The sequence below is a fragment of the Camelus dromedarius genome, chromosome 1 (genome assembly GCF_036321535.1).
Source record: "Camelus dromedarius isolate mCamDro1 chromosome 1, mCamDro1.pat, whole genome shotgun sequence".
Lineage (NCBI taxonomy): Eukaryota > Metazoa > Chordata > Mammalia > Artiodactyla > Camelidae > Camelus > Camelus dromedarius.
Genome location: NC_087436.1, coordinates 61100639 through 62254071, shown reverse-complemented (window position 1 = coordinate 62254071; position 1153433 = coordinate 61100639). Strand labels below are relative to the sequence as shown.

At 36.0% G+C, this 1153433-nt stretch overlaps 2 long non-coding RNA genes, 1 other non-coding gene and 1 pseudogene across 3 annotated transcripts; 1 reads left to right on the top strand and 3 right to left on the bottom strand.

The window, feature by feature from the left end:
• Positions 1 to 126622: 126622 nt before the first annotated feature.
• Positions 126623 to 143132, top strand: LOC135322120 (uncharacterized). Its single transcript, XR_010382441.1, has 3 exons — positions 126623 to 126649; positions 141323 to 141373; positions 143085 to 143132. It is a non-coding gene; the product is annotated as an uncharacterized LOC135322120 (long non-coding RNA).
• A 99482-nt stretch (positions 143133 to 242614) lies between these two features.
• On the bottom strand, positions 242615 to 305731 carry LOC105091809 (retinoic acid receptor RXR-gamma-like; annotated as a pseudogene).
• Positions 305732 to 335388: 29657 nt separating this feature from the next.
• Positions 335389 to 956371, bottom strand: LOC135322119 (uncharacterized). Its single transcript, XR_010382437.1, has 4 exons — positions 956157 to 956371; positions 803393 to 803500; positions 545301 to 545436; positions 335389 to 335805 (listed from the first exon to the last, which is right to left on the bottom strand). It is a non-coding gene; the product is annotated as an uncharacterized LOC135322119 (long non-coding RNA).
• On the bottom strand, positions 943223 to 943327 carry LOC116149132 (U6 spliceosomal RNA). The gene has a single exon (XR_004132746.1). It is a non-coding gene; the product is annotated as a U6 spliceosomal RNA (small nuclear RNA).
• Positions 956372 to 1153433: the final 197062 nt, after the last annotated feature.

Genomic DNA, 1153433 nt, shown 5'->3' with positions numbered 1-1153433 from the left:
GCCTGCTGCCTCTGGCTGGCCTTCCTGTGGTACCGAATGCCCAGGGACAACCGGGAGCTCTAGGCAAGGAGTCCGGCAGCCTCGCCCCGTCTCCCCACAGTGCTCTGCAAGGCAGTAGCAGCCATACCAGGACTTTGGGCCCTCCTCACAGACCGCTAGGGTCAGCAGTAGCCTTCTCCATAGTCATTTTCTGTTTGGTAAAGGAAAATGGCCAGCCCCGTGAGCCAAGAGGCTAGACCAAATAAAGGCCCAAATTATAAGAAACACCTGACAGAAAAGAACGAGGGTGCAGAATAAACAGGTGAAACACGGTTTAAACATATTTAAACTCTTGGAAACAGTACAGTTTCAAAAAAAGGTGGCAGTGATTCACAGTGGAGGTTATCAAAAGAGGGGTGCAGAGGTAATAAAAGGAAACAAGTTGGATGCAACTGCCAAAGGGCAGCCCTAGAACCAGAAACTCAACAACCACCCCTGATACCTCAAAGGACAGATCCATCCCATTTTTCTTCCCAGTTTACACAAAGGAACAGTTAGACAAAGCCTGAAAATGGGACTTCAGTAGAGATCTAGGAGCCTATGGGTGGCTAGTCAATGAACACAGGCAACACTTTCCCCAAACTGCAGCTTGTCAAGCCATCAGGGAGGCTCATCAAGCAACTCACCACAGGAAGGAAGCCCTATATAACTGGTTAGTTGAGACCATGGTAACTTCTGGCATAAAAAGTAAAATCAGCTGGGTAGTTGAGACCTACTTCATCTGCACAATGAACAACCCCAACACCAAATCCCCAGAGGGCCCCAGATAAGGCTCATTCAGACCAGAGAATAAAAGGGCCTTATCAGGGGAGGGGGGGCCTCTGTAGCAGATTTGTAGATTGATTTCAGTGTCATGCTGAGAGTATTGGGCAATTTCAGGTACCTCTTGGTGCCAGCAGGCACATTTCCTGAATGAATAGAACCATTCTCTGCTACAACTGAAATAGCACTTAAGTGGCTAAGGTGTTTCTAAAAGAACTAATGCCCAGATTTGGGCTCCCAGGATCCCTGCCAAGAGATGATGATCCAGCATGTATGTTTCAAGTGATGAAGGGAGATAATGAGTGTCCTGGACATAAACTGGACCTTGTGCTCAGCCTGAAGACCTCAATCACTGGGGAAAGCAGAGAGATCCAATCAGACCTTGAAATGGGCCTTAGCCAAGCTATGTCAGAAAACTCAAGAAAATTGGGAAAAGTTACTTCCAATTGCTCTGCTCCATATGCAGTTAGCTTCAAGGGATGATTTAAAGTTAAATGCATTTGAACTCATGTATGGTAGACACATATCCCAAGCCCGAGAGAAGGGACACTTCAACTCCCTTGAAATGGAAAAACTCAGTGCGCCCTCCAGGTAAGAGGACCCACGAAAGCCCTCCTGGCATGTGGTAACCAGGTGCTGCCTGCACCCACTCACCTGGCCCTCCACCCCATCCAGCCAGGAGACTGGGTGAACTTAAAAACCTGGAAAACTGTCAGCCCCCAAGATCACCTTACACCTCAGTGAAACAGACCCCTCTTGGTGATCCTAAACTCCCACTCTGTCCTGAAGCTGCCAGAGATCACTCTGTGGACGCATCACACCCCAGAGGAGGGCCCCTGAGCCCCAGCCCCCGGAAAGACAACCTGAGGCAACCAACCGCCTTGACTATTCCTGTGAATCTCTCTCTGACTTGAACCTTCTCTTCTGAAAAGCAATAGGAGTGTCACAGGGTACTCAGGCCACGACAGTGAGCCTCAACATCAGGGCACACTTTTGTTTACAGACAAAAGACCCCGATACCTTCATTTTTAGTTAAAATTTGACATATGATCATTATTCTCTTGCTAAGATATGAATCATGTATGTGAAATTGTTTGGTGTCCTTTGTCACCAAAGGTTAGACAAATGGTGGTCACTCAGCGATACAGTTAGGGCGGAGGCCTGGTGACAACCGAACACATCTAAAGGCACCTGAGGAGGAGCTCTGCTCCTTTAATGGGGCTATGACGACTCCCCAGTGCAGTTACAGAGGACTGACCTGCACCCCTCAGTGCCCCTTCAGGAATGAGGAGCAGGACAAAAGGCAGAAGGCAGAGGAGGGACTTATCACATACAAAGCACATTAACAATTCCCAGGAAATAAAAATAGCATCTGGATAATAAAATAAACTCTAACCTTTTTCTTCCTTTTCCTTTGTGCTTGGTCTAGTTTCACTTGCTCATAGGACGCATGCAGAGGCCTCCCACCAGGCTCTTCAGACCAGAGGTCCTAGCCTGAGCCAGCGGCAGCCGCCACCTCAGTGCAGCGGGCTGCGTGCACCTGCGCGCGACGCCTCAATCCAAGATGGCGGCGGGGGCAGTGGGCATGTGCGGAGACGCCGCTCCCGCGCTGCCATCTGGAGCCAATAACTCAGCCGCTCGCTCGCCCCCCGCTGAGGAGAACGGTAGAAAGCAGCCCGGCCCGCAGCCTGTCGGGAGCGCGTGGACTCTAAAGCGGGAGCTCACGCCTCTCCATTCTTTGATCCAAGAATAAAACCTCCCTTTGCTTCTGAACCGAACTCAGTCTAGTTCTATTGGCTTGAAGGACACTGCGCGGGAGGATCCTCATTGGGGCCAGACTCAAAACGGTCAGTAAATTATTACCTTACTTCTCTCTTGTAGACAGCATAATAATCATCAGTGAGTTATAATCACCCTATTGTGAATTATTAATCTGCATTTTAAAAATAACATAATTACATAAATTCTAGTAATGTTCCAGTGGTTGATTTATTTAATTCAATCCTAAAACTAACAGTGTTTCCTCGTTATCATTATAAATATCTAATTGCTTTTCTTCCGCCTGGAGTTTTGGTGCACATGATTATCAAGATTGTATCCATGGTGAATTTTTATGCATTTTCAAGTCTAGATTACTTGATAAGTGAGCTGTTTACAATTCCTTATCTTTTTCTTAATTTTTTATCAAAGCTATAATTTACTATTTCTATCACATATTCTGAGTTATGATGAGTCATGATGCACTGTAGTATATGGGTGAAGAATCTGTTCTCTAAAGCGAGATGAATCTGTGGTTCCAAACCAGCTTTCTGAATTCTTAATTACTACCACTGTTTCTGTGCCTGTGAAGCCCCATATGTGAAATAGGGAAAGGCTTATGGGATTGTTGTGAGGGTTAGATGTACGTGCAGTGCCTAGCTTGTGACCTGGCTTATAATTAATATTCTAAAAATATTTCTTTATAAAGAGTAACAGCATGGACAACTTAGATTGGCATTCAGTTGGTTCATACTGAGATGCTAGATATATTTACAAAACAGATGTTTGGAAAATGACAGGAAACACAAATTCTGCTTTTAAAAACAATTTCATCAGAACAACAAAAAATGTTTTAAGAAAAGAATTCATGCTATTATATATATTTTTAGTCTTGTTTTTTCCACCAAAATTATTTCTCTGACTCCTGTTTAGTAGATAACTGGATGATAGGCGTGAAAGCTACCAAGTATTACACGTAACTTCAAGGACATGGCTGTACTTTTTTGCCATTTTCTAATATTGCCTAATATTACAAAAAATGAAAGAGTATTATAAAAATTTTTAAATGACGTAATTATAGATTTTTCTCTAAAATTTTGAATAAAACTTGAAAAAGTAAATATTAAATACTAATTATAATTGTATATATGTGATATCGTGTGTAGATATAAATATAATTTCTCTAAAATTATAAGGAACTTAAAAAATTTTAAACTTAAGAAGTAAGAGTCCTTCACCTTTGAATTAGACATTATAGGTCTAACTACAACCCTTCTTTCTCCGGCCCCTCCTGCTTCAGCACTAGACTCTGAATACATCTGCTGATGCTACTTTGTCATCATTCTCTTCCCCTCAGTCTCTTCTGGATGATTCTAGGTACAAAGAATCTGAAAACTCCTTTTAGGCTGAATTTGAGGATTAAAGATACCATTCTGAAAAATATTGGTGGCATTTTTAAATTGTTTCATTTATGATTATTTCTATTAGCCCTGAAATTTTTACATAGTATATGTAAAAATTGTAGTATTTTTTGTATATATATTAGTATATATTGACTTAAATGACCATGAATTGCTGTTGTTACAACTTAATATTTAATGTCTCTCTGTCTTGTGGTCTACCTGAATTCCGGGTGATTCCCATATTGGGCTAGCTCATAATTCAATTATTTTAATTTCAGTGAGTGGGGAATTTTAGGAAATCAAGAGACAGAAGTCAAAGGGTTCTCCATGCCATTTTTTTCCATATTTAAACTAATTTCCAACAACATTATCAATCATCTGTGTTGCTTTTAACCCTCTGATTCCAAATGGAAATCATCCTTTGTGTTAATATTGGTGGCAAATAATGAAGATAAAGAGTTTGAAATAGCTGCAGCCTATTGATAGGCCATACTCCACAAGAATTATAGGTAATGTTACCATCCTATATGCAGAATTTCCTGAGGCTAAGGGAGAAGGTGATGATTTTCTGATAATAAATTCTTCCCAGCCCCAGGGAGGAATCCTATTAGTACTAGCAATGGGCAATGCCCCACGTGTAGCAAAAATACCAACCATTTCATAAACAGATTATGTATATTTAATAGTATAAAGCTACAGTATTCTGAACAAAAGAACAAAAGGAAGAATGTTGAAATATGTACATTCAAAATTCCTCAGTGCAAAAATAAAGACATGGAGCAGCTTACAGAACAAGGGAAAAGTGATACCTGTGATGCCTTGCTTAGAAATAATAATTACAATTTCACTAATCATTGTGTTTCCATGAGAAAAAAAACTTGCGTACACTACTAAGAAGTTTCAACTCTCTATGGAGGGAGAGTTTCTTAAAAACCCCCTATTACACAGATGTTGTGAAAATTGTAGATTCCCCTAGATGCAACAAAATTAGACCTGTGCTCCTAACTTTTGTCTCTCAGCCACCACAATGGGTAAGAAAGGTAGAAGATTCTTCTACCCTCCCCATTGTGGTGACCTACCTATTGGCAGCCACCCGTGCCTTTATAACATCTCTCATGCCGTAGCTTCCTCTCCCTCCCTCTCTTCTCTCCTTGTGTCATGTATCACTTTACTATGCATAAATTTTACCCTAGGAGTTGTTAAATTACAGATGACAGGGCCCACCTACAGAGTTTCTGATTTAGAAGAACTATTTTATGGCCCAAGAATTTGCATTTTTAACAAGCCCCTAAGTTGATTGCAATCCAGTTAGCACCGATGATATTTTAGGAAAATATGTCCTAGACTAGATAGAGCATCACACATAGGCTTGATTCCCCACCCTCAAGCCCCCTTCCCCCAGGTCTTCATCTGGTATTTAGAGTGCTTGCTAATTCCTGTTGTTAAATTTGCTTAAGATATTTCTTAATGCTGTGTAATTTTCATAAATATCTCACCTCTTATTGCTTGACAGTTCAGTTTTCCAGAGTGCCAGTGTATACCTATGACCAATTTTTCATTCTTTTCAAGCTCTTATCCTGCTGCTGTGGCTCTCACTTTCTTCAGATGTCCTAGCTCTCTACTCTCCCGAGGTGTAAGGACTATCAGTAATGAACTTCCTCAGCTCCCCTTGTTCCTTTTCCTCTCCAAGTGACTATTTCCACTAGCTCTGAGCGGATTTTTTGACACGAATTATAGAAAGAAGAGCTTCTACATTTTTCCAAGGTGTGCCTCCTCACATATTTTCTTGATCCTATCTTTTGTTTCTTTCCAGGGATCTTGCTAAATTAATTTTCACGTAAGTTTTTATTTGACAAATAATTACTGACAAACTACTATGAGTCAGATCCAAATACAAGGAGCCTCCTTCTTTCACAAATTAAACTTTTTTTTTTGCCCATGACTCTTAAATATCACACTCGTGAATCCTTGCCACAGTCTGAAATACTTTCCCTTCTTACTTCCACTTCCTAAAGAACAAAATATCCTTCCTTCATCCCGTTAGGTAACTGCTTCAGAGAGCATCTCATCCCCATTACTATCACCTTTAGCCATCTGAACTTGCCACATGCTACTGCCATTCTTCTGTTTGGTACATTGTCCTTAATTACCACCTCCTCGTATCCTCTTCCACTTCTTGGTACCACTTGATACTTCATGAATCTGTTCTCATAATTTCTGAGAAGCTGAACTTTCTGTGTCATTTTATACTTTCTTTTCTCATTATCATTCCCTAACACATTCCCAAAGTTCTATCCACAGTCTTGAGTTTTCTTTCCTGGCATTCTCTCCCTTGGCAATCTCAACCATAAAATAAGTGCAGTTATCCATAACTCAGAGAAGTAACATCTGTTAGAGGGAACTCTGTAGGTAATGTTTATTGCACAGTTTCTGGCATACATGGTGCATTCATTACAGATATTAAGTGGCTATTATTGCTGTGGATGCTATTACTAGTAGTCATTATTGTGAATACCTCTGAAGCGCCATTGTTTTTCTGAAGCTCCAGACGTGCATTTTTCTATTTTTTGCTGACAACACTTGAAAGAATCATTTGTGATTCAAACTTAAAAGCAGCTATGTCTAAAATATTATCAGTTATACCTTCATCGGTTTTGAGACTTCCACTACTTAGATGGTTTCCCACCATTACGTTTTTCCCACTGATAACTTTAATCTTGGTAATAAACCCACAAATATTCAATTGGAGGAATACAATGCATTTTTCAGTGTACCTGGGAAAAATTTTTTTTCCAAGGAAAAAAAAAATTTCTGGATTCCTGTCATATGGGAGGACTTCCTAAGAAGCATGTTCATGTCCCTGACTTAGTAGCACAGAAGGGAACCTTGTTGCTGTAATATGGCTTGTGTTCTTAGAGAAGGCCTTATAATTGAAGACCATATGGGACCCTATTTATAGAAATGTTCTAAAGGACATCTACAGGTAATAATTTTGTGGAATTGAAGTGTTTTCCATTAATATAGTTTTAATTTAGTTCACTTCACATGGGAAATTAATTAGTTTGCTATCTAAGGGTAATCAAAATAAATAGTGTCATATTCTTCTGGATATAAACACATATACATATTTTTGAATTAACAAACGAAACATTTTTTGAGTTATAAGCTATGGGGAACTGAGTCAACCATTAGGAATTAATTGACAAACGTGGATCCTTTCCCTGTAACAAAATTTGCACTCTGTTGAAGGAGATACATCAGTTACAGTACAGAGTGGTCAGTTACATAGCTGAAATACAAGGTGCTATAAAAGCAAATAAAGACATTTTTTGCTAAATTTACATGATCTTATTCTCTAAGACATAATCTAAAGTGATATCTAATAGATAAGAAAAAATAGCTAAATAAACTATTATCTGTATAGTTAATATTCCTGTGTACAACATTATGGTCCTGATGCTAAACTCTTTATTATCAGAGTAAAAACAAAGAACCAAACCATGAATCAATTTAGGGTTATCAATTGTGTCAGTTTCTAGGGAAAAATGAATGGACTTCAAATGCCCAATTAACAAATTTGAAAATTGTTTAAGGTATGAACTCAAAATCTCAGATAAGTGTAAAGAAGAATTCTTAATTCTTATGAGCTCCAAGCTCATCGTTTAGTTTCTCTGTCTCACTCCTAAATCAGCCATTCCTCCAAAGGAATCTTTGTTCCTTTTATTGGAGAATGGTATTAGAAACCAAGTGTTGGGCCGGCTCGTGGCTGTTGGGGTATCACTAATTCTGGGCCCTCTATGTGGACAAAGTTAGGAAATATATATCTTCTAACCAATGTATAGACACACATCTATGATTATTTCATTATATATTAAGCTAAAAAAAGTCCATACTGATGTCTCCAATTCTAATGCAGCAGAACATGGTTCATTCCAGTCTTCTTTGCTTATCTGTAACTTCCCCGTCCAACACTGAGAAACCTGTCTCCAACCGTTCACCATCTACCATCCGTTTACTTGCTTATTCAACTCCAGTATATGTGAAAAAGAGTTTGAGAATTGTTAACCCATTCCTTTGTGAGAAACATTTTGATTTCCAGTGAAAACACCATTTTTCAGTTACTTAAATCAATTATCATTTTTACCTGCCCTCTTCAGGGAGGTTATGCTCTATATTTATAATACAATTACTGTCTTTTGTAACAGTTTGCTTTACATCCTGTGATCCCTGAACTCCTGGTTGATTTTTTAAAGTTGTATACATTAAAATTAATTATTTGCAACGTACAGTTCTATAGATTTTGCAAAATGTATGGAGTCATGGGTCTACCACCTCAAAACCATAGAGAGAACTTTAATGACCCTAAAAATTATCCTATGTGTTCTGTTTTACTCAGCTACTCCCAATTCTCCAACCCCTGGTAACCACTGATTTGTTTCCCAGCCATATAATTTTGCTTTTTCATGAGTGTCATATGAATGAATTCCTATAGTATGTAGCCCTTTGTGTCTGACATCTTACTCTCAGGGAGATAAATTTTAGATTCGTTTTCTTGAAGTTTGTTATTGTTGTTGTTTGCATATAGATATGTACAATTGTTCCAGCATCAATTTTTGATTTTTTTGAAGTGGCAGTTATTTCTCCATTGAAATGATTTTGCATCTTTGTCAAAATACAATTGGCTGTATTGGTGTGAGTTTGTTTCTAGGCTCTCTATCCTATTCCATTCATCCGTGTCTATCCTTCCACCAATACCTGCTTGGTTACTATAGATTCATGGTAGTTCTTAATGCCAGGCAATGTGAGTCTTCTGACTGTTCTTTTTTCAGAATTGATTTGGCTATTAAGTACCTTTGGCTTTTCCATGTAAATTTTGGAATCAACTTCATATTTCCAAAAACCAATGGCAGAATTTTCACTGGGATTACATTGACTCTTTAAATAAAAGGGTATTGAAATCTTAACAATGTTGAATTTTCCAGTGCATTAGCAAGATATATCTCCCAATTTATTTAGATCATCTTTTATTTCTTTCATCAGTGTGTTGTCATTTTCAGCACACAAATTATGCATTTATTTTGTTAGCTTTATACTTATTTTGTTTTATTTATATTTTATTTATTTAGGCCTATTATATTTTTTATTTAAGAATTTTCTTGTTCACTGCTGGTATATAGGAATCCAATTGACTAAAGTCAGTTGATTTTATAAACTCACTCATAGTTAAAGCCATTGAATGGGACTGTATCATCTGGGAAGAAGATATCTCTATGTTCAACAAATGATTGAATTTTAAAACTTATTTGTAAAAGTCATTTATTTTTTATTTTGTCACAGTAAAATTTTGTTTTGAGGAATGAGAAAGGGAGTGGACTGTCCAATTATGTTAATTCTATTTGCACATTAATGGAATGTGTGTAAATTGTTTATTCAGAAAATGAAGGAAATATAGTAGAGGAGATATCAGGAGACAGTAATGTAACAAGTCTGAATACAACAGCATGGTACAACTAATTCATAGTGCTCTCGAAAGTTAGCCAAGTACATGTGCTCAAAATAGGTTAAATTTTTTTCTCTATAGTTGTTAATGTGCTTTGAGATTATTAATGATTCACTCACATATTCAATCAATCTGTAATTTTGAGTAGAATGAATTTGGAGAGGCTTCTTGTAATAATGACCTTAAGTAACTCTGTGACGTAAGTTTTTCCAAGGACAATTTGGATGGATTCCCACAGTGTTCACTCAAATATTATGATTATTAAATTCTAAGCCACTGACTCTAAACTGATTGAAATAATGTGAAAGAATTTTATTTGAATTTTGGTAAAATATGTCACCAGCTTAAATGTCTGTGGCAAGACTTAAAGTTTAAGTAGGTAAAATATTATATAATTTCTCTAAACATTAGGATATATTTCATATACATAAATATAAGTGAAAGTCAAAAAATAAATTTGAGCCATGAAAAGTATCACACTGATAAACTTTAATACAATTAAATGTTATTTTTTGTAGCAATTGGAACACTATTAATAAAGTTAAAAAATTGAATTTAAACATTTTTTTCAGTTGAATCAGAAAACTATATAATAAAGCCAGTAATGATAAATCTTGTTTCTCTTTTTTTATATATACCATTTTTTATATAATGGGGTATAAACATCGAATTGGTATTTAATAACATTAATACAAGTAATTAGTTATGATTATGGACATTTTAAACTATTTAGTTGCTTATCAAGTAGTTGTTATGTCTAATTTTATTATTTCTCTTGAAGCTTAGAATGTTAAAATAGCATTTGTTCTCAAGTGTAAATTCTAGCTAAATGAATATACACGACACGCAAACTACAAGAGCAAAATTTTCCTTAGAAATAAAATGGGTCAAATTGATCATGTCTTGTATTTCTCACAGAGTTATTGTGAGAAATGGAATATATTATTATGGTTTTTAAAAGTATGTTAACTCAAGGATTATGTGGTGAGATAAAATTTTGCAGCATTAACCAATGTGGATCTATGTGTTTTCTTGGCTGTGTTATCTTTTGTTTTCCCTTCATTTAACCTTTCAGTCTTCAACCATTCAAACTATAACTTGGCTTCTGTTCTCCAGAGAAGTTAGACCATAGCTCAAATGCAAAACCGAAAACAAACAAAGAAATCATGTTGTGGTATTCCAACTTTCAAAGTCAGGGGCTTCCCATAAATAGCAGTTTGAGTAAATAAATTCTTGTCTGTTGATTTTCTTATCTTCAACTGTGGGTTGGGAAAGGATATAATCAGAAATAAATTTGAAGACTTTATTCTTGAGGTGATCCTCAGAACAATCTCAACACCCTTCTCTCAGACTAAACTTTGAAGGTGGTGGTAATAAAACTATAGATAGTTTTTGGTACCAAGAAACTGAACAAGCCTGTGCCTTATTTCTAATCTTATATTTGGTAAACAATAGAATTTCAGATCCCCACTGTATTAGTCAGGGTTCTCCAGAGAATAAGCACCAATAAGATATAGACAGATGGAAGGATGGATAGATAGGTAGGTAGGTAGGTAGGTAGGTAGGTAGGTAGGTAGATAGATAGGTAGATAGGTAGATAGATAGGTAGATAGATAGATAGATAGATAGATAGATAGATAGATAGATAGATAGATAGATATAAAGATATAGATATAGATGACACAGAATAGATATAGATATAGATAACATAAGAAGAGATTTATTATAGGGATTGGTTCATGTGGTTAGGGAGTCTGAGAAGTCCAAGGATCGGCCATTTGGAAGCTGGAGAACCAACCAGAAAAGCTGGTGGTATAATCCAATCCAAGTCCAATCCAAGTCCAATCCAAGTCCAATCCAAGTCCAAAGGGAGCCAGTGGTATGACTCCTTATCTGAGGTCAAAGGCCTGAGAACCAGAGGGCTACTAGTTCAAATCTCAGAGTCTGAAAGCATGAGAATCAGAATGTTTCATGTCCAAAAGCAAGGGAGGATAAATGTCTCAGCTAAAAAAGATGGAAAATTTTACTCTTCCTTAGTGCATTTGATCTATGTGAGCCCCTAATGGATTGGATAATAGCTTCCCACATTGGGAAGAGTGAACCTCTCTCTACTCACACTACTGAATCAAATGCTAGTATCTTCCAGAAACATCTACACAGATACATTCAGAAATAATGTTTTACCAGTTATCTGGGCATTCTTTAGGTTAGTCAAGTTGACATAAAATTAAATAAACATCATACACAGAACCACCCAACATGATATATTGGCAGAAGATTAGGCATGGTTATAAGTTGCATCTGAGGCATCCCACCAAGTATTTTCTGGAACCCCTAGTCCTAAAAGGCAGCTAAACTCTTCTGTTTCTCTGATGAATAGTTACAAGTTTATTGAGAAGAAAAGGGGAATCAAAAATATCCAATGATTGTGATGAGAGTTTGCTGCAGTATGAAACAGTGTGGACCATACAGCTGGAAACATGGAGATCTGAATGGATGCCAATGGTAAAGTTTGAGGCTAACCGTGAACTAGATAGGTAATGTAATTTTTAACAAATACCAATATAGACTGACATCAACCAATAGCAGATGACTCCATACCTAATGCCTTATTTCCTGAAACTTAGACGCTACCCCAGGGGAAAAGAAAGGGGGAAGAATCCTGAATTTGGAGAGATTATATGAAATTCACAAAGATTATATTTTCTGTCATTAAATTGCCAATGTATTATAAATAGAATTAATTTATAGAACAATATACTTCTTTTATATTTTTCACATCTCATTATGGATATTATAATCGCCATACCAATTATAGCAAAGATACAACCAATGCTAGGGAAAAAATTCAGTACTATAAGATAAATGTTAAACTCATATGTAAAAAAAAAAATTCTCACATTTAGCAGCATTTTAAAACAGGATAGAAAGATTAGATGGCTAGATATTCATATAGGTATATGAAAAACACAGGTGAACCTAAGTTTTATTTCAATTGTCAAGTAATTTAAGAAGCAAGATGGTATAGTCTAATATTTGTCTAGTTACCATATTGCATAGTTATTAGTATTTCATGATGTTAGTCAGGGCACCAGTTTTGTATTTTACCCCATTGTTTCGAATAGAGTAACAGTACTTAGAGTTAGTAAGCCTGTTGAGGGCCCTCTTGTATTGCAAAGATGGGTCTCACATTCAATTATCATCATAAACTCTGTTTAGATAGCATTTGTATTCTGAAGTTTCTTAAGCCACTAAGTATAACCAGGTGGTTTAAAAACTTATATTTATTGTGTATATGATATTATATTTATGTAGCATGTACGTAATTGTGAATATTTACCTACAAAAACCGTGTCCAATACTGATTGAAAAATATTTACTTGGCTGGGATCTTTAAATTTATTTGATGTTAGCTAAATCCAGGCTTCACTCTACCTGCATTAGGATGGTATGAAAGTAAACTAAATTTAGAGGGAATAGTCAAAGATCTTTATGATATTTATTAATAGTGACTTAAAGGAAGACTGGTAACTTCTATTGTCTTTGTGTGTATCACTGGGGATACTAAAGTCACAATCATAAACTCCAATTCACTGATACCAAAGTCATGAAAGGATACCAACCTGTTATGACTGCCATTGTACACTTTAAAGTGAGTAAGCCTATGTTCAAAGTGCCTGCACAAACAACAACAACCTCTAATTAATCTAAGTAGATAAATAGATTGATAAATAGATAATATTCATATAGATATATAAAAAAAGACAGGTAAACCTGAGTTTTATTTCAATTGCTAAATACCTTAAGAAGCAAGATAGTGTAAAGATCTATCGATCTATCAATCAATCGATCAATCTATAAGTATGGTATCAGTTATGAAGGAGGTAATACTTTTGATTTACTTTGTTAAAGTCTTTTTAATATCATTTCTGAGAGAATTAAATGATCCTAGTATATTTTCCAGCTCTAAAGTTCTATGATTTGCTTATTATTATTTGCTAAAGAACTTACAGAAAATTGTTTTTTTCAGCTGAAAGGATAATCTTAATTGGGGTTAGGTGATTTTTTCCATTAATAGGAAACTACCTGACATAGGATAAAATAACAGTTCTAGAATCAGGTATAATTGAGTTTGATCGCCAGCACCAACAACACTCTAGCAATGTGAATTTGGGCAGCCTACTATCAGAAAAACTGGTTTCTCACACATAAATTTATCTTGAATTTTTATTCGGAGGAATGACAAGGAATGCATAAAAAGTGTTTAGCCCAAAAAATCACTCATGATAGACACTCAGTAAGTGGCAGCTATTGTTATAGTGTCAGAGCATAATAATTAAGTACATCAAACACAGTATTTCACAGGTAGCTTTTTAATAGATAGTTATTGAACAAATTGAGCAACTCTAACAGTACCTATATTAATGGTCAATACTATTTTAAGAGGCTTTTTATTATATCTAATTTCTTTATAAGAGATAGGACTTACCCTGCAGTATATTTACCTGCATGTGAATTATGTTACCAGGGATCTCTACTCCCACCTCAAAGGTAATGTTGGGAGGATTTAGGAGCTCTGAGTCCTTTGAGCTCCATGGGGGAATGGTGCCACAAAAATACAAAAGGCTATTTGCACATGTATCACTGAAGTACCATGGGACCCATGAAATTGTATCACAGTCGGCCTGCTATCACTGAAGGATGACTTTAGGAATTGACTATGCAGGCCCTCAGTGCAGTTTGGGTTAAAAGGTAGAAAAGTCAAACCGCAAGGCCAAAGATGGTATTCCCTGAATAATGAAGAGTTGTTTGACTGTTCTGCCTCACATATCCTGTGAGTAATGAACAGCTTTGTCATGCTCTGAGTCACATATCCAAAAACCAGACTCCAATGATTGCTACTTCCTTTTATCTAATTGTCATATTTAACATTTCAGTTATATCTACTTCAGTGGGTAAATTCATTTACTGATGAGATCTGAATGCTTTATAAAGGTTATTGCCAAAAGTACCAGCTACTCAAATGAGCAGTTAGACCAGCATTTCATTGCAGCACACATATTTTTATCTTCCTTTTAATATACTAGCAATTGCGTTTCCAATTTTTGTTTGATATAACACAAAAAATGACACAGTTCTACTAGGAAAACTCCTTTTAAACCAGCCATTGCTAGATTACGGAAATAACACTTAAAATTATTTGTTAGATTTTTGGTAAAAAAGACACAACACACGTGTCCCATGTCTTCCTCACTCTTCCTGCTTAAGGCCTTGAATTACAAGGTTTATATTGCCAAGCCTGCTGGGAATTTTCTAAGCAAAAGGGGAAATTTCTTCTCTCTCTATTTGTTTAGCTTCATTATTCAGTTAATTATATACAGAAAATAAAAGAGTTTCAGAGGTAGCTGGAGTACACCATAGTTTGTGTTAAAACTGTACCTACCCAGTTGCAAAACAGTGGGGCAAGATTATATTGATTGCACAGTATAAGAAATTTACTTTATTATTTTTAAGATCACAAATCAAAATCATGAAACAATTTTGTAGATCATAAAGGTTTTGTTGCTAATACTAAGATGAGCTTTCATAACTATGGCTCTCTAAAACTTGTACTAGTTTGAAAAAATGTTCTGTCCATCAATATCTATATTGAAGGTTGCTGTCTCATATACAACTGCATAAAGTACACTGTCACCAGCAAATAACAACTACTTCATTGGAAAGATGCAATATGTAAATGACTTTTGCTTCTCTTCTGCTCTTGTCATGTAAGATTTTCTGTCCTTCTGCCTTTAGCCACATGATTGGCTTGGCGAGGATTGGCTAAACCTGTTCTTTGTACTCCCTCAGTATTGATCTGGCCTGGTAGAACTGAGAGATTTACCAGCCTAAGTCGTTGTCACAGCTCCAGCCTCTGCCTCATCTTCATCCTACTCATCCTCTCCCAAACTCCATCCTTCTCTTCATTCCAGAGCTTCTATGGAGGCCTGTTGCTATTATAAATTGCCCAGTAGAGTCTGGAACTGATTTTACCTTGAAATGTGCCTGGATTTTGTGTGTGTGTGTGTGTGTGTCATGAGTATCTATTTGCAACTTTGCTTTTTTCCATACTGGTATAAGTAGACATGGCCTTAGGAGGAGAATTTTCATCGCCATAGAGTTTCCCCATGTAATATATAAATCCCTTGCCCTACTTTGACCACCTCTTCCAGTTAAACCTTAGAACTAAAAATAATGCAGCATGAATGTCTCATATTGAGGAAAATAAGAAAATTATGTAGACTTGTGTTTTGTTCTTTAAAGAGTCAGGAAAAAGAGATAAAAACAAACAATTACAGTGGAAAAATCATTTTTTATGTGTTGTTTTGAGGAGAGGGGGAAGTAAGGAAGGAGAAAGAAAAGAAAGAATATGGATATCACAGGAATGTCTTGGGATTTAGAACTGTTCTTAAGGGACAAATGTACCAAGCATCCCAGGTTAGAACTGTCAAGACAATTTTCTATGAACCAGTGTTAAATCTTTCATCAATTATTTAACTCGTATATGATTACAAATTATATGTTTAATTGGCAAATGTTATTTTAATGACCATGGAGCCAAATGATTTTAGGGCATGAATTCTGGCCTGAGACTTGTCTAAGTTTTGATTCCAATACATACTAAATGATTTTAGATAAGAAACTTCAATCATTCAGCTATTTAATACATATTTAAGAGTTTTCAGTTCACTGAGAAAAAAATACACAAAGCAGGTATAACACTTGCCTTCATGGACCTTTTAATCTGGAGAAAAAAATCAGAGATAAGAGCCCTTATTAATGGAACATAATATATGCCAGCCACATGTTACATACATTATGATATTTAATCATGAAAACAAACCTGTGTGATGCTTACTACCTTTTTATAGATCTGAAAGCTGAGGCTTACTAAATCACACACTTAGCAGATGTAAAAATAGGAATTGTATCAAATTGTTAGATTGTAGACTACATACTCTCTATCACAAACCAACTCTCTAAGCTTTAGTTTTTTTTCTTCTATAAAATGAGGATAATAATATTAAATACCCTATAAGGTTATTGTGAAATTGAATGAGATAAACCATTAAAATGGCCTCACACAGTAGCTGGCATGTAAAAAGTGCTTGATCAGTGTTATGTAACATGATTGTTATTTTTGTTACATAAAAGGAAAATGTTAAACAAGCTATATCAGGTTCTCAGGGGACCACATGCAAAATTGTGCAGATAATCCCTAGGATTTCTTACCACCTATACCTAAACTTTGTCTCAGGTTTGGCTTTGGAAAACCTATACCAAAATACTTCAACCAGTCAATTGATGTCCCTTGTCACTGTGTCTACTTTTTGCAAAATTGACATGATAACATGTGTTCTTCCTCTCCCTCGGTGCCCTCAGATACAATTTAATGTGGCAGCATTCCCTGCCTGTGTTTTGGAAGACTCCTTTAGGGAATTTCTGTTTGAGCTGTATGCTTGCTATAGTTAGTATCTTACACCTTTACTTCACTCAGATTTGTGACTTATATTTATGAATTTATTTATTCAGCAGATTTTTATAGAATACCTTTTATAGAATACCTTTTAAATGCCTGACATAATGCTGGGATAGATGGTGAACAGATCTCAGCCTCAGTTTATAAAAATCTTATTATGGTTCATTGGTAAAGATTGACCAGTGACTGGAAAATTGCGTTGCATAAAAACAGGGTAATAAAGGTCTAATTCACCATTCTATAGGACGAAATACAAAAGGTTCTTAACCAGATGCAGGAGTGGGAAAAGACTTTCTTGAAGGGACAATTGATAGGTTAGGAACTAAAGGAAGAGTAAGAGCTAACCAGACCTAGAAAAGTGCAGAGAAGTAAAAAACATTCCAAAAATTGGAAACAGCAGGGGCAAAGACTCAAGCCCTGAAGCCTCTGAAGAGCATTTGGACAACAAAGTTCAATACAGACAGGATGTATCCTGACCTCTGGGAAATTAAATCATTCAAGAGGAAGCACTTTGAAAAGTGGAATATGCTATGTAAGTGTAAAAGATTATAATCTCAAATAAATTCTCTCTTGTAAGTAAAAGTAAAAACAAAAAATACAGGATTAAAAGTCTGTTTAATTTCAAACACATTATTATTTCCCTAGACCATAGGCAAAACATCTAGCTAAACTTAAATGCTTTTTATTTCTTCTAAATTTCTCCTTTTATTTTGCACTATGATATTTTGGTACTGTTCTAGATGTAAAAAAGACTGCATGTAACTACTTTTCCCCATAGAGATTTTTTGAAATTTAGTTACATTTGTATTTGGCCCAATTATCTAGTAAAAAGAAATGTTATGAGTGCTATACACATTTATTCAGGGCAAAGTTGTCATAACTGCATAAGTAAAAATCAGAAACTCATACATGATAAAATAATCTCACGGATACATAATTTACAAAAGATCAGAGAGTAGAGTGAGGGAATTGACTATCTACCGAGAGGAAAGTCACTATATCATAGATTTCCAGTCCCATGATTGGGGAAAGTGCCTTCTGATAATGAGGCACTGCTGTGGTAGATACAGAGCAGGGATTCTGAGTGCCAGTCCAATAACAGGCTACATTAGTATACCCTGGATGCCTTTAAAAATATAAGATCTTTCCCTTTGAGCTGATGATGTTTGGGGATTTGGATTCCTAGTGTAAGAACCAGGAATTTGGAGTTTTAAAATGAAATATGGAAAAGCGCTGACAAAAGCTGCAACATTTAAAATCCTTCTCAATGTAAAATATACTTGACTTTTGATAGCGTACCCTCTGAGCCTCCTGTCCTTTTCTGCTGTCCACTGGTAGAAATGAGCCATCATATACTTGGGGGAATAAGGTTTCTAGATTCAAATGATACTCCCATCTACAGAAGCAGGATCTGAAAAGATTTGATGGTGACATTTGGGTCAGTCATGAGTACATGTAATGAGAAGGGGTGTGTCAGGAGGAGGTTCTATAGCTCTCTGGGAGAACCTTTCACTTATTTCTCTTGCTAAGGCTAAGGGTTTATGATTGCATTCAACTGTAGACTATTTACTGTCATCTAAGTTGAGGCATCAGTTTTGCAAGTGGTTTAGTCATAATTGGCTCCTATCATTTTCTGAGATATACAAAGATTTGCATGCTTTGAGGAGAAATTTACTGGATAAGAAAGTGAACACAGCTTAATACACATTTGAAATGGTAGACTTGTAACTACAAGGGGAGAATGACATACATAAGAAAACCAACAGTAGCAGTTTTAGGAAATATTTATCAAATATTATAATTTCTATTACCAAACAAGCAAACAAACAAAAAACCCAACAAATAATGAAGATGGTCTACCAATTAAAAAGACATTCTTTCATCATTGTGTTAAAAACGACATGAATGTTGGAAAATTAACATAGCTTGTTGAAGTACAGTAAACATACAGAAAAACAGGGACCATTTATCATCTGAATGAATGAGGTCAGAAAATTGAAGTAGAATCAGGGTATTCAGTTCAATGTGGTGCAGATAATATGCATGGCCTTTCCACATTTCCAAGTCTGTGATTCTTGGATACTCAAAGGGTAACGTTTATAGTATCGAGATCCGGAGAGTCGTTCAGTATAATTCACCTTGTCATTAAATGTCTAATTAGAAATTATATACTGTTGCATCAGATAATAGGATTTGAGGAATGTAAACATCCTTTAGTGTGAGGATATATATTAATCTGACTAGGACTCGGACTGTGCTTCATGGTTACTGTGATGGGAACAGGCTTCAAATTCCTCTAGTGCCCTTGTTTGTCTCTGTTGTTAGGTTTCCCTAAGACCTACTCAGGTAGAGTCTGCATCTTACAACATTGTCAGCTGTAATCAACTGCTGTTGTACTGGAGCCCTATTGGTGTGGTAGTAAGATGAGGGGAAGGGGAAGCTTTCCAGAATTTTATAATGAAATCTCAACCTTGTAGTGAGCGTTTCTCTGTTCTCTGACATTCTCACTTATTTTTCCAGTGCTTTTTGTCTTTTTTTTTCCCCCTCATCCTTAGGTGAGACAAGCAGGCATTGGGAGACTTGAGTTAGTAGAGATCCCTTCCTCCAACTAAGGAGGATCTAAGGCCTTTGTAAAATCTTTTCCCCCTGGAGAGTAAGAACTGTTTATGGAGAAAAAGTAGCAGGTTTTTCACAATGATTACTCTTCCCCCCTCTGCCAGAGCATTAAATGAGAGGATCTTTTTTCAGGATCTTCAGTGTAAAATCCTGATGGGGTTACTAGATGCAAAATCCATAAATGTTGGGGCCCACCTCTAGGAATGAGGCGTTTAGCAGTTTCCCATGCTTATTCTAGTCTACATTCAACTTCATCAATCCATCAAAATTACCATTTGTGTCTTTCTATCAGTTCATGGGTCTACCAACTTCTGTTTCACGTAAACCAATCTCAGCTGTGCCTATTTGGATTCACCCATCTCTCAATATTTCCTAATGGTGATTTGCCCTACAACCTCAGTTCTACAGTGTGTCCAAGAAAAGTTGATTTTCCAATTGTTCAACTTTTTCTTGTTATAACAATGGAGAAACATTTCCCCAAGCTTTGTATATGTTGGCCCAAAACAGTACATCCCCATTATTTAGGTTTAATAGACATTTCTCTAATAAGTACTGATATTGGACATTTTTTTTAATGTTTATTGGCTACTAGTATATCTTCATTTCTTCAAGCGTCTGTTCAGTCTCTGTTCATTTTTCTTGGGTTATGTCATGAGCTGAATTGTGGCCTCTCCACAAATGCGTATGTTGAAGTCTTAACCCTCCAGCATCACAGAATGTGAGTATGTATGTTCTTTGGGTCTTTAAAAACCTTTAATTAAGGTTAAATGAAGTTACAAAGGTTGGTTCTAACCTCATATGACTGATATTCTTATAAAAAGAGGTTAGAACAGAAGTGCAGACATAAGCATGACCATGTGATTGACACAGTGAGAAGGCAGCCATCTGCAAGCCAAAGAGACCATAAAATAAACCAAACCTGCAGACACCTTGATCTTGTACTTCAAGCCTGCAGAATTGTGAGGTATTTCTGTTATTTAAGCCAACCAGTCGTATTATTGTGTTATGGCAGCCCTAGCAAACTAATACAGGTTACTTGCTATTTTTAGGTTAGATAGAGCCCCTTCCAAAAATGAATATCCACCGAGAAACTCAGAATGTGACTTTATTTGGAAATAGAGTCTTTGCAGATGTGATTAGCTTAGGATCTCAAAATGAAATCATCCTGGATTTAGATGTAGCCCTTTTAAATCCAATGACTGGTGTCTTTATGGTAAGAGAAGACAGTGACACATTGTGACGAGGCTGCATGAAGAGGGAAGCAGAAATTAGATTGATGGAAAGGGTTGTCAACAACTACCAGAATCGAAGAGAGAGGCACAGGACAGTTTTTCCTTCAGGGCCCTCAGAAGGAACCAACCCTGCTGATACCTTGATTTTAAACTTCTATTTTTAGAGTTGTGAGAGAATAAATGCCTCTTGTTTTAAGCTACCAGTTGATGGCAATTTATTATGGTGACTCCAGGAAACTAATATACTTGTATTACTGAATTTTTAACATTTCTTTATGTGTAACTCCACTCATATTTCATTATTCAAAATTGCATGGAAAAGATTGATATCAATGGGCATAGATATAAAATTCCTTCTGGGAGGGGTGGTAAATATTTGGCAATAATAAATGTAGTCTATCACACTCAGTTTTATATTTTTATATGCATCAATTATAAACATTAATACTTCTATACTAATATATTATGGATATCTCAGACATACAGAAACATTTAATGGATAAGATACAGCTGGATTATGTATTAAGTAATATTTATTAATGCTATATATAAACTCCATGTAGTTCTTAGTCTGTGATTGAATATGCTATATTATGTATCATAATTTATTAAAATTTTGATATAACGAGTTTGTGTATAGCATTTGAAGTTCTAATATCCAAATTTTGTTTATGTCCATGTCTGGTTATACTGGTGACCATAAATGGAAAAGGTATATAAAAAGTTGCATATACCCAATTGGAAGAACAATATCATTTTCTGTGCTCACAACATCATGGGTCTTCTTTTTCAGTCTTAAATCCTGTTTTGCAAAAGTTTCTCTCAAACATGTTGACTTTTACATTTACCACAGTTAACAAAACCAACTGCAACTCTTCATTTGGAAGATTTTTACATAGAATAGAATACTTCTCTTCAAGTTTTCTGCCTTTTTTCACCCATTCAACACAACTTTTCTTATTTTTGAATTTAAACATAATTTTAAGTATAAATTACCTAACAATGGAAACATTTTCAAACATACATTTTAAAAAATGCTTTCTATGTAACAGATTTCTGTAGGAAAGTCTTGCTTTTTCTTTTTATTTGTAAAAAATATCTCCCTTGCTTGGAAAGGAATAATTGATATGATATATAAACCAAATCTTAATACTTTTAAAATAAGCCACTGTAAAAATTTAAAAACTGAAAGAAAATTTCTTAGGAGATGATTTTGAATATAAAGTCATTTACAGAGATGATCTAAAATACAAACTAAAGATGGACGTCTGTTTCTTCAAACTATCTTGTTCTCTCTCTCTATATATATATCTATGTACATATATGGATATGAATTTTCTTGACACCTTTTCAAAAATTAATTGACCACAAAATAAAAGTTTATTTTTGAACTTTCAAATTTTTTTTCATTGATGTAGATACCTGCCGATGTGCTAAGTATTACACTTACATAAGTACTATAGTTTTGCAGTACATTTTGATTTCAGGAAATATTGAGTCCTCCAAATTTGTCCTGTCTTTCACAATTATTTTGACTTTTCTGTGTTCCTTCCATTCCCATATAAATTTGAGAATCAGTTTGTCAATTTCTGCAAAAAACAAAGCTGAAAAATTAATAGGAATTTTTTTGAATCTGTAGGTCAATCTAAGAGTATGCCATCTTAATAATATTACATCTTTTTATCCATAAATAGGAATTTTTTCCATTCTTGTCATAAACATTTTGAATTTTTCAGACAACAAGTCATGAGCTTCTTTTATTCAACTTATTCCTAACTATTATTTTAGTTTTAATCTTGATAGTATTTTGATGAATCCAGACATTGAGTTTTAACATAAAATTTATATTTTGGACTTGCAAACATACAAACACGTGAAAAACATATGCACAGTACACTCTCAGTAAGTTATCCCACATTTTTACATTTCTTAGTAAGCTACATGAATAATTTGAATAAAGAATGAATTGGTTGAAGAACAAATTCAAATGAACTCTATTTTGGGAGAACTGAAGACAGGAAGCTAAGTATAGCAGCAGTTGATACTTAGCTGTAAGCAATTTAAAGATGGTAATTGATAATTTGTAATTTTTTAATTATTCAATTAATTGAATTATTCAATTAGTGGGATGTAAATATAGCTGTTACTGTTTATAATAACATTTTGTATGGCAAAAGATGATAGTTAATTTGAACAAAATACTCAGAACTAAAATGCATCAAGTGGGAATTAGTTTTGTGTTCTTTCCTGTGGTAAATAGAAAAAATGCCTCCTCCCAAATGTATTAATTTCCAGATTACTGGATCAAGTGAATATTGTGTTCTATGGGAAAAGAGTAAATATTATACTGCATTATACAGCAAAATGTGATTAAGTTAAGGATTTTGAGAGGAGGAGAATATTCAAGTGGGCCTTAAATCCAATGGCAAGTGTCCTTACAAGAGACAGAAGAGGATAAGACACAAAGAGGAGAAGGCAATGTGAAGACAGGGTTAGAAACTGGAATAATAAGGCCACAGTCCATGAAAAAGCAATGCTGACAGCCACTAGAATCAGGGAAAATCAAGAACAGGTTCTTCTTTGGAGACTCCAGAGCAAATGTGGCCTTCCCAACACCTTGATTTCAGAATTTTAGCCTCTAAAACTATGAGAAAATAAATTTCTGTCGTTTTGAGTCACCAACCTTATAGGAATCTGTTGCAGAACTTCTGGGAAATGAATACATTTCTTCTTAGAAATATTTTATCTAGATCCTAACATTTCTGTTTTCGGAATTATTTTAAATTAAAAAAAATGTATATGGTGTGTAGGCAAAATATTAAATTAGTTATTTATACATTCCCAAAGAGAGTTAGTATTTTAAATCTAATTATGACTATTTAATATAAATTTGATTTCTCAAAGATTGACTTCTGCATTTCTTAAAAATACAGTTAAATTCAAAATTTAAAAAGGCAATACATATATATGCAAGTTTTAGTATGGCTTTGTGAAATTTACAGCATTAAGAAATAACTTAATTTTAATAAAGACTGTGAAACATTAATTAACCCATTCTGCTGGCCACTATGTATATTGGCAAAATAACTGAGTTAATATTTATGTAGAAACTGATATTGATGTCTGTAAAAATAAAGTTGTCTTTCTATATTAAACATAACTGCTGCCTTATTGCCTAACTCCATATTCAAGTTTCAGATTATCATAATATTGATGACTTCCATAGAAAAGAAGATTTAGAGAATAGTATTTTATGTAGCCTTTAGAATTCTATGCCAAGAATTCTATACCAAGAATTCTATTCTTGGTATAATGTATTTTTTTCAATAAATAAAATTCTGGATACAAATTTTTAAAATAATCTTAATAGAATAATAGAATAAAAAAGGAAAAAATATTATTTTAGAATTTTGGTTATCAAGTGGCTGATAATATAGATTCAAAAGTGCCTTATATTTTTTCTTTGATTGATAATAAAAGCAAATTAACTAATATGTGGCTATCTTAATTTTTATCCAAGTTAAAATATCATTTATATATATATATATAAATTTATATTTATATATATATATATATTTTAGGCCTCATAAAAAAATTGAATTCATATTACATGAAAAAGAGTGGTAATTTTAAAAAAAAGCATCTTTCTGACTAGATTTGATTCCTTTTTTCTATAATAAATATTTAGACTAGTAAAAACATACAGTGCTCCAAGAAATATTTTTGTACTAAATAGTTTTGAGTTTTACTTTCTTATTTCCTTTTTTTAAAAGGTTTTTTCAGTGAAATGTGTTTCAATTTTAGTACACGTGCTGCGGAAGAGAGCACTTGCAGTGAAATATGACACTGTGGAGAAAGGAACACTCTTTGATCTTGAAATCAGAACTTCAATCTGCTCTTTGCTGTGTTTCTGTAGTTCAGAACCCTGGCGTATTTAATCATATAACCAAGAGTCTAGTACCACTATCCAGTTATGAGCAATCACTTTAGATAGACCACATACAACATGGTGACCCTTTTCCAACAATCTTTTCCTTTCTCTGTAGATAATGTTTACAAATCTTCATTATTTTCTTTAGGTCTTCCACCCAACTTCTTTCTCTCTACTCACTTTAATCTCCTCTTGTCTACTCATAAGCCTCTGCACCTTTGTATTTGTCATTTCTTTCTTTCCTTCCAGTATATGAAGACTGGAAGAGACTATTAAGATTATATGTATTAGCTAATGCTAATCCAGATTATCTGTATTCTTCACACATTACATGCTCTCTCCACTCTTTTTTTCTCCCCAATTTGCTTTTCCTAGAATTTTGAGTATCTTCAAAGTTTCATCACCAGACTTCAGTTACATTGTATTGGCTATTTTGGCAAGCTTTCCCACTGATATATTTGAAATACAACCTATGTGTTCATAATTCCTAACCCGTATCTTCAAGATTGACCTCTCTCATGCCTTGCAAGTTCATACATCCAATTAGTTGCTGAATTTCTTCACTTGGGCATCTCACAAACTCAGCATATTCAAAAAGCAGCTCTTCAGAGTTGCCTTTAGAACTCATTCTTCATCCCTCTTCTATATCAGGTAACTTCAACCTAGTAATTCAAATTTAAAATAATGCTAGTGATCTATGCTCCTCCCTATCTCTAAATGTGCATTAAGACTCTAAACAAGTCTTGTTTCATCTGAGTAATAGTCTACTAAAATTACTTCTTTAGATTATTTCTGCATCATAGATTTTTGTAAGGATTAATTGAGATAATGCAAAGTGTTTAAAATAGAGTCTGTCTGATGATGAATATCAAGAAATGTTAGCTGCTACCATTATAATTTTTAGCATAATTACTATTTTTTAAATGTACTGTATTGAGTTATTCAAAACCAAGGTGAGCAAACCTGAACTAGGCAGAGGAAATAGCAAAAGCAAAGCTAGAATATAATAAAGAGAAAATAAATTAATTGTTCAGTGTTATTGTATTATGAAGTATTTACCAGAGACAAGATGGAGACAAGCCTGGAAAAACACATTGAGTCCAAGATTTAAAGTGTCCCAGAAATCCCAAGTAGTAAATGAGAATATCAAAGACATAAAAATCCCAATGAAAGAGGAAGCACCTGGAATGACATGGTAAAGGCCTAATAAAGGTGTTCCTTTGCAAAAGCAATGAGGATATTGGCAAAAATGATCAAAATCAACATTTTCCCAAATTCTGGAAATCAACCAAAGGTTGGTAACAATCTGAAGGGCATTTATTCAAGAAAAATGCCTGAATCATGGTAAGAACAGTGATTTTTATGGAGTTTCCATTTGCTTATTTCTGTCATCCTCTCCCCAGTTCCATGGTAGCTTTGAAATGTGTCACCTAGTGACACAAACCTGGAGCTTCCTAAAAAGTCCCACCTTCATAGGATTTTAACTATATTATCTGTTTGGCAACTCTGTGGACAAGCCCCATTCATGGGACTTGTCTTTAATTGACCTAAGTTTTTTTTTTTTTTTTTCGTTTTCATACTATTTTTTCATTATAGGTTACTACAAGATGCTGAATATAGTTCCATGTGCTATACAGAAGAAACTTGTATATCTATTTTATATATAGTAGTTGGTTATCTACAAATCTTGAACTCCCAATTTATCCCTTCCCGTCACCTTTCCCCCTGGTAACCATAAGTTTATTTTCTATGTCTTTGAGTCTGTTTCTATTTTGTAAATAAGTTCATTTGTGTCTTTTTTTAATTAGATTCCACATATGAGTGATATCATATGGTATTTTTCTTTCTTTTTCTGGCTTGCTTCACTTACAATGACAATCTCCAGGTCCATCCATGTTGCTGCAAATGCATTATTTTATTTTTGTTTATGGCTGAGTAGCATTCCATTGTATAAATGTGCCACAACTTCTTCATCCAGTCATCTGTCAATGGACATTTAGGTTGTTTCCATGTCTTGGCTATTGTAAATAGCTGTTATAAATACTGAGATTTTGCTCAGTTAGGGAAGCTCTTGTCTTAGGATTTTCATCAAAGTAGTGATACCAGTTGAGGAAAATAAGAGGGTGGCGGAAGACTTAAAAGGGAAATCTTAGGACTGTGATGGCTCTAAGGGATCTGGAAAAGTTCTAACCTATTCCTGGAAATGTAGAGACCATGTGCATGTACAGGGCTGTATGTATGCTAAGGGAAGACCTGAGGCTTTAATGTCTCACATTTTTCTGACCTTGAGCCTCCATGTAAGCAGAAAATGAAGGTTAAGGCAAAATTGTTAATTGTAGGTGTTTTGAAGTCTTGCCCAATACAAGGAGCCCCTCAGCAATGGGTAGAAGACTAATTTATAAAATGTATTAAGAAAATAATTATCAGCTGACTACTACAGCCACAGAAAATTGACTTCAGTGGTCTCAAAAGACAATAGAGACTAGTATAGGAAAGTCACTAAACAAACAAATAACAAAGAAAACAAGCCCTAGAGGGAAGGGAGAGGATATGGTTTCTAGCATCATTGTATTCTCTTTATTCAAAATATCCAGTTGAAAAATACTTGAAGTATGCAAGGAAACAAAAATGTATTGTCAATACAAAAGGAATAAATATTAAGTCTATAGAAAGTGTCCCAGAAGAAGCCCACATTTTGGATTAACTGGATGAAGAGTTTAAGGCAGTTATTATAAATATGTCCAAAGAACCAAGAAAACTCTATTTAAAGAATAAGTGAAAAGTATGGGAATGATGTCTCACAAATAAAGAATATTAGTAAAGAGATAAAAAATTGTTTAAAAAGAAGCAGAAAAATTCTGGAATTGAAAATTACAATAACCGAAATGATTTGAGCTTCCAAAAATAAAGAACTGGCAAAGTTGGAGGTAAGTCGGTTGTGATAGCCAGTGTGAGGAACAGAAAGAAATGATGAAGAAACTTTGTTGAGGAAGTAGAGAAATCAGAACCTTTAAAATTGTTAATTGGATTATAAAATGATACAGCTATATTGGAAAAGTTTGGCAGTTCTTCACAATGTTAAGCATAGCATTACTACATGACCCAGTAATTCTACTCTTAGGTGTAAATCCAAGAGAAATTAGAGGGCATGCCCACATAACAACTTTTACATGGTTGTTCATAGCATCACTGTTCATAATGGTACAAAAGAAGATACAACCCAAATATCCATCAACTGATGAATGGATAGCCAGATATACAAAGCAGTATATCCATACAATGGAATATTATTTGACAATAAAAATGAAGTACTAATATATGTTACATCATGGATGAACTTTGAAAATACTATGCTAAATTAACAAGGCCAACTACAAAAGAAAACTATTGTACAGTTCCATTGTGTGAAATTCCAGAATACACAAATACATATAAAAAGTAGATTCTTGATTCCAGGAGTTTGGGAGATGAGGTAATGAGAATTGACTTCCAATGGATATGAGTTTTCTTTCGATAGTGGTCTGATGTACTCTGGAATTAGGTAGTGTGATGGCTGTACATCTCTGTGAATATAATAAAAACACTGAATTATACACTTTAAAGGGAGAATTTTCTGCTTTATGAATTTATCTCAATAAAATTATTATTTAAAAAAAATCTAATGAACACAGATAGCCTTGTCAGAAACTGAGTAATAGTTTTCAGTTTATTATTTTGCATTGGTTAGTGGTGTTTATATATAATAATGAACTTATAATATACATTAGTAACATATATTATATATGTGTATATTAAGGCAAAATTTAGTATAAAAAGAAATGAGTGATATTAGATCTTGGCATTTGTTCCTTGCATGTAATGTGCTTTAAATAAATAGTTTTCATGTTTTGCGTAGTTACAAGCTATATATACATATATATATACACACACACACATATGCATATATATATATATATATATATATACATACACATATATATTTTTAGGAAACTGAAAGAAAGCAGACTTCTAGAAAAATTTTCTTGTCTCCTTGTCTCTCTGTCTCGATAGATGTCTTGTGTGTTTGTCCATGTGTATATGCTAAAAACAATAAAAATATACAGCAATAAATTTTACATATGTAAACAAAAGAATATAATATAGCAATGAGAATGAAAATCTATAATTTAATGCAACAATATAGATATTGCAAACATGATTAGGAGTAAAAGAATTATATTTTCTTAAAAGTTTGCTTTAGGGGAGGGTATATGCATGGTAGAGTATATGCTTAGCATGCACAAGGTCCTGGGTTCAATCCCCAGTACCTCCTCTAAAAATAAATAAATAAGCCTAATTATTCCCCCTTCTAAAAAAACATTTTTTAAAAAAGTTTACTAAAAAAGAGTACCTATGGCATGATTCAATTTATACACAACATGAAAAAAGAAGACATAACTATTCTATGCTTTGAAGGTAGGATAATGATTCCCTTGTAGGATCTGGAAATCTGGACTTGTATGGTACTGGTAATAGTCTCTTATTTAATCTAGGTGTTGGTTTTATAGTTATGATAGTTTATAAGAATTCATTGAGCTGTTCATTTGTGGGTACTTAAACATTTCTGTGTGTTCACTATGCTTCAAAAATATGTTGCCACATAATTTACTTAGTGTTTATACTATAGAATTAAATAGAAAATTAAGAGCAATATATCTTAAGAATTGCAAACTGTTCAACATCACTTAAGTAAGTTAGGCAGACATACAATTGACAGTATAAACTTAAATAATATGTAATGATTAAATAAAAATGTTAGGGACAATAATGATTATAGCCTGTCTTCTCACGTTCAATATTATGACAGTGTCAGTGAATAATAAGGAATTGAGGAGGTGGACAGGGAAAAGCCTCCTGATTTTTTTCATGTGATTTTTCTTCAGCAGTGAACTTAATATATTTCTTTTCATGATATGCTCATTAGTTATTGTACCAACAATTTAATAATATATTCAGTTCAGAGGCAGGTGTTTATATATTTGGATGCTTTTTTTAGTGTGTAGACATAACCAATTTTTCTGAATCTTGGATGTCTGAGAATATTTGATTTCTCAACAACTCCATGGTTCTGAACTTTTCTAGGGTTATCAAAATCTTTCTTTTTCTTCTTTTTTTCCTTTTCTTTCTTTCTTTTTCTTTTTTTAGGAAAGACTAGAGCATGACTAAATGATTCTAGAAAGAACATAATAAACATGAATGAATGCCTTGATAGACTGATAACATATAGGAGGCTTTAGTACATATATTGAATACAGAATATTATAAATTTAAAGCCAATTTGAATTTTGTTTTCTCCTAGTAACTCTAAACCCAAAAAAATAGCTATGACACATTGTGCTACTGTAACACTGCAACAGAGTCAACAGTTTTAGTTCTTCAATTTGCATATAATTTGAAGGGGACATTTTAACATCGCTCAGGTATTTACAAATTACTATGTATCCACCAGAGTGTTCTATTTCCAAAGAAAAGGTGTTTTGCCACATATTACCCTTTCCCATAGAATGAGACATTTGCTAAAATCACTCTGTAAATACAGAGCTAGGTTTTATACCTCAGAGTTGCAAATGTTATTTAATTTAGACTCATAATAAAGAAACAGCATATAAAATTTGCAGATAGCGTACACAACGTAAAAATGCCTTTCTAATAAAAGATGATCACTAGGGGGTCACTGTGATTCTGTCTTACATGCAAAAACTGTCTTTCAAACAAGACTTGAGAGTGTTAGGAAGTTACCAAGTTAACTAACTTGAAGGTGATTGTGGAGAGTGCAGAGCAGTTTATTAATTCCTGACCCAGTTTGAACTTGATGGTATATTTTTTTTCGTAGATGGTAAGGAAGCTGCAATTTAGCAGGTAATGTACTCTTTCCTGTCTGTAACTCCACCTCTGCATGTAAGAAGCACACATCAGAAAATGTGTATGTATCTGTCTATGACTGACTAGGATAAGGGCTAGTTCATTTCTTTTGTGGCCTTCCACAAGCCTATTTTGTATGAGTGGAAATAACCCAATCAGTACCTTTAGGTCAAGCCCTTTGTCTTCATCTTCCTTATAGGTCCACAGCCTACCCCAATGCCGACCTCAAAGCAGATGTTTGAATTAACATTGGCTGAATAATTAATAGCTTACATGCTGCTAATACTGAAACACTTGTTTCATCATTAGTATTTTGTACAGCCTTAATATAAAATGCACTCTCTTATATTCGTGTTTAAAACGAGAGAACTCCTCAAAGATTATTCTTAGAATGACTATTTGGATAAAATCGGAAGTACTTAATTCATAAATTAGTTTAAAGAGTCTTTGAAGCTGGAGTTTCCTTGATCATAGCAGAAAGGGTCAAGGATAATTTTTCACACAACTGCCACCTGGCTGACTGACACAGCTGAAAACACCACTGGCTGAACGATGCATTCTATTTTCAAAGTTAAAATGAAAAAATTTTTAAATGAACTACTGGAAAAAAATGGATACAAATTGGCTTTTCTCTAGGAAAAATAGTCCGAAACATATGTTGACTTTTGTGCCCTCTCATGTCACTTTCTTTATGCCCATGTGACTGAAGGTCCCACCCTCCTCTGATGACCCTGTCCTGGCTTTGTCCCCAAACACTCTTTACTGCCAGTCTCATTACTATACTCACCCTCCCAAGCTCACTCTCGTGTTTTCAAACTTAATTGTTCTTTAAAGCTCTGCTCTAGTTTTTACTGTTTTTTAATTTGAAAAATCTCATTTTTTCCAAAAAACATAATAAGGCTTCATGGCAGACTAGTGAGTACCACTTTTAAGGAATACTAATGACAATCTATCCAGGCAGTTGTATAACTTAGCTCCATGGATAATAACTAACAATAAATGGGTATAAAGAAATATCATTATTTGAGGACCAACTCATGCTCAGCACTATGATAAAGGATCAGGATTCTGAGAGGAGCAAGATAGATATATATCCAGAAACCATGGACTTTATATTATAGCATGATAAATTGCTGACAAATCACATTTAAAGTTCTCCTTTTTAAAAAGACATTATTTATTGCTTTCAAATGCAATAGTAATATGTGCATAGGGTAAAAATTCAAATATACAAGCATTTAAGTCTCTCTTCAGTGGAAAGTAGCTTTAAATGCTTTGGTGTATATTTCTAGGTGTTTCTCTCTCTGAGATCTCAGTCTCCTTCTCTGTCATCTCTCTCATACACACATAATTTTTCAGAAGAAATATTATTTTTCTATCTGTATATTTTTCTTCCCAGGTTTATTTAACTACACTACATTATGGAGTTATTTCTGTGTCAGTACTTATTAATTTGTATCACTGTTTATAATGGTTTTATAATATTTCATATTATAGTGGCTACATTCATCATGATATATTCACTTTTTGGATTATTTACAACTTTTCCTCATAAAAGGTATGCTTCAGTGGCCATCGCTGATCATACATCTTTGGCTACATGTGCAAAAGCTTTTGTAGGATAGAGCATTAGTAGTAGAATTATTGGCCAAATGAAATATTTGACATTTTGTTACACAGTGTCTATTAGCCTTTATAAATGCTATATACTTTGTATTTCTATCCAAGTATATGAATATATTGATTTCTGATACTCTTACTGATATGACATAATAGCATTATTTTTATTGGTCATTTGATATGTTTTTCTTGGTCAACTAGAAATGAAATTTGTTTTCTCTACCATATGTATTATTATAATTGCTGAAGTCTTACTACTAGTTTATATACTTGGGCTATGATTTATACTCCTTCTGAGAACTAATGCTTCATTTTTATCACATATGTTTTTTGACTGAGTATTTTTTTTAAATTTTGGAGAACATTTATATATTACATGGATCAAGCAATTATTTCTATTTCCCAAGAATAAGACAAACAATCAAATAATTATCATTTATTGTCTATTATGGGCCAAGAACTGTGCTAGAATCTTTAAAGTTACTATTTTTATTTCTTGCAACAACTCTGTGAGAGTAAGATTATTAACTTCCATTTTACAGATAAGAATGAATTCTCAAAGGGGCTAACTAACGTACTAAGATCAGAGGTAAAAAGTGATGACATCACTGCTGTATGTAGATGAGGGATAAGGATTGAGTGAAGAGTTATTCTGGTTCACATGGCCTTAGCAGTTCTAGCTTTCAAAAGTACTGCATCCAGGGAATCCCCACATCTCAGAGAAAATAAGACAGTTGATCATCCTAGAGGAGGACATGTCCATTAAGTTGAAATAAAGCAAATGAAGGTGGCCAATCTTGAGAAAAGTATAATTTGAAAGTTAGAATTCTAAATCACTTGAAGTTACTTCTTTTTCTGGAACCAATCAGAAAAGTAATGTATGGTTCTGAAACACTCTACTATAAAGGTGGAATCAGTTAGGGTAAGTTTATAATTATAGGACACCAGATCACTTCCACTGGAGAAAGTATATTTGTCTAGAAAACCAGTATTCTGACTATGTAACCATTAGTATGAAAACATTGTGAGTTAAGTAAATCTGTAAGCTAGATTCTGTGCAATCAGTTATGAAAGGGCAAAGGAATTCTGACATTCAGTACTTCAAGGTTTTTGCAAATGTAATTATCTCTACAAGGTGGTCACTGATTGAGTTTTACCCTTTTTTTTTTTCTCTTTAAAGATTAGATCCACAAAAATGTTTTCTCACTGCTAATTTTGTCATACATTTTTGGATTTCCTATTATGGGTAACAGAGGAGCAGAAAACATTAAATGGCTAAGAAACAAGTGTTTTCTGACCTTTTAAAAATAACACTACATCATAAATACAGTCCATAACACAAGCACCATATGCTCAATTTTTGTCAGTAACCTAGAAAATGTAAGAATGCTTATCATGATCAAGTCTCTTTTGGCTTTAGGAAAAAGATTCATTTGAGGCCTTATCCTTTGTTTTGAAAAGATCAATTCCATCCTACCAGTTTCAACATCAAGAATGATTTTGAAGAGATGAATAATCAAAGTAATAGAATGAATACTAGAAACACTATTGTGTATAGAAATTGTCTTGAAATGAATGTTACTGTAATTACCATACTGTTTGATTTCTATGTTTTGAATTATTTTGATGAATCCATTTTGTTTTAATTATTTTGATTTGAGTTATCTATATAAAAGAGTTGCTTTAATTATAGTTCTTAACAGGTATTTTTTTCCCATTCTATTTAGCCTTCTCTTCTTTAAGTTTCTCAACAATGTATTATGTTTTACTCACATCAACCAGTGCCTCCTTTCCCTTCTCCCCAGGACAGACTAGACTATGTAATGAATATATCAAATACTAGAACTGGCTATAGGTTCCTTGGTCTACAACTTTAAAAATATCCAGCATTCTTTTTTAAGTACCTCATAATCTTAATGCACTGTTATAACAAATCAAATGGCTGAGGTTCTATGGGAATAAAAGGAAGAAAAACACATCATCTATTAAGTTTTCTTAAAAAAAAAATATATATATATATATATAAGTGCATGTAAATACAAATGTTGGAGATAAGGTAGTTAGTTTTGGGAAATATTTCCTGATGTTGTTTTATTTATCTCTTCATATATTTTCATTGTTTACTTGATGTTGCTTACATTTTCTGAAGTGATGAATGTTCTTTTAATTCATAAACATGTAATAGTCCAAACACTGATAGTTACAAGAAAACGTTAGTCCAATAGTTCTCAGAGTATTGTCCATAAGGTCTAAATCATGTTCATAATAATACTGAAACTCATTTGACTTTTCACTGTGTGACATTTGCACTGATGGTGTTAAAGTAATAGTGGGTAAAACTGCTGGTGCCTTTGTGCAGTGGCTCCTCGTGAGCGTTCATTGTAGTTGACATTGCCACACGCTCATGGTAAATAAAGTAACTTTTCCATTTAAGAAAGTTCTTGAAAAAATTGTTGTTGAATCTCAATTCCTGAATATATGACTTTATAAAATAGTCTCTGTGACAAAATTATAAGGACAGAGAGTTTACAAGGTTGAATGATTATAATATTCACCTAATATCTGCCCCCCAGTTAGCCTACATTTCTGTACATGGCAGAGACCAAACCTGGAAGTTGCAATAACAAAGAAGAATTTCAATAATCCAAAGGAGAGATGATGATAGTATAGACCAGACTAGTAATGATGAAGAGGGAGGTAAGTAGATAGCTTTAAGGAGCAGCTGCATAAAATGACTCAACAGTACTTTATGATTCATTCTAAGTAGTTATAGAGTGAGAGAGAGTTGTCTAAGGTGCCTTCCAAGTTGCTCGGTGTCATTTACTGAGATAAAAATATAGGAGGAGGGGCAGCCGTGAGTGGGAAGATTTTAGAAATGTTGAGTTTCAAGTGGAAATGCTCATCTACTTCTACATAAATATTTAAATAAGTGCTTGAAGCCAGGAAATAAGTCTCAAAAGGAGCAACAGATTTTGAAAGAACATTGATGGTAACTAAAACCATAGGGATAAATAAAAAGTAGGGGGTTTAGAACAGGAAGGAAGAAGGTTGTGAGGTGGGCAGAGAAAAGAGAGCACTAAAGGAGACTGAGAACCAGTGACCAAATAAATAGGACTGAAACAAAGAGAAGGTGATTTCAAAGAAAAGGCAAAGATGGGAATACTTGTCTATTTCTAATGCTTCTGAGAGATGAAATAAGGTATAGATTGAGCAGTATCATCAATATGGGGTCCAAATATAATCAGTGATCTTGACAAACACAGTATTGGAGGAATGGCTAGACTGAAAGTGATTGAGAACATAGTGACAAGAAATGGGAGTTGAATAAGAGAAAGCAGCTGTACTAATCAGAATGCAAACACCACATAAACAATAGGTAGCTTACCAAGACTTACGCTGGTATTGTGTGGAAAACACACTTTTCCCAATGCTGCTTAAGCTAAGATATTTTATGTACTTAGATCTGTTATATGTCTGCTAATGGCGATTCAGACTCCCTTGAAATATAAATAAGAGCCTAACATTTACAAATGAGGTTTTTTTTTTTTAAATTCAAATATCATGGTAAAGTTGATAAATAGCTCAAATGCCTCAATAAGTATGTCAAATTCAATTACTCATATCTACACTGTATATAGGAAAAGCAAAACACAAGATTGTTCTATTATTTTATGATTGCTTTCATCTAAAGTTAGAAGACTAAGAAACATCTAAATTCATATTGCGTCTTTCATTAAGTTTTCAATATTGTTATAAATATAATTTCATCTGTCCTTCCTGTATCTTATGGGACAGATAGAAAATATTATTAACTTTGGCTTAAATAAAATCTGTAAATTGTTTTCCAAACATATCTATAGTGTACATACATGGGTTAACCCTTAGTAAGCTGAATTTTTCTAAATTAGACAGTTAAGTGAAAAGCAGTACATTCTCCACCTATAAAATATCTAACATTTATTAAATGCTTACTATATTCAAGCATACATCAAGCATTTTTATGCATTTTATTAGTTAATCCTCAAACCAACTCTATGTGATGGGTTCTATTATTAAAGGACAAAATTCAGACTTGGAAAGCTCAGGGAACTCATTCATTTCACATAATTACTAAATAAAGGATATGAATTAGGAATCCAAATTTATCTGAACTCATTCATTCATTCAATAAATACTGATTCCTTCCCATTATATGCTAAGCACCAATGTGAATTCCTGAGATGTATTAATGAATACAGCCAAGAAATATCTCTTTCATTGTGCCACTTACTTTCTGTTGGGGAAAATCAGACTGCAAACAATAAACATTAAATAAATAAATAAGGCAGTAGACTAGAACAGGTGTTGGCAAACGTTTTCGAAAAGGCCAGATAGTAAATATTTCAGGGATTGCTGGAAATAAGGTCTCTGTTGTAACTGCTGAACTCTGCCATTGTAGTGTGAAATTAGCTATAGATAATATGTAAAAAGATGAGCATGGCTGTGTTCCAATAAAACTTAATTTGCAAAACAAGTGAAGAGCTGGATTTGTCCCATAGGCTGTAGTTTGGCAAGCCTTGTGCTAGAAAATAATACATTATTGTTTTGTGGATTTTTTGTCTTTGTGTGTCTGTGTGTGTATGTGTCTTTAGATTGGATATTTCTCTAGAATCTAATAATCACATCAATTAATCACTGGACCAAAATAACAACCAAAGTTGTTTACATAACCCCTATAATCCAGCTTTCATGGGCAAGTGAAAATCACATTACAAACCCTCTCACCAATCTTGAGTCCATACACCCAACCACTTTCTTTATCTAACTCACACACACCAAACCAACATTTCCCCTGCTGTAAATCCGGGCTTGTTCCAGACACACTAGAGACTATCTCTATACCCCAAGCCTGCTGACATTATTCAAATTAGCCAAACCTACACAGTTTCCCCTGCTGTTTCCTGCAGAAAATTAATTGAAGGCTCTGAGCCACGTTTTCCTTTCACCCTTTTTCTGCCTCCTAACTGAACTTGGTGTTTTCCCTATGACCCTGCATAGTGTAGCATAACCTTTTCTCTCAGGAACTGTAAGTAACAAAAATCTTCTTTAATGTCATTGGTTTCTGTGTGTCATAACTCAACCACCAATATAAATCAAACCCTGATATAAATCAATGCCTTGGAGAAAAGAAAAAGTATAGTAAATACTTCTGTTTGAATCCTCCAAAAAGGTGATACTAAGTCAGGAATAGATGCACAAGAAATTAATTGGGAAAGCTTCTGTGAAGGAGAAAGAGGAGGAAGCCAGAGAAGGCAAGAAGAGCCTTCAAACTGTAATGCAGATCTGACTCTTGCTAAGGGGAGATGGAAGGAGGGAGAATTGAGTAGGAAGAGTCCCCACTGTGACTCAGTTCTTGGAAAGGTTTGGCTAGTCTGATGGAGAGTTGTTGAACCAAAATCTTCCATTAAAGGGGCCTTCTAGGAATGGGCCTCTATTAAAACTCTGATGATGCTCGTTTGTTGGCTGGGAGCTGAAGAGACATAGGGAGAGAACAGGAGGCCAGAAGTATTGTCAGACGTTGCTAGAAAAGGGCAGCAATGTAAACATTAGTCAATTATGTGCTGATCTGCAAGAGATCTGAGCAGTGCATTTTCATGGCCAAAACTTTAAGGAGGTGGTGATGAAGTTATCTGGGAGTGGAGCGAGGATGACTATGTTGATCTCAGTGTTAAAAAAAGGTTGGTCAGAATAGGATTCATTGAAGAAACTGATATCTGAGCAAAGATTCAAAACAGGAATGGTGTTTGCCAAGTAGGGAAAGAACACTCGTAGACAGAGAAATCCTCAGGTTAAAACCCCTGAGTACAAAATGTCCCCAGCAAGATCCACAAGCAACAAGGGTATCAGTATGGCTGGAGCAAAGGTGGTAGGAGAGAGACTGCTGAAGGATATAATGACAGATCATAAAGGACCTTGTACACCATAGTAAGATTTCAGCTTTTACTCTAGATGAAGGGACCAGGAGGCTAGGACAAATGAGTAAAATGATCTGATTTACATTTTCATTTTTCTGGCTACTGCGTTAAAATACAATGTAGAGGTCAAAGGTAGAAGCATGGAGGAACAGTTTGGAAGTTCTTACAAGAATCAAGGCAAGAGAGGATGATGGCTCAGACTAAGGGCCATAGCTATGGAGGTGGATGGTGAAAAGTGGTAGGATTTTGGACATATTTTGAAGTTAGAACTGACAAGGTGTCCTGACCCCAGTACACATATCCTTATTCATTACATACTACCAAATCAATGTCTTCTTGTCTGTCTCATCTGCTTTTTTTTTTCACTGAAATGATAGTGTTTGTATTCATCAATTCACTCATTCAACTAGCAATGTCTATAAATACTTGTATGAGCCAAATACATTCTTAGATTCTGAGATAGTAAAACATTGTCCTCAGTTTTAAATAATATCCTAACATACTCATTATAGATTACATATAAATGCTATAGATAGATGTAGATATAGATGATATCATATGGATACCTGTATAAAGATATGTAAGATATATCTATATATAGATGTCAGATATATATATAACATCCTAACATATTCCATCCATATAGATTATATATGGATGCTATAGACAGATGTAGATATAGATATAGATGATATGATATGGATACTTATATGTAGATATGTAAGATATATCTACATATGGATATACGTGAAAAGATAAAGGTGGAGGTAGAGGTGAAATTAGAGTTACAGATAGAGTTATAGAGGTAAAGATTGAGATGATAATAACAATGCAAAACCAGATGTGAAGTGTGGAGTGATAGAAGTTTGACTCTGATATGCAAAATATGCAGATATGTCTGCAAAAATGCAGACAATACAAGTTGTCATTTCCACCTGGGTGAATGGACACAGGATATATTCACACAGAAAATGACAAGAACTGAATTTTTAAAACAGATAGCCAAAAAGTAATGGTAGAATGGGGAGAAAGAGGACTATGGGCTGATGAGAGAACATAGCAAGCCTTGGGATCAACATGATCAAAGGCATTGAGGCAAGAAGCAACCTGGGAGGAAGCAAGAGATAAATCCAGAGCTTAGGCAGGAGCCAAATTATGGAGAAACTTGTAGGATACACTGAGGGGTTTAGGTTTATCCTTTAGTTATTTACAGAACCAGTGAAGTTTTAGGTAGGGAATTCAAAAAGATAAGAATTATATTTATTAAAAATCTCTTTGGCAGCAAGCAGTATACAGATAAGATTCTGTAAGAAGTTACAGAAAGTCCAGAACAAAATATATGCTGCTTTCTTTTTTTCTTGAAAGTGATTACAGTCTAGAATGAGAACTGTATGTGTAAACACTTAAAAGAGAGCATGGTATGTACTAGTGGATATTCTAGACAATCAGTATCTCACAAATAATACTTAAATATGAATATTATATTTATATAATAAGTATTTATGTTATATACATATAATACACATACAATTTTTCCAGTAAGGCATAGTAATTCCAAGAAATAAAATAGAAAATCTTATAATAATGACCTTAATGATACTTTTTTAATTAACAAAAGTAATTATACATTTATTTGAAAATGAGAACTTGAACCTTCAAACAGTTTGTTGAAGTGGCAGATGATTTATGACTTAGGCTGTATCAAAGTAATGAAAACACTAGTTAAGATGACCAATACAGTGTTTTTCAGCAACATAAATGCTTTAAAGTCAAACAGATTGATTATATCTGTGATTGCTTTTTCACAGTATAAGATAAAGAAACAGAATCTACATGCAGATAGACGCAAAAATTGTAGAACTGCTGGCTTTCATATATTTCTATTTAATGAATCAATTTTTGTGATATAAATGGATTGATTGAGCATTAATGTTGAACAAGCCACAAAATCTGGGCTTTAGTTGTGGTTGAATTTGATATTATTTATCCATGTCCATATGGAAAATTAGGATTACATAAATGATGGATGAATTTTAAATAAGATATTTTCCTAGGTAGAGTCATACTTCTATTATATTTCTTCCATTCTGTCCTTAAAAAAGCATGGCATTTTAGTTCCAGGAGGAAAAACTAGAGATATTATCCAGAATGTGTGACTTAAAGTGTTCAAATTCTTGAGAATATATTTTTATTCTCCCTCATATTTGACAATCTCTTTGAACTTTTCCTTTTTTTCTCCAATAGGCTTTCCTGAATGTTGCTTGAATATCATTCATCCATGCATACAGTAGAATGTTACTAGTATCTATTATGTTATTATAGGCACTAAGGATACAATGATAACTAAAATATGAAATAATAAATTAAATATGGAATTCATCCTTCTTTTCTTGTGATGGATAAGGAGAAAACAAATTATTACAAAAAAGCTTAAGAACAGTTGGTGATATAACGTTTTAGAGACTTCTTTTCCTTTTCCTGCACCTTATATATCAGTGTTCCCTTCCTTTGATAGTCTTTTTTTCTTACTTCGTACACTTATTCCTAGGGAGTGTCATTCAGGAAAGGCTTTAACACCTAAATGTAGGGTGCTTTCTACTAAATCTGTACCCAAATTACAAATATCGCTATCCCTTAGGGAATTCAAATTTAGCCTCTTACAAATGAAATTAAATCTTTAATCTGCTTAATTTCTGTACCCCCTGATTCCCCTCAACCCATCACCAACAACCAAATCTGATCTTTCTTCTTTAATTCTTACCGTGATGAATGGCATCATTATACATCAAATGGTTCAAGTTAGAAATCTGAGTCATTTTACAGCCTTTCATCTTTCTTCAGCCCTTCAATTTTTCCCTTTCAAATGCAACTAACAACTTAAGTTCTCACAGCTCAAACACTTTAATATTTCTATGGTTATTTTTTTATTTCCACTTATTTTAGCCTAGTTCAGAGTCTCTTATTTCCCTCACTGTATTTTTTGCAGAAATCTTTCTTAACTACTGCAGTATGATCATTTTTAATAACACTTCACCAGCTTGACCTCTATTCAAAACTTCTAGTAGCTTTATGTTACTTGGAGAATAGAAACCTTAATCTCTTTACTCAGTCTTGTGGTCATTAATTGTCTGCTACAACTGTGCCAATTCTCATCTTTTGTCACTCTATGGCTTAGAATTTATACTTGAGCAATATTGAAATGTTTGCGTACTAGTGTGTGCACGTAATTTGTGTGTTCTACTCTCTTGAAGAACCTTGCCCCTCTTCTGACTAGAGTGTTTCAGCTTCTTCAAAATTATAAGAAACGTCAGTTTTTGCCTTCTTAAACATGCTCAGGTGGACTTAGGCACTCTTTCTTTTTTCTGTTTCCAAAGCACCTACCACATAAGTGTGATTATATTATGTTGTAATATAACTGTAAGTTCTATGATAGTAAAAGTGGCTTCTTTCTTTCCAAGAATCATTAAGTCTCAGCTAAAAAAAAAAGTGGTATAATCATAAAGCATAAAACTATTTGTTGAGAGAATAAATAAAATCATCAATGTGGTTTGGTTTCCTTATGAATAGATACCATCTCTAGGGTCCTTGTGTTGCATACTTCATGTCAGGGCTCAGCCCATGTGCACTTGGTACAGCAGGCTCTCAGTAAGAATGGTTAGATAGCAGTAAGCCAGAGTTCAAGCTTACATCAACTAAGTGTGCAAGCTTAGTTAGTCATTACTTTTTCTCAAGCCCACATTCCTCTTTTGTAAAATGGGGTTGGTTATCTTTGCCATGCTGACCTCAAATAACTGTCATACAATCCAAATGAAGTAACAAATATAAAAATATTTAGGAAAGCAATACAAGTCTGTATATGTTTTAAAATATTCTGCCACTGATGTATTTGTCTTTAAAGAGAACTATATCTGAAACATACTGGAGCTATTTGTGTCTCCAGACATATCAGATCTTTGATGTTACAAATTGATGCCTTACAATTGCTACAATAAGAAAAATTCCTCCTGCAAGAATTTAAAACCACACAAATTAAGATCTTATATTGTTAACAGTGGAAAGGGCAGCCTCCAAATCAAAGTAGAGCCCTGTTTGTGCCACAAATCTATATAACTATATTTTAATAAGAGGTAATTAATTGAAGACACATAATGTTTGAATGTTTTATTCTTGATTTTCCCTTTTACCTAAGGGATGTTCCTTCTAAGAAGGAAAATAGTTCTGAATGGTACTGAATATTTCAGAATTAGCTCACACACATACATACAGAATAGCAGTTTGTTAAAGATAATGACTTACACCATTTATTAAGATAATATTTAATAGACATTTACTAGTATAATTATCAACCAAAATGCACTATATTATATTATATTGAGTACCAATATAGAGTGGGTTTAATTTATATGGAAATTTTTTCTTGATATATTTAAATCATTCTTCAGTTACAATCTTATTAAATCCTATTTTTTTGTGTTATTTAACTGGAAGTTATTTTTAAAAGTAAAGTTTCAAAAGATGATGGTCAATTAATAGCTGAAATCCAAATTAAAGACCCCAAATCTTCTAACCTACATAAAGTCACTGAATTACATTTTGTAAACTATGACCTATGAGTTTTTTCTGAATTCCAATGTCTTCAAAATAACATTATCTGCAGATCTCTGTCTAATTAGAAATGGCAGTTAATAAAAATTCTTTATATTATGCCACCAACTACCAATTTATTTCAGTGTTATATTTCAATAAACTGAACCAAGCAAAGATTTTGCCTACACAGAAGTGGCCTTGCCTATCATGATAAGCAGCTGAAAAACACACATAAGCTGTTTGAACCCAACAGAATCCATCTGGTGAACCATCTGTGTGAGGACTCACAAAAATTATATCCCATCTGTTGTTTCATTTTTGCTAAGATTGCCAACTTGTCCTTACTCCATTATCTAACTATTTTTCCCTCCCTGTGGACCTCGTCTGTACATTTGCTTTTATTCCCCATTGGCACCATGTATCTAATTTCCAAAGCACTCTCCTCGTTCTTGAAGGGAATTAATTTATGCATTTAATTTATGCAACTGAGAATCCAAAAGAATTGCAGTAATATCATAGTGTTGTTAGAAAATAAGTGCATTATTATAAACACCAATTTCTGCCTGGTGAAACCTAAATATATAACATCTTGCCAAATTAACTAATTTCATGTCAGTATAATGTTTAAGTATAATGTTTATCTGATCATCTCTCCCTCCTCTAATCTATTCTCCATTCTACAACATAATATTACTTTCTGAAACATTCCTGTTGTCCCATTTCCTCCAGTCAACACCCTCAATGATTTTTCCATATCTCCCAAGATAAACTCCCTTAAGATTTTAGCTCAAGTTCTCAGTTCTTCATAAAAGCTTTCTTAACTACACCTTGTGGTCATTGTAGGCACAGTCCATACTGGTAATATTCAGTTAGTGCTTCCTCCACTATCTTGATCTATGATGTCAACATGGTTCTTGCATTTACATTTATTTCTTGTATTTTCATTATTTTTCTTGCTGTATGTCTTGTATCCACAAGAGGATATTAAGCTTCAGAGAACTGGGACAGTGTTCCAGTTTGGGTTCTTTAACATGTGCACAAAGAGCCCTGTCTACTTGAAATATTTTTGTCTAAGGCATGAAAATTTAGTAAGTAACATATTTTGATTCTATTATAGTGAAAGTAAATTTTAAAAATAAAGAATTATGCTCTCTTTGAGAAACTTCAAAATCTGTGTCTATGGACACCCACTAGAGAGGAAGTGCTACTCTTGGTAAAGCGTACTTGCTCTGTTTTGACCCAGGCTTCAGAATAAACACCAGCTGCATTTGCTCTGGACTTTTTGAAATGACAGCGTGATCCACATACCTCCTAGAAGTTAGTCTCTGTTCAACTGTGTAGAGATGAAACTGCATTTTGGGACTTGTCCCAGAATAAGACATGTTTTCATCATGCAAGACCACATCTGAGGCCAAAGACCTTAATAGAAAACTATAGTAGTTGATCTCTATCTATGTGTGTCTCTCTCTTTATCTGTATGTAAAGCAGTATACCTTTGTTTCTATATCAACTTAGACCACAAGTGTATCAACAGAAAAATACGTGTAGGTGTGAACAGTTATAAATAAATTTAAAAATTATAAAATAGGCTTGGAGTCAATGCATAAGCACAGTTATGAAGAATAAAGACCTGTGTTTCTAAGTAGAATAAAACCCCACCATCTGAAGACCTGAGAGGAACCACATGCATTCAAAAGGAAAATCAATAGTTTTATGTATTCCATTGTGAAACAGCACTCAATTTTCTAAATATGCATATGCCTTGGAAATTAGGAAGAGACATATAAAATCATTACAGCAAGGTTACTGACTTTTTGAACAGCAAGAATTATTAAATCACACAAGAAATTACTATGATCACCTACTCAGAGAGGCTTTCCCTGACCACCATCTTTAAAGTAGCATTACCTGTCATTTTCTGGTAACTCATTCTTATTATTCTTCATAATATTTATCAAGATATGATTTTTAATTTATTTTTTAAGTTGCTTATCTCTTTGCTGTCTTTCTTGCACTAGAATATGAACTTCCTGAGAGTAGAGGCTTCACTTTGTTCCCTTTTGTCCCCACACTTGGCCCAAATACACTTAGTTTTATCTAAGAAATGAGCAACGAGGATCCCTGAGGGTGTCGATTTTTTTCTATTTAAGGACCCATCCCAATCCTGTATTCTAAACTCAATTCATACTCCTACTGAGTCACTAGTTCTAAATCCAATTTAGCTTTTGCCTTAAATTATTTTAAATAACCATGTGAATATTGCTCATATACCCCAGCCTTTCCGGCAGACAGTGGGAATAGCATCACAATAATTAAAATCACACATTTCTCCTCTCCATAATACAAAAGATAAGATGTATTCAGCTTCCTGCCAGTAATTTTCTAAACCTCCAGGGTTATGTTGCAAATATGTTTCATGAACCAATTATTTGAGCCCATCTCCCTCTAACTCCAGGTCTCTGTGATACTAGTGTAGCTTGTTACTCTTAATGACAAAAGCAGGGGCAGTGATGCCACTAATCTAATGGAGTCTTCCAAGAGTGACAAGGGCTCTGTCATTGGACTCCATCAAAGGAGACACTCCTGTACCTGTGGTGGTTGCCAGAGCACTGATCCCCAAGGCTTCTGCCAGAGAGTTGTTTCCATCGATTATCATAATGGAGCTGCTAATGCCCAATATTGAGAGTGCTGACGTTTGTCTTGTTTTCTTGCTGAAATCAGTGTTGTGTTGTTCTGTTTTGTCTTGTTTTTCCCCAATGTTGTAGAAGTTTCTGACAATGACATACCTGAAGTATATGTGTTCAATTTCTTGAGTAGATAATGCTGGAAAGAACAAAGGGAACTTTTATTTGAAACTCTTCTTTCCTTCCCATGGTCTTGCCTAAGGACTGAGGTATATGTGTCCCTGGCAGCTGGGTGGAGAGATTAACTAAGAGAGAGCTATGACCCTTTTTCTCTGATCCTGACTCACTATCCTTGAAACAAAACTCTATCACAGTGTTCTTAGTGTGAGTTCTTTCTCTCAAGGCACCTTGTTCCTTCACCTAAATCTTAGGGTGAATGTAACTTAGTCTCAAGCTGGGATGCCAGCTACAGGAAGTACTGTGACTGAGCAGCACGTTGAATCATCAATGAGTTTTAAAGGCTTTTGAGTGCGGTTCAGTATAAAGGGTAAGCATGAAAGGACAGTAGCTGGCAGCCTTCTCAGGAGGAACAATATTCAAAGGCACTTTGATGAAAACCTGATTTTTTTTTTTTTCCTTTTCACACCTGGAGCGAGGCAGCGTAGCTGTGCTACCTGCACACCTCCACGCTGGCCAAGTCTCACATGCGGCGGCGGCCGGCGTGACCCCAAGGCCGTGGTATCTGGCATGTTTGGGAACTGGGGTGTGCGGCATCTTCTTTATTTAAGGAACTGTTATGACAGGTCTAGTTTGTCAGGTTGCAAATTCTCAAAACCTGGCACCTGAAGGAGTCTGATTCGTGTTACGGGAAGAGATACACAGTGCATCTAAAAATAATAAAATCAACAGAGAATTAGACAGCCTTACAATTTGGTGTCATGACACATTCAGACTACAGGATCGTGCCACCTGCTGCTTTCAGACATCTGACAACCCACCAGGGATTGGATTAAGGACTTCCAAGGAAAGATTGGATGCCTTCCCAAGCACCTTATTGGCAAGATATAACCAAAATGTCTGACGACTTCTTAATTTTCATACAACCCAGAGACATTTGTAAAATAGAATCATCAAAAAGAAGAAAAAAACTCTAAACATTAACCAACAAAAGATTATATTTAAATATTAAATGCGTCTTTTTTATACATATGACTTCGTTTTTATTGACTCACTTCCACCTCTTTAGTTGGCTAATACTTATACTAATACTCTAGCATGGATTTGGGGTGATGATGTGTCTCGTTAGGTTCACTGATTGTAACAAATGTGCCACTCTGGTGGGAGTGCTGATACTGGGGGAGGTATGTGTGTGTGGGAGCAGGGAAGACACTGAAAATCTCCGTACCTTCCTCCTAATTTTGCTGTCAACCTAAAACTGCTCTAAAAAATCAAGTCTATTTAAAAATAAATTAGAATACAACATGGCAAAAAAAAAAAAAAACCTCTATCAGCCAAATAAAGACATTTTCTCATCCTTGTTTCCAAAGAAAACCAAAGCATGTGACTGGAATGTGCATTTTTATTCAACATTTTTGTATGCAAGGTGTGAAAGGGTTCTTTCTAGATTTTTAAGGCAGGGGAAATTAAGAACTAAGATAAGAGTTATACCACAGGAAATATATGACATTCAAAAACCTACAACACTCTTACATGTTTGAGGGGTCATCCATATAATGTTATATTCTCACAGTCAAAAGTAGAAAATGGACCATTAAACTGGTGCTCTGTAAAAAAGTGCTCAGTATATCTGGCATACTCTATTTTGCAGTTTATTTGAAAGTACTTTTAGAGTTACTTCCCATGCTTTAATGGGATATAAAAGCATAAGCCTGTCAGGGAAGCGTAGTGTGATGTCATATAATTGTTAGGTGGATCAGCATTGTCAATGACTTTATTTGAACTTTATCGATTCACCTTATATTACTTATATACTCTGGTCCACATAATGTATTTAGCTGTCAAGTTGCAGTAGCTACCAAACAACCAAATTTTATAATAACTCTGCCTCGTGGTTTGAGAGAGAGTAAAAATGTAGTGGAAGAGGCAACTGCCATAATTATATGGTCATTAGTTCATATCTAGCTGTCTCTTGACATTGCTCTCGTACCCAGGCATTTCCCCAAGTAAACTCCTGCCTCTCCTTTCCAGAAATTGAAATAGATTCTCCAAATTCCTCCCGATTTTATTTCCAGTTAAGGTGTTAAATGTCGAGAGTTTAGTTAAAATACATAAATACTAGTTGACTGTTTATTAGGTGTCAAGCTACATGGATGCAACTGTGACTTATAGATTATACAAGTACATGAGGAGTTACAGTATGATGAGGAAAAGACACACAAAGCAACATAAAAATGCAATAAGAAAGTACTGAACGTACTAAATGTTCTGAGAAAGAAGTTAATTTTCAAATTGAAGAGCTTTAATATAAGCTCCCAGAAAAGTGTCTATCACAAAGTATATGTTCACTAAAAGTTAAATAATAATAAAATTATTATTATTAAGTATATCATTATATAGTTTATATGATACCTGGATAGCAGAGATCAATCACTTGCCATTAAAAGCATTACTTTTAGCTAGGGTTTAACATTAAAAAAATTGGGGGGGGTGGTAATTAAGTTTATTTGTTTGTTTGTTTTAATAGAGGTATTGGGATCAAACCAGGACCTCGTGCATGTTAAGCATGCACTCTACCACTAAGCTATACCCTCCCCTCAATTTTTTTCTATTAATATTTTTGGAAATAATTTATTAGATAAAATAGTTTAAAACTGCTAGCTGAATCCCAGCATTTGCCTCTCCCAGTGACAATGTCCATGCTCTTTTAGTGGTATGTGAGAACATACTTTTTTCACTTAAAATTCCACTACTGCTAGGCTGTTTTTTAAAATCTCAGATGTGTATTTTGGGATTTGGAATTTCCATTTCTCTGCCTAAGTGATCTGTCATCTTAAAAACAAAACTATCACTTGTCTGTGACATATTTTAATCATTTTTTAAATGCAGTGTAATATATTTAAAATGTTCAAATGGATAGGTAGGTTATAGAATCTGAATTTAATGGCTTATGGTATTTAACATTTTTCTAGGAGTGGTTTCCAGTGTGCTGATATTCAGTCTTAGATAACATGTAGAATTAGAAATTAGAATTTGCTCTTTTGAGATCATAGTAACATTTGAATTAAAATTTTAATCCAAATGAAATTCTTTAAATTTCATGATTAAAAGGGGCTTTAAGAATAAATATTTGTTGGCATATTTAAAATCATGAGATAAAAATTATTTTAAGTCAGAAAACATGTCAGTAAGTATATGATGTTCCCAGAAGTTACATTTTACAACTATTAGATGCTATGATGAAATGGGATTTTGTACTAATTCCTCTCTACACAATCTTAAAACCTTCAGCTCTTCAATGCATACAGACTCATAGGCAGTATACCATTGCTTTCTGTTCCACTATTATTTGCTTTTTTTATTGAAGTATAGTTGATGTATGATATTATGTGTTATTGGTGTACAATATGATTCACAGTTTTTAAATGGTTATACTCCATTTATAGTTATTGTAGAATATTGGCAGTATTCCTTGTGTTGTACAATATTTCCTTATAGCTTAGTTTATACATAATAGTTTGTACCTTCTAATACCCTACCCCAACACTGCCCCTCCCCCTTCCCTGCCCTCACTGGTAACCACTAGTTTGTTCTCTATATCTGTGAGTCTGTTTCTTTTTTGTTATATTCACTAGTTTGTTGTATATTTTAGATTCTACATATGATTTATATCATACAATATTTGTCTTTCTCTGCCTGACTTATTTCACTTAGCATAATAGCCACCAAGTCCATTCATGCTGTTGTAAATGGCAAAATTTCATTCCTCTTTATGGCTGAGTAGTATTCCATTATGTGTGTGGGTATATACACACACACACACACACACAAAAAATACTTAGAGGCTATTATACTTATATATATTATACATATCACATCTTCTTCATCCATTCATCTGTTGGTGGACACTTAGGTTCCTTCCATATCTTGGCAATTGTAAATAATGCTGCTATGAGTATTGGGGTGCATGAATATTTTTGAATTAGTGCTTTTTCCTCTAAAATCAGGAATCTAGGACAAGGAGGCTCACTCTCACTACTTTTATTTAATATAGTATTGGAAGTCCTAGCCACAGCAATCAGAGAAGAAAAGGACACAAAAGGAATCCAAATTGGAAAGGAGGAAGTAAAACTCACTGTTTGCAGATGACATGATGCTATACATAGAAAATCCTAAAGGCACTACCAGAAAACTACTAGAGCTCATCAATTAATTCAGTAAAATTGCAGGACACAAAATTACTATACAGAAAACTGTTACATTTCTATACAACAGCAATGAACTATCAGAAAGAGAAATTAATGAAACAATCCCATTTACCAACGCATCAAAAAGAATAAGAAACCTCAGAATAAACCTACCTAAGGAAGTAAAAGATCTGTTCTCCAGAAATGCTAAGACACTTATGAAAGAAATTGAAGCAACACAAGCAGATGGAAAGCTATATTGTTTTCCTGGATTGAAAGAATTAGTATTGTTTAAATGGTTATACCACCGAAGGCACTCTACAGATTCAATGTAATCCCTATCAAAATATCAATGGCATTTTTCACAGAACTGGAACAAATAATCTTAAAATTTGTATGGAAACACAAAAGACCCTGAAGAACCAAAACAATCTTGGGAAAGAAGAACAGAGCTGGAGGAATCATGCTGCCTGACTTCAGACTATATTTAGTTTTTAATAACATTAAGAATTATCTTTCTGAGCAAGTAATTCATTCATTTGTTCAATGACTTCTTATTGATCACCTCCTATGTTCCAAGCACTGTTCTAGGTGTCAGAATAAAAGAGACAAAAATCCTTATAGCATCTATATTCTAGTTGAAAGAGGTAGAAAAAGAAAAAACAATTAAGTGTAATGAATAGGTAAGTTCTACAGTGTATTAGAAAGAAATAGATTCTATAATATAAAAGAAATTGGTGCAGAATAAGAGGTATAGGGAATGTTGGAGATGAGGTGGATAGTCAAAACAGGCAGGCCTCACTGAAGAAAATGACATGTCAGTTTGAAAAGTTGAGACAGGTGGAAAGGTAGAAAGCAATTTCAGGAAGAGGGGGAAAGGGAAGACCTTATATGAGATGTTTGCTAGATAGTAATGAAGTCAGTTTGATAGGCACAGAGTCAGTAAACAAGAGGAGTTAAAGAGAAGGCAGGATTGAAGAGGTCAGATCATATAGTGCCTTCTAAAATGCCACATGAACTTTGGCTATGACTGAGTGTGAAAGAAGAAGCCGTGGAGGAATTACTGTTCTGAACCTCTGGAAAGATGGCATTCTCATCAACACTGATGAAAAAGTTTGTGGGAGAAGCAGAGTTTTGAGTGGTGGAGTATAGTTCAGTATTGGACATGCTGTGTCTGAGATGTCTGTTACAGACATCTGGGTAGAGGTGCCAAAGTAGGCAGACTGATATTAGCCTGTATTTCAGGAGAATGGTATACCCTGGAGGTGAACATTTGAGAATAAGCATACAATATGTACACCCATTATAGGGGGATGAAATTAACAAAGGAGTAAGTATAAATCAGTGTACAAGGAGACTAAAGAGAGAGTCCTGAATCACTGTCATGAAAGGATCAGGCAGGGAAAACCAGAAAAAAAGAGTATGAGAAGAAATAAATTGAAGAAGTTAGAAAAACCTGAAATACAGGAGAAGAAAAGAAGGGAGAGTAATCAACCAACATGCCATGGGTTTTCTATTAAGATGAGGACCAAGAAATGACTTTATATCTATCAGCATGGAAGTCACTGGTCAAATCGACAAGATGGGTTTGAAAAGGGGACAGATGACTAATTTGCATGGGTTTAAAAGAGATTAGGAGGAAAAAATTAGGACAGTAAGTATAATCAACTCTTTCAAAGAATTTTGCTGTAAGTGTGAGCATAAATGTAAAGAAATAACTAGAGGAGGAATGCAAATGAAGATAAAATTTTTTAAGATGGGCAAAAAGGTAGAATGTTTCTCTGTTAATAAAGTTGATCCAGAAGAGACCAAAGAAACGATGATCCTAAAAAGGAGAGCAATTGCTGAAGGGCTGACCTTGAGTTGACTAGAGTAGACAAACTATTGCACAATTGAAGGATTAGCTGGAGACTGAAGCAAGGAGAGTTCATTTACTATTATCAGGATAAAAAACTGAGTTAATAGATACAGATGATACAGGAAAATAAATGTGAATGTGGAAATTGGTGGGCATGTTTTGATTTGCTTTATATTCTTTAGACAAGTAAAAAGCAAATTCAACAGCTGAGAGTAAGGATGAGTGACAGATGTTGAAGTTTGAAAGAGGATAAGCCATGTAATAGCTCTAGAGGGTGTGTGGATGAGAGAAATGTATTATTATTGCTAGGCAGAATTAAGAACATATTCAAATTAATGGTAATAAAACTAAAAGGAGAGCTGTCACCTCTGTGGTCCTTCTGTAGAAGTTCTCAGAAAAGCCATTGGGGGAATATTGTTCTCACATGGCAGAAATCCCCTAGTGAAGGAGAGAATGTAGTGCTAAAATGGAAATCAGTTAGAACCTGGTCAATGCTCAGGAACTATTTTGGGTCCATGGTAATATTTTAACTGTGACCACTGCTGGTCATATTTAGAGCACTGAATATGCACCAGGTGTTAAGCGAGACTTTAGATTTAATAATTCATACTGTACAACAAAATTACAAAACAAAAATAAATACATCTATTTTTAGACTAGTGAACTGACATTTAGAGGAATTTAGTAACTTGCCTACGCTCAAGCTTGTAAAATCAAGGTCTTAAGATTTAAATCTATGCAGTAACTTTATCTCTCACTTCCCAACAACTTTGTGAAGAATATATTTCCATTTTACAAATAGCTTTCAGAAACCAATTAAGGGTCTGATTTTCTTCACTTAATTAGTCTAAAGCCATCTAAAACTTACTTACTCTAAGGTGATCCTTTGGTGTTTTGAATCCTGTAAATATCCTTCCTGTTTTGTAGAGATGTAATTCAGTTGCAATTAATCATTTATTAATTTTAAGTATTACTATGGAATAATTTGGAGAATACATCCATATTTACATAAACTCCTTAAGAATTTTATTCATATCCCCTCTTGGTAAACACTTTCCCAACCTGAAAATCTGCAAATTCAGTTTCTCTCTCTTCTATGTGTTCTTTCCAGGACGCAGTTATAACCTGACATTTCCTAATCTATTTCTTGCTGACCTTATAACCTTCAGTTTATCTCTTCCATCTTCCTTTGCTTAGAGTCCCTTCCTTGAAAATCAATCTCCATGTACCACACTTTGCAGAGTTCCTGCTACAACTTTCAGAAATAAAAGCTCACAATTCCTTTATCTGCTGAAACTGCTCCATTTTCTTTGTTACCATCACTGTGACCCAACTAAGATCCTAAATTCCAGTATTAGGTATCACACTAACTAGCTTTTATGTGTACACTTAGCCTTTATCCTAAGCAGTGATTTATTTAGCATCTGCCATGTGCAAGGTAGTAGATATACATACATAAAATCACATGCTTCAATATTACCAAATCAAAAATATTTTAACAGATGAAAGTCAAGAGATGAGATACTCATGCTAGAATTGGGTTTACAATTGACTTTTATGTTCTAAATTTAGCAACTTGGGTCAAAACCAAATAAATGAACAATTTCAAAAAATTTATAGTTGATATCATTTTCAAATTTAATATGAATTCTTCACTAAGGATGCAGAGAGTTTTTTCTTTATCATTAACTGTTTCTTCAGTTGGACACAAGAATGGCTTAAATGTGATGGTCAATCAGTGTGAAAAATAAGTATCTTTTTTATTCAGTATAGTGAGATTTTCATGTGATGAAAACTACATGGGGATTGAGACTGACTGAGGAAAGAGCAGTTCATATCTATGCTCTTAGATTTATTGGAGGATAAGCAAATAAAGTAAGGCAGAATACCATGCATTGCATGCATTCTTACAGCTCTTTCCTTTTCTCTTATTCATTTATACATTTGTTTGTTTATACTAAGAGTTAAATTAAATTTGCCTATGAAGATCCTACTGTACAGCACAGGGAAATACATTGAAATATAGCCTATAATGAAAAAGAATATGAAAAGGAATATGTGTGTGTGTGTGTGTGTGTGTGTATGTGTGTATGTATATATATAAAACTGAATCACTATGTGGTACACCAGAAACTGACACAATATTGCAAACTGACAATACTTCAATAAAAACAAATAAATTTGACTATGTTAAATGCACATATGATACTTCTATATAGGAATTTTATGTCTACAGGCACTCATGAAACTCAAATATAAAAGAGACCCTAGACCTTTGCCACCATTAACAGTCAAAAACCAGTGTCTGATTCCAGTCCCATACTTTTGCTAAATATCCAGATTTATCTATCTTCACTTAGTTCTAAGATCATGATATCTGTTTTGATTATATAACAAGATATTTATGAAAACTTCTTATAAACTCTGAAGTTCTCTACAATTATAGAAGTATTGTCATGTTCTTCTAGGATGGATGTAATATTATCAGAAGCAGATGCAGTTTTTGTTTGTTTTTTGCCTTTATGTATAGGTATGAGGAATGTTTATAAATGGTACAGAACTCATTCTTGGAGAAGGAAAAGAGTGCTTAGGATCCCATTGATCAGAGTAGGAGTAAGAATATTGTCTTGTGTATAAAGATTACTTGTGTATGAATATGTGCTAGTAAAGTTACTAGGAAAGTTTAATCAGCCAGTTTAAACCACCTCTTAATCCCTGCCAGCATCTTACCCTTTACGCTGCTGTTTAATAGGAAAGCTCAGGCTTGTCAATAAAAGACATCACCACAATCAGTGATTCCCATGAAATGCTTGCTATCACACCAGCTGCCTAATCCAGTATTACTCCATTGACAATTCCATCTTCAAAGGAAAATGATAACAAATATTTGATTGAATTTAGATATCAATCCTTCCTAGCATGTCAGTTATAAATTGCAGAAGCTAAATTGTATGAATTTTCCAAAATAACTTCAGTTTTCAATAAAAATGTCCACCTCAGAATTGATTTTGCTGGACTAAAACACCATCTTTTTACAAGTTATATTTCATCTTAGAAAATGATGCCATAAGAAATAAGATAAAAAGTACTAATTAAATTCAGCTAATATCTAAATTATGCCTTAAGCATGGAAATGTCTACTAAAAATGTTTCCTAATTTTTGAAACTCTTTCTTTGGTTCTTATATTCTTCTAGCCTTTTTCCCTCAGCCTGCACTCAGGTAATTGTCTAAAATTCACTCACATTAAGTTGTAAATTATTGAAAAACTATGTTGTTTCTATTGATTTTTTTAAGCTTAAAGTATTAAACTAAATAAAAGACTATCTAAAGGTGGAATTTTAAGGGACAACCAATAGAATTATTATCTACTATGCTGAGCAAAAACCCAATCTTTGTTGACTGGCTAGAACTTGCCAATGTTAATCTGCTAGAGAGTGTTGGTCATAGCAAACATATACAACAAGCCAATAACATTTGGTGATTGCATGAAAATTTACTAATATTGGATATTTTTAAGTAAAATAGTTGAATAAATAATGGAATGTACAACCTATGTCACATCAGTCATAAAATTGTCTTTTAATGTGTTGATTAAGAATATGGGACTTCAGAAAATCACTGGAAAGTCATTTATTACACTTGGCTAATTTTAGTGACACAAATTTTTACTGCCCTTAACCAGTCTCATTTTGCAAATTTTCTTCTCAGTATCTCTATTCAGACTGCCAACATGGGTGCTAATTAACATCAATTTTGCTAGTAATATTTTTCTCCTCTTGGGGACTCAGTACAGCTGTTCACTAGGAACAGAAATGAGATGACCCCTGATTTCTGTGGACCAATGGACTGTGGTAATTGATTTTTAGTCATAGCTAATCCAGGCTAGTTTAGAATTCTGTAACTGGCTGTATATCCTATTAGCGATCTCATTAACCATCAAGCTTGCCTAAGGTGACAAGGAAAACAACTCAATAGCACCAAACTCAGCCACCGTGGAAAATGAACTCACCTGCTGTGGAGTGACAAGACTCACCTGGGAGCCAGGCTTCTCTAACTGAAAATATTTTCAAGAAGCTCTCTTCAAGCACTTAATGAAATGGAGTTTTCTTTATGACTTTCATTTAAAAATACATTGTGAAAGCCACTTGGCTCTTCTTTGCTCTTGCCAAGTATTGAATACCTGATTTCCAGACCCACAGCAGAGCTATAACTAATTTCAAATATTATGAAGGTGTGATTTCATTTCAGTTTATGGCAGCAAGTATCCAGATTTGAAACTTGTTCATTGCAGAAGACAAGCAATATGATCACCTCAGTATACTGCTAATGGAAGCATTTAACAAAGCATTAGTGTCTGCTAAGATGGCTAAAGTGTTGTTTTTAACATAAAAATGGAATTTTGACTTCTATGGGGGTAATGGATGAATAATTTTGAGTATGAAAAATGTTGGCCACCTCTAAGAAATCTTTACCTGAGTGCATTACCACCGAATCAGATAAATCATCACCATCAAAGACTTCCCAAACATCTCCCTATGGGGAGGAATATTCTGCAACTTCACAATTTAGTCTAGAACCTTGGGAAACTCTTGATCTATTCTCTTTCTTCCCCGCGTCTTCTTTATCATTGAACACTGACATTTCTCCCTTCAAACCATCCAGTTTATTTTTTTCCCTGTGACTAAATTCCTTTTCATTTTGCCCCAGAATTATAGGCACCACCTCATGATTGTATTACCTGCCATAGGTCCAGTGGTGCCCCACCAGGGTTTAGCCTGGGAAACTTTGAAAAATGTGGCTATCCAAGGTCCATTCAAAGAGCATAATGTTTAGTTGGTCTGTGGTACAGACCAGGCGTTAGGGTTTTTAAAAGCTCCCCATATGAGTCTAATATTCAGCCATGGCTGAGAGCTACTGCATCTGATTTCTTTTCAGTATTGTCACCAAGAGTTATCACATCAGAACTCTCACCAACTAAGGAACCAAGAGTGATCCTTAATTTGCTATAGTAATAGGGCAAAAATACCTGTTTGTTAAAGCCTATCTTTTTTTTAACCATGTCCCTAAGGACCTAATGCCTAATAATATTTCCACATATATCTCCCACATTTGTTTTCCCTGAGGCAGATCTATGTTCATGAAGCAGCTTGACTTGTAGCAGCCAAAAACTGAAACCAGCCCAGATGTCCTTCAACAGATGAATGGTTAAATAAACTGTGGCACATCCATACCATTGAATACTACTCAGTAGTGAAAAAGAACATATTGATATATGCAACAACTTGGATGAATCATCAAGGAGTTATACTGAGTGGTAGAAAGTCCAAAAGTTACATAGTGTACAATTCTATTTATATAATATTTTTGATGTGAGAAAATTTTAGAAATGGAAGACAAATTAGTGGTTGCCAGGGGTTGGAAACAAGCAGAGAAAGTTGTGGGGAGAGGGAAGGAGAGGAGTTGGGATATGGTTATAAAAAAGTAAAACAGGGGACCCATTATGTTTGAGCTGTTCAGTACCTTGACTTTGGTGGTGGATATAGCAGCCTACATAGGTGATAAAATTACATAGAACTTCACACACATGCATACACATACACAAACAACTAACTAATACTTGAAAATCTGAATAGAATTAGACTGTATCAATGTCAATATTACCGTTCCAGAAATTGGGCAATTGTACAAGGCCTCTCTGTTATTTCTTAAAACTGTGTGTGAATCTGCTATTGAAATACTTTTTAAAATTCCAATTAAAAATTAAAATTTTAATTAAGTTATAATTTTGAACTAAAAAATTCCTACTCATTTTTTAAGGTCCAGCCACATACAATATTTTGCACACATTTTGTTCATTACTAAACAACTTCTCTGGATAATTATCAAGGTTAAGAATAGTATATAGTATAAAATCTGTGTTATGTTAATAAAGGACAACCCCCTTTCTTTGATGTAGATTAAGCAATTGATAAACTGATATCAATTGATTAGTAAATTAAATATGTAAAGGGAAACATATGATAGATTTCGCTTACTTTTTTTCACAAAAAGAATCATCCACTTGCAGCTGGAGAAAGGGCGCCTTGCTATACTTTCACCTTCTATGTTAATATACTTATTTCCTCTATTTTTAACCTCTTTTATTAAATTGAGGAACAATATGCATACAGAAAAAAACCACAACATCCCAAAGATACAACTCAATAGACGTTTATAAACTGAGCTTTTACACATCCATGTAACTGGAACTCAGATCAAGAAACATAACATAAGGAGTGATCCAGATTATTATCCATGCTCCCTTGTAGTCAGTACAACCCCCGGGGTGGCCACTATTGTTTTTAGGGAGTATATCATACAATATGCTTTGTGACTGGCTTTTTTTGTTCAACAGTGTTTGTTCAGTTCATGAACATTGTGTGTGTTGTGCTGTATTGTATTGCATTGAATGAATTTCCACAATTTATCCATTTTACTATTGATGGGCATTTGAGTAGTTTCTAGTTGTGGCTAGTATGGATGTTTCTATGAATACTTTAGTCTGTACCCTAATTAACACTTCCTGAAGACCAATTTGCTCCTCATCTTCATCCTTATTTCTTTTTAGAGATGCTAGGAAAATGACACTTCATTACATAAGCAAAAATGATCTTTTTCTGCAGACAGTAGAAAGTCAAGCAGATCCGAAAAAAAAATAATTCAGAGATTCGTTTTTTAGTTTCCACTTTCAGGAGATATTTGACACCTAAGCCCTTAATTATCTTTTCAATTTCAACAGGTCATATGAGACAAAGCAGAAGCATAGACAGGAAAAATTCATAGACGTTAAGAATGATAGAGTTGCTTCGTGTTGGGTGGCACCAAGCAACTCAATAGGGAATCCAGGAGGCTCTCCATTCCTTTATGAGGCATAGCTAATAAGATAAATAATCTATTTGTTCTGAAATTCATAAACAATGCAATTCCTACCCAAAATAATTATAAAAATACAGTGGTTTGTTCCCCTAGGTCATGACTTCTTTCCTGACTTAGCACAGCTGATGCAACTGAGGGTCAGTTGCAAATGGCACTAATTAAAAACATTCATTTTGCATCTCTCTGCTTAACCTGTCCTAAAATTCAATAATAACCCTTCTAGCCTTGGTAGCCTAGCTGGTAATGGCATTTGGGGTTAGGTAGATGGATTAGGATTTGAATCTTGCAGAAGAGTGGAATTTATATTTAATATACATATGGAGGAAGAGTCCTTCAGATAGAGAAATGCACAGAGGACAAGTGGAGGATGGGATATCATGATGCATGGTGTGTTAATATCCCATTGGGCATATGGTTGGATGTGGTTGTGTTCAATAAGGGCAGAGTCTGAAAGGAGTAGCTTGGTCAAGTGCAAACATGTTGACATAACACTTTACAGAGTATCTTGCTTGTTCTGGAGGAGTGAGATGGGTGTAGCTCTCCTACCACATAGTGGCTGGGTGTCAGAGTCCCCACAAGGAGAACATTGTGCATCAACCCCTCTATAACTATCCTATCACCCATGGTTAATGGTGATGTTTTCCCTGAATGGATTTCCTACAGAGGTACAATTATGGTAGATTGCAAGAAATGTCTGCCACTATTTGAAGAGGTTTTAATGGGTGTGACTCCCACACTTACCTACCAATCAGTTTGTACCATCACACCATTGGCTGGTGCCTACCAGCCCAGTGCTTGATCCAGCCATATTGAACCAGCTGTCTAATCCATAAGACATTAATAAGTTTTCCCCAACCAGTGAAACAGTGACCATTGGTCAGTCAACTACAAAAAAAAAAAAAAAAAAAGACATCTTTTTTTTGAAAATTCTCAGCAGAATGTGGCATAAATAGTATACTCACACAGGCAAAAATGCCAGTGCTACAGTATAGTGGTTTTTGTTACCATTTCCTTTCCTTTAACAGAGATAGATGTGAAAGGTACTGGTGCTGTGATGAGAGGAGAATCTGCAGTGCCCAATGTACAACTAGTCAGGATTTGGATAACATTACAAAATCATTCAAGGTAAGACAGGAAAACATAAGCACAATTTGGTGTTGAAGGGAAAGTAAGGAAAATCCTGAGTAGGCCAAAATATACATACAGAAGAAGGTCCAAATGCAACACTATCACAGGTACTTGCAAGAACACTCCATAATATTCATGATAAAGAGGTCCTGTTAATGCTATCAGAAAGAAAGTCATTAAAGAGGCAAAGTAAATAGGATTCAAAATAAATATCGACTTCCAAATCCAACATCATTGCATGGAATTGAAATTCCAGAGAAGTATACAGTGTCCAGACTTGTAGAACCACTTCTTATACAAGATTCCATTGCTGAAGATGACAAAAATGATAAGTTACCCAACTATGGCAGTATTCAATATTTAAGTGTCAGTACCACATTATTCAATAATGGCACCTTCAAGCTGGCACCAGTGCAGTTCACTCATTTACTGTGCACGGAATAGTATGGGTTATACTATACCATTGATTTATGCACTAACAATGAAAAAGCAATAAGACATATATATATATATATAGATACATAGATGAGAAAGTACTTGTATTTGCATGGGAAAGAAATCTTGACAGTAACCCTTCATTGTGCCTGATGATTTCAAGATTGCATATGTGAACATGACTTAAACACTCCTACCAAATGCAAATGCACAAGTAAAAGGATGCTTTTTTTTTTTAACTTTTCACTATCACTATGGTGAAAAATATCTTCTTTGGATCTAACCTGCGAGTATATGACGATGGAAAGGAACACTTGTAAGTGTGCACCCACGTTGAGACTTCCATTTGTGCCTTTGGAAGATGTAAATGAAGCTTGAGTACATTGTGGAGAGTGCAGAAAAATTAGATGACCTACTAAATTATGCTGAGAGAATGTGTCTCTGTGGAAGGCATGGCAGAGACAAAACAAGACCAGTAACTCCAAGATTTCCACCAGAAACTTGGATTCTTTATATATCAGTACTGAACATGATCACGGAATGATTGATGTAGCGAATGGTGGGCATAGCAAATTTCAAAAGCTTATGGTAGTGCATGATCTTTTAATTTGGAGATTTATTGAAGTGTTAAAAGACCAACAGTAAAGCAATGAACAAGTTATCACCCAATCCAACGCCTAACTCCCACCTAAAAAGACCCTGGGGACAGTAAATGTACAATAAGTGCTAAAAGCCTGATTTAACAACCAAAAACAAACTACTTTTATGTAATGACTATATTTCTGTGCTTTGTATTAGCTTATCCCAACCAGAGTAACGATTGAGTAAAAAAGTACCCTCATGTCCTTTAAACATTGAACTACTATCCTCATAGCTAGACTTTTGCGCAGGCTAGTTCCTGCTCATAGGAATTCTAATCTGCGAGCAACTTTGATCCTTTGAACCTATCCAGATTCAGTTTTACTTTAAAAACATGTGCTTATCAATAAATTTAGATACGTATTTATATCAATTTGAAAATGATTTTCCTCCATCTTGAAAACTGTCTGTAAAATAAATATTCCATGTCATTCTTTCAAGTCTCTTTGAAGAGATTTCTCTATATTTCAAACACTTTCACTGTCTCAGTTCAAGCCTTGAAATTGCTATCAATTGCATTAATAGGATTTCAGTCAGTGAAAGGAGGTCAGAATCCATGTAGCACAATAAAGAGTTAATTCATAGTTATCAACATAAGATGTTTCAGTTTTATGTTAATATACATATCCTCCAGGATAAATGACTTCAAGGCTGCTCTTTAGAACTAAAACCACTTTGCATATCATACAGTACCTTGTACACAGCAAGACTGTAATGGAGAATTGGGAAACCGAATGAAATACTCTGTTTATGTTTGAAGTTCCATATTACTAATGCAGAGAGTTTCTACTAATCCCTGAAAAAATTGTGCATTTTTTGAAGTTGATTGAGTTAAAAATTAGTCATTAGAATAGACAAATATTTATAAGATTTTTTTTTTTGGTTTTGACTACAAAGAAAAAATGTATCAACTTGACAATGATGAAATGTGAGGAATCAAGGCAAATGTACTTGCAATGCAGAAAAATAAATCCTAGGGATTCAAATAAATAACACTGGAGAAAAGGAAACAGCTTGAAAGCTCCTGGTTAGGTTTTGGTCACAGTAAAAAGAAAATCAGAATTCTCTTTGCCCTTCATTTCTTTAGAGAATAAGTTTAAAAGGTAAAGTTTGAACTAAAAAGATGCCTCTTGGTTTAGGGCCCAGTAATAAAAAGCACTCCCCTTTCTAAATTTTGCTCAAAATCATAGTTCTTTTAAATCTCTTTTTACCCTCTGAGCTCCATTAGAGCTTTCTTGTAGAAACCATGTTGTTGACAATTTGAGTTCCTAAAATAAATTTCTATGAGCAGAATTTTGAGACTATGTATTTATACTTACACTTCGTAATAATGTTATTTATATTTGCACTTTGATTATAAGTGATTTTCACAATCAATGCTGTTAATAGTCATAGTTGAAAGCACACACTATTGAAACTGTATTTGATAATATAACATTGCCCCAGCTGAAGTTGAAGAGGGATTTGATACCTTAACAAGCCCCAAGCCCCAATTCAAAGTAACATTTACAGTTATATTTGACTTTAGTATGTGTGTATATATGCATATATAATAAATTACATATTATATTTAATATGTTATACTAAACATAAATCTGAGGTAAAGTTAGAAATCATTTTATCTGTATCCTGCTCTCCACATAAGCCTATATTCCAAGTCTTTATATGTGAATTTAAAATATATATATATAACATATGTATCATAATAATTTTACATTTTCATAAAAGTAATCTAATGATAAAATTATCAATTTGCCCTTCTATTTGATTACACACATAGAAGATATCTTTCTTATAGAGAATTATTTTCCTTGCTATTAATATTTGATATGCAAATTAAATATAATAACTTCGAAAAACCATTTTCCTTTATGATACTCAGAACCCAGCTGATAACCTAGAAGAAAGAATTCAGGAATCTGTTTAATTTTAAATATTTTTATTTTACAAATGTTTGAAGACAGTTATCCCATTTACTGGTTGACTGTATTATTGTAAATGGAATATGAAATATTATTCAATAATTAGTATTCATCCTACTTATTTCATATTTACTAAACACCCTGATAAACATGATGCAACCTCAGGATTAGATTAAATCTAATCTAAAGCTTTTTGAGAGCCATTGTAAAATACGTTAATGTCTACAGAGGAATTTTGTTTCATAGGTGCAAAGTTAACATCATCGATTGCTAACATTCTCATCACGTTTTCAGGTAGTATCAGTATAATATAACTCACCAATAGCTTTACTAAAGCTCCAACTTTGTATCATATTTCAAACCGTGTAAGATGATTTTCATATGAAATTATCTAGGGAATTGTTTTCCGATTGTTACCTGCCAAACTACTCTTTAGCTGAAAATAAAAATGTAGGTACAAGATGCTTTTAAATTCACTTACAGACTAACAACCTTAAAATCCTGGGGTCTTGCAGAGAGTTTTCTTTTACTATTTTAGGTGTGTTTCTTCTAAAACTAACAAATTGAAATAAAGCATTCTTGATCCTGAAGTTAAGTGCCCATATGACATATTTTCGCAGATGAAGAAAGAAGACATATGGAAGAATGTCTCTTAGAGAATTTCAAGTCAACCTAATATCTCTAAGGATAAGGTTTTTAAATTTCTGATCTCACTATAAGACATCTAAAAAGCATATGTACATAAGTCATTATTCATAATATGAAAAACATATTTATGCTACTGATATATATTAGTTACAGAAATGCTCTCTATAAGCTAGTCTAAATTATTATGTAATGTTAATGCCCCAGTGGAAATGTCTTTCAGGTAAAATCTGAATGGTTCTATACAACAATTATATAAGCTAAATGAGGGCAGAATGGCTAAAATACTTTAAAAAAAAATACTTATTTCAGAATTTGTGAACACATGAGAACTAATGAATAGTCAGAAAGCTTTCTTATTCTCATTGCCATCTGACTTGTGGTTTTAGATGTAATTTTAGGAATAAATATATTTTGAGAGTTTGTTCTTTCAGTTTTTTTTTTTAATTCTGGTAATAAGTGTTTTCTAGAAAAAATATATTTTACCTTAAACAAATTAATATATATTATATGGTATTTGCAGTATGTTTCCAATAACATGAAAGTATTCCTGTAGATTGGTTGGTCAATTTGTTACTGAATCCAAACTCTTTCTGCTTGCTGTAAGATAGGCCTGTAAATCTGGAGACAAAGTGTTGAGGCAGAGAATAATGACTTTATTCAGAAAGCCAACAGACTGAGAAGATGGCAGACTAATGTCCTGGAGAACAATCTTACCCAAGTAGAATTCTGGCTCCTCTTATACTAAGAAGCGGGGGGGGGGGGGGGGGGGGGTTGGTTGTTGCAAATTTCTTGGTGTCAGAATCCTTTGTTCTTGCAGCTGTTTATATAGGTCAGGTCATGGTGTTCCTGTAAACCTCCAACAGGACAAATGTTATTCTCTGTTCTGCAACTTTTTATCTCTATATGAATGGGAAAGTGTTATACCCTTAAAGGTCAGAGCCTTGAGAATGACCTATCCTGTGTATTTCAGGCTACAGGCAACATGCTTTTACAAAAGATACAGAACCAGTATGACTAAGCACAGGAAACAGCACAGGGTTAGAGCTAAAGAAACAGATCTAATATGAAGTCAGATTTGTTCTTCTGTGTTATAAATTTATCCTTCTCTGTTTATGTATACATATGCAGATTTATCACGGGCATAGAAGATGTCTGTACCGATCATTCCCAAATGTTATTATTAATTATTTTTGTGGTGTGATTTAGAGTGACTCATCACAGTTGTCTTTATATGTATTCATATAGCTAGAAATTTAATACTGAATTTTACAAATACTAATACTTTTGTCTTAAACTCTCTTTGCTATGTTTTTCTTTCTGGACTACTGCATTTCATGTGTGTATTTGTTTAGTGTATAGTGTTCTCTGTTTTTTCTCTCAAACTTTTGTGTAATTTTGTTTTGTATATCACTTTCATATACCAAAGATGGTGGTATTAGCTGTCTTGTCCTCACTCATTTTTTAGAATCTGCTCACTTTTCCAAATTCCCTGAAATAGCTGATTGTACATATGGGATAACATTTACCCACAAAATGGCTACCATGAGCTGTTAATAAGATTCTCTTCCATGAAAATATGAATTGAGATACAGAAATGATGGAAAATGTTTCATGTATGATAATGTGGCCAATAAAGTAGATGTTTCAAACATCTGATTTTGACATTCAAATGTCCTTCCTTCCTTAACATGGCTTTTCTAGCTTTTTCTTGGTTTTCTAGACTCCAAATGCATTAGCTAGTTAGTTTCACATGCAGGTTTTTAATTTTGGCATCCAAATGTGTCTTAGCTATAATAATTACATGAGCAGCTTTTATTATTTGACTCTGTTTAAAATTTATTTTAGTTTTTGTCCTAGTCTAAGAAGCTTTGACTTTTCATAGGTTTTTATTTATATTGGTTGTTGTAATAGAAAATATCTGGTTTTTTTTCCTTAATTCTGTTTTATTCTCTCTCTGTTGTATAGATTATATTTCCATAGCTTTTATTTTCTGAGATATTTTAGAAAGCATTTTAGTCTCTTTTAATGTCCTAATAATATTTATCTTAAAATGTTTCAAAAAGTTAATAATATGAAAAGTTATTTTTACTCCCAAATATTCAGGTCTATCATGTGTGATTGTATGTATGTGGTGTTAATATGTGAATATGTGTGGGGGCAAGTCCTCACTTGTGTCATCCATATATTTTATGTTGTCATAGTTATACTTCCTTGTGTTATAATTAGGCTACATCTGTCCAGCCAGTGATTCAGTAAGTTAACAGAGTCAGTCAACTGCTTATCTGTCCATTTTTAATGTTTGCTTCTTTTCTTGCTTATTTGTTTGTTTTGGCTATAAAGTACTTGTGTAGATTGAATTCTTACTCCAAATCTCATTTCTCACAAGATTTTACCTTCTTTTCAGTCACAATTTCTTTGTGCTACCATTAACTGCAAGAAATCTTATAATTCATGGTAATATCATAAGTGAAAATCTTGAATCCCTGATATACACATCTCCCAGGTCTTTTTATCTTCCACCTCTTCCTCTTGCAGGGATTTGTAGAAAGATATTTCTTTCACAGCAACTATGATAATATCATCCTGTCTTTCTGTATCTTTCCAGTTGTCATCTGCAATTTAAAGTCTCTGACTAGATGGACAAAAGTTAACTAAATAGGGACTTTGGGCATTACACTCAGCTAGTCTCACTGAGCAGTATCTAGTGTATAGAAATCAATATATCTTCAAACTTTCTATGTAATGCAAACTTTAATATTTCATTTCAGCCACAGATGGTATATAGATTGTCATTTGCCATTTATATTATAGTAATTTCTACTTTGAGACGCAAAATGAATTTATATCATGTGGTAGATACAAGAGATTCTTAAATTCAATTTATCTGTCTTATATTAGTTAATTTCTTCTTAGCTTCTGACGTTAGGTTGATTTTGGGTGGTTTTTTTCTTTGTTATTATGTAATTACTGTGAGCTTTTTGTGTGATTTTATTGAGACAATCTATATTTGGGAGGCTATTAAAGAGATAATTTTGGATGATAAATAGACAAATACATTTAAACTTAGTTTTCACATTAGGTTTCCTTTTCACTTTTTTTGAGTTTTTTCCCTACTATTCACTTACTTTAGATAAAGTGTTTTTTCCTGCCAGATCTCCATGTAAGCAATGATAAGAAGACAAACAGAATTTCTTACGCGTCAGTGATGACCTCTACATTTGAGAATACCTTTAGAGCAAACAAACAAAACAAAGGATATCAAACCAACCAACCACCAAATAAAGAAACAGAGGATGTGGAAGCATGGTTTAGAGAGGCCACTTTATATTGACTCTAGTTAAGGACATAATTCTGAGGTACAAAACAAGTCCTAATAGCCCTCAATTGGCTCAGGTCAATCCTTCAGATGAGAAAATTACACAGGAATTTGTAGTCAAAATCCTCGGCAGTATGCACTTTCCTGAAGTACTCGCTTGCCTGGAGTGCACTCTGTGTTGATGAGACATCTCAGGAAACCACAGGGGTAGTAAACAGATGGATATGATTTAAAATGTTCTGGGACTGATTCTGGCCAGGAGTGTCTCAACTACCGTAACTAATCTCCTGAATGTTCTCACAGCTAATGGATTGTGGTGGCGTTGAGTTCCCTTCGTTTTTGTATAGCCATACGTGCTGCACTACAATCATGAGAAGGAAAGGAGGGAAGGTACATGCTGAACAGAGGGAAAATTATTTCCCAATTTGTTTCTTTGCTTTCTGCCAAGGCCACTTTTTGGTATGGCTAATGCTGTCAAACAAGAAAGATAGAAAAGGATTAATTAATCAATATCTCCTAGGGTTTTTAGCTAAAAGGCTAATGCAAAGGCCAAGCACTGTCATTATCACTGTTTGGTCTGATTACAGTGATTATGTGACCTAGAAGAAAAATGTCAAAAAGGAGACATTCCCATTAATTTGCATTGTTAATATAACTGTTGACAGCAAAGAAAAGTTTGCATCTCTGAATCAGATCCCCCAACAACAACAACAAAAAATCCAGCTGTCATGTCAATTGATATATTTGATAAAGCTAATTTGTCATAGCCAGAATCATTATTGTCATTCTACACTAACATTAAACATCTATTCATTACAGCTTGGAGAGCAATGCGTACGAAGTGTAGGGCTCAGGAGGTTACTTGAAAGCATTTGTAGCTTTTCAGTGAGTGTACAAGTAATAGCGGCCCACATCTAAAACAGCAATCTTGGAAACTTTTAGCTTTTCACACACACACACACACAAAAGGATACAATAATATTACTGTAATACAGATTAAAATAAAACAGTATCCACTGATGCACAGATAAATCTACAATATGTAAAGCTCTAGGAAAGAAAACATTTTATTAAAAACACTCTAGACTGTCCCTTAAAACCTTTTTTAACCAGACAATTAAATATCACCTTTAAGGTTTCTATTAAGTCTTTGACAAAGTAAATGCATAGAATATATTGATTTAATTGTTTATTATCTTGGTTTATAATCTTTAAATATTTGGAACTACAGTATATAGGTCTCAACTTAAAATCTTTCCCCAGTCCTGAGACTGCAAGAAGTAGGTAGGTCTGACTTTTTAAATTTAGAATTGTCTGATACTTCATAGCTTCAGGCAAGACTGTAGTTTCACAAAAAGTGCTAGCTCTGAGTGCACTCCCCTCCACCTGCCTCCACCAGCTAAATCTTATGTCCTTTCCCCTTTGTTTGTATTTACAATATCATTTTCAGAAACTATTCTATCCAGAGAGGTAAACATATGTATAGATTTCTATGATTTAATTAATAAGCACACAGTAATATAACAATACTATATATATACAAACATATAGATATATTATTATATATAATAATATAAGTGATAGTATAAACATACTATTATAGTATTGATACATGTGCATATGTGTGTGTATATATACATAAGTGTAAATATATAATATATATATGGAGAGAGGATAAATTGCAAAATCAATGATCACAAAATAAAATGAATTTTAACAACAAATGATACAGGCTGAAGCATTAAACAGACTATTTCTTTACCATAATTCATTGAAATTAAAAATCAATGGTAAAAAGAAAGATTAAAACGTTCTCATATAGAAGTTAACAAGCAAAACCCCACACAACTAAAGTCATAGACCTAAATGTAAAACACAAAACTCTAAATCTTCTAGAAGATAAGAAAAAAATCTAGGTTACCTTGTCTGTAGTGATGACTTTTTAGATACAACACAAAAAAGCACAATCCACACAAGAAAAAAGATAGTCGGACTTTATTAAAATAAAAGACTGCTCTGTGAAAGACACTTTTAAGAAAATGAAGACAAGCCACAGGCTCACAGAAGATATGTACAAAACACATATTGGAAAAGGACTTGAATTCAATATACTGTAATACAGATTAAAATAAAACAGTATCCACTGATGCACAGATAAATCTACAATATGTAAAGCTCTAGGAAAGAAAACATTTTATTAAAAACACTCTAGACTGTCCCTTAAAATCTTTTTTAACCAGACAATTAAATATCACCTTTGAGAGTACAAAGAAGTCTCAAAATTCAATAGTAACAACACAATTGAAAAATGAGCAAAAGATCAGGACACCTCACAGAAGAAGATATACAGATGCAAGTCAGCATAAGAAAAATGCTCAATATGTCATTAGGGAATTGCAAGTTTAAACAACAATGAGATACACCAATACACACCTTAAAAATTGGCTAAAATTCAAAACTCTGACAATGCCAAATGCTGAGGAGGATGTGGAGCAAGAACTCTCAGTCATTGCTGGTGGGAATATTAAAGACAGTTGTGTGGTTTCTTGCAGAGCTAAACATAATCTTACTATATAATCTAGCAATTATATAGTCCTAGGTATTTAGCCAAATGAGTTGAAAACTTATATCCACACAAAAACCTGCCCATGGATGTTTATAGTAGCTTTATTCATAATTGCCAAAACTTACAAGCAGCCAAGATGTCCTTGAATAGATGAATGGATGAAAACCTGTACTACTTCCTTAAAATGGAATATTATTCAGTGATAAAAGAAAATGAGCTATCAAGCCACAAAAAGACATGGGGGAACCTTAAATGCATATTTCTAGGTGAATGAAGCCAGTCCAAAGAGGTTACATACTGTATAATTGTCATTATATGAGACTGTAAAAAAGATAAAATAATGAAGACAGTGAGGGCACAGCCCAAGGTGGACAACAGTGGGGGACTATAAAGCACAAGGACCCTCTTGCTTAGGTCTCCAGGTGTGGCTGACTAGAGTTAGGGATATGTAAGTGACTTACAAAGCATCCATCTGTCAGAAGCAACAAACTAGAGGTCTGTGCTGCAACATTAATGTATCTTGTATAATGTTGCTGGCTGAGAAAATACAGAACAGAATGAGGCTTATTGAAATATATATACATAAACAACACTTTAAAAAGAAATATATATATGCCTAAGCATATATATTAAACACATTAGTGTGAATACCTATTAAGGTGACAGGAATGGAGTACTGGCTGAGATTAAGGAAAGAACTAATAAATACAGTATATCCTGAAATGAGGAGCATATTTAATTCTACCCTTTACTTTTGTGTTAATAAAATAGTAGTTAAAAAAAATTAAATAAATACTAGAACCTTTTGCTTTGGACTTGCATCTCTTGCCTAAGCCTCACCCTTCTTACCTTCACCTTTGGTTCAGCTCTCTGTTTGAAATATGATTCTCCATCCTAGCCTTTGTCCATGGCTACATTGCTCACAGTTTAAGCCGAGAACAAGTCTCCATTCATAACCTGTCTCTTTCAAAAGCCTTACTCAGACAATTCTGACTCACCCTAATAATGCCCTTTTACCACACAACATACTTACTCATTGATCCCTCCATTTGCTCCTTCAACAAATACTTATTGACACCTAACCAGGCTCAAACGAATGCACTGGTATTCTTGGAGAAAAGTTAAGTAACGATTCCCATGACTTAATGAGCTCACAATGTAGATAGAATCTCAGACAAGGGCATGAAATAAGTAAAGATTGAGTTTAACACAGAGTGATACGAATGCTGAAGCATTCTTGTGAATATTTTACCCAGTTCTCTAATAATAGGCTAATGATTTACATAAATTATGTAATGGTTAATATTAAATATTGATGACCTTAATAACATTATACCATATTATTACACTAATATCCACCAGTATTGTACCAATACTATAAACAGTAGTAGTATTGTAACATGTTATTAATAATAAATTTAACCAAATAAATCTTAATGCAAAACCTGCTAAAAGTCATTGTTTATATCAGCCACTCCTCTGAAATCTTCACATTATTGCAAATAACCAAAAGTTGACTATCAATTAGCCACCAAAATTCACTAAGGAATCTCTAGTGGTGAGTTATACTGTTGTCAGAAATACGCAAGGAATAAATATGCCTATAATTTTGTTTCTACAAGTTGCAAATATATTCCTATATTTATGGTTCAAGGTTTGCTGATTACTTACAAGGTAGGTGACAGCAATCTTAGGAGAAATAAATTCCTAGTCTCTCAAGGGCAAGATCAAACTGCATTACCGGTAATCTCTAATCAGCCCTTTTTTTTTTTTTTTTCCAATTTACAAAAGGAGTTCAGAATTTATCAGTACTCCTGCATTAATACTTGCAAGTATAAAATGATAAACAGTAAAGGGTATATTTTAGAAAAGTGCTAGCAAGCATTCAGTGACCAATTTGCCTAGATACTTGTATGCTTTCATTTTTAAGAACCAATTTCAGTAAGTGGAGTAAACATTTCCTGATATATCCTGTAGTGATGGCCCCTAACCTACTATTTGGCTGCTTCATTTAAGTAACATTTTATTTATTTTTCCAATATGTTCTTCCCCACATGTATTTCTGGGATAGCTATTAGATTCTTACTAGTTTCAGTCTCACTTTCTCTCGCTTAACCATAATGTAAGTGTGGACTCTTAATTCCAAGTGAATTTCATTCTACATCCTGTTCTGAATATGAAGAAATGGAAAGTACATGCAGTATTTTCTAACTCGTGTCACCCTGAGTTTGCCTCAGTATGTTTCAGATGTCTGTGTGCGGCTTCTCCAACGACTCCTGTGATTCCACAGTCACTCACTAGTAAACAAACCAGCTTCATGGGTGTGAGGCCTGTGAAGTTCTCATGCTTAGAAGAGCCTCACACTTGGGTTTAATACTCTGATATTACCATCTTGAAATTCTTAAAGATTTCTGAAGAAGGATTCCCACATTTCCAAATTAAGTAGTCTGTCTAGTATTTTTTGACTGTACAAAATAAGTATAGAAGAATAATGGAAGGATACACACAAATGGTAATAGTAGTTATCTTTAGATGATGGTATTAAGAATGATTTTAATTTTCTTTTCATCTTTCTTCCTTTTCTAATTTTCCTGATTTATAGAGATAAGGAAGGTTAAAAGTGTCAGAAATCCCTTGAGATGCAACAAATAGAACTTATGAGATAGTCCTTTTGAGCTAAAGAATTTTGATCTGCAATACACAAGATATTTGCACTTATAAGGGTACTGATACGTTTACATCAGTAGTAGAACTTCACAGAAAATGAAACAGAGTATGTAATCAACTAAGCATCTATATGATATTGGACCTAGAAAAAAATTTATAGAAGTGTTGAGTTCTCACAATGGCACTGGGTCACTGCATAAAATTTCATTTTATTCTATTTTCCCTTAACACCCTCTGTTTTTCTATATTTGTCCCTATTTCACACATCTATGTTCATGACTATTTTTAAACTTAATTCTAAAATCTAGAAGAAAATTAACAACAAAAACTTTTACAATTATCTGAATTGTATACCATCTAAGTTTAAGTGTGTAGGAAGCAAAGTTGGTTTGCAAAAGCAGACTGATTTCATTTTCATTGCCATTTTTCAGTAACTGTATTCCCCAGCCCCATCCCCCAGAAGGATAAGATTCAGCTGGTAATTAATTTTATAAAAATTAGAAGAAGAAAGAAATCTTTTTATTCTGTTCTTCTCTTTGTCTATTCCAATTGTTACAGTCTTTCAAGGATGAGTATGCTGGATATTGTTTTTTATTCATTTTCATTTTTCTATATGGGTTGAAAGTAATTTATCTTAAAGCCAAGATATGAAGAAAATAAACTGTGGGAGGGCACATTGGTAACAGTCCCTTCAGTCTTTCTGTGGAACACTGTGTAAAAGAGAGAAATTCTAAGGGGAAAATTATGTAATTTCACATTCAGTTTCTGGAAATAGTCACCAATGAGGGTATTTAGACAAGTTGCTTTGCAATTCTTGGAGTTACAAGGAAGGAATTAGAAGGTCAACATAACTTCGTGTTTAATAGTGTAGCCACTAATGCCAGCTTGCTGAGGTCAAATTCATAGCTGTGTGACTTTGGGCAAATAATTTACCCTTTCTCGGAGCTTTAGTCTCCTTAATTATAAGGTGGGAATGGTAACAGAGCTAAGTGAATTCTGATATGTGTAAGAAAGAATAATTCTTGGTACATAGTAAGGATCTTCAAAAGTGTGGGCAATTATTATTATGTATTTTATTTTCATTTAAAAATTACTCCATTCACTAAATTATACAAAATCATCTCCTGAAAAAGAAACTTTGGGAGAAAAGATACACACACACTTATATCACTAAGCTTAGGGCAAAAGGATCATAATACCCTAAAGTGCTGTGATGTGGAAAACTCACACTCAACCTTTCATTACTGAGGCAGTCCCTCAGGAAATAAAAATGTATACTAATTACAATAGATTTTCCTGTTTATCCTTGTGCAGCATTTTTGATCCTCCTTCTCCTGGGAGTTGCTATTTCCAGGACTCATATGAAATGTATTTATCCAAACAGTATAGTGGGAGAATGTAACTGATACCATCATGCAATTCCCCAATATCCCTTCAGGACCAAAGGACTTTTCTTGGCTCCTGTGAGTGCTGATGGTGAAACACTCTCAGCTATCTGCCTTCTTGTATGGCTCCTTGGGCTGATGGTAGTAGACCTGCCTAAGGCCAGGTCCCTTCTTGGGACAATAGCATCCAAATGGCTGATGGACATGACAAGGGTTTGAAGGGTTAGCCCCCTTCCTCTAAACAGACAACTTTAGGTGGCCTGCCAGCTCTGGCACTTCCTGTGGGTTGCCTGAAGCATTTACTGCAGACCAGCTTGTCCCTTGACCCATTCTTATTGCTGTCTTTCTCTTCCAAAGGAGTTGACCCAAAGAGCAGTCTCTAGTAATACCTGATCTCTAATCTCTGTATCAAATTCTGCATCTCAGGGAATCTGATCTCTGATATGAGGTGAAGCAATTCCAAGTGGTACCCAATGTAATACCAAGAGAATGGCCCCTGAGCTTCAGTAGAATGGAGGTGAAAGATCTGAAACAGAAAGAGACCCAGGTCCTAAAAGGCAAGGGCATTAGACAGATCATTTGCACAAAATTGGATGGAGTTCACATGTGTTTTATTTTTCTGTGTTGTGGGGGAAAAGCCAAAAGAGTTGTACTTGGCAGTGATGAGTATGGAGAGGATTTCAATTTAAAAAGACAGACTTTTAAAAAGAATTAGCAGGTAATGTAAGAAAAGGGGTAGTGGAGAACTGGAAGAATGCTACCCTATCTCTTAGAATTTGGAAGAATGATAAAATCTTAGTAGTTTTTTCTTAGTCAACTCAGACTGCTACAACTGGTTACCATAGACATTTATTTCTTACTGTTCTGGAGGTTGGAAAGTCTGAGATTAGAATGCCCACAGGCTCCGTGTCTGGTGCGAGCTCTCTTCCTGGTTTACAGATGGCCCCCTTCTTGCTGTATCCTCACATGGCAGAGGGGGCTGTGTCTCTTGCTCTTCATATAAGGACATCAGTCCCATCTTGGGGGATCCACCCTCATGGCCTCATCTAAACCTGATTACTTCCCAAAGGTCTCACATTCAAATACCATCATGTTGGAGATAGAGGCTCCAGCACATAAATTTTCAAGGGGACACAAACATTCAGTCTATAGCAAGTATGGAGAATAAAAGTAAACCTTACCTTACCTGGGAAAAGGTAGTTTTCACGTCAGACAAAGAAATGGGGCAAACATTCTTCTTATAAGTAAAGACCATAAGAATATTTTATTGGCAATATAACAGGTATTTTATAGAAAGGCAATGGAAAAAGTTTAGGAAAAAATAAAATAAAAAGGCCCAAGTCAAATAGGAAAGTAGCTGGATTGGACTGAATAAGGAAGAATAAATTTGCAAGCAGGGGTCCCTATAAATGAAAATTATTGTGCAGACTTTTAAAGCCTGTGGATCTTACAAATGAAGGAATAAATTGGAATCATAGACAAGGACAGTGTCAAAAAAACAAGCTATCATAAGGGGTCTACTTACATAGAGAATGGTATTTATAACTAAATGCTTCAAAACCAAGAATTTTAAAACATGTGTTTGACTGCAATAAGAGAATATGTCATCAAAATGATTCAAACAGAAAATCCACTTAGTTAGTTCACATAATTAGAGCAATGACTTAAAGGTGTCATAAGAACCTGAACTCTTTCTACATTTTGGCTTAACGTTTGCCTACAGTTTACTCTAGCTACAAATTACAGCTTTTTCCCATGCTTGTTGCCTGCGGGACAGTAGAAGGCTGCAACAGTTATTGTATCTCTGTTTACCCCAGATATTCTCTAGTAGACATCTCACAACTTATACTCCAGAAGCGACCAAGAGTGAAACTAGAAAGTGAGTATTTAAGTATGTGGCACACAGTAGAAAATAACACTTGTTGACTTAGCCTCACTCCCCAAGGATGCTTTCAAATCACAGTCTCTAAAGAGGCCGTGGATATCACCATTCAGACTTCAGCTGGAGAATCAGGGTGTGAGTAGGCTAGAACGGTGAGTGTTGGATACAGCGCTGGGTCTCGAGGCTAAGGGTCAAACAAACAAACGAAATCACCAATTTTTTGGTATGATCATCATTGTTTCTACAGATATTATTAAATAAATGCAACCATCTGAAAGTGAAATAAAATTCTCAGCAGAAAACAAGGCCATCCCTTGTCTAGTGAAAGAACAGAATCAGGCTTTAAGTTTGGAAACTCATTTTTGGCATTACCGTCTACTTGTAGTGTGTCAATAATTATCATTTGACCTCTGTGAAACCTGGTTTTCCTTGTTATTGGCAATAAAAATAATGTCACTTTACTTAGGAGGTTTGTTTCAAAGAGTAGTAAGGTATTATCTTTAAAAGGCTTTGTGCTACTTAAAGAACAGTGCTATTGGATTTTTTTCTTTTCTTTTTTTAATCCCTGGAGTTTTCTCCTTCTATGAAGTGTGTGGAGACTTTGTCAGATAAAAGAATTTTAACCTAAGAGTGAATCCAAAAGTGAGTCTTTATGATTATGGTTTTTATGTCTCAATACATGTACGCTGGGTGCAGACATCTGTCAGGAAGGGATACAAACCATACTACTTACCAGAATGACTGCTCCTGCAATATGGTTCACATTCTTAAATTAACAACAAGCATTTATTTATTTTCAAAATTGGCAGTCCCAACTACTAATGTAAAAAATATTCAATTGTAAATAAATGACTCATTTTATATGATATGCTCACTTCTCAGAAATTCCCCAGAAGCATATGTTAGGTAAATATAAAAAAAGTAAACTGGAGAAACCATGGAAATAGTATGTTGTGTTAGTGTTTTCTTATCAGGCATACTAAGAGTTGCATTAATTATGTTATTTTACAAAGCATTCATAAGATAGATGTCTTCTTTTTTGTCAATGATGCACAAAACATCATATAAGTCTTTTAAAGATTGCTTTCCTCATATGCCTTTATAAACCTGTAGAACATACAGAGGCAAGAAAGGACAAATATTGTTCTGTTTCTACCTTACTATTCTTACTTTCCAATAAATTAAATGATTTTCCAATATCCTATTATGATTTAGATAATAGATGAAAAAAGAAAAAGAAAAAACTATATTCTTCCTTAATCCTACCCTCCCATTGTATCTCTATTCCCTTTCCTTTGAGTGATAGGGTGTTCTCATTTAAGTGGCAATTTTGCTTGACTGTAAACAGGCCCTTTGGGAATGGGAACCACATGTCCTCCCTCAAGAAACCTTGAGCTCATCACGATAAGACTGTCTTATTTATCTCTGCATCACTAGTATCTACCACATTGTCTAGCAGGATGCATTTAAGTATTTCCTTATTTAATAAATATGCAAGGACTACTGTTGTCATCAAAAGCAATAGAAAGATTGTCATTCTGGTTCTTAGCTTTGATAAACAGACAGTAACTACAAGCGCTTCTATCTGATAGGTTGTTTTCCAGACTCTTTGGAATGTGAAGCAGATACTCAATTTGTCTCTCTACTCCTCTCATGTCTTAAAAAAAAAAAAAAAAAAACCCAAAAAAACCCCCAGAATTTTATTTTTTACTAGTAATGATGGAAAAAATGAAAACAGGATGACGATATAAATAGCAACATAGGGAGTTTTGTATACACAAGAAACCTTCGGAGAACTGGTTAATGCCAACACTTAAAGATAAATGGCGCTTGACTTACAATTCTTCAACTCCCCTCATGTTCTTCCATTTACCTGTCTTAAATGTCAGTCAGTCCAAACCATCTATGGCTTTAATTCTCCAGTCTGTAATCCTTCATCTCACCACCCACTCCAACTGCCCCTTGAGACCAGTGAGAATGCATGGTATACAGCAAATGCACACCAACATTCATGCACTGTTTGAACAACAGGGAAATGGTATCCAGTGTAATCATTTTTGTTTTTTAAAGTAGACTTCTTAGACTCAAAGAGATATGATGTGAAATGGAGCAGCAAGCAGTTAATGGCTGACACATGGCTCCACATGAAAGGGGAAAGCATTAAAGAGAATGTGTGTCAAATAAAACTAAAATTTATTGAGCACCAACCAAATGCCAGGCTTTTTACAAACATCATCTCACTTAATTATTCCATAGCAATATATTGTAGTATTTATTATCACCACTTCACAGATGCACAGATGAAGCAGTGGAGTTTCAGAAAGGTTAAAATAACTATTGAAGTCACATAACTCAAATTTTAACCTAAATCTGCTTGGGTTCAAAGTCTTTTCTATCTCCAAGAAAATCACCCTGCCTCCAAAAATTTATTCCTGCAGTTTCAATAATAATTTCTAAGTCATGTTCTAATGTGATCCTATGTTTCTTTTGGTGAGAAATAATGTGATACCAAACTCATAAAAAGGCAGAGCAAACCATGTATTCCTTTTGATTAGAGCTGATAAATATCATGTGTTTATATTGTAAAACAAAGAGATGATAATACATATGCTAACACCTCAGGTTGTCAATTAACTAGTTTGAAGTTTAATATATCAGAGCTATAATTTAAATAATTGTACTCTTCTCAGGCCCAGGTTTTTTTGTGTTTTTTTTTGTTTGTTTGTTTGTTTAGCTACTTTGGCATATGGCTTTGTCTTCCAGAAGATTGAGAGCTGCAGATTACAGGAAACTTGCACTATTTATTACTTTACCACCATCTATCTCTGAATACAAAGTCTGGGTTATAGCTGCTAATCAGTCAATGAACAATGGAAAAATGGATATTCTACAGTCTCTCTAGTTTTACTTGCTGCTCCATTTCACATCACATCTCTTTGAGTTTTACTGATTGCTATTTCAAAAAACAACTCAGAAGTGCTCTTTGAGAAGTACAGGCTACCCATGGCCTCTTCCTTCCTCACAAAGGACTAATACATGACCTTGAAGGGTTAGAGAGAAGAAATAGGGGAAAAGAGAAAAAAAGAAAAAAGACTAAGGCCTATCCTTCTAAAAATAGTATTTCCACTCATATTTGAAGATTTCAGTCATGCTTTCCATTGAGAACCAAAAGAATCTGTATCTCATGTTGTAGAAGAGGACAGAAGTTAGGTATATTTGTTCTTCCACATCCTTTTGTTAGATAGATGAAATAATGCTTCCCACTTACACACTGACTTTGGCATCTGAAGTTTAAGGTAAAGAGTTATGTTTATTGACAAAAAATAAAGAAGGAGACTACTCTCTGATGTTTCAAAAACGTCATTTCGCACAGGGCTAGCATCCATTCTGCACTATTATGACAAGTCAAAGAACAAATTTTACCCTGCACACACCATAGCAAATATAATGATTCCTTACAAATGGATGAGCCTCTGCATGCATTGGAAAGATATGAATAAGCTCATATCTTATTTATGCTCAAAATTAGATTCTATAACTTCAATAGAGCACCCATTAAGTAATCTATGCCAAATGACTTCATGTGAAGTTCAAATGCAACAAATTATTATATAAGCTGAAAGTCTGACTAATAGAATTTGTTTGCTAAAATGAGGCAGGAACACACAAGCTTCTGAGACAGAGAATTATACTTTAGCAAATATTTTGGAACAATTTTTCATATTATTTCAAATTGGATTTTGGTCCATGTGTATATCCCATCAAGTCAGGAATGAATCTCTACTTAGACTACTAGAAGGAGGCCAGCAGTAGTGAATGGTTTGAGCTGCATGGGGTTTATTTCTGCTTCAGTATCATCTAAAGATTTTCACAGATAAAGTTACTAACTTTGGAATGTTAAGTGTGGCCCAGTTCTGAAAAACTGGTCAATACGTAAGATTCCTCAGTCAATGGAAGCCTAAATGTATTTGTACAATTTAAAGTGGGAAGGGACAGACTGGGAGTTCGAAATTTGTAGATACTGACAGGTATATATAGAATAGATAAACAAGATTATACTGTATAACACAGGGAAATATATGCAAGATCTTGTGGTAGCTCATAGTGGAAAGGAATGCGACAATGAATATATATATGTACATGTGTAATTGGAAAATTGTGCTCTACACTGGAATTTGACACAACATTGTAAAATGACTACAACTCAATAAAATTTAAATAAATAAATAAATAAAGCAATGACTCTCAAACTTGATCATGCATCAGAATCAGCCAAAGGGCATATTAAAACACAGATAGCTAGACCCAACTCCCACGTTTATGCAAGTCTTGGGTGGGACTGAGAATTGACATTTCTAACAAGTCTCCAGTTAACAATGGCTCAGATTCTAACACACGAAGTTGCTTTCAAGCCTCTGTATGTTGTTCAGTGTTCCCTGTGGAAAAATTGCTCTCTTCACTGTTTGGCTCTTTTTTTTTTTTTTTCATTTTTCAGGACCCAGATCAAATATCCCTTCTTTATAAAACATTCCCTGTAAGGGAGATTAATTTCTCCCTCAATTCTAGTAGCAGTCACTGCATCATATGTTCACGTTTCTTCCCAAGAAAGATGAGGTTCTAGACTGAGAAAAACAGTATTGCATTTTTTCACTGAGTTTTGCGTCATTAGGCAAGGGACACATTAAGCCATCAGGAAAATATTGTGACTCTAATAAAAATGAAGAGACACAAACTTGAAAACTCAATAAACTGAACTTAACATTTTGCAGTACAGAAAAATTCACTTTCATAATTATAATGACTATAGACTATTTCAAATGAACATGAGAATTTTTGTTTCAGTGTAAAATTGTTTTCTGTACTTTTAATGAATGTACATGTGCAAAAACACATGCTTGTGCACCTTTTTCTGACCTTTTCAAAACTTCTCATTGACTTTTTTAAGGAATTGCATTGTCTATTCAATGAGTTTCTGCCCTCTTCATTTGCCTTTTTTTTCCCCCATTTGTCTAATTCTAACAGCTGATGCTTTGGGTAACATCTGTTCTCTATTAACTCCTCAGAAAAATATTTTTGAGAGGTCATAGGATCTGAGCTGTGATAAACTTGTAGACTTGGCCTAAAAGGCTTGATCAGTGGATTATGGTGTGATTTCATATCCTAAGATGCTTTAGGTATTATGACTTATCTATAGTTCAAAAGAAGCCTATAAGGATTTCAAAGATGTTATAATCATTAACAAAACAGAGTAAATATTTGAATAATGCCAAGCTCTTACCATTTCAACTTCATTTCTGTTATGATAATGACTTTACTCAGTTGGTAATTATTCCTATGGTATCTTTCTTTCTTCTTTCCCCTTTGAAATGAGGAACATTAGCAAAACAGAATCAAGGAAGAACAGGAAGCAGAGAAGCTTGTCCCTAAAAATGAAAAGAACATTTTGGCAGGACTAGAACAGTAGATAGTACATCAGAGATCATTATGTATCTGAACTATGGTACCCTACGGATCTAATGGTAACATCAAGGATTCAGTTATGTTGGTTACATAATTTAGTAAATAAATATCGGCTACAGAAAACATGATAAACACATACAAAATAAATCTGGTGCTAAAAGGTAGGGGAAACTCTGAACTAAAATATGCACCAGTAGTGCAAGTGGTTTATTATTTGTTTAGAATCCACTCCCCCATTATTTTACTATGCTAGTGAAGTAGTAGAAATCCACCTTTCCAATAAACTTGCAATACTGAGCACTTTATTTATATTTTATTGAATTATTTCAAATCATCTCTAATAGCTAACCTTGTGGGGAGAGGAAAGATCAGGCAGCTGTAAGAATTTGTAAAGGCAGCGTCCTCTAGATTTTGAGACTGGAATCCTAAATGAAAAGCAGGAATTATTGTTTCTGACAAGTCTTGTTAACTTCAGAATAGATACATACGGTGAGAAATCTCAGCTCTCTCTAGAGTTTCCTGTGGCGTAGTGATGCAGAAACCAAACAAGGATATTTGTGAATCAAAAGAAAAGTAAAAATCATGAAGCCTTGAAGAGACAATTCATCTAAACAAGACTTCACTTCCTTACTCAGGCATACCTAAATACTTAAGACATTATAAATGGGGTATGAATATAAATTTTTATAAATAAGCTTCCCTCCCTCCAAATAGATATTGAGGGCTAATGAGAAGAGGGTAGGATTCCAAACCAGGAAATCATGCATTTGAATCAGAGCTTTGTCCCTTAATATCTATGTTCTATAAGACGGGACACTTACTATTCCTTCAACATGGGTGGGCGCAGCATCCTAATTCTATGTGAGACTTCAGTGAAATAATACATCATAAAATATTTTTTAAACTATAAGCAACTATATGAAGCAACTGTAAGTTGATTAAAACTTTTAAAGATTTACTATTTTGTAAAAAAGGGCAGAGACAAAAGAGTACATAATTTAGAATTCCTTTATATGAAATTCAAGAATTGATTTACAGTGTGAGAAGTCAAAATTGTTGTTACCTGGGAGAAAGAGGACGTTTTCTTCTTGGGCCACTTAGGAGCTTAAAGTGAATGGTTTACAACATCCACTGTGACTTCCAAACCCTTCCCAGCCTCCACAGCTTCTTTGACATAAGTTTAAATGGAGCCTCAGAACTCTGCATGTTTCTGGAAAGATTTTGTCAACTCCAATACCACCACCATTAATCTCCTTATTCTCTTTAGAGCAATTTGAATTTCTGGCCAGGAGTTCAGTTCTCCCAGCTCACTCCTCATCTCCTGCACTTAAAACCTGATACGATTTTCCAAAGCCCACTTTCTGATAAACCCTACTCTTTCCCACCTCATGAAATCTTTGCACTGTAATTTCTGATGGTGATTCATCAGCAAATTCCTGACTTTTCTAAACCTCTTCATATTCTTCCTCCAAAGAAAACCAGGCCCTCCCCTAAGGACACTGATTACCCTACAGCCCCTTAAATGGTGTTATATAGTAAAGAATTTATCTGGTCTTTATCACTAGTCCCTGGCACTGAGCTTCTAAACCCTTCGAATTTCCAGAAGTGATGAGAAGTGATGTGAGTGCCTTTTTTTTTTTTTTTTAAATCTTATTGGGCTCCTGGGACCATATTTGAGTTTATCTTAGAGAAGTGACTCATGGTGGGTCCTTACATTGTTTCAGGATGGGGGCTGGGGGTCTTTCAGACAAGAAAGACCAACCATGTAAATAGAGAATTGAAACTTTGAGCCAGGTAATATCAACCTGATCTTCAGGGAAATGAAGGGAGCTGGAGCTGAGTTAAGTTATGTGGCTAATGATTCAACCAATCATGGCTATGTAATAAAATCCCAATAAAACTGGACATCAGAGCTCAATTTTTGAGCTTCCTGGTTGGTGAATACATCAATGTGCCAGGAGGGTGACACCTCCTCCATGAGAGAAGACACAGAAGCTCTGCATTTGGGACCTCTAAGAGCACCCTCTATGGATCTCTTTTTTTTTTTTTTGGCTGGTTTCTGATTTATAGACCCTTAAAATAAAACTATAAGTACAGTGCTTTCCTTGGTCCTGCAAATTGTTTTAGTGAATTATTGAACCTGAGGTGGAACTCATGATTTTGTAGCATTTGTCAGAAATGTAGGTGGCCTACGGAGCCCCAAACTTGTGACCAGTGTCTAAAGGGAAGGGGAGACTTGTGGGATTCTGTGCCTTTAAACTGTCAAATCTATGATTACTAGTTGGCATCAGAATTTCACTGCAAATAGTGACAGTTTTCTCCAACCCTACACATGGTATTGTGTCTTCCTTATAGTCTGTTCAAGATGATTTTTCAGTACCTCCTCCATTAAACAAACATAAATTGATTATCAGAATATACATACCGGTATCCCTTACTGTCACCGTGATCCATAGATCTTCAGTTGACTCTGTGTCACTTCTTAGAATTATTTTTTAGCTTCTGGATACCTGCATTCTCTTAAACATTCTATTCTTGATTATTCCAATACACAAATTGATCTTTTCAATGCTCTGATCCCTCAGTTCATTGAATGAATCTCCTTTATTAATATTGTTACCCTGCTGTCTCTCACCTAGACATTCACCAGTATGATCATTTCCTTGTCATTAACAGAAACTTTAACCTCTCCATAATCTCAGATTCATGCATCCCACTCTATGAGAACTATCGCATATCTTTCTAGTTCACTGTTTTGATGCCTAAACTTCAACAATCCTTTGACATCACTAGGACATACAATAAGAAAAAAATTTTTTTCCAGGAAACATTTTTCTGAGTTTCCTAAGACATTCACATTCCCATTCTTCTCACTTCCACAACTCTTCTTCTATTTACATTCTTAGCTGTGACCATACTCCCTGTTTTACCAAAAAAATCTAAGCAAAATATTTCTACTTTAAGGTTGTAAAAGTGAGTCATAAAAAGGTTAAATAAATTTATCACATAAACAGAATTTAAGTTCAGTGACTTTAATATTTGTGTTAATCAGAGGCAACCACAATAATACTGCATAACAAATTGCCCCCAAATTCAGTAAGTATAAGTAGTTATTTTAATGTTCTTGTGTGTCTAGGTTTGCTCCAATTAAGCTAGTCTATGATGGGCTTGGCTAGGCAACTCTGCCTGTGATGGGTTTATTTGTGGGCTGCTGGTTTGGTTTAGTTTTGTTCTACATGTGTTTGTTCTGAGACTTAGGTTTTCTTTTTGGAGTCAAATATTATGGATATTTTTTAGAAGTGGAGCTAATGCCCATTTTTACATGATAAATCCCAAGAATAAAAAGAATTCTCTTTTTTTTCTAAGATTATAGGAAAAAAGTATGTTCCCAGGTTAGAATTGAAAAAATTGTAATTCTTATCCTAGACATTTTCTGTGGATATAGCTAACTTGTTACCAGCTTTGAGCATTCTGTTGCTGCCATTTCACATTGGCACTATAGGTTAGTCACACAAAGAAAAACAACAGCAGGTCTTTTGTGAAACTTTTGGAATTTTATTTCTTCAGCCTTATCCTCACAAATGTTTGTTCATAAGAACAAAAGAGGTGATTTCATAGAAAGACCATTTCACCTTTCCTCTCTGTCCTGCACAAAGGTGGTACAAGGTGGTGAGAGGTGATCTGGTTACTAATTTTTTATGGCAGGGCATGAGTTAATTTTTTGTGATAACCTGAGTTTTTTCACCTTGGAAGGCCAATGTGTAATACTCCCCTCCCCATCTTTCCAGGCAGCACATCACATAAAACCATGGCCAGAAATCCTTTTAAAATGTACTCCTTCCTTTCTCTTGGCCTCTGTTTTGGGATTAGTAGATAATGAGTACAGAAAAATAGGTCACACAGTTCTGACCTTATGAGATATAGCTCATAATACTGAAATGTCATGGCTAGGAAAAAAAATGGGGATCATCATTTTCTCATCCTGACATTTTTCCACATCATAACTCACAGGTACTTCATTAAAGATCAAAAATGAAATAGAGTAATAAGACTATATTGACAACCACTGTAAATAAAATTTAAATCTATGTAATATATTTGTGGTTGGGTCTTGACATTAAAGTTTGGGAATTTGACACTTGGTTATATAGATATTCATCATGAAGAAACTTAAAATATACACTAACTACACACAGAGAAGAAAAAAAAAAGATATGGTAATGTTTACAATTAGGGCTGTTAATAACTGAGAGGAAGGTGGCAGTGGCAAACACCCCCTTCTCTTGATATAGATTTTAAGTGTTATGGATGTAAAATAAAGACATATGACCCAAATAAGGAGTCTAAAAATATTAATATATATTAAGAAGAGCTGGAACCAAATTAGTCATCAGAACAAAACATGGTATAATTTTGTATTTATCCTTTAAAAGACATTTCAAAAACACCTGCAACTTCAGACATCTATGAGTTTATTTTGTTAATATATATATAAATGTATCATTTTAACTTATTAAGGAAGATATCCTTATATAAAAAATGATATAAATAACCTATGTAAATACCATTGGAAAGGTGTACATTTTAAATTTATGGTAACAGCTATGGTTTCATTCATTCATTTAGTCATTCATTCACAAAATATCAGTACTACTATGTGTCAGACATATGGTAAGTCACATAGGTCTAGTGATTTGTAAACCTCTTGGTAAGGTGGGAGCTATGATTGTGGTATTATTGTCAATGAATCCAATAATCCCTCTTTTAAGCAAACTACTGGAAGATTTTTTTAAAATAATTCTTGTTTTGTTTTTATTGTGGCCTCATACTGCATTATAGACTTAAATGAAGTGGTCGGGCCAAGTAGCCAGTAGGGAACCTCAGTACAATTTATGGCATCTGCTCACGTCTTGAGGCTGACTTCTTTTGATTTCTGTACTCCAAAAAAATGTTTCAGTTTTATAGGGAAAGCATAAGCATTCCCTCTCAGTTTCCTCCCTTCACTCAGTGTGCTAGAAAAAAAATGTTTCTCACCTCTATAAATCTACAGATGGCACACATGTGCTATAAGCACACATAAACCATTGCTAAGGAACCCAGTCAAATTCAAACTCCCTGGCTTCTCATTAGAAATATAATCAGTAATTAAAGTATAAAAACAAACAAAAATAATCCCAAGAAGATTGATTTTCAAAGTTGATTAAATCAAAGAAAATATATTTAGTTGGGATGGTAGAAAGTTTATGAAACCATACTGAGATGAAGAAAGAAACTTACAGCTTTGATCCTGATGCTAAACATCTCTCAATCTTATGGTGATAGTTTCTCAACAGTTTGGAACAAAGCCTCATGATGTTACATGCCTTTTTTTAGGTTGAGGCTAAGTGATAAAATTTATTAATACAGGATTTGGGAAGATGTTACTTAGAATTTACCTCAAAATTACACATTAGCAAATTATTTATTTTCATTTCTGTAGTGCAGGAGTAGCAAAAGAATTTTCTTTCTATTCAATGCTATCACTCTTTATAAATGTTTTCTGTTCTCTTTATCCCCGCTGACACCTACTACACCTTATTTAACTGGCTTTTCCTGCATTCCTCAATAAAGTCTAAAGAAGTTCAGTAGGGTGGGTAACATTTCCTACCCACCGTCCTCAATTCTATGGTCCCCCACTAAGTATTTCAATAACATCAGATTAACGTGAGGGATGTAAGACAAAGTTTGTTATATTTTTGCCCTCACAACTCATCACAACCTTTCTTTTCACAGAAAGTCTTTGTTTGATGGATACGACTTGACACAAGCAAGATATAGAAAGGGATTTGGGAATTTTTCTAAAGAGGTTATTGACTGAAAAAGAAATTCAATATGTATTTATGTTGACATGAATGAAGGTTATGAGACAGTAACTGTTCTGAAGCTGCTGAGGTAGCTTTTCCTCAGCAGACAGGTTTTGTATATTTACATTTGAAAAATGGGAAAACTGTGTAATTTTATTGATCCATATAATCAGTATATTCTCAATATTTGAACAGTTTTAGAATTCTATATGTTAAAATTAAGATTAAATTCTTTCCTTGATTTTCAGAATTTGGAATGTTTATTTGACAACATACAATTTTCTTATTCAAAGGCATAAATCCATGTTCATTTTTATAAAATAGTGAAATTCCTGAACTTTTCCCAACATAATCCAAAAGAATATTTAATTAAATAATAGCTTTATACATGTCTATGAATTCCTCTGTATCAATTATCTTCTTTTTTTCCAGTTAGCACAAGGATGCTCAGGAGCAGAAATACAACTTCCTGATCAACAATCTTCCCTTGTTAAAGTTATGTAACAAAATCACTCAAAAGGAGAGACGCAGAGAAACTAAAAAAATTAAAAGAAAAAAATTTAAAACCTTATGATTATTTTGCCCAAGTGAAGCCATTTGGATCATTTACTTCCCAAAAGCAAATTGCAAAGTGAACTAATTTTCCCCCGACTCCCACTAGTAATGCTGACCTATTTGATGGAGAAATGGAGTTATGGGTATTCAGGATACAAATTGTTGGAAGGGTGGTCTCTCTCTTTACTTTCTCCCCCCCCTTTTTTTTCTCCTTCTTTTTCTTTCTCTTTCTCTTTCTTTCACTTTCTTTCCCCTATTTGTCTACCTACCTATATATAGAAATCTCTCTGTTAATTCAGAAAGCTAAAGAATGTGTATTTGAATTATTGTATAATTTTTTCTTTCACTTTTGAAAGAAATATTAGGATAAAATTGTAGAACTCTATACCAATTTTGTGTTCATATGTAGTTACTCTTACAAGTAATATATAACATAAAAACATACTAACTACTCATCTATTGCAGAATTATAAAATATTCCCCAAATTAAAGGAACTCCTACAAATAATAGTAATAGTAGCTAACTTTATTGAGGAATTGCTAAGTGGTATATACATTATCTACTTTAACGTACAAAATTTACTCTGAAATAACTACTTTCATTTTGTCACTACGGGTGAGGATAGAAATTTAGAGAGGTTCCTGTTTAGTGTCACACAGCTAGAAAATACCAGAGCCGGGGGAAAAACCTGAGTCTACTTCAGAGCATTCTTTAGACACTATGCATACTACTCCTCAGGTATCACAGAGAAAATATTTGGTGAGAAGGATTTAAAAAGTAATGTCCAAAATATAGCTCAGTGATAATGTCTTCTTAATTATAGAAACATTCAAATGATGATTAGTTTTACAATCTATGATACTTCTTTATGATTAAAATCCTTTTAAAGTAATCAAGTAAAAATCATTTCTACTTTAAAATTCTGTCATCACAACAGCACATTAATTTGCTATTGTTAAATTCTCTATTTGGGAATCATTGAAAGTGATGGCTATTTTGTTGGTCAGAACATATAATTGAAGTAAATGTTCCAAATGCTATCGAAGACTATAATTATACATGCCAAAGACTGCAGGATTTTGAAATTTCCTAACGGTCCCATGATTAATGTCTATTTTTTCTGTCAGTTTCCTCAGTCTCATAATCACTCTTCTCACCAATGATGTTACTTAAGCCCTGTCTCAAAATCCTTTTCTAGACGTTGTCCTGAACTTAGATACTAGTTCTAAAATGTTATGCATTTTGCCACTTTTGATGCATTTATTTTTTTCTAATATCAGTAATCACAATGTTTATAAATATTACTAACGTTTCCACATTCCCCTAACTTTTTCCTTTCCCTCCCAACCTAGAGGTAAACAACATCTTAAGGTTGGCATAGAGTTGTATCTTTAATATATTTTGATCCTTAAATGTGTTATTTTATAAGAATACTTTGGATAGTGGAAATAAACATAAATGTTATTAGGTCTACCTATTCTCTTCCAATTTGCCTGTTATACTCGATGTTGTATTTATGGAATTGATTAAGTTTATACATTTAATTTCAATTCATTTATTTTTATTTTAGATCATTGTGTTATACTGTAAGTGGAAGCAATCTAAATGTCCCTTGATGGATGAGGGAATAAAGAGATTGTGACATGCACATATAATGCAATATTATTCAACCTTAAAAAGGAAAGAAATCGTACCATTTATAAAAATGCTGATGAGTCTGGAGGACATTTTTCTAAGTGAAATAAGCCAGATATAGAAAGGAAAATACCACATGGTCTCACTTATATGATGAATCTAAAATAGTCAGGCTCATCAAAGTAGAGTGTAATGGTGGGTCCCAGGGAACGGAGAGGAAGGGGAAGCGGGGAGGTTTTAGTCAAGCACGAAGTTTCTGTTACACAACATGCATTTTAAGTCCCAGGGATCTGCTGTACAGCATCATGCCTAGACTTTACAGTATTGTATACTTTAAAGTTAGCTGAGAGGTTAGATGCCATGTTCAATGTTCTAATCATCATCATCCTCATCATCATAAATAAGAGTTTAGGAGGAAACTTTTGGAGGTGATAAGTTTATGGCACAGATTTTGGTGACAGTTTCTAGGGTATATATTTATCTCTGAATTCATCAAGCCTTATATATTAATTATGTAAGGTTTTTTGCATGCCAAGAAGTAAAGAAATAATGGAAAGAGTGCCTATATATTTCCTCATCAGCATTTCATATTTCGCATAGTTAGAGTAGAACTCTTGATTTCTCCCTCAAGCTCTGCCCTCCAAAATCCTTCTTATGTAACGTCGTACACATCATTATCACCACTGAATTACTCAGGTGAAATATTCAAAGTATCTACTATGGTTCCTCCATTTCCTTCACCAGTAACCAATATGTTAGCAAGCTCTTAATTATCATTCTCCAAACCAAATCTGAAACTTGTTCATTTTGTTTAAATACTAGCTTGAAGAAATCATCGTCTATCACCTGGACTGCTGCAAACATTTCTTAACTGGCCTCCTTGGTACCATTCTGTTTCTAAAATGTATTCTCCAACTAAGAGTTACAGTAACTTTTTATGATAGTAAACCTGATTGTATCCTTCCATCAATGACTTCCTGTCTATTTAAAATACACACCAGCCACCCTACTATGGTTTAAAAAGCACCCAGTTAAATTATGGTCTCTCAGACCTCATTTGTACCTTTCTCCTGCTACTGCAACATGCTCCAAGCACATTGCCCCTGCCTACTAGCCACGGTCTCAGGCTCTGTTTTCTAGATGGACACAAGCTAAGACATTGGCCTTGATATTTCCTTTTTTTTTTTAATAAGTTGTGGTGCATATATTTTATGAAGTAATTTAATATGCTAAATATATACAAATCATTTTAATTTTGTCTGGAGTCATCCATCCATTCTACATTGTTAGAAGTTAATTATTTTCAGACTTATGAGGTAGTAGAATGATCATTACTACATATGAAGTATGATCAGTAATACTAGCCTGAAGATGAACAGAGGTTTTCTTTTTGTTTCTCCCCAACCCCACCCCTACCACCAGAATAAAGGTATGAAATACAACCAACATCCATGATAAATATGGACTCAGTACATGAGAAAATAATGTTTTCTTTGATTGAGATAAAACAAGACAAAGAAGAAAGAGTAACTGTAGATATTCAGCATTTCTCTTGCTAAGAAATAATAGCAAATTCACATTATATGGTTTGATAACAAATTTCAGGTGCTTTGTCATATTTCTGTCTCAATCTGAGGAACTGTATTTCCACTCTCCTAAAGAGCTTAAAGTTAAAACATGAATTTTATTGTTTGGGAAAGATTAACATCCTAGTTTAAGAAGATTAAACTAATTTATTTAAACTGGTAAAAAAAAATATGTATACACACAAACACACACACTTTTTGTCCCTTTGGGAGTATGTTTTATTTTTTAATTATTATTTCACTTCACTTCATACGTATCTTTGGTGCCACAAGATAAGATTTTACATTGTTCAGTGTTTTTTGGGTTCAAAAAGAAAAGCACTGATGTATATATGATAGAATCTGTTAGCATACCCTGTAAATGTAAAGGATTTTTTAGTGGTATATATTTAGAAACAGAGGTTCTGTCATTAAAAATCAATAGTGATATTGTTTCTCTGAAATACAATTACTCATTGAAATCATAAGCTAACAGTGGAAAAAAGCTAATATAAAAGCAAAAGAACCATCAGAGAACATTTAACGTGAGAAATGCATTATTTCAGGTAAAGTATTATTTTATTCATATTTGTCAGTCAGTGAATCTTTAAAGTGTGAGACAGTAGATTCATTTCTTAAAAGTACAATGATCTTTAAAGGTTTATTCAAACTTAAAAGCTAGGATATTTCTACTAAATCTAAAACTCAGCTCAAATATTGAGTATCCTTTGTCTTACACTGTACCCAGAGTGAGTATAATGAAGTTAAAAACCAGTTGCATTCAGTACTAATGAACAACATTCCCCATACATGAGATGGGACTAAACTAAAAGTCTAGCTTTATAATTTACAGACTATTTTAGGATACCAGTACATACCATCCATTAATTATCTAACCATCCATGTGTATATTTGTAGATTTGGGACATTTAAAATTGCAGCAGATTAACATTTGTTTTAGTATAGATTTATTCAAGTTCTCTCAATTCCTTATTACAATGCCTAGTGCCCAGTAGAAATCAACAAGTATTTGCTGATGAATGAATAAACAAATGAGTTAAAGCTGAGTTCCTGAATATTTTATTTGTTTTCCTCTTCAGGTATGTCTGTGAGTTGAATAACTTAGGTTAACTAGTTTTTTCCAGTGCTAATTTACTTCAGACACAACCATGTAATATTATATGAAATCCATGTTCGGGAAAGATTTTGATTTAAATTAACCGTTTAGGATGATTCTCACTGCATTATATGGGACCAAATACTCAAAAGGGTTCTGATTTTGACAATCTAGTTGTAATGGCTGGATTTGTTAGTAAGTGTTTACTTGGTAAATAACTTAACGTCATGGCTTTTATTTCAAGAATGATACCGAAAACTTTTAAGTTTGAAAACACCATTCCTTTTAGACATAGACGCAATTTCAAATACAGTCTCTACCCTTCCCCCTAATAATAGGGTATATTAAGTTGAAATAACTTTAATTGAATACAACCTGAAATGGCTCTAACAGCTAAAATTCAGCCTACTTGAAGGAGCTAATTCAGGGCTATCAGTACTGCATATATTCTAGTCCAAATTTCAACAACTTGGAAGTGTCTGATGCCAACCTTTCCACATTTCCACATTTTACTAACATATATATTCACTAAATAATCTTGCTAGTTGATATAAAAATGATGGTATTTATGACTTTTCCATATTTCCAGCTGAAAATTAACTTATTCTCACTTAACATTTCCTCTAGTCTGTCTTTCCTTGGTAATACATACACGTGCATTCCTCTTCCATGATGTCATCTATTTAGCACATTACTGTTTTTCACTCATGCGAAACTAATGATTTCTGATTGAAGTGGAAAAAAACACAGAAGAAAAAGCAATATATAAATATGATTTAAATTAGCATTTTATATTTCCTCAAATTCTGATATATTAATTTTTCTCATTTAATTCACTATTGAATATAGTTTTATTTCCCCCAGATAAAACTCTTGAAGTTATTCAGGATACCTAAAGAAAGTTTACATGTTTCTGACAAAATAATAACCACTGTTAATAAATTATTTTTAAGTAATATTATTAATATATACTTCTGTTATGAATAAAAACCCAGCTGTATCATGGCAGACTGGAGGGCAGAATATTAAATACGTTAAGTTGGTTCTATTAACATTTCTATATAACATGTTTAACTTACAATTTATTATATTTATATGTGCATAGGTTAGAAAATGTATAAAACATAATTACAAGAAAACACATGAAAATAAACTGTAATCCCAATACCTAGTTGCAATCTAGTGTTACAGAGTTTATTTTTAAAATATTTCTTTCCAGCCTTTTTTTTTAATTGTATAATTCTTTATTTTCAAATCAGTATATACATCTATTCTTTTAGGAAAGCCAGATATAGATAAATACCAATTAAATATGACCAATATCAACATTTTTGTAAAATTTGGTAGTGCTATAACCTCAGATGTACAGAGGGATTATAAGACTGTTAAAAAGAAATGCTGTGTATCTTTTACCTAGACTAACCAGTTGTAATAATTTTGCCTATTCACTTTATCACTACTCTTCTTCTTTTTCTCTTACTCTTTCTCTCTTACTTTCTCACTCTCTTGCTCTCCCTCTTTCTCCTTAATAGGTAGATAGATACAGAGAAAGACATTAATAAATAGATATACATAATTTTCTTGTTGAACCATCTGAGAGTAAGTTCTGTTATCACAGCACTTTACCTTAAATAATTCAGTGTTTAATTCCTGAGAACAACTGCATTCTACTGCATAGCTGTAGTACAATTATTGAAACCAGAAAATTTATCATTAATAAGGTGTTATCATCTGAACTATAATATACATTCAAATTGTATGAGTTGTTTGACTAATGTCCTTCATAATTGTTTTATTTCCCTGTCCAGAATTAAATTCATGATTACTCATTGCATTTGGCCTTTATTTCTCTTTAGTCAGTTAAGCCCAAATTAACTTTCATCTCAGGTTTATTTCAATAGAATGTTTATTTTTTAATATAACCCTCATTTTTTCCCTTTTATGCATATCTCAAGGAAATAATTATTGCAAACTGAACATCTTGGATGGTGTAAAAGAGACTTTGTATTGGGTTATAATTCACACAAGAGTTTTAATTTTTGATCCTGTAAGCATTGACTTGGCTCAACTCAACTCTGCCTTTCGGTGGCAGACACACCCTAGAATGAATGACCCCATGTTCAAGCCTGGATAATCCCTTCATTTTAGTGGAATCTGTGACTTACTTTTAACCAACAGAATATGGCAAAGGAGATGAGATCACTCCCTTGATTATGTTACTTTATATGGAAAAAGTGGTAGGGTGCCACCCCCATTATTATATTATATTTTATATTTTTATATATATATATAGCGTGTGTGTGTATGATTAACAGAATATTACTTAGCCTTAAAGAGGGAATGAAATAATGCCATTTGTAGCATCATGGGTGGATCTAGAAATGATCATACTAAGTGAAATAAGCCAGACAGAGAAAGACAAATATTATATGATATTACTTATATGTAGAATCTGAAAAACAGTAAAAATAAACTTACTTATAAAGCAGATTCACAGATATAGAAAGCAAATTTATGGTTATTAAAGGAAAAGGGGGGAGAGATATATTGGAAGTATGAGATTAACAGATGCACACTGCCATATATAAAATAGAAAAGCAACAAGGACCTACTGTATGGCACAGGGAACTATATTCAATATCTTGTAATAGTGCATAATGGAAAATAATTTTTAAAAAGATATATATGTATATAGGTATAACTGAATCACTTCTCTGTACACCTGGGATTAACATAATACTGTAAATCAACTATACTTCAATAAAAAAAAATACTTGCTGGAAAAGAAAAGGGACATCAAAATGATATATTAAGTGGAAATTAAAATAGAATCAGGGTTCCTGTTCCTAGTAACAATATAAATATGAAAATGACCCAAGTAATGGACTTGCCACCAACTGTAGCAAAACCAGAAGAAATTTAACTGTGAATATCGACTTAAGATATTTCTTGAGGAAAATGTTTTTGCTGGATAAACGTAGGGGGACAAAAAGGAGCAACTACCTTGGAAAATAGAATTCTCAGCCCAAAGAATTCCAGAGCAGGAAGCACTGACAAAAAGTTACTGTAACATAAGTAGATACATGACTTTGAAAATTAGGTGATCTAGCTTGCAATGAAGGAATAGTCAAAATTTAAAACAAAGTAAGTTTAGTAGAATGTTCAAGACTTCCCTTGGAGACATTCTTTTGATAAATGTGGAATATCTTATAAAATAATACAGAAGATTCAAAGATCACTTAGATGGAATATAGTATGGTGGCTTTAAGTAAGGGCTCAAGAACTAAAGTTTCCACCTTTACTACCTATGTGATATTGAGGAAGTTATGTAACCACCTTGAACTTTAGTGGATTTATCTGAAAGATCAAATTGATTAGTCTGATAGATTAAACTGATATATCTGATAGACGGAAAAAATAAAAATATCTGCAGCATGTATTTATTCTAAAGCTTAAATAAGAAATCAGTGCAAAGCATGAATCATGCCTACATGCAGTAGATGCTCAAGAAGGGCTGGTTTTGACAGTGATGCTGCTGCTGCTGCTGCTCCCAACTGCTAGGTGAACACACTCCTTATGGCGTGGTGTTTTGCCTAGGTCTTCCCTAACGGAGTCCCTGGTCTAATATACCCAATATTAATGTTCATTTTTCTGCCTTTTTCCTCTGTAGTTATATTTCCCTTGGGAAACTCATGGAATTGTTACGAACAAATCTGAACACGATTTCCAGTTTGTACCAGACATTTGTATCTGGTCTTCTGGACTGACTTGGAACATTTTATTCACTTCTCCAATTCCAAGGATTCCTGAGATGAGTCTTTTAGAGTTTGCAGTTTCTCTTTAAATCATTGTAATATAAAATACCTCTGTATTCTAACATTTAGCCTTACTTTCAATTTATTTTCCTCAGTTAACCAAGTATTCAGTGGTGATTTGTGTCTCTGCTCATTTCTACCAGAATTTTGTCCTAGTAGTTGTATCTGTTGAATTGATGTAGAAACTGAAGAGGTCAATGGTAGACAAGTAAGAATCTGCTCAATAGATAGTTCCCTGGAATCTCATGACTAGAGATCTGTGTTTATTATTTTTGAAAACTTGTTTCCTAGAATTATGGTTAGACATTAGGGTAAATAGAATTCTACAAGATAAAGGTGGCCTTCTGTGCTCTTTTAGTCGAATGTTAGGGTTGTAGCAGTGATCTGGGGCTAGTTGAGTTTGTATTTGTACAGGGCAAGAAAGAAACCTTCAATTCTTCATCAACTTCACATTAAAGAGAAATTCTGCCAAGACTTTTGTAATCTCTTAGCTATAGTTTACCACATTTTTCCCATAAGTTTTTTTTTTCCCCTTCCCCTTATGTATCTTTAAATTTTAAAGTTGTCTTGATTAAATTATCCCAGAACATTAATTCACGCATGTGAACAATCTTTATTAATGTGAATTGAGCAGAACTGTTTGAATAACGGGCAGTGTAAAGAAATACAATTAATGTACTTATTTTTTTATCATGGATATTAGTAAGAGTTTTGACTTTAGCTATCTCACATATATTTTAAAAATGGAAAGTGAGAAAGAAAGTAAAAAAACTTAATTATTTGCACATCAAATATTTAGCAAAGCCAGCTACCTATAATACTGCACAGAATCTAGGCATGAATAAAATGGTTTGGGGAGCAACCAAATTCCAGGTGTCATATCTGAATAGTAGCATAGAGTAAACTTCTTACATACGTGTCTTATAATCCAGAAGTCCAGAGAAGTGTTTGAGTTAGTGTTGTATTTATATAACGGAATGCATTTAGAAAAGAAATGTTTAGGAAAATGGACACTGCAGTAATGGTTTTAGAGACACCATTATCAAAATCTTCCCTAAAAAGTGTAAGAAGATTCATTAATCGGGACAATGGAGAAATAAATGCACATACCTACTCACCTACTCATAGAGAGATACAAACAAGTAATCGTTTTCAGACTTGCTCCCTGTTAGAATAGAAATACTTTAAAAGTTTTCATCATTGAAAATCCCTAATCCAAAAATATCTCAATGTAATGTAAGTAAGCAGGAGACACTGCATTCTCAAATTAGTTTGATGATAAGGGCCCACATGACAACTCTGAAGACGGAATAAGATGCAGCACCTGTAGTTGTACATCAAGTGTCCTTGTAGCTGTAGGTGTCAGAGGCTAAAATGTCCCATAGTGTTCTTGTTTTGTCTCTCCTGTTGCCTTTGGGTTTCCCTAGAGATCTCTTCCTAAGTGTTATCTGAGCCTTGCAGGTCTTTTCAGTTGTAGTCCTCCTCCTATACAGGAGCCCTATTGATGGGATGGTAAGATGAGGTAGAGAGGTGATGTATAATCCTATGATTAGATCTCAGTCTTCTAGTGAGTTTATGCCTCTGGGTTGTGATCTTTATCAGTGTTTCTCAGCCTGTTTGTTTGTTTGTTTCCATTCTTATCTAGAGGGGACTGCAGTATTTCCATTTCATCATGTTGAAGGCTAGAGTGGGCTTGAGTAGAATATTTTGCTACTGTCACTCTAGGCACATTTCAAAATGTTTACTTTTCACCTCCCCTGAAGGAAACATGAGGGGAATTTTCTCTGATCTTCACCCTGAGAATTTGGTAGGGCTTCTAGAGTTGAAATTGGCAAAAGTATGGGACCCTCCCTGAAGGCTGAGTCTCCAAGAATTTTATGTCTCATACTGGTCTACTCTCAGGTTCCAGGAATTAGTCACTTACCTTTGAAGTATTGCTACCCAGTGTTAGCTCCAGCAGCAGTTTCTGCTCCCAGTTAGGTGTGATTCCCTGTATCTGTCTCTCTCTCAAGTTTCAAGATGGTGGTTTACCCTGTGAGCTCAATTCTCTGACTAATATAAGTAGAGTTTCTGGATTCAGTTTGTTGAGCTGTTCTCTTCTTGTGAAGCTGGGAGTGATGACTTCCAAGTTCTTGATATATAGGTCTGGAAATTGGACATCCAAGGTCTATAATGGACTATTGAATCTTCTGTTTTTGAAGACAATCCCACATCAGTGTTCTAGAACTGCACTGTCCAATACTGTAGCCCCTAGTCACATGTGTCTATTGAACCCTTCAGTATTGGTTAGTTTGTATTGAGATGTGCTGTGAGTGTTAAATAGAGGAGTTGAAGATTTAGTATAAAACAAAAGAATGCAAAACATCTCACTGAAAATTTTACATTGATTATATGATGAAGTGGTAATACTTATATATGTTAGATTAAATAAAACATAGAATAAACTTTCTTTTGACTTTTTTCTAGAAAACTTAATATCTGTAGATGTGGCTCACATTTTCTTTTTATGGCCCATGGTCGTCTGAAAAATAAGGAGAGATTGTAGCATGGTGTTGACAAAAATGGGGCAGATTGCCTTCTCCTTGCCATTCTGAAATTAATTATAGTGTCCTGTTTAGAAGACAACGTGTGACAAGTGCATAATTGCAAAGGACAGATATCAGCCAGAGGGCTGTATAAGACCAAAGTTCATTATCCACAACAGAACACATGTAAAGGGTCATCACCAGGTTGCCGACGTTGAGAAGAACCTACTGTTGCTTAGACTGGACATTCACAGGTCTACCAGTGCATGTGAGCCATTGTCCTCTCCACTGTCCCAGTAGGCCCAGGCTTCAAAAACCTTCGTAAATCCTACCATACAGCCATTTTCCAAGGTGAATCTTAGAGACAGGTGACCGTCTGGCCTGGCAACAGTATGAACATAATAGAATAATGACAGATGCTTTGGTAATGGTAAGAGTTAAAAGCTACCAGTCAAAGCTACATTTTCAGTTCTAAATTGGATTGCTCTGATGAGGGTAGGGACTTTTCCTTTTTTAACCATTCTTTAATACTTAGAAGGTAGCATAACACATATTAAATACTCAACACATATTTATTTAATAAAGAAATAAATGAATAATTTTTCCTTGTTGATTTTATTTAGTTTCTAACTCTGTGGATGCTCTGCCTTATAGTGGGAGATAAGATGTTTCTAAAATATATTTACTTTGATTAAGATGATCTACAAACTAAAGTACACTTCAGTTTTCAAATTTTGATCTAAATTTACATGCTTGTTCTGAGATTCAGTGTTTTTTCCCTAGCCAATAAAATAACGTTATTATTTAGGTTACCTATAACTACGTAAGATATGTCCCTAAAAGAATTATTGAAAATACATTAATTAATTAAAATGATGCATATATTTTTTCAAGTAATACTTGAAAAGTCCTACTATCAGTTGTGGCAGCCAGTATGCCCTGAGCACAGCAAGATATTGTAAATGAAATTGTATCAAACAGAATTCAAGTCCTTTCAAGCTGAGTTATTAAATGTAACCACTATAGACTGATAATACACAAAGAATTAGCACCAATAAGTGGGCAGTTAATAACATAAACTGAGGTGGAAGAACAAAAAGTGGACTGAGTCTGTAACTAAACATTCTATTCAGTGATGCTATGTAGACATTATCAGATGCACTGTAAATGGTATTATTTTGCAAAAGAGAGAATATTCTTGCTTTCTAGGTCCCAAATTTGCAACAAATTGGGGCTGTCTAGGTGAAGGGAAATACTAACTCAAGCCTTCAGCATCATAAGAATTAAAATTAACAGAGTTATGGGAGCTACACAGGAAAAAAGTTAAATTCTTGATTTTGTGATCTTTGTTTATTTCCTACATCTCCATTTAGCTTATATTTACAATTGCCTAGGCCTTTAGCTACTAATTCTGCTTTTATGTTTTATTGTTTTGTAGATTTAATTCATACATCTGATTAAAGGTTATATGTTTAATTTTTGTCTTTTTTAGTGCATCATTAGTGTGAATCCCTGTTTTAGCTTAATCATGTGTGTTGTCATCAAGTTACAAGCTCATATTGTGTTAACAAATATAAATATGGTGGTTTTATTAAATAAATATTTATTTGACATGTCTTTTTTCCCCAGTTTGTGGTCATCTTTCCTGTGAACCAGATAGTTTTGATTCGTATCAAGCAGATGATGTCTCTCAATCACTACTTCCTGCCTTGTGTCATAAGAAAGTTTCAGGTCTCCATACTTGAATTTATCAGTCTTTTCATGGAGGACATGGTAAAACAAATTTGGGGGTCTGAGCCATTTATTGACTACACTGCTACCTGTAATTTATCAGTTTACTTGGTTCTATCTGCCAGAGATATATGGCTCAGGAGATAGCACCATAAAGGAAACAATTATTAAGAAGATAAATGGCCTGAGAGAGAAATTCAAGTCTCTGGAGTGTGGGACAGAGAGCAGATAGTTATTTTGGTCAAAGCTTTCATTTGCATCTGTATGTCCAAGCAGTGTTGGAACCCCAGAAATAATGTTCCTTAACTCATAGCTTTACCTACCTCTCAACTTCATTCTTGTTCTCTTAGTCATGACTTCAAAGAAGTGCTCCTGGCCTCAAACTGGGATTACTTTTACTAGGAAAATTATAATATATTTTGAATTAAAATAAGCAGCATTCATTGAGCATGAGCTTTATCTAAAAACTATCTAAGTCTCTTATGGCATTTCCTGATAAAAGATTTAATGGCAGAAAATGATGGCAGAATATGTAAATACTACATAGATAAAAAGCTAAATCTGATAGACCTACATAAATCAATCTACTGTCAAGAAAAAAATAGGCAAAACAAAAAAAGAATGAAAGAAGGAGCAGAAATTACACCCCCAAATATGTCTTTTTGGCATAAGAATTATTTTTAGGCTGATGATTATTTTTAAGAAACAGTAGACACAGAAGAAGCTCTGCAAACAGGGTAGAAGTGACCCTTTGGTAAGGAGTATTTACATTTGTAAGAGAATCTCCATTTGTAAAGGTGTGTCTTCCTCTTTGTACCAGGAGGAGGAGGAAGACAAAATCTCTAGAAACTTTCACCAAAGAAGAAGGTACAGATTTAAATCTGTATAACAATCATACCTTGTTTACTATGTTTTTCCTGGTAACCTCCAGTAACTGACCTTCAGCTACTTTGATATCTTTCTTTGTCTTCAGCTTGAGATGGTATTTAAGGTAGTGACTTGTGCCATTTCTGGGAGTTACTCAGTTTTCCTGAGCATCTCCCAGGTGTATGTGTTATTAAGCTTCTGTTTTTCTCCTGCTAACTTATTACAGGGTCGCCTCAGCCAAGAACCTGGAAGGGTAGAGGGAAAGTTATTTTTATCCCCTACAGAAGGAAAGGAAGGATGGAAGGAAGTATCAACTAAAAATAATGCACAACATCAGAACAGTGACTTTCAGTTTTATTTGGGGACCTAACTGAGACTATAGTCTGGAAGACAGCCTGTCAGAAAGCGCTGAGGAACTGCTCCAAACAGATAGGGGAGGAACCTATATATATACAAATTTTTTGGCTGGGAAATATATGTAGTCAGGCATGAAAAGATTACTGCAAATCACAAAGAAGAGATATTTTGAGTTAATGATTTTTGTGCTTTGCTATGTATGGGAAGATGCCAAGAATCTGGGGGTCACTGAAATTCTTCCTTAGATACGCATCTTAACTATCTAGGGGCCCCAAAGCACAGAATGCTTCCTCCCGTTTTTCTTCCATCCGGAATTCCTCTTACAGTACACTTCATGGGGTGATTGCAGTGAGTTGTAACCCTTTGTATAAATGAATGATGAACAATGTTCTTTGTTCTTTTTGTGTATGGAAAGAAGGAGGGAAGGAAGGAGAGAAGGAGGAGGGAGAGAGGGAGTAAGAGAGGGAGGGGAAGGAACAGAAGAGTGATAGCCTCACATGAATGAGAAAGATTTTTACATTATGAGTGACTTACTCCATAAAAAATGAAATGGCAAAAGATTATGCAATATCTGGATAATAGTCCTAAAGGAGATTCAAGAGAACATTACCTCTGTTAAATATGAGAAACAGACAGGGATAATGGAGATAATAATAATAATAGACCTGACAACCATTAGAGAATACAAGGATGAAAAACTAAGTACCCACCTACATAAATACATAAACAAACAGAAATTAAGTGCACCCTGGGAGAAATAAAATTAGATTTGTTCTGCAGAAAGTAAATTGTGAGTAAGAAGCCAGCATTGAAAAATATATTTCCAAACCAGAGGATGTAAAGTATATCAAAGAGATCAGTAGGTTGCATCTCAGAGATTCATCTATAAATTATAGTTATTCCAAAAGTAGAAAACAAGTATGTCAGAAGAAATGCTGCAGTATAAACATAAGTAAAAACTTTTGAGCTGAAAAAGAAACTGGACTTGGAAACCATATGCTCTCACACTTTTAAAACCAGAGTTAAATGAAGCCAGATATAACCTGATCATTGGAAATATTCTTTGAGCATTCAGCATATTCAAAGATGATAAAAACTTCCACATGTAGCTAAGCTGAAAAAAAATCCCAAGTCACATATTCCATCAAGATTTACTGACCATCTTCTACACCCCAGACTCTGGAGAGACCAGTAGGGCGGCAGCCATGGTCCCTCCTCTTACAGGCTTTCAAGGGAGCTAAGAGAGCAGCACAGTAATTGCCAATGTTGACTGAGCACCTCCTCTGGGCCAGCACTGCTCTGTACGCTTTAGGTATTTAGTCCTCATTATCTGTTTTACAAATGATGAGGCTGAAGTGCAGAGATGTTAAGAGAGTTGCCAATGTCACGGAATTTTTAAGATGAGGAGTTGGGATTTGAGCAGATTGTCTAGTTCCACCTTCCTGATTTTTTTTTTTTTTTATACACCTTAGGAGGGAAAGGATTTTTAAATTGAGGCCAGCAAATATAGAGTAGATGACTAGGCAGATTTAGGGGAAGGCAGCAGGTGTTTTCTAAGTAGAGAAAATAACTTATTTCAGACTCTGAAGTAGGAGGAAGTTGAGTTTGGGGGAATGTGGAAGAAGACCCTTCTGGTGAATCTTAAAAGTGTTAAGTGGCAGAATTCAGTGGGATAAATGTTGCTTTGACCACTACATTTTAGTGTACTCATCAGCTCCACACTCCAGGCCAATGCCTTAAATATCAGCATGCCCCAGAATTCTTTTCTAATTTCTCTTTTCTTTATACTCATTTTTCCTTGAAGACTTTAAACACTGTCATGATTAAACTATGGTACAGATTGAAATTACCTCAAAAATATCCCTCATTATCCTATTATACTAAAAGCTCTCGCACTCTCACTTTCTCTCTCCCCCCCCCCCCAACACCCTCCACCTCCTTTCTCTTAAACACAAGTCTGATTGGTCCAACTAACTCCTGGCCATTTTCATTTTGGCCATTTTCATTTCATAGCATCTCATCATACCCTAGACTGAAATTATCCCCACCCAAATTTGATTTGCCTCTGGTATTCTTATCATGTAAGTGAACAGCTCAGGCTATCCAAATCCCTAAGAAGTAAGTCTAAAAGTCAACCTTGATTACTCTTCATGATTTACCATGATCTTACATCATAAATCATCAAATTCTGTAGCATCTACCTCCTAGACAGTTATCAAATACATGCAGCATTCCCATAACCACTGCCAAAGACTAACATTTTAACATTCATTATTACTCATGTGGACTTTTTTATTGAAGTATAGTCAGTTTAAAATGTTGTGCCAAGTTCTGCTATACAGCATAATAGTTCAGTCTGACTTATACATACATATATTCATTTTCATATTCTTTTTCATTATAGGTTACTACAAGATATTGAATATAGTTCCCTGTGTCATACAGTATAAACTTGTTTATTTATTTTATTCATTGTAGATAGTATCTGCAAATCTAAAACTCTCAATTTATCATTTCCCACCCCCTTCCTCCTCTAGTAGCCATAAGTTTGTTTTCTGTGTCTGTGAGTCTGTTTCTGTTTTGTAAATAAGTTGTTTTGTCTTTTTTTAGATTCCACATATAAGTGATATCATATGGTATTTTTCTTTCTCTTTCTGGCTTACTTCACTTAGAAAGACAATCTCCAGGTACATCCATGTTGCTGCAAATAGCATTATTTTATTTTTTATGGCTGAGTAGTATTCCATTGTATAAATATACCACAACTTCTTTATCCAGTCATCTGTCCATGAACATATGGGTTGTTCCCATGTCTTGGCTATTGTAAACAGTGCTGCGTTGAACATTGTTGTGCACATATCTTTTGAATTAAAGTTCCCTCTGGATATCTGCCCATGAGTGTGATTGCTGGATCATATGGTAAGTTTATTTTTAGTTTTTTGAGGAATCTCCATACTGTTTTCCATAATGGCTGCACTAAGCTACATTCCCACCAACAGTGTAGGAGGGTTCCCTTTTTTCCACACCCTCTCCAGCATTTATTGTGGAGTTTTTAATGATGTCCATTCTGACTCGTGTGAGGAGATTCCAGTTTTGATTTGCAATTTTCTGATAATTAGTGATATTGAACATTTTTTCATGTCCCTGTTAGCCATTTGTAAGTCTTCATTGGAGAATTGCTTGTTTAGGTCTTCTGCCCATTTTTGGATTGGGTTTGTTTTTTTTTTTATTATTAAGCTGTTTATATATTCTAGAAATTAAGCCTTTGTCAGTCTCATCTTTTGCAAATATTTTTTTCCTTTTCTGTAGGTTGTCTTTTTGTTTTTCTTATGGTTTCCTTTGCTGTGCAAAAGCTTTATAAGTTTAATTAGGTCCCATTTGTTTATTTTTACTTTTATTTCTTTTACCTTGGTAGACTGCCCTAAGAGAACATTGCTAAGATTTATATCAGAGAATGTTTTGCCTATGTTTTCTTCTAAGGAGTTTATAGTGTCTTGTCTTATGTTTAAGTCTTTAAGTCATTTTGAGTTTATTTTTGTGTATGGTGTGAGGGAGTGTTCTAATTTCATTGATTTACATGCAGCTGCCCTACTCATGTGTATTACTTTTAGGGAAAACTCCACACTATTCAGATTCTAAATGATCACTTCCTTCCTTTTGTCAGAGGTGGAGCTGAGCTGTAAATTCCTGAGATGTCAGGTGTTGGGTGTTGAACTAACCAATGAAAACAAACAAACAAAAAATGAAGGTAACAACTAAGCCTTTAGTGACTTCCTGCAATAGTAGAAAGGAGAGGCTAAGCCAGAGAAAGCGTTGATTCCCCCACTGCTTCATTTCCATCCCCGCCCCGGGGATGGCACCAGCAGAAGGGCAGGAAGATCTACACAGATCCCTACTAAGGGAGCCTGGAACAAAAGGCTCCTGTAGTTTTATGGACCTGTGGGCTGGGAGAGGGGAAGGGGGAAGGGCTAGATGTGAAAAAGTACTGAGTTCTGAGTCAGAGAAGAGTGTTTTCAAACTTTCTCTTCCTTTCATCAGATAAAGGCCCCAGGTGGGCTTCTGCTCAGGCTAGAAATGTTGAAATGCCTAAGAGTTTGGCTCGTCGGTGGGTCTGTGCCCTTGACTGCAACTCTTTTTGGAGAAGACAGTGAACTAGCTGCGCACAGATCTAGTGTGTGGAGGGCAGCTTTTCCCTGTGAGACCTGTCAGTTATGTCCTTTTTTATATGCCTTTGGTTGGGTCTGAAAAATCACACATAGGCGTATGCATTTTAGCCAGGCACCAGACTCCTCACCTTTCCTATTCACTTCTCACTGCAGTCTTCCTTGTACGATAGACACCTGCAATTACCTGCACTTTATGCTCTCTATTTATTCTGCTGCTTCAGCCTTCCTCACTCCCTTAACTGTTTTTGGCATATTTATCCCCTCATAGTTCAAATCACACTTTAGATAGCAACCTCTCCAGGGATCTTCCCCAACTTGCTCATTAGATTTCCTCTTGCATTTGGAGCTAGGTCAGTCATCATGGTTCCTAACCCTGGGTGCACATCAAAAATTTCTTGTGATTATTGGTGTCCTAGAACTAATGTTAAGTTAAATATTCTTTCCAGTTTAGTGCTTTCTAAATTTTCTTCAGTATTTACCTATGCCTTGAAAACAAACCACATTTTTTGAAAGTAGTATATAATTTCTCCATATAAGGACTTCTGTAAGAAAGAGATATTTTTCTGTCCTTGGCTGAATAGATCTGTGACACAGGATTCATTTCAGAGCAATTATAATCATTAGAAAATTGATTCTCATAATGAACTGAAATCTACTATACTTTCAACTCTTAGGACTTGCTCAACTTTTTGATATTGAATCCTCTTCTGTGTTGGTTTTTTATAATGGATATTCAGTTATTTGCAAACAGATACCAGTACACCTAATAAGTATTCTCTCCTCCTTCTATAGCTCTTTTTCAGTGTGAATGGTTTTTAGATATTTTCCCACTCTGAATATCATTCTTTGATGGGCTCCTATCTCTAAATATCCCTATAAAATGTAATCTTGTGAGTGAACAAAATAAAACTGGTGTAATCTTAGTTTAATACACTAGAGCTATATTAAATCCTCATTTCTGTTACTCCTCATTCTTATCTGGATTTAGTACATAGTCCTATAAGTTACATTTCAAATATCCGGAAAAACACATATATTTCAATACCTTCTTTCCCTTTAACAATACAGATAAGTGAACTATTAAAATATGTGTGCATATTTGAAGATATAAACTAAAAGTTTTCCTTTATCATTTTCAGCAAAATAGGCACATCTTTTCTATTTACATTTCTCTACTAATATTTACTCTCTATCTCGGATATAACTTTGTGGTATTATCAGTAAAGCATATCCTGTGTGGAGCATTCATTGGCATTTATTTGTGCCAGGCTCTGCCAAATTGAACCCAGCCAGAGGAAAAGAAAGACATATTCCAGGAGCGCAGAGTTGTATGTTATACAAGTGTCAAAGGATGCTAATACAATCCCAATGTGTGTAGTTATGCCGTTAACCATCTCTAATAAAAATCATGTTTTAATAAATATTTTAAATTGATCTTTTAAAAATTTATTCTGAAAGACTATTTCTAATTTTATGATGGAATTCATTGGGAAACTGAATTTGCTTTATAGAAATTCTGTTAAATATATTTTGATGGTATCCAATAAAAGAAATCAATACTATATGTTTATGTATAACTATATATATATTTCTTCAATGCTATTCAGTCTACCTCTAGTCTATGAAATAGAAATCATGTGAAAATCAATTTGGTCATTTCCAAGTAAGATTTAATAATCTGGCATGTCAAAAATATTTTACTAAATCCAGCTATAATTCATCTGTAACAAAATTACAAGTGACTATTGAAGTCTCTTAGCTTTCAGAGGATTTGTACGATCATTTGCATTTAAGGAGAAACAATGCGCCTCCATTGATAGTGACATTTAAAAGCTATGTATTTACTCTAAAGCAAGGATATGTAGCTAATTCAAAAAGTAATTTAAATCATATTTTTGAGAAATGAGTTTTTGGACTATTGCTTATGCAAAGAAATAATTAAAGAAAGGAGAGACACCTTTTAACCATGGCTCTGTTCCAAAGGTCTCTGGATTGGAGGTCAGACTTTCCAACATGGTAAGGATGGAAGGTCCTGGAGACAGACTGACTGGATGCAGAGCTTGCTTTATCTCTTACTAGATCTGTTGTCTTTTCTCATATTGACAATTAAAATAATAATTGTACCTATCCAAGAAGTTTATTGAGAAGATAAAAAATATATATCACATTTAAAACACCTAGTGCAATGCTTGGCACACAGGAGTTACTCAATAAATGAAATCTTTATTAGCTTTGTAAGGTTGCAAAGACAAAAAAAGCCTCTGTCCCTTTTCTTACTAAAATGAAATGTTAGCATTTTATCATAATCAATTTGAAAATATTTTTAAACAGTGGGACTATAAGATTTAAAAGTGCACCTTTTTTGAATGAACTTCCTAATACAGTGCCTGTCACATAGAAGGCATTACATAATTTTTTTAATGATTAAACAAAGGGCTGGATGTTCTGGAGCTCGAAGCATGTAAACTCCTCATACTCTCCACCTGGGGTTTCCCGAGGCACCCTCTGGGACATCATGTTCTAGAATACCATTAGAATAATTGCACCTGATAGTCCTTCAGTTTAGATCTCTTATATTAGGAGGAGTTACAGCAGGACTGGTAAAGGGCTAGATTGTGGAATCCAGTTATTAGAGAGATGCATTTCAGGTGGTGGGAGACAGCCTCGTAAACACAAGAAGCACTTTTGGTACCATGTCCCAACATGAGTATTTGAGGTGCCTTGATCTTAGCAAAGAGGTGAATCATAGGAATTCATTGTGGTGAATTCCAAAGCAGCACTTATTCACTGATGTGGGAAGGAGTGTCACGGCATTTACCAGAGGACAGCAGAACCACAGACACAATTGTGTTCTGGGAAAAAAGCATTAAAGACCAGACAGGGACAGAGCCCTAAAGAAATGGGATCTCAGATGGGTTACTGACACAGGGACTTGAGTATAAGGAAGCAGTAAAACATTTACCATAATAAATTAGAGATGGCATTTCAGGGAAAAAGACAGAAACCATGTTTGAAGAAATGGGCCACATGAAGAAGGTTGCCTTGCAATCAAGTATAACATGATTCAGGGTATTAACATATCAGGCAGCAGCTTTTAAAATCCCTCTGCCTAAAGTTAAATTCCATCTTAAGAAGGGAGTAGATCCAGTTCTGTGAAAAGTGCCATTGGTAACTTGAAAGGGATTGAACTGAATCTATATATTGCCATGGGTAATATAGCCATTTTAACAACATTGATTTTTCCAGTCCAAGAACACGGTATATCTTTCCATTTGTTTGTTTTATCTTCAATTTCTTTCATCAGTGTCTTATAGTTTTTGGAGTACAGGTCTTTTGCCTCCTTAGGTAAGTTTATTCCTGGGTATTTTATTCTTTTTGATGCAATGGTAAATGGGATTGTTTCCTTAATTTCTCTTTCTGATATTTCACTGTTAGTGTATGGAAATGCATTGGATTTCTGTATATTAATTTTGTATCCTGCAACTTTACTGAATTCATTGTAGAGCTCTAGTAGTTTTCTGGTAGCATCTTTAGGATTTTCTATGTATAGTATCACATCACTCACAAACAGTGACGGTTTTACTTCTTCCTTTCCAGTTTGGATCCCTTTTATTTCCTTTTCTCCTCTGATTACTGTGACTAGGACTTCTAAAACTATGTTGAATAAAAGTGGAGAGAGTGGGCATCCTTGCCTTGTTCCTTATCTTAGAAGAAATGCTTTCAGCTTTTCACCATTGAGTATGGTTTCAATGTAGATTGGTGCAGCCACTATGGAGAACAGTGTGGAGGTTCCTTAAAAAACTGAAAATAGAGTTACCATATGATCCAGCAATCCCACTCCTGGGTATATATCCGGAGAAAACTCCAATTTAAAAACATACATGCACCCCAATGTTCATAGCAACACTATTTGCAATAGCCAAGACATGTCCATTGACAGATAAGTGGATAAAGATGTGGTATATATATAATGGAATATTTCTCAGTCATAAAAAGAATGAAATAATGCCATTTGCAGCAACATGGATGGACCTAGAGTTTATCATATTAAGTGAGGTAAATCAGACAAAGACAAATATCATATGATATCACTTGTATGTGGAATCTAAAAAATGATACAAATGAACTTATTTACAAACCAGAAGTAGACTCAGACATAGGAGACAAAGTATGATTTCCAAAGGGCAAAGGGGTGGGGGTGAAGTGATAAATCAGGAGTTTGGAATTAACATATACACACTACTATATAAAATAGATAAACAGCAAGGACATACTATAGAGCACAGGGAACTATATTCAATATTTTGTAATAACCCATAATGGAGAAGAATCTGAAAAAGAATATATATATATGTGTGTGTGTGTGCATATATATATATATATATATATATAACTGAATCACTTTGCTATATACATGAAACTAACATAACATTGAAAATCAACTGTACTTCAATAACAATAAATTGATTAATTAATTAAAAAAGAAAGAAGTGGAGCTGAATCTGTATACAGGGTTTAGTATCCCTTTGGAGAGAAGAAGGATGCTGAAGCGTGGAATCAGGCCACATCCTGAAATTCTCCAACAGCATTTATAATTGGACCTTAAAGTATGCTTTATTCTTATAATGATGGCAAGAATTTTGACATGTTGAAGTATAGCTTTTTATAATACTATTTTAGCCCTGACCTGATGCAGTGACTTTTTCTCCTTAAGTTTCTTGTTGTGTTCAGCATTAGCTATTCATCTCTATATATTCAAATATATTCAAAAATCCTTTTTTCCCCTTTCTGTTGAAACACATTCTCCTTTACACAAAAATCCAGGCAAAAAACTACAGTGCCCCAAATCCTTTTAAGTACAATTGCTATTCTCCCAGCAAGCATAATGATTTGAGAGTTTGGGCTCCACTTAGACTAACGCAGGCTCACTTAGCTCTCTTAATCTCTGTCACACACCTGCCAACCCTACAACAATTCAGTGGCATTTTCTTGCTGCACCTTCCATGATTATCCCTGCCTCTGTACCACCTTGAAACTCTTTTAGTGGCTGGTGGTGTGTAGCCTGTACAAGCACTTTCAAATTTGTTTTATATATTGCTTTATCAGCAGCCCATTCTTTGGTGGATCCTATTTCCAAGTATATCTGGCACACACTTCTTCTCCTTTCCTAAGAAAGATTCATATTTCTTAAGAAACTGTGAGTTTATAGACATAGAATTAAGCATAATTTCCATCCTACAATGTTCTGAGGTAGCTTCTTAGATTTCCACCATCAGAAATAATCTAGCATGCTTCTGGTGACCTTTCTGAAAACCCAAGTCTGCAATAGAAAAACCCTCCAAACTGACAAGTCTGATCTTAAATGACTGCCTTAGTTTCTTTCTGTTACTGAGTTGAACAACTTGGGTATCATAAGGAAAGAAAACGCTTGTGTAATTTAGAAAGATCAAGAATAATTTCCCATATCTTTGCATTAAAAAAAACCTTCAGAAGCCATGGATAGAAATGATAGATTTCACTGAAGCTTTCCTGGAGGTATGGAGTAGATATTGCATTTCCTGTCACATAACAAGCCTTCCAAATTGCACCTTTCTGCCTCTCTATGGACACTTGTCATCTGACTGTCATCATCTTCCATACCCATCATTTCCTCTCTGGCCACTGTCCTCACTTTATTACTCAGAGCAACTTGGCTTTCCCTTGATTTTTCCAGTTCTCTGGAAATAGCTTCTCTGGCTATTTCCCCATTTGATTAAAACAATTGTTTTTATTTTTTTTTCTTAAATGTCTCAAATAGAGTTAATAAACTTTGAAAAATAATATATTTTATTCTTGCAATTATTTGATAGCCTGATCGGATTCTTACCATTGTAAGTGTATTACTGATATAAGATCTCTTTTTCTTTCAAATGTTATCCATCTTTTCCAATACTAAATAAGGTGGCATTTCTTGGGGTTCAAATTGAGGATAGACTTTGAATCAATTTATGCTTCAACTCAGCTCACACAAGGTGAATATAGACCTTGGCAAAAGTAATTGGATAAAATGCTAAGTCATTGCTTATTCCAAGACTCTATGAAGACTGCATTTGCATGACAGAACTTCAATAGGCGTAAAAAAACAAAAAATCACTTACTGGTTTTTTTTCTTTTCTTCTCTCCAAATGGTTCTGTTAAAAAGACTGAAGGATTGGAAAGGGAGTCCCAATATGGTTGTGCTTGTTGGTGTTTAATGTAACCTGCTTCTCAGAAAAAATTACCAGGTTATATATCATTGCTTTTCTGTATTATGTCATAGACATGTCTATATAATATGCCTGAACTCTTTAAAGAAACAATGCCATTCTAGGCAGCCTTGTATATTAGAATTCCTTTCAAACACTTCACTACGTTAACACCTTTTTTAAACATTCTTATTTCATAACTCCATGATCAACATATACAAAATTATTTACATAATTTGGGGTTTTCTTATTTCCTAATTGAAAATAATTTGGAATTTGGCAAATATGCTTACAACAGATGCCAGGACAGATGTGTACAATTTATCATCCTTAACGTCAGAATCTGAACACATGCCTAAAAATAAGCACTGAGTGCTTAACATGATAGTTGAGATCATAGATTTTTTTTCTTAATCTGATTATACTTCTACTCTTAAATTAATGATCAAACAGTGATTGAAATCTGATAAATTGAAAGCTGAAGGTAAGGTGCCTTATTTATTATTTCCTCCTGTCAGATTTTTAAGTATAAGTCACAGAGGTATTCCAGAGATAACTGATTTAAATTTATGGGCAGTCTTTTTTTTTTTTTTTTTTTTTCTTTTTTCCAAAACAAATGATCACACTTCTATAAGCATTTAGCATTGATTTGAAAGTAGATCAAGAAGTCTTTGCCATATCTATATAATGTTCAAAAACCTTTATTTATTATCTGAGTGAATATATGTTAATTAAAAATTCAGTGCCACAATCCTTTCAGCTTCTTAGTGAATAGTCAGGAACAAAATAGCAAGGGCTCCAAATCAATCTATTTCTTTTATAACAAAATGAGGCCTATGCATGTAATTCTGGATGTGGATTCCAAATGTAGCCCTGAAAATGGCATATTATGTGATAAAGAAAAAGGCATTTGGTTCTTCTGCCCCAACTCTTCATCTGTAATATTGACAGCTTGAATTTAGATGCTCTCCCTGCTCCCTTAAAAACTTTAATTCTATGGTCAAATGAAGAACATACATGTAAGTAGTTTAAAAATGACATTTAGAATTAAATACATGGCCCTGGAACTATTACTCTGTTATTAATTCAGGTATAATGGAGTTTAAGGATGATAATTCTAAGACCACTTCAAGTCATATCTTTGTATAATACATTTATCTGAATTTTCCATTTAGGTAAACTTCAATGGAATACTCTTAAGTGGGTTAGTAAAAATTAGATTTTTTTTTCCCCCAGCATTTAAAATTTTTATAATTATCCAAATCTTGAAATTCTCATAAAAGTTTAGCATCTTACCAATTTTTGAACTATAACTTCATAATTAGAGAAGAAGCTTCTTAGCTGTAACTTAACTCTTCTCTCATAAGTATTTTTATGGAGTTGAATTTAAAAAATCATACAGAAGAGAGAGAACTCAAAAAGTATTCTATCCTTTTTTTCAAACAAGGAATGATGATCTGATTTGAACTGATGATCTTCCCAAACTGACAAGAAAACTAAGGATCCATTATAATATTATAGAGAAATCAAGAATTATGCAAAGCAGGGAACACTTGAAGTTGCTTAGTATGATTGTACACTTGGCATTTAAAATATGAATAAACACAGAAATTAAATTATTATTCTGTTAATAGGGGTAATGTTACTCTCTTTCATTTAATTACAGAAGAAATATTTATCTCAATACAGACAAAAAAATCCTATAAACTTTTGAAACACAAAGAAACATAGGAGGAAGGAGAAGCAGCAGAAATCAGTTGTGCAGATGTTGATAGCAGACACCAAACATATAGAAACAAAGAGAACTCTTTTCTCTAGAATATCTCTGCAAGTCATATGATGACTGTTTATATTTTCATGTTTAAGCTGCATCACAACATTTTAAAGATGACCAGCAATTTAGAAAGACAGTTTTCTAAATCTAAATTTTCTTTGATATTTTCTTACCCTATTTTTGATAAATTGGTTCAAAATTGCTCCTGTTTAAAAGCAAATATTAAATAGAAAAAAAGACTAAGCAAAAATACCACTAAAGGAAAAAATGCCCTATATCATGGTACAGACTAGTCTAAAAACATTACCCTAGAAAAATATTGTAAGGATAGGTAGTTCCCTATACTATGAAAGAAATAAAATAACTTGGGATATTTGGTTTAAAACACTCAAATAATAAGTTTGTTAATTATGGGAAGTGACAGGTAACTAGAGGAAAGGTAGAGAAAATTGTCTGAGGCTAGATTCCCTAGAAGCAAACAGTGAGAGAGGAGATCTGTGCAAGCAATTAAGTAAGGCACTTGTAGAAAAGGATACTTAGTAGCCCAAGGGAAGTCCCCTAGGGAGAGCAGTGTAACCCTAGAAGTAAAACATGCTAGAGGAATAGGAAGAGGGCAGATAGTGAAAGTAACCCAAGAATGTCTGAAAGTAGGATCAATAGCATTCACAGAAACTATCTTGATCTAAATTTCCATAAAAGCAGATTCTGAGTCAAGAACTCAAGTGTAAACAGAATGCCAGGAAAGACTGATAAGAGTGGAGAAATGAAAAAGGGAAAGGAAGGAAGGAAATACTGGGTGCTTTATTAAGCACTTTTTCACTATAGTTAATAGGAGCTTAATCTCATCGATGTATAGAAACGTGGAGTTGCATCCTTAGAAATATTTTTAATTTGACCCATTCTCATGATGTGTGATTATTTATCATTGTGGCTTTATATGCATATCCTTGGTAATTAAAATTTTATCACATTTTTCTGGATATTTTTAAGATCTCTCTTTATCTTTGGTGTTTGGTTATTATGTGACTGTTTTCTTTTAATCTATCCTGCTTGAATTTATTTAGCTTGTTGGATCTGGATGGTTTTTAACATATTGGGAATTTTGGCAATTATTTGTTTAAGTTTTTTTTTTTTTATCTGAATTACTTACTCACTTCATTTTCAGGGATTTCAATTTATTTATATAAAGACTCCTTAATATTGTCCCATTGTCCAGCATAATCCTGAGGATCTCTTAATATTCTCTCAATTTTTAAAATCCCTTTTTAAATTCAGATTGGATCATCTCTGTTGATATATATTTCAATTTCTCTTTATTTATTTATTCATTTATTTAATATTTTTGCAGCCACTAACCTTCTGGTAATCCCATTCATTTTTCACTCCAGATATTACCTTTTAAGTTCTTGAATTTCCTTTTCCATTCCAGACATCTGGATAGATTTTATTTCTCTTCTTTTTATTCATTATGAGCATCCTTTTCTTTGTTACCTTGAACATATTTATGACAAGTTTTTAAAATCCTTGTCTTCTTGTTACTATTGTTAATATTGGCTACTCCTATCCCCTTAATTATACATCCATTTTTTTCACTTCTTTCATATCTAATATATGTAACACATATATACTTAAAAAAATTTATGCTGTAATTTGTTGATACGTTCTACAGAGTTTGATTATGTTGTCTCCCTTTACAGCCTGTTGAATTCTGTTCTAGAGTGCATCCTCATTTCAAGATGTATACACTGCTACCATTTCCTGAGTGTTTTTGGGTTTTTGAAATATTATGCTTTTATTCCACTGTTCCTTTAGTATCAGTTTTTTGTTTGTTTGTTTTTGTTGTCATTTATCGCTCATCCATTTCCATATTTCAGAATATTTTACTTTTATCTCTTTATTCATTCTCTTTGTCCTACAAATATATGCTATTCCATGTCATTTATAGGACACTTTGATAGAGAATGAAAGGAGACACTTGTGTCCAGTCTGTCATCTTTAAAGAAAATATTAGCTGAATTTTCTCACTCTACTTTTCCAAATTCAAAACTTACTTTATTCACTATACTGATAGCATTTGGTTTCCCAACAGTCTCTAAGCTTTTAAGATTCAATGGCTTAAAATACTCATTTCCCTCTGGCTAGAATGCATTTCGCCACTGTCACTCACTTCTCTGCTTATTGACATGTTATTCTTCCCTGATGGCTTGCTAAAATGTTTCTTTCTCCTTGAAATCATCCCAGTTCTTACCAAATTAGAATTAAATGGCTTCCCAGAGCCTAAAAATATTTATCTTTGTCTTTATTTTAAACTTTATTGCATTTTGTCTGCATTATGCTTAATATTTATCAGTCTCCTGAAACACACTGCAAGTTCCTAAGCATAAGAAAAATTTGAATTCTCACAATTTTTAAGTCATACTGAATAAAGATTTTCAGATGTGTCATATTGTTAAAGAAAAAACTATTCTGACAGTTGTTAAAATGGCAAAGAAGACTTTACTCAAGACTGCTGCAATAGGAGCAGTAAGGAGTGGCTGTGCTCAACTTTGAATACAAGAAATGCAACTGGGGATTTATAGCCAATGTGAATGGTAATGGATGGAAAATTACTAAGAGGAGACATCAAGCTTGTGGGGTTGGGGTGGTGATTTTTACTAAACTGGCCTAAACAGGATTTTTGTTAAAGGCAGGCCAAGGATTTATATATTAAAGGTGAGGAGATAAAGAAATTGATCAGATATCAAGGGTGAGAAGATTCTTGTTGAACTGAATAGGCAGGATGCTTACTAAAATTGGGCTAGGCAGACAAAAGAAAGGACAGGGACCAAAATCTAGGACTAGTTAAAAAAAAAGCTCAGAAGAACCTGATTAAATTTTGATCAAAGAGAGAGTCTTTGTCAGTATGCTCTTAGCTTTTCATTTCTTTGAACATTCAGAACCCTCTGCCTGAAATAGCTTCCTCACTTCTACCCAGTATTTAGTGTGTCCTCATGCTCTTATCCAAGTATTATTTCACTTCATGCTGTCTTTCATTAACTCCCTCAGAAATAATGAGATATAACTTCGTCTGGTCTCCCTATAGTAACTTTTGTTACTATGATAGTACTTATCATGGGGTAATGTTGTGCTTAAATCTTCTGTCACAGACTCTAGCTTTAAGCACAAGGAGTATGTCTGATTTAATATTTTAGTTCCCAAGTATAACAAGGTACACTTTCAATTGGACTTCTTGACCTTTTACAGTTGGATAACCCTCAAAAATTATCTGGAATTTTGGATGTTACCCAGATGATCTGTGAAACTTGTCACTATCAGCTATAATTACACATTTATTAATAAGTACTCTTTGAATTTAGTTGAATGTTTTGGACCAAAGATAATTGTGATCAAGGGAAAGATAAGTTCCTATTTGAAGGATAATGAATCTTGATTGTCATTTAAACATGATGAGAACATGTCTATTTCCATTTATGTATCATTTTTAATTACACTTAATTTGGTTTTTATAAACATAGTTCATTTCAATGACAGCTTGAAAGAAATTTTCTTCAGCAAAATTTTCAATGTGAGCAGATGCAATCATTTTTAAAAAACACATGTGTTGATACTCAGATTCCTCCATATTTCATGTATATAATATATAGAATGCAACTGTATTATTTGTTTATTATAAATTATTATTAATAATTACCATGCATAATATACCCCTAGTTTCCCTTAAGTTACATATATATTTCAAGATAATTTTCTTGTTCCAAAAGATTCTGGACATTATTACTTATAAAATGGGCTGGCTGCTAAAAGCAAGGGTATCTTAGAGAAGAACAGTTTTCATCAGATCTAGCTAAAGATAAGTGAAGGCAAAAGAATGAAGCTAGTACCAGAGTAATGGAAGAAATACTAAGGGGAAAAAGGAGATAATGCCACATGAAACTGAAAACAAAAAAAGAAAAAGTAAAGTTAACTAAATAAAATTTGACAGACCATGGGATTAGGGGGTTGTACTAGACAACAGAGAGATCTAAAGGGAAGAAATCTAAGAAAAAGAAAACCAATCAAGAATTCTGTAGTCAGAAAATTTTTAGTTGCAAGTAAGAGAAACAACTGAAGTTGACTTAACAACAATAGAAAAGAATCTGTCTGGGGTGATGGGGGTGGCAGGGAGGGGACTGATGTTGCCATAACTGAGAGGTCCATAACTAAACCATGTGGGATCCAAATACTTAAACCATTAAAATCTGTTTGCATCTCTTACTCTGTTTTCTTTCTTAGTCATGCTTTCCTTACTTGAGGTTAAAGATGACTACCAGTTACTACAATAAGCTTAACAGAAGTAGTAGACTGAGAATGTGTCTTTCCTAGCAGATCTGTATTTTTTTTCTCCATTGGCCAAATGTACATCATAACCTCAACCTGAACTAAGAGTGGATGAGGAAAAGACAAGTCTGGGTATTGTTATCTGAGAATGAGGGAATTAATTCTGGACAGTTACCAACAAATAAGCAAATAATATATACAGGAAGAGGTGGCTTATACAGTGACAGAAAGACAAGACTATGGGATGAAAACAAAAAGTTGAAAATGAGAATAATGGGAGTAGGGTTAAAAAAGAAAATAAGATGGACATAAAAAAGATTGAAAATATGATCATAATCAAAACATATATATGTATATATGTCATATATGTGACATATATACTAATTTACATAAGGGTATGCATGTGACATATATACTAATTTACATAAGGGTATGCATGTATATATATACACACACACACACATATATGAAATAGATACCTAGATTTATTTTTTAAACCTAACAGTAAATTCACCACAGCAATTAGTGTTTCGTAGTAGTGACGGAAAATCTGAGTACAGTCTGCCCTTCTCAAATTCCTTTTCCTTACCAAGCTTGTTGGTTTGATTAGGTGCTGCAGTAAATAAAACAGAAGGTAGCCTAGTCTCCCTTCTCAAATATGCATTTGCTCTCCCAGGTCTGCAAGGAAAAATATATTCACTACGTGAGAGGGAAATCACTCATATATATACATATATATATATGCATATATTTATATATATTTAAAGTAGGCATATATAATAAAAATGCATTGATATGGCTAAATTCTTGGCTTCGACCTTAGCTAATTTCAAAATTGGAAGCAGTGGTGCTAACAAAAATAACAGATTTGTTCATGGCTGCTTATGGGTACTATTTTATTATATATAAAACACTGCAAACCATTTTGAGTGGATGAGGGCTAAAGGTTGAGTGGTTGTAATGAAGCAAAATTGCAGGTTCCCAAGGGCAGGGTGGAAAAGCAAATGAACTGTGTTTTTAGTTCCTTAGAAATTACTTTGGCAATTAAGAGGTGTTCATATATGTGGTTTGACTGCAATCAGGGCACCCAGTGGAATACCCAGACGTTTCTTAATGTATGTTGGCCATTATTTGAGCAATTATAAAAGGGATATAAATGCTAACATGCACATTTCCAGTAATATGGCTTTCAGTCCCTATACCATCATTGTAGAAATGTATTATGTGGCTTCTTTAAACCCAGCTTGCTCTGCAAGGTCAGTGCAACCAGCAATTCATTCCTTGCAGAGTAACCATTTTATTAGGTAGCATGGAAGTCAGAGCTCCCTATTTCATTAAATGGCAATTAAGTAATTTAAAAATAATACTAAGCCTCTTAATCAGCTTGTTTTGCCATGTGTTCCACAAGGGACCTTGGCATTCTCTAACAATTAATAAGAAAAGTGCTTCATGAATACAACCAATGCTTTTAAGCTTTGAATTTTCCTGCCAAACCAGAGGTTTTAAAATATTTCTCTTATGAAAGTGCTCTTTTAAAATGCATACTCTCTCAACAAGAGAAAATCTTTTAATGAGTTAATGAGGCAATTATCTATTGTTAGGTAGAGCATATTTTATTTTACAGTAGTTTAGACCAAAAAAAACAAAGTCGCATCCTAGATGAGTAGTTGTGAGTGTAAGCAAATAAAAACTCTTACAAATATCTGTTAAATCATTTTGTGCTTCTACCTGAAATATATAGAATTTGAAACTGTCCTTGGAGAAAATTGTACCTTAGATAATCATTTGAGTTATCTATTGCTGCATAACAAACCACCCCAAAGCTTAATGTCCGAAACAAGAACAATAATTTATCCTGGTCCCAAATATTCAATTTGGGCAGGGTTCGACAGGGACAATTATCTCTGCACTGCATGTTGTCAGCTGGCGTGGCTGAAATAGGGGCTAGAGGACTCACTTCCAAGATGGCTTACTCACGTGGCTGGCAAGCTGGTGCTGGCTTTCAGCTGGGAACTCAGCCAGTGTTGTGGACCCTGGTTCCTCTACCATAGAGTGATTCGGATTCCTCAGAGCATGGTGGCCAGGTTCCAAAAGGAAGCATCCCATGAGAACCAAGTGGAAGGTGTATTGTCAACAGAGCATCACATCTGCCAGGAGTACATCCTCTCCCAGACTCAAAGGGAGGAAACCTACCCGCCACCTCTCCATACGAGAAGTTTCAAAGGTCACACTGGAAAAAGCAGGATAGGAGACAATATTTAGATAATTTTTGAAAATACTATCTGTACCTGTACCAATGTTTATAATACTGATGTAAATATATTTAAGACCACATGATAAAAAAGAAATTCTATTTGCTCAGAGCCACAAGAAAAGAAAAATTTTTTAGACTTTATTCAGTACAATACAGTGGAAAAAGGACATGTGTTAAAATCCAACATTGTATTCTAAATCCTCTGATAACTAGCTGGGGGACTCTAGAGAAGCCACATAAGCTCTCTGAGCACTTTGCTATTCATCGTTAAAGTTAAGTCTAATAATGACTATTTTGCAGGGGTATTTGCCATACAGATAAAATGAGGTAATGATATAAAGAACTCTGTGCAGGAGTCATTAATTTTTTGTCTAAAGCACATATATTAACATATCACTGTGTTGTTACCAAATAAGATGAAGACAGTGATAATTTTATATCCAGCAAATCAATGCCAAAATGACCCTAGTATATCTTAACAACCTTGATGATAGACAGTGGAGGTGTCTACAGGTTATTCATACAGGATTAGTTTGAAAGACTATGAATTTCAGCCTACATGGCTTGTTATCCTGATACTTCAAGTACCTGGCTCCTCATATTGCTGGAAGGAATAACACTGTAAACTAAACAATTCTTTTCTTTTTTTCTAAGATATGGGAAAAAATCATCTGTCACAAAAATGTGTCAAAATATTTTTGCTGTTGTGAATAGAGAGCCCAGAAATAAACCCACACACGTTTGGTCAATTAATTTTTAACAAAGGAGACAAGAATATACAATGGAGAAAAGATAGTCTCTTTAGCAAGTGGTGTTGGGAAAGCTGGACAGCCGCTTATAAATCAATGATATTAGAACACACCCTCACACCATACACAAAAATAAATTCAAAATAGCATAAAGACTTAAATATAAGACATGACACATAAAACTCCTAGAAGACAACATAGGCAAAAAGCTCTCTTAATTTGCACCAATGTTTTCTTAAGTCAGTCTCTCTATGCATTAGAAATAAAAGCCAAGATAAACACATAGAAACTAATCAAACCTATAAAGCTTTTGCACAGCAAAGAAAACCATAAACAAAATGAAAAGACAACCTATGGGCTGGGAGAAAATATTTACAAATGATGCCACTGATAAGGACTTAACTTCCAGAATATACAAACAGCTCATATAACTCAATAAAAACAAACAAACAAACAAACAAAAATAACTCAATCAAAAATGGGGAGAAGACCTAAATAGACATTTCTCCAAAGAAGAAATACAAATGGCCAATAGGCACATGAAAGATGCTCAACATTGCTAACTATTAGAGAAAAGCAAATTAAAACTACAAGGAGGTATCACCTCACACCAGTCAGAATGGCCATCATTCAAAAGTCCATGAACAATAAATGCTGGAGAGGGTGTGGAGAAAGGAAACTCAGCTACACTATTGGTGGGAATGTGATTTGGTGCAGCCACTATGGAAAACAGTATGAAGGTTCCTTAAAACACTAAAAATAGAGTTGCCATATGATCCAGCAATTCCACTCCTGGGCAAATATCAGTAGGAAATTAATCTGAAAAGATACATGCACCACAGTGTTCACAGCAGCACTATTTGCAATAGCCAAGACATGGAAACAATCTAAATGTCCATTGACAGATAAATGGATAGATTTTATATATATATATAAAAGATAGAGAGTGAGAGACAGAATGGAATATTTCTCAGTCATAAAAAAGAATGAAATAATGCCATTTGCAGCAACATGGATGGACCTAAAGATTATCGTATTAAATGAAGTAAGACAAAAAGAGAAAGACAAATACCATATGATATCACTTATATGTGGAATCTAAAATGTGGCACAAATGAACTTACTTACAAAACAGAAACAGATTCAGACATGGAAAACAAACTTATGGTTACCAAAGAGGGAAAGGCGTGGGGGAGGGATAAATTAGGAGTTTGAGATTAGCAGATACAAACTACTATATACAAAATAAACAAACAAAAAGTCCTACACATCATTATAAATCAGCTATACTTCAATAAAACATATTTTTGCTGTTGTTATTTCTGTTAATTCACAGTTAAAATGGATCTGGACAGATCAGCAATCCTGATTGATAATCACTGTAATTGTCTTCAATTTATTTGCCAACCACTATGGAACAATTTATAAACATATCATTATCTAATTGTATATGCTGATATTCAATAAGTTATATAGATGATCATGTTCAACAAGCAAAATGCCCAAATCAATGTTTTTCCTATAATAACATGCAACTTAGCAAGTTATTAAGGAACCTGTATTTAATCATGTCTGTCTTTCCACACTCACATACACAAAGCCATATTCAAATTCAGAATAGCAGAAAGTAAAATATGGAAGTGATTTTCAGTTTTTAAATTTATCTGTATATCCTAGAAATGCTACAACTAGATCCATAACATGTGTACACTTAATGCTTTGTTAACTTCTTTCTAACTGGCTTTGAAGGAGGAAAGAAACCTTCCAGTTTATAAAATTAAAAAATCTATAAACTATTAAATGTGTAAATATAACAGTAATGTAATATGGTTTTGTATTTCCTTGCAGTCTACATGGAGAAACCACTATTTAAAACCATGTAAGGGATAAAACTTCTTTCTGTTGCTATGTAATCCAAATATCATTCTTTTGTCCTGATATAAATCCACTTAACTATTTCTTCCAGTTCTAATTTTAAATTATAGAGAAATAGGCTGCTTGAAACATAGATTGCTATTACTGAAATATAGTTTACAGGAAATGGTGATTAGAAAAATTATACTAATACACTTAAGTTTTCTGGGAGTAAGGTACTATTTTTCCTATAATTGCTGACATACTGAAAATAGATTCACTAATTTTGCTTCTCTGGCTTCTAAACAAGTTTGAACAATGAGAAATCAGCCTGAAATTTTACTTTAATTTTTTTATAATTTTGCTTTACTTAATAAAATATGGAAATGTTTCAGTAATCTAAATAACAGACTTTTGGTAACCACAACTCTGATAAAGCTACAAAACATAACTTTGTTTCAAAAGCCACTATACTATGACATGGATTCAGAGATCATTGACACATGGGGCTATTTCTCTTCTTTCCTGGCACATGGTGAGTTCTCTAACTCCTTGAAGTTAATCATTACCAATTGAGCCAATGAAATGTGAGAAGAGTCACTTTTAGATAAGTCTTTGAGAGGCAGAACATAATTAAATCATATACTTCCACCCCTGCCGTGGAGATGTGAGTACCTGAGTGAGCAGGAGCAGAGATGTGCTCCCCCCACCACCATAACTCACAATTAATATGTATCTCAGCAAGAAATAATGTTTTACTTTAATTCATTTATGTTTGTGGATGTTTGCCTCACCACAGCTGAGCTTAGCTCAATTTATACAGAGCCCCAAACATCTACCAGAACATCCATAAGGGTATTAAACTAGATTACAAAGCTGACGAACACAACTTTGCTGAAACTTCTTCTATTGGTGTCCTTGGTAGACATGTGAATTCATTGTGACACTCAATCTAAACCCATAGATGACAGAATCTACTCAAGTCAGCGTTCAAGGCTGCGGTCATAAATGCTGGCTTACAGGTGAAATTTAGTCTTGATTTGATATTTTTCTTTAAAGTCCAATTAATTAGATATTATAAAAAGTAAAATTTTGATTGTATTTGTTTTCAATTCTCAACACATTAAAAGATATAATGTATACATATATACATTTATATATAAATATAAATGTACACAAATGTATATAACATATACATTTATCAATAAATATAAAAATACAAATTTATATATATACACAAGTGTTTATTTCCTTGAACTCTCCTTTCAGAAGCACAGAAAAGATTCAGTCAAGGTATTATTCTCCTTTCTGTAGTCTAAACTTTGCTAAATTAACATGTTTTTATGGTGGTCTTTTGGGATGTACATGGTTAACAATATTATTGACAGTATTTTTTAAATGTATGGAACCACATTAAAATGTCTCCATATGATGTGTAAAATGTATGCTTTATTTTCATGAATTTAGAAATACTATAGGAATTTTGTAGAAAACTCCAATTGTTATTGTCCCAACAGAGCAAATTTTTTTACAAATTAAAATTAATAAAAATCTATCTAAGATTTGACAATGATTGTAAAAACATTATTAGCAATTTTGTTGAACTAAGACAAAAAACATTTCATAGAATAAATGTTTTTGTTAAAAATGTATCTTTAATACTCATTTAAACGTTACTGAAATATTAACAGAACCCCCTAGATCCATGCAATTATAACCATCTTCACTAATCTTTATTATTCTGTCCACTCTTAATCATATAAAATTATAAATTATACATATTTTTCAGTTTTGTTATTATGGAAGTTTACTGCATAAAGGATTGAACATACTTTATTTAGCAGTTTGGAACTTCCATCTGTACTCTTGCCCTTTTCCCCTCAAAAAAATATATATATTTGTTGTGGTCCTTTTAGTGAAAATGAGCCAATTTTCCGTAATCAGAAAATTTTTGCTTATCTGAAACATCATACACCCCAGTAATGGCAAATTACTGAAGTGCTTTTGAGTTCTTTCTGCATTGATGCTCCTTTTTTTTTTTTTTCCAGAGCTATCATCTATCTGAGTGAAGTATGGTACATTCGATAGAGTAATTATGAATAGTTTTTAGTCAGCTCTAGACATTAAAGCTTGAAGTAGAGAGGATCACACTGGTGCTGGGGCAGAAGTGTATGTGCATACAATCCACATGGGCAGAACAGTGACTGTGTCTAAAATGTTATTGTTTAACTTTTGAAAATGTATGTTTGTATATTTAACTTAACCATGTTGACATGGATTTTGAAACAAATAAGAATCTATGTCAATTATGTTCTACTTTCTGCCTAAAATTAATAGGGGCTATCAGAAACTACTACTACACACTTACATTGAATAAGTACTCTTTGAGATTGAAGACATGCCTACTTTTATTCATCAAAATCTTCTCCAAGCCAGTATTTTTGCTTCCTTCTCATCTTTTTGTTTTTTATTTTTATATAAATGTACAATCAAACATAAGGGCTCAATGATAATTATTCTTAAACCAAAATCATTGGTTTTGATAGGTAGTCTACTAAAATCAGCAGGTTTCTATCAAATTACTTCATATAGTAAGTCAGTTCATTCAGCTACTTAGAGGAACAGTTTGCTCATAATTAATCCTGGCAGGTGCACTAAGAAACCAAGTTGCTTAAAATCAGATAATCCATGAGAGGTATATTGATTTTTTCCCCAGTGTTGTAAAGACTATTGAAAATTTCTAAGCCCAGCATTTCACTGTCCACGTTTTTGGTGTAACACCTCTGATTATTCAACCGAGAACCTGCTTATGAAGTAGAACAGGAGTAGAACCATTTCACAAAAAAGGAGAAAGTATAAGTCTGTATTCCTGCATGACCTAATGCTGATACAACGCTTGGGAGAAAGCATGCTATAAATATTTATTTAAATTTATTATTTAGTAAATTGAAATTTAAATATTAATTACGTAAATGAATATAACCCACTTTTACCTAATTGTTTTAATGATCTTTAATTTCAGTAAGAGTTAGTGAAGTTCCTAAACTGGTAAGATCTTATTCTGAAAGCAAAATACGCTACATTCCACCAGTGTGTAAGAATAAAAGCAATACTAAAAACCAGTTTTTCAGAAGTCCAACCATGCCCTGCTCTCCAGTTCCTGTCCCAAATCTAGATGAGACATATGGAATTTAGGGACAACTTAAAAAAAGAAATATGAATTAGTTATATATTGCTGGGTAACAAAACTTAGCAGCTTAAAACAACACTGATATTTGTGGGTCTGAAATTTGGCAGTAGCTTAGTTGGATGGTTCAGTCTCAGACTCTAACGAGGTTGTTGTCAAGATGTTGGCCTCCACTGCAGTCATCTGAAAGCTTATTTTAGGCTAAAAGTTTCGCTTCCAAGGGTTGTTGGCAGAAGTCTCCAGTTCCTTGCCACATGGATCTCTCCACAGGGATGCTTGAGTGTAGTTATGACATGACAGCTTGTTTCCACCAGAACAAAACCTCCAAGAGAAAGACATCATAGAATAAGTCACATTGCCTTTTGTATCCCATTCTCAGAAGCCACATTTGTGGTTCATTTCTGCTATGTTTTATTGATCATACAGACCAAACCTGATACAATGTGAGTGGAGACTACTACACAATGCATTGAATACCAGAAGTATTTTGTTATTACTGAGAGTTATCTTGGAAGTGGGCTAAAACAACATTCAGTATGTAATATCTCCTCCCATGGATTTTATAAATCTTATTCTAAGATAAAAATGAATAATTAGGACTCATTATTAGAATGAATACTTGGACCAAATTAGTTTATCACTTACAAAACTGTCTTCACTGATTAATCTATAATTGTGACCATCATTTATGTTTGGCTTTTGACTTTTATCTACATTTGCAAGAATTACTATAACTGTAAAGTTCATTGTCACATTTTTGAAGACATTATCCATTTTACAATTTTGCCTATGAAATATATTTCCAAGTCAGAAATGTACTGTGTAATTTTGCACTAAGAAGTTTTTTATTTCTCTGAGGACTTTCTGAAGAACACTAGGTAATTTTTCATGTTTATCTCATTTTTTCTCTTGCTGCCTAGAAGTTTAGAAACAAATGTGAACATCAGTTCCTTTGGTTAAGTTAACACACTCTTTGAATGCTTATTGTTTCTTTTTCTTTTTCTCTTTTTTTTAAATCTCAGATATTTGTTTTTATACTATTTGTTTTAATATGATTTTGAAATAGAGTAAGCATATACCACATGCTCTGTATAGAATTAATTACAGATATATTTGTTGTAGAAAACTGAGAAAGAACAGAAAAGTAGAAAGTAGAAAGAAGAAAATAATACCACTCTTTGTTCTAACTAGAGTGAAAAACTATTACAATTGTATGGTGTAATCACTGCTTCTTTTATGATAATAATCATTTCATCGACTCATTTTTGTTGTTGTTGTTACTATTCACCTAAAATATCTTGTAAACACTCTGGTTTCAATTAGGAAAAGTAAAAAGCTTGGACCTCATCATCCTCATTCTTACGACAAGCTGGGCAAACTGAAAAACAACAACTTTTCTTGGACCCATTAGAGAAAAGAGGTTGCAGAGGAAGCTACCATCCTGAAATCTGGAGAGACAGATACCTCCAGGGAAACACAAGGTGTGAGTAATTGCTTATCTTGAGAGGGTAGCTAAAAGTCATTCATACAAGCCAGTAGAAACATTAAACTACAAATTTTGATTAGTTGCTGGAGGACAAGTATGAGCTAAGGTGAGAGTAAAACCCTCTGGGGGCTGTATTCACAGGGCAGGGGGCACAGTTCTGCGGATTTTCCCCTAGGAACTTCGCGAGGCTCGCACAGGGAAGACTGGGAAGAATGTGGAGAAAGCCTCCCGTGCCTCCCACCAAGAGCTCCGGCGAGAGAGAGGGATGCGTGTCACCCTGAAATCCACCAGACCAACCACTCTCTCCCTTACAGGCCAATCACTTAATCCCCGAAGTTTACACATCACCAGAGATCACCAGTGTCGTTCTATCTCAAATGTAGAAAAAGAACTCTGCTCTGCCGATTTTCAGCACTGTCTCATCTAGAGGGAAAAAGCCCTAATATGAAGAGAGGGCTTCAGGGACACAGACTGGAGAAACGGGAGCATACCCACTGCAGCCTGGGAATAAGTTAAGGCGTAGGGAGAAAAAGGCTGAACCTTGAAGGAGGGACAGAAAACTTGTGAAGGCCACTCTCCCAAGACTAAAGATTGAGTTATAACTCATGACTAGAGAACACCCCCCCTTCATATCTTACCACCATATTAATAAAGTCCAGTCACAATAACAGAGGATTACAGAGAAGAGCTTTTTAGAAACTTGGAAGAGCAGTACATAGAGAAGCCTCAAGGCCAAGAAGGGAAAGATAAGTAAGTTTGGGAGAGAAATTTTAAGCCATTCATCCACCTAACTACCACAGACATCAACTATGTCTCAGCCAGATAAGCATAATTCCTCACACTAAAGTTCTACTAGCCTCATAATCCACAATGCATCTAGTTTCTAATGAAAGAAATATCCAAGGCACGCTGAAAGGCAATTCAAAAAAAAAAAAAAAAAAAACCAAAGAGACAAAGAATTCACTGAACCAGACTCAGATATGACACACACACTGGAGTTACCAGAGTATAAAATCGTTTTATTAAAAGATGAAAAAATTGATGATACGTCTAACTATGTATCTATTTACCTGAGAAAAATATATCTATATCTTCACTTATTCCTGTATCTATGTTCAATATGTAAGTGGGCAAAAAAGTCACTCTAGATAAAGAGTAAAAGTGGCCTGTTGTATCCTGGTTTAGTTTATATTCCTTCCAATATATTTTTGAAGGAAACATGAAGAAACTACACACTTTCTGTGACTATAAAGCAAGCTCATATTAAGAAGATTGTTTGATATCTTTCAGAATTTTATCTTCAAAACAACAACTATTCTAGAGAGAATAGTTCATATTCTCAATGTAATATTTACATTGTATATAAATTATTTGGAGTTACAAAAGCATTGGTAATCATGTTTGTGTTAACTATAATATGAATATTCATGTTTTATAAAAAGAAAATAACATTTTTATAATATTAGTGTATATGCCTCTAAAATATATATATATAAAATGTATACATTTCTATGTATATACTTATCCTGTATATACCATAACTTTATACAAAACAGGCTGGGAGATATAGGAATAACCACTGTTTTACAGTTTAAAATTTCCTCTAGCAACCTTTCTAAGATATTTTTATTGAAGCATAATCAGTTTACAATGTTTTGTCAATTTCTGATGTACAGCACAATGCTTCAGTCATACATGAACATACATACATATATTCATTTTCATCTTCACCATAAGTTAGTACAAGATATCAAATATAGTTTTCTGTACTATAGAGCATGAACCTGTTGTTCATCTATTTTATATACAACTGTTAGTATCTGCAAATCTCAAACTCCCAATTTATCCCTTCCCACCCCTTCCCCCGCTTGTAACCATAGTTTGTTTTCTATGTCTGTGAGTTTGTTTCTGTTTTGTAAATAAGTTCATTAGACTTTTTTAAAAATTCCAGATATAAGTGATATCATATGTTATTTTTCTTTCTCTTTCTGGCTTACTTAACTTAGAAGATTAATCTTTGACAAAGGAAACAGGAACATACAATGGAGTAAAGACAGTCTCCTCTAGCAATCTTAATTGCCATGATCAATTGGAAGTTGAATCCATGTAAATAGCCTCCAGGATACGTAAGTCGCTTTCATGAGATCCCAGGGGAACCACTACTTATATACAATCAAATATGTTTTCTACAACAGTGGAAAAACACCTCGGCAATCAACCTAAAAATAAATATGATGAATTCTCAACATTGATTTAACTTTCCTCTTTGATATTATGGGGGCAATCATACTACCAAAGCTCATACATAGAGTTTTTTTATTCATTTATTTCATTAATTCATTATTCACATGTACAGTGTTCCTCAAGTTGAGCAGTGACAAGCAGTATCTTAGATGCTTTGGATACTTCAGTGAACAAGCTCCTGCCATCTTCAACACAGTATAAGTGTTCCATTGGGTATGTGTGATAATTTTCCAAGAGATACTCAGGCACACACAGCTTAAAGGCATTGATTTTGGGATATCCACTTTTGCCTCTTCTCTCATCTAAAACTAATTCTCCTGAGAAAACATCTGTGATTTTTGTCTTTTCCTATTTCTCCCCCACAAATTTCCATGTCCCACATCCTAAAAGGAAGATATATTTCTTACACATTCCTTAATATTAACAGAGTGCTTTGCCCAAGGGTATAAAACCCCCAGTATGCAAAAAAAAATAACAGTTGAAATATTGGTATCAGTAGTTAGAAAGTGAATGACTTTAATGAATAAGTAACAAACCATTTTGTAAAGCAGCAAGTTTCCAACTCTTTGCTTTCAAGAAAATTGAAGGAGAACACCACATTTTCAGCTAATAAACCATTAAAAATAATTTTTAGTGATAGAACACTGTGTAATTTTTCACATATAATTCATACGGTGACCAAAATACGTAAGAAAATTCCTTCAAATTCCAACTACTTTTTTCATGTACATAAAACTTCTCAGGACTCAAATCTATACATTTAAAACAAAATATAGTAAAATAATTAACAGTGAAATCTTTACCATTCTAGTATGATATATGAACTAAGTGAAGTAAAAATCAATCCTTTAAAATACATTCCAAAGTAATAATTTCATTCATTATAATTGCTCTTTAAATTAACTATTAATTTAAATTAACTTTTATAACATAATAATTACTAAATTAATATATAGTAAATATGGTAGTAATATCAACTATATACTGATAATAGTTATAATATTAACTCTGTCTCAAATAGTAAATTTTAACATGGAGAGGACTATAATAGGAAAAGATGTATTGGAGAAAATGTGTAACACAGAAACATGTAATATATTACATTATGGTAAAATTCTTTGGGTGAAATAGTATGGAAAAATAGATCAAAGAGAATATAATCTCAAATTAAAACTAAATACATAAAATATATAAAAAGATGATACATATGATTTTCTTTAAAATGTCAATATTTAGAATAAGATGGAAATTACATCCTTTGACATTATTGAAAACATAATAAATATGTTAGATATCTATTTATAAATGTAAAGGAGGTATATACATTTATAAATTATTTTAGTGACAACATAATGAAATGTTTGAAAACCACTAAATTAAACAATTGCCTTTAAAGTGGTTACCTACAAAGGGAAATGAGATTTTTTGGGACAATACTGAGAACTGATGTGGTTGTAGATTGCCTAGCACAGTGTAAGTAAACAGTATATTTTCTCTCTTACCTATTCTTGATATTTAAATATAAATCATTAAAATTTGAGACATTTTAGATTTCTATAATAGAGAATAATTCTACAACAATGTGATTTATATCTATTAGGTAGTGCCTATATGATTCCATTGAATTAGATTGATATAGTTTTTAAAATTTTCTTTTCAACTGTTCTTTCAGTATTGAGAAGGAACTGTAATTAACAGAATTCAAAATTGATACTTTACATGGTGTGTTAGTAAGCGTTCTCCAAACAGAACCAATTGGATGCATATATAGAAAGAAACAGATTTATTTTACACAATTGTTTCACGTGATTGTGAAGGCAAAATGAGTCCAAAATATGATGGCAGGCAGTGTGTTTAACAGGCTGAAGACAGGCAGTCTGCTGGTGAACCAGGAGGAGTTGATGTTGCAAATGAAGTTCAAAGGGAGTTTGCTGGCAGAATTCTCTCTAGCTCAGAAGGAAATTAGCCTTTTCTTATGTTGTCTTTCAACTGATTGGATGAGATCCATTCACATTATAGAAGGTAATATGCTTTACTCAAAATCCACTGATTTAAATGTAAACATTATTCAAAAACACCCTAACAGAAGCATTCAGAGTAATAGTTGACCATATATTTGAGTGCCCTGGCCCAGGCACATTCACCATAAAATTAATCATCAACCATGGCTGTATTAGATTATTCTCAGAACAATTACCTAAGGTAGATGTAATAATATTCATTGTACACATAAGGAAACTAAGCTATAAAACCTGAGAGACTTTCCCAATGTCAAATAAGACCCAAATGTCTTTGAATGTAAAGACTTTCTCTCCACAGTGGGAGAAAAATTTGAGATTAAAATAAATCATATTCAATAATGAACATGAACAACTGAACTGTTTGTGGATTAAAAAGTGTAAAATTCAAAGAAAAAAGAACTGATTATGTAAAGAAATCCATTTTAATTTGTTGCTTGTTTATTACTTTATATTTTATGCTAAGAGAGAATTGTGTAGACAGTTTATTCCTTCCCATGTTTGATATGCTTACATGACATCTCCAGCAAATAACTAAAATCTTAGGGATCATATGGCTTTGGTGAATGAATGCCAGGACAGATCATTCCATCCCTATACATTGCTCTCTGTCACAAAATGGCTCTTTTTAATAAGCCAAAACTTTTGTTTTCTAGTCTTAGTTCTTTTCATGAAGATATAAACAGTTGAGTATTCCTTTTACCTAAAAATTAGATGGTTAATGCGTACACCTTGACTATTTTCTTTTCTAGGTTAGAAAGCCTGACTTTTTTAAAACACCTTTATTATGGTATGGTTCCTGTACAGTAAGCTACACATATTTCAGATGAACAATTTGATGAATTTTGATGGATGTATACACCCATGAAACCGCCACCACCACACTCAAGACAGTGAACATTTCCATCACTCCCCAAGAGGTGCAAATTTCGTACTGCTGACTTATCCCTTCTCACCCCCATAACCTGCTGGTAACCGTAAGTTTGTTCTCTAGTTTTGTGAGTCTTTCTGTTTTGTAGATAAATTCATCCATGTCCTTTTTTTCAGACAGCGTGACTTTTGACAACTGTTTCAATGATATGGTTGGAAGGCCACTTATCCTTATTCCTGCTTCACCACTCCACTCACAAAGTGTCCTAATTTCAAGTGGTTTGGTTACAGCTGACACAAATTCTGCTGCAAAATTTACTGTCAGCAATTCTACATGTTAGAATTCTATATGATTACATATATTAGTCTGCTTGCTTGTGCTGCTATAACAAAATACCACAGACTGAGTGGCTTAAATAACGAACATTTATTTCCCGCAGTTCTGAAAGCCAGGAAGTCCCTGTTCAGATGCCAGCCAGTTCTGTTGCTGCTGAGGGCCTTCTTCCTGGCTTGCAGACTGCCACCTTCTGGCTATGTCCTCACAAGGAGAAGAAAGAGTGATCTCTCTTTTTCTTACTCTTCTTATAAAGTCACTAATAGAATCATGAAGCCATACCCTCATGACCTTATCTAACCCTAATTACCTCCCAGTGGCCCTCATCGCCAAATACCACCACATTGGAGGTTAGGGCTTTAATATATGAATTTTGAGGGGATGCAGTTTAGTCCATAACAACCTGTAAATTTATAGTGTCTGAATACTAAACAAAAAGTAAATAGCAAAGTCAAAAAAAAAGTATGTTCTTCTAGATTATTATAAACTTTGGATAAGCCTGTTAAAGACTTTGAAAAACATACATATTATCCAATTGTGATTGCCCCAGTGTAGCTTTATCTATCCAGCTCAGATAGAAGACATTGGTTAAATATGGCTTTCTTTAATATAATCCAAACATTGTCCTATGTGTATGCAAAAGAGAAAATAAACGTCTTATTCCAAGATAAAAATGATTAATAAACTACATACTGAGAATATGGTTTTCTAGAAGCTTATGGCTAAAATTTTGGAGATTTTTTTTTGAAATAGCAATGCAGACTGTATGGATGCCATCTATCATCATCATCATCATCATCATCATTATTATTATTATTATTATTATCTTTATCATTATTGTTATCATGGTTATATTTCTTTTTATAGTCATTTAACAAAAAAAATAAGTTCAATAAATATTGATGAATTCAGAAGATAACTAGAAATCAAGTAGTTTATATAAAAAGAAAATACAAGTTTAAATATTCTAACTAAACCAGTAAAGGTTTATGTTTGCAGTTTTAGGAATATAAAATTTTTTCCATGTAATGTCTTATTTTAACACTCAAAACTATTCCAGAACTTTGGCAAGAGGACGATAGTGTGCTTTTTTGAGAAATAAATTAGTTGAGATTTACCCAAAGTGTCATAAGATTTTTCAATTCCAGTTCTCAGAATTTCCATTTTAATAGGTGTTATGAAAAAGTTCTTTCTTATATTGGAAATAAATAACAGATGACTATCTTAAGATTCTTGAACTTTGATAGCTTAGGAAAATGAATGTTTTATTCAACTTTCTTGCCTATTTGAGGTCCGAGGGTCAAATTGCTACAAAAAAAAAAAAAAGAGACCCATCTAGCTGATAGCTAGTTTATACTCTCAATAAAGCAAATGAGCAAACTGGAGTGAAATGTTGCCTAGAATTCTTCAGAAAATATCCAAAATTCCTATAAAAATAGAGGGCTATTGCAACTATTGCAACAGCTATGGATTATGAAATTTAAGTTTTGAAACTATCCTAAAGATTAAGTGCCTACATGGCCTTTACTTAAATGAAACTGTATAAAATTCTTATAATAGTATTGTACTGCCATTGACATAGATATATGTACTTCAATCAAACGCAAGTAAATAGTACTATTAAGTATAATTATCCTTAGTATCTTGTTGTAAGACATATAATGGAAAACGCTCATATTACAACATGTACTTATTGAATTAGTAAACTGCTTTTTATCCTGGGAGTGTGACTTGGATACCTTCTTGATGCTAGTGACATTTGTTCTTTTGTCCAATATTGAGAACATGTTATAAAAAAATCTCAAAACTTTTTATATACACAAAACTCCAAGAATATTTTTTTCTGTTTTAGTTAGCTTTTGTGTGGCTGTTTTTTGGTTTTTTGGTTTTTTTACAGGAAACTTAATTATACATGAAAAAAATAATAACTACAAATATCAATAAATAAACTCTAGCCCACCAGCTCAGAGCAAAATCAAATTTAAAATATATTACTGTACAGTTCTACCTTAAGCCAGGGATTTAAAAGAGTTAAAATATGTATAGCCCCTCAATCAAAATATTTAATTTACCAAAGCAGGATGTACAGGTTAGGGGTAAAGAAAGTGACATTTATTTTTGTGAAATTTCTCATTCAAACATATTACAATTAGTACTACTTGAGTTGTCTATTGCATTGGTTATTTTTCAGATGAAGTTTTAATTTCTCTTAAAAAATTAAGACTCTGGACCTTTAAGGAATAATATTTTTAAAACTAAGTATTGTTTTCAAGCACCTGCACTGAATGTTCTCTGAATTAATTCCACAAGCCAGCCACAATCATACCCTCTCTATTAGTATCATGTATTATACTGTGTATGGCTCCTATTCTTAGGGCAATTTAGAGTTGTTATGTCCTGAATGAGTCACAGATGCTCTCTTGGTTTGAATTTAACAAAGTGTGGTTCTCTATTTCATTTCAAAAGATTTAAAATTTTTTTTCTATTTTAATAAAAGGTCACAGCATCTTATAACTTAGAGAAATAAGATGATATTGAAAGTGAAGTGAAGGGCAAAATGACATAAACTAGGGATAAAAAATCAAGCCACAGATGATATTCCAGTTCTCCAGAAAATTCCATCTAAGACAGTGATAATCAAACATACCTATCCTAATTACAAGTGTGCAGAGTTATATCACCAATAATTTGAAATACTCTAGTACAATAGGTGAGGATGGAATACCTCATCACAAAAGGAGATAACGAGGCTAGATTAAAAATGCCAGCATATCTTTGAATGTCATAAAATATAAGTACATTTCAATATGTTCTCTAGAAATAATGACTCATTGGTGTGCATGACTATATTTTCTTTTCTAAAATAATGATATTCTAGTTTCATTAAAATTCACATTTAGGGGAGGTTATAGCTCAGTGGTAGAGTGCATGCCTAGCATGCATGAGGTCCTGGGTTCAGTCATCAGTACCTCCATTAAAAATAAATAAATAAACCTAATTACTTGCCCCCCCCCAAATACAAACAAGCAAAAACAAAATTAAATGAAAAACATCTTCATTTAATATAGTAAAACCTAGCTGAGTATGCCACACCCACATTTAATAACTTACTGTATATCATTTGATTGGGTTTATATTAAATAAAGTAAGGATGTCAAACTGTGGTTATTGCAATGATGAAGAACAAAACTTTGTTCACTGAAGTAACACAGAGAACACAAGGATTTGTAAGTGCTCAGAAGCAATCTGGTGGAGAAAACAGTGAGTTTTCAAGTAAGATCAGAATAAGTAAGGACTTGATTTCTACCTGTTACTATGATTGAAAATTTATTCAACTCTCTCGGCATCACTTTCCTCATCTCTTTATTTATTCCTTCATCCAATGTTTATCATCAATCGTCTATGTATCAGAAAATGTGCAGTTTCTTGTCTTTAAGAAGCCTGGTAAGGGAGATTGATATGAAAGCAAAATTAAAATAATATAAATGCCACTGTAGAGTTATTTACATACTCCTACCTTTATTCATTCATCCAAAACATATTTATTGAGCACCTATTCTGTGGTACAGACATTTCTTTGTGCTGGAGATACAATGATAAAAGAAAATAAATCTGTACTTACATAGTTTTTGGCTTAGTGAAGGATACAGATAATAAACAAATATGTTAGAAAGAAAGAAGTTAAGCAGCTTATAACCCCTCAATCCAATATTAAACTTCCTAGAGCAAGATTTAAAGGGTAGTTATTAAAAGAGAGGGTATTTTTGTGAAAAAAATATTGTATGTTACAGAATTGTATGTATATATGAATAAAATAAATACATATAATTTATAATTAGATAGTTAATATAAATATATATTTGACAGTTATATATAAATATATATATATGGAGAACAATAAAACAGAAAAAAAGCAGAAAAAAGAGGAAATGCAGTATTAGGAAAGGCCATTACAGTAAGGCAGCATTGAGCAAGCAAGCAGAAATAAACAAGGGAGGAAGTCACGTTAAATCTAGGGAAAAATCATATGGCATTTAGAATTGCCTATGCAAAGATCTTGAGGCAGGAGTATATCCGAGGATACCAGAAACAACAGAGGCTAGTATGGCTACAGCAGAGTGAGAAAGAGGGGAGTGAAAGGAGATAATTATCTTATAGAGTGCAACCTGATGGCCCAACTCTTTACCTCTTCTTTTCTGGTCATACAGTGTAGTTTCCCTGCCTCCTTTGTAGAAGTCACCTTGTAACTGAGTTTGAACCAATAGAATGTGAGTGAAAGTTATACGTATAGACCCAATGTAGCCCCAAAATACTCCCACTCAGTAGCACCCACATATTCCTTCAGGCCTGATACAGAGGAACTTACAAACTAAGGAGAAACATGCTTGAAAATGCCAGATCACAAGCTGACAGGAGCTAGGTCATGAATCACTGCTCAAAAGAGAAATTCTCATTCATCAGTTATCCATTTTCAAATTTGAATGAGTAAGAAGTAAATTACATTGTGTTAATTCACTGAAATTTGAGATTTCTCTGCTAGAACCACTATTGCTGTCATAGCTAATAAAGAAGAGACCACTGATTAACAGGCAGTCAGATTGTGTAGGAAATTCAGGCCACAGTAAAGATCGAGCTTTTTAATCTGCATAAGAAGGGAGATCAACAGAGTTTTTGATGTAATCTGTCTTATGTTTTAATGAGATCTCCTAGTTTTTATCTATTAACTATTGTTTCACAGTTTGGGTGAGTCCTACCCTTACCAAAATTTAAATCCTAACTTCCCAACCCTTGTTCAGGTTCCCCTCAGCCCCTTTATCCTGCTTTAAAATTCTTCTTTTTCCACAGTACCTTGTCAGATTCCAACATATACTTTTGATCCATATTTGTACTATTTGTCTCTCCTGATCAGAGTGTCAGCTCCACAAAAGTAAGGATCTTTGTCTATTTTCTTCACTGATATATATCTCAATCACTTAAGTCAGTTCATTATATGTAGAATGTACTCAGTGACATTGGAGGAAAATTGGTTAAATGTAAGTTATTAAAAATACACAACTTTACTGAAATAAGATATTTATTTATCAAACCAAACCGGAACCAAAGCAAATGCAAAAAACATGCTGCCTTAAGTAAGTGCTCTAATTCCATACCTTATGCAAATATATTAAAACCTTGATTAAAGTGGTAAGACAAATTGTCCTATGAAATTGCCTCCTGTCTTCGCCTGAATTACAGTTGGCTGCCTTTCTTCTGCAACATAATTTTCTGTTGGATTCTTCCTATCATCAGGTAAAATGGTCTAGAGTTTTCTATCTTAAAAACTACCTCACTTTTCCTCATAGCCCTTCCAGATACAGGTCCTCCAGCAGTAAGACTTTACCAAAAAGCTGTCTCCAGTTCCTGCCAGTCCACCTAAAAACTTTCCAATGTCCTCTCCGAATTAGAATAAAGCTCAAGTTACTTACATGAATTATGTGGACCTGGTAGTCCCTATGGCTTGTCCAAACTCATCTCAAAGACTCCACATTCTTGACTCTTTGTACAGCAGCACTAATCTTCTTTCTGGTCCTCGAGAAGGCTGGCAGTGTGTCTGCTTTAAGGACCATTTGATTTGCTTTTCCCTTTTTTTGGAGTGCTCAGCCCTCAGACAATAACAGAATATAATTCAGGTCTCCTCTCAAATACCACTCTCCCCTGAGTCCTGCAATACTTAACCGATCTTCAGTAGCGTTCCCCCACCACAGTCACTCTCATCACCTATTTTACTTTCCTCTTATCACTATCTGCAGTTGACTTGCCTTTTTAATAGTTTTACCACTTTGGAATACAAACACAATAAGAGCAGGGACAGTTTTTGTTTTATTTATTGCTGCATCTGGCATACATAGTATTGGACAATAACATTTGCTCTGATAAGAAATGATACATAATTACAAATATTCTTCTTTGCAATTTTCAAAATTTTAGAATTGTGTAATAAGTCCTGTTTGTTATTTTGAATTGCACTAAAATTAGAGAAATGAGAAAAAATTTCTGTTTTTTCTATGTTTGATAAGCATTAGATTAAAAATATATTCATAAACATTTACACATTTGGAAGCTCAAAAAAGAATTTGGTTTTTTATCAGTAAGTGGTGATTTGTCAGATTTCTACTTTTTGAGATCAAAGTTACAGCAACGGCTATTTACAGTCTCTTGAGAGATCGCCCATCACAGATATGCACACAAGCTCTGTTGTAGGCATACTCCAAGATGGTCCATAATAATCCCTGTCTCTTGGCATTCAAGCCTTGAGAATGGGATAGACCCACTGACTGGCTTTGTTGAATAGAGTGCATGCAGCAAAGATAATGGGTCATTACTTTCACAATTACATTACTTAAGTATTGTGGCTTCTGTAATGTTAGCAGACCCTATTTTTCCCATGGATGACATGCTTTAAAAAGGCAAGCGGCCATGTTGCAGAGCCGTCCATGCCGAGGGACTGAGGTAGACCTCTGGCCAAAAACCAGTGAGGAGCTAAATCCTCCTACATAAGCTCTAAAGCAAACTCTCTTCCAGTTGAGTTTTGAGATGACTTCAGCCCACACCACACCTATGGCAGCCTGTGAGACACCCTGAGGTGGAAGACCCCAGTGAGCTGTGCTGAGTGCCTGACCCACAAAAACTGTGACACCATGAATACTTCTTATTTTGAGGTGCTAAGGTATGGGATAATTTATTACACAACAACTGATAATTGAAACAGGCTCCTTCACATTCAGAGTCCATTTTGAAATATTCTTAGAGCTTTCACTTTTGTTTTTTGGCCCTCACTCTGCATGAGTAATTAAAATGCTTTCCTCAAAATGTTTTTGTTTGTTTATTTTAAATTTAAATCCATGTTTCCTTCCATTTACACCTGGTGAAATCATAGTCACTCTATACTTAATAACACAATTATCTGATCAATCTTCAAGTTACTACTGTGAGAAGTGAGTATTATTGACCATCAAACCCTATTTGTGTATCTGTTGCTTAAGTTTTTGAAATTATAGAAACAGACGCTCGTACATCAGGTTGGAGAGCGGAGAGAAATGGCACACATTTCAGTGGCACATGGATTGAGGAGAAAGCAGAGCCCGGCATACATAAATGGGAACTTAAGAGTTGGAAGAGGTTGTCAAAAACAGTTTTCCCTAATCACTTATTTTATTATGTTTCTGTCAGACCACGCACACAGACATTTTTGAAATTGGATGCTGCAATTTGAAATGATCACATCTAGTTGCAAAGAGTTAGTGTAGTGGAATGTAGATGAAAATCAATATAGAGCCTTCAATTCCCAACACCCAGTTACTCTGGGAAAATGTCAGGTTTATTCTTTATTAGAACTCAAGCAGCTGAAGTTCATGATGTCGTCTGAAAAGTTCCTGGCACACAATAGGCATTCAAAAATTGTTGGTGCTGGAATTTGCAAGAAGTGTTGTTGTACTTCTGCTTGAGTTATACACTATGTGATATTGCTACTGTTTTCTTAATTCAATGAAATTTATGTTAAAGCATGTATCAATTTGTTTGATGTCTATCTTTTTTAATAGAGACATAATGACAAGGAACATCTGCTTCTTTAATACCATATATCTGTTTTTTTTTTTTAAAGGCAGTTAGGAGCTACTGTATAACACAGGAAACTGTACTCAATATCTTATAATTATCTATAACAGAAAAGAATCTGAAAAAGAATATATATGTAAAAATAAACAAATAAAAGAACATGTTTGTTGGGGAAAAAAAGCAAGCCAATTCGTATACAATGTATTCAATACATATTTTTAATTAAAGAAGATAAAAAAGTTACATTCACATTTTTAACATGTATTCTATCATATTAGTTTTTAAATAATTTGAAAATAGGTCAATTTCTCTTAATCTCTTACTTGTGTTCAATATCCTTTCCATTCAATACCCAATCTGTTGCTAGATTTCTGGTTTTATTGTTGTTTGTTCTTGTTTTTGGTATATGTGTGTATGTATGTGTTTGTGTATGTGTATCCCAAATCCAGTATAATCATGAACTTCAAGTATAATTATAATAGATCAATACTTGTCTAAAGAATATTGACTTAATATAACACACAAGTTCTTGCTAGTGCAGAGGGTGAAAAAAAATTGCAGGTTTGAATCAGGCAGCCTTGTGAGTGATGCCATGAGCATCATTTGTGAAATGTAAGTAACAACGGACATATCTTCTTAATTCTCAATGTCTTTATCAAAGCAAAGATAAGCTTGAATACCTTGATACATATTGAGAGGACTGAATGAGTTAATATTTGGGAAAAACATATTCAAGTATATAATCTGTCAGGGGGTAGTTGCCATCAACAAATCTTCTGTCGAACTCGCTTCCATTTATTCCTCCAGTCACGCTACCGCAGCAAAGTTACAGACACACTTTACACAGTGCTCCCTATGTCATGAAGTCTCATCTCTTTCACCTATTTGTGCCCTGATAATTTCTAAAGCTGTCTTTCAGGAACACTTCAAACAACATTTCCTATAGGTCATCTTCTCTAATATTCCTATAATCCTTACTGTTGTATGCATCCCTTTACTCAATTTTTAAAATGTCACTTTATGTATCATCATCTCTCATCACTTAATAAGCAGGTAGCATTGCAAAATGATGAAAAAATGTCTTATTTTACCTTACCTTCTCTGCATTTAGCACAGCACAAAGTAGGCTCTTAATTCATAGATGAGTAAGTAAATTAGTCATTAAGAAACTGTTTCTAGTCACTAGATTTGTGTCAGACACTTACAGTAAACAGCAAATAACCTCTTCAACTGTTCATTGGCCATAAAATTAGTTATAAACACTAAGGGTAACAAAAGAGCTACAGTGTTTTGGCATAATGGGTTACAGATAATTCTCCTTCAGAAGCTTAATTATATACATTATTGACTTCTTATCACATAAAAGAAATATAGTTCTCTCTTCTCTGATGATAAGTTTTGTGGTCTTCTTATGGCCTTTAATTTACCTTCAATTAAACAGTCAAAAGAGCAGTTAGATTTCAGGGATTTCTTTCCTGATTAGACCAGTTGGCTCTATCCTTCCACTGGGAACATTGATATAGTTTTAGATTACTTGGAAAAACTGATAATGAATTATGCTGCTCCAGGCTGTGGTTAATTAAATTGGCTACCCTTTTGTCTTTAGCATGGACAGCTGGGGCACTGGACTACAGAGGACTAATGAATCCTACTTAAGGTAAGTCCTCAAGGGATTTGAATTCCTGCTGTCAGGAAGGAATATGATTTAGATTGCAAAGTTCTCCAATCTACTAAGTAGGTCAAACTCTCTATGGGAGAATATAAAGCAATTTGGGGTTTGTTAAAATCAGAAACTATACATTTAGTTCGTTATTATATCCAACAAACTTTTTTTTTTAATACTACATTGTGAAGAAATGCATAGGAAATTCTTTGTATTTAATAGGGAAGCCTTTGGATCAAAGAATAATTCTGTTAGAAGCCATATGTCTCAGAACTCAAGGTCTTTCAGAAAAGCACATATGCCTAAACAGGTCATAAGCTTCATACTAAATATTTTAAAGCACTTAGTCAGATAGATGATTAAAATTGCCTTACCTGGTAGCAAATTACATTGTAGTGTGCATTTTTTTAATATTGTACATCTTACGTGTGCCTAATTTGGTGCTAAGGATAAATAAATATGTCGTGTCTTTCTATTCATATTTTGTTTATAATTTTTCAGCATGACCTTTGTAAATCATAAGACTACAGGTAGATATTTCCATGTGTGTTCTAACTTCTGTGAGAAGTGTATTGAACTTCTCTAATGTGGGTCAAACTAGAAATGAAACATTCTAATGAACAGTATTAATAATAATGAGTTCTTAATCACTTTTAAATGGCAGACACTATAATAATCATTTTTCATTGATTAGTTTATTAAACATTCACAAAATTGTATATGGTAGTTATTTTTATTACTACCATTTAAAAAACAACGAAACTGAGGCACAAGGGGATCAGAAATTTGCTCGTTTATGCAGTTAGTCCACAGTGAGGCAAGATTGCAAATCCACAATAACAACAGAGCCCCCCCCCTTATAGAAAACGCAGCATTGCCTCCTTTTGACAGCAAATTGGTAAGCTTCACAGAATGCTTTATTTCAGGTATAGTGGCACGCTAAATAGGATACAATACTTTACTATTCAGGACGCTCTGCGGACCAGCTGCGTCAGCATCGTCTGGTAGATTGTTAGAACTGCAGACTCTTGGCCACAACCTGACACACTTAACCAGAATATGGTTATCAAGATTTTATCAAGATGCTCAGATCCTTTGAATGCACATTAAATATGAGAAGCACTGATCCAGCACAGTGTTACTCAACCTTCTACATGTTTAAAATCACCTGGGAAAATATACATAATTAAGGCTGCCTAGGGATGAAATGAAAAAGGGATAGAAAGTCTATACTCTAAATCAGGTACTCTAGGTTTAAAAATTACTTATGTCACGTATTATCTTTGTAAACCTGGACAAGATACTTACATTTAATGTGTTTTAGAAATCTCCTTACCTACACAATGAAGTTAATGATGCCAGTTTCATAAACAGCAGTAAGAATAAAATTAAATCTAGAATGGTATGTGATTAATATCCTTGCTTAGTCCATATTTTAGCCAATTATTGGCAAGAATGGAACGGGGACTCAGGTCTCCTAATTTTTCCTCTACATCCCAAATACATTTTCTAATATTAGATTTTACATTTCTAATTAGAGTACTGCTAGTTAATAGAAATAGTCAAACATAGGGTGAGAGAAATGCAGTTTGAATGTTTCTTATAGGTTAATTATCCAAAAGCTAATCAGAATGGAAAGTCTCAAGCATATACGTATTATGCATTTAACTGAAAAAAATTTCTCTCTCTGGCTTTTTAAATATAGCAGTGATCAACAGTCCTTTTACCACAAATAGACGAATCTGAAAAGGACCCAATAGATGGTATGTTTACTCTTGTTCTCCTTAATTTTTATTGTAAAATTTAACTTCATGCCTTAGGTTCCAGAGCTATTTTATAAGCAGATTCCTGCCTCTCTCTCTATTTAATTCTCCCTCCAATCCCCCCATATACAATTTTCATTCCAGCTTTGAGAAAGAACTTGCAAATTCCTAATAGCAAAATCTTGTTTGAGGTGGGGAGGTATAGCTCAGTGGTAGAGTTCATGCTTGGAATACACAGGTTCCTAATAGCTCCATTTAAAAAAAAATCTGGTTTGAGATACCTGGCCTCCACACATGAATTTTTTACTGCATTTTACATTTCTTATTTTTCTCATTGTTTTATAAACTTGCAGTGTCCTGTTTGACTATCTGGAATGAATTTAGCACTGCATTGTATTGAGATACATGGTATACTTTCTACCTTCATAAGGCTCGAGAGGGCAGATCTTTATTATTTGTCTTCCATTTCCAAGGCTTGTCCTGAAGTTTGCTTTACTGTAGACAATAAACCATCACTAAAAGGACAATGTAACAGTGTCCTCCAAATTAGGATAGGCATGTAAAAAAAAGAGTCAAGTGAAAACACATGTGTCATATTGATACTGCAGATATGACTATGCAACTTGTTTAATGAATTCCAATTGGCTAGCATTTTCAAATAGAGCAGCAAATATTGAAATTTGTAAAAAAAAAAAAAACGACTTTTAGGTGAATAGCAATATTCTCCACTCATAGAAAAAATGAATTATGTAAATACAATATGAAAACTAATCAAAACTATTTATCTCAACATTCTCTGAAGCCAAAACTTTAAGGTGTAATAATCTCCATGAAGATCATGGAGTATAGACAACAAGAACGGAAAATGGAGGAAGAGAACCGTGCATGACACTCACAAATATGCTCTAGCCTATATGTGCTTAAAGTATATGAAATTAGACAGAAAAACTGTAACAGCCCCAACTCTCTTGATTTTGGAGGAACATTACAATTAGGGCAGCCAACAAGGTTATGAAGCAAGAAACATTTTATGAAATTGCAGGGGAAGCTGTGAATCTTGCTGTGCCAAAATAAATAAACCACAAGATAAAAATAACTCAGAAGTAGAACAAGCAAGAGAAATGATATCATTAAGACTAACTTTGACAATTACTTTTCTTCAGGTAAAGCAAGATGTCGTTTTCAAAGACATGCCAGGACATAAAGTATATAACAGAGAATGCTAGCATATAAACATGCTGTTAAAAATATAGTTATGAATATATTCATTCTATTTTCGATCATCAAAAGAGGTAGCGATGACCATAGGAGAACAATTTCTGGACTTTGAATGAGATGACCAAAGGCTAAATACATCTCTGAACTCACTGGTGTCGTGACCTTGAGCATGGTACTGAACTTCTGAGCTTCAATCTTTCATCTTTAGTTTGTGTCATGTGTGTGTGTTGAATGAATTAATAAATATAAAACCCCAACCCATTGTCTAAAATATGATGTACACTTAAACTATTTCTGTATTTGGCACGCAAGTGTGTAACACAAACTTTTCAAATCTGTTTAGTCTTCCTTTAAGAGATAAGGAAACTTTAAAAATATATAGTCCTTTAACAATAAAAAATCTGCTTATATTGATAGCAGATGACTGGAATTTTATAGAGTGAATATGCATTTAAATAGCAGCCTTTTTATTTGGCTTTTTCTTGCTAAATAGCCAGAAAAATGGTAATACTGTGCTTCTGAGAAAATGAGAAAATTTGGCTTCTCCTCTTTTGAAGCTCCTATGTCTGCCCTCTTCCCTAATCTCAGATATTCCTTTTCAGGGGCAGTAATTTCCTGAGCGCCAGAGAAATGCAGTAGCACCAACATTAATCTAAATGTAGTCACCCCCTTGGGGGAGATGACAGCTCCTCTAAGGTTTTTTTCCAGTGCTTCCCAGAAGCTTTTGCTGTGTGAAGTGAATAGATTACAGGCAGATTCTGCCATTCATGAAAATAATTCAGAACCGATTCTCAAGCACTCTCACCTTTTATCCACCCAGTATTTGTGACTAAATAACCAAATTAACCAGGGGATTAGAAGGTAGTTCATAAGCCAAACATCATCAACATTGATAATAATGAACATCAAAAAACTTTGATAAGACTAAAATATTATAGATACAGGGGGAATTATCATTATTATGTAAATTATTAAAGAAACTGCACGTTCAAATACATGTATTCTAAGAATGCTGAAATGATCACAGGTGCAAACTTTTAAATTCTAAGGATTAGGTGTTTGGTCTTTTTAAAAATATAAGATGAACCTGAAAAGAATAGGTAATATCTATTGAGGAATAATTAGACAGCCTCACTAGGGGTAGAAGGACAGACTGAATTCACCATGAAAATATATTATGAGCTTCCTACTAAAGTGACTTGCTAGGTAAGTTTTGGACATTCCTTTTCTAGTTTAAGAAAATTCTACTTAGTCAAACATCATCAGACCTTGATCCTGGAATTCCTCCACTATATTCCACCAAGTGGATATTTTTGTTAATGTACTGCTTTGTAAGAAAAGAGTGTTCTTTTCCTCTGAGTATTTGCTTGGAATACATTATACCCCTTTCCTATATTATGTATGAAAAACTGAAAGAATAATTATACTATTGCTTTTAGAGCACAGCATTAGAATAATCTTTATTAACTGTATAAACATTTAATAATCACCTGCAATTAGCGAGGGATTCTTTTAGGCATTAGGAATATAAACAATCAAAGTTTTTGGACTCAGAGAACTTGGATTGTGAAGGCATGCATGAGGGGAGAGGAAAAGATAAACAGAAAAGCAAGAAAATATGCCTTATGTTAGAAGATAATAAATGCTACAGAGAGAGGTAAAAGTCAGAGATGGAAGTTAGGGAGTGTCTAGTGGCAGGGTGGGATGATATTTGTAGAAGCTGCATGATGAGCAGAGACCAGTAGTAAATGAGAGAGAAGCCACATGGGTATCCGGGAAAGAAAGTTTTAGGCAGAAGGAACAGCAAGTACAGAAACCCTAGAGCAGCAGCCTGCAGCCCTGGGGCTGGAGCAAGACTGGAAACGCAGGCGCCAGACTGGTTAGAGACTTGCAGGCTACTGTAAAGAACACTGGCTTTTCACTACTTTGAGATGCCATTGGAGGGTTTATCATGGAAAAATAACACAACTGACATACATTTTAAAGAATAGCTCTGGTTGCTGCACTGAAAATAGCCTTAGCCAGTGAGGCGGTTCTGACACTGTGCCTGGCTTATTGGATGAGTAGACGGGATGAGACCTAGTCAGATCAGTTTGCTGATGGTTTGGTTGTGGCCTGTGCAGAAGAAGGAGGAATCAAAGATGACCTAGCATCATGTATACTCTTTCTGGTCCATTGACGAAGCCAAGTGCACCACACTCTCCCACAACACGATATTCATGTCTCCAGACCTCATTGTAGCTCTTGCCAGCACAGTCCTAGAGAAACACAATCAAACATTTACTCTCTGCTTCTCCATCGTCATGCACTTCCATTTCTGCTCTCCTCCTCTCATCAGGAAGTCATCCCGACTTAAGAAAATCTACTGAGCATACAGTATGCACTATGAATTAGAATAAGCATGTTTTGTGTATTAATTCATTAAATTCCATAAAATCCTCATGTGATAATGATTATCTATGGATGTATTTATATGGAAGTTATACTCACACTTTATAAATTAAGACTATAAACATCTATAAGTGGTTTATGTAGGGTCTCTAAAATGGATGTGTTAGAGCAAAGGTTTGAGTCAGGATCTGTGTGCTTTCTGAAAAAGCCAACTAATCTCATTAACTTCATACATGCATACATTTAAAAATTAATTACCAGAAGCTAACTGTATTTTCAATTATCTGAACATAACACACTGCAGAGTTCCTCTATAGTTGCCTGTGTCACTGACAATATATTAACCTAGAACTACTTATACTAAGCTTTGCTGAGATCAGAACAGGTCCCAGGCTCTGGAATGAGAGTAAATCCACAGGTGTAGGTGAAGTGGTCCTACCTGCCCAAGGTGGAGGCTTCGGGCAAAGGCAGAAGCCGCATGTGTGTGCTGGACTTGTGTGTTTGCATACGTGTACATGTAAGATCCTGAGTAAACGGGTAGATCTGACAAATAATAGGTTTCAATGGCTACTAGGCTTAGTCTTTTATTTAGGCCAAACTTCAACTTTTCCTGTCATATATCTATTACAGATCTGTCTCATTTAGCCTGCATATTTATTTTAATTCTTCACAATTTTGAATGCTATTGGTACAGCATCGCCTTTCAATACAAGCACATAATCAATATGTTCTAATCTAGAATAGCTTTGTTCTACTGTATAACATTCATATGAAATAAACAGGCCCTTAAAAGTGGGGAACAACTTAACACTAGATAATCAGAAGCAGCAGTCAGCCCCTAATGGAGATATATTCATTGTCTTCAACTTAATAATTATCCAACTTGTAAGCACTCCATTTTTGCTATTTAAATGTAGCGCTAGTTTAAGATATTACTCTCTAGTTATGCATTTTACATGATAATTTATAATACTTCATTTGTATTTATAATCATGGTTGGGATCAGCTGTAAATTCATTATGCATACAAAGTTTAAATAAATAGTTAGAAAATTACCTGAACAAATCAGCAGAACAACCAGGCACGTTGTATTTTGCAATTAGTGACAGATGAAGTTCTTAAAATCCAGTTTATTTTGCACAAGGAAAAAAAAAATATGTAGTTATGAGAGAGCCCTTTCTAAGCTATCTAAATCACCCGTGATTGGCAACTTACTCTTTTGTATACAGTTCTATTTGGTTGATTTTGCATACTCTGTCAATTAAATGTGCAAGGAATTCCTCTCAAAGGCGCTTTAAATGAATGGGGTTATCAGAGAAAGTCCAGCCTTAAACCTTAGGACAAGAACACCGGCCTTGTACCATATTGTTTTGAACTCTCAGTCCTCCTGGAATGGGAAATAGGTTTTACTTCAAGTGGGGGCTTGAATAGATTGGAGTTCTGTATTGAGTAGAGTGTGCATATTTTGGCTTACAGAGAAAATTACCCTGATGGGGCAGCAGTATCAGTTCTGTTTATGGATGGTCCGTGTCTCTTATACATGCCATATTTTGTCTACCCTATAATCTCCTCAGAAATCTGCCCCGGGGGCTTCTATCTGACAGAAACTTTCCAAGAGCCAGTGTGTGACAGAAAGGCATCAGAAGACGAATAATTAAAATTCTTTTACCATGTCCCACTTAACAGCATTAATGTTACTGACAACCCTAATGGCCCAATGCCTTCTCCATTTTAACAGCCCTTCCATGAGGCCCCTGCTAGGTCTAGGCAGACTGGCAGTGTTTGGTCCCTGTGTGTCTCACGGGGTTAACCACACCACCTGCTAAATGAAGAACTAAGCAAGGGTGGGATGCTAGTCTGTTCTTTCTACTTTTAATCCCTGTTGAAAGCAGGAACTCTGAAATTGTGCGTGTGTGTGATGTGTGTATACACATATATATATCTATATGTGAATCCAAATATAATCATATTGAGGGGAAGGTTTTTGCATATTATAACAATATGAAAAGCACATGAATAACAGAAGTAATTTATTTCTTTATTGTATTTTAAATAGTATTTATACAATGATTTTATTGTTTTTTTTTAAACTGTAGATTTTAAGAAGACACAGAGACTGTGATTGGAAGGTTTATATTATTGCTGGAGACCTTACATTCTGATTTTATTTGGTAACTACATCTACCTATATACATACAGATGTATATGTATATAAACTTTTATATTGTATGTATGTGTATGTGTGTATGCATTATATAAGTATAGGAATAATTATAGCTATAGAGATGTCACTTTAACCTTTAATCACAGTAATATTTAGGTGTATATAAATTATTATCAAGTAAGGAGAAAGGTCCTGAAAAACTGTGGGGGGGGAGACCATAATAGATACATTTTGAAGAGTGACAGTATTTAAATAATGAAAACAGAACCCTGGGTGAAAGTATGAATATACTGGTGGTTCTGGTTATACATCTGTGACAAGTAAAGATTGTAGGAGTTACTTCAATAAGAAGGAGAAGATGAATGCTGCAGTTTCTACAGTGTATTAGGACAAATACAGTTATTCTGTGTTTGATGTACACGGGCTCAAGGTTTAGAAAACAGCATTATAATGTTGACAGTCTCATCATCAGTCAGGCTATTAAGATTACAGTACAAGCCACAGTTCTCACAGCAGACACAGAACCAGCACCTGCCCTACCTGTAAAAGGAGAATAGGGATTCATCAGTCACATCAGTGCTATCAGATGACTTTCTGAAATTTAATGTGGTCAGATAGATTTGATTCACTTTATTGGCTGTGTTATCTGTAGTGTGATGTCCACTTGACCTCTGCCTTTCTAAGCTAGCCTGATGATACACACACCACAATCCATACCAGCTCTTAAAATAAATGTATAAATGCCAGCTGGTGTTTTCACAACTGACCAGATTTTCCTGCTCCATCCTACCTCACTATTCCCTTAACCACTATAACCACAATCACACACACACACAAACACACACACACACACTTATTCTTGCCCCATTTATGTATTTTCTTGTTTCTTCAGTGATAAAGCTGACTCTATAAACCAATTTTTCATACTAATTTTACTACCTTAAAATGGTGACTTTCCACTTCCCATATCCTCAGAATTGACTAGGTTTCTGAAATTTATCATGGTTTTGTTTCAGTCTTTAGTTTCTGTGTCCCCTGTAGTGCTGTATACAAAATCCTAAATACAGTCCCTGGCACTGAAAGCTCTGCTCCTCACCCTAATCTTAATCACCTCCACTGTTCTGCGAATGGAAAGGAGTAGAATGGATGTGGGATATAGATGGTTTAAATTTGCAAATTCATAATGCTTATAAAGTTAAAATACAAAAATGTTAATATACAAAAATATGAGGAACAGAATTTAGAAAATCTCAGGCATGACTTTTATTAATTCATCTCTTAAATACGGAACTATTAGGCAGGCAAAATAATTTTTAAATAGAAACACAACTCTAAGCAATAGTATCAGAAGATATAACTTGTTACTAAAGAATGACAGAGATTGGTTAAGATCTGAAGTGTCCAAATTATTCGTATTATTAAATGGTCAATCTTGCCTAAAATTTTGTATTGTTTTACAAAAGTATAAAGTAATTTACTATTTTTGTGTATATTATTAATGAGATACATTGACATGACTGTGGATTCTGTTATCCTTTCTTGATAATAATTGGATAAATTTCTGAAAATACTGAGGAGCAAGCCACATGAATATCTGTATAAGAGGCATTATAGGCATACCTTGGAGATACTGCAGATATGTTTCCAGACCCCAATAAAACAAACATCACAATAAAGCAAGTCATAAGAATCTTTTGTTTCCCAGTGCATATGAAAGCTATGTGTACACTATACTGTGGCCTATTAAGTGTAAAATAGCGTTATATCTAATGAAACTCTGTGCATACCTTAATTAAAAAATAATCTATTGCTAAAAAATGCTAACCATGATTGAGCCTTCAGTGAATCATAATCTTTTTGCTGGTAGAGGATTTGAAGTATTGTGAGAATTAGCAAAATGTAACACAGAAACAGGAAATGAGTAAATGCTGTTGGAAATGGCCCCAACAGACTTGCTTGGCACAGGATTGCCACAAACTTTCAATTTGTAAGAAAAAAAAAGAAAGGAAGAAAAGAAAAAATGCAGTATCTGTGAAGCACAATAAAGCAAAGTGCGATAAAATGACACCTGCTTGGACAGATGGGGGACAGCAGATACAAGGACTTAGAGATTCAAGGACTAGCCTGGTATGATCAGAGCCAAATGAGCACAGAGAAGAGTTTCCTGTATTGCTACTGAACAATCAGATGACTGTACACATCACTTTTTCCCCTCTTTGGGAGCATTTAGGTCTTGTCTTTGTACTTCATATTCTGAAGTTTCAAAGTATAGTAGTTTTCAATCCAGAGACACGTATCCCTCAATTAGTGGGAAATTTGCTTTAAAAAATATATCCAGTTGACCCTCGGTATCTTCAGGGGTTGGTTCCAGGACATCTCACAGACATCAAAATCTGCAGGTGCTCAAGTTTCATGCAGTTGTTCCTCCATATTCACGGGCTCTGCGTCCACAGAGTCAACCAACTGGGAATCCACCACGGTTGGCTGAATCCACAGAGGCGGAGGCAGAACCTGCAAATACTGAGGGCTGACTGTATTGCTTTTAAAAATCTCACACCCAGCTTTACCTCTGTTGTCTTTTTTATTCAACTCTTATTAGACCAGATGTTGGATCTCCAGTTTTTATCTTTCAGTTTTCTTATCTCTTACTTCTTATTGTCCATGTTTTTATTTTCTGTAAAAATTTCTTTAACTTCCAATGTTTGTATTAATCTTAGAACATTTTATTTGTGTTATCAGATACCAAATGTCCTTTCTTATTCTCATATGCTTCTTTTAATAAAGATTTCTTTCTTATTTCATCAGAGCAATATCTTCCATCATCTCTCTGAAATCAGTTTTTGGACGTAATTTTGCCCCGCATTTTCAGTCTGGTATCTATCTCTATACTATCTTGTGACTTCTTTCCCCAATCTCAGTGCCTCTGTTGTTCAGATTTTCTGTGGAATAATCACCTAGAGTTTAAAGTTTAGAATTTCAGATCACATGGTCTCTGTTGAAATTACTCTGCTCTGTCATTGTAGCATAAAAGCAGCCATAGACAATATATAGACGCATGAGTATGGCTGTATGGCGTGTTCCAAAACTGTATTTATGGACACTGAGATTTAAATTTCACATATTTTTAATTAAATTTTTTTCAACTATTTAAAAAAATAACAGCTTGAGGTCACACAAAAAGAAGCAGCAAGCTGAATCTGTCCCCTAAGGCTATAACCCCTGCTCTGAAAGAATAAATAATTGCCTAAGGACATATAAGTAGTCTGATCCAGGATTAAGCATAAAACCTTCACATTGCAAAGGTAATTCTCTTTCTATTTTAATTTCTATACGATCCTACCGAACCCAGAATCAAACAATTCTAACCTCTTTTTTACAAAGCTCTAATTTAGCCTATTTTTTAAAAAAAAGATAGAAATACCAGTGTAGAAGGAGACAGAAAACATCTGAAATGATTTTTATTCTTCTTTTGTTCCTTTTCAAAGGCAGTGTCAAGTGGCATCTAGATGCTGCTCGCATTTTCCTGCCCTCTGTCTGAGGGTGGAAATCTTCAAATCTCTGCCTGTCTGAAATCCAGCCACTGACACAGTTCACTTGTGTAGGGGTACAGGATGATATTCTAAAGGAAGAAGTCAGCTGACTACTTTTATTCTTTAACACAAGGCAGAAAATGGGAGGTCTATAAAAATATTTAAATACCTTTTTTCAATCTTTAAAACATGAATAGTAAACAGAAATCTTTTATAGAAACATAAAAAAAAGTAAAATTTCCCATGAAAGAAGCTGTTAGAATTGTAGATATTATAGTTCTCTTTTACTAAAAATAAATGGCCATAAGGGACACAAAGACCTTGGCCTACTATGTTACTTATCACTGCTGTTTGCTAGATGTCATCTGGTAGCATGACATTGTTCCCTGTCCCCTTATACTTTGGGGGGACCAGGTGATCATTCTAGTCAACGAGTTATGAGGAGAAAGTAGTGTGTGTCATTTCTAGGTTGGGCATTTGTTTCTATAACATCCTCTGTTATATAACGTTTATCAGAACAAGTGGATATATTCTGCACTGTGGCTCCTCCAACATCCCGGGTCCCACGCTGAAAATGATGACAACATGGAATAGATATTTGGAGGGAATAACATGTATAGCAAATAAGAAATAAGCCTTTGCTGTTTTAGGCAACTAAAGGTTTGCCCTAGAGCTGAGGGTGCTGAGGAGGGGAGGTGTTTGTTACTGTCACATTACTTGGCATTTCCTAACTGATGTATCTATCTGGCTTAAGTCCAAAACCTGTTGACTCCATTACCCTTTTGTAATAAGGACAACCATTTTTATGTGTTTATTTGAACTCACAAAGAGGATTTTACTGAGGGTATCTACTTCCATGTGCTTTTTTCCAAGTGAATATGCACAATACATGTGGTTATATTTGGCCTGCAGTGATCTTCCAGATCTATCTGACCTACTTTATCACGGATTACCTCGTGGGATTGACTCTGCTATAATGTCTATTTTCTATATGCTACCCAGAGCAAAGGAACAGGCTTGAGAGTATAATTCTCAGATTCCTGACTCCACAAGTTAAACTCTAGCCATATTTGATGTTGATTTGCCATATTTATTAATACTAGCTTCTTAGAATATACTTTTTTGTTACAAATTACAACAAAAATTAATATAAGGAAGATATCAGCTGAAATACTCTATCTTTTGAGATTCAAATGAAAATGCCTCCTATCCCATAAGTCACTGGACTGCCCCCCCGCCCCAGCCCCCCGTACTCTGGCTGAAAGATGACTGTGGAACATTTATATTGAAAAAATAACATTTGAAGTTACCAAGAAGGAATGACTGTTCTTTGTTGCTTTGCTTTTATTTTAAACATCTGTGTAAAAATCTATGGTTGTACAAAATTAACAAAATAAAGACACCCTGTTTATGTAATAATATGCTGTTAATAAAATCATAGGGTGAAAAAGAGCCCCTGAATGGACAGGCAGAATTTGAAAAGAGAGCAAAAAATATAGATGGCATGATTGCTGTTAAGAGAAAAGGAAGAGTGAGTGGACATGCACTGGAGTATTACAACTAAGGACAGTGGTTTTTAAAGAGTGAATGCTTAGCATTTTATTTATTTTTAATGTGTGCAAAACCAGTTAGAGACTTTGTTTTTGCTACTGATATTTTACACCCTAAGGAAAGCAGTTAAACTACGTAAAGTGATTAAATAGTTTATGCATATAAGATATCTTTTCACGCCAGAGTCAAATCCCCAAGCCTAGATGTGGCAGGTGAAGTTATGAGAATCCAGTGGGAGAAACTGCACACCTGATTCTTGAGAGATATACCTGTGAGGTCAGGTTTTACACATGAGAGAAGAATAAACTCAGTATTGAAGTAAAGAAGGAAACCAGTAGACCAATAGGGAAATTAAGCCAAACTCTGGCTTAATAAATATGAAATTATAGAATTATACATCACACAACTGTCCTTTAAATCTTTTTTTTTAATGTCATTTCCAAAATATTATTATACTCTCAGGTGTATCTTTCTGATTTCTATTTAATAATAAAACATTGATTAGAGGGGAGGATACATCTCTGTGGTAGAGCGCATGCTTAGCATGCACAATGTCCTGGGTTCAATCCTCAGTACCTCCACTAAATAAATAAACCTAATTACCTCCCCCCTCAAAAAAAAAGCAAAAAGAAATATATTTATTAATATCTTTAGATTACATTTTTCATCTCTTTTGTCACTGGATTGTACTTTTAGCATAATACTAGCAAATACTCCTTATTTACACCTATAGAATTTCAGTTATATTATCTACTAATATTGAGAAAGCTTTTAGGACTGCAAAATCAATTTATTTTATTCAGTTCAAATATCACACAGAATAAACCTATTATATGTTGATGGTGAGCCAAATATAGCAAGAAACTTGTTAAAACACCTGAGGTCTTAGGAATGAGTATTTGAAAGAAAGATGAAAAGGAATTCAGATTTATTAAAATAGCAACAAAGGATGATAACATCTTGCATAAGCGAGGAACAAAAAAATCTACAAGCACCTGTTTGCACAATGTGATTAAAAGAAATAATGAGAACTTGTAAAGAAGTACTATGTTCTATATTCATAAAGCTTTGAAATGAATAAAAGAAAAATAATTAAAGGAAAACCATAGATATTTTACAGATTATTTTGAAGTAGTGATACTGGCTTTCTTTCATAACAAGTCACCCTAAATGTCACTATACCAATCAATGAAATTCCTCTATTGTACCTGATTTCTGAACAAATTTGATCCATGAAGGAAAATCACCCTTACCCATGAACCCCATCTACCTTAATCACTGTACTCCATCTTAAAGAAAAAATAAATTATATTTTCCAGATGTCAGTTTGTGTTTATATTGGGAATGTTCATGATGCTTATCAAAATAATTTATAAGTAATCAAAATATTAAGAAATATACATTCGGATATGAAAAGATACACATTCTCTTAATTCTCCCTTTTACACAGAATAGGAATTTTACAGGCTCAGAGGAGAGATGGAATATTGTTTTACCATCTACCCTACCCCAAAATGTCCACTTAACGGGGAAATAGCTATTAAGGAAGATCAGTCATAGTGAAGTTAGAGTCACTTTACAGTTTGACTTACATTTACCAGGACACCAATGAAGAGGCCAGAGAACAAGTGGGAATAAAAAACTTTGAATACAAAGCTTTACAAGCGCGCAAGATAAAAGTGATTAAAATGTGGCTGATTCAGTGCAACTTAGTGAGTGTTCAGATATTTGATGGAGGACTAAAATTGGAGTAAGAATTAAACCTACAGAAGCGGCAACAACAATAACCACCTTGGTTGGTTATAAATTCAGAATTAAAAATAAAAATAAATTATCATTTAAAAATACCCTCTTTCTTTCCCACCACATTGTTGGCTTCTTAGTCCTGCAGAGAAGTGGTGGGAACACTGATGTTTTCTCTGTATCATCATTAATAGCAGTTATTGCTGTCACCACTCCCCCCAAAATCGAGGAACATAAAAATTAATCCTTAATTACCAGCAAATGTTTTCACTGATTTTGTTCTTCTTCTGCAAACCTTGTTAGCAATCTGTGATAGGAAATCAGAATTTTCAAAAACAAAATAATACTTGATTTTCCTTCAAAAAGATATTTACTATCCCAGGCATTAGACAGATGTAGAAAAAGGCAAACCCAGTGTATGTATATATGGCAATCAGGAAGGGGTTGCGTAGATACTGATGATGAAGTCTAATGGATACCAAAAAGCTGTTTTCTTTCGGTTAATCATTATTCATGATCCACAAACATTAGGCTTTCAGTCCAGTGTTACAACGTGTCCGTTTTAATTAGCACCACAGAGCAGTGAAGAGCTACAGACTCTGCCGTACATAACTATTAGTTGCTCTCTACAACTGAAAGCAAAGGTACAAAGAAATGATCTCACTAGAAACAAGAATTTATCACTGACTGCTCATCGTTATATCCAAGGAATGTTTTTCTTAGATTTTCTTTATAAAATGCTTTAAGAAAAACAAGCTTTTTCACAAATTTTAAACATGTAAAATATTTTAACTGATAATCCAATCATTTAAATGTAATTATTCAAATAAATATGTATGATTATTTGTTTATAAAAGTGTTGCCCATTGGCATAAACATTGAATTAATTTTCAAGATTAGAATTACCCAGTTTATAAATTAAGGATTTGGAAACTCTCAAGTATTTATTAAGAATCCTTATATTGGTAACTTATTTTTCATTTGGGTTTCCAATTTGTTGAATAAGTAGGTTAATATAACATGGAAGAGGGATTTATTTGATGAGATTAAAGGGCATAGGAAAAATAAGAAATTAAATAAAATTTGCTATATTTCATGGCTTTAGGCTAAAATACTAATACTTGAGGGCCATCTTCAATTCCCCCCCACCCACCTTAAGCTAACTGATTATACTATGTATAGGTTAGAAGAAAAACACTGCTGCTGCTGGGATGACAAAATTCCATTTTGAGTGCTTTATTGATGATAGTTCATTAGTGCAATGCTTAATAGAGTACAAAATATCACATTTATTTTTCACGTATTAAATAGTATAACGTGTATTAAAAGAAACTTTTACATAAGTCAAAGCAGCAGAGAGTCTGAGTGAGAGAGAGAAGTGTAACTTGAATAGACAATTGGGAGGAGCAGTACGTGAAAGAACACAAGGGGTTAAGAGAGCATTTGGCAGTCAGAGACTAAAATTTGGCAAAGTTGGAGCACAATTCTGCCTTGGCATAGAGGGAACAGAGGATGGTTCAAAAGACTGTCTTGTGAAGAACCTTCCCTATAACTGTATTTGACCCATTAAGTGATAATCTGTAAGCCACATTATATCACATTGCCTTACTCATCTTTCTGGGGCACCAGCCCTGAATAGCAGGTAGAATTGTAACTGGGACAAAATGGCCTGCTATTGGAAGGTGTTCAGATCTTGTTTAGAAAGAATATATAGGAGGGGAACAGGAAGCAAGGAGTCTCTCTTCTTAGTCTATAGAATATGGGCTCCCCTGTGAGAAGAGAATATTTAGAACATACGCAGGTCAAATCTCATTCTAGTGACAACGAGTCAGGGTTATGCCCTCCTTGAATTTGTGCTAAGATGCCTAATCAAGGTTTCGGCTGCCTTTTATTTTTAACTTTAGGAAGAGATGAAGAAGGACTGAGAAAGAAAGAATTTACTGTACTGAATAACTTTGACAATGATTTTCATTCTAAACGATTTTTAAAAGTGGTGTTATTCTTGGCCATTATCTAGGATCCTAAAATACTTTCAGTGTAGTGCACTATTCATTATAATGATGTTCCTCTTATAATGGATTTAGAACTCATTTGATCAGAAATAGCACAAAGCTGGATTGGATAAACACAAATTTTGCTGAAGTTATGAAAAAAGACCCATTATCCTAAAAGTTTCCAGGTGGCAACAGAATAGTTTATATTGCTTGCTCCTTGAAAATATCTTTGAAAATTCAATTTAAAGAGTTTATATTGCCATAAGAAATATTCTGATTGGAATAGAATTTGTAGCAAATACTATTTTTCTAATAATTGCAGAAGAATGGAGGTCCCCAAAACCAACTCATAAATGAGAATATATAAATGCAGACCAAGATATTGTAAAATGTTTGACTTTTATTACATGTTATTGATAACTCATTGAAAAGGAAAGAAATCATATATTTGGGGCTTTCCATGTAGATTTTCATTTTACCTCTTTTATATCTGCTGTGATTTAACTTTTAGTCTAGCTTGCTTTTTAGCTTTCTTTTTAGAGCAATTCTTTTTTATGTTTGCCCAAAATAATTATTTTGTAAAGAAAATATGTACCATACCGTAATCATGCCCTAGGGATATGATCCTCTTCCGATTCACAGTGAAAACTGTTTATGGCTGAACCATGTCTTCATATAGAGCCCCTTTTAAAATTGTGCTCTATAAATCAAACATTTGAAATTACTTCAACTTATTTTTTTTTAACTTTAACGACATTATACCTTATTCTTAGTCTTTCCAGTCCATGGCATTCCTTTCCTTTTTAAAAATTTCATTTCACAACATCCTTCTAAGTGATAGCAATTTTAACTTCTAATTAGCTGAAAACATCATCTGTTGAATGATCTGTTTTCTTTCCTTTCTTTGAAGGATAAACATTCCTTCTCTTTTCAAACTGTAAAATTCTCATTAATAACCTGCTTTTATGATGTTGGCTTGTATTTGTAATTCACTGCAGTACTTTATCGTGCACTGGACCAGGTTTCATCCCCTTAACAGAAAATTTTCAGTAAGGACAGAGCATATTGGGAGACAATTTTCCTCTTTGCCACCATTTATATTTTTCTTATAAGCTTTTTATTAAGAAGTGTCCTGTCTTATTTTATGCACTGTTTTTAGAGCCCTCTACCATTCAGATTAAGTAGCCTTCTTAAATGTATTTCATATAAAGTAAAAAGTTTTATATTCCAAGATATACTTAATTTTACACAGAATACCTTCATGGCTGTCTCCTAAAATGGGAAACTCCAATTTGCTTACATTTCACATTTTATTTTTAAAATAAATCTGAAAGTAACATGCTTATTCTACTTAAAAATATTTTTTTTCAACTAATCTCTCTCTTCTTACCTGTCATGTTGATATGTTTTTCAACATCAAGGACCATAGACTCTGGAACCTAAATAACTTATCTGTACTTATTTGTTTCCAAAAGGCATAACTGAATTTGTCAATGTGATTTTGGCAGTTCATTTTAGTTTTCTTTCATTGGATGTAGCCTGACTGTAGACTACCAAAGAGTACATGTATGTGTGTGTGTGTGTGTGTGTGTGTGTATTTTAGATTTTCAGAGGCAAACACTTCAAACTCATTAAATAATGTTTTCACCAACAGTAAAATCACAGCTAATTATCCAGTATCTATGCACAGTAAATCCAGCATTTTTGTTGTGGTGATCAATGTCATTGTTTGCATTTGCTTATTCCACAAGGACTAATGATTATTTTAGACAGCATTCAGTTCTGTCAGACTAGAAACAGGTTACAAGAAACAACACTGTTGGAAACACTTTTTCCAAAGCACTTAAGTTCAGTTAAAATACTGTTTTTTCAAAATCACAAGCCTATTTTTATAGTTGAGCAGATACTAGTATTGCACAGAATCAATTCAGTGGGCTTACAAAGCAATGTTAATGACCAGTTTTTTCCCGGAATAAAAAATTGTTCTTTTTAGTCACAAGCAAACACCAGTGACTTTCTAACAGAATTAAGAAAATGATTTTTGGTATACCATTACCGCTCCCATGTTTTAATTAATTCAAGTGTTTTTATTGTTGTTGTGTTGACTGCAAACACAGGAGAAAACCACTAATGTACAAACACTGTGCTATTTTCATAAAAGAAAAAGAAGGGATGGATCTATATAAAATGACTTATTATTATTGATTTTTGTAATAAGAAATTTTACAAGCCCTTATAAATTTTCAAAATAGTTTGCCAATGTCTTTGTTAGTTTTAAATACATAAATTCTACACACTACATTGTTTTACCTTAGATGTTGTTATAGATAAAATCTATTCTAATATTTAAAACAGATTAAGAAATTATTTTAAAATGTTTTAATATCAATTTTAAAAAATTTTGTTAACATTTTATTTTTTAGAGCAATTTTAGGTCACAGCTAAATTAAGGGGAAGGTACAGAGATTTTTCCATATATTTTTTCTCAACACATGTGTAGCCTCCTTATTATCAACATCACTCATCAGAATGATACATTTGTTACCAAGGAGAAACCTACATCGAGACATCATAATCACCCAAAGTCCATACATAGTTTAACCTCATTCACTTTTGGTGCTGTTCACTGCATGTATTTGGATAAATGCCTAATGGCATATATCTATAATTATAATAACAGAGATATGGAAACAACCTAAATGCCCATCAAGGGGTGAATGAACTGAATAATATTCTGTCATGTATATATACACTCACCATATATATATGATGTGTGTATATATACATGACAGAATACTATTCAGCCATGAGAAAGAAGGAAATCCTGCCATTTGTGACAACATGCATGAGCCTAAGGATACTATGCTGAGATATCAGACACAGAAAGACAAACACTGTATGATATCACTTATATGTGGAATCTAAGAAGCCAAACTCATAAAAACAAAGTAAAATGGTGTTTACAAGGCATTGGGTGGAGGGTAAATAGGAGAGATGTTGTTTAAGGTTACAAACTTGAAAGGAGTAGTAAGTCTTAGAGGTCTAATGCTCAGCATAGTGAACATAGACAACAATATTGTATTATGATCATCAAACTTGCTAAAATACTAAATCTTAATTATCCCAATTGCAAAAAAATGATAAATTACATGATGTGACAGAAGTGCTAACTATAGCTACAATTGCAATCATATTATAATATATAAATGCTCCAAATTAACATCTTGTACACTTTAAATTTACATAATGCTATATCTCAAATACATTTCAACAGAGGCTGGACTAGGGAAGTATCCACTTCCCTTCTTATGTCGTTGGCTTTATTCAGTTTCTTGTATCTCAAGGATTCCTGGCAGCTGCTTCTTAAAAGCCAGATATGAAAGAGACCGTCTCTAGATGGGGTCAGCTAGCAAGACAAGAGTCTTACGTAACATAATGTAATAATGGGAATGGAATCTGTCACCCTTGTGGTATTTTACATTTAGAACCAAGCCATAAGCCTGGCCACACTCAAGGATATAACATGATACAAGTATGTGAACACCAGCAGGTGGGGATCATGGGAGCCCCCTCATAAACTGCCTCCCATTCAGAGCCTAACTTAACCAAGCACTGGTGGAAAGTAAACAAAAGGCACAGAGAGAAAGCCTGCCTTTGAGGCTCTACCGTCTAGAATAACATATAGGCAGTTTCTTACTTCAAAAGTATGAATTTCATTATCCATTGACATAGAACGAAGAAAAGTTATATGGTTAATGAAAGGCTATCTTTTAATGAACAGTCATAAAAATGCAGGTAGAAAAATAAAATAACATTTCATTCAAAAAACTAAAGTTCAAACACAAAAATCAATCTCTTGCACATGTGTGGAAGACATCAAAAGGCAAAATAAAATATTATTGTATTGTAAGTTATTCAGGGTTTTCATTACTAACTAGTCTTTAAACATACCCAACCAGTTTCAGCTTTCTTAGTTCATATGCTATTTCCTTTTATTTTAAAAGTATGACATATGGATTATCCATGCAACGAGATATGAAAATAAAATTTAATAAAGAACTAGGACAGTGGCACAGAATATTTCAGAATCATAAATTTTAGCCAACCTCTTTCATAATTCTAAAGTTGAACTCAGGCAATGCCTTTCTTTATGCTTCAGAACAGAATTACTGTTTTTATTCATATAAACAAATTAAGTTTTCCATTTTTAATTCAAAGGTCACAGCATGTGTTATACACTAAATCCATTGCTGAATGAAAAATCCACCCAGCTAAGTTCATCTGTTTCATCTCCTAACTTTTAACTTAGAAATATTTTTAAATGATGAAATGTAAATCCCTTATTTCTATAAAATACTCACAAAGGCTATTTTCTATTAACTGCCCTGTTCTATTGCTTCCAAATAAAATAATATTTTAAAAAATAAAATAAGAAAATATTAGTTTGGGGAAAAAAGGACAATTAGAACAGCCCATTCTTATAAATTCATGTAGATAATTAATAAAGACAACACACGAGAACTTTTTTGAGTGACCCAATTAAAAGACTAGCCTTTGCTTCCAATGTCTGGTTTCACCACTGCGGCCTATAAGCTGTGCCTCTCTGACATTTTATCCTATCTTCTACTTCTTCCTTCTTTTTCTCTTTCTTCTTTCCTTTCTTCTCTTTTATTCAAGGAGCCTTACTGCTTCCCAACACAGACGGCTTAGATTTCTTTCAGGGCTTTTCTTAGTTTGTTTCTAATATCCTCTCACCATCTAATGTTGCTCTTTTACTAATCAATGCCAGGCTATGTCTTACATCGATCAGTGGTTTTGAAGATGCTGCCACTTAACCAGTAAGGAAACCCTAGTTCTGGGTAAACTATTTCCCATATGGAAACAATGAGGGGAGATTCAAAATAAGAACTTGGTGGAAGGAAAAAAAAAATCTTTAAAAAGATCACTACTTTAAGTCTTTAAATATTTGCTAAATCTATTTATCAATCAACCTATTAAAAATATAAAATGTTACATTAACAGTTCTGATTATGTGCTCCTATGGATGCAATGAAAGCTAACAAATTGGGACTAATAATCTATCATACAAAAAAGAGTAAATCACCCATTCACAAAAGTGAATGAGTAATCTGATCCCCTTCAATCTGGCCAATCGCCAAATGGGGGAAAAATGGGTATTTGATTAGTAGTAAGAAAAATGCATCAGATCACAAGGCCATACTTTAATAAAGGATGAACTGGTGAGTAAAACTTAGGAAAGGACGAATCAGTTTTTTCTAACTTCCTCTACAAAGCAAATTATTGAGACTCATGTTTGGAATGCTAAAGAGATGTAGCTCTGTCTTCAGACCGGAAGCAGAGGCTCTGCTCCATACAGCAGCATACCTGCAGGGATGCGTAAGATCTTAACCCTGGAGCTGCCAGGTGTAGGCCCCGACAATTATGTTCTTACTGGCTTGCCTAAGGAAAAAGGAAAGCTTAAAAAATAGGGTGGGGGGTCCTTAAGGATGCACAGCATCTTTCAATAGCTATTAAAGAAAGTCTGATTCGTACTGCTTGAGCCATAAGAATAGCAATCTCTTTCTCCCTTTCATGGAGGTAGTAAGAGGGTGGAAAGAGAAGTGTTTATTCTCCTCCCCTCTGCTCCTCTCAGTTTAGAAGATGACAAAAGTTTAAGCAGAAATAACTCCTTCTTGTCCAGAAGCTGAAATATGAGGTAAAGCCTGAGAGTATTTCTTTCTCTAAAATGGCAAACTATATTTTTCACTGTTCTCGTCTGAGGTAGTAAGAGCAATGCATCTTGGCACTACATTTTAGACACACTTCATATAAACCTGAAATTACACATTTAGAAGCAGATGACTAAAACAAAACAAGTCTGGAACTTTAAGCTCTCTGCATGTTAGCCTTCTTTACTGGATACAGCTCTCATCATACCAGGACAAAATTTGTTTACATTATGTCATATGCAAAAAAATAATTTGTTTGTTTATGGCTTTCATGACAGCCTTGTATGTACTCAGCATGTGTTGATGGAAGTATGGTTTAGATGAATACCTGGAAATCTATATGTTGACTATTAACTGTCTGTAAATTTGTTTATGTGTTTTGTTGTATTTATTTATGTATTTATTATTTTGCCTCATATGCTGAGCATACATGATTCTTACATCTATCTTCACTTTTCCCATGTATTAGAGAAGACAAACTCAGTGATAGATCCAAAATTCCGGTAGCCCTCAACTCTACTAAAATTCGGTCTGCTACCGACCTATGTTCTTAGACTCCTTACTCAATAGAAATTGATAAGAGGCCAGATGAAGAATTCAGGCAAGGCTTTCTGGGGGCTCCTGCTGCAGCACAAAGGAGAGAAAACAAGCAACAGTTTCTCTGGCTCGCTTCCCAAGCAGAGGTGAACTAGTCCCTTAATGGGGTGAGGGGAGGGGCAGGTTGGTGGGTGGGGCTAGAAGAAGGGTGACTTAGGTGGTCTGCCCACCTCCTTGGGGGTGCTGTGTGTGTGTGCTGTGTGTGTCGAGGAGACATTTGTCCAAGTGCAAGCACTGCAGAAAAGGGTCCCAGGTCCTGGGCCCAAGCCCATCTCAGGCTTACTCAAGCTGATATTGTTCTGTACTACTGTAAATTTTCTCATGAATGATTTCAATAAATATTTTGAAGCGATCCTTGATTATTACTCTAATCACTTTTATAAATCGAAACTTTAGAATCTGAAATATGCGTTTGAGGTATTTGATGTAACATAGTTTATAGCTGAATCATTTGATTTGACTTTCACCACATGGTTACATTTTGGATGAAAAATTTTAAAGAGAATCCCAGTACACCAAAAAGAGTCTAAATACATGTTTCAAGTTCTTTTAATGATCAGTTTTAGGAACAAATGTTTTATATTCCTTAAAGAAAATTTCATTTTAGGTTTTTTTAATTGTCATCAATATTTCAGTTTACCTAAGAACATGAGAAATTTTATAAGAGCTACACTTTTCTTAAAATTTAGACTAAGAAAGTTATTAAAACAATCTTTGTGTGTTTTCTTTCCCTCAATGGGCAAATAAAAATGTGTTGATTACCTACTTGTATAAATTTTTCATTGAGGAAATAAAACATAGTTCAGCACTTCAGGACTCATTAAATAATTAACATTTTTCAACAACAGTAAACTCAGAGTAATTACCAATATTTTGCTCAGCGAACCTTGTACCCTTACTCAAGGAATCAAGGTCATTGTTAGCATTTATTTGTTCCACAGACACTGATGATTATTTTTCTATATATAACTCAGCGTCTACCCTCAGATTAGAACCTGATTACAAAAGACAATGAGAATGATTTTTTACAATATATTGTGATTGTGCCAACACACATCTAAGCACCAAAATAATTTAAAAGGAGGGTTTCTGTTCATCTACTTGCTAATATTCTGAAACTTTAAACTTTTTTAAGTTCTAGTGTTTCTAGAACTTGTCAGAAATGTTGCTTTGTTCCATAGGTCAGATACCCTAAAAATGGATTTTCTGAAGGAGGAGTTCAGATTTTATGAGACTACTCTCTCTGATAAAATTTTTATGAGGACAATTATCCTTAGTACAGTTGTTTCTGATTGAAACTGTATATACATAAGAATACCAACTATATTTTTCTCTTTATGAAAGTTGACTACAAAATATCTACATTTCCATTAAGAAAAGTTAAAAAAAGTTCTTTTTTTTGTTGTGTAGAGCAACCTGGACAAAATAACATGAAGGAAAAAGAAATCAAATATGAACAATTATATGCCTCAAATGACACTGTCTTATTAGTAAGAAGAAATTAATTTAAGACTTGAGAGAAGTTCTTATAATTTGGGTTCAAGGATAATTCCCTTTAAGAAGGTCATTAAAATAGTCCCCAGGAAAATAAAAATGAATCAACAAAGAAAATTACACATAAAATTTCAGGGCACAAGTAAATCTCTTTGAAGCCCGCCTCCAGCTCACTCAGCTATTGGTTCATTTGGGGTTTGTGGCAATTGGCCCAGGCAAAGCATCCCTTCCTGTCTCAACACTTGAACTTCATCATAGTCTTCTCTTAGATGACACATCTTTAAAATTATCATACAAATTAATTTTTTTTTTTTTAGGATTTTTCTAATGACCTTGCAACCACCAAAAAAGAATATATCAATTGTCTTCATATGTATGCTACGTTCTTAAAGATCCAGAGACAATACTTTCCACCCAAAACTGGTTAATTTCTCTTTATTTCATAGATGCTACTTTTCATGAGGATATAACACTATTTTTACCTCCTACAAACTAGCACATAGTGCCAACTACTGGAGACGATAAAATAACAGAATGAGATTTAAATGTGTGTCTGTGTGTTCCCTCAAAGAAGAATTTCAAGGAAGTGCAATTATCAGAATCAAAATCTGTATTGAAGGTGGTTGAGCATAGATTTGAAGCTGTAGAACGTTTTAGCGTCGATATAGGAAACAAACTAGAAGCATTCACTGAAGAAGCAAAAGTAGTGTAACAGAGAAGAACAAACCTGACTTCACATTGGATCTGTCCTTTAGCTCTAACCTTTGTACTCTGTAGCCTGTGCTTAGTCATGCTGGATCTGCTCCTTTGTCTCATCAATCAGCAAAATAATGTTGCCTATGGCCTGAAATACGCATAAAAGCCCTTTCTCAAGGCTCTGCCTCCCGGCTTGACCTTGAAACCATGACATTTTTCATTCATATTGAGATAAGTAGTTGCAGAACAACAACAACAAAAAACATTTGTTTTGTTGAAGGTTTACAGGAACTTGGTGACCAGACCTACGTGGACAGCTGTAAGAACAAAGGGTTATCACATCACATCCCCTCCAGGATCTGCAACAACTAGCCACACTACCTCCTCTTTTAGTACAAAAGAAGCCCAAATTCTAACTCAGGTAAGATGGTTCTTTGGAACAGCAGTCTGCCGTCTTCTGAGTCTTTTGGCTTTCCGGATAAATGTGCTACTCTCTGCCCCAACACCTCCTCTCGGTTTATTGGCCTGTCACATGGCAGGCAGTAGCAGCTTCAACACAGTAACAGCAGTACTCAATCAAAAGAAAAGGAAGAAGCCAGTCATAAAAGACTATATATCATATGATTCCATTTTTATGACATGCTCAGAAAGCTGAATCTCTAAAAACAGAAAGTAAATCTGTGGTTTACTGGGACCAGCAGTTTGGCACAATGGGAGATAACAGTAAATGGAGTCTCAGTGGGGTAATGAAAATGTTCTAAAACTGATTTATGGTAATGATTACAGAACTCCATATATTTATTAAATCATATTGAATTGTGTAGGTGAAATGGATGAACTGTATGATATATAAAATATGTCTCAAAAGACTTACAAAAAAAGGAAGTTTATAAGCAAGTTAAAATAACACAAGTATGAAGGAAAGAGAATGTTGATCTTATGTTCAGAAATCTTTTATCCCATTTGAAAAAAAAGTCTAAGATATAATTAACAACAAGTAAGAAAATAAGAAAATAAGAAAACTAAGCCGAAGATAAACTTGTGAATGTAAATTGAAGAGATCGCTGATTACCTGAGAAATAACTAGTTTTGTATTTTTTTTTAATTATGAGCTCAATTCTGGTCAAAGAGTCATATAAAAAGTCTATAAGGAAGTACATTCAAATGTTACAAGTAATCATGCGAACATCTTAGAGTTATAGGTATTTAACTGTTTTTTGTGATTTTCAAATTTCACATTGTTGACAGTTAAGGTTGCCAGATTTAGCAAATAAAAATAAAGTACATTGAGTTAAATTTGTATTTCAGAAAAAAATGAGTAAAAATTGTATTATAAGTATGTCCCAAATATTGCAAAGGTCATACTTACAGTAATGTTAAATGTGAATTTCAAATAACAAATATTTTTAGTTTATGCCCCATGTAATATTTGAAACGTACTTATGATAATTAAAAAATCCATTATTTATTTCAAATGCAAATTTAACTCAGCGTCCTATATTTTATCTGGTAACTCTATCCACCAGGAGAAAATATGCTTATTTTATTTAGAAAAGTATCATTTAATTTAATATACTTAGTTTATTGGGTTTGGAAGAAAATGCACAAATATGATACAGCTATTTCCTCCTTAAGTTGCAGATGATGCAATATTATATATTTTATGATGAAAAAATCTTTAGAAATAAAAACTATAAAAAGGACCACTAAGAATATTAGAATCTGAATACACTAATGAACCACAAGTGGATAAGAAACAGCTAGAAACAAACCCACAGTTAGTGAAGAAGTTTCTGGCACAAATATTTCCTTTCAATTTTTCCTCTCTAAATTTTTGATCTGGCCTTCAATTAATGGTAATTTCCTGTTTGGATAAATAACTCTAGTAACAATAATAAGCAAAACCAAACTTTTATGATGACAAAATATTATTGTAGATGACTTAGAAACTTATATTGTTATTATTAACTCACAGTTAAATATACACATATATACATTGCTCTCCAAACCTTCCTACAAGAGGTCTTAAAAATAGATTTTCATGCATTTTCACTCTAGAAAGTATAAATATCTAGGTGACGAGAGAAAGCATGTCTTAGATCTACTTTATCGATTTAGCTCTTTCCTCTTTTTTTGCCTGACCTAACAGCTAGATTAGAGAAGTCTGACTGGCATCCAGAGGGCCATGGAATCTTCTAAGCATCACGGTATGTGGGTCAGTTTCCCAGGAGAGAAAAGACTGACTATCACAACGCAGCTAAAAACATTCTACAGAGAGACTATTGTTAAGAAACCCATTAAGTCTCACAGTGTTGGCTGCTGTGCCAAGGCAATTCAAATTTTTGTACTCAAAAGACTTTCTTCTTCTTAAGTAAACCAGGTTAGTTCTGATTATCTCACTCCAATGACTAGAGAGTACTATGCTCAAATCTACCAGCATCTCCAAGAAAGTGAAAGCTACATATGGTAGTGAAAAAAATGCTACAAAAGCAGAGATCTCAAAAACAAAATAAAATAAAGACCACACCAAGTCTCTAGGATTAGGAAGTAGTCAAACACATACGGTATAAAACTTTCAAATAAAAATGGAACATAAATTTCTAATTAGTAAGCACAGCTAAAGCTCATTTTGGAAGTTATTAGCTACTACAAGCAGCCTTTTTTTTTATTAAAAATGCTAGATAATTAACATGTTCATAAGCATGATGTAAAAAGAAAATAATTTTCTCATTTTATTGCCAAGTGAAGTTTTTATTTTATAATAAAGAATACTTTATAACATGATTCAAATAATAAAAGTTCTCTGGTTTTCACTGGGAAAGAATAAATAGCAGAAATAACTCATAAAGTAGGGCAGAAAAAATACATATAGCTAGATGATTTTATTTTAGAGTCACTTGTTTAAACAATGGAAAAAAGTTAATTAAGATACAATTTTGTTGGCAAGGTATAATGCCAAAGTATTGGAGTAAAAAACTTGTTTGATTTCAAGTTTTTTCATTTGGATCCTGGAAATGGCTTTTTTTCTTTCTGCCCTTGTTAAATGAGGCTACATGGCGATTGCCTGCTGTTATCTGTACAGGAAAATAGCAGGAATGTTATGTTCTATCATGAGGTTAAATCATGTTGCTGTTGTTGTTTCCCCTGTTGACTTGTGCTTTTAGATGATACGTTACAAAAGACATGAAACGACAATTTTTCATGAAGGAAAATTCATAAAATGTTCATTAAAAAAGTCATGCCAGAGAAGACCGTTTAATGAAAACCGTTGTGATAGAGACCATTTTTATGGTGATCTTCACTGTACACAAAGAGGGGACGATTGCCTAATCTGAAAGGCACCTGTTCCCAAAACAACTTTGCCTTTAAGGAGTCATTCCCCAGAAGGCAGTCTTCCTTGTCTGTATAAATTCTGGAACTACATTGTGTACAATACTGATGTAAAAATCACTGCTGGATACTGTTCTTCCTGTCAACAAATATCTACTGAATATTCGTTACACGAAACACCCTTAGCTTAGGGCTTAGGAAGAACAGAGACAGTTGTTCCAAACTCCTCTTGGATCTGAAGGAGTTAATGGCCACACTTAACTGAAAAGAATAATTTATAATTCATTACAGTATTCTTTTCACCTCTTTCTTGCCCCTGAGTTGACTGGAAAGGCCAAAAAAGAACTTATTTTGAGTCTTGCCACAATAATGTTTGTTTCTTTTAAATGGAAAAGAAGGCTCCCGCGTTCCATAATGAATAGAATGGCCTTCATCTACATATTAAAAGTGGGCATATAGCCAGTTTAGGAAAGCCCTCTGGGACTTTTACCCCATTATCCTGAGACCATGGAAACAGTGCTTGGCTACAGCAGAATGGATAGCGTCTTTCCACGGAAAGAAGAATCGATACAGACTACAAAAACGGAAAAAGGCTAAGTACTGTAGGTTCTTAAATGAAAATTGATTTCCACCATTGAGCATGGAACAGGCTCATCAGTAACACTGCATTTAGAGGGAATCTAATTGTTTCTTCTTATGGTAGGGTTTGAACTTGGAAGGGAAGTGTAAGAGGGAAATCAATCCTCCGTTATCACGAGTAGCTTGGTCACAGCATACTGATCCGAGAATCCCAGAATCAGTGGATTGCCTCAGAAATACAAGCTGCATTCCTCAGACACATATGGGTTCAATGTTTAATTCTTTCCTTTTTCATGTACATACTTGATCACTAGAGACACCCTTAATTCCTTTCAGTCACGTAGTAAATGAAACACTAAAGGAAATGGATTAGTGCAAATTCACTAGTAACACTATCCCAGTTGTGGGCCGTACTGATGATTCATATCTGCATGTGAGGGGCAACATGCTATTTTATTCCCTTATCACTTACGCATAATAGGGTTACAGAACTGACCATGATGCACAGATCCCTGCTTTCATAAAACTTATATTGTATTTCATATATGAGTGAGAGAGGAGGTAGATAAATAAGGAAGTTAAAAAAAATGAATGAAGAAAATAATTTCCATAGAGGTAAGTGATAAGACCTGACCTTGAATGAGAGTATCCCAGGCAAAGGGAATAATAAAAAGTGGAAGTATGATTTCCATGTCAAGGAACAGAAAGAAGAAAGTCTAGTGTGTTGATCTGAAAAAACTAAACTAGCATTATAAATTGATACGGGAGGCGTGTGCAGAAGCCTAGTCATCTATGACCATGGAGGCCATGGTTAGCAGTTTGGGTCTCAGTGAAAATAAATTTGGAAACTTTGGAAGGTTTGTGGGGGGTGGTGAAAGGGGGATATCATTTGATTTACACTGTTTACAAGTTCATGCTGGCTAATATATAAGGAATAAACAGAAGAAGCATCAGTAAGCAGACCTTTACACTAGCCCAGGGGAGGAATGACTGTCACTGACTATGGTGATAAATGCTTTTGTTAAAAGACTTGTGTTTCCACTAAAAGCTTTTTTAAATTTAGCCATGGCAGGCTGGGGCAGTTCCATAGAAATTCAATGCATGTAGCTTAATGAGAAGAAGACAGGTAGAGAGGGCTGTGAATACATCTTCAGAGAGAAGTAAGCCACAGGACAGCAAACACCCCAAGTGAGTCCTCAAGCCTTCCAAAAAGTCTTGTGATCCATCTATATCAACTGCTGTGTTGCCGTACATTCACGTTCTTTTAATTACATAAAGACTACTATCAAGTCTACTTGTTTCCCCTGCCAACCTCCTTCCATCGTCCTTCATTCAGGCGCGGTTCATTTGTATTTCAATCTCACTGGTAATAATTTACAGCTATAATTATCATAATCTAATTTTTGTACAGTGGAAAGAACGTTAGCTAAAAAGCAGGTGGATTCCAGTCCTGATACCTGTGGATTGCCACGAATTTAGGAAGCGCTGAACCTTTCCAGGCCTTGTTGCCCTAATCTGTAAAGTTAGGAGAATAGACCTGTCCCAAGCTCTAAGTGCTTTAGCCGTTTATATTTAATCCACAAAGTAATTCTGACTTAAGTAGTAGTATCGTTGCTGTGGTTGCTGTTGTTATCTTTCCCCTTAATGGGTAAGAAAACTGAGCTACCCAAACCAGGTAAATAGTGCGGTCGAGGTCACTAGCTGCTTCAGTTGCAGAGCCAAAGTTTGAATAGTCTTCCTGATCACAGAAATGACATTCTTAAACACTACCTTACATCTTTTATAGAATTTAAGTGTAGATTCTTGATAAAAATTTTGTACTTCTTTCATCTTTTTCTGATTTCCTCTCTCATTTCAACTTGTACTAATTGTATGTTCAGTAATAATTATATCTATCATGTAAAAGTGTTCACCAAAAAATTATCACTCAAACAAGAATGGAACTAAGCACATTTATATATTGAATAACCACAATGCCAAAGAAGTGCTAATTGTTTTCACCTGTGTTATATCAATTAATCCTGACAAATCCCCTTCCACGTATGATTGAAATAATTTGCCAGAAGAGTAAATTAAAGTTGAAGAAGACTAAATAACTTGTCCAAGTCATACTACTACTAGTCATTTTCAGTTTGTATTTGGTCGTACATACTATATTTTTGTGACCACTTAACTCAGCAATGGCTAAAAAGTTTTTAAAAATTCATTAATACTAACTATGTATTCATGAACACCAACTGTTGACTACATATTTCTCAGGAGAATTCACTGCTGCTACAGTCAATTCATATAACTACCAAAGAGTAACAACAAGGCAATGACTTTGGGCTTAATAAGCCTGGTCCACCTAATCCTCTGACATTCTGAAAAGACAATAGATCCACATCTCATTTGTCACCTTGATCTATTTTGTGTTCTTGTGGCACTAACAGCACTATTTCTTCATTGTCTATCCTGCTGTCATGGTGTATATTACAAGCTTTTTCTACATTTCCATTTTAAGTACTTATGACTTCGCAGGATAAATACTTGAACCCTGCAGAAATGAGATAAGGATTACCTGTTAGCACAGTCTTGGAATACTCTTGAACTGATATTATAAGCCAGATATTCAGCATTTCTGAAGTCTATCATTTACAGTAGGGTTCAAAATAAAAGCAATAATAAAGAATATTTTTACCATTGATAACAATCTTAATCCTTGTAAATTAATAAAAGGCACACATTCACTTCAGATAACAGAGCTAAGCAAACAAAAAAATTCAAACTTTTATAAGTAAAGTTTTAGAAAGCTCATTACAACTGCAGAGTATTCCAAGGATAAGAAAGTCATCTAGATTTTTACTCACTTATTATTTTAACAATAAGGTGCCCAAAGTAAGTGGTCCAAAAGAAAGAGCCTTACACCACAGTTTCTACAGAGCCCTGGACTAGAAATAAAGGATAGGAAAATCTGCATCTAAAGTATGATTTTTAAATCTTAAATAATTTTATACAATTTAATAGTACCTTCCCAAAATGCAACTCACACTATAAAGTTTAACTAAATATTATGGTTTACATTACATTGACTGAAGTGCCAGTAAACTTGACTATAAAGCAAAATTTTAAGTGATTTTTATGTAACTCCCATTTTCAATTGGATTTGACTACTAAATTAAAATATTTTGGCAAAAACTTTAATAGATAATGTCTTGCTATATCTTTAACAGGTTATAATCAGTTGATTTAAACACTGTAACTATAAAGCCCAGATCTTGGGATATGTGGACGTACAGGACAAATTCTACTGCTGACTACCACCAGTCATCTTAGGAGCATTTGTTTCTAATTCTAAAGATGGCAAAGTCCATGGAAGAAAATATATGATATGCCATCAAAATGAGGCAAACTGTTGTAGTCAACTTCTGCATTTTAGAGCACGAGTTTCTCTCTCTCTCTTTTTTTTTTAACAAAAGTCAAACTAATGATGCTCTTGGTCTCTAGGATCTAACTGCCAGATTTCTTCAAAAAAGAAGTAATATAGAAACATGCCATTCTAGAGCTGGTAAATCAACAGGAAAACCACATTTCTCCAGGATCTGTAATAAATATAAATCAGGATGAAATTGTAGTATCTAAGATGTCTAATGGGGAAGATGCTTTGTTAAAGCAGGTAATTTTGATTATACAGCAAGTAGGGTGTGTAGTATCAGCATAATTTTAAAATGATCCACTTATGATAAAAAAAAGAATCTTAGGTAGAAACTAGAGATATAAGATTCTATCTTTGGGAAAAAGTGACTAGCCAGAACAATAACAGGAGTAACACCTATAGCCAATCTCAAGTAAAGAAAGATACGGTCAGTGTCGTGATCCCTGCCTCTAATGGCTGACACGCCCTCTTCCAGAATTCCAAGAATGGGCAGTCCAACCAAATGCATATTCCTTGACTAGAACATCACCCCCAAATACCAATTTATTCTTCTGAACTAGTGGTGTGCATCAAGGAACATGGGGATATTGCAATTTAGCATAATGATGATGAGACAGGTGTCTTCCTGATCTTTGCTAGTCCTGTAATAAATTAATGGTTCCCATGACTTAAAATGACACATCATGTCTTCAGTGTTCCATTATCTGTCCTATGGAGATGCCAGGAGGTCCTGTCTTTGGGGATAAGGTCTCTGGATCAGACTGTGAAGATGAGGCACCAACTTGGAAACCCCTGAAAAAACCTTATAATAAAAGCAGTCATTGTGACTCATCACTGAGGAGAAAAGCCAGAAACAATATATGAGTGCCAGAAGGAGAATTCTAAGGGATGAGAAAAGCACCAAAAAGCAGAATGTAAGATAGATTAAATGGATCTCAGGCAATGAGGTATACTGGACACCAGAATGTGGCCTGTCCTATGCTGGGTCCTGGCCAGTAAAACAATCCCAGGGATAAAGGTGCTAAGTTGGGCCAGGCATTATCAGTGTTCAATAAATTCAAGTAACTATATCATATATTGTCAGTGGTACCACCATATATCATGTATAGGTTCCAGCAGGTTATTCAGATTATGTGCTTTAAACTCATTTGCTTCGTGAATTCTGAGTCCCAAATTTTCCATATCAATTTGTTTCTGTCCCACATCTAGGAAGTCATATATTCCAGTAGATCTTAATTTTTTAGTACCATAATCCATGTAAAAGCAAGCATTCAGGAATAAAGATACTTGTATTTGATGACTCTTTTCAATATGCAGAGAGTTTTCCTCGCAACACTCGAGGTAAGTTTACTTGTTAAGAACAGTTATTGAACAAATACTTGGCAGACACGAATTAATTCACATTGTGTTCTGCATCATCTCAAAGTTTAATTCTTGAGCCAAGCCTATGCTACACATTCAAAGTAATAATATGTTTTTAAAAGCTATTTCAGTATCATGTGGAAATGTATACTGAGTGCCTAACTGTGTTATGTATCATATCCTAAATTTGCCAAGGCCGAGTGAATTTAATTTGTTCACTTAGTAAGCTCTTTGGAATTTCAAATGTATTTTAAACAAGCTAGTGATTGAGAATATACATTTTATTAGTGTGATTAAATATGACACTTCCATTTATTGCAGTTTAGGCCAATCGTAGCTTCATGACTCATATGTGAAAAATGAAATAATTGAATATACATATCATGTGCCCTGAACAATTTTTTTCTATAACTCACTGAAATTCTGTCACAATTTATCATTCTTTAAATACCATATAGTACTGGTAGTCTATGAGATGTCATCAAAGAAAAAGGAAAAAAGGCCTTAACCAGCATGTTTCCATCCTCGGGGACTCCGTATCTCTTTGATCCAAGAAAGAAATACATAAATTTATGGAATGGACTAGAAATTCCTTAATTTAAATCATTTGTTGAATCATGTGGAAAAAAAGCTGAGAGTTATTAAGCTGCTCACAAATCACTGGTATATATTTTATATGGTCTGTCAATATGTTGGTAACAAATCTTTACATGCGGAGGAATTGAAGAGGTAGAAATTAAAAGAGAACTAAATATTGTTTGTTACTCTGCAAGTACCTGAAATTATGTGAAAGACATACTCCTTTAAACCTAACTTTAAAAAAGTAGTTATCCAGATCTAACCCACATTCTGAAAGCTATTATGAAATTTCTCAGAATAATCCAGATTCTAGTGCCTTACAATGCTCGACTTTCAGTGAAAATATGGGCTTTTGAATAACAAAAACTGATTTTATTCATTAGTTAAATTTCCCAACACTAATTATTCAAATGACATTTAATACTAGAAAAAGAGTAATTTATTACTTTTATAGCAAGTGAGATTTACTAGAAATAGATTTTTCAAGAGTTGAAAGAAATATTTCAATTTAGAATTTTCTAAAATGCAGAAATTTTATGAAAAATAAGTCACCAAATCTGAAATGCATTACCGATTTCTCATAATGTATCTTGTACCCTGTAATGAACTATACAATGTACAGTAACTTAATAAAAGAACATTTTGACTTAAGTGTTGATCTAAATGTTTAAAATCGTAATTTACACTTGCATAAGAATAGAATGATGATAAGGTGTGAATTTTTAAATAAAGGCAAAAGAAAGTAACTTCTTAATGAGGTCCAATCTATTAAATTATACCAACAGCAGAGGAAGAATCTTGTCTATATCTAGCACAAATGCCTGAACAAATGTGATATGCAGTTTCAGCAATTAATGCTGCTGAATTTATAAACCTAGATATGTGTGAACTCCCATTTTCTCTCTAACCTATTCTTACAATAATAAAACCTCTTCTTTTTTTGTCAGGGTACTTCCACCACTTTTGATCAGATCTCATCTCTTACCCCATTCTCAAAGTCCATGTCTGTTAATCCTGCCTCTCATTATTATTATCATCATTCTATCATCAAACTCTTCCTAGATTATGAATATCAGCATTAAACTATGATCTACTATCTCAAACTGATCTCTTCTTCCTTGAAAGACTGTGTGGTGTTGGATTTGGAGGGGAGAGGCAGCATCACTTATATCATCGTTCCTTGTTTCCCTCTTACTTTTCTGAATTTGCCTTGTTCTTTGATGTTCACTCCTCTTTCTGAATGTAAACTCCACATATTTGGGTTCCACTGGGTACCAACGTGAGTCCACTTCTTTTGTTTCTGAACATTCTAACCTGTGATATTGTCAAGTTTCCCTGAAATTAAAGACCACCTCTCTGCTGACTTTTCCCTAATTAATTTATCCATCCCAGAGTCTTCATCTTGATTCTTCCTTTGCATAACCCCATGGTCTCTCCAAACCAATCTCTCAGCCATCCTGTTGATCTTATATACAAAATGTATGTTCCACTCATTCTGTTGCTCATTTTACACTCATAACTTTAGTTCACACCACCATCACCTTTTGCTTAGACTCTACTAGTAGCATCCAAGCTTCTTTCTCCACCTCTATTCATCTTACATTCCAAACCTTTTTTATCCAGCTGCAAAAGCAACCTTAAAAAATAAATCTCATTGTATTTTTTGCAGATGAAGTGTTTCAGTGGATTCCCATTATAGTTAGAATCAAACCATATTACTTACAGTTTGAAAGTTTTTATGTAATTTCATTCCTCCCTTTCTTGCCAGCTGTGCTTTAAGCACCCTAATGATCTTTGAGTTCTTAGAATAAGCCAACTTCTTTCAGTCTCAGGACATTTGCATATGATATGTACCATACCTGGATTATTTTCCATTCCATCTTCAAACATCTAGCATCTTCTAATTCATTTTTTGTTACAATTTAAATTTTAACTCCTTAAAAAGTTTGTTATGACCACCTTCTCTAAAATACCAATTCTTCCATCTTGCAGATATTCTTTACTGAGATCTTTGCTTCTGCACACACACACACACACACACATATCCCACTAGACAGTAAGCTTCATTTTGCCAGACACTAGGTCTGTTTTGGTTGGCTGTAAAAACCCCAGTCCCTAAGGTAGAGCAGGCACAATATTCTTAGAGTTGCAGCTATTTCATTGAAACAGAAATAAAACTATATATAAAATATTAGTGTTTCTTATTATTTATTTACTATTGTTATATTTGTAAATTTTATGGACTTCATAAAATTAATCACACCAGCTTTAATATGAAAACTACAATATGATTTTTAGTCATATGGGAAATATGAATTGTCAAATTGTATTCATTATATTCTTATGCATTACAAATTTTGTTAAGATTTGGTATAAAAATCTGTCATCAAGTAACTTGTTAAGCTAGAATAGGTATAAGCCAGTGTTCATTCCTCTCAAAAGGACATTCTATACTAGCAACAAATATTAACTAGGATATTATAAAAAGCAAATGTTTTTCATCTTTATTTCTAGAGCTGTAATTTGGGTTTTGGAAAACTATGAGTTTCAGCAGTTGTGTTTTAATCCTTTTAAATCATTTCTAAATTATACTAAAAGTATTGAAGTGATTGATTTTGATTTTCCAGGAAAACTCCACACTCTCCTAACCTCCTAATGGTATAAATGTTACCATTTTATCTTTATCAACCATGCAGATCTAAGTTGAAAACACTTTGGTTTGGAAAAACAAACAATAAAGGAAACAAGAAACAACGAGTCATACTTAAGCTACTTCACATCCTCTATGTTGGGAGATGATGCAATGTATTGTCTATATTTGCAATTGCTCTCCTTCAGTCTTCTCTCAGTTCTGGACAATGTATATTGGACTGTAATGATGTACAGGAAATGAACAATTATTAAGGACAAAAAAAATCTTTATAAGTGAAAGTGAGACTTGCTTCTTGGAAAGTAGCAAAAAACAAAACAAAACCTATGTACAGTCCTAATTCTTTCTTTTTAAATAATATAAAAATTGAATATTGTTCTTTCATTGATTCAGCAAATATTTACTGGACAATTCTTATGTGCCTATCTTTGTTTTAGGTGTTTGGGGCACAACAGTGGACAAAACAATGATCCCTGTCTTTGTGAATTTATAATCTTATGGGGCAACTTTGACAATAAAAAACTAACTTTAGAAATGAATTTGTATATTATGTTAGAAGCTGCTAAACATTATGAAAAAATGTACAATCCCGAGTATTAGGATTGGAAGAGGGAGGCTGATATTCTAATTGGGTGCGCATAGTAATCCACTCTGAGAATAAAGATGTTCTTTGAACAAATACTGGAGAAGGGGAATTTTACAATGGAAACATCTGTAGGAAGAGAGTTACAGAGGTTAGGGAACAGCCAGGAAAAGGCTGAAAGGTGAGAAGAGGCCTGACATATTGAGAGAACATGAAGGCCTGTGTGCTTGGAATGAGCTAAGTGAGTGAAAGGATGTTAGCAGGTAATTTCAGAAAGAAAGTTATGACAGATCATGTAGGTTCTTAAAGATTATTGCAGACTAGCTTTTACTCTGAGTAATTTGAGAGCCTTTTCAAGAATTTTTCAGAGGAGTGACATGATTTGAATAAGGTTCTAAAAAGATCACTAAGCTACCTCGTTGAGAATACAGTGGTTGGAGAAAGATCAAACAGAATTGGCATTCCAGTTATAAAGTATCACAATCACCCAGATGAGCTAGATCTGTTATTTAGAACAATGGAGGTGAATAAAAGTGGTCAGGTTCTGAATATATTTTGTAGATAGAGTCAACAGATTCCAATAGTATTTTCTGATACTAGCATGTGTCGTATTCTAGGATTAAGAGTATTGGTGTATCAAGTATGGTACCAACGTTTCGAATCTGAGTAAGTGGAAGACTAGATTTGCAGTAAGTGAGTTGGCATGGGAAGGGATGCAGGTGGAGAAGTTTCTGCTTGTTTATTTTGGCAGTGGGAAGGAATTCATCTCAGTTTTAGGCTTGTTGAGTTTATGTTCTATCTAATGTCTAGTTGACACTCTTTTCGTTTAGAGAACAATAATTCAAGTTCACGAAAATAAACATTAATTTGGTCCATATTACATGCCAGGCATTGGTTTAGGCTCATTACTTTTCAATGAACACCCAACCATGTTGTTTAAAATCTATTTTCACAAGGATGCTCAGGTTGACAATTTCTTGTTCAAAGCCACTAAAACCAGAGGATTTTTGATTTCAGTAATTATCAGATTGTACAAAAAGCAGTAAGAATGTATATGCAATCTATTTTATAATATCTTTCATTGGATCTAGGGTAGTATTCTTTAAGTGACCATATTATTATATATTCAGGGAAACATATAACTATTCACAGTAATAGGAACTAATAAAAACTATCATTAGGCTGCTGCCAGTTCAGGTCAGGCATTTTCACCAAACAAGTTTAAGTCAAATCAGATTTTATTGCCAGGTAAGTCGTTTTTTAAAATCTTCAGATTTTCAGAATTTATTGGCTTTTAAAATTTCAAATAAAGCCCTGTAGACCTACATCAACTGTGTAATTTTGGAAATCCTAAAAATAAAACACAAAGCTGATGCTGACAAGCCACCCTTCCATATGAGTGAATTCTCTCTTTGGATTAGTGCTTAAAAGCAGTCATTTCCTTAGGATCCACCCAAGCTTCTTGACTATTTCATTCATTTCTAGTATTTCATGGCATATGTGCTTTGAATGCATGTTTAAAATTATTTCTAAAATGTTTACTAAAAATTAAATCTTCATAATGAAGACTGGTCGCCAGAAAAGACCAAGCCATAATTAGATGCTTGGAATTTTCAGCCTCACATGCTCATCCTCCAGAGAGGGAAGAGGGGCTGGAGACTGAGTTAATACTCAATCATGCCTGTACGACGAAGTCTCCAGAGAAATCTCTAAAGTATGGGGTTTGGAGAACTTCTGGGATGGTGAATACATCCACCTACTGAGAGAGGAACACAAACTCCTGTGTTCAAGAGTCTTTCAGACCTTGCCCTATATATTTCCTCATATGGCTGTTCAACTATGTCTTTTATCATAACCTTTACTGTGTAATAAACTGGTAAACATAGTGCTTCCCTGAGTTTTGAGAATGATTCTTGCAAATTATCAAGCCAAGAAGGCCTGATTTATAACTGGTCAGTCATAAGTTCAGGTGACAACCTGGGACTTGAAATTGGTGTCTCAAGTGGAGAGGGTTTTATAGGACTGAACCCTTAACTTGTGGGACATGATGCCAACTCCAGGTAGATTCAGTACTGAGTTGAATTGCAGGACACCCACATGGTGTCTGAAGAATTGGAGAATTGCTTAGTGTGGAAAAATGCCACGCACCTGGTGTCCGAAATGAAATGTTCTGAAAGTTTTGAGAGGAAAACAGAGTTTTTTTCCTTTTCTTTGGTATAAAGATTTTTTATCCAGGTTTGTAGACATTTAGGGTACTATATATTTTTAATAGATTTCCCCCTTCACATTATGAAATGTTCTCTTTGCCCCCGAAATATTCCTTGTTCTGAAGTCTACTTTTCTGATAGTAAAATAATCACACCTACTATCTCATGCTTAGCTATATCTTTTTTTATATGTTATAACTTTTCCCATGTTTTAAAACTTTTAACCTCTGTATATATTTATATTTAAATTAGTTTCTAATAGAAAGTAGTATAATCAGTCTTTTCATTTGATAAGATTTTTATGGACTATATTTCATAGGAAAAAATATACAATGTTTTTCCTCTAAATAAAATACTTTGCCATATTCTGAACATCCAAAGATATATATATTATCACCATTAAAAAAGAGAAATTCCCAGAAATCCTTTTACAATTAACAAGTATAACAAAAACAAAATTGTGAGCTACTGAAAGTGGTTAAATTTGTTCAAAATGCTAACTGCATTGTGAAAAACTACTGGATTATATTATGGACAAAATGAGAGAAAATATTTTTATATTAGTTCACTCTATGTCTTTTTCATATCTTTACTTACAAAGTACCGTTACATGCATTTATTTGTGTCCTTTCTAATGTCTGTCTTCCCACTAGAGAGTATCCATCAAAAAGCAGGATCTATTCTATTAATTTCTGTATACAGTGATATGAACATAGTAGATGGTCAATCTCTGCTTAATAACTCAATGACTATTGATAATACTGCATTGACTAATCTGTTAAATAGTGATACATAACATGGAAGAGCATTAAGTATGTAAATATTACAGCAAAAGGAAAGGGATGGGTTTTTCCAGAGAAAAGTAAAATGTTTCATTAGTTAAAGACTATGTTAACAGTCACCGGATTGTAATATAGTCTTGTTAAAAGAAAGAAATGGAAGATAAACGAAGCAATGAACTCTAAAACATATTCAAAAAATTTTATTCCATTAAGTATGTATTGGAAAAGTTTGTTCATTTAAGTGTGCTGGTAATTTTGGAAGCTTCATTATTGGGGAGAAATAGGATTTCAGTAAATCATACAAATTCAAGGAGAGTATTTTGGAGAACCTAGGCATTATTAATGTACTTTGAAGGCTCAAAATTTAAAATATGATTAAGGTGTTCAATAGTAAAAAAAAAAATACTAGAGGAATTCGTGTAAGTAGAAACCATGGGAAGCTAACAATATAGTTAGTGACTCAGATGACTAAGAAGAACTTTGATTCTGAAGAAAAGGTAAGATTTATTAAATATATTTTTTCAATTACTCAAATAGAACAGGTTATACTAAAATGGACAAATAATAATTTCTTTAAGGAATTTGAAACAATACTCCTGAAAGAAAAGAAAATAAAGCGTGAAATAAATAAAATACTTATCTTTAAATAAGTTTGTGTTCAGGGAGATAAAGACTAGGAGGTTTTCCAGTCTAGATCAAAAGGAAAAAAATATAAAAAAATTTAACATGTGGCATTTCAGTCATGAAATCTCACCATGGGAGCTTCAGAAGAAAAAGTGAAAATCAATGGGAAAAGATCAACCAAATAAAATTAATTTATTTCTGTGGCTCAAATCTATAGCCTTTGCATTATGTTTGTTGTATTGTTTGGCCTTCCCTTATTCATGGGTGGGATTTCTCCATGTGATACTAATTTTTCTTCAAAGATTTAGTTAATATATGAGTGTGGTTCTACTGATTATTTTGTCTCTTGCCAATGAGTCATGTGTGCTGGCTTTTTTTTGTGGGTGTGTCATTTTTTATTGAGTATTAGACATTGTGTAAAAGTACAGTAGTGACTAAGTTTAATTTTGTTTACAGAAAAGATGACTTTGCTTCTATCAGGCAATTACTGTGGGAGAAGTTGAATTGATCAGACCGTTACTCAGAGGCCTGGCCTTTGCTGTTACCGCTGGGGTTGCGGTAGCCTTCACTTAAACTCAGCGGAGGGCCTGGGGCACGGATAGGGTATTTTCCAGTGTCCTGACTTTGCCGGCAGACTTAGGCAGACCCTGTGTCCCTCCTCCTCTTCGGAGGAGTGTTCTTTCAGTGCCCCTGCTCCCTCAGGGGAGGGCTGCTGCTTCCTGGGACTCGTCGTGGGGCCCAAGGTATGGAAAGATTCTTCTCAGATGTTCTATTCCGCTCTCAGACCAATGCAGGCCCTGAGTGCCTGCAAGTCTGGGGATGTCTTTTTTTTTTTTTTTTTTTTTTTCCAGTTTTCATTCCCATCCTGCAGAGACAGATGCAGCTACTGCATACCCACTTCTAGTGATTTATGCAGAAGGCAAGAATGATTAGAGTTTCTAGGTTCTTTCTCTTCAGATTTAGGCAAGATCTGAGTGCCTGTAATTATGAGGTTGTTTCCCTCTGTTTCCCTGCCTTACCCCAAACATTAAAAAAAATCATGAAAAAGAGTGAATAGGGGTACACGTCCCTTATTTCCAGGGTTTATTGGGCTTTAAAACTATCTGTCCACCTAACCCACAGGATGAGTGAATTTGTTATAAGTCTAGCTCTTTATCTGTTTCTGTGGTGTCTTCCTGTTCTTCCTACTGCTTTGGCAAAGGTAATACAGCCTGGGCCCTGGCCCCTCTAAGAAGGGTTTGTCACTTCTTAAAACTTGGCTCATTAGATTATTTGATTATTTCAGCCTTTTCAAGATGAAACATATAATTTTGTAGATTTTCCAATTTGTTTTTGTTAAAATGGGAGCTGCATTCTCCTGCCACTTTCTGTATCCTCAGCAGAAGCCCTCTTTATTCTTGACTACTGGATATTTCCCATAATATGCAGAAAATCAAGCTCATTTAAAATTTTTTTTTGTTAGTTATCCATCATTCAGATTTTTTGTGTTTCAGTTTCCCCTACCCCTAGAATATCTAATAAGTGATACAGATGAAAAATAAAGTCATCTTCATCTTTCAAAGCAAAGTGCATGGATATTGCCTAAAGAGAAAAGAATAATATTAAAGTTATGGGCTTAACTTCCAGAAGAATTCAAAACCCAAATAAGCAAAAGTGGTTACTTTATGGGTGTTCACTGAAGTAACAGACTGTCTTTGACTTTTTAAATTTCTACTTTTCTGTAGTGCTTGAATTTTTTATTAGCATTGTTTGTGTGTTATTACCACATGTTAGGCTGACCAGGGGAATAAATTAGAAGGGAAAGGACTTCAGATATCAAGATGGCAGGTTAGGAGTGAGGTGAAGCAAGCTCTGAGGATTTGCAGGAGTAGTAGGCAAGATCTGAGTGTCCCAGACTTAAAATCCCATTAGCAGAGACAGCAAGATAGAGTTGTATCAATAATCATGAAGTAGGGCTAAATAAGTTATTCAACGATCAGCCAGAGAAAACTTCAAATAGGAACAAGGGCTTGGAATGGACCATTTTATTATATCCCTCATCTCTGTCTCCAGTATTATACTGTATAATCTATCTGCACAGTACAGGTTTTGGGCACAAATATTTTAGCACAGACTGGGGTGAAATGGTTGTTATTGAGCTGGCATTTCAGGATACTTGGCTAATCTTAACATACATGAATTTTTGAACATTTATGCAAAATACACTGACAAAATGATCATGATCTTTTTCTTTTAAAATCTATACTGAAAATTGTTACTATGATTATGTTACTATAGATTTAAGTTGTTAGACAATGAGATATACTGTGTATCTACTTTGTATTACAAGTAGTTATGCTGGACCAATTGACCTAAAGTAATTAAGAACAATGAACCGTAATATTGGTTTCATCCAGCAACAATTTTAAAAGATACTATAAAAGGATAGAAGTAATTATTGTTTCAGCCTTGAAAATCACTAGCAAAAACAAATCCAAGACACGTATCTACTTTTTAATAAATCAGAAGTTAGTGCAACCTCTATATAAATACATTTTTATGATTACCTAGACATGTAAATAAAGGAAGGAACTATTCAAATAACAAGCACAAATACAACAGGCATAGCATGAGACTGAAATAAATATGTCAAATAATGTGTTCTATATACAGCAATTCTATTTCTCACATTTTAGCATATACTAGAAACATTAATTCATAAATGTTGAACCCTAATTTGAGAGCTCTGGCAGTTAAGCAAACAATTAGAAATCACATGTAGTAGTACTAGATGAGAATTTAAGAATGTAATATTTGTGTTCAAATAATGTATAACAGTTTAAACTGTCTATTTTTATAATGTATGTATTCATAACTGTAATAAAATCTATTTGTTTGAATCATTAGAACCCACATAAATTGACTGCAACCTAGGGACCAAAATTTTATGATTTGCTTGAATTATTATTCTAAAGTTAGTTCTGGCAGTTTAAATGAATCAGTGAATCATAAAAATGTAGGGCTGGAAGCCATCTCAAAGTCACCTTTTCCAACCGTGCAGAAGCAATCGAAACAAATGGAGTCTATCAGATGGCTATCTGTCTTGTCATTAAAAATTTCCCTTAAGAGAAATTTACCAGTCTCCCTGGGTACATGGCTCTGAGGCCTGATTGGCCTGATTACCTTGAAACTAAGTCTGCTTTTCTACTAAAATACTTAACAACATCAAAAATATTTGAAAGCCTTTTGGAAAGTTTGACTTTCTTAATCTTTTAATATTCAGTGTAACACTGGAAAGAGAACAGAGCACAGAGGAGGTTTAGGGTAGTGAAAATAGTCTATGATATTGTAATGACGGATACTTGTCATTAGACTTTTGTCCACACCCACAGAATGTACAGCACCAAGGATGAGCCCTAGGGTAAACTAGAGACTTGGGGTGATTATGATGTGTCAATGTAGGTTCATCAAGTGTAACAAATGTATCTTTCTGGTAAGTGATGTTGATAACAGGAGAGGCTCTGTGTGTGTGGAGGCTGGGGGAACATGTGAGACTTCTGTAACTTCCTCTCAACTGTGCTGTAAATCTAAAACAGGTCAAAAAAAAAAAAAGGTAAATCTTTTAAAAAAATGAGAGACTTTTCTCCTTTTTCTTAAGATTATCTACAGTTACATCCTATGCCCTCTATTCAGTTCTCTACTCCTTTCTCACACTGTATCTCTCCCCAGTTTCCTTCCAATCACTGTCTCTGACTATGTTTATAGTCAAGTTTTCTAGTCTCCAAAACAGCTTTTTATTAACATAATGTAACTTTTAAGAATTGTAGACTTATCTATACTTTGGAGTTAATCACATCTTTATTTACTGAATTGTTCTAGAGATTATGTGTTGCATTCATTCCCCCAACTTTAACATCTAATCTTATTCTTAACCCTTTCTTATTTTGATCGTTACTTATTCATTAAATAATCATTTCTGAATTCCTATTATGTTCCCCAAACCGATGGTGGTTGGATGAGCAATGAAATAGTCACAGGGTGGGCGGTATTAAAAACAAGCTTTGTTTTGCAAAGCATATATCCTAATTCTATTAGAACTTCTGCTTTAGACATCATTGATAACAGTGTAACTGTCACATCTAGCAGCCCTTCCTCAGTGCACTGACTTGGTCTTTCTGGAATGTATGATCTAATTGACTCTTTCTCAACAATTGTTCCTGCCTTAGTTTCTGTGGATGTAAATCTCACAGGGAATGCAGGAGTACTCCATATTGGCTTACTCCAGGAATGAGACAAAAATAAAGTAGCTAATATCAAACTCTTAGACTCAATTCCCTTATCCGTACTGCTTTTGATGTCTAGATTCTTGCAAAATAACATCAGATGTTCTCTCTCCGCCCTCTTGACACAACACTGCTGCTCAAACAAGCTTACTCCTTAGATCTCAAAAGATGTGATTTTACTTTTATAATAGCCTACAACCTAACCCAGCTTTGTCATTCTCTCATCTTATGAGTCTGTAGGATATATGGCCACAGAATTATCTTTCTTAAGTAGATCAGTGATTATGTCATATACTTGTCTAAAACTTTTATACTTTTCCAGTACCAAGAACTGGTGACTCAATATATGTCATTTCCCCCTTTCTGACTCAAAATCATATATTTCTTCCCCTCTCCTCACACCCCCAATAAGCAGAGAGCATGTTCACAAACACACACAAACAAAAGCTCTGTGAAGATAAGGACTTAGTCTTGTTCACTGCTCTATACCCAGGATGGAGCACCATGCTTGGCATGTATTAAATGACTAATAAATATATTTCAGATGCATGAATACATAAATGAACAAATGATTCTATTACACATCTCTCTCAGTACTTTGAGAATAGTAGCTATTTTAGAGGAATGTTATCCGCATAACCCCTAGAATATCACTGTGTACTGTTGGCACTGCTTATACATAGGTCCAACTAGAGGCAGAGCTCTTGTTTAAATCTTCTCTTTGCTGAAGAGAAAATTGGGCTTAAGATCAGATAACATTTCCAATATTTCATTCAACGGCATTGATGAGTTTTATTTCCACGTGAGATGTTTTCCCTCTTTTTTTCCATTCAAATTATTAGTTGCTCTTTCTTTAGTATTTTAAGTTCCAGCTCACATGCTCTCACTCATTCAGTCTCTTTCGATCACTCCTGTGGAATTTTGTTTTGCCTATGTTGTAGAGAAGTGAGTATTTGGTCTAATGGATTTGCAGAAGACATGCTTTTTTTTTTTCCTATTAGGTGTGTTACCATAAGAAACTTTTTCTTTTCAATCATATTTTTTATCTGCAAAATCATAATATTTCCTTTTGTATGTAACAGTAAATGCAGGTGTTTTGGGTTGAGTGTTTGCATATGGCTGGGGTGACATAGGGTAGTAAGTTGTGCCATGTGGTTGCCAGATTATTGTCAAAAATATGTATCTTCAAAAATCTCTTCTTTCCAAAATCTGTCAGAAATAGTACTGATAATGACTCACCCAAAATGTATGCAAATATTGTGGTTTTGAATGCAAAAATGTACACAAATAGATTTTGCACACAAACGTCTTTCTTTGGGCATCTGCCCTCATCCCGAGGGGCTCACCTTTTTTCACTGATAAGGATACATCAGTGGAAAGTCTAAGCAGTGTCTTAACAAGTGAAATTATATCAAACATATATTTAAACTAAGTTTTTCCATTACCAAATTGTGCCTTGATGTTACATGATAGGAATCAAGGGCGGCTCTGAGAAAAGTTGAATAAATTTTCATTGCATTTATGCTCTGGAGGCTATGATGGGGATATCTTTCCATGACCTCATGTAATGTCCCACTTACAAGAGAATAACAACAGAATAAGTTACTTTTAAGCCAACCTTTGAAAAACAGGTTGTGGATTCAGCAACTTGTTTTGTTTTTTGTTTTTTGTTTTGAGGATATCGTGCACATTGACTAAAACTGAAAAACAGCTTTGAGCTCTTGCCTTTGTGTTCAGGATGTCAGCCCTACTGTCCGGTTAGGTGTTTGGGCAGCTGTGTGTATGTGTGTGCTTTTGTTATTACAATACTAGCTTTCATGATTACTGACATAACTTAATGTCTACATCTGAAGTGAGACTCAAGGAAGTAAACAGTATACAATATATACATAAATATGAATAGTATCAGTGAATGATGAAAGTGAAGTTATTTTATAGTTGGATTTATTGCTAAAATACCTTAATTGTAACTCATAAGTTAATGTGTATCCCATTTTCTAAAAATAAATGAGATGATTTACAAATAACTTCTTTGCAGCCTGGATTTTCAAAGAGAAACTGAAAGAAGAAAGCAAAACAATATGAATAATGGAAACAGAAAAAGAGTGATATTGTGAAAGCAGAGGAGAATATTATCTCACATTTTTTAATGGTAACTTTAAGATTTATTTTATCTACTTCTGTAAACCCTGCCCTTGTCCCCAAAGACTACAATTCATTTCCCTAAATTATCAGGGTATTGTTGTTAACCAAGTTAAAACCTGGGGATCGACAAAGCAATTGTAAGTCTAAGGCTTCTGTGCTCTAAAACTTTAACTGCAATAAAATTCCTACATCAGAGCAACACAAACACAGTGCTGTTCATCTATGTCTACTTAATTCCTTGCGCATCTTCCCAAGCGATTCTTTGAGATAATATCTTAATGAAGCCATGGGGAGATCTATTTGTGTGTGTGTGTGTGTGTATACACACATACATGTCTCTGTGTGTGTAAGTAGTATGTATGCATGTATAAATCTATGTGGATATAGCCTGTAGCATCTCTATCTTTTTTTCAAAAATCTGATTTGTAAGATTTTTTGAACTCTAATTTTTCTAGAAGTTATCTTTTTGCCTCATCTACTACAGTATGTCATTTACATGCAGGCTCAGCCCACAAATAATTTTAGTTTTTTTCCACTGTGAATAAATACAAACAAAATCTAAACACTCAAGTAATAGAGTGGTCAGTTTGAGAGGTAAGGTGTGTTGTGATAAAATGTCAATATGAGGTACCCTGTGGTGATGGAAATATTCTGTGTCTTGATTGTATCAATGTCAATATTCTGGTTGTGATTTTGTGCAATAGCTTCACAAGGTATTGCTTCGGGGGGATTGAGTTAAAGGGTACAGAGATCTCTTCATGTTACTTCTTACAACTGTTTGTGGATCTGTAAGCACTGAAAAGTAAAAAAAAAAAAATTCATTAAAAAAAGATCTGCAATGATACTATACTTTCACCTAATTTCCCTCAAAGAAATAGTTAGCCTGCATTACTTATTAACTGACCCATCTTTTCCTTGTTAAGTAGAAACTAACTGTATATCTCTACTAAAGGCATATAAACGTACACACACGTATTTATTTCTGAATTTTCTAACTGATCCCATAGATCTGCCTTTCTAACTTGGTACTAATCATGTATTTAGCTTTTCATTACTTTGTTAAACATGGTGGTAATGGAAGTTGTTTTCTTTCAACTTTAAATTTTTGTTGTGCTTAATTGTATAGATTTAATACTTTAAACTGTCTCGTATTCATTGCTGAAAAAAACATTCTAAGTAATCATGTATCATTATTTTAATGTAGCACTCAGCTTGATTTACTAACATTTTTATTTAAGCTTTTTCATCTGTTAGACCTAATATTTCAGGCATGTGTGTGGGGTATAAACTTCATAATATTCTGATACTAAAATGATTTTCACTTCATTCCAATCATGTGGTTGCTTCTCATTGCCATGGCATCATTATTTAAGCTTACACTTGTGAAGTCACACAGACGCCTCTCCACTCTGCAGACACATCTATTTTGGTCTCATTCCCTGCATGGGCCTTAAAGCTCCTAAACTTTGGTTGTCTTAGTTCACATTCCCATGTTCAGCTATGGTTCCTCAAGACAGACTTCACTGAGGTGAAAGATTGCACCCATATTCTAGCAATGTAGAGAAAATAATTTTGTGTTTCTCCAGAGTTGAAGCATTCTGAATAAATTTTGCTAAGACCTGAGACCTGGTCTTAGAACAAGTACTGGGAGGTTAACAGTCACCTACATAGATAATGAGAGCACTCAAGAGCACTGACCTAACGCTTGAGACAGGCATGTATGTTTCAAGGGAAAGTCATACGCAGGAACTTGAAGGCATCCTTAGGTAGTGAAATCCAGAAACACTGGGTATATCTGGCTCCTAGAGTGAGAACCCAGAATTCTTTCCATATGGTTATAATGAGAACCCAGAATTCTTTTTTCCCATTGCCAAGGTTTCTGTGCCTCCTCCCGGCAGAGAAGATCAAGGCAACTGCCTTCTTCTCCCGTATATAAGCAGAGAAAATCCATTGTTCTTTGTTTTCTTTGTCCCTCACCTATGGAGTGTTTGGCCACACATGTAGGAGATTTTTTCTATCTGGTTTTCATTGTGTCATCTCAGGGGTAAAACTGGGCCAAAGAGGGCCAGTGCTATGACTATCATTTAAATAATAACAACTAATCTCTCTGATCCAGAACACTCATGTATATATTCTGAGTAAAATTAATAAAAGTTAATATTAAAAACACTGTGTGCATTCTCTGTGCCTGAAAATGCATCTGGCACCTAGACCATAAGCACCATTTCTGATTCCTTCTTTCCTCAAGAATTCAAAGAAAAATGCCATTTGTGGAATCTAAAAAAAAAAAAAGGGACACAAAGGAATTTATCTACAGAACAGAAACAGACTCAAAAACATAGAGAAGAAATTTATGGTTACCAGGGGGTAAAAGGGGGTTGAAAGGGATAAATCGGAAGTTCAAAATGCGCACCTCTGGGGGAGTGATGGAAATGTTACCTACCTTGACTGCGGTCGTGGTGTCATAGGTGTATACATCTACCAAAATTCATCAAATTGTAACCTGAGATACCTGTAGTTTACTGTACAGGAATCATACCACAATAAAGGTGCTTAAAAAGAAAGAATTCTAGTTCTCTTTTCCTATAACTGGGCTTTTGTTGTGAGAATAAAAATCAAGAACTGTGCTGAGTACAAGTGGTACAGGAATGGTTTCGGATGTGGTTTCTATCAATAATTATCATGCACTAGTGTGAGACAGTCATACAAACAAGTAAGTGCAAACAAGTTCTACAGTCCTTTCCCTCGTAGGAAGCATTTCAGAGGAAGTGAAAACACAGAGAGGTGGGAAGTAAGTTAAACCTAATCTTGGTGGAAATGGGAAAGTCTTCATAGGGGATATCCATACATTTAACAAATATTTGTTGATCACTTGCTCAGTGTCATGCACAGTTTTAGCCACTAGGTGTGGAGAAAGGTGAATGTCTGTCCTTAAGAGAGCTGTTGTTTCGTGGAAGAGTCAAAATGTAACCTTTAACTAAGGGCTGTGATAGGCTGCGTGTGAGGGGTGGACAGATAAATATTTTAGGAAGCAGAACTGTCAAGGTTCAGTGTCAGCTAGAATGAAGGACATGGAGAAAAGAGGAGCTTAAGATGAGTAGATGAGTATCTTTTCTGGTTTAGATGATAAGATGAACGGCAGTGCCATTAAAAAGAAAAATCTAGAAATAATTGGGTCTATGTTTAGAGCTCAGAAGAGAGGTCAAGGCTGTTGGTAAGGATTTTTCCAGCATCACCACATAGATAAAAGTTTCCCCAAAGTACCATATTTTCTCCCACCCTTTTTCTTCCACACACAAGGCAAAAATCAAAGACATCAATTATTCTTACTGATCAGGAACACAGACTAAGAAACTTTAGTCTTAACCTTCCAGATAGCACTATAAAATTATTACATTTGACAGATAAGATAAAACCAATTCCTTTTTTTTTTCCTTTTCAAGCTAAAGGAACGATTTTAATAACTGTAGCACAAATATAACTAGTAGAACTATCAGAGGAGCTAAAGCAAAATTTAAAGCATAGAAAAATTAGAGTTATGGGATAAAAGAGAAGTATGATAGACCAAAAATAAGTGAAAACAGACTCGAGTCATATTGTTATGATGTAAGTCATTATATTCTGTAGTCAAAATCATATCATGCAATCTTAGTATTATGGGAAAAAAATTAAGACAGGTGTCGGGCCTATTTTGTGACTACAGTCTTTTAATAAGATTACATTCTACATAAACAACCTAGACGATGCCCTGCTATTGGAAAAGTTAAAAAGGTAGTTTTGCTAGCATAGAATGTTATTACTGAGCACTGTGTAAATGATAATGTGTTAGTTAAGGTTCCCCAGAGAAACAGAACCAGTGACATCTACATTCTACGTCTGTGTCTGTGTCTCTGTCTCTATGTTTCTATCTATAAAATAGACTTGTTTCAAAGAATTGGATTTTGTGATTGTGGAGACTGGCAATGGACAACTTCCAGGCAGGAGCTGATTCTGCAAATGTGAGAAAGGATTTTTCCTTCCCTAAAAAAAGAAAGAAAAGAAAAGAAATACTCAATTTTTGCACGTCAGGCCTTTCAGCTGGTTAGATGAAGCCCACCTACATTATCAAGGTAATTTCTTTATCTTAAAGTCAGCTGGTGGTAGATGTTAACCACATCTACAAAATGTCTCCACCACACCACCTAGACTGGTGTTTGTTTGAATACCAGGTGAGGTCGCCTAGCCAAGGTAACACCTGAAAATAACCAGTGCACGTACTTTTGCTCACAATACAGAGGAAGTGTCAGTTGTCTCCATGGTCTCAGTGTGTCCCTTGTTATCTTGTAAATGTGTGGTGGTATGGATACAGGACATGATATTCAAGAATGTCTCTGACAGGTTGCTGACACCAGTCTTCTTTTGCACACTCTGGGTTAAAACAGGGCTCAGAAACTTTGAGTGTGCCACCTCCTTAGCTGGGCCCCTAGGTTCAGTTAAGATGTGGTAGAAATTATCACTCAGTGGTTTAGATGTACAGCCCAGGGCAGACCAAATATAGCTCCCAGATGAAATCAAGATCAATACTCTCCTTCCTGGTTGAACCTTCCTTCAGGGCAGTTGGCAAAAGTCAGAGGTAAAAAGTGTTCTGCTTTCCCAAAGCCCCTCAAGCAATTTCTATGGAGGGTAATGGAACAGCTGAGATGGTGCTGTGGCTCGACTCAGAGGCAAAAACTTTTAAAAATGTTTAGCATTTTTTCTAATGCTTCACAGACATGATCTGATGTTTTTATAAACTGATGGTTGTTTCACTAAACATAAATGCTGGTTTATTTCTTGAGTTGAAAAACACTACTAAAATTGAGCACAATTCAGTACAAAGTGTTCCTCTAAAGCGACAGCATTTATCTGTATTAAAGATTTTTAAATGTTTTAACAGAAAGAGGAATATGCAGGAGGAGGGTGGGAGCGAGGAAGGGCATAGAAAGAGTGGGAGAAGTTAATGCAGAAAGAAAAGCTATATATTTCCAGTTACTTGATTTTGTTCAATTCTATTTATAACTTTCAAAACTATAATCAAAGAGCAAATATTATGTGCTATAGCACAAGGCTTAAATTATTAAGATTAGGGGAAAACTTTACTTCATCAAGTTAATTGAGAAATTCATTTTTTAAAAAGAATTCTCTCTCGGAATTAAAAAAAAAACTATACAATAGTGTATATTAACTAAATATGGTAAAAAGAATAGACCAGATAGGTGATAAGAGGGAAAAAACACCAAAAAATGGAAAACTGAGGCACTAATAATAAAAATAAACACTTCATAATGTTGGAATAATTATAATATCTAAGTGCTTTTGGCACATTTTATATCGAGGCAAAGTGGTACATAACAGTCTCCATATTTCTAATCATGCCATAGAACCCCTGTAAGGAAGGATTCGTCTTTAGGGAAGTTTGACTACCTGCAACGTTTTTGATACAAACAACACAAAGCCTCAAACAAACAAAACCTGACATTGAAATTGGCCCTATTAGAAATACTGTATTTGATTTAGGAAATAGTATGAAATAGCCATCAGTTATGTTTTCACTTCATTTATGTAAGTTATTTGTATGCCATTTGAATCTGTATAACCACTCAAAATATTCAACCAGAAGGATGTAATAAATATTTGTTGAGGATTTCAGTACTAACTAAGCCGACTGTGTTTTATAAAACCAAAGCAGACTACTGGAAAAAATTAATTTCTAGTTGGTTTTTACAAATCAATCTTTTTTTAAAAAAAAATCCTTACTTTAGGTAGATTTCAATATCACTTCATCAAAGATGATGTAAAATTAGCACCTTGACAACCTTGAAGAGAGAATACTTGCATTTTGTGCTAGAGATCTATTCTTGAAGAATTCTTGTAATTCAAAATTTGTATTATTCAAAACTTACTTTTCCCCAGAGGAATAAAGTACATGAGAGGCACTGCCAGAGCACACGAACCTACACACTCTTTGTGTGGCTCTTGATCCACCTCGCCAGCACTTTTTCATCATCCTTGCCTGCTTACATGTTGGTTTTTAAATTATGAGCATTTCTGCTTTAGTGCCCTTTAAAACAATTGCTGCATTACCTCTGCATCGAGGGGTATAAAATCCTAAATTATCAGCAGAGTTTGTCCCGTTTTATTTACTTGTCTCTTCTTCTTCTTTTTTTTTTTTTTTTTGGTATTGTTTCTAATTTCGATTCAGAATTCATGATTTTAGAAATGATTTTTATTAGTGACATTAGCAATACTAAATAAAGCAAGCTTGGATGACACTGATACTGGAAGTGAAAATATTTCAAATTGGAAAAAACGGGTAAGAGTAAAATAACAGCACAGCAGGCACCCGAAATCACTCACAGAAAAATCCAGCGCATTTAAACAACAAAACTGTAGTCAAGACATTGATGTTGTTGTACATATTGGTTTCCCAGCTTAAGTAGATCTCCCATTTGGCCATAGCTAAAACAAAATGCTTTTTTCCTGACAACTCTGAAGTTATACAATTCTTGAGAAATTTTTATAATTTGCATCTTGTGTATTATCTATATTAAAGAAATCTATATTAACACTTTATCGCACTAGAAAAATTGTTCTTAGAGAACTAAATTTTGTATCCAGTTTTTCATGAAGCTAAAATTGCTGTGAATTACCAAGGTTATGTCATGACTGTATGTGTGCTATATATGTGTATATGCTAATATGTTGTATGCATGCCAATTATTCACGCATTGCTTTTATCTAATATGGTCTCATATAAACATATAAGAAGGTAAAAGTGATTAGAAATGAAGTTGATTTCGCTTTTTTTTTTTTACCTTTGTGGTCAAGAACTATGTTTATCTCATAGAAATATACTACCAGTACAGTGCTTCTGCACATGAGAAATGCCTTAGTCTGAAGCAAACTGCTTGCTTGGTGGAAGAAAATTCTTAGACAAGGGCTGGGTGTTGTTCTTTATTTGAGAATGCTGACAGAGCCCTGGGAAGGTGACGCAGTGAGAGGAATGCAGGCAACAGGTGGTGTACTGTTAAATGTGCTTCTGTGATCACCAGCTCAGCTCCGCAGGGACACCCCAGAAAACCGTGTGAAACATGTTTCAGAAGCAGCGTGGCCAAAAGTGAGGGACCTGGAGTATTATTCACTCACCTCCACCCTTCTGTTACTGTATTGACCTGAAACAAAGGGACCGCTGGACATTTATCCAGCAAAGATGGGTTTACTGGGGCTCACTAGAGAACTGCAAATTTGAGTCTGCAACCAGAGGAAACGAAGAGTCCAAGGCTTTTACTGAGTCTTTGCCGAGAAAGAAGAGGAGTCTCGTCCTGGTGGGCTCTGCTTTTGTCTCAGAGCATGAGAACTCCCCCTTCTGGTCTCTCAATTCTATATTATTGAGATTTCTGTTTATTAATTTTTTACAGTTGGTTATGGGGTGGGCTTCAGTTGGGGCCTGTTATCTCTCAGGCATTCCCAATCCACTGGGCTTGTGGGCGAAGAGGGCCCAGCAGCCTGCGGGCAGCTCTTCCACAAAGCAAAGTCCAGCTGCAAATGGAAATGTAAAGGTGCCTTAAGGATATGGGCCAAGGGCTGACTGAATCCATACAATGAGTAATCTGAAAACGCTTAATAAACAAAGGAGTCAAGTGAAATAATTGTGTAGTATTAAGAGCTAGAGCTATAAAATACAAACTGGTTGTTTAATTGAAAGTTTGTTTTAAGAACTGAAGAAAAAATGTTCTTATGCAATGATGCCTGCTCATTTTGATTTAGGAAATAACGATTTAAACAAAGTTTTATTTCTCACCAGATTTTAATTTATAAATTTTCTCAAATAATATTTATGTATCAATTATTCAGTTCAAAAGACTGTACATTTTCAATGTCTCAATCTTACCAAAAAAAAGGGGAATATTATTTCTCATACTCTTCTTTTTCAAGCCCTTACATCTTTGAAACTAAACTGTGAGCTTGTGTTTCTGTAACTCGGGTTAAACACACAGGTTTGGGAGTCAAAGACTCCTGTGTGCCCGACTTTAAAACTTAGACGGGATGCAGCATATCCCTTCTAAACTATGAAAAGATGTGTCTCTGAAATACATGTTTCCTAGTGAAATTAAATTCTATAAATATTGAGCAACCAGCACACACAAAGCACAGTGTTCCAGATTGCTCCATCAGCACTAAAAGATCATGAGACTACCATTCCTCACCTCTCTCCAGCTGGTACTGTGGGGGCTGTGAACTCTGAGAGCAGCCTTTGACACATCTTTCTTGCAGATCTAATGCTGGATATTGCAATACTTTGAATGGATTAGGAAGCAGGTATCCTTTTCTTGGAAAGCATAATATTATTATTTCAATGCAACTTCACTAAGGTATAGGATTTATATAGCTTAGTTCTTTTATAAAGTTCAATAGAATGTTAATAGCCACAAAGTATAGGGATCTGGGATTTAAGATTTCATTATAATGGGAACAAATGGCATGCAGGCAACCCCCAGAGTCCTGTTGAGTTTTGCAATGCTTGGCATACCTTACAGACGGCTTCCAGGAACTAGTGTAGTAGAAAATTAAGGAATAGCAAAGTTATAAGCATATTGAAATTCTTTCTTCTCCGGGTTTTAAAAATATTCACTTCTTCTTTATTAAGAACCTTATGAAATTGTTGCCATAGATCTGAAACAAATTAAAACCAAAACTTACCTAATCTCTGTTATATTCTTAAAGTTTTTCAAAGTGATAGATAAATACTAGAGAATAAGTACTAAAAAAAAAAGAGACAATATAAGAATAAGCCTAGAAAATATTGCAAGGTTCCCAGTCTAGCTGATAATGAATTATAATTTTGAAGTCCAACTCTTCAAGGCCTACAGTAAAAGCTGAGAACATTTAATTAAAACTTGAAACAAAATTCCCCATAGAAATTGTAAAGCATCAATATAAACATACCACTGTTCCCTTGTGAGTCATAACTTTGATCCATATATCTTTGTGGATAGAAAGATGTGTAAAGCTTGTGTAAGATTATGAAATTAAATGCTTGTGCTCCTGGAATAAAATTGTCTTTGCTTCTGCCCCAGGATGAAGGCTAGGAGTCCCCAGCCCCATCTAATTTTATATTCCCTGTGAAGACCACTCGGTAGCCCTAGACCAGGATCGCCCAGCAGAAACAATGGGAACCACAAATGCAAGGCTGAAATGTATTTTAAATTTTCTGATCACCACCTCTAGAAATGTGAAAACAGACATACAATTATTTTAAAATATATATATACTTAGACCAATCTATTCCAGAAATATAAAATATTAAGAAGATATTTATATAATTTTACATACTAGCTGTTCAAAATCATACTTACAGCACAATTCAATTTAGACTAACCACATAGCAAATGCCCAGTATCTACATGAGGCTAGTGGCTACTTTATTGGACAGCTCAATTCTACACCCGTATCTTTGGCTGCCAGCCTGATATGGCCACCTGCATGAAGCATGGACATATCAAACCAAACAGGTGTCAAACCTACACATACACACTATACATAAAAGTCCATATACATATTCCTGCTCCTCCATTGGTATTCAACATTATGATAAATGGTTGTCTCTCTCTAGGTCCATTCTCCACTCCCTCCTGCTCCTGGCTTGATTCTGTCAGCCTTTGACACCAATGGGAATAAGCAGGAGGAAATAGAGGAGGGTCAGTGTGTCTATTGCCCCCACCCCCATCATTCCTTGGCAGCCTGCACTTTGACAGTGGCTGAAATCCTCTACCTAAAACAATCGTTCCTTCTTGGAGCCCATCTCATAGTTATGTTGCCGATAGATGCAACCGGTGTTCCAGGTTCTTGTCTCATCCCAGAAAGAATTCAGAGACAAGACTTAGAGGTTAAAAAAGGTAAAGTGAGGATTTATTAAAGGATGGATAGTACACTCTCAGGGGAGAGCGGGAAGGCTCAGGTGAGCAGCTGCCTTGAGTTTCCTTGGCAAGTTGGCTACATAGGGTGTAAAAATGGATGGGCAGAATATTCATTGGGGAGGGAAGGGTTTGGGGTCCTATTCCCTGATTATCATCCCAACTCCACCTTCCCAACAGGAGGAGGGATTTTTGTCCTTATTTAGTCTGGATCGGAAGTGTCATGGCGTCCGTCAGTGCATGATGGGAACTTCTGATCTGCAAGGCTAATTTTTTGAAATGAGGGCATAATGAGCAAAAGGTTACATTCGGACACTAGAAATTCCTGCCTTTTCTCACCTTTCTTTGTTCTTCTCCAGACCACTTGTCATCCCAAAAGGCATGATCCCTTATCAGCCCCAAGGTTCCTGCTTTTCTTTTTCTGCCCAAGGATCCCTGCTGCTTACATGATGTGTGGTTTCCTGCATTTGGCCTGTGCCCCTCCTTTCTGCCCAATTTCTGCCATTGGGTCTGTGTCCCCCTTTCTCTGCTCATATCTAGCTATCTGCCTGCTCTGACAGTTAGCGCTCTTGCTAGGTTTAACAGCACCACCATTTTTCCTTACCCTTCAAGGGTACTGACATTCCATGGTGCTAGTGCCTGCATGCTTTACCATCTCTTGTTGGATTCTTTAGCTTTGTCCACATCCTTGCAAATAGCTTCTTTATTACACTCTCTGCAACTAATCCTTTGCATATACCACTTGTTTTTTATTGTTACCCTAATTGATATAATGGTACAGTAATTTACCTAATATTACTCATGCCATAAAACTAGTATCATTTTTACCTCATCTCTGCCAAATTAGCATTCTATTTGGTCATTAATGCCTTTCTCCTATTACTGTCCATATTTTCATCTTGGACCCAGCCACTTTCTAATATAATCTGTCAAAATCTTCTTTTGTCTCTGCCTTAACTAAAAACAGGATGGATTTTCCCTTAAGATACCAGTTTTCTTTCATCTACTCTTTTTTTCTCATATCTCATATTCATCAAAGGACTAGAAGGCAAAGTCCACATTTTAATTTTTCAATTACCATTTTATTCATCATTCTTTGATTTATTCTTCCAGCTTTCATTCAGCAGATATTTCTTGAGCACTAACTATATGTCAGGCAGATTTTAAGAATAAGGAGAAGTCAATGACAAATTATGTAAAATTCTCTGCTTTCATGATCTTATATCCTGCTAGGGAAGACAGTTAATGAGATAAAGAAATACAGTATATATTTTGTTAAATAGTGAAATTGCTACTTGCACATTATGTCTCTTCAGCAATTGTGCATGAAATTCCTCTTTTGACTTACTTCACCTAAATAATCATTTAAGAATTTCTGACAAGTTTACCCTATCACTTTCCATGACAGTTTTGCCCTTGGACTCATAGTCTTCATCTTCCTGCTCCAACTATTATTCTCAGTATTGTCCATATTAATGTGTGGAAACTGACACACACTCCACACTCAGAGTTCTTTGACCTTCTTTAAACCCCCACTCTAGTTCAATCCCTCTGTGACAACCAAACTTCGTGGGTACATTTAGTACATCACAGAAGCACAAAGTCCACGTCTGATATGTTCATATAACATAACACCCTCTTACCTAAACTATCAGCATTCTAGTACATGAACAGCCTTATTGTCAGTATACTATTCTTTACAACCCAAACTTTAGAACCTCTAAATTCCTGTGGGACATTCGCCACATATTTTTTTTTCTTCTTTCTCTGTCCAGCATGGGCTGCGTATTTCCCTTTGCAAACTTTCTAGCTGGCACTTTTATCAATCCCAGCACCACAGTGTAAACTTCTAAACCTTAATGAATCCAGGTTAAGTGTTTTCTTTGCCTCTACAACCAGATTTACACACACACAGATATACACAGATACAACTGCAACCACAATCCTGCATATTTATTGTTAACTGAAATTCCATAAATGGATACCTGACTGAAATAAAGAGGCATCTGTTTGAGGTTTATTAAGACAACAGCCTAAGAGTTACCAATTCAAGAAGCACTTGAATTGGGTTTTCCTGGACTACAAAATAGAGGAAGTTTGTAAAGGCAAAAACCACAAGGCTGCAGTTAGTTATATGAGTTGTTTATCAAGAATTATACTTAGGGTAATTATAGGGGTAAGGGCATTAAGAGGTACAAATTATTATGTATAAAATAAGCAATGAAGATATATTGTACAACACAGGGAATATAGCCAATATTTTATAACTATAAACGGAGTATAACTTTTAAAAATTGTGAATCACTATAATGTGCACCTGCAACTTATATAATAATTGTACATCAACTCTGCATCAATTTAAAAAAGAATTATAATTAAAGCTGGCAAGAAGTAAGAGTGCTTGTTAGGCAAGGATTGGTTGGGGTCTGAAATGGTTGCATAGTTACAAGGGTAACAACCTTGAGATCATGAGGTTGCAGCTAGCAGGTGTTGTTTTAAAAATGGCTGGTGTCCTTGGATTGGGTACAATTCACAGAAGGTACAGGGATGTGTACCAGAGGGATGTGAGATCAGATCCTCAACAGCCGCCTGACTCCTTTCTGCGTGCCTCAACTGTGATGCCTCCATTGTGATTCCAACATATCATCATTATCCATCACAAACGTAATTTTGCCTGTTTGTTTTTCTAAGTCTTTTGAGTTGACACATGAAATATTCAAGCAGTTACTGCTTTTTATTCAAGTCTCATAACTCTCATAATCCCCCTTGCTCACTGCTGACAATGACTCTCTACCCAAGAGGAACTGACGTTAATGTGCATAAACTGCCCTATTTCTGCCCTGCAGACCTCATGCCCACATTTACCTACTCATCTTCTGTCTCTAAGGAAAAGTGCCAGTGGCTACTTCATCATTGTTCTTCCTAGATCCCCATTATTCCGTTTCTTTTCTTCTCCTTTACATCTTTCTTTTCCTTCAAATTACCCATTCTCTCTCCTCTGACTTTCTAATGGACCTTATGCTCAGCAGATAACAGAACTCAAGGTTGTTCCATTAAAATATAAACAGAACATATGGAAATAAATAAATCACATAAGAAAAGAACATAAATAACTTCTTAGGTCTCATTTTTTTCCATTTCATATTTCTGGAACTCACTAGTAACCCAAAAAAAGATGGGGGAGGAGTTTGAGGAATCAATCCAAGGTAGTAGTAAAAACTCTTCTTTTTTTATGATTATCCAGGTAACAGTCTGGAGCCATACAAGCTAGCAACAAATTCCAGCTCCATCACTCACTGTTGTGTAAAATTGGGGAGAAGTTGCCTAATTTCTCTAGACTTTCTTCTGGCCTTCTTCTCATAAAATAGGAAGAAAATAGAAGCTAAAGAATTATTCACTATATTAAATATGTAGGGCAATATATATCACAGCTCAGCAATCAATGAATGTCATCTAACATCATTTTCACTTTTGCCACCCAGAGAAAGTATTATTGAATACTGTCATAGCATTCATGACATTTGAGAAAATAGTCTGGCAGACTCCCTCTTTCTGAATTTTCTAAACTAACGTATTACATTAAATAACTACTTACCATTTCGTCCATACACCTATTAATTCAATGTCAATAGCAAGATTTTTATTTAAAAAAAAGATACAAGTTTAAGTTGGACATATTTTCTAAAATTAAATGCCATAGGTTGTGTCCAAAATTGCCTAATGGTAAGCTCGTGATTTCGTGTTTAGATTTAGTAATCAGTGGTACTCAATCCCTATTATTAAAGGTGACATAAAGACAACTTTGATTTGCCTTGTAAGAATTTCTCAGTCAGAGAGAATACTGCAAAGCATCTAGAAGCAACACACTTATTTCCAGTGATTGATAGATAAAAAGACAGGTGATAGGAATTACCTTGAGCACTAGTTTATTTAAAACATATCATTGTAGTTGGCATGACCTTGGAAGGCTAGGAATGGTGGTTCCTCCAGGTGTGTAATCAACTAGGAAACAGGAGCTTAAAATGTTCTCTTGGCAAGTGTCACTTCTGCCGTACCTCTCTGATGAGTTTCACATACAGTGTCACGAGAGGAAGTGAGAAGCCCCTGAGAGGCCTGATTAATCACATAACAATAAATGTATATACTTAAACATATTTTGTGGATTCGGTGGGAACTATGAAGGTTTGTGATTTATATAAGGGATTCAAAAGCCCTCCATGCAATGACTTAATTTAATCAGATCAGAATTGGGGAAAACATGCAGCCAAAAGAAATACAGAGAAGTACCTTTATGATGACAAAGTAAGATGTGAGAAAATAGAAACAGATGAATGAATCTTCAGAGAAAAAGCGTTTCTTGTGGTAAAGAGTGGGACCTGCCTAAAGGCATGAGAGTGATAATTTGGAGATCTGAAGTAGTTAATTTTGGAGACAAGGAAAAGTACCAGAATCTTCCCTAAGACACTTCCATCAGAACTTTATTAAATATGTTACATTCATACACACTTGTAAAATGATGATGTGGAGAATGAAGAAATGGGGCTGTGGCTTTTTCAGTATCAGTCAAAAGGACAAACAGGATGGCAGTGTCATTACCAGGGCAGGGCAGCAGTTTCCTCACAGATCCCTGTGTTATTGAAGAGTGAAGCTAGCTGAGGCCAACAGAAGATCCAGGATTTTTGGAAAGCATATGTCATCGCAAGAAATATTTGATAAAATGACCCATTAAAAAAAGAAGGCTAGTTGTTGGTAACACATGTATTCTGTCAATAAGCCTTTGATTATTTAAGGCTTTGTGGAACATGCCTTTGGAACAATGCTAGGCAGAGGATACAGAGAAGAAAAACGTAAACTCTTCAAGTGGTAAATAGAATAATGCCCCCCATCAAAGATGTTCACAGCCTAATTCCCAGAACTTCTGAATAGGTTACCTTGCATGGCAAAAGAGACTTTGCCGATTTGATTAAAATCATAATCTTGAGATGGGGAGATTATCTTGAATTATTCAGGTGGGCCCAATGTAATCACAAGGACCTTATAAACCAAAGAGGGAGGCAGGAGAGACACAGTCAGAAAGACATGATGACAGAAGCAGAAGTTGGGGTGATGTGCTTTGAAAATGAAGGAAGGGATCATAAGCCACGACATGCAGGAGCCCTCTAGAAGACGGAAAAGTCAAGAAAACAGATTTTTCTCTAGACGCTCCAGAAGGAAGCAAGCCTGCCAAAAATGTTTATTTTAACCTATAAGATTAGACTTCTGACCTCCAGAACTGTTAAGATAATAAATTTGTGTTATTTTAAGCCACTAAATTTGTGGTAAATTGTTATAGCAGCAATATGAAAGTAAGAAACTGCTAAAAGAAATATATAGTCAATATATAATATAGACAAGTTATTCAGTAATTACAATAGAATATCAAGAGTGTTATAGAGTATTTTAGACACTAATGGCAGTCCAGAAAAGAGGCATCAAATGCTCATTGATTATGGAAGACTTTCTGGATAAGCAGTTATTGTTAATTCTGGACTGTGAGTAGAAATTCACCAATATCCTTAGCCAATACCACTTCCAGTTTTTCAGTCATACCGCTCCCAAAGCCATCTTCCTAAAATATAAATCTGATCACATATTCCCACACTTATCCTTCAGTAGATTTCCATTGCCTACAGTGGGAGATAATTTTAAAAATTACCCTCCATTTATCTCTCTAATCTCTCATTTTACTATAAACAACAGGGGAAAAAAAGAAAGACAAAAACAAAAACAGGCACCACTTTCAACACTTTGTTTGGAAATCTCCTTTGCTATATAATCAATTTCACCACTTATCACTTCTGCTTTGCACGTAAGTGTAGGAGACATTCTCCTTAGGTTGTATGCCACTATGAAATAAAAATCCCATGGCCTCCAGTTTCCAATAACATGTTCCTTCTGAGCCCTTAATATAGCAAACCACAGTCCAGACTTCCACTAACAGCCTTTTCAGAGTGACTCAGGCTTTCTCTACAGTGCTCCTGAAATGCCTTCAAGCCTCCATTCATCAGCAAGTTTCAAAGCCACCCCTGCAATTTTAGATATTTGTTACAGAAGCATCCTGTCCTGATACAAAAACTGGTATCAGTTTACTATTGTTTAGTAATAAGTTTACTCCAATTTAGTGGCTTAAAGCAACACACATTTCTCATCACACAGATTCTGTGTGCCATTATCTATCAAGGCTTAACTGCATTCTCTGCTAAGGATCTCCCAAGACTACATCAAGTGTGAGGATGTGCTCCCATCTGAAGGCTGGACTGAAAAAACACCTGCTTTCAAACATTTAAATTCATTTCCTTTCAGCTGGCTGGGGGCTAGAGGCTGCTCTCAGGTTTTTGAGGTCACCAACAGTCACAAACCTTGTGGACATTCTCAACAAGGACACTTACCTTGCCAAGCAAATGAGAAGAATTTCATGCTCCCATCTGTTAAAATAAAGATTTAGGGATAAATTAGGAGTTTGAGATTTGCATATACTAACATATATAAAATAGATAAACAATAAGTTCATACTGTATAGCACAAGGAACTACAATCAATATCTTGTAGTAACCTATGGTGAAAAGAATATGAAAATGAATATATGTATATTCATGTATGACTGAAGCATTGTGCTATACAACAGAAACTGACACAACATTGTAAACTGACTATACTTCAATTAAAATATATATATATTGAAAAAAATGATTTATATAACAGAATGTAATCCTGGGGATAACATCCCATCACCTTTCCTATATTCTATTGCTTATTCTATTGCGTGGAAGCCACAGATTTTCCCCACAATCAATTATACCACATGTCCATACTACAGGGTGAGAAGTCTTAACTCTGTCCATCACAGATAATATCCAACTTCTTCTGTCTAGTAATATAAACATTCATAATGTATCCTTGGATTGGCTTTCCTTTAAGAATCAAGGAAATGATTCCCTATCTTATTGTTTTTTTTAACTACCACAATATTGTCTAACTTACAGGTCCTCAATATTGTTGCTTATAATTCAGATGTTAAATAAGTGAGAGTGTATTCTTTGGTGGCAAGGTAGTGTGGATTATGAATTAAAACTATCAGAACTATTATGAGGATTGCTGACTTGTCTATAGCTCTTTTTTTTCTTATATACTGTGAGCCAAACCATTTAAACTCTCTAAGCCTAAGTTTCTTCAGCAGTAGAATCAGGATAATAATCATCAATGCCATGAGAAGCTATGTATATATGTATAATGTATGTACATGTATCAATACACGTACCTTTTGTAAACTTGAAAGTTCTGTGCGTATACAGATTCAGATAATATTGGTAATCATGGTATTAATTATAAGGTATGACCTGTGAATATTGTCTCATTTGCTGAAGTTTGGAAATTCTAAAAGACAAACTAGGTGTTTTGTTTCATTACTTTTTTTTATCATTATTATTTTGCCTCATTACTTTTCGAAAAGATTTCTTTCAGCAAGCACCTATTTTATACAAACCTATTTCATCTAAATACAATGCCTCCTCTGAGGCTTTTACCAAACATTCTTTGGTTTTCTCTCATTTCCTCTTAAACATGCAGTAATATTAATGCCCCCTAGTCTCTCTAAATGGTAGTTTACTTTAATAGAACTAGTTTATAGACACTCAAATAAAAATAATTATTCCTTTATCAGTCTTGCAGTTCAATCTTACCGTCAGTCTTTATGTGTTTTGTTTAATCATTAGTTATATCCTTTGCCTTAGCACAGACTTTTTACTTCTTTTCAACTCAAGCCCATTCTCAGGTGTTAAAATCTCTAAGAATATTTAGGTTATAGGACTGTAGGTTTTAACTGTCTTCATCTTTCCATTATATTATTATACTTAAAGATGATAATGATAATAATTATATATGGATACTTATAAATATGTATCTTTACTTTTTATTTTAAGAGGTGCTATATTTGAAAGAATTATCACAGCAGAAATAATTCCAAATGACACAAAACCAGATTTTTATTGTCACACAGAATAAATCAATTGGTTTATAATGGATGAAATTTTAGCCTTCTGAGAAAGTAAAACTTTTAAGAACATGAAAAGGTACAATTCCGGAGGGGGAAGTATTTTTATCCACGTTAATGGATTTTCCAAAAGCAATATCTGAAGTAACTTTCAAACATCTTTTATAGCCATGAACAGCTTATTTTTATAACAAAATGAAAAATATGACTGTGGATTTCTTGTTTGTTTAATTGAAATGTATAGTCAGTTCCCTTTGAAAGCCTTAATTTTGATCTTTCTAAATGCACAATTTCATTCCTGTGTTAAATAGGAATTCTCATCATTTATTTAATATTCTAATTTTGCTATTTCTTCTCATTATTATATTTAGCCCTGAAACCTAATTAAAGCATAAATTTATATAAATAGTAGAAGTAACATTACTTTCTCTCTTTATATTTATTTTCAGATTTGAAAGACAGCAAAGAAAAGTGTAGACTTTTGATACTCTTACATGAAAGTCACTGACCTCTCTAAGAATTACTAAGGAGGAATGACAAGATAAAGAACTGGTAAATATTTAGATTCCAACCTTTTTCAACTCTTAGCCATTAAGGTAAGTGTTTTTTTAAAGAGTGTTTGACAAATGTTTTTAAATTATATTGCCCTTCTTAGATACTGTAATGATTATTGATGACTTTTGGCTCTCTTCAAATGGTGGGGAATTCTTCACATTAAAGCTTTAATCATAATGTTTCAAATACTTTCACAAACCTTTTTCTGTTGTTTAACATTCATGGGACACCTGTAACCTTGAGGCAGCTAAGAAATCAGTTCACCTGCAAGACAGGAAATGAATCAGATAATAGGACAGCTACAAATAAAATGGTGGGCTCAAAACAGAAGTAGGAACAATCAGCTAATTATTCAGTGTTTCTCAGTATTTATTAGCAGATATTTATTCCACAGGTATTATCAGCTAATTGTTCCACTTATATTTTTAGCAATAAAATATCTTTGTCTATTGAGTATATTTGATTATGGAATATATCAAGTAGTGAAGCAGTAAATACGTATTTATTCAATAAATATGTGAAGAGTTGTAAATGTGCACAAATTAATGGGACAAATAGTAAGATCAGAAGTGAAAATGAATAACGTCCAGACTACATTCTCAAGGGATGTGTAACCTAGTTTTGAAGATATCTATGCATAGTTATAATTAACATCAAAATGCAGTTAGTGTGGTAAAACAATATAAATAAAACCATTTTCGTAGTTCAAAAAGAGGAAGACACACCTTTTTTTGCCCAAGATCAGAGAAATCTTATGGAAGAAGGTGACACTCAGTTATGCCTTGCATTGTAAGAATTTTGTTCTTTTAGACAAATGTAACTGAAACCAGTCTGTGTGCCCAACGATACTGTTAAGAGTTTGTGTAAAGCAGGCAGAGAGCTAATATTTACTGAACACCTTCAGTGCACCAAATGCTGGCTGTATTTTTTTTTCAGTTGCTTGATTTTTTTTTTTAATTGAAGTATAGTCAGTTTACAATGTGTCAATTTCTGGTGTTTTAAGCCCTTTATTAGTTTTTTGTTTGTTTGTCTTTGTTTTTTTGTGGCTTAAAAATTATCACAAATTTGGTGTCCTAAAGCATCACAAATGTGTTACCTCATGGTTCTTTAGGTCAAAAGTCTAGCTTGGCTGGCTGGGTTTTTCTTAGGATATCACAAGGATGAAATCAAGGCGATGACTGGGCTAGGCTCTAACTTGTAGGCTCTGGGAAGACTCTTCTAAGCTTATTCAGGATATTGGTAGAATCTAGTTCCTCACAGTTGTAGATCTGAAGTTCCTGTTTCCTTGTTGCTATCAGTCATGGGCTGCTTTTTGCTCCTAGAGGCCTGTGTATTCCCTCTCATGTGTCCCCTGCAAGTTCAAAGCAGCAACAGGGTATTGAGCCCTTCTCATGCTTCACATCTCTGACAGCCACTTCTGCTACATCTGTTTCCTCTTCTGCCTTGGTCTTCTTCCATTATCCAGAAAAAGTTCTCTAATTAAGGGCTTATGTGATTAATTAAAGCCCATCTGGATAATTTCTCCTTTTTTCAGATAAATTGTTCTATGTAACATAACATAATCCATAATCATCACCTTTACAGGTACTGGCAATGAGGACTTGTCTGATTCCAATGTTCAAGTTGGAAGCTCCACTGTCCATAAAATTAGCAATGTTCAAAATTGTGAGTTTTTTTTTAAACCCCATACTTATCCTAGTCAGAAACATTGCATTTATCAAGTAGACTGCTTCAAAAGAAAATTGTGGTTCTGAACTATTTTGAAATTATAAGTCCCTGACAAGAGCACATTGAAGAAATTTCATTTCCAGAGGCACATCAGGTAGAAAATGGGGACTCCAAGGGGATTCATGCTAGACCTGCCAAGGCAGCACTCTGGTGCCCAGATGAACATAGGGGCACCTGGGATTCCCCAGACCAGACCTACTCTTTTATCCACATGGACAACTACAGCATGAACATGATACCATAAGACTAAGTAGATCACAATTTCAAGACCCCAGATGAACATAATGGCCCCATAGAATCTCTAACCAGACCCTTTTATCAACCTGGATGATTTTTGAATGGACTTGGTACCACTGGATCCAGCTGGTCCTACATCAAAAAAGGATAAAATACTTAAGATTAAAGTTAACCAAAGAGGTAAAAGACTTGCATAATGGAAACTACAAAATGTTGCTGAAAGAAATTAAAGACGACACAAATAAATGGAAAGACATCCTGTGCTCATAGACTGGAAGGCTTAATATTGTTAAGACGTCAACACTACTCAAAGCAACCTACAGATTTAATGAAATCCTCATAAAAATCCCAGGAGTGGTTTTTTTTTTTTTTCCAGAAGTAGAAAATTGCATCCTAAAATCCATGGAATCTCAAGGGACTAGTAATAGCAAAACAATCTTGAAAAAAAAAAATTGGAAGTCTCATACTTCCCGATTTCAAAGCTTAGTATATATAAAGCTACAATAATCAAACAAAATGCTACTAGCATAAAGACAGACACATACACCAACAGAAAAGAATAGAGAGCCCAGATATACACATGCACATGTGTGGTCAAATAATTTTGACAGGGATGCCACGACATTTCCATGGAAAAAACTGTCTCTTCAACAAATGTGCTGGGAAAACTGGATATACACATACAAAAGAATGAATTTGGGGGATCCTTACCTTAGCATATATAAAGATTACCTCAGAATGGATTAAAGACTTAAATATTAGACCTAAAACTATGAAACTCTTAGTAGAAAATCTTGAGGGAAAAGCTTCATGACACTGAATTTGGCAATGATTTCTCGGATGTGACACCAAAAAATATGACAGTGGTAAGAAAAGTAAATATAGATAAATTGGACTGCATGAAAACTTCTGTGCATCAAAGAATACAAAAGAGCAAAAAAAGCGGCCTACAGAAAGGGAGGAACTATTTGCAAATTATATCTTTTATAAAGGTTAATATCCAGAATAAATAAAGAACTCCTTTATCTCGCAACAAGAAAAACACAAACAACCCAAATAAAAGTGGGCAAAGATCTTGAATAAATATTTCTCCAAAGAAGATACACAAATGGCCAACAAGCACATGAAAAGATGTTCTAGTTCACTGGTCCCTAGGGACGTGCGAGTGGAAACCACAATGAAATACCACTTAATACCCAAGAGGACGGCGACTATTAAAAGAACAGAAAAGAACAACTTTTAGGAGAAACTGGAACACTTGTACACTGTTGGTAGAAATGTAAAGTTCAGCCACTATGGAAAACAATATGGTGGTACCTCAGAAAATTAAACATAGAATTTCTGTATGATCTAAATTTTTCATTTCTGGTATATATACGAAAGAACTGAAAACAGGGACTTAATTAGGTATTTATCAATACATAGCAACATTATTCACAATAGCTAAAAGTTGGATGAAACTCAGGAGTTCATCAACAGATGATTGAATAAACAAAATGTGGCACATACATACAATGGAAGAGTATTCAGCCTTAAAAAGGAAGGAAATTCTGACACACACTACAATATGGGTGAAACTTGAGGAAAATTGTGCTATAGAATAAGCAAGTCACAAGTAAGACAGATACTGTATGATTTCACTCATATGAGGTACCTAGAGTAGTCAGATTCATAGAAACAGAAATGAGAAGGGTGGTTACCAGGGTCTGGGGGTTGTGGGGAATGGAGAGTAGTTGTTTAATCAGTACAGTTTGTTTGCAAGAAGAAAAGTGTTCTGGAGATTGGTTGCACAACAATGTGAATGTACTTAACACTATGGAACTGTACGCTAAAATTGCTTAAGATGGTAAATTTTATGTTATGTACATTTTACCACAATTGAAAAATATATTCTAAAAGGATTCTAAAAAATTATTGATGATTTGTAAACAGTAGATTTTATCTAGTGTTATACTATTATTTAAGGAAATGTATACACACACACATACACACACACACAAGATACATGAAGTAAAAATGGAGTCATCAGGGAGAAATCTATTCTTGGTTTATAGGAGGATCTGGGAAATTCTGAAGGAAAGTCAAAGTTTAATTCATTCAATATTGCTTTCACATAGGTTATTTGTTCATTTATATACTTCTGCCCATCATCCAATTGTTTACTCGTATGGTACCAAACAGCTGCATATTTGGAAACATGCTACAAATGTTTTTGTCTCACTATCTATGGATTGACAGGTAGACAGAAAACACATTTCAATTTTCTCTGCAATTTTGGCAGACTATATTAGAAGACCTATACTCAGAATATTTATGTTTTACTTAAATGTCATGACCTTATTTCTTTTCATAAATGGTGGTTGATCCTTAAGAATATATAATTCTGAACCAAACTAATTTTCATTAAAAGAATGCATGTATACATATGTTTTAAAGGCAATATTTACAATATTTGAGAGGATACTATAATTTCTAATTACATAACATCAACTGTCTTAAGAGAAAGAAATTGGAAATGTTGGGTTGGGTAAAGAAGGCATATATAATTCATGCTTTCATTATATACCTCTGTTATTGTTATAATGAGATTAACTTTTTAAAGAATCCATCATGATATGAAAAAAAAAACTTATTCAAAATATCCTTTCATCAACACTATACTTCTTTTTGATAACAATGTTTGTATTTTCTGGAAGAAAATTTTGCCTTTAATTCAAATGCAGAAATCCCTCAACAAGATATTTATAAGTGGAAGACGTACATAATTTTTATTCTTTGGGTTATTTTCCTACAAATGCGTTGAGCCTAATGCTATTGTGGTGACCTTCAATAATGCATTAAATTTAAAACTCAAGAAAGCACAAATGTTTAAGTAATGTAGAAGTTCTGAGAGTAACAACAATTTTTCTAGCCTTAATTTTAGCTGGATTTAGGGCACTGGAAATCTAGTCACTAATAACGATAATAATATTTTGTATTTCTGGGCCATTTTAAACTGTAGAGAGTCAATCATTTATTTTCATTGTATTCATAAAATAATCCTTGAAGTTTCTGTCATCATCCAAACTCTGTGATGAAAAAACCTGATAATAAGATGTTGGGTAACTTGCCAAAAGTCAAAGCCAGTGTGTGACAGAGTTGAGAAGAAACTCAGAGGTATCTGAGTCTAATTCTAGTTTCTTTTCTTGCTTCTGTCATATTTCAAAACTACATAGATGGCCATTTGTTGGGTTCTTGGAGCATACTCTAATTTTGCCAGTCTTTGCTTGATACTCTCTCTGCCCCAGAAAAGGAAAGTTGCTCTTTCTTCTGACAAAGTGGCATGCTGCCATTACAACATCCTTTAATAAATAAACACATCTATTCAATGTCACAACAAATTAGAAAGTACTTATTTCTGTTCAGTGAGCCGGATGAAATCAATAATCACCAGGGAGTTGCCACTATAATTCATTAGAGCCGTTCAGTGGGCCTCAGTAATCAGCTCAGAGAATGGAGCCAAAGTCCGGATTCACTGGGGAGAGAAAGTTAAGATCAAGTGTCTCAGCTCAAGTGAAAATACTATCTAGTAATCATTGCATTACAGACTTTCACACTTCAAAGAGCTGAATTTCCTTCTCAATAATGGAAGAAATGGTTCCAGAATCACCCACTAATTTTGAGAACAAAACCTAACATTTAAAAAAAATTTTTTAAATCATAATATAAGCTGAACAAGATAATGGCAAGGTTTTTTGAAAGGTATTATGATATTCTGGTCTTTTTGGCCCCCCAAGTCCATCTCATTGGTCACAATTCAACAGCTCCTCCCTTGTCTATTTCACGACTTATTATATTCAGTTTCCTCTCTCAAAATCTCCTTTTCTCTTCCACTTTAATGTTGGCAGCTTTAGGGCACATTCCTTGATTATGTTGTTTTCTCTATACCTAAATTCATTTTTTGAGTGGTATTATTCAGCTTCATAGTTTAAAATAACATTCAAATGGCCATAAATCCTGAATTTATGTGTTGATTCCAGATTGTCTGCTGAGCTCTGGACTCAGATATCTAATTTGCCATGACACACTGGCATCTCCATTTGGATGTCTAAAAAAATTTCAGACTCCGTATGTCCAGACCTGAATCCCTCATTTCCCCCTAAAGCCACTCTGCTCAACCATCTCAGTTGATAGCAACTCCATCCTTTAGTTGTTCTGATTCCCAGGCTCCAGAATTGTAATTTTGCAGTGGTGCTATCTAGGTCTCCCAGGTCCAAAAAAGGACTGTATGATATATATGAAGAACATTTTTTAATTTGTTTTTGTAGGTTTTTAAAAAATTCCATTTGCCTAACACAATAATCTGCTCATAATAATTTATTTAACTGAAGTCCTTTCAGAGAATTTTTGGGCACTGGTTTTATTTCAGTAAGAAATGTTTAACGAAGAAATTCTTAATGCCATTAGGTCTACAGACTTTCTATTTGTCCTGCTGTCTAAGAAACATTCTCAGAATTAAGTTCAGGATATCCACTACCTGCTCTTCTTTGGTGGGGGTGTAACAAAAAGGTGTTCCTTGTCCTGAATACATTTAGTTGCACTCAGTGTAACTAAAATGAGGACAAATTTAAAGGAATCTCTAGAGGCCAGAAGTTTCAGCATCATCCAGGCCAGATATGAGACACCCTGACACAGGAAATACAATTATGAATTACAAGTTTGAGACATTGGTAAAGCAAAGCCCCAAATCTTATGCAAGATAAGGACAAAGCAGAAAGAGGAAGGTTAATCCAGGAAGGTACTCATTCCTTCAGCAGCGGCATTGAAGAGCAATTGAGTGACTTCCCACTTTCCAGTACTCTCAAGCATCACTAACATAAATCAATATGTCATCAACAAAATGCAACCCATATTAAGTACTAGTTGAAATGATCTGGTTACGTGTTCAATGCCTGGGAAAAATTTAGAAAGTACTATTTGGGTTTAAATCACGTGGAATCCAAAATATTTTCATTGTACTGTCAAGTTTCTTTTCCTTTTAGTATGGAAATTACAACAATTATCATTTAAAGAAATATTTTTTAAAGATATCTTCTAGTTTTCCCAAATTAAAAAAAAATGACATGTAAGAACTTCAATTTTACTTTTTTGAAGTATTTAATATGCATTAATTTATGTAATATGGTCCTGCATTGCCATGCATTTTCTTTATAAACATCTAAATATAATCGATTTTAAAATAACAATAAATACAAAATACATATTTTAAAACATAATTATTTGAAACATATAAAAATACTTTTGTGACTTTTTGTAACTGAATAGATGGAAATGTATTTTATTAACGTTTTTAGTGTTTATTTGAAAATCTAAGCTCATAGTTGCAATGCAGGAAAATAGTATAAAATAAAATTTGTTTTGAATTAAAACAACTCTACATTGGAATGTTTTAGATTAGTTCACTCTGTCAGTTCAACTAATTTTGTACTCCTATGTCAATATGTTCACTAGAAGAAATTTGGTCCCACAGATGAAAAGCTCAACTCCAGCCTTGCCTTTTCTCAAATTCTCGCATTCAGTTTTTCAGAATAGTCTGAATTAATGAGTCATTTTTATGATAAAACTCTGAAAGAAACATTAAAATGATAAATGTATCGCAAACTTAGGAGAGAGCTGGTGTCGTAAAAAAACAACAACAATACTTCTAATAATAAATAATTCTCTCAACTGCTGAATTTTCTGCTCAATACCTTCTCAGGAAGATGTCAGAATGAAGCATTAAAGGTTGCTCAACTCCATCAGAATGGAATAGAGTGGCAATCTCAAGGAGAAAGGAACTGGAAGAATCAGTAAAGCTCCGCAGGATGGCCCCACAGAGAGTGGAATGGAATTAGCAGTAGGAGCACATAGGACAGAATAGATGTTTTAAATTTATTTTTCATTTAGTTCTCACAACAAAACTAGATGTGATTTTTCTCAATGTAAGGGCGAAGAGAACATGGTTTAAAAAGTTTTAATGACTTAAAAAATAAGAATTATAATTTGCTAAGCCAAGTTTAAAACCAAGATCTGTCAGAACCAGCTGCTCAGAGTGTGGTCCATGGAGCCACTGGGTTTCGTATCAGCAGGGGAGCTTGTTGGAAAAGCCCACCTTGGCCCCAACTCAGAGGTACTGAGTCAGTCTGGAGGGGTGGCATTCAGAAATTGGTTTAAAGAAACTCTCTGAGAGGTTCAAATGTAAACCACAGTTTTAGAAGGCAATGCCCTATACTACACGGGGACTTGAAATTGGGCTTCATTTATCATATTTACAACAATGTGTCCTTGTACAAACCACTCTATATATCATTTTATCCTCTTTATAATGGTGAAAAAAAATCCTCCATGCCTTTCCTATACAATCTTTCAAAGAGAATAGTGTATCCTGCAAAGTATTATAAAATATAAATATTGGAATATATTTCTATCATCAATCATAATTAGCATAGCCATTTTCATGTCAACATGTATGAAATATATGAAGTTAAAATTCTCTAAAGAAAGAAGCTGAAATGTCATCCCCCAATCTTGTTATTTCATCTCTTTTGTCAAGAGTTCTTAGCAATTGCCCCTGGACCATGATAGTAACTGATGGCCTTGTAAACACGATTATCTCTTTTGAGGGTCTGCTTTTCCAACTTTAGAAACAATTAGCTTCCTTCAGTTATTAAATTCAACATTGAAATAGAAACTTTTTTTTTAGGAGAATAAGATTTTTAGATCTGAACAAAGTCTGCTTCTACATAAAGGGCAGTGCAAAGTTAAAATTGAAACTCGTCATTCATATTTTAATTTAACAGAAGGTTTGAGCCAGCTGTCGGGGCTAAATGTCAAGCATTCTGAAATTGATCTGTCAGTGACAGATTAAGTTTGTAGAAATAGGAGTTGGTGCTTTGTCTCACAAGGGTTAAGTCTCTCCCTAATTCTCTTCCATAATTATTTCATAACATGAGTTTGTGAATGTGTATGTGTGCGTACAAGTGCATGAATAATGCATAAGCATATTATGTTTTTAGAAACTTATAAATGAGGATAATTTTGAAATAGAGACAGTTACACTTTCTGAAGATCGACTGTGTATCTTCTTACTGTTTTTCTCAAATCTAGAATTTTGCAATAATCCCTCCCAATATTTCTCAAATTAGCAAATGTGATCCCCTTCTCTCTTAGGTTTTTTTTTTTTTTTTAATAACAGACAAAGCACACAGTTGCGGGTATACACATTGCATGCCAAACCAAACATAAGCTTGAATCAAACATTTTAAACTTTTTCAATGTGTTGGACTGTATTAAGAGGAATAATCTGCATATCTAAACCTTAACCAATCAGTCTAATCACAGAGTTCACTATTATTATTTAAACAGTGATTTTAAAATAGATTTTAAGCTTGTTCAAACAGTTCAGTTTGGGAAATATTTGAAAAAGGCACTTGTCTCAAATATTACATATTTAATTTACTCTTTTAAAATATGATCAAAGAATATTAAGTTTTTATTTGTTTCTGTTAATAAATTATGTTATTTATATGATGGTAAAATTTTGCTTTATAACAAGGTAAATAGTTCCTCAAAATAATTAATTTGCGGCAAGTCTGTTTCTCTTCTGCACATGCATGCATTTTCTCTGTCTCTTTTTTCTTAAAAAGAATCTTTGACACTTCAGATATATTTAATCAAGTAACAGTTAATACAATATTTTCCAATAATTGAAAAATTATTCTTATAAAATTTGGGCCCTTTGTGGTTTCTATGTCCATGTAGTCTGTAATACTTAGGCTCCATGTTTCTGAGAACTTGAGTTAGACTTTGTGCAGCAATATGATTGAATATTGAGGCAGTTTGTGAATGTCCTTAAAATAAAAGAAAAAAAGTAGTTGTCATGGGATGCTCTATGCGAACTGGACTCTCAGATGTCAGTGGGAAGAGACCCTGGAGTACCATGTCAATTACTTGCAAGTTTCAGTATCACTGCCGAGTTTCTGCACACCACGGGCACTTCCCTTAGATCAGAGAAAGGGGTATAGTTACTGGACTTTCAAAACAGTTTCCTAGATGTTTCACTTACTCTCTAGGAGTAAAGACAATAAAATGTGCTTTTAGACCTCCTCCCTAGGATGACAATTTCCAACGTAGAGGTGCCCCCATGGTAAAAGGGAAGTTTTCCTTGAAGAGGGAAAGGACATCCCTATCTGATTAAGATGCTTTCAAACTTACATTTCTCTGATCCATTCATTTTCCCCTAGATTTTACAAGGTGAAAATAAGTAAAGTAAATTGTTTTTACTGATGCACTTGCCTTGAAATCCTTGAAATAAGATGGAATGATGTGAAAATAGGGATGAAAACATATTTTGGATACATAGACAAAATTCTGAAGATGCGATAAAAATGTGATGTGTGGTCTGGCTGGCAGGGCAGAAATATGAGATAAAGAGATGAAAAATTGCTCCAGAGATAAGTTGGGGTCTTGAGTTTTAAAAGCTGAGTGTGATAAAGTTGAGCGAATATTACATTTAGGTTACTCCTCCTCCTCCTCCCCAACTCTATTGAAGGAGAGATTAATCCCTCAAAGAGAACATTGCTAACACTTCAAAAATCCAATTTGTGAACAATGTTCAAGTGTCTGAGAACACACATTTATAATCTTAACAACCTAGTCACTCTAAACTTGGAGGAAACTGCCATTCATTTTCAAATATCAGAAGATGTCATACCCTGAGGAGAAAATTAACATCAGAAAGAAAAAAAAATGATGAAAAATTGAAGAAAGAAGAGTAAAAGATGTGGTACTTCTGTTCCCCTGACAATAATGTTTAGCTGGCTGGTACTAGAGCAAATATTTTGGATTTAATATTTTAGTTGGAAGACTTAATGATTTTTTCATGCTCTTTATTAAATACTTAAGGATATAGAGAAGGTCTGCTTCAAGGCAGATGGAAATGGTAGGAGAAAAGTCTCAAAAGAAAAATAATAAGTATGTTTTGTATGTGAAGTATGGGTCTCATACACTAAAATCCATCTTCTCAAAACATAAAATTAAAATACTCAATTGAAACAGACTTGTAAAAATTATTATTAATGTCAGGAAGTTTTCATTTTCTCATCTATAAAATGATAATAACAGTTATCACAGTTTCTATGAAGCTTAATGAGAAAATCATAAAAGTTGTAGCAGAGTTCGTGGCACAGACTAGGGACTTGTTAAATGTCGGTTATCCTAGTACCAGGACTTCAAAGAACATCTTAACTATTACAAATATTAATCTAGATAATAATAATTTATACTGCTTTTATTGGTATTCTATTTTTATATATCCTATTAATAACTCCTTCTCTTTGCTTGATTACTTGCACATAAGAACCTAAATACAAGAGAGATGTTTTATCCTTGCTTTTCCTTACATTTGCTACAATAATCTATGTCACAAAACCTCCCAAGAAATGCTGTCAAACAGCTAAAATTTAGGAAAAATAATACACCAATCATTTTCTTTGATTAAAAAATTATAATAAAACACATGAAGAAATTATTTGACAAAATACTCTCCTGAAGCCTGTGTTAGCACATATAAAACAGTCAATATTAAAGGAAAAAGTGTTACCTGTGTTACAAAGGGTTTATTTTAGTTAAAAAAAAAATTGGGCACAATGTTTACTTGACAATTTAACATAAGGCACAAAGTGTCATTAGTTATTAATTCCATTACTTCCCTGTATGGTTTAATTTGAGCACCCACACTCTGTAAGGCATTTGTATTTTGAAAGTCTGATGAAAGGAATTGTGGTACGCGTTAAAAAAGAACTATAATTTTAAAAAAGATTCTTAAGTTAATAACTAGACCTACCCTAAGCAATAAGTAAATAAATAAAATAAAAGGAGGAATTAGTGAAATGATAGAAAAAAAAGCAATGGTTACTTCCAAGGGATACGAATCAGGAAATAAAAAACCAGAATGATTTCCTCCCGTACGGTTGGCTCTGCTTCTAATATTTGCCTCAGTTTTCAAGACTACAGACTACATCATTTCCCACTCTCATGGTTGAGGATGGACACCCCACAGTTCCTGAGTTTACAATTTATAATTCCAGCTCGCACACAGAGACTCAACAGTGTCCCTGAATCCCAACCCAGAGTTCTCAGGGACAGAATATGATCGGCCCAGCATGAGGTAGCAGTTATCTCTTCTGATTAATTGTGGCTAAAATGACAGTGTCACATAGGACAGCAATAGCACTTAATCCCTGGGGGTTAGGGAGGCAACTCTCAGCAGTAAGAGGTCATTGTGAAATGGAAAAATATCCTCAAATGTAGCTGTAGAATCCAGTATTATTCTTGAGACTGAATTGTCAGTGGTTTGGCCTGTACTAGCTGCCTTCCAGAAACTCATGTTCATGTCAAATGATTTCCAGTGTAAGATTCTCTTTGAAATGTGCCCTGTGACCACACTGCACATAGTGATCTCATTTCTCCCCACAGTCCAATAAATGTTTGGAAATCTTTTGCCATTCTTCATGAGACCTATTGAGTAAAGGCGAACTGAGAAACGAAACTAAATTTTCTTGATGGGATTTCTGCATTGCCATTTGTTCAGCATGGTTTATAGATGCTGATTAACAATGCTATTTATGTTTCACCAGCAGGATTCCAGGTATGCTTGATGCATAACAAAAGATGCAATGATTTGGTTAGCCTAAAAGTCAATTCAATGAGAAATATAATAGCAGGTCAGTTGTATGCTATTATAGAGAGAGACCAATAAAAGGAACAACAGCCACAAAAATCAGCTGAGTGGCTGACTGAATATTTTTTAAACAATGAGTTGGAATGATGTCGAGACAATTATAGAGTTAGAATTGGGGCATGTCCTAGTTAAAATTCTGAGGTGTCTGTCACATGATTCCACTTTAACTGTCATGATTCTCTGTGCATCTTTTTAAGCCCTTCCACTTTTTTTGTGTGCATTGTCTTCATTCTGCCACACCAGTAATAGAGGAAGTTGAATTGTACTGGGTAGTCTGAAGACGTGAGACTTACTGCGTTCCCACAGTAACTAAAACTGATCTGAGGTACACTCACTTGCCCCTCTCTGAAATGGAAAAGATGAGCAATTGAGCAAGATAGCCTCAAATCCACTTGGATATCAAAGTCTGAGAAAATTTAGATTCATTCATATTTATGATTTTAGGCTAATTGCTAAGTGCTGCATTTGGCTTTTGGTAAGAATAGCGTTGACGATTTCTCTGAGAATCAGGGGAGTACTTTTTGCCTCTAGGAATAGTAATGACTGTTGAAAAGCTGCATATGTTTTTGACACTAGAGGTAGCTGACAACAGTTAAACAGGATAATCCTCCTGGGAATATTTACATTTCCAAAGAAGAAGCTGGGGAAGAAGACAATTAACCCAAGACATTAGAGACTGCATGTGAATGATATGTGATGGTGGCCACCCTATGGAGTATTTGGGCACAGGGCTGCTCCCACTCTGTTTATATCAACCTACATAACTGACACATAATGTTTCAAATGCTTACAAAATAAAACTCACCACTTATTAAATTTTTCTCTTTGTATTTTATAACAGCAATCTTAGTATATTAAGGCTTATAATAGATTCTTCAATCATATCTAAGTTTGAATTGGTATTTTAGTGTAAAGACATTGCTTACAATGCTAAATTTAATTACTCCAAAAATCATCTTTGGGATGACTATGTCTGAGCATAAAATCAGACAGATATTTGTATATACATCGTAGTTACTTTTGTTTCTCTGCTTTTGCGACTTCAGAATTAGAGACTATTCTCTGATTTTTCCATATAGAAGCTGTGACAGTCATGTCGACTGAAATAAATGCACAGCCTAAAAGTTGAGAGTTATGTTTTATTTGGCAGGAGGACTTGAGCTGGGATGACAGCCTCTCAGATCGCTCTGAGGGACTGCTCCGAAGAGGTAGGGGAGAAGCTAGGATACCTAAGAGCTTTACAACAAAGACCAGGTAGTTGGAACAATAAAAGATTACTTGTTACCTAAAAAAAACCAGGCATCTCAAGTTAAAGAAGTTAGTGCTTTTCTATGTATGGGAGGAAGCAAACATTTGGGCTCATTGAATCCACTCCTTTGACAAGCACCTAGCTGTCTAGGGCCAGTATCCTGTCCTTTCTTATTCTGAGTCTGCTCAGAGTGCGCCATTGTGAGTGGCTGCAGAGGCTGGGCTGCAGGCTTGTCTTCACTGGGGGGTGGCGGCAGCGGCTGATGACTTGATGGTTTCAGCATTTTCTGTTTACTGATATGGTTTGCAGTGTTTTTCGTTCACAGTCAATATAGTTCTTCTCAGTTCTAAGTGCATGCTTTTTTGAGATGCTTTTTGCGATGATGATTCTGAGGCTGAATTCTGTCAACATTTCTCTTCTGCTAACAACAGCACTGTTAGGCCTTTTCATAGAGGATGGAGGAGGGTCCTTGTGAGGCTATGGCATCTTTAGCCTACCCACACTCTCCTGATCCTTGACCCCTTCGGTCCTCCCCTATTCCTTCTGCCAGGTTTCTCTGCCTCTGATAGACAGTGTTTCTGCGGCAGCCACACGTTCTCCTGCAAGTTCAGAATCTCTTGTTTGATGGAGGTGGGGTCAGAGGATGTTTCCCTAAGGTTTTAGTCTCTTCCTTGCTCATGATGCAGGAAAACAGATGTGGGGCGTGAGGAGGGCCGTGTCCCAGGCTTCGGTTGAGCCCCTGGAACGTGCCGGGCCATGCGTGGGTCCTTGGCTTCGCGCAGGAAAGAATTCAAGAGCGAGCCACAGTTGAGTAAAAGCAGATTTATTCAGAGAGATACATTGAAAGGCAAGAGAAAGGCCACAAGGTGTGGGGGTGGGTGCTCAGATTAAAAGTAGGTACACACTCCATAGACAGAGTGCAGGCCATCTCTGAATGGAGAGAGAGGCGGGCGTGAGGCACCATGTTGCCAGTTTTTATGGGCTTAGTGGCTTTATAAGCTAGTAAGTGGAAGGACCAGTCTAAGTATCCTGGGGAAGGGGCTGGGATTCCCAGGAAGTTGGCCATTTCATACTCTTTGACCTTGTGTGGCTAGCCTTGGGACTGCCATGGTGCCTGGGGGCATGTTATTCACCATGCTAACATATTACAATGGGCGTATAATGAAGCTCAAGGTCTGTTAGAAGTTAAATCTCCCATCATCTTGAGCCTCAAGGCCTACTAGGGGTTGAATCTTTCACTATTTTGATGTTAATTGCTGTGGCATTCCTTGAATGGCTGTGCCCTGCCCCCTTCCTGTCTCACTCACTCACTCACTCAGCCCCAAAGATAGTGCCCCCTGCATTGGCTTTCTCAGTATTCCTAGAGTCCTTTTAGTAGTTACCCTTTTTTACTAGTTAATAATGATTTACATTAAGTTGTCCTAGTTCAAATTGCAGATCTAGTTTTTACTTTGTGACAGATGGAAATACATATTTATATTTAAAAAGTCACACTGAAAAGTTTAAAGTGTGTTGGTGGTGACTCCTTCATAAGAAACTATCACTAGATCTCAAAGAAACGATGTTCAAAATGCCAATTCAAGTAGGTGGGGTTAATCTGTTCTAACACTTGTGTTTTAGGTTTCAGAGAAAAGACAGTATTTGGTCATAAAGGTAAATGTATCTAGTAAACGACTGTATTCATTACTTGACTCATTACAGAAACGTCTTTCCCTATGTAAGTGTTTCATATATATTAGAAGCCTTGGGAAGTTTTTTGTGACTTTGAAGAAGTTTCCCAATGATATTCATTTCCATCATTTCTATAGTCAGTTCAGACAAAGGAGAGAACAGTTAACTGAAGCAGCTTAAAATAGTTAATGGGATACTGTTGCCATGCGGCTAGAACTCTGTCTCTCAGGAAAGTAGCCTATATCCTATTAGACGCTCCTAAATCTTTTCTATTTGGGGTTTTAGTTATATTACTTCCCATATCATCACTGTATTATACAATTACCTGAGGCAACTTTAAAGCACTGATACTCTCATGTGAAGTCAAGAACACTTCAAGCCTCAGAGCACTGGAAAAGAGGCTTTAGAGGTTGTTTGGCAAAACCCACCTTCCTTCCCCAAAGCAGAAGACGCTGAAATCACCTCTAAGAAATCAGTAGAAATCCAAAAGCTAAAGACCCTCAGAAATGAGATTCTTAGAATTTATCTCCTCCCAACATCATCTCAACTCCCTTAGCTCACTGTAGTGTTTGTTCACTAGCTCATGCCATCGCACTATTCCCACCACCCACACTGTAACTGAAATGGGACAAGCTATGATGTTCTTTCACAGCTGTCTCTCTCCTGCCCCATATACCTCAAGGTCAGAAGGCAGAGGCAGCGCCTTCACAGTTCTCCAATGCCTTTTCTAGGTAGTTGCTCTCCCGACTTTATAGATCCTGCTGCTCCTGTGAGTTAATCATATTCGACTCTACAACTCCTCCTCATTGCAGCAGTCCCCAGATTTCTCTGTCTTTATCACTAATCAATTAGTCAGGAATCATTAGTCATCTATCAATGAAGACTTCCCAATCTACTCTTTCCAACCTAACCCCTGTCATTATTTTAACATTTCAATGTCAATGAAAACAGTTTTCCAGAGTACTAGCCAGTCTTTCTGCCTCTGTATCACTGATAACCTTATCCTCCAGTACTTTTCTGCCACCTGATCTTATATTCTCCCCACGACCTAAAGCTATTTCATCTCCTAAATTGTTAAACATGCCAGTCTCTGGCCACAATCCCTGCCTTCTTCAACATCCTCTTCTTAGGGATCATGCAGATCAACAGTATGTGATGTAAAATCAATGCCATCTTCCTTTTATTTCCTCCGTATCAAGCTTTTATTCCAAATAAAAAAAAATCCTCATTTCAGTCACAATCTTGAAAATGTCCAGATCTCTGCACCACTGCTTTCCCATTACAACTTCATGGCAAATAGACATCCACGGTGAACCCAATCAGAAGCTTTGCCCGTGACTACAATCAGGTAGCTGGACATTTCTGGAGAAAGATTACATATCTGAGAATTTTATAATAATTTGTGGTTTTCAGCCTCACAAGGGACTTCAAAATTTCCCAGAGACATCATAGTGTTTCTCCAGTAAGTTAGCTCTCCCTAAACCTCTGACCTCCTTATATCTTTCTGCACTAAGAATATTACTTTCTCTCTGCTGCACTGATAAAAATAGAAGTTTCTATCTGATGCAGACTCTGTCAACTGTCTCTCTCCAATAAACAGAACAATATGCACTATAAACATTCTCCTCTTGCTCTGATGCTATAATGTGGGGAAAAAAAGTCTTCTCTTTCTTAAGGTCCATCTGAGCTTTGGTTCCATGTTCTTTGGAATTTTTAGGACTCTTTTGCTATAGATTTTCTTTTCCATCCCTCAGAGTCATTTTCAATCCATTCATTTCTACCCATTAGAATTCAAATAAGTTTTTGTCAGTAGTTCTCATAATGCAACTCTACAATATAGTCATGCGGAGTGCTTTAACTAATACCAAGAGACTCCGGTTAATTGGCCATTAGTAAGTCCTGGACATCTTTTTAAAAAATATTCTCCAGATTATTTTAATGAACAGGATTGAAAAACTCTGTTATAGTCTCTCATATATAATTAAAATTATCTCTCCCAGTATACACATGTCTTCCAGATACCACTGTATTGCTTTTCTTCCCTTCAAAGCAAAATATCTTTAAGAGTAATTTACACTAGTTATGTAAATGGCCTTCTTCATCATTGACTTATCAACACTCTTCACAGAAATTTTTCCTTGCTAAATAGAAAAATGGTCAGCACATAACTAAATCTAATACATACCTTAAGTCCTTATTTTACTTAACTTCACAGCATTTTACACATGTGACCATTTGATATTCTTGCAACACTTTTTTTCCCATAAGACCACTAAAAGTAAGAACCCTGTTCCTATGGTTCCATGGATAGTCTTCCAGGAGGCTTAAATACCATGCAGAAAAGTGTGTGTGTCTATGTACATAAGCAAGGTTACAAGTATAATACATTATCCAAAGCAACACACTTTTAACAGTGAAAGGTATTGCTGGGGGAGAATAGGTTGTGGCCTCAGGCAGGAAAGAATTCAAGAACAAGGCATGCTAAAGTGAAAGCAAGTTTATTTAGAAAGATACACACTCCACAGACAGAGGTCAGTCTGTCTCACTCAGAAGGAGATACACACTCTGTAAGCAGAACGTGGGCCACATCAGAAGGCAAGACAGCGCGATCACGAGGTGCCGAGTTGTTAGGCTTTATGGGCTTGGTAATTTCATACGCTAATGAGTAGGACAATTATTCCAGTTACTTTGGGGAAGGGGAAAGGATTTCAAGGAAATGCCCTCCGCCCACTTTTGACATTTTATGGTCATCCTAGGAACTGTCATGGCACCTGTGGGTGTGCCATGAGGCTCAAGGTCTACTGGAAGTCAAATCTTCCACCACCTTGGTTCTGACTAGTTTGTCTTGTCCTCAATTGCTGTATTATTCCTTGAGTGGTTGTGCCCTGCCCACTTTCCTCCCGCTTCAGTACCTGATTAACATTTCACTAGGACACAGACACAAACTAGGAGTATTCAAAGTAAACTGAGTTATATGGTCATAGGACATAGAAGCAGAATAAATATTAACTGATTTTCCCAAAGCCAGATGGTTCATTTGTATTAAAAAAAAAAGAAGGACAAAACAGTGTTCCTAGTTCTGGTGGCCTTTTCACTATTTCATAATCTATATGAAATCCCTGTTGTCTTCATTATAAATACAAAATTTTCAGAGCGTTATACAGTTGGAATGATTAATGACCACTTTAAAAAATTAAGGAATATTTTCCTTATAAATTCTACATTGCAGACTCCAATTTGGGGTCATTTTTATCCTACTATATTTTAATTGCAATATGTTTCTGACTTGGACTTTGAAAATATCAATGTCTAGACATTAGAAAGCACACTCTTCAGAATTTCTCCTAGCAACTGTAAATATCCTAATAATACAAAGGCTATACTAAAAATTCTGTGTAACCTGATTTTGCTTTTAATGTGGTATACTTTTGCTTCATATTAACATAATTAAAATGTTATTTCAACTGGTTCTAAATTACAAGAGAATGAAGGCTGAATGCTCTCAGCTTTTATACTCTTCATTCCTCCCATAACATGCTAGTACCCTTACTGTCCTTTCAGGTAGATGTCCTTCACTTTATCTCAGTCATAATGATTCTTATTGTATATCTGTGTCAGCTGAGTTCTTGACAAAGTAATAAGTTGTAAGAAAAAGAACAATGAACAATGTAAAAAAGTGTTCTTTGGCTAAAGGATTATTATCCTTAATATACAAACTCTTAAAATGCAATAATAAAAACCAACAACCCAACTGAAAAAAAAAAATGGGCCAAAGACCTGACCAGATTCTTTACCAGAGATTTACAAGTGGCAAATAATCATATGAAAAAAATGCTCCACATCGTATGAGGGAAATTAAAATGACACTGCAAATTAAAACACATTGATAAAATGGCCAAAATATGGACCACTGACAACATTAAATGCTGATAAAGATGTGAAGCAATAGAAACTCTCCTTCATTGTTGGTGAGAATGCAAAATAGTACAGTCATTTTGGAAGACGGTTTGGAGGTTTCTTACAAAACAAATCATATTCTTACCATATGATCCTGCAATCACACTCCTTAGTAATTTCTTCAAATTAGCTGAAAATTTATGTCCACCCAAAGAACTGTATATGGCTGTTTATATCAGCTTTGTTTATAATTGCTCAAAACTTGGAAGGAACCAAGATATCTTCAGCAGGTTAATGGAAAAATAAACTATGCTATATTCAGACTATGAAATATTATTCAGTACAAAAACAAACAAACAAAAAGAGTTATCAAGCCATGAAGAGACAAGGAGGAATCTTAAAGGAATATTATAAGTGGAAGAAGTCAATATGAAAAGTCTACATACTGTATTCATTCCAGAATATATAACATTCTAGAAGACACAAAACTATGGACAGAGTAGAAAAAAAATCAGTGGTTGCCAGGGGTTAGGGGCATGAGAGGGATGAATGGGTGGAACGTAAAGGATTTCAGAGCAGTGAAAATACTCGGTATGGTGCTGTAATGACAGATACTTGTCATTATACATTTGTCCAAATCCACAGAATGTACAATACCAAGAGTGAACCATAACATAAACTATGAACTTTAGGTGTTCATGATGTGCCCATGTACAATTCATTATTTGAAACAAATGTACCCCTCTGGTTGGGGATGCTGGTAAGGGGTCCATATGTGTGGAATAGGGGGGTATATGGGAAGTCTCTGTACAGTCCCCTCAATTTTGCTGTGAATCTAAAATTGCTCTAAAATATAAATTCTTAAAGAAAAGATTTTGTTAGGTGTTCTTTTTAGCTCTGTCCTAAGGTGAAACATTTATTTTCATACACAAAATAAATACCAATAAATGTACTATATAATAATCTTCCAAGTTTTCTGACAATAATACATTTTAAATAACCCTAAAATAATGAATATTCATAAAGAAAATAGAAATACACCCTCAATTTGGCAGTCTGTCACATGTGAAATGAAACTTCTGAAGTAGACAGGAAGATAATAGTTACTAAAGTATAAACAAATGTGACATCAGCTATGCAATCTACAAATGACAGCTACTTAGCCATTTCACTGCTTATTTTTCTTTGATCATCTTTTTCTGACCATCTTTGAAGAAATTCACACAGTATATGCATTATACACAAAGTTAAGCAAGAGTGATTTTGTTAGATTTTTTTTAACATCATTAAATGAAACCCCTTTACCACACTGAAATAAGCTTGATTAATAAAGTACAAATAAAAATAATAGGCTATATATTTTGAACTACTCATTACCTAGTCTTGAGGTCTCTTCTTTAAAGTTCTTCCTCATTTTAAAAATTCTTTACAATTATTTATAAGTTTAATTTAAGGTCATTTATACACATACGAAATTTTACACAGTACAGGCTGATTCAAAATGCTGTCTTTAGAATGCCTGTCTTACCCTCTCATCTCTCTTACTTGACCTCCTCCCCTCTGTGTAAACCAAGTTAATAATGGAATATACATATTACCACGTTTTTCTATGTGTCTACTTAATATAGATTTATAAGAGACTATTCATCATCATTTTTGTCAAAAAGATTCAAGTGTGACACATTTTTCTTCAACTCACATTTCTTTCTTGACATACCTTTTGCAATACCTTGAAAGTCAACTGATGGAGCTTAAATTAATTCTTTATTTAATGGCTACATATTACCCCATGCTGTAGATATGGTATAACTTCTTAGATCATCACAAAGAATGATAGGTTTCTATATTGTTTCTATAAAAATATTGCAATAAACTTTCATATATGTTTACAATATTTTTATTGAAGTACAGTTGATTTACAATGTGTTACTTTCTGGTGTACATTCTTATATATATATTCTTTTTCATAATAGGTTATGTACATTCTTTTTCATAATAGGTTATTACAAGATACTGAATATCATTCTCTGTGCTATTCTGGAGGACCTTGTTGTTTAGCTATTTTATGTATGGTACTTTGCATCTACTAATCCCAAACTCCTAATTTATTCCCCTGACTTTCCCCTGTGGTAACCATAAGTTTGTTTTCTAAGTCTGTGAGTCTGTTTCTGTTTTGTAAATAAGTTCATTTGTATCATTTTATTAGATTCCACATACAAGTGATATCATATGATATCACTTACATGTTTATCTTTATGTTCTACGTTTATCTATCTTGGTTTACACAGAGGGGAAGAGGGAGGTAAGAGAGGTGAGGAGGGTAACAGGCGTTTTGAAGACAGATCTATTAAATCAGCCTATACTTGTCTTCAAGGAAGAGACTTCAGACTATGTAGTGAGTAGTTCAAAAAATAAAGCCTATTATTTTCACTTGTACTTTAAAATTTGCTTGAGAAAATAGTTTTCTGTGATTAGGCTTGATAGGATAATAAGTACATAAATTAAAATTTTAATATATTTTTTCAGTTTGTTTTTCAGTGTATTTATAATTTCACATTTTACAATCTCAGTGTGTGAGAATACCATTTTCCTCCTAGTTGGCAAAAATTGTCTATTTCAAATATTTCCCAGTCTAATGTATATAAACTATCTCATGTTACTGAAATTGTTATTTATCTACTGGTGAATTAAAGACTTTTTCACATTTGTTAACCATTTGAACACGCTTTTCTCACAATTTCTTATTCAAAATCTCAGTCTACTTATGCACTGAAGTTGCTTGCTTTTACCTTGTCAATTCTGTAATGGTGAAGAACTCTTTGTGAATTCCAGACTCTAGACTCTTACCAATTGAGTATTTTCTAAATTAAAGAATATGTAGATATATAATTTCTCCAAATAGCATGCTTGTATTATTTTTTATGGTTTCTAAGATTCTACTTTTGGCAAATGATATTTTCTATGATTCTAAACTGTACAGGATTGATTTAGATTTTTCTAAGATTTTATATATATATATATATAAAATATATATATATATGTTGGTTTTTTTGCATGTACAATCCTATCCTTGGAAAAATCTTTCATCTGTACTATAAGGTTGGTACACAAACTTAATTTTCTTCTAGAAGCATCACCAGTATAGGCCAGATTATTTAACAAATAGTGCATCTCATTCCCACTGAATTGAAATAACATTTTTCATATAATATATTCTTTTATACCGAAATCTGTCTCTGCAAATCATGTTGTTTGGCTCTGCTCTATTCATCTAGTCCAATGCTTGTGCCACATTGATGTTATGATTATATTAAGAGATAATGATATTGAGAATTTAGCACTCTTTTTCTTCTTTTTAAAATTTCTTCTTAGATATTGTAAAATATTACTGTGCCAGATGAATGTTGAAGTTAGTTTACCTGGGGGCACAGGAATTATTTTGAAAAGGTAAAAGTATTTGGAGAATTCATATCTGTAAGACACTGGTTTCATAACCAAGGACATATGTATTTTGCCATATGTTTAGATCTCATTTCTATATTTCACTAAGATTTTTAATATAACTTCTATTATCTTCTTAAAACATATTTCTAAGTTTTTAGAGTTTATGTGGTATTGTGAATAGCATCTTTTTCCTATTTTTACTACTAGAAGCATATTGCTGGCATAAATAGCAATTGACTTACATGTTAATATCATATAGAACAAAATTATCAACTTTTTTTTTGCTGGCAGTTTTTACTGGAAGCTCTCTGGCTTTTGAGGAATTCAATCATAAGGAATTCAATCATAGTAAAGGAGCGAAACTTGCCTCTTATGTTCCAATGTTTATGCTGCTTATTTACCTTTCTTGTCCAGTACATCTGCTACAAACTTTAAGACAACATTAAACAAATACAGATGATAACTGGCAACACTGGCTAGTTCCTGTTTTAATTAAAATATATATATTTTTAAGATTTCCACATTGGGATGGTATTTTTACTAAGTAAATTTAAGTAGTTTGTAATATTTATATAGTTTTCATCTATTATGTATGTTTAGGGTTTTATGTATGATGATAGTGAAATATTATCAAATGTTCTACATTTTTATGTTTATCTTCGTGTTTTTCCCCCTTACGTGTTGATGTAATTGATACTATAAGCATATATAATTGTATTGAAACCACCCTTCCAGTTCTTAAATTAAACCTATTTGATCATAGTATATTATTCTTGATACACGGTTGAACTATAATGCTAATATCTTACTCAGAATTTTTACATCTATTTTCATAAGTGATGAAAGAATGTTTATAAGGTAAAGAAAATATATCTAAGCAATGTCTTATTATATTGAATGAATATAGCTTGAACTAACTTACTGAAATAAAATATTTTGACTTTACCATTTTACTGATACTGTTATAATCAACATTTCAGCAATCATTAAGATAAAGAAATTTAAAACTCATTGATTCTGTACTTGGTAGTCCCTTAGCATATAATTCCAGGAACAATGTACTTTAGGCCTTAGAAATATAAATTTCCTAAATGTCAATAATAAAACAGCCCCAAAGTGCTATAAATAAATCAACCAATTAAGTGCACATAATTATACACTATTTTATAACTCACCTCAGAAAAAAGCAGCTAGTCCTAATGTGATTTCAGAGGTGCTGGGAAGTCTATGTATATTTGACAGATATTCTCCCAGGGCTAGTGCCTGGCACAGTAGAGGCTCCCTACGACCCTGTTCTAGCACCACGCCTCCCACCAGTTCTGACTGGACACTTACTATGCTCTACCTATTGTTAATATTTTGAAAATCTTACATGTTATAAACATATATTTTTAGAAGTTAAGTTTTAATAAAGAATGAGGGAACCCTCCCACACTTTTGGTGGGAATGTAGTTTGGTGCAGCAGCCATTTGGAAAACAGTATGGAGATTCTTCAAAAGACTGAAAATAGACTTACCATTTGATCCAGCAATCCCACTCCTGGGCATATATCCAGAGGGAATTTTAATTCAAAAGATACATGCACCCCAATGTTCACAGCAGCGCTATTAACAATAGCCAAGACATGGAAACAATCTAAATGTCCATTGACAGATGACTGGACAAAGGAGCTGTGGTATATTTATACAATGGAATACAATTGGCCATAAAAAATAATAAAATAATACCATTTGCAGCAACATGGATGGACCTGGAGATTGTCATTCTAAGTGAAGGAAGCCAGAAAGAAAAAGAAAAATATCATGATATCCTTTATATGTGGAATCTAAAAAAAAAAAAAGAACTTATTTACAAAACAGAAGCAGACTCACAGATATAGAAAACAAACTATGGTTACTGGTGGGGAAGGGAGTAGAAAGGGATAAATTGAGAGTTCAAGATTTGCAGATACCAACTACTATATGTAAAATAGATAAACAGTAAGTATACTGTATAGCACAGAGAACTATATTCAATATCTTGTAATAACTTATGGTGGAAAAAATATGAAAATGAATATATATATGTTCATATATGACTGAAGCATTATGCTGTACACTAGAAATTGATACATTGTAAACTGACTATACTTAAAAATATACACACACACACACACAAAGAAAAAAAAAAGTAATGAATAAGAGGGCATGAATACACTGTATATTTTTTAATATAAAAGAAAACTCATTGGGCCAGGAGGTGGATGAGAGAAGTATGGAAAGTGAAGGCCTGAGTTAATAGAAACTGATCGAGTCTGTTCCCTAAGAGTTGTTTTCGCTCATATCTGCATTCTCTGGCACACCCTTCCTGTCTTTATACTGGAAAACCGTAAGAAATGGACTGTGTCGTAACCCATTCACTAAGGTAAATACTTTAGCTGTTTCACAGAAAGAAGAATCCCAAGACAAGGAATGGCCATATTTAGATTGTTAGAGTTTCTCTCTCAGATCTTGGATATATATTCTTCCTCTCCCGTGGGAAAAACTTCATATACATATATATGTACATATATATATATATATATATATATATCTTCCTAAGATATTTATTTCTATTCAATTATAAAATTAGCATATATATAGTCTGCACTTGCAAACATTTTATGGTAACTCACTAAATTAAAAAAGAGGTTTTAGCTATTTTATTATTTGATAATGTCAAAAGAATTTTCAAAGATGACTTTCTTCAAAAGTTGTCAATCATATCGAGTTCATTTAATAATTCCAATACTGAGACCATTCTAAAGTAGAACCCAGAATCTATGCTATTACTAATGCTGATTTAAACAGTGATTTTCCCTATGGAAAAGTAAGGTTAGTTGACTCTGAAAGATTGATACCATCAAGGAGTCTAGAGGAAACCTCAGATAAATATTTGAGACACTGCCAAGGAGAAGGGAGTGTTAGTTTGAGCTGCACCATGCCTATAAAATTCTAGAAGTAGCCCAGATATGGGAAAGGTCCAGGCTGAACACACTTTGATCTATCTAAAAACCCTCTCTCTTCAGGAGGAGTAATCAGAATGGAAGAAAAAACATACTATTGGGGAAAAGGGGGGGAAAAAACCATGGCCATTTTTCTTATCCCTTTAATTTAGGTAACACTGCCAAACAAAAAATACGGATCTTCCTCAATCAACAATGCTGAATCTCTGGGCTTTAAGGCCACAGTTCCCCGTAGGTTAATGGATTTCTTGACAACAAAAGAGAGGTTGGAATCGATTAGAGTACTTCATCATGTCAAGGCTTTTTTTTTTTTTTTGCAAAGAAGGAAGGATAATGATCATTTGTCACTAGCCCAACTATTCCTCATTAAGAGAAGTTTTTATGAACAGCTGAGTTCCATCCTTAAGATGAAGGCTAGCAAGTAACAGTTTTGATATCAGGGAGAACCGGGAGGTAATCATTTCACTTATCAAAATGTTTGGTTTCTCACTTTGTGAAGTGAATTGCATGACTGTCAGGCATTTGACATTGTTTGCAGACAAATGTCAGTATTGATTTTATTCCTAGTACTTTGTACGTATGGAATCAGCAGAATACACATAGTTATAAGAAACAAAAGTAAAACCACAGGTGAGAAGGGTTTCAGACTTTGTTTCTCCACTGGGGTGTTGGTTTAAAAAGTAGCCCAAAGGCATTTTGAGGATTTCTAATGAGATCTAAGAAACCAAAAATTTGAAGTACTGACCAATAGGCCATGGTTGGGGGAAGCAGCATGGACCTGCAGTGCTTGACTACAGGGCTTGGCTGGCTCCCAGTTTGTTGTGTCTCCAACATCATCTTCACCTACTGGTGATGTTAAATTAACTTTAGGCTGGCTTTGTGACAGGACAAAGGGAAAGTGAGGATTTATTAGACAATTTTTATAAGGGTCTTATAAGGTAAGAAAATTTAACATCCAAAATCAAGATAAAGTTTTAGATTCAGGGAGCTTAATTTGTTTTTTTCCCCCAGAAAAGAAAACAATACATAAGAAACATATGAAGGAGAAAAAAATATGTATCTATACACACATAAATATTTTATTTTTCAAATTGCTCTCTTCAAACTCCTAGGTTTTTAAACACGTAAAAGCATGTTTTAAAAAAAAAGTACGTTTACAAATAATGTAATATGGCAATGATCTTATCATACCACTCGATCCCTTCCCTTCATCTAAACCAAACATAAAATCATTTCTACAGGTGAAGCAGATAGCTTTTAATGAAATATGTGTATTCCAAAGTAGAAATTATAACACTTCAAAAGATTATTTTGAGTGTCCTTGAATTAGGATGGGCATTCTATAAGAAATCCCTTTTTGATAGGCTGTGTTATGGCAACTGGAAGAAGCTTAAAATATTTGTATGAGGCTAGAGACAAGTTACAGAATATAACTAAATACTTAGAAAATTCTAACATCTATTAAAACATTGACATTTTTCAAAAAATTAAGTTAGTGTTCAATTCAGAAGCTACATTAATAAGAAAAGGAAGCTAGATAATCTAGAAATAAAACAACATAAAAGCTTAATGAGATAATAAATGTAGACTAAAAGGATGTTTCCTTGAAACAACTAATAAAAGTGGCACACTTTTGGCAAAATAGATCAAGGAATAAAGAAAGGGTATGGAAAAATAGTATTAAAAATAAAGCCTTTTTAACAACCATTATTGCAAGATGCTATGCAATATAAATGCTAGAATTTTGACAAGCAAAATGTACAACTTTCTAGAACTATAATTTACCAAATCTAATATAAAACTTAGAAATGTACACTGTTTTATAGGTATTAAATAATCAAATCAATATTTAAAGGCTCCTCCCCAAATAAAGCATCAAACCTGTATTTTATTAGCAAGTTCTATCAAAACTTCAAATAATATATATTACCACTCTCATATAAACATTGAGATAATAGAAAAAAATGGAATGTCTTAATTTCCCTACATAAAGCAAGTACATCTTTGATGCAAGACCAGGCAGGACTCATGAAATAAATTAAAATTATCATCTAACTTCACAAATTATTGTAAATATATCATGCACAAAAATATGAGCAAACTGAATACAATAAAGTTTTATGAAATAAACATACATCATAATCAGGTTCAGTATGTCACAGATATGCAAGTATAATTTATAATTAAAGTAATATGTTTTTAAATATATTAACATTTTAAGGTTGGAAACATACAATTAATGCAAAATACGAAGACTAGTATTTTATTAAAACATCTCAGCAACCTGTCAATATAAGTGAGCTTCCATAACTTCATGAAAAGATGTATCACACAGAATGTACTTTAAATTTAGCAGTTAAGAAAGAACTCCTTCTATTGAGAAATAAAATGTAGATACTAGCTGGTGAAGTTAAAAAATAATAAGTTTTATGTTCGGAAAGGAGAACACAAAAGAGCAATTTTTTTCTTCATGCCCTTAATTATCCTCACAAGAATTTTAAGAAACTTAGTAAAGAATATTTGTAACATGTGAGATCATACAGTATCTATATCCAAAATTTGGATGTCTCCAACATCCAAAACAGAAAGATTCGTTATTTTAATATGTATCATGCACAATAGTAGACAAAAATATCAATATTTTAAGATGTCTGACATGGATTTTTCATAAAAGATACAGAGCTTTTCAGAAAAAAATATAAAATCTGTATCAAAAGACCTAAAAGAAGATCTGAACAAATGTAGAAATATATAAGACCTATACCATTTTATTTAAATTCTCAAAAGTTCTTTCATGAACTAACAACTGATCCTAAAAATTATGTGAAAAATAGTGGTCCATAATGAACAAAAAAATTGGTAGAAATACTAGCTCTGTGGACTTACTTTTCCAACTGTCTTTGGGCAGTATTAACCAGCAGACCACTATAAACAGAATCACTTTCATAGAAAAGTACGATATAAGACAGAGGAGGCATTGCACATAATCATAACCATGACAGATTTTTCAACAAATGATGCTGGAAAAATTGTCTATTTGTGTGGAAAAAAGATAAAGTAAAATCCCTAGCTTACACTATATAAAAAATAGAAACAGTAAAAATTAAGGAAATGAATGTAAAGAACAAAATATATACTTATCACAGTCAATACATTCCATAGTGCCCCAAACATAAAATTTCTAAAATATAAATTTTTGTATAATGACCTTCTTTCCCAATTGGGAAAGAACTTAGCTGTTATCTTCACAGATTTGGCTCTTCAAAAGGCACAGAAACTAACAGAGGAGCATCACTGACAAGCTTTCATTGCCTATCTGGTAATATTGTTTATAAGAAGAGCTAGAAAAGGGTGTTGTATGAACACATACTATGAAGTTGGCTGTGAAGAACTGATGATTATTTTTCAGTTATAGATGGTGAGGCAGTTTAGTTTGATTAATGATTAATTCTCTACAAGTGTACAGTTACAAATCTTATATCTATCAGACATAGTATCTTATATCTATCAGATCTCTCTAGGACTTCAAAATGTTGGATAATATTGGGTAATGGAATATTTAAAAATTTATGTGCTTTACCCTCCTATATTCAACCCATTATCTGCCTATCTTATTTTGAAACCTGCCTTTTTTCTTTCATTCCTCCCGCTGACAGTACAAAGTAGACTATATCATGATGGCTCACATTCCAGCTACCAGAGTGAATAATCAGTGTTCAGTCATAGATTTGTCTCACCAATATGTGACCTGGGAAAATTCTGGACTTCTTTTTTTCTTATGTAAAATTGGGGCAATTATATATTTTATCAACCAACCTCATAATGTTGTTATGATTTTAAAATGAATATATGTATATATACCTAGATCTATAGATAGATGCACACAAGATGCTATCAAAAGCATATATACATGCAAGATGCTATGAAAAAAATTCCTTTACTGTGTTTTACTTTCCAAACATAAAATTTATTATTAGTTTTCAACTTCATCAGCTACAATCTGCATTACTTTTCTCAGTAGAAGGAGTTCTTGCCTAATTTCTAATTTTAAAATACATTTAACTCACTCTTTTGATAAAACTATATAAGTGGTTAAATAGGTAGGTAGGTAAGTAGACAGATATATGTTCACTTAGATCAATGCCTTTCCCAGAGTGCTCTATTAAAGACAGTTAACTAAATTTTTATTGGCTTCAGTAGTTGGGTCATTATCTCAATCCCCTAATTATCCCTTTCTCACAATCTTTCTAACAAAAGAATGTCTCTACAGCATATATGAAACTGCTATCTGTCCCCCCAAACCTGCTTCCTCTTCTTGCAAGGCACACAACTAAACTGCATTTTCTCACTTGTTGTAATTAGTTTTGGCCAGGTGACTAAGTTCCAACTGATGGTCTGTGAGCAGAAAGCACATCTGACTTTGAGTACTGGTAAATAAAAAGCCCCCATGCTTGTGCCACGTCTTTCTGTTTGATAATCTCAAAAGTGAATCTGCATGCAATATATAAAGGATAAAAGTGCAGGTATTACTCTAGGAACCAATTAAACTTTCAAAGTGTATCAGCCCAAGCTTGCAACGTTATATGAAATGATTACATCATTTTTAAAGCAGTTAAAATTTGAGTACTGTATTAGTATTCTCTGAAGAAACAGAACCAGTAAGATTAGATAGATGATAGATAAATAGATAGATAGATAGATAGATAGATAGACAGATATCCACATATCCACATATAAATAGTTAGATATAAATATCCATATATGTCTATACCTTTATATATTTTTATAGGAGTTGGCTTATGCAATTATGGAGGCTGAGAAGTCCCGCATCTGATGTCTTCTGGAGAACCAGGAAAGTGGGTGGTGCAGTGCAGTTCAAGTCTGAAGGCCTGAGAACCAGGGAAGCCAATGGTGTTTAAGTCTCAGTCCAACTCTAAAGGCCCAAGAATAGCGGATGGAAAGAGAGGGAGAGTGACGATATAAGGCCCAGCACAAATCTGAAGGCCAGAGACCGAAGAGCACCAACGTCAGAGGACAGGAGATGATAGATGTCCCAACTCAAGCAAAGGGCAAATTTTCTCTTCCTCCACCTTTTTGTTCTATTGAGACTCTTAGTGCATTGGATGATGCCCACCTGCACTGATGAGAGCAATCTTCTTTACTCAGTCTACAGATTCAAATGCTCATCTCTTCTGGAAGCACCCTCATAGACACAATCGGAAATACTGTTTTACTAGCTTTCTGGGCATATTTTAGCCCTATTCATGTTGACATATAAAATTAACCACTGCAGATAGTGTATTTTACCAAAGTTTAGATTATCCTAAGTAATGCTATGTGTCATTCTCAGAATAAAAGCTTGCAATAACTCCTAACTGGATGTTATATTCCAAAATCAGGATCATTTTTGTTCAGTTGTTTGCCGTATTTTAAGCAAAGCATGGACTAATGAGAATGAACTCAGATGTTTAACCAGATAGCTAGTAGACCTAATATAATAAGATATCGAAGAATTGATGACTATCCAACTTGAAGATAATGCTTACAGAGCTCATAACCCTTTTATTCATTCATTCATTCATCTATTCAAATTTAAATTACTGATTGCCTATAAGTTTTCATTTTCATTTTAATTCCTTGCCCTGGAATTGAAAAGATGATTTACAAAAAACATCTGTACCCAAGAGGCAGATAGCATTGTGGGTAGAATAAGACGAAATAAATAATTACAATAAATTATAACGGATAATCTAAGGCATGCAGAGAACTACAACTTAGTAGAAATAATGGTTAACACAGCCAGGGTTTGAGGTTTGCAGATTTTTTGCAGAGGTGATATTTGAGCTGATCCTTGTAGGATATGTAAGAATTTAAGAAAAACAAGGCCTAGATGGGCAACTGAAACAGAAAAAATAGTACAGAAAAAGCATAACATAGTTTTCTTCAAATATTTTTTAGTGCTGTCACATGGAAGAGAGCACAGAATTGTTTGGCTTTGTTCAGAAATATCAGTAAGGGCATTTTCCATGGGAGGCTGAACAGAGGATGTATAAAGCCCGTCATTTTCATGGTACTAAAACTGGACTTGATAGATGAACACAAACGGGCTTAGAGGAAAGCCTGAAAACACCAAAAGTGGTTTCCTCGATGACAGCTACCAAGTCAAGCAGAAAAGTGAACTTGAACCTGGTCATTCATCAAAGGAGCCAGGCAAATGCTAAATATGGAGACAGGTTTGTGGAATGAGAAATCGAAGAGCACTTTATTTTAAGAGCAAGATCACAGCAGATAAAGAGGAGTTGGTCTAGATTAATTCTGGAGGGTGAGGACTAAGGTCTGAGTGGCTTTTAAGCACCACCAGCTAGAGTTGGGTGAAAAAATGATCCTCGTAAATGTGCTGTGTAGAGACTTTGGAGAGAGGTTTTCTTTCAAGATAAAAAAGAACTTTAAATTTTTAAAATTATTTTCCTATTTCTTGCAATATATTCCTATCTGGAGTGGGTTGGAGTTTATCCCTCAAAAAAGATATGCTGGAGCCCTAACTCCGGGTATCTCTGGGTGTGCCTTTATTTGGAAGGACCTTTACAGAGGTAATCAAGTTAAAATGAAGTCATTAGGGTGGATCCTAATCCAACATGACTGGGATCCTTATAATAAGTGGAAATGTGGGCAGAGACAGGCACACAGGGAGAACTCCACATGAAGATAAAAGCAGAGATTAGAGTAAAGAATCTACAAGCCCAAGAATGCTAAAGATACACAGCAAATCACCCTCCGGGAGAGGCATGGAGTAGTCTCCCTCATAGCCCCAGAAGGGAAGCAATTTTGCTGTCACTTTGATTTCGGATATCCAGATTTTAATACAATACATGTCTCTTGTTTACAACACCCAGTTCATGGCATTTTGTTACGGCAACCCAGGAAACTAATACAATGATAATTTACTGAAAATTTAACACTTGTTACATGCTCTGCTAGGTACTTTCCTCTCATGGTATTTGTTACAATTTCATTAAAGTATATTAAGTACAGCAATTAGCGCATATAAAATTTTACAATTTGTTCAGAATTTTCTGTAAATGGAATCAAACTAGGTATGAATGATTTGAAGATTGATCCTTGCTATTGCATATATCAGTAGTCCGTTTCTGTAATTTTCTCTTTTTTTCCTTCTTTCTTTTTTCCAATTTCTTTGTCAGATTTTAATATCAAGGTCACAATGGCATCCTAAAAAGAACTGGTCAATCATCTCTCCTCCTTTATTTTCTGAAAAGATTTGTGGTAAATGTGTGTTATTTATTCTTCATATATTTAGTAAAATTCTCTAGCAAAACCATCTGGACCTTGACATTTTTTTGGAGATATTCTGACAGCAAATTCAATTTCTTCAATGGATATAGAACTATTCAGATTCTGTGTGGAGGTTAGTGTCAATTTTGTTAAGTTGTATTTTTCAAGAAGTATGTCCATTCATCTAAGTTGTCAAACTTGTGGGCATAAAGTTGTTCATAGTATTCAATCATTGCCTTTCAATTTCTACAGCATCTATAACAATAGCCTTCTTAATATAGGTGATTTGTGTTGCCTCTTTTTCTCTTAGTCTATTTAGGAACTTGTCAATTACACTGATCTTATCAAAACACATCTTTTAGCTTTTCTAATTCTTTCTGTTGCCTGTTTTCATTGCATTGATATATGCTCTTCTTTTATTATTTCTTTACTTCCACTTACTTTGGGTTTACTTTGTTTTACTTTTTCTAATACCTGAATTTGGAATCATAGATAATTTATTCTAGGTAATTTTTCTTTCCTAACATATACATTTAAAGCTCTGAGTTTCCCACCAAGTGTTTCTTTAACTGATTCAAGTAAATATTGACTGGATTTCAACTGTCATTCAGTTAAAAAAAAAAAACTATTTTCTAATTTCCTTTCTGATTTCACCTATAATCCAGGAGGGTTCTGTTTGACCCATGGATTTACACAGCTGCATTTTTCAGATTGGGGGGGGGTGATTTCCAGATATTTGTGGCAGAGATCTACATATCCTGCTTTAATTTACTCCTATTTTGGCCAGAGAATAAAATCTGTATACATTTTATTTTTTAAATTTATTGAGTTTTGTTTTATAGTCTAGCATATAGTGAACCTTAAAAACATTTTTTTCCCCATGGAAAAGAATGTGTATTGAGTACACATTATGTTGACTATAATAATGTAATAAACAATATTTCCAGTGGTAAATAGTGCTGTTATTAGTGTCTTATTATTCTATCAGTTGTTGATAGAGGGATGTTAATATCTTCTTCTATGTTTGTTGAATTGTCTATTTCTTTTTACAATTCATTCATTTTTATTTTGTGTATTTTGAGGCTATTTTATTATTTTGAGATGCATATACATTTAGAAATATGTCCTACTGATGACTTAGTCCTTTTTTCATTATAAAATGTCCTACTTTACTTCTTGAAGTCCATTTTATATGATATTAAGATAGCCACTCCAATTTTACTAAGCTTACTGTTTGTATAGTAAACCTCATTCTATTACTTCACTTTCAATCTACCTATGACTTTATATTTAAAATATTTTTCTTATAGGCTACATGTAAGTGCAGTTTTACATTTTAATCAATCTCTGGTTCTTGGTGCTTAGGCAATTAACATTTAATTATTGATATGGCTGGATATAGTCTCATATGGTTGATACAGCCTCATTTATTGCTTGTTTTTTGTTTATCCCCTCTGATTTTTGCTGCTCTGTTTTACCTTTTATCTCTTCTTTTGGATTTTATTTGATCTTTATATTTAAGGTATATATTGGATTTTTGGCTATATATCTTTACATAATTTTTTTTACCACTATAGGAATTAAAATACACATATTCAAGTATTCACAGTCATCTCAAAATAAGGTTGCACTACTTCAATAAAATACAGAATGTTTGCAACCATATAGGTCTCTTTATACCCCCACTAAGCCTTATCTTACGGTTGTTAAATCTTTTACATCTACGTATATTGAAAGTCCCATTGTACATTGTTATACTTTTTGCTGTCATCATGTGTTTATATTTTAAATAAAAATAAAAATAGTCTATTATGTTTAATTAAATATTTATCATTTCTACTCTCTCTTCATTCTTAAAGAGCCAAGATTCCCTCTGGTATCATTTTCCTTCAACCTGAAGAGATTTCTTTAACATTTCTTATAGAGTAGGTTTGCTAGTACAGATGCTCTTACTTTTCATTCATCTCAGAATACCTTTCTTCATTCCCTTAATATCTTCATTTCCCTTATGTGCTCAATGTCTCCAATCTGTTTTTCTTTCCTCTACAATCTGATAATATTTGTTTGCTTTGATCAGAAACAATCCTCAGGTCAGGGAGGCTGAAACTGGTGGGGTGCAGGTGATCTGCAGCAGGATCTACATCTCCACGAGGAAGGTGTCAATGGGGGTGTCCCTGAAGAGCTTGAAGAAAAGGTACTCCAGGCATGACGCCTGATGGAGTGCAGGGCTGGGAGGCACAGCAGCAGTTTTGCAAACCTGCCTGGTTGTTCCAGGTACTTCTGCTTGGTGTTAGCCTCAAGAATGGCATAAATTTTCTCTCCCAGAGCCTCTGGGGGGTTGGACAGACCCTCGGCATCTGGGTTAAACAGCATGATGGCTCACAGGCCTCCCAGCTCCATTGCATCCATCTGCTTCATTTTGAACACCAGCTCAGTCAGAACTCTGACAAAGATGGAGCCTGCCTCAGCACTTTGGACACTGCTCAGGTGAATGTATAAACTCATGGCCAGAAGGATGCCATCCTGCCCACAGAAGCCAGTAGGAGAAGAAGAGGACAGCCAGCAATCCACTCTACCCTGTCTGGAACAAAATGACCTGGACCTCCAAGGTGAGGTCAGAGAAATGGGAAACGCAGTTGGTCCATTCAAAGAGAGGGGTAAGTGGCTTATCAGCTTTTTCTTTTCCCCCCAACACAGGGCATTTATTGTACCTTTAAAACATTACAAACAGGAATCATCCAGCATCTTACTGTTTTTGTAGCTGGACAACTTAGGTCTGAATCATCAGCATGCTAACTGTTCCATTTTCAGAAACATAAATACCATCCCAAATGTTTCTGCTATCTGTGTTTTTAACTGTTGGGGCTTGCTAAATCAAAGCCGCTGAATTTGATACAAGGTCAATGTTGTTTCCTTCAGGAATTAACTCATTTTTTCTGGCACTTGAGATACTCAACAAGCCACGCTTGGCCTCATTTGAACCTTGCAGATGTATTTTTCACCCAAGAAATTTCACATTTCAACAAGAGCTCCATTCTTCTGAATAATGACGCTGATGGGGAAGTGAGTACACACAATCTCATCTTGAAATGGGAGCCCATTGTAACGCCCCTGACCACGTTCTGTGCATGGCTACAAGGCAGTGCAAAAAGGTGGCCCATTCCTTTCTATTTCTCCACGATTTGGTAACTCAGAGCCTCTTCTTTTTCTTTCCAAGGAAACTTTTTTGTATTTTATCCAAAGATTTATTTGTAAGCAAAAGACACTGCAGTGACTTTATGCAGCCATGGCATATCTGTAACTCTGTATAAACTATATAAGAGTGATTGCAGTGATGAAAGTGTGGGTTTCAGATATGGAAAAAGGCCTGGGCTATTCAATACAAAAAAACCTTTTGGAATATAAAGGAAACTAGTGGCCCTAACTCAGCATACATTAAAAAAAAAAATTCCTGATTGCTCATTGATTTAAATTTAAATACTATAAACAATAAGAGTTTTAAATATAATATATGCTATCTTTATAGTTAGAGGATAAAATATTTTAAAAATAAGATAGAATATGTACAAAATGTAAATAAGAAAAAAAATCAAGAAATCAGACTACATTATAACTAGCAGCTGTTTATTTTTACTACATTAAAAATAGCAGTAAGTGGGATAATATATAAAATATAAGTACATGACAAATGATTCATTTCCAGAATATGATTACATCTATTTATCTATCTACCTACCTATCTTCTATACCACACAGACAGAGAGACAGACAGGCAGACACACACACACACACACACACACACACAAAATTACAACAAAGATACAGACTACTCATTAGAAAAATTAGAAAAAGGCTTGAATGGGCATATTATAAAACAGAATGTCCAAATGGCTGATAAGCATTAAAAATGTATTTAACTTCATTAGTTTTCAAGGAAATATAAACCAAACAACACACAAATTCACACAATATGACACAACTTCTCATCTAAAAGAATGGTTGATATATTAGTTAACTATGGCCATAATAAAGCTATGTAAGAAATAAGTACATAATGTCAGCAGTATTCAATAGTGAGCATTTATTTAGCTTACCAGGTGTCAGGTCAGCTAAAGGTCAGCTAGTCTAGGGTAGGTTCCATTAGATGGATAGCTTTGCTCTGCTCCACGTGTCTTTCATACTTCTCCTGGGATCACATGGCTAATTTAGACATACACCTCTTGTGGACACTACTGAAACATAAGAAAGCAAGCCCAACCAAGCAAGCATTTCTCATTACTCTACTTACATTGTGAAGCTAACATTTCATTGACCAAAGCAATTCACATGAACAGGACTAGAATCTAATGCCAGGGAATTACATTCTACTCTGAAGGGTAGGAAGTATTTTTTATTAATAATCTAATCTATTGCAGTGATGGCAATATCAAGTGTTGGTGAGTATGCAAATTATCTGGAACTCTCATAATGATGGTGGAAGTGGAAATTGATGTAGCCACTTCAGATACTTATTCAGTATTATCTGAAAAAGCTGGACCAAGTTACAGTTTTGACCCAGCAATTCTATTACAGTCATATACCCAAAAAGTGCCCCCAAATACGTGTGTATGTATATGTTAGTACTAACATACATAATAGCTAAAGTGTAATAAGTAAATTGATGTATATTCACATTATGGAATACTATCAAACCAGAATATATGAACCATTGCCTCTTTAAACAACATAAATGAATGTCACAGAATAATACTGAATAAAAAAAGCAAAATTATATGAAATGATTCTATTTACAGAATTCAAAAACAGGCAAAAGTAACATAATGTGTTAGACGACAGGATAGTGGTTATCTTTCAGAGAAACTATTACTTAAAGGGGGAATGAAGAGCTTCTTGGGTGCTAAGACAGTTCTGTTTGTCCATCTGGGGATTGTTATTTTTTTGTTTTTGTATTTGTTTTGCTTTATTTTATATGTGTGAAAATTCATCAAACTGCTCACTTGTTTGTTGTTTCATATATGAATGTTACACTTCAAAAAATATTAAAATGAAAATTAAGAGAATAATACACACAAATTCCGGGACAATAATTAAAATAAAAGGAGGCTTTGAATGGTAGTCTGGAGAAGAACAGAAGATGATGAAGTGCTATTGGCAAAGTTCCAATTAAATTGGTTTGTGGGTTGAAGGATGTTCATTTTATTGCTTGTTTTTACCATGTAGATATATGTGTGTCAACATCTGTACAACTATTAGAAAATAATTAATAATCATAAGCTTGCAAAATGATATAATAAAAAGAGAAAGAACCTCATGATTGACAGTGCAGATTATCAAATGATTTATGAAATAAATGACTAAACATGACTAATTTATGTCAATATGTCTTACATACTTGCATGATAATAAATCATATATTAGTAATTGTATATTTCAATAAACACACTAGTATTACACTAGTTATTTTACCACTTTCTGTTTGCTGTTTCACACTAAATTCTAAACATCCATTTAAGTTTTTTGTGGTTGTTGCCACTAATAGTCATATGACCGGGTCATATTTCATTAACCAATCCTCTAGAGCACAAACAATGATGCAATAAACTGAAAGCCTTCCATGGTTGACCCTTGAACAACACAGGTCTGAAATGCATGGGTCCACTTGTATGCAGATTTTTTTTCACTCGTATGTACTATAGTACTACCAGATCCACAGTTGGTTGGTGTAGAAGGTTGGTGCCCCTAACCCCAGTATTGTTCAAGGGTCAACAGTATATAGATGCCTGTATTGTCCCATTCATGCAAATATGTTTGTGATATCAATTTTCAAGGATGAGAGTGTGGCAAAGAACTCTCAAGAATATTTCTGTCTAGGGGGGTGGGTATAGTTCAAGTGGTAGAGCACTTGCTTATCATGCATGAGGTCCTGGGTTCAATCCCCAGAACCTCAAATAAATAAACCTAGTTACCTCCCCCCACCAAAATAAAATAATTAAATAATACCATAATAAATAAAACATAAAGTTTTTTTTAATTAAAAAAAAGAATATGTCTGTCTATTAATAAATGATTCAAAATGGTGCAGCAATTGAGTTCATGTTCCATCAATAGCATATAAAGAGAATTTTTTCTTCATACCAAGAATTTTATCTTTGCCCATCTTTGCCTATTCATATAAGCTAGATAATTAAGATTGTTATTGGCATGGAGAAAAAAAGCTCTTTCATATGACTGTTGATGGGATGTGAACATATATATTGGTAGAGATAAATATAGATAGGTAGGTAAGTAGATAGACACAGGTATTTTTTAAAGTCTATTTTAAACATCTTTATTAGTGAGGTTAATCATTTGTCATACAGTTCATTTTTTTTTGCTCTCATTTATTTGAGATGTTCCTTTTCCTGATTGATTTATTAGTGTTTCTTTTATAATGAAAATAATGTGCACATTATATCTTTTGTTCATAGCACTAGATTTTGAATTTATCTTCCGGAAGTTTTGTTATGATTTTATTTCAACATAAGTCTCTGTTGGAATTTGTGCCAGTTTTCCCCAATGAATATTCACTCATAATTTAGTATCTATATTTTTGTTTAAAATTTTGAGTCAGCCAGAATTATTTTTGATGTAGGGACAGAGAAATCCAGCTTCATTTTATTTTCCAAATGGCTAGCCAGATAACTGTTGCATTGAATAAGAAATTAATTTAATTTCCACTAATTTGAAAGGTTTATCATATATTAAATTTAGGTATTTTATATACAAAATCTGCATCTTAGGATAGTTTAAACATACAGTGATTATGCAATTCTTTTTTACTTTATAGCAAAATTTAAGCCATTTCAAGTAAAAGTTGAGCCTACTTGGAAAGTATATAGTTGTAGATCATTGTATTCAACATGCTCTTCCATTTCTTTACCCTAAATCTCCCTGCACTTTGAAAGTCTTCACTTGTGTATAAATAGTTTTGGTGACAACATGCAAATATCTAATGTTGGAAACGAAATGACAGATTTATATTAAATTTTGTAGATGCTTAGAAAACATCATTTTTTTCAGCCTTATTTTTGGGTTTACTTCTTATATGTAATATATCTATGGAGAAAATGAAGCTCTTCAGTAACATAAATATAGGATCTTTATTCTTACATATGCTTTTTCATCTGATACGTGTAAACAGTCTTGAATTCATTTCAGGGAATGTATATAGCAAATCTAGCCAACAATACATATTCACCAATGTAAAAACCAGCTTGAAATCTTGTGTTCTTGCTATGTAAAAATTATTATTTTCTTCTCCTTTTCATGATAGTTTAGAACAAACTTGTATATTAGGAATCAGGGAAAGTAATGAAGATTATATAGTATGTATCGGTAAATGGGCTGAAAATGTTTTTTGATTGACCCTTTCTTTATAAATATGATTTGGGATTTCAAGAAGGGCATTTTAGAAATGCCACTCAGTATATTCAGCAAATGTTACCTTCTATCACAGAGGATAAGCTCCGAATGTGATCTGAGTTAAAAGGAACCATGAGAGAATAGCTTGTAAATGACACTTTAGCTTTTCAGTCTTGATTGAGTTCAATACTGAATTTGAGAACAGTATAGCTGCGTTTGTAAGCAAACTTTACTTCTTGTTTTGTATTATTATTAAGTGTTTTCCCTTAACATTCAGGAAAACTAGTTTTTCTATTGTAGTATTTAATTTCTCTGTTGCCTTGTTTATTTTCTGTCTGGAAGATCTGTCTAGTGATGTTAATGCAGTGTTAACATTCAGGAAATTATTGCTTCTTCCACTAAAGTCTGTATTTCACTTTTGTACTGAAATAGATTTTAAAACTTTGGATAGGTAGTCTTGAAATCGTAACTGTTCTTGTGATCATTCCTTGTATTTCCACAGAATTAATTTTGCTGTGAAACTTTTCCAGGAATCCTTTAGCAGGAGGTTCTCCCATCTTTTCTGGACCTTTGTGCTCTTAATACTGTTGCTCACTGCCCTTACCATCAAAGATACAGAGATAGGAAAATCCATTAAACCTTTATTTTGCATTTGTTCCTTTGCTCCATTATTCAGTCTTTGTAATGACAAAGGATCATATCTACAAAATCTATGCAATAACAAAGTTTTCAAATGACAATTCATATAAAAATATTCAGTGAATAAACAAAACAAATTATTCTAAGCCATATTCTTTAGACCCAGCATGAAATCAGATTCATCTCCACAGATTATCCTCATTTATGATTTTCTTATTCACATTGTGCTATCACAGCACTCAGAGAAAACAAATTATGATTATTATTTTTTAAATTCCACTAAGAATTAGGATAACTCAGAAATTTTTGATTACTCTAATCTAACTTCTAGTAATGAATCAATAACATGGGCCATCCTTACATAATTAAATTAAGATCAACATCTTGAGAGTCACATGATGCAAGGTGCTGTATAAAAAAATGGCTTGGTAGTGGCCTAGGGATACCACTCAAGGGACATAATCTGGTAGCTTACAATGGATGTCTCAGAAAAATCTTTAAGCCTCTTAGTCAAATGATCAACTACCATAATCCTACTTTTAATAATTAGTGGCTGATGGTTAGGGGTTGCTTTCAGCCCCTCAAGGCTGCTTTATTTTCCCTGCACATGGTCCCTTACATCTTTAAAACCAGGAAAGATCTGTGGAATCTTTTTGCTTTGAATACCTTTTACCTCCCATTCTGCTACTAGGTAGAGAAGTATCTCTGCTTTTAAAGGGTTTGTATAATCAGATTAGACCCACCAGGATAATTTCCACTTTGATTAACTCAGTGTCAACTGATTAGAGACCTTAATTACATCTACAAAATTCATTTTACTCTGTAACGATATAGTCATGGGCAAAATGTCTCTAAACCTAAGGTCATGGGGATTGAGAAAAATGTTGAGGGACAATTTTAGAATATGCCTGTCATAGGAGTTGATCTTCCATTCCCTACTTGGGACAAAGAGGCAATGCTCTAATTCTACTGCTAGGGTACATTCATGAAGGTCCAGCAGAGATCTGAGCTACCAACCACACTCAGCAGCAGGAATACTTAACAAGGTGGTAGAAGGTGGTTTAGTTAGCTCTTCACTTACCCTGTCCTGGTACCATCAGGACCTAATGAGGAGCTGAGCCTTCACTCCCATCCAGCAGCAACAAGACTGAATGAAACTGTGTGAGGGAAGGCTACTCAGCTCTCCGGTCTCCTCTACCCAACCTTGGTGTCAACAGGGAACTAAATCTTCACCCTCATCTAACTCCAGTGTACCCAAAACAGGGTAACTGCCTGCTAAAAAAGATAATATGCACCCCAGAGTCTCACAATATAATACCCCAAATATTCACGTGCAATAAAAAAAATCACTTTTACAAATAATCAGGATAATCACAACTTGTAATAAGGTACGATTAACAGACATCAACATTGAGATTACTGAGACATTGTAGTTACCTGACAAGGATTTTAAAATCATGATCATAAAAAATTCATCAATGAGCAATTACAAGCACTCTAGAAACAAGTGAAAAAACAGAACATCTTGGCAAAAGAATTAAGGATATAAAAAGAAACAAAAAGAAATCACAGATCTGAAAAATATAGTAACCAAAGTGGGGATGAGGGGGTGGGGCTGGAAATACCTCAATGGATGGGCTCAATAGCAGAATGAAATGACAGAGGAAAAAAATCAGTGAACTCAAAGATATATAAATAGACATTACCCAATCTGAATAATTTGAAAGACAGAGAGAATATAGACTTAAGAATAGAGCCCCAAGGACCTGAAGACCAATACAGGACTATCTATCTAGCATTCATATCATCGGAATCCTAGAGAGGAGAAAGAATGCGAAGCTCATACAAGAACCTGGGTGGATCTCAAGGCATTTTGCTGAGTGTTAAAGAGCCAATCTCAAAAGGCTAGATATTATATCATTTCATTTATTTAATATTTCTGAATAGCAAAATTTTAGAAAGAGACAATAGATTGGTGGTTTCCAGAGGCTAGGTACAGAGGTGAGAGAAAATTTGGGCATGGCTATGAAGGGTTAGCCTGATGGACCCTATGGTGGTGCAACAGTTCTGTATCTTAAGTGTGGTGGTAGTCATACGAATCTATAGACGTGATAAAAAAGGCATAGCACTACATATCACACATACAAACACACACATACAAAGGAATTTTGTGGAACGTATACCAATGTGAATCTCCTGGTTTTGATGCTGTACTATGATTATTGATGATGCAGTGGGAAAACCTGGGTGAAGCATGCATAGAATCTCACTGTACTTTTTTGTCATGGTTCGGTTTTTGTTTGTTGTTTTTTGCAACTAACTGTGAATCTATACTCACCTCAAAATAAAAAGAAAATTGTTGAACAACTATTCTTTCATATAATTTGGTCTACTTTCTGTATCTCAGTTTACCTGTCCTTTAAAATATTTTCATTTGGTTAAAATTATTTATCAAGAATTTGTCCTAATAAACATCCTGAAAACCTGTGTTGGCTCTTCTCCTTAGACAGCTAATAATAAAATAGCCTACTTTTATCATTTTCATCCTATGACTAAATTTTTGTGTTTTCTTTTCCAGCTACTTACTGAATAGATTCATACTAACTAGATAAAAATGATGCCAAGAAAATACATTTCAGATACATGAGTCTATCTGTATAACTGGGTATGTGGACCCTAGATCTCTAGTGAATCAAAATGGTCCATTGCAATTGTCCTAAGTTTGAGCAGATCATTGGGATTTCTAAAATTGACTCTTTATCTTATTGTTTCTTTTTACCTATAAAATAGTGATGCTTTCCTTACCTTGTAAAAATTTTGTAAGGAGTAACTACTAAACTTGTATTACGGAGTTTTAGAAGTCTGCGTGTAGTTTTCATTGCATGCTATAACAAATACAGAAGGGAGGAGTAAATACTGATATTGTAGAATATCTGAGGATCCTAATACCAAAGGCAATTAAAAAAGAAATGTCCTTAAAGAGAAAAGTAATTATGATAATTTAAAAGAGATGTTCAACCCAGTAATATAGAATATAGATTTAAGTTAAAAATCTATAGTCTCCAGATTTAAAAAAAAATGACATTTATAGACGTGATTAAGCAACATTATAATCTCATTATAAAAATATTAGTAAACGTGGTCAACACCTACATTTAAAATAAGGACTTAAAAAAGTAAAATTGTGTTCAGAAGGAAAATGTTTAACATTTTGTATTTTATGCCAACAAAAAGGAAACCTAAGGTAATTTAGCAGATATTTCTTCCCAAGTTACTATCTCAAGCAAAAAGCACCAACACATTACAAATAGAAGTACATATAATCAGGAATGTTAAAATCCTTTGAGAGGTTTGAAAATTCACCCAGTAAATCACCAAAGAAAAGTCAAAGGTTTTATAATGCCTTATGTTGTGTGTATTTGATGACTGTGTTTCGGCTTGTTTGGGGTGAACAAAGTGGTGCCCTCAAGTTGTATTAATGAGGAGAAAATTGCAACATAGAAAAGATCAAGGCTTCAATTAAAGTTGACCTGAACAAAGGCAGGAGAACAGTATAGTAGCATGAAAATTTCCTTATATAGCTCTTAACGAAATATTCAGTTAGAAAGACTTAAAAAATGGAAGTTAACCATAAATTACTGCAGTGAAGAATTATGTAATTAACTTTTTTTTTCATTTTCTGGTCAAATTATATACATAAAAGAATAACTTTTTAATTTGAATCATAAGAATATCACTGCATTTAGATTTGCAGGATATTTCATTTTTATTCTTTTCATAGTTACATTGAGTCATAATTACCAGTAACCCATTAATTAAATATCAAAAATATTTTTTTAACATTTTTTATTGATTTATAATCATTTTACAATGTTGTGTCAAATTCCAGTTTTCAGCACAATTTTTCATTCATGGACATATACACACTCATTGTCACATTTTTTTCTCTGTGAGTTATCATAACATTTTGTGTATATTTCCCTGTGCTATACAGTGTAATCTTGTTTATCTATTCTACAGTTTTGAAATCCCAGTCTATCCCTTCCCACCCTCCACCCCTCTGGCAACCACAAGTCTGTATTCTCTGTCTGTGAGTCTATTTCTGTCCTGTATTTACGCTTTGTTTTTGTTTGTTTGTTTGTTTTTGTTTTTGTTTTTTAGATTCCACATATGAGCGATCTCATATGGTATTTTTCTTTCTCTTTCTGGCTTATTTCACTTAGAATGACATTCTCCAGGAGCATCCATGTTGCTGCAAATGGCATTATGTTGTCGGTTTTTATGGCTGAGTAGTATTCCATTGTATAAATATACCACCTCTTCTTTATCCAGTCACCTGTTGATGGACATTTAGGCTGTTTCCATGTTTTGGCTATTGTAAATAGTGCTGCTATGAACATTGGGGTGCAGGTGTCATCCTGAAGTAGGTAGGGTTCCTTCTGGATACAAGCCCAGGAGTGGGATTCCTGGGTCATATGGTAAGTCTATTCCTAGTCTTTTGAGGAATCTCCACACTGTTTTCCATAGTGGCTGCACCAAACTGCATTCCCACCAGCAGTGTAGGAGGGTTCCCCTTTCTCCACAGCCTCTCCAGCATTTGTCATTTGTGGATTTTTGAATGACGGCCATTCTGACTGGTGTGAGGTGATACCTCATTGTAGTTTTGATTGGCATTTCTCTGATAATTAGTGATATTGAGCATTTTTTCATGTGCATTTTGATCATTTGTATGTCTTCCTTGGAGAATTGCTTGTTTAGGTCTTCTGCCCATTTTTGGATTGGGTTGTTTATTTTTTTCTTATTGAGTCGTATGAGCTGCTTGTATATTCTGGAGATCAAGCCTTTGTCGGTTTCACTTGCAAAAATTTTCTCCCATTCCGTAGGTTTTCTTCTTGTTTTATTTCTAGTTTCCTTTACTGTGCAGAAGCTTGTAAGTTTCATTAGGTCCCATTTGTTTATTCTTGCTTTTATTTCTTCTAGAAGAAAATTTTTTAAATGTATGTCAGATAATGTTTTGCCTATGTTTTCCTCTAGGAGGTTTATTGTATCTTGTCTTATGTTTAAGTCTTTAATCCATTTTGAGTTGATTTTTGTATATGGTGTAAGGGAGTGTTCTAGCTTCATTGTTTTACATGCCGCTGTCCAGTTTTTCCAACACCATTTGCTAAAGAGACTGTCTTTATTCCAATGTATATTCTTGCCTCCTTTGTCAAAGATGAGTTGACCAAAAGTTTGTGGGTTCATTTCTGGGCTCTCTATTCTGTTCCATTGGTCTATATGTCTGTTTTGGTACCAATACCATGCTGTCTTGATGACTGTAGCTCTATAGTATTGTCTGAAGTCTGGGAGAGTTATTCCTCCAGCCTCTTTCTTTCTCTTCAGTAATGCTTTGGCAATTCTAGGTCTTTGATGGTTCCATACAAATTTTATTATGATTTGTTCTAGTTCTGTGAAATATGTCCTGGGTAATTGGATAGGGATTGCATTAAATCTGTAGATTGCCTTGGGCAGTGTGACCATTTTAACTATACCGATTCTTCCAATCCAAGAGCATGGAATATCTTTCCATTTTTTAAAGTCTTCTTTAATTTCCTTTATCAGTGGTTTATAGTTTTCTGTGTATAATTCTTTCACCTCCTTGGTTAGATTTATTCCCAGATATTTTATTACTTTGGGTGCTATTTTAAAGGGGATTGTTTCTTTACTTTCTTCTTCTGTTGATTTATCGTTAGTGTAAAGAAATGCAACTGATTTTTGAACGTTAATTTTGTAACCTGCTACCTTGCTGAATTCTTCAATGAGCTCTACTAGCTTTTGTGTGGACCTTTTAGGGTTTTCTGTATATAGTAACATGTCATCAGCATATAATGACACTTTTACCTCTTCTTTTCCAATTTGGATCCCTTTCATTTCTTTCTCTTGCCTGACTGCTGTGGCTAGGACTTCCAGGACTATGTTGAATAGGAGTGGTGATAGTGGCCATCCTTGTCTTGTCCCAGATTTTAGTGGGAAGCTTTTGAGTTTTTCACCGTTGAGTACTATGCTGGCTGTAGGTTTGTCATATATAGCTTTTATTATGTTGAGATATGTTCCCTCTATACCCACTTTGGCGAGAGTTTTTATCATAAATGGGTGTTGAATTTTATCAAATGCTTTTTCTGCATCAATTGAGATGATCATGTAGTTTTTGTCCTTTCTCTTGTTGATGTGATGTATTACACTGATTGATTTGCGTATGTTGAACCAGCCTTGTGTCCCTGGGATGAACCTCACTTGGTCATGATGTATAATCTTTTTTATGTGTTGTTGGATTCTATTTGCTAAAATTTTGGTGAGGATTTTGGCGTCTATGTTCATCAGTGATATTGGCCTATAATTCTCTTTTTTTGTAGTGTCTTTGCCTGGTTTTGGTATCAGGGTGATGGTGGCTTCATAGAATGAGTTTGGGAGTATTCCCTCCTTTTCAATCGTCTGGAAGAGTTTGAGAAGGACTGGTATGAGTTCTTCTTTGTATGTTTGGTAGAATTCCCCGGTGAAGCCGTCCGGTCCTGGACTTTTATTTGTAGGGAGGTTTTTAATTGCTATTTCTATTTCCTTTCTAGTGATCGGATTGTTCAAGTGTTCAGATTCTTCTTGATTCAGTTTTGGTGGACAGTATGTTTCCAGAAACTCGTCCATCTCCTCTAGGTTATCCAGTTTGGTTCCATATAATTTTTCATAATATTCTCGTATGATATTCTGTATTTCTATTTTGTTTGTTGTAATTTCTCCATTTTCCTTTCTTATTTTGCTAATTTGTGCTCTCTCTTTTTTCTTCTTTGTGAGTTTGGCCAGAGGTTTGTCGATTTTATTTACTTTTTCAAAAAACCAGCTTTTGGTTTGGTTGATTTTTTCTATGGTCTTGTTAATCTCTATTGTATTTAATTCCTCTCTGATCTTTATTATTTCCTTCCTTCTGCTGCTTTTTGGGGCTTTTTGTTCTTCTTTTTCTAATTCATTCAGGTGGTGGGTTAAATTGTTTATTTGAGATTGTTCTCCTTTTTTGAGGAAGGCCTGTATCGCTATAAACTTCCCTCTTAGCACTGCCTTTGCTGTGTCCCATAGGTTTTGAGTGGTTGTGCTTTCATTATCATTTGTCTCAAGGTATTTTTTAATTTCAGCTTTGATTTCCTCATTGATCCATTGTTTTTTCAATAACATATTGTTTAATCTCCATGCTTTCCTTTTTTTCTCCTTTGTTTCTCTGTTGTTGATTTCCAGTTTCATGGCATTGTGGTCAGTAAAGATGCTTGAGATAATTTCTATCTTCTTAAAATTGTTGAGGTTTCTTTTGTGCCCAAGTACATGATCGATCCTGGAAAATGTTCCATGTGCACTTGAAAAGAATGTATATCCTATTTTTTGGGGGTGTAATGCTTTGAAAATATCCACCAAATCTAGTTGTTCTATTGTAGTATTTAATTTCTCTGTTGCCTTGTTTATTTTCTGTCTGGAAGATCTGTCTAGTGATGTTAATGCTGTGTTAAAATCTCCAACTATGATTGTATTCCCATCAATATCCCCCTTTATCTCTGTTAGTAATGCTTGTATGTACTTAGGTGCTCCTATATTGGGTGCATATATATTAACGAGTGTAATATCCTCATCTTGTATCACTCCTTCAATCGTTATAAAATGTCCTTCTTTATCTTTCTTTATGGCCTTTGTTTTAAAGTCTATTTTGTCTGAAATCAGTACTGCAAGACCTGCTTTTTGGCTTTTCCATTTGCATGGAATATCCTTTTCCATCCTTTCACTCTCAATCTACATGTGTCCTTCTCCCTAAAGTGGGTCTCTTGTGTGCAGCATATTAAAGGTTCTTGCTTTATTATCCAGTCTGCCACTCTGTGTCTTTTGACTGGAGCATTTAGTCCATTAACACTTACAGTAATTAATGATAGATGTGTGTTTATTGTCATTTTGAACTTATCTTTGCAGTTGAATTGGTATATCCTCTTTGTTCCTTTCTTCTTCCTTTTGTGGTTTGGTAATTTTCCTTTGTATTATCATGGATTTTATTTAATTTGTTTTTAATAATAAAAAAAGTTATAGTAATGGGTTAATAGATTTACAAAAAAGGGTAACAACAAGCCAAAAATTTACAAAGGAGTCACAGAAATTAAATAACATCACAGAAATCAAAAATATTATTTTTAAACATTGTATTGTACTTATACTATATTTTGACATCTAAAATCTACCGTTCCAGATTACAGATTCTCAGTTCTGATAGACTAAATTAAATCTTACACTTTAGTGAGTTTATAAAATCACCTGAACAAACGTTCTAAAAAAGCACAGAAAGAAAACACCTGAGAGAGAAGGCTATAAGGAAAAAACAGGGGAAAAAAATCATATAAACTGTCAGCATCTAGAAAAAATTTTCAGTGTTTTTGACAAGCAGGTCAATGGTGAACACTCACCTTTTGCCTTTTGGACTTAAAAATATATACAAGTCAGCAAGTTGGCAGTTCTTAGTGACTATGTAATTCAATGAGGAACTAGGAGAAATGCAGTTTCTTGTCTGTTACATTGTGCTTTACCATTTCAGAAAATCTTGGGACATTTGAGCCTGACCTTCATACTCTCATTTTTATAGGACCAAAAAAATAAAGAAAATAATCTTGTTTGATTCTTAAAATAATTAATAATTTTACAGTAATTTAGCAGAGGTAAGAGACTCTCAGAAATGTAGCTTATTTTATTTAGATATACCTTCGTTTTTCGCCACATAAAAATGTCTACTATCTTGTAACTTACTAGCAATTTTAACCAAATATTTAACATAGCAAGCAGAAAAGTCCCCAAAATTGCCAGCTGAAATTTTTGTAATAAAAATAAACTAGAAAATCCATACTCTAACTATGCTGAAATCTCTATACATCTTTATTGTCTAAGATAAAAATCTTAGAGGAAAGGCAAAGTAAGCTGAGATGGAAAGTTCTATAGATATGCTGTATAATATGGCAGCCATGAGTTATTGAAAAATTGAAACATCACTAGTCTAAAATGAGTTCTGCTTAAGTGGAACTACATACTGGATTTTGAAGACAGTATGAAAAGAAGACTGTATAAATCTCATAAACTATTTTATAGTAATTAAATGTTAAAATTATAATATTTAATATATTGAGTTAAATGATATATATTATTACAATTAATTTCACTTTTTATCAAGAAACTAGAAAATTTTAAACTACCTATATAGCTTTTATTTGGGCTCAAATTATGTTTCTATTAGCCTGAGTTGTTCTGTAGAATACTTATAGTTCTTTCATCGTTCTTTTATTTACCAATTCCTTTGCTATTCTAAAAATCCGTATAAATTCAGCAATGAGTGGTCTTAACTTTATCTGTTTATTCATCTGTGTTTCCCACTGTGAACTCCCAAGGATGAAACACTGTCTTATTTGCATTTCCAAGAGGTGAGATTGTACTTGCATATAATAGACATGAAATAAACACATGTTGAATGAATGTCCCCAAATCTCATTTCATTTTTTATTAGAAATGTTATATATTTACTTCCTTATTTGATTATTTCTGCCTCCCCTCACTAGAAAGTAACTTCTCTAAAGGCAAAAACTTGGCTTACTTTGATAATTGCTACTATATGTCTCTATAGTCTAGAATAGTGCCTGACACAAAATGATGCTCAAAAGTGTCTATTGAATGAATGAAAGTAGATCCCTTGAGAAGGACCAGAAAGAGTGAAGAGTTAGTTCCAGCTGACAAGGTGAACATATTTTTTTTTCCTTCCTTCCTATAATGAGATTTCAATTCCTGAATTATCCTACTTAAGAAGATTGCCCTCTAACTTCTCCTTCTTGACAGCAGCTCCCCCCGCTCCCCCCATCTTTCTTTTCCAGTTGTCTACTCTCTAACAGAACATCCTAGCCCATGTTTGTCTGTTTTAAGGAGCAGAATATAAATGTCAGTTAAGGCAAAGCACTTTTACAGATTACCAATTTGTTATTCTCCTGTGAATAGAGTTGTCTCAACTTTGCTCTACCTTGGCTCCATTTCAGGTCAGCTTTTATTTCTTGAACAAAAAGAACTTGTTTTAAGAGAGATTCGTAATTATCAAACAAGATATTCTTGAAAGAATTTTTGAAGTTCTTGACAAAATGTCATACTTAGGATGATTGGGAGGAAAGCAAGAGTCCTAAATATTGTATTTATCACCAATAAGTGCAACTAGACCAAATTAAACAATATATATTCATTTTTGAGACATAAGTTAATCAATTTAATTATGCATTTCTGATATTATAAGTCTCACATGAATGGGTAAAGAGGTTTTATTAATTTTCACCATACTGTAGACTCCCTGGATCAGAGACCAAAATCATTTTAAAAAAGAAAGCAGGGTAAAAGCAATCTACAGACTTAGTGCAATCCCTACCAAATTACCTGTGACATTTTTCACAGAACTAGAACAAACAATCCTAAAATTTATATGGAATAATAAAGACCCAGAATTGCCAAAACAATTCTGAGCAAAAAGAACAAAGCTGGAGGCATAACTCTCCCAGACTTCAGACAAAACTACAAAGATACAGTAATCAAAACAGCATGGTATTGGCACAAAAACAGACATATGGATCAATGAAACAGAACAGAGACCCCCAAAATAAACCCACACACCTATGTCAATTAATTTTGACAAAGGAGTTAAGAATATACAATGGAAAAAAGATAGTCTCTTAAGCAAGTGGGGCTGGGAAAGCTGGACAGCCGCATGTAAATCAATGATGCTACAACACACCCTCACATCATACACAAAAGTAAACTCAAAATAGCATAAAGACTTAAATATAAGACGTGACACCATAAAATTCCTAGAAGAGAACATAGGCAAAATATTCTCTGACACAAATCGTCCCAGTGTTTTCTAGTTCAGTCTCTCAAGATAATAGAAATAAAATGGGACCTAATCAAACTTACAAGCTTTTGTACAGCAAAGGAAACCATAAACAAAACAAAAAGACAACCTATGAAATGGGAGAAAATATTTGCAAACAATGTGTTGAACAAGGGCTTAATTTCCAAAATATACAAACAGTTTATACAACTCAATAACACAAAAACAACCCAATCAAAAAAAAAATGGGCAATAGACCTAAATAGACATTACTCCCAGGAAGGCATACAGTGGAAGAAAGATAGTCTTTTTAACAAATGATGCTGGTACAACTGGACATCCACATGCAAAAAAATCTAGAGATAGATCTCATGTCCTTTACAAAAAATGAACTCAAAATGGATCACAGACCTACATAAATTTAAAGCACAAAACTATAAACTCTTTTAAAAAACAGAAAGCCTTGATGACTTTGTATATGGCTTTGATTTTTTAGAGACAACAAAAAAGGCACAATTCATGAAAAAAATTTGATAAATTAGACTTCATTAAAATTAAAAACTTTTACTTTTGCTCTGAAAAGACAATGTCAAGAGAGTAAGAAGACAAACCACAGACTGGGAAATATTCACAAAAGATACATCTGAAAAAACACTTTTCCAAAATATACAAAGAACTTCTAAAACTTAACAATAAGAAATAAACAATTGAATTAGACAATGGGCCAAAGACCTTAATATTTCACCAAAGAAGATATGCAGATGGCAAATACTCATATGAAAAGATGTTCCACATAATTTCTCATCATGGAAATGCTAATTAAAACAACAACAAAATGCTATCACACATTTATTAGAATGGTCAGAATATGGAACATTGACAACACTAAATGCTGGCAAGGAACATTAATGAACTCTCATTTATTGCTCATGGGAATGCAAAATGTTAGAGCTACTTTGGAAGATAGTTTGGTGGTTTCTTATGAAATTAAACATATTCTTACCATACGATCCAGCAGTTAAATTCCTTAGTATTTACCCAAATGAGTTGAAAACTTATGTCCACAAAAAAACCTGCATGCAGATATTTATAGCAGCATTATTCATAATTGCCAAAACTTTGAAGCAACCAAGATGTCCTTCAGTAGGTGATGGATAAACTACAGTGCTTCCAGACTATGGAATAGTATTCAGTGCTAAAAAGAAATGAGCTATCAAGCCATGAAAAGTCATGGAGGAACCTTAAATGCATACTAGTAAACAAGAGAAGCCAATCTAAAAAGTCCTCATACTGTATGATCCCAACTACGTGACATTATGGAAAACATAAAACTATAATGACAGTTAAAAAAAAATCAGTGGTATCTAGGGGTTGGAAGTGGGGGGAACGACTAGGCAGAGCAGAAGGAATTTTTAGGGTGGTCAAACTATTCTGTATGATACTATAATGTTGGGTACATGTTATTATAAATTTATCCAAATCCATTGAATATACAACAGCAAGAGTGAACTTTAATGTAAACTGTAAACTTTTAGAGATTATAATATGTGAATGTAGGTTCATCAATTGTAAAAAATGTACCAGTTTAGTGGAGGATGTTGATAATGAGGGAAGTAATGCACATATGGGATAGAGAGTATATGAAAAATCTCTGTACCTTCCTCTCAGTTTTGCTCTGAACCTGAAACTGAATTAAAATAATACATTTTTTAAACTGTAGCAATTATTTTTTTTAAGTATGTAAAGACTTCTTTTATTAACTTCAAACACAGTGCTAAGAAACCTTGTTGATTAAAACCTTCACCTGTGAGAAACATTACTGTTTGAAATCAAATCACTAAGAATGGAACATTCCACCTTTGCTTAAAGGATCTGAACTATTTGGGTCACTACTGAAGTAGCCTTAATTTCCAAACTCAGTTTTTCAGATAAGAGAATTTTGGGGGGGTTCATTTTTTGTTTTTTGGTTTCACAGCATTCATCCTTTATCTTAACTTGGTAGTTCTGAAGAAACAGAACCCAAAGTGTCTTCTTAGTGTGACTGGTAATCAAACTATATCATTTCCAATAAAAATTAAGAGAATATTTCCAACTAGACAGAGTTAAGGTCATATAATTTGAGCAATTACAGCTTCCTTACTAATGATTTCCTCAGCTCTTTGTTTCTCCTGACTCTTGAATAAGACAACTGTGATAAATGTCCAGACGCGTTTCATGTTTCTCCAAGTTCTCCTCAGAAACAGTCATTAGGCACAAACACAACCCTGTTAAAAGTCCCTTCTCATCCTCTTTTAGTTATCTGCCCCATTGCTCCTTGTGGACAGTGTTCGCCAATGTTGCAGAAAGTTAATAAACCTGATTTGCTTTACTGCAGGTATATTCCTGGTGGTATTTAGCAAATAGGTTTTCTCAATATGAAAATGTGTAACTTAAAACAAGTCGGTAGACATTTGTTGATTGCCCCTTCAGTTTCAATTCTCTTTTCTTCATCAACACTTTTTGATATTCCCATTCTTGCCTGCATGGCATGAGTAGAATCGATTGCCTGACACAAACCTCCCTGACCACTAACAGTTGATTTAAATTAATGAAAATAAGTAATCTCCAAGATTTCAAGAGATAGGAGAAGACACACTCTAATTTCTCTTAGATTGTAAAGTGTAAAAATGTGTGGTCCACATATGCTCTAGTGAGTTTGCTATCCTAAAAGGAGAATCTAGAATTCTGGTGTGAAAATTGACATCATTATAAGTATACTGGAAAGACAGACATGAAGTCCTAGGGGAGACTGTGCAAATTACTTGGATGCAGTATTGCCTGCTTCTAACTTTTCAGATAAGTAAGCCAATAAATTATTTCCTTTATTTAAACTACATTGAGGTTTGTTTGTTTTAACTGAACTTGAAAGTATCTTATAATAATTATGAATCTGATCTAAAGACACAGAGAAAATTCAGAGAAGATATTTTTGCTGACTCCATGTGCACTGTGATAGAAAAAGACCTATTTAAGGCTAGTTTGTTCCCACTAATCTTGGCCCATCCATATGGCAAGGAAGAGATACAGTAGCCTAGGAGTTGTACATTTGACAGTGTTCATTAATAACAGCTCTTGATAAGGCTGGTCTCTGAATAAAATAAAACACGTTAACCTTGACGTTATTAAAAACCTTGAGATTGTTAGCTTACTTTGGAAAAGAGAAAACAGAATAGAATCTTAATCATTGTTTTTCAATGTTGAGAGACTAAGCAGTGAGAGTAACCACCAACTATTCTCTACCCTTGAAGAGAAAAGCACTTGAAAGTTTTACAAATGCTATTCTTTGAAGATAAGAAAGATGAACCCCAGAGACATAAGTGGTCATTCATAGCCCATATCTCATGAAACAAGAACTAATTTAATAATGAATATAATAGCTGAATTTCATTGTTTCATTATTCTGTTTCAGAATGTATATAGTTTATTTCACTCCACAGAGTACTATAATTATAATCATTTTGGGCTTGAGGTCAACTGATGTGGCAGGTATGAGAGAAATTAATTTTACACTAGCAGATAAAAATTTCATCTACTTTTACTGAGGTTCTATCATGAAGTTCTCTCCAACCAAACTGTATCATGAAGTTCTCTCTCCAGATATCTATCCTCTGGCTTCTGGTATACCCTATAGAACCATAGCCATTTCTGAGCTTCTGAACTAGCAGGAGAATCTGGAAGTGTGGTATGAAAAGTGACAGCATATAAACTAAAACTTAGCTGTAATATAAGGAGACAAAAATCAAAATATCAAAAATTGAGAAAAGTAGACATACAGAAAATAAGATACTGAACTTTAAAACCCCAAGGATTAGCATGTTTTAAAATAAATTTAAAAAAAAGAATTTCACAGAAAACAGGAAAAAAAAACCCCAAATAACAAAAGGTAAATCTTAAAGCTAAAAAATGCAACAGCTGAAACTAAAATTCAGTACATCTGATTAGACCCAACAGACAAGAGAATCTAAAAACTAGAGTACAGATCAGTAGAATTAATAGTGTTTGAAGCACAAAGCTAAAAAAGAAGTTGAAAATAGAGGGGGAAAAAAAACCATGATGAAAAGATATAATAAGTGTATTTGGAGTTGCATGAAGAGATAAGGGTAAAACTGAAGCAAAAGTAAAACTTGAGATGGCACTGCCTAAGAATTACCCCATACTGATAAAATGCATTGTGGTAATCTGCCTCCAAGATGACTCACAGTGATAATCAACTCTTGATATCCATGACTTTGTGTTGACTGTTGACTGGACTTAGTGGCTTACTTCTAACTAACTGAATAAAGGAGAATTGATGGTATATGCTTGAAGATGAGACCATAAAAGGCAGCATGGCATCTTGTTCTCTCTCTTTTGACCACTCATTCTGGCAGAAGCCAGCTGCAGGAAGAGGCCTACAAAGCAAGGAACTAAAGCTCCTGCCAACTTCCGTGGTTGTAAGCATGGTTGTGTATCCATCCCCAGTCAGATAACTGCTATCTTACCAACAGCTTAACTGTAGCTTCATGAGAGAACTTGAGTCAGAATCACCCAGCTAAGCCACTCCTGGGTTTCTGATTTTCAGAAACTTTATGAGATAATAAATTCTTGTTTTAAGTAACTAAATTTGTGGATAGTTTGTTATTATTAAGTAATAGATAATTAATATAATTGTATGGTCTAAATATGAAACTGATGTTATGACTACAAAATCTTTTGCTAAAACTTTAGAAAGATAAAGCACTGTCTAGTCAAACAAAATGTCTTTAAAGATTTAAATAGTATAATTCACAGCTTCTCTAAATAAAAAAAAAGGTTCCTAAAAATGTACAAGGGCATTATTCCTTAGGAGAAATATAAGCTAGAAAGGGGCTTTTTTCAAAGAAATCTACTGTTTTTTTTTTCTTTCCTGGTCAGATGAACTTATCTACAAAACAGAAACAGACTTACAGACGTAGAGAACAAACTTATGGTTACCAGGGGGTAAAGGAGGTGGGAAAGGATAAATTGGGAATTTGAAAATTGCACCTCTTGGGGAGTGATGAAAATGTTAGCTATTTTGACTGTGGTAGTGGTTTCATTGGTGTATACATCTATCAAAATCCATCAAATTGTACACCTGAAATATGCTTAGTTTATTGTACAGGAACCATACCACAGTAAAGTGTCAAGACAGAGTCCAGTGTTGTCAGTGAAAATGTCAGTATAAATTCAAAGAATAGCCTTCTGCCTTCACTATGGGCACATTCCTTCACCTAATGTGCAATTTCACTAACCCCATCAAACATTATTCTTAATTATAGAAGGAGATTGTAGGTGAGGATTAAATAAAACAAAATGTTTAAAAGCAAAGCATAATTCCTTATTCTTGCATTTGCAATATGTGAGGTTTCTCCCTTTTACCTTCCCAATGTTCAAAACAAAGCAAAGAAAAACAACAATAAGATCGCACACCACATCCTGAACAAAAATTTCTATTAGTAGAAGAGGGAAAGAAAGAAAAGAGAAAGAAAGACTTAAAGGAGTTCCATTGTATCAGCCAAATTATTATTTTAAATCAGATAACATAAAAACATAGGGATGAATATAAGTAACTGCCAACATTTGAAACACCAAAACTGGGATGAATGGGCAGTCTGTAAAGAACATGAGGCAAATACACTATTTGCTTCATCTTTGTAAAGGGATAAATTACCCACTATGTATTGGTAGAATGTCCATTGAATTTTCAATAACATCATTAATAAGAAAGATTGCCCTCATCTTTCCCTCATCTTTTTATTTTTTAATAACACCTTTCTGCTTATAATTAAAATTCAGTTCCTTATTTTGGTTGACTGAAGATGGCTACAAGTTGTTTGGTGCTGCTCTATGTGTCCTCCTCCTGAATCTTGGCAGGCTCTGTAGCTGCTCTGGCAAACCGTATACAGCAGAAGTGATGCTGTACCTGCTTTCACATCCTGGCCTTTCAGAGAATGGTATCTTCTTCTTCCTCTATCAGAACACCTGATCTTGGAATTCTGAGCTGTTAGGTAGGAAGTTCATCTATCCTGAGGCTATAATACTAAGGACACCATGAGACAAGATCACGTGGAAAAACCAACAAAGAAATTCGGAGATAATGTGAGAAGAGTTGGGTAACCAATCCCTACCTGTCCCAGCCCCCATTTGTTTGAATTATCCCACCTGAGAGCCCATATTTTATGGAGCAAAAGTGAGTCTTTCTCTGTGTTTTCTGCCTAAATTCTAAATCCACAAAATGTAAAGAATAATGACAAAATGGGTATTGTTTTAAGCAACTGCATTATGGTGGTAGAGTGCTGTGTTATAACAGACAATCGGAGTACTGACCAAGATGAAGACTAGAATCAGGTATTAGTGAAACTCAAGCACCTATTTAAGGAGTTTTCTTAACAAGACCCTCCACCACCTCCAAATGAAAGAAAGTGTATCTAAACTGCAGTTATGTCCTAAATTTTGTGATTAGGCCACAATTCCAGTAGTGTTACTTGGAAAGCAAAGGCAAGTGAGCAAAAGTTACCACAAAGAGCAAGACTGAAAAATCCTGAGGAATCCAGCCATCTTCCTACCTGTGTGATTGACTATTACAAAAAAATAAGATAAACACTTTAAAATGTCCTGCTAGGATTTTTATCCATTAGATATAATGATAGATTATCTAAAATACTTTTGATGAGGAGCCATTCAGTCAACAACTATATGTACTGAGCATCTATATTATGACAGATACCATTAAAGGTATTGGAGAGAAACATAGTGAACCAGGAGAAAGAGTACCTGGCCTCATGAAATGTACACTCTAGAGAGCAGACAGACAAAAGAACAAACAAAACACGAGGAAAGTACTTTTTAGGATGAATTAAAGCTGAGAAATAAATAAATTAGAAACATGGATCACTGAGGGAAAAACTACTTCAAATAGTCAGGGAGAGTCTCTTTGAGCAGATATCATGTAAGGCAAGACCCAAAGATAAAAAGGAAACAATCAGATGAAGAGGAAGTGGGTGCATTTCATGGGAACAAGGGTCCAGTAAGTACATTTTTACCAAAATTAAAATAATTTTACGTATTTTTGCAACTAAGAAAGGACCACTGTGATTGAGGAAGGAGAAAGAGGGACATAACTGTCAAATGAGTTTAGTGACTCAGTAGAGAATCATGCCCAACTGTTTAGGTCATAGTAAGAATGGTAACTTTTTTCTAAGGGCTTTGGGAAACAAACTTTTAAGTAGTAGAAAAATGTGATCCAACTTAACATTTTAAAAGATCACTTTTATTGCCATATAGAGAAGAAAGCAAATGGACAGGAGGCGTTTTGAGTAATTCAGGTAATAGTTAACAGCAACCCAAGATACAGAACAATCATAGTAAAGGAATCTAAAAATTGGCAGATGCTTCTGAAATATTATCAGTGTACAATTCAAATCTGTAATCAATATATTTCAAAGATATGATTAATAGGACTTGCTAAAGAAAGGATAGGAGGGAGCAATTGTAAACTTAATGAGAGAACTACTAATATAGTTACCAATATAAAGTATGACTACTAATAATAAATTATTATTTATGAATTCCTAGCCTCAGATGAGTGGTAGTGGCATTTTTGAAATGACCACAATATGCAATTTGAGATAAACAGATAGTCAAAGGAGATGCCTATGGAGAGAAAATAGAGTTCTGGGATCATCAGAATATACAGGACACCAGAATTCTTTGGAATCAATGAGATTAATGAGAAGTAATAAGAAAGAAGTGAGTAAAAGGTCCAAGACCAAATTCTGTGGCTCTCAACAATTAAAGATTTGGTGTAGGAGGATGAGCTGGCAAAGAAGACTGGATAAGTGGTAGAAGGAAACCAAAAAGAGCAGAATTTTGTAGAGGCCAAGGATGGGGAGTATTTCAAGAAGGAAAAGGCATTCAGTGAGTCCTGTAGTAAAAATGTTTCTGATAACCTTGACAGGACTTCAGTCAAATGCCGAGGTACGGAGCAAAGAAGAGGTAAAATCAGGAGGTGAGGATAAATGGAAGCCCTTTGTAAAAAAATGCCATATGAATTCTGTCAACAAATGGGGCCAAATAAATTATGCTGGAAGGAACGTGCAATCCACAGAATACAGAAGTTTTCAGAATATGCGTCATGTTTGTGGGAATTACAAACTCTAAAGGAAGATAATCTCAAGAGAGGAAATAGAAGATATGACAAAAAGAGTGAGGCTTTGAAAAGGAACTGGATTCAGAGAATGCAGTGATGGACTAGAGTCTGATAAGAAGGGTAACATTAAACCGTAGTCAGAGAGAAAGAGAAGATGGATGTGGAATAGATATACTTGCAGATTTGGTGGTGAAATGCTGAGGGAAATTGCTTCTGGTGGCTTCTACTTTCTCAATCAGTTAAAAGATGAATATTCAGCACAGATTAAAGGTGAAAAAGTTTAGGATTAGAACTGAGAAGGAATATTTTATGGCACGAGATCATGAGCTCAACAAGAAAGCACTGTAAGAAAGAGATAGGTAGTCTCAACGGCCTGTTAAAATGTGTAATGTGAAATGATTCAGGTCAGCCAAGCAGTTATTTGCTGTAGTACAAATATAGAGAAAATAACTGGATATTGGAGTTTAAATCATTTTAATGTCTTCAGGTGAGTACTACGGGTTTGAAAGAAAAGTAAGAAATAATGACAAAGATGGAATATGAATTGTAGGCTAGACAAGGAAAAATGTACAACAGAGCTCTGATTAATAATGATAAAGTGGTACAATGAATGGATTCAAGATCTTGATGAAATCAAAGAATCATTTAGTAGAGGTTCTTTAATAAGCAAATTGGAGGAACAGGATATAATCAGAGAGAGACATTTCTGATACTGAGATTTCAGAAGTGGATTAGATATTATAACCTAAGCAAATTTATATAACTTAATATAAACTGATAAAAATTTAGAGTTTGAAAAGTATATTACCATCTAAGTATCTTATCATCTACCATTTTGACAGAATATCTGGTTAGAATTGCTAATGTAAGTAGAGAGAAAGGTGGCAGACTCATTTATAAACAACACATGGTACATAACCTGAGAAAACATCTGAGTTTTGTTGCCTTTTTCAGGTATACAAGAAAGCGCAAACATAGACAATGCCTTGTATTTGATTGTTCAAAAGTAATGTAAGATGTGCCTCAGAGGGAACATATTTTATTCATAGCAGGTGTGGTCTCACTCACAGAAATATGCAAAAAATGTAATTTTCTTTTATTTTTTTGTAATTCAGTATAATTTTTATTTCAAGCTCTTATTCAGTGGAGAGGGAAAAACTTAATCCCAGTCCATTTAAATTCCTCCCCCTAGTGCCTGAAATTGTGTGTAATTTCTAGTATCTTGCATAATGGCAAAGATTTTGTAAATAACATCTGGTCCTCATAGCCTTCTATCTCTGTTAATATCCACTGAAACATTTATCATTCTGAATGATCATCCATCATTGATTCATTCCAGTGCCTCTGCTTCATCCCACATTAGTGTCTAACTAGTTCTTTTACTTTTGAAAACATTCCTTGCTGACATTGACTTTACTGCTTTACGCCATACCAGAACAGGAGAGTATCTCTGCGGATGTCACGTGATGTTCAGTTGGATGCCAAATGCACTCTTAAGTTTGTGTAATTATTCAGCTACACCCAGGTCATAATGGTGCAAGGGGAGAACCAAGTCAGCTCATTTCTAGACACATCACATATATATTCCTAGAACAGGGTCTTGTGCCACCATCCTAATGTCCACCAAGAAAAGACACATTCATCTTTTTTTTTGTTGTTCTTAGATTACACAAATGTAACTGGTTTTCTACTGTTCCATTTTTTCAAAGGGACTCTACCACATCTAACCTCTCTCTGTTTCCACTCTGATACCTTCCTTTTCCCATTCTGATCTAGTCTGAAGATGGGATACTTGGCTTATATCCTACAGATATTCTTCCCTATGTTTACAAAATGTGAGTTCCTTCTCTTTCCCTTCAACTACTAAGCTTTTGAAACACAAAAGCAGTATTTGATTTGCATTCTCTTAGTTATAGTAGCCCTTCTCTGAGTGAGGAAAGGGTCAAATCATGCAACAAAACACAGGAAAAAATTATGGATTGATATTTTGAAAGCCTACTATGCCATGTGATAATGGTGTAGAACATCACTACTTAATAAAATATTTTCACATGAGCTCTAAGCAATCCCCAAATTCTGTGAAGAATTGTTAGAAATCTATTAAAAATAAACTGTAGGTGCTAAGTTTCAGGGGGTAGCATTATAGGAGTGGGGAAGTACACACTGATAACAAAACATGAATAAGGAACATAGAAGAAAAGATTGCTATATTGTTATGCCAATTTTAATTAAATGATTATTAAGACCTGGGCAAAAATGCAAGTAAGTATGTTAGATTATCTGTGCTATGTCTAAGAGATAATTGATTACATTGTGTCTCTGTGTTATGTGGTAAGCTATGTTTAAATAACAAGTTGTTTAAATAGAATAAAAGGGGTTAGCTTTGACCATGTCGTAAGGCAGTGGCATGGAATCCAATAGGGTGTTTTGATGTGAAAGCTATATACTAGTACTGGAGTCGTGGTAATGAAAGATTAATGGTCACATTCTCAAACAATTAACATATATGAGAATCAACAGGAATATAAGATAATATGCTTTCTAGATGGTCAAATGAATAGGCTTAGATTTAAGCTATGTTACTGATGGAAACACAGTGATGAGCTATGTCAAAAAAGTATTCCCTTTAGGTCCTATCCTATCTGTCTTTTTCCTCTTTCCTTTTTTTTCTTTCTTTCCAAGACAAGGTCCTTTTGACCTCAGAGACTGAATGAATATTGTTATTCCTCATTTGAATACTCCCCCAATCTGCATTCCTTCTGTGGAGTTGACACCTAATCATTATTCTGATTTTAGCTCAGTTATTACTTCCTCTAGAAAATCTTCAAATTCTCCCAAGGGAGAATTGAGATCTTCTTAACACTGGTCTCATAAAAGTAATGTCTCAAGACATTATAAAATGTAGTATTTAATCATGTTATTCTCTCTTTCTAGACCAAAGGCCTTCAGAAGGCTTAGACAACATGCAAGAGGAAACCTGGCATATTTCACTGCTTTCTTTGTTTTCAGAACCTAATGCATGGAAGTTTAATCAACTTTCAGTAATGTAAATGAGAACTATAACTATCTGGCTAGAATCCTCTATTGGCTAACTGCTACCATTAGAATGATTCAAAATCCCATTTCTGAGCTGTAAGGACTTGTAAGCTTCTGCTTACATCTTGAATGCCATCCTTTATCTCTATACAAAACACTTTGACCTTTCAGCGTAGTTTTTTTTTTTTTTTTTTTTGTATTTTTGGTTTGCTTTTTGTGGGTTTTTTTATTTTTAGTTTTTTTTAAGAGTGTTTGTACTAGCTATTTCTCCTGCTTTGATTGAATTTTCCTATGTTTTTTTCTATTTTTTCATATGGTTGACTCCCTCAGATTCTCAGGGAGAATTTTTCATTTCAGTACAAGTGCCTGCTTCCACTCATTGTGATCAGTTACTAAACCATTACATCCTTTTACTTTCTCCAAACCACTTATTCATGGCCATTATTTTTAATGTTTATTTTCTATTTCTTTCTACTGGGGAAAAGTTACAAAACTCACAAAACATTGTTAATAGTTTTTTTTGTTTGTTTGTTTTTTGGTTTTTTTAGTCAATTATCTTTTAAAGGGATATAAGTAATAAGAAAAAAGTACTTATATTTTCAAAAGAAGTTGCCATTTCTTCCGTCCTTCATTTCTCTGGTTAGATCTAGGTTTTGATCTGGCATTGTTTTCCCTCTGCCCTTCCTTTAATAGTTCTTGTAGTTCAGCTCTACTGGTGATGAAATCTTTCAGCACCTTTGTATCTGAAAAACATTTATTATTCCTTTGCTTTTTGGAAGATATTTTTGCTGGGTATAGAATCCCAGGTTGACAATTTCCCTCATTATTTTCAAGATGTTACTTTCTGTGTACATCCTCATTGGGGCAATACCACCCTCAAGGGGGTGAAAATTTATTCTTAAGGCTGGAGGTGATCTTAAGGCTGGACGTCTCTCAAAAAAGGCACGGTATTATACAGTATATATACAATATTGGACATATACCTGTATGTGTATTGGTATATATTAAACAGATACACCTTACATCCAAGGTATTGAGATTTCATCAGGCAGGAGCGATTAAGAAAGATTATATATTTTTAAAAGCCTTCTATGTTAAGAGTGATAATGAAAACAACGTGGAAAAACACAGCTTTATTGTCTTTTACTTGCCTTGTTCTGATAAGAAATCTGCTATCATTTCTATATTTTTGTTCCTCTGCACATGTTCCAGAGCAATATGATTATATTATGATTTGAGGGACTTTTCTATTTATTTGTTTGAGATTTGTTGAGATTCTTAAACATGTGGGTTTATTATTTTCATAAAATTGGAAAAACCCTAGCCATTATTTCTTTAAATATTTTCTGCCCTGCCCCTTTTTCAAGGACCCCAATTACACATATATTAGGCAATCTGAAGTTGTTTCATAGATTTTCTCTATTTCATTTTGTATAGTTTCTTTAACTATCTTTTCAAGTTCACTAATCTTTTCTTCTGCCATGTCTAATCTTCCATTAATTTCATGTGTGATAAGAATAGTTATGCATGTGTGTGTATGTGTGTAGGCACATTTGAGTAAAAAGGACAAGCATAAAATTACATGCCTTAAAAACGTTATTGTTCAAAGTCAGAAATTAACACATCCCTTCATACCATAGGCCAAAAATTTCTGACTGAGTCCAATGCAGATGGCTATATTTAGGGACAATAATTTAAGTCATGAAATTAATTATATCCCTTCATTGCTAAGCCATGTAATGGCTTACAAAGCCATACAATCGCATACAACAGGATTCTAAATTCTGTTCTAAAATGCATTTGAAATACTATGATAAGAGTAAGGCCATTTTATTATAAACAATTCATTCATACTTAAGGCCACATCTATATAAACAAATGCTTAAAATTGATTTGATTTGATTTCAAATTATAAAAAATATAATACGTACAATATTACCAAGATCCATTTGAACAGAACAATGAAAACCAAAGCCAAGTTATAAAAGTTGGAGAGTAAAGACAGAAAAATTATATCAGAAATCCCTGGCTAAATAATACAGTCACAAATGGGAACTTCCTGATGTCTATAACAGAAGAAAGTGAGGTGCATGCCGTTTGTTTTGTTTAGAAAATTGTATTGAACAGATGACTATATACATAAAAGCCACTGAGAACAAAACAGATGATATCCTTAGAGTAGCCATATTTTTAAAAGCAGTGACTTTCCTCGTGCACATTGTTCCAACATTGCTATATTGCTACTATGACTACTACAATGTGGTGTCAGAAATGCTATTGTAAGGTGGTTTGTCTCCAAGATGAAGTAAAATATTAAAAAAAAAAGCCAATATGCATTTGACATAATCCTTAAACCTATAGGTTTTTAAACTTTTTTCTGTACTGAAACACTCTTATTAAAAGAAATATATGATTGTCAATAATTTTGGTTTCAATATAATTACATTTACATGGTTTCTATGATACTAAAATGAGTATAGTGTCAGCACTCTGGATGGTATCTGACCACCTATTTTCCATGACAAGAGAAAAGGGCTTATCCAAATATATACTGAATACTTCATATCCAAGTAAGGAATAGAACCATGAAGCTCTCCTTAAAATTATAAGAATTTACTTTGTTAGAAAGAAATTGCTAGCTCCATTCTTTCCTAACCTGCATATAAATAGTTCCTGTTGGTGGAGCTCTAAATGAATAAACACATGCTAGATCAATCATTGTACAGATGGTATTGCATTTATTTTTGACCAATGTTTTACTAAGTAAAAGAGATGGTAAAAATGGCTCAAAATAAGTTAGTTAGACCAGAAGTCTGCTTGTTTCTTCCACAAGATTTTAGACCAAGAGCTTTGTAAAAGAAGAAGTTGGTTTGACTTTTGAGGGGAGCGTTAACAACTAATGGCTCTGCATTTTGGAGAACATGTAAATATCTTTTGAACATGAGACAGACCTGTGCTCTAATCATTCCTTTGATGAGTTTTTCTTTGAAAAGATGTATTTGTTTAAGATGTATATTGAGGACAGAAGGTATACACCTTTTTACTTCAAAAGAGGGATCATCACCATTGCTCAAGCATGCGTTTGACCTTATTCAGTGAAGTATCTTTATCCACTTCTTTGGGGGAATTGTTTTTAGAGTAATCATGTTGTTCTAATAAAATGACCTGGATTGGCATTACTGTTTTCAGATGAGATTCTTGAGATTGGATTTCCAGGCTATTTAGCACTGAATAATTTTCAACTATAGTTGTAATCTGTTTAGACTGGTGAAGTCTTAAATTACCATCTAGGTATAAATGAGCAAACATTTCATTAAAAGATGAAGAGTTTTATGACAATACCTTTCCTTGGAAAATCGAGCCACCTGAGCTTTTCTAATAGCTGGTGACATCCATTAGTGGTTTTCTCTGAAATTGAAAACATTTTCCATCTGTTCACACACACTCATTACAAAGTAGTTAAGAGCCTGTGGGATCACAAAGGCACGTTTTGGCAAATTACAAAATATCAAAATGAGTTATTGAGGAGGCAGCAATGACTACATAATAAGCTGCTCAAACCTGCAATTGTCAGGTTTTGTCTAAGAAAAGACATCTGGATGCTAAAATCTAGTTTACCTCTTAATACTCTGGATTCTTCCATTTGATGGAATTTATTTCTCTGTCTGTGACCCCAATTTTTTTCTTCTAAGGGAATTTGTGTAATTTTGTGAGTTTTCAAAAATAAAGACTTACTTTTTCAGTCTTTAGGGAACTGCCATTTAATAGATTCTCTTCAGAGGAACAAACTGGAGCAATGGATGTAAATAAATGCAGTAGAAGATTCTGGTGAGCACCAAGAAGAATTTTGATTGTCAGACTACTAAATAATGGAAAATAAGCAGGGAGAGTGATAGAGGCTTGTCACCTGGATGCCTTCAGGAAGAGAATACACGGCCATCTCTGCTAAAAACACCCCCTTGCCAAACGAACACGGAAAGTTCCAGATGATCTTTGACAAATGTTTCAGTGATTTCTTTTTCTGCTCTGACCGAATAACATATTAACTATGAACAAGTTGCTTATGTGTTACCTAGAAGCTGTGATCTGAAGAAATGTGATAGATGACAGACAAAGTTCAACCGAAGGTGCGTAACAGAGCCTAGCACTAACAATCTCTGCAAGACAAGAAGAGTTAGGCCTTGGACGGTGACAGCGTGAGAGCTGAAAATGAAGCAGAGACAAAACACAGCATGGCTGCAAAAAGAAAACCTTATTTAGTCTTCAGTTTTTCCCAAGACTTATCTGCAAATATCTACCTAGATATAAAATTATAGGTATTTCCTCTTTGAAATGTAACACACATTTTTCCATATTAGAATATTTTTAAAATACACATGTAAATACTATTTATTTTTATATCAACGTATAGGCTAAATATTAAAATTCAATGAAAGAAAGAAATGGTATTCCAGATTTAATTTTCCCTAGGCAATTTTTTCAAAGCGATTTATATTGCATGAGTTATTTCTCAAGAACTGGAAAGAAGGGAAGGAAGGAAGGAAGGATAGAAGGAGAGGAAGGGGGAAGGAGGGAAAGAAGCAAATACTTTCAAACTAATATATGGTATTGTAATACCATAATCTCTAGCATTCACTATTTAACATCATGCTCCAACAATTTTTCAGATATTTTTGAAGATGCAAATGAAAATGAAACTGGAAGAAGAATAACAAAGGATTTTCAACAGCATTTCTCAGTGTTTAGTAGTCCTGGGCAATATGGTTGTTTCAAATCTAAGCCTCACTAATTATAATGATCAAATACTAGTTTTAACACTTCTACATTTTAATTTTTGTTTCCCAGGCAAGTCGAGTTTAATGACCTTCAATATTATAGAATTAGTTCAAACTGTCTGCTAGAGAGCTAATATGTCTGCTATCTCCAAAAACATTCCCTAAGAAAACAGAAAGTGAAAAAACTCTGTAGTTAAATATGTAAGAATTTCTCATCAGAAAATATTTGGAAGTTTTGATGTGCACCAGGAGTGTTGATTCATTTTTTTTGTTTCTTTCAAGATTCTTTTCCTTTTCTACATTAAACATTGAATATTCCTTTCTATTTTCTAGACCCTTTCAGCCATAATACAGTATCTAAAATATTTTTCTACCACCCCTGTTTTCCATACCACTCCTCATCTATTAATAAAATGAGAATGTATGAAAGAAATCAGCTGTTGGATCGCTCATTAATGTATCAGTGTTTGCATACACAGGCAGTCTATTCTAAATGGTACATTCCTGGAATAACTCTTCTTCATTTATTTGAAAACTGCTATGTGGCATACATACAATTGTGAGTAAGAAGAAATATTTTCTTATGACATCTGCTTTGAATATTTTCAGGAAGATTAACCTTTAAAACTCGAAGATGTTTGTATCAAAACTTAAAATAAAACCATAAGACTATCTCTAGGCTGAAATGGAGATTTCAGCCCCAAATTCTATGCTGAACAGAACCTTGGCTCAGTTTGTGGTAAATGCCTTAAGAATTTTTGTAATACTAGTATCAACTCTTATCCAGTGGAAGACAGCTCATTCTCATTCAAGATGGACAATACCAAGTGCTGTAAGTTTGTATTTTGAGGCCAAATTCTTTTACGTATTTTACATTTTATAATAGATTTGACTTCAAATTGACTTCAGTAATAAAGTTCCAAAAAAATCACATAAATTCTGCCTTTATCAGCTGTGATGAAAATGCAGTTTATATACCAAAGACTTAAATGAAACTGAGCTGAGGTTGGTGGGAGTCAGGCAGGGAGGGGCCTAACAAGAATAAAGTAGCTAACCCCAAAGAAATTCAAGCCACTTCAAAATCCACAAACTACTTATTTGGTTTACATCAGAACGTGGTAGTAAATTCTAAGCATATTTGCTATAGGAAGATGCTAGTGTTGTCTTAGCTCACTGGAACAAGGGACAGTAGAAGGCATGGACTGAGGGGAGCTATTGACAAATAGGGGTGGGCTGAATGAATTTTTAGCAGTTCAGATACACATATTGTAGACCTAGTGTTTCTGAGAATGGTTTTAAAGCTGCAGTGTACACGTATGACAATGTTATTAAACAAAAGAGGTAAACATTCAAGACAATTAAAGTGAATGGCATACTTTAACATAATAAACATGCATCAAAGATTTCTGAGGTTAGATATACTTTTATCAATGCTGTGTAAGTATACATCAGAATTTTTTTTCTACAATGAAATAGGTCTTCTTAGATAAAACCCAGATATCTTTAGGATTTTCTATCAAAACACCCAATTTTTATTCTCAGTATTCTTCAGGCACAGTAAGCACATTTTTGAAGTGGAGAGAAATAGATTAATAGATACAAATAACCTTAATTAAACATCAAGTTAAGTATTTACTGCTCAGTTGTACACTTGTGAAGATCAAATATAAAATGCTCCAAATCTGCAGTTAAAAGATCAGGTTTCAATCAAAGTTTCATTACTTAGAGTTCATGGAAAGTTACAGAATTAAATTAAACTCTTCAAATTAAAATTTGGGCATTCTAGTAATTATCACATTTAGTGGCTGTGAAAATGATGCTATCTCCAATTATTGCCTAAGTCAGTAGTAATTATTTTATTCAAGGGATTATAAACATTGCTTTACAAAATCAGTATAAATAAAATATTTGTAATTGAAGATGGGTTTTGTTTATAAATGTTTTCTTAAAGTAGGCAAATAATAAAGTACAGTCAACAGAGAAATTTTTTTGAAATCCTACTGTTTGTGTAACATAACAAAGAATGCAACTCAAGAATAATATTTTACAGGCAATAGAAGACATATGATCTCTTCAAGGGCAGCAGGCAGCAGTAAAGCAATAATGTTAGAAATAAATGTTTCTGAAGAAGTAGAAGGCATCAACTATGAAGAAAAATAAACATGTCCCCGTAAAATTAAAAGAATTAAAAGAAGAAAAGAAGAAAAGAATATAGGACCACAGATTTTGAAAATCACTTCTAATTGTTCAAAATTATTTGTGATGAGAGACATCATAGCTATCTTTTTCTTAAAAAAAATATTACTAATAAGAATTTTTGTTACATTTTTCTCTCAGCAGCATTGTTAATAGCAGATATTACCACATGATGAATAAATGAAAGTACTGAATGAAAACCGCTAGTCTTTAGAAGCTTACATTATATCCTCATTTATCTAATCACATATATGGCACATCAACTCTTTGCAATATTAGCTAATATAATTATGGAGACAGCAGAAAAACTTGTTAAAAACTAAGTCAGTTAAGAAGTAATCTGCTAATCCTCCTCTTCTTAAATTAAGCATGTTTGAAGACAAGTAATTCATTGGATGGTTCAGAGAAGACATGGGCCCACAGACCATAGAGCCTGCAGAGATTTTTTTTTTGAAAAGGAAATAGATCATATTATAAAACCTTTTATGACATGAATAAGTGATCCTAAAAAACTTTTAGATGTCTCATGCTCATTGCTAACTAAATATAGAATTGTCTGTCCACTGCTTAAAATTTTTTTTTACTATATCTAGTTAAGAAAACAGAAAATTTAGTGTTATGGAATAAAAACATTAAATGTTGATATAATAATTTAAGGAAAATAACAAGGATTTTGAGTTCAGCAGACCTAATTCCATTCTTGGTTTTGCCTCTATTGAAGAAAAAAAATATCCTGACACTTGTTAAAATGGTAAGGAAGACTATTCCCAGCTACTGTGATACGTGTCAAGACTACAGCCATAGGGGAGTGAGACTGAGCTCAGATCCAAATACAAGGAAAAGGGAATACAGCCAAGGACCAGGTTGGAGGCGGGTGTTGGTGGATGCAAAATTACTAAGAGGCGACATCAGGGGTAGGGGGAATTCTTGCTAAATTGACTCAGGATTTTTGCGGAAAGCAGGCTAAGGACTTAGCATCAAAGGCAGGGGATAAGGAATCCGATCATACATAGAGGGTGGAAGATTCTCTCTGAACTGGCTTAGCAGGATACTTGCAAAAACTGGACTATGCGGGCCTACCAGACAGGGGCCACAGTCTGTCCTGGTCCAGAAGAGGGCTTAGAGGAGTCTGAGTTTCGGAGTTCCTGAGGAGTTACTGAGTTACTGAAGAGTAAAGTTCGGGCAGGGAGAATCTCTTTCACCACTTATAATCTGTGTGACCTTCTTAATACGCCAAAATAAACATCAAATTCCATAGCAGCAAAACTGAGGTGATATTGATCTCATGAAGTTGTTACAAGACAACGTGTCTTTGGTACCTGTGTTGGTGCTGGTCCAGCTAGATATACAGCTTTCACATACCTGCATTCCTCACGGTCTTAGGCTGGATTTGAGTCAAGAGAAGTGAGACTCTTCTAACCACAGGGCCTTTCTTCCACGTGAATTTCAAAGAAACATTTTCAACCCCCTGGCTTTAACATTCACAGTTGTTGAAATTTTCACAGGTAGAAACCCAACACAATATTTTAAACTCCAGAGACTTAGTATGGCTACCAGTTGCCCCAAGGAAATGGTAACTTAACTTTTAGTTTTGTTCTGAATGAGAAGAAAAAGAATAAGATTACATAATCAATATTTTTTTCTTCTCTATTCCACCTGGGCATCGTATTTCATCTCATATTCATGAGTTTAGAAATGATTTCAAACACTAAATGATGATGAAAGAAGTATGGTGTTAGGGAACAATCAGGGCTTGTCTTACATGACCAATGTTAAGTCTAAATAAGGTAAAATTAAAGGAGAAACATGGCCACTGTTCGTAGGACCTCTCATCAGACTCTTTTTCAACAGGGAAGAATCAGTGCGAAAGAACACTCGATGTGCGTGTGTGTGTCCTTGTCCAGCTGTCAGGTATTGTATTTTAAAATGTCATTTATTCTCAAAACAAAGTCTGGACTAGATGTTTTGAAGCTGACTTTGTAGACTGTGAAATAAAGACAAGTAGGTCTCAAGGCATTCTATTTTTTTTAAGGGCAAAACTCTGTATTATTTTCTCTTCAAAGAAAGATTTTTATTCTATAATACTTTAAATTTTTGTCTATTACTGTGTAAGAATAAACTGTATTTAAATGTGCCTATCTAGCTTTTTAAACAAATTTATGACATTTTGCAAATGAGTAACAGGATTAATCCATGAGATTGGGAATACTGTTTTCCTTAACTTTATATATATATAACTTTTTCTCATCTAAACCAATTTTTTGCCATATGAACAATTGTTTGTAAAGCATTGGTTTTATGAATTTGAATGTTATTTTTATTTATGTTATTCTTTACCATAAGAAATCCTCATGGTAAATTTTCAACAAAGATTTCCTCAACATTCTCTGTCAGGTTAGGAGAGAGGAAAATTTTACTAAGTAGAGAAATTGTGAAGGTCTATTCCAGATTCACTTTTTCAGCTCAAGTTAAAAGACTACTTTTCTTTTTACATTTTAAATACTTTGTTCTTCAAATATCGATTCTCTAATTCCTACAAATTTGTGAAAGATAATAACAATGAAAACACTTACTACCCATTGACTACTTACCATGTTCTAGTCAATATTGTGCTTATGGCATTCATTTTCTCCCAAACTATCTCTATGATTGATAGATAATATTATTTTTATTTTACAGATGTGAACATTCCGGCTTACTACACATCAGAAACTTACCCAAGGCTGCACAGCAGCCAGGTGGCAAAGCTAAGATTTTAATAAATGTCTGGGTCATTCTTGAGTTCTCTTTCCATTACGTAAAACAGCTTTGACAGCTCTCTCTCTACGGTTGATCCAGCTTCTGCTGACCAAACTAGTAACTATCTGATAAAACAGCTTACAGTTTTACCCTTTAAAAGTTTTTGTCTTTGATTCTGGTTTTTGGTTCTTTCTGAAGGGGTTAATAATTAACTGAAGCCAGAAAATGGCTTTAGGCAGAAAAGAACCTGATATCTTATTCCCAGGATCAAAATAAAAGCCCACACTCTCCCTTTGTCAAAATGTGCTTCAGTCCAGGTTTTGGACTGAAAAATAAAGGAATAAAAAATGTTCTGGATAAAATTCAACTCTGAGGTGATTATTCCAACCTAAATAGGACTTTGGTCTGGCCTGTACCTTGAGAAAGGGATCTGAAATTTCTGTTGAATGGTTATATCACCTGCAGGTTACATTACCTGCCCAGATAGCAGATATTTGTGATGATTTCCAAAGCCCTCAGGACACATGGCTATGAAGGCCAGTAGGGCTTACTTTCAGGAGGGCCAGAGGACTGTGGGAAACAGAGACTCCACCCTTAGAGGGTGCGTACAAAATCTCACATGCTCGGGGACCCAGAGCAGAAATAGGAATTTGAAAGGAACCTGGGGAAGCCCCACCTGCTGATCTTAGAGAGCCTCCTGGAGAGGCAGGCGGCAACTGGAGCTCACCATATGGATAGGGACATTGGCAGTATCCATTTTGGGGAGCTCATTCTACCATGAGGACACTGGTGTTGGCAAGCACTATTTTGGAATTCTTGTAGCTTATCAGTGTTGGAACCAGTCCCACCACCAGCCGGTTGACATCAGTATTGGGATGCTTCAGGCCAAGAAGCTAGCTGGCCAGGGACACAGACCCACCTACTAGCACACCAACTTCCTGAAGGCCCCCTGAGCCAATAGCTACTTTGGGACACAGCCCTGTCCACCAGTGGGCCCCAGGACCTTCCCTGCACACCAGTGCACCAGGACTAGCCCTGAGATCCCTGGGATGACACAGCCAGATGTTGGGACACAGTCCCAGCCACCAGTGGGCCAAAACAAACTCTGAGGAGCCCGGGGCCCTGCAGCTGGCAACTCTGTGACCCGGCTATATCCACCAGTAAACTTGCACTAGCTCTAGAACCACCATAGCCTCTCAGTCTGCCATGTCAGGAAACAGCCCTCCCACCAGTAGAATGGCACAAGCCCCAAAAGCTCCTGGGATCCAGCTCCCCACCCATCAGTTGGTCAACACCAGCTCTGAGACACCTTGGACCCCTCAGCCAGCAGCCCCAGAATCTGGCCCAACCTACCAGTAGGCCAAGACCAACTTCAGGAACCTTCAGGACCCTGCAGCCAGAAACCCTAGGACCTGATTCCAGTCACAAATAGTCTGGCACTAGCCCTGGGTTACATGGGGCCCCAGCTCCTCTCAACAGGCTGACACCAGCTTTTCTACTCCCCAGACCCTGCAGCCAGCCATGTCAGGTAGCAGCTCCACCCACCAGCAGGCTGACACCAGATCCAAGATCCCTGACCCTGCAACTACCCACCTGGAGTTCAGATGCACCCACCAGTAGGCCAGCACTAACCAGGGGATCCTCCAAGAATGCACAGCCAGCTGCCTCATGATCCAGCCTAGCCCACTGGTGGATGACAGCCTCCCCACAAGTCAGGGCCTGGCAACTGACCAGACTAGGGGCCAGTCATGCAGACCAGACCACCCATAATCGTCTGCTTGCCACAACAGAAGGACCTAATGAATGCAGATACAAAAATCCTCAACAAAATATTAACTAATCAAATTCAAACAATACATAAAAAGGGATCATACACCATGATCAAGTGAGGGATACAAAGATGGTTCAATAACTGCCGTTCAGTCAGTGAGATATTCCACAGTAACAAACTGAAAAATAAAATTCATATGATCATCTCAATAGATGCAGAAAAAGCTTTGACAACACTCAATATCTATTTATGTAAAAACTCTCACAAAGTGGGTATAGAGGGAATATACCTCAACATAATAAAGACTATATAATGACAAGCCCACAGTTAGTATCATACTCAATGGTGAAAAGCTCAAAATACTTTTTCTAAGACCAGGAACAAAGAAAGGATGCCCACTTTTGCCACTTTTATTCACAAAGTATTGGAAGTTCTAGCCACAGCAATTAGGAAAGAAAAAGAAAAGAGGGAATCCAAATTGCAAGGAAAAAGTAAAACTGTCACTATTTGCAAATGGCCCAATATTATACATAGAAAATCCTAAAGACACCACCAAAAACAATTTCAACTTATCAATGAACTCGGTAAAGTTGAAGGATATAATGCTGATATAGAGAAATGTGTTGCATTTCTATATACTAATAATGAGCTATCAGAAATTAAGAAAATAATCCCATTTACAACTACATCAAAAAAGAATAAAATACTGAGGAATAAATCTAACCCAGGTGTTAAAAGACTAGTACTGGGAAAACTATAAGACAAGAATGAAAGAAATTAAAGACCAATACAAACAGATGGCAAGGTACACTGTGTTCATGCACTGGAGGAATTAATATTGTTACAATAACTGTACTACCCAAGGCAATCTACAGATTCAATGCAATTCCTATCAAAATATCAATTTTATTTTTCATAGAACTAGAACAAACAATTCTAAAATTTTTATGGAAAAATAAAGCCAAAACAATGTTGAAAAAGAGAGTCAATAATAGTCAAAATACTCTTGAGGGAGAAGAACAAAGCTGGAGATGTCATGCCGCCTGATTTCAAACTATACTATAAAGCTACCATAATCAAAACAGTATGGTACTGGCACAAAAGCACACTGGCCTATGGGACAGAATAGCGAGCCAGAATTGAACCCACACTTATATGGGCAATCAAACTACAACAAAAGGGACGAGAAAGTACAACGAGGAAAAGACAGCCTCTTCAATAAATGATGTTCAGAAAACTATGGCTACATACAAAAGAATCAAACTATACTAATTTTTCATACCATGTACAAAAACTAATTCAAAATGGACTAAAGAATTAAATGTAAACCTGAAACCATAAAACTTCTAAAAGAAAATACAGGCAGTAAGCTCTTTGACAGTAACCTTAGTAATACTTTTTGGATGTGTCTCCTCAGGGCAAGGGAAACAGAAAAGGCAAGGGACTATATCAATGAAAAAGCTCTTGTATAGCAAAGGAAATTATCATGAAATGAAAAGTCCACCTACTGAATGGGAATGTATCTTTGTATAGTGACATAACAGACTTATCAGGGTAATCATTTTGAAATGTCTAGAAATACTGAACCACTATAGTGGGTACCAGGAATTACCGTAGTATTGTAAGTCAATTATACTTCAAAAAAAACAAAATAACAAATTGATAGAAAGAGATCAGAAATTTTGGTTACCAGATGTGGAGGGTGGAGGGTGGCAGAATTGGATAAAAGCAGTCAAAATGTACAAACTTCCAGTTATAAGATAAATGAGTACTAGGGGTATAAAATACAACATGATAAACATAATTAACACTGATGAATGTTATATATGAAAGTTGTTGAGAGTAAATCCTAAAAGTTCTCATCACGAGGAAATATTTTTTCTATTTTAAAATTTTTTTTAACTATGTGAGATGATGGATGTTCACTAAACTCATTGTGTTCATCATTTCATGATGTATGTAGGTCAAGTCATTATTCCACTTAAAACATATACAGTGTTGTATATCAATTATATGTCAATGAAAGTGGAAGAAAAAAGTAATAGATTTTTTTAAAAAGTGATTCCCACCACATGGATATGGAGGCCTGTCTAACACATGTTCCACAAAAGGCCAAGGCTCAAATGTGCGTGCTCCATAAGGGTCTGTTGTTTGTTTTAGGTCTTGCTGTATCCCTTGATCTTCAGTAGCTTCCCAGTAAACATGTGCATAATAAATGTTTTATTATTCATTTGCAATACCAGTTTAAGGATGGAAGAGTTGGAAGAGGAAGAGGGAGATATATTTTTTTCTTTCTAGTTTTCAATAGTCAATTGTATGGCAGAGGGATTTTATTCCAAGATTTTATTTGAATGGTCTGAGAAGCAATGAAATTGAGATCATGAACAATTTGTATAAATCAATCCACTAATGATAATACTGGAATTTAGGTCCCTGGGGTCTCTGCTGGAGGCGCTCTCTAACGAACATGAGAACTAGTAACACAGGAGACCGCAGGTGCAGGGACCATACCTTATACTCAGCATTGTATCTCCAACTCCTCCTACCTTGGTTAGGCACAGATCTGAAATGTGAACCACAAAACTTCAGTTCAGGAAAAAGCAGAGAAGGTCAGTGAAGGAGAGGACTGAGCTTAGCACCAAGCCTTGACAGAAAAATAGCTGCTGTCCCAGTTCCTGGGAGGACATGATATAAACTCCTCACAGAAAAGTAAGTAAGCCTGAAAGAGCAAGGCTACCTTGTGAGGTCAAAAGAACATGAATCAGTCTGGGTTTCCAACAGCAACCAAAAGAGAAGACAGTTCTCTCCACCTGGGGTGGGATAATTTTTACTAATAGCTATTATAGAAGGACTCTTACGTTCCAGGTGCTCTGTATCCATTATTTCTAATCTACCAGTAACCTTCCAAGGTCACGTTTTCTTTTTATTTGAGGAAACTAAAACCTAGTAGGTCGAGTAACTTTCCCATAGCCACACAGAGATGGGATTAAAAATCTATGCCTGTCTGATTTTAATACCTCTATCTTTTACATTATACCATGATGCCTGTGAAATATGTAACTCTTAATGGAAGTGATCCTCATTTACTGATTGCCCCAAATACTGGAGGGCATCTGCACATTGCTGAAGGGGATCTTACAGAGCAAGGATCACTTAGATTTTTTTTTTTTTTTTAACATTGCCCTCTCATTCAAGAAACAGTTTTCTTTAAAGCATTCTAGATCTATGATAGGCATATTTCCTTAAATAAGTTACCCTTGATATTGAGGGGGAAAAAAAAAAAGAAATTGGAAGGCATTCCAGCATCACAAGCAGCCACTTGTGAAGGCTGGTGGAATTGGAACTTCAATGGAGAATTTAAAAAATTAAAAAAGAATAGAATTTAAAGCTTCATTGATTTAAACTGGGTACTTGATTTTTTTTTTCCCTTAGGTCTGAGATAGCCTGTGGCAATCTAAGGTTAACATTAAATAGAGTCATCAACTCTCTTTTCTTGATTCCCTTTTTCTGACCCTACAAATTCTATTGCATAAATCTCACTAAAGGAAATATGAAAAACCTCCAGGCTTTGAAAAATGTGATTCAAGTATGCAATAAAGCATGTAATAAAGACCAGCTGTAGACGCTGTGGTTTAAAACACTACCAGTGATGCATAACTCAAACCTGAGGAATGGTATAAAAGGGAAAACAAGGACATTGTGTTTAAAATCTATTTCAAACTATTGATTAGTCCCTGCAGTAAGAGTTAAAATAACTCAGGATTTTATCATACTCTTTTCTGAATAAATGAAAATTCATTTTAGGATTTTGCTTTTGTTCCCAGGTTAGCTACCTTTCTTCCGAGGACATCTAAATAATGTGTAGGCATGGAAGAAAATAAGCATATATCCTTACACAGCCCTATGATTTAAGAAAACCAATTATTTAACAAAAATTGTATGTTGCTTCATTCTCCTTCCCCCAAAACTGCTAATTTGTAACAATAATAATACATAGGAAAAATATCAATTAATTCTTTTTTGCTGTTTGACTTATCAGGAACAAAATTCAAATGTAGGCTATTTTAAAATAGTCATGCAATTACACCTTAACCCTTTGAAATGGAGTGAAACTTGTGTTTTATGTTTATATATGAGCTACTGCAATATAATCCATTATTCCCTATGTTACTCTAGACCACAAATAATCTTAACCATTCAAAAGATAAGTGAAAGAGCCCATGATCCCTTAATCGCCTGGAATTTTCAGAGTACACTGGGAATAAGACTGGCATGAACTTTGTCTTCTTATTGTACTTTCCAACTAGAAAAATACTCAAAGGAGAATCTCACTCATAAAACTTTACCATAAATATTAGTCTTGGGAAAAAGTAGTTGAACTTTTAGCAGCCTAATTGGCTGGGAGACAGTTCATTGAGGCTTTCTGCGGCTTACATGTCACAATCACATCAAACTGTTCTGTGACATAAACAAAAAAATGCCGTCATACTCATATAAAATGCATGAAGATTAATAATATGCTCAAAACACTTTTTTAAAAGACAGAATGATCTATATCAAAAAATATACTTAATTTGTTAAATAGGAAACCAGTAAGTGATAAAGCAGGTGGAAACAGCATTTTGATAGACTAGGTATTTTGGGGAACTAGAAAACTAAGTCAGACACAAAACTGATGAATGCTAGCAGAAAATTAAAAATATAACATTTGGGATTGTCTTCTATTAGACAAAAATTTTTTGAAACTATATTGGACAAAATCTAAGTTTTTAATCAATAGTAAACAGTTAAGTAAATAAACACAACCACATTCTTGGCTTAGAGCAGAGGTTACATGCTCACAGTAATCAATCAGAATTTTCCTTTCAGATCAATATTTGAAAGCATCCTCCTTGACAGCATAAGAGAAGATGGATTTCCCAAGTGAGTTTTCAGCTCCATCCAAGAAACTCATTTCCAGCTTTATAAAGGAAAAGGACAGAATATCCCTGTTGAAAAAAAATTTGAATGAAACTCAAATGTTGCCATTATTGTGCCCCTAATTTCAGTGATTTTTCCCTACATACTGACAATTTTAAAAAGCAGAAGGGCAGAAAAACAATGTGTACTAGGAATTTGTCACAAAAGACCCTTTAAAACTCTTTTATAAAAAATTTTTCAACAATATTTAAGGGAACCATAGGTTCAACCTGAATGACCCAGAAGTCCTGTAGAAAACTGTTACATTATTTGTGAGCTTACTAATTTTGTTGAGTACTCAAATATGACACAGCAAGTGACTTCCAAATGAGAGAACATCTTATTGGATGTCTTTTCTTCAAAATACACATTTGGAGTGAGGAAATGTTTAAAACATCTGCTATTGAAAATAACCAGAGAGATTTCAATACAAAATGGAAAATGATGTGTATCATTTAAATATCAAATTATATTATAAAGACAAATGGAAATTTTAGTAAATGAAAAAATAATGAGCAATAATGAATGCATGGGGATTTCAGTACAGTTAAGAAAAGAGGTGAGGTTTCACTCATGTTCTTTGGGTAGGTGATATATTGCTAAACAACCATTGGTCTTTTGACAAAATACACTTGCTCTAGGATTACAGGAAGACACATGGGTTCACTTTATCTTTCAGTTCCAAGGCCACTACCCATGTACAGACTTATTTACTTTAACCTGATCACCAAATGACTTTCCTAATTATCTATTTACACTGTTTGTCAGTTTTTTAAAAGTGTGTGTCTTTGTGTATGTGTGTGTGTGCGTCTATTCCAAAACTTTTGGAAAACTGCAACAGAAAATCTGAAATTCTGCCAGTAAAATAAACAAAAAAATTATGTGAATGTAATAAAAAGCTACTAATACTAAAACTATTAATAAAATCAAGAAATTCTATCAAAATATATTCCTATTTTTCAATGATAATCCAAATTCATGGTTAGGACACACAATTTGACAGCTTCAGTGAGAGACTGGGTTTTATTTTCATTGTATTTATTTTAAAATGTATTTTCCTTAAAGAAGTTTTTTCTCATATTATCTACATACACACTTCCCCTCTTTGGAAACCTAGAGATAATAAGGAACACTTTATGTGTTTTAACTAATTTGGCCAGTGGATACATTAGACAAACATAAATCGCCACATTCAAATGAAGAACTCTTGAGAGTAGAAACATATTCAAAGCTTGGGTATGATTTCTCTGCACAACTTTGAAGTTTTCCTCTGCAAGATTAAACTCTCCTTTGGTAAGATGGTAAATCATACCAGAGAACTTCATAAATAAATTCAAAGGTATTAAACCTAAGTATTTAGACTTTATCAGAGAAAGTTGAAAAGTGATACATAATAGTATTCAAATATAAAATGTTATTACATAAATCAGATCATGTCTAGCTATTCTTTTCCATCGATAAGTGCAATTTTTCTATAAGGCACTCAAAATGAATGAAAAAGAAGAATGTTTACATGTACAAGTAGTAGGCAAAGAAAAAGCATAGCTCATTTATTTACTTCCCTATTTATTGTGTGCCTAACAGAGAGAATTTCAACTTGTCAGAACATGAAAAACCACACAATGACATTTCTAAAAAAAGAATTTAAATTTCTTATTGAATACTAATCTAAGGGCTTACATATTTTGAGAACTCCCCACAGTGATCCTGCCAGGCAGCCAGGAATGATAATCATTGGTTAGTATGTGCTTGGCACATCATTTTGTTGCAGGGATACAGGAAGTGTAAAATATAATCTTGCCTTCAGGAAGCTCATTGTGTAGTGGGAGAGATAACTATAAGAAATGCAGCAGGGAAAGATACAGGTATAGGTAAAAATGCAGTGGTCACACAGAGGTGAGAATGATTAATTCTGTCCAAGTCTGTCAGAAAAGAGTTCTTAGAAGGGAATCCATGAAAAAAATGAGTAAGACTTTTTTCTAGGCAATAATCAAATGGTAGCAAATACCATATGCCAGGCAATATCCCCAGGGCTTTTCACGTATTAATTCTACTGATCCTCACAAGAGCCCGTGAAATAGACACCATTCTTTCCCTTATTTTACGGTGAAGAAACTGAGGCACAGAGAAGTGAGGCACGGGCCATACAACTTGAAAGTGGCTGTGAAAAGCCTGGAATTTGGTTTTCCAACTGCAGTACTAGCTTTTGGCCCCTTTATTACACTATTCTTTCAAAGGTGAGGAAGGGAAACACAAATAAAGGTAACAAAATGTACAAAAGAATGTTGAGAGTACTGCAGGCATGGACATACCATTTTTAAACATTTAAGGGCATAATGAAAAAGCACTATTTGCAATGACTCATGAGTATTAGAATTGGCTACCTGATTAAAGGTTAGAAAGGATGTGAATAATTCATCATTAGGCTCCTCCCCACTATCTTTAATTAGAATACTGGTAACAGAGGAGACTAACTGCACAAAAGTTTTTTGTTTGTACAGACCCTGGGATTTTAATAGGTCTGTCCCTAATGCCCTGCATCTTGCTGAACTGCTGCAGAATTCTAAGTGTTCAAATATTCACCCATTTTGTTCATTCAATAACATCTGTCACTGTTGACTATACCTCCTTCTTCAAATACTTTTTTTTCAGTCTTTTATACACCTTACGTTTTCTTCCCACACCACTTGGAATTTTCCTTTGTTAGACCTCTAAATGTTGAAATGTCTCGTTGATTTTGGCCCCTTCTCTCTACAAAGTTTCATCCAGTATCCTGACTGGAAATGCTTTCTGTATATGCCTGACTCCAAAACATGTATTCACCAACACATACCTTTCTCTGAGCTCTAAACTTCTGGATCTATTTGATTACTTGATATAAACACTTGTCCAAAAACAGAACTCTGGATTTTCTCTCATTCAACCTATTCTTCTTCAAGGATCACCCACCTCTTCGTACATACCACAACCCAGTTGTTCAGGCGAAAATTCATGGCATAATCCTTATTTTTTTCCTCCTTCTCATATATCTTACTTCTAAACTCTCAGCAAAATGTATGGAATCACCTCTGAAATATGTTAAGAATCTGGTTACTTATCTCTTTTTATCCATATGTTGTTTGGACCACCATCACTAGATCACTTCAATTCCCTCACAATCAACTTATTTGCTGTCAGATTTGATCTACAATCTGTTCTCCCTTTCTCTTTGCATCAGTCTCCAGAGTGACCATTTTAAAGCACAACCCTGATCATGTTACTCTCCTGATTAAAACATTTCAAAATCCATCAAATAAAATATAACCTGGTTCTTTATTATGTTTTTATACTCTGTCTTCAACTCCATCCTGTTTTCCTTCTGTAGAGAACAGTATTACCACTCTACCCAGATCCCTCAGATTCCTTTTAACATTTCTGTGCCCTGAAAGCACTTCTTTAATAAATTGCTGATTAACTCTCAAGGTCTGTTTCTTCAGAGTGAAACCTAAATATACTCTGCTTCTGTGTTCTAGCCATATAAACTTTGTTTTTATTCTTCCAATAAATCAAGGTCATTGCCATTTCTAGAGACATTATACATAATCTTCCTTCCCCCTGGGACAAGCTTTCTCCAGATCTTTGTACAGCTGATGTCTTCTCATGATTCAGATCTTAGCTCAACAGGATTTTCTTATTGAAGCCTTCCTAAATAAGTCTTGTCTAGGTACATCTTTATCAATTACCTATTTTATTATCTTAATAGCACTAGTAAGGTACGGTGCATGTCTATTTCATTCACTGTTACTCAGAAATTATAGCATTTACGAGAACATTCTAAACAGTCAATGGAAGTGTTTTTGAATAAATATTGAAATAAGGATTTCTCTAGTAGGTAAGTTTTTTTCTGCAAAAACTCGTATTATGTAATTTAGAAAAACCCGTCTACACATGCAATATCATGTTTAAAATGTGAACCAAATATGGATCTGCAGTTAGGATATACATTTCTTGTTCTATATCCCCCAACTATTGGGTAATAATGTTAGACAGTCGACTATTAAATTGCTTTAAGCCCAACATCATATGGACAACATTTTTAGACGGCTTATTCAGTTAATAGTACATTCACTTATGCATGTGTAAGAAGGGAGATTAACTTCAGGAATGGAATAAAAGAAACAGTAATAAACATTATTATATAACAACTTAAAGAGATGAGCATGCTTTCATCATGAAGAACTTGAAGCAAACATAGTACTTTCAAGTCAGGACTCTGTAGGAAGTTGGAAATATGGGTTTGATATTTGGTTAAGAAATTTTCGGCACATACAAGAATATATTTTAAAATATTTGCAGGTTGCACTCTGTGGGACGCGCACTCTGTGGGAAGCTCATTCTGAGAGAGAAAATTTTTAGGAAATATGCTTGGCATGGAAATCTTTGGGATGAGAGGTAAGAAAGCAAAAAAGGTCAGGAGGAGAAGTTGAGCTGCAGTGCATCCAGTGAAGGCCTCTGCTGACTCCAATAGGGAGCTTTAGAGCTGGGGTCATCCTTCAGTGTTCCTTCAAATGGAACAAGGAGCAGCCTGTACCCCTACATTGATAAATCACTGGATTCTGAATGCCCTGGAAGGAGGTGTGGCCGTGTTAAGGCAACTCCTCAAATGACACAGTCTGCAAAGTGGGAAGATACCTGAAAAACATCTTTAGCAGCATTCCCAATAGCTTAGGAATTAAGTCCTGCATTCTTGAAGAGAGACCTGGGTGTCATATCACAGCACCAAAACTTCCATGTAAAGTAACACAAGTAATGTATAATTCTCTTAGGTAATAGTTAAATCACTTATCCTTAAACAAATAGGAAATTAAAGTCGATATTACAATATCAATGAAGTTCATACTTTTTGTTTCATCAAAGGATTTATATAGATGAAAATAGACTAACTGTGGCATATTCTAATAACTTTTTACTGATAGGCCAATGTATACAGCAAAATACCAATTACCATGTGTAATTTAATTTTAGAAATCTATTCCCAACAAGTTTGACCCCGTTGCTGTTCTGGAAGATAGTTTATTATTCTCTGGCTGTGACAATATTAAAATCTAAGATTTTTAGCTTCTAAGAAGAGGTACCGAACATGTTTCAAGAGAAGCTCATGAAGTCAATGACATTTATATTGCTCAGGAAAGATCTACTCAGTCACCCTGACAATTAATCATGAAGTAAAAAGGAGGAGACATTTTTAGAGAATGAGAGGGAATATGTGAAATGGGTCAAGAAAATTGACACGCCCTCGCTTATTAGGTAAGCAGCTCTTCCTATCACCTGCTTTAGGTAAAGTTAAAAATTTTACTAGGCATAGATGTGATTTTTGTTTACTTTTTTTCATAATTATACTCATGTATCAGAATAACTTGGTCTCCTAGTACATATCTTTGAAAGATTTTTAAGTCCTTGTCAGTATCATTGATTCAGAGCTCCAAATAAAAGAGAAGTTGACCAGCTTCTTAGTCATATCTGACCATGCTCTTTGCCTTTCAGCTCTTCATTTTTTTGAAATGTATGTTTCACTCTTCAGGAAAGTCTTATTTATTCTGTTAGACTCTTTATTTATTCTGTTAGACTCACAGATGAATTCACCCCTTTCTTAAAGCTTTGTATCTCTGGTCTAATCTTTTTTAACTCTCTCATGAAAATTAATAACATATAGATTATATGATGTATTTGATTATTATTGATAATAGTATTAACTGTCATGTATGTTCAATTCTATGTTAGACATGTCTCCTCAATTACAATATATCTTCTGCAACAGCAAAATTCACATTATCTATAATGCTTAACATGATGAATATAGGAAGCTCTATCATGGTTGATTGATAATATGATTCACTGAGGCATTGAGTTTACTCGAATTCCAAGAATAGGAAAAACTAGTTTGTTCTGAATATTTTTTTTCAGTTTCTACTTATTATAAAATTTAATCAAAGTCATTTTCTGAGTAACTCTTTCAAATTGCAGTGTTCATTTTTATTCCCCAACAATAGTATCTAGCAAAAGAGGATAAAACAGTTTTAACTCGGGAAAAAGAAATGAGAATTTTGAACTTTATATAAATAGCAGCAAAAAATGAAAACAATATGTTTTTGTTGTAAGCTGTATCTTTGAATCATCTTATTATATTTCTTCCTATAGGCAGAATTCCCCAGGTGTTTGCTTAAACAAATAGGAAATTAAAGGAAAGGCAAATTCAATTATTCCACTCAGTAACTGAAATTAGCATGATGGAAATGTTCAGGAACAGGTATAATTAGAAACAACAGATGTGTTTTTATATATTGAGTTGCCATGTTGTAATCACAGAAATAATCACAATGTCTAAGAAAGTCGTATCTTTTTAGATCATTACAATTATATATGTTTACCCATTGCTGTTGATGTGAAAACAGCGGTAAAATATAGGCATTTCAGTAAATAGAGTCTTGGAGATGCTATTTTTAAAATGTTGATATTTTTTACAAAGTCACCTTGCTTCCTACCAGACTATATTCTTCTATGAACATTCCTTCCACCATGATATGTAGTAAGAAATCTCACAAATGTTGTTTATTACAAAATCATTCTGCCTTCCAGCCCGTTGAGTAGGTATGGGTTTGGTAAGGGGACCCTACCTTTCCATTTTGCTAAACTGCATAATATATTATCTTAAACATTTTTATAAAAATAGTAACCGATCAAGAACACAGAGTTTTAGCCAGTGATAATCAGGTTGCTAACAACTGTACTGATCATATATACATTTGATTAAGAATGTATTCCAAAGTGAATAATCCAACTAAATTTGAGATAAAAAGCAGCATAAGAAACAGAACACATAAGAATTAATGATTATGATATCTAAAATGCTTGAAAGTTATGGCATAGTTTCTATTCATATTTTAAATCAACATGTTTCCCACCTGTGATATTATGACTGTATTGTCACATATATTTCTATCTCAAATGGCTTCTCCCTAAAGATGGATCTTTCTCTTTAGGATACTTTAAAAACAACTAAAATTCTAACAAAATAAATTGTTAACAAAATCAAACAAGACTTGCACATTGATGATAATGACAATTAAAGCTAAATGTTATTTCCTCCAAGCAGTGAAATAAAATACTAATTTTACCTTGATGTCTTTTAAGAAAATCTTCATCATTCTAATGTTTTGTGGTATACATTTCCCACCAAGCTGATTAATAGATGCTAGATAATAAGATTTCTTCCTCAATGCTGCTAGGATATAGGATTGAACAGAATGTACTGTCATCCTTTCTTTTTGAATTATATTCAGAAATTTACACCTTGTTCACATTCTTCTTTTAATTACATGATTTATTATAGTCAGCCTTCTGTCAGTAAGAAGTATTTTTTCTTAGCTTTTATCAGAAGCTTATATATTTATTCAAGTTCCTGTATCCAGAACTGTACTATAAGAAATGTAATTTTCAATTTTAAGGATTAAACTTTAAATATTTTATATACTTTGGATTTTAGAACAGTTTCAGATGTATAGAAAAGTCACAAAGATAGCACAAAAGCTTCCATATTGTCCACACCCAGTTTACCCTCTTGTCAACATCTTACATTAGTATGGCGCATTGGTCATAATTAACAAACCAATACTGATACATTATTACTAATTAAAGGCCATATGTTATTCACATTTCCTTAGTTTGTACCTAATATCCTTTTTCTGTTTCAAGATCCCATGCAGGATATCACATTACATTTTGTCATCATGTCACCTTAGGCTACTCTTGACTATGACAGTTTCTCAGACTTGCCCTATTTTTGATGACTTTGACAATTTTAAGATGTATTGTTCAGGTGTTTTTTAGAATACTCCTCAATTGGGATTTTTCTTATAATTAGGCCTAGTGTTATGGGAGGAAGGAAGGAGGAAAACCACAGAGGTCAAATGTCATCTTCATTGCATTTTATCAAAAGTACATATTGTCAACATGACTTTTCACTGTTAATGTTAAACTTGATCACCTGAGTTAAGATAGAATTTGTCAGATTTCTCCATTGTAAAGTTACTATTTTCTTCTTTTCCATACTGTAGTCTTTGGAAGACAGTCACTCTGTGCAGCCTACCCTTACAGTGTGGGGAGGTGGGGAGTTCCACTCCACCTCCTGGAGGGTAGATTATCTACATACATTATTTGAAATTCTGCTCAGGAGATTTGTTTATTTTTCCCCATTTACTTATTCATTCAATCATTTATTCCCATCAATATGAACTCATGGATATTTATTTTATACTTCAGGTTATGATCCAATACTATTTGTGCATGTGTGTGGCTCAAATTACTTTATATTTGGCAATTGGAAGCTCTTTCATTTGGTACCAAGTCCCTTGACATCCCTCTACCATTGTTTGTGTTTTACAAGTGTTAATTTTTTTAGTGCTACCTTAATTTCAGGTACTGTAGAATGCTTCAGGCTCATCTTGTATATCCCCTGCCCCAGTAGTTATTAAATCAACTGTTCTCCAAGTACCCCTAGTTCCTTTCATTGGTAATGGTATTAGAAACCAAGGTCTGGATACTCAGTGTACTCACTGCTATTGGGGTGTTGTTGCCTCTAGATGTTCTCAGCTGACTAAGCAAGGGAATATATATGCATATATTAGCTCATGCATGTACACGTATCTGTAATTATTTCTCTATGTAATATCTGTATTTATGCAAAGGTAAACATGAGTTCATACTGCTGTTTCCAGCTGAGTCCTTTATGTCATGGATCATTCTAGCCTCCTCTCCTTGCTGGTATGTACCCTTTCAATCTGAGAGTGAGAAGCCCTACCACCCACTATTCATTTACATAATTGCTGAATTTCAGGATACACATACAGTGGTTTCAGAACTGTAAATCTGTACCTCTATGTAAAACAACTTTATCAACTACAGTACAGAGTTATGTATATTTTTCTAAGCTGTAAGACTAAAAGATTCCACTCACTTCCAAAGTTACACAGGTCAGCAGCTTTTGCTTCCAACCCCAATATGAGGTCGTTTCTTATATCTGTAATACAGCTATATTCTTTTGCCACAGATAGCATTCTATTATAGGATTCATGCCCTCCATCTTATGTTTTTAACTTATGTACAATAGGATTTATTCTGAGCTGTCAAGTTCTATGAGTACCTAGGTTCATGAATTGTGCCATATGTTCACAGTTAACACTATCATACAAAGTAGTCTCACAGCCCTGAAATTCTTCTGTGTTTCACCCATTTAAACTTTCCTCACTCTAGACTCCAGACAATCACTGATCTGTTTAAATTTTCTACAGTTTTGCCTTTTCCAGGATGTCATATAAATGGAATCACACAGTTTGTAGCATTTTCATACTGGCTTCTTTCTTTTGACCATATGCATTTAAAATTCATTCATGTCTTTGAACGGCTTGTTAATGCATTCTTTTTTAAAACTGGATATTATTCCATTGTATGACTGTATCACAGTTTGTTTATACATTTATCTGAGTGACATCTTGGTTGCTTCTAGTTTGGGGTGATTAGGAATAAAGATATTATAATCATTTGCATGCCAGTTTTTGTGTGGACATAGTTTCAAGTTGAGTAAATACACAGAAGTGCAACTGTTGGGATTGTATACTAGGGCTCTGTTTAGCTCTTTTGAAAACTGCCAAACTGTCTTCCAAAGTGAGAATGCAATTATGCATTTCTACCAGTAATGAATGGGAGTTCCTGCTGTTCTAACTCTTCAACAGTAATTGGTATTATCCGTTTATTGGATTTTTTTTCTATTGAAGTATATAGTGAAGACTTACAATGTTGTGTTAGTTTCTGGTGTATAGCAAAGTGATTCATATATGTGTATGTGTGTGTGTGTGTGTGTGTGTATATATTTATTTATATATATATTTATTTCAGATCCTTTTCCCATCATAGGTTATTTTAATATTGAATATTGTTTCCTGTGCTATACAGTAGGCACTTGTTTTTATCCACTTTATATATAGTAGTGTCTATCTGTTAATCTCAAATTTCCAACATATCCCTATGCACTTTTCCCTTTTGGTAACCATAAGTTTGTTTTTTTTATGTGTGTTAGTCTATTTCTGTTTTGTAAATAAATTCGTTTTTTTAGATTCCACACATTAGTGATACCATATGATGTTTGTCTTTCTCTATTGGACTTACTTGACTTAGTATGGTAATCGCTAGGTCATCCATGTTGCTGCATATGACATTATTTCTCATTTATGAGCATATCACTTTACCACTAAATAAGAATTATTGTTGAGAAAAATAGGATGTTATGTGATTTTTCTTCCTTTTAACATGGTCATAGATAATCATATATCCTGGAAGTAGGGAGCATTTGTATATTCAAAACTGAGTCGAGGAGGAGAAAAAAGATGAGGATGTTAATCAGGAGAAGAAAGACATAGGCACAAAGTGTTACCAAATGCAAATAAAAATGGGGAAGAATCACATCTGCATATAATTTTAACTGAACACTACTTATCAAATATCTAGAATGTTTTATGATTTTAAAAAGATAATAGACAAATCTAGTTACAAAGTATAAAATCTGTTAAAACTCAAACTGTGTACAACACTTTAAAGATAAAGGACACTCAGTGCTGGCCTTGAGGATTAACCATTTTAAATCATTCAAACTGACAGTATACTCAACTTTGTTACTATAGGAATCCCCTTTATAGAAGGTCTGAATCTTATTCATGGAAATCTCAAGGGGAGTAAGAGTGGGCAAAACTGTAACAAATTACAATTATAAAACACAAACAATGGTAGAGGGATGTCAAAGGACTTGGTACCAAATGAAAGAGCTTCCAACTGCCAAATATAAAACAATTTGAGCCACACACATGCACACACACACACACACACACACAAATAGTATTGGATCATAATCTGAAGTATAAAATAAATAACCATGAGTTCATATTGATGGGAATAAATGATTGAATGAATAAGTAAGTGGGGGAAATAAACAAATCTTCTTTATTCATTCATCCATCAACGGACATTTAGGTTGCTTCCATGTCTTGGCTATTATAAACAATGCTGTTATGAATATGAACATTGGGGTATGTGTATCTTTCAAATTAGAGTGTTTTTTTCTTTTCTGGGATGTATGTCCAGGAGTGGGATTGCTGGATCATAAGGTAATTCTATTTTTAGTTTTTCAAGGAACCTCCATACTGCTCTCCATAGTGGCTGCACCAATTTCCATTCCCACCAATAGTGTAGGTGGGTTCCGTTTTTCTCCATATCCTCTCCTGCAGTTATTATTTGTAGGCTTTTGGATGATGGCCATTTGGCCATTCTGACTAGTGTGAGGTGTTACCTCAATGTAGTCATGCATTGCATTTTAGTCATTCTACTGAATGAAGACACATGAGCAAAGACTAAAATTGAGATAGATGGGAAGAGTTGCACTGAATTTCCACATACTACTCAATCTCACTATTTCTCTACTTTTAGATCATATATATTGGGCACTTGGATTAGGGAAAAGGCTTGTTTAGTGTTTTAAACAATGTTCGTTAAAGTACCTTGGGTATTATTCCCTTAAGAGAAATTGTCGTTGCAGTTTTCTTCTGTGCAAGATTTGGTCATTTGCCATGTTCCTATAGCCCCTCTGTCTCTATCAGAACTCCCACATTAATCTTCCTAGAATTCCTTATTTCAGTCCCCAAAACCCATTTTCATTTTTTCCAGAGGAGTTTGGTTTCTCTTTGACCTACCATTGAGGTTCCAAGCCCTATTCAGTAGGGCTCATTTCCACAACCAAGTAAGTCCATCAGGGAAGATAATCACCCACAGAATTCTCTTCTAGAAATTCTGTAATTAACCTATTATTTAATAATATTGTTTGGTTTTGTCTCTACCACATGCAGAATCACACGGATTTCCCTGTGGAGCACCTACTCTCCCACCCAACTCTAGGATGATCTTGGCACATTCTGAGACTTCTCAGTCTAGAGTGAAAGTAATTTATTCTTGAGTGAGAGTGGAAAGTGCAGAGACAGAAATGGCTCGTTTAGGGGGGAAAAATGAGAACTGGCTGATCCAGAAAGGGTGGGAATACAATTTAGAATTGACCACATTTACAAATAATGACTGTTCATGATTATTAGATAAATACTGCAGCTTCTCCAGAGAGTGCCAACATGGCTCTGAACTTTTGGTACAGAAGTATACTTTAGGAAGCATCTAGAAGAAGAGTCACAACACTTTGTATGATGGGCCCTCATATTGTCTTTGGTTCTGAAAATCTTTGTTACAGTTCTTCCTGCTCTTATTCCCCTTGAGATTTCCATGAATAAGATTCAGACCTTCTATAAAGGGGATTCCTATAGTAACAAAGTTGAGTATACTGTCAGTTTGAATGACTTAAAATGGCTAATCCTCAAGGCCAGCACTGAGTGTCCTTTATCTTTAAAGTGTTGTACACAGTTTGAGTATTAACTGATTATACACTTTGTAACTAGATTTGTCTATTATCTTTTTAAAAATCATAAAACATTCTAGATATTTGATAAGTAGTATTCAGTTAAAATTATATGCAGATGTGATTCTTCCCCACTTTTATTTGCATTTGGTAACACTTTGTGCCTATGTCTTTCTTCTCCTGATTAACATCCTCATCTTTTTTCACCTCCTTGACTCAGTTTTGAATATACAAATGCTCCCTACTTGCAGGATATATGATTATCTTTGACCACGTTAAAAGGAAGAAAAATCACATAACATCCTATTTTTCTCAACAATAATCCTTATTTAATGGTGAAGTGACATGCTTATAAATGAGAAAAATTTCAAGTATGATAACTTCATACAGACTTTGCTTTTCCTTTGTTAATCATTCAATTCTGTCATCTTGACACCACTAGGTTTTTTATCTTTAGAACCTAATTACCAAGGTCAATTTCTAACAATTCCTTTATTCAGTGTCTATGAAAAAAATGAACCATTTGAGTTGAAGCTCTGATTAAAAATGAAAGAGTCATGTAAATTGAACAAGTGACATTCTTTTCAAGGCTTATAATTCATTTTTATTAGTAGAAATTGTGTTTCATATAATTAATATGAAGTTTTTACTGGGCTTAAAAAGAAAAAGAAAGTTTGTTAGTTATGATGCAGAAGAAATACATATTTATATTTGGCAAGGATTAATAGCTTCTAAATTCCAAATTTGTTTAAATGTCAGTATGTCTTCAAAATCCTAGACTAAATTAGAGCTTTTGTGAAATTTTGCAGAAATTCAGACTTTCTGGGTGACTTATTTTCCATCTCTCCAGTCACTTACCCTTCATTCTCAATTGAAAAGTATTTTCTACTTAGTCTTAGTTTACTGAAGGTCAAATTACAGATTCTCAGTTTTTTTTTAAATTAAATGCTTGACAAGTGTCATGTAAATTTTATGTAAGGTTCATTCTCATGTCATGTAAGAAAATTTATGCTTGTGAAGAGCCTTAAAATTCTTCAAGCTCTGGAAGTAAAATATGTGTATTGTTAACTTCATAGGCATATATTGAAGACAAGAAGACAATGCATAGGTGGTAGTTGTTGCTTTTACTTGTTCATATTAGGTCTTTTTTATTGAGGTATAATGACATAACATTATATTAGTTTCAGATGTGCAATGTAATGACTTAATATATGTACATACTGCAAAATGGACACTACAATAAGTCCAGTTAACATCCATCACCATACATAGTTATAATTTTTTTTCTTATAATGAGAACTTCAAAGGTCCACTATCCTAGCTTCTTTCAAATGTGTAATACAGCATCATTAACTATGGTCACCATGCTGCACATCACATCCCCATGACTTACTCATTTCCTAACTTGAAATTTGTACCTTTTGACCCACTTAACCCATCTTGCCCACTTTCCATTCTCTTCTCCTGGCAATTACCAATCTGTTCTCTATATCCATGAGCTCAGTTGGGTTTTGTGTGTTTTATTTTGTTTTGTTTTTAGATTCCACATATAAGTAAGATCATATCGTGTTTATCTTTTGCTGTCTGACTTATTTTACTGAACATAATGCCCTCAAGTTCCATCCATGTTGTTGCAAACGGCAAGATTTCATTCTTTGTTACATCTGAATAACATCCCATTGTATACATATATAGGTTGTTTCCATATGTTTTCTATTTTAAATAATGCTGCAATGAACATGAGGCTGCGTTAATCTTTTCAAATCAGTGGTTTCATTTTTTTTGGGGGGGTGGAATACCCAGAAGTGGAATTGCTAGATCAGATAGTTTCAATTTTCTGAGAAACCTCCATATTGTTTTCCATAGTGGCTGCACCAATGTACATGGGGGTTAGAGCTTCACATATGCATTTGAGAGCGACACAAATATTCCATCTATAAGAGACAACTTTAAGAGAGGAATCCTGATACTGGAAGCCTTGATTGGTGAAGGAGGGAGAGCGGGTTGACAAACAGGAAATACGGAAAGGGATCCTTTGGGATTATCCCAAGTTATAAGGCAATACTGTCACAAGTAACGCAGTCTCATGATATTACAGAAGGAGAAAAGGATAAATTTGTTAATATATTAAACATGATAGTCCATAAAACAGCTATGTTAATTGTGAAACACAAGTCATAGTTCAATTTGTTCAACGACAATGCAAAAATTCAAAAATTTAGCAAAACAGAAAGAAAATAAAAAGAAACTATGAGTGGCGTATTATTGCAGAATATACTGATAAAGCTTCAAATTGTGTTCATGTAGGCAATTTTTTCTGATGTGGCCACCTAAAGAACCCACTAAAAATTGCCCACATTACTAAAAGATGAAGTTTATCCGACTTTGTGTTAAGAACAGGGAATAAAAACTTTCCCCACTAGACTTAGTCATTCTGATATTGGGTCTATGTCCTGTTTTTAAATAAATACACTACCAACTGTTGAGAATTAATGCTGATGGAAATGCTCATTTCATTAGAAATTTCAGGGATTAAGGGCCTCTAAATAACGTGATTCATTGTATTTTCTGACCAAAAGACTGATTCTCATTATGTAAGGAGGTCAATAGATCACCTCACTCCTACCCTTACTCCCTGCTAGAGGGGTAGATCACATTAGTCCTGGTCATACCCCTCTATTCCAAATGACAGCCTTCTCTCATGTTGCTTCCTATGACTGAAATGCACTTCTTCCTTGCTTGCCTTTGCTGGGCTAAGTCCTACTCATTTAAGTTATTACTTGTGGTAAGAAGAATAATGGCCACCCAAAGATGCCCAAATCCTAGCCCTAGAACTTGTGAATATTAGATTACATGCAAATGAGAACTAAAGTTGCAAATGGAAATAAGGTAAAGATAATCAGCTGACCCTGATATGTACAGATGATCCCAGATTTTTTAGATGGGTTCAGTGTAATCACAGAAGACCTTAAAAGTAGGGGAGGGTGGCAGAAGAGAGAGAACCACAGGGACGGCAGCATGAGAACAGTGTGACAACCATAGTTGCTGCCTTTGAATTGGGGAAAGGTAGCCACAAACAAAGGAATGTGGGTGCCTCTAACAGCTGAAAAAGGCAAGGAAACAAATTCTGCCCCCAGAAGGAGTGTATCCCTGAAAATCTTGATTTCAGCCCACTGAGAATCATTTTGGACTTCTGATCATCAGAACTATAAGATGATAAATTTGTGTTGTTTCCAACGACTGAGTTTATGCCAATAGCAATCTAATATAGTACTAAAATGATCCTAAATGGAACTTCCTTAAAGAAGTCTCTCCAGTGTAACAGAATCGATTTGCTGTTCACATGAAACTAACACATTTTAAATCAACCATACTTCAATAAAAAAGAAGTATTTCCAGAACACCTAGAATAGTTCTCTTTGTTCTCCTTCACAGCAGTTCTCTCAATTTTAATTGAATAAATATTGTTTAGTTAGTATTTGTCACCTATTTGAGAAGTTAAGCTCAATGAAGACAAGGATTTCACACGTTTTATCCCAGCAAAATTCTCAAGTCTTAACATAAGACCTGACTCCATAAGTGCTTGATAAATACTTATTAGATAAAATTGATTTTTAAATAAGAAATTGATTCTGTTTTACTCTTCTGGGGCTATCAAGGACCAATCTAGGAAAAATGAGTTTTGAATTCTTTAAATATTTTAAGAAAGGGATCACAAGAGAGTAAAAATATCTTGCCCGGAGGAAAACCTATTAGTGCTAGGACTTCCTGCCTGACTTGTGAGTATTTCTTCTGCCTTTTGAAGGCAGAGTATTCTCCTTCAGCCTGAATCTTAATCTACAGGACTATTTACAAATTGTCTTAAAAATAGAAAAGGTCCTAATATGATAGAACTGAAATCCTACAGAATAGAATTTAATCTGAGATCTCTCTCCCCATGCATGCACAGAGGAAAGGCCACGCAAGAAGGTGGCAATCCACAAGCCAGAAAGAAGTTTCATTGGAAACCAACTTTGATGGCACCTTAATCTTTCATCCTACAGAACTGTGAGAAAATAAATTTGTGTTGTTTCAGGCATTAAAAAATGTCTGAATAATAATAATAAAATAATTATTTTTATTACATAATAGTAAAAAATATAAAAATAATAAAAACATGATAATAAAAAATTATTAATGTCTTCTTAGTATAAATATAGAATGTTTAATAAACGCATGGTTGATATAAGAAATGAAAAACCAATCATTTAATATTTTATAATATTTTTCACACCAGTATTGCTTCCATGATAGTTCTATGTTCAAGGTTTGACAGCTAAGTAATACAAAATAAGAAGAAAAAAAAAAACTTCTTTCCTTAAACTTAAAAGCAAAAGGAACTGGCTGTCTGAGAATGGTTGGAAACACTGATACTGTCAAGTCACAGAAGGCTACTTAGGAAGTATCCAGGCATTTTTAAAAAGACATTATCAAATGCCATAAATAATGATTCTGTGAAGTCCCGTCACAGTTCCGACTGCCAACGCACTGGCATCTCAACATGAAGAACTGGCTCCAAACTTTCTGAGCATAACCAAATTCCTAGGGAATATGAGTAAATATCAAGAGAAGTGGCTGCTGTGTTGGCAGATTTACTGGGACTTCAACCAAATGAATTCAGCAAAGGAAGCCTTAACTTGCAGCAAATAATCCTTGCATCTGTTTCTTAGGAAGCTATATTCTGTTACTTTTGCTTATTGAATTTTCAATTTTGTGGATTTCAGTAAAATATTTGTCTTAATTTCAAATACAGTTTTCATTTATATTCTAGTAGCCGCTATATTATAGTGACCACTAGCCAAAGTCACCAGACCTATTAAAACTATTTTTTATGTGAGAAAAAGGTAGAAATGTTAATTGTACAATTCATAGCATTTTATTCTACTTGAAATTATCATTAGTCATTTAAACCAAAAAATGTATTATCATGCAAAAATAAGATTCTTATTACATTTCCTAAGAGGTTACCAAAGAAACCTGTTATGTAATAACACTCTGGATTAAATAAGTCAACAAACATGTTTGGGCATTTATTGTATGTCACATCTTTTACTAGAGACCTAGTGGAACTGATAGACAAATAAATCTGTATGATGTAATATAGTAGAAACCATGATAAATGAATACAAATACATATAGTCCTTTAAAACAGAAAAGAGAAATAATTCATTAAAGAAGAAAGCATCTTTAAAATGGGGAATTGAGCTAAGCCTTAAAAGAAGGTGGAAAACTGCTACTCTGTGTTTGATGTGGACATGCTAGGGAGAGTGCTCTATTTACCTGCAGTGTTTGTTTCAAAGCAGATATATGATCCAGGGGTCTAAAGATTTTTTTACTAACAAAAACCCCTCTACTATATAAATAGTATATAAACATAGTACTATATCACTACAGTGCATGCAAATGACATGGAGGTGAACCGGAGGACCCAGAATGTGGGGATTTTTCCGTGTGCCCCGGACAGAGATTGGGTAGTTGGGTGAGGGGCTTCGTGCACCAGACGGACAAGCTGTGGGCACAGACAGCCTCCTGGGCCATGCTGAGCCACAAGTGCTGTAAAGAGGTTATGGCCAAGAAGTAGTCCCACTGAGCCTGGTGCCTCCACCATTGTGGAGTTCAGAGGGCTGCCCAAAGGCCTGGGTCTCCCACCCCCAGGCCACAGCCCCTTGCCACCCCACTGTTCCTCTGTGGCTTGCACCTCCACCACAGCTTCTGATGCCACCACACCCGCCCCTTGCCTATATTATCCAAGTGCCCTACCCAAACCCTGAGTAGTATTGCCCTCTCTCCCAAGCTTATTTCTCAGTGGTTGAAGACACCTTGGGTGGGGACTTCCTCATTGTCCTGAACCCCATCCCAGCTGAAACTGGAGCTGGCATCTACACTGTCCACATCTTCCCCAAGCCTCCCAATGCTCTAAGGCTCTGAAACTCACAGGATGAGGAGCAGCCAGTCTGCTTGTCGGCAGTCCCAGCGCTCTACTGGCTGTTCCCCCCAAACCCCCTTCTCTCCCCAACAACCCATCTTCTGACTTATTGGCTTCAGGTTGGCAGCGCTGCCCATGTCCCCTGCCCATCTCCTCCCAACTAGCAACTTACACTCTGACCCTGGTCCCCTCTACTGAACTGATGTCCACAGGATACCAACTGTGAAAAACAATGAAACTATACTCATATATAAATCACTACATATAATTTTACATATTTATATAAAAAGTGGGTAAATTTTACATTTTTAAGAAATAATTTTTTCTACTAAAATGCACATGGCTTATAATAAGACTTATTTGTTAAGACTTTTACTACTAGTCAGGATGTAGAAATTAAATTTATAAGAAACCAGCACTTCCATCATAAATACATGAACAAGCCAGATGAGTCATAAAATCTCCATAGGTTTTTGTTTTTGATGTTTTTTTTGTTTTGTTTTGTTTTGTTTTTCTTTGCTTTGCTTTGTTTTCTTACCATACTAAGAAAACTAAATTCACTGAATGAAATTAACTATAGCAAGCAGCCTTTGAGATGATCACTGATGGTCCCCTGGTTCTTGCTCTTCTCTGAATGCAAAATAGTGGCCCTTTGAAGGTCATCCCTGAGTCAAGAAAGCTACTGAAAATCTCTTTAGTCACTTCAGATCTTCACTGACTACACTGGAGCAGCACTCCAAGATTACAGTAATGGTAGGAGGACAGATGGAGATTTTCCAATGCCCAGAAAACTAGGGAAAGGGCAGAAGAAAAATCAAGCAAATGATCAAACAAAAAACATCTCCAGAGAAAAAAGGCTGGCAGCCAGGCTGTGATGCAAAGAAAGACCACTCACAGTTGGGAAAACTGGAAGTAGTTTAGGAAAATACAAAGATTTTGTTCGAGTCTCTTTAGTGCTCAGAGTCCAAGACTTGCTGAAGGAAAGTCTACATTGTGCCTTCAAAATATTTGACAATAACAACAAATTGAGTCTAACTAAATTTGCAGCCAAGCCATGCTCAACTGAACTACAGAACACCCAGTCCTTACCCTCACACATGTACTCTAAGAACCTGGTAGAAGGTAGGGATTGTACTTTTTCTGGAGGTAAGTATTATTTACTTCAGCTGATACTTTATTTCTACAATGATTGTCATACAACCAAAAATTATGACATACAACATCAATAACGTCTACAACAAGCAATGCATATCATTCAGACATCTATATTTTAATAGTCTCTTGGAAAATAGATAAGCATTATATATCTGACTTGGAGTAAAAAAAACATACATTTTTGATGTATAGAAATTCAATAAGTTAATATAAAAGCTATATTTATTATTAAAAGATTAAACAATCTAGTAGTTTTAAAATAGTTAAATAAATAGAGTAATAGAATCTTCTTGCATTTCTGAAGTAAGAAATATTCTGCCAAAGTTCAGTAGGTATTCTGTGAGAATTGTTCTGTCTGTTGGTGTAATTTTTGTGTGTCTGTGGGAGAGGATGAGCTCTGCGTCCTTCTGTTCTGCCACCTTGGCAATCTTCCTAGAAATTTTTTTGTAATGATGATATGTGGCATTGGCCTGGGCTCTGGGCTGAAATCGATTTTAATCTGGAACCATTTGGCTTTCAGGCAAATGGTGAATTCAATAATCCTCTAAAATAAGTAGCAATCTTGTTTCCCAAAACCTCAGCATTTTTTTCCGGAAAATGGGTTAGAGAAGAGTGGCCCTCCTCATGCTTCTGGAGCCACTGGTAGTAGCTCCTGTCTTGCAGCTCCTCAGTGGCCCTCCTCTTTCCTCCTCTTTTCCCTGAACCAAGCCTGCCCTGCAAGTTACCTTAACTGATACCTGATTTCTTCCATCTCGTAAATCCCTGGAAGGTGCTGGCATTTGAAAAATACACACCACTAGGCTATTAACACACTTTTTTTTCCAGTGTGATTTTTACAAGTTTGCATTTTAAAGAGCGTTTGTAAAAGCAAAGCATGTGCCTAATTATTAGTAACAAATGCTGTGTATTTAGCAAATTGAAAATGCAATAATTTCTTAGACTTCTAAATGCTAATGAATTAACTGAAAAATCCAGAGCTGAGTTCCTCGTTGCTGTTTCTATACATTTTATAGAATTCTATTATAGAGTACCAATCAATTGAGAAAGCAGTTCAAGTCAGAAGTGCTAGCTTATTCACAGGAACATTATTAAATCAATTAACCTACTAATGGCAACTGCCAGTTCATTTTTAGGAACGGCTCAGCAGCAATAAAATTAAAGTATAGTCATAAATTTTTCTCTGTTATAGGTATTGAAGAAGAAAAATACTAAAACTGTTTTTTAACTTTGTCTTTAACATTAATCAGATTGCTTTAAAAAGCTCAGAAAAGGGGTTATGCTATCAAATGAGAAATCTATTCTGAAACCATTTCCCGGTAAGTGAAAGTTATTTTTACATAAACTTTTTTAATTGCTGAAAGTGCAGTTACCTTCACACATTTACTCTGTTTAGGGAGAAAATGAAATAAATCCATGCTGCTTCATTTCACATCATGCTGCTTCTGCCTGGTTTTCTCTCACTAGCTTATCTCCCGTACTGACAACAAACAGACCCAGCTACTGTCTCTTAGAAAGATGTGACAGAAGAGAGAATATTTGAAAGAAGTATATTAAGAATGAAAAACTAAATATTCCGATGCATTTGCTTAAGGTTTAGTGAATCTGGCCTGCACTAGTCAGAAAATGTGAAAGATTTAAGAAACAGTTAAACTGTAGTCTTCCCTTAGGAAAAATTGGTATTTCTTCAATGAGTCAGAGCATATGTTAAAATCATTAGAAAAAGAATGAATTTTTGTTATGGTTGTGTGGGAAAATACAGGTTCCCTGTGTATTTAGAAACCTAAAATTTAGTCCATAATGGACTATTAAAAATAAGGTCATTTCAGATCTCTGCAAAAAAAGGGAAGAAAAAGAAAAAAACAATTGGTTAATGATGAAAAAGATTAAGACTGCATGAAAGAATGTTTGCCTCATGATGTCTGAAGTATATTCAAACAGCCTTTTATTAGTGTAGAAAGAAATCAAAGGAGCAGCCTTTTTTTTTTTTTTGAAAGAGAATTATGTTTTTTTAAGTTGTCTTTCTATCCATCTTTAATGAAATTGCTCCTAGCAATACTGAAGTAAAATTAAGAATAAACATATATGTATCCCAAGTCAAAAGTAACTTTCATATAGAACTTTTTACCTTGCTGGCAGTAGCAATAAGCTTGGATAAAAGGTAAAATTTGTACTTCATACTGGACGAGGGAAAAAGCAATCTTATTTCAGTTCTCTTGCTGATTATATTAGATGGCACTGCAAGTTAGTAATATGTCAAAGCGTAAAATTTCACATTTCTGAAAGCTGTAAAACCTTATTTTCAATGGGCTTCTTTTCCAAAACTTGTTTTTAATGTTTACATAATCATAGGAAAAACCACTGGGTCAATTTCATCTGTTACAGCTTTAATGATTTATCTTCTTTTCCTAGAGTTCCGCTGTCTTGTGTTTGGCCTGCTACGTGTTAGCCACACATATTCTGTGCTAATTAGACTTTTATAAAATATCACTGATTCAAATACTATTCCAGATGAAGTTCTGATTTATTAAATTGGTGCCACTGGAATATCTGAAACAGTACTAAGTTATAAAATAGCCTGGTCTTCTAACTTTCATATCCTGGATGATCATGCTTGGGAGGTTTCGAATGTCATTGTTAGAGATATTCCAAATTATCTGAAATGCTTCAGATGAGAGGTATAATAGCTTTGCAGCACTCATGTTCCCATGGCAATTTGTGAAAGAAAACCAAGCTCTCCTCTTTCAGTTAAAGCCAATTTAATCCTTTGAATTAAAGAGCTATGTCCAACTTTATAGCAGCTGAGAAATCAGGAAACATGAACTTTTGGAACTCTATCTCAGGATATGATTTTAAGAGGGAAAAGTTGATAAAATACCATTTGTGTAATTTATTTAATCTCCCATAACCATTGTGTAAGGGCATGCAAAAATGTCAAGGATAGGAATTTCAATGCTTATTGTCTGCTTCAAGCCCAGAGGAAACTACAAGGCAAAATGATGAAATACCTTTCCTAAGAAATTGAAAAATTTTCTCTAGTCCCAGACATTGCATGTGGCCTTTCTTCATCAAAACTCAAACCCTCAAATTAAAATATGTTACTCAGAAAGCAGTAGTCTTTTTCAGAATTCTGAAACTTGATAATGTCTTATAACCTAGTGTATACTACTTTCTACTATTTGATAAGCTTAAACCCCCTCTAAGACAAATCTCAGTGCATTCCTAAGGATGCGTTTTTATTTATTTATTCATACAGGCAGAATTCATTAAGAACCAATGAAACCGCAAGCATTGTGCTAGATTCTGGGGAAGATAAAAAAGGAATAACAAAATATTGTCTGTGATCTGAGAACTCAGTCACTGGCTGGAGAGAGACAGATGTGCAAACAGTGCTGGTTCTACTGTATGTAAAATCAAATACTGAAACACAACGTGTACAAAGTAGAGATAAGTACAACATGTTTTGTGAATGCCAAGGAAAGAGCAACTAATTCTGTTAGATGGAGCAATGGAAGCTTTAAAGTTAGAAGGAATATTTGAGCTGGATCTTGAGAGATAAATAGGATTTTATGAATCAGAAAGAGTGCAACCTTAATAGACAGCTGAATCTATTTACACAGACATAGAAGAACAATGAGCTTTGCTGGTTTATAAAAGACCATCAGTGGTGATAAAGTAGAGACCTTATTTGAAGGAGACTTGACAGGTGAAACTGGAAAAGCAGGAGAGTCATGTAAAAAAAGAACACATATATCAAGTTAAAGGGTTTGCTATTGATTCGATTAATGGTGACTGAATGGAGGTTTTAAGCCTAAAACTTGTATGATAAAAATCTGTGTTTTAGAAAAGTTCTCAGGTGAGCAGAGAGAGAAAACTAACAGGGGAAGAGACTGCTTACAAAGAGGACTGATAAAAGGTGGCACAAAATAGTATACAAGATTTTGAATGTTAATGCAATAAGGATGGAGGGGAAAACATGGGTTCAATTGTTTCTTGGAAAACTGGATGGAGTATAACATGGAAAACATAGAAGAAATATACAGGTATGGGAATAGTACAGGAAATGGAGGAGAGGAAGGATAGTGAGATTGGTTTTGGACACTTTAAGCTTAAATTGTCTTCGAGAGATAGAAAAGTTATCCAGTAGCTCAGAGGTCAGCAAACATTTTCTGTAAAGGGCCAGATATTAAATATTTTGGGTTTTGTGAGTCATATACATCTCTGCCATTCTGTCATGAAAGTAGTCATTGATTCATATAAATAGGTGACACTGTTCCAATAAATTTTATTTACAAGAATAGGTCCTTTGATCATTGTTTGCCAAACCCTACTGTAAAGTGTTGAAAATAAGTGACTTTTGCAAACATGCCATTGTCTCAGGTGCATTCCCTCTGAACAGATGCTACGAAGGAGGTGCATGCAGCGAGTTTACTGAGGAGTCCACTTTAGAATGACAAATGTAGAGAAGTAAGGAATGCATGCTTAAGCAGAAGTAGAACTTGAACCTGTGGTATGCTGGCATCAGTTTAACAAGTTCTCTGGAAAAAAAAAATCCTTGATTTGTAGCATTAGCTGATTTTCATGGTGTATTTAATTATTTCAAGCTATCAACATAAATTCACTGAATGCAAAATCGGGAAGGATGCACAAAACTGCCTCCCAGCAGACACTTGGAACTGGCCCCAGCACATCACTGAATTGAAATATAATGCAGCTGCAACAGAGGACTCAGCTGATCCCACATAGCATTTGGGAGCTCAGATGCTCTCCAGGAAGAGCAAATTGAAACAAGAGGGCTAGGTGTTTAAATCTTTATAGTCATTGGGAGTGAGCTGCCCAAGGAGAGGACAAAAAATCCATTGAGCTAAGGACAATTCCTGGAGAAGAGTTAGCTGGGTAGCTCAAAGATGGGGGTATCTCAATACTGTGAAGATTATCTGGGCTGAACACCACAATACTCATGGACTACCAGGTAGGAGACTGAGTTTGTTTATATGAAATTATATTTGATTCAAGTTTTTTTTAATAATATTTAGCCTCCCAAAATAACAGCAACTATAATAGCAACTATATATGTCATGATCCCACCATTTCACAAAATACATCTTCTGAAGTTTTCCACTGATTATTTTATTAGTCAGGTTGACTTGCTTTGTGAGAAAGTGGGAAATGAGTAAATTAAGCAATGTCTATATCATTTGATACCATCAATAATAGTACCGAAGTTAACAATTATGACTTTCATCCTTTGCTTAATTCAGTATGTTTCTTCTCATTAAGAATCAGCCTTAACCATAACAATGAGCATAAGCATCTGGAGACAAAGAGACACATTTAAAAAATGATTCATTATGTCATTTTATACCTGACAGAGTATCTGAACCTCTCTGAGACTCCTTTTCCAAATCTATATGCTGAAAATAATATCTATTTTGCTCATAGTTGACATTAGATGTAATCTGTACTTTCAATCTTGCCTATCATCATTTTTCATGTGTTCAGTCTGTTCAATAATACTAACAACAATAACAAAATTTATGAATTATATCTCTTCCTTAGACCCACTGTCTTATTTTGTCCTTTCTTTCATAACCAACGCTCTCAAAATTGGTGTCTACACCAGTGCTTCTCAAACTTTAATTTGCTTAGCAATCACCTGGATATCTTGTTAAAATGCATATTCTGATGCAGCAGTTGTGAGGGGATGCCTGAAATTCTGCATTTCTAACAAGCTCTTTGCGAGGGCTGATGCCATTGAGCCATAAACCACTGTTTGAATTGCAAAGGTCTATTCCTTACTCCTCTGCCATCAGGCTCAGATAATAGACTGGATAGTAGAACATCATTCATACCACTTGACTGCGTAGCTCCAGTGATCTCTTTAAAGTCAAATCTAATGCATCCTTTTTAGTCCCTAACTTTGGTGAACTCTCAGCAGCCTTTGATATTGCCAACAATGTGATGGAGCTATTATCACTCCTAAGCAGACAACTGCCATCTCATCCCCAGGACTCTCAGCAACTAGTGAAACCATAATCAGTTGGCCTCACTGCAATTTAGCAGATTTCACCTTATCCCTGAGAAACCATGTAGTCATGTATTTCTCTCTTCTCTCTTATCCCTTTACATGGTTAATCTCTTCATCCTGTAGTACAAAATTTAGACTCAATCCCTCTGAGAAACATTCCACTTATAGGAAGATGGAGAATATTGCGAAATTAAAAGAGAGAACAAAATAATTCTTATATTTTTAAACCAGACAACAATATGCATGCTTTTTCTATTAAAGCATGATTTTTGTTTCTTTTTTTTTTTCCAAGAAAAATGTGAGTCATGTGAGTTGGCTAGTGTAATGTCATGTCAATTTAAAGCACTGATGTGTTCTATTATCTGAGCAGGCAGATGCCCACACTGATCTGTAAAAAAAGGGGGAGTATTGTTATACCATACCAATAAGTACGGTTACTCTTTCTACTAACATACAACACACACACACACACACACACCATACACACAATATTTAGCTTAAGAGTTCCAACAATTTGTATACTACCATGAGGACATATAAAGTGGAAGAAAGAGGTTAACACAAAACCCACTCTATATGAGATTAGCAGATCAGTTATTTAACTATTCAATAAAAGAATCTGCGGGATTTCAAAGGGAAATTTTCAAATGGGCTATTAATTGATAGGAGAAAACTAAAAATTAGTTTCAGTTGAGTTCATGATCCAGTTAGTGGAGTATACAAAATCTTGCTGGAATTGAAGTCATCATGCACACTAGGAATAGATACAGCCTAGATACAAGGATAGCAGCGGATATCAGATCCATTCTACATTTCAGGAAACTGAGGCATGAACAAGTTAAGCAATGTACCCACCATTACATAGCAAGTAAGTGACAGTGCTAGAGTCCCCTTCAGGCAATATTATTCTGTAGCCTGCACTTGTAATTCTTAAACTATGTTCCAGGCACCTTTCTTGGAATTGGGGGCAAACAAAATATTCATGAGTCCCTGCCCTCATGAAATTCGCATATCTTATATTTGGCTGTGACCTTCTTTTTTTGTGGAGATTTGGAAAGAACTAAATTAAATATGTAAAAGAAGACAGCTAGAAGTGTGAAGTTGGGCACATTTTAGTAACATCTATTTGTTCCAATTTCAAGTGCACACTGATGGAATTAGAATCAACCTGAATCCCCAGATTACAGTTGAAGTGCCTTGTATACATACACACACATATAAACATGCATTCATAGAGATATACAAGGGGATACATACTAAATAAGTAGAGTTTCTTTCCCCAAATCATAAATATTCAAAAAAATGTTTAAAAGGTTTAAAACTTAAAACGGCTACTCAGAAGCCATTAGTTGTAAGAATGACATTTATTAAGAGTACTTCATTACTTTGGCCACATCCCGAAGCAATCTTTAATAATTTCTTTAATGGAATGAGCAGATCAGAACTGTAATGAACCTCTTCAACTTTCTTTAATGGCTATTTTATTAGCTAAAATAGATATTTGCTTCTTTGTGTTTGAACCTCTTATAAAAATCCCGCATCTGTCACACTGGATGTTAAAAAATAAAAATTGAAACCAGCTCTCTTTATTTTGATCAATCCAATCTACATATACTTTGAAGCCAGTCAAATCTAAGTATATTTCTGAGGACCAAAAAAGACATAGAATACAGAGCTAAAATAACTTCAAAATTCCAATACTTTTCTTTCTTCTACAGTGAGGCTTGGAGATCTTTAATGATTACAAATATCAGATCAATGTCCTTTGGGTCTATTGGACACCAAGTGACGTGGCAAGATCATCACTGGTGGAGCCAGGTCAAAGTATGTATAGGGGGCATCATTGTGCCCTCACCCAAGAAGAGGAGTCCTGAGCTGACACTTTTGTCTAAAATTTCTGCTAGAAATTAGTGAACTCACTGTTGTCAATCAAGTTATGGGGCAGATTTATTGAGTCAGTAAATTAGACCCATAAGCAATCTGGTAGACTTTTTATAGCCTGGAAACTATTGCAGAAAATGGAACAAAAAGAGTTACAGCTATTTGACTGGCATAGTCTCTGGTGTAAGGTGGCAAAAAAAAAAACAGTGATGAAGTTTCAGATTGAAATTATAAAATCAGTAAGTAAGCAAGCCCCAAATTTAATTTTTTAGATGTTCTAGCCATACCTAAAAAACAAAACCTCTATAACACAGTCACCTTCAAAAATACCACTTTCCTCTTCATAACTGAATATACATGCATACTTATGTGTACACCTCTAAACAAAATCAATTCATACATACCATCTGATGAAAAAAAGTGATTACAAATACTTTTTTATATGGCTTTATGTAAGTCTGCAACACATACTATATATAAAGTTTCTTTTCTTTCCAATTACTACAATGTCAGAAGGTTAGCCAGAGAGGAAAGGAAGGAAAAGACATATGCAGTTTTGTAGAGCTGACATTTTTTTCAAACCATTTACAACTCTAATTTTTAAAATGCAAGGACATTTTCAAATACAACATAGAATTGGAGTGCAATACATGCTCGGTAGGAACAATTCTCAGTTAATGGTTCAGTCTTAGTGAATTATGTTTTTACAATGGGCCACTTCAAATCCTTTTAGCAAAAAGTGAATATAAATATAGAAGTAAATAAAATAAACAGAAACACCATAAAACTGGTTTATATTCCTTATGTAAAGTAATGGTGAATTCACTCTTTGCAAGAAAACAAACAAATCTCACCTAGCTAAATTTAATATCTTATTATTGAATTCTAGCTGCCCCTGCCTCTGAACCCTCCTCCTCCCAGTACAATGTTTTCTGCCTCACCTTGGCTTCCTCATGATGATAAAATGCCAAATAATCCAGAAGAAATTGCATAAGAAAGGGTAGGGGGAACCTAATAACAAACTCTATTTCAACTTTAGCAATAGGAGGGAAATAAAAGTGCTATTATCCAAATCCAGAAGGTTGGGGAATTGGTAAATTAATTAATACCACTGTAAGTTGTGGACCAAAAAAGTGACACATTCTTACCTTAAATATTTTATTTTGACTTAACTTTGAAAGTGTGTTATTTGTTTGCTAAACTTTTGACATAGGGCCAAAGCTTTTTATCAATGCAGATTTGACTGGTGTTTAGAATCACCTATCTTGAATAAACAACACCCAAAATTTAACATCAGTTTACAATATCTTAAACTGTATCAAGAACAGAGGAAAAATATGAGTAGAATGCTTTAAAAAAAAAAATGCGTATCCCAATCTTTCAGAGTTGACTTGCCCACATCCAATTCCACAGCACTTTCCTCAAATATTTTTTTCTCTCTTTCTTGAGTCTTTCCAAAGACCTTCAATTTAGATTTCATGACAAAGATATTGTTTTTATTTTTGCACTCATAGTCCATTGGCTTCTGTAATAGGCATTTGAGTTTAATAATTCAGCTTAGTGACAATCAACTGGCGTAGTAGGAAACAAACAAGGCTGACTCTAGTTAAGCACTGAAGTCAAGAAGGAGGATCAGGGGTGGTGAGGTCCTGGACAGGGGCCTAGTAGAGTGAGCACTCAACCACAATTGCAATGAGAGGTCCGCATGTTTTTCTAAGGGAATGGAGAATGTTGGTTAATCCAGTGAGTCTGTGAAGTGCAGACAGCTTAATAGGGCTTCCAATATATTTATGATTAGAATACAGTGGTGCCTTGTGAAGTATAAGGTCAGACGTGCAGCTATGACTCAGGCGCCAGAACTACTGATTGCAAGAGGCACTGGAGGAAACCCAGGAAGTGTCTGGTGGGAGAGGAGGGGCACGGCCATGGATGGCTCCCATGTAGTATCACTGTAGTCTGATTTACATGTGTCTTCCCACAGATGAAATTTCTGTACTTTCTAATTCACTTAAGAAAAAAATGTCTTTTTTTTTTTTTTCTGCCACCAACCGTTTCTGCTTTGATTTCTTTTTTCATCCTGGAAAAGTAAGTCTAAGATTTAATTTTTTTTGACCCCACTTTCAAAGTCCCAGTGAAAGACTTTTCTTTATTATGTGTCCATCTCGGTCCAAAACAATCTGTATTGGGAATGCCAAGCTTTTTAGTATAACACAGCTGCTTTTTGGAAATGTGCAGAAATGGGGAGAATGGGCACAACTTGAGAAAAAGCATTGAGTATCCACCTCAGATACATTTTCTCCAACACTGGGAAAATGGAAGAATCACAGGGAAGGCTGAGTTTAAATTAAAAAAGTTCAAACTAGTGTTCCAGGTGCAGGGAAAGTTTGAGACCCACAGGCTTACAAGACAAATTAAAAAAAAAAGGCAAGGCCAGATCACATTGAAGCCATTAGCCATATTAGGAATTTTGCTAGGTTAGTTTGAGTAAAATGAATAGCTATCAAAGAGTTTTAAGTAAAGGGATCATTTTATTTCAGTTAATGTTTTTAAAAAGATCATCCTGGTCGCAGTTTCTAAATTACTTCAGTTAAGACTTGCATGACAAATGGAGATGAGTTAAGAGAATAAGGATAAGAGAAATCTTGTAATTATATTTTAAGTCAAAATAATTATAATAGGGAACACTACAGCAAAATGTACTGGTTTATATTTTCAAAAATACCTTATCTTTGTGGAACTGTGATAAGATTTATGCTTTTTGACACAAAAACTGGACTCATCCTCTCTCATTCTAATGCCATTGTTTCTGGAGTTGAGACGACCTGACTGTGACTCTGAAACAACCCTTAAACATTCTGGGCTTTAATTTCTTCATATTTAAAATAGGATATTGTTACCTATGTCATAGAGTTAAATTTTTGAGGTCTAAATCTTAAGTACCTAGCTGCATACCTACTGAATAAAATGTACTCAATAAATGGCAGTGGTACTTCATTCTGGTATTAAGCTTCCATAACCAAAGCAGGTGACTTATAATATAAGATAGTAAATAATAATGTGATGAGCAAAACTTTACTGCCTGAACCTCCATTATATTGAGCCAATTTACATACTAAAGCTTAGTGGACAATGAAACTGCTCTCAGCACATAAAAGCAGATTTGGGACCAGGTTTAACCAAAGGACATAATTATTTTCTAAGACTGATTTCAAAGGATGGTAACTCAAGCTACCTCAAGAAAAAGTGGGATGATTTTAATAATGCCTGTATAATGGACTGGAATAGGAAATCTATTAACAAAGTGAGACAGCTCTAGAGACAGGCTACTCTCTCCTCTCTCTTCTCCATTTGTCTCTCAATCTCCATACACATCTAATTGCTGTCTCCCACTGGCTTGGTTTCTTATAAAAACTTAGTCTCTACTTACTTTATAATTTCACCTTTCTCTGGATCTTCTATTATTATTGACCCTACTTCAATTGCAAATTAGCAAATTCTTCCTATGTTTTAATTCAATTAGCTCTAAGTATGAGCTATTTCCTACAGTGATTCAGTGATCATAGGCCACAGCAAAGTAGGTAATCATATGACTTATGTACATTCTTTCATAACCTGTCAACTGTTAACTAGCATCTATAATCATCTGTGTTTTAAGGAAACCTTTTTTTACAGAGAAAAATATCATCCAGTGAAGGCATTGTTAGATCAAGCTCATTTTGAAGCCAACTAAAGCTAACTAGTTTTGTACATTATCAATTCTTCACAATTAATTACTGTTAGCAATTCCTGAAATAGAGTCACTATCAATTTATTTACAAACATAAACATAACACTTATAAATACTAACTCATAAGTGGAGAAAGTTTGGTCCATTTTGAGCTCAGTATAACTGGAATTAAAATCAAATTGTCATCACTTAACTTGTAACATGTGAATTTAGTTGACTTATCCTAGTTGTGAGGAGTCAGCATCCTTATTCTTCTCCAGTTTTACTTTCCTAAATCTAACATATTGCTAAGTAACTCTAGAAAGCCCCATGGAGTGTCTCAGAAATACTCATGTAATACCTGTATTCCTACAGAAATCTCTATCTGCCTATATTTCTCCTCAGCGGCTGTCTTGTTTGATGCCCTTGAATCTCTCCAGAGAGGAAGGTCATCTCTGGTCTGCTTCCTGAGCTTGTGGGGAAATCACCTCGCCTGAGATGCTGCTCTCTGGCATATCACAGAGTTGCAGAGCACTCAAGGTACCAAAACTATGCTGTGCTCTTATATACTTATATTTAACACATGTTTGTTGAATCTGTATTGAGTTCCGGACAGGACGTGAAGCACAGGGGACATAGCAGTAAATGAGACACTTACGATACTTGCCTTGAGGAGTTTATAATCTAGAGCAAAAGAAAGAAATTTAAGGCCCTGTTATGTTCACACTCAATGGGATGTCTCCTATAAAGAAGTAAATAAATGACAAGTATTAGCAAGAATATGAATAAATTGGAACTCTTGTGCACTGTTAACATGAATGTAAAATGGTGCAGCCACAGTGAAAATAGAATTACTATATGTCGCAGCAAATTTACTTCTAGGTATATACTCAAAAGAATCAAAGGCAGAGTCTCCAAGAGATATTTGTACACCCATGTTTATAGCAGCATTATACACAGTGGCCCCAAAGTGGAAGCAACCCAAGTGTCAATCAATAAATAATTGATATACAAAATGTGGTATATACGTGCAATGGAATGATACTCAACCTTAAAAAGGAAGGAAATTTGGACAAATAAGACAACATGGATGAACTTTGAGGGTATTATGGTAATGAAATAAGCCAGTTACAAAAAGACAAATCCTGTATAATTCCATTTATATGAGATACCTAGTGTAGTCAAATTTATAGAGACAGAATACAGAATGGTGGTTGCAAGGGGCTGGTGAGAGGAGTGAATGGGGAGTTGCTTAATGGGTATAGAGTTTCAGTTCTGCAAGATGAAAATAATTCTGGAGATAGTTTGCACAACAGTGTGAATGTACTTCACACCTCTGAGCCATATATACTTAAGAGTGGTTAATTTGGTTAACTTTATGTTATGTGTATTTTACTAGAATTAATTTTTTTAAAAGTCCCTGCTGTGTTTCTTAAAGAATCCCTTATAGTGATGAGAACAATATTACACAACCCCAACTGTAACTTGCACATTACCATCTGCTACATATGTCCCTGATCTCTCAAAAACCATCTTTAAAACTGCTTTTATGTGAAATCCTTTTAGAGAATTAAGAGCCAATCCCTAAAACCAAGAGAAAAACCAGATACCATATCAATAACACCATAAGTAACTTCCTTTTCTCTTTGCTTTGAGTACTAGAAGAACCTCCTTCTCTCAGCTCCTTACCAAATTTCTGCTGCTGAGCCAATCTTGCAAATGGATACCAGATACGTCGGAAGGAAGGAAGAGTGTTGACAACCTCACATGCCTGACTGCCTTCATCTGAATTGAATGAAATGCATTATACCATAAATGGACCATTCTCTTCCTTACACTTTGGCAAATATTCATCAATACAGAATTTCACATGAACAAGGGGGCTGAGTCTAAAAAGCCACTGTTCTCATTATATTCAGATCTTGAATAAATGCAGTATGTCATTCAAAATGAAATTTTAAAATTCAATGAATTCATGAAAACACCATAACATGTTAAAGCTAACATTTACTAAGAATTTACAATGGGCAAGGCACTATTCTAAATGTATTTACTTACTTAATTTTCATAACAACCCTATGAGCTGAGACAATGGTCTGCACTGTGAAAAGGAGGAAACAGAGACATCAGGAATCTTGCCCAATGTCACACATTCGATGGTGGGCTACAGTTTTCACCTCAGCAAATCAATTCCAAGAATAAGTAATCTTAATCATTATTCAACGCTGCTGGATGCAGAAAGTAAGATTCACAGAGGTGAAATAATTTATCGAGATCATACAACCATATAATAGAAGAGCCAGATCTCTTACCCAGTCCAATGGCTTTCTTCCCTTTTTCATATCCAACCAATCAAAGTAACCATTCTATAATCTCTCAGTAAGACAAAGTAGTTCTATTCCTTGCTTGTCACAGCACAGGAGGTTGTTAGAATTTAAAGGATGGACTTCAGCAATCAGACATTCCACCCCTTTATCATATTATTCTTCACCTCTTTGTATTGATAGAATTATCTCAAATTACAACACTTATTTATTAATTTTACTCTAGTTAATTCAAGAGTTTATAATTCCGGGCAAACATCATGCATCTTTCACTTGTCCTTAAATATTATCACTATTTAAAGATTTTTAAGTAGTAGAGTTAAATTAAAGCACAGCTAAAATATAGTTACAATTTTAACAACATTTTAAATTAAAATACACTTATTTTAATATCATACATTAATTCTCTTCCTGCATGTTAAATGGAGAATGCCATAATATATTTCTTATGTGGTCCTGAGATTTGATTATGTGTGATATTACTGACCTTTTAAACTTTTTTTCTTCCTTTTACATGAGATGACATTTTTTGGTTGTTTTTTGAGTTAGTACCTAATCGATTTAAGTTTTTGAGAAAAGTATTACTTAGAAATGTATTTAGAAAAACAGTAGTTAGGAAAAAATGACACAGTATACACAATATAAGTTACTCATTGATCACTGTCCTTTGGCTGGCACAATTCATAGTTTGACACCTTTCCTTCTTCTAGGCATTAAGAAACTATTTGATATTATTAAACATATCAACTGTCACCAAAATGAGTATAATTCACATTGCTCTAAGTATGTACTATTACTTTTATATGGAAAACAATTGTGTTTTGTTGTTTACTGTATGTAAACATGCAAAAAAAAAAAAAACTTGACAAAGACTTGGCTTTTATTTTCAAGTAAACAACTACTGTAAGTCACTTACAGTCTACCAAAACAAAACCAGAACTCTGCAACTTGAAATCAGATCACAGCTGTGTTCATGCGTAGCATTCTAATTTAATCAATAGCCAACAGTCTATTCTGAAGTGATAGCAACCATTAGAGTTGTCTAAGCAATTCTTATTTTTTTCTCAAATCAATCCACATATTAACAGAGCGAAATAACAGAAAAAATGACTACTTCAAGCTTTTTTCCCCCATTATTATTCTCAAAGGGGACTAGTACAAAAGTGAGGCAATGTAAGCTGGTCATAAAATGTTTCAACAAGAAAAAAAATCACAGCATAAAGATCATTTTTGTTGAAGCTAAAGAGAATAATAGAAAACTGCGTTCTCTCAGGGATGGGGCCAAGGCCCCAGTTCTACTGCTATTGGAGAAAATGCTGTGAGTTCAAGAGTCAAACTGGTTTCTACTATAAAAGCAGTAGATTATTCTGTGATTCGTGCCTGAAACTGCTAAGCTTTACTGCCCCTTTTATTTAGCTTTACCTCCTCTTCTCATATAACCTGGTATCTGGTAACTCTTTATCTTCAGGATGTGTGAAGTTCTTTAATGTTTTACATAAGTGGATACATATGAGTGAGATAAAATTTAAGCAATCCGAGGTAACAAACTGATTCCATCTTGAAACAACAAATCTGAAATTGCAGTTGTTATCAATTTGTTGTTATCTGAGTACAAAAGTGATATAATTAAACGCAATCAGAATATATGCATTTTGGATTTCTCTCTAGTGATGGTGATGGGTTAGTATTCTTCTACCAACTTGCCCTCACCCTCCTCTTTGAATACAAGAACAGACCCACATTGGCAAGGTTGTTGGCACTGCTTGGAAATTTCATCATGGTCATTGAACAAGTTGAAGTAATGGGCACAAAGAAAAAAAAATCCCATGATGTTAGCCCCAAAAGACGGATGTTCCAATTAGTTAATAAGATAGTCAGATTCAGTCCCTGACTGATACTAAAGATTTCAAAATGAAGAGGGCAGAATTCATGTCAGAAGAATTAATGTAACAATAGTAATATGCCAGAATTATCTACATAGAAATAGCACTGATACAGAGTCCAGAAATGCTAAGGTGGGAATACGGCTGAGACTAGAGCAGGGCATACACAAAACAGCCTCCTGTGTAGGGACATGTATCTTACGGGCTGCAATGTGTAAGCCAGTTTATTGTGCACACACAGAGGCCTCAATCAATACTGCTTGAACATGATGATGATTATAATCATAATTCACAGTTGGTCAACGTTTCAGTGTTCTGGAAGAATTCTAACTAATTTCTTTAAAAAAATGTTTCTGCAATGTTGTTTTGTTTCAAAACAAGAAATTTTAAGAAACAAATATATTAAGAAACTAAGTATAGTTAAAAAAATACTCAGGCCTATTTTAATGAATCATCACTAATGAATTTTGTACAGCTGGGATATGCTTTATTTTATATACGCATATATAGAGAGAGGACAGGATCCACAACTGTAGCCCATTATGAGATTTTGTTTGTTTTGTTTATCCTTAGATCACCCTTTACTGATGAGATTCATTTGGACCCTGACTTGATATTTAGTAACTGAAAGGTAGACAGCAAGAGAGATTTGAGGAGAGTTTCAGGTAATGTCTGGAGAGTATAAGCCAGCAGGCTCAATGCAGTGACTGGTTTTGAAAAAGTAAGAAGCTCAATATTCCATATTAGTCCACACAATTTTTTAAATTGTATTAATCAAGGTCACTATTTGGCATATACAAATTATAATAATTCAAAGAGAGCTCTGTAAAGGAATAACATACAAGACTGGGAGCCCTGCAGCGAGACCATGAGGGACAGAACGATTCCACACGGGGAGAATCCCAATGGCCTGAGGAGGGAAAGGGTTACCACCATTCAGAGCAGAGAAGTCTCTCTGGAAAAACTGTCTCAAGGAGTTGAAATCTTTAGTCAAGGGACTCAACTGGATCCTGGCTGCACCACAGGGAGGGAGTGAAAGTAATAGTGATTCCCATCTCATTCTGCTCTTCCAACCTATTGCCTGAGCTCCCCAGTGGCTAAACCCACTGGAAGCCTGAGGCAGAGAACCCTTGACCGTGATCCACATAGATCAGTTCTTCTGCGTGGCACGAGTGGAGAAGGGCGAGGAGCGGTGAGGGGGTGTGGGGAGGAAATCATCAAGTACATGTATCAGAACACAGAGTCATCCTTTCAAACCTTACTGGCATGTAACTATTTCTTTAGAACCAGGCTGGGAAATGTATCAGTTCTGCCTTTAATTTCTAAAGAAGAAACAGATACTTAAATGTACTAGGCATTCATTTCATAAAAGCTGTTTAAGAAGTATTTGGCAAGGGAGCTAAGAAAACAAGCTTTGGAATCAAGCTGTCTGGGTTCAAATTTTCCATCAACTCTTTAGCTATGTAACATTGGACAAATTACTTAGCTTTTCTGTACATCAGTTTCTTCATTTCTGTAGTAAGGGTATGATAAGCCTTAATTCAGAGAAGTATTTTGAGCATCCAGTGAGATAATAAATGTAAATTAATGGGCAAAATTAAAAGCAAACCTCAAAAAAAGGACAACTACTATTATCATACTAATTTTTAGATACATTAACAACAAAAGGAATGGATATCGAGGATGAGCTCTACAGTTCAGGCTCTCAGAGCTCTCTCCTGCTCATCTTTCCTAGGTTATTTTAGACTGAAGAACCAGTGTGGGTGAGGATGCAACGCTGAACTCAACTAGGTTCATCTCGAGATTCCTGAAAACTCTTGGCACAAATTGGAAATAACAGAAATTTGTTGGGATTTTCTTTCTACAGAACATATTGCTGACAAAGATAAGTGAAAGTAAGAGTAGGTCTATTTCTGCTCAGTGTGGGCCTCCTGGAAGAACAAGCAGCTGGAATCTGCAAATGCACCCCTGTAATGGTTTTGACTGCAACACGGTCCTGTCACTCCCTTCTGAAATCAGATGATGCCATTTGTCATATTCTGAAAGGAGCACCACAACAGGTGAATGCAGAAACTTCTTCCCTGCATAAATCTTTGCTCTCTCATGAAGTTAATCAAAAGAAGCCTGGAGAACAGGCAGGTTACCTGTGCATGGTTTACTTCATGGGTTATAAGTTTTGTAAAAAAAAAAAATTACCTCTTCACAAATTGCAGGCTATCCAACACCCCCGCTGGCTGTCATGTCCTCCTGAAGATGTAAGCATATTCATCACTGCACAGGGTGCCTGCCAAGTATGCCTTTATAAGCAAGGCTTTTAAAACAATTTGGACTCTCTTACAAGATCTGATGGAAGTGTTTCCAATACCTTGATTTTCTCACTGGCTTGATTTGGTAAATAACCCAATACTGTAGGATAATTAATATTTCCACAGCTGCACTTTGTATAACGGAGGTCTGCTCTGATAAGATTTCAAAAATACCTCTTATTCTTATTAATCCAGACTAACATGTTCAGAACAGAAAATATAATAAAAGATAACTGTGCAAGGATTTGTTCTTTCTCTGGCTTCTGTATCCCCTATATCTAAGCCACAGCACTAACAGATTTTCAGGAAAGTGTTCTAACTTCCTTGGTGTCCTACAACAGTATCTAGTAAAGATACATCTTAGGTTTTCAAATTTGTTAATTAGGATAACAATTAGGATACTTAACATATCAATGTATCAGTTTTTTAGGGTTGCCACAATAACGTACCACAGCCTGGGTGACTTAAACAGAAATTTATTTTCTCACACTTCTAGAGGCTTAGAAGTCAGCGGTGAAGGTGTCTGCAGACTTGTTTCTTCAAAGGCCTCTCTCCTTGGCTGTAGATGTCTGTCTTCTCCCTCTGTCTTCATGTGGTCTTCCCTCTGTGTGTGTCTGTGTCCTACTGTCTTCTCATAAAGACATTGGTCCTATTAAATTAGGGCCCACCCTCATAATCTCATTTAACATTAATTACCCCATACTTATCTCCAAATATTCTGAGGTACTGAGGGTAGGCCTTCAACATATGGATTCTGGGGGAACATAATTCAGCCTATAACAGTCAGCTGCTGGAGAAAATGATCAAAATATGCTTCTGAGACCAATAATTTTAAACTTTATATCAGGAAGTTCGGCAGAGTCAAATTTATGATTAATGAAATATTGTACCCAATACTATTTTCAGTCTTTGCATTGGTGCGTCCCTCTGGAATGTTCTCCCAAGGATAGTTCCATGGCTCACTCACTTTCCTCCCTAAGCCTTTACTTACTGTCATCTTCTCCGTGAGACATCCACTGATTTATACTTGGACACGGCCCTCCAAACCCTCCATCACACTTTTCCTCTCTAATGCTCCTCAAAGCAATTATTGCCTACTGAATACCTCACATCTTATTTTTAATTGTTCCTCATTTTCTATTAAACTTTAAACATAAGGATTTTTGTCTAATATATTTACTGTAATACTCCATGTAATAGGAGATTATTAAATATTTGTTGAGTTAATGTAAAAGTTTTATAAATGTCATTGTCTTTTATTAAATAAGAATAAAGAGTAATTTATTTTCTCTAATTGAGTCTCCTAAGTACTAGTATTACCTTAATATTATCTGTGGGGTCTTTTGGGAGGTTTAAGTGCATCTAAGATTTGTATTTCCAGATTTCTCTAGCAAGCAAAGAACCTCTTGCCAACATGATGCTAAAAATTCCAAGCACACTCACTTCAAACAGATACTGATTTAAAACACCTCTTCAGGTACCTTGGAATGTAGAAGAAGAATGTGATAATAAATGTAACATTTGTGAAGAATGATACGGAGATCTAAAACTTGAGTCAGTGAGAAGCTGGATAAAATGAGATTGGTTGAGGTAAGAAACTAATTCCAGATTAACATGTACAAAGTACAGTGGTGCCATTCTAACTTATTAACAGAGTAATGGCTTGAGAAATGAAAAGAATGAATATAATAAACCCAAGAAGGTAAAGAGGGGGAAATAGAAATTTTGGAGCAGTGAACGTTTATATTAGTTGTCCCATTTAGGCAGCTTAGGAGATCTGTTGGTTTGTACAGAAAGTACTGGAAAAATGAGAGATTCAACCAAGCCCACGCATCTTTTTTAGAGTAGCTAGTCCGGCATACTAGTACCCAGACTATGTACTTCGTTAGAATTTAATAATACAAAGGAAAGTAATTTTCTTTCATAAAAATATATGTTTAAATGATGACTGTGATTGGATCATCATTAATATGTAAGTTCAAATTAAAAATGAAGCATCTTAGTTTCATGGAAAAATGAAAGAAGATAGGAGGCCTGAATTCTAGACCTAGTCCTGATACTTCTAATTATATGGTTTAAATTTAAAACGATCACACTGACTGCTCTATGGAGAATAGACTTTTGGGTGTGTGTGTTAGAAGTGGAAGCAGGAAAACCATTAAGAGGCCATCATGGTAGTCTTGTTAGAAACGAAATTCCTTGGACCAAGTGAAAAGAGGAGGTAGTTGGGTGTGGAGCTTATGGTGACAGGATGTGCTGAGGAGTTGGCTGTGGGATGTGAAAGAAGAGAAATCAAGGATAAATGCAAGACATCAAATACTGTGCTAGATGGTAGGGCTCAAATGGTAAACAGTAGCAAAAATAAAATGGCCTCAATTTAAGTAGACTATGGTCTAAGAGAACTCTCACTAAAAGGTATTCTTCATAGTTAACTCAGCACATGGTCCTGTTGTTACAATACAGGAATTGCTCCGTAAGTTTTAATGAAAGAAATGAATAAATTAATCAAGCCCCTATATTGCTAAGTATGTAGACTTTCCAGAATAATTATTTGATTTTTTGAACTTTCATCCTCCTCTTCAGAAGATAGTTTGAAGTTATACATTTTTATTCACATAATGATATAAATTAATTAGAGCTAAATAAGACTAAATTGAGTTTATAGATACGATACCATAAATATTCATCCCTCCAATTTCAATATTTCTCATGTCTCCCTTCTTCATTTTTATGAGATGCTGTAATGTCTCTTTGCTATGGATAATATGCTAAGCCAAAAACTATTAATGTGTATTTGTTTTGTGTTCAGTTCTTTTGTTCAAATTTTCAATATATTTCTGATATTATGTTTATATATCATCATTCCAATGTTCCTATCTTACAGTCCCAAAGCACCAAATAAACCAATATTTTGCTTGATATTTAATTGATAATCTAGTTAGTTAATTTCATCTATAGAGAAGATGTTCCTCAAATTCATTTCTCACCCCACCAAAAGAAAACAAACAAACAAGCAAACGCAAAAGCGCCTTCCAGCAGTGCATCATAACAAGGTAAGCTGTTCATGGTCAGTTTGATGCCAAGGCAGAGCTTAACTGTCTATTATCCCTTGTCTCTCCCCTTCACCCTCATAATAAACTTGAAATTGCACTTTTGTGATCTGAGTTTACCATAACATCCCTGCTTTAACCTTTTAAAAATTCCTTTGAAAACATCTCCAGAGAATGTTTTAAAGTAAGGAAATTTAGAAAAATATACATAATGTTATCAAGAACTTCTTCAACTTGTAAAAAAAGCAAATATATTAACTGTTTCCAGATATTATGGACATTCTGTAGAAATACAGGGGCACAGACTTCTATGAATTGTTTGCAAATTATTCCCAAAAGGGGTGAAATCACATTTCCCAGATATCAGACTAAAACTTCCACAAACAAGAAAAAAACACCTACATATAAATCTAAATAAACTTGAATTTCATATATATAAGCACAAATAGGGCAAAGGTTTACTGTAATAGGCTTAAAACAATATTCAAGAAGAACGCTAATTAAAATTCCTATAGTTTAATAATTATAAATTGTAGATGGTTCTACCTAATTATCACCATAGGGCACTTTCCAAACTATGTTCTTATCTCTACCATTTTCTACCCTAGTATTAACAAAACTTCTTGCCTTTCTAGTGATACTGGCAACAACTTTCTCTACCTCCCCTTCTGACTCTTCAGCAATAAGACTAATAAGAGTAAATTCCTTTTCTGTATTAAAATACGACCTTAAAGAGTGATGGGAAAGTGGGGGAGGGGACATGGGGGGAGGGGCAGGTCATGCCAGCACAAAAACGGACATGAGCCTGTGCACACACATATACACACGCATGTGAATAGATATTTATTTTAAACTTTTATTTGTGCGTTTAAACCCATCATTTGTTGCAAACTGTTTGACTGTGAAGCTTTTATAATATTTTGTTTTATTTTTAGAAACAGTTCTTTTATTTGGGGACAACTGTACAAAGTGTTAAGAAAAATGCAATGCTGATTTGGCACAGAAAAAAATATGATCTTTATATAGCTTGTGCAGTGTGCTATTATAAATATCTCTTTTCAGGTCTTTCTACTTAGCTAATTTGTAAAACTGTGCTTTATTTTTTCTTGGTCATTTTAACAAATGTTCACTAACTGCCTACCTCTGTATTTCATTAAATCTAGCAAGTCATCAATGGTAAATTATACTATATTATTTTATGCACATATAAGAAAAATAATCTATTCAATTGATCTATGATCTGCTATCAATAGTAAATTACATCCTGTTTATAAAGATATTTTAAAAGTTTTAAAATGTACACTTCAGACTAAATGAAATCTAGTACATACAAGAGATTATTTTAGATGTCCAGTATATAATCAGTGGAAGAAAAAAATATTAAAGTCCTTGCCCTCACAGGGAGTACATTTCAGAAAGAAAAACAAACTGTAATAGACAACACAAATATATGAATGAATTATCTTAGATGTTTATAAATGCCATAAAAATAGAAAAGACGAGTGCATTAACCATTTAATAGAGTTGCTGAATAGGGTGGAATCATTTAGGTGATAACATCTAAACAAAGACTAAAAGAAGTGAGTGATTTTTCCATGTGGATTTTTGTGATGATCACTCCAGGCAAAATGAAGAGCTAGTGCAAATGTCCTGTGGCAGGAATGTCCTGGCTAGAATGAGGAAAAGCAGGGAAAGGGATATAACCGGAGAAGTGTGAGCAAGAGAAAAGCAAAAGGGAATGAGGTGATAAAGATAAACGGGAGTTGGATCACTTGGAACCTTGTGGGCCATCAAAAGGACTTTAGCCATACATTGAGTAAAATGGAAATCTTCTGTAGTGTTTAGAACTGAATAACTTGATCTGGTCCCTGTTCTAACAAGATAATTCTTGCTGCAAATAAAAACTGTTAACTGTGCTTCAGGTATGAATAGTGTTGAGAAGAAATCTGACTTTGGATATACTCTGAAAGTAAAGCTAACATAGTTTCTTAACAGATTGGATGCAGAGCTATGAGAAATAGAGAAGAGTCAAAGAGTGTTCCAAACATTTTGGCCTGAGTAACTAAAAAGGTGCAGTGTCCTCAACTGAAATGAGAAGGCCATAGGTAAAGAGACTTTTGGGAAGCCAAGAGTTCAATTTTGGACATATTGATTCATGGTGTCTTATAGATTCCAAATGGAGATATTGAGTAGGTGGTTGGACATATGAGTATAGAATTTAGGAAAGTGTTCGAGGGTTAGAGATACAACTGTGGCAGTCACTAGTGTGCAAATAGTCTTCAGTCATGACACTGGGTGGTGCATCATGAAGAGAAAGAGTATGGACAGATAAGAAGAGGGAGCCAAAGCCTGAGAACTTGAAGATGCCAACATCAAGAGTTCAAGGAGAAGAGGAGAAACCAGCAAAGAAATCGAAGAATTGTTCAGTAAAGTAAGTGGAGAATCAAAAGTGCAAGTGTTTCCAAGGGGGAAGGGGGTGGGAAGGGACAGACTGGGAGTTCAAAATTTGTAGATACTGACAGCCATGTGCAGAGTAGATAAACAAGATTATACAGTGTAGCACAGGGAAATATATACAAGATCTTGTGGTAGCTCACAGCGAAAACAAAATGTGACAATGAATATATGTATGTTCATGTATAACTGAAAAAAAAAAGTGCAAGTGTTGTGAAATCAGATTTAACCTCGGTAAGCTACGCAGTCTAGAGTAAGTGCTCAATAATTATTAAATGAGTAAATTGTCTTTTACCCATTGCCTATTTTATGGCTCGTGCACACCTATTCTCTCAGCCAACTACAATAGAGTGATGATATCTGTTTTTCTGCTATACATTCCTCTACCTCTAAAATACAGAATTCAGATAAAAGATCCCTAGCAAGCTCTTCACAGTAATCAAGGGGTATGAGAGGGTGCATTGTACATAAATTCATAAAGGACAGATCAGGGAAGAGAGGGGATAGGAAACTCTTTCTGTCAAATGGTGATATTTATGGTCAGTTCTGTTAAATTTTTCTGGGTGACAAAGTTGACAGTAATGCTCAAAATGATGTTTGCAGATTATAAATAGATTTAAATTCTTTTCTTATTTCCTTTCATATTTGTCTTTTCGTAACGAGAACAGAAATGCATTCATCCAAGCAAAATAGTAACCATCATAATTGCTTGTAGGTGTTTTTTGCTTTTGGTCATATAAATTCTAGTTCTAGTTAGGTTCATGAAGAAGAATTCAAGCAGACTGGCTGAACATTTACCACCCTGATGAAAAATGGTGTTCTAGGGAAAAAATGGTGTTTTAGGTACAGCATTTCAATTTTGGTGCTGTGGATAAAAATGTAATAAATCAAATATTTATATGCTGTTCATTTCTGACAAAGCCTGTTCAGGAGGGACACAAAAAACACTTATTTTAGGAGGAAAAAAAGCCTAGATAAAAATCCCTATCATATAATTGACTGCAGTTTAGAGTTTACTACTGCTATTAATGGGCATCCTCTATTAGATGGTATACTGAGATAGTATTAGACAGGTGACAGGAAGAGAAGGATTTATGAAATAAACCAAGGAGAGATAACACTGAGGTTACATGGAGACATATAAGTCAGAGAAATTGAGGAGTAGATAGAAATAGCATTACAAAATACATCAAGGTCAAGCAACTCATACGGTAGAATTGAGTGAATCAAGTCTGATCTAACACTGTCAGACTATTCTGGAGACTACTGCAGTGACAGACAAGTCAGAACAAACCATTCAAAATATATCACTGTGTTTGTCTTATAAAATAATAAATTATATATGTGTGTGTGAGTGTGGTGTTTGTGTGTTTTACATATATATGATGTAATATAATTAAAATGATTTCAACTGAAAGGCTAGAAAATTCAGAGTAATTGCAATGAATAAAACAGTAAAAGGATAGTTACTCAATTTAGGACAAAATTTTAATATTCTTTTATATTAGTAAGTAATTACAGAGAGTTACAGAGTTGGGGTCAAATAATTCAAAATAATTCAAAGATTTGTTTATAATAATCTTAATAGTTGTCACATCTTCCATCTTCCTGTCCCTTCTATCTATCTAATGAATTCATTCCACATAAAATATGGCTTTAATTATGTTATCTTTTTTGCTATAACTGCTATTCAGAATTATTTAATAACTCCACACAAAGAAGTAAATCACAAACACTTGGACATGGCATCAAAAGCTGACACTGCCTGTCTCCATTCTACAGATGAATCACTTATTATTTCTCAGTAAGACTCCTTGGATCTGGTAGATGGTTGGAGCTGCTTTTCTAGTTACAGCCTCTTGGTTTTCTTATCCCTTAATCTTCTCTTCAACTGTCTTGGCCTCCACTCCCCACACTCCACCACTGTTGCCTTATTTCACCTCATTCCAATTCGAGTCCCACCTCCGTCTAATGACTTTCCTATTTACTTTAACCCCGAAGCAAAATCTTATCTCCTATAATTGGATGCCACTTTTTTCTTGGAAAATAATGGTTCCTGTGACAACCACAAAACCTAAATGTTGTTAGAATGTGAGGAATGTGATGAATAATGATGAATTCATTTCTTTGATGCTAAGAAACCTGACTTGATGTCTCACAGTAGATGTCTCATAGCCAAAAATATTAGCATACATATTTAGCCAATCATTTGATTAAAATGGGGGATGAAAAAACCCTACAACTACCTTAAGCATTTTATTTTAACATAAAGTGTAAAATGCACATCCACTCACCCATTATTTTTCATGTAGGAGCAAAATCTTTTATTTAAATGTTTAAAGTTCTGCACTGCCTTCCTTGCATAAACTACTGTCTCATGTGTGAATTTCAGCTTGAGTTTCTTCAAAGTGAGTGGGAACTTAAGACAGTTGCCAAGCAATGTGATATAGAAGATCTCCAGATTTTTTTTTCTTGCAATTTTTTTCAGTCTTCTGCCTATGCATCATTCAGCAGATTTTCTTTTCCTTTTATCTTCAAGTCTATCCTAAGCATTCAAGTCCGTTTTCATACAAGCATCAACACTTCATCTTTCACATCCACATTTCATCTGAACAAGCATACTTAAAGTTTATAATTGCAACAACAATATTAACTGGAATAAATAGATTTAGGAATGACCACAAGTGATTCTTGATAAAGACCGAACTACAAACACACAAGCTTTTCAGCCAGGACTTCAGTTTGCAATGGGCATCCATCAGCATAATTAACAGAGTTGATTAGCTAAAGATCAGTTAGGTTTTTTAAAATTATAAAACAAATGCTCAACAAATATGAATTGAGCGACCATAAACTCAACACTGTGACTGTAAGTCAGCAGTTGTCAGAGTGAAGAGCATGTGGAAGGCAGAGATACAGGGATGAGTGAACAAGAGCCCCAGCACCAAAGACATTACAATTTCTCTGGTGCTTTATGAGAACTTGAAAAATTGCACAGAAGTAAAGCACAGTCTCTGGTCTTAAGGCACATGGAAACCACACAAATGGCTTGAAGCTGAGGTAAGTGCTCCAAGACTGCCTCCAAGCCTCTCCGGAGGACAAGCCAGTCCACTCTGTTTGTTCCTTCTGGCTTCCGACCAGGTGCTCTTGCCCATGCTGACTCCCTGGTCCATGTCTGCTGCCTGCTCTCGCAAGGTCTGACCAACAGGAGCACCTAGGAGTTACTGCAGGGGCTCTTACCCCAACTCCTGGGGTACGAGCAACAGGAGTCGTCTACGACCACCACTACAGTGACTCTGATCCTAAAACAAGTTACATAGACATGGGGACAATAATCTTAAGTATTTTCCCAGTTTTAAGATTCCTCACAGGCTGACAAGTCCAGTAGGGAGACACACAGGCATGAAGCCACGTGGACTGCTGCTAGTGCCATCTCTCAGGGTGGAATTAGCTGCCAGACCATCAGTGATTCTCCCCCAGTTATATTTGACTTCGTGTGAGTGTAAGTTTCCTTTTGTTCTCATCATCAGACCACTGGTGTGGGGAGGAAGGTTCATCACTTGAACAGGGACTTCAGCCTGTTCACTTCTGCCACACTGGAAGCTCTATTGCATTTGATCCAGCCCAACTGTCCCTAAAGCTCAGTGGATTTTTGTGGTCTAATTTCCACAAAGTGTCAGATCTCTGATTTGTGAATTCACTGACTTTATATTTACTGTTTCTATTAATGCAATGATTAATTTTATGAGTTAACTTGACTGGGCCACTAAATATCTGGGCTCAGATATTTAGTCAAACATTATACCAAGGGTTTCAGTGAGGGTAGTTCTAGATGAGGTTAACATTAAAATCAGCAGACTGCCTTCCATAACATGGATGGGCCTCATCCAATCAGTTGAAGGCAATGAATAGAACAAAAAGGCCGATCCTCCCCTGAGTAAATAAGATTCCTTCCTGCCTGAGAGTCTTCAAACCAGGACATTGACTTTTTTCCTGCTTTAAGCACTGAACTGAAATAGCAGTTCTTCCTGGGTCTCAAGTCTGTCTGCTGGCCCTTGCACTGGAACTACACCATCTCTCTCCTGGGTTTCCAGCTTGCCAACTCAACCTGCAAATCTTGGGACTTGCCAGCCTCCATAATTGTGTGAGCTATTTCTCAGGAGAAGCCTGACTAATAAACTAAGAAGCATTTTTTATATTTTCCTTTTCAAAGGCAGTATCTTCTCCCTCTAAATTCTTGCTCTGATTAATTCTGCTGCACCTATAAGCTATCTGCTCCTTTTTGTCTTAGCCTCCTCTTCAGACCAGTGTCTGGGTTGGACGGACTGCTTCACTTTGGATTTCTTTTTACCCCAGTCATGACTCTCCAAATGCTTACCTCAACTGCAAGCACAGAAATTCATAAGCAGTTCTCATTCTGCCCAGGTGCTTAGTTTAGGTTGCCAGATCAACACATCCCAGCCTTTATAAGTACCCAAGCTCCTACTTACTTGATTTAGAAAGTATCACATATGACTTAGAAGAAAAAGAAATTAAAGAGATATTTATTTTGGGAACATTCTCCTACAGAAACACACACACAGAAAACTTTGTAATAATTCAACATCAAGTTAGCAACGGGTCTAAAATATCATACATGACTATTATAATTTGTAAAACTTATGAGTGATCTTGTTAAACCAAGTCACTTTTGGAATTATTTAGAATGTTTAGAAATTAAAAAAAACGAAAAACAAAAACTCAGCATTTTATGCAACCACAGATGGTATGAGAAGAGACGGCTTTTATTCTTTAAAAAAGTGACAATCTACCTATTAAAAAACCCTAAAGTAGTCACTTGACCACTTTTTCTGGAAATGTTGGGACATCCTTCATTAGATGGAAGGCACGTTGTCTGACCCCAAAAGTCAAAGCAAATGAGAACCAAAACCTTAGTACCTCACTAAAGTGATGCTATGAGCAGCGGCTAATTAGGAATATAGACGTCCTGACAAACCGGGCAGTAATGACAACAAGCATGCAAACTTCTGGAAAATGCTGGAGTTTCTTGCACAGAGAGTTACCGTCTCTAACTACAATAGAATTTATTTTTGTATGTCATGTATATTGATCCATCTTAAAGTCCCAACTATAAATAAAAGAAAAACAAGGTTTAAAAATCCTGCACCCTTGGATACACTGCAGTTCAGTATCTGTCACCTACTTCTATATGGGTCTTGAGTGTTTTTTGGTCTCCTGTGTACATGTGAATCATCAAGAAGATTCACAAGTCACAACTCCATATTCCTGGCACCTCTAACTTCGTCTTAGAGGAGGAAGTGAAACATCAAAAGGCTCAATTTGATTAGCAATGAATGAATCTGCCATACCTTCTGTTCTCTTCATGAAGTGAGAAAGTTTTCCAGCATCAGTGAGACATGGAGTACACTGCAGGAAAAGACAAAGATTATATTATGGGGAAATAAGGCAGTATTTCCAGCATGTATAATTAAAGGCAGATGAATTTAACATTTCATAGAATAAAACATGAGAATACAGCTGCTGAGAAACAGGAATGGTATCTCATAAATATAGGGTTTATCTGAAATACCCCAAATCCATTCAAATATATACTCTAATTTCTTATATCAGCAGAACATATTATGAGCAGGATCTTGCATCATCTTCAATGTAAGATTCAAGAAATATTCACTGAAAGTCTACTATATGCTAGGTACTGTATTAAGCACTGAATTTTAAAATTATTATTATTGAAGTATAGTTGATTTACAATGTTGTGTTAATTTCAGGTGTACAGCAAAGTGATTCAATTGTACATATACATATTCTTTTTCAGATTCTTTTCTATTATAGGTTATTATAAGATGTGAATATAGTTCCCTGTGCTATACAGTAGGTCCTTGTTGTTTATCCATTTTATATATAGTAGTGTGTATATGTTAATCTCAAACTCCTAATTTATCCTTCCACTTTCCCCTTTGGTAACCATAGATTGTTTTCTATGTCTGTGAGTCTATTTCTAGTTTGCAAATAAGTTCATTTGTATCATTTTTTTTAGCACTCTGTGTTAATGGATATATTGAATACAGTTCTAATCTTCATAAAGCTAAGAACCTACAGGAGAGAGGTCAGAAAATTTAATATTATATACTGTAATATGCTCAAGTACAAGGTATTCAAGGTGCTGTAGGAGCAATGAGATTGAAACATTCACCTTGGTGTACCGATGATCACATCCCAGAGCCTAGAAGGAGCAGCAGGAATTTCCCAGGAAAAGAAAATCAAGGAAAGCATTTCAGGCAGAAAGGATATTGTTTTAAGTATGCTTGAGGGTGTTTAACACTGTGTCCTACATGGGTAAATACAAATAGTTCAGTGTGGACAGACTGACAGACATGATTTACAAAGATTGGGAGAGGACATAAGAAAATAGAAGTCAGATGTGTAGAGCTTTGCACTTCATGGTAAGGGATCTGGCTTTTTCTTAGATGTGTTATTTGAAGAATTTTAAGCAAAGGAGTCATAATGTAAATCAGATTTATGTTTTACACTGGCTACGACACTAGCTGTAATGTGGAGAATGTATAGAAGGAGATTTAAGTAGGAAACACCTGGGCTTGATCAAGTGACACTATGCATTCACCCACCCTTCTTTACCAACACATCTTTAATCCTTACCATTTGCCAGGCACTTTGCATATCCTACCTCATTAAATTCCCATAAGAGTTGTATGAGTTAATTACCTTAACCCACTCCTAGTAAGGAAACTGAAGTGTAGAAAGTTAAATGAGATGTTAAGAAAAACGTACAAGAGTAAAACAATTTTAACTTCTATTGTATTTTTTTTACTCTCCCACAAGAATCAAATAGAAAATATTCATGGTTATTAGCTTTTATGTAAGCTGTTGTCTATAATTAATCCATTAGTGTAAGACCATGCTTATAAGGAAGAGCTTCTTGATTTTACTTGGTCCAAAGGAGATTTTTTTCTCTTTAAGCATATCTTACTTCAAATGATTTCAGACAAATTAATCTAGTGTTTGCATTTAAGCTATATACACATATGTAATTCACATACATACAAATATATGTGTATTATATATATGTGCATATTATTTATACTAACATTACCTCCATTGCCATCAGTAGCTACCAGGCTAACCTTGTAATGTCTCACACCAGATAAAAATAACAAGGGTGAGAAAGACTTCAACAGGGGCATTCAACACTAGCTATTTTAATATGAGCCTAATAACCTTTTCCACCCTTCAGCATGATTATTGTTCAATGTGAATAATATTTTTTAAAACTTCAGGTCATTAGAAACTAATTTTTATTTAAACTATATGAGTCACATTCTCATTCCTACATTATAAAGCTGTTTCTGTCTTATTAAAATATCTGAATCAAAATGTTCTCTTTATTCCTACCATTTTTAAACAAAATTCTAATACTGCCTTAAAAGCTGATTTCATAAAAAAAATTAACATGAAATTGCTAAGTAGTGCCCGAATTAACACAAATCAGAGTTCATTACATGGCATTAGCAGCTAATTTATTGAAATCATTAAGTCTGTGGTTAGAGAAAGCCATATGCCAACTCCAGAAATAACAAGCATTCAGAATCAGGGTCATTGCTTTTATATTTGCATATGTGATATATTAACTGATCTCATGTGCATATTAAAATTAAAACTGCATTTTTCTTCAACATTCTATAAAAAGTTTGGTTAGCATTATATTATTAAGGCAAATGTTTATTTCTAGATAATTTCTTCTGCACATGTAAATTGATTTATACAAATCATTATTAGTTGCATATTTCCTTACTTTCCTCACATATCAAGCATGTGTTTTTTTATTTGGAAATGTATTATTTTATACTTTTCTGCTTCTATCTGTATCTTCTATGTAGAGACAACTGCAATAACTCAACAGTTAATTCTGAGATACTTAATTTACCTCAAGGTAGAAGGAAATAAATTATTAATAGTGGGATTAAAAATATCTTTTCCACTAAACTGACCTAAAATGAACAAATTAAAGAATGTATTTCTAAAGTTTTCCACAAGCATTTTTAATAAAGTTGATTGCTGCTAATATTAAAAAGAAAGTTATAGCAGCATTATAATATAGGTTATTTGCTTATTGATTTCATTAATAATTTTACACAATTTATTCAGTAGTATGTATGGCACCTACAATAAATATCTCACAAAATCTTGAAATCACAAATTACATACTGGACTTACTTTGACACTGTATTTGTACAAAAAAGAAAAAAAGGAATTAAGGTAAACTGAAATGTCACCTTGTACTATACAGATTGCCAGAGTCCAATATATAATTCTCTGTCTCTTGTCTCTGGTCTCTGTTTCTCAGACACACACAAATACACACACACACACAACTGTTGTGATATTCCACAGGAATATGGATAGTAAACTTACATTAAATGAGTTTCACTATCTGTATTTTGTGATACTGAATTAAACTGATGAGCTATGCAGTTGTTAAAATGTGAGGCTTTCTGATCTTATACATTTCAATGACAGGAAAGGGACAGGTACACCATGATATGATACATCACTCTCTGAATCAAATTTCAGGGTAGCCTGTAGAAAACCAGTGTATAATTCCCCATTCCTAAAATAAACTAAAATTTTCTAACTTGAAAATTACACTAGTAAGGCTATTGCAGAATGTGTTATATTGTGTGTCTCTGTGTGTATCTGTCTGTTCTGGAGCTACTTCATATACAAATACATGAGAAATTAGGGGAAAACTAATTAAAAAGTTAAAAAGTAAAGATATCCATTAACATGAAGAAATATTTCCCCTAATCATAGGAAATAAAACCTTGAAATAAACCTATAGATTGGAGGCGGCAGTGGGGGGAATCTTCAGAAATTCAAGTTATTTTAGTAAAAAGCTGAAGAGATTGGGTACATTTTTTATTGAGCTTGAACTTACAGATGAAAATTAATTATCAGACATCATCTTACAGAGAATAAATTCTCTTAAAACTACACAGACAGACAAACAATAGTAGATTGATAGATTTTTTTTTAATGAAAAGGCAATCTTCTTAATTGTAGAAAGGCAGCCACATATATTGGAAAGCACACACAACTGTGTGTCAGGAAACCTGAATTCAAAGATTTATTATCTAGAGTATCAGCTTAGCATACAAATATGCAGTTGAAATGAACAGTTTCTAAGTTTCTCTTCAGTTCTCCTCAGTTTACTTGTGAATAAAGTCCACTGTACCCACAAAGAGAAGGGAAAATTAATGACTGGAGTCTTAGGGGATCATATGAGATTCATAAACTTCAATTTGGATAAGCTACACAGTAGCCATTCTTTTCTCTCACCTACCTTTTTGTTTTTTTCCTCCAATTTAGCCATTTGTTAATCTAGAAGGAGAAAGTGCTGTTCACTGATTGGACCACGTTACTAATAAGTAATCTTGTTCTTGGATGTGGCCTCTTTCTTCTGCTTATTCTTGTGTGTTAAGATGAGAAACAAGTCAGGGCCCCATTCAAGTTTTTCTCTTCTTTTTATTAAAGACCACTCAAGTGCTTCGCAGATCTCACCATGTGGAATTTTGATGAAAATTCGATAATAAGATTGGAACTGCATAAAATTCAGTTCTTTATTAGTCTTTAGGTAATGCCATGTACTGCAGTCTGTCTTTGACCATTAAACCCTTGTGATGGTCAACAGTGACCCTGCCAAAAAAAAAGTGTTAAACTATTTCCTACTTACTACACTTCCTGATAAGTCAACATCCTCCAGATCCTTGTGGGTGGAAGACAATCAAGAAAAGATTCAAGAACATTTTGCTCCATAGTTATTTGCAATAGCTTTCTTAAAACAAAACAAAAACAACATAAAAAACCCCACACCTCCTTTTAATTCATTACACAGCTGTGTAATTCTTGTTTTGTCTGATGAGCAGAATGTCTCCATCTTCTTTTGTTGGTAGCCAACCCAGTCACCACTCCATGACCACAGATCTTGGCATGGAAACCAATGTGGTGCATTCAGTGCCCAGAGCCATATTTATTTGTTCATGGTTGGCACACATGGCAATGTAGGTCAGAGTTCTTCCCAAGAAGCAGGAGCTCTCCTCCAGGGTCACTAAAGAAGATAGATTTAACTCTGGGAATTTTGGGTCACTAAATAAGACAGATATTCACTTTCTACACCAGAAAAGATTCTATCCAAGCAGAGAGATGAACATATGAGAGTCACTCTTAGAGAGTAAATGTCTTGGAAACACTGGGTGACTTAGAATCCCCAGAAGCACCCTGGGGCCTGTACCTCATCTTTTGATTCAGTAAACTATATCAATATTCCTTTAGTACATTCTCTTTTTGCTTAAATTAATTCAACTTGTGTTTTTAGCACTTGCATCCAAAAAAGTCCTATTATATCTGCTAAAAATTTTGATTTTCCCCATAATTTAAAGTTTTAAAAAATATTTATTAGCCATTTCAATTCTTAATGTACCTCTTCATAACCTGTAGCCCTTTCTGACAGTTAAAATATTTAACATTTTTTTCATAATTTAATAAATTATAAGAGTGATATAAATGGTATATTTATTTTTAGCTATATGTATTGAAATTACAGTTTCTCAATCTATCAATCATTTTTAACTTGTTTTTGAAAATAAAATATTATTTAAAGCTTTTTGTTTTTTAAATCTATAAAAGTGTTTTTTCCTTGAATTCTTTCTTGCTCATTTAGTTTATCTTTGGAAATTTATGTAAATACTGTAGAAAGAAGAACTTAACTCTTTATTTTATATAAAAATGTATACATAACTGGGAATATTTCTTTGGTATTGACTTTAAATAAGTGAATCGCTCTTCTTTATGAAATAACATTTAGAAATTCTCACAAGACTTCTGGTTCCAGTTATTAGAGTTAGAAATTTTATTAAATTCTCCTGTATCTCAAAAATCCATGAAGTGTTCAGTGAAGAAATGTGAAAGTGAATAAATCCGCAGAGCTTCTGAGAATGGCAGGAGAGAAACATCAGCAGTCAAAAGATTAGAATGAATTTCAGGAAGACAGAAGACTGATGGGAGCATCTTGATGGATATATTAGAATAAAAAGAGCTACTGCTCAGTATCTTCAACAGAAAAAACTGCAGTGGAGCTAGGAGCAATTTTGCACAATGCAGCTCCCTGGAGATAGAAGCTAAAGAAGAGAGGATGTGGGAGGAAGGGCAGAAATCACAATGATTGATGGGGAATCAATCTGAAAGACGTGCATGTTCAGGCCACCTCCATTCCTGTGCATCAGGAAGTGGTGTTTGCCTCGATGTCAGATATAGATTGAGTGATATGTTGAGGAAGATCCATGGCTCCCAGACTGAGGGTTTGTTCACATTAGTCAGACCAGCCTTGTTTTGGTATTTGAATGTGTCTGGATTCTTACCTTGTGTGCCAGCTTCATACTCGTGCCCTGGAAATATCACAGTAAAATCTTCAAATATCACACGTATATACACATGCTGCAAACATAACTCTCATTCAAGCAATAGGCCTGTAACATCTGAGGAAACCCCTGCCAGCCATCTAACTAATCTACCTGCCCCTTTATTTTATGTTCATCAATCATCACTTAAGGATCAGTTGATATTTCAGAAATTCAATAGTTCAAAAGAGAAGGGTAAAGATGAACAAATGAGACAATTAATACTGAAGAAGAAGCAATAAAATTCAGGTTAGAGAACAGAGTGTAAACAAACAAATTCCTTCTAATTAATATGTTCAGAGAGTTTAGATAAGATGTTATTTCAATGAAATATAAACAGATTGTTATGAATTTGGGTAACAGTTATATAAAATTTAAAATATGGCTACTAAAAATTGAATCCAATAAAATATGTGAAAAGGAAGGTAAGAAATTATTTCAGAACACAGAACTAAAAAGACAAAATAGATTAAAAAATAGTAGAGAAAATACTGACATTCCATATTTCCAAACTCCTTCATAGGAAGAATGATGAAACATTTAAATACCAGGGAAAAAATGAAAGAAAAGTATAGGAAGAAATTATCACACACACAAAAAATAACAGAAAGGAAATTTTCAGAGCTAGAGATACAGACATATGCCTTCAGATTAAGTTTTCAGAGAGAAAAAGCAAGTCCTCTACAAGGAAATGAGAATCATAATGAACTTCAGATTTCTCCCAGCCTCACTGGAAGCTAAATGACGATATATTTCAACTACAGAGACTGAGCGAAATAAGATGCAGAAAGTTTACTTCCAATGTGTCCATTCTGAAATACACACACACACTCTGCAGGGGAAAAAAGTCACTCAAGGAAGTGTCAGGAGCTTCAGAAAGGAGCAGACAAGAAATACCCAGTGGCAACTGTTCAGCATGCCTAAGGAGGAGTCACTATTACAGCATTCAAGAAACCGTTAGAGATTGACCTGATTTGATGAAGGCATATAGTTCTTGAGGCTAAAAAAAAAAAAAAAAAAAAAAAACAAAAAAACCAAAGAAACAAACAAACAAAAACCCCAGAAAGGTAGGTAGAAAATCCAAGAGAAAATCCAGAGCTCTGAGTAAGAAAGACGGTGTAAAGCAAACTAAAATGTGAAACAATTTTGAATGATGAACTAAGTTTAAAAAAGATTTTTTTCCCTTCTGTATAGCACAGGGAACTATATTCAATTTCTTGTAATAACCTTTAATGAAAAAGAATATGAAAACCAATATATGTATATACATGCATGACTGGGACATTATGCTGTACACCAGAAATTGACACATTGTAACTGACTGTACTTCAATTAAAAAAAAGAGAGAGAATGTTTTAGTACCTGGGGGTTTTCCCTGTCTAGTTGTATAAGTTCAGTGACCTGGAGCCACCACTTCTCTAATGCTCTACCTGTTTTCCAAATAAATAATGTTGACATAATCTTAATGTGGCCACCACTATGTCTTGTCCTTAAATTTTCAGAGTGGAGCTGTAGTAAAATCGTGGATGTCTCTAATTTTACAGGTCTATACTCATGGAAGTCTGTAGAATGCAAGTGATGTAAATTGTTGACAATGTAAAGTGATGCTGGCAAAAATGCAAAGTAGAGAAGGAAAGGAAGGAGGGACAAAGTCAAGAGATTCTGAGACTGATGGATCGAGAAATAGAGATTTAAGTACATTATTTAAAATTATATAATCAATAAAACCAATATTTATTATAAAACATGGAATGGGGGAAGAGGAAGGAGTTTAACGGAATTAGTCTTCAATAAATGGCGTCAGATAACACTTATAGTTGATCAATAAAGAAATAGTGGCATAAGCCTACAATCAGTCTAATGTAGACAACCAACATGTGTACTAAAATCAGAAGCAGTTCAAGACTGTGGACACTAGAAAAGGGAGACTAGGCCTGTGTCCTGGAGACAGATATTCAATTGCACATCCTTGAGAAAGTATTTGAATGTATTTCCTTTTCATGTCCTAATTTTACAATAATAGGAATGAAAATGAATCATTTTAAAAAAAAGAGTCTGTTTTCAAATGTTTTAAATAAAAGATGAAATAATTTATTTTTGCCATATGATTCTTTTTTCAATAGCGGTTACATGGAAAAACTATTATAGGGGCCTACGTTTAAATTAATTGAAAATCTACTTATTAGAAATCTCAATTAATAAAGTATTTTGACTTTAAATTGTATCTTTTGCATATAGAGAAATAAAATATAGATGGCTTAATAAATAAGCCATTTAAGGCAATGTTAAAAATTACAATGGCAAATTCAATTTATACCATGACATCATTATACATTTAATGTGGGTCATTAGGTTTTCTTTATCAGCAACAGTGTTAAATGTGAAAATCAATTTTAAGTGACAATCATGAAATACATAAAAGCTTTTCATCAAAAAAGAGAAGTGTCTTGGATAGTGTAGAATAATTTTCAATAAGGATATTAAAAAATTATTTTCTATTTAACTATAAGATTTTATTTCCTATTCATTCTATCTTATCAACTATTATCTATGTGTTTGTGTCATAATCAGACTTGTTCTGATTAGGTCTATCAGCCTGAATGTTTTATCAGGTAGCTTGAGGATTATCAAAGTCTGGTGCCAAGATAAAAAAAGAGAGGGAGTTTAGTGTGAAGTCAGGGAACATAATTCCTCTAGCTCTGGTCTTCTTTTTCAAGACTGTTTTGGCTACTAGGGGTGTTTTGTGTTTCCATGCAAATTCTAAAATTATTTGTTTTAGTTCTGTGAAAAAGTTCTTGGTGGTTTGATAGGGATTGCATTTGATCTGTAGATTGCCTTAGTTATTATGGACATTTTAACAATATTAATTCTTCCAATCCAAGAACACATATCTTTCCATCTATTTGTGTATCTTTGATTTCTTCCATCAGTGTCTTATAGTTTTCAGAGTACAGGTCTTTTGCCTCCTTAGGTAGGTTTACTCCTAGGTATTTTTTTCTTCTTGATGTGGCGGTGAATGGAATTGATTGTTCCTTTAATTTCTGTTTCTGAACTTCTGTTTCTTTAAAAAATGACAGAAGAACTAAATAGACATTTTTCTGAAGAGGAAATGCAGATGGCTAACAGACAAGTGAAGATTCTCAGCCTCACTAATCATCATGGAAATGCAGAGCAAAACTACAATGAGGTATCACAGCACACCTGTCGGACTGGCTATCATCAAAAAGAACACAAATAACAAACATTGGCAAGGATCAAGAGGAAATGAAACCCTGTACTTTGTTGGTGGGAATGTAAATTGGTGGAACCACTGTGGAAAGCAGTGTGGAGGTTTCTAAATAAATAAAAAATTGAACTACTCTATGATCCAGCAATTCCACTCCTGGGTATATATCTAAAAAAACAAAAAACAAACAAAAAACCCCACACCAATTAAAAAAGATACATGTACCCCAATGTTCAGCAGCATCATTTACAACTGCCAAGATATGGAAGTAACCTAAGTGTCCATCAACAGATGAATGGATATGGTGTATATATATATTCCATTATTTATATATTATAAATAGTATATATTTATAATGGAATACTACTCAGACATAAAAATATAAGATTTTGCCACTTGCAGCAATATAGATGAACTTGGAGAGCATTATGCTAAGTTAAATAAGCCAGACAGAGAAAGATAAATATGGTATGATATCACTTCTATGTGTGGAATCTAACAAATTAGTTCATATAACAAAAGAGATGCAGACTCACAGATATAGAGAACAAACTAGTGGTTACCAGAGGGGGAAAGGAGCAATTTAGGGATGAGGGAGTAAGAAGTACAAACTATTGGGTATAAGATAGACTCAAGGATGTATTGTACAACACGGGGAGTATAGCCAGTTTTCTGTAATAATTGTAAATGGAAAGTAACCTTTAAATTCATATAAAATAATTTTTTTTAAGAGAGGGAGGAATTGGAATGAAGAAGCACATGTCTATTTCAGTAACTGAATTCCAGAAGAGTCTGAGCTCAGGAACCATGAGTGAAACCTGAGATTTTTAGAAGGGCTTCCAAAACTGGTTGACTTCATGTTGTCATTGCTGCTGTTGCTGCTGAGTGTAACACACACATCAAAGATCATTTTCAGAACACTCCCCAAGCATTAGAATGGCTCCCTCCAAATTAAGAAGTTTCAATAGGAACCTTAGAGATGAATCTGAGTCTCATTTGACTGTGAGTAAAATCTGTGGCACATTGATTAAGAACATGCGCTCAGTTTGACCCCTGACCCTATTGCTACTAGCTGTGAATTCACCTCTTTGTGCCTCCACTTCTTCATCTATAAAACAGAGATAAGCATACAGGTAAAACCTCTTTTATGGTGATATCATGAGAAATTAACAGATGACACACAAAAAGTCCTTGAAATGGTGTCTGACTCAGTTGATGTTCACTATAATTATTATCTGCTCAGAAACTCACACCAGAGGATTCACAAAGTATTACTGGATTTTACAGCATTCTCTGCTCAGTTCAAAGATGGACCTGTGTGATTATCCTATTCTCTACTCTCTCCACATGGTTGGACATAGAGGAAGGATATATGGGTACTATCTCATGGTTGTCATAAATACCATTTTTATTTCCCACCATTTTAATTAATTAATTAATTAATTTTCTATCTGGATATTTCAAGTGATTTTCATGAAATTCTTCTTTTATTATCTTTGTCTTGAAAGTCATTAAAAGAAGGATAGTAAAAAATGTAGAGCTGGTATACAGGACTTGGAGATGTGCTGAGGCTCAGAATTTAAGGTTCACAGTACCAGGCTAGGAATCAGAGTCCATGCTAGCCCTCCCAACAGCACTTTCTCCACCAGCTAGGATGATTTTCCTGGCCTGCCTACAACCTTCGTCTCTTAACTTCCTCTGATATTTTCATACCAGTTATCTTTAATGCAGTATCAGTGGAGAGAATTGAGAAGCACAGGTTTTCCAAGTTGCTTGTTTTAGTTTATTTCAGCTTTAGAGTTTCTCTTCCTCTACATGTCCATCAGTCCTCATGCACACATACCCCCACACATACATTCATTTCCAAACCATACATGAACATACAAATACATACACATACATACTCATAGCCAGAATCTAAGCCAATCTAATAAATTTGAATGAGTTTCCTATTGCTGCTGTAAAAAATTATCACAAACTTAGTGTCTTAAGCTACCAGAAAACTATTCTCTCACTGTTCTGGAGACCAGAAGTCCAAAATCAGTTTCAATGAGCTGAAATCAATATATTACTAGAGCTGCACTCACTCAGGAGACTTCAGGAGAGAATCCATTTCTTGCCTCTTCCAGCTTCCAGCTTTCAGCTTTTGCTGGCATCCTTGGTATATGGACACCTCAGTCCAATCTCTGCCTCCATGGCCATATTGCCATCTCCTCTTCTGTCTGAAGCCTCCCTCTGCTTCCATCTTATAAGAACACTTGTGTTTACACTTAAGATCTACCTGGGTAATCCAGGGTAATTTCCCCTTTTCATGATCCTAAACTTAACCAGACCTGAAAATTGTTTTTTTATATAAGGTAACATTTAGAGCTTTCAGAGATTAAGACATGGATATCTAATGGAACCATTATTCTACCTACCCCATTTTCCCCCTTTTGGACCCTCTTTGTATTAATAGCATTACTTTCTTCCCAGTCACATAAACTGGAAACTTTACTATAATTTCTGTATCTTCTTTCTCCTGTAACACGCAACATTTCTAAATATAACAAGCCCTCCTCCCTATTAATGGCTCTAAATTGTACATCATTCTCTCCATGTGCACCACCACTACTGTGGAGATCTGAATTAGTCTCATCTGTATTATTTTAAAAACCTAATGAATCTTCCTGCCTCCAAGTCCTCTATCTTTTGTCTATCTTCCACATGTCTATAAAATATTTGAAAAAAATATAATCATGTGTTTGCCCAACTTATAAATCTGTCATGGATTTTTCACTGTTGGCAGGATGTATCTAAACTATAGTAATAATACCACCCTCCACTTCTTACCTCTGTTCACTCCTTGACCTAGAGGCTAGCAACTAGTTTCCATGAATTATGTGTCAAACGTGTGCCTTGTACTATTGAATATGTCACTTCTGTCATCCAGAAAGCCTTTCTCCTTTGGGCACTGGAACTTTCTTCTTAGCCTTTAGCATACACATAGTATATCTCCAATATTTCTTCTGTGATTATTTTTCTGAATCACTTAGGTAATGTATTCCTCAAACATTCATTAGCTCTTGATTTCTAACTCTTAAAAGCACTGACGTTACTACTACTATCACAGAATTGTAACTACTTGTTCATAATCTTTCTACATTTTTAGATTGTGATATTTTATTAAACTTTGTCTTCCTATTGCCTAGCAGAATGTCACTGCAGAATGGGAACTCAAAAATATTATGTGACTCAAAAAGGACATGCTGGGGTACTCAGTGGCTGTACATCATAGCATATATGCCCAAATATCCAACTCAGCACACTTAGAACTTCAGCGCAGATAAAATAAACATAGTTGTCATTAACAAAAAGGCAAGGTTATATCATGTTATGTAACATAACATGTGATGTAACATAAAGACTATGTAGGTGAAATAACAAGTTACACTGAAATACAAGTGGCTTTTAAAAGAGAAGCTTATGCCTTGTTATTGCAAAGTCTGATGAGGTTCAATAACTTTCCAGGGCACTTTTATACTAAATGATATCTTGGGAGAACTAGTTGGTTTTCTTACTGTGATTTCCTCATCACAATCCGCAGCTTTCAGAATGCTGCAAAAGAAAAAGGGAAAGAGGGTTGCAGAAGGATTTTACACAGCCTCAGTCCTAATGTGGCACCCATTCCTTCTACTTAGGTCTGTTGAGCACAATGAATCATAAAGCCCACCTAACTACAAGATTGGGAATAATGGTCTTGCATGCGTCCAGACAGGAGAGGTCAACCAGATAAGGCCAGTGTCTACTATCCACATTCTTTAATTAACCTCTGAGGAATTTTAAATCAACATTCAGACTTTACCCTATTTGAACCTCCCTCTCTTCCTTTTCCTCTTCAAAATAATTAGCCCACTATAGACAGGGATAATAAGTCAGTAATAGGTAGGTCCATTACCAGATTAAATGGTGGAAAACAGTTATTAATGGTGGAAAGCTCTTAATATCATTATTTTTTTTACCCTAGCAAACCATTTTGTAATTTGAAAGTATACTCAATTATGCATGTTTTAAATGAATGCTTACTCAAGCAAACCGTCTGTCCTATTAAAAGGGATTTTTGTTTCTTTCTTTCTTGAAAATTATTTTTCTCAACGGTAACTTTCATTGTATTTTCTACATAGAAACATAGATTGTTTTGTTTTGTTTTTTGTTTGATGCTAAATAACTTAATAAGTTATCAAAAGTCTCTAGAAGAATGCATTCAGAACCTTTCCTTGGGACGATGACTAACAAAATTTTAATGATAAATTTAATAAGATATGGAATTTATGTAGTCCATGAATGCAATTCAGAGCAGCTTCATATAAGTAATACAGAACCTTATTTACTGGAACTCATGCTAAAAGAAGTTGACATATTTTTCACAGTCTTTAAGAAATCTTCAAGAAAGAAGCCATTTGCTTTAAAATATTCAAGAATATAGGTCACAGAAAATATTTTCTCCATCCTATCTTTTTACTGTGAATAATAAACTGTATACTTGAACAAGGATATAATTCTCATTGTATTACATAACTATGCTAGAAATGAACAATATATATGATATTTGGATATATACTATATCAACAAGAAAATTTCCTCTTGAATGTGTTACAAAAGTAGGAAGTTGAACTTGGTCTCAATAAATAAGCTACAGACTTCTATAGTGGCAAACAAAAACGAACAAGAAAATATAAATGAGCAACAAACTTCTATCATGGCAAACAAAAAAACAAACAAGAAAATAAAAACAGACATAAAACAGCAACTAAGCAAAATCCATGGCCATAAAACATTATTTATTGTAAATGGAGTTTTTACTGTTTATCCCACTAAAAATTTTATTTCATTCATTCACATATTTATTATAAAATATTTATTAAATGTTTAATCTATTGAATTCCTCAAAATGTGTGATATAAAAGTGAAAGAAAAGTTCTTGCTCTCAGGACACTTGCAGACTCCCTGAGATACTATGCGAGATACTGTGGCTTGAGTGTGTGTATCTGTCTTCTGGGACTTACGATAAAGATGCATAGGAACATCTGAATATATGTAGAACTTGGAGAAAATTTTAAAACAGGATGCTTGAGATGAATATACCAAATAAGTTTTAAAATTAAATCACATCTGAGAGACAAGAGGCATTAAATTTCACATTAAAGTGTAAATGTTCTAGTCACAGATGGTCGGATATGAGGAGAAGACCTGAGAGAAAATTGCCAAAATAGAGTCAGTGAGCATAAAGGGCAGAGGTAGAGGAAATAATACGAGGGAAAGTTACAGAGAGAAGTCGCATGTGCTGAAGAGTATTCCCGGTTTTATTGTATCTCCTTAAGCCACACCTAATGCAAATAATCGATAAAAGATAGGTTACAATATTGTATTATAAATATAATATTGACAAATACTATCACAAAACAGGCAGTAAGTTAGCAGAAACACCAAAAAGGATACCTAATTCATGAACTGGTGAAAATAAAAGTTGAGCAACAAATCAGAATTTTCAAACTTGGTCTACAGTTCTGTAGTTATAGAGAAAAGACAGTAAATACTAGTGTCTCCTCATTTTTTCACTAATATCAAACAGATCCTAGAGAATATTTGTTGACAGTTACTTATCTGTGCTTTTTTTCCCTATCTTCCATTTTTTCTATTCCTCTCCTATTCTATTCCTTTTCCTTCATTAATCATGTATTAACTGAATTTTTATTGACTGCCTACTAGGTATCAGACACTATTTTGGGCACAGTGCCCAGAATCGACAAGATTTTTCCATGTGTGATCTGTGAATTTCATTCTAGGGAGGAGATAGACAATAAGTAAATATACAAACAATCTACTAAGGTAGGAAGTAGAATGAATGAAAGCAAAGCAGAAAAAAAGGACAGTCAGTGTAAGAATGGCAGTGGATCTGCTCTTTTATCGGAAAACACAGTGAAAGCCTCCCTGGTTAGGAGACATGTGCACAGATAACTAAGGGAAGTGATGGAGCTCTTTAGTGAGGTCCCTGGAGGAAGAAGAAGTAGAAGAGCATTTTATATTTTCTATGTTTACTAACCAAACCACAAAGAGGGCAGAGTGCCTGGAGGTAAAGGAACAGGGGAACTAGAGATGGAGACTGAGAGAGTCCCTTTCACACAAGAACTACAGGGAGAGTTCTTTTGGGCTACACACTCCATTGAAAACCTAGTTTAAGTCTGAATGAGCTAGGGATCCATAGCAGAATTTTGAGCAGAATATTGATATGAATGAATAATTTTTTAATCATTCAGTTGTTTATGTGCAGAGTAGATGTCAGGGGCAAGAGTGGAGGTACGGAGGGGACATGTCAGGAGGAAACCACAGCAGTTCAGCTGAAAGAGAATGGTGGTTTAGATCAACGGTAGCAGAGGAAGTATGGATTCTGGATATTTTTTAATACAGAACTAGGAATTTCTACCACATTGGCCATGGCATTTTTCCTCTCCAGTATTTTTGCTATAAGCTTCCTTGCCATTAAACATCTTTCCTGTATAAGTAATTTTGGATTAGGCAATTTTGCCATGAAAGATAAAATAACTGCTTGACAGTTTTTCTTTTGACAGTTTGGTTTCAACTGGTTGAAATGTATTAGCATTTATGGAGCAAACAGATGATCTACCCCAAGAGCTGGTTTCTTATTTTGAAACACAAATGTTTTGTATTTCACAATAAAGTGTTTTTAATTTTGTTATTCATTTCTTATTATTCATTATGTCCTTTTTTAATGCCCTTTTATTTTTTGTTATTTTATCTTTTACAGCAAAATTGCCATATGGGCAATTACTTAAGTGGCAAAAATGCTTGCGGCAAAGATATCTATAGCAAAGATTCTTACAGGGGAAGTATCTAAAACTGGAGTTTTTTAATATCCCACTAAGATCTTCCCTACTCCCACACAACCTCAAATTCCCCCACTGAAACTCTTATGTTCTCAGTACATCTAATTTAAATTAGCAAGAAAGAGAAAACTATTGGATCACTGATAGTTGCCTTTTAACTCGTTCAGGGGCTCTTGTGGTAAAAAAGAAAACAAAATGAATATTAATTTGACTGATTTGAAATTCACAGGCTCTTGTGAAGTGCATTAAAATGAAGAATAGCGTGATAATGTTGGGAGCATATTAAAATGGAAGGGAGTAAAAGAGTCATTTGTATGAAAAAGTCAATTAAAAGAACAAGTTTATAGGTCAGTTATATATGCCCCTATAATGCTATGTCATCACTAAATTTACAAGGCCTAACAAGATATATTAAAGAAGAGGTTAAATAAATGAGTAGGCTTTAAAGGTTGGTGGCCTGTCTTCTAATTCTGACTCTGCAATTGCCTAGCTTTGTGACTTTAGCAAAATGACCAACCTCTTCATGTCTCATTTTTCTCATCTAGAGAACTGTCGTGATGATGGTAATACCACTTACCTCATTGAGCTGTTGTGAGCAGTCAATGACTTTACAAATTACACTTATAATAGTGCTCAGCAAATAATAAGTATTCATTGCATATGAATAAGTAATCATTAAATAAATTAAAAATATATGTATGTATATACACACACACACATATATGCTTAAGCTTCATTCCAACTTTAGATAGTATTTCCCATATACAAAATATCTTTACTAACATGGTGATTTATATTAACAATCTGTAATGTATTTTTTGGATGCTAACAAACAACTTAAAGGAAGTTTAATCTCTAAAAATCCAAGAAGAAATTTAATAGTGCTACTATGATAATATTTGATGGAAGAAAAATCATTCAAAATTCTTATCAGAAATAAAGCAATATATATAGACCAAAAACGTAAATACTGTATTTGTTCTTTTCCAGCACTGGGTTAAATTCTACTAATATAAATTTGAATCAGGAGCATAACACTAACACAAACAGTGTGGTACTAAGATTTGAAATAGACTTTTGTACTATTTGAAGACAACAACTTCATCTCCTCTTGGGGGAAAAAAAAAGCCAGAATTCCCCAGAGCACGACCATGACTATGAAATCAGAGTGAAATGTACTGAAGGCCGTTTTCTTGATCGTTTGAACGTCATTTTAAACATGTCTGTATAAAAACATTCTGAATTGCTTTGCAGTAGAGAATCAGTATTTTGGTGATTTGCAGTTTAATTCTGATAAACAACTTTCACAGTAAGGAGTACTGGTTTCTCTGTCATAATTAGCTCTAAATATAGAAGTGCTCTAATTTAATGGTCTAGATTAAAGGGATTTTTTTAAAATCCTTGGAAGCAGACTCTGCCTTCTATTTATTCAGAGACCACCCCCATATTTCCACAATGTTCATGATCGAAGAGTTGTGCCAATTATTTGCACCTGTATATCATTTGCACCTGCATCGCTGGTAACTTCAGGAAAGGTGGCTTCAGCGGGAACCAGTAATAATAATTCTGGTGATTTAGGTACAGAGAATAACACTACTGCTGGAATATCTTCATTGTCTTTTGAAAATTTTGTTGACATTTTTACCCCTGAAAAGTGTTCACTGTGGTTGCAGAAGTGTACCAGGCCGATTGTTTTATAGTATAAGAGATTTATTCTATTTCAAAGGTGTTCATCAAATCATTGTCTTTGGCAACCGAAAATATGTCATGCAGGATTGCACTCTGTTATCAAATGACATTAGTCAAAGATCTGAGGTTACTCTGAGGTGAGGAAATAAATTGAAATTGGGAGTGTTGAGCATGGCACACAGAATGATGCTCTACTCTGGACTAGTAATAAATCTACTGGGGACACTGTTAGTCTTTCACAATAGTAAAGAGTTTTGTTGGCTTTAAAACACGAGTCAGAGAAGTTCAGATTTTAACGTATTTGGTAATTTGGGGGAAAGAAAAAAGGAGATAAAGAAATGGAAACATAGATATTCCCTTCAAATTCTATATTTTTAAGAATATTTCATATTATGAGAACTATGCACTATATATTTCATAAATGACAAATTTAAGAGAAGATCTAAAGTTATTACAGTTATTATGGCAGATCCAAATAACAATTATATTTACAGTGGTTATAATACTTTTTCACCCATTACATTTAAAATATACACATATGGTAGGAAATTGTAACTAAGAATGATATGGGTTTTTTGGGTTTTATTATATCAATATTTTCTATTAACTAGTCAATGAATTAAAAACCACACAAAAATTAAAGTTGCTTAGCAAATGGAAAGATATACCATATTTTTGAATTGGAAGAACTAATGCTGTTAAAAAGAACTTACTGTCCAATCAATCTACAGATGCAATGCAACCCTTACCAAAATACCAATGGCATTTTTCACAGAACTAGAACAAATAATTTTAAAATTTGTGTGGAAACACAAAAGAGCCCAAATAGCCAAAAGGTCTTGAGAAAGAAGAACAGAGCTGGAGGAGTCATGCTCCCTGTCTTCAGACTGTAGTTCAAAGACACAGTAATCAAAACAGTATGATACTGGCTTAAAAAAAAAATCAATGGAACAGAATAGACAATAACCCCAGAAATAATCCCATGTATTTGTGGTCAATTAAATTACAACAAAGGAGACAAGAATACACAATGGAGAAAAGACAGTGTTCTCAATAAGTGGTGCTGGGAAAACTGGACAGCTACATGTAAACAAAATTAGAACAGTCTTTAACACTATATACAAAAATAAAGTCAAATGGGTTAAAGACCTAAATGTAAGACTGGAAACCATAAAACTCCTAGAGGAAATCACAGGTATACTACTTTCTGACTTAAACTGTAGCCATTTGTTTTTTGGATCTATCTCCTAAAGCAAAGGAAATAAAAGCAAAAATAAACAAATAGGGCCTAGTTAAACTTTTTTGCACAGCAATGGAAACCACTGACAAAACAAAAAGATGACCCACTGAATACGAGAACATATTTGTTAATGATATGATCCATAAGTGGTTAATATTCAAAATATTTAAGTAGCTCATACAACTCAAAATAAAAAAAATAAACAATTCAATTTTAAAAAAGGGCAAAAGACCTGCATAGACTTTTTTCCCAAAGAGGAAATGCAGATGACTAACAGACAGATGAAAAGGTACTCAAAATCACTAATAATCCTGGAAATGCAAATCAAAACCACAATGAGGTTATCACCTCATACCTCTCAGAATGGCTATCATCAAAAAGAACATAAATAACAAATGTGGGCAAGGATGTGGAGAAAAGAGAACTCTTTTACACTGTTGGTGGAAATGTAAATTGGTGCAGACACTGTGGAAAATAATATGGAGGTTTCTCAAAAAACTAAAAATAGAACTACCATATGACACAACAATTCCACTCCTGGGTATAGATCTGAAAAAAACAAAAACCCTAACCTGAAAAGATGCACCCCAATGTTCATAGCACAAACACACACACACACACTCACACACAGATTAATTTCAAATTGTAAAAACATCTAGGAGTTGGAACTTGAATCTACATGCAATGGAAGTCATTGAGTGATACTAAGCAACTGAGTATCCCGTATTAAGTTTTTAAAAAATCACTCAGGTTTTTTATGTTTATATTAAATTCTCTGATTACTCTAGCCTATTTTTATCCACTATATTTAATATTAACGCTGCTCTTACTTTGTATTTTCTATCTTCCTTTTTCTATCTCTACTTCTATCACAGTATCTGTATTTCAATAATTTGCCTATGTCTAGGACAACGGATTTATGGAGGCATTTAATAATCTTTAGATATCAGGCATATCACATTTTCTAGGGATGACTTTACCGACAGTATCCCCAGAGTGGTCTGACCAATAAGAAAGAACCAGTTGAAACGAATTGGTAATGTGAAAAAGCCTGAAAATGAGCCTGGGACTTTGGATTTCAAAATAATGAAAAGGCTGGGAGATAGAGCACAGTGAGAAAGAGGTTTTACATGCTAAGTAAGCACACTTCAAACTTAAAAGAAAATAACAGTAATAAGCATGACTGATTATATAACCTTTTTTATCCTACAAAGAGCTTACGCATTAACTCATTTTACCCTGGCAACCACTTTATGAGATATTTTATCTCTATTTTAAAATCAAGGAAGGAAAGCAAAAAGGGGGCTAAGTGACTGCCTTGGATCACAAACTTGTAAATGACAGAGCAAGGTCTTGAACCTAGGTCACCCGGTAACAGCTCCAGGACTATTTCCATCACTCCCCATAGTGTTCCACAGCCAAGCCCTGGAAAATTAAATGTCTCAGATGGATGGGAGTTCTTAAGGAGCAATCTCAATGAGGGGTTGAAGGGAACTTTATCAGAATCACTTGTGAGTTTTTTTTTTTTTTTTTTAACCATACACACACACAATCAACAAGATGCTATATACACAGACTCTGCTATACCTAATTTGGGGTATTGTCATAGTGAGCTATTGATATTGATGGGAATGATCATCAAGGGGTATAAGGATGTTTAACAGAAACAGCTGAGAATCAATGATCCAATAATTCCATTCTGAAAAATAATCTTGAGTAATTTTTACCTGAAAGTAAGAAAAACTATAATAAAAATTAACAAAAGTGCCAAGGTGATCACTCAGTAAATCAGTATGGAATAAGCTTGTACAGAAGATGAACAAAAGTTATATCAAAGCATAAAAAGAACATTTGTTTATCTGAGATTTTGTGAATCTGAGAGAAGAATGTCAGGAAGTTTTAGATTCAGAATACGTTGAGACACAAAGTGAAAAAGCAACAAAAGACATGTTTATCAGTCAAAGAAATGAAACTTCATTTTTATTATAAAATAAAACATATTCATAGCAAAGAAATATATAAAAGAAATTTAAAATTACCAAGAACCTCATAACCTAGAGATAAGCACTACTAAATTTATAGATTATTTTCTTATCACATATGTACACTTTGTTTTAACTATTTTTATTGTTTTCCAGAAAGGGTAAATATATTTATATAGTCACCATATATATTAAAACTTTTGTTAAAAATAATAATTTACCCTGTTGATTTTCTCTGCAAAGACATGCTAGTAAGTGCTTTATATGCATTACCTTATTTAATTCTTTTTTAAAATTAAAGTATAATTGACATTTAACATATAACCTGTGTAAGTTTAAGAGGTACAATATGTTGATTTGATGTGTTTATGTATTACAGTATGATTTAACATTAGCTAACACCTCTATCAAGTCACATAATTATCATTTAATTCTTTAAAGTGACTTTTTAGTGCCCCTTTCCTATTTTAGAATAACAGTGCTTATTAAAACTATTTGAACTCTTTTTAGTTTAACAATATAACCCTTTCTCTGGCATACCCAAAGAAGATTTAATGCTAATTTTAAAGAAAAGTAAATAGAAGAGTTTTGCACACGGTTAGTATTTAGGGAGGAGTGAAAAGCAGCAGATAAGAAAGAAGGTTTATTCTGTGAATCTTCAGGAAAATTACTGAATTTTGTTTATGTAAAAATATTTTACAAGCTATAACTTAATATAAAATTATCAAGCAACTGTTACTACTATTATAATTTTTAGTGACTAAGATATTAATGTCAGATTTCAGTTTATTAAAAGAAAAAATTTCAGGGAGTCCGGATGAACCCATTCCTGTCACTAGAAGTGCCCAGAGACGTCTCAAAATGTAATAAGCACTTATGTGTGTGTTTACATATATGTGTATGAGGTGGGGGTGGTGCTTACACCCATCCTGTTGGTTTGTCTAGTCATCCAATTAACTTTTACACTTTCTTTGAAGTCTACTATACATAAGATCTTGTGATAGATACTAGGTGGAAAACATTGATAATAAATATCACTTTGTAGTCTAGTAGGGGTGATAAAATATACAAACACAAAATGTAATATTAAGTATGAACACAATTTAGGATGGGGTAATGTTTCTTTTAGATAGCACAATCAAGTAAGTTTCCATGAATGAATTACAATTAGAACTATTGCTGGACAGAAAAGTTTAAGACATGTTGGTAGAAAAGGTAGTAGTAGTATAGATGGAAAGATGGTGAAAAAATTGTATAATTTACAACAAGCAAAAATAAATACAGTAAGCTACGTTTCAGAAGCAGCCACGGGAAGAGAACAGGAGATAGAACCTTAATGTAAGTTTGGTAAAGAATAGCATGTTTCAACTTAGGAAGTTTGAGGAGTGAATATTATACCACAAGAGGCTGATACATTGTATTATTTGAGATGCTTACTCTTAAAAGAATAAAAAGGAGAGAATATTGGGAAAAGAATTTGAATCAGGAAAGCCCAAGAAAGCTTATGCAAGGAAGAGATAATTCGTGTTTGGTATCTCTGGAAATAGAGCCAATGAGATGTGAGAGTGATTGCATGCATAGAATTTAGAACTGAATGAGTGGTATGTAGAATAAGAAATGATGATGCTGAGAATCTAAGCATGTTGGTGCTATTAACAAAAACATAAAATTAAAAAGAAGCGCAACTTGAGTGGGGGATATATTTAGTTTGATTTGGTACTTGTATAACCCAGATGTCAGCTGAAGTAGCCTGTCCTTAGCTATTTCAATCAAAATGGCAAGAATATCTAACTATATGCATCAAGAGTTTTGGAAAAGAAGTAGTGAGGGATGTGGGCAACTTTACCAATTGTGCTTAGTTCTGTGTTTCAACTTCTGTTGAAATAATTCACTTTACAGAAAACATTTCCATCTTATGCATGCTGATTATTCCTTACCATGTGGATATAATCATAAAATTTAATCCCCTGCATATTAAAATGTCTAATATATTATCAACTATTAAAAAATACGAAAGAAAACTTCTAAACTTACGTGAACACAATGCTTCAATAAAAGAATTATTTAATTACAAGTGGGCTAACCTTATAATTAAGCATTGTTATTTTTGAATTCGTAGCTCATTCAGACATAAACTACAGTTAGACAATTTCACAAATTCTTAAAGTTTTTCTCAACCAACGTAAGGGGGGGATATCTATTTCTATCTAGGCCCTAAGTTAATTAATGATTTACTTTGATTGACAGTGATGAGCATTAATTATCACATTTTGTTTTACTTGGGTGTAGTGGGCAGTCTCTAAGATGGCCCACAAGGATACTTACTTCCTAGTATTCACATCCTCTTATAATATCCTCCCCTTTAGTGTAGGCTGGACATAGAGTCACGTTTATAACACATAAAATGCAGGAAAAATTTATATTATGTCACTTCTGAAATTAGCTTATAAAAAGACTGAATTCTATATGATTGTTCTCTCTTGCTCTGAGGAAAGTCAACTGCCATGGTGTGCTCCACCCTGTGGAGAAGCCACTAAGCAAGAAGCTAAAGGAAGTGTCTGACCAACAACCAGTGAGGAACTGACATTTTTAGTCTAAGAGCCCATGAGAAAGTTTTTTGTTTTTTTTTTTTAATTATTTGAGTGAGCTTGGAAGTGAATCTTCTTTCATTTGAGTCTTCAGAAGAGATCACAACCCCAGGTGACAGGCTTGACTGCATCCAGCTGGGTGGATTAATTGCACCTAGCGGGACAAGGCACCTAGCTAAGGCAAGCCTGACTGCTGACCCACAGAAAACGTGGGCCATTAAATATTTCTTGTTTGAGCTGCTAGATTTTGGGATAACGTGTTCAACAGCAATAGATAACTAACACGTTAGGAGAAATTTAGAGGTGCATTTCTATTCCATAAAATACCTCATATACCAAGCATATTAATGTGATCCTGGCATTGAGCAAAATAAAGGCATGAGCTTATCTCCTACTTTCATTGTATCTATTTTTTGTAATTTATATAAATTATCTCTTGGGACTGGAACTAGTCAAGCCTTGCTGTATTATATCAGCTAGTGATGGATTATCAAGATTTTTTCTCCTAGACATCTTATCCTGCTTCATAAGATTGTCTAAGGATTTCTGGGCACAAACATTTTTCTGAAGATCTGGAGAGGTAAAGCACATTTACACTGTAGAAATGTGAACAACATAGACACAAACACTATTCATTCTGTTTTTTAAAAGTACTGGGGTGTCTCTGCTGGTTCAGATTTTAGAGTCCTACCATGTTACTTCAGCTTCTTCCTATGTTGTCCCTCTCTGCTCATTTTTATTTTTTACCCACCCCCAAATTATTCTTCATTTCTTCTTAGAGCCAATTTGTTTTGATGACTTGTTTCTGGCAAATTTAAGTCATCATTTTCTTGTTCTCCACCCACAGGTTTCTCATAAATGTATATTGCCAAACAAGGAAATTTTCTTCTAGATGACTAATTCTAGTGACAAGTTGTTAAGATAATATTTGTTTTTTGCCCTGGTGCATTGGATTTGAGGAGTTGGCTAACAAATTAATTATCAGCTTATGCTTTAGAAAAGATTGGTGATATGGGATAAAGTCATTCTCTAGAAAGAAGCCATCTTCAAGACAGGCTAATTGTTTTAGTTTAGCAGTGGCAAAAGGAGATCTACCGAAGGAATAAAAAAGGCCCCCAAATCAAACTTGTTTTAGGACATTCTGACTATAATCAATTAGGTTCTTTTTTCACCCCAGTTTGACACTGAAAATAAGCTTCATAAAAACTATTTAGAATGGCATCTCACAGTACATACAGTACCTCTCAGAGTTGGTAAAATCACTTCCAAATTGACATTGTAAATTTTATTGCAAATGAGGTAGGAAGAAATCTTTTGAGTCTATGTGAACCAGAGGGATGATCCCAGGCAAATGTATTTTGTAAAATAATGTAATAAAAATATCTTTTACAAGAAATAACAGAGTGGCCTTTCAGCCAAGATGGAATAACAGACCAGACCAGAGTTTCTTCTCCTTCCTAAAACAATCTAGAACTGGGAAAAATACATAAAACAATAGTTTGTGAGACACTGTACATCAGACAACAAAGGGCAGTGATCACTGAGACCAGGAAACAAACAAGGGGATCCCTGTGATTGTTCCAGATTACTTCCTTGAAAGAGTATCCAGCCAAGGTACAGGCAGAGAGAACCCAGGTAAAGCCCAGTAGATTCCCTGTACTGAAGTAAAAGAGATGAAAAGCTGGGGAGACCAAGGCAACGAGACTTTGCAGGACAGAGTACCGGAAAGAGGAAACTTGCACAGAGAGAAAATTCCAGAAATCTGCACAGAAGTACTCGAGTATTTCTCTGAGTACTAATCATTGCTGGGGTTGGGAGAAGAACCACCTGGAAGGGTTGGTGTTAAGCATGTTCAGTGTTCACATAAGGCCAGGGATAGTGCCTTTTCTTACCAGCCAAAATGATTAACCTAACCTCATGGTTCATGAGACATTGAACTGAGTAAAGAAAATAGCCTTTTACTGGTATTACAGAATAAATAACCCTATACTAGGCATTGCTCTGGCCCCACCTAATAAATGTTAATAGAAGACCTAAATAGCTCAAACTACTTCCAAGTAGCTTCACTCTGTCCTAGGAATATGCTTAAGAAAACAAAATACAAAAGCATTTAATACCTCAAAATTTAAAATCCACAACGGCTTGAATCCAATAAATTACAAATATTAGGAATAAGAGAAATGATTTTAATACATATTCTCTGGATACTGAAAAGCTAATATAACAATGTTATGAACAAATTTACAACAAAAAACCTGACAACATAGACGAGATGTATCAATTCACTGAGACATGAACTACCGAGGTTTGCTCAAGAAAGACGGATAACCCAACTAGTCTTTCATCTATTGAAAACACTGAATGTGTAGATAGAAACTGTCCAATAGAGAAAACTCCAGGCCAGATAGTTTTCACTAGTGAATTCTTTCAAGCAAGAATTTAGAGAAAAACACAATACCAATACTACACAATCTATTCCAGAAAATCTAAAGCAAAGAATACTTCTAAATTCATTCCATAAAGCCAGAATTACTGATACCGAATTAGAGATAAAATAAGAGAAAACTACAGATCAATCTCTTATGAACATAGATGCAAGAAAACAAACAAAAACATCATGACCAATTGGGATTTATCCTAGAAATGAAAGATTAACACTTGAAAATCAATTCACATATTTTGCCACAATATAAAACTAAAAAAAGTAAAAAGCTAAAGATTTATCAATAGACATGGGAAAAAATTTAATAAATTCTAACATCCCTTCTTGATTAAAGAAAATCTTAGTAAACTAGAAAGGAGATTTATTTACCCTAGACTTATTTCTCCTAGAAAGGAAGAATATTGAATGCTTTCTTCTAGCAGTCAGGAACAAGAAAAAGATATCTTCTATCAACACTTCTATTCAACATTTTATAGGAAGTTTTAAATAGTATACTAAGGCAATATAAGTAATAAAGTAAATAATAATAACAAAAGGCATCCAGATAGAAAATGAAGTAAAAATGTCTTTATTCACAGACAGCATGATTTTATATGTAGAAAATCCAAAGAAAACTTTTAAAAAGGGCTACTGGAACTGATAAGTGAATTTATCAAAGTTGTAGCTTTTATATACTAGCAACAAGCAATTGGAAATTCAAATTTAAACAACTATACCAGTTACAATAGCATGAAAATATTACATATTAATGGATAAATATGACATAATATGCCAAAATGCTCAACACTGAAAGCTAAAAAAAATTTGCTAAGATAATTTAAAGGACACCTAAAGAAATAGGAAGATACACTTGGTTTGTAATGGAAAGACTCAATATCTTTATGACGCCAATTATCCCTAAATCTATCTTTAGATTCATAATCAAAATCCCATCAAGGTTTTGAAGAAATTGACAAATTAATTTTAAAAATTTGTATGAAAATGCAAAGGTTTAGAACAGCCAAAACAATTTTGAAAAGAACAAAGTTGGAACAAAGTTGGAAAAGAGCAAAGAACAAAATTAATACTACCTGACTTTAATATTTATAATAAAGCAACAGTAATCAAGGCAGTGTAGTATTATTGTAAGAATGGACAAATCAGTTACGTGAATAGAAGAGGAGTCCAGGAATAGACCACACATATATGGATTACTTGTTTTCAACAAAGCTACAAAGGTAATGTGGTGGAGAAAAGATAGTGTTGTCACCAAATGATTTTGGAACAACTGGATATCCACATGCAAAAATAAATCTTTATACACAAAGGACATTAAAATCCATTCAAATGAACCTGTCCTAAATATAAAATATAAAACTACAAAAATTTAAAAGAAAACTTAGGAGAAAAATTTTATTACCTGGGTTAGCAAAGGAGTTTTTAGGTATAACTCAAGAGACACAACTCATAAAAGAACAAACCGACGGAGTGGACTTCATTAAAATTAAAAACTTCTGTTAAAAAGATACTGTTAGATAAGGGAAAGAAAAGCCACAGATTAGGATATTATATATTAATACAATATTAAAGACTTGTATCTAGAATTTATAAAGAATTCTCAAAACTCAATAACAGCATATCAAACCACCCAAAATAAAAATAACAGATTTGAACAGACACTTTACCAATGAAGATATATGGATGGCAAGTAAGAAAGCTCATGAAGAGATGCTTATTATCATTAGTCATGAAGGAAATGCAAATTAATAAGGGAATACTACTAAACATCTGTCTTACAATGGCTAAAATTAAAAAGTCCATTCATACCAATTGTTGGCGAGGATATAGAGCAACTGAAACTTTCATACCCTCCTGGTAGGAGTATAAAATGATACAACCACTTTAGAAAACAGTTTGGCAATATATTTAAAAGTTAAACAGACACATATCATATGATTCCCTCCTTATACTGCTAGGTATTTAGCAATAGAAAGGCAAGTAGAGGGCCTAGCAAACACTTTAAAACAAGTGTTCATAACAGTTTTATTTGTGATATTCACAAACTGGAAAGAATCCAGATGTCTATTAACAGGTGAATAGATCAATTTTGGTACATCCTACAATAGAATACTTCTCAGCAATTAAAAAAGGATGAACTCTTCATGCACACTAAAACATGGGTGAATCTCAAAATGATTATGCTGAGTAAAAAGGCAGACTAAAGAAGTGCTATGATTCTACTTATATAAAATTTATAGAAAATTCTAAAATGTGCAAATTAATATATAATAACAGAAAGGAGATTAGAGATTGCTTCTGGACAAAGGTATCGAGAGTAAGAGTGGAGAGGGTAATAGCATGGCATTAAAAATGGGAACAAGGAAACTTGGGGTAATAAATGATGTTCATTTTCTTCACTGTGGTGATAGTTTCATGTTTGTATACATTTGTCAAAATTCATCAAATTGTACATTTTGACTGTGTTGTTTATTGTATGTCAATTATAATTTGATAAAACTTTAGACTGTTTTGCTATTTAAAGTTATAAGACAACACTTTTTCAAAGATTTTGTATTAATATACTATAAAAAGTAACATTAAAATAATAAGTACTACACAGTAGGATATAGAAATAGAAGTATTTTGAACATATCAGAATAGTTATGTTTGTATTATTCAATACAAATTAACTAGAATTCAGGGGAGTCTCTGGACCTTACAGATACTAAGTTAATATTTGAAAAACAGTTTTAAACAAATTGATCATAAAGCAGTCATTTATTAAAGTGTTTGTACTGTATGTATTATTGTTTTGTCTTACATTGAGTTATGAAGTTCTCAAATTTTGGAAAAGTACTTTATGACTTTTCTTCAACTTGTGAGCCAGGTTTCAGCCTGGAGCAAATTTCTATGAAGATGATAGAAATAATGACAAGTCATTAAATGTGGCAGATCAAACATTGCCACTACAATGTAACCCAGAATGTCAAGGCAACAACAGTTTAAGAGACTTGAAAGAAATTCTGAACTTATTCCCCAGAAGCCATTACATTAGTGAAGTTTATCTCAGTCTTGAAATTCGCATAAGTCATGCACTGAATTGAATTTACTACTCAGGCATCAGCATCAACTTCTGCATATCATCTTGTTCCCCTTCTAAATCACCTTATTCTACTCAAAGATAAAAGGCTGCTTTCATTTCTGTAGGGGACAGATTAAACATTAGCAGTCAGAAGCAATTGCTTTTCCCTTCAACATCACCTCTAGCCTTCTTACTTAGAACACCCTCTCCAGGGATTTCCTGCTGGCTGAAGAAGAGGCAAATAACATTTGTGCCTCAGCACAGCATCAGTTGATCTCATGCTGTAAAACTGAGTTCTTTCAAAACAATGTGTGAGGTCTTAGCAGGTGAGAGGTAGTCGTGGCACAGAGCTTTGAGAAGCTCATAAATCTTAATCGAGGTCTCCCAGAAATCTCTGCATGTTGCTTTGAATAACTCATAGGCTATAAGTATATGCATCATAAAAGACTATTTCAACAGTATCTGTATAGGACATGAGCCCTGTGACTGTTGACCGAGACTGTTGACCGAGACAGCCTGAACATTCTCTGCAGCTTAGTCAGTCTTCAGACAGGCTTCTTCATGACTACAGGCTCCTAATCTTTCTTTTCTTACTTTAGAAAATCTGTAATTGTAAATTATTTGTCTGCCCCTTTGAATAAATATTCTCCCAGAAATGTAGTTCTCATTAAAGTTGGGACTCCATCTCCCAGTCTCTATGGGAAGCTTAACTTTAACAAGTGCCAATTAGCCAACACAGATGATCTAATCACACTGGCCATACCTCCCCACTAATGTCCTCTAGTACATTTCCACTCACTCCAGCGCTTAAAAACTCTTCTGCCTTTTGTTTCAGTGGAGTTGAGTTCAGTCTCTCACTTGCACTGCAATAGTCTTAAACAAAGTCTTCCTTGCTTGTTTAACTCCATCTGGTGCAATTTTTCTTTGATGCTGTCCTTCAGAAACTACCCCTCTCTGGCGGTTATCAGGGTGCAAAAGAGACAGGGTATAATTTTTAGCAAAATACCTTAAACGTTTCTTACATTTCAAAATTAAATTATACATTGGCTAAAGGTTGAGTCATGCTCAATTGAGGTTGTGTGGCGCCTGTTATGAAGTCTGTTTAACTTGAGGGGCTCCAGAATCCCTGTTTTACTATTTGAATCATTTTTTCCATTGTGATTCTACAAGCCTGCACTCCTTCTCAATTAAATAGTATTCCCTATTAGTGTAGGGAATAGTGTAGACTAAAGCCCATTTTGTCTCAGAAGATGTTGTCTTTATCTGTTATTAGATATCTCTGTAATTTTGATTACTGCAAGGATTCCTGAGCTGAAGATGAGATAGAAAAACGAAAGGAAATTCCCAATAGGGACCTACAAAAATCCTGAATTCCTTAGGGCTTATGACTGAAGTATCCCAAGTCCCAAGGTATCCCAAGGTATATTAGAGGAACTCTTAGTACAGATAACTCCAAGTTAATAGTGAAAGAAAAGAAAAGAAGAGAAAAGAAAAGAAGAGAAAAGAAAAGAAGAGAAAAGAAAAGAAAAGAAAAGAAAAGAAAAGAAAAGAAAAGAAAAGAAAAGAAAGGAAGGAAGAAAGGAAGGAAGGAAGGAAGGAAGGAAGGAAGGAAGGAAGGAAGGAAGAAAGAAAGAAAGAAAGAAAGAAAGAAAGAAAGAAAGAAAGAAAGAAAGAAAGAAAGAAAGAAAGAAAGAAAGAAAGAGAAAGAAAGGAATGAAGGGAGGGAGGGAGGAAGGAAGGAAGGGAGGGAGGAAGGAAGGAAGGAAAGAAGGAAGGAAGGAAGGAAGGAAGGAAGGAAGGAAGGAAGGAAGGAAGGAAGAAACTGATTTCTTCAATTTCTGCTGATTCTGTTTTCTCCATTCTCCATCACAGAACATGAGTCCCTTGAAATTGGAAAGGGAACTGTAAATGGTAGTGGCTGCTGTCATATTACAGTAAGATCAGAGCTTTATAGTAATCTCCATTATAAGCCTTGTTCAGAATTACCATTTTGGAACTTGACCAGAAAAGACCAAGTTGTCTTAAAAAAATTCCAGACCAGCATTTGCTTTTGTAAAATCTTTGAACACCAAATGGCAATGGTTATAGTGAAAAAGTTGTTCTGGTCCTATAATAAAATCTACTGACTATAAGGCTTAAATTTCTAACTAATTAGCTAACATATAATAGGGATATTGATTTTATGTTTTGGGTTTTTTTTTTTTTTTTGCTCTCAATTATCCATTGCTCAGTTTTCATCCTATGTTTTCTATGATGGGCTGTTACTATCTTCCATACAGACACTGTGTCTTCAGATATGCTATTGTTGATATTTTTAGACTGCCTTTGTGCTTAGTCTGTCCAACTAAATTTTAAAATCTTCAGGTTTATTATTGCTTATATTGTTATTCTACCTTTTTATCTCTCATGACATTATCTATTGGCTCCTTGTAATATGGCTGCAAAGTATATAGGTGCTAGAAGGCCACTTATACACAGAGATTTCTACAAGGAAACTTGAAATCATTCTTGAGTATTTCTTCTTGTTTTTCATTTAAAAAAAATTACAACTGTGGAGTAGGACCAAGAAAGTCTCCAATTTTAGGTTTATCACTCACAACCTACTGTATTGTAACTCTACATGAGTTACAACAAGAGTAAATATGTACCTAAAAATATAAAAAAGTGTTATATACATCTCTAGAAAAAATGATGTGGTAGTTGACTGAAATGACCACCTACAAATACTAATGCTATTAATAATAATAATGATGATAACAATAACAACAACAACAACAAAATTTACAAAGGCACCTCTTTTGGGTTTCTGATCATCAAATTCCAATGTGAGGGTGGAGGGGGGGGTCCCCACATCAACAAACAATCCTTGGATACCAGCAGTGTGTCCTGAGAATTCAACTCAATTCTGTCACTATCTATCAGGAGACAGCATTAGATCCCGTAAGTTAAGGGTTCAGTCTTACAAGGCTGCCCCTCCTCCCACCACCTCAGATTCCAGTCACAAGCCCAGGTTGTTACCTGTCCTTCTGACCAATGGCTATTAAGCAGAGGTTCCCACAGCCCCATCGGCGGGTTTGATTATTTTACTAAAGCAGCTCACAGAACTCAGAGAAACATTTTACCTACTGTATTACTGTATAATATTTATTATAAAAGAATGATTAAAGATACAGAGAACATCCAGATGGAAGAAACACTTAGGGAAAAGAATGAGGAAAGGGTGCAGAGATTCCATGCCCTCTCTGAGTGCACTTTCCCCAAATCTTCATGTGTTCAGCAACCCAGAAGCTCTCCATATTTCACCCTTTGGGTTTTTATGGAGGTTTGATTACACAGGTATGACTGATCAACTCATTGGCCATTGGCAATTGATCCAACCTCCAGCTCCTCCTCTCTCTAGAAGGCTGGTATGAAAGTGGAAGAGATGAAGGGTTAAGGGGTGGGAAGGATTAAATATTCCAACCCTCTAATCACTAGGTTGGTTCCCCTGGCAACCAGCCCCCATCCTTAGGTTATCTAAAGGCTTTCCAAAAATCACTTCATTAACATAAAAAAAATGCTCTCATCACTTAGGAAATTCCAAGGGTTTGGCGGTTTTAGGAGATCTGTGACAGGAATGGCTGGAAGACCAAATATATATTTCTTATTACAAATCACAATATCATAGCATCTGGAAAACAGCATGTGATTTGACATCTTTTATACCCTGTGAAATACACTTTACAGTACCAGGCTCAACTGAGCTAAGTTAACGGTAGAAGTTATATAGTCTTTGAGGTTTGCTATTCAATGGGAAGACAGAATAAGGGAAAATGTAAATGTGCACATATGTATAAAGAATCAATATTCCTTAATGTTTCAAAAGTTTTTTAAAAAGACATTTTAAAACCCCATCACTACATCTGGTTTCCAAGAAGCTTATGAAGGAAACAGAATAGACAACTTGTCCTATTTTATGGTGAGAACTTGGGACATTAAGGAAAGTCAAATGATTTGTTCAAAGTCACATGACTTAGAAATTCTTATTTTCTCCATTTTTTCTGTACTTTATACTTTTTTTAGATCCCAGCCTGACTGTAGTTTTAAAAATCGAAGGGAATAAAAGATGTTCATGAGTCTCTGGAGGAAATATATTTTTAAAGATATTTAATCATCCACTTAATTGTCTATTAAACATATGTGAATCATTCTGGTATTCATTTCACTTGAATTCTCAACAGTTCAGCACAGTTCACCACTTTCCTCCCAGTAACACTGTGCTCTCTGCTGCTCTGAAACTTTCTCCTGGTTTTCCTCTTGCCTAATTGGTCAGATCATCTACCTACAGCAGGCCTCTACAAGTTGCTCTCTCTCAGGTCTCAGCCCTCTTCACTTCCTAGATAGTCGCATCTCTGGATATACAATACCATGTGCTGACAACTCCAAAATCTATATTTCTTGAACAGACTTCTTCCCAGATCTTCTAACCTTTACAAGTTCCGTACACTGTTTAAGAGTGAGACAGACTTAATGTAACTCTCACTTTTCCATTTGTGCTAAAGGGGTGTGGGGAAATTAAAAACTTCTCTGTATCTCAGTAAATTCATTTGCAAAGTGGGGAATATAATAAAACCACCTCAGAACTTCAATTATGTAAACTTTATCAGAGCTCAGACATCTCCACTGGTATATCTCTCAGGCATCTCAGATTTAATCTAACAAAAATGACTCTTGATTTTCCTCTGCAAATCCTACCCTACTCAGTCTTCTTTAAATTAGAAATTGACAGGGTTTCCTGTTCCTATGTATATCTGAGTCACACTTAATTTTGCTCTTTCCCTTACCTCATCCCAGATTCAATCTATTAAAAATATCTACCAATTCTACATTCAAAATAAATTGCTAATCTGTCTCATTTTCTCCATCTCATTGTCAAAACCAGAGACTTGTCATCATGTTCCCTTTCCTGGACTAGTGTAACAGCCACGTAACTGCTCTCCCTGTTGCTTTTGTTAGTACGTTGCTCTGCTTCCATCCATTACCCACTGAACAGCAAGTCCTTATTAAAAAATAATATCATGCCACTCCCTTGCTTAAAACTTTGCAGTAGTTTTTGATTTCACTAAGAATAAAACACAGATGACATTCAAAAGTTGTGATAGATACATAAATAAAATAAGTACAGATAGTTATTTATGCTCCAAAAGAAAAAACAGGATGTGGTGTTGTGTTTAAAACAAGATAACTGGAAGGGTGACTAGAACTGTCAGAGAAGATCTCTCTGAGATAATGACTAAGACTTATAGGATGCAAAGGAAGTTCCAGCGTAAATCCAGATAAAAAGCATTCAAGGAAGAGAAAATACAAAGTGTAAAGAACGTACACAAAGAGTCTGCTGAATTCCAACAATTGTTGGAAGACCTTTGTGACTGCAGTACAATGAATGAAGGAGGGAGTGGCTTGAGATCAGGATGGAGAGACGAGTAAGAGGTAGCTATGGAGGTTCTTGTAGGCAATGATATGTGGATTTTTCAAGATGGCAGATTTTTTTTAACATTTTTTATTGATTTATAATCATTTTACAATGTTGTGTCAAATTCCAGTGTAGACAAGATGGCAGATCTTATAGCATGTTTGTATGCTAATGTAACGGAACTAATAGAAAGGGAAAATCAGATAATGTGAGAGAGTGGGGAAATATGAAAGGGTGACAAGGTGAACTGATAAGGTAAATGGAGCAGGATTCTGGAACAGTTAGAAGTTTGTACTCATAAATAGAACAAACTCAGGCAGCAGGATTTTCTTTTTTTCTGAAGCTAGAGGAAATAGGTAGCAAGTTGTGTTTACCTCATGACTGAGGCTTTGCCAAGCAAGTGTTACAGAGGAAGAAGAGTTGAGAATGTAAACAAAGGAGTGATTACAATAATGGACCATGAAATCTAAGCTGAGTTAGGAGAAGACAAAAGGGGGCAAATGGCTGGTAAAGACGTGACAGAATGAATGTAATTTTGGGGGGATCCCAAAATTACCACACACTATTCTTCATAGTAAGTATACTGAATTGCCCCAAAATAAGTGGTGTCTTACTGTATATGTCCTACATTCAAATGGTGGCCCCATGATGTCAGGAACGATGTCTGACTTCTTCTTTGTTGTATTTTTAGTACTTAGCACAGTTCCTGGAATGTAGGAGTTGTTGAATAAATATTAGAATAAATGAATGTTTATCACATATCAGCTATGTTCCTTATGTGTAATTTTAGGCATCAGGGATAAATTGTGAGTAAGACCAACAAATGGGTAATTACCATACAGAAGAACAGGAATTAGGATAGAAGAACATGGCATTATGGGAAAACCAGAGAACTACTTATCAAAGATTGGAGGCACTCAGAGGCAGTAATGCCTAAGAGGAGATGTGGAGAGTGAGAGGTAGTTAGCCAGGTGCAGAAGCAGCATGGTCACTGAAACTGAGTGAAATTTGCCCAAGATAAAGCTCTAGTTAAATCCAGGGAGGATCTGCAGGGAGAAATACAAATAAATTCTTGGTTGGTTGGTTTGGTTTTTGTTTGTTGAAGAAAGTTATAGAGCAACTGGTTAGGACTTTTTCTATTGATCAGTTACTTCCTTTGTGTTTTGACTTTTATACTCGTTGATACTTTGACACTTTAGGATTCTCACTAAATGCAAGCCCATAGTAAACTGCCAAAATTCCCCAGGATAGATACCAAGAGATTTTTATTCTGGTATTATCACTTGCTTTCCTTCCAGAGTGAGTCATGTGTTCTTTTCTTCATTCTTACAAGACTCTCCAGCCTCTGGTGGTGCTCAGCCTTATACCAGACATTTCACAGGGAAGATCTTTATCTCAAAGGCACATATATGAAAGTGTTCTTTTAATTATTATTCTAAGCAGGTAACAAATATTAACTGAACTTTTACAGCTAAGATGGCGAGGAGATGGAGATGAACATATGCTTATTGACGTTGGATATTGGAAAAAAATTTGGTATTTCAGGAATTTCTTATTGAAGAGAACTGCCAAACACTTCAGACAACACTAATGAAGAATATATTATATTAAGCTATGTAATATTTCCTAAAAACTTTGAAAATAATCTTACGATCCATAATGCAAGCAGTGACTTATTTATAAGTACACATTTGGGAAAATGCTACTGTAAAACTATCAAGCTATCTTGGCTCCATTTAACAAAATTAAATGAACACTTTTACCCGTCCACATTTTAACTCTACTGTGATCTTAAAAAATTAGCCCCTAAAGCTATTTTAATTTGGTTGATGGATGTATAGAATGATTTTTATGATACTTTTCTTCCTTTATGAAGCAGAAAGCATCTGTAGTTTCCAAGACCATCACAATCCTTCAAAAAGACTAAGCAAGGTGCTTTGGAGAGCCAGGGCGGTGGGGAAAACTAGAAGAGTAGAGTTTAAAAATAGATGCTTGAAAATGTATTTGCTTTGGCCATTCAACATTATAATAATTGGTATCAGGCACACAGCTGCAATTACCACATAATCATTGTCAAAGTCATGTGTAGGCAGATGGTAGCAATGTTTGGGAGAGGAGATAACACTGAATTTTTAACAAGTGATAAAAGGATTGGCATGGTGCAAACAGAACACCACTGTATCTGGCCGACAGCCAGGCAGCTCCATGTGTTGTCATGCTGCCATCTCACAGAAGGCTTCCATGCTAAACAAGACTGGATTCTTTCTCTCAGTAGAAGACACAGACCCTCAGAATGAAAAAAAAAAAAATCAAAAAGTAAGTAAATGATTGCTCTTTATATTCTAAGGCTTATTTGATTTGAAGGTTTACTACAGTAGCCCAACCTGAGATTCTGCCCACAGTAGGCAGCAGTAACTCTGGCCCGGAGCTATACAGCATCCTGGTTAAGAACAATGGCTCTGAGGCCTGGCTCAAATACTGGCCCTCCTAAGTATTAGCTGTGTGGCTTTCATTAAGTTATTTTATTCATCTGTGCTTCCATTTGAGCACCCAGTGTGAATACTAATAGAACTTACCAGTTTTAGGTACAGTCGTCTAGAAGAAGCACTGAGATGATGATTCTCATGCAAGAGACTTCTTGAAGGACTGCCCTGAAGAAAGGAAGGGGAGCAGCAGAGAGCTGGGGAAGCAGCTAAGCAAGTGTGTGGGCTCAGCCGGTGTTCTTGCTATCTACTGCTGCATACCTCCCCCAAACTAGTGGTGGAAAACAATGATCATTTTATTATCTCATGATTCTGATGGATCAGAAACGTGGACAAAGTAGAGTGAGGTGAAGTGGCTCAAATGACTGAAGGTGACCGGGACAACACAATTGGAGACATAAGCTTAGGGTCCTCATTTCTTCCCCATGTTGCATCCCCTAGGGTTGAAATGCCCAAGATAGCATGTTCACTCACAGGTCTGAAACTTGAGCTGGAATGGCTGGAATACTGTTTCCATCCAGATTCTCTCTGCATGGCTTATGCTCCTCACATGGCCCTCGCAGGATAATATGACCTTTTTTCTTTTTGAACATGGTAGCTTACCTTCCACAGAATAAATATTACAAGAGACAAATGTAAAAGCTTTGTAGATTTTTATAATCTAACCTCAGAGAGCCACAGGGTCATTTTGCCATATTCTGTTGGTAATTTTCTATTCTATAGGTTATACACTCTATTCAGTTATCTCAAATTCCTTACAGGAGAGAACCATATAAACAGATAAGTACCAAGAGATATGGATTTACTGGGGAGCCATCTTGGAGAGTAGATACCAGAGCTGGTGCCTACTTCAGCTTAAACCTATGGGGGAAGCATGGCGTTGCTTCCACTGTTAGGCAGAAAGCAGCCTTTTGTACCTTTCCATGAGGACTGGGGCTGATCTCTCCAATAAGACACCTCTGTTGAGAGAGGAGGGTAATTCTCCAGAGATGGGAACATCTCTGAGAAGTCAGCACCCAGCACTCACAGCAACTGGGGTATGAATGCATAGCCAGGTAAAGTTGAGCAGAGTAAGCCACAGATCTTGTCTCCTCTGTTACTTCAGAGGGTTAATGTGAAAATCAAATGAACTCATGTATTTTAAAATACTTAGAACAGCAGCAGACACATGCCACTAAAATGCTCAATGAGAGGTCTCTCTGATTTATATCTCTCAGGTCTGAGTGGTTGCTTCCTCTGGGCCACTGTGTCTCAAAAGGTGGCCTGAGACGACATAACTGCAGATTAATATCTGAATTTACCCAACTAGTAAAAGTTCCTTCTATTGTATACTTGATTGAACTATTTAAAGATTGCCACAATTAGAGGCTACTTACTAAGATTCCTTTTAAATTCTGCTACTGATACAGAGCAGTTCCCAAGAAGCATTATGGTATAATTAACCAACTTCAAATGAAATTATTGCCTCTAATAAACCACCTTAATGTGCACCCTGATTTCAAAGAAATCTGAAGAATATTAATAACTTTTTTGTTGAGGCAATGAGGTGCCAATTACTGCAAGGGTAGCTTGATATATGTTACTGTATCAATTTTCATAGTGCCCTCATGAGATAGATATTATTTTTCTTATCATACAGGGGCACAAGATGAAAATCAGACAAATTAAATAACTTTTTAATTATGAAGCATGAAGTGGAGTTGAATTTGAACCTGGATCTTTTTAATTTTAAAACTCAGCTTGCCAATCATGTTATATAATAATCCATGGTAAATAATCCAGAGTGGTTATATCGAAAGGAATATGTAGCCTTCTTTTTAAACAACTACAGTGTAAGATAATTCCTCTAATGCTTCTCCAGAGAAACAAAGGCAGATTTCTGGATCAAAGGAATGGCCAAAGTTTACACTGACTATTCAGAGGAGCACAATAAGTCAAGGAGAAGAATTTTTAGCTCTTTAATGAGTCTATTGATATAAATAATGACAGTGTAGCTACTGTATTCGGTCCAATGAATTATGGTGCTATCACAGTCAACACAATTTCTATGTTTTTAACATTTTTAAAAGAGACTGAAAAATTGTCCTTAATACTGTGCTGTATATATGTTAGTTCTACTAAGCCACAGATACATTACCAGCATAAAATAAGCATTGACTTTTTCAACTCTGCCATTTTTCCAGTCAGTAGAATGTAAAATTCAGGGGGAGAAAAAGGAAATGTGTTCTCTCAAATTAAAAACTGTATTTAGTTCTATGCTCTCAAAGTTACTAGCTTGATATTTGTGTCTTACAAATTAGAAAATCAATCATTAGCACATTTTAATATATTTAAATTATATTAGTAAGTGGTGGAAAGTCATGAATAGATATTTAGGGAGGGGAAATTGTGCATATATTCTGTTGGAGAGAGAAGTAATAATCATTGTGCAAGAGAGAATTAATTAATTCTACTTAACATTAATGTTAATTCATAGAAGTAATATCAAAATAAATATTTAAGTAAAATTATTTGTATGGGTACCTATATGAGACAGTCCAAAAGCAAGCACCTTAAACACAGCCAGAGCAGAAAGAACAAACTGGCAAAAGAACTCAAGATGAAGTTGAGATGAGGTCAGATCATGAAGCACTGTATTAAGCATGTTGAAAGCTTGTGTTTTAAGCATTCTCTGTTTGAAGAAGAATGACAATCTCTTGAGGCTGAACCTTTTCACACAATCGCCTCAAAATAATATGATCAGCAGAAACCTCAAAGAAAACCACACATGACCATTGTCTTCAGCATCATTAGAAGATGAAAAATTCTATAAACATCAAGCCATGTAAACACAGATAAATAAACTCCAAATCCTGACAGAGCTAATGCAGAACATGCATCATGACTACAAGCTTGTGTGCATGGAAAGCAGACAAAGAAGGATTTAAGAGACTGAAAAAAGGAGGAGAGCAGAGTGGAGACCTTAGATGTAACACAGGAAAAACCACCCCCAGAGAGAAAAAGTTCCAAGGCTAAATAAATGCTAGACTACTGGACACAGATCTCAGCCCCAATCATTCACAGCAGCACCTGCAGGAAAAGGGTTTTAGAGAAAATGACAATAAAAATTGCAGACTTAGAGAATCAGCCTCTAGGGGAGAATGAATTATGTACAAGAGTGATAGTGACTCTTGGAGTTTGGAGGTGAAGGGAAAGAAAGAAGGAAGAGGAAAAAATTAACACGCCGACATGAAAGACAAAAACTACCACCACCAATATCAGCCTTTGAAGAAACTGCATTCCATCATACAATAACAGAGGGTGCTCTTCAGTCAGGATCCTTGTCTATGAAATACTTAAGAACAGACAAAAAAAAAAAAAAAAAAAAAGACAAATTATATTTAAATGATAAGGAGACACTTCCAGGAACCATTAAGTGAAGTTTAAAGTTTACATATAGTATGCTACAATTTATGTAAGGAAGAATATAGCTGTTTAGTTTTATGAAAGAAAGACAGGAAATATAAACCAACATGCAATGAAATCGGTAACCTTTAGGGAGAGAAGTGGGTGGGAAATGGCATGAAAGCGAGAGGTGAGTGGTGACACTTCTCTGAGGATCACCTTTGTATAATTTTTTTTTTTGAACCATGTTAGAATTCTATACATTTAAAAAATCAGTAAGAATTGGATAATACTTCCGATTTTATTGAAAGGACAATGGTAAGCATTTGCAGGTGATTTGATAAGAGCGAAGAGTTGGTCAGTTTTGAGTTTTCAGGGTTCACTTTAACTTCAGTGTGGAGAAATAGAGCACCAACCAGGAGGGTGAAATAGAGTGGAAACCCATTCACTTTTCCCTTCCAGAATGCACACCTTGAAGAAGCTTGTTAGAAAGCTGATTCCTAGGGGTAGGTTGCTGAGGCACTTAGCAGCTCAAATGCATGGTAGGTGGCATCACCCTCTTCAGTATGAGTCAACTAGCCCCTTGCTATGTAAAAGTAGTGCAGAAGAACGCCTGCAGAGAAGACACCCAATCCAGAGAAAGGATGAAACAAAGTCTGAGACTATCAACCAACTTGAGTTCTTAGTGCAAAAAAAGAAATCTAAAATCATTTGAGTGTGGCTGAAATTCTGGAAGCTGCCTGGAAGGCCAGGAGACTGGGTCTGATATTTATCCTGATTCACTAAAGGGAGTTATGCAATTATTAAAGAGGTTAAAGAGGTGAATGTAAAGCATCTAATGATTCTTTAAAAAATAATGGAATATCCCTTATTTGATCAATGATGGAATACATGTGTGTATATGTATGTATATAGATATATAGATAGATTTATTGATTTGGGGTCTGCAGAAACTAGCATGTCTCCTCTTAATTAATGAACTATAAAAATAACATAGCAAGGAAATAACTATAAACCAAACAGCAATGTTCAGATAAAATTACATAAGGTCTATGTAGTTACCATAAGATCATGACTCTTGCAATCTGACAGTAAGACACAGTAGACCATGGAGTTTAGAACATGAATCCTGGAAGGATACAACTGAAACAACCTGTCTAACAGATGATGAACAGATTCATTCAAACAGAACCATTTCAGCTATGCTACCAGAGATTAAAAAAAAGTTCAAATTTACCATTACTTTGATTTTCTCACCTGCTAGCACTGACTGGTACTCTAATCAATGGAAGAGAAAGCTCTTAATTGTAGACTAAAGCTCTTGGAGGGGAAAAAAAGCTAATAAAACCATTCCATGTTCATCCACCCCCAATTCAATATCTCAGTTAGAATGATCAAAGTAAAATTCAGCCTCATTGTTTTAAAAACAATAAAAATGTAAACTTTTAAGACACTAAAATTCTGTTCCATGTAATTCTCCATATAACCCTGTGTAAAGGATTGGGTTAATGAGTAGAAATGTTGCTTTGAATCTGAAAAGCTCTTCTTCCTGTAAAACAATCACCCTTAAGATAAATATTGTTACAGGTAGTTCTGTTCTGAGGTCTCAGTAGAATTCATGATGGCATACCTAAATCTTTATCCAGTGGCATATATATATATATACACACACACATATATATGCCATATATAATATATATATATATTTATATTTGTTATTTTTGTAAAATATTCTTAAAAGATTCATTGTCTGTAGTTCAACACTAAAAGAAATAAGATGTTATCAGGCATATATGTATGCTAGATAATTGTATTTATTGAGCATTCAATATACTGAAAGAGGAGGTAGATTCTCTGAATGAGTGGAGAAGAAAAAAGGGAAACATTTTCTATCCATGACAATGTTAGGTAGGAATTAAAGGTGGGTGGGTTTAATTGGCAGAAGCCTCCTTTTAGAAGTTTTGAGAATTGGTATAGGAGTGAATGGATCAGTCCACAAAGAGATAATGGTGTGTACCCTGTTATCTTAGTAGATACAGCCATGAACATTAATAGGTAAATCAGTAAGGCAAATTATATTTTCTTAGCTGCAGAACTCTACCAAGTGTTGGTATGATCCTTAGGCAGCTGGAATAGACAGAAGCAAAAAAAAAAAAAAAAATCATAAAGGAAGAATAACTAGTAATAGCTTTTTATAAAATAATCAGAAATACACATTTCTCCAGATGTGAAAACCTGGAAAATGAGAGTATGAAAGTGCCAATGATGATACAAACAAAGAACTGTTGACTGGAAGCAATGGGGGTGCCAGGGGCTAACTAAGAGTGACAAGAAGGAATTGAGGATGGGACAGCAAAATAGCATGACCCTCAAAAGAGCAGGGCTTTTGTTTGTTTGTTTGTTTGTTTTAGTAATAGGGTGAAAGAATGATGATCTAGGAGTTCAAGAGAGGACCAAATAAATACCACCCTCTTCTCCAAGTTAACCAACTTTGACGAAAATAAGGAGATTATTGGGGAGATTATGGCATATGAGGATCAAAGGATTTCACTGGTTTTAAGTAACAGCTAGCAATCACTATGTGCTAAGCACATTGTACAGTGTTTTAAATTTGTACTAAATCATTTAATCTTCACAACAACACAATGGTGTAAAGTATTATGATCCGTCCATGTAACACATGAAGCGATTGAGGTTCACATGTCTAATTAATGACACAACTAAGAGTAAAGGTTATCTGAGTCCAATTTTTACTAGAGAATGTTGCCAAACTGTGTAATAGTAGGCTTCCAAAAATTAAACTGTGAAGCTAGATTTACTTACTCAGCTATAGACAGCACAGGACTGCCTCAGATTTCTCCAGTGGTGGACTTTCTCCAGTAACGTGAATGGAATGGAGGTACAGACAAGACTATATGATTTTTACATGCACCCTGTTGCTCAGGAAAAGAAGTAAAAAGGGCCCATTTCCACTACTGATTCAAAGATAAGTCATGCATGTTTCCCCCCACCCCTACCCGGGAGAATTTAAGTCAGATGGTAGAAGAAGTCAGTGTCATGCTAGTGAAGGTCGCTGCCCACAGCAGGAAACTGCTCCCCCCATCGTACACACACACAATGTCTAGAAGCAGAATGAAAACAGAAAGACTCAGACTCTGTCCTACTTCCTGATCCTGAGATATGAGCTGAGGAGAAATAAGGCAGCAACTACGTCCTCAGAGAGCTACCTGGAAAGGGGATTTTCATGAAGGACTCCAGGTAGCATTATGTTCTGCAAGCAAAAGGAATATTCAGCAAAGAGAGGGGTGATTGAGGAGAGTTTGATTAAAAAGACACACACACACACACACACACACACACGTATATATACAATATATGAGTGATGTGAGGAGTGATGTGAGGAGAGAGAGAGAGTGTGAAATAGTTCTAGAAAGCCCAGGCCCAATAAAGAGGTCTGGGAGGAAAAGGAGAACCATGAGCTTGGGTTAAAGAAGTGGACTGTTGCAGTGAGAATACAGGAAAGTGAAGACGACTAGGGAAGCTTTAATGTTGGATCTATAAGCATGGTTGGTTTCTTCTTTATAGTCATCTGGTGTCTTAACTCCCTAGCATGGTGCTCAGCAACAAGCGGCTTCCAGTTTTGCACAGGCAGCTGGACACCAGCTCAGTGGCTGGCTAAACCGATTCTCCCAAGGACCAACTCAGAGAAACGTTCACCTCAACTAAATTTGGACCTTACTCCTTTCATCTCCCTCTTGCCCAAAACAATAATATAGTTAATCTATTATTGGTTTAGAGTATGTTATGTCTTTATTGGCTCATTAAGAAATAGTATTCTGTAAAATATTGGCTTGTGAAATTATTATAATTCCTGCAGTGAACCTGTGTTAAGTAAATTATTGGCAAAGACAATCTCAGTCTCTGACCATAATTTGCTGCCAGGGATCAGACAAAACATACGTAACATTTGTAATAGATATTTCTGGGTATTGGCATGAAATACCGCCAGGGATGTTTCACAGACAAATTTTGAAGACATTTGAATATTTTCCAGTGTATTAATTTTGGTTTGCTTATGTTTGAATGGCTTACAGATTAAATATTAGAGAGAGAAATCACTTTTTGCAGTTTCATAAAGCCTAGAGAAAACACAAACATAAAACCAGGCATATTTTTCAAAATTGCTAAACCTTTTAATAGAGCTAACAGACTCAAAAGAGTAATATTATTCTAAAGTTCATTTTAAATGAACTTTAAATTAGGTAGAGGCAGTGACTGACAACAGGAAATAATAGTCAAAGAGGAGCTTAAATAATTTAGTACATCCATGACATGTCTCTGCTAACATTCACTCTATAATAAGTAAGTGCAGGGTCTATAAATTATTTGGTCCCAGTGTCTGATTTTGCAGTTACAGGATACTAACTTTTAGAACAGCAGTGAAACAATCTTTCCCATTTCTTTTCCATTGTACATTTTCCCTTGAATACTTTTCAAAGGGATTTGTTCATACTTCAAAAACACCCAAATGAAAGCTAAGTTTCCATGTTACTTATGAAAAATGCAGTTTGGTTTCTGTAATAACTTAGCTCCTGAAAATCAACTCTAAATCAAATTATTCATAATGCAATAATTTAAAATGCAACGGAATCTCACAATTAAAAAGACAACTCGACAGTGGATTTTTTGCAAAGTAAATAACTGCCTTGAAATGCTAGTCATTCTCTAATGTAAGTTTCCCAGATACATGTTTTCTTAATATACATAGATGTATATGCACATACAAGATTTTTTTAATCTTATGTAGCATTTGTATATCATCAGCTTTTATGTTAGAATTCTATATCAGTTTAGAATAGAAAACAGAGAAGTCACGATCTCAGAAAAGTTACTATAAAAGCCTAACAGTCACGAAGATAATAAAAACCAAAGGGACCTGTTCAAGGTTGAATCATTTTGAAACCACATATGTGAAAATCCTCAGATGAATTGCTTCAGGTGAAGAAATGAACAAAATATCAGTGACTATAGGAATAACTATTAGACCTGTCCTTCCCTGTGACCTTGAGGTTAGAAATTGGCACGTGACCTGCTTTAGCCAATGAAATGTGTGCAGATCTGACATGTATTGCAGTTGGGCAGAAACATTTAACAGCAGGGTACAATCATCCATTCTTGCTCTCCTCCTGACTTGACAAATATGTAAGTGCATATTGAATTGGAGGTGTAACCCTGAGCCATCCTACGGAGCACAGTTGCCCCAGAGAGTCACTCAGACATACAACTACTCTGTGTTAACAAAAAATAAGCATCTGTTGTTTTAGAACAGAGATCAGCAAACTTTTTCCGTAAAGAGTAAAATTGGAAATATTTTCAGCTTTGTGAGTCAAACATTATCTCAACAACTCATTCTTCCCATTCTAACGTGAAAGCAGCCAGAAACAACATGTAAATGAATGGGGGTGTGTGTGCTGTGTTTTAATACAGCATTATTTTCAAAAACAGGTGGAGAGCTTGATTTGGCCTTGTTTTAACTAGCTTAGTTCAAGGGATATTCACACTTTATTATGAATAATGCTGCTATGAAATCTGTGTTCAAGTTTTTGCATAAAAATACATTTTCCTTTCTCTGGAGTACATACTTAGAAGTGAATATCCTGGTATGGGATTAACATTTTGAAGAACTGCCAAGAATGTTCCAAAGTGGCTGAATCATTTTATATTCCCATGGGCAATGCAATTTCTTCAAATCCTCATCAACACTTGCTATTGTCTGACTTTTTCCCTTTCTTTCTTTTTTCTTTTTTCTTTTTTTTTTTCTTTTTTCTTTTTAGCCATCTTAGTGAGGGTGAGTACTATGTCTTCATGATTTTGACCAGCATTTCCTTGTGATTAGTGATATTGAGCATCTTCTCATGTGCTGTTGGCATATCTGTATACCTTTTTAGGAGGGACACCTATTCAAATCATTTGTCCATTTTTATTAGGTTATTTACCTTTCTATTGTTGAGTTTTAAGAATTACTGATATATTACGGTTTGAGACCCTTATCAGACACATAATTTATAATTTTTTTCCCTATTCTGTGGGTTGCCTTTTTCTTGATGGTATTAGTGATGCAAAAGATTTTTAATTTTTGATAAAATCCAATTTATCCATTATTTTTCTTTTGTTGCTTGTGCTGTTTGTGTCATATCTGAGATCCTTTACCAAATCAGAGGTCATGAAGATTTATTCCTACATTATCTTCTGAAAGGTTTATAGCTTTAGGTCTTGAATATAGATGTGTATAGTGTAAGCCCAATAGCTGGCTTTACTTTTTGTACTGCGAGTGCCTGGCCTGAGCTTTGATGGTTGAGGAATCCACTTCAAAGATGGGTATCTCACATTAAGTAAACACACTGCCAGCCACATAACTAGATAAAGATAGATAAAAAGCCAGGCCACCACCAAGCCTCCAACCTCCCGGCCTCCCCAGAACCTTTGCTTTCGAGACATCGGTTGACTTCTATTACTATTTGGGCCCTTGTTTTTTCTCTTCCTTTGCTTTAAATCTCCATTCTTATGTTTTACATTCACCGATAAAGAGTGAGCCCTTGAAACCCTAGGCCCTCACCCTAGACCCCAATAAAAGCACAACTCCAGGGGGTTCTCTTTCTCTCTCTCTCCCTTCTTCACCCCACCCTGACACCTAACCTCACTGTGTGGCCCCAGGTGTGCCATGTAATTTCCAGAACCCGTCAGTAATAACCATTGTCTCTTTCAAAGTTTCCTGATAGTTATTGCTAAGGGCATCTTGGAATCATAATAAGAACCACAAGTGTCAGTACAGCCACAATACTGGCTACTAATAGGCTGAGACTGGCACACAACAGATTTTACCCACTTTAAGTTAATTTTTATATATGATGTAAGGAAGGGTACACTTTTATTCTTTTGCATGTCTTTCTGTTGTCCTAGCATCATTTGTTGAAAATAGTATTTTTCTCCATTGAATGGTCTTTGAATCCTTGTCAAAAATCAGTTAACCATACACATAAAGCTTATTTCTAGACCCTCAATTCTATTCCTTGAATTTATACCTCTATCCTTATGTCAGTACCATACTATCCTTGATTACAGTAGCTTTGTATTAAGTTTTTAAATCATGAAGTAAATCTTCTAACTGTTCTTTTACAAAATTGTTTTGGATATTTTTTATCATAAAGTCCTTACGAATTTTAGAATCAACTTGTCAATTTCTACAAAGAAGATAGCTATGATTGTAACAGGGATATTAAATCTATAGATCATAGTTTGGGGAATACTGTTATCTTAACAAGAAGTCTTCTAATTTATGAACAATATGTCTTTCCACTTAGTTAGGTCTACTTTAACTTCAATCAATAACATTTCATACTGTCAGAGTACAAGTTTTGCACTTCTTTTGATAAATTTATTCCAAAGTATTTTATTTCTTTTGATGTTACTATAAATGAAATTGGTTTCTGACCTTCATTCTTGCATTTTTGCTAATTACAAATGTATAGAAATACAATTTATTTCTGTATATTAATTTTGTATCCTGCAATCTTGCTGAAATTATTTATAAGTTCTAATAGTTTTACTAGTGGATTCCTTAGGATGTCTAGATAAAAGATGATGTCATCTGCAAATAGATATAGCTTTACTTTTTCCCATACTTTATGGAAGAGAAGAATTTTGGAAGTCTTTATGCTGTCATTTCAGAAGTGCTTATCCAACTTGGTTTTGAATGAAATTGTGACTTTACATATGATATAAAATAAAAAACCCAATAATAATGAGAACTGAGCTTTAAAATAACAGTAAATAGAATAAATAATCCTAAAATTTACATGGAATCACGAAAGACCCAGTACTGCTAAAGCAATATTGAAGAAAATGAAAGAAGCTGGAGGCATAACTCTCCCAGACTTCAGACAATACTACAAAGCCACAGTAATCAAAACAGCATGGTATTGGCACACAAACAGACATATGGATCCATGGAACAGAATAAAGAGCCCAGAAACAAACCTACAAACTTTTGGTCAATTAATCTTTGACAAAGGAGGCAAGAACAGACAATGGAGTAAAGACAGCCTCTTCAGCAAGTGGTGTTGGGAAAACTGGACAGCTGCATGTAAATCAATGAAGTTAGAACACTCCCTCACACCATACACAAAAGTAAACTCAAAATGGCTGAAAGACTTAAACATAAGACAAGACACCATAAATCTCCTAGAAGAGAACACAAACAAAACATTCTCTGACATAAATTGCTGCAATGTTTTCTTATGTCAGTCTCCCAAGGCAATGCAAATAAAACCAAAAATAAACAAATGGGACTTAATTAAACTTATAAACATTTGCACAGCAAACAAAACCATAAACAAAAAGAAAAGAGAACATACAGAATGGGAGAAAATATTTGAAAATGATATGACTGACAAGGGCTTAACTTCCAGAATATACAAACAGCTCATTCAATTCAATAATTAAAAAAAAAACAAAAAAACAAAACCCACCCAATCAAAAAGTAGGAAGAAGACCTGAACAGACATTTTTTCAATGAAGACATACAGATAGCCAATAGGTACATAAAAAATGCTCAGTATTGCTAATTATCAGAGAAATGAAAATCAAAACTACAATGAGGTATCACTTCACACCAGTCAGAATGGCCATTATTAAAAGTCCACAAACAGTAAATGCTGGAGAGAGTGTGGAGAAAAGGTAATCCTCCCATTGTTGGAGGGAATGTAATTTGGTGCAGCCACTATGGAAAATAATATGGAGATTGCTTAAAAAACTAAAAATAGAATCGCTAAATGATCCAGCAATTGTCCAGAGAAAACTCTAATTGGAGAGGATACATGTAAAGTGTAAGGAACTCAGAATGAGCAAAGGAGGGTCCTCAGAGTTTGATTATTCCATCAGGGAACAATTTCATTGATATTTAAAGATAAGTAATTGGAGAAATGTATTAGAAATATACAATTTTATTAAAATTTGACTCACTCCCTAAATTACACCTACTCTGACTTTCTTGTAATTTTCTGACTGCAAAAAAACTGAAATACAATAGCAAAAATGAATAAATTTAAGCTACCGGTCTTGTTAATAGAACAACCCCCACAATTCTACAGCTAGCAAGCTATTGTAGATGTTCGTGTTTTATATTAGTAATTACAGTATAATTAATGTTAATTCTAAAGCATATTATGCTGAAAACAGTACTGGCAACTTATGTCATTGTTACATGGGAGAAGAATTTTGCTAATTATTTAATTATTCACTGAATACAAAATGTAAAGGTTAGGACTCAAAAGCTCCAAGTCTTGGAATCTTTTAGAAAATCTTATCCACTTTTGAATTAACCTATGAAAGCTTTAGTGGTGTCATCATGCTAAAGGACAAATGCATATAGGCAGTGGTTAATTTAGCCTCTCAAACATTATTTATGACTTAAAAAGTCCTAAGACATATGTAAATTGAGATATCAAATTCTAGGCATCATTAATATAGTAGATACTAGTGGGATCCCATCCAGATCCCCTTACTGGGGCTGGAATAGGCATTCCCCATCTGCTGGGTGCTGGGTGCTTACGGTGCATAGCTGCTCCTTTTACAGAGAATCCCAGTTGGCTGAACAGAAGCCACGTTGCCCTATGCAGGAAGCACATTGCTCCTCATCCCCATCCTCCACTTGTAGCTGGGGTTCCAGTAGACTGGCCATGATGGACACAGAGATAAAATGGCTGCTCCTTATGCCTCCAGAAGTGACTCTCAGGTGCAACTGGTGCTCCAGAGCTCCTAAGCAATCAGGTTAACATTAAACTCACATTCTTGCTTGGAGTCTTCCCCTCATCTTATTCTGTTTAACTTCAGTTGCTTTCTCCTAAAGGACATCCTCAATTACTTACATCTGAATCCCATCTCAGGCTTCCTTCTAGGGAATCAGACCTGATACAATTCATATCCCATACAATGGATGGTGATGGAAGAGATCTTATTTTTTTGAGCACCTACAATGTCCTACTCTGTATAAGTCATACTGTTATTCTCATTTTATGTTGAAGAAAACCATCAGAATATCCACTGATTCATATGATTTATAAGAAAATCTTCAAAACACCAAATTCGTAAAAGTCCATGATACAAAATACACATTTAAATCTTTGTTTATGATGCGTGATACCCAATTCACTCAGCAAAGCAAACAGGGAACAAATAAACAGTGTTGCAGCACAGAGGTTAAGAGACATGTTCTGCAGTCAGACCGCCAAGCTTTCAACCGTGGCCCTATCAGTTACTACCTTTGTTACTGCAAAAGTGAATTAACTTTTTGGTGCTTTAGTTTTCACATTTGTAAAACAGGGATAATTATTGTGTTTTCTTTAGTTTTATTTTCAGAATTCATGAATCTATAAATGAGTCTATGAGACTGATGACTTTTTGGAAAAATGTCACAAATCTGCTATAGCTGGAGGGAAAAAAGGTAGAATTTTTTTTTCAAACATCAGAAGAATTATATATTTGGTAACTGATGATGTCTTTGATAGCGAATTCTCTACCCTAAAAGCTATATTGTATTTATTTCAATTATTTTGCTAAATAAAGACAGAAAGCTCTAAAATTTCCTTTCTGCATATCTAAAACCATTTTTATGTTCTCAATAATATGGATGTTTTACACTATCAATTCACAGTTATTTAAAACAAGCATTGTTTTTCCTTTTTTACTTCCTGAATATCTGGGAAAAGATCTGAGACCAAAAATAATAAGAAATTGAAAACAGCAATTTGGTTCACAGAAAACCAATGCCCTAGGAGCCTTAGTTACTTGTGAAATCTGATCCTATTAAATGAGAAAGAAACAAAAGGTGACTGCACCAAAGAGAGATCATCAACATTTAGTTTAAACCACTGTTGATCAAAATATTTCAATAAATATAAAATAATTTAGTTTTCCTTCAGGAAAAAATCCCTACATTATATCCTCTCCTTAATTGCTTTTAATAACATCTTGAGAAGAAAAAGTTTTATCTTCCCCTACTTTTCACTCAAAACTATCTGAATACAAAGGGATGTTAAGTTCCAGCAAAAACATAAAGCTCAAGTGAGGAAGTTCCTGGATTACTATCTTCCTGGGAAGTATTGCATATTAATTGTATCCAACAGCAATTTTTAAAAACTGATGGCTGTCATGCTTCTAGAAATTAGATTTGTTTCTTTCATTCATTACTTAATTAAGTACTTCGTTAATTACTTCATTCAGCCACGCTGTCACAAAGGCAGCAAGTATTGACAGAGAATCAGCTCCATGTACGGCAACCTCCCTAGGTATTGTTACAGCGGCAGACAAAGCTCTTGTCTCTTGGAGCTTATGTCCCTAGTGTGGGAAATTTATATTAGACTAATAAATGATCAAACAGGATAATTACAGTTTGTGATTACTTTTATGAAGAAAATGAACTGTGTTTTGGTTTAGAAGTAACTAGAAGGTTTGGGCAGTTCTTGAAGTCTGCTTTGAAGAACTGCAGTTTGAAGATTAAAAACAAGCCAGTGAGAAAGAGTTGAGAGAAGGGTTTTCCAGGCAGAAGGAAGAGCAAGTGCAAAGCCTGTGAATCAGGAAAGATGTGGCGTGTTCAAGGAGGTGACAGAAGATCATCGTTGCTCATGCAGCACAGTGAGTAAGCGGCAATACGTGAAGCTGGAAAGGAATAGAGAATTTAGGTCATGCAGGTTCATGTAGTCTGGGAAGGGATTTTAATTTTACTAAAAGAGCAGTTGGCAGCCACTGAGGTTTTAAGTAGGGAGTGACATGACTTAACTTAAAAATTATATTTAAAAATTAACTCTGTTATGTCTCAAATGGATTCGAAAATAGTAAGAATAAAATCAGGAAGATAAGTACGAGGCTGGCAAAGAAATCCAGGCAAAAGATGGCAGCTTGGAATAAGCGTGGAAGCCATAGAGAGAAGTGGACAGATGTGGGATATTTTGGCAGCTAAACTGAAACTTTTGTTATCTTTGGAATGTGGGTGGGAAAATGAGCTAAACAGAAGAATTAACCAGATTTTCAACTTAAGAATTGATAGTAATGAAGCCACTTTTGAAATGGGGAAATCTAGGGGAGGTGGAGGGATGGAGAGGAAGGAATAGTGAGTCCCATTCTGATCATACTAAGTTTGAGATGGTTCCACCTGACCTTCAACTGGAGATATCAGGTAGGCATTTGGAAATAAAAATGTGACTATCAGGAGATAATTCCTGACTGAAGATACAGAATTAGGATACATCAGCACGTAGATGGATTTTCAAGTTTTGACATAAGACAAGATCATATAAGAAAAGGAGTATAAATAAACACAAAAGAAGCCAAGTGTAGAGAGTGGTTCAAGGAGAAGTGGCTTGAATGCTCTTAGATTAACTAACTCCAGTTAGAGAAGGATGGGGAGATGTTCATTAAATTTGGAAAATAGAGAGGTCCAGTGTTCTCTGAAAGGAGCAGACTCAGAGAAATACAGGGATGAAAACCAAAAAGGGATGGATTAAGAACAGAAGGGAACTGAAGAATAGAGACAAATCTATGCAAATAACATACTTGAACAATTTTGCTGAGAAGGGATGAAGAGAAATACTTTTGTGACTGAAGGGAAATATAGAGTAAATTAATGACTTTTAGGATGGGAAATACTGATATATATTATATGTTGATAGAAATGAAAGAGTAAATATAGAGAGACTATTGATTCTGGAGAAAAATATTGGAAATTATAAAGGAGCACAGTCTTTGAAAAGAAGACCATGGACGCATAAGAAACAGAGATTTAGATTTAACCTGAACAGGGTAATTTCTTCCATTTGACAGAAAAGAACACAGAAAATGAGTGGAGGCAGAGGTTTTGGCTTCAGATTTGACTAATGGAGATGAGGAAGGTCCTCTCTGATGGCTGGAAGTCATCAGATTTAGAATGAGGAAATCGTTAATAAGTGAAGATGTTTTTCAGGAGGAATAAGTTGGTGTTTGTTAGAGAATGAGACTGTAGTGGTGACAAAATGACAAGAAAAGTTAGTGGCCCAGCTAAGTGTTAAATGCTTATAACTGGCTTTATTACGTCATTCCTGGTATTTGTCAAGAGGGGCAACTCTAAAGATAATGTGAAAAAAAGAACTAGAAATATTTCAAGGACACAGAGTAGCAAATGAAGACTTTCAGGCTTCTTTTGAAAGGTCTAAAGTTTTAATTTGTTATGATGCACTAACTCAATTTTCTTTTTGTTTTAACTGAGAAAGCACTTTTCTTCAAAATCTCCATAAAATCCCCTTTTAAAAATTTAAAATTTAGTCTACCAACTAAACCATTTATTGCAAGTATTCCTTTCTGCTTGAAGACTTACAAGAAATTAAAAAAATAATTATTTGACCAGTATGTCAGTTCCACTGTACTTATGCAAATAAGATAACATTTGTTTTTAAATTTCTGTAAAATGTAATACATAGTCAGGAAAATGCTAACATGTAACTGTATAACTTGATGAATTATTGTACTATGGACACCTGTATAGCCAACATTTGGGCAAGAGAAAAAAAATACTGCCAAGCCCCCAGATGCCTCTTCCTGGAGACAACACCCTTCCTCCCTCCCAGAGTTAATCTGACTTCACAGTTTTATTCCTTAATGGTATATTCCTAAGCTGTGTGGTTTTGTTTTGCCTGTTTTGAACTTTATATGAATGGAATGATTTATGATTCTTTTATATCTAGATTATTTTGCTCAAAACTATGTTTTTAATACTCTTCCATGCTGGTTTTGTGTATCTATCATTAACTTAATTCCATAGCTGTGTGGTATTCTAATTTATAAATACATTTTATTTTACTTAACCTTTCTACCAGAATACAAGGCATTTCCAGTTGGAGCTATTACAGAAAAAAGATGCTATAAACATTCTTATACACACATTCTGATGAAATTAAGCAGTCATTTTGGTAGTGTGTAAACTTAGTGAAACTGCTAGCTCAAAGGGTATAAATATCTTTAACTTTAGTAGATCTCATGAGACTGATTTCAAACTAATTGACTTACATTTCCACCAGGATTTTTCTCAGAATTCCTTTTGTCCAACACGCGATATTCTTGTCAACATTTGATAATATCTAACTTTTTCATTTTAACCAAATCTGTTGTGTATATAAGAGTATCTCATTTTACAGCTTGTATTTCCCTCATTACTTCTGAAGTCGGTGTGTGGGGTCAGGGAAGAGAGGGAGGATCGGTAATGGTGCCTGAGTGGTAGAGGACAGAGATGCTGCTACACATCCTGTAATGCACAGGATCACCCCACAACAACTATCTGGTCCCAGATGTCAATAGCACTGAAGTTGAAAAAAATATGACCTAGAGGACACCCTGAAATTTCAGAACTATGAGAATTTGACCCTAAAATTTCTAAGCCCTTAGAAGCTGTACACATGGATGACATTGAGTTTGTGCTATTTCAGTTTAGAAAGAAAATTCATTGACCAAAGAAAGTGAAACATCAGAACTGGCAGGAATTTTAGAAATCATCTAAACCATCCTTATTTGATGGTTGAGGAAACATGAAGCTTAAAATGATTAAGTTATTTGCCCACTTAGATATCTGCTTCCTTCCTTATGATAATGCCTTCCATTTCTAGAGCTATGTTAGCATCTTGTGTCACCGCAGTTCAATTTACTAGATGGCTTTCTGTTTCAGGGGGAAAAAAAAAAGATTGCTTCCTTTCTACATAATAAAAATCTCATTGGAATTCAAGACAAAATAAATACTTAGTTGGTCTTCAGTAAATGTTGCCTGATAGTTATGAAAGTGAACCATCACCATTGAGTAAAACAAATCCCTTTATATTCTTATTCACCAAATTTGCAGTGAAGTGTAAAAAGCAGGCTAAAATAAACTTTGACCTCAGAAGTCAATTACACACATATGGATAATCAAGCTTCATTTTACGACTACCAAAAAACATTAACTCTCAGTTTAAATTTAATCACCTTTGCTCATTTTCAATATTCTCAAAAGGGCTTCAAATTGTATTTCTAAGGACTGACTAGATAACTAGTATATAAACTAGTTTAATGTTTATTAGAAATATAAAGAAAAGCAATATCAAAAATATCTATCCTTGAAACATTTCTACGTAATTCCCAATAACCTCAAATGGAAACCTTTAGGGGAAGAAGTTCCCCATCATTCAATGGATCTCAGGTTTTTAGAAGTTTTCTGCTTCTGGAAAGTCCATCCCCATTAATGACTTTTATGTAGTAATTGAAACTCCTATTAAAACTCAAGAAAGTTCCATTTGATCCTCGATAAAACACATTTTTCCATTCTGACCTTGTTTGGGGAAACTTTTCAGTAAAGCTTGACTGAATCATAAGCTCCTGACCCAACTTAAAGATGCCCTTGAGTCCAGATACTTGGAGGAAACCTTTTATACAGCTCTATGTCCTGTTAAGTGTTATATTATGTTCTAAATGGGGGGGAAAGCAATGTGACCTCCAAAATATTTTCTTAATGGCTAAATCAAAATTACATACATTTGAAATGAGCTAACCTATATTTGTCTCATTTTTCCGCATGACCCTGGCCCTAAATGCAGAAGTCTGTTTGAAAGTGATTATCTAGTTTAAATTTATACTGACTATAACCCACCCTAAGGGTTTGTTTATTTTAATCATTGTGATCAGTAGCCTTCTCTTGCTGTCTGCCTGGAGAGCAGCTTGCAGTTATTACTTCCACCACTGAGATCTGACACTGTATATCGTCTAAATGGGACAGATGGAGCCTGTCTAAGGTTGTGTTTCATCAGCCGTATCTTTGGCAAGCCTCCCACAGACATCAGAGTAAGGCAGAAGGTTGTCCGATCTGCTATTTATAAAAAATGATTTAATATTAAGTTACAAAATTCTATTGACACAATTACAGGAAAGAAATGAATAGTGTCATATTCAGTAATATGGAAGTTTCTCTGACATCATAAAACCATCATCAACCACTTTGTCCAAGCATCAGCATCTCACAAGCAAAAAAATATGAGAGTGAGACCCTCAATCCTATTAAGTAAGAAAGCATTTGAGAAGGTAACCAGGGTAGTGTTTTTTCTGGACTTCTTTCTTGAAAGAGCAAGTCAGGCTTGAAAATGATGACTTCACTGCAGATGAGGCAACTTTCAGTGAGTAGAGTCACTGGTTCCTGAGTATTAAATCTCACAGACCGACTGAAAGCTAGAGATGAATAGTGACAATGGCCATACTAGACTATAGAGATGCTTTATTAGGTCAAGTTCTCTGCTCCTAATTTTTCATGGAAGGATGTGTTTTCAACTTCACTGTGAAAATTAAAAGGCCAGAGGAATTTTCAGACAAAGATTAAGTTACTAAGAACGTTGTGCAAAGCAATTGATACTGGTATAGAAAGGATATAAAAGCTAACTTCAGTCCTCTGAAGGTCTTCCACTATTTTGCATTTGAAGACACCTGCATATAAGAAATCACTCTGTATATCACCTCTCATCCCCAGTTTATTGTAGATGCCACTGCATATATATACTTCTTCATTTTCAAAAATCCCATGTTATTAATTTGCTGCATCACTCAATTAGGCACTTAACTCAGGTTCTGTTTAGTGTAGTCCTGGAGTTTTTCAGGAGTGTATCATTTCTCTCTCTAAAGAGTAATAAATTCCTTTAAGGTAAATACTCTATTTAATACTATGTGATCTCCTCTATAGCACCAAGGAGAGAAATAAGCACAGTAGTAGCTATTCAAAGCATACCAGTAAAACCAATGAAAACTGAGTGATTGAATTACTTGAGTAGTGCTTAAGCAAATGTTCAAAACACAACATATTAATATATTTTAGCCTTGCTAGTTAAAATAAAAAATCAGGATGTAGAAAAGTTCTTATTTCTGCCACATTCTCTTTTATTTTTCCTTTCTGTTTACTTCATTATATTGAGAAGAAAAGCCAAAAGAGTTCAAAAAAGAAGAGTAGGTGAGATCAAACAAAATTAGACAACAGTATTAGGGTGTGACAAATACAAAGGTAATGGTGTACACCAGGCACAAGAGTGAGACAAAAGATGCAATGATCAATTTTCTTAGATGAATCAGAGAGGAAATACTTGATCTGGGTCTTGGGGCATCGGTAGCAATTCAACCATTAAGAAAGAATCGAAGTGTGATAACTCTTTCTGACTCTACATATTACAATAGATATTAAGATAGAGAAGGCATTAATGATTACTAGAAATTAATGATAATTTTTAAGAATCAGACGTTAACTGAACTGAGAAGGAAATGTAGAAATTAAGTGTAGAGGTAGAAAGTAGACACGGCTCTAGTATAAGAAGCTTGATTATAAATGATGAGGTTAATTGTGGCTACTGTTCATAAAGTAAAGAAAGGCAACTCAGAAGAGCATGCACAGCACTATCTAATATCCTGACTCCAAGTCACAGCTCTCATCAAACAATCGTGAGTCCCCAGATACTATACCCTTGATATATCCACTTAATTGTTACACTTTCTGATCTGGCAATCCTCATTTCACATAGATGGAATCAATGAAAATATTTTACTAAAAGTGTGTCTGCAGTATTTATTGAGTTCAGCAAGACATAAGCTACTGAAAAATTCAAAGTCAAACAGATAAAATAGTTTATCAATATACCAATATCTGCTGAAAGAATTTATCTCAAATACTGGGTCATATCATGCAAAGAACAACTTTCAGAAACATTTATTCAATAAGGAAGCACCTAAGAAGCTTAAATTGGAATCCATTTCTAGACAAACATAGTTGAGCTTATGTGACCTGCAATGAATCAGCAATAGTTTATATTGCAATAGTATATATATACACACACACACACACACACACACACACACACACACATATAAACTCCACAAAAGATTTATTGGCATAATCTCCTACGGTACATCTGGCGCCTTTAGATAGCTAATAGAACCGATTTACCAGGAATGACGTGTCAAAGCCGTAAGAGAAAATGACTCCTGCCAGATGCCACCTATAATCACTTTCTGCTGGTTCTAATATCTGTCTCTCTCTCTCTCTGGATGGCCTCAATCCATTCTGGCAGACACAACACAGAGAACAATATCAGCAGACATTAGAAATGAATGGGAAGTGTAAGTGAAAATACTGCGATGGGGTAGGTCACACTGCAAACTCAATACACAGAGACTTAAAAGCAGTAACAGCTTGGTTCCATTTTATTTAAATGGCATCCAAACGGTTTAAAGTATTTCATAATAAGAATGACTTTATAATAAGAAACTTGTTAATCCCACATGCAGGCTTAGAGTTTGTGGACTTCAGAGCTAAGGAGCACTCTGTCCTCGGCTTTTATCACTCTTATTCCTTTATTATTACAAGCGGTGACTGCATTCCTTACCTACTATGTGTCTACCATTCTGCTGGCACATGTAAGACGTACACCGATAAGGATACTGACCCCCTGGAGCTTGACTTAAATCACTACAAATGAACCCACAGAGATGGGAGAACACCCGTTGTCTTCAGTCACAGGAAACTGTGGAAAAAGTTCAAGTTGTGTACACAACTACAGCGGGAATGCCCTGGCCAAGCCTTCATTTTGTGGTAACTATTCGATTTTCTTCAAGTGCTCTAATTTTTTACTTCCCTTCCTATTTTCTTAAAATACTCTGAAAAGCTCTTGAAATATTGCTATCAGCAATGAGTATTGGTTCTCAAAATTAAAAGGACAGTAAATCCAGAGCTTTGAGGTGTATCTGTACTTGAGTTTGTTGTCTTAATCACGATGTCATTGCCTTCCTCCAGACACTGTTTCTCATATTTATTTTTTGACAACTACCCTAATAAAAGTCATTAGAGTATAAGCTCCAAGTGTAATATTTTGAAGAAATGTATTAAGCAAAATATAATTAAATCCTAAAGGAAAAAATCTTTTACATTTATGACAAGGGCTCTATTTTTTATACTTTATTCATTCATCAGCCCCCAATCTTATCAATGTGCACTGAAAGATTGGCTCATGGGATAAGACACACTATTTCAGTCCAGTGTTGTTTGGCATCTAGCTCACACTTGGCAATCCACAGGCACCAACTGGTTTACCTTAATAAGCCTTAAAAAAAAAAAAAAGAGACATCATTTGAACTTCACTGAGTTAAACTATATTCTTTTCAGATTCAGTTGCAACAATGCTGGCACCTGTTGACTGATGGGATGTTCTCTTTTCAACAGAAATCTCAAGTTGGACATTGTTTCGCCTGAAAATAAAGATTTATTAGGTAGTACCAAAAGATTCTATTATAAGAAGGGCAATCAAAGAGAGAGGTGGTTCTCAAAACGACTAATTTATAGAATGATAATGACTCAATTTGTCTTCCTCCTGTGAGTTCAGAAGCAGAGTGGCTTTTAAGGGTAGTAACAGGGGCCTCATCTTTCAGTCTTTCAGAGTTATACATCTCAGTTCTTTACGATCCTGCTGACTGGGATGAGAAACAAGGAAAAAAAAATATACCACCTCATTTCCACCATAATTACTCCTTTATTTTATGATTATTTTACTTTTAATGCTTCCTCTTTCTAGGTTACACAATGTACACGAATCATTAATGAAGCTTCCCATCTTGTAGGACTTTGTCTCAGGAGTGAGCACAAAAGTCCAAAGTGGGACCCAAATGCCAAGCCCAGTAGGTATGTCAGAGTGGACTGCAGAGGGGGTGGGTTGAGGTCAGACATAGACTGTCCTGAGACAGGAAGAGATGACGAGTATTAGGAGTCTGTGTTTTTCAACATCTGAGATACTGCTTTTCATACGCATACCCACAGTCTTATAATGTTTCCTTTATCAAAGACTACATATATCAAAATGATTTTTAATAACGTAATGCTTTGGCAGGGCCATTCTGGAAAAGAGCACATTCTGGGTTTTTTATTAAAAACGTCATTTGAAGGTCACAATAAAAATCTTTTGGGACAAGGAAATCACTGTAAAGTGAGAGTCTTTCTTACTGTCATCATTTAACTTTATCATGAGGTATGCCTTTTAGTGACACTTTTAGTGACACTTTTAGTTTTACATAATAGATTTAAATAAAGCACAAATAACACTGCACATGGCAGTTTTAGTTTTGAATTCATTGTGTGCTGGTACAGTTCAGCAAGCTTACTTTGGAGTCAGACAGGACTGACTCGTTCTAGCTTCTTCACTTAGTGGCTACAGAATCTTAAGGAAAGCACCACCTTTTTGAGGGGCTATACTGGTCTCTCCCTGAAATGGTGTTGACAACTAAATGAGAGAACATACATTAAGCCCTTAGCACTGTGCCTAAACAGAGTCACAAAGTAAGAGACTCCCTGTGCTCACTTGTAGGTTTGCAGGTGTGTACCTGTGCATAGGTGGGGAGCAGCACCTTCATTTAAAAAATACTGTATTTTTTAACCTCAAAGAAGCAATTAATGCAAGCAGTCACCAACTTACTATTTGGATATGTTCTATAAATTGGTTGTTATATCCGAAACGACAAATTATAACAAATTTAGTAGCTTAAAACAATATAAATGCATTGCCTTATAGTTCTGGAGGTAAAAAGTCTGAAATGGGTATCAGTGGGCTAAAATCAAGGTGTTGGAAGGGCTGTGTTCCTTTCTGGAGGTTCTAAGGGGAGAATCTGTTCTAAGGGGAGACCAGCTTCTGGATGCCACTCATGTTCTTTGGCTTGTGGGTCCCTTCCCTCCACCTTCCAAGCAGGAACATTCCATCTTAGGACACTCTTCCAATGTCATATCTCCTTCCGACCATAGCCTCTGACTTAGCGGGAAAAAGTTTTTACTTTTAGAGATTTTTTTTTTCTAGATTAGATCCACTCAAATTATGCAGGATAATCTTCCCATTGCTGTCTCCTTAACCTTAGTCACATCTGCAAAGTCCTTTTTTGCCATGTGAGATAAGATGCTTAAAGATTCTGGAGATTAGGCTGTGGACGTCATTGGGAGGTCATTATTCTGCCCATGTAGTCATATGTTATATCTGATTGGAATTCAGAATGTATGTCTCCACAGAAACAGCATTATACATTCTAGCTATGCCCACAGATTATTCACAAAACGTTCACATAATAATGTACCCCAACTATAAAAATGCACTAACTGAACAAATAGGCAAAATATAGTATCAAAACTTATTTGCTGAATTTACCTTAGAGAACTGGTACAAAATTCAACAACTCAAAATCCTTGAGCTGAAAGATCAGAATTGGGGTGAAAAGGATGGAGTACAGATGGGATTTAGAAACTAAGGCAGAAGGAGCTGTGAGGATTAATTGTGTGTCAACTTGATTAGGCTAAGGGATGCCCAGATGGCTGGTGAAACATTACTCCTGCGTGTGTCTGTGAGGGTGTTTCAGAAGAGATTAGCATCTGAATTAACAGACTGAGTAAAGAAGATCCTCATCATCTAATTCCTGGAGGGTCTGAACAGAACAAAAAGGCAGAAGAATGGTGAACTTTCTCTCTCTCTTCTTGATCTGGGGCATCCACTTTTTCCTGCCCTTGAATCTAGAATCAGTGTTCCTGGTTCCAGGGCCTTTGGACTCTGGAATGTACACCAGCGCCCACCCCCCACCATGGTTTTCAGGCCTTGAACTCAGACTGAATTCACCACCAGCTTTCTCAGTTCTACAGGTTGCAGATGGCAGACTGTAGGACTTCCAGTCTCCATAATCATGTGAGACAGTTCCCATAATTTTATCTCTCTCTCTCTCTTAATCTCCTATTGTTTGTTTCTCTGAAGATCTCTAATATAGAAACTGTATTCTTTTCTACAGTGACCTCATTATTATCCCACTGCAAGTCTTCATAGAAGAACAAAATTTGACATCCCAGAATGTTGTCTCTGGCATAAGGATTATTTTAGGCCAGTTATTTTTAAGAAACAGAAGACTTGGGAAGTATTTCTTTTTACCTTCCCCTTAACTCCTTAAAAGAATTCAGGTAAAGGGCCTGGTCCAGGAAGAGGCCTATCACCAAAGATATCTACAGGTGTGGTGGGGGGAATTCAGCAGGCCTTGGAGACCGAAGTCCTTTCTGGCTCCCACTGTCTCTGTGTGGCATAGCAAACATTTGTTTACCACACATTTGTTTTTCCATCTCCATATGAATAGCCTTCTTCCCCTACGAAGTCCCAAACACCCACCCGCTTCTCCTCTCAGACGGCATATAAGCCTCAATCGCCTGATTTGTCCTTGGGCTTTATTTCTCTAATAGACCAGTTACACATACATAATTAAACTTCATTTTCTCCTGTTAATCTGTCTCATGTCAGTTTAATTCTTAGAGCAGCCAGAAGAACCTAGAAAGGGTAGAGGAGAAAATTTTCCTTCCCCTACATCTTCCTCTGTCTCATTAGATGGCGGAACAACATGGTTCCGTTTCCTATGCCACCTCTGCTTTCTGCCAGAAGCTTCCCCACCATCCCTCTAGCTTAAGTGTAGGAAATGGACTCACAGCTCATTCCTGCAGCTTGAAAATCCACTGTGAGTTGTCACTGTGAAGAGCAAAGAAAACTCAAGATTCAAAATGCTTCCCAGTATGCCTCCTCTTTTGCGCTCTTCTCATTTTGCTTTTACCTCCTTCCATTACCTGTGATTTCAGGAGACACAGCCCTGTCTTAAGGGAAATTGAAGAACCAGGAACCTTGGGTGGGTGAGGTTTCTTATGCAGTGGCTGTGGAGGAGAATAGAGAGGGCCCAGTAGGATGCAGACCAGTGGTGGGAACAGGCTACCTAACATTACTGATGATTTCTTGGTGACCCATCTTGCATAAAAAATAATCATAAATTTAGTTTGATTTTTGAAATAACAGACTGTACCTCTATCATTTTTACAAATGAAATATCTAAAAAAAAAAAAAATCAATGGAGTATTTAAAGTCGGAACATCTGAATAGAGTCCACCTTCACCCTGCACCATCCCTTGGCTGACCCTGATGCCTTCCCTTAGAGGACTCCCAACCTCCTGCTGCTGCTGTTGCTAACAGTAGACCCTCAATGTCCTGCAGTAGCTCTGCATTCACTCACTGGTGCAGACAAGCCATGCTGAATCTGCATAAAATGAAAAAAAAAGTTTCTGCCCAAAATTGACTCGCAAATCATTACCCAGTGCAGGGTTTCCTATGCCACAAGCAACTAAAGGACCCCTGGGGATAAGGCCTTCCAGGTTCCACTTGCAACTGTTTTCTCCAGAGGGTTAGAATCTGGGGACAAAATTCTCTACTGAGCTCTCAAATGCCCCTTCCTTGGATGTGTGTAAGTCTTTCTTTCAAACATCCTCACATGAATTTGATTCCTGGTAAGACACATCTGAATGTACTGGGAACAGCCTGGATTAAAGCTAAAACTCCAACTACAAAAGGAATATACTGGATAAAAAAATAACATACTGGAAGTAGTGTCATATTTGGGGTGGTAGTGATGCTTTTTGGGATGGTAAGAGTTGGTGCTGTTTATCACCAACTGGATTCTCTTTTTGTTGGGACTTGTCACTATAATATTTGGTTAGTTTGAACCATGAAGGTTCTTTGAGCACTGTTGTTACAGTCCAATGCTTTTTATAGTCTTTAATGTAATCTTCCTGTTAAATTGACTGCATTCAGTTACACTCATTCAAATAAATATTTGCTAGTAACAATCATATGAAAGGCATACTCTTGAGGCCTTTAGAAATCAAAAATTTAAAGAACTATAATCCCTGCCCTCAAGAAGGTTATAATTTTATAAGAAACTATATTCGTAAAACATACTAAAGTTAAACTACTTGAAAGATGTTTGTGTTTAGTTACACTGACAAATAAAAATTGAAATACAAAAAAGATTTTAAAAATACGTTGTTAGATTAATAAAATGGGCTTTCTTAAACAATTGATGTGGAGGAATACTCTTTTCAAAGAGAAATACATGGAAAAGAAGCACTAAAGGTTACCCACAAACTTAAACTTGAGACTCCTGAAGACAAGTGCAGACTTGTGTACAAGTTCAGGTGTGTTTTCAAGTGCAAGTTTGGCTTCAAGTGCAGACATGCATACAGTTCCCTGGATTTATTTATAAAAGCATCCTGCTGTGTAGTGAAGAATTAACTTTGTCCAAAGAGCTCTCTGACATTTGCCTTAGGCCACTGAAAAGTGAACTCTAGGCCCCTGGCCTGCCCTGCCTGATAAGAATGTCTTGTTTGCCTGGGTACTTTGGCCAATAGACAATCTTACAGTGTGACTTAGGATAGGGGTTTTAGAACATGCCTCATTAGTTTTGATCTCCAGAGGAACTGGAGACCAAACCTCCAGGAGGGGCTAGAAAATCATGAGAGCATGTGATGGAACCTCAGTAAAAATTCAGGACACCAAAGGCTTAGTGAGCTTCCCTAGTTCCTAGTACTCTGCGTACTGTCATACACTGAAGCCAGGAGGAGGCAATGCTACCCCGGAATCCACAGGGAGAAGACAGACAGCAGCTTTGTATTTGGGCGCTTTCTAGACCTCATCCTATGAATTTCTTCCTTTGGTTGCTTTTGATTTGTATACTATAAAAAACTTTAATTGTAAGCATAGCAATTTCCTGAGTTTTGCATATTATTCCAGCAAATTATCAAAACTGATAGGGTAGTGGAAACACACAAATTTATAGCCAGCTGGTCAGAAGTGAGGGTGGCCTTTGGACCTATGAACTATGGCCAATGTCTGTAGTAAAGCCAGCTTTGTGGAGAATTCTGCCCTTAACATGTGAGGTATGGCCAAAACCTGGGTAGTTGGTTTCAGAAGTCACTGCATGTGTAATTTTTTTTCTTTATGGATCATGAACAAGATAAAAGGCAAATAAGAACTGGACAGAACAATATGTCATTGTCAATTTTCCTAAGAATTACCAAGATTTAAGGTGAGAAAATCAGTCTTCTGATTATGACTGTGACTTCATTCATTCATTTTAAGGTACTCCTGGTAATTAATATTAAATGTGAGAGGAGAAACCCCAGGTCCTTATTAAATATTTCAATAGAGCCAATCTGAAAAGTGAAGAAAGACCAAAGTAATCAGCAAAGTGATTGTACAGTATTGTTTCACCAATGCCAGTGATAGTCCTATGTATGGCAGGTTACTGCCTTAGAAGAAAATTTTCTAAATTATTTTATTTCCTAATTAGCATTTAAACAATCAAGCCTGGGAGATCTATGTTCATGGAATTCTATCTAAAGAAATCTACCAAGGTAAAAATGCCCCTTTGACCTGTCTATCTCAAGCTATGGGTTTTAGAGGGAGAGAAAGGAGAAAAAGAAACAAGAGATAAGTGGTTATTCATATGTATCTTGATGTTCCCATTTCAAGACTTTGGCTAAGTGATAGTAGGCTGTATTAGATAAGTGTGGGTAAAATTAAGAACAAAGATGATAAGTTCTTTTGCCATCCTCACTTCACCACTATCTACTTTCACCCCTATATATCTTCAAAAAGATTATATTTCAGACTGACTCCTGACCTGGTTGGGTACAGACCTACCAATTTAGTTACTGCAGTCTGGTAATTGTATCCAGATTGACACTCGAATGTCTACCTTCCTGGGTCACCATTTGGGCTATATGACTAGATGAGAACCAGGAGAGCCAACAATGGGGAAACTGAGTAGAGAACATACTAAAAGAGAAGATGGTTGTGTACTGAGAGCTACATAGCAGATTACCCACAGCAGGACTGAAAGAAATTCACTGCTAAACCATTCAAGGAGTCTCCAGCTGGGGCTGGAGAAGGAAACTAGTTGAGTCAGACAGTGCCTCAGGATTACCATCAAGCCAAAAGATCTGATGAGGAGGAGGTTTCAGCTACAGTGGCAAGAACATTGCCCAGACGTAAAGTGGACAAGAAACATTTCCGGGAGATCAGAGGAGTGAGGAGTCACTCTACCCAGTACCTCGTCTCTTCCATACTTAGATCACCCAAACCCCAAATATGACCTTCTAAAAGATAGATAATGTTGCAGAATACTGATGGAACTCTTTAAGAGGGTGGTATTACCTGAAGATACTATTTAAATGATTGGATTGGGCTAAGGCTTAAAAAGAATAAGAAATTTAGATTTTGCTTTTACTGTCAATGAGTGAAAGGGGCTTAGAAGGGGAAGAACAGATTGTTTACAACCTAAACAAAGAAGTTATATTTTCTCTGCACTACAGTATTGCAGCTTGGGTTCAATTTTGCGACCCACTAAACAAATGAATGCTTAATTTTGCATCTCCAGGTGCTGTAGATACATATACCCATATTTCATACATACATATATACAAATCACTCAGAGAAGAAAAAATAGATAGATGATAGATAGATAGATAGATAGATAGATATAAAAGTAAGGACTAGTAAACATTTTATGAGAATTAAACTGTTCTAGATTTCTCTCCCTACTAGTTTTAAGGCCTAGTAAACTGACAGTTGCCTATTCAGTTCACCACAGAGAATTTACCTCTGGCATGTCACATGTGCTCAGAGCAACAGAGCTTAACTGAAGCAAGCAAAACTTTGCTATTGGCAAATGGATGCAAGTCTGGACTTCAGATCTACTGACGATGGGTAGCACAATCCTGTCACAACCAGAAACAGCACATTGCAGCATTCTGAGGACACAAATACAGGCAGACACAAGTGTCACTGGTCCATTATACCTTGGATACTATCTTACCCTCTCAATGCATGCACCAGTTTAGACATTAATCTACTAATGGAGCACTCATATTCAAACACCCATTTCTTTTAGGAATATAAAGGCAATCTTGAAATTCTAGCATCTGACCACAAATAAACAATACTGGTTATTTTCTTAAAGTGATTAATGGAGATAAATGTGAACTGATTTCATATCCTCACGATCACCCTGAAAGAATTCTACAACTATCAGACATTCCTCACAGTCTTGGTTATGTGATGTTTGCAATCTAGCACAAAACTGGGTGAAGGTTATGACATACTTGGGGGTTTATTGTCTATAATGGAATGTATTATTTTTCATAATTCTTGAACTCTGAGGACACAGGCTCTGTTAGTAGCCTGCTCATTTCTGTGCCAAAATACACCTTACCTGATAATGCTAATGATAAACAGTTACTTACAGAAGTGCATTATTTCTACATGCAGAATTTGTAAAGAAAAGTAAGTCTTTAATCTGACCATTTCTGTAGATTCAGAGTTCAAGTATTAAAGGACTCAAAGGCTTGTCTGAAGAAATCACCCCAAACCAGATTTTGAGTCATAGGTAGGATTCAAGGATTAACATTTAAGAAAAATCAAACACCTCTCCATCCAGTCATAGTGAGATTTTATCACAGGTCACTTGGTAGACATCCTAGTTTTTACAAAATCATTGCATTGCAGACAAATTCTTTTTTTTTTTTTTTTTTAAGTTTTGCTGATATTCTGTAAGGAGAATTTTGAAGTCAATTTGACACAAAAATAGAAAATTATGTGATACTTTTACTACATAGAAACAAAAACTTTCACTTTTAGCATGTCTCTATAATGAACATTTACTGGAGGGTAGATGACTCAAAATGTAGCACTCAGACATTGATTTCAAATTTCCTCCACTTTAAGAATGCTCAGGGGAAGTGAAACACAATCAAAGCTCTGTTGCCTTTCTCCCTCCTCTGCCCTCACCTTCCATAAACAACCAATCTCAAAAGGACATGCAAACGAGAGGTGAAGCCCCACCTGGGAAGAGCAGGGGAATGCATAAACCTGCATTTCTCTCCTGGGAAGAAATTACAGTGGACGCCTGTGTAAACACTTCTTGAGAACCTAAAGCTCTGAGTAAAAGCAGACTTTCTTCCTGGCTTTACTTACAATTGCCCACTGGTATCTAATTCACAGAATAAAATGTCATTCTTTTTAGTACAGACTTCAGACCAGTTTGATCACTAACAGATCTTATGCTGTCAGTTTGACCCCAGTGAAAACTACCTTTTCCTAAAATTCACTTTCAGACATTACAATTTTTAAAGTCAAAGATTTCAGATAAATAATACGTATTGAACACTTATATTAAGAGTTGATGTGCATAATCTCATTTAATTCCCATAATATGAGATGAGTACTATAATTATCTGTGTGCACAGGTAAGGAAGCTAAAGTTTAGAAAATTTAAGTGTTTGTCTCCACTCCCCACTGGAGCAGGACTAGGGTGTGATCTGTGTGACCTCATTCAACCACTACCCTAAAGATTAGAGGCAAAGAAACAAAATTGGTAAACAACACTATAATAGTCGTTTGAAAAATTTAGTTACCAAAAAGAAAAAGAGAGAGACAGAGCAGCAGGGAAAAAGAAATAAAGAACTTATTGGAAAATGTAAACATATTAAGAAACTTTTAAACTAATGTTTTTCATGATTTGGTTATAATATAGTTAACAGCCTTCTATCACCTAATTAGCAAGAATTGATTCATTTTAAATCTGAGATGTTTCTTCTTACTGTTTCTTTCTTGTGCACTCAGAGCATATCATGCTTATTTTGGACACTTATACACAACAGTTGAAAACCACACGGAACAAAACGACAGAAATGAGAAAGCACTGTAAATAAATTCATTTTTGTTGCAGTCAGTGAAATATTCAACTATGGTCAGAATTAACACTTTATTTTTTATTGGAAATTTTTGTTTGTGGGCTCTAATATGCTAACACATTTAACCTGCCTTATTTATTACCACAGAATTTTCTGGTAATGGAGAAATGCCTGGCATACAGAAGTCATTTCATAACTTTAGGTTAAGTGAATCATATATAAAGTTAAATTAATTACATCTGTGCATTTATAGCCCAACAAAGAGTGTTTTTCTATTTAAGGGAATCTTCATTTAAAAAAATCCCTTCCCATATCAGGTTTTGATTAAACCAGGTATGTGCCTTCTCCTCCAGATGCAGTTCATTGCTTTGCATTAGCTTTAAATATTTTTAGGACACACAGACATTTATAATGAAACTACCCAGACTAAATACCTGTTCTAAGTTCTTTGCCTGGAAATGGTTTTATTATCAGTATATTGCTTTTTCAGTATTTAAATACTGCACTATTTTAGCAAAGCATAAGAGAATTAGCTGTGGATGTTGAATAGTTCAAACTGTTTCAAGGAGTATCTGCTTTCAATGTTTCCGGAGAGCCTATTTCACTTCTTGTTGCCTCATGAAGGGATGAGACGGTATATAAAGTCAGAAATGTGTCTGTTCTCTGAATTTCACAGCAAAATAAATCCTGCAGGATAAATCATCCTCGATGATGAAAACGGTGTTCTCTGAGGAACTCTTTTTACATAATACAGAGGAAGGACAGTAAACATTTTAATTTTTCATCTGAATCTATTGCTATAGGCCATTAGCAAAGATCATTACAGCCCAAAACAAAAATCAAACTAATGTTGCACTGCCACCTTTCAAAGAGCAAGAGCGATTCATCATGTCAGAAACAGAAAAGGGCGTTTCTTTAATCAAATAGGTATGAAGAAATCCCTGATCTATGGTACGGCTTAGAGTAGGTGCTCTCACAAGAGAAAAGTAGCTTTAAGAATCAAGAGAGTGGTTACTAATACCCACTCATTAAGGAAGAAAAAGCAAAATGCTTTTTCTTCCTTAATGAGTGGGTATTAGTAGCATTTATATGAATTTAAATCATAAATAGACACTTTATAATAATAATAAAGTTAAAAGAAAAAATGTATCTTTACATTGAGCAAGGACTGTCCTAAATGCTTTACATACATAAATTCATTCAAAATAAACATGCTTATAAAGAAATGTCACTCCAAATGTCATCTAGTATATCCTTTTGGAAAAACCCTTCTAGTAGTTGACCTAATCTAAGGAAAACAGAAAGACGGCGAGTCAAGACAATGGGAACGTAACTCTCAACTTTAAATTTGCTTCATTTTTTTCATTCATTTAATAAATGAGAGCCCCTGAGGATGTACACTGTAGAATCTGCCTTCACAGAGCACACAAACTAGTAGGAAGACTGGTATTCTGATAGGCTTTCCCTATTTTCAAAAATTAAGATGATTTAAACAAACTCTCAATGTGTTGAAATCTTCACAACAAAAATGAGGATAATTATAGATTTCTATTATAAAAGTTATAAAAAATATTATGTAACAAGTCTTCACTTAGAGAATGCATAATGATTGGCAGCTAAAATTCAACTATTGAAATATTCTCGGAAGCTTAGAAAATGTGTAGGAAAGCTTGTCAGAATTCTAAAGTTCTCGATTTAAACAGAAGAATATCTGGAGAGCAATATAAGTAAGAAAAACTGACAGGCATAGCATCTAGAAAGTAATGACAAAAACCTTTATTTCATATCTATTTTCTCATTCTAAAGATTAAACATGTTCACATGTAATAAGCTTAACTTGAAAAAATCTCCCTCTTGACTCTCTCCTAATATTGTGAGTAACAGGAAATTGTCTTAGACATGGCTCACATATTCATTTTATTAGGGTTTGAAGAACACATGTCCATTTTATGCAAAACAGGAATATGTTCCAAATCAGGACAGTAAAAAGTATAGATGGACCTTCGAGCCTCACCTGTGAGGCTTCCATGTCGTTTGAAGTCACCGTTCACCTTTCTTGGCCACATCATCTCCTCCAGTTGCTGAATTCTGAGAGGACAGATGCAAGACCAAGTTCTCCATTCTTTAAGAAACTTTGCTGTTAGAACTGTCCTTCCCATTCGCCTCAGCTATTTCGTAGTGTGTGTTTTATGAAGTCTACAGAGAAATGGAGTACTTTCTGCTAAAATATTGGGGTAATCTAATGTATCTTCTTGTGAGTTCACATATGTTTTCTAACATGTTCTTCCTCCCTACACTCTGAAAATTGTGTGCAGGTAGCCTGAGGTCACAGAACCAAAAAATCAAATTGTAACATAGGTACAAGATTCAAAGTTAAGAAAATATTAAGAAACAATTTATAGGAATTTATAAGAAAACAGCAACCTCAAATCTAAAGGAAAAATCTTAACAGTAAAAGCAGAAAGACAATGCAAAGTTGGTAATCATCATTCACCAAGTGGCAGGGAAATCAGAACATCATCAAAGATGATGGATGAACTTCAGATAATTGCATGGGTGAGTTTTAAGTTTAAGACAATGAAATTTGAGGGACTGAATTTTGTAAAAGTTTGGGCAGTTAGCAAACAGATTTTATGATTGTTAAAAAAAACATTTTGGACCATTTGTTACTGAGACAGGAAAACATGAATAACTTAATAAAAAATACATAATCTAAACAGGATTTGAGCAAAATATCTCTGCAACATAAGGATACACTCAAACAGACCTTAGTCAAGAGTCATTAGAATTAAAAGCATAATTTTTGATGGGTGAAGTGTAAGAGAAACATACTTAAGAAAATGAGATTTAAAAATGATGTTATTCCCCACATTCAAGGCCTCTGTAGATGCTGTGTTTTCTTGAATGTTTATCTTTGAGATGGGAGTGTGGGCAGAAAGCAGAAGTTTTGGTTTTTTTTTTTTTTTTTTGTGCGTTTTTTTTCCTTAAGGAGTTTCTCTTACAATGTAATACATAGTTATGCCAAACTTTGAGCTAGTTTCATAATATCAGAAGTTATTCCTCCAAAGTTAACACCTCACAAGGTAATGGAAGTCACTGAAGAATAATACCACATCCAAATTTGTTAGAAAGCCTTTGCTGTAATAACAGAAAATTTAAAGGGCGCTGAAATTACTCTGTGATACTGCAATGGTGGATACATGGTATTATACATTCGTCCAAACTCATAGAATGTACAACACCAAGAGTGAACACTAATGTAAACAATGGACTTGGGGAGGTACTGATGTGTCAATTCAGGTTCATCAATTGTAACAGATGTACCGCTCTGGTGGGGGATGTTGATAAAGGGGAGGGTGTGCATATGTGGGGCAGGGTTAAATGGGAAATCTCTACCTTTCGCTCAACTCTGCTGTCAACCTAAAACTGCTCCAGAAAATGAAGTCCGTTTTTTAAACTCAAATGTATTTAGGCAAATTGAGAGAGTTCTCATAAAGTGTATGTGGCCACAATAAAGGCAAATGGTCTCCAAGAAACAGGGAACAAGGGACTAGACTGCTGCTGAACTCTCCTTCAGTCTCTCTCCTCTATCTCTTTCCTTCTAACCTCACTCCCCTGCACCCGTGCATAGCCTCTTGGTTTCTTTGGCAGAGCCAGTCTTTAACGCAGAAAACAACTGCTATAGCACATCCATCTCACTACGAGACATGGGGTACGAACGCATTGCTCTATTTCTAGTTCAAGACTTCCAATACATGCCGCTGAAGATCCCAGCTGGTTTGGATGCCCATTTTCATTGAAACTAACCATCGCCAGGATTCCAAAAGAATATGAGGACATAGAAATCCCACTGAAACCACATGGTTGGAGTGGGAGAAATAGGTCTTCCTAGAAGATGCGGGGATGAATGCCAAGCAGACCTGCAATCCTTCTTCATACGGCTCTATCTCATATTTCATTTCAAAGGAGATTAGCAGCACTCTGGGAAACTCTGCTACAAATTGGCCATGCTAGATAAACATTTGGCCTTGCAGTTTATAGTGGTTCCATGACCTACTCTTTTTGGTCACCTCCCTGCCTGGTGTTAAGAACATCATAATTGCTTATGAATCCATAGGTATGAGGAAAGCTCCAGCAGGATTTCTGTGTAGAGCATTGTTTTTAAACTGCTGAAATATACCCTAAAGGCTTGGTTAAGGTGTTTAAATAATGCATAATACTGAGAGTCAGCTTACAATTCATGCTGCTTTTCTCCAGGTCAAGCATCAAAGGGAAAAAATAGCATCATATGTTACTTCTTCCTTTCAACAAATTTTTGTTACAAAAGAGCAGATCTAAGTTGTTCAAAATGTTCCTTTACCAACTCAAAGGGGACAAAATTATCTTCCTTTCAATTTTTCAAATAGAGTGAATGATGCCACTATTTATATCTAACGCAGAATTTGTCTGTATGGTCTTGGCCATCTGCAATAGAAGTACTGGTATTCTTGTTAAATCTACTGAATTGAACCTTGATGGGTTGACATCAGTAAATGTGCACTTTTTTAAAAAAAAAGGCCTTAAGTGATTCTTATGAACAAATTTTGAAAAACATTGAAAGTATGAATATTCTGTATAGTTCCACACATCACTGCCTTTCACATATCTAGTATCTGGTCAAATCATATAGATTTTTTCCAGTGCAGATTTATCTATTCAGGACACAATTCTTAAGTGCCCAATATGTGTTTTACAGAGTGCTTCTTTTATTTCCCTTCAACTACATCCGTTTTAACCAACTGCTAATCCAAGATGACTGCATCATTCATTTGTTTATTCATTCTGCCACTCAATTAATATAAGATACTTATTTTACACCACATACTTTATAGATACCATGGATACAAATGAATCCAGCACAGTCACTGCCTGGGCTCACAAAACAGGAGCAATCAGACACTAGACATACTCTGGTATAGACGGATGAGTGCTGTGATGCACAAGATGCCCCACAGTGGGCAAAAGGAGCAACTGATAGGAAACCATTGCAACAAGTCTCTTAAAAGCATATACCTACTCCAAACTTTATATTTATTTTGATATAGTTTTACTAAAGTTATCCACTGATGTTATTGCCTCAATCAATCCATAAAATTTATCTGAACACCTATCATGCGCAGGACAATGTTCTAAGTACTGATTAGAAAATACAAAATTATGAGATTTGCTTTTGAATTCATTAAGATTGTTAATGAGATAACACACTATTAAACAGAAAGACATTTAAACATCCTGTAATGAATTTCTACCATTCAGTGACTTGAGTCTAAAATATTCACAAGTAACTTCAAACCCCTTTGCTAGAGCACAACTATGGATAATCCTAATTTCTTTTGTTCTGATTTCTAGAGCTGTCACCAAATCTACCCACAAATTCTTGCTAAAGTCATCTGTCTTTTCCCTTTGAGCTTTCCCTTATATTCCTTAGTCCCTCAACACCTGCTGATTTTCTGAACAAACATAATGACAAATTTCCATTTGTTTCATACATCTAAAGAACAAGTTAAGAAAAACTACATTGCTGTATATTTAAATATGTGCCTTTGTTTTATTTACCTTGTTCTAAGCTATTCTCTGAGATGGTGTATCATCAAGTTCTTCCTTCTTCTAGGAATGCTCTTTACCTCAATCCTTATTTGACTTCTACTCATTCCTCAAGTTTCAGTTTAAAAGACTCAGCCTTAACAATTTCAATTCCCTTCTTCAAACCCAAGCCAGTTTCCCTGTTACACTATCTCTAGAAGTTGGACTTTCCCTTCAGGGTAGGTGTAATAAGTTTTATTGTTGGTTGGTATATATATTCAGTAATATCTCTCCTCCTGTAACATGTAATTTTATGAGGACCAGAATAGTACTTTTTAGTCACCATTTTTTTGCATGCAGCACGTAAGTTCTTGGCTAGTTTACTGTAGGTATACAAAAACTAATTTAGAGTAGATAAATTACAAAAACAAAATTTTAAATTGTATTTCAGTATATGAGAGAATCAATGCTAAACAGAATATCTTAAGTATAATTACATTTATTATCTCTACCACTTTCTGCAGTTAAGAATCTGAGTATATATTAACATGTTTTTAATCGTTATGCAGCTATTCCTTGAGTTTATGTGTAGTATTTGTGATTAGGAATTAGGAAACATTAAAGGTTAAGGGATTTTGCCTTTTGCATCCTCTGCACAGCTCAAGGTATTTAGAATGACACTGAGCACACTGTAGGTTCTTAATACTGCTTAGTGAATCAAATTGAGTTGAATTGAATTGAAATGAGTCAAAGAAGAAACTTCATAACATTCTGCCTTCTGAGTTTGGCAGATAGAACACTGAAGTGCCAGTTAGAATGACTGTACTTAGCTCTCAACTAGCCAGTGATTTGAAGCCATTTGAAAGCTTTCCAATTTTCCATCTACAGAATGAGAATAATGCCTGTCATCTTCAGGAGGATGCCATGAATATTATATACCACCTTTACGTGAAAAAAGCTTAATAATATGAAGTATTGTCATTCAATACCTGAGCAAGTTAAGCACAAAGCTGCAAGTAATATAATTAAGGTTTAATTCACATAGGTAGAAATCTGTTAGAGTAGAGAAAGATACTTAGAGAAAGTTGTAAAATAAATTTTTTGTGATTTGACGACACATCTCTTTGACTTACTAATTCTGGGGTGCCTTTGGAGTCTTATCTGTTTTTAGATCTTGGAGAAGAGTATGAGGCTTGCACTAATAACATGTAAAACTTCTCTATTGCTGATAAAAGTTTGTGGTTGATATTATATTTACCCAGTTGTATCATGCAAACTCCAAAAATAATGAAGCTAGCAGGACAGTATTTCTAATGGTCTTCTGGCATACTTTTGTCTACCAAGCAACTAATCTATTAAGAGAATTATCATTCCCCAACAGTATGAGACTGTTCAATCATACTCCTTCCATTACCACAATCTCCATGATAAGGTTGAGCATACAAGTGTACATATGACCCAAGGAAGGTCAATTAGAAGCATGTTGGTGAAATCAATAAGCATGTTACATGGAAGAAGGATTCCTTCAATCAAATACTGCAAGTCCCTTAGACATTATTAATCAGGATCAACTAGAGGGTCTCACTGTTGCCAGATGTAGAGAGGCTGCCTAAGAATAAAGTCACCACTGCAGAAAGAAGAACCAAGAGATTGAGAGAGAAAAAGGCAAATATTTGAGGAAACAGTTGGAAGAGGAAAAACATTTTTTCCTGTAACCATTATCCATCATTAGACTTGCAAGTAGTCATGTATAACTACATTGCTTTTACCTTAACCAAATTGGAGTTGGGTTTTAAAACCTGCACTTTCATAACCCTTCTTATGAACTCTCCTTGATGCAGAATAGGAATCTTCTGTCTCATCTTCATTTTCCCTGTCCCATATCAGTAAACTCAATAACAGCCTCAATGAACACAATAACAACTTTCACAATTTGGAAGCTTTATGAGTATTATTTTTCTGAGAACTCTGAAGTGATAGACTATAACAGTTGTGAATAAGTAGGAAGTCTGAAAACAGGATTTCACGTTGATTGTGTTAAGCATAAGTTTACTCATGAAAAAAAGTCATTTCATTATTTTATTGTCATAACATCCTATTTGAGTTTACCTGACTTAATTGTCCTCAAAAATAAAAACTATAGTAGAGATATATTCATAAAATGTTATAGAGAGAGTCTTGATACAGGACTTCACTCAGTGCTTACATTTTCAAACAAGTGGCCATTTGGTACACATGATCCCTCTAGTAACAAAAACAGAAACAGAATCATCAGCCCTGAGGAATACATTCCATTTGGGAGAAGTTTTGTTTGAGAAAAAGTTGTTTTTTTTTTAATAGTGATCTGAAATCTCCTTGCTTTGACTTTGTTTTGGCCGATGGTGTTTGTCCTTTCATTCTGCAATCTGAAATAGATCAGACCACTTCTCTTCTGTTCATCACTGCAGTATGATCACACAGTTAATATGTGTACTATTTGTTATATATGTGAATGAATATTTCTGAATAAATAAAATCATAAATTAATTCATGAGTAAATAAACTGATGGACAGATAATCTCTGTGACCGTGTAGAATAATTCCAATATTGAAAAATAACTCTGTGGTACTAAGCATTCAGTTTTCAAGTTTAACAGCTTCTTATTTCAAACTGGTAGTCAAACTCTTCACTATCCTGATTGTTATTGTAAGATTAATTCCAGTCCTTTAATGTCTCTTTAGAAGCACGTTCTTCTATGATTCTATGATTGCATCCTAAGAGCCTAATAATTTTTCCTTTCATATTTTGTTTGTTTTTGTTTGTTTGTTTGTTAATCAGTGCAAAATACTGTTGACTCAAAATAAATATGGAGTAAGCTAAAATCCTAGGATGTCTCAAATACTGCACTTGTGTGAATTTTTAGATTTTTTTCATATCAAAATTCCTGTTGCTAGATTGAATCAATCAAAATCCAATTTTTGATATTAACTATGTTATCAAATAGATCTGTCTTTTAGTTTGATGAATTTGGTACATTTTTACCTATTATGATGTTTTTATACAAAAATATATTGAATAGAAGAAGAAGCACTCACTACATATTTTTGAATAAAGAAAATCAGTGAACACAATAAAATCAATGATGTATTCAGTCCAGTTCTAATTTAGGATGAGCAAGGATCAGAACTATTGGCAATCACAGGTTTCTAATCATTAAAGAAAACCTGGCCATATCACTTTTTGCACTCAGTATTGCAACATGCTAATGAGAACATAAATATTCTAGCTAGGACATCTATCAGGAGAAGGTACGGACTTATCTTGGAGCTTTATTGTAGACAGTGGCACTTTGTTTTTACCTGATGTGTTGCCAATTTAGTGTTTGCCTGATTGCAATAAATCTTCTTTGACATGCACTTAATATGAGCTTTTAGATATATATTGAATCTGAAAAAAAAAGAGGAAGAATTGCTGTTGATTTGGTCTTCTCTTCCATCTCACAGAAAAAATTTAGGAAGAGCAGCAAGAAACATACAAGAGAAGCATATGCCTAATGGAAAGAAGTAGGTCTTGAAAACATCCAAGGGAAGCCCATGCCACTGAACAGCTAATTAGTGTCTTCATTAGCGCTTTACAACAAGAAATATGAGCATGAAGGGAGGGAACTCCCAGATTTCTCCAGAGAGATTACAAAACAAAGTACTCCTTGATCTGATCTCATCTGTTCTTCTCTTTTGTCTTTACAGACAAAGAGGAGACATAAATAAGCTCCCACCTTCTGCCAAGGGCTGCACTGCATGCCAATTATTTAAATGATGAAGGAGAGATGCCTATTGGGAAGTGCACTTAAAAGGAGAAAAAGAGGCCAAAACACCTTTATCACAGTAATAGATCCATTCCCCCTTTATTCCAGATTTGTGCACATTTAAGACAGAAACCAAGAGGCCTTGAGCTGTAAATTCTTGTTCCTTTACTTTGCATAGGCTTAACTAGATAAACCCTTAGAAGTACAGCTTCTTACACATAGCAAAAGGAGGGAGATTCTAGCAAGTTCCTTCAAAACAGCAGTTGTTCCCTCAGAATCAACATCATCTTAAAAGAATAAGGTCGTATTTAACTAAAACATCCTACTGCCAGGTTCTCCTGAAAAATAACAGAATTTAGATTTTAATCCCCAAGATTTTTCAGTAATAATAGTTAATAGATGATATTGCAATATTTATGACATAAACTAAAATATGTTAGTATAAATGAATCTGATTGCTATTGCTACATAACAAACCCCTCTAAAACTCAATGGCAATCTAAGCTGAGCTCAGCTGGGCAGTTCTGCCTTGGGCTTCAGTGACCAAATGGCTGTTGCCCACTGCGGGTGCATGGACTGACTGCCAGCCATGGCACGTTATTTTCACAGCAATGCACATGTGCAAGAGAGTAAGCAGACACACAGGAGGCTTCTAGGGTCTCAGCTCAGAAATGGTACTCTGTCACATCTACCTCATTACATTGGCCAAAACAAATCACATGAGCCCAAGTTTGAAGAACTGTGAAGTCACATGGCAAAAAGCATGGATACAGGAGGAAGAAAACTGGCACCAAGGAGGCAAACTACCACAGTGAAAAGTAAATGTATATTCTGACTTGAGGATTAGCAGTTGGCTCATAGAAGAAAAGTTGTATCAGTGGAAACCAGAATTAATAAAGGTTATATGAAATAAAAATTGTTGTCAAGATGTTAGATATGCTTTGAAACAAATACCCATGGCAAATTGTGATTGGACATTACTCAAAGTTTTCAGTATAGCAGCTTATTGTCTGTTTGCATATATGAATTCCTTTAAAAATTGGAAAAGACTGCAACTGGGAATGTCGGGAATGGATAAAGGCAGGTATTCTTAGAAGTGTGCATGACATGAGGAAACAGTGAGGACAATGGGAGGTACAGTACAGAGTTTAAAAAAATTTTTTTTTAAAGATTGGTTTTAGTTCAAAGGGTTTTGTGGAAACTTAAAGACTTTTGAACAAATACTTAAAATAACAAAAGTAGTTAAGTGGGAGGAAAAATCTGCCTGGGTATGTCAGATTGAGAGGAATGGGAGAGTCCAGAAGGCAGGATTCTAGGTAGAAGGCTGCTAAAAAGACTGAAGACATGGCCCTCAACTGGGTGTGAAGCATAGTGTCAAAGGAAGGAGGAAGAGTAAGTGACAGCACTTGGGAGGTGACAGGATTGAGAAGTTGTAAAGAAGGCAGAGAATTCAAAGACTTCAACTCAAAGTTCTAAAGTCTGGGTGACCAGACACATGAAAATATGTTTGCTTAACACAAATCAAGAGTAGGACTCATTTTAGTGAGAATTCTGGATGAAGGGAATGTGTGTGTGTTCTGAGGTGAGAGAATCTGTGGCCAACTCAAGACATTAAAAAACAAAACCAAGAACAAAACAGGAGAAGACGAAGAACACCAATATGATTGGAATTTAGCAAGTTAGGTAGTGAGAGAGTACGAGAGAAAGTGTTAACCACTAAGACTGGAGAAGTAACCAGAAACCACATAGTAAGGTTTTTAACTCAAGTTAAATATTTGAAACTTTGTGAACAACAGTAGGAAGCTGTAAGCACAATAAAACATGATATGACCAATATTTTTGAAAGATCAATCTGATGTCTGAGTTGACATAGGTAAGGAAATTATTAACCAAACCAATTATATACAGTATACACAGTCTTTCAGCATGAAAGTGTCACCACTGAAATTATGTCAAAATGCCTTCTGTGTAAACAAGATAACTAAAGTGGGTTAAACTTTTCTTCTGAACAATAAAGAAAAAAGTCATAATCCCTGTTTTGCAAATTAAAATATGCATCTTTCTTCATAGTAATACCTTTAACTACTTGGGGACTGTTTAGGAACTCCATGATTATTAACAATGAAATAAAATTTGTGAAAATTAAAGTGATAGGCAAACATTCAGATATAGCAAAAGATTATTTACTAAGAAGCAGTAACAATATGGTTGTCTAAGAAGAAAGCCACTGTTATTTTACCTAATCAAAATCCATTGTGTTTGGCTGGAACCCACTGGTTCTGGCATGCTGACTCTACTAACAACTGTGTTTTCAGGTTGGAGAGACAGATATATCAAATATTTCTTTACTGTGGCATAACTTCCCAGTTTCTCTTCTCTTCTGCCTTGGATATTTTGATACAAAACTGAAATTTACAGAATATTCAGGTAATGATTAAAAAAAATTTTTTGATTCAGTTCTGACTGGATGGAAAGATGAGCAAAATAAATAGTATATCACATCTTAGTTTTCTAAGTAGACTACACATTTTCCTTTTTGTCCACAAAATTGACATTTAAATACATCATAACTTTGCATATCATTTCTCATCAAAGATGTATCTCCTCCTGAAGATGATTAAAGATCGTGTATATTCACATATAAATGTATCACCTACACCTTTAATTTAAATAAAACAGTGTTTTTTTTTTAACTTAACCTTTTAAACTTATGAAAAATTGTAAAAGCTAAAGTCAGAGTGAACTTATTCCACTTTCACCTTAGCCAAAGTTATTAAATTTGACTAAAGATAGGTAAAGAAGTCAGATCAGCAGATTTCATAGTAGAGAAGGCAGAGCTGTTCTCCAGTGTTGGATGCAGGATGGATCTTTAGGGCACCCAGAACAGATACACAGTTGTAGACCCAAAGTGTGAGTCAGAGAGAACCAGGCCACAACTTGAGGAAGCTCAAGTATCCCCTTTCAGATACAGATTTACACGCAGGAGGTATTAGCAGTCCTGCCTCTGTAGGTGCTGGAGACCACTGTTACCCGCTGGGGCACTTCTTAACCTTAAACTTACACAGTGCACTCTGTGATTCCCACTAGCATGTATGTGGCATGAGGGGAGGAATGGTCTGTTTTGTTCATTGCTCTACCCTCGGCATCAAGAACTGAGTCTGGGCATACAATAAGGATTCAATAACAGTTGCTGAATGCTGAATAAATAAATGGGAAGATTTCTGGAATAAAGTACACAATACACTTCGGCTGGAAACAACTCTTTATCCATCACTCTCAACATCTTGAGTTAACACAGTTTGGCTGAGCTTGTAACTGTAGAAATGGAACATGGGTCAGTCATGTCACTGGGAGTTATGCTAATCAGATCTTGGACTAGCTATAAGGCCTATTGTGTATTGTCTGGATTGTTCTCCAGTTTCAGATTTATTTTTTTTTATTTTTTTATTTTTTTTGTAATTTAGACACATCTATTTTTTTCTGTAAGAATTTAGAAGATAATCTGATTTTTTAAAAAATCAGTATTTGGACTACATCTCATTAAATTAGTATGTTATTTTGAGAAAAGTGACACATATACTTAGCTGCCCAATCCAATTATTTTCCTATTTATTAAAGCCCTATTTTATGATCCTAAGAAATTTTATAACTTGTTTTTCATATAAGCCTTGCATAGTTTTTGTTAAGCTTATTTCTAAGTACTTTATATATTATTTGCCTATTGCAAATGAGATGTTTTACTTGATTGTATTTTCTCATTGGATTTGTTTATATATAGAAAGATAAGTACTTTAATATGTAAGTATTGGGTGCAGCTACATTACTGAATGTTCTTATTAATCATAATCATATTCTATTTCACCCTCTTGAGTTATACAATTGTGTCATCTGCAATAACAAATATTTTTTCTTTTAATGTATTATTTTTTCACAACTAATTATAACACTAGTAACTAAAACAATTTCAAATTAATTAACTAAAAGTAAATTAAACTGTCTTGACTGTGGAATTCTGGTATTTCATTATAAGATATAACACTAAATAAACAAATAAAAAATATATATACACATTAAAGTTATCCATATATCCATATTTTACTAAGAAATTTTTTATCTAAAAATATTTTTAGCCTATGTATGTTTGGCATTTCTAGCAATCACATGATTTTTATTTTGAATTACCATGGTGAATTACTAACAGATTTCCTTATCATAGAAACATGATTGCATGCCTGCTATAGCTGGATATACTAATGCTACATCATAATATTATACATATATACATTACAATATTATATCATAATAACACATGAATGAGTAGTTTATATTTTAACTTTCACAAATGTAATTGTTTTGTAGTTGTTTGTATGGGAGAAAGTACGTATCTGTGTGGATGTATACACAGGCTGGTAGTGTGCCAGCCATGAATATGCATCTATCAAATTTCTGACTTCAGGAGTATAAGTAACTGATGGCCCCAGCTGCCAAAGTCTCAAATCCATCACAGCATTTGCTCCAGAGCCAATCATCCCATGGGCTGCTCCCCCCAAAATACGTGAGCATAATAGGGATACTGAAGTGACTTTGGCCAATGACTTTCTATGGGCCTTGTGAACTTCTTTAGAACTGGGTTGAAATCTAAGACTCATCCTCCCAATCCATTTTGTCTTCCTTTCTCCTTTGTAAGGATCAGATGTGGAAGATAGACTTATGTCTCTATCAGATCCCCTTGACTCACTTTCATTCTCTTTCACAGGCATGTCTCCTAGTAGATCTCTTTTATGTCTAATCCCATCTTGGTGTCCACTTCTCAGAGGACTCAGACTAACATAAGTGGGGTCAAAGAAAACAGGCTATTAGATGGGGATGTGAGACTGGCTCACAGTGAACAACAGACTCTAAAATGGGCTGAGATGGCATAAATAACATCATGGTCCTTCTGTTAGAATGAGGACTTATGGGGTCAGGTAATAACAAACAAGAGTCCTGGATAGAGTCCAGCTCTCAGTGGCCCACTGTGTCTTCAGACCCACACCAGTGGTCATTTCCCCAGACTCCAAGAATTAATTGAAATTAATAAGTTTGGCAGTTGAGGTAATACCCACATTGGTTCTTTGCCTGTAAGGTAAGAACTATCATAGTAGGAAAGGTCAAGTGAGAATCTTTGAAACTGAATCCCCTACCTTGCCTAAGAATACAATTCAAACACAGTATCACAGGCTAAAGAAGTAACAGAGACTAGTGAAGCGATTAAGGATCTACAGAAAGAAAGAGTAACAGTCCCTACCATATCTTCATTTAATTCACAAATCTGGCCCCTGAAGAAACTGAATGGATCCTGGAGAATGACTGCAGACTACCTCAGCCCCGATCACAGCTGCCATGCTAAATGCTGTTAGAAGAGGTTAATAAGATTATTGATTTGGTGAAAGCATTGTTTCTCACTGCAATTAAAAAAGAGTTCATTTACAGGGCTTCTTAGGTCTCCTGTCCTGTATTATACTATAGTCTGAAGAGATCAAAACCACCTGACTATTTAAGAAAATGACACACTGACTCATTATATCAATGACATTATACTTATTGATAAAGTGAGCAAGGGGTGGCTAGTATGCTAAAGCCCATGGTGAGATACACACACTTCAGAAGGTGGGAAATAAACCATACAAATGCTTAAGACCTGTGACTTCTGTGAAGCTTTTAGAGGTTCAATCATCATGTGTAGTAACAAAGTAAAAGACAAATTGCTGCATCATTAATTTCTTACCGCATACTACTCTGGCTTCTGGGAAATAACATACTTCATACCTACAGATAAACCAGCCCATATACTGGGATACCTGGAAGACTCAAGCTTTAAGTCCCAGAAGGAAAGATTCTGCAACAAATTCAGGCTGAGGTACAAGAGGCATTACTGCTTACATCATACTATCCAGCAGACACTATGATGTTGGTGGTGTTAAGTGGTGGGAAAAGATGCCACAAAGAGCTGGGCAAGCCCCAGAGGGAGTACCACAATGCAGGTCCATGGGATTCTGGAACAAGACCGTAGCATCTCCAACAGAGAATTATACTGCCTTTGAGAAACTGTTCCTGACACGTTAATGAGTCCTAATAGAAATGGAATTCTTCATTCTTCGTCCAAGACACAAAGTGACCATACAACTACAATTGCCTTTATAAACTGGATTCCACTGGACTTCCCAGATCATAAAGTTGGGTTTGCTCAGTAGTAGTTCATCATCAAATAGAAACAGTACATCTGGCAATAAGCCTGAGCTAGACAAGAAGACACAGTAAGATGTCTGAGAAGTACCCTTCTTTGGACTTGAACTTAGAGGTATATGAGAGGGTTTACAATAAACCAGCTAAATGAGAAGGAAAAAAAAAAATACTGAGCTTGTTTTACACTTGAGTTGGCTCAATACATGTTCACAAGCCAAAAACAGATGTGAACGGATTGCAGACACAATTAGGGGTATTCCCGAAAGACAGTGGAGAGGATAATTCTCCCCAAAGAGCAAAGCTGATCCAGTGCACCTGGTCATCAACTTTAAGTGCAAGTAAAGTGAAAACGGCTTGACATGAGAATATATAGGTTCTTAAGCACTACTTTATCTTGAATTTCTTAATGAGTTTGCCTGTGAATTTTTTGTTACAAAATATTGTTCATATGCACACATAAAAGATACTCAGTTTGGATTATCCGTTTTTCCTTTTTTATCTCTCTTAATCATGTATATCCGTTTTACATCAGAAATTAACTTCTCTGATATCAAGATGGTTACTCTTTCTTATTTTTGCTATTTTGTTGATCACTCAATCTTTTATGTTTAACCACTCTGAGTTCACTTCATAATATTTCTCTTACAGGTGACATCAAGTTGAGATTTTGATTGAGATCTGAAAGTAAAATAATTTTCTTTTAATCATCAAGTTTAGTTAATTCACACTTATTGATATGACATATTTCACCTTAGTCCTGATAATTGGTTCATATTGGATGATTTTTTAATCTGATTTTTTAATCTTTTATTTAATGTCACCACACTTCCCTTCTCTGAAGATTTTTGTAGATATGGTGGCCATCACATTCTAGTTTGTGATTGCTGCTTTGTTATGCATAGATTTTGTGTTGCTTCTTTTGTATTATTACTTATCATTGAGTGCTTTTAATTATGCATGGAAAAAACTGGTGAATTCAGAGCTACATCTGATTTCACAGCAAAGACTCTTAAATACTGGTTCCTGTGGTTAGGAAAACCTTACTTCTTGCCTATCCATGGCCTTCTGGTCCTACAATTCCCCAGGTTTCAGAAGCTCTTCCTTCAATTAAATGAACATTACCAGTATCCTTCATATGCAACTCAATTTTGTTTATTTGCTTTATTTTCTTTCTGCCTTAAGCTGGGTTGAGCTGGGTTTCTGTTACTTGAAACTGAAAGAAAGCTGATAATTTTCAAAGTAGACACCAACATAGACATTTGGAAGTGACAAGGTTGAAGGTTCAATCATCTTAGCTGCTCTTTCAGAATAGTGGGACTAAAAAGTTTCAGACTTTTGGATAATGGCATGCTTTCATGTCTGTTTGTAGTGTAGTAATATACCCTAGGCACTTAATATATCCTTAAGGTTGAGTATAGTACTTGGTTCTTGAAGAAAATTAATAAAGTGAGAAATTTTCTGAGCCTCACTCAGCCTCAATTATCTAATAGGTGAAATGAAATGAAGGAGGGAGGATAGTAATACTGATCTCACAGCACACACATAGGAGCACTGCACATAAAACATCTGCTCCAGTGCATGGCATCTCACACAGAGAAAATAAGTAGTGTTGTTTAACAGTAACATGTTAGTAGTAGTATTATTAATGAATGATTAAATTAAAATTGAGTAACAACTTCTCAGTAAGTGGTGATAATTTCTTAAAATGCTTAAATTTCTTAAATGATTAAACTGAAAGTCACACTATGAAGTCACCTAAGAACTTCTAAGAAATGCTGATGGGCTGAAAAAGAAGCTTTAAAGGTGGAAAGATATGAGATTGAAATTTAGAATATTCAGTATTTGTTCTTGATGGCACCCACATATGAGAACTTCCATTACAATATTTTTGAGGAAATATGTGTAGATGACATAGTAAAAGAGAGCTCTAGAAAACAAAAGCACTATGGTGTTTTAGAAAAGTAACAACTGTAGTCTTTGATAAAACCCAAGAGATGCAATGAGGTTGAAATGAGACCTGTTGGTAGGTACCTGACTCTTCCCTAAGACTTCCCAAATCAAGAGCAGTAGGGTAATCGACAGTTAGCAAACTAAGTCCATGCAGAATTTTAAATTTCATTATAAATGAGTAATCACAAAGAATAAGCTGATTTACCTATTAATCTCAAGTTGAAAAGTGAATGTCAAAATTTCTATAAGGCAGAGAATTCTACTGTTTCTGGAGTGAGTTTAAAATATGATAAAATCTATTATTTTGATCAGTCTCTCAAACTAATCAAAAGAGGACCCAGGAGGTAATTCTTTCCTCTCTCCCAGTCCTATCCTTCCAGAAAGTTATTCCGAATCTAGCCCAATATGGGTGTGTGCTCTAAAAATGTTATACAATGAATAAAATATTCCCTAGTAATATCTTCTAATTCTCCATAACTCATTGTTAACATTAATCTGCTGATCAACATAAGAATAAGAGTTTCAGAAATGTAAGGTTTCAGCCAGTGCAGTTTGTCCTACACTTACTCACTGTTTTGTTTTACACTGATGAGGATTAAGAACATAAAGAGGTTTTTCTGATTCTATTTCTCAATATGTTTCCTTGTTTCCCTTCTTTCTCTTAAAGGTGTTTTGCATTATAAGTAAAAATGTTGACTCTGTCTAAAAGTAATTCAAGGTAAAGTTCTAAGAATGTATTTGGCCCCAGAATAAAAGAAACTATTGAAAGCCTGCACTAGCAAGTACTATTTTGTGTGCTAGAATGAAAACCCAAAAGCATAAGCCAAGCTCAGAGGGCCTAGGGGCTGGTATGAATGATAAATGATAAAATGACAGCAAGCTTATTTAGAAAATGATATCACCAAAACCTGAATGGCTCCCTCTGGTATGAAGCATTAGTTAAAGCCAAGAAATATACTTGGAACAATATACTACTCTTACGGCCCTCTGATATTTTTAAACACTACATGGAATATGACAGAAATACACAACTCTCTTCATTGACTCCTCTCCCCTTTTGCTTTGGAAATGATTTTCCGACAAAGGCATCCCTGACAGTGCAATAGTAGCCTGTTTAACCATGAGTAGAAGACCAAACTATCCATTGTTAGTTAATTCTTGGTCACCATCTTTTCCTGAAAGAATGGCTCAATCATCAGCTAAGATATAATTCTATTATTCACTAATTTTTAATTGCACTCATTAAAATGTATCTTACATATATTCATTGCCTAAATTTCTCAACTTAAAAGATGAAACTCTTTCTATTCGCATAAAAACTTTTTGGAAACATCTCCTCTCTTTAGGTTCAATAAACACTTAATGAGGACCACCTATGTGTCAGAGAGTGAGAGTGAGCTGGGCAGTTCCACATGCACAACCATCTGCTAGGTTTTAGCTTTTAGCACACATACCATGTTCCCTCATGTAGGATTAGGTAATGTAACAAGCAAAATATATTCGTGTAAGTTATATAATCTCATAAACATAATTAAATATAACTGCTATAACGTCAATATGTGTATATTAAAGTAATTTTTACCTACAAATCAACCATCAGTTGGTGGATCCTGTACTCTCAAAATATCCCTGATTCAGATTTCTCGTTATTATTAAATTCAGAAAATAAAAAATATATAATAGTTCAGGAACACAATTCTTAAATTAATAATGTAATAAATATTATTACTAAAGCACTAATGCAATATAAACAACTTAAAATGAAAAACTACAGTAAATGCACATTTCTGAAGAATGGGTAATTAATTTATTTACAAAATTATCCAGATCCCATCCCATTTTCTGTTACCTGGTATGTGTGTTTCTATAGATATATGGTTTTTATTTACTACATTATTTTACTATATCTATTCATTTTCCCCCTTTATTAAAATAATGTAAAATCTGTAGTAGATAAAAGAATATTTTTCTTCAATGTGGATGTGTTTTCCTAAATTGTGGCTGAACAAATAAATTATAAAACATTGAAAATATTAAACTTTTAATTTTTTATAATTCAGGGAGAAAAACATGTAAATTCAAGATGAGAAAATGTGTGCAAAATTTAACACATACCCCAATATACAATAAAATTCCTATACTGATATTTCAAAAAAAAAAATGTAGTCCTAAAGGATAAAAGATTGGTTTGAGATCATAAGTCTCAGTCAATTGTATATAATATAACATATTATAAAATTACTCATTAATCAGATTTAAAAATAAATTTTAACATTTTATTATGATAATTTCATCTCAGGAAAGAGTTAAATACTTTAGAATTTATAAATAATGATCACATGCACTCCCTCATTAAATTCTCACATCAAGAGTGTGTGTATTACTACCACCTTTATAGCAAAGTGGAACATTCAAGGTGCCACTAGCAGTTGGTAAGGGAGAAGACAACTAAGCCAGATCTTCTCACTTTAGGAAATTTCTGTTAACTTATGATGCTTCTGGATACAACTGCCATCTAATTCCCTTTTACAAAAGTCCATTTGGACACTGCTCCTTGCTCCTCATGAGGACAGAAAACAAGGTGGCTTAAAAAAAAACAACAACAACCACCTTTAAGGTCAGACAAAACAGGTTCGAAGCACACTCATGCCACTTATTTTCATACAAATCATCTTTACAACTCTCAGATTTCTTGTCAATAAATAGAGATACAGAGGAACCACCTATGGAGATGCTGACTTCAACAGGTAAGAGTCACAAAGCAGCCAGCATATTACAAATTCTCAAAAATTGTGAATTCTACAACATTCCTTTGTGTAAGTTTGTTTTGATATTGAAATATTTCTAAATTAAAATTATGATTTTATTCACATATCATATACGGTTTCTTTTTTTTCCAATTTCATACTTACTATGTTTTCAAGTAAAACAAGTAACAATCGAGGTGGGGAGGAAAAAGACTTCAAGAATAAAATATAGAATTGTGTGAACACCAGGGGGAGAAATTTTTTTTAATTGTAGCTAACAACAGATAAAAAATAAAAATTCCGAGTTAAGGAATGTGTTTTATTTGTCCACTGAGTATGCAGATTTGACCGATTCTTCCATTTAATCATGAAAATCTCTTAATAGATTTCATCAAAGACTCCTAGTTTATATAATTAAGATTGACTTATTAAAAAAGCAGGGGGGATCACTGTGCTCCAGAAAAATCTTGAACTGTTTTTTGACACAAAGCTAATAATTTCATCAGTGTCACCTCACATACAGAAGTTGTCCTTCGTAACAGTTCAGGGCAAGAAGTATAAAACAGCCAGATGACTGGAACTAACATACTAGGGAAGACCAAGTAAGGGAACATAGGACAGTGAGCCAAGAAAAAACGAGAGCAAGGATTGTAAGCAGCATCTGTGTGGGATGCTGACTTGGTATGAAGCTAAAGAGGGAGAACACAGGACACATGCTAAGGAAATGTCAACACATGATTGCCGGCAAAGTGAAACATTTGGATTTTCACTAAAAGACAGTGTTTCCTCATCATACCTTCCACCTTCGGTTTAGCTGGAAGCCTCTGTGATGGCTTAGAATGTTTGTTTAGATGAGTCAAGCAACAAAGTCTTTAGTAAGAATTAGAGAATGTCTATCAAAGCAGAGGAAATAAAAATATCAACTAAGCATCAGATCCTCACTTAAGAACTTAAATATATCAAACAAAACACTTCTTTGATCACTCTGTTCATAAAATTCAATACATTGTATCTAATGTCACTTTGCATTCTCCCCTTCTGTATGAAGTTAGTCTCTAAGTTCTTTGCTGCTTTTTTTTTCCCCAAAACTATGTCTTATATCCTTTCCTGTCCCTGCAGTCTCACAATACTCACTCCTACCCAGCCCATCACGATTTCAGACCTAAAGACCTACCCATCTTCTCTCCTTATTGAAGCCACTCTTCCTTAATCCCCAAACCCAGTGCTACCAGTTTCTAAGTGTTTGGAGAATTATTTGTGGAAAGCCCTTTATTTTCTAGCTCTTCCCACTTATTCAGAAACTGCCTCAGGGCACTCAGTTACCACTCATTCAGCTACTTAGCAGCTTCCAAAAATAGACTGCTGTTGTCTTACTTCCTTCTCTTCCCTTTTAATCACTCATCCACCAGATACTTATTTTGTACCTGTTATTTTCAAAACACTTCACATACAGCTTGGTGTTAAAGTGTTAATGCATGTAAAAAAGCTAAAGCAGCCTTATAAATCACCTTGGTACAAATTTTAGCAGTAATATAAACCATACACTGTTTACAAAAAAAAAGGCACTAAATGATTTTACAACAGGGGAGATGACTTCTGGTGGAGGGCATCAGGGAAAATTTTGCAGAAAATGTGGCATTTAACTGGACCGTATAAAATAGATAGGATTTATACATAAGGATTCCTGCTCTGGTCTATCTCCCTCCATGTAATCTGCATACGGCATCTGATACCCTTTGGTATAGCATAACAGATGTGAACACATTTTTCCCTTTTAGACCAAACCCACATACTTCAAAATTCTACCTCTGCTACTAGATCATAATTATATTGCCTAATCTCACAGTGCCTGAGTTTCTTTTCCTGTAAACTGAAGATAGAAATACTGACCTGACAGTGTTGCTCTATATACTGCAGTTGTTAATACACACTAAAGTACTTAGAATAGGGCCCCGTGTATAGTTAGCTCTCATTACACAGTAGATGGCATTTGGACTAAAAATTCTATTACCCTATTGCATTTCCTTCTCAGTTCATTTCTAAAGCTTCCATCTCTAACTCGACATTCTCCCTTTGTTCTGGCATAATCTGGCCATGTCTCCCTTGTAGCCACATCCCACCCTGCTCCCCCCACAATTTTAGGCTCTAGAAATACTTGCAGCAACAAGCACTATTCTATGTTGTTCATTGCTTTGGGGGTCCTGCTGCTACTTAGAATGACTATCTTTGCCCTTTCCTGGGCAATGAATTTGACCTCTAAATGTTAGAGCAGGAAGATAACTAGATACGAGCAGAGAGACGGGGACACAGACCAAATGACAGAAATTGGGCAGAAAGGAGGGGCACAAGCCAAATGCAGGAAAACATACATCATATAAGCACCAGGGGCCCCTGGGCAGAGAAAGAAAAGCAGGAATCTTTGGGCTAATAAGGGGCCACACCTTTTGGCCTGGAGACCAACAAAGAAAGGTCAGAAAAGGCAGGAATTTCCAGGGCCCGAATGTAACCTTTTGCTCATTATGCCCTCATTTCAATAAAATTGGCCTTGCAAGTCAGAAGTACCCATCATGCACAAAAATGCCTCCTCCCTTTGGGAAGGTGGAGTTGGGATGATAATCAGGAAATATGACCCCAAGCCCTTGCCTCCTCAATGAATATTCTGCCAATTCATTTTTACACGCTAGATAACTAACTTGCCAAGGAAACTCAGGGAGGGCAGCTGCTTACCTGAGCCTGCCCGCTCTCCCCTTGAGAGTGTACTGTCCATTCTTTCATAAATCCTCACTTTACTTTTCTTAACCTCTAAGTCTTGTCTCTGAATTCTTTCTGGGACAGGACAAGAACCTGGAACAGCCGTTGGATCCACTGGCAACATGAACACCACTGTAGACATTATCTAATCTGTTGTCTTCACTTTTCCCTCTTGTACCCAGATTCCTCCCTTTTCTATGTTTCCTCTATATTCCTCTATATTTCCATTACTTCACCTAATCATTTTTCAACATGCATATTCCACAGGAAGTACTCAATGAATATTTGTTAAATAGGAGATACTCAATATATTACTTTTATTAATTGATTTGCAGTGAAATGAACAAAAGGGGCTTAAGAATTTAAGACAGAAAAAAATAGAGTAACTGAATTTCTGAGATGCAAAGAACATGAGAGAATTTTGTCTAACCTGATCACAACTAATAATGCTATGTAATCTGCTCAGGAAAGAAGAATGGTAACAACAGGTAAGATGTATTGAGTATTATGCTCCAGGTACTTGGCTAAGCATTTTAAGTGCTTAACTTATTTTTCTTAACAATCCTCTGCAGTAGATATTGTTACCACACCCACTTTACAGTTCTCAAGCCTTCCCAAGCCCCACCCATTCCAGGAGGAAACTGAAATATAGTGTGTTAGTTTGCTAGGGCTACCTTAAACGAAGTACCAAAAACTGACTGGTTTAAACAACAGAAATGTGTTGTCTGACACTTCTGGAGGCTGGAAGTTTGAGATAGATACATCAGCAGGGTTGGTTCCTTCTGAGGGCTGTGAAAGAGAATCCTCAAGGGAGACAGCACCCTCCACCTCCCAGTGTCTGTGGGAAGGCAGGGCCTAATTTTGCTGGGACGTGATTCCAAGTTGCAAAACTATCCCGTCATAAGGATACAAGAAGTGTGTTTCCTCCTGGATAAAGCCAATTAGCCAACACAGAAGGTTACTCTAATTATCAGGTGAACTGCATGTGACAGAAGGGGCTGTCAAGTTCTTTTACTTGACTAGTCATTGTTTATCTTGAAAACGCATGCCATGGGTTGTATCTGCTTGGTTACATAAAAGAGTGAGGATATCTTTCTGTCTTTACAACCCTTTAGCGATTGTCTGGGATACGCATCACATTCTGGTTTAACTCTGGTTCAATAATAAAACTATTTCCTTTCTCTACTACCTTTATGGAGAGGTTTTCTGGGTTAGAGGAAGAGTTTGTTTTACTTAATTTCCCTAACAGTACCTCTATGCCCAAATTTCCCCTTTTTATAAGGGCATGTTGGATTAAGGGCCACTCTAATCACCTCATCTTAATTTACATCTTCAATAACCCTATTTCCAAGTAAGGTCACGTTGTGAGGTATTGAGTGTAGAACTTTAACATATGACATGGGGAGGGAGGATCCAGTTCAATCCATAACAAAGAGAGTAACTTATTTGTCCCAAGCTCAATTAGTAAGTGAAAGAACTACAGTGTCTGACCATGTGTATCTCATACACATGCTTTTTAAGTGCTATCCATACTTATTTCAAGTGTTTTTCCATCCTGTAGAAATCTAAAGGCAAAATGACCAAATTTCACATAATGGCAGACTCACTCAAAATAAACTGCAATTTCAGGCTAAAGCATTTCTAATGGGTATTTTGCTTAAGAAGAAATGTTATTCATTTCTCATTTTTTTTTACTCTCAGACCTAGAAAGAGCTATATCATTGGTACAATCAGCTTCAAACATGAAAATATTTTTAGATCTTTAACATGAATTTAAAATGGTATTACATAAAAGTGCTTTAAAAAAAAAAAGCAAGTGAGTTTTTTTTTCCATAAAAATAACCACCTGATAAATTATATATGGGCCCATAATTTGATTCTACATGTAACTTTTACCAGCCAGAGACTTTAACAGGAAGAAGGAAACAAAGGAAATGAACTCCCTGCTTCCCAGTCACAGCTCTGTTTCAAGTGCAATGATCTTCTCCTTTTCTTCTTCATTTTTTTAAAAGTCCTGCAAACTCTTTCATTACAGCATCTCTGCCATACAAAACCATCTGAACATGAATTATTTCTAATTCTTAATAGGACTTTCAAATGAAAAAACGTGTTTATGGCTTTTATTGTTGCATTTCATCTATTCTCAGGCTAGACTTCACTGCTGGCTTCTTCTTTATTGGTGCAGGAGAAGTTTATTGCATAATTCATAGCCCATTAATGATCTGGCAACCAACAAAACTCTTAAGGCACTGCAAAAATAGCCATGTCCACTACACAGAGAGATTAACTGCACTTGGATGATATGAACAACTGTGCAGAGAAAACAGGTAGATCTAGGAGGGACATGTTTAAGCCAAGAAACTAAATTCACATTCTGATTTTCATTCAAAGGGAATTTTTCCCTTACTTAGGGCAATCTAAGAAACACTAATATTAACTATGCATTACAGAAGCATAGAAATATTTACTTGATTATTAACAAATAGAACTTTATGTGAAAATATAAATCTTCTATTTCCGTCTTTGGAAATAAAGTGGTAAGTATGCTCTAATTAATTCTGTGGATTGGATAGAGTACTTTTTGTGATATGGCATCAATAAAGCCCATCACCTGTTCCATATATTTTTTTCCTACCCAGTCAGTAAAGAGTTCATGAGGCAAACTTCAGTTTTTAGTCATTTCTTCTGGGCCCTCCTTCTAAGTATTTCATTTTTCATAGAAATGGATATAATGATTCTGCTGCCTTTCAATAATACTCTTCCTGCCAGTACAAGTTCATCCTGGCATAGGAGATTCAGCTTACGAGAGCTATTGGCTAATCAGTCTCAGATCACACTCTGTACCACCAGGTCTTACCCTGTTTCTGCAGTGATTTTCTCCAGCTGTGTTGCTGAGGTAATATAGTAAGCATTGATAAAATATTTGAAATCTTTCTTTTTTATTTGAAGACATGTTCAGAGTTTTCTCCAAGTCAACTCTGGGAACCTTTGACACATTGTGTACTTTCTAAAATAACTTATAAATTTGGAGATTTTTTTTTAAAGTTGGAGAACTTCAAAAGAGAAAAAGAAAAGAAAGCTGATAGTTTCAAATACATTCAGATGCTTATATAAGCCATACATACTAGGCTTGCAAAGCAAAAAGCCATGAAGTAATGTCTGAAACATTGTTTTTCTAAGTGGGCACAGCACTGTGACCTATAAGTAGCCTCTCTCTTTCATATCTTAAGTTTTACCTCTTAAGTAGCTTCCCTTTGCATGTTTTTGATGAAAGCATTATATGGATCTTATATTTCTTCTCCAGGGTTATGTCACACATGCCAATTCAAGAAGCCTGCAACCACGCCAGGCTAATTTCCTTGTAACACCTAAATGTAGACTACTTGCTGTCTTCTTCCAGCTATTTGTTGTGAGAATCTCACCACCTACCACCTAGAATCTCTTCCTTTTGCTTGATGACCTTTTAAATTCCTCAAAACTTAAAAAAGTTCCATCTTCTCTAAGTTAATATATTCCTTCTCTGCATTCCTACAGAATAGAGTAGGAGGAACTCCAGTGGATATTGTAGAACAACAGCCCTCATTTTATAGGGGAAAGATTCTGAGCTGTATCCTTGACTTCTTCTTATGAGTCATAATTTAAGAATACTTTCAAATCCCTTGAGACTCCTCCAGCCAAAAATAATGCAATACTATAATTATATTGTAAACTCTCAAAGGTCAACAATAGTACTTATGTTGCTTTTGTGCAATCAACCAATCATCCAATAAATAAAAAATGGAAATCTACTATACACAAGTACTATATTAAGTGCTGTAGGAAATCCAGAGAAGTATACATAAGACGTTTCTCCTCTAGGCCCATGCAGGGTCCTTGAGGAATAAGAGAAAAACTATTGTAAGATGTGAAAACAATTATAAGAGTGAAAGAGGAAGGCCACTCTGGTCTAGAAAAAGCCTTTCTAGAGGAGATGAGGCCTGGACTAAATCCTGAATTATGGGTTAAAGATGGTTAGATAATGAGAAAATAGTAATATCAGAGACATGAAGATGGCAATTTACAAGGTCTGCTCCAAGAACACATTTGCTTGAAAGTTAATAAAAACAAGTAGAAAAGAATAGGTTTTAAAAGTTAGCCATCTTATTGGCACAAAAACAGACATATGAATCAATGGAACAGAATAGAGAGCCCAGAAATAACCCCACACACCTACAGGCAATTAATCTTTCACAAAGGAGGCAAGAATATACAATGGAGTAAAGACAGCCTCTTCAGCAAGTGGTGTTGGGAAAACTGGACAGCTGCATGTAAATTAATGAAGGTAGAACACTCCCTCACACTGTACATAAAAATAAACCCCAAATGGCTTAAAGACAAATATAAGATACAACACCATAAACTTCCTAGAAGAGAATTTAGGCAAAACAGTCTCTGACAGAAATCGTAGCAATATTTCTTAGGTCAATTTCCAAAGGCAACAGAAATAAAAGCAAACATAAATAAACAGGACCGAACTAAACTTACAAGCTTTGGCACAGCAAAGGAAATGATAAATGAAACAAAAAGACAACCTACAGAATGGAAGAAAATATTTGCAAATGATATGACCTACAAGGGCTTAATTTCCAGAATATACAAACAGCTCATACAACTCAGTAACAACAACAACAACAACAAAACCCAATCCAAAAGTGGGCAGAAGACCTAAATGGACATTTCTCCAATGAAGACACACAAATGGCCAATAAGAAAAAAAGCTCAATATCGCTAATTATTAGAGAAATGCAAATCAAAACTACAATGAGGTATCACCTCACACCAGTCAGAATGGCCATGATTAAAAAGTCCACAAACAATAAATGCTAGAGAAGATGTGGAGAAAAGGAAGCCCTCCTACATTGGTGGGAATGTAAACTGGTGCAGTCACTATGGAGAACATTATAGAGGTTCCTTAGAAAACTAAAAACAGAGTTACTGTATGTCCAGCAATCCTACTCCTGGACGTATATTCAGAGAAAACTCTCATTTGAAAAGATAACTTCCATGCACTCCAATGTTCATAGCAGCACTATTTACAGTAGCCAAGACATGGAAGCAACCTAAATGTCTATCAACAGATGAATGGATAAAGAAGATGTGATATATATGCAATGGGATATTACTCAGTCATAGAAAAGAATAAAATAATGTCATTTGCAGCAACTTGGATGGACCTAGTGATTATCATACTAAATGAAGTTAAGATACACAAAGACAAATATCATACCATATCACTTATATGTGGAATATAAAAAAAGTGATACAAATGAACTTATTTGCAAAACAGAAACAGACTCATAGACATAGAAAACAAATATATGTTTGTTTCCCCAAAGGGGAAAGAGGGTAGGAAGGGATAAATTGGGAGTTTGGGATTAGCAGATACAAACTATTATATATAAAATAGATGAACAACAAGGTCCTACTGTATAGCACAGACAACTATATTCAATATCTTGTAATAAAATATAATGGAAAAGAATGTGAAAAAGAATATATTTATATGAATCACTTTGCTGTATACCAGAAACTAAAACATGAGAATCAACTATACTTCAATAAAAAAGTTAGTCATCAGTCCTATTGTGAAGTGACTTCGTTTCCAGTTTCAGAAGCCTGATCTTGATCTTCAGAATAAATAATATGACATTGTAAACAAAACATTATGATTTTTGAGTACAGGAATATGGCCAGAAGAAAACAGTGATTTGGGGGGAAATTAAACATGTATAAATATCTAGAATGAATTGTTGCAGAGAGAGATTGGACATAATGTGATTACTTAATTTATAGTGATAGTCCAGAAAGGAGATGACAGTGAGGGGAGGAAATATTAGAATACACAAACAAAAACAGTGGTACTGTGAGATGAATAATTTTGCATGGTATTATGCATATAGTGTATTTCCCAAACTTTCTTGATGATGGAGTTAATAAATAAGCTTCAATCAAAAGGACAATTTGGAGGAAGTAGCATCAAAAGAGATTCCTCTGCATTACTTGAAATTCAGCCTAATGTTTACAGAATATTAGAGTAGACCTTTGCCCAACAGGAATATTGTGCTTCATCTTAGGAAGGGTTGGGTTTAACTAATAAGCTTAGAATCCTGGCTTTGGGCATATTGTTGGCACTAAGTTATTAAAAGCAGGAGTGGCATTTTTCTTTATGTTTCCTATGCAGTTAAAGTTAGGCATTAAAACAACAAAGAAGAAAAAGTAAAGGAAATGAATAGGAAGAAATTCAAGAAAGATAAAAGTAAACCTACTGGCAAACACAGCCAAAGAAGGCAGCAATTCCAAAAACTACCGAAGAAATTGCAAACAGCACATGCTGCACTGTCCCTCCTGAGGATAGCAGTGTCCAGTGACAATGGTACCGAATGAGCAAATGAGGGCACTACCGCTGCTGTAAGCCTGATGACTAATAGCGCCACCCCAGCCAAGGCTTTGGTATTATTTGTAAACAATACCCGATATAATAATGTAATGGAGCCAAAGTGACTTCAGCCATTACTATCAGTAGCAGAACTACTTGAGAAATCTGCTCTCAATATCTCCTAAAGTTTATGGAGAAGTAGCTCTTTTACCTTTAATCCACCTTATATTCATAGAGGCCAGGCAGTAGAACCATCTTAAGTAATGAAGCTTTTCCATGTTTACCAATTGCCCTGGAACCAAACTTTTGGATTTTAACAATCTTTCCCCTTAGGATAATCAGTTGCCTAAGATGTATAGATTCCTGATGGATACCCTCTCTTGTTCTCCTTTGTGACTAAATGCAAAGGTGAAAGTGAACAGAGTATTGACTCAATCTAAGTACTTTATCCTTGACAGTGGTAGGATACTGGAAAGCTGCATAGTCTAGAAGAGGTTAAGTGTAAATACTTTGAAATAAGTCTAAATCTGGTGCAAATCTTGGTTCTGGCACCTACTTACATAAGCAGGCACTTCACTCTCTCACCATACATTTTCTAAGTCATTTAGTTGAAATAACAATATCAGACTCCAAGGTTGTTATGAAGATTAAATGATACAATGAAAATAGCTCAACTAGCTCCTGCCAGAAACAGAATATTTGTTCAATAAATAGTAGGCAGTCTGTTTTCTATAGATAAAATAAACCAATCCTGAACACTGAAACAAAAATTGCAAAAAGTGAATACCTTTAGCTAGTGAAAGATAAATCAGATCACAGCAGGGCTACAAGAAGTTGACAAAGAGGTGTGCACAGTGCAAATTTCCTACTATGAAAACCAGAAGCTGTGCAATACACAGTTTAAAAATACTTCATGATTGGGTAAAAAAAATTCCTAAGTATAGTTTGATGTCATAATTTCTTGATTATTTTTTATAGTCCCACTTACAGAATAACAAACAATAACACTGTACAGTCTAGGTATGTTAAAGTCTTTCTATTTTCTTGGTGTAATTTCAATTTCTACTTTTAGGAGTCCAAGGTGCTAATGGTCCCATGATTGGTACACAGAGAATTACTTGCATACATATTCTAATAATTTTATATCTGTATATTTTTAAATAAAAATGTTAACTTGATGTTAATTTGTTGGTATCATCAGTTTAAGAAGCTATGGCATGGACTTAATAGAAACCAAAACATATAACATACTTCTAGGTACAGAATCCTCTAATCTACTGTTATTGAAAGAAATGAGTAGGAAGGAATAGCAGATTTAATCTGAGTTTTTTTTTAATACTTAGCCAAGTGTTTAACAAACTTGATAGAATCTGTAATGAAACAGTGATCATACAGTTTATGATAGTTAAAACATATAGGTGATATAGCAGAAATATGCCCAACGTCCTCTCAAAACCTTAAAAATATGTGAGTGGCAAAAATATTAAAATAATTGTTATGTTGTGCCTTGAACTCATTATCCTGCATTCCACTTAGATGATCATAAAAACAAATGAAACAGATTCAAAGCTCCAGGACTACTGAGAACTCCTGGGTTGCATATAGAATAATATTTATAAATAGGGACTTTGTAGCCAGGCAGGCATGGGTCCGAGTCCCAAGGTATGCAATTTGCTAACTCTATTACATTACATAAATGGAATGCTTTCATCTTGCATCATGTTAACATTGTAATTGATGTTATAAGAACCATTATTATAACTAACAATAAAACACTAAAGGAATACTATCATGATTATGTATCATTTTCTATAATTTCTAATCAATGCAGTAACATATGAAATATGAATGAGATAATAACTAATACAAATTAACAAAAACTAAAAGAATACAAGAATTATCAGGCAAATCAACTGAAGACCATAGCTTTCCAAAAAAACACATATGGTTGTTACCTGACAAATTTGGCAACACAAATCAATCAAAAAGATAAGGTTACACAGTTGGGAAAACTGTTAATATATATAACATTTTAACCATATATGTTTCAAATGAATTAAAGAGCCAGAAAAAAATAAAACATAGAAAAGATATTTTTAAATCTCTCAATCAGAAGGTATTTCTAAGAAAAGTAGAATAAAACATGTAGATCAACTAATCTTTGAGTTTGAGTCCTTATGGCAATTTTAGTACCTTTCAATTATATCCCACTTTAATTCTGAAGATGAAGGAAAACAAAAATATGTGGATAGAATATTGACTAAGTGTATTGGCTGTGAATCACACTTTTGCTATAGCTGTGCAAACATGCTTGGGCAAAGCAAGTAACATTTCTCTGCCTCAGTTTATGTCTCATCTGTAAAATGGGGATAATGGTAATACTTCACAGCTTTGGTTTTGAAATAAAAGAGCACTTATAACAACGGCTGGCAAGTTATAAATACTTACTAGTTGCTGGCTATTATTATTATTTTATTATACATCACATAAAATGACACCCAAAAGAAAACATACTATCATGAAGTAATAAATACAAATACATAAAGACTGGGAACATGGTGAAGGCGGCAATTTGACTCAATAAGAAAAACAAAATGACCCCTCTTGTTATGGTAGGGCTTCAGACTTAGTCCTACTCTCAGCCAATCCAAAAAGAAACATCATTTACACAATCCCACTACAAACAAGATGAAAATTAAAAGTTGCTCTGAAGTAGCGGTATTTTCTAATCTAAAAATCAATCAGGAATTTCTGCCATGAGAATGTATTCTACACTACAAGCCCCTTCGTCTGTCCTCATTTCAACATCACGCTGCTCATATACGCCTATCTCTAACTGTCAAACAGTGATCACGAGGTACTTCTTCTCTAACCAGAAGATTATTTTTGTTGGTGGATTCAAGTGTTTCCCATTTCCATTACTTTCACTTGTCTTCTATCAGGATTCCTGACGCAGCCGGGAAAACCGGCAGAGCTTCTCACTGAACGTGGTGTTGAAGTTCAATCCCACTGCGTAGCACAGGAGGTCCTACTTGCCATTCTTTTTCTCCATCACGACAGCACCCTGTGTGTGGGCCATTAAGAACTGACTGCCATCCTCTCAGTGTTTCACGGTGCCTTTACAAATGCTTGAAAAGTATCTTTTTCATCAGAAACGTTTCTGCTCCCTGATCCAACTAGCTGTCTCATATTCATGCCCCAAGAATCAAGTTCCCTCCTCTGAAAAGTCTTCTTCTGACTTCTTCACGCTGAGGAAGATGCTGCTCCCCTATCTCCCACAGCTCCCTGCATAGATATCTTTTATGCCACAGATGTAAAGTCACCACTTATGTGACTTTCTTTCCCACAAGACGATGGGCTCTTTGCAGGCAACTTCTGCGTTTTAATCATCGGTGCTGAAATCTACACGATGTGCTTACTCAATACTTGTCAAAGGAATTATTGAGTGAGTAAATAAGTCTGTGTGAGTATGTGAAGTGAATGAAACATAGTGTGTGAACAATGCATGTGTTTCTTCTCCTGATTTGCTTCCACTAAGTTCTCTGTCACTTGACAGATATCCTATATTGATACTGCAGCTTTGGGGTTGAAGTAAAATTTTTAAAATATTAAGGGCACTTGAGTATACCAGGTAAGAAAATGAGATAAAAACTTCCCCACTGTAATTGAGCTAATGGTGGGGCTATTTAATAGTGAGGCATTTAACACAATGGGATTTTAAATAGAGCTAATTCTAAAGTGCTTAATCTGAACGATGCAATTACTTTAGGATATTGGAAACTAAATTATGAAGAAAATACTTTATTAGTCATAAATAAACTGCCAATCATTTTTTGTTGTTTAAAACTTTACAAAAAAACCCCTCAGATTTCTTGAATATGGCATCTGATTTAACTACCAGACATTAATGAGATTAAATAATTCACTAAAAGTGTCAGCTTTTAATTGGTGCAATTTCATCTCAGCAATGTCCATGTTTTCTTTAAATTATTGAATATGTGACTTTAGTTCCCACTGAACAGCTTCTATTTAAATGAATTTGAAACACTACCATTTTGACAGAAGAAAATGTCAACCTTTCATACAAAACTACGTAACTGGCCTACTGAATTGTTACATGTATTCATCAGAGTAAGGTCCATGATGATATCCTATATATATTTACAAAAATAACTGTTAGACACCTAAATAGTATACATCTTATTCCTCAGTTTAAAAAAAGCCAATTATTTAGTAATTTCAAATTTATTTAGATGCTAAAGGAAGGACCAGCACTGAAAATGTTGATGTTTGGATTGGAAGAATCAGGAGAGCAATCAAAATGGTATAAATGAAGTAAACAGTTCACATTTTTTGGACTAGTAGTGAGCAACTGGTAAAAGTTATGTTTAAAGCTACTAGAATGGACAGATTAAGAAGTCTGTGTGGAAACTGTCTTTAGACATAGTGTTAACTACCTAGAACCCCCAAGTATATAGTCACCATACTCCCCTCATTTTTTGAGGCATTCCTATTTTAAGCATTCTATCTCTTTCCCCATAAATATTATGATGAATATCAGAAAATTAATCTAAATTTGGAATCCAGATAATTCAGGTCTATCATTGATACACTATTTCCTACAAAACCATTTGAATTTCTTAGTATTTAAGTTACTCTATAACATTTCTTGAAGGTATCAACTTCTGTTCAACCCAACTTGAACCTGCCAGCCCAAGCCATCAACTTTCCTGCAAATCACTCTTTGTTTTCCATATGTATTCTTGAGCTTCTCTAATATACTCTCTACTGAGAAACCAGAGAAACTTTTAAAGTATTTAAATCAGTCATGCCACTCGTCTACTTAATAATTTCAGTGAATTTCCATTGCCATTAGGGTAATACCCCAAATCTTTTTCATATCCTCCAAGACCTCAGTATTCTGGCTCCCACCTACATCTCCCACTTCAATTAGATGCCATGTTCCCTTACATACTCGTTGCCCCAGCAACGTTTCCTCAGTTCGTAAGTATCTTATGATCTTTCCTATCAAAGAGTTTTGCCTGCCTTTGACTAGAATTTTCCTCCCACTCTGTCCTTCACTTGCTACTTTTATTAACTTTCAGGTCTCACTTAAATGCTACTTCTTCAGAAACCTCCAGTCTTCTACATACACTTTATATTTAGCATTTCTCTTTTACAAATGCATCTTACTTTAGCAATTTCTTATATGTCTGTCTCCTGCATGAGATTTTAAACTCTGTGATGACAGAAGTCATGTCTTTCTTGTTCAGTATTACATTCCTTCTCTATAATTTGGCCCTAATAAAGTAGAGAGTAGAATGGGCCAAACTTCAGCTCACCAATTCCACTGAAATTCACTGCACTGGAATACAACTGCATTGAGTCTAAATCCAAGGTCAAAATAACCAGAGAAGGCCAGAAGTTTAGGTTAGTGGGTCCCTCATAGGAGTTATTCTGAAGCAGAAAAAGGCAGTGGACCACATGCCCCAACAACTTGAGTTTGGGAAAAAAAAAAAAAAAAACCACGTACACACAAAACAGAAACAGAATAAAATAATTTTAAGATAAAAATAAATCAGGTTAAAAGTGACAACCAAAATTTCATTCCTTAAAGTAGAAAACAACCTTAGGCATTACCTGACACAACTTTCCAAATAATGAGGAAATATTCTATCCTATTTCCTCATTTTTTATCCTTCTAATGATGTTCCACCTTCTAAAAAAACTATCTTGATAAAACCCCCAGGACATCAGGCTTCTTGGAGGCAGAGGAATCCCTGGGTGGTTAGAGAAAAATACAGAAGCTAGTAGGAAAGAAGTCCTAGGCAAGTGCTCCTTGGCAAGGTCAATTGCAAACGTCAGTTCTTCTCATCTCCATTGTTTACTCTCCCATTTTTCTCTTTCATTTTACTTCTCCTTCCCATTATCCATCTTCCCCCCCTACTTTTCTAGCTCTTTTCTTTAGCTTTATATTGATTGCCCTCTTCCATCTTGCTGAATTTTCTTTACTCAAAATCACTTCCTTAACTGAAAAATGTTTTTTGTTTCCATCTTACAGATCTTAAAAATAAAAGAAGACAAAAATAGGAGAAAAATGGTGAATTACGGGCAGAAAAATAATTGTAGGAAACCTGACTTTCTGAACTCCTCCATAGTCCTCTGTAAATCGATTCATGTGAAAGAATGGTGAGGGGTGGGTGGCAGACAGCATAGCTGGAAGAGGACGGGAAAGTGAAATGTACTTCAACAGCTTCTTTGTATTCAAGTAGAGGCTATCATGGTTCATACTGAACACATTGAATGAAAGATAACAAAAGTTTGGGGGAGGTAATCTATAATTACATACATCCTAAGATAACTTTTATTTCTTACTATATGTATTTAATTTGAAACCTGAATACACCACTTCAGAGAAGTCAAGTCTTCCCTGCAAACAAATTACATTTGAATGGCATGAATGACTAGTTATTGTTTTTAACATTTCACAGTCATAATATCTTGCATTCATATTCCCAGAGAACTCAAGGGCTAAAGAACCTTCACAGATCAGCAGAGAAAATTGCTTTACCCATCACAGAGATGGCATCTCCTCTGGGGAAGGAGCTGACAGCTTTTTAACAATGCATGATGCCTCATAACATTCTAGAAGGGGTTTGAAAACTGAATCCTAACTGTGCTTGTGGCATATCCTCCAAGCTTTGTTACATCACACTCAACAGTTAGTCTCTACCACAAGGATTTTTTTTTTCTCTGAATATAACTTCTTATAAATAAAGCAGCTTGTTACTCTGCCCTTTTGTCAGGTGTCAGAAGATGTACTGTTTTATATTTTGGAAGTATGTCCAGCTGATTCTCCCTGACAAGATGCAAGAAAAACAGAAAAAGAAGTAATTATGAAGACAGAGTCTCTGGACTTGGTTCTATGTTTTTCAAGTATAACCTCTTACAAATCTCTTGAACTCTATCTCAGGTTAATTAGTAAAAGTTAGATATTATGATTTTTATCTATGGTGATTATCTAGGTACTCATGCTATGAAATCTGTGGATGCTACTGATGTGTTGAGAACAATCATTTATTCAACAGATTTTCTTTATGGTGCCACACTCTTCCAAGAATTGGGAATACAACTGTGAACAATATGAAATTCTTGTCCCTCAGGAGTTTATACTCAAGTGAGGGTAGATAGATAATAACCAAACAAATAAATAATGTGTCAGAATAAAGAGAATAAGGAGTGGTAATGATGGGAAAGAAGAGGTAGTTTTATATAAAGTGATTTGGGTTGAATCTCTGACAAAATGACATTTTAGCAGAGACTTGAAGGCAGGAAGACTGTGAGTCACGTTGATCTAGGGAAAAAGTGTTCAATGCAAGGAACAGCAGAGAGGCCAGTATTCTTAGCTAGAAGAGAGCAAAAGCAAAAGGGAGAATATCAAAAGATGAAGCTGGAGAAGTGGAAAGGGACCAAGTAGTATAAAGTCCATGGAAGGCCTTGGATATGGTAAAGGAACGGCAGAGTCTCGCTGAAATTTTAACAGGATCACTGGGGCTAACCATTAGAGAATAGACTAGAAGGCAAGAGGGGAAGTAGGGAGACCAATTTAGGAGGCCATTGCAGAAGCCTTGCAAAGAGATGGTGGCGTTCTGATTTAGATGTAAGAGAGTGCATGGAGCATAATATTCAAGGAGGAAGAATGTTCACTGGAAAGCTTACCATAACTCAACGAGTCAAGCATGAAAAACAAAGTCAACCCTAAATCACAAAGAAAAGACTTAAAAATTTTCACCTGAGGTAACTATCATAGTGGGAATGTGCAACTTACCTTTATTATGTCATAGTTTACCAGTTGTTTTTCAATGAGGGGTATTTCTTTGAACATGAAATATTCCCTTTTTTGATTCTTTGGCAGAGTCCTCTCCTTCAAACACGAGTTCTTCCACTTTTTTTTTTCACTTCATAAATCTAAACACACAAACAGAACATGCACACAGAGATACACACACCACACACACAAAACCACCCTCTCTTTACCATTATGACCAGCAACTTTACTCTTTATAGAAAATACTTCATGCATTTGTGAGGATAAAAATGGCACAGAATTCTAAGAAACACAATGAAGCAGTATCAAGTTTATAAAAATACGTATGACATTTGTGACTTCTTTCTTAGAGGTAACCAAGATAAGCCAGGAACTCTAGGGAATTGGGAAATACTCAAGAATTGTGAGATACTCATCCTTCCTTCTCCTTTAGTTACATTTTCTTTTTTTCTCATTCATTCTCAGGACTCTATTTCAAGAAGTCACATAAAGAGAAGCTTTCTTAACATGGTTTGGAAAGTTAATGATTTTCTTGGATCCAGGAATCCATGAAGTTATAAGTAAACTTTAGCAATTTAGTAGATATATTAGGAAAAAAGTGCAAACTAGTTTAAATGAAAAAGGGAATTTCTTAGCTCAAAAACTCCTTGACCAAAAAGTGAGTTGGCTTCAAGAAATTCTTGTTCCTAAAGTTCAAAGAGTATTAGGACTCTGCCTTACTTCAACACAGACCCTTGAAATGTGGTAGAAGTGATGACTTCTACTTGCTCAAGGCACATCCCACCACCTGAAAATCTGAGGGAAACAGGGCACTTTCCCCACAGCTCAGGAAAAAGTTCCACAGACATGATGATTAATTTTATGTGTCAACTTTAGTGGGCTAAGGGATGCCCAGATGGCTGATTAAAAACATTATTTCTGGGTATATCTGTGAGAGTGTTTCTGGAAGAGATTAGCACTTGAATTGGTACTTGAATTGTCTGAGTAAAGACATTAGCCCTCACCAACCACAGTGGGCTATCCACCCACCCCACACTGAACAAAAAGAGGCAGAGAAAGACGAATAGATCTCTCTGCTTGAATAGGGACATCTATCCTCTGCCCTTAGACATTCAGGCTTCTGATTCTTGGGCCTTCAAACTCCCACTGGGACTTACGTAATTGGCTCCCCTAGTTCTCAGGACTTTGAATTTGGACTAAAACTACATCATCAGTTTCAAATATACCACAATTAAACGGTTCCACCGTTGAAAAGGGGGGAGATTTACCTTAGGAAAGAGGGAGTGGAATGGCCAACAAAAGCAGCAGATCAGCCCTAAGTGCATATATGCATGTTTACAAGCAGGAGAAGGAAGTGTCAAAAGCTTTCTTCAGATTCTAATAGGAGTCATGTCCCTCTAAAGGTTTAAATAGCATTGTAATGAGTATAGTGTTGTTACCTGAAGGTACAGAGAAAGAAAATCCCAAAAATGAAAAGGCAGGTATTTTTTAATTGCAATCACATTTTGACCAGCATGACTTTCCTTCTGTTAAACAACCATAATTTAGCATCAAGGGATTTATTCAAATTCTTATAGAAATGAGACCATAAACCTTCAGAGCCTAAATAATATAATGAATATAAACTCAGCTTCTGGAGAGATGAGTTTGTTTGCTGTTGCTATTTTTCTTCTTTTTTAATGGAGGTCCTATCATTATGACACATGGTGGATAATCACGAAGACTATTTTATCTCTCACTTTCTTTTTGAAATTCATTTAGTGTGGTAAGCTCTTCTGCTCTTGGATAAAAACTCAGGCACTGACAAGACTTATGTGGTGACTTAGATAATAAGAGCCATGGTTATTTCAAACTGTCAAATACAGTGGGACTCAGAAAGTTAGAATGCCTATAATAATTAAAATTCTGATCTTCATTTAAATTTTCTGTGAAGTATTGGCTCCATTTTTTGTCCAAGGATTTTTGATGCATGTCTAGCCTATGTCTGTAGTAATGTATATAGATTGTTAAGAAAAAAAACCAAAAAAAACAAAACCCCTGAATGGATCCAATATATAACACAACCAGAATACTGAACAAAAAAGATTAATGGAATCGATTCCCAAAGCAACATTTTTTTTTCCTTCTTCTCTGGTCTTTTACCTTTGTTCAGGAAAGCTTGCTTTTCCTATTCTGGGTAAAAGTTGCTTAGTGCTGAAAATTTAGGTAATACAAAGTTTCTTTAAAGCAACACATGCATAGATTTTATTCACTTCTTAGCATATGCACACCAATATAACAATCCAGGATTTTACTTTATTCAAACGTATAGCTACTCTGTGCTCTGCCAGGGCCTATGGAAGATAGAAAAAGAAAAAAAAAAAAAAAGAGCCAAGGAAGAAGGCATATTCAGCTTTTTTTTTTTCTCCCTGTGCTCTTCCACTACATTGCTAACCATGGTTTATGAATCCTCTGAAGCTGAAGCATAAGGAGGAAGAGATGCTAACTAGAGAGGGGAACATCTGTACGTATTACTGGCATAGCTGGTTCTATAACCTCTGGACCTGGTCTTTTCTTGTGAGGCACATTTGCTGGTCCTGCCCCAATTGCTACGGACCTCTCAGCTGCAGTATTCTTGATGTAGATCATGCATGCACTTTATCATTTCTTTCTTCCCCAGCCCATCAGAGTCCAGCAATTCATGTCCAACCTTCCTGTGCCAAGTTGGTTTGCTCCTCTAGGCAACCTACTTGGTCAGGACCTGAAATAATTTTACTCAAATTTCATCTCACCATTGTCTTCATCAAGCTCAAGTGACACAGTCATGGTTTCAAAAACCCTCATATGCTCAAGGAATGTAGGCTCAGAGTCACTTCATCCCTGATCATTCATGTACCTCAGATGGGTGCAGACCCCAATCCATGGTACCCTCTATTCCTACTTCTCCAATGTGGAGGGCTCACATCATGTTCTCCCTCTACACCTGGAGAAAAGGTGAGGCAAATGGTAGAAATTTGCCAAGGAAATTCTTTCTCAATCACCAATAATCTGACACTTTATAATATCAATTTTGGCAAGGGGTCATGTAACTGATCTTCAAATATTTCCTGAGAAATTTTGCATTTTGTTTTGGCTCTTCCTTTTGGAATATCATCTTTATTTGATTTTTGTTGACTCAAACAAATGTTCTAACTTAATACCCTGTTAAAATATTATTTTTTATTTTAAAATGGAGTTCTCATTTTGTGTCCAATAAAATCATACAGTTCTAAAAAAAATGAAGCATAAAAATGTCTGTATGAGTCTATGAATCAGTGTTTATATATCAATTCCAGTTACAGTGTCTATTAACTCTAAAATTGTTCTACAAAAATGACTATATATCATAAATAATTGTTTCATCTTCTCCTTAAGTGGATATATTTCTCATGGAGTTAAGTCTTTCTCTGGAACATGTATATTTGCTGCTCTCCTCCAAGTCACAATACAGGCTCCACAAACATGTGTACACTACCCATTCCATCCTGTTCACCTTCAATGGAAGTTTCCTGCATGTGGACATTGTCATTACCTACTGTGTATCCTAATAAACAGAATTAGCCCAGACCAGACAAACTTCCCCTTGATTTGCTTGTTTCTTCTAACCCTCTTAGCTCCCCGTCTCAGCTCTTGACAATAACTTTGTTCAGAAGACTTTTTGAAGGAGCCACTCTGGCTCCCATGGCTATGGATATGTCATTTGCCCCCAGTGCCCACATACAGGCACCCTGGGACACTACTGAAGCTCTCATCAGTGCCTCACGCCCATCAGTTAAGAGGGATTCAACACAAAGGGCTAACCCTTGTCATCTAACAGTTGTGTTTATGTCTGACTGTTTTCATGGCAGTATTAATTGCTATCACAAGACAGGATCTGTTACAAATTAGCTACTTATTTGATAGTGTCCATTTGATTAAGAGATATTTATTTTTACCTTGAAAGCAGAGTGCAATCTTTAAAGTGAATCTGTCCCTTCGCTCACTGGCTAAAATAGAAAATGATTTCTTTCTTCTCATTCCATCAATCAAAGATCACAAACAAAGCTTTGATGGATGACCAGCCATGATGGATTAGAATTACGTCATTATTAGAAAATGTCCCATCATCATTTTTCCAAAAGTGTACATCAATTATGGAGTCTGAATTTAGATAAAAGTAGCCAGGAAAACATCTTCCTATCCATACTCTTCACATAGTACCTTTTGCAGTTAACTCTTTCTTTGCTTTGTCCTTGATAACTGTGATTTCAATACAACTCTATCAACCTACATATTAGTTTGGGCTTCCTCTAAGGACAATTCCTTTTGACAGTCTTAATGACTGTCTTTGACTACGAGATTCCTCCAGCACTTTCTAATACAGAGCAACCAAGTGAAACTGAAGTGGAGAGCACACTTCATTCTAGATTCAAACAACTGTCACACAAGTTGACATTTTGAGTGTCATTTTACTATTTGTAGAATAAGTCATGCACTTCCTATACACTGTCTTATAGTATTTTACCAAAATGCTTCCAATCTGTATGATACAATAAATTTCCTTGGTATTCTACCTGCAATATTTTCCCTACTTACAAGCAAGGCAATACATGAACCATTCAATGAAATAAACTTTAGGGAGGCAGCAAGGCTTGATGGTGCTTCTAAAAGTTGAGCCATAGTGAACTGTGAATGAGCTTTAGAATCAAAGAGAATTGTTCTATCTTTTATGCTTCCCTTTTTCAAGTTCTCAAAGCACATTTGTTCTATTTCATTTTTCACATTTTTGATATCTGAAAATTAATATACCAAATGTATATGAATGCCCAGTATGGCTGAGAAATTAGATTTAGCCCATTGGGGTTAATAAGGAAAAATATTTTTTTGCAGTAATAATATGTACCATATTTTAAATGTTTCAAACTAGGCAGTATGCACATTGTAATCCTTTGGTAAAGCGAATGCAATGCAAATTATTGGTCCCCCTTCGGTGCCTGGAGGAAATTATAGAAAAAAAAAAAAACACACAAAAGTTATACCCATCCACTGAAGTGGAAATTATGGCATAGGAAAGAACAGGGCTTTTATCTGCTTTGATAGAATTTTATTTAACAATATTAGAAGGTTTATTTTTATAATGAGAAAATATAGAAACTATAAAACAGACTATATTGTGTCTTATCACAATTGCAGAGGATAGTTTAATCACCTAAATGCTGCATTCCTCATGTTGAAAAGTGAGAAATAAGCCTCATTTGGAGAAATCCCATCTTACTTTTTTATTACTATTTTCAAAATCTATTTTTAAATAAAATTTGATGCTATATTCATATGGAATTCTCAACTATCTTCCTGTAGGCAATGAGCCAGCTTCGTAATTGCTGGATAATAAGCAGAAGGGAAGAGATCCTCTTTAATATCTTCAGTTACTGAAATTCACTGGAAGGAACACTCAGCAAAGGATGGACAGGACTATATTCTATCTACAGATCTTTTATAAAACTGTTTATTTTCCTTGCCTAATACATGTGCAATACTACTTGCCCTGGATATCTCTCAGGATACTTATAAGTGAAAACAAAAAAAAAAAAAACAGTGAAAGTGAAAAATAAATAAATGCTCTAAAAAGTGTAAAGTGCAACCCAAACATAAAACATCCCAGTTGCAGGGCTCATCTTAGTCCTTCTGGATCTTCTGACTTTGATGCTATCCATCAGAATGGCTTTAGCATTTATATTAACAAGAGTAAAGAAAATTAGATGACAGGTAAAATTTGAAAGGACGTACATCCATGCCACATGGCTCTTGTCTGGCTGTGAAAACACTATTACATTAGCTGGTGCAGCAGATAAACTCCAGGGCAGCTGCCCATGATCTTTGCTTCCTAGTATACACACCCTGTATAAGCCCTTCTCCCTGAGCATGGGTGGGGCCTGTCACTAGCCAACAGAACATGGCAAAGATAATGAGATGCTACTTCTGTGACTGCATTACTATATAAAGGCTATTTTGTTAACAGACTCTCAAGAGACTCTAGTTGGCTTGATGAAGGGGCCATGTTGGAAAAGCCATGTGGCAAGGAATTGTGGGTGGCCTCTATGAACTGAGAGCGACTTCCAGGAGCGGAGTGTAGCCTCCAGCAGACAGCTGGCAAAAGCCAGTATAGCCACAGGAAAATGAATTCTGCCAGTAGCCTTAGTGAGCTTGGAAGTGGATTCTCCCTCATCCCCAGATAGGAATGCAGGCTGGTCACATCTTGATTGCAGCTTTGTAAGACCTTGAGCAGAGGTCTCAGCTACTCTGTGACTAGATTCCTGACCCACAGAAACTGTGGAATAATAAATGTGTGCTTTTTTAAGCTGCTAAGCTTATGATGATTTGTTATGCAGTAATAGAAAATTAACACAGTAGGTAAAGGGTTCATTATTAACCTGACTTAACTAATGATAACTATCAAACCAAGAGATTAAATATTTTTTTGATAAGTCACAGCCTACTACTGATCATCATTCCTTCTGAGATACTGATCAGAAATTGAACACTTTCCATATTTGCACTAAATCAGTTGGCTGATTTAGAAATTTGGAAATCTAAATCAAAAGATATTTGCCTTTAACAATTATCTTCAGGTTGCTTCTCACTCTAATTGTAAGTGATATCAAATTTTCCTTACAGCTATCCACTTCCTTATGAAGAAAGCCTAGAATATCAGACTTTTGTAGCTGAAACAATAAAAATGTGTGCATATTTGTGCAACCTGTGATATAAGCAGAGCATATTTATTAACACACCTATTTTCTAATAGCAAAAGGCACCCACTATTTTCTTTCCATTTTCCCATTCTCTTCTATTATTGTACTCAACATTGGAGTCTCTTCTTAATTTCCGATTTAAATTTTCCAAAGAGCAGAAGGCAATAATCAATTATCTAACAACAATGGCTATTCTTCTTGCCCAGGGTGCTCTAAAGAACTGAAAGGAAATCTGTTAGGTCATTTCCTCATATATAAGGATTCTATGAGATTAGATTCTTAGCTATAGTGTTAAATGTATCAACAACCATCCAAAACCAGGTGAGCTAGCTCCCTTCTTTTCCCAACAGGAGACACCAAAGAAAAAAAAATTTAGAAAACTCAATTTGATTGTTCCTATATAAATGCAGGTGACATAGTGAGCACAAGCACACACAAAATTCTGTTTTCTAAAAGTAAGGCGTCCTACTACCAAGATTCATGGTGCTTTGAGTCACTTCCCTCTATTCTAATGGGAACACAAACTATTCTTATACCAGAATAAGTGCTGGAAATTATTCAGCTACTATTTTTTAGTGTTTTTTCCACCAGCTTTGTATAGTTTCATCTCATGAATGTCCAAATAAGCACACGGCCAGAGGCTAGAGCATCACCGCTCTGCAAATCTCCAGATCTCTTTCTGCCTTCTCTCCTATGCTATGCCCTACACATTCCAGCCACGCTGCCTTCTTGTCACTCTGGTTTCTATTCTCAATTCAGGGTGACTGCTAGGCTCTCTCTCACTCCCTACCTCCCTCCATAGCAACCTGGAGACTACCTTTAGACATCAAGGCGAAGTAATTGTAGGTTAACTTCATTTTGTTCACCCCTTTCTTAGAGATCATAGATCTGCACTGCCTGTTGTCTGATGTTGAAAAACAGTCATTTCATATATTTTGTCCAGTTTACTGGTTGTATCAAAGGAGTGTAAACTTCACGGCAATTAATCTTCCTTGGCCAATAGTAGAAGATCGTATCTTTTTTACCCTATCCCTCCATGTGTGACTCAGCATTATCATAGACAGCACCCGTACCACACAATTGAACCCCAGAGATGTGATAAGCTGGAGAGAGAAGTTTTCACTCTGGGGAAAGCAGTTAGGAGGCTTAATGAACAAGAGCACACATTCCGAGTTTACATCCTGGCATGCTACCTATTAGCTATTTGACCTCTGCAAATCATTAAATGGTCTCTGCCTCAGTTTTCCCAGATGCCAAACATGGAAAGCAATAATATGTCTCATATGAGTGTTGTAGATTAATTTATTTGATACATGCAAAGTGCTTGAGGGTACCTAGCACATATTAATTATCATATATTACTTATTATTATAAGAGCTATTACTATAATTAGCTTGAGGAGCTAAGAAAAAGATGTAAAAAAATGGGTGATATGACTATTCATTTGGTTGGAGAGTAAAAGGGGTAAAGACAATACTCTTCAATACATGTGAGCTATTATATTACTAGGGATGGGTTCTGTGGTCCTACACGAAGACTAAAGTTCAAGAAAATGTCCCAAAAGTATGAGCAATTACAGCTAGAGAAGAAAAAATTCCTTGACAGAAATGGTAATTAAACACAATATAAGAAAGTTTTATAAAATGCTCTTCTCTGATGGCTTTTAAAATCGGGAGGATCCCTCTGAATGCAAAAGGATAAATAAAGTTCTAATTTGACCTGATAGCAGGGAGTGCCCAGTCACCCATGCATTTGTTTCCTCATTCAATAAAAGGCTATTAACATCTACTATGGCTTCCGTTTGAGGTCTTAGCAGATGCAAAAATGAATCATGTGGTCTCCGTCCTTGAGAATCTCAGGATGCAGAGGCAGGGAAGGAAACAGAAACACAATTTCAAGGCAATGTCAACCGATGTCTAGCCAGAGTAAGAACAAAGTGTAATGAAAGAACTAAAAACGATTGTCTACGAGTACTTGTAGCCTTAATTTAAGGTTAAAAGATACAGTGTTGATAGTTTATTTTAAAAACTTTGCCTCACATTATTTTCCTACAGAAATCTCAAAGAATTTAAAACAATTTTTAAATAGAAGGAATGTTTTGACTCATCGATAGTGAATGACTAATCATTATATGCCAATAAATGTATTTAATAATCAGCTAAAATTTAATCTCCAAATATTCAAAGATAGAATAAAAGCAAAGATAAACACAATGTTTCTCCCCACTTTGGCCTCCCTTTGTGGATATCACTGAACTCTATTACTTTAAAAGATGAATGATGACTAATTCTAGATACCCCCAAGACAATGTTAGTTTTCAGAAAAATCCATCTTATTTAATTAACCTAATAAAGGATTTAAGATAGGTGTTTCAAAGGTAGTAGAGAATAAGGGATAAAAAATGATAGCTACCCTTTTAAAATATGATTATGTGCTAGGACTTGTTCTAGTTCCTTAAGATCATGGCCTGCATTTAATTTTCAGTCTTCATCCAAAGTAGCTACTATTACTTTTTCTTCTTAGGTTTAAGGAAACTGAGTCTCAAGGATGATAAATGAACATAGGTTATATGGTTCATAAGTGATGAAGCTGGAATTTGAAACCAGAGCCATGTGTCTCTAAATGCCTAGCTCTTAACCACAGTATGTGTTGCCTCCAGACCTGAGCAGCAAATGTGGCCCAAATTGCTTTAGAAAGTAGTAAGAACTAAGGCCCTCAAAGGGAATCCTTCCTGTCCCCAAGGTATTAAGGTACAGGTATAATGGAGTGGTTTAAAACAACAATTCTTTAGAAGTTTCATTTAAATATCCTGTAAAAATTAGTTTTTTTCCACTTTATTTCCCCCCATCATTTTTCTCCACTAAGAAGATTTAGTATGCTTGTACAGGAAGAAAAAAAAATCAAATTACTTCAATAGACAAGATTGATGGGAACTTGGAAAAAAAAATAATGATTGAAATTCTCAGCTGTTCTCCAAGGTGATTAAATCCTAATTGAGGGAAGGGCCTTGTGTGAAACCTGCAGGCTACAGCAAGATGGTTCCGTGGGCTCTGAAGGAGATATAGTTGGATCTATTGCATTCAGCAACTGCTTTAGGCAGTTCCGAATCGAGTGGTTACAATTCAATAATAGGAAGGGCTGACATTATAATGATTTCTACTCTCCTTAATTATTCTGTAACGTTTGTTAATGTGCATAAGCAATGATTCTGAAGCACCGTTTAAGAGGGCACAGAGGAACTCTCATTTAGGTGGATGGAACTCAATTTTAGTGGGGTGACATTCTAGTCCCCTCTTAAAATGTATTGTACATCTACCCTTTGAGCTTAATGCCCTCAAGTATTTCTTACTTATCAATAGAAGATGACTATTCAGGTGAAGGAATGACAAAATTCTGTTAATATTTAAGTAGTAATTTATCGTTTAGATTCCCTCTAGAGACAAAATCATGGAAAAAGATATTCACAGTTTTTCAGGGAAAAGACTTCTCCATTACATGGATTAGGAAAATGAGACTTAGAGATATTAAATGCTTTGTCAAAGACAACATAGCCTATAAGGAGCAAACCTGTGCATTTTGTTTATTTTGATATTACACTGTGCTTTATTGATTTTTAAGAGAGTATTCTTCTCTCTTTGAATTGAATGTGCTTAGCAACTTTTCCATGAATTGAGTAGCTAAAAGATGCTATACCCATATCTCATTTAATGGATCTTTTTGGATGCCCATCATATGCCAGTGGTGCAAAACTCAAATGCTATTCCTGTCCTCTGGGAGCTTATAATTGAGCAGTAAAGAAAAACAATGAACAGGTAATTATAAGTAAAATTTGGGAAACTGATTTAATTCTTACATGTAGTATGGACAGAAACCAAGAAAAGTATATCATTGTCTTATATCAGAAGCCTTTTGAGTTTGGCGAAGTGGAAAAAAAAAAGAAGAAAATCATTGGTGGACAACTTGAGAAAACATTGCAAATCAAGGTTTCATTAAATGATCAACTCATGTACTAAAGTCTGACTCCATTCTTGATGTTTGACCTCTGACAGCTTTCAGGACCACCTCTCCATTATCCCTTCTTGTCCTTACATAAGAAAATCTGGGTTCCTTCCCATGGCACCCAAAGGTAAGATCAAAACATGCAAACTTTACTCCATATGTGAAAATGTTCCCTCCAGCCCCATTCCTTAACCACAATACCAACCAAAGCCATTACATCTCACATAGCTCAAGCCATTCCAGACAAGCTTGTGTACCTGTACTGTCCTATTTTGTGCAAAATAAACCTTTTCATATCCTCTTGGTGCTTGTGTGACATCTGTCTTGACATCTGAACCAATTTTTGGGAATGGTGCTGTGAGCAGAATGATCAAGGAGATGACCACCAGTGTGTGCAGGACTTCCTTTGACTTGTGAACTGGCTCTGCCGCCTGCCTGGGCACGCCCTGGGAGTGGCTGCCTACTGGCTAGCCTGGACTTCCAGCTGCACTGCTGCCTGCTGGTACAAAACTGGGCTTTGTGCCCACTCTTGCATTTTTACCACTCTTACCAAGTCTCTGTTTTAGATTTATGAGCCTAAGTTGCAAGTTTTAACAACTGGTGTTTAGAAGCAGAAGTATGGAATTGGGGCCCTTTCTAAAGTAGAGCTGAGTTATGAGTCTTGGCCTTTACCTTGTGTCTTGGATATCTTGTGTCTTGTGTTGAATTATGTGTTTTTATTCCAGCACAAGCCATGATCAATGTATACTCAAGAGAATGACCCTTATCCTGTGACTATTGATTATTTGTTTCAATCAGGCATTAATTTCCATTCTACGGAACTCTTGGGTGATAGATTGATCCCCTGTGCAATATATGAGCCCATCAAATAGTCACTCATGTGGAAGAAGAAGTCCACATTTCCAAAAACAAATTACTTAACTGGGATCCTAGGACGTATTACATATTTTTACTACTGTTGCTTATGCCTCTGTCACCCAAAAAGATCCCAATTTTTAAAATCACAGGAAAAAATACTGATGGCACAGAATGTTTCAATCCCTGTTCTTGTTAAAGAATTAGAAGACATCATACCCTAATGGATAATTGTAAAATGAACCAACAAAGGGTCTGGGTTCAACTGAGTATCATGATTTAGCAACATGTCAAGAGGTTAATTTAAATCTGATTTTAGCATAGGGCACTTCAAACCCAGTAAGACTATAATCATCATGGAAGACCCCCTAAACCTGACAGTATTTATTTGAGACACTTATAAAAAAGTGGGACACATTTAGAAGAAAACATACAAATATGAACAGGATAGAGAGGATCTCCTGAAATATACCTAGTAACCACACACACACACACAAACCTTGATACCAGGAGAGGAAACAAAAATTGAAAAAGATTTGCTACTTGATCCAATTGGAAATCCAAAATTTACTATACTAAATGAAGGAAAATTCCTTTGAAGCCACATTTCCAGATTATTAGAGTCTCAAGTCCATGTTATACTGAACCTTATTCTATTAACACATCAGGGATACAGTCTTAGAGATGATGGGCCTTTAATTTCTACTCTACAGCAAAATGTGGTTGGGTCCATGTGCCAGACTTTTATCTACTCTAATCAACTATTTGTGTATATATAAAATTCTTTGATTCTATACAGAGTATGCATCCATAAGTTTCCTTTTTCTTTCATTTCATTCAGTTCAATAGGACTTATATTAAAATTAGCTAAGTACCTTTTTACATTTCAAATACATGAAACATTATGAAACATTAGATAATCTGAGAGACAACTTTAACTCCAGAATTTTTCTAATAAATATATATACACACACATACACAATGGGATACTACTCAGCCATAAAAAGAAAGAAATTTTGCCATTTGCAGCAACATGGATGGACTTAGGGTATTATGCTAAGTGAAATAAGTCAAGACAGAGAAAGACAAATACTGTGTGATATCACTTATATGCAGAATCTAAAAAGTACAACGAACTAGTGAATATAACAAAAAAGAAGCAGACTCAGATGTAGAGAACAAACTAGTGTTTACAAGAGGGGAGAGGGAAGGGAGGAGGGGCAATACTGGGTAAGGGACTAAGAGATACAAACTATTATGTATAAAATAAGCTATAAGTATATATGGTACAAAATACGGAATACAACCAATATTTTATGATAACTAATGGAATACAACCTTTAAAAACTGTGAATCATTATATTGTACACATGTAACTTATATAATATTGTACATCAACTATACAACAGTAAAAAAAAAAAAAAAAGTTGCATCTGTGACCATCCCATCACTGAGTCTTAGATTCACAATTCATTCACTCATACACATGCTTCAATACAAAACCATAATAGCTTTAACAGAGTGGGAGTGGAAAAGAACTTACATTTGCCTGGTATTTCAGAAGAGACCTTCAGGGAGAGTTGCATTTGAGGTAGATGAGTTTATCAGGAGGCATTGTTTCTGGAATATTATGTTGCAATGAGAGAGAAGAGTGGAAATTTGACTGTGGTTAGATTTTCAATGAGTATCTGATTTATTCTTTAGCATGAATGAATGGGAACTACTGAATAATTTTGAACAAGTAGTAACATAGTTTGATTTGTATATGTGAAAGACTATTTTGGTGGTATGTGTGAAGAACTAATTAGAAAGCAACAAAGATGTTGTGACAGTTGAGTTAAGCATTCCTGGCATGCTTTATGCGTAGACTTATCTAAGCTTATTTCTGTATATCAAAGTATTAGAAGAGAACATAGAAGGTGTACTGATAACGTGATACAAAAATTGTAGCATTAAATTAAACAAGGCAAATTAATTACTCAAATTTGGATGTATTTGGCTTATCTCTGTCTATAGATTTATGTCTTATATACTAAGCATTCTTTTAGAAAATAACAAGTTTTTAAGCTAATTACCTTTCTTTCCATTTTATGGATGGAAAAACTGAGACTGATGAAGTTAAATCATTTAATAACTAACAAAGCTGGGATATGAATCTAGCTTTATCAAATATGGCTAACATCAAATTCCTTATGCTTCTCACAGTTCCACTGACTTGAACCACACCCTGTTGCCAGCCAAAGACCACCACACTCAAGAAGTTTTTTGTCTAGAGATGACAGCTTTTAGATCACATTCCTAACAGCTTAGCTGACAGATTTGATGGATTGATGGATGTAAGAAAAAGAAAAAAATAGTAAAAATATAATTACTAGCCATTGTTCAGGCATTCATTGACTGTTGTGCATGATTTATTTTCTTTTTGTGGTAAGAACAAGTAAACCCATAGAGATTATAGAAGCAAGGTCTGTTAATATGACTATGCTTGGTTAAATGGAATTTGTTTAAAAAAATCAAAAACAACAATTAGGCTGAGAACTCAGAGAAGAAACAATCAAATATACACACATAAAAAGTTTGATTTCATGTTGAAGTTTGGCAAGTGCTTTGAAATTGAATGCTTTTCACCTACTGCTTCAAATCTCTGCCCTAGAGGCCAAGAGATGACTCTTGGAAATACAATGAAATACCAATGTATACCTGTATTCTTTGGTATAGTATGTTTTTGTTTTGAGAATGAGGCAATTCACTGGGAAACTTTCTTTTATAAATTAGGCACTGTAAATTATATCTCTTCTTATTTATGTCAGCAGCATGATTTTACCAGTTAGGAAAATGATAAGTGGATTCCTATTGTGTTCAAGAAGAATTCACACTGAGCTACTAAATATTAGCAGTGTTTAATAACTTATTTTGAGGAGCATTACAACACCTTTAACCCCAAGAATAAAATAAATTATGTTTATTTTGCACAAGAAAGGTATACAGGTAAAAGAGACACTTTTCTCCCATACAATAACTAATAGAACTCTTATTTTATGATATATGAACAGGTGACATTTGGGTGCCACAGAAAGGTTTGCCTAACAATATATTAGGAATTAATGATCTTTTATAAAGTAAAAAGTTGCCTAGGAAACAGAGGGATGAGATTCATCTCAGGATGCAAATAAGTGTTTCTTTAGCATTTACAGACTAATCATGCAAATAACAAATATGTATGGGGTATCTATTACATGAAATATATTAATGATGTTCTACGTTAGTGAAAAGATTTTTTTTAAATGAATAAATTAATTTCTCCCAGGAACTTACCTTGTAATTCAAACATGAAAAACGTGTTTCACTCATGCTGTCCCTCATCCTTTCTGGCCCTAGGTAATCATGACTTATCAAAGACACTCCACCTGAGCCCTGACTAAGCCACCTAAACCATCTCAACACATTAATTCTTCTCGGTCTCAAATGAATCTCTGAGTTGGATTACAAGCTGAACTCTGTTAGCCAAACTTGCTGAATATATTGAAGATAAGCAGAAAAGAAAAGGAGACAAATATTTGAGAGATACTTATTCTGTACAACACACAAAGGGTGGATTTTTAAAAAGATAAAAGAATATATTCTAGATGCAGTTGGGACATGTGTAAACAGAGGCAGGAAAAAATGGCTTAATTCAATATCATCATTTAGCCTGTCAACAATCAAAGCAAAACAGAAACTAATGAGTTTCCCCTCAAGTTTAAATAAAAACACCATTGTCTAATACTTACTATATATATTACAGTTTACTAACAGTGCTTTATGGAACATTAGCACTGTGCAACCTCCATAAGAAGAGCTATTAATCAATTAAAGGAACCATGCATATTACTTACTTATTCATTCAGCTAATAATTACTGAGCACTTATTTTGTGCCAAGTACCTTATCAGGTACTGGAGCTACAACAGTGAAGTAAAGTTAAAATGCCTAATTGGGATATGTTGAAAAATAAAAAATGAAAAATACACATATATAATATTTCAGATGATGATAAATGTTATTTTTAAAAAGCCAGTGAGAATGAAAGTGAATTTTTTTAACAAAAGACATTTAGAAAAGATCTTTTTTCAGAAGGAGACTTTTGAGTATAGAGTGAAATGCAGACTTCAAGGGAAAGGGTATACTGGGCAGAGTGTAGAGCAATTGTAAAAGCTCTGAGTTGAGAGTGTGCTTGGTGTATTCAAGGCACCATAAGGATGCCACTGTGGCTGACACAGAATGAGTGATAAGATTAACAAGGTTGGGTCATGTAGGAGACTTGAAGTCATTTAGGAACTTTGTCCTTCTGCTAATTGATTTGGGAAGACAATGGAAGGCTTTGAGCAGAGAACAGATGAGATCTGATGTATGTTTTAAATGGTACAACAGAAGCCATGTGGAGACTATACAATAGAAACAAAAAACATGAAAGGCAGGAAACTACTTTGGAGACTATTTCAATATTATAAACTCATTTGGAAAACAATCAAGGAGCCAAAAATCACTGTACTGATAGAGATATAGCCCTATTAAACATTAACGCATACTATAAAGCCTCTGTAAGGCTGAGAAGGATTGGTATGAGCTCTCTATTTAAGACAAACCTACAGCCAGCATAATACTCAATGATGAAGAGCTTAAAGCCTTTCCTCTAAAATCTACAACAAGACAAGGATGCCCACTCTCACCACTTCTATTCAATATAGTATTGGAAGACCTAGCTATAGCCATTAGACAAGAAAAAGAAATAAAAAAGATCCAAATTGGAAGACAAGACGTAAAATTGTCATTATATGTGGATGACATGATACTACATACAGAAAACCCTAAAGGTTCCACACAAAAACTACTAGAGCTAATAAAAGAAGTTGGCAAGGTAGCAGGATATAAGATTCACATACAGAAATCAGTGGCGTTTCTTTACACTAACAATGAAATATCAGAAAAGGAAAGAAAAGAAACTATTTTAAAATTGCATCCAAAAAAATAAAATACTTAGGAATAAATCTGACCAAGGAAATGATAGACTTACATGCAGAGAACTACAAAACACTGACTAAGGTAATTAAAGATGACTTAAAGAAATGGAAAGATATTCCATGTTCTGGGATTGGAAAATTAATATTATTAAAATGGCCATACTACCCAAAGCAATCTACAGATTTAATGTGATACCTATCAAATTACCCAGGACATTTTTCACAGAATTAGAACAAATATTCCTAAAATATGTATGGAATCACAAAAGACCCAGAATTGCCAAAGCATTACTGAAGCTGGAGAAACAACCCTCTCGGACTTCAGACAATACTAGAGAGCTATAGTAATCAAAACAGCATGGTATTGGTACAAAAACAGACATATGGATCAATGGAACAGAATGGAGAGCCCGAAATAAACCCACAAACTTTGGTCAACTAATCTTTGACAAAGGAGGCAAGAACATACAATGGAGTAAAGACAGGCTCTTCAGCAAATGGTGCTGGGAAAACTGGACAGCTACATATAAACCAATGAAGTTAGAATACTCCCTCACACCATACACAAAACTAAACTCAAAATGATTGAAAGACTTAAACATAAGATGAGACACTATAAACCTCTTATAAGAAAACATAGGCAAAACATTCTCTGACAAAAATCTCAGCAATGTTCTCCTAGAGCAATCTACCCAAGCAATAGAAATAAAGGCAAAAATAAACAAATGGGACCTAATTAAACTTATAAGCTTTTGCACAGCAAAGGAAACCATAAGAAAGACAAAAAGACAACCTATGGAATGGGAGAAAATATTTGCAAATGATGAGACTGACAAGGGCTTAGTCTCCAGAATATATAAACAGCACATACAACTTAATAAGAAAAAAATGAACAACTCAATCCAAAAATGAGTGGAAGACATAAACAAGCAATTCTCCAATGAAGACAAACAAATGGCCAATAGGCACATGAAAAAATTCTCAATATCACTAATTATCAGAAAAATGCAAATCAAAACTACAATGAGGTATCATATCTCATACCAGTCAGAATGGCCATAATTCAAAAGTCCACAAATGATAAATGCTGGAGAGGGTGTGGAGAAAAGGGAACCCTCCCACATTGTTGGTGGGAATGTAGTTTGGTGCAGCCATTATGGAAAACCGTATGGAGATTCCTCAAAAGACTAAAAACAGACTTACCATATGATCCAGCAATACCACTCCTGGGCATAGATCCAGAGGGAACCTTAATTCAAAAAGACGAATGTACCCCAATGTTCATAGCAGCACTGTTTACAGTAGCCAAGATATGGAAACAACCTAAATGTCCATCAACAGATAATTGGATAAAGAAGATGTGGTATATTTATACAATGAAATACTACTCAGACATAAAAAAGAATAAAATAATGTCCTCTGCAGCAACATGGATGAACATGGAGACTGTAATTCTAAGTGAAGTAAGCCAGAAAGAGAAAGAAAAGTACCATGCGATATCACTTATATGTGGAATTAAAAAAAAAAAAAAAAGACAAACTTATTTACAAAGCAGAAACAGACTCACAGACATAGAAAACAAACTTACGGTTACCAGTGGCAGGGGGAAGAGGGTGGGAAAGGATAAACTGGGAGTTTGAGATTTTCAGATACTAACTAATATACATAAAATAGATAAACAATAAGTTTTTACTGTATAGCACAGGGAATTATATCAATATCTTGTAATAACTTATGACGAAAAAGAGTATGAAAACAAATATATGTATGTTCCTATATGACTGAAGTATTATACTGTACACTAGAAATTGATACAACATTATAAACTGACTGACTATATGTCAATAAAAAACAAAAAGATAGATACAAGAATGAAATAGACTAATAGATTTAAAGATTCAAATGGCTCTAGGAACAAAATAAGTGCTTAATAAATTTTAAACATTTAAATTTTTTTTCATTTCAGATACCCTGACCTCCAAAGCCCAGCTGCTGTACAATGTCTGGGCAGCAGGATTATAGACTTAGCAAGGTTGTTTCTCAGCTATCACTAATATGAATACATTCACTAAGACAGTTCAGTAGGTATCCTGACACACTACTGTGTATCACCACTTTGATTACTCAAAATCCCCAGGATTCTGAAAAGTATCAAAGCAACAGACTGGTCTAAATTCATAAGAATCTTTTCTAAGACTCAGGGAAAATAAAGACAATTAAGTTCCTTATCCAGGAAGCATGGAATAAAATTCTCAGGAATTATATGCCCTACAACAATGATTTATACTTTGAGATACATCAAAATCACCTAAACTGCTTATTAAATACATACATTCTGCTTTTATTTATATTATGTATATCATACCAGAATGTATCCATTCTATTCACTAGATATGTGGTGAGTCCCGATATAGGTCTGAGCCAAGCTCACAGATAATCCCAATATAAACCAAAGTTTAAGAATCATTAACTTCAAGCAAGGGTTGGCAACCTTGGCCTAAGGGCCAAGTCTGGCTCAGTACCTGATTCTGTCAATAAAGTTTTATTAAAATACACTCACTCATTTACATGTTACCCATGGCTGGTTTTACACTACCATGGCAGAAGTTGAGTAGCTGAAACAGAGAACACAGGAGCTGAAAAAGCCTATTTACTCTCTGGCTCTTTACAGAAAAAGTTTGCATCTCTTGGCTTAGAGGCATGGCATAAAAGTGGACGTATCACATAGAAAAGATTGAATTATCTTTTGCCAGCCCAGACAATAGGAAATGCAACCATTTTCAGAATGTCTAGTTATATTAATTTTAAGAAAGCTACACACCATGAAGAGCTTCTTTCAAAAGGAAAGAAATGGAAAGAATCCCTTGCAAACCCATTTCTCCTCATTTTTCAAGGTAAAAACCAAACAGGAGGTCATAGCTCTATGTTCTTCTCAGCTTTTTTTGTTTTTAATTTCAAGCACACATTAGCTATAAACTTTAAGAACAAATCAGTGATAACTGAAATCAAACAGAATGGGAGTTAATGCACATTAGGCTCTAAGATTTTATTTTGACATAAGTTTGATTGAAGCTAGATGTTTGTGGCAAAGTGAACTATTTTCAAAAATTATACTAACTGCATCAAAAAATCCAAACTAATTAATTTCAAAATGATTGTTTCTTACGACGTTTCTGGCATTCCCCTTTACTTGGATGAATGCAGGAAATAGCTCTGGAAGATAAAATAACAACTCCTGTCCCTCTGTCTGCTCCACACACTTCATGTGAACCTGAACACTGCTTACAAAGTCAGAATTCTATGAGAGAAAGTATTGATTTTTATCAACCTGGAAAGTGAAATGAGAGCAAGAATGACATTGCTAGCCATAGGGAGTTTGGTTCAGGTCAACAACCTCTAAGTTTTATAGGAATTGTTCAGAAATTACAAGTGTTGCACTAAAGGACTCTGACATAGGCTGGAAAACACATTTTGACATTGGGTAGTGTTCAGCCTCTGTTCTGACATGGTCAGTGAAATCCAGAGCATATTAAGTACACTACAGAGGTTCAAATGAGGCTGCTTTTGGTGGTGGCTTTTGGCCTGGATGAAGTACAAATTCTCACGCAGAGTTAATTCCACTGTGGCAAAGTGCTGTGTAAATCAGGCGGTTTGCTGCTGTGGCTGCTGCTCTGTTTCTACTTGCACTTGTCCATGTTATTATCAAAGATGTCATTACATTAGGACATGATGTGACAGGTCCCTACAGATGAAAATGTGAACCAGCAGAGCAGGGGAAATGGCTTCATAACCAACCTCTTTATGGTCTTCTCTCTTTAAATCTTTTGGTTTGTTGTTTTGTTTGAATTAAACCTAATCTTACTGGGGAAATGAGTAAGCTCTGTTTTAGTTTTGATTGCTTACATTTTTCTTCTATAATTACAAGTCAGCCTCTACGAGTGGTTACACAGAAGTAAGTAACTACTGAGACATGTTATTTTTACCCTTTTCACTTTGGCGTTTTTTTTTTCTTTTTATTATGCAGTGCTCTAGCGTTGTTAATATATCTTAAACACTGCCCTTTACAAGCTTATACCAGAGGAAATGGGAGTTAACCCCTCAGTCCGGAAAAGCTTTTTACTCTAATGGGCTTGTAGGATTCAGTCAGTGCACTTTTAGTATCTTCTAGTTTGTGTGCTACCATCCCTGCCAACTGACAGACTTTCTTACTTAATGAATCCCACTCACTTACCAGACTGTATTGAGTTGGCCAGCTGAGATTTTATATTAATTGATTAATTAACTAAAATGTAGTCAATAAAGACAAAAACAGTCAATATATTTTGAGTATCTCATTTAAGGGCAGCATTCTCAAATTTCCTAACGAAGAAAGAATTTGAATAAAAGCAAATCATTATGTTAATGGATTATGAAACAGGCTGGTTAAATCAAAGAGGTTTCAGAATTGGGATTTGTATTGGAAACTTTGTACCTATCCAGTGAAAGGGTAATGAAAGTTAATCACGAGAACTGGGATTCAGAATTGCAAATTTTTTATTCTAAGACCACCCTCCCCCAAAGGATGTCAATGTTAAAAATACATTCTGTGTGGGTGATTTCAGGGGCTTTGAGGATGCTCTAAAACTTGTCCTGAGGGTAAAATTCTGCACAGTTGCTGACACACATTATAAAATAGATGAAATGTCTCTAGAGTACTAACAAGATTTTTGATAGAAAATATTATATAATTGTTTTATAGTTGTTATTTTCCATTATATTTTACTGTATCATTACAATTTGTGGGGAGCAACTAGAATATTGCTTCAAGATTTAAAACACAAAAGAGACTTTTTCCCTTTATATAAGGATTTTGGAGACTTCAAAGGAAGTTACCATATGGAAATTCAAGAACAATTACTTTTATTCTGATAATGTAATTAGAACCACACTCTCCTAGTTGTACTAAATTGATGATCAATTTTAGACTTAGGGTTTTATTCAAAATCAGTAAAAGTTTCGCACAAGAAAAGATGGCACACTGAAGTAGATGCATGAATAAATGACAAATAGATTAAAAGTAGAAGCATAAAATATGTCAAGTGGAAAGAAAACTCAGCAAATATATTAATTGTTTGGCTTACTTATTGTGAGAATAAAGGCTTTTTTCAGATGAAGTCATTCAAAGGTAAGCCATTTATTATCATTTTCATTATGAAAAGCATTTAGTGATTCTGAGACACTCATTAATTGACTCATTTATTCACTGAACAAATATTAACAGAAATCCTACTTGTGCCAGACACCATGGTACATGCTGAGGATATAAAGATTAAAGCAACAAAGTTGCTTTCCCAAAGAGCCCATATTCCAGCCTGGAAGACAGACATGCAAATAAACAATCTAATTTACTCAAAAGAGATGAGAAAAGACAAGTTCTACATATACAGAGGATCCTTGTGGGCAAAGTTGATTTACTCAGGATGAGACAGGTCAGGGATGGGAGGGTTCCAACAAGACTTCACAGAGGAGTGCCTGCTGAGAAAAACAGACTGATATTTTCATCCACTTGCTGAAATCTAAGCCTAGTCTATCTAATTGACAGGCCCCAAATACTGAATATATTAAATGTGCCTTGTTGCCAATAAAAATAATTTGGTGGAAAGCTGAAAACTGAAGTATGAATATGACTTGTTTTTGTTGTTTCCTAATAGTTTCATTTTTCACTGTTAAATATCTCATGAAATGTCAGCCTTTTGCAACATTAATTTCAGTTCAAAAAGTATAGTTGAGAGTCTGTTATACATAAAGCATGGAGCTGAGCACTGGTGTCATTGTAAAAGTAAATTAGCCATTCATGAGCTTAGTCAACCTGTTTATTTATTGAATGTGTTCCAAGTGCCAGGCATTGTGCAAAGCATAACGGGTAAAAGAAAAAGGAAAGTAAACACAATCCTTGCCAGCAGAGTTAAATTCCCCTGCAGAAATGTAGGCATTAATCAAATAATCAAAAAAAATGTATAATTATAAACTAATATGAAGAAATAGTAAAAGGGATATCTAGGGAGTATAACAGAGAGTTAATCTAATTTTAGGATCAGGGAAGCTTTCCTGGATAAAATGGTATTTCAAGTGAGAGCAGGAGGAAGAGTTCAAGTTAAATAAGGAGAAGGAATGCGAGTGTCAGGGTTTGAGGAGAGAGTGCAAGAGGCCATTCTGAACACAAGAACAGTGTCTGCAAAGGCCTCAAGAAAAGAGATCACATATTGGATTACTCAGAGCCTTCTAGATTATTTTAAGGATTTCAGTATCTATTCTTGGAAAAATATGAAGCTATTGAGGAGTTGGAGAAAGAAAATATAGCCCCTGTCTCATAGAACTTAGAATATGGCAGGAAGAACTTCACAGACACTAAAATTCAATTGGTGGTATGAAGAGGTTTTTCACTGTGGGATAAGGGAACAGGAAAGGGGAAACTTAACTTGTCAACCTAAAATTCTCAGGAGATAATGATAAATCAGTATTTATTAGGGATCAAAGAATTGTAATTTGGGGTACACAGATTTGGGTGGCAACCCAAATAGTGTCCCATTTGAGGGAAAATTCAGGGATTTTTCAACACAAAAAGGAAAACTTATATGAGTTGTTTACAAAGCATTTTGATTGGTTTTGGTGACAGAAAGCTAGTCTTGGCTAAGCATGATTGGTTGCTAAGTCTATCAATAAGCAAAAGTTTGTTACTAGAGCAAATTGCAGGTGTCCTTGCAGAGTTCTTGGAATATTTGGAGTTTGGCCCAGTTCAACAGTTCATGGTTCTACTCAGTGAAGACATGCATAAAGCCCACCTCCCTAATGGCCTCCTCTGTTTTAAAACCCCGTGACACAAGTGACTCCATTGTATTTCACCTTTCACAAGCTCAACCTGAGGAGCCAAAAGCCTCTCTGAGGAATAAAATGCCTGAAATGAGTCTCAAAGAAGGAGTAAAAATTATCACGAGAGAAGAAGTTAGACAGGTATTCCAGGCAAAGGAACAATCTGTATAAAGAAATGAAAATGTGAAATAAATGATATAAATGGAATACAGACATTTTTTTCATTACCAGGGACTAAAAGGCAAGATGGAGTTGAAAGACGAGACTTTAACGTATGGGGCCATAAAACCACGACAGGGCTAGAAATTCATTCTAAAGGCAAGTGGTTAATAGGTGTTCAGCAGGTGATTGTAATGATTCACATCCTATATAGGTTATTCTGAATTGAGTGGGGAGGATAGATTTAAGATGGCCAAGAATGAATGCATGGAGATTATTTAGGATACCATTCTAACAGCACAGGAGTGAGAAGATGAAAGTCTTAAGTAGAATGGTAATAGTGGGAGAGGGGAAGTACAGAAAGATTTGAGGCATAACTGGGAGGTAAATTTGGCAGGAATTAGTCATTAACTGGATATGGTGCTGAAGGAAACAGAGAAATCTATGAAAACTTAGACAGTTTATTGCTTGGCTACCTGAGTGTACAGCAGATTCACTTAGTGACATGAATAACACAGAATCAGATTTTTGGATAAAATATAATGAGCTCAGTGATGTGACTTCTAGAATGGCAGTGTGGGAAGTTTGAGGAAACTTCTCTCCCTAAGAGACGTCTATTAAACTGATCTAAAGTAGCAGAGCCAATCATTCAACTTCTCTAGAGATTGATCAAAGGGCTTAGAATAATTCAAGAAACATTTCTTCAACATAATCTCTGAAGCCCAGGGAAAAGAGTGGGAGGTCATGACATTAGAGCTAAAGGCTACATCCATACCCTGCAGCTTTGTGCTGCTGAAGACTGTCCCAGCAGTTCCCATCTCCTTCAGGTCCCTGAGGTGGAAGAGCTATTCTGGGTGGATTCAATGGCCAGTGAACATCAGCTGACCCTATTCCCAGAGCTCCATGCTGTAGAAGGCCTATACCAACCAGGTGGTGGCCCAAGGCAGCGTGACCATTCCTCCAGTCCCAACTCCCACTACACAGAGAGAGTAGGGGTGCAGCAACAGATGAAGAGAACGTATAGTCTCCTACTTCCTCAAAACCCTGTGTAAGGGAGAACTCCTGCAGTGGACTCAGGAGCCAAAATGTAAATTCCATTTCCTCAGCTTCCTGGGGTAGAAAAGCTATTCTGGGTAGATGTGACAGCCAGTGAATACTGGCAGATGCCAAGATTGCCAGCTCCCCAACTCTGGGTTGCAGAAGATCTACAGTATGTGGTAGCAGCAGCCAGCCTGCCACACCCATTTCTGTTGCCATCCTGCCCCCACCACAAACACACACCAGCACACATATAGGGAAGGCGCAGGTGGGGAAACTGGTGAAGGCTGAGTTCCAGTCTCCCCAGTTCTTGCTCTATAATGCAGTACAGTGGTCCTGTATCACGCTGTATCCATCTCCCACGTCCACATCCAACCAGTGAAGGGTGGGGCAGACCTGAGTAACTGGCAACACCTTGCTCCTGCCAAAGGGCATAATTTTATTTGGTTCAGACTTTTACAAAATATAATGTAGGGCATTGTTGAAAACAATAGATCAATCAACTAGAAATTAACTGAATCTAGTGGCTGGATGTGATACCCATTAAGACAGATCAACCAGAAGCTAAATGGGAAGACCAGGGAAAGAACCTGTCAAAGAGGGCCTGGCTAAAACCAAAGTAATCCTGGGGGTCAAATACTGTGTGCATGCCCTCTGAGGAGCAACCAGAGAGGGAAATCCTAAGTTTAAAGGCCCTGAACAAACACAGGGTGGCCTTGTAACGTCTCCGAACAGTGAAAGCAGTCTCTAAGCCAACTACCATGATGTTGAGAAAACAACACATGGGAATTAAAAAACAAACAAACAAGGAAGATTTGGCAATTATATGTGGAATAAACATCAGTGTGGAGCTGTGATTACTGGGCTAAGGTATGCCAGGGCTATGTGCTGTAACAGCTAGTGCTGTTTATCATCGCTTTCTTTGAGATTATAGGAAAGGGAGTGCGGAAACATTCTGATATCAGGGAGTTTAGGGCAGGAGAATGAAATAACTGGCATTTAATTGTTTTGTTTTCAAGTAGGAAGTAGAAAGTAAAGTCATCTGCTGAAAGGCAGTAGGCAAGTGAAGGGTTAGTGCAATTCTTATGGAAAACAGAAACAATTAACCAAGAACAAGTAAAATAATTGTGCAAGGTTGAGGTTTCATCTGAGGTTGGAGAAATATGATTTTTGTGGCTGCATTAATCTTGAGTGTGGACTTTTTTATTGAAACTTCCTTAGCCCCAAGAAGTCAGTGGCATGGACTCAGGGTTGGAATTTTGATAGGAGGATGGAACAGAGGCAGTAATGCAGCATACTTGATGGTATTGATCAAAGATCATAAAATACAACCTTAGAGCAACAAAAGCAGCCAAAAGAACGGTGAACTACTGACAGAAAACTGTGACATCAAGGAAATAGAATTGGCTATGTGATTTTAAAAAACAGTTGAAATTGAGGCTATCAAAGCACTGAAAACATTAAGGCTATAAACAGAAATTAAAATACTGAGGTTTGGTGTTTCTGATTGTTAGAGCAGGCAGATAGCTAGGTATGAGCAGAGAAAGGGAGACACAGACCAAATGGCAGGAATTCAGCAGAAAGGAGGCACACAAGTCAAATGCAGGAAACCACACATCATGTAAGCAGCAGGGGTCCTTGGGCGGAGAAAGAAAAGCAGGAACCTTTGGGCTGATAAGGGATCACACCTTTTTGGGTGGCCTGGAGACAACAAAGAAAGGTGAGAAAAGGCAGGAATTTCCAGTGTGCAAATGTAACATTTTGCTCATTATGCCCTTATTTTAATAAAATTAGCCTTGCAGATCAGAAGTACCCATCATGCACCAACGCCATGACACTTCTGATCCAGACTAAAATAAGGACAAAAATCCCTCCTCCCTTTGGGAAGGTGCAGTTGGGATGATAATCAGGAAATACGACCCTAAACCTTTCCCTCCCCAATGAATATTCCACCCATTCATTTTTACACCCTATGTAACTAACTTGCCAAAGAAACACAGGGCAGCCGCTCACCTGAGCCTGCCCGCTCTTCCCTTGACAGTGTATTATTCATCCTTTAATAAATCCTCACTTTACTTTTTTAACGACTATGTCTCGTCTCTGAATTCTTTCGGGACAGGACAAGAACCTGGAACACCGGTTGCATCTACCGGCAATATGATGATCATAATAACCAGAGTCACAAAGTGACTAAATGTGTTGGGATTAAAGTAGAACAGAAATGAAATTTCATTTGAATCCAAGATATCATTGAACAGAAAGAACTAAGGTATTGGATTCATTATCAACATGGATACTGAAATCACCCTGGCTGATGCTCAGACTTATACAGTAGAAAGAAAACAGTGAAGACTTCATCAGCTAGAAAGAACTGACTAAGATATTGGCTAGTGTTTGCAATAAGAAAAGATGAGGTGGCACAGACACACAGTATTCATCTCAGAGGCAGGACTTTTTCCCTCAGAGGTAGAGAGTACTGCTTTGGAAATGGCAATGAAGAGGCAGAAGAATGCTGACCTTACTTTCAGGCTTTCGAACATGTTGTTGGGTGTCACATAAAAGTATACTTGTATGCATAATAATAATAATAATAATAATAATAATAATAATAATAATAATAATAATAATAATAATAATATCAGTGTAGCAACAAGTCTTTATTAAGGCAGAAGTAGCTAGATGGTTCAATGAAGAGGCTGAAGATTTAGTAAGGCTGGCTGTTTATCATGGAAGTAGGTGCTGGGATCATAAATAAACGGATTCAGAACTTACAGGACTGAATAGTATGGAAATGTGCACAAAGAAAATGCAGGATGACTGAAGGGCATTATGTTTCAGGTGGATGCTAAGGGGACAGAACATGGAGGGTTTGGGTGGCAAGAGTCATCTAGATGTAACTTTGGTGCCCAAATGTGGTACCACAGCAAGGAAGGTGGGGGTGGAAGGTGACCTCAGGATGAGTTAGAGCTGTCATGTCTGCAGAGATATGGCCAGGACATCTGCACTGGTGCATTGCAGGCTCAGATTTGCAATAGTTTATGTAATTAACATTCTATTGTTACATTCACTAAGTGCATAATTTATAAAAGTTCTCCCTGACTGCAAATGTTAGGGGAAATTTTCTATTGAAAGAATTATTTCAAAAAGAGAAGCAGGGTTGCAGTGGGGGATGGAGACAGAGGGAGAGAAGAAAAAACTTAAAGTCAAGGAGGAAAAAAAAGAGAAAGAGAATCAATCCATTTTATTAGTAGTTGCATGTGATCAGTCAGGGGACCAGAACCAATTTGCAGAAGGCATTCTTCTTTGTTTTTCTACGAATAGTGACAGTCTCTGAAAATAAAAGTTAAAAATGCAGGTGCCCTGGTCAAATATTTGCTTGGTGGCTATGGGAGAAAAACTTAGATTAAGGAGTCCCCAAGAATTTATGTTGCTAACATTAAGTGAATCAATATAGTATAAATTAGGATGCTTATGACTTTGTTAGAATATAAACTCCTCATGGGTAGGATCCATCTCTTTTCCTATTTAGGAAAGTATTTTGTATAAAAACACACATAAAAACACCTTCAATAAATGTATTTGATAGCTTGATGACAGTACTTACATTTTAATATCTTTTCATTCTCTAATTCACTACCTTCTAGGGAAATCAATATTTAATCCTAGACTGGGATATGTGAAATCTTCCTTCTGCTGCCCTCATATAGTTATTCATTGTTCAACAGCACACACACATACACAACTACATGCATGTTTGCACCACCACACACAAAACTATGCCCAGGTAGCATATATGTAAATGTGTGTACACATAAAAGCCATACTTCTGCAAATAACTAGAAATTTCCATGTGTTTCATCACAGCTATTACATTTTATACTCAGTGAAATGTAATGTCACTATATTAGAGCCTGATTTCTTTGCTCTCTATAAAGCATTCTTTTTTTAAATGCCAAATAAAGCTACAGTTTCATTTTAAGATAATTAACAAGGGTGATAGATTTTCCCCCAGAAGTTTACAAAGCAACATTAAAAAGTTATGTATATTTTAATATGGAGAAAAAATGGTTATTAATATTAAACTAGATTCTATGAGATTAAAGATTCATTTTAGTGATAGTTTTGGAACTTTGGAAGGTGCATTAATTCCTTAAAACAATGTTCTGTATTCTTTAGCTGTTTCAGATTGAAGCATATTTATATAGCTATTATTACTTATGTCCAACAAAAGAATTTTTTCTCTTCTGAAAAGCTGCTGATTTATTTTTTTTCACTCTTGTGGCAAACATGTAGTAATTATTGATAAGACATTCAACTAAAGAAAAACATAAGCTAGAAATACTATTATCACAATTCATAATTGATCATCTCTTTCTGGGTATCTTAGTCAATAATTCAAATTCCCTGCAGCATTTGTTTTTGCCATTGCTATTTTTAAGCCTCACAGAAGCCTGTTGATCAAGATGTATATTTATGTATTTTGTTTTTAATATATCATTGCTTCATTTCTCTCAAATTCTCTACATTTGTGTATAACCATCCATTGTTGAGAAAAATCTCCCTATGCAGTGAGGAAGTTGGAAACAATTTTTTAAGCTCTCTTTTGTGCTGAATATTTGTAGCTGAATATTATTTTATGTGAATATCTATAGCTCACTTGCATCAGGCTAGAAACTCTTCAATTAAGTGACTCTCCAGAGAATATACACTAACTTGTATTATGAATATGACATGACAAGAAAAGAAAGAGAGAGAATAGAGTTGTCCACATGTCTACAAGTGAGATGAATGAATTCTCACAGGTAGTGACTTATTCAGGTTCCCTGAAGCCAACTCCATGATACAGATTTGAGTGCGGGAGATTTACTGGAGAACAATGCCTGAAAAGAGAAGGAAGCAAGACTGAGAGAAAGGTGAAGTTGAACTGGGATGCAATTTCAAGAGGCCCCAGTGGGTCTCACAGGGAGCTCTGGCTCTTTAGAGTCATCTCAAATCCAAGTCAAGAGACCAGGCACTTGTAACCCATATAAACCAGTCACTGGGTGCAGGACCCTCTTCCTCTGGAAAGAGGGAGAGAGAACGTTTGGTGAGGCAGCAGTTTCCACAGAGAGCGCTCCCAAAAAGGGTCGCATGCATGAACCTTCAGCCAATAGAAGGAGGATCCAATTAATGCTCTGGTATCCACACCCACGGCAACAAAAGCATAATTGTTGTTTTTACCCATCACTCTTCTCTGATTTTAAAACCTAAACATTGATGCATCCTCAGAATTCAATTGATGGGTGCCAGTATCATTTTTATCTCTGTCAGCTCCTTGAGGTATCAGTGTATTTCTATACATTGATTGGATTGATTGATATGTTTTCTCTCAAAATCCAATTCCGAGAATATTTAAGACACAGCAATTCAAATGGTGCTATTATTTCTTACACTTGAAAAAGAAAGGAAAACAAGAAAAACGTAAGAAAACTTTTCTTAGACAAAAATCAATGTAAGGATTCTACTACTTGACATCTTATTAACACTGAAATAATTTTCTAAAAGGAGCATATTATACATAGACTTTCTGAGGAAAGAAATTGAAAAAATCATTTAAAAATCTCCAATAAATGACTATATTCTCATGTACAAACTACAAGCACAACATGTGAAATTTAATATAATTTGCAGATGCCACCAAGACTTGTTTGAGAAACATAAAGACAATATGACAATGTTAGGAAGATTCTAAGTCATTGTAAGTTTTACATGCAAAATACACCTGCATGTCTCTGTATCTAAGAATCTCAGAAAGCAAAATATCTATCCAATTAGCCAAAGATTCACTCATCCATTCATTTAACAGAAATTTAATGAATACCCACTATGTGTCAGGCACTGTTCTAGGACTATGGGATAGAAAAGTGAATAAAAAATATTGATGATAATTATGTTTCTAGTCTTAACTTTCTCCTCTCTCTGTTACCATATTTTAAAAAAAAATTTTTTTAATGCTCTTATTCTGTGGATGGAGAATATTTTCTTGGCTCTTGATTTTGGAAATGGCCATGTGCTTTGATTTCACCAATGTAAGGAACAGGCAGGGTTGACAGTGTGTTAGTTTCAAACTAGGACTCAAGGGGCCTTTCCTGTTTCCATTTGCTCTCTTCACCTCTGGTCAACAGTGAGAAAACATAATAGAAATAGAAACCAAATCCTGAGATAAATAAGACCCCCCCAAAAAAAAACTGCCTGAAATGATTAAGTACATGAGTATAAAATTATAATATTGTGAGAATAGGCAGTAAATTACTTAACACTATAGAGAATGTAGACCCACAGACTGTTTTTAATATAAAAATCACAAAATTGGCACTAATTCAGGATATATAAAAGGATAGGCAACTACTCAGACATCTAATTCTAATGCTACTACAATAGATTATCCAATAAACAAAAGAAAAAAACAGCATTACTTATCTTTTAGCCAAGTTCATTTCTCAATAGACTGAGAAGGGCAATGAGAAAAACTACTTATCTGCATTTAATTTTTAACTAGCAAATAACAGGTTGTTAGTGAACTCAATAATATAGATATAGAAAATAATATCCATATTATCTTGGAATCTACCACATTATATACTTTTAAAAATAAGTGTTTTATTTAGAATAGCTTTAGATTTATGGAAAAGCTGCAAAGATAGTACAGAAAGCTCACAAATACCTCATATCCAGTTTCCTTTATTTTTAACATCTTACATTTGTATGATATATTTATAGCAATTAATGAACAAATATTTATATAATTTTAAACTCCATATTTTATTCAGATTTCCTTAGCTTTACCAATATCCTTTTTCTGTTCCAGATTTTCATCCAGCAAGTTATATTGGACTTATTTGTCAAATCTCCTTTGGTTCCTTTTGGCTGTGACAGTTTCTCAGATATTCTTTGTTTTTGAGATTCTCACTATTTTGAGGAGGACTGGTCAGGCATTTTGTTGAAAGCTTCTCATTGGGATTAATATGATGTTTTCCTCATGATAAGACCAGGGTTTTGAGTTTGGGGAGGAAGACCAAAGAGGTAAAGGACCATTCTCATCACATCATATCAAGGGTATATACTATCAATATGACTTAATCAGTGTTGGCATTAACTTTGATCACTGACTTCTAGCTGAGATAGGGTTTGTCAGGTTTCTCCATTGCAAAGTTACTTTTCCTTCTCTTTCCATACTGTATGTCTTGGAAGGAAGTAACTGTGTGTAGCCCATACTTAAAGAGTGGAGAGTTATGCTCCACCCCCTCGAGGTAAGAGTATATACATAAAACTGTTTGGAAATCTTATGCATGGGAGATTTGTCTATTCTCTAATATTTATTTATTTATTTATTTAGTCATTTATATCCATGTGGACTTACGGATATTTATTTTATAGTTTGGGTTATAATCCAATATTTATCTATTTTGCTGATCAAATTGTTTCAACTTTGCCAACTAGGAGCTCTCTCAGTCGGCACCTATATCCTTTTGACATGCCACATTGAGGAAGGTGTAGGTGTGCATTTTCTTACCTTTTGGCACTACGTCGAAGAATGACATAAGAAACTAAGTTCTAGGTACTATGTACAGTCACTGGTACCATTGTTTTTATTGTTTTTAGTGCCTCTCAGATAAAGAGCAAAGAAGTATATATGGTATACCAACTCATGTATAAACACATATCTATCTAAACTAAGCCCAAACTTCAGGTCATACTGAAGTCTCAAACTAATCCACTCCTACATAGATCATTCTAGACTCCTCTATTTGCTATTTGTAAACTCCCAGTCCAACAGTGGAAACATGACCCCCACCATCCACCGTCCACTTATAAGTTGTTAACCTATATACCCATGGAAAATAAATAATTTTATCAGCTAGAGGACATGACCTTTAGTTTTACAAAATCCACTGATTTCCAAAGTTGCATAGGTCAGCAACCTTTCCTCCCACTCCCTTCAGTGAGTCCTTTCCTATATTTGTACAGGTAAATTCATTTGTCATGCTATGTGGAGATTCCTTGACCTCCTAAATGTTTTTTTTTTTTTTAATTTTTGTACATTAATTTTCATTCTTTGAGCTGTAAAACTATATGAGTTTTGACAAATTCACAATGCCATGTTTCTATCATCACAGTATCACACAGAATAGTTTCAACATCTTAAAAATTCCCTTGCTTCTCCTATTCAACCTCTCCCCAAAGAACTGTCAGACATAGATCTGTTTACCATCTCAATAGTTTCTCCAGTCACAGAGTGTTATGTAAATCGAATCATACAGTATGTAGCCTTTTCCGATTGGATTCTTTCACTAAGCAATATGAATTAAGGTTTTGTCTATGTCTTTGGGGTGGTTTGATAGCTCATTCCTTTTTATTATTAAGTAGTATTCTATTATATAGATGGACCACAGTGTATTCATCCATTTACTTAGTGAAGACAATCTTGGCTGCTTTGCATTTTGATGCTATTAACATTTGCATGCAGGTTTTTGGGCAGACATAAGTTTTCAAATTACTTGGGTAAAGAGCTAGGAATGTGTTGCTGGGTCATATGGCAAGACTGTTTAGATTTTTAAGAAACTGCCATGCTGTCTTCCAAAGTAGCAGTACCAACTTTCATTCCCACCAGAAAATAAATGAGAGTTCCTGTTGCTCCACATCTTCACAAGCAATTAATACTGCCAGATTTTTAAATTTTTACCCATTCTTGTAGGTTTGTAGTGCTATCTCATTAATAATTTGCATTTCTCTAATAACAAATTATATTGGGCACATTTTCATATACTTGTTGGCATCTGTCCACTTTTTTGGTGAGTTATCTGTTCAGATATTTTGCCCATTTTTATACTGAGTTATTTTCTTATTGTTGAATTGTAAGAGTTCTGTCTATATTTTGGATACAAGTTTTTTACCAAATACGTGCTTTACAAATATCTTATCCTATCTGTGGTGCATCTTTTCATTTTCTTAACACTCTCTTTTGCACAGCAGAAGTTTTTGATTTTAGTAAAATTCAACTTACCAATTTTTCTCTTTCACGGATTATTCTTTTGAGCTGTATCTAAAAATTCAGTGCCAAACCTAAGTTCTTATCAACTTCCGCCTGTTTACTTCTACACATTCTATATGAAGTCCATGATCTATCTGCACTTGACTTTTGTGGAATGTGTAAAGTCTGTGTCAAAGTTCATTCTTTTTTATCATAAAGACATCCAATTGTTCAACACAATTTTTTGGTAAGGCAATCAGTTCTACATTGTATTGCCTTTGTGCCTTTGTCAAAATTCAGTTGGCTATATTTGTGTGGGTCTAGTTCTGTGCTCCCTATTCTATTCCATTGATCATCCATGTATCTATTCCTTAACTCGTATCATGATATATTTATTAACATAGCAGTACAGTAAGTCTTTGTGATGGTTAATATTACTATCAACTTGGTTAGGCTATAGTACCGAGATATTCAGTTAAATATTAATATACCCTGCACTCAATTTCCTTTATTTTTAATACATGAATTTTGAGCATGGAATCAGCCTTGCATACCTGGAATAAATCCCACTTGGACGTGATGTGTAATTTTCTTATGTATTATTGTATTTGATTCATTAATATTTTGTGAAGTTGTTTGTGTCAATATTTATGAAATATATTGGTCTGTCGTTTTCTTTTCTTGTAACGTCTTTATCTAGTTTTAGTAATGTATACTGCTGGCCTCATGAAATAAATTAGGAAGTGTTTTCTCTGCTTCCATCTTCTGGAAGAAATTGTGAAGAATTCATATTATTTCTTCCTTAACCTTTTGGTAGAATTCACCAGTAAACCCAAAAGGGCCTGTTTTTTTTTTTTTTTTTTAATGTATATTTACTAATTATTGATCCAATTTCTTTAATAGTTATGTAGCTATTCAGATTATCTATTTCTCTTATATGAGTTTTAGTAGTTTGTGTTTTTCAGCAATTTGTCCAGTTTATCTAAGTTATCAAATTTGTAGGCACAGTGTCATTTGAAGTATTTCTTTCCTCTCTTTTACTGTCCATGTGATCAGTAATGATGACTCCTCATTCTTTTCTGATATTGGCAATTTATGCCTTCTCTCTTTCTCTCTCTCATTCTTTTTGGCCTAGCCACAAGTTTGTCAATTTTGTTGGTCTTGAAGAACTCAAAATATTTTTAAATTTCTCTTGAGACTTCTCCTTTGATCCATGCGTTATTTGGCATGCATTTGTTGATTTCCAAATATTGGAAGTTGTCAAGCTATTTTTATTTTATTGACTTCTAGTCTATAATTCCATTGTGATCTGGGAACATATTTGAAATATTTCTATACATTTAAATTTGTTAAGATGTGTTTTGTGGTCTGGGATGTAGTTTATCCTGGTAAGTGTTCCATGCAAACTTGAGAAAAATGTGTTATGCTGTTGTGGATGGAGAATTCTCTAAATGTCTATTAGATCAACATATTTTATAGATGTCATTTGAGTTTATATATATCCTTACTGATTTTCTTGATTTATCTATCAATTGCTGACAGAGGGGTATTGATATTTTCAACTTTAATAGTGGAGTTGCCTCATGTATTTTTATGCTTTGTTTTTAGGATTGTGATGACTTTTTGGAGAACTGATCCCTTTATAATTATATACTGTCCCTCTTTATCCCTGAAATCTTTCCTTGTTCTGTAGTCTGCTTTGTTTAAAATATAGCTACACTAGCTTTTTTTTTTTTTATTAGAGTTAGGATGCAATATTTTCTCCATCCCTTTACTTTTAAAGTAGGATTCATATAGATAGCATATAGTAGGGTCTTATTTTTTTATACATCTGACAACCTCTAACCTCTGCCTGGTGTAGTTAGCTCATTCACACTTAAAAGTGAATATTAACATAGTTGAATTAATATCCACCATGTTTATAACTCTTTTCTATTTGTTGTATTTCTTCTTTGTTTATTTTTTCTGTATTTCTGTTCTTTTTCAGTATTAATTAAGTACTTTAAAAAATATTTTCTTATAGTGTATCAATTACATCTTTAAAAAATTTAGTGATTGCTCTGGAGTTTACACTTTAAATTGTAATCAATTTTGACATGTAGTACAGGTACTTTAAAACATGCATCCCCAATTCTTTCTTCAAATACTTGTGTCACTGCTCTCCTTCATTTTATTTATTCATATGCTGTAAGCACTAAATATATTGTTACTATTGCTACTTTAAATACACATTTAGGTTTTCGCTCAATTAAGAATAAGAAAAATAAAGATTTTACTTTTATTTATTCCTTCTCTGATGCTTTTCCTTTATGCAGATCTGAGTTTCTGACCTATATTATTTCTTTCTGCCTGAAGAACTTATTTTATTATTTCTTCTTATGGCAGACTTGCTGGTGATGAATTTCCTATTTTTCTTTTTCTGATAAAGTCTTTATTCTTACTTCAAAAGGGTAATTTTACTGGATATAGAATTATATATTGGTGTTTTTATTCTGTCAACTCTTTCAGTATTTCACTCTGCTCTCTTCATTATCATCTGGCTTCTGAGAGGCCATTGTAATTTCTATCCTTGTTCACACTTGTTCCTCTAGGTAAGGTGTTTTTGTTGTCTCCTTTAGATTTTTTTCAAAATGTTCTCTTTGTCTGGTTTTCTGCCATTCAGATATGAGATGTCAAGTTTTTGTTTCATTTTGTTTTGTCCTGTTTTAGTATTTATTCTTCTTGATATGCTTGATATTCTCTGAGCTTCTTTGATCAGTTCTTTGGTGTCTATCATTAATTTGGACATTTCACATCCATTATTAATTCAAATATTTCTTATCCTCCATTCTCTCTTTCTTCTCATTTTAGTATTCCAATGGTGCGTATGTTACAACTTTGAAATCATCCCACAATTCTTGGGTGTTCTGTTCTGGTACTTTTTATTGTTATTATTCTCTTTTTTCCCTTTCCATATCAGCTGGTAAGATTCTATTGACCTATTTTTCAAGCTTACTGATTTTTTCTTCAAATGTGTGGAGTCTACTGATGATCCCATTGAAAGCATTCTTCATTTCTATTATAGTGTCTTTGATTTCTAGCATTTTCTTTTGATTCTGTCTTAGAGTTTTCCTCGTTGCTTACATTACCCATTTGTCCTTATATATTGTCTACTTTTCCAATTAGACTCCTTAACATAATAATTATTCATTTTAATTCACTGTCGAATAATTCCAACATCTGTGTCATACCTGAGTTTAGTTCTGATTCTTGCTTTCTCTCTTCATATTTTGTTTTATCTTCTCTTTTGACATGCCTTGTAATAATTTGCTGAAAGCATTGTATGTTGTACTGGACAATAGGAACTTAGACAAATAAGACTCAGTGTAAATATTTATGTTAATTTGTCTAGGAGTTGGGCTGTGTAATGTTTACTATATCTATAGATGCCCAAGGCTTCAGTTTCCTCTATTGTCCTTATCTTTGTTCTCTCTCTTGCCATTAGGCCTCTGTAAATATTCATGTTCAGAGAGAGAGCGAGCCTGTGTCTTACAGCTCTTTCAGCTGTAATCCCCTGCTGTCATACTGGGGCCATGTTAGTATCATTGGAAGGTGTGAAGAAGTAGAAACATTCCATAATTTCCTAATGAAATCTCAGTCTTTTAGCTGGCCTATATATCTGAGCTGTAACCTTAAGAATTGTTTCTCCAGTGGTATAACTTTTCCTCCCTACCCTTTCCTGCCTCTGTGTTCCCAGTCTGTTTCCTTATAGCTTGACCCCTCTTGACTCTGTTTCCTTACATACACTTTGATGAGACAAGAAGGTTGGATATGGCTGGATTGAGAGCAGTGTCTGTCCTCAGACAGAATAAGGCTTTAGTGAAGTCTATTTCCCTAGAGAGTAAGACTTTGTTAACAGAGAATGCCCTAGTTGTATTTCATAATGATTATTCTTCTCTTATCTTTCCCAGAGCTACAAGGGGTTCTTTCTTGGAACCTTGGGAAAATTCCACCATGGGTACCTTGTAGAACTTCTGGAGGTAAAAATCAAAGTACTGTGAAGGACACCTCCCAAGACTAAAGTTTCCAAGAATTTCTCACTCTCATGCTAGCCTATATTCAACTGCAGAAATTCATTAAAATTACCATTTAATTGTTCCTACTAGTTTATAGTTTCAGCACTTATACTCCAGGTAAGCAGATCTTGGCTATGGCTCTGGATGCTCCTCTCTCTCCAGACTTCAAGGAGACAATTTGCCCCTCAATCTCAGTTCTCTGATGGATCCAAGAAGAAGTCACCGATTTTCAGTTTGTCTAGCTTTTTTAAGTGATGAATTCCAAGCTCCTTTTATGTCTGAGCTCAAATGAGAAGTCTCAGCCAATTCTTAATTAGACTGGATCTTTCGAAGTATACCTGGTCAAGCTCAGGTGATAAGGGTTTCACTGTCATTAAATAACAATACTTTACATGAAAAGAAAAAGTATATGACATAAACATTGTAGAGATGTTTTATATATTAGGTATGAAATTGAGCTAAATAATATTTAGACATTTTGCCAATTCTAAGATTCTATGAGTCTCTAAATTGAGGTAAGAAAGAGTAAATCAACCCAAATGAACAAATTCCCCAATAGATTGTTTATCAAATGAACATGCCTTAGAGCATGTTTTTTTTTTTTTTCACTTCAAATCCCTAAATTGAATTCAAGGTGTTTATGAAGCTTCTGAAGCTGTACAGAAAGCTGTGTATGCAAGAGCATCTGTGCCGTTTATCCTGTTGAGTCTATAGCTTCCAACAGATTCTAAAAAAGAGTTATAACTTTTGTAAAATATTAAAAATTTAAGATTTTAAGATTATAGCCTGTGTCTAACTTTGTGCAATAAACTGAAGACATGAGTAGTACAGAGGTTGTATTGCTTCATATCAAATTCAGTTCAAGAATCAAGTATTAGGTATCATATATCAGTCATTAATGACTATATGCAACAGATCTCACCCTAGTGAGAGAGAAAATTGAGCAAGCATATGATTATACATTTTTGGTAGAAGATTCACCACATTTAAAAGTCCAGAGATGACAAAGGTCATGTGTTCATGGAACTACATAGAGTTCAAAGTGTTGAGATAATGTTAAGTGCTCATTCTGTGAATAAAAACATACCTGGGTAGAAATATAGATAGATGTCAATTCCTGAAAGGCCTTATGTGCCATGCTAAGTATTTTAAACAGTCTGAAATCTATGGAGAGTCCCTGGAAAGTATTTTTATCTAAGAAGAGACATTGTCTATTTCTATTATAGAAAATTTACTCTGGCACTTATTAAGAGGAATATAAAGAGTGGCAAAGTAAAATGTTCAAGCAAACCTAGATTGAAGAAAAACAGTCAGATTTATGGTATTTTTAATGCAAGTAAAAAACGAGGGCTGAATTATGGATATGACAATAAGATGGAATAATGCAATACGATGAAATAGTACGGATTTTGGAGGCATTAAGATGAGCACTGGATGTGGTGAGGAGGAGAGAGAAATCCAGCATGACTTTTCTCATTCCTAGCTTTGGCAAACAATATTCCTAAGTAGTAATTAGGCAGTAATCTCATGAATTAATTTTTCAAATAAAATAATTTTATACTTAATTTTTTAAAATGTCTAATAGATTGTATTTGCAGCTGTATGTAGTGTCACATGAAATATTCGGTATATACGCATGTATACAACAGGGGTTTGGTTTTGTTTGTTTGATTTGGATTTACTAATGCAGATATTAATGGTGTCTCAGGAGCAGTTTTGCACGTTTCTGCTAGGCTGTTCTTTTAAACATGGTTTCAGGGTAAAACACTTGGAAAATAATAAATCTGTATCACAGTGTGGTGAAAAAAAAAGACCTGCTTTCCTATAGCTGCTGCTTCTCTAGATTATTTGAAGTGATGGTTGAATAATTGAATATGCTGCTCAGTGACACTATGTTGTGAAATATTGATGATGTATTACTGTGAAACAATTTAGAGCACTATTGTGAAAGGTGCTATTCAAATTGGAGTTAGAATTTGTTTTTAGGCAATACATGGCAAGGTTTACCAGCATCTGTGAACAGCTAATCTCAAGTTCAATTATACTTAAATTGGAAGCCTGTACCTGCTATCACTATTAGAGGCCAAAGTAAAAACAAAAAGAAAAAAAAGTCACTGTATGCCTAACGAAGTATCAAGCATAGAAGACTTCAGGATTGAATTTATCAGCTTGTAGCACATTTGCAACAGAGGATTCCTCTAAGCAGTGAGGGTGACACCCAGACCACACGCTATTGGCTGAGGCACTGACAAGAGCAAAGTAAAATTTTTCTGAGCAAATGACTCATCAGTGGCTGGTTGTTCTTTCATAACTGTTGTCAGGTTCATGCTGCAGTGTCTTCTGTATTATAAATAAGTATCTGGTTATCTATAGAAACATGTAGATCACATTGAAGAGAATGCAGAAGGCATTTTACTACTACTGACTGCTTTCTAACTTTGGACTTGCAGAATTAATAGTTCAGTAGCGAAGATAAGACACATTTCTCCCTTCCTGATCCTTGAAGGTAAACTATTCTTAAAATGTCACAAAATGAGTCCATTTTCTGGAACTAAATTGTAAGAGGGCTCTGGAAAACACCTCTAGGGATCCAGTTGTAAAGAGAAGTCCCCAGGAGGGGAGGGGATGCTGCAGACAGTTAATGCTAAAGCAAACATAAAACTATGACAGACCGGCACTGTGGACGTGTTATACACGCCATAATAACCCCACCTCATCTCCTCATCCTAACACACCACACAAGCTGCCTATTTTCTCCCCTTCTAATTGTTCATATTAATCAGTCTTCACCTCTTTAAAGACATTAGATTGGAAGTGTTAAAATGAATGATTTGCTCTAGGCCAGCTCACCAGTAGACCACACAGCAAGGAGATTTCTAAAATCTAATGAGTACAACTAATAAGGAATTAGGTGTAGCCCTGTAGATGTTGGTGTTGTCCATCCATTTTCTGCATCACCCATGTAGTACCCAGCACTCCACAACCTGGGGACTTCCTGCTTCCTTTGTCTTTCCATTTGGTGGCAGCCCTCCCCTCAAAACATGTCACAACACAAGCTCTCAGCAACCTTAGCTCTTTGTAAACAAGACTTCTGCAAGCCACCTTCTCCAGCAGATGACAGGGGACTAGTCATCAAAGAATTGTACCTCCAGTAAGAAGCCTATCAACCATATCTGCAAAAATGCAGGAATGGAGTAATGCCCCAAGGATTGTGATGCATGTTTCTTCTTTCCCTCAAAAGTCCCTGACTCAAACCATGAGGAAACATCAGGTAATGTATATAAAAAATTTGACCCTTTAGTCAAATTCAATTTAATTCAGCAATTTTTTTTATTAGCACCTACTATTTGCCCTATGTTATTCTAACTAAACATATGTGAATAAGACATGCTCCCAGTTCTTAAAACCAACAGCAGATAGATATGAAAATGATCACTGCACAATCCTGTGGTATGTTTCAACACAAACGGAAACTCCAAAACCTTAGACTGCTCAAATAAAGCAGAGTACTCTGTGCCTTGGGAAGACAGGGAAGATAATACAAATTGTGAAGATTATATTCATCAGAAAAAAAAAAAAGCCAAACAGAAATAAGGATACAAAAATGACATCCACAAAGGTCCTGGACAAGAAAGAAAAGCAGCATTTTTAGGTATCTTAAAGTGGAGCAATGTATCAGGTATCCTGCACACCTGGCAAAGCCCACTAGAAGGAGACCTGCCTGGTTGGGTTGTGTCTAGACAATGATGAGTTTTATATGCCAGAGAAGGAAAGAAGAAGTATAGATTTTATTTTGAAGGTAGCTTTTAAGCAAGTAGTGGTAAAGTCAGAAAATTAACAGACGACATACAGGGAGACTGACTGGTTGGGGAAGATATTGAAGAAAGAGAAACCATAATAATCTTTTCCAGTTAAAACAATGGGCCCTTCCATTTCCAAAGTAAAAGTAAACAACCAAAAAATTAAAGAGATTATAAAATTGATTAGTATCTCATGATAATAAAATTTTAATATTAGGCATGAAATTCAATGTTTAAATTTGTAAATAGAATGAACCAAAGGAACTGAACTTCCTGCTCATATAAGGTGATCATTGAAGTATTTCCCCCATTACCTCAAAAAATGCAATTCTGATTTTAAAAGTATTGAAGGGCAATGTAGGGTTTTACTGAATTCTGTTAGGAAGAAGGGTGAGGAATTCAACTGCACAAACACAACATAATTTCCTAAAAATCCTCGGCAGATGTCTTTCTTCTGAGAGATCTTCTTATCATAAGAGTTGTTTACAAATATATCTCTTCTCCATTTCTACCCTCCCACTCCATTTCCCACTATTTCACCCACCCATTCATGCAGCCTTTTCAATATTATCTCCTTCCACAAAGCACTCTCTACTTTTTCTAATGGATAAGCAGGTTAACTCTCTTGTCAAGTTTCTTCCAGGTTTCCTATGATCTCGTTAATACTATTAGCAAAAACCTGGGGACTATCAGCACAAGAATACTGTAACTTTAGAAGATAGAAGACAGGAAATGAGGACAACAATATGAATTCTGTGACTTTCACATTTTATCCTGTCACTAAAGGACACAAAGCAGTAGAAGGAAGTGGAGTTTTGCATCCTCTGCTGCTAACTGGGTGGACAAGGAGAGTGTGGATGCGCGGGCACTCATTCATATTGCCCTGCGTGAATAGAGAGAGGTGGGGAGAACTGTAGTTAGTGGAAAGCACACTGGTCACGTTCTGTTCCTTTAAAAAAATTGTCTTTTTAATTATCTGGGCCTCAGTTTCTTCATTTATAACTTGAGGGGCACTGTAGAATATTTTTGAAGGGTTCCTCATGGCAAAGCTGCAATTTAACCTTTGACTCTGCTGTCAGAACACCTAATTTTGAGCTCCTATTCCACCACTATTAGGTAGATGCGTGTCATTGAGCAGGTTCTATAATCACTCAGGGTGTATCTTCTCCACCAGAATATGCGGAATCAAGCATCCATCTCAAAAAGAAAACAAAATAAAGATGGAAAGTGCTATCTAAACAACTAGGCTATTACGCAAAGGATCAATTCTCTGTGATGCCAAGTTACAAAAAAAATAGTAATAATCTTTTTACAAAATAGATTTTGAATCCATCTCCTTAGTTACATAGACTTCAATTTAAACTGTTCTTGACAGAAGAATAATCATTCTAATTTATGTTAAAGTCTTCCTGGGAAATATTTTTCTCTCTTGCAATAATATAATCTACTAATATTTAAATCTAGATCATCTTTTTCTGTGCCTACTTGTGATGGAGAACAACCAGTCATCATTCTATACATAATAACCTTTCATAGATGTGCTCAATATAAATTACTTTTTTATTATTATTATTACCAAGCTGCTGCTGTTATGGTCATGGTACTTAAAACAACAGTTATCTGCAATTCTCTTATCCCTCTATACAGAATCCATTTAATGCCTTGCCTCCCTTCACTGCTGATTACTTCAAAGGATGAAGAGCGCATAGGGAGGCTATGTTCCTTGTTAAGATTAAATAATTAATTGAGTAAATAAAATCAAGGCCAGGAAGAAAGGAACTAACTGCTTCTTATAAATGTTTACTTGGTTTGCTTTGATACTCATGGGTGATGGTTCTTTATCAAAACCTGGATACTATTTATGAGACAGTAAGATATTAAGTGGTAAAAGAAAAACAAACAAGCAAACAAAACACTGATCTCATTAGCCTTGGTTGGTAAGAGACAGACCATTTTTCAGCAACCTCTGCTGACTACAAACAAATACAATTTCAGAGATTTTCTGAACTCTCCTCCAGATTTTGGTATCATTTGTACAATTTCATATGCCATGCCTTAGTTTATGGTACATTACTCATTTCCTTTCCCTGATTATCTATACCCTTCTCTGTTTTCAAAAAACTTATCAGAGAATTCTAATATTCCGGTTTCCTGTGATATTCCTTCTAGTAATTTTCATCATGCTTAACAATGTAGCACCTATATATAAAATACAGTTCATTGCCCTTTGTCAGACACATATGTGAATTTTATTTCTATAACCTTACCTAAAAATCCTTGATTCAGGAAAGCAGATATAACACTTGTTTTTGTATGTTCCCAAAGGCATAGGGAACCTAGCCCAGGACTGGCTATATAACCAATGCTCTATAAACGTATTTATTGGTTGCTTTCAGCCAGGATACTCTATTACTCAACTTCAAGGGATGCTATTCATTCAGTGTGAATACTATTAGCACTATGAAGAGTGTGGTCAATAAGATCAAATGTGATATAATAAAATATTGATGGTGCCCCTGGAGTTGTTCAATGATGGCAATCATGTGTAGACTACAGTAAGCATTCTTTGAAACTATAGATAAATGATAAAGAAATAGTCACAGTTTTAAAAAGTGACAATTCAGCAATTTTTAAAAAAATGGCACTATTCAAGTTTTCCAGAAATTTAAGGTATCTGCATTTACTAAATGAGAGCCAACTCAAAATCCAGTTAATCTAGGACTACATCCCTAACACCTTCTCAGTAGCAGAATCAATGGACTGCTTCTCTGACCCCTTAACACTTTAATATACTTTTCCTATGGTATTTTATCATCTCCCATTCTAAATTGTATTTGTCCACTTCATCAGATAGAACTAAAGTTTGTCATAATTGTAGCATATTCAAGCCCATTGGGAACTGAGCTGCATGGCCTGGTAGGAAACAGGAGTAAAGTAGGTCTTGCCCAGTGAAGTTTGGGAAACTGACTTGAATCAATGACTAAACTCTAACAGAGAAATCAGCAAAACACCAAGGCATGGCTAGAGCTACTCAGGCTTGGTTCCAACATGCAGCAATGTGCTAGAAATCACCATCATTTCAATTCAGTGCAGGAGCAGACAGAGGCACAGCAGGCAGTAGTCATAAGATATAATGTAGAGGAGGCATGTCTAACTAAAACAGGTAGCGAATGGAAAAGAGAATTAATTGATAATTCCAGGAAGGGGTGGTACCTCTACAATTCTGAAAGAAGTAGGACAGGCTAAAAAAAGTGAGGATAAGCATTTTAGAGAGGCTGCAGCATAAAACAAAAGAGGAACAGCATGTATAGAAGGAGATAAAAGTATTCTAGGAAGATGAAGAATAAATTTTGGGTTATGAACTACTGAGAAAAAAAAGCTACAGAGTAGGCAGAGGACAGATTATCATGGGCTATGCATGCCATGTTAAGAATCTCAAACATTATCCTGCAGAAATCAACAAAGCAGTTAGGGAAAGACTGACCATATGACTGCTTTATCCAAGGGCTTCAGGAGAAAAATGTTCAGTTTTCTATAAGACATAGATTCAGTTGTCCAACAGGTAGAAAGATGTTGGAGACCAGAGATTGAGGACAGAGAAAAAAATGCGAGAGACACTTTGTCAGGGAATATACACTTTGGAATACCAGTTTGTAGGTGGTAGGCATAATTGTGAAACCAGATGAGATCATTGGAAGATTGTGTAGCAGTGGCTCTCAAATTCTATTGCATTTTAAAATCACTTGGGGAGTTTTAAGATGCACATTCTAGGTATACATAATATCCCAACCTTGACCGTTCTGATTCAGTCTTTGATGTGGGTTCATAACATCTGTAGTGTTAAAAATACCTTTAGTTAATTCTGTTGTACAAAAGAGATGGAGAACCAATGTTTTAAGGGGTGAATAAAGAAGAATCTGCCAAGAAAAAAAGAAATGGTAGAGTTAGAGGGGTCAATGGAAAAATAAGAGACAGTGTTATTCCCAAAGATACGGGAGTGGAGAGTTTTAAGATCTAGGTTCAGCTCTGGCTTACCCACTTACTAACAGTGTGACAGCAATTTACATAATGTCTCTGACTCCCAACCTTCTTGTCAGCAAAATGAGGGTAATAATAGTTAACTCTCTCATAGAGTCACTGGGGACTGAAAGAGATATGAATAGAAAATGCATAGTATAATCAAGTCATCAGAAAATGCCAATAAATGTTACTTCTTATTAATATGAATCTTATCATGGATATTATGATTAACAGTCCCCAATATTACAGCTGTCCTTTTGGCTTGGCAGTTAGTAAATTATTGGTGATTTGGACAAGAGCAATTCTGGTAGTGTTTTAAGAACAAAAATAAATTATAGTGGATGGGAGACTAAAGGAAAGGATAGAAATGAGTGTTAACCTTTTTTTTTCCCGAAGTTTGGTGATACAGGTAAAAGAGATATTAGATGGTAACTAAAAAGGGATAGATGACATAAGCAGGGTTCTTTCGAGGAATGGAAAATACTTGACTATGTGTCTAGACAAAGAGGAGTCAAGAGTGATTAGACCAGAAAGATATATGAGGCAGATGAAATATTTTTTCTAGCCCAGGAGTTGCTGGATTTAAGAAGACAGAACTTTCAACTCTGCAGTATCTGAAACTAAGGAAGAAGGTAAAAATGAATGTGGCTATATTTGTGGAAAAGTAGAGAAAGACCATACCTGAATCCATTTTTTAAAAAGTATTTTATTTTACTAATGTTCATACCTTTTTTATTTATCTCTTTTTTAAAATGCTCTTGTATGCTTTATAAAAATGCACATTATCCTAAATTTGTCTTTGCCCCTCAGTAGTAGGCTAAGTCTTTTTGGTTATGTGTGCTAGACCTAGCTGCATTTCTAAGGAATTCTAGCTGCATTAAATGCAAGACTGTCATGTAGAGCATGACTGAAGAGTGTGGTGAAGATCAGCATCATGGCTAAGAAAAGCGGTAAAAAGCCTGGTCAGTCTATGTACAATGACATATTGATCAGTGCTTGGGTCTAGCTAAAGCTGAATGACATGAATATTTAGTGGCAACTGCAGTCAAAATAGCATGTTTTTTGTTTTTTGGGGTTTTTTGCAACAAAATTCAGGTACAGAAACAAAGAAGAGAATTAGAGGCTAAGGAATGAGATTTTTTTTGACTAGGTCAGAAGGAAAGCTAGGGGGACAAGAGAGTTGAAGATGCTGGAAAGTTGAAGATGTTGGTGAGAGTGTAGCTCAAAAGATTAATCATTAAGTTTAGAAGAGACAAGAAAAGAAGAAAAAGCAGAAATCAGTTGATAAATTTGGTAGGAAACGGAGCATGCAACAAACTCCGAGACCAAGGAGAAGATGCAGGGACAGCAGTAAGTAGGACAGCTTTAGTGGATATTAAGTGTTCCACTCCTATGATGCATTATAGCCCTGCTGACTGCTGAAATAAAGGTAAAACCTAAAGGATGGGAAGCGTCTGCTTCACTCTTTCATTGTAGGCTTTGGTTTCCCCGAGGGTGATCCTTGAAGGCACAGGTGAAGTGAGGCTTTACCAATCCACCTCTATTTCCTAATATGGGAACAGTTCTTCCTTTTCAGAAGATCAGAGTTCCAGAATGTTTATGCCTAAAACGACTTCCATTAGCATGGCTTATTTATAAGCTTTAAATATCACATTGAATTTTAGAACTCAGAACATTATACCTTAATTACTAAAAAACAAAACAAAACAAAATAAAAACCAAAAAACAGAAACAAAACTCCTGGGGAAATTTGGAACTTTTTGCTCAAAGCTATCCTAAACCAATGTAACATTAAAGATTTAAAATTCTTTCGGTGTAACAAAATAACCAACTAGCATATATATTTATTTCTCCAATAGTTGCATGGACTTTTACCTCAATCATTAATCCTCTTGTAAGAGAATAAAATGGAATAATAAATCACCAGTACAGATATGCTAGATTTGATCAATGTTTCTCTTTAGAAGGAGTAAATAATAGAGCAACACCCACTCTGCAAAATTTATGTACCACAGCATTCTGTCACCTAGGCAAGGGGATTGATATGGACTGCTGAGAGGAAGCAAGACCTCCTCTCCCCTCCAGAACTGCTAAAGCAACAAGTCATCATTTACAGGGCAAATAACACCTCATTTCAGAGCAGTGCAATCCTTTCTCAGGAAAGAACTGCCCTAATCCTCAACCTCTTCCTCCCGTAAGGAAACTAACAGTAGCTTATTTCATTAATCATTCTAGCTAGCAGGATAAAAGGAATGACATTTAGAAAGAAACTACTCCATACTAAGTATTTTACATCTTTTCTGATGTATTCCTTAAAACACCATTATGAAATTGTAACACCCATTCCAGAGGGGAACCCTTCAGTGTATAAGTTTAGTATAAATTCTAATGCCACACACAAATCAAGCGAGGTTGGAATGCTGATTCTACTATTGAATTTCTAGCCCCAAAGTTCATCTATCTGATGTCTGCTGCCCAATGTTTTTATTAGAATGAAGTTTACTAGTAAATGCTTCTTTAGACAAAATACGGCTAGTAATAAGCAATGGATAAAACTGTTTATGGCCATGCATCCCTCAAGAAGACTATTAGAACCTTCAGGAACCAGTGTGTCTACAAGAAGATTTCAGAGACAGGGTATGTATATTTCATAAAGTCACTAGAACACCACGTGATTTTGATTGTGTTAGTGTCCTTCTTTCCTCTCCAGACCATTGAAAATCACTCTCCAAATGAGTTACATGGAGTATTGTTAAGATGGTTGTTTCCTCTCCAAGCAGGGTAGCAACTGAAGTTAAGACTTCACTTCAAAATGAGGCTGATAAAATGAGAGATGTAGAAAGTGAGCTTGCTGTAGCTGAAGAGCATGTAAGGCTGCAAGGTCATAAAAATGAAGTTTAACATCACCACAAATATAAGCCTAGCAAGACATCTATTATTCTTCCCAGACTCAGGCTCCTCATCTGTACAATAAGAAATTGGAGAAGATGAACTAAAAGCCCTTTCCAACTGATAAGAATACACGAGGAATGATGCCAACACTTTCTGTGGTTTAACAAGTTAGGAAATGCTACAGATTGCTTGTCTTTCTAGGAGGTCTGCAATGCAGAGTAGCATCTTAAAGGCCCTTTCAAAGACCCATTCAATTTTGCTTATCCACATTTTTTCCAAGTATATTTATTTTCCTCTGCTCTAGAGGAACATCTATTAATACCTAAAAGAATAAATTATCTGCAGAACACAATTTAGGAGAGGCTAGCTTAGAAAAAAGAATAATGTATCAAATATCAAGAAATATATACATATATTTTGGATGTTATAGTAGATAAGAGTAGAGTGATAAGGCTATGACTTCAATAGTATAAGTGACAGTTTATGGGGTAATAGTGACACTAAGTAACAGGGTTTGGGTCAGAGTTTGAAATTCAAATGCCCTCAAGGCCTGGAAGTAAATGTACATAATGAAGAAGAACAAAATTTAAGATGGTAAACAGGAACTGACTGTGCCCCTGAGACACAGAGAAGAAACAGGGGATAGTGCAGACTTTAGTAAAGTGGATAATGCAAAGCTTCATTTAAGAGAATAGCTACTGCTAATCTCAAACAACTGTTGCCACATACAGTGTTCCAATTTCAAAGAGAAGCTGGAAATTCTTATTTTCATCTGAAAACTCCCACACTTTCCATATTGGAAAATAATTCAAATTAAAATACTGTGTTTTCCATTACTTTGGAAGCCAACCACCTGCCGACCAGAAAACACATCTCCAGATTATCTTTGGCCCATGAGCCACCTGCCTGTGGTGACTGCCTGAGGAATCAAACAAGCATACTGAACACTCATCATGTGAATCACAGTGAACAAGCATAGTGAGAGAAGGAGCAATACGGAGAGCCAATGGTGAGATGATACTAATTGCCCAAAAGAGAGAGAGAGAGAAATTTCAACTAAAGTTAAGGAAAGTGTTATGGGAAAGGCTGGTGATGCAGAGTTTGCTCCACAAAGCTCAGTGTGAGAAGCCTGTAGCAAGACCAAGAGGTAGTCACAGTTATAGTGAGATTAACTGGAAGAGAATGAAATTTGAGATAAAGGAGCCACAGAAAAGGAAACATCAAATCATCCTTCATGAATGAGCATGCAGAGTACCATGTAGGTGAGCAGTTTACTGAAGGCTGTTCACCTGGTAGTGGCAGAGTTACAGGTGGCACTGAAGGCTTCCAAACTCCAGTCTCATCCTTTTTTGTCAAACCAGGATGCTTTTATTATCTTAAAACTATACTTTTACTGTAAATTTATTAGAGGTACCTTTAAACAAATGCACTTTTTGATACTTTTGTCACCTTTTTCCAGATCATAAAAATGATATAATAGTGTCCTTTAAAGCTAACCGCAGGCAGCCAATACTATACATGTGATAGGATACTAAAATGAGATCCATCAAGTAATTAAATTTTTCTCTCAACACAGGTAATGTAATTCTGAATTCTGAATCAAGATATAACAAAGAATATAATAAAGCATAGCATGAGAAGTCCAGTTAACACTACTCTTAGGATTTAAAAAAATTTTTTCCAGATGTATTACTGCATTACAAAATAGGTGGAACACAGAACACAGGTTGATGAACTCTTGTAAACATTCCAGACAGATATTTCCAAATGTGGCTGCACAAAAATCACGTGTGGATCTTTTATTAAAAATTGATTATGGGGACAAACTTCAGATACCCTGATTCATAGGGAATGGATGGGTTCTAGAAATGTATGTCTTTATAAAACTGCATTTTTAAAATTGTAAAACTATGTAGTATAAACTTCACCATGTTAACCATTTTTAAGTGTACAGTTCAGCAGCATTAAGTATATTCACATTGCTGTGCAACCAATCTCCAGAACTTTTTCATTTTCCCCATTTGAAATTCTAAAACTATTAAACAATAACACCCTAATCCCCGCTGCTCACCATGGGCAACCAACATTCTGTCTCTATGAATTTGACTACTCTAGGTACCTTATGTAAGTAGAATCATACAGTATGTGTTTGTTTGTAACTATCTTATTTCACTTAGTATAGTGAAGAACCATTTAAGATTTTCATTCTTCAAGATCCATTCATGTTGTAGTATGTGTCAGAATTTCCTTCCTTTTCAAGAATGAGTAATATCCCATGGTATGTATGTACCACATTTTGTTTATCCACTCACTCACCAATGGACATTGGGTTATTTCCATCTTTTGGTTAGGATGAGTAATATTGCTATGAACATTGGTTTGATTCTCTGCTTTCAATTCTTTGGTATATTTATATAGAACTGGAATTTCTGGTTTAAATAGGAATTCTATGTTTAATTTTTTTGAGGAACCACCATATCATTTTCCACAGTGATGGCACCATTTATATTCCTACCAGCAATACACAGGATATCAATCTCTCCACACTCTCACCAACATTTGTTATATTTTTTGTTTTCTTTTGTTTTTTATAATAGATCTCCTAATTGGTGGAAGTGGTATTTCATTGTGGTTTTGATTTGCATTTTCCTAATGACTAGTGATATTGAGCAACTTTTTATGTGCTTACTTGCCATTTCTATCTTCTTTGGAGAAATGTCAAGTTCTTTGTTCGTTTCTAATGAGGTTGTTAGTTGTTGTTGGTGGTGGTGGTAGTGTTGTAGAATTGTAGAAGTTCTTCATGTATTTTGGCTATTAACCTCTTACTAGATATATTATTAAAAAAATACTTTTACCCATTCTATGGGTTGACTTTTCACTCTGTTTATAAGGTTCTTTTATGCATAAAGGTTTTTAATTTTGATGAAGTTTACTTTATCTATTTTTTCTTTGATTCTTGTGTTTTTGTTATAGCCAATAAATTATTTTCCTCTATGCTTTCTTCTAAGAATTTAAATATTTAACTCTTATATTTTGGTCTTTTATTCATTTTGAGTTATTTTTTGGAGTATGGAGTAAGATAAGGATCCAATTTTATTTTTCTGACACATGGCTTTACAGTTTTCACAACACTGTTTGCTCAAGACATTATCTTTTCTTCATTGAATAATTTTGACATGCTTGTCAAAAGTAACTGGAGTGTATATTCAAAAATCTGTCTGGGCTTTTATTCTATTCCGTTTGTCTATATGTCTCTCTTTATGTCAGTACCACACTGTTTTGATTATTGCAGCTTTGTAGTAAGTTTTGAAATCAGTAAGAGTGAGACCTTTCTTTTTCAAGATTGTTTTTGCTTATTTGAAGTTCCTTCTGGTTTCAAATGAAATTTAGGATGGATTTTTACTATTTCTACAAAAAAGTCATTGGGATTTGATGGAGATTGCATTGAATCTGTAGTATTGACTTTGGGTAGTATTGATATCATAATAAAAATTCTTCTAATCATGAACATAAAATACCTTTCCATTTATTCTGTGTCTTCTTTAATTTCTTTCAGCAATATGTTGTAGATTTCAGTGTACAAGTCTTTCACCTCCTTGGTTAGGTTTATTCATAAGAATTTTATTCTTTTGGATGCTATTTTAAATGAAATTATTTTTTTAATTTCTATTTTGTATTGTTCACTCTTTTTGGAAAATTTTATTTTTGATTTGTTTTTACACTATAGACATTTTAAATTTTAAATGTTTAAAGCAATCATTTTCTCCTTTATAATTTTTGTCTTTGGTTTAAGGCTAACAGGGTCCTTTCTCATCCAATTATCAATTTTTTCTAATACTTTTATATTTACACCTTTTTTCCAGATGACTTCCTATCCATTAAGTAACAAATGGAACCACCCATACCTCATAACATTACAGTGAAGATTAAATGAGCTAATTCAATGGAAGGCTCTAGAAACAATAAATGGCACCTAGTCTTAATGTACAGAAACACAAGTGAATTTTTCATGTTGATTTTGTATCCTATAACTTGCTAATTTTTTCTTAGTTCCACAGGTTTTTTTGGTGTGAATTTTTAAAGGTTTTCTACATACAAGATTATGTCATCTACAAAGAAAGGTCACCTTACTTCTTCCTTTCCAATTTCAATACCCCTTATTTCTACTTCTTGGCTAATTGCTCTGGCTAAGACTTCCAGTACTATGTTGAACAGAAGTGGTGAAAGTGAGAATCCTTGTCTTCTTTCTAATCTTAGAACAAAAGTTTTCAGTCTTTCATCACTGAATATGGTGTTCTCTATGAACTTTTCATATAAAGGCTTTATTATGTTAAGGTAGTTTTCTTCTACTCTTTGTTAAGTGTTTTTTTTTTTTTTTTAATCATGAAAGGATATTCAATTTTGTCAAAATTTTTTCTACATTGATTGAAATAATCGTGTGTTTCTTTCCCCTTCATTCTGTTAATGTATCATATTACACTAATTAGTGTTTGTATGTTGAGCCATCCTTGCATAGATAAATAAATATCAGTTGGTCATGGTGTATAATCCTTTTAATATACTGCTGAATTTAGTTTGCTAATATTTTGTTGAGGGTCTTTGCATCAATGTTCATAAAGCATATTGGTTGTAGTTTTATTTCCTTGCAGTATCTTTATCTGGCTTTGGTATTAGGGTAATGCTGACCTTATAGAATGGATTAAGAACAAAACTGAATTTTCGTTAAAATTTGTCTGTTGATTCTGATGTTCAGCTCCTGTGTAAAACCACTGTTCTACTAAGAGGTACAATGTTTTAATATCACTTAGAATTCCTTCAAAGTAAGCTTCAAATATTTAAATATTTTCCACATTGTTAAGAAAATCTCCTTACACTGTATAGGTCTTAGAATTAATAAAGCAGTTTCACAGAAGTTTGGCCTCCTATTAATTATACAAAATACAAGAAGTTATTTAGACTCCTATTTTACAGAATAAGGAAATTTTGAAACAAAGAAATGGCTTAAATTTTGCTAACAAGTGATGGAGCTGAGAAAAGAACCCAAGATGAAATTATACCAGTCATTAAATAATGTGACTTAATCAAAAATAACAGGAGTGGGGGGAAAGTGTAGAATGAAGTTTAAAGCATGACTACATCATATAGACATTTTAATTGTGATGATATATATTAAGTTTACGAGTTTGCCTTGTAGTCAGAAACATCATAGTTACTAACAACACTTTAATATAGCAGATAGAGTTTTAAGTTGAATATTTTCTACAGTGTTGCCTAAAGTTGGCTCTTTTGATTTATGTTTATGACCAAAACAGTGAAGTTTCTGTTGCTGGTTGGATAGTTTGAGATACAGACACTGAGGGTTTTCATATGCACAATGTTAAAGGATGAGAAAGGAAAACAAAGAAAACAGAATCAAACAAGAGGAGAAGCTGAGCTGTTGTTATGGACTGAATTTTGTACTTACCCCCAAATTTGTATGTTGAAGCTCTAGCCTCCAGTGTGATGGTATTTGGAAGTAAGTCTTTTGGGAAGTTAGTCATATGTAAATGAACTCATGAGGATGGAGCCTGCATGATTGGATTTTTTTTTTTTTTAAATGAGGAAGAGAGACTAGAGTGCACTCTCTTTCTCCACCACGTGTATGAGGACACATCAAGAAGGCAGCCATCCTAAAGCCAGAAATGAGAGTCTTTACCAGGATCTGAATCTGCCAGGACCTTGACCTTGAACTTCCCAGGCTCCAGAATTGTGCCACCCAATCTACGTATTGCATTATAGCAGCCCGAGCTAAGACAGTTTTGAAGCAGGTCTAACAAAATTAGACAACCTCACAGAGAGTTTGAAGCTACAATGGCTTTTCAGAGTTTCCCCTCGTTGGGCTAAGATGACCAGGTCTTTACAGTCCCTGAAAGTGTGGGCACTGATCTGAGCTGCTGTGAGAAGGGGTATTTTGTTGAGTGAGGTAGCTCTTTGCAGCTGAGAAACCACTATCTCACTGAAAGTGATCTGCCTACTATGTCAGACTATCTTATTCAAAGAGCTTTTTCCAGAATTTATTCAGCAATATTTTCCTATTTCTCTATCACCCCTAAGTTCTACATTAGCACAGTTTAAAATTGAATCCTCTACTTTTGTTTGCACACTGAAGTTTCTATCTAGGTGGGTTTTTATGACTTTATAGAATACATCTTGGCAAAATGCCTCTATGTTCATTATCTTAAGAGATGTTATTTCCTGTTCCTGATGTCAATGAGAAAAAAAGATGGTTCATTTTCTTACAAGACTTTTCTTGAAATAAACTGAACCACCTGTGGTTTGTCAGGCAGTAAATGTTTTTTTCCCTAGAGGTTGAATTTTTATATATTCGATAACAAGTGGTATATATACATCAAACATGAATTTTTCTCTTTAAAAAGACACAATCATGATGTTTTCATTATTAAAGGAATTAGTTGGTGACATTAGTTGGAGCAGCCATAAAGATTGCTTTGCACCAACAAAGTATCCACACATTTAAATATTTTCTTTATTCTTTCCTTGTCTGTTTTCTTCCATTCTTTCAATAAATATCCATCTATTGTTTACCATATATTATGTACTATACTATGTATTAAGGACATAAATGACACAGTCATACAGCCTCTTCTCTTAAGGAGCTCACAGTCAAGTTGAGGAAATATATATAAAAACAACCAAAAAATGCAATACAGAATACTGTACACTGACAGATCAACACAGAAATAGTGGTATGAAAGAAAAAATTAACCAACAGGACCTGATAATATAATTGGAGACACACATAAATCATGAAATTGCTGCATCTGAATAAATCCTAGAGGTCAATTACACAAAACAATCATCCCATACTTGGGTAACCCCTACAATCTTTTTGCTCAGAGATGGTCCAGCTTGTGTTGACAACTTTCATTGAGAAGCAATTCTAATTCCTTCTTTGGGTAAATCTGGTGTTAAAACAAAAAGTGAAAAGAAAAAGATACTACGATAAACTCTATCCCTTCAAAGTTGATGCTAATTAGTCCTTTTTTATCCTTAGAGAATGAATATAATCTCTCATCCACATGCCAACCTTTCAAATATATATAATAGCAACAATTATTTTGTTTATCTTCTTCAAAATTCAAGACATGAGATAGAATTAAGACTTTATATTTTTATGCTTAACTGAAAAATACTTCATATCCTTCCAAAAAAGGCATTTATGAGAATAATAATCGTAAGTCTATATATGAAAGTCACATTCCTATGAATATATTTGAAAACCAATGTGTAGCTCTAACCTACATGATAGGTTTGCTAATTAAATCAGTGCTTCTCAAACATTAAAGTGCATATGAATCACTTGAAAATTTCATTAAATGTTCATTCAGATGTAGTAGGTCTGAGATAGGGCCTAAAGATTTGCCCTTATTAGAAGCTTCAATATGTAAATAAACTTACATACTGAAGGTAATGAGTGATAGTTACATAGCTGACACTGTTGCCTTGTTCACATCTGGTTGGACCTGCAGTCCAGTGCCCTAGTCAAAGGACAGCCATCAATAGGCCAGATCTGCAAGGCAACAGCAAACTTTGAGGAGGTTCAATATGATGCATTTATCTAAAAGGGGCATTCCATGTTGATTGCAAAAGAACTTTCATCTTCGGAGCTTCGCGTGCAAAGTCTTGATAGGAGGATGGCAGAAGCAGCAGTCACAGCAGAGATATCCATGGAGGCAACAATGAACACTCACTTCTGATGTAATTATGAGATGGTGAAATTGAAAAAGCAGTGATTTTCAAAATTGGATGCACCTTAGAATCACTCAGGGAGCTTTTCAAAATCCCAATGCCCAGGCTGAACCCCAGCCCAGAATCTTGGGGGCTATGAGCTTTCAATGTTTGTTCAAAAAAAAGAGAAAAATCCTAGGTGATTTCTGAAATACAGAAGTACAGTCAAGGTTGACAGTCACTTATGCTAGATATACTGTCAATCACTAAATCAGCTATTGAATTCTAGAAAACAAGGCATAAAACAATGTTCTCCTTGAGACTTGGTTATGGAGTTGTGACTGGGTTGTCTGTGTAACCTTATATTACTGGTTCTCAAGTGTCAGCTCTCATCAGAATCACCTGGAGAACTTGTCAGAAATGCAGATTGCTAGGTCCCTTTCTCAGAATTTTTTATTTAGTAGGCCAGGGGTAGGGCCTAAAAATGTGCATTTCTGACAAGTTCTCAAGTGATGCTAATGTTGCATTTCTGACAAGTTCTCAAGTGATGCGAATGTTGCTGACAAATGGACCACACTTTCAGAACTACTACCCTATATTATAGATGAATCAGGAGATTGGGAGAGAGTGAAAAAGAGAAAAGGAGAAAGGGGAAAAAAAGAAACAGCTTCTAGGCATTGGAAGTAATCAGAATAAATATAAATTTGTGAAAGATGGTGGGCAGTATGTCCACAGGATTCAAGGAGTTTGCTGTGACAATAGTAAAGGTAATAAAATGGAAAGGGCAAGAAATGAGACTCGTAGAGTGGGCTATGAAAGACATGAGAAGAGTGTGAATTTCACCCTGTAGTGTATGTAATGGTAATTATCCTGACCAAAGGTGGGAATCAGAAAGGTAATTCTGGCCTTAGTATGTTAGTAATTAATGCAAGGATCAAATTGATTCCTACCCTTTTCAAAAAAAATCTAAAATAGACATTGATTGGGATTTTTTTCACAAGAAACATTCTGGAAACAAGGTAAAAAATACATGTATACTGTATTTTAAAATGAGAATTGGTGAAATAACAAATCTACAAAAAGTTTTAGGTATTTAGAATAAAATACTAAAATTTCTTTTCAAGATAATTGAAATTTCTGCTTCCAAATATTACAAAACTGTTTCTTAATGATGTTTTAAAACTAAAAGTTCTGTTCTTTAATTTTTTTTAGAATAGGTATATATGCCATCCTACCAGCAAAACTGATATGCAAATTCTAGTGCCCAGATTTTGGTCTCTACCATCATTTACAAGAACCAGAGCTTCTTGGAGAAAAGGCTGACTTCATGTCTACAGCATAGATGATCCAAGTTGAATTCAGAACATCTTGCTAGGTCAGAAAGCAAGGCTATTTTTAAAGATTAAATAGGTCATGCAATGAGGACATAGGAGCCAAGGAGCCATATTGAAGAGTTTGAAATGGGACAAAAGTGTGATAATTTATGCATCAAAAAAGAAAAGAAATTTATAGTTGCATAAATTAAATTTATAAAAAGCCATGAGTTTATAATGACACCAAAAGGGAGTCTTCATAAGGTATACAATATCACATATAATATCTTTTTGCTAAAAATATTTAAATTTAATTGAACTTTTAAATTTAACTTGTAATTTAAGGGAATTACAAGCATTATAGGGAAGAAGATAACCAATACTATAAGAATGACCGGCCAGATCTGGATGGTGGAGATGGAACAGTTTCTAGGACAACCAACAGTCAGTTCATGAGAGTTTCTTCACAAAAAGGTGCTATTAAAGAAGAGAAAACCTAAAGGGACATAAAATTTGTGATGGGGAGATCTTAGTTAAGACAGATAATCAGGAAAGAATATGTTAAAGTAATTAGGGAAATTTGAATATGGATGCGGTATTAACTGATACTAAGAAATTTTAATGCACTTCATTAGGTGTTATCCTATTATTTTGGCTATGGAAGAAGATATTTTTAGAGAAGCATTCTGAAATATTTAGAAGTGAAATGTTACCTGGTCTGTAATTGATATTAAAATACACTACAGACAGTGAGATACAAATGTGTGGATGTATTAGTTTTAATCTACTCATAAGAGTGATTAACTTGCCCTAATCTGGAATGCAGATTCCAAAATATAATTAGCTAGATTTTTATTCCAAAAGCCTAATTCCAAGGCAGCTGATGATAGCATTCCAACAATCTTTAATTTCAATCAACTCCAGAATTTTATTAATTAGCATCATTGCCTACTAGAATTGAATTTTTACAGTTAAAATTATTGGCTGGTTAGTAAACATCATGAATATTAGAGATAGGTTTTCATTAGTGAATTAGTTGTTTTCAAGATGTATGGATTTCAGTAGAAGTACTTTAGAGACATTCCTGCCCTTGAACAAACAGGTCATAAAAATCAAGCAAGCAGAGCAAACTTGTCCTTAGAAATGCTACTCTCACCTTGATTCCTAAATGGTCCTATGTGTATCCAGAAGATTTTTGCTTGCCTGACTCCCATCAGTAATGCGTGTTGAATCTTGCCACCAGATGATTGTCACAATTGAAGCACCAAAAATAAAGCTGGGGCTTTCATGAAGCCAAAACAGTTTGTCTGAGAACATTGTGTCTTTTTGTATTTGTGTCAGGATTCTATTCCAGACTCGTTTCCAGTGATACCTGGTATGAAGTTGTTGGGGGGAGAACCAACAACCATCACTCGCCTCTAACTGTTGAAGGCTATTAATGTTCACCAAAAGGAATCTAATAGTTGCACATGATCAAATTGGTTTAGTTCAGTTTGCAACATCATTCTTCTTGTCATGGTGATTGATTAAAGAATGTAAATGTAACCTACATCAGAGCAGTAAGACTGAACTGTGGGAGTTTTATAGAAATTATTTAGAAAGTGCTGTTCTTCAAAGACACTATAAACACACTGGAATTGCCAAGCTTGTTGAGGAGAATCTTGAGGCTGTTTAGAGCCATAATGGCAACTGCATGGAAACAGTCTGCATGAGAAAGAATCCAAAGCCAAGGAAAACAAGATTTAGAGCCAGACAGGTTCTTGATGTTTGAGCATCTGTATACAGAAATACCAGAATTTAATTCTCTCCATGAAATTTTCAATTATAAGAATGCCAAAATTACCCTTAACAATTAGGATTACATTTCTATCACTGCAACTAGTACAAATCTTTATAAAACATTAAGTTATATATTTCTGAGAGTAATACATGATTACAAAGGATATTTAGGGTTTTTTTTACCCCATACTCATCTTTGCTGTTTCCTTTTCTCAGTTCTCTTGGATGGATGAGCTCAAGGAATAACTAGTTCTGTTCATGTTCAAAGTTTATGTTATGTGTAGGCTCCTCCTAGCATATCCTTAGCAACACTAATCCAGACTGACTGATCAATGTAAGTGCTAGGTAAACAGATGCATAACAAGGACTTCGTTTATCCATAGAATCTGTTTGAAATAACTTGATCAATAAAAATTCCTAATTTTACTTATTTGATATCTAGACCATCTTTCTTGACTTGTAATTTGTTTCAACTCAGGTTGTTCACATACTAGTAAGAGAATGAAGCAAGGTAGTTAAAGATAGCAGCAGAAGAGTATTGAAAGTGTGAGAACACTATAGCTAAGCTGGGATGGGAAGAAAGTTAATACAGAGATGACTGACAGAATGAAGATAGATCTAGAAGCCAATGAACTGGTTTTGTAATGTCAAAGAACTATTGTCTTAAGAATTGCTGATTGAGAGGGTAGGAACGACAGGAGTCTAGCAGAGTAAATGCAGGACAACTTTTATAAGTAGCCTCTATCATCACTCTGAAGCCTGATGGACTAACACAGTACATTCATGACTTTTTTATACTATCAACAAAAATAAAAAATCATTCATTCATTTATTTTCCAGACTTCCATTGTGGCCTTATTTTGTACAACTGCTAATATCTATTAACAATAAGAAAATTCGTAAGCTGTACCTGAATTTTTATTCTACATACAAAAAGTTGTAAAACTTAGCTGATGTTCTGTCTTTGGAAGCTAATAAAAGTGTGATTTTTCTCACTCTTTCCTCTCCAAAGGCTAGTCATCAGGTCATTTATTTCATTATTGAATAAGAATCTTTAAGAAGTCCGTAAACAAAACATTAAGATGTAAATAAACTTACCAATGCAAATAAAAATCTATTAATTTGTTTATTACTAATGAATAGTAGGGTCAGCTTATAGACCACCGATACCCTTTTTCTATTGTCAACTATCTATGATGACATAAATAGACTGAGAGGACCATTATCTGTGGGTGGATTGCCATTAGTAGGTGTAGTTTATTAATTCCACAGTCTAAAAGATAACCCTAGATTTAAACTAAATATGTGGAAAACTGATACACAGACATTGAAATAACTCTAGATTACTGAATTGTACTTTAATGTGATATTAAAAGATGTTGAGACAATTCCAAGACATTCTAAAAGTATGTTGATGGGCATATTATTCAGTTTGTTACACATAATACATGCTTATATACTAGAACCCTCAAAAACAAATTCACATTTGATTTTAAGATTAATTATAGTTGTGTCTTTCCTAAGATACTGAATTGCTCTTAAATTTATGGGTGAATTATGTGACTTACTAGATTTCCTTCTTTATATTGTCTAGAAGAAGCAGATTTGTCACCAACGGCTATCAAGAACATAGATATTCATCAAGTATTTATTAATAGCCATATTTAGTTCAATTTATTTGCTTTTAAATTTTTTGTCACAATTACTTCTTATTTACCTGAATTTAGTCTCTTTATATCTGTTCAGAAGTCAACCGATATCGTATTTTTGGTTTGAAATGGGGGCTTTAATTAAATAATTAATAAGTATTTGATTATAAAAGTCATATAAATATGGTTATATGAGTATACTTCATATATATGCACACATTTATATACTGATTCTGATGATTCTTCTTAAATTGCTTCTTTCCATCTCGATGTTTCATATTTTTTGACCAAACTTAAATCAGATTAGGTAGCAATTCCATGTGATTTATACAAATTTGTTCACATTGTCCAATTTTTGCTATTTTTAAGAAATACTGGATTTCCCTTTAGCAGCAACTGTTTCATTTTTGTAGTAATTGTCTCTGTTCAAGACAATTAGGAGTGATGGGGACTTTATTACTTAATTAGCAAGGCCTGAAGAACACTGCTCCACCAGCTTAATTAAATCTATTTTAAAATGGACAATATAAACTATAGCTGGCTGTTAATGATCAATAAATCTTGTCTATTTGTTCATTTTTTTTCTTCCTAAATCTTTTCTTTTAAACCTGTGATCTTCTAGCTATTTCCTCAAAACGAAGTGAAACAACTGCAGAGAGATAGTATATCTCAAACATCCAAAAGACATTCAATACCTTCTGATTCCCTGTTCTCTATACTGCTATTATGACAATCACTTTTGAAGATAACTTTTTTTTCATTCTTGCCATTTGTCTAAGTAAAAACTGTTCCCTAAAATAATGAGTAATTCAGGAAATGGGAGCAATCCTTTATCACCTTCTTTGAAAAGAATGAATAAATTAATTATAGTGATTACAAAGTCCTTTTCTAATTCTTTAATGATTTGAAAAATTAAATAGAAATACTTCCGATGCTTTGAATAGTATTTAAATTTAACTAAATAGACCCTTTTCATTTGTGTGTTATTTGCATTGTTTTCTTTTTCTTTTAGTCCCCTTTCTCCTATATACCCAAGCTGTCTCTTATGTATCTGTGCTGACATCTTGGTTTGTCTTTGACTATATAGAAATACGTATGACTTATTTGGGACAAAAAAGGAGTCGTGAGCAAAACAGAATAGCCATGCTCTTGTTTATAAAACTATGATGCTTGAAGGTGACTAAAACAGGACATAGAACAGAAAGTAGGATAGGTATCCCCACTATGAGTTAGAAATCCTTAGATACGGGGCTAAATCACTTAACAGTCAGATAGTACTAACCAATCACTCTAGTTATTTTGTGTATAATGTTTTTGGAGAGGAGTGTCAGAGACAGCTAGCTGCTTACTGAACAGCCATTGTACATTTTTTCTCTACAAGTATAACCCTAAATACATAATGTAGCAATATTAATGTACACAACTGAAAACTCCATTCCTCAGCCTGTCTTGCAGGTGAGGGTGGCCGTGTGATTAAGTACTGGCCAGTAAGCTACAAGAAAAAGATTTAAAAATGACTTCCAGCAAAACTCCTTTAAAAGGCAGGATATGTCTTTTCCTTTTTCCCTTCATTTTGCCTAGAATGTATATGTGATGGCTAGAGATTCAGCAATTCTTTTGTGACCAAATATATTTGTTCACTGCAGCATTCTAGTCCAGAACAGTGCCTAATATGGGGCTCAAAAAATTTGTCTAACACATGTATGAATGAATAAAGCAACGAAGCAGAAAGATCTCTTCCTCAGTAGATGCCTTGTCTTCATCTCTTACTGAGATTCTTTTTGTTAAAGATTGCCATTTTTAAGGCCAGGCTTTGGGATTATTGGCTATATTTATTAGCTACGTGCCCTTTAGTAAGTCACTTACTATTCATAAACTTTGGTTTTATTATATGTAAGCTGAGATAATAATACCTATCTTGCATGGTATAAGCTAACGACATACATCTCAATAAACAACTTCTTATTTCTTCTTATTTCATTACTATACAAACACTCATTTCAGAATATTATGTAATTTTCAAAATAAAGTATATATAAAAATAAAGATGGAAAACCTTCATTCTTTATTCTTATATTGTTTTCTATTTACAAGATAGAAACTTTAACTAGATTATTAAAATATAGTTTCATATTAAGGATGGCACACTCAAGATTTTTCTACATGAATTCCATCAGAGAGATAAAAATGAAACAGAAGAATTCAAGGGAGGGAGGGATTTCTTTTGGCTGGGCATACCAGAAAAGGTTTCAGAAAAGTTTTCAGAAAAGAGGCAGCACAGTGGCCAGGGTCTGATGGATGGAATAAGATGGAAGAAAGGTCATACTGCAACTGGTGTTTCAGGTTCTTGTCCTGTCCCAGAAAGAATTCAGAGACAAGAGACAAGACTTAGAGGTTAAAAAAAGGTAAAGTGAGGATTTATTAAAGGATGAATAGTACACTCTCAGGGGAGAGCAGGCAGGCTCAGGTGAGCAGCTGCCTTGAGTTTCCTTGGCAAGTTGGCTACATAGGGTGTAAAAATGGATGGGCGGAATATTCATTGGGGAGGGAAGGGTTTGGGGTCCTATTCCCTGATTATCATCCCAACTCCACCTTCCCAACGGGAGGAGCGATTTTTGTCCTTACTTAGTCTGGATCAGAAGGGTCATGGCGTTGGTGTATGATGGGTACTTCTGATCTGCAAGGCTAATTTTATTGAAATGAGGGCATAATGAGCAAAAGGTTACATTCGCACACTGGAAATTCCTGCCTTTTCTCACCTTTCTTTGTTCTTCTCTAGACCACTTGTCATCCCAAAAGGCATGATCCCTTATCAGCCCCAAGTTTCCTGCTTTTCTTTCTCTGCCCAAGGACGCCTGCTGCTTACATGATGTGTGGTTTCCTGCATTTGGCTTGTGCCCCACCTTTCTGCCCAATTCCTGCCATTTGGTCTGTGTCCCCCTTTCTCTGCTCATATCTAGCTATCTGCCTGCTCTGACAATACCAGCTGACAGAACAGCATAAGACATAGAAATAGAAAATGTGTTCAGGTGGCAATCGATTTGTTTTGACTGGAAAGTAAGAAATGTAAAAGGAGTATTAGAATATGAGGATTGAAAGGCATCAAGATATAGCTTAGTTGGAAAAATAATAGTTAACTTTCTGAAAAGGAAGATGCTGTGTACAACTATGTTCACATTCTTTACTTTGTAGGAAGATGAGTTTCTGGAAGTGGGAGGGGAGACTGAATCAGAACTACTTCAAAGCACTGTGATGCTGCCCCTGTGATGATGCAATCTCAGTGTCTTTCACTGACACATGTTCATCCTTTTCGCCAATCACCTGAATTCATGACAGATTCCAACTACTTATTCTACTAGCCCGGGGTGCAGAGATATTTCTGATGCCTTTCATAATGCTTCTAGAAACCCCTGTTCTCTTTACCTTCTGTCCACTCTCTGGACAAGAAATGTGCTTCCTACCATGATTAAAGGCCTATTTAACATCTCACTTTATATACTTCTTTTGATTCTTTTTAATAGTCCAACCCAATCATTTGAACATCTTGTGGCAGATATGATGGGTCAAACAGTTTACCAGGCCGTGTCAGATTCAACAGAAGATACTGCAGAACACACATAATAGGGAGGGTATATTGGCTGGGAGAGTGTTAGCCCAGCCAAAGTAAAACAGAAACAGGAACAGAAAAGAAAAACCTGATTTCAAGATATTAAATATTTCCTCCAGAATTGTATTTTTTTCTTTCAAAACCTTCTTACCCATTTCACAAAGTAAAATCTTGCCTTATCCAAGAAAGTTTGGATTTTATTGTGACATTTAATTACTCTATTGTTAAAAGGAGGGAAAAAAGGAAAGAAAAGAAAAAAAAAGGCATTACATAAGCCAGTTGCCCACAACTCTTCTGATTCTCTTTTGATAATGCATCCGACAACCAGAAAAATGCACGTGGAAATACTCTTCCCAGCACTCAGTCTGCTTCTTCGTCAACTTCAATGGCAAGGTTCACTGAATGGTCTCATTGTCTACAAGCAGCTCCAGAGGCCCTTAAAACTCACCAGTCAGGCTGGGAGAATCAGTAGATATTTGGCCTTTTATCACAGGATGGATCCACAGACTGACACACCAATTAAACTAGGTAGAGTAGGAGGAATGAAGTAACTTGAACAAATCTCATCGGTTAATGACATTCCAGCCTTCAGCTGTTCTAAGTTTTTGAAATGTCAAACACTGAGAAATCTTTTTTGAGTATCTCGTTCACTGGTGGAGTCAGGTAGCCTCAAACATGATGCAAATTGCTCCTGGGGCGTGGCATGGAGCAGTCTACCTCCTGCTTTTCATACATTTTGTGGAACTAGTTGATCAAATCACCAGACTTGGTACATCAGAAGGCAGTCATAACTCTTCTGAGAATATGTGAAAGTCAAAATTAGAATCAATTATGGATTAAAAATGCAGTGGAATCTTTAATCTGCCTTAGATACAAGTAGCAACATCTAAGGGTAGTCTTCATCATGCTTGAGACACTTGAGAGGATTCAAAGTCTGAGAGGATTCAGTTTATTTATATCTAAATGCAATTTGGAATGATTCATAAATTAGTGAATACTGAAGATTAACAGACCCCTAATTAAAAATGTTTTGTTGGTGTGATGAACAGTGCTTTCTTTCATGAAACAAGATACAGGAATACTCTGAAATGTTTTCTCTGCTTTTTTCACTTTTACCACCCTCTTTTTCATGTGGTTGCTGTAAATGCCAACTCTCTCACGCCAGTATGCTGCCATCTTACCAAGACTCTTTCTGTGAAAAGACTGTTTTCAATTATTGAGATTAGATTTCTAAGTTCTTAATAGCAAACATACTAAATGTTGTTAGCTGAATCTACAGCTAAATCTACCTACTCTATTTTCTACTCTCAATCAATAACTGTTTTTGCCTGCATACCAGTGAAGGGTTTGTTTGTTTATTTGGTGGCATACTTTCATCAGAAATGTAGAAAAGAGATGCTTATTTCAAGGAAACCGGTAACACTTTCCTGGAAGTATTTGATTTTTTGTCTTAATTTTGGTGATTGACAGAAAAGATATCCTAAATGGCAGAATAAGCAGAATAAACATTCAAAAACGTTGGCATCATCCAAACATGGGTTTAAACCCTGGTTTCACTGTGTACTATTTGTGTAACTTTGGGTGAGACTCTGAGTCTCAGCTTCCTCATTTGCAAAAGGACATTATCTACATTGTAAAATTGTAAGGAAAATTTGAAAAGATAGTATATTTAATGGTTTTCATGCCATGACACATACACAGGAGATACTCAACAAAAGACAGCATACAACAAATAAATTATTGCCAGTCTTCATTTCTGCCGGTAGAGCTGTAAAAACATCAGGAAGCTCACAATCTAATTCTGACAGCGTAGCCTTCTCAAATTAACAGAAACCATCTCCATCCAAACATTTGCCATAATATATGACAAAGGATCTCCTAAGTTGGGTCACACATAGAAGGTCCTGAGACATGCTAGTGTCCCAACAAGCTCAGACTTTGATCTGATAGATCCAAAGAGAAACTACTGATATTGGGCTTCTAAAATTGTGGTGATGAGGAGCAGAACAAAACAGAAGCTTAAATGTTTGGCAAGATGATACCATGAGAAAACCTGCCTCCCTCTACACTGACCACTTTCCCTTTAAATATGACCTCTGTTTCATGAATTAGGCATACTGACACTGAAGGAAGAAATGTGAAAAGCCATCCAAGGAAGAAAGTATGAGACAATAAAGATAGCCTATTTTCTCAGTTACCTTCAACTGAATGCAGCCAAATGAAAGTTACGAGATTCCTTTAATTAGTTTTGGAAATCCATGCTTGCAATATAGTGGAGGGAGATGCTGGTCTGCCCTACTACAATTTTCTTTGACTTGATATTAAAGCCACTGTTTCTGCCCTTTAATGTTCTACAGCATTTTCCCTTTTCTAATTTGTCACTTCAATTTTTCCAAAGTATGCTTTTTTTTCTTTGCAATTATACTGAGGTATAATTGACATACAGTACTGTGTAAGTTTTAAGGTGTACAGCACAGTGATTTGACTTACATATACAGTTTAGAGAACATCTATCATCTCATATAGATACAGAATTAAAGAAATAGGAAAAAGTTTTTGTGATGATAACACAGTATTTACTCTCTTAAAGCTTTTATATATAACATACAGCACTGTTAATCATATTTATCATGTTGTACATTACCTCCCTAGCACTTACTTGTCTTGTAACTGGAAGTTTGTTCCTTTTGACTTCTTTCATCTAATCCCTCTTCTCCTACTCCCTTACCTCTGATCCATCACAAGTCTGATCTCTTTCACATGAGTTCGTTTGTTGGTTTTTGAAGTATAAATGACCTACAGAATTGTGTTAGTTCCTGTTATACAACAGTGATTTGGTATTTCTATACATTTCAAAATGATCACCACAGTCAGTCCAGTTATGATATGTCACCATACAAAGATATTACACAGTTAGTTATTGACTTCATTCTCCACCCTGTGTATTTCATACCCATGACTCATTTATTTTGCAACTGGAAGTTTATACCTTTTCCTGTCTCTCACCTATTTCCTTCCTCTCCCTTCTCCCCCAGCCCCTCTGGCAACCACCTGCTTATTCTCTGTATCTGCAACTCTGTTTCTGTTTAGTTATGTTTGTACATTTGTTTTATTGTTTAGATTCCACATATAAGTAAGATAATATGGTATCTGTCTTTCTCTGTCTGACTTATTTCATTCAGCATTATACCCACTAGGTATATCCATGTTGACACAAATGGCAAGATTTCACACTTTTTATGGCTGAGTTTATACATAAACACACATCTATATGAAATAGCCCACATGTCCCAGCTTTCTTATAGCCATGGGTGGCCAATGAGCTTCAAGTAGAAGCCTCCCAGAGATTTCTGGGAATGTTTCACCTTCCAAACGTATTAGTGTCCTTCCTTCTTATTCCTTCCTTCTTCTTCCTGTCTGAAAATTGGGTGGAAATCTGTAAATTGGGTAGCTTCTTTGAGATTATGAGACAATCAGGAGAGTTAAATGACAGGCTTTGGACGATGGGGTGAAAAGACAGTAGGAGCTTAAAATGTTGATTTTTAAGGCTCCCATATCATCACTGTATCACTTGTCCTTAGACTTTTATTTATCTAAGAAACATAAGCTTTTATTTGGTTAAACTGCTATAGTCAAGCTTTTGATGATTGCAGGGGATATACTATCTGAAAAGAGTCTCTTTTTTTAAATAAGAAATGTTTACAATCTACATATATAGATTTAAAATATAAATATACATGATTTATTAATATAGATCTCTGTTTCAACACTGTTTGGCTTAGGATAAGTAGTTTTAATTATCAGGATCTTAGCATCCAAGAGTGAGCTAGTTAAGTAATATTTAAGTGATTTTTTTTCCTTCTAAAGTTCTAGAATTCCATGAAATGTCCAAATGTAACTGAAAAATAAGTACTTCTTAACTTGTACCTGCTCTGTAAATTGAATCAGTCATATCTGAGAGAAGAAACTGAAAATGTTTTAGAGAGATAGCCAAGGATTTGACCTTGTATAAGCTGGGTGAATTTGGGACAGGACCTCATACACTCAACAACTGGAAGCCAAGTAGAACATATTTCTAATTACAGATAACACAATAAAAAATATTATGTTTAAGTGAGTTTAAGATAAAAAATTAGGACAGAGTTCTGGAGGGTAATACGAGTTCTGGAGGTATTTATTATCATATAAAAGAAAGAGGCAGGATACTAGAAGCACTTCTCCCATTTGAAGCTGAAGTTGCTACGTGCTATACTGGTCACACTGTGGTAGAAGATGATAATACTTACTTCAAATATTTATCATTTATTGGGAAAAGATTAATTTAAGTTGTACTGCCTGCAAATCACTGGGGAAAATACAAAGGTATGCAGAGAGAAATAACAACATGTTCAGGAAACTTTGAATCCACCAGATAAGGAAGCTTCATAAATAACCATAAAATAGCTTGAAATGGTATAAGGGTGACCATGCATTTGGTTTACCTAGGATTAATTCTGTTGTCCTGGCTTAATTGTTCACATTGTTCCCTTCCATACTTGAAAGTATTTAACAATGGTTACACAGGTTTGAAGTAAATTTTATTTTATATATTTATCAATCCAACATGCTGATTTTTATCCTTCCCGCCTTTTGCAATAATACAGGAACAAAATTTTAAGTCTCCAAATGTGTCCTTATGCTCATTAATCTACCAACTTGCTTCCTTTCCATATCATCTAGTCATTAGCAACACAAAAGAAATCTAAACAAAATATGAAGAAGCGGTATTTTCAAGGATAGTGACATAAATGGTACATTATAGCACCTTTAGAAAATACATTGAATTAGAATAAGTTAAAAAAAAAAAAAAAGAGTAAATTCAAAGCACAAAATGAACCTGTAGGGCATACATGAGAATTATTAATAGAGGAGAGATTAAGAGCATCCTCTTTGCCTAAGGAAAGATGCTGTTAATGTGTTCTCTGATTGTAAAAGATAAAACTTTGCTCCCATTATAAGTGACATTTACCAAATGAAATGGTAATATCCTATTTTACATTATTAGCTGTAGTATTAGTTCTTCTGGCCAGAGTTGACACCCAGAAGACACTAACAGGGGATGATGATGAAAAAATAACTACATTAAAGCTACGTATGATGGCACTGAAAGTGTAGCACACAGTGGGAGGTATCTAACTGATCTGTGGTTTTCGGGCTTATTCTTCCCCACAGGAAGCTGTTTAGGGTCACTTACGGACTTTTATGATTGGTTTTAGCTTTTTTCTTTTCTGATTGTGATAAAGAATAAAAATGCTTTTCATATCCTTAGCACCCACTGGAGAAATCATCTTCTTTCCTAATAGTAATAGGAAGTGCTGTAATTAAAAGCAGAGATTTTATTCCTTCCCAATAATCTGACTTCGCATAAATCCCCTGTAGTAAAACCATTTATCTATGGTTTGTTGAGAGATAATTATAAATAGACTTTAAAAAGCAGTTTTGGTTAATAAAGCAGCACTACAAATTGAGCAGGATTAATCAATTCCATTATTCTGTACTTCAAAATAAATGAGGAGGGGCAAGACAACAGAGCAAGGAGACTCCCATTTTCTACTGAAGTAAGCCATCCTGCTTTAATCACTGTTACCCAAAGTGAACTAAAGAGATTTATAAATCACTTATTAATGCTGAAAAGAAAAAAAAAAGTTCCCAGGTATAGACAGAAGTTATTAAAATATTACCAAAAAAGTATAATTTTATGGGTTTAATGAAAGATTTACTGGGAGTAGAAATTTGATTGAAAGGCTGGTTAAAAACAAATCATAAAATAAAATCCTCCTTCTCCATCTGTTCTTGAGGTTCTTGTCTCTCAATACTTAGAGAAGATTTCAAGTTTCCAAAGGTGACATTTAAAAGTGGCAAAGTGAGAATTTTTACCCTTATCTTTCTGGTACCTCAATGATGAGGTCAATCCTCTTCTTTGCCAACCTAAGTCCTTAGGACCATTTCAATTTCACATGATTATCTGGTTAACTTAATCAGTGTCCCAATATCACTGTTCCTTAACTACAGAACTCAGAACAATTCACCTTTAAGGTAAGGAAAGACTCTTAGGACCCCACAATAGGATTCTCTATCTCTTGGACATTTTTTACATTTGAAATCTTGACCTTCTGATTTTCACTTTCTGGCTATAGCCGTCTCTTCTTTTACATCCACTAAGGATATGCTCCAAATGCACCAATTACTCAATAATTTTTAATTACCATTTCTCTTGACCCTAATCTATACCTTCAAAATCCCTGTCTATGTTTCATCCAGACCCACTGGTTAATGACCTCAAATAATTCCTAATTCTTACCTAGCATAATTTGGTTGAAAGAGCGCTAGATATAAAGGCATATGCAGGTTAAAATTCTGTTTCTGCCATTTAGAACTTGTGACCTTCTCTAAGGCACTATGATTTCTCAGCTTTAGTTTCTTCTTCAGTAAAATGGAAGTAATGTCTACCTCTAAACATTTTGTGATGATTAAATAAGGTAATGTGTGTAAAGTTGATCAGTAGATATAGAAGCTAAATAAAGATTAATTCCTCCTTCTTTTTTTTCGTTTCTTTGTCCTTATGAAGAATTCCTACCCCAAGACCTAGCCAACTAACATGTACACTTCTACAACTATGCTATTAAACTGTGATGTGAAAATACCATATCTGGCCTCAATTAAACAACTGCAGTAAAGTTTGAAATTCCTTTTACAGCTCTCTATAGGCTGTTCCCTTTAGTGCCCCTTCTTTTGGTTATTCTAAGTCCTTATTATATGTGTACAACTCCATCTCAGTCTGCTATTCTCAGTCCCAGCAAATTATCTCGCATCCTCCTCCTCTGAGATTCTAATAGGCTATGAAACATAAACTACATCAACTTCTCTCCTACCACATTCAAACTCATCTATCTACTATCTACCAACCTACTATTTCCCCCATACCTATTCCTCTTCTTTATGTCTCAAAAGAGATGTCTCACCTCACCGCCAAGACAGACAGCTCCATCCATGTTAATTATCTCATTCCCCTCCTGTTCCATTGGGGACCCTACTTTATTGATGATACCCTCTTTTTGTTGGAGTTTGTACTTTTCTTCTCAGCATATTGAACATATTTATTATTTTCTATTTAAAGATATTTTCTTGGTCATATGTTTCTCCCAGAACATAATCCTTGCTCTGTAATTCAGCTTACTGCCCAAGTCCTTGAAAGAACAGACTGTATTTATTTTTTTCATTTTCTCACTTCCCAATCCCTTCTTAACCCACAGAGATAACTTCTGCCTTCATTATTTAATAAAATAAATTTTTATATTATAGCTAGGCCCTTCATAAGTTCAGAATCTAGTGAGCATTTAAAATTCATTATTTTGCTTTATCTCTCAGAAGTATTTGCCACTGTCGTCTTCTTAAGAATTTTTTTCCCCTCTTGATCTCAGAATATCATTCTCTTCCTAACTCTATTAACAATTCCCTCTTTTCCCTTCATATTATCCCACATCTTTACACAGCCTTGAAATACTTTGTTTCCTAATTTCTTTGATCTTCTTTGGTTTTCTCTTACTGTAGACATTTCCCTCTCAAGGTCATATTCATGCTCATGAAATCAATGGCCAAATAAAATTTGAGAATATTCATATTTGCATTTTGCCCTGTACTGATGCTTGAGCTACCAGATAAATATCTACATATCTAGATATCTACAAATGGACATTCTCTTCTAAATTAAAGGATCTCCATTAATCCAGTATCCAATATAAACACTTGACATAACTCTCTAAGTAGATAATGTCTATCCATGTTAGAGTGTGAGTCCAAGCAACTAGGGAGAGATTAGCAGTACTGTCTCCAGGCATTCAAGAGGAAAATAAAGGTGAGCCTAGGTTCAAATGAATACCCTAAGTCAAAGCTAAGAAAATAAAATAAAATAAAACACACCTGGAAAAATTACCCAGAAAATTCCTGAGTGATAGTTTATAATAGTATGGGAATGTCCATGGTTTGTGGTTGATACTGACTGCCAAACTATTCAGGGGTAGACCATGTTGACCTAAAGGCAGAATCAGTGAACACTGGTACTTGATTCATCAGTTTCTAACATTTTTATATAAAACCAATCCAATTACCAAATCAACTTACTCCCACCACCTAAACATATCTCAGACTAATTCTCTTATCTCCATCCCATTGTCACTGCTTCAGTTCAGGTCATCATCATTTGTCACATTCACTATTGCAAAAGCCAGCTAATCAGTCTTTCTTGGTCCCAATGCTACCGATCTGTTTCAAGTCTAATGAATCTTCCGCATTGCCTTCAGAATGATCTTTCTACATGAACCTGGTCAAGTTACACTATTGCTGTAAAAGTTCTCTGCTAAAAAGTTAAAATCGATATCCCTTAGCATGCTGAACAAGAATATTCACAAACTTGCCCCTGCCCATTTTCTAGGCTTAGCTCCAACTGCTTTGGTCAATCGTGTTCCTTTTTACTCACCATGACATTCTTTCACACCTCTGTATTCCCTGCTGGGCCTGACTGTTATGTCCTAAAATCCATGTTTTCACCCAGTGAAATAGCAGTGATTCTTTAAATTTTAACTGAAATAAATTTTAACTATCTTTGTCATGGTTGCCTGTAATGTGCTGCAAGTGGCATAAATCAATATTGCCAGAATTACCTAAGTATCATATCCTAAGATTCTGTGATCTACTTGAGGTTGGGTACCACACTTATTTACATGTGCATGCCCCATATTCTGATGTGTGCCTAACACCAAAAAGTGCTCAAAAATATCTGTAGTTGAACTGTTTCGATGGATGGATGGATGGATGGATGGATGGGTGGGTGAATAGATGAATTAATGAGTGACAGGTCACTGTAAAAATGACCATGTCCCATATAAATTCTAAGCTGGTTTGAGTATATTTAACTATGGGAAAATATTCTTAGTACTTTTGGAAGAAGACTCACAGTTAATCACAGAAAGTGAAAAGGATTGCCAGCCCCAAAGGGGAAGCCTTTCTTTCAGATACTGGATGAAAAGATCAATGCTTCTTACAGTTGCTATTTAAAAATTCTAAATGATATTTAAATATATAAAAATTACTACTTCTGTCAGTAATTACAGCTTCAGAGTTGATTTAATGCAGACTCAGGGGATAAATTAGTATCTGGCAACTAATCAGTAATTATGAAGGGAGTGAAACTCTGATCAATAATCACCCCTGCTCTCTCTTGCCCTTCTCCATCATTATTGATGCCTTTCCCTACCAGGCTCAGCACCACTCACTTCCCAAGGAAGTTTATGTGGGGTGTGCTTAGCCTCAGAAATTATCATCTGTCATGACCAAGAAGTGACAGGGAAAGAATTCATACTATGCCTCTAGCCAGGTTTCAGTTTCTTGCCTGACACTCACCCAGCCCAATGTCCCAGTCTGCTCAGTGAGGGCTTACCTATCTTTGATCAGCTTTATTTCACTTTGGGTGAATGGATGGGTAACTCAACTTAAATTACTCTTGCCTTCTCCATTAGCTTCAGTACTACCTGCGATCTGAAGTTTTCTTCTGAATCATCTCACTGTTTTATTACGACATTTGCTTAAATCAAACTTGTGTTTGCACCTTACCTTCGTACACCCTATATGTGAAGCTGGACCTCCTCTAAAGTGCTAGTTCTAGAACCTAGATGTGTTTCTAAGTTCCCTATTAAGTTCGCTCTTTAGCTTACATCATTTTACAGTGGTTCTTGATGCAGGGGCAGTGAGCATACTGTCCCCTGTGAGACATTTGGCAATGCCCAGAGATGTTTTTGGTGGTCACAGTGGGGGATGCAACTAGTCGGGCAGGGATGCTGTTAAACATCCTATCATGCACAGGACAGCCCCCAGATCCACCTTACAATAAAGAATTATCTGGCCCACAACGTCAAATAGTGTTGGGGTTGAGAAATCCTGCATCTAGCATTTTCCTCTTCCTTGTACACCACTGGTGCTTAAAGTGCCAATATGCCTCATGGCTGTACTGACTTCAGTTATAAACCCAGGACAAAAAGCAGATAATGTTTGTCAAATTGTGATACTATAATTTAGTCACTTATACTTCTTTTTGCCCAGGTTTCCCATCTTGATGAAATAACAGCTGACAGAGAGGGCTCTGGGGGTTTAATAAATCTATTTTAATGAGGATCTTTGCCGTCCTCAGGTGAAAAATGCACCAAAAGTGTTATTCCCATCACAAGAGAGAGCAAGGATTACTTTGCAGATTGGCATGTGAAGTTCATTCTTGCAATGCACCTCCATCTCATAGCTCCAAAAAGTGCAAAATTTGCCCATAAAAAATAGAAGTGGACTGACAACTTCAGCATTTTCTTTTTCCTCTGTCAGGATAAGTGGAGTCACTGAAGAATCGACTGTCAGGTGATTGCATCTCTAAATTATCCAGTGCATCAGCTACCACTGTTATTAAATTCTTTGCTTGGTTTACAGAATCCCCTAATGTATAAAGCAGGCAGTAGATACAGATTACACTGATTTCACAAAAGGAGGTATTAAAAAGTCCATAATGTACCCACCAAAAGTCTCAATCTGGCAAATGTGGTATATATAAAGCTGTAAGGATTGGAACGGAAAAGATTAGAGACTTTGTCTTCCTCGAGTTCAGAAAAAGACAGTTTCCCACATCTGACAGGATTTGAATGTTGATCTGCCTCTGGGAAGCTGCCTATATACAGTAGCCTAGATGGATTTAGTTTGCTTTCCTTCCAAATGAACCTACAATTAAAAGGCCCTTTAAGAAGCTAAATTTAATTTTTTACACATTTTTTATTTTAACTAGAAAGATATTACTATTTTCCCTTTTGCACATTACTTTATTTTTTATATATATTCTAACATGATTGCAACCATGGTGAATTTTAGTTGTATAGTCTTTTAACTACCTTAATTATCCTTTTAGCAAATTAAAATATTCAATTCACTCATTTGTTTATTCATTCATTGTTCTTTCAAGTAAATATTTATGGAGTGCATTCTCCAAGACAGTATTACATTCAATTACTATATCCATAAATACCACTGTGCCTGAACCACTAACTTCTCTTGCTTGGACTACTTTGAGAACCCTCCATTTTCAGTTTAGGGAATTCATTGGATGGCATATTGGAAAATAAAAGTGGCATAGATAAAAGTGAAGCTGATTTTTTTCCTGTCATTAAACTAGAAGTTGAAATGTAGTGGTCCAGGTCTTCTGCAACAATCCTCGGTCTCTGACCTAATCTTTCCCTGAGATATCCTTACATTGCAGATTCCATCCTCCACATATCCTTACAGTTGCAATTTGGCCCTTGCATCTCCATCCTTTACCTCTATGTTTTGAGGGGGGAGAAATATCAAGAGAAGGAAAAACAGCTGCTGGCAGAGTCAGCTCCATATGTAGAGCTTTACCCCAAAGTCCCACCGAGAGATTTCAGCTTATCTCTTACTGGCCACAGCAATTACATGACCATTCCAAGCTGCAAGGAAGGCTGAGAAATAGAATTTTTACAAGTGTGCATAGCAACCTGAAAAAAAATGGGGTTATGTTAGTAGAAGAAAGAAGAGAGGAGGAATATTGAGTAGACAGCAGTCTCGTCTATATCTTGTTTCTACTGTTGCTACTCTTGTTCTCCTGCAGTCCATTTCCCAGGAGCAGTCAGAAAGGTATTTTCACAACATAAGTCAAATAAAGCCATTTCCTGATTTAAAGCCATAACATGTAGAATAAAGCTAAGTCCTTTTCCATGGCCTATATGCTGAGATATAGTTTCACACCATTTCTTAATATTTTCCCTCTCATTTCCTACTATAGCCACACTATCTAGTCTTCAAACAGCCCTAGTTCATCTCAGCCCTCCATCCTGTATACCTGCTATTCCCTCTGCCTAGAACTCTCTTCCACAAGGATTTTGATGGCTTGACCTATGTTAGCATTCAATAGGTAAACTTAGTGAAATCTTCACTGATCACTCAACAGAGTGATAAATTCAGAGTTTGTACTTCCAAGACTCAAATATTTGTTTCTACCACAAGTTAGCTGAGTGACTTAGGCAGTTATTGATCTCTTCTTTGTCTCAGACTCCTTATCTGAAAATGGGTTTAACTGTATCTACCCATCGGGTGGTTGTTAGCATTCAATGAGTTAATAGGTCTAAACTGCAAAGAACATTATCTGGCACATTGTAGTCATTTGATAAATGTTGGCAATTTTTTAAATGGTGCTTTCCCATCCTTCACAAGCTCCTAGCTATGCTTTCAGTTTGCTTTGTTTCCTTCAAAACATAGCTAACTTACTTATGTGACTACTTATTGACTACCCCACTCCAGGAAAATATAAACTGTCTGAAAGGCACCCCTCTATATACAGACCCTAGAACAGTTCCCAACATGGATTAGGTGCTCAAAAAGAAATATTTTACTGAATGAATTGTGAAACAATTAATACATGTATTTATTTTCCTGATATTAAAATAAGATTATGTTATATCTGATATATTGTTTCTGGATTATTAAAATACTGTCACTTGATTGTTGGCCTCCTTTTTTTCCAGTTCTGACCTGGTTTCAAAAGATCAAGAATGCATTAGAAGCTTGGGGAAAAAATCCTAATTTTAAATAAACTTTATTTGGAAGCTAGGAGAGAAATCGTAAGATCTCACATGTGTATTTCTCAAAGTTTAGAGCAAGGTCCGCAAACATTTTTCTGCAGAGGGCTAGAATGTAAATATTTTAAGGTTTTATTTTATAATATTAAACTTATTTTATTTGCATTAGCTGTGAATATAAAGGTTTATTTATGCTAAAACAGTATCTTAGTGAAAATACTGAGGAGAAGTTTAGACTGTGTTACTCATTTAAGATTAAATGGATCCTGGGTTGATATTATAAATCACCAATGGAAATCAGAAAATGTCTGTATCGTCTACAAATGGGTTACAGATGTTAAAATTATTTTCTTGAGTTTTTAAGTAAGAGTGGAATTGGTATAATGATGAATATATGCTTTAAAATTATATGTTTAAATAAAAAATTATTTTTATACTTGGATTTGTAAATGATTAGCTGGTAATTACAAGTCATTTCACTGTTTTGGCCCTCAGTTTCCTGTTTTATAAAATGAAGAAGATGAAATAGATAGCCTTTGATATCTTTTTTAACACTAAACATCTATAATTTTATGAACTTTTTTTTAATTTAAATTGTTTTATCCTCCTCAAGACATGTTCTAAAATCTATTAATCAGTATAATTTATGAATTGATTGAAAAAATATTTATTGAGTGTTTATGTGTCAGATATCATAATTTCTGACACGGATGCAAAGTCCAATCAGACAAAGGCTCAACACATAATTCCAGGGAGTATTTCAGAAAGATTAGTTTTGCAGGTAGAATTTATAATATACCATGCCATCAAGAAACCACAAGGCATACTATCAAGCAGCAATTTGTGTAAAAGTAATTCCTTTTATACAATAAATCAAAATTAGTGGCAGAGTTAACCAAAGGATTCTTAAAATTTTTGAAATGTTACAATGGAGGGAAAGGTTAAATTTTGAAAATTCATAGTAAAAATGCATGTCCGTGGATTTATTCAGAATTGTTTTTATATTTTTTTCTTCAATTTAAGAAATAAATTATCATTTATTCTCAAGACAAAGACTTAAAACATGTAACACACCTCAGCACTGTCTTTTTTTCAAAGGGTGAAAAGTGGCATTATAACCATACAAAAGCTTTAAAAAATCATTCTGATTTCATGAACATTTAACATGTGCACCTGCTGTTGTGTTGAACTGGCAGGTGGCTAACAATTTTTTACCACTGTGAACCCTTTTCCTTAATGCCTGCTTGCAGTTTCATGTCATTTTCTGCCCTGAGGAGAAGAGTGTACCTGCTGTTTAATCTGCCTAACTATCCTGCCTGATGAGTTTGCCATTTTGTGCACACCTATATTATAGCTGCAGTTTCATGAAACAGTCTAGATTTGCTGTTTCCAAAACTGTCTATTCTTAAGATCATAATGTGGTTCCGCAGAGCAATTCAAAAGAGAGGTAACAACAATCTGACACATGAAGATTAGTTGGTCCTTAGAAAATGGGAAGTCATACCTTCGTGTGGTCACCACTTTCCAAGGGCTAGCCTTTAGTTTTGCTAATCCAGAATCCTAATTTGATCACGTCACCAAGAACAGATCAGGCTTTGAGGAATCAAGTCAGGATGTGAGTAACCAAACACACAAGAGAAAAATGATTCACTAACACAGAATGGAGCTATGGGTTTCATAAACCTATCTACACTGGCATCTCCATCCAAATCACCCATCATTAGAATCAAAGCATCCGGAAGATAGAATTTATTATGTAAAAGTAGCTTGATGGTGGTTGAACTGGAGTTAAAGTTGGATATTTTTAAAAGAGGTTTCATCTATTAGAAGAATGTGAGGAACTACTACCTTCTCTAGCAGTGGAATACAAGTCTCCAGAAAAGAAGAAATTCATGTTTGCTAGGGTTTACTCTGTGTCAGCTATCATATTATGTGTGTATATAATTTCACTTATTTGCACAATAATATTTGCATTCAAAGTGGGTAATGAGGTTGTTTTTACTTACTAGGAACAAATCTGAAGTCCAGAGAACATCTCATTGCTTTAGGGAGTAGAGTCCAGATGCATAGTCAGGCCTGTCGGACTTCAAAGTTCAACCCAGAGACGTCCTACTCCCTGTGATATGCTTAACCTCCCCACTTCAATGCAGTGCCTCTTCTGAATGCAGAACATCAAGTAAAAACTGATGAAGGAGTTTGTTTGTTTTTTTTTTTCTTTTCTAAACTCAACATAAACTTCACCCTACTCTGATTTACACTTTTATTCCTTTCGATACATGTACAAACCACAAGTTCCTTTTTCTACTGTCTTAATCCTGAGGCTTCCTTGTTCATCTTAACTGGATATGGGTATTTCCAAACCTCTATAAAAACTTTTAGAAAGTGAAATGATATCACTGGGATATAACTAGCCATTGGTGAATGCCTCTTATCTTCTACTGCTCATTATTTTCATTCAAGTAAACTGGATTTCTTTAAATCAACTTGATGGTATAAAAACACAGAATGGTTTATTTTTCTTTAATCACTGCTTTCCAAAATACTCTTGTTGAACTGCAGTTCCCTACTGGGAAGCAGATTCCTTCATGACCATCTTACGGGGTTTCTACAGCCCTCTGGACATGTTGACTATAGAGTTCAACACTGTTTAAAATTCCACATAATAATCCATTTAAAGCTTTGCTCATCCCCATTGTTGGCTATAATTGTGGCTTCAGGAATATTAATTGGAAAGGAGCTGTGTTCTTCTCTTCCCTCTTCTAGGGAGTAGCTACTTAATAAGGAGGCTAAGGAGAAAGGGAAATAGTGAACATCAGTGTACTTAATGGTATAGCCAAAATCCTTTCGGTAGTGCCTATTGCTGCTTTTTTGAACAACGACTGGTGGCTTCTGCTTGTCAAGTGTGCCTCCCTCATAAGGCACACCTGTCTCAGAGTACCACCACCCTCACAGGTTTTTCCACTCCACAGTTCCTGGGTATGGGAGTTCAAGTTCTTTCTCTTTCACCATGATCCTCCCAGGTTCCAACTCAAGTTGTTCACCTCATGTAAAGGCATCTTCCCTGGCCATTAGCCTTTCTGGGTTGGCTCCCACAACCCAGAAAAATCAGTTACCTTTCCCACTGTGCACTAGACACAGAAGAAATTCACACATCCAGTGTGCATGCACAAAGCTTTACACCCACCCCAGGGTGCCCTGCTCTCTCTCTCCAATTCTTTCCCAGAAGGACAGTCAGAAATCCACTGCCCAGGTGTATATTCAATTGAGAGAAAAAACACCAGACTCGTGTACTGTGGTATAGTATGTAAGTATAGGTATGCGAGTGATTCTCTTAGAGTGTCCTCATCATTTGAATTGGTGGCAGAGTGCCTACATATAGTACTTATTGTGTAAAGGCTTCACATCATCCACAATTCGCTTCCCATGAGGCCCATAATGCTGATAACACTTCCTTTATCTCTTGCCTCTCTATACGTCTTAGATATATTGGGCTGAAAGTAAGGTTGAGGTCATCAATGGTAAAAGAAAGATCGATCCCACTGGCACTTAGTAAGGCCTGGCAGGAGAAATACAGCAAAAATTTTGGGTAGCTATCTTGAGAACGGAATGCATTTAGTAACTTTTTCTTCAACTTTGGACTGACTTCAATTACTAAGCTCTAGGAAACAGAAAAAGTCCTATCTTTTTCTTATTACACATTTTTTAAAATATATTATTCCAAAACTTACCGAATGCCTTCCACATGATAACCATTATAATGAATGCTGATATAGAAAATGGATAAAATATAACTACCACCCCCACAGTCACAGTCAGGTGCGTTAGTTCATGCCCCGTTTTCAGTCACAATACTCACAGCTGCCCACTAACTTTAACTTGAACCTTTTCTCACTGTAATGACAGTATTTATTAAGTGTGATAGGAGCACCAAGAGGGGTGAGAATAGTTTTCTGTGGGAGGTGGGAGGTCAAGGAAGGCTTCCCAGATGAAGAATTGTTCCTATTGCTTCTTAAAGAACAAGAAGAAATTAGCCAGTTAAAAAGATAAGAATGGGCATTCAAGAAAGAAGGTGTAACTTGTGCAAAAGCATGAAGACATAAAATAAATAGGAAAATACAAGTAATCAAGCATGGCTTGAACAGAGTCCATAATAATAGCAGAAGTATAAGCAATGCAATCATATTTAAGAACTTTTTTTAGCTGTCTTTAGTACTAGTGATTCTTAAACTTTGCCAAGCATTAGAATTTTCCAGGATTCTTGCTCAAATGCAAATTTTCAAATCCCACCAGAGATTTCCCAGCCCCACTAGAAATTCTCAGTCTGTATGTGTGAAGTAGGGCCCAGTATTCTGCACTTTTAAAGACATTCCAGGAGAATCCAAACTTGTAGCTTATGTAGTTCACTATCATAGATACTGGAAAGTTCTTGAAAGGTTTTGAGCAAGGGGGTAACATGCTTACATTTGCATTTTAGATACACACCTCTAGATATCCTGTGGCTGAATGACTGGAAAAGGCAAGAGCAGGGGTAGGAGACTACTTAGATGGCTATTACAAGAGTCCAAGCAAGACATGGGGGTGGAACAAACTGTCAGATTACATGATGGTTATTATGTGACTTTCCCTCGTCTGTGTCTGGTATTAAGATGAATTGTGTACATGAAGCTCTGTGAAGACAGAAAATATGGCATTGTCATGTACACACTCCTTCATAGTGCAGGTCACATAGTAGGCACTAAATTTGCTGAATGATTGGGTGAGATGAAATTTAAAGGTGCTATATAAATATATTATTTTGTTCCAAGCTAAAAATTGCAAACATACAACATCTAAGAAGTAATCTGCCTCCTTTGATTGAACAATGAAACAACACATAGGGGCTTAGACATGTAATTTCAGATCTCTATCGTATCTGTGACCTTGGTTATAACTTTGGGTAGCTGGCTTAACCACAGTTTCCATCTATTTTCATATGCTTCAATTCGTCTATTCATAGAATCATAGCAACAAAGATAATTCTTACTGACCTCATATAATGGTGGTAAGAAACAAACAACCAAAGCTATGGTTAAGTACTTTATGACTGAAACATAATGTGCCTTCCTAAATGTGGAAGCAACCAAGATGACCTTTCAGAAGACAATTAATTACTCAGACTCCACTAAAATTCTAGAGCAGTCCAGATACTAACAGTATTCCTTTGACATGATAAGGCATAGCAGATATGATATGCATATATGAAATAATTTCATATAACATTTATTATATTGCAATTATTAAAAAGCTCTATCAAAACCAACCCAAAAGGTAGCATTAATATAATAAAACTGTAATCTATTCTCAATGGCTTAACTGGAATGTGAGTGGTGGTAGAAAATATTAGGCAGGATAGTAGGCCAAATTCTAAAAACCATAAGCTTCCACTTTCAGGGCAGATTTCTGGTAGTTACTGCAGTTGGCTACTCATAATGAGGTAAAATTTAGTTGAAATGTGACAATTTAGATGAAAATCTAACCTGGTTCCTAAATTCAAACCCTCATTTCTAGGCAGAGGCTCATACAGAAAACACATGGGACAATACTGCTGCAAGAAATTTTAATTTAAATGTATAGCTAAGATTGCTTTATTCAGGATCCTTATTTTCTTTCTCCTTTTTGCCTCCATCCCCAACATTCAATAAAAGAAATAAGAAGAGAGAAGCAGAAACTCTTTTCATGCTCTTTATAAAATAAAAAATATTGTGATTATCTAAAAAACCAGCAGGAAATTCTTCCAGGGCTTAATGATGATGATGACATTAGCCTTGCTCTACTGAAAAGATGATCAAAGGTGGAATGAGAGACAACATAACTTTACATTAGTCAGGTTGTAAAAGGGATTCCATCAAAAGATGAAATCTTTAAAGTGTAAAATTGAAATGTTACAACTTGCAGAAGACTGTGTCATTTTTCCTGCAAAGGTATTAAAATGTCACATTACAGAAAAGGAGAGTTTACTATTACTGAGATGTAATAATGTTACATGGCTATATATATACACAAACATATGTGTGCATATACATATTTTTAAGTACATTGAACCACTGTTTTCTTCTATTAAACTAAAAACACTGAGTATACCTGAAAGTCACAGTTAGCTATAATTCGTGAGTTTGAATCTACATGAGACAAATTCACTACATGTGTGAGCCGCTTTGCAGTGTTTTCTGATTCTTTGGAGGACTAAGGTGAACTTTATTCTCCTTGGATTTCAAGCAAATTAATCAGAACAGCCCAGCACTTTTATTTACTGGAGCAAGAAGTTAAAATTTTTACTGATTCCAGTAATTCATAAAAGCAGTAGTCAGGGTTTCCTGTAGAATTTTTCAATTGGTCACGAAGTACTAAAGGAGAGGATATATAGAATTTCCACCACATAACAAAAACAGCAGAATAGGAGAACCCTAATATTGCTTGAGACTATTTGCTGTCCCTATGAGTCCCATGCTGTTGAGATGAAGTCAAAATAAATCTAGTTTAAACAGTGTTTATCAAACACTGTGAATAGAGCATTATGATACGTGCCAAAAGGGAAACAAGTGACATATATATTCCCTTAGGAAATTCAAAACTCTAAAACTAAAAGTTTAAAACCTGAAAGTTTGCAGATTTGTTTCATATTCAAGAATCAAAAATCTCCTTAGGAAAATGCCACATCAAAAATGAACCTACATCTCTAAATTAGTCCAGCACAGGCAGAGAAGGAATGACCTATTATTAAGTGTTTCTTTACCATTGGACTAGCATTTGGGGACTGTTAAAACATGCAAAATATGCTACATGCCCCCAAACTGGGACCACAACAGGCCACAACTCAGCAAGATGCTGCTATCAAAAGCTTCTGGGACCTGAGACCTAAATGAGGAACTTAAAATCTGTGACTTTCAATTCATGCTTTCTTTTAAAAGGATGGCAGATAGAGGTAGAGTCAACAGTACTATTGAAATTTTGAGCACATATATAGATGATTGAGTAAGTTAAATGAATCTGTGATAAAACTACACTATATTCATAATAAAACCAAAGCAAAGTAGAGACCCAGACCAATCACCCTACGCTTTCAGAGGAATGAGCCTCCTGTGTACAGGAAATCAGGAGGCATTTCAGGTAAACTTTGAAAATTTAGGAGAACAATAAGAACAAAGAAAAAGATTAGAAAGAAAAATATTCCAAAAGACAGAAACATGTGAAAGGGCAAGTCCTAGAAATGAGGAAGATAACTGAATTCAGTGAGGTTCTGATTTATATTAAATCACATATCTTGAAAGGCCTTGAATTCCATGCTGAAGAGTTTGAATTTATTCTGAAAGTAGTAGAAAACTGGAAGATTTCTGAGATGAGGAAAGGTCATTATGAACGAACCTGTGATTTAGAAAGAAAATATTTGTGGCAGAATGGCAAGTGAAATTGATGGCAAAAAATCAGAAGTAAGAAGTAAAGTGCAGGCCAAGTGGAATAGGAGTATGAAGAGAAGAGATGGAAAAAGATACAAAAGACATTTTTGGGATAAAATCACGATTTAGTGACTAATCAGATAAAGGAGAAAGGAAGATGGATAAGTTATTGTATCTTAGGCAACTGGAAGATTGATATCACCACTAATAAAAAAAATGACCATACAAAAGAGTAAAGTATTTTGTCAGGGATGAGAATGAAAGTGGGTAGAGAACATCCACTTCATTTCAAATGCATTGTGTTTAAGGAACCCAGGTATATGCAAGCAAAGGTATTTATCAGGCTTTTGAAAATTCATATTGTCAACAAGGACACTGATCAGGACTGAAAGAAGGTGATGTGAGAGCTTTCTGAATGTAATGATCATTGAAGCAGTAAATATGAATGGGTTTGTCCAGGAAGAGAAAGATGTAGCCACTGTAGGTGAGTGGAGAATGGTTTCTAACAGCCCACTTATCTCATAAAATGATCAATTTATCACATGACTCAACCTTTGAAATCTAAGGATAATGTGAGCAAAAGGAAGAGATTAGTGATGCTAGAAGGAAGGTGGCTGACCACGTTATTTTCAAATGCCTTCCTAAATAATGCAAAGTATTTCCTGTATAATAAAAGCTTTGAGAAAGCAAAGTATGCAGGTCCCAAGGAAATGCCTTTAGAAAACAAAGGAGGGGACAGAAAACCAACCTGAAGTCATTTTCAAAATGGGATACAAATGGCCTTATAAATATGTATTGCTCAAGAAAATTTATGTCATAAACATTTTATTTTTAGAAGTACTGCCATCTAAGAATTCAACAGGTCAGTAAAGCATTAGAGGAATTATTTTAGAGTAGACTATATAGCACGTTTGGATTAAAAGTATGGCAGCAGCTGGAGTATTTGTGGAATTTTTGTTATAAAATCAGATACAATCAAATAAATTGGGATGATAATAGACACATGAAAAGTAACCTAACGTAAATAGAAGTTTCCTTCTGATTAAGCACCTTGACTTCTAAGGTCTTATTCAAAATCTTTACAAAGAAGCACAAAATAAAAAATATCTAAAAAAGTCATTATTAAACACAAGATCTCTTCTTACCTTCCTGCATTATCTATCTTAACATCTTTCCCTTTGAATGAATATCTGCTATTATCTCTTTAAAAGCTGCAATTTCAATTCTGTAACAAAAGAGACTAATCTTATATATAAATGTATATCATGTCTTCAGTCCTTTGCATCTAAAATAATTTTGTATTTTGTAATGGATATACAAGAAAAGATGTTAAATTATAAGCACTCAACAAACCATAGCCTCTGACCCTTTCTATTTCCCTGCCTGCCACCCTCCCCAGACTTTAAACAGGTTGTAAAAAAGGACTTTGTCTTTGGCTTCTTGGCTTCTCCTGCTGTCCCACCAGGTAAAGGTTTGCTCTGCTCCCGAACCGTTTCATAGGATTGGGTAAATCAGGAAAAGAAAACCTTTAGGAGAGGTGGGGCTGACATTCAGACAAATACTTGTTCAGAAGGCAGAAACACTGTTTTTGGGGGGCCTCCATTCCAACTGGATGGTGTATGTGTTGTAAAGGTAAATAAATACATTGAAAATCAACCCAAAAAGAAACCAGAGCAATGTTTCTCAAACTATCTCTGGTGAAGGACCAGCTTTTTCCCCAATCCATCACAGACCAATGTTTTTTAAATACAATAAAAATAAAGTAATATAAAAATGAAATTTAAAAAGACAAAAATCAAGCCCATATTTTATTACTAGATACATTACACACACACACACACACACAAAACCTCTATCAATATGCTATAAAGAAGTCTAAGTGTTTCCTCTCAATTTCTGTACTTTTCTCATTGCTACTGGCAGCATCAACTTCTAGGATCAGCATGAATCTGCACAATTCTCTGAGAGGAGCTCTGCACAGAAAGATATTATATTGAAGAAGAAAGAAAAGAAAACCATAGATCCAGGTAGGTGGCAGGATGGGTGAAAGAGCCAAGATACTTTGGCTTCCGTTTGGGGCAATATTTCTGGTGAGGAAGGAAAAATAGGACTTGGAAAAAAGCTTTGAAGGCATTCAATATGGAAAACAATTTTAAGAACTAACGCTATGGCTAAAATTTCGGGTTGACATTCTTTGAGAAATACTGAGTAAAGAATGGATCTCCTTTTAATATTTTTGGTTGTTGATATCTTTACTGAATTTAATACTAGAAGAGACAAAAGTGCAAAAACAATGCAGTGTGGTTAGCCCTATGTTTAGTAAAAGAAATACTCAGCTCTATCAAATCAAAAAAGAATGCTTCTTCTGAATTTGGGGTAAGGGAGGGTTTTCATGAAGGAGAAACCTATATGCCGAGACCTGAAAGATAAATGAGTCATTGAAGAGAAATGGTAGAGGAAAAAGGGTTGTAGGCCAAGTACATGAATAAACGAATTAAGTATGAATGAACAAATGAATGAATGAATGCCTGGTCACCAACTAGAAAGTAAGAAAGAGCACTTCCTAGTCAAGGGAGTTTAATGTGGCTAAAAGATAACAACAAAAGTAAACAATAATACTATTTTTTAAAGAAACCAATTAACCACATACTGTGCATTTTTTTAGCCTCAATTTTTTTGAGATATAGGCCAGGTACATTTAACATTGAATACATATCCATCCATCCATCCATCCATCCATCCAATATCTGCTTGGTGTTAGGCATTATGCTCTATGCTGGAGATGAAGCAACTATAAAGATTTATATTTCAAAACATTTTACTTCAATATTTCACAATTAGTAATGTAAATACAAAAAAACAAAGTGATTAGAAAGAATTAGAAAAGAAAATTAAATCTTTAAGGGAAGCTGAGATTAATAGTTAAGTTTATTTTTATTATTGTGGGGGAGGTGGTAATGGTTTGTTTTATTTTAATTAACTTTTGTTCTCACAGTATTTGTTCTCGTTGAAATCCTGATGGACAAATAAATAAATATTCCCATAAACACTATATGAGACTGTATTTGGAAGTGAGAAAACCAATCATAGAAGCCACTTGAGCCAGTAAATGTGAAAGCACAACAAATAATCTGGGCCACCACAAAAATTTAAAGAGTAGTCACATGAATTTTATGTGGTTTTAGAAGACAAAACACATCCCTGAACCACCTGGTTCTCTGCCCCTATAGTCTTTTGCTTTTCCCAACTAAAACTACTTGTTCACCATTACCTCTCCTTCCCCCAGATCCAGCTCAAGATCAATCTTGTGCTCAAGGGGAATATAAAAATCCATAGCTGAGCATTTTAAACAGTGAAATACCATTAAAATGAGCTAGCTAGTCAATTTTTTTTCCTGACCACTATGATGTTAAGAGTAGCAATTAACACATAATGATCCATTATTTATATGAAATTCAATCTTTGTAAGAATTTTATTTGGTACAAATTCTATCCATTTTCCACCAAAGACATTGAAGCTCAGAGAGGATACACAACTGTCCAATATCAAATGGATAGTTAATATTCAAGCAGAATTTAAACCCACTCTCTTTGATCTCAAATCCTATGCTCCTACTACAACTTTACTGATCTTCTGAAAAGTGAAAATAGAAGCAATTTAATAATGATTTTCCCCTTGGGAAATTTCAGATTTACCCTATTTTCACTTTTGCCAATTATCCATCCAGAATCTTGTTCTAGTTTCTAGTTTCTTCTTAAAAGGAATTTTTTTTTAAATGGTTGCTTTCTTCTTTTTCCAGTGCATCTTTCTCTGTAATTTTATCAACAGCATATTAACTAAAATGTTAAAAGTAAACAAAGAAGGCAATACCTCTAGCTACCCACTAAAAATGGTTCATTCTTTTTTGAGCCCATGGCTGGACAACCTCCCTTGCAGTAAGTTTTATGCATGGAATATCACTGAAAAGGTATGTGCCACTTCAAGATCTGGCCCATAAATTCGTCCTTCACAAGCTCTACTATGGTCTTTCCTTTTTCTGTGACAGGGATGTTCAAAGTCTGTACTAAAGATAGCAGAGCCTAAGGAGTCACATCAGAGTGTCACTAAATAACTAGATGGAGAAGAGCTACTCTGCAGACCTTTCTCTCAAAACTGTTGAACCAGGAACACATTTACAGGGTTAGTGAATATTTGGTTCTGTCAAAAATGTCCATAAGACATTCAGTTCATGCCAAAAGGCCTTCAAATGTGGTCCTATCAAAAACATCCATGAGCATATTTGGTCCACACCAAATGGTTTTAGACAAGATCAAATATCAAGGACCTTTTGGCATAAAGTGATGTCTTACAGATATTTTGGTCAGGACCAAATGTCCTGAAAGGGCTTATAGGGTTAAGTCACAGAAATGTCAAGAGGTGTTTGTTACTACAGCTTCACCTATATTACCCTAATTCAGCAGCAATATATAATGGTTAAGGCCAGCTCTGTGAAAGTCAGTTTCTAATTTATAGACTAGGGAACATAATCATATCTACCTCACAGAATGGTTATGAGAACTAAATTAGGTAACAATAATATTACCTGATTACCTGTCTCAGTAAATGGTACTCAGAATAATAATAATAATTATTATCTTATGATGGAGATTATTTCAAGGATTTTATTCATGTTTTAGTTGTCCTCATATAACTAAAGAGTCTTTCAGTATTTGTGCAAAATTTTCATAGACTTTGTGTCATTTTTAATATCATGTGGTCAATTATAAACTCACTGTCATCAATATGCCTAGCTATAGCATTTGCCCTATGACAGATTAGCTGGATTTTATCTGCTTAAAACTGAAAACTCAACAAAAAATTTGTTGGAATTGCTTGGAAAATCACAGTATCATAATGGCTGTGGATTAAGATCTGAGGGGTTTTCATATGGGTGAAACATATGAGCTTCTAAAGCTGAGCCTTTTAATATAGTTTTATCTGCTTAGAAATTTCTCTCTTAAAACGTGATCTCTATAATTACTCTCTTGGTTGCAAATAACAGAAATACAACTCAATCTTATTTTTAACTCAAATTTGATTAAGCCAAAGAGAATTTATTAGCTCATACTATGGAGAATATCAGAAATACACCTAGCTTCAGTAAAGACAGGATCCAAGAATACTGTCGGGTTTCCCCTTTCTTCCTTCCTCCCTCCCTCCCCCGACTCCCTATTTTCCTCTCTCAATTCCTTATTTTCTTTTTTTTCTTCCTTCCTCTCTCTTATCCATCATTTTTTCTCCATTCTTCAGCTCTGATTTCTTGTTTTGGTTCCATTTTCAAATTGGCTTTCTCCACATATTTGTAAAAGCAGCTTAGCTGACAGCACGTTAAAAAAGACAATGATTTTATGCTTAACAAAAGCTTTGAGGTAGGCACTAATTGGCCTGGTTTGGTTATGTTCCTATCTTTGAACTAACCTCCATGTTACTTTGATAGCCAGGCCTGTGACACAGGTTTTGCCCCTAACACACCCATAGGGTAACTTAGGCTTCCTTGAGTCATGTGGGTTAAAAATGGTGGAATCATGGCTTCACATAATGATGTGGTCACTGAGTCCATTACATCCCAAAATTTAACTATGATACACACATACTTCTCTTCCCACACAATATCAAAATTCTAGTTGCAACGTGACTTTACTATTTCAACTTCAGTTAAAAGGACAATCACTCTATCAACAAGGACAAATAACCCAAGGTTTTGTATAATTATTGCCTCTAGCTATATGACCGACACTGGTGAGTGATATCTATTCCACCCAGTCATATTTACATGAAGCTATTCATAGTCTGGCAATTTTAGGGACCTAAAATATAGAATTTGAAAGGCATTTAATCTAAAATAGATAGCAGTTTGACAACTACTCTGCTTTCGTATATAAAAATACGCCAGTACTGTAGCCTTGGGAGGGAAATCCCCATTGCCATTTAATCTCTATTCAACACTTTCCACATTTTAGGGTCTGTTACTTGGAAAGTACAAGCCCATTTCCTATTTATAATTTTTCTTAGGTTATTATGTCTGCAAATATCATAAATCTAAAGTTCAGGACAATTAGCTAGAGGTGTTTCTGAGTTCATTGGGTTATCTAAACAAGTCACCAGAGCATCTCTTTTCATTACATTACTCTGTTTTCCTCCATGTTGGTTTATTTATGGGCCAAATTCTTCCTATGAGATGGGAAAGATGATCCTTGGTAGCTCTAGGCTTAAGTTTTTGGAGAGGTAACATATCCAGGAAAGAAAGGAAAGTTATTTTCCAACATTCTAACAAAATCCTCTAAGTAGGACTCTTACCAACTTTGCTTAAGTCACGTGCTCCTGAATCCATCATTGAGGTGATATGAATGCAAAGGACTTGCACAGAATATTCTCATACCTTGACCTAGGAGGTGAGATCAACGTCACATTAATCACATAGACCAAGAATGAAGTGGGGCCATTTTTCCAAACAGATGCTTGACAAACACCATCTGTCCAGGGTATCTAGATTTCCTATAGTTGACACTGCCAGAGAGGAGACTTACTAATATGTGAGGTGCTTGGTACTATGTGTAATAACCTCCAATTTCTTTCAATGGTCTTTTGCACATAAAGCATCAGAAGCAAGTGCCAAAAAATTGACTTTGGTCTGTTTTTTTTTTTTCAACTTTCACCAACTTTTCTCTTTCCTCTCCTACATTATGCAATTTAGTTCCACAATCATATACTGAATATTTGTTCTTTGCTTTTAAATACATATGACATAACCTTTAATTAGTGGTAGTCTAGTAGAGAAGACAGACATATAAAATGGGTAATTCTACTATAAGAGAGAAATGAATACACACTACAGTGGAACTAAACTGTACTGATTTATTTGATCAGAATTGTAAAAACACTCTTTTCCAAATTACATATTCTGTGCCTGTGAGTCTGTTTTTATTCCTGGGAATATAATAATGTTCAATAGTTATGCAAGGCTTCTTTTTACTCAGATTTTGCTGGTCTCTTAAAATAGATGTTATGTAATAATAGGCTAACCTTAAGCCAATTGCATAATTTAGATATGCTGTAAGTATTATTATTAAATGAGTTACCCGGAATCACTTCCCACCACACATATTAATGTATATTATCCAGATACCCAAAAAATGGTTTTGAATGGTAGGCAATGAAACCAAAATATAAAAATCTTTCTAGAAAGTGAGGACTGTAAAGTATGACTTCTAAAAGTACATATCATCTTCTGAATTTAAAGATACCAATATAAAGTTGACACTTTGATTCACTCACAGGAGTTATGGCAATTAACAGTAATAGGAGTTTAAAGTTCACAAAGAATGCAGAATTACCACTCAATAGTAAAATATTGTAAAGTTTTCTTTACAAATATTTTTGATATAACCTGGACTTATCAAGTCCATCATTTTGGCATAAATACTCTCAGAATACATCTGGGAAAACTAAACTCATGAGATTTATGGTTTTTGTAGGGAAAATCAGTCTCTGATTTCTTCATCTCATTATTAATGATAAGGGTTAAAAGGCAAGAGATAAGTAACCTAAATGATGAAACAATATGTCAGGTTTTATGGTATTCCAAGACAGATCCAGTAACTTACAGATATAGTTTCAGAATTGCAGTTTACCAGCAAAAACTATGTATCTAAGGAACAAGTTTAATATGATCATGTTTCAGCTATGCATGGCTGCCTATGTAACTGTAAAATGATCAATATATACTTAGAAAGGGACTCTAAGACAGGGACCATTCCTCAGGGAAAACTGAGCCAGCCTCATTTCCTATGTATTCATATGAGAACAAGTATACAATTTTTTAAACATTTAATGCAGAATGGTTGCCATGTAATTTAATAAATGGAGAATTAAGAACAAGAAGAGAAAAAAACTGGATTTCTTGAAATGTTTCCTTATAATCTCTGAATTGATGGAGAAATTAGAAATATAACCTTACGGTATATGATGATGCATTATCATTTTTATTATCATTATGTAATGGTGTTGTCAAAGGATACCCAGTAGAAGCTACAACCATTAACAAGCAAAACAGCATTTTAGCTTTCAACATTTCTCCCTCAAATGTCACATAGAAACAGGGGTAACGGAGAAGACAGAAAGAAAAAAAAAAAGAGATTCTGAAGTAGAAAGGATATTTGAAAGTTTTTAATTAAAAAAATTAGTTGAAACTTTTTATTCATAGGTTGCATATTTCCAATAATTAACATATAAAAAATAAATAATAGCTGATGTTAGGATTTAAGAGCAAAGAAGGATCTACAGTTCTTTACTTCCTTGGGCTTTAATTGAGGAGAATTCTCCTCAATACACTAAAATAATTCCATGAGAATGCATGCTGTTGTATTTACATAAACAACTTCAGAGCTCATGAAGCAGATGGGTGAATATGATTCCCCATCATTACAAAGCTCTACCTTCTGCAATAGGGTCTAGAGATTGTAGGCGACAAAGTATGGCTGGAAAACTGTCAGAAATTCCAAAGTTATATTCCCATGATGCCACCTCAACAAGACAGGCAGGGGACAAAATCCATTAAGTCAGTTAAATACAATTATGCTTGTTGATGGCCTCAGGATTGAGAATATGAGTATGAAATTAGACCACCAAGTCTGCAATAATGTTTGAAGAATGCAGGACTTGCCACCTAAAACTCTCTTTCCCTCACTGACAGCAAAGTCCCTTTTGCCGTGTAATGTAACCTGGTCACAGGTTCTGGACTTTGGAGATGGCATCTTTAGGGAGCCATTTTACTCTGCCTACTATAGTTCCCCTTTTAAAGTATGGATTCTCAAAGAAAGAAGTCATACTTTGAATCAGTCTATCTAAACTCGTCACAGCCAAGAATGCTTCACCCAGGCTCCATAATTTGAAATTTTGTATCTAGTCTGCAAAGTGTATTTATTAAGTGGCTGGGAATTCATTGTGTTTTTATTAATTAAAGTACTTTATTACTAACAATTAGACCATTTGATTACCAGGAGGTAGCCACTTTATTAAAATGAGTTCATATCACAAAGAAACATCATATTTGCCTTCATTTGCTTATCTTTATATTAAGTTGTTCAGGTTAGACTTTTTGGAACACATTGGATATTTTTAATTCATGCTGAAATGTTCCTGAATAACCCTAGATTTTATTAATTTATTCAATTATGAATTTGAATCACAAAATATCCTAACGATAAAGAAATGAAGCATTTTGACTCCTATTCACCTCTTTCTATTAGAGAGTAAAATCATTCCTAACAGCCCTCCAGTAGACTTCCTCTTAGGTCCCACTGGTCAGGTTTCATTTCCATTGTGGCAGATCAGTTCTGTCAACAAAGAGGAGGAGAGGAAGTGGTTGTTGGGTAGCAACCAACACCATCGGACTGCACTGACAGTTTAACAATAAAATCCGTAATTTGCACTGGCTATACAAATAGTTCGGTTCTGTTTTTGATGTTTGGTTGCTGACAGCTTTTTAAGCCCTACCTCTTCCGCTCCATATCTGGACAAGCTGATAAGAAATAATCCCAGGCACTTTTACATTTGGCTCCATGGGAGCCTCATCCTGGCTCCGCTCCCTAATTACCATAAAAACCCCAAAGCAGTATCCTTTTCTTGCTTTCCCAAGCTACTTTTTAACCAGTTTGGGAGTCTGCCTTGCTCTGCCCAGAAAACCTCATTTATGTGAGTCATAAACTTTTCTATAGCCTCTCAGTGTGTATGTAGTAACATCAGTCTTGATATCCAAACCAAATTTTGATGAGGATTCATCCTTTTTCTGTGGGATAGCTTAAACAAGGTCTTAACTTCTATAAAAGTATTTTTAAATGCATTAACTCTTTTGATCTGTACAATAATTCTTTCTGGTAGTTCTAATTAGCAAAATGGCTACAGATTAGTAAACTGGGTTTCTAGAATATAAGTGACTTCCCCAAAGACAGGTGGTAAATGAAAAACCTAGGTCTCAAAAACTCCAATTCAGTACCATTGCTTCTGTACTACAGTACCACTGATACATTTTCCAAATATGGTTTGGTAAAATGTCCTTATTTCAAGAATAATTTAAAATTAATGATACATTATATGAGGCTTGCAAAATTCCTGCACAAGCAAAATTTATGCAGAAGCAGAAAACATATGTCAAATAACTGTATGATAAAGATGATAAATATTGGCACTTAAATTTTTAAAAATGAACTATTTCAAGACCTCTGAAAGTTCCAATGACATAATAACCAGAAATTATTCTGTACATGTTAGGGTTATATACATGTATGTCATACCCAATTATGTATAAGCGTGTTTGTGTGTGTGTGTGTGTGTGTGTGTGTGTGTGTGTGTGTGTGTGTGTTTCATGAAGGTTTTGAGACCTCCCTATGAGTCAGTCACTATGCTCAATGCCTTACGTACTCCATCCCATTTGATCCTCATAGTAACCGTAGAAGTAGGTATGTTTCCTCTTTCACAAATGGCAAACCAGAGTCTTAGAGAGTTCATGTAACTTGTTCAGATTTATAGACCTGAATGTAGGAGACCTGGGATTTGAAAACAGACTACCTGAATCCAAAAAAGTCTGTAATCTTAACAAAGATTTGATACTATCTCCCTGATAATTTTTCTTCTAGAAATTATCATATTTTGGGAGGCTATTAATCAGTGTATTTGAAACATTTTAACTGTATTTATTGCTAAAAATTCAATGTTTAAACATATCACTAACTCAGACTTATCAATAATTTCAAGGTAATGGTTACTAAATGTAATTTTCCATGTCCTAGGAGAAAGCCTGAGTATCCATACAATATCACATTTTTAGAAATTATTGTTAAAGAAAATGAAAACACTTTAATAATCAACTTTATGTGTTCATTATTCATTTTAGTAATTCCTTGCATTTCTATAGTTAGTTTTACAGTTCTAAAGTGCTTTCACATTCTCATTCACTCCTCATAAACCTATCAAGGTAGGAAGAGAAAGCATTATTGTTCCTATTTTATAGCCACAGCTACCACAAAGAAAATTTATACATGTTTCAGAGTCTGATGTAATGTTTTTGATTTCAGAATAAACAAAAATGTTTATTTATGACAGTTTAATATGTTTAATATGACAGTTCCTGAAAAAAAATTATTTTTTAAAAAGTCATTTAATATCTCATTGTGTGCCCCACTGCAAGAAGTTATTTATAAAAGATGCTTCCAGTTGAAAAGTTTTTGAAGTCTTTTTTAATTTTTTAAAACCTTATGCATATTAAACATGTAATATGTTTGGGGAGTGTAGAACTTGCTGCACAATGAAGTATCAAATCAGCAACAAGAAATAAAAGAAGGCTTTTAAATATTATTTTAATTTGCTTTAATTACTTTTAATATTACTTCTTCAATAAGATGACCTATTTAAAATTAGGATCCTAAGGAATAAACTTTATTTATTCATCTGCTCGTTCATTCAACAAACTTATTGAGCCCTGACAAATATGGCCTTAATGTTCCCCTTAGCTTATTATATAGACTTCAGACAAGCTTCTCCCTGACTTGAAACCCTTAAATTCCCTTTACTTAGAGAATTTATTTAGAAAATTTACAATTATAAATTATTTCTTTAACCTTTTGAGATGCAATTTTTAAAAATAGCCTCTTGCTAATTTTATAACCCAGGAATGTCTTTCTCAAGGACCTACAAAGCCACCCCTTGGAAAGGTAATCATCAAGCAAGACAGAATCCGTTTTCCAGTTTCTGTGGGAGGGTAGAAGCCTAACTTGCTCCAAGCTGTGAAACTACCCCCTGTCACAAAGATAGGAGAAAGTTTAACCACAATCCTTCTGCCCAGCTCTTAAAAACGTTCCCATCCTTTGTTCAGCAGAGTTAATCTCAGACTATTTATGGCCTCTCTCTCACACAGTAGCTTCAAATAGTCTTCCTTGCTTATAGGACTTCACTGGGTGCAATTTTTGTTTTGACAGAATTAGTTATTTCTGAAGCCCTTTGATAGGCATTGAGGATAACCCCAGATGAGTAGCATGGTTACCCTACCCTCAAGTAGTTCAGAGTTGGGGTTACAGGAAGGAGGAGCACGCAAATAATTAAATAGGTCATTAGAGTCTGTCCAGGGGTATTATAAAAAGGAAACACATGTTGACTGAAAAGACAGCATTTCAGATAGCTCTGAGTAACTGCTCAGAAGAGGCGGGGGGAACTCAGTATTACATATGATTTTAGTGGAGGGAGTACATACAGTCAAGCACACATTTACAAAGAGGCTTGCTCCTAGTCACCAGGAGTAGATGTCATCATTAATGATTTTAGTGCTTTTCTAAATATGAGGAGATGTAAAAATTTGGGCTCATACAATCTTCTCCTGAAAATATCTAACTATCTATGCTCTGCCAGTGTTCCCAGAGCACAGAGGGTCTCATTCCTGATCTCCACCCTGAACTCCTTCCAGGACGTGTAGGAGGTCAGTGGCTGCAGCGGCTCATGATTTAATCCGAGGAGAGGTAGATGGCAAGTGACAACGTGATCCAATATTTGTAGAGGCAGATGGCAAGTGCCAATTTTTAGTTGGCAGACAGAATGCTAAATAATTTAGAAGCAACAAGCAAACCAAGGCAGCTAAACAAGTAGGTCATGTAATACTTTCCAGAACAAAATTTGAAGTAAATCTTAAAGATAAGCTACTAGTAAATTTTAGGGTTCCCATAGCAAGCAAGGGGTTGTCACTAGTAAGAGTTAGAAACTAATACCAGCACCATTCCAGCTGCCCTAACATATTTATCCTATCTTTACCATATCCTTTGTGCAATACTTCTGAAAGTCACTTGCTCAGAGGATGTAAATATTAGTAAGGTTTAATCCTGGCCTCAAAAAGCTCACACTCTGCATTAATCCTCAAAATGTAATTAGCAGTTTAAACTGGCAAGGTTGCAAAACAGTACAGTCTGTCATTGGCTTCACCTTTCACTACTACCATACACTTCTTCTAGGCACCCAAAATATACTAAAGTCCCAGGGCTGTCCTGGCCTCCAGGTACTCAAACTCATACACTGTGCTAGCCTGCCTGGCTGCCTTCTTGTACTTTTCTCTGCTAATTAAGTAAAATGTCCGTAACATTTATGTAATTGTCTCAGAGACTAAATCTCTACTCATCCATTTTAATCTTAAACAAATTTTGTCAATAAAGTGGTTCTAATACAGTAAGAGGTAGTAAATTTAAGCTCTTCTTACTGGCATTGTTAAAAAATAAGCTAAGGTATATTAAAAATGTTGAGTTTCAGCAAAAATCAATTCCAATCAGGCAGTATCAACCTGGAAATGGTTGGAGTGCTCCAATGATAGGAAATAGGAGAGAGACTTTTATGGAGAAAAGGAAGAAGCAAAACAAGAAACTTATTTGATTGGCTATAGCTTAAGCTTTTGTCTTATTTGGAAAAGTTTAGTTGGCTGTTTGTGATTGGTTGTTCTTAGGTTTTGTTTTCTTAACTCTGAGACATTTACAGACTTAGGTTTTGGGTTTCTTATAAAGGCTGCTAAGGTATTAGAACCACCTCTGACAGCCTCCTTGTTTAATTAATAACAGTCTACATCAGGAAGTGTGTGGTGAAGGAAACAAAAATTACCTAAGTCAACCACCTTCTGAAACTTGAAATAGGCTCAGGGGACTGATATACCACAATTAAAATCTCGCCTCCTCCACTCACTTCTGGGTGACTTGAGGAAGTATCTTTCCCTTTGCTAGCTTTCACTTCTCTGAGCTGCCAAATGAAAAAAACAAAACAAAACTGTCCCTTCCTATAAAGTACTGGAAAATTAGCTATCCCTGACCACTAGTGAGGGCTCGATAAATGTGAGTTATAAGTAACTTCTTTCTAATCATTCATTCACTCAGTAAGTATTTGTTGGTGGCTAATGTGTGCCATGCACTGTTCTGGGAACAGGTGACAAACCAATGAACAATATTAAATACATTCTCCCAACTGGTCATCAGACTTCTATTTGAAGACCTCCAGTGACAGGAAACCTACTACCTCCTGAAATGGCTCATTCAGGCAATTCTGACTGTGAGAAACATTGCCTTAAATTACGTGAAAAAGCAGTTGCTTCACAATTTCTATCCATTAACTCTATTTCCATAGCACTAGAGCACCTACTGAGTAAGTGTGTTGGCTTTTCACCATGCAAGCTTTTAAATATAGAAGGTAGTTTGGGTGAAGTCTGGCTACCTAAGGGCCTGCAATGATCTCTGACTCTGGACTGGTCACTTCCTCCAAATCTACTCTTTGCTTGTTTTCCTCTGTTTCTTTGAAAGAACGGTATACAGAAGTAGCCATAGCATTTCCTCTTTTAAGATACTGTACCTCTTTTTAATAAAATCTAGGCTCAAAGTAGATTTACCAGCAACAACATGACAATAACAATTCATACTGGGCTTCAGGTCATCTGAAAGCTTATTGGTCTAAGTCCCATATCCCTCATTTTATACTTGTGAAGTTTTGCGTTTTTTAAAAATAAAGTGCAGAATGGTTTATAGTTTATCTTTTTATATAATTTATCACAGCAACATATTGATATCAATTTGCCTCTAGCTTTTTACCATGTGACATTTTACTGTCCCTCTCAATTTTGTGTAATTTGCAAATTCAAACATGTCCCATCTCTCTCCAAATAGGTCACTGCTATAAAATGTGGACCATTGTCAGTGTTGAGAGACGAACTCATTGTTTCTGTGTTAAAATTCTCCCTCCAATTTGATATCAAGCTATCCATCATTAATGTTTGGATACCATCAATCCATTATATATCCATCGGATAATGCTATTCTCTCTAGACCCATACTACCATGGTGAAAATTGGAATTACAATTTCCAATATCCTCTTCTGGCATTTATCTTAGTCTCTATAATTCTTTAAAGCTACTCTCTAATATTCCTTCTACAAGTTCTTTCATAGAATAGAATCTAATCACAGAACAAAAGAAATTCACTTTTCGAATCCAATCATTCCCTTACAGTCTCTTCATCCTTCGGGGGTGTTTTCTCCTTTCTCTTCCTTTCCAGACATCATTTGCTTTGAATGAGAGGACAACAATTTGAGCAGTTATGATCTCTTCACATACTTCTCATTAATATTTATCCCTCTAGATTCATGGAGTGGGCTCATTTCCTTCCTTCCCTCTCGCCTTCCTGTCTCACTCCCTTTTACCCTCCCCCACTTCCCTTCCTCCTCCCGTCCTTCCTTCTTCCTTCCCGCTCTCCCTCCCTCTCTCTGCCTGTGCTTCCCTCTCTTCACTCTCCTGGCTCCCATCTGCTTTTCTTTCTCCAGAAATGATTATAAAATAAAATTTTGTTATCAAGAGGTAGTATAAAGTGCAAAGAGCACAAAGAGCACAAATTTTTGATGGAGCAAGTAATTCTCTACAGTTTGGGCATTTGCTTAATCTCTTTAGACTTACTTCATAGGTTTTTACGAACAATAATTGAATAGATGTAAAAAACTTAGAGCATCTTTAAAGCATAATAGATGTTAAATAAATATTAATGCAGCATGAGTTTAAAGTTACAATTCTACAATTTAGATGGCCAAAATATGTAATTTGTGTTTTTACCAGAAATAGATTCAATCTCTACTACAGATTCCCCATTCCCACTCAGTAGTGGGGAGAAGAGAAGCAGCATGACAAGACCTTCAACTTGGCACGAAAAGTGTCTTAGTCTATCTCAGTCTCAAAACAGTGGGTTTTGGATGTTTGTTGTTTTTGTTGTTGTTTGGGAAATACACAGTAAATTTTAAAAGGCAATATTCTATCCATGCAGATTTTCCTACTTCTTCCAGGAAACTCTCCTCTCTCCTTATTTCCATGGTGGTCTCAGGCAAAATTTTCATGATAGTCACCCTTCCTCTGGCCCCATTTACACAGCACAGTGCTTTCTCCTTCATCTCTTTATCTGGTGCAAACTTTCCTTCCATCATATTTTATATCCTGAATATGACTTAAAATAAAATTCTATTTATTCTAAAATTCTGATTTGAGTCCTCCATACAAGGCTCTTGAATTGTAAAAGTGAGTATTTGGAACAGACTGTCTACAGGCAAATTAGAAAAGAATCGCACTATCCTCGAGTTAAAAAAAAGAAGTGAAATTGTTTCTTTTCATTTTTAATAATGACAGTGATACGAAACATAAAGCCATTCTGTGCAAATTCTATAAATCAAATTTTGAAAATAATATACCAAATATGAATTTTTAATTATAATTATTTAAAAGTTAAGGTCACTAGGATATAAGCATTGGTTGTAAAAGAGTTATTTATGCTCCTTGCTTTCAAGGAAATGAAAGTGCTTATTACAATTTCCATGCATACTTGCTCCAATATTTGTTTTCTTTAAAAAAATAAATTTGATTCATGTGGCAGGATGCATCTTAAGTCATTTTTGATGTGTTTTATGGGAAACTTCTTTTTTTGCTGGCAAAGTTAATATAGAACGAGGGCTATAAAAGTATTTTAAAAGATGTCTAGCAAATTTGTGTCTAAATATTTTGCAAGTCTATAATAAAAGCTGTATTAGGCTTTATAAAATTTAAGCATTTTAGTTCTTTAAAAATAGAGGTTTTATCGATAGCATGTTTCTTGCTATGGTCATAAGTTAATTTCATTAGTAAATATATATGCCACTTTAAATGTATAAAATCTAACTCTTTCAACACAGTAAATCTTTAGTAAAGAAGAAATTGCATTGGGCATGGAAAAAATTGATTTTCAGATTATGTTTGAATCATAGATGTGCTGATTGTGAGGTTCACACTCAAAGTGAGTTTTCTTCATTCTTTTTCTAGGGTGTTTTGAATTGGAGAACTGATGTCAGTACTGTTAGTCTGACATTTAGTTGGAATCAATGTTTTCATAAATGTCAACAATTTGTTTTCATCAAAGAATTTCATAATCTCTTCAACGATTTCAGAGACTTTTATACACTGACTTTTGTTCATGTATCATTTTGCTTAAAATATTGTTAGTATAGACCAAATAATTTTAAGTATATTTTAAGTATATCTTTGATTTTCATTACAGAATCTAGATCCTTATCAATACATCAACAATTTCTAAAATAGCATTAGAAGAGTATCCTCCAATGAATATTCTGTGGCACAAGGGCATCAATTCAACTTTCTTACTGCTGTTTTGACAATGGCTTCAAATTTATGCAGGTAAATGTATTTTTAGTATACTTCAACATTTGTTCACACTGTAGTGTTTTAAATGTATCAGAATCAATAAAGATTTTTACTTTATTGTTTACCACAAAATTTAGACAATGCATGGAATGAGAAGTATAAAATACCTTTAACTACTCTGAATATCTTCTATCCATTCTCTTTTCCAAGCATAATATGTGCAGTACTGTTGTCTCTCTTATACCTCAAGTTATTTTTTTATGTCTCAATTTAAAGGTTTTGGCAAAAACTAAATTTTGTATATAATTTACTCAACAAGACCTTGCCAATATTCTTATGTTCACTTTCACTCTCTGTTTAGAATGCCTCAATAGTCTTTCAAATTTCAATTTTGAATACAACACTATTTTTGCTCTTTTCATCTTTGTCAAGATTATTTGATGAAGGTTGTCTATGTTTTGTCCCTTCTCATTTTTCAGTTGAATATTTTCCATCTTCAAATAGAATAAAATTTATAGAATCTTTTGGTTTGTAATAAACTAACAAGGATCTAGTATATTTTTAGCAATTTGGAAGAACTTATTAATGCTTCTGCAGCTATTCTGTCATTTGGTAATTTAAAAATTTTCCATTGTTTAATATTCAAATTATATCATCAAGTATCCTAATCTTCAGAAAATATATTTGGTCTAATGAATTTTTCATGTACATTTTATCCCAGTTTGTTTTGTTTTGTTTTGGTTTTTGAAATTTACCATTTCTGGCTGACATGGAGATGAGAGATAAATTCACATCCTTTTTTATCAGTGACATATTAGTGTTATACTACACAGAGACTAATAGCTCTGAAATCTCCCTTTTATAGCATTACATCTATCTTCTCCAAAAATGTATCTAAATAATACAAAATATTTTCTTTCACTTATGTATCCAATGACTTTCCATTTTGTTTTCAAAAATTTTTCTTTTCATCCTGACATATGAGGAAAATAGTATATAACAGCTCAGAAATTATTTTAAAATGTATGAAAATTTAAATAACACGAACATGATAAACTCATCAAATTTTAACAATACATAATTTTTGTACTGACAAAATTTCCATGATAAGAGAATATCTGTTCAAAAACAATTGGCCAGTTAGCTGATAATTTATAACTACTTATAATTATGATAATTTATATCTATGCAATGTTTATTTTGTGATTCAAGTGTATTAGTCACAGTTCTCCAAAGAAACAGAAGCAAAGGATATATATAAAAAGACTTACTATAAGGTATTGGCTCATACAATGGAGGATGAGAAGTCCCATGACCAAGGTGGAGACCCAGGAAGGCCAATGGTGTAGTTAAAAGGCCTGAGAGCTGGAGATCCAGTGGTGTAGATTTCAGTCCAAGTCTGAAGGCCTAAGAACAAGGAATGCCGAGGGCAGGAGAAGATCAATGTCCCAGCTCATCAGGCAGGTAGAGAATGAGAGAAAGAGAGAGCCCTCCCATCCTCCACCTTTCTGTCCTGTTCAGGGCCTCAAATCCATCCACATTCCTTTTACCCAGTCCACTGGTCCAATTGCTAATCTCCTCTGGAAACACCTACACAGACACACCCAGAAATAATGTTTAACCGTATATCTGACATCTCATGATCCAGTCAAATTGACACATAAAATTAAATATAAGAATAAGTGATATTTAGTTATTACATAATGGTTCATGTAATGATGAAGATACTTGTACATTCATATTGTGAACCCAGCAGTATAGTCTTTGTCCTATAAACATATGGCAGATGATGCAAAGGAAAATATTATATAACAACTTAACCAACCCACTTACAATACAGAACTTTTTCCTCTTAATTTCAAACAATAAAAAAATAAGATCGTAATGTAGAAACATAGCTAATTTTAAATTTTGTTGCACCAATAAGCTCAGTTATCAAATTAATTCCTCTTCTACAGGTCAAAGGAGAATGATATGTTAATATATGAATTCTGTGAGAATAAAACGCTTTATTTCCATCTTTGGGAAGGTTCTTGTAAAATAACGAACACTGATTGCCATAGATGTTACTATCACCATTGTTACCAGAAGTCCCTGTTCAAACCAGCACAACTGGAGTTTACACTTCTCTTTACCTTGGTATATTGAACGTCTGCTTCAAGAGCTACTTTTCTGCCCAGGTTATTACCCCAGATATTTCCAAACTGCCTAAATGACTGCCCAGAAGTTCCTGAAATACCAAAATATCATATACCACACGTGCCACAGTGTAGGTCTCTGCTACTGCTAAAAGGTTTCCCCTTTTAGGATACACAGAATACCCTTCACTGAGGGAAACTATTACAGTTCTTGCCCATAGTGCTTTCTTTCCTGACATCATCTCTGACAGCAACTAGGTTTAGGAAAACAATCCAATTTGTCCTCACTTTAACAAAGGTGCACTTTCTGTAGCTTTATGATGAATGTCTATTTCTTAAGGTAAGGAGAAAACCACTAGATCTATCATAAAGATTTTTTTTCTTTCATTCCTAAAAGTCTTTGGAGGCATGAGATCCACACAACAAACTGTATTAATTCCAATATGGCCATTGGCTGTTCAATTTAGATCCTAATACCACACGTTTTCTCCCCACAAAGTTCCCAGGTTATCAGTCTATGAAACCCTAATGTGTCTTTGGAGTTATATTTTTTAAAACACAGGTCTAATTCAATCTTTGCATTTTACTCTGTAGAAATAGGTCTCAATGGAATTCAGTAACTTATCCAATTTACAAAGGCATGTTTAGGAGCTTAACTAGACTATCCTAGGTATTCAGTGCAGCCTCGCATTTCTTGTTACGGTAAATTTATGAGCTCATAACTCATAGTTACAGATATTTGTAAAGGTTCCCATTTTGTTTGAACTAGACTATGTACCTGAATGATGAGTTAATTTCCAACTCACCAATTCTCCCCAGAGTTTCAAAACAGGTTCTCTAGAATTTTAGAGCTTCACTTCAATATCATTCATAATAGTCTGTCACATTTTTTAAGGCAATGCCAGTCTTCACACATTACTATTGGGTAATCCAAGCCCCCTTCCTAGAGATCAGTTTGACTATGTAAGATCTTCTGGAGAAAAAAAAAACAGAAGAAGAACACTAAAAAGCATTCTTATTAAAATAATGCTAACAACATAAAAACAGTTATGTCACAAATAAAAGAAAAAAAAGTATTTTACACAAGATAATGAATTAAGATAATTCTAACACGTGGCATAAATTCTATTGCCCTGTTCTTAATAGTTCCTATTCTGCTTTCACACTATGTTTTGCATAAGAAGCATCAGATTTCATTTTTTAAAATCCTTCCTTGTAATAAAAATGTATTAAAAAGCCCCAACACTTTCAGTCTTGTTAGCACATTTTCAAAGTAACATTAGATGTACAGCCCCAAGTGGGAATATTAAAACAACACACATATCAAGCTATGGGACTTGAGAGGAAAATAAGTTTGTGATATGTTTTGTTGGGCCTGATTTACAGTTAGAACATAACTTTCAGTCATGCATTATTAACTGGAGATAGGACAGGAAAAAGGTTTTACTGTCCCAAGATTAATTAATGGCTGTTCTTCAGTAAGCATTTGCCTCAGAGGCAGAGTTAGCTGGAACAATTTCCTCTTATACTCTGGGGAACTTGTAACACTGTACCTGAAAACTCAACTTCATAGAATCCTAATACCCTGAAGAAAAAAAAAATAACTATGACAAAACTGAAACTGCCCACCTGAACACAGACAAGTATTTAACTCAGAGGAGCAGTCTGCATGCTTGCCTTGCTCTGACGGGAAAATTCATGTTCCTTTCACATCTGTAAGTGCAGGTGGATACTTCCTCATTATATCCAGAAATAACTAGTTGCATGGGACAAACTTGACTACAACTTCCTCTTCTTCAAAGGCATCTGCCTGGCACCCTGAGTAATCAAAATCCACCCCATATTGTAAACAGTAGTGACATTTTAACCTAATATTGTTGAGGGTTCAGCATTTTCAAAAAAATAGAAGTAAGCGTCACCTGGATTTTGCATTTCATCACATTCTTTTTTCCTTTTCTTTCATCTTCTTTTTGTTGGGAAAGACAGCACTTAGGGTATAAGGATTAAATTTTCGTATTCAAAGACGTATGTCACCACTGTTTCACTCCCATAAAATATTTGCCTGACTAATATTTTATAATATTTTTTCCTACAAGCACACTGTGTTTCTTTAACTTTCAGCCATTGCCAATCTTTTGTAGTTACCACAACAACAGGTGTTAAGTGGTGTATACATGTGTATAGGATGAGCCTTTATTGATCTTTGTTATCTTCATCTTTCTTTTTCAGTAGTTTGGGTGTGGGTTTCTCTGAATTTATTCTGTTTGGCATAGAATTTTTTAAGTCTATCATCAAATTTTATCTTCCATCAATTGCCCCTCAGGGGTTATCTGGGAATTAGGTATTAGTCTATGTTGTACATCAGTTCTTCAAATTTTTGTTGTATCACAGTATTTTATTTGGCCAACAATATTTGGTTTTGATTGTAGTATAGCTTTTTAAGTATAAATAAATTATAGAAGTGAGACTAGTGTGTACCTTAGGAAGAGGAGGGGACTGATGTTTCCTGGGAAGATGCATGAGGGAAACTCCTGGGGTGAAAGAAATGAACAGAGGCTAACACATGAATATATATGAAAAATTAGTCGAGTTGTATAATTAAGATACAACTAAGTGCTGTACACACTTTACATAAATTATACCTTGATAAAATTTTAAGGCATTTTTTCATTTATTATCCTCACAAAAATGGCATTTATTATATTCTTAAAATTCTACACAGCACTGGCTTTAGGAACTAAAATAATATAATACAACAGCAATATTTATTTAATTCATTGATTATTCCTTCAGTAACACCTTTTGGGACATCTACTTTGTGGAAAGTGTAGACATAAGACATAGTATTTCCTTGAGCTCACAGTTTAAAGACATGTAAGTTCAGGTACAATTGTTATCAGGGTAGAATTCCTATGTTTGGGGAAAATACAGTGGGTTTTTAAAAAACACATAAGTGGGGTCAACAACCAAGTCTGAGGGGTGAAATATAAGGGAAAGCTTCCCTAAGTACAAGATGGCTGAGCTTGATGTGCACTTACGGAGATAAAAATCAAAGTAGAGAAACTTTTTTTAAAGTGGCCAAAAAATGGCATTGAAGTATGCTGGCAGAAGAATACAAAATTATTACACCACTTTTCTCTTTAAACGCATAAACCAGATAAATTAAGTGCAAGAAGACTTTAAGAAATGAATGGCTTATTGGAAATATATTCTCATTACCTACAAAAGGTTCAGCAAGAAAGTAAGTTAATTAAAACTTTGAAAGATGAGAGGAAAACTGCTTCAGTTTTACCTGGGAACAAAGGTCTTTGGAGAAGATTTTATAAGAGAAGATCTGTTAGGCAGTAGGGCCGCGTGATCTTAAGTTTTATTTGGTAGAATGATGAACATTAGTGACCAGCTTGGGCTGAGCTCTTGTAACACATGTTAACTTCAAAGGAAGACTCTGGTCCAAGGCAGTAACACTTACTAATGTCAATAGTTTTCAGCCAGTAACTCCACTTTTTGTCATTCTTTTCCTAGCAACAGACTCTGACCTCAAATTATCCATTTGCCTATTTTTCATATGCCCCAGACCAGCAACATTTCAACCACATTTCTATTCCCTCTGGCCTTGCTCCTACTTGTTGCCCTATCTTGCTTCACTACTCCTTTTCTGAATGGCTCAGTATTCTCCTTTACATTGAAAGCCGTAAGAGCTTAGCAAAATAAAAATTTATCTTTCACGCCCACAAAATCCAACATAGATGTTCTGTTCAGTCAGGGTGACTTCCACATTATCATTTAACATCCAGTCTCTTTCCAGCTTTCCCTAGGGTCTGAAGTGTTCTGTTAAGATCCTTTCCAGCTGGCAGATGGGGGAAGAGGAAGTATAAAGAAAATACAGGAAGTTTTGATGAGCTAATACGGGCAGTATTTCAAATCACTTCAGCTCACATTCAAGTGGCTAAAACCCAGCCACATGGCCACGTCTAAGTGTAAGGGAGGCTGAGAGATGTCGTCTAGCTGTCTGCTCAGGAGGAAGAGAAAATTATTTCGGAAAGCCCATAGCAGTTTCCACCACATCGTTTCATTACTGTTCTGCAGCTAATTTCCACTTTTATCTGGGCTTCCCAATATAATAAGCTTCACAGACAGATATCTGCAGTCCCTACTGGCCCTGAGTTGACATGCCTGAATTTTGGTAGTAAAAGACAGTGATAATTCATAAACCAATATGTATGTATTAAATGTCTACTCTGTGTCTAAATACTGGGGAAAAGTAGTAATTGAAGTGAATAAAAATGCTAACCCTCATGAGCTTACATTATCTCAGCATCTTCTCACAGGCTTGTGAGAAGAAAGAATAGCCACCTGTCTCTATTAGAGAGTAAGAAGAGCATCCAGAAGATCCTTGTGATTAGAAACATCTCCTGTATTCAGGTCACATATTATTAATAGAGATTCAGACATGAGTTAATCCTCTAACCCTCCTAAATATATTAATAGTATATTAAATATATGTAATTTTTGGAAAGAATGATATATTAAGACATAAGAGCGTCTGTGTGAATCTACCTGTCAGATCCCTTTCTTTGAGATGGGAAGGTGATAGTACATAGAGGATGAAAGAGTCCTTGAGGACAGAAAATGTACACAGATGGAGGACAAAATAAAAAAATATTTCCCACTTCATAATTTTACTTCAGACATCAATGCACATCATGCTAAGTAATTTTGTATTTATATGTACAAAACTCTAAGGAAAAAATCTTACCAAAAGCCAACGTTCCACTCTAGAATATTAGATGATGAGTTCATTTTCCAGCCATTACACTGCAAGATTTTCCTTGGCTTACCATAGGGTTATGTTCCAATAAACCCACTATAAGACAACAATGCACTTAATACACCTAACCTACCGAACATCATAGCTGAGCCTAGCCTACCTTAAATGTGCTCAAAACACTCACATTACTCTACAGTTGGGCAAAATCATCTAATGCAAAGCCTATTCTATAATAAAGTGTTGAATACTTCATTTAATTGATTGAAAACAGTATGAAAGTGTAAAATGGAACGGTTATATGGGTCCAGAATGGTTGTAAGCATATCACTTGTTCACCCTTGTGATCGTGTGGCTGACTGGGAGCTGAAGCTTGCTACCGCTGCACAGCATCACGAGAGAGTATCCTACTGTGTATCACTGGCCTCCAGAAAAGATAAAAATTCAAAAATCAAAATTCTAAGTACAGTTTCCACTGAATGTGTATTGCTTTTGCACCATTATAAAGCCTTAAGTCGAACTACCACAAGTTAGGAACCATTTTATGTCAAACGAAATATTGAATCTCTAACTTCATGTGATGGAGATCAATTTTGTATGTCTCCAAAACCACCTATTGTACAACTGATCAGCCTCACATTAACCCTTCTCAAAGCTGAAAAATAAATACTCTTGAACCTTAGTTCAAGGAAATGGTTTCTTGCCTCCTCCACCCGACTTGGAATTGTTAAATTCAGTAGGTAAGGAGATTATAAGTTTAAACAATGAGATTTTATATGGGAGTTTTCTAAGTTTAGTTTGCTGTTTCCAGTGTTCCTATAAAAGAGGAAACAGTATGAAGAAACCTAGTCCCTATTATCACCTATCAGTAGCTAGAGCACTAAAAAGGGCTTTTTATTTAAATTTAAATAAATAAATATTTATTTGTTAATTTATTTAAAGACCCCACATAGCTCTTCAGAGCTGTTCTCAGAAATTGAATGTTTCATATAAAAACTCTAAAATGATCTTTATGTAAAATGAGTTTGTGTTCCTAATTATTAAATCTCTTATCTTCCTATTAGGAAAATATACTAACCATTATTTCTTAAATTTGCAGAAATTTACATTCTTACAGGTTTATCATCTGCCTCCCGTATGTTATGATGAAAATGACAGTGAATACCATAAATATTGAAAATTAACCACTCATATCTGGGCTGGTTAAACAACGCCTGAACTTTTGTTAGCTCTGTATGTCCACAAATACATAGACGTTTTAGCTAGAGAGGCTTAAATCTTATCTAGTCCAAGGCCTTCATTTTACAGATGATAAAACGGAGGCCTACAAAGGTTATGGAAATCCATACTAACATTAGAAAAACAATGCAAGTATACCATCCCTCGAAGGTGAGTCAGTGTCAGCCCTATATACCTACTAAGTTTAATGTTTTTAAATTAAAGAACTGGATTGGATTTCAACTTTTGATCTAAATCAGATGAATGAGTGTTGATTAGTTCTAGAATAGACATCAGATAAAAATAAACAAGGGTCAAAATCTGTTTTTTAACAAGTATTTTAACTTCCCACTGAGTATAGTTAATTGCTCTTATTCATGTAGCCCGGCCAGGCCATGACTTGGGGAAGCAAACACTTTATTTGCTAAGCAAAATACTTAGTGAAGCAAATATTTTTATTCTGTTTTGAAAATGGGTTTACTTCTGTTAAATTAGTTATCCCGAGAGAGGGTAAAAGCTAATTCAGGGCTTGTTTATCTATTCAGAGGGATACATTCCTATTCTGCCTGCACTGCAGAAATTTGAGGAAACTCAGGTCCAAGGCTTTAATGCTGAAACTTTAAATCTGTTCATTGACTCTTTACAGGATTAACTTTCTAAGTATGCTTAAGTTCTGAGGCATTTGTTTGCCATGGAAGTCAGAGTCCTTAAGCCTAATCAGGAGCTGTTGCTGCAGTTTATTTATAGTTCAGAAGGTCAAACTGATTCACTTAATTGGAAAACACTGCTTCCTAGTCTATGTACCTATTGATGTACTGTACACTTGACGCGATTAGTTACCAGGGTGAGATTCTAATATGACCTTTGTTAATAATGTACATTCTCCATAATGGGCTGTTTGCAGTTTCTAAGAGCCGTTTACATGATGTGCTTGGTAATCAGTTATACAGTACAATTCCTATGGTGGAGAGAAAGATCCACTTTAATTGGAATAGTGCAGAAGGCTCAAATATGAGAAAATTTTGGTAGTCTGTGGCTGATTTCTTGCAGACTTCCACATACGCTTTTAAAATGGAAAAAGCATGCTTGTACAACTCGCCTGACATCATGCACTTTCCATTTGGAAAGTTGCAGTAAAAGATATGAACACATCATGAGGGGAAGAGTATAAGGTGACAGAATGGGAAAATTATTTGCCCAGTTAGACAAATATTGCTCATAGCATGACCATACCTCATTCACGCTGCAGCAAAGGACACACATGGACACACACACACACATGAGCTTGCTCTTAGAATTTCTATTTAAAAGAGTACTACCATCAAACCATTCGGCCAGATTCATTTTAAAGAATACCATTTGTGGATTTTCATGTTGCTTATGGGGCACGGAAGACTAGAATGTCCATTTTAAAAAGAAACAACAAAGTACACTCTTTAAGGTGAGTAGCACAATGTTATGGAAAATTCAAAAAGTTCCTTGGACTTTGAGTCAGGCATCCCGAAATCATTGTTGGCTTTACCACTTATTTTCTGTGTGATTTTGGTCAAGGTAATTAACCTCTTTGAGGCTCTGCTCATTCATCTATGAAATGAGAATAATAATAGATATCTCATAGGTGTGAGTATTAAATAAAGTGGCACACAGCCTGCTTTACTACAACGTAAGAGTTCCTAAGAGAACACAAAACAAAATCAAAATATTAACATAACCGTTTAGTTGTATTCATTTTCTAATAAAACTAGTGAGAGAAAAAAGGAATTAAGAGCCAGGGAAATTCAGACCAGAAAAAAAAAAGTTATTTTTCCTGCAATATTTAAATTTAAAAATGCTTTCATAACTACAAAAACTAAAAACTAAATATCAGATTCAGAAACTAAACATCCCTAAGACACCCAATCTTTAAAATTTTCTTTCATTTACTCATTGTCTTTTCTCACTACCACAGTGCTTCTTACATGGTCTTATACCCAGTCATATTTCCAACAAAACATAAAGCCGTTAAAATAAAATATCCTTGCTGCTAAACAATAGCATATTTTTTTCAGAATCTAGTTACTATCAAGAGTGGCCTGCATAATGTAGATGTTCCCATACCTGTATGCCTACAACAATCATTTAGCAAGATTCTTAAGACTCTAGATTTTAGACCTTATTCCAGACTTGCTGATGCAGTAAGTCTCTTACAAGGCCAAAGATCTATATTTCAATACGCATATCTTTGTTCTATCCAAAATAATAGCCTCCAGCAAAAATAATACATAAGAAGCAAATCTGAATCACGTTGCTATTGCCTATAAATTAAGCTCAAAATTATTTTATTAAGCTTTATCCTGAGAATTAATGATGGCATAAGAACTGGATAAGATTTTAGAATAGTTACTTTTAAAACAAAATTGTAAAAGGAATTATCAGTTACTTGTGGTTAATAATGCACAATTCATCTTAATAGTGGTGTGGCAAAATTATGCAATGAAATAGGTGGAGGCCTCATAAGCCCTCTGTGCCATTACCTGCAGACAAAGAACGTGTTTCAACTTCTAGGCTCTTTATTTTCAAGGTTTTCACACTAATCTCACAAAACCTTTTTTTAGATGTTGTATCCGTCACTTGAATTGAGAGACTAACAGATGCTTCATGCCTCATGTTTCCACACCCTCCTTGCTAAGTGTGTATTGCTTCTATCTCTATTTTTTTTATCATGTGTAATGTTAAAACATTTCTTTAAGTGGAAAACTAAATTCTAAGCCTCCTCTGGTTAAAAAAAAAGTTTGTTTTTTTCACAGGATATGTTTTCTGAGCAAGATGCCTCTACATTTTTCTTAAATTGAACATTCACATGTTTTCAGAATGGAACAAATAAATTTCAAGATTTGAAAGCAGAGCCATACCGACATTTAGTTGGCCAAGTACCAGAAGGCCTCTTCAGAGTGACAGCGTCACTGACTTCACATACACTAGAGCTGGTGCTATGGCCCTGGTAGCAAAGTAAGAGAATCTATATGTACTGGAGACCCTATAGAGATAGAAAGTTTTTCATAATCAACCTTCCACAGTATCCCTGTAACTTCCTTGCTAAAGATCTCTACAGTAAATGAAACATATTAGAATGAGCCACTCAGGTTACTAAAGTGGATATAATGATATGGTAGTATTGCAGAAAGAAAGCAATCTTTAAAATTAGAGTACCTGATCCAAGTCACATCCATGTTACTTATAAAGTAGTGACCATAGGTAGTCACATGCTTTCTCTGGATTTTGTATTCTCAGCTTTAAACTGAAAATCATAGCAGAGTTAACCACATTGGGTGGGAGCAATATGCAAGACAAAATATGTGAGAAAGAATTAATAAACAGCCCTGAAGATGAAGATTCCTCCATCTTTCACATTTGATCTTTATATGAATATAGTAGTTCTCAATTTAACAAAAAAAAAAATAGTAGGAACTACTTTTTTTCACGTATTTATGTAGAAAAATAATCTGAATCATTAAATTAAAACATAAAAATAAAAATCCAGAGAGACACTAATTAATTTCAGCACAGGTGCTGCAAACAACTGAAGAAAGTGGAGACACAGGATCAAGCCTATCTGCTTTTCCAGTTCTTAATCTGTTTCCCAAAATTGATTTCTTTAAATTTAACTGGAAAGTAATAAAAATTAAAACATGGCTTTCACCACATCTGTCTTATTTTTCAGTTCTTTCTAATGCTCTTTGTATTGATTCCCATCTCTCAGATTCATTGTGGCTCTGGTAATGGTGACTAATTTAAGTGCTTGAGATTGGAAAAGGTGACATTAGGTAAAAGAGGGTAACAGACCTACTGTGCTTGGTGTCCCCAGCACCCTCTCCACTGACTTTTTGCACAAGAAAGGAGGAAAAGAAGTTTTTCCCATAACTGGTCATTTTTATGTTGTTTTAATATATTGAGCAGGATCTGGTCATTATTATATAATCCAGGGCAAAAATATAGCAACATGGTGAGACAGGAGGGAAGAAGGCAGAGCACAATCATTAAAAGAATGATGCAGCAATTGAGGATAGGACATAAGCTGATTAGAACCAACTCAGCCCAAGATGGCAGAAGATTCAACTTCCAGTAGAATTTGAGCCTCATTATAGGCTCATTGTAATACATTAGCATGCTAAATGACACACCCACAGGTGCTATGACAGCTCCTAGGTGGACTATAAAAGTCTAAAAATTGAGTGGGTGCCCAATTCCTGGAAATCCTTGCCCCTTCACCAAAACAGGTGGAACAATCCTCCCACTTGCTCACATATGAAATTACCCAGCTTATAAAAACTAACAAGCCCATACCCTGGGTGGCCTCTCTTGCTTTCTGAGATGGCCCACAACCTGTCTATCAAATATGTATCTCCCTGAATAAATCTACTTTCACTTTACTATGGCTTGCTCTTGAATTCTTTCCTGTGCGAGACATGTACCTATTCTCTGGCAACAATAGAATTGATGGCAAAGTAAGAGATTCAACCTAGAACCTCAAAATTAGATGTGAGTGGCATGGCTTACCACAGCTGCTTTTACAACTACACAAGATTTTGCTAAAGTTCTCAGTGATGTGGATGTGGGATGATGTGGGTACCTAGGTTCAGAAAGCCTTCATTCAGAAATTCTTAGCATAGTAGATCCCACCTGGGTGAAGGTGGCACTCATTGCTATCACTTGAGCATCTTTTTCTTAATGGAACTGAGAAAAACTGCAGCACTAACTGAACAACTCCAGCCAGATACATCCCTTTATCCTTTGCTGAAACCTGTATCCTCTGAGCTTTTTGCAATGAACTATGGTTTGTATAAGATTCTATGTTATGACTCTAATTTTTACCAATTCCCAACCCCAGTGGGACTAAATCTGGGCTATTTTCTCAATAAATGTATCACCAAAAATAAGGATTTATAAAACATATTTGATTGTTATTTAATGATAAATTTTAGTCAAATGCAATTTCCCCACTCTGCTGTCTTCTATCCCCATGTCTTAACCTCTTTTCTGCCAATAGAAAGAAAAATGCAATTGGAACTTATTTAACTCTTTCAATGCCACATTGCCAGAAAGACTTAATTCATGCCATACAATCTATTGTTTGTTTTCTCTTCGCAACCTCAAGTTACCTCTAGTTCTTATTCACAAACTTCATTCACTTTTTCTTCTTTTTTTAAAGGTTTTTTTGGGGGGATGGGGAGGTAACTAGGTTTATTTATTTATTTTTAGAGGCGGTACTGGGGATTGAACCCAGGACTTCATGCATGCTAAGCATGAGCTCTACCACTTCAGCTATATCCATTCACTTTCAATGATCACTCTCATTATGTAGCTCACATTGTTTCTCTGGCCAAGTATTAACTGAGTGGCCCTTATTTTCCTTATTTTTTATTAGTTGTAGCCCTAGAGTTCTCATTTCTTTCCCATTTTCAATCTTTTCTCTAAATTGTCCCCAAGCCTCTCATTCTTCAACCATAGGTGTGTGTGTTGTCTGTGTGCATGTGTGTGACTATGTCTGTAAAAAAAAAGTAAGTTGATCTGCAAGAATATAAAGATAAAAAAATTAAAATTACCCTGTAACATTTACACTGATTGGTACAATATAAAATGAAAGAGAAGGAATATCTTCTATACTAATGGGATCAAACTGTTCAACTAGTTTAGTCAATAATATTACATAGCTAAGGAAAGACTGAAATATCAGCAATGGGAATAAGGAAAAAGCAAGTCCTAATACAAGCTTTGATAATTCATGTGCATCAACATTTAAACCCTTTAAAATGCATCTCCAGAGACACAAAGAACCCAGTTAGTTGCTAGTGAGACATGCTCTGCTGAGAGGCAGATATTACAGACTCTTCCCTGATCTGTAAATAGTATCACTCACAACTGTTTGCCTTCATAATTCAATTTGTACCAAACATTGTTATAATTAAATTTAGATGCCCAGTTACATTTATATGAAGAATGAACTTTTATATCAGAGGATGCACATTGTATTTTTATAAAAAAAAAAAAAAGGAAAGAAATGTATCATTGTAGAGAAATAATTTGGCATCCTGGAGTATAAGTGTGTCTCTAGTAAATTAAAAAAGAATATCTAACCATCTCCATATTGACTGACGAAACCCAGCTTACATGCTTGCCAAGCCCCCAAACTTGTATCATCAAAATAACGTCGTCCTATAAAAGCTCTTTTGTCTAGCCAAATGACAACAAAAGTATCTCAGGTTTTTTCCTTTACAAACTTGAATATCAAAAAAAAAATTAAAAACATGGTTTTTTTTCTAAAAACTTAGGAATATTAAGAGCAGCAAGAGAAAAGCAACTTGTTTCATACAAGAGAACCCACATAGCACTGTCAGCAGATTTTTACACATGAATTTTGCAGGCCAGGTGGAGTGGAATGATATTTTCAAAGTGCTAAAAGAAAAAAAAGAAAGAAAGAAAAAACTTTCAACAAAGAATACTCTACACAGCAAATTCAACATCCAGAATTGAAGATAGTTTTCCAGACTAGCAAAAACTAAAGAAGTTCATGACCAGTAAACCAGCATTACAAGAAATGTTAAGGGGACTTCTTCAAGCTGAAAAGAAAAGGGCATTAATTGGTAACAAGAACATATATAAAATAATAAATCTCATTGGAGAAGTAAATGCATAATACATAATTAATTACTTATAAAGCTAGTATGATGGTTGAAAGACAAAAATTGTAAAAATAACTATGATTACAATAACCAGTTAATATATACACAATAGAATATTATTTAGCCATAAAAAGAAGAAAATTGTACCACTTGCAACAACATAGATGAACCTCAAGAGCATTATGCGAAGTGAAGTAAGTCAGACAAATACTGTATAATCTCTTATATGCGAAATCTAAAAACAAAACAAAACAAAGCCAAGGTTATTAGATACAAAAAATAGATTGGTAGTTGTAAAAGGCAGGGTATAGGGGTGGGAGAAATGAGTAAACTGGTTTTGTATGTTTTTTTTGTTTTGTTTTGTTTTTTGTTCTTATTTAAATAAATTAAATGATAATTTAAAAGTAAAATAACAAAAATTAAGAGAAAATTACTGGGAAATCTTTAGCTATCTGAATATCACATTGCCCTCCAAATCATATTCATTATATAGTTCTTGCTGGACATGAATATTTTTGTTTATTAATTGATTCAAGATAAAATCTTTCAAAGATTTGGCTACTGTACACAATAGCTAGTTTTTCTGGTTATAATTTTGTCATAGAAAGTGTTAGATTTTGTCCAATAGCTATTTTCTGCTGCTTTTTACTTGGTAATATATTTTTTTTTGAGATTGCATAGTGATTCGCCCCAAGGGAAAATCATAATTGGTTTAAGCCAGTCATAAACATTCTGTCCTCTTTTTGCAGACACTAATTTTTACAGCTTCTTATTTGCAGAAAGAGATGACCCAACCCAATCATTTTTCTGGCCAATGTAACAGTAGGGTAAGTATTCTGCAGTGTAGAAAAGCTCTTGTTCCTTAATTAAAATAACAGATACATAAGGAGAGTTTACTCAGATCACCTCTTCTCCTGTTTCCTGTCTTTGGTAACGCTGTGAGAATGTGATGATTGGAGATGGTAAGCCATCTTCTGACCATGATAAGAAAGCCAAGATAATCACACAGGTGTCAGCCCAGTGAATTGAGAACTAGCACCAACAACAGCCTATTTCTTGTCTTCATGCTTTGTAAGAAAACTATATCCCACATTTAATCCACCATTAACAGGTCAAAATTGTTCCTATACATTTATTCTGGATCAGGAAAATATAGAGAACCACTTTTATGTTATAGAAAACCTAGAGGAGCTGTGCATGTGTGTCTGTGACATCTATATTTTCTTCTCAGGCATGTATTACTCCCACCCCAATTCATATTATCATGTATGTCTAAATTTATACTGTATCCCACATTCTGACATGATTTTTGATTGATGGTTCAGTTGTTTTCCATGAAAGCAGTCTTGTTGAATATAACATGAACTTTGGCCAACATCAGCAATTCCCTTTGTCCAATGACAATTCCCAGTCTCATTTTTAAGGTAAACATTTTGGATAGATAAATTGAGATTTTATCCAATAATCTCTTCACTCATTCATATTAATGTATTCATTATACAATGTAAAGTTGACTTTTGTATATACTCATATACATATTTTGAAATAGATTTAATAAATTACAGCAGTTATTATTCCAATACTGGCACAGTTAGTCATCAGGTCTTTGACCACTGAGGTTTCACAATATCTGTTCTATCCTAAAAGGGCTGGATCTATTTGTTTCCACAGTTGGTACATTCTGTTGCATATGAGGAACAACTACAAAATATCTGAAATTACTTTGCCATAAGAAATAACCAATTAAAACACAATAAAGAAAGAACAAAGAAACATCAACTTGTAAAAAAAAAGTTGGGGGGTGGATTTAGAGGTTATTTCTACGTAACAATTTCAACAGACACTTCAGATTCAAAAGCCAGTACCTAACTTGTCTTAAATTACAAAAAAAGTTTAATGCCTTGACAACAAAATTAATCTTCAAACCAAGCATTCAACAACACAGAAGTTGTGATGTTATTGTGCATATGTTTGTTTAAACAAGATAATTATCTCTGTCATTCCAAAAGCCAATTCTTCTCCATTTTAGCATCTTCATTAAAACTACTGTCAAATCAGATAGTGCAACACAAATAGGAAATATACTGTCCACATAATCAAGATTTTTTAAAAGACTATTTGCAAATTTTAACCTAAGGCAAACTGATATTTTTAAAGTTGGGACTTCTTGGAACCAATTGTGGAGAAGGTGCATTCTGCCATGCAGAGATGTGGGAAAGTTTTTCAAGAGGAAAGTAACAACAAAAGAATTAGAGATATAAAGTACAGGGCACATTTTGGGATTGCACAGTTAGGTTAAAGCAAGAGGGAATTAATCAGAATGATAAAAGACAAGGTATAAAGGGAAATAGATTCCAAACCACGGAAAGTCTTGAATGACATTCCAAATTCAATACTGATAGCTGATTGGGATACTATTGAATTTTTTTTATATTGTTTATCCATTTCTTATACTTGACATTAGAAACAGAGATTAGCTTACCTATTTCACCATCCCCTTGGATTCCACATGAACTTCGCACTTGTGAATCTAATTGCAACCAACAGTCAGTCTCCAAATATTGGCCCAACATACCTCAAGTGTTATAAATTGCTTCCAAACCACTAAGACATTCTCAAATGGGTTCTTCAATAGATGGCACATGAAAAGGACTTTTCCTAACCCACTTCTCTTCAATTAAAAGATTTTGCTTTTCACTATGCATGTTTCTGACTGCACTGTTTACAGAAGTGCATTCCAAGTGCATATGGGTAATTGTTCTTATGAAGAAGTAAGGCCTTAGTCATCCCCCATCACATGAAAGGTCAAGAAACAAGATGAAATGATTACTGGTACCCTCTTCTCTACCAGAGAAAGACATCATTTATTTACCATCATACAAATATCATATCCAAACGATACCAATAAATGCACACTAATTAATGCATAAAGAGTGAGTGTATAATATTTTGTAAGTCTCCTTCATAGATGAGACCTAGTAAAAGATACTGAGGACATCTATTCATAACAATAAAAAGTTGCCATGGAATTTCAATTTTCTTTTGTAATCCATGGCATGTCATTTTTTTAAGTTACTTTGCTTATTTTTTTTAAATTTTTTGAAGAGGGGGCAGTAATTAGGTTTATTTATCAATTTTTTTTTTAACAAAGGTACTGGGAATTAAACCCAGGACCTTGTGCATGCTAGGCATGCACTCTACCACTGAGCTACACCCTCCCCATTGTGGTACATCATTTAACTTCACCTGTAAGATTAAGAAGATTTGCCATTCTAGACCAAAGAGGATTTCCCATCCTTTAGGACTAGGACTAAGATTGAACCTAATTGGGAAATCTAGGTCTTTCACCTAGAATAATGTGTGAGAGAAGTGCATTCAAGATTTATTCTTTCCAGGGTGTATTAACGTATATTATAAATCCTCCAAAACTCATTAGCAAAGGTATCCATTAGCAATTTTTATCTTTGGATTGATATGTGCTGCTAATAACAGTTTTTCTACATTACTAACAAGTGTTTTGAAGTACCTATTCTGCACTCAAAACCATTCAAGTCCTTAGTAATCCATTAACTTAATGAAAGTAGGTGTGATGAATCATAAGGAGGCTTGTTTTATTTGTAGGGTATCTGCTAATTCATGGCTATAAAGGTGTTTCTGTAACACTTGATACAGAAAATACAATATTCCAGCCATGCCATTTCTTGGATGCTTCTCAAAGGAAATAATGCAAACTCTAAGATATACCTGAAACTAAGTCTGAGGCAATGATATTTTCAATGCATGTGATTTCCAAATTTATTAAGTAAATAAAACATGTGTTTTAGATATTAAAATAAATCAGCAAGAATATACCTATTTTTCTAGACCTAACTACAATAGGCTATTGTAGCTATTAGAGCAATGATTATATATAACAATATGATTTCTACTTTTATCCTAGCCAGTGAAAGATGAGGATGTATGCCATAGGGAAAGAAAGGAAACTAACAGAGCAGAACAAGACAAAAATTGAGAACAATCTTCTGCAGCTGTAATGTAATAGGAATCTTGGAAAATAAAATTATGCGAGGTTTCATAACAATACTGACAATAAGAATTTGTTTACATGTATCAATAATGCTGAGGAAATGCCCTTTAAGATACACTTTTCAAACAAATGCAAAGAAGTTCATCTCTCAGAATGTCAGAAAAGAAATTCACAACATATATTTGGAAACAAGAGTTGGAGAAGAGTGAGAAAACAAAAATAATGGGAATTCTTAGGGTTTTAAGATGGTGTCAATATGGGGAGAAAAAATGCACATGTATTATGTGTGTATGTCCCAAAATGTTTTTTTCAAAGTTAGTTAAAATTGTTTTTGAAAACAGTAAGCCAAAGTAAAGAGAGTATTTAATGAGAAACCTTGACATTTTTCATAATCAAGAAGATTAAGAAAGAAAGATTATTTTCATAAGCACAGTTGAAAATACAAACTACTGAACTACTCATTATCCTTTGTTAAGAAAATAAAGGAGTTATCTGGAGACCATTTACATACCAGTTACCATAAAGACACAACGAATAAACTGCATACATCTTGTGGGGTTCGGGTCCCCTTTATACTAATACAAATTCTATCTCATCATAATGAAACAGAATTGGGGGCTATTCGCTGTAAGAAAAAAAAAAAACCTGTAATATTCTACTCTTTTTATTTCTGCTTTATTTTTAAATTTCCTATAGGTTTTTTTTCTTTTTGCTACAATTTTTCTTACAAGTTTTTATGGGAAAATTTGTTTACTTACTACCTTTCTGATAGAAAACTGAATTTGTTAGAAACATTCTTAATAGGAAATGAAATTTACATACTTGAATTTGCTATCCCACCAACAATATGGTAATTAACTTACTATCTGTTCTCTACCTAAATTTAGTCTGTAATTCCACTGTTTGGTAATCAAAAAGCCTTAAGACTTTTTGACTTTGTTTTCCCATTATAGTCCTGTTTATGAAAAGGAACTGTTATTTTAACAGATTCTTTTCTGATGAAAACATGAAGCTTGTTTCTTCTACAAAGCGGTTAGAAAACCAAATTTAGATTTGGGATCAGGGATATGAGAGCTATATAACAAAACAGTGGTAGTTGCATAAATGCCTGACATCTAAAGAAAGAATACTGAAAATAAGCAATAAGGAAGAAAGGCAGGAGTGAAACCAAGTTAAGATTAATCAGCCATTTAAAATGCTGTAGATGAAAAGCTGGCTGGGGGCAAAAGATTGAAACAGAGAACATCCAATCTGGTAAGAAGAATGTTTATATCTTCACTCCTACTTCAGGTGTCAAGGAAGTTAAACCTTTCCCTTTTATAAGATGATTGTTTCATACATTACTTTCTCTCCAGAAATTCCCCACATCCCATGAGTTTAGTACATTTGACTGCCTTATACTAAGAGAAATCATTAGACAAGAATGTCATTGTCTTCCAACCGTAAAGCTACACAATAATTTTCATCTACCTTCATATTTTTCTTTCCTCCTCTTACAACTGACAAGGTGAATCTTTTTTTGAGGAAGTCCAATTCTTGTACAAGTGTTTTAGAATCTGTCCCTCATTCGCTTTTAAAGGAATGCTGATCATTTATTCAGTCAAAATATCTTTACTGAGCACTTATTCTTTGCTATATACCATGCTAGGAAATACTACAGCGGCCACAGAGAGACATAATCTCTCCACTCAGAGAGCTTCCAGAATGCTGGGAGACCAAGACATTAATCAATCACACTAGTAAACATTAACTCATAAGTGTGTTAACTGCTATAGAATAACCAAATAATGCAATGAGAGCTCTTCAAAGAAATCAGGGGAGAAGTCCCTAATGAAGTAGACTTCAGCTGATGTATGGAGTATCTGTATATTAATTCGACCAAGAGAAAAGAGAAATAAGTTATAGAAAGGAAAAAAAAAGAAAAAAAATATTCTAAGGCTAAAAAATGGCCAATCTTACTAGAGCAAGGAAAATAAGAGGAAAATCAGAGAAACTGAGCTAAGAGGTAGGAAGCAATTAGAGGATGCAAAACTTTATGGGCATGTTTAGGAAATCTGTATATATCCTAAGGTTAATTAGAACTTATCAGAGGGTTTTACACAGGGAGGTGGCAAAATCACTCCATCAGAAATGTCAGACCATATTCCAGAAGGAATTATGGAAAGATCACTTAAAAATAACTTCTGTAGTATTCTAGGCAAAACTATGTTAGAGTTTGATAAAGGTTTGGGGGAAAGATTAAGAATTTTGTTCTTTCGTCTCATCATTCTTAGTTTATTAAGTTCTAACTTGACCCCATCTGTTGCCTCCATTTATTTGCTGCCAGTTCACAGTCAAACTACTCAAATAAATTGATTATATATGCAGTATCCTCACACCCACCTCTTATTAAATATGGAAACTGCAGAATTTCAGACTCACCACTAGTTAGAATCACCAGCTACCTCCATACTGCAAAATTCATTGAATCATTTTCTGTTATCTTATTTCACATTTAAACTGCATTTGACCAAGTTGACCAATAATTTATTCAACAAATGCATTTTTCATTCAACAAATATATATTGAGTTTCTACTGTGTAGCATTCACTGTACATTTTATTAGGCACACAAAAAAGACATGGGTCCAGAGGTTGAAACAAATAGTAATCAAAGAGTCATACAAATACATGAAAAATTTCAACTGAAATTAACTTTATGAAAATTACTCGGAACTTATTTGCTTAAGAGAATCAGTATGTCCATCTCTTGACTATCATTATATCACATTCTCCTACATCCTGGCTGTTCTTGACTATATATCTATCCATCTATGTATCTGTCTGATGCATCCCAACAATCATGTTCCCTAGATTGACCTGAAACAGATATATTTTTCCTTTGGACAGATACAACACCTGAAAGACAGCTGCCCCCCACTTTAAAATGCTGATAGGAATCCCTCCATCTCTGTCTTGCTCCCTTCCCCTGCCAGGTACAACACATGCTGGCCATACATCTTGAAATGTACTTGTTATTTTCCTCACCCCTACCTAGATATGCTGCTATCCTCATGTAGCTATAAAAGGAAAAGAACTAAGGGAAAGGCTGGAGAGTACTTAGGACAGACTGGTTTGATCAATTAAACTCTTTCTCTGATTGTGTAACTCCAATACTGTTGAAAATCTTTCTTTTTTGAATATTCATGAGTATTTTGTATTACCAGAGATAGTACAAAACATTACAAAATTGATTCACAGGCATCGAGATTTTAGCCAGTATCAACTCTTACTAATAGTTTCAAGAATACAAGCAGTAAGTGTTCTGGGGCCCCCACCACAGCTACCCAGGTCCTCTGTGCCAGCATACCACACACCCCAGCATGGTGTGGCCCAGTTTAACAGACAAGGTTTCTGAATAACTACGTAGTTGCCTCACTTACATAGAAGGCAATGTTTGGGTTGTAAAACAGCTTCATTTTATAATAAAATAATTTCACACTTTAAGTGACATTTCCAAAGAGCCAAACTCCATTAATCCATAGATTCCATGTATGTTTTACTCTGAACAATCCCAGACAACGAGGTACATCTCATTAAAAACATTCCATAGATAGGTGACATGTGGTAAAAAAGATGATTTAGTTTGCTTGGCAGCCTGTCATTAGTTTGTACATAAGGAGATCAGGCCTAGTCACTCCGTCCCTCCCCCTTTCCACCTCAGATGTGTCCTGCTCACCCCCTATGCCCATTTGCCTCAAAGTCAGTAAATAGATTACAGACATGTTGTTTAACCATTCATATCTCAGCATGAAGAGACATGGGGATAGGCACATTCTCTTATATATTACCAATAAACTGACTTTTTAAAATCATATTTCTGATTATTTTCGTACTTGTTTTTCCATCATCTAAAGATAAAATAAGAACTCCAGGAAGTAACATCCACAGCCCTCTACAATCCGTTGCCAACCACCCTACATAGCGTCAACTTCTGTATCTCTCAAGCACTTTATGATTTTGTCATCCTGAACTTCCTACTCCAAACCCAGCAAGTTCTTTCATGTATTTCCTCTTGCTTTCTCCCTTATACTGACACACGTCAGACCCTCAGTAAAGACTGACCAACTTGAGCTTGGCTGCTTATCTACAACAAGGCAAGAATTATATTCACATTTAGTAAACTGGAAAAATAAAATTATATCCTAAAAAGTTACAAGGAACAAGGACACCCTCTTAATAAGGCTGAAATATTATCAAATTTACCTTGTTAGTAACTGGAAGAAAAGTGAATTAAGCCGATCACTTTAATTGAAAATGAAATCAGACCAAACCTAATTAAACTGTGGTACAACACAGACCCTACACACAATGAAAACATTTGTCCTACTGTTGCAGACCTTGTAAACACTGCCAGCATCCTGGTAATGCCTCATTTCCCTCAGACTCTTCTAAATACCACAAAATTTATCGATGCATATAGTGAGGTCAGGTAATGAATTTTCAAGGTCATTTTGCAAATAGGAGTAAACAGTTTCTTTTGACTCCTCCTAGATGTCTCTGCATAATGGGTTGCTTCTGCTGAATTCATTAACTTTCTCACTATGCTGTAAACTAATTTTTCTTCCTACCCTCATTATAATCTACATTTATATAGCTCATATTAAATGCTCAAAACACTCCAATAACTTTGCCTTACTAACCCATAAAACAACTTTCTGAAGAAAATAGAGAGAGCTGTCACATTTCCCTTTTTACCCTTGAGGATGAAGAGCTGTGAATAAATTTGCTTCTATAAAATGAATCCAGGACCCAAGTTCCTGAAATAGAGTTTGCTACTCTTCTATCGGAGTCTAAAATTTTACATAAACATTTACAAAATATTTTCCTTTGGGTTGTTGTTATCGTGGGAGCTGCTACTTTAAAAAAAAAACAACACACAATCACATTGTGTGTTCAGCATGCAAGCCCATCAGAATGCCACTGGGAAGGGAAGGATTGCCTTTTGATATCCAATCTTTCCAGGAAAGTTATTCCCAGACACACCTTTTTAGCAGACCCTCTATCTCTCACTGTATCTATTTCATTCTTCTTTCTCGAGTTTCCCTTCTTCCTGTTAGTTTTCTATAAATCAGATTCCTGTTTAAAAAAAACACAAACAAAATCGTGAGACAGATTTGGGATCATTCTCGTAGGAAGTCAAATAGCCAGACATCCTGTATTATGTAACATAATGTACCCTAATAACAAAAAATACTAAAAATTTAAATTGGCATTGTTCTAAGTAGTAAGAATCTAGAGTACCTTATCTTTAGCATGTGTATCATTTTAGCATGTATAAAAAACTTACTTTACTTAAGAAACCCAACGGTGGTCCATTAAGCCTTGAATCCACACTGACACCCATGCTGCAAATCCTTACATCTTTGCCTTCAATGAAATACCTAGACATCTGAGATTTTTAGTCTGCTACAGCAGTGCAACATCTAAGAGGTTTTCCTAGAGGACTTGTTATTAATTTAAAGTAAATTAGACTGAGTTATATGATTTCAGGGCTACAAGAGTATAGCCCCCTCTCTCACTCATCACTCACCCTCAACCTGCTATATCCCTGATTCTTTCCAACCAGTGCTTGGTATCTAAAAATTTACCATTAAATCTTCATCTCTTTAGGGTGAAAATAAATTTCTTTTTGGATTAGGTAATACCAGAGTGACCAAATAGTTTATCATCTAAACTGGGTAAGAGTAAAGCTCTGTGAAATGAGAATGAAAGAGGACACTATTAATAAATCTGTTAGAGCAACAGAAGAAAAGGCACGAGCCCAGGATGCATAGTCACCCTTGACACCTTAACATCTTCTCAGCAACTTATGCTAAATGTAGAAGAAATGACCAAAAGAAATGTACCACTGAATGGAAGCAAAAGAACTCTATCCGAAGGGGTATGTAAAAAGAATAAAGAGTAATTAATCTGGACTGTAAAAGGCAAATATTATAAACTTCATATAGATTCTCTGGCTAAATGATAATCCAGCAACTGGAATTAATAATTATAATAATTCTAATAATTTTCCACTTAATTTGAAATTTAGCAACTGAAGTCAAAGGTCCTCTTTATCTTTTGAAATAAATTTTAAGGGAAAGGAAGTCCCAATCAATGCCTCCTCAATATTTTGGTCACATTGGTGTTCATTGTTATTATTCCCTTCTGTAGAAAAAAGAAGTTTATTTTATTTATTTTTATTTTAATTAGGCAAAACTTCCAACTATGCCAATATTGTATACATAAAATCTGAGATTTTGCAAACTGTCCTTTGCAGCATGTATTATGCTATTAAATATATTTTATAGAAAATAAATAGTTTTTAAAATAAATATTATTAGTAATAGTCTTTCTGCTAATTTGCTGATTTATCCATCCTTTGAGAACCATCCAATATTTGTTTTCTACATTTATTTTATTTATCCACAGGACTTGATGTTTGTTTCCTCCTTCTACCATTCTAACAACATCAACTGTCTCACCAGAAAAACAAATAGTGTCAAACCAGTCCATGGTACTGTGAGAAAGGAAGGCAGAAAATGACAGGCTCCCTATTGACTGACATAGATGCATTTCATTTGTTGTCAGGACAGATTCCCAAGGCTGTGGAAACCACAGAAAATAAATAGGCTTTGGTGCAATGAATTCCATGGTTTTCTGGAGGCCCCTGATGAAGACACATAAACTTTAAGACATAATTTCTGTCTCATCAGTTGTGCATAAAACACCTAGGTTAGGAAGAGAGATCGAGGATGAAGATTGAGTCCCTTTCTTTAGATTCTTGACATATACATGAATACTAGGTAAATTAAACTACGTACATGGGTTATTGGAGCACAGTAATTGGGAGACATGGTTCATTTTGACTTAAAGGACTGGGGAAGATTTCTCATACAAAGACACATGATTTAACACCTTAAAACATTAAATCTTGGTCAATGACAAGTGCAGAAAGCAACAGCTTCATAGACATGTGACTTGTGCAATGACAGAAGGCAGACTTGGGAAGGGTTCCATACTGGGTTTGATGTTCCACTTAATGATCATGAAATACATAATAATTTTTAAATAATGGAGCTTGCATTTTAATTTTGCACTAGGTCCCACAAATTATTTACCTGGTTTTGAGTGTGGGAGAGCAACTTATCCTGAGCTCATGGCAGGATTAAAAGTTAATGGGTCACAAAACCTGTCAACATTACTGGAAGATGGGGGTGTGGTGGGAGTCTATCAGTGAGAAACCAAGTTTGCAAAGAGAGGCTGTGCCAGATCACAAGGGTCTGGGTTTTAGTGTCACATTCCAGAATTTATTTTAGAACCATTCACAAGTCTGCAGTATTTTTAAGATAAATTCTATAATTAGAATGCTGTGGTGATGTGAAAGATGGACTGAAAAAGCCAAGGAGTTCAGATAGAATGTTATTAAAATGGCCTCAATGAAAAACAATTAAGGCTCAATGATACATAAAACCACTGAAGGCGGAGTCTGAGACACAGTTCATAGAGTGGGCTAACTGTCTGCTTCCTTGTCCTGGCACTGTGCATGTCTCCATCCCCTTTCTCCAAAACCACAGAAAATATTACTATGGCCAAGTTACTGTGTGATCTCACTGCTTTTTCCAATTTTCTGCTGAACACACTCCTATAATAGTCAAAATCATCCAGAATGAAATTTTGGGTAAGATACTCCCCATAAAGCACAGCACAATTTAATCATTTTTAGGGGGTGGGTATAGTTTGGATGTAGAGCACATGCTTATTAGTATGTGTGAGGTCCTGGGTTCAGTCCTCAGTAAAAATTTAAAAATAATGATAAAAAATAAAATCATCTTTAGGGATAAATGTTAAAACAACCATGTGAATAGACCTATCAAAAGTATTTCCACTATATTCCCATCTTCTTCCGGTTTTACAGCTGAGATAGCTCCCCAGTTTCTTTTTTCCTTCAATGGTGTTTTAATGCTTAAAATATTTTAACTATAACCCGACACTTGTTTAAAAAGCTGACTTTGATTTTGAAACAATTATATTAATTAGAAGTGATCATTTTTAGCAATGAAACACCCTGAATACATATTAAAAGTCAGAATAAATAACCAACAGCTAAAAATAAATCTTTATCTAATAGTGACCGTAAAACATTGATTTTATTCAGAATATTGACTATGTTGTATAAAGTGCATTCTTGCTTCATTTTATATCAACCACAGCCAGAAAATTGCACAGATTGAGAATGCCATCCTGAGCCTCAAAGAGAATAGATTTGGCCTCAAACGTAAACTCTGGCTTATTCTGCCTCGTCAAAAAGATTGGAGCTTAAAGGTTTTGCTCAATTAGCAGCCTTCTTGTCTATTTAAAATGCAGCATCTGGAATCTGAGCTTCAGGTTAACCAAATAACCATCTGTTAAAAAACTGTCAGCAGAAAACTGTTAAAATCCCTGTTTCTCTTGCAAAGTTTTCTAGAAATTCACAGTCTGGTGATTGTGACTATATGTAATTATATTTGAGTTAGGTTCATTAGCATTCCTCTGAATATTCAACACAGAAATATTAACACAGCCAATTTTCTAACCTCTTGCCCTCTCCCATCATGCACATACCCAGAAACCTTTCTCTCATTCTCTCCTCCTCACTCTGCTCCAGCAACACTGGGCTCCTTGCTTGTTTTCAAATATACAGACACATTACTACTATGTCTATATATTTGTCCTGAAACGTTTGTCCTTCTGGTTCCCTATGTCTGGGCCCTTCTCCCATTTTTTTATGGCTTGTCCTCAAGCTCTTTCAGATCTTTGTTCTAATGGTACCTTTTCATTGATAACTTCTCTGACTATCCTCTTTAAAATTGAATACCATCTTCAGCTATCCAAATTCCTGTTTTATCTTTCTTAATATAACATGTCAACATCTATTATACTTGGAAGATTTTGTTGCTCAGTTTATTGTGTACATCCTCTTTCTACAATGTAAACTCTGTAAGGGCAGGGATTTGGGTTGTTTGTGCTCCCTGGATCTCCAGTGTCCACGATAGTGTCTGGTACATTGCAGGCACTCAATAAACATGTCCTATTAAATGACTGGAAGTAGTCCCATGGATTCTTTTTTTAATTCACTTTTACCCTACCAGACAGAAGCTGAACTGGCCTGCAAATCTAAATCAAAATCACAGAGCCTGATGACTTTCAAACACTGAAGTGTCAAAGTTATCAGGTGGCCCCTGTAAGTTATTTTATGTATGCGCCCACAATGACTGTAATATATTTCTACAAAAAAAAATCTTAACTTGCCATGGATTGTTGTAGTCAGCTGAAGCTCCATAATAAAATACCATAGATGGGGTGACTTAAACAACAGAAATTTATTTTCTCACAGTTCTAGAGGTTAGAAATCCAAGATCAAGATGCCAGCATAATCAGGTTCTGGTGAGAGCTAACTTCCCAGCTGACAGATCTCTTGCTGCATCCTCACATTGTAAGGAGAGAGACCAACAAGCTCTCTGGTGTCTCTACTTATAAGTACCCCTATACCATCAGGAGTTTCTGACCCTCCTGACTGCAACTAAACCTAATTGTCCCCCAAAGGCACCATCACCAAACACCATCACTTTGTGAGTAAGGGCTTCAATAAGTGAATTTGGGGGAGGGAGGGACGCAACTCAGTCCCTAGTATTAACTTAGAGTACAGATCACGCAAAACATTTCTTAACTTGTTTTCATGAAGTTCTTCCACAGTTGAATTCAGATGGGTGTCCCTTTTCTTCTCTCCCTCTAATTTTTTTTTTGTCTTCTCCATTCTCCAGGTACAATACAAAGTTATTTTGGTTTTGTTTTGGTTTTCTATCCAACTGTCCTGGTCCCATCCATCCTGGATTCTTTCCCTGAGATCAAGATTATAAAGATCTTTATGGTTTCATCCATTTACTTATAGTGACATGAATTCTTACATTTCTTAGATTTCCACTCTTTTTGGAGTGAAAGGCTTTTAAATACAACAAAGGCTTCACAGGCTAATATTGCACCCCACTAGGAGAAGAACTTGATGAACTTATCATGCTAAATTGATAATTACATTTACACTTGATTTTATTAAAAACAAAAGTCCTCACCTAGATAACAGAGAATGTATATGGGAAACGAGGTGACAGAACAATTTATTCTAACATACGGGTTTAACTTCCTATGTATAGACTTTAAATCAAAAAGTCAGAAAAAAGATTTTTAAAAAGCATTTGTTATAGCTAAAATAAAAATCCATGCAGAAAAAAGAATTTTAGAAGATGAGGACAGATTAGAAAATTTCTGGGACATTAAGACTACTAACATGCCCATTATAGAGGTCCCTGAAGGAGAAGAGAGAGAGAAAGGGGAGAGAAAATATCTGAAGACACCAACTAAAAACTTCCCTAAACTGGGAAAGGAAACAGATGGCCAGGTATTAGAAGAATGGAGGTCCCAAACAGGATCAACCCAAAGAATACCACAGAAAGAGACACTGTAATTAAAATGACAAAAGAAAAAAAAAAGGAAAGGAAAGGGGAAAAAAAGATAAAGAGAGAATACTAAAAGCAACAAGGGAAAAACAAAAAGGAACAAGTTATGTACAAGAAATTCCTATAAGGCAATTTCTGCTGACTTTTCAGCAGAAACCCTGCAGACCATAAAGGAGAGGCATGATAATTTAAAGTCATGAAAAGGGAAAATCTACAATAAAGAATACTCTACCTGGCAAATATTTCATTCAGATTTAATGGAGAGATCAAAAATTTTAAAGACAAACAAAAGCTAAGAGAGTTCAGCACCTCCATCCAGCTTTATAAGAAATATTGAAGGGACTTCTCAGAGAAAAAAAAAAAATGGTCACAACTAGAAATATGAAAATTACGAAAGGAAAAATCTCACTGGTAAAGGCAAATTATAGTAAAGGTAACAAATCAATCATATATAAAGCTAGTAGGAAGGCTAAAAGACAAAAGTGTTAAAATCTTCTATATCCACAATATGTAGTTAAGGGATACACAAAACAAAAAGAGGTAAAAAATTGGATGTAAAAAGCAGTAAATATTGGGGAGGGGAGGAAGAGTAAAAAATGCAGGGTTGTTAAAATGTGTTTGAACTTAAGAGATCAGCAACTTACAATAATCATGTATATACATAGATTGCTATATGTAAACCTCATGGTAACCATAAACCGAAACTCTGCAATAGATACACACACAAAAAAAATTGAAAGGAATCTAGATATAACACTAAACAAAGCCATCAAATCACAAGGGAAAAAGAGCAAAAAAAGCAGAAAAGAACTACAAAATAACCCCAAACAACTAATAAAATGGCAATAAGAACATACATATCAATAATTATTTTAAATATAAATGGACTAAATGCTCCAATCAAAAATACATAGAGTGGCTGAATGAATACAAAGACAAGACCCGTACATATGCTGCCTACAGGAGATTCATTCAGATCTCAGAAAAAAAAGACTGAACATGAAGGGATGGAAAAACGTATTCCATGCAAAAAAAAAAAAATCAAAAGAAAGCAAGGCTAGTGATATTTATAATCAGAAGAAAAAGACTTTAAAACAAAGACTGTACCTCTTGGGGAGTGATAGAAATGTCAGCTATCTTGAATGTGGTGTTGGTTTCACTGGTGTAAACATCTATCAAAATTCATCAAATCGTATATTTGAAATATGTGTAGTTTACTATACAGGAACCATACCACAATAAGTGTGTTAAAAAAAAACTGTAGTAAGAGACAAAGAAAGACATTACATAATAATCAAGGGGATCAATCCAAGAAGGAGGTAAAATAATTGTAAATACACATGCATCCAATATTTAAGGAGCACTTAAATACATGAAGCAAATATTAACAGAGAGAAATTGACAGTAACACAAAAATAGCATAGGACTTCAACACCCCACTTACATCAATGAACAGATTATCTAGACAAAAAAATCAATAGGGAAATACTGGCCTTAGAAGACACAGTAGATCAGATAGATTTAATAATAATAATAATCTATAAAATCATACATATTCATTTAGCTTTCTTTTTCTGCTCATCATTTCTATCTTAGCAAGATATAAATCATACACTTCACATTACTTTATAACAATGCAAGTATTCCAAAGAATTGGAAAAAGTACCAATAAGTTAGAAGACTATCATGTGACTTCTTTGAATCATTAGGCTTCCATACAGTTTTGCTAATCTAAGGTAAAATAAGCTTTATTTTTAATTGCTACAGAGACTAACTTGTGAAACAAGTAATTCAGCTTTTACAATATTTACCATTGCTTCTGTGTATTCATTAAGTAGTGATTATGAGAAACAGACCATCAGATGATTTAATGTTCTTCCTACACTGACTCTTGTTTTCCATTTTTCTGTCATTTTTGAAGTTCACATTAAGTCAAAATTTTCCATTCATAATGCCATCGATTTTTAATGAAAAGTATAGGTGGATGAATACTACAAAATAAATTTCTTGGATGCTCCCTCTTTCTGCTCTAATCTGGAGTTGGGCATATTGTTGTCAATGCTAGCTTTTACTCTTAAGAGTAGAATTTGAAATTAAACACAATTCTAAAAATCTAGAATCTATGGGGAAAGTATTTTCTAATAAGTGTGTTAGCATTAGGGTTACTAACAAACTTTTCTTGTGATAACGGGATTTAAACTTATACCAGTCAAGCAAAGATACTGGTTCTTGGTAATTCCCATTTTTTATTTAAATATAATGAAAAGAAACAGGGAAGCAAGAAAAGAGGAAAGTAACAAAAAAATTATATTGCATTATTGTGCTAAATTAGTCTACTTGGATTTTTCCTCCAAGTTTCCCACTGGTGTTAAGCTCTTTTAAGAGAATAATAAGGTGCTAAATGCCAGTAACAGATCATTAACAACCTTAAATACAGAAATAACATATAAGACCATTCCACTTTTTTCCCTCAGTAGTGAACTCTTCTACTGATGTTTCTTAATTAAGATCAGTGTTGTTTATAAAGACCGTTGATCTCTCTAAACTCTATTCTTCAGACCCGTTGTAAAAGAATTACAGACCACAGAAATACGAAGACTTCTGTCTAGCTTCTTTCATTGTGTAGAATTTATTTCCCAACTTGTTTTTAGGCACTGACAAAGACATAAATGTTAAATCATTAAGAATTCCTGCTTGAAACTTTCAGCATCTTTATTTATTACAGGTTTTAATTGCGATTCAAGAAGCAATATAAGATTGATGAAAAGGAGTAAATGTCTGAATGGTACAGTAAATGTCATTGAATTCATTTCATTTGGGGGGTTTAAGGTAATTAATCTTACATGGTTAATATCCACAGAGGACTTGAATTGGATTGGTGAGTTTGGGGCTAGACAGGCAATGTAAAATGCAAAGATTTGGGAATCCAAAGGCCAATTAGTTATGAAAATCACAATTACCAAAAGGATTTGATTTCTTACTAAAATAATAAAGCCCAGTAAAACCCTTTGTATAAATAATTTATTGTCCTCCACTTTTCATTCTGTGAAGTTCTGGTGTTAGCCCATACTTAAAATGTGCCTAAAATAATTGTAAAGCAAAATGTGACAGTGTAACACAATAAGAAATGCCTGTGAGAGCAACACAGGAAATAATAGAGTCAGTAATTTCTGTTTTAATAAGAGGAGTGGTAGGAATAAAAATGTTCTGTACTATATATATAGTCATTATAAACCACCAGATATACCAATGTCTCCCTTGGCATATTGCTCTCATCTCCTAATTACTTAATAACTTCTTAATTTACTGATGCCTTTTACACTTACTTCATGATGTTTTCCCTCTTCTTTTACTCGTATTAGCTTTCCATCTTTTTTCTTTTACATCAATATAGATACATCTCTGACTCTTCCATTTCTGTATATCCTCACCATCATCTCAGATACTCACTTTCTTGGTAAACTAGCCCTTGCCACCACCACCAAATACACTATTTGAAATCTCAGTTCCAAGAACTCAACATCTCATTCTCCAGTCATTTCTCCCTGTTTATCCAATGTATTAATCCAACCACAAACACACAGACACACACACACAAAGCTAGCCTTATCAGACTCTCCACTTCACTCCATTTCACCATTTTTTTTCACCAAGTGAGAAGAATTTTAAATGTCAGGAGTTGAAAGAGTAATAAAGTTCAGGCTAATGGACTCACTGTAAGTTATAAATTCCAGGAAATAACAAGTTAAATGGCAAGAGAGGAGAGAGGGAGGGAGAATATAAAAAATACATGCTTCTTAATTGCATTCCAGGGAATAACAATCCTTAACGGATACTTCTGAAAGCATTGGAACAACATCAAAGAAATTCTGTTCATATACCTCTCATTAAAAAAAGAGAAAATTACTTTCACACATAATCATGGAAGATGTGAAGGAAAAACATAGAACAGATATGATTATATGAATAAAAAATGAGCAGAATTAATAAAATATGTGGAGTTTACCTCAATTTCAGTTTCATACTAAGATACAGGGCAGTTTAGCCATCAATATCATTCTACTACAATTTGTTCTGGTTAGCAAAAGAATAATTTTTGCAGTTATGGCCATTTATATCTACTTTTAAAATTATCACCCAAAATGTGATAGATATACAAGCCTCACAATCCTTTGAATCTACGTCAAATAAAATTAACAACTCTTTTGTTCAATCCACATTGTTGAATAGTTTGAAACTATTCTCATCATTTGGGGTGGAATAGCTCTTAATTGTGCTAATGGGAGGCAAGAAGTGATGAATAATGAAAGAAGTCATTGGCCTTCCTAAGTGTTAATTCCCAGGGATGTAAATCTCGGCTCATTACAAGTATTTTAGACAGATTAAGGCACACTGATGAGCATTTAGCGGTATCAAGTCACAGAATGCAATGTCTGGGAACCTCTGTATTCGAATTATGAAGCTGTGTCATGAGACAAGCACTAAATCTAATGAAGCTCCAGTTTGGATAGTCATATTTTATAGTTGACTGGTTTGGTTCTGGGATTCCTTGCCATAGTGATTAGGTCACATTAATGGCAGGACAAAGGCTATTAATATGACTCTGCCAGAGAAAATTTTAATGGATTGTTGAAGAGAACTTGGAGCACAGGAGAACTCATGTCAAGCTAAAAGGAATTCATATATCACTTTTTAAATAAAATCACTAGGTCTCCAGCTTGATAGTCTTCCCTTTTGTGCAAATTTAAAATGTTCATATGGAAAATCAAGAATTATTGAGAAAAAAATGTAAGCATATTAATGATTTTTCTAGTCTCTATCACAGGGAATTTAGACTAAGCACAGTTAGAGATGTTTCTCTCTTGACCCTGAAATGCAGTTTAGTTACTACAACCTTCTGCATGTTAGAAATCTAAGAGACAGTCAGCAGTTCACTGAGAAGTTCCAAGTCATAATCTTGAAGGTGTATTCATGTTGAGTTAATGATCTCAAAGGTATATTCATGGTGAAGTGAAATACTTCCCTAGGGCTTTCTGACCTATAAATAAATGTTCAATTGACTTTAAGCAGATCCAGCACTACATTTAGAAAAAATGGCACAGGCATTAGAAACAAAAATTTAACCCTCTAAGAAACCATGTCCCCCAAAATAAACGGGTAAAATAAAAATAAGTAAAAGATTTAGATAGAGAAATTTCTGAGTTATCTATTTTGAACAAATAAAACAATATACTTTCTGAAAGAAACAAAATACTATCCCTTTACTGCGTCTTCTTTAACAATATTAAGTGATTTTACCAAATGTAGGTTCATTTTAAGTTTCTTCTTTCTATGTGTAAGAAATTCAAAAGAGTCCTAAACAAGTGTGGTAGAAAGCTTCTAACATGCTCTAATGAGTCCTACCTCCTTGTATTCACACTCATATAATTCGCTCCTGTTGAATGTAAGCTAGATTTAGTGACTCTCGTCTAATGAACAGAATATAACAAAGTGATAGAATGTCACTTCCAAGGAAAGGTTTAAAAATGATAGTGGCTTCCATTCTGCATGCTTCTCTTGCTTCCTTGCTCTTTTGCTTTGATGGAAGTTAGTTGTCACATTATAAGCTCATCTATGGGAGGGCCATGTAACAAGGGACTTTGGAGGCCTCTTGCCAACGGCAAGCATGGGTAGAGGCCCTTAGTAAAACAATTCCATACGAAGAACTAAATCCTGCCAACTGCTACATGAATGAGCTTAAAAATAAACTGTCCCTCAGCCACGCTTTCAGATGAGAATATAGCCCCAGCAGATACCTGGCTTGTAACCTTATGAGACCATGAACCAGAAGCACCTAGCTAAGCTTTACCCAGATAGGAATCTGCATAGAAATTGTGAAATAATAATCATTTGTTGTCTTAAGCCTTTAAATTTGGGGTAATATGTTATACAACAACATATAACTAACAGAACAACAAAAAAAATTAATAACTTGCAAAAGATTGTCATTTGGCCCAAGATTTAAAGTTTGATTTCAGTTTAATGTTAAACTAAATCAAACTGTCCAAAATACATAAGATATATTTTGCAATTTCCTTAAAAATAACAATAAATTCAGGTTAAATTAGAAAATAATTATTCATAAAAATACTCATCTCTAATTTAGTTAACATCTACTATAGAGTACTTCATAAAGGATTTGTAACAATATAAAAAACTATATCCTTATAATAGTAAATGACATCTCTTAAGACTTTAATCAGATTTGATAGGATTACTTGAAGCTCAATGATGTCTCTGAAAATCAAGCAAAGATGCCTTCAAATTTTTAAAATATTACTTTGATTTTAATTTGTAAATCTCTTGAAATTGCTCTTTTTATTATCCTGATGTAGAATACAAAATAGTAAGACTTTGCAAACACATAGTATTTATGTAGCCATCTATTTTATATATGTGAAACTTATGTCAAATATGTATTTAAGCTGTTCATGATAGATTATTTTTTAGAGGTTAGAAAGTAATGATTCTTAGACTAATGCCTTACTTTTAAGTTCACGTCTATTAACCAATGCTGGAAATTTTCAGTAGTTTATAATTATGCTATTTTAATACGTGATTTAAAAAATTACATTTTACTAAATTTTTGTGCAAAAATCAAATTCATATCAAGATTTCTGGACCTCTCTCTCTCTGTTGGAGACAGCCCGCACTCTGTCTATGGAGCATGTACCTACTTTTAATCTAAGCACCCAACCCACATATCTTGTGGCCTTTCTCTTGCCTTTCAATGTATCTCTCTGAATAAATCTACCTTTACTCAAAAAAAAAATTTCTGGAAACCTGAAAACTGTAAGCTATTTAATGGTACATAATCATATTAAAAGTGGCAACTTCATGAAAGCAAAAAAAAAAAAAAAGTTTCCATCAAATAAAGATGCAGCACAGAGATGTTAGACATTTAGATAGAACTGAGCACCGAGCAGGGGGAAAGGGAGGGGGAAGGAGCAACCCAGAATATGCCTGCACTCAGGATAAGGGGCTCCAACATTTTTTACTTTCTATAAATGAGGGCCAGTGAAGAAGTCGACTAGGATTGAACGCTGTGGCTGCACAATAGACAGAAGGACTCAGCTTAACTTGACCCAGTGCTCATTATAATGTAATTAACACTGCAGTTTGAGCCCCTCCTGCAGGTTTCTCTGTGTGCATCATGGGTAAGAACACGCACAAAAGGGATGGGCGTGCCTGAGAACAAGGAAAGTGAGCCGTGAATTAATCAACCACGAAAAACATCCCCTAAGCCAGGATGTAAGACACAGAAAAACAAAGGAGCAGTACCATTTTTCCTCTCTTGGATCGGCCCGCTCCCAGTTCTCGGATGTGTACTATATTTTATTACCTTTTTACTTCGCTAATAAAATCTTCTGTTTATATCACGCTTTCTGTCTCTCATTAAAAGTTCATTTTTTTCAAGTAACTAAGAACCGAGGTAACTTCTCCACCCTTCTTCTCTGTAACAGAGACATTTTATAATTTATACCCCAAATGATAAAGAACTGACACTAAAAGACATCAAAAAGAATATAGGGAACAGAAGACGACATATTTTAGAAGCAAAAAGGGGAGAATCAAAATATCTTTTTAGAAAATCTTTAGATAAAATAATATCCTAACAGTCTTAAATATTTCAAATATTTCAAAGTATATTCCCATTACTATATGCAGGAAATATAATCGGTAAGAACTGTGCCCCATATCCGCAGAGGGGATGTTGTGGGACACAATGCCACAGTCGCCTGTGGTTAAAAGAATTTACCAAGGACCAAAGACAATGAGGATCTAAGAACAAAAGGAAGGTTTAATAGATACACTGCTACAGGCAACAGAGAGGTGCCTGTGTGAGCACCAAGGGTGGACGTGCAGGGTCTTTTATTGGGGGAAAGGAGCTGTGACCACAAGGAATAGGGGGTTGCATGATCAATTTGTGTACAAATACATGATTGACTGTAAGATCTGTTAGGGGCTTGTATCAATAATAGCATTATAACCCTGATAAGGGCAGGATGTGAGGCTTCTCCACCTAGGGCATTGTGAGATGGGCTATTTCTTGGGGCAGTTTACCTTTGTTAGGGTAAACATACATTAAGAGAAGATATTTTTATCTTGCAGAAATGGGGGTATGTGAAGGGTCCTGCAGTGGGGAGTGAGGGGTTAATAGGTGTTAATAGGCTCCAGGCACATGGAAAGCCCAAGAGTGGGGAGTTTTTATGAACTTCAGAGAGCCTCAGCCAGCTCCACAGGGGAGGATATGTTCCATGTGTTCTTTATTTCCATTTGGAAGTGTCAGTTTTGGGAGCAATTGAGAAGTAGACTGATCTGAACAAGCTGATCATCTTGACTCTTTAAATGACTGACAGGCTGTGTCACTCCTCAAGTTGAGTGCATCCAACTGTTATATGACACCTCATAATGCAGTGAAATGGTTTAATTAATTCTTGATAAACTGAGTTACCCTCAAAATATTTAAAAGGTTCAATAACTGGACCACACTCTACAGTGGTATCTCTTTTGACTTAAAAGATAAAAGAACAGACAAAAATACTAAGTATTTATGACAAAGGGCTCACAGTACTAAATAGTAATAAAATTACTAGTTCTTAAAAATAGTTCTCAGGAATATGTAGGTGTATGTCTCCTTAATGAGCATATTTTGAGTTAGTCTTCCAAAGGCAAACTATCATGCTTTGTAATAAAACATTTTTTGCATCTGCTGCCAAAAGTAGAGTACTGAGTTAGAAAGCAGTCTTAAAGTTCAGATAAATAAAAAGTGAAAAGTATAAGAAAAAACAACTTGGCTTATATAAATCTTAATAGACTGTTTCAGCAGGTCTCAAGGTGTGATCTTGGAGTTCCTGGAGACATCGTGACAGTTTTAAGGAATCTGTAAGGTTAATAGTTAAAATTAAGCTAAATATAAAATACATATTTTTTACTTTTAATCACTCTAAAGTGTAATGGACTGTATATGTAAAAATACTAAGAATATATTGAAGATTTTAAGTATATGTACCACTAAAATGTAAGACAAAATAGCACAAAAAGTGAGATGAAGGAATAGGGAGCATGATTGTAAGGTGTTTAGACTACATATGAAGCTGTGTAATATAATTTGAAGCTAGATTGCAATCAACTAAAGATTTCTATTGTAAATCTTATAGAAATTACTAAAGTAAAACAAAACATAACTTTTTAAAAAACAATGGTAGACCTAAAATGGGATCATAAAAAATACTTAAATAATCCAACAGCAAGCAGAAAAAAAAATTAAAGTGAGAGGGACAAACAACAAACAAAACAAGTAAAAAGCAACTAGAAAAAATGTAGCCTTTAATCCTCCTATATCAATATTTACATTAAATGTAAATTATCTAAACATGCCAATTAAAGACAGAAAGACTGGATAAAAAGCAAGACTCAAGTATATGTCTTGATTCCATAAGAATCTCATTTTAAAAAATAAGGCAATAAATACATTAAAAGGATGAAAAAAGATATCACGAAAACAGTAATCAAAAGGAAGCCTGAATGGCTACATTAACATCAGACAAAGTAAACTTCAAGAAAAGAAAATTATTGGAAATAAAAGGAGACATTCTTTAGTGGTGAAAGTGTCAATATACCAAAAAGCCATAATAATCCTAAATGTATATGTATATAACAACAGATATTCAAAATACATAAAACAAAAACTGATGGAACTTAAAAAAAAATGAACAAATCTACAATTAAAATTGGATACTTTAATATTCATTTCTCAATGAGAAATAAAACAAATAGATAGGAAATGAATACAGATATAGAAGGTCAGGTCAACATCATCAACCTATTTTCCTAATTGATGTTTACTGAGATTTGTAGAATAATCCACATAACAAGAATAGAATATACAATCTTTTCAGATACACATGGAGCATTCACCAAGATAAACAATAATCTGGGCCGTAAACTAACCTACATTAAAAAAAAAAGCCAGTATATTTTTCCATATAACAGAATAAGAAGAAAATCATATGATCATACAAAAATGATATAGAAGAAAAAGTGTAACCAAACTCAGCTTATAATCAGGATAATTCTCAGCAAATCAAGATTAGAAAAGAATTTTCTTAATTGTTAAAAGGTATGTACAAAGAGATCCTACAGTAATATTATACGTGGTAAGAGTCTGAATGCTTCCTCCTTAAGTTCAGGAATAAAGTCAGAAAGCCCACTTTCACCACTCCTGTTCAACAAAGACCGTAGACCTTAGCCGGTACAAAACAATAAAACTGTTAAAAGACAAACAGGAAAACAAATTTATGGTTACCAAAGGGAAAGGGGAGGGGGAGGGATAAATTAGGAGTATGGGATTAATAGATATACACCATTATACATAAAATAGATAAACAACAAGGATTTACTGTATAGCACATAGAACTGCATTTAATATCTTATAATAACCTATAATGGAAAAGAATCTGAAGCTGCACACATGAAACTAATACAATACTGTAAATCAACTATAGTTAAATAAATAAAAAGAAACAAAATAAAAAACATACAGAAAGGGGGGAATAAAACTATCTATTTACAATATAATTAACCACATGGAAAAAATTTATATATAAGAAGGAATTGTGAGTAAAAATATATCCATAAAAATATAAATAAATCTAAAACCATTATTTGTAAAAACAACAATAATCAAATGTAATATGTAATCCTAGTAAATTAGTTACATTATCCTCTGTGCTCACATCATTCTTAGTGAAGTTCTTTAATGAAGATTCTATCACACTGTTTTCAGTCAAATGTAAAACTTCTTGATGGCATGGATCCCATCTTTTTAATCTCATATCCATAATGCTTAGCGAAGTATCAGATAAAAAAAGATTTAATACAGTCTATGAATCAGAAATTAAAAATTAGTAGCAAGGACAATTAGAGTCAAAGACTGCAAACAAACCTAAAGCATAAGGCTAAAAGTAAAACCCTAGAAAAATCATAACTTGTAAAGCTTAATAAGAGTTTATAAGAATTAAAAATAATAATAAGGTTCTTGCTTCATTTTGTGGTGAGGAAAAAATTCATTAACTTTAAGCTTTGTAATTAAGTATTTATGGTAAAATTTCAAGAGTAGTAATAAAAATTACTAAAAGAAGGTACAGAAATTCAAATCCAGTTGAGGGAAACATATCAGAATATTAAAGAATAACCTATTCTAAAAAGAGAAAGAAAGAGGGAAGAAAAGACACATAGACAAATGATGTACATAGAGAGAATGAAATAATATGTTAAAAATGAAGCCATATACAAAATATAAATGAGCAAAATTCACCAGTTAAAATACAAAGATTTTCAGATCTAATTTCTAGATAAAATATTTATGCATTGCATATCTATAGCTAGATATGACTTTGAAGAGACAAGTGAAACATAAGAACCTGAAAAGGTTGAAAGTAAAAGGCTAGATAAGGCAAACTGAGAAAATAAGGACCAAAAGATAACTGGACTATTTATGTCAGTATCAGTTTAATATCACACAATTAAACATAAAGCATTATTAAAGCTATATAGGGTTTTTAACGATTAAGCTTCATTTTACAATATAATCTTAAAAATTTTAAACATATGCACCTAATAAAATATCCTTTAAAAGTATGAATTAAATTAGTATGAATGTAGAAAATTGGGACAATATAATTATCATCTTGATCTAATCAACATACACTGAACATTGCACCTCACAGATTATAGCCTTCCCTCTCAAGAACACATGGAACATTTTAAAAAATTGAACATTAGATTAATAATTTGGTATATTAAGCCACAAAGATATCTGAAAAAATTTCAAAGAATCAGTAACATATTATCTGACTAAATCAACTGATGACTAAATTTGAAAATTTAAAATTACAATTCCAAATAATTCATAGGTCAAAGAAGATATCTTAAAAAAACATTAAAGTGTTCTTATAGTAGAAAAGAAGAAAGCCATAAAATTAGGAGCCTGCCATCCAAGTTTAGTTGTAAGGAGAATAGAACAAATCCAAAGAAAACAACTGACATCAAATAAAACAATGGAATAAATTAAATAGCAAAACATAGTACAGGTAAGATAAAATAACTACAAATTGATTCTTTGAAATGAATAATAAGCAAACTTCTAGTGACACTGATTAAGTAAAAGGACAGAAAGCACACATAAACAAGAGTCAATGACTACAGCCACAGTAAAGATTTTAAAATAGAATGTCTATGTAGTCCTATATTGCACAATTGCCAAAATACTACTACCTTCAAATGTCCTGGTAGCCTAGTACAGCTTGGAACAATTGACTTAAGGCATCATGATTAAAGAAATTGAATTGTAATTATATAAAATACTTAGGAATAAATCTAACCAAGGAGGTGAAAGAATTATACACAGAAAACTATAAACCAATGATGAAGGAAATTAAAGAAGACTTTAAAAATGGAAAGATATCCAATGCTCTTGGATTGGAAGAATCAATATTGTCAAAATGGTCACACTGCCCAAGGCAATCTACAGACTTAATGCAATCCCTATTCAATTACCCAGGACATATTTCACAGAACTAGAACAAATCATAATAAAATTTGTATGGAACCATCAAAGACCTAGAATTGCCAAAGCATTACTGAAGAGAAAGAAAGAGGCTGGAGGAATAACCTCCCAGACTTCAGGCAATACTACAGAGCTGCAGTAATCAAGACAGCATGGTATTGGTACAAAAACAGACATATAGACCAATGGAACAGAATAGAGAGCCCAGAAATGAACCCACAAACTTTTGGTCAACTTATCTTTGACAAAGGAGGCAAGAATATACATTGGAATAAAGACAGTCTCTTCAGCAAAAGGTGTTGGGAAAACTGGACAGCAGCATGTAAAGCAATGAAGCTAGAACACTCCCTTACACCATATACAAAAATCAACTCAAAATGGATCAAAGACTTAAACATAAGACAAGATACAATAAACCTCCTAGAGGAAAATATAGGCAAAACATTATCTGACATACATCTCAAAAATTTTCTCCTAGAAGAAATAAAAGAAAGAATAAACAAACGGGACCCAATGAAACGTACACACTTCTGCACAACAAAGGAAACCATAAGTAAAACAAAAAGACAACCTACAGAATGGGAAAAAATTTTTGCAGATGAAACCGACAAAGGCTTGATCTCCAGAATATATAAGCAGCTCATACGGCTCAATAAGAAAAAAATAAACAACCCAATCCAAAAATGGGTAAAAAACCAAAACAAGCAATTCTCCAAGGAAGACATACAAATGATCAATAGACACATGAAAAAATGTTCAATATCACTAATTATCAGAGAAATGCAAATCAAAACTACAATGAGGTATCACCTCACACCAGTCAGAACGGCCATCATTCAAAAATCCACAAATGACAAATGCTGGAGAGGCTGTGGAGAAAATGGAACCCTCCTACACTGATGGTGGGAATGCAGTTTGGTGCACCCACTGTGGAAAACACTATGGAGATTCCTCAAAAGACTAGGAATAGACTTACCATATGACCAAGGAATCCCACTTCTGGGCATATATCCAGAAGGAACCCTACTTCAGAATGACACCTGCAACCCAATGTTCATAGCAGCACTATTTACAATAGCCAAGATACGGAGACAGCCTAAATGTCCATCAACAGATGACTGGGTAAAGAAGAGGTGGTATATTTATACAATGGAATACTACTCAGCCATAAAAACCGACAACATAACGCCATTTGCAGCAACATGGATGCTCCTGGAGAATGTCATTCTAAGTGAAGTAAGCCAGAAAGAGAGAGAAAAATACCATATGAGATTGCTCATATGTGGAATCTAAAAAAACAAAACAAACAAAAAAAAAAACCCAAAAAAACAACAACCAAAAAACCAAAGCATAAATACAAAACAAAAATAGACTCACAGACATAGAATACAAACTTGTGGTTGCCAAGGGGGCAGGGGGTGGGAAGAGATAGACTGGGATTTCAAAATTGTAGAATAGATAAACAAGATTATACTGTATAGCACAGGGAAATATACACAAGATCTTATGGTAGCTCACAGAGAAAAAAATGTGACAATGAATATATATATGGTCATGTATAACTGAAAAATTGTGTTCTACAATGGAATTTGACACAACATTGTAAAATGATTATAAATCAATAAAAAATGTTAAAAAAAAAAAAAAAGAACTGTAATTACAATCTTACACCAGGATACCACTAGACTCTGGCTGTTTTATACTTTGAAGGTAAGATTACTTCTATCTAATACAAATACTTCTATATTATGGGAAGAGAGAAAATATACACCAACTTATTTATAAAATAATGATATAGCATTTATAGCAAAACCAACAAAAACAGTACAGGAAAGGAAAATCACATGGTGATAACAGACATAAAATCCTGAAAAAAAAAAAAAAAAAGCAATGACAAACCATACTAAGCAAACTTTTAAAAAAATTATATGTCATGCCCACCTCGGTCTTATACAGAAATGAAATGTTACTTTAATATTTTTTAAATCTATTAAAGAAAATTCACCTAATTTCCAGGCTGAAGGAGAAAAACTATACTTGGATCTCACTAAACAGTAGGAATATGTTTCAATAAAAACTCAATACTTGTTTGTGGTAAAACCAAACAATTTGAAAACTAAGAATATGAGGAAAGGTATCTACTGGAAATCTTAAAAATGTAAATCATCATCATATTTAATAGTGAAATGCTAGAAACATTCTTTTTAAAATAAGAAAAAGAGATAATGATACTCACCACCACAAATTCTACTCAACAGTGCTCCAAAGCTATTAGCCAGTACAGTGAAAAAAGAAAGACAAATAAAATGTCTAGAGAATGAAAAGGTGTAACCATGACTTTCAGTATGTGAAGGAAGATATAAATGTATATACAGTACATAAAATCTAGAAGTAAATTATTAGAAGTAGTAAAGTATTTAGCAGGATTTCTAAATAATATCCCCATAATTGCTTATTTTATTTATCCTAAAATATATCCAAAATATTTTTAAATTTAGAATAAGAAATTTTAGAGTTGTTCTCAAATTTTAAATATTGCAATATTAGCCCCACAATTAGCATTGAACAAAGTAGTTCCCCGTTCATCAGAAACTAAGATTTTGTATTGTGGGGTTTTTTGTTATTTTTTGTTTTTGTTTTTATTGAATTATAGTTGATTTACAATATTGTGTTAGTTTCTGGTGTAAGGATTCTGTATTACATTTTAAAGTTAATGTATTAGTCACTTTATTTGGCTTTTAAGGGCAATTTTAAAGAAGAAAATGTGCCTTTTGTACATGTTGGATTAGTTAGAAATGTTAGTTATGTATAGTTAATTATCACCAGATAAATGGTTGAATTCAATCTCCTATCATAACTGTAGTTTACAATTTTGAGAGAACAGTTTACTACAATAAACATTTTAACAAATGTGGTGTCTGTAGCAAAAAGCAAAATGAAAACAAAAAAAACCTATTTATTTCACATCTACAAAGCAAGATTTTTGAAACCGTTATACAAAATGTTCAATTTAACAGAAAAATAACTTTGTCCTTTTTAGCATACAGTTTGAGATAGACTCAACTTTATGCTAAGAAGTAGAATAAATAAAGATGACTTACATTTTATAATTACAGCTATGTAAAAATATTTATCTACTTACCAAGATGAAATTATCCCCAAAGTTTGGCTTCTGAAAACACCTGTGTTAACAGATTCCCCTTCTAGTAAGGCTCTCCTTCAATTGTGACTGAGGCCTGGTTTTGCTTCTGCTACACCTTCTGCTTAAGGCTGAATTGAAACATTTGCTTTTCCCCCACATATTAGTAATCTTGACAAAATAAATTATTTTCAAAGTATATCAAGTTAAAATTCTTTATGGAATCATGGGATATACTATACTCAAATTCCATGTGATGTCAGCCACAAATAATTACTTAAGTTTTTAACAGGTAATTGATCTTTACCGATTATTTTTGATAACACCTACACAGAATAATAAATTATTCAATAAAGTCATGCCTAGTTCACAATTTTAAAAGTCTGCTTTCTACATCATGGCCCAAATATGCAGATTATGCAGTTGAGCCAAAATGACTTCAACATATTCACATAAAAGACGAAAGGAAGAGAGGTTCAACACAGCTGTGTTTTACACTCTTTGAAATTATCCACTTTATCAGGGAAATATTCTAACTTATCCTTACTGTCATAAGATTATTAAGACACAATTCTATACAGACATCAGTCACCAAGGACTTAACCCAAGCTACTGAAATGCAGGCCAAACTGATTCTTATTTACAAAGTCTGAGTAAAAGCCAAAGAAGGCAGTTTTCTTCATAATATGTTTAAGAGTGTGAACATTGTCAAGAGAGGAATCACGTTGATTGAAATCTCTTTCCATTATGTAAAATATTGCATGTGAATATATTATTTTATATTTTTTGCAAATGAAGTATAAGACCATTAGGATGTATTTCTTTTAGGAGAAACAGAAGCACATTTCCCTTACCACTGTCATCTGTAAAAGTCAAGGACTTGAAAGAGCAGTGGAAATGTATACAAATTCAAATAAATAAGGAAAGAGAAACAAGCAGCAAAGTCTTCTGAATAAGAAGACAGCAATTATGTTGTGATTGCAATATCTTTGTTTCTTTTAAAAGTATTTATTGAGTATTGACCATGGCCTATGCCAGGTCCTTCAAACGCATTATCTGAAATCTTCACCACAAACTAGTAAGGTGGAAATTATTATCTTTATGTTGCTGATGAAGAAACTGTGCCTCTGAAAGCTTAATTAAGTATCTTGCCAAAAACTCATAGTTGACAGAGCCAGATTTCAAGCCTGCCGGATGCCAAAGCCAGTATTAGCTCCTCTAAGCTACACTTTCTTTATACCTACCACTACCATGGATGATGCTAATAATAACAATAATAATAACAACAACAACAACAACAACAAATAAACTTTACTGACCACTTGCTATATAATACATAGTGCTTAGTTTTTAAATGTATGATTTCAGTAATTCCTAACAATTTAATTGGCCCCTTCTACAATGCCAAACAGATCACTGTAGTTTAAAACTCTTCAAAGGCTCTAAATCCTAGAGTAGTCATCTCCAAACATTTTGGTTGCACATCCATCTGCTCCTTAACAACTTTTAAGCATACTCCCAACATGGTATATTTATTTACTTACAAGTTAGATACATATATATGATGCAGCATACTTTAAAATAAAAATTAAAGAATGATATAATGTTATATAGAAGTTCTATACTCTGAAGGAATATATTAAGCAAACATCTGCATTCATCACACATAAGAGACCAATATTTTATATGATCAACGCCTGACTCCTCCACATGGGAGGCCCTCTCTAACATTCCAGCTGAACTGAATTATTTTAATACACTCAGCAGCTTCACACCTATGTTTATTGCTCACATATCTTCCTGTGCCAGGAATGACTTTCTCAGCACATGACAAAAGTCCACTCATCTTTCAAGATGAAGCCACTTATAATATTATTGCATTTATACTTGTTTATGTGTCTACCTGACCCTGCTTCACTGAGAGCTTTCTGGTGGCCTGAATTTCAACTAAGTCTTGTCTGTGTCTCTAGTATCCAATGCAATGCTTGGCACATAGAAAGCAATGACTTGGAAATGAATAAGTGAATAAAATGCATCTATTCTGTTTTTCACCATGTATATCCTATGATTTTTCTGTCACACTATATGTTCTTGAAAAATCAGTAGACTAGAAAAAGAAATAAAAATGGAATCTAAAATTATCTCTACCTCCATTGGCTGGGAATATATAAACACAGCTGATGTGTGATAAACGGAAACAGGATCACAGAATCAAAGAATTTTACTCCTAGAAGGGACTTTAGACAAGTTAGAGCTGAGGTCAACAAGTCAAAGGAAGATAAAGGAGTTAGACAGACCAAGAGCAGACACTGCAGCACTGAACAACAGAAGCAATGGAAAAATACTTCGAGGTGTGTGTGTATGTGTGTGTGTGCATGTGAAGCAGAGAGACAGAGAAAATGACTTTCTTAAACTAAAACAGAAAGTTTCATCATGTTACCTGTGGAAATTACAAAACTATACACTACCATCTAATATTATTGGACAGTATTTGCATATTATATTCTGTTTTTCCCCTTGTATATCAGAAACATTGTAAAGGCTATCTTTTGATTTCCCTCTATCATTTACTAAACTTCTCTCATTGTTATTTTTAACACTGCCTTATCGATGTGCTTCTCAGTATCACAATGGTTTCTTGGAATTTTATATGGATATGAAAATAAAGGTCATGTGATTTATGATAGTACCTTTTAAAAGGCTGTCTGAAGGAAACATTCTGTGTTTTTAAAATTGACTATAACAACACATTTCTAAGGGGCCTACTTGTGAAGTTATTTGTCCTTCTACAAAAAGAATTAAGCAAAAAGTTGTCCAGGACTAGAATCTAGAAAACTGCTTAGAAATAATCTTTTCCTTTGTAATTAAAAAGCAAAATCTGCCCAGCATATTTTATCCCTATGAGGATTAAAAAAGTAATTGCATTTCTCATCTATGTACAAGTGAATGTATTCAGTTTAAAGAAACTCTAATTATGGTATTTTGTGAATGGTAAAAAATATTACCTTTGTAATATGGTATTAAATTATTTATTATTTATTTATTTATTTATTGGCTCTAAATTTTATTGTAATAAATAATTTATGAAGAGTTTTAAGATTTCCATTGATTCCTAGTTTGAATCAATATTTTTAATAGTATATACTAAATACAGGCTTCTTGTTGCGTATATAAAAGTAAGTAAATAATCAAACAAATAAGGATTCAAAGCAAGTTCACCAAAAATTTTCCACATTAGCTGATTTAAACTGAAGTCTATACAAGTTGAAATTGAATACAATATATTTTTTCCTTTGCTGCTCTTCCTACCACTGAGACAGTGCTACGTTATCATGTAAAACAGAATTCCAGTGAAATTCTTATCTCTGCCTGCAATATAATCCCCACAGCAGAGTCTAAGGCATGCCAGTATATATAACTTTTGCAAGTTAATTGTTTGTTTTAAACGTCTAAAACTGAAGTACCAGTGAATTTTACAAAACACTCACACAAAAATATGTAAACCAAACCCCCATGTAAGCAGCAGCCCACAAAATAAGAAACAGAAGAATGTATTACATGAAATGCACCGTTTGTATTCAAAGTGAAGGACAGCAGGGCAGAGGAAAGATTTTAGGAATGATATTGATAGACAGGGTCAATAGTTAATCACTAGTCTGTGATATACAAAGCAAAGTCATTCCACGTGGTGCGGGTTTGGTTACATTCATAGGAAGAATGCAAATTTAGAGCAGGTAAATGGTCAACAGTCTTAGAAAACTCTCAGCCCAAGAAATAAACTTTAATTACTCTTCAGTCTTACAAGGTAAGGTGCATCACATAGGCACCAAAGATGTTTCCTCTAGAGCTGGGTTACACCATGCACCATAGGAAGACCCAATTGTCTCATAGAATGTTTCCCAAGAAAATACCTAAATCATCATATGAATTCATCTCTATTTATTAAGTAACAAAGCAATAATAGTAACTAATGTGCATGTAGCTGGTACTCTTTCAAGTATTCCCATTAATCTCCACTGTAACCTCATCAAATAGGCACTATTTTCATCTTTATGTTACAGTTGAGTCAATATACATAGAGGTCATATAAGTTGGCCAAGTTTATAATATTAGCTATTAAAGGAGACAAGCTTTGACTGGTATATGCAGAAAATTTCTTAAAATGAAAAACCAAAACTGGATTTTAATAATTTATTAAAGTTAGTAGATAAGAGAATATTACAGATTTAGGCCATTCTTAGTCTTGCCCTTTAAAAAAATAAGGGATATAAACACACTTGTCCTGAATCCCCACACATTCTTAATTGCTATAGTCCCTTTAAGAAGCAGTATTTTAAACACAAAGAGAAAAGACTTAATTGCATTTTGTATATATGATAGACTTTTATCTAAAATCAGAAACTAATTATATTATATTTAAAATATGTGCATTAAATTTTAAATTATACTAATTTTTTTCTGGAGTGGTTCCCTATGAAACTAATCATTTCTATAACAATTAAAAGGATAATTTATCATATACATATCCATGCACATCCATCCTATAGTATGTAAACAGAGCTTTTAATTAATCAAATACAGACTCACACATACACACACAACCACATACACATCCTGTTTTTTCATGTTATATTATCAATGAGTCCTAAACTATTAATAGTTAATATAACACGTCTTTAATTTTGCTGCTATATCAATCAGCCAAGTGCATATATCAAAAACATTTAATTTATTTTTTCTCTCAATTTGTTTACCCCTTTAATTTGAATGACAGCTTCTCTTTGGCTCCGAAACCCTAGAAAGCTGATGTAAGTGGGATTCAGAGAAAAAAAAAATCATAAAATCACTTCAAAGATACCAACAGACTTCAGAGAGCAAAGTAACTTTCTTTTCATATGACTCAAAGTGTATTTCTACCCAGGAGTCACTGAATTTAAGAGAGTTTGCAAAGACTTCTTACCACTCAAAGTTTTATCATGTGATGTCTCGTGCTTTCCTAAAGAAAGCATTGCTAGTACTCTTTACAGATAAATGTGAACACAATGAAGACATTCCAGAAAGACAGAATATTTGGAAGTTTTCTTTCCTTTCTCCTCTCTAAGCTTCTGCTTATGCCACTATCAAAAAAAAGTCTCTCTAAATTAATGTCAAGGTGACACTAATATAACAAACAACAAATTTGTGAGCACCTAGTTGGGATTAAATCTGCAAACTATGCCCCTATCCCCATGTGAAAAAAGTCAAATGAACTACCTCAAATTACCATTTTTACCAACTTCTTTGTATACATACCTTTAAGACTTTGAAGTATGATATTTTGTTCAAATCTTACCCTTAGCTTCATTGTATGTGTTTTTTTGTTCCCTGCCTCTATTTTCTTTGTTCTTCATCCTTTATTTCTTTATTTGCCTCATATATGCTTTGTTCTTTGTCCCTTCTTTCTTGTGTCTAATTTACATTATCTTGCAATATAATGTCTTTAGGAACAAAAAGGGAAATAAATAATAAATGAATAAACAAAAACAAATCACAACTGAAATAACCAAATGTGAAGCAACGTAAAGAAGTTTCATGCCTTTCCTGTCAGATTCATTGAAAATTTATTGAGAATCTGGAGGACTGAATCTGTGCAATACTTTTCTATGTAATAGTATATCTCTTGTCTTTTTCTTGGAAATAAGCATAGTTAAAAAGACAGCTCTCAGAACATCTCAAAAGATGACTAGCACCATAGCAGCATATGTTTTAGCTTGTTTTGAAATATTCATTGAAACTATTCTTGCATTGGCAATTCTTTGGCCCAGAAATTGGAAAATAATTCAGTAGTGTTTAACTGCGCTCTCATTCAAACCTAAAAGACTAATATATCTAACGTATAATTATTAAGAAAAGATTTAAGAAAGCTATTTCTAATCTTTCCTTTTCTACAAGTCTGGTCCATGCAAAAATCAAATGCTCACATTGGTTAAATTCAATCCAAAAAAATGGTAGCAGGTATTAATTTTTCACCAGGAGAGAAAATTCAAACTAAGTTTCAAATGTAACATGCATGATCTTTGACAATTTTAACCCAAAACTGACAGAATATAGCCATGTCCATCTTTGGGGGTATATATTATCTATATTTCTAAAATATATTTCTAAATTATTGTTTAAAATATTTCTAAATATACTTTTAAATTAATGTCCAAAAATAGTGTCTGTATTTCTGCTAACTTGACTAAAGGGGAATGAGGAATAAAGACTGTCCACCATTTGGGTCTGCTAAGGGGCAAGACAGAGAGTGGTGACATTTTGTTTTATCAGAAACACTGATAGGTCTTTGGATATGAAAATACAGTCCCAAAGAAAAATTAGGGAAAGTGAGCTAAATAGGGTGAGGAAAACTAGACTGAAGGGGAGAAACCTAGTTTTAAGCAATCTTGCAAAAGGTAAACTCCTAAAGCTAGAAAAGGGAACAGGGGAAGGCTGCATGGTGAAGGGCTGTTTTACAACTGTCTACAAGTAGAACACAGCCAGTGAAAAATCCCCGTAGCTAAATGGACAAAGGATTTTTTAGGATAAGACAATTTACAGAAATGCAACATAGAATTCCTTCTGCTGCCCTAAAATCTCAGTAAAACCTACTACATGTAGGAATGATTTGTATGAGTAGCAGATTAAGTATGGGGATAGTTCAGTGTATTATAAACAGAAGGAAACAGAAATGATAATAAGAGGTCAGCAGAAGGAACTCAGAAACAGAAGGAACCACAAGGCTGTAACCTCCTAGAACCCCACAGAAACTTAGAGACAGTCTGCAGAGTATGTGGGATGAGTATTCCTGATTAAATCTCAACCAACTGAATGAATTCAGCTGACATCCAGTTTACAAAAAAACTAAAGAATTACCTTCTAAACAGAGGGGATGTAAAGTTTAAAAGAAACACGGAGATGTAGTTTGAAACACCTACATGTTCTTTAAAGTCAGTCTTCCCTGAAGGGAGAGAGTTAACTAGAAACCGCTTGCTATCCTTTCCCAAACCCAAGCTTCTAACAGAAAATTCAGCTGTTTCCAACTCAAATCAGAAAGGTTTTATTACGAATATCATTTGAATCATTTCACAGGTCCCACAGCATTTAAACTTTTCATGCAAGTGGGAAATGTGAGCTCCGAGCACCAGAGTCTGAGTGCCTGATTTCCAAGGCGATGCAATGCCTCAGGTTTGAGTGCCTGTTAGTTGTCAGGAACCTGGCGCTAACATGTCACAGGCAATAAAGTACATATTACATGTTGCCACAGAAAACTGATATGGGTCCCCACAAAACATAAAGGTGTCCAAAGCATGCCTTTTGCTGTAGCTGTCATTGCTACTTGACTTTATTAGGATTTCAAAGAACCAGGTCAATATTAGAACACTGGACATCAGCCCAGTCATTACATTTTGTTGACAGCATAGCTGTGCCAGAACTTGAAACTCAGTTCCTCACGTTTAGCAGACAGAATAGATTTCTGTTTCCAATAAGCTCTTGACAAAAAGAATCTATGAAGACTGCATGTTTACAGAAGTCTGTGCACTGTGAGGAGAAAAATATGAGAGTATCTGACAAACTGCAGACCTTCTGAACGTGTTCTACACACTGGATTTCACTGAGCTTCCTGAATAAAGCAAGAATGCAACAAGGAACGTAAATTTAGGAACACTGATGAAGAATTATTCTAGGTGCAATGTTAATTCTTAAATAGTGTTTATGTTTCCAGCTTATTAGTTTTCCTTAAGAACTATATAGGCTATCTGCCAAAGTATGTATTATCAATGAATTTATTTACTTTACTATACAGAGGTATACCTAAATTTCCATGTTGTAACTATTCACTGACCATATCCCATTGTATGGCACTATGAGACCAAATGTGAGGCACCACACAGCTACATATTCCTAAAAGCATTGTTATTTTTTACAACTGAGGATAAATGAATTAGGTGCTAACAAAGTTCAGATAGAATGTTGATTTAATGTTGCACCACAAGAATATTTTACTCACTATTCCCTCATTTTATTTGTTCTGCTTAAGCTTTTAACTCCCAGACTTCTGTACTTACAGAAATATCTGATGTCTCTAAACACTATCTGGTAGATGTAAAAGGTAACAGAAATGTCTTCCAGATTCTGCTATGTCTGCCTTATGGCAATCAGACTCATTTATCCAAGCAAGTTCCACTTAGGACATGGAAGAAAATATGGGTTCCATTTTGAATGACAGTCATCAAAGCATTGATTCATTCATTTAATTCCTTTTTGGAGTAAGACAGGATCACACTTGTACTTTAAGAAGCCATTTAAAAATACTTTGTCCATTGACATTCTATCAAACTTCAATGTTTTCTAAGTAAAGAGCAACATTTAAAGTTATGTTGCTCTCCAAATAGTGCGGGCTTCTTAAAATGTATGTTCATAAATCTAAAATTTTATAAGACTGGGTTAGTTGAAAGAAGTTCATAGATTTTTAGAAATAGGATATAGACATAGGAAACACAAGAGGATATGAAACATACAGTAACAATTTTAAAATGAGATTCTTCCTCTCTCAGTTTCTTCTAAAGCCCCCAAAGGCCAAGAACAAAATAACAGGAGGCAATAGTTCAAACTGAATTGGTAGACTATCAAAGCAAGACTTGAAAAGGAGATATATTGGTTTGCTTGGGCTGTTATGACAAAGTACCACAGACGGCGTGGCTCAAACAATAAATAGAAACTTATTTTCTCATAATTCTGGAGGCCAGCTTCCAAGATCAGGGTGTTGGCAGGACTGGTTTCTTCCAAGGCCATTCTCCTTGACTAGTTTATTGCCAGTTTCTCCCTTATCTTCACACGGGCTTCCCTCTACACCCGTCTGTGTCCAAATTTCCTCCGCATATAAGGACATCAGTCATGCTGGATTAAGGTCCACCATAATGACCTTATTTTACCTCTTTAAAGATGCTACCCTTAAATAGAGTCACATTCTAAGATATTGGGGTGGGTGGGAGTGTTAGAATTTCAACATATAAATTTGGGAAGGATACAACTCAGCCCATGGAAAGAGATAATCAAAACCTTGTGACCTGAAGCTGAACAGAATCTCAAGAATATACAATAATTGTGCCAAAAGAAGTTTTTTTCCCAGAGAAAATGATTGCGGTTCTGTGGCATTTTCCCCTACCCATCTTATGCAGGAGGAAAGGTAGATACTTCACCCTCACTCCATGTCAAGTGAAAAGGGCTTTAAAAGAACAGATTATACAGTTTTACATACATTTCAGGAAGTTTAGGGGAATATAAAAGACCAGTTTTTGCTTATGCTTGAGAAATTTAATGTGAAAAGATACAGGTAATGTGAAGGTTAATTTTATGTGTCAACTTGACTGAGCCACAGGATGCCCAGATATTTGGTCAAACATTATTCTAGGTCTATCTGTGAGGGTGTTTTTGGATGAAATTACCATTTGAGTAGGTAGAATGAGTAGAGCCCTCCCTAGCACGGGTGCCATCGTTCAGTCAGTTGAGGGCCTGAACAGAACAAAATGGCTGATCTTCCTGCGAGTAAGAGAGACCTCTTCCTGTCTGATGTCTTGAACAAAAGCATTGTTTGTTTGTTTGCTTTTTTCCTGCTTTCAGACTTAAACTAAAACTTTGGCTCTTCATGGGTTTTGAGGCTGCTGGCTTTCAGACTTGGAAAGTTTACCATCAGCTCTTCTGACTTTCAGGCCTTTGGATTTCAGCTAGAACTAACCCATCAGCTATCCTGAGTCTGCAGCGTGCTGACTACAGGCCTTGGGGCTTCTCAGCCTCCATATTCATGTGAGGCAAGTCCTTATAATTAATCTATTTTATATATATATATATATATGCCATCTGTATCTATATATCTCTGTGTGTGTGTGTGTGTGTGTGTGTGTGTATGTACTTATACATATAATAGATTTATTATAAGAAATATATAGACTTCCTGTTGGTCTGTTTCTCTGGAGAACCCTGACTAGTATAGCTAAAACTGTCAAGAGATGATCTTACTGGATCAAACAAGCTGTATGTCCACTGCTGATAAAGTGAAGGAGAGTTTTCCATGGTCCAGATGTGATCATGTAAGTGGAAGCTGCCGTTAGGGTCACCTTTTCAAAATGACACTGTCAAAGAGACTCCGCAGCTAAGAGGCACTGGAGGTATACTATTGGAGGGGAAAGCTGAGGGGTGTCATACAGCTCCCAACAGAAAAGAGGCATTGCCTGACACAAGGCAGGCTGCAGTCTTTGAAATCTCTAAGAAAAGTTATCGAAGTAAAAAAGAGAGAAAGATTTGACTTTGAACTTGAGCATACAAATGCCATATCAAAATTATATTTGTTAGAGAACAATGAGAAGATAGGTACAGGTGGTCAAAGGTACAGACTTCCTATTAGACAGTAGGTTCCACAACAAGCAGTTAGAGCACTGCCTTGGATAACCTCTACAATTTTCATTTTTGGTTAAAATTTTTTCTTACTAAGATTCTAAAAACCCAAAATATATCTTATCATTTTTCCTTCCAGTTTTATGTATCATCTTTCAGATTCATTGTTACCAATTTTATCTTGCCAGTTTCCTAGACTAATTAGTGAAGAAACAGTGTCAGATTTCTACCTAATCATTTAAGTTTGACAATTTGTGCTAAGGACATTTCTGATATAGGTATATATGCAATTCTGAAAATCAGGATAGTTAGTGGTTATGGTCTTTGTTTTATGTGATTGTTGTTGTTGTGTAGAGATTCGTACAAGAGCATACAAAGAATAGACTTGAATAGGTAACCGAAATTGAACATTTTGCCTACATAATAAAGTGGAAACTCCATAGTATGGCATGCAAAGCCATGAGCGATTTGAACCTAACCTATCTTCCCATCTTTATCTCATTCCACTCCTTTCACTGCAGTCACCTCCAGACTACTTGCCTTCTACTTATTTTCCTTCCCTATCCATCTGGTAAATTGCTTTACATCCATCAAGATTCTGTGAAAGTCTGCATCCATCAACATTCTCCTTTGTGAAAGCTTCCCAAGTCCCTCAAAGCTCACAAATGTTTCAACTTATAGCACTTTTTCTAGAGTTCTATTGTGAGATTTAACATGTCATATCACAATTGACAGTGTGTAACTATCTCACTGAGGAAACAATTTGGTTGAGGAAGGAAGGGTAAGGGAACAAATAAGTTGGTCATATGCATCCTTTCTTTCCCTACCTCCCGAAACCTAGAGCCATGCTTGCCTTAGTGATTAGAATACAGAACAATGGAAAATCACCACACCACACGGTATCACATCACAGAATTTTCTCTGGTTGTTTTGTTTAGGACCCTTGCCTTAGAGTTGATCTCAAATTGGTTAAAGAAAAAACATACAATTTTAAAACTTGTTCCCTAGTTCTTTGCCAGGGGTAAAGACCAAAAGTAGATAGCCCCTTGCATAGGAAAATATATTAATGAATATTTGAATGCATGCTTCAGAAGCAGAGGTAGAGACATAATGGTTGTATACAAGAATGTAAAAGTAGTAAGAGATGTGAAGGACTGGCAAAGCGAGCATAAACATGAGAAATCTGAGTAAAGCAGAGATACAGGAGGAGAGAGTGGTAGTTGTGAGCCAAAAGGAAGGGAACCCAGCCAGTGTGATGACAATAGACTCACGTTTCAAGAGGAAAGCTAGGATCAGATGACTGGATGAAGTAGACCCAGGAATGCAGGACCCTCGAAATCTACAGAAATGTTATAGAGGCAATTCTACAATACATGGGATGGATGGAATCTCAAATTATCTTACTTGGATATCTTACTTGGATAAATAAAGGGTGATCCAGAATGCTAGAGGCTTAGTGCCTTAATATTTTCTCAAAACTGTTGAACTGGAGCTCCTGTTAAGGCATGGTGGCTTAGCCCACTATAACTCTTTCTTCACACTGATTACAACTAAAAACTCTAGATGAAAGGCAAAATAACTACCTAAAGAATCTAGAAAAATAAAGGAAATTGGGCAGATTATGAAGGAAAACTAAAACTTTGAAAAGTAACCTAAGTGAACAGCTAAAATTCTATAGAAACTCCATCTTCCTAGCCCAGCAAAGTAGCCTCTGTAGGTTGGAGGGGTGGAGGAATCACAGAGAAAATAGAGCTGAAGAAGACAGGCCACTGATTGTGAGCATGAATCATCACAAGCTTCAGATTCACCCCTAAGCTATGCCTGTGTGGGACAGAACCAAATCAGTGTAGCAAAGGCTTACAGAACTGGACTGTGATTTGAAACACCACCTACAGAAGGCAACAGAACTTAAGGTCTGAAATTACCTGGATTGAATGCTGCTAAAACAAACACATCAACATTCTCTAGAGAATCGTAACAAGACCCAGAATCGATAGAAATTAATATTCACAATGTTCAGAACATAATTCAGAATTACTCAATGTATCAAAAATCAGGAATGTGAAAAATTCTCAAGGAAAAAGATTATCAGTAAATGCCAGCCCTGAGATAACTCAGAACAATTATGTGACACATATTTTAAAGCAGCAATTTTACTATGCTCCTGAGATAAGTAAAAGGTGTTGAATTCAATGACTAGATAAAAATTCTCAGCAGATAAATAGATCTTATAGCAAAAACCCAAATGGTAATGTAAGAAGTGAAAAATGCAATATCTAAAGTAAAACAACAACCAAAAAAACAAAACCAACCTTATTGGATGGGCTGAACAGAAAGGAGAAAAAAGAAATCAATGAACTTGAAGATAGTCAACAGAAATTATTCAGTCTGAAGGAAAGAGAAAAAAAATTAACAGAGCCTCAAAGATCAAAAGGTCTAACCTAGGAAAATTGAAGTATTAGGAGAGGAGAAAGAGATTTGGCAGAGAAAAATATTTGAAGAAATAATGACCAAAAATTTCTCAAATGTGATGAAAGATATATGTATAGCTAAGTAAATACTAAACAGAATGAAATAAAACAAACACACACACACACACACACACACACACACACACACTTCATAACCAAATTGCTGAAATAAAAGATAAATGGAAAAAATTAAGAAACAACCAGAAAATATGATACATTTTGTTATAAGCTGAATTATGCTCTCCTAACATCTATATGTTTAAGTCCTAACCTCTAGGACCTCAGAATGTGACTGTATTTGGACCTAGGGTCTTTAAAGAGGTAATTAAGATAAAGCAAGGTCATTGATGTGAGTCCTAATCAAACATGACTGGTATCCTTATAAGAAGAGGAAATTTGGACGTAGACATGTAGAGAGAAGACCATGTGAAGACACAGGGAGAAGATGGCCATCCACAAGCCAAGGAGAGTGGTCTCAGAAGAAACCAACTCTGCAGACACCTTGATCTCAAAATCTAGCCTCCAGAATTGTGAGAAAATAAGTCATTTTATTTAAGCCTCCCAGTCTGTGGTACTTTGTTATGGCTGCCCCAGCAAACTAACATACATTTGCTCTGTGCATTCAATATATTTCCAATTAAAACTCCAACATACTTTCTTTTTTGCAGAAATAGAAAAGGAGATTCTAAAATGTATAGGAAAATGCAAATGATCTAGAATGATCAAAAATAAAGGAGTAAATAAATAACATTACAGGACTTAACTGATATCAAGACTTAAACTATAAAGTTATGATAATCAAGATAGTACAGTATTAAAAACAAGATAACCAAATCAATGGAACAGAATAGATATTGTCTAGAAATAGACATATAAAAATATAGCCACTTGATTTTTCGACAAAGATGGCAATTCAGTGGGGAAAGGAATGTCTTTTTAACAAATAATGTTGGATAAATTGGATATCCACATGGAAAAAAGTGAACATTGATCCTTGCCTCATACCAACCATGAAATTTAACTTGAAATGGATTATAAAACTAAATGTAAAACAAACTACAAAATTCTAGAAAAAGTTCTAGGAAAAAATCTTTGCCACCTTGGGGTAGGTGAAGATTTCTTAAAGAACACTTAAAAATTCAAAGCATAAAAGAAAATAGAGAAATTAGATTCCATCAAAATTTAAAGCTTTTTCACATTGTAAGACACTATTTCAAAAACAAGAAGATAAGCTACAGACTGAAAGAAAATATTCACAACACATGTGTCAGACAAAAGAATTATAACTGGAATATATAAAGAACTCTTAAACTTTAATAATAAAAAGACAAACAGTGCAATTCAAAAATAAACATGCAAATATTCACTTTAGAAAAGAGTATATATGACGAAAAGTTCATGAAAAGATGTTCACCATTATTGGTTATAATGGAAATGCAAATTAAAGCCACAGTGAGATACCAATGGCCAAAGTTACTTTTTAAAAATTAAACTTTTATCTCTACCAGACCCAAACATTAAACCCCTATATTTAACAAAAAGATACAAAACACATACATCCACACAACACTTGTACAAAATGTTTACAGCAGCTTCAGTTGCAATAACCAAAAAACTGACATTAGTATCTATGTCCATGAATGGAGGAATGGTAATACCCATTCTACTGAACACTACTCAGCAGTAAAAAGGAATGAATTGTATTGATACACACAACAACATGGAAAAATCTCTAAATCATTATGCTGAGTAAAAGGAGTCAGATTTTTTAAAAGAATGTATTACATTTGTATAAAATTCTAAAAGTAATTTATAGATTCTAAAAACAATTCAGTGATTGTCTGGAGCATGTGGTGGGGGATGGGGTGGTTTGCCAAGGGGCACAAGTAAACTTTATGTTGTAACTAAAATGCTCATTATCTTGTGACTATGATATGCGTACGTATATAAGTTGATCAATTTGTATACTTTAAATATATAGTCAATTCTTATTCATGATAGCTATGTTCTATAAAGTTGTTTCAAATACTGAATTAGAGAATGTGCAACTATTGCTCCTAGGGAAACACAGAGTTAGGTTCCTGTGAGCCTCTCTTGTCAACAACATTTCCATCAACCAAAATGCCACTTGCTTTGTAAATATTTGTTTACCAGCATCCTTGTAAAACAAGCCTTTCTCATCAGCACTGAGTATCTGTTCTCCCACATATCCTCTTCTTGTGTAAAACTTAGCAAGCACTTAAAAAATTTTTCTGCAGCCTCCTGAACTACAAACTTAGCTTCACACACAAGTTCAACATTTTTCCCATGTGTTAAAATAAATTTCTATCTCCAAGATGGAGCCGCTCCTTTCCAGGGTGCCACATCAGCAAACTGAAAGTTAGATATTTCATTTGCCTGTTAATGCTTCTTCATTAGGTCAGAAACCCAATATATCCAGTCAGTCGATTCCCCAAATGCCAAGCCAACTGTAGGCTCTATACTTACTTCCTTTTTCCTTGATCTATGTAAATACGGTATGAAACCCTAACCAATCAACTGAAGTCCAGTACTTCATTGTTTTCTGCTTGTGTGACCCCAGAACAGTCTAAACCTGGCTCTATCCTGTTTCTAACAAGATACAGAGTTGTTTTTCAGAGACAACAGAACAAAACCACAAGTTATGCAGCCGAAGCTTGGGCAGAGGAGAAAATTTTGACAAACACCCAGAACCAAAGTTTCTCCCCACCATGGAATCAACAGACCGGGACATGACTGGAACCTGAACACCAGAACCCTTTCCTAAGCAAAGGGTCCTTTGTCCAGGAAGATCTGGTGTGGAAGCCCAGTTACTATCCCTTACCAAAGATGGCCAAATTCCAAAGCCCTCCAATTGAAATCCACCCTCACCAGTGTTTCCACATACCAACCCTCTATCTCTAACTCTAAAAAGCTTGACCAAACACCAGATCAGGGAGATTTGAGCTGTGCCTCCTGTCTCCTTGCAGGTCCACCGCTCAAGAAAAAACTCTTTTCTCAAACACCAGCACCATTGTGTTGGTTTCTATACATGTCAGCAGGCTGTAAACTCTTTCTGGGTAACACTTGCCTCTTTCTATAAAAGCTTGCAGCCCTCTCCCCTTACTTCACAGTTCTCTGAACTCTTGAGAGTGGGAACTGCGGCTTCATGAAGCGTTAAATAAAGTTTGTTTGTATCACCTAAATTGTCTTCTTTAATCATTTTAACACATATTACCTTTTGAAACATGGAAGCCAGCCAGTAGTAGTCAAAGAGGGTTTAACATTTTCCTGACCTTGCATAACATACATGTACATTCCTTTGGCTTTCAGCCTCCTTATAATACTATCCATTATGCTTTTTAAAAAATCAGTCATCTCATGAATCACAAATTTAGCCACTTTTCCATATTTTCCATAGCTTCATGTATAAATGTTACTTTAGCACTTTCCAGAGCAGCCTAACATACAGACTGACAGATTTTCTCTTCCTTTTCTGGATGCGCCATATTGTTGACTCATTAACACTGAACTCAGAGCCAGAAGCACTAGAACTTATGCCTGACAGAAACTGACCTAAGCCACATACTTCCTTGGCACATCACAGCCTTCTTATACTTAGGAACACCAGATAGCACTTCAGCACCATGCTTGGGAGATTATTTTTTTCAACAGCAAAATCAACAAAAAGCACAAAAAATGTGAATAATGTGGTACTGAATGCATCACCAAAAAAGCACTTGTTTACAATCTGAGAACCAAAGCATGAAGGCAAGGCAAATTTTCAGTGTTTTTCTGTTTTGCACATGTCCATGAGGGACTCAAAAAGCACCATGAGTATTGATTTTGGGATGACAAATAAATTTTAGCAAGTAGGCAAATTCACAAATACGAGATGTGCAAATAAGAGTCAACTGTGTATAGATTGCTGTACTTCAATGATACGTCAAAGATCTATGAAGAAAATTGTTGGTGCATGTCCAAATGAATGAATGAAGGAACTCAAGTAACTGTGCAGAACAAAGCCTTCAGATATGCACGTGTACAGCAGCCAGTCTGAGACTCTTGGGAATTTTGCAGTAATCTCTGCCCATTCCTTCTGTGCCATCTGCAGAACAAAACCAGGAACACCTGACAACTGATTGTAACACAAGCTGCCAGCTTGGTGACACTGATACTTTACTTTAGTCACATCCATACTTAAGGAACAAAGCATGTGGAAAAAATGGAGATGATCGCAGACCGTCCTCCAACACAGTTTATACAGGTGTTCCCTGCTCTGAAGAGGACACCATAACGTTTTTTTTTCTCACAGGTCTACTCATTCCAAAGTTACTAACAGCCACTGTGACCTGAAAGAAGTCTGTATATTTTTTCTGGTTTAAATTAGCACATTGAAGGTATCACTGGAATGATTTTTGTGCAGACAATTTAGAGACTACAGCTCACCCCATTCTAAATCATGTCTCTTTCCCAGTTTAGTTAGCATACACACCAAGTAACTTAAAAAAAAATCTAGGCTCTCCCTAAAAACAACCAATATTGCCACTATTTCTCAAATGTGTCACTGTCCTCCTGTTGCTAAGCTACTCATTTTAACATTCTTACTCCACATTTCATTTTAAATTATTCCTCATCACTCTTACTTGTAAATCATATTGGTCTAAATGTAAACTCTTTTATCTGTGTTTTTGCTGTTTTCACCTAACAGTTGTTTTAGTTGTTTAGTTGTTTTCTGTTTGTTTATTTTTTCAGGAATAGCTTAACCAATTTATTTTTGCTTATGTTCTTTTTTTTTTTACCTTTTTTTATTTTTAAGTTTTATTAGGTAGAATTATTACAGTTCGATTGCACATATACATTATATTGCATGTAAATACATTATAAAGTATACTGCATTTTTTTTAGTTTACATATATGTACTAATTATTGTTTCTAGGAACATATTAAGCTTTTAATATGTTTAAAATATTTCAACTTTTAACTCCTGATGATTTGTAGTTCAGGAAAAAAATAACCGTAGACCTCACAAATAGGCAGGATATTTAAGATACTTTCTTTTAAACTCAAATATCTTGGCTTCTGTGCTGCTGTCTTTTTGACAACTTTTCCCTCTCTATTTCTGACTCTCTGGGTGTATGTACTTCTGTCTATCATTCTCCATTCCTATCTTTCTCATTTTCTTTACTGATTACTGTCAATCTGTGTCATTGTTCATCTTTGCAAGTCTTTTTCTTAATCTGGCTTTCAGTTTCTGTCACTTCCTATAGCTGATTTCTTTTTCCCTTCTATTTCCTCTTTTTCTTTCTGCTGTCATGGCAGATAGCACAGCGCAGCAGTTAAGAGTTTGGTCTCTAGAGCCAGAGTTCTCAGGTCTGAGTACTGGCTTTGCCACTTAATGAGTATAACGAGTAAACAACGTAAGCCTTCTGGGCTTCAGTTTCCTCATCTCTAAAATGAGGATAATAATAGCATTCTCAGACAGTTTTTATTAGTTTTACATGAGTCATCCTTGCAAGTCACTTTTGAAAGTGCCTACAGTAGCACAGTGATCACTATTGTGTTTGCTAAATAAATAGTAAGTGTAATCTATTATCAGAAATATTACACTGACATGGAGACAGTGATATTGAATTAAGTGGAAACAATTACAGAAACAGGCTAAACGCAGGATTGAAAAGGAAAGATTTGGAGTAGGGCAGTATCAGGGACTTGGGATGAAAACACCTTTACATAGAAATAAAACCCTTCTGGTCTTTCTGATGATTATCAATGCATTTTAGAGTGAGGGACAGCCTATTCTCCTACAAGAAATGTTAAGAACCCAGGAAGACTCTGAGAAGACTTAGAGGTGCATGACTGAGGGAACACAGTAAAAGAGGATGATAGGGATGGAAATAGTAAAAAGTGGCATTAACAACTCAGATAAGTAAAATAAGTTTGTTAGGATAAGGTACAAGGGAGAATGAAGTTAGTCTGCATTCCATCAGGTCCCGCATGGAAGCCTATTGGACAGCATTTTGAATAAGGCAGAGGCAGTGTCAGGCTCGAGATAAGAAAAAGGCAGTGTTTCTAACGGGGGTATACACACATATTCTAGATGTGCAGCATTATGGTAGTGCCCAGAAAGAACGGTGTGTATGTGTATGAACCACTTTTTTCTGTGTACAGCATTTTTTACAAAATGAAATAAAAGGCACCAGAAAAGTCAATGTTGAAAAGAATTTCATCCCCAAAAGAAATTGTTTACTTCAGTGAACTGCCTTAAAGAGTTCTGACACATGTTCTCTGTCTTCTTTCTCCCCACTTCACACTCAGCCCTGCTGATCTACAGGTAACTTTAGGCCCACCTCCAGGAAGAGACAACAGCCTACCAGAGATTCTTCACCAGTTTGTGGTAATCTTAATGATGCAGTAAATCCTTTTTTCACTTCACTTGTAGTGGTTCTGACTCTGTGACTGAATTCTACCTGGTGTACTGCCTCAGCAAACAGGAATGCAACCAAGTACAACTTCTAATTCTGTCCTAAATTATTTTTTAAAAACTAATGCATCAGTTATATCCCTAATATGATGGTAATAACTTTTTGTACTATAAATATATGCAAAATAAAGCCAAAATATACTAACTTAGTAGAATTAGATAATCTAATATTTTTCTATTTCCAACTGCTTCTGCAATTCTTTTGTATAAATTCTTTAGCCAAATTGTTAAATGCTCTAAGAAAAAGACAAAATCCAACCTTTCATAAATATTTTTCCTCTTTAGTAAATGTTTTCCCTTTCATCCTGAAAAGAAATTCTCCACACTTCAGTTGTCTGCCTTAAAAAATTCTCATAATCTATAACCTTGGTTACAAAATAATCCTACTGGTTGACTATGCCTCTGGGGCCTTCTCACTGATTTCAGTGTTAGTGTCAGTATTAGCTAGACTATACATCTGAATACTGATTTCCATGCCCCATACACGCTAACTGGGGACTAGGATTTCAACATAACTTTATGGGGAAACACTATTCAACCCATAAACCAGCCAAATGGAGATGAAGGAGAGAGCATTCCGTGCACAGGGCACAACAAGTATAAGTCACCTGACTCTGAAAAGAAAGCATTGTTTAAAGACCAGAAAACACGCTCTCATGAGACTGGAGAAGAGACTGAGAAGAGCGGTGCAGAGGGAGATTGCCCAGGGGAGAGCATTGTAGGGCAATGACAGTCAGAGTAAGGTGTTTGCAATGGGAAAACACTCATGTGTTTCAAGAAGGAAAGTGACACGATCTAATTTCTAATTTTAAAAGATCACTCCAGGTGCTAGGTGTTGAATGGATTGCAAGGGGTGGGGTAATAAAAATTTTAATATAGGAAAAACTTGTTAAACAAAACAATACTATAAATAACCAAAGAAGACATAGTAAACAAAGTTAAAAGTTAGCAGAAGACTGGAGGAATATATTGAAAGCATAAATAATACAATCATTTAGTATGCTGATATATATAAAAGCCAAAAAATCAATAAGAACAAGATGAACAATTTAACGGATATAAGAAATATAAATAAGCAATTCACAGGTACAAAAATGGTCGATTACCTATGAAAACAGGTTCAACTTTACCAGCATTTGAGAAGACATAAGCAATGAGTTTTAAGCTTTCATCTATCAAATTTTTTAAAAAGTTTTATAAAATTAAGTGTTAATAAGAGAGAGATGAAATAGATACTATGAAATACTGCTATTAGGGATGTGACTAGATATAAATATTTTAAAAATGATAATTCACTTGTTCTGTACCTATCCTACAGAATATATTCCCAAATATATGATGTTCACTATTCTGTTAATATTTTTATATAGTACATATGTTATATATATTAAAACATTCGAACAGTCTGTGCTTTCTATAGGTACATATCCATCAGCATAGAAATATTTTTTTAAAATCTTAAAAATATAGACCAAACTGATTCTAATAGTTATCTCTGAGTGAATTATTGGACTTAGAAAATTGGTAAATCGAAGGAGAATTTAATCATATCTCATTGTTTTAATGTTTTAAATCAGGAAAATGCATTCCTCACAGACACAGTATAATACAGTAGTTAGAAGTACAGACTCTAGAGCCAGACTGCCTGGTTTTAAATTCCAAGTCAGTGATTTACACATGCACGACCTTGGGCAAGTTACTTAGGTTATTTGTTCTTCTGCTTTTTTAATTTGTAAAATGAATATAAAAATTAAACCTACTTATACATCATTTTGGATACATTTGATGATCGAATTAATGTTTTATATATATATGTGTGTGTGTGTGTGTGACTGTATGTGTATATATATAGATGAATATGTATGTACTTGTGTATGTGTATCAAGATTGTTGCACCAACCCTGATATATAGTAATGTTAATTCTTATAACTTGTGTAATTTAAAATATTTTAAAAGTTCAATGTGACTCCAAAGAAAAAGATTACTATCAATTTTGGGAAATACATGCAGAACAGTAAACATAAATCTGTATTTCCATTGTATTATTTCAGAGGGAGTTACCTTTTACTGTTGGAATGATAAGAGAAACTTTAACAGAAGATGCGGGACTTTTAAATCTCAGATTTAGATAAGTTTACATGAGAAAACACGCATCAGTGAAGAAAACATCTCTGGTTGGATTAGGAAGTTCACCTAAGGATGTTGTCGGGAAAGAGCATGATGCATAAAAGGCTCTGAATTTGATGCTCTGGGGTTTGAACTTTATCTCTGTAACAAAGAAGAGTCCTTGATGCTTTTCAAGCAGAGGAATGATATGGTATGCTAGCAGTTTTAGGTTGACTTTTCTATCTTGGTATACAGGATTGACTGTAGAGGAAACACCAAAGCAAGCAGGCTTATCACAGCTGTAGCAATAGTTTGTATGGTGATGAGGATTAGAACTAAAATGGTTAGAAATGGAAAGAAAAGAAAGATCAACAGTATCTGAGAATCCCTTGGTTTCCAGAAATACATCACCTTACACCCAATTAGAGTTGCCAGATTTAGAAAATAAAAACATAGCAAATACAGTTAAATTTGAACTTCAGATAAAATAACAAAAGTTATTTAATTTTAAGTATACCCCTAAAATTGCCTGTATTGTTTTTCTGAAATTCAATTTTAACTGGATATCCTATATTTTTATCTAGCATTCGTAACCCCAATAAACATATTTTATATTTATAATCAGATTTAATCATCCTGCCCTGCACTGTAAGTTCTTTGTTTGACTGTTCAGTCAATGATATGAGAAGACAGAAGTGGCCACATGGCAATCACAACTTCTCTTTTAATGGGACTGTGGTTACATCTTCTAGTGGAAACATTCCACTTCATGTTTAAGGCAGTAGAGCCCGAAGTCATGGGAACAGAACACAAAAAGCTTGTGAGTGGGCTATCACTTTGAATCTTTTGAACTGTTCTCCAATACTGCAATTTGTTATCACCCAACTAAGACTGTTACTAGTGTTTTTAGTAGGTTACTCTATGTTTCCACTAAGCCATCCTTCCATTACAATGGCTGATTTGGCACATGATAAAACTAGTAAATCCTCTGGATTAAGCCCATTCATCATTACTTTTGCTATAAAAATGTCACTTGGTCAAACATGGCAGTAGACATAGTATTTGGAAAGTCTACAAGTGGTGCTAGCAGAAGCTAGGGTGTGGATAAGAAGGGCAAATCCATTTTCAGACTATGTGTTATTCCAAAGAGGACAAACCATTGCATCTTTCAAAATAGAAGAGATCAAATATAATCAGTTTATCATCTTGCTGGTTGGACCTCAGGAAGTGGGTGTCATATCAGGAGCTCAACATTAGTCTCTACCTTTGGCAAGTGGTTATAGCACTTGGTGAGTGGATATGCATTTTATTTACCTGTAGCATACCCCTCTTCCTGTCATCATGGAAATTTTGTTAATGAGCCCACTGAGCAAGCACAAGGATGGTGGAGGAGAGAGGCTGTTTGACATTCACAGAATGAGTCATCTTGTTTCTTAAATCTGGAAGCCTCTATTGAGCAGCTATCCTCTGGTGGGCATTTGTATGTAACAGCAGTATCTTTACACTCTGAGAGTTCCGTCCATGTATCTCTTCTCCATACTTGTTTTGGCAAAAATTCTCCAATCATGTTTTTCCAGGTCCCTGGCCATTCAGCCAAATCAGCCCTTGCCCATAAACAGATGTAAATCCATACATCTGGCCATTGTTCCTTCTACACAAACTGAACATACAGATTTTCACCCCATTAGGAATATTTCCATTCTTCCTATTTCCATGTATTGCATGGCCATTCCTGAGTGGGATAGTGATGCCTGTATTTCAGATTGGTACCAACATAAGACTTGAAACTTCTATAGATAATATCCCAATGTACTTTTTTAGTCAGCTAACCATAGATAACTTTCCATGAGGCCATAGGTGGAATTGAAAGAGAGAAGTTGCAATGTAGCAGTAGCAATTGTCTTAAAAGTTAGAGAGACTTGCTCACATTTATGCCAACAGGACACATTTCTATTTGTTGATAGACTACCACTGTATATGCTTGATATTAGAACTTAATGAACCAAATAATGTATTCATCTTCTCTTGCTATGTACAAAATACCACAAATTCAGTGGCTTAAAATAACACTCACTGATTAGTTCACAGTCTGGTAGGTCAGAAGCCTGATATCATATGAATGGATTCTCTTCTTTAGGTCCCATAAGGTTTAAATCAAGGTGTGAGTGGTGCTGTGTTTCTTTCCGGAGGCCCTGGGTAAGAATCTACTTCCAAGTACATTCAGGTTTTTGGCAGAATTCAGTTTCTTTAGGTTATAGGACTGAGGCCACTGTTTCTTTGACATGTGGCCCTTTTCGTCGTCAAGCCAGAAGCAGTGCATCATATCCTGTCATGCTTTAAACACCTCTGATTCCCTCCTCTATGCTAGCTAGAGAAAACTTCCTGTTTTTAAGTGGCTCCATTAATTAGATTAGGCTTACCAGGATCATTGAGAATAGTTTTCCTATTTCAAGGTCACCTGATTAATAACCTTAATTACATCTTCAAAGTGCATGGTGTTGCTCCAAAACTCTAGGATTCTATGCTATAATGCTCCTACTTGGGCTTGTCAGAGGTTTATAGAGCATCTGTACCTTCCATGGACACCTGAGGTGCCACTGAATCAGTTAATGCTCAGTTGAAGAAATTTTTTATCTGAGTTCCATTCAAAATCAGCAGCCACATGGGCTATGTGGAAGGCAAATCAAAATAGTGGTTTTAAGTCAGGTCCTTGTTCACTCAACCTACGTTTCTTTTTCATTTTTCAGTTATATGGATCAAGTAATTTTAGTAGATATCCCATCTATTTCAGCACTAGAAGAACACCATGATTAATTAGTTAGACCATTCCGACAGAATCAGCCAGACAATTCTGTTGTTTCCTCAGCCTTGCTACCCATTTGGTAACCATACCCATTTTTCACATGATTGAGTACTGCCACTCCAGGATCCCATCAAGCCCCTGTAGCTCATTTCAATGGTAGTATATAGCCCTACTGGTCATCCCCAGCTTGCTGAAAAAGCTACTACAGAGATTTCAAAGAATGCTGCTACTTCCTCACAAATATATTTCTTAGTGCTGTCATAAAAGGAGTATTTTCTGAACTCTTGTGGAATAAATGAGGGAGGGAGACATTGACTGGGTTGCATATGAGTCCTTGGATTCCCTTCTTTATTTTTATCAAGAAAATTCTAAAAACTCAACTTAATTTAATGTAGGTCATCATTTAGTCCACATTGCAGTCAACCAACCAAGAAAGCAACAGGTTTCTTCATCTAAAACCTTGAATCAAAATCTGTGAAAAATAAACCCATATAAATTAGTTCAGCCCAATCCAATGTTATGCTCTTTTGTTAAATATCTGTATGATCCTTCCCCCACTTGTGCTCTCAAGATTCATTGATATAAATGAACAAAAATTTTTAATCATTTAAGTTTGAGAATTACACCCCTCCAAATCACTTATTATATACTAGTCCTCCATTTAGGTGTGCTGGGACCCTTTGTTATAAATATGGAAGCCAAGAGGATTGATTGGGTATCTTAAGGAATATTAACTTCCTTTTGAAAGTTGTTTGCCTTAGGTAAGATTATTACAGGTAATTTCTGGTGACAAGAGAGGTTCAATGAAATTAGAGCAGTCAAGGTTATCTGAACATATACATATATTCCTATTCTGATATTTGAGTTCCCTCCCTTTTTCAATCAATTCCCTAACATATGAGACTTGGCTAGTCAAGTGAATTTAACTGCATTATAATTCTGCTTCCCACAGGATAAGTTTGAGTCAGATTATAGGCCCCATTGGCCCTATGGTTATAAAAATAAGAAATTATTTTAAGTTATTCATAAGGACTTTCTGGTTCTCTAACTGTGCTATGAGTTGAGGATCTAAAGTCTTAAATTTCCCCTTTCTTTTTTGTAGATTCTCTGCTTTAGTTAAAAGCTGCCGTTTCTCCGCACTTCCTATATAATGTTTGTTTTGACTTTTTTTTTAAATTAAAGTATAGTTTATTTACATTATTACTTTAAGGTGTATAGCAAAGCAATTCAGTTACACATATACAAACTACATATACATATATTTTCAGATTCTTTTTCATTATAGCTCATTACAAGAAATTGAATATAGTTCCCCGTGCTATACAGTAGGTCCTTGTTTATTTTACGCATAGCAATGTGTGCGTGTTATGTAACTCTAGTTCCTATAATAGAAATACCTCCCAATTCTCAGGGGCTTAAAATATGAAAGTAATTTTCTTCCCATATCTAAGTCCTATGAAGGTTTACAGTTGAGAGTATTCCATGTAGTCATTCAATTGATTCAATCCCTTCTCTTATGTATCCCTTGAAATTCTCTAATAATTCTAATAATTCAACCAGCAGACTGGAAAAGAAAAAGTAAGAAGATATATGCAGATTTCTATGGGATCTCTACAGGAAATTCTTATCCCAGGAAATAGCTTAGATCACTTGGGCCCCATTCCATGAACCAGAATTTAGTCATATGGTCACATGTAACTGCAAGGAAGACTGAAGAACTTAGTCTAGCTGCGTATCCAGGAGGAACTCATTTTGATAATACACAAACTTAATACTACTTTCCATCCTCTTATTCTCATATAAATATCATTCTATTATCACACATAATGCTCATTCACCCTTTCCCCAAAGTCTCATTCATTCATGAATTCAGTTGAATGTCCAGAAACTGCAGATGATGCACATTTCTTGTCATCAGGTTCAGACGCATCTTCCCATGATCCAGCAACTTGGAAACCAAACTAACACGTTGTCTTCTCCCCACCCATAAAACCCTCAATGGTGAAGCAGGAAAGAAAGACTCCAACAGAATCTCTTGTTTGGAAATGAAGGGAGTGGATGACACAAGCAGTCACTGGCCCACAGAAAGTATGACATTCCACTGGGCAGGCATAGTGAAGGCCCCATATCTAGGAATAGGGAGATATTCTTAATATCCCAAATCTTCTTTCTAGGAAGAATTGTTTTCTGAGAATCCTATATTTTGCCCTCTTTCAAGTATTTCCTTGTTGAATATCCATTATTATCCACTAAAGTATGAGAAATGTCTGTCTTCTTTAGAAGCTAAACAAATTTTGCATTGACTTTTGGTCCCAGGGCTTTTTTGATTTTATTTTTTTTAAAGATCACTAAATATTAATAGATCTGTCCACTTAAGCTGGTAGTTCTTTCCTATTTGCTTCTAGTTAATTCTGTGTTCCCAGCAACTATACACAAAGTTGTTTCTTAAACTATGTCTTAAAGCTTGCCTAGTTCATTCTTTCTCAAAGTACTGGAGACATTATTGGCACTACCTGAAACAATAGGGTCTTATAAGAAAAAAATATGTTTAATCTGATAATTACCACACAAATGATTCACTCTTTAATAAAGAGTCTTACTATGTATCTTGGTTACTAGAACCTTTTACAACTTTACAATCAAATACTCTTAGTATTTGGTTTCAAGAAACAGTCAACTTTTCCAATCTTGTAAGGCACTTGAGCTCTGAACTTTCTCTGTTACCTTTGATCTCTACTTGAAAACAAGTTAATTATTGCTTGGGTTAATCTCTTTCTTATAATATCTGGCAAAATGTCACACTAATAGTAGCCAACACACACTATCACTCTCTTTCAAACTTTCCTCTAAAAGGATTCTAAGTTATAACAAGAATCATTTTATCATTTGTCTTGCCATAGTGCTGGCAGTTATAGATTTTTCATTGCTGCCTATCACTTTTTTGCTAAATAAACTCCACCTATTTTAGTTCTGTTGTTACAGCAGCATCCAAATTATGACACCAACTTCTGAATTTAGTCAGGGAAATTAATCACTGCAGATATTTCAAGCAGGAAGAAACTTAATAAAGATGTGGCAGTTTTACAAATTACCACAAATTCTTTAACATTATTCCCACTGCCAGATGGGAGCAGTGTCTTCTCACCAGAACCTGGATCAGCTTGTATCTCCTTCAACAATAGGGTACAAAACCAGTGACCCCATATAACTTCCAAATCTAGATCATAAAAATCCATTAAGCTTATGCCCAGTCTTCCTTGCAGTCATTATGAGGGAAGCCAGATGCCATGTAAGAAGACTAACTTGCCAAGAGTACTATGCTGGAGAGGCCAGTGGACAGTCAGACCACCAAATCAACTGCAGGACATCAAATAAGCCTTATTGGGATTACATCTATTTCAGCTTCCACATCTAACTGCAACCATATAAGAGTCCCTCAGCAGAGCTTTCCAGACATACATCCCCAAATTTCTGACACAGAAAACTGCGAAAAGTAAAACGGCTATTTTAAAAAGCTGCCTAATGAAACTTACAAGCTTCTGCACAGCAAAGGAAACCAGAAATAAAACAAGAAGAAAACCTACGGAATGGGAGAAAATTTTTGCAAGTGAAACCAACAAAGGCTTGATCTCCAGAATATATAAGCAGCTCATACGACTCAATAAGAAAAAAATAAACAACCCAATCCAAAAATGGGCAGAAGACCTAAACAAGCAATTCTCCAAGGAAGACATACAAATGATCAAAAAGCACATGAGAAATGCAAATCAAAACTACTATGAGATATCACCTCACACCAGTCAGAATGGCCGTCATTCAAAAATCCACAAATGACAAATGCTGGAGAGGCTGTGGAGAAAGGGGAACCCTCCTACACTGCTCGTGGGAAGGCAGTTTGGTGCAGCCACTATGGAAAACAGTGTGGAGATTCCTCAAAAGACTAGGAATAGACTTACCATATGACCCAGGAATCCCACTCCTGGGCTTGTATCCAGAAGGAAATCTACTTCAGGATGACACCTGCACCCCAATGTTCATAGCAGCACTATTTACAATAGCCAAAACATGGAAACAGCCTAAATGTCCATCAACAGGTGACTGGATAAAGAAGATGTGGTATATTTATACAATGGAGTACTACTCAGCCATAAAAACAGACAACATAATGCCATTTGCAGCAACATGGATGCTCCTGGAGAATGTCATTCTAAGTGAAGTAAGCCAGAAAGAGAAAGAAAAATACCATATGAGATCGCTCATATGTGGAATCTAAAAAACAAAAACAAAAACAAACAAACAAACAAAAACAAAGCGTAAATAAAGGACAGAAATAGACTCACAGACAGAGAATACAGACTTGTGGTTACCAGGGGGGTGGAGGGTGGGAAGGGATAGACTGGGATTTCAAAACTGTAGAATAGACTACACTGTATAGCACAGGGAAATATACACAAAATGTTATGATAACTCACAGAGAAAAAAATGTGACAATGAGTGTGTATATGTCCATGAATAACTGAAAAATTGTGCTGAACACTGGAATTTAACACAACATTGTAAAATGATTATAAATCAATAAAAAATGTTAAAAAAAAAAAAAACTGCCATACTTAGGGGTAATTTTTACTCAGAAGTAGTAACCAGAACACAAAGAATTAGATGCTTATGAAATTTCTGGAAAAGAAATTTCCACATATGAAAAATTAACTGCCATTTCTCTCCCACCATTAAAAACTAGATAATCAGAAAATACATGAAACTTCTGTTTGCATACATTGGAAAATAGTCAGCAGAGGACTGTGATCCCTATGAGAAGAGCAGCTAATGAGATGGGCTCTGTGATTGCCCAAGCTTACCCCATGGTGGCAGTTTCCAGGCTGCAGATCACACAAGTGAACAAAGAGCCTAGAGGCCTCACAGACTTGCAGGAGATAGGAGACAGTGAAAGGAGTTAAGCAAGGTCAAGGCAGCTAGAACTTGTGGGGCAGAGTTACTTAGGGAAAGAGCCCCAGATACCAAAGTCCTTGTTGAATACTGATCTGGATAAACATAGGCTGAAATTCCATGGGACCAAGGAATAAAACATTGGAAAGTAGTTAGTAGGTCCAATAATACCTGGAGCACTTACAGGGATAGAACAGGTCACATTCTACTATCTAGATTGAAGTGACATCAAATTTAGGACAATTTCAAGTTCTTTGAAGGGTATCATCTCAGATGCGCATCTAAATAAGGCCTAACTAAAGGCTATTCTGTATCCACATCCAATATGGTAAAATTTATAAAATCCATCATCCAATAAAAACTTCTGTGGTATACAAAGTAACAGGAAAATATGACCCATAACCAGGAGGACAATTAATTAATAAAAGCAAATCCACAAATTATAGAGATTAAACTTTAAAACATATATTATAAATATCATGAACATGATCAGGGATGTAAAGAAAACATGAACATGATAAGAAAAGAAAAAGAAGCTTATAATAAAGAGTCAAGTGGAACTTCTAGAGATGAAAAATACATTTTAATTGAAAAATTATGAGAGTAATCTCAGATTAGACACTTTAGAAGAAAAGATCGGTGAACTTGAAGGAATAGTAATACAGTGACTCAAAATAAAGCTCACAGAAAAAAGTCTAAAAAAACTGAACAGCACATCAGTGATCTGTGTCCAACCCGGCAATATTAAACTGCTAAAAATATGTTTAATTGGAGTCTCAGGAAAAATATGTGTAAGTAAAGAAAAAATTAAAGAAATGACTAGCATAGTATCAAACTCAATGAAAACTCTAATTTTACAGATTGAAGATGCTCAAAAACCCTAAGAAATGCAGAGGAACATCATAATGAAATCACTAAACATCAGTGACACAGCAAAAACCTTGAAAGGGGTTGCAAGGGAGGAAAAATGAATTATATTTTTTTAAAAGCTAAGAATGATAGTTACCTTCTTGTCAGAGTTTAGGTAAGCCACAAGAAAATTAATTTACATCTATAAACTACTAAAAGGAGAAAAGCTATCTGATAATTTCATGCCCAAAGAAAATATGTTTTAAAGATAAAGGCAAAATAATAATTTTTACATACACAAAAAATGAGCTGGCAAAATTTATCATTAGCAGAATTGCACTAAAAGAAATATTAAAAAAAGTCCTTTAAGTAAAACAAAAATGATACCAGAGATAAATTTGGAGCTACAAAAAGAAATGATGAGCGCCAGAAATGCTAACTACATGAGTAAATACTGAAGCCATTTTTCCTCAATTTTTAATCTTTTATGATAATAATTGATGATATGTAGCAAAAATTATGTAGTCAATATTATAACATGGGTAGAAGTAAAGCATATGACAACATTATCACAAAAGCCAAGAGGGAGTAATTGGGAGGTTCTTACAGTATATATGAACTAGTTTGGTATCATTTGAATATAAACTATGATAAGTTAAAGATATATTGCAAACCTGAGAGAAACTATTAAACATATATACATATATGTCAAATAAGCCAACAGTAGAGATAAAATAGAACCATAATAAATATTCAATTAACTTGAAACAAGACAGGAAACAAGAAAAAAGAGAACAAACAGAAGGTGGAAAACTAGAAAACAAATATCAAGATTGTGGATTTACACAAAACTGTATTAAATTGAAATGATCTAACTACACAAAGTAAAAGAGAAGGGAGTATCAGCGTAAATAAAAAGCATGACCCAACTCTATACTACACAAGAAAGCTACAATGACTATAGAGACTCAAATTGGTTAAATGTAAAAAGATTTAAAAATATGTATATATAAAAACCATGCAAATACTAATCAACAGAAAGCTAGAGTAGCTATATTAATACCAGACAAAGTAGATTTCAGAACAAAGAATATTACTAGGGATAAAAATATACATTCTATAGGAAAAAAAGGTACAGTTCATTAAGAAATCATAACAATCCTAAGTGTCTATGTATCTAGTATTGGAATATCAAAATTCATAAAACAAATACTGCTGGAAGTTGAAGAAAATTAAACAAATACATACTTAGACCTAAGAACTTCAGTATCCCTCTCTTTGCAATCAGTAAAACAAGTAACCCCCCTACAAAAAAAAAAAAAAAAAAAAAACCTAGTAAGAACACAGGAAGATTTTAATAACAGCATCAAGGAATTTGACATAGTTAGCATTTGTAGAACGTTCCACACCAAAAGAGTTGACTATGATTTGATTTTTTTAAGTGTATATAAAATACTCCCCAAGACTGATAACCTACTTCCAATTAAAAAGTATCTATAAATTTAGAAGAGATGAAATTGAAGTGGGAGGAAAGGGGGCAGGGCACAATGATTGAAGGAATGACACAGTAATTGAGGACAGGAAAAACTGGTTAGAATCAAGACGGCAGAAGATTCGACTTCCAGTAGGCCTTGAGCGTCAGGCATACCCACAGGTGCCATGACAGCTCCTAGGCTGACCATAAAAGGTCAAAAAGCAGGTAGGGGGTGCATTTCCTGGAAATTCTCACCCTTTCCCCAAAGTAGTTCGAATATCCTTCTACTCATTAGCATATAAAATTACCGAGCCCATAAAATTTAACAACTCTGCACCTCATGGTCGCTCTCTCTCGCCTTCTGAGATGGCCCATACTCTGTCTATGGAGTGAGTATCTGGTTTTACTTTAAACTAAATACCCCCACAACTCACAGTCTCTCTCCCTCGCATCCTTCTGAGATTGCCCACATTCTGCCTTATGGAGTGTGTATCTCCTGAGCCATTTTTCCACCTGAGTGAGATAGACCCCACTCTCTGTGAAGTGTGTATCTTTCTAAATAAACTTGCTTTCACTTTACTATTTCTAGCTCTTGAATTCTTTCCTGTGCAAGGCAAGAACCTATTCTCCCATGACAAAATCATGCAAAGTTTTGTTTTCTAACTATAACAGAATTAAATAATCATCATCAACAACAAAAAAGGGTATCTGGAAAATCTTCAAATATTTGAAAATGAGAAATAAACAAATAAATAATTTATAAGTAAAAGAAAAAATCACAGAAGAAAATAGAAATTTTTTTAACTGAAGGGAAGTTAAACAAAATGTATAAAAATTTGGAGATGTGGCTAAAGCATTGCTTAGAGGAAAATCATAGTACTTAGCACCAACACTAAAAAGGAGGAAAGTTCTCAAATTAAAAATCTCATTTTCAACTTTAAGAAACTAGTGAAGAAAATTAAGCCTACAGTAAGCAGATGGAAAAATACAAGGAAGATTAAAGTGGAAACTAATGAAACAAAAAAACAAAAAATAGACAAGCAATAGAGAAAATAAAGTCAAACAATGGTTCTTTAAAATTGGAAAAAACAATGCATAACCATTTATCTCAGATCAAGGTCAGGTCAAGAAAAAAAGAAAAGTTATCACTATCCAGAATGAAAGAAGAGACATCACTGCAGATACAAACACTGAAAAAAAAAAAAAGAGGATATTATAAACAACTATATTTCAATAGATCTGACAATTTAAATAAAATGGACAAATCCTTCTAAAGACAAAAATTTTCAAAGCTCAATTTACATGTATTAAATAGGTCTATATACAATATATGGCTCTATATGTATTATAAAAATTGAATTTATAAATGTAAAATTTCCCCAGAAGAATAAGAAAAATTAAAAAAAAAAGTTCCAAGCCCATACAGATTGGAAACAAAGTAAAATTTCCTCATTCTCAGATGATATGATTATGCCTGTATTGGACATCCTAAGGAACATATACGGTAACTATGAAAACTTACAAATGTGTGTACCAAGGTTGTAGAACTTGTCATTACACTAAAAGTGATTGCATTTACATTTTTTAGCATCTAAAAATTGGAGCTTGAAATGAATAAAATAATACCATTCATAAATTCCATAAAAATGGAATAATATTACCTAGTCTTATGTCTGGCTTCTTGTGCTCACCATAATTCTTTGGAGCTTCATATATGTTGTTGCCTTTATCAGTAATTTGTTCCCTATTTTGCTGAGTAGCATTCTTTCATATAGCTATACCAAGATGTGTTCACCCATTTATCAGTTGATGGATATCTGGGATGTTTCCAGTTTTGGATTATAGTCTTACAAATATAAAACTCTTTGTGTCAACATATATGATTATTGTTCATGGGTAAATATCTATAAGTGGGATTTCTGGGTCATGTAGTAAGTGTACTGTAAATTCTACGATATATTTCTAAGTGATTTTTTAACTTGGCCTGTGGCATTTTACATTTCTTCTAGCAATACATAAAAGTTACATTTGTTCCTCAACCTCACTAAAGTATAATATTGCCAGTCTTTTTCATTTTAGTTATTCTTGTGGTTATGCAGTATTATCTCAATGGGGTTTTAATTTTTCCAGAGATTAATTATTTTGAGCATTTCCTAATATTCAATGAAATGTTAAGCAAACATTAAGAAGCAATTTAAAAATATTATACAGCATTATCATGATTATTACAAAGCATGTTGAAAGAAGAAAACTTTGTAATCTACACTGTAATTACACTCAAGTTAAGCTTGTATGTGCTTATATATAAGGAAATTAATTTAAATTAATCGTTGTGCCAAGGCCATTGCAGCACAGATTCTTACATTTTCATATCAGTTAGTTGGAGATTTTTTCCACATGCACATGCTTCCCAGCCAGCTCTCGTTAAGACTGTTAATGTTATATTTTCAGATTTTAATGCTGCTATAATGTAGATATGCTAGAGGCTAGAAAAGGGAGAATCTGATTCATGTAGACTAACTATCCAATGAATGTTTCAAGAACTAAGTAAGATATTTGATAAAAGCCCTAAAAATGATGTGTTTGTCAGCATTTGGATGTGTCCAATTTATTTTTCTCTGTATGTCCCTAATTCCCCCAAATGAAGATGAGAAAGATACCATTTATATATCTAAGAGCTGACACTAAATTAGCAGAACACTAGAAAAACCAGGAAGCTGATCACAGATGAAGGAAATGGAACAAAGTGAGTAACTCAGAGGCTCTGCTGTCTGTTTTTCACCCACACCTAAACCTATTCTCAACTAAGCGTTCTGGCCATAGACAAAAAGTCCAAAAGAACTTGTAAAACATTTAGCAGTCTATAGAATCCTATAAAATAACTGGATAATGGATTCCACACATTTTTGGTGAAGTCTGAAAGGATGAGATATTAACAAATTTGTCCTCAAGTTGCCTCACTGGTCACAATTGTTCCAGATTCAGGAGCATTCTATGTGTTTCATGTCTGAAATGTGCTAAATTACTTCTTTCCTTGTTTCATCGTTGCTATTTATTAGCCTCCATTGCACAAACTCTTGTCACCTACCTGCATCTCCCATTTGCATTTCTGTGGACTTCCCTGTATCTCTTGGCATTGTTTCAATTTGTTTTGAATCTATAAATATCCTGATTATATGCTCCTAGGAGAACTGTAACTTTGTTCCATCATATTTTATGAAGCACTTGACATTTTCCAATGTTCTCTTTGTCAATACTTACAAATGTATTTGCTAATCGCTTTGCATTGTTTTATCCTCTCTTTGTCTTCTACAATCAACTCAGTTCTTTCATTTATTCTCTGTCCATTTCCCAAGTTCACCTTTTAGCATCTCAGCTCAGTAGTTGAAACTTTTTGGGCAAATTTCCTTAACTATTTAATAATGTCTTCTGTAAGTTGCACAAAAATCTATTTCAGACAATCATGCATTTTTCCTAAATTTCTGTCATTTTGTTCTGTCCTATTATTCTTATTTTTTGACTGATTTTCCATATTATTATTTTCACTATTATTATGGATATTTGCCATTCTTTTCAAAGGAATTTGAACATTCTAATATTCTTTTCTCCATTCCCTTTCTTTCTATTTGCCAATAACTTACTGAAATATCCATCTTAGTGTTTTGAAAAACTGATTATGTTAAGGATAATAAAAATTTATATTAGTCAACTTAAATGTTAAAGATATGCCAAACAGGGATCTCAAGAAGAGCAGAATGCTTGGGGAAGGGGAAAACATTTTCAGAAGTTTGAGAAGCTAATCTTAATTCTTTTGAGATTTTCACTTGATTAATCATTTCTAAATCATATATGTACTTTTTATTTGAACATTATTTACATGCATCCCAGTCAGATCTCCTTATTAAGACATATTTTCTTGTCATTCATTCTTATAAATGCAACTAGAATGCAGATTCAAAACTCAGTTTTCTTCTCTATACCATGTAACTTACTCCTATGAATTGCTCTTTTTCATATCAATGTCTTTACTTTTTACTTTCTGTAATTTTGGCATAGACACAAACTCTTATCTTCTATTCCTTCAAGCTAGAAAAATACAAATGCATATTTCAATACATAGTTTCTCATCCTTCAAAGTTATACACACAGGCCTCATAAATTCTTTAAAATCCTAAAACCTGAGTGTGTGTATGTATATGTGTGTGTCTGTGTGTGTTTAATAACCATAGCTTCAAATCAAACCTCTTTATGACTAAGTTTTTAATCACTGAGAGTAGAAGAGAGTTGCCTAAGGAACTCAATCCTATGAAGCATACTATCAGAGAAGCATACTATTAAAATTTACCATTCTAATAGTGGCACATACAGAAAAATTGAGAATAATGCAGGTTAAATTATTCCCACTTTTAAATTTGAATTGACTAGATAGAAGGGGGTTCAAAGCCCTGCCCTGGCACCGGCTGTGGGAGCAACTGATCCTTTTGGACCCTCTGAGGACCTTCAGTTGCCCCGGCTCTAGAATGAGGTCTATAATGTGGACCTGTCTGTAAGTTTGTTTAAGGAAGAAGAAGTATGAGATGTCTTAGGCATCTTAGCACAATGTGCAGTATAGCATTATTAACAATAAATGCTAGCTCTCTTTTAAAAAATAATTTGAATTGAAAGTGCAACAAAGTTCAATGACAGCTCTCATAAAAAGAAGTAATAAATCTCATCCTACCGAAGTAGAGACTTCTACCTGAGACATTTGGCATTCAGGAGATGATAAATCTTGATGCCTTCACAAATGTGAAAATGTGGCTACAGGATCTTAGCTTTTTTCAAACTGTATTTCCAAGCAAAAGCATATTTTTTCCATACATACATTTCAACTTAACTACCTTTTAACTTGTACAAAATTTATTTTTTAGCTACTTTTTTCATAAAGTACAAAGCACTTGTGACCTGAAATCACTTATCTCAGGAGTGACAATGAGTTGAAGCCCAAAGATGACCTGAAACCCAGCTGGCCAAGTGCCTTTCTCAGTGACAGGCTCCAGTATAACATCACATAGAATTCAAGTTTGTGCTTTGTCGAAATAATACATTTTTGCATGACACAAACATTTATGGTTATAGGAAATTGGCTGAAACCTCAAATGTTAAATTGACAAGTAGGAAAGGTCAATTTGAAATAGTGATTCAGACTTCTCTAATATGTGTGCTGTATGCTGTCATTACATAACAAATCAAATTGCTGGGACAGTATTTAGGACCTAAGAACTAAATTGTTTTCCCAATTAAAAAGAGAATTGGAAAATGTTCGGAAAAAGGAAAATCTCTATTTTATCTTCTTTCCTGGTTCCCAAGACCATCATAAATTATTTCCTAGGACTGTACAGTATAAAACTCGAAAAACTTTAAGGAACAAATCTGAAAACTCATCTTCCCCAACTTCCAAACTAACCTATTGATTCTCAATTTTTAGGAAAGAAAATTGAGACATGAAGATTTTTAGAAATTAATCCAATTTGACACAAAAAGATGAGCCATCAGATTTTGTGAATCCTGTTTAACAAAGAAAATCATTTTTCCCCAAACCAACTATATAATATGTGATCTGCATGTAGCTTCATCCAGGATTGGCTATGACTAATGCCACTCCATCACAGTAAACACTGCTCTAAGCTGCCTTGTCTGTCATTGTTAACACTTCAATCAAACACTTTGAAGACTGCTGTAGGAAAAACACTTATTGAGTTCCTGGTTCACACAAATACTGTTGGGACCTAGAAAATGGTTTCACAGTTAAATATAGCATTTCAAAGAGGAAAAAAAGCATTCATGAGAAATAAAAGCTCTCTCCCATCCCACCTCCATCTCTTTGTGCATCAATTCTGTGAAGTTTGGCTAAGGAAGTCCTGGTATTCTTGTATAATGGCTCTAAGTAAAGTTCTCCTACACTTTCTTCCAAAACTTGGCTTCTTAAATGAAGCATTATATAATACAGGAGTAATGGAGGCTTTTGAAAGTAATTTGGGATTTAGGTTAAGAAACAGCAAAATTAAGATTTGAAAATTACATACTCCTCATATACATTTTAAGCTTCAATTTTCTGGTCATGAATCTTTATTCTGCTTTTAAAAGAAAAGCACATGTTGAGGAGAGATACATGTAAGAGGAAAATTGAGTTTTATGTGGCCTCCTACTACAGTTTGAAATGTAGTCCCTAGAGCAGCATTCACTGCATAAAATAATTGCACACAAGTGCTATTATATTAATTTCAGCCAAGATTACCACCTATTCTTACATCCCATTTTATTTGAATAAAGGATGAATTAAAGTTCCTGGCCCCTATATTTTGGTTGGAAAAAGAATGGTGAAAGTTTGAGTGACTGCTGTATGAAATAATTCAACTCCCCAAGTTACTAATGTATCATCATTAAGAAGTGGTTTATGTATGAAACAAAATCAGATTTGCTGTCTTGTTATTGAAGAGTTTGGTTATTCCCAAACCCATGTGAAAATCTGAAGCACTGGAGAATTCCTCAAAAGTGTGAATTTCATAGCTCTAACCCAAACATATTAAGAATATACAGGAATGAGGTAATATCATTTATGTTATCCTGTAATGCTCCTCTAAATATTTCTGATGTTCAGAACCACTTGACTAGAAGTTATTTATCAGATATAAATTTGAAGAACTAATACCTGTGGGTTTTCCATAGTAATAGGCATCAAGTGTTAATATATTATGTTTAGTCATCCTACTATGAACTAATAATTTGATATGCTTAAATGAAAACCATTTTATTTCTTATTTGTGATTCATGCTTGCATTAAAATCATATTAAGGTAAATTTTACATAGATCTAATCTAATAGTAAACTGTGGTCTCTAAAATGGGAGATGCAAAGCATAGGTTTAATGTTTATAAGAACATATGTTGTGAACAATAAGAATCCTAATTAAAATTGAAAATATTACTCCAAGCTAGTGTCTTTTGGAGCACTAATTTTTATTTTAATCAAATGCATCAATTTTTTATAGCTCTGCAGAGAAGAGTATTATGTGTTATATATGTGTATGTTTTTATAGCATTTCATGGAGTCTAAATGGCCTCTGAAATAGATATTGTGCTATTATCTCCTGTATCAATTTTCAGAATATTTGAGAAGAAAGGGGTGCTTTCTTTACAAATCTTAACTGTTCTGTCTAAGTTTTTCTTGGGATTTATTGAGTGCACTACTTGCAGGACTGTATCTTTGTGCTCTAGGCCCTGTGCAAAACAAACATAGTGATGTATGTGTTGTTATTCATCTGTGTATCTAAGAACATACATGGAGCACAGTCAAGAACTATACTTTGTGCTGAAGATATGGTGGTTAAAAAGTCAGAGACAATCCCTGCCCTAACAGAGTTTACCACCTCATAAGGAAGACATACATTAAACAGGGAACTGAGAGTGAAATAAATTCCACCAAGTGTGAGCAGGGAAGTTATCACTGCATAATTGATGTCAATGCAGAAACCCAAAGGATAAATAGGAGTTATCTACTTATCTGGACAAAGAGAGTTCAAGGCCAAAAAAAAGCAGATATGGTTAGAGAAAGGTCAAGCCTGCTACTGTGTTGAATTGCTCTTAAATAGTAGGTGATGACATAAGTGACGGTGGGCTCTGAAGGCAGACAGCTGTAGTTCTAAATCTAATTCTGCCACCACTACTGAGCCATGTCTGCCAGCAGATTAATTAATCTCTCTAAAAATTTCCCTATGTGTTAAATGAAGTTTGTAATAAAGTTGTAGTGAAGATGAAAGGAACAAATAACAGCTAAATAATTACAAAAAAAAATTTAATACTTGCTTAACATAATGATATATAACCTTATCTTATTGAATATCTAAATTCCTAGCTCAAGAATTGGGTTCTAACTCCACGGGTCTGTTACACAGCATGGCATTGTAAGGAACTATGGATGGACTCCTGCAGAAAAGCTTTATAAACTCATTATTGCTATTCAGGATTTGGCAGAGGAGAAAATTAGATAGGGAAACTGAAAATACCAGAATCTTTGTTTCCATGTTCAAAAATATTGGAGAGTATTTATTGGAATAAGAAAGGCTTCCTTTGAATTTTAGATGTTGGAAAAGAAAAGGCTGCCTGTGAATTTTAGAAAGTAAAGATAGATTTAAATGTAGAAGGTAGCAGCACAGGCAGCAGGACAGCAAATGAAATTAACTTGGATAAATGACTCAGAGGGTGTTGGCAAAAATTACCTTAATTGTTCTTATGCACAGGTTATCACTGGGATAAATATTGAAATTAGATTTGAAAGTGATTGGATTATTTTATGAGCCTCAAAAGTACTTACAGGTAACTAGCACAAGCAATAATTTTTTAATCAAATCTCATGATGCAGGAAGTAAACTGATCATTCAGAGGTCAGAATGACATTTATGGGGGTGAGAAATTTCTGTCTCTGAAACTGGCTGAACGGACACTGCCAGAGGTAGAACTTGAGTAGAAGGATTTATTACCCAATACAGTACACAGTTCTCATATCACTAATTAATCATTAGGGGAAAATAGAAGAACCTGTCTGATACAAGCTCAAGTTCCTTAAATTAATAGTTTTCAGGACAATCAGATGTAGTTTAATGGATAGAGCATAAGATTTAACACCCCCAGAATTTAAAAAATAGATAAATGGGTTCTCATCTATTCTTCTACTACTCATATATTTATCTGAAGATATTTATTGGATATCTACTAGGGGCCATAGATTGTATTAGATACTATGATTTGTTATGGGTTGAACTGTGTTCCCGTCAAAATTCATTTGTTAAAGTCCTAACCCTCAGTACCTCAGAATGTAACTTTATTTGGAAATAGTTATTATAGAAGCAATTATTTATGATGAAGTCATTCTGGAGTAGAGTGGGCCCCTAATTCAATATAACTGGTATCCTTATAAAAAGGAGAAATTTGGACACACACAAATGGAGAACACTTTGTAAAACTGAAAGCAGAGACTGGGGCAATGCTTATACAAGCCAAGAACACCAAAGAGTTCCAGCTAACCACCACGGAAGAGGAGAGGCGTGGAACAGATTCTCCTTCACAGCCCTCAGAAGGAGCCAACCCTGTTAACACTTTGATCTCAGACTTGTGATCTCCAGAACTGTGATACAATACATTTCTGTTATTTAAGCAACCCAGTTTGTGGTACTTTGTTACCTGAGCAAACTAATGCAGGACTGGAGCAGAGAATCCCCCACCCTCATGTTGCCTATATTCCAGTGACTAGCAGTAAATCAGCACACTTTTCTGTGTCTCTCAACCTCAAATGAGGAAGTTTTAGTTTAATCAAAAAAAATGTGTAGATTTGTGGCTAAAAGAATAAAACAAAAATATGCCAATCCAAAAGAATCCATTTATTAGTCAAAAACATAATTAATCTGGGCTTTATGCTGCATTTACTCTATCTAATCTTCCAGATGAATGAAGTCCCCACCCTTTTCTGTGCCTTGGTTGCTGAACTTTGCAGACTGCATCAGTCAGTATCCTTTCCCCTTTGTTTTCCAGTTGCGTTCAACCAATATGAGGCACTGGAACGCGAGCAGGAATCAAGAGAGAGCCCAGTAGCTTCTCACTATTGGCCTGCAGTGTTAATAATGGCTAGAATCCTCTCCACTTGGTCATCAATCAGTCTACTGTCTCCTCTCAATAAGTTCCCCAAACATTGCTCCCTACTTTTCCCCTTAAAACTAGGCTTGATAACAGCTAGTTCTTGGTAACTGTTCCATAATAATTGTTGCTAATTCCAGGGGGCTTTATCCTTTCTTGTTGTTGCCCTTAACCCTGACCTCACTTTGTAATGTCAACTTTATACTTTGCTAATGAAGTCCTTGAATATGTCAACAATTTCTTTCCAGAGCCTGATACAAGAATTTTCCAGGAATATGCCAGGAAATAAACTCTAAAATCTGAATTTCAGGTTTGATGTCTCACATATTTGATGAGCACACAGATAATCTCTCTGCTAGGGGGCATCAGGACACTGGCACTTCATGGTTGCAGTGGCAACAAGGTTACTCAAATTGTCACAGGTGGCAAGAGATGGAGTGCAATGCAAAGGGGCTTTGGGAGATCAATTTTCTGTGTCATTTAGCTGTTATGTTGACATAGTTGATGTAAAAAATTGGAATATGTTTGCCATTTCTGACTGACAGACAAACACACACACAAATTAACTCAAAGTCTGAAATTCTTTTTTAAAGTACAGAAAACCACTATGAAGCTTTTCTCACATACCTGGAGTGCAGAATGACTGTGGATCAGAACCAAAGCCTGATTGTAAGGGCTATAGAGATGCAGTGCCAGTTATATGTACAATTACTTCAGATCTCTCGTGCTAACTTTAAAGACACTAGTTAGAAAGAAGTAAAACCCTGAAAATTGGGGTGAGGATTTTGGGTCAGTATATCTGGGTCAGTATATCTCCACTTTCTGTGGAGAGCTGGAAGGAAAGGTGGATGACCTGATGTAAAATCTACATTAATCCATAGTCAGCAGATAAAAGGTTAGTTGTTGGACATGTTTTGGGAAAAAAAAAACAAGATTGGAAAACAAGTGACAAGGGAATCTAGAAGACAGGATTGTGACTAAACATTTCAGAATGAGCACAGAGTGTGAAAATATTCATGGGCCACATAAATTCTCTCCAGTGAAGTGAAGGCACTCACCAATCAAGTGAAAAAAAAATTACCTATTGTGCAGATATAAGTCAGCTTCTATCCTTGGCCGCTAAATTGCTTGTTTAATGGGCCCATTTACAAAGTGGCCATAGTGGCAGGGATGGAGGCTATATGCAGGCTCAATAGCATAGACAACATAGACTTCCCTTCAGTAAGACTGATCTGGTCACAAGGAATGCTGAGTATCCAAGATGCCAACAGCAGAAGCAAATGCTAGGCCCCCAATATGACCATTTCCAGTGGAGCTATCTATTTACCAGATGAAAGCTGAGTCCTTTAGAACCATTTTATCACAAAGGCTGTTCTCATGGGAATATACTCAGATTCCAAAAATAGATTTTCTTTTGTCTGCAAAACTTTACCGATATTGCTATGCAAGGACCAACTAAATGCCTTATTCATCACTTTAGTATCCTAAAAAAAAAATCACTTTTGCTGAGGGGACATATTTTACAGTGAAAGAAATATAGCAATGTGCCCCTCTGAACATGTTCTCTAGTCTTATCACATTCCCCAGAGATAAACTGGTGGATAAAGTGATGAATTAGTCACCAAAGGCTCAAGAAAGGCACTTGGTAAGTGAAGAAACCCTATTTGTTTGTAATGCTCTTTACATGATGTGGAATGTGCTTTAAGCTAGTAGACAATAAACAGTTCCATCTCCTCTGTAGATAGAATGCTTGGGTCTGGGAAACTGGAGTAGATGTGGGAATAGATCTTCTTACTATTACACCCAATAGTGCACTAGAAGCAACCTCAGTGGGATTGGAAAAGTGATGCTTCCACCAGGAAAGTATACAGTCATGATTCCACTGAAATAGAAACTGAGACTGACCTCAGGCTATATTGGGCTCCTCATTTTGATGAACTAACTGGCAAAGAAAGAGGCCTGAGTACTGGTTTGATTAACTAATTCAATTACCAAGGAGATATTTGATTGCTTTCAGCTAGTGGGACAAAGAGAATTTTGAAATCCAGGCAACTCGCTGTGGCATCTGTTAATACAGCCATTCTTTCACTAATTGCCAATGGGAAATTGGGGCAATATAATCTAGTTAGGGCCACTAGAGACTTGGGTTCTATAGGAGTGAAGATTTGGGTCATGCCAACAAGAAAAAACCACCAACTGATGTTGGCTGGAAATAAAGGGAACATAAAACTAGTGATCAAAGAATGAAGCTATAATTCCAACAAGCCTTATAACCTAAGCATTATAATTTGTTACAGAAGTGGACACTATCATCAGCTATGTTTTATATTAATCATTATGTTTCTCCTTTCCATTCATTCCTGATATTGACACTCTATACAAAGGGCACTGATGCTCTTCAGTAACATTACCAATTAAAGTTCCTGATGAAATTCTTGCTACGTTGACATATTCCAAAGGTGATAATGTAATTAATAAGACTTTATGTTTCCTCTATGTTTGAGGATCCTTTTTTCCCTTGCATCTCAGATTTGTGTATCTAAATGAAGAATGGGAATGATTGCTAATTGGGGGGGTGGGGAGGATGAACTGTGCTGAATAGTCTGCATTTGCTTTTACACTTCTTGATCTATTATTTGCCCTGATCTTTAGCTCAGAACCGTATCACTTGGTAGCTCATCTTCTGGCACCTTGTTGGTTTCAATTAATAGGAGGTACTACCAGGAGAAAAGGAGTAAGAGGACAAAGTTATTAGGTACTGATTTCTTCCACATATCAGCTCCTCTCAACCCATGATTTTGACAGTGGCTGTGTTCCCCTATGTGTGTCTACTACTATTGGGCAGCCCATCTCCCACAGCCACAGCCATTACTGGGCTCTGATGGGTATCACTTGTTATCCTTATCCCAGAAGGCTTCGGAGTAGTCATGGCTTTCCATTGTTGAGGGTCACCGAATGCTTCACCATCGCTTTTTGCTTCTCTTAATTCTGCCTATGTCTCCATAATTAGTCCTTTCCTTTAATTCACATCAGTTAACACTTTGTGCCTTCTGTATTCTACTAGCATTCTGACCAAATTTATGGTTGATAAATGTCTTTTGTGATCCCCTAATGCAGATTAAAATTTACTTGTCCAGGAATAGAAACTTTTTTTTAAGGTGCTATATAATAGATTTATTTAATATTTGAATTATCTTCTGTTTTTTTTTCAATTTAGAGAGTCATTTTTCCCTTTTTTAGTTTTATTATGTAGAATTATTACAGTTTGACTGCACATACACATTATATTGCATGTAAATACATATTTACAGTAAACTATCTCTTTTTTTTTAAATCTAGATTCCACCAGACACTACTGTGAAATATGTTTGTTTGACCAGCAGTGATGGGAGAGCTAAAAGATTTGGAAGGAGAAGATATATTCCCTGAGAACAGAAGATTTAAGGGTAGCAATATTCTCAGTATTATGCTCTAGTTGCTATATTCAAACCAAACTAATTGCATTAAAAATCTTCCTGCAATATGCTGAAGTAGGATGAACTGGTGAAAATGACATAATTACAAAGTTAACAAACTCTGGTACACTGAAATAAATAACAAGGAATCGTCTCATTTATATCTTTAAAAACCTATCAGACTTTTTAAACCAAGGTAACAGCTATCAGCTAGTTAGTTGGCTAGCTGATATATTTTGTTGTTGTTGTTGTTGTTTATTACTATGCTATTTTAGAACAGTGGTAATGACCTATTTTATGAAGACTAAGCTATTGTTGAGTTTTGTCCTTTAAGTACCTATGCAACTTATTCAAAATACTAACTGAAATCCTGTCTGTTTTTTTTTTTCTTTTACTTTCTTTGGAAAGAAGAATGTGAAAAAGAAACCTTCAGAATATTATATAGAATCAATGACCACCACATGTCAACTCTTATTGGCCTTTGCCATTGCCTTTGCCATCTACTCAATGTTTTTATTGATAAACAAGAGTTTTATGATTCACATTTAGCCTCCCTCCCAGTTTTGCTCTTTGGAGGCTAAATGCAATACTGTTGAAACATACTCTGTGAATTTAATAAGAAAATGATCGATTTTAATGCTACCTCAGGAGGAAAAAGTGTAATGTTCAACACTATAGTAAAAAATAGGAGGCAGATTTTGGTAGCTGTTCGTTGAAATTGAGAAAGGCTCCTATTTCTTCCTATATTCCAGAACAAGTCACTATAGCAAACTTGTCGGCTTTAGCCAACTTGTGTTTTTATGTATCAGCAAAGATGTGCTTCAAAGAAAACTCCCTTTTGAAATGTATGATAAAAGACTACTCAAAGCAAACTGAATCCATCATCAAATAACGTGTATTTTCTTTTTTTAAAAATGGGAAAAGAAAACACAGCTCTTACTTGCAATACATTTTTAATAGTATTTTGAGTAGCTTTATTATTATTTTTTCTGTGAGAGTACATCAGATTCAGACATGCTCTAAAAGAAAAATCTTCTGTCTAAATAATACGTAGTTAATAATTTATTTTAAATGGAATATTGGAACATTAAAGTCAGTCAGTATGTATCAAGAGGTCTTTCTTAAAAAAATTCCTAAGAATCAAAACCCATAGATATTATTTTTTAGTGTTTCTATGGCCAGGAATTACTCATAATGCAAATTTTAGTTTCTACTGTGGACCATAGACCCTACCCCCAAATTCCATTCCCCATTCCTCAATCTACCCATTCCTACCTTTACCTGTTTTGTTCACCCCTCTTAGATTCTGGTTCTATTCAGTCCAAACCAATAGCATATGCATATGCATGTCATATGCAGTATCTGAACTGATAAGTGGGTCATCCCAGCACTAACTAGTGCTGAAAACAAAGCAGCATGTCCTCAAACATGAATGCATGAATGGATAAACAAATAACACATTATAGATTGAACTAGAAATTCAAATCCTATAAAAATGAATATTGATAAATTAACACTTGAAACCAATGTAGAAAAATACCTTTTGATTCTGAATTTGTGATTATGTATAGAAAATTAAGTAGGGCTTGACAGCAAACAACTCATGCATTTAAGAGAAAGAATAATTTTACTACCCAATGGTTCCAAAATTATAAATGTTTGTCTTATTTCATTGAAGAATATAAAATCACAAATACTGCAACTGATACCAAATATGAACAAAATTATAATAAAATTGTGTTCACAAAGAAAGTAATGGAACAGAATATAAAATCCAGAAATAGACCTACACATACATGTTCACCTGATTTACAACAAAATACTACTGCAATTCAGACTGAAAGAGCAGTCTTTTGAATAATTGTGCTGGTCCAGTAAATAGCCACAAAGGAAAAAATAAAATTGACCCTTACCTCACACCATATGCAAAAGTAATTTGAGACAGATCATAATCCTAAATGAGAAAAATAAAACAAAAAGCTTCTAGATGAAAAGATTTAAAAAAAAATCTTTTTGACCGTAGATAGGCATAATTTCTTAAACAGGCTGCAAAACCACTAACTATAAAAGAAAAAATGTTGAATTAAAAAATTCTGTCATCAAAAATACAACAAGAGAATGAAATGGCAAGCTACAGACTGAGAAAAGATATTCCCACTATTTAGGTACAGCAAAAGACTTAAACTCAGAATCCTACAATCTAATTTTTTAAGTGACCAAAAATTGAAAGGAAACATCACTCAGAATGAAAGGTAAATGGAAAATAAGCATATGAGAAGATATTCAGCATCATTAGTCATCACAGAAATGTAAACTGAAATCACAATGAGACATAACATCCCCACAGGAATGGCTATATTTTCACATAACATCCCCACAGGAATGGCTATATTTTCACATAGAAATATATTTTTAATTTTATTCACAATACCAGCACTGACTGATATCAAGGAATACTAATACATTTCTGATGGGGCTGTAAATTGGTACATATACTTTGGAAACCAGTTTGACAGTACCTGTTATAATCACACACATATAAACACACATCCTATAACTGCAGATTTAAATATAGCTCAAGAAGAAATGAGTGCTTTTGACAGTGGAATGACATATACAAAACTTATGAATGTTCATGGCAGTGTTATGTACAAAAATCAAAAGCTGGAAACAATCCAAATGCCCAACAATAGTAGAATGAACAAATGAAAACTGTCAAAGCAATGGGAAAAAAATGAACTGTTGCTACAGACAAAAGCAAGGATATATCTCACACCTGTAAGATTGAACTAAAGAAGCCGGAAACAAACACATATATTATGTTTAATTAATGTGAAGTTCAAAGTAGGAAAAGCTAATCTATGATGCTAGAGATTAAAATCACAGTTATCCTATAGTGTATACCAACTGAGAGCAAGCATGAAGGTACATACCGGGTGGTGCAAATATATACTTTGATCTGAGTGGTGGTTTACTTGAATGTATATACGTGTATAGAAATGCAACTATTTGCAGCTTTACGATGTGGCAGATTTGATTAACAGATGATAGACCAGAACTGACATTTACTGAGTTCCGATGATATATGTGGGTTATTTCATTTAATTCTCACGACCATTTTTAAAGGATATGTTATTATTTCTCCTTTACAGATGATAAACTGGATATTTAAACAGGTTAAATAATATAGCTAAGTCACATAAGTGGCATTCAAATTCAGATCTCTGGGATTCCAAAATCCATAGCTTTAAAAACAAAACAAAACAAAAAACTATTCTGTTTCATCCACTTATCTTCTTAAAGTACATCATAGTGATGGGTTTATGAAAAGTCTAATCCTCATAGTTACAATTATACTTTAGAGGCTATTAGGGACTCTGAGATGTGGTAATTTTTAAACTTACTGAGACATGAATTTGAGTATCAAGTCACTTAGAGATTGAGTCTGACTTAACCTATGATTCGTAATACTGCATTGCCAATCTCTACCTATCAATGCAAATGCAATAGCTCTTATGAAATAGTCATTAAATAAATATTCATTACGTGTCTTCTATTTTCCAGGTACTGTTCTAGGTCTCAAGTAATTTATGCTACATCATGTATAAAAAGTTCACAAAAATAGTCATTAAACATTTGTTGATGTAGTCTTAGTAAATGTCAAGTGTTTACTAAGAATATTTCTCCTTCCTTGTCTTACTATGAAATTATAGATACAGTCAGAAAGAAAAATAAAGGCCTTTAAATAAACTGTCTTTAAATAAACTTATTAAAATGTCAGCCATTACCTAGGCACACTGGGCCCTTTATTTCTCCAGAACCAGAAAGGCTCAAATATTCTGGGATATTCGCTTTTCCTTTTCTTCCCTTTCCCATCTTTAGGGACTCCTGTTAAACGTTCTTTCAAATAAAACATTTCTATTCATATGCCAATAAACCAAAACTCATTCCCTAAGACTTTGCAACTTTCCATCTCTTTTTATATACAATAGCTATTAAAATTATCACACCTTATCAACTAGTGCCTTCATTGAACTCAAAAAGGTATACTGAAAATACGTTTATCAGTATTACAATTCAAAAGTTTACATGAGTAAACTGAGGGTGAATCGAGGGTGAAGAACATAAAGAGGGAGGAACTGTGTGAAAATCCAAAATAGGCCTATTTATCCACAAATAATGCTGGTTTAGAATGTGGTAAGTTCATTTCCCCTTTTCCATGCCTAAAATGAGTGTTCTATTTATGAAAATTAATCAGAATGTCTCAGATACTAATTTTAAATACAGGAAAATAATCCTATAGTTTAAATTTCTTTATGCTATGAATAAAATCAGTAAAAATGTGCAATTTTTAGGCATAACCTACTGATATTCTTAAGAAAATACTTCTAAAAAATTGACATATTAACAATAGATTTAGATAAATTATCCCGATAACTTACCCTACTTGCATCTAGACTCCATTCCTAGTACAGGAACTAATATCCTCATTCTTAACAGTCTTTGGAATATGTAAAATTATGATAAATACTTATAGCACCAGAAACAAATGGTCATTGGGGAAAAATATTTTAAATGGTTCACTGATCCAATTAGTCATCGTGAGAAAGAGTAATAAGTTGAACATTACTTATTTTACATTTTAATATTATTGTCATTATGTATCACCTATGGAATATGTACCATGATATAATAGGTATATAATACTGTAGAATAGGTGTACACACCCTTCACTGTTTTCCTATGATTATCACCCAGATCTAAGTTGGTTTGGGTTTCAAAAACATCTTCTTGGTTCTCATAATTCCTAAGAACACTATTTCATGGTTTGGCCAAGATAGGAAATTACATTTTTAATTCCTAGCCATGCTTCTTGTAGTCCATCCAAACAAGGTTATTTGCTATTTCCTATTATTTCATGGTTTTATGATAAAAGCAAGACTTAGGGAATCAGAATATCCAACTCAAGTCTTGCCTCATCCTCTTCTTGTTCTGTACTTTGGTCAAATTATAGCTATTCCAAATCTTATTTTCTGATCCAAAAATGAGAATAATGGCTCCTTCACATTTTAGTGTAGTAGGATTACAAACTGAACTCATATAACTCAGATTCACAGAGAAAATGCAACTTCTTTACTTCTGTCTACCACAAATGTAGTCTTTCTCCTAAACCTGAACCTATTGTAACGTGGAAAATAAGTAACTGTTACAGATTTTCTTTGGATTAAATTCAGACTCTCAGGAAAAAGTGCTAGGTCTCTCAGATGCCTCAGTCTTCCATGCCCCTTCTCAGGTCCTTTTCATGGTAGCTTCTGAGTATATGGAAAGAGAGATACGGCTTAAGCAACTTCATGTTAGAGACTGACTCAGAATTGTTAGGCTTTCCTAGTCTTCAGGACCTTAGTTCACCTGATGGCACCCAATACTGATACAGCTCATAATCTGGTCTTGAACTAGTAGAGCTTGGTGGTACACTCTGGCTAATTAAACCTCATCTCTGACCCTCCCAGTACTTTAAACTCCTCTGAGATCTTACTATGACTCATATGAACTTGGTTCCCTGGTTAGAAAAACCTACAAATGAGTCACTTTGCCCCTGCTACAATTTTCCCTCTGGAAACTTACCAGGAAGCACCTTGGCAACATCTTGTTTGGTATATGGCATTCGAGAACCCAGGGCATCACAACTGGCTATGTAGCAGATTAGTACAGGATAGTCTGCAAGGAATGCTCTTTCCCAAGATCTCAATGAGGACCATTGGAAAAAGCCCCATTCACCCCTAATCAGTGCTATTTTACTTACTAAAACATGTCTGCCTTCCCTTTTCTCTTTCTTCAGATGCCCACCAAATTAGCATGAAAGATTTTATTTTTCTTCCTCCATATCAAATGTTTCATCCTCTATAAGAGTAAATCTTATAGTCTGGCTACTCTAGGAGAAAGATCATCTTCACTACCTTATGGAAAAAACTTGATTTAAATCCTTCTAGTTCTTGAGGTGTTCAATGGGTGATAAATGAATCTGGAAATTCCAGTTGTTTTCAAAAGATACTGCCTTTGCTGCAAAATCATTTTTTTGCACATTCAAAGTTAAAACTTGCCTCGGTTCTCCACTTTTCATTTCATGACAACAAGTCTCACTCCAGGTATCTGAAACCCCACCTAAGCCAGAACTGAGGTCATGTGTTTAAAAACACAAAAAGGAAATGAACATTCAGAATTACCCAAATACACCTTATTTCTATCTTCATAGACTTGTCATCAAGTTTCTGCTAGTTAAAATGGATTTCTATTTCTGCATTTTAATATTCCAAACTCCTTTCAGGATCCTTCCCAAATATTAGCTCTTTCAAAATCCTTATAAGTAGAGGCAATCTCTATTATTGTCAATATCTCTTCACATTTTTTTTCTGTTTTGATTTTATGGTATTTATCACTCTCTCTCTTAAATTATTATAACAGTTACATTTGTATTTTTCTCTCTTGCTAGATTCTATGTTCCTTATAGGTACAAGCTATATATTGGAAACAGTCTGACATAACTGGAAGACATGTCTAGCTCCTTTAGGATATTGGGCAAGTCAGTTAAAAATTCTGTATACACAAGGTCATTTTATCTGTAAATTAATAATAATAATAGTATTGTAGCCTTGCATAATTACTGTAAAAATATCAATATTACATGTGAAAAGTTCCCTGCACAGTGTCAATTTGTGCTCAACAAACAATAATGCAATTAATTAATTAGAATGTAGCATTCTTTTTAGAATAGCCCACTCCACAGAGCAGATACTCAATTTTTGTTCTGTTAATATCCAGGAATGATTCTAAACTTTGAAGAAAACCTTCTGATATTGAGAATGCAATATAAGGAACCATGATGAGTGATAAAATTAATATCATTATTTATATTAAAAACAATTTAATTTGAAGAATCTAATGAACAGCAACTAAAAAATATATATATACCTTTATATGGGACTTCATAAGTATGCACTTTCTTTCTTGTTTCTAAAGTCCAATTATTACTGCCGGCAAGGCGGCAAAAATGAAATCTTACCCTGTATACTACTTTCCACAGAACTTTTGTCAATGCAGTATTATTAGGAGAAGTAGTTCAGATTTAAAAATCTGAAGTTCAGAGGGGTTGGGGCACTTGCCCAAGGTCAGTTAACTGACTAGTCAGTAATGTGAACAGGTTAAGAATCAACTCCTCCCAATTTCCTGCCTCATTTCTTCTCTCATCAATCAGCAACAACAAACCTGAGAAGCTAATATTTTGCTAATGAGAATGCCATTCTGTTTTAGTTAGACTTTTTGAAAACATGTTTTTCTATTTCTGTCACTTATTAGTAATAACGATAACAGCAACATTGCCTATTTATGATGCAGGTCTTACTAGAAATAAATTTCCTGCTGTTCTGGGAATCTGGCTGTATGCCTAAACTATCAATAACTGTTGATCCACCAATCCATTTGTTACCCTCACAAGAGAGATTAAGCTCTTGTCATCTGACAACATATCTTGGCAACAAGAATACCTAGATTTTAGTCACTAAGGCCTATTCACTCTTTAATGCCTCAAGCCAGTCATCTACTTCTCTTCTCCTGCCCAAAGGTTTACTTCTGCAAAATTACACAAGGCTAATAGTTGCATTACTATTATACTGTACCAAAAAGAAGAAAAAAAAAAAGGAAGGAAAGAAAGAAAGAAACAATCAAAGAAACAAAGAAATAAAGAAGGAAGGAAAGAAGAAGGAAAGGAAAAGAAAGGAAGAAAAAAATATTTGAAATACCATTCAGAGGTGATTGAATGCCTTGCTGGAGAGCTGGAGATGGTGTTTTCTCTTTCGCTTTCTCCTTTTTCTCTCTCTGCTTCCCTCCCTTTCTCCTTCCCTTCATTCTTTCCTCCTGTCCTTCCTTCCTTCTTTCTTTTCTTTCTGATTTCTCTCTCTTCACAAATGTGCAGCATTGTGAGCAAACACCAACCATTACAACAACAGGATCAAAACAACCACAGAGCTTCACGATGAGACCAATCAATTACTTTACATTTAGATTTTTTAGCTTATAAATTTTTTTCTTTTCTTTCTTTCTGCTTTCTTTCTTTCCTTTTCTCTTTTTTTTCAAATTAAGTATGGAAAACATAAAAGATTTGAAAAACAATAACCTAAACCCTAAACATATAATGCATTAAAATATGGTAAAATTGTGCCCACTTAGTCTTAAAGATTGCCTTCTAGACAAATTGTTTGCAATACAGCAACTAGAGAGAAGTCAGTCCACCAAAAGCAAATTCTGACTCTTTATGTGCCATTGGGAGTAGTCTCTCACAAAAGAGGGTGCTTGTTATAGTCTGCTCATTTTGTAAAATTTTACTTGTCTGGACATATAGTTTCCAGAGAAAAAATATCTTACTCTAAAATATAGTAGTAACCAAACAAAGATTTATGCATTAGTCAGAAAAGTGATTAAAATAAGCTGATCACTCTTTGATCCTTTTTTTTTTTTTTTCCCTGATCATTTAAAATAGAGCTTAGATGATGTTCAGTAGATTTGCTCTAGGTTAGAGAAGCTTCTTAAAGGGCACTGCTTTTCTGGCTTCTCCAGAGAAAACCATTGACTTATGCTGTGCAATAAAAGTAATCAGTCTTAGCTCAATATATTCACAAAAGAAAACTCAAGTTTTTGAGAAAAAGAAATGTATCTACAATCATCCAGAGTTAGGATTTACATGACATTCTACTGACATAGACTCTTCAATACAACTTTGAGACCTCGCTGCTAATATTTATTAGCATCTAAATCTACCCATTCAGTGACCACATGTGACCCTTAAACAACATAGGATTAGGGGCATCAACTTCCCTGCCTCGTGGTCAAAAATTTGAGTATAACTTTTGATTTCCCCAAACCTTTAAGTCCTAGTAGACTACTGTTCACCAAAATCCTTACCAATCACGTAAATGGTCAATTAACAACATACCTTGTATGTGTAACACATTCTTTGCATTATATAGTGCATTGTTACAGTACTGTAAGCTAGAGAAAAAACATATTATTGCAAAATCATAAGGCAGAAAAAATACATTTATAGTAGTATGCTGTATTTATCAATAACCTAAGTTTACATGCTCTGTTTACAAGATGAATTTTCTGTCAGTACCTACATCAATGTTGCCTTATATAATGCAAAATACTGTAATACATATTACTAATACTAGACATCAAAAATGAAAAGTCAATTTGAAAAATAAATTTATATTTATTTACAGGTATAACGATTCATGCATTGACAACAAAGTAGCAATCTGATTGCTTTACAGTAGCCTAGTGTAATCAGTACGATAGCTTCATAGTTGCCTAGCCTGTACACTAATGGATTGTTATAAAATTTTTATGGAATACCATGTCATATTCATACTACAGTATTAGAAATACTGTTACTTAAAAAAAAACCCACATACTTTTGATGATAGAACAGTAAGAAAATTAATGCATTATTAATTTAATAATATCACACATCTTATGCTTATGTAAAGGTAGACTAGTATCTAGGTATATTTTATGCATTCATGACATACCTAATTTTTTCTTAATTTTGTTGTTATTTCTAGGCTACATGGTTTGTCTGAAAGTTTTTTTCAAATTGTTTCTAATCTCCAAAATTTTTTCCAGTGTAATTATTGAAAATAATTCACATGTAAGTAGACCTATGCAGTTCAAACCCATGTTGTTCAAGGGTCAACTGTATTTACTGACCATCTTGTATGCCAGGCACTATGCTGATTCTTAATCACAACAGATAAGATCCCTTGTCTGTTACATATACACATGCAGGCACATACATACCCCTATACATACACAAAAACTCCTCTGAGAATCTAGCACTATAATGTTGTATAACAAAACAACAGAAAACTCAGTGGCTTAAAATAACTATTTATTATTGCTCATGAGTCTTTGGGTGAACTGGGTGATTCTGGGGTTTTAAATGGGTTCACTCATGCATCTGTAGTCAACTGTGTGTCAACTAGTCGGTCTTGACTGGGTTCACTCATATCTGGGGATCAGCTGACTGAAGTCTAGCCTGGCATAGGAGGGATGATGAGTGGTGTAACTCTGTTCCATATATCTCATCCTCCAGAAATATAGCTGAAGGATTTGATAGAGGTAGCAAGCCCCAAATGCAAGTGCTTTTCATGCCTTTGCATGTTCAGTTGTTTACAAAGAAGGCCACAATGATTCTTCCCTTCGCTTTACACAATGCCTTTTTGCAATGTGTTTATTTACTTAACTCTTGAATCTGGGATGGTCTTGTGACGTGCTTTGACTGTCAGAATGTGTCAATGTGACGTTGCTCAACTTCTGAGCCTAGGCTCCAAGAGGCTTTGCAGCTTCTATTTTTTCCTGCTTGGAAAGTCAGGTTACCATGTGAAGAAACTCTCTATACAGCTTACTGGAGGATGGTAAGACGACATGGTACAGAGATCAGTCACCTCAGGTGAGAACTCGTAAGTAAGCCAGCCCCTAAATCAAGCCACGAGATGAATGCATCTGAGCAAGCCACCACAGAAAAGACCAGCAGAAAACCACCCAGCTCAGCCAACCCCATATTGCTGACCCACAGAAATAAAATGATTTTTGTTTCAAGACATTATGTTTGGGGGTGGTTTTTAGTACAGCAATAGATACCTGGGACACTGTATTTGCATCATGTTTGGTAATACTATCTCATTGGTGAAATAAAATCACATGGCTATTTCCAAAGTCAAGAAGTAAGGCAGAATGTCCTGTCCACAATGGGAAGAGTGAAAAATTAAGGGCATCAATGCAACTGATCAAACCTACGTACACTACAATATAAGAAAACTAATGATGAGAAGCTTAAATGATTTGCTCATTACCCATTTAGTAACAAAAAGTGCTAATCCCAGCTCATTCAAGTATAGAGCCTGTGCTCCCTCTTGTCTACCACCAAAGCAGATCTGTGATGGTATATGGGAGTTTGGCTTCTTGAGGCTGGGACCCCTGACTTCTGTTAAGACCTATGCTGTAACTTAATTTTACATTTCTCCTCTTTTCCATAGTTGAGACGAAGTAAGTACCTGAAAGCTCAGAGTATTCAGATCCTGAGACCAAAGATGAACGAAAATGGGTGCTCTCTAAGGACCTTCACACCAACAGCATTTTTAACTAAGCATGATGTTGCCCTTGTTATTAATGAGACCCCAACAAAGTTCTGTATTTCTGCTGAATGGGCTCTGCCCTTATTCTAAAGGTCTGATTTCTCACATTAGGTGCCTCAATTCTTCTAAATACAGTTCTATTCTGAAATTCTACTTCTGGTAATTGGTCTATTTCTTCATTGTTCTCTTTGCTTTCTTTAGTCCCAGTCAGATACTGGACATATTTTCCTCATTCAAATAACTATGACTCAAGCCCTACTGCCATTTTCAGACATTTTTGGACTGCCTGCCTAGACTTCCAAGAATTACTCAAACCTCCATCATCTCATTCTTCACACTGGATAGGATGCCCTAATATTTAATTTTTCAACCCTCTTGCTAATTTTTTCTTATAGTTCTACTAAATCCTAAGACAGAATATTTTATTTATCTTTTATGCTCCCCTGCAGGACTTTGCAGTGTTTTGAATCTAGCCAGTGTTTCATTAATCTGTGTTGAATATATGACATAAGTAAATGTTTAAGTAAATGTAAGTTATTATTTGGAGAAGCAGCTTCATATTGTTGCTTGTTAGAGTAGTAACTCCTGCCATTATCTCTTCCCTGATACTATTTTTACACCAATAGTTTGGCAAAAAGATTAACCACTGGGGACTCTAATTTAATAATCATAGAAACAGCTTCCATTACCTCCTGATGTGTCTACAGTTATCTATGGACTGTCTGAAGTTACTAGGTACCATGGTGATCTGTATTTCTATGGAGGCTAAGTGGAGAAATGGATATCTGATTCAGTTGTGTCGGGAACATGACATTGGATAAAAAGCTGAAAATACTGCATTGTACACAGCACACTGATTTCTCTCTCAACTACTTTCATAAGAAAGTACAGTTCTTCTTGGCCTTTGGTGCACATGAAACTGGTGAAAAAAATCAGAACGACAGATGTCTAAAGTCCTTTAATAAACAGAAATCAGTGTAGTTTTGATTCTCTCTTATCTTTTCTAATGTTATTCATATTCCATTTGCAAAAAAATATATACCCAGTGACCACTGTAGAATAAATCCGTGATGGTTAATTTTATGTGTCAACTTCACTATGCTGTGAGGTGCTCATGTTTTTCGTTAGCTATTATTCTGGGTGTGTCTGTGAGAGTGTTTTTGGATGAGATTAACATTTGAACCCATAGACTGAGTAAAGCATATTGCCCTCATCAACATGGTCTAATTCAATCCACTGAAGGCCTGAATAGAATAAAAGGCTTGGTAAGAAAGAATTTTTTTCTCTCCGCCTGACTGTCTTCCAGCAGAAACATTGGGCTTTTTTCTGCTTTAGAGCTTGGACTCGGACTGGAACTTACGCTGTCAGCTCTCCTGGTTCTCAGACCTTAAAACTCAGACTGGAACTATTCCATCAATTCTCCTGGGTCTGGACTTCTCAAGCTCCATAATCGTGTGAGTCAATTCCTTATGATAAATATTAGTTCATTTATCTGAAAAAACCCGGACTAATACAAAGTCCTTCCTCCCAGGAATGTAAACAGAAACATAGAACAAGCCAAGCACTCAGTGACGATTTCAGATCCCAGCAAGATGAGAAGTAATAATCCTTTATTATCATCATTTAACCCTCAATCATTTTGAAGCATCTGCCTTCTGAAATCATAAACTATTCAGAAAACATTAAAAGAAACAAGGTTTTTAGCCCAAAAGACCAAGGAAAGATGAAATCCATATTTTCCTATGTATGTTAGCAAGTTTTTAACAAGTAATTAAAATGAATAATATGTATCCTTAAAGGTCTGATGGTTGTCATGGTACTCAGCAAAGACATATTTATCATTTTCCAGTGCTCATGCAGCATTAATAAAAAAGGGATACCACAACTCCCCATGCTGTGCCAGAGCAAGCTTTTGCTTTTATATTATATCCACAATCAGCAGATAGAATGGAGACTAGAAAAGATGAAAAACTAGCACCCTCTTTCCTCCACCCTCCTCCTTTTTCCACTCAAGAGATACTTAACAGTATTTTATGTAATTTTGTATGTGTGTGTATGCTTTTAGGTTTAAGAATTCATTAAAGAAATGCATCAATAGGGGAAACTTAGTCAAAGCAATATAATAATACACAAGAATGTTCCAAAAATCACACACTTGGACAATGGAAAAGATAAAAAAAAAATTCAATGGTAGGAAATTTGATAAGAACAAAGACTTTGATGGAAAGATTTTACCTATTTCACTACTATGAGTTCAGGAAAAGTAGTTCATGCAATGACTGTCATAACGATCATTATAGGTCTAATATGTAAATGTCATATTGCTAAGAATAACAGAATTGTTGATAATTTAAAATAGGAAGAACTCCAGTATGAAAACATACTCTGAATAATGACATTTTCATATTTTTCTCTGAGCCACTGGTCCAACATATTTTTATAAAAAGTTGGTCAAGGGAATATTTCTCAGTACCTAAAAATCACCATACTCCAAAGAAAACTAGTTCTTGAAAATGCAACAAAGAGAAAAATAAGACAGAGCACCAGAAAAAGAAAGGTCGAGAAAGAAGAAAAAGAACAGAAAAAAGAGAGAGAGAGAGAAGAAAAGAAAGAAAAAAAGAAGAGCTGAAAACATTAGGTAAACACATTGCCTATTATTAGTGTTAATTTGTTTAAAGTATCAGAAGTTTTAATAATTAAGTTGTTTCATCCAGAGGAAAGCTATTGATTAAAATAAATGTTTATTGCTCAGGGATTGTTAAGAAGGTGACTGAGGTCAGACACAAAGGATTTTTTTATAATTATTGAGACTCAAGCTTGTGTCTTATCTTTTAGACTTAATGCACAGCCTAGTACAAGCTCTCACAGGAAACAGAAGCACAGACCCAGCAAGACTTACCATTCTGATATACAGTGTTAGACTAATATAAATTGATTATACACTAGCTCACTGCTGCAGAGAAAAATCTATAGCTACTAATGGGTTTTGCTCTTGGGGTTGAAAGTCACAAAAATATTACATTCCTGTCCTCAGATATTAGTTAATTTTCCTTTAGTGACTACTTTGGGAAATAAAGGACCACAGAAGGCTAAAAGGTTCCCATAAATTTCAACTACAATATGTTTAAAGAAAATAAAGTGGACTTTTATGTCAGGGGTGTGGTTTCTTATATGAAAGCTTTGGTAACAACTAATGATTATCATTCTAGTCATCTATACTTCCCCTAATGGTTACCCATGACAATATAGTTTATTCTGCAAGAAAATCCTGAATGATCAAAGCATATGCAATCATGCGTTATGCTTGTGGAAATATATTTACTCCTGTTTATGGTTTTGGAAAAATACAGTCTCAATCTGTCATTAGGAAAAATTTCATTCAAGCACTTAATATAGAATAAAATAAAATATTTGTGTAAAAGACATGAGACAACTACCCTCAACTGAAATAAACTTTCTGCTATTTAGTATGGTTTAATTGTAGAAACAAGTGTTCTAACTGACAAATAGAACTAATCTGAAAACCATTAACTTTTTGTCCCTGAAGGGAAGGAAATTTAGCAAGTGTCTTAAACCATCTACTGAGGTTTCCACACCTGTTAACCAAGAAAATAAAAGGTACTTTCCTCAAAGAGAAAATTTTTGCTTGGTATTTGATTAGTATTTTTAGAAGCACAAAATAAGTTGTAAGCACTGTGAAATCTGAAGTGAAAAACTTAACACAATTCCAATAGAATATAATCTAAGGTAACTAACAATGTTTATCAGTCTTGTGCATAAGAATTAGAAGTTTGGAGTCAGAAGTTTGTTTTTTTGTTTTGTTTTGTTTTGTTTTGTTTTGTTTTGTTTTGTTTTGTTTTGTTTTGTTTTGTTTTTTGGAGTCAGAAGATTTAAAATTGGTAGATTAGTAGACGACCCCAATGCTTTGCCCCTTCTTGTATCTACATGTTTTGCTATACAACCTTGCAATCTCCTCCCATGGACACGGGAGTAGACATAATTTCCACCGATGGGTTCAGCCATGTATTGCTTTTGGTTAATGATATATTAACAAATATGATGCAAAGAAAAGATTAAAATGGGTTTATACAATTGGGTTCATTTTCACACTTGCTCTCTAATACTGTCATGAAAGGAGATACCTGGTCTAGCCTAATAAAGGATAGGAGACATAAGGAATAAACTGAGGTTTCCCAGTTGCTCCAGATAAGACCATGCTAAATCATGTGATAATGAGTTAACACCTAGGTATAATCAGCAGATTTGCTGCAAGCAGTATTCCATCCATATCTTAAAAATGGTCTCTGTAATACTTCTGGTGGGACCCTACCACTACATTGTGAGTAAGCTAAGTTCATTATATGGGAGGACCATGTGAAGATATTACACTTGGTAGATCCAGCTAAGGTCCTGACTTGCATCTATCACCAGACATATTAGTGAACAAACCTTCATATAATTATAGTCCCTGGCCTTAAAGTCCAGGTTTTTTTAAGATATAGTAAGCCACAAAGTTTGAGTGTTTGGAGGCAGATAATCTGCCTTTTTATTTTATAGTTCTCCAAATCGAGAGGAACCACATCCAAACCTGGATGAGGTTTTGGACCATGTGAGACTGATGCTGTGACTGCAAGATATTTGAGGGTCTGGGTGGAATAGTGTTGAGCAAATGTTATATATTAAAGGTTGATTAAATAATTGTAACTATAAGTAAAGACCATACTAACTTAATTAATGGACCCAATTATTTTCTCTCCCTGTATCTACATATTCTCCCATATAACTTTTCAAATCTCCCCAGGGTAGGTGGAAGGGGGATTGATATAATTCCCTTCACTTGGGTTTTTTCATGTCTCATGCCTTGGCCAATGAGTTGTTAGCAAACATGATGCAAACAGAAACTTGGAATGGTCTAGTACAACTGTACTTGCCCTTGCTATAGCCCTCTTCTGTAAACATGAGAAGGACATGTGTAGGCCAGTCTGCAGGAAGATGTAAACATGTGAAGCAAAGCCAAGCAGACTCAGCCATTCCAGCTGAAGTTTTTCCAAATCATTTAATAGCCTGAAACACCCTGAAAATGAAACTGAATCCCATCAAAATTAGCAAAGCCACCTGCCAACCACCTCAGAGGTTAAATTAAATAAATTTAATAAAAGCTTATTGCTAAAGGCCGAGGAAGTTCTAGATTATTGTTACAAGATTTTGTGGCAAAACAATAAACTGATTCCACACAGCAAATACCAAACAACGTCTATTAAAAGGTAAAAATGAATGCCACTCTCAGGTTATACTGTACTCCATTGTTACATCAGGAAGACACATAAGGGGTTAATTAACTTTCTACATGACCAAATTCTGCCCATACACTATACTTATTGGGTATGCGTTTGAAAAGCAGAAACTTAATATTCATGGGGAAATATATACATGTACACATGTCACAACCGCATCCTACTGAGATACAGAGAAGTGGTGAGCATCTGTACGAAATTGCCCCTTGCACTGTTAGGCGGAGCCACCCAACAAATTACCTGTAAAATAAAGTTACTGTTAACTAGAACACCAATAGTTTTTGCACATCGGCCTGTGAAATCAAATTTACATCCTTAAAATTTTACTGTAGGAAAATTCTTATTTAAAAACAAGAGACAAATATTGAGGCCAAGATGGTAGAATAGAAGACCCTGAACTCACCTCCTCCCATGGGCACACCAAAATTACAACTATATACAGAGCAGCTGTCTTTGAGATAACCTGAAGACTAGCAGAAAAGATTTTACACAACTAAAGATATAAAGAAGGGGTCACACCAAGATGGGTGGGAGGGCAAAAGACACGATGTAGTCAAGACCTATACCCCCAGGTAGGCGACACACAAATGGGAAGATAATCACAATTACACAGGTTCTCGAGAAGGAGTGAGAGATTGAATTAACACACTAGGCTCCCCAGCTCAGGGGTCCTGCACCAGGAAGATGAGCTCTCAGAATGTCTGGCTTTGAAGGCTAGCAAGGCTTGCATGTGGGAGTTCCAGAGGGCTATATAAAACAGACTCCATTCTTAAAGGGCCTGAGCAAAAACCTCACATACTATGACTCCTAGCACAGAGGCATTAATTTTAAAGAAGCCTGGTCCAGATCCACTAGCCGATCTTGCAGAGCCTCTGGGAGAGACAGGAGGCAACTGAGTCTCCTCCTGGGGACATAGATACTAGCAGTAAACATTTTTGTGAGCTTGCTCTATCATGAGGACACTGGTGCTAAAATTCTCTCTCTAGCCTATTAGCACTAGGGGCTTACCCACCCACCAATGGTCCAGAACCAGTCCAGGGACCCCTAGATCCCACAGCCAGCTGCCCCAGGACCTGGCCCTGCCCACCAGTGGACTGGCACCAGCCTTGGGACACATCAGAACATGTGGTCAGCTGTGCCAGGACATGGCCTCTTCTACCAGTGGCTAGCACTTCCAACGCTATGTTGAATAAAAGTAGTAAGAGTGGGCATCCTTGTCTTGTTCTTGATCTTAGAGGAAATGCTTTCAGTTTTTCACTGTTGAGTATGATGTTAGTTATGAGCTTGTCATATGTGGTGTTTATTATGTTGGGGTATGTTCCCTCAATGCCCAATTTCTGGAGAGTTTTTAGCTTAAATGGATGCTGAATTTTGTCAAAAGCTTTTTCTGCATCTGGTCCTGGACTTCTGTTTGTTGGGAGTTTGTTTTTTTTTTAATTATTTTTCTGATTCAATTTCATTACTGGTAATTAGTCTGGTCATTTGATGACTATCCTTAGTGTTATGTTTGGATTTCTTTCACTTTTGGGTGTGTGTGTCTATTACAGACTTTTGGTTTGTGGTTACCAGGAGGTAAATAGCAATCCAAAAATATACCTGATTGTTTTTAGTTGCTGATTGCTTAATTTAAATGCATTTTATCAACCCTGCATTTGTACCCTCCTCCCCTTATGATTACAATTTTTGACACCCAATGAACATATTTTAAAGTGTCAACCTAAGAGCAATACTCTTTACATTCTGTTAGATACATTCTAAAGCAATGTAGATGGTTTTTCAAATGGTTTTCTTTAGGGTTTTTTTTTCTTTTTATTGAATAAATATAACATATGATATTGTATAAGTTTAAGGTATATAGCATGTTATTTTGATATATTTATACATTATAATATGACTGCTGGTGTACTATTTATCACATTACATAGCTATATTATAATATTATTATCTATATTCATTATACTGTGCACTATATCTGTATGGCTTATATACTACTTGTTCCAAGTTTGTACTCTTAAACCCTGGTACCTCTCTGGGCACATCTGTACACCAAATGGCTCCCACTATGTAAATCTTAGGCATGACATTGTCAATCCAATAGTATTATTAGATGTGATTTTTCACAAATTGTCCACTAAGAGAGACCATGTTCAATGTAAGCAAGTGAACACTGTAAGTGTCAAGTCACTTTGTGTGGAGGTTTGAGTCCTCTGTATAGCAGTGACTAATGCCAGAGCTATTATAACCCCAATGCACTTTTTATGCCTGTAGATAAAAGAAATATCCCTTCATAAGACTTCTATCCAAAGGCTACTCAGACAGGTGTCAAATGAAACCCTGGTTCCCAAATCTATTACAGAACCTTCACTAAATACAATTTTACTCATGTATTTCACTCATTATGATATTTCCATAGGGTTCTCTACATGTATTTTGTCTTCATCTGAAAGGGGATTTTATTTTTCTTTCTCCTTTTTTCAGTAAAAGCACATGGCTGATGTTATTTAAGACCTAATGTTCCACAGTGGAGTACTATATGAGGTCATAAATGGCTCTAGCAGTTATCAAAAGCCTCGGCTTCAACCTCAGCATTTAATCATCTGTAAAAGCTAGTTATAGGCTCATATACTTCCTCACTGTGAACATTATTCCTCTTATATGACAAGGTAAAAAATACTTTAAGAAAATGGATTAAACAAATCACATCATCCAAAAATTAATAATGAACTATTTTTGCTCATCTCATAAGAATTTGGGAGTTCTATATTTTTGCTGACTTCTTTAAATGTGCATGAATTATTTAACATTTGTTCAGTCCTTTGAAGATGGAAGGCACTATAGAAGTGCTAAGTATTATTAATGACGTTATTATATGAGGTTAATTTAAAAGTAAGGATTAGATGAATAATAGCACAAAGGAATGTTTATGGAGAAAAGAAATGAGATTTGTGATTAGACACGTTTCATCTCAGAGAATATTTTGTTTCCTTTTGAGAAGGGGTCTATTTACACTTTCTGAGCTTTGGCCAAAATGCCTTCTTCATATATTTGGAAAAGATGTATTATACTGATGCTGGAAATCTGCACAATGAAGAGTGCTATGCTTCATACATAGGAAGACCTACTATTGAGGAAAAAAAACTTTAAGTCATTTTTTAAGAATAGGAATGATAGGTTTATACTCATGCAGAATTTCTCAACTACTTCCCATTTCAAATGAGGATAACTTTTTCAAAGATCACACACACACACACACACACCCCAGAGTCAGCGCTGTAGTTGGTATGCCCTGGTACAAAGCTTTCTGGATTCTGTGGAATTGGAAACTATATTCTATGTCTTATTTGTGCCATAGTTAATTAATATTCAAGACTCTCTCCAGGGAATAAAACAAAAATTGTTTAAATTTTTATGTTCACTATAGTGTAATAATGAATTCTACCTCTGCCCCCCTCAATACTTTTTAACTGAACTTTCTCCTATTTCAACATAAATAAGTGTAATTTTCAAATTCTAGAGCACTCTATAAGCACTGTTTAATTTCCACAATTTAGCATGAAGATGAAATATTTTATGGCTGTATTAGGGTAGTGATGCCCTGGACCAAAAATGGAGAGATGCAATTTCCAATGATTTTGATAAGAGATTCATTTATGCAGCCAATTTGGTCAAGGCATTTTCTGTTTTTTATATTCAAGTCAACTATGCACTTTCTCCCTTCCCTTCTAATTATACTCTATTGCTTTTCTTGAGGAGTGAACTATGAAAAAACACTTTTGTTTGTCAACAGAAATGGAACTGAAGAATATTTTCATGGAAGATTTATGATACATAGCCAATTACATCTGGATTGCAGATAGCAAATTAGTTTTGGATTTGTCTCATTCAAAAATCAATGACAAGTGTGATTCATCATAATAATTTTGGAGAGGAATCATAGCAGATCATAGCCTGCACCACAAATGATGCTGCTTTCATAATCTATCATGATTAAACAGTGGTCTAGAGTTATCTGAATGAGAACTTGGAATAATATATAAACATTGATAATTAGATGCTGATTTGAGGTAGGGGACATGGAGATTTGTGTGTATTGTTATCTTGCTTTATACTGAGCAGATTAAGAATTGTTTGTATTTGCTACTTTTGAATTAAATTAGAATCCTCATGAAAATTCTGCCTGAAACTTAAAACTCTGTTACTCTCCTATTTAAATATTGTTAGAATAGTCCCTATTGAAAGAATTTCTTGCAATGTTTGCCATCTTTTATGACTTTTTTTTTTTAATTTTAGAGGTTTAAAAGGTTTCAAACTTAGGAAAAATTGCTCCCCAACAGATTTGTCCTTCCCAGTCGTGATTTACTTCCAGTGAGTTAGAAATACAATGCAACACTAAGTCTGCTGTTCTCAAAAAGATCTTCATATCCAAACTGCAAAAGTGTTCATCTTTGCCTCCTTGGAAACTCTGCTCATGATTATGAAGTCTCCATGACTTCATAATATATTTGCTCCCTCAGTAAATATTTAGTGAATATTGTGCTATGTTCTAGGTACTGTTCAAGGTATTGGAAGTACAACATTAAAAACAAATAGGCAAAAATGTCTGCCTTCTTTGACCTTACACTCAAGTGGGAGGAATCAGAAGGAAAGAAAATATATATGGTGATACTACACTGTTACTGAAAAAAAGAAATCACAAAAAAAAGGTTAAGGAATGTGAAATAGAAAAAGATTCCAGAAATTCTGAAATGTGCTACTATAGTTACGTGCAGATACAACTGAAAAATTACTGTCCTTTCTTCACTGAATGCCCTAAAAAAAGGGTAACTGAGGCAACCATGAACAAAGCTTTTAAAGTTTTATCTGCCCATTTGACCTGTCAGCTGTTCATTGGCTTTGCTCAGAAAGAACCACATTTTGTTGAATTGCTGTTTGTAATGTGGGAAAGATTACAGTTAGAATGACTAACTTAGACAGACAGAGTCTTTAACACTGGAAAGAGACTTAGAAAATATTTAGTTCTGTACCTTCATTGTATCATGGAGTAAATTTTATACAGATAGATTAAATTACTTCCTTACAATTCCATGACTAGTGAAGTCAGCACTAAGACTTGACCTAAATTTCATAACACCAAGTGCAAAATTCTCTGCGATCATTCTGCTCATTCTGCTGTCTCTCTCCTTAAATATGCTGGATGCCCTACTGCAGCCCTCCATCCCACAGCTGGTTAGTGTTTCCTCCTCCTAAGTATCTAGCTCAGAAAGGTTTAAGGTAGAGGTGCATTTCTTCAGAGGCTTTAAGCTCTAAAAGGATAACTGACGGTGCATCCTCAAGGTATTAAAAAGCAAACCATCCTGTACATAAAATACGTATAAAGAATATAAAGTTGCTTTTCCCATGATGATATATTTGATAGTTTATTTGCAATATCAAGCATCTAATTCTTTCAAAGAATACTTTTATTGGCTCTGACTAGTGTTCTAGCTCATACTAATTCTGCTTGTTGGATGATCCATCACTGATTATCAGAATTCAGCCATTTGTTTATAATCCAATTTCACCATTTATATTAAATATAGTGTGACTAAGGTTGGCTATGCATTTACCAAACTCACTTCATTCTCCTCTTACACTACATTTTAGGCTTCCTTTAAAGTCAGATGTGACTATTTTTCTAATATTGGGATATCAGAATATAATGAAAGTATATCACTTCAATCATATCACTTCAGGACTGATCACTAAAATTTCCCTGTGTGACCCTCAATGCTTTCTCCATCCTTCTGTCTGATAGAATAGGACTCAGGAAAACATAGCAGAGCCGGAACCACAAGATGGAAGAGGCTTTGGTCTCTGAATTACTTCATAGAAATCTATTTGCCATACACCCAAATTAAATGCTATGTTAGTAAGAAATGCATTTCTATTGAGTTGAGCCAGAAATTTGGGAGGTTATTTTTTTTTGAAATACAGTCAGTTACAATATGTCAGTTTCTGGTGTACAGCACAATATCCCAGTCACTCATACATACATATATTCTTTTTCATTAAAGGTTATTACAAGACATTGAATATAGTTCCCTGTGCTATACAGAGGAAACTTGGTTTTTTTTAATCTGTTTTTATATATAGTAGCTAACATTTGCAAATCTCAAACTGGAAGGTTATTTTTTGTATCAGCTAGCCTACCCTGATTAATACATATGGATTGCATCCACATATCCAAATGCAAATTGATGCCTTTTATTCTCTAAAAAGTCTCACAAACTTTCTTGATTCATATGTCCATGTCCATATACTGCTAATCAACAGAATTTAGGAGTGCTTTTCATATAAATTTTCCAATGAATATTTTTAAATATATTTGGACCTCTCATTTATTGATGATCTCTTAAAGTTTCTTCATTAAAAAAAAAAATCAGTCCATAGTACAGAGCTGATTGTAAAAGATAGTCCACAGTTGCTTACATATCTTGTATTTATATAAATGGTTAGTATTTTTATTAGCAAGAATATTAAGATGTGCAAAAGTTATAAAGAATAGTAGAGTTCCCTATATACCCTGCAACTGAAGTCAGCACTAAGAAATTAAAATACTCTCACTACAATTGAAGCCTGTGGTGAACCCATCCTCAATCACATTTTTGTCCTTTCCAGATAGTTACTCTCTTGAATTTGATTTTTAGCATCTTTATGTATTTATTTTATTGAAATATCTGTTCCTAAGTAATATGTAGTCTTGTTTTGCATGTGTTTACATGATACAATTGTTTATATACACATAGTATAGGTACTGCTATATGTATTCTCAACTTGCTTATTTTGGTTAACATTATATTTTAAAAATCCATCCTTATTGATACATGTGACTCCAATTTATTCACTTTTACTACGTCATTCCATTGTATGTCTATATCACAAATTTCCTCTTCTATTGATGAATTTTTGGATTCTTTCTAAATTTCTGCTATTGAAATATTTGCTATCTAAAACTTCACTATGCACGTCTCCTTCTGTGTACATAAAAGAGCTTTCATAGGGTACCTACAAAGACATAAGCTCCTGTATTTTAGGAGCTATCAGTCAAGATAAACTAGTTAACGCTGCAGCAACTAACAGCTATAAAATCTCAGTAGTTTAACACACAATAGTTAAGGACTTGCTTGCATAAGTTTGCTGTCCAGGTAATGCTCCAGGGGAGCTGTCCTTCAGCCACAGGCTTAGCATTCATAATGCTTGAGTGTATGGTAACTCTGTATCACCATACACTCACATGGTCCCAGGAGCAGAGCAAGAGAGTGCATGGAGTTGTGTGTACTAGGAGTTGTGTGTACTAGCACTCATGTACTTGACTTGTAAACAAAACATATCATTTTCATTCACATTTTATTCATCTATGCAAGACTCACAGTTATGCTGAGCATTAACACAGCAGGAGAATTTAATCCTCCTATGAGTTAAACAGGAGAGAAGAACCGGTGTATATCTTTTTGTATTTAAGATTAATATAAATAAATATAAAGCAATATCTTATTAATAATTACAAAAGTTTCTCCAAAATATTGAACTAATTTCTATCAGTAGTGCAGTATGGAGCATTAGGGGTGCTCCACATCAGACTTGATGTGATTTTGTCAGACTTGATTTTGTAGACTTTTTCATCTTATTGTGGCTCCCATGGGCCTCTTCATGGCTGATAATGAGGATAACCACCATTTCACATATTTCTTCTTCGTGAAGTGTTGTTGGCATAAATTGTCATTCTCTCCTTGGTATGTACTTTTAAAATTATATATTCTGGATGCTAATTCTCTGTCAGTTTATATGTTGCAACTATCTTTACAGAGTTTGTGGCTCATCATTTCACTTTTATTTATGATGCTTTTTGATGACTAGAGATTTTAAACTTAATGTTCACAGCACCTTACATTGAACAGTCCATTGTCTTCTCCAATGATGTGCAATGGCACTCTGTTTTTGTATAGTTTCCAAACAAGCTTGAGTCTGTTTCTCGACTCGCTTTTGTTTCTTCGACCTGGTGTTTACCCTATGACAAGTCTGCACTGCCTTCATTTCTACTGCTATATAATAAGCCCTGCTATCTGGTTCCCCTGGTACCTGTTTTTGTTCATTCATATGACCAACAAATATTGGTTTCACATATACTATGTGTTAGGAACTTTTCTAGAAGCTGGGAATTAATAAGAAAACAAAAGAAGCAAATTTTTGTGCCCTCATTAAGTTTCTCCTCTAGTAGGTGAGATGAACAATAATAAATTGCAGGTAATACTAATCATATAGTGAAAAAATTGATACATGCTTTAGAAAATAAAAAACATGGCAGGAAGATAGGAAGTGCCAGGGTTAGGAAAGCTACCATTCTACGTAAGAGAGGCTTCCCATTTGAACAGACATCTGAAGAAGGTAGAGGAGAGAATCATTCAATCACCCAAGGGAAAAGCATACTCAGGGAGAAGCCCAGGGCAAAGGTTCTGAAGTTGACGTTTATTATTTTTAAGCATTTTTATATTCTTTACAAGCACTTGAAATTTGCTAGGAATGTAAACTTACTCTTTAAATTTTTCTGTTTCTCTTGGCCATTTGCTCTTCTACATATACATTTACATATAAATTCTTTACAGAACAATCTCTTACTGTTGCATGCAGAGAGTTTACTACTGACCAGTGTAAAAGTCTGATCAACTTCTAAAATAATACTTATTTTCTCCACTGATAATGTACAAAGTAAACTATAAAGAAAATATTTATGCAACACTATTTTCCTCAGCTGAAAATAAGGAGTAGCTTATAACGTCAGAGCTGGACAGTCTGCATCCTAAAGGCTTTGGTGGGAGGGCTTGGAGAACTTCCGCAGATAATCAGGACAACGCTGTTGTAAGTAACTTAAACCCTTAAACTAGCTTCCCTGGATCAGAATTCCAGTCTCTGCAACATGACTTTGACTGACTCTGTGACCTCACTCAAGAAATTAACCACTTTGATTTTCAATTGTCTTATGAGTAATAAGGGAGTCACAATATATTTATTCCCTTTAGGATTATTGAGAGGAATAAATAAATATTTGTGAGTGTTTTATTGGTAAGTAGCTTAATACAAGTTTGTACAATTTGAATTAAGATCTTCATGCAACCCCTGTTGTACATGGTTAGCCATGTTTTGCAAGAGCTAAATTCAGAGTCCAGAGTGCTCACCATTACACCATGGAACCGCAGGCCTGCAAGAGCTAAATTCATTGAGGTTTGATCCAGGTCCTCTCCAGAGGCAGCAAACACTGATGGACCAAAATAATTACCGTAATCATTCTCCTGCTAAAAATTGTTCAAAGATCTCATCACCTGCAGGATAAAATCTGAACTTACACAGGGCATGCAACCCATTCATCATCTGCCTCCTGGGCAACCTCACCTCCACCTCTGTCCCACACACACACTACAGTTCATCCACACTCAGGGTCTCTGCACATGCTTTTCCTGCTTCCTAGAATGCCCTCTCCTCTTTTGTTCCTTAAGACTGCCGGAAGGTTACCAGCTCTGTGTCACCTCTGCTACCTAGAGGCACAGACAGGAGATGATTCTGTGCTATTTGATCATTATTTCCAAGTATAAGACATTCCTTTCGTGTGTACTGAGGCTTTTAGGTCAGGTCCCAATTTGATTGGTCTGAAGATAATTTTAAAATACAGCTCAATTAAGGCAGGGCAGAATCCTTTAAAACCTGTGACATACAAAATTGGATGTATCCTAATAGCCCAAGATTATACTAATATTGACTGAAGAATTTGAACTGGTATCCCTTTATGATCCTGGGGCTTTTACAACAGCCTTACTACAGCATTGTATGATTACTACAATTAAGTATGAGAAGCTCATCATTACTTGGTGTTGAACAAAACATGGTATGAATTGTATTTGGTCTTAGGTGCAGCTAATGGTACGTACCAGATAAGATCTGTAAAAATCTACAAGAAATCGATTTTCAGTGTTCCCTCTTCCCTATAAAGGTACTGTCCTGATTTGGTGAGCATATTAATTGCTTTCTTTGTAGGGAGATCTATGCCTGGGAAATAAACTTGGCTGACCAGCCTATGAACCCAAATCATCTATTTTTTGTATTGATTTAGCACTGACTCACTTAACCTATTAAAGCACCTTATTTTGCTGGGCTATATAGCAGGGTGAAATTTCTCTTACATTTATTGCACCTCCCAATAGTCCTGTGAAATAAGTGGTCATAAATGACAGTTGCAGAACCTGTGTGCCAAACTTCTCTACTGCAGTCATTATACATCCTTCTCAGACACTGGCCAACTGAGCACTCAGATGTAAATGTATACTGATAATTACACTTGTCTGGGCTTTGTTTTGTCATTTTTTCATTTCCTCTTTATATTGTGCCATGTATTATAGCAGTATGTTGTTATGATCTTCCTACAATTATATTTTCTCATATGCGTGCATCTCACATACAATGTTAGGATTTTTTTTTTATACATTCCAATCTCAGGTCCACAACACAATTTGATCCTCCTTTCTCCTCTACAAATGTATTTCCAGAAATGATACTAAGAAAAACTTGCTTCCCTGAAGAAACACCATTAAGAAAGTTTGTTCTATTTGTTTTGTGGCCAACATCGCCCATTTAGCAGGCAATTTTTTGAGCTATGTATATTGATATGTGCATCTTTTTGAAAGTTCACCATATGGTGACTCCAACATCACTGTCTGGCTACAGACCATAAGGAGAAATTGTGAAGTTTATAAACTATACAGCTATCAGAGCTAATTCTCATCTATACTCCAACTGCATCCCCTAGCAGGTTGTTCTATTTATTACTCTATCTTCAAAGCTCTTAATTATTTCTATTAGCAGCAAATCTTACACCTGGACTTTACCAAGCCAAGCTTATGATACTTTTATTGGAAAGTGCTAACAAAATTAATTACGAAATTCCCTACATTGAGAGTTTTCAACATGGTAATAATGAGTTGTCAAACCTCTCTAGCTTTTACTTCCACAGCCTCGGTTCTGGGTCCACGCCTTTACGGATCTAACTCAAATTCATTCTTAAAAATTCGGCTTAAATTATGCCTCCTCCAAGAAGATATCTTTGATTTTTACAGGCTGATTCTAATGCCTATTTCTGTGCTCTCATATCACCCTGTGCACACTTCCGAGATTGGACTTACCATGCTGTCTATACCTTACAGATTGACCGCTGTGCTCTCTCCCCAAGCAGAGGGTAAACTGATTAAGAGCAAGTATTTTGTCTTACTTGGTATTGCAGCCTGAGCAGTGCCTACAGTAGCTACTTAAATATTTAATGAAGAAAGGCAAATGAAACTTGTAATTTTCTCTTTCTCCACTTCAGAAAGGGTTATTACTCAAGGTTTGTGAATTTGTTTAAAAAAAATTTGGCCCCATATGAAATTCTGCACAGTATCTAGCATGTATTAGAAGCTCCATAAATGTGTGAAAAAATGAGTGAATAAATAAATGAAATATAAACTCCCCAAGCATTGTTTTTGCTCTCAAGCTCTACATAACCTTAAGAGTGGGAGTAAGGATGTGATCTAATTGCAAAATAAAATTGATGTATTCCTGATGATTCTTTAGATAATAAAGTACAGGTGCAAAGCCTTAAAAAAAAAAAAAAGAAAGAAATTTACTTTACAATTCCACCTGTTCTAACATTCCTATATCTTTCAGCCAAATTATGTTCACTGTGCACAGAACCTACAAATGATTGCACAGCATGCTTACATTTTAAAGCATAGCTATTATGGAGAAAACAGTCTGCCAAAGATTAACAAAGCATCTTTTTAAAAAAAAATTTAAAGAACCTAGGAGACTTTTATGAACAATTGCTTTAACAAAATGAGATATCCACAGCTGCCAATTAGTACAGTGTTAATGAAGGCCAAGCATCGTAAGAATGCTTCTTTATTGCATCTGCCTACACATATTCCTCATTCTCCCTTTCTACCTGGCTGTGGAGATTGGTCCAGTAAAAACATGCTGCAGATGAATTGCTCAGAGGATGTCAGAAGGGAATGTTTCAGAGCACATCCTAACACTATTCTGCAATTGTTATTTTTCATGGGTGTCCACATCCTGGTAATATATCCCTAGATTTGACTGTAATCTTGCCACAGAGCTCACCTGTAGGTCTCATAAACTTGTTTTAGTGTAGCCTTAAGTCACAGATTCTGTGGAACCAGACAGATAGTACTACCCCATAACATCCATTAGAGAACACATCTGCACTTACATCTACTACTAATAACTGTTTCCACAGGGGAACCACATCCTGTCGCATGAAAACATACAACATTACAAGCCACTGGCTGGCCAAGTACCTATTGCTTTTGTAATTGGATTAATCATTCCTAATACACACTAGGTTTTAATTGTCCTTATATCCCCTGGATTCATGACATATTGGGATGTAAAAACAAAGATTGCTTATACTTTGAATGATTAGAGAACTGGATACTAAATACTGGGTAACTGTTTTTAGAAGCCTCCCTGGCTTAAAATGTGGAAAATAGATAAATATGAAGTTTTAGGAAATCAGAGGATAGTACAATGATGTATGAACAATAGAGGTTCTTGCTGTTTCATGTAAGTTAATTAGGACCCATGTTCTGATTGTTTCCAAATGATATGTTAAGGTGATATAGTAGGTTGAATGGTGGTCCTTTAAAAGATGTGTCCATGTCTTAACCCCTAACCCCATGAATATAACCTTATTTGGAAAGAGGATATTGGCAGATGTAATTAAGTTAAGGACTTTGAGATGATATCATCCTGTATTATCCAAGTAAGCCTTAAATCCAATGACAAGTGCCCTTATAAGAGACAGAAGAAAGGACAGACACAAAAAGGAGGAGACCATGTGAAAACAGAGGCAGAAATAAGAGTTATGCAGATGTAAGCCACAGAATGCCTGGGGCCACCTGAAGCTGGAAGAGACAGGGAAAGATTCTCCCCAACAGCCATCAGAGGGAGCAAGACCCTGCCAACACCTTTATTTCAGACTTCTCACCTAAAATAAGTGAGAGAATAGATGTCTATTGCTTTAAGCCACAAAGTTTGTAGAAACTTGCTGTCGTGGCCCTAAGAAACAAGTATAGTCATTTTGTAATGAAGACGCAGCATCTGAAAGGCAAGCCCGTGCTTCTGCTTCAAAGTAGGGGGTTCCATCAGGGAGATGCAAAGTCACTGCGAAGCCAAGGACACTTCAGCTTCAGGACCCTCACTTCTGTGAGCCCTTTCCAAGGAGTGGGTACTAGTAATTTCTTCATATGATCAGATGTTTTGTACCATCTATGTAAGATATTTGAATCACTATTAGTTAAGATTGCTTTCTCTTTCCACTCCAACTTTTCCACACTCATTTCCCCTTGTTTTGATGGACTGGAGATCCACAGATGATTTAGGGATCTAGCTAATAGGAAACTGAGATAAGGATACATTTTATTTGGGTTTACTGTGTTATATTTATATGGTTCTTATTGATTTGCATGTTGAAGTTATTGTTAAATGTCCTGCTGTAGGAATGATTTCCAAGAACTCCCTCTACTGACAACTGTGTCATCTGACCTGCTGAGTTGACCCTGAAATGCAAGGCCCATATAGCATTATGACAAGGCCATTCCCTGAGACCTCTGACATTAGAAGTACATAATAGAGGAGGAAAAATAAGGCTTGAAATGTACAAAGCCAGAAGATAGTTAGTCTGAAAATAATTCTTCCAATCATCACATGTGTAAAATTATAAGGACCAATTCTCATTGATGCCTAGTCAAAATGAAAATTTCTCTTCTGTCAGGAATATACATGACAATGCAGCAAATATTGTTACACATACACTCTACACAATTTTGATGGAAATCACAAGGACTAGAATGTATTAGCTCCCCTGTGTTGGGTACTAGCCATAGCAGTCCTGCAAACAGCAAAAACATCTTTGTATGAAGTCACATGTCTCTGCAACCCAACTGTCAATAATAAAAAAGAAATTGCCATCGACCATGCTAGAGAAAAGCCTCTATACAGAGGCTGTTATCTTTACTGAAATTGATAATACAAAATTGTTGTCAAACGAAAGGTGATCAAAAAGCTTGCAGCCAAAATGCGTAGCTAATAAATATGATTACAGAGTTGTGTCAGGTAATAAATTATTGAAAACATACCATTAATTTTTGAATTGTATAATGTTTCTGATATTTTTTAGCTTTAGGGATTTTTTTTGATCTGTTGTGATTTCTAATGCTAAGTGAATATTCACTTTTGTGCCAAATTTTATGTTCTTTTCCTTAAAACGTGCCCCTAAATTGTATATGTTTCAGCCCTCACAAAACCTGGATTGGCCCTTGCTGCCAGGATATCACATTAGCTTTTTTAAATACACTAGGGATTTGGGGGGGAAGACAGAGAAATATGCCTTTGAGTTAATAGGAAAAGGAATTCTCTACTTTGGAATATTTTAATTTATATTAAATGCTTTTGAATATACTTCACTGTTTTGTAGTAGTAATGATGTTATGAAATACTTTCTTTCTTAAGGTTTAGTGTCTTATTATGTATTACTCCAACTTTTTCTTCAGAGATCTGAAATATGTGCAGCACAGGTGTTAGTGCCAATTTTTAGGTGAGAAGCCAAATTTAGCATTTTGACTCAATGTCTCTGGTCTTCCATGTAATGGCTAAACAACAGCTTCTTAGGAGAGAAATTCCAAAAAAAAATCCTTCTCAGATTATATTTCTGAATGCATAAATTTATGTCCAAATACTAATGAAGTGATAATCAATTCTTTAGGCAACCATTTCATCTTGTCTGTCTTCTGTTAGTTCAGAAAGGCGATCTGTATCTGATAATTTACATGTATATGCGTGTTTTTCATGCTGAGAGGAATATTTAAGATGTTTTATTGTTGGTAGTTATGGTTTGCTCTTCACAGTTCTTCTACCAAAAATCTCATCTGGCATCTCTTGATAAGGGAGATATGCTCTGATTCCTAAATCTAGCCTTACAGAGGTCTCTTCTAACTGCCTCCCCTACCGCCTTCCCTCCCATCACCGTATGTCTAGTCTGGAGAGAACGTGCTCGTGAGCAAAGCTAAGGCACCTCTGAAAGGCCTGGGTGGAAACAGCTGTACAATGCTGTGCACATCCCCTTTGTCACAAAGGTGGAAGGTCACGAAGAAAGAGAAGAATGTCACTAAATAGGTGATTATTCATTCCCTAAAAAACTATAAACTGGGCTTTCAGTAATGAATTTGTTCTTGATTCCTTAACAGTACCTTCATGGCAAACACCTAGATTAGTGTTTGGTTAAATCACTGGGTACTGTAGCCTGGCTACACTGACACAGAAAACTGACCATCCTAGGGAGTATTTTGACCATCACTAAGGGTCTTTCTAAAAGGTAAAGGCATTTTGTGAAGTTTAGCAATGCATGCTAAAAAAAATTCAGGGAGTGAGTATTTTAGCCATCTACAGAAAACTTTTCGCATGAACATACAGCCTGTAAAGTTACGGGTTTGCTTAGGTGGGATTTTATATACAACAATGGACCAAAAATCAGAAAACCTGGACTTCAACCCAAACTCTGCAACTAAACAGGCCACGGGACAATTCCCATCCCCTGCTCTCAGAACCTCAGTTCCTTCAACTGTAAAATGAGGCAGCTGTACTGCATGATCTCTAACTCTCCTGCCAGCTCGAAAAGGCCATGGTCCTATTATACACATTGGATCACACATATGTCCACAAGAAGCATTGTCTTGGGGCATGCCAGAAATAATTTACAGGGATAAAGAAGGCGAGTAGGATGAAGAATAGAAGGATGAAGGGGTGACTTTCTCCCTAGAGGAAAGAGACATTGCTATTTTCTCAGATGAAGAGGCTATCCTGGAGAAAAGCCTCTCTGCATAGATTTGCAGTCTCCTGGGAGACCACTAAAGAAATTCACAGCTTGCCGGTGTTGCGGCCAGACAGCAAAGAAAGAAGAGCCAACACCAAGGAAGAAAATGCAAGGAAGGATTAGTTCAACATTTGTTTCCTTGTTACTTAGAGGAATAAATGCACAAAGTCCTTCTTGTTCTAGCATCACACAAACCCAGTTTTCTAAGATCAGTTGTTTCAAGTCTAGCAAAATCCTATTTGTACAGAGTGGGCCAAGACTAGATTCATTCCAAAAAAGTGGATTTTGTGAGGAAAAAAAGGAGGGGGGGGGTGACTGACAAGGTATTCTCATGCTCTGAGCGTCAGGACTAATCTTGAGGCTCCTTCCATTTCGACAGCAGCCCGAATCCTGACTTCTGAGAGAGCCAAGGGAGTACCTGTCAGCGCGAAAGGAACTGAAGAGTAGGCAGGAGAGAGGTTTCTCAGAATCTCTGCTTTCTTGTTGCCTGTGAAATGTGTCACTTCTTTCATTTTGAAGAATCTGGGGATATGGCATTAAATTGGTAAGAATTGTGATATACTAGAAAGTGATACAGTGCAAAATGAATGCTATTTCTTAAAGTCTGTTTAACCTTTGGATACTAGTGAAGTGCTGAGAGGTGCTGCCACCACAGCACGCCTGTCAGGCAGCTGGAAAATCACTGTGCTCTTCTACTACTTTCTCAGAGAAAGAAACACATAGTGCCTTAATTAACATAATATTCTTCACAAATACAATTTTGCCAAATGTCGTGTAAAAGCTATTTGTACCTAGATAAATACATACTCTTAATTCTGCACTGACTAAAATCCTTAGAGACTGAGAACAAATTGATTGATCAATTGATTGAATAACTGAAAATTAACTAGAAAAAATATTCTTATTACCCTTAATAATCTTTCTAAAATTTTCTGTTCAACATCCTGCTTTTGTAAATTGACTATATTGGATGAATTTCATCATTCTTCGATAACTGAAATCTTGAAATGTTTTAGATTTTTCACTAGGAAGATTTTTTTTCATTGTGCCACAAGGATGGAAAAACAAACCAAATTTGGACTTATTTGTGGATTACAGACTGTTGTTAGTATTTTTAAATCACTGCTAAGTGCTGATTGATTATGTTAGTCCACCTAAAAATCTACTATTTTTCTCTCACTCACTAAAGAAAAAAGGATTCTAGTTAATTGCAGTGCCAAATACTGGTTTCTAGATCATCAAATTTTATTCCACTTGTATAATCCTAGCAATACCTCGAGCTTCTAGCCCTCTTCTCTTCTCCTACTCTAATTGTGTTATCTTGCTTATTTCCAAACCTCAACTATCAAAAATGTACCAGTGATGTCCAAATCCATTTTTCCAAGCCAGATCTACTTCTGAGTTTTATACCCACAGTTTTGGCTGTCTCGATAGCCATCCCCGCCTTGATGGCCAACCCCACCTTGATATCCCACAAGCTTCTCTTACAATATATACAAAGCTAAGCTAGACATATTCCCTCCTAAAACTCTCCACCTCTATTCTCTACATTTAATTGTCATACACACCAGAAACTTAGGAGTTACCCTAGATTCTGCTTCTCTCCACCTCTTTCTATATTTAATTAGTTATTTAATTGGTTATTTGGTTATATTTAACCAGATTTATTTGCTCTTCAATAACAAAATCAAACCCTTCTTCTTCACCTACTCTGGTACACTACTAATTCAGTACTTATCTCTCACTTGAACTTGCTCCCTTACAATCCATTTTCCACAGTATGAATAGAGTGTTATTTACAAAATGAAATAAAATTAAGCATCCTACTGTTTAAAATCTCTTAGTGATATACAGGGTAAAATTCAAACTCATTAATGCTGCACATAAGGTTTATCATAATCTGGCTTCTATCCAGATCTTCAGCCTCTTCCCCTTCCAGCTCTCAATAAGCTGTGCTCTCTCATATCTCTTCCATACAATAGTGTGCAGTAGAATTGTCTCCTTGAGAAATTCTTGCTTATCATTCAAAGTTCAGGTCAACTAACCTCCCCTAAGAGGCCTTCCCTCACCCTCTAGCTAGCCTGTCACTCCCTCTTGGTGCTGCCTCTATACTTGGTATGCATTACTATTATGACATATTCCAACTATGCCATTACTTATCATGCATGTGATCCTCACCGCTCCAATCTACTCAAAAGTACATTGCTCCAACAATTTTCCTTCTCTAGTTCATCATGCTTTTCCCTCCTTAGTGAATTATATTAAGCATTCATTTTGTAAAATGTCTCTGCTTAAAAAATGATTCATAACCCCATACACTCCTATAACTATTACCCTATTTTTTCTATCCTCCTTTGCAGCAAAACTTCTTAAATTATGCACACTCATTATTTTTTTTTCTCCCCCCATTCATTATAACCATTTTCCAAATTCACCTGTGACCTTTGCATTACTAAGCCAAAAGTCAATTCTCAGCCCTTATTTTATTGGTTTTATCAGCAGCATTTGACATAGTTGATATCCTTCTCTTTTTTCAAACTCTCTCTTCACTTGGCTTCTGAGAAAACATCAGCTTTCCCTACCACACTGGCTTCTATTTCTAAGCCCCTGTGATGATTAATTTTATTTGTCAACTTGACTGGACTAAGGGATGCTCAGATATTTGGTTAAACATTATTTCTGGGTATGTCTGTGAGGGTGTTTCTGAAAGATACTAGCATTTGAATTGGTGGGTTGAGTAAAACAGATGGCCCTCCCCAATGTGGATGGGTATCATCTAATCTGTTGAGAACCTGAATAGAACAGGAAGGAGAAGGAAGACTGAATTCATTCTCTTCCTGGCTGCTCAGGTGGAACCTGTACCTTTTTTTTCCTGCTGTACCCATGGTTCTCCAGATTTCAGACCTGAACTGCAATCTACACCATCAGCTGCCTGCCTCTCAGGCCTCTGAATTACACTACCAGCTTTCCTCAGTCCTTCCTGCTTGCAGACAGCAGATTGTGGGACTTATCCTCCACAATTACATTAGCACATAAATATTGTATCTTCTTGACTTTATTCTCTGGAGAACCCTAATATACCCTCCTTTGCTGATCTTCTCTTACCTTCCCGACCTCTGAATGTAGGAGTGTACCAGGACTCTGATGGTCCCCTTCTCTTCTCTATCTATGCCTGTTCACTTGGCAGCTTCATCTAGCCTCGTGCTTTAAGTACTATCTTTGCACTGACAAATCCTAAACTTACATTTCCTCAGCCAAGATATCTTCCCTGGACTTCAGATTCATATCCACCTGGTTACTTGATATGTCCGTTCAGCTATCTCATGAGTATCTCAAATTTAAATTTTCAAAACTGAGCTTCTTACATCCCTATCCTGCCATCTTCCAAATTTCAGTTGATGGTAGCACTATTCTTTCTATTGCTCAATTTTTAAAGCCATACTAATACCCTAATTCTTTTTCTCACACTTTATAGGCAATTTCTCAGCAAATCCTGCAAGTGATACCTTCAAGATATACTCCAAATCTGACCGCTTCTTGCCACCTTCACTCCGATGCCCTCTCCAAGTTACACTTGAATTACTGCAAAAGCCTTCTAACCTTTCACTCTACTTCTATCTCTGGTTACTATGGTTTATTATCAAAATAGCCAAATTGGTTCTATTCAGACATAAATCAGAATGTGTCAATACTATCTTTCAATGGCTTCCCAACTCTCTTACATTAAACAGCAGAATCACAGTAAAGCCTAAAAAGGCCTAAACAGTCTGGCCCCCCATTATCTCTTGGATCTTATTTCCTATCATTGTCTTCTATTTCAGTCACATCAGCCTCTCTCTTGCTCCATGAAAAAGTCAAGATAATCAATGCTTCTTTGCATTTGCTCTTCTCTGTGCATATAACACACTTCTCTTAGACATTAGCTTGACTCACTCTCTCACCTCCTGGAAGTCTTAGTCAAATGCCACTTTCACTGAGACTTTTCCTAAACACCTTATTGATAACTGCAGCCCAGTTCCCCCCACCTACCACCACAGTATTCCCTCATCCTTTTTTGTTTCATTTTCCTATGAAGAAAAACATCCTCTGAATTTCTACACCTTTTATTTATTTGTTTATTGTATCTTCCTCTGTTAGAGTATAAGATCTATGACTTCAGAGCTTTTTGTTGGTTTTATTTACTATTTCGGTGCCTAGAACCATATAGGCATGGTTCAAAATATTTATTAAATCAATGATGAGTATATTAAGCTATACATCTTGTCACCTAACTAAAGATATGATGCGGAGAAAACTTAATAAAAGTAAAATCAGTTTAATGAAAGCTACACAGTGAGTATGCTCTGCAAGGAAGGAGCTGAATATAATGGATACAAGGAATAATTTAACATGAAACAGCAACTATCAAACAAGAACCAAAAATATCACTGATTTTCTGTAAATACGGTGTACAACTCCAATAAAGTAGAGGTATGTGGGAGAAACTGCAAAAAGAAAAAATATGTGGGATGGAAGGGAGAGTACGATTTTAGTGCTCTGCAGGCTGAGTGGGAAAGCCTTACTTATATAATAATTGGATGCAGAGTGGTTTAGAGGGATGCATAATCCCTGAAGTAACGTGCAAAGTGATAAAAGAGATGGAGAAAAGAGGACATGAGGGAAAAGAAGAGGAAAAACTAAGAGAGCCAGTGATTAGAACAGCATGACTGAGACGTGGAATTAGTGTCTTAATTGGGTAGGGAAATATCAGCAACTCCCTGTGAAAGATAGGTCAAAATTAAAATCACACTAGTATAATGTTTCTAAATAGCTGTTGTATTTATTTTAATGGCTTAAAAAGACTTTAGATATGAAGTTGACCACAGTGTGTGCATTAATCAAGAAAGCCTTACTGCTGTAACAAACTACCCCCAAATTTGAAAAGTCTAATCTAATGAAGTTTTTTTTCCCCACTATATTTTCATCACAGTCTAGTGAGGGTCACTAGGGGCTCTAATTCATACAGTCATTTAAGGATTCAGGCTTCTTCACCTAGTGACTGTAATTTCTCGGTCCTTGGCACTCCCAGCTAGATCCTCTGTATCTAGCCAAGAGATGAAGAGAGAGTATACAGAGTAGTTCATGAGCCAGTCCTGGAGGAGAGTACATATGCCTACAACCCACTGGCCAGAATTCCATCACACAGCCACACAAAACTAAAAGACAGGCTGTGGAATACAGTGTAGTTAAATGCCCAGAAAGACCCAACTAGCCACCTGTCAAAAACTGAAAGATCTGAGACTGAAATTTTAACCCACTTGAACACTAATAAGTTAGCCTGACATGCTTTCACAGATGCTGGTAAAGGACATGAGACTCCTGAGTAACAGACACAGAATAATTTATTATGTATAGAAATAGAAGTAGCCAGAGTATTGGCAGTTTGGGGGGTCAGTCCACAGGGTAATGGGAAAAGGTTCAGATGATGCCTGCAACAGATTGTATTACAGGAGAGAAAGCATAAGCTTACAGAACCCAAATTTTTTATAATGGGTAGGAATCATACTTGACCTTTGCTGTAGAGAGAAATGCTAGCCCATCTTCCATTGTTGAATGTTATACAAACATCTTTGAAAAGATGGTGCAGAACAGACAGTGGTCAGTGCCTCACATGCAAGGTATACAGAAACACAAAAGACCCATGGATAATTGTCCCAAACAACTACATGTAATAAAATAGTTCTCAATTACTCAATTACTTAAGGTAACTGAGCAAGTTATGTCTAATGAGCTATTAACATCTTGACATGTCTGAAAATGTGTCCTAAAACTCTTAATATTATATTGTTACCCAGATTAATCCAGATTCAGAGGAACCACGCTCCACCTATCTTCATGAAAGTGAAGAAAAGCAAGAGTAGTTGCAAAATTCACAAGTATATGCTTTGTGGTAAACAGATTATCAAAGAAGAAAAATCTGATTTTATGTAACTAATAATTACTAATAACTAATAATAATTTTATGTAACTAATAATTTCCATATTATTATTCTGTATTGTATGGCTGAACAGAATTATCTGTAAATTTACTTTGTACTGAAAATTTTATATTATTGCCCCAGTACTTAAAATGATAAAGCAAACAAATCCTTGAATCAAGATTAGGCATAAAATGTACCATTTAGGAAAAGCACATTATCACGTGATGAGATGCTGAAGTGACCAAAGGAGATAGCATATATCTGGATATGCCTAAACATACATGCTAATTTTTTTTTTAAATGTAATCTCTTGGGGCACTTTGGTCTACCAGGAAAAGTACTGATACTAGGTTTAAAAAAATTATTTAAGCTTATTCCAAAACTACCTACTTGTTTATATTCAAATTTGTTTCATTCAGCCAACATTTATTGAGCAGAAAACATACACAGATACTAGGCTAAACACGGGAGCTGAAACAGTATGCCACCATTATAGACTTCAGAGATCCCAGTTTGGGAGACATACTTATAATTACAATGCACTATAATAATATGGGCAGAGTGATATAGCAAATGCTATAATAATGATAGAGACAGCTGTTAAACATAATGGAAAGAAAAGCAAACTCTTTACTCTTTATGTGAGGATCTCATCACTAATTCGTGGGAGTCTTCACAGGAGTGACACTGGAACTTAGTTATTAAAGATAAATTGGAGATTCCCAAAAGGACAGTGTGGAAATAAATTACAAAAAGATTGATATGAAGAACAGATGGAATGAAAAGATGTGCTGTGAAAGGACAGAAGTCAGTTCCTGATGATAGAAACTTTTAAGGGTTGGGGAAAACATCCTGTGAGATGGGACTGTGATTGGGACTAGATTTTGATGAGCCTTGATTGCAAAAGAAAGAGGTTTGGATTTATACTGATAGCAGTAAGGAAGCAGGTGATATTTTATTCCTGGTCCTACTGAACGCAAGCCTTAGGCTCAAACTAATTATGTTCATCAGTTTGAAGTTCAGTTTGTCATTGCCATTTGCACCACAACTTTTAAACTTTTGCTTATTTATATTTCAACAAATACTTACTGAATGCCAGATGCTGTGCTAGGTGCTAGGGGACCCACCTGTCCCCTGTGGAGTAACTAAGGTATGATTTCTGCCTTTAAAAAGTTTACAACCTAATAGAGGGAACATATTTCAACATAATAAAGGCCATGTATGATGAGCCCACAGCTAATATCAGTGGTTAAAAGCTGAAAGTATTTCCTATAAGATCAGGAACAAAACAAGGATGCCCACTCTCACCACCTTTATTCAACATAGCATTGGAATTCCTAATCACAGAAATCAGAAAAGAAAAAGAAATAAAAGAAATCCAAGTTGGAAAGAAACAAGTAAAACTCTCACTGTTTGCAAATGACATGATACTATACATAGAGAATCCTAAAGATGCTGCCAAAAAACTTCTAAAGCTCATCAGTAAATGTGGTAAAGTTGAGACTGGAGATATCACGTTCCCTCACTTCAGACTATACTACAAAGCTACAGTAATCAAAACAGTATGGAAGTGGCACCAAAAAAAGAAAACACATAGATCAATGGAGTTCTATGAATAGAGGACCCAGAAATAAACTCACACACTTATGGTTCATTAATCTATGACAAAGGAGACAAGAATATACAATGGAGAAAAGACAGTTTCTTCAATAAATGGTGCTAGTAAAACTGGACTGCTACATTTAAAAGAAAGAAATTAGAACATTTTCTCACATCATATACAAAAATAAACTCAAAATGGATTAAAGAACTAAATGCAGGAACAGAAACCATAAAATTTCTAGAAGAAAATATAGACAGAACACTCATTGACATAAATCATAGCAAGATTTTTTGGATCTGCCTCCAAAGGCAAGGGAAACAAAAGCAAACATAAACAAATGGGACCTAATAAAACATAAAAGCTTTTGCACAGCAAAGAAAACTATCAGCAAAATGAAAAGACAACCTACTGAATGGAAGAAAATATTTGCAAATGATATGACCAATAAGGGGTTAATATCCAAAACATATAAACAGCTTATACAACTCAACATCAAAAAAATGTTGACCCAATTAAAGAATGGGCAGAAGAACTGAATAAACATTTTTCCAAAGAAGACATACATATGGACAACAGGTAAATGAAAAGATGTTCAACATCATTAATCATCAGAGAAATACAAATCAAAACTATAATGAGATATCACCTCACACCTGTCAGAATGGTTATCATCAAAAAGACCACAGGTAACAAATGTTGGTGACGATGTGGAGAAAAGGGAACCCTCGTATATTTTTGGTGAGAGTGTAAGGTTGGTGCAGCCACTGTGGAAAAACATTTGGTTGTTCCTCAAAAAACTAAAAACAGAACTACCACGTGATCCAGCAATTCCACTCCTGGGTATACATCCAAAGAAAACAAAAACATTAATTCAAAAAGATACATGCACCCCATTGTTTATATAATAGCATTATTTACAACAGCCAGGATATGGAAACAACTTAAGCATCCATCAACAGATAAATGGATAAAGAAAATATGGTATAGATGTACAATGGAATATTACTCAAGCATAAAAAATAATGGAATTTTGCCATTTACAACAACATAGATTTGGAAGATATTATGTCTAGTGAAATTAACATAATACTCACAAACTAGTAGTGACCACTGGAAAGAGAGGAGGGAGGAGAAACAAGACAGGGGAAGAAAATTAAGAGGTACAAACTGCTACGTATAAAATAAATAAGGTACAAGGATATACTGTACAGCACAGGGAATAATCCAATATTTTATAATAACTATAAATGGAATATAACCTTTAAAATTTTTGTATCACTAGGTTGTAAACTGAAACATATAATATTGTAAATCCACTATACTTCAATAAAAAAGTTCACAACCTACTTTCTATAATAAATCCAAAAATACATTTAAAAATAAAGGAAGGAAGTAATGAGTGAATAACATGGTAATTCAGTGCTGTGAGACAAGGTATCACAAGAGTGCATAATGGGGGACCAGGGAAAAGACCCAACAAAAAGTTGAGTCCCAGAGACTAAGAAGTGAGGGCCATGTAGAGAGGGAAAAAGCATGTTCAAAACAATGCAATGGAATCTCCCTGGGTGAGGAGCCAAAGAGTCTTCAAGGGAGCAACAGAGACAGATGAGTAAACTCGGAACTGGCTTGGCCAAATGTCCTGGCCCCTGCCTTTTGCTTGGATCTTGGCTTCATCCCCTTCTACCGTCTCCCTTGCTCACAATGCTCCATCCAGACCAACTTTCTTCTATTTCTTAAGTGCAGTTCTCATTCCTGCCTTAGGACCTTTGTCCTTACTGTTTCTTATATCTAACATGCTCTTCCCTTGAGCTTTACATGCATGGCTTATTCATGTGGATGGAAATGCCATCTCATCAGAGAGCCTCTTCTGTCCAATCTAATACAACCTATTTAACCACGACACATCTACCTCATATTACCCCATTCTATTTTCTTTATATAGCATTTAGCAGTACCTGATAATTACACTTATTTACTTCTATGTATATTTAGCATCTATACTCCCCTTATAGGAAGATTCTGAAACATGAAACTTAACTCCTCTTTGTTCACAACTCTGTTCCCAGCGCACAGAATAGTACATAATAGATGCCTAATAAATATTGAATGAATGAACCAGAAAGTGAATTAAAGGTATGTCATGATCATATTTATAATTTGTAAAGGTATCCAAGTTGCAGTCAAGGGAGGGGTATATTAATAAAATCATATGATCCAGCAATCCCACTCCTGAGCATATATCCAGAGAAAACTGTAATTCAAAAAGACACATGCACCCCAATATTCATAGCAGCAGTATTTACATTAGCAAAGACATGGAAACAACTTGAATGTCCAAAGATGTGAGATATATATATATATATATATATACACACATACACACACACACACATACACAATGGAATATTATTCAGCCACCAAAAAAGAATGAAATGCCATTGCAGCAACATGGATGGACTGAGAGATTATCATATTAAGTGAAGTCAGACAGAGAAAGACAAATATCATATGATATCACTTATATGTGGCATCTTAAAAAAAAAAGATTATATTTCTATTTACAGACTCAGGGACATAGAAAACAAACTGTGGTTACCAAAGGGGAAAGGGCAGGGAGGGACAAATTAAGGGTTGGAGATAGACACATGTCACTGTATATAAAATAGATAAACAACAAGGACCTACTGTATAGCACAAGGCACTATATGCAACTTCTTGTACTACTATATAATGGAAAAGAATCTGAAAAGAAAAAAAAATATATATATGTATGTATAACTGAATCACTTTGCTGTATACCTGAAACTAACATTATAAATCAGCTACACTTCAATAAAAATGTTTTAAAAAAGAAACTAAATAATAGAGGAAAACAATTTGGACAAGAAATGATAAGGTTCTGAACTAAGGCAAAGGAGACGTTAGATATGAAAAGAGGAGACAAGTGGACAGACAGCGGGGTCAGTTGCTGCGACATGGATCCAAGGAAGAAGAGAAGATGGATCTAGTTTTGCATAAAGCACAGAAATATAAAGTGGGGATTTAGATCCACTATAAAGGAAACTTTCTGGGACTCAATCTTGGGACTAGCCCTATTGGGAATATAGTAATTGCATTAAATGCTGCTTGTACCCATAAAAAGTGGTTATTAATCTCTTCTTCCACACAATACCTGTGGAGGACTTTTCTTTATGAGGTTATATGAACTCAATCTCTACTTTGGAAAATTGAAATCGTTATTATTATAGTTTTATTATTACTTCCTGTAGCTAGTACAAGTCCCTTTTAGAATGGATATAATTCACAAAAATGCAGCATAATACAAAGTTCTTTCTATTTGCTCTTTCCCAGATAGGTGTCTGAAATATAAATATTATGGAGATGAATTCGTATTTTCCAACCATAATCAGGTTTCTTATTTAATCTCTTAGCAAAATATTCCTATTGGTTTTCATCTCTTCTGATTCAGCTCATCTTTCCTACACAGAGAACTGTCTCCATGAAAAATTAAATGTACAAGTGGAATTATTTTTTCTGTGTGCAGTTATAAACAGATAAGCAGAGTCTACACCAATTGATAGTCAATAGAATCCAGTTTTCTAACTCAGGGGATCTTGAAAAGTCTGTGTTTACGTTTAAGGCCTTAATTTAAATGTTAATATTCAAGGAATTTGATGTACAGAAAAATGCTCTGACAATATGTAAAATGCTATTATCTATAATACACTGACGTAACTGCCCCACCTCCAAAATTACTAAAAGCATAGTATACTTAGGTAACATCTCCAAAGATAAAGAGATAAACTGACTTTTTAAAAATTTTTCTTCTCTTTGAAAAAATATTAATCTTAGAGCTCAAAATAAGATGTAGATAAGAATCGTTTAAATAGATTCCAAAACCAGGGTGGACTTCTATCATTTCTTGCTTTAAGCTACAACTATGAAGTTGTTAATGAACCTATACTCTTCACTACATATCTAAACAACTTTCAGGAAAAGCAAAAATTGGCTGCCCAGCATCTGATACTTTAATACCAGTAAGGCAGCCCTAGGAAGTAGGCTCTATAGCACGTTTTTAAGACCCAAGTCAAGAAAGAAGAAAGGATGAGTAATCTGCCTGAATCTTCCAATCTATCTGATAACCTCCATCTGCACCTTTTATAAAATTTGTCTCCTGTAATTTTTTGTATTTCATATTTTCCTTTGAATTTTGTATCTTGGTTATTATATCCAAAGGGTATGACATCACTTCACTGGCAATTGGAAACCTGTCTGAAAAAAAATAAAATAAAATAAAAGAAGGAAAAATAGTATTATAAATGAATGAATATGCTAACTTTTCATAATTAAAAAAAAAAAAAAGGACGATTTTTTTTCCAGTTAAACTGGTAGGGATAACACCAAGGATTCCCTACACAAAGGTTTTTAGTCAGGTCTTTTTGTGGACTGCTCTGGAAGGCTTTTACAACAGAGTAGCCTGAGGCACAGAAAAGGAGGCAGGACATGTTTTGATAACTCCAAAATGGCTTACAGGCCCAGAAGCAGAGCATCTAAATACCTACCATGGGAAGTCATTAATTTAACAAGAGATATTTATGGCTGCTTGATCAGAGACTCACAAAGCTTATTGTGACCAATTGACTTGCACCATCATTGGCCATAAGGCCTCAAGTCCACTGTCATTCCTTGACAGGTATTTTCCTCTGATATATTCCAATGCAATGTGAAACCCATCCCAATGCCAAAATTTCTACATTGCTTTTATTGGTTTTAGTCATTACTGTACTGAACCCAGTGCCATGCATAAAATGAGAATAATGTCTCCTTTGTTATAGCAATCAAACCTAGACCTGAGGTCAAGCTGAGGAACTGATACTGTACCATCGTACCCTCTCACCAGACAAGCTGTACACACCTCCTCTCTCTTCTTTCATCCTTAAGCTGAGCACACAAAAGCCATCATACAGATCTACTCGCACAACTCAATGTCCGTGGGTCTTCCACTGATACCCAAGAGGCATGGGGCTTCCCTGAAGCCTCCACTACCCTTCCCAACTACTGCTGCACTCCTACTCAGTTGGGAGTTAATTAACGAAAGCTTTTAAGAAATGGATTTTGTACTAAATCCCAAAAGGCCAGAAATTAATGAACAGAAAAAGACAGAAGCCCAACTGCTCTAGACCTTAGAAACACCTCCCATATAAGGCGTTCTTCCCTGAAAGCTTTTGACAGGTAGAAAGTAGTACATTTACCTCAACTGAATTGCTAATGTTTGAACAGATTCTCTTACACGCATTTCTAAGGTACTATATATTTTCTGCCAACCCAAACGAATGTTCTTAAAAGGGTTTTAGAACAGGGTCACAGAAAGCAGTGGCCCATAGAAATAAGTTCATATTTGCTCACATATATGGCTAAGGGAATGCATCACAGATCAATTGTGAATCTCATTATTAAGAAATTTCAGGCTGTCAGAACCTTAAAAGCCATATTTTCCCTATAACACACAGATGCATTTCCATTCACCTTTCTTATAAAGGTCTCCATTAGAAGAAAAAAAATTTGAATGACAATCCTAAAGAGAACTAGTCAACACTTTTATTTTTCCATACGAGTTATCTTGAGAGCTTCTATCATATATTCCATTACAACTTCTATGTAAGGTATGCTATGTAAGGTAGGCCAGACAAACATGTATGTTAGCTTTCCTTGGACAATGAACACTACAAAGAGACAAAAAAAAAAAACCGCTTCCCTTTTATTGCTTTTATTGTCAAAGGCTCCCAGGTAAATTAAGTGTTCTCCATAGTGGGTTGCTCATTCTAAGTAAACTTTCTTAGGAATATGGGCCCCCATTTAAGGTAGTGGTCTACTCCCTGAAGCAGCTGTAATAGTTTAAGCTTATCTCATCAATATTATTATCTTTGGTTTAACTATAGGGCAAAGCATTAGGGGGCTTTTCAACCCATGTTCATCACACACAAGTAATATGGCTATGATTCAAAACATAAATGCCTACAGAATCCAAGCAGCACAGGTAAGTGGGTGAGGATGATGGGGTGTAAGAGACAAAGCAATGTGGGAACTGTGAGGAAGGAATGAGGGCATATTCCATCATAAGGAGGCAGATGCTACTAAATTCTAGACACTTGTTGCTGTGAGGCAATGAGGACCCAGTGGAGGGAGGTGTACCAATGCTTAAGATAAGCTGGAAATGTGAATATGTTTTGTCTGTCTATGGAATTTCTCAATTTAAAATGTTGGCTAAAAAACTTTTGAGACTCTTAGCCAAACACATCATACTTTCAGTGCAAATTCAGTCAAAGGGTTGCCAGTTAGTTGCACCCTTTCTATGTTGATTGACCGTATATCCAAGTGTAATGTTAATTTTATATGTCAACTTGGCTAGGTCACAGTACCCAGATATTTGGTGAAACACATCTGGATGTTGCTGAGAAGATATACTGCAGAAGAAATTAATATTTAAATATAAAGACTCTGCATAAAGGAGATTACCCTCCATAATGTGAGTGGGCCTCATCCAGTTGAAGGTCTTAATAGAAAAAGACTTCTCTCCCCAAAAGAGGAAATTTCTGCCACCAGATTGCCTTTGAACTTGAACTGCAACATCAATTCTTCACTGGGTCTTCAGCCTTTTGGGCTACCCTGAAGATTTTGGACTTGCCAACCTCTAAAATGATGTGAGCCAATTCCTTAAAATCAATCTCTCTCTCTCTCTCTCTCTTTCTCTCTCTCTCTCAATCTCTCTCTCTAGCTCTCTCTCCATATGTATATGGCTATATATAAATATGTGTTGTTATAATTAATACAAAATGGAAACTGAACTTGAAAATTCCCTGAGCAGACAAAACCATTTTAGCCACATAAGCAAAACTTACTTTAGCTTCTGCAAAACAGGTGAAATTTAACTTTGGTTATTTCTTGTAAATGCCTCTGATAATCATAAAATAAACTTAAGTCATCTTTCTTAAAAAATGGTGTAAGATAATCACTTTTAAGGAATCCCCTATCATTTGGAACTCTCCACTGTAAAAACCAATTATCATGAGTTAAACAACTTCCTCATTTTCTCTTTATAAGCCATCCTGTAACACCATGCCCCTTAGCTTCACATCAATTTTCAATTTGAAACCGCCTAGTTCCTAAACTGTTCTTATAGGCACAATAAACTCTTACTAAATACTATTTATTGATTTGGTGATTTTAATTTTACTTTTTATGGATTTCTTGAATATATATATATATATTCTATCATTTCTGTTTCTCTGGAGAACCCTGACTAATTCACCAGTTTTGTTTGCTTGCCTGGGACAATTTTATGCCTATTTTCTCAGGATAACTAAGTAGTAAGAGTTTTACTCTCAAAATTTACAAGTTTGGATAATAAGTTACTTGACCACCCTAATTATACAGCTTTATCTCTGCCACCAAAAATGACTACATGCTAAATTCTACAAAGCAAAACCTAACCAGTCACTCTGCTCTAGCTCATTTGCCTCCTGGTACCTTCCTTCCAAACAAATTTAATTGGTTTCAAATAAAAGTTTCAGAAATATCATGCTCATCCCTTCAACTCTCTCTTTCTCACCCTCTGTCTCTCTCCTTAAAAATAACAATTTGAAACATCTCTTGTTTGAATTATCTTTCTTTTTTTTATTCCTAATTTATATGGGGTTTTTTTAAGGTGAAGTACTTTTGACTTACAATATTATGTTAGTTTCAGGTGTATAACATAGTGATTTAACATTTTTTATAGATTACACTCCATATAAAGTTATTATAAAATATTGGCTATATTCCCTATGCTGTACATTATATCCTTGTATATTATTTATTTTGTATCAAGTAGTTTATACCTCTATAATTCCCTTGCCATTTGAGATAACATAGATGGACCTGGAGAATATTATACTTAGTGATTGATGTTTTTAAATGGTAAACTACTTCAAATCATGTTTCTTTTATTCAGTTCTCAATCTAACATTACAAGACCCTTGACTCTTACTTTGTGAACTGCTCTTACCCAAGACTTTCTCTTGTTTTCCCCCTTTCCACTTTGTTTCTCACTTAAATCACTGTCTAAAAAGGATTATGGGAGTGGGAGGAACTTTGGTCTACATAATCATTCAAGGCCTCAACTACTTCTGTCTACCTATTCCAGCATCCCTAGGGTTTCCATAGAATCCTCTATATCTGACTGGTAGGTAAGGGGAGAGAAATGACCTGAAGATTAGACCAAGCGCCCAGGTCCACATTCTGTTGGTCAGACCCAGATGACCCATCTAACCGAAAGGAAGGCTGAGAAATATAGTTCAACTGTGTTCCAGGAAGAAAAGGAAGTAGAGCCTGGTGAACATATATAATGGGCCACAGCTTGCCTTCAATGTCTCCCTGAGATCAGTGGCATAATTATAAAATGCAATTTGGTAAATACTATGCTATGATGAGCATAGAAAAAGAAAAGTTACTAATTCCAGCCTAAAATGAACATAGCATATATAAAGTTAGAAGCAATTGCTTAGGGTTATAAACCTAAGAAAAAAAGCCTTGCAATATTAATGAGAAACCAAGCTTCTTCCAATTCTCTTAATGAAATCATATCATTAGTAATTATCTCCTCAAATCTGTCCTGAACACTAATTCTAAAGGTCAAATTCTGAGATTCCGACAGGCTGCTTAAATTCTGAGAAATTTATTTTGAGAGTTAAATTCATTAAATTTTACCCAGTATAAACAAAACAAACTTTATGCTTCCTCATTCAATACATCTCATTAGCTTAAACAAGAATTTTTAATTCATTTTTTGTTTTTCTGATTGTTTGCTTGCCTTTACTTATATCAATTCTTTTTTGTTATTCCTAGTGTCTGTGTTACTCAATGGGACTGGCAGGATACAGATTTCATCTATCTTTCATATGTTGAGAGAAAAAAAGGCAATAAACAGTTTTGGAAAAACAGTCAAAACAGATTTTTAGTAGAAGCAAAGCACTTTGTCCTCCAACTCATTTTTTCTGTCTGTTAAATTTCCTCAGTCTAATTACAGAGCAAAGGGGTAAGGAAAGCTTCCAGTTCTCTTCACTAACTCCCACCTCAGATCTGCTCACATAGAAGAGCAAGATGTGAGAAATGGGTCAGATTTGCTGATATTTTATTGGATCACCGTTTCAAGAGGCAGAGTGGGGGGATTTTGATGTTGCCACGTGAAAGTTGGATTCTACATGGCAGACATTCTCTTTGGATGTTCTTCCTTTCACAAGGCTAGAGAAGAAAGACTGGGTGTAGGGACTGGTCTTCAACCATTACGGTTCACTTTCTCTGTCTTCATCAAGCACTAATGTTTTTGAACTCCTTTTCTTGCTGGCTGTCATATTCTAAACTAATTTTTTTTATCATCATTGGAATGTTAAATCACAGGCTTAGACATGAAATTAGGGGGAAAAAATAGAGTAGATCTTTCTACCTGTTGGTTAAACTGAGTCCTCCCATTGGCCTTGCCTAAGATTGAGTCTGAAGCTTAAGAGTAATAAAATATGTGACCCAGCCTATTTTTGTCCATCAAGAATCGTGAGCATGGTGAGTGACAGTCACAGAACAGAATCAGTGGTTTAGAATTCTGAGTTCTTGACATCACTTAGTACTGTATTATATTTATAAAAATATCTATTTTAATTTTTAACAAAAACTTCAAGGACTACTTTTCCAGATATTGATGATATGATGAAAGGAAGAAAATCTGCCCTAAGGATGATGGTCAGCAGAAAAAAAGTGTATAGCACAGCTTTACAACATTAACCTCTAGAACAGATCTTTGTGTAAATTTCACAAAACTCCCTACTTATGCAAAATTACATTTACAAATTAGTTTGGCTACAATTTTTACATTTAAATATATAAAGCCTGTTTCAACATCCATCTATCACATACTTAAGGCATATTCCACCCCACAAGTACCTGAAAATCCCTAGGAAACTAGCTGTCATTTTGTTTCAAAATGAAATTGATGGAGCAGCATATTTTTTGCTCACCATTGCCTCTTTCCCAATGTCACTCAATTCCCAAGTGATAAATGTAAACTGATTTTAATCACTATAGTCAAATGGGCACATACTTCAAGAAACTTCAAGGAACTTATTAAACTATAAAATAAAAAAGCTGGAATTTTCCATAGAGATCATTTGTCTACTCAGCTCTTTTAATGGAGATAGTACAAATTTTTAACCTTCAAATTTTGAGGCTGGAGATTTTTTACCTCTTTGGCAGTTAGGAATATATTAAAAACCATCACAAATGAAGAATTTGGGTACTGAAAGAGATAAAGACCAAAACATAGATGGTCTGAGAAAAAACTGATACAAAATAATGATGTATGACAACTACACCATTGTTTAAGAGTTTAACTATGGAAAGAAAAGTTAGAGACCAATGGCAGGTAGAGACTGTAAGATGCCTCAGAATTGGGTGGAGAAGAAATAAAGACATATATGTTTTAGGGTAAATGCTGGTGGAACATAAACATTTGAAGAAGAAATTTAACTTCAGTTTTACACAAATTAATATATTTTTAACAAAAAGAAACACCAAAATTTTGCTACTTTGGACTTACAATGTTGTATCTGCCAAATGGTTCTTGCGGGAAAATGTTTCTAATAACTTAAAATCATCAAATCTCCCATGTACATTCAGAGCCTGAGGCATAAGACAAAATCTTAGGTAAAACCCTCCCTCTACAATTTGAGATTCTGGAGGTGAAAATTCTTCTCTGCTATTTGGACAGGTGCAAAGAAAGCATTGTCTGAACTTAAGCAAACAAATGAAAGTATAACAATATTCTAATCCTTTGAAAGCTGAGGTTGTTCCTACTTCTGCTAGCATGGAGGAACACTGGAGGAAAATGGCATCAACCTGTACTTTTTCTGCTTCTTGGCATCCATGTTGCATCACTGTGCCTCTGCACCAGCAATCACCGGCAGGCAGCAAAGGCCTTTATGGTTTAATATTTATGCTCATCTGAGATGCTCTGAGTGAAAAAAAGGCAACCCTTCATCCCTTGAAAAATAGTCATTGATTTAAACTAACATGATCATTATCCCTGAGAGCCAGGTCACTGAATATAACAAATTTAAAACTGAAGAGAAAAAGGGCACTGCAATGCCTGCTTTCCAGCACACCAATGTTTTTAAAGTAATGCAAATGCCAGTATAATATTATAGCACACTCGAAGGTATATATATAAGTGGAATGGACTTTCTAAATAGACTTGCTCCTAAGTATTTCTTACATTGAGTTGATCATTTTGGTTCCATTTGCTACTGGTGTTTTGTTCTAATTTCTAGCAGTCAAGAAACATTCTCAGCAAAAAAGTATAAAAATCTTGTTCTTATTAGTTTGAACACAGCTCTTGAACTGAGTTAGTGTTTTTCACTCATATGAATGTCAGCCTGTGAAAGAAATGACTACGCTTTTGTGAGATGCAATTTTTAATGTCAAGTCCAGGAATTAGCTGTGATTTAAAAAAAAAGTGTTGTAATATAAATAAATGTGAATCACAAACCCAAAAAGACCTACACACAACTCACAGGGAAACAAAGAAAAAGGAAAAGAGACAACTTATAGGAAACTTTGATTTCAAGTTACAAGAGAGTTTAGGTTATTGTTCAGTGTATTTAAAACAATATTGACAGATTAATGCAAATAAAGATACATTAATACTCATCAACATTGCTCTGTATTTTTAAATTTATTTTCTTGGCCCTACATTTGTAATCTTAGGGAACTACAAATTATAATTACCTAGTACTTTCTCTCAAAGAGTTGAATATTTAGGAGACACGAAAGACATTTAGTTACAAATATATAATCATAGGTACATAACCATAGGAAATTTTCAGTAAATGCAATTTAGAGCTTTTTTCAACACCCTTTATTCTGGTAAGTTTAAATGAAAATGTAAAATAAAAGATGAATTCAGGAAACCATTTTCCAAAGTGGATCACACTGGATATCAGTTATTTTCTTTGGAAAAATTGGGCAATCTGAATCAGTCAAGAGATGTGGGATAGGATCTCTGCCCTACCACATCCTAGCATTGGCTCTAGACAAGACTCTTCATCTTCATGAGCTGTAATTTCTCAATCCTTTAATTGGGGATCTGTTCATTTCCATGATTTCACCTTCCTAGTTAATAATAAAGGTACAATAGTAAGTATAAATTAAATTTACTGAGCACTAACTATGTACCAGATACTCTTCTAAGCATTTTACATATATTAATTTCTATAATACTCTTAATAACCCTAGGTATATCTTATATATGTTATACATTGTAATATATAGTAACTATTACATATGACATATTGTATATTAATATGATCATCATCAGGGAGATTAAGGAGAGAAAGCAGATCATATAAAGTCTTATAAGGACTTTAAATTTCTCTCTGGGTGAGACTGGGAATGATTTGGAGAGTTTTGGATAGAGGAGGGACATGAGCTGACTTTCTCTTTAAAAGGTTCAGAGTGCTTATAACCAAGAAGACAAGAGATACGTGTTGGCAAAGATATGGAGGAAAGGGGACACTTATACTCTGCTGGTAAGAATGCAAATTGGTGCAGCCACTATGGAAAACAGTACGGACATTCCTCAAAAAATTTAAAATAGAACTACCATGTGATCCATCAATTCCACTTCTGGGTTATAACCAAAGGAAATAAAACAATATTGAAGAGATATATGCACTCCATATTTATTGCAGCTTTATTCACAATAGTCAAGACAGAGAAACAACTTAAGTGCCTGTCAATGAATAAATAAATCAAGAGTAATTTCGCCATGAGAAAAAAGGAAATCTTGCCATTTGCAACAGCATGGATGGAACTTTAGGGCATTATGTGTGATAAGCCATACAGAGAAAGACAAATATTGTACAGTATCATTTACATGTGGAATCTAAAAAATCTGAACTTATAAAAATAGAGAGTAGAATGGTGGTTACCAGGGGCCTGGAGTGGAGTGGAATTGGGGAGATGTTGTGTAAGAGTACAAACTTGCAATCAGTTGATAAGTAAGCCCTGGAAATCTAAAGCACAACATAGTGATTACTGACAACAATACTGTATTATAAACTTCAAAGCTGCTAAGAGACTAGATCTTAACTGTTCCCATTATAGAATGGAAATAATAATTATGTGACTTGATACAGTTGTTAGCTAATGCTACTGTGGTAATCATACTGCAATACATGAAAGTATCAAATCAACTGTTACATACCTTCAATTTACACAATGCTATATGTCAATTATATCTCAATAAAAACAATAAAAGAAAAGGCTCACTCTGGCTGCTGTGTTGGAAATATATTACTGAGGGCAGTAGTAAAAGCAGAGAGAGCTCAGTGAAGTGGCTTGATGATAATTCAGGTGAGAGATGATGGGGGCCAGCACCAGAGGGCAGCAGTAGAGGGGGAGAGAATGTCTGGATTCTGATTGTATTTCAGAAGTTGAGTCAGTGAGATTTCCTGATGTATCAAATGTGGGATGAGGAAGAAAAAAGGAAAAACTGAGGATGCCGAAGGTTTTGACTCAAATACCTGGGAGGATGGAATTGCCATTTACTGAGGTGTAGAATATTGTGGCTGGGGCAGATCTGAGAGGGAAAATCAGGAGTTCATGCTTATATACCCATGAACTGTCACTTCATCGTCACTCAGCAGGGCACCAGCAGCTCTACAGTGGCAGTTTTGGAGCGTGTAGGTGCCACTATTGCTGCACTTGGCAAAATGGCACCTGGAAGCCAGTAAGAGTATGTGCAGCTATTCCTCTAACCTACTGTTCTTTCAGGCTACACCATCCCTTCCTCACTCCTCACTCTGGCTCTGGTTGACACACTGAGAACCCATGGGTCATAACTCCCCACCTGGGAAAAGTGGCTCCATGCTGGCAAAGCTGCGATTCAGGGGCAGCTCCACTACACACTGGTATGTGTAGCAAAATGGGGCAGAGAGAGAAGGGGAAAAGCCATTCTCTTCCTTTGCATCATCATACATATATATTTTAAAGAGCTCAATAGTGGTGTTATTTGTGCTCCAAAATTCAGTTTCCCAAAATAGCTCCTCAGAGTAGACTTACTTTCACTCCTTTCTCTAGGATCAAATATTCTCTGGAGACTGAACTAAAAACATATTTGATTAAGAGCCTCAAGCTTTGCTAAAATCATGATTATTAGGCCTGATTTTGGGTCAAATGCAGCTGTTCCCTACTTACTCACTAATTATAAATATCCCTATAACTAGGTAAGGTTAAACCCCAGCAGTGCAAATCAAGTCCTTTCCCAGAAGCATCTTCACCCCCAAAATGCAAACAGACTTTCCTTAGATTTGTGTTATCAGTTTTCCAGGCATGGGCAAATGTGTTTAAACTCCATCAACTGATTAATACAAGACTCACCGTATAATTTTCACTTTAGTGTCTTAGCTCTTTAATCCTCATTTTACAGATGAAACTGTGTCAGATCTGAGATTTAAACCCAGGCCTTTTTGACTTCAAGACTCATGAGTTTAATCACAAAACCAATTAGAAAAGCAAAGATCAAGAAAGATTGGGGATTATGTGGGCAGAAATGGCAGGAAATGAAGTGTATCAGTTCTCTCATCTGATTAAAATTTACAGTATTATCCTTGAATTAGACAATTAAAGCTTCAGGTGCGAATGTTTAGAAAACATTACAATAATCAGTAAAACTGAGTTTAAGATGATATTTTCCACATTACTGGAGAAAAATAAGGAATGTAGTATTTAGGGGCATGATCTTTATAGGCAGACATGCTGGGATAGAATTCTAATGTCTCTCCTCACTAATGGTGCAATCTTGGACACATCATTTACCTTGTTGAGCCATAAAAGACAAAGTCTTTCAGCTGACTTACAAAATAGAATGTAATACTGCACGTAAGAAATATACCTTTAGGGGGAGGGTATAGCTCAAGTGGTAGAGAGCATGTTTAGCATGCATGAGGTCTTGGGTTCAATCCACAGTACCTCCTCTAAAATTAAATAAACATATAAACCTAACTACCCCTCCCCAAAAAATAAAATAAAAAATAAGAACTTTGAAAAAAGGGAAAAAAGGAAATATACCTCTAAAAAGTAGAGTAAAATTTAGGCAAATACCAAACAAAAGTCAGGGCTGGCAAAAAAAAAAAAAAAAGACTTCAGGCAAAAATGTGTAATTATGTAACAGGACCTTTCTGGTTAACCCCAAACTGACAGAATCAAAAGCTAAAGCAATAAGATAAGACATCCACTACATTCCAGAATAAGTAAAGAGCAGGAGCCAAACACTGTTTCCAGAACCTATTATGAGAGGGAATGAAACTGATTTGCTGCTCTCAGCTATCATCCCAACCAATCTATTCCCCAGCCCTGTCAGTAGGTATGAACAAAAGCCAGAGAAGAAGTAAAGGAAGGAGAGTGAGAGAGAAAAAGAAAAAGAGAGAGACAGAGATAGAATAAGGGAGAAAGAGAGAAAATTATCATTTCCTGAAATTAAGTAAGGGAATCACTCCAAGGAAACATTGTGCAGTGGATTGGCTGAGCTGTCAGAGCCTCACCTTTACCCCGAAAGCCTATGTGATTGAAAGAAAATTAGATAAAAGGAGCAGAGTAGAGAGATGTAGTAGAGCAGCCTGCACATCCACCTCATGTCAAATGAGAGAATGTGAGTTTCCAGCAAGTCCAATGGGCACCACAGAAGGCAGCACAGACTGAGTTGTCTTGAAGGTATTTCTGAAGAGGGCCACCTGCTGGGCAAAGATGTTCAGCAACAAGAGACAATGGATGTACTGATGGGACAGAAAGGAGGGAGATTTGAAACAGTCTGAGCTAGAACTTCTCTACCATATGAGTAACCTGTACAATGCATAGGCTTTTAATATCATTGACCAGAAAGGTCTTTCTGGGACTGCTACAGGACCTACTTGAGATAGCAATATCATTAAATGTCATCAGGAAAAGAGAGATTCAAGAGAACGTGACTAAAGTCAATGACTGGAGAAAACAAAGTCATTTTCTTCATACTTCATGGATCTTAGCCTATTCAATCACTATAACTAGTTTCAAAGGTAGTACAGAGAGTGGGCTTAAACTGATTAAAAATCTCACACACAGTGAAGATGGGCTAATCATGAACCTCTAGGTACTGAATGTAATAGTATCAAAATGCCACAAGCAAAAATGGACTCTGGGGCCGGATTGCATAGATTGGAATTCTGATAAGTAACACTGAGCAAGTTATTTAAATTCTCTGTCCCTTCATTTCATAATCTGAAAAGTGGACTTAATAATAGGACCTTCCTCATTAGGTTTTTGTGAGGATCAAAGTATATAATATAACAAGTACTTCAAACAGTACTAAACACATAGAAAGTACTACATACATGCTAGCCAGCAGCAGCAGCATTATTATTAATGCTAGGAGAAATAGAAACACATTTGTCAGTGGAAATGTGAATAGAGCATTCTCAATTTTTAATAACTGAAAAAGAATCTACATAAAAAATAAATAATAAATATTTGCATGGTTAGAAAAATATTAATTACCATCTCAGGAAAAAACAGTAATAAAGAAATAAAAAAGTAAAAATATGAGTTACAAAGGTCTTGTGCCTTCCTATATAAAAAGCACAGTAGATACAAAAGGAATAAAACATCAAAAGAAAACAGAGTTAACAAAATGTAAATATACTGTATATATATAAAATTGTCAATATCATTATACTCAAGAATAAACAAAAATTGAATAAAGGGGGACTTTTAAAATGAACAAATTATTAAAAATTGAAAATTATTATCAATGTTAGCTAAATCACTAGGTAAAAGGCACCCCCATGCAAGTCTGTATAAATTGGTGCAAACCTTTTGAAAGCAATTGGTTATATAAGCCAAAGAGATTTCAAAATGTCCTTGCCCTTGGAATTGAAAATTACATTCTTAAATTATCCAAAGGAAATATAGTGAAATACAGAAAATGTATAGACAAAGGTATTTAATGTAGCATTATTTAGAAGCAATATATATATATATATTTTGAATGTCCATGAATAATGTATACTTAGGTATTGAAGTATATGGATCTGACTATCAAGTAGTCATTTAAAATTAAGTTTTTGTTAAATGTGATTAGAAATTTCTGTTTTCAAATAAGTGAAAAGAAAAGGATATAAAGTTAGATAAAAAATAATATCTTAATTATGCAAATAACATACTAGCAAAATAAAGCGTAATATAAAGTGAATGCACAAAAATGTCAATAGTGATTATTTCAAGTATGTGAATCATTTTTTTCCTTAATTCTAATTTTGGTAATTTTAGTTTTCAATAATGGGTATACATTACTTATAACCAGAATTCTTAATTTGTAATTTAAGTTTCAAATACCAGCAGAGTTTGGAAGATGGAAACAACCCACAGCCAAGCCCTCTCATCACTATGTATATGTACCTATACATGCACTGATGTGAATTCTCATTCAACGGGTACTATACTTGTCTGAAATATATTCCTTTAGCTACACTGGTTTCATTGTGCTGTTGCACTGAAAGTTTATCCTTTTAACCATTTTATTGCATTTCTTTGTAAGATAAATGTTTATCAGGGATACATTGCTCTTCTTGGTGACTATGCTATGGTGGAGAGAAAATGTATTCTTTAAGGTAGGTCAGTGCCAGCTCACCATATTCTTTCCTCTTTTATTTGGTTGTGACACATGGATTGAATGTTTTCATTAGTCTGAGACTTGGATCTTTTGCCTCCTAAATCTTTTTATTTCCCTTGCCTGTTTTGTCACAGTTTATTAAAAGCACATTTTGTTCTGTGGAATTAGATTCCCATCTCCTTAGCTTGATGGGATTTTTGTCTCGTCACCTGAGAACTGTAGATTACAGGATAATTCAGTAATACTTTAAATCAAGGAATTTAATAAAACTGCTATGTTGAATACAATTTAAAAGCACTCTAAAATAGATTAGTCTAAAATATATGGACTGCCTTTCAGTTTCTATAAACTTTTAAAGATAGACTGTGAATATTTATGTGGGATAAAAATCCAGATTTAAAATTTAAATTATATGCATATATATGTATACAAAGGCACATATTACATAGATATCTGCAGACAGAACTCAAATTGAGTACCATGAAGTCAGAAAGAACACATGGTACAGGTAAAAAGCAAAAGCCCTTAATCTATCCTCATTTTTAGCCCTGCTCCTTCTTCCCCTCCCCCAAACCCTCTCATTATGCCCTCCCTTTTCCTCTCTTTCTCTCTCCTCTCCCTTCCCCATCTCCCTCTCACTGTGTGTATGTGTGTGTGTCTGTCTGTGTGTGTTAAAGAATTCTTAGGCTGTAATTTTCTATCTTTGTATGAAATATAAAATAAAATGGCCTAAAGTTGTCATTTACACTAATTTGGTCATTTTGATACATGCAAAAAAGAAAAATAATCCATTTACATTCTACCCATCTTTTCTAAAATAGATTAAAAAACAGGAAAAATTGCAACTTGAAATATTGCCACATACTGGTGATCCAGAGAAATGATGTTTCAAAACAAAGAAAAAACCTGAAATATTACACTAATTATTTTAAAGCTTTACCCAAAGAGTACTCAGAGTTAATTTTTAAGTGACTTTAGCAAGTTATTTCACTTCTCTGATCCTCAATTTCTCCCTTTTTTCAGAATAATAAATTGGGGTTTTTCTTAAAAATATAATGCTTATTATAAAAACCATCTTAAAACATACAAAGAAGAGAGATTACATGGGCAGAGATCTTCCATGGAGAGTGAATGGTTTGAGCCACATATTGGGCACCCTGGAATCCAACACTAGGAAGACAAGTCTCACTGGCTAGTAGGACTAACAGGAGGGTTGAGAGAAGCCTGGAGTCCATTCATCAGGCATGTACATACGCTTGCTTAATCCTGAAACAGGGCAGAGAGGGCAGGTTGAAACTCCATGGGTTGCTGGCAAGTTTCCCCCAACCTTCCCAGCACATGCCCCAGCCTAAACTGAGACATCGCTCCAGCCCCTTGCTTCATTATGCAATTCTGCACTGGGGAGAGGGCTGTCCTGGTTGAGAGGAGATCTCTGCTATGAGATACAAAAGCAGCTCAGACCTACAGAGGTGTCTAAGCAGGACATGGGTAGCCATTACTGGCCTTTACACAGGAGTGCATCAGAAGTGGTCTAAGTCTCTGACAGTAGCAGGACCACTACAGCCTGTACCCTGACCCACACTGAACACCTTCACCAGTGCCTCTTACTCCAGCATTGTTCATCTCAAGGGTGAGGGGGCCAGTGCTGGGGGGAAAATCACATACAAAGAAAACGGAGTCACTTCAGACCTGAACCTCAGGGCTTCTGCCCCAGCAATGTGGAACCCAACCTTGCCCCCAGTAGAGCAGTGACAGCCACTGAGCAGAGGAGAAGCCCTAGCTGACACCTGGCTCTGGCCCTAGCCCATCCATCTCAAGCCCCTCTCCTACCAAGGTGATAGCTGCTAGAACACCCCGGGGAAGTCATGACTTGTATTGATGTCAGATCCTGCCTGTTCACCAAAGCCACTGGGAACATGCAGACTGTATAGGGGACACCACTTTAACATTGCAATAGGTATCTGTTTCACAGAGACAGAGAAAGTTAAGCAAAAGGAGAAGACAGAGGAATTTGTTTCAATTAGAGAGCAATAGAAAACCCCTGAAAAACAACTAATAAAACAATTCACCAGATAAAAAGTTCAAAGTTTTAGCAATAAGAATGCTAACTGAATTAGGGAAAAGAACAGAGGAAAATATGAGAATTTTAACAAGGAATTAGAAAATATAAAAAAGAACCAGTCAGAACTGAAGAACACAATAACTGAAATGAAAAACACATTAGAAGGAATTAACAGCAGACTAGGTGATACAGAAGAAGGCATAAGTGACTTGGAAGACAGAATCATGGAAATCACTCAATTGGAACAGCAAAAAAAGAGGTGGGGAGAGTTTAAGAAACCTCTGGGACAACGTAAGTATACCAACATTCACATTATAGGAGTCCCAGAAGAAGAAGGGCAGCATCAAAAATGCATTTGATGAAATTATGGCTGAAAACTTCCCAAACCTGTAAAAGAAAACTTATCAAGGTACAGGAAGCACAGAGGATCCCAAACAAGATGAACTCAAACAGACTCAAACCAAAACATATCATAATTAAAATGGCAAAGTTAAAGGTAAAAAGAAAATTCTAAAGGAAGAAAGATAAAAACAAAGAGTTACATAAAAGGTAACTCTCATAAGGCTATCAGCTGATTTTTCTGCAGAAACTTTGCAGGCAGAAGGGAGTGGCATGATATAGTTAAAAGTGCTTAAAGGGAAAAACCTAAAACCTAGGAGAATCTAGCTAGAAATATTATCATTAGGATTAAAAGAGAGATAAAGAACTTCGCAAACAAGCAAAAACTAAAAAAGTTTATCAATATTAAACCTACCATAAAAGAAATGTTAAAATCTTCTCTAAGTGGAAAAAAAATGGGTTTAACAACAAGTATCTATAGGAAAGAAAAACGTATCACTAGAAAAAGCAAACATATATAAAGACTGAAGATCAACCACTTAAATAAGCTAATACGAAGAGTAAAAAAGGAAAATTCTAAAATCAACTGTAACTACAATAATCACTATAGGAATAAACATGAATGTATAAAATATGGTATTACAAACACAAAATGTAGGGAAGGGGAGTAAAAAATATAGATATTGTTGAATGTATTTGAATTGAAGCAAGTACCTGTTTAAAACAAGTAGATATAGTTATAGGTCAACATATATGAACTCCTTGGTAACCACAAATCAAAAACCTACAGTAGATACACAAAAACTAGAGAGAAAAAAACACAAGCATAATGCTAAAGAAAAGTGTCAGACCACAAGGAGAGAAACTAGAAGAAAACAACAAAGAAAAACTACAAAAATAGCCAGAAAAACAAATGGCAAAATGGCCATAAGTATACACCTATCAATAATCATTTTAAATGCCGATGCACTAAGTATTCTAATCAAAATACACATGGTGACTGACTGGATTAAAACAAAAAAAGACCTGTCTATTTGCTACTTACAAGAGACTCACTTAAGAGCTGAAGACACACAGAGATTAAAAGTAAGAGAATGGAAAAATATTTTATGCAAATGAAAACAGTAAGAAAGCAGGGGTAGCAATACTCTTATCAAAAAAAAATAGACTTTAAAATAAAATATACAACAAATGACAAAGAAGGGCATTATATAATGATAAGGGATCAAAACAAGAAGAGGATATAACACACATTAAGTACATATTCAACTAATAAAGGAGCACCTAAATAGATGAAGCAAATATTAACAGACATAAAGGGAGAAATTGAAAATAATACAATAGTAGGGGACCTTAATACCTCACTTACATCAATGGACAGATCATCCAGATAGAAGATCAAAAAAGCAATAGTGGTCTTAAAAGACATATCAGAACAGTTACTAGGAGTCAATAGGTATCTATCGGACATTCCCTCCAAAAACAGCAGAACACATTCTTTTCAAGTGCACATGAAATGTTCTTCAGAATAGATCACATGTTATACCAGAATACAAGTATCAACAAACGTCAGAGGACAGAAATTATATCAAGCATTTTTTTCAGACCAGAACAGTATGAAGCTGGAAGTCAAGCACAGGAAGGAAAATGGAAAAAGCACAAACACATGGAGGCTAAGCAACATGATACTAAAAACCAATGGATCAATGAATAAATTAAAGAGAAAATCAGAAAATACTTTGAGATATACGAAAGTGGAAACACAACACTCCAAAATCTACGAGATGCTGCAAAATAAGTTCAAGATGGAAGTTTATAGTTATACTGGCCTACCTCAAGAAACAAGAAAAATCTCAAATAAACAATCTAACCTACCATTTAAGGAATTAGAAAAAGAAGAGCAAACAAAGCTCAAAGCCAGTAAAAGAAAGGAAATAATAAAGATCAGAGAGGAAATAAACAGAATAGGGGTCAAAAGAACCACTGGAAAGATCAATGAAATCAAGAGCTGATTTTTTGAAAAGATAAAGAAAATTGATAGACCTAGCCAGGCTTATCAAGAAAAAGAAAGGTGAGGTGACCCAAATAGAACAAAATGATAAATAAAAGAGGAAAAATAACAACTCATATCACAGAGATTTAAAAAAATCACAAGAGAACACTATGAAGATGTATGCTAACAAATTGGACAATCTAGAAGAAATGGACAAATTTCAAGAATCATACAACCTTCCAAGACTGAACCAGGAATAGAGAATCTGAGCAGACTGGTTACTAGTAACGAAAATAAATTTGTGGAAAAAAAAAAAATCTAAGCAAACAGAAGTCCAGGACCAAATGACTTCACAGGGGAATTCTACCAAATATAAGGAAGAGTGAATACTTATCCTTCTTAAATTACTCCAAAAAATTGAAAACTCAAATTCATTCTACAAGACCACTATTACCTTAGTACCAAAACCAGACAAAGACATTGGGCCAAGATGGCGGAGTAGAAGGACGCTGGTAGCTCACCCTCTCCCACAAATGCACCAAGACTCACATCCACAGACCCACTCAGCCAGCCAGAGCACCTGCGGAACTCTGACAGAACATCATCCTCTTCAAAAGATAGAGACGCCAAAAATCCAATAGGAGAAAAGCAAAAAATTAAGAAAAAAAGGCAAAACAGAGCAGGACAGGTCCTGCGGGGAGGGAGCGGCAAAGGAGGACTGGCGCTCGTTCACTGGGTCCCCCCTCTCCAACGGAGGGGCCAGCGGGACGGAGGAGGAGCCTCTGAGGCTCGGATCTGTACAGAGCAGCCCTTGACCAACAGAACTAAGTTAAACGGGCACAGAGGGTTCCCGCGACACCCAGCCCGAGAGGTGGCCCGACAGCTGGAGGCAAGGCCAGGCTGCCCGAGCCGGGTGGAGGACGGGGATGGCTGCACTGAGGCAGCCCCGGGGGAATGCAGGGGGCTGTGCACCATGGCTGTGGGTGCACAGGGCAGAACAACCTGGGCACTCCATAAAACAACACGGCTGATGTGCCCTGGGGGGAAGGGGGCATACCCCAAACTCTGAAAACCCGCGGAAAGTTTTCGGGTGAAGAGAGGCGGGGCTCAGGCACAGCTGCCATATCCTCGGGCGCTTAGCACCCAGGAGGGGGTGGGGGCGAAACCTGCATCCGCCCCTAAAGATTTAGCAGCCTCATAGGCCAGATGGAGACTTGTCTACAGCCAGAGGCAGATAGGATCCTTCAGTCCTGGTCCCCCAGAGAACTTGCTCCGCCAAGACAAACAAGGAACTGGGTTTTGGCCTGGAGCAGGGACAGGGCTGTTCCTCGGTCTTCCCGGAGCCCGCCTGCAGAGCGCCAACCCGAGGCGGAGCTCGCAGCAGCACAGAGCAGCGGAGCGACAGGCGCCGGGAGAGGGCAGGCAGCCCCCTACATTTCAGGCAGGAATGCTGTGCTGGGAGGGGGCGCAACACCCCCCTCCCACCTGGCGAGTCTGCAACATCTGACTGCAGCATTGGGAGGGGCAGTGACCCGCCCGCACACAGCAAAGGAGAGCTGCACCTGACCCAGTGTTGGGAGGAGGCGCGATCTGCTTGCCAACAGGCACTGGGAGCAGCACAGATGAGGGTGCCAACGGAGGGCCTCTGGAAACAGCAAGCTGAGCTTCCAAAACAGGACGAAGACAGAAACACTTCACATTAAAAGCACACAGTCTCCAGAACACCGACCCCCCCCTTTTTTTTTAAATCTGTTTTTATCTGTTCTATTTTCTATTACCCTTTTAATTTTTACTTCTTAAACAATTATATATACCCTCAGGTTTAATCCCTTTTAAATTTTTAAAAAATATTTTATTATTATTTTTAAAAATTCTGCTTCAACTTGCTCTTCTATTATTCATTATACACTGTTTTCAAACCTTTGTTTCTCCCTTCTTTTAAAATTCTTTCTCTCTCTCTTTTTTTTCTTTTCTGTTTTATTCCTACATAGGCATTAGATAGATAAACTCCATTAGGATGACAATAGATAACTGATACTCCATAAACCACAGTGCCAGAGAGGTATGAGCAAGATGAAGAAGCAGAGAAACCATTCCCAATTAAAAGAACAAGAGAAATCCCCTGAAAGAACAATCAATGAAATAGACATCAATAGCTGCTAGATCAAGATTTCAAAAAAGGAGTGATCAAAGTATTCAAGGAACTAAAACAGATAGTGTTTAGACATATAAAAATGTCAAAAATGAAATTGAAGCTATAAAGAAGAGCCAAGTAGAACTGGTAAACTCATTGGCTGAGATGAGTAATGATCTAATGGCTGTGCAAAGCAGACTAGATAATGCAGAGGAACGAATTAGTGACCTAGAAGACAGAACAATGGAAAGCACCCAATCAGAACCGCTACAAGATAAACAAATAAAAACAAATGAAAATAGCATAAGGAACCTATGGGATAATATAAAACGTGCCAATCTTCGCATAATAGGGGTCCCAGAAGGGGAAGAAAGATCAAAGGAGATTGAAAAGGTTTTTGAAGAAATCATGACTGAAAACTTCCCAAACTTAAAGAAGGAATCAGATATCCAAGTACAGGAAGCTCAGAGGGTCCCAAATAGGAAGAACCCAAACAGACCCACACCAAGACGTATCATAATTAAGATGGCCAGAGTCAAGGATAAAGAAATGATACTAAAGGCAGCAAGAGAAAAAGCAGAGTGAGTTACAAGGGAACCCCCATAAGGCTCTCAGCTGATTTCTCTACACAAACACTACAGGCCAGAAGGGAGTGGCAAGATATATTCAAAGTCCTGAATGAAAAAAAAGATGCAGCCTAGGATGCTTTATCCAGCAAGGCTATCCTTTAGGATAGAAGGAGACATAAAGAATTTCACAGACAAGAGAAAGCTACAAGAGTTTAGCAACACTAAACCCATGCTAAAAGAAATATTGAAAGGTCTACTCTAAATAGAAAAGCAGCAGGATGCTACAGAAATGAGAAACTCACAACTGGAAAGGTGATAATTCATGAATTACAAATAAAAATAAACACAAAATTCTAAAAGAAGACATACAAATCATTGAGAGTGGAAGAGGGAGGCAGGAAAATATAGAATTTTTTTTTCTTTCTTTTTTAAATTTTTTGTTCTTGGTAGGATGGGTTTGGGATCATGTTACTATCAGTTTAATAAAAACAGTTATACTAAGGGGCTAAAAGACTTACAAAAAAGGGTAACCACAAGCGAAAAACTTACAAGGGAGTCACAAAAACTAAATAAAATCCATGATAATACAAAGGAAAATTACCAAACCACAAAAGGAAGAAGAAAGGAACAAAGAGGAAATACCAAATCAACTGCAAAGATAAATGCAAAATGGCAATAAACACACACCTATCATTAATTACTGTAAATGTTAGTGGACTAAATACTCCAGTCAAAAGACATAGAGTGGCAGACTGGATAATAAAGCAAGAACCTTCAATATGCTGCATACAAGAGACCCACTTTAGGGAGAAGGACACATATAGATTGAGAGTGAAAAGATGGAAAAGGATATTCCATGCAAATGGAAAAGCCAAAAAAGCAGGTGTTGCAGTACTGATTTCAGACAAAATAGACTTTAAAACAAAGGCCATAGAGAAAGATAAAGGACATTTTATAATGATTAAAGGAGTGATACAAGATGAGGATATTACACTCATTAATATATATACACCCAATATAGGAGCACCTAAATACATAAAACAATTACTAACAGAGATAATGGGGGATATTGATGGGAATACAATCATAGTCGGAGATTTTAACACAGCATTAACATCACTAGACAGATCTTCCAGACAGAAAATAAACAAGGCAACAGAGAAACTAAATAATACAATAGAAAAATAAGATTTGGTGGATATTTTCAGAGCATTACACCCCCCCCCCCAAAATAGGACATACATTCTTTTCAAGTGCACATGGAACATTTTCCAGGATTGATCATGTACTTGGGCACAAAAGAAACCTCAGCAATTTTAAGAAGGCAGAAATTATCACAAGCATCTTTACTGACCACAATGCCATGAAACTAGAAATCAACAACAGAGAAACAAAGGAGAAAAAAAGGAAAGCATGGAGATTAAACAATATGTTATTAAAAAACCAATGGGTCAATGAGGAAATCAAAGCTGAAATTTAAAAATACCTTGAGACAAATAAAAATGAAAGCACAAGCACACAAAATTTATGGGACACAGCAAAGGCAGTGCTAAGAGGGAAGTTTATAGCAATACAGGCCTTCTTCAAAAAAGAAGAACAATCTCAAATAAATAATTTAACCCACCAGCTGAATGAACTAGAAAAAGAAGAACAAAAAAACCCCAAAAGGCAGCAGAAGGAAGGCAATTATAAAGATTAGGAAGGAAATAAATAAAATACAGGTTAAAAAGACCATAGGAAAAAAATCAATCAAACCAAAAGCTGTTTTTTTTTTGAAAAAGTAAATAAAATCGAAAAACCTCTGGCCAAACTCACTAAGAAAAAAAAGAGAGCACAAATTAGCAAAATAAGAAAGGAAAATGGAGAAATTACAACAAATAAAATAGAAATACAGAATATCATATGAGAATATTATGAAAAACTATATGGAACCAAACTGGATAACCTAGAGGAGGTGGACAAGTTTCTGGAAACATACTGTCCACCAAGACTGAATCAAGAAGAAACTGACCACTTGAACAAACTAATCACTAGAAGTGAAATCGAAATAGCAATAAAAAACCTCCCTACACATAAAAGTCCAGGACCGGATGGCTTCACTGGGGACTTCTACCAATCATACAAAGCAGAACTCATACCAGTCATTCTCAAACTTTTCCAGATGATTGAAAAGGAGGGAATACTCCCAAACTCATTCTATGAAGCCACCATCACCCTGACACCAAAACCAGGAAAAGACACTACCAAAAAAGAGAATTATAGGCCAGTATCACTGATGAACATAGACGCCAAAATCCTCACCCAAATATTATCAAATAGAATCCAACAACACATAAAAAAGATTACACATCATTCCCAAGTGGGGTTCATCCCAGGGACACAAGCGTAGTTCAACATATGCAAATCAATCAATATAATACATCACATCAACAAGAGAAAGGACAAAAACCACATGATCATCTCAACAGATGCAGTAAAAGCATTTACTAAAATTCAACACCCATTTATGATAAAAACTCTCACCAAAGTGGCTATAGAGAGAACATATCTCAACATAATAAAAGCTATATATGACAAACCTACAGCCAGCATAGTACTCAATGGTGAAAAACTCAAACGATTCCCACTAAAATCTGGGACAAGACAAGGATGCCCACTATCACCACTCCTATTCAACATTGTCTTGGAAGTCCTAGACACAGCAATCAGGCAAGAGAGAGAAATAAAAGGGATCCAAATTGGAAAAGAAGAGGTAAAAGTGTCACTATATGCCGATGACATGATACTGTATATAGAAAACCCCAGAAGGTCCACACGAAAATTACCAGAGCTGATCAAAGAATTCAGCAAGGTAGCAAGTTACAAGATTAACGTTCAAAAATCAGTAGCATTTCTTTACATTAATGATGAATCAACAGAAAAAGAAAGTAAAGAAACAATCCCCTTTAAAATAGCACCCAAAGTAATAAAATACCTAGGAATAAATCTAACCAAGTGGGTGAAAGAATTATACACAGAAAACTATAAACCAATGATGAAGGAAATTAAAGAAGGTTTTTAAAAATGGAAAGATATCCCATGCTCTTGGGTTGGAAGAATCAGTATTGTTAAAATGGTCACACTGCCCAAGGCAATCTACAGACTTAATACAATCCCTATCAAATTATCCAGGACATATTTCACAGAACTAGAACAAATCATAATAAAATTTATACAGAACCATCGAAGACCTAGAATTGCCAAAGCCTTACTGAAGAGAAAGAAAGAGGCTGGAGGAATAACTCTCCCAGACTTCAGACAATACTATAGAGCCACAGTCATCAAGACAACATGGTATTGATACAAAAACAGACATATAGACCAATGGAACAGGATAGAGAGCCCAGAAATGAACCTGCAAACTTTTGGTCAACTAATCTTTGACAAAGGAGGCAAGAATACACAATGGAATAAAGACAGTCTCTTCAGCAAATGGTGTTGGGAAAACTGGACAGCAGCATGTAAAGCAGTGAAGCTAGAACACTCCCTTACACCATACACAAAAATAAACTAAAAATGGATCAAAGACTTAAACATAAGACAAGATACAATAAACCTCCTAGAAGAAAATATAGGCAAAACATTATCTGACATACATCTCAAAAATGTTCTCCTAGAACAGTCTACTCAAGCAATAGAAATAAAAGCAAGAATAAACAAATGGGACCTAATGAAACTTACAAGCTTCTGCACAGCAAAGGAAACCATAAGTCAAACAAAAAGACAACCTATGGAATGGGAGAAAATTTTTGCAAATGAAACCAACAAAGGCTTGATCTCCAGAATATATAAGCAGCTCATACGACTAAATAAGAAACAACCAAACAACCTAATCCAAAAATCGGCAAAAGACCAAAACAAGCAATTCTCCAAGGAAGACATACAAATGATCAATAGACACATGAAAAAATGCTCAATATCACTAATTATCAGAGAAATGCAAATCAAAACTACAATGAGGTATCACCTCACACCAGTCAGAATGCCCATAATTCAAAAATCCACAAATGACAAATGCTGGAGAGGCTGTGGGAAAAGGGGAACCCTCCTGCACTTTGGTAGGAATGCAGTTTGGTGCAGCCACTGTGGAAAATAGTATGGAGATTGCTCAAAAGACTAGGAATAGATTTACCATATGACCCAGGAATCCCACTCCTGGGCATATATCCAGAAGGAACCCTACTTCAGAATGACACCTGCACCCCAATGTTCATAGCAGCACTATTTACAATGGCCAAGACATGGAGACAGCCTAAATGTCCATCAATAGATGCCTGGATAAAGAAGGTGTGGTATATTTATACAATGGAATACTACTCAGCCATAAAAACTGACTACATAACACCATTTGCAGCAACATGGATGCTCCTGGAGAATGTCATTCTAAGTGAAGTAAGCCAGAAAGAGAAAGGAAAATACCATATGAGATCGCTCATATGTGGAATCTAAAACAAACAACCAAAGCATAAATACAAAACAGAAACAGACTCATAGACATAGAATACAAACTTGTGGTTGCCAAGGGGGCAGAGGGTGGGAAGGGATAGACGGGACTTCAAAATTGTAGAATAGATAAACAAGATTATACTGTATAGCACAGGGAAATATACACAAGATCTTATGGTAGTTCACAGAGAAAAAAATGTGACAATGAATATATATATATATATGTATGTGTGTGTGTGTATGTGTGTGTGTATATATATATAACTGAAAAATTGTGCCCTGCACTGGAATTTGACACAACTTTGTAAAATGATTATAAATCAATAAAAAAGTTAAAAAAAATTGTCTCAAAAAGAAACAAATACCTACTAATAAACTTAACCAAGGAGGTGAAAGACCTTTACTCTGAAAACTATTATACACTGCTGAAGGAAACTGCAGATGATACAAAGATATGAAAGTATGTCTCATGCTTTTGGATTGGAAGAATTAATATTGTTAAAAAATCCATAGTATTCAAAGCAATCTACAGATTTAATGCAATTCCTATCAAAATATCCACAATACTTTTCACAGAACTAGAACAAATAATCCTAAAATTTATATGGAACTACAAAGAGCTCAAATTGCCAAAGCAATCTTGAGGAAAAGGAACAAATCTTCTGACTTCAGACTATACTATAAAGCTACAGTAATCAAAACAATATTGTACTAGCATAGAAACAAATACATAGATCAATGGAACAATATAGAGGGCATAGAAATAAACTCACATACTTAATCTATGACAAAGGAGGGAAGAATATGCAATAAAAAAAAGACCTAACTGGTGCTAGGAAAACTGGACAGCTACATGTAGAAGAATGAAATTAGAACATTTTCTCAGATCACATACAAAAATAAACTCAGTATGTGTTAAAGATTTAAATGAAAAACCTGAAATTCCTAAAATTCAAGAAGAGAACATAGAACACTGACATAAATCATAGCAGTGTGTTTTTAATCTGTATCCTAAGACAAAAGAAACAAAAGCAAAAATTTAAATTTATAAAAATAAACAAATGGGATATAATTAAATATAAAAGCTTTTTGCACAGCAAAGGAAACCATCAACAAAACAAAGACAACCTACTGAATGGAAGAAAATGTTTGCAATATGATCAATAAGAGACTAACATCCAAAATAAATAAACAGCTCATAAAACCAGTATCAAAAAAAATAATTAAAAAATTGCAAAAAGACCTGAATAGGCATTTTTCCAAAGATGATTACAGATGGCCAACAGACATATGAAAAATTGCTCACCACTGCTAATCATTAGAGAAATGTAAATCAAACCATAAGAGATATCACCTCACACCTGTCAAAACGGCTGTTGTCAAAAAGTCTACAATTAATAAACGTTGGAGAGGATGTGGACATACGGGAGCCCTAGTACACTGTTGGTGGGAATGTAAATTGGTGCAGCCATTATGGAAAACTGTATGGAAGTTCCTCAAGAAACTAAAACTAGAATTACCATATCACCCAGCAATTCTACTCCTAGATAAATATTCAAAGAAAACAAAAACAGTAATTCAAAAGATATTCACCCAATGTTCATGGCAGCATTATTTACAATATCCAAGATATGGAAGCAATCCAAATGTCCATCAACAGAAGAATGGATTAAAAAACTTTAGCACACACACACACACACACACACATACAAGTATTACTTAGCCATAAAAAAGAATGGATTTTGGTCATTTGCGATAATGTGGATGGATCTAGATGTTATTATGCTTATGAAATAAGTCAGAGAAAAACAAAAACTCTGATATCATTTGTATGTGAAATCTAAAATATAAAACAAAATAATATATATACAAAATAGAAGCTGACTTAGAAAACTAACTAATAGATACCAGGGGGAAGGGGGAAGGAGCAAGATTAGAGTATGGGATTAAGAGACACAAACTATAAAATAAATAAGCAACAAGGATATGTTGTACAGCACAGGAAAATATAGCCATTATTTTGCAATAACTTTAAATGGAGTATAATCTATAAAAATATTGAATCACTATGTTGTACACCTGAGTCTAATATAATATTGTAAATCAACTAATACTTCAACTATACTGTCAAAAGAAGCAAAATGAAAAGTAATCATCACTAAAATTAGAGAACAATATAACATACATTTGTTCAGGCATATATATACAGAAGGAACAGAGATAAATGGTGTTCAAATTAAAACATAGTACTTATAGTATTACTGAATAAAATGTACTGAATATGTTTCCTTGAAGTTTAGAAAGTAAAAAAAACAATAATAAAAATGAAATACTGAAGTTCAGGTGAAATATTTTTGTTTCGAGAGTTATTAAGTTCTAAATGAACCTTTTGGTGTTAAAAAATGCAAAAAATATAAGGAAGTACTTGCCATTTTTTTTTCTTTTGCCTTCCAATGTTACAACAGTGGAGAGTATAAGTGACTTTCCACTCTGAAAGTTGAGAAAGATATCATTCTTCCTCCACCTCTCATTGTTGTTAAGTTTCTTATCATTTTTCTTTTGACAATGTTTGAAAAAAATTTATTCTGTTCTAACAGCCTAATTTCTCCAGGTGTTAAATTTTAGAGCACTCAATCTCTCTACTCCTTTGTCACTAATATCAAGTCATGTGAAGGGGATGAATGTTTGTTTATAAAGGGCTTTTGCTTGCTATCAAACAATGATCCACATTGTATTTTAGATTTAGAAACTGGTTGAGTATTTTGTCTAATTTAATCTTGTACACAGCTCCAGCAGGTAGATAACACTTGTAACAAACATTTCCTGCACCAGAGGTTACTGTGAGTTTTTATATCTGAAGTAAAGACAGGTTCAATTTGTGATTATCTTTTTCCTACAATAGCCTTGTTTTATGACTTTATACAATTATCTGAAACATGCTTTACAAACCTTGACATCTGTGCAAATATAGTTTACATTTCAGAGAGAAAAAGAAAATGTCCCTTATAAAACAATTCAACCACAGAGTACGCATTTCTTCTTCAAAGAACTATTTTAAACTAAAAAAAACAAAATCACAGACACAGAGCAGGAGAGAAGATTGGTGGTTACCAAGGGGCTTGAGGTGGGGGTTTGAGGAAATAGGTGAAGGTGGGTTAAAGGGTATAAAATTCCAGTTATAAGATAAATATGTTCTGGGTATCTAATGTACAGCATGATGACTATAGTTAACAATATTGTATTGTATATTTGGAAGTTGCTAAGGAAAAAAAAAAAGCTGTATCTATGTGTAGTGACAATATGTTAACTAACCTTATTGTGGTAATCACTTCACAATGTACACTTATATCAAATCAATCAATCAGTCAATCAACAAAAGTTAATCATTGACCACAAACTACTTCCTATAAATAAAGAAAGTAGTGAGTGATTTAGGGGAAAGAAAGAATACTTTCAAGAAACTGAAGAAAGAAAATATCACATATGATAGAGAACTGAGTAATCAAAAGCAATCAGATATGGAACCTTTGACTCAGCTTGACTACTCAGGGCATAGGTTTTATTCATCCCCAGCTTTCTAATATATTTGTTTCTTCCAGTTTTCTAGTTAATACAAAGAAAGTAATTTATAACACAGCCCATGAATAAAGTATTTTCTAAATTATTTGCTTCATAATTTCCCTTTAATGAAAGCAAGTTCCCTTCTTAAATAGAAACTTGTATTTCCTATTTCATATTTTTTCTTATTAAGAGGAAGCGTATACTATTCTTTTCCCACAGTACTGTATCTCCTAAGTATATACTGTTCAGAAGAAACGCCTGTTGCAAATACCCATCTCAGCAGGGTATAAAATTCTCAGAACAAAGTTACTTTTCTTCAAAACATTATTAACATATTCTCACTTTCATATGACATTAGATGTTGCATTATTCCTTTTACTATGGCTTCTCCATCCATCTTTTGGTTGGCTAGATGTGTGTATGTGTAATTGGTTCAAAATAACCACCCATATTTTAGTTTTCCATTATTTCAAGTTTGAGAAAGGCCTGCCCATTTTCTTTGATTTTTTAAAATGAAAATATGGATCTCACTTTCTTTACTATAGAATGAATAGGTCACATGCTATCATCTCCTTGCATTGAATATTGCTGGAGAAATGTGATCAATGCTTTATTTCCCCTTTATAGTTGATTGGATTGTTTTTCTACCTGGATACTAAGTTTTTTTTTTCCTTGAAGTTCACTAACACATCTAGAATATGACTCAAATTAGGTTTGATTTTATTGGTTTTACTTTTATTTCGTAACATGGAATATCCTTTTGATTGTCAGATTGATTTTATCCTTTATGTTAAGAAAAGTTTATTCAGTGATTTTCTCTTCCATTTGTTGTGTTTCCTGCAAACTTGTAATGTTTAAAATTTAATAGGTGCAAACCTCTAAAGTTCGAAATCATAGACAAGGTGAAAACTATATAGAGATACGTATTTTAAAAGACAGTAGGTGCTTAAATAAATACATCATATATTTTCCTCCTCCATTTTAGTTTTGAAATGCTTTTAATATAGTAATTCTATGCAGTTTTCACTAGTGCACCAACTTCAGTCTATGTGATTTTATAACTTTATAAACGCAAATTTGTGCAAACCTACTGAACTTTAAATATCATAAATTTTCAGGAAAAGCAACAAAGGAAGATAAAATGTAATCACTGAATAAACTATTTCTAACACAAAAGATGAAATAAGTCTGCAAATCAAAAAGAGATTACATGTTTCAAATAAAAGTAAAACCAACCAATCTAAATTGAGGAATATTCTAGTTGAGTTACTAAAATTCAAGGGGAAAAAAAACAATACTAAGCACTTTCTTTCTTTCTTTACTGGTTTATTGACAACCTCTACCTTTGAAATATTTATGAATACAGATATTTCTGTTTATTTTGTTCTCTACTGTACCCTGTCCTAGACCAGTGCAAAGCCCATTGTGGTAAGAGTTTAAATGAAAAATACTTAAGTTACCAGGTTGTTATATGAGATAACATATTATGAGGATGAGAGAAGTTAATATTTGTTTTGCTTCTATTAATGCTAATCATTTTACTTCTATGTTAACACATTTGATCATATAGAGTAAACACTGAGATTTCTGTTTTACAGTTGAGGAAACTGAAGTTTAGAAAATTTAAGTAAGTTGCATAAAGTCACAGAGATAACTGTAGAAATGACAGGAAACCATGCTATGACTTAAAATCCATGATCCTTGCACTACACAATCTCTCTGAAAGTATATAGCATATGGTTGATACTACTATCATTTTTTTTTCCTTTTGTTATTATTTGCATCCCATTTTCGGTAAAATTTTACATTTTCAAAGATTATATTTCCTCCTGACTGCTGTGTTTCAGATTCTAGGTTTTGCAAAAGGTAACACTGCATGAGGCTAATCACTAAAGGGCACTGACATGAAGATTATGTTTTCATAAACTCAAATTAAATGAGAGAAGTATATGATAGAGTTCTTTAAATATTAATTGTATAGCTGTCCTCATTTTCCAAAATAGATATCCTTCAAGTACCTCTGCTTAAAAGTGACTAAAATTTTCAAGTCTACCTAGATGCTTTTTAAAGAGACATATAATAAATCTTTCACTAAGGGGAAGATTCCTTCTGCTTTTAATTAATTATTCCCCCAATAATTAGCTTTGTAAGTTCATATTTATATAATTGGATTTAATTTGTTCAAATTATTCTACATCTAGTTAGTTTTTCTTCCTCTATTTTCATATGTTCTGATATTTTATCCTTCAAGGACTAGTTAAAATGGTTTTTTCATAGCATTTCCTTCAGTCACTCAAGCCAGATGTAATTTTGCATTTTTTTCTAAATAACCTTAGTATTTTATCTGACTTATTTTGGTTCTTATTATTTTCTACTTTGTATCCCTCCTATTTTAGTGCAAGCATTTAGAAAGCAAAAAAATATATTTTACATTCTCATAAAATACCCCATGGAATCTTCAGTATGCTTTTAATATAGCAGTATCCAATAGGTGTCCAATAACTACTGATTGAATGTTCAAATTGGTATTTATTAGAGTTGTAATATATGAAACTAAAATATTGCTGAATACTTAAATGCTATATTAAATACTCTTTCAAAAGTATACTTTATAATTGCTATTCTAGTACTTTCTATTATATCAACAAATTTCCTTAATTTACTGAACATACGAGCATGACATTTTTATAAAGAGATGGGAGCATTTACTAAATATGTGTTCATACATATTTGGGGGAAATATCTTTCTGAATACAGAGTATGTTTCATCAAAATTGCTAAATGCTAATATTCAACTATTCTTTTTTAATAATGAGTGGATACTTACTTAACAGCTAGTTCAAGAGTAGTTGTATTAAATCCTAACGTAAATTAAATGGCTATTTCAGACACTCAAACGGGTTGCTGCTAAGTCTTTAATTACTGTTGCTCTCATGCCTGGCCTTTCAAAACTTCCTAGGGAAGCAGATACTTAGATATCTGCTTCAAATTTTGTGTTAATTTTATTTAAATTTTTAATTAAAATTTAATATTGGGATAATTAAATGAATATAATTTACTGAATTCTATTGAGAGTTGCTTTCATGACTTGAGGACAATGTTGAATATGAATGTTCAGAATACTTGTATAGAATAAAAGTTGCCAAAGAAATAAGGAAATTCTGATAGAGCCAAGTTCTGGACCTGGATTTTGGTGTATATGTTTTGCCAAAAATTGAATTACCTCCAACATAGCTATGAACCTGGAACTTGTCTTCCAGTGAAAAATAAAATAAAATACGTAACAACCCCTGATTATCACTTCTGGCTGGAGGAGAAATACTTAGGCACATTTAGTTTTTATAACACTTCCCTAGAATGTATAATTTACCATGAATTAGAATTTTTACTTTTAGCATACATATTCTTTTCTAATTTTTTCTTACATTTATCAAAATATTTTTGTGCACTAATAAAATATTTTAAGTTAATATTAAACAACATGTACTTTCATACCTTAAACAAAGGCTTTATTTGCATTCCTAACTGGTTTGACCACAACAAAAAAATGTCTTTCAAATCATTTTTGAATGGAGAAAGTTAATCTTGGCGGAACAAAATTACAGTCCCAATATTCCAACTTATCACATACATTTACAGGGCTCTTTTATTTACAAAATAGAGTATCCCATTTCATTCTCAGCACAACCCAGTAAGAGTGCAGGGCATGTTTTACACATGAAGGTACTGAGAGTTGTAAAGGTAAAAACGAATTGCCCAAAATCATACCAAAAAATAATTCCAGAACCAGAGCTAAAAACTGATTCTTCGGTCAGTGCTTTTTCTATTGCCTCCTCTTCCTATAAATACAAGACTCAAGGAACAATCATTGCAGGTAGGGTTTCAGTCAATAAAAGTAAAGAGGTATTCACAAAATAATTCAATAATTTTTCATATATTTATTGAGCACTTGTAATGATCGTGATACTGTTTATGATGCTCTGAGAAATACAGAAATCACATTTTCATGTACTTATGTATTTAATTATCTATTTATTCAATAAACATTTTTTAAACACATACTGTGTGTCAGGCACTGAGAAAAATACAGAAATGAATAAAATACATCATCTACCTTCATGGAGATTATATTAGGGTTGTGATGTCAAACATAAAAAATAACTATAATGAATATAGTGAGTGTCCCCAAAAAGACATATTTATAAAGTCCTAGGATATCATAGTTGGAATAAAAATCTCTGCCTTAGAGTTCAGGAAATATTTCAATGTAAAAATGGCTTTTAGCTGCCAATTTTAGCCAAAAATACACTTAAATCTTTTATTATAAAAATTAAAGCTTATTAAAAAGAAAAAAAAATCATAGTAAACCCTAATAACATATGACTTGAAATACAGTGATATCTTTACTACCAACAAGAAGCGTTTCCCATAACAAAATGCAATTAGAGAAGGTAAAAAATGTGAGATATACAGAAAGTGAAAAAAAGAAGATGACAGTTAAATCATGGAAATAAAACACAGACAAACCAAATTACTGCTTATCTTAGTATTTTCTTGACTATTCTCTGTATACTCCCTACCCTACCTGGGACCTACTGCATTCCAAACAAATAATACTTTGTGATAAGATATCCTCTGGCTATCAGTCCATTCCCCACAGTACTTAAGGCTATAGACTACAGATGTGAAGCTTGCTGATGCAATCTGTTGAGAATAGTTTGAATATTCTGCTAACACTGAAATGTTAAGTGGGTAACTAACTTTTAGCCTTATGTTTTAAAATAAACAATGAGTTTTATGAATGCTTGGCCATCCTTGATTTGCTTTGATATGCTCCTGACTCTTGTCTACACTGATCTAGTGCTATAAAACTTAGTGCCCGGGACATCTTAAGGGAAAAGAACTTATATCATTTGTTGGGATCATCGAAGCAGAGCTGAATCTACCCTAATTGGAGAGGAAAAGACAAAACAGTCTAAGAACTCATGGCTACTGAACAATGGTCTGTACCTATAGGGACTCCTTCTTTACTCTCAGTTAAGTGCACTGGGAAAAGTGAGAATCCCTCAAGTCACCTCTTTGGCCCACTGATTTCTTCCTGACTAGGTCTTTGTACAAAAGGGAACAGTATTAATGTTTGCTTAAATATCATACATATATTTTTATAATAGTCATCCTGACTGATACAAGGTGATATTTCATTGTGGTTTTTATTTGCATTTCCCTGATGATTAATGAAGTTGAGCATTTTTTCATATACATGATGGCCATTTGTATGTCTTCTTATATTCAAGTTCTTAGCCCATTTTTTAACCAAGTTACTAGTTTTTGGTTTTTTGTCTTACTTTGTTTTTTGTATTTCTTACTATAGGGTTATAGGGATTTCTTGCATATTTTAGAGATTAGAAACAAAAGACAACTGTTGGTAAGGATGTAGAGAAACAGAAGCCCTTGCACACTGTTGGTGGGAATGCTAAATGGTGCAGCTGCTGTGGAAAACAGTGTGGAGGTTCCTCAAAATATTAAAAATGGAACAACCATATGATTTAGCAATTCCACTTCTGGGTATTTATCCAAAAGAATTGAAGTTGGGATCTCAAAGAGATATTAGCAATCCTATATTCATTGCAGCACCAAATATTGACTTTCATAATAGTCAAAATGTGGAAACCACCTAGATGTTTATCAACAGAAGAATGGATAAAGAAAACATGGTATGTACATATAATAGAATACTATTCATCCTTTAAAAAGAAGAGAATTTTGTGATATGTGACAACATGGATGAATCTTGAGGATATTATTCTAATAAGTATAATAAGCCCATCACAGAAAGATAAATTCCACATGATTCCACTAATATAAGCTTTCTAAGATAGTCAAATTCTCAAATTCATAGAATCAAAGAGTAGAATGGTGGTTGCCAGCATCTAGGGGACAAGGGGAGAAAATGGTGAGTTACTAATTAATGTGCACAAACTTTCAGTTAGGCAAGATGTATAGACTCTATAGATCTGCAGTGCAACAGTATACAAGTTAACAATAATGCATTATACACTTAAAAATTGTTAAGAGGGTAGATCTCATGTTAAATATTCTTTCTACAGTAAAATAAAATGAAATTAAAATGTCAAGCATATTTTACCCCACATAGGTAGGTATCTCTGTGAAAAGGTAAAAGAACATGCCCTTCTGAATTCATCCCTGAAATTAAAAAATTACACCTTACTCAGATTAATACACTGAAAAAGTGTTCTTGGTTTAATACGGCACCACTAGATTACTTCATTGATCTTAACATCAAGTCTGACCTCTTCTAATGTATATATCAGAATAATATGAAATTTCTAACAGCAATACCATTCGTTACTCTTATTTTCCACTAAATTAACATATTATTAAAAGATCATTTATTGATTGCCTTACAATGGCAACCATTGATCTAGGAGTGCTGGAGAATATAAGGATGAATAAGATAGAATCTAAGGACACAGTCTAGAGGAAGAAAGAAAATTTTGAACAAACACCTAAAAATGGAATCCCACTCGTGCTATAATAGCACTGTGGGTAAATTGCTTCATGTATAAAACAAAGGACATGACTAGCTCTGCTCAAGTCAAGAAATGCTTCAGGAGGAAGTGATTTCAACCAGAGTCTGAAAGAGCAGGAGTCTGCTAGGTGAAGAAGAAAAGGCTCTTCCCACACAAAAAGAACAACAGGTAGAGCCAAGTCATGGAGTGAAGGATTAACTGGAAGAATACTAATGCTCCCCTTGACTTGTATATGGGGACACGGTGAGACAGGAGACTGGAAGAGTCTTATTTAGAGTAAATAATGAAGAGCATAGTTTATCTTGCCAAAAACAAAGTCTGATCCTATCCAATTGATATGGAAAGGATTTTTAATAATACAAAAGTATTGGAGAATGTAAGTACAGAGACAAGGCAACTGGTTAGAAGATTCCACCAATGCTCAGTGGCCTCCAAAAGTTTTTGATCATGCAATCTTATCAGTAAAAAATTGAGCCTGTACTCTCTACTACAGGCATATCTTATAACATATATTGACATATGTAAAGTACATGTTACAGAGTTCACTTGGAAACTTAAAAGGATAAGAAAAATAAACAGAAATAGAAATTCTAAACTGTTTTCTCTGACTTTCAAGGAGCATCATCAAATGTGTGTGTATCCCTTTTCAGAGATTGCTGGACTAGATGATAGTTTCCGAGGACAAAGACAGCAGGAAAGGAGAAAAGAGAAGGGCAATGAAAATGACTTAGAAAGCAGACTCGAAGAAGGTGGTAACTGGACACAGGGATGCAAGAACAAGGAAAAACTGAGATTTTTTTGTTTGGATTGCAAGTTTTAACATGTTTTGGGAGAGGACAGATGAGAAGAGAGAAAAACTAATTTAGTTTGAACTTGCTGGTATAAATGTCTTTTATATAAAGATGTAGAGCTCAGAAGAGCTTGAGATACAATCATTGAGAGTCATAGGCATTAGTTGCTAACTGCGATTCTGAAAAGGATGAGATTGTCTAGAGGGGGATAGTAAAGAAAACAATGGTTAATAAGCATGTAGGGAGAAGGTTATACTCTGTTTCGAGAAGCCAAGGGAAGTTGGATCCTCTCTCCATAAAAATGCACAGCAAATATTTTCTAATTAATTTTAAGGAATTCCAAATCATAAAAAGCGAAGACAAGGGAACACTATTCAGGAAAAGGAATACACATACCCCAATATAATGCATCATGATACACAGGCTATGTATATGATGAAGTATATTTTAAGAAATCAATTTTATAGTCTTGTAAGTTTAAGTTTATAGTCTTAGAAGTATAATTGCATAAATTTAGGCCTCAAAATACCAAGCAAAATCTAAAGCAAGCATAATAAATAGATCCTTTTAAACTCTAATTTCAAGCACAATGTAAACTGGGCAAACGTGAATTATTTTTTAGTGGGTAGAGTAACTCAAGCAGGGAAATGTGCCTTTGTCCAGCTTAGGAAAGGAAGCACACACACTTCTCTTTATTATTAAATTCCTTTTCCAAGATGGTTTGCATAAGGTAACAAAGACTTAATAGTGAAAACAGAAATAAGTATAATGTGCTATTTTCCTATGAAGACAATACTCCGGCCCCACCATCGGTGGAACATGAACTTTTGAATTATTTCCCATGGGTGGCAAAAGACTTGTGTTGATTCATCCAATTTCTGTATTTAGCAACATTCTGTTTAGAAAAGTTACCAATCCACATCTCTCCTCTTCAATTTGGAAATTCTCTGAGGCAACTGTGCAAAACTAAATCAAAAAAAAAAAAAAAAAAAAAAAAACGGCCTATGTTACCTGAATCCACTGTACACTTTCAGTAACTTAACCTGCAGAAGAAAGAAAATTAAATTCTCACTGAAACCTTAGTCTCTTATAAAATTAAATCAACACAATTGTTTTGCCCTATGGTTTCATCAAACTTGACTGTAATTAATACTATGAAGTTGTATTTCAAAATCTCACAGGAAACAAATAGGAACTAAAAACTTTCACCTTTTGTTTGCTTGGAGCATTGGCTGTGATTGATAATCTTTAGGTCTCTAAAAAAGAAAAAAAAAACTTATATAGGTTTCTATCCCATAATAAGCAAATAAATATCTACAGAGGACAGAAAGGGAAGAAGCCACTATCCTTCACAGAATATTTTTTTTTCTCGAAATTCCACCATGAATGGACAAAATCACCTTAGTAGTGTTCTTAATTTCTTGGATTTCATCAGCTTTCTATTACCTCCAAAAGCAAACATTCCGACTAAGAGGCTCTGTCATTAGAAGTTGAGTTCTTATTGGGCTCATCCATGCGAATAATCAAAGGAATTGGAGGACTTCAATTCCAGTCAGCATCTTATGCCTGATTTTATTTAACTAGAGTTCCCTTGGCCTTAGTGCCCCTGAAAAGAGCACTTTTTTGTCCTTCACTTGAATGGACCAAATGTTTTAGATGTGTTCTTCCTGACACTTGGAGGCCTGAGCTAACAGCATTTGATAAAAGATGTCATTGATTTTCATTCTACTAAGTAATTTATTTGGGCTACCTTTTTTTTTTTTCCTATGGACTTCTACCAGTTGGGGAGTAAAGTTTAGTGGCCCCTCTTGCTCTCCACTTTGTGAAGCATGGCACACATAAATAATTCAACTGCATTTCACAGGGGAGGTCAGGAGGAGAAACAGTGCATGCAAAGGGAACCTTTGTGGAAATGGCTACTGGGTTTTCCAGAAAGAGCTCAAATATATTAAGAATGCCTAGGCATTAGGACAAATGGACTGTGAGAAGAGGAGGAAAGAGGAACATAGCCTGTTAGGAGAAAAACATTTGGTTTGTTTCTAGAAGAAAATCATTGGCACTAACTATCTTTTGGAATGCCTTAATTCTTACAGATAAAAGTACAGCAAAGTGCTAAAATTTATTTCAATAATCAGGGGATTGTCAAACTTTTTAACTACCTGTCCATAAAAAGCACTGACCAATCAGAACATATATATAGTAACACCTATATATAATAATATAGCATTTCAAGATTCAACAGTTATTGAGCATCCAGTATTTACCCACCTGTTCTAAGTGTGCTTATGTGCTTGAATTCAATTAATGAGGACTGCAATCTTTTGAAAAGTATTATTTTATTTTTGTTTTAATAAAAATAGTAATAGTGAAAGGAGTAAAATACCATACCGAGCTAGCTAGTAAGGGAGAGATTTTCAAGTCAAGCTCCTTAGTGTGAAATTCAATGTCTTTTAACTCTCACTTTTTTCTCTCCTCCCTCTCCTCTGTCCTTACCTTCCTTCTTCCCTCTCACCCTCTCTCTCTCTCTCTCACGAACACACAGGCACACACACATGTGCACATGTATAGAGAAGTTTCAAAGTCCTTTTCATATTAGCACCTGCTGCCTCTTATTCTGATGTTATTAAATAGTGTCATTTTCTAAAGTGCCTGGTGAACTGCTGTTTACCAAACATTTTTTGTGATGTATAATCTACAATTTATTTTTCTGTATTTTTTTAATTGAAGTATATAGTCAGTTCACAACGTTGTGTCAGTTTCTGGTGTATGGCATAATGCTTCAGTCATACATGAACATACATATATTTGTTTTCATATTCTTTTTCACCATAAGTTACTATAAGATATTGAATATAGTTCCCTGTGCTATACAGTATAATATATACTATATTACATATAACATATATATAATATATTATATATTACAATATATATTAATTAGTATCTGCAAATCTCAGACTCCCAATTTATCCCTTCCCAACCCTTTCCGCCTCTGGTAACCATAAGTTTGTTTTCTACGTCTATGAGTCTATGTCTGTGAGTCTGTGAGTCTGTTTCTGTTTTGTAAATAAGTTCATTATGTCTTTTTTTTTTTTAGATTCTACATATAAGTGATATCATATGGTATTTTTCTTTCTCTTTCTGGTTTACTTCACTTAGAATGACGATCTCCAGGTCCATCTATGTTGCTGCAAATGGCATTATTTTATTCTTTTTTATGGCTGAGTAGTATTCCATTGTATAAATATACATCTTCTTTACCCAGTCATCTGTCGATGCACATTTAGGTTGTTTCCATGTTTTAGCTACTGTAAATAGTGCTGCTAGGGACTTTGGCATGCATGTATTTTTTTGAAGTAAGGTACCCTCTGGATATATGCCTAGGAGTGGGATTGCTGATATGGTAAGTCTATTTTTAGCTTTTTGAGGAATCTCCATACTGTTTTCCATAATGGCTGCACCAAACTACATTCCCACCAACAGTGTGGGAGGGTTCCCTTTTCTTCACAGCCTTTCTAGCATTTATCATTTGTGGACTTCTGAATGATGGCCATTCTGACTGGTGTGAGATTGTAGTTTTAACTGCATCTCTCTGATAATTAGTGATATTGAGCATTTTTTCATGTGCCTTTTGGCCATTTGTACGCCTTCATTGGAGAATTGTTTGTTTAGGTCTTCTGCCCATTTTTGAATAGAGTTGTTTGTTTCTTTCTTATTAAGTTGTATGAGCTGTATATATATTCTGGAAATTAAGCCCTTGTCAGTCTCATCATTTGCAAATATTTTCTCCCATTCCATTGTTTATCAAACTTATAATATGAAAATTAAGACACTCTGTGCTTCAGATCAGTGCCACACAAAGTTAAATAGGAGTTCCACTGGCCTTGCTACCTGAGTTTCAGATAATTATTTAGTAATTCTGATCATTACACTGTTCATACCTAACCATTTCTGCCCCACGGTTACCTGCCTCAGCCTGGCTTATTCAATCTTAGCTCCATTATTTTGGTGGTGACCCTAATGTATATACCCCAATGTCATACTGAAGAAACTACTTAAGTTCTCCTTACAGATTACAGAATTTGGAGTCTCCAAGCAATGCTTTTTCATTTCTTTTAGAAAGCATAAAGTCTCTGTGATAAGCATTTTAAAGGTATTTTCATATTACTTATTGCCCCTTGTTTGCATGTAAGTATTTTCATTGAAAAATTGAAATAACCACAAGCATTGAGATCACAAAGTACCCATGTCCATGCAATGTGCTCTTGACTTAAATTCTCATTAAATACCCACAGAAATCCTTCAAGGAAGGTATCATTGTCTTAGTTCACTTGGGCTACTATAATAGAATACTATGGACTGGGTGGCTTTGTAAACAACAGAAATTTATTTCTCATAATTTCAGAGGCTGGAAAGTCCAAAGTCAAGACACTGACAGATTCAATGTCTGGTGATGTTCATTTCCTGGTTCATAGACAAACATCTTTCCACTGTCTTCACATGACGGAAACAGTGAGAGAGCTCTCAGGGTCTCTTTTGTAAGGACATTAATCCTATTCATGAGGGCTCCACCCTCTTGACCCACCTCCTAATCACTATCACAGCTCTACCTCCTAATATGATCACATTGGGGGTTAGAATTTCAACATATGAAATTTGGGAGGACACAAACATTCAGTCCATTGCAATTATCATTCTCACTTTTATAGGTAAGAAAATAGACTTGAGAGGTTAAATAAATTAAGTAAGGAAGCTGTTAAGTAAAAGATCCAGGGTTGGAAAATAAATCTATCTGATTCTGAATCAGTAAGGCCTTGACTTCACAAGCTTGTTGTATGTGATTTGCTTATTAAAAGCATATAAGAGAAATTACCAATTGCATGACCAATATTAATGCAGCTACCAATTGCACAAACTTTGTTGAATGGGCTTTTCCCTAAGTCACTATTATCAAAACATATCACTTAAAGAAATAATTACTGCTTCCACCTGGAAAACAAATTTTGAGCCTACATTTGTATAATTTTGGACATTATAATTGAAGAAAATTTGAAGTTCACAACATAGAAATTTCCTGCTAAATCATGTATACTCCATCTATAAAGAAAATGCAATGCACTGGTCAGCATAATATATTCTTTTATTTGTCTGCTTTCAGAAGTACAGCTTTAAAAGAACCTAGAGAATTCAGATCTGTGGATAAAATGTATAAGCAAAAATAAAATTACCTCTTTTATTTATAAAAAAATTAGACTTAGCATTTGGTCATTCTTCATGTTCATACTGGTATCAAGTACTAGTGTCAAACATACTATTATTAACTCCAGATATTTCTCTCTATACTGATAGTTACTGATAGTCACACCTCCATGAATAAGTATAGGAAATTTTCATTCAAGAGCATGTCAGTATGTCTGAGAGATCCATTATTTGAACAACAATGTTATACCATCAGTCAGAATCCTTGGAGCAAATTTAGAGACCACTTAACTTGTTTTTTTTTGTTTTTTTTTTTTTTGACAAGGCCAGAGGCCAGAGCTCTTCAAAAGGGCTTTACATAAAGATGTCAAGGACTAAACAATCATCGCTCCTTTTAAGCACTTATCATCTCAGCATTCTTCCGATGTGGGGAAACTTTACACTTTATAAGTCTTCATAGCAGGAGAAATAGATCCCAGAAATGAGAAAATATAAGCATTTGCTTCCCAGGTCCCCTTGAATCTGGGATGTAAACATGGACCTGAACTCTGCCAATCACATGCATCCATGTCAGGCTTCAATTCAAAAGCTAGTCTCTCTAGTTGGCAGCACTAGAGTTACCATAAGGTTGAGAAGTTGGCAGAGTACAAACTGTCGCAACTGGCATTCAATGAAGGCAGCAACAGTTTCATCATCAGGCCAGTGCTGAAGTGTGGCTTGGGTGTAAGTTGCACTTAGGCTAGGCCTCCTGTCTCCCAACTGTACTGAGACCTCTCTCATCCCTCTAATAAAATTTTATCTTGATAAAATTAGTTGGAGTTACTGCTTACCGCTGAAAAACTGTTGATAAAAAACTCTGTCTCTATTTTACAACAGGATCAATAGAAGCCTTTTTGCTAATGGGAAGTAATGGAGAACAACTGTTGAATCAAACTGATCATTTATTGAATGTTTATACCTATTAAATAATTTTAACTCTAGTAATTACCATTATTAGTATAGTAGTCAGAGTCTTGAAGATCTTTTTCTAGGACTATCCCTGCTGCATTTCTCTTCCTTTTATCATGAGTTGGATTCAGCCCATCTGCTTCTCCCTTCTAACATTACTCTATTTTTATGATAAATTAAGTGATATGAAAATGGTTGGTTCAATATGTCCCAACCCATCAATAAGTTGCATGTGGCTCCTAAGGATCAACAGTGTTAAAGTGGCTCCAAGAAAATTGGTTACACTAACGTTCAGCCCTAAATCTTGCAAACTGGCACCATGAGAATCAGCTACAATCCCCTTTCTGCTTTCTAAAGGAAAAAGTTTCTGAGCTCAGGTTATTGGATTCAGGCAAGCTAACATCTAGTCAGTCTTTTTCTCTATCTTATTCATATTAACTATATATTATCTAATAACTGTAGCTGACCTTCCTCCTTCTACCCCCTGTCCAGACCTGAATCAGGGCCATTATTTGATTTTGATATTATCGATATTTATGCACAGAAATATGCTCTTACACTAAAGAGTCTACCAATATAAATTAGTAATTTTAATTTGAGCAAATGCACAGAAATATGCTCTTACACTAAAGAGTCTACCAATATAAATTAGTAATTTTAATTTGAGCAAAACCAGACCCCCCAAAATTGATTTTAACTAATTAACAACTTTCAGTTCAAATAGATATTAGGAACTGATTAAACACTAAGTTATTATCAATGTGGAGGAAAAATAAATTACATATTTTAAGTTTAAAAACAGTTGTGTTTTAATTAATTCCTTTTTGATCTCAAGAGAAGCGGTGAGTTTTAAAATTACTTTTCATTTTTTTTAATCACCACAACTTTTTGTCATTACTAAGGTCCTCCCATTCGAGGTCAATTCTTAATAATATTTCTGCATGTAAACATTAACATTTTGAGTAAAGTTGCTTTAAATGATTTTGCCTTTTGATTTTTACACATAGCTCTTAAATATAAAGATTTTCTACATGCACTCTGGAGAAAGACTTTCTACAACTATCAAATTTAGTTTTTAAACTGTACTTTTAATATATCATTTAAAAAAAGCTGGTGAAATATACACGTAGTTTTTAAAATCAAGACTGTGTCAAATTGTGTGGATTTAAATACTGTCTTCACCATTTATTAGATCTTTGATCTTGGGTAGGTAATTTAGTATTTCTATGTTCCAGTTTCCTAAAATGAAAAATGAGGATAACAATAAAAACCATGTCTTAGGTTGGTATGAGAATTAAAGGAGTTGTTATACATAAAGCACTTGGAATTTTGCTAGCACAAAATAAATGTGCAATAGATGTTAGCTATTATTACTATCAGCTTTGTTCCAGATATGGACAGATATCAGATATAGTGAAATGCAAAGAATAGGCGCCTTGAAGTCAAAACTACTCAGATTCAAATACTGGAATGTGAAGGAGATGTAAAATCTGTGTGCTTAAATTCGGATCTGAATAGTAATATTTATATGGAAGAATTCCTACTGCCAAAACCACCTCTGCGTGGCAAGTGTTGGAAATGCTAAAAAATATATATATATCCTCTGCTTAAAAAGATATCTCTTCTAATCATAGATATTTCAAGATCCCTACTGAGCTTTGCACACACAAACCTTTTGTAAATGTCTACAATGATACCTGCACACATCTGCTTTATTTTTTTTCTTAGAGTAACACTAACTCCCCTTGTCCACTCATATTTAAACCTTCATACCAAAAGTTTCCACTTAAAAGTCATGCTCTTCTTTCAGAAAAGAAAAAGGGATTTTATCTTTCATAATACAAGTATCTTGTGAAGTTGAGTTGCTATCCTTATTGTTTACCCTTTCTAAGACAAATGTGTATTTTATAGCTGAAATCAAGATGAATCTTGTGACCTCTGTGCCCAAGCTCACAACTGTACCATAACAAAACCCTCTGACAGTTCTGCATACTCAGCTCTCTTGGATGTGGTTGTAGAGATAATTTTGTGTCTTGGTTGGGTCCCCTGACCTGAGACAAGGACTAAGTGCATTCAGGTTATTTGGGAGGTGCAGAAATGCAAGCAGAGAAGTAAAGAGGTAATGTGGAGTTGCAAGGAACAGTGGAAAGAGGTGTATTAAGCCCTAGAACCAAAACCTTGAGAATCAGGAGCACTGATGTCACATGAGTAGTTAGTCCCAGGAGGTCAATGAGGAGTCAACTCTACATTACAACCAGGCACAGTTTCATAGTCTGCATCTACATCCAAAGGGGGAGCAAGGTAGAAAGTCACTGTCATGAAGGCAGGAGAAGATGGATGTCTCAGCTCAAACAGAATGAACAAATTTATTCTTCTCCCATGTTTTTGTTCTATTCAGGCCCTCAGCAGACTGAATGATGCTCACTTGCATTGGGGAGGGCAATCCACTTTACTCGGTCAAACAACTCAAATGCTAATCTCTTCTGGACACGCCCTCACAAATACACTCAGAAATAATATTTTAACAGCTATCCCAGCATCCCTTAGCTCAGTCAAACTGACACATAAAATTAACCATTACAAGGGAGAAATTACAAATTGTAGTGGAATGGTTCCATCATGGTGCTATAGTGACTTTGGATGTTTCCATTAGGCAAGGCTCAACTACAGTCTAATCCAAGTCTTTGTGGAACATACTATGATCTACTCTAGAACATGACAAGATAAGAAGTCTTTTTAGAAGCTGTCACAAGACCACTTTTCATACATGTCCCTCTCTTGCAAGAGGGACACTACCTTATGGAAGGCCGTTATGAAGCAGTTTCTCATCTGCCTCACTGGTTCTAGTGAAACATGGGAATTTCTAACTTGCTCTCTCTTTGGGTACAACTGTAGACTACACAACTGCTTGGGTGCAATTTAGAGATGGCTTCTCAATGACATTGTGACTCACTACTTGTGTGGTCTGTCATCTGACCCCTCTGGTTCTAAATTGTCCTGTGACATCCTAGGATGTGGGGAGTCAACACCATGTTGATCTTGCTTTTGCTGTCTGTGTAATAAACTCTTTAAATCCATGTGGGCTTATTTTCTCTTCACCAGTCAAATCTATGGAAGTTGGCAAGCCAACCTAGCAGCTACCACCACACTGCTGCCGAGAGATTACTGGACTGCTTGATGCAAAGGCAGCTGCCACAATGGGAAACTAAAGCTTTATATCTGGGAAGTGGTGTAAAATGCATGTCTCAGAGTTATCTTGGTCAAGGGATGAAGGAGAGCTAGAATATTTATACCCTCACACCCATGTTATTGATTAAGGGCTGTCTTGGAGTGACATTAATGATCAGGTGATTCTGGTATGTGGTTTGAGGCAGTAAAGTGTGTTTCAGCAGTACAAAGACGTAGATGCTGGCCATTTTAAATCAAGTTTGCACACACAGATGTGGTAAAGGGAAGCAAGAGAATATTGGCAGAGTACTGACCATGTTCAATCAATGGTCATGCCAAAAGGATATTGTATTATAGATAGAGTCTAGTGATGTCTACCTAAGAATATTAATATTAACCATCTTTTCAAAGAAGAGATAACTTAAATAAAATAGTCTCACCTACCCCATCACTTTCTATCCTTTTACTTTCATTTTTCCTATAGTATGAGTTTATATGTCTGTCATCTTTTCCCTTCACATAGCAGGGGCTTTGTCTAACTTCCTCACCACTATATCTTCAGGGCCTAGGAAAGTGGGCATGGACAACAATAAACGCATGAATGAATCAATTTATTTTTCAATATGTCTTTGGCTAAGATAATCCACAGCCTCTGTTAAGACTGTGTCATTAGAAAAGCCATTTATAATTGCTAGGTGATGACTCCTTATTCTAAGAAACTGCAGGGTAAGAACCAATATATATTATATTCATGTTATATCTCTAAGAGCCACCAATAATAGAGTAATAGAATCTTGCACATAGTAGGCTTTACATACTATTCAATCTATTGAACTGTTTCTTATAAAAATACATTATTCCCTTTCATTTGTATGACTATTGGTGTTTTTAAACACTTCTACTTTAATTATCTCATCTATTTCTCTCTATTGGTAGGTATTATAATTCCAATTTTGCATATGAGGAAGAATATTATTTTCAAGAAAATTGAATGAGTTTTTCCAATGATGCAACTCCTAACCATTTATTTAGCACATGTATACTGAATGTCTACTCTAAGCCTAACACCATCCTAGACTCAGGGAACAAAAGTATAAAGTCCCTAAATGGAAAGAATTCACATTCCAGTAGAAGAGTTCTACAAAATCATTTCCAATGGATGAACATCCCAGGTGGCAAACCAGTCTGATTCCGATCCTGATATTGCTGTCTTCCAGTTCTGTCCCTCATCCTGAGCAAATTACTGACCCTTTCTGGGCTGCCATTTCCCCAGTACTTTAAGAGGTACACAGGAATACTATGAACTTTATAAGTTAGTTATAAAGATTAAATGAGGCACATAGAACCATACCTGGAATATAGTAAGTGCTTAATAAATATCAATTGCTACTATAAATGCGTTTTGAAAGAGATGTTCCAGGTGAAGTAGATGAACAACTAACTATAGCCCCAGAATAAGGTAAATCAACTTTCCTTTTGTTTTCCAACATGGAAGCTAAGTTGGAGGTAAAGTCTGAAGAAGATCAAGAACTAACGCAGAGAAGAAGACATGATGAGAGGACCTGAACTAAAATAACAATTCATGTAGCAGATGAAAACAGAATTGGTGATGAGTTGCACAGGTGAGATAAGGAGAGAGAAAAATAAATGATGATGAGATTTGGGGCTGGGTCAGTCTTCTAATGGTGCAATATTTACAAATATAATGAATATTTATGAAAAATGAGGTTTGGAGAGAATGCAGGAAAAGATGAGGATAGGTGCAGTTTTAGACAAGGTCTGGTGCTCTTCCTACTATACTTTGCTACCTGAAAAAGTGTGAATTTGTTAGAATTTGATTCTAAATGAAAGAAGACAATATAAGCATAGATACAAAGTGTAACAGAGTTTGTAAGGGCAAAAGCTGACTTCAAAATGAAGAGCAAAAAGAATTCCGTTGCCAGGGTCTGAAGAATCCTTTAATGTCATGAATCCAGTGCCAGTGCCCAAGTAAGCTTTCACCAAATCTGACCACATACACATATACACACACAAATACATTCACAAATTATGTGCACATAAGTGCAATGCATTTGATTTTAACAAACATTGAAAATGCTCTGCCCTTCTTAATTACTCAATAAATATTTCATTTGATGTATTTGATGGTCATCTGCTCATATGATGTTTCATTCCTTCATCAGAAGGCTCCAAATATAATTTTATTGTGTCTTTACTGCAGAGGAATTTAAAATCAGAATTTTTTATTTTGTGCTTGTCACATTTAATGATAATAATCACCTTCAATCCTTCAAAGTAATTTCATATCCAAGTGAGAGACAGTTCTTCTCTTAAAATTCTGATAAATTTGTTGTGATACAATTGCATTGACTAAGCAATTAACAAGTAACAGGGCTGAGATTGCAACCGTGGCATAAACAACAAAGCAATTTAAAGTGACAGAGCTGTCAGGTGAGTGAATCTCATTTGACAGTCTTACCCAGTTTTAATATCTTACTATTTGTGTTCTGGGAATAATGTAAATGAAGCATGAGAATAGGTTTGTTGAAGAGGTTTTTTTGGCATACTTATTCATGTCATAGCTACTCATTATGCTGAAGAATTTTAAAAGGTTACAATGAAATGATGTTTACCTTGGCTTGTAGTTGTGAAAGTGTGTGTGTATAACATGCAAGCTAAGGTTCAGCTTCAGAACACAAGCTCACCTCTTTCAAAACGAGCTCTTAGGCTGTGGATGAATGTCATGATCTATGCATGATTTATTTAATACCGTGGAGCCTATTTTTGCAATAAAAAAAAGGCTTCAGGTTTGACATTCATTTACTGAAAATATGAAAAACAACTTTACCCACTGACATGTGTCACAAAACTCACGGGGAAAAAAATGCTTCCTCTTGGGTTGCATATAATGTACTCGCTGTACAGTTCATTCTAACTGCACTGTAGGTCTAGTTTTTTTTTTTCCACTATGTATACATTCCCAGTTGCACACACACTTTGTCCTCAAGCAACTATGTTTCCAAACATAATTCTAGACAAACTAAAAATAGCTTTAACTTCCACCCTGCCAAAAGAGAAGGTGAGGACTTGTAAGTAAAGATGACATCAATATAAAAATTTCTGCAGACAAGAAAATGCAAGCATGCTGGTTTTCCCTTCTGTTCCTAAAATCATAAATGGATAACTCCATTGAGTCATTTCCCAAGGGGTAGGAGCATGTCTACTACAAACATTGGTCACATAGGTATAACTCATCTCCAAAGAAGAGGAGCCAATGATTGGCATGTGTTTCACACACAAGTCTGTGCAACCAAGTACCTTCTCCTGAATTCCTGATTTTAAGAAGTAGTCAGTAATATTTATTATGCACTTGGGAAGAAACTGGGAGAAAGTATAAAAAGGGAGGAACAAGGCCAAAGAAATGAGCCATTTTTTTCTGCCTGGGAAGTTGCTTGTCCCCTGGGTGTGTAAGGAAAATCCATAGGAGTTTCAGGTAATACAGTTTAGTAGCTCTTCTTTTAGGAATCATAATCCTAGTAGCCATATTTTGGTGATGGAATAAGTGGGCCACTTCTGTTATTCATTACGAAAGATGCTTTGTTTCTGTGAGTTTATATCTACTATTTGATAAATGTCTAGACTCCTCAAATAAAAACATTAAAATTCCAATAGTCTTTAATTTAGAAATTTAAAGAATCTCCAAGGCAGAGTTAGTCAGTCTCCATGATTTACAATATATGTCACTTACCATATTTTGAAAATGCTTTTTCTTTCCCACAATGAAAAAATAATATCCAACAAAAAGAAAATGGGGCTGTAAAAGTTCTCCTTCATCTGGTTTTATCACCAAAGTCTGTTTCCTCTGGAATAGCAATACTACAGGAGGATGGAACAATTCAGGTGAGTGAAGAAAGGCATATGTACCAATCCACAACACAAGAGTCAAAATTTTGAACATTGTAATGTGTTACCCCTCCTCAGAAAGCTGCAGAATAGAGCCTTCTTGCCAAAACAGATTCTGAGACTCCCAAGATAAACATGACCAGAATCCAGCAGATTTCCTGCAGATAATCCATAATGTTGTGTTGGGCTATAAATCATGAGCAAAAGCCCACAGACATTCATGCAAGCCCAGAAATGAATAAGGAAGAAGTTATAAATTGCCCTTTCTTCTCATGAAACAAACTCAGTTGTAAAAGGAACCAGCTATGATGGGTAAGAATATTTACTGAAGTTATGGACATTTTGAGTACTAGATCATTCCTCAGAAAATTCTGTCATACAGACAAATGAAAGGCTTCTAGAAATATCATAGCAAAGACCAATGTGGTCCATATCCCGAAGGAGCCACAAAGATGTAGACTGTGAAACCCTTCTTAATACTGTCATCATTCTCTTTCATTTTGTCAGTGTCTAGGTAAGTGAGTGAACATACAAAGGAATATCCCATAATATTTAAATGTCTGGAAAGGAAATCTACTCTTCTGCCCAGCAAGTAACTGACTCTTCTTTCCTCAGTATCAATAGGTAAGCAATAAATGGCCATGGAATTGAACTGAATACACTGTCCCAAGGATTGCTTCAAGGTAACCATCTACTGCTGCAAGCAGCTCAATCTACTCCATGAGAAATTCTTCTTGTGAGAAATACTCCTGTTACCCTTTATATACAGTATGTGGTAATTGTATTGGTCAAGAGAAATACCCTCACTCTCCTGTAGGTATGATTACTACAACTTTGCTTAAATGACGAGAATGACAACCTCTAAGTGGGAGACTGAAACTCATTATTTTAATCAGTCAATGCAGCACAAAATTATCTATGATTTAGACTTCAGGCCATGCATAAACATTTTTAACAAATGTATTTTAATGAATAATAAGCAGAAATCAATTCAAGCAAGGACCTGAATAACAGATAGCAGAGCCTATTCTGAAGACAGCATCTTGGCAGCTTATGCTCAAAGACTGTTACTTGGCTGAGAATTCTTGTGACAATTAAATCTGGAGGCTTTAAAACTAGATCTTCACAGAGATCAACAGTTGTGGAAATACAAAGAGGGGAAATTAATCTTCAAATTAACTACTATTTAAGAAAAGTATTCAACGATCATCATGAGATTAGCATTTAGAGCAGAAAACTTGTTTCTAGGTGTCATGACCTTGCATATTTGGGTATTTAATGTTTTCTATGTGTCCTGGAGACTGTGCATGTATATTTAATGAACAAATAACACTGGTAAGACTGCCTGGAAAGTTCAGTGGTTGGTGAAGTTTGCCTTTACTTTCTCTTCTTTCCATCGTGACCTCTAAAACTTCTAAAGGTCTAAGGGCTCTCCAGGTGCTCATATCTAATAGTATTTGAGAAAATATCAAATGCATGATCTCACTCTTGTTAACAATAAGGATTTAATAATTCTTTCTGGAGTTTTTCTTTTCCTTTCTTTTTTTTAATGAACTCTTCAGGAAATGGAGTGAATTGTGACTGGTGGAATTTTATTCATCATTCAGGCAGAAGGTTTGGTAGGTGAGTAATCTAAGGGTTCACAGGATGGGAGAACAGCTTCTGCTACTTTGTGTAGGATTTAATCCTAAATGCACATTCTTCTTGGCTCGGATATTATCTAACAAAAACACTCTCTTAAAACCTGATTTCAAGCCCTTCTCTCAGTTATTGATGTGTTCAGCAACAAAGAATTAATATGAATGTGGCAGAAAAAAAATACATCTCATTCATCCGTTTTTTTCTAATTCTTTCAATAAATATTTGAGTGTCTGTTATGTTTGATGTTCTAGCTCAGTGGTTCTCAACAGGACTAATTTTAACCCCTAGGGGACAAAAAAGTCTGGATACACTTTTGGCTATCACAAATGAGAGGATGCTCATGGCATTTAGTGAGTAGAGACCAGGCTGATATTCTGCTAACCATCCTACAGTGTACAGGGTAGCCTCCCACAACAAGGATTTGTCCCACTCCAAATGTCAAAAGTGCTGCTACTGAGAAGCCCTCCTCTATCTAGACATATGATAGTAAACAGAACAAATAATTGTTTCTATATTTGTCTCCCATTATCACTATAATAAAATAATTTCAAAGATTATCTAGCTGCCACCTTTTACCCTATGGAAATTCAAAACTGCGAGGTTTATTAATACTTGACTTAATAAACAGTTAAAGAAACTGACAGTTATTGACCACTTATTTTGACCAAATGCTACACAATGTTACATACTATGAAGCATATTAATAGTACCTCTTTCAGTGCAGTGCATACATTCCTTTCTCACTGGATCCACACTTTTTCAGGTCATTACAGCAGAGTCCTTAAGCAGAAGTTACAATCCCAGCATCCCTCACCAGCAATAGTTCTTACATTTTTTTCTAACCTCATGGACTCATAGCATGACTCTAGCTATCATTTCTTCCAGCTACCTTCTACACAATTGTTGGCCAAATCCCTCCAAACTGTAAAGGTGTTTATGATGTCCTTCTTAATGTTAAAGGACTTCTATCAACCTTAATTATCTGCTAAGCTTTGCCCTCTATTTCTATGATCACTGCCTAAAAGGAAACCTGAAGTTCATACAACTTGCCTTTTAACATCCACTTCAATACATGCCCTTTGTTTCCTTGTAGGAGATACAGGGTGACTTCTACCAGTCACCTAGGTCAAATTCTTCACCAGAATATGAAATAAAGGGTAGGAAGGGAAGCCACAGGCAGCATGCATTCAACTTGAGAAACAGTAAAATTTTCATCAGCTGAAGGCTCTGAGAACATGTGAATAGACAATGGACGAGATGTCAGTTGTAAAGAGATTGATGGATGATAGATAGATAGATAGATAGATAGATAGATAGATAGATAGATAGATAGATAGATAGAGTACTTTAATGGATTGTTTTAATATTTATGGAACATATGAATTTGTTAGGAATATTGAATGCATTGGATGGCACAGCCACAAAACAATCTTGATAGACTGGAGAGATCGGAGTAAATCTTACAACATGAAATTTCACAGGGATAATAAAAAGGTTTTGTACTGGACTGTAACAGGATTAAGAGCATTACAGCAGAATGGTTCAGAGCACAGACACTAGAACAGGGCTATAAGGGTTCAGATTCTGGCACCATCAATTTCACTTGTAAATAGCTGTGTGACTTTAGACAAGTCATTTGACCTCATTGTGACTTGTTCTCTTTATCTATAAAATAGGGTTAATTATAGTTTCAATTTCATAATTTTTTTAAGAATAAAATGAGTTAATGTGTTAGAAAAGTGCCTGACATAAAGTGAGTGCTATGTAAGGGTAATGATGGAGGGGCATGATTTCACTGCAGAAAATCTGCAGAAAAACATAATTAGGGAAGAAGAGATTAGTCAAACTCAATTTGAGTTTTTAAAAATGATATTAATATTCAAAGTTAAAGAAATAAAAAGCCCCTGTGCATTATAGATGAATAGTAATTAGTTCAAGAAGAAGCAACAATCCTTTGCTGTTATTCAAACCACATCTGGAAGATTGGTTAAAGACAATATAAAGGACATATGAAGAGAGAAAGCAAGAAAGAGAAGAGATTTGAAGCCACATTCAATGAGGAATGATGGACTCGAAGGCAATAGGGAAGTTTGGCATAAAAAGAAGAATCTCACAGGAGATATGGAGGACATACTGGCTGTCATCAAATATCCAAAGAGCCGTAATGTATAGAGTGGTTGAATTAGACCTATATTACCCCAATGGTTATAATTAGGAAGAAAAATGACAGAGAATCTAAATTTATTTTTAGATTTTTTAAAGTTTTCTTAAAGAACATTTCAGGGATGGAAAAGCTTACTTCAAAATGTACATATCTTTTCAGGAACTGTTCAAGAATAGAGTTCGTTAAGTAGGCAAATACCTTACTCACTCTGGCTGGTAGGTCAAAGAGGTGGAGGGAGAGTTGGGGGTTGGGAAGGGAGGAATGGCCAGGAATGACAAAGCTTATGGAATGAAGGTCCCTGGAACGGAAACATATCTATCTATAGCCATAAGCAAACCAGCAAAGCTGTAGGAAGGTAGTCCAAACAGTGTCAAAATCCTAATTAGCGAGGCTAACAGTGAAATAATCAATTCAGACATTAGGTGACCGAATCCAAAGGAGAATAATCTAAAAAGAAAGATAAGCTACTGGGGCCTCACCTCAGATGCCACCTCCTCAGAGAGGCCATTTTCTGACCACAGTATTGGTTACTCCTTGACAGACATTCTCTCTAGCATTACTATGTTTTGTTTTTGTTTGTTCATTTTCATTTATTCTCCCTAAGATATTTCCCCTCCTACAATGTAAACTCCATGAGAGTAAGGACCTGCGTCTGTTTTGTTTTCCACTATATGCCCAGCATCTAAAAGAGTGCCCAATATATAGTACACCCAGCAAGCAACTATTCAAAAAGTAAATGGATGAATATCCAGATTGACAAACAATTAAAGAACCAAGGCAGCCAGAGGCAGTGGAGGTCACTGAGAGAACAGGTTGATGCTCTTTCCAGAAATAACTACACAGCTAATGAGTGACCACCTGGTTCATATATTCAGGCCTAATGGTTTGGGGATAAGTGATGTGTCCTAGACAATTAAGGGTATTTGAGGAAATTGAGAGTAAAAAAAAAGTCTAAGGAAATTTTAAACACTGGAAGTAGGGGAAGATATAGTGGACTACATCAAACCACTACATCAGGGTTTTCAAAGGATCATCCCAGACCAGCAGCACCGGAATCACCTAGGAACTTGTTAGAATGCAAATCCTTAGCCTCCTAATTTAGACCTACTGAACCCAAAACTTCAAGGGTAAAGCCCAGCAATCCATATTTTAACAAATCTTCCATAGATTGTTGTCGTGCATGTCCCAGTGCGAAAACCACTGGGCTGCACCATCTTCTGAGGCCCTTCCAATGCTCCATGATTCTATAAGAGACAAGAATAAGCCCTGAGTGATAGAAGAAAATTCCTAAAGCATCCCTGACCAAAATTTACTCCATGGAACATGAAAACAGCAATAAAAATAGTAACTAGAATAATTCCTCAGGTTGTTAATTGTTTGTTTGCTTGTTCTGAGAAGAAAATTTTTTTCTAAGAAAGTGTTAGATTTAAAAATGTATTTCTTTCCTGCTGGAGTTCTTAGAGCCTTGATACTAATAGAAATTATGACCCTCCAAGAAAATGGAGGCGTGGTATGTCGTATTTTCCACATGTATTTGATCAAGAATCCCTATTCCCACAGTGTATCTTGCAGAAAGAGTGTTTTGCTAAATTCCATCTAGGAAACACAAACTCAAGGATGCTGAGTTTTTTAGGTTTTTTTCTTCTTTTTTTTTTGAGAGCCAAGTGCCCAAAAAGCAGAAGAGTTGCTGACAGAACACCAAGGTCAAGATTTTGTCCCTGGCTAACCAGGTCTGTATACTAATATATTCGTTTCTATCAGTAGGACAGTGTTGCTCCAATTTAAGATGGGGTTGATACTTACGTTTCTGGAGAATTTTGTGCTCCACTAAGGGTACTGTGAAGAACAGGTGTGCTAATAAGTCTCAGATTGTTTTCTAGACCATGAGCAGCTTGGACATTTCTGTATTTTCTTACTTATGTGAATAATGGAAGAGAGTTCTGGTCTTCTTTTTCCTAGTATAAAGAAGCTAAAAATGAACTTGCCTGTGATTCATTAAACATCATTACCTGTGTCAGGCATCAGAAAATTACATTTCAGCCAAGGGCATGAAAATACGTATGTGAGTTACAGTGATGGTAAACAACTTTTCAACTAATTTATTCAAGTATTTACAGTTTTCATTTCAAAGCAAAAGGAACAATATGAAATGTTGAACAAAAATAATTAATCTGTATATATAATACTCATTAAAATACAGGAAAAATTCAGTGCTCTCTCCAAAAGTACCGTTCAAGCTATGTCAGAGCAGTTACCAGAAGCTTCTTGGGTTCTATAAAGTACACCAAGGGAACTTAATGAACACTAATTAATCAAAGTAATATTTAGTTCCATTTCCAATTAACTCCTGCAATGAATGTTCGTAATAGAGAATATGGATGCCTAAAGACAAATCTATTATTTATTTAGGTGTTATTTATTTATGCCTCCAACTACATCCAAAAATAATTAATTCAAACCACAATGCAAGTTATCAATACAATAAAACTATTTTCAAAAGCACAGGAAAAAAAAATGACTCAGGCAATATGTGGGAAGAAAGAAGGAAAATAGTTATAAAATAAAACTCAGGATAAAGGAAACCAGGCAAAAGGCTTAGCTTTGAACTTTCTATATATCATATACCCAATGAGTCACAAAGTTTATCTTACCCAAATTCTGAAAAAAAAAATTATATATATATATAAAAAATATATATGAGGATGTGGGTCCTTATAAGAAATCACGAATAACATCCTTAATTGCTGTTTTACTACAAATATGCAGAGCTCTACATAAGGCTATTTCTCATACAACTGCAATTAAAAACCAAGGACAGAGTTTAATAATGCTCTACAGTATGTAGTGCAATATATACTGAGCTAACCTGATACAGGTTTAAAGCTTAGAATCAGGAGGATTTATGGATGATGTGCCTCTTAGAGTAACCCACCAATTATTGTGTCTCAGCTGAACTTTCTACAGGACTAAGACAGATCATTCAAATGTGGGGATACTATCAAGCATTTGAAGTTTATACATTCTATATTGTCAACTGAGTCTTGCACCATGAATACAAGTCCACTGACACTATTCGTATAGGGTTAAATCTACTACACTGAAGAAATGATTTCTTGTATCTGACAAATCAAGTGTAAGTTAAGGTATCAAAAGCCCTTACAAGTAAGTTAGATCGTATTTGTTTACCAGGATGGTAGATCAGGCTTTGAGAGATTTTGTGATTCCTTTATGGACCAGCTAGGGCAAGGTTGATCTGATATCACTAAAACCAAAGTGGCTGGCTAAATTTATTTTGCTAACTGACTGGACTGAATAAAGGGTTTCACATTTGGACATGAAAGAATTCCCTTTCAATTTTTGTTGTCCTAGCTCTAACAATGTATTCTGAATAGCAAGTGCCCAGTAAGTATCTTTGAATGAACAGCTATTATTAAGGTGTTTTGGAAACAGATTATGTTAGGAGACTTGTTCACTCATTCAATTACTACTCATTATACAACTTCCATGTTCCAAATACCGTGCTAGTTATGAGGATACAATGATGAGCTGGGCAGACTTAGTCTCTGTCCTTACAAAGACCAACAATAAATAATTAGGCAAACTAAGATTTTTGTTTCAATTGTGATGATTTTTCAAAAGAAAAAGAGAGGGTGCTAGTGTTAGAAAAGTAAATAGGGAAGAAGAAATATTATAACTACCTGCCGTTAGGAAGTTAGAATTTTGTGGATAATATGCTTAAGAATGATGAGAGCCAGCTCATCCGAGTGCAACAAATATTTTTTTGAGCATTTACTATGTTACAGCTCTGGGCTAGTCACTATAGTGTACAGAGATGATTAAATTTCAGCCTCTGCACTTAATAACGTCAAAATCCAGTAATAAAAATGTCCTCTAGCTATAATCTAAAGAAAATTTGTTAGCTTCATGCAAAGAGATCACAAATCCACTAATAAAGTTCAAAGGATGAAAAGTTCCTCACAGTTGAAATGATTAGAGGGTTTTATAAAGTAAGAGATATTTGTAATGGCATTAAAGAATGCCTATGTGAAACAACCTAAATGTCCTTTGATGGATGAATGGATAAAGAAAATGTGGCATATACATACAATGGAATGTTATTCAGTCTTTTTTAAAAAAGGAAACCCTGCCATTTATAATAACATGGATGGATCTGGAGGACAATAAGCTAAATGAAATAAGCCAGACACAGAAAAGCAAGTATTGTGTGATCTCACTTATATACAGAATCTAAATAGTCAAACTCACAGAAGTAGAGTAGAATAGTGATTGCCAGGGCCTGGAGGAAGGGGAAATGGTCAAAGGGTATAAATTTTCCACTATACAAGATGAGTAATTTCTGGAGATCCGCTATACAGCATTGTGCCTATAGCTAAGAATACTGTATTATATGCTTAAAATTTGTTAAAAGAGTAGATCTTTTATGTTAAGCATTCTTATCACACATAAAAAAATGATGGTGGTAATGATGATGAGGCTGGGAGGAAACTTTGGGGGATGATGGATATGCATACAGCCTTGATGGTAGTGATGATGTCAGAAGTATACATGCATCCCCAAACTAGCTAAACTGTATACATTAAATATGTACACCATTTTTCATGTCAGTCACACCTCAGTAAAGTAGTTTAAAGGAAAAAAATAAATAGTGCCTACATAGAATACGGATGGAAGAAAAAGAGGAGAAGGGTATTTTAACTGACAGAGAAGCAAAAGCAAAGGGGATGGCATGAGGAAACAGGCTACCAGCAGCTGTTAGGAGGTAAAGATGAAGGAACATGTAAGTTAATAGGGGGATAAGGCAGGACAGGGGGGTGACAGCCAGCTCAGGAGACTATTAGATGCCAGGCTACAAAGTGTGCTCTTCATTCAGTAGGTGATGGAAACTTACTGGAGACTTTTGATCAGGAGAGTGACATGATAAAAAGGGAGCTTCAAGAACCTTGAACTCTGTAGGGTGATTTTGAGAGATGAGAGACCAAAGGTAATCAGAGCAGCTGGTAGTCGAGACAAAAGGTAATAAGGTCCTGAACTATGACAGTAGGAATGGAAATGAGAAATTAGTAAAGAACGCTGAGCTCCAAACCCATTAGGAATCACCCGCAGTAACTGATCTGATCACAGCAGCAGTGACACCTCCATTAACTCGACTGCATCATATTTCCAAGAGCATAAGAACTGATTGGTCCCGGGAGCCACTCCTGAAGCAAATGCAAGCTTATTCTGCCACAATCTGCATGGATGTATTCAATCACACAGGACCACCCATGCAGTCTTTGACTTAATTTTAAAATCACATACTAGATCAGTACTGAAACATTTATCCCATTGTGCTCTCTTGCAGATCTTTGAAATTATTAAAATGCACTTAACTTTTCCCACTTCTCTCTCTGCTTTATTTCAAAGAGACTTCACTTCCTTATTTACAAACATAAACTTTTTCTATCTCCTTACCTAACATTATTCCTTACCTCTCAAAACCTTAGCTACAAATACAAGTTATAATGTCATATCTTGGAAGAGAATGGAAGGAAATTCCATATTCAAATAGTAAATAATAAACAGTAAGTATCCAAGAAAATTGGGACATCTATTTTATAAAGAAGGGACCTGCCAGTGACATGTTTTGTTATTGGAAACTTTATTACTGATGGTAAAACATAACCTAGAAGGCAAACTTTTAGTGTTTAGAAACACAGGCTTGGAAATTAGACTTCCTGTTTTTGTGTTCTCTGTTTACGCACACCTGTGAGATGTGGGTAAGATAATGCAACTTCTCCAAACTTCAATTTTCTTATCTAAAAATAGGACTATTATACTAACTGTATTTTTTGAGGATCATATGAAACAATCCACATAAAGCACTTTTACACAGTAGCAAGCACATGGCACTCCAAAATAGTGAGTTATGATTACTATTTTTATTATTTTATATAATATTGTATATTATTTGGTATATTTTCATCAATCATCATCATACTGGAGGTCTTCTATCTTCTCTTCTTTCTCTAGAAAAAATGATTTTGATATAATCTCAGTCTAGCTTGGGATATCCATATCTTTTCAAGTTCATCTGTAACCCAGTGAATCAGAGAATATACAGAATCCAGAAGCACAACTTTCTTTGGTGCCCAACAGACATCCCCTTCCCTATGGTCATTCATCTTCCTAACTCACTTGAGATTTTCTTAGAGCTAAGATGATCAGAATTTCCGTTTTATCCTCCATGCTAAGTAAAGTAAATACAAAGGAACTTTGTTCAAAGACAATCTATTAAAACATCACCTCACAACCTAACAGTAAAGGGGATATTTTTTCTTTTAAATTTAGAAATATCTCACATTCCATCCACTGCACTTGAGATTACTTCACCCTAAGACAACACATTCTTTTATAACCTAACAAAAATTTGACATTTTTTATATACCCCATGACTATGTCCTTGAATGTATAAACAGAAATTCATCCTCTTTATCAGTTTTTGCCAAAACATGTTCTACAGAATTGTCCCCTGAGGTGTCTTTTCTCAAAACTAGTCAAACAGATGTAGAAAATGCTGTATTCCCTATTTTCCCTCCCTTAGAGATTCACAATGAATACCAGCATTTTAAAGGCTCTTACAAATCTCATCAAAAAGAAACATATTAAACTATGCTTCACTTGGTGGGGTTTTTTTTTAAGTAACAAAACTTTTTAATATTACAAATAACAATAACCATGCTGAAGAGATAATGTTCTAGAAATTTTGACTCATCTAAATTCAATCAAGGCATTGAGAACCCTTGGATTATTTTTCACATTAAGTACACTATTGAGAAATAGTTCAAGAGATTGAAGGTAGTCATTTAGATCCTAAATGTCATTCACCATTGATCTTTTTAAGGGATTGCTATTCCTAAAATTATTGAAACAAATTATCATAGGTGACTAGAATTTAATTAAAAAGTTAATATAGTGAATATTTCATGCTATTAATGTGCAAATTATTGGGAGAATCTATTTTTGATTGCTGTCTTAAAATTTCAGTACTGAAGGGCAGTCAGAAGGAAACTTCCAATTTATTATTTTCACATTTTGCCCCAATCATTGAAGAATTTTATACCTACTGTGTGCATGGGCATTTGACATTTGAAAAGTCCCATGAAGAAATGGTAAAGGCCTTTAATTATTACACAACTCTACGCCACTAAAAGCTGACCATAAAAAGGGGCTTCAAAATGAATAAAAGGCCTCTCTAAAGTATGTTAACTTTTGATCTTCTCTTAATCCTGAGGAAGAGACAGAGAACAGTTTCTCTTTCAGGTTGAGCTAAAGACAGTTTTTAAGATACATGTGCTAGAACTAACAACTATATGTTTCTGCAAAAGGGATCCCAAATTCTTCAGGGTCAACAACTTGAAATGAAGGGAAAAAAAATAAAAGATACCCTGTGTGTTGATTTAATGTCTGTTACTGAAACCCTGAAGCACAACGCTGGGTGAAAGGACTTAAAAGTTTTCATCAGCTTCTAAATTTATTCCTGACAGAAATTAGAACACAAGCACTTAAAAAAGAGAGAGAGAGAGAGAGTAGAGAGTGAAAGAACTAAGAATGGGGTGAGAAGGAGAAAATTTAGGATGTGGAAGAAAATACTTTAAAACTTTCAAATCTGGAAGAAGTTTGTTGGTGCCTTTTTCAAAGTTTTTTTTTTATTAATAAATGAAAGCCACTATAATGTAGAATTATATCTACAAGTCTGATAAGGAATATTTAACATTCACTCACATTATTTTTAACTTGTGTTTCCTCGTGGTTTGACTGTACAAGATCAAACAAACACTATGGATTTCAATTTTAAAAAAAGGATGACATTTTGATTGATTTTCTTTCTTTATCTTATTCACTTTCCTGCTCTAGTTATTCTCCATTTGCACCTCCCTTGACTTCTCCTCTTAAAAGTAAAGATGAATTAAAGACATTCTAATTTGTACTGTCAAATTAATCACTGACTTAAAAGACTAGGTATAAATACAAAAATAGTTTAATCAACTTCCTCAACAAACTTACAAAAAAATGTTGTAGATTCAAATCGGGGACCCTATTTCAGATATCCCATTTGGTTTAATTGGTTCAACTCACTTTTACTTTAAAACAATCTAACTTCAGCCTAATAATCAATTAAATGCAATTATTAATAATTTTATATTCTATTTATTCTTATAATTCAATAATATATCTTATTAGATTTAGTTGGATATATAGATATGTGACTTTGAATACATTATTTAACTCTTCATGATGCAGACCCTTTATAGATAAACAGGATCCCTCAGGGTATCCAGCCTCACCAGGTAGCTTTTCTAAACCTTCTATTCTCCCTGACCTCCTGCACACCATCCTTACCACATGATGACCCTGGGTGTCATTTCCATGTGGAAAAAAAAAAAAGAAACATGGACACATTTCTTCTCTACACACTTAGAAGCAATATTCGGCATACACAGCTGTCCTCTCATCCTTCCCCTAAAGCTCAGGGAAATAACTGTTTCCTTCCTTTTCTAAATATAACCCCTCTATTTCACTCCTCTGTAACTCTTCTCAGTTTCTGTAGGGCATTACTAGTCCCTGTTTTTAAGACTTTCTTCTTTGACCCAGATTCTGAAACTTATGTCTGGTCTTTCTCTTCATTACTTTTGAACAACTACAGTACTATTAATAGGAGTTGGTGGTTCATAAAGTCTCAAAGTAAAAAAAAAAAAAAAAGAAGGAGGAGGAGGAGAAGAAGAAGAAGAAACAGAACGAAGGAAAATCATTATTCACTCTCACAAAGACATGAAGATAGACTAAGTGATATTAAAAACATTTTCAACAACATCTAAATTAAAAAATTAAATTTTAAAAAACTTGGAGAAGGTAATGGCTCACCATAAAACAGAAAATTTGTAACTCTATTATCCCATCCCTAGAGTAATCTAATTGAGATTAGTGGTAAGAACACTGCAACAGTGTCAGAGAATTGCCATTCTATTGCACTTCATTCTTGTATCCTATCGCTCACCTTCAGTGGGCTTCACATCTGTAAAATGAGAGAGTTGCTTTAGAGGGTTTTAAAATTGCTTGACCACAATGCATTCACAAGTGATAAGCAGCAGTGGTCTCACTGGTGTAAAACCTGTGCTGTCTCACATGCTCAGAAGGGCTCCACCATTGGATTAATAATTCACTATTGCCATCTGAAATTTTAAAATCATTTTTTAACCAGGAGACACATAGTTTCATCTGGCTTCGGGCCCTGCAATATATGTAGCTGGTCCTGGTGGTAAGACCAGCTTGATGAGCTGAGATCAGCATTTCCTTAATGAATTAATTGAGAAGAACTGCTAATGTACATCACACAAAGATTAAACACTCTTGTTCCAGTTTTGTTTACAAGCATGTGTGTATCTGTGTGTGGAACAGGCAGGGGAGTGGGTATTCATGTGTGTACATTTGGTTGCAATATAAAACACTTTTATGTGAGTTGTGGTCAGTGATTAGACAATTACTAAGGCCCCTACCAGTTCTAACATTCTAGGGTGCTGTGTCTCTTGTTATGAACTGACACAGCATAATTGAAAAGATTTTTTCTACAGTAGAAGAAAAACCCATCATCCAGTGGGAAAACCTAATGATTCCAAAAAAAGGATTCAAATTCAAAGCCAGCTAGTTTCACCTTCCTTTTGAAATGCTCCTATGCACAAGGAAAAAAAAATAACTTAACCACTCTAAATATGGAACTATATTTATATAAACATATTTTTTAAATAAATCGAGATCAGTGCCACATAGTATATAACAAAAAAATAGGAAAGGTAGAATTATTCTTTGTTTGCAACATATCAAGCGTGTATTCTCCAAAGATCATAACAAACTTAACTGGTCTCTTATTATAAGCTGTACCTTAGAATATCATCATCATAAACACTAATATAATTATTTTGAATCCCCGAATATTTAGAACTTCTATTAGGTCTTTTTTCAAAGATAACATTTAGTATGATTATATACAACATTCTGATATCTATTTATTGAAACTGCACATTGAACCTGGGATAAGACACAGTATTTGTGCAATAATAAGCACTTTGCAGAGATGGGTGTGTTGATATAAAACTACTAAATGTATGTAAGCCACATAATTTTTTCATATTTAGAAAGCAATGGCATGTTTTTCTCTTAAAGAAACTACTTTTACAACCCACATTTACAAAATGTGAGCTTTCCAGAGATTAAAAGCTTTTCCCAGCCAAGCAGAAATAGGATGGAGTTAAAATACTTTCCTGACACACTCCAAACTCACCAGAGTTCAACAGGGAAGCCAGTAAGAAAGTCCATTCAGTGGTACTACTCTCCTGAGAGAATGTTCAAAAGATAAAATTATGACCCCAAGGTGAACTGAAAGCCAGGATTCTGCTGATAATTATAGTTCCAAAACCATTTCAATTTCAATGCATTTTAGAAGCTTCATATATGTGAATTATTTGTCAAATTGATACCATTACACATGCCGTAATGTGTATTTTGGGTGCTCATAACGAGCACCCTGCAGCTAAAATAGTTTGGATATACAGAGTCTGAGTCTGATAAATAGCTATCATTTTTCTTCTGTGGTTAAGGAAGTCATATTCATAGCCTAGCTGATAATACAATGCAAATGACATTTCTAATGTGTCCCAGCATTAGACAAAAGATCAGAGAGGAGTAGGCCAGCGGTAAAAAAAAACCCAATCAGTGTTACGGGTATGTCAAGAAACTACGGTTACCAAAGGGGAAAGGGTGGGGGAGGGATAAATTAGGAGTTGGGGATTAACAAATACACATTACCATGTATAAAATGAACAAGTACCTACTGTATACGACAGGGGACTATATTCAATATCTTGTAATAACATATAATGAAAAATAATCTGAAAAAGAAAATACATATATGTGTATGTACAACTGAATTGTTTGCTGTACACCTGAAATTATCATTGTAAATCATCTACACTAATAAATAAATAAATAAAATTTAGAAAAAAATCAATTAAAAAAAGAAACTAGCTATACAGTTATGCAAAAAGAAGTCGTGGATAAAGTTGACAGCTCACAAGTTAAGAAGTTAAAAGACCTGCACTGATCTCTTGTTTCAGCTCCAGCCACTATTTTGTTTTCTCTTGTACTTCTGCAGCTTTATTAGCAAAGGGAGGTGATAAACATGTTCTCAGACTCATCTTCCAAACTTACTGTTAGAGTGACTGAGAGGCAGTATGATATAGAGGAAGACATATTCACGGCTCAATCTGCTATATGAATGAGGGCCATTCATTTAGTTAACAGAGAAGGTCAATTTTTTCTCTCATCTGTAAGATGAAACTTCTTATAATACAGAGTTCACAGAATTGATATGCAAATCAAATAATATCTTGTATGGGAAAACTGGTTTGCAAACAGTAAACTGCTATTATAAATGTTAGATTACTGGCTTGGAGTTGCATGAGAAATACTTCAAAGAGGATCTATTTAGATATCCTGGATCTAAATTCCTAGGAAAATAATTATAAAGGAAGATATAATTCCAATATTCTCAGAATATTGGAAGCATCTATAATAATTTTAAAATGAATAGAGTTAGTGTGAAAAATATACACAATTTGATGATCTATCCATATTTATCCATCTCAAACAAAATAAACCTGCAATCTGGGGAGGAGGGGTAAGTAGGAAAAAAGTAGGAAGGTTCTTATTTGTTTAGAGCCATAGCACCGTCACCAGCCAGGTATTAGGGAATTGGCTTATCCTATAGAACTTCTTTTTGAGGGTAGTTATTTCCTTCCATCTCCTCCAGCTCTATCATCCCTATTCCACATCCTACACACATACATACTATAGTAACTTCTGTTACTACAAGCGTTTGGGAGAAAAAGAGAGAGAGAGAAACCTGAAGAAGGGACCAGCTGTGATCAGACAGATGGAATGTTCTTATCAGTCTGGTCTGCACAATGTGCCTGAACTTGGAGTGGACCTAATATGACCCAACCCCATAGATAGTAAATAAGACAGTGGTGAGCACTCTGAAACCAAATTAAAGCGCTAGTTCTAGGAGAAAAGTAAATGGATGCCACTTGGCATATAACTAGACAAAACAATAAAGCATTACAAGCTCAGGTTTTCTATCAGTACAAGATAAGCCCATGTTTTTCACTATAGCATAGAGTTTTCATGACCCGACCTCTGCCTTATCATTTTTTGCCTTTTTACATTGCATGTTACATTCTGGCAATATTCAAACGTTTGTATTTCTTTATTAACTCAATGTTGTTTCTGTACTCCATGATTAGCCTTAAAATAAAAACAGTGTCCCTTTCATACACATACACCTAGCTACTGCCTTCACATCATCAAGCCTCATATCAAGTGACAAGTCTTACAAATGATCTTTCCTAACTGTGAAACTTGATTTCATGGCCTCCTCTTGTGTTCTCACAAAATTTTATGCAGGGACTTACACTGCACTTATTACATGAGAAAGTCTGTGTATTTCTGTTCCCCTCACTGCAACAGGTAAACAAGTTTCTTGGGGGCAGAGACTGTGTCCCAGTCTCCTCTGCAGTGTCAGCAACAGACACAGTGCCTGTTTCTCTCCTAGATAAGCAGTCCCTGATATTTCAGAGGGTAATGCAGGTTCTGAGATTCCGGGGAGGGTGGTTTGGGCCAAACTCACAAGAGCCAAAGGTAAGGAAAAGGTAGAGCCAAAGCAGAACATCAGAGACAATCCAAAATTGATTGCTTGAGCAGACAACCCAGAGTTAATCCAGTAGAAAGTTAAATCCAAGTGTCTTGGCATAACAGCAAGTGAAAGTCAGGCGTGGACACAAGGAAAGAGAGAATCAGGGTACAGCAAGTGGATTATATCAGAGCACTGAAAGCAGAATCTGGAGCTCTTTCTCCTCACTAGGATTCAAGCTTCAGGAGACCCTGAACAAGAGCAGCACTTATCTCAGGACCAGGGGGTAGGAGGAGCTGTTGAAGATATAAAGATGATCAGACAATTGTGAAAGTAACTTTCCATGCAATATCTTATTCGAGCCCACTGCATCTTCACTAAACCTAAGATAAAATGTGACTTAATGTCACAAATATAAACTAAAAGGTGTCCTTTAAGAAACTAGAACCCCAGTCTTCTGACTGAAGCCATCCAATAAAAAATTCCAATAGACAGCACCCAAAAAGTATGTTACTATAGCTCCTGCATTATAAGAGACAGTAAACTATCAAAATGAATCTCAAAATTAAGTATATTCATTATAGTGTTTTAAAAACTATCTTCAGATGAGTTATATGTAGTGTTCATGTATGTTAATAAATAGCAGGTTAAACTCAAATGTATTAAACAAAAGATTACACATGTATGTAATATTTACAGTGCCTAAAACTGCCTGATTTGTGTTTGTAATAAACATGTGAATTTATTAAACAGCCAAGAAAAAAGTTAACATTGAATATTCAGAACAAGGAGTAGTTTCATCCAAGGGAATATTTCATTGGCAGATGGAAGTGAATATGCAAAATTGTTCCAGTTAAGCAAATGTTTCATATAAATTTTCAAGATAAAACATGTTTGTACTTCTATGCAATTTGCACTATTTTTAATAGTCTGCTACTGGATGGTTTTTTATATGACAAGTTATTTTTATCAACCTACTCCTCTGAAGCAACACTGAGTCCGAAAAACTGAAATGCAAGAAAAGCTCTGGCATAGAAGTAAAATAATGACATTTTAACAGGACCATGAAACGATGACAGATGTACAAGGGAAAGTTCTTAAACATGCTGGAGAAGAAGCCCATTAAGCCCCCAGACCTTGTGATATCTGCTCATCACTCAGTCTGGGATTCACTATACAAATGGTTCAGAACTTCCAAGATTTATTAGACTTAGTGCCCTAGTGTTAGGGCCTCATTCCTGGAACACCATGCTGAATTTATGAATGGAATTCAGGGGAAAAAATGGTGATTCCAAGGTTAAAAAGGAATGTATGCCACAGGGTTAAGAGACTCTGAAATCAAAAACCCTGGGTTTGATTCCCAGCTCTACCAAGTATAAGATATACGATCTTGGGCAACTTGCTAACTCTAAATATGCTTCTGTTTCCTCACCTGTAAAATAAAAATAATGATGTCACCTACTTTACAGAGCTGCTGTGAGAAACAAATCATACCATGACTATTAAATGCTGGCAACAATAAATTCATGGATGAATATGTAAAGAAATAGCTGAAATAATCAAACAGTGTGATATTCACATGAATGTGTTTCTACTGCAATGATCTATAAACTCTAAGAGTTTCTATCACTTGTATATGCCATTAGGAAGCTTCCTTGACTAAACTCAAATTTAGCTTGCAAATAAAAGCAAGAGTTCTAACTTTTAGTTTGAAAAAAAAAAATCAATGTATTTCACACTTAATAAGACCATAGTCTTCTTTTAAAGTCTTAAATTAATTTAACATTACCCTGAAACAATTAGCCACCAAATCTTAATGAGAAAAAAAGAATATTTTGAATATTTGTGTTATTTTACTAAAACAGACACAAGAAGTGTATAACTTCTTTCCAAACTGAATTACTAAGAAAACTCTCTTAAATAGTCATCAAAAATTTTTAACATTCACCAAACTTCTCTGAAAATATAAATAATTTTAAGGTTAGAATGAGTCTTTGATATCAAGTCCATAGCACCCACTTTACACAGAAGGAAACTGAATCCCAAAGACATGTGATTTGCTCAAACTAGTACAGAGTAGTGATCAGAGACCAAGTGATAGAATCAGGTCCCCAACTAAAACAACACTGTTCATTTCAATACATCACATTGACAGTGGGATGTATTTACTCATACAAAGTTACAAATTTCGAAATCTTTCAGTATTTGCTTAGTATTTGTCCATTTCTATTGAGAGTCAAGTATGCTATATAATGTGCTGATTAAAAAGATACTAAGAAATTGGCCATCTTCCAAAAATACAAAAGAATTAATTCAAGTCATGAAATAAGACTTTATCAAGTATTTCTGGAGGGAAAGAGTTGAAAGAAAAGATAAAAGAAAAGATCATTGTCTCCATGACTTCTTGATGTGAAAAGTCATTATCAAGAGGAAAGTGTTAGTTGCCTTCAAATTCAAGGCCAAAAAATAAGCAAAATAACAAGAGATTTAGACCAGTGTGGTAGACTATGTTTCCAAAGATGGCCAGAGTAAAATCTCCTCTTCAGTATGTTCCTTTACAACATGAACTTATCATTTTCCCATCAACAGGTGAAGTCTGTTTCCTCTCTCCCTGAATATGGATGGGTCCTATGATCTGTTTGGAACTATAAAATATGTTGTAAGTTATACCGTATAACTTCTCTTGCAAGGTCTTAAAAGGTCTGCTCAGCTTCCAGCTTTACTGCTTATAATGCTTCCTTTGCAAACCCAATCACCATGCTGTGAGGAAGCACAAGTAGATGTGTGAAGAGGGCCACTTGGAAAACAGAGCCTATAGGCTGACAGTCCCCACTGAGCTCCCAACGTACAGTGAGCACCAATTTTCAGCAAGTGAATGAGGTCATTTAGACTTCCAGCCATCCCATCACTTCATCTAGTGCTACATGAAGCAAAACTGCTCAGAGTGCCCAACTCAAATTTCTGATGCAGAAAACACTGAGCAGATTGGTAAATCAATGAATTAAGCTTCCAAAGGTTACCTTCTACTTACTCTTTACGCTAAATGACTTTCCATGTGCTTCTGTAACACACTATTATTCCCCTACCATAGCATTTATCAAGTTCCATCTTAATTATCTCTGACTTACCTTTACCTCTCACTGTGTTGCATGCAAAAATAGTTCTATACCATAACAGATCACTGCAGCAGCCAGAGGAAATATTTGGATCCTAAACATTTATGTAATGCTTGGATAATACTTAGTCCTACATATAATATATAGTTTCTAGAGTACCTTAGTCTGGGTTGAATAAACAAGGTCATACAAATTTTTTAAACAAAATAATATCTCTAAGCCTGTGCCCTCTAGTCACATCATTGCTCAATTCCATCCAGGTAGTTCTGAGGATCCCCAGAGAGTGATTCTCAGCATACCAGTTCTTTTTATAATTCTACAGAACTTTATCCTTTTCTCCTTTCATGCCTCATGTTGCTGAAGTTCTATCCTGTGCTATTACCAATGTTGCAATGAACATCTTTGCCACTGAAGTACACCACAGGATGCTACTGATGCCTGTTCATTTCTGAGTGTGTAGGGTGTTAAAATCTTCACAAATGTTATTAATTTAGTCAAGTCCAATGTCTTTTGCATCTTCTCATGTCAGGACAAAAGATTTGGTGATAATTCCCCTTCTGGAGCTACTGGTAAGCCATATCTTCAATACTCTACATAACTTTACATAAAGTATTCTTTCCCTAGACAGAATGATATTTTCTCATTCATTCCTTCAAAAGTATTTATTCAATTAATGGCATTGTTCTCAGCACTGGGTGCAATGGAAAGCAAGGCAGACAAGGATTCTGCTCTCATAAAACTTGCAGGCAGACCAAAAACGAACACATAAAGGAAATAACTACAAATTATGATAAGCTGTAAAACTGCAGAATTCTGGGATAGAACAAGGTAAGAGAGATCTACTTCCATCCCTTCTTTAGAAGCTAGAGACAGCCTTTTTGTGGAAGTGATGCTTTAGCTGACTTCAAAAGTATGAAACAGAGAGAGAGAGAAAAAAAAGAAGATGATGCGAAAAAAACATTTCTCGGCAAAGGAAAAAGTATGTCCAAAGTCTCTGAGGTTAAAAAGAACTTGGTCTGTTCTAGGAGCAGAAAAGAGGCTAAAGAACTTGAACCAGCGAGTTCTGGGATGAATGAATTAGATGAGGTTAGAAAAATAAGCAGGGAGTAGACCATGCAGGGAATGAAATCTTGCCATTTGCAACAACATAGATGGATCTAGAAGATATTATGCTAAGTGAAATAAGTCAGACAGAGAAAGACAAATACTGCACATTCTCACTTATATGTGGAATGTAAAAAACAAAACAAGCAAACAAACAAAACAAAATTAAAACAGACTCACAGATATAGGGAAGTACCCAGCAGTTGCCAGAAGGGAGGGTGTTGGGGGGTTATGAAATAAATGAAGGCAATTAAGAGGTAAAAAACCTCCAGTTATAAAGTAAGTCACAGGGATGTAATATACAGCATAAGGAATATGGTCAATATAATAAATTTATATGGGAATAGATGGTTATTAGACTCATCCTGGTGATCATTTAATAATGTATGCAAATATCAAATCACTATGCAGCACACCCAAAACTAATATAATATTGTATGTCAACTGTATTTCAAATAAAAAATAAATAGGAATTTCTTTGCTAGTGCTCTAAAAAAAAGAGGACTAATTAAATCGACAGGGTTTTGTTTTTCTTTCTCAGGGAATCCCCTTGAAGACAGCAAACTACCAGCATCAATAATAGCACAGAGCATGGGCATTGCCAAAGACATTCAGTGGGACTTCTTCACTTCACTGTGGGTCACATGGCCGAATGAAATTCGTGTAAAATTATGATGCCTTGTCTAAAACATCTAACACCTGATAGAGCTCAGAGTCATTTTGTGATTCCATGGCACCAGAAGACCCAATACAAAAAGCATGAAGAGAAAGAGGTTTGAATCCACAGTCTCTGTGGAGAGTTGAACAACAGAAAGAATGTTCAATGGCTTATGAATTATGATTATCAGAAGAAGGTAAATGCCTTTCAACATCCAACTTGAGTTGATAATTAGACATCTAATCTTTGTATCTCTTTTCTTTAAAAAATTTGTAATAACAATCACAGGTTCATGGACTTTTGAATGATGGCCCATTCTGACTGGTGAGAGGTCAGGGTGTGGAGAAAAGGGAACCCTCCTACACTGCTTATGGGAATGTAGTTTGGTACAGCCATTATAAAAACAGTATGGAGATTCCTCAAAAAAACTAAAAACAGACCACCATATGATCCAGCAATTCCACTTCTGGGCATATATCCAGAGGGAACTCTAATTCAAAAAGATACATGCACCTAAATGTTCATAGCAGCACTGTATACAATAGCCAAAACATGGAAGCAACCTAAATAGATGACTGGATAAAGAAGTTGTGGTATATTTATACAATGGAATACTACTCAGCCATAGAAAAGAATAAAATAATACCATTTGCAGCAATATGGATGGACCTAGGGGTTGGTATTCTAAGTGAAGTAAGCCAGAAAGAAAAAGAAAAATACCATATGATATCACTCATATGTGGAATCTAAAAAAAAAAAAAAGAAAAAAAAAAGGACACTATGAACTCATCTATAAAACAGAAACAGACTTACAGACACAGTAACCAATCTTATGGTTACCAGGGAAAAGGGGTAGGGAGGTATAAATTCCAGAGTCTGAGATTTATAAATGTTAGCCACTATATGTAAAAATAGATTTTAAAAAAGTTTCTGTGTAGCACAGGGAACTATGTTCAATATCTTGCAATAACCTTTAATGAAAAAATATGCAAACAAATATATATATGTATATGCATGTCTGGGACATTGTCCTGTACACCAGAAATTGACACATTGTAACTGACTGTGTATTTCAATAAAAAAAAATCACAGGTGAGTTTCAAGAGTGAGCATGTGCAACTGTTCATGTGTAACCAAACCTAAAAAACAGTTTAACTAATATTCCACTAAATTATGAAATAAGACAGCTAATTCTTCACACCAGATTATTTTATGTATATCAGCATTGCCTGTGACTGAAATTTTGCTACTTTCTTCCAAATTCTAGTAATGTTAGTATAATTTTGAATGTTAACAGAGTGGGACACAAATATTATTTATCCTATGTATAAATTCTATGAATAATCCTCTTTTTCCCTTAGGTAATTCTCTATCTGAATTTCAAGATGGATAACAAGAGTTGATATATGTTAACCCAAAGCAAATATGCTTTCTTGCTCTCTCCTGCTCACTCTCTCTCTCTCCCATATACACGTACACACACATACACACACACACACGCATGCACACACGTGACACAGGCAAAGAGAAATACCATCAGTCAACAAATGCCTTGCTAGAACAGAAATCAAACTGAAGGCTCATAAAACAAAGAGAAGAGAAGAAGAAATTCTCCTGACAATATACAAAGAAGAAGCGGGCTAACTGCCAGCTCAAAAAAGAATTCTTTAGGTAATATTTTCAAATCATATGCCTTAATTTTATTACTGGACTAAGAAAATGAATATATAGAAGCTCAAGTAAACCAAAGGCTTTCACACCATTTCTGGCCTCTCCAAAAATTCAGACTCCTCTCTCCTTTCCTTCACACTTGAGGCAACTGAGCTTATATATATAAACAAATACCAAGTGCCATGAAACAGCAGGCCTCTTTTCTTTAAAATAGTTGAATATATTTTATGAGCTATGTTAAAAAATAAAGTGGCAATTTATTTGTTGCTTACACATGTTCAGACTTTCATGAACATTTTTGGTGAAAACTTCTGTTATGGGCTGAATTATGTTCCCCCAAAATTCATATGTTGAAGTCCCAATGCCCCATATCTCAGAATGGGGCTGTATTTGGAGAGTGGATATTTAAAGAGGAGACTGTTAGAGCGAGGTCATTAGAAGGGACCTAATCCAATATCATTGCTGTCCTTATGAGAGGAAATTAGGACACAGACTCTCACACAGAGGGAAGTCCAGATGAAGACACAGGGAGAAGGCAGCCATATACAAGCCAGAAGGGTAGACTCAGAAGAACCCCAGCCCTGCTAACACAGTGCTCTCTAACACTGAGCCTCCAGGAGGTAAGAAAATACATTTCTGTTGTGTAGGCCACTCTGTCTGTGGTACTTTGTAATGGCAGCCAGAGCAAACTAATAAAACTACTAACTGCCTAAATTCATGGCAATAAGCACTTCCTAAATACAATTACTGGTATTACAAAGATCACTTGTCCATAAATATCACCCACAACTAAACAGAAATATAACTGAGAGAATTTCTTATAAAATCAAACTAACACACTCTGTAGTTGTATATGTACCTTCTTCCTAAGTCTGGCCAAGTGTTTCATATCTTTAGATCCATTACAGCCTCAGGGGGGCAGAACTGGCACATTCAGAAACCCCAGGTAGAGTGCTGCAAGACAGAAAAGCTCAGGACTGGAATATGGAAATAAGAAAAGAAATGGCTGTAGGGTTAGCTTTCTGGGGTGAAGATAAATTTTTTTCCAATGGGAGAGAGTCTGACTCAGATCAAAACAAGCTGTCCCAGGTTAAAGTCATCTTGACTCCTTGTCCCTGCTCAGTGGTCCCCTGTAAAACTTCTAGCTGAAGGTTTCTTTCTGTTGTCCTAGTCACTTGTCTGCCTCAATTCACTGGACCAGAATTTCCTATAGAGCAAAGACCACATGTCTGGCACATCAAGGGCATGTGTATTTGAGAAGTTGATGAGTAAATGGATGACTATAGAAAAAAAATGGGTGAAAATAAATCAAAGATTCAGAGCATCTAACAAAATTCCAAACAGTAGGCGATTGGCAGTGCAGGCAGATGAATTGTTTAATAGCAGATATCAGTATAATGAAGTCATTGAACAATACGTATTATTCAGCCCCTGGAGGCATTATTCATCTTATTGTAATTTAGTCCCAAGAAGATTATACTCATTACATTCAACTTTGGTTATATGGTTATAATAGATCTAACAACCAGACTGAGTCAGTGTTGAATCAATGAACTTCTCAGAGTCCCTGGGGATGAGGAGACTTGCATACGGAAAGTAATTTAGGAACAGAACATAGTTAAGCTCCATAAGGACAAGTTATATGTCTATGCTGTATCTCTAGTCATGACACATATCAGGTTCTCAATACATATTTGTTAAGTCAAGTAATGTTTAAAATATATTCAAGTCAGCTGAAACATATTGCAAATTAATGAAAGCTGTGCTGTAAAACAAATTTCAATAATTAACTGATCCAGAAATACCAAATATAATGGGTGGCATTTGGTGAAACCAGACCCTCCAACATCATCCTTCCCTGAGTTATGTAGAGCCTGTCAGTCAACCTCACACAACTCCACTCAGTATTTGGTCTGTAGCCAGTGAGAAAGCATGTGGGTCAAACCACTTAATCAAGATGTGTTCTGGGTGCACTCACCATGCCTGTTATTCTAACATGAGCTGAGCATTCATCATTTTAATTACATATTCACAGCACCTTAGCCATCTATGTGGCAATCGAATTATTCAAAGTGTTAACTATTTGCTTTTTTGACCCAAGGGACAAAACTGTAGGGAGGGAAGGGGTGAGAAGGGAGTTGGAGCTGATAAAAGGGGTGTAAAGGGAATTGACATTAATTAGACACATGCTGTGTGTCAGCCATGGTGATGGGCTTATAATAGCTCTCATATCATACAGTCTTCCTAACCACTGTCTGGGGCAGATGTAATCATCTCCACTTTACAAATGGGATAAGTGAATCTCAGAGCTTTACTAAGTCAATTTAGTTAAAAACAATAATCATTTATACTTTACGATTCTGTAAGTCAATAATGGAGGCTGGGTTCAGCTGAGAGATTTTCTGATCTCTGCTGGACTTTCTCAAACATCTGTTGTCACTGCAGATGAGGTAGGAGACCCTGATTCTGATTCTGGGGAGTGGCAAGTCATTAGCTGGGAATCCCTTTCCTTCACATGATCTCTTTAAATGTGGTGAGAGATCTGGGCTCCAAAGAACCACACAACCATTCATTCTTTTGGCCACCTCATTGTTGGCCAAAGCAATTACAAGGCCAAATCCAGAGTCAAGGATTAAGGAAATAGATACTACCTCTTAATGAGAAGAGCTACAAAGTCACATGGCTAGAGTGTAGAGTGAAGAATTAGAAACATTTTGCAATCAAAACTAGCACAGATATCAAGTAGCTTTTCCAAGATCACCCAACTGTTAATCACTGAGACAGATTTTCTTCTATAATAGTTCTCAGCAACTGCCACAATGCTACATAAATGGTAGATGTTTAAGAATGCTTTGAACAAAGACAAATTCCACTAACTATATTGTGTACCTAATTAAAAGCTATATCTCAGGCTATCTTTGCTCTTCATCTGATAAATTGCTACGAGACCTTATTTAAAGTTCCCCCCAAAATTAAAAAAAATAAATAAATTGTTTATGATCCTTAATAGCCTTTCTTTTTTTGTAAAGAATCTGTTAGAAATTCTATATATTAACCGCTTTTGTTAGTCTATTTGTTTTGTCTGATTGTCTTTAATTGTTAGGTGGAAACAAGAGATTCCTTAAAAAAAAAAGTCAGATTCTAAGATGCAGGTTCAAGTCAAACTAACCAAGTAACAAGAAGCCATACTGCCAAGGACAAGCACACAATACTCCTCTAGTTTGAGAAAAATTCCAGCAAGAAAGTTTTTCAGAGAGCCAGCACTCTCTAGAGATCATACCCAGTAGTGGTCAAAACCAAGACAACTGCACCAGGCAGGGAAGCCAACCAGGATTAGGAATGGCTTTAGAAGCAAATCAATTCAAACAGCACAGTGCTAGCAGCATCACATCAGCCTCACTCCTTACCACAGGAGTACCTTATAGGCCCTCGCACTTAACTCTGAAAATAGTATCTTATTAAAAAAAAAGCAGAAAACTTCAGCCACTGGGTGGAAGATAGCCTGCACAGGAGAAACTGAGGATGGCCCTCTTGGCAGGAAATAAGAACTCCCACAATACTCAGAAAATAATAGCAAACTGCCAAGAAAGATAATATTTTTTAAGTACTGCAAGGTGAAACTCATTACACAAATGGAGGTAGAAGTTGTGAATGATAACAGCCAACTTTGACCCCTACCACGTGTCATATCTTGTAGTAAATGCTGTATTATTATTTCATTTAATTCTCACATTGACTCTAAAAGGTAGATTCTATTTTATTTGTATTGACAGGTAAGAAAATTGAGCAAGAGGTTAAATAACACTCTCTAGGTCATACAGCTAGTACACAGCAAGGCCTGAGTTTAAAACCACAGTTCTCTGATCCCAGAGTCCATACCTTCAACCTGTACATCACTGCCTCTTAAGTAAAGCCTGGGGTTCCAAGGAAAAGATGAGCAAAACTATTGTCTTTACATAAGGGAAATTTGAATTATTGGTATACAGCTAAATATAACTAATCATAGATAGATAGATAGATAGATAGGTTTTACATAAAACAATTATTCTGATCAAAGTAAACTCAAAATGGTTTAAAGACTTAACATAAGACAAGACACTACAAACCTCTTAGAAGAAACCATAGGCAAAATATTATCTGACATAAATTTTAGCATGTTCTCCTAGAGCAGTCTACCCAGGCAATAGAAATAAAAGCAAAAATAAACAAATGGGACCTGATTAAACTTATAAGCTTTTGCACAGCAAAGGAAACCATAAGCAAAACAAAAAGATAACCTACAGGCTGGGAGAAAATGTTTGCAAATGATAAGACTGACAAGGGCTTAATTTCCAAATAGATAAACAGCTCATACAACTTAATACCGAAAAACAAACAACCCAATCCAAAAATGGGCAGAAGACCTAAACAAGCAATTCTCTAATGAAGACATACAAATGGCCAAAAGGCACATGAAAAAATGCTCAATATCACTAATTATCAGAGAGATGCAATCAAAACTACAATGAGGTATCACCTCAAACCAGTGAGAATGGCCATCATTCAAAAGTCCACAAATGATAAATGCTGGAGACGCTGTGGAGTAAAGGGAACCCTCCCACACTGTTGGTGGAAATGTAGTTTGGTGGAGCCATTATGGAAAACAGTATGGAGAGTCCTCAAAAGAATAAAAATAGACTTACCATATATGATCCAGCAATCCCACTCCTGGGCATATATCCAGACGGAAACTTACTTCAAAAAGATACATGCATGCCAAAGTTCAGAGCAGCACTACTTACAATAGCTAAAACATGGAAACAACCTAAATGTCCATCGACAGATGACTGGGTAAAGAAGATGTGGTATATTTATACAATGGAATACTACTCAGCCATAAAAAAGAATAAAATAATACCATCTGCAGCAACATGGATGGACCCGGAGATTGTCATTCTAAGTGAAGTAAACCAGAAAGAAAAAGAAAAATACCGTATGATATCACTTATATGTGGAAGCTAAAAAAAAAAAGAAGACAAAACAGAAACAGACTCACAGACTTAAAAAACAAACGTATGGTTACCAGAGGGGAAAGGGGTGGGAAGGGATAAATTGGGAGTTCAAGAATTATTAATATTAACTACTATATATAAAAATGTACACTCTATAGCCCAAGGAACTATATTCAATATCTTGTAGGAACCTGTAATGAAAAAGAATATAAAACTGAATATATGTACATATATGTATGACTGAAGTATTATGCTGTACACCAAAAATTGACACAATGTTGTAAACTGACTATACTTCAATTTTTAAAAAGTATAATGTTACATGTAAGCATAAGTTAACATTTTCAGATAGAAGAAAACTGGATAGTCCTTTCTTTTTGTAAGAATAGAGTCTCCACTCTCTCAACTTTCAAAATATAGCATCAGCCTTTCCATTACCACTCTCTGTTATTCAAAGGACATAAACATCCTTAAGTTATTAGCTCAAAAGTCCAAATGATCTGGCCTGAACTTGAGGGTATAACCTTTAACCAAGTCAAAATCTATTGTCAAAACTCATTCAAAATCTCACCAGAAAGGCTGAATATACTATTATAACAGCCACCATTTCTGAATACTTATATGTCAGATGCTTTACACATGTTACCTTTAATGCTCAATATTGCAAGGCAATATTGATTGATATTGATATGATATTGATACATGTCATTGGGTTTGTTTGTTTTATAGTCCCTTTTACCCATAATTGTCCCCCTACCATTCAAACGGCAGCACTGGTTATCTATACATACTGCTCTTGGCTTAGCATTTGATATAGACTGAAAAATGAGTCAAATACATGGCTTTCAAGCACTTTATAGACTTTTACAAATATTTAACAGAAACAATATTGAAATCCACAGTTTTTAATTGCAGGAATGAAGTGCTTGAGAAAAAAAAGTTTCTTTCTTTACTTTTTCCCTCAATCTCTCTGCCTCTGTCTCTCTTTCGCTCTCTCTCCCCTCCACCTCTATTCTTCCCACCCTCCCTCTTTCTTTTTTAAAAAATTCTAATCATTTAGCTTTACTTATCAAGAGCCAAATCCAATAGAATTCACAGATAAGAATTTATTCATTAACCATAGAGAAGGAAAATAAAATATGAAATGATACAAAAGCCTTATTTCACTAGGATCATATGCCTAAGATTTAGATGAGGTGAGACTGAAATGAGGTGGGAGATCCAGTTACCTCACCCCTCCATCACCATCCAGAATTAATTTCAGGTGAAAAAAGTGGAGAAATGATAGAAACTGCAATGAATCAACAGGTATATTTTGAGAAATCACAGAGTATAAAAAATAATCATTGAATAAACAAAATGTGGTATAAACATACAATGAAATATTATTCAGTCTTAGAAAGGAAGGAAATTCTGGCACATGCCACAGCATGGATAAAGTTTGAGGACTAAGTAAATTAAGCCAGTCACAAAAAGACAAGTACTGTATTATCTCATTTATATGAGGTACTGAGGGTAGTCAAATTCAGAGACAGAAAGTAAAATGTTAATTTCCAGGGGGCTTGGGGAAGGAGACGTGGGGAGTTACTGCTTCACAAGTATAGAGTTTTAATTTTTCAAGATGAAAAGAATTCTGGATATGGATGGTTACACAACAGTGTGAATGCATTTTTAATTCAACTGAACTGCACACTTAAAAATAGTTAAGATGCTAATTCTATGTTATGTGTATTTTACCACAATTTAAAATTTTAAGAATTATTTAAGTAAGTATATAACTTTCCAGACTTCTTACCAGTTCCAGAGGGTCCTGCTCCTCTTCATTCATGCTAATCCAATGTCCTGGAATCAGGACCAGGAACAATACCTGACGTCTACTCAGAAAGACAGATTTTTTCAGAACTCAACAGTTACTGGGCACATTCTCCCCGGACAGACAACCATGGACTGATCCACAGATTCTCTGCCACTGTGTGCTCTTCCCAGTAGGAAATCTAGTGTTAATAATTTTAGGAAGTGTGACTTTCCGTGGCTACTTCTTGGCATAGCCAAATGAACCTCCAACATTAGTTTCTACAGTTGGACCAGTTCCCCAAGAACCTCGGTCCACTTTCATTTAATGGTCCTCTCTTCTCTCTCCCAGTATCATTCTGCCTCAAGAGATCATCATACCTTATATCACACTTATGATCTCCAACATTACAAATTTTGGAAGCAAACACACATATACACAATATATATACATATGTGAATTGATGAGGAGTTTATCAATTGTGTAAATACAATAAAATCTTTATGTGTTATAAGGGCATACTTACTGAATACTAATATACTTCCATGGATGGTTATAGTTTTCTGTGTTTCTTAACTTTATATAACCATTGTGTGCTTTTTTTCAAGAAATATCTCATGAGACTAATTTCCAGGGAACATGCTTTTGAAAATGGTATGTTAATGAAACATTATATTAATAAGGTCAGAAATTTTGAGTTTTATCTCTGAGGTCTTCAATCATCTGTCTAAAAGCAAATGTGAATGTTGAGGTCCTGCTACCTTCTGTGGACGTCTGTTATTTCTGCCTCCACAACTCCCATTCCTCCTCCTTCTGTTTTTTTTTTTTTTTTTTTTTTTAATTTTTACTTTTTTGGGGGGTGGGGCTAGAGGGAGAGGGGAGGTAATTAGGTCTGTTTGTTTCTTCGTTTGTTTTAGAGGAGGTACTGGGGATTGAACCCAGGACCTTGTGCATGCTAGGCATGCACTCTACCACTTGAGCTGTACCTTCCCCACCCCCCTTCTAGAAACAATTACTTGGTTTTCCTTTGGAGAACCATCCTTACTCACAAAATCAACCCACCCAGTTTGGATATGGTTTATTCTACCCTCAGTTTCAAGGACAGTCCCATGAACCAGCCCAGCCAATCAACATATTTTATCCTACCTGACACAGAAATTGGGTCAGGGTGGGCACATGATCAAAGTCAAGCTGACTCTTAATTTTTTTTTTTTGGGGGGGGGGGCTGGAACTTTCAGGAAAGAAAATCTCTTTTAACCAGGGTTGCTCAACTTGTAAGATATAAGTCTGAAGCTGCTCGGGGCAGCATACAGAGAAGGACAGTCTAAAACTAAAGTCTGCCCAGGAAAGCAGAGCCAAGTGGTAGAGTGTTCATGGACATATGTGAGTCACTGACTCTAGCTGAGGGCAACAACACCTAGGTTTTTCAGTTACATCAGTTATTTTTCCCCCCTTTTTAGGCCATTATTAGTTGGGTATCAGTCACTTTTGAGCCAAAGAATCCTGATTAATGCACTACTCTAAATAGGCAGCACTGTTCCCCCAGTAATAAATAGCACAGGTAGAGTGCTTTGGAAAGGTTAATTCATAGTGCTTAAGAGAAGTTAATTCACTTTCATGAATCTAGCCTTATATCCTTTATCCTAATTCTGGAGCAAAAATGTCACAGGATTATTAAGAAGGAAATCTCTTTCTTCTACAATCAAATGAACCCCAACTCCAGGTTTCAGCTTCTATTCCTTAATTTATTGAGGTCTCACAACTTTTAAAGTGCTTTAAATTAAGATTCATTTTGTAAGCCTCATGAATCGTAATTAATCTTTACAAGCACCTGGAGATTCTTGGGTGCAAGACCAGATAAAAGACAAAGCAACATTATTAAATAATTTAACCATTATTATTTTTTCAAGAGAAAATACAAGTATGAAAACCTTCAGGGAACATGATAATCAGGGAGACAATAACGAAGAGCTGATTAAAAAGAAGCCTCTTTGTCCCTGCAAAAGAGAAAATCTTTGCAGAGTTTTTGGTGAATTCATGGTTCGTGCTTCATATCCCTTTACTCCCTGCAGACCGCTCCCTCCAGCTCTCCAGCACAAACAGACACACAGACCCCAGAGGAAGGTTCTTTGTGCACGTTTGAATTAAGGGTTCTGAGGAGAACATGTAACAGTTCCTATACAATGATGGAAATGTAATGTCATGAGACACTTCTCCAAAAGAGAGCTGCCTGGCAGAGATGAACATTTTAAAACATCAAACAATAGGGAAATCTCATAAATATCAGTTCTGACCACTCATTAGAAGCTAGAAAAAAGGAAATGACTGATTCTAGACAAATTGCTTTCTGGATATACACAGAAAAAAGGAAATGACTGATTCTTAAAAAAAAAAAAAAACTGCTTATTGGATATACACAGAAATAGAGCATGACTTTGATTTGGTGGTGAATGGAAGTTGTCCTAAAAACAAATTTAGGTAAAAAAAAAGTTCCCAGCTTGGCGGGTGCATCTTTTGCAGCCCCATGACAGGATTAATTCCTGTGGTGCCACATCACTTCATATAAAGGTCAGGCTCAAGCGATAATGATAAAAGGACAGGTCATCTCCTAAGAATTAATGACTAGAGGGAAGGAATTGATGGCCTTTGGCTCTACCTTCAGCCATTAACCCCAGCTGGCCATTAATCCTCAAGAGATGCCCTGTGTTGAGGATGTTATTGCTGTTATAAACTCTAAGTGAAGGAAACTGCACAGGCTCAAACACTGGCATGAGAAATTTAACTTAATGAATGATGCATTTTGAAAAGCATATTCAAGATAATCAGACAAATAGTTGAGCTATATGTGACTTAGCCAGCTTGCATCCATCGGCTCCTTTTAGTTAGGTTAAAACTAACTCTACAAATGATGCCAAAGCTAGGCTCTGAGTCTGACTGGTTTTATATATGAGTGCTGTGATTGATATTCCATTATTGTCAGTGTTCCTGATTAGTGCAGTATAATTACAAGGTTTATTGCTAATGTCAGTGAAATTACAGAGATTAGCAGCTAGCAGAGGGTTTTGCAGACATTTCCAAAGGTCTGTCCGCCCACTGACTAGTTGATGGAGTTGATATTTTGCTCCCCACCAAACAGTTTGTAAAAGGGACCTGGACTATTCCACATGCCTTTCTGACTGACATTTCCAGAACTATCTTCCTTATGCCTGAGGTGATAATTCCCCAAATTGGGTTTATGTGCTGGAAAAAAAGTTGATCCTTATAGGCTGCTTGAAATGCCATCTCTGCAGGGACTCATCTTGAAGCAGTAATTCCAGAGTGACATGAAAGGATTAAAAGGTAAATAAAGGAATTGGGTATGCTCCAAAGTCAATTCATTCAAACAGCTACTTGTAGGAAAAACAAAAAGTAAAAGTAATACCATGTTGGGATTAACAGTGAGAAGTAAAATTATTTGAGGCATTGTAAGAGCAGTATTAGCAATAGAAAGAAATATCCTGGACCTAGATGTAAGATGTTAGCTGGAATTGGGAAACAACTCAAAAGTAATTTAGCTTCCTAACGGACACCATTAAGTGATTTCTACTAACTGCTAATCTCTGATATGATTCACTTTCAAATCAATAAATCAGACCAGCTGTGCCCTCTCAAGACAAAAAAAAAAAAAAAAACCTGTGATGAATCTATACGTGGAGGAAGTCTCAAATAGATAATGTCTAAATATCATAACATATTTTGTCTGGTGTCTTCTAAATTGCTATAATTTGTAAACTTTAAAGTAAGGTGCAAGAGAAGCACTTTTACCTCAATTTTAAAGATGAAGATGCTGTGACACAGTAATTGCTCAAGATTCCATAGACAGAAAATGAAAGAACCAAAATCTGAACCTAGGTCTTTCTAACTCCAAAGCCCATGTCCTTTTGCGCTGCCTCTTTAGAAATGACATTGATACATGACCTTTTTACCTTAGTCTAGCCTATGACTCTTCATGACACAGCTCTAAAATATACCTTCAGTCTCATCTTCCAGGGTATCCTGAAGATGTTCCAGCCAAGTGACTTTATGCTGTTCCCTGACTGTCCTTGTGATTCCTCCCATATCCACTGTCATCTATGAACACCTGACTCATCATTCAGTGCCCATATGCCTCCTTTTCCACAAAGCCCTTCCCAATATCCAGGCACCTTTTCACCATCTGACCACTCTCATAGCATTACTGAGGCACTGACTTTTGACACACTTTCTTATATCCTATTTATTTGTATATGGAACATATTCACTATTAAATCATAAGCTTGTTGGAAATAGTAATTAATTATATTCCACCTTTATTCTCCATCATGACAACATCTTTCAAAATTAATGAATGATGAATGCTAATAGCTTTTTTTGATTTTCCAATTTGTATCTGTAAGGCAAAGGAAGATTCAACCTATAAAGTAATCGTATATGACCACTCCTAGACTTTTTTTAGAAAATCTTTGATGATATCATTTGGCCTGAATCCTCCAAAATAAATTCTGGCACACTGACAAGGCCTTGAGTTCCCTGAGACTTAATGGCAATGTAATCACTGGTGTAGTCAATGATATGTATAAAAATGGTACTACAAGAATGACAAGAGGTAAACTTCTGCCAAGAAAACTTCAATAGGTGAACACCTAGATGAATCTATACACATATAAACCTAATAGAACTAAGGTCATATTTGAGTCTAACTTGTATTAATCTTCTTAAAATGTTGTCAAAATGAATCTCAGTCTGAATCTCTGAAAACCACATCATCAAGCAGACACACGTCATCAGAGCTAATTAATTCAATTGAAACTCGCAGTATGTAATATGTGGACATTCTCTAAATCATCCCACTTGTACCAACGTTTCCCTTAACTAGCATTAAACAAATAAAAAATATAAATATTTCTCTGCATAGTTTGGCAAACTGTGTTTTCATCTTTTTATTAACAAGAAACAGAGATCTAATGGGTCGGAGGTTGTCAGTAAATTTAAATCTATTTCTGTTAAGGATTTACTAAAGCAAGTCTGGTTATCATGTCAGGAAGGGAAGCTATTTGCAGAAACACTTATGTTTTCCGAGAAAGAGTCTCATGTTGTTTCCAGAGTTGCTGATCCACTACCCAGTAACTTTGTTAGAATAGGTTTTCTTTTGGTAAAAGAAAGATCCTTTTTGACATCATATCTCACCACCACCCCTCATTTGTTGAATCTCCTCAATGAAAACAGCAAAAATAAGTCCATTTATTCACAAACTATTTATGTGGCAGGCACCATGCTAACACTGAAATGTGTGTATGAATTGTAGCCCTTGATATCTTTCGGGAGAAGAGCAAAATAGCCTCATGTTCCCATCTGGAGTGTTTCATCTTCCTGCACAAGGAACTCCTGTCTCTAAGTGACATTGTGAGTCAGCACCACCCACCCCAGCATAGAGCTCCTGTGTCACCTGCAGGTTATTCCCAAGGGAAGCAGTCCTAGTTCCTCTCTCATCCTGCTTCGTAGAAGGAAGGCCCAAAGATGCCTCTAACTGAGGATTTCGTAGCCCTAGACCCTCTCCACAAGCAGTGTGTGGCATGGTTCATGGCTTAACAAGTAAAGACATTGAAGTTCAGCTCCACTTCCCTGTGACTCTGTGTAAATCAAAATTGGGTCATAAGTGCTGCCTCCTATAAAAAGCAATAGGTCAAGAAAACCATTTCATAACTTAATGTGAAGAAATAGTCAGACCCATGTTACCATGGCATTTATGAGAAAGGGGAACAGAAAGAAAACAGCATAAAAAGTGCAAGGCAAGATTCTTATTAAAACAGAAGAGATTCTTGTGCCAACATGTTTTCATCGGAAAAAAAAAAATGGTTTTTAATCATGTTTTTCCCTAAGAGAAGGAAGCACTAGAACATCCCTATGTGAACATTCCCTGGATGAGGGATGTATTCACTTGAGGTCAATCACAATTTGTAGGAGCAGAATTCTTACCCTCTGCCACCTTATCAGGTGAAATGAAATCAGGTTAAAATGAATGTCTGAAGCAGGCTTGAAGAGTAGTACAATGTGTAAGAAGAGACCTTTATTTGCAGCTTGCAGAAGCAAAGGTGTACCACGTGATTTGACTAGGTCAAGCTTTACAAATTGATCAGATGCTTATAGGGGCCATAGATAAGTAATGGAAAGTGGGTAGGGAGTGCATGCCTAAATTCAACTTTATAAATCAGTCTGGAAGATACATACCTCACCTGAGGCCCTGGTTTAGGATCACTGGAGTACATGACTTTCTGCAGAGGAGGATAAATGGGCTTGAACTTAGAGTCTTCACAGAACAAGCTGAAAAGTAACCTACTTCCCTCTAACAGCATACCTTTAGTGGGTTGATCTCTGTAAGTCCTGGGACCTCTAAAATCCTGGACCCTGGAGAACTTTTTGCATTGATTTGCTTTCCCCCATAGAGAGAAGACTTTATTTTGGCATTTCTGATGTCATCCTACAAGTACTTATAAATATGCAAATCTTAAATACTGCTGGACACCAATATTCCATGGCTCAGTCTTACAAAGGCTGAGCCATTATCCTCACTGTGCTCACTGACAGTCTTATCTCAGGGGACCGTTTAGATGTGTTCTCTGCTGAGAACAAGACTCCTCCATACCCAGGGAGCTGGCACATAAACGTGTGACTAGTCTCAAAAGTCTTGGATAGGAGAGAATCCGTGGATTTGAGTGAACAATTTTCTTCTAGGCCTCGTTCTAGACCTTTAGGCTACATTTTGCTCTTTATTACAGCCTCCTTAAAACTCTGCTCTGCTGGGATTGTTTCATTTGTTTGTTTTTCTGGATTTCTTCTTTCTTCTTGGTCCTTCTGTGAATCCCTCATAAGATGTTTTTCCTCTAACTACCTATTAAACATTATGGTTCCCCAGGGTTCTGTTCTCAGTCCACAGCTATTCTGCACTCTTCCTACGTGAAAGGAAGGAAAAAATGATGAAGGTGAAAAATCTGTTTCCAGGAAGAGAGAGAGGGCTAACAATGTCCAAAGCTCATAATAGGAAAACTGCCCAATGGTGTGAAAAGCAAAGGCGTGAGATTCCTGGAAGTAGCACAGCAACTGGGATCATGAAGGCTGTGCATTCCGACATCTGCTATAAAAGTTATAGTCACAGTGCTACCATGGATTGAGTCACTACCCATGACAAGCATTTAACATGCATTTTTATGTGTTATCAGATCATGTAACTACCAATTCAACCAGACTTTATCCCCACTTACTCTGCAAAGGAACCTGAGACTCTTGAGATGTTAAGAAGTTTCACTAAGTAAGCCCTTTGGGTACAGTGGATAAGAGGGATGCATTTCGTGGCCTGGCTAAATCCAAAGCTGATTCTCCACATTACGCCCTGACAATCTCTCTGATGGTAAGAATTAATCTGTCTGGCTCAGCAGGTGAAATCTCTAGCAAGTGCTATCTCTGTGACTCCAGGGGATTTCAGTAATAAGATTTTGGGGAGCAGCATTATTAATTTTGAAAGGAGGCAAGTCTTTTTCTTCTCATACTTTTACCCTTCTATCCTCTCCTATCTTTGGTAAAATCCCTTTACCTCAGTGAAGAGAGTTGATAATATTATTGGTCAAAACATATAACTTTTATTGAACCAGGTTTTAAAAGTGACCTGGTTAACTCTGCTTTGCAATTTGATAAATTCTGATTATATTTCTCTTTTGCACCCCTGCTTCCATGTGATAAATTTGTCTAAGAATGGCTTGCTATCTAGATTTGGGCAAAGTTATGGAAAGCTTGAGCCTAAGTAAGCAATGTTGGCTGATCCAAAAGAGAACTTTGTCTGGACTTGGGTATTGTTTCTTACACTTGTAGATTTTTGATAGGAAATCTCCAAGAGAGATGGGAGGTGGTAAAATTCCAAAGGCCTAAGAATGCCTAAGAATGTTGATGCTGTGTTAACACATATTTTTAAATAACAGCATGAGTTTATAAACATGGAAATGAAGCAAGCCAGCTACAGTTGACAGGGGAGAGCAATTCTACACTGTTTCATTATGGATTTTCATATTCTAAGCCTGACATGGATTAGAAATCAGTCAAGCTATTTAAGAGTGTCCCCCTCCACCTCAAAGTAGCCACAATCCTTCTACTTTCCATGAGCTCTTTCCCCTGCTATACCTCTCTTCATAGGAAACTGCTGCTTGCTTCCCCTGCCAATAGGGAAGAAAGAAAGCTTGGCAGACAGTGGCAGTTTTTACTGTCTTCCTCCAGCTACCCCAGAGCCCACAAGGGCCTGCTGAGTTTCTTGCACAACCACAAATTAGTATTACCCAGCCTTGAGGCAGGCAGACACACAGGGGAACCTGGGAAGGGAGGCACAGTGTTTCTGCTGCAGCAGTCAGGAGTTACAGTTTACCTGGTAAGAGTGTATCCACCTGGGACAAAGAGAGCACAGACTGCCATTAGCACTGGACTGTCTGCAGCCAGAGTTCCAGCGCTGCACTGCTAAGTCCAGATGAACACCACAAAACAGCAGCCCCTTTGACTATTATAATATGTACAACACCAAGAAAAAGGCTTCTTCAAAATAGATTTCTGTTAAGGATCTTGTTACCTGGATTTATCTACTTTAACACTAGGGTTTTGACAGGTAGGTAGGATTCATACATTCCAGACACCTACATGTAACCAAAATGTCAAACTAGCAGTCAGTTTTCACTGACTAAGAAACAACGGATAGGAAAATCCAGTTTTCAAAGTCGATGACCAAGAACAGGTCTGATAACTCCAGATGGTATCTTGAAAATAAATAAACAATTAAATAAATAAATAGTTGGGAAAGGAAAGGTGGAAAAAAGATTTGGAGAGGATTTCTTTGGATAAAGCATGGTACTGTGAGCTCCACTCTACTGCCCCCAAGGAAATGGACTTGGTAAGAAGGCTATTTCTTCTCTTACCTCGAGTCTGGTGAGAGGGTGTTCAAGGGAAACCTCTTGGAGAGTTTGAGATGTGCTCCCTGGAGTTTGGGGTGTACATGAGGGTGTCAGGTACAAGCCCGGGAATGCCTAGAGAGGCTGGCTGAAGTAGCCTGTGTCAGCAGAGCAGAAGGCTTGTCTAAGCAGTAACTGCACAGGACCGGATGATGGCCAGCCAAAATGTGTCTATTATTTCCCTAGTGCTCTCATAACAAACTACCACAAGCTTGGTTGCTTAAAGCAACAGAAATTTATTCACTTACAGTTCTGAAAGCCAGAAGCCCAAAATCGAGTTGTCAGTAAGGCTGTGTTTTCTCAAAAGCCTCTAGGGAGAATCCTTCTATGCATCTGACAGTTTCCAGCAACGCCAGACATTCCTTGGCTTGTGGCTGCCTAACTCCAATCTCTACCTCAGTCTTCACCTGGCCTTCTCCTCTGTGTTTCTTTTCCCTCTACCTTTATTTTATAAGGACATCTGTCCCCTAATAACCCAGGATGATCATGTACCAAGATCCTTAACTTAATTACATCTGGAAAGACCCTTTTTACCAAATAAGAACATTCACAGATTCCAGGGGTTAGAATGTGGAATATCTAAAAAGACCCCCAAAAGGGGGTCACCATTCAACATTGGCCCATATGACGACTCTGCAGGAGTAAAATCTAAGCTGATTTTAAAGAAATCTTGACAAAACAGTTTCAGCCAGACTGCAGAGACAAAAATGGAAGGTCTTTGTAGAAGGGTACCCAGAAAACCAGAGATAGAAAGTCAGAAGCAAGTGACTGGAGAGAAGTGCTGACTATGTTATAGCAGTGGTCAGTGACTGGCTTAGACAGAGTTTCCAAAAACACTCACAGAGGCACCCAGGAGAGAAAGAGGTGAGCCAGGCCAGCAAGAAAAATGCCAGTTGCTAACATCCTAGTCAGTGAGATTTTCCTGGATCCCATTCTGCTTTCTCCCTCCCTTGCTACAAACTGCCTGAGGAGACCAGAATCCTCAGTCAACAAGTTGAAAGAAGAGAACTGAGAGTGAGACAAAGGACCAAACCCCTTTTCCAAAGGCAAAGGCATCATTTGCAGCTGGTTCTCCCTGGAGAAGGGGTTCAGAAGTCTTATCTTTGAATGAAGACTGAAGAGTTAATCATGTGGGATTAGAAATTCTAATTCCTAAGCCATGGCTGTGTTTTCCATCTTAAACTGATCACAGGATTTTACATTATGTAAGAATATTTAGAAAAATTCCGCAGCTTCCTAGAATCTCATCCAGAAGCCCAGCAAGACTTTTCCTCACTGAATACATTGTAAAGAAGCGGGGGAAATTAAAACAATTGAGTTTTGACCATCTTCTACTAGTTTTCTTTGGTCAAGGTACTAGTTAACTTCATAAAAAAAATATCTGAGAGGTTTCCCTGATTCAGAACTTTATTAAGATGACAAATGATATTGATTTGCTTCTTGGTGACAATTACCACCCCAGTTTGGAAAAAGAAAATGAGAATTGGATTCAGTTTGCTCTCCAGACCAATATATAAATGAGCTCCACAGCATATTCAAGGGGCTCTGATATCAACCTCCAATTCATCTTCATGGGAAGATACACATTAATTAAGATACACCTTAATTGGCTTCATCCTGGGTCCTCTCCTCTCTATCACAGGCTGACACTATCTAGTACTGGAGGTACCAGTAGTGATCTGTACTGGAAGCTGCTTTTTGGTTCTGGTTCCCTAAGTCTGTCTTAACCTTATACACTTGACTGAGCAAATTTTTAAAAAGTCTTTGTCAAGCAATTTCGAAATGACACATTTTTCCCTTCTAATACTCAGCAAAAGGCAAATTCATGCTACTATTCCTGTATCCCTGGGCAATCTGTGCTGGGCGGTACGTGCATATCTCTGCAGTCACTTAACCCAGTGCATTCTCTCTGTAGGGGGGCAGAACTCTCCTCCACACTGTGGTAAGGGACAGTGAGCTTATAACACATTTTTGCAGAAATAATCACTTCTCATTTTGAATGAAATATCAAAATACATCTCCCATTATGCTAAAATATGGATACCATGATACTTTCTACCCGATAAATGTGTCCCTGGCAGAAGCTTAACTCGGAAGAATTTCAAGAAAATGTTCACACAATGACTTTCTACCCAGTATCATTAGATCATATTTCTTTAAACAACTGTGAAAATTCAAATGGCAAACAGTGACATACAAACAAAACAAAAGATGCTATCATTTCATACAATACCTGGTATCAAAGACTTGCTGGAAGTTCAAAGTTAGGGAATATGGAAAGTTTGAGATATAAACACATGGGAAGTTTTATTTCAATAAGCCTTTAAAAATACATTAAGAGCTTCCTCTAAGTATTAAAACACAGGCTTCTAGGAAGATTGCACTTGATGACATCTGTCAGTCAGTGACTTGCTGTACATTACTGTCCAGAAAGAAGAGGAACATTAAACTATTTTCCAATTGATTTACTATAACATGAAAAAGAAGAATAATTTGGTCATTAATCAATAATTAATTTTAAAAATATCCCTTGTGCAAATGGAGCCTATATACCAGAACCTTGCGGCGCTTTATGTGTGGTACTCTCAGTGTCCATACAAAGTCAACAAGATCAATTAATAATGTGCCCTTTCTACCTCCAAGAGTCATACTGGCTAACAGTTCTAAAGCCTCACTCTGCATCAGGCACACGCTAAGTGTTCTAAAATGCTCTGTTTTATTTAATCCGCCCAGTCATCCAAGAAAGTAAGGTTCCCAAATTCACACAACCAGACAGGGGCAGAATCACTAAAGATTTCTCCTTTTCCCCTAAATCCCGGTCAAGGGCACCCAAGTTCATTGCTCAATTTACTACACCATTACCTCTTGGAAAAAAACAAAAAGGAGGCATTAATTTATTTTTAAAGAAAGCGATTATTTCTCCAAAGGAAAATTAATTACCCTCCAAGTACTACCATCTGTTTTAACGCTTTCAAGCCTAAACTTTGGAGAGACACAGTAACTTTAAAATGTCCCCAACAGTAGAGCCCAAATGACCTCTGTCATTAAGAAAGCAGAGCACAATCATCCTACATCAAGAAACTAACTATGAAAGTGATGTTGTACGTGGGGTCAGTAAGTTGCCTTAAGAATATGAGAAAAGATCGCCCAACACCCAGCATAGCTAAATTTCTATCTAGAGGAGGTCAAAACATTGTGGGGTTGAATGGCCCCACATGATGCTGCAGAGATGTCACAACCAGAAGAGAATAGTCAATGACAATGGATTCCAGAAAAGTAATTTGTGAGATGTTTCCATCTCATAGGAAAAAAAGTTTACTTACAAAGTTTCATCATGTATTTACTATATACAATCATGCTAGTTAGAGACCATGATGAACCAGAAAGCAACCTTGACCCTAAGAGGCTCATAGGTTACTGAGGGAAATGGACAACTAAGCAATAAACTGTGATAAATCCTGGGAAAGAGATGTCTATGTGACACATGTGACACTTTCCAACCAATAATAATAATATTGGCTACTATTTATTGAATAGTTGCTATATATCCAGTTCTCTGCTATGCATTCTTCATGTATTTTCTCCCCCAAATCAATTTAACCCCCCAAATCAATCCTGTGAAATAAGAATTATTATTGTATTTCACAGATGTGAAAGCAAAGACTCAAAGAGGTTAATACATTCAAGATAATGCCAGCTTGTACATGTTCTGCTGTGCTTGATTTAAACAGCTACTCCTAGTTTTAAAAGGGTACAGAGATATATTTGAAAGCAGATGATCATGACTTTGGTCAAAGTCAACTATGATAATGTTTACAAGTCTTAGATAGAGCTGATATTTGACCTCATATCTGTCTGACTCAGATCCTGGTTTCTTAACCTCCAAAATCTATATGAGTTTACTTTATACCCAATGTTTGGAAATGTTTTATTAAGTTATATTAAAATTATTCAAAATTTATCAGACTTTCCTTATTTTTCATGACCCCAACAGTCTGGAGGAGTACTGGTCATGTGTTCTATAAAATGTCCCTTAATTTTGAAGACTCTTATCTAAATTCCTACATAAGCTCAATGTGAAGCACTAACAGTGCACTTTTGGGTATTATCCAGATCCAAAGAATCTTGAAAAAGGAAGTATGCTAAAATATACTAAGAAATATATTTATGAAGGATAAGCACAGTGGAACTTTCTGGAGTGATAGAAATGGTCTGTATCTTGATAATGGGGACATGCATGCATGGAAAAGTTTGCTTCTCCAATGGTCTGGGTTAGTGAGTCAGAAACTATTCTGCACATTCTAAAACTTGAACAAATGAGTAAATATATGGAAGAAAATGGAAGTCAGGTTTCTCACAATTAGAGAAGTAAGTTATAAATAAAAGGAAGAACAGAAGAATAGAGTACCTATAGAAGTTCCAAAGTCTGAACTGCAAGTGAAGGTCAAACAGTCCTGACCCTTAGGTTGGATTCTACCTTCACTCTGTGTTGCTTGAAACTCACAATGTTGATCTCACAGCATATTTTGCTTGTTTGGTTGGTTTTTTGTTTGTTTTAATTAATTGGAAATGCATTTTAAAAGGTGACTCTTTGTTTGAGCTGAGCAACAGTGTCTGGGTTTCAATATGCAAAAGAAGTCATAGTGCCCCCAGCCTGTGTGCTCCACTCAGCATTTGGCATTTACTCAGCACCTACTGTTGCCTTTTCTAGACATGCCAGGAGCTCACCTATTTACTTAAGTTCTCTATTTACACCCAATTCCTTTTTCACTGTGTTATCTTCCTGTCCTTAGTTAAGTCATTTAGTTAGTAACCCCTAGGAAAAGCTTAAATATTACTAAATAGTTAAACCTTAGCTAAATGAGCAAATTGCCTTTAAAATGAGATGATAATGGGAGAACAGTGACCACCCTAGAGAAGAGAGGGAGTAAACCAACATAAGATATGTCTAGGCACTAACAATCTTTCCACAGATAGAAATGTATTTGTCTGTTACATGCCTCATTCTCCTTGGCCCTTGCCTGAACTCTTCACATCAGAAAAGGTCTCACCAAGAAACTAGCATAAAGATAAAGCAAACAAGATTTTTTTACGTGTCATTCATCCTTGCTAAGGAAAGTAAATAACAGAAAAAAAAATTTGGTCACTCAAGTGATTCTAATTTGCAGGAAAAGGATTTATATGAAGTCATGTTGCTTCTTGTGTTCTTTAAGGATCAGTAGGAATGGATTCTGTGACATCTCACTTGTAAAACCTCCCAGAGATAGGCCACTTGCTTATTGAGAGGTCTAATTTTTAAGAAGTTCCCACTCTTACCAACAGACCAGAAACTACCTTCTCTATACTCAACCTTGGAATAAATGTGCTATGTAAGAGTTAGAAGAGAGGACGATTTTAAATCACAAGGGTTCTAAAGAGGATAAATCCGATAGAGAAAAGAAATGGCAGGAAATTCTTTGTGTTTCTAAATAAATCCATGTGTTTTTCTTTTGCCTGAATAACTAGAAGAGTTTCAGATATGCAAAGGAGATAGATCTGGGGAAGAGAGACTGGAGAGAGCTGAATTGGACTATACAATTGAGTGAGAATTCTGAGTTCCCAGAGGCAATCCAGAAGAAGAAGGTGACAAAAGCAACACAAAATGATAGAAGTGGGACCCTCAGCAGGTAGTGTGGCCAGTGAGAATGCCTGACAGTGAATTAAGAGCAATACTGACTAACTTCCAATAACAAATTTTCAATAACTTAGTTCTGCTAGATACAAAGCTCTAATATCTTTGGTTGCCTTGATAAGGTTATCAAGAAGGGGCTGTGTGTCCATTAGGGTCAGTGGCAACAATGACAGGTCAGAGACAAGAAGTCAGTACAGGCAGGACATTGGAGTCAGGTGACCATCAAAACATAAGCCTTATAGGAACTGACAGAAGTCTTAGAAAAAGCAAAAGACTGTTCACAAAACAAAGAATGAGCCGATGAGCTAGTCTTGCCTAAAACCTAAGAGGCAAGGTGACACCACCTCACATCTCAGTTACAAATTTATTACTCACTCTATGCAACTGGTAGAACTGAAGATTTATGAGCCTTATCAAGAGTTGAGATATTCTACAATTCTGACCATCTGCTTTCAAACATCTTTATGCACCCTCCTAGTTTTAAGCCTGAGTAGTTTGAAATCAAGCACAATAGTAAATCTCTAATGATCTACCACATTTAAATTAGCATCCAGCCCATCCAATCAGTCCAATATGAACCCAGCACTAAGCCTCAAGAGGCTCATATTAATACGATTAAGTAGTTAATTTTTCTAGGATGTGCACAGCTGTGGCCATTAATAATCTAACAGTCATCATACTGCAGTGTCTGGGAAAAATCAAAGCAGCAATATCTAAAAAAAAGTCAAGGAACTAAAAATTGAAAGCACAGAGAAAAATGCCACCAGCTGTAGACAGTAAAATCTATTCTACCTGACTAGCTACATGTCAAAGAATCAATGCCTGTCCCAAGAGATGAACATGAACTAGTGCGTGAAGAGCTGCATGTTCAAGATTATTAAGGTTGCTAAGTGATAATTCACAAAACACTGAACACAGAGTCACAGTCTTGCTTTCCTCCCAACATTCCGTTCATGGAAAGGGACTTTGTCCTTGACTTACAAGTTCAAATCTCTACTTGCATGCTCTATACTTGTATCCAGCAGCATTTCACTCTTCTAACACATATATTTGTTCAATAAATATTTCTAGAATGCCTACCATAAGACAGGCACTGTGTTAAGATACAATAGTAAATGCAGATCATTATCCCTGCCTTCAAGGAGCTTACAGACTAGTGGTAAACAGGCAATTACAGTTAGGGTGCTCTGATACTGATAAAGGAAGGAAGGTCATTTCAGAAAGAGGGATTAGTACAGAGAAACTATCTGCATTTCAGTGTGATTCATGCATACTGACCATATGAATCATATGAACAAAGGTGGTGGCAGGAAATAAAGCTGGAGAGGCAGCCATGAACTTGACCATGAAGAGTTCTGAATATGAACCTAAAGATATTGGGCCTCATTGTGAAGCCAAAGGAGAGGCTACTTTGGAGTAAGAATTCATTGGAGAATGGCAGGGCTAGAAGGGAGAAAACCAGTTCCAAGGTGATCAAATTAATTATAGGGGAGACTAATGTGGTAGAATGGCAATGGAAATAAAAGGACAGATAAGTAACAGGACTTGACTGGCTGGATAGGAGGGCAAGAAATTACAGAAAGAATCAAAGATAATTACCAGCTCACTGGTTTGAATAAGTAAAGATGCCATTTACTGAGCTATGGAAGGAGAAATAGGCTTGGAGGTGAGGGTGCAGTGACGAATGAGGAGAGAATTAGAGGTACATGACATAGAAGTAGAAATGTCCAGTAGGCAGCAGGATGCTTTGTTAACTAGAATCTTTTTTGTAAAGGGTGACAGATATCAATCAAGCCAGCTTTAACAAAGTGCAGGCTTTGCTATAAATGTACTGTGATAGGGATGTAACTGTGTCTGAGCAACTAGAGGATTCAGAGGCCTAATGCCTTCAGTACTCCAGACATTTCTCAGCTTGTCCCTCTCTCTAAGTCTCTCATTTATTTTTTTTAACCTTTGAAAATTATTATTATTGAGATATAATTCACAAAGAATAAATTTAATCATCTCTAATTTACAGACTGGCCACCTCTGTATATATTGTTTACATGAGAGCACACACAGTTGCCTGTAGCTCCCAAGCTTTCTACCTTACAATTCGAGGTTATGTATAAAATATTTAACAACCAATCAGAATTGATGCAGCCCTTACATGACACTGATGCATTCAACGTGACAATCACCGAGATTCCAGCCCAGAATCTCAAAGAGAGGTTGTTCTGAGTCCTGGTCTCAAACCCCAAAATTTCAGGGCACAAATTTAGAGGCCAAGGTTGGATCAAGCACCCATCCCTGGACAAATTAGCTGAGGTACAGGAAAGGGTCACACAGTAACACAACTTCAACATATGGTTAGAAAGGGAGGGCCACTCCTAGAAAATGGGTCCTCTTCAGGTAACTCCTTTGATGTTTACTACAGACATCAAAGTCATGACCTAAGGCGGGAGGTCAGCTTTAGAAGCCATCAGCATATGGATGGTAATGATGCCATAGAATATGGTGATCATTCAGAGGAAATGTAGATAGGTAGAAGAGAAGGCCAAAAAAAGAGCTTTAAGGTCTAATATTCCTGACAATGGGGAAAGAAGAAGTTGCTTTCATGGAGACTGAAAAGAATAATTAAAGGGATAGGAGGCAGACCAAAAGAATATGAAAATTTTCATAAGAGAATATGTTGTTGCGAAGCCAGGAGAAGAAAGGAATTCAAGATGAGGCTCTATGTAAAATGTTGCAGAGAAGTCAAATGTCTTGGGATGATCTTTGGAAGCTAAAACAAGAGCAATTTTGATAGCATCACAGGGATATGAGCAAGATTGTTGAGGGTGGAGGTGTGAGCGGAAAGTGAGAAAGTGATGACAGCATGTTACTGTCTTACCTCAGAGGACTGGAAGCTCCACTAATGCACAAAATAGTATTTTTGTGTATGTAGATATATGACCAGTGAAATGTGCCACAGCTCTGTGATTGCTTTTATTTACAGTTTTTGACACTGAATCATGAATTCTGGTTCTGTACCATGTTTTATGCAAATAAGAACTTCCCAGGCTTATGTTCATCATGAATATGATTTTGTTTCTACCAAGGCAACATAAACTATGGGAAAATTATATAAGCACCATGTGTGGTAAAATCATAAAATGCCCATTAAAATAATTGTACTTTATATTACTATAGGATGTTACAATTCTCTATGCGGTTTTACTTTTATATCTCATGTCATAAACTGTGTCTAAGTGGTCAAGAACTTCTTTCTAAGCAACCTAAATTAACCCAAATGCCATGAAGCATTCCTCTGATAATCAACCCACTGACAAGATAAGATGCCTCAACATGTAACAGCCAATGAGGGCTAAATAGAGTTTGATATCAACTGTTTATTCAGACGAGGCTGACATTTTCTCAAGTAACAAACTTCTGTATCTACACAGCAAGTCAAATAGACCAAAATAATGCTTTGGGGTTTTTTTAATTCAGAATTTGACTTCTCAAAATTGTTTATGGCCTGGCAATTTTAAATTTCAGAACCCCATTCACTTTCTTGTGATGGCAGGATTAAATTTCTCCAATAATTTTCAGCTAAAATGATACACACATAGAATAAGGAGAAACCAAGCTGAAAAATAAAAATTCTCCCCAGTGTACCATGCAAAGTCCAGTTTACTTAAATTCAGAATATCTAAAATTCTTTTTTTATTGAAGTATAGTTGATTTAAAATGTTGTGTTAGTTTCTGGTGTACAGCATAGTGAAGCATGGTGATTCAGTGATACACACACACACACACACACACATATATATACACATTCTTTTTCATATTTTTTTCATCAGAGGTTACTGTAAGATACTGAATATAGTTCTCTGTGCTATACATTAGGACCCTGTTGTTTATTTATTTTATATATAGTAGTTTGTATCAGCTAATGACAAACTTCTAATTTATCTCTCTCTTCTTTCCCTTTTGGTAATCATAAGTTTGTTTTCAATGTCTGTGAATCCATTTCTGTTTTGTAAATAAGTTCAACTGTATCATTTTTTTAGATTTCATATATAAGTGACATGATATTTGTCTTTCTCTGACTTAACTTCACTTAGTATGATAATCTCTAAGTCCATCCATGTTGCTGCAAATGACATTATTTCATTCTTTTTTATGGCTGAGTAGTATTTCATTGCATATATATATATATATCTTCTTTAAATCATTTGCCAAAGCACATTCAGGCTGTTTCTACATCTTGACTGTTGTAAACAGTGCTACTATAAACACTGCGGTGCATGCATCTTTTCAGCTTAGAGTTTTCACCAGATACCTGCCCAGATGTGAACCTGAAAACCTTCTGAGACAGACTGGAAGTTATGAATAACTGGAAAAATGCTTTCTCAAAAGCCACACAAAATTCTATCAACTCAATACAATTCATTTATCCTTTCAGTGCATGCCTGATAAGTAAAAGTTCAGAGGCTCCATTCTCTACTGCTTCAAAGGTGATGGCACCCACAGTAAGAGAAACTTCTGCCTAGATCAACTTCTTTCAGTAGTAGCTAACTTTTCTGAATCACTAAGTTAACCCTAATATAATAGAGAATTTTTACTTGACAAATATCATTGTCTTACATACAGTCTCATACCAAGTAATGATTGATTTAAATCCAGATTATTAATTATCCTGAGATCAATTTTGTCTGAGGCATTAGATCTTACAGAATTCCATTCTCAACCTAGTCAAGTCACTTGAAGCAGCCAGAATTAATAGTGTATCGTGAGGTAACAGGGAAATATTTCCAACCATCAGGTGCAGAGGTTTAAGTGTATACTCAACAGGTAGGACTGGGCCTTGCACAAAAACAAAATATTTTACAGAATCCAATACTTTCCCCTTTGAGAAACAACAACAAAAAAGGTAGTTGAACACAAAGGCTGCGAATACTTGCTGATTTGGAGTTAATCTAACATTGAGTCTACATCATGGCCACATGATGCATTGAAGTTAAGTCATTTTTGTTTTTTTCTGAATGGTATATATGCTTTTGATCTCTACAGATGTCCAATATTCCTCTATTCTCTGAACTATGTCCCAGAGGCACAAACAATTCAGAGAAACTAGTTCATTCATGACCACTGCAGATTTGTTATCTTAGCAGTGTTGATAATTGCATCTCAATTTATTTTAAGGCTAGTATCCCTGAGAACTTGTATAGTTTGTAGCAAAGAATTTCCATCTCTACAATCCTTTGGAATTACTAGTAAGGTGAGTACTTAATACCTGACACATCTCCAACAGGATTCTGAGCAATGCAGAAAAAACATAGTCAATATAGTCAAGATATAGTCAAATATAGTCAATGCTACAGGGAAGAAAATAGTGACATGAGTGCAAGGTTAGTTGAGTTTTTTCTAGTGAAAACAGAAATTTATACATTGGCAGCAGCTTTGAGTCCCTGCATAAAAAACCTGGGCCATGGTGTGACCTGGTGGGTGAGCGTAGAGTGGAGGAAAGGAGAGAAGAAAAAAAGTCAAGGAAAAAAGTTCTCCCCAGGAGTGGCCCAGAGAAGCTCTACAGATACATAAATCAAGAGTGTGCACTGAGTTAACTATTAGAATGAGTCACAGAAGACTTGCATTTGCATCAGCTGAACCAGGTAAGTAAAGAGATAGGGAAACTTCAGAGAAGAGCAAGTAGAGCAATTAAATAGGTTGTGGAAAGTGCATAAAGTGTCTTAGTGGATGACAAGCAAATCACCACCAGATTTCAAAGATCCTAGAATGACTTTGACTCACAAGCAATGGGTAGTCAGTGAGTATTTCTGAGCAGAGGATCATAGCTCAGTTCTACCAAGGGAGTTGTGGAAGGTCAAAGATCATGGAAGGAGTAGATTTGAAGGTGAAAAGAAGTTTACTTTAGGATATGCTAAATTATGGACGGTTTTTAAGGAAAATGTCACACCCTTAAAATATGTATGCCTTTATGAAAAAAATATTCTGATCAAGAGCTTCTAAGGCTGTCAGCAATTTGCTTCCACCTAGGAAAAATGGAAACTCAGATTCTGATCTACTTGAAGCCTCGTTCTTTAGTCTGCTCAAGCAAAACTCAACTCAACTGACAGGAGAGAAAAATGATAAATTGGCTACTTGACTGAACTGACCAATCAATTAATTCAAAACAGTCAACCAAGCAGTACCATTCAATCTAGAGACAGATCTCTTCATGACAGTAAAAGAAGAAGGGTCAAGACCTCTTCCCCCAAGGTTATTCTTCTAAAGGATGAAATAATGCTTTTATCAAACAATTAGATCTCTCAGCAAAATCAATTACTGATTGTATCCCAGATACCTGGCAGAACTGCATCATAAAAAGCAGGCCTTTGTAAGTTGTCAAGGGCAAGGACACAGTGGTTTAAAATCTTTTTTGATAGCCACAGTGGTTATTAATGCATGCTTTACAAAACGAAATGCTTTCATCTTTATACTTTCTAAGGAAATGAAAATTTATAGCAAAGAGATTATCTGTTTTTTTTTTAGGGTAAATGCATTTATCCTAAAAAGGATGTATCTCCTCAAGAAGAGATTCTGATATTATTTCTAAAAAGGTTGGTAGCATTAGTGATTCTTCTGTTTTATATTTCCTCTTTCATATAAGCAAAAAGGTTTTAAAATAACACATTTCCAAATACAAAATTCTTAATGCCAGGTTGAGGAGGCACGGTTTTCTGTGATTTGCCAAAAATTGTGGGCACTTGATTAGGGTACATGAAACTTCAACTTCCATTTTAATGGTAAGAAAATACTTATTTCCTATAAATATAAAAACCAGTCGTTGATATGACCTTATGATATTCCTTTTTTTTGTACAAATTTTAATTTTTTAACTATAACAGATTATCTTGCATTTTCTTTTGTCTAGGTAATCAAAAGAGTAAGGTAATGCTTTAATTGATTGATTCCCAATAGGAAGAAATGCCTTGTTCCTGTGCAACTTGATATGGATTTGGTGTCAAATGCCACAGTTATAAAGAGAAATTGTTCCCTTAATTAATGATTTCCATCTTAAAACTAGAAAATGTAGGTAGTTTTTTTTTTTTTTTTTAAGTCACAACTGCTATTTAAAGATTGATGCTTTGGAAAGGGAATGGGAAGAATTAGGTTTAACAATGTAAGAAGGGTTTCAAATCAAAGTGTTTTGTTTCAGTCAACAGAAAACTAATCTTTTTAAAAGGAACACTGATATCTTTAAGCAATTCTTAAGACTCCATAGTTGACCAAGCCCCTACAGGCCCCAACATTCCCTATTATGTTATACTCAGCCACTTCATATATAATTTTATGTAGTGCCTGTTTCCATAGGTGTTCCAGCCTTCTACTTCTGAGGTTGTTCTCAATATTAAAGGTTAGAGCCAATTTAATTCACATGATCTGCTCTCTAAAAATTTATTTCCCAAGTTTGATTATCTGAGTACTAAAAGAGAAGTACTACAAGAAAAGATTGAGCTGTCTTTTTAAATTACTTTATTAGGAACATTTTATTTTATGTGTGTGTGTATATGTAAATTAAGAACATACATTTTTCTTCCTCTGTCTCTACACTGCTAACAGTTGCTTGGTCAACCTGTAATGTTGTAGGCATAGTCGTTATTGTTTTTGTTTCCTTGTAAAGTTAACACATATATATTTATTTTATCTCTTTACATTGGTATAGATTAAGAAGATACCCAGTTTATGAATCCTTAGAATATGAATAGAGTTATATAAAACCTTTAAAAATTAATGCCAAAAATTATCAAAACATAGATTAGTGGAATTAATCTCAAACCATCTGAGTTGGGAGAGAAAAGTTCTTGAGAACAGGGACCACTTGTATAGGTTCATCGTTGACTGTACCTTTTATAAAAGAAACACATTCCCCAATTCTCTGTCGATGTCACCACTCCTGGTTACTGCAAAGCTCAAAGGCTTTCCTCAGTAAGCCTATCTGCCTGGTACCTGAATTCATTTGATTTTGTAACACCTAATCATATGCTAAGTTTCCCTAATACTCTTATTTCTAAAAAGTAAAAGAATTAAGTTGAACTACATTTCAATTGAGAAAGGAAGAAAATTTAATATTCTCAACAATCCATCAGAAAAATATAATAAAATTGCAATACTAATAACTGAATTATTTTATAAATTTAACAACAAAATGAATACCACACATAAAGTATCCTTTTGTCTTTAACAAAATAGCATATCCACCATTGCCTTGTTACCTGATAGAGTTTTATCCCCTACTGGTGAAATTGTGTTGCTTTAGGAATAATTTTTGTGTATAAACCACAGATTACAGAATTTCAAGCCTCAACATTTAAGATAGTTTGTAAGATAGTTGTCATTCTGAAAGCACATGATAAAACCCGGGTGAAATGAATTATTATGAAATTATAACTTAATATTAATATCCCACCAATAAAACAATGTTCATTGCATTTTCATAGCAAAAGAGACCATCAAATAATTGCCAATATTTTCCATATCTGAAATTAAAGAATTATGAAGACTATTTCACATTGTATATCAAAAGAATTAAAAAACTCCTGTCATCTTTAACCATGTGGATATTCATGTAAGAGTACTACTAATATTACATGACTTGCTTGTCTCATTTCTTAACTACTTAGGTTTAACCAGAGCAAGTAAAACATTTTTCATGAAAAAATGTTTTATTATTTATGCATATCAATAGAAATTTTCAGAGCCAAATATGTAGTGTCAAAACTTTTAAATCTATTTTTATATTTAATAAAAGCCCTGTAATTCTCTAATCATTCACATTAACTGATTTTGAGCACTTCATATAAAAGGATAAACTATATGAAAAAATCTTGTATTTAACATCTTAAAACTGATCACATACAGATTAGAAAATATTTACAGTTACAAAGAAAACATGGAATAGACTCATCCATTCTATCAGTAAGAGTTTCCCCAGTTGATAAAGTATTGATTACGAAAAAAATATATTATTATTAACACTCAAACAATTATATGTCAAAAATGTCAACCAAACTGCAGCTAAAGCACTTAGCATGAAAGGGCACTAATGACTTATATTTTCTTTGTTACGACATATACAACAATGTTGCAATACACAGAGCAGTTGTGCTGGAGATGTACCCATTGTCTCTGTAACTGAAGTTCCAGGTAGAGCGCTGTCAGGAGCATATTCATGACACAATTCTAGTGGTCTACAGACTTATAATACAATAAACCTATTGCACAAGCCCTGTTGTGTTTGGGGGGAGTGGTTGGCATTAACTTTGCTCTTACTTCTCAAGTTGATAAGGGGGTTGATGGTCTCCCGGCTAGGCATGGTAGATGCCTGAATGCTGTAAGACAACTGGAACGAATTTATCACTGGGCAGAAATATCTTCCACTAATAGAAATGGCGGGTGTCCAGGCCTGCCCTTCCAGGAATATGAGTAGCTAATTTTTGTCAGCCACAAGGTGTTGAGAATGATAGTATTGTTTAGACTTGTTTGCTTTAATAGTGGCTTCTTGTCTATTTTGTGAATATACTGCAACAACTCTTCTGGAAAAAGGTAATTGCAAAAATTTTCTGGTAAAAAAAATAAGGATGAGTATGCCATTTAGAGTAATGCAATGCGGGAAAATGTGTAAAGGGAATCCAAATACAGAGAGGAATTTAGTGAATTTTTAAAATAAATAGAAAGGATATACAAATATCTTCAGCATATTAGAGTGAAAAATTAATGGGCTCTGCAGCCTGACTGACCAATGTTTGAAATCCCTATCATTTTCTAATTGTATAAACCTGGGCAAGTTATTGAAACTCTCCGTCTCAGGGGTTTTTGTTTGTTTGTTTGTTTTGGTTTCATAACGTAACTGAAAAAACAAACCAGATTGTTGTGAGAATTAGATTAGGTAACACATAGCACAGTGCCTGAAACATAGTTGGTACTCAGTGAGCAAGAGAACTCTCCCTACCACCACTTCAAATAAGGCACTATCTGTCTCAACTTAACATATTATTTGGTGCTTCCCAGGTTTCATTCGGAGGGGGAGGAAACACTGATCCTGCTTTCCATCTAAGAATGGCATGCAAATATGCAGCAGTAGGAAATTCTTTAGCCCACACGAATCAACTGGCTTGAGCTAAGGTTGTATCCACTTCTGAAAGTCAGATATGTCTGGTCACGTCTAGTGAACCAGAAGGGTGACCCAATCAAGATATGGCTATATGGGAGCTGCAGCTCATTGCTGAGGCTATGATGAGTCTATGGATGAACATGCATTGACTTGGTAAAGGAGGTCTGTCAAGTCAGTTTGTGTGGGGGCTGCAGAAACTCAGGGATGGTCATTTATTCCAAGGGTACAAGGAAGAAGGCACAATGAAATGACCTGGTGACAAAGTCAGGGATGGAGTGTTGATTCACTGTAGCTATCAATCAAACCTATCTGTAGACTGGTCCCATGATTTTATCTGGATTCTAGCTTAGAGAGAGAAATATCTCTAAGTTAGTATCTCTCTACAAGGGTTTTTTAATATTGTAGATTGATGAACAAGAGCACTATGGAAACTGAAACAATCTAACAAAGAGGAAAGAGACCTTCTTTCCCAATTCATCAAGGACCTTGCACAATTTGGGTACTTCAAGGCCTGTAGTGCATCAGTTGCAGTACCTGATCCAACAGTAACAGGACCCCTTGAGACCCTGGAATCTGGTAGAAAAGCAGCAAACCTAGACAGTAGGACAGTAATGCCAGGCTGAAGACTCTGCCTTTGCCTGGCATGTAAAGAAATAATAACATTCTGGCTATCATGGCTATTACTATAACTCCATCTCCAGCCCCAAGTTGGTGAAGTCTGGCAAAACTGGGACATTTTCCAGTGCGCTTCAAGTTTGGTATTATACCCATTGTCAAGTCTCCCTTTCTGTACTCACTCTAATCTTCCCCCCACCCCACAAAAAAGGAATAGAAAAAAAAGTGAAGCAGTTGAGGGTTTCCATTTTTAATTTGGGCAGTTTATGTTTATGTGGCTAATTAAATTTCTAGCCATTCATTTAAAGTAACCCAGACGAGGTTGTACAGTTGTTTATCATCATAGAATCTTGTTTTTTAAAAAGCCAGGCATTCACAGTCTATTTTCCTCAGCAAAAAGTCTGAATTACCAAGAAACTGAGTGCCTTGCAAAGTACTTTACTAGTGAGAAGATATAACCCATGCTTTTCTGATCGTCATCCAGCAAGCTGTCAACTAAACAATACAGCTTTTCCAAACAATTATTTTTAAGCAGGAGCTGAAATCTCAGCAATTAGCGCTTCTTGGTGAGATACTGTTTGTTAACTTTGAGGGTGCAACCTCTGGTAATTTATTAACTTACATTACATTTATGTTTACAGTATCACTCATCTGCTCTTAACAAATCTTGCCCGTGAAGGATATAAGAGCACAAGTAACTTCAGGCAGCCTTCAGATTTCTCCTGCCTTATGTTTTATTCAGTCAATCAACTTGGCTGCCATTCTATATTCCTAAAATACAAGATGTACAGCAACCTTGCAGACAGCTAGAAAGGGTGCACACGCCCTCTAAGCCCCAGGGTGTATCAGGGAGGGATTGACTCAAACCAACAAGTCTCATATCCTTTAAGCCCTTTAAAGTCATAGGATGACATATCTCCTAGTGTCAGGAGCCCTTAGAACATGCTGAATTAGCAGTACAACTTAATGAGGATTAGGCTAACTTGACAGAAGATGTAGGACACCTTCTCCACACCTCCTCACTTTAGTTTCAATCTGATATCCAGTAGCTAAAGGTGAAGGAATGAGTGACCTTTACCAGCAACTTTGAGTCTCTGGGTTGATAGAGCAAAATTGCTCTTTCTCAGATGTCAGAGTAACCACAATGCATGATGTTGATAGGGGTCAAACTGCCCAAGATATATATTTTCATTCACCTCCTTAGAGATTCAACTTGACAAAACTGTAATAGCTTATTGAGTTTCAAATGACAATGACATACTGGGTATTTTCAAGCACTTTTATTTTTCTTACTTCCTGTGCCTGGTTAGAAAAGAAACTCATCCCACAAAATTATAATCCTGCAACATTTCAAAATAATTTTTTCATTGCATGTAATTTTATAATACAGTTGTCCACCTCCCTGTATGTGTATACACTAGTATATTAAAGCCAACAAATGTATAAAGTTTAAAGTTGCTTTTCCACAAGTTTAACTAGATCTATCTGGAGCTCTTTCTGTATAAACAAGCAACATGAATCTAGATCAAGAGCCAGCAGACTTTCTGTAAAGGACCAGAGCGTAGTTTCAGCTTTGCAGGCTGTAAGTTCTCTGTTGCAACTACTTCACTCTGCCCTTGTGGCACAAAAGCAGCCAGAGACATTATATAAACAAGTACATGTGACTTTGTTCCAGTACAACTTTATTTGTGGGCACTAAAATTTGATTGTATATAACATTCATGAAATATTCTTCTGTTGATTTTTTTCAATCATTTAAAAATGTAAAAACCATTCTTAGCTCATAGACCATATGAAAACAGGGGGTGGGCCAGGTTTGGTCCAAAGACATAGTCTAGCTAACAAGTTGTAAAAAGATACTCTGAATCTTCATCTTGTTGTTCAAATTCTAGAAGCTTTAGATAGCATTTAATAATACTGACATTTATCAAATGTAATAAACTCAGTATTTACAAAAGTTTTTAACCTACTGACTCCTAGGGCCTGGAAAAATACTAGGTATGTCTCAACTTTAATGTGCGCATGAATCACTCAGAGATCTTGTTAAAATGCAGATTCTCATCCAATAAATCTGGGGTGGGACCCAGATCCTACATTTCTAACAAGTTTTCAAGTGATGTCCATGCTTTTGATCCACAATGCACACTTTGGGTGGCAAAGCTTAGAACGTAACAAAATTTAACTAAATATTCTAAGGTAAGGCAATTCCATCAAACCACAGTTATTTACTGAGGATCTACTATATGTCCATTTCTGTGCTAGGTGCCAGGAGAGACTCAGAAAAATATAGAGAATATAATTCTTTCTCACAGGGAACTTACAATCAAGATAAGCACAAATGAACAAGAATAAATAAAAAGAGCTAAATTAAGGAGACTAAGTGATAAGGGAGTTCAGAGAAACAGAATGATGAATGAAATCCAACAGACTACAAGAGAATAGATAAGCCTTTACCTAAACCACAAAGAACAAACAGTAAAAGAGAAAGGGAAACCTTAAGACAACATTAGTAAAGATATGAAACCAGAAATGCAGTGTTGGCTCTAGAAAGTCTGGCAAGGAAGTAGTTGCAGGAAGCCACTTGTTGGAAGGAGTGACATCTGATATTATTACTTAGATTATATGTTTATTTTGTGTGGCTTGGGAAACTGTTAATGGAAATGGAAAGGAAATTTGCCAAACCAAGATATGTCTTGGAGCCACTCTGTACCTCGTAAGAAACCTTTTAAAGGTTTGGCTTCTTTCAAAAAGTGTTCCTTTAGGAATACAATTAGTTATCCTATATTACTATAGTTGAGTTGGAGCAGAAGCCAATAGCTTCAGCAGCTTACGGTGGGAAATGACGCATTTCAAGTTTTCAGTGCTAAGTATATTTATCAGGGCTGCCTTTCCTAATAAGCAGGGATTTAAGTATTACCTTCTGTCACTTAAGCAAATTTTTGCCTGAAATCCCACTGTTAGAAACTGCTTATTTTAGATTAAGACCACATTTTTCCAACTTGGGACTACATGGCAGCATGCACAGTATGGAAATTCATAGGGAAAAAAACAGTGTATCTTCTGGAGGGTCAATTTCATTGATGTGGTGAAGATAAAAGTTAAACAATTTAATTGTAACCCAAAAATGTTATTTTATACTAAACAAACATTGGCATATTATGAATTAGAATGCAATACCCACATGATTTCTTTTCAAGTGATTAATCAAATTATTTCAAAGAAATATGGGGCTTGAGCCTAGAGCTCTGGGCTCCACTTTGAGAGGGTATGAGAGTGTAAGTTCATTTTCCTCAGTCTTAAGTAGTTCTTTCGTGAAAGCCTTTGAAAAGATTTGGATTGATGTCCACCTATGAATACTATACAGCAGTTAAAAATGAGGCACTAGAATACACATAACAATTTGGCTGGATCTTAAAAACATTCTACAAGTGAAAAAGGTATGAAGACAAATGAGATCTAGTACATAGTATACCATTTACATAAATTAAAATACTTGCAAATAAAACAAAAATACATACTCTACAAGAATACAAAGAAAAAGGTAACACATTAAATACATTAGAGTGGCTACTGTTGAAGTACGGGAAATGGGACTAGAAAAAGACTAAACAAGTAAGTAAATAAGAGAGAACTTGCATATGTAATAAATTATTATAATTAAATCAAACCTCTGAACTTAAGATTCAGAAGACTAATGGGTTAAGTCATCACCAACAATAAAGCTTTTCTTTATAAATGAAGGTATCTTCCAATATCTGACATTAAATCTTTGTTAACAGCCCACTTAAAGAGGTCAAGGAAGGAACTTGGCAATATCAGTTTGTAGGAGGAAGACAGTTTTCAGACTTTCTAGGGGGAAGACAGTTTTCAGACTTTGACCTGTTTGCCCCTCGATCCAATCTCTTAACCACTGAGAGTGGCGTAAGGTCAGGACTCAGCACGGTAGAGATAACGACCCAGTGTAGGGAGAGGCTTTACTGAAAAGGGAGAGGAGAGAAGGGAGGTGGGGGAGATACCGGAAGGCACTGAAGAAAACTGCACCTTTCACAACCTAGTCCTTAGCCAGTCTTTAAAGTTTATGATTGTTTTTTAAGTTCAGCTATAATTTATCTGCAGCTCCTTATGAACAACTAAACAGCATTATTTTTCCTCCTGCCATTTAATTGAGAAAATAGGGTTTGTTGTTGTTGTTGTTGTTTTCATAGGGACCTTTTAAGAACGTTCTTGGGCCCACCACTAGAAGTTCCAAGTGCCTGGCCTACAGTTTTGTTGTTTGACTCCTTAAGAAGCCTTGAAAAATAGCTTACTATCTATAGTTTAGTTCATTACAATTCTTTTTTTTTTTTCTAAAGGAAAATTACACTTACTTATTAAGATATGGGAAGGATCAAAAAGTTAGTGTCTGTATGGTGCTTTGACAAGAAGCACCATGTAAGTGTCAAGGAATCACTGCAGAGAGCTCCCGTTGCATTTTCTTATTTTCACTTTTTATGACAAACCTCATCCCTTGGCTTGGAATTTGAGTTTCTTGATGTTGATGATAATCACTTCTGCAGATCTACCTAAATGACTATAAGGAGGTCTCTCTTCAGTTTTGGGGGAGACTTAATAGTGTTTTCTATGCTTTTATGTCGCTTTGGTCACAAGGCAAGGGCATGCAATTCAGCAGAGCACTTAACTGGTAAGGGAGGCACAAGTTACATTATAAAATTCAGTTTGTGGGTTTCTGCTTTGTTTATCCATGTTAGTAATCATATAACTTGGTCAGTATAAAGAATATTTTATGGAAATCTCTCCAGCATGTTCATCAAAGAATTTTGGGTTGTATGCATTTTCTCTTTCATTGTTGTAGTTTTGGTTTTGCTTTTAACTTAGCACCATTTGATACCCAAAATGCCATGTGTGTTTTTGCACTTCTTTTAAAAAAAAAATTATAGCCTAGAATAAATGGTATGGAACTACTGAAGATTCAAATACTGCTAAAAAATATGTGATTTAGAAAGTCTAACTTTCTAAACTTGGAAGACAATCTCCAGTAATGAACAAAAAAAGGTAGTAAAATAGTTTTTTCAAATTGCTTAGTTTTTAACACTAAAATCTATAAAAATACATTCACTGATATTTCTATCCTAGAAAGATACAATAAACATTTAAAATTCTTTAACTGATTATAATACTTTCATCATAGTGTATCTATGATTAACTTAAGGAAAACAGACTTCTTAAAGAAATGGATTAAAGGCCAGCATATACTTGAAAAAATAAAGTTCTATTTTTTAATAACATACATGGCCAAAAATAATTCTTTATGGATTGAATTACATAGAATATTAACATTCAATATTTCACAAGGGGAAAAAATGGCAAGTAGATTTTGAATTGACATTTCTGAAGCATGTGTCATTTCTGTCAAATGTGAAGTGAACAGGGCAAATCATAATTAAAGTTTCACATTTGGCTAATCTGAGAACATCATTTTGAAACAACAAATCAGTCAATAATCTGTCTATCTCCTGTTTCCCCAAAATTTTGTACTTCTCAACATCACAAATGCTCCAAGTTGAGCAGAGTGGTAAGCTACTGGACTGACTAACATTTATGCATTAAACATCTACACATATGAAATAATTCTCCCATTATTTCTTTAGTGATTCAACCTTTCATGTCAATTTGCTTTCCTTAATTGCTTTTTTGTTTAGCTTCTGAGACTTTTCAAAGCTATTCATAGCATGAAGCAACATTTAAAGATGTTTGTCATCTTAAATAGCTCCTTTTTTCACTTGTTTAACACTTAGAAGCTGAAAGAAATTTCAACATATTAACTAAACACTGTGGTTTTAATAGATTTAATTAAAAGGGATATTGCTTGGGGACTTAACCACTCAGTCACCCATTCATCCAAACATCCAACAAAAAATTTTGACCACTTATATGACATTATACTAAGACAATAAAACATGATTCCTACCCTTAAGGATTTCCAAATCTAGTAGAAAAAAATATGTTACCAATAATTACAATGAAGTCTGTGAAATACTGTAATAGATTTGCAAATAGAAGAGGAAATAGGAATGAAAATTCTACCAGTGTTGGAAGGAATGCTCAAGAGGTTTTTAGATGCAATAACAACCTATGTATGTAGTGGCTTTTTTCCCTAGGATATAGACTGTGTTTTTCATCCTATCACTTAAGATTCAACTCTGACTTTAGATAATAAGATTCTAGAAGAGAAGATTAAAAAGACAGTTGTAGCACTTCAAAAAGAGCCCTCTCATAGAGATTACTGAAACTGATCATTCAATTTTACCTTTTTGATGGTCCAAAATAGTTTTTTCCATTAATTTGAAGATAAATAAAACAGCCCCTACTTCAAGAACTTCACAGTTTAGCTGGATAGAGATTCTTGTACAACTAATCATAATTTAATTCTAAATGCAAATAAATATAAAAGCGCAAGGAAGAAAGATGATACTTTTTTCAGGATAAAAAGGCAAATGTATGTATTCTGGTAAATAGATTTCATCATGAGGAAAAACATAAGATGAACTTGGAAAAGCAGAAAGGAGGCAGATACAGGATCTTGCATGCCAAGGTAAGAGATTTCTACTTTATTCCATAATCATCTAGAAGTAAAAATTTTAATTACTGGAGTGATGTCATGATATGTTTTTAAAAGATAATTTAGGTAGTACATAGAGGATAAATTGAAGAATTAAGAGATCAGTGTACAAAAGCACAATAAGGAAGCTCTTGTGATGAGGAACTGAACCAGACTAATGACAGTGAGCATGGAGGAGTAAAGAATTTAAGAAACATTCCTAAAGGGGTTAGGGTGTCTGATAGGGTTTAAACAGGTTGATGTGTCTTTTAAAATCAGGGATGGGGTAACTCAGGTAGACTAGAAGTCCTGCAGGAAAGCATTCCCAGTTCCCCATGGAGCAGGAATCATTCTAGGCAAAGCAGGAATACTGGGAATATGGTCTACAGAAATGGCCAGTACGTCATGGTTTTGAAAAAACATAGGAAAAACGATGAAAGTAACAACCACTTTCCCAAATGCTTACGATACTATGCTAACTGCCTCATATACATATCTCATAAAATCCTTATAACAACAATGAAGAAGAAATAATTCCCCCTCATTTTACAGAGAAGGAAATCTATGCACAGACAAATTAAATGACCTGCTAAAATGCCATGGCTAGCACACAGCAGAGCTGAATTTGAAGACCTAGATTTGCCTGACTGTAAAGCAGGGGTTGGCCCATGGACCAAATCTGGCCTACCACCTGTTTTTGTAAACAAATTTTTATAGGAGAATAGCCATGCTCATTCATTTACATACAGTCTATCTATGCTTTCATACTACTTAAGCAGAGTTGAATAGTTGCAAGAAAAACCATATGGCCACAAAGCCTAAAATATTTACCATCTGGCCCTTTACATAAAAAGTTTGCCCACCTCTGCTCTAAAATCCTCACTCATAACCATTAAACAAACATATATGTATTGAGTATCTGCTATGTTCCAGGCAATGAGCCAGACATTATTCCTTACAGCCATCCAGAAAAGTTATAGAAGTAACAACAATAGGAATGCTCTTGAATCTAAAACCATTGACATGTAATAAACTGCCCATCTTGACACTCCTCATCTTCAATGGCACTGCAGGCAAATCAGGCCATAAATAAAAGAGAGAGCCGTGGTTTCACTATTGCTGTTTCTGTACTTGATCCAAGATATGTGGTAAGCCCTTGAGATTTGTAAGAAATGCCACCCAAATCCTTCATAGACCCTCAAACTGTCAAATATAGCTATGGCAAAAATTAGACTGCATCAAGTATAATTGAACATTTTAAATAACATCCACAGATCAATCCTCATTCTATAAATACAAGGTTACCAATGCATTCTGTAAGTAAAATAAATTAACAAATTGTATCCTTTTTAATAGGATATTAAAATGGGACTTCAATTTCAGTAGAAGTACCAGTATTTAGCAAAGCAAGTATGAGTAGACTATACTAAGGGGAATTTACAAGGAAATGCTCAGAGCCTGTTTCCTGACTCTTGTGCCCTTTTAACATGAGCACTTAATGCACTCTAGGAAAAAGGAGCAAGAGAGGGAAGTGGAGGAGAGGGGCTTTTGAGGTGGAAAATTCTTTGGAGATGGCTGTGTTTTGAGCCCCAACCTCTTGTCTCATCACAAGGAGTTGCCACTAGGAAGGATCTAAAGGGAGGATCTAAAAATGACTTGAGGGAGAGTCAAATCTGAGCAGTGATCAACCTGAGAGACCACAAAAATAATCTCTTAAGTCACAAGTACTAGTTCAGTACAAGTAAGAAAATTCTTGCCCTCAGTTCAGTTGCTGTGCAACTAGTTACCCTAAATTTAGTGACATAACACAACAGTAACTTTATTAAGCTCACAGATTCTGTCAGACAGGGCACAGTAGGGATAGCTTATTTCTGCTCCATGTTATCTGGACCCTCAGCTGGGAAGATTCAAATAACAAGGTGTTTCAAACATCACGTCTCTTGACCAAGATAGTCACAAACCTACCAGGATCCTAAGGCATTGCGTACTTACCCTACCCCTGAATAAGAAGAGTAGTAAAGAATTAGTAGTCACATTTCGAAACCACTACAACCCTCCTTTCCTCTCCTCTCTCTCCATGCACCCCTCCCAGAGGGGCGTGAAACTTTATTTACTCAGCTGGCATAGAAGTGGGAAAAGAGAGACAAGGGCTGCCTTCCTCTGCTGTTGTAGATGACTTGCTCACAGACATGCAGATGGTCTGACTAGAGGACTGCAAAAGCTTGACTTAAAACAAGTTCAAAGTTTTGATGATTAGCAAAGGCAGGGCATTCTAATTTCTGAAGTAAGTGTAACTTAAAACTGCCTATTATCCTACGTATACAAGAAAAGCTAGGGAACATCACTAAGCTTTCATATAGAAATAAAATTTATGGGGCAATGAGAGAACAACGAAGTCATGCTTTGATCATACTGTACAGTTAGGTTTTTCATCAAATTGGTTACATACAGCATTACTATGGTAATATTAACCATAAACTTACACAAAATTACAAAACTGGACTGGTGGTGATATATTAAAATAGTTGCTGTTTACTGCATGAAGTCTGTAAACGGAGACCACACTGAAATACATCTATCTTTGTAGCAAGATGAAATAAGGAGATCAAAGTTCAGCAAGACCCTCTGACCTTATGGGGAGTCACTGGCGTCAATACTGGTAAAGAAGTGATGAAGCAAATGATACAGACGTTAAAAGAAACTTCTGAAGCAGAGTGTGAAGGACCAGCCAAAGGAGCACGAGCAGATGAAAAGAACATGATGACTGACAACTTTATTTCCCTGTATATGTCTCTGTGACCCAGTGGAGGTTCTGAATGGAGGAGTGACATAAAATGATTTATGTTTTAGAATTTTTATCGTGATTGCTGTGTGGAGGGGTAGGGGTGTGTGTGTGTGTGTGTGTGTGTGTGTGTGTGTGTGTGTTGGGGCTGTGGTGGACAAGATGTAGAGGTAAGCAAAAGTCAAAAAAGTTAAGAAGCTTTGAGAATGGTTCAGGAAAAATATAATGTTAGTTGGGACTAGGGTAGTAGCAATGGGCATAGTGAGAAGAGATAACAAGGAAAATGTTGTGAAATGGGCAGAATGTGGATATATGTTGGAGAGAAAGCTAAAGGACATGCTGATTGAGGAGATGAATTACAGTGTGATGTTTGTGGCACTCCTAAAGAAAAAATTCGATGGGGGATGAACAACAGGTGTTACTTTCCAACGGGTGAGATGAGTCTAACTAAGCATTAGCACATGTGAAAATTTTTATAGGGTAGTTTAGTTAATAATATTTATAGCAATTAATACTTTAATAGTAATTTTGTAGGTTAAAGCACTATTCCATAAATCCTTTCACTTGGTCTCCGAAATAATTCTGACTATGCTCATTAAAGTGAAGCCAAATAAATAAATTTTAGTCTTTGATAGAGAACACAGAGGCAGAGAAGGAACTAGACAGTTTTGCTTTCTCTCTGCCCTCTTGACATTATATTATCTTCCCTGAGTTTGAATCTATCTCTTTCTTATTTTTCAGCTTGCTCCAAACATAGCTTTCAGGACATCTGTAGTCATTAGCATTTCTCACAAAGTCTTTCTGGACTTCAGCTTTGACCTTGTTCTTCAGATATGTGCCACTCTTTTGTGTTTGTCCTTGGCATGTGCCTCTTTTATACATGATCTTTTTATGTCTGAGCTCAAAGAGCTCTCTATACAGACACATTGATCTCTTTCAATGTTTCCTCAACTTCCTTCTTGAGATCATCTATGATTGTACAGTAAAAGAAAAATCTTATTTTAGAACTCTTCATATCTATTTATTATATTTTCCCCTACACCTTCCAATATTTTCTCCAAGTTTTTGGAAATTTCTTTCTTAAAGTTGTATTTTTTAGACTTGTTAATTCATCATTGAATTAGGTAAAATATTGTTAACCCTTTTCAGAATTATATTTCTAACAGGGAATTGTTTTTGCTATAAAGGCCTATAATTGGATTTTAGTGATAACTGGTCAACCACTGTCAGAGTTCAATTTTCCTGCTAGTATTGACACAAGAATAAAAATATACATACACACAGAGTTAAAAGCAAAGACTTCAAAGAAATAGAACTCATTTTTCCAAAACACAACTAATCAAGATAACATTTAAATGTCTGTAATATTTCTTCTCCCAAGTTTTCTTTCAATATAACAAGGTTCTTTTTTTTTTTAATATAAACCGTATTGAAATGAGTGTTCTACCACAAGCAGAGTATTAACAAGAGTGTCTGCCCTTAGATTTCAATCTCATTTCAACTAAAGTCAACTAAAGTCAATATTTAATTTTTAAAGTTTTCTCGTTATCATTTACCCCAAAACTCCAGGAAATCCTGTGACCAGTGTTAATGATGATGTGCTCCAAATTGCATTATACATCTTCATTTCCTTTACCTTCAACTCAAATAAACTACTTAAAACATCTTCATTCCTAGGTGATGTGTTGACAGTTTTACCTCTTACATTTTGGGGTTTTTTCTCTTTCTCTTTTTAGATTTTAATTCTTTCCTATGCTCTGGAAGAATTACATGTGTTAATACTCATCTTTTACCCACTGATAAAAAATTTTCTAATTGACCCTTTGAGTTCAAAAACTTAAGATGTCAAACCAATAAACCAACTGAGATGCAGTAATTTTTTATTTTCCTTTTTATTTTCTTGAAAGTACAGAAAAGATAGTTGTCAGTTTCTATACTTTCCTCAAACAGAGCTCCAAAAGAAAGCAATGTCACCTAAAACATGTCTAATTTTCAACAGCACAATTTAATATGCTCTATGTAGACATACATGTGTATATATACATATATCTAGTTTATTGAAGATTTGAGTTTCCAATATCTAGTAGTAAATCATTTTTGACAGGTTTTTCTTCCACTTATTTTAAGATACAGTAAAAATAATATGACAAATAAACTAAATGATTATTTTAAAAATACCTTCTACTTTCACAGTTGCCTTGAAAATGGGCAGGTTATATAGATAGGTAAAATTTAATAACCAATAACCTAGGATTTCTGTTCTGTTTCTGAACTACAACTGCCATAAAAATATACTTTTCCACTTATGGTTACTGTGAGTAATCGATTATAAATGACAAAGAGGAAAATGGACATACTCCCTGGCCAAACATTTTCATCACTGACAACAATAGAAATGTTGCTCCCAATAAGCCCTTGGGTATTGCTAGTACTCCACACCCAAAAGTAACTGCTCATAGATGGGGCTCGCCGGGCAGAAAATCCTCTAGGACTTCTTTTTTTCTTTTTTCTTAAATGATGATTACATAAAAATAGTTCAAATATTCCTCAGTAAATCGTTTGTAAAAGACCAGGTATCTTTCCTGTTCGGAAAAACTACCTGACAGGTAACAAGCTGCTGATCGAAGGAAAAAGATAAAGAAAGTAGCCTCCTGTAGAAGTTTATGGTGTAAACTCTTTGGGGCTAGTAACTGTCCTAAAAAGGTGGCACCTTAGACTTATTTGTGATAGCATTCTATAGGCAATAGGTAGCCACTTGATAATCTAATTTCCATACACAGTTTTTAAACTGAACCCACTCATTATCTCTTACACAGGAGAGAGCTGCAGTTGGGGGAGAATTATACTCTCAAAATTTGCAAGGTGAGCTTCCAGCAAGTTCTCTACCTGGAGCCTTCCTCTGCTAACTTGACCATAACACCTTGGTGACCTGCACTACCTTTTTTTTAAATTGAAGTACAGTTCACTTACAATATTATATTAGTTTGGGGTATACAACAGAGATTCAGTATTTTTATAGATTATATGCCATATACGGTTATTGTAAAATATTAGCTAAATTCCCTGTACTGTACCTCATATCTTTGTAACTCATGTATTTTATAACTCATAGTTTGTACTTCTTAGTCCCCTTCACTTATCTTGCCCCTTTCCCACCTCTTTCCCCAGGAACCACTAGTTCGTTCTCAGTGTCTATGAGTCTTTCTGTTTTTGTTATATTTGTTCATTTGTTTTATTTTTTTTAGATTCCACATATAAATGAAAACATACAGAAGTTACCTTCATCCATCTGACTTATTTCACTAATACCCTCTAGGACTACCCATGTTGTCACAAATGGAAATTTTTTATCCATTTTTATGTTCCACTGTAAATATCTTTTAAAGACTCAAATAGTGAGAACAAGAACAATGAGGGCCATGTTATTTCTCGTCTAAATTACAATAAGATGTAGGTTTAAGATGCAAGATGAAGGCTTGGAGTAGAAATGTTGCCTGTGCCTGACTGTATTTCTTCCACAAAATCTTTTTGTTCAGGACCTCTTTATACTCTTATGAACTATTGAGAACCCCAAAGAAATTTTGCTTACTTTGGGTTATATCTGTGGATATTTACTGTGTTCAAAATTAAAACAGATTATTTTAAAATATTTATTAACTTATTAAAATTATAATAAATCCATTGCATATCAACAAAAATTACATATTTTATGAAAAATAACTATTTTCTGAAAAAAACTAGTCAGTAGAGTGTGTTGATTTATTTTGCAAATCTATTCAATGTCTGGCTTAATAAAAGACAGTTATATCTTTACACTTGCTTCTTCATTCCATCAGTTATAATATCCAACTCTACCATATACTCATGAGAGAATGAGAGTGAAAAAAGGTATTTAAGATATAAGCAGGATTATAAAGACAAGTTTCACCTCACAAACCCCCTACATGGATCTCTAGGATTCTCAAGTGTCACTGCAACACACTCTAAGAACCACTACTCTACACCATGTTCAGAACCATGGAAAAAAGATTGAGAATTCAAATTGCCTGTGGAAGAACAAGGAAGCCAGAGAAAAAGTATCTCTTTAGTTGAAGGGTACATGGGAGAAATTTTTGAACACCTATAGAAACAAAAGTTGACAGATAACATAATTATTTTAAGTAGCTAATAGTGTGGAGCACAAAGGACCTTAAATTGAACTTCACTTAACAGTGGAAACTTGCTTCAAATTAACAAACACAAGGTTCCACAAGTTTATTGGGAAACCAATGATTCAAGTTGTAAAACACAAGAACACCTAAGTTACAGGGGCCCATAGAGGTTATCTTTTATCATTTTTAATTCTTTCATTTTAATTATAATAATTTGGGACCCATCAGACTAGAGGCTTTAATAAGACAACTGAATTCAATTTTCCCGGATCCCAATTAACCATTCTTTACTCTTCACTATGCTACAGAACTGAAAAATAACATTTCAAATAAGCCCAGCACTGGGTAATCTAATTGTTATTAACATTTGGAAGAGGATATTAGTGATTTCTTTGAATATTTAATGAAATCTAAGAATCCATTCCCCAGAAAAATATACAAAGGCACATACACATAGGTCCCTGAAGTCCAAGCATGAATTACCTAGGGCTCAGTGTATCCCGTTAAGAACCTCCAGGCCAGTTTAAAAACACACACACAATTCTGGGATCCATACATCTGAGAAGTGAAAAACTGGAGGGCAGAATATAATAAAAGTTACAGGAGTTAACGTTATTTACATTATTTATTTAACAGACCAAATTTTATTAATTTGATACAGACTAACATAGTATCAAATAAGAATAAACCTCTTCCAGAATAGGGTTCATTCATTCATTCACAAATATTTTAAATGCCTACTGAAAGCCAGGCATTTTGCTAGGTCCTGAGGATAAAAGGTGAGTATAACTGACATATTCTGTACAATAATGGAGACTAGTGAGAGAGATAGACATTAAATAACCACACAACATACATCAAGAATAAAAATATTAAGCCTTCCCCACATGAACTCTCAGCTTCTCCCAAGTTACAATCTAAGAACCTCCTCAAACACCATCCACCCCCAATGTCAGAAGATGGTTAAAGCATCATTTTAATCACTATTTGGTCAGTGACACAAAAAGAGTGAACATCTTTTTTCTTTCAAATAGAATAATTTATTTTGTCATATAGGTCCTTCTTTGAAATGCTTCCATCAAGACAGGCTATGGCTGCCTCCTCCTTCATGATAAAAACCAGAAGAAGTTTTGGGGTGGACAACTCAAGTCTCATGTAGAAGAAGCTAATTTCCCTGATTCTTAGATTGGTGTCTCCCTGCCTCATCTTGTTAGTAGTGGTGAGGTCTTAAAGACCAAGATCAGGATGTGAATCTATAATAATGCTGCCCAAGAGAACATTCTATGATGACGAAAGTGCCAAGTACAGTAGCTACTAGACGTATGTGTCTATTAAGCATTTTAAATGTGACCAGTATGGCTGAGAAATTGAATTTAAATTTTTTAATTTAACATTTTTATTTTATTAATTAAAACATTAAATAGCCACATCTGGGTAGTGGCTATCATACTGCACAGCACAGAGAAAGAAGAACACAAAGGCCTGCCTTCAGTCTGTTTTAGGCTATAGACATAAAAGGAGTCCTCTTGGATCACAATGTTAACTTTCCAGTTCACCAAATCTATATTCACTTTTACAATGGAACATTCACTAAGACAGATTATAAAACAATCCACAACGAATTTTAAAAATTGAAATAATACAAAATATATTATCTGACCATTTCAGAATTAAACTTGTAATCAGCAATAGAAAAATATTTGGAAAATATCTAAATATTTATAAATTAAATAATATACTACTAAATAACTCATGGGTCACAGAAGAATTTGAAAATGCTTTTAATTGAATAAAAATGAAAACACAGTATATTCAAGTTTGTAAGATACAGCTAAAGGTGGCTTAGAGGGAAATGTATAGCATTAGATGCTTATACTAGAAAATAAGATTTTTTGATCAACAAGCTAAGCTTCTACTTTAAGAAGATAGGGGGGCAAAAAAGAGGAAACTAATCCCAAAGCATAGAAGAGAAAGGAAATAATAAAGAACAAAAGTCACTTCACTTGCAAACAAAAAAAGAGAGAAAATAAACAACACCAAAAATCTATTACACCTCCACACCCCTCCCCCTAAACACAATTCCTTGTGAAAAGTGTGTATCATCTTTAAGCATGTCTCAGATATAACTTTCTCTATGCCATCCAAAGGAGACTATGGCCCTTCCCTAAAAGTAGTTTTAAAGTGGTAATGTTCTTCTCTCCAAGATGATATGGGTAAAGACTGGCTTCATCCCCCACAGGTAAATAAAGGGATTATGCCCCTCTGAAAATTCACTTCCTGACATTGAATCAATGGCTCATAGTTTATTCTCTCCTTTGACTTAATAGATGTCAAAGAAATACATTTAATCACTTTCTCAGAAACTATTCTGAGTTATCAAGTGAAGAATTGATAGACTGTGATCAAATCCCTAGTGTAAGAAGCACACCTTAGTGTTAAATTTGAAATTCAACAATGATAAACTATGATGTCCCTGTGTTTGGTCATTTCAAAAGGTGTATATTACAGCTATTAAAAATGATTAAAGAAGACAATTTAGGTGACACACCTAAACTTAGCACTTCACAAAGTGGAACGTCTTCTTTCAGGGAACTGCAAAATTGGGCGGAAGGCAGTAAGTTTTTATAGGATAAAGAATAAAAAACAGGAAAGAGAAAAATAGAAAATATCTGACTGACTGGAATCACATAGTCAACCTTGTTTGGGGTGAAAAGGAACAAGAAAGTAATTTAGAGACCCACAGTTGGCCTGGTATTTGTGATTGGACAACTGGATATACTGCATTTCTGGTCAAGCAAAGCATTTACAGGGATATGAAAGTTTTGGTTTGCTTACATGGCACCCTGGGAAAGAGTGACTTCATCTTAGGCCTAGGAAGTTATTTCAACAGCTTCCCACTTTTGATCATCCTCTTGACCAGTCAAAAGATTTGATCAAACATATTGGTCTTAGTATGTCTTTCAGATACCATTGCTTCTCTGAATCTCAGTGCAGTATTCAAAACAGATGATGTTAGCCTCCAGTTTTAGTTATGTTCTATTCTCCTTTGTTGGACAGGATCATTTCCTGACTTATTTGATTCTAGCTGGTTTAAGTCTTGGGGACCTTTGCTCAGGAGAACTCTCCAAACCATGGGCATTGTTTCATTGCTAATAATGATTACTGTCTCCTTAATATGCTGCATTCTCTCAGAAGTTATAAATGCATGTAGGAAGACACTGACAAGCTGACGGATGGTCTCTCTTAGGGTGGAGCAACAAAACATCTTATCAAGTGAGAGAGAAATCCTTTCAAAATTTCCAGAGACCCTCTGGGAAATCTCAAAGTTAGTCTGAGTTCAAAAAGACTGCCTTTAGAATTTGATTTTGAGAAAATGTCAAAAGGTTTGAACATCTGATTAAATAGAATCATAGATCATTATGAAACAATACTTAATTATCTTTTAGCCAAAGTAACAGTGGTAGATTTTAAAGGCAAATACAGGTTACATTGCTGTGAACAAAATTTAACTCTTTTAATTTTGAGAAGACTGGGTTGTTCTAAGTAATCAAAGACCTGATAACAACAACTGTGAAGCACAATGAATTATTTTAGCAAGACAAAACTCAAAATGTTTGCTTTCCAGGTAGACTACCCAAAATGTTAAAAAAACAAACAAACAAAAAACCTGTCACAATCTATTATCAAGAGCAGATCAATAGTTCAAATAAACTTTGTCCTTTTATCAGAGAAAAAGCCAAATTCTAACTTCACACCAGTATACTTTCGTAATAAAATTTTCTTAATTAAATAAATTTATTCTAATCTTGGCCAGCTTGACCACACATAAAATTCCTTTCCCAGGATTCCTTTTCTACAAACCTTCTACAACAATTTTATGTCCATTCTGATTTTGTCAGATGTTTTTCCCTCCTTTTCATTCAGGAACAATCAGGTGTTTCACTTTAAGATAAAATTACTCTCTTTTTCCCTTACAAAAACACCTCTTCATACCTAACACCTTTTCTTGCCAAAGACATATGCTATTTTCCTTGCATAAAGATGTCTCCTTTATTACTTCTAGTAGTTTTAATTACATACATTAATTAAATTCTTAACCTTAGAAACCTTAATTCCTAGTAAAAACTAAGAAGTAGGTTGTGGACTGTCTGTTACACTAGCATTAGGTAGAGTGGCAAATTTATAAATACATTCCATAATTCCTGGTAGTATGCTATTCCTCACAGTAAATTTTTCAATATTGCACAAAGCACATTTACGAATAGAACCAAATAGCTTTAGTTCGTCTATAAAAAAGTCCAAATGGATAAACCTATGGTCAGTAATTGCTGTTTCAGTATCTTATTCAGACATGATTTAGATATTTAATAAATATCTATCATTTAACTTATCTCATTCTAACTTTGTTTCAAGCTACCAAAAAGATTTTGGAAACTATTTTTAAGTAGACATACCATAAAGTATAATTATTATTGAAAAGTTCATTTATAAATATTTACCTTGCTTACATCTATTTAATTCACTTGCTCTTAACAATTATGTTTAGGCTAACTATAAAAATTCCGTGAGACATTAAACAGCTAACCATTATCTTAAATTATCTTTCTTGCTGATAAATTTTGTTACAGAGATATCATGAGCTTCTCTGTTTGTTAACCCTAGGCAAAATGAAAGTATTATACTTGATGATAACTCTAAAGACAATGAAACCAACAAACTTAAACTAGCTTTTATTTACCAAAGGTTATCCTAGATCACATGAACTTGAAAAACATTACAGTTAGTTCCTATATTTCTGAGAGCATATTTTGATTTATATAAACGTTCAATTTTCCTTAATTCAAGTAAATAGAGCTCTATATAAATTAATTTGTAATACCATTGCAGGTAGAAAAAAATCACACATTTGTAACATATATATAGACATACATAAACATACAGACTCAAAGATCTTACAACTTTTGTTTTAAAATTTTAGCCATGAGACAGATGCAATAACACAAAACTCACAAGTTTATGAAAGAAAAATACTGTTTCTGGCAGATGAAATAAGTTAAGGTTACTTGCTTAGATGGTTAAAACTTTTACTAATATTTGTGAAGTAGACTTGTAAGATTTTTCTTTTGCCTAGTTACCAAATAGCCTTTCCCTTTTTTTTTTTTTTCCTTTTTTTCCCTTCTGATAAGAATTACCTCCGTAAAGCTTGTGTTTCAAAGAGACCTGAGTTCCTAGAGAAGACTGGGTAGAATATTCACACCTCAAAGGCACAAAGATGTATGCAAGTTCCTCCTAAATCCAGAATTTTTATAATGCCTACAGTCCTTTTGAGATGAATAGTGGAGGTCTGGGGATTGGTTAAAAAGGATAGGTAGGCTTTTTCTGTTCTTGTAAAAACTCAATTTGTAAGACAAATTGGACAAGTTGTCCTCAACTTATAGGACAGTTGTTTCTAATTCCTCAAAGAATTGGACTGTAACCGGAAATGATATTAAGGTGTTGACCCACCCATCCTACTAGATTATCTTCAATTAAGCTAGAAATTTTTTAAGTTCCTATGTTCTAGATTTAAAGCTATTTGTCTTTAGAATGTTATTATTTCCCTCTGGGTACAAAGTTTTATTTTGCCTAGGGGAGAAGGCCTTTAAAGAAGTTTCTATCAGGCTCTGACTATCAGCTTTCAATTTGGCCAGCGTTTGACCATAGAGTCACTCTAAAAAAAAAAAAAAAAAAAAAACTCATTCAAATATCTTCTCAGGCTTCGGTTGGTATAAATAATAAATATTCTTGGCAGTATCAAATGACCTCATGGACTAAAGAGGCATCACCAAAGAGGGTACAAAGATAATATTCTCCCAAGATTCAAAGGCACTCCCAAAAGTAGCAAAAATAAAGAAAGTCCTGACAATTCTCAGACAGCTGGCCACAGCTGGTAGGACCCTAGCCACAAATGGAGTGCAACTCACATTTTTGTCCAGCCAAATCTTTGAGCCCCCAACTTGACAGTTGAGCTGCCTACATTAATGCAAGAACTGACAGCCTGCATGCCCCAGGCAGGGAAAAAGCCAAGCCAAGTTACCAGGACACAAAAAGAGACAAACAAGAAGGCAAAAGCTGTTCCTGAGAGAGAAAGGATCGGCAACTAACGGGCACCCCCTAAAAAATTCACAAGAGTCTAGATTTATAAAAGAAGGGACATCTTGAAGTTTATCTTCCTTTTTCAACCAGGCACTGTAGAGATCCCAGAAAGCTGACTCTGGTTAAAATTTTGTTTCTAGTTTTGCAGTTTTTTCAGCGTGGAAAGGCAATTCAGATAGAAGATTAGGAGCATGTGAGTACTCAGGTAAAGGAAGATAGAGGGGAGTAGGAGTCACATAGTCTTACAGTCTTTTGTTTTAGGTATCTCCAGTGTCTTTAAGTTTTCATAAGCCTTTTGCAATAAATATTTCAATGAAGTTATTTTAGAATCTTCTAAGTAAAATAGGTATCCCATTCTATTTGTTGATTTGGGAACCCTTGCTTTCAAATGCACTTCTTAAATGAACGATCTTGTCTAACTGAAATGTTTTCCATAATGGCCATTGTCATTCTAGGCTGTCCTAGTAAGACTTTACCATTTTTATAAATATTACAGCTTCCGGGACTACAGTACTTAGACATAAAATAAGCAGCTGTGCCAGAAGGTGGTGCACTCAATCCTTTGAAACTTGAGAGTCCCATCTTTTTAGCTAAGCCTTGAGTCTCTTGGAGCCAAATTAATACCTAAGAGGGATGTGCCACTAAATTGAGGATTTTGGTGGTGTTTTCCAGTGTACCTCATTGCATGGAAATTTTCTTGAGGTTGATAAGTGACCTAATGTCTAACCCACTCTGTGACCAACTTAGCAAAAGAGTAAAAGCTTTTAATTGCTTGACCCATGCCAACCAACTTTGCAGCTTTGATTTCTGAGATTCCCGCTAGCAATAGATCTATTCATCCTTTCACAAGATGATTTCTTTAGAATGGCAGATGCCCTGATGACTTATAATAGTCTGACTTAACGCCTAGTTTGATTTTGATTTTGATGGTCAAAAAGTCCTAATTTCTTGTCTTCATTTATTTTCCCAAGTCCCCCAGCAGTTTATGCTATGGACTTACCTTGAGGCTTTGTGAGTCCCTTAACAACTGCCACCTGTTGTAGACTTCCCATACAACTACTCCAGGACCTTTCTGGGACCCCAGGACCCTTCTGGGAATTTTAATAAACCGTGGGACCTTTCCAGAACCCCAGAATCTTTCTGGGAAAAATATATATTTATAAATATTTTTAATAAATTTTTTTTGGATCAGAGAACAGCATGCAAGGGAGCAGAGCTCAAATCCGAGTGTGACTTACCCATGGCCTTAGTAATGATGACAGGAACAGTAAATTCAAACAGCCTCTGCATCTTGTCCCATAGGTCATTAGCTGCCAGTTTCAGATTTCATTCCTCTTTGCCAAAAACTGTTAAAAAAAATGTATTAAATAAAATAATTTAGGTGATACAAACAAATTTTATTTAACACTTCATGAAGTCGACAATCTTAGAGAACTGCAAAACTGAGCAGAAGGCAAGAAACTTTCATAGGGATGAAAAATAAAGAACAAAGAAGAGAAAAATAGAAAACATCTGATTGGCTGGGGCCACACAGTCAACCCTGTTTGGGATGAAAAGGAACAAGGAAGTAAGTACAGAGCCCAGAGTTGCTTTGGGTGTTTGGGGGTTGGCTGACTACAAGTATACTGCATTTCTGGTCAAGCAAAGTATTTACAGGGACATGAAAGTTTTCTAAGTGGTGGTTTGCCATGTAAGGTAATGAAAAAATAACAGTCTAAACAGATGATGGTTTCAGCTGCAGCAATACCATCCACTGGATGCATTCTATTTCAAAGTAATTCAATTTAGTAGATGTTTACTGAGCCTACATTGTATGCAAGGCAAACACTCCAGGGAAAGAATTCATTTTGAATCACAATACTTGAGACAAAATATCACTTAATCTAACCCTTTATTTACAGATAAGGAAACAGAAACAAGTGAATTTAGTGATGTTTTGCAAGAGATCAGCCTTATTTACTAAAATTTGGTGGCAACACCAAAAAGAAAACTAGGCCAAGTGTTCTTATCACTATGCAAGCCTGCCAATATTTTTCACCCTTTCTGGGAAAACTTCCCTGACTGTTCGTGTAAATCTGGTCATTTATCCTTTGTGCCACAACTGGGCCAAGTATATAGATCTATCATTGTAATTAATCATAGTATTACAATTATTTACATCCATTCCCATTTATCTGCTGCAGAAATTAAGAGTATGAGCACTGAAACTCCAATCCCAACTACTGACAAGCTGTATATTACCTGGAGGAAGTATCCTTTCCTCTCCACACTTCAGTTTCCCTAAGTGCAATAGTAGGGGAATATTTGTGCCCAACTCAGAGAGCTATTAATGATATTTAAATGAGAAAATCCATATAAAGCACAGTGCTTGTCACATAGTGAGTGCTAAAACAAATAATTAGCTGTTGTTATTTTTGCTATTATTATTTTTAAAAAGCATTTACTGAGTGCCAACAATATTTCTAGCAACAGAGGTACTTTGGTTGTTCAATAAGCAAAAAAATTTATTGAGTACCTAATATATCCCAAGTGCTATTTCCTAGCATTGGACTTTCAAATTTTCAAATTTTGTAAAATTACAAAAATTAGTAAAATACAGTAATCAGTATGATAATTATAATTGAAATTGATTGAAGTCATAATGGTAACACAAATGAAAGAGTGGCTAATGCAGCTAGGGGCGCAGTGGAAGGTGAAAACGAGCTTCATAGGGAAGGAGAAATTTACTGTAATACCTCACCTTTCTTCTTCATTTCTTTTTATTGTGCCAGGGAAAACTAGTATTTTCCCTATACCTCTGTAAAGGCTGGAGAAAAATCTGAGGCAAAGAAAAGTCACTTGGGCACAGCAGTACATGCTGTCAGCTAATGTATTCAAGTTTGGTAACAAAATACAGAGTAAGATGGGGCAAATTCAATTATTAACATAAGGTCAGGAATATTGTTTATATGGAAAAAAAGCCTAAGTCAGTAAACAAAAGAACGTAAATTATATAGATGAGAGAGAATAATTTTCCTTGTTTACGGGAGGGAATGAAATAAAACCCACTGTAAAGGCCATTTTCCTTCCCTCTGCACATACATACTTCCATCTACAGATCAGAGAGCTTTCTTCTCTTATGTCCCAAATACTCCATCTCCCAGAGCCATTAGACAGTGCTACCATAAGTATATCTTCCCTCAGCCATCTGAGTTACAGTACTATAAAACATAACTTCTATTATTCACTAAAATTTTGTTACATCTGTATGTTCTTAACATCCCCAAAGTATAATTATGGCACTGAAAACAATATGGAAGTTATTCAAAGTAACTATATGACAATATTAACATCAAACTAATCATCAATGATCACATCCAAACGTAAGTCACACAGAATTTTTATCCAAGATACTTGAACCTTGAACACTGGAAGAAAAAACCAGTGGCAGATTTTATATGTGTACCTGCTCAGTTGAAGGTGACAAAATGCAATTAACTCCTTTTTATAGGCCAGTGTATTATTCCCATGATCATTACTTAGCTAAGCTACTTAAGGATAACTGTCCTTTAGAGAAAGGACTCTCTGATTCTCATTAACTAGATTTCTGACCCATAGAGGAGTGTTAGCATTTATTTTCAGGTGCTTTAACTTTTTTTTCAGTTAAGCACTTCATCAAAAATTTTAAGTAGCAGTGTGATTTAATATTGTTTTGTCAAAGGTCCTTATTTAATAAATCTAACCAGACAATTGGCTTAAGTCCAAAAACTAAAGGTCAAACTTCTTGACGTAACTGTTCTTGAAAATTTTATAAAGACTGTAAGCTGAAATACTCTCTAAAGTAGTTTGCTTTGAAAGAAGTTTCACTTTGAAACACAGAAAACCAAAATAACCAATAATCATTTTAGTCTGAGAGATAAGCAAATTAAAAAAAAAAAAACAGTTGAAGTCATATATGCATGTCATAGAGATGGTTAATAATCCAATGTTAAGGAGAACCATGATACAATACACATCAATTATCCTAGATAAAGGGTACTGTGTTTGAGATAATCAAGTGGGTTAATAAGGAATGACTTGCATTCACATACTCTGCTCCTTCAGAGTGTAGCGATTTCAGTTTTACTGAAACCCTCAATAAAGTTTTAGGATTTATAAGGCTTTAGGATTTATTAGCACAGTATCTTCAAAATAAAAAATACAGATTTGAAGCATGTTTCATATTTTTCCTAGAACTTAAAAGAACTGAATAAACTAAAATTCTGAATTTTTGTAGCTCTTCCATATTTACCTTAAAATTTATCATCATTTGTAAACTTCAAATGTTATTACTTCAGGCAACTGAGTCCCCACACTCAGACCAAAGGAAAAGAATGTATGGTGGGGAAAGCATGAGGAGGAAAATGGTCTGTCGTGTACACTCTTTAGAAATGAGACTGCTATGGTGCGAATTACTGCATTTTGCCTGTTTCCGCAGGTTTCCAGGTCTTAAGTAAGGAAGCTGCCAATAAATCCCTGGCAAAGCAGGAAGAAAAAGGTCAGAGGCACATTTGCAAAAGCCCAGAGGTGAGCAAGGGAGTGCCATGTTCACGGACTTCCGTGCTGTTTAGAATGCAGGAAGCGTCTGTTGAAACGAGGGCAGCAACCGGAGGTAAGGCTGAGAAGCCACGTGCATAAACAGCATCCTATGATGCCTAAGGGGGTTGGACTTTATAACAAAGCAATTGGGAGCTATTTAAGAGGTTTCATTAGGGGAATAATACTATCAGCTCTGTGCTCTAGAAAGACCCCTCAGGCTGCAGTGCAGACAACAAGGTAGAAGGAGCAATACTGGAGGAGGAAAGACCAATTGGGAGGCAATCGCAGTAATCTAGGGAAAGATGAAGTTGTTATGAACAAAGTTTATGATAGGATGGAGAGAAGCAGCTGGCTGTAAGAGATATTAGGGAGGCTGAAGCTGCCAGACTCTGTGATTGATTGGACAACAATGAGGTTGAAGCACTAGAATGGCATGCAAGTTTCTCCCTCAGGCAACAGAATAAATAATGGTGCCTGAGTTTCCTTTGAAACATCCAGGGGTGATATCCACTAAGCAGAGTGATATACAGGTCGAGAAATCATCAGAACGACCCAGGCTGGAGATAAACACCCCTGTAGAAGATGCATTTCTTCTACAATTCTATAGCAAGCTGCTTCTATTTCTATCGTTGTATTAATCACATAATTGAAATTAAATGTTTATTCTCTGTCTACTCTACTATGCTGTCCATTCACTAAGACTGGGGATTATCCATATTCATCTTTTTATCTCTAGTGCTCAACAAGCAATTATAGAATATTTACCAGGCACTGTTTCTATATGCACGCAATTTTTTAATCCTCACAACAACCCTACAAGGTAGCAGTAATTTTATCCCCATACTATGGATAAGGAAACTGAGGCTGAGTAAGTAAATAAGGTTACTGAAGTCTTGCTGCTAGTAAAACAGACAGTGAACACAGATTGTAGGCTCATAGTAGGCTCTTAATATCTGTTTATATAAATAAACTGACCTAAGAGCTGTATGGAAAATGTGTTACCTAAAGACTTGAAGAGGGGATAGGGAGCACTGTCAGTGCATGAAAGTCCCTGAAAGAGAAGAAAGGAGGTGATGGGGAAAGATGTTGGGTAAAATAGACACTCTAATGGTCTCTAATGTGACATCAGTCAGGACAGCTAGGTTGCTTGGGGTGACTCACTTGGCCCACTTAGCTACTACCTACAGGTTAAAGGAAACAAGTACTAGTTAGAGCTTCTCCACTCACGCCAGTGGGTAAGAGAGGTTTTGCCAACTTTACCTATAGCAACCAGAGCGTGCTGTCCAGCACTCCCTGTTATTATTGGGAAGCTGTGATTCACTTGCCTACGTGTGTCCACTCCTTCCCCATCTTCTAGTTTTCTTTCAGTCACCTCAAATGAATTCCCTCTTCTGTGAGTGAAATACCAGGGATTCAACTATCAGCCATTCCTAAAAATGACCAACCTTTCTTTTCCTGGTTATTTCTCCTCCCACCACCCCAAACTTTATCTATTAGGTAATCAAGCCATCTTTCTAAAATACTAATCTAATCACACTATTCCTTTAAATCTTTCAGTGGCTCATTATTACTCCTGGAACAAGGATCAAAGTCCTCAAAAAGGCCTATGAAACTCTGCATAATCTGGCCCCCACCTGCCTCTTCCATCACATCACAGGCCACTCTGCCCTGGCTATAGGTACTTAAGCAGCACTGATTTGCCTCCACTTATCCAAATGCACAGTGGCCCCTCCAGCCACAGTGACTTTGCACATGCTGTTTCTGCTACCCAAGTGGCTCCCCAACCCTTTCTTATATAGTTAACTTCACCTCATCCTTCAGACACCAGTTAAAATACTGCCTATTGTTAAAATCTTCTCTAGCCCACTTGACTAAGTCAAATTCCTCTCATAAGCCCCCAAATATTTTCCTTTATAACCATTTATAATTGTATGTTTATTTATAGGACACTGTATCTCTCTCTCTTTCTCCCACTGCTTTCTCTATATGTTCCTTGAAGACAAAAGTAATTTTCTCATCCTTGTAACTATTACTGCCTAATAGAGGGTTTGGTGTATGGAAGGCCCTCAAAACCAAAGTCTGTCTGACTTCTGTTAAGTCTTCTTTCTTGGTTAGGCTTCTGGAATTTCATACAGGAAGGCCACACTAGTTATATCTCACAGCAAGGTTTCTCAAATTTGTCACTATAGACATTTTGGACTGGATAATTCTTTTTCGTTAGGGGGGGCTGTCTTTGTGCATCATAGAATGTTTGGCAGCATTGCTGGCCTCTACCCACTATATGCCAGTGGCACTGATCCCCCAAGTTACGACAATCAAAATTGTTTCCAGTTATTTCCAGCTGTCTCTTGGAGGGAGGCAGGGATCCAAATTATGCCAGGAGAACAACTGTCTCAGGGGCTGACATGAGGGAGAAGGCAGAGAAAGGGACGATTCAACTCAGGAAAGATGGAATCCTCTTTCAGCAACTCTTGCTGTCCAGGCCATTCACAAATTGTAACTGATTATTTTCCCTAACCTCAAATCCTCTTGATCCTTTCTTCTAGATGCATTCATGTTTCCATTCCTCATGTGCCAAGCCTTTGACTTTACTCAATATTTTTACTTTAACCTCAGAACAACTGTGTTCTTTTGCACGGAATTTTGTATTGATCCAATGTCAATCTCTCTCTCTGTCTCTGTCTCTCTCTCTCTCTCTCTCTCTCTCTCTAGCTCTCATTCTCACTTCCCTTTTCCCTTTCACTCTGTTTTCCCCCTTCTTTCCCCCTCCAAGTTTCTGGTCACTAACATTACCTAGGGTCTTTTTGTTGAGTCTGCAATTCCCCAAATTAGCCTATGTCACATAATTGCTACCTCAAAAACCATACAAAAACTCAGAATTTAAAAACAGCAATCATTTGTTCTCATGGATCAGAAGGTAACCAGAGGGTTGACTGCTCTAGGCCCAGCTTCTCAGGAATCACTTGGCTCTGCTCCACTGTCTCCTGTCCTCCCGGAATTACAGAACTAAAACATGTTCTTCTTATGGCAGGGGTATGAGAAGCCCAATTGAGCAATTTCTTTTCAGGTCTTTGGTTATGCCATACCTACTCACATGCCATCGAGCAAAGTAAATCATGTGGGCAAACTTGCATAAAGGCAAGAAGAAACTGCGGTCACATGGCAAAGCATGTCATTACAAAGAAAGAGAAGGAACTGGTACCCTTGTAATTTACAACATGCCTCATTTTAATTGTCATTATTTCTGATAAGTTTTTAAGAGCAGGCCTGCTTGTGTTGGCAAATGTGGTAATAAAATAATGGCCCAGTGTTCAGATATTAATTAAGCCTTACTTATTAATATTCAATGCAGGTGCTAAAGGCCTACCTATCAACTTTCGATTTATAAATAGGATGCATTTGTCCCCTGATACTGCTGTGTAATTTCATTCAATTTTCAGAATAGATAGTGCTTTACTCTTACACAAGAGGAGTAATTATCACTATTTTTTAAGCTTTGATTGACCATTTTCCCTTCTCAAAGTAGTCACTTTCTACAAATGGGAAAATTAGGAATGGCCAGAATATATAACACTAATTAAACATATAAGGACCAGAATGTTTCACCTACAATGTTCTTTTATTAAATACAGGAGGTTTGCAATATATATGGCAATAAAAAGGAGCAGAAAATGACAAGAAAGCTCTTTTGAAAGACTGAGAAGACACAGTTATGCCATATAATCATGTGTGTGACACAATGTGACACAAAAGTCCTATAAATAAACATACAATAAATATTAATTACACTAAGACCATTAAGATGAAATGGCTTATTTGTTTCCAGATTAGGCCCTTGTGCTACTGGGATTCTGGATTATCTAAGTTAAAATTTTCATTTCTGTCCTGATTTTGAAGTTCGAAAAAACCAGCTGGTTAGGCCATTCCCAGTCTAGTGTTCTCAATGAGCTATCTGTGTTACCAGGCATGCACCTGGTAACACAGATGCCCATCTGTCCAAGAAAGAACAATGGAAGATTTGAAATCAACAACCTGTGAGACCCTGGCCCTCTTTGTGGATACCTGGTTTTTCTCAGGCTTCATCAAATTCATTAAGCTGTCCAAGCAATAGTCCTTCTCTATGGCAACCTAGAACTTTAAAGAGTTAATCTAGACACTTAAATCCTGCTTCCATAACATCTCCAGTTTCATATACCCCAGGCACATAAAATCAATGGTGTTCAAACCAAACTCATCATCTTCCCAGTAAACTTGTTCATCCTTCTGTGTTTTCTATTTCAGTAGGTCTACCTACCATCCAGTGCTCAAAAGGACTATTTCTGAATGATTCCTTTTCCTTTAACTCCCACCTATATCCAAGATACTCCTAAAATACATTTGATTACATTTGCTAAATATTTCTTGATCACCCTTTTCTCTCCATCCCACTGCCATCATCTTAGCCCAAATCACTATAAAATTTCACTGGAGAAGTTTAGTGCCTTCTACCTTGTCCCTTGCATTAAATCTTGTCCACTCTCCATTCTGCAGGCTGAAGGGTATTGTTCAAAGGTAAATATGGGCATTGTTCTCCCTGGCTTAAAATCCCACAAAGCCTTTCCGTTGCTCATGAATACCTACAGTTCAAAATCTTTCATCTAAAATTTTGGCTTATTTCACAATGTAAGTAATTATGGTGATAATGAAATAAAGTGGTTTATTAAAGAAATTTATGGTGGCAGAAATGGCTTTATTGGTCCCCTCATCTCAATCAAAAGCTCACTATCCCAAGTTGTCCACCTCTTCTCAGAGGAAAGAGCTACTTTTCAAGGCTATCTTCCCAATAGGTGCTGACTGGCACAAAAGGCTTTTGGAGTTCCCCAGGAGACTATAAGAGACAGATAATCAAATTCACCTCCTGTTACAGAACCTGACACATAATTGATAACCAATAAATATTTGTTTAATTAATTAAAAGTGCTGTAACCAAAATATTCTTTTTATTGTGGAAAAGGAAATTAAGGTAACTTAAAAGACTTCCCAAAGACTAGAGAGCTTTCAATTGGCTGAGCTAGGTATGCATCCTTCTCTGTCTGCAGGTCTCAGAAGAGCATCTGTAAGGTTCAGTGAATCTATACAAATATGCATTCTCCAGCCCCCCTTCTTTATGCTGTCCTGAAGAAAGATGGAAGTGAAATCAGCAAGACATCATGGAGCTAATAGCATCAGAAGTTAAGGAATACTGGAGGATTTAAAATGTAACTTCAAAGAAACTAAGTTATATTCCAATTAAATTCAACAAACATCTACTACAACCTGAGAATGCCAAGTTGAAGAAGACAATGGTCTGGACCCTCAAGAACTCATACTCTAGCAGAGAAGACAAGCATGTAAACAATTGACTATGATAAATATCATGAGGCATTAAGTAATATAATGAACAAATATACAACCCACACCTCCAGATCTTCCTACTGAGCTACACAGATGTATCCACCTATATGTCCCGTGGAGAAAAAAACTATGTGCAAATTGAAAAATTACAGTCTTCCCTCCCACTCCTGTTTCTCTTCCTGTGGTTACTACCTTAGTGTAAGGCGGCACATCCACCCTGTAAAGCATTCTTGACATAACCTGTACTAAAACTAAATCGACTCTTCCTAAAATTCAAACTGATCACATTACTCATGAGAAAAAAAATCCTTCAGTGATTCCTCTTTACTTCAATATATATTCCAGCTCCTTAGAATCCTTTGGCTCTCCTTTTACCACCACTTGTCATGCACTAGTTAGTTCCCTCCAATCACTCCCATTGCCTCCTTTGCAGAGGTCTATTCATGCCACACCATACAGCGATGCTGCCATCTGCTTATCCGTCAACTTCTTCAGTGCTGGAATACTGCTTGACAGATAATGTAGTCACAAAAATTATTTATTAGTTGGATGAATGAAGGAAGGAAGGAAGGAAAAAGTCAAAGTTTTAGGATCACTGTTTACTGACTATAAAGTCTTGAACAAGGTCATCCCTTAACAGTCTTTGTCTTAGGCCCTTCAACTCTAAAGTGACAATTATACTCATCCCTCTAAGCCATTGTAAGAATTAAAGGAATTCATATGTATAAACAGACTTTGTAACAAATCAAGTACAGCACAGCATCAGTTATTTTAATTTTGTTACTTTATAAGTTTATTCTATCATTTCAAGACTGGTAAAAAGAAATTTTCCAAGAATCTAAATTGCTTCTAAAGCCATTTAGATTTAGATAGATTTAGATCTAAATACTTCCTTGAAAATATCTTATTGAATAAAATTTCAGGACATAAAGTTGTAAGTGGCAATGTCATCAGTATCCTTAATTATGAAGGTGTAAGAAGTGGATGAATTGTCAAGGTTATAAGAGCCAATTTCTCTCCACTCCACCACTCTATTTACATATTAGAGCTCTCATGTACTTGCAGTTTGGTAGGGGAGAGAAGTGGAAAATGATACAAGGCATTATAACAAAGTCCACTTTTAAATAATTATAACTTAAGTTAATTACATTGACATTTCTCAGCAAGGATTAAGTAAATCAGAAGGGGGAGAAAAGGCGTATGAGAAAATAAAAAGCAAGGCCTGAACTACAAGAGCATCTCTTTTGTCTTTCATTCAGGAGTGTAATTAAATTAAGTAGGATTGATTGAGTGTCAGACATCTGTGGGAGTCATTTCCTAACTTCATTAATGCTATTGTGCCTGAAGAAGCCTCAGTGGTAATTTCTCTCACAAGTATCTAATGAGAGTCTAGTGATGTGATATGAAAGCATTACACCAAACCGCTGTGCTCTACGCCACTGCCTATCTGTATGTGAGGAATTTATTAGAAATGCTGGCCCAGTAACAGCAAAGCTACATTATCCACCTCAGCAGTAGGAGTGGGACAGCAGGCAGCAGCGAGCTGAGGTAATGGAGTCATAAAGTTGAGAGCTTAGACAGCAAGCATAACAGAATAAAAACAGGACGGCTAAAGAGATCTAAATGGTCATAAAATAGATCATATATAATGAGGTACAGAAGATAATGAGGTGCATTTATATGGAAAACACTAAATAAAAATTATGACCATTTCCTCTTTAACCCCATAACCATCAGAGCTTCTCCCAGCAGCTGGATTTGCAAGGTAAACTAGGGAGAGGGAATTAACTGGAAGGAAATATATATATATACACACTAGCCAGCTTAGTTCATTATTATAGGCATTGCTGATTATACAGAGAGCCCTAGCAGAATGGCACTGGGCAAAAACATTATGAAAGATCTATAATTCCTTCCTTGTGTAAAATTATGATTTTAAAAAGTTGTAATACTGTTACAGTTAAAAAGTAATTAAATGAAGATAAATGTAAAGTTAGTTCTGTTTTATTCATTTTATCACTGTGATTAGAAGTTACCAGCTTCCAAGCTTTATTCATTCATTCATTCATTCATTCATTCATTCATTCATCAATTAATGAGTATTTACTATGTATTGGGAGTTCTGGCCAGCTCTAAAGATGCCAAGTTGCATAAGAACAGTCTCTGTCTTTATGGAGCTTTTAATCTGATGCAGAAAACTTACAAGTAATCAAATCATCAAAATAAAAGTTTAAGCATAAAAATAGCTAAGCAATGGGTCCTATGGGAACACAGAGGGCACAGCACTCGGCAGGGCTCAGAATACTGAAAAGTGAATAGAAATCAGGTTGATTTAGGATGTCAATATAGATGAAGGAGAGGATGGTAGAGTTTCAGTTTGAGCAAGCCACGTTTACAAAGATACCCAGGTGTGAAATGAAAAGATAAGTTTAAGGAAGGGCTAGGAAAAGAAGACCAATGTGAGGAAGCCGAGCTATAGAGCCCAGGCTTTGAACTGCGATGTGAGGCTAAGATTTTATTCTGCACGTAGGCCATGGGAGCCATTGAGGGTGCTTGTGTAGAGGTGTGCTCATGCATTACTGACACACACACAATATTTAAATCAAACTTTCCAGTGCTGGATTCTGCATTCCCTATAATTCAGTGGAGTCTCGTTGAGAAAACTAAGTGTGGAAAACAGTATATAATTTACACAACTAATATCTCATTGCACATGATGCCCATCTCTCAAAATATCATGTGCCCTGTGGCAAGGTAGTCCATATTTGACAGGATTAAGACTGGAAACATCAATTTCACTGAATCCTCAGAAATCTATAGGCACTAAATCCCACTCAAAAGCTTCTTTGTAATATAATGATATATGGTACTGAAATGAACACAGATGCTCTGAAGTTATATGAAGTTATCCTCATGTAACATTTTACCCTACTTATAAATGGGAGGTTTTACCCAGTCAAGTGGGATACTGTAATCTGAAATTAATTCATCCTCAAAAATTAGCCAAAAAGAAATTACTAATCATATTAATATTGTGAAAAGCACCTTGGGAATGCAGAATACTTCATAGTGGGAATACTAATTCTGCTGAAGGGACAATGTTTAGGTCTCTGGTAATTGCTGTATGTCAAACTTTCACTGTAAGTAGCTCTTAGCATCTGGAGACTCGATGTGAGCTATGATGTAACCAACCCTAGTAATTAATAATCCATTTTGTAATAGGGCTCTTCTGGGAGGATCTGTCTTAGCACAGTTGCTCAGCAAAATTTACCATCTGAGAAAACTAACAAATGGTCAGCTTAACCAGACTGTTAGCATGTTAAGGATAGAAATCACCACATTCATCTTTGTCTGGCTTGATAGAGGCTTAGCAAATACATCAGAGTGTTATCACTTTGATATCATTATCATCCCCCATTGATTTTATCGTCTGTATTGCAGGAGCGGGGATGAGGGATATTAGGACTGTATTTCCCAGGATTCCTTTCCCCATGTTGTTCTAGGCTATAATCTGCCTAGATTTGCATCTATCTTGAGAAACTAAGGAGAAGCAGGGGAACTTGAGAATCTTCTAGTCAAATGTAGAACTCAGGAGCAGTAACTTCCCTATGTCTTATGCCACCAGCCCATCCAACAATTGTGAAAGTCTCTATTTTCCTGTATTAAAATCTTTCCCACTTGGAACATTTTAAATGGCTTCTGATTCCTCATCTCAGTGTGACTGCAATGAGTATTTTAGTGAAAAGAAGAGAAGGAGACAGGAAACAAAGAAGGAAGGAGGAACAAGGGAAAGAGAAAGAAAGGAAGAGAGGTACTAAATTGCCTCCTTGGTTGTACACAGTTAAACAGAGCCAGGGGTATGCCTCATTCTTAATTCTGCATGCACTCTACCTCCTCTGGAGAGCAGTGTGAGTTCTTCTGCACTGTGGAAATATTAAAATGTCAGGAAGTGTGACTCAAAGCCAGTCTTTCTCAACATCCATGGGTGCCAATAATTCAAATCATGCAAGATGGGCATCACAAGAAATCGTTACTAATTCTCTAAATTAGAAAATGTGAACATGTTGGCAGATGAATAATGAGAGCTGACAGAATAATTGAGCCACTCAGAGGAAAGACTGGTAGAACAGTGAGAATATCTAGGTAATCACACAAGGAACTTAGGGGAAACGGAATGGATCAGTCAAAAACAAACAGAAATTATTTGTGCTTTTTAAGTTTTTTTGTTGAAAAAGAAAAGGTGCTACAAGTCAGCAAACTAAAGCAATGAGGCCTCTGTGAATCAAATTCCCTAACTTCTCTGTTTCACTATTCATAAGCCAAATGTTAGGGGAATAAAAAGCAGAATATGTTTGAGCCATATGTTAAAGGTGTTAAACATACGGATTTTGACATATTTAAATCTGAACTAAAACAATTACTGCTTATAATACATCCAATTTTTGGAACTACTGAATTCAGTATGACTCTCTCTCTCTGTGTTTCTTTTGCACAATGTCTTCAAATTTTTTAGCTTTTCAGACATTTTTACTAATCCACAAAATGTAACCAATCGTTTTCATATCCACTGTTGTTAATGAGCTGACAATGCACAATACAAACAACTGTTAATAATTTAAGGCATATAGAATAGTTTTTAAAATCACCTTTAGACTGTGTTTACTAAAACAGCAATGAATTTTCAGCTGAATCTCTTGGAATTTGAGTCTGTTGGACTGCGCTAATTTGCTTGGCTGAGTATGTGTTTCTCAACCCAAACTTCTTTCCAAAAACCAACTCCTCCTGACTCCCTATTACCAGTGTTTCAGTCACCGAGGCTTGGAACCCTTGGATTCTCTTTGATTCTTTCCTTTATTTGCCAAATTCAATCAGAAGCAAAAGAGTGTGAGATTTTTCTAGCACTTTTCCATTCTCTTTGCATTCCTGCAATACTTTACAAACTGGCCTTCCCCTTCATTCCACTAAATGGAGAAATTATTTAAAAAACCCCTACAAAGTTTCTAACATATATTAGACATTCAATAATGTTAGTTCCCTTACCCTGCTTTCCTTTCATCTTTCTAGTCTAAACACTAAATCACTTGAAATGCAATTCTGATCAGATTATTCCCCTCCTCAAAAACCTCCAAGGCAACTCTTTCCTGAAGTCTAGCCCACTCAGCCCAGCGTTCAAAGGTCTCTGGTTCTCACTGACCTTTTCTCACTGCTGTCTTATACACAACGCTTATGCTTTACAAACTGAATCATTACTCAATGGCATACTCAAATATCTCTGAGCTCAAGCCCTAACCAGGCAAGCTTCCACTGGAAATAATTAAATAACCAATTAGTTGACTGCAAAATATCAGAGACTAAACATAGCTATCTTAAAATCGAGCATATAGCCTCTTAGAGGTAAGTCATCAACAATGAATATGTCAAATACTCGTACCCCAATAAGCCAGAGCACTTGTTATCTATACCATGAATCAGCAGATTACTGCCTGCAGACCAAATCTGGCTCATGCTTTTTCTGTACAGCATGCAAGCTAAGAATGGGTATTGCATTTTAAACTGTTAAAAAGAGTCAAACGAAGACTAATGTGTCATGGCACATGAATATTACATAAATTTCAAATTCCAGTGTCCATAAAAAAAGCTTTATTACAATACAGCATGCCCACTCATTTACATAGATGCTTTTATGCTACAACAACAGAGTTGAATGGTTGCAACAGAACCGTATGGCCCACAAAGGCTAAAATATTTACTATTTAGTCCTTAAAAAAATAATTTGTTGACTTTGGACCTATACTATGAATTAACTCATACTACTTAGTATTAGTATTTATGGTTTTTTTAATATTTCTTATTCCCCCAACTTATTTTTAAGCCCCTCAAGATTAGAAATCTTTGTAACTTTCTAATACTCTGGCCTGGCACATGTGTTTTACATAGCTGGTACTCAATAGATATTTATTAGTTATCCTGGGATGCTAGTTCTACAGATAGGTATGGATGGGGGAAAGGGTATAGCTCAATGGTAGAGCATTTGCTTGGCATGTATGAGGTCCTGGGTTCAATCCCCAGTACCTGTATTAAAATAAAAGAAAAACTAATAATAAATAAATAAATAGATCTAATGACCTCCCCCCAACAAAAAATATACATAAATTTTTTTTTTAATTTTTAAAAATCAAATAGGCACAGATGACCATATGGATTCTCCTGGCCCAACTGAGGAAACAAACAGCAGGCTATGGTAACTACAGTCTTTACTGTAGAGGATGTTGTTTGTTCTCTCATTTTAAAAAGTAGTTGGTCATCTGCAAATACTTATTTGAGTACTTCCCAGGAGTGATCTCCCATCTCCCTTGTACCCTGGCACTAAGAGGTACCACAATGCCACTGTGACATCTTGACTTCTATTGCCATTACTTTTACTAAATTTCTATTTTGGCCCAACTACTCCTAACAAAAAACGGTAAACCTGGGACACAGCTCTTTGAATGGTGAAATTATCAAACCCAAATTATTTCATGGAAAAGAACATGATGCCCTTCGATGACACCAAAATAACTGGCCAGTTAGGCTGGTTCAGTTCAATAGTACAGTGATTTGGTAAGGTAAAAAATAAAACTGATCATTTGGCTAAATTAACTTAATCCTATCCAAATACTTTACCTGGTAGCACTGTTTAAGGAAAAAAAAAAATATATATATATAATATATATATCTCCTTATTATTTAAATGTTAAGTCCCCTCCATCAAGTACAATACATGTGTGCATATGTATATATGAGTATCTTACTGAAGATGTCCAAATAAAGAGTAACATTTAATCCGAAACATCACGCTGAAATATACTGTACATTTTTGGACTCATGTAGATTTTGCCAATGTTTTTCTATTCTTTCTTCCTTCTGAATCTCTAAGACCTGTCAGAGCTGTCAACAATGCAATGCCAACTGTTTACAAAACAGATCTCATTCACAGGGGAGATAGAAGCCTGATCCAGTACTCAGAGAAGCTGAGAAAAGAATAAAAAAAAAAAAGAAAAAAAGGATGAAACACTGACAGTTGCACATTTTTATCTGAAGTAGTAAAATCTTAAGAATAAATAAAATGTCAGCAAAATCTACTGTCTCTTTTCTTGGCTATAGGCTTATATTAAGAAATAATGTCACAATATTTTTCAGACGTCAGAAACATTTTTAATAACAGGATTACTGGGATAAGACAAAACTGATACATAACAGATTGTATAACTTCAGCATTGTAGTTGGAATCTACTGTAATTGCCTTTTGTTTCCTTCACTGAATTCTCTTGTTCTTTCTGCATTTCTCAAAATTTTGCTAGCAATTTTAATGTGTTAAGACCACGTATCGTCACTCAAAGTATTTCAAGAGTTTCGAATTATCTCTGCTGGTCTTTTCATGTTAGCTGTAGAGAGAGTTATAAACACACATTTCCATCAGTTGTTCCAAGTGTATCACATACATGATGTTTGATAGCTGCACTGTCATCAGTAAATCCAATATAAAGTTGGGCTATGCAGTGTAGTATACTAAAATTTTTTTTTTTAAGTTTTCAAATGAGAAGGAAGTTGGTAGAAGCTGCTCTTCATTATATAACTTCATTACTCAGGTACCTTGATCTTGTGAAATATGTATTGTCTCTCTGTAAACATACTTTCAGGAGAAAGTACTGCAGGGTCAGAGTAGACAACTATTGTTTCTGAATCTCCAGAACCCATTCACCCTACTTGACTAGCAGCGCACCAACCTTCAAACAGGGACTCAGCCTTCCTTGATTCATAGACCACATGCTATGGAGTTAAGTTCACTTCCAGTTTCTAGGGTGATTTGACATCAGCCTAGTCAATCAGATCATCTCCTTCCACTGGTGTCAGGCATTGGTTCAGTTAGGAACAATGGTTCAAGCTGAGTGAGTCAGGTCAGAACAGGGCTAGTCTCAGAACCTTAGCCTGAGTGCGGCATACTTGAAGTGGTACTTGACTCTAGTAAGGTATGAGGCTGATGCTGCCCCATAAAGACAGAGCCTATCAGTGAATGGAGCCAGTACCAAAAAGGTTGTCTGAAGAAGTGAACAGAGAGAATCTGGTCCTGATGAAAATCATTTCAGCCCTGCCTTTCCAAAACAACCTTATTCCCAGACTTCTAATTTTTATAAATACCATTTAAGTCAGTTTGAATTAGGCATTCCATTAGTTGCTATTTTAAAAGTCCTGATATTTGCTTTCCTCTGTATTCCTAACATGCAAAAGAGGTTAAAAACTCTCGTGCCTTCTTACACCTCTAATCCAAGAACCTGAAGTTCCCATTCCCATAGTGTAGGAGGCTTCCAAAAACATAAGTTAAAGCAGAGATCTCTATTCCTGATATATCTCTGACCAGTTTTCTTCCACCACTTTCCGTTAGGTTCATCAACTTTCAGGAAGATGTAAGGAACATTGCTGGTTCTCTGAAAAGACCTATATTCTCCAAGGTTAGCCATTTTGTGAGAAGAGTGGATGTTTGTGGGAAGACACTAAAATGAAGGATAATTTTCATGAATGATGGTTGGAAATTAATGTTCATTCATTCGTCACATGTGGATATTCAGCCTTGAGTGTCAGTCTGTCAGGAACACCACCTTTGGTTCTTTTTTTTTTTTTTTTTTTTTTTGGTGTGTGTGGGTATATATATATATATATATATTTTTTTTTTAATTGAAGTACAGTTTACAATGTTGTATCAATTTCTATTGTACAGCATAATGCTTTAGTTATATATGAACATATATACATTCATTTTCATATTCTTTTTCACTGTAAGTTACTACAAGATATGGAATACAGTTCCTTGTGCTATACAGTATGAACTTGCTGTTTATCTATTTTATAAATATTAGTATCTGCATATCTAGAACTCCCAATTTGGTTCTTGATTCCAAAGGAGATGGTGAATTTCCATGCATAAGGTGACCACTGGTGGAACTGGTCTACTTACTCCAGTAAGTGGAATTATAAGAAAGAAACACTGGACTGGCCTAGGATTGGTGAGCAGATGTTGAAAAATATTACAAATAAAAGAAACTAGTCTTTTAAAAAACAGCTCAGGAGCTGGATTTCCTTTCAATGAATAAGTCTAAAATGTCTTCATTTCTGCTTTAAAGTAAGAAAATGTATAAGGTCAGATTTGGAGAGCATAATTCAAAAATTGAGGTCCATGGGTCAACAGTGTCAAGTCACAGCTCCACAGTTTTCCTAGTAGCCTTAGGTTTATTCTGTATTCAACTTCCCCACCAGCCACCCTTACCCCAATTTTGGGAAAAAATTAACTCTACTAAAAAGTTATCTTCCTTCCTGTACTCCTCTAACCTTAGCTTCCAAATGTGAGGCTTTCAAACCCAGAATCTTAATTTTGTATATTCTCCAACATCTTAGGGAAGAAAAAAGTCTTTTCTGAAAAGCTTACCTGAAAGGTTTTGGAGTTGGGATTTGGCAAAATGTGTGCCTAAAGCAAAGTTCCTGAGCGGAGTAGTGAAGGGCTAGTGGCAGACCTCTCTCCATTCAGGGAATCTCAGCAAAGCTCCTAGAGGAGAGTAGAGCAACTAGTGCCAACAAGGGGCTGTGATAACCAGCAGGACTTTGCATAGGCTCATCTGAAGCTATGAGACCACTTAAATAAGGAGCCATCCTCACTTGTCCTTTCAGCACAAGCATGAAAAGCCTTATAAAGAGATCTGAAGAAGAGAAGTCTATTTCCAATTCACGCTTAAGAAGTTCTCACCCTGCTTTACAAGAAGACTGCCTGTCAAAATCACACTTAATTTCAAAGAGCTACTACATTCAAAAATACTTCAAAAACTGTGGAATGCAATTTGAAAAATACTCTCCCAGCCCACATGGTCATTAAATGAACAGAGAAGATGAAATGTACTTTCTGGTGATTCAGTGTGGTCAGAAATGAAGACTTTTCTTTTGTCCACACATTGTGCACTCTAGCTCCTGCCTAATCCATAGACAGTTGGTCAAATATATGAAACACTTTATTTTTAAAAAATATTTTGACTTGTTCACATTTAAACTAGTTTTTCCTCAGCTACATGTATTAATATTTTTATACTATTGGGTTAATTTTTTTAAAGGAGCATTCTTTACAAATTCAAAATAGATTAACTCCTTTTCACACATTACACCTAACTATGAAGTATTTTTATTAAGCTACATTAGCATGTTAAAAGATACTAAAGTCCACTAAGTTGGGAAATTAGACTTAGAAAAGATGGCGACATTATAAAGACATATATGTATCTCTATACTGCAAAATGTGCATAAGATGCATAATATATAATAAATTATTTAAAAGCAAGATATGTATATTCTATATGAAATCAATCAGATGAGGGACTTTAAGACAGGGACTTCCATTTTACATTCACTATGTATTCCTCAGTTTTAAGGTTTTGTCAGCACTATTAAAAACATGTAACATTTATAAACCAAAAATAAAAACCAGCTGGATGTCAACTGTTAAAACGTCTTTACCTTAGTCAAGAAACCAAACATATTTTTCCTGCAAATCTACACTTTAGTTAAAGGTATCTTAAAAGTGTTAAAGATAACAGTAATTCTGTGATCTGATCAAATTTGAAAGGTAACTGTCTTTCCCTATGCACAGAAAAAATTGAGAAAGACATTTCAAACTATGATACTCACAGGAGCTTTTTCTAGGAAAAAGATTTTACTTCTAACACTGACTGCACTACTTGCACAGATTGCAGAGAGAGCTATGGTTAAGTGATGACTATGAAATACATCTGCAAAGGACCAAGCACAGTGCTGGCATGCTAAGTGCTCATCACATGTCAGTCATCAGAGACTCTGGTCCCATAGCATCAGTGGCACCTAAGACAACTCCTCAACAAATTCCAGCTCTCAAAAATCTTGTACTCCCAAGCTGCAGCGAGGCTGTTAGAAGCTCTGAGGTGTTTCACTGAGTACCAAGTCTCATGGGAAACTCTTCTCATGTTCCTAGTTCTGGAACGTCAGTGCTCAAAAGTTGATGCAGCAGAGGGAAGACTCAGAATTAGAAACATGGACCCAAGGAATACATAACTTACTCACCATCTCCCTTTTGCTCTCTTTTGTTTTGTTTTGCCTACATCCATAGGCAAGATCAAACAAAAACATTAGGTAGGCTGAGATCACCAAAAATTACAATTCCTGGAGAATGTTCCAAATATTCTTTCTTCCTATTATTTTTCATCTTTGAGACAGTACCAGTTTTTCATTACTGTAATTCAAATGCCAGTTTTACAGAACTATAAGTTGGTCTTCTTATCCTTCAATCTATTAAAACATTCCCCTTTCCTTCTCTCATTGCCCCCACTTCATCTCCCTTTAAGATACTGAATCACTGCCATCTCCAAGCTCCCTCAGGATTCTAAATTTTCAAATTTTTAGTTATTTTTAATTGCCCTCTTTGCTCTTCTTCACGTAACCTCCCACAAACACTGGAATTGTCATTTTAATCTGTCCTTTCCTCTCCACTTCCATAGTCACCCAGTCCAAGGTCCTTATCAGCTTGTGTCTGAGTTGCAGTAATGGCTTCCGTGCAGGTTTCTACGCCAATCTCTGCTTATCATATCCCACCTACTCAAATGTTCTAATGATTTTCTCTGACTTCATTTTCTTCAGGTCCTTTGCCTGCTCAACAGTCTCCAGTGCTTCAGTGTCACTTTTTATGCACATCTCAAGCCCTCTCCAGCCTTTAGGGCTTTCCACCAATGTTACACCCCCCGGGATCCCATCCTACCTTCATTTCTCATTACCTTTCCCTGCAGCCTCTCCGCTCCCACTAGCAATATTTGCCTGTCATCTTCTATATGTGATTTCTTCATTTTCATCTCTGTATCTTTCCTCATGCAAACCCCCCACCCACTGACCTACAAATTAATTTCTGCTTTCTCTATCAGTATCGTGCTTTCCTTCAAAATTCTGCTCATCACTCATCTCTGCAGAAATTCCTTCCTACTTAACTGCAAACAATAATGAGATTATTTTTGTCCTTTATCCCCTCAAAAGAGGGCAAGCCTCTGGCATAGTTGAGGGTGGGGACCTGGGAACATAAAGAAATTCAGAGCAATGCATGTAGTTTGGGTGCCAAACTACAAATAGTTTGATGTGAATTAATAATAAAAAAAATACCTTGCAAATATAGAAAATGATCAAAGGTCCAAGCAAACAAAGCTCTCTTACTCATTTTACAAGGGAAATATCCATGTATAATTACAACAGCTACCATTTATTAAGGATTTTATTTTATTTCTACAAAGGACATTATATACACTAACTCATTTCATTTTTATTTTAAGCAAGGTAAGTGTTGTCATAGGCATGTTACAGACAAGAAAACTGAAGCTCAGAGAAGTAAAGATAACTTGTCTGAAGTCACAGAGCTAAATACAAAGGCAGAATTTGAACTCAGATTTGTTCTCACTCCAAAATCTATGGCCTAACCCACCTAAGCTGTTGTCACAAATTCCTAACAGCATTCATAGCATTCTGTTCTAGTAGTTCCTGAAAAAAACAAAAACAAGACTTCACACCTAAGCTGACAGATTTTATCAACGGGCACTTGATACTGACAACTTTTTTTCCTTCCCATATTATTTGTCCTCTTTTTTCCCACACAATCTCCTCGTGAACCTGCCTCTTATTTACTCTAACTAGAAAACTGGAGCCATTACATAAAATTTCTCTTCCTATTCCCAGAATTCATTGAACCGATTTGAACTTGACCCTTCTCATTTTGTCTCCCATCATGGTGTCCCTCTCCCTGTAAGAGGTCAATCCAGTCCATGTGCTTTGGTACCAATCCCCTCTTTTCTTATCAAAGTTTTCATCCATCATATAACCTCCAACCTCCTGCATCACCAATCTTTTTCTTTCTACTGTTACATTTCCATTATTTTCAAATATGCTGCGGTAACTGCCATGATTTTTTAAATAAATAACACATAATAATTTTTTTAAATTCCCATAACCCCATATGTTGGCTTAGATACGGCTTCACTTCTTTACTTCCCTCTATGGTCAAATTCCCCAAATGGGCTGTCTTCAAAGCACTCCCAACTACCTCACTTCCTGTTCATCATGAAGTCCTCTATAAACTGGTTTCTTCCTCTCATCCCACAGGAACTGTTCAAGTCAAGTCTCTAACAACCTTCATGGAGGTCAAAACCATGTTGCCAAATTTAATGGGAATGTTCTTTCCTTATCTCACTTGATTTCTCAGAAGTTTTCAGTAAGTTTGACCACTCCTCTCTGGAAATACTCTTTTCTTTTCTAAGCCCCAGTAACATCACTGGTTACCCATCCATCTCGATGCTCCCTCTCACTTCCCTTGGCTGACTCATGCTCTTTTTTCTGATGTCTAAATTTTGAGGTCCCTTAGGAATGGGTCTTGTGCTTAGTTTCTTCTCTCTGTATTTCTCTAAGTGATATGCCATTAAAGGCCATAAATATAAATAGAATTATCATGTCTATGATTCCTAAATTTATGTCACCTACCCAGACCTCTGCTCTGAGTTCTGGATTCTTATATGTCATTGACATCTCCAACTTATATATACAAAGGAAAACTATTTTTTTCTTCCAAAACTTATTTCCACAATACCCCCAATCAAACTCATTTTTCCCCATTTCAGCAAAAAGTCAAACCAATTCTCAATTACTCAAGCCAAAATCTTAGTAGTCAACTTGGATCTATTTTTTCCTTCAATACTTTGTATCTAATTTAAAAGTAAGTCTTGTGTATTCCACTGTGAACTGGCCACAGTCATCTCTTATCTGGGCTATAATAATTGTCTCCTGAAACAACCCTCTTCCATTCCTGTCCCTCTCTAATCCATTCTCCACTTATTTATCAGACGGATATTCTTAAGATATAAATCAGAATAATCTTATTTTTCTACTTAAAACTTATTGATAGCTTCTCAGTGTTCTTTGATTGAAATCCAAAATATCTCCACATTCTATATCAGAAATAGACAAATTTTCTTTCTGTAAGGATCCAGTGATTAAATATTACAGGTTTCATGGGCTATACAGTCTCCTTTACAACTATTCAACTCTGCCTTGCAGCATGAAAGCAACTATAAAAATATATAAAGTAATGAGCATGGTTATGTTTCAATAAAACTTTATTTGCAAGAAACTGGCAAAACTTAGCAAAATTTGTCTTGTGGGCAGTAATTTGACAACCTTTCTTTATGGTCCTGCATGATCTCATACCTTTGTGCTCCTGTAACCACATATGTACCATTCTCTCCATCAGTCATGTTGTCTTGGACAAACTGGTCTTCAATTCCAAGAATATACCTATGCATAACTGCCTGAAATTCTCTTCTAAACCTTATCCTTCACATAACTATTAATTTTATCTTTGACGCCACTTCTTCAAAGACGATTTTCTTGATCACAGTGTATAAAATAAGTGCACCACATCACCATCATTATTTTCTATTCTCAGCTTTTTACCTGTTTTTCCCATAAGAATTATCCACTAAAAACTAACAGCCATTATGCTATTAATCTCTTCTTATTCTTGCCTGTTTTTCTTTCTAAAATGTAGGTTATGTAAAGACCAGGCTTCATGTATGTTTGGTCATCACTTTATCATCCTTGCCTAGTGCCTCCAGTAGTTAGTGCTTTTCCTGTCTGGCACAGAGCAATTTTTGCTAGGTAAATAATTCTTGAAAGGAAAATGAAGAGGATCAAATACAGATGTGTCTCTCTACTCACAAGTTAATTAAAACATTGGTTTCCAATGTTTTCTATTATACACACTTGAAGGTAAGAAAAAAATTGAGTATACCCTCCCACTCCAGTACATGTGCATCTCCTTAAAAATACATATTCTATAGTACTAATATATTATGAAATAAAATATCTACCAATGTATCATTAGTTAAAGCAACATTAGTTCCTTATACAAAAGATCAGCTGAGTGAGAGAGAAAAAGAGAGAGGAAGGGAAAGGAAAGGAAGGGAAAGGAAGAGAGGAAGAGAAGGTGATACTTCTTCCTCATAAAAATTCTAAAGAGATATTCTTGTTCTGTGGTGACTCTCTTACAAATGGTTCCATTACCTTTAACACATGACTTCTGAGGTCACTTTGCTTGTGTCATCCATCAAACCAGCAGAAGTAGAAAGAGCATTTACAACTGCACATGTGAGTTTTTATGGATAAAACCATCACTCAGTTCATATACTATTAGCTGGAATCCAGTCACATGGATGCACCTAACTGCAAGGGAGTTTGAAAAAGTCTAGTTGTGTGCAAGGAAAAACACTAATGGTTTTGATTAATAGCTAACCAACAGCTGCCATATTCCATATTACACATGGAACTTCTATTTTTTTCCCCTCTATCTCTTTATCTTGTGTAGCCACTGAAAGAATCACAGCCCACTAAATTGCTGGGCTAGAAGATTACATGACCATTGAAGCATTTCTAAATGGTCTTTTCACTAAGAGGCAATGTCCACTAGTTAAGAATATCTAAAGTTCTACTTCACCAAATGGCAATTGCTTAAGGTTACGAATCAGTCAAGACAGAATCTTAGAGCAACCCTATCCTCAGGATATTCCGTCTTCAGCCTGAACCCACACCATTCAGTGTTACTGACACTTTTAACTACGGTTGAACTCCTTTGAGAAATTATTGTTAATATGAGTGTTATTTTGCTTAGCAATCCTGAAAACATAAAGAAATATAATACTATATTTAATATAATATAATTTGGATCAAAGAAGTGACCTTTGATCTTAAAGGAAATAATCTCATTAAAAAAAAAAAAAAACGTTTTTTTCCCTAAAAAGAGATTCTCAGAACCACTGCATTGTCCAGTTCACTTCTTCCATACAGTACAGTGAAATCATTTTTCCCTCCATCTCCTATAAACAAACTCTAGATTTGTGTCCCCTCAAAATTCATGTATTGAAGCCCAAACTCCCAATGTGATGGTATTTGGAAGTGGGGCCTTTGGATGGTAATTAGGCTATGAGGATGGAGCCCCATTAATGGGATTAGTACGCTAATAAGAAAAGACATGAGACAGATGATCTCTTTCTCTCCCATGTGAGGATATATCTTATAGATGTCTCTCCGCAAAAAGAGTCTTCAGCAGGAATTTAATCAGCTGGCACCTTAATCTTGGATTTATCGGCCTTCAGAACTGTGAGAAATAAATGTCCGTTGTTTAAGCCATCCAGTCTATAGTATTTGTCAGGGCATTCCGAGTTGTTAAGACAGCTTCCGTCCTTAACCTTATCCATGGTTCCTAAAGACTATGAGTTGGATATCTTTCATTACTATGCTCATATAATGCCTTTGTTTAATTTTATGTATCTCAGATTTCTGCTCTAGGTCTAGAATCTGTCTTCGGCTTCTTTTTTGTACACACCATCTCTGTTTCACCATCAACAGGTGTTGCAAAATTCAGCACCTTCTCCACTTCTACAAAAAATACACTCAACAGCAAGCATTTGTGAGGGATCACAAGGATCTACCTTATCATATAACACACATCATTCTGACAGTTTACTTGAGGTTATCTTCTACTTCTCTTCTAGAAACAATGCAAATTATTCTTTTTATCTCATTCCCAAATGATAAGGGACTTTTTTTTACTACTAGTACATGCCTTTGGGGTGTCACCATCTACCACAATTGGTTTATTAAAGTACTTCTTTAACCCAATGCTCACCACAGGAGAAATCCTAATAAATATTTTTCAAATAATTAATTATGTGCTAATGAAAATATATTTGAGTTTTCATTTCATCCTTATTATTTAGACTTCTCTATCACTACTGAAGATGAGTTAACTATTTCCAGGTATGTTTATTAATGAAGCAACTTGTTTCAAAAATGCCCACATTTGACCAGCATGAGCATGGACATATACTAAAAGTTCTATAAAGGAAATGCAGTTGTTAAGAGATTAAAAATAAATTTTTAAATGACTACCTAATGAGAGTTTGAGAAATCACATTTTTTTAACAATAGAGGTAAATTTAGTATTTCTGAAATTGCTAGTGTGATATTTGTGGCAAAGAGAGATTCAAAGTTTAAGAAATGATTCTGGTGCTCACTTCAGCAGCACATATACTAAAAAAGAAATGATTCCAAAGTTTATAGGGATTGGTTTTTCTCATAAAACAACTCCAATATTGTTGGAATAGAATAGTCCAACTGTTCTAGAAGGAAGGCTTTCAAATGTCTGGTGGAATATTTCAGCCCACTTTTAAAAAAAGGTTACACTGCTTATTTACACTCTGGTGATTATATCTTTAAATAGAAAGCACTAATCAATTAGTATTAAAGATTTATGAAGGGACAAGTTAATAATTTTCCACTCAATTCCTTCCTACTAATTAAAGATTTTCACCATTAATCTTTGTCTTTAGCATTTAATCTGAAATAATGTTTGTCCTTTAGTTTTAGAATTAATTTTAAATAACATCTTTAATTTTGATATAGAGAACTATTTTTGCAATTGCCTCTCAGATTAAATTAAGAAATCTCTAAAAGTCTGTTTAATTTTATATATAAAATGTCATTTGCATTAATCTGATGATTTTAAACTACACATTTGGCCCACAATATCCAATTAATTTGGCAAGAGAATTATGGAAATAATAAAATTAATTCCGAATTTCAAGGAACACTTCATTTTTAAATGCCTAATTAAATATATCTTTGTAATAAAAGAAATCATTCTGAAGAAATATAATAGTATTTTAATTTCCAAGTAATAGGTATGCTGAATGTTAATTTGACCTATATTTGGCACCCACAAGAGACAAAAGCATTGTCTTCTCCATGCCCAAAACAAGCAGTATATTCATAAAACCTTAAAAAGAAAATAAAATCAAAGTTGTTTGGCAAAGAATACAAAGGGATCAGTTGAAAAAGTGCTTCATTTTTAAAAAGCCTAACTGGCATAACATGGTAATTTTAAGTTTTTCATGCATTTCTGCCAAGTGACCAGTAAAGAGCAGTGATATTTAAGAAGACCATCATTTTGGTTACTTGTTTCTTCATTTATTTACTTTGTGATGCTCCTTCTTTCTGATGGGTGCTGCTTCTGATTTACCTCAAGAATAGCCCCAAAATGTTCTCTTTCATGCTAGCAGTGAGGTTGGATAAAGAAGAAAAAGCTTTTGCAGGTCTCCTGCCTGCTTTTTTCCCCTTATTTCAAACATGAAAATCAATTATAGACTAATTTCTCCAGTGAATGGTCCAAGATCATCCCATTTTCCTCTTTCTCTAATCATGAGATTTTGTACTCCCCACTTCTCTATTAAAGTCAGTTCAAAATCATCTCATTTCCCTTTTCTCTAATTTTCAAGTTCAATGGTATTTAAAACCTGTATCAACAATATATCCCATCCCACAAGAGTAAGACAAAATTTGTGATTTTTCTAAACATTAAATATAGCTTTAAAAAATAGAAATGTAATTTCAATACTAGTGGAGTCAAAGTTATATACTGCTATATTAAGACTAGCAAATCTGCATATTAGTAAGTAATACAATAATCCTAAAGCATATGGAAATTATTACAAGAAAAATCAATATACAAGTATAGTAAATAAATGCACCCATTAACTTACTAGATATTTGGAAACAACTTATAAAAAAATCATTATTTCTTGCCATCTTCTGTATTCAAGGATAAAGAGCCTGTGATTCATGTTTCAGATTTTATCTTTCATCAGTACAGAAAGGCAACATTCAAAAACCTGAAGCAGAATCAAACTATGTCATTTAGAAACATCTTCATCTCTGAGCATTATCAGGGGACTAAATTCCCTATGCCTTTCCATGTCAGAGAAGCTCTCAATATCATTGGTTAATAGTAGGCTTCAAGCTCCTGCAGTTTTCCAAGCAAATGAAAGGTCAATAATGCATGCTACCTGCTGGCTCCAGGTTGGCAGCTTTGCCTACCAATTCAGCATCACCCAGGGTACCACTGCTGCAGTTACAGTGCTATCCCAAAGGTACTTAGAGCTCGTTCCCTATTCATTCTAGCATAATCCCTTCACTTGCTGACCATTAGCAGTGTAATTAATGGGCATTTTCTGATCGATGTACCCTTGCAGATAAGTGTTATAATAAAAGGTGATTACAGTGAAGAATAATATAGTTGAAAATCAGTAGCTAGTCGTCACCACTCATTGGCAGTGCCATAACAGAATCAGACAGTGAGACCAGACTGCATAGAAATTATATCAAATAAAGTAATTCTTTCAATTTATTGCACTTTTAATTATGCCATCTTTAATTTAAAGAACTACCTTGCCCCGTACAATGTAGTCTCTAAGCTAAAGGGAATTAATCTAAGGCTAACTAATATTCACTCCCCCAGCACATTTTAAATCAATTTTACCTTAAGCAAAATGTTTTATGAGTCTTTAGTTTACCCTGGGCATTATGCATCTTCATAATTTTCTAATGAGCTTAAGTTATCCATGAGCAGAAGCCATGAATCATATTTTTGGTAGCCCTTAAAAACAATTTTTTTCCAATCTGCTGCAAATTAAAAGAGATGTGAAAAAATGAGAATAAAATCTCATTACCACTCACAACCTCACAGCTCAATAAACCTGTTTTAAATCTTATTAGAGGGTCAGTTATTTGTCATTTTTAGTAACCATCATCACAGCCAACACTATGCCATCCAATCTTTCTTTAAAATACCACAGCACAGAGGTCACACAAAGAGTTCGGGCTCTGAAAATTATCCCTGAGAGTGAGTGTAAGGAATTTGAGCTCTTTCCAGAGGCTTCAATCTAAATATTGACACGCATTGAGCTGCATAGTATTACACAGAAGGGTCAGGGACAAAGGTCAAATGGATTAAAAAAAAAAAAAAAAGAGAGAGAGAGAGAGAGAAGATTCCGCTACTCACGAGGGTTTTCTAATGACCAGAATCAAGAGGGAACATGGTGACTATCATGGGTAAACCACAAGAACACATAACTAAATGAAGCTAAATTTTGCTTAGTGGATAAAAAGAAAAAGAAAAAATCTTAAGCAGCTACAGGCTTTATGTATAACCAATTTTTTACATGCAAATTAAACTCATTCTGGATCCTCCTGGGTTGAATTTTAATAATAGATCAATTTATATGATTGTCCAGCAAATTCTAAAGCTAGTCTCTGTCCTGGGTATGTTCATGGAAAAACAGATAATTTTAATAGAATCTAAACAAACTAGATGAAAGAGATAATGTATGCTATCAAAAAACAAAGATAGCAAACAACTATTCCAGTAATTCAAGCAAAATACAAGTGATTTTTCAAAAGTCTGTGGTTGATTTAGCCACAACTATTCCTTTTCCATTTTGCAAATAATAGGGATGATCACAAATAGAGGAGAGCCTTTTGCTTTAAAATCTAGTCGATTTTTCTTGATTTCTGCTTATAAGATAGTTTTTGTGCTGCTGGCAGGGATTAAAAGGAGAAATTTAAATGAAGAAATTTCTTTGTTCTAGAAGGAATGTCAAGGAGTGCTCTTTGATTTGTAATTGTGTAGACAGAATGCCCCACAAAATTGCTGTACAAGCACTACTTACTCCTACTGTTCTTCGGTTTTGCCCCTTTGTCAGCACATGTGATATAACCTGCTTTATCGCTCATCTAATATTCACAGGTTCTAAATAAGAGGGAGGAGGTTAATAATAAAATCAAAAGCACTGAACACTTACAATTTTACTTACAGTACATTAGGTGTAATTATCAACTCTCCAGCAGCTTGCTACTCTGATTTCATTCATTTTGGAAATGTTGATCATAGCTTGAATTTTATCAATTAATTATTTCAAACAACTGGTAGTAAAACTTTTCATCCTGCTGCAGCTTACCTAGGAGGACATTCTGATGTCAATAAAGTTTACTATAGATCCATCTGCATTGATTTTCCTGAGACTTTACACATTAGTCTATGCAGGTTGTCATAACAAACTACAACAGACTGGGTGGCTTAAACAACAGAAATTTATTTTTTTCACAGTTCTGGAGGCTGATCTAGAGATCAGAGTGCCAGCATTACTAGTTTCTGGTGAGATCTCTCTTCCTGGTTTGCAGATGGCCACCTCCTTGCTCTGTCCTCACATGGCCAAGAGAGAGAGCTCAAGCTCTGGTGTGATCAGATCAGATCCCTAACCTATGATTTCATTTAAACTTTATCACCTCTTCATAAGCCCTATCTCCAAATACAGTCACATTGAGGGTATGACTTCAACATGGAGATTGTGGGGAGAGACAATTCAGTCCATAGCACTTTACATGACAGAAACGTCAAACCTCTTTTCTTATGCCATTTAAGACTGTCTTTATAGGACACCAAAGCAACCAGCAGAAGCAAAGATGGAAAGAGTTAAAATGAATGTTTTGAATAATATATGCAGTGGACATATGATTAAAGCTATAATTTCATTTTCCTCTACTAATACTTGTTTCCATTTCTATTTGGTGGCACAAGGGCAAATATAGTCATTCAGGGATTTCTCCTCCCCTCCATTTCTGCAGAGCAGCATAAATATTCTGCCAAAAATAGTCAGGATCAAAACAACAGAGAATCTGGGTGCGGGCATCTGATTCTTTGTTAGCATTATCCACACAAGCTTCTCATCCTCTGAGGCACTCAGTCTACTTCTCTTGGACCCAAACTTGAAGTGCAAATGCAGGAAAAGAGGAAATATGAGAGAAAACATAAATTAATATCTAAACTATTATCTTAACATGTGAAGCAGGGGTGATGTTTGACCCTTTTTATCCATCAAATGTCAGAGTTGGAAAGGCTCATGGTGCTTTCCTACCTCATTGTCATAAAGTTGCAGATAAAGACATTGGGTCCCAGACAGGTGACATAACTAAAGCCTGTTCCCATGAAAACTCACTGATGGGTCACAGACTGGAAGGCAGGCATCTTCATGACACTTGTTGCCTCTTTGGAACGTAACTGCGTTCAACCAACCCCACGTAAGTGCCTACTAAGTGCGAAAACTATGATAAGCTTATCAAGCACCCTGAGAAGCCTAATGGAAAAAAAAAAAAAAAGGCATCTAACGTCTGAAACAGCCCCTCAGAATCAATGAAAGAAAGCCTCTTGATGTTATTGTTGCTTGCTGCTGCTCTATTTTCAGAGATTTCTGCAAGGAGGAAACTAGAAAGAGGTAGTCCAAGAATACCCTAAAAGCTTGTTTGAAACATTTTGATAAGTAAGAAATATATTTTTTTCTCTTTTCTGTTTCAAGTCACTTAGAGTTAAAAAAAAATGCTTCTGGACACTGTGATGAAATCTTGTTACATACTCTATTCTGTCAATTTTGCTAAGATTAGGCAAGCCTAAGAATCAAGGACACTTTGAGATAAATGAAAGGAGAGTGATCTCTTATGTCACTTTAATGGGAAATTCCTGTCAAACACTCCATCTTGAAGAAGAGGGTTTCCTTTTTTTGATCTTTTTTAATTAAAGAAAATAATTCAAAACATAAACATAGACTGTAGACTAAGTGCTTTATAATAAAAACCTTATTACTCCTCCCAGATAATTCCTTTTTACAAAAACAGGGTTATATGGCTCTAGTATAGTGGGAAATGTATTTTTTCTCTCAGTCCTAGTAGAAGATAGTAACTTCCAAGTACCTGATTTCAGTAAAAAGTAAAATTATTCTGACAAAAGAAAAAAATTTTTCATTATGATGATTTTCAAAAATAAAGACATAAAGTGAATATAAAAATAAATCCCATCAACTAACAGCTAATTTTTTTTTTCTAAACCCTCATCTACTACACCTCCACATAATTATTTTGGAGCAAATAACACATTATTTATCATATTCAATTTCAGTATGTATCGCTAAAGATAAGAACTCTTTTTTTAAATATAAATCAAATAAATACCATTATTACATTTAAAACATTAACAATTATTCTAAAATTTTATCAAATATTTTCAAATCTGTCATATCAGTTTTGCTTTTTGTAGTTTTTATTCTTGCTACTGTTATTGTTCAATTAACAATCCAAGTAAGACCCATTCATTTCACTTGTTTACATGCCTCTGAAGTTTCTAGTTTATAGGTTCTTCCTTCACCACTTTTACTTTTATAATTTATTGATTGAGAAATCTCAATCATTTGTCCTGTAGTTTTTCACACTCTGGATTTTGCCTGTAGCTTCCTTTAACATTTTCCTTGGTCCCTGGATTTCCTGTAAATTAGCAGTTAGATCTAGAGGCTTCATCAGATTTATAGATTTTTTTTTTTTAGGATAATACTTCATAGGTGTTGTTGCTTCAATCAAGAAGCACATGTTTGTTTTTCTTTTTTGATATTAGCAGACATCAATGAATATTGTTTACATCCATCATATCACTAGCGGGTTATAAAGTGATGATATTTTAATTCTATGCTATCCTTTTTCATATATTAGCTGAAAGTTTTCTACAAAAAGAAGCTTTCCCTCACCAATTATTTGGTTGTCTTTAGGTACAATGAAAGGAAATCTTTGATTTTCCTGTTGTTCATTCCACGCGGCTTGTTTCTTGTAAGATGTTCTCTGCACGAGTCTGCTTTAGTGATGCACTTGCCTCCTGATACTACCTGATGTGCTGCTTATTCCCTGAGCCCCCTCTGCTCTACACTGTTTCTTATTACTCCCCACTCCACACCCTGTTAAGTCAGTTAAGCTCATGAACGTACCATTCAAGGGGTACAGTGCAGCAAAGTTGTACAGTTTTGTAGTCTGGAATTACAAATAAGTTTTCAACCTAGAGACTCCAACTTTCTGAAATACAGTTTTTTTCATCTATAACAAAGGAATAATAACAGTACTTGCCTGTGCCAGTTATCATTTTATTGCTCCAAATCCACCTTTCTTTGCCATGCTTTGTGGCACTAGAATTGGACCAAAGAAACACTTCTCCTCTGCCAAACTGATATGTTAGGCTTCTCAGCTGAGGTCACTAGAGGGACATTGCAAGAGTAAGGAGCTTCCATTCCTGATTCCAGTCTGGGCTTCTTATCCCTCCTGTTACAGTTGCCAGTAGTGTTTGTGAAGTGCCAGTAGCACTCACTCTCCAACGGGTGGTACTCCAGAAGCAACTTCCTACAAATCAGCTGTGGCCTACTAAAACCCTAGCAAACATCTACAGATATTTCCTATAGAAAAATTCCAGCCTATTCACCCATTTTTGGCACTCAGCAGGCTTCTCCTACAGACTAACTCTGGCTCACACCCTCTGCCAAGTTTGTTGGCCTCCAGCAGCCAGCATCTTCCTATGGGAGACATGCCTACAGTCAAGGGCACCTTCAAGGACGTGGACCTGTGTAGTCACATAGGGGCTTATCCTTGGAAGGGCTCTGCGCTTGGCTTAATGTGCTGATGCTGACATCTTGAAATTCTCAATAATTTTTTAACAAGGAGCTGTGCATCTTCATTCCGCATGGGATCCCACAAATTGTGTAATCAGTCTTGCTCTGAGTCCTGAATCTTACCCTCCATGGGAGGCCCTTCCAGATTCTTAGTTTCTTCCTGTTCATGCTCCCTCAGTCCTAGAGATGATAGCTACTTTCTTTATTTCCTTTCCCTACATTTGTTAGATGCCTCTTTTACTCCCTTTAGTAGGTAATCGCCTCTTACTAGTTTAATAATTCTTTATATTAAATTACTGGTGTGGTTACTATCTTCTGATTGGACCCTGATTGAGACACTGCTTCAGAGTTTCTGTAAAACTTAATTGATACACTTCATGTAGTAATGCAAGTAATACTAATGCCTAGCACTTAATAAGTGTTAATTAATCCAGGAATTATTCATTATGATTATTTCTCTACATCGCCACAAGTGAAAGCTCCTACTTGGTTCTCCTATAAGGTGTATCACGATAAGAAAAATTAGGAAAAAATATGGATTGCTCTCAATCTACCACTCTCCCCAGGAATGAAGTCAAAAATGTCACCTTTGAACAGGAAGGTGAGCAGAATGCTATACTGAAAGGAGAATTGTATTTGGAGCCACAAGATCCAGGTTTGAAAAGAGGTAAAAATGCCTATGGAACCTTGATCAAAACCACTGTACCCATCTCATTCCTGCTTTTTTCCTCTACAAAGTGGGGATAAATAAACATACCTATCTCAGGGTTTTCTAAGGCTTAAAAGACAAAACATATGAAAAGACACTATAAATCATGAGTGGTTTTACAAACACTATTTATTAGCAAAGATATTTGTTGCTACTTTTATGATTATAGAGTTGTCGATATCTTACACAATGCAAGCAACTATTTATTATTGTTCCATAACTATCATTCAACAGTCTTTTATATACCAAGTCTTTATAAATTATTTCATCAACCATCACAGCCTCACCATACAAAATGTATTATTTTCTTTGGCATCACCTATGACTCCCATAATTCTCACAGCCCACAATCAATCTAACAGTGAATCATCTAGATTTTACTTCCAAACTATGGTCAGACTCTGACCACTTCTCAGCATGTCCACTCCACCAACCTGGCCTAAGAGACCATCTCATCTGCTCTGGATTCCTGTAACTGCTTCCTAACGGGCTTTCTAGCCTCTGCCATTCCTCTACCTGCCTCTAGCGTACACCTCACCCAGTCTATACTAAAAACAATAGCCACATGATCCTTTAAAAATATAAGCCAGGTCATCTCACTTCTCTACCCATAACCCCCCAGTGGTCTCCCCTCTGACTTAAGAGTAAAGCCAAAATCCTTACAATGGCTTCAAGTCCCTTTGTAATCTACCTGCCTTACATTATCTTTCTGACCTTATCTCCTATTCTCTGTTCCCCACACTCTAGTTATGCTGATCTCCTTCCTGTTACTAGAACATGCCAGGAAGAACCCTGCCTCAGGGCCTATTCTTCTCCCAGATGGTCGGTTGGTTCTCTTGCCTTCTTCAGGTCTCTGCTCGAAGGTCGCTTTCTGAATCAGTCTGCCTGACTTCAGTTGTGGTTTTTCAGCACCCCCACTGGAAAACTTCTCCTCCCTCTTTCTGTATCTTCTTCTATATTACTTCTCACTATCTGACAGATATGTCAGATATGATACATTTATAATATACTTATGAATTAGGATTCCTTATTTTGCAAGTAATAAAAACAGAGTTCAACTTGGATTAAACAAAAGGGAACCTGTTAACCCAGGTAACTAGAAATTCCAGAGGTAGGGCAAGCTTTGCAAGGATATGGTCAAACTCAGTCTCTATTTCCTGTCATTCACTTTGCTCTTTCAACCTCTGTATACTAGCTTTATCTGCAGACTGTCATCTCTCATGGCAATAAAAAGGTCACCAGGATTCCCAGATTTTTCACCTACATGCCACACCATTCAGAGCAAGGGACCATATGTCTCTTGTATAAATGACTTGTCCTTCATTCTGACTGGACCAATCACAGAGGCCAGTGCAATGCTATGCACTGATTGGCTTAGGCCTAGGTCTTTGCTCATCACTGAACCAATCTCTGTGGCACGGGCTAATTGCCTTATGTCCAATAGGGACCATGCATAGAGCTGGGGTGATATCAAGCCTACTCCTAGGGAGTGGAATAAATGCTGGAATAAATGTCCACTACAGCCACTATGTTATACTGTGTCTGCATATAATATAGAAAACTGTCTCAGAGATCACAGTGACACGGCCAGTAAGTGGTAGAGCCCATACTCAAAACAAGGCCTGCCTAAATCCAAAGCCCACACTGTTGGCCATCCTACATCTCCTACATCCTATATGAGTCACCAGAACTCCTCTTAATCCCTGGTTTTTCTCTCTATTAAAGAGGACTCTTGTTTAAATAAGTTGATCAAAGTGGACGTTCAGGAATGGAATAAACATTTAGGGACTTCATAAGGATGTAAGGCTGAAAAGATAAGATTCCTTCCCTTCTCACACATTTTACTCACTATTTTCTCTCCTCCTCAGTGGAAGCTAGTGGGTCTTTTGGCACAGTAACACTCCAGAGTCATGCTAAGAAAAAGAGTGCAATTTAGTAAGAAAAAAGTTGAATTGTCTCATACATGCACTATTCTGATTAAAACTGAAAAACTTAATTCTGCTGGGTGAGATCTAATTCTGCCTTCCCAGGATAATCTTAAACTGAGGCCTTCTGCTAGAAGGGAGTCAGTTCCCAGCGATGAAATCAAAGGAGAAAACAGTGGAGGCGACCAAAGCGAGGTGAATGCCTGGTGCGTCCTGAGGCTGCTTCTGTGCAAAATAAAAGGGACCTCAATGCATCATCCTGGAATCCTATTCATGTTCCTGACCCACTAGCAGTAATTCTGTTTTCTTTCTGGTTCCTGCATTCCCTCCTAGCACCACAAAGGTATAGTGGGCAATGCTTGCTGCTCAGCCACCTGGAATTCTTTGTAAAACAGCATCATAAACAGGGTATATTTGTTTATCTGTAATTTTTTTTCTTACATCTCTCTTAAATTTGAACAACCAGAACCACAAACAGTTTTACACATGGAAGTACTGTCCTTTCAGATTCATTTTTGTAGCCTGACTGGTTTTAGGGACAACAAATTCAGCAGTTGAGAGACTCAGGGTAGCTGTCAATAACAAAGGCAAAACTGGTATCTCAGAATCCATAAGGCTATAGGTATAGTTTTTATTTATTTTTTTCTAATAATAGTACCACAAGCAGACACAAACACCAGGATTGTCTGCTGCTTCTATGCTGATTCACACAGCCTTAAAAGAACTTTCTTTAGTTTACTCAAATAATCTTAGCATTTGTCTACTTAAGGAACCTAATATAAGAGCAAAACCCAGAGATCTTTCTCTGCAGTCCCTTTCCTGGAACCATATTATTTTCACCTTTGCATTAAAAGGGGACCATTTATTATCATTTTTTAAGCAGAGTATTTATTAAAAGGGAAAATGCATTTTGTGTTTGATATTTGAAACTATAGTCAAAACAAATGCATGTTTACTTCAGATGAGTTTAGGTCCAGAGTATCTTTCTATATCAGTTTTTGAAGGAAGAATTTATAAAGGAAGTGCAATTTTAAATGTTTCTTGAAGAAAATGAGGGAAAGCAAGGATTAAGAAGTAGATGAACTAAAATTTATGCCAAGCATTGTGTTATTTGCTTTAATGTATTAACTCATTTAATTTAACTACAATCCTGTCAGATAAATATCCCCAAAAGAGGAATCTTCGGCTCATGAAGGACAAATGTGCTACTCAAATAATAGAGTTAAAATTCTAACCCAGGTCCAGTTGGACTTAAAAGCTACTGGGTATTGATGAGTATTTCCCAAAATGTATTTCAAGAAACAGCACTGCCATAGGAAGTTGAAAATCATAGTTTTAAACAGACAAATAAGTTTAGAAAATTCCGGTTTAAACAATGTCCATTTTTCTTTTAATTGCAAGATGGTTAAAGACGTTCATATACAAATTAAGGTGTAAATCTTTAAGACAAGTTATATTTATACAGCATTTCTGTAACTCATCTGACTGCTGAAGCCCTTTGCATAGCTTCCTAGGGTCCTGATGGGTGTTTCATGGAACACTCTTTGAGAAACAGTCTGACTCTCTCACTAGCACCCAGAACTAGAATCATTATCAAGATTAGAAACTCGGATGAGCTTTATGTTTGCAAGTTTCCATTAAGCTTTATGTATGTAGATCAATGAGGTTTAAACATATCAACAGAAAATACGTTAAGCTACATTTTTGCTGTCACATAATACAACGGACCACTTTAAGCCAAACAGACAAAATGGTTCACTTGCCAAAATAAATGAGAACATGCACCAGAGGCTCATAGTGTAGCAAAGTGAAATAACATTCTTGCCAAGTCAACCTCTGCAAAGGAGCGAAAGGAAGGAAAATGTGATGATGGTAAATAGCTCTATCAATGAGCTTTTAAGAAAGGAATTTAACAAATTTTCTATTGCAAATAATGTACAATTAAGTAGGCTATTTGACCTTCTCCAATGATTTCAGTTGAAGGACTGTAATCCTAGGGGACAATGTTTAGGGCAAATTGTCCATCAAAATGTTGGTATTCATTATATTCATCGGTGAGTCCTTGGGGTCTGAATATATCATGACTTATACAAAGCAAATCTCACAGCAGTCTTCCTTGAAACAAAAGCTGGCTCTTTTTAAAACTGAACTGGCAGAAGGTAACTTCGGTTTTGAGGTATGGGAATAAGTTTACAATTCAGTCTTCCCAAAAAAGTTGTTATAGATGTAAAATATCTATGGTTTAAATACACACAGCCTCACACACACACACACATGCACAAACATTCTCTTTTTCTTTCCCATCTTCCTTTTGCCCTTAAGTTCCTATAAGACCACAAGCTAGTGCTTACTAAATAGAAACTGCTATTTTCATTTCTTCCCATCTTGAATGAGGTTATTCTGAATGATTCCTCATAGCTTGTGCAGTGTAGCAGTTAAAGGCACTTTATAGCTTTACAGACCTGGATTTGACTCCAAGTCACAACACAAAATAGTTGTGAGACCTCATTTAAGTTATTTAACTTTTTAAGATTCAGTTTCCTCTTCTGTAAAATAGACTTGCTGTGACTGTCAAATTATGTGTTATTGTAAAGAGCATGGCAGAGTTTCGGGCATATAAGTGTGTTCCAAACTGGTAGCTATTACTAAGCTCTGACTATTGTGAACATAAACCTCCCATCCAACACTGGCAAAGGAAATGGGCAGTATTATAATCTTCTCAAATGTTTCCACAGAGGCTTCTTTAACAACAAAAAACAGTAACCTAAGTCCCACCACTTATGCTCCCCATGGCATGTGAGTCAATGGGGGCCTAACACCCAAAGAAATGAAGATATTTCTTTAGAATGTGTTTTCACCTCCTAAAACAATGTAAATTTTGATTTGTATTTAAAATACATCCCTGTTTACTTAATATGAAAATGCTTTCAAATTACTTACCACTAAGGAAAACTAATAGTTAAGGAAAATATCAGGCAGCAAATAATCAAGTTTGAGAAGCAGAAGTTAGATAAGCCTGCATTAGGTCATACAATCAGTGTGTGGTTAACTCCCCTTCACTATGAGCTTAGAATATTACTGCTTAGCATGTGTTCTATAATTTGTTGGCCATAAACATTTATTGAATGCTGCCCGGACACTGCTCACAGGGCTTGGCTAAACCAACCTAGTAAGAGCCCTTCTCACTAAGGGTTTTGGTGAGGGAGTGGTGATTTGAAATAGCGTCAGAAGAAGTAGAATAAAAATCATAGTCAAGGAAGGGAATAGCCCAATGGTAGAGCATGTGCCTAGAATACACGAGGCCCTGGGTTCAATGCCCAGTACCTCCATTAAATAAACAAACAAACAAAACTAATTATCTCCCCTCTAAAAAAATTTTTAAAAAATTTGTAAATCATGGTCGAGCAGGAGTAAAGGACAAACAAGAGTCTTTACTTCAGTACAAAATAATGAGGTCAAAAGAAAAGCTCAGTGCACCAAGAAATAGATCAAAGCAAGTCAGGAAGGAAGCTGTGAGTGACAGGTTTGTGTCATCGTGTATTGGCTGTGTGGTGTGGGAACAGGTAAGCCAGGGAAATGCTTATCATGTACAAGAGATTATGCTAGGTGCTATAATCTATCCAAGCCATGGGAGCCAAGAAGGCAAAGTCTTTATCCTTCAAAATCTAATAATTTTAAATTAGGCAATAAAAACAAACACAGCATTTTGATTTTTTTTTTTAGAATACAATATTAAAATGGCTAACATCTACTAAACAACCAACATGTGTCAGGTTCTTTTCTAAAGACTTTATAAGCATTAACTTATTTAATCCTTACAAAAAGTGGGTGCAAGTAATTATCTCATTTTACTGATATAGAAATAAGCTCAAAGAGGTTAAATAAGTTGCCCAAGATTATATAGCTAATGAGTAGAAGAACCAAGATTCAAGTTCAGGTGGTCTGGTTCATTGTACTTACACTTAACCACCAAACCATGATGTAATTAGGAAGCAGAACAGGGCCCAGGAAAAAGACTGAGGCCAGGAGAGTGGTGGCCAAAAAACCCTAGAGAAGAGTAGTGTATTTCTCAGAACACTTTCAGGTCGAAGTGAAAAAAAAAAAAAAAAACTAAAAATACTTTAACCAAAAAAAGATGAGTTAATTCATGTAACTAAGTTCAGACATCACTAGATTCAGACACAAGTGGATCACTAACGCAAATTATGTTATTAGCTCACTTTCTCGCTCGCTCTATCACCTGCCTCATCTCTCACCTTTGATTTACTCTGTGTAGTATTCTAATTCCATATTATTACAAAATTGCCCATTAATTTCCTCAATGCAGACAAAGAAGTTAACCAGAGGCAACTCAAAAGCCCACCAAATGTCTATAATGCCCTAACTCAAAAATTAATAGAGAAGAGAATGTCTTTCTCCAATACCCATATATAGAACCCTCTAAACAAATTTTTCTGACTATAAGAATGGAGAATCAGGCCTTGGTTACACTCATGGCCAAAGGCAGAAACTGTTTAAAAAAGAGGGGAAGGAGGGCAGAGGGATAAGATAAAAAGCAACCCATTATTTAGAAACAATATCTACTAGAGTCCATTATGAATGGCATATGGAATTTGCTTGTCTGGAGTCACGGGATAATATGGCAGACCTAGTAATTTATCTGAGCTGAGACAGGCAAATGACTTTCAAACTGGCCCTTAATAACAATCACAGTGATTTCAAGAGTAAACAATTGTGTACCACTTCATAGCTGAAAAGACATTTTCCACACATTACTTCCTTTATAAAATGATTCACTTTCCTTTCACTCTTGCCAGAAGATGGCCTCTAATTTGCTGTCATCTCTTCAGAGATCTACTCTCAGAAATATTGATCTGAATGCCTAATGTTTCACTTCTTCCAAAACCAGCATTATAGGCTATGGATGATCTAAGCACTCCAGAAGCAAAATAGTTTAGCCTTGATCTCAGCAACTGCCCTTTAACACAATACTCTGAACTTCCCACATCTGAAGCTACCACTCAGCCAATGGTCAATGTTCAAGGATCCACTGCAGCAATGCCCTACTGATAACGCTTAAGTATAGTTTTTTAATGCCCAAGATGGGATCCATTAGTCTCAGCATATAAACTTACACATGCTATAAATGTAAGGTTGAGACTATAAAAAGAGTGCTGATGTCAAAACTGTTGCAAATTTATGTTTATGTGAAGTATTTCAACACAGAAAATTAAAATAAACTACAGGGATAGGTATCAGCAAAATGTTCAGAATGTTCTGGGTAGTTAACACAGATTAACAACAGGTATAAAATGATATATGTAGCTAGTTAGTTTAGTAACAAATCTTTTTTGATTGGCTGCCATGGACCAGGCACTGTGCTTGTCACTGGGCATGAACATATAAATGATGTCATCTCTGCACTTGAGGTGCTTAATATTTAAAGGGGAAAAACAATATATACGCATAGTAAGGATATAATACGGTATTTGCTGAGCTAAAGGTATACTCAGAGTACCAAGGGAGACTCAGGTACTAAGGGACTACAGAGAAAGGGAAACTGAACCAGTTTGGAGGTTAAGCATAGGTTTCCTAGAAATTATAATACCTGAGTTGAGATCTAAAAGAAGGGTAAGAATATCCATATGAAGGAAAAGTAGGACAGACATTCAAGGCAGATGGAAAATATCAACAAATGTGAACTGTGGAACAGCGTGAGGCATATCGAGATAAATCAAATTTTCTAAGTGCAAATTATAAGGCATCATAAGGTATGAAGTTGGGGGAAATGAAGCTGAAGGGATGTGTTATGAACTGAATGTGTCACCCCAAACTTCGTATGTTGAAGCCCTAACTCTCAATGTGATGCTATTAGGAGGTAGAGTCTTACAGGTACTTAAGTTCAGATGAGATCATAAGGATGAAGCCCTTGTGATGGGATTAGTGTCCCTATAAGAAGAGGAAGAGACATAAAAGTTTCCTTTCTCCACCATCTGAGTATGAAGGGGTCATCTGCAAGGCAGGAAGAGGGCTCTCACCAGGAACTGAATCTGCTGGCAAACTAATCTTAGAACTCTTGGCCTCCAGAACTATGATAAATAAATGTTTGTTGTTTAAGCCACCCAGTCTGTGGTATTTTGTTACAGCAGCCTGAGCAGACTAAGATAGGTAGGTAGGAATAAGTTTATGGAAGGTTCCAAATGCCTTATTGAGAAGCTTTCATTTTACTTTGTAAGCAACAGGAAGTCACTGAAGGTTATAAGCAGAGGCCAAAATTGGAGTTATATTTAGATTAATCATTGGCAAATTTGCTGAGAACGGGTACAAGTTATACAGCAGACAGACTCACCCATGAGGAGGCTGTTGCAGTTAGTCAAAGAGAGAGGTATTTAGAGCTTGTACTGGTATAAACAGGAAGAGACCAAAATTCAACAAATTTGTAGGAAGAGATCAAAATAATCAGATTGTGGTGATTATCATGTATGCAATGAAGGAGCTAGAGAGGAGTTGAGTGAAACCTAAGTAACAGACCTAGAGCAATGGGTAGAAGGCAGTAAAAATAAAGAGCATCAGGAATACAGGAAAGCGCACAAAGAGGGGAAGAAGAATACACACCTCTGACACAGAATGTTTAACCTGCCTGAGGAACATCTATGTATGTCCAGCAAAAAAAGTTGCTTTTGAGCCTCATTCTCAGTGGAGAGTCAGAAGCACAAATTTGTATAACCTGAGTGAAAAAAAGATTTCATAAACTTTTAGATAAGAAAGAAGAAAACTCATATGCAAATAATCAGGAATCATAATGGCTTTAGACCTCTTAAAAACAACACTGAAAGTCTGAAGACAATGAACCTTAAGGTTGTGGCCCCACACAAGCCTGATATGCCAGTCCTTGTAATTAAATCTAGAGGGAGAGGCAGGTCTTGAAAATAACAGTGGGTATAGATTTTGTCATATGGACTAAAATGGAATCAAATATATGAATATCCAGTTGAGTGTTTGTAAGAGCTGAATTGGCAAGAGAGCCACATTCTAGACTAAAAAGGAGTGAGACTGTTCAACATGTTAAAAACCTCAGGTTCCCTGTTCCCTAACTTTTTAGAGGAAGATGGCAAGCTGAGATGTCTTCTCAGGCACCAAAAAGTGGCATTTTCAATGCACTCTTCAGAAACAACCAAAGACAGAGATAGTAAAGGAAGAATGACTCAGAATCCAGAGAAAATCTAAGAGAAGAGGGGAAAAAAATGAAGAAAATATTAAGAAATTATGGAGCAAGGGTACTGTAATAAGAGTTCCAAAAAAGGAAATTGGAAAAAAACAGAAAAGGAGGTAATCAACAACTAAATCTTAAAACTCAAGGACATGAGTCTCCTCAAAGGCTTAAAGGGCTACCATATACACAGACTCACACTGAGGTACATCATTATAAATTTCAGAACATGGGGTGAAAGAGGAGATTCTATAAGCATTCTGAGAGGGAAAAAAACAGTTTATATGCAGAAGATAGAAATCAGAATGTGTTCAAATTTCTCAGAGCAACACTGGAAACTAGAAGATAGTGGAGAAATGTCTTCAAGATTATGAAAGAAAATTATTCCCAATCTGTAGTTCCATACCTAGGCAAACTACCAATCAAATGTGAGAGCAGAATAAGATTGTTTTTAGATATTCAAGGTATGAAAAATATTTACTTCCCATGCATCATTTCTTAGGAAGCTATTAGAGGATGCCCCACCAAACTGAGAGAGTAATCCAAGAAATAGGAAGTTATGGGATATAGGTAACAGAAAGCTGAATATATGAGAGAGGCAAAGGGAATCCCAGGGTAATGGTGAATGAAGACCCCAGGACGACAGCTGCATACCAACTGTATAGAAGGCAACCCACCCAGGTTTAAGGAGTGTACTCCAAAGTTAAATTTCCTGAGTGTTTTGCTATCATTAACAAGATGGCTTGAATGGACCATGTGCTGAGGACACACACTGCACTCTCAAAGAAGTTCTGCTTTTGCAAACTTCTGAGAACTGGAGGCTGGCTTGAGTGAAAATAGAATCAAAATATAGAGCAGCCCACCACCTCTGACCATATTCCTACTAAATAACCAGTACCTGGCTCAATACAACCCTGCTGATAACCCACTGTGGTGAGCCCTACACCTCCTAAGACTAATTCATGGTTTTGTCCACTTCCCTCCCAGGAGTACCTATAATTCTCAGGGAAGCAGAAGCCAGACTATGAGTTGGAAACTTACTTCAGCTTTTCTTTTTCTGAAAGCTTGTATCTATCAATGGCACTATAGTCTTCTCCTTCACAGCTAGGTTTGTACTAGCTATTCTCTTTTTATATTATCACCTTTCATATTCTTTTTATATGGAAATAATCACTGATCAAAATTAATAAAATATTAAATTGATAATAAAAGAGAAAGGAAAAACATCTATAGGGATATAAATCAATCTGTTCATGGTGGTTTATCTTTCAGAGTGAAACAGAAAACCAGGCAGCCAAATAGAAAACCAATTTATTATATTGCAAGCAGAGAAGTTATTTAACACATAAGTTACAAGGCTAAGAGAATACAGAGATAACATTAAGTAAAACTAGAGATAATAACTGCATGACACAGTTACGATCCTCAGTATGGGAAAACAAACAAACAAACAAACAAACAAACAAACAAAAAGAGATAGGGTTCTAAGAACCCAGACATGTAAAGGAGGGGCCTGGAGGAGTATGCTCAGACTTTTGTGGGGATCCCCATCTGTGCAGCTGTACTTCTGAGGAGTCCCTGAGGCTGGTTCTGCGATTGTCAAAAGAACATGGAGACTAGGGAAAACTGCCACTGGTAGGACTAGTACTGAATGGAATGGGAAGAAACAGAGAAGTCCCTTCTCCCTCCTCCTACCTCCTGTTGATAAAACGTTCCAGAAAGCCATCTGGTAAAGCCATCTGAGAAATATTATTGGCAGGGGCCCCAACTGCAGTATCACAGAGTAAGGGAAGGAGAATTTGTTGTTGTGGAATCTAGATAATAACTAGCTCAGGTGGCTACATTCAGAGATGGGACCGAAGATGTGGGAGGGCTTAGCTTTTTCTGTGTTGTCTGAATCTTTTATAATAATGTATCTGCATGTTACTTGAAATTTAAAAATAAAAATGTGTAAAGGAAGCTTTAGGTTGATTCTCAAATGAAGTACATTTATATTTGTCCAATACATTCATGAAAGGAATAAAATTGTTTCCTAAGAAAGGTACCATTTTCTTTCATACTATTGCAGTGTCCAGCAGTGTTATACAGCATAAAGAAATTTCTGAATAATTCTAACTTAAAATAGAAACTTTTATATTCAAATATATTTTATGGTGAACAACTAAAAATAAAAAATGTGAAGTCCCATTACCAAGAAATTTGCCAAAGGAATAGAAATTTGCTATGCATTGGTCATGAGGAGATGAGGCCAAGACAGTCAGTCAAAAAGACCTGGCCTTGAATTTCTGCTTCACCACTAACTAGCAGTGAAGTTTTTGGGCAAGTCTCTGTTTTTCAAAGACTTAGTTTCCCCAAGTATAAAGTGAGGAAAAGATTTCCAGACGAAAATATGGAAGCATCTAAAGTGTGAATAAATTAAATGGCTGTCATTAAAGAGAGCACAAAACATCAGAACTTCAGAAATCATTAACTGGAAAAAGTTGAAAATATTCAAACAGGTAAAATTTTCACCAGGATGTATATTTCTCTAGATCTAGATTGATGTTACAGTTTTTCCTAAATTGAGTACACAAGTAGTGGCAATAGAGGATTTGTTCATCAGAGATTTGATACTATCATGTGAATTTGTCTAATCTATGGAAAGTATAAAATGCTGGATGCTACACTGATCTCTGCCTGAGAAAAGCCTAGCTAGTTGGCTCACACAGTCGTAACCCCAAGACACCAAACACACACACAGAGGCAAAGTATGTTCTTGGCTTTGGGTCTGCCATTGCTATTTGCAGAGACTAGTCATGTTTGCCTGATTCCAAGACAACAGGAATTACTTCAGTCTTCGTTCAAATTTCATTTTGGATTGCTATATATCAAGTTTTCTGGCTTGCTGACATTGTTTTCCAGCCCTACACAATTCTGTCAACTTGTTTGAGGCTGGGTTTCAATTTGTCCATCCATTTTCTCTTTCACTTTGTAGTTACTCATTGCATTTTCCAATACCTCACTTAGCCAGGGTATATATTCTTAACTATATCACTCTAAATATTGGTAAACCTAGGCATGAGTGTTGGTCATTCACCCATTCATTCATTAATTCAAACATTTATTATCTTCTATATATCAAGGCTTGACAATGAAATAAATAAGGCAAGATACTTGCCCTTAAAAATCTCTAGAAAGGAAAACAAACACAGAAACATAAAATTAAAATATTGTAAAAAAAATTTTTTTTAAAAAGCCCCTAAGAGGTAAGGAGGAGGAATAGATTCTTAGAGGAGCTCAATTTTATATTCAGGACAAATCCACAAATTTTAGCAGAATACGCTATACACTTCAGAATCTAAAGACATCCTTAGCTAATTTCTCATTCTTCTAAAATCTTCATCATCCCCACTGGCTGTTGTTTGTGTGGCTATGTGTTTATATGTACCTGAAGGTGTCTTTCTGTGAGTTGTTGTTGTTGTTGAGTTTATTGATGTTGTTGTGGAGTTTATTGATGTTGTTGTGCTGTTTTGTTAATACTGTTCTTTGCTATATAGGCAGATTCAGCAACTTCTCCTTACTCTGTACTGCCAAAGAAGTCCTGGGTTATGTGAAAGCTTCCTTTGAATCAGATTGATGACCTTGGTCTCCAACTTGCAATCGACATACAGTTAGTAATTCACTGTACAGTACAATTCACAATACCTTTTTAAGACAAATGGTTTTCAGACAAACGGAATTTGAGACATGAAGCAGTTCAACAACCTAGTTCAGAGTTTCTCAACCTCAGGACCACTGAAACTTTGAGCCAGGTAGTTCTTTGTCGTGGAAGGCTGTCCTGTGGAGGATGTTTAGCAGCATCTCTGGCTTCTACCCACTAGATGCCAGTGGCCCTCTGCCTTTCAAGTTGTGATCATCAAAAATGTCTCCAGAAATTGCCAACGTCCTTTCGAAGACAAACTAACTCCCAAATAATATTACTGTCTTAATTAAAGGAAATATTTCAGTAACTTTTAAATCAACTGTGACTTGCAGACTGTAGAGATATTTGAATAGTTCTGGCACTATTTGCTAGGACTTTTCAATTCTTGACATGGTTCCCAATCATGAATGGATCTGAGATAAGGATACATACAAATAGCCATAATTAAGAGATTAAAGTGATAAATTACTGAGTATCTGAAATTTGGCAGGAAGTGCAGCAGCTGATTTGCATGCTAGTAGTGTATACTGAGCAATTATTATGTGTCTAGTAAATAAATGTTTTACATTCATTATCTCATTTACTCCTCACAACAACCCTACAATGTAGAGGCTATCTTTCTTCCATTGTTGCAGATAAAGAAACTGGGGCTAAGAAAGGTTAAACTGGAACTTTTAGTCAAAATGGCAGGCTGAAATGACATAGGACAACAATATCTTCTACTACTACAGAAACACAGAAATGCTAGATTCAGGGAAAAAAAATTTTTAATTTAAAATAAATAGTAAAGATTCAAATCAAGAAATGTAATTCTACAGGTACCAGAAATGAAAAAGGAATACATGATGGTAACAGGATATTGAAATCAGATGGGTATAATGGAATTCTTTGTGTCTGAGGTCTTAATATTCCAACAGGAAATTGAAATTAGAGTCTCTGAATAAAGTCAGAAGTCAGGAAAATCCCCTTGGCAAAGCTCCACCTACTAGGGACGTGAAATAAATATGAGTCATCTTATTCTGAGGTTTCTTTACCTCAAGAAATAAGGTTCTCCAGCCTACACCTATCAAATGTGTGCAATCAGAATTCTTTCATTGCTTGCATGGAGACCCTGTGCAAAAACTTTAACTTAAAAATATGCCCAGAATGAGTGAACATATAGAACTACATCAGAGGCAACCACAAAATTATCAACAAGGTCACATCCATAAATCAAAGGAATAAAATGAAACCCCGAAAATAAATAGTACCATCAAAAGTGAGCTGACTAAAATTATAAAGCATGTAAGAAAATGTTTTACATGGCCACATGGCTACAGAATTGCCATGACTAGTCAGCAGAAGTTGAAGAATCATCAATAACAGAAAAATCAAAAAGAGTCTTTTATAAAGACTAAAAATAGACTTACCATATGACCCAGTAATCCCACTCTTGGGCATATATCCAGAAGCAATCCTAATTCAAAAAGACACATGCACCCCAATGTTCATAGCAGCACTATTTACAATAGCCAAGACATGGAAACAGTCTAAATGTCCATCAACAGATGACTGGATAAAGAAGTTGTGGTATATTTATACAATGGAATACTATTTAGCCATAAAAATGACAACATAATGCTATTTGCAACAACATGGATGTCCCTGGATAATGTCATTCTAAGTGAACTAAGCCAGAAAGAGAAAGAAAAATACCATATGATATCACTCATGTGTGGAATCTAAAAAAAAAAAAAGAAAAAGACGATGACAAATGAACTTAAATATAAAACAGAAATAGACTCACAGACATAGAATACAAACTTGTGGCTGCCGGTGGGAGGGGAGTGGGAAAGGACAGACTGGGAGTTCGAGATTTGTAGATACTGAAAGGTATATATAGAATAGATAAACAAGTTTATACTGTATAGCACAGGGAAATATATATAAGATCTTGTAGTAGCTCACAGTGAAAAAGAATATGAATATATGTATATTCATGTATGACTGAAAAATTGTGCTGTACACCAGAAATTGACACAACATTGTAAACTGACTATAACTCAATAAAAAAAAAGTTTTTTTTAGAGCAATGTAATTGTTATTTTATAATATCCAATGCTGTGGGGAAAAAAACTCACAAGGAAAACAAAGAGTATTATTAAAGGAAGATCTGGAAAACAGATTAAAATTTTTTAAGGAAAATTACAGTCACTGAAATTAAAAAAAAAAAAATCTCAGTAGCTAAGATAAACAAAAGATTCTTCTGAGAAGAGAATCCTCGACTGGAAGATAGCTCTTTAGGAATCATCCAAAACAGTCTAGAGGGATACAGACAGAAAAATACGAGTGGTTAAGGGACATGGAAGATAGAAAAAGAAATTTCAACATAATTTAGTAGGCATATTAGAGGGAGAAAAATGAAAGAACAGAAGAAAGTAAATATTTGAAAAGATGCTGTCTAAGAAATCTTCAGAACTGAAAAAAGGCATGGGAAAGTATAGGTCATGAAAGGTATTAAGTTACTAAACCTGTATCTAATCACTGTACTACATACTATATCCTCACAAAAACTTATCATATTTAACTACCATTTATTTATCATCTACTATTAGCAGGTCACTTACATCAGTGCTTCTTAACAGGGGACAGTTTTGACTCCCAGAAGACATCTGGCAATGCCAGAGACAGTTACTGACTGTCACAACTAGGGAGTGAGAATGGGGAGAAACCAGGCATACCACTAAACATCCTGCCACACACAGGACAGCCTTCACAAGGGAGAATTATCTGGCCCAAAACATCAATAGTGCTAAGGCTGAGAAACCCTGCTTTACATATACTGACACTAATACTCATAATCCAACAGTAGATATTATTTCTGATGAAGAGGTGAAAGGGTTTAAGTAACTTGCTCAAGGCCATGCAGCTAGGAAACAGTAGAGCTGAGATCCAAATCTATGTTGGTCTTACACCACAACCAACGGGCTTCAAACTGTACTTTTTACAGGAGTCCAGATCAACAAAGACTGCTACTGTGAATGTATAAAGTAGGTGCAGCAACGTAGAAAGCACAGGAACTGACCAGTGGTCAAACGACTGCTCTCCGACATGGTAGACTTACAGATGAGTCCACCAGTCTTGTTTCTCTTACCCCTCAACCTGCTTCAGCCTTGTGTGTATACATACCCCACAATGTGAGAGAGGTGGACACAGTGCTCTGCTCCTTTAAAATATGAATACCTATAATAAATGCTCACTACCACATCAATGCCACTGCTAATGTGCTTCCTGCTGGTGGCCTAAAATTTGGAACATACTGTGCTTACTCTCTGGGCCACCTAGACTTAAATCCACTTCTTAGTGAGACTACATTGTATAATGAGTATTTTTTGTTCACATTCTTACATCAAAAGGGCCCTCCAGATGGTCTGTTTCTTGTTGGCTCAGCCCAAACACACATGCATAAATCATCAGCAAATTTGGTAATAGGACACAACATTTGGAATCAAAATGATCCAACTGACATAACCATGCTGTGTTTCCTAGCCATGATTTGATCTCTTAAATCATAGTGAAACTCATTTCAAAATAAAACATGTCTAAATATGCCATGTCAACCATATTCTAAAACTTAGATTCATGAACACTTTTCAATCAAACAAGTATTTTATTATTCTGTGTAGAAAGTCCATGTGTTATTGTCATAATGGATAGCTCACGATTCTCACAAGAACTCTAAGTTCTTTTCTTTTAAACTTAAAAATGTTCTTCTTAATTTGTGGGGCTGCTGAAATATTTTAAAAATCTTTTTCAAATGTAGTTTACCTTATTCCATAATTCTTATTACTGTTTTTAGACATGGGTTTCCTTGGAAACTGGACTTCTAATGGACTTTAGCCACAAATAGGCTAAAAAATTGCCTTTATTCTTTTATCATTTCATTGTAATTAAATCTTCTATATGATGTGGCCTGTTCTCATGTATGGTATCTTGTTTCCATGGTAACTGAGATTTTTCTAACCATAGTTTCAAATGCCTTCACAGTATTTCTTGATTAACTCATGAGCCTGAAATTACATTTTGTAAACTTACATGTAGTGGAACTTATAAAGAAAAGCCTGCAAAAAATTATCTTGTTTTCTATTTCTTTGAGATTTGCTTTTGTTTTTATGATTCCTTTTCGTGATATGCTGCCCTCCTAGAGCAACATAATTTTGTACAGCTAGGAAAAGCAAATCCATGACTAGATTTAGCAAACCAGATCATTTTTGTGGTTGGATTGCCATCTACAGTTCTTAAGACCCAGTGGCTGAGAGAAAAGAAGATCAACTATGATACTTCCATAAAATGGAAAAAGCAAAAAAGGATGTGAGTAGCAATTTTCATTATTTCTTTGCTAATGTTTTTAATAATTTATTGATGTTGCTAATCTATCAATAAAAGAAATACCACACCCACAGTTTTTGCCGTCAACACTGGCCTTTGTTTATTCCAAGAATTTTAGAATAATTCAGAAGACCTGTAGTTACTGATCATACTCAGAATATTGGAGTAAAACTGTGAATGTATAAATTTCACTGCTGGGTTGACAGTACGATAAAATTAACAAAACTCTTATTCTTGCTATAGAGTAGTAACAAATAACAATGGACAAACCATATTTAGAACCATTCAGTTGTTCAATAAATATTTTGTCATCCACCATAGCCAATACTACCTTAACCCAGGCTTCAGCTGGTCTTAAATTCTAATAGCATTCAAGTTGACAAGCTCATGGCTTTAAAGATTCTCCTAGCCTGGGGTGCTGAAAGAGCTAAGTTCAAGTAATATCTACATGGAAAAGTTATTTCTGAAACCACAGACTGAGGTAATTCAAAACTAATGATATAAAAATGGGTGGACGAGACCCTGTCTAGGATTAGACTGTCCTACTGAGTCTCATTTTATTAATACTATATTAGAACTTCAAGCCATAGAAGGATCAGATGCATGTTTTGCATGATTGCCCTTATTCTCTGAATATATGGGTGTAACTAGTATGTGTTTCAGAGTCATTAATAAACTTAGAAATTCCCTGGGGTTCTAACTGTGGAGCCAGATTGTGAGGAACCAGACTACTTAAGCAAGATATATTCTTTGGAAAGACCCTTAATCTTTTTAAATTCCAGGTTCATAACAGTAAAAAAGGGATAACAGGCTTATAACAATTTACAAAGCTGTCATTATAAATAATGAGATAAAATAGGAAGATGAATTTTATAAACCATAAAAGTATGACACAAAGATTCAGCATTAATATTGTAAGATTACTGGTGATACATGGGGCAAACAGGGTTGACTCTGCCTAAGGTTTAATATGGGAAGCTAGGAGCTCTGCATTGAGGACTGAGGGAAGTTGGAATTTAGGAGTGAATAAGCCTTGGTTCTGGCATCTGTAACCCCACTGCTCCTGCTGTTAGTGTATCTCATTCTTTGGTGGAGCCCCTGGGAGATGCTTGAATCATTTCTGTGAAGGCCCACTAATGCTGTACAATATACCTCTTTAACTTCATTCTCTCTTCTGTGTCTGAGTGGACCTTTAAAGTTTAATGTTGCTGGTGTCAAGAAAAATGAAGATCCGAAGGAAAATTTGGTGAAGTTGGGTTCCTCCCCAGAGACTGAACAATTTAAAAAGAAAGAAAGAAAGAAAAAAAACTACATAAATAAGAAAAATCTCCCTTGATTGGCAAATGGAAACCTATGCTTATCCTTTCATACATGTAAGCAATCTTTCAGAAATCCTTTAAAAAAAATAAAAAATCTTCTACCTCTCTGTTAATAACCTAATAAGGGACAAGAAGAAATATTCAACCCTGGAGACATTCAGCAAGAACTAGTAAGTAACAAAACTCACAACGCTCAGTGGCCATTTTCTACCGTAACTTTCAGGGGGAAATCTGAAAGGAGATTTTTTTCCAAAGATAAAGCAATTCTGCAATGACAAAAAAAAAAAAAAGGAGGGAAAAATAGATAATAAAAAATTTAAACATTCAATTGGTTTCATTTAAAAATAATCGTTTCTGTTACCCTTCTGCAAAACTGTGGATGGGCTTGAAGACTGAGAGGGGATAAGGGATCCTTCCAGGGAGAGAAAAATTATCTGTTTTGATCAGGGTGGGAGGGATGTTATAAAAATTCGTCCAGGTGTATGTCTAAGATTATATGTTACCTAAGTTACATCTCAATTTTTCAAAAATGGAAAAAAATAATTTTCCTATTCAGAAACACAGGATGTAAAACTGATCATGATGAGTCCATAGTTTATCTCAATGATTTGTTTTAAAAAGTAATGAAATGCCTTACATTTCCAAGGGAAAAAAAAAAGTGCTAGAAATCTACAACATAACCTTTGATTTCCTAAAATACAATTGAGAGAATTATTCAATTTATTTGATTAAATCCATACAGAGAAGCTTCATCATTGAGCTGATGTATTTGTCTTTCACTGTAACAATCAACTGACATATTTAGCTCTTTTTCTTCTCCAAGGATAACTTAAAAAAAAAAATGTGTATGAGTGTCTATGTCTACAACTGGAACCAGAAAGCAATCACAGAGCCCAAAAGTCCTTGACTTTGCAGCAATGACAATGAGGTTTAGGGTAGGAGAAATGGACCTGAGTAGAGAAGTTCAGTAACTGATGAACAGAGGTGGGAAATATAGCCAGAAAAAAAAAAAAAAAAAAAAAAAAAAAAAGGTCGGGGTGGAGTTTACTAAACAGGAAGCATGATTTTAAGGAAAGTCACTAATCTTAAATGCTGTTGATGGTACTACAAACATAGGTTAAGGAAAGTTTATGGTCTTTTATGAACATGATTTGACCCTAAAACATTTTGTATTGGCATAAACTAGATGAATAATGTTAGACTACTTTTAATAGCAATAATCCATGCCTTAGACCTTAAAACAAAGAAATAAAAAACACAGCAATGTGTGCTAGAGAGAATATGTGTAAAGGCAAGCAGATTCCCAGAAAATGTCAGCACCTTGTATGATGAGCTCTGGCAGCCATCTCAGTGTTGACAATATGCTAGAGAGGGTAGGAACATAAATCAATCTACATTTGTTCTCACAGGGACTGGGAGCAGGAATTACTGTTTCTGAAACTTGAGCCAATATTGTCATGGTAGTATAAATGATGGAAACTCTGCTGCTGTAGTTTGCTTCACCCACTGCATGAACCCCCTGGCAAACAGCACCCTGGAATTTCATTAATTAGCGCTAACTATGATTGGCACTGCCAGAGAGAACAATAAAACCACCACAGTGTTTTTATGAACATATGGGTGGCAGAGTCTCTAGCTGGGTAACATAAAATTTGTTTCCAACTTATTAAAGCTTATTTATCCTGCAAATAATTTACCTACTTTTGCCCTTTTAAAGCTAATTTATTATAATATTTTATTTTGCAGATTGAATTATTAAAGTAGAAATTGTGATTTTAAGTATAAAATTCAAATTATTGAAGAGCAAAGTAAATTGTTTACTATGTCTGCAAGTCTGTTTCTGTTTTGTAAATGAGTTCATTAGCGTCCTTTTCTTTCTTTTTTTAGATTTCACATATGAGTGATACCATGTGGTATTTTTCTTTCTATTTCTGGCTTACTTCACTTAGAATGACAATCTCTAGGTCCATCCACATTTCTGCAAATGGCTTATTTTTTTCTTTTTTATGGCTGAGTGTTGATAATTGTTTCACTTGATTGACATTGAATTGACATGTAACAGTTTTTAGTTGGCATTTTGGTGCTTCCTCTACACCTTTTAACTAAACAAACTACATGAAGTTTTCCATACAACATTCTTCCAAATAAGTTATTAATATAGGTTCCTTCATAAGTGAAGGGAAAGAGTCCATCAGACTTGCTCCCATCTGCCATGTTTATCACATTTGGTATTTTGGAATTTTTCTTATTTAATTTTTCTTTCAGCTGGGGAAATCATTACAAGAAAAAGCTATATTTTCCCTCTCTTCATGTCAGTAAGCAAAACGGAGTTTATTGAACCTTTCTGGACAGGATTCATAAAAGTTTCCTCCCAGACACTTGTCTATTCTATTAGAGAAATAAAAATAAATCATAAATTTCCAAACTTGTAGAATCAGGAGTCTAGAAGTCAGATGGATATCCAAATCATGCCAGCTCTTTATATATATCACTAGAAAGGAAAAAAATATATTAAAATTAGAATCGCTAGAGCCCCTTTCTCTAGTAATTTCATGATTTTCTTGCCTCCAGATATTCCTCTATTAGCTGCCACATCAGCTATTTCTATCCTTCTTAATAATAAAAATAAATAAATAAATCCCTTTACTCATTTAAGCCTCTGAAGATCACAGCAGCAAGTAATATCTTCTGACGAGTCTTTCCCCCCACGTCCCCCTTCCCTTGGGCACACAGATATGTGGGTTTGGGTACTGTATTTGGACAGAGAGTAAACCTGTGGGAGGACATTTCAGTTGATATTTTAATTTTAGAGGATACAAAAAAAAGAAAGAAAGAAAAGAAAAGAAAACAGCTACTTTTGAGTCACATTTGTTTAAGACACTTCTCGATTCCACTGCATCAAGGATGCCACACACCCAACAGAATATCCCAGCTTGATCTCTATCTTAATTGAAACCAGGAACTTAAGGGCCTGCATTGGCATTTATATAGTAATGCCAAACAACCAGTAAAATAATAAATGTTCCAGCCATTGAGAGCAATATAGATCCAGATAAGTAACAATGAACCAGGCATTCAGTACAAGCAATCAGTAGGGAGCTACAAATTCAGAACACATTGTTTTTATTCCACCTTAAAATTGCTTTTAATGAACACTACTTTGTCTTTATAACTCCAGACCACATTAAGGGACACTATAAAAACATCCTACAATATAGTCACTGTGGACATATCCTGGAAGATATGTCTACTGTCTCACACAGTATCCCTTTATAAGGATTGATCACACACATTTCTCTAGGTCTCAGCTCAGGAAAATTGGGTGCCCAGAAGCAACAGGTTTTGTTTTTCTCATGGACACTGCAAAACTATAGAAAGGTGGTGCATGGTTAAGAGAAGTTTGTTTATCTATTTAAGATGGGATGGACTTGCTCTAGGTCACATGATGAAGGAAGAACAACTAGATATGGGAGAAAAAAAGGGAGATGGGACCAATAATCCATTCCAGGATGGGGCCAGGGCCGGGCGGAGTGTTAAATACTGAAGTTGTTTGTCTACCTTCTCCACTCATCCTTTCCACTCTTGAGAGGTAATTTAGCACTCAGTATGGGGCTTGGACTTTGGAGCCAGACCATTTAAGCCAATCCAGATCTATCACTTATTAGATAAATGACGTTAGGCAGGTTAATTAGCCTCAAGTTCCTCATCTTTAAAATGGAGGAAATAGTAACCTATTTTATAAATTGTTGTTCAAATAAGCCAGTATGTATACAATTGGAATAGCACCTAGAGCAGAGCAAATACTCAACAGTTTATCATCATCATCGTTATCGTCTTTGCCTCAACTTAATCTTCTCAAGGAATGGGGTTTGGGATTAAATTTAATTCAGCAAAATTACTAAACATCTATTGGTCCCAAGCACTATAAGAGGGGATGAAAAGACAAAGATAAATCAATACCTGCTCTCAAGGTCCTCAAGGTCTAGTAAATAAATAATTGCACTGCATATGTTAAGTTAATATCAAAAACAATCATACATACATCCAGGTCTCCAGGTTATAAGGATAGGCAGCAGAAACTGGGATGAAGAACTCCTGGAAAATGCCTTGTATGTTTCTAGAACATTGAGGTCTCTTCCTAGAGGCTTAAGGAGCCAGACCTGAGGGCAACTTCCTCTCACCACAGCCTACGCATAGAAAATGATTACCCCTCTCTGCCCCTTGGAAGCTGTGGTATGTGAGATTAGGGAAAAGAGGGGAACCAGAGAGAGAGAGAGGTTGTAACTCTAAGACCAGGTTGTTTAATTTGCATATGTGGAAAATAAGCCACGTGAATGGTGGTAGCAGAGCTATACATGCAGTAACCATATCTAGGAACAACATATTAGGGTTCACCAAAAATAAGAACCCTGAACTTCCATGCTATCTCTTCATAGTCCAAATACTAATGAAGGTCAAGTCTGTGGACAGAGGCTCCAAACTTTACACTGATTAGAGTCTCTTTTGAAATCTCCTCTATTGTGATCGCCAAAGCAACCATACAAAGGAACCACTGCAAAACACCCATTTGGACAGATAGTACCTTATCCTTAAACTGTCTTACTTCCAAAGAGATGTGTAAGTGCATACAGATGTGCAGTGTGTGCACGAGTAGGAAGGTTTGGTTCAACTAGACTTGATAGTGGGTATTGTGAAAGCTGTAATTATGTTAAAGAGTTCTATAATAAATATAAATAGTTTAGAAAGGCTACTTCTAGTCCACTTTTACTAAGTCAAAGCCAATGGAATGAAGGCATTGCAGAGTTCAGAGTAGGTCTTACGACGCTTCCTGATCAGCACAGCTTTGAAGGAGGTTGTGTCCCTAGAAAGGGACAGCTCTCTCTTCCCAACCCCATTTGACCCCTTGCTCTCCAAAGTGCTGGCTTTCAATCACCCAACCATGGCCCACACCCTACTTAGCCAAATGCATCCATTTCCTCCACTCCAACGACAAAAGAGAGGAGCTCATTTTATTGTGAATAGAGGTATACAATAGTGGAAAACCACACCAAGTTCTGTATCAGAACCACTTTTTACCAGTTACACCACTGAGTTTTAGAGAACACAAATGAATAAAAAACTGAGGTCTTTTGACACTTCTTTTGTTGTTGTTTTGTCATTGGCACTTTCACTCTTAAAACCTTAGCAGCAGAGAGGAATAAAGAATTTCAAATATTTTATTTGACTGTAAAAATATGTATATATCCTTCTTTTCTTCTCATATCAATACATATTTCAGGTGTGTACCTTCTTGAAAAACAAGGTAATCTCAAAGCTTTCAGCTCTCTCAAATAAAGATCCAGATTAAAGATCTTAAGGAGGAATTGAAAACTGGTAGTTGAAGTTCTTAAGCATTGAATCAATAAGTTAGAGCACAATACTGATGGTATACCAAATTTTCCCAGTAACAAAATTCAGGGTTATGCTAGGCTTTCTTACAGTTCTGACGATTTGGTCAAAAAGCCTAGTGGAGCTGAAATTCCCTCCAAGGTGAAATGCATAAAATTCTCACTCTCAGTTTTGCCACCTAAGGAAATAGTATTAAAAGGTGTGTACCTTTGGACTGGTTACTCTTCTATTATAGCAATAAATTTTTTCATTTTTCCTGAACCCACCTACTTTTCTGGTTATAATTTTTAAACCCATGGTTTCCTCTACTATTGCCTTTCTCTGGTCTATTGTGTTTTACTCATCATAGCCAAACAAAACAGCCAGACTAAGAATTTTTAGTTACCCAAAGAGTTGTTGTTATAAATTGAACTAGTCATGCAGAAAAAAAAAAAAAGTTCTTTTTCTGCTTAGCCACCAGCTGAAGTCTTATGACATCATGTCATACCACCCTCTTTCCAACCTCATTATCATTTACTGACCCTCCCATTGTTCCCTCCCATTCCTTAAGGATCATAGTTGTCTTTCTGACTTAACTGACAAGTGTTTTCAACATATATTTTGATGAAACCACCCAACACCTTGGCCCCATTATTTCATGACATCCTTCACGTCAAACCCTTACTTCTACTCCAAAATCCATTCCCATTGATTTTCTAATCAATCCTTTCACCCCTACCAATCTTCAGAAACTCTGCTCTTTGATTTCATCAGGATCTCTACTGACTTCCTAACTAATACCCTCAAGCTGGCCAGTCTCTTCTCTTCACATTATTCCCTATCATTCTTGGGCCCAAGGGCAACAACTTTAAGTAAATACTCAGCATTACCTTAATTCCTTCATCCCCTTCTCCTAGATCCTTGTGCTGATCCACAACCATTAATTTACTTACTGCCTCTGCCCCTGTTAGCCAGAGCTACATATGGTTTTGCAGCATGCACCCTGCACAAGACTGCTCAGGCAAGGAGGTAAAAAAAAGTGCTGCTTGCCAAGCTCTAAGCACTGCCTTCAACTGGAGGGAGGGGCTCATTTGTCTACTGCACACAAAGGTCACCTTCGCTCCCCAAGCCCTCTTTCTTTCATAGACATGAACAGTATAAGCTAGCCATGGCCCACTGGGTAGCTAAGCACAGTTGGGAAAACACAGAAAGAAGCTTTTATTCAATATGATTTGTTTAAAATATCTGTCATTATTGACTACTCTCTGTTTCTTGAAACTCGTTTCTATATTACTCTCCAAAACATTAATTTATCCTTGTTCTCCTATTGCCTTTCATTCTTCTCTTAAATCTCCTTCCCTGGCTCCTCTTCCTTAGACATTGCCCAGCAAATATTAGATGTTCATCGGGGTGCCTCCCTAATGTACTTCTGCTTCTTCCCTATACCTTCTCTCTGGGTGGTTTCATTACCTCTCACTGTCTCAACTTTCCATTATTTAAGTGGCATCCAAATCATTTCCTCACTTCTGATTTCCCCTGGATTCTAAATTCACCTTCCAATTACCTACTAAACATTTTCACCTAACCATCCAGTAAGCATCAAAAATTCACCATGTCCAAAACTGAAATCAACATTCCCCTAAATCCCTGTTTCCCTCCATGTATGTTCCGAACCTTTGCGAATGATATGTCCACCCCAAACCCCCAAGATAGAAACCTGAAGGTCATTTTGGACTCATTTCTTTAATTCACTTTCCACATCCAGCCAATTACCAAGCCCAACTGATTATCCTATTAAAATATTGTTCAAATCCATCTCCTCTTCCTACTTTACTATGCCTACATATTCTCTGATCTAGGCTATAACAATAGCTTCTTAATCCATTTCCCTTTCTCCAGGTTTCTCCATCCCAGATGTACCCTTTACTCTGCAGAGATTGAACATAGCACTGCCCTGCTCTAAAACCCTTTGAGTGTTTAATGAAATCCAAAACCCAACAGCATGAATGACTTACAAACACCCTTTATGATATAATTTCAACTTGCCTTCCAACTATATATCACTAGCCCCTTCTACTCATGTACTCTATGCTAGCCATACTGACCTATTTAATTTTCCCTGAACACACCATGAACATTCACAACATACTGTTCCTACTTATCTGGTCCCTCTCTTGGAACGCCTATCACTTCTTTTCTCTTTAACAAACAGAATCACATTCATTCCTAATTGTCCAGTTCTAATGTCCTCTTCTCTAAAGAGTTTTCCCTACTGGCCTTCCTACAGCTAAAAATTAACTGCCCCATCCTCTTTTCTTCTATAACACTCTGGGCTTTTTTCAGCACTTATTGTCTCAGTTATAAACTGCATGCTCCATAAGATGTGAGACTATGAATTATTCAGGGCTTCAGAATCAATTCTACCTGGTCTATACTGAACAAATTAGCCATTTTCACCTGCATTCTGTGGTTTTCAGAATCCATGTAAGTTGTGTGTTATTGTGTTTGTTTGTTTGTGTAATTGTTAATTTAATGAGGGGGGACTGTTTCAGTGGAAGGAAAAGAAATTTTTATTCACCTTAATTGTTAACTTTGATTTTTAACTTTTATTTTTATGAATGTTGCACAGACTGGCTCAGATCTCTGGGCTACAGAAAGAATGGGGAAAATACAACTCACATTATATGAGAAGGCTCAGTGTAGAACAGGACCCTGTAGTTGCAGTATCAATCACCTGCGGTGAAAGTGGGAGCCCCCATCTCAGCAGGCAGAAAACAAACTCTTTCAAACTCAGTGTTTTTCATTCCAAAGACCCTTTTTCCCACTTAGATCAATCTCTTCTGGCTTTTTAGACAACACCTTTCTAAATCAAACTCTTCTAGCCATGCATTGGGTCAGATCATGTTTCTTATGTAGAATGCATCCCAGTCCCACAGAGCTGATCTCCTGACTGCAGAGGAGGACACCTAAATGTACCTTTGTTTATATTGTGTCCACTTCCTCTTCCTTCCAGCTTCACAATATAACATTACGGCTGTCATTTCATCTTTTTACATTCCATACCTATGACTCTGCTCCTCCATTCCTGCACCTTTAACAGTTAATATGCATTAGTTAAGAAAAAGAGTTACAGCACAGGAAAGTCCTGAGAGCAACACATCAGCCATCTAAGAAGAGACACCAGCTTGCTGGCTTTGTGAATATCAGTGATTTTTTTTTTTTTTTTCAGTTAAGACTGGATATAAAATGATCATCTGACCCCAGGAACGTGTCAGCAGGTTCCTGGTTTCCAACGAAAAGCTTTGATTCCCTCCAGGTCAGGGTCTCCTTCTTGAAAGCTCAAGGAATCAGAGGTCACCTGGGGGTAACCATAGTTAGCTAGAAAGGCTACAATCGTTTTTGTGTCAAACAGACAATTACACTCTTCTCTCCCAGAGGAATTTTCACTACAGAGAGCTATCTGTCAAAAGATACTCAACATTTTTCAAGCAGAATTTCTAAAGGTATTTCTTTTTATTTCAGGTGAGCTTTGAGTTGAGAGTAAACTATACCGATTCTCAGGCCCTCCTACAAAGAGTGAACTCCCACTCCTGACTTCAATCAGGGAGCCAGAGCTATAGAGGTCCCTACAAACTCACTCTTCCCTACAGCAAAATAAATTGCTAGCTTTGTCATGCTATGGCATTCCCCAGATTTATGCAAATGAGGGGGCCCTATTTTCACAATGTTAATTCAATCTTTTCAGAAATCATATCTCTGAGCTCATAATTTTGTGTTATGACTATGCTGCATACAGATGAGAGCTATGTTTTGCTTCTTGCCATTCCTGAAAATATCCGGCATTTCTTCAACAAATAGAAACATTACCAAATTACACTGCAGCTACCCTGTTTAGCTACACAAGCTGTTTTGTTCACTCAAAAAAAGAATGCATAGAAATTTTGTTTTAAATCGTATTCCTTGGTCCTTAGGTGGTTGATTTTGGAAAGAATAACTCAACATGCTTAAATTCTGTGACTGCACTTATTCTTTGTTGGATAGAAAACACCACTTTGTGCCTATATTTCATTAAACTTTTGCATAACCAGAAGGTAGCTTTTAGATTAGCAAAGATTCTCTTACATGGAAGATTACAGTTGCCACTCAACCATCAACCTCATGCTGGTTCTTCTTCCTCTTCCTGATGTTCTTAAACCATAATAAGCTGAAACTAAAAGATATATTTAAGAACCTAGGTGCAATATAACATTATAACCATGAAGAAAATTGCTGCTGCTGCAATTTCAACAATTGTATTGGCTTTATCTTTGAGAAAACAACGTAAGATTGTTTTTTCAAGGGCCTACAAAGATTCTGCTGATGAACCAACTGGATATATACTTCCCTGATTAACAAACTTGATGAAAACCATTGCAATCTCTGCAACCACTGATAACTGCACCTCACATTTCTGAGTGACAATAATATTCCCAGTACTTCACATATACTGCCTCTTTTGATCCTGACAACAACTCTGCTGGGGGAAGAGGGGGCATTTTCATAATCCCCATTTTATAGATAAGAAAACTGAAGCAAAGAGAAATGAAGTAATTGTCTTGAGATGATGCAACTAGAAAGTGATGGGGATGGAAAATGAAGTTCCAATTATTTACACCACCATGCCACGAATCCCCTTGAGAGTAAGTTTCTATGGGATGTTTCTGCTCCTTCCCACTTTCAGATTACAATAATAAGTGACTGATTTTTCTTGACCAATTTAACATACTGTCCAGGTTCATAATCACCACCAAGGCAGCCCTGCAATAAATGAAAAGCACTTTCTGAAAGAAAAGGGGCCTCTGGGTCAGCTAAAGATCTGTACTTTGTCTTTAACAAAGAGGGAAAAGACATTTGGTGAAATGTCTGTCAAAAATTTCAATTTAAGCCACTAACAGTTACATTTTTTACTAAAAGCTGGAAGAATGTGCCAGTTGAAAATTCCATAAACGAGGCCAGCTTATACTATTAAAATTTCCTTTCAGTGCTTACTGGAACCATTAACAACTCTTGTATGAGAGAAGGACTCAGTTCAGTGTTTCTGCACAAGATATTTCTTCTTCCATTTCTTTCCTAATAGAGTTCATTCATAGTACAGTGTCTCATTTCTGAAAGTCCTTGGTAATCCGTCATACTACAGTGGCATTTTGTTAAATTGCTCATTTATTCAATTCTGCAGGAAGATATCTTCTTACCTAACAAGGATAATTTCTTACTTCTCGATTATGGGTAAAACTTGAGGGTAATAAGTTGAACAGGTTCAACTTCACTGCCTTAAAAGCTGATGAAGAACTCCTCCACCAATTCTAATTTCTTATTTTGATGGTGGGTAGAAATTGGAAAGTTCTTCATCTCTCGATACCCATAATACAAGTAGCTTCAGTGTGCTTACTCTAAAACAACACTGTGTACCATTTACAGTCTTGAACTGTGGCTGCACAAACAAAATCAGGAAGGTCCTCTTTGTATGTGCTTTCACAAATTAACACAAAAGAGTAAGTTCATACATGTTAGCATTCACAGAATTAAGGATAAAGCTCTAAATTAACTATTCCTAAAAGAGTTAGGAAAAAAGAAGAAAACAGTGTGCTGAGGCAGATCTTTACAGAAAACTCCATAAACAGTAAAACAAACATTCTGAACACTACTTTCTATTACTAACAACAAGACTTCTGGGATGTTACAATGCACACACAATTGCAAGTAAAACTGTAATTTAATTAACTTCACAGAAAATTATTGTCATTAAACCTTCTAATAAGCTATGGGTAAAGCAGGTTCTACTTTAGCTTGACAGGGAACATAAGTTATACACGCCAGAAAACCAGTTGGAAGAGCCTCAAACTGTAAATTTGATAGTACTGGGCTGTATTTGTTTGTAGGGAATATAAATATACTTTCCACCCCCAGTATTACATATTATGTAGGTACATCAAACTCTCAGGTGGTTTGGTGTCAACACTGAAGGTCAGTAAAAATAGAATGGCAAATACATGTAGAAATACAATTAATATTTACAATTGTAAGAGTTTTGAATTTGAAAAGACACACTAAAGACTATATTTCAGAGTTCCAGAAAATAATTTCATAAACACTAGTTCTCCAGTTTGTTAAAATATGTTAACCCTTTCATTCTTCTCCAAAAGGGCATCCCTTGGTCAAAAGTTTAAGACCTGAGTCAAACAAAATTAGATAGGTGTCTTTACTGTAAGACTTTTTTTTTTTTTAAGTTTTACCAAGTACTGGGGTTTTTAAAAAAAATTTGTAATTAGGTTTGTTTGTTTGTTTTAATGAAGGTATTGGGGATTGAACCTAGGACCTCAGCATGCTAGGCACACACACTACCACTGAGCTACACTCTCCCTCCTACTGCAAGACTTTTTGAAACAACTTTCCAAGAGAGAAATATACTCTGCAGCATTTCTTAAGCTTTTTAAACTACTAATCCCTTTTTTTATAGAACATGTGTAGGGCATACTTTATGGAATATCAATGTAACTCAGTTCCTCAATTAAGTTATGTAAACCAAGGCAAAAGGCATGTTGATGGAGGGTTGGTATTAGGATTCAGGTCATTTAATTTCAAAAACTGTCCTTTTCTCTCAACACCAGAAAATTGTTCTATGTTTTCCATTTTGACCCTTTGATAAATTTACTAATGTACACTTTGTTCTCATTATAAAGTTCTCCCATCATAAATTTCTCCTGCCATGAGAGTCTTGTACCTTTACCCCCTACCTCATTACTTCCCTTTATATTAATTATCCACCTACTGATGGCAGCATATTTCTAGACAGACAAGTTCTGCACTCACAATGGCTGTATTACAGGAAGGCTCCAATCTTGATACTTTACAATCAGATGTTGGCGGGATGTCATCCTGCAGTGGAGGACATATGAGCGTTAAACTAATGTACTGCATTACTTTGCAGATTGAGTGAGACCTGTAATGAGTAACCTCAATCTAACTGAAAGAATTTCTACATTCTGAATTCACCTCTATAAAATGTTAAGAAAAAATGAAGAGTTAACTGGAGAAGGTGGAGATATTTAAATGAGAAAAAAAGAATATCAGTTTCAGCCATAGGTAATACACCCATTATGAAAATAATTCAAATGCTATGAAAATAAAGAGCAAGAAAATGAAACAAGCCAGATGGAAAATAGTGAGAAGCAAGAAAACAGCCATATAAATAGATCACACAACAAAATGACAGCTCAAATTATCCATGGCCCAAGAAGGACCAGGAACCAAGTACAAGACATAACCGAAGGTACAAAAGTCATTTTGATGACTTGAAATTTCTTTCTATAAGTTCATAAGGATGTTGAACTGGGGTTTTAATGGCATACATAACTCTCCTTGTATGGACATACCATGTCATGCAGGGCTATCCCAAAGAGACCTGAAAATCTATGTGGATAATGAACAGACAAATTATTTGCTATCAAACACCCTAGTAAGAGGTAGGAATCACCCATAAAAAATGGATCTCAGAGGGCAAATCCTACGTATATTTGTTCCAAAAGGATGGAGATTTTGCACATCTTGATCACCATCATATCCCTAACACTTAGAACAGTGGGTTGGCAAACTTTTCCCATTAAGGGCCACATAATAAATATTTTAGACTTCAAAAACATACTATTTCTGTCATAACTACTCAACTCTGCTGTTGTAGCACAAAAGCAGCCACAAACAATATGAAAACAAATGGGTGTGACTATGTTCCAATAATAGTTTATTTACAAAAATAGATACCAGGTCAGATTTGGTTCAGATCAATGATACTGCCTGGCACATGGGTGCTCAATATATATGTGTTAAATAAAATGAGTGATACCCTTAACTAGAACTCCACCTTCCTCTGTAGCCAGAGCCTCCTTGGGCAATGTACCAGGGACAAAAAAAGAATTGAGTCTACTTGTTGGAGATGATATTGACCTTGATGCTGAGGAAGTATAAACACAGAGCCACTGATAACCGTATCTCCTGCTCTGTATCCTGCAGTAGAACAGAATGAAGCTCATTGGTGGAGATAAGGAGACAAAAGTGCCAAAGATGGAATCTTGACCACGTTCAAGGGTTGCTAGTCCTGTGGTGAAATCTGCAATTTGTTCCTGCTCTCCTTTGTCCCATTCTTCCTTTTCATAATAGAGCCCACAAGTTTTAGTGGGGCATATGGCTTACCAGCTAGAGACTGTTTTCTAGCCTCTCTTGCAGTGTCATGACTAAGCTCAAAGACATGGCAGCAAAAGTGACATAAATAATTTCTGTGTCACTTTCTTATAAGGAAACAGCTTACTCCATTTTCCCAATTCCCAAGCTCCAGCAGCTGCAGCTTAGACCTGACAGGAAGTGATCCAGAATAAATCACACAGAAAATATACCATGGTTAGGTATGGTGGACAATCAGATAGAAAGAACTTTGGACTCTGGATAACACAGATCAGGTGACTTCCTCCCCCTGGACTGTCTACTCACTCATGCTTTTACATAAGAGATAAATAAATCTGTCTTATTTAAGCCATGCTATTAAAATAGGTAAACTGATATCTTAACTAGTAAAACCCCTAAAGGACTTTCCCAAGTTCCTGCCTTCCAAACCTTGAGTGTTCTTCAATTACAACGATTCTCAGAATTATATCAGGATCTTTTCAATAAGTCATTCTTTTGCGTAATTTAGTTCCAGTTGAGTTTCTGTCATTTGAAACCAAAATTTCCCTGATAATGTAAGAGATAATGCTAGTAGTATCCAGTTATCCCTCCCATGAAGAGATTATTTTTCCTTCACTGTAAGTCTTACAAGTTTAGGTTTGTATTATAACACTGAATGTGACAATTTCCTCACAAATACATTTAGCAAACTAAGAGTAACTGTCCCAATTATAAAGAAGACCCTATCAAAGCCAATAATCTCTTCAGAACAGGAGGAAATAATTCTAGAAGACTCTTAAATGAGCACATTTCCTAAAGCAACAATTTTCAAATTATTCATGGAAATTCTTCTAAGTATCTTCAAGGAGTACTTTCAAATAAAAGAAACCTATGATAGATGGATTTAATTTATATGTGCTGCATGACCTTCAGGAAGTATCTATGACAAGATTGTTTTGGTAAATTGAGGGTGTAAGCTGCATGCACAAACATACATACACACAGAGAAATGAAGGCAGATTACATGGACTCTCACTCAGCTCCAAAAACATTTAACTCAATGTTTTATCATATACCTTGACCAAAAAAAGAAAGGAAATATTCAATATTGAGTGGAAACTAAAATTCTCCACTGGAAAAAAAAACTGAAGACAGATGAAATACATAATTTGTGATAGGGAGAAAATGAAGCCAGTAACAAGGCAGTCTGAACCAAAGGTATCAAAGTCAATCAAAGAAAATTGAAGAATGGGCCCAAAACACAAACGGGACAAGCTAAGATACTAAATAGAAAAAAGAGTAGTACTCAATAAATAAAAGTTGGTATCATTATTAGCAACGAGGTAAAATATGGACAAGTCACAGAAATCAAGACATTAACTGGATATTGACTTCATTATTTAAATTTAGCAATTTCAACTTTCCCTCGACCAGTAAAATAAGCAAATGGACTTGATCAATTGGAAAACTATTAAAACTTAGGTGAACTCACAAAATTAGATCAGGAAAAATTTTATAATAATTTTAAGTTGGTGATTCAGCAAATCCTGATGATGTATATTTTGTCCTAAGACAAGAATTTGTATCATTTATTATTGCATCTACATCATGTAGTACAGTGCCCAGCACATTCTAGATGCTGATCACTTTAATGAATAAATGATCAATAAATAATTCCAGAAAGCAATACTGTATGTAAGATCTCTATTAGTATCTTATTACAGCTTTTAAAATCCTTTCTTTTCTATTCAATATCCCATGTTTTGCATATCAGTCATATAGATTTGTGAGATGTATAGATTAAAAATTATTATTGCCAATGACTTCTTAAAAAGAAAAAAAGCAAGTAAGTACCAGGCAGAGCCAGAAATAAAACACAAGTTTCCTGACCCATGGTATATTACCGTGAATTAGTAAGATAGCGAAAAATTCCTTCTGTTTATAAATGCTATCCTACCTGTACTCTGACACCAGCAAAGTTGGAAAAGAAAACTAATCATAGAGCAAATTGTGTTTGAAACATAAATAGATGTCCTTGTTTAAAACGTTTCCTCACAGGATAAATGAAAAAGATAACTAAAACAGGGGAGGAGAGTAGTCTAACAAACACTATCTATGGACAAGAAATACTAACGGAGTTAAGAACAATTAAGAGGGGTTTGTCAATGACAAGCTGTTGCCAGTAAAGCCAGCAAGCGTTCTTCCAAGAAGCACATAAAGAGAAAATAGTGTGGAACATTCTTCTTTCTACATAACTCTATTGAGAATAGATATGAAATAATGTTTCTACCATTGTCAGTTCTTTTCTTCTAAAATGAAATGAGGGACCAGCCCCTGTTTGTTAAATTTCATATGCACAACCTACTGCTTCCCTAATGCCGCACTCTCTCTCTTCCGGCTTCTCTATCAAAGTGGCAGCACAAGTCTTATGTCAATGAACAGCATAATTTAAGAAAGAAATGAATATTGGAGAGAGGGGGAGGGGAAGGAAAGCAGGAAACAGAGAGACAGAAAAGGAGAAAAGAATTTACTGGTTTTCTAGACCTCAGTACTTATTTTCATGAAAATATTAAAACATGCTAAATGTTAATATATTTTTGATGGGAGAATTAAGAGTCAGCCCACCTTCTCCATGTGAATTTGCTACTGCATTGTATAGGACAACCAGGATAGGCAAGTTAATTATTTGACCATTTTTGTCACCATCTATCTGGAGAAAAATAAACAGTGCTAAATTGCAGAACCAATGAATACTCACACCAGAAAAGCACTGACTTTTAACCAACTGACTGCCAGTAGGATAGAATTGGGTTAGAGAAAGTTCAAAAGACAGTAGAATTGATTAAAATACTGATTTAAAAGAGTAAAGAAGCAAAATCAATCCTTTATGTACAGATTCCTATAGCAGTTTTCCCTATTACAGCACAAATAGATTTCAAATAGCAGAATATAAGCCTTCATAAGCAATTGCTCTCACAAACATTCAATGCTCATAATGTGTTTAGAAGATCCCCTAGGGAGGAAAAAAAAATGAAGAGAATACAACACTAGAAGGAACGTAATGTCTTTCTTTTAGAGTTTGGGAAGGTAAGCAACAATGTAAAGGCCATCATTGGGAAGACTACTTAGTGATGGCTCTGAAAGCAGAATGGGTATGGTACAAGGCCCACCTAGAAAAGCATGAAGTTTTGATTGAGTTATGTGAAAAGCCAGTAGTTCATCAGGAGTTTTTATCAGTGATTTTTCTCATGCACAAAATCATTCAGTTATTCCTATTATTTCAAATTTACATTTCCTTCCTTTGAGGGAAGATGGAAACTTATGATGAGCGATAAGAATAAGCTTGAGCTGCATTCCCAAAGTATATTCTATGAGACATCAGCTCTGTAAATATAACATGGGTGGGGGAAAATAATTAAAGTCAAATAAGTTTAGGAAACACTGCATACCATATGGCCCTATGGAGATCTATAGTCCACAAGATTAAACCAAAGGCTCTGAGACGTCCTGCACTAAAAATTGTCAAGTATGTTTGATCTAACACTTGCCAAACTTTTTGACACAGAACCTCTTTTGTATATAAAACAAACTTATATGCTATGGATCTAGTATTCCACAGCACACAGTTTGAGAAATATTGAACTAAAGAGTTTTTAAGATGTAGAGCTTGCCAATTTTTGCAGAGAAGAATTTTTCTGGCTTTTCACTCTTTCCAGTGTCTAGCTTCCATGTGATTTTTATGGTGTGATAGGCTTAAAAGAGTGAATGTCAATTTAATCAATTATAAGGCATGTTAGAAATAAATAAATAGTCTCAATGTCCCTGGTTAATATTAACTTGATTATAAAGAATATAACATTATAATATGAGCAAGTGTAAGCTTTTTAAATTATGTTCAGAACAAACTACAGAGAATTCAGAGTTTCACATGAACTATGTTTATTAATACAGAAATTTCATCAGAAGAAAGTTCAGTAACAGCTCTTCTATCATCATTCACCAGTCCTGATGAAATAGCATTAGAGTTCTCATTTATTATTGAGAAATTGATGACAAGGAACTTACCACTACACTTCAAGACTCTCAATTGCTCACTAACTTCCCTTGGTTGTATTATAGAACTTTGAGAAATCCAGAAGGTCCATGAAACCTAACAGGAGGGATAGGCTGTTATCCAAGTATGCCTGGGACTCTATACGGCAAGGTAGAAATTCTGTTAGGAGGGAGTGAGGGACTATGTAATAGCTGACACTAGCATAATTAGCCACCAATCTGGAAAAAAATGAAGCTGAAACCCAACCCCACACCATGTATATAAACAAAAAAATCTTAATACAGTAATTATCAAAGTCTAAAAAAGAAATAATAAGAAATTTTAGGATAGTATCTCAACAACCTTGAGGTAGGGAAGACCTTCTTAAGTAAGAGAAAAAACTTAGAAGTCAGAGAGTAAATATTAAACAATTTAACCACATAAGGAATTTAGAATTTTATGTGGAAAAATATGCCAAAAAGTAAAATGAAAAAGACAAATGATGAATTTGGGGAAATATCTGCAACAACACACCAAAGACACACAGGGATTATATATTATCCCTTATATGTGAAGAAACAAAGAAAATAAAGAAACAGAGAGAAAAAAGCCCAACAAGTCTAGAGGAATGCAAATGGCTAATAAACATGAAAAAGTGCTCCCTCTCACTAGTAACTACTAAAATGTAATTTATATTCAAAATAGCATTTCTTCTCCACAAATAGCAATTTGTGAATGATAAAAGAGGGCTACTAAGCAGGATAAAAGGAACAGCACGCCTTCATTTTTGGTGGATATGTGGACAGGGCAATATGGCACCTAAGGACACTATAACCTTTTTTGAAGTTATTTACAATGTTTATTCAAATGAAAAGTATGTGTTTATTTTCTCCAGATATTCCCATTTTTAAAAATCTACCCTATTAAAGATAGAAGCACTGGTACATAAGAATAGCTATTCAAGGATGCTTAATATAATAGCACTGTTGGCAATAACAATAAAAGTGAAAAACTCATAAAAGTCTATCAGTAGGAAAGGAAATTTAGAAGATTATGTGGCCATTTGTTAAATCAACTGGTTCTGTGTCTACTGACGTAAGGGGTATCCATGACTCACTAACATGTAAGCTTTAGGACAGCAGTAAGTCATCCATCTTGCTAACCATCACATCCTTAGTGCCTAGAACAGTGCTTGGCACATAGAGATATGCAGTGACTAATTCTGAATGGATAGAGTTTTAAATAAAAAATAACTGTGAAGAATATATATTATTTCTGTTTTGTAAAAATACTAACACATGGGTATATACATACATATATTTGTATGCATACATATGTGTATTTGTATGTATATATACATACATGGATATGTATGTATCCATAGAAATGGAGATACAAACATATATCCTTGGCTGTTAGCTTTAGTAGTCTATTTAAGGAGATGGGAGGCAGAGGGAATTATTAACTTCCCTTTATAAAGGCTTGTTTTTACTTGTTACAATAAGAGTGCATTAGCATTAGTAAGTTCTTCCTAATATAATAACAAAAAATCTAAAGGAAAAAGTCTAGAAGGTTTATTAAAGATAATTGATAAGAGATAACATAGAAAGGACAATTCAAATTATATTCTTCAGGGATCATTTTTGCTAGTCCCCAGTGAATCTCACAGCCTTGCATAGACTAGTTTAAACAAAGAATGATCTATACCACAGAACTGATGGACAAATGTCTGGCTACTATAAATTCACCAGGACACCTATTAAGGTAAGTAAATGAGCAAGAATATAAAAATATAGATCATCCATCCTAGATAACATACAAAGAGAGCCACCAAGGCTGTACAAATGGATCTTTGTTCCATCCATTCATCTTTGCTGTTAATTATGTGGCTGAAGGTTGGAAATGAGTTGTTGGTGTTCCACATGCTGGCAGTACTCTAGCCACTATGGAGAAAGGAAACATAACACGCTGGGACTACCTTAGCACAGAGAAAAGGGGTAAAGTGGGGGAGACCGTCTTGGCTGGTTATTCATTGCTTACTACAGAGATGAAAGACACATGTTTGGAAGAAAGTCAGAGAAGGAGAATAAACAGGCAACTCAGACAGTTGGAACCTCTTTTAAAAGGAGGTTGATGACACAGGTCTTAGATAAAATAGCAATTAAATGCTACTTGTCCCATAGAATATTGAATCATTTTAAGAAATACTGAAAGCAGTGCCATGTCTCCATCTCAGCAAGTATGTAGGCAGACTTTTAAGCATTTTAGAGACAATATATTTAGGAGTCTAATTTTTTGTTTTCTTAATGCCAAAGGGATGGAATTAATTTATTCTAATTAAAGATCTGCTCAAAAAGATCACTGCCACATTACTCCAATAAAAAACTTCTCATAAAAACACAAATTAAAACTAAGAGTTGAAGTGTATCATTTCCTTATAATGTTTTTGATTTTATCAATAAATTAATATTGTTAATGTCATTCATTTTTCCAAAAAGATGACATGAGGATTTATGCTACACTTTGAAACATTCTGCTTTCATCTTAGGAGGAACCCAGTTTAAGATTTGAAATATGTACGCCTGATTGTGGCTTGTAGCCAAGGTGCACCTAATTAATTGAAAGATCAAATGTGTGCTCAGTGGGAGGCACAACTACAAAACCATAGGTGGTAGCCAACAGCTCCATTTAATAAAGGTTGCACAAACAGAATGCTGTGCTGGGACTCCTGTCACCTGTGTTTGGCTCTTCTGCCATTTTGTCATTGACATGAGAACAGTTACTGTGTCATAAAGAGATCCCAAGCTTCTCGTTCCACTGCAGCTTAACTCTCTGTGCTTTAGAACAATTCTGTAACATGCTGGAGGATGTAAAAATCTGTTTGTTTAGTTTTTTGTTGTGGTTGCTACTGCTGAATTTATTACTGGTTTGTCCCAAGAACATAAAAACCCATGATTCTGTTAAGTAGACAGGAACTGTTGATGGTTAAGGGCACACATCTTAAAGTGAGATGAATCTAGAGTCAATAATAATAAATTAGCCCTGCTAATTATAAGCTGTGTGATATTAGAGAAGTTAGCCTCTCTAAACTTCTTTTTGTTCATCTATAAAATGAGAAGAATAAGATCTACTTTATAGGTTGCTGTCCTTATAGGATAGTGTATAGAATAGTATATAGAAAGAAATTGTGTGTAGAAAGCATTCAACAAATGCTAATGGAAAATTAGAAATGAGGCAGTAGAGAGAAGAAGAGTCATGAATTTTCTCTAGATAAAGGTTTAAGAAAGTCCAAGTATTGTAAACACATTGTTACTATGGATTAATTTCCCAAGATCATAATCCCCTAACAGTCCCAAAGGATCTATTTCTCAATTCTAAATCTTAAATGCACGGAAAGCTTTGACAGAGCTAAAAAAATAAGCAGGTTGCTTTTAAGTGATTATTCTTTCAAGTTGTTTGTTTTGGTGTACAGTTATTTTGAAACCTTTTTTTATTCAATTAGGAAAAGACACAGTAATAGAAGAAACAGAAATGAGAATGTGAATTGTCATCTCCCACTGAAAACTGGTAAAAGTCTAACTGATATCAAAAAGACAACAAGATATTCTAAGAAAAAGTTACTAAAACTAAACTTGTCCTTAGTTGCCTGTCAGAGGGCACAATACTCTGCTTTGTTGCTCTATGTATTATGGAGTTATGATAAGAAATACCTGGGATTGAATTCTGACTCCATCAATGACTGTAACCAAGTCATTTAAACTTTCTGTGCCCCAGTTTCCATACTGTGGAAGCAAAGCTATAGTAATACCTACCTCATTTGAGTGGAACAAGGAATCTGATGTTTAGTGATCCCCTTGATGATTTTTATGCACACTGAAGTTTAAAAACCACTGCTATAAAGTAATGCTTTTAAGAATAGCAATAAAACAGCAAATAAGATATTTCCACTACCCAAAGTAAGTGAGTTAATGTGCCTTCACTGAATCATTATCCTGGGTACACTTAGTAGCTAGATCCTTTATCATAAATGGGAGAGCTTGGCATATACAATATGCTTTATGGTGTGTGTGTGTGTGTTTGTGTGTGTGTGTGTGTATCATCAGCAAAATGAAAGAAGGAAATTGGGAGGAAAGAAAGAAAACACTCACATGATTCAAAGTGGATTTTGCCATTAAGTGTCTGTTGGCTGTAATTGCATGATAACACTTGTGAATATGATACTAATGATGCAGTTGCCTAATAGACTCAACACAAATAATGCAGAAAATTACAAATAATGCAGACTCAATTACCACTGAATGCAGGCAAAAGACAATTGAAGATGTAACACACTTCATTCTACGTTATCCCTATTCCTTCCACTCAGTTAAGATAGGCCTAAAGCTAGAGAAATTCCCTTTCGCAATTATTTTCCAGGTCCTCTCAAAGGCATACTTCTCCCCCAGGTTCTTTGACTCATCCCAATATTAGGGCCAGTAGCTATTTGTATAATGTTTATATAGCCTAATCTCTACTGTAAAGGAGACAAAGACAGCCATACTGGTTTTGGAGAAGGAAATTAAGCTGTTTTGCATGACTTCTACAGGTGAGGTTCAATATTAGGAGTTTTTCATACATATTATCTCAGTTTATCTTTATGATTACTCTATAAGGTACATATTATCATCTCCATTTAAGGACAGGAAGCTGGAAGCTCAAAGAGTTCACTGAACAAGTTAATGTAGGCTGGTAAAAGACTTGAGATTCAAACCAGATTTGTCTGATTTCTAAAATTCATGCATTTTTGACTACTAGGAATAAAGCCAGGCCTATTAAAATACATAGAGTTCTTAGTTTCAAGAAACAAAATCAAACTTGTCAGACAAAGAATTTACTAAAAGACAACTGGGCAGTTCACAGAGTCATCAGGAAGGATGGAGAACTACAGTGGAATTTCCCAGATGGGCAGTGCTCCATCATATCACAGAACTCAGCCAGTAAGGGAACAGTCATCCTGGGGCTGGCATGGACTCTAGATGCTAGAGATGAGATTACTGCCATTGGTGCCCTGGGAACTCAGGCTTGTTGCTGTCACCATTACTCCCAAAGGGCATTCCTCACAAGCCCTGCTTCTCTGTATGACTAAACTCCTACTTACTTAGGTCTTGTTTTACATATTGTATCATTTAATGTATTTTGTATGCATTAATGCATCTATTCCTCACAAGGGCTTTATAAGGGTACACTTTCATTATCCTCAATTTCCAGACAAAGAACTGAGGCTCAGATAGGTTAAGTGACTTGCCTGGGATCACAAAGCCAGTAGGTAGTAGAGCCACTTAACTCCCATTTGTTACTGACACTTTTTAGTTAAAGGGCCATAGTTTTCAAATCACAAAAACCTGAGTTCACATCCTGGCTGTTCAAATCCCTACTCTGAGGGGGAAAAAAATCTGGCACTATGCATCTAAGTGGTGGAGACTAAGACATGTAGTTATGCCGTAGGTTTGAGAGAGGCCGTGAGAGCTAGTACCTGGCATTTTCAGTTTTTTTGGGGGGAGCCTGGCTCTGCCTCTCAACTATGCTCTTGGAAATCACAAACATAGAGAGTGGACTCAGATGTGTACAACTGAAAAAAATGGCAAATGTCTAAGAAAATCTATCTTTTGGTTGCTCAACAAGAATATATACTCTTCTTTCCATAAAATTTTTCCCTCTAACATATTACAATTCTTATATAACCGAAAAATACACTCATCAGCAATCCACACCAAAATTATCAATCACTGTATCCAGTAAGTCCAGAATCACTGGATGATATCTACTCCTCATCTTGGTTTATTTGGTCTTATTATTCTATTAACCCATGGGCTTGACTGTATAGTTAGCCACTACCAACATGGTCTTTATAGAAGATTAGAAGAAAAGGAGTGAAAATGATAGAAAATTTGTTACTAGAAAAATATGCCATGTAAGCCATGATAGACTAGGTTATACTACAGCAATAAACAACCCCAAAACCTTAGTGGTTCTAATAATAAAGATGTGTTTTTTACTCCCACTACATGTTTATTGTGCATTAGCTGCAACTCTCTCCCCACAGTCTGTGCTCTGAAATCCATGTTGGTGGGGCAACCTCTAACTAATACTGCTGATCTAATGGCCAAAGGAAAAGAGGATACAGAGGACCATTCACTGGCTTAAATTTCTGCTAGTAGTAATTCACATCACTTCTGCTCACTTTTACTGGCCAAAGATATTAAGATAGTAAGTTTGAAGTTAGCGGAGTAGAGAAATATAATATAGTTTCTCTCCTTAGAGAGAAATAGCAAGTATTGGAGAACAATAATACAATCCACCATACCTACAATTTTAAATCCTAGTCACAACAAGGAAAATGAGACAGATGTTTCTCCATAAGGTCCTAAGGCCATAGCTTATTTTTATAGCTTCTTTGTCCCACTTCTCATTCTGTCATTGCTTTGCCCACAACCAGCACTTCAGATTGTTGGGATTCTTCACCTGCTAGGCTTTACATGACAATAATGAGAGGAACACAAAGTGAAGTGTGGGTTCCCTCCATTCTTCCCTTACTCTCTTTGGGCAGCTTCAACCTTGACAATCAAAATCAATCATCATGGTCAACACTATGCCCCTTTTCTATTTATCTAATGTCTTTGCTTCCAAATTATTGGAATCACAGTAGTAACCCCAAGGGGAAAGATTCCCTGTGTGGGTCAAAAATCTCTAAACCAACAAAATCCAGAGTCACAGGGACAATCAGGAAATTTTTTATAAATGGATCAATAGGCATGACAGAACAATGCACCCACTCTCTTTTCCTCCGTGTGTCTAGATCTGGATATTTTAGTTACTGAAGAGACAATTCTGTGTATTGGTCACTGATTTAGTGAACAAAACACAATTTTAGAACATACCTTAAACTTATAAGATGCTGTCTCCTAGATAGTGCTGTAACTATATCTCCAGTAGTCTATTTCATGGTTCTGGATGATGGGGGAACATACTAAGACTATGAATAGCATAGGCATTAGCCTACTGTCTTACATCTTTCATTGTGAATGATTACTTACTGAAAAGAACATGGCTTTGTTCTTTCACTATGATGGAGTTCCCTGGTGAGAAACAGTTTTGATTGTAGTAATACTGTATAAAGTATTAAGGAATTCTGTGGATGTTGGAAGAACATGTCAGAATAAGGAAGAAAAATTTAAATCCACAATATGTATCAAAGAGACCTATCACTTCCCCTTACTGATAATAGGACCACCTGGGACATGCCTTATCAGGGACTCAGAATTTAACTCTAACATAGCAGTAAGAGAAGCCAGGTCAGATTTTATGAAGGGCAATCAATCTTGTTTATTTCATGCATAGCCACCATCCTCTTCATTCATGGGAACTTTTTTCAAAAGCTCATTAATAAAGTACATCAAAGTAGCTTGGAAAGAAGTCTGCAAACAGGCACAGGGTTAATCATCTTGTTCTGATTAAGAGCCTTCTTTTCAATGAGGTCTGTTTATCAGCATTCACAAGGAAGATAGATTAGATAGATAGATAGATAGATAGATAGATAGATAGATAGATAGATCGATCGATCGATCGGCAGGCAGGCAGATAATTATGAACTGATTGCAAGAGATTCGTCTGTGTATTCTTTCAAACCTCCTTGTCACAAATCCTCCAATCGCATTCCTTCCAAACCTCTGATCATCTAGCCCAATCATTTGCCACTATGAATAGATATACATACTTATCTCAGGCTATCTTCCCTTTTAGATGAATTAGATAATGGTGTACACTATTAAATTCTGTTCCCTGAAAATTTTTTTCATTGTCTTTCAAAGCCACCACTGTATGAGAATATCACAACAGTACACATAATTGGTGCCCACATATTGATTAAAGTCATCCATAAAATATACTCAAAATATTTTCTTCCTCAACCAACAGATCATAGGGAACTCACAATGATGCTATAAACACAGATTGAGAAAAAGTAGGTAAGTGACCTAACAAACGCACTGGAAGTGTAATAAACCGATCGTGCATCTTGCTTTCCCTTCACTACCTACTCAGGCCCCATCCCATATATCTCACTTCAACTGATGAAAAATTTATTGCTGGGCATCCTAAATGTATGGTTTGTGGTTCAGATAACACGTAGTTCAAACTGGGCAACTTGGGTGGCTTGGTTGGTCAACTTGTGTCTCTGGTCAGACTTTACTCTCTGTCAGGGTCCATTAAAAGGCAAGATGTCTTTCTTAAAGAAAAAGTTAATTACTGAAAACAGCATGACTTTTCTCCAAAGCCCTAGGTATTTTCGCTCTGATTTCCCCATATGCCATCAGCCCCAATGAACATTTTAATTTGTTTCAGATACTTTGACCACTACTGACTGGATCCACCAACTAGTAAGAGTTGAGAGAGTTGCTAATACTAGTTTAGATCAGCTACAGAAGCACCTTTTGCTCTAGACACCACAAAAATCTAGCAGCTTTTGTAAATGAGTCATATGTAGCATATACTGTTTCCAAAATGCAAAGAAGCCCTTGAAGCATTATCTCTATCTTACTGACAGAGGGAAAAAAAAGTCTAGCAACTTGTCTTTCCAATTTTGAGATATTTCCAGGCATTTCACAGACCACTAGAACTTCGGAAATTTCACTGAAGTTGTAGACCCCTGTATTGGGGGAGATTTACTTCCTCCTCTTGAGCAATTATGCATCTTCCCAAAGGAAGCATCATGCCATCAATACAGTACACCAACATGATTTCCTGTGGAATGTGGGATAATGAAAGTTCCTGCAAACAAAAGTGTGGTACAGAACTGGAGAGCTGATATAACTCTAAGCAAAGGTGACCAGGCACATAGTTATCCTTACCAAATAAAAGCAGACCTCTTCAGAGTACTGACTGTGTATTGAGATAGAGAAAACAATCCAGTTAAAAACTTCCAACTCAAGCCATCCCCTCATGCAGGTCAGATACCTGATGCAAGGCACCTAAAATGGGGAGGGAAATGTCTGCTCTTTCACTTCTGTAACTCTACCACGCCTCAGAAGACAGATGGAAACACAACTTCTAAAATTCTTTCTTCCTCTCCTAGGTCTAATCTCAACACATGGCTGGGAGCAAAGAGAAAGGATGACTGTAAAACGCAACAGCTCCCTTACTTAATTCCCTGTAGTTACAATTCTTTTCTTGTTGTCACAACTCCCCTTAGTCTAGACCTACACATGGTAGGCATCCAGATGCTGGCTCACCTGTGGGACACATATATACATTCTCCAAAGAATCAAACCTAGTGTGAGAGACCAGGGTCCAGCTCAATCTCTCCCACTCGATCTCAACATCCATTCATGATACACCCCACCCTCACTTGCTGCTGGGCTCCCTCAAATATAGTACAAGTGGTTCAAGCTCAGCTATCTCCCTTGTCACTTACTTAATACATGAGAAACTAGAGTATCTTTGCACCACCAAATTTGGGGAATGCAGTCCTCCTCAAAGGGCCTATGAGAACTTTGCCAAGTCCCTTAATGTAAGTATCCTCAGACTCTGCAAGTGATTCTCCTGAAGACTCCCTTCACTTGGCTTTGGACAAAGGTAAGCACCCCATCATGTTCTCACAGTGCAAACACCATTCCAAGGCTAATCATGAAGCTTCTTTTTCCCCTCCTAAATCTTTTCATGTGAGCTGAGAATGAGGTGATTGGATGGTAGCTCACAGTAATTCTAGCCCTGAGCAAAAGGCCCTGTAGACATAAATCTTGCCCCAAATGTGGTGGATTTTTTTTCCAATGTGGAATATTTAATACCTGTAATTTTCATCTATGAATACTAATGCAAATTCCTGAGCAACAGGAAAAACTCTTCTGTAGATAAAGATAGACAGACAGAAGAAAGAACTGTAAAGATTTCATTGCAAAATGGTGGATAACTCCAACAAAACACTTAGATGAAAGTTAAAATGTAATCATTTAGATTTTTATTGCAGTATTTTTAGCATTACACTACTAATAACCAGAATTTAATTTGTTCCAGACAACATTCTAACCTCCTTAGATACATAATTTCACTCCCACCAATTAAAAGCCATTAACTTTACTAACTCCATTTTACAGATGAGGAAATTGAGACTTAAAGGAATTAATTTGCCAAGGACAGACATCTCTTCTTAACACCAAATCACTACACAGTATCTGAATCACTCCATTATACTATCTGCCAATTATCTCTTCCTAATAATTCTCTTACTTGTCTACTAATGGCAATATTTTTAACTTTAAAATGCCACAGAAGCACCAGGAGCAGGATTCCCAGCAATGCCCAAATACTTTGCTTACATATTACATTGTTCCATAGTTTGGATTAAGTTTTTTTCTTCTCTATTCCTAAACAAAAATACACATATCTACATAATGTATGTAATAAGAAAGAACTGCGAAGTTTTGTTACACAGGCTTATTTTGGACATATTTTCTTCCTCTTTATTTTCACGTGTTAATAAATCTGACCATGCTGATGCAATTGCCTCTCTCTACTAAAGGGAGAGAGGGGAGAGAAGAGAAATGAAGAGTCTTTGGATCCAGAAGTCCTATTGTCTTCTTAACCAATAGTCTGAGGCTGAACGCTGAATAAACTTGACTTGATTTCCCTGGAGACATCATCTTTCCCCACAGCCTTCCTGGGTGAGAGAAGACGATGGCAGCGGCAAATTCAATGACATGACACTTGGCACACATTCCGAAACTCTTTGATTGCCCAAGGGCATACAGCATGGCCTTGAATAAATGCAGATTAAACTAAGGACTGTACTTTCTTAGCTTCTTGCCAAAATTTGCTGTCTTTTGAAAAAGATTGTAAATGTAGGAACCTGCAGTCCCTATTACCATTAAATCTTCCACAAAGAGCACCTTTAACTGGAAGGCTTGCTGAGGATTTCATTTTAATACTCTGGTTGCCAGTTTTGAAGGAGGAGAGAGGAAAAGTAGAATTGGAAATTCATGAAGGAATTCTGATTGGGGAAAGAAGGAGAAGAGGGGGAGGAGAAACAATGACTAATGACATAATTAATATACTTCAGCCTTTGTTTTCTCTAGTGAAGATTCTGTGTTCTCTATTGTTCATCTTGGGGCATAATTTTAATTAAATGAGGCATAATATTTAACTATAGTAAGGGCTGCAATGAGCATAATCCTGCCCCTAAAGTTCACACAGTGCAGGCAGCTGGGTACTACTTTAAAAGTCATCAAAAATGTGGAGAATAAAATACTTAAAACCATCTATTTTGTTGATTCAAGCTTATTCAACCTTTTGCTAGTGGGAGCTTTTACTGTACACTTGAGTTGCTTGCTTGATAGTATTTGCCTCCAGTGAAATCCTGTTTAGGAACTCATATTCTTTTATATGCTGAGATCCAAACTGTTTTGAACAGGGCTAGCTTCATTAAAATGATTTCTTACCGTCACATGGTGACCTAAATGACAATTGACTTTTGCCTTCCATTAGCAGAATGCATTCAGATTTCATTTTCATGTATGAATGCAATTCATGCTTCACATCATGTTATTTTAAACAATACCACAACGTGGATTCATGAACAGTGCTTTAAAATCTATTTCCAGTGTTGTTATCTTTTAAAGGATAAACTATAACGAGTCCTTTGCCCTTATACATTCTAATTCTCTGAAAATGCATCACAGCATTTAAAAATGATTAGCCTTATACACTCTTAGTGCACCAAAAGCTTCTACTGGAATGTGCTATAATCAGAAACAAAAGCTTTCTCCCTCTCTCCTACTGCCAGGCATTATACAACACACAGAAGCAAGAATTGAACTGGCATAAAAATGGCTTTCAAACACTGATTAAATAGCAGCAAATCCTTACAATTATTTCCTACTATTGCTATACATTTTGGTTTATCCTATCTCCTACTAGTTAATAACAATAAACCACTCTTATCAGCCAGATAGTGACTCTAAGATTAGTCTGAAGTTTTACCTCAATGATAGAAAGAGAAGATGGATTTTGGAAATAAATAAGAAACATGCCTTGATTCTCCAGATCCTTCATTTCTCCCATGATTTTTCAGTTCAGATTTTATTTTTTCACAATTTTGGGACAGATCATATTGCTGCTACTGAACTTTTGGTGAATACAAAAAGCCCACAATGGGTGTTTATTTGATCTAACACATGATTAATATGGTGAATTGCATGCAGTCTCAACCTTTTAAATCTCTCTGAAGAATTACATTTCTGTCCACAGGCATGTCACTGTTAAAAAATGAGCCGCCTAATAAAAGAACACACAGTATATTAATATGTAATTTCTTTCCCAGTATGAATGCTAATTACTGACAGTGCAGACCTTATGCTTGCTCTTTGATATGGATCGACTTTCTTGCTCTCTTGGTTTGTGTCATCGCTCTTTCTACTCTCATTCACACACATTTTCATTTTAAAGGCTCCTGAAGATAGGCAGGGGGCCTATTTAGTATTTTTCTAGATCTAACACAATCTAGCTTGAAAACCTGTAAAAGGGTGAGGGGGTGAGTGTATTCTAATGTACTTCCAGAAATTAATTTGGTTTGCATGAAAAGAAATGTCATTATGTTAAATAATTCCCCTCTTGAAAGTACTTTCTCAGTTGCTTTCTGGCAGTCTTATTAACCTGTAAAGATAATTCAGTTACCTAGCTTTTTTTTTTCTTATTAGCTTCCAATTGAGGAAGCGTTATGTAAATGTGGGATTTCTACAAATTACAGGAGCTTCAAATGTTTGTTCCAATAGTCTTATTTTTGTTTTAAATATCAGCGTCTGGTAGGAAGGAATGATTCTCACAAGAGAAATATACAGTCTTCATCATTTGACCCACCCTTAGATCTCTCTTTCTTTCATCAAGCCCTTATGTTTATTCCACAGCCCATTTCCAACAAATTCTCTTAGTTCATCTGGGAAAGCTTTTAATAACACAATAAATCTCAAAAGGCAAACTTTTGGCCACTTATTAGCCCTTAAAACTATTTGATATCAAAAATATATCCAATGCTCTTTGAGAACTTACTTCTTTAGAATTGTGATAAAATTAATCTTACTTCTCCGGTGCCTGGCATAGTGTCTGAGACACACAGAAAGCCCTAGTTATCTTGGTTTCCATCTCATCCAGCACTGAACTTTGAACTATTCAGAAATACTTTTGACCAAGTATATGACCATCAATTTAATGAACACTCAAGTTAAACCAGTTGTCTACCGGAAGTGGTTTAAAAACCAAACTTTATACTGCTTTGACTAACATGTACTTTGGTGCCAGAGAATGAAGCCGACCTCATCTATTTCTAAGATTGAGAAAAGTGGCAAATATAACACCTTGACATTTATAATTAAAATTTTAAGCTAATGGGATCAGAGTTCAGCAAATTGTATCAGAGTTTTCTTTAAGGGTCAGAAAAAGGAGAAAATCTATTATGAGGATGACTACATTTTAAGCAGTATCAGTGAAAAATAAAAAGACACAACACGATGCCTGGAAGCAGAGAAGCCATCCACAGTGCCTGTGTCAAGACCCAACAGCAATGCCTGACAAACAATCATACATTGAGAATGGAAGAAAAACCAAGTGTGGAAACTAAAGAAACTTGCCTTTGAGTAATTTCACTTTCCAAATAAGCAGATAAGGAATTAAGCCCCAGAAAATGGCCATAGCAAGAGATAACCAAAGTCACGTATTAAGTTACTTTTCACAATTTGTTTAGCTGTGCCCAAGGTCCTCCACCCACAGTGCACAGACAATATACCCAGAATCCAAGACACTTGTCTGACACATAGTAAATGCATGTAAAGATCTGTTGCTGAATGAATGTGCCTGTCTGTTCTTAAGTAACTAAACTTGTACATGTTATCTGATAGCTTAGATAATGCACAAACTTCAGCCCTCAGAATATTAAAGGCTTAGCCTTACCTTACTCTGATTACAAACTGTGATAAGAAAGAACTCAAATGTAAAAACAACCTATCAGAAGTTAACAGGCTGGTTTCAGAGTTGGTTATTCATTGGTTTTTTTTTTTGTTTCTTTTTTTTTTTTAATATTCTCAGGCAATAGTTCAACTTCCAAGGGATCTCTTAGTCTCCAAGCTTTCTGGGCCTCTGTGTTCTTGTTTTTCCTGTGAGGATTGATTGTGATGATTTCCTGGGACCCTGTAGGGCCGTACTGCTGTCTAGGACTGCTGCCAGACTTATTTCCACTGGGTCCTATAATAACTACTCCTTTCTTCTCATTCTTAGAAATTCCCTGAGTGATTCTTTTCCTTGAAACTCAAAGTTCACAATCAACATACATACGGAAAGCTTTATTTCCATATTAGAAGGAAGGAAGGAAGGAGAGAGAGAGGAAGGAAGGAAGGAAGGAAGAAAGGAAGGAAGGAAGGAAAGAAGAAAGAAAGGGAGAAAGGAAGGAGGAAGGAAAGTGTTTTATATCAATCATCAGTGTTCTGCCTTCCTTCATAAAATCTGAACATCTTTTGATAAACATTGTCATCCAAAAATATTTGATCCCTAAGCTTCAATAATTCACCAAATAATAAATAGTTACTTGTAGTTACTTGATCCATTTTACAGTATTATCACAGGCATAATATAATAAAATCCTCCCCTCAAAATTATGTTTCATATAATGTCCCAGTAATTAACCTGGAAAACTCCCCTTGAATAACACATTTTAAAGAGCCAAATCACCCTGCCGTATCCAACACTGACCTAGCTTGACCTCTCAATTGGTCCAATTCCCTTATTCCTCTTGCTTTATACTCACACAACAAAGGAATGTTCTATAAAGCAATATCTATTGATCTCTAACTCTGCTGCATGAAATCAAGAGAAAATGGGACAAAAGGGGACAATTTTGGAAATGAAATGGGGAGAAGAATGCATCTGAGCCAGAAATGGACATTTTGTAATAGCTGGTTCCATTTCATCATTTTGCCATTTTATCTCTTTTCCTCAATACCAGGCTTCACACATCTCTTACAATGTTTACAAGGCATGCGTGATTACCTTTGTATCCAGAAAGAAATATTCTACCTGTAAGGGTGGCCAAGTTGTCTCCAAAGACCCACACAGGTTTGTTTGTTTATTCTGTCAGCAGTAAAAGAGATAATGTAGCACATCAGTGGGGTATTGATCTCCTAATACTTTTTTTTTTTCCTTAGATTGTGCCTGAAATATTTGCCTTTACCACAGGATATGGAGTTAGAGTATGTGACTTCTGTAATAGTTTTTTAATTTGATTATTTTATTTGCTGACTGATTGCATAATGTCTAATAGTCTTGACTGAAAAGTGCTTCTCATATTTTATTTTTTGACCTTGCTACACCTAAATGTCTGTAAAGCTTGCTTGCTTTGAGTTGACATTTTAGATATATATAGATATAGATCTGATTTCACCATTTGACTTGTCCTCTCTCTTAAACTCTGCACATTTTATAGGTCTCTCCATGTCACATTATTTCAAATAATTAAAGTTAAGAGCTTTTTAAAGGCATTAATACATTCAAGTCTTAAGTTATTTAGCAATAAGTTCTGCTTATCTGTTAGAATGGGTGATGCTCAACATGGGAGGAAATCCAAACACTTAGCCCAAACATTTTACATTTGAAAACATTAAAAGATCATTCTGTCGCTCCAGGCAAGAGAAAAGGTATAATCACCAAAGAGCAACAGTCACTGGCAGTGCACTTGCGTGCTGGGAGGCATTCCCAGTGATGCCATTATGCAGTGCCCTTTCCAGGTGGAATGCTGTAGATGTGGCTGGACTCTAGGTGCAGAGAGGCCTATTGCAGCGACTGTTATCAGCCAACCTCCTGTCCACAAACCATGGCCATCCACCCTGGAGCACATGCCCCCTGGGCCTAGACTCTGGCTGGTGACTAAATGACCACAACACAGCCCAGGGCAACTCTTCGGAGGTCATCTGAACACCTTTTAGAGAGGAAGGGACATTCAGGTTACGTAATTCTCTTTGGGTCTCAAAAGCGTGTTCTCACTTAACATTTTTCAGTGACTCATTTCAGCTCCCTGAATCATCCCGATTCTATTAAAATAAAAATATCCAGACTTTTTATGTCATCTAATCTCTTAAAAACATTGTTCAGAGCCCCAAGTACCCAGCTGATGACAATTCAACATTTCAAAGAAAGGGATTTTAAAAACTAGGTTTTTAAAAATTGTTTGTTTGTAGCACTAGCTACCAACACCCTTCAGCAGTTTATACATAAGTAACACATTTTTTTAACACAGAATGCCTATACCTATGAAAGGAAACCTATTTGTATTGTAAGCGCTCAAGGCCTGGCAGGTTCATGGATTCAATGGCGCCTGCGGCGGAAAGTCTCGTCGGCCTTATGTATCAAGGCAAACAAAGCCGGCATCCAGCCAACTATGATAGGAGCTAACCAGTGCGCTTGCGTGGTGCAAGTCATGCTTATATAACACTACATGGGTACTGTGCATGCGGGATAGCACAGCTGAGTCACTGGGCACCAGATGTCCTACAAGAGAGCCTGAGAGACTCCATTTTCCCTACACTATTGGAGTAGGAAATAATTATTTCAGATTTCATAGTAGGACAGAGTTTTTGCTTCCTTTGAGCAACTGCTTTGTTTCCATTATACAGAACTGAGAATCATATCAAGTTTCTTTTCTTCAGCTGCTAAAAAGCTAGAGTCAAATTTTCAGCCCACCTCAAGTGAATAATTTAGATTTCAGATCATTGATGATATATACTCTTTTTCCAGGGCTTTAACTTATTTTTCTATCTTTACTTTCCCTTCATTCTGATTTCATTTTTATTCACTCTTTATCCTGTGATCCTGTATATGCAGACATTTTAAATTTGAGTTTTTTTAACAAGATAAATTATGCACAATTAAAACATATATAATGCATATACATGATGGAAAAAAACTGCTCAGAGTATAATCAAACTCTTTTAATGTCTATGATACAATGGCACTCAAGTACAGCAGACTCAGAAACCAAGACAAAACTATGTATTCATGTCTGTTGGTAATTTTATTATGTGAGATAACATTGGAGGATACAACAAACCTCACTGCAGCACTAGAACCAACCTGCAGAGATACAAGTCACTGCCTACTGTTGGCTCTTCTCTGTTCATCTGGCCACTACAATCACTAAGAAATTTTAGATGTTCCCAAACAATCAGCATTCCTAATAAAAACTATTGAAAAGGAGAGAGAAATAGGGGGGAAGTTGTGGAGGGGTGAGTATAGCTTAGTAGACTGCATGCTTAGCATGCAGAAGATCCTGGGTTCAATCCCCAGTATCTCCACAAAAAAAAAAAAAAAACTTTTTTAATTAAAATTTAAAATTAAAAATCTTGAACAAAATGTTTAAAAAAAAAAAAAAAAAGAATGGGGAGGGGGTGCTGAGACTAATAAACAGAAGCACCAATTGCCCAAATACTGACTCCCTATTGATAAACACCATGATGAATGAATTTTTCACTTCTTTGGTGCTTTCTGCATTAGAGTTCCCCAAGGTGTATGTTTCCTGTGTTTTCTCTTTTAAAAGGGCTAAAAGAGTATTTGTTTCCTTAGCTTTAAGCTTTATTTTGCTTTCTTCCTGCTGGCATGATATGAGAATGCTTTTGAATACCCCTTCCTCCTCCTCCCTCAAGTGACAGTGACTAATTCATCTGGCCCTCAAACCATTATTAAAACAAATCATCCAGCATCTTCAGTTCAGAAAGCATACTCCAGCCACCTTCCTAGGGGGTTAATGCAGCTGGAAGCAGGTCCACTAAATTGAGGTGATTGTCCCTGGCTGGAAAACACCGAAGGACTGAACAGAGCCACTGCCATTAGTATCACTTCTCTGACAGTAGTAATTTTTACTCTGATTCTGCACGTCAGCTAGTATGCCTGGCAACGGCACGACAATGAAATAATGAGATGGCAACAGCTTCTCAACCCAACCTGCGGCCCAAGCCCTGTCTCTGGGAATACTGCCAGCTAACTTTACCTGGCAGTTGCCTGCTTGATGCCAAGGAAGAGCAAAAAGTATTTGTCTTTTCACTACAAGATGCATTATTTTGTCTTTCCAGCACTGGTTGGGAAGGCATTGCTGGAAATTGTGCAGTATCCCATGAGGTTTGCCCCATGACTTGAGTGAAACTTCAGATGAGGGGCCTCCTCACGTGCATATTCTTCATGGTAAGAAAATAAATGTTTTCAAGAGTTTCTACTCTAATGTTTTGAATATGTAGTCTGGGCAAAGCAGGAGAAATGATGGGGAATTGTGTTGGTAAGTCAATAACTTGAAAGCAGTTTACAAATTGGCAAAACATTTCTCCTCCCATATTTTCACTGACTCTAAAATTGTGACAGCAAAACTTGTTGCAATACTGAAAGCAGTATCTCCTTTTTTCTAATCAAAACTGTGTCCAATAACCCTTCAGTTAAAGTGTATTTAGAATCACACTTCAGTTTTCTGGAGAAAGAAACTCATCATCCTCCCGAGAAGTAAACAGAGGGAGAATGGAGTCCTGCACATTGTTCTAAGAGGCAGGTAGGAATTAGTGGCAGAGAAAAGTTAGTACTGGCCCTAAAATACTCAAAAGAATCTCAGCTGCTGACTTTGGATGTAGAATAATATTTACCTACCTACAGTATTATAATTCCTTGGTAATTATAGCTGACCTTGCAGCTTGGCTCACTTGGTATATTTTCTGATTGGTCCACTTCCCTAACTTCTGATTGGTCCATTTGTAATACTTCATTTGCATGGAGCTCACTCCTGATTGGTTATTTCTCTCACTCCTGATTGGTCTGTTTCTGCAGAGCTTGTTCCTGGTTGGTCAACGTCTGTTGTACTTTATTTGCATATGATGTTGCAAAGTGTAAAACTGGCAGCCTATCAAAGGCCTGTGTAAACCTACAGACAGGGTCCAGAGCTTGAAGTGTTGACTCCTCTGGGCCCGCTGGTGTAATAAACCTGAGTTCTCCAACTCTCCGAGTGCTGCTTTGTCTCTCACCCGGATCCAGGTTGCTGTAACACTGAGCTGTAAAACCGAACTGTAATACATTTTTCCGCAACACCACCAGCCATTATTCCTCATTCCCTCTTCTTCGTGAATCAAATGAGTTTCCTTGTATAAAGTTATGGCAACCATCTTGCAATCATGAAGCAACAAGCACAAAGATGAAAGCCAGTACACTAGTGATATTACAGTGGAAAGACAGAAAAAGAAGACTTGGGTACCTTGTGACATCACTGAGCAGCTGAACCAAAGCCAGAAACTATAATTCTGGAGTTTTTGTTATGGTAAAAAAAAAAAAAACAAAAAAAAACACACACATACACATACACTCATTTGTTTAAGCCACCTTCAGTTGGGTATGCTGATACGTGCAGCCAAATACATTCCTAGTTAATCCCATACGCACAGCCAAAGGTTTCCACATTTGCAAAGACCAATCTCACTTGTAGATGAATTACTGTAAGTCAATGCTTATGAAATTCTGGAGTCTTGAACTTGAGAAATAAGTAAGTTCTGTTATGCCCAATTCTCATCAGATCAAAGACCTTGAATTAGGAGGACATAGCAAAATGTGAATGGCTAGCTCCGTCTATTATTCCCATCCTTCCTTCAGCTGAAGCATCACTGGTTCTGGAGATCTGAGATAGAAAGCAAAAAAAAAAATTCTTAGGGAATAGCCCTCTTTGACTGATACATTCTCTACATCCAGATGTCTATGAGGCCAGAATATCTTTCTTGAGCTAGAGATTCTGATAAAGATGTACCTAAAGTTCAACCAAACACCCCCAATATTTACCCATTCTTGGAAGGACTAGAGATTGTGAGCTATCACGTTATACACTGGAAATAAGCTCCTTGCTTTGGAGCTAAGTAAAACACCTAGAATTTTCTATTTGGTGGAGGGGAAATGTGTATATTAGAAAGGGAAAATCTGGCACTTAGCAGCAAGATTCATTGGTGACATTTTCATTTGGTTGTTACAGCAAGAAAATCCACAGCCAGTGACTGTCAAATCCCAACGCAGAGGAGTTAACAGGGCTCCAGTAGTTGACAGAGAATGCATTTTTACCCTCATGAAAGAGAACAAAACAGGGTACGGGGTACAGAAAGTTCAGTACTGACCAAATCTAATTCCTCTTGACACTCATGGTTATAAAATCCGGGGCAAATGTACATATTAGCCACTAAAAAAACACAGACTTAAAAGAATGGGGAAAAGTCAAAAAGTGCTGAAAGGAGTCCTAGAACTATACATTCACCCCTCTTTTCACTCCACTTCAACTTCTGCCTTCCACCTTTGCCAAGTCTTTTCAAATGAGTGCTATAAGCAATGTAATTTATGTAAATAGAATCCATTATGCAAATGTTTCCAACTTGCTTGCTACTTAGAAATTGTGTTCTTTTATGTTTAAGAAACATAGCCTTTATCCCCTAGAATAGACAGATTGGTTATGTTTATGTGCTTAAAGCCTTCTGCTACTGTTCCTGGGCTTTGAGGAAAAGTCATTTTTTATTTTAAAAAATGTTTTGCCTTGCCTCCCATCCCCTTCTATACAAATAGCTTCTTTGTTTAATTTGGTGGTTTGCATACTAGCTTAATGATTGCGGTGGTTTAACAGAACCTTAGTGAGAAGGGTAGGATACAGAGACGAATGTGCAGATTATACCCTCTACACCACAGGGGATCTGTTGTTTCCTTGGGTTAGTATGAAACTGAGTAATTCAATTAATTCAAGAGATCTCTGCAAGCTTTATTCCCCGATCTGTTTTAGTCATATTTCCAAATATGAACTTGATAAAATTCTTCTTTGGAGTCATAAATAGAGAAAAATACATGCTCTCTGTGTTCATATTCTCTGCACATTTTAAAATTGCAAGCCAAATTATAATAAAATGTAAGAAAGCATGCTCCACTCTACACATGAAAATATTTAAAATGCTTTTTCTTCTAACATAAACTGTATTTCATAATTTTATTTATATGAATGCACATACATGCATAAAGTATGATAAAAAGAAAAGAAAAAGGCATAGTGTCCCAAAATAAAAGAATGTAAGAGAATACGGTTGGCTTTAACAAATGAACTTTGCAACAAATGAATTATGAACTTAAAACTTTCCTGCCACCCTGAAGAAACACATTTTTCAAATTGACGAGTCACTGCAACCAAACTGCAAGCTTCAAGTCATTTAAAAATACTGCTGTTTTAATCAAAGAGAACACAACATACTACAACCTCCAATTTGACTGATGTTTATTTTGCTACTTGCTGACCAACCCAATCCAACCAGCCATGATTTAATCCCATTTACTCTTGGACTATTCAAAATAAATCCCCTTGTTTCATTTAGACTAATCATTTCATCAGAACATCTTGCTTTCAGACACTGCTGTGTTTTGCTTGCTATTTATAAATATCTGATGACTTAATACTTTGTGGCTGTGAAAGTGAAGCTGATATGTTTCTGGTAGTTTTCTTCAAGTTCAACAAATATTTATTGAATACTGACTAAGTGACAGTCTTTGTTCTAGGCTCTGGGACTGCAACAATAACCAAGAAAGCCAACGTCCCTGCTCTCATGAAGCATATGGTCTGGTGAGAGAAGACAAACAATAAATTCATAAGTAAGTAGGTGATCAAGATGATTCCAGACATGGATAATGCTCTGAAAAATAAAGTGTACAATGAGATAGATTGAGCAGGGGATGGGAGGAGGTTAGGGTCAAAGAAAACCTCTCTGATAAGGGGACAATGAACTGAAAGGTAAGTCCTAAGGAGAGGTAGTCACATGAAGATCTGAGGGAAGATTAATTCAGGCAGGGCAGACAGTGGGAACAAAGGCCTTGAGCTAGGAATAAACTTTCCCTGTTTAGATACAAGGAAGAAAAGCCACTGTGGCCAAAATCCAGGGGGTGCGGGGAGGGGACAGGAGAAGGTGCAATCAGCAAGGAAATCTGGAACAAATCACTTAGGGCCTCTGGGGTCTAGAAAGGACCTAAGATTTCATCTTGATGTAACTGGGAAGCCATTTGGGGTTCTAAGCAACGAGTGATATGATCTCAGTTATACTTTGAGCCCATTTCTCTGGATGCTGAATGAAGAAACAGAATGGAGGGTGTGGAGGGTAGAAGCAAGGGGAATAATTAGGAAGACTTCTGTATTGTTCCAGGTGAGAAATTATGTTGTCTTCAACTAAACATCTGAACTATGGATTTGGTAAGGAGTAGTGAAATGCAGGATATATTTTGGAAGCAGAGCTTACAGATTTGATGATTGGTAATAAGATGTAGGTTATAAGGAAAACGTCTTCTATTGAGACATTTCTTTTCTCCTTAGTGGCATTTCCTCTCATGCAACCATATTGGTCTTTACAAATAAACTAGGTCAACATAAAACTTTATACCTTAATGTCAGTTTCTGTTTTTGAATAAAAATTTTACCAACTTATAAGACCATTAGTGGGGGAACAACTTAATACACTTATTTTGATATGAAAAGTCTTTAAAACATATAGATTATAAATGGAGGAGCCTTAATAAGAGCAGTGATTTGTGGTGAATAGTTTTAGAATCACTAAAAAAACACATGTGAAATTTCTGAAGTTAGACACCCCCGTGTGACTTGTTTTCAAGCTTATGCAAGCACAACAGAAAGGGGGTGGTCAAAATTCAACACTTAACCGGCAATTTATCTTAGAGTTAGTGAGTTAATCAAATGTTTTCCTGTGGACATAGTTTTTCAAAAGAGGGAGAAGGGAAAGAGAAGATGAACCAAAAGCTCCTGAGGGTAAGATAAGAAATGCCTACCATGGTAGAAAGTGTAAAACATTAGAGCAGAAAAAGAAATTCTAAAAATGAGATTCATCTGTAATGCCATCCCACTCCAGGCCTAAGTACAGCAGGGACAAAGGGAGGAGGCAAGCTCAATGGTAAGGCCAACATTTAGGAATAGATGGGATTTTCATACACTGTTGTTTTTTGTTTTGGTTTGGTTTGGTTTTTTCACTCACCCAGGAGCCAGGCATGGGGTTTAGACAGGAGCAGCCCTACCCAGGGTCAAGTCCAGGTTCCCAGGAGAGGTGCCAAGGGTCTGACTTTGGCTACAGGTGCTGCTGTGAATGTTCAAAGTCAGCAGCAGCAGCAGCAGCTCAGGATCAGAACACAGGGTGGGTCTCCAGCTCTTCAGTGTCCAAAGTGTGCCTTCCACTTCCCCCGGCACCAATGATGGCAGTGAAGAAAAATGGTCTCAAGCACTCTCATCACGCCCAGACATTCTGGTGGCCTACCGTGTACCCAAGCTTAAAAGAGATGTGGAGAGAATAAGCCTCTGAAACGTTATTTCTTTTTAATGTCTTGCTGGTAGCATCCTGTCTCTTGCCTAACTCTCCTGATTTTACACTTAAAAGCAATTGTCTCCACATTCATCTTCAGTGAGCACTCTAGTTTCCAATTTATACGACATTTCTATTTGTGTTATCAGGTCGTTATGCAGCTTTTTGTTCAGCTAATTTGGTTTCTTCTCACACCCTTCCTATTTTTCTGACATAAAAAGGTTATATCCTCCTTTCTTAGGCTAATTTTCAACTATAATATTGTTCTTCCTTTGTGTTGAATTATTAAAAACTTTCATGCCAGTTGAAAAATATTAACACAGAAAAACAAATTCAGCAAACAAATCTAAGGCAGTTTCTACAACACAAAACAGAGACACGGGTAAAGGCTCTGGGGGTCAATTCAATCTGCAAGTATTATTTTTAAAGCAAACAACTGTTGATTGTTTTATTTCTGAATCTTTCTTTCTGAATTTTAAATATAAAAGTCTAACCACATTATAGGAAAAATGGGAAAAAAGAAAAGAGAGAATCATCTTTAATCTCATGACCTAAACCATTACTGTTTCTGAGTATTATGCTTATTTTACTTCTTTATGGTTTGGCTCTTGTTCTTGTTATTTTGAAAACAATATGGTTAGGAGTGAATTCAGCCATTTGGGTTTTACTGAGAAGGGTTCAAGTGTAAAGTCTCAGAAAATATTTCCTGTAGTGGTAGTAAATTATTTAACTATTATTAGATGCCAGAATGTGGTAGAGATGACACAAAGAACATTAAGGTAGATGGAATCATATTTATTCAGTCAGCATTCAGCTTAAATTAAACTAACAAATCAGAAAGTAAAAATTATGGGGAAAGGAAGCCCAATATATACTGGATAGGAGGAAAGTGTATGTCATAGTCAGTCATTTCCAGAGGATCCAAAGCAGTACAAAAAGACTTTTCTAGGGTAGAAATGGTTTGAAAATAAACACCAAAGCAGACAGGAGAAAAATAACTTGACAAGTTCACCCACGAGATGTGCACAAAGACATATTATTCATGCATAATGTAAATACTTCATTTTTTCAATACTTGTACAGTTGTCTGCATGTCTATTTTTTTTACAACTGTCTGTGTCACATGTCATCTATCTTAGATGGTTAGCTCTTAAAGCAGTGATCCCCAACCTATGAGAATTGAAAATCCCTATTGTTTGCTATATGACAAGTGCCCTACCCAACCTCTCCTTGACCAAAAAAAAAAGGGGGGAGGAGGATTAGAGAGCTTGAAATTACGAGAACTTTGATTTTATGTAAATTAAAACTCTTCTGATTTAGAAAAGTTTTACAATTTCAGCTGAGATAACCAAGGATTTCTCCTACATTATGCCCATTATGTGTTATAAAACCACAGTTGCCACTGTCTCAGGGGAAAGGTATGTCTAACAAAATCTTTCTTTCTAAATTTTACACATAAAATGAATAGAACTGTATTATAGTAGTCGTGGGGAAAAAAGGATTAAAAAATTCCTATAATCTCATGATCTAAAATAATTAGAACTGGTTTTGAATATTTTGCTTTTACTTCTTCATGGTTTAGCTTTTGTTCTTACATTATTTTTAACATTATATAGGAAATATATTATTATAAGCTCATTGTTTAAAAAAATTAACAATACAAAAATGTCTAAAGAGTAATAAATGAAAGTCTTCATTATTACCCTACCTCATTTCCATTGCCCCCCTTCCCTGAGGTCAGAACCATTAACATCTCAGTATATGATATTATCCAATTTATTCTTCTGGTGTATGTGTGTGTGTGTGTGTGTGTGTGTGTGTGTGTGTGTGTGTGTGTGTGTGTGTGTGTGTGTGTGTGTGTGTATATATATATCCCCATGTGTTTAAACTCTACAAAAATAGTTTGTTTTGTTTTAATAAAATCAGGTTATACTGTATACATTATTTGGCAACTGCATTTTTTTTTAACTTAATAATGTATTTTGAAACTTTTTCCACGCTGGCATATCATTCTTTTAATTGGCTACATAATATTTCATCACAGTAAAATCAAAAATTAATTTAAACACACCCTACTGCTAGATATCTAGGCTGTTGTTACTTTTTGCTTTAAAACCAGTGTTATTACAAACAACATATATATTGTAGATACATCTTTGTGCACATTCTGCATAGAACAGATACCTAGAAGTAAAAGTAACAGGCCAGTGAATTTTTTAAATTACAATAAGTACTACCACATAACCTTATAAACCTAACTTTTTTTAGTATTATGTTTCCTAAAAATTATGTTTCCTGCCCTTTTCACAGTTGCATAAGATTGCGCACACAGATAAAGAACACTTTAACCTTTTTCTGCTGTTAAATTTTATGAGGATTCTAGTTTTCCACCAATATGAAAAAAATGCTGTGTTGAAATTCTTTGGGAATATGGGTTTTCAATGTTTATATGATGGTTTCTTAGCATGGTTTATCACTCATGCATACTTTTGAATTTCTTTCCAATTTTACTGTACTATTATCAGTTGCATTTTAATTTGTACTACTTAAACTTAAATGACCCTAAGGAGGTTGAATGTTTTTTCTACATGTATGTTTTCTAGAACTCTTCTTTTATATGTTATATCTATGGGGTCTTTGCCCATTTATTAAGAATATGAATGCTTTAATAATCAAACTATTAACTTCATACTTTATTATATTCTCTGCTTTAAAATAGTTTCTCTAGGTTGCTCTGTTTGATTTTATTTAGACTACATACTTTTTCATTGCTACAATGCAATAATAAAACAATAGTAATTAACATTTTGGAATATTTACTCTATGCCAGCCATACTAGAAATTTGCTGATAAGGGAAATAAGAATTTTATCAGATTAAATCTATAGGTCTTTTTCTTATAGTTTCTTTTCTCATTTCAAATCAGAGAAAGTCAATCTTTTTCAGAGTTTTAACAAATATTCCATTCTAATTCCCTTTACCCATAAATATTTGTCTTTCTAAACTCTCTGGATTTATCTTGATCTGTAGCATGAGGCATCACATGGATTTTTTTTTCCCCAAAATTGTTAGCTTCTTTTCAAATCACCGATCACAACAGTGTACTAACAGAATCAGAATAAATACAAGAAGGTAATGATAATAATAAGAAAGGAAGAAGAATATACAGCTGTGTTTGAAATAGGTCCAAAAAGGGAACAGAGTATGACAAAATAAACAGAACAGACTGCAGAAATTTATCTACATACCTGGTATAAATTCTGTTACTGATTATCATACTTCTATTACTTAGCATTGATATTGCTCTATTAACATTTATGATTTTTGAAGTAGTGAGTATGGTAAGAAAATCAATATACTTTTAAAAATCACAAGAGGGCTCTCCTGGTAAACTAGTTTTCCCAAAACAATTGTAAGCTCCTTGGGAACTTGATCTGTGTTTTATTTCTTTTAAATTCCCTACATGGCCCAGGACTCAATACAGGGCTAGCTGTTAAGCATTAAGTAAATATTGATTAATAAGTGTAATGCAGATTTCACTATTTCCTTCCATAAAAATGTCTGGCACCTATGATGAGGCAGACACTGCTGTAGATGCTGGGTAGTCAGTAGCCACAACACAAGAGCAGTCTCTGCTCTCATGGAATCTGCATTCTTGTAGGGTAGATTGTATTACTCAAATAAATTGTAATTACTAATTATAATTAGTCTGAAGGGAAAAATACAAGGTGGGGTGGAAGAGCTGTCAAAGAAAGCTTCCCTGAAGAAATGACATTTGAAATGCGATCCAAAGCACGAGTAAGAGTTGACTAGTGAAGGGGGAGATGGGGTGACCAGGCAGAGGGAAGAGTTTATACAAAAGCCTTGATTCACTTAGAAGCACATCTTTCAAATGATCATCACAGTGAATCCAAAAGGAAGTCGGGAAAAAGCAATGGAGAAAGTGTGGAAGAGGCATGGAGTAAGAATGAATAACGATACAACTCTACAATATCAAGGAAATTAGCTAAAAAGCAAAGAGTTTATAACTAGCTGTTCTGTCCAAAATATACCAAGAAACTGCCTCATCTGCGTTCTTACTCTAAAGAGGCTGCCCCAGCCCCTGTCTTCAGTAGCGTTAGCCACTCTGGAATCACAGGCTACCTGTATGTCTTGCCAATGATGAGCATACCTTATTGTCCCCCCAGGGCCTGCTAGCAACATGGGTGGTAGTAATGTAATGTCTTAAGCTCGGCAACATAGAGGACTTTCTGAGAGAGCTGTAGAGATAAAACCTTTTTCCAAATTTTCCCAACCCCTCGCCCATTCTGCATGTCTACCTCTAGCACCATGACAACACATATCCAAAACAAACAGGGAAATTATTTTTGCCTTTTACACAGGAAAGAGGGTAAGAATGAACTAAAAAGAAGGTACTTTCACACCTCATGGAAGATTCTTATCTCCAGAGGTGATGCTTATATCTCTGCATTGTCTTATAGGCTCTGGGCATGGGTTGCCACATGGCACCTGCCCAGGAGCACTGAGAAAGTCTGTGGATTCAGGAGCTCCTGGGAAGTTGGTATCCTTAGATTCCAAGTATTCTTCCTCATGGCCAATGTCAATCAACAAAATAATGTAAATTATCTAACTATTATATATTTATCACCAGGTGGCTCTCTTTATAGATGAGAAAAATGGGGGATATTAGAGAGAACTTATCGCAATGATCAGGAAGAAAAATGTAAAAGGAAAGACAGGCCATGGAAGGCTGAAGCCATATCACCACACCATTCAAATATCCTGCTTTTCAGCCCTACCCTCAATAGTAGTTAGGGTGAGGGGTAGTTGTTTCCATTGTATTAAAATATCAGTTGCTTTGGCTTGTCAAAGTCTAAAATGAAATAATCTCTCAAAGTTTCTTATGCATGTAACACTCAAATTGCATTTCTTGTTGTGAAAATCAAGACAACTTTTCTGTGCCCTTTTTTCAGCTGTAATAAAAGCCTTTTTTCAGTGCAAAGATAGATGGAAATCCCTTCTCACAGAGGTGGCGTACCATCAGGCAGGCACACTCTCATTGGAGTGGCATCCTTAGTCCCCGGCGGGGTGTTCAGTGTCAGAGGCTCCAGGCTTGATCAACATCCTACACATTTTCTTGACAGATGGATGTCTTTGGCACCTCAGTTAGTAAACAACAGCACCAATACCCATGATTACTTCCTCATCTCTCCTGCCGAGCTATAAGAAAGAGTCTTCTTTTCCTTAAAAAAAATGTACATTGTTTCTTATTTTAAAATTTTTGCTCTTCTAAAATAGACCCTAAAGAGACCACATTCAAGTTTTGATTCTTAATGCACTTGCTTTGATAAACATTTTATAGAAAACTTCCATAGAAGACGTGAAATCCATTAAGAAGGAAATAGTGCTGTTTCGGATTTGCAAGTTGTTCTGAGGATCACTGAGCAGAGTTGGGACCCAACCCTTACCAGGCTCAGAAGCAGAGCCAGCCGAAAATGCCAGCATCTCTGCCTCCAAGACACTCAAGGATCCCAGGTCAAGACTGTTACCTAAAGAAGGGCCTATCATAATTATTGGGGGAAATTTTTCAAACCACTCATCTGCTCCCCAAGATGATCCAGATGTACTCCTCTCCCCAGTTAAGAACCACAGAGGTAGAAGGGTGGTTTAGTACTTAAAAGCCAGTACGGTCTGAAAAACAATTGGAGCTTCTCATTATCTGTGTGATTTTAGATAAAGTTCACAGCCTTTCTTTACCTCAGTTCCTCATCTGTAAAATAGAATACCGATACCTTATGGGGTTATCACTAGATTAAATTAGATGTGCATCATTCCTGGTCCATCATAAGAACTCCACAAATGCTATTTCTCTCTACTTTTTCTAAGAAATAAGAAAGCCTGTGTGTCAGACAATACCGACTGGTTGTTCTTGATAGGATACCAAGTTAACATTGTTCTCTTAAAACCTCATGTCTTTTGACACAACAAATACTTCCATATTCAAGTCATACTTTTCTTTTTTTTCTTTTTTTTAAGGAAAAAATGGACAGTGAGGAAAAGGAAGAGATCAGGGGACAAAGAAAAGCAGGAAGACAAAGAGAACTAAAGTTACTTGGGCTAAGGTATGGTGGATACCTTCCAGATATCTGTATCATTTAATTGTTCCCATTCTCATGAGAGACAGATCTTACTATCCTTGGTTTAGAGATGAAGAAACTGAGACTCACAGAGGTTAAGTGAGTGACCGGACTCAGAACTAAAGCATATCAGAACTCACTCATCTTCCCTCCAAAACCTTTCAGTACCTTCTGCACTAAGCGTGTTGCCTTGTCTTCTTCGCCCATTTAACTGTTCCCCTTTTCCCTTCACTGCTGGTCATTGCTGTTTGTTTGTTTCCTACCTACATTCAACTGGTATCAACAATCTATTTCCTAAAATAACCTGAGAAACGTTTGCGTTACTTGAAGGAAAAAATCCATCTAAGCAAGATAATGAATATTACAATTCCGCTATTACTAATATTGTTGCTAAGGACTCAGGGGACCTACAGTACAGAGAGTTAAAGGAAATAAATCAACAAAGAATGTAACAAGTGTTGTTTTGCCTGTCAAGTATTAATAAGGTATATGGAGATCCATCCTAATAAAGTTGTTTTCCTTGAGCAGATTATTGATGTGATCCAAATATTGAAAATCAATGTTACATATGTCCATACTTTCAAAATATTTGATTCACTAGCTCATTAGCACATTTAGTACAAGATGTTTGGCAGCGTGATTGATTACTTACAATACATATGAATATATGAAATTATAGTAAAAAATAAGCTTTGGGACTTACTGATAAATATGCTTTTCGAGGAGTTCTTAAAATATTCTTGTCAGTCTCCAGGAAAAAGCCTACAGCAAAAAAGTGATCTGACCTTTGACATGTAAATATCTTTTTGCTCTACAAACAACGTCAAGAAGCTTCTAAAATAAGGCTGTGGTATCAGAGACAGGGCAGAGAAAATTTCAGGGACAGAGAATTTCATGGACAAAGTCCACATGCCACCAAAGCACCCAGAAAATACCTGGAAGATCAGTCCCCTCTCTCTCAACTTCATTGCTACTTGGGGATGTTATGCTGAAGAGCCACCATCCCCAGGGAAGGAGTTCCCACTGGAGGCCTCTTGAGTACATCCAATTAACTAGAGTACAGAGAAAATGGGAAATGCTTGAAAGAATAAAACTCAATCCCCAAAAGCTATTGGCCTCCCACATTAGGCAGCTCTAAGAATTATTTCCTATCAGCACTATAGCAAGTGACATAAGTAATTCCCAAGTGTTCCCCTTGCTAAGTATTCACCTCTAATCAAACAAGTAGGTGGAGGAAAGACTTATTACAATGGGGTATGACTCCACCTTTTCAGCCTCATTTCCCTTAAGGTTTGCAGGCTCATTCCTAAATGTTCTAATGTACTGGGATGGGAACAACCTAAAAATTACAGACACAGTATACTGAGTGGCAATATTTGAACCATGTTAAACTATACTCAAAGTTGGTATAAAAATGGAATTCCATCTTCAAAATCAGTCTAATTATTTTCATCATAACCTCATTCAAACTATTCCCTCAAATGACCTCCACAGGATTCCCATATGGAAATCCTATTCACTCACATCAAGTCCAACTAAAAATGTAATTTTCTCCACAAAGTCTTTCTTTACCATCTGGCACCATTTCTTTACCATTTAATGAGTATATTCATTTATTAAACAAGTAAGTATTGAGTTTCTACTGTGTTTTGGAATCACAATTACTCCATAGGCTTCAATTTGTTACTGATATAGTCAACAAACATTTAATGTACAACTATTATGTACAGCCATTGTAGTAAATATAGGAGGTACAAATATAAATTATATCTCAAGGTTTTACATTTTAAGAGGATCAAATAGATTTTTAATTCTTGATTATACTATAATGAATTGAATGAATTTATAGAGAGATATATGCATTTCTAGAGCATACTATATAACTCATAGGTGGGGCATTAATTTGGTCTCAAGTTGTAGAGTCTAGAGAATCTTATTTAATTGACAGGATGCCTTACTTTGCATTTACATTTACACAGTAATTTAAACCACTAGTTTTCTTTTCATACATGGTTTCACACTTCTCAACCAGCTGAAAGTTTAGTATGGATCAAAACACGCCATTAATTTCTATAGGTTCTTTTGAGTATCCTGAATATTACACACATACACAAACACACAAACAAATTACCCAAAATTATTGCTGGTAGAGTCATTCATTTGTATATCTAGTAGCTAAAAGTAAGTTTCTGAAATTTTTGAAACCAGAAATTGCAGACTAACAGGTCTTCAGGCAGTCTGCAAGACTGTTTTGCTTGCTTGCATATTTGCTGCACAAAGTTTTCAATTTTTAAAGCCATGATCATTAGTGCAGATTTGATATATCTCACATAAAAATCCAGATTTTTGCACTGCCTTGGAAAATCAATCTGGTAGAATTTATAAAATTCTCTCATGGCAACAATAGCTGGAGTTGAGAAAGAGCTATCATGTCAGCTCTTACTCATTCATTGTCTAAGTCACCAGTCTCGACCAAGCCGACTACTTATTTGCATTACCTGCGACACCTCTGTACGTACGAAATTTGCAACGTATTTTAAGCATTAAGATCTTAGTAAAGGATTTGTCATTTCCAAATTCCCACGTGCCCTGTTTGGACAGATAATGTGCATTCTGCATGGCTTCCAACTGTTACCCTGAATCTGAAGACACTGGGATGGGCTTTACCATTATTCATAGGCGAACAGGAAGGAAAAGGAATGGCCTGTAAAGACAGAGTCGTAATGAGGGCACCTATGACTTAGGAAAAAGAAATTGTTCCTTATTTTATTCTCCAACTGAGAATTGGTCATCTGAACCAATGCTCTATTCTCAGGAAAAACAAACAAACAAAAACATGCCTAATCTAGTTAGCAGCTACTATTACATTGAATGCATGGCATCATCTTGGAGCTCAAATATTTTATAGAATTCACTGAGCCTTCTCATTGCCTGGCCTTTTGTTATTAATGAAAAGAGGTATTAATAAACAACACTCATTCTTTAATCCTCAAAGAATCATACCATGCACGAAACTACAATAACAGGAAAATGTCTCTCTAATAAAGCCATAGACATCTAATTCATCATCATTGAGCACAAAAATACTCATCCTCTTGGACAGCTGAAAGGTTAAACTGGCAGCTGAGAATTCTAGGAAGGCACTCATTTCTCTGGGTCCCAAGTTCTTCATCCATCAAATGAAAAGGACTGGATGGTCTCTAAGGTTCCTTCCAGCTCTAAGACTATGATTTTTTCAAGACACTGACTTAGATGCTACAGATTTGAAGAAATATAGATATCTCCCTATCCTTTGAGAGTTTTGTAGGGGAAAGAAGACTCATAGAAAAAATGAATAAATAGCATTACAAGCTGGATATATTCCACACCCAGTGAGAGAACAGAGAAGAAGTATACAATTTTACAGGAAGACAAACTTTCTGGGAATAATGAAGAGAAGGTCCACAAGGAGGCTGGGCATTAAAATATGGTTTTATATTAACAGGCAGAAAAGGGAGGAGGTTCACAGACAGGCCTGCCATCAAGGAGAATCAGGTATGGATCACTTCCTTACTAAAATTGCCTCCACAGAAGAGATAATGCTTCTTATGAAAGTCTTGCTCTCTTTCCATTCCCTCACATCCATTTCCCCACAGTGCTGATCCTTCTATTAAGACAAGAGCATTTGACTTACGAGTTTGAACACTCAATGACGTTTACCTACAGGTATAGGTCCAACTCCCCAAAATGGCATCTGAGAGCAGCTGGGATGAGATCCCTGCCAAGCATCCCAGCTCCATGTCTTGCACCTCCCTGACCTGTTCTCACACTCTAGAAACATACAAACACGAAATTCCCCAAAGGGATCACACATATGTTTACTGCATAAATTCAGCATAAATTCACTTGCTAAAGCTGCTCCCACCCCTTCAAAAGCCTCCTCTACTCTCTTTGCCTGGTTAATTTCCACTTCACCTGGCTAATTTTCATTCATTCATTAAGGCTCAACTCACCTCCTCTTGCTTCCCAAACTCTTCATTTACTGTACTTGTAATTACTTGCTCTGAGTCTATTATCTCCACTAGATGGTAAAGATGGGAAATAAATCTATCCTATTTCCACTGTTTCTCCAGCACCTATTAAAATGCCTTGTACACAGATGTCTCTCATAAAATACATGTTCAGTGAATGAACGAATGAACTAGGAAATAGCAAAAGAAATAAGGTAGCAATAGTGTAAAGAGTACAAGTAATACTCAGCCTCAGAGTTCAGGATAAACATGAGCATTTAAATTGTTATTACCTAACGTTAAAGAGTACATTGGCATAAGGCGACTATGCATACCTCCTTTAATAGTCCAAGACATAGAAGTCAGGCAGGATCAAATGCTTCATAATATTACACAGTGTGCTCACCCTTCCACGTTATTAAGAGTCACAGTGCTTGGACATCTGAACCTTCAAGTTCAGATTTCACTATAAAGCCCAAGCATGTTGCTGTGGGAAAACAAGATCCACTTTTGCTCCCTCCATGTAAAACTTGCATCTCATGTTATATTTTTAGCTATAATGGAAATTCAGGCTTAGACAAATGACACATAATTATGGCAGGGGCACTGACAATGAGCTGAGAATTCAGTATGTTAAAAGCCAGTGCATCTTTTATCCTATGATAAATCATTGTCCGTTCTGTTTTTAAAGGAAAATAAGAGCACATTTCAGGTGATGGCTACATACAGAGAGAATGCAGATGGCCTTAAATATTTTAGACTGGTTGGCTTAAAATGTTTTTGACTTTTGTTTGCTCCTTCCCTTGGTGGAGTTGGAACACAGGCTTAAAATTCTCTTTAATGCCAAACAGCTGCTACTTTGCTCTGTTTCAGTTAAAATAAAATGTAGCTGCCCCAGATGCCCTGCCCGTGTGGAGCTGTATAAGATGTCACTGAACATCACCACCAAGCCCTGGAAAATGGTGTTATGCATGTATATTAATGAGCCATGTGGTATTTGGGGAGGAGAAGGGAGAGAAGAGGGGATTCTGACATTTATTATACTACAGCACCAATGCAAAGCTATCAGTACATTAAATTCTCTTTTGTATGATTTGGAATGAAATATTTAAAGTTAAGATATCTTAGAAATCATCCGGTCAGACCTCCTTTTATGACTGGAAAACTGGGGCCCAGAGAATCTTAGTGACTCTCCAAAGTCACACATCTGCTCTATGTCAATGCCTCACTCTTCTCCCTTGACAAAGCACTCAGCACTCAGTATCATGAAAGAACTTTTTTAACACTGTAACTTTTATTCAGCTGTCACTACCTTAGCATGTAGTCAATATCCAGTGAACTCCCACTTGCTCTTTCTCTCTTCCTTTCTCTGCATTGCTTTTTACCCTCAGCCAGAGGTTCTACTTTGATCTTGGAAACTGTCCTTTATGTCCTAAAAAACAGGCAGAAGCAACCACAATAATAGTTTTCACTTCTATGAATAATTTGGTTAGTTTCATGCCAGGCACAAAGGGAAACAATCTCCATGAACTTGAAAAGAAATTTTAACATTGACATTAACATTCAGCTGAGGGAACATGGCTATGAAATATGTTAAATGTCCTTTTATTGCCTTTTTCTGCCTTTCCTCATCTTGATTTCTTCATGAAACCCAGTAGGCATCTTGTTACTGACAAAGACATAATATTTGGATAGATAAAACTTAGAGGCATTCCCATTGTTAGAGCAGGCAGATAGCTAGATTTGAGCAGAGAAAGAGGGACCCAGGCCAAATGGCAGGAATTGGGCAAAAAGGGGGGGCAACGGCCAAATGCAGGAAACCATACATCATGTAAACGTCAGGGGTCCTTGGGCAGAGAAAACCAGGAACCTCAGGACTGATAAGAGATATACATTTTGGGGTGACAAGTGTCCTGGAGGCCAACAAAGAAAGGTGGGAAAAGGCAGGAATCTCCAGTGTTTGAACATTATGCCCTCATCACAATAAAATTAGCCTTGCAGATTAGAAGTACCCATGATGCACTGACACCATGACACTTCCAATCCAGGCCAAATAAGGATAAAAATCGCTCCTCCCTTCGGGAAGGTGGAGCTGGGATGAAAATCAGGGAATAAGACCCCAAACCTTTCCCTCCCCAATGAATATTCCACCTATTCATTTTTAACCCCATGTAACCAACTTTTCAAAGAAACTCAGCACAGCTGCTCACCTGAGCCTGCCCGCTCTCCCCTTGAGAGTGTACTATATCTATCCCTAAATAAATCCTGACCTTACTTTCTTAACCTCCATGTCTTGTCCCTGAATTCTTTCTGCAATGAGACAAGAACCTAATCACTGGCAACAACATGAAAAGTCCAGTCCACAGTAATAGAATATGTGTAATAATAGGGTAAATTAGCTGTTGTAACAAATAGGCCCCAAAATATATAATGGCTCTGAGACAACAGAAGTTTATTTCTTACTCACTTACTAGTACTGGGTAATTAAATAAATTAGTAAGCTGGACTTCTAAATAGTTATTCAGAAAGAAGGCTGATGGAGGCAACCAAGGGTTGGCCATCTTCAACATGTAGCTTCCACGATGACCCTAGTCACCTGCACTCCAGTCTGCTGAAAGGGGAAAGGGAGCATGGAGGAACACGTAAGAGGCTTCAGTGAGCCCAGCAGGAAGGTGGAGCCTGAGACTTCCATTCACAATCCATGGGCTAGACCTCAGTCACACGGCCTCATCTACTGCAAAGCAGGCTGGGAAATGAAGTCTGGCTGACTGTCCAAGAAAAAGAGAACCTGCCACTTGAGCAATATAGAATCTGCTTTGTTCCCTGTGATATCTCTTAACTATGTAAACAATATCCCAAGGTTAAAGAAAGAAGGAACAGCTTTGACTTACCCTTATTCTTACTCAAATTCTTCTATGGCTACAAGAGTGGAAAATCAGAGACACACATTGCTTCTTTCAAACCAACTAAGGACATCTACAATTAAAGATGTAACTAATGCCATAAATTAATACATGAGAAGTCTAGGCTACAAACCAAGTATCTGTGGTGCACCTTGCTGCCCATGGTAGCAAATCACAGTTTCAACTGATATTTTTCCATTAAAACTGCATATCTATACATATCCAATCAGGTTTTTAATCAAACTTCCCAGTTAGTTCAGCTTTAAAACCAAACATATTCAATTAGTCATAGAAACAATCCTATTGATTGGATTGACCATTTCTTATAAGCTTCCATTTACCAAGCATCTGTTCTTCATCAGACATTGACCTATGGGACATGATACGTCCTTCCTTACTGTCTCCCATTTTGCAGATGGGAAAATAGAGGCTGAAAGAGAAATAAAATCGTTCAAGGTAAGTTACAGGGTTGGGAGCAAACCCAGGTCCACCTGACTCCAATTTTTCCTCTGTGGTGCACTGCTTTCCCATCGGTTCTTTCCAATGTTTAGATGAGCTGCATGTGGATTCGGCCAGAGTATTGAAAGATTATGAAAATGAGCTCTGAAGGGTTTGCCTAAACTTAGAGTAAATAGCACTGTCATGACCTGATAGGATGCATGACCTCCCTCTGTGCCCACCCACTACTTAGCAATAAGAGGAAGCACTAAGGCACAGGGAGAAATCTTACTTGATGTGTTACTCCCAGCAGTCCACTTTTTCATCCAATTTTAGGGCTTTTGAGCCTCTGCTTTTGGGAAGTGCAGGCTGGGAAGGCAGGATCAAGCCTACTCAGAAATACAAGCTGAGGTATTATCCTAGCAACTCCCTAAAGCAATTGTAAACATTGTTTGCCTAAGCCTTAAGTGCTGCTGCCTGGCAGTACACAATGCAAAGTTCAAAGGTTTGCTCATTACCATAATGGGATATAAACCTTTGCTGTTGGCTGTGGAATAATGAAGATAGTTCTTGTGGATTGTTCCTTCAATCTCTGTTTATTTAGGTTAAAGAAGTTTGTTGTGTAGCTGTTTTTTTTTTTTTCTTTCTTTCTTTTTTAATTTCTCTGGAAAATCTTTCTATGATCAGTTCTAAGATAATATTCAACAAGGTCCTTCATAAAGGGCAGAAGATTATAAATTGAGTTTCATCCCCCACAAAACATCTTATCCTTTCACTTTTCATGGTCAATAAGTAACTCATTACTTCAGTATTTCTGTACTTGCCAATAATGGGAGACTTGTTAGCCTGACAAAGGCAGATTTAATTAAAACATACATACACACAACAAATGTGTTCATAATATTGAAAAAATTGGCAGGAAACAAATGAGAGCATATTGAAAAAAACAGAACATCTCTTTTTCTTACAAGATAACTTTAGCTACAACCGTGAAATCAAACACACAAAGCAAAATAAAATAAGGATTTTTCCATCAGCACAGTTTTAGGGTTAACTTTCAAACATAAATTAAACTTCCTCTGCTTGACATGTCCCGGCACATTGAGACTCAAAGCTAGACTCAAAACATACAAAGCATTTAATATTTTTAATTATTCATGCCACGCACTCATCCCAGAGATGCACATTTCAAAAGTGGCAAGGTTTCTGCTTTGGGAACACTAACCTAAAGAGACATTGTGGAATTTAATCACATTGTTCCTTATGCTTTGGAGTATTGGGGGCCACTCTCAGCTCATAGCCTTTGTATGCTAACAGCAAGGACTTGGTCCAGAAACTGTTTTGAGTCTACCAATGAAACAAGGAACTTAAGCTTTTATCTAATAGGACTTCTCCAAGGAACTCCCAGATTTGGGGGCCAGAGGTTGGGAGTAGTGGAACAAGAGCAAGGGGAGAGAGAGTAGATGCAGCCTGTCCTTCAGCCCTGCTCCTCCAAAATTCCTGCAAAATAACTGGGAAGCACTGCAGTGGTGACACCTTCCTGAGTCCCTTCCATCCCACCTTCTCAGGTTCACCTGATTCAGTAGAGATACACAGAATCCTCACCTAATGATCAAGGAATTCTCCAAAGTGCAAGATGGTCTGGGAAGAACAGACCATCTTTCCTTTGTCTTAGCTTCATCTTTCCTTTTTGCCCCTAGGAAGAGGTCTTAAAGGCTCTGACTTCTGAAAAAAAAAAAAAAAAAAAAAAAAAGACTCTAGTACACAGATGTTCACTCTCTCGCAATCTCGTCTTCCTCTCAAGGAATCCCTCCCTTCATTAAGCCAACTTGGTGATCTTTCTCCTTCCTTTAAGAGATCCCAAATACCTCTGTGGAAAAATGGAGAAATCTTGTTTCTTATGTGGCTTAAACACTATGGTCCTCTGGCTTTAGCTAGGTGTTTAATAAGGTGCTCAGTTACAAACTCAGAAAGGAAGGAGAAAGGGAAAAGGTGAGATCTAGTGTCATGTAAAAGCCAAGACTGTTGCTCCAATTATGTTTTTCTTCACCCTGGCAGAGAAGGCTATAACTGCTTTTCTCACTGTTTACCTAAGACACAAGCACATGACAAGGTAAGCACTAATTTTTCCCTGAGGACAATCAAATCAATTATTTATATAGAAAAGACATCCTTCCTATCAGCATGACTTGGGATGCTGCCCTTTGTGAAGCAAGAATCCTGCTATTTCAGGGATAGCCATTTTTGGCTCTTTCCTGAGCCAAGCTTCCCTTACAGGAGTCACCACAGTAACTTGGACAAGCTCTTTCTTTGCAGTCTAGGAGAAGTGGTATCAATTCTAGTAAGATCTTTGCTATTTCAGATCCTCCTCAGCAGTACCATAGACTTGAGAGAGGGCATTTCTTCCTGCCACTGACGCAAGACGTCTTACTTGGTGATACAAGTGAAAGACAAAGAAGAAAGAGACTTGGTCTCCAAGAAATTTACAGACTAGTAGGGCCATACTGGTTATATTGATGTATAATAAATTTCTCCAAAACACTGTGGCATAAAACAACAAATATTTATTGTATCACCGTTTCTTTGGAACAGGATCAGGATACAGCTAGCTGGCTGTCTCTGCCTCAAGGTCTTAATGAGGTTGCAGTCAAGCTGTCAGCTAGGGTTGCAGTCTCATCTGAAAGCTTAACTGAGGGGAATCCACTTCCACACTCATTCACATGGACCTTGATCCCTTACTACATGGACCTCTCTATAGGGCAGCTTGTTTTCTCAAGAAGAAAGTAAAAAGGAGTGTTTAGGACAGAAGCCAAAATCTTTTAAGCAGCTAGTATCAGAAGTGACATCCCAGAACTTCTGCCATATTCTGTTCATTAGAAGAGAATCAGTAAGTCCAGCCCATGTATAAGGGGAGGGGATAATACAAAGATATGAATACTAGGAGGAGGGGATAATTGGGGGCCATCTTAGAGGCTGCCTACCACAAAAACACTAAGACAGGCACAAAGACAACTAGAAAATTTACCTTAAGTGAGGTACAGTTTCAAAGAGTGAGAAAGCACTCTTGTTAGAAAAATCAGAGAAGATTTCAGCCTCCTAAAAGAGAATGTATTTAAGCTGGCTCTTAACAAATGGGCAGGTCTGTAATAAGTGGAGATAACTGGAAGGTGTTTTAAGCTAAAATAAAGGCATGAGCAGAGGTAGAGAGGCAAGAAGCTGTGGAATGCTCAGGGATGACAGCTTGGTTTGACTAGCAAGCATGTCTACAGAGACGAGTAATGGACTTGGTTTGTTCTTTCTGTTTTATAAACATAAGATTAGCTCCTTGTAACCAAAAACCAGCATAATGTAGAAGATAGACTTTGACTCCATGAAATCTAAGTTCAGATCCCAATCCCTCCATTCAACTTCTTATGTGACCTTCAGCACATTATACAAATTCTCTGAGCTTCCTTGTCTGAGAAATTATGAGAATATTATCTTACAGGGTGTGTGTGGGAATTAAATGCCTAGGACACATCTAGCATAGCCCTTGACAATGATGGGCATTCAACTGTCAGGTCCTTCTTAAAGGAAAGAGTTGTCTTTTATTCTCTGTATCCCTTCTAGTATCTCCCATACAATAAGGCCTCAATAAACATTTAATTAATTAATTGATGCAAGCATGCCTTAATGAATAAATGCACTTCTCAGCCAAATGGTGAGTTTCATCATTATAGTGTTATTCCTTGAACATCTATCCCCTGCTGGAATAACAATGCAAAGAAGAGTGGGGATTAATTATATACATGATCATCTTCGAATAGTAAACTGTACATAGCAGTATTATTATTTGCTAAGATCAGCTAATACTAAAAAATGGCAAGTAGTAATTAACTAGGTTCCTAGGGCAACTCTATTTTCTTTACATATCAATACCCTCACTACAGACTTCAGGTAGATTATAAAAATAAAAATAATACTTCAAGACTACTCAAAAGATAAATAAATCGAGACTAAGCATAAATGAGTGTCAATAAAAGCAAGGAGAAAGAGTGCACAGAACCATAGGTCTTCCAATCCTGTGTTACTAGGATCACATTCCATGACATTAAAATGTCTTGTATTGTACATCTTCTTTCTCTTTCATCTTCTTTTCTCTTCTTCCATTTTCTGACTGTTCCTCCTCTTTTTCTCACCTACCATTAATTTCTTCTTTCTCAAAGCCCCCTTCCTTCCACATAAAAATCTATTGCTTCTATTCTGCTTCCTCTCAGCCTAATCATATCCTTACCATCAGCAAGAGAAACAAAAACCCATAATCTTCTCAGATCAATGAAAAGCAGTAAGGATACTGGCTAACCTGGATTGAAAGTGTACTGCTTGGCCAGACTGAGTCAGACCTGCTATGCTTACTGTCTCCCAATAAGAGCACTAAAAATGCCAGAGCCAGTATGTCTGGGATACTCCCCTAAAATATCTTCCAGTCTCCTGACTCTTGGGACCACTTTGGATGAGGAAATATGTGAGACTGTCTTACCCCCAGAAAATGTCCACTTTCTCAAAGTAGACAGGAACCCTGTAAAAATAATCAAAGACATTGAGAGTTTGAAGTAGGAGACACCACTATCCATTAATATCAAGGTTTTAAAAATCATCTGGAGTCCCAAGAAGGAGAAAGAGTCAGATCATCAGTCATTAGCACTTTGCACTGGCACTACTGCCTGAAGAGTACTACTGCGAGCACACTTGGTTATAAACAGAAGAGAAGTGGCAGGAATTCCAGCTGCTCACCAAAATGCTTTGTCTCATCTACCTGAGCACCACTGGACTACAGTTCAGAGCTTCCGCTGCAAACGTTATCTTTAAGTGACTGAGCTCAACTGAATGTGAGAGGAGATGATATGTACCATTTTCAGGTCCAATCCTTAAGAGACTCCTTCATGCAATGAAACTCTTCCCTTCCTGATTGACTATGATGTCAACCCCTAAGGGTGACATTCGAAGCCTTCCACGGAATATGGCAGAGACACAGAAGCCGTGGTCCTCCAAAGACTACCACTGACTAGGGACTTCCTCAAATTCTTATTTGAGCAAGAGATAAATGTCTTCTGCATGTGACATTTATTTGACCCAATATGCCTTTTAAAGATCCATTTGTTACAGCAACTGGTGCTATCCTAACACAGGATAGTTGTCTGGTGAGGGACCTGGAAATTTTTATGGAATTTTGATCACAGCAATTGACAAGCTTTAGCCAAAACAGTGGCTAAATGGTTTAGGGGCCACCTACTCTCTTTGGAAAAACTCGGACCAATGCAAAAGTCTCTATTCCCTAAAAAATTCACATGAACCTTCTCTCTCTCTCTCTCTCTCTCTCTCTCTCTCTCTCTCTCTCTCTCTCTCTCTCTCTCTCTCTCTCTAGCTCTCTCTCACTCTCACACACACACAGACACACACACAAAATTGGATAAAATCCAGGAAGTTTTTTCATGGATGGTAGGACCCTTGGTTAAAAGTGTCTGAAATATCTGTATCAATCACTCACTATATGTGGCTGATGAATTTCTATGTGAACTAGGTCAGCAGTACCAGCCCTTTGGAGCTCATAGTCTACTGGATCTAGACAGTGAGATATCTTTGTCTACATTCTGTCCAAGGCACTTAATCTATTTAAGAACTGCAAGGAATTTAACCACAAGTCCCCATCAAGACCTATTGCCCTCCAAAATCACCATAGGGATCCCTCTTCTCCCACAGATCTCCTCTTTCCACCTTCAACACTGGCACACCCATCCCACTGTGACCACTACCTACCCTTCCTCCACCTTCATCCCAGATCTCTTTCCTGAATTACTGCCCCAGGACCCTGGGTGGAAAACACTGAGGCTGATCTCCTGTTGCCCTCTGGTAGTCATATCTGGCATGGGCCTGAAGAGCACACCATCCTGGAAGCCTTACAGCCTCCATACTTGCATAACATTAACCCTTCAGGGCCCTGTACTGCCCCCGAAAGAAGACTAGAGGGGAATACGAGCAACGTTGCAGAGTATGGACAGACCAGAAAACACTATGACGTGTTCCTGCTCTGCACAGTTCTGCATCCTTTCCTCGTACTCTTTCCTACCTATCTTCCTCCCTCTTACTCCTTGTCTTTAATTATTTCAGTTTTCACACACTTCTGTCTATGTCTTGGGCCTACCCCTGAGGTTTCTGTCGGCATTGTTTGAAGACATAAATTCAGCTTTACCTGTAGGTAGAGTGAACCATTGCTTAAGGTGTGTGATTTCAGGGGTTCTGGAAACAAGACACCCCGGTTCTATATTGCTCGACCCCCCAAAATTTCTCCCAAACTGTCTGATGACTGATATTGCTTTAATTTATTCAGTAAAAATACACTGATTACCTACTATGTGTCAGGCACAATTCTAGGTACTGAGGGTATAGCAATAAACAAAATGTATAAATATGGGACAAATATTTTTATTCCACAATTAGGGCCCCCTTTAGATGCAAATATTACTGAGAAGAAACATATAGATGTACATAAACCCTGATCTATTCATGCATGTCACCAAATTTCTCTGTGAAAGTCGTACAGCAGTAGGCAGAGAGGGGAGAACTATTCAAGGAGCAATGGCCCCTTCCTGATTCTCCTATGATCAAACCACAAAAGCTAGCATAACAACACAATTCTGTAGAAAGAACAGAGACTTTAAGGCTGTACAGACATGGATTTAAATCTTGGCTCCATTTCTTGCAAAGTATATGTTCTTTAGCCAGATAATTAACCTCTCTGAATCTCTGTGCTTTTATCTACAGAAATAGAGAAACTGACCTCAGTTTATCATGATTGTGGTGCAAGATCATGTGTAACCCCCAGAGCAAGCTCTGGCAAAGAATGGACCTCATAAACACTAGCTTCCCTGCCATTCCCAAAATAGCTTGTTTATAGTCAGAGACCAGTGAGCTAGGGTGACTCTAATGACAATGGCACATAATGACTGAAATTGCTTTAATAAGGGATCAAGATTTTGATTTCACAATTAGAGCTGTTTCAGGGGGAGGGATATAGCTCAGTAGTAGTGTGTGCTTAGCATGCACAAGGTCCTGGGTTCAATCCCCAGTACTTCCAGGAAAAAAGAGAGAGAAAAATAATAATAAAAAAATTCAAAATTGCAACTCCCCCACACATCCTACACAAATAAATAAATAAAGGAAAGAAGAAAAAAACCAATTAGAGTTGTTTCCATAATTAGCACAATTCTACCCCTAGTCTGCAGCCTGACAGAACCTACTCCTTTTTCGGTCACAGCCTGCCCTGGCAACTCATGGTACCAAACGCAGGAGCTGAGGCTCTCTGGAAGCTCTGGAACCCATTCAAGGTATTGGTCTTTTCGTGAAAGGGTTGGAACAAAAGCCTGCCACGTGGAGAGTGTGAGGAGGAAGGGTTATCAGACCTCAGGGAATGCAGGGAGGGGAAGAAGAAAAACACCTACCTAGTGTCATTTCTCCCCTTTAATGTCATTTCGTGTCATTTTATTTATTGCCTGTAGGGAATCAATTAAAACAGTGCTAATTTATGGGTCTTAATGAACAAGGTATTATGCAAACTTTGTAAGCGTGGCAGGCTTATTGAATGGAGAACACTGAAAAGCACAATTGCCTGACATGACATTCTCTTACAGTCCTCCCTTTCAGATTCCAAAATGGTACAGAAACGAAACGAACATAAACACGTGTGTGGGCATATGTGTGTGTGTGTGCAGGATGCATACTGCATATAGTCAACTCCTCCTGACCCCACTTCTAAGAACCACAGGGCAGAGTATTTACCCCAAAATATGAGATTATCTTTGTAATCCATCATGGTGCTTTGTGCTTTGCTCTACATAATCACTTCTTGGACTAACAGACAAACCTATTTCTTAATCATTAATTCACATAATAACATTTTGAAGACTATCTGAAGTCCCTAATGCTACACAGACACCATTCCAGGCATCAGAAATGTTAAGGTGAATAAAATACAGTTACTTGCTTTAGAATTCACAGGCTAGCTGAGGAGACAGATTCCTAGACAAACAACTACAGTGTCTTATTGCACCACAGAGGACAGACACTTATTCTGGGACATCAGGAGTATAAGTCAGGAGCCGCTTCACTGGATCACTGGGAGAAAAAAGTCCCCTCCCTCCTCTTCTGTGCTGATCAGCTTGTGGTTTCTGATTTCCTGGAGCCTGAGCCCAGTTTGTGGGTCCAGGGCCATGTGCCTCTACGAGCTACAAGTGCTCCTTTTCTAAATCCCATTTCCTGCCTGAACAGAGACTCCTGGCAGGATTTGAACACAAGCCCATTTTGTCATAGACTCCTCTAGCCTGAAGTAAGAATGCCCCACTGATGTGCTTGATGCCAGAAGGCCTGGTCACAGCTGAGTCCCACACTTCTAGGATCCAAGAATACCTGCCTACTTCCAAACAGCTGGCTGTGAGGCACTTGGTCGAATTTGAAGTTGAACATTATCGCCTGCCCACACAGAAGAAAAGAAACAAGCCCTACTGAGCAGAATATTCTGTGCCACTGGATAGAGTAATTTTTTTTATTTCTAGAGGCAGAGTGATGTGTGGTTAGGACCCTAGACTCTGCAGCCGGGCTGCTGGGTTCAAATCCTAGATCAGCTACTTGCTTATTATGTGCCCCTGGAAAAATTACTTGGCTACTCTGTGCCTCAGTTAACTCATCTATGAAATGGGGATAGTAATAGTCACTCCCTTCCAGGATTGCTGTGAATGGTGGAACATGAGGTCATAGGAGCAGTGTCAGGACCAGAGTCAGCACCACACATGTATTTCCCATCACAGCTCCAGCTGGCCCAGCCTGTTCTTCCTTGGGGCATTTTTCCCTCTGGTGGCTCCTCCTTCTCTTCCCTCTTCCTCACATCTACCTTCAGGTTCAAATCCGGCAGTATTATCTTTTCTTTCTTCTCTTCCTTCTTGGTGGCATATGCTAGGACGAGGTGCACATGCCTCCAAATGTAAAGATTCCAAACCAGGGGACAGATTCCTCCTTCAAGATCGACCTAATGAAACTTGGGTGCAGCAGAAATGTCCCGTGGAGATAATACACTTTCCAGGTGCTGTCAATAAATGAGCAGCAGATAATGCTTTTGAAATTAAAGCTTCAACTGCCCACTCCATATGTGAGCCACAAGTCACTCTCCTTGCTCTGTTAGGAGTTTACAGCAAGGAGTAGTTTGCTATGTTCCAGGATAGCTTCCTTGATAGAGGTGGTAGTTCCTCCAGTCCAAGACTTGCAGTCAGTCCTACTTACTAAGATTCTGGGTCACACCCCATTTATCAGAACCCTGAAGAGGGACAGAGGGACTTTGCATCTACCTCCTTGAGTGCAACCCTAGGGCAAAGATACAGGCTTTCTGGCACCGATGACTTATCTGCCCCTCTCCAGACCTCGAGGTACTAGACAGCAAGACTGTGTCTTATGAACTCCATATCCCCAAAACTGAGCTTTGTGCTGGCATGTAGTAGACACAGGCAGCCTTTGTTTACTTAATTAACTTAAAGGTAAGGACTTTGCTCTTTGAAGCACTTAGCAGCCCCTAGGAATAGCTGAGGCTGGGCAATTTTGTTTCCAATGAGAAATCAATGGCATGACATGCACTGTGGTCCATGGCACACGCTGAGACTGTCCTGGCAGGTGGAGAAGATCCTGCTGGAAGAGGCAGCTGATAATGCTGCTGCTTACTGCTGTCTGTAGCAGTCTACAGCACTTTGCCTCCCAAGACAGACCATCTTGGAGAAACTGAGGCAGCACAACATTCTCATACTTTCTTAAAGGTAAGCTTTCCTCTCTTCTCAGAGAACGTGAGCTCACTGCTGTCTCCCAAACTAACAGAGCATGGTGTTGAGGGGCAGGGAGGGGAGCCACACTGCTTGGATTGGAAGCTCAGCCCGGATCTGCCCATCAATGGGTATATTCCCATGAGCAAGGTATGTAACCTCTCTCGTGTCACCAATTCCTGATCTGAAAACAAGGTTTGTAATAGTACCTCCCTCAAAGGAGTGCTGAGAGATGAGGAGTAAATGAGATAACATTTGAACAGCATGTAGGGCACTCTTGGCACTTGGGATGTGTTAGGTGAGTGTTCAATAACAGTATTATTCGGTGTAATGTCAGATAGGAAGAAAAACCAGCTGTGAATATCACTGCCCCTGGTGAAGAAAGTACCTCGTACCTCTGGACATTGTGAGATCTGGCCAGGAGCAGTGGTGATTGTAATTCAAAGCAAGTTTTAGTGTCTCAGAGACCTAGGCAGAATGGAACCACTTGTCAGCTTGTGCCTTGAGGGAAAGCAAGCACTGTAATAGGCCATAAAACTGCTCTTCCTAAGCTGTCTCAGGCCACTACATGCCTCCCTGGCACCTGCCGCTGCTGGGCATTTGGCAGCACCAGCACCTCTCAGCTGCTGCATCTGTGCCAAGAACAGCTCAAGGGACTGATAAAGAGACCTACATGGCAGGGGCACACAAGCAGGGAGGAAAGGAGGGCAAGGGATGGGGAAGTGGTGGGCTGGGAGCAAAACTGCGGAGATGGAAGGAGGGAAAGCCAATCCGTTCAAGAGAGTATCAATCTTGTTTTACTATCCCTCTGACCCCGGGAAGAGAAATGACAGTGGAAAGCTTGTTAATAGCAACAGGACACAAAGCCAATCCTTTCTTTTCTCTACTTTCCACAAGGCCCAAGTGACATGGAAACCTGATTTTTGTTCTCTGTGCTCCCTGATATTTGACCTACAGGTCTCTGCATTTTCTTTCCTACCTTTTAAAGCATAATAACTGCCTTCTTGCAGCATGTGTTGGAGACAAAGAACACAAGAATATGTCATTTCCTATAAAGGCCAGAAGGGGTGTTGTGACCAGCAAAGTGCTAAAATGACATTTGCACTTAGGTGACAAACAAGCCCATTCCATCCCAGGTAAAGGCCAGGACTTTTTCCAGGACAGTAAAACATGGGAAAGGAAAGGCTGCCCTCTACAGGGCACTCTGGACATAACAACTGGTGCTTCGGAAGGTAGCAACGCTCGCCCAGGTTGGTGAAGGGTAAGAGTTGGAAAGTCACATTTGCTTTCAGGTGGACGCCACCTGAGAGCTTGTCCTTGACTAGTACTCTCCCAGGCACCAGCACACTAGGAAAGGAGCAACCAACCAGGAGAGAATGTGCTCGTTTATGCTGGTCCACTCAGCTGCCTTCTCACATAAACAGGCTTAAAAAAAAAATGATTTCAAGCAAATTGAACTTGAGGGACAAGCTTTTTAACATTAAAAAATTTTTTAAATAAATGCATTAGGCTGATACACAAACTGTGGCTCCTTCCAATGCATTATAGGGCCAGAGAGACAAGCAGCTGTTCTTCATACTGCTGAAGAGGAAAAATATGAAAGAGACAGTGAAGAGGCATGACACACTCCTAACTCCATCACAAGATTACTGCCTGCAATCGGGCAGGGCACCTTCCCACTCTTGGACTCAGTTTCCTCATCCGTAAAATGAGGTGCCTGGGCTAAAGGATGCCTGAGATTCCTTCCAGCTGAGACATGTTATGATCCATGACCTTTATTTTGTACTCTCAGCCAGCAGTGTAAGTGCTCCAAAAGAAATAAATGGAGAAAGGAAAAAATAAAATACAGTAAGAATGACACGCCAGCCCATCCATTTTCTACAGCCCATGGGTTTACCCCACCTGAGGGTCCTTGGAGTTAGAGCAAAAAATCTGCAATCTTGCCTCATGCATCTCCACACCACTACTTTTAATTGCTGGTATTATTGTTTTTAATCCTTTACCACTATACTGAGGTCATGATACCATTTTGTATTTTCTTAATTAACAGATACCAGAAATGTGATAGTTAGCAGGTGAAGACTGAAGGAAGATTTTAATTTAAAAACAAAAAAACAAACAAAAAAACCTCAACTAAAAAAAAATTGGAATCTCTGTTCTATAGTTCAAAGACTAATCCCAAATAAGGGGATCCATACCAATAAAGGTCTCAGATGAAAGCATTTCTCACTCTCATACACACACACGCACACACACACATCAACTCTATCTGAAATTCAGTACAAAAGGCAGTTAGCAATGAAACATAGAGCAAAGAACCTTTACAATGGGCTGCAGAGACAAGCCAGCTGAATCTCTGGGACATTTCTAATTGCTGAGGAGGAAAATCTATAATCAGGCTAAGCCTCTATCAGTGGCTAAGCTCCTGAGATACTGACGTGTGATTAGAAGCTGTTGTTATAGAGTCTGTGTCCCTGCCTGAACACCAAGTAATGCCCTCTCCTCTCTCACACACTCCTCTAACGTGTGTGAAGTATATATTACAATTTTTTTCTTTCTTTTTTTAATTGAAGTACCATCAGTTACAATGTGTCAATTTCTGGTGTACAGCACAATGTCCCAGTTATGCATATACATACATATATTTATTTTCAGTCAGCTCCAAAGCTCTTTGCTAGGCTTTTGCTCTGAGAGTGGTTGGGGAAAGAATCATAGCTCTTGACTAGTTCTTGCTTTAAAAAAGGGTTGGGGCAGAGCCCTCATTCTGAGCAACTAAAACAGGGAGCCAAAAAATTGTTAGGAGTGAGTTCTGCCAGTTGTGTAAAACCACTTCTCTCCTGCAAATAGGATGGTTCACCAAGAAGTATGCTCCTAGGCCCAGCTCTGCCCCCAGCTCTGCTTCAGTCTTTTTTTGCTTCCCTGCTCACCCTTGTCGCAGGAGGGACAGGTGGGGGCATTCCCTGAACAACCCCACCACTCCATCCTAGGAGGTGCTTCAAAAAGAACTCAGAGTTGCAGCCTGAAATCCCCTGCAACTGTTGGTCATATGTCTTTGCCAATTCTTCCCTTCATCCTTCCCATAAAGACATGAAGAGAGCTTGTCAGTGAGAGAAAATAAAGTATACTAATCTGAAAGGTTGGGTTTTAGTACCCCTGTTCTGGTCACATCAGTTCTGGGTCTAATCAAATAACTGGGGTGCATTAAGAGTCCTACCTTCTCACAGAGTCCCCTTCTCACTCAGCCCCCAAACTGAAGCTCAACACAAAATCTTGGTTATACTAAAAAAATTCACAATATAAGAAAACATTCTTTACTCACTGTGCCAGAAAGCTATTAGAGCTCTTTCTGTTGGGATAGATAGATCGATCGATCGATCGATCGATCGATCGATCAAAAGGGAAGGGGGAGAGAAAGAGAGAAAATGGGGGAGGGAAAGAGAGAGAAAGGGAGAAAAAAGCTGGTGAGTGAAAAGAAAAGGTGATGAGTTATGCAGTCCAGGAAAGTTCATGTGTGGAGGCACTGGAACATTGTAGACTGAGGAGAGCAGACCAGCAAGGTCATTGAGTTGTGAGTTCTTTATATATTCTAGATCTAAGTCCTTTATTGGATACATACTTAGTAAATATTTTTCCCAGTCTGTGATTTGTCTTTTCATTTTCTTAATAGTAAGTAGCTTTGGAAGAGCAGAAGCTTTTAAGTTTGTGGAGTCCAATTTAAGAACTTTTTTCCTTTATGATCCATGCTTTTTGTGTTCTATCAAAGAATACTTTGTTTAACCCACCATCATGAACATGTTCTTCTATGTTTTCTTCTTGCATTTGTATAGTGTTGGTTTCACATTTATGTCTGTGAACTATCTTAAACTAATTTTTGTTTGTGGTGTTAGGTATGAGTCTAAGTTCATTCTTTTGCACACTGATGTCCAATTGTCTCAGCACCACTTGAAAAAACTATCCTTTCTGCATTGAATTACCTTGGCACCTCTGTAGAAAATCAATGGACCATATACAGGTGGGCTATTTCTGGACTGCCTCTTCTGTTCCATTGATCTATGTGCCTGTTCTTTTGCCAATGCCAGTCACTTCTCCAAAGAAAAAGTATGGATGGAATATAAGCCCATGAAAATATTCTCAACATCATTACTCATTAAGGAAACATACATTAAATCTACAATGTGATACTACTACACACCTATAAGAATGACTAAAATAAAAAAAAATTGGAATTACAAAGTTCTGGTGAGAATGTGGAGCAGCTAGAATTCACATACATTGCTGGTAGGAATGCAAAAGGGGACCATTACTTTCAAAAAGAGTTTGGAAGTTAAAGTTTAACACATGCTTATCCATATGACCCACCTCTAGATCATCAAGAAAATGGATGCATATATCCACACAAAAACCTGCACGTGAACTTTTAGAGCAAATTTCATCATAACCACCAGATACTAGAAACAACCCAAATGTTCATTAAATGGTAACTGAACAAACAAATTCAAGCACATCCATACAACATACTCAGCAGTAAAAAAGAATAAAATGATACACTCAATAACATGGATGAGTCTAGAAAGCAGATTATGCTCAGTGGAAGCAGCCACACTCAAAAGACATTAAGGAAAAGGCAAAACTGTAGTAACAGGAATTAGTAGTTGCCAGAGGCTAGAGTGAGGGAAGGGGATTGACTAGTAAGGGGCACAAGAAAATCTGGGGGTAACAGAAATATTCGCCATCTTAACTATGATAATTACACAACTGTATACATTTGTCAAAACTCAGAACACTAAAAAGGGGAGATTTTACTTTATGTAAATTATACCTCAAACCTGACTAAAAAAAAAAAAAAAAAAACGCCGGCAGATACAAGATTAGCCTGAGAGAAGGAAAAGCTCTCGGGCCTCAGGTGCCAGCCGTTGGATTAATATTGTTTTATGTTAATTAAATTTATTAATATAACTCTGTGATAAGAGTACCTGTCTTTTAGTTTCGATATTCCCAGGACAGATGAGAGCAAGGGAAATATGCCAACCTAGCAAAATTCTATGAAACTAATTATCTCAGGAATTTGAGTAAGAATGAATCAACACAGGTGTTACACTCCAATAACAAATTAAAAATACCAGCCTACAGAGAGATTTTATAATATACCCACAAGAGTTTGCTGCTTTGCTTGAACCTCATGAATAAATTAGGGTTTGGGTTTATTTTGAGATTTTGCCACCTTAATTCATTATCCAGTATAGAAACTGGAGCTCTTGGTATTGGCTGCATTTCCTTTTTACTGAGTCTTCCCTTGTTTCTTTTGATACTCTGGCCAACGGCTGCTGCTGCCCATGGTGTCTGAATGGTAACTCTCCTCTGTAGAACTGACAACGTCCAAGAGCTTTAGTCAGTCCAATCCAACGGAGCCCATCAAAACAGTCACTCGAGCAGCACAGCCCTAAAGTACCTAGTTTGACATGGCAGGTGCCAGAAAATGACAAGCTCTGATTCTTCTAGTTCCGCCCCAGTCACAGAGACAATGACATCTACCAAAACTAGGCAGTGTCAGAGCAGGTAGGCCATGCTGGCCTTGTTACTCAATCACCCTCACTCCCCAGCTCCAGCCTTCCTCTCTAATACTATCTCCTGATGGCCCCGCCCCATTCCGGCTCACCCTCACCCCACCCCACGTCCATTCCTCTACCTCCACTAGAGACCACCAAGTCATCTCTCTCTAGGCACGCCAGACTACTGCACTCACCACAGACCCACTGGGCATTTCCTTATTTTTGCTCCTTTATTCATGTATCTGCAGCTCAAATGCCTATCCCATGAAAAATCTTCATCTATGGAAGTCTTTCTTCAAGGCCCAGCACAAAGGCCATCTCCTCTATGAAGCCCTCCTGGCTCCTCCAATCAAAACGATTCCCTATGTCTTTTATTTCTTCATGGCATTCCTCCTCCCTGATGTCCGTTTTCACCTTCAATGCCTGTCACGTGCCCTCCACAGAGTAAGGGAGCAGTCAACCTTAGTGTGATTGGACTGGACTTAGGCCTATCACATGAAATCTCTCACTTTCCCCCACCTCCGATATTTCCAGATAGAATAATGCCTTAAATCTGACTCATTACAAGACAACAGAAAGTTTCTGTGAGAAAATTTTCACTCTGATATTAAGATTGTGAACATAGACCTACAAAAGAAAGGGCAAAAGAAATTCACTCAATTCAAATATTGTCATATTGAGCAAAAAATAATTGACTTGCTGAATTCAACTGCTTTAAAAAAAAAAAAAGAAAAAAACTTTTCAATAGCCATGTTGATCTATGTGTGCAGACATAGACTAATGTTGCAATTAGGCATTCCAGAACATGTCTTCCCATCTTTAATCCATCATGTCAATTTTGAGATTACTTCTTACAAAGGATTTCTATGTTTCCTCGAAAACCAACAGGATATGAAAATGTTAAGAGACTTTTTTTATCAGAGAAAATGTACTGCCTTTATTTTGTCTACAATCTTGTCTTCCTCCAAACTTCCACCTGCTGGTTAGAGAAAAATAAATTAACTAAATGTCTAACCTGGTTTAAATTTAGTCTGATCCAATAATTTAAACCACCGCTTTAGGGAATACTCAGTCTCTCCTGAATAAAATCACTCCATCTTTCAAACAGCCTTCCCCTCCTGCTGCTTCTCTCCCTATGGTGGCAATGAGAGGGGTAGGGGAGTAAGGCAGCTTAAGTGTCCTGCTGCTGTCACACCAGCCCTGTTAGCTCCAGACTCAGCATCCTAATTAACGGGAAATGAGAGACCCTCACGAGTGCCAACCTCAAGAGATTCTCCCCCCTCTTAACTATGACTATCCCATGTTGGTGCTGGCCCTTTCAGAGTCTCAAAACAAAAACCAGCTATTCTTACTGGGTGTCCTTCCTACTCTAGGTCAAAAAAAAAAAAAGAGAGAGAGAGAAAATACCTGACTGACCACCTCACTTGTTTCTCTCTTCTGTCCTACCTCTACTCTCTCTAGGAACAGAAAGTCTAAGTGAATTGCTCTACTAGCCCCCATCTTCAACCCCTTCCTCAGCCTACCATGCCTTTACTAACTTTGATTACTCTTCCTATTAATATATAAGCCACGTCGTGATCCTATGAAAATCTAGGACTTCATGACCCCTGTAAGCCTGTGGCCCACAATTCAGATCTCTTATTAGAGATCTTGTTTTAGTTTGCCGTTGGTTCAGGCTGATGGTGGGCAAATACCTCAGCCATGTCTACTAAATATGAATGAACATGCCACAAGAGAATTGCAATGTCCAGTGACAAGCTGTCAATTTTCCTCAGACAAGCATCACAGTTATACAGACACTGTGTTAAAATGCCTTTGAGTCAAATGCACATTTGACCTTTCCACATCTGTCTATCACAGGTTCTTCCAGAACTCTCCCCAGTTTGGGCTTCCTCATCACTGCCCGGCTTCACCTGAACATGATCCTTTTTGATGTTACCTTTACCCTCTGCACTACAGCACCATAGCCCTTATAGCACTAGCTTTTTAAAAAATTTCTCTCTTACAATTCTCTTTTCTTGGAAAATGAGAATTCTCTTACACTGCTTTGAGACTGGCTCCAGCATTGCCAGAAATTCCAAACCCAGAAGTTCATCTCAACCTTCCCTTCTCTATTCCTCTGTGTCTCTTCTCGAATCAGCTGGTAGACCTCCTCCAGGACCATTGACTCTCCTGGAACCTGGAAGGCCCACCTTACAACTCCTTGTGACCTTAACTCTTGCAACCCAGAAAGGGGACTCTGGGCTGGCTTCAACTTTCTTAGGTCTCAGTGTGAGCCCTTCCATCTACTGCAACCTCTATTCAAATGCAGTTCTTGAAATGAATTCATACCTTGTCTTCCAACTTTTAAAACCTGTACCTTATTCGTTCATCTCTGACATACTCACAGGGACTATTTCCTAGCCTGACAGTCAAGGAATCTGGAAACCTCTTCTGCCTCCAGCACAAACTAGCCACATGACCTTGAAAGTGTCTTATGACCTTGAGCGGGTCTTCTCACACTTAGGAGCCTCAGTAGATTCATCTTTAAATTAAGAAGGGCTGGAGTAAGTGATTGCCAAGGCTCATTTCTACTCTGTAGTGCCATTAGCTTCAATAAATTTCTCTCTTCTTTAAATGTGATTCTTTGCATTCAATTGCAGGAAATAACAATGAGAACTTTCCTTTCCTCTTTGCACACCTGCTGCACCTTTAAATTAGGACAAATCACAAGCAAAGCTTCCTACAATATAACTTTCTTTCCTTTCCAAATGTTAATTGACTCCTTAACAGGTGTGTTTTACCCTGCTCTCCACTCCAACATTTTAAAGAATAGTATTTCTATCACATTACCCAGAGCCTGCCAGCTTCATTATTAAAAATGAAGCAATCAACATTAACAGAGATAAATGAATACAAGAAACTATTTTTATTCAATGTCCAATTTTATTAGGACAGTGTATACATCTGTATACCAGCCAAGAGCACACATTTCTTTCTTGAATCTTTTTTTTCACTGTCACACCTATTTACCAAATTCAACACTGACCATTCTAGCTCTCAGAATATGCTTCCAAATTCCTAATTTGCTCACTAGTTGCACTGTCTTCTGAAATCTCCTTCAGTCTTTGTAGGAGTTTTGTTGTTACTTTTTTGTTGTCACTATTGTTAATTTTTCATTTCTTTAAGACATATACTCTACGGTCATTTTATTCTGGTTGACTTCAAATCCCTTTGTCTCTGTGAAGTTTTCAAAAAATAAGTTGCCCTTTGTATTACTTGTCATTACATTAAAACCTATCATTTTGATACAATTAAGTATTTCATCCAAGATAGTCAAAGTATGGAAAAATTCTGATTTTCTTACACAGGTACTGTAAGTTCAATCCTTACTTATAATCTATTTTTATGGATGGTAGAAAGGTTGACATAGAATTGTTTTACAATACTCACATAAGGAGTTGGTCCACACTCTGGTTGTATCAAACAACTGGTTAATTCAACGAAGTTGCCAAAAAATAGCAAATCAATTCAGTGAAAAGAAAATCAATCACAGAGGTTGTTTGGTTGTTTTGTAGACAAAACAGCCAGTGGAGTGATTGAATTTTTCACTTTTCAATGAGTTGTTTTGGCCTTGTGTGGATGCAGCCATTAACTCATTAATCACCCAGAACTCTTGAGTGGCTGAGAGAGGAAATCATTACTTTCCAAGCATAGATCGCATATTAACAATATGCAAAAGGCCTGGCAGGGTGACTGTGCTCAATGACCCCATTTGAGAAAAATGAGTTTCACAAATATTTTATAGCATATGGAGGTAAACTGTACCTGATTTATCATTTCACTTTCCAACTGCAAAACTCTGTGTCCTTTAGTGTAAGTTTACAGAGAATTTAATGCATTTGAAATGTATTCATTTAATCCTTACGTTAAAGTGAATTTTAATTCATAGAGCACTAAAAAATAATCTTACAACATATTGGATTTCCCTACAAGGATTTTATGCAATATCAAAATAGAGGAATTCTGCACACATCACAACTAGCTCCTATCCATGCAGTATACATATATATGCCATTCTGATAAATATGTGTATCTTCCCATATGGTGTTGAATGTTAGCTTCTAATTTACCTCTTAATTTTTAATTAATTTTAAATTACATTCTAAATGAAGCCAACAGGAGTCTAATTTGCATGCTTATTTGCATATCTGTAAACACACTGCTTGCATTGTTTATCTAGTCCCTGTCCCCATGACATGCAGAGGTTTTTCTCACACCATGCTGCAAATTGAGGCCATGGAAACATCAAGGTGCCCTCTAAGACTTCCAGAGAAGATTCTGATCCAGAATGGAAGATACTGACTCTCTTTTATCCATAGTGGCCACAGAGGATTTTAAGAGGCCAAGGTCAGTAATAGTAGTTAAGCCCTCTGCTTTCTCAGAGGTCTAGCAGTACATGGGCTACATCTTAAGAAAATAAAACTATACACTTTTTGCACACTTTGGATTTTTAAAACATATAATGCCCAGAACTCCTGAATTATTAACACTAAATCAGAAAAAAAAAAATCACATCCTATTTATGTCTCTGGTTTGATGAGTTCCTAACCCAACCCAACCAGAAGAAGGCAGCACAGAGCAAAGGCAGTTTCCTCTGTGATGAGCAATGGATAATGATTTTCTTTGTCTGAATAGGCTGTTCCAGCAGCACTAATGGCAGCTGTGGTCTGTGATGGTCACACAACACCACACCTGCAACCCTAGTCAATCAATATACAAGTCACCTCAAAGACCCTTCAGAGCCTGACAAACAGTTTGGGATTCAAAGGGATTTGTTGCCTTCCTACACACAAACTGTACAGTCAGACAGGACTGCAGAGGTACTTCTCCCTCTTGGAGGCACTGTGATTTCCCTCTTTATTAATGGCTTCAGTAAGCTAAGGTATCACAGTTAACAATCCTGACCTGCTGTTAGAAAAGCAAGCACCACACTGCAAGCTGAAAGAGTTGGGTGATCATGTTTAGGGTCAAACCCACCCAATTCCTAATCCCAGCTTTTTTACAGTCCAACTTTGTGACCTTGGGCAAGGTCCTGAACTTCTCTGAAGCTGTATTACCTCCATGTAACAGATAAACATTTTAGAAATGATTATCTTTCAGGGTTGTTGTAAAGACTAAACGAGATGGAAATCTCCTGGAACATTTTTTTCTTATTTTTCCTTTCCTCTCCAACAGAAATAGATATCAAGTCCCACCCCTGGCAGATGTTAAATGTGGTACCTCATGGCACATAAAAGGAACAGATTAGACCTGTGGGAACTGTATGCAGTTCTCTTGATCTTTACTTCACTAAGACCACCTGCTTTCTTGTTTCCATAGACTTCCATGGCTGCCCTATCAGGAGACAGACTTTCCCTTTCACCTAAGTGTTTATCAAAATCAAGCCAGACCTCAGTGGACCAAACGTAATATTAAATGTGTCAAAATGATAGTCTTTACAGCTGGACTGTCATCATATAATCAATCAATCAGCCACAAGAACAGCAACACTTCTACAAAGAGCAGAAAAACATTCTTCCTTCTGAAATAGCCAAGAGTCATTTACATCAAACACTGGGGCTTAAGTTGTTGTGCTTGGTCATTCTGTATAGTGAACTGGTACTGCACATGAGGGCCTGCTTGATGCCCCTGTAAGGGAGAATAACATCACACTCACTGACTCTACCCCATGACCAAAGATTGGAGTCAACCAGCAAGAATGCATGCAATTAGATGTAGAAGTGTAAATATTTAAAGGAAATCACAGCAAAGATAAAAGAGATCAGACAGAAAACTAGCTGACTAGAACATACACCACAAGATCACACACAATTATGATAACTGGAACCTCAGTTCAGTTCTAAGCTTCTATATACCGAAACAAAAAGATAACTTAATCTACTAAAGAAATACACTCCACGTGAAATAAAGCAATACCTGTTGCCCAGAAAAGTGATGTTTTCAGGTACTAAAGTCTTAGAGACATGTCTGTCATTGGTCCCCATGAAGGACAATCTATGAGTTTGAAACTGTTTACCTACAAATTTATCTTATATCTCTATGCCTTTTAAATAGATAAAAGACTCAAAATTAATCTCTCAGTCCTCTCTGCTCCTTTGGCATTTTTTGCTCTCTATAATGGCACTTTCATAGAATGCCTTGATTCAGGGAAAGTAACACATCTTGGATACTCTAGGGCTGCCGTGTACAGCTGCCCAGACTATGCACTGCATTAACCTAGAGCATGGTGAGTGGCACCCCCTGGGGGCCGTATGACACAGCTTGCAGCACCCAGCACAGTGCCTTGCCTACAGAAAGCACTCAATGTTTTCTTTATTACCCGAACATACTTGATATAAACAAGCAGTAAATGTAGTAAAGCACACGGTCACTGCCCAGATGTGCATTCTAACTCTTCCAGTTGCTAACTGTAAAATCTTCGGTGAGTTACCTAACCTCTTAGCACTTCTGTTCCTCTTCTATAAAATGGAGACAGTAAAAGTATACACCTAATAAGATTAAATACATTTGCACATATAAAGAACTTACAATGGCCCCTGGTACATTCAGAATTGGTATTTTATTTTAATGTTCTCAATAGAATGTCAAATTGTTACACTCTTCCTAAAAAGTACCTTTAAGTAGGAATACCACAATGACACAATACCTTTGGTAGTCTGTATTTCTAACAGACCACAGTAAGGGTGGGGGAGGAGATTAACCATGTTAATCACCTACTATATGCCAGGCATTAAGCAATATTTCATATATCCTTCAGTCCTCACTACTGTCCTATGAGACAGGAGTATTCTTCATGCCCTAGAACAAGCTAACCCAGCCTGGGAGTGCAAAGTGTGTCACATCCTCAGTAATCATCTTGCTGTCATCAGTTAGCACAGAATACAACCCCTATAAAATTCCTACATATATCTCTCTCTGTCTCCAAGGCTTTCGCACATTGGTTCATGCACAAAACCAGTTGGTCAGATACCTCTTGGCATCTCCCAGATATCACTCCCCCTTCTGCCTGGCACGGATCACTAAGGAATGGCTACCAGTTCTGTCCAGAACTGCCACCTTTGCTGGACACAGGCCCTTCTGCTGTGTGCCAGTATACACACCAGGCACCACCACTGCTGGCAGGATCCCTTGGCATCTTCCACTGGGCACCAGTTGTCCACCAACTAGCAGTGCCTCTCCCCCTGCACTGCTGCACTGCTTAAGTTCTAATAGGGGAATGTAGGAGGAATGTCTCTCTCCATTTTGGGTCTTTACCTCCCGCAGAAGAACAGCCAAACTGGAATGCTTGTGCCTTGATGGTTCCCATTTCTTAAGAAATTACCTCTTTAGACTCTTTACCTTCAGCCTTCTCTGTTTCCATAACCCAGATAAATGGGAGCTAGGTCACGGATGGATGTACCTGAAACTGTTGGCTATGCAGAGAATTGCCCTTCCCTCTGGATCCTAGGGTTTACCACTAATCTAGCCTACAAGATATTTTACAGTTTGAAAAATCTTTGAGAGCACCATAGTTACTTTATTAATTAAAAAAAATACATTTTTCCCTAATATATCTATGTCTGTAGTAAGGATAGAAAATATGCAAGTATATGCTACATTTATCTGTGTGTCACTGCACCCCATATTGGAAAGAATACTACAATCTTCAGAATCAGGGGAAATGTAAGGATCATGCAATAAAGACAATGCCTGGAATAACAGAAGTATCAACTCTGAAACCAAAAATATGTGGGTTTTATTCCAGGTCTGTGCCTTTGAGTCCATCACCTCACCTCACCTTCATCATCTACAAAATTGAAATAATATCAACCTTGTGAAATCCAAGATACAAAATTACTGAAATGCCTGGCATATAGTAGGTGCTCAATAAATGGTGACCCCCCCCCCATTATCATCACTTTATCTTCTTTGGCTATGTACTTTGGTAGCTCTAGGTCACGAAAAGTGGCTAACCATTAAAGAACTATATTTGCTCCACAATTATTTATGGAGTGTCTCCTACATGTAACCCTCTGTTAGCTCATGGGGATACAAAGGAGAACAAGATCAGCAAGGTTCATGGAGCCTCCATTCTAGGTGAGAAGATATAAAATAAACAAGTAAACTAATGAGTAAGTGATATTATTATAGACTGTTATTAGTGCCCTGAAGCAAATGTATAAAGATGTCAGGGACAGAGAACAGGAAGTCTACAAAGAGTTTTAACCATAGTCATGAAATTACCTAATTGATATTTCTAACAGATCAGTGTGATAGTTTGGAGTGACTAGATTGGAAGGCTGAACATATGAAAATGAGTAATACAAGTCACTCTGCTCTGCTACAAGAGGGCAACATACAATAACCTTGACTTCAAAATAGTCTTCAAAATGATAAATGAACAATTTATTTGTGTAAGGGGTGTGTCATTCAGATTCTTTAGGGGTAAAAAGTTTCTTTATTATGGGAACTAGTTAAGTTAATGAAATAGTTCCCATCTCCAGCCTAAATCACGGGGAATACATAAGAAGACTCCAAAGTCACAGATGAAGGAGAGTTGTGCCAAATTTGGAATAAAGAGATTTAGAAGCTGCCAGCAGGCTCAGGGCACAGATTTCACATGGCACAGGAGGGGAAAATAGCGAGTAATGCCAGCTAGGTCTGGCTAGGTCTGGCAAGGAAGGAGCCAAGACCAGCTCTTAACAGAAAGCTGAGCTTGGTCATTTGATTTCCATTAGCATCACATTAGTCTCTTCACCTTAGGGGCAATTTTACACAATCTGAGAAGCCTCTAACACACAAACACATATGATACATATGTGATACATATATAAGATCAAGTTAATTTAGTTCATTAGTTTTATTCCTCCCCAGTTTTATTAAGATATAATTGACATATAACATTGTGTAAGTTTTAAGCGCACAACATAAGGATTCAATATATGCATATACTGTGAAATGATTGCCACAAAAAGTGTAGTTAACATCCATCACTGGATGTTACATTTCACATAGTTACAAATTTCTTTTTCTTGTGATAAAAACCTTTAAGACCTACTCTCTTAACAGCTTTCAAATAAGTTCATTAGTTCTATAAATAATTTTTCTAAAATGCAGAGTTCTTGCAAAAATAATATAGCCCATTAGAAAAAGTTAACAGAGTCTACACTGTTAAGAGAGTCTACACAGAGAGCCCCATCTCTCAATTTCTAGGATTATGAGTACTTTGAATAAAAAATAAATGTGTTTCTTTGTCAGGAAAGTATCACTGCACAATAATCCATTAGGAGACTGGATTATTTTAACAGATGAGTTTCATTAAACTGGAAGGGCCCTGAGGGGATGAGTCTCTTAAGAGTTAAGCTTTGATGAGGGAACAGTAAGGAGCCGGGAAGGGTGGATATGAATGAGGCGTGAGCATCAAGGTCCCGAGGTCCCAGCAGCACAGGTCCAGCGGTACCTAAAGGTCATAGAAAAGAGGCTGCAACAGAGGGAAGGGGCAGGACAAAATTCACCTCCGTAATACTGTGTTCAAAGGCAGTCCCACCAATACTCTACCTCCTGTTTTCTGTGGTGTCTGTTTGTTAATTGTCTGTTTCCCATAGTCGATCTAGAGACACAAGAGACAGATTCTATCTTCTCATTCTAATCCCATCCTTCAGATACAAGGAGCCACCAACAAAACATGTTCTTGAAAGGTCAAATTTAGACTGGAATAAAATACTGGGGAAAAAATTAAAAGCTAAAGTAGCTTTAGCTTTTTTGTAGTTCCTATGAAATCAAAAGCAAGAACCAGCAACATGTACTTGACAGAACAAGAAGTCTTGTGCTCTCTGCAGGGAGAGATGAGGTGATTCTTTGGATGCTGATCAAAATTCCCTGCCTCCCTCTGGGTAGCTGCTGAACGTTACAATGGCAGGAGAGCTGCGCCATCTTGTGGGAAGATACATGGCATCAGCATTCACCCGCAGAGGCTTTTTCCTCCTTACACACACACACATTCACACGCACTTGCCTTTTTCAAGGAAGATTTGAGAACAAAACCCAAAGCTGAGTTGACAAGTACAAACGTACCATAAATTAAAGGTATTCTCTGGAAAGTTTCACAACAAGTTAATTTATAAATGAAAAAGATTGAAATGCAGTATCTTCCTTATATCCTTAATTTTTCAGAAAGAATTATAATAATATCTGATAGTTATTGAATGTGTACTCTGTGTATTTACTCAGGTAAGTACTATCTAGGTACTTAATGTGTATTAATACATGTCATCTCACAAACACCCTATGAAATATGACTATTACCATCCCATTTTACAGGTGAGGAAACTGAAACCGAGAGGTTCAGTAACTTGCCCAAAGTCACGTAGCTGGTAGGTGGCAGAGCAGGAATATTACCATGATCTTGAGCTGGTAAGCACTATGTTAGGCTGCTTCTCTGATATACACAATGTAGTACAGTGAGAATGGACACCCATTTAGGAAGGTCAGAGGACAAAAGACTTTGAAAAGCATGTTCCTAGAGCATAAGACTGATTTTAAATTACTGAAAAATACAACTCTCTGAGCTTCCTATAAAGCAGAACCTTTACAAAAAACAACTTCTTGAAAATCACTTTTATAACAAATAAAGTTCTCTTTTCAGAATCATAGAATTTGGAACTAAGGGGAAAGACCCCTTGATAGTCATGATCATTACATCAATATCATCTTCATCATCACCATTATCATTGTTGCCATTGTCAAAATCATCATTATCCTAATCACTAGCATTTATTGTTTTACTTTATGTCAGAGACTGTGTTCAGTTCCTTGAAGTTATGTGGTTACAAACTCTTTACTTTATAGATTAGTAAACTGAGGCCCAGTGAACTTAGGAGACTTGCTTAAGACTCTACTAACAGTCAGTGGTCAGCTGATTCTGTAATCATGCACAGCCCAGTGCACTTTCCTGTATACCAAGTTACATCCCCTACTAAACAGAATAGTCATCATCAACCAACATTTGGAGAATAGCGGTACGTTTTTCCATCTCCAACTATCTTAGTAACACTAATTTTCTCCAAAAATGCTTTGTCATTTCTTTGAAAACCTTCATCTTTCTTTTCCAGGGTGACATGTTGTCATTTCAGCTTGGTTACTTTTGATGCAATTTAATCTGATTTTGCTTGAAACCAGTTACTCTTCTTACATCTGTTTGATCATTCAGCAACTAACAGGCATTTTCTACAACTGCTGATATGAGAAAAACAGGAAAAAATACAGCTCACCTTATACACCCTGATTAATCTGAGCTGGGCATGAGTCACATATCTTGAATTTGGAAAATGTATATGTTTCCAGACTTCTCCCTTCTCTTTATTCCTAGGAAAGAGGCTGGAGACTCAGACACCAGCAGGGTAAGCCTGTGTACAAAGCTGCTTGTGGTGGTGCCCAGACAGAACTGGTTACAAAGGACAGGAGAGGCTGGAGGTCTTCCCAGCACATACCCTCCCCACAACTTCCAAGGGAAAAAACAGACTCTTAACTCTCAGTAACCCAACTATTCTATTAAGATAGATGAAACATTTAAATTGTAAAATTCAGGTCATGGTTTTCTTTGAATAGAAGTAAAAGTCTTTTTATTCAGAGTGAAAACTAAAACCTACCAAGATACATCTAAGTAATCCATGTCCTTCCCACCCATGGATCCCAACATGTTAATCAGACGTGTAGTTTCAGCATCAGGACCATTTGGTGTGTGGTGAGGTCACCTTGGACAGACTCCTTTGAAGAGAGAAGCTATCTGGAATGAGAAGAGAACTTGCTGGAAATGGTCAGATAAATAAAAGTAGATTATAGCCTATCTGCCAGGAACCACACTTTTTCCCCAGCCATTTTCAGGAAGAGCTAGAGAAGTAGATTGCAATGCCATTACGGGTCATTTTCTCTCCTGAGCTGCGCCACCCTATGCTCCTTTTTCATTCCAATTGCTGCATTTCTGGAGGATCATATTGTCATTTTTCTCCTCCCTGTCTAACACCGATCGCACTTCTGGGCTGTTGTTCTCACCGTTGATGGTGTTAATCTCCATAGGAACCAATGTGACTCACAGGGTCAATGTGTGCTTGGCAAGTCCTGTTACAATCATTGCCAGCATGTTAACAGCAATGGCAGCATAATCCATGGTGGTCACATTTTTGTTTTGTGAATTTTCGGGTGAGTCATGCAGCTTAAAGGCAACAGGCTCGGGAAATCTTAGCTTACCGAGCTTAGCACTTTGGAGTAAAACCTATCACAGCCACCTTCTACGCAAGCTGCATTCCAGCATCCCTCATTTCAGAAGCCATGGAGTCCACTACTTGCTAAGGAATGAGGCTTTCTTGGACTTTTCTATGTATCCATTGTCCTGGTTTGGGGTCATGCATTCTTTCTATGGATAATAAGAGTTATTTAATGGAGAAGATAGCAATGGTAATGGAAATAATCACTCTCGTTTTCATCAGAACAATCTCCTTTTTCTATTGTTGCTGCTGCTGCTGCTGCTGCTGCTGCTGCTGCTGTTGTTTTCATGTGATAACATGAAATCTGCCCTGTGGTTTCCTACAAGATGACTCCAATGAAAGAAATCTGTTTGCTTAATTGAGAGGGTCTCACAAAGTCTGAGTGGCAAAGGCAAGTTAGAGATTACCTAACCACCACCCCCAATCAGGTAGAGGTGTCCAATAGATGTGTCCAGAATCTTTTGGTTTAGTGCAAAGCAGAGTCTTCCACTTCTTCCTAGGATGCACCATCCACTGGTGAACTGCTCTAATTATTATTAGAAAGCCTTTCCTTATACTTGAGCCAAACCTGTCCTCTGTTCCTTTCACCAACATATTATTATTCTGCTATCTGGGGAAAGACTAAAACTCACTCTTCCCTTTGTACTTCCATTTTATCTCTACCAGGATCTTCTAATAGCCAGCCCTTTCTGTCTCGACGTTAGGACTTATCACATGTTTTTGGTGTGTCTATCTCTTCAACCAAGTGAGTTTCTGGAGGACAAAAAGCATGTGTCTTTGTGTAACAAGTACCTACATTTGATGACACCCATTCAAATACTTCACATTGGCTTTTATTTCTCCGAAGGTCATGCTAGTCCAGGCTAAACATTTCTAATTCCTTCAACTATTCCTCAAGTCAGCAAGCAGATACTGGCCTCTTGTTGCCTCCTCCCTCCAATAGGAGCACTAATGGGGTGAAAGAAGGCAGATTAGATTATATACTGTCTCTGCGACAAAAACTATTCTTTCAAATATCATGCTGTGTGGTGAAAGTATGAAGTAGTTCAAAAATTCTATAAAGGATTTTCTAGGTCCTTCAAACAGCCTTGAAATTATACAATAAATGAAAACTTTGTAACAGGAAGAGATTGTAGACATCACCGCATCCAATCATTACCAAGGAGGATATGGGGACCCAAGAATCAAACTGAACTGCCGAAGGTCACAGAGCTTGTTACTATCAGAGCCAAGACTGGAAACTGTCTTCTTTTTCTCTCTATAGTGTTTTTTTACAACACACCACACTAACTCAAAGGGAGTATTATGCTAAGCACTTTGTAAGTTCCTGAATAGTTAACTGGGGATTTTAAACATGGAAAGTGCCTTCTTAAATCTTGGGACCTAAATGTTAGCACACTCTCTCCTTCTGATAGCATTTATGTGGAGAATGCCACCTCCTGTAGCATTTAAATATTCCAGCAGGGTTTTTTGGGTTTTGTTTTTTTTTTTCCAGCAGGGTTTTAAGGCTTACAGCTACTGCCTCTGGCAATCTCAGTTTTTTGGAGTTGTTTTGTTTTGTTTTGTTTTTATTGAAATTTAGTCAGTTAACAATGTTGTGTCAGTTTCTGGTGTACAGCACAATACTTCACTCATACAGAAACATACATATATTCGTTTTCATATTCTTTTTCACCATAGGTTACTACAAGATACTGAATATAGTTCCCTGTGCTACACAGTATGAAATTGTTTATCTATTTTGTGTATATTAGTTAGTATCCCCATTCAGTGTGACTGAAAGAAAGCTCTTGTTAACCCTGAAACCAGTACCTGCTAAGTTCCTACCAAGTCACTTTACCAAATTACAACAGAAACTTCCTTATTCAATGCAATCAGAAAAATTAAATATAAAAGTTGGGTCAAGCAGAAAACTCCTAATTTATCCCTTCCCTCACTGGTAACCTTAAGTTTGTTTTCTATGTCTATGAGTCTGTTTCTGTTTTGAAAATAAGTTCATTTGTCTTTTTTTTAGAGTCCACATACAAATGTTATCATATGGTACTTTCCCTTCTCTTTCTGGCTTACTTCACTTAGAAGAACATTCTCCAGGTTCATTCTTGTTGCTGCAAATAGCATTATTTTATTATTTTATGGCTGAGTAGTATTCCATTGTATATATATACCACAACTTCTCTATCCAGTCATCTGTCAATGGACATTTAGGTTGCCTCCATGTCTTGGCTATTGTAAATTATGCTGCTATGAACATTGGGGTGTATGCGTCTTTTTGAATTAAGGTTCTCTCTGGATATATGCCCAGAATTGGGATTGCTGGATCATAAGGTAAGTCTATTTTTCAGTTTTTTGAGGAATCTCCATACTGTTTTCCATAACGGCTGCACCAAACTACATTCCCAACAGTGTAGGAGGGCTCCCTTTTCTCCACAGCCTCTCCAGCGTTTATTGTTTGGGGACTTTTGAATGATGGCCATTCAGACTGCTGTGAGGTGATACCTCATTGTAGTTCTGATTTGCATTTCTCCGATAATTAGTGGTACTGAGCATTTTTTCATGTGCCTGTTGGCCCTTCATACATCTTCACTGGAGAATTGCTTGTTTAGGTCTTCTGCCCATTTCTGGTTTGGGTTGTTTGTTTTTTTTTTTTTCTTGTTAAGCTGTATGAGCTGTTTATATATTCTAGAGATTGAGCCCTGTCAGTCTCATCTTTTGCAAATATTTTCTCCCATTCCGTAGGTTGTCGTTTTGCTTTTCTTATGGTTTCCTTTGCTGTGCAAAAGCTTACTAAGTTTAATTAGGTCCCATTTGTTCATTTTTGCTTTTACTTCTGTTGCTTGGGTAGATTACCCTAGGAGAACATTGCTGAGATTTATGTCAGAGAATGTTTTGCCTATATTTTCTTCTAAGAGGTTTATAGTGTCTTCTCTTAGCAATCTTAGTTTTGATCCCAGAAAACAGAGATCATGCTGATATAGAATCTCCAGAACCTGACAGTCTTTCATCTTCATACTGATCATATGTCAGCACTTAGTACAGTACCTGGCAAATTAGACATTTAAATAATATTTGCTGACTGATTAATAACTTTGTAGTTATTCATTGTTGAATTCATGACTAAAGTTCAAACCCAGGCTAAATTCCCCTATCATTTGACCTATTTCCTATTTCTAGACCACATGCCCAATAATCAACTGATTTATGTTCATCATCATCATTAAATACTAATGTTTATACAAACAAAATATAGTTTGAAACTTAAATATGCTAAAAACAAAAAGTAAACATAGAAGACTATTCCAACTTGCAAATGTGTGGTGTTCCAAAAGATTGTATGTAAACTAGGGATGAGATCCTGAAACATGTATTTTAAAGAAGTAAAAGGAGGAAGAAAATGAAGAGAAAAGAAAAAGAAAAAGAAAATACTGTTTTCACTAAAAAGTGACTGGCAAAGTATTTCCTTTGTGTTGGTGAGGCATGTTATAAAGAACATGATAAAGGAAAAAAAAGGAAGAAACTGTTTGCATTTCTGGCTCTATGACCTTGGGTTAAATCAATTCCCAGGGCTGAAAAACAAGACACCATTTATTATGCTGTTTATATAGGGAACATCAGGCCCACTTCAGAATGCTGGGAATCCAAATCCCAGTTCTTAAAACAGCCACTTGCCAGGTAAGAAGGAAATTTGCTCCCCATTCAGTGTGACTGAAAGAAAGTTCTCATTAATCCTGAAGACAGTACCTGCTAACATTCCTACTCAGTCACTTTACCAAAGTACAAAAGAAACTTTCCTAATCAATGCAATCAGGAAAATTAAGTATAAAAGTTGGTTCAAGCAGAAAGCCATTTAAAAATACATACCTTAGGTATTTTACTTAAACTCCAAACATGCATGTATACATTGCCACTGCCTGAACTTCCTCAAAGTTCTTTTTGTATAAACCACTCCTAAAATGCATCCTTTACAATTTGTAGCTTTGGTATCTTTAACATGCAAAACATTAAGACACTTGAAAAGCACTCTGACTGCATAAGTCTTCTTGATTTTTACAATGTTTTAATCATACTCCAGTTTTTCCAAAACATATCATCATTTTTCAAAGAAATAACTCTCATAATTTACCCATAAGATATATAACATATTTTAATAATATTGCATAATTACAAGTACAATAGACAGAAGTAGTTTTGGGAACAATAGATTTGCTAAGTATATAGCTCAACTTCTGAGAGCAGAAGGACCTGGGCAAACTAGAGAGTAACCTACTAACTAGAAGTGTCCAGTCAAGCATCTTATACAGAGGGCACAGAGAGTTCTGGTTCATCTGGTAAATCAGTTTTCAAAAGTTCCTACTATATTTATATCAATGATGAGCCTCATAGGACAGCATTTCTGATTGCTAACCCCTTCTTCCCAATTCTCCATTGACTGTACATTGATAACACTATCTGTATTCGTTTCCTAGGGCCGCCGTAACAAATTATCACGAACTGGGCTGCTTCAGCCAATAGAAATGTATGCTCTCACAGTTCTGGAGGCCAGAACTCAAGGTGTCAACAGGGCCATGCTCCCTCTGAAGGCTCTAGAAAAGAACCCATCCTTGCCTCTTCTGACATCTGGGCTCCCAGCAACCCTTAAGAGTTCCTTAGCTTGTGGCACCATAATTCCAACTCTGCCTCTGTCTTCACAAGGCTGTCTTCCTTCGGTGTTTGTCTGTGCATCTTCAAATGGCTTTCTTACAAGGACATCACTCAGTGGTTTAGGGCCCACCCTAAGACCATCTGGGTTCATTGTAACAACTAATTACATCTCCAAACAGACTATTTTCAAAAAAGTTCACATTTTTATGTTCCTGGGGAGGGGGTGTAAATTTTTGGTGGACACTGTTCAACCTGTTACATCACACTCTGACAAGTCCTCTCAACTCTAGGCCTCAAACATGCTATTTTTCTCTTCTAGAAACTTCCCTCCCTCATTCTATAACATGGTAAATTCTCACATTCTTCACTACTTAGCTCAAATATCACCTCCTCCTAACTGCAGTGCCCAGATGGGTTAGGTGCCCTTCCTGGCTGCTCCCTCAGAGCCCAGTCATTGCCTCCTTAATATTATACATTTCACTATTCTGACATTGCCTGTTTTCCTTTTCTGTCTCCACCATGATACCTACTTATTCAACAACTATGGAGGGAGCACTTCCTAAGTGCCTGCACTATGCTAGGGGCTAGGGAAACAATAAGGGCTAAGACACAAGTTCCTGCCTATTTTTTTTTTTTTTTTTGAGTAAAGGTAGATTTATTTAAAGCTACAAGAGAAAGGTCACAAGGTGTGGAGGTTGGGTGTTCAGATTAGAATAAAAAAATATGGAACGCTTCACAAATTTGTGTGTCATTCTTGCATAGGGCCCATGCTAATCTTCCCTGTATCGTTCCAATTTTAGTATAGTGCTACCAAAGCGAGCACAAGTTCATGCTTTATGAAGGGTAGAATGTTTCAAGTATTTCAAGGTAAGGAGTATACATTTGATTTTGAATATCCAGAGCCCAGCATACTATCTCAGATGTACCTTAGGCACTCAATAAACATCAGTTGAGTGAATTAATGAGTAAAAATGTCTGAGGTCAAAGCAAATACTAGTGGGCAGGATGGGACAGCTGGAGGATACAAATTTTTTGCCTGCAATAAAATTTTTCAGGGACTCAAGACACAATAAGAAAATGCACTGCCTCCTTTTTACTTAAACTATTCAAGCAAAAATCCATTCATAGGAAGTTGGTTACATGGTTTCTAAAGTACTTTCCAATTCTAAGATTTCTTTTATTCTCTGATAGATTAAATGATGGAGAGATCATTTATTTCTCAATTTTTTTCTTTTTTCCTAAAGAGATTAAAACAGTAGAACTGCTGCCAGCCTGGGTCTCTGAATGACTAACTGGAGAAGAGGCTCCTTGGTCACTATCAACTACCATTAGTGAATAAAAATCAAATTTCTATTGTGTTTGAACCACTATACATTTGGGATACAACAGTTAGCACATCCTAAATATTATAACTACTATCTTATCCATTTTATACATGAGGGAACCTGAGCTCAAAGAGCACAAGCTTAAGGTCAGGACTAGTGGTAAATGTTAACGCAGAGATCTGAAACCCTTGTCTAATTCCAAACTCTGAGCTATTGATCTTTATACTCTCTTGCCTCCCCGACTGTCAAAAGCTACATATTTACACTTATGAGATGATTTCCACTCTGACTTACTGGAGAATATTGACTGCAACTACTAATTAGAGGTTTAAAGTTGTACTGTTTTCAGTTATACTTAGTTTAGTTTTTATGCATCCAAAGTTGATAAATGCTTTCAGAAATCATAACTTTAATTCACAGTTACAAAGTTGTCCTGTAGCAAGTCCTTTGAAATCAGATGTGCACAGTAATGAGACATGAAAAGTGGCATGCGGAAATAAATTAATATTTCTTTTGACAGACACAAAAATGAGTTGCATCACTTCTGAATGAAATCCATAAAAAATTCAAGTACAGATGAACCATTGTCAAAGGGCTGTAGATTTTCGTTTCACATGCACTAGGAAAAAAATCAAAGATTTCCCAAGTGAAAATGCAAAGTCAGGATGAAGATTTCATGAAAGATCTTATCAGAAATTATTTCAGAGATTTTGCTTTTCTAAGCATCTTAAAATGTAAGATCACATTCCAGACAATGATGTGCTTTGTCCTAAATTTGTGACTCTATGGTTTTTCCATACAAATTGCATATGATGTGCCCATGTGGAAACTAATTTGCGTTGTCTGCAAAAATAGTATTATCAATTCATATGGAAGACTTGGGGAGCCTTTCATTATCTGTGTAGGTTCTCACATCTTTAATGTAGTATAAGTCACAGAATTGCTGAATTTTGAAAAAAGACAGTAATAAAAAAATAATGTTGGCTAACAAAGTCTACCATAGTGATGGATAGGAAGAGCATTGCTCAAATCTCTTTAATTCACTGTACGAGTTTTATTGTGTGCCCATTTCTGATGGTCTTTAGATACACAATTGAACACTGCTCTTCAGAGAATTTTCCTCTTTTTTGCTTCATTTTATTCTCTTGCTTCTTAAATAAGTTAATTTACTGCTGAGACTTACATGCATCACATTCCAACCTGAAATACAGTAAATGTGAAAAAAAAAAATGGAACCACTGAATGGCAGATGGAGATTATAGGTTCTTTTAGGTAAAAGTTGGGGAAGGAATTGTCTTTTTATTCTTTTATATTTAAAAGGGTGCTACAGCTTTGGAACATATTTCCAGATGCAAAATTAACATCATAGAGAAACACCAGGTTCACAGTTTTTATATTTAATGCCAACTCTTCTGTATGCTGTGAGTAGCCGTACCTTTTAGCATTTAAGAGATAAAGCTCTGCGTTAAATTTTCCAATTATTACCTGTCTGGTACAGTTGCAACAGGACCATATCAAGTATTTGAGTTTTACTAGGGAAACGTAATTACAGTTTGAAAAATAGTAGAAAATGCATTCCTATCACATCCTTAGTGGCAGTTTATATGCTAAAAAGAAAAACGCTTAGGGCCTAATTCATAAGAGCTTTATGCTTCATTTACATTTTTCTGTGCAGTTTACTTGGAAAAGAGCATAATGCATGTTTTTCAAGTAAAATATGCCATTTTGGAATTCATTCAACTTGCTTTCCATTGTCCTCATTGAGGGCCAACTGTTCTTTTCTACAATCCTGAAGGGCACTAGTAAATGGAGTGGGTGGAAAGCCCTCAATATTAACTAGAAGAAATGCCTAAAACCGTTGTACAGATTATTTAGAAAATTTACAGCAGTCTCCAGCAGTCAAGCCTTGGAAAGCTCATTGTGTTTTTACTATGCAGACTGTTTTCCAAGCCCTTTGTATAGGATATTGAACAAATTACATGACAATACAGATATTTTTTGAGGGCTGCTTAGAATTCACAACAAGATTTTGACCATTTCCTGGCTAATCTAAGTTCTCTGACTTAGTTCAGTGTTTCTCAAATTTTCATTTCTTAAAATGTGGCCTCTAGGTTAGCAAGTATCGGAATCAACTGACATTCTTGCTAAAAATGATTTCTTAGGCTCTATAACAGTGTTTCAAAATTTTTGAATGGAGACCTGTAATTTTAATTTTACAAGTTGTTCAGATGATTCTTACACAAATCTCAGGATTTAAAACCTCATGATTGAGTTTTGGACTAAAACAATCAACAGGGAGTTCACTTTTAGGTAGAGTCACACACTCTTGTTCAATGATCAATGATTTGTTAAACCAAGTTTATTAGCTGGTGTAAGATCAATGTGCAGGAGGCCAAAATCACATTTGCAAGAGACAGCAATTTGATCCCAAGAACTAAGTCATAACCCATGAGGGTCTAATCTATGACCCTCAGTCTTTCCTGCTTCTGCTGGCTTTCAGGCTCTCCAAAATTACGCAAAGAAAAGGCCAGGCAAAAAACATTTCTCACATTGTTCACTGACACACTGGAAAATGAATATTGCAGACAATCAACCAGCTATTTATTCTACACACTATCAAAACCACAGGGCCAATTTTCTTCACCAATGAATTCACTGAATTTACAGAGTGGTTTTGGCCTCACGATGAGACCACCATAGCCTGTTATCAGAGAAAATTTGGGAGTTGGCTCCACCGTTTAGAGTAACGATTTTAATACATTCAGTGGAAGAAAGCCATAGACCTTGACAAATTTTGCTAAGTCTACTCCAACTTAAAGCTGAACACTTAATACTTCCTAACTGATTGATAAAAGAAAAACCTATGTAGTAGGAATCCCTAAGTGTCACCGACATCTGATTTGCCTCTCCTTCCTGGCACAGAGGAAGATGATACTTCCTTGCCCAGGTAAGCAGAAATATGTGTCACTTCCCGGACAAAACATTTAATTGCCAGTATGGACTTCCCAGCCCAGTCCCTCCCTGCTACAATGACCAGGGAGATCTGTGTTCCTTAGGGTGCAGTCACAGGGTGATGCACATTCATCATCCCAGACCACTGAGTCACCCCAGAGTCACCTGGATTTGCAGTTCACCTTTGTAAGCAAGAAGCAAAAATTTCTTCTGTTAAGCCACTGAGATATGGGAGTTGTTCATTAACACAGCATAACTTATCCTACCCTGGTTAACATAACATAACATAGCCTGGTATATGAAGGCTAACATATCTACACGTTAACCTCAGCAAAAAGAACCCAATAGACTGGTATCTGGCAGAAAAGTCTTGATGACCAAACAGCTCCTTTTCAAAGAACACTTCATCTTCACGTTCACTGAAAGAATATCAGTCTCCAGGTGGCAATGAAATATTCTGAAACCTTTTCTGGGTCAAGGAAGGCTTTTGGGATCCAACTCAGAAGAGATTAAGATCTCAAATGAGATCACGTATGCTAAAGTGTTCTGTTTACTACACAAAGCCATACAAAGAGGAATCGGCTTGACAAAGAGCCTGTTTAGACTGTACTTAAGTTCTCACATTGTAAAGTGAGCACTCCATCATCCTGCTTTCCATTGGAGGGTTTTTTGTTTTGATATTTAAAAGAGAATAAAATTTGCTGGATAAAAGGGGATCCACATGTTATGAAATCAGAGTTGTACTTCCTGTTTTGCCACTATTATCTACATTTGTAGCCATGCATTTTCTTCAAGATATGTCTATTAAGCACTGGCTGACAGCACGATGGGAAGTGCTGTGAGAGGCAAAGAAGAGGAAGTATCCTTTACGGGCCTCCAGTTTCATCATCTGTGCAATACAATTAACAGCTTCTAATCTCCCTCATGTTTCTACCCAGAAAAATCTGAGCAAGAGTGCTATCATTTCTACTAAGTGCTATCTTTAGAAGGGGGTCTGATAACAATGGGGTTTGGTCAGAATCTTGAATATTCAATTTTTATCCCTGGAAATTTCTTTGAATGAGGTAGCTTTTCTTTAGAAAAGTGGTAGGGATTAATTAAGTATAGATACCTGGATAAGGAAAGAGTTAATATAAGTATTAAAATCCTTAACTCACCATTACAGCTCTAAAAAAAGAGAGAAAAGACTTTTCTAGGCTTTTCTAAGAAAGAAAGACCATTATGCTGTTTTCTTCTGTATCAGTTTGCCTTAAATGGGTGCTGTTTCCTAAGCTTAATAAGGGTCCTATTCCTTCTTTACCCTTACAGTCCATTATTGTGGGGGTTGCTTTGAGACGTCACCGCAAACATCTGTAAGATGATAGGAGCTCTCGTCATTCTGAGATGTAGATTTTAGCCATCTAAAATTACCCAAATGAAACAGATGTTGCAAATGTGAGTCCTTATTAGAATGTTTTCTTCTCATTACCCAGCAGAAAGCTGTGTTCCTCACATTCCAGTCACATTCCAGTCACACATAGAGGGCCGCCTAAAAAAGCTTGGGCTGAGCCTGCTGCCCATGTCTCTTTCTGCAGGACCTCTGGGCACCCAAGGACCTCTGGTTTGCATCACTGACATAATACAAAAAGCCATACCGGAAGCAGCCAATGAAGACCCAAGAACAGGACTGCCAGGTCCACTCAGTACCCAGCCCCCCATCATATGTTACTCAACGTAAATCTGCAACCATTGTAACCAGGAGGCTAGTGACACATGAGGCTGTTTAATGAAAAATTGGGGGAAATTGACCCTTTAAGCATGCTGTTAGCACTATATGATTGGCGTTCATATAATGGAACTTTCTTCTGTTTGTGGTGAGTAGATCTCTTTATAATACAAAAAAGGGGGGGAGAGAAAAAGGAAAAAGCTATCTGGAGACATATTCTGATAAATGATCCATACCATTTCCCTTCCTCCTTTCTGTATCCTCCTGGCATGTATGTTTCATATTCCAGAATTAATTCACTCAATAAATACTGAATGCTTACTGTGTGCTGGGCATTATTCTGGTTACTGAGGAAACAGCAGTGGAAAACACAAAGTCCCAGTTCCCATTGAGCTAATACTCTAGTGGGAGACAGGCAATTGTAAAAATAGATATATAGTATAATGTTGGGGATACACATGCTTAGAACAAAATAAAGCAGGATAAAGGGAAAGAGAATGAAAATGGCTCCAATTTTCTGTAGAATAATAAGGACAAGCCTCACTGAAGAGGTGATCTGGAAGAGAAAAAGAAATGAATGAAGTGAGGGAATGAACCATGGGAAAACCTGGGATGAGAGTTCTGGGCAGCAGGAACAGCAGGTGAAAGGACCTGAAGGTGGGAGCAAGCTTGGTGTTTGAGGGACAGCAAAGCTATGAAGGCAGCTGGAGCAGAAGGATAAGGAGAGTTACAGAACATGAAGCCAGAGATACCTTTCCACATCGGCTTGTGCCACTAGGAGGACTTTGGATTTTGTTCTACATGTGATGAGAAGCTATTGGAAGGTCTGAGCAGGTGAATATATGATCTGGTTTTTTAAAGGTCATTCTGGCTGCTATTTAGGAATGGTCTGATGGGGCAAAGCTACAGAGACTAATTGGGAAAGAGAAAGAAATCAGAGTTCTGTTACTGACGGTGTGTGGGGATCACAAATCTCATCCACCTTCTCAGATTCCCATCACTGCCTACTTCTTTCTTTCTGGAGGTTGATACCCACCTATACCAGCTAGCCCCTCCACTTTACTTACTCCACTCCACTTTTACTTAGAGAAATTGGGGCCAGAGGTTGTCTAGGTCCTTCATGAAGGACAGTCCAAGCCTGGATTAAACATGTAAAGATTTTACAGGGGGAATGCCTATGTGAAAGGAGATAGAGGGAGCTGGAGAGGGTGAGGAGAGCTGTCAGACAACAATGTAAGTCTGACACTGAGTGAAGGAGACAGGAGAGGGTTGAGTGAAAGCCTCCTAGAATGCCATGCAGTCCACCAAATGTTCGACAAAGTATCAGTTCTTGAGCCAGAGCTGGCCAATAAAGGAGTCCTGTGCCTACCAAGATGGGATCTGTATTAGTATCCCTGCCAAATTCAGTCATTGAAAGGGAGCAGTCTACAGGAAGCACTGACTAGTACAAAGACAGGATAGATTCCAAAGCTCAGCAGTTGACGACCTCAGTGAAGGACAGACCCCCTTTAGTAGGACATAGGCCGGCACATTATCAAAGCTGCCACAAAAGGTTAATAGAGAAAATGAAGGGTCAAGGGATAACTTTTTTTTTTTAAGGATGGCAGATGTCCCAGTACAGAGGGTCATAATGAAGCAGAAGAGGGAAGGGAAAATGGCAGAAGCAAGAGTGATTCAACTATGGTAATGCGGTAGAATTGTGTGATTCACTGCCTATACATGAAGAAGAAAACATGAAGTGTTTATTGTAATGTTTAAAAAGTGGACCCCTCAAACTTAATTTTCTACACACATGTCATATACATCTATCCATATTTTCATGTACCTCACTGATCGTGACATAAGCATGCTCACCTGGCTGGTACAGCAGTGGCAAGCAGGGGCAGCTGTATCGAAGACCACTATACCCAAGGGACTGAGCTGCTCCCATTCACTCACATCCAAACTCACTTTGATATATCAGCGGGTACCTTCAAGTTGCCTTGAAAGGAGATATTACCCACATGTGCCTAGAAAGAATTGGGTAAAGAGTAAAAAGTTATTGCTGGTCATTGTTCAGATTTAATGTGAGAATCTGGTGCACAAAAGGTAGGTATGGAGGTTTGGCTCCAGCATCAGCATTTTTTTAACTCTCCAGTGATTATAATGTGTAGCCAGGATCAAGAACCAGTGTGCTAAAAGAGTGAAGGAAAGGAAACAATTTATTCCAAATAGAGAAGTGAATCATATTTTTTATGATACACTTGAGTTGGGTCTTAAAGTAGGATTTCAGTCTAGAAAATGAAGCAAAAGAGGGTCCTAATGTTGAAAGAAAAACATGACAATTAAAAAAAACACAACACTCCACGAAAGGAACGTGAATGGTAAGCTTAGCAAATGCTGAGTGTTCCTTGAGGTTAAGACACCAAGCGCAAGAAGGGGTATAATGAAAGGTAAGTGCAGAGAGGGGTCAGATTATCAATGAGAGGTTCAGTCTATAAGGCCAAGTAACCTTTCGCAAAGTCACAAAATTAAACACCAACTAGAATTCTGACCCTATGAAATCATGGGGAATCTTATCCAGATAATCTTTCATCTAATAAAATCATGTCATGTCTCACTCTCACTAATTCAACATGTGAAGAGATTTTTTAATAGCTCTTCACTTTGAATCATTTTCCTAAATATTCCTAACTGAACTGAATTGGAGTAACACATCAGGAATAAATGGGGTCAATAATCCTGTAGGCAAAGTATCTGTAGGTGCAACAATGCAACAGCCTTTACCAATTATTGTTAAAATGTGTGCTTCTGGCTTATCTATACTGACTTTAGGTCATCAAGGAAAAAAATATGAAAACACCAATTTTAAAATATACATATTTCTGTGTCCTCATATGCTTTTTCAGCTCCACTGAAGAGCAACCATGGTTCAGGTAATACCAACCTGGGAAAATCTACAATTTATATACATACCTTTAGAATGATTTTGAGTCTCTGCATAGAATTTATCTTCCTATTTATAATTTTTCTTCAATTAATATTAAAATTAGTTTGCATTTTTCCTGAATATATATCATAAATGGCATGGAGAATGCAGACTGGCAACACCCCTATGCCAAATGGAGGGTCATCTTGCTATTTCCACTTCCCCAGTTAATCTACAAAATGAGTATTTCACAGGTGGATAAAATCAGAGCTGATCATATATGATGGACCAGGAGGACTGTGTTCTATCTTCATAATCCAGAATAAGAAGAAAAGAAAGGGCTCAGATTTCTTTGCAAAATATTTAGATTCAAAAGAACCAACAGAATTTCTCTGAACAGTTTAACATGCAGTACTGATGCATGGAAGACACTTTACATCCCCAAATCAAAGCTCTGGGTAGAATGAAAAAGAGTTCCACTCTGAGCTCAGTTATTTGTGGATACTATGAAAACAGGAGCTCAATGTCCTGCTTTCATAACGTGTCTAAAAGCGCTGATACTGTTTCTAATATTATTCATTAACTAAGAACATACAAAGATTAATGCAAAGGCCTGACTTGAAAATGGACTTGCTATCTGAGAGGGAACGGAAATGCACTCAGAAGAGACACTGACACCTTAGGATTTTGTGGGAAGTGATAACGCCTAAAAGAAGAAAATCAGCTCCAGCTTTCATGCTTTATTTTTGTCAAACAGGTTTTCAGGTTGACACTACTGGACATTGGCAGATTGCTCCTTTCTGCTGCCTCCCACCTTTACCCTTGAGTCTGTTCCACCTCCTTCCCTTGGGTCTGAATCTGGTTTGCCTCGCTGAGACCAGGGCCATTGAACAGGGAATGGGACTAATTCTGCCTCAGTGTGCACCCAGAATGGCACTATCATCTCCATATGGGACAAAGCATCAGAATCACCAGAGAAAGAAGGCCAAGGAAAGCAGAACTGGGCAAGCAAGAAAAACTATTTCTTTCTCTTTCTTTAACTTCTCCACAACAAAAGCCACTTTCCTTCAATATCTAGAGCTGTGTCTAATATTTTCTGTTGCTTGCATTTCTCAAAAGGTAAATTTAGTTCTCTTATCTCTGGCTCCCTTCCACTCTCCTCTCCCCAGGTAAGATGGAGATCAAAGATCTTTCTTTCTTTCTCTCTCTCTCCTTCTTTTTTAAACATGGAAAGATGAACCAAACAGAGCTTAGAGGTCCATTAAAATCCCCAGCAGCCCACTGAGTCAATAACATACAAAGCAACTTTGATTTATGTGTGGCCTGAAATGCTGCCTTGGAAAAACAATGTGTATTTTCAGAATAAATATATTTAAAAAATACATTCTGGTTGATACATCTTAACCATCTTTATTGATGTCTATAAGCAACACATATGCCAAAAGAGATAGACAAGTTGAAAAGACCAACCAGTTGGGAAGAGGTACTTCACAATACTGGAATGGATACAGGACTTAGTAACCAAACATTATAATTTCGGCTTTATTACCATTCCCTTGATTAGAATCTTTTCGTATTAAGGTAAACAAAGTGCTTTGTCTCACAGGAATCTTTTTATTTTTATTAATTTGAAACTATGTTTCAAAAGCTTTGGATCCTGTAAATTTATCTTTGAAATTATCAGTCCTGTCATGAAACTAATTTTTATTATATTAGGCCATAAAAGATGGCCTACTAGTTTTTCTGGGTCCCTTGGAACATAAGAGGTGGAAAACGATGGGGACATTGGGAAGGCATGCATTAAGTGCTCTGGGGCATCAACTCATAGCACCAGGCCCAGAAGACCTAAAAGAATACACTTGTCCACCAGAGATCCTACCTAATGACTCCCAAGGAGTAGTTTACATGGCCTAGGATTTATTTTAGAAAAATCCTACAGCCAGGTGCCTCTTCTCATGGACTCCTAGAAATCCATGGATATGTTTTTGGAAAATCTTTAGCTGTTATGATTATGTACTGCATGTTTTCTTTTCAGTGATCTTTCAAAAACAGTATGAGAAAATTCTGGATTATCTGGGTGCCCCTTACAATTGAGGGGATAACCTAAGTGGGGATAACCTTAAGTGGCGGCAGTTAACTTTCAATGCAAGGCTTCTCAAACCTCCTGAGGTCCACATGTGGATGGTACTAGGCAAGCTCAGGTGTGGGTGCCATGGATGTGGTCAAAAGCTGAGAATCAACAGACAGCATTTCTCTTCCTATTCTTCAGTCTTGGTAAGTTCCAAACTAACAGGTTTCCTCTTCAAAACATTCTTTCAAGGCCAGTGAGGATATCTCTTGTATTCCATGATCAAAAATCAAGGCAAATGTTTCTTAATTAATCTGCTTCCATACTGCACATTAAGCGCAGAGCAAGATCCTTTGGCACTTCATTCCTGGTTCTTCATTTTTATCCCCCATTTCAGGTGTGCTCTGTCACTGGCATTGACTAGACCACAGCTCTCAGACTGGCACAGCCAGACCCTGTGCTTCAGGAGGTATTAAGAAATCCTTGCTAGTGCCTAGAAAAAACTCAGAAGAGACTCGGGCTATCAGATAACATCCCAGTGATGCGTACCGGTTATCAGTATTCAGAGACTGTGGAATGAAATTCCAGTCAGAGCAAATTCACCCTGACTTATGAATTTTCTGGAGGTTATTAGGATGAACCAAACTGGGAAGAAGTGATTGAAAAAAAGCTTCTAATATCCCTCCACCAGAATAAAATGCGTAAGCCAGCTGAAAACAGGGAGTTGATTTCCCAGACGATTCCTTGGATTGATTTAGATGCAGGCATCTCACATCTCATACAGTTCTGATTAATATCCACTTTATCTCCCTCTGTTGCTCACTTTCTCACAGATGAATTAAATAATGCCTACCTGTGCCACCCCAAGTCCTGCAGGAGCACAACCTGATTGCTCAGAAGTGGTCTATTATGGTGAGCATGGAAAGCAATCATAATAAATTACCACTTTTAACTCCATCACACACACACACACACACACACACACACCAACGCATCCTCTCCCTTCCCACTGCAGCCTCACAGCAGCCCTCATGACTCAATAGGCCAATTAAGTAACGTGATATAAACATGCAGGTTGAAAATGAGCCATCTCTCCTCAGAGCTGCCTGCAAATCGAACAGCGCTTTATTTCATTTGCAGTCGGGGCAATTAACCCAGATACTGTCAATATCAGACACTTTTGTGACCTTCAACACTGCAGGTAAAACCACTCTTTCCTGACCCTCCTCGTTCCCTTTCTCCCCTCTGCCAACTCTTCCTGTCTTAGCTGTTACACATTCCCGCTAGGTATTTCTCTTTAACCAAATCAGCTCTTTGATGCATGTCTCTCTCACTGCTTTCTCTGTTTCTGACTTCCATGAGATATTCAGAAGGAGAGCTGAGGCAATGCTGCTTCCAAGAAAGGAAGAAAGAGAAAAGGAGGTGCTGTATTGTCTTCTAATCACCAGCTCAATCAGAAATTTGGCAGCCTGGAAATGTCATGCATAATATATGGAGCAAGCGCTTTTAAAAGTGGATTATGAGGATTTTTTTTTTTCTGATATAAAGCCAGGCGATTTTATGCTGATGCTGCTAAATGAAATAATCCTTTCTTTGGTCTTTCCCTGAGGGCCATTTTCATATTATTTTATGTTATGTGTTTTTCGTCTCTTCATGGGTTTCTTTCTCTCATATTTATTTAAAAGATACACATCCTCAAAACTTTTTTGTAATATTTTTGTACGTTTTCCTGTCATTTCCATGAATGCATTGAGAATTCATTCATTTTCTTTCTCCAGCTGCTGTTTTGGTGGACTAATAACGTTGCTGTTAAAAATCTCCCTGGATCAAAGAAGATGTGCTGAGACTTAGAAACAGAAAGAATAAAGTTAACTGCAACTGAAAATAGCTGAGTGTCATTATATCTCAGGGAGTATAGCAAATGTGATTAAAATCACTATGTTGAAGAAATAGACCTTAGATACCATTTAGTCCAACCCACTCATTTGCACATAAATCCACTAAGTTATAAGGTCTTTGTACACTGGTCTAGTATTCACCACACAGTGAATCCATCAACAAGGCCCCTCATGCTACCTTCAAAGTGTAATCCAAATCCACATAACTGTCACCACCTCCTCTGCTACCCATCCTGCCCAAGTCATTGTTTCTTACCTGAATGGCTGCAGTAGCTTCATACTTCGTCTCCCTGCTCCTATATTTGTTCCCAAGTTAATTATTCTCTTATAGCAACCATATGGATCCTCTAAAAGTGTAAGTCAGGTCATGTTATTGTCCTACTCAAAACCCTTCAATGTCTTGCCATCACACAATCCAAAGTCTTTTCCATTAATCAAAAGACCCTACATCACCTGGCCCCGGCTGCCCCTCTGATTCCATTACCTTCCTTTCCCCACCTTCTTCACACTGTTCCTTAAACCCACAGAGCATACTCCCTACTTGGGCCTTGACTCATAAAGCTCCCATATAGAAAGTTCTTTCCATAGATCGTCTCATGGCTCACTCCCTTATTTCATTCAGATCTCTGCTCAAACGTCACCTGCTCAAGAGAAGCCTTCTCTGACTCCCCTGTTAACAGCCACTTACTTCACTCACAACTTTCAATTGTCTTTTTTCCTTTTCCCAGCTCAGTTGTTGTCATAGGACTTTTATCTCTAATCCACATTCAGTTATATATTTTTATATTTACTTACTTATGTATTGACTGCATCCCTCACTGTAAAGCAGGTAAATATGGTCTTTGCCTCTTTCATGCAGCGTTGTATTTCCAGAAGAGCGAAATCAGGCAGGAAGTCCCAGACCTCAGACCTGTGGCCCGGTTACAGTTTTCTGTATTATCAGGATCTAGGAAGGAAAAGTAAAGAACGTCTGTTCTTCCTTCTGTGGTTTATGAAATATCCAATTTGGAGTGTTTGAGGTCTGGTATGAGGCAACCAAGGATCTAATTTGGACCAATTTGAAATATTAAAGGACAAAACAAGATGTCCTGGGAATAAGGTCAAATATTCTAGCAGCAAACTCTCTCTTTGTAAGATCCCTCTAGCGTGACATGTTGTTTATGGAAACAGGGTAGGTATTTGTAATTTTGAAAATTATAAAAATCTTTGTTAAAGTTTGACCAGGGGCACTGCTCGACTTTCATGTTGAGTAAGTGATAGAAAAGATCTCTAAGGCCACAGAGGGGTTAAAAGTAGAGGCCAAAAGTATGTGCTCTGGAGCCAATCTGTCTTGACCCAAATCCTGGCTCAGTCACTTACATGCTGTGATGGTTAATTTTATGTGTCAACCTGACTGACCCATGGGGCACCCAGACATTTGGTCAAACATTATACTGGATGTGTCTATGAAGGTGTTTTTGCGTGAAATTGCCATTAGAATCAGTAGACCGAGTAAAGGATATTGCTCTCCCTACTGTAGTGGGCCTCATTCAATCAGCTGAAGGCCTGAATAGAACAAAAAGTCCGGCCCTCCCAGGAGTAAGAATTTCTCCTGCCTGATATTATTCAAACTGGAATATTTGTTTTTCCCAGCCTTTGGACTTGAACTGAAATATAAGCTCTTCCTGGGTCTTGAGCCTGCCAGCCTTCAGACTAGAATTTACACCACCAGTTCCCCAAGGTCTCCAGCTTGCTGGCTAAAGAGTTTGAGACTTGTCAGCCTCCATAATCACATGAGGAAATTCCTTATATTAAATCTCTTTATACATATGTCCTATTGATTCTGTTTCTCTGGAGAACACTGACTAACACACATGTTGTTGGGATCTTTGATCATATTACTTAACTTTTCTGTCTCTGTCTATAAATGGCAATAATTTACAGCATCTATCATAGAGAATTGTTATAAAGCATAAATAAGTTACTACATATGAATTGTTTTAGTAGTCTCTACACATAGTAAGCATTATGTCAGCTATTATAATCATTTTGCCATCCAGGAGATTTTTTAAGAATAGTGTTTTCCTATGAGCATTTTGTCCTGTATACAGTTTATAGAAGAGGTACAGTAATTTCTGTCTTGATGCAGTTTCCCTTACTCTAGGACCCTGGAAGATATGCTGGAACATGAGATACCCATTAACAAAATAATCCCTTTCATCTTTACCTCAATATCTGCAACAACAGAAATATCTCACATATAATTAATTAGACTTTGTAAACCAAATAAAAAAGTATTGGGCCAAGGTTTAAAAAGGTGTTTCCTAAGCAACAAGAGAGTTTAAGGTTGGTATTCAAAGTGCACTTTACAGGTAAGGAAGCTGGAAAAAGAATACTGCCATAACCAAGGTCACACGAAAGGGAGGACTGCTAACTCTCCAGCCCACTGTTTAACTCGCTGAATCCATACAGAGACAAGCCAAATCTCTCTTCTAATGTACTTGATCTCTGATACTTTGAAGCCGCTAGACTCCCATGTTCACTCTGAACAAAGATTCATCTTACACTACTTCAACCTCCCCAGGCCAGTCTGGACTTACGGTTTAATTAAATCCTTGGAGCTGCATTTTTGAAGGAGCTATTATCTTTAAGTGATTCTGGTGTATGAGCACATAGGAAAGGAGGAGGGAGAGGGAAAGAAGACAGCAAGAGGTGAGAGAGGTAAGAAAGATAGAGTACAAATCAAGTATCTTTGATCTCAGTTGATTAGTTACACATTTTTGTCAGAAGTAATTGAAAGACACAAGGAGAATGTGAATTACCCACGGAAAGTGACAGTGTGTGGTAGGTACATAGCCTCTCTCCATTACCTATGTCAATGGTAGAACCAAAGTGCTGACACTGCATCATGGTTTTCAAAAGGCAATTTTGGACATGACATAAAACAGTTTTTCACCCTTACAATTTACATTTAGATGCTGCAGAAATAAGTTATGGAAGCAAATCTAAGTTGAGTTTACAGTTTCAATCAAAAATTCTCTTTTCTTATGATGTTTATTATTCATCATATACAATGCCATTACACAGTGAGAAGATTTTCAAGAATAGTGTTTTTGCATTGCCCAGTTTGCCACAGGCATGGTTAAATCAGGGGTATCGTTCCTTCTGCAAAATAAAAATTAAGTATTCTTTAGCTTTCAAAGAGTGATTTTGGATGAACAAATATTTGGGGGGTTCAGAAAATGATCAAAGCTAGTAAACGTCTTCTCTTTCCCAGATATTTTTATTCCTGAAGCATAGAAACAAGGAAATGGCACCTTTCCATGCAAACAGAATGGCCTCAGGCTTTTCTTTGCAATATTTATGATCAAATTATATTTTTTAATGTCTTTGGAACTCTAGAAACAATTGGAACTACATGATTAGCTGACAGTGCTATGTTTTTATTATACACAATAAATCTAGGTGTAAATTTCATTTCAATATTATATCCTCTGAGGTTGTTAGCCACTTGATCTTTAAATTTGCACATTTGGTACAATCTAATTCAACAAATGGTAATTGCCTGCTATAGAGTGGGTACTGTGTTAGGCACTGTGGTGGTTAAAAATGAGAATACAGTCCCTGTACCTAATGAACTCACAAGTTAGTTAGGGGATAGGCTTCTAAAAGAGACAGAATAAGGGCACAGACTAAATCAAAATGCAGAATAAGATAGCATCATGAAGACATATACAAGGTGCTAGGTAAAGTTCAAATGTTTCTTCCTCAACCCCTTGGATCCCAACTTCTTCAAAGTCAGGCTACCAATCTTCTATCATCTTGTTCATCCTCCCTGTTGTACTTATGTGCAGACCCACAGGTTAATTCTCTTCATCCCTTAAAGAGGCAGCACCTGACTCACTGTAACTCTCCACAACTACTCTTGGTGATTTCAGTGTCTACTTGGATTTCCTTCCAGTATCTTGGCTTTTTAGTTTCATTGCTTTCTTAACTACAATGATCTGATCTTCCAACCACCCCATTTCAGCTTCCCTCTTTTCTACACACAATCATTACAAATGACTGCACTGCTTCCGCTGGCTCAGTTCCAAGCATCCCACTCTCTGAGCTCCATCTGCTAACCTCCTGGCTCACTCCCTCTGGTACCCTAACTCCAGCAATCTATTGAACTCATCCATGTTTTCACCTTCCCTCCCCACCCTAGCCTAGATTCCACAACCCATCGTTATTATCACTGTACTGCACATGCCCTACCCTCCCCACCCCCAACGCTGATAATTGCAAACACCACTCCAAAGCTGCACTTGAATCACAGGCACCAAAGCCACTGAGTAGGTGAATATATAATTATGCTGATTCGCCCTGCTTCAAACGTATGACTACAAACTCTACTGCCTCCTGACATGCATATTCTATTTCTCTAATCTGTTGTCAGTCTCCCACTCTCCAGAAGAACATTCGTATCTTCTTTTCTCTCTCAAACTCCCAACATCTCTCCTGCTATCTTTTCTCTCAATTACGACCTGATTTCTTATTCGCTGAGAAAACAGAGGCAGTCAGAAGAGAGTCACATCTTCCTACAGCCACAAGCCTGCCTGCATCTGTACCCATATACTCTTCCTTCCCTCCTGTTCAAATGGATGAACTGTTTACACTCCTATCAGAGGCCAACTCCTTGACTTGTACTTTGGATCTCTTCTGCTCTTGCTCTTGAGAAGATTTTGCACACCCTCTCTCCAATATCTTCAAGTTTTCCCTCTGGGTTATTCTCATCAGTATACAAACATATGATAATATCACTTATCTTTTAGAATATTCCTCCCCAGATTTCAGATTATCCTCCAACCACCACTTCTTTGCTCTCCCTTATAGCAAATCTCATTTTTTTTAAGTTATTTATACCTGCAGTGGCAAATTCCTCTCTGCCAATTCTCTCTTGATTCAGACTTTGTCTCCACCATTTCAGTGTACCTGCTTTTAATCTCCACCATAACAATAGTCATATCTCAACTCTCATCTAACCTCTTATAGTGGCAGCATATTACAGGGCTTATTATTACTTATTCATTGAAATACTTTTTTCACTTGGCAACCAGGCTGAGTATCCAACTATTAACTGACAACTTCATAGTTGCTACTTCCAGCCATGACCTCTCCCCAAGTTCTAGCTTTGTGTCTCCAACTGCCAAGAAGACACTGCCACTTAGATGGACAACAGCATCTCAAATCTAACATATACAGCAATTACACTAATTTTTCCCTCTTACCTGTTTCTCCTACAGTTAGCCCCTCTCCAAAAAAAAAAAAAATCAATTTCATCTGTCCAGTTGCTCTTGCCAAAAAGTTTGAAATCATCTTTGACCCTCTTGTTCTTCCCTCCTACATCCAACCTAAGAGCAAATCTTGTTGGTGCCACTTTAAAAATACAGCCAAATACAGGCACTTCCTATAACCTATACTATTACCCTAGTCTAAGTCATCATCTAGATTTTTGCAATCACCTTTTAATCAGACTGCCTGCTTTTACCCTTAACTCCTATATTTCTTTCCTCACAGAGCCACGAGAGTAATTTTTTTTAATGTTAGTCATTTCAGATCATTTCTCTACTCAAAATATTCCAGGATATCCATATCTCTTTCAGAATAAAAGCCAGAGTTTTTTCAAGACCCATCAGTCCCACATGAGCTGGTCCTCACAAAATCTCTGAGATCACTTCCTATGACTCTTTCCCAGCTCCCTCTGCTCCATGCAACTGCAAGAGGGCTACAAAATTTAGTCTTCCAAGTTCCTGGAAGGAGAAGAGAACCATCCATAAGTACCGCCAATCTTTCCAAAATGTCCAAGACTAACAGGGCAGCATGGGGCACCAGATCATTGTGCAGAATGTGACATGGACCAGGACGCAAGGCTTGGTCCAGAGGTGGCTGCTGCTGATACTGTCACCATCACTACTCTGTAACCTTCACTTCTCACATCTAATCATTCCTCAAGTCTTACAGGTTCTACCTTCTTAAACATTGATGTGTTGGGCAATATTGGGTCCTTTTCTCCATTACTGCTACCACTACCTCTACCTTTAGCCTTTTACCACTCTCATTTGGAAATCTGTAGTCTCCTACCTGGTCTCCCCACTCTCTGTCTTCCATTGTATCTCCCATCTCACAGAGATATTTCCTGATCATCTAACCCAAATACTCTCTTTACCCCAGCCACCTTCTCATGCTCTGTTCTTTTTTTTTCCAGATCCCCTGCCACTATCTGAAGTTGTAAGTATATCTGTCCACTTGTCCCCATCTCTGTTTCTACCACCATAAACATAAAAAGGCACTGGAATGTGAGCTCCCTGAGATTAGGGAGTTGACTAATCAGAGCTTTAGCTCCAGCTCCTGGAAGAGTGTCTAGCACAAGGCAGATCCTTAATGTATATTTGTAGAATAAATAAATTTTCCATCATGAAGCCCAAGTGATCTTTCTAAAACAACTCTGACCACATAATTTCCCAACTTAACATGCTCCAGTGACTCCTTATTGTACTTCCAAATAAAATTTCTGCTCCTTAGGAAATTCCTCAGACCCTCCATGAGTATCTCTGCTTATTTTCTAGTGGCACAGACTATAATCCCCTTATTCTCAAGGGGTTTTCTCCCACCGGGGAGTTTGTAACTGGTTTTCCCTCTGAGTAAAGTACTTTTCAAAGGCAACCACTCCCTTTACCTGGTTCACTCCAATTTATTCTTCAGAATTCAAGTCAGACAGTGCCTCCTCTAAGGGTTAGAGCCCCTCCTATGTACTGTGCTACACAGGTCACTGTGTTAGTCTCTAGGTTACAACTAGTAGCCGTAATAGACACCAGGTTAAAACCAGGTGCTGGGCCAGATACCAGGTTACAACTGTAAATATGACCTATCCATGTTGTGGTGTCACAATTAGTTCTAAAATCTAACTCCCAAATCTAGCTTAAAGCATTTTTCATATAGAATATTATTATTGTTGTTGTTATTTTTATTATTACTCCTACCATAGTTATGCTTATTTTATCCAATGGCTTTAATCATCCAGAATGGCCTGAAAACTCAGAAGTAAGCAAACAAGGACTTTGAGTAGCCAAAGTGGTGTCACAAAGCTAATATACTTTATTTACAATCTGCCCCCCAGGTTCTCTCTCAGAACCTCATTACAGTACAATGTACTCTTATTTAAAATACACTTCAAAGAACTTTCACTATTTGATTCCCCAGCCCACAGCTGATAGAATCCACCATTCAACAAGTATTTTATTAAGTGCTTACTACACACAAGACATTGTGCTAAATTGTGGGAACTAGAAGAAAGTCTTTTTAAAAAGTCACCACTCCAGGGGTAACTGGGCACCCTCTGTACTCTCTACTCAAGTTCCTGTGAACCTAAAACTGCTCTAACAAAGTTTATTAGTTAAAAAAAATTTTAAGTCCTCACTCCCGTCATTACCACCACCTGCTTTATTAAAGAAGTACTGAAGTACCCCAAATACAATGACAAATAGAGGCAAATACACGACGAAAGCAAGAAATGAAAACTGACTTTTTCAACTAAAGGATACAGGGGGAAGAAAGGAAAATCAGGAATAACAACTTAATAAACATAGTAGTTTAGAGTTACTTATTGAAGAGATGAAAAACCCTACATACCTAAACCTTTCATATAGGACAATGGGAAGATAAGAGCTGAGAGCTGAACTTTCATCTTGGTCTCTATTTGCCCAGCTGTGCAGTCTTCAGAAAGTCATGCCAGCTCTCTGGGCCTCATTCTTCCTGTCTACTAGGATGGAGTTGAATCAGATGGTCTTCATCAAGGCCCACCACACTCTAAAATCCTATGATTCTATGTTCAAACTTCTGACCTTAAGCCATCAAAATAAAGGTAAAATATATTCAGTATACTCTGATATAAAATGAAGGCAGGGATAGGTATCATATATTTTAGAAGAGTTTATAGAAATGGTAAATTTTTAAGTTTGCAAGGTAGCAAGATAAGTTTCAGTTATCTGGAAAATCCACTTATGTGGAACACTGCTATCCCCCCATATTGCTAGATAAGTGAGAATTTCAGCGTTATTTAAACAGCCCAGCATGGGCTGACTATGTTAGTATTAGGCCAAAGAAACAGAGAAACCTACGGGGGATTCCCCTTTCTCTACAGTTTCTATAAAATTAACTAGCCAAAAAAGGTAAATCTGTCATTCCTGAAGAACATCCCATTAAGAAAACAAGTGTTGCAAGGATGTAGTGGTCAGCTTTTAAAGAAGATGGACAGGCACCAATCTTCTCTACCTAACCACATCCCACCACACCCCATACCACCTAAGCAAAGTACAGACGCATGCTGATGAACAGTGGGACTGCTCTATCTTGTACCAAAAAGTTATCAGTAGCCAGTAAAGGGTATCCAGATGGGCACCTGTCCAAATGGCTGTAGTTTTAAGTTTTAAAACTTAAATACATGTTTCGCTTTATACGGCTACATCACACATGGGACCCATTTCATTCCCCAAAGATGACCAATAAATGAGTTATCAATTGTACTGTTTCTGGATATAGGGAGACTGCCAAGCCCAAAGATGCTGCTCATATCCATGCCCAGCTGAGGCCAAGAAAAGATGACTCTGCAAAATGTTCATGCATTCTCTTATTCATGCATGTGACATTTTCAGGCCCCACTATGTGTCAGGCATTGTATTAAATCCAGGAATTTAATAGTGGAGGAAAAAACTAGACATGATTTTTGACTTCATGTAATTTACTTTTTGTAAAATTACAAAAGTTTTATGAGCTACTGAGGATTAGTAATATTTAAGAAAAATTGGTGGCTGGGAAGGAGTGGATATAAAAGAGGAATTGACAAAGTTATGGGAACAAGGGGAAGCAGGGAAGCCTTTCTCTTCAAGAGATAGCATTTGAACTAAGAACTCAAAAGTTGAGCTGGCATTAACTTCCAGCCTTTTATGTAAGTCAGCCAATCAATTATTTGTCATCATGCATCAATGTTTGTCAGCCTACTATGCACAAACTCACACACCTAGGGACACTGGGAAAATACAGTCACCAGATTACTTGGCACAGTTTCCATCTTGTCAATTTCACTCACAATCTATTAGGGGAAATATTCTTATTATATTAAAACCAACACAAATTAATTATGACAGAAAAAACAGTATGTGAGGGGGGTTTTTAAAGAAAATACAAAACTTCTAGATAGTTCTAGTCTTCTGTAGGATTGTTTTGGGCCATGCCTAACCCCTCAATTCACTTCCATCTGTCATTAGGGCTACTTCAATAGAAAAGTATGAGGCGTTACTGATGCATCATTAATAAAAAAGCCTCGGATCTAATTCAAGATTATTGTATCACTGAACTTAAAGTGACAATGGATAAGTGTTCATACTTAGTAGTAGCAATAGTAGTAGGATTAGTAGTAGTAGTAGGAGTAGGGGTAGGAGTCGTAGTAGTCATAGTCTCAATAATGCAGCTATTTCAGTAGTAGTAGCAGTTATTGTTATTGCAGTTATTATAGTTAATGGCAGTAAGTAGTACTGGTGGTTGTCATCATAGTCATAGAAGTAGTAGTAGTAGTTAAGAGCTATGTTGGATTTGAACACTATCATTTACCAGCTGAATGAGATTGGAAAAACTATGTAAATTTCCTATATTAGAATGGAGTTAATAAAAACATCTACCTCCTAAGATTGCTGAAAGAAATAAGTGAAATATGTATAAAGAAAAGTGTTGACACAAAACAAGCACTCCAGATGTATAGGCTATTTTTAAAGTATTATCTTTATTATTAGTGTTATTGGTATTATAACATATTTTGACATCCTGAAAGGAAGCTGGAGTAAAGGAAAAGCAAGTCAAAATTAGTTTGGGGTTAAGGAGCAGTGAGTAATAAAATAACCTGACTTCAACCTGAATTAAACCTACAATCATCAAACGATTTCACTAGGGAAGAAATGCCCTCCCTTCAGAGTTGTCATCATAATTTCTTTGTAAAGTACTTTATAATCTCCCTTTATGCACTAACTCAAGTTAAACTAAATCCATGTTGCATTTCTCAAGATAAAGAATTTTATCAAGCACCAAAATACATTAAGTAAATAATGATAGACCTTAAGAGAGAAATAGACAACAATACAATAATTGTAGGAAGCTTCAATATTCTACTTTCAACAGTGAAGAAATCATTTAGACAGAAAATCAACAAGGAAACCTTGGAATTGAACAAATAAACATATAAACATATACAAAATATTCCATCCAGTAGAAGTAGAATACACATTCTTCTCAAATGCACATGGAACATTCTCCAGGACAGATCATATGATAGGCCACAAAACAAATCTTAGCAAATTTAGGAAGATTAAGATCATACTATCTTCTCTGTCCAGAATGGTATGAAACTGGATATCAACAAGAGGAAAATGAGAAGATCTATAAATATATGGATATTAAGCAACACACTTTCAAAAAATAAAATAAAAAAACAAACTTTCAATCATTGGGTCAAAGAAGAAATCAAAAAGGAAGTAAAAATTATCTCAAAACAAATGAAAATGGAAATAAAACATCAAATTTTGTGGGATGTAGCAAAAACAGTTCTCAGAGGAAATTTTATATCAATAAACACATATATTAAGAAATTTAAAAGATGTCAAATAAACAACTTAACTTTACATCTTAAGGAACTGGAAAAATATGAACAAATTAAGCCCAAAGTTAGCATAAGGAAGGGAATAATAAAGATCAGTGTGGAAATGAATGAAACAGAGACCAGAAAAACAGCAGAATAGATCAAAAAAACTAAGAGCTGATTCTTTGAAAAGATTTGCAAAACTGACAAACATTTAGCTAGACTAAGAAAAAAGAAAGAAGATGAAAATAAAAATGAAAATAAAAGAGGAGACACCACAACTAATACTACAGAAATATATAGAATCATAAGAGACTACTATGAACAATTATATGCCAACAAATTAAACAACTTGGAAGAAATGGATACATCTAGAAACACACAATGTACCAAGACTAAATCAGGAAGAACTAGAAAATTTAAACAGACAATAACTAATAAAGAGATTGAATCAATAACCAAAAAAACCCCAACACAGGAAACTCCATGATGGCTTCACTGGAGAATTCTACAAAACATTTAAAGATGAATTAATAAACAACACACTTTCAAAAGACAAACACACACACACATACTTTCAAACAATCATTGGGTCAAAGAAGAAATCAAAAGGGAAGTAAAAATTACCTCAAAACAAATGAAAATGGAAATAAAACATATCAAATTTTCCTCTTCAAACCCTCCCAAAATATTGAGGAGGAAACACTTCCAAACTCATTCTATGAAGCTAGCATACTTTGATACCAAAATTAGATAAGGATACCACGAGAGGAAAAAAAACAGCTATAGACCAATATCCCTGATGAATATAGATGCAAAAATTCTCAACAAAACATTAGCAAACCAAAGTCAAGAACACATTAAAAGGATTTACACCATGACCAACTGGGAATTATCCTTGAGATGAAAGGACGGTTCAACATATGCAAATCAACACATGTAATACATCACATCAATAAAATAAAAAATAAAAACCACATGATCACCTCAATAGACACAGAAAAAGTATTTGACAAAAATACTTTATTTCAAGATAAAAACTCTTAATACATTGATTATAGAAGGAATATACCTCAACATAATAAAGACCATATGTCAACAAACCCACAGCTAACATTATATTCAATGGGGAAAAATAGAAAACATTTCCTCTAAGATCAGAAACAAGACAAGAATGCCATTCTCACCACTTCTATTCAATATAGTGCTGTAAGTCCTCAGAGCAATAAAGCAAGACAAAGAAATAAAAGGCATCGAAATCCAAAAGAAGAAAGTAAAACTGTCATTTGGTGATGACAGAATCTTATATGTAGAAAATTCCAAGGAGTTGTTCAAAAAACTGTTGGAATTAATCCATGATCTCAGTGAAGTGATAGGATACAAAATCAACATACAGAAATCAATTGCATTTCTTTACAGTAATGATGAAGCATCTGAGAAAGAAATAAAGAAAATGATCCCATTCACAATAGCATCAAGAATAACAACATATTTAGCAACAGATTTAACCAAGGAAGTAAAATATCTGTACAACGGCAATATCTGAAAACGGCAAGACACTGCTGGAAGGAACTGAAGAAGACACAAACAAATGGAAAGACATCCTGTGTTCACAGACTGGAAGAATTAATATTGTTAAAATGACCATACCACCCAAAGCCATTTAGAGATTCAACATAATCTGCATCAAAATACAAAGATATTCTTCACAGAAATAGAAGAAACAATCCTAAAGTTTGTCTGAAACCACAAAAAAAACCAAATAGCCAAAACAATCCTGAGAGAAAAAAACAAAGCTGGAGATATCACTGCTTCTGGATTTCAAATTATACTATAAAGCCATAGTAATAAAAACAGTATGGTACTGGCACAAAAATAGACACATCAACTGTTGAAACAGAATAGGAAGCCGAGAATTAAATCCTGGCATATACAGTCAACTAATATTCAACAAGTGAGTCAAGAATACCCAATGGGGAAAAGACAGTGTCTTCAACAAATGGTGCCAGGGAAATTGGAGAAATGTACGCAGAACAGTGAAATTGGACCCCTATTTCACACCATTCACAAAAATGAACTCAAAATGGATCAAACATGTAAATGTAAGACCTAATCCCATAAAACTCCAAGAAGAAACATAGGGAAGAAGCTCATCCATATTGGTCTTGGTGATTATTATTTTTTTTAACATGATGCCAAAAGCACAAACAACAAAAGCAAAAATCAACAAATGGGATTACATCAAACTCATCCTTTACACAGCAAAAGAAACAATTAACAAAATGGAAAGATAACCTACATAATAGGAGACAGTTTTTACAAACTATATATCAGATAAATGGTTAATATCCAAAATACATAAAGAACTCAGTCAATTTAATAACAAATAATAATAATTTGATTAAAAATAGACATTTTTCAAAAGAGGGCATCAAAATGGCCAACAGACACGTGAAAAGATACTAAACATCACTAATCACCAGGGAAATGCGAATCAAAACCACAATGAGATATCACATAGTACCTGTTAAAATGGCTATTATCAAGAAGATAAAAGACAGGTGCTGGTGAGGATGTGGTAAAAAGGGAAAAATCCCTTATACATTGTTGATAGGAATGTAAATTGGTCCAACCACTATGGAAAATAATATGGAAGTTCCTCAAAAAATTAAAAATAGATCTAACACACAGTCCAGCAATTCCACTTCTGGGAACATACCCAAAGAAATGAAAACAGGATTTCAGTGAGGTATATGCACTCCTGTGTTTATCACAGCATTATTCACAATAGCCAAGATACGGAAACAACCCAAAAGCCCATCAAAGGATAACGGGATATAAAAAGATGTGGTACAAATACACAATGGAATATTGTTCAGCCATGAGAAAGAGGGATATCTTCCCATTTGCAACAGACCTAGGGCAACTATGTTAATCAAGATAAAAACAGAGAAAGACAAGTATTATACGATATCCCTTATATCTAGAATCTAAAATAGTTAAACCTATAAAAAACAGAGTGTAAAAAGATGGTTACCAGGGGATGGCTGACAAGTGGTAAGTACAAGGGGTAAGGCTGATGATGTTTAAGGGTACAAACTTACAACAAGTAGTAAATAAGACACAGAGATTTAAGGCACAGTATAATGAATATAAACAATAATACTGTATTATAATTATGTAATGTGATATATATCACTATATCAGCAATTAAGTTACAATATATAGATGTATCAAAGTACACACTGTACACCTTAATCTTACACAATATTATATGTCAAATTTATTGTTTTTTTTTTTAAGGGGGGGAAAGAAAATAATTACATCAAATCAGGGAATGGGGTACATGGTGTCTTCAAGGAGGTAGGCCTAGCATGACTTTCTAGTTTATAGTTGCCTACTTCTGACTTCTTTCACCTCTCTGGAGTAGACGCCTTGGTTTTCCACAAGCCATTCTTTTACAGAAAAACAAATCATCCTTAGCCATTTAAATTCTCACTGCAAAAACCAAAATACAAACGTAAGCCTCAGAGCCGCTATCCCTCATGGTTTCCTATATCCTTACTGTCTAAGAGCCTTTCCTCTTCAAAGACTAGTTAGAACCTCATGTTCTGAAGATTCAGGTAGCTGGGCACTTAATCTTCTTAGCCAGGAGCACAACAGCTTGTTTACAGACCTGATAAGAAGTAATAAAAACATTTTGCCCTAAAGACAAACTTAGCATTTATTCTGACTGCATGCAAATAATTTAATCCTTTCTTTTATTTTTCTTAGCTGCTGAAAGGCGGGCACATTCTTTTTAGAGATTAGCCAGAATGTGATGACTTAATTCACATTTACTACTTACATGCCTGGTTTAACATTCTTGTGAATGTGCTTTTGAACATTCTTCCTAAAAGCACTGCTGTCATTTTTGCTGAGAAAGTGGGTGCAAGTCCATTCGCTATGGCAGAGGCCTTAGTACTAAAAAATGTGCGGGTAAATGGCTGGGTTTCCCAGTCCAAACGTCAGTCAAGGAGGCAGTAACAGAGGGCATTACCAGCACTAGCTCTAATGAGCACAGTGAATCACAGTCCAGTGGCTTTTCGGTATTTTCTTGATGGATGGTGATAAACTTTAGCAGAGAGTAGGGGAGCAGAAGAGGTTCAGTGTTCAGCTACACTAGGGTCACTGTAAGTTTGTGTGGGGAAGTTAGTTCTTCTGCTCTTTCTACTTATTAAGGCCTGCCATGAAAACTAAATTCAGAATAGTTGGCATTCCTTTCTTCACCTTTCTTTAATTTTTTAACTCATTTATTGAGCACTTACTAGGTGCCAAGCACTTTGCATGCATTAGTAATGTCCAACATTTACTAAGTGCTACTATGTGCCAGGCACTATTCTAAATGTTTTGAATAGATCAACCCATTTCACACTCATAGCAGCCCAGTGCAACAGGAATTGTTATCATCCCCATTTACAGATGGAACTTGGGCCCACAGGGGTTAAGTGAGTTGTACATGATCACAGAGCTAGCAAGTGCAATCTGCACAATTGGGGGAAATGCTATCTAAGAGTGTCTGTGGGACTTATCTGAACATTGGTTGTGGACTGAGGGGGCAAGCAAGACCTTTTAGAACATTATTATCTCCTTAAATTTTCTAAAGCCTCTCAATGACCAGAAGTATATGCTTTATAAGCATCATTCAAAAGTTAATAGTAGAATACAAGCTACCATTACTCTGGGGGAAGCAGAGGGGCTATTTTGGGATAAATAAGTCTATCAGTGACCCTGCCCTGAAATTTTATCTTACAGGTGGTCACAAATATACAGATACAGTCCTTTAGTTTTCAGAGGATCTGAGTTTGGATTCAGAGGACCTAAATTCTATATCCAATTATGTACCTTGACAAGTCACTTACACCCTCTAAGTCTCCATTTTCTCACCCAAGTAATGGTGTTATCATACTAACAACAGTCATACCTACCTAAGGAATTGCTGTCAATCTCAGAGACTCTGCAAGAAAATGTTTCATAAACTGAAGAGTGTTATGCAAATGTGCTATAATTGTATTGTATTGAAATGTGCTTATTCTGTAGGAATATTCTGCAGACAATACAGGATTTATTGCTGTCACTTACTAAGAGAAGGGAGCTTTAGTTACTTTTGCATGTTGCCCTGTTACACACTTAACACACTGTACCTTCTCAGTCCTTGACCAGAAAGCTCTAGTAATTTTTATTTCTGATATTCCAAAGGAATCTCAAGTCTGTCTACAGGCTTTGGATAGCTCTGTACAGTCAAAATGGTTTGAAAGGTCCTACCTATCAGAGAAGTAAACAAGCTTCCAGTGATTGAGGTGACTAAACTAAATAAACCCAGGAAGAAAGAAGAAACACTGTTCCTCTAATCTTTACATGGTTCAAAAATACGTAACAAAGCAAGTCACAGATATTCAGAAAATAAAATTTGATTCAAAATGTGAAATACTATAGATGGTTTTGTAAAGTAAAAGTTCACCCAAAAGGGATTTTACAGAAAGCAGAGCAAATCTGAAGTTGCCCTTGGGATCACTAGAAAGCAGAATAATTCTAGAGGCCCAACCATGTTTTTTCCACAGATCAAAATTACTATACATTTATGGACCTAATGCACCAATGTCAAAAGCAAAAATCCTTGAAGGTTCATGAAAAATGATAGAAAACAAGATTGAGCTACTAGCTCAACTTTCAGATGATGGTTTTAAAGCATATTCTCTCTGTCCTGGTAAGACTTTGGAGAATTTAAGGAGACAGTAATGGCCCAGAAGGTCTTGCTTATCTGTCCTCCCATAGGTCACCTTCAAAGATGAACTATATTCTAGTCTGTCTCAGAAGCCACTTATGAATCTGACTTTCATTAATTTGGCCAACATATTTCAATTCATTTATAATTCCCAACATGATCACTCCTTTGCGAAATGAGTACTATAAATATAGAAATTTCTAGAACAACAGTAACAACCAACATAATCTATTCCACTGCTTTCACTTGATTTTTCAGAATTATTTTGGACATAATTATTTACCCCTTGTTTCACACTTAACTCTTTTGTGTTGTTTTGTTGTAGTTATTATTATTCACTTCTATTGTCTGTGCAACATTACTGTAAAAATGCACAAAAATGATTTTAACATCCACATGTTGGGACAAATAGACAAGAATAGCCAAGAAAAAAACTGAAAAAGAAGACTGGTAGGGGCTAACACTACTACATACTATAGAAAGCCAGAAGGCACAGAAATTTGAAAATCTCCCTGTAAACTCACTTAACCCTCTCCTGTTCTCACAGAAAATGAACAACAAACATCTTGTTAAGAACTCTCGGGCAATTTATTTTGCTTAGGAAGATAATTTGCTTTACATTAAAAGTTACTGCTGTCTTTCGCAATTATAGAGGGAAAGCAAGCAAGAGAGAAGACATAAAAGTCTCTTCTTTTAAGTTGGTTCTGCAAAGAAGCTATTTTATTATTTGATATGAAATGTATGATTCACACTAACAGCACAGATATCTGAATATATGTTGCAAGAAACCTTAAGTCAAATTATCATCCCTGTCAAATATTCTTCTCACTGAATCTCCTCCCGCAGCATCGGGGCATCTGGATATTTTAACACAAGAAGATTCACTCTTGGAATAGTCACTGCCCTTCTTTCCAGGGCCACGTAATATTGCACATGGTAAATTTGTACTCCCTAAGCAGGTGAGGCCCTGTGACTCTCTTTGGACCTTGAGTTATAGTGGAAGTTACATGTGTCAATTCTAAGCCGAATATTTAATTGCCAGTGTAATGAGAAATGCTTGAGTACCCTTTTCTCTCAGCACAGTAAACAGCTGAAATGGCAGAAGCTCTGTTATCCTGGATCACTGCATGACTCTCCCAATCAACAGTGATGCTTACCATATTTTCTCTTGAACCCTAGTTTTTTATCTCCCCTACTAGACTGCAAGTTCTCTGAGGATAAGGACCAGATCTAATTCACTTTTACATTCTTCATAAGGTATAGCTCCGATAGACAGCAGAAGCTCAATACTATTTGCTGAATAAATATACTTAGAACAGATTCCAATCCTATGAAGTAATCAGATATATTTTCATATTCTACAATATACTTGTCTGCTTTTATTAAACTATTATCTCTGTGTAAGATAATTATTGAACTTGGCATTCAGCACAAACCAAGTATTTTCATCTAGGGCAGAAAATATGTGGGTTTTCCAATTATAACAAGGACAAAGCTAAAAAAGACAAATCTTTGTCATGTAGGTAAGGGGATTTCACATGTTAGAGAAGACACACTGACTGCCTATGATGCAAATTATATTCCCATATTAGTGAAAAGCCTAAAATCTATCCAGCTTCTTGTGATTATGGTAATGTGTATTTATTCTAAAACAGAGTAAGCTCGTTGGCCAACATGTCCTGGGGCACACACAGCAGCTCACTGGGTCTGGGTCTCCACCCGCAGCCAAGACCGAGGGGACCCTGGGCTGGAGGGGCAGATCCCACAGAAATGAGCACAGTGAGTGAGAGGAGGAGATGCAGGAGAGCCCCGCAGGATCTCATACTTTGGTTCCGGTTTCATATTGGTGGGAGCAGCTGCTAGGTCGGATTTTGTTTGTTTGTTTTTCAGTTCAGTTAAAGCTCCTATAGATGATTTCTGCATTTGACACCAAAAAGTACCCATAAAAATGACATGTTTTATCCTTGAGCACCCTTGGTACCAGAAAGTAGAAACTTATCTTTCCTCGGCAGTAAAAAGAGCAAGACAGAGGAGATGCTGAATTACCAAGGAGCACATGTACAGCTGGTCTTTCAGCAGGACTGTCTTCCCTGAGATCCACGCCCTGAGCCTCACCTAATCCTCACTGAGCAGCAACAGCCTAGTACACAAGTATTTTTGAAATTTCTATCCCCATGTGATTAATGCACTGTTACTTTCTAAGGTAACAATAATGTAATGTCTAGAATGGTGTATTGTTGGGGGGTTCCAGTGCATTATAAGTTAGTGACAGGCAAACTATGTCTAATGTATGATCCAAAATATTCAGAATTATCTCGGAAGCATACATATTTCTTTATCCAAGGCAACTAAAGTATCAGATATATTTCTAGAGGCTGAGTTCCCATAACTGAAGGGAAGAAACTAATTAGAATTTTTCTGCTTAACTGAAATGTGTTAAATAATCAATTCAAAATTTGAGATCAGATATCCACTTTAGTGCTTTAATTATTTAAAAAATAAACTGAATGACAGACAAAAGAGAAATCTCTCTCCAGTTCAACTAGAAGTCTCAGGCGGCTTTCTACACACCAAGTGAAATAAGTAAATAGTAAGAAATAAGAAATAAGCAAACCCTGTAACCTGCCCAGCAAGGAGGCACATGTCCTGGAGAGACACGCGTACATCAAGGCAGGCAGTGAACAATACAGTTGAAAGAGTGAGCTCTGAAATCACATCCCTGGGTTGCAATACGGGCACCAAGCAAGTTCCAATCAATGCTCCTTGACTAAATGAATTAACTGAATTGTTGGAATGGAAGGAAGTGTGTCTGTAACAGTTCCTGGCTATACCTAGATATTCAGTAGATACATATAATTTGACATAAAATTTGATTCATTGTTTTATCTGATAATCTTTAGTCTGCCTCCTTTAAACAATAGATCCTTTTCCCTGACATCTTATACAAGACCAAGGAGTTCAGTTGCCTCTTATTTTGCTTCTCACTTATCTTTTATACTTTTGATCCTTGAGAGATGAGGAAAGTGAGAAGGATGACCTTGAATTTCAGCACACGCTGCAGAATGGAATGGGGGACAGAAGGAAAAGAAATGAGTTTTACTTTAAAGAGATGAAATCATTCTGGAATCTGGAGAGGACACTGTAATGTGGACCCATCATCAAATCCGGGAAATGATGAGAGTCTGTGGGCTGCCAGGTCAGAGTGAGACTGAGGAGGTTTGAGGGAGTAAACTTACTCATTAACAACCTAAGGAGAATTACTTGCAGGCAGATTTCCATTTGTCTGTAAACTACATCTTAGAAACACAGGCCCACGTTCTAGCTCCACGTCCTCCTCTTTCCATTAATGCTGTTATTTTGTTGACTAATTTTTAGTTGCTTCTATTGATGGTCACCAAAATAGGTACAGAAACTGCTAGAATGTTGTCTTCTGAGTTTACAAAGAAAGCACTCAAACATTTTACTTTTTTTTTTTATTATTATTTTTTATCCAAGAATTTACTCTGGTTTCTGGAGATAATCAACAAATATGTTTTATCTCATCAGGACAAGGATCATATTTGCCAACTTGAAATGTCAAAAAAAAAATCTATAACGTTCCAGGAAGAGGGAAGATTCTTCTTTCTTCTTGAGAACTCTTCAGCACCAGGATCCAGACCAGACACACACCCAGCAGCCAGGTCAACACCCTTCCAGTGAAAAGGGAAGCAGGGATGACCTTCCTGAACTGAACAGAGACCTTGTGTCTGTCATCCCCCGAGTAATTTCATGATTGTCCATTTCAAACAGGACAGCAGCCCTGCATGGGAGCTCATATTATACTTCTCTTTCACATCTGAGGAACCAAAGGTGTGACAAGGTGATTGATTTACTGAAGGTCTCATTTTCCACAAGTAACAAGGACTAATAACTGTTATTATTTAAAAAAAAATAAATAAAAGCAATAACATTGACTACTGTTAATAGTCACAGGAATGCCTCCAATCAGAGTTTTGCTGGAAGACGACCATGTGCCATCACTTCACATGCACCAACCTTCCTCCTTGAGGCTCCATTGGGGGGGGGGGGGTGGAGAGTTAGTGCAAAACACTAAAGAGACTTCATTTTAAAGCAGACTTAGAATTGCCCATTGAAGCCAGATGTAGATAAGTATATAGATGGTGCCCAGTGAAAATAAATAAGAAAATGCTGGGTATTAAAAGCTTTCAATTATGCTTATTTAAAAGATCCCAGATTAAGACAATGAAAAAATAAGTCACAGACTTGCAGAAAATATTTGCGAAACACATGGCTGATAAAGGACTTGTATCCAAGTATTAAAAAAAAAATTAAAAAGTCAACCATAAGAAAACAACAAAATTAAAAAGCAGGCATTGATATGAATAGATACCTTGCTAAGGAAGATATACAGGTGGAAAAAAGCATGTGAAAAGATGCTTAGCATCAGCTGTTATTAAGTAATCACAGATTAAAACAAGGAGATACCACTGTACACCTATTAGAACAGCTAAAATCCAAAACACTGACAACATCAAATGCTGGTGAGGATATGGAGCAACAGGAACTCCCATCACTGCTGATGGGAATGCAAAGTGGTCCAGTCACTCCACAAGACAGTTTGGTGGCTTCTCACAAAGTTAAACACAGTCTTACATACAATCTAGCCATCATTATCATAATCATTTACCCAAATGAACTGAAAACTTATTTTCCCAGTAAACCTACACACCAGTGTTTTTAGCAGCTTTATCCACGATTTATTCATGATTCAGAGAGAAACTGGAAGCAACCAAGGTGTCTTTTAACAGGTGAAAGGATAAATAAACTGTGGTCCATCCTACAATGGAATATTACTCAGAAATAAACAGAAGTGAGGTATCAAGCCAAACAAACAAAAAAAGACATAGAAAAACTCTAAATGCATATAGGTAAGTAAAATAATTCATTCTGAAAAGGCTACATACTGGATGAGTACAACTATATGACTTTCTGGGGAAAGCAAACTTACAAAGACAATGGAAAGATCAGTGTTTGCTGGTGCCAGGAATTATGGGGGAGGGGTGTGAACAGATGTGAAAAAGGGTATTTAAGCCAGTGAAACTGCTCTGTGATATTGTATAGCGGACACATGCTATCACTCATTTCTCAAAGCTCATAGAACCCCACAAAGCTGAGAGAGAATACTAATGCAAACTAAAGACTTCAGTTAATAACGTATCAACATTGCTCCATCAATTATAACAAATGTATCACATTAGTGCAAGTTGTTAATAATGTAGAAACTGGGGTGAGTGGTCAAGAAAGGAGCAGGTTACGTGGGAATTCTCTGTACTTCCTGCTCAGTGACTTTCTAAACCTGAAACTGCTCTAAAAATACCTTATTACTTTTTTTAATTGACAGGAACAAAGTCAACAATACAGATGATCTTTTAAATCCAGGTGAAGTAATCTGGGAGTCTGCCTCTTACAGATCAGAGTCCCATTAGGATATTAAACGTTGGGAAGACCTGAAGGAAGAAGCATGTTTATTGTTAAGTCCCACGTTTCCTGACTTTTTTGATGACTGAACCCCAATTTCTACACATAATATCTAGAAACAAGCTGTGTCACACGTTTTAGGAAAGGTTGGACTAGACTTTGTAGGGGCAGGGGGGGCAAGGAATAGCAACTTTATTTGGAAAGCCAGCCGACTGAGAAGATGGGGGATAATGGTCCAGAGAACCATCTTCCCCAAGCCAGAATTCAGGCTCCTTTTATACTAAAAAGGGACGGAGGGGGTTGGTTGTGCAAACTTCTTGGTGTCAGAGTCCTTTGCCCTTGCAGCTGTCCATGTGGGTCAGGTCTTGGTGTCCCTGTAAACCTCCCACAAAACAAACATTATTTTCTATTCTGCAATTTGTCATCATTATATGAGTGCAAAAGTGTTATACCCTTAAAGGTCAGAGCCTTGATGATGGGCTCTCCTGTGTATTTCAGGCTGAAGGCAACATTCTTTTATAAAAGGTGCAGAGCTAGCAAGACTAAGCCCAGGAAACAGGAAACAGGGAACAGGGTGAGAATCAAAGGAACTGGTCTCATATGGAGACAGATTTGTTCTTTTCTGTTACAGAGGGACACGGTGAGAGCCATCTGGCAATTGGCCAGAGGCGTGGCCTGCTGAGAGCCGCCTGGCAATTGGCCAGAGGCGCGGCTTGCTGAGGGCTGCCTGGCAATTGGCCAGTGGGGCCGCAGGGGTCACAGGGAGGTATTGTGATGCACCGCTAGTGGTTATAAAAGCCAGCAACACCGCGGAGGTCAGCCATAGCAGAGATGGCCTTTCTGGTGCTCTTGCTCATTGTTGCCACCTTCTCCACTGCCTTCTCCACGCCCACCTCTGACGCACGCCGTGCCCACCCTTCTTGCTCTGGGCCCCTCAACCACACTACACACTCCACTTTCATGCTGGCATCCACCTTCATACCTCTCTGCAGGCTGGAGTGTCCACGCACCCACACCTGGCGCCTCCTGCTCCCGTGGGGGTTAGCCCAGTTCCTCTCCCTCTGGTTCCAGCCCCATGGCGGGATATTGGGCTCCGAGAACAGGAGCACAGCAGACCCCTGCCCATCCCGGGAGCACCCCTCCCAGGCATCTGGCATCCCAAACCAGCTTCTCACTGGCCAGCCAAGCACTCAGACACCAAGGTAAACAGAGGGCAGCCGCTGACTCCCATGCCACACTCTCCAGAACCCTCTCCAAGTGCACAGTGGGTATCCAGACAGAAACTTTCCTTGGTTGTTCCCCGAGTCCTCTTCTGCCTGTGGCCATCGGCACCTTTGCCAGACCTAGGTCAGCTGGCAGGAAGAGGCTGCTACCTGGTGGAAGAGGAATACCTCATTCTGGTCCTCATACGTGCCATCCCCACGCTGCCCTCCAGGTATCTGAGCTCAGAGGCTGCAGTGGGTGAGGAGAGGGGCCCCAGAAACCTCCTATCACCTCCTGGCAACCTTGGCCTGGCTGCCTCCCTGACTCCCAGCCCCAACAGCCATGAAGGGAAGAACCGGTACAACCAGCTCGGCCTGCCACAGCAGTTCAATTACTCCACCAGACAGATTGGAGGCTGGGAAATGGGGCAGCAAGAGCGACCTGGACCGAAAGACGTGGGGAGTCCTGACCAAGACGTGAGAGATCCGAGGCCACCAGCCCAGGCCAGACTCTGTCTGCTGTTGCTGTGGCCAGGGCATCGGCAGCAGCTGTCCAAGGAGGCGACAGTGGCCTTTGTCAAGGGCAGGCGCTCAAACGTCAGCACTTTGGTGCTCTGAACCCTTCAGAGCATGATCCTCCTGATGGGTCACTGGGCCAAGGTGCTGGTGGGCCCCTGGCCTGGGACCACATTCAACCTGATGTCCTGGTTGCATACTGCCTGGGGAGTCCTTCTTCTCTGGAGAGCTCTCTTGTTGAGGGGAAAGGGATGCTGCAAACAAGAGAAGCTGAAAGAGCTGTCCATGGAGGTGAACCGCACGGGGTACATCTTTGGCCCAGTTTGACAAAAAGCTGAAGGTCATAAAGACAGCTGTGAACACAAGCAAGAAAAATCTCCACAAGACAATGTCTGAACTAAAGGAAAAGTACAGCATGTCTGAAGAAGAAAACTGAACGTGAAGAAATCCACTTGTTCACTTCTCAGAGGAGGAACACCCTTTAAAGAACTTGCCAGCAGAACAGGTGCCCCGGGACGTGGTGTGGGGAGGGGCGTAGGCACATGCCAGGGGAGCCCCCAGCCCTGAGCACAGAAGAGTCCTTGGCTGAGCTCCACAGGCTGCAGGAGAGGTACTATCACTCGGAGGGGGAGGACTTGCAGAAGCAGGGGGAGTGGTGGTGTCAGCAGGAGGCTGAGGTCCCTGAGCTAGAGAGTGTCTTTGTTAGCATGCAGGGACTCTTGTGTGTTTCCTCAGAGTGAAGCTTCTTTAGAAACTTTTGTGCTGGAACTCTTTCCTAGGCAGCAGGGGGTGCACTCGGGTGCAGGGGAGGGGAGGGGGGAGGGGGCATGGAAGGGTAGCTTCACATGTATATGAATTCTCAATAAATACTGTGTTAGAATGCAAAACAAGTGTCCACGAGTGACGGTGGCCCCGGAGACTGCAGCAAACGGAGTCCTCACACCCTTCAGCTGGCTGTTGTCCCCCGGGCAGGTGCCTCCGCGGCTCTGAACTACGGAGAGCCGGCACTGTAGCACCCTGCCCAACCTGCCAGCACCAAAAGTCAGTGCCCAAAGCCAGTGCCGAGCGGGGCGCCTTGGGATGGAAAGAAACCAGGCAGACGGTCTGCTCCTGGTGTTTCTCCAAAGACCATTTCCAGCCTGAGAAAGCCAGTCTGTGGCAAAACTTGGGTTTGCATCTGACTTTCTGGCTCTGACCTCCAGCCACGGCGGCAGTGCCCCTCCACCCCAGGTGCCTGCCTGATGTAGGCCTTTGATGAGCAATCGCGGGGGAGGGAACAGAGGCGCAAGCTGTGCTCTCTGCTGCTGGGTAGGGGCATGGTGAGAGGGGGCACAGACAGCAGGCCACGAGCTCAGAGCCACAGAAGCCCTGCGGGACTGGGGGCGTATTTGTTGTGGCTGCTCTAGGTTGGAGGAGAGGGGCTGGGTGGAAAGAGAAAGGAAGAGCAGGATTCAGGTGGGAACTGGGAGACCGGAGGGTGCTGGCAGATGTGAAGGGGAGTGGCCGCTTCCAAGAGGCAGCGCTGAGAATTGGTGATCAGTAGGATGCTGGGGGGCTGCAGGGAAGCAGCTCAGGTGGGGTGGGATCCATCTCCCAGGAGCCACCCCAGCAAAATCCCCTCCCACGTCCTCCACCAGCTGCGAGACCAGCGAGTGACCAAGTCAGTGCCCTCTGATCCAGAGAAGGCAACATGGCCCACCTGGCAGGGTGCTCTAAGCAGCAGGGCCTGAGGGGTACTCACCAGGCATCACCCCAAAGGAAGGCCAGGGTTGGGCTGGTCAGAAAGCTGCGTGCTGGGGCTGAGGCTCCCCTCCAGCTATCACATGACATGCATGGCTGCACTCACAAGCTGCAGTGACTTCTCCTGCGTCCTTCAGGGTGGGTTCTGTGAAGCCGCCAGGGGCCTGGGGTGACACTCCCTGATGCTCTATGGTTTCTCGATGACAAACAGCCCAGTGTGGAAGGACAGCAGGCTGGAGACCTCATGCTCCAGATTCTCAAGGAACTGCCAAAGTGCCACCCAAACCATCAGCAGTGCATCTGCCTCTGTTCTGTTCCCACAGCGATGGCCTGACTGCACCTGGACTGGGCTAGACATTTTAAGGTCCCCTTTGAGTTGCCTTTCAATGAATGCCTCTCTCGAGCATTTAAACAGACTCGCAGAAAGGAAATAATTGCACTGGCCGGCCCTCTACTTTTCTCACTCTGAACTCAGACACGGAACCCCACTTGTGGCTGTCTCATCACATCTCCTATGACAGCACCGACTGAAATCAACGCTGGCCCTCACACTGCTGAATGAGAGAGTTGCCCCTCTTGTCCACCAATGTCTCCTGAAATGCTCAATTCCCTTGTCTCTTCTGATTTCCCTCCGACTTCGTGGGCAGCTCTTTTTCCATCTGCTTTATCAATCTCCCTGTATTCAGCCTTCGACTGTTGGAAATACTCCAAGCTTTGTGCTGGGGGCCACCTCATCATCTCATCCTAAACTTTCCCATGAGTAATCTTGCACACATTCGAACATCCTTATAAGAGCTCTGCCCATGGCATCCAAATGCATACCTCCAGGCACCTCAAACCCAAGCTGTGCAAAGAAATGCTAACGACCTTCACCTCCAGACTTGTGCTCCTCCAAGACGACCTTCCTCTCTCAGCGAACATTCCCACCACTTCTCCAGTTGCATAAGTACAATTCAGCACACTGGGAGTCACACTCCACACCTCCCTGTCTGGCCCATTTGATGCTCTGTGCTGCTTTCTCACTGCCTACCCCCGCCAGACACCTGCTTCTATGAGGCCGCTCCCCTGTCACCCCAACGCCAGTGAACACCATTCTTCTCGGCTAATTACATAGTAGCCTCCTAATATGTCTTTAAGAATTCCAGGTCCAACCTTCTCCATACCTCCCAAAGCAGCCTTTTAAAAATATATTCTTGATAGATCAATGGAACAGGATAGAAAGTCCAGAAGTAAACTCATGCGTGTATAGTCAATTAATCTATGACAAAGGAGACAAGAACACACAAATGGAGAAAAGATAGTCTCTTCAGTAAGTGGTGCTGGGAAAACTGGACAGCTACCTGTAAAAGACTGAAATTAGAGCATTCTAATTTCAGCATTAGAATCTACTTAGATAATGCATCTAATTAGATCATTCTCTAACACCATATAAAAAAATAAACTCAAAATGGATTAAAGACCTAAATGTAAGACCAGATACTATAAAACTCCTAGAGGAAAACATAGGCAGAACACTCGTGGACATAGATTACAGCAATATATATTTTGAACCAGCTCCTGAAGTACTGGAAATAAAAACAAAAATAAACAAATGGGATCTAATTAAACTTAAAAGCTTTTGCACAGCTAAGCTTTGTATCAACAAAACAAAAAGACAACCTCCAGAATGGGAGAAAATATATGCAAATGAAAAACATACAGAATGAAGAGAACATAAACAAACTTTACAACTGATACCAAAATTCACTCAAAACTGCCCATAGACAAATTTAAATGACAAAACTGTAAAAAATTTAAAAGGAAATGGGAGAAAATTTATAAGACCTTGGGTCTGGTGATGCATTTTAACACAACACCAACTGCCTATCTACAAATTAATACAAAAATTAATAATGTGGACTTTATAAAACTATATACTTCTACTCTGTGAAAGAGCTTATTCAGAAAGACAAAAGAGGAATCACAAACTAGGAGAAACTATTTGCAAAATGCATATCTAATAAAGGATTTGTACTCAAATTACACCAACAAAATCTAGAACAAACAACCCCATTAAAAATTGGTAAAGACAGAAACAAACACCTGGCTAAAGAAGGTATACAGATAGCAAATAATCATACAAAAATATATTGAAGATCCTAGTGGAATACAGGTACAGCTAACTTTGGAAAACACTTTGGCAGTTTCTGCCAAAGCTAAACAGTCTCAACTTCAAATCCAATAAAATCAGCTCTTGTATTTAGACAACTGCTTTAAAAAACTGTTCAAAGAAAAACTAGCATCACGGACCACACAGGAGCTCTATTCATAACAGCTAAGAAACTCAAGTGATCGGTATGTCCTTCTGCAGATGAACTCAAACAAAGCAGGGCACATTCATGTCACAGGGAGCAGAATATGCCACCTCCCAAATAGGTCTGTACCCTAATGACTACTACAGTCTGATTAACTTTTTTCAAAAGACTCTGAAAACTGAGTAGAGGTTGCCCTTTTGTGAAGGACATTTTCATTTATTAAGGAAATTTCCATTTTTAAGGGTGTGTCCCTCTTTCTGTACCAGACATAGAAGGATAATTAAGCCTCAAGTAATTCTTATTAGTGGAAAAGTCATGTCTTAAATCTGAGTATCAACCATATCATGCTTTACACAATATCCTGACATAACTGGCCTCCTCTCTTCCCCAAGTCTTTGTTTTTAGCTGAAGATGGTATTTAACGTGATGACTTAGACCATTAATGGGAGTGACTCAGTGTTCCTGGGTATCTCCCAAGTGTATAGGAGGCATACATGCTATTAAACTTCTTTGGTTAATCTTTTATTGCAGAGGGGGTGTCAACCAAGATCCTAGAAGGGTAGAGGAAAAACTATTTTTCTGTCCATGCATATGCAATGGAATACTGTTTACCAATGGGAAGAAATGAACCACCAACCTATGTAAAGACATGGATGAATCTTATATGTATACTGCTAATTATGCAACCAAAATCATCATCATCATCATCATCACCATCATCATCATAAATAATCATAATAGTACAGAAAACTGCAAATAGGAAAAGTGCTTATTTAGGGTCTTAAGAATTGCATTTTGGAGACACAGATTCAGATAACCCTTAGAGTGTTCCAGGCAAGAATAAGAGTACAGAGGCTTATAAAGACAAAACTCCAGGAGGTTGTTAAAAGTTGAATGGCCATAATCGTGATGGACTCTGATTCAAGTCAGAAAATATTTGTCCTTAAGGAATCATGAGTTGATTTAGGGTAAGCATCCAATATGTAGACAGACTGTTATGAATTATTTGAGGCCAAGAGTACAATAAGTAGATTTCTGGCTGATAAGTTCCTCTCAGATGTTCTGGATGACTTCATCAGGTCAAAGCTTAGGATTTCTTCCAGGCTGAGATGTGAAATTGTGATGTCACAATTTCTGAATGGGCTCCTGGCTCCATTTTACAGTGCTCTCTTATCAAAACCAACTCCATGTTGATTTTCCTTTCACAAGCGACAGAATCCACTCTGGAGAGGCTACATATGCACTGTATAACCCAATTTATATAAAATTTGGGGAAAGGGAAAACTAAGAGATGGTAAACAGATCATGTGAGAGTTTGAAATATTCCATAAAATACTTTAGTGATGGACATCTGCCAATATCCATTTGTCTAAATCCATAGTTTTCTATGGCCCAACAAGTCAATTAAATAATCAAGTAAGTGGTACTGTCACAGGATAGAATACAGAATGTAACAAAGAATATGTATTAGAAATATAAGAAAAACTCACTGATGCTGGTGGAGCAAAATGTGCTGGCCTCAGTAACTGTGGGAATGAACAGAATGTGTAGACTAAAGACTGCACACAAACAGTGGAATCTATAAGGTTCCATCCCACAGGGGTACAAGCTAAGAATGTTAAAACCACTCATCTGGAGTAGAATGAAAAATGAATGGATGGAAGATGGTGGAAACCAGGATTCTCACTGTCTGACTGGGACTTACAGATAAGCAGGAAGGGAGACGTACACTGTCCATATGATAATGGATCAGGATGGAGGCATCTCATCTTCAGCTTAGTATGAATACAGACAGTTCCACATAGAAATCTTTATAATTAGGAGTGTATACTATTGGGGAGAGGGAAATTTCACTCTTCTTGTGGCTGGACTAATAATAAAACTAACACAAGACAGAGCCACAAGAGAAAGAAATTTTAACTCCTACACACAAAAGTCTCATAGCAATGGGAAGTAAGAAGTAGTGAAAAGAGGCAGATTTTATATATCTAGAAAACTATAAATTTGTTAGGAATTGACAGCCCAAAGAAATGTAGCTTTGGGGTACTCAATTAATGAAGAATCTAAAAAGAGTTTGGGCTTGGGGTGGTAAATTAAAGTAACAAGTTATGTTTACATGGGCTTCTGAACCTTTCACGTGACAAACTTATTTCCTGCTTTTAGGGAGACAGAACAGGAGTCAGAGTGTCCCTCTTGCTTTGGCCATTTTCTAAGTAGCTTAAATGTAAAACACTATGTGCTTGTGGCAGATTTGTGGGGAGGGTGAGGTGGTGTTCCATGAGCAACAATACACTTCGGTGGGAACACAGGCATACATTTCCTTGCATTGTCAGCTGAGGACGTTTTCCTCCTGAATGTAAGTTCTTAATACCATTCTCTAATAAAAGGAATCAGGACTCTTTGAAGAAATGGCTTATACTAGGACTGAGACAGTCAATATATGAGCCAGGATAATATTGAATCTTGTATCAGAAAATGAGGAAGTACCAAGAAAAAAAAAAAAAGGAATGATCTCAAAGGAAATAGGAGCCAATGAAAGAGGTCTCAACAGCCAAAGCAGGAATAAACTGAGCAACCAAAATCTGTAGTGCTGGATTATAATCAAAAGATTAAAATAACTATGCAGGTGTCTATAATGGTGAAGTTAAATGATGAAATACATGTTTTTTTGTTTGTTGGGGTTTTTTTGTTTGTTTGTTTTTTTAATAAATGGGATTGAATAGAAAACTCCTATGCAGGAGAATTCCTAATAATCCATGGCATCCATCATGGAGGTGGAGCTAAATACCCCTCTCCTGAAGTGTAGGTTCCACATAGTGACCTCTTGCCGTTTAGGTCAGAAACAAGAAAAGTCTGAAATCCCACTGCTGGGCATATATCCAGAGCAACAATCTAATGTGAAAAGACCCATGCACTAACTGATTTTTTTTTTAACAACAGTGAACAACAATAAATTGGAGAAAAAATGGTATTTTCAACAAATTGTGCCAGGCAATTGTCTATCCAGTGAAAAATTTTCACTTCCAAGAGAAAAGAAATTGGATCCTTGCTTCATACCACATACAAAATTAACTCAAGATACATAAAAAGCTCAAATTTAAAGAGTGGTACAGTGACAATCAGCCCTCATCTGCTGATTCTACATTTGCAGAATCAGCCACCTTCAGATAAAAATAATAATTTGAGAATATTCCATAAAGAAAAACTTGAATTTGTGGCATACCAGAAACGATTTAAAAAACATTACATCTTCTTCATAATTATTTACGTATCATGTACATTAAATTAAGTATTATAAGTGATCTAGAGATGATTTTAAGTATACAGGAAAATATGCTTAGATTATTTGCAAATACTACACCATTTTATATAATGGATTTGAGCACCCACAGATTTTAGTATCCACAGGGTGTCCTGGAACCAATACTTCACAGATGGGGAGGGAAGCTGTATAAACTCTCAAAGAAACAATGGGGATAAATCATCATGACCTTGGATTTGGCAATTTTCTTAGATCTGATAGCAAATACAAGCAAGGAAAGAAAAAAATAAATAAATTGCCTTTCCTCAAAATTAAAAACTCTGTACATCAAAGATGCTATCTAGGAACTGAAAAGACAGCACACAAAATCAAAGAAAATATTTGCAAATTATATGCTTGAAAAAAATTTTATCAAGTATATATGAAGAACTTTTACAATTCATAAAAAGACAAAACAACCCAATTTTTAGCATGGTAAAAGTACTTAAATAGACTCTTCTCTATATGTAAACTTAAAAAGGAAAGTGCAGTATATTATATATATATATGTATTTACATGCAATATAATGTATATGTGCAATCAAACTGTACTAATTCTACCTAATAAAAATGAAAAAGGAAAAAACACCCCCAAAAAAATTAAATAAAAATTTTTTTTTTTAAATAGGCCCTTCTCCAGACAGGACAAACAGTCAACAAGCACATGAAGATGTTAAAAATCAGTCATGAAAGAAATGCAAATTGATACCACAATGCCATACCATTTCAAGCACACTAGAAGCCCTATAACCAGGAAAACTAAAAACAACAAATATTGGCAAAAATGTGGAGAAATTGAAACCTTTAAACATTACTTGAAAAATTGGAAAATGGTATAGCCCGTGTGTAGTTTGTCATTTGCTCAGAAAGATAGAAATAGTTACCTTATGGTTCAACAACTCCACTCCTAGATACAGAGCCCAAAACATTAAAAACAGGTGTTCAAACAAAAAAAAAAATTGTACACAAATATTCATAGCAGCACTATTCTCAATGGCCTAAAAGGTAGGACAATTGAAATGTCCATCAAAGGCTAAATAGATAAACAAATTGGATATCTATCCAAAAACTGCTGTATGATTCTGCCATATAAAGGAATAAAATGGTGCAGCCATGGTGGAGAACCATATGGGATTTCCTCAAAAACTTAAACATGGGGTTAACATGTGATCCATCAATTCCATTTCAGGGTATATATTCAAAATATTTGAAAGCAGGAACTGGAACAGAAATGGATGCACCCATGTTCATAGTAGCATTAATCACAATAGCAAAAGGTGGAAGCAACTCAATTGTCCATCAACAGATGAATGGATAAACTAAATGTGGTGTATACACAATGGGACACTGCACAGCCTTAAAAACTAAGGAAATAATGACACATGCTACAACGTGGCTAAATCTTAAAGTCACTATGCTAAGTGAAGTAAGCCAGACATGATAGGACAAATATTATATTATTCCTCTTATATAAGGCATCCAGGGATGTCAAATGCAGAGATAGAAAGAATGTCATTGCCAGGGGCTAAGGGGAGTTAGTGTTTACTGGATAGTTTCACTTGGGGAAATGAGTAAGTTCTGGAGATGGTGAGGTATCTGTACAACAATGTGAATTTAGTTAATATCATAGAACTGTATATTTAAATGGTTTAAATGGTAAATGTTATGTTCTATATTTTTAATGACAATGAAAAATGTGAATGAATCACTAATGATATGTGCTACAACTTGGATAAAGATTGAAAGCATTCTAAGCGAAAGAAGCCACACAGAAGAGGCCACTCAGATCATATTCATCTCGTTGCTTTAATCCATTAAGATTTTGAAAAAGAAGGAAACTCTCAGTAATAGTTTCAGAAAAACAAAACTGGCACAGAATGGAAAAATGGATTTCCACAAGTTGGGGGCAATGGTGAGGTGGAACTGGGCCTGTGGATGCGATTCCAAGGTGGAACCATAAAATTTCTTCATTTGGGGTTTATGTGCTGGTTCCCTGGGAGCATATCCCAGTTTTAGGTAAAACCCACTGGAGTATTTTATGCCAGGTAGTAAATGTGAGTACTGCATAATACTACTTAAAGTATTTTATACATTTGAAATTACTAGAAACTAAATTACTTTTGAAAACAACCATGTCAACACCACACCAAAAAAGCAGAGAAGACATCAGATTTCCTTATAAGAGGCCCACCCTAAACCAGATTCAGTTCACCCGAAGTGCTGATGCTAATCGCCCTTGTAGGAGTCCAAAGGTAATTCAGAGGCACTGTGAAGATTAGGAGCCACTGTGTTTTGGGTGCTGCAGATGACCTGGATGTAGTCCAAAAAGGGTGATTTCTGATTTCTAATTTTCCACATCAAACCATCAAAAAACTGTTAGAGCTAATGAATTATTGTAGTAAAGCTACAAGATACAAAATCAATACACAAAAATCAGTTGTCTTTCTATACATCAATAACGAAACATTAGAAAACAATTTTTAAAAATCCCATTTACAATTGCATCTAAAAAATTAGCTAGCAATAAATTTAATCAAAGATGTGAAAGACCTGAACACTCAAAATTCTAAGACACTGAGGAAAGAAACTGAACAGGCACAAATAAATGGAAACATCCATTCTACCCAAAGCTGTGTTCAAATTCAAAGCAAGTCTTGCCAAATCACTATACCCTACACCAGAAAATAACAGAACATTGTGAACTGACTATACTTCAATAAAATAAAATAAAGTTCAGTGGCATTTTTCACAGAAACAGAACAAACATTCCTAACATTAGTGTGGAAACCCAAAGGACCCTGAACAGCCAAAGGGATTCTGAGAAAGAAGAACAGGCTGGAGGTATCTCCTTCCCTGACTTCACACTCCATTGGGAAATTACAGTCACCAAAAGTGTGGAATTGGCACAAAAACAGAGACATGGACCAGAGGAACAGATAGAGTCCAGAAATAAGCCTACGGGTATGTGGTCAGTTAATTCACAAGAAAGGAACCAGGAAACTACATTGGGGAAAAGACAGTCCACTCAATGAATGGTGCTGGGAAAACCAGACACCACACACCAAAGAAGGACATGGCACACTGTCCACACTACACACAAAACCTGACTAAAACCCAGTTTCCCACATCCAGCCCTTCCTCTCCCAGGGCCTCTGAGGAGGGATTCCCCTTAGCAGTCAGCCCTTACAGGAAACTTCTCCTCATGTTTCTTTTCTCCTCATCTTTCCTTCAGTGCAGCACCTCCTGTTGGGTCCTGGGGAGACTGGCTCCTGTCACCGTGGACATGGCCCCCTGTGATCCCAAAGCCCTGCCAGGTCCAGAGGAGACATGGTTCCAGTCAGCTGAGCAGGAAGCCAAGTGGGTTCCCACTGCAGGTGGGAGAGGTGGGCTCTGGGCCCTGCCAGAACAATGGGAAAGCTCAGACCCAGCCACCCTGACAGTCAGGGGGTGGGCAGGGGGGAGGGATGCCCTAAGGCAGCTCCGCTCAGTCCACTACACTGTGGATAGGGAGGTGGGAACCAAGCTACCCTCACAGCCACCAGAGGCCCTGCCATGAGGATAGTTATGCTGAATCCTTTAAACTGAAAATTCAAACTGAAATATAGCCAAATATCCATAACTTCTCCAAATAGTTAAGGAACAATTAATTGGAAGCCTTAAGGAATGATGTGAATGGAGACAAAAACTTTAAAACTTACAACAAATTCACTCAAACTTATTCACACACATTTAAAATCCGAAGCTCTCAAAATTATACAGATAAACAGAAAAAAAACTACATGACCTTGGATTTGGTCACGTAGATTATGACCTTTGCGTTTTATCACACTACACAAAAAGCCAATCCACAAAAAAGTAGTATTATGGACTTTATAAAAGATTTCTACTCTGAAAGACCTCATTCAGAAAGCCAAAAGACAAGTCACAAACTGTGAGAAAAATATTTACAAAACACATATCTGATACATGATTTGGACTCATAATAAACAAAGAGCTCTAAAATAAAAATGGGTAAAGATCTGAACAGATGCCCAGCCAAAACAGACAGTAAATAAGCATACAAAAATATGCTCAGTATCATATACAATTAGGGAATTATAAGTTAAAATCACAAGATATCAAGGTACACCTATTGGGACCACTAAACTCCAAAAACATGATAATACCATTTGCTGGTGGTGAGGAACAGCAGAACTCCCTCATTGCTGGTGGAATGCATGCATAGCCACTTCGTAAGAGTTTGGTCGTTTTTCTCAAAGCTAAGCAAGTCTCACCTTGGGATCCAAAAATCCTGCATCGAGTATTTAGGCAAGTGCTTCGAAAAACTATGTCCAAACACAAACTAGGATGCAGTTATGTACAGCAGCTCTGTTCATATTGGCTAAAAATTTGAAATCAGGATGTCCTTCAATAGATGAAGGCATAAGCAAATTGGGGTACATCCATGTCAATAAGAGCAGAGTAAGCCACCCCAAAATAGGCTTCTTTGGCATAAAGATTACTGTGGGCTAATTTAAAAAAAAAAAAAAAACATAGAAAACTGAGTAGAGGTTGCCCTTTTGTGAGTGATATTTACATTTAATAGGAAAATCTACATTTGTAAGGGTGTGTCCCTCTTTGTATCAGAAATAGAAGGCTGATTAAATCACAACTAACTCTTGTCAATAGAGAAGTCCTAACTTAAATCTGCATAACAAACACACTCTTGTTTACTGAGCTTTCAAGATTACCTGCCATAATGGACTTCCTCCCTCTCCACCGCCTCGCTTTTGTTTTTAGCTAAATACCATATTTGAGGTGATGCCTTTGGCCATTCAGGGAAGGACTCAGTTTTCCTGGGTATCTACCCTGCACACAGGAGGTACACATGTTATTAAACTTGTTTGTTTTTCTCCCAGTAATCTGTCTTATTAGGGGCTGGGAGGTCTCATCCAAGAACCTAGATGGGAAGAAGGAAAACTGGTTTTCCTCCCATACATATGCAATGGAATACTACTCAGCAATAGAAATTAAACCATCAACTCATGGAAAGACGTGGGTAAATCTTACCCGTGATGCAAGAAAAACGGATGTAGGGCATGAGGAGGGCCATGTCCCAGGCTTTGGTTGAGCCCCACCCCAAGACATGCCCCACCAAGTGTTGGTCCTTGGCTTCACACAGGAAAGAATTCAAGAGCGAGCCACAGTTGAGTCAAGGTAGATTTAGAGAGATACACTGAAAGGCAAAAGAAAGGCCACAAGGTATGGAGGTTGGGTGTTCAGATTAGAGTAAAAGTAGGTACACACTCCACAGACAGAGTGCAGGTTGTCTCTGAAGTGGGGGGAGTGGGGGAGGAAGAGGGGGGGCGGCAGCAGCAGCCACTTTGCTAGTTTTTATGGGCTAAGTGGCTTCATACGCTAGTAAGTGGAAGGACCAGTCTAACTAGCCTGGGGAAGGGGCTGGGAAGGGGCCAGGATTCCCACGAAGTTGGTCATTTCCCACTCTTTGACCTTTTGTGGCTGGCCTTTGGACTGTCACGGTGCCTGTGGGCATGTTATTCACCATGTTAATATATTACAGTGGGCGTATAATGAAGTTCAAGGTCTACTAGAAGCCAAATCTCCCACCATCTTGAGCCTCAAGGCCTCCTGGGGGTTGAATCTTTAGCCATTCTGGTGTTAATTGCTGTGTTATTCCTTGAATGGCTGTGCTCTTCCCTCTTCCTGTCTCACTTGTATATTACTAACTGAAAGAATCCAATCTGAGAAGGCTGCTCACAGTTTGACCCCATTTATGACAATTATGGAAAAGGCAAAACTACGTACTTAAGCAGATCATGGGGTGGCGGCTAGGAGTTGAAGTAGTCCATGTGATACTTTAGGTTGGTGTCACTATGAGTATGTCTAAACCCACACATTTGCACAACCCAAAGGTCAATCATAATCTATTCAAATTTAGTTGTTTAGGGTGCAGGAGTGTCGTGGGATGGAACACACAATGTGACAGAATCTGACTGTATTAGAAATGGATATGATCAGATAGTAATTTCAGATCTGACTACACATTGGATTCACTTGGGGAGTTATTTAAAAAATGCTGATGCTGGGGCCCAATCCCAACTTAATTGGTAAGGTATATGATATGGACATTTTAAAATGTCCCAGATGATTCAGATATGTAGTAAAGTTTGAGAACCACCACTTTAGAAAAATCATTCTGGAATCTGTTTTTGTTAAATTGGAGAGGGCAATGTTAATGGCAGAGAAACTAGTTACAAAGATCTCCTAATGCAAGCAGCTCATGGTAAGAATATGATCTAGGGCACAGAGAAATGGAAATCAAAACCACAGTGAGGTATCACCTCACACCAGTCAGAATGGCCATCATTCAAAAGTCCACAAATGATTCCTCAAAACACTAAAAATAGGTTTACCATATGATCCAGCAATCCCGCTCCTGGGCATATATCCAGAAGGAACCTTAATCCTAAAAGATACATGCACCCCAGTGTTCACTGCAGCACTATTTACAATAGCCATGACATGAAAACAACCTAAATGTCCATTGACAGATGACTGGATAAGGAAGTTGTGGTATATTTATACTAATAGAATACTACTTGGCCATAAAAAATAATAAAATAATGTCACTGGCAGCAAATGGATGAACCTGGAGATTGTCATTATAAGTGAAGTCAGAAAGAGAAAGAAAAATGCCATATGATATCACTTACACGTGGAATCTAAAAAAAAAAAAAAGACGGACAAACTTATTTGCAAAACAGAAACAGACTCAGTCTTAGAAAACAAACTTATGGTTACCAGGGGTGGGGGAAGGAGGTGGGAAGGGATAAATTGGGAGTTAGAGATTTGCAGATACTAACTGATATATATAGAATAGATAAACAAGTTCATGCTGTATAGCGCAGGGAACTATACTCAATATCTTGTAGTAACTTACGGTGAAAAAGAACATGAAAACGAATATATGTATGTTCATGAATAACAGAAGCATTGTGCTGTACAGAAATTGACACAACATTGTAAACTGACTATACTACAATAAATATATATACACTTTTTTTTAATTAAAAAATTTTTAAAAAACAAATGCTGAAGCAAAAAAAGAAATTTTAAAAAAGCCACTAATAAACTTACCTACAAAACACAGACTCACAGACATAGTAAACAAACCTATGGTTACTTGGGGGGGAATGGAGGTGGGAAGGATAAATTGGAAGTTCAAGAATTGCTAATATTATTGCTAATATTAACTACTATATACAAAATAGATTAAAACATAAATTTCTTCTGTATAGCACAGGGAACTATATTCAATATCTTGTAGTAACCTATAATGAAAAAGAATATGAAAACAAATGTATGTATGTGTATGTATGACTAAAATACTATGCTGTACACCAGAAACTGTAACTGACTATACTTCAATAAATAACAAATTTTTTTAAAAGAATCTGATCTATGGCAGATCTCAATAACGTGAGGGATTCTCTCTTCTGAAAAAATATTGCAAGAGTCAAATGTGAGACTGAGATGGCTAACTGGACATGGGAAATAAGGAAAATAGAACTAGACAGTGATTCCAGGGTTCCCAGCTGAGGCAACAGCATAGCAGGTGCTGGGATAAATTCACCAATTTAACAGAGAAAGGGAACACAAGATGAGGAACATGGGCAGGAAAGAAAGAGTGGACACTGAGCCTATCCTCCAGTCAATTTGGCCTTCACCTCCCTCCCTCTGCCCAGGAGTCATCACTGTTAATTTAAGCCAACATTAGTGCTTGACAGCTCTGCCAGGGGCCAGAAAAGTCAACAGATTTAGGTTACTGCGGGATAACAGGGAATCTATTCTACTTCTGATGGCCCTCTCCTGGGACCTCCCTGCCTGAAGAGTCCCAGTATAGAATTCTCCCCAAGAGGACTCCAGCATTTCAGCTGTCACCAGCCCCTGCCAAGAAAGAGAGGGGGCATAGTTTAGGAGTGAGGATCCAATCACCATGAGCCCATAGACCACAATCTCCACCTTGACTCCTTGAATTGCGTCCCCTAGCAGATGGGAAGCCAGCGCAGAACCCAGAGCACAGATGCTACAAACTCATGCCGAGAATGAGTGAATTGTGCCGTCCTTCTTTTTAATTTCTTACCTGGTAACAAGCTTGCAGTCCCCAGATCAATACTGCCAGCACATTGCTGTGCACCCCACCAGGCATACTTTGTTGTCTCTATTACTTTTTAGGGAAATAATTATCTGTGCACACACCCATGTAAAAGTTATTGATAGTTTATTCTTTCTCTCTCAAAATGAAACAACTAAAAAGCATACTTTTAAAGAATTGTGCCTCTGCCTTTCATAGTAAAAGCTTGTTGAGAAGAGTTGCAGTTTTGTAAAAGGTTTGATCCCCTAGGATCTGTAAACAGAAGCTGTGAAAGTGGAAAAGATATGGCAGAGAGGGTGTAAGTCAGTAATTCCCATCCATAGCATAATGACTTAAGGAAGAAATACACCATCACATGTCTGAACAAACTTCAGAATGACCAGCTTTAGCAAAAATGTAGCCTGATCTGCCTCTCGGCTACCAGGAGAAGCAGAAACAAGAGGATTACTGGGGCACTTGACAATCTTCTCAGAGTCTAGGCTGAAAAGGGGCTCCTTGACACATTTTACCATGTGGATGGGGGGTTTATTATTCTAATGCGGGACACAGGTAACTCAGGGACTGTCTCCCCATCTACGCACTGTTTTGGGTGTCTCTTAGGTGTGTATGTAAGTGATTCTTTGTAGTATCCTTGCTTGCCTCTCTTCTTTTCTTTCACAAGGTTTAGCAATGTCCCTCTGGAACCACAGAGTGAAATCTACCCTCCCATTGCTAGTCTTGTCACCTAAACATGCTCCCTCAAGCAAATTAGAGAACTGGGATAATTTTTTTACAAAGTACTGGGTATTAGTTTTGCCACTTACTAACCTGCTGGTCTTGGGCAAGTATTTAACCTCTCTATACTTTACGTTCATCATCTAATAGTCCCTAGAATAGACTGTTGTGGAGATTAAATATATTAATGCAGGCAAGTATTATGCCTGCACATAGCAATTGTCCCAAATATGTTAGCTAGTGTCACAATTCTGTGATGCAGTATAGCTTAGAGATTAAGAACATGAACTCCACAGCCAGCCTGCCTGGGTTCAAATCTTGACTCTACCATTTTTCAGCTGTGTGATTTAAGACAAATTATTGACTTCCCTGTGCCTCTATGTTATTTAACCTATAGAAAAGGAATAATAATATTATCTAATAAAATGGTTATTGTAAGGATTGAACTAAATATATCTTAGATATATATAATATATAAATAATGTATATAATATAAACTAAATATATATATATTACAGTGACTAACAAAGACACTCCTATCAAATAGGAAATTCTAAGGGTTCAGAAGCTCCCTCCCAAGAACCTGGGATGCATGAAAAAAACAAAAAGATAGCTCCCTTCCCTTACATGCCAAAGCTTTGCTATTTCTGGAGTGGGAAGAATAGGAAAACCTGAACTGAGGTTCAGACCCAGGGAAGTGACAGTCAGGAGGAAACCATTACTGCCCATGGCTGCAAGCCCCAAGGCCATTTGCCCAAAAGCTTTTTACTTCCTTATCCCACTCTGGGAGCCAGACTCTACAAACTTCCAGCTGCCATACATTTGGACAAGAACTCAGAATAGCACAAACGATGTGATTGAAGGACTGAAGATAAATATCTCAGGTTCACAACAAAAAGGTAAGGAAAACATCTATGAATATTTGAAAGATCATATATCAAAGGAGGAAGGAAATGAGAAACTGCTTACTGTTATCTGAGGAAAATTGTAAGCTAAAAAAAAAATGAGTATCAAAAAGTATAACCTATTCGGAAGCATGGAGAATGTGTGGCAAACCCAGCCTAAAACAAGTTTTGCTCAATCCCTTCTGGAAGACGTGGGGACCTGTCAAACTGGTCAGCCAGCCCCAGGAAGCAGAACATTTCTTTTAATTTCTCGTTGGGGTTTACAGTTTGTTCTATTACAATACAGATTCTTTTCTTGAAAACTTTATGACAATGAAACTGACACTGAGAATGGCTGTTTTTTACACTGCGGAGTGAATGAGCCCTTTCCTAAGAGTTAACTTAAGCAGGCTTAGACTTAGCTAGGTAGGCATTTGGGGTATAGACCACGCCCCTACTCACATGCAGTACCATTAGCATCCTGTAGGGCCACTATGGGATGAGATGAGGGGAGAGGAATGGTTATACATGGAAGAGGAGAGAGGACGTTTTGATGAGGTGAGGGAACTATAAAGGAAGACACAGAACATACACTGACCAGAGCTGGGCCACTGTCCATTAGGGTCCCTTGGACAGGTTTTGGGTTCACTGAGCACAAGTAGATCTCCTTCAGGGAACTGGAAGAGTATGGTTGAGATGAGGAGGCCCTTTGTCCAGCCTCCACTGGGATCCAGCTCAGTTCTGGTGCCTAAGAGACATCATTCTTCATGTCAACACTGAATTCTCATGATGTCAGTGCAGCAATTAAGTCCCTCTCCAAAGGGTCTACAGGCAGCAGGTGTATAAAAGTGGCAGCCAGTACTGGAGAAGAAGAAGCTCATGGATAGAAGTTAATGCTAGTGACTTTAGGCAACTGACTACCATTCTGTGAAGACTCCCCAAAATAAGGAAGAAACATTTTGGATGAGGGAGATCTAAAGTCTTGTTATGAATCAGGCAGGATAATATTGAGCTAGTAGATACTGAGGCTACACATACCCAGACTAAGCTGTAAGCATTTTGGTGTATTGTTAATTCCAATTGTTCATCATTGCACAAGCACAAAAACCTCTTCCTGGCAGAAGTTGCCTGCTGCTTTTCTGACTTGGTCTTGCCTGGGCCACCTTGTTCGGTGCTCCAAGCTCTTCCAGAACCACACACATAAGCTGCTTACTGGTATCAGAACCTGTCTCCGTCTCTCCATCCTCAGTTATTCAGAGTTTACATTTTAACTGAACTTTGAACAGCAGCCTCATCAAATGCATTTCTCTACTCTAGAGAGACTCATTCCTCACTTGCTACTGCAGATAGCTATGTAATAGACTGGGTTATCCTCCTGTGTGTATCTGTAAAATTCCTTCTAAGGGAAATCGACCTGTTACCCAGGGGATAGGTTTTGTCTTTTTGTATGATGCCTCTGTCTCCTGCTTAGTCTGTCTCACTCTGTTCTGCATGAATTTTATATTTTGTGCTGCAAAATCCAGTATGGACTATTGATAGGGGAAAAAAATTTCAAGATGCCTATTGTCTAAAAAAAAAAAAAAGTTCCCTATTATTTAGAAACAAGTGACATCCAGAGTCACACCATCATATGTTTCATAGCATAAAGCAGCCTGGGATTTACTGATGAGCCAGTATTTGTATCTGACACTTACTCTGAATGGTCTTTTGCATTACAAAATACAAATTTTGAAATTCCACGTTTGACACTCTAGAAAAGTCTAAAAATGACAGAAGAGCCACCATTTATTAGGCAGCTACTATTTTCTAGAAGCATTACTAGTTTCATTGCCTGTTCACAATAATTGCAAACTAGGCATTACCCCATTTTACAGAAGAGAAATTAGAAGCTCAGAGGTTTAAGAACTGACAGCCTCTTCAAGGCCAAACTGTAGATAGGCGTGCTGGGAATCTAACTTACAGTGCCTGGTTCCAAAGCTTCGTCTCATCCCCCACTACTGCATTGCCCAGGAAGAAAATGGTAGCATGCTACAATGGTACACATTCTAAAATCTCAGGGCCACCCTAAATTTGCAGGGAAAGCCATTTGTATTGAACAAATGACTAAGAATTAAATATTAGCCTTTAAAATCTTTGCCAATTTGATCAAAAGGAATGGTGTCTGATTTTGGCTCATAAGTCTTTGATTATTGGTAAAATTTGATGTTTTTTCATTCTTATTTGCCATTAATTTTCTTCTTATGTGAATGGACTATGCATGTCTTCTGTTCTTTTTTCTCTTGTAATCTGAAAGTTTTTCTTACTGATTTTTAAGGCCTCTTTATGCACTGAGGCTGTTAATCATTTAGCCATTACAGTAGTTATAAACATTTTATCCCAACATATCACTTTTCTTTAAATTTTGATTATGGTGATCACTTAGGTATGAAAGTTTCGAACACTTACACAGTTAAATCTAAATCTTTAAATTTAACTTTACAATGTTCCTTTATTTTTGTACTAAATTTGCCCAAGAATGGTCAGGTCCAAGTGGGATTATGTTGTATTAACCAAAATTCCATAAATAGATTGATACACTAAAATACCAACGTATTTATTTATGATGACGACTATACCCTAGTAGTAACCCAAATACCACATAGGCAATGTGGTAAGTACAAATCACTTTGCCTCATTCTCCAATATCTTGGAGTCCATATTATACCCAGATCTGAGGTACTTAGTACTATTATTTCTTTATAACAGAGAAAGAGACTCAGAAATGACTCAGTTCTTTAATAACACAACCAGAATGAGCATCCAAATCTCTTCTTCACTGTTTGATTTAAAAGAAAAAAATGTGAAATGTATGTTTTCATAAGAACACAGTCCTTAATTGCACCAAGCATGAAAAAGCAACACAAACATTTTACTTTGCCAAACACATAGATCATTTAAAATGTTTTTAAAAATGAGGAAAACAGATGTAAAATTGTCTAGAAAAATGGACAACTTCATGATTTGTTTGTCATCTTCTCCCTCCTCGCCTTAACATAATATATAGCATATCCCACGACAGCTCATAAAGTGCACCACTGTCACCAAATCACTAGCTTTTATGGAAACAGTAATGAACATAAGATACCTTAGTAGGAGTTATAAAAATGTAGACACTTCTAACATTAAAAAAACAAGTGGAAGTATTTTGTAAACCAAAAATATTCAAATGCCTTGAGAAATGGGAATGTTTGGAACCAAAACTACTGCATAAACATCTGCAGTTTTACCCATACACTATTTCTCTGGTATTTACAGCTATTCACCATTTTTAATGCTCTAGCTCTGACTTGTTTAAAAACAGTTTGCAAGTTCTTGTAAGTCCCAATTGATTTTGAAGGGGATAAGTGTTGGGGGCACTGAAGAAATTTGTTCAGGCAAACAGACAAGATTGCCCGCAACCAGCAAACTGTCTGCCAGCTCCGTTCCTTTTACTCAGTGTTTCTAGGACTCTGCATGCCCTTGGACAGACAAGTTTTGCTCACGTAAAAGTGAAAATGATCTCTCCTCTTCTGCTTCCACATTTGAAGGATTAAGACATTTCAGTCTCCTCTGAGTTCCATAGAGTGAAAGCCCCTTGGCATCTTAGATATTAATATGGCTAGCACTGATGTGACTTAAATGGCCTTTTTAAAATCTAATCTATAATACTATGATTATTTACTGTTCCATGACAGGTACCAGATCTGACTGAAAAAGAGTTTCTCCAAATATTAAGTATTTGGAACAGTCAGATAAAAATAAGAAGAATATATTAAAGGATTAAAGGCAAACAGAAAATGAAGATGAAGGCAGGCCTGAGAAAATTAGAGTAACAAGAAGTGAGATTTTGAAAAACAGTACTTGTGAGGATGAAATTAGCCAAATGTAGCTCTCATACAGCACATTGTCGGCAGGGTTTAAAACACACTGTCCTGCTTCACAGTATTAAGTGTTGCCCAAGTGTTTCTCATCCTGGGTGCTGCTAGTTAGCACTTTTATCTCTATGCTACTTGCCAGTTTTCTTTGTTGCTGTCCAAGACAGCCATGTAAAATGTGTGTGCATCCTCCTCCTAATGAAAACATTAGGGCAGGTAATGTGAACCATGTTCCACAGCAAAAAATCCAAACAACAAGTGGCACTTATATTTCAATTCCTTGCTCCCTGTTCACCAGTGATGGAAACATCTTCAAAAGGTACTTATTTCCAAAAGCCTCTTTCCTTCTCTTTCAAAAGGAAATTTATTTTCAAATTCTTCTAAAGGCTTTACAGAAAACCCTGAGACTTCATCAGTTAAAGAGTCCATTCAGCCCTCATGGCAGCCATCAACAGTTCCTGGACTTGAGACACAAGGCTCTTACTCTGCCACTCTGTGAGATCAGCAGGGAAATAGCAGGCATATTGTCAGATAGAATATTACACCATTTTGGCCCCCAAAAGAGATGTTAAGAGCTGTTCAGCTGTGGCATGCTGCTCAAGAAAGAAGACAGTCAGCTTTAGTAACACACTACCAAAAATGCAAAGAAACTTATTTTTTCTTTTCAACAAAGAAGACCAAAGTAGAGACCATTACCACTATCTATTCAAAGACATTACACTCTCCCTGAAAATCAAAACTTCCCCAATAACCTGCTTACTAAATACCTACAGAGCTCACCTATACTTTATGCCAGTGACTCTAAAAATATGGGCTGTAGACCAGCAGCAGCAGCATCTGGGAACTTTTCAGAAATGTAGATTTACAGTTCCCACCTGAAACCAACCGGATTAGAAATCCTGGGGGTGGGGCCCAAAAGTCCAACAAGTCCTCCATGTGGTTCTGATACACACTGAAGACTGAGAACCACTACCATATGCAATGCAATTTTTAACCCTCATCTGGACACAGAAAATATTATTGTAATTTAGGGATAGTGCACCTGGCCAGAGCAAATAATATCAACTCTGCTATTATTTCTTTTCAGCAATGTTGTCACAAAATCCTTTGAGAATCTTGACAAGAAACCTTTGAGAATCTAGAGAGAAAATGCAAAAATTCATAAAGGCAAATTTTGCATTCAGTTTTAGGAGGTTCCTGAACACACATGAAGCCTGTCCGTGTACCCCAGCACAGGAGCATCTGCTTTATCTTTCTCCAACCATTTTCATCTGCTCTTCACAGTAATCTGTGAAATCAACAGGACAGGTATTATTATAATTTATAGCAGAGGACTTTGACACTTGAAACCTAAGTGTCTTGCCCCAAATCTCAGAGTTGGTAACAAACAGAGGGAGCTCATATCTGGGGCTCTGCTTCATTCGCAAACTCTTTGCTTTACATTTCACTCCTCTCCCTGCTCCCTCCCATTTAGAATGTTGTAAATAATAATAATAGAAATATCAGTGATTGATCTGCTTTGCTGTTACAAAATAGATACGTTCTGCAATTTAGTAGTAAAAGTGTATTACTTCTACTGAAACACAGAAGCTGGGAAGAAAACCTCCAAATACTCTTTGGAAAATGGTTGGGAAACCTGGAAGAGGTCATTCAATGCACAGTTGTCCATGAAGTCTCGTAACAACTCTAGATAAACCAGTCAATATAGTCAAATCCAGTTAATTGAAAAGTAATTGGTTATAAGGGTTCTTGATGACTGGAAGGCTCAGTTTTCCACTTCTCAATTTGTTACTTTGGCCCAGTATACATCTACTTTTAGTACTGAGTATTTTCAATTCAATTTTACAAACATTTATTCAGCAGCTACTGTGTACAAGGCACTGTAGAAGCCAGAGGTAGATGTACAGAGATATAAGGTATTGTCCCTGCTCTCAGGAAACTTACAAAAAGGTAATGAACTGTAAAAGTGAAGACAGATGCCACCTGACCAGGAGGATGTTGATGCATTATCGGTATGGCAGCAAGAATCCAGAAAGCACCTAAATTCTTGCCCATGCATTCCTGATTGTAATCAAATATTGCATGTGCCTTCTCTCTTGGACCTCCCAATTTGCTGTATCCAAAGAAGCTTCTGGATCAAAGGCAAAGCTGCCCCAGCTATTGTAGTTTCTTGATTCTGGAGCTGTAGTTGTGTCTCTATCTTTACTCACATGACTTTTTGTAATAGATCCCTGATTTCTACAATCTGATTAGCTCCCTGAGCTGAATGTGTGCTAGCTGTATGTGTGCTTATCACAGGCCATCCATCCCCTATCACCTAGTCAGGTACATCATGCAATTGTGTGTCTCTCTCTCTCTCTCTCTCTCTCTCTCTCTCTCACACACACACACACACACACACACACACACACACACACACATCAGCAGCACCAATTTTTCTACTCAAAAAAGTTTAAATATTCTGTCTCCTCTCATTCTCTCTTGAATCTGTTCCAATTAGGATTTAAATCCTAATACGCACTGCAGCCAAAGCTATCAACCACTGGGATGTAAAACCCAGTGGTCATTTCCCAATCCTTATCTTATTCAACACATCTTCTTCCTGAAACACTTTCTGTGCTTATCTTCCAAGTCACTGCCTCTCAAGTCTTCTGCTACTTTACTGGTTGTTATTTCTCAGTCTCCTTTGTTCCTTCTCATCTTCCCAACATCCAAACACTGGCAAATCCCAGGATTCAGTCCTTGAACTTCTCTATTGCTGTTCACTTCCTGGGTGATCTCATTTAGTTCCATATCTCTAAATACTGTATATATTGATGTCTCCAAATTTGTATCTCTACACCATCGTTTACCTCTGAACTCTAGATCATTTACTCAGCTTCTTACTGGTGTCTCCATTTGGATACATAATAAGTTTCTCAAGCTTAACATATTCAAAATTGAACTACTGATTTTTATTCAACACCACCACCAAAAGTACTCCTCCCATTGTTCTCCTTCTCAAAAAAATGTTAATTTCATCCTTCCAGTTGCTCAGGCTAAAAACCTTAGTGTCATCCTTGACTCCTCATCCTCTCTCATGTACTACTACTAATTTATCAGCAAATCATCTCATCTGCACCTTGAAAATTTATCGGAGCTCCAACAACTTATCTCTTCCACTGCTACCATATTGTTAAAGCTATCTGGATTATTAAAACATTTTCGTAAAATTGTCACATTTATTTCAATAGTCTCCTAACTTGTCTCCATCCTTCCATTCTTGGTTACCTACTGTCTATTCCCAAACCACTGCCAAAGTAGTCTTTTTAAATACATCAGAGTATGTCACTACTTTGCTTAAATCTTTCTGATGTCTTCCAATCTCACTCAGAAGAAAAGCCAAAAATCTTGTAATAGCCTACATGACCAATATGATGGAATCTAGCTATCTTTTTGATATTATCTCTTCAAGCTCTTCTCAGGCTCACTGTGCTCCAGAAACACTGGCTTCCTTGCTCTTCTTTAAGCACTGAAGCACATTTCCACCTCAGAGTCTTAGCACATGCTGTTCCCTTTGCATGGAATGCTCCTCAGATGTCTGCATCATTTGCTCCTTCACCCTCTTTGGGTCTTTTTCCAAATGTCATCACCGATAGTGTTCACCCTGACCAATGTATAAATAAAAAAGTTCCTTACACAGAAACTCGCACTCTCTCCACTTACTCTTTTCTATTCTTCATCACTGCCCTAATCTCTACTGACATAATTTATATTTATTCCTACTATTCCCACTAAAATGTTATTGTGACCACCAGAACTTTTTAATTTATTTTTAAATCCATGGTTTAAAACAGTAACATAGCCATGAGTAGATATTCAATTAGTATTTGTTGTATGAATTAGTAAATATTATTATATTCAACTACTTATTGTCTATTCACTCAGCTCTGACCCAGTGTTTTAAGTGTGAATCAGTTCTCCAGTTCAGACCATTTTTAAAGTGGATGTCACAAGAAACTACACCATGTTCCCATTTGTCTATCATTAATATTGTTGGTTCTGACAGTAATAGTGATGTGTAATTACAATGTTGATGAAAATAATAATGATATTAATGGTAATATTTATTTGACAGCAATGAAAATCTAAAACTTAAACATTATCTCTAATTTTCATGTTGCAAGTTGTATATCATCATCCCAGTTCGTCAGATAAGGAAATTGGAGCTCAGAAATGTTAGTTAACCTATGTAGTGACTGTCAGTGCTGGGACTAGCCTTCAGCTACCTTAGGCTCCAATGTCTGCGCTTTTTAAAATCCCTATCCTTATCATTCACTATTTGCCTATCCAGCAACTTTGATTCTTTATTGCTTCCCATAAAGAAAATGAAATATAAACCAAATATAACATAATGACTTCATCTAAATAATACTATTGCTCATAATTGGCAATGTCTAAGAGGAAGATCACTTACAGAATGTCCAAGGTAGAAAGTTTAGAGTTAATTTAGTCCAACTTCTTTATCTAGTTCAATTTCTATACTTTAAAGAAAGGTTAATTTGCCTCAAGTTGGCTTGCTGAAGTGGGAGGTGTTGAGTGACATGGTTAAAGGCAGCATCTTGGAAGTCAGATAACCTGGTTCAAAGCCAGGTTTTACCTCTTGTGTGTGACCTGGGACAACATTCTTAACCTTTCTAGTCCTTAGTTTCCTCACTTTAGAATGGGGATAATACTTTCTTTATAGAGTTGTTTTGCAAATTACTCTTTCTCTCTCTATATATATATCTTTATGACTATATGTATATATAAAACCTAGCACAATAAACTACAGCTATTATTATGTAGTAATGTCATTGTAAGAGCTAAGTCTTCTAACACTCAGCCAAGTATATCTTATAAATCATTATTTTCCTCAAACAGAACAAAATATGAATCTCCACAGGAAGATACCTACTGTTGACTCAGTGTTTAATCTCAAAATCTAATTTTTCAATCTTCTTCAAGATTCTAGCTTAAAACTGTGAACTCAAATGATAATAATAATGGGAATATTTTTGCTGCTTTCTAAGAAGGAAATGAGAGAATAAAAGGAAGAGAAAATAGAGCCTGCTAAGATGATGGAATGAACATTCTTGAACACATGAACGTTTATGCACTAAACTCCTAAGTAGTTGAAATGTATATTTGAAAATATGAATATATATTTTTCAGGACTTAACAAATTCTTCTAGTAACAATAGAAATTGTGCTCAGAAGGAAAGGAAAAAATTACTTTGGTTATGTCTGTTAATATGCTTTAGGGCTGAGTATAAAATTTCCTCTCACATAGTAAACACACTTCCTCATGAAATTTATAGGACAGGAAGTTTAAAAAGAAAATGACACTTGAAAAATAATCAAAGAAACTAAGTAAATCCATCCATGCCCTGCTTAAAACCTTTGCATGGCTTCCACCATCCTAAGAAGAAAGCTCACACGCACTGGCATGGCATCAATGCCCCTCCAGATCCGGCCTCCCTACGGGCTGCTCAATCTCCATCTTTTGTCCCTCTACTCCTTTATTCTCTAAGTACCAATCTCCAGGCCTTCGTGTCTGCTATTCCCTCTGCCTGGGACATGTCCTCATAGAAAAGCTTCCTTGAAGAAAACAAAAATGAAGATGCCACTGCCTCAGGCTGTGGCAGAAGCAGGATGAGCTTTTTGAGGGGAAGGGATTGTTCTGATAAGTGGAAACTGTACTAACAATTTGGGACAAGAAAACCTGCATTTGACAATTGAAACATTTAGCAAATTATAGCACGTAAAGTTAATTAAAAATACACTAAGGTAGGAATTGATTACCAATATGCAAATTATGGGGTAATTCAAAGAAGGACTGCACTCTTTTTTAAATTACATTACTCATCAACCAGATTAAAGAAGCATGTGGTTTGCATATAAGTTATGTCAAGAACTTCATTCTGTAGTCTTCTTCCTCATTAGACATGAGGAAATAAAGAACTGCATTGAAGCTGCCATTTTGCACTCTAACTATGACATATTAAAAAGTATCTGGAATGAACCAGACCACAAGATTAATGTGAGACTTGTGACATGTGGGGTACAACTTGAATGTTTGTAAACTATAGAAATGACTGTCCTAGTTCCTTTATAAATGGATTTTGACCAAATGTTAATGTACAGCCTAGTTACTAAGTAATAAATTTTTGAAACAGTACAATTCTTTTTGAATCACTACATGTCACTCATTCTTGCATGCACACCACACACACATACACACACTGACTAAAATGAGGTAATGCAAAAACAGTATTTTTGAAGTAGCAGTATTTTAGGTTTTATTTAAATTCCCTAGTTTTCTTTGTAAAGTAAAATTATCTTTGTAATATGAGCCATGGACCTAAGTCCTGCCACAAACTGCCTATATAATTTGGGGCAAGTCATTTAAGCTTTCTTAGCTTCATTTAGAAAATTGAGATCATAATTCCGATCTCACAAGATTGATATGAAGACTAAATGATACATTTTATTTGAAAGTGCAATGTAAACTCTAAAGTATGATACAAAAATAAATTATTATAATGGTATTAATATGCAAGTATTCTCTTCTCAAATGCCCCCTCCCTAGAGATAGGCCTTCCCTGATGTCCCTATCTGACATGGCACAATTTCGACCAAAACAAACAAGTCACCCTGATATCCTTTTCAGTTTTGTTTTCCTCACAGCATTTCTCACTCCTGCAATTGTCATTTATAATTGGTTTAGATGTTTATTGCTTCCCACTAGAATATAAGCTTCATGAGAGTAGAAGCTGTGTCTGTTAACTGCCAATCACCAGCTCCTAAGAAAGTAGCCAGCTCAAAACGGGTACTCAGTAAATATCTATGGAAGGAAGAAAAGGAGGAAGCAAGGGAGGGTAGTGTCTATGCAAATGTAATTCCCTTGTCTCTTCAAGAAGAGGTCAATACAATCACCAAAAAAGAGCCAAAGTATAGAGGGTAAACCAGCAAGAAATCAATTGGGCAGCTCTTAGCTTACCCCCCAGCCCTCAGAATTCAGTACTGAATCTAAGAGAAAACCATATAGTTTATTTAAGGGAAATAATTTTTAGTGCTACCTCCTATAGCACAAATCTATTCTCATATCAAAATAAGGTATACTGTAAACTCTACTCTTAAGATGCTGCTTTGTACAACTGTCTTATCTTGATATTCTTTTCTATTGGTCTAAGTGTTTGTGTTTGCTCATTCCTCTCTAGCAGATTTCAAAATCCAAATCACTGCAGTAATTCATTTTTTATTGTTCTCTTGCTCAGCTTCAACACATGTACAGTAGTAGTGTTCACTCTTCAGGGGGATAATGGCATTTTTGGAGATTTTACTGTAGTCATTACTCTTGCTTCTTTATTAAGAGACTTGACTTTAGTCTTCTGCTTTAGCTATGTGGTTTATCTTATGAATATTAATATACAACCCAAAGGGATCTAGCCAGTGAATATGAATTAGAGAGGGATGTTTTATATTGAAGAAAGAGAAAGCCATTTTCTGGTATGCACATCTTTCTGGGGTGTACAAGTTCTAATTTAATCAGCATGTAGTCATCATGTATGCCACTAGCGCTCCAGGCCACGAAGTAATTGAAATGATTCAAGCTTGTTTAATAAAGTAATTTCAATTATAGCAGGACTTGAGTCAGAAAATGTCAGCTGCACAAAGTTTATGCAGCCTAGAATCAGCAATAGGGCACCAAATGCTCATAGAGAAAGTGCCATTGTGGAAATAAGCTGTACTTCTTTAGGCTGTGAAATACCTCTGTTCACATGAGACCAGTTTCTTACTTAAGTGGTCTGTTAGTTGAGGAAGCCATATTTAATCTTGTCCTAAAAACAGAGTAAAGAAATTTAAGTATAGCCAAGAACTTAGAACTGAAAGAGTCAGAAAGTCCATCCTATATCCTCTAAACATAACTGGAGCTGACACTTCACCACAGTCTGTACCGCTCCCTAATGCCTCAAGCCAACTCATCATTTATATCTGGAGCCACTCATGACAGAAGACTGCTCTACATTCTCTCCTTCAAAATATTAGAAAGGAGATTCCACAACCTTTCATTGTAAAATGTAACAGCATAAAATACATATTTAAAGTCATTTTTCCATCACCAAATAATACAAAGATATTACAGAAGCTCATAATATGGTGCTTTCAGTATTTCATAAGTGATAAACTCCAACATGCTTCATGTTTTCCATTCTCTTTCTTCTACTTCCTCTTTTGCATAATATGCTTTATCCTTCTAAGCCAGTACTGCAAGCATATTTTACCCACTTAGAGGGCTGAGTAGTTCCACTACCCTAAAGAGCTTTAATTCCTGAATTATGATTCTATTGCTGTCCCTCTTTTGTTTACCCTGTTCTTTGATTAGGGGACTTCTTTGTTTATAGAAATGGTTTGCTTTTTACTTATTACCATCCCAGTTTCTAGTGCTGCTCCTTACCCACAACTGTTGAGTAGACAGACAGTTGGACTATCTGTTTGCAATTCACCACTATATAACCTAGAAGGGCTTATTAAATTCTTTTTACTTAGGTTTATCTGTTCTCCAAACAGTTCTCTCTCACCTTGATCACATTGGGTGTAGGCTAATTTTTTAAATTTAGCAATGATCTATTTTTAATATGAAGCCACAGTTGCCTCCAAAGGTAATAGGACCTTTTCTGGGTTCATCAACACTGCCACTGCGGAATCTCCTTCCGGTCTAGTTCTAGGAATCAAAACTCATGGACATTAGAGGTTTGCTATTATGCTAAATGAAGATAATTAACAACTGCTCTAAAAATACACCTTCCTAAGTTTCCTCCCACTAGAGACATCTACTCATCAACTACAGCTATCTTACAGCTTAGACAACCCAACTTTAGTTGAGACAGTGAGGACATGCAGTGAGATAATAATTGTCCAATATATTGTTTAAATTATGTGTGGTCACCCAGAATAGTCATTTAACATCTTACCAGAGTTGGTAGGAGAATTAAATATAATCAGACTATATTTTTGACAAAGACTAAACATTCCCTGAACTTGAGTATCAGGATTCTCGAGTGAAATTTCTTCTTATGAACTGAAGTTATTTGATTTTTCCTATAGAAACATTTCCAAATATATACTGGAAGCCAACGGGATTACATAAGTTAATATATAAATATTTACTCTCCGCACAACTTTTAGTTTAACCTTTCTTTAAAAATCCTACTTCCTATCTCCTCATTGATCTGTTCTGAACCCTAGCTAAGTAATACACTCAGTTCAAAACTGCAAAGAATAAAAAGTTCCTGGTTTATATAGCACTTTCCCTTTATAATCCTCAAAGGAGTGTGTAGATGCAAGATCATTATGAGTCCAACTTTACAAATGGGGAACTGGAGGCTCAGAGAGGGTAAACAGCATTACCAAGGTCAGGCAGTAGTTGAGTTTCAAAGTACGCAGTCTTCCTAAATTTTAATTTGCCTCACTTACCCAGAAGACCATGCTACTGCTTCAGTAAGGAAACTGTGCCCTTATAAGTACTGACACTAAACTTCTCCTGCTTAGCACTCCAGAGAAAGAGAAGTAAGAAATTAAAGTTCAAATTTGGGGGGGCAATAAAATGCTTATGACAATAGTATTCCTTGCTAAATACTCTAATTTTGATATCATTTTAGAAGAAATCCTTCTATATTCAGAGGACTTCTAATGTACTGAGCTAATGATATCCACTTCTTACTGAATAGCAATATCTACTTACGCTCTTTTTATGGCTATAAAAAGGAAGGTTTTTAAAACGTAACATGAAAAGATTCAAAAGGGTAATAGTTGAATTTGGAATAGAAATACAAACAAATTGCTAAAACTGTGAACAGACAAGCTATGTACAAAGAATTCTTTCAATGTAAATCTTTCCAAGAAAGAAAATGCAACAAAACTAGAAAGTAAAAAAGTGTTTCATTCTGATACAATTATCCCTAAAGTTCTATGAAGTGCATTGAAATGGGTGCCCTGCCCAATTCTCGTGGGGCAATTGGAGAAAAAAGAGTGATGTGTGACACTCACAGAGGTGCAGTGGGAGGTGTCAACCTCTCCTGTCTTCCATCTGGCTTCTGAGTTAATAAGAATTTACTGAGACCCAGGAGGTCTTTGTCCTCAACTTACCAACTGCAGGTAATACAAGGACCCATGTATCCCAGTGCTACACTGAATGTTGCTTTCAAAATGACATCTCAATTCACCCAGTCCTCCATCATTCTATAAGCATGCATGCTGTCTGATGAAATCACAGACCTAGAGGATTTACCATCACAATAATGGTGGAGAATAAAATTAAGTTCTGTAATTTACTGAAGTTTACAATTGTAATTTGAAGATACATCTGGTAACCTACAGACTAGTCCGAGTAATAATCACACTCTTTAAGCCTCTTTTTCTCACTCTCAGTAGAAAACATCAGCTTCTACTTTAGAGAGAATAATGTCAATGTCATTCAGCTAAAATTATTTTCTACTCGCAATCTTCCACACACACTTTACATGCAACCATGACAAATGTACCTACATCCATATCCAGCCATTCCTCTTACTCTCATTTTTGGTGGAAACACTTCCTTTCCTCTGAGCAGAGGAAATGATGGTCATCAAAACCAGTCTTTCTGAGAGAAATGCTAAATATGTATGATTATCAAGCAACCATTTTGATACGGTTCTACACTAAATGTATACGACTCAGATGCTGTTTTTGCCTTTCCTGCATGGTAACCATGAAAGGCACATGAATATTCCCAGTGTCAGAACCTCTATTATTGTAAATATTATACAGAATAGGTAATCTATAGAAGTCTGTGAATGAGAGGATGGCAAGTTCTCTACTAGAGGAAAAGCTGGGCTAGCTTCTCTGTTTTGGAGGATTCATTCCCAAAAATTAGGAGAAGGTGGATCTTTAGAGGGCATTGGGCAGGAAATTCTATATACTTTTATAGGACTAAAGTGAGATTTAAATGAATATCAAAAGAATTTTTGTAGAGAAAACTGAGTAACTAGAAGCAAAAAATTAGTATGAGAAGAGAAATTCAGCCTTGCCTTTTCATTGGCTATAGAGAAGCGAGAAGGGCATGTTTTAGACTAGATGTTTGAAACACTTTAGAATATTTAGCACCATCAGGTGGAGTCACTTGGTTCCCCTCTAGCTGTCTCCCTGAGTCATACCCTCCAAATTCTCCCAAATGAAGTTGACTGTCCCACCTCAGGCAGCAATTGCTCTGACTACCAAATCCTTTTGCAGCACTGAAGACATGTTTGCTTTTAAAATCCATCCCTGGTATAAATACCAAAGGCCATCAAACTCCACGAAATACAAGAATGAAGCCCTCCATCTCCCAGAAAATGGATGTGACCACAAATGACGTACCTAACTTTAGGGACCTGGGGTAGGAGTGACCCTCAGCAGTTATTCTGCCCCATCCCAGAACAGACTTCAAGGCAGAGATGCTTCTCATCCTCTCTATTTGGCAGCGTATGAGACTTGCCCATCTTTAGACTAGTAATTACCAGGCCTATGTTGGTGCAGCTAACAGCATTTTTCTAGCATTTGTCACTTTAAGAAAAGGGACCTTTATAAAAACTGTTCATTCTTACACAATCTGCTACAAGATCCACTAATTTCCTCTTTTCATTCATCTTCCAGAAATCCTACACCCAAGACAAATGGCATTTAGTGTAGTATGCTTTCAATGATAACCACAGTGAACAAGACTATTTTAAGAATTCTACTCATCAATTCTTAATAAATATTATGATACTAGCACTGAGGCATTCGAGTGACTTTCCCAAGCAGATCTCAAGCTCTTTAGCAACACAAATGCATTAGATCTCTTAATTCCCTTGCAAAACAAGCTCAGAAGCCAGAGCTAAAACATGATTTTATAATGCAACGTCAGGTCACCAGGAAATGGCCCATCTTTTAAAAGAAAAAAAGTAGTGGGGACAAGATTATGGTAACAGTAAAATGATCAGAGTACTAGCACTGTCATATCCATTTCCAAGTCCAGTTTACCAGGAAATGTTGGGTAACAGTGAAAGATTCACTGGCCTGTCATTCAGTTATTTAAGAACTATTTATTAGGTGGCTACATGGTTCCAGGCACCGGGTTAAACCCTTGGGATATATATATATATTTTAAAAGCCCTTTCCTTGTCAAGTGTGCAGTAATTACAGCAGCAATAGCTATTTAAAATATAGTAATAAAATACCGTGTAATAAGTAAAATAATGGAAGTATGCCTGGAAAGTACAGATAGCATGTGTGTGATAGTGAGTAACTCTGTGTAACGGAATGAAAAGATTTTCCAGAAAAGACTGACCTAAGATGCAATATCCAACACAGAAGGTTGAGTAGGAGTTTGACAATGTAGTGAGTATTCTCTTTCTAAAGAAAAGGGATCCTTGTTGATAGCAATGAATGTGTTGCAACAAATTTCCGTGGCTTCCCTGAAGACAGACTGAAAGATCAATGTGTGAGTTAGAAGATAATGGCCCTTCCGCCTCCAACTGCTATTTCAAGTGTAGTCTTGTGAGGGCCTTACCAGTAAATCACAGAAAAGTGCCTCTTTCTATAAAGATATGAATGTGTTTATAGTCTGTTTCTTCTACTCTCACAGCTGCTTACAAAACAAAGATGGAATCAGAACAGGAGAAACGGCCAGCTCTCTCATTTTACAAATGAGGAAATTACATCTGTAGGAAATTAAGTGTTTTTCCTCAAACTTGCAGATTGTTAAAGTCCAAAACCCAGAGAAGCCAATCATATTGAACTCTTATTCTACTGAGAACCTCAAAGTCCACAGATCACTCCATTTAACAGTTACATACTCAAAAGTGAATCATAAATGAGCTTACCCTACATAGACTATGAGCTGCTTAACAGCGGTGTCTCAAGGTAGAGTAAGTTTTCCTGTAGAAACAAGTAAACCTGAAAATAATGATGGCTTAAGCCAACACAAGTTTATTTTTCACTCACAGAACATCTACTGTACATGATGGGGACTTTCATCTCACTTCCATTAACTGAGAAATTGAGACTACATCTTCTAATGCCATCATCTCAATATGACTTCCAAGGTTGCCGTATCAGGGTAAGAGAGAGATGGTGGTGGCACATCAACTCTTTAACTGTCCCTGCCCAGTTATATGTTCACAGTCTGTTGGTCAGAAGCAGTCACATGGTCCCAACCCAACTGCAACAGAAGCTGGAAAGTACAGGGAATTATGAATATTTGATGAATCTCCAGAACTAGCTGGAGTATGGTACAGAATGTGTGCTTAACAAGGGTATATTGAACAAATAAGCAAATGAAGAACCCACTGTGGTCAAGCTGCTTTTTTAGCACTATCCGGGGATATGAAGATAGGCAAGGACTAATTCCTGTGTTCAATAATTCCTGGAGCTGAGAACCTAATTGTGAAATTAAACACAAATACACACTCTAACCAAATAAAATTAACCATCCACAGCAATGGGGACTAAATAACAAGAAAGTGATCTTCAACACAGAAGGAAAAAGAAGTCAAGATTAGAGTGGTTTGGAAATCCAGTCCTCTATTTATTTATATCTTGAACTGAAAACATTCCTCTCATAAGATCCAAAAGCCATTTGCCTCGGGATATTATTTTAACTTGAAGGACAAGAAAAATTATGAAGTAATAAAATATAGTTGCAGAAGTTTTGGAATCCAGTTGCAAAGATGAAGACACTTTTGTTTGGGAATTATTTCTCACATTATTTTTTCTCTAGAGAAACATCATATATTTCCAGAGCTGAGAATTTTCTATTTCACATTCATACACAATAGACTTATACCAGGGCAACTGAATTGACCATCACTAATATAGATTCAGATTTTCTTAACTGTTGTAGCAACAGGAAGGTGACTGCCATTGAACAACAGAGAGCATTCTTCATAGAAATTCCATGGAATTTTGAGTACTATAAGAATCATTTGAAAAGTGTTCATCATTTTCTGGCAAAATGCTAGCCTTTAATTTTAAAAGGTACTATTGACCTTTAGCTACAGGAAATTAAGAACCAGCCATAATATTTTACAGCAACATTTTAGCCTGATCTCAAGTTCAAAATTTTGCAGATACCAAATATGTAAACTGACACAGCATTTCTGAAAAAACTCAGCCATATGAATGAGCAGTTTTTAAAACATTCCTATATTATGACAACTAATTTCCTTTAAAAAAATCAATCCTGAAGTAATGATGATAAAGAGTTCAACATAAGGATACTCATGCAGCATTATTGGTCATTGGGGAAAACTTCAGACAACCTAAATGTCTAATTCTGAAGAAATGATTAAGCAAATTAAGTTACTTTCATATATGGAGATATTATGCAACCATTAAAACGGATGATTATAAATCTCGCAGTATCTATCAAAAATTTAAATGATTCATCCTTTTAGTCAGTATTTTCACTCCAAGGTCTCAATCCTACAAAAAATCTTTTACAAATATGCAAAAAAAAAAAAAGTTTGCACATTCAAAGGTGTTTGCTACAGCATTTTTATAATAACAAACTTTGGAAAACCTGGATTAGAGATTATCTAAATAAAGGTAAATCTAAAAATGATAATAGATGAATTTCAAAATTTACTAACAGTAAAGGAAAATAAGTTGTAAAACAGTAAGTATATCAAAAATCTCATTTTGAGAAAAAAAGATTAATTATTTATAGATCAATAACTTAGGTTTGGTTGGGGAAGCAGCATTCTGTTTAATTTTATCACAACCATGTATTGTTTTAATTTAAATTTAAATTTTTTTCATTTTAAAACCCAACAATAATATAGAGAGACAAAGAGAAAAGGTTACAGATAACTTTTAGTTATATGAAAGAAATGCTATAATGAAATGTTAAATTGGAAACTTTGGCAATACAATATTGTGTGTATAGTATTATGTAAACTATGTAAAACTATCATAGCCAGAATAGATGTTAGAATATTAATAGTGTCTTCCCCTTGGTAGTAGGACTATTGGTAGGAAGGTTGATGGAAGCATAATTTTGCTTCCTATGTTTTTATGTACATTTTGCATTTACTACAAAATGTGTTAATTGTGTAATCAGGGAATTGGAAAGAGCTAAAAAACAAAAACTAATATTTAAACAAGAAAAAACATCAAGATCAGCATAAATCTGAAAGGATCAAAGAGGCAGCACTATTTTTCCTATAGATGCTCCTTAAAAGCCCTTCCTTCCATTAAGTTATCTATCTTTTAACTCTATGTTTTCATATAAATGAATAAGACTACTTTGTCCTTGAAATCAGCAGATGCAACTAGAATGATGTACAACCAAATTTTCCTAGCCCATTATGGTTTTAAAACATAGCCACAAATTTTTGATACTTCCCTATTTAACATGTGAATCTATGCCGGAGTTCCAATCAAGATGGCAGAGTGGTAGAACCAGGAGCTTGCCTCTCCTCGAGACTACTATGAAACCACAACTAAATGCTAAACAACCAATGAAAAAAGACTGGAACCTAGCAAAAAAGATCTTCTGCAACTGGAAACATAAAGAGGGAACTACAGCAGGACGGCAGAAGGGGTGTGCTCGTGATATAACTGGGCCCCATATCCCCCATGTGGGTGGCCCACAAGCTGAAGATTTGTCAAGTCACACAAAGGCCCTCCCACAGGAGCGAGAGCTCTAAGCCCCATGTCAGTCTCCACAGCTTGGGTCCCGGCATTGGGAAGAGAAGGAGACCCCAGGACACCTGGTTCTGAAGGCCAGCGGGGCTTGGTTCTGGGAGCCCCACGGGACTGGGGGAAACGGAGACTCCACTTGCTTGAGAAGCGTACATAGAAACTCACATGCACTAGGTCCAAGGGCAGAGGCAGTGATTTCATAGAAACCTGGGCCAGATCTGCCTGCTGGATTTGTAGGGTCTCCTGAGGATGTGGGAGATGGCTGTAGCTCACTCAGGGGTCATAAAAGCTGATGGCAGACATTCCGGGAGTGTTTGGCTACATGAGCTTTCCTGGAGGCTGACTTCTTGATTGGATCATTAGCACCAAGACCTAGCCCCACCCAACAGCCTGTAGAGAAGCCTCTGGCCAAACAACATACAGGGTGGGAACACAGCCACACCCATCATCAGACTTCCTAAGCCACAAAGGCCTCTAGACATAGCCCTACACACCCGAGGTCCAGAACCAAGCTTCACCCAGCAGTGGGCAGGCACTGGCTCCTCCTGCCAGGAAACCTGCATAAGCCTCTTGTCCAGCCTCATCCACCAGGGGCAGATACTAGAAATAAGAAAACAACAATCCCAAAGCCTGTGGAAGGAATCCACAAACACACAGAAAGATAGATAATATGAGGTGGCAAAGGAGTATCTCCCAGGCCAAAGCACAAGATAAAAATCCCAGAAGAAGTAAGTGATAAGGAGATAGGTAGTTTATCTGAGAGTTTAAAGTAATGATGGCCAAGATGTTCAGAGAACTCAAGAGGAGTATAGATGCACAGAGTGAAGTTTTTAGCAAAGAGTTGGAAAATATAAAGAATACCCAAACAGAATTGAAGAAAAAAATCACTGAAATGAATAACACACTAAAAGGAACCAAGGATAGACTAAATGAGGCAGAAGAATGGATCAGTGAGCTAGAAGACAGATTAATTGAAATCACTACTTCAGGACAGAAAAAAGAAAAGAGAATAAAAAGGAATGAGGATCGTTTAAGAGAACTCTGGGACAACATGAAGCACTCTAATATTCACATTATAGGGGTCCCAGAAAGAGAAGAAAGGACCTTAGAAAATTTTTGGAGAGATAATCACCGAAAACTTCCCCAACATGGGAAAGGAAATAGTCACCCAAGTCCTCGAAGCACAGAAGAGTACCACACAGGATCAACCCAAAGAGGAACACACCAAGGCACATAGTCATAAAATTGACAACAATTAAGGATATGGAGAAAATATTACAATTAGCAAGAGAAAAGCACAAATACAAGGGAACTCTCAAAAGGTTATCAGCTGATTTTTCAGCAGAAACTCTACAAGCCAGAAGGGAGTGGCATGATATATTTAAAGTGATGAAAGGGGAAAACTTACAACCAAGAATACTTTATCCAGCAAGACTCTCGTTCACATTTGATGGAGAAATCAAAAGCTTCACAGATAAACAGAAGTTAAAAGATTTCAGCACCACCAAACCAGCTTTACAACAAATGTTAAAGGACCTTCTCTCGTCATCAAATCATAAGAAAAGAGAACAAAAAGAAGAAAGAGAGAAAAAAAAAAAAAGACCTACAAAAGGTTGCTTTGGCTGTTTAGGGTCTTTTGTGGTTCCTTATAAATTTTGGAATTGTTCTAGTTCTGTGAGGACTGTCCTGAGTATTTTGATGGGGGTTGCATTGGATCTGTGGATTGCTCTGGGTAGTGTGGCCATTTTGATAGTGTTGATTCTTCCAATCCAAGATCACAAGAAATCTTTCCATTTCTTTGCATCATTTTGGTTTTCAGAGTATAGGTAACCTCCTAGGTTAAGTTTATTTCTAGGTGTTTTGTTGTTTTTGATGTAATGGAAATGTCTCTGCCAGTTATAAAATTCTGGTTTTTGAAGTGAAAAAAAGTGAGCAAAGGGCTGCAAATGGCAAAATATCCTTTTTTATGGGTGAGTTGTATTCCATTACATATATATATGTATATGTATATGTGTGTATATGTATATATGCTGCATCTCCATTATTTATTCAACTATTAGATGTGCACCTAGGATGCTTCTGTATGTTGGCAATTATAAATAATGTTGCTGTTAATAGCAGGGTGTATGTATCTTTTTGAGTTAATTCTTATTTTGTAGTTGGCTTTATTCCTTTGATAACTATGTAAGTTTAAAAAGCTAAAGCTGTATAATGATTATAAATCAATAAAAAATGTTTTAAAAAAAAGCTAAAGCTCTAAATGTACTTAGAAACAATGAACAGTACATATATGTAAATTTAAAAATACATATGCAGTAAAAAAAAAAAAAGATCTATGAAGCCATGAAAGACACAGAAGAAACTTAAAAAGACATTTTACTAAATGAAAGAAGCCAGTCTGAAAAGGCTACAAACTGTACGATTCCAACCAACTGACATTCTGGAAAAGGCACAACTACAGACACAATAAAAATATCTTGGTTTCCAGGGGTTTGGGAAGAGGGAGGGTGGGAGGAATGAATAGATGGAGCACAACGAATTTTTAGGGCAATGAAATTATTCTGTATGATACTATAGCGGTGGGTACATGTCATTATGCGTTTGTCAAAACCCATAGAATGTACTACACCTAGAGTAAACCCTAATATAAATTATGGACTTTGGTTGATAATAATGTGTCCCTGTTGGTTCATCAATTGTACCAAATATGCCACACTGATGAGGGATGTTGAGGGTAGGGGAATATATATGTGTGGGTGGGGAGGGCTACGTGGGAACTCTGCATTTTCTGCTCAATTCTGCTGTAAATCTCAAACTGATCAAAAAAAATAAACTCTATCAAAAAATGTGAATCTATGCCCCCACCCCTTGAATAGGAACAGGTTTGTGACTACTTTAATGAATAGAGCTTGTGGAAGTGATCCTATGTACTTCTGAGGCTGTCATAAAAGGTCACGGAGTGCTTTCTTTCTTCTCTGGAACAATTACTCTTGGAGCCTTAAGCTGCCAAGTAAGAAGTCTGACTACCCTGAGGCCACCATGCTGTGAAGATGTCCAAACCACATGGAAAGGACATAGGTAAACAGACCGTCAACCATCCCAGGTGGGCCAAGCCTTCCATTTATCACAGTCCATCTCATTTATCCAGTGCCAGACATGTAAGTGAGGAAGCCTCCAGATGATTCAATTCCCCCAGACATTTAAGTCTTTTCAATTGAGATCCCAGACCTTGTGGAGCCAAGACAAGATATCCAGTCTGTGCTCTGTGCAAATTCCTGAACCACAGAAGCCATGTACAAGTAAAATAGTATTGTTTTATTTGATTGTTATGCAGCAATAGATAAGTAAAATATACCTTATCCTGGTACACAGACATATACATGATCTTTTAATAAACAGTGTACAGATTCAGTGAAATCCCTATCAAAAAACTAATGGCATTTTTCACAGAACTAGAACAAATAATTCTAAAATTTGCATAGAACACAAAAGACTCAGCATAGCCAAAACAATCTTAAGATTAAAGAATAAAACTAGAGGTATCATGCTCCCTGATTTCAAAATTATACAACAAAGCTACAGTAATCAAGAGAGTATGGTACTGGCACAAAAGCAGGCATATAGATCAATGGAACAGAATGGAAAGCCCAAATGAACCCACACTTAGATGGGCAAGTAATCTACAACAAAAAAACCAAGAATATACAGTGGAGAAAAGACAGCCTCTTCAATAAATGCTGCTGGGGAAACTGGACAGCTACATGCACAAGAATCAAACTGGACTACTTTCTCACACCACATACAAAAATAAACTCAAAATGGATTAAAGAGTTATATGTAAGACCTGAAGCCTAAAACTTCTGGAAGCAAACATAAGCAGTATGCTCTTTGACATTGGTCTTAGCGATATTTTTGGGGATATGTCTCCTCAGGCAAGGGCAATAAAAGTAAAAATTAACACTGCTGTATGTTAGATATGAAAGTTAGTCGTTAAGAGAGTTCTCATCACAAGAAAAAAAATTTTTTTTCTATTTCTTTAATGTATCTATATAAGATAACGGATGTTCACTAAACTTACTGTGATAATCTTTCATGAGGTGTGTAAGTTAAATCATTATGCTGTACACCTTAAATTTATACAGTGCTGTATGTGAATTATATTTCAATAAAACTGGAAGAAAGAAAACAGTCAGTAAGATTTTTCTTAATATATAAAGAAATTTTCCAAGAGTTCTGCACTTGCTTCTAGTATAGCTGAAATTATATAGTTCTCTATCCATTGTTTGAATGAGTCACTAAATGATTGGACCATTTTAACACTTGTTTCTAAATTAGGCATTTTGATGATGATAAAAATATTACTCTTCCTCTTTCAGCTATTTGAATATAATTCCCACTTAATAATAAAAGCCAGCATATATACGAGATTTTGAAGAGTTTTTCATCTATTATTAACTTTAAGCCTCCCAATATTTTGTTCACTAGGTACCGTTAGCATCTTCTCATTTTAAAGTAATTAAGTTGAGCAAGGGAAGTTGAGTAATTTACCTAAGGTCACACATTGGTAAATGGCAAAGCCAGGATTCAACCCAGGCAATTTTCAGCCAGAACCTCTGCTTTAAACCACTGCACTAAATTCCTTCTCCTCCTTTCTTTCTGCTTGACATACAGAAAGGTTAAGCTGCCAGGAAATACACATCTCAGAACTAGTTATGGACACAGGCCAGTAATCTCGCAGCTCTGCCTCATGAAGGCTAGATCATGTTGCTATTTTACTACTATTTTTTGTAGAAAAGACCCCAAAACCCAGAGGTATAGAGTTATATAAATTAAAGAAGAACAAAGAAAATAATAGAAGCAAAAGATAGAGATGGAGCCCTTGTGCATGGACCCACATGCGTGACCAAGAATTTACAGAATGAGGGATTCTACTGGTAAGTCAGTTTCAAAGTATTTATGTAAATAAACTTTAAAAAATAAGAAGTAAGGAAAGAAGAAGAGAGAGAGGAAAGGAGGGGATAAGGAATGAAGAAAGGAAGGATGGATGGACGGTAACAACTTTAGTAATAATGAATAGTTGAAGAGATTCAAGGCCACTGTGTGAAGGAGGAAGAAAAAAATGAGAAAATAAATAGCTGAAAATAGGGAACCAATTACAAATCCAGTTTGGGGACTTAAAAAAGACTTCAAAGGGAGATACAAATAAGAGATATCTGCCACTGAATAAATTCAGATCATAAACAAATTTCCATTCAGTTAATTTCAGTGGGGAGAAATGCTCTACAGTGATGGGCAGAAAAACAAACCTGTGTGTGCATCTGGAAATTCTAAAGGACTAAGTTGAAAAGCTAGTTATTTAATCATCTGTGACCCAATTACACCTAAAGTTATTTCCGATTCTCTGTGCAGTGAAGGAACTAGCATGGCAAATAAGATGGAAGGGAGTAGAATGTGTTAACATTTAAGAAAATGTAATTTCAACATGAATAATATTGATTTATTTAGGAAGGAGGAAGTTAATCTTTTAAAGGAACATGAAAAGTAAGTCAAATGAATCTTAGAAAAAGATTAAGAGGCAAAATGCAGAATTTTACAGAACAATATATAAAGTCTTAAGGAAGCTATATTTTTTTAATGCAATAGTCATCATACATTAATGACCATTTTTAAAAAATTGTTCATATGTATGAGAAAATACCACTTTTAAACATTCTCTAGTAATAACAAAGGGAACAGACTTCTGGAAATCTCCTTCTTTTGGAAGTGTTATTGAATTAAAATGAAATACTCCGTAATACAAGCAGAAATAACCCCAAATACTCAACCATTCACTAAATATTTATTGAGTACTCATTATATACCAGAAACACTACTAAGGCAATGGGGAGCTAATAAAAAACTGACTTAAATCCTCATCAAACATTTCTCAAAAAAATATAATAAGAAAGAAAAATCTCTAATGTACCAATTCTTGATGTAATGTATAAAAATTTGGGTCAGTTTTCCAATGACCCCTCATATCTAATACTAAATGTTTTTCTGCCATAGAAGATACATTCATTCATGGTCCACAATCAATACCACTTTATCCATGTGAATTTCCAAAAGTTGTGGAGAATGTCAATTCAATAGGATAAAAGGCTACTGGTCTCAGAGAAAAATATCTTGTAAACAGAGCCCTAGAAAGAGAACATAGGTCAGCTGCCCACTGCAGGACTATGCTAGTAACTAGCTGCATGGCATGTAATCTTTAGATCCTCAATAAAATAACGTTTAGAAAACTTCAGTTTCATTATACAGGTGAAGAAGGCCCAGGAATGTTTAATGATTTAACTGGGGTTAATACCCTGAGACTGTGCATTTTCTTGCAATTTTATGCTGCCTCTATTTTTCTTATCTACTGTCAGCATTTTTTATGAGTAGGAACTTCTTCAACTGTAACAAAAATGCAACTCAACCTTGAGTAAAAAGAGATTTGTTGTCTAAAGTAAACTAAAAAGTCCAGGGGCAGCAGGGATTCAGGCATGGTTGAATCTAGGAACTTGATTTATATTGTTTACTTGGTTATTACTCTCTTTATGTTTTGATTTTGCTTATCTCTGTGGCTCCATTCTCAGGCAAGTTCTCCCTTCAAAGTCACACATTAGACCTCCAATTGTTCTATCAAAATTCCTGGGACTTTATCTTATTGGATCAATTTGGGTCATGTGGCAATTCTCAATACCTAGAAAGCAGAGTCAGCCCAACTCAAACCACATAGAATGGAGGTGGAGGAAGGATGGTTCTACCCAAGAAAGTTCAGGATGCTAATATCAGAAGACTGGAAAGTGGATGCTGGGCAGGCAAAAAAATTTGAAATCTACAGCAATCTTAAATAGCCTTAACTACAGATGTCTGCCATTTGTAACAGGTTTCATTAACTTTCATTAGATACATTTATTCTTGGTATTCTAATGCTTTGATTTGATTCATAGGATTCACTTTGAAAAAGTTCCAATAAAAGACAAGTCTACATGACATATATACAGCTGAGCAACTATTTTCAAATATACTTTCTCTGTAACTTAGCTAGAATAGTCAGACATGAAAAGTGACGTAAGCCAGGTGAGGATTGAGAAAGTGAAGGGAAGGATTACTTTGCATTGATGTTTCTTCTATCCACATGTCTACTTCTCTAGAAAAAAATAACTACTGTCACTTTAAAAGGACCACAGTGACTACTCATCCAGAACTACTTTCTATGAGTATCCTTACACCCAGGTGGCAAGAGCTATAGTGAAGTGCATTTAGCATCCTGTGCACTTACCAGAGAACATGCAGCCCATATGGCCTGAAAGTAAAGAAACTTGAACAAGCTGGTGGAAGAATCAGCAAGAGGTCTGTTCTGACTCCCAATTATATGCTATTTCCATGGTCTGTTTACCTGAGCCAACTCAGATGACTATGAACATTTCAGATTGCTCTTCACTGTGGTTACTGTTCAACTCTGTCATTTGCCTTCTTGAGTTATTTTTGACATTGGAGTTCAACCATTTATGTAGACAAAAATAAACCGTTTTACAGAGCACAAAACTAGCCCAGAAAGATGAGACTAGAGCTAAGAGTTCTGGATAACAACTCTCCCCTGTAAGCTTTAGTCCTTGACTCACTTAAAAATAATGTTGTAAAGTCTGAGGTTGCAAATTACATACCTTCATCTATGGATCTGGAATCAGTTAAGAAACAGAGTAAGTGACCAGATATCAAAATATCACCTTAATTGCTGGTAACACCAGATTTGAGACTACACCTGGATCCACCCCTGTCTGATTTTCCTAACACTTTCCTTACAGAACAAACCCATCTACCCTTTACAACACTGAGTCTCATGAGGAACAAACCTAACACACATAGGTAGAGAAGGAAAACACAAATGTGTGAAGCAAAGGCCAAGAGAATGAAGAAGAGCAGACTACAGAAGAGCAACACTCATCATCTGAACTCTACCCAGAAGAATGGACAGTGGGTGTCTGACTCTTGCAGTGGAAAGGTAAACCACTCCTGCAGAAATAAGTAACAGATGGAGAATGGAGACTAAAAAGGGGATCTGGCTTTCAATGTCTAACAAACACCCAGAGCCATAAAATAGTTCTTTATTGGGCAATGAAATAGAAATTTCTTCATGAAAAATAAAGTCAGAAAAAAATGAGTTGGCTCCTAAAAAAAAAAAAAAGAAAAGAAAGAGTGAGAGAGAGAATGGCTGCCATTTATTAAACATCAAAGGCGTCAAGTACTTGAATTCTATTATTCATGAAAAGCCTTATGGTTATTTTTATCCCTATGTTAGAGATAAGGAAATTAGGTTTCAGAACATTTAACAAGCCCTTTCTCTTTCCACTGTATCACAATATCCCTTGGAATATTTTCATTATTGTTTTTTGCTGCCCAGTATCTAAATCCCCTTCCTAAACTGAGGGAGTCTTGTCCTTGTGTGAAATTTGGAGGTAGGCAAGGCCCCCCTCTCCCAAAATGGAAATTGAAAAGGCTAGACAATTGCTCTCCCTGAATGCATAACCTAGACTCGACCAATCAAATGTACCTGGGACACCAACTCTAGGTCAAATGATTTTTAAAAATCAGGAGGCAGTTTAGAGTTCATTAAGTGGCAGTGACAGCATCCTGTACCTAGAGGCCAGCAGAAACTCTGATACCTATAACTACTACCAGTTGTTCCTGTGGTGTATGGATCATCTATGGTTCAGGCTACAGTTTCACTTGATCCTTGCCTGTGATGGTCTGAATTACAGTTCAGCAAATATTTATTCCATCCACCTCCTGACTTTCCACAGTAGGTCCTGCCCAACTTATGTTTGGCTTGGCCATGTGACTTGCTTTGGTCACAAAGGAACATTAGCCAATGTGATACATGAACACAATCACATGCTTGTGTGGTTGGTTTAAAGCATAAGTTCCAGGGCTTTGTCACAAGAAGATTATGCCCCAGGAAGCTTCTTCTCTTTCCCTGAGCCCAGACAAAGACACACATGCAGCATACAGAACCCAACTCAGAGCCTGGAGTTGAGGAGTCCTGCCAACCTGTACCTCAAAACAGAGCTACCTGGTTGTATTAGTTTCCTGTGGCTGCTCTAGCACAAAGCTGGTATCTTAAAACAACAAAAATTTATTCTCTGACATTTCTGGAGGCCCAAGTCAGTTTCACTGGGACAAAATCAAGGTATCACCAGAGCAGTGCTCCAACCAGAAGCTTTAGGGGAAAATATGTTCTCTTGCCACTTCTAGCTCCTAGAGCTGCATTCCTTGGTTCACAGTCCCTTCTTCCAACTTTAAAGCCAGACGCATAGTATCTTCAAATCTTCCCTGTTGCCACTGAACACCACCTTGTGTCTTCTGTGTCAAATTCCCCTCTGCCCTCCTCTTATAAAGACATTTATAATTGCATTTAGGAGCCACTAGGATAATCCAGAACAATATCCCCAACTCAAGATCCTTAAGTTAATCACATCTGCAAAGTCTCCTGCCACATAAGTAACATTCACAGATTATAGGGATTAGGACCTGGATATCTTGAAAGGGCCATTATTCAGCCTGTCACACCAGCAGAGTCCATTCAGGACCTACCAAACCACAGTCATTCTGTAGACCCATGAGAGTGAGAATAATGCTCATTTTTTAAGCCTCTGGGCTTTGGGGTAGCTTGTTATGCAACATAATTGTGGCAATAGCTGATTAAAACATGTTCATTTTCTGAAATCTTCCTCTTGATTTTCTGAGCCACTAGGAATCTCCAATAAACTCCTATTGTGCTTAAGTGAATTAGAATCAGTTTCTGTTACTTGCAATCCAAATAACTTACCTGATATTTACTAAACATAACAATTTTGAGAAACACAGAGTAGAATATCAAATGATAATACTGAGAACATAAACCTTAAACTGGATGTTTTTCTTAGTACTTGTATAATGATTTATTTAGAGAAACTGACAAAATAGAGAAGTCAGCAGAAGATGGATATTTAGATGACATGAAGTATTTTAAGTAGACAATACTTCTTTTCCAATTAAAGGAAACTAAATCAAAACCCTAACCTTCAGGTAAGGAGATGAGTAATTAAGATGGGTGTTTTAACACAGAGAGCAGTTGGTAAAATGATTACAATAGTGTATGCGGTCCCAAAGAAGCAATGACAAGAACTCTGAAAAGACTACTGAATCAAACTGGCATTTTTTCAAACTTTATTTTAACTCCTAGTCATTTCTATCCAGAAGAGATTCCACAGGTCAGAGAACTGGCAATGAATTAATGTCATAAAAAAGGTATAGAGACAGCAGGAAATTGCAGACAATTAGTTAAGCCCTGTGATTCTTTGCTCTCATTTTACATCTTAAAGAAAGTAAAAAAGGGCAGTAGATGGAAGGTAACTTTAAAATTTGCTCCTTTGTAAAGGCCAGCCAATAGAGCTTCAGGACATTTATTTGAAGTCAGGACATTAGTGCCAGGGTGAATAAAGGGAATGTAACAGGTTTACATTTTCACAAAGGGGCCTGACAGATCTTTATCAAAGGAAGAATGTCCACGAGACAGAGTGACAGGATAATAGGAAGTGGAATTAAAACCTGGCTTCTAGGGAGACAAAAAGCAATGATAACTTGGAGTGCTTCCAAAGTAACTTGGGAGTAATGTGTGAGGGTGAGGAGCAAGTTGGAGCAAAGAAAGCTCCAATACTGGGTGGATATAAGCAAAGGAGATTCCCCCAGGAGCAGAGCTGTGTCTGCCTTCTTGAAAACAAAGATCAGCAACATTTCACTGGAAGAATCACAACCCTTCCTTCTTGAACAAATTGCTTAGAACAGAAATTGCTAGAGGACTTCTGACAAATAAACTAAGGTGAAACGGATGGTCCTCTCCTCCAAAAAAAGAAATTCTGGATAAAATATAACCCAAAAAATAATGCATAACTGAGTTTGAAATACAGAAATAGAAACATCCAGGTGCTTAAAAACAAAAGGAGATTTCACAGAGCAGGAAGTGTGAGCTAATCTCACAGCCTTCCAGCAGAACTGTGATCCTGGATGTGGGTCTTAGGTCCAGGGGTAGGATGTGGCAAGGGTCCCACAACATAGTGTTGTATGTCAATTATACTTCAAAAAAACAAACAAGCATACAAACTAACTCAGAAAGAGATCAGATCTGTGGTTAACAGAAGGCAGAAGGGGGAATTGGATGAAAGCAGCCAAAAGATACTACAAACTTCCAGGTGTAAGATACGTAAGTACAAGGGATGTACAACGTGATAAATATAATTAACACTCCTGAATGTTATATATGAAAATTGGTTGTTAAAGAGTGTAAATCCTGAGTTATCATCACAAAAAAATTTTTTTTCTATTTCTTTAATGATGTATCTATATGAGATGATGGATGTCCACTAAACTTACTGTGATAATCATTTCATGCTACATGTAAGTCACATCACTATGCTGTACACCTTATACCTGCACAGTGCTGTATCAATTATATATCAATAAAACTGGAGGGAAATTTTTTAATAAAATAAAAATACTCACGGCCAAATCTATTTTTAAATGGAAGTCAGAGGACTGTATTGTACTAAATAGATTTCTGACTGGGGAAAGTCATTCAAGATATTTTGGGCAATTTTTAAAATCCACAAAATGAGGGGAATAAACAAGATAATTTCTAAGGATGACCCCTATTGGTATATTCCACACTGCATTATTCCACTTTGTGAGCTAGTCTATGTGGAAAAACAATTGAGATCAGGGTTAAATTTAAGGGAAGAACCTGGTCCTCCTGGCAAAGGAACTTCCCTCTGGTTGTCAGGAGTTGCACAGCACTACAAATAACAGAGAGGACACCTGGGAATAAAACATATTCAAGTAAATGAAAGGACTAACTTAAACACACTAATTCAGGAAATACAGAGTTAAGATTGAAAACCTGTCCTGGTCCCCAGCATTAAGTAAAGCTTTTTGTCTTTTTTTCCCCTGCTACAACAGTGCCAATTAAGAATAGAGTGTCAGCTGAGAGAGGTGTATAATGGAAAATGCTGACAGATTCTTAACTCTAACAGCCAGAAGAGAGTAGCTTTAATAAGGTGTCTGGAAGCAAAGGAATTTTTTAAGGAATGGGGAGGAAGGGGAAATTACTAAGCAAGATGAGATGAGCTGGAGGTAGGGATGGGAAACCTGATAAGGAGGCCCTGAGGCTGACAGAACGCTGAATCAAATCATGCTGTAAGCAAGATCCCTTCTCTTGTTTTGGACCCTACTACATCCTCACCCGGCTTATTCTTGGGTGAACTATACCCTACCCTAGAAGACAGGGATCTAGCTGTGAGTCTACCTCTGACCCCTTCCCTAGGGCTCTGCTCTGTCGGCACACAGAGGAAATGACCATGTGATAAATACATTTAAAAATAAAGTCATATTTAATGTAGTGCCTTCTGAGGTCTCTTCAGTATGAGTCAGGTCAAATTAAAGTCAAGTCATATCAAGTAGAACATCAAACCAAAGAAACTTTGAGTGGTGTTATGCAATATGATCACCCTGAAATATAATGGGATTCCTCCGTGGTCCTACTTTGGGGACTTACCTTTTACTTTTTATTACGGAAAATTTTAAGCAAACCAAAAGTACATAGGACAGAAAAATGAGCCCTCATGTAGCCATCATCCTGCTCAAAAATTATCAACATAAGTCCAATCCTGTTTTATTTGCATACCCCCCCATATCCCCTTTTCCTCCAATGAATTATTTTAAAGCAACTCTATGCAGCAAATTACTTCAACCCAGGGATTTTGGTATATATCTCTAAAAGACTTCCATGTTTCTTAACATGACCACAATATCATTAAAATACCTCAAAAAATACCAATAACTCCTTAATCATAAAATTCAGTCAGTGTTCAAATTTCTTTGGGGCATTCTTTAGAACAATGAGAGTCAGGCAATAGGCAGAGGACAAGCTGAGAGCACTACCAATTGATGCTGGATAATAATAATAATAGTAACAGTAAAATAAAATAAAACAACCAACCTTGAGACAGACACAATCACATCATAAATGCCCTCTATAGTCCCTAGAGTCAGGCCCTACAGGTGCAGCCAGGCAATACCACCTCCTGCCTCCCTCTGCACATGCCCTCAACCCTTCAACTCAGGATTATTGTGCCATGACTTATCTTCTCCTTTGAGACCACTGTATATATTGTTTCACAACCAATTTTGACCTGCATATAAAATTGAGGGGAAGACCCCATATTAATTCCCACAGCACTATAGCAAAACTTAGATTCTGTCACCCAGAAAGACTGGCACTAAACAGGTGCAATCACAGAGCACTAAACAGAACTACTTGAATGGGCCCATTTGCACAAACCATGATGAATCTGTCAAACGAAGAGGAAAGAATGACTCTTGGTGAATGAGAAATGATGAAGAAAAAGGGCTCTTGAGTTGGACAGACTGGGTCCTAATCCCAGATCTCAGCTTACATTCTGAGTAACCAAACTGCTTATTAATATTTGTAACTTCAATTCCCCAAATGTTAAGTGAGGTCAGTAACAGGATCTATCTCCTAGCTTAATTTTCAGGATTGAAAGCAATAATGCTAAAATTGGGAGAGTATCAGGTAAACAGGGATGGTTGGTTAACCTATAAAAGGGTATCTGCTACACAGAAAGTGCTCAATAAATATTAACACTTACCAGTAGTAATAGTAGTAATTGAGGTAGAAGTAGTATTTTAGCTTCTAAATAAAGGAGATAATAATAGCTAATTTCCCAAACAACTCTAAAATATAATTTACTTTCTCTGTAGGCAGGGATTTCCCAAATTTGGAAGCATTCAAACACACTGAAAAAGGGTATAAGCGTCCAATTTAGTGAACTTGTCCCATGGTTCCCAAACCTAATTGATCCTCAGACTTAGTTCTGAGGAGATTCCTTAAAATGCACATGCTTGGGTCCCTTGAATTAATACATTTCATTTGGGATATGGTGATCTATATTCTTTTTAAAGTTCCTTGGTTGATTCTTATCAGCCATCAGATCTTGACTACTTCCAAAATTTTCTCTAATCTTCAAGTTTTATGATGTCAAGAATTTCCAAAATACTCTTGTTTCAAAGCCTATATATATATATTCATTCTCAGGAGGACTAAATATCTAAGTCTTCAAACTTTCGAAAACTGAAACAAAATCTACCTGAGTGTTTTGAGGATGTTTTGTAGTTTTTGAGGTGTAGGGGTTTTTTTTTTTCCAATTTTTTTTAATTGGGTAAAGTGAAAAATCACACCATCTGCTTCTGAGTCTCTGGTGGATTTGTCCAAGGCGATTCAATCATATCAGAAAAAATGAGTAACTGATTGCCTGATTCTTCTGACAAGCGACACAACTCTGTCCTGTTCTCAAGCCTGTAGCAAGAGACTGGCTGAGACACTGGAGACAGTGGTGAATGTTTCAGCAGCTGTCTTGCCATCAGGGAAATGGAGAGGTGTAAGTGATTTATACTAGGTCACACAGCAAGCCAGGGGGCAGTGCCAGAAATAGGATCTGCGTCTCCCGCTTGGCAGTCCATGGTCCATGTAGTACACCCTGAGGATATGGAAGCGAGACCCCTCGTCTGAGCAAAGAAGCAGACAGAGAGACTTCCATTTAGAGGTTCGTAAATGCTACCCTGAAAGAAGGAAGAAAATTCCTCTTTCATGCTCAATCAAGTCTAAACCAAGGTGAGGGAATGAGGAAATGTTATTTATTTTTGTAAGATGAAAGACTACTGTATTTATTCATTTCTGTCTGTACCACAGAAGGGCTCATTTTCCCAATAATTCTTCATGCCTGGTCTCATACAGTGCTGCTTGGAAGGCAGACTGGGGCAAAAAGATAGAGGTGATTCCTATAGCTGGCCTAGAAGAAAGGGATTTTTTTGTTTGTTTTCTTTAATAAAGCCATATAGCATTTGAGTTTGATTTCTAAGTACATCACTCAATGCAGTAACCTCAAAGATGTTAGTGAAGTACTAAATGTCACTGGAGGACCCGAAAAAAAGATAATTTCTTTTCCCAAAAATCTTTACCTATTCCCAAGAAATAAGTCAATCTGTTTAGGCTGAAATTGTCTGTGTGTAGTTACATATTTCTATTTAAAATATTTTCATCTCTTTCACATCTATCTTTCTGGCATGTGGTTAATTGATTCCTCAAGGGTAAAAATCAAGTGTATCCTTACACACACATGCACACACACAGCTTCATAGAACCCACTACAGCATTTCACACTCAGGGTACTCAATTAATATTTTGCAATTATTCAATTATAGAAATAAATATATTAAATAACTTATATATTTAAATATGCTAAAAGAAATATGGGTTGGATGGCAATAAATAGGTGTTATGGGCTGAGAGCATGGTGGAGGAGGAAAACTTCCATTTATTTACTTTTTATAGCTCAAAAATCAAATAAAATAATGGTAGAATTGTTGATGGGGGTTTCCATGTTTTTCTATGTTCTTAATGTATATATAACATGTATACAATGGACATGTATTTGCTTCATAATGCAAAAAAGAAATAAATGTTTACAAAGCTAGCAAGTATGAATCATAGTACACAGACTTAAGTATGTAAGAAATAATACTTAATTTTCTATAATTCAACTTCCATTCTGACTCCAAGGCCCCTTTTCACTGGACAGGTGGTAATTTTAACCTCAACCCTTTCCCTGGTACCAGGGGAGTAGGGGAGGTGAGGGGAACCAGTGCACACCAGTTAGAACTATGCTTATTTCTTATAGTACAGTAGTGATCTCCCTCCACCAAATCAGAGTTCAGCCTTGAAGATGGGGTTGAGATTCTAGGGCTGGGGAAGGGAACGAAAAAAACAAGTCAGGGACATAGGTATGGTGGAGGCAGGGAAAAGAAGAGGAAAGGACACCAGAAAGAGAGACTCACAGATTCCCATCTAAAGCATAGTCCCTCAAAATAGTCTCATTTTTAGATGACCATGAACATACAATATCCTGAAGACAGTACAAAAGGATCTATTTGATCTTCCCTCTGAGTCATCTTTCCCTCCATGTGGGGATCTTATCAGAAGGAATTCCAGGAATTCCTGCTTTCTCTGGATCCCTTCCATTTCCCCCAACTCCCTAAGGTCCACTTTCATCTCATTTTCATTTTGGAAATACTTTGCAATGTCCTTGAAACCATGAACATCAATCAGGGCTCTGTACTATCTGAGTAAAGGAAGAACCCTACAGTACACCAAAGGAGAAAACTTAGGTCTTTTACATTTTGTAGAGTTGAACAAGACAAATGTTTATCATGCTAATACTGACAGCCTCTTATAGCTCTACTTGGATGCATGCTATGCAAAGTCACTGTTTCTTTACTGTGATTAACAAAGACCTGCTTTCCACCAAGGGGAAGAAAAATCTTATCCTGCCTCATATAGACAGAAAAGAAAAGGAAGCTAGCTGCCTACTTTTTAACCAGTGCTTTATGAAACAGAGTTGATTAACATATTAGCATGTTCTCAAGTTGCTCATGTCTAGTGGAAAAGACAGACACAAGCTACAATGTGATGAGTGCTCTTTAAAAAGAAATTTTAAATTGCAGAAGAATCACAGAATGGATACAGTTATTTTTGCCTAAAGGTATTTGAAAAGACTTCATAGAGGAGAGACATTTCAACCAAATCTTCAAGTCTGACTTAAGAGAATGGGCAGATAAAGACAACAAGCCATATGTGTAATGCATAAAAGGATGAAAACATTTGACATATTCACAGGCTCTCAGGTAGAACAGTGTGTCTAGAATACAGAGGTGATCAGAAAGTGAAAGACAGATTTTGACCTGATTTAATTTAAATGATCCCTGTACAGTTGGGCAGTGCTCAAGTCTCACAACAACTCATCATAAAAGGGCTTGCTTAATCGCAAAGTAAGGACATCTACTGCAAAGAGGTAAACAGGAATTATGTCCCAAAGTCAAAGAGCAAAGAAATAATGATGAATATGTGCAAGAATTGCTAACCTGGCTCCAAGTCTGTTAAGGAACACACTGTCTCTTACTCACTCCTCATTCTTTATTTTTCCCTCTCACTGTACTGAAGAATACCTTTCCATCTCACTCCCCATATCCTCTCAAGCCAACTATCCCTCCTCCAAAGGATGAATTTAAATTCAACATCTACGTCCATATTAGAGAAGGTAGAAATGGTCTTTCATTTTTATTTTTCCCCTCAATTTGGTAGTGATGAGTTTGAAAGAAACTGCTCCTGCAATAGGTATTGATGTCTTTTCTTCCTTTATATTCAGTTTCTAACAATTGCAGTCAAAACCCAATACCCAGGGAACGAGGAATGGAACAGCCAAGCATCTAGTTGTACGAATGTTTACACCAGTTCAATATCTGATATTCTTCTTTTTTTTCCGAAATAATGGAAAGTTTGCCAAAAAATCAATAAGCTTTTGTGAAGGAGAAAAGCTAAACACATTATAGAGAGAGGTGCTAACTGGAGGCGGCAAACTGATGTTGATGACGAGGCTCTCTCAAGATACAGGGTGCTCCTCTTATAAGGCTGCTGGTTTCTCAACCATTGCTGGTTTCTCAAGTACATTTGTGTCTGTGTGCCATAAGCAGGGATGTTTTAAATTTAGGGTTAGAAAAACTACTTATTTTCCTTATTTTGTATATTCGTTTTTTATGAATTTACTACCTTACTGCTGTGTCCTAATCTCTACTTGAACGCTACTTGGAGAAACAGGGAGTGAACCCTGGGAGAATATGAAGGAAACTACATGTTGCTTGGTAACTCAACCTTCCCGATATTTCCACAACTGATTTAACCTTGGACCAAGGGCATTTTCAGCTGATTCCTGTTGTAAGCTGAATTAATTTACCCAGGTTTCAGAGCATTCTTGTTTTCGTTACACAAGAAACTATCCCATAATAATTAAAATAATTTTTATCAAGAAAACTAAGTAGCCTTTAGAAAAGGTAAAAACTAAGAACAAAGCAATAATTCAGAAAGCACTGGAGTGATATAAAATAAAATCTTTGAAATGTAGAAAGCAGTAGATTTAATCATGAGTGTCTCCCCATACAATTGGGCAGTTCTGAAGTCTCATAAAATAGTCCACCATAAAAGGCTTGCCTGATCCTAAAGTAGAGGGAAGTGGCCTGGAATGATAAGATCAGAAATGACTGCTACCTTTGCTGCCTGACAGTCTGAACCTTGTATAATCAAATAATCACAAAATTTTTCAGCTTCTGGAGACCACCACAGAGATGACAGTCCAAGCCCTCAATTTACAGATAAGGAAACTGAGGCCCAGAGAGTCTAAGAAGCTTGTCCAAAACCACAAAGAGCTAAAATCTCCCATTCATTCAACTCCCTTTCATTGGATTTAGCAAACACAGTGGTAAGGAATATTGACATACACTCTGTCCTCGTTCATTCATTCAATAATTATTTGTTCAGTGTCTACTTTATGCCAAAAACAATGCTAAAAGTTTATATATACCAGAGAAAATGGATGTTACAACAAATAATTAATGTTAGTATCTACTTTGTCTCTTTTAAAATAAAAGACAGATAGTTTTCACTATAAAATATATACCACTGATAGAAATTTTGAAAATGACAGAAAAGTTGAAACAAGGAAAAAGATCACCTACCACCCATTGAAAACCATTTTACCATCATTTGAAACCACTTTCAACATCTGGTATTTCTTGTCACACTTTTTTCTCAAGTGTAAGTTTCCATTCTATCTTCCTTTTTCCCTTTCAAAAAGCTGTATCATCCTAGATGGACAATTATGTATCCTACCTTGTAGTATTTCCTCATGTTATTAAAGACTCTCTGTAATTATCATTCTTAACAGCTGCAAAATATTCCATGGAGTGGCTATAACCATCTATCCAATGTTATTTCCTCTTTGGGGAAAGTATGCATTTAAATTACAACCATCGTTTCAAAAGTGTTTCTGTATTTTAGAATACTTCTTTGGGAAATCAATTTATGATAAATCACATCTCAATTTGTTCCAAGGGTTTTAAGGTTGTTTCCTGAAATTCCCAGAATTCCAATGCAAGTCCAAATGTGCAACCCTCCTGGAAACATATTACCTAATGGTTTTTTGACAGCAAATTTTTACTGCCACTAAGGATATGAGAATTGTATAGTTCCTTCGTCGCTTTGACACCACCAGTTTTCCCACCGCCTTCTCATGTTTAATATTCTCAACCACTGATTAGACTATGGTAGTTTAATCCTGCCTGTGAAATTATCTGCCATTAGTGTAGCAGAAAGTGCTCCACCTTTTAGAGTTGCTCAGTGAAATACAGGACACCCAGTTAAATCTGAACTTTAAATAAACAATGAATAATTGGGACATACACTAAAAAATTATTCATTTTTTTATTTGAAGTTCAAATTTAACTGGGCATTCTGTATTTTTATTTCCTAAATCTGGCAACCCTATAAACTCTGCCTCTTGCTAATTGCTAGACTTGGGAAATTTTTTACACCACTCAACCTCTTCTAGAAAATGCAGAGAATCATCTCCACTTTGCAGGATGAATGAAACTCACAGAGGAACACAAAAAAGCACCTAGCACACGACATTTGCCTTCTTCCATCTGAGTTTCATATTATTCTCTTTTCTCTTACCTACCCTGCCACCCAGCTCTGAGGCCTACCTGATTTTATCCCCACTTCCCTATCGTAGGTCTTGGACTCCCAACCCAGCCACCTACCACCTACCTACCACTACCACCTACCTTTCCGTGCAATCCTGAGTGTGAAGCTTGGTTCTAGGAAGTGCCTCATGTCAGAGCTTGGTGGCAGAGCAGCTGGGAAATCACAATTCAGTGTGATAGTGAGTGCTAAGTAGACATATTACGGGGGTACATATATTAAAGGGGCCTAACCCAGGCTGTGCAAACAGGGAAGGCCTTCTGAAGGGAGTAATATCTCAACTAAGAACTGAAGGATGAGGAGGAGTTGGCAAGGAACGGGAGAAGGCCAGGGATGTATAGTCTTCAAGGCAAAGAGAACAGCATATGCAAAGATTTAGACTCTCTATTCCTGCAAATCTAAAATCAGTAGAAATGAAGATCTGCTTCTAGGCCAGCAATCCCAGGAAGTAATTTCGAGCATCTAACAAGCATGATAGGATGACATCATCCTGGATCAATGTGGCCAAATATGGAACATGTGTCGGGGATGAAAACAGTTCTACTAGGACCTCATGGACTGAGATGGGGAGGGATGAGCCCCAACAAAATCTGGGGGCTGTTACCAAAGCAGGGTCTATACATGCTGGACAGGTAATAGTAAGTGTCAGCTACACCCTGTTCACCTTCAGTTTTAAAAACCCAAAATAGAGCTGAAGAGAAAGGTTCAGTAAGAACACTGTGACAGAAGAGAACCCAAATATGCAGCCAACCCATATCATGCATGGCAAGAGAGGGGTGACAGTCAAATCTTTAACAAACAGTATGGCACAGGGATTGACAACTCAGAATGGATGCCAGCTGTTATGTCTATCAGTGGGAACTGGCGCATATCAGTCCTGCCTGGGGAGGCTGTGCAATTTGTCAGGCTGGGGTTGATGAATTCGATACTTAGGAGTCTTCAAATAAGACAAAAAAGAATACTTTAAAAGCTTAAAGAAGGAAAGGAGAAAGAAAAGGAGGGAAGGACACAGATCATCTTACATAACTAATTCTTTTTAAAACAATTTAAAATAATTCAAATTCAAGATTAGCATTTTTCACATTCATTTATCCCCACCATCCATTGGTAAACAGTTCAATTATTGTACCTTTTCCTTCATAAAAGGCCAGACACAGCTAATTAAATAAGAAATTTACCATTAGAGTTGACAAGGGATAACAGCACCTTACACAGTCCCAGTTTCCCAAGCAAATATTCACAGGGAGCATAGAGCATATTTTCTATATTTTTCACATGCAAATGATTCCCTAAGGTGATTACTCCATATACTACCCCTGCCGAATATGTACACATGAAATTATGTCAAAATTGAATTTTGTTAAATCTAGCCATGTTTCAAAAGTAGTCCAAACACAGACCCTTTCTGGTAAAAAGCAAAATTTAATTTCATAAAGCAAATTGGAATCCTATGTTTTGACCCTAATTTACAAAGGGTTATTATAAGGATCAGAAAGCAATGACTGTTTATTGACCTACATGCCTAGCATTGTGTTGATGAAGAGAGAGAGAGGACACCAAAAGAAATGGAAAAACACATTTCCTGCTGTTAAGCAGCTCACAATTTTAGTAGGTACTCAAGTCCTTTACACAATTGGAACATTTAAAGAAGAAAATAGAAACATATAAGAGCAATATAGGTGCTGAGTGGTGTAATACATCCCATAAGGGCCAAAGAGACCAGGAGGAAAAAGATTCCTGTTCATGAAATGCTTCAGCAACCTCAGACAGAAGCATATGATGAACACATAGCCAGTATCCACTCACAGAGGCAGTGGAATCCAAATTACCCCCCTGGGATTGTGGGCTCTAATCTCAGGCCTATAGCCATCTCACTCTCCCACCTTTGGCAAAATACCTCGCCTGTCACTGCTTTCCCTGCAAAATGGTAATAGCAATCAAGCCCTATTCTTTAGGGCTGGTAAAGAATGAATAATAAAGAAATGGTAGACTCAGTAAAAGATGAGTGCCTAATAAATCCTGACTAGTTAGCGTCCAGCCCCAAATGGTACACTACACGGAGCATATGGTATCTTGGTTTGTAGATGTTTATGTATCACCAGTTTGGCTGCATTTGTCAGAGAGGTAAAAGGGTCCGCTTACACAGCTTGTTATTAATTACTGTGAAGGATATTTGCGACACTGAAATGCAGATAATTTCTAGATTAAGTGCAGACATCTGCCCCCGTTGTAACATGAGAGCATAACTGTCATCAGCAAAACCATGTTTTTCTTACGTTGAAATGGAAGAGTGAAGTACCACAATTAAATATTTTGACCAACACAGTGATTAAAGGGACACTTATGCTGCAGGCGTGGTTTCTAAATCAATTTTGTGTGCTTTCACCTTATTATGCAAGTCATATGGGGGAAGGGAAGTTATTTTTAATACACAAATTTACTTCTTTTAAAAAAAAATCTTTAAAAAGAAAATGTTTTGGGGGAAGCTATGTTCATAATAGCTTTGATGTTAATTTTAGTCTTTCCTTTATCTTCACTTTTGTTAATGTTAAATATACACAACGGAATATTTATAACATTCAAGGAATGAAGGATAACAAGAAAACAGAACATCAGCTTCATGTTTCCTGTGTACCCCTCCTTAATCTCAACCCCTGAACCACTATTTTACATTATGTATTAATCAATCTCACCTTTATAGCTTCATATATATATGTGTGTCCCTAAGAAATATTATACAATTTTCCATGTTTTTGAATCTTATACAAAGGATTACACTACATGTATTCCTCTGCAACTTGTTGGGTTTTTTTCTTTTTCATTTGACATTAAGTTTATGAGATGCATCCTTGTTGATGCAAATAGCAGTGGTTCGTTCATTCATTCTCATTGCTATATAGTATTCTAAATTGTAAGTATTTGGTATTATGCACTTTGCTGGTATGAAAATTCTTTTCTGTGTCTCTCAGAGAACATGTGTAAGAGTTTCTCCCAAAAAGAGCTTTCCAGACAAGACTCCACTCATCAGTGGGTCAGTTCAGTAAGTCTCAACCAGCAGTTTAAACTAGAATAAAAAATATCAGAGTGCAATGCAAGTCATCTGGCAAGAACTGCCTTAGGAAATTTTGTTTCACTGTTTGTGTGTGTACTATGTTATGGTGTAAAATGTATTTCTTACTCTAAGACTTTCTTAGCATAAGTCTCTGTCAAAAATGTCTAAGAAACAGTTTCCTAAGGCAAAGTTTCTCAACCTGTAATGTGAACACGAATCACCTGTGGATTCTGATTCCATGATCTGGGTGGGGTGGGGCCTGAGACACAATTTTTAACAAACATCCAGGTAACCAACTCCAAATGCTGCTAGTTAAGGAACCACCCTTTGAGCAACAAGCCACAAGGCAAAGGGATGTATGCTTGTCTGTAGGATGTACATATCTTCATCTTTACAAGATAAAGCCAAGTTGTTTCCCAAAGTTGCCTGACCAATTTTCAAGTTTCCACTGATCCATATTTTCACTAAAAATTGCTATTAATAGCCTTCAACTTGTCAATCTAACAAATACAAAAGTGTATCTCTTTGTAGTTCTAATCTGCATTTTCCTAATTATTTGTAGGATGGAGCATATTTTTATAAAATTGTTGGCTATTTATAATTTCTCTTAAATAAAATGCTTAATCGAGTCATTATCTATTTTATACTGAGTTATCTTTTTCTTATTGATTTGTAAGAATATTGTATATATTCTGTGGCAATTATATGTATTGAAAATATATTTTTTCTAGAGAAAAAAATATTCTCTGCCATATTCTTAAAACCAAAAAGGCCACTGAGTTCCAATCTTTTCCTTCTGTCCATAGTCTTACTTGTGCACCAAAATGCCGTAAGATAGGATCTCACTAAGAATGGCAGCCGGCCTTTCAGAAGAAGGAACAAGGTCTTCTCAAGGTCATTCACTTCTATAATCCTGGCCAATGAGGAAAACTGAGAAAGTCTTAAAAATGAGCCCCCCAACGAGAAGACTGAGCATTTTGGAGACAAAAACACCATAAATTTAGGGATCAACAGAGACATACCAGATAATGCCTTCTGAAACTACTGAGCTAAGTTTTGGACAAGGCCACCACCAGGGCCTACTTTGTAGCTATATGATATATGCAGTTACAGGGTGCCACACTCAGAAGGCCCACAAACTTGGTTTAATTCTCTATTGTCACTATTTTGAAATCCTTCATGATTTTTTAATAAGGAGCTCCCATTTTCATATTACCCTGAATCCCATGGACTATGTATTCAGCACTGTTTTTGGTGGTGCTGGGGTGGGAGCTGAACATCCAGTATAATAGAAAATGAAAGCAGGAAAGCCCCAAGAGAGCTTTAAGAGAGTAGTATACTTCTACACCACCAGATTGGACATAAATATATATTTTTAAATACTTTATGATATCTGTGAGGAGTAATTCATTATCAAGCCATTAAAAATGGCTCCAATTCTTACCAAGAATAAATACATTCCACAGCTACTTCTGCTTTATTATTGATAGAAACTATTTACTGATAACTATGAATATAGATTTCAGAAATGTTAAATTTTGTATTGATTCAAGACTTCCTCATATCCAGGAATATTCTTTTCACTCTAAATAACTGATTAGATGTGGCACAAATAGAGGTAAAAATGCATGGTGATATAGACTCCAGAAATAACTACCTGGATTCATATCCCTTCTCTGTGATTTACTAGTTACAGGATCATGGGTGCACACCTGACCATCTGACTTTGCCCCAATACTCCCCACTTTCTCACCCCTCAGGATGAGGTACCTGTACCCCCTGATTGACTCACCTCTTGCTGATTCTGCTGCTCAATCTCTCCTCCTCCCTCTTACTCAGCTTTCTGTATCTTTGATAAAGTGTAATAGTACTTCATATGGAGAGACTGTATACACTAGGGGTTAACTGTACACCCTCTGGAGCCAGACTGCAGAGGCTGAGTCTTGGTGCCATTGATTACTAGCCATTTATACAATCCGTGCATCAGTTTCCTCATCTATAAAATGGGGATAATAACAGTACCTCTTTCACATGGTTGTTGTAAAGACAAATGAGTGCTATGGTTAAGTGATACTCAGCCATTCTGCTATCATTTTATACTCTCTGTGTAAAAAGAAATAAAGCAAGACACTTTAAAATTTGGCCCTCCTGGACTACTTCTTTTTTTTCCTCCTGGACTACTTTAAAAGCCTCTTAACTGATCTTTCAGCCAACGCTCTTGGTCCACTCCAATTCATCCTTCATGCAACCAGAAGCATAATGTAGGTAAAATGTAAATTTGATTATTTAAATCCCCTAATTGAAACTTTTCAACAGCTCCCATCACTCAGGGTAAGTTCTGAGCTCCTTAGCACTGCATAAAATGCCTTCCATGACCTTGCCTCATCTACCTCTGCAGCTAGCTCTTCCTGATTCTGAGCCTGGACCTTGACCCACAGCATCAAATTACTTACAGATCCTGGAATACACCAAGATATCTGTCACTGCTATACCCTTATCCATCCTATTTCCCCTGTTGGAGTTCTTCCTGCCCTAAAACTGGATTAACTCCAACCCGGCCATTATACATAAATTCAAGGATCTCCTGCTGCAGAATCCTACAACCAGCCAAGTCTTCCTTGTAGCCCCCTAACATTCGGTGCATCTCTTCATCACTGTAGTATAATGTAATGATTAAGTGTTCAAACTTTGAAATAGACTACCTAGGTTTGAATTCTGGCTCAATCACTTATCTGTAGTGTGACTCTGAGCAAGTTTCTTAAAATACTGTGCCTCAGTTTCCTTATCTATGAAATGAGGATAACAAAAGTACCTACCTTATGGGATTGTATTAAGGAGTACATTAATTAAGGGCCATTATATTAAGGTCTTAATGTAATGCATGGACTAAAGTATATATTCAATAACTGTTAATGCCATATTTTATTTTCTATTTATGTATGTCTGGTCCCCTGGACTATGAGCTCCTGACACTGAGCATTGCTTCTCATTCATTTTTTTAAATACCCACATCTTAGCAAAATGTCTGGTATTGTGTTCATCAATTATCCTCTCCTTCTTAGATACACAATTAAAATACATTTCCCATACCTATCTTGCATCTACCCACCGCCAGCCTAGAACATGTAATCATATGACTGTGTTATATCCAACTGAACATGAGTGCATATAATATACAGCACCACCAAACCTAGTCATAATACATCCCAAGCAAACTTTCAAAGGTTCTTTCTCTATTCATGTGGCTGGAGGCAAAGAACTCTTATATCCCTGAATATGGCAGTACCACAAGATGGAACAGATCAAATCTCTGGATTACCCTTACAAGGCAAGCAGATTAAGCAGGAATATTCACACTGGACTTAAGGCAAGCAAGAAATAAACCACTGTGCTAAGATATGGAGATTTTTGTTACAGGAGTTAGCATTACTCATCCTATCTAATATGGTAGGTATTCAATTAAATTTTGTTGAAATGAATGATTGAATGACTCAACAATTAACTAAGCAATATTTAAATAAATATGATGGGACCAAAGAGTAAGAAAGGCTAAACTAAGAATAGAACAAGATGGCTTTGAGAGTTAAAGAAGTCTGGAAACAAGACAGAGGATAGGGAAACACAAACTGTGTGAAGCATCCCTACACTTCTGCCCTGCCCAACTCAGTTACAGAATTCATTCTGCCTGCTATTCTCTGGCCTCCTTTTGTCCAACAGTTGTTAAAAAAAAAAAAAACATAAACATAGAAGAGTCTGAGATGAAGTTTTTGCTTCTGTTGGACAACTTTCTGACCCCTGGGATGAGACAATATAGCACCAAGGATTTCGGGGGGAAATGACTGACGTTCTTTAATGAGTATATATAGGTAGCTTCTCAAGGGAGAAGAAAATGTAGACCTAGACTTTAATATCTTTTATTTTCAGATGCTACTGAAGATTAGATAACTGTTAATAGACCATGACTACCTACTGTTCTTAAGTGATCATGAGGCATCAGAAATCTAGAAGGGAAAAAAAAATAAAAACTCCAAAAGGGAGAAAAGAAAGGACTCTCCACAAGGTTTGAGAGAACTAATAAGGAATTTTGTGTTTGTCTAAGACATTAGGGAGAAGGAGAGAAAAGGTGGAGAGAAGGATGATATGGAAGGGGTCTTTTAGGGCCATTCAACCAATCCTAGCATCAGAACATCAACTCAGACTTGCTCTTTTCATGCTTTCCTAACCTTTGTGTTGGTATCCCCTATTTTCTGCATTTGTTCAAGCTGTGTACAACTGTGGAGATTTTCCTGAATGAGTTCCAACTATGGAGGATTCTCTACATGCTGATCAAACCTATGAGAGCAATGTTGGAATTAGTCTGGTAAGAAGGGTTAGGGAAGAAAAGAAAAAGGAAGACAATGGAAAAAGTTTTTACCTCTTCACCATTTTGTCCTGAGCTATTTCAATGAGAATCAGTTTTAGTGACAATTCAATTCAGCTCAGTAAACACCAGGATTCTGTCACATAACAAGCAGTGTGCTAAATGTTGAGAATACAGAGGTGAATATGGCAGGTTCCTGGACTTCATAATGCAGCAAAAAAAAAAAAAAAAAAAAAAAGCAATGTCCAGTTAATTAAAAGGAAATTTAATATGGATGTCATACAAATACAAATGGCAGTTTTCTGGAATAGAAGAAGGGTCAGGGACATAAGAGACACTTAGAAAGGAGAGGACATTTGAACTGAGACTTTAAGAATATCCTGATGGATACCAAAGACCAAGGAGGAATGTCTACCCCAGACAGAGAGAACAGCAGAAACAAAGTTAGAAAGAAAAGAAATGACTGGCTCAATTCAGGGAGTATCAGTATTCTGGTATATCTAGAATTTGGGGTGCATTAGGAGAAGTGAATATAGAAAAGGTTAAAAAGTTAGGCTGAGCTAGTTTGTAGAGTAGAGAGCCTTGAATTAACGTCAAAAACTTATATTTTAGTCTGAAAGTAATGAAGATCCATCACAGGTTTTCAGGTAGCAAGATCACTGAAGCGTCAACTAGACAAGAATGGACTGAAAAGGAGCCAGATGAAAGAGAGGGAGCTGGGTTGATGGACTATTACCTAAATAAGGGAAGTGGTAATAAAAATGAGGAGGAGGAGGAGGAAAGAAATAAAAAAATATTTCATCAATAGAATTTGATGTTTTTGGTATCATATGGGAGGGGTAATTCCTAAGCTTGGACAACTGGGTAGATTTTAATATGGTACTGTTTTCTTTACCACTTTCCTACCATACTATCATATCATACTTTGGTCACCAGTTATAAGATCCACACATCAGTTTTCTCATCTCTCTTTGATGGGAAGATAATCACAGCTGTGTTCTGCTCTTTAAGAAAAGTGAAAGGATACTACATTTATACAAACTCTAGCTGCAACTATTTTCTCATGAGCTTTGTAAACCAAGGGGTTAAAAAAAAACAAAGAAATTCAACAACAAAATCTTGGTTTTTAAAGCTCTGGGATTCACCTGAGTCAACTGTTGCCATGGCTTCAAGAGTCTAAAATCAACACTTCAAGGTAATCCAAAGATCTAGATATTGCCGCAATATTCAGCTATCAAGGAACAATCAAAGTTCCATTACCCCATTAGTGACCAAACTCCGTTAAGGCTGTGCAAATGCCATTGGTATTCTGCTTAATTACTGATGCTTTATTACTACTTATAGCATGACACCATGCAAAAGTCGGACTTTTTAAAAGGCTGGAAAGTGGCATTACTTTAATAAGTCATTAGGAAATTGCTTTTTGAGGATGCACTGGAAACACAAGTTTCTCAATTAAGGGAATTTTGCAAAATTGATGCAATATTTGAGCATGGATGATCTGCAGCTCCCAATCCTCCAATCCTTCTGAAGTGGACCAAGTCACTGAAAGGGCTAGCTAAATAGAAGGAAGATGCTCTGATTCACTGTATGAGAAAAATGGTAACGGAGGCTATAGAGGGTGTTGAAAGACTGCTTGTCTCCCAGCTACACCCACCGAACTCTTGTTGGCTCTTCACCCTGTGTTTAGAGCTGAAATAAAGACATCAAGATGAACCCTATCCTTTGAGAGAATTAGCCAACCTTGTCAAGCAATATCTGTGGGCAAGAAAAATAAATGATTATTAGTTAGGCAACCCAAAAATATGGGTGTTGTGACTGGGGCTTATTTGTAAGTTGGGGAAGAACTGTTTAAGATAGGAAGTAAGATGAGAGAAGGTGACAAGTTTGAGAATAAAAGAACTTGCAGTTCTTCCAATGGCCAAATAAAATACTTTTGTTCTGAAACACTCAGCCACAGAAATTCATACCTAAAACTTTAAAGAGCAGCATGTGGACTCTACACATACATGTGTAACTCTGTGTATGTCTGTGTTTGTCTGTATGTGTACAGAAGGAGAGAAAGAGAAGTGAGAAAATAGTTTCTTCCTTATTTTCAGTTCAACAAAGAATATTCATGTTACATCTCAGATTACCAGTTACACAATTTGGAAAGGCTCAGGAATGCTTTCTTTAACCATATTTGAAACTTCCTCAGAGAAACTGCCTTTTTTGCAGGACTCCAGTTATTGATCATTATCAGAAATGGGTTTCTATATTTAATAAGCCAATGCATTCCTCTAGTATTAAATTTTTCACCTGGAAATTGGTAACCCTGCTTGAGTTCCTCAAGGTTCAATTGAGCCCATTGTTTGCAATGATTATCACTCGCAGCAGATTTGGAAATGCTTGCACAACTCTAAAGTCCAAATACTTCTTCAAAACCTTTTTTTAACATCTTTACTTTTGGCTTTGTAAAAGAACTTGGGTTTGACAAATATGCTCCAAAGTTCCCTAATTTGTCATCTGTGGGCAATATTATTTGAAGTCAAGCAGGAACAATAGCGATTAACAAACTGCGATGTGATGAACAACTCTTACAGTGGAGGCAGTATATATATATATATATATATATATACACACACACATATATATGTATATATGTAAATGTGTATATATATGTAAATGTGTGTGTGTGTGTGTGTGTATATATATATATATATATATATATATATATATATAGCATAATTATGTAGACTATTTAGAAGGAAAATATCTGGTGTCATTAACAGAAAAGCATAAATAACTCAGGGCCTGTAGACTAAACTTTTATTCCCTTAAACTTCAGGACAAATTTTACATTATCTACTTGAGTTACCAAAGACCCAGAGCTCAACTCTGTTCTACAGGGAATTAAACTCTGAAAAAAGATTCTTAAAAGTAAAAAGACATTAATGCTGCTTAGTCATTTTGTTAGATGTTTGACATAATTTGTAGTCTGAAGGCACTGCATCTTTGGTCTTTGAGCAAAATTCATGGAATGACTCGGTTGTTCTCAGCATGAAGGAGAACAGACACATTTTTGAAAAGAAGCATTTGACTTGTTAAAGGTTTGACATATCACAAACATTTTGATTTTGTGATCAGACTGGATGGTGATTTACTTATCCTCTGACTTTACTGTCAGGTAATTTATAAGTTTACTTCTCAGCCAAGAACTGTGGAAAATCTTAGGAGGAATTGTTAGGGAAAACAGGAGAGAAACACAAAGATATAATAAAGCTATAGCGGTGGCTAAAATGACAAAAAAAGCAAATGGAAATCATTTGATTTGTACTGCACTTGTGAGGGAAGAAATTATGGCCTCTTTTTGCATCTGAATCTCACAGGTCTATTTTGAGTTGAGATCTGTGTGAGGTACTTCATTCACTCTTCTAAAACAGCCTTTACTGTTTTAGAAGAGAACTGTGAATATTATAGAAATTCTTTCTGAAGCCAAAAAAAATGGTTCATATTCCTTACCTTAGCTTTTGACTAGTTCAATGAATTCTTCTAGAATCTATAGATAGAACGTGGTAGTGGTATGATTAAGTTTGCCAATTCATTGGTTGCCATAATTAAAACCTTGATTATGCAGCACTTATGTCCAAGGAATAGGATCCCTTCTTCAATCCATTCCATTCATCTTCCCAAGGATTGGGGCAATGTGTTACTGCTCTTGCTCACTGGAAGATTCTAAGATTTGAGGCACTAAGAAGCAAAGTGCTTGGCTGAGGGACTCAGTTAAGACAATGGCAGAGGGACTGGTATTGATGGCTCCTGGCCATGCCTACTGAAGTCTCACCAGAAGCCATCAGCTCCATTTAAGGTGAGGAATTACTAGCTTACACCTGTTAAAGTATTTAAAAAAGGAGACCATCAGATTGAGGTTTCGCTAATGTCTTGGTAGCCTATATAAGCAAACCAAAATCTAAGAGTCAGTGCACCTGAACCCAAGAAAGTGAAACTTAAGAACAGCCAACCACAGTTAATTAGACTTTCCCAAATAAGGCAACCACTTAAAATATAACCAAATAAATCATTTATTTTCTTTGCTGCAGCATCTTCTTTTTAAAAAGCCTCTCCCCTAGTTCCTGCAGGTGAAGTACACCTAACCACTTTAAACTTGGCACTGCCTAATTCAAATCAGTGTATACTCAATATAAACTCTTGAAAATGTCAACGTGCCCCAGTTCATCTTCTAACATACCAGAGCATCAAACTGTTTATTCCAATTTTATCCTATGCAATAACAGTAAACATTCATCTAATGTTTAATGTTATGCTCCTCAATAACAAGTATTTCTTAAATACCAACTGTGTGTCAGTCACCATATTTAGCACCAGGAAGCCAAAAATGAGTAAGACATAGTGCCTGACTGCAGAGCTGAATCTTATGGAGACAAACATGAAAGTTAATAAACACAACTTAAAAGAGCAGAGAGAGAAATACAGTAATGTAGGAGCCCAGTGAAGGATATAATTAATGTCAATTAACTATGATTTTGTTTTTATGGCTTGCTACATCCCATTTCCTAACATGGCACTGGGCACATACAGGCACTCAATAAATGGTGTTGGATGGATGGATGGATGGATGGATGGATGGATGGATGGATGGATGGATGGAAAGAGTAAGTAGGGAGTGAGTGAGTGAGTGAATGCATAAAAAATAAATTGACAACTTAGGGGGAAAAAATCCTTTGACAGGTCATGTGCTCTCATTTTAGGTTTAGGAAAACTGGTCAAGGTAGTTGGAAAGTATGATAGAAAATCATTGCCATAGCCGAATATTCAGAAAGGCTGGATAGAATGCTACAGACAGTCAAATATAAGGTCAGAGGTCCAGTTAATTGTTTCTCTATGGGTATACAGACCCAGGCAACTTCACCTCATCTGTTGATTTGTGCTCATCCTTAGCTCAAGCATCATTCCTTCAAAGATAAACTTTCCATGTCCCCAGTCCCAGACACAGTCCAGGGCAGGGTATCTGTTAAACACTTTCACAGAATTATAGATTATTACTTCAGCTTGTTCTTATATACACAACAATTTGCATGATTTATTTTTAGATTCATGCCAGTCTCCCAGGTAGAATATAAGATCAACAAGAAGAGTAGGAACTACATCTATTTTTTCTTTCCAGTGATAGCTCCAACATCTAAGACAGAGCTTGGCATGTAGAAGGTGCTAAATAAGTATTTGTTGAATAAGTAAAGAGAAACATACCTGTGTCATTAACAGAGATACAGTAGGTATGAAAGAAAAAATTCAAGAGTTCTGTAAATGTTTGCTTTTAAAAAGAAAAGTTTTTCTTTTTACTGCTCATATATAGATGCTAAAGAATACATATTTTTTTCAAGAAAAATTGGACATAAGTTCAGTTCAACCAGATAAGTCTCAATCATTCAGACAACATCAGCTAAGTAGGGGTTAGAAAATGACACTGTTCGGGTTTTAGGGAGTCAATAAATAACATCCATTTCTTTCTTCTCCTAGTTTAGGACCAATGGATAAATAAAGGTGATGCACTGATAATTATTTGTAACCCAAATAATTTATGACCTTTTCTTGTCCCTCCACCCATACTAGACCTTAGGAAAGCCCATCTAAAGGAAAGTTTGGTTCTACAGGACACATATTCCTACAGTAACTGTTTCCTCATTGTATCTAGAGTAATACAAAACATAAGAGAACATATCCCCAGAATTTGGGGCCTTGAGAATCATGGCACAGTGGATATTGTTCAGGTAACTCAGGAAACTCACAAGAATAATGGATGGAACAAGAGGCCAAAAGGTTATTCTAAGTCCCTGCACATGGAAACAATGAAGCCAGAGGAATAGAGAAACAGCCCTGCCCCCATGACAGACAAACCCTTGGTAAGTGTCTCTTTTCCAAATACTATGTCACAGCATATATGTGGCAAATGAATGTGGGAGATGCGAGAAAATTAAATATGTAAGTTTGCTTTTCCCAGGTGGTATAACTCATGCAAATTACCACCCTTCATTTTTGGAGCATCTGATAGCTATACTTTTCCTTCGCAGGAGTTGTGGAATAATTTAAAAGAATACAAAGACCATGGGCCCACATAATTCAAGAAGTTCTGATATTATAATGTCCAGGTGGAGACCATGGGAACCAGACATTTGTGTTCCTGGCCTGCTTCCACTCACTGCTTTCCAGTCCCCTCCCAGTTTCCCCACTTTCAACACCAAAACAACCCTCATTATGTGAATCCATGGCAGAAGGCATAAAATGTGGCATAAGCATAAGAAGAAAAATGCTCAATTCCTTGGTGGTTAGGTTCTCCTGTACACCCATTACTACATAATAAACAGTAGCTACAACTTTCTGAGTACTCACTATGTTCCAGGCACTCTGATAAACACTTCATATATAGTATCTCAATTCTCACAATCTATACAGTAGAATGAATATCCTATCATAAAGATGAGGAAACCGAGGTTTGTAAGTACCAATCTCTTACCCAGATTCACACAGCTAGTCACACAGTAACTGAAGGAGCCCAATTAAAGAAACTTGACTCCAAAGTCTACACACCACCATCACAACACGAGCAGCTAGGAAAAAGGAGAAATACCTCGAAAACTCTTCTCAAAGAGAATACAGGTTTTCACCTGTTGGCTCTGTTTAACAAATAAGAAAGTTTAAAAGAAAGAAAATTTAATACCTATTCCTGATTCCAACTGAAGTTACCCTCAGTAATAACCATGACCAATGAAGATGGTCACAGAAAAAGGCCAAGACAGAGCTTTTTAAAAAATGCTTCATGTCACCTTTGTTTCCACCTATTATGGCTAGTTTCCAAAGATGGTCCCAGTGACCATATCCTACTTAGTATAACCACTTTGAATCTGGCCTGGCTCTGTAAACCACTCTGACTAATAGAATGTAGCAGGTGGATACCGTGTAACTTTCAAGGGTGGGCCTTGAGAGACCTGCACCTTCCTCTCTCTTCTATTTAAACATTTCTCTTGTAGTCCATTGATCATGCTTTAAGAAGCCCATATGGAGAAAACTGAGGTGCTCCTGTCAACTGCTGAACTCTAAGCAGATGGCCAGCACCTCCTGCCAGCCATATAAGTACATCAACTTGGATGTTTCAGCCTAGACGAGTTCCCAGATGACTGCAGCCCTGATGACATCATGTAAAACAGAAGAATAGCCCAGGCTGAGCCCTGCCAACCCACAAAGCTGTTACAGATAATAAAATGTTTGTTATTTTGTGCCATTAGATTTTGGAATGGTTTATTGCACAGTGGTGACTAGAACACAGCCCTTCTCTGGCCCCTGGGTGTCTGGAAAAGAACTGTCATTATTCTTATCATCCACTAGGGAAAGCTACACTTGCAACATCATTTGTTTAAATGAAAAATGTCTCCTTTGTTTTATTTTCCTTGCTGAAAATATGAAGCTAAAAAATTCTAAAGCAAATGTAATTACCATATTGACTGAGCATTCCACAAAGAGCTTATATATGAATATTATGTTTCAGATGAAAACTATTTGGAATTAGCCTCAATCCTTTAATGAATAAAAACCTCTAAAGACCAGTTGATGGTGCGACTGGAAAGCTGGCAGGTAACTGGTAATTTAGAGAAAGAAAATGTTTATCTTGTGGCCCTGTCACAGCTTAAAACCCAATTTGGACCAACATCTGCAAATGGAGAAAGCAATTAGCAAATCAATTAATTAGGGTCTTGTTGGCTTTAATAGTGTCAACTCTAATTATTTGTTTGTCTGATCTAAGGTATCCTCAGATTATTTACGATCGGTCCTTCCAACCAACAAAAGATAATAAGGTTGAATCTTAACAAGTATGTGGAGAATTTGAGAATAGCTTTATTTCAAGGTGCTCAGTCTAGACAAGGCAGTATTTTCAGAGCCTGAGTCTTTTCTTCAAGACAAAGTCTCCTTCTGAAGTTATAAATGACTAACTTTCACAATAAATTTTCAAACAGGGCAATAATTAATTTGCCCGGAAAAAAAAAATTTCCTAGATCCAGGGACATCTGTTCAAACTCAAGAGATAGGAGTATTTTCTTGTGATCTATTTTCTTTTTCCATAAGTTATTTTCTTGCACAGAGTATGGGAAAGAAATCTTCACTTCTGGAGGAAACTGAGGCAGGTAACTAAAAATCACTCTGTTCAAAAGTGATGACTACCCACTGGCAGTATTCACAATCTGAGAAACCATAATTCTGTCTTCACTTCTCAGAGGCATGCTTATCAAAACATAAGTCAAGGTTATTTTTCTTTGTTCTACAGCTCGATCTCAGCTTAATTTTATATCTGATCGTTTTTATTTCACTTTGTTCTAAAAGAAAAGAATCCAGGTTCCATTTTTAGCTTGAGAAAAATGGAAAATTCACTCTCTCTAGCAAGCTGAAAAGCAGTTCTTATAACAAAATAATTACCTAATTAAAGTGCTCAACTGAATCAGTTACCACAAGTTCAATTAAATGAAGCTGGCAACAAGGATATATTATACCTGATAAGGAGAGTTAGTGAATAGATCGACACAAAGCATGAAGATCATGCTCTCCATTAAACTTAGATAAGTTATCCATTGTTTCCTTTAAAAGATGGTATATCTTCCCAATGAAATACTGTTTCTTTTATTTCAATGAAGCTATATATCTGGCAATGAGAATGCTAAGTATCTACATGCTAATTTGGAAGCTCAAGTTTAGATGTTTACTTTGTCAATGAACTTCCAACCATATGTTCATGAAAATGAAAGGCATTAATGACTAGTTTATCATAAAGCCACCTTGGTCCTTTTCCCTCATGAAGGAGTGGTGGTGGCATATTCAGTGTGAATGATCACATAAGCAATAAAAAGAATGCCAAACGTGGAGCAGGACAGAAATGCTAGATCTCTATGAGCAAAGAAAGATATCTTTTCACTTCCTAATCAGAGAACCCTGTATTTCTTTCTTTCGTTCAGTTCTGTGATGTCTCTTTATCATGTTCACATCATTCTTTCTGTAGGCTGGAATTCTGGGATTTTTTCTTTATTTCCACTGTAAGTCTCATCTACTGTACCTGTCTCTGCATTGAGAGGAACATCCAGGACAGCCATCATTTCTGCCCTGTTCTGTCAGAGTTGTTGCTCCAGTGGAGGAAACAAAACACGCTGGAAAACAGGGAAAAAAAGACTATTGTACTGGACACGTAAGGCATCGTGTCTACAAACGGCCAGTTGGAAGGGAAAGTACAATAGAGAAAACACACAAAAAAATTACTGCAAAGAGTCAATCCCCAGCGCCTCACTGACTCTTTTCTGGTTCCTGTCTGCATATACCCTTGTATCTTACAATAAGTTTCCTTTTTTCTGAAAGTGCCTGAATGATTCTCATACAGATATGTGATATTCTCCAATCTGTGAAACAACATTACAAGCAAAACTAGTCACTGTCTAGATCCTATATGAAATTTAAAACTGTTTCTGAGAAATTTGAAAAATTCCAAGAAATTAAGAAAATATTTTCTTTAAATTGTATACACCATGTATCTTTTTCAAAATAGTTAATAATTTTTATACTCATGTTATAAAAATAATGTAGTAGATATTTGACATATATAAAGTAGGGATTTGATTTAAAGGATTCCATCTTTATGCCTTTTAAACCACAACCTAACCTAAAAATTTCTCCTCAGAAGAATGAATGCTACCAAGAATTTACAAGAGCTTTTTTCCTACTATCAAAGGAGAATTTCTTAACTTTGTCTAACTGGTACTCACAATATCCACTCATTTTCCAGTACTAATATTCACATCTTTTAAAAATATTACCAATGCATCTTATAAATCCAAAATATCTTTGGGAAATTTCTGTAAAACTATTTCTCACTTTACTTCAGAGTCCTTTGAAGTCAGTAGGAGCTCTGTGCTTGAATCAACCCCATGGAGTGAGAAGCCATAGAAGAAATGGTGCCAACACAAAAATATCCAAACATACAGAGTGAGGCTTTCCTATCTATGATGTGTCCCAAAGGGCTGAGGTCAGAAACTGTTCTAATGAGAGAATTCTTCAAGGAAAAAAATAGCTCCAAAAAGTGGCCAAGAGCTAGTCAAACAGAAGGAAGAAAATCAGCAATTTAAAATGAATTTTAACGAACGCTGATTCCAGATTCCAGGAATTAGTTATAAAGTTTGTTGGAAAGATGAAGACTTAGTCTTGATTATAGTTAAAATATAAGGTTGCCCAGAAGGCATGATTTTAAACTTAACAGATCCTCTCATCCTTCACCTCCCAAATCTGTTTTTCCAACCTCATCCCACATATCTCTTTCCTACTGAGAGCTAAAACATCACCATTAGTAACTAATTCCATTCAATTAATCCTCCTCTAGTGGTCTTTTTAAAGCAAATTCTTTAGGAACAAGATACTGGAATTTTGTGGGGTTTTAGTAGTACTGAAAACAGGGAATGTTATGGACTAAATGATGTATCTCCACAAAACTCATATGTTGAAGCCCTAACCCTTAATATGACTGTTTCGGGAGACAGCGCCTATAAGGTGATTAAGGTTCAAGGATGTCGTAAAGGTGGATCCCTTGATCCCATAGGATTACTATTCTTACAGGAAGAGACACCTGAAAGAGTGCATGCACGCACACACTCCTGCTCTCTTTCTCTCTTTCTTTCTCCCCCTCCCTGTCTCCCTTCCATCCTCCCTCCCTTTCCTCACAAATACAAAGAATAGATCATATGAGCTGACAGCAAGATGGCAAATGCCTGCAAGGGAAGAGAAGCAGCCTCACACTGAAACCTACCCTACCCTACCTTGATCTTGGACTTAACCAACCTTCAGAACTATGAGAAATAAATTTCTGCTGTTTAAGCCACCCAGTCTGTTGTATCTTGTTATGACAGCCTGAGTTAATTAAGACAGAAGATAATAAGATAAGGAGTAGCATCCTAAAGAGCAGTTTGAGGGACCATTCCCTCAGCAATACATAAACAGATGAAGGCGATATGTCTGAAGATAAGAGTTACCCTTTCAGAAAGTAAGTTCCTTCATTCTCCTCTGCTATCTTCCTGAGGTCATGCAGGAATCTCTATTGGGAATTCAGGCCATTGTCACACCCTACTCTTTGAGAACTTCTTGAGTCCACTCACATTATGGGCCTATGGTATAAAAAAAAATAAATATTTGGTCTTTGTTCCCAGTTTCTGGCACAGAATTTCCTAAGTGATGGGTATCTTCTGTATGCTTATGAGATGATACTTGGTGGAAGAGCCCCTAGGTAGCTTCAGGATTGGGGGATGGTCACCAAAAAAAGCCAACCAGATGATTAAAGGGTTATAACATTCAGCTCTACCTGCTATGCTACTGAAAAACCAATGAGTCATAGAAGAAATCAGAAGGGAAATCAAAAAATATTTTGAAAGATATCACACCTATTAGAATGGCTATCATTAAAAAGGCAGTAGATAACAAGCACTGGGAGAAAAGGGAACCCTTGTGCCATGTTGGTGGGAATGTAAATTGGTGTAGCCACTATGGAAAACAGTATGGAGGCTCCTCATGAGATCAAAAATAGAACTACCAAATGATCCAGCAATCGCACTTCTGAGTATATATCCAAAAGAGAAGAACTCACTATCTCAAAGAGATATCTGTACTTATATGTTCACAGCAGTATTTTTCACAATAGCCAACATATGGAAACAACCTAAGTGTCCATCAATGGATGGATGGATAAAGAAAATGTGGTATGTGTGTATACACACACACACACACACACACACACACACACACACACACACACACACAATGGAATATATATTATCCTGCCTTAAAAAAGAAGGAAATCCTACCACTTGTGCCAACAGATGAAGCTGGCAGGGAACTATGCTAAGTGAATGAAATAAGCCAGACAAAGAAACTCAAATACTGCATAGTATCTTTATATGAGGAATCTTAAAATAAAAAATTTAGACACATAGAAACAGAGAGTAGAATGGTGGTTACCAGGGGCTGGGGGCTATAGAGGGGGTGGGGGGATTAGTGGGGAGGGCATAGGGAGATACTGCTAAAAGGGAACAAACTTCCAGTTATGAGATGAATACGGTCGGGAAGATCTAATACATAACATGGTGACTATGGCTGATAATACTGTAGTGCACAACTGAAATTTGCTAAAAGAGTAGAACTTAAGTGTTCTCGCTAAGGAAATAAAAGTAAATATGTGAAGTGATTGATATGTTAACTAACTCCTTCCACAATGTATATGTACATCAAATGATCACATTGTACACTTTAAATAAATTAAAAGTGTATTTGTTAATTATACCACAATAAAGTCAAAAAATAACTTTAAATAATTTTAAAAATAGTGAAACTTTATTGTTCTTTAATTTTGTTTCAATCTAAGATCTCATCAAGAAATTATACACTGCATTTGGTTGTCATTTCTCTTTAATTTCCTTTAATCTAGACTAGTTCCCCCTGCCTTTTTTTTTTTTTCATTTTTTTAGAGTTTTTATCTTTTTTTTAATGTTTCTTTTTTTTAATTGTAGTTGATTTACAATATTGTGTTAATTTCTGGTGTACAGCACAGTGATTCAGTATACATGTATATATTCCTTATCATATTCTTTTTCATTATAGGCTATTACAACGTATTGAATATAGCTCCCTGTGTTCTACAGTAGGACCTGGTTGTTTACCCCCTGCCTTTTTTAATCATTCAAGATATACCTTCATTTTAAAAATCACTAAGAAAAAAAAGTACTGCCATTTATAATTGTAAAATGTTATCAATTATAAGATGAATCCTACTAAATGTTGAAATGTGACATGTAAAAATGTGAGAAAAAAGTACCTCAAAATCAATGAAATATGATATTTCTGACTGAATTTGATATTAAAAGGAAATTGCAGATAATAATTAAAAGTTTGGAAAACATGTCAGGTAAGAAAGGCATGAAGAAAACAAGAGTATTTAACTGCAAGAATAGGATAAAAGGCAATTTAACAGGCTTTAAATTTATGAATTCTTAAATGAAAGAAGGTAACTAGCTTTTCATCATCTTCTAAGAAAGCAAAAGAAAAAAAAAAGAAAGCACAAGGACTTAAATAATAAAGTAAGGGCTTTAACTTAGACAAAAGGAATGTTTCTTCTACCCAGAGATACCTTTAAAAAATTATTATGAATGGTTGGTCAGTCCCTTTCTCCAGAGATGTGATTGAAATCTGCGAGGCTGGGAAGTGGGCTTTTAGACAAAGATACATGGTAGAATGGGGGACAAAAAAACATTTCGGAAGTGAAATGTCAAGGGCTGAGGCACGGAAGTCATTTTTTAGCAAGTCTGGGACATGACAATAATTTGTTCAGCTGAAGAAGTAAGTTTTGAAAGGTGATCATGAGAAATGTGTTTGTTAGGATTAAAAATGGAAGAACCAAAATTTTGTTAACAGAAGGAAGGAGAATTCAAGGGTCAGTAAAAGATTATGGAAGCCAGACAGATGTATCTGTGATGGTGGCAGTATATAACAGGCAGTCATTCTTGATTTGAGACTTGTGACAAAAATCACATTTAATGAAGGAGGTTTTTTTTTCTAGCACGTATGTGTAGGCTGGCTTGGAATAAATAAAAAGCAGAGTTAAGGAGACCAGCCAGAGTCACTGCAATGAGCCAGCCTTACCATGGACTCAGTTAAGTAAATATCCATCTCTCAGAATTCCCATACAGACAGTGGAAGCCTGAAAATCCACCATTAGAACATTTTTATCTGACTTCCTATGAACTGAGGATACTTCTGTTTCCTTCCTAAGGAAAGATTAAGATAAGAGTCCATGGTTAAGACCTTCAGACACAAAGAGCCCAAGGAGAGTCAAGAGTATAGATTCCAAAGCCAGATTTTACCTACCTAATAATTTTGCCTACTTCTGGGCACCATGATAGAAATAAAAACAAAGGAGCTTTTCCTTGTTTTTCTCATACTTCTGGAAAAAAGGTATTATAAATGAGATTCCATACCTATGTGAAGCCTTTATTAGTTGCGAGATAGGATGATAGGGGGCAGGACACAACCACTCACGGAATGACACAGCAACTGAGGACAGGACAAACTGGTTAGAACTAAGATGTCAGAAGATTCGACTTCCAGTAGACCTTGAGCCTTATGGCATACCCAAAGGTACCATGACAGTTCCATAAAAGGTCCAAAACATAGGCGGGGCCCCAATTCCTGGAAATCTCTGCCCCTTCCCCAGAATAGTAAGAATAATCCTCCCACTCGTTAGCCTAGGAAATTACCAAGCCCATAAAAACTAACAACCCACACACCTCAGAGTCACTCTCTCTCTTGCCTTCTAAGATGACCAGCACTCTTATCTATGGAATGTATACCCACTTTTACTTTAAACTAAACACCCCCCCACCTCTCGGTCTCTCTCCCTCTTGCCTTTTGAGATGGCCTGTATTCTGCCTATGGAGTGTGTATCTCTCTAAATAAACTGGTTTCACTTTACTCTGCCTTGCTCTTGAATTCTTTCCTAAGTGAGGCAAGAACCTATTCTCCAGCAACAGTTGTAAGGTCAGGTCAATCTTAACAATATGAAGCATGTTCCAAAATCTATTATCTAAAATATAATTCAAATCTTAGCTCCACGCTTCCTTAATTTTTGATAATGAGCATTTGGTGTTCAAGGGTATGTAACGTTGTAAATTGAGGCAGCTAATAACCCTAAGAATTAGCTCCTTTGAAACCAGTGACAAGAGTGCCCTCTCGGGCTTTTATTTTTTTCCTCCTAACCTTGATGTTCCACAACTGCAAATGTTGCTGATGCTCTTAATTTTCTAGATTATAGTTCTCCTTTAAGTGACTCCAAGAACAGACTTCTCTCTCTACAAACAGCCTCTGATTAAATACACCACCTTTATCAGTTCACCAAAATCATTAAATCATTCTGCCCTTGACCCCAGAGCCTAGATTTGCTCCCGAGGAGGTAATGAAAGGGGAAGAGGAGAGGAAGATTCCACGCTACAGTTAAAGGTGCCCTAACAGTGTGACTGCCATCAGAAGTTACTAGTTTATCAACTCTTTATATATGGGGCTACCCTTTCCTGGGTATTTTACACCTGTGCCTCTCCCATTGAGACACTCAGTGAATGTGAATTAGCCTAAAGAAAATCCTCTAATGAGCATGAGAAAGCATCAAGGAGTTTTAAGAAGGTGTAGTCCAAAACATAGTCAGTGCCAAGAGTCCCTTTACACTGATGAGAATGCTAAGAAGTTGCCACCAGCCCTCTCAGAGGCCCACCACTCATATACGGATAGAACCTGCTGCCCTCACTGTACAAGTGTTGCCTTGAACATGATCTGCTCAGGTCCTAGGAATTCTCCTCCAGGGCACATCATCCACTAAAAATAAAGAAAACAAACCAAAAAAAACCTACTTTCTTCATTACAAATCTAAAAATGAAATGCATCCTCCCAGTTCACTCTTCAGGGCCTTCCTTATGCCCCCAAAGTAATTTTGAGGCATTCTATTTCATTTCCATGATAGCAGATTTATGAATATTTACCAGGAGCAAGCAATGGCTATAGGAAAGCCCGAGGAGAGGGCTCAACTTCACTTCATTAAAAAACAATGAAATTTTCAAAGGAGCCAATGTGTCTTCCTTACCTTGTTACAAATAACATGCCATAGCTTAAAGATCTCAAAGTAAATGACTAAAAGAATACAACATAATAAAGTAAAAAATGGGGGGAAGTCATCTCCCCCTAGAAAAAAAATTTTAAAGTCCCAGAGGTTAGAAAAATGGCTATAGGTCAGAAAGTGACTTAGGAAGGAAACTAAAATTGCAAACCAGTTGCTTTCTCTTCCTGGGCCCTCTTTAGTCCCGTAATCTGGGTCTTTAATGTGCTTTTCATTATTATGCAGATTTCTTTTAGCAGGTAGATTTCTGCTGTCGGTTGGTTTCACAACAACCCCCATATTTTGAGTTATTTGGAATCCTGATAGACTTTTGCTGCTCTCTGGATATTCTGAATGCTGGCTTTTCAACAGCCTAGATTGAAAAGTGTCTGAGAATTTCTAAGTTCCTATACAACAGAAAGATGTTGCTCTATCTAAACACCAACAGTGAAAGTTAACAAAGTAAATAATCCATCCACAATCATACTTGAATTCAGCAAGTATGTACTGAGTGCCTACTAAATGCCAGGCACTTTTCCAGGCCCTTGGGGATTCATCAGTGAACAAGACGGAGAAGAATTTTTACTCAAGGAGCTTACATTGTGCTAGAAGGAAACATAATAAACAATCAAACAAAAAAGTAAGTAAGTATGTGAGATGGGCATAAAGGCTAAAAATTAAAATAAACTCAAGAAAGGAGTTAAGGAATGCCAGTAAAGGGCAGAAAGAACAGGAGAGTAGAGACAGCATTACTGATAGACAAGCAGAGACCTGAAGGAGGCGACCCTATTCCAGAAGCATTCTCAACATGACTAAGATCAGCAACAGTGGAAAAGCTAATGTGGCTGGACTGAAATGGGTGAGGAGAGCCTGGCAGAAAACGGAGTCAGAGAGAATAAGAGGCCAGATAGGATTGGGCTTTGCAAACAGTCTGGCTCTGTCTGGCTGAAACTCAGAATGTGATGCAAGCCAATGGAGACTATTCAGTCAGGGAGAGAGGGAACACTCCTACTTTCTGCTAATAATTTAAATCATCTTCAAGTAGTTGCTATTACTTAGGCTTAGCAGATTTTTTTTTTAATTTTAAAAACCTTGTTCTAAAAACAGGATTGTTTCAAGACTCATTCTTTACTCTTTTATGAACTCAATGGAAAGAGAGAAATTAGCCTCCATTCTGCCTGAGTATACACCATGGAAACACAAATTCTACATACTGATTTTCAAACAGAATTAACTGGTTTGGGAAAAAGGATAGCTCAGATCTACTGCATACACACACTTCTCTTAGTAGAAGGGTAGATGGATGAGATGGTCCATAAACACTGATAGAAAACCTATTAGCTGAATCACATTAGATTAGCCAAGTAGTGTCATTGAGGGCATCTGAAAAACCTCAAATGCTAACGTCAGTGGACTATGCATTAAATAGAGGTGAGATACTAACACCTAGAAGGACAAATAGGAATTCTCTCATTATTTAAAACAAATTCATCCATATTTCTTAAGCAACTACCTATTCCTTTGATCATACAGGAGGAAAGCTTGTTATCAGTCAGGAGGCAGTTGCTAAAGTGGCAGGTAGATAAATACCTGATGGTTCGACGTGTAAGTCCCTTGTTGAAATGACCTCCATTTGAGTCTGTCATTGTGCCCAGAATTAGGTATCCGTTTGGGCTAAGTCATTATCTTGCTAAAAGGGCTTTGCAAAGGCTAATAGTTTAACTTAGCACATTAACTTCCCAGGCCCTGGTGATGCACACTAGCTAGCTGAAACCTTGGCAAACAGAGCCCTAAGGGAGAGTAATATAAGTGGGCACTGGCCCAACAACAGCACCTTTTTAGCCTTTAATTAATACAATTTATTGAGCTCTTACTATATGCCAGTTTCTAATCTTAGAACAGCCCAGAGGCAACTATTATTATTCTCATTAAAGAAAGTGAATAAATTTCCCAAGGTCCATAGCGATAAGCAGTGAAACCAGAATTCAAACCTAGCATTTAACACATTTCTTAGCACATAGTAGGAGTTCCATAAACAATCCACAAATGAATGAACGAGTGAATGAATGAATGAAATCCAGATCTGTCTTTTCCAAAACTCAAATTCTTCATTTATTCAGTACTTTTACAGTTTTTAAGCACTTTCCCCTATGCTGTGGTGACTCTGGGGTAGAAGCAGCTCATAGTAGTATTTCTCTGGTCTCAATAATACATTTCTTGTAGGATAGCTCCTCTTCCTCCAGTCTATTCTATAACACACCAAGACAAGCTGAAGAAAATCTGGATGATGAGGGATACACAAGGCAGGGTGTTGCCTTGTGGGGAACAAAAAAGAAGGAAGGGGAGCCAATAAGCCAACAAATTATACAAGGGCTTTGCAGACAAAGGGCTAAGAGGACACATAAAGATAAAAGGGTGCTGTAGTGGTTAAAAGGCAAGCTCCAGAGTCATTCAGGCTTGGTTTGAGAGATAGTCTCATTTCCTAATAGCTGTGTGACTTCATGCTTCTGCACCTCAGTTTCTGCATCCGTAAAATGGAGATAACTGTAACTACCTTAATAGGTAGTTATGAAATTATGTGGGAAAATATGTGTAAAGCAAAGTGCCTGGCACATAGTAAGTGCTCAATAAGTTACCTATCTTCATTATTAAAGAATAAGATGGTGGTTCCCATGGTCAAATCTCACAATTAGACCTATGGTCCTCATTGAAGCCATAAGCCACCACAGTTCTTACCCTTTAAGATCTTCATGAAATAAGAAATATCTGTCTGATCTAAAGGATTTGAATTGTCACCTTCCTGAAAGCAGGAAGCAAACTGGACCTCTTATTTCACCCTCCAATGCTAAGATATCCCAGTTTTCAAATCGCTGTCTGGGGAAGTTGAAGCAAGTCTTCCTCCAGTAGAGTTTCCCCTTTTAGAAATTCTGTTTCATGCCAGTGTTAATTTCACAGTCCTTAGTGTTCTTTCTATTATTCATGAGTTCTCTGCAGTTCAATTTTATAAAGCAAAGGAGGGCAAACAGAGATACGTTTTCCCCTTTGAAAACAAAACAGTTTCAGCCCCTGTGGAACGGAAGGCCTGCTGATCAGATGAGTCTCTGTGTAGCTATAGCAATTGGATTTAAGCCTGTTTCTTGAATACAGCCCAAAGACAAACTCTACACTTTGCATTTACATTTGGGGGACATTTTACATTGCATTTCTCTTTGTACAAGTGTATCAATTCCCTGAAATTTACTCTGCTTTTCTTTGTAACTCAGCTTCCCTCCCTTTCTTAGACAATCATGAGAGCGGCATACAAAAGAGGAAAGTAAAGGAGAGTCCCCTATCCTATCTCTATTTGTCCTGCTTCCAGTAGGCCTCCCATAACACAATTATGACCCTTCATTATCTGAGTGTGTTAGATTTTAATGCTAATGTAATAACTTGACCAAATGGATTGCCATTAGATTTTCCTTCAGCACCTGTGCCAGCTATGCAGTATGCAACGGGACTCATACCATCTGTATGCACAAGGGTCATAGCATATATAGGATCTTTGTGCAGAAAAGAGAGTCACTCTTCCGACGGTGAAGAGTTTGGCAAGCAGTGTCTTTCTACAAATTTAAAAAAAAAAAAAAAAAGCGCACTCCTTCCTCAAAACTGAAACTGTCTTGAAGCACAGGCTGGATTTCAGTCTGTACTCATCTCTGTCAAACTAAACAGTGGCTCCATCCTCAAGCACAGAATGTAATCACCTTCTGCCACCCTCCACCCAGTGTCTTCCCACATACACCCAGTTGAGATCTTTGCTGGGGGGATTTAGGGAGCATCTGTCAAGCTTAGGGACTGGTTTGTAAATCCCTCGTCTCACTGTGAAGATGAAAACAACTACCCAGTCTACTCTGCTGGCAAAGGGGTTGATTAGCTCAGGCTAAAGCATAATAGACACAGTGTGATTTAAGCCTGGGCATCCCTCCACTCTGGACTGTGTTTGGTGCTGCAGACTAATATATAAATATCTAGTACCTCAGCTCCTGTTTCTGGGGACATGGGACACAAAGATATGTTGACATTTTAACTACCATAAACAAATATTTACATGGACCAGAGAGGGTTTGACTGAGGGACTCAGGAGCTATCATATCTAGCATCATGTCTCACCCTGTGACCCACACAAGCCACTATGGCTGCACCTTCATAGAGATACTGATAGTGACAGGGCCATAGACCTATTTCAAAGAAGGGATCATTCGCTATTCATTCCTTCACCACAGTGGAGAGCATCAAAATTAAAGGGAGGTATCAGAAGTAGAAAGGGAAGAGTGTGGTACACAGATAAGACCACCTCTAATTAGAAGTAAGAGGCTCAGAAAGGAATTATCAGGAAAATAAGACCCACAGAATTCACCTGAAGTACTATCCTGATATGAATCAGAGATCTCACATGCCAATAGCTGGACCTCTTCATATCACTTTCATGTCTGAGGTTTCCTGGGACACACATCCCAAAAAAGGCTAGACTAGGCATCTGAGGCAGCCATCAGTAAGTAGGTAATGCTTTGCTACATGGGCAAGTAGTTAAGACAGGAGGAAAGAGGGCAGGGCACAACCATGAAAAGATGACACAGCAATGTCCTCAGGCCATAAACTGATTAGAACCAAGATGGGGAAAGATTCAACTTTCAGTATGGTGTCAAGTTTAGCAAGCAGTATCTTACCATTATAGGCTCACTGTAATACAACAGCATGCTAAATGACATACCCACAGGCATCATGACAGTTCCCAGGCTGACCATAAAAGGTCAAAAAGTGGGCTGGGCCCAATTTCTGAAAATCTGTACCCCTTTCCTAAAGCAGTTAGAATAATCCTCCCACTTGTTAGCATATGCAATTACATAGCCCATAAAAACTAACCACCCACACACCTCTGGGCGCCTCTCTTGCCTTCTGAGATGGCCCACATTCTGTCAATGGAGTGTGTATCTCCCTGAATAAGCTTGCTTTCGCTTTACTATGACTCGTTCTTGAATACCTTCCTGCCCATGACAAGAACCTATCCTCCAATAACAGTGGTAAAAGAGATATTCCCTCTTCAGAGGCCTCCACTGTTCCAAAGGGACACATCCTCCTGAGTGACAAGCTCTCCTTAACCAGGAATAGCTTTTACATTATTGCTAAAATTCATGAACTATTTGTCCATTTTATGCTGATTGCAAACAGTGGTCTCCAACCTTATCATCAAAAACATCCCTTCGTCTAGAGGTCCCTGTCACATTGCCCAGGGCCTCCTAGCCCCAAGGTGAAATAAACCAATTCTCTTTCCCTTTCTTACCTGGGCCTCACCTCCTCACTCTTAGATTTATGGTTGTCCTGTAAATTCTGTTTTAAGTCATCGAGTTAATAAATGACTCAATACAGTTCTCAGCAAGGACTGAAAACAGCAGGGCTAAGTGTAATCTTAATTAGATTAAATGTTCAGCATTTAACTAAATCCTTGAGGACAAAAATTAAAATTAAGTTGAATATTTTTTTTAATTGAAATTTAGCATTCAGAGTCAAGCATTAGGCACTGGTGATAAAGGCAGAGAGCAGATGGCTCCCCCTGTCATCTCCCATCTTTTTCATCATTCTCCCACCATGTGCCCATTTCTCAGTCTTACTACTCAGATTTGGCATCAAGGAAAAGACACAGGAAAAAAGCCAGGTGACTTGGAGTACACATATGTTCTTAACTATTTCTCACATCCCTCCTGCACGGCCCTATCCTATCTCTCCCTGTCCCTACAGCATGCATGAGTGCACACACACACACACACACACACAAACACACACAACTTAGCCAGTGAGCACAAAAGTGGTATTCAGGTCCCTTATCTGTCAGTCAGGGGGAAATGGGATTGCTAACCCAAAATGCATTTTCAAATCTAGTCCTGTTCTATAGAAACAAATGCTCCTGCCAGAAAAACACCCTGTAATTCACTCAGCATTATTACTAGTGGATAAATGAGAGGTTGTGATTTCAGCTTCTTCTTGATTGCCCTATAAAGTGGCATACCCACAGTTGTTCTGGCTACCCTGTTATTCTTGGAATATTCAAACCACCCTCCATGCCCCTATTTTGAAAATGGCCATTGAGATGCAAACAAAATGACTAAAACTTGACACTCCAAAATATGGTTGTTGTGCTTTGTGTAAGTTAACAGCCTCCTCATGTAGGAAAAAACAAAACAAACAAAACAACAACAAAAAAAGGCACATGTTATTAAGACACCCATTTCCATTTGGATCTGAAAGACTTCTACAAAAAGGAGACTCAGCCTCATTGTCTTCTCTTCTCTCAAGAGCTCGCTCAACAGCATCCTTCAAGGTCAGCTGTGCCAAGGCACTTGCACTCCTACTCAGACATCTCCAAAAGAGGAAAGAAATGACTTCCTCCACCTTTTTCAAGAATCTTCTGATTGGCAGTAGAGCACAGACTATTACTAAAGCTAAAATCATTAAATTGGAGTTATTAATTGGTCTAGAGCCAAGAGTCAATTATGAAAGTAAAAAGAAAATGAAAAGCTATTTTCCCAGGACTATCAAGAATTAAAACACAACTTTAATATGTAATAATTAACATTAAACTAAAAAGCTTCTGCACAGCAAAAAAAAATGAACAAAATGAAAAGGCAACCTATGGAATGGGAGAAATATACACAAACATATATCTGACAAGAGATTAATATTCAAACTAGATATAGAACTTATGTAATAACAGCAGGAAAAAAGAAAATCATGCAATTAAAAATGGACAGAAGACCTGAATAGACATTTTCCCAAAGACATTCAAATTGCCAACAAGTACATGAAAAGTATTCAACATCATTAATCACTAGAGGAATGCAAATCAAAACCACTATGAGACACCACCTCTTACCAGTTAGAATAGCTTTTATCAAAAGACTACAGATAAGAACCACTGGTGAGGATGGAGAGAAAAGGGAATCCTTGTGCACTACTGATGCAAATGGCAAATTGTTATAGCCACTGTGGAAAACAGTATGGAGATTCCTCAAAAAAAATTTTAAAAGAACTACCATATGATCCAACATTTATACCTATGGTAATATATCAGAAACACTATGCTGAAGATGTATTTGCACCCCCATGTTCACTGCAGCATTATTCACAATAGCCAAGGGTAGAAGAGAGGGGGGAATAGGAGTTGAGTTCACCATCCTCTGTAGGAAAAATAAATGTCCTTTCAACAGAGGAATGGATAAAGAAAATATGGTTATAAATATAATGGACTATTATTCAGCCTTTCAAAAGAAGGAAATCCAACAATATGCCACAACATGGATGAACCTGGTGGACACTGGCTAAGGGAAATAAGCCAGTTACAGGACAAATACTACATGATTACACTTAGATGAGGTACCTACAATAGTCCCAGTCATGGAAACAAGAGTAGAAGAGTAGAAATGGGAAGTTGCTGTTCAACAGGTGTAATGTTTTAACTTATAGTGAATAAGATGAATGCAAAATGAGTATGTTCTAGAGATCTGCTGTGCAACATAGTGCCTAGAGTTAATAATACTGAACTGTACAGTTAAAATTTTAAGAGGGTAGATCTCATGTTAAATGTTCTTATCACAATTTTAAAAACTATATAATAGTTTAAAAAGAAATAAAAACCCACCATGATGGGCCACATTTTTAGAATCTGGGTCATTTCTTTCCATACCAGCCTGGCACACTTTAGACTCCCTCTGTTACAAAGCAATGGAGAGAAGATAAGACATTGAAAAATGTCTCCTAGGGGCAGAAAACTCAGAGTTCCTGGAATCAAAATTGAAATCATCTAGATTGAAAGGCAATGGCTCTGAAATCTCTGCAGTTTTGCTTCAACCTGTGCTAACATGCAGCAGTGCTCCTCCTTGAAGAGGCAGGTGTCCTGTCCCCTGTTCCTAGTGAGCTGAGCTCTGGACCTAAGGAGACCTGCTAGTAGTTATGTATAAACTGTTATAAGTGTGGTATACTCTGTGATTTGCCATTACAAAGTGTGAAAAAGTAAAACAAACAAACAAAAGAACTTTTTATTCTCAAACCAATACCTGATCAGTACAAGGGTTCTGACCTACTCTGTTTCTGACATAGGCCAGTTCGTTCCTCCTTAGGCAACTTGGTGGTCTCTGGCCCCTGGCAGGTCACCATATTTTTGTTGAACTTAGTGCAGACACCAGGTCATCAGCAGACTGTTAAAAGCTTAGGCCCTAGAGAAAAGAGACTCCCCAATCTATTCAGAAGGGATTTTTCTTTTCTTTTCTTTTTTTGGGGGGGGGGGGCACTTCCATTTGCATGGAGCGTTTAAAGTTAGAAAAATGGTTTAGATTAAGATTCCTTTTGCTCTCTACTCCTCCTGGGCCACAACCATAGTGGTCAGCCAAAAAAGGCATGAGCCATTCGATCTGGGGTCCCGGTGCTTGTTCCTCTCAGCCAAGGCCCTGAGTTTAGCCAGGATCTTCCACAGAGGATGGTAAACTTGACTCCTAGTCCCACCTCTCTCCTCCACCAGCTGCACATTGGATGGTGGCAAAATAAGTCATCAAACATCATCTGACCATCCTCAGAAGACACGTATGAGGCAAACAAATGACACATTACATTCTCCTCATATTCTAACAGGAACAGAAAAAGAGTCTGGAGCCTTTGTCTATGTCCCAAACCTCCTGAATCCCCCATACTCTTCTTAGTTCACAAAACCTCAGGCTAAGAGGAGTTGCAGTGACTCAAGATATTTTTCAGATAGCTTATGAATCCCAGGAAGAAATCAGAGTACACAGGATGGGAATTAAACCCAGATTCCCGAGCATTATCTCTTACACAGTCAAGTAGAAACATGTTTAAAAAAAAAAAAAGATGCTAAGGAAAAAGGAAAGAATGTAGAAAATGGAGCTGATTTTTGCCAAGATAAGAAATTGTTCTAAGTTGCCCCTAGCTTTCTTGAATATGTGCTCAAACCCCATCACCTTCATTCAAGCCCTGGCTAAAATTTTAAATGAGTTATTATACACATTAAATTGTCATTTAATCGTACCCAAGCACTGTCATAAAAGCAAATGAAGCAAGCCAAGCACCACTGGAATAAAAAAATACTACACTAGTTACATTCTGAAAGCACAAGCTGAAAAATGCTTACTGTCACCTCATACAAGGGGAGGGGGGGAGGCCTGCCATCATAGGCAACAAATGGCCCAGGAGGCTCTGGCTCTTCACTTTCTCACTTGGAGCATGGGAGCTAATGGCCGCCAACCAACATCAAGACCCACTTTCACCTAACTGTCCTCAGTTGTACCTACCTTGATTTGAGGTTGTTAGGTCCAAAGGCCCAGTGCAGAAAGAGGTTGCCAGGCACTAACCCCATAGTGCCTTCTCACATGTTCTTTTTCAATTAGGAAGTGATGACAGTTTCTTGTCTCAGAAATCCTTAGTAAAACACCAATTTGAGGCTATCTTGACAGTGAATGCAAAGGTACCATGACACCTTCTGTAAGTGACGGAGACAGGTACCCATAAACTCTCCAATTCACATTCACCCAGAGAAATCATGGCTTGCCCAGCCCCATGAACCCTTGTGACCCTGCCAGGGGTGAGGAGAGGGGAAAACTGGCAAACCCAGGGAGACTGGCTGGATTTATATTGGCAGGAACAGTGAGAAGCTAGGGAGCCTAGAGGGCATCCTGAAGCTGAGGGTGTGAGAATAAGGAAGCTGGTGGGGTGGAGGTGAGGGGTGAAAGCCTCTGAGACATTTTTAAAGGGGAAGATGGGAAAAGATAACTTTAAGAAGTTATGAAAGTAAATCCTTTTTCTGGTAATATATATATATATAAATATCAAAAAGCAAAAAATAGTAAATTCTTTTTGTTCAGTTTTGTGTTTGCTCTTTATTTGCTGATTTGTTTTGGTTGTATTTTTGAGAGAATTCTTTTTTAAAGATTAAAATTGCTCTTTCAAGTATTTTTGAAATTCCAGACAGGTGTCTTATTTTTAAAAGACTTGAGACTGGCCTATATAGGCACTTCATCTTATACAGTTATGTTTCGATATTTATGTTTGTTTGGCATTTTCTGAAAATAATTTATTCAATGTATGCAATATTTGTTGAGTGCAAAACACTCAACTTGGCCTGTAGAAAATTCAAAGGTATCAGACAAGGACTGTTTCCAAGGAGCTTGACCAGGTATAATTGCCATTTAATGGCTATGATAATTACATTCGATTTAAAAGCAGATACTTGTAGAAAGAAAAGCAGGGATCAGGCTCTGTAGAACCTCAAAATACAGAGAAAGTACTCACAGCAGGGGAGGAAGTCATGGGAGAAGGAGAACCATCATGAATCACAGAATGCTTCATGCTGAGGTAGCATCATAGATGGGCCTTAGATGATAGGTAGGCTTTGGGTGTGCAGAGATAGAAGGAAGGGTCTTCTAAGTAGAGAGGAGGGATTCTAAACTGAGAGAAAAGCCTAAGCAAAGTGTAGGAGAAAGAAAATATAAGGATGATTAAGTAAGTAGTGAGAGGTTCTGTTTAACCAAAGCAAAGACTCTATGAGAGCAACTAGTAGGAGATGAAATTCGAAAGGTAGCCTATGAGCAAACAATGGAAAGCCAGGAAATGTCATGCTAAAGAGCTTAGATTTGACTGAACAATCAATTGTGGAGGATGCAGGTAGCAGCTGAAGATTCTGAACACTGTGTTCCTGAAATGGGACATGTTTCATGACTTTGTGTTCAGGCCCAGCCTGCCCCTCAACCATACTTTTCCCCTATCCACACTCATTTCAAATTTTCCTTAACACTGACTCAAAAAAAGTAAGTTTTCAACAAGGTATTTCCTGAGACTTTGGAGAAAGGATTGAATGGCCTCTGTCTATCAGGCAAGAAAACTCTCCAGGAGGCTGGGATATAAGGTAGTGTTTCCTAGCATGACAGCTCACTGCAGCTTTTTCTGCCCAACCAGGAAAAATATGACCAGAGTGTCTTCTTCTGCTCCCACTCCCAGGACCAAGCAGGAGCCCAGTTGTTCCGAAGATGAATGTGGCCATTGGCACAGGTAAGTTCCCATATGCTGGTGATTTAAGAAATGTTAAATGACGTCTAAAATTGAGGTCAAGGTGAAGGCTGGGTGACAGAGATGGCATAAATGCAGACCTCAGGAATACTGGAGGTCCCAGAGCAATGTGCTGGACACATGGAGAAAGTATCAGGGAGAACTGATGCTGTTATCATCAGAGAAGAAGTTTCATTTCCAGAGGAAAGTTGTTGGAGCTGAGACTTGGTCATTGGTGGAGTGGAGAGCTGTCACGCATAGTATATTCCAGTCACTTGAAATGGGAGACTTCCTGGTACAGGGACTGTACCTCTTTGATTCACTATTGTACCCAAGAATCATTCCTGTAGATAGGAGACACTCAAGAAATATTTATGGACTAAATGACTGGGTGAACTAGTGCAGCCTAGTGAGCAGCCTCCTAGGATATCAGAGAGGATTTCTGCACTGGCAAGTGAAACTGGATTTGATTTCTAAGATCCCTCCCAATACTAGGACTCCTTGGTCCTCCTCTGAATGTTGAAATTTAGTCAGTATCTATTGAGCACCTACTATGAACCAGACAACATACTAAGCCCACGGAAAACAAAGATGAATGAAAGAGAGTCCTTGTGCTGGAGGAGCTCTTGGTCTAGCAGACATGATAGTCAGTAGCTTAGCAATACCCTCCTCAACGGGATTAGAGAGTCTCCAGACCTCTGAAATTATCCCTTTAGTTTCTTCCAGAGATCTTCTAAATGTTAATGTGCAAACCTACTAATAACCACCTCCCTAGACTATATGTTTCTGAATCTCCTCTCCAACTGAAAATGTGGGTGAGGACATCAAAGCTCAACGTCACAATGCTTCCCGAAGGCAACTGATTGCCTAGAACAGTGACATTTTAATCAAATTGCTTATCTTTCTACTCCTGTATATTCTTTTACTGGAGTTCATGAAAAAATCGTAAGATCTTAGGGCTAGAAGGGGACTTAGAGCTCATCTAGTACAATACCCTGAGGAAACCAAAGCCCATGAAGTCAAATAGCCTCTAGTTAGTGACACAGCTGAGACTGAGACTGAAACTGTATCTTTTGACTTGCAGCTAACATTCTCTATGCCACATCAAAATAACATACTTTTTAAGCATTAGGAAACTTATGATGTCCTCCATGGATCTGTATTATAGCTTTAAGGCCTTATTACCATAATCCAAAAAGATGTAATGAAATACTTGTCTTGCTTTAATTCTCAGAAGAAAATTTAAACAGGCTGCTCAATGTAATGGAAAAAATATTGGAGTGGCGCCATGAAACTAACGGTTCTAGGCTGAGCTCTTCTAGTAATCTTACGGGTGCTTTAAAACTTCAAGCCCTCTGGGTCTTAGTTTTCTAGCTGAAAGTGAGGACACTGTACTAGAATCAGGAGTAGCAAACTCAAATGCCTCACAGAATCAGGAAGGTAACTTAAATATGTATAAAGCAGGCCAAAACAAGACTACAAGACAGAGGTGGCAAGCTGGAGAGCTCACACCTTTTTTAAAGACATCCAAATCCAAATTTTAAAAAAATTCTGTAGACTCCAAGAGACAGGTCTGTGAGTCACATGTAGCCTATAGTCAGGCAATTTAAAACCTCTGAACTAGAAGCTTATGTCCTTTCCTTCTATAATCTCTTAGGTATGAAAATAAAATAAACAGTCATCAGAAGTCAATGTTTTGATCAGAGTCTAATATATTATTACTATCTTCAAATAAATCATTTATTTTAATGTTTCCATGATCCAGAAATTCCTAATCATTTTCCTCTGGCTTGCTGTGCAGCTTTCAATAGTCTGTATAGTTTCTCTTTGCCACAGTTTGTCATTAACTAGATGAAAATAAAATTGCTCACCATTCTTATGGGGTATGGTATGAATTAATCAACTAATGTTTTGTTATAAATGCTATGGATGTTCATTAATAAAATATATCTCGACTGAGCCGAGTGGGAGACAGACTTCATAAGTGCACAGTTTAAGAGTTGTTTACGGGAGGGAGAAGATGGCGGAGTAGAAGGACGCTCGCAGGTCACCCTCTCCCACAAATACACCAAGACCCACATCTACAGACCCACTCAGCCAACCAGAGCACCTGTGGAACTCCGACAGAACATCGCCCTCTTCAAAAGATAAAGACGCCAAAAATCTGGTAGGAGAAAAGGAAAAAAGTAAGAACAAAAGGCAAAGCAGCGCGGGACGGGTCCCGCAGGGAGGGAGCAGCAAAGGAGGACTGGCGCTCGCTGGCTGGGTCTCCCCTCTCCAACTGAGAGGCCAGCGGGACAGAGGGGGAGCCTCTGAGGCTCGGATCTGTACAGAGCAGCCCTTGACTAACAGAACTAAGTTAAACGGGCACAGAGCGTCCCTCCGACACCCAGCCTGAGACGCGGGCCGGCAGTGGCAGGCAGGGCCAGGCTGCACAAGCCGGGCGGAGGACGGAAGTGGCTGCACGGAGGCAGCCCCGGGGGAACGCAAGGGGCTGCGCGCCGTGGCTGAGGGTGCACAGGGCAGAACAACCTGGGCCCTCCATAAAACAGCAAGGTTGATGTGCTCTCGGGGGAAGGGTGCACACCCCCATCTCTGAAAACCTGCGGAAAGTTTTCGGGGGAAGAGAGGCGGGGCTCAGGCACAGCCGCCATATCCTCCGCGCTTAGCACCCAGGCGGGGGCGGGGGCGAAACCTGCATCCGCACCGAAGGGCTTAGCAGCCTCAAAGGCCAGACTGAGACTGGCCTGCAGCCCGGGGCAGATAGGATCCTTCCATCCTGGTCCCTCAGAGAACTTGCTCCACAAAGACAAACAAGGAGCTGGGTTCTGGCTCGGAGCAGGGACAGGGCTGTCCCTCGGTCTTCCCCGAGCCCAACGGAGGAGCGCCGACCAGCGCGGAGCGCGCAGCCGCACAGAGAGCGGAACTACCGTCAGCGCAGGTAGAGCGAGAGCGGCCACCCGCCTTTCGGGCAGGAACACAGCCCCTGACCGAGGTGCTGGGAGGGGGCACGACCCGCCCTCCTACCCGGCCAGTCTGCAACATCTGACTGCGGCATCCGTAGGGGCAGCGACCCGCCCACCCACAGCAGAGGAGAGCTGCACCTGACCCAGTGTTAGGAGGAGGCGCGATCTGCTTGCCGACAGGTGCTGGGAGCAGCACAGAAGAGGGCGCCAACGGAGGGCCTCTGAAAACAGCAAGCTGAGCTTCCAAAACAGGACGAAGACAGAAAGACTTCACAGTAAAAGCACACAGACTCCAGGAGAACACCGACAACCCCCCCCCCTTTTTTTTAAACCTGTTTTTACCTGTTCTATTTTCTATTACTCTCTTAATTTTTACTTCTTAATTCATTTCTATTTCTCTTGGGTTTTGATGTCCTGCTATTGATTAGACACAGGTTTCAAATATATCTATTCACCTCCCCCCCCCTTTTTTTGTAAAGGTTTTAAAAGGACGTCTCAACCCGATTAATACTCTGCTTCAACTCCCTCTTCTATTATTCATTATACAGTTTTCAAACCCTCTTTCTCCCTTCTTTTAAAATTCTTTCTCTCTCTCTCTTATTTTTTTTCCTAAGTTCTATTCCTAAATAGGCATCAGATAGATAAAATCCTTAAGGACCAAAATAAACAACTGATACTCCATAAACCACAGTGCCAAAGAGGTATGAGCAAGATGAAGAAGCAGAAAAACCTTTCGCAATTAAAAGAACAAGAGAAATCCCCTGAAAGATCAACGAAATAGACATCGATAGCCTACTAGATCAAGATTTCAAAAAAGGAGTGATCGAATTGCTGAAGGAATTAAAAGAGATAGTGTTTAGAGATATAAAATATGTCAAAAATGAAATTGAAGCTATAAAGAAGAGCCAAGTAGAATAGGTAAACTCATTGACAGAGATGAGGAATGATCTAATAGCTGGGCAAAGCCGACTAGATAATGCAGAGGAACGAATTAGTGATCTAGAAGACAGGGCAATAGAAAGCACCCATTCAGAAGAACTACAAGATAAGCAAATAAAAAATAATGAAAATAGCATAAGGGACCTATGGGATAATATAAAGCGTCCCAATCTTCGCATAATAGGGGTCCCAGAAGGAGAAGAAAGATCAAAGGGGATTGAAAAGGTTTTTGAAGAAATCATGACTGAAAACTTCCCAAACTTAAAGAAGGAATCAGATATCCAAGTACAGGAAGCTCAGAGGGTCCCAAACAGGAAGAACCCAAATAGACCCACCCCAAGACATACCATAATCAAGATGGCCAGAGTCAAGGATAAAGAAATGATTCTAAAGGCAGCAAGAGAAAAGCAAAGAGTAAGTTACAAGGGAACCCCCCATAAGGCTCTCAGCTGATTTCTCTACACAAACACTACAGGCCAGAAGGGAGTGGCAAGATATATTCAAAGCCCTGAATGAAAAAAAGATGCAGCCTAGGATCCTTTATCCAGCAAGGCTATCCTTGAGGATAGAAGGAGAAATAAAGAGTTTCACAGACAAAAAAAAAAGCTGCAGGAGTTTAGCAACACTAAACCCATGCTAAAAGAAATATTGAAAGGGCTATTCTAAATAGAAAAGCAGCAGTATGCTACAGAAATGAGAAACACACAACTGGAAAGGTGGTAACTCATGAATTACAAAAAAAGTAAACATGAAATTATAAAAGAAGACATACAAATCACTGAGAGTGGGAGAGGGAGGCAGGGAAATATAGAGTATTTTTTTTCTTTCTTTTTTAAATTTTTTTAACAGTAGGATGGGTTTGAGATCATGTTACTATCAGTTTAATAAAAACAGTTATATTAATGGGTTGATAGATTTACAAAAAAGGGTAACCACAAGCCAAAAATTTACAAAGGAGTCACAAAAATTAAATAAAATCCATGATAATACAAAGGAAAATTACCAAACCACAAAAGGAAGAAGAAAGGAACAAAGAGGATATACCAATTCAACTGCAAAGATAAGTTCAAAATGGCAATAAACACACATCTATCATTAATTACTGTAAATGTTAATGGTCTAAATGCTCCAGTCAAAAGACACAGAGTGGCAGACTGGATAATAAAGCAAGAACCTTCAATATGCTGCATACAAGAGACCCACTTTAGGGAGAAGGACACATATAGATTAAGAGTGAAAGGATGGAAAAGGATATTCCATGCAAGTGGAAAAGCCAAAAAAGCAGGTGTTGCAGTACTGATTTCAGACAAAATAGACTTTAAAACAAAGGCCATAAAGATAAAGAAGGACATTTTATAATGATTAAAGGAGTGATACAAGATGAGGATATTACACTCGTTAATATATATGCACCCAATATAGGAGCACCTAAGTACATACAAGCATTACTAACAGAGATAAAGGGGGATATTGATGGGAATACAATCATAGTTGGAGATTTTAACACTGCATTAACATCACTAGACAGATCTTCCAGACAGAAAATAAACAAGGCAACAGAGAAATTAAATACTACAATAGAAAAACTAGATCTGGTGGATATTTTCAGAGCATTACACCCCCAAAAAATAGGATATACATTCTTTTCAAGTGCACATGGAACATTTTCCAGGATCGATCATGTACTTGGGCACAAAAGAAACCTCAACAATTTTAAGAAGATAGAAATTATCTCAAGCATCTTTACTGACCACAATGCCATGAAACTGGAAATCAACAACAGAGAAACAAAGGAGAAAAAAAGGAAAGCATGGAGATTAAACAATATGTTATTGAAAAAACAATGGATCAATGAGGAAATCAAAGCTGAAATTAAAAAATACCTTGAGACAAATGATAATGAAAGCACAACCACTCAAAACCTATGGGACACAGCAAAGGCAGTGCTAAGAGGGAAGTTTATAGCGATACAGGCCTTCCTCAAAAAAGAAGAACAATCTCAAATAAACAATTTAACCCACCACCTGAATGAATTAGAAAAAGAAGAACAAAAAGCCCCAAAAAGCAGCAGAAGGAAGGAAATAATAAAGATCAGAGAGGAATTAAATACAATAGAGATTAACAAGACCATAGAAAAAATCAACCAAACCAAAAGCTGGTTTTTTGAAAAAGTAAATAAAATCGACAAACCTCTGGCCAAACTCACAAAGAAGAAAAAAGAGAGAGCACAAATTAGCAAAATAAGAAAGGAAAATGGAGAAATTACAACAAACAAAATAGAAATACAGAATATCATACGAGAATATTATGAAAAACTATATGGAACCAAACTGGATAACCTAGAGGAGATGGACGAGTTTCTGGAAACATACTGTCCACCAAAACTGAATCAAGAAGAATCTGAACACTTGAACAATCCGATCACTAGAAAGGAAATAGAAATAGCAATTAAAAACCTCCCTACAAACAAAAGTCCAGGACCGGACGGCTTCACCGGGGAATTCTACCAAACATACAAAGAAGGACTCATACCAGTCCTTCTCAAACTCTTCCAGACGATTGAAAAGGAGGGAATACTCCCAAACTCATTCTATGAAGCCACCATCACCCTGATACCAAAACCAGGCAAAGACACTACCAAAAAAGAGAATTATAGGCCAATATCACTGACGAACATAGACGCCAAAATCCTCACCAAAATTTTAGCAAACAGAATCCAACAACACATAAAAAAGATTATACATCATGACCAAGTGGGGTTCATCCCAGGGACACAAGGCTGGTTCAACATACGCAAATCAATCAGTGTAATACATCACATCAACAAGAGAAAGGACAAAAACCACATGATCATCTCAATCGATGCAGAAAAAGCATTTGATAAAATTCAACACCCATTTATGATAAAAACGCTCGCCAAAGTGGGTATAGAGGGAACATATCTCAACATAATAAAAGCTATACATGACAAACCTACAGCCAGCACAGTACTCAACGGTGAAAAACTCAAAAGCTTCCCACTAAAATCTGGGACAAGACAAGGATGCCCACTATCACCACTCCTATTCAACGTAGTCCTGGAAGTCCTAGCCACAGCAGTCAGGCAAGAGAAAGAAATAAAAGGGATCCAAATTGGAAAAGAAGAGGTAAAAGTGTCATTATATGCTGATGACATGTTACTATATATAGAAAACCCTAAAAGGTCCACACAAAAGCTACTAGAGCTGATTGAAGAATTCAGCAAGGTAGCAGGTTACAAAATTAACGTTCAAAAATCAGTTGCATTTCTTTACACTAACGATAAATCAACAGAAGAAGAAAGTAAAGAAACAATCCCCTTTAAAATAGCACCCAAAGTAATAAAATATCTGGGAATAAATCTAACCAAGGAGGTGAAAGAATTATACACAGAAAACTATAAACCAATGATGAAGGAAATTAAAGAAGACTTTAAAAAATGGAAAGATATTCCATGCTCTTGGATAGGAAGAATCAATATTGTTAAAATGGTCACACTGCCCAAGGCAATCTACAGATTTAATGCAATCCCTATCCAATTACCCAGGACATATTTCACAGAACTAGAACAAATCATAATAAAATTCATATGGAACCATCAAAGACCTAGAATTCCCAAAGCATTACTGAAGAGAAAGAAAGAGGCTGGAGGAATAACTCTCCCAGACTTCAGACAATACTATAGAGCTACAGTCATCAAGACAGCATGGTATTGGTACCAAAACAGACATATAGACCAATGGAACAGAATAGAGAGGCCAGAAATGAACCCACAAACTTTTTGTCAACTCATCTTTGACAAAGGAGGCAAGAATATACATTGGAATAAAGACAGTCTCTTCAGCAAATGGTATTGGGAAAACTGGACAGCAGCATGTAAAACAATGAAGCTAGAACACTCCCTTACACCATATACAAAAATCAACTCAAAATGGATTAAAGACTTAAACATAAGACAAGATACAATAAACCTCCTAGAGGAAAACATAGGCAAAACATTATCTGACATACATTTTAAAAATTTTCTCCTAGAAGAAATAAAAGCAAGAATAAACAAATGGGACCTAATGAAACTTACTAGCTTCTGCACAGCAAAGGAAACCAGAAATAAAACAAGAAGAAAACCTACGGAATGGGAGAAAATTTTTGCAAGTGAAACCGACAAGGGCTTGATCTCCAGAATATGTAAGCAGCTCATACGACTCAATAAGAAAAAAATAAACAACCCAATCCAAAAATGGGCAGAAGACCTAAACAAGCAATTCTCCAAGGAAGACATACAAATGATCAAAAAGCACATGAAAAAATGCTCAGTATCACTAATTATCAGAGAAATGCAATCAAAACTACAATGAGGTATCACCTCACACCAGTCAGAATGGCCGTCATTCAGAAATCCACAAATGATAAATGCTGGAGAGGCTGTGGAGAAAGGGGAACCCTCCTACACTGCTGGTGGGAATGCAGTTTGGTGCAGCCACTATGGAAAACAGTGTGGAGATTCCTCAAAAGACTAGGAATAGACTTACCATATGACCCAGGAATCCCACTCCTGGGCTTGTATCCAGAAGGAAATCTACTTCAGGATGACACCTGCACCCCAATGTTCATAGCAGCACTATTTACAATAGCCAAAACATGGAAACAGCCTAAATGTCCATCAACAGGTGACTGGATAAAGAAGAGGTGGTATATTTATACAATGGAATACTACTCAGCCATAAAAACCGACAACATAATGCCATTTGCAGCAACATGGATGCTCCTGGAGAATGTCATTCTAAGTGAAGTAAGCCAGAAAGAGAAAGAAAAATACCATATGAGATCGCTCATATGTGGAATCTAAAAAACAAAAACAAACAAACAAACAAAAACAAAGCGTAAATAAAGGACAGAAATAGACTCACAGACAGAGAATACAGACTTGTGGTTACCAGGGGGGTGGAGGGTGGGAAGGGATAGACTGGGATTTCAAAATTGTAGAATAGACTACACTGTATAGCACAGGGAAATATATACAAAATGTTAGGATAACTCACAGAGAAAAAAATGTGACAATGAGTGTGTATATGTCCATGAATAACTGAAAAATTGTGCTGAACACTGGAATTTGACACAACATTGTAAAATGATTATAAATCAATAAAAAATGTTAAAAAAATATATCTCATGGGCATATATTCTTTGTGATCATTTGCCTTGATAGTTCTTTTGTTGGCATCAACTTTTATTGACTATTCTACATAATTAAAACCCCAAGAAATTGATTTAAAAAGACGAGGAAGTGTGTGTAATACAGGACTGCCAACACTAATGAAATAATTTAAGTTGGAATTTGACAACAGGACAAATTAAACTCAGCACATTACTCAAGGACTAAGAAAGGCTGATTGTTCAAGTGTAATTAAAATATACAGCTGGAATAGTAACTGCTAAAAGAGTCATAAGATCAATGAACACAGTAGCTATAAAAATTTAATGCAGTGTGAGCAGCCTATTTTTTAAAATGCAAATAATCAACCCAAAATGCAACTGCCTGTTATGAAGCCAACATGCAAAAACTAACAAGCTCAGGGAAATTGTACTGATGACTCAGAAGAAAAAGGCTGGTATAAGATATTAAGAACATTCCTCTCAATACCAACACTACCATTTAATCATAAAGATTAATCTCTCTAAAAAGTGGGGTGGAGCTTGTAATCAGAGCTATAAGAATATTTATTTCCTCCAGCTGATTCTTTGCCTGACGGCTGGGCTGAGCAGTGATGTATGCTACACATCACCTAGCTCACGCTGTTCAGGTTACACCTCTTTCATTTACTAGCCAGATCACTTTTCCCACACGGTGTCTAGACTTTTAGATCTAAATCCTCAAATTAGCATAAAAACAAGATCAAATTGGATTCTATAAAACTTACAGACATATCTGAGAAAGAACAAAAGGGAACAGGTGAACAGAGGGGGTGGCGGAATTTTAGGTCATTTTTTCCATTACTTCTAGGATTTTTATTATAAAAGTATGCAATCAATGTATATAACATGAATGTTCCAGATCCCCCCAAGTCATGGGTATGAGCAATGTCACATTAATATTATTTGTACACATTTTATCAGCTCCAAAGCCCTACTTGCTAATATAGAAACACCAGTCCCTGGCAAAGCTCCCACCCTCGCCTCCAGAATCCCCTCCTCTGATTGTATGAACTCTTATGGACATGGAGATGTGCCATCCAGATCCCCATTCAGGGGTGGGCTTGTCCCAGTAATCAGTTCCTTTGGCCTCGCTGCAAACAGCCATGTCACCCAAAGGCACACAGGGCAACCCACAACCCATGGCCAACGGAGGAGGGATGTAAAGGCTACACCATTCTGACAGGCTACGTGCAACCCAGGGCTCCCAATGGGGCTGACTGAGGCTTCGTCCAGCCTGCATCAGCTTAACCTCCCTATCTGCCCCATCCCCCTTCCTGCCCTTTCCCTCCACAGGTGCCGATTCCTAATAAATATCCTGCATACCAAACTCTACCTCAGCATCTGCTTCCAGAGAACCCAACCTGTGACAAGAAGTCACCCTGGCTGCCACTAGCACCTCACTTGGCCCGGAAGGCCTGAACTGCTTAGCATGATCTTCTTCCTCGTCTGCTCAGATCCGCATGTCTGCTGGTCACCCCAGATACCAGTTCCTCAGACCTCAATGCCCTTGAGTGTTCCACAGTTCCCTGTGATAAAGAAAGGACCTCTTTCTCTCTGCATTACGCTCCACAAAGGGGTGATATGTCTCTCAGATGACAGACAGTTTGCTTCTCCCCAAGGCAAGAAGACACTGTCACAATAGTCAGGCAGGTTTGACTGCCAGCCACCACCCTGTACCTAGAAGCTACTCCTTTCTAAACCTCATAAATCTGTCTTCCTAGACAAGCCAGACTCAGGCCTTCTTTGTGGTAGTCTCTCTCGACATTCTACCCCATCCCCACAATACCTCTCTGGAGATGTGGCTTCAGTTTGCACATGCATAAGCACATTTAACCTACCAAATCAGTCTGAACCCAACTGTGGTAAATGGTGAAGGGTTTGGAGGCTCCTCATCTTCAGTAAGTATAATAAATACTGCTGTGGATCACGGTGAGGAAGGTAGGGAAATGGTTTTCCAGCTCTGTACATATATGAATACTCATTTAACAAACACTTAACACAGAAATTACCACTGTCACTATTCTAAGCCTTTTATATATATTAACTCAAGACAATTCAAAAACAGCCCTATGAAGTAATTAAGCCCACCTTACACATGAGCAAACTGAGGTAACACAGAGATTTGGTGACTTGCGGTCACACAACAAGCAAGTATTGAGAATGCTCTGGCTCTGAGGCCTTGCTCTTAACCATTATGCCACACAGCCCCTAAGGCCAGGCTTGTTCCCTACTCCAGTTTGACAGTGGTAATATTCCACTGGGGGAGAACTGAAGATGCAAGAAGAGTGATCAAGTGAGAAGTCTACATTCCTTGGTTTCCTTTTTAGGCCTTTTTAGGCCATTCTCTTGATACCTAATTTCCCCGTAGCCCCTCTCTTCTCATTCCAGTGCCCCAGGAGTCCTTGGGGGAGGGTTAAGTGGGTCAGGTAGGGACAGCCCTGCCCTAAGCCCTGCATGCTGCCTCTGGCCTTATCTGTGATAAAGCAGCCATTGCTTGGTGGTATGATGCAACTCTCGGAGGTTGTCTGAGGCAGCTGCAAGCATGGCTAGCGTTAACACAACTCATTAAGCAGGTGATGAGTCCTCTAGAGCTTAGGGACCACCTATACAGACAACAAATTGATGCTATTCTGAATGGTCTCCTTCTGTACTGGCTCCATTGCCCATGCATGTATACCAGGAATTCACACCATTAGCCTGAACTTCTATTACTGTAATGCTGTGAAGACTTACACTTCAATTCAGCTACCTTTTTTTAAATTGACTAAAGGAATATCACTGTGGAAGAAACAAAAGGCAGCAGCTTTAATATTTATTGTGCATCTATTATATACAAGGTCCTGATGGGAAATTTTAAGTATGTTATCTCAGCTAACCTTAATACAACATTAGCAGTATTACCACTGTTTTTAAGATGAGAAAATGAGGAGAAGAGAGGAAGTGACTTAAGATATCACAGCTAAAAAGTAGCAAAGCTGATTTAAATCTAGGCGTGTGTGACTCCAAGCCTGTTAAAGGAGCTTGCCAGTCAGGTGAGTGAGACCAACATATTAAAAACTAACCACTAATCAAAATCCTAGAAAGTTACTTAGAATCAACAAATTGATTCTAAAATTTGTATAGAAAAGCAAAAGATCCAGAGTAGCTACACAATATTGAAGATGAAGAACAAAGTTGGAGAAGCGATACTACCTAACATTAGTAGCTTTATTATAAAGCTACAGTAATCAAGACAGTGTGCTATTGGCAAAAAAATAGACAGATGGATCAATGGAAGAGAATAGAGTGCCCAGCAATAGACATCCTCCCATAAATATAGTCACCTGATCTCTGGCAGAGGAGAAGAGGCAATTCAATGAAACAAAGGTAGTATCTTCAACAAATGGTGGTGAAACAACTGGAAATCCACATGCTAAAAAAAAAAAAGAAGAATCTAGACACAGACCTTACATTCGTCACAAAAATTAAACACAGACCTAAATGTAAAACAATAAACTATAAAGCTCCTAGAAGATAGTACAGGAAAAAACCTAGATGACCTTGTGTATGGAGACGTCTTTTCAGATAAAACACCAAAGGCCCAGTCCATGAAGGAAATAATTGATGAGTTGGACTTCATTAAAATTAAGACTTCTACTCTGCAAAAGACAATACCAAAAGAATGAAACCAAAAAGTTCCTAGGGAAAGTGGAAGTGTAGAAGCCCTAAAAGTGAATGAGCCTGGTGGACCTAAAGGACAAGCAGAGAACCAGTAGCTGGATACAATGGGGGAAAGAAAGCAATGCATGAGTCAGAGAAATTGTCATGACCAATCCACATAAGGTCTTATAGGGCACAGTAGGGTCCAGGTATATTATACAAAGGAAAAACTTTTTGTATTATGTTGGGGATGGAATTTATGTATATTTTGCACTAAATTTTGTTCATTTTTATATCCAACTTAGGTAATAAATACTGAATGATCAAAAGGGAGAGAGAGAAAGAATGAGAAGACAAGTCACAGAGTGAGAGAAAATATTTACAAAAGACACTAATAAAGGACTGTTATTCAAAACATACAAAGAATAAAGACCTAGAAATAAACCTACAGACTTACGGTCAATTAATGTTTGACAAAGGAGGCAAGAATATACAATGGAGAAAAGACAGCCCCTTCAGCAAGTGTTGTTGAGAAAACTGGACAGCATCATGTAAATCAATGAAGTTAGAATGCTCCCTCATAGCATACACAAAGATAAACTCAAAATGGCTTAAAGACTTTAATGTAAGACAAGACACTAAAACCTCCTAGAAGGACACATAGGCAAAACATTCTCTGACATAAATCTTAGCAATGTTCTCCTAGGGCAGTCTACCCAGGCAATAGAAACAAAAGCAAAAAACAAACAAACAAACAAAAAAAACAAAGGGGACCTAATTAAACTTACAAACTTTTGCACAGCAAAGGAAACCATAAACAAAACCATACAACAACCTATGGAATGGGAGAAAATATCTACAAAAGATGCAACAGACAAAAGTTTAATTTCCAGAATATATAAACAGCTCTTACAACTTAACAACAACAACAAAAACCCAATCCAAAAATGGGCAGAAGACCTAAACAAGCAATTCTCCAACGAAGACATACAAATGGCCAACAGGCACATGAAAAAATGCTCAACATTGCTAATTATCAGAGAAGTGCAAAACTACAATGAGATATTACCTCACACCAGTCAGAACAGCCATCATTAAAAAGTTCACAAACAACAAATGCTAGAGAGGGTGTGGAGAGAGGGGAACCCTCCTACACTGTTGGTGGAAATGCAGTTTAGTGCACCTGTTATGGAAAATAGTATGGAGATTCCTCAAAAAACTAAAAATAGACTTACCATATGATATAGCAACCCTACACCTAGACATATATTCAAAGGGAACTCTAATTTGAAAACATACATGCACATCAATGTGCATAGAAGCACTATAAACAATAGCCAAGACAAGGAAGCAACCTAAATGTCCATCAACATACGACTGGATAAAGAAGCTGTGGTATATTTATACAATGGAATACTACTCAGCCATAAAAATAATAAAATAATGCGACCTGTATCAACATGGATGGACCTGGAGATCATCATTCTAAGTGAAGTAAGCCAGAAAGAGAGAGAAAAATACCATATGACATCACTCATATGTGGAATCTAAAAAAACAAACTTAGGGTTACCAGTAAGGGAAGAGGGTGGGAAGGGATAAATTGGGAATTTGAGAGTTGTAGATACTAACTACTATATATAAAATAGATAAACAACAAGTTTATAGTGTATAACACAGAGAACTACATTCAGTATCTTATAGTAACCTATAATGAAAAAGAATATGAAAACAAATATATGTATATATAGTATGACTAAACTACTACGCTGTACACCATTAACTGACACAATATTGACACTATATTTTAACAAAACATACACACACACAAAGCAAAAAAGAAGACACTAATGAACTCATCTACAAAACAGAAACAGACTCACAGACATGGTAAACAATCTTTTGGTCACCAGGGGGAAAGGAGTGGGTAGTGATAAATTAGACATTGGAGATTTGCAAATATTAACTACTATATATAAAATAGATAAACAAAAATTTCTTCTGTATAGCACAGGGAACTATATTCAACATCTTGCAGTAACCTATAATGAAAAAGAACATGAAAGTGAATATATGTGTATATATGTATGACTGAAATGCTATGCTGTACACCAGAAATTGATACACTGTAAACTGACTATACTTCAATAAAAATATATGTACACACAAAGAACTCTTAAAACTCAACAATAAGAAAACAAACATCTTGATTTTTAAAATGCGCAGAAGACCTTAACGGATACATCACCAAAGAAGATACACAGATGGTAAATAAGTATATGAAAAGATGTTCCACATCATTTCTCATTAGTGAAATACAAATTAAAACTATAATGAGATACAATGATACATCTATTAAAATGACCAAAATCCAGAACACTGACAACACCAAATGCTGGTGAGGATAAGGAGCAACAGGAGCTCTGATTCAGTGCAGGTGGGAATACAAAATGGCACAGCCACTTTGGAAGACAGTTTTGGCAGTTTCTTACAAAATTAAACATACTACTACCAAAAAAAAAAAAAAACCCCATGGGGAAACTGAGTATAAAACAGGCTGGAGTGCTCTATACCTCTGTAACTTTTCTGTAAATCTGTAACTATTCTAAAATTAAAAGTTTATTAAAATAAAAAATTAAAATATAAACATATTCTGACCATATGATCCATCAATTTTACTTCTTGGTATTTACCCAAAGGAGGTGAAAACTTATGTCCACATAAAAATCTGCACACAGACATTTATAGCACCTTTATTCATAATTGTCAAAACTTGGAAGCAACCAATATGGCCTTCAATAGGTGAATAGATAAATAAACTGTGGTATATCCAGACAATGGAATATTACTCAGCACTAAAAGTAAGAGTTACCAAGCCATGAAAAGGCATAGAATAAACTTAAAATGTGTATTATCAAGAAGCCAATTAGAAAAGGCTACACATTGCATGATTCCAACAATGTGGCATCCTGGAAAAGGCAACACTATGGTGACAATAAAAGATTAGTCGTTGCCAGGGATGGGATGGTGCAGGAGGGATGAATAGGTGGACCACAAAGGACTTATAAGGCAGTGAAATTATTCTGCATGATGTTAAAATGATGGATATCTGTTACACATTTACCCAAATCCATGAAATGCACAATACCAAGAGTGAACCCTAAGATAAACAATGGACTTCGGATGATTATAATTTGTCAATGGAGGTTCATCCTTGGTAAAATATGCACCATTCTGGTGAGTGATGTTGATAAAGGGGGAGGCTATGCATCTGTGGGGGCAAGGGATATATAAGAAATCTCTGTTATCTCTCTCCTACTTTTGTTGTAAACTGTTCATTTAAAAAAATTTTTTTTAAAAAAGAACACAAGGTAGAATTAAATAGGGGCTCTAATAGAGATTCAAAATAGAAGACAGAGAAAGAACAAGTCACTGCAACTAGGGATCTGGGACAGGTAAGTTGCTTCTGGGCTAAATCTTGAAAACTAAGTAAGGTTTTTGATAGGCAAAGAAGCTGTTTAAGCAGAAGAAAAGAGTCATAGAAGGGTGTGTGGCAGAGACTACCAGCTGTTCACAAACATCCATTTCCTCTTCCTCCTGGGCGTGGCCACATTATATTTCCCAAAACCTTTGTAGGTCAGTGAGGCCACATGATTAACAATTCTACCCAACAGAACATGAACAGAAGTGATGACTGACAGGCCTGGACCACAGAAACCTCCCATGTGAACTCCTTAATCCTTTTTATCTTTCTGGCTGGCTGGAAAAAAGATGACAAGGGCAACTCTGGAAGCTGTGTGATCAAAACAGCAGAGCCTCCATCAGTTCAAATCAATGAATGGCTTTAAGGAGGAGAGCCCTCTTGCCCACCAGCAGCACCAACCTTGGACTTTTCAGTGAGTGAGAAATAAATAAACTTCTACTGTGTTCGAACCCATTATGCATTTAGGGTCAACTTGTTACAAGAGCTTGTGTTACCCTAACATAGGTAGTGTATTCAGGCAAAGGTAGATAGAGAAGCATGCAGGAATATACTGGGAGTTAACTGGAAACGTAAATAGCTAGATTGAGATAGGTCACACTACAGAGCTGAGGTGTCTTCTATTAGTAACAAGTCGAAGTAAATCCACACCCTGACAAAGTTACACTGTGTGCAAGTAAAATGTATTCTGAAGACTACCTTGATGAGCACTTAACATTCAAAACTAAACTTTGGACATTAACATGAGTACCTTCTCACACCATCACTCTATTATTTTGCAAAAGAGTAAGCTCTCAAAATGATGTCCATGCTTCAAGTTTTGCACTTGCCATTCCATTAATGAGCATTCACTGACTTGTTACATATTTTAGTTTCAGTTCCACTGACACATGCTATAATTAGCCCCTGACAATGGAAGAGGACACCCAAGTGAGAAACATAGAAATGCTCCTACTCTAAGGACAACTGAAAAACAAACAGAGAAACAAAGATTGCAGCTGGCATTATGCTGTCAGAAAGAAATGGAATGTTATAATAGATGTTTCTATGCTCTTTCAGGCATACTTTTCCCGAGGCCAGAAATGTGGCATGCAGCCCAAGAAAGACTAGAAATGAGAAATATATAAAAAAAAAACAATACTGAAAGAAGGAACAATTAAAAAATTACTTTGAAGCAGAAAGCAAGCACTTAGTGCAACCTTACTTTTCTGAATCAATAGTTCCTTTTAAATACAACCTGCAAGACGAATGTTGGACATGGTTGGAATATTGTGATAGTCTGAGAGGAAGCAAGGGAAAAGTGTTTCTCAATTCAGAGGAAGCATCAGGTAGATTTTGAGAACAAAGATGTTGTTAGACTCCAAGGAAAGTTAGTATGAGTAGGGAAACAGAAAACACGAACAGAAGTTAGAGTTGCAAACAATGTGATGGCAGATGAGGAGATTCAAAGATAGAATTTGCTAACAGAATTATCAAGAATTCAGTCATGTTACCACATCTAACTCCTGGGAAAGATGAGAGATGTAAGCCAAATGTGTGTTCCAGAAGTAGGGAATATGGATTTTCATGAACAAGTGTCAGTCTCAGTTACTATGTGCCTCTGTGATCTTACCACTTTTTGCCATTGGCAAAAAGAAATGAAATTGTCTATCCCCTTTTTTCTATTTTGGAGTGTAAGCAGACTGGCATTCATCAACATACAGCTATTGAGTAAACAGGTGTACCTAGCACTGCCAGACTTTCAGAATTAGAAAGAATGAGTAAGACTTGATCCCAGCCCACAAGGACCTCACTGTGGAAAGCTGTGCTGTGTCATGGATAGTAAACAAAGGAAATGAGATCCACAAAGCCTAGTGTTATAATTTAGATTTTTATCACCCATAATTTAGATTTTATCAGCCTTGTTGCACTAGCTGAGCTGCTGTAACAAAGGACAAAAATACAGTGGCTTAAACAAGACAGAGATTTCTTTCTCTGTCACATATTAGTCTGTATCAGAGTTGGTATAGGAAGAAAGAAAGGGTAGGACAAACTTCTTCCCTTCTAAAGGTATGACCCAAATTTATACATAATACTTCCTCTCACGTCCGATCGGCCAGACTAAGTCACATGGCCAAACCTAGCTGCAAAAAAAGGCTGGAACTGTGGTCTCTTGCTGAGCAGCCACGTATAACAACAGAAATTTCTACTTTGATTTTAAAAAGGAGGAAAATGAAACAGATACTTGAAGTCAACACTTGTTAACTTCCCAAAAAAAACCAATATAAGTTTCCATTTATAAACTGAAAATTTAAATACTAATAATTTACCAGACTGGCAGAAAATCATAGGAATATTTATAATGACGTGACACTTTCATAAGGAATAAGAGCCTCAAATTCAGCTTTGTGGGAAATGAACTCTAAAAATATTGTCAAAGAACAAAACTATACTATCCAGAGCAATTGTTCCCAACATCACTGAATGTCAGGATCACCTGTGGAGATTATTTTAAAATATTGATGCCTAAGTCCTAGACATTTTGAATCTGGGAAGGGGCCTGATCATGTAAATTTTTTTAAGTCCACGGAAGTGAATAGGATGCACTGTCAAGGATAAAGAGATATTCAAAGATAATGTTCAAACTTGTCTGAAAAGTTAAGCTGAAAAGACTGATTTTAAATAAACAAATAATGCTGCACTTTTCTAAGCAACCTCAATTGAAAGGATCTTAGATTATAAAAGACTGATTATGAAAGTACAGGACTGAGCTGTCTCCTGTCTCTGCCACTTACAGACTTTAGGCAAGTTCCTAAAGTATCCTGAACTTGATGTCCCTCGTCTATAAAATGAGAAGTTTAGCCAAAATGACTGGCTTGCAGCATTCTAGGATCCCACGTGTTTTCAGTTTCTGCTAGTGAGTTCTCTTCATTCACCAACATATCTTGAGTAACATAAAAGTAAAGTAAAAATTATTAATATTCAACAAGTATTTACAGAGGTCTTACTTTGTGCTAGGCTCTGCTAGAAATATCAAGGGAACAGCAATAAATACAGGCTGGCCTTCTTCCTTATTCATGGACCTTACAAGCTATCAACTGCAACACATTGTACTGGGTCCTAATAATGTAGATCAGAAGCCTACTGATGGCCACCTTTGGGTGGTAGGAATATATATAGGTATCTCTGTCTCTCTGTCTCTGTCTCTCTTCTGTGCTCCCCTTTTCCATTTTCTCATTTTCCCTTTTCACTCTTTTGTTTAAATCCAAATTTTCCTAGAATAAGTATAAAATTTTCTTAAAATGAAAAAAAGTGACTCCTATAGAAAGCCTTCTTTTTAAAAAATTATTTTGAAATGAATTTTCAAATTCCTGCTCACTTTTGTAACAGAGATACCAAAAGTGAGCAAAATGCAGGCCAAGAGCTATTTGGTAAGATAGAGTTCACCGCATGCTGAGAGAACATGTGTAATGGCTGAGTTCCCTTTCCATGTCCATAGCTTTCAGGAAAGGAAATGCAGGTCCAGCAGAAATGTCATTGTGTGTGCATATGTCTGTGTGTATGTACCTATATATGCATGTACACACACATGCATATATATGTTTCATAGAGCAAAGGGGCAGCAAAAAATGAGTACAAATGGACAATGAGGAAGGAACAATGAAAGAAATAGTTCTGCTTAAAAACAATTAGCTCTTTTTTCTGTAAGCCAAACAGCATTGATAATTGAGGTTTCACAGGCAAGTCCTACAGTATTTTCTCAGCTTTCTCTGGTAACCTTCACCTCACTATGTATATTAAATGCTGTGAGGCTAACTACTGTTTGTTTCTTGGATACAAAAGACATTCTGTTCTTTCTGAGTTTCATTCTGAGTGATCCTGGGTTTCTCCCAAGGCTGGCAAATGCCCTTCCCCAGTCAGCTTGCAATCGCTCTGCTAGAAGAGAAGCACCATAGGAAGGATTATTCAAAAGACCAGAGAATCCAAAAGCTTTGGAATGTGTGGTGTGATTATTACTATTTTCCTTGTTGCTTCCCTTTCCTTCCTTATGTTTTGTTTAGGTTCAAGTATGTTCCATTTCCTAGTACACACTGTTTGAGAGGAAGAAAAGGAAAGTGAGCTAAGAATAAGATAAGCAATGGGGCAAGCTGACACTAAACTGACAGTGTGGCCTGAATGATACCATGTGAACTATTCTGTATTTCATTTCTGAAATTATTAACATTTACCTTGGAAACACCAGTCTTAATACATTTTATTGACGCTTATTTATAATAAGTTGTGGAGTTAACCATGGGACTTACTGCTAAAGCATTGCTCTTACTTTAATCAATATCTAGTAGAACCTCCATTTTTCATTACCTAGTAAGTCTTTCTAATAGTATTCTCCTGGGTGACACTATAAATCAAAGAAAGGGGAGGAATAGTTGTAACTACTACTATACTTAGTAGCAGTCTACAGCATTTTCAATAGCCACTGTAAAAATGTTGACTATCTACATATAAAAATATAATATCCTCATATATCAATAATAAGTAGGAAAACTATTAAATGTTTGACATTATTTTGTTCAGAGTAGAAGTGTTTTAACTCTTTCAGACATAAAAAATAACATGACGTGGATACTGGAAAACATTAACAATGTTTAGGGTTCATCTAAAGAAGTGATTCTCAATTGAGGATGATTTTGGCCCCCAAGGAAACATGTGGCAATGTCTGGAGACATAGTTTTGATTGTCACAACTTGGGGGCAGGAGTAGGGGCAACTGGTATGTGGTGGCTAGAGGCCAGGGATGCTATTAAACATCCTATGATGCACAGGGCAGGCCCCACAACAAAGAATTATCTAGCCTACAATGTTGCGATGCCAGGTTGACATATATATTTTCAAGGTACCTTCCCAAAGCATTTACAGTGGCAGAATAAAATGGAGAACTTTTTTCTAAAACCCCAGTTTTGCTTATGAACTTTGACTATCCCCACAAACATCTGGCCCTCATAGTTTTTCCCATTCCACACTATATGTACATTCTCTGGCCAAAATAACCTGGTTGCAGAAAGAAGTCTCCTTCCTACTTCAAACAGTGTTTTATTGCTCTACAACAAGGCTTGTCATCACTGGCAGTGGAGAGGCACAAGCCAGAGATACCGCTGAGTTTTTTCAAAACACCCACTCCTACTAGTTCTGGTGTTTCTCAGTTTTCTGGGAGTTAGGGATGTATAGTCATTAACACATATCCCTAGCACCCCACAAAGTAAATACAAAGTAGGATTTGTAGGAAGAAGATTGATAAGTACAGAAAAAGCAAAGTGTGCATACGAGCATCAAGCTCTCATTATCCTAATGAGTTGACCAGACAGGATGCATACAGCAAGGAAATCAGTAGCGAGGGAACCACATACTTCTATTGATAGAGGCAACCTGTAACTGCAAGGGAAGCTTCCTGCCTCCAGGAGTGATAGGGAGCTATCCAGCTACTCCAGAGCTCAGCCCTGTTCTTCCTAAGAGTGATTCAGAACTACTGAGCCAGCTCTCTGCTAAGCTGAAAAGAAAGAGAATGAGCCTCCAGAGACATTCGGATTGTCTTTCCTTGGAAAGGGAATGCATCAGAATGAAGAGGACATTAAAGAAGAGATCACAGTGCATTGCACATAGTAAAAGCACATATTAGTTCCTGAAACTTTAACATTTTGATTGTGTATATGCATGTGTGTACTACATGGTAAGGTAAAATGTACTTCTTACTTAGGGTCATGGCCTAAGGGTTTGAAAGTCATGAACCTAGATTGGAGTCCCTCCCTCCCTCCCGCTCACTCTCTCCCTCCCTCCCTCTCTCTCTCCTTCCCCCTTCTCCCTACTCCATATCCATACGCATATGCAGGAAAATCAAATGAAAGATTTACCTATTAAAAATATATATAATTATAATTATAATTGCCAAGATATGGAAGCATCCTAAGTGCACATCAATAGATGAATGGATAGAAAAGATGTAGCATACATATGCAATGGAATACAACTCACCCATAAAAAGAAGGACATTTTGCCATTTGCAGCCCTTCATTCACTGTTGTTGTTTTTTCTCCACTTCAAAAACCAGAATTTTATAACTGGCATAAACATTTCCTTTGCATCAAAAACAACAAAATATCTAGAAATAAACTTAACCAAGGAGGTTATCTATACTCTGAAAACTCTAAAACACTGATGAAGGAAATTGAAGATAATACAAAGAAATGGAAAGCTATCTTGTGCTCCTGGATTGGAAGAATCAACATTATCAAAATGGACACACTATCCAAAGCAATCTACAGATCCAATGCAACCCCTGTCAAAATACTCACAATATTCCTCACAGAAATAGAACAAACAATTTCAAAATTTATAAAAAACCACAGAAGAACAACCAAAGTGATCTTTTGTAGGTCTTTTTTCTCTCTTTCTTCTTTTTGTTCTCTTTTCTTACGGTTTGATGACTAGAGAAGGTCCTTTAACATTTGTTGTAAAGCTGGTTTGGTGGTGCTGAAATCTTTTAGCTTCTGTTTATCTGTGAAGCTTCTGATTTCTCCATCAAATGTGAACAAGAGCCTTGCTAGATAGAGTATTCTTGGTTGTAAGTTTTCCCCTTTCATCACTTTAAATATATCATGCCACTACCTTCTGGCCTGCACAGTTTCTGCTGAAAAATCAGCTGATAACTTTATGGGAGTTCCCTTGTATGTTATTTGTTGCTTTTCTCTTGCTAATTTTAATATTTTCTCCTCATCCTTAATTGTTGTCAATTTGATGACTATGTGCCTTGGTGTGTTCGTCTTTGGGTTGATCCTGTGTGGAACTCTCTGTGCATCTTGGACTTGGGTGATTGTTTCCTTTCCAAAAGTTGGGGAAGTTTTTGGTTATCTCTTCAAAAATTTTCTCGGGTCCTTTCTCTCTCTCTTCTCTTTCTGGGACCCCCTATAATGTGAATATTAGTGCACTTCATGTTGTCCCAGAGTTTTCTTAAACTATCCTCATTTCTTTTCATTTTTTCTTTTTTCTGTTCTGCAATAGTGATTTCAATTAATCTGTCTTCTAGCTCACTGATCCATTCTTCTGCCTCATTTAGTCTATCCTTGGTTCCTTTTAGTGTGTTATTCATTTCAGTGATTTTATTCTTCAATTCTGTTTGGGTATTCTTTATATTTTCCAACTCTTTCCTAAAAACTTCACTCAGTGCATCTATGCTCCTCTTGAGTTCTCTTGAGAACATCTTTGCCATCATTACTTTAAACTCATTCTTAGATAAACTGCCTGTGTCCTCATCACTTACTTCTTCTTCTGGGATTTTATCTTGTGCATTGGCCTCGAAGATACTCCTCTGCCGCCTCATATTGTCTATCTTTCTATTTGTATTTTTAGGTAGGTTAGTTACATTTCTCAACCTTGGACAGATGGTCCTCTGTGGGAGACATCCTATGAGTCCTAGCAGTACATTCCTCTTGTCACCCAAGGGCCAGAGTCCAGCTGGTCCCAGGGTAGAGTCTGACCTGTGTTTGTGATTCCTTCCACAGGCTTTGGGATTGTTGTTTTCTTATTTCTGGTATCTGCCCCATGGTGGATGAGGCAGGACTAGAGGCTTATGCAGGTTTCCCAGCAGGAGGAGCCAGTGCCTGCCCACTGCTGGGTGAAGCTTGGTCCTGGACTTCTGATGGGTAGGGCTGTGTCTAGAGGCATTTGTGACTCAGGAAGTCTGCTGATGGATGGGAACACAGTATGTTGTTTGGCCTGAGGTTTCCCAGCCCTTAAGCCTACAGGCTGCTGGGTGGGGCTACGTCTTGGTGCTAATGATCCAATCGAGATGTCAGCCTCCAAGAAAGCTCATGTAGATAAACACTCCCAGAATGTCCGCCACCAGCTTTTATGTCTGCTGGGTGAGCTGCAGCTGTCCCCTACCTCCCCAGGAAACCCTCCAAAACTAGCAGGCAGGTCTGGCCCAGGTTCCTATGAAATCACTGCCTCTGCCCTTGGACCTGGGGCACTCAAGATTCTGTGTACACTTCCCAAGAGAATGAAGTCTCTGTTTCCCCCAGCTCCATGGGGGCTCCTGGAGTTAAGCCCTACTGGCCTTCAAAACCAGATGTCCTGGGGTCTCCTCCTCCCGGTGCCAGAATCCAGGGGTGGGGAGACTAACATGGGGCTTAGTACTCTCACACCTGTGGGAGGGCCTCCACAACTTAATTATTCTTCAGCTTGTGGGCTGCCCACCCAGCGGGTATGGGGCCCAATTATATCATGAGCACACCCTTTCTACCATCCTACTATGGTTCCCTCTTTACATTTCCAGTTAAGAAGACTGGAACCTAGCAAAAAGGATCTTTTTTTTTTTTTTTTTTGATGGTTGTTTAGCAGTCAGTTGTAGTTTTGTTGTAGTCACGAAGAAAGGTGAGCTGGGGGTCTACTACTCTGCCATCTTAACCAGAAATCTGATACACTGATGTGCACTTAGGATGCTTCCATATCTTGGCAATTATAAATAATGTTGCTGTTAATAGTGGGGTATATGTATCTTTTTGAATTAATGTTTTTGTTTTTCTAAGGTATATGCCCAGGAGTGGAACTGCTGGGCCATATGGTGGTTCTATTTCTAGGTTTTTGAGAAACCATATTGTTTTCTGTAGTGGCTGCACCAATTTACATTCCCACCAACAGTGTACAAAGGTTCCCTTTTCTCCAGATCCTTGCCAACATTTGTTATTTGTGTTCTTTTTGATGATGGCCATTCTGACAGGTAGGTGATATCTCATTGTGATTCTGATTTGCATTTCCTTGATATTAGTGATGCTGAGCAACTTTTCATGTTCCTGTTGGCCATCTGCATTTCCTCTTTTGGAAAAATGTCTGTTCAGTTCTTTTGCCCATATTTTAAATAGGTGGGTTGGTTGCTTGTTTGCTTTTTAACTGAAGAGTACAGTTGACTTAAAATGTTGCATTAGTTTCTTTTGTACAGCATGGATGGACTTGGATGGCATTATGCTAAGTGAAATAAGTCAGACAGAGAAAGAGAAAGACAAATACTGTAATATATCACTTACATGTAGAATCTAAAAAAATAAAACAAACTAGTGAACATAACAGAAAAGAAACAGACTCACAGATGTAGAGAAAGAACTAGTGGTCACCAAGGGAGAGAGGGGAAGGGAGGAGCATGATGGTGGTGGAGGATTAAGAGGTACAAACTATCAGGTATAAAATAAACTACAAGGATGTATTGTACAACACTGGGAATATAGCCAATATTTTATAATAACTATAAATGGAATATAAACTTTAAAAATTTGTGTATCGCTATATTGTATACCTGTAACATATAATATTGTCCATCAACTATACTTCAATTTAAAAATATGATATTGTAAAACAAATACATAAATAAATTTTAAAATGGTTAAAAAATTTTTTATATGTATACATAATATAAACTTATGGGAATGACTGCACAAACCACGCTTAGAAAACTCCCAGGAAGCCAGGCCATTAAGCAAAGCTGCTGGGACTTGCAGTCATGACTGTGATTTTCACACTAAAGAGGATGGTGAGCACTGCTTAGGCCACAGGCCTTCTAGCACCTACCCAACTGACCTTCACCAGAAAACCTCTTGGCTTCTCTCTTTCCTAGCCACCTCCTGCTGAGACTGCAGGGCCAGCCACTTATTAGTGCCCGAACAATGTTAACGGGGGACCAGCCATGAGCTAAACATCATGCAATATATTTTATACACTTATTTTACTTAATCCTAACAATCACCCAGGATTATCATTTCCATTGAACAGATGATGAAACTAGCTCAGGATAGTATTATAGCATACCCAAGAACTTACAGTTAGGGAGGATGTGTTGGAACACAGAGGGAAATCCAAGTCTCCAGGCTCTGAAGCCCAGGAAGTTCCTTCCCCCACACTAATGTCTTAGTTCAAGAACAGATTCTGAGTTTGAGATGTGTGTGCAAGAGATTATTATAGGGAGCTCTCAGTCTCAACATTTATGTAGGTGAGAAGGAAGTATGACTGGGAAGCTGAACCCAAAATCCCATTTAGGTCTCTGGAGCTGATGGCCTTGGGGAGTTGTCCTGCCTTAAGGCAAGGAGTCCAGGCCTCCATATCCCACTCTCCCCATAGACACACCCTTAGATTCTGGCTTTCCCAAGGAAAGGGTATGTATGACCTAGGTGAAATGGCTCTCTCCTGCTGAGGGCAATGGCAAAGAAGAACTCAGTCAAGAGTCATCAACTGCCAACACTCCCAGGAGCTGAGGGAATGGGTGCCTCAGTTCCACAAGGAGATCTAGGCAGGGTCCTAGACCATCCACCACATCTGAGAACACAAATCCCCCATGCTTTCCATCCCCAGCTATACTGACAAAGCTGAATCCCCTGCACTTAGAAAAAACTGTTGCCTATTTCAGCTCCACCACTTACACTGTGTGATTTCTGAATCAGTAACTTAATCTCTCAGTGCTTTAGTTTCCTCATCTGAAAAATGGAAACAAGAATCATAACATAGGATTTTTCAGAATTATATAGTTCCTGGCACCTAAACACCTGAAAAGTGTTTTTACTGCTAAAGCCATTGTTACTTTTGCTTTGCTCCCTTGTTAACCAGCCTCTTCCATGTATAAATAGTGCTTTGCCATTAGATACCAACACATACAGATTATGGAAATGCCAAAATCTCAGTTCAGGATTTTGGCCCAATGTTTATTTCAGTCCTACAACTGCTGCTGCCACTTCACTTCACTCACTACCACTGAGAGTGTGATTCCTTTAGGGAAGCTTCAAGAGACTTCTTTATGAATACTTGAAGCACTCCTGGGCTCACTCCAGGACAGGAGTTTAAATAATCCATGAGAGCTGTGCCCGCAATTGACAAAGAGAAGGCAAAATGCACAAGAGTAGCTATTCCTTACATGCCTTTACACAATCTTTGATAACACAGGAAGCCAGCATGGAATTCAGTAATACTAAAAAATAAATAAGTAAATTTTAAATGCCCCAAAGAAAGCAAGACAAATATTTAAAAAAATAGTTATGCCCAAAAGCAATATGAAGGTGATAGCTACCAGGTGACAAAAATAAAAGAGGCATAACATTTTTTAGCCAGGTTTGGAAATTGTCCCTTCAAGAACCAGACCATTTTCATGTTCAAGAGGATACACTAAACAGAGTGGTTTTCTCCACATAGAAGCCTTGAAGATTTTTTTATGCTCCTGACAAAATGAATGTTGGATGGCGCTTGATGTTCTTAAATAATGAAGATGTTAGCTATTTCTCTAATGCTGTTAGAAAGCATTGCATTACATAGATAAAAGTTGTGTAACTACACTGGGTCAGTACAAAAGATGGTATATTGTTGGAATGACAGCTGTACCCTTAAAATGCATTCTATTGGCATAAAGATAAAAATGAATTTGTCTCAGAAGGCCAGCATGCTGCATAAGCCAGAATGCTCAATCGTGTAACCCATTTGGGCTTTCATAATTCTGTTATTGCTTAAAGACATGAAGCCATTGCCTGCTCTTTCAACACAACCGTCTACTGTCCAATCAAATGGACTATTCAGTTTTACTCCCAAAGCCCATGTTTCCCCATCTCTGAGCCATAGCTTATGCACCTCCCTCTACCCAGCACTTCCTTCCCTCCATTTTTATCAGGCAAACTCCTCTCCATCCTTTAATGTCCATCTCAAATGTCATCTTTCAATGAAAGCTTTTTTGGGCCCAACCCCTCCAAACTAGACACGATCAGTCCATGTAAATTTCAATAATACCTGGTCTGAGTCTTTCTTGTGAAAATACTTTATATCCTGCCTTGTCTTTGCTTATTTTACTTATCAACATTTATTTTTCTTCTATCTTGTAAGCATTTTAAGTATATGACTATGTCTTAATCTTCTTTGCACCCTCTGCAATATCTAGCACTATGCTTTGTATTTGAAAATGCTTAATACATGTGGCTGAATTGATCAATAACACTTGCCCTTTGACAGTTTGGGACTCGCTATTCATCCTTTTATTATCCCTGCACTTCCTCTCTCACCCCTGCTCATAGGAGTCAGCACAAAGTGACCTCGGCTATACCTTGAAAATATTAGAAAATCAGAGGTTAGAAATGTGACACTCTGTTTGTAAAAGATTGCTGCCTCTCTGTCTCTCTAGGAGTTATGGGATTCTAGATCTCAAAAGCCTTTTATATAATATCTAAGTCTGGGGTTAAGCAAACTGCCCATTGTCACATATAGGGCGGACCTTGGACTAAAATCTAACATGAGGATGAGATCTTTCGTTGTTTAATGCTGTTGTCATAGACGTGGTTAGAGTTTTTCTCTTTTGGGGTCTTAAGGTGATTTATTCTCGAAATGTGATTTTTAAAGTATGAGCCTAAGAATATTTATTTACCAAAACAACAATATTTATAAGAAACCTTGAATTTACTTATACAACCAGCATGCACTATCCTGACCCAAATGATGAGTATATCAGATTTTAATACATACAAGCTATACTTGCCTGTGATAATAACACTCCCGGTTCTATTGGTACTATCAAGAACATTCAAAGAAAAATGAAGATCAAGTAGAAACATTTTGCAGATTTTATTCTCAGTAGAACTCAACCACAAACAAAAGTTGTAAATGAATAATGTTTCAAATGAAGTGAAAATAATGAATCAATAACATGACTAGAAAATTCTGGGCAATGGATCAGAGTTTTGAAAAATCTCCACAGAAGATTTTCTTCCAGGGAGCAATCGCAGCATCTAAATGCATTCATTGTTGTCTCACTGTGATGTCTATGAAGCTGAAACTAAGAAAGGCCCTTCCTGCTCACTTCCATTTTTCAAGTGGTTTGCTGTAACCTCATATTCTCTTGTTGAAGCACAACCTAAAATCTGTCTTCATCAAACTAAATTAAGAGATTTTTATACCCTATGATTTGTTGATTTTATAGCTTCCTTATACCCAAAAGTTAAGATGACCTTTTGCCCCAAGGCTGTTTTCACAAAGGTATTTATCAAGTTTCAGTTTCTTTATGATACCTATATGTGCGTGTTATTCTTCTTACGGTGATTATCACATAGGTGAGCATGACATAGTCCTACACAACACTTCTCCCATGTCCTGAGGTTCAATACCAAACTCCTGGTGATTGAAGCTATTGAACACAAACTCCCACGGCATATACAACCAAAGAGAAACAACTACTTGTGCTGTTATGTGGTAAATTCAGAGCCTTGAACACAAAAAATCAAGGAAACTTCTATAAACGTAGATTTATGTTTTCAGATTTCTGCAGGTAATGAGAGCTCATATCTAAGATTTGCTGCATAATAAAGTACCTTCAGTCAGCCTATCGATCAGCCTGGACAGGTCTTTAGAGGAAAGTCCATGCAAGGTAGAATGCCAAAGGTTTATATAAAATAGAATGTAGATTATAAGGAAAATCCTCTTAGTTTTAGAGTCAATGAAATCTGACCATGAAATAATATGATCGACTTCTAACAGCATGACCAGATATAAATTCTGATTGAAACAGGTATTGTCCTTTCAAAATGATCATCTTGGGAAACTATACATATTCCAACCATACTGCTTTGGTCCCCAAAATGTCATCTTAAAAATTGGTTTCAGGGGTACTTTCTGTCAAGATTTTCACTCTTTTTTTTTTTAAGATCTTCATCCTTTTAAGTTGGGTTGATTTTTGGAAACAATCTGCCCAGGCAGACTCTAGGGTGTCCCCATGACCTCTGACTCCTAGTACTCATGCTCTTGTGTGATCCCCTCCCCTCAAGTGTGGGCAGAGTCTGTGACTTGTTCCTAGCAATAGAATACAGCAAACATAGTGGGATATACATAACTACATGTACACAATTATATTACCTAAGATTGTAACCTGTCTTGCTAGCACCACATTTTCCCTTGCTGGCTTTAAGGAAGCAAGTCATCACATTGAGAAAGTCCGTATTACAAGGAGCTGAAGGTAGCCTAGAGCTGACAGACAACCAGAAATTAAAGCCCTGGGTCAACAGCCTGGAAGGAACTGAATGCTGCCAATCACCACGTGAGCTTCGAAGTAAACCCTTTCCAGTCAAGCATTCAGATGAGATCCCAGCCCTGGCTAATAGTTTGCAACATTACAGAGGACCCAACTTAGCCATGCCCACACTCCTGACCCACAGAAACTGAGATAATAAATGTGTGTTGTTTTAAGCTGCCAAGACTGTGGTAATATTATTACACAGCAATAGATAACTAATATACAAACTGAGCCAAGGCTAGTCAACATAACATGTATTTTTTTTATCCAAGCAATCATTCTCAAATCTTGTCCTCCATCTTTTCCTTACCTTGCTTTCCTACCTATTCATTCCTAACAAAATCAAGAATTCCCTTGAAAAGGAAAAATTTTCAAGTCTATGTAATTCTTCAAGGTCAGAATAACAGCCTCTAGCATTTATAGGACATTTACTACATGTCAGGCACTGTGCTAAGCACTGTGCGTATATTATTTTATTAGTCCACACTACCCTATAAGGTAGAAATTCTTACATTGCCACTTTAAAAGTGAGGCAATGGAGTAAAATAATTTTCCCAAGGTCAAAAAGCTAGTAAACAGTAGAGCTGAAAATCTAACTCAAACAATCAACTTCTAACTACACAATCAATATCTTTCCTGTAAAGGATGCCTGCAGGCATTATTTAATGCAAACAAAGTCCCCACGAGATAGCTATTCTAGTGACCAGTTTATTAACAGATGAAGAAACTAGGCTCTGAGAGTTTTACAAATAGTCATTTAATTTGTTAATGGTCAAGTGGAGACTCAAAGAACTCAAGTTTTGCTGATGCCCTAAACCAGTGCTTTTTCTACCATGAAGATACCAGTTAGTTCTTGGTCTGCAGTCCTGAGGCTGACTGTATTATAAGCAGGTCTAGTAATGTGAGTGTAGCAATAACCAAAAGAGAAGCTCTGAAACTGTTTTGAATGAAGGTACCATCATTGAGACATTCAATGTGAACACATTCAAGGGTTCCATTTTGAAAGATAACACCCATCTCCAAGCCATAGTTCTATGATCATAAAATTATAATCATATTACTTTATAGTCACATCTCATAAGCAGACAGAAAACTACAATATTGACTATAAGGTACATAACTCCGTGAAACTCGATTTTCCTAAACTATAAAATGGCAGGGGTTAGAAAAAAATCAGTATTTCTCAAAGTGTGTTCCTGGGGACACTAACCCCACTAGACATTAAGAAGTATTCAGGGAAAAAAATTATGTAGTTTCATGGGGGCAAGGCAGCAGGAGTGGTGTGGGTTGTGGTTTGCATGGTCAATAAGTTCATGCTGTTTACTGCCCTCTGGGATGCTCAAAGTCCACATGAGTACTTAGAGGCTCTGAGAAGTCCTGCACTAAAGAAATCTATGAACCTCTGCTGAACCCAGTGGCTTCAGAACTTTTTAACTACATAACCTTTTTTCCTAAGAACACTTATTAATGTCTGTTAGGACTCTCATTTTTACTTAGGAAATTCTATGAATTTACCTCAAGGTTAATTTTCATTTCACAGGAGGCTAAAAATGAAGTTTGACCTATAAAGTGAGTTAGAAGTAGTTTGTTTAAATCATATAGAACTTAGGAGGCAATTGCAAATGTCCCCAAGAGCACACATTTTCTTCAGGCTTCCAATCCATCAATTTTAGCTGCCCATTATCTGCTCGTTCTTTTCAAGGTACTTGGAGTTGATGATTTTTGATGAATTTGAGAATGTAAAATAACATTTACAGATAATCCACCCATTTCCAGAGAATAACTTCTAGGTGGAACCATTTATTCTACCAATTTGCTTCAAGTAATCACACATTTGCCACCAAGGAAAAGAAAAAGGGCAAATATGTTACATTTCTATTATGTGAGTTGTCTGTGAAGTTTCCTCCATGCTACCTGATTTTATATAAAATAACCATGTTCAAAGGGTATACTAATCCTATTGACCTTTGCAAAACCATTTAGAAAGATCTCACTTTTTAAATTTTAAAACATTAAAATATTTGGTGGAATTTCCTCAACCAAGTCATTTTTGTGGTCTGTAAAGTGAAGACAATAACTTGGAGGCTTAATGATTCAGTTCATGTTCCCTTATCAAGTCAGCGCCCACACAGTCAAGTGATTAGTATTAGATATAACAAAGATGCCTTCAGGAAAACTGTGTGTGCTGCTTTATAGCCATTCTTTTGAGCTATGAGTCATCCTGGCTCCAGCTTAGACTTTAAGCAAATTGTTTACCTTTTCTTAGGCTTTGAGTTTTAAGCCTCTGTTTCCTCATCTATAAAATGGGCTTATAATAGTTCCTACACTGTAGAGTTATTGAGATGAGTAAATGAGATATAGCATGGGAAATATCACTCAGTCCATTTATTCAAAAAAGCATTCATGTGCCTGAAAGTCTGCTTTTAGGGATGCTTATAATAAAACTTATGTGATGCCTCCTGTCATTTCAATTCTTATGAGGAAACAGAAAAGTTAAGAAATTTGCCCACAGTAACCAAGCTGATGTAAGTGGAAAACCATGGACTTCAACTTTTATCTATTTGACTCTTTGTTATTTCCACTGCACCACACTGATGCTTAACAAAATGTGTTGAGTGTCCCCCTCGCACATGTTTTCCAAGATGCTGATGCAGAAAAAAACAAAAAACAAAAACATTTAAGTCAAGCCTGATCCTTAGGTAAAGCTGTGAAGTAATAAGCAAAACTGATCTTTTCTATCCTTGCCGCCCACCTCCAGGGGACAGAGTCCTCACATCGCCCCTGAAAGCCCTTGGATTTTCTCACAATGTTTCACTAGGGCTACCTACCGAGACAGTGGCCCATCTTCTAGATCAGTGCTACTTAATATATCAGTTGCTTGTTAGTAGACTGATGAAATAAGGAGTTTGCACTCAAATGTAAATTAATATGCTGCTTCCTCCAGTGACAAAGTCTTGATACCAAAAAAAAATCAGCCAACTTAATAAGGGTGCTTAGTGACCCTGCAAGCTACTCATCTCATGGTGGACCAAGAGCAGTCCCCAGACTACACTTTGAGTAGCAGTGTTCCAGAACATGCCCAGTCCCCTCGTATCTCTCTTTCCTCACAGAATGTAACTATTTATGCTCATTTCTCACAGGTTCTGCTCTCCTCAATAACTAACCTGAAAAAGAAATTCACTTATAGGTACTGGTGTTGCTAACGGTTAATGTTTGGTGTCTCTAGATAAAATTTTTATCATTTAAAATGGGTCTATTATAGCACAGGGAATTGTGTTCAATATCTTAATAGTGACTTTTAATGGAAAAGAATATGAAAACGAATATATGTATGTATATGCAAAAAATAAATAAAATAAAATAAAATAGGTCTATTTTAGATGTTCCCTAACCCAGAGAATCATTGATAGTGGGGATTTTAGGTACCATGCACGGGTGTGAGAAATATGTATTAGGGAGACAGATGAGAATTTAGGTGCTACATAAATCACATCAAACTGACCCACAAGTGTGTGTGCATGTGCACACACGTGTGACCTGTGGTGAGGCACAGGTAAGGCACGGAGTGACATGTTGTTATGATGTGAGAGTCAAGGAGAAAAGCTGCTTACTCTTTAGTCAAAAGATTCCCTCTGAGTTTCCAGGGACAGGTAAGATGAGTCTAAACCTTGCTTCTCTATCAGAGAGAGATGTGTTTTCTCTCTCCTTTTCCCTACTATTGGTACTAAGGGACGCTATGCATCCAGTGTACCAAGAAGAGTATCTGGCACATAGCAGGTACTCAATAAGATTACTAGTCCTCCAGACAACATACACTTAGTACTTATTTTGCACCAGGCACTGTTCATACAACAAGGAATGAAGCAGATAAAGACCCTGGTCTTCATGTTGCTCACATTCCAGTGGGAGAGACATTAAATAGAGGAGGGGAGAAAGTAAGGAGGAACCTTTAAGAAGTTTGAGTTGGAAGCAAAAGGAGGGAAAAGTAGACTAAATGTATATAGCCTACATTGTGTTTTTCCTCTTGATCATATCCAAATGTTACGGTATAATTCCATGACAGGGCTGCGTTTGAGTATTTAAATAGTTCCAAGAGGCAGCTGGACTGTATTTAAGGAAAAACTTTCTCACTGGGATAGATTACCATGGGAAGATACAAATTCCATTCTTGGAGTTTTTAAGACAAAATAACCCTCAAAGTGGGTGATTTACATCCAACCTTTCCTAGGAACCATGAGTAGAAGAACACTGGACAGGAAATCTGTTGTGCCATTTATAAGCTGAGTGAACTTGATCAAGTCACCCTACCTCTGTAAGCCTCAGTGTCCTCATCTGTGGAAAGAGAAAGGAGTATCTGATGGCCTCGGGGTTACCTTCCAATCTTGTGATTTCAGTGACACTAAAATCTTTTAGTCTCTTCAAGTCCTCATTACTAGGTTTTCACTGGGAAAACAGAGTACATCACTTCTGAAAATACAGTGTTACCTTCAAGATTAAAAAAAAAGGACTACAATTGTAAAGAATCTGAGAGCGAGAGACAGAAAGAAAGAACCCACAATAAGGTTGGCATGTCTGCATATAGACAGAAAGCTTTCAATACAGTTCTTATTGTCATGTGGTACATCTCCCTCACTGTCATCATACCGGTAAACCATCCTTTATACAGTCTATACTGCTGAAAAGCAGCATGTAAACCCAATTTTGGTCATTTAAAGCACACAGCAAGTGCACTAGAGAAATTACTATTAAAGGGAATCTTTTAATTTTTTTGTGATGCAAAAACACAGCTGTATTTCTTTTTTTGTGATAATCTGAGTTTATATAAATTAATGCTTAAAATTATAGCCAATATTTACCAAGGACCCACTCTGTGTCAGGCTTTATGTCAAAAGGTATACATAGAGTACTGCATGTAATACTAATAACATTTTTTTAAAATTAGTGCTGCGATTATCATGATTTTACATATGGGGAAAGTGCAGCTCAGAATGGCCAAGCGATCAATCCAAAGTCACACTGGAAAAAGAACTAAAAGGCAAACCTACATGTATGAGATCCAAGAGCCCAAGTTCTTAACCACTACTCTGTAGTACCCATGAAAATTGAGGCAAAGATCTGCCCTGGATGCATGTGGAATCTGAGGGCTCACTTTGTCCCGTGGCTTCTACTTTCTTAGCCCCAAAGTCCTTACAGCCATTTCTTAGCTACTAAACCTTGTTTCCACACCTGACAAATAACAAAGAGTTTCCAGGCATAGATGCTGCTCTCAGAAGCCCAGGTCTGTAAGCAGAGATAAACCATGGAAGCCTCAGAGGAAAGTAGCCAGCCCAAGAGAAGGCTCAAACCCATGTTATCTGGGGACAGCTGGAAAAAGTGGGCAGGTTTGGACTGAAGAGGAGAAAACTCAGGGAAACGTGCTATTAACATAGTCTTTTCACAGTTCAGTGGTCTCATCTGAAAAATGGTCTCGCTTCAGTCAGAAGCAGTAGACTCTTGGTACATTCAGCAATACAGATACAGCTTTAAAATACAGGAAGAAACAAAATATGATCTGTAGAACAATGCCATCTATTTAAATTAAAAATCTATAATAAAAGAATAATGCCTGATTTACAAGAACTCATATAAAGAGGAGATGCATCACACATATTAGAATGTTTGCCTATGGGAGCAAAGGTGAGTGTCAAAGGGAAGATTTCTCCTATTTTAGTCTAGTCTAAATATATGAAAGAGGATGACAGGTGTTAAGTAAGTACCAGGGGATAATGCTAGGATTGGCAGGGGAAACTCTGAAAGAGCACCATTCAAAATATATCCAGAACCCAAACACTTCTCTTCTTGAGCCCACCCTTTTCTCTGCACAATCTATTTGCAGAGCAAATCTCTTAAAACATAAGATATGATCATACGAGTCCCTAGATCAACCCCCTCCAAAAACTCCCCATTATATTTAGAGTAAAATCTAGTGCCCTTATAATGGCCCACAAGGCCACACATGCTGACTCCCATTCCCTTTCTAATCTCATATTCCACCACTCTCCCCTCTGTATTCCCCGCTTCAACCACACTGGTCTCTTGCTCACCATGAACACATTAAGCACACTTCTACTTCAGGTCTTTGTACTTACTGTTTCTACTGCCTGGAACGTTCTTCCCTCAGATACTCACAGGGCTCATTCAGAACGTCACTTGAAAGTCACTTGTCAGTGAAGTCTTTCCTTACCACCCTAGTTAAAATTGCAAGTGCCCACCCCGGCACTCTCTTTCTTCCTTTCTTATTTATCTCCTATCATGCTCTTCATTTTACGTGCTTGATTTGCTCTTACCCTCCCATTTGCTCTTACCCTCCTGAAGAAAGCAAACTTCAAGAGCACAGGGATTTCTGTCTGTTTTGTTCACTACTCTCAGGACTTAAACAGTATCTATTATCTGGAACATGGTGTGCACTCAATAAATATATTTGAATTGATTTTTGTTCAATATAAAAAACTTCCTATATCAGAGAAAGCTCTAATTCCAAAATTGACATGCATCCCTAATAGAAGCACTATTTAGAACAGCCAAGACATGGAAGCAATCTAAATTTCCATTGATAGATGAATGGATAAGGAAAATGTATTACATACAAAATGGAATACTACCTAGCCACAAAAAAGAATGAAATAATGCCATTTGCAGCAACATGGATGGCCTAGAGATTATCATACTAAGTGAACTAAGTCAAAGACAGAAAGACAAATATCATATGATGTCACTTACATGTAGAATCTAAAATACAATACAAATGAACTTGTTTACACAACAGAAATACACTCACAGACATATAAAACAAACCTATGGTTACCAAAGAGGAAAGGGGGGAAGGATAAATTAGGAGTCTGCGATTAGCAGACACAAACTACTATATATAAACCAGATAAACAACAAGGTCCTACTGTATAGCACAGGGTATTATATTCAATATCTTGCAATAAACTGTAATGGAAAAGAATATATATGTATAGCTGAATCATTTTGCTGTATACCAGAAACTAACACAACATTATAAATTAACTATACTTCAATCAAAAAAATTTAAAAACTGCCTACAGATCTTTTCATATATGAAGTGAAGTACCCCTGGAGGTAATGAGCTGCCTACCCTTGGAAGTATTCCAGCAGAGGCTGAGTGACATTTCGGTAGAGACATCAAAGAAGAGGTTCAAGCACTGGGTATGTGATTGGACTAGATAGTAATACAAGCTCCTGCCAATCCTGAAATACACAGTTCTGTGATTCACCACAAAGTTGCTTAAGAAACCAGGGTTATATCTTCAATCCCATATGCCTAGTGAATTAAGCAACAGTAGTTTGGGTGTTTTGTTTTGTTTCATTTTTAATGCAAATCTTTTAGACCCCATGAGTCTATTTTATAACATTTTCTCCTGAATACAAAAAAGCAGCATACATCTAACTGCAAATGGGAAATTTCAGGACAAGCTAGTGTTATCAAATAACTGTATTAAATTCATCACCTCACGTAATTTAAATTCTTCCCTTTTGTTCCCCTTGTGTATATTTTTGCATTAAAAAGTCTGCTTAAAATTAGTTCAATTCTTCCCTTTGGGGTAGATTTTAAAACAAAAACATGGGAGGATTAAAAAGAGGAAGAAATGACTGATAGTTGAATTTCTTCTATAGAGTCTCTTGATTTATGTATGATAAGAAGGTTGAAAGCATGTGTAGAAAGACCAAAAAACAGAGAATGCATGTTCTAGGGTCCAAACAAATTAGTGATGTCACTGTCCTCCAGGGAAGAAAATAGTTTGATTATATTTTTCACAAAGATAAGAAAATTGCAGGATCCAAGAGACAGAGATTCATGCTTTAGATTCTATTATTAAGTGTGGGCTAAAGTAAGATCCTGATATTTCCTGCACCAACTCTACCCTCTGCTAGAAGATGTAATTCTTCAGTTGTGTGAACAGTCCAAGAGTCCTACAGGTAACTGAATGATGGCAACAAGAGTGGTCCTCTGCTCCATAAGGAGGAAATTCTGAAGGTGACCTGGAAATTCTTCAGGGCACAGGAGGTGTTTCATCCCTGTTTATGGCTTTCCTTGGCAGAGAGATTGGGGACCCATGGGGATATCCAATTACAACATTTTATTTCATCCTAGATGGAGGAACAGATCTGTCCCACTCCTTTTATAGAAATTCATCATTTCCAAACAAAAAATTTTGAGGTAATACACATTCTCCCTGTTGCCACTATGTAGTCTATTTTGGGAAGGAGCCAGTAGACGTACCACAACTAAGAACAGGTGCCAATAATCACCACTGTTTGTTACTCCCTGTCAGTGCAGGGATACCTCAAGGGATTTTTTTAAGGGAATCTCCCAACACTGGGCTTAACAGTGGTCTATAGGGTCACTGCTCTTCCTGACATTTTCTCTTTCACATTCCCCACACCGACTCACACCCTGATAATGGAGCACCTCTTCACTCTACAGGACACATGCTTTACTATAGACATTGACACTCTAAAACAAAAATGGTTAACAGTCATTTAATAGTAGATTCTAAGCACTTTCTATATCCCTAGCATTGTCATCAGCACAGAGATGAAGAATAGGGGCTGGGAGGAATGAGGGAAGGCAGGCACAGTAAAGAGAGATCTCTTCGAACCTACATGGAGCTCACAATCCATTGTGCAGACAAAACTATTACTATAAAATAAAATAATTAAAGAGTAGCATAATACAGTGCTTCATGCCGTGAAAACAATGAACAGATTTAGCACAGGAGGATATTCTGTGTGGTTTAACTAGACTGGGCCTTGAATGACAGAAGAAAGAAAGAGAGAAGTTACTGGGGCCAGGCTCTCAATAAGTCTGGCCAAAATCAATTGGACAATGGTCCTGTCCCTTTGCTGGCCTCCATTCCACAGTGCAGCCATAGGATACAGCGGGAGCCACAAATAACCTCAGTGGGTATCAGGCCACAGGTTTTGGTCCCACTTTGATGTTCCCTCTTTGGATTGCTCAACATGTAGAATCCAATTCTCAGAAAACACAAAATTAGAATATTGTAGTCAAGTCAAAAAAATTCTTCCTCTTCTACTGAACCACATGGTTCTATGTATGTATTTGTGATTTGCTTTTTTCCAAAGGGAGAATTTTTTTTTAATAAATGAAAGTTGCCTTTATTGGCATCAAGGTATAAAAACACAAAATAAAATCAAAGTAACAGTTAAAGATAACAGTAACAGCTAACAGCTTTTGCCAGTTACTGTTTCATTAACTCATTTAATCCTCTAACAAAGGGGAAGTTTTCAAACAGGAAAAAATTAGCAAGAAATTTTGAAAGCAGGTATAAGATCAGGGCAAAACGGCTGAGTACCAGAAAAGCACAGAAAGAGTTAGTGCTTAAATCCCAGGTAGAAGAAATCAATTCTCCAAATGTGGTGCAGCCTCATCCTGGAGTGACAATCTCCTCCTATTAAGGGTCTTTAGACTCTCCCTCAGTATGAACTTCAGTCCCCAGGAGACAGGCTCTGGCTGTATGACCACAGGCACATGACTTATACTCTACAGATAACAGGGGCAATCCTACCGACCTCCAAGAGCTTAGATGTTAGAGATAATACAGACAAGGACATAGTACAGGGCCTAGGACAGAAATTGCTCAAGTGGAATTTATTATTACCATTGTTAATAATAATTTTATTATCACCCTTCCTGTCTATCAAAGCTTCTTATTTCTTTCTGAGGTTTGTTTTTTTTTTGTTTTGTTTTGTTTTTTTTTTTGCTATACTCAAATAACTAAAAAGTTACATGCTCAGATCCCCACAGGGTTTTCTTCTCCTGTTAGTGCTATGGGTCATCCTGGTTTAATCAGTCCTTTTAAAGAATCACTAACCATTCTTCTGGCTGACATTTTAATCAGGTTTTCCCAAGAATCCCAAAGGAGGGGAGAAATGGAATTGCAATGAAAAAATCCACTTTTCTCTACATGCCAGTAAATTATAACTTCTCAGCTGCCTCAGAAAAAGAACAAAAGACATATGGCAGAACATTTTTCTGGATGAAAATAAAAATGACAAAGCAGAAGAACCAAATTTCTTGCAGTATTGACACTGAAGTAGGGAGGGAGGGCAGGCAGGGGCAGCGAACAAGTGCAGTTCTGCAGAATCATATCCTTAAGTTACTCTAACTCCATACTGAGAGTGTTCACAGATCACCTCTGGGATAGGAGGAAAACATCTCCTCTCCACAGATCTTTACAAATATTAAAAAGGAGAAGAACTTTAAGTACTCAAAATGGAAGATAGTATTTACATAATCCATTCAGGACTTTGTGCTCTAATGCCACTTAATATTCTGTTGCTTAGTGCTTCTCTCTGAGAGACTCTTTCCCTCCCTGTGGTCTCCCCGGCAACATCTTTGTTTGGTTCCTAAGATGGCTATAAAATAGATGTCTGTTCTTTGGACATGAGTCAGTCTGGCTACTGCAATGGTGGAGGTGGCACAGCAAGAGTCAGACTGGCTGAGTTTGCATCCTGGCTTGACACTGACTGACTTTGTGTCCTTAGGCAAGTTACTTAACCTTTCTGAATCCACAGTCGCCTTGTCTATAAAACAGAGATACCTATATTACCTTCTAGTTCAGGCTGTGTGGAGATTAAATGGAGAAATGCATGTAAAAAGCTCAACACACTTAATATTATGTTTGGTGGTGAGAAGGAAGAGAAGTGGGAGGAGTCAAGTAAGGAGGAAGCAAGAAAGACTATAACATTCTGACAGTGCCTGCTAGCTCCCATCCTTTTTCTCCCTCTCCCTACACCATGTTCAGTGCACCCACAGCTCCTGGGGCTAGAAACAATAACCAACAAGTAACAGTTGCCATTTATATTACTTTGCCAGAGCTGCCCTATCAAAGTACCAATGTGGCTTAAATAACAGAAATTGCTTGTTTCACAGTTCTGCAGACTGCATGTCTGAGCAAGCTGTGGGCAAGGCTGGCTCCTTCTGAGGGCTGTGAGAGAGAATCTGTTCCATGCCTCTTACCTAGCTTCTAGTGTTTCACTGGTGATCTTTGGCATTCCTTGGCTTGTAGAAGCATCACCCTGATCTCTGCCTTCAACTTCACCTGGCACTCCCTGTGAGACACTGTGTAAGTGTCTGTGCCCAAATTTCCCTTTTCATAAGGACAACAGTCATATTGGATTGAGGCCCACTCTAATTACCTCATCTTAACTAATTACATGTGCAATGACCCTATTTTCAAGTAAGGTCACATTCTGTGGTATTGGGGTGATGTGGGGAGGGAGGGCAGACAGGGGCAGGGAACCATCATATGAAGTGGGGTGGTAGAGGTGGGGACATAATTCAACCCATAACACCACTAAGCCGTGTGTCCCTGGGCAAGTCACTTATCTCCTGTACCTCGGGCTCCTCGGGGTTGGGACTATAGCAGAGCTGTCAATGCCCTCCCCACATGCCCTTGGGCCTTGCCACTGTGGAGCTGGCAGCCAGACCTTCAATTGCCTGAGGGCTTTCTCTGGCAGCCAAAGTCATTCTGCCTCTGCTACGCCAGGGAAGAAGTTCCAAAGAACTAATATGCCCCAGGAGAGGTCCTGAACCAGTCCAAGTCACACACGAGTTGGTGTGTGAGTACCACACCCCTTTGCCCTCTGGTGAGATAATTCCTAGGCACACAGTCCTGCCAGTTCACAGAGTCCCAGGGACATTAAGCCCTGGTTGCCCATCCTTTATTGGCTGCCTCCCCATTTCCCTATGGAGTCTCTTCACCTCCCAAATAAACTACTGATGCTAAAATACTAGTGTCAGTGTAGGCTTCTGGGGAAACCAAACTAAGACTAGCATGTTACTGTGATGATTAGATAAATTAATATTTAGAATAGAACCTAGTTAGCACTGCATAATTACTGGCTGTTATTATTCTCACCATCAGCGTTATGTTTTAAGTAGCATAGTTGGGCCATGAAGCACCAGTCCCAAGCAGCAAAGGCATCAGATGAGGCTGTTTTACTCACAAGCCTCCCTTGGCAGGTAGGTAAATGAAGAGGTGGCAGGAGCTTGTTCTTCTGCATCTGATGTGGCTGTCCTCTCAGCAGGGAAATACAGGAACCAGCACAACCTCTCAGCAGCTCATTGTCCCTTAGGGATGCGAATAGCGATCATTCATTGACTTTGAGGCAGCAAAGTGTACTGTTTAAGATCATGGGCTCTGAGCTAAACAGGCCCAGATTTCAATGATGGTTCTGCCACTTTCCAGCAGTGTGATCTTGAGAGAGTTGCTTGATCTCTCTAAGCCTCATCTTCCACCTCTAGAAAATGGGCATAATGATAATTGTTCTCAAGGACTAAATAAGGTAAAGCATGCACAGCCAATATTAGGAGCTCAGTAAAGGTTAATTATTATTCTTATTCATTTATTCATTCTTTTTTACACTATAGAAATGGGTCTGGGCATTCCTATGACACCTTTCTCTTCCTCTAGGCCTTCTCATTTTCACCTCTACTTCCCTCCCACATGCCTAGCATATAGTAGGCACTAAATAAATGCTTCAAATTGTGAATGAAGAAATGAATGATGCAGGGAAGATTTAAGAGAAATACAAAGTGAGACAAGTTGGACTATGTGGGTCACTATATCAGAATCTTAAGTACAATGCACATTAAATAAATGGTAGTAGTAATATTATAATGACTCGATGGGGGTGGTAGTCATTTAGTAAAAACAATGGCTAATGAGTAGCATGTGCTTACTATGTCCACTTTTTATACTCCACTATTTATATTCTTTTTATATTATATTTCCAGAAAGGATTTGAGGAAGCTGAGGAATTAATTATATAAGTCAGAGTTTGTATGTTCCGACATTCACTACAAAAGGTAAAACATACAAAGGTTCCAAACCGTCCAAGACTGGGAGCATTAATTAATTAATGCTAATTCTTCCTGCCTAAGCAAAGGCCTCAGGCTAATAACATTCTGAAATTGCTTAAAAGCAGTTATAGTCACAAAACTGAGGTACACCAGGAGCCCAGTGGGAGTTTTAATAACATTACACCTGAGCTCTTTATGTCAGGAGGGAGCTCGAGAGACTTCCAAGACCGAAGCAAGATGGGGAAAACGCCTCACTCAGCAAATAACATGCCATTAACTTGGTGTGTGTAGACAGTACTCAGGGAAGTGGTAATTGAGTCAATAAAAAATCAGAGTGGATAAACAGGCCAAAATGGGAGGGGAGGGTGAAAACTGCCAATTCCAAAGGAAAGACAAAGTGAGACAAGTTGGACTATGTCGGTCACTATATCAGAATCTTAAGTACAATGCACATTAAATAAATGGTAGTAGTAATATTATGACTCGATGGAAGTGGTAGTCATTTAATACAAACAATGGCTAATAAGTAGCGTGTGCTTACCATGTCTACAGCACTGTTCTAAGCACCATATATATGTCTAATCCTCAATTCTCAAAACAGCCCCATAAGCTAGGTTCCATGATAATCCCCATTCTGCATTTAAGTGAACTGAGGCACAGAGAAGTAACATGACTTATTTTTCATGTATTATCTCATTTAGCCCTCACCACAATGCTTTGAAGGAATTAGCATTATTTGTCTCCATTTTATAGATAAGAAAATTGAAGCACAAAAAGGTCAATAATTTGGCCAAGGTCACACATTTATTAAGTACTGAACCAAGGTTCAGAGCCATTCAACTGAACCCAGAGCCAGTACTAACATGCTGGTTGCCACATGAAATATATTTAAATTCACCACAAGGAATATCTAGCATGAAAAGTTTGGTTGTATGCTTATAGTAATACTTATAGCAAACTCTTCTATAGAACTCACTGTGTCAGCCAGGAACCGCTTTCAATAATTATCCTTACAACAGCCTTACAGAGAGTATATTATGCCCATTTTACAGATAAGAAAGTGAAGCAGAGAGGGAAAGGGCTGGGCCAGTGTTACACGGTAAATATCAGAACCAGAGTATCTAGAGTGTGTATTTTTAACCACTTTGCTATCCTACCTAAGAATGATGTTTTGAGACTGTGTTGAACAATGTGGTGATCAATAACGGTGAAAAAGAAATCAGCAACAGCAGTGAATTTCCTGGCAAAGCCTCATCTTATCACAGAGGGGTATTCACATCATTATGTTTCACTGATAATAATTTCTTTTTAAACTGTTGGTCTAATCTGGGAGAAAATTTCCCTGTTCCCAAGAAAGAGAAAACATTAAAATAGAAGCACGATGCTGTATTGCAGACCATGACGAGATGCAGAGGAGAACATGCTGCATCCCCAACACCTGTCATTTCTGTCCTAAACAGCAAAGCCCTCTGCTGTCTACCGGGTGGGAAGCAGCCAGCACAACTGTTGATGCTACCCATGAGGAACTGGAACTGCAGTTCTACTGCGTCCTCCCAGTCTTTGGAGAACAGGCCACAGCTTTTGTTTTCTCTATGCCCTGCCATTTCTCTTCTATAAACGTTATTGTGAGAAGAGACCCATATGGAGATAAAGCTGGGAGATGCAGGCCTGTTGCAAATACCTTTTGTAGCTACTCACAAAATGTGAATATGCCTGCCAATGCTAACTGTGCTGATGGGAGGCCCTCCTGAGCTGTGAGTGCTGCTTGCTGTCCCCGCTGCTAAAACGTCTCCACCTACAGCGCATGTTGTGTAGAGGAAGTCACGAAAGATCAAACAAAACGACTGGAAAGGGTTAGTCTCCATTTTTATTAATGCTCTAAACTCCAGGAAGGCCTGTGTGTTCCAGTGGAGGTGTCTGTCCTACAAGGTAAGGCTTCTGACCCATAGGGTGATCCGTACTTCCCATTCTTATCAGTGATTCTTACCTACTAAATCTGCTAAGGAGGAGAGTTTGTGTAGTGTGTGCCCAGGGTCTGAAAATTAAAGGAGTAGCACCAGGGTCTGGATTTGGGAAGCCTTGATTAGCTGCCTCATTCTGGATTCCCATTCCACCCTGTGTTTACCTCATCTCAACGTACATCAATCACACTGTACTGAAATTGCCCAGGAACATGATGGCATGTCTCACCCAACAGGCAATAATAGCTCTGTGATCAGAAAATAGTTTACTTTTGTTTCCACAGAACTTGGCATCATATCTAGCTGATATAAACACTCAATAAATATAGTGACTCAGGAGGCAGCTTGTAGGGTTAGTCTCAGCTAACATTAGTCCCAGCTAATGTTCAAAACAAAACAAAACAAAACACTGGGGCTGGTGTCATCATCCTTCACTGAGTGCTTGCTTCACTATATTTTGGTGTGGACTGTCTCATTTTATATTCACAAGCAACCTTACTATGTAAGTAACATAATTATCCTTATATTACAAATAAAGAAAAGGAGGCTCAGAAGGGTTAAGTAACTTGCCCAAGATCACACAGTTAGTGGTCTCAGTTGAGATTTGAAACCAGGAAATGTAATTACAGCTTGCATGAAATTAAACACACCCCTTCACACATTCCCATAGGATATAAGTTCCATTTTTCCATTTTGCACTTTCTACTTCTTCACTCCCACCCTGTGTTCTTTATCATCAACTCTACCTAGCTAAAAAGGCTGGAAGGTAGAGTACACAGCACCCTTAGTACTGACCCTAAACCTGGACCCAGATCTTATATTCCAGATCTTACCATACAAGGCTAGGTTGGAACATCTTGGTCCTGAGACTCCACCCCTGTGGTGGAGAGAGAGACACCTCTGGTAGAAGCATATGCTCCAGCCTCGACTCTGCCACCAGCCCACTACCTGGCTGACCTCAGGCAAGTTTCCAACCTCTTTGAGATTTCCCTATTTAAAGCATGAGGATAATAATTCCCACCCTGCATTCTTCCTGGATTAGTTTCCGTGAAGAGTGCTTAAGGCCAGTTGAGACAAGAGTGCTTAGAACATTATGGAGTACTCTTGTCACCAGCAAAGCCCACTAGTGTCTCCAGGAAAAATAAGATGGAATCTAGGTAATAAGGCCTAACCTCTTCTTTTCTGCTTAGTCTAGCTTCACTTGCCTATAGGGGGCCATGTGCAGAAGCCTTGCACCAGACACATCAGATTCTGCACCTGACACCTCAGCTCAGAGGGCTGTGTGCAGAGGCACTGTGCCCGGCACTGTGATCTGAAGCTCGAGCAGCACAGCTGCGCTAGCCTCAAGAGCACTCCACCCCTTCCCCTCCTCCTCCCTCTCCCCCGACTGATGAGATCCCTATAAAGCAGCCCCACAAACAGCCTTTCAGGGAAAGCATGTGTGCTCTAGGGCATGAGCTCGCACCTCTCCATTCTTTGATCAAACAATAAAACTTTCCTTTGCTTCTGAACCAAACTCCATCTCATTCTACTGGCACAAGCAACACTGGACAGAAGGACTCTTGTTGGGGTGCAACTCAAAAGGGTCAGTAACACTCTCTGTCAACATGAGAAGGAGATGATCGGGATCCAACAACTCTCATTTAGGCAATAAAGATAAACTGCTTTTATTCACTTATTTTTTGTATCTAATAAAAAACAGTGCAAAAGAAAACTTCCTTTCTCTCTGAAAGAAACACACAAAGAAAGAGAAAGAGAGACTCAGGGACAGAAAAAGAGAAAGGCAGCGAAGAGATGGGACACAGGCAACCAGACAGGTGAGGAAACACAGACTGAGAATCAGAGACAAGAGACAGAAGGCTAAAGATAGAGACAAAGTCAGAGAAAGAGGAGCAAGAGAGAGAATCCAAAGTTAAGACAGTTTCATGTCTCTTCCATTAGATGCAACAGGCAAATTACCCCCAAGATTGGGCACAAACCTAATCTTAATGACTTAAATTCTCTCTTCCTCCAACTGGTTGACCTTTAACTCCCTACTTCTTAGCCATCCTCTACTGCACCACAGTACTCAATTTAGTAGCATTTAAGGGTTGTGAGGGGGTCCTGTTTAGAACTATGTTGCCAAGTGAAGAAGTTATTTTGATTGCACACCAGCACCCACCCTTTGCACCTGGTTTGTGACTCAGCATTTTTCCATCTAGGTCCCCTGGAGTATTCACTGCTCAGCATCTTACCCTCACTTCTGTTATCAGCCCCTGAGCAAAGAAGATGGGTTGGCCATCTTGGGGTTCACTGACAGGCTTAAGGCTAGACTGATCTAGGTAAATCAGGGATGAGAGCCCAAACGCTCTGGCGAGTGTTCAGGTGAGAGGAGGACTACCAACTTGCCACAGGTGCCAGAATGGAAAGCCCACTTCTGAGGAGTGACAGTGTTTTTTTCTTCTGCCTGAAGGATAAGGATAATAGGGCCTACATTTGTGGTGGAAACATTAGTCCTTAAGCCCAGGTACTAATACCTAATGAATGACTCTTCCAGTGACCTAGCCCCTTAGCTGTTTCTGTTCATCTCAGAGACTGCTCATTCAGGGCACCCTATTCATATCTATTGCTGACACCCTTATTTCCTACATGGAAGTGAATAGCCACTTGCCTTATATTTGTCCCTTGCATTTTTCCTTGTCACACACATTTGATCCTCACCACGTCCTGATGTGATGAAAAAGATAGAAAGGTGAGGCTCACAGGAGCATGCAAGCTGCTACTTAATACTCATGCAGCATCTACTATATGCCAGGTTCTGTCTGAGGCCACTATACAAGCCACCTCATGTAAGCTTCAGATCCTAGCTGCAAGACAGTTACAACTTACCTTCAATTGAGAGATGTAAAAACTGAGACGAAACGGGTTTAGAAGCTTGAGTATGGTCATGTAGCAGTCAGAAAGCCGTGGCTGAGACTGAAACCTTTGACAGCACATTCAAGGGCATTAGCAAATCTCTCTATGTTCATTTCACCCTGGCAAGACTTCAGAAGCAGATTTATTTTTGAAGGGGAAAAAAAAAATCTCATACAGGGTAGATCAGGTTTGTGCTGGCTAATTGAAAAACAAAGTTCTGGAGCCCTCCATTTGTCTACCATGAACAATCCCTTTGACTTGCCACTTCCTCAGTCTGTGCACTCAATATAACAGAAGTGCTGGCTACTTACAGAAGAGGTTTCTAAGAAATCCAAAACCTTACTTGTAGTAGTATCCTTAATACAAGTGTCTTGAACAATGAAAATTACATTCCTAAGTGAAACTAGACTCAAGTGGTTTGTTCTGCCCCCTTATAGTCGTCCAGTCCAGTAGAAGTGTTTGTGTGATTTTTTTTGAAAGTTCTGAAAACAACTCAAGGAGATAATAAAATACCATTCTCTTTATTGAAGTCTGAGATTCCCTAAAGCTGAAGACTGCAAATTGTGGTGTTTGATTGCCCTAAATGAAAATGTTGGAAGATAAAGAATTCCCTTGGCTCTAACCTTCAAGGAGCAAACCATGCCTAGAGGCGAGGAAATGCAGACAGTCTCATACATTCTCTCTCTGCTAAATTCCACATTCTGTAAAAATTCTCTTTTCTCCCTAACTACATTAGAGAGAAAGGCAATCAATACAAAAATACCAGGTTCATCCTAAGGGATCCTACTGCAAAACAAAAACTCTAAGCAGTTCAGTACTGAAACTTAAATGGTTGACCCCTTATTTTCTGTGTAACACCTTCTTCAAGATATTTGTGCGTCTTGGTTTTCAAAGTGAAAGCTTGTTCAAGTGAACTATGGATTGCGCTGTTCTAGCTGATCTAAGGCAAGATCTTGGTAATCAATTGCAGGGACTTTGTTACAGAAACCTGGTTAGGTTTATAGAATCTCTGGTAAGACCATCATACCACCCTACAACACCTAAAATACAATGACGACCCTACATATACTCTTTCTCCTCTTAACTGATTCACTTTTTACACTTCAGACTGATGTTAAAAAGGTGCTCCATACTTCCTCCAGAGCTCACCAGAGGAAAGCCACAATCATAACAATCATAATAACAATAATAATAAATCAAACTCCTCCTCAATCCCACTTCCTTTCCTGTCACTGCTACAAGACATCCTAAGAAAACAGGGTAATGAGAAAAAGTCAGTTAACATGACTCCACTTCCCATGGAGAACAAATTTGAAGAGTAAATCATGGTGGGCCGGGAGGGTTTGATTAAAACTTTATTTAGAAAAATGAAAGTATATATTAAGAGACTATCTATATCATATCTTATATTTAACAGAATGTAGGTTCTAAACATCTTTAAACATTGTCTTTTTTTTTAATGGAGATGCTGAGGATTGAAACCAGGACCTCGTGCATGCTAAGCATGTGCTCTACCACTAAGCTATTCCTCCAATCCCCTAAATATTAAGTCTTAATATGGGGGGGTTCCATTTATTTTTCCCAAAAAGAACTGAACGACAACTCAACTTAAGATCCATCACTTCTCATTTGACTTTTACAGAATGATCATAAAGAGGGCTATTTTTGCAAAATATTCAAAGGTTTCTTCAGTTCTGTCATGGATCTCTATTTTCTTTTGATATTTGTATCATTCTCTTTTGAGGTATTGTTCTACTTATTATGGCTGCATGACAAATTACCGCCAAAACTTAGTGGCTTAAAATAACACCACCTATCCTGCTCACAAAGGGGCAATTTGAGCAGGGTACAGTGGGGACAGCTTGTCACTCTCCACTTATCAGCTGAAACAGTCCAAGTCTGAGGGCTGGGATTATTTGCCAGCCTACTCATTTATATGTCTGACACCTGGGATGGAAAGACTCAACTGGAGGCCAAAATAGCAAGGGCTCCTCAGGCTTCTTTCTCTCTCTCCCTGATCTCACTACATGATCTTTCCAGCATAGTAGCTTCAGATAGCTAGATTTTATACATGGCATGTCAGGGGGCCAAGAGGAAAGGCAGAAGCCTTATCACTTTTAATGGCCTAGCCTGGGAAGTTACATAGCATCACTTCTGCCATATTCTATACCTTAGAAGCAAATCTCCAAAGCCAGCCCATTCTCAAAATGAGAAGAATCAGGCTCTACCTTTTATAAGAGAAGTGTCAAAAAATTTGTGACCATGTTTTTAAATTACCAAAGCATCTATCATGTCATCTTCTTTGTTAATTTTCTATTCTGATTGTTGACTGCTTCAAGTGCCAGATCCATTTGTCACTGGTTCTGTGTAAGCCTGGCATGTCAGATCCATGAAGGCTGGGATTTTTGTCTGACTTATTCAGGGCTAGTCTCCAATACCTACTACCTGCTACATGGAAGATACCCAATAAGTATTTGCTAATTCAACAGTTCTCCAATATCATTTTCATCACCTTCATGAAATCCTGTATCCTTTACAAGCTTTGCAATTTTACTTCGCAATCAGTTTTGCTTTTCTTTTTATTGTACTGTCTGAAGTTAACAACTTGAGGCAATCAACAAGAAACTAGTTTAAAAAGATGTTGATAAGATGAGCAGAAACAGAAGCTAATATTACCTAAGGATACTGGAATGGAGATAAATATTGTAAGTGGTTGCTTCATTTTGATGGAGAGCATAAGGAGCTTTGTTTCCTGCATGAAAGCTCATAACTGCAAGAGCACAGATAATGAAGACTTACATAACAACTACTCCCAGATTATCTTTGAGAAAATCAAAATCTCTCCTAGGCTCAGGTTTTCCAGTTGTGGAAGGGCATTACACCTCAAGTTCTAACATTTTGATGATTTTAGAACTTGGAATTTTAGATCAGGGTCATAGATATAGATGGGCAGATATTTAGCATCCATGATGACAAACTTATAATTAATAATACTAGGCAGCACATTCTCTGATTTCAAACTATATTACAAAGCTAAAGTAATCAAAACAGTATTGTATTGCCATAAAATCAGACATATAGCTCAATGGAACTGAATAGAGAGCCCAGAAATAAACTCATATGTATATATGGTCAATTAACTTATGACAAAGGGACCAAGAACATACAGTGAGGGAAGGATAGTCTCTTAAGTAAATAGAATTGGGAACACTGGACAGCCACATGCAAAAGAATGAAACTAGACCACTATCTTACACCATAAAAAAAATTAACTCAAAATGGATTAAAGGTTTGAATGTAAGACCTGAAACCATAAAACTCTTATAAGAAAACAGGCAATAAGCTCCTTGACATCAATTTTGAAGATGACTTTCTGCATCTCAACCAGAAACAAAGGCAACAAAAGCAAAAATGTACAGGTGAGACTACATCAAACTAAAAGCCTGTGCACAGCAAAAACTGTAACAAAGTGAAAAGGCAATTTACTGAATGGCAGGAAATATTTGCAAATCATTTATCTAATAAGAGATTAGTATCCAAAATACATAAAGAACTCATACAACTCAATACCCCAAAAAAACCAAATAATCTAATTTAAAAATAGGCAAGGAATCTGAATAGACATGTTTCCAAAGAAGACATACAGAAGGGCAACAGGTACATGGAAAGATGCTCAATATCACTAATCATCAGGAAAGTGCAAATCCAAAGCACAATGAGAAATCACTTCATACTTGTTAGAATGGCTATTACCAAAAAGACAAGCAATAACAAATGCTGATGAAAATGTGGCTAAAAGGGAACCTTTTTGCACTGTTGGTGGCAATACAAACTAATGCAACCACTATGGAAAAACAGTGTGGAGTTTCCTCAAAGAATTCCAAATATAACTACCATATGACCAGGGACTTCACTTCTGGGTATTAAACCAAAGAAAATGAAAACACTAATTTGAAAAGATATATGCAGCATCATTTACAAATGTCACTGCAGCATTATTTACAGTAGCCAAGACATGGAAAATTGAAATATCCACTGATGGATGAATTAATAAAGATGTGGCATATATATGTGTATACATACATATGTGTGTATATATGTATATATGGCATATATGTGGAGGGGTGTATATATAGATACACTGATAGATGTGGGGGGGTTAAATGGAATATTACTCAGCTGTTAAAAAGAAGGAAATCTTGCCATTTGTAACAACATGGATGGATCTGCATAGTATTATGCTAAGTAAAATAAGTCCAATAAAAAAAGATAAATACCATATAATCTAACTCATATGTGGAATAAAAAAAAAAAAAAAGCTCAGATTGGTGGTTGCCTGACACAGGGAAAGGAGGGTATAGGGGGAGGAAGGGAGGGGAAAGAGGGTGAAGTTGGTGAAGGAGTCAAAAAGTACAATTTCCACTTATGAAATGAGTAAGTCATGGGAATGTAGTGTACAGTATGGTGACTACAGTTAATAATACTATATTGCATATTTGAAAGTAGTTAGCATAGAGGATCTTAAAAGTTCTCATCACAAAAAAAATTGTAACTATATATGGCAATGGATGTTAACTCGACTTATTGTGGTGATCATTTTGCAATACATATAGAATCATTATTTTGTATACCTGAAACTAATATGTTATGTCAATTATACCTTGATTTTTAAAATTTTAATAATACTCATGGTATTTAAAACAGCTATCTAGTTATCATTTACTATGTTATTAGGCATTGTGCTTTCCATGTATTATCTCATAATCTTTGTAACAAACCTTTGAGATAAGTGTTATCACTTCCATTCCTCCAATGTTCAAAAAAGCTACAGACTTTCCTCTGATAATGTGATGGAAACAGGACCAAACTCAAGTATGCAGTGCAAACTCAGCTGTGAAACTAATCATACTAGAAGCAGAAGCCCATAGTAAGAGTCTGTCTCAGACTTCAGTAAAGGACATTAAATTTCAAGAAAGACCAGAATGACAGATTATAACTCAGCTTCATAGCCAGCTCTGTGAAAATGCTGCCACGTGTCCTCTCTCTCCTGGTCACCCAATGGACTTTCTAAGTAACTCTAATTCAAAATCTCTCTTCTCTATTAAGCAGAGCACTTTTTTTTTTATGACAATCACTACTTCCATCCTATCCTAAGATTACACAGAATAAGGGTTTGACCCATTTTTAAGTAGTGTGTTTGGAATACCATATTTAAGAAGCAAGCTAGAAATTAAGAGATAGCAAGGGTCTTTGTCCCTAAAGCTGATCTCCAAAAACTCAAACTAGTTTGCAGACATTATCTAATTCACTGTCACAACAAAGCTGGCATTATCCTCTCCATTTCACTCATGGAGAAACTGAAATAAGAAAATTACAGCCTGACTTTGACACTGTACAGAGGTGCCTCTGATGTAGGAGCTAAGTGGGAGGCGGATGGAAGGAAGCCAGACTGGCAGTGCTGTTGACCAGTTCTCAAGCGCACTTTGAACATGACTCAATACCCAGAGATAGAAGAGGGGCTAGATGAGCCAGACCCTCTTCAACTAGAGGAACTCAGCCTTGCATAGATTTAATCTGCTTTACAGATTAGGATTTTGTGAAGGGTTTCCTTTTAACGAAGGGATAGACCTCTAAAAGTCTGTTAAAACCACTGACCTGGCAATATTTAGGGTATGCTACCTTAAAAAAAAGATTTAGTAATATTCAATGGCTATTCAAAAATCCAAAAGTAATCATTAATGGCAAACCCTGAGCTTCTACTATGTGCCCAGCACTATGCTACGCATATTACAAGCATTAATTTACTTCCTCACGGTAAGCTACCATTTTACTGATGAGGAAAGTGAAGCTTAGAAAAGTTAAATAACTTGCCCAAGATCTTCAAGTTGGCAGTGGTGGAACCAGGATAAAACCAACCAGCCTAAGCTCCTTTTTTTTTTTCCTTAGGGGTTTCGGCAGCGGCTCACACAGGCTCCTGGTGCGCCAATCCTATGTCTGCCAAGGTCCACGGCCACAGCAACTAAAAACACACTGTCTCGTTGTTCCAGGGGTCAGCTGTCCCCCTGACAGGGGTTGGCGGCAGCCAGGGACCCAGAAGTCTTCTCAGGAGACCGTCACTACCCTTACCTGGAGCGGCTCCACTGAAGAACGGCCTCAGGGCATTCCTGTCTCTTTCTGCCCCAGCCCCAGTGCTGGCAGTCTATGACGGAGCACCTGCTTTCTCCACCGAGCCCCTCAATCCGGGAACGTTCTCTTCTCCTGAACACCGCGGGAGACGCTCGCGCAGCCTGGTCGGGGCAGGTGAAATGTGGGGTTCCCCATAAAGGAAGCAAGGCACGCTGGAGCCTTCAGGGTGCACTCTGTGGCTATGAATGGGAGAGGATAGGGAAAGTAAGGCTGAGTCCAGACAGCAGGGCAGAAAGAGGAGGCCTCGGTTGCGGTAAACGTCCAGGGAGGCTGGACAAATGGCGGAATCCAGGCCAAGACACTGCCGCCGCCTCTTCCCACAGGAAGCCCGATCTCGCGAGATTTCGGGGTTCGCAGGGGCGGGCGGGAGAGTCCCGAGAGGAGAAACACCCAGGTACCAGAGGCGCCTTGTCCTAGACGTGTCGTTAAGGTGTCTGGCTCATTCTGCCTCTCAGACAAACCCTGATCCTTATGGACACTGCCCCACTCTGCCCCCTGCCATCCCCCTCCACCCAGTCGGTCGCAGTGCTATGGCGGAGGACCCCAAGGGCTAGTTTGGGTGTGGGAGACCAGCCATCCTCTTGCCCACGGGGGTGGGGTAGAGCTCAGTGGTTGAGCGTGTGCTTAGCATGGACGAGGTCCTGGGTTCAATCCCCAGAATCTCCGTTTAAGAAAAAACAAAAACAGACAGGGCAGACCACTTGAGGCCTGGTTCAGACAGAGAACTGTGATTGTCCCACCATAAGTCTCAGGCCTGCTGGAGGCCCAGGGCAGAGGCTCCAATAGGGCCAGTCCAACTTGTGCCAAAATCGAAGGGGGCAACAACCCAAAACAGTCATGCTATTAACCACTTTACCTGGTCTCTAACCCAATTAATGACCTCAATCCAGCCATGAGGTCCCTGTCAAATAAAGATAGAACTAGCAATTTGTACTCCTTACAGAATAGGCAAAGGCAAAAGCAAAGGCAAGGTGTTATATAATAATGTGGGTAGTGTTTGTCTTGACTTCCTGGGAGGAAGCCTTAAATCCTTGGGAATTTCCATTGTAATAGGAGTGTCTTTATTATTCTTAGTGGACCCTGACAGTTTATGCCTATAAGATCATTCAAGGTGGGCCCGCCATTGTTTAAGCTAAGGATGTATCTCAGGATAGGGGCTTGCCACACCAGAAAAGACTGACCATGTGATTAGAGGATTGGAGCTTTGAGCCACCTGATATCAACCCCACCTCTGGGGAAGAGGGCTGGAGATTGAGTTCAACCTTTTGGCCAGTAATTCAATGAATCATGCCAACAAAATGAAGCACCAATAAAAACCCCAGACACAGAAGCTGGGATGAGCTTTTGTAGTTGCAGCACTCTATGTGTATTGTTACACACTGATGAGTCTGGGAGAATGATGCATCCTGACTCAAGGGGAAGAGAATAGCTCATGCTATGCATCTCTGCTGGCTGGTTCTGATTTTTATCCTCTTTGCTATAATAAAATGGTAGTCATAAGTAGAGCACTTGCCCAAGTTCTGTGAGTCATTCTAGCAAATTATCCCAAATTAGTGGGAACCCCCAAATTTGTAGCCAGTTGATCATAAGTGAGCACGGCCTGGGAACCCCCAAGTCTGTGGTTGGTGTCTGAAGTAGGAAAGTCTTGTGTGGGACTGTGCCCTTAACCTGTGAGGTTTGTCCTAAGTCTGACACTGGGTAGTTAGTGTCAGAAGTCATTGCTCAAGACAATGTGGAAAGTCCTATATTCATCTTTACTTGGCTAAAAAATATTTTCAGTATTCAGAGTCAACCATCACATGGCTTTCATGAGCAACAGTATTCTCAGGGCTGTTTCTTCCATGTCCTTGTTTCATTATCCCTTTTAATGAGGTGATCTTACTGTAACCCACCAGACCCACGGCTCATTCAGGATAATGATGAACCACCACAGGTGCTTCAAGACCTTCACCAGGCTCTACTCATTGGCTCTATGAGTTCTCATTCCTTACACTTTTATTCTTTTTGCATGCCCACTGTGTAACAATCTAAGATTTTGTTCCTCATTAAAATAAAAAATGAATCTAGGTACACCCAACATTCTTTTGCACTGTTTTTCAGACCTCTAACTAGCTATGAGTCTGGACACAGGCTTTAAAACACTAAGTTAAAAGTATATTTATTAAGACACAAATGAACTTATTTACAAAACAGAAACAGACTCATAGACATAGAAAACAAACATGGTTACCAGAAGAGAAAGGAGGTGGGAAGGGATAAATTGGGAATTTGAGATTTGCAGATACAAACTACTATATATAAAATAGAAACAACAAATTTATACTGTATACCCATAGGGAACTATATTCAATATCTTATAGTAACCTATAATGAAAAAGAATATGAAAATGAATATATATATGTATTGTATGACTGAAACATTTTGCTGTACACCAGAAATTGACACAATGTTGTAAACTGACTATACTTCAATTAAAAAGTATATTTATTAGATGAGAAGATAAAGCATAGAATAGATCAATCAGTGATTTAATGTAGGATTTGAATTAAGCAAAGGAAAGGGAATAGAATCTCAGAAACATAGGATTTATGTCACTCCTATAAAGAAGTAAGTAGCAAATTTGGAAACTATGAAAGTCCCCAGAGATTATCTAGTTCAAGACTGTCATTTTGGATGTTAACTAGACTTTCTGTGGTGGTCATTTTGCAATATATACAAATAACAAATTATTATGTTGTACACCTAAAACTCGTTTAACATTATGTGTTGATTATATCCCAATTTTTTTAAATGTATTTTTCAGGTGAGGAAACTAAGATCCAAAAAGGCTACAGTGAAATGTCTTCCCTTTAATTACACATTAGGGAATCCAAAGATAATATTTTCTTGAAATGCATTTTATTTTTAGAAATCAACCTCGGTAAAATTCTTTTTTCCAAAGCAGAAAATTCAGACCATCAATGTAATATGTTATTCACAACATAGTTTGAAAATGTCACTGTCAATAGTAGAATGATCTTATGATTACGTCATGACTTAATGCAGGAATCTTCTAGGTGTGTGGAAAGAAGTGGCCCAGTTTTTATTTCCATGGAAGCTCTTCTCTGTCTAGGAGAGTAAGGGAATGAAAATCAAGTATCCTACATCCTCTTCCTAGAGCTACACTAAGTTTCTATGACTTTTTTCTGAATTATTTCCAGCTGTTCAGTTATAAAATTAGATGACATATGGCTAGTTTTCATAATAGATGTATTTCTGAGTGATTCAGTCATATTCTTAATCCAGCAAGGGACTTTGCAATTTAAAGAAATCCTGATGTGAATCCTTTTGTAAAACCAAAACGAAAAAAATAACCTCCCCACAATTTTTCTGTTTTGTAAATTTTGATTTCTATATGTAGAGGTTTTTTTTAAACAAGTTCCCCTGTATCTTCATATTATTCTTCACTTATTGTTGGATGACTTGAGAAAAAGACAGATGAATGTGGCAAAGTGCTTGGATATCCTCATAAAAAGTCACCTGATTCAGGCAGAGCTGGCAAAAACACAAAGGCTTTATTTCCTTTATCCTGAACTAGCAAGGCTGTTTTTCAAGATCCAGTCAGAATCTACAGCAGCAAATAGCTTGCAAATGTTTAATACATGATCAAGTGCACCTCACAATTTCACCCAAACACCTAATGTAGTATTCCAGTAAGCTATAAGAGACAAGCATCAATCAACATTCAGGCTGCCTCATCCTTTCCCAAGGTGAAAGAACTAAAACAACTGTATTATCTGTACGACTATCACTCCTGTTTTATTTGGAGCTGCGTTCCACTCTGACCATCAGAGAAGCAATGACATCATTTTACTGCAGCTCTTATTAAATATTATTACTGTGGTGCAAGCTTGACGGTCGAGAGAGGAGAAAAAGGAGGCAGCTTCATTGCCCAAAGGAGATCCAGTAATCAGATGGTCTGCAGCCTGAAGAGGACATCAATCTTCTGAATCCAATTCTGACTGTACACTTTAGCAGCACTGTATGGTCTCAGTATAAAATGTTAACAGTGTTAAGGCAATTGCTAACCTAAAAAGTATGTGTTTAAGAAAGAGGACAAAAAGGAGGGCTATAGAAATTGAGAACAGTGTTAAGAATACTAAGTGAGATTTTTTTAAAAAACAGTACTGAGAAAATACATTGCACTAGCTATCGGATTTTTTTTTCTCCCATTATGGTCTTTGTCTTCCGTGTCTTTATTTTTTTTTTTTTTTTTTTTTTTTTTGATGGCAGTATAGCATTTAACCTGTCCCCTTCCTGGTTTTGGGGAATACCTACCTCCTACCTCCTTAAGCATACTCTTAGAGGGTTCCCAGAAGCTCGCACAGAGGAAGCTTTAGAGACTAGATCTTTCCTCTCCCCATCCCCTGTAGGCAATGTGGGCACACAGTCAAGGCTCAGCCTGTCAGATGTTCTCACTCACCTCCTAACTTTGTGCAAGTGAGGCAAAGATAAAGGGTTGGTTAAATGTACTTATAACAGAAGTGTAACCACAACAGGAACATAGCCAGATTTCCTTATTTCTTAACTCTCAAGGTCACGTTCAATTTCCAAACATGACCTCCACTATGCTTTCTATATGTCTCTTCCTTGCTTTACAATCAGAGGTGATCTCTGTTAATTGCAATCCAAAACATCATAACTGGTATTCATCATTATGAGATTTCCAAGAATGTGAGACTGAGGCTTAGAATGAGGGGGCAGCCTAAGGGGAAAAATGTATACTTTCCAAAAAGCTCATTATTATTATTATTCAGTTCCTATTTTATGTCTTATAGTAATATGAGAACGGCATACAGAAAATCAATATTCCTTCTCTCGTATGCTTATTATTGCCACTCTGTGTATAAGGTATTTTTCTGTTACCCAGTTCTTTTGGTTAGGTAAATTCCCAAATCCCATCCCTGCAAATGAGCAGGGAGATATCCCTTAGGACTGAAGTAGAAACATAGTAAGAAATCCAACAGGTGTTGCAAAGTTTTGAAACTGGAAGAAAAGTAGGCTTTTTTTTCCCCCTGACAAGAAGCTCAACCAGAGTGAAGAGACTTCCAGAAAGGATCTTTCAACCATAGAAGCTTCAGAAACTTAAAAGAGAGCAAGCCCAGCCACTGCCCTAACCCCCAAAGAAGGTAAATGACACTGAAAGCTGCAAATGGAGGGTATGAGAACAAGGGAAGGTGAGATCAGAGCATCATATAGCCTGTATTCCAGGCAGGAACTGTGAAACCACAGAGAAAAGCCTTCTACATTCAGGAAAGACTTGCTTGAGTGCCTGTATAGATGAAGGAGAGCCTAACCACAATAAGAATAATCATGGGCTCATATGCAGAATTAAAGGCTCAGAAGTAAGTCTTGGCAATGCCATCAAGAAACTATTAGTCTACCTTGCTTTAGATAATCAATCTGTGCTCTGAAAATGCATCTCCATCTATGTTGCATATATTTTTGAGTGCATGTATATAGGTGTTTGGGGGTTGGTGTTGATTGCTTTTGCCTTTGTTTTCTTCTAAAATATTCCACTTGTCTTTGCTGAATTAAGAGAAAAGGATCTCTCAGAAAACTGCCATACTCAACTATACCTTCGAATAAAAGAAACACTAAGAAGTCTCCCTAAAAAAAAAAAAAAAAAAAAAAAAGATGAGGGAAACTCTGATCATCAGTAATTGACACTCCAAACCACAGAGCACACACACATGCACACATACACACTCACACACTCACACAGATATGCACACATCCACAAACACAAACCAGGAGGTCTGGGACCAGATCAATAGCCAAATTAGGTGCATGAAAATTGAGTTCCCAGGAAGCCTGAGTCATTACCACCAGTCCCTAGGAAGTATACAAAAACTGTAAGTGCCAATGGCCCTTTAAGAACACATGTCCAAGATGGTACATCTGCAAGGACCACTGAAGAGGTTTAACTCTGAAAGACTAGAAAGTCAAGTCCCCAGCACGTAGCACCCTAATTGGGAACATAGGCCCTGGAGTCAGTCAGACCTGAGTATGCGACTCAGCTGGGTAACCTCAGCAAGTCATTTAAACCTGGCTGGTATTTTCATCTATAGGTAATGATACCCACTTTGTAGAGCTGGTTTTGTTTTTTTTTTTTAAAAAAAAAAACATTTTTTATTGAGTTATAGTCATTTTATAATGTTGTGTCAAATTCCAGCGTAGAGCACAATTTTTCAGTTATACATGAACATACATATATTAATTATCACTTTTTTTTTCACTGTGAGTGACCACAAGATCTTATATTGTAGGGCTGTTTTGAGATTAAATGACATATATGTGTTATGGACTGCACATTTATGTCTCCAAATAATGTCTGTCAAAACCTTAATCCTCAATGTAATAGTATTAGGAGGTAGGGGGTTTGGAGAGGTAATTAGGTTTGTATAAGGTCAAGAAAGTAGAGCTACCAGGATGAGATTAGTGTCCTTATAAAAAAAGAAAGAGACTAGGGCTCACTGTCTTCATCACGTGAGGATACAATGAGAAGATAACTATCGGAAAATGAGGAAGAGGGTCTTCACCAGACACCAAATCTGCTGGCATCCTGATCTTGGTTCTCCCAGCTTCCAGAGCTGTGCAAAATAAATTTCCACTGTTAAAGCCACCCAATCTGTGGTATCTTGTTATAGCAGCCTGAACTAATATAGCATATAAAGCTATTTGCACAGTGCATGGTATATAGTAAATGTTTGTATAAATAAGAATATAGGTAAATAGAAATAAATAACTGAAGCCACTGGCTGGGCAAGTCTGGATTTCAATAAGGCTCAGAGATTTCTCTTACACCACTAGTCTAATCCCAGGAAAACAGCTGGAAGGATGAACTAGGATGGATATACATTTTGAATATACTTATTTGCAGTTTTCATTTTGAAGAAGTGGAAGTAGCAGCTGCCAGTATCCCCGCGACAAGCCAGGCAATTGACAAGTACTGGTGGAGCCTGCAGAAGCCTCTGTCAGGGGAACGGTGACTCTTTAGCCAGCTTCATGTGGGAAATCAGGAGGACAGATTTTCTTAGGCGATTTTCTCATTCATTCTGATTTCTGCTTGGCTAGAAAGAGTACATAAGCTGTTTGTCTCAGATGAATGCTCCAGTAGATAAAACACCAAAAGGGGTTTGGGAAAACATAACAAAATAAGAATTGCCATAGTGGCTTAGACCAACTGTCTGACAATAGCACCAAGAGACATTTTGTAGGAAAGAGTTGTAACTTCCTCCATAATCATGGCCTCACAAGCTTAGAAGCAGCTCCTAAATGTCCTTAAATTCCTATTAAGGCTCTATCACCCAGAACTTTACTTAAACCTTCCTTGAGTTTTATACTAGCATTTTCAGCTAATACTGTGCATGGGGCAATGAGTTTATTTATTTAACTGACTTCTGTTCCTGTGTTTTGTTCCTCTTGACTGCAACCTTTATTCACTATATAACCTGAAGCAAAGTCCCCAAGCTGATTCTGTCTTAATATCTCCATCTATGAAATGGAAAAATAGTGGCTCCTTGGTGGGGTCACAAATAAAAGGAAACGATTCCTGGAGCTACATTTTTTCTCTGTTGTGAGCTCTTCAAAGGAAGAAACGTCCTTCAGACCAGACACTTAAGTTCCATTTTCTGTGCTAATTCATATTAATCCTACAAGACTCAAATAATGGAATAATGGAAGAGAGACATAACAGAGGGAAGGGAACTAGGGAATATCTTGGAATCAGGTTGAAGTGTAAGCCATTGAACCAACAAAAATGTGTGTACCCATCCACAACTGGAAGGTATTAGGGTTAGATTACTCACCTGGATTATAATACTGTGGAATGTATGTGACTACTAATAAGTGGTCGCTTATAAATAAAAGGTTTGGTGAGAGTGAGAATAACAATGGCATTCCTTTTTCCTTTTGAGCTAGAGAAAATCCAAAGACAAGTAGTGCTGAATTATCAAAGTAGGGAAAAAATCAGTAACAGGCTATGTGTATACAACTAAATCATTCAGATCACATTGGAATTCGACAAGAAATTTTTATTATCATATATCAAATTGGTTTGAGACATGAGTTACTTTAATCACCCTTTTATGTCAGATAGGAGTAATAATTAGAGTGGAGATTTGGACAGGAGATTTAATATTTTCTATTCAGGAGGAAGAACTACGGGAAAGTACAATTATAGAAAAGTTAGCATGCTAGGCAGGACAGAGTGAGCCATTAAATGACACAGTGGTCTCTCCCTTTCTCCCTTATTAAAGACAAAAGAAATTTTTAATAAAGTAATGTAGTCACTTGCAGAAAGCCAAAATGAGTCCAGTGTGAAACATTTCTGTGTAACTAAGTCATCTTGGTTTCTATGGAATTGAATTTTAGAATTTATTGAGAAAATAATAATTAAAAGTAAATACCCTCTAAATAATTTATTACAGTCTTATGATGCTCATATTTGTTAACTAGATAAACAGGCAAAATTTTGCTGCTACAGGAACATACATTGCAGCTAACGTAGTTGTTCTATATGTTGCAATGCTGAAAAATGTTTTTAATTAAGTGATATTAATGTAAGTGCAAATAGAATTCTTTGGGACTGTTTCCTCTTATAAAGAGGCTTTAAATATTAAGTGAAGGAAAATGCAAACTACCTTAGTTTGTCCATCTTAAAGATGAAAGTTGTATGACCTTGTGTCAAGGGAATGCAGTGGAGATTAATCAGCTAATTAGGTCTTTGTTGCATCCAGTATTATGGAAGGCAAATTGTGCCTGAGGCCCTGGCTCAAGCCAACCATTTTATCTGAAACACCAAGGTGTTTAAGTCGGCGCAAGAAACTGTTGCCAGATCAGGGCAAACAAACAAATAAACCATAATTAAAGATGTGGGTTAGTTCCTGGAGAATCAGGGAAACTTGCTCCTCTCTGGTGTTGCGGTCTCGTTAAGTCATTTGATGCCTTTGGGACTCGGTTTCCTAGTGAGGAGAATGGGAGAGGTTGATCTTCAAGGAGTTTTTCAACACTAAAATTCTATGGCCCGTAACTGTTAGTACCTAAGAGAGCAAACAAATCACTCTCCACATCAGAGACAGGGGCCAACTTGCAGAGGATGGAACCTTACTGTGTTCCATACTTCTCGGGTCCAAGCCAAGGTCGCTTGCAGCCACCAGCAGACCCAGGAAGCCCAGGAAGATCCTTAGAGGCTGAGAACCTAGTGGCAAATTCCCTAGATCTCCAGCAAGGTAGATAGATCTCTACCAGTACCTTCTTGACCTCCGTGACTCCCTTTCCAATCTGTTCCTGCAGTTAACTGAGTTGCCCCTTCAGGGTTTAGAATACACAAATGCCTCCTCCTTTCTTCACTCACACAAATGATGTGTTAGGTTACTTTCATTCTTCCACCCATTGTTTTTTCATTCATTCCCTGGTCTAGCACTTACTGAGCACCTACTATGGGCAGCTTTCTCACTAGGACCTAACCTCCTTTGACTAGAATGCTGTGTACAGTGAAGCCAATGTGCTGGTTTGTGATGGCCAGCAGTGTCTTCTTTGGAGTTAGACTGCCTGCATTCAAAACCCAGCTCTCCCACTTACTATGTTATTTTGAACAAGGGCTTCAAATTCTCTGTGCCTCAGTGCTCTCACCTGTTCTTATTTGAAATTAATAGTAGGAACTGCCTCATAAAGTTTTGCAGAGGGCTAAATAAGTCAATCTGTGTTTAGTGCCTCAAAAAGTGCTTGATAAGATCTGATAAGCACTCAATAGAGGTTAGTTCCTATTATTATCTGAAAACTATCTGAATCAGTCTGAGATCAGCAGCCCTCTGGCTGAGCTGTTGATGACATTTGACACAGTGCCTTCTATTTAAAACATGATCTTTCATGGCTGTGGAGTTGTTTGTCCACTTCAAAAGGCCACTGGGAATAGATTTGAGGAGTATTTGTCACTGACAAGGATTAGTGAAGCAAGCAGAGTTGCTACCTCAGAGAGCTCAGGGCAATGACAGCCACTTTGTCCAAGCCTGAGCAGTAGCAAAAGGAGTGCCAACAGCCCAGAGAAAAGAGCCAGAGAGGAAGTATAGCCAGCCAAACCCAGGATGTCCTGAGGATTTGCTCTGGCCACTTTTTTGAAGGTACAGAAGGCTGTGTTGCATATTTACCACGTTGGAAGCATTTGCCATACCTGAACATTGATAATAGTGGTAGTGATAGTAATAATTATTGTAGTAACAATAGTAGTAATGGTAGTATTTGAAATAATAGTGATGATAGCAGGGGTAGTCAGTGGTAATAGAAATAAAAGTAACCGTGATCAGGATAGTACTCATAGCAATAGGGTAGTAATCATAGTGGGGGTAGTAGCAACGGTGTTGCAGTCACCACAGCAGTGCTGATAGCCATAGTGGCGCTGTTAGCCGCAGGAGTGAGTGCGGTAGAGTAACAGCTACACTTTTACAGAACCATTCAAAGCACTTTATCTTTATTAATTCAATGTGCACAATTACCCTATGAAGAAGGTATTATTATAAGTGTCCATTTTACAATAGTGCCTATAACATTGTGAATTATTTCTGTTCTAACCAATACCAAACTTGATGATGCTAGTTCTAACAGTATCTCATTAAGACTGTGGCCTGTTCAACTCAAATCCTCCTGATTCCACTCACTGAAGCTCCCTCCTCATTTATGTTAGCTAAAGCCCCAGGGCCTCTGCACCCTTGTAGTTGCCTCTGGTAGGAAAGACATTCATTATGCAACGTGAAATTGCTTGTTTGCTTTTAATAGAGGTGTCTCTTGGCAAGAAAGAGTGGGGGAAAGGTGTTGCCCTCTGATGGTGGGTACTTTATAAAGTGGTTGGCTGAAGTGCTAGAAGGAAAGGTGATGTTGTCCCTCACCTCCTTCTTGGGGAGGCAGAGTTAGCACCTCAGTGACAAGAGAGTCCTGTCCTTGACTTTCTATCACAGCTTCCCTTCACACGACTCGTTCTTTCCCTTCAATGAATTAAGAAGTCTTTAGAAAAGCTATTTCAAGTAGTGGTTAAGAGTCAGATATACTGGTGTGCACATGTCAGCTCCCTCACTACCTGAATAGCTCTCAGACTCAGTTTCCTCCTCTGGAAAATGAGAATAATTATTACTTTGTAGAGTCGCTGTAAGAAATGAGACAGAGGCACCTCAAAAGGCTGGCCCAGCACTTGGCACGTGTTAAGCCTTAATAACTATTACCCATTACTATTACTGTGGTTACTGCCATTATTCTTTTCCTTCAAACTATTAAATCCATTACTGTCATGAATAAATACCCAAGTAATTCTTGCCTCCCCCAAAATTATTAAATCGTGCTACCCAAATACTCAGAAAATAAAATTTTAGGTCTGTAGTGTCAGGGAATCATCCAGATCTCCACTCCTCCAAAATGCTGTATTAGTCTCCTGTTGCTACTGTAACAAATGACCACAAACATAATGGCTTAGAACAACATAAACTTATTATCTTACAGTTCTGGAAGTCAGAAGACTAAAATGGGTTGTCAGGAGGGTCTAGAGGGAAATATATTTCTGGCCCTTTCCAGCTTCTAGAGGCTACCTGCATTCCTTGGCTCATGGCCTTACATCACTCTAATCTCTGCTTCCATCATCACTTCTTCTTTGACTCTCTTACCTTCCTCTTTCCCTTTTTGGTCTTTGTAAGGGAAAGAGGGGCCCACGCAGATAATTCAGGATAATCTCCCCAACTCAAGATCCTTAACTTAATCACCTCAGCAAAGTCCCCTTTGCCACATAAATTAACATATTCACAGGTTCCAGGGATTAAGATGTGAATACCGTTGAGGGGCCATTATTCTGCCTACCACAGATGCCACAAAGGACTAGCCATAGAAAACACTGAGTTGTCTCCACAGAGTTCCCCATTGCTTAAACAGTGTTTACATGTTCATTTCTGATCCTCTGTCCTCCTCTGATCCTCAGTGTGGTACCAAACTTCTCTGAGGGTCAGTTTCCACATATACCAAATAGGAATGGCCACACTGTATGTCATCAGATTATTTGGGGAATAACGAATATTCTTGGGTTGTAAAATGCTCAGCAAATTTTAGAATAAAATGCTGCTTTAAAAAAATGAACAAATAATAATTTAACTGTCTCACAAGTCAATTAATAGACTCAAACTGCTCTGAGATCTTTGGATAAAAGGCAGTCTTCCGATGCCAAGTATACGTTGGTATTTCGCATTTGCCCTCTCTTTCAGCCATATATCAAAAGCACACTTTAGTTCATTTCTTCTCTCTTAGATAAACTATCTAATTTTCTGCTCCTGTGGTTTCCCTGAATGTCTCCCTCTCCCCAAGCCTTCGAGTGGGAGAAGTGTAGCTCATTTTCTTCACCGGGTGTTCTGTGGGTGAATGGATATGGCCTCTATGACAAGTCTTTTTCTCTCCCTTTGTTCTTTTGCTGCGTCTGACTTGGTATTTTTGCTGTGTAGTTGTGAGTTTGCCACCTCTCTTTTGAGCTTCATCAGAGGCTGCTCCAGCCTGCTACATAGGTTTCTTTCTAGTTTCACAGTCTCCAGGGGAAATGGAGTCGATATGGCTGTTCACCTGCTGAGTTAAGAGTTTGCCCTCATACACGTGCTGTATTGTTTTATTCCAGTTACAGGGAGCATGCAGCGATTGTACTTCCATGGACTCCCACATAAAAATGGAGAAGAAACCACTGTGTGTCCTTCAGAATCCCTTATGCATTGCCTTTGCTGCCTGCAGGTGGGCAGGGATATATACCTACTATATCCAGAGAAAAATGTACAGATGACTCCACCTTTTGAAGCTGACCTTTCCCAGAAACCAAGACCTGTGGAGAAATAAACTTCTACTCGCTTTTTAAAAAACAAACCAAAAGTTGCATCACATTTTTTTAACATCAAAAAAGACATGGCTGCATTTAGAATAATGTGATTCCCCTTAATCTCCTTTGCAGGAAAAAATGGTTATGTAGATGTATCAATCACCATTTAGATAGTTCAGACAGAGAGAATTTAGCATAGGAAAAAAGTGACAAAGGTGATGAAAATGCTGCGAAGGGGAAGGTGGCATTACCCAGAGATTGGCAGCTGCAGAAAGTTGCCATTGCTCCCATAGCTGGAGGAGTAAATGGGGTGAATATGATGTTACCCAGAGTCTACCAGCACACACTGACTACCGAGGTTGGAACTGATGGCTCTACTGTTATATTAGTTATCCATTGCTATTGTGTAACAAATTACCTCAAATATTACACTTTGAAACAACAGACATTTACTACCTCACAGTTTCTGTGGGTTAGGAATCTGGGCATGGCTTAGCTGAGTCCTTTCTCAGCTCCAGGGTCTCTTCCAGGCTGCTGTCAAGGTGTTGGTGAGGCTATACTCATCTGAAGGCTTAAATGGGAAAGGATACACATTCAGGTTCATGTAGATGTTGGCAGGATTCAGTTGCTTGTAAGCTGGTAGACCTCAGTTCCTTGCTAGCTATTGGCCAGAGACCACCCTCAGTTCCTTGCCACATGGGTTTCATGAACAGGGTCACTTGCTTCATCAAAGCATGCAAGCTGAGAAGGCAATAGAGGGAGCCTTCTAACAAGACAGTAGTCAAAATCTTTTGTAACCAATCAGAGAAGTGGCATCCTTCAACATGGGCATATTTTATTGGTCAGCAGCAAGTTACTTAGGGGAGAGGATTACACAAGGCCATGAATACCAAGAGGCAATGATCACTGGAGGCCATTTTTGAGGTTATTGATCCTAGCTGCTTAGCAGGAACCCAGGAGACCAAGCTCCTACTGACGATACTGGAACCACCCCTAATGCTACTGGAGCCCCAGTCACTCACAGCACCATTCACTGCTATCATTATCACAGCCAAATGAATGGACTTCTCTTCCTACCACTTTCTAATCTCCCCTAAATAGTCCCATTGACAAACCCTACCTCAAATCCACTACCGAGGGAGTCTAGAAAATTTTCCAGCAGGTTGCAATTCAGAGGAGAAGAAATAAGGATAAGAATAGGACTAACAACCGAAAATAGCTGGCATACTAGAAAAAGGTTGTTTCCAGCCATTTCCATACCTTCCCACCCCACCTACTCTTTTAAAAGTCTTTCTAGTCCCCCTATTTTAATCAACTGATGCCCCAATGTTGTCTGCTCTACATGTAAGACCACCCTCCACTGGAACATTCCCCCTTGGGCTTGCTTTCTCATATTATACTCCAAGTTTCCATCCTTTCCTGCCTCTTTGCCTTTCCCCTACCTTCATAGCTTAGCTATCCTATGTTCCCTGTCCAACCCCCTCAGAAATCTTATTTTTGCCGAGTAAACTGGATGATAATGGGAAGTTTTTTAGATGATTCAGTTCAGCAAAGTCTATTAGAGAGATGCTGTTTCAGGCATTACGCTAGGGGCTAAGAATGCAAAGACAAAAAGAAATAGTTCCTGCCCTTGAAGAGTATGCAGTTATGCCAGGGACACATGCTATAAAACAAAGTGATAAGTGCTACAATACAGGTACATTCTGACAGATTGATTGACAAACCATAAAAATCTGTACTCTATTGGCTGTAGGTTATCTGCATTCTTGCTTCTTGCTGGAAAAAAAATACAACCTTGAACTTTCAGTCATATAACCCTTATCAAATATACTTACAATAAATAATTTATGGAGGTTTACCTAAAAGACAAACAGCCCATCTAGTACTTTAGATATCCTAAAATTTACTATTCATGTACATGGAAGCATAATTCAGTTTAAAAAAAAAATTGTAAAGAGCCAAAACAACATGAGTCACAGCTTTGTTTTCACATCTCAGTGGTAACGCTTCTACTTGGCTGTACTCTGGTGTTTCATCGTCTGCCTAGATGGAGCAACATTTTAAAACCGCTGAATGGAATTAAGTATGTACTCAATATAGGAATATTGAAAGTGTCCTCCCCTACATCACACTGTGCTCATTTTCAAAGGACCCCATGGAGACGTTCTTCTCAGATCTCAGATTCAGGAAGAACTTTCTCAGAACAGCTCATTTGTTTTTATCTTACAGATAGAGCAAAATCTTGTAATTCATCATGTTTCCCTTTTTGCTTTAGCTGTCAGTAGGTTAAATCCAAATGTGTAGTCCTCTTTGAGCAACTCTACCAGAGTGGGTGGTAGGCATTTATTTTGCTGCCCTTGTTTCCCCTTGATCCCAAATCCTCCCTCCTTCATCTTTTTGTATATTGGTAAGATATCTCAAATTCTCTGCAGACTGAGGAGGTTTATGTTAAGTACAAGTAAATTGTACAGGTATGTGTATGTGTGTGTATATATATGTGTGTGTGTGTGTGTGTATGTATATGTGTGTGTGTGTGTGTGTGTGTGTGTGTGTATATATATATATATATATATATATATATAGCTATTTCTACTTGGGAAGAAGGATCAAGAAAATCATAGAAAGTGATATTTGATCTTAACCCTGGAAAATTATGACAATTATCTAGTCTGAGAAGTTCTTCCCAGGCCAAGTGAATGATATGAACAAAGACTTAGACACCTAAAGATGCGCATGGGTTTATAAGACCAGATATAGAGAAAGGCAGGATATAACACTTATATATTTATTTTCCTAGGAATGCATTATCCCTCCCAGTTAGAAGAGTACATAGCCTATTAAAATGCATCTTTAAACTCATAAATCCTTAAGGAGTAACTGATAGCAGTTTCTATCAGAAGAAAAAAAAAGGTTTCTTTTGATCAAGTAAGTAGTTTTTTTTTTTTTAATTCAAATTACAAGGGCTTCCCATGCTATCTACAGGTTGGCTAACCTAGATGCTAAGTCACCAAGAGTGACAATAGCTGTCACAGACCTCTCCCAGAATGTGTATAGCCATGGTGAAACCAGAGAGCCCACCCACCAAAGCCCAGTACATAGTCTTCTGCTCCTGCAAAGACATCCCCTAGCCTGTAGTAAGGGCAGAAAGAGCTCCACGGGGTAAGGACAGAAGATCCTAAACACAGGGAATACTGATGTATTGTTTGGTACCTACAGAACTTCAAGCAAGTTACTTCCCCCCTTGCTAGCCCTCATTTTCTTCTTACAATTTAGATCTCTGAGATCCAATGTTTTTAGCCAATCTCATTATTCTATAATCACACTGCCTATCTTGACAATTTGTGATATTCATTGATTTTCCCAGTCTATAAACCATCTATATATATATATATCACCATAGACTCCCAGTAGCTAGAGATGACTTTAAAAATGAGTCAGTCATCATGCTTCAGGCAGGAAATTAAGGCTTGTAATGTTGAAGTATGAATAATTTTAGTACCTTTCATTACTTTGATTTCTTTTTTTCTGGTAAATATTACAATTATTTAGGCAGCTAAAAACGTTATGTTAAAATGTCAGTGAATACAGTAACAAATCTTGCTCTTAAATGAGTCCCCATCAAAGCATCATGCAAACAGCAATTTGCTGGGATCACGCATGAAAAAACATGGGGCTATTTGAGGATTTGGGGTGATTTCCAGTCTGAAAAGTGGCCTATTTGAGAAGAAAGAACCGTCTCCTGGAAGGAATTAATAGAGCAATGGCATTTGTTGTTAGTTAAGTAAATTTCAAGATTTTTAAGTTTTGCTTTTTATAAATACCAAAGAAGGAAAATTGGGTTAACTCTGATTGTGGTTTACCATTAGCTTTAATGGAGAGCTTTAGGCTAGCCTAGGACCCAAAATGAGGAAAAGTGTCATGTGGGGAACACACAGGGTATTCAAAAGAAACTATGTCTGTTATTCCCAAGAGAGTCTGGTGCTGGCCTAAACAAGCATCCGTCTGAGTGCAAGCAAAGCACTAGCCTGGAAAGGCTTTGGCAGCAAAAGGCATCCACAGGAAGAAGCAGTGAGGCAAAATGGCGGTCCTTGAATATGACTGAAGGGAAACCCTGCCATGAGAAGTCTAGCTCTGACATGTTCACATGTACATCGCTCTTGTTAATCCCACCTCAGACCTAGCCCTGGCATCCCACCCACCACGCATTCATCCTGCCACCTCCAATCTTCACCTGTGCTCATGACATTGAACTAAGTACTCAGTAAACTTCTTCAGAAGGTCTTAAGACTTTGTCTTTCTTTATTGATTTGCATGTGCAGGTTAGGTCTTTCTGGGTTCTCCCCTGTGCCTGAGATTTACGCAGTTTTCACTAGGCAACTAGCTGTGTGTAGCTATTACCTAGACTTTCCCCAGGTGACTTAGGCTGAGAATGTAAACACTTAGAACATTTATTTTTTTAAACCTACCTCATGTGACAAAAGGCTAAAATGCTTAACAGTCAATTAAAAAATTCTAACAATTTTTGGAAAAGCAAATATATGAAGAGATATTTAACTGAAAAAGAAATGCAAGTATCTTTAAAACATGAAAGAGTGTTCAAACTCTCTCATAATGAGAGAAAAATAAGTTAGAACAGTAAAACACTATTTTTTTCCATACCAGATTGGAAAATATTAGAAATTTTATAATATATAGTAAGGCAGAGAGGAAACCAACAGTTTTGTGACCCATTGATGGAAATATAAATTGTTGTAATCCCATTGTAGGACAGTTAGTTAATTACTGAAATCTCAAATCTATATATACTTTGACCCTTCATTTTCACATTTAAGAATTTATCCTTCAAAAAATGCTGTATTACATGTAAGTAAAAATACGTTGCGAATACAAACTTGTGGTTGCCAAGGGGGCGGAGGGTGGGAAGGGATAGATGGGATTTCAAAATTGTAGGATAGATAAACAAGATTATACTGTATAGCACAGGGAATATACACAAGATCTTATGGTTGCTCACAGAGAAAAAAATGTGACAATGAATATATATATGTTCATGTATAACTGAAAAATTGTGCTCTACACTGGAATTTGACACAACATTGTAAAATGATTATAAATCAATAAAAAATGTTAAAAAATAGGTTGCTAGGATACTTATTGCAATATTATCATAATAAAAACAGAATACACCATAAGTGACAACCAATATTTGGAGACCTCCAAATGTCCAAGCTTCTATGCAGTTATTAAAAGGGATGAGGTAGATCTCTACCAAAAGATGTCCAAAATAGGCTGTTAAATGAAAAAGAGGCTTGACTGTGTCATGGGCAACACCTTGTTATTTGCCCCCAGTACAACGTTACTCAGACCCCATCTGGGGCCCAGAACTCATACAATCAAAGAATCCCCCCTTCTGGCAGCATGCCAAGTCAGTACAGGTAATATCTGGATATTTGATAAGGATTAAAGAGAGAGTAAATCTCCTCAGGCAAGTATCAGTCTCTTAGTGTTCTAAAATTTCCATCTCATTGTACTGAAAACATACCAAAGTCTGATTTTGCCCAGAGAGAAGAGACTGCCTAAATTTGGCAGGCCCTAGAACAATGTCTTATTTCCATAATAGAAAAATAAAGTTAAATGAAATAAAGTATAAAAGCCTTTCGTATTACTTTGTTAGTAAAAATAAACAATAAAACACTAATTACCAATAGTTTTCTGATACATTTAAATAAAAATAGTCTAAAACAACCAACTCTCTTTTATAAAACTTCAACTCTCTTCTCTCATTGCTTAATAGAATTTTTTTTCCTCTGCTTTAAGAAAAAGCTTTAACTTTCTTTCACTAAAATTTGGGTATCAAATAACTTGTCCACAGTTCCCTAGATGCTAGCTTAGGGCAGCAGCTCTTGGAGTTCATTGATTTGCTGCTAGCAAATTGGAAGATTTAAGGTGTGACTTCCATATGTTGCTAGCTGGTGATCAGGCCTCACTGGGGTCTCCACAAATGGGAAAAGAATTGCTTCCTGCTAATCTCAGGCAGCTGCACTGCATTCACATCCATTTCCTCACTGATCTTAAACAGAAAGAATACAGGGAAAGATTATGTTTCATTCTCCCACTGCGTCTACATAAAGCCCAACTGCCGTCACTTTCTGATCAGCAAGATGTTACCTTGGCAACTGCTTTGTACAATTCTTATTCCTCCCTCCTTTGAAGCTCATCAGTTGTGCAAAATTTATTTTGCTTGTTAATGACTAAGACAAGATATTAGCCAGCCTGACTGGTTCCGTGGTTCTTCCAGATAAAGGCTATAAAACCAGCAGCCCAGGGGCCAAATTCAACACTTGGGTATGTTTGACCACAAAAAGTTTTGGGCTTTGTTTTTAATTTTTTTTAATGTAAGTCAACATGTACAAACCAGAAGATCTGACATGAAAATCCAAATTTCCAGTTCTCTTTTAAAATATTTAGATTTGAAAACACTGGGCCCACATTCTCAACAATCAGCTGTAGCTTAGTACACTTTGCTGCCTTCCACTCAGCCCACTTCCCTTGATTAGACAACCTGGTAGGCATTTGGGTTGTGACCCCTGTTCTAGGATATATGCCCTTTAAACAATGAAAATATTTAGAACTTAACAAAAGTTGTTTCTAAACAAAGATGTTTCTCTTCAAACTTCAATGGAACTTCAAACTCACCAAATGTCTTCCCAACTGCACCAATTCTTCTGACATTTGTTCTTAACTTTCAGCCACCATTCCTAATTAAAGCAACTAACTTACAATACTTCGAGGGCTTAACCAAGAAAAACTGAGGAAACAACTCCTGTCTACTAAGCAGTTACGGTGGCAGTAAAGTTGGTAAAGAAGACAGTGGTCCTCAAACTTGAGCATGCATTAGAATCACCTGGAGAGCTTGTTAAAACATATTCCTGGATCTGAGTTTCTGATTCAGTAGGTCTTGGATGAAGCGTGAGAATTTACATTTCTAACATGTCCCAGTGATGCTGATGCTCCTGGACATACTTTTGAGTATCACTGAATCTCACTGTAAATGTATAGTGGCCAAATACAATAGAAGTTTCTCTCACGAAAAAATCCAAAGCAAGTTTTCCACATTCAGTGATGCAGGGATCCAAGCTCCTTTGAGCTTACATTTCTACTAACCACTTGGACCATATACATATAGAGGAGGGAAAGTTATCCAGAAATTGGACCACTTTTTAAAAGCTTTGGCACGGAAGTGCCACATATCACTTCCACTTACATCTCATTGGTGAAAACTAATCACATGACCATATCTGGATGCAAAGGGTGATGGGAAATATAGTCCCCGGCAGGACAGCCACTTCCTAATAACAATTCTACTAAATGGAAGGGAGACCACACTTTTTGTGGACATCTTCACTGCAGCAGTTGTGAATATGGCTTGCTCTTCCTCTGCTAACTTCCTTCCCCATTACCAGAAGACTCCTCTCCCTTCTCGTTGCCCATTCAAACCTCAACACCCTTCTAGTTCTATTTCACTTCCACCAGAATTCCTACTTTAAAAATTACAGTCTTTTATCTTGGGAAAAGCTAAAGTAACTTTCCCCAAAGAATTTGTTATTTCCTTGAGGATATTTATTTTGATCATTGTAACTTCAAAGAACAAGGTTCATTCCAGTTAATCAGGAAAATATCATCTGTTTACATTTTGAAAGTTTCTAATTAAAGACTTACTGGAGTCAAGTATCACATCAAATTATCTTTCCAAAATATAACAAAGAGACAAAGGAAATAAGTAATAAAAAGTGCCTAAAATAATTAATACTGCAACATTATAAGCTAGCTACTCTCCTTGTGGTGAATTAATACTTTCTGAAGTCATCTCTAACTCTTGGCATCTAAAGTGAGTTATAGAGGTGATCTGTGAGCTTCTAAAATCAATTAAAACTAACAATGTGAAAATAAAATGAAATGTCTCATTTGCCATTGCAAGTAGAATAAAACTAAACCCAAAGTAGCTTAAGCAAAATGATAATTTATTGTTTCACTTAGGATGAAAACTCCAGAGGCATACTTAGCTTCAGTCATGGTTGAATCCTGAGTACAACCAATGTCATCAGGACTGTTTCTCTCCATTCCTCAGCTTCATGTTGGAACAGAATGGCAGCAATGGTTGTAACCCTTATACCCTTTTTGGATCCAGCAGATAAGATCAGGAGTTCCTCAGTGAGGGAAACATCGCTGCAGGTCGTTGGTCTGATTGGGTTATATGTTCACCCTTAAACTAATCATTGTAACCAGGGGGAACTAATTGTGGGTCTCATATTATAGAATCAGTTTCACTTAATCCAAACTACGAGTTGGAGAAAGTGGTTCTATAGAGGGGAATTGAGGTACAGTTACTGTTGGGGCTTGAGGAGGCTCAATGCCCCAAGCTTGGAACCAGATGAAGGACCCAGGAGCCAGGTAGAGAGATACAAAAATGTCACCTTTATGACATGTCTTTAGGTCTGTTAACCAAGCGGGTTTGCTAACTCCTGAATTAGACGGGCCTGCCCCATCACAGACATGGAGTCTCCCATGGGGGCCAGCACCTGTCAGAGTTATAGCATGGAGAACCAGAGAATGCTCTCTGCAAACTGATAGGTGATGAAGAATAATAGAGGAAAGAGGGCTGAGTTGTACCTGGCCACTAACCAAAACTCACCCATTAAGTGAGTCACTCTTCCACCCTTGGGGCAAGGGGAGAAGTGGGTATGCAGGGTATAGAACCTTGGATTGTACTCTGAAGAATTCCCTACACACAACAATGGTGGACTGGGGAGTAAGTGTCTTCTCCCAATATCTAACAAGACAGTAAATGAAGGGTTATAGCAACAAGATATGTCCACCACCAAAAGAAAGACTTACTTTTAAATATATAGAGCAAAATATCTGCATCCAAATGGTCAGATTCCTTAACCTTTCTAGTTATCAAAAGGTATTAATCCCACCTTCTACAGAGACATCATAATAGCCTTTATGTACTATACTTCACAATTGCTTCTCACCTGATTTAGTGTTTTTCTATAGATGAGAAACAATCAAGTTTAAAGGTGGGCTTTATATTGATGCCCTGGGATAAAGCAGGCATGAGTAACCAGAAAAATATGGTTGAAAACTTAGGGAAGTGATTCAAACAAAATCAAGATGAGATTCATATTGATCTAGACCTGATTCTAGAATATAAATTCCATGAAAACAGGCTTTTTGTCTACCCTGCTCACTAATGTATCTTTTCCCACTGTCTAGAATGGGGCCTCTGGCATATAGTTGATGCTCGATAAACATTTGTAGATTGGATGAATTGGCAGGAGGCATGGATTAGGGGGATAATTGTGTTCAGAATCAGAGGAAAATAGAATCTTGTTTGGGGTTATAGTGGCCACAAAAGAGCAATGTCAATTTGGATCTAAGATTGTATCTAACTAAAAGGATCCTACTTCGTGTTAGCTAAGTATTCAGCTGACCTAGAAGAGTTCAAGAATTAGGAAACCAAAATATATCTGAAATACAATGGTCTTAGAAGTAGTCTTAAATATTAATTCCAACAATGGCTGCACATTTGTGTCACCTGGGGAACTCTTTAAAAATTCTGACACTCAGATTACCCACCTCAAAGATTCTAACCCAGGCATCCATAGCTTGCAGTATTTCTCAGATGACTCTTACTTGCAGCCAGGGCTGAGAACCACTGTTCTATCACAGCATCCTCACCTTACAGAAGGGGCTGAGCTTACAAAGGTAAAGGATTCAGAATGCAACTTGATTATCAAAGTCAATGTTTAGATACAATTTTAAATCATAAATTATGAAGAGGAAATAGCCAGCCCTTAATGTCAATCCTAGTCATTCCTGAAATGAATAGGTCTGAATCTCTCAAAATATTACCAGAATCAACTATTCTTATAAGTAGGAAAGGACCATCATTCCAGCCCAATTCTCTGTCCTGGCAGCCATGGGGAGCCATTGACAAGTTTTGCAAAAGTGAGTGTCATGATGAAAAGGTGGTTTCCAGATTTGGACCTGGCTAGGGTGGAAAGGTGGGTTAGAAGGAACAAACATAAAGGCAGGAAGGTCAGGCAATGGCAATCATCCAGGAATGAACCCTTGATGATCTAACATGAGGTGGAGGTGATGAACATGAGCGATGCTATGAAAAGCTATCAACAGAGCTATGGACTGATGGCCTAGGAGAATCAAGGGTGAGGCGGAGCCCAAAGCAACTACAATTTCAAGCTGTTAGTCCCACTTTGCATTCTAAATAGCTGCCTGGCCAGGAGTTGCCAGGAGCCCCTGTGAATAAGGGGATTACCCCGTATTTGGGCCTTGGTAGGCCCCAAATCTAACTCATTTTGTCTCCCTAGGGTGCCTAACACACTGCTGTTTGTTGTAAATAGAACCAAGTAAAGAAAGAACACTGATGGTTATCTCAAGAGAAGCCACTTCCTGGTCACTTGGGTGACCTTCAAAGTCCCCCCCCAAACACTGGGGCCATCAGGGAGAGGGGGTGGAGGAGTGACACTTTCTACTTATTTGACCCCGATGTGATTCATCATCACATTTTAAAAATCAAGTGCGCTAGAGAAGTAAACCTATCCATCTCAAAGAAGACTCCCTCAAAAATATTTTGCAAATCATCACCCAACTAGTGAAAATTTTGTTTTCAGAATTTCTCTTAGGGGACCCAACAGTCTGCCCCATCCTGAGGAGCTGTGGGGTGTGCTGCGTTTATTTATAGTCATGCCTACATGGCACCTTCCTTTTGCAGAGGCAGAAATTACTCCAAAGGGAAATGATCCCGCTGGAGGAATTTGTATTAAGTGGCCCTTCTAGCAGCACCGAAGGGGTGTGAGTTGGTGTAATTAACCTGAAACCAGCTTGGGCAGGGCATGGCTCTGAGAAGGAACAATGCAGTTCCAACCAGCCCACTCCCCCATCCCATATGTTATCAGGGCCCCCTTAAACGCCTCCAGTAATGGGTCTTTTGAAACTTCCCTGAGGAGAGGATGCCATCGGCTAATAGACATCACTGTCAGGAAGGTTTTTATGTTGCACAGCTTACATTTTCTTTTCCACAGTTTCATGCTCGTTGCTCCTAATTACCTCCCCTTGGACCGCCCAGCATACAGGATCACAGCCTGGCCTGCCCCAGCACCTCTCTGCCACAGATTCTTCACTCAGAATGGACTGCTTAAAATGCAGCCCCATGCAACCTGGCTCCAACTCAGTGACAGGTCACAGGAGTTGGCCCGCTCTTCTGCAACTCTTCGCCTTGCTTCAGGTCTCCTAGTGGCCAAACCCGGAGCCCACCACCATCTCCTTCCCCTTTCTCTGCCCGCCTGGGCTTCCACTTAGGGTATGTGTTCCTACAGCACCTGGGGCACCACTGATGGAGGGTGGAGCTCTGGGTACCACACGGAGGAGATACAGCATTTATTACTCTCTCTTCTACAAGCAAAGGTGTGAGGGCTGTGCCCTGCAATGAACATGGACTTGAAGTACAGTCAGTATTAGATCTCCAAGCTGAAAACCAGGGAGGGATTCTCGTTCAATTCCTTCACTCCTCTTGTGCCTTTTAACTAACTTTGAAATTCGTCTCGCTGCTGCAGGTACCTCCGTGCTATTTCCAAGGGCTAGAGCCCCACACAGATTTATTTGGTAACCGTTGCAGGAGCTGCAGAAAATGAGAACTGGAGGAGGAGGCCAAACCTGAAGTAATTAGAAGATTTGTTTCTCATGGTTCAGGTAGGCTCAAAGGAGTACCTGAACACAGGGAATAGAAGATCAAAGGGATGGCAGTCTGAAAGTGGGAGCCCAGCTCCAAAGGAAAACAGGCCATCAGAAGGCATCCAGATCACTGCCAAATGAAAACCCCTCTGTATTTTCAGCTTCTGCCAGAGAGAAGACAGAGGGGGATCATTTTTTTTAACTCTTGCTTTCAGTAGTTAGCTTCCAGAATAAAAAATTCAAATGTACTTGTCATATTTACAAGGTCACAAGGTCTCCCCCTCTGAAATCATTTGTCAGTGGAAAGCAGCATGCTAGTCGAGCCCCAGGAATAGCACTACAGGAGTGAATTTTCCTTAGAAAGGACATGTCCTTTGCAAGCTTATTGGTGACTCTGGAAAATCTTCTCTGTGCTGGGACCTCCTCCTGCTCACTGATGCCCTGCTGGTTGTGGGAAGTGAAGGTAGGATCAAGAAGGAGAGGGGCAGAGCCCACGGGGGTGCACGTGAGCTCATCTGCGTGAACACCTTTCAAACCTTTGACGTGGCATTCAGCCATGTCTTTCTGCTTTGCTGCAACATTGATCATCAAGAATAAAATATCAGATTCTTTTCCCAACACTGTTGATACCTCAGATCTTCTGATATTTTGCCACGACAAATAAATTCATCTCTCTTCCCTGTTAACTAGCTTGATGGCTTCCAGCTGACCTACACAACCCCTCTCCTGCTCCTAGCTCCTGTTTCACCCAGTTTCTCACTGGACCTCAGTAACACAAGGGCAGACCTAGAGCTGGAACTCATGGCTCTGGCAAAATGAAAGCAGAGGTCTTTTTCATCTTTGTGATTATCCTTTTTCATCCTCTTTTCGTAAGGTGACTTCAAGATTCCTTCCACTCCTGAAATATACTTCTTACATCCTATAAAGATGACTTTAAGTCTGAGTAATACACAGTGAGTGTTACAGGATGAATACTAAGCTTAGTATTTACAACACACTCATAAGATCAGTACCATTCGTGAGATCAGTACCATCAATTTTAAAATGGAGAAACTAAATATTGGGAGGTTAAATATGAGCCTCCAGTCATAGAGCTAACCAAGTGGAGGGCATGGGGGTCTCTACTGCCTCTGTAAATAAAATACCTAAATTCCTTCCAAACCATGAGATTGCATTTACCAGTGGGTCCCGAGTTGCTGTGGAGACTCAACTGACTAGCAGTTGAACACCCAGGAGGTACTGCTTTCATTGAGTGGGCTTTTGACAGAATTGATTAATCTTAATGAGTGTTGCATTGTCTGGGAGGCTTCCCTGTGCTTTGCCTAGGAGGCAGTCTTGCACCAGGCCCCCGGGGAGCCTGCACCCCATTGGCCACATGCTGTTGGAGGTACTGAGCATGATTATGGAAATAAACAAATTAACTTGTGCACTGGTCTCCCACCCATGACATGCGTGCCCTCTTATCCCCTTGCAGAAGGTGCTTAACATTCCTTCTCCCTTCAAACAGTCTCAGAAATCCAAGAGTCCCCAGTCATTCTGCCATAATCCAGAAGAACCCTACAGAGGCCAAGGGACAAATATGTCAAGGGACTTTCCTCCCTGAGCCAGGCTTAAACAGAGTTGTTTCCTGTGGTAGGTGGAGGTGGTGTGGACAAAATGGCCCTTTTTGTTCTGTATCAGTGCTTCTCTGGCTTCTGCAAGCACACAAATCACTGAGGAGATTGTTAAAATGCAGATTCTATGTTAGCAGATCTGGGGGCCTAAGATGCTGAATATCTAACAAGCCCCCAGGGCATATCCATACTGCTGGTCCTGAACATGTTGAGTGGCCAAGTACTGTTTACATGTGTCTCTTTTCCAGTGCGAAGTTCCTGGTGCTGTATTTTGATGAAGTTCTGTAGACTAGAGGCTTGTGATGTCACCTCGCCACTGTGAGTAGGAGGCGGGCTTTCCTCTGAAGCGAAAACCATTGCCCAGGTCAGTCACCTGGGAATGAGCCCTTCACACCATTCACACTCTGCTGGGTCAGGGCATGTCTCAGGGATCAGGGTCCTGCTCACTCCCTGCAGCAGACCAGCATATGCAGCCACAGCTGGAAGAAAATAAACACTGCCTTGTAACCCCACCTATGTGTGGTTCCTTTTGTGGCCAGCCTGACTCAAGTGTGAACTGAGAAGGAATTAAAAGAATTAAAAGAAGGGTCATGTCCCCTTTAGAACTGAAACGTTAATAATGAAGCAGCACCCTGAAACCAGCTTGGCGGGGCTTGCAGAAATTAGAGACCTCCAAGGGAAAGGTAAATCTTGAGGAACAGGAGTTGGATCTTTAAGTTCCAGCTGCAATTCCTAAATGGAGATTTCCCCTTCATTGCCAAATGTGGAAAATCTAGGTTAATCATTAAGGAAGAGAGAATAAGAGTATGAAACTTTGGAGGAAAAAAAATTTAAGTGTCAAAAACTTGGTTCCTCAATGCTACTGGTGGGCATGAGGTTGCCAGTGTGTGGCTAAAGACTGGGATGACACAATTCCAAAAAAGGTGACTGGGTGAAGCCAAGCAGCCTGGCTTAGCATCTGCTAGTGGAGGAGAGGGCAGCATTCCTGATCGCTGCTTCCCAATTAGCTAAGGGACTTGACCATTGGGATTCCTTGAAAGTTCATTTCTCTGAGCAGGAATCAACCCAAGCTCTGATCTTTCCTAATAGCATAACTACTTGGTGCACGTTTTGCCATTAAATGATGCTATTATTTATTAAGCAATGTTGATACTAAAGGGAGAGAGGCCGTGGCCAGACCAGCCTTTAGCAAGCATCCCAGGGCCGGGCAGACTTTGAAGGAATGAACATATTGAGATATTAGTTGAAGCTCAAAAACAATAGATGCCTGCGCCCTCTAAGTGGCTTATGTGTTACAGATCTGACAAGTCTCATTGATTTAAATGGCTGGAGCACTGCTTGGATTTTAATCTCCTTCACCCTTATACCAAGGAGGTCGCTGTTTAAACGCTTTTACTTAATAATGTAAACACCTGTCACACGCCAGGGGCAAAGCTATTAAGGAGAAGGATTATTTAAAGCAATGCTCCTGAATACAACATTGCTATTATTGTCTTACCCTCAGTTGCCAGGGTCTGAGCAGGATGAGCGGCAGTAGCCAAGTCTCCCGGTGCTCTGTCCCCCATAGAGGTCTGCAGAGGCTCCTCCAACCAGCACACAGAATGGACATCTGCTCACATGCTGTCATCTAAAGGTCCCCCAAATATCCGACCTGCCAAGACTCTTGCAGTCAATGCATGTATCTACCAAAGTCCTGTGTCAAAATGGAAAGCTGTTTCAGTGAAGGAGTATTAGGCCATTATCCTGTAGCTACAAGGCACAGGGACTAAACTCTTTACAAGTATCATCTCTTTTATACCTGCAACAACCCTTTGATTTAATGCTATCATTATCCCCATAACCTGACATACAGAATGGTTAAGTAAGTTTCTCCAGGATGCACAGCATTTAGCAGGAATAAGATTAGAATCTGGGGCTGACTTCAAAGTGTATGCTTTTAAGCACTAGGCATATTGTCCTTCTCAAGGATCCATTAGTTTACCATATAACCTGGTGAGATGAACGCCCAGATGAATGGTACAGAAGAGAGTAGATGAGAAAGAGCTATAACCTGGAGGGCTGCTGCGGAGAAAGGCCTGAGGGTGTGCTTTAAGCTCCCCATGATTGAGGGTTTTGGAATGGAATATTGGCATTAGAAGGCCCAGAGTTAAGACCAGAAGGGCAACGGACCCTAAGGCATTTAAGAAGATGCAAAAAAGGTGACAGAACTACCTTTAGCCTAGCTTAGAGGGAGAGTGCCCCCAGCTCCTGACTCTCTCTGTTCCTTTACCCAAGCTGCCTCATCCCCTCACCCTGGCAGCACACCTGAAGCCAAAGTACAAACCCCTCCCCCACCCCACCTGCCCAGGTCTTCTACTCATGGTAGCTTCTGGTCTTAGTAAAACCCAGGTCAGCTTGTGCCTTGCCAAAGCCCTGATGTCTCTAACCAACTGTAGGTTGGTCACATTGGCCCCCAAAAAGGAGGGCACACTCATGGGGCAGCACAGGCCTCAACAGTCACTGGTCTTTATCCAAGTTACTGATCAGATAATGGCTTGGTTTATCAAGACCTCTCCTCCACAAACTCATCTTAGTGACGAATACCAGTCTCTCTGGCTTAGTCTCAGCCACCTGAATTTAGCAGTGCTTTGGTAAGCAAACCCTTTATAACAGCACAGAACAGGAATAGAGAAAATGGTTCACTCATTCATTCAATAAATATTTATCGTACGTCTTTTATAAACCAGGCACTGCCGTGGTACTGTGGATAAAGCAGAGAAAAGCGGTATCAATGTCCCTCCCCAAGTGGAACTTCCAGTTGCGTAGGAGACAGAAAGCAAATCAGTAAAGGGGGAAAACGATAATGTTAAGTTTTGAGAGGAAATCATCAGAGTATTGTTTCTTCAAGAGTGGTGTCCAAACCAGCAGCATCAGCATCACCCAAGAACTTGTTAAAACACAGATCCTCACACACCTCCCCACACCTACTGAGTCAAAAACCCTGGCATGAGCCCCAGCAATCTGTTTTAACAAGCCTGCCAGGGCATTCTGATCTGTGCTTAAGGTTTAAGAACCACTGGGGTAGAAAGTAAGGTGGGGAGGGGAGCATCTCTAAATAAGCTGATCTGGAGAGGTCTTTCTGATATTCAAACTGAGACCTGAGAGAGGAAAAGAAACATACTATGCAAAAGCCAAGAGACAAAAAAATTCCAGATGCAGCGAACAGCAGGTACAAAGTCCCTGGGGCAGGGAAGTACTTGTTATGGTCGAAGAACAGAAAGGAGAAAAGTGTGACCAGAGCATAATTAGAAAGGAAGCCGGTGAGAACAGGGGCTAGACTGGGCAAGGGATTAGAGACCTCAATAAGAAGCAGGAATTATAAACTGACATAATGCTATAATG